This window comes from Schistocerca serialis, chromosome 9, assembly GCF_023864345.2.
Source record: "Schistocerca serialis cubense isolate TAMUIC-IGC-003099 chromosome 9, iqSchSeri2.2, whole genome shotgun sequence".
In the NCBI taxonomy this organism is placed as follows: domain Eukaryota; kingdom Metazoa; phylum Arthropoda; class Insecta; order Orthoptera; family Acrididae; genus Schistocerca; species Schistocerca serialis.
The window spans coordinates 10,545,667-11,699,099 of NC_064646.1; the positions used below are offsets into that span (position 1 = coordinate 10,545,667).

A 1,153,433-nucleotide genomic window follows, 5' to 3' on the forward strand; every position below is an offset into this window, starting at 1 on the left:
AAATGGCTCAGATTATCCTGCATGTCGAGACCGAAAGATAATGAATCTCTAATGCTTAAATGTGAATTAGTGAAGCCGGCCGGAGTGGCCGAGCGGTTCTAGGCGCTACAGTCTGGAACCGCGAGACCGCTACGGTCGCAGGTTCGAATTCTGCCTCGGGCATGGATGTGTGTAATGTCCTTAGGTTAGTCAGGTTTAAGTAGTTCTAAGTTCTGGGGGACTGATGACCTCAGAAGTTAAGTCCCATAGTGCTCAGAGCCATTTGAATTAGTGATTTTTTTACATGTTTTTAAGCATTACCTTGAGAGGAAGGGAACCGTCCCACACCCCATTTACATTTCTTAGTATACTTTTAAACACATTTACAATTTCGTTGTCATTATGTCGATATTTATAACTGGAAATAATTTGTCTTTTTCATATTAATTAGTATTTTCAGGTTTTACACACAAACACAAAAAAAACCGACGCACCACGAAGGAATAATCCGAATTGGACGAAAACAGGTAGATGCGATGTTCACGAACAGACAAACAAACGACTATAGTTTCAGAAAAATTTGATCATTTATTCAAAAGAAGGATCTTCACAAACAGAGCAAGTCAATAACGTGTTGGTCCACGTCTGGCCTTATGCGAACTGTTATCGGCTTGGCATTTATTGATAAAGTTGTTGGGTGTTGTCCAGAGGGATACCGTACCAGATTATGTCAAATTTGCGCGTTAGATCGTCAAAATCCCCTCATGGTTCGAGGGCCCTGCCCATAATGCTCCAAACGTTCTCAATTGGTAGAGATCGGGCGATCTTGCTGGCCAAGATAAGGTGTGGCAGGCACGAAGACAAGCAGTACAAACTCTCGCCGCGTGCGTACTGGCATTATCCTCCTGGAATGTATGCCCAGAATGGCTTGCCATGAGGGGAAACCTAACGAGATGTAGAATATCTTCGACGTACCGCTGTGCTGTAAGGGAGCCTCAGATGCACATCTAAGTGGTCCTCCTATATGAAAATAAATGGCACCGCCTACCATCAGTCCTTGTAGTTGGGCCGTACGCCAGGTGACATTCAGGTTGGTATCCCACCGCAGTCCGGGGCGACAGGTCATCGGGGTTCAATTCGAAGCGGGACTCGTCACTGGAGATAATTCTACTCCAGTCACTGAGATTCCAGACCGAAGACGTGTCTGAAGTGCCATTTCTTTTCATGGCATCCGCGAAACCTAACAGCACAGCGGTACGTTGATGATATTATATTAGATTAGATTTACTTTCATTCCAACTGATCCATAGTGAGGAGGTCCTCCAGGATGTGGAACATGTCAGAAAAACAACAATACATGACAAATATTTACAACTAAAACAAATAAGCTAATGTACCATTCCACAGGTCGCAAGTGGAATGATCGTCATTTTTTAATGAACACTATATGAAAGTCATTTTACAAATACTAATGCACTGAATTTAAAATAAAAAAGTTGTTTATTTATTTATAAGGTAATAAACATGTAATACAACTACTATAATACTTATTTACAATGAACATATTACTGCACTGAAATGGTGCAGAAGTTAGATTGTACTTACACACACACACACACACACACACACACACACACATTTACAATGAACACATTACTGCACTGAAATTGCGCAGAAGTTATATTGTACTTACATACACAAATTAGTTGGTCTTACTGAGAAATTCATCAATGGAGTAGAAGGAGTTGGCCACCAATAAATCCTTTAGGCTTCTCTTAAACTGAATTTCATTGGTTGTTAAGCTTTTTATGGCTGCTGGCAAGTTATTGAAAATGTGTGTTCCTGAATAATGCACACCTTTTTGTACAAGACTAAATTACTTTAAATCCTTGTGAAGATTATTCCTAGTATTGATTCCATGAATTGAGCTGTTGGTTTGAAAAAGTGATACATTTTTAATGACAAATTTCATTAAGGAATAAATATATTGAGAAGCAGTAGTTAGTATCCCTAGTTCCCTAAACAGGCTACTGCAGGACAGCCGGCCGTTGTAGCCGTGCGGTTCTAGGCGCTTCAGTCTGGAACCGCGCGACCGCAACGGTCGTAGGTTCGAATCCTGCCTCGGGCATGGATGTGTGTGATGTCCTTTGGTTAGTCAGGTTTAAGTTGTTCTAAGTTCTAGGGGACTGATGACCTCAGATGTTAAGTCCCATAGTGCTCAGAGCCATTTGAACCATTTTTCTGCAGGATGTTCTTGAGTTCACACCACATATAACTCTTACTGCACGTTTTTGTACCCGGAAAACTTTAGCTTGGCTTGATGAATTACCCCAAAAAATAATCCCATATGACATTATGGAATGAAAGTAAGCATAGTATGCCAGCTTTTTCATTTTTATATCCCCTATGTCTGACAAAATTCGCATTGCAAACAGAGATTTGTTAAGACGCTTCAGCAGTTCTGTGGTGTGCTCCTCCCAGTTGTTGCCCTTGCCTCCGTTCTGTTGTTGCCCTTAATGGAAGCCACCCTGGGCTCACATTTCAGCAAGATAATGCCCGCCCGCACACGACGAGAGTTTCTACTGCTTGTCTTAATGCTTGCCAAACCCTAACTTGGCCCGAATGTCGTTGTATCTCTCCACAATTGAGAACATTTGGAGCATTATGGGCAGCCGAGCAGAAAAACTTCTTGCATAAGGGCCAGAGGTGGACCAACGTGTTACTGACTTTCTCAATTTGTAAAGCTCTTGATCTTGAATGTCTCATACAGTTTTTCTAAAGAATGGTAATCATTTGTTTGTAAATGTACATGACATCTATCGATTTCCGTTCCATTCGATTTATTTCTTCGAGTGCGTCGTTGGTTCTTTACAGAGTGTATTTGTTTTTTGAGGATTCGATTGAAATTTTGGTTTCGGGTTGAATTTTCTTTGATATACAAGAAATGTGTATTTATCTGGATTGCAGGAGTAGAACTGACTAGTGTAATTTTTCTGGAAACATTCTCAAGCACTGGTGGTTCTCTGTCTATTGCAACTAAGTATCCATTAAGTAATCACAAAGCGTTTGCAGTTTTCCAGATACAGGCATTGCTGACACTAAGTCCTCAACAAAACAGTTACCATCCATATCACGATCCGCACTGAGAAACAAAATATACAGGATGGTCAGAAACAGTCTGAAAAGCTTTTAAGGGTGTTGCAGAGTAAGTTGTATTGAGAAATAGTTGTTAACGTGGGGACTGTATGTTGTTGCTTCTTGCATTAGTCGCATTAGTCTCGTCATATTGTAATATCCGCGACGCTATGTTCTAGCCACAAGATAGTAAAATGAACTAAGTGTACAAACTTCAACAAATATTATCGATACTACGTATAAAAAGACTGTAACGCGTAAAAATGACGATAATTATTTCATTGTTTCTGTAATAATTTAATTTCTGTGTGAATTAAAACTATTATCAGAGAACTACACTCACGGACAACGACAATTATAATTGTTTTTTCTTGTTATCTGGGATAATTGTGGTTCAGTTGTTCTTCCTATGCTAACGGATGAACTGTTCGGACGTGAGACGTGTGAGGTCTGTAAAGAGAAAACCTATAACTATTTATTGTTAATTATTATTTGAAAAATAGAACTGCTATTGTCTAGACATGAATTTGTATTTATTTCAATTGTAATCCAATCTAATTAATGTTTTTAACTGTTAATTTTCAGCTCCGCAATTAGGAGCGCAGCCATTAGCGCTAGTAACTTACAGCGGAGTTTACTAGTAGTTAGTATAAAAAATATGTCGATATTTATCATTGAAAATGATTTTAAATGCTAAAGAATATAGATAAAAGGATTAAAGAGTTTTATCTAAATATATTACCTTGATAACATAAATCGAGAATAACAATAGACAAATTGACTATCGTCTGTCTACCGTCAACTTAGCAAAAATATCTCCGCGGCAGTTTTAAATCGAGAATTTTAACAAACACAAATGTTGTTAGAAATAAATGAATGGAAATAAATGTGCACCGATGGTCCCGAATCTACTTTAAAAGACAGAACTCAACTCAGATTGAATCCTTAAATACATCACGTTACGTAATATCAATTTCTTATTTGTTGATGTATGACGCCTAATTATTCCGGACGGTTTACATGAAATATTTTAAGAGGAGACATATGTCAGTGTTGTGCACGGGTAGCATTTTGTGACTAAATGTTCCCTTTGCTAGAGAAAAGTGCTTCCATCTTAAGTAGCAGTTGTCTAAAATCTGATGAATGATATGCAATTTAGTGCCACTCACACGACTTTAAAGACAACATTTATACACAACGTCAAGTGGAGATTTCTTTAGCAGTGTGACAAATATTAGCCGGGATAATCATTTTTGAGATGAAACGAATTGTTACGCTGCAATAGGTAACTGGTTTTATATTTTTTTGATCTATCTGAAATATCATTTATTAGTAATTAAAGTCACGAAACACTATAAACCGGTTCCGCCACAATATGCTGTTCTCTATCAGTGGCGTATTTTATTCTTCACGCTTCCAGTTTCTTGAGCTTCTTTTATAATGTTTGCAAAGACAGAGCGTGAGTGTTTGGCTTGATCAGAATACCTTTCAGCATTCAATTGCACCGGTGGTATAACAATTTACTAATGAATACCATACAGATATTTTTGTTCTGTGGTACACAGGCTGTAAAACATACATATGACCAAACTTTCAGGACACATTCCCTACACATAGAGAACAAAAATTTGTTACATAGACATGTGTCCCGAACGACTTAATTTCCCTGTTGGAGCTCATTTTCTACTTATCTTCATAATGAAATTAATCATAGGAAACACGGAAATAGAGCGTCCCTGCGTTGCATGAAACGTTTCCTTACACGAAACTTTCAAAATATGTCCTTGGTTACATTTGGTTAGAATGTACATTAAGATTAGCTTCACCGTCTATGTTTGTTGTTCCAACTGAAAGAAGGTAGTGTTGATATGTAACTCACTTCGTTGTTTTCGGTGGCGTAAGACTATCTTCATTGTCTTCCTTGCATCATGCACATATCATCAACTGTTGAGTATACATCGCGGACTTGGTTTCCTGTACAGTGCAATGGGAGTGTACTCCAGTTCGGAGATGGCACATGCCTATTTTCAAGAACGACAGGGGTCCTACGATAAAACGTTTGAAGCAACAGATCATCGTCTTAGGGAGCAACGGTCATACGAATCTACTACTCGCGACTAGGGGGGACCTAGAAGGGCGAGGACACCTTAACTGGAGGAGAAGCAGGTGACGACAACCCTTGCGGGAGTGCAAGACAGTTAGCGAAAGAACTTGCCCCCCTTCTAACAGCCGTGTACCGCAAGTCTCTAGAGGAACGGAGGGTTCCAAATGATTGGAAAAGAGCACAGGTAGTCCCAGTCTTCAAGAAGGGTCGTCGAGCAGATACGCAAAACTATAGACCTATATCTCTGACGTCGATCTGTTGTAGAATTTTAGCACATGTTTTTTGCTCGAGTATCATGTCGTTTTTGGAAACCCAGAATCTACTATGTAGGAATCAACATGGATTCCGGAAACAGCGATCGTGTGAGACCCAACTCGCCTTATTTGTTCATGAGACCCAGAAAATATTAGATACAGGCTCCCAGGTAGATGCTATTTTTCTTGACTTCCGGAAGGCGTTCGATACAGTTCCGCACTGTCGCCTGATAAACAAAGTAAGAGCCTACGGAATATCAGACCAGCTGTGTGGCTGGATTGAAGAGTTTTTAGCAAACAGAACACAGCATGTTGTTATCAATGGAGAGACGTCTACAGACGTTAAAGTAACCTCTGGCGTGCCACAGGGGAGTGTTATGGGACCATTGCTTTTCACAATATATATAAATGACCTAGTAGATAGTGTCGGAAGTTCCATGCGGCTTTTTGCGGATGATGCTGTAGTATACAGAGAAGTTGCAGCATTAGAAAATTGTAGTGAAATGCAGGAAGATCTGCAGCGGATAGGCACTTGGTGCAGGGAGTGGCAACTGACCCTTAACATAGACAAATGTAACGTATTGCGAATACATAGAAAGAAGGATCCTTTATTGTATGATTATATGATAGCGGAACAAACACTGGTAGCAGTTACTTCCGTAGAATATCTGGGAGTATGCGTGCGGAACGATTTGAAGTGGAATGATCATATAAAATTAGTTGTTGGTAAGGCGGATACCAGGTTGAGATTCATTGGGAGAGTCCTTAGAAAATGTAGTCCATCAACAAAGGAGGTGGCTTACAAAACACTCGTTCGACCTATACTTGAGTATTGCTCATCAGTGTAGGATTCGTACCAGGTCGGGTTGACGGAGGAGATAGAGAAGATCCAAAGAAGAGCGGCGCGTTTCGTCACAGGGTTATTTGGTAACCGTGATAGCGTTATGGAGATGTTTAACAAACTCAAGTGGCAGACTCTGCAAGAGAGGCGCTCTGTATCGCGGTGTAGCTTGCTCGCCAGGTTTCGAGAAGGTCCGTTTCTGGATGAGGTATCGAATATATTGCTTCCCCCTAATTATACCTCCCGAGGAGATCACGAATGTAAAATTAGAGAGATTAGAGCGCGCACGGAGGCTTTCAGACAGTCGTTCTTCCCGCGAACCATACGCGACTGGAACAGGAAAGGGAGGTAATGACAGTGGCACGTAAAGTGCCCTCCGCCACACACCGTTGGGTGGCTTGCGGAGTATAAATGTAGATGTAGATGTAGCTGCAACAAGTAATGTTGACTACATGAATGTGTGGAGAGTGCTACATGAGAACCTGGTGTATCCATACCATGTACAGCGTACGCAGGCAATATCAGCAGCTCACTTTTTCGCAGCGAAACACTTCTGCCAATGGTCCATTCAACACCTCACTTTAGTGCAAATATGCTGTTCACGGACGAGGCTTCATTTCAGAGTGGATGACTAATGTTTTGAAGAGTTGTAGAAACTGAGCTCTAACATGGAAATAAAGCGTTTCCGGAACCATTTCCATATAACCGTCTTTTCTTCCTTTGAGCGTGAGAAATGTTTCCTGAAAGTATGGCCATACCTTTTTGTTACACCCTGTAATTGTGAACGTCCAACTAGCTTCACGAGTGACTTGCCTGATTGCTACAACAGCTGAGCACAGACTGACAGACTTCAAATGTATAGGTAAACATACGAGGAGCGTTTGAAAAGTCCGTGCAAAAAATAAAAACTACTTGCGTGTTTGGGGTAAACCTTTTTTTATTTTTCGACATAGTCTCCTTTTAGACTTACACACATCGTCTACCGCTGTTCTAATTTGTTGATCCTTCTGAATAATAGGAATTGTCCAAGTCTGCAAAATGGCTATTAGTTGCTGCAATCACCTCCTCGTTCGAATAAAATCTTTGTCCCGCCAGCCATTTCTTCAAATTGAGGAACAAATAGTAGTCCGAGGGAGCCAAGTCTGAAGAATAGGGCGGATGTGAAACGAGTTGAAATCCTATTTCCATTAATTTTGTGACCATAACTACTGAGGTGTGTGTTGGTGCATTGTCGTGATGGAAAAGGACTCTTTTGTGGTCCAATCGCCGGCGTTTTTCTTGTAGCTCGGTTTTCAAACGGTCCAGTAGTGATGTATAATATGCGCCTGTAATAGTTTTACCCTTTTCCAGATACTCGATGAGGATTATCCCTTGCGAATCGCAAAAGACAGTCGCCATAACCTTTCCGTCCGAAGGACTGGTCTTCGCCTTTTTTGGTGCAGATAGTTCCTTGGTAACCCATTGTTTAGATTGTTGTTTGGTCTCGGGAGTATAGTAAAGTATCTATGTTTCATCCACAGTGACGAAACGACGCTTGAAGTCCTGCGGATTCTTCCCGAAGAGCTGCAAACCATCCTTGCAACACTTCACACGATTCCGTTTTTGAACAAGCGTGAGCAATCGCGGAACGCATTTTTCTCATGTCCAAATGTTTATGAAAAATATTATGCACCCGTTCATTCGAGATGCCCACAGCACTAGCAATCTCACGCACCTTAAGTTTTCTATCATCCATCACCATATCATTGATTTTATCAATGATTTCTGGAGTCGTAACTTCCACAGGGGGTTCAGAACGTTCAGCCTCACTTGTGCCCATATGGCCACTCCGAACATTCTGAAACCACTTAAAAACTGTTCTAATCGAAAGTGCAGAGTCACCGTAATGTTTATCAAGCTTCTCTTTAGTCTCCTGAGGCGTTTTGCTTTTCATAAAGTAATGTTTAATAACCACACGAAATTCTTCTTCGTCCATTTTTTGACAATCACTCGACTTCCTTGTTTCACAAGAATGCCAAACACAAATAAATAGACCAATATGGCCAAAACTTGGTGTGCGTTCTTTCCAAAGATGCTACTAACTAAAAATGACCTCGATACGCGCTGGGAGTGCCATCTCTCGGATTATGCACGGACTTTTCAAACGCCCCTCGTACACTGAGGTGACAGAAGTCATGGGACAGCGATACGCATGTACACAGATATCGGTAGTATTGCGTACACAAGGCATGGCAGTGCATCGGCGGAGCTAAAAGTTGTACTCAGACGATTCATGTGAAAAGATTTTCGATGTGATAATGGCCGCACGACAGCAATTAACAGACTCAGAACGCCGAATGGTAGGTAGATGGAGCTAGACACAAGAGACATTCCATTTCAGAAATCGTCAGAAAATTCAGTATTCTGAGATCCAAAGAGTCAAGAAAGTGCCGAGAATACCAAATTTCTGGCATTATCACTCACCATGGGTAACGCCGTAACCGACGGCCTTCATTTAACGACCTAGAGCAGATGCGTTTGAGTACAGATGTCAGTGCTAACAGACAAGCAACACTGAGTGAAATAGCCGCAGAAATCAGTGTGGAACGAAAGACGAAAGTATCCGTTAGGACACTACGGTGAAATCAGCCATTAATGGGCTGTGGCAGCAGACGACCGAAGCGGCTGCCTTTGCTAACAGCACGACATCGCCTCCCGCGCATTTCTTGGGCTCGTGACTGCACCACTTAGGGTCTAGATGACTGGAAAAACATCGCCTGGTCAGACGAGTACCTACACTACTGGCCATTAAAATTGCTACACCAAGAAGAAATGCAGATGATAGACGGGTATTCATTGGACAAATATGTTATACTAGAGCTGACATGTGATTACATTTTCACGCAATTTGGGTGCATAGATCCTGAGAAATCAGTACCCAGAACAACCACCTCTGGCCGTAATAGCGGCCTTGATACCTCTGGTCATTGAGTCAAACAGAGCTTGGATGGCGTGTACAGATTCAGCTGCCGATGCAGCTTCAACACGATACCACAGTTCATCAAGAATAGTGACTGACGCATTGTGACGAGCCAGTTGCTCGGCCACCATTAACCAGGCGTTTTCAATTGGTGAGAGATCTGGAGAATGTGTTGGTCAGCGCAGCAGTCGAACATCTTCTGTATCCAGAAAGGCCCGTACAGGACCTGCAACATGCGGTCGTGCATTATCCCGCTGAAATGTATGGTTTCACAGGGATCGAATGAAGGGTAGAGCCACGGGTCGTAACACATCTGAAATGTAACGTCCACTGTTCAAAGTGCCGTCAATGCGAACAAGAGGTGACCTACACGTGTAACCAATGGCACCCCATACCATCACGCCGGGTGATACGCCAGTATGGCGATGACGAATACACGCTTCCAATGTGCGTTCACTGCGATGTCGCCAAACACGGATGCGATCATCACGATGCTTTAAACAGAACCGGAATTCAACCGAAAAAATGACTTTTTGCCATTCGTGCACCCAGGTTCGTCATTGCGTACACCATCGCAAGTGCTCCTGTCTGTGATGCAGCGTCAAGGGTGATCGCAGCCATGGTCTCCGAGCTGATAGTCCATACTCCTGGAAACGTCGTCGAACTGTTCGTGCAGATGGTTGTTGTCTTGCAAACGTCCTCATCTGTTGACTCAGGGATCGAGACGTGGCTGCACGATCCGTTACAGCCTTGCGGATAAATAAGATGCCTGTCATCTCGACTGCTAGTAATACGTGGCCGTTGGGATCCGTATTACCCTCCTGAACCCACCGATTCCATATTGTGCTGTCATTGGATCTCGACCAACGCTAGCAGCAATGTCGCGATACTATAAACCGCAATCGCGATAGGTTAAAATCCGACCTTTATCAAAGTCGGAAACGTGATGGTACGCATTTCTCCTCCTTACACGAGGGATCACAACACCGGTCAACTTCTGTTTGTGTATGAGAAATCGGTTGGATATTTTCCTCACGTCAGCACGTTGTAGGTGCCACCACCGGCGCCAGCCTTGTGTGAATGCTCTGAAAAGCTAATCATTTGCATATCACAGCATCTTCTTCCTGTCGCTTAAATTTTGCATCTGTAGCACGTCATCTTCATGGTGTAGCAATTTTAATGGCCAGTAATGTATTTCAGTTGGTAAGAGTTGATGGTACAGTTCGAATGTGGCGCAGATCCCACGAAGCCATGGAGCCACGTTATCAACAAGGCACTGTGCAAGCTGGCGGTTGCTCCATAATGGTGTGCGCGGTGTTGCTATAGAATGTACTGGGTCCCTGGTTATGTTCGGTGGCTTGGAAACCATCTGCAGCCATCCAGGGACAAAATGATCCCAAACAACGATGGAATTTTTATGGATAACACTGCACTATGTCACCAGGACACAATTCTTCGTAATTGGTTTGAAGAACATTCTGGACAATTCTAGCGAATGATTTGGCCACCCATATCATGGATCCCATCGGATATTTATGCACAAAATCCTGCACCGGCAACACTTTCGCGATTATGGACGGCTGTAGGAGCAGTATGGCTCAATATTTCTGCAGGGGAGTTCTAATGAATTGTTGAGTCCGTGCCACGTCGAGTTGGTGCGCTACGCTGGGAAAGAGGCGGTTCAACACGATATTGGGAGGTACGTCAAGACTTTTGTCACCTCAGTCTATTGTCTCGACATTGGTAACACGCTTGTTCACTGTGTCGAATTGCGCGGTTTCTAACCTGTAGCTGGTGCCAAAGATCTTTTTGCTTTGAACATTTTTATGTTACGATTCACAAACTCAGTGTAAAGGATTGAAATCAATTGGTGTATCATGAAAGAAGTAGCGTAGCACTATTTAATTATTAACAACGCTATTGTCTGTTATTTGTCTTTGGTATACACAGCTACAGGATACCAGTACAACATTGTTGAAATAATATTGAACAAAGCCACGGCTGCAAAATACTAACACGTATTCTTTACAGACGAATGGAAAAACTGGTAGAAGTCGACCTCGGAGAAGATCAGTTTGAATTCCGTAGAAATGTTGGAACACGTGAGGCGATACCGACTCTACGACTTATCTTAGAAGACAGATTAAGGAAAGTCAAACCTACGTTTCTAGCATTTTGTAGACTTAGAGAAGGCTTTTGACAATGTTGACTGGAATACTCTCTTTCAAATTCTGAAGGTGGGAGGGATAAAATACAGGGAGCGAAAGGCTATTTACAATTTGTACAGAAACTAGATGGCAGTTATAAGAGTCAAGGGGCATGAAAGGGAAGCAGTGGTTGGGAAGGGAGTGAGACAGGGTTGTAGCCTCTCCCCGATGTTATTCAATCTGTATATTGAGCAAGCAGTAAAGAGAAGAAAATAAAAATTCGGAGCAGGAATTAAAATCCATGGAGAAGGAATAAAAACTTTGAGGTTCGCCCATGATATTGTAATTCTGTCAGAGATAGCAAAGGACTTGGAACAGCAGCTCAACGGAATGGACAGTGTCTTGAAAGGAGGGTATAAGATGAACATCAACAAAAGCAAAACAAGGATAATGGAATGTAGTCGAATTAAGTCGGGTGATGCTGAGGGAATTAGCTTAGGAAATGAGACACTTAAAGTAGTAAAGGAGTTTTGCTATTTGGGGAAGAAAATAACTGATGATGGTCGAAGTAGAGAGCATATAAAATGTAGACTGACAATGGCAAGGAAAGCGTTTCTGAAGAAGAGAAATTTGTTAACACCGAGTATAGATTTAAGTGTCAGGAAGTCGTTTCTGAAAGTATTTGTATGGAGTGTAGCCATGTATGGAAGTGAAACATGGACGATAAATAGTTTGAACAAGAAGAGAATAGAAGCTTTCGAAATGTGATGCTACAGAAGAATGCTGAAGATTAGATGGGTAGATCATATAACTAATGAGGGGGTATTGAATAGGATTGGGGAGAAGAGAAGTTTGTGGCACAACTCGACTAGAAGATGGGATCGCTTGGTAGGACATGTTCTGAGGCATCAAGGGATCACAAATTTAGCATTGGAGGGCAGCGTGGAGGGTAAAAATCGTAGACGGAGACCAAGAGATGAATACACTAAACAGATTCAGAAGGATGTAGGTTGCAGTAGTTACTGGGAGAAGAAGAAGCTTGCACAGGATAGAGTAGCATGGAGAGCTGCATCAAACCAGTCTCTGGACTGAAGACAACAACTACAACAACATATGCGTTAGTTTGACATATACTCTAAGACAAAAAAAGAAAAGAAACGAAAGAGGCACCACGAAGGAATTATCCGTATGTGACAGAAATAAGTAGGTGTGATGTACATGTACAGGCAAACAAATGATTACAATTTCGAGAAAAGAGGATGATTTATTGAAGAGAAAGTGTTTCACAAAGTGAGGGATGTCGTTCCAAATTCTGTCCAACTTGTGCGTTCGATCGTCAAAATCCAGAGGTAATTGGAGGGTCCTTCCCGTCGGGCTCCTGATGTTCTTAACTGGGATGAGACCCAGTGACCTCGTTGGCCAAGATAATGTTTGGCATGCACGAGGACAAGCTCTCGCCGTGTGCGAGCGGGCTTTATCTTGCCGAAATGTAAGCCCAGGAAAGCTTGCCATGAAGGGCAACACAACAGGGCGTATAAGATCATCGACGTGCCAATGTGATGCAAGGGTGCTGCGGATGACAACGAAAAGGGTCCCGCTATGGGTCGAAATGGCACCCCGGACAACCACTCCTGACTGTCGTGCCGTATGGCAGGCGACATTCAGGCAGGTAACCCAGCGCTGTCTGGTGGGGTCTCCAGACACGCCTTCGCTGGTGATCGGGGCTCAGTTCGAAGCGGGACTCACCACTGAAGGCAATTTTACCCCAGTCAATGAGGTTTCAGGCTGAAGACGTGCCTAGAGCGGTCCCAGACAGTGGTGGGATACCAGCCTGACTGCCAACAGCCCAGCAACCAGGGCTGATGGTCTGAGGTGTCATTTCTTATCGTAGGATCTCTTTCCTTGTCTTACAGCACAGCGGTACATTGACGACATTCTATGCTCCATTTTTGTTGTCCTTCATGGCAAGCCTTTACATTTCAGCAAGATAATGCCCACTTGCACACGGTGAGAGTTTCTGCTGCTCGTCTTCATGCTTGCCAAACTCTACCTTGGCCAGCGAGGTTGCAGATCGCACACAAATTGAGAACATTTGGAGCACTATGGTCAGGGCCCTTCAAACAGCTCGTGATTTTAGCTATCTAACGCGCCAATTGGACAGAATTTGGAGCGATATCCCTCAGGGAGACATACAACAACTCTATCAAGCAATGGCAAGCCGAAATATTGCTTGTATTAGGTCCAGAGGTGGACCGATGTGTTACCTACTTGCTAAATTTGTGAAATTCTTTCTCTTGAATAAATTATCACTTTTTCTGAAGTTGTAATCATTTGTTTGTACATGTACATTACATCTATAGATTTTTTCTTAGAGTGTGTAATGTCCTCATGTTAATTTATATACTGAAGCGTGAAGAAACTGGTATAGGCATGCGTATTCAAATACAGAGATATATAAACAGGCAGAGTCGGCGCTGCGGTCGACAACGCCTATATAAGACAAAAAAATGTCTGGAGCAGTTGTTAGATGGATTACTGCTGTTACAATGGCAGTTTATAAGGTTCAAGTGAGTTTGAAAATGGTTTTATATTCAGCGCACGGGAGATGGGATACAGCATCTCCGAGCTAGCGAGGAAGTGGGTATTTCTCCGTACGGTCATTTCACAAGTGTACCGTGAATATCAGGAATCTTGTAATACATCCAATCTCCGACATCGCTGCGGCCGGAAAAAGATCTTGCAAGAACGGGACCAACGACGACTGAAGAGAATCGTTCAACGTGACAGAAGTGTAACCCTTCCGCAAACTGCTGCAGGTTTCAGTGCTGGGCCATCAACAAGTGTCAGCATGCGAACCATTCAACGTGACATCATCGAGACGGGCTTTCGGAGCCAAAGACCCACTCGTGTACCCTTGATGATTGTACGACACAACGCTTTACCTCGACATTGGACTGTTTTTGACTGGAAACATGTTGCCTGGTCGGACGCGTCTCGTTTCAAATTGTATCGAGCGGATGGACGTGTACGGGTATGGAGGCAACCTCATGAATCCATGGACCCTGCATGTCAGCGGGGGACTGTTCAAGCTGGTGGAGGCTCTGTAATGGTGTTGGGCGATTTCAGGTGGAGTGATATGATACCCCTGATACGTCTAGATATGACTGTGACAGGGGACACGTACGTAAGCATCCTGTCTGATCACCTGCATCCATTCATATCCATTGTGCATTCCGACGGACTTGGGGAATTCCAGCAGGACAACACGACAGCCCACAAGTCCAGAACTGCTACAGAGTGGCTCCAGGAACACTCTTCTGAGTTTAAACAGTTTCGATGGCCACCAAACTTCCAGACATGTTCATTATTGAGTGTATCTGGGATGCCTTGCAGCGTGCTGTTCAGAAGAGATCTCCACCCCCTCATACTCTTACGGATTTATGGACAGCCCTGCAGGATCATGGGGTCAGTTCCCTCCAGCACTACTTCAGACATTAGTAGAGTCCATACCACGTCGTGTTGCGGCATTTTTGGGTGCTCGCGGGGGCCCTACACGATATTAGGCAGGTGTAACAGTTTCTTTGGCTCTTCAGTGTATTTTTCGTCTAGAATAACATGTCTTTCCTCGGACTGGATTTCAAAACACGTTGGGCAGTACTGTCCACCATTCTGATCCTCTTTCCTTCACACTGTACGAATAGGAGGGCTGTGGCTGTCACTCCTCTGTACAGTGTTTCACGCATGACGGCTGCAGTGGGGCGGAGCGAGCGCCAGCTGGTTGCGCGCAAAGTTTAAAAGCTGTACTTTTAGAGAGCATAACAGGATTTATTAGAATTACGGCCCAAATTTCAGCGCGGGATCGATTTCTGAGGCTGATTTCTTGTTAGTGTTCTTTTGTCCTCATTAAAATATGAGGTCGAGTTGGTGATGTTCCCTTGTTAGTCTTGCCACCGGAGCTCTTGAGGCTATTCTCCAAAGATTACTTTAATGTTCATATATCTTCCACGCATGCTTACACAGCTTTGAATTACTCCTCTAGCAATTCCTGCTTTGCCATTTCGCACTTTCTGTCACTCACTTTTTTTTACACGGCTCTGTTCACATTTGCCCGCTTTATTTGGTGCATTTTCAGTTTTACTCCTTTCATCATCAAATTAAACATCTCGTGTGCTATACAGGGATTTGTGTTAGATTTCATCTTTCTGCCTAATTTTTTCTCCGATGATTTCGCCATTTCATCTCCCAAGGCTGCGCGTTCATCTTATAGCTGTATTATTCCTTTCCCCGCTTCAAGTCAATAGTTGCCCAATACTCTCTTTGAAACTTTCAACAACCTGGTGTTTGATTCTTTCAACTTATCCACGACCCATCTTCTTTATTTTCTACCTTTTTGCAGGTTCTTTAGGTTTAAGTTGCATTTAATGGCCAATAAATTACGGTCAGAGTCCATACATGCTCTTGGAAATACGCCACATTTTAAAATCTGGTTTTTAATCTCTGCCTTACCACTACATATTTATCTGAAACTTCCTGGTGTATTACACGTATAGTTTCTTTCATAGTTCTTATACCAAATGTTCCCAATGATGCAGTTGGGATTTGTGCAAAATGCTGTCAGGCTGTTTGCCCTTTCATTCCTTTTCTCCAGTCCACGTTCTCGTAGTAGTTTCTCTTCTCCGTATCGAATTCCAGTTGCTCACCACAATTAAATTTTCATCTAATAAACGAACTGAATAAATTCTTTTATGCCGCGTGTTCTAGGGCGCCTTGCCGCGGTTCGCGCGGCTCCCCCCGTCGGAGGTTCGAGTCCTCCCTCGGGCATGTGTGTGTGTGTGTGTGTGTGTTGTCCTTAGAGTAAGTTACTTTAAGTAGCGTGTAAGCCTATGGACCGATGACGTCAGCAGTTTGGCCCCATAGGAACTTACCACTACCATCACTAAAATCTTTTATCTCATTATATTTTTTCGGTTTCTTCATTACCTACAGAGCTAGTGGGTAATCAAAAAGTCAGTATAAATTTGAAAACTTAATAAACCATGGAATAATGTAGATAGAGAGGTAAAAATTGACACACATGCTTGGAATGACATGGGGTTTTATTAGAACCACCCCATATTGTTAGACGCGTGAAAGATCTCTTGCGCGCGTCATTTGCTGATGATCGTGTGCTCAGCCGCCACTTTCGTCAGGCTTGGCCTCCCAGGTCCCCAGACCTCAGTCCGTGAGATTACTGGCTTTGGGGTTACCTGAAGTCGCAAGTTTATCGCAATCGACCAACATCTCTAGGGATGCTGAAAGACATCATCCGACGCCAATGCCTCACCATAACTCCGGACATGCCTTACAGTGCTGTTTACAACATTATTCCTCGACTATAGCTATTGTTGAGGAATGATGGTGGACATATTGAGTATTTCCTGTAAAGAACATCATCTTTGCTTTGTCTTACTTTGTTATGCTAATTATTACTATTCTGAGCAGATGAAGCGCCATCTGTCGGACATATTTTGAACTTTTGTATTATTTTGTTCTAATAAAACCCCTGTCATTCCAAGAATGTGTGTCAATTTGTACCTCTCTATCTACATTATTCCGTGATTTATTCAGTTTTCAATTTCATACTGACTTTTTGATCACCCTACTGTGGTGGATGTTGACTTCCTGTCTAACTTGATTATGAAATTAGTTTACTTTTGGCGATTTACTGGTAACAGATATACAACCAGTCGCTTTTTTATGATTTATCCAACTATGAGCATTATGTCATGGACCAAGTGTAGCTAGATTTACTTTTATAATCCCGTACCCGCCTGACCGTTACTCGTGTTCTACCTAACTCCGCATTTCACTAAGTAACACTTAATCGAATTTAAACCTATTCATTTGTCTTTATAAACTCACTAACTTGATGAGAACACCTTCCTGAGCAGTCCACACCCGCAGATCCTAATAGGGGTCTATTTTACCTTCAGAATATTTTACCCAAGAGGATGCTATCTTCATCAGGCTGTACAGTAGGGCTACATGTCCTCTGGAAATATAGCAGTTGTATTTTCCCCTTGCTTTCAGTCATGCTGCAATACCAACATAGCGAGGCCATGTCACCTGTGTTACATGGCGAGATCAGCCAAGCATCCACCCTGCTAACCCTGCAGGTGCTGGAAACGCTGCTGTCTTCCTTCAATAACAATACGTAATTTTAAAGGTCTTATGGGTTAGTTGGCAGACAACATATTCACAGGTCTCAGTTCGATCCCCAGTTGTTTAAAGGGTCATCCAGGAACTCAGAACATAGGGTCCATAGATTTATGGTCTGACAGTTTCTAGCACTATCTCTCAGAGATGAAATTTTTATAATCTTTAGTGGAGTTCATATTTCTAATAATTACCTGTTAGGTGGCTAGTGAGCTTCCTTGGCTGACGTAACGTCTTAAAAGTATTACACGAAATCACTTCGCGGGAGCATCCACGTTTAAAATAATTTAGGTGTTATTTGCAAATTCTCTCTCAGATTTCCCAGAATTGCCTCCGTTATCTTCGTGAAGGGTAAAAAAACGTAGTAATTTCTGACAGAAATTGCCGATTTGATCTCACACCATGTCAAACTCACTGATAGTCCATAGCTTCCAAATGTTTTGGTTCCCTTGGGAGACTATCGAGTTTTGTATCACTCTTAGAATTTTCAACACACGGCTGAAAAACTTGCTCATAAGTTTTCAGTGTAAAGACAGGATAGTTGGCAATCGATAACACGCACCTTTCAGCCGCAAAGTAGGTGCTATTTTCGTTCCATTTATATATTCGGACTACAAGGCGATTATAGCTCACGGGCAAGTGAAATAATCAGAGTATTCCCAGAAATACGGATGTCTGCCGATAAAACAATCACATATTGTAAATGCGAGAAATTGTAACCTGCCACAAGTAGGATACAGGCAATAAATAGAATTCTCTCAGAGCAAATAGTGACAACCGAAAATTGGATTATCTCAATGACCATGAACAAACATCTCTAAAAATCTATTTCAAAACTCGAAGCCAATAGCTTTATGTTGTCCTAAATGAATTTTATCACAAATTCCTTGTTGGGTGGCTGTAAACAGAAAAACGGCGATTTCAGTACGTCAAGATGTATTGGAAATGATAAAGCTTGCTGAGAATTTACAGTGACATGTTCAGGCTGCTGTTCACACAACCGAGTTTTCTCAATCGCTCCCTACTACTCATCCATAACGTGTACCCCACCTTTTCTTCCAAACAACGGCTCCCAAGCTCCGTAATGGGGAAATTCCGCTCCTAAACGAGGCCGAACTCAAAACAGAAACGTACCCTCCGTTTCCACCGTTATAAGACATTTTGCGTTCACTTGTGTCTCGAACTAAAGGAGATCTGAGAGCTGTTATCAACCAAGTACACAAATTTATTTTTATGTACTTCGTCACAAAAATACATCGTTTTCATAGCAACCGTCTGGTACAGATATGTCAAATCCCAGTACGTATGAATATTACAGATGACACCTACATAAAAGTATTGCGCTATGACGTCTTCTTTAGGGTTTTTGTTTCTACACACACATGCGTATTACGTAACGTAAACATTAAAAAAAATGTTTGGCTACACAATTTTAAGCATGTTTCTTCCCTGTTTTATTTCCTTCATTGAGAGTCTTTTGGTCTACAATGAACTGCAGAACTGTAGACGCACCGTGTATAACGTCTTATGCCGGATCACATGTTCCATTTTGTCCCTACTGCGATTTCCTAACAATCGATTTAGGTGGTAATTGCAATCTCGTTAAAAAGCACGGGTGTCCGTAGTTGCTTGCAATACCTTAAATGTAATCGTAGGCTCACATTTAGTACAAATATATCCGCGTGAATATCAGGGTTATATGACAAACAGAAACCAAATCTGTAAACTGATGAGCCATTCCAGACTATATGTTATTATGGCTATGCATGCCATAAGCTTTAAACCCGTTGATGTTTTTAGTCCCACACTTTTTTCCTACATTTTAAACGTGTTATTCAATTAATAAGCTACTGACAGTTCAGTAACAACGAATGGACCTATATTGCCAATACAAAATATTTAATTATCCTCTAAAGTGTTTTAGAAAAATTCTTCGGTAACGTCTTCTAATGAAAGAAAGCCCAAAAAGGCAGTGCTACACCTAGCTGTGAAAAATACACAAAGGCACATGTTTCAAATCTAAAAGAAGCTTAGGGAAACAACAACAGACAACTGCAAACGACGACAAATGAATTTGTTATAAATGTAAGACCTGCCCAGTTACCCAATTTCGTAGTTTTTAAGTGTGTGAATAAAGCATTGAATAAGATAGACACACCTCAAAACTAATGGCACATGTGTTTACGATACGATACACCGCGCTTATGTAGCTACCTTAAATAACTCAAGTGTGAGTTGTATAACGGGGCTTTCTTCGTGCCACAACAGGCGAAGATGGTCGGTTCCTATCTTATCCAGCGTTATATTCCACATAGCAAAATCATACTTAATACAAGCAGGAAAGGTATGTTCAACAGCTGTTCTTAAATAAAGTATTTAGCAGCGTGGTCCGAAAATTTGATGTAATGCGACTCCTGAAATACCTCGTAGAATAATTCTTTTCATTTTTACAATTGCATTTGATAAGATTATATTCCGAATATTAAATGTCCTGTTTTTCAAGGACGCATTACGATTTGGCGGCTAAGATACACATACACACGTTGGCAGCAACTTCTTGCGTGATGCAAGCGGCTTAAAGAAAGAGAAATTAATCTTCTCAACAGCCGCTCTAAAATAGAATCCATAGAACTTTATAGCCATTACGTTGTCCCACTGTGACAAGCGGACATCGCGGCACGTCTGTCACTTTCGCTTCTCTCGCGTCAAGGATTCCGCAGCAGCGCTGTACCACCACCGAGTTGCACCAGCACCGCCTACCAACAACAAGGCTCCCGTAATGTCAACGCCGAGATACTCACCTAGGACGGCCTGTAGAGCTTGATCCTCTCCAAGAACGTCCATGGCCTGCTCCTTTCACCTTGTCAAGCCATTTTCATTAAGAAAATTCATCTTCGTACGATTGTCTTTTCCATTTTTCACACGATTCACTGGAAACCGTCCCCGTTACAGCAATGAACTTTCCTCCAAAGCCACTGTTATCACGTGACGTACGGTGCGCTGTAGCGTTTCCGCAACGCACCAACAGATGGCTCTAGCCTACAGAGCAGCATGGAGATTTGAATGCACTCTTGTTGTCCTCGGTAGTCATGACAACAGGAATTCCGACAACCATTCGCATACGCAGAGTAGAATTGACAGTAGGGAGGCAGAATGGCAAAACATAAATACGTGATATATGACGCAGGAGATAAAGTAGATGTTGCTTCCGAAGGTAAATTAATACGGTACCAACATTAAATTATTAGAAAGCATTTCATAGTTAGCAGACGGCGCGCTTCCACTGTCCGAATAATATTAAAGCATGAACTGTTTAGCATGAGCAATGTAACCCATTTCAAATGATATTTGCCTTGAATAGACGTCACATGCCGTACAGCACATATTACAAGAGTAATGCATCAACGACTGTTATCAACATATCTTAGTTTGGAAGAATGTGAGGACTTTTTTAGGTGGATGTCAGTAATCTGTAATTCTTGCCTTCCAAAACTTATGATACATGCTAATGTCTCTAGAAACTATTAAGATAGTAGTCAGCTAGGTGGTGAAGAGCAAATAAGGTTTCAAAATTACAACTCTTTTTTTTCATTCATGAATTAACTGCTATTGTAAGTAACAATGAAATATATTAGGGTATTTGCATAATTCATTGAATGATTTTCAGAATGTTCTTGTATTAAATTGAGTAGTCTACATCAGAACAAAAATTAATATTGTGTGTGATGTCCATGGACAAGACACTTGTGGGCACTGATCATGTTTATGTTTCATGTTTTCTTATGTGTTTCATGAGTATTCATGTATTTTCCCAAATGTTATCAACTTTATCTTTTAATATGGTAGGTGTTAGGCAGGATATCTGGCCACCAACTGTCACTAACATTTTCATAACCCATACAACATGCTGATCCCATAGAGAACAGGAGAAAGATGAAGAAGAAAAGAAGGTCCATTAAGAAGATGTCTTCCCATTCATTAATTCATTTTGTTCCTTAAAGTCCATCAGGTAGTACAGCCTGCAGGGGTAAGGAATAAATCGAGGTATATATTAACAAAGGATAAGCTAATCACAGAAATTTAATGTGTATCTTGTATTAAAAACAAACTATTCCTGAATTAAAAACAAACTATCACTATACTACTTAACACTATTTGCATGTATTTCATCTGAATTTAATCAAGTATGCTAGAGAGGAAGCTGCTACTTTTGGGAAAAAAGGAAAGGAAAAGATGATGATGCTGCATTCTTAGTTATACTACAAAGCTGTTGTTTATGTACTTTAGGTGCTTTATATTTCCCTGAGTACAACAGTATTTTTTTTAAAGTACCTACATGAGTAACATGAAATATATTCCAGCACTGTTTCAGAAGATCTTGTGCCATATCAGTGAGATGTCAAAAGGTACCCATTTTATGTATTTTTTATTTCGATATGATGCAATATGGTCACCAAATTTTGCATGCAGGTTTGAAACTTGATTATTACACACTATCTTTTATTTGTATGGATAAGATTTCAGAAGAAGCTTTCCTAAACTATCCATTAAGAGGAAGAAAACATGTATATATAAAGATATGAATATAATAGAGGGAAACATTCCACGTGGGAAAAATATATCTAAAAACAAAGATGATGTGACTTACCAAACGAAGTGCTGGCAGGTCAATAGACACACAAACTAACACAAACAAACACACAAAATTCAAACTTTCGCAACAAACTGTTGCCTCATCAGGAAAGAGGGAAGGAGAGGGAAAGACGAAAGGATGTGGGTTTTAAGGGAGAGGGTAAGGAGTCATTCCAATCCCGGGAGTGGAAAGACTTACCTTAGGGGGAAAAAAGGACGGGTATATACTCACACACACACACACACACACACACACACACACATATCCATCCACACATATACAGACACAAGCAGACATATTTAAAGACCAAAATAAATATGTCTGCTTGTGTCTGTATATGTGTGGATGGATATGTGTGTGTGTGTGCGCGAGTGTATACCCGTCCTTTTTTCCCCCTAAGGTAAGTCTTTCCACTCCCGGGATTGGAATGACTCCTTACCCTCTCCCTTAAAACCCACATCCTTTCGTCTTTCCCTCTCCTTCCCTCTTTCCTGATGAGGCAACAGTTTGTTGCGAAAGCTTGAATTTTGTGTGTTTGTTTGTGTTAGTTTGTGTGTCTATCGACCTGCCAGCGCTTCGTTTGGTAAGTCACATCATCTTTGTTTTTAGATGTATATATAAAGAGTAATATTTGATATGAGTTGTCATCTTTGACCAGTGATGTAGGAAACATGTGACAAACCCCATAAACAACATGGCAACTGTAACATGATCAAGTGATGATTTTTTTCAAACATGTAAGGCACAGATTGGACTGTCACCACAATCAGTCTTTTTAGTTTCACATCCATTGGCTTTTGTTAGCTCACAACCAAACTGTCAACTTCCAACCTAACTGAGACCTAAGGCAAAGTGAGAGATCAGTTTGTCACCGCAACCGGGCTTTTTAATTTCACGTTTGTTGGCCTTGCCAGCTCACAACTAAACTGTTACTTTCCAACCCAACTCAGACCTCGGACAAAAGCTACAGACCAGTCTGTCACCATGACCAGGATATTTTTCCCTTCCACACCAAATGGTGATATCACAGCAGGCATTAAGATTACGACAGGGGGCAAAGTCGGTGACATGTATCGACTATTCCTCTTGAACTGAAGCACATTACTCAGTGAAAACCAAATTTCCCATCATGCTGAATGGGGAGAGATTTGGAGGGCACGGGGATGGGAGAAAAGGTCGTGGGGACAGGAAACATCGCTGCTGCCACTGCATTTGTGTGTGTGTGTGTGTGTGTGTGTGTGTGTGTGTGTGTGTGTGTGTGTGCATGTTTGTGTGTGTGTGTAAGTTGTCTAATTCAGAAGAAGGCCATTTTGGCTGAAAGCTTAATTGTTTGACAGTCTTTTTCTTGTGCCTTATGACTCAGCATCTTTGCTATATATTGAGTAGCAGTCTGTCCTTTTCATGATATTGTTAAATACAAACATTAGTTATTGCCTGATGGTGGCCTTGTAAGCCAAAAATCGAGTAATTAAATAAATCAATACCATAGAACACCAAAAGTGTTGTGCTTTATATTTATAAACAAACATTAGGGATCTATGTGATTTCTGTCCCTTAACCCAGATGTTATGGTAAATTGTAGGAGTGGCAAATGAGGCATTCCTTTACTGTGTTTTTTAGTATCCTGCCTGATATCTGTTGGCAACTTGTTATAGACTTTTGCACGAGACTATAAAAAACTATTATGAACAGTAGACAAGGATGTATTATTTGAATGGGAATTATTTTTACCTCCAGAACTGTGGTTGTGAATTGCACAGTTAGAGAGTTGGTGCTTAAGTATAATAATCCATAGGTCCCTGAAGACGCTTTTGTAAGGTGTCAAGAGAGGTATTAATGCTCCTGAAGAAGAGCAGAATGTGAATTGTGATGGGGTAGATAAGTATTTCTGGACAAGGGGGCCAGTAATGTTCTGTAGAAGAAAGATAGTCATCTTGAGGAAGGACATCTTAAAGATCTGTAAAACAGGAGCATGAGAAGAATAATGGGCAGAATGTGTGCTGAAGGAACCATCAGGCCCTGTCTTACATCTTACCAGCAATTCTGCATATGTTTCATTATGTTGATAATGATACACACAAAAAAGACCTGGATTTACTTTGGGGTATTAAAATGAGTAACTAATTAAGGAGAGGAAGAAGGGCAAGAGGTGTAAGTGAGCAAAAAGTGATGTGATGGGAAGAGAAAAGTTGCAGACAGAGAGATGTCATTTATCTGCAGGAATGTGGAGAGGGAAGCAGTAGCTGTTTGTGTGAAAAGAAGGGTTTGTTTCACTATAATTCAGTGTGAGGAAAGTCAAAAGAAATGATACAGCTCCTTATTAATCAGCATATTTTAACAACATAAGGAGACAGGAACTTCTGGGCTAAGGGAGACAGAAAACGAATAATACACATGGGCAGTGGTTAAGAGAAAGTGAAAAATACCATACCTGGGTACAAACTGACTTCAAATTAGTAATGTATATTGCTTGATATGTAAATATGAAAACAATTATGAATTTTCACTCTCATATTACAAAAAAATGTTACAGTATTATTTTATGTAGAAGTACACATTATATACTGAAAAGAGTGATTGGTGTTTACGAGGGCTCTTGTCTTCAGAACAGAAACCAGAGGATCACAGCAACAAACTGCATTACAAGACAGAAACTAACCCTACAAGAGGGGAAATATAAAATATGCAGTCTCACAAGATTTAGTATTGAGTTCTATCCTGTTCCTAATATATAAACATGTTCTTTTATTGCTTTAAAAGATTATTAAAAACTTGCAACATTTCCTGATCCCCAGTGCCCAAACTAGACTCGTTTCAGATGGCAGCTGAACAGACAAACATCTCTTTCTCAGTCTTAATTTGATGATAAGTCATCTTATTGTTCTTAGTAATGATTAATGAGCTGCTCATATTTTTAAGACTATGTACAGTTGTTATTATATTAATTGATCACAATAGACCACTTGAGTCATTCCACATTTACTTTTTATTAGACGGCTGATTGGCACTTTCAGTTCACTCTGTACCTTTTCATTCCTTCTGATCATGATTCCCTCAGTTTCCTCGAAATCTTTGTAGCATTTATGTGTATTATGTTTGCTAAAAATTTGTCAGTCTTAAGAAGAGTGTTAATTTAATCTTTATTCTATGCATCTGCTCTTCAAGTTCAACTGCTTTGCGGTATTGCTGTATTTATCGGATCCACTGTCCTCTCATCTTTTCTGAATTTCTCAGCACTAATTGTCATAAGATCCATTTCTGACTGTTGCAAGATATGAAAAAGTAAGAGCTTATTTTACTCTTAATTGTTCTAATAATTAAGTTAATCTCTCAATAGGCAATTTCATTGGAGGGAGGATTCTCCAAACTTCGTTGACATGAAATTTTTTATTTAGGCAAATTCTGATAAATCTTCTGTAATTTTTGAGAAGGTAATCAGTTCTTCTTTCATTTTTAATTTGGAATAGAGTTTTTCAAGTGTAAGAGACATCTGGGATAGTTATGGTTTTACAGTGTTGGATCTTTGTGATTGTTGTCAAGCATTTCCTGTGTTACATTTACCAGATTAAAAACTGGAATTCATAAATTTTGCTTGATCTGGTTATGCATGTTACTTTCTCACTTATATCATGCTTGCTGATTCACCCATGTATTTAAAATGCAACATTGTGTTCAATTTCTAATAATTTATCGAGACTTCGTCTATACACAGGATTTAAATGACATAATCTCAGTTTTCTGTAGTATTCCAATTTCTTATTTTGAAGACTGGTAGTTAGGGCATGAAAATTTTTCATATTGAGGACTGAGAGAGCTAGAGTGTCTACAAACTTGAAGCAGTTTGATTTGTTGAGGACATTGCTGAAATTTTGGCTCTAAGTGGATTTTCTTTTTGCCAAATATTCATGATGTAATTGAGGGCCACATTAAAAAGCTGTGGGGATTATTTGTCAACTTATCTGAGACCAGCCTTCATTGTGAAAACTTTTTACTCTTCTCCTGTGAACCTTGATTCAGAATTTGTTGCTTTTTATTAATTTGGGGTGGTTGCTGCTTTATCTGAGGAGTTTTAAAGGTGTGGTTCTATGGGTACTATGGCATTTTTTTAAATTTGTGAATGAAATAGAGAGCTTTTATTTCTGTACTGTTTGTTTCTCTACTGTAACATTCCATTATTAGCTTGAAGCTGAGAATTTGTTCTGGGTAGGTTCTGCCCCAACTTGAGGTTTCAGACAGTTTGGACCTTGTTGTAAATTACTTGGGAGAAAATTTTATAAGTGCAGCATGGAAAGACTATTCCTCTACAATCGTCTAGGTTGTTTTTCTCCTTTTTTAAACTTTTCTGGCATTTTCTCCCCCATTTGAATCAGACATTGCTGGAGATTTATAATTGCAGGTTTTCCTGTATTTTTACAGATTCCTGCACAGACTAGGTCTGCACCAGCTGCCCTGTAATTGCAATTTCTATCTGGTAGTTCAAAGATTTATGCAGTTAGGATTAGTTACAATGGGTCTGATGGATGTGAAGATCTTTTCATTTTCTTGGATACTGTGAATTAACTTTCCCGATTTTTCTCTCAGTATTGGAGTTCATATTTTGTAACATAACTGTAGAGGAATAGTCTTTCCGTGCTGCACGTATAAAATTTTCTCCCATGTAATTTACAACAGGGTCAAAACAATCTGAAACCTCAAGTTGGAGCAGACCAAAGAGGACTTTGTCCATACAGAACCTGCCCAGAACAAATTCTCAGCTTCAAGCTAACAATTGAATGTTACAGCAGAGAAACAAACAGTACAGGAATAATCTCATTAATATATTTTTCTCTTAAATTCTGTTCTATCTTTTCTGGGTATTCTTGAGATGTTTACATTTTGTCAGTATAGTAAATGAAACAACCTCCCTTCACTCTATTAATGACCTCAGTTGTAAAATTAGAGTTGACAGTACAATAGCACAATCCCTTAATAAGATTAAGGTGAACTGCTTTTTATTTAGTGGAAGTGCAGATACCGATAATGTTTTTTAGCTTAAAAGACTGACTTTTCTCTGATGATCCTAGTTGTGTTATATTTTGCAGTGTAGATCATAAATTATCATGGGAACATCATGTAGAATTAATTGCTTATGGTAGAGCTGGAGCAATATGTTAAGGTATTTTATAAATTATGTACCTGGTGTTTATTTTGGAACATTTCATTTTGCATTTTTTCAAAACATTGTGACATGAGCTATATAAAACTAAAGACAGCTATGCAGAATCTCAATACTGACCTGCATGCACTATCAAAATGAACACACAATATATGATTAAGACTCAGGCCATCCAATACCCAAACAGTACTAGTTGGTCATTCTAGGCTCATTAACCAGAAATATTATGAATTTCTACCATCTTTAATCCTAAATGGAACAAATATCAACTTCTCTCCCTTAGCAAAGAGTCTAGGAGTACTAATAGATGAAACTCTAAATTGATATGAGCATGTAACTGCAGTGTACAAGAAGACATCGGCATCTCTCTATGCTGTACAAAAATATAAAAAGCTCTTCCCTCTTGACTTAAAAAGAAACTTGTACAAATACTTCTACTTCCAATTAGTGATTACAGTGATATTATCCTGCAAGGTCTTTGTTAGGAAAGCTCACATCACCTGTAACTTGCTATGAATACCTGTGTTCAATACATCTGTGATGGTTGACACTTTGCTCATATTTCACCACCATGTGCACAGTTGTCCTGGCCGCATGCAGGCAAGTGAGGAGATTTCCATACCCTCTTTCTTCTCTACTGTCTTATCAATGTACACTACCCCTCATATCTCTCCTTGACCTCAAAGCTTTTGCCTGAATAACAAAGCAGAAACACCAGTTCCCATCAAAGCAAAATCATTTCCATCCCACTCCATTGTTCAGCCACTTCCTTGAATTCCTTTGTAGCAGTAGGAGCCCAACTCTGGAGGAATAACCTCCCGCTTTGTATTAGAGAACGGAATGTCTTCAGCTTCTGGAGCAACAATAATGACTACCATTGTCCCTGTGTGCAGTTGTTGCAACTTTGTTAGTTCATATTCATTATTATTTACTCACATTGTGTCTATAGACATTCAAATCATTTTAATACTATATTTCATACTAAAATTGCTATTTCTTGGGTAATGATATTATGAAAAGGAAAGTTGCTACTCACCATGTAGCAGACATGCTGAGTCACAGATAGGAACAACAAAAGGATTGTCACAAATAAGCTTTTGACCAACAAGACCTTTCTCAAAACATACACACACACACACACACACACACACACACACACACACACACACACACACACACACACAAACACAACTCACTCACATAGTCAGTTGTGTGTGTGTGTGTGTGTGTGTGTGTGTGTGTGTGTATCGTCTGTTTTTGACAAAGGCCTTGTTGGCTTAAAGATTATTTGTGACAGTCTTTTTATTGTGCCTATCTGCGACTCAGCATCTCTGCTACATGGTGAGTAGCAACTTTCCTTTTCATAATATTGTTACATTTCCTCCTGGATTTTCCATTGTTTTATTTCTTAGGTAACTATGATGTGAAATACTGTCATACTGAACTTTCATTTCTTAGGTAACTATGATGTAAAAAAAGTACCGTATATATCTGATGTAAGAGAAGGTGTGATGGCCCAAATCAGATTGAGTTAAATAAATAAATAAATAAAATTATCTTGTGTGGTAACTGTAGTTACAGTCATGGCATGCTGGAAAAGCAGAAGAAAGCATTGGAATAACTATAGGCTCTCCATATAAAGCACATTGCCAATATTGTATTTGCAAACAAAAAGTTTTGACTGAAGTAAATTAATACATAAACAGTATTTTAATTTATGCAAATATTAAGTATTTAGAAGTAAAATTTTTGGGAAACATCAAAACTGACAGACTGTAATGTGTTTCACTCATGCATGGCTTCATATAGATCCCATCAAAAACTTTCAAGGATGTGGAATGAGTCTAATAAGACCAGGAAATCATATAAATTTAAACTATTCACTGTATTAAGAATAAACTGTCACAGTATTTCTGAATACTGTTTTTGGTTGTACCACCTAAATTTAATCAAGTAAATCAGAAAGAAACTGCCGCTTTGAAGCAAACTGTTGCCTCCTCAGTTATGCTATTCAGGATGAACATATAAAACTGACAAACTGCAGGGATAGGTTTCTGACTGGAAATGCAAGAAAAAAGGTCCTATAAACATGTGACCGAAAACGCATCGTTGCCATGGTAGATGGTGCTGACAAATGAAAGTTCCTCTGACCAAGTGCTCTGTGTTCCCTGTGTGTTGCAGGCTGGCTGATTGATGCAGCATATACAAAATAATGTGAACATCAGTTCTTACTTGGTAATGGTTTATTAATAAGGGATTGGACCCCCATTTGCCTGTAATTAACCCAACCCGATGTTGGAAATAACGAAAACATTGACTTCTTGGACAATATGACATGTTTCCACTGATCAGCCATCCACGATTTATGCTCCTGACGCCATGTTTTATGCTTCTTTATGTTGGTTGTCATCTCTAATAGTTTCAGTATAGCAGTTCGTCCATGAATATTTGCTTTAAGGAGTTCTCGTTGGACAGCATCAATAGATTTGGGGTCTAGAAGATGGATATTGAGCTCTGCAGTCACTTTATCCACCATAGTTTTGTATTGTTTTGTCACAATTCATCCAGATTAAGGGTTTCTGCACTTTCCCTTAATCAGTTAAGGCAAATAGTATAAGTTTGATTTGCACCCGTTATTACATTTACATGATGATATTTTTCCATGTTTTTTGTAGGCTGTCATGACTGATGAAACAGTTGCTCTTGAAACATTCAATAAGTTGGCTGTCTTGGTTAATGATGCTCCAGCTAATCAGGCTCCCACAATCTGCACTCTTTGGAACCCTGTTAGGTCTTTCATAGTATGTCAACCTCGGCCTCTGAATGCAAATACAAAGTGTGCACTACATGTAAACAACCTGCACTGACACCTAGTCCATACTGAACATGCACAGTCCAGCACAACACGTGCCTTACCTGCATTGTTGACCATCAAACAAAACCATCCTATTACTGCGACTGTTCACATTATTTTGCCTATCCCCTGTACATGATCAACAACTCAATGGAAGAGCCTCATCTGACACTTTACTGGATTCCCTGCTGCAATCATTCCAGTGAAACATCGACCCACACTCCTGAGATGTTTCTCCCATACTAATTAACCTACAGCATCATCCACATTTGCCACTTTTTCTGGCAGGTAGTTGCTTTGTATTAATGTATTCTGTATCACTGTAATTTCTAGTGAATCTTAAATCATGTGTGATTATACCCTAAATTACAGTAAAAAAGTGGTCTCTTCTTAAATGTACTGTTAATAACTCTTCTCATGATTGGATATCACAAATTTCACAGTCTAGATAGCATTTTGTTAATGTTATTTGGCTGTCTTGGAACCATTCACTTTCTTCCTATTGGGGAAAATTTTAGACAATATCACATGTGAGACTATTCAAGAGACGTAAGACAACAAATAAGATTTTACATTAATTGCCACATTGCATGTAACACCAGAAATAAGTATATCTGGAACTCTGGAAACTTTAAAACCTACAACTTATATCATAAAAAAGAAGAGACACTGACACTGAGTTCTCTGAAGTTTCCAGAGTTTCAAATATACTTCCTTATTAGGTATAATATGTGGTAGACAGTATGAAAAAAACAGTGTAGTGCAGGCCGCAATGTCCTCTGAAAGTTGGTACATAGTGAGGTGAGACAGTGCACTGCACACACATATTCAGGAGTGCATCAGTTCAGATCCTCATCCAGATTAAGGGTTTCTGCACTTTCCCTTAATCCTTTAAGGCAAATAGCATGGATCTTTTTAAACTGGCACGGCCAACTTCTTCCCCACTGTACACTAAGGTGACAAAAATCATGGGACAGTGATATGTTCATATACAGATGGTGGTAGTGTCATTCACACAAGGTATACAAGGGCAGTCCATTGACAGAGCTGTCATTTGTACTCAGGTGATTCATGTGAAAAGGTTTCCTATATGATTATGGCACAAAACAGGAATTGAAAGAATCTGAATGCAGAATGGTAGTTGAGGCTAGACGTGTGGGACATTCCATTTCATAAATTGTTAGGGAATTCAATATTCCAAGATCCACAGTGTCAAGAGTATGCTGAGACTACCAAATTTCAGGCATTACCTCTCATTACTGACAACAAAGTGGCTGACACCCTTCACTTAATGACTAACAGCAGCAGTATTTGTGTAGAGTTAGTGATCAGTGCTATCAGACAAGCAATACTGCATGAAATAGCCACAGAAATTAGTGTAGAACATACAACAAATGTATCCATTAGGATAGTGTGTAAAATTTGGCATTGATGGGCTATGGTAGCAGACGACTGGCGTGAGTGGCCTTTGCTAACAGCATAACTTCACCTGCAGTGCCTCTTCTGGGCTTGTGACCATATTGAGTGGACCCTAGATGATTGGCAAACCATAGCCTGGTCAGATGAGTCATGATTTCAGTTGATAAGAGCTGATGGCCAGGGTTGAATGTGTCACAGACCCCATGAAGCCATAGACCCAGGTTGTCAACAAGGCACTGTGCAAGCTGGTGATGGCTCCATAAAGATGTGGACTGTGTTTATATGGAATAGACTGGATCCTCTGGTCCAACAGAAGTGATCATTGGCTGGAAATGATTATGTTCAGCTACTTCATCACCAATTCCAGCCATTGATGGATTTCACATTGATGGAATTTTTATGGGCAATAATCCACAATGTCGTCAGGCCACAATTGTTTGCAACTGATCTGAAGAACATTATGGACAATTCAAGAGAATTACTTGGTCAGCCAGATCACTCATCATGAATCTCTTCAAACATTTATGGGACATAATTGAGAGGCTAGTTTGTGCACCAAATCCTGCACCAGCAACACTTTCGCAATAATGGGTGACTATAGAGGCAACATGGCTCAATATTTTTGCAGGAGCTTCCAACGACATGTTGAGTCCATGCCATGTAGAGTTACTGCATTATACCCAGCAAAAGGAGATGTGATACAATATTAGGAGGTATCCCATAACTTTTATCACCTCAGTGTAAACTTGCATCACATCTCTAATGGTCTCATCACTGATGGACAGTAACACTAGAAAAGGAAGAGGTCAAAAGACACCTTTCACTTTCGTTTCTGCAGTAACAAATTTAGTTTTTAACATTTCCACCAATCTTTGTGACTTAATTTAATTTTTTCTTCTTTTAACAATGATGTACTGCAATTTACTGAATTTTTCACAATTTCATGAAAATCTCATGAAGTGCACATAGAATGGTGGGAGTGGTCAGTTGACCCCATTTTGGGATGTTGCTGTGGAGACTTTGTTACATAACTTTTCAGTTTTGTGTTGTGTGTTGCTATTGTTTTTCATCATTTAGATAACATTATTTTTTTATGTATGTTTTTACTGTAAGAAGTTTTTCATTCATGTCACACCTGTGTGGTATTACTCATTAAGATGCTTTGAATATTCCACCTAACTCAAATTCTGAATCAGAAAATGCCTTGTGAGTTTTAGAAGCAAACTAAAATAAACCATAAAAATCAAAATCTAGAAGAAGCGGTTTCTGTTAAATTTTTAGGATTCAACCTAGACAAGATTTTAAATTGGATCAAACGTGGAATATCTAGCAAACAATCTATGTAGCTCTGTATTTGCAGTGCAAATATTGGCAACTGCCACTGACATGGACATGAGGAAAATTGCATACCATAGCTACTTCCAGTCTTCATAACGTACACAGTATTATTTAACTTAATGCACGTACTGAAATTACAGAAGAGAATCATTAGAAATATGTATGTGCTGTGCATCCAAGGAAGTCATGCCACCCATTGTTTAAAAACATGAAATTATTGACAACAGTATCCTCCCTGTATATCTATGATATCATTTTTTGTGTACCACTTTAGAATTATGCAAGGAGAACTGCTTTGGTCACACTTATCGTACAAGAAATAAAGAAAATTGAATACTCCCTGCTCATTACTTAAACTTATATGCTCAGACTCCCCAGTATATGGGAATGTAAATTTATAACAAATTAGAGGCCAAGAACATTTTGAGTATGAATCTAGGTTCACTAAAAAAAAAAAGCTACATGGTGCTCTGCTTCAGCGATGCTGCTGCTCTGTTGAAGATTTCATGAACAATGAACTGAATATTTGAGCAGAATGTAATTTACAAATTGTCTTGTTATTTGAATGTGTAAAGGTATCTTTCCACAAAATATTTGTATTAATGTTTAAATACAGCTCCATCGTATTAACTATAGCTTTATATTGGTGAAATTGCATTAATTATATTTTGACATATCTACTGTACCCAATCAAATGATTAGCACATGTGTGTTATGAGATGAATAAATCACAATTCACAGTTCTGCCAGAGGCAATTAAACTAGTAATCCCAAGTCAGAGTTTCTCTAAACAGATTTCTCTCCATTTCAGTTATCTTCTCACTGGTTTCAGAAGTTGAGGAGATAACAGTGAAGGTGGCTGCTAGAGACTGAACTGAATGGATGATTGCTGACATTTGTGTTAATTGTGTTTTGACATGTCTCCTGTACTCTAATCAAATGATTAGCATATGTATGTTATGAGATGAATAAATCACAATTCACAGTTCTGCCAGAGGCAACTAAGATAGTAAGGCTGAGTTGAAGTTTCTGCTACTAGATGTCTCTGCATTTCAGTTGTCTTCACAATGGTCTCAGAAGTTGACTGAGCCAATTGTGAAGGCGGCCACTAGAGACTGAACTGAATGGAAGGTTGGTAACGTGTTGTTGCCTGGAAGAAAAGCAGCTGTGGATGTCCTGAAGGAGAGGGTATAGTCCACTGCATATGCATGGTACCTAGTGGATGATTCTGTCATCAGTGCCCTCCAACTTGGAGAAATTTGGGGTAATGATTGCTTTCATGTTCACCAGAGGCACTTCCTGTGCTAAACGTGTTTCCCAGGATGGCATTTGGTCACATTGTTGGAGGCCTAATTTAATCAGGATAAAAAGATAAGAGAGATATTCCATGAACTCATCAAATTCATCCTCTCCGATGAGAAGTCATTCCAAGTTCAACACATCGTTGCTGAGAAGTTCCCTCTTATTTATGAAATATGGATTAAGTTTGTGGAAAACTGTCTCCACTTTTACCACTCTGGTGAAAATGTTGCAGTTGATGGGCAGTTACTTCCCAGCAAAGCAAGGAGCAAGGTACCCAGTTGATGCCAAACCAATGTGAAAAATTTGGACTCAGTTTCCAGATGGCTGTACACGTGGCATCAAAGTACATTTGCTGCAATACCTTTGCGTACCTTGGTAAGGAGGATATTTGACCAAACAACCAAACATTGGGAGGGTATGCCATTCTTCACCTCATGGAACCATTTCTAAATAAAAGACAGAATTAACTAAACAAACACACTTTTTTGTCTTGTTTCACAAATTTTATTATGGTTACTGCACAACCTAGGTTTCAGGCTATAAGCCAGTTTTCAAGTACATTATGATTCCAAAAATGATAAAGCAAAGATAAACATGATGTTAAGGCAAAGATAAACCTCTCAACTTCTTAATGTATTGATCCTTGACTTAATGTAAAATTGCTTCAATAACCATTTTTTTTGACAAATTAGTATGGAATTACAAAATTTAGCAGTTGCACTAACATGACTAAACTTACCTAAGAATAAAGTTATGCATCAGGCTGTAACCTTTTTATCTACTGATGGACTGAGGCCCAAAGCTTCACTTCTATCTAGGAGTTGTGATATCATCTCAAAGAGGTGAGTAATTGAATTGGGTTTGCTCATTTAATAATATGAGTGGGAATATACACTTTTTTTTAATTTCTAGAATTTCTAACTGGCTGAGTTTTTGCCCCTTTTCCTCTGTGTGTAAGACTTGTAAATCTATTATGTATTTATGGTTTTTGTTAAGGCAATTTTTTGCAAAGGCTGAATGAGGCTTATTCAGTCTCCAGCTTCTATGATATTCCTTAAGGCTGGTGCAGATTGACCTCCCAGTCTGTCCTATGTAGCAAGACTGACACTCTTGGCATATTTTATAAATGCCACTTTTTGTGATGGCTGGTTGTTTGTCTTTTGCATTGAACAAGCAACTATATATTTGCTGAGGGTCATGGGAAAACACAGAGAAACTCTTTCCCGTCAAATTGTTACTTAACCTGTTTGACATTTTCCCTGTAAAAGGTAATCTGCAGCATTTCTTTTCCAGTTTGTCTGTGTTGTTTGTTGGGGATAGTAGAGACCTGGTTCACTTCTTCATCTTTTTACTTAGAATTTTGTAAATGATGTTGGTGTCAAATTTATTATTTGTGGCTATTGTTTTTATTATATTAAGTTCCTGTTGAAAGTCTTCTTGGGACATGGGGATAGAAAGGAGATGGTTGATCATGTGGTAGAGGGAATTAATGTGTCAGTAAAGAAGTATTTGCAATATATACGATTTCCATTCTTTTGGACATGTCCAAACGAACAGACGCCAATTTGATCCAGCAGTCATTATGAATTCAGATGCAAACGAATTATAGACTTTGGTTGTGAGTAGGCATTGGATGAAAGCAATGGAGAAAGTTGAAAATTTGTGCTAGACCAGGATTTGAACCCAAGCTCCTGCTTACTAGACAGTTGGTCTTACCACTAAGCTATCTGGACACAGTGGACATTGCAACTGCACAGACTACCCAAAATATACATGGTGTCTGTTCTTTTGGATATGTCTGAAAAAACAGACACTTGTTTGATCCAGCAGCCATTATGAATTACGACACAAAAGAATTAAAGACTTTGGCTGTGAGTGGGCATTGAATGAAGTTGAAAATTTGTGCTGAATCGGGTTTGAACCTAGGTCTCCTGTTAACTAGGCACTTGCTCTCTCCACTAAGCCAACTGAATGCAGTGGACATTGCAACTGCATGGACTACTCTAGCATGCCTACCATGAGATCCAGATTCTCAGTTATCCACACACTTCTAATAAAGTGCCCCTTGCCCATTATTCTCATTACTCATGGCATTTTGTTGATTACCGAAAATGTACTTTGGTGTGTGTGTTCTTTTGGACTATTGATAACTTCTGACTTTGGTTTGGTCATCTTGAGTTGTGTTGTGGTGCTAGTGTTTATAGTGTGTGTTGGCTTTTGATGTATGCTCTACATGCTGAGGTTTTAAATTTTCATGCACAGCACTCTCTTGCATTTATGTCTTGAAAATTACAGGGTATGCATCTGTGAAAATATCAGTGGCTGTCAAAAAGTCACTCAACTGCAATTCCTCACTCAGCTGCATTTCCACAAGTTGTTGGTGTGTTTTAGGGATGCTATTATTTCTGCAGTTCTAGTGTTAAACCCTAATCTTTCTGCATTCCAGGTATCATTGTTGAGAAAACCATAAGGCAGTTGGCACTAATTGTCGCTACCGTCATAGGGGTTCTGTTCTTAAATCATGGAGTACATCTATGATCATCCCACTATTTGAAAGACAAAGTTCCCATAATACCAGAAACTGTTATCCTATCAGTATTCTCTTGTGTTGTATAAAATATTCTTTTGAATCCTCCTGAACCTTATTAGTTTCAGCAGTGATTCAGTCCAGCCTGTTGGAAGACTGTTCCACAGTGGCTTTAGAACACTAGACCATCTTTTAGTCTTCTGTGAGAGCATCAGTAATATTAATGAATACTAGTTGCCTCTCTGTGAAGCTTTTGTCTATGTTAAAAAGTCATTCAAGTCAGTCACACAGTGATCATGCAAACCTTCCTGGAACAGTGGTGTACCGTAGGTCTCTAGAAGAGCATAGTGTTCCAAACGATTGGAAAAGGGCAGAGGTCATCCCCGTTTTCAAGAAGGGACGTCGAACAGATGTGCAGAACTATAGACCTATATCTCTAACGTCGATCAGTTGTAGAATTTTGGAACACGTATTATGTTCGAGTATAATGACTTTTCTGGAGACTAGAAATCTACTCTGTAGGAATCAGCATGGGTTTCGAAAAAGACGGTTGTGTGAAACCCAGCTCGCGCTATTCGTCCACGAGACTCAGAGGGCCATGGACATGGGTTCACAGGTAGATGCCGTGTTTCTTGACTTCCGCAAGGCATTTGATACAGTTCCCCACAGTCGTTTAATGAACAAAGTAAGAGCATATGGACTATCAGACCAATTGTGTGATTGGATTGAAGAGTTCCTAGATAACAGAACACAGCATGTCATTCTCAATGGAGAGAAGTCTTCTGAAGTAAGAGTGATTTCAGGTGTGCCGCAGGGGAGTGTCGTAGGACTGTTGCTATTCACAATATACATAAATGACCTTGTGGATGACATCGGAAGTTCACTGAGGCTTTTTGCAGATGATGCTGTGGTGTATTGAGAAGTTGTAACAATGGAAAATTGTACTGAAATGCAGGAGGATCTGCAGCGAATTGACGCATGGTGCAGGGAATGGCAATTGAATCTCAATGTAGACAAGTGTAATGTGCTGTGAATACATAGAAAGTTAGATCCCTTATCATTTTTAGCTACAAAATAGCAGGTCAGCAACTGGAAGCAGTTAATTCCATAAATTATCTGGGAGTACGCATTAGGAGTGATTTAAAATGGAATGATCATATAAAGTTGATCGTCGGTGAAGCAGATGCCAGACTGAGAGTCATTGGAAGAATCCTAAGGAAATGCAATCCAAAAACAAAGGAAGTAGGTTACAGTACGCTTGTTCGCCCACTGCTTGAATACTGCTCAGCAGTGTGGGATCCGTACCAGATAGGGTTGATAGAAGAGATAGAGAAGATCCAACGGAGAGCAGCGCGCTTCATACAGGATCATTTAGTAATCGCGAAAGCGTTATCGAGATGATAGATAAACTCCAGTGGAAGACTCTGGAGGAGAGACGCTCAGTAGCTCGGTACGGGCTTTTGTTAAAGTTTTGAGAACATACTTTCACCAAAGAGTCAAGCAGCATATTGCTCCCTCCTACGTATGTCTCGCGAAGAGACCATGAGGATAAAATCAGAGAGATTAGAGCCCACACAGAGGCATACCGACAATCCTTCTTTCCACGAACAATACGAGACTGGAATAGAAGGGAGAACCGATAGAGGTACTCAGGGTACCCTCCGCCACACACCATCAGGTGGCTTGCAGAGTATGGTAGTAGATGTAGATGTAGATGTAGAACCTACTTATATACAAGTGTTTACACCCACCCCACATACTCAAACTTCAGAACTATTGGAGAACAGACCAAAGATTTTCCAATAGAAAGGGGTGCCAAACAACGTGATTCCATTCCATGTAAGCTATTCCCATTTGTCTCGGAAAGCACGATGTCAAAAACAAATTGTGGAAATAACGGATTACAAATTAATGGGAAAAGGCGTAAGAACTTGATATTCACAGGTGACAGTGTACTATTTGGCTAAAAAGACCCTTTAATTACAAATTTCTGAAACTAAAATTATGTCAACAAATGGATCAAAGCAGAAAATATATGTATTCAAAACAGGCCTCTGAACAATGTCACTGAACATATCTATTTGGACCTGCTCATAAATATGAAGGATGATGTAAGACCTTGTCTCCATATCTGAATATCTGCCATCCTAGTTTGAAGTTTCTTCATGTTAAAGATGCAAGTAAAAATGAAGAAAGTAGTCCACAATTACAGTGTCTGCAAGTACTGACCTGTGGCTCCAAGTCCTGGAAACTGAATATATCCAACAAAGGCAAGTACAGAAGACCCAAAAAAACTATGGTATATTCCAGGTTGATCTTCACAAAAATGTAAATAAGTAAAAATGTTAGCATAACATGTGACCTGATCCGAAGATTAATGACATTCTGGAAAGGCAGATTCATCAAAATGGCAGTGGACTGGCTATATTGCCAGAAGCAAGGATGAGAGATGCACAATCCTGACATTACAGAGGAGTCCAAGAAACAGAAGAAGACGTAGGGAAAGGTCACCAGACCAACTGGATGCCCAGAAAGTCTCTAGGCTCAATTGGCAGAGATCAGCCCAAGATTGCAGTAGCTGCAGACAAGTGCTGAAATTGTGCTTCAGTGCATGATTTGAAAAGGCCTTGTCATTTCAAAACAGAGATGGTTGATGGTAATGATTACTCTTGAGGTGTTATACAACTGAAACACATTTTACTGTATGCCAGATAGCTTTCTATTGGTCATATTTTGGACAGTTATCATATACAAGACCATTCAAGAGCCATGAGACAACAAACAAGACATTTCATTTATCATTACATTGCAAATTGTACTTCAGACATAAGTTTGTCTTGAAACTTGAAAACCTATTACAGCAACCTATACCATAAAAACAGAAGAGAAACTGACACTGCCTGTCTTGTTTGAAGTTTCCAGGGTTACACATATACTTTCCTATTAAATAAGATTCATGATAAACAGTATTAAAAAAGGGACAGCTGCAGGCTGTGATGGTCTCTGTGTTGATTTCTCCAAGACAGGACTAAGGTAAGGTGACACAATTGTTAGCACACTGGACCCACATTTGGGGGCGGGATGGTGGTTCAAATTCCCATTTGCCATGTAGATTCAGATTTTTCATGGTTTTTCTAAATTGCCTCAGGCAACTACTGGGATGGTTCTTTTGAAAAGAACACAAGTGGTTTTCTTCCCCACCATTCCCCAGTCCAAATCTGAGTTTGATCTGTAATGACCTTGTCAATGATGGGTGATCAGCTCTTAATCTTCCTTACACTGAGGTGACAAAAGTCATAAGATACCTCCTGATATCATGTTGGACCTCCTTTTGCCCAGTGTAGTGCAGCAACTCAGTGTGTCATGGACTCAACAATTCATTAGAAGTCCTCTGCAGAAGTATTAAGCCATGCTGCCTCTATAGCCATCCATAATTGCAAGAATGTTGCTAGTGCAGGATTTTGTGCACAAACTGACCTCTCAATTATGCCCCATAAATGTTTGATGGGATTCATGTTGGGTGATCTGGGTGGCCAAATAATTCGCTTGAATTGACCAGGATGTTCTTCAAATAAGTTGCAAACAATTGTGGCCTGGTGACATGGCAGATTATCATCCATAAAAATCATGTCATTGTTTGGGAACATAAAGTCCATGAATGGCTGAAAATGGTCTCCATTATCCAAAAGTAATGATTTCCAGTCAGTGATTCATTCAGTTGGACCAAAGGGCCCAGTCTATTCCACATAAACACAGCCTGCACCATTATGGAGCCATCTCCAGCTTTCACACAGTGCCTTGTTGACAACTTGGGTCCATGGCTTTGTGGGGTCCGCATCACACTCAAACCCTACCATCAGCTCTTACCAATTGAAATTGAGACTCACCTGACCAGGCCACAGTTTTCCAGTCATTTAGGGTCCAACCAATATGGTTACGAGCCCAGGAGAGGCACTATAGGCAATGTTGTGCTGTTAACAAAGGTACTTTCATGGTCATCTTCTGCCATGGCCCATGAGGTCAAATTTCATTGCATTGTCCAAACAAACATTTGTCATACATCCCACATTGATTTCTGTGGTTATTTCTGCAGTGTTGCTTGTCTGGTAGTGTTAACAACCCTATGCAAACACTGCTGCTCTCGGTCATTAGGTAAAAGCTGTTGGTCACAGCATTGTCCTTGGTGAGAAGCAATGCCTGAAATTTGGTATTCACAGCACACTCTTGCCTCTGTGGATCTCAGCATATTGAATTCCGTAATTATTTCCAAAATAAAATGTCCCATGCGTCTAGTGCCAACTACCATTACGTGTTCCAATTCTGTTAATTCTCATTGAGCGGTCATAATCTTGTCGGAAACCTTTCCATGTGTATCACTTGAATACAAATGACAGCTCCATCAATGCACTGCCCTTCTATACCTTGTGTATGCAATACTACTGCTATCTGTGTATGTTCATATCACTCACCCATGATTTTTGTTACATCATTGTACTTCCACTTATAACTGTGAACTTGTTTGCTGTTACAAACAGAATTAAAATGTATCTGTATTTATATGTATGTGTGTCATTGTAATTAACATTGAGATTTATTCAAAATGGAAACCTGTACAAGAAGCATTGAATTGAATAGAGAACATGTGTTACCTCATAAACTGTATTTATAGCATAATATCAGTTGTAATGTTTGAATTTTTGTTTTAGACTGAGTTATTCAACATTGCTTGTGATGTGTCTTTTATGACAGTGGATCTGTAATTACACTGGTAACTTATTCTGACATTCTCTCTCGCAGGGGACATACCCCCACCAAGGGATCTGGTTGAGCAGATGTACTGCTCTGAACAGATTCACATCCCACCAACCTTTCCTTATATTCTGCGTCAGTACTGCAAGGCAGCTATCCGCACACAGCCATATGATCTGCTAAAATGGTCAACTGCTTATTTCCGTGCAATGGCAGATGGAGAAATACCACCTGTTAAACACCGACTTGAATACCCACCCACTGATGTGCCCTCAGGGCTGACACCTGGGTATCTGAGGGTAATACTGAGGCAGGTATGTTTGTTCTACCACGCTTGTTGACATAACACCACAATTCTTGTTACAGATTTGATACACAGTAGTCTGGAAGACATTTGCAGATACATTATAAGAACTAAAAACTGAACTCTGCCCAAACAGGCCATGAAGGCCCAACAGTACCAATCAGCCACCATGTCATCCTCAGCCCACAGGTGCTCTGGATTCAGATTTGGAGGGGCACGTCATCAACACACCGCACTCCTGGCCGTATGTCAGTTTACAAGACCGGAGCTGCTGCTTCTCAATAAAGTAGCTCCTGAGTTTGCCTGCTCAATGCATCTCACTTGCCAACAGTGCTCAGCAGACCAAATGGTCACCCATCCGAGGGCTAGCCCATCCCAACAGTGCTTAACTTTGGTGATCGAATGGGAACCGGTGGTACCACTGTGGCAAGGCCATCGACTTCATTATAAAAACCAGGCTCTTAAAATTAATTACATTCAGATGGTGGAGAATGGGTAGCAGCAGCTATCAGTCAAGAGACAAAAAAGAAATCACAATACTCTTTAGAATGTAATGTTGTGAAATGGTTACATAATCGAAATCAGGTAGGCTGCAGAAGCATGCTGGAAATTATTAAGAGAAGACTCATTCATTCAGGGTCTTTCATAATAAGAGAAATAGTCAAGGGAGAGAGAGGGGTACCAACATATACAGTAAATGAAACACATCTGAGCAATTAATGGAGCATTAGAAATGCAGCCAGGTAGGAAATAGATAGACTAAATGGCTTTTTGGAGGCAGATATTGAAATATAAGTGGCTTTGGCAATTCATAATAAGATGTCTGTTGTTCAAAGTCTTTCTGTCTGCCATTTTCAGCTAAATCCCCAATTATAAACTTAAGGTGAAGTTTAATTTTATCCATTCATTGCGAACTTCAGGTTGACCTGCTGTTTAAAAAAAATTGATGAGATCAGTTATATACTGTTATTTCACCCTGAACTTTCCATTGTCAGACATTTCACAGACCAACATAGCAATACAACATTGTAGAGTGATGTGACATGTTCTTAATTATGATTTCTATGAACTCCCTAAGAAGCGAATGCCATTCTTCCTGCAAACAGCTCTCAGTGCAACCATGTTCTTGAGAGAAGGGCTGTGAGAGGAGTGTGCCTCCCAATACATGCTCTGCAGGATTCAGGACAAGAGAAGAGCCACTCAGTGAGTTCAATTTTTTGCTATTGGAAATATTTGTATTCATGATGAACCTGTGTAGTCAAGCATTTTCACCTTGTATGAAAAAATCATCACCTTTGGTAACAGGGTGGGGACATGTGTAAGAATAAAGGAAGTCATATCTGTAGACCTGAACACTCACAGTTTCACACTGGTGACTTAGAGGTCTGTGTATCCACCAAAGGATGTACAATTGTTAGGAATTGAATTAGAGATGGCTATGTATTGAAGAAGAAGAATAGGACATTTTTGTGGCAGGGGAGAGAGAGAGAGAGAGAGAGAGAGAGAGAGAGAGAGAGGTCCTGGTCAGCATTGTGAATGGAATTTTGTCAGACACACATATATTTGTGGCTACAGTATTAGTGGCTGACACATTGAGACACTCCATCTCTGGGGTCATACAGGGACAGAGCATTTCACTCATCACCATGTCAAGGATACAAGGTGTGTTCAGAAAGTAAGGTGACTTTATATTTTTATGAAAAAATATTTATTTATTCATCAGTATTCATGTTGTCCCCTTCAATGTAATCCCCCTCAGATACAATACACTTGTGCCAATGCTTCTTCTAATCCTTGAAGCACTTCTCATAAGCACTCTTTGGTACTGCCTTGAGTACTTCCAGCAATGTAGTTTTTATTTCATCAATGGTTGAAAATCTTCATCCTTTCATAGGTCTCTTCAGTTTTGGAAACAGGAAAAAGTTGTAGTGCCAAATTCAGTGAATATGTTGGTTGATGCATCATTATCATGTTGGTTTTGGCCAAAAAATCTCTCACAAGCAACAATGAATGAGCAGGTGCTTTGCCATGATGCAAAAGCCATGGATTGTTTTTCTACAATTCCAGACATTTTTTGCGTATTGCTTCTTGCAAACGGTGCATAACATTAAGGTAATACTCTTTATTGACCATACGACCTTGAGACAAAAATTCATGATGCACTACACACAGTGAACAAAAATTTGATATTTGATCAAACTTGGCGTGCTTTTTTCGGTCTCGGCTCTTTGGGATGCTTCCATTGCGATGATCGGGCTTTGGTTTCAATGTCATAACCATAAACCCATGTTTTGTCACCAGTTATGACCCTTTTGAACAAATCAGGATCATCATTGATGTCATTCAAGAGCTCCTGAGTGATGCTCATGTGTTGATTCTTCTGATCAAAATTGAGAAGTTTTGGAACAAACTTCGCTGACACACATCTCATGCCCAAAACATCTGAAAAAATTGCATGACATGAGCTGACCAATAAGCCAACATTCTCAGCAACTTCTCTTATGGTAATCTGACGATTTTTCGAAACAATTTTCTTCACAGCTTCAGAGTTATCTGTTGTTGATGTGCTGTGACGTCCAGAGCGAGGCTCGTCATTGGCATCTTCTTGGCCATCTTGGAAAAGCTTGTACCACTTGTAAACATTTTTTTTACTTAGAGCAGACTCATTGAATGCCACTGTCAACATTTCAAGTGTTTTAGAGCCCTTGATTTCATTTTTCACACAAAATTTGATGCAAATTCTGTGCTCCATTTTTTTATAATAATCAAAAATCACTGAGCACATTAAAACACGCCTAACCTTTCTATCTGCCAAAAGCAAACAAAGTATGCTGTACACTTGAAACTGTGAACATATGTTCATGACATATGTACCAACATAACAAAAAAAAGATCGATAATCGAATGTACGTTGCCTGCACAATTTGAAAAGTCACCTTACTTTTTTAACAGACCTTGTATACCATGAGTATCTCGATTCGGGGAAAACTGCTGTTTCATGTATCACAGATATAAGCTTGGGAACACAAACACTATTATCAGATGCTTGAGGCATTAAAAATATCACCTGAGCTCATAAGTCACAGTATCAGACTGACACAGATCAACTGCAGGATAAGAGCACACTGAAAACCACATAAGACAATGCATCCCACTTGTCAACGTGACACCTTTCAGGCAATTGCTGAGGGTCTTCTCAAGGAGGATGTCTATGTGGGATTTCATATGGCCACTTATATATTTTCCACTGTTTCTCACCAGCAAACAATATAGGAAATTACTGTCCAATAATGTGCATCCATTTCTTTGCTGTCAACAGCTTGTATGTGACCAGTGCCTTCAGCCAGACAATACACCCTCCTATCAAACCCAAATTGTACCAGAATGGTCTAAGAAGCTCTCTGCAGACATGAGTGTGCTTATGTGGCACCACAGGTCACTTGACTGCAAACCAGTTGATAACAAAAGGGACACTATCAAGGGATATTTCAGGCCTTGTATCTAGCTACTGAAAAGTAATCAAGTAGCTATCAAACAGCACTGTGATTTCAACCTCATTGGGTCCACACCACCATCACTGGGGTGTGCTATCCTGTACAAAAGTCTAATCATAAATTGTCATTGGTCATCATCATCAAAAATTCTGGATGCCAAACTTGTGGTCATAAAATGTTGCTACAACCTTTTTTAAGTCATTAGTTTACTGACCTATTTGCTGCCACATTTTTTCTCCCCAGTGCCAGTCTCTTCACCTTAGAGTAGTACTTACACCCAATGCCCTCAATTATTTCAAACAATAAAAAATCCAGGATGGAATGTAACAGTATTATGAATTATTAATGTAACAGTGTTATGAAAAGGATAGTTGCTACTTGCAATATAGCAGAGATGCTGCGTTGCAGATAGGCATAATAAAAAGACTGTCACAAAATGAGCTCTTGGCCAACAAGATTCACACACACACACACACACACACACCCACACACACACACACACACACACACGCAAATGCAACTCACAATCACATGACCACAACCAGACTGGTTTCAGCTGCCAGAGACTGTATATTATTATTATTATTATTGGTGTTTTGCCCTTAAAGAGTGCATTTCTACTAAACTACATGGCCAGTTCCTTTTGCTGCCTTCCTTGATGCCCAAACTTCCCTCATTCGCTCGCTGTGTTTCTGTTTCCGGTCCTCTGTCCATGCTTCTTGTTGGCTTTGTGTCTTCGGATTCATCTTGATTGCCTTTTTGGTTGCCCATATTTCTTTCATCTTCTGGCTGTGATCTTGCTTGTGTTCTTCAGTCCATTTTATGCCTGTTCGTTTGTCACATTATATCTCATGTAGTTTACTTTTCTTAATGATGTTTCTGAATTTTATTCTGTCGTTTATTGTGTCTGTTGTTATGTTGAGTTGGTTCAGGTCGTTTTCTACCTCTGCCACCCATTTGTTGTTTCTAGTGGTTACCCAGTCAAAGATCTGTTTGGTCGGCCTGTGTGATGGCATTCTGTATACGTGTCCATAGAATTGTAGTCTGCGTTTTCTAATCTTTTCTGTGATTGTCTCCGTATGTTTGTACAGTTCCTCTGTAGGTTTCTTGATCCATATTCCATTGTTGTTAGTTGTGCCAAATATTTTCGTAAGTATTTTCCTTTCTACTTTTTCTAATTGTCTGATACGTGTATGCCCTAGGATTAGTGTGGTCTCTGCTGCATATAGTGCCTCAGGGAGCACCACCGTGTCGTAATGACGTAATTTGGCTTTTTGGGAAATAGACTTTTTGTTGTAATGATTCCACACTACTTTGTATGCCTTGTTCAGTTTAGTCTTTCTTTCTTCGTTTGAGTCTTTGTTATGTCCACTCATTTGTAGTGTTTCACCGAGGTATTTGAAGTTTGCCCTTTTGTAAATCGTGCCATACTTTGTGTTCAGAGATGAGAGTTTCTTTGTGCTCATAAACTGTGTCTTTTCGTAAGAGATCTGTAGTCCAGTTTTGGAAGCAATTTCGTGCAGTTTTTCAATAGCGTCTTTTGTTTCCTTTATACCTTTCGTGACAATCACCAAATCATCTGCAAAAGCCAGGCATTTAATCTGTAGGCTTCCTAAGGTTATCCCCTGTTGTGATGTTTCCCATTCTTTTATGACCTTATCTAACACCAGATTGAAAAGGAGAGGTGAGAGGCCATCGCCTTGTCGGACACCTGTGCGAATTTCAAAGGGCTCTGATAGTTCCCCACAGAACTTTACTTTGGAGGTCGTGTTGGTTAAAGTTTGCTCTATGATAGCCCGTGTTCTGTTGTCTACTTTGTATTCTGCTAGAATTTTGAAGAGAGTTTTCCGGTCGATAGTCATATGCCTTTTTGAAGTCAACAAAGGTAATGATCAGGTTCTGTTTGTGTTGTAGAATCATTTTCAGGTTCCAAATTTGTTCCGCACAAGACCGCCCTTACAGAAGCCTGCTTGGTATTCCCCAGTCAAGTGGTTGGTCTGGCATTCTAGTCTGTTCAGTAAAGCTTTAGAGAGGATCTTGTATGTGACCAGTAGTAGGGATATTCCTCTGTAGTTGTTCGGGTCAGTCTTGTCACCTTTTTTGTGTAGTGGGTGTATCAGGGTAGTTTTCCAGTCGTCAGGAATTTTCATGGTCTTCCAGATGTCTTCCAAGATCCTGTGGATGTCTTTGGTGAGTTCTGGGTCTTGTAACTTCCAGATTTCTGCGATGATGCCATCTTCTCCTGGTGCTCTACGATTCTTGAGTGACTTGATTATTTCTTTAACTTCTTCTAGAGTTGGAGGTCCACTATCTGGATTGTATGTGCTCGTTTCTGTCATCATTTCTTCCATAGGGGGGGTCCGTGTTAAGCAGTTTTTGAAAGTACTTTGCCAGAATGCCACAATTGTTTTTGGTATTGGTTTCTAGGGTTCCATCCGGTCTTCTGAAGCACAAGTTGGGTGGTTGATATCCAGTCATATTTTCTCTGAAAGTTCTGTAGAAGTTTCTTGTATTGTTCTTCATGAAGTCCAATTCAATCTCTGTCAGTCGCCGTTTGTCATACTGTCGTTTTTCACTGTGAATGATTTTGCTTGATTCCTTCTGTGTTTTCAAGAAGTGCATCCAATTCTCTTGGGATTTATGGCTACTAAATTTTTTCCATGCACTGATTCGTTGGTCAATAGCTTGGTCACATGTGTGGTTCCACCAACGGTGTTTCCGTGTGCGTGGTGCTTGTGCTAGTTTCATGGCCTCTCAGATTCTTCGTGACAATTGTGTCCAGTCTGTCGTTTTCTCCATTTTAATTTTGCGTAATATTTGTGTCTGGTTTAAAGTAACGTATTCTGGATCTGGTCTAACAATTTTGTTCTTCTGGAGCTTTTTCTTGGGCAAAAGACGAATCCTGATCTGTAGTAGGTGGTGGTCTTAGTCGAAGTAGCCTTTACGGGTGTCTATGTTCAAAATTTCTTTTTGTGAGTCTTTCTAGACTATTACATGGTCGATTTGTAGTTCTTGCTTTCTGCTGGGGAATTTCCATGTGGTAAGTTTTCATGTTGGTTTCTTGAATTTTGTTGACATAATGGCGAGGTCGTGGCTTTTGCAAAAGTCTATCAGATGTTTTCTGTTTTTGTTGGTGTCTTTGTGTGGAGTATGTTTTCCTGTGATATGTCTGTATATCTTTTCTTTTCCGAGTTTAGCGTTGAAGTCTCCCAGTTTTATTTTGACTCTATGTGCAGGAATTTTTCTGATAGTTTCTTCCATTGTCGTCCAGAAGTCATCAATTTCATCCGGGTTTTTCCTGTTGTAGTCATTAGTCAGTGCATGTGCGTTGATTATTGTGTAGGATTTATTGGCTGATTTCACTGTGATGGTGCTGATTCTTTCGTTTGGTGACAAAAAGTCGATTATGCTGTCCGTGATGGACCTGTGTACTGCGAATCCTGTGCTAAAAAGCCTTAGGTTTTTCAGTTGTCTCGATGGTTTTCCTTTGTATATCGTGAAATTCTCTGTGTTGAAATGGTCTTTGTCTGTGAATCGTGTTTCTTGCAGTGCACATATTTTGATTTGAAATTTTTCGAGAGTATCTGTCAGTTGTTTCATCTTTCCTATCTTCATCAGTGTGTTCACGTTGAGTGTGCCGATGTAGTGTTTGCGTTTGGTCTTGAGGGAGTTTGAGAAGCTCCGATTCTTCTCATGATGTCCGTAAGCCCCCGGAATCCGATGCTCACGACGATCCCAGTCTATTGACTGGGGCCCCGGGTAATGAGATTTTTCTCGTCGTACCATCATGATGTTGAGTAGTTGGATGTATGGCATGCTGCCGACTACAACCTGACTTTCCAGATCAGGAGGTTGGTTGAGGCCGCCACTGACAAGTGGAGCAGATGCCTTTTGTAGCCACCCACTGTGGGAACAGACGCTACTAGTAGTTTTGGTCCACCCCGAGTATTTCATTTCCTCGGTACCACCTATATCTAGGAGGCATTCCCCTATATATATATATATATATATATATATATATATATATATATATATATATATATATATATATATATATATATATATATATATATATATATAGGGGAAACATTCCACATGGGAAAAATATATCTAAAAACAAAGATGATGTGACTTATCAAACGAAAGCGCTGGCAGGTCGATAGACACACAAACATACACACAAAATTCTAGCTTTCGCAACCAATGGTTGCTTCATCAGGAAAGAGGGAAGGAGAGGGAAAGACGAAAGGATGTGGGTTTTAAGGGAGAGGGTAAGGAATCATTCCAATCCCGGGAGCGGAAAGACTTACCTTAGGGGGAAAAAAGGACGGGTATACACTCGCACACAAACACATATCCATCCACACATATACAGACACAAGCAGACATATACAAACCTCTCTCCCAATCTGAAACCTCTGTCCTATCCAAAGGCCTCACCTTCAGCCACACTCCCAGATTCAACCAAACAGCCCTTGTCAAAGATTTACTGTCCTACACTCATACTCTCTGCTGGAAATATCACTTTGCCATGAAGAAAAATGATCCTAATCCTACTCCTAATGATCCAAATCCCCAAGACACTATCCAAATTGAACCCTGCCTGGAACAGTTCCGTCCTCCGTCACAGCGGGACCCACCTCCTCTTCCTCAAAATCACCCTCTCCAAACCTTCCAGGAATTTCTGACTTCCAGCCTTGCCTCTCAATCCTTCTTAAAAAACCTTAATCCTACTCCCAACATCACCACTGCTGAAGCCCAGGCTATCCGTGATCTGAAGGCTGACCGATCCATCATCATTCTTCCGGTGGACAAGCGTTCCACGACCGTGGTACTTGTCGTCTGGAGTATGTGGCTGAGGGACTGCATCAGCTTTCAGACAACACCACATACAAAGTTTGCCAAGGTAATCCCATTCCTGATGTCCAGGCGGAGCTTCAAGGAATCCTCAGAACCTTAGGCCCCCTACAAAACCTTTCACCTGAATCCATCAACCTCCTGACCCCACCAACACCCCACACCCCTACCTTCTACCTTCTTCCTAAAATTCACAAACCTAATCATCCCGGCCGCCCCATTGTAGCTGGTTACCAAGCCCCCACAGAACGTATCTCTGCCTACATAGATCAACAGCTTCAACCCATTATATGCAGTCTCCCATCCTTCATCAAAGACACCAACCACTTTCTCGAACTCCTGGAATCCTTACCCAGTCTGTTACCCCTGGAAACCATCCTTGTAACCATTGATGCCACTTCCTTATACACAAATATTCCGCACGTCCAGGGCCTCGCTGCGATGGAGCACTTCCTTTCACGCCGATCACCTGCCACCCTACCTAAAACCTCTTTCCTCATTACCTTAGCCAGCTTCATCCTGACCCACAACTAATTCACTTTTGAAGGCCAGACATACCAACAATTAAAGGGAAAAGCCATGGCTACCAGGATGGCCCCCTCGTACGCCAACCTATTCATGGGTCGCTTAGAGGAAGCCTTCTTGGTTACCCAGGCCTGCCAACCCAAAGTTTGGTACAGATTTATTGATGACACCGTCATGATCTGGACTCACAGTGAAGAAGAACTTCAGAATTTCCTCTCCAATTTTGGTTCCATGAGATTCACCTGGTCCTATTCCAAATCCCATGCCACTTTCCTTGACGTTGACCTCCATCTGTCCAATGGCCAGCTTCTCACGTCCGTCCACATCAAACCCACCAACAAGCAACAGTACCTCCATTATGACAGCTGCCACCCATTCCACATCAAACGGTCCCTTCCCTACAGCCTAGGTCTTCATGGCAAACGAATGTGCTCCAGTCCGGAATCCCTGAACCATTACACCAACAATCTGGAAACAGCTTTCACATCGCACAACTACCCTCCCGACCTGGTACAGAAGCAAATAACCAGAGCCACTTCCTCATCCCCTCAAGCCCAGAACCTCCCACAGAAGAACCACAAAAGTGCCCCACTTGTGACAGGATACTTTCTGGGACTGGATCAGACTCTGAATGTGGCTCTCCAGCGGGGATACGACTTCCTCAAATCCTGCCCTGAAATGAGATCAATCCTTCACGAAATCCTCCCCACTCCACCAAGACTGTCTTTCCGCCGTCCACCTAACCTTCGTAACCTCTTAGTTCATCCCTATGAAATCCCCAAACCACCTTCCCTACCCTCTGGCTCCTACCCTTGTAACCGCCCTTGGTGTAAAACCTGTCCCATGCACCCTCCCACCACCACCTACTCCAGTCCTGTAACCCGGAAGGTGTACACAATCAAAGGTAGAGCCACGTGTGAAAGCACCCACGTGATTTACCAACTGACCTGCCTACACTGTGAAGCTTTCTATGTGGGAATGACCAGCAACAAACTGTCCAATCACATGAATGGACACAGGCAGACTGTGTTTGTTGGTAATGAGGATCACCCTGTGGCTAAACATGTCTTGGTGCACGGCCAGCACATCTTGGCACAGTGTTACACCGTCCGGGTTATCTGGATACTTCCCACTAACACCAACCTGTCAGAACTCCGGAGATGGGAACTTGCCCTTCAGTATATCCTCTCTTCTCGTTATCCGCCAGGCCTCAACCTCTGCTAATTTCAAGTTGCTGCCGCTCATACCTCACCTGTCTTTCAACAACATCTTTGCCTCTGTACTTCTGCCTCGACTGACATCTCTGCCGAAACTCTTTGCCTTTACAAATGTCTGCTTGTGTCTGTGTATGTGTTGTTGGATATGGGTGTGTGTGCGAGTGTATAACTGTCCTTTTTTCCCCCTAAGGTAAGTCTTTCCGCTCCCAGGATTGGAATGACTCCTTACTCTCTCCCTTAAAACCCAAATCCTTTCGTCTTTCCCTCTCCTTCCCTCTTTCCTGACGAGGCAACTATTGGTTGCGAAAGCTAGAATTTTGTGTGTATGTTTGTGTTTGTTTGTGTGTCTATCGACGTGCCAGCACTTTCGTATGGTAAGTCACATCACCTTTGCTTTTAGATATATTTTTTCCTACGTGGAATGTTTCCCTCTCCCGGGACTGGAATGACTCCTTACCCTCTCCCTTAAAACCCACATCCTTTCGTCTTTCCCTCTCCTCCCCTCTTTCCTGACGAAGCAACCATTGGTTGCGAAAGCTAGAATTTTGTGTGTATGTATGTGTTTGTTTGTGTTTCTATAGACCTGCCAGCGCCTTCGTATGGTAAGTCACATCATCTTTGTTTTTAAATATATTTTTCCCGTGTGGAATGTTTCCCTCTATTATATATATATAAACAAAGATGATGAGACTTACCAAACAAAAGCGCTGGCAGGTCGATAGACATACAAACATACACACAAAATTCAAGCTTTCGCAACAAACGGTTGCTTCCTCAGGAAAGAGGGAAGGAGAGGGAATGACGAAAGGATGTGGGTTTTAAGGGAGAGGGTAAGGAGTCATTCCAATCCCGGGAGCAGAAAGACTTACCTTAGGGGGAAAAAAGGACAGGTATACACTCGCACACACACACACACACACACATATCCATCCGCACATACACAGACACAAGCAGTCATTTGTAAAGGCGGATGGATATGTGTGTGTGTGTGTGTGTGTGTGTGTGTGTGTGTGTGTGTGTGTGTGTTGTGTGAGTGTATACCTGTCCTTTTTTCTCCCTAAGGTAAGTCTTTCCGCTCCCGGGATTGGAATGACTCCTTACCCTCTCCCTTACAACCCACATCCTTTAGTCTTTCCCTCTCCTTCCTGCAACATAGCATCTCTGCTGTTTGGTGAGAGCAACTATGCTTTTCATAATATCTTCAATTATTTCTTATATACATTTCAATGTCTGTCTTCCACTAAAAATTTTGCCCTCTATGCTCAATGTCTTAACATATTTCTAACCCTTGTTCTAGGTGATGTTTTTCTCGTATTCCATTTTTTGACAATTTTGTGGACAACTTCCTCACTTTTTAACACATTTTTATAAGATCACTCTCTTGTCTATCTGTGTGTTTAGTACAGACTCTGCAGTTTATTTTAAGCTAACTTCCTCATGAGCTTGAGAATTCAAATTTTAAACATAGCTCGGAACTGGATGATGTTACAGGTGGTATGTGAGTGGATGGGCATAGCTGAGCAGAGAGAGAGGGAGGGAGAAGGTGAATGGGTGAAACCATGGGTACAAAGCTAGTACATATAAATAATTATTTAAATAAAAAATATAATCTCATCAAAATGTTTAAAATCCATTGAGAAATTACACACACACACACACGAGCCTAAACAGTAGAAAATTGTTATTTGAATATCAATATATTTTTAATATAACAATTTTTGAATTGGACAAAAAAGTGTCATAATATTTCTTGTAGTCCTGTAAAGATTCCTAATGTCTCACTGGTAATCCTGAAAATTAGTGCTTACAAATTTTTAATAAGTAAATATGAATATTACCAGACTATCAGTTTAATATGTCATGGTTGCAAAATACTAAAAATTGCTTACAGAAAAATGGAAAAACTGGAAGAAGCCGGCCTCGGGGAAGATCAGTTTTGATCCTGGAGAAATGTAGGAACCTGTAAGGAATGTAAAAGATGTTAGTAGTACCAAAGTTAGAGTCCAAAAACTCATGGACGATACAGGAACTGAAACTGAGCATAGCAAAGCAAAAGGAAATGTGCTGAACTCTGTTTTAAATTTTCCTTTACAAGGAGTACTACCTCACTTTAATTTTTGCACCACTGCAAAGATAAGTATGTTACTGTCAGCAATGTTGAGAAACAGCTGGAAATGTTCAATCTGAACAAGGTCACAGTGCCTGGTCCCTATCAAATTCTATACAGACTGCATGTAACAGAAACTTCCTAATAGAGTAAAGCTGACATTAAATGAAACAACAATTTCACTGTTACCAGTCACCGTTTTTTATTTCCACGACGCGTTTCGAAGGTTTAAACCTCCATCATCGGGTGGGTTTACATTCTGCACTGTTTTTGTACTCGAAAATAGCCTTGATTGCCTGACTGGGCAGATTAACTTTAAATGCGAACATTTTTAGGTTAGGCTTTACCGTGACTGTTACTGACATTAAATGAAACAACAATTTCACTGTTACCAGTCACCGTTTTTTATTTCCACGACGCGTTTCGAAGGTTTAAACCTCCATCATCGGGTGGGTTTACATTCTGCACTGTTTTTGTACTCGAAAATAGCCTTGATTGCCTGACTGGGCAGATTAACTTTAAATGCGAACATTTTTAGGTTAGGCTTTACCGTGACTGTTACTGACATTAAATGAAACAACAATTTCACTGTTACCAGTCACCGTTTTTTATTTCCACGACGCGTTTCGAAGGTTTAAACCTCCATCATCGGGTGGGTTTACATTCTGCACTGTTTTTGTACTCGAAAATAGCCTTGATTGCCTGACTGGGCAGATTAACTTTAAATGCGAACATTTTTAGGTTAGGCTTTACCGTGACTGTTACTGACATTAAATGAAACAACAATTTCAATGTTACCAGTCACCATTTTTTATTTCCACGACGCGTTTCGAAGGTTTAAACCTCCATCATCGGGTGGGTTTACATTCTGCACTGTTTTTGTACTCGAAAATAGCCTTGATTGCCTGACTGGGCAGATTAACTTTAAATGCGAACATTTTTAGGTTAGGCTTTACCGTGACTGTTACTGACATTAAATGAAACAACAATTTCACTGTTACCAGTCACCGTTTTTTATTTCCACGACGCGTTTCGAAGGTTTAAACCTCCATCATCGGGTGGGTTTACATTCTGCACTGTTTTTGTACTCGAAAATAGCCTTGATTGCCTGACTGGGCAGATTAACTTTAAATGCGAACATTTTTAGGTTAGGCTTTACCGTGACTGTTACTGACATTAAATGAAACAACAATTTCACTGTTACCAGTCACCGTTTTTTATTTCCACGACGCGTTTCGAAGGTTTAAACCTCCATCATCGGGTGGGTTTACATTCTGCACTGTTTTTGTACTCGAAAATAGCCTTGATTGCCTGACTGGGCAGATTAACTTTAAATGCGAACATTTTTAGGTTAGGCTTTACCGTGACTGTTACTGACATTAAATGAAACAACAATTTCACTGTTACCAGTCACCGTTTTTTATTTCCACGACGCGTTTCGAAGGTTTAAACCTCCATCATCGGGTGGGTTTACATTCTGCACTGTTTTTGTACTCGAAAATAGCCTTGATTGCCTGACTGGGCAGATTAACTTTAAATGCGAACATTTTTAGGTTAGGCTTTACCGTGACTGTTACTGACATTAAATGAAACAACAATTTCACTGTTACCAGTCACCGTTTTTTATTTCCACGACGCGTTTCGAAGGTTTAAACCTCCATCATCGGGTGGGTTTACATTCTGCACTGTTTTTGTACTCGAAAATAGCCTTGATTGCCTGACTGGGCAGATTAACTTTAAATGCGAACATTTTTAGGTTAGGCTTTACCGTGACTGTTACTGACATTAAATGAAACAACAATTTCACTGTTACCAGTCACCGTTTTTTATTTCCACGACGCGTTTCGAAGGTTTAAACCTCCATCATCGGGTGGGTTTACATTCTGCACTGTTTTTGTACTCGAAAATAGCCTTGATTGCCTGACTGGGCAGATTAACTTTAAATGCGAACATTTTTAGGTTAGGCTTTACCGTGACTGTTACTGACATTAAATGAAACAACAATTTCACTGTTACCAGTCACCGTTTTTTATTTCCACGACGCGTTTCGAAGGTTTAAACCTCCATCATCGGGTGGGTTTACATTCTGCACTGTTTTTGTACTCGAAAATAGCCTTGATTGCCTGACTGGGCAGATTAACTTTAGATGCGAACATTTTTAGGTTAGGCTTTACTGTGACTGTTACTGACATTAAATGAAACAACAATTTCACTGTTACCAGTCACCGTTTTTTATTTCCACGACGCGTTTCGAAGGTTTAAACCTCCATCATCGGGTGGGTTTACATTCTGCACTGTTTTTGTACTCGAAAATAGCCTTGATTGCCTGACTGGGCAGATTAACTTTAAATGCGAACATTTTTAGGTTAGGCTTTACCGTGACTGTTACTGACATTAAATGAAACAACAATTTCACTGTTACCAGTCACCGTTTTTTGTTTCCACGACGCGTTTCGAAGGTTTAAACCTCCATCATCGGGTGGGTTTACATTCTGCACTGTTTTTGTACTCGAAAATAGCCTTGATTGCCTGACTGGGCAGATTAACTTTAAATGCGAACATTTTTAGGTTAGGCTTTACCGTGACTGTTACTGACATTAAATGAAACAACAATTTCAATGTTACCAGTCACCGTTTTTTATTTCCACGACGCGTTTCGAAGGTTTAAACCTCCATCATCGGGTGGGTTTACATTCTGCACTGTTTTTGTACTCGAAAATAGCCTTGATTGCCTGACTGGGCAGATTAACTTTAAATGCGAACATTTTTAGGTTAGGCTTTACCGTGACTGTTACTGACATTAAATGAAACAACAATTTCACTGTTACCAGTCACCGTTTTTTATTTCCACGACGCGTTTCGAAGGTTTAAACCTCCATCATCGGGTGGGTTTACATTCTGCACTGTTTTTGTACTCGAAAATAGCCTTGATTGCCTGACTGGGCAGATTAACTTTAAATGCGAACATTTTTAGGTTAGGCTTTACCGTGACTGTTACTGACATTAAATGAAACAACAATTTCACTGTTACCAGTCACCGTTTTTTATTTCCACGACGCGTTTCGAAGGTTTAAACCTCCATCATCGGGTGGGTTTACATTCTGCACTGTTTTTGTACTCGAAAATAGCCTTGATTGCCTGACTGGGCAGATTAACTTTAAATGCGAACATTTTTAGGTTAGGCTTTACCGTGACTGTTACTGACATTAAATGAAACAACAATTTCACTGTTACCAGTCACCGTTTTTTATTTCCACGACGCGTTTCGAAGGTTTAAACCTCCATCATCGGGTGGGTTTACATTCTGCACTGTTTTTGTACTCGAAAATAGCCTTGATTGCCTGACTGGGCAGATTAACTTTAAATGCGAACATTTTTAGGTTAGGCTTTACCGTGACTGTTACTGACATTAAATGAAACAACAATTTCACTGTTACCAGTCACCGTTTTTTATTTCCACGACGCGTTTCGAAGGTTTAAACCTCCATCATCGGGTGGGTTTACATTCTGCACTGTTTTTGTACTCGAAAATAGCCTTGATTGCCTGACTGGGCAGATTAACTTTAAATGCGAACATTTTTAGGTTAGGCTTTACCGTGACTGTTACTGACATTAAATGAAACAACAATTTCACTGTTACCAGTCACCGTTTTTTATTTCCACGACGCGTTTCGAAGGTTTAAACCTCCATCATCGGGTGGGTTTACATTCTGCACTGTTTTTGTACTCGAAAATAGCCTTGATTGCCTGACTGGGCAGATTAACTTTAAATGCGAACATTTTTAGGTTAGGCTTTACCGTGACTGTTACTGACATTAAATGAAACAACACTTTCAATGTTACCAGTCACCGTTTTTTATTTCCACGACGCGTTTCGAAGGTTTAAACCTCCATCATCGGGTGGGTTTACATTCTGCACTGTTTTTGTACTCGAAAATAGCCTTGATTGCCTGACTGGGCAGATTAACTTTAAATGCGAACATTTTTAGGTTAGGCTTTACCGTGACTGTTACTGACATTAAATGAAACAACAATTTCACTGTTACCAGTCACCGTTTTTTATTTCCACGACGCGTTTCGAAGGTTTAAACCTCCATCATCGGGTGGGTTTACATTCTGCACTGTTTTTGTACTCGAAAATAGCCTTGATTGCCTGACTGGGCAGATTAACTTTAAATGCGAACATTTTTAGGTTAGGCTTTACCGTGGCTGTTACTGACATTAAATGAAACAACAATTTCACTGTTACCAGTCACCGTTTTTTATTTCCACGACGCGTTTAGAAGGTTTAAACCTCCATCATCGGGTGGGTTTACATTCTGCACTGTTTTTGTACTCGAAAATAGCCTTGATTGCCTGACTGGGCAGATTAACTTTAAATGCGAACATTTTTAGGTTGGGCTTTACCGTGACTGTTACTGACATTAAATGAAACAACAATTTCACTGTTACCAGTCACCGTTTTTTATTTCCACGACGCGTTTCGAAGGTTTAAACCTCCATCATCGGGTGGGTTTACATTCTGCACTGTTTTTGTACTCGAAAATAGCCTTGATTGCCTGACTGGGCAGATTAACTTTAAATGCGAACATTTTTAGGTTAGGCTTTACCGTGACTGTTACTGACATTAAATGAAACAACAATTTCACTGTTACCAGTCACCGTTTTTTATTTCCACGACGCGTTTCGAAGGTTTAAACCTCCATCATCGGGTGGGTTTACATTCTGCACTGTTTTTGTACTCGAAAATAGCCTTGATTGCCTGACTGGGCAGATTAACTTTAGATGCGAACATTTTTAGGTTAGGCTTTACTGTGACTGTTACTGACATTAAATGAAACAACAATTTCACTGTTACCAGTCACCGTTTTTTATTTCCACGACGCGTTTCGAAGGTTTAAACCTCCATCATCGGGTGGGTTTACATTCTGCACTGTTTTTGTACTCGAAAATAGCCTTGATTGCCTGACTGGGCAGATTAACTTTAAATGCGAACATTTTTAGGTTAGGCTTTACCGTGACTGTTACTGACATTAAATGAAACAACAATTTCACTGTTACCAGTCACCGTTTTTTGTTTCCACGACGCGTTTCGAAGGTTTAAACCTCCATCATCGGGTGGGTTTACATTCTGCACTGTTTTTGTACTCGAAAATAGCCTTGATTGCCTGACTGGGCAGATTAACTTTAAATGCGAACATTTTTAGGTTTCGAGTACAAAAACAGTGCAGAATGTAAACCCACCCGATGATGGAGGTTTAAACCTTCGAAACGCGTCGTGGAAATTGTTGTTTCATTTAATGTCAGTAACAGTCACGGTAAAGCCTAACCTAAAAATGTTCGCATTAAAGAGTAAAGCTGATTACCGAACCGGAACTCAAAATTTAAACCTTGCCCTCCACAGGTACTGCTCTTTCCAACTGAGGTATCCACTCAAGCATACAACCCACCCTCACAGCTTGTCCTAGTGCCTCTCTCCTCTTTTCCAAACTTCAGTCCGTACACCACACCCTGTAAGTCTTCCTCACTTTTACAGAGGATAGAAGTGTCAATCATTAAAATCTTTGCCCACAAATGGCAAAGTTCCAGGTGCAAACCCTGCTCCATTACACAGTTTTAATCTTTTGTGAAGTTTCAAAACAGAGTACTCTCTGCTACAGAGTAAAAGTTTCATTCTGTCAACCTGTATGTAACAATTTGTGGGGATATGAAATGGAATGATCACATGGTCACAGTTGTAAGTGAAACAGGTTGCAGATTATGGTTAATTGATAGGATACTGGGAAAACATTGCTGAAGTGTCTCCATAGATTGATTTTCTAAAGGATAATGTGACAGCAGCTATTTTGTTTATGGGCAGCAACATTAATTCCAAAAGCTGTGTGTATTAGTATTACATAATTGGTACCAGTTTTGTTGATACAGTCTGCCATCCTCAGACCTCTACAAAAATACTGCAAACATATTATCTCATTATTTGCTAACTGAATTATACTGAACCAATTTAAATGGTATATATGCCTGTTCCTATCATAGTATTAACGCTGTAAAAGACAGTAGCTCTAAATAGTGCCCCACTACAACTATATGTGTAATAGCTGCTAAAAATCAAATAGCCATACAAGCTGTATAACTCAGTAAGCACACTACATACATACAAATGAGTAGGTGTTGTCGTTGTTGTTGTGGTCTTCAGTCCAGAGACTGGTTTGATGCAGCTCTCCATGCTACTCTATCCTGTGCTTGCTTCTTCATTTCCAAGTAACTACTGCACCCTACATCCTTTTGAATCTGCTTAGTGTATTCATCTCTTGGTCTCCCTCTACAATTTTTACCCTCCACGCTGCCCTCCAGTATTAAATTGGTGATCCCTTGATGCCTCAGAACATGCCCTACCAACTGATCCCTTAGTCTAGACAAGTTGTGCCACAAATTCCTCTTCTCCCCAGTCCTGTTCAGTACCTCCTCATTAGTTATGTGGTCTACACATCTAATCTTCAGCATTCTTCTGTAGCACCACATTTCGAAAACTTCTATTCTCTTCTTGTCTAAACTATTTATCATCCACATTTCACATCCTTACATGGCTACACTGCACACAAATAAGCCTACTTTGAGGAAAGACTTACTGACACTTAAATCTATACTTGATGTTAACAAATTTCTCTTCTTCAGAAATGCTTTTCTTGCCATTGCCAGTCTACATTTTATGTCCTCCTTACTTTGACCATCATCAGTTCTTTTTCTCCCCCAAATAGCAACACTCATTTACTACTTTAAGTGCCTCATTTCCTAATCTAATTCCCTCAGCATCATCTGATTTGATTAGACAACATTCCATTATCCTCGTTTTGCTTTTGTTGATGTTCATCTTATAGCCTCCTTTCTAGACACTGTCCATTCCGTTCAATAGCTCTTCCAGGTCCTTTATTGACAGAATTACAATGCCATCAGCAGACCTCAAAGATTTTATTTTTTCTCAATGGATTTTAATTCCTACTCCAAATTTTTCTTTTGTCTCCTTTACTGCTTGCTCAATGTATAGACTAGATAACATTGGGGATAGGCTACAACCCTGTCTCACTCCCTTCCCAACCACTGCTTCCCTTTCATGCCCCACAACTCTTATAACTGCCATCTGGTTTCTGTACAAATTGTAAATAGCCTTTTGCTCCCTGTATGTTAACCCCTGCCACCTTCAGAATTCCAGTGAACATTGTCAAAAGCTTTCTCTAAGTCTACTAATGCTAGAAATGTAGGTTTGCCTTTCCTTAATCTACATTCTAAGATAAGTCGTAGGGTTAATATTGCCTCATGTGTTCCAACATTTCTATGGAATCCAAACTGATTTTCCCCAAGGTTGCCTTCTACCAGTTTTTCCATTCGTCTGTAAAGAATTTGTGTCAGTATTTTGCAGCCGTGTCTTATTAAACTGATAGTTTGGTATTTTTCACACTTGTCAACACCTGCTTTCTCTGTACTTATATGGATATGGTGTCTGTTCTTTCAGACATGTCCAAAAGAACAGACACCATTGATGACCTGCAGCTGTCTAGAATGAAACTATAATTATATATTAATGCCTTCAGCTGCTCACGGATGTTGATATATATCAACGGGGACAGGTGAAAATGTGTGCCACAACTGGGATTCGAACCTGGGATCTCCTGCTTGCATGGCAGACGCTCTATCCATCTGAGCCACCAAGGGCACAGAGGATAATGCAACTGCAGAGACGGCGAGACCCACATTCTCACCTTATATGTCCACACACTACATTCGTAAGACATTCTTACTGGGGCACACATTTTCATCTGTCCCCGTTGATATCTTTCAATGCCCATCAGCAGCTGAAGGTATTAATATATAATTCTAATTGCTGTCTTTGTGTTTGGAATTATTACATTCTTCTTGAAGTCTGAGGGTATTTTGCCTGTTTCATACACTCCTGGAAATTGAAATAAGAACACCGTGAATTCATTGTCCCAGGAAGGGGAAACTTTATTGACACATTCCTGGGGTCAGATACATCACATGATCACACTGACAGAACCACAGGCACATAGACACAGGCAACAGAGCATGCACAATGTCGGCACTAGTACAGTGTATATCCACCTTTCGCAGCAATGCAGGCTGCTATTCTCCCATAGAGACGATCGTAGAGATGCTGGATGTAGTCCTGTGGAATGGCTTGCCATGCCATTTCCACCTGGCGCCTCAGTTGGACCAGCGTTCGTGCTGGACGTGCAGACCGCGTGAGACGACGCTTCATCCAGTCCCAAACATGCTCAATGGGGGACAGATCCGGAGATCTTGCTGGCCAGGGTAGTTGACTTACACCTTCTAGAGCACGTTGGGTGGCACGGGATACATGCGGACGTGCATTGTCCTGTTGGAACAGCAAGTTCCCTTGCCGGTCTAGGAATGGTAGAACGATGGGTTCGATGACGGTTTGGATGTACCGTGCACTATTCAGTGTCCCCTCGACGATCACCAGTGGTGTACGGCCAGTGTAGGAGATCGCTCCCCACACCATGATGCCGGGTGTTGGCCCCGTGTGCCTCGGTCGTATGCAGTCCTGATTGTGGCACTCACCTGCACGGCGCCAAACACGCATACGACCATCATTGGCACCAAGGCAGAAGCGACTCTCATCGCTGAAGACGACACGTCTCCATTCGTCCCTACATTCACGCCTGTCGCGACACCACTGGAGGCGGGCTGCACGATGTTGGGGTGTGAGCGGAAGACGGCCTAACGGTGTGCGGGACCGTAGCCCAGCTTCATGGAGACGGTTGCGAATGGTCCTTGCCGATACCCCAGGAGCAACAGTGTCCCTAATTTGCTGGGAAGTGGCGGTGCGGTCCCCTACGGCACTGCGTAGGATCCTACGGTCTTGGCGTGCATCCGTGCGTCGCTGCGGTCCGGTCCCAGGTCGACGGGCACGTGCACCTTCCGCCGACCACTGGCGACAACATCGATGTACTGTGGAGACCTCACGCCCCACGTGTTGAGCAATTCGGCGGTACGTCCACCCGGCCTCCCGCATGCCCACTATACGCCCTCGCTCCAAGTCCGTCAACTGCACATACGGTTCACGTCCACGCTGTCGCGGCATGATACCAGTGTTAAAGACTGCAATGGAGCTCCGTATGCCACGGAAAACTGGCTGACACTGACGGCGGCGGTGCACAAATACTGCGCAGCTAGCGCCATTCGACGGCCAACACCGCGGTTCCTGGTGTGTCCGCTGTGCCGTGCGTGTGATCATTGCTTGTACAGCACTCTCGCAGTGTCCGGAGCAAGTATGGTGGGTCTGACACACCGGTGTCAATGTGTTCTTTTTTCCATTTCCAGGAGTGTACATCTTGCTCACCAGATGGTAAAGTTTTGTCAGGGCAGGGTCTCCCAAGGCTATCAGTAGTTCTGATGGAATGTTGTCTACTCCAGGGGCCTTGTTTTGACTTAGGTCTTCCAGTGGTCTGTCAAATTCTTCATGCAGTATCGCATCTCCCATTTCATTTTCTCCTATGTCCTTTTCCATTTCCATAATATTGGCTTCAGGTACACCACCCTTGTATAGAACCTCTGTGTACTCCTTCCACCTTTCTGCTTTCCCTTCTTTGCTTAGAACAGGTTTTCCATCAGAGCTGTTGATATTCTGTTGATATTCATACAAGTGATTCTCTTTTCTGCAAAGGTCTCTTTAATTTTCCTGTAGGCACTATCTATCTTACCCCTAGTGATATATGCCTCTATATCGTTACAGTTATCCTCTAGCCATCTACATTCTTACATTTGTCCTCTAGCCATCCCTGCTTAGCCACTTTGCACTTTCTGTCAATCCCATTTTTGAGACATTTGTATTCCTTTTTGCCTGCTTCATTTACTGTATTTTTATATTTTCTCCTTTCAACTATTAAATTCAATCTCTCTTCTGTTACTCAAGGACTTCCTACTACCCCTTGTCTTTTTACCTACTTGATCCTCTGCTGCCTTCACTCTTCCATCTCTCAAAGCTACCCACTCTTCTTCTACTGTATTTATATCCCCTGTTCTTTTCAATCATTCCCTAATGCTCTCTCTGAAACTCTCTACAACCTCTGGTTCTTTCAGTTTATCCAGGTCCCATCTCCTTAAATTCCTCTCTTTTTGCAGTTTCTTCAGTTTTAATTTACAGTTCATAACCAATAGATTGTGATCAGAATCCACATCTGCCCCTGGAAATGTCTTACAATCTAAAACCTGGCTCCAAAATCTCTGTCTTACCATTATATAATCTATCTGAAACATTCCAGCCGCCCAGTGTGGCCGTGCGGTTCTAGGCACTTCAGTCTGGAACCGCGCGAGCGCTACGGTTGCAGGTTTGAATCCTGCCTCAGGCATGGATGTGTGTGATGTCCTTAGGTTAGTTAGGTTTAAGTAGTTCTAAGTTCTAGGGGACTGATGACCTCAGACGTTAAGTCCCATTGTGCTCAGAGCCATTTGAAACATTCCAGTGTCTCCAGGCCTCTTCCACATATACAACCTTCTTTCATGATTCTTAAACCAAGTGTTAGCTATGATTAAATTATGCTCTGTGCAAAATCCTACTCGGCGGCTTCCTATTTCATTCTGTATCCCCATTCCACCCATTCCATATTCACCTACTACTTTTCCTTCTCTTCCTTTTCCTACAGTCGAATTATTGTCCCCCATGACTATTAAATTTTCATCTCCCTTAACTATCTGAACAATTTCTTTTATCTCAGCATACACTTCTTTAATCTCTTCATTGTCTGCAGGGCTAGTTGGCATATAAACTTGTACTACTGTAGTAGGTGTGGGCTTGGTGTCAGTCTTGGCTACAATTATGCGCTCACTATGCTGTTCATCGTAGCTGACCCACATTCTTTTTTATTCATTACACAGGCCAATGAAAACTTTTTTTGAAAACTTTTTTACTTTGATAGCTTATCTTTATAGGTTTTTATGAGCTGAATCCAAATCTAACCTTAGTTTTTTGTATCACCCATAGTTTTTGAGCAATATGCTTTTAATTATATAGTACGAAAATCCTATGCTATACAGTAGAGAGGGAAATTAATGAAATGCTTTGTTACAACATAAGCATGGTTTGTATTGACAGTAAGCTACATAAAACAATGATATGTCATGGGTGACTGGAATTCGAGTGTAGGAAAAGGGAGAGAAGGAAACATAGTAGGTGAATATGGATTGGGGGACAGAAATGAAAGAGGAAGCCGCCTGGTCGAATTTTGCACAGAGCACAACATAATCATAACTAACACTTGGTTTAAGAATCATGAAAGAAGGTTGTATACATGGAAGAACCCTGGAGATACTAAAAGGTATCAGATAGATTATATAATGGTAAGACAGAGATTTAGGAACCAGGTTTTAAATTGTAAGACATTTCCAGGGGCAGATGTGGGCTCTGACCACAATCTATTGGTTATGACCTGTAGATTAAAACTGAAGAAACTGCAAAAAGGTGGGAATTTAAGGAGATGGGACCTGGATAAACTAAAAGAACCAGAGGTTGTACAGAGATTCAGGGAGAGCATAAGGGAGCAATTGACAGGAATGGGGGAAATAAATACAGTAGAAGAAGAATGGGTAGCTTTGAGGGATGAAGTAGTGAAGGCAGCAGAGGATCAAGTAGGTAAAAAGACGAGGGCTAGTAGAAATCCTTGGGTAACAGAAGAAATATTGAATTTAATTGATGAAAGGAGAAAATATAAAAATGCAGTAAGTGAAACAGGCAAAAAGGAATACAAACGTCTCAAAAATGAGGTCGACAGGAAGTGCAAAATGGCTAAGCAGGGATGGCTAGAGGACAAATGTAAGGATGTAGAGGCCTATCTCACTAGGGGTAAGATAGATACCGCCTACAGGAAAATTAAAGAGACCTTTGGAGATAAGAGAACGACTTGTATGAATATCAAGAGCTCAGATGGAAACCCAGTTCTAAGCAAAGAAGGGAAAGCAGAAAGGTGGAAGGAGTATATAGACGGTCTATACAAGGGCGATGTACTTGAGGACAATATTATGGAAATGGAAGAGGATGTAGATGAAGATGAAATGGGAGATATGATACTGCGTGAAGAGTTTGACAGAGCACTGAAAGACCTGAGTCGAAACAAGGCCCCCGGAGTAGACAATATTCCATTAGAACTACTGACGGCCGTGGGAGAGCCAGTCCTGACAAAACTCTACCATCTGGTGAGCAAGATGTATGAAACAGGCGAAATACCCTCAGACTTCAAGAAGAATATAATAATTCCAATCCCAAAGAAAGCAGGTGTTGACAGATGTGAAAATTACCGAACTATCAGCTTAATAAGTCACAGCTGCAAAATACTAACACGAATTCTTTACAGACGAATGGAAAAACTAGTAGAAGCCAACCTCGGGGAAGATCAGTTTGGATTCCGTAGAAACACTGGAACACGTGAGGCAATACTGACCTTACGACTTATCTTAGAAGAAAGATTAAGGAAAGGCAAACCTACGTTTCTAGCATTTGTAGACCTAGAGAAAGCTTTTGACAATGTTGACTGGAATACTCTCTTTCAAATTCTAAAGGTGGCAGGGGTAAAATACAGGGAGCGAAAGGCTATTTACAATTTGTACAGAAACCAGATGGCAGTTATAAGAGTCGAGGGACATGAAAGGGAAGCAGTGGTTGGGAAGGGAGTAAGACAGGGTTGTAGTCTCTCCCCGATGTTGTTCAATCTGTATATTGAGCAAGCAGTAAAGGAAACAAAAGAAAAATTCGGAGTAGGTATTAAAATTCATGGAGAAGAAATAAAAACTTTGAGGTTCGCCGATGACATTGTAATTCTGTCAGAGACAGCAAAGGACTTGGAAGAGCAGTTGAATGGAATGGACAGTGTCTTGAAAGGAGGATATAAGATGAACATCAACAAAAGCAAAACAAGGATAATGGAATGTAGTCTAATTAAGTCGGGTGATGCTGAGGGAATTAGATTAGGAAATGAGGCACTTAAAGTAGTAAAGGAGTTTTGCTATTTGGGGAGCAAAATAACTGATGATGGTCGAAGTAGAGAGGATATAAAATGTAGGCTGGCAATGGCAAGGAAAGCGTTTCTAAAGAAGGGAAATTTGTTAACATCCAGTATAGATTTAAGTGTCAGGAAGTCATTTCTGAAAGTATTTGTATGGAGTGTAGCCATGTATGGAAGTGAAACATGGACGATAAATAGTTTGGACAAGAAGAGAATAGAAGCTTTCGAAATGTGGTGCTACAGAAGAATGCTGAAGATTAGATGGGTAGATCACATAACTAATGAGGAAGTATTGAATAGGATTGGGGAGAAGAGAAGTTTGTGGCACAACTTGACCAGAAGAAGGGATCGGTTGGTAGGACATGTTCTGAGGCATCAAGGGATCACCAATTTAGTATTGGAGGGCAGCGTGGAGGGTAAAAATCGTAGAGGGAGACCAAGAGATGAATACACTAAGCAGATTCAGAAGGATGTAGGTTGCAGTAGGTACTGGGAGATGAAAAATCTTGCACAGGATAGAGTAGCATGGAGAGCTGCATCAAACCAGTCTCAGGACTGAAGACCACAACAACAACAACAACATGTGTTAATAGATGTTTCACTTGTCAGCTTGGTTTGTATTTTCTTTCTCTTTTTTCATTGAAGCTTCTTGTGTAGCTTTTTCTACAATGAGTCATTTGCTGAACTTCTCAGTGATGTGACCAACAGTATTCCCCCATCATGTTGGTGTTCCAGTGGTCTTGGTAGCGATACTCCATCACTTTAATGTCCTGGTGAAAACACTGTCCTTGCTCCTCGCTAACATCTCCCATATTGTCTGGGAAGTAATCAAGGTGACTGTTCAGAAAGTGAACTTTCAGGCTCATTAAACGTCCTAAAGCTTTAAACTTCTTTAACATCTTAATTATAATAGAAACATATCCTGTACTAAGAATTTTGTAACGACTTCCTTGAATGATACCCATGATTCTTTCTCATTTAAGGTCAATTGTGGATTCAAAGTTAACATCAAATATAAATTTTCTAATGTCAGGTCCGACAAAGACGCCTTCTTTTAGTTTAGCTTCTGAAAGGTGTGGAAACAGTTGGCAGAGATACTTAAAACATGGTCCATCTTTAGGCAAAGTCTTTACAAACTGTTTCATTAGGCCTAACTTTATATGTATAGGTGGTAGGAGTATGTTTTTTGGATCTACAAGGTTTTTGCATAGAATGTTTCTTCTCACCAGGTTTTAAAGACTCCCTCACAGGCCAGTTCTTTCTGCACTGATGTTGATCCCTAGTCCTACTGTCCCATTCACACAAGAAACATGGAAATTTGGTAAAGCCACCTTGCTGACCAAGGATCATGCATGTTACTTTTAGATCACCACATACCATCCAACAATGAGGAGAATAGCCTATTTTATTTAGCAATATTTCTAGGTTTTCATAGCTTTCTTTCATATGTACAGAATGTTCAACAGGTATAGATGCATACATGTTACCATTGTGTAATAAAACAGCCTTTAAACTAGTTTTGTATGAATCAATAAACAGCCCCCAGTCTTCCTTTGTGTATTCAATACCAAACTCATTCATCAGATTGGGAATGTCAAAAAAACCAACTTGGAAAATTGCTGCTCTCTCTTTCTATACATGTATATGCTGGTTCCAACTGCCAATAGTTCTATTCTTTTAATCTAGAGCCAAGCAACTCAGCCTTTACTTTCGTTAAGCCCAGATCCCTAACCAAATTGTTAAGCTCGATCTGAGTAAACAATTTGGGCTCTAGACTTTCTGTATTACAATGGAATTCATCATCATCTGGTTCATCTAAATCAGACTGTACATCAGAAAATATTTCTGTTGGAATAGAATTTAAATCATCTGTTTGTTCAGAAACCGGCAAATCTACACCATGCCCTACTGGTCGGATGATGGTGGACAGAAGATTAGGGTAGCTTATTACCTTCTTGTTTTTCGAATTATGACCAGTAATATCAACACTGCAAAAGTAGCAATCACTGGAATGATTTCTTGGCTCCCTCCATATCATAGGAACAGCAAACCTAAAGGCTTTTTTCTCTATTGTGGACGATTTTCTCAGCTCTTCAACACACACATAACATTCTTATGTGGCACCCAAGATTTATCTTGATCACCAAGTTTAGATTCAAAGTATGATAGATAAATCTTTTTCACAAAGTCTGTAATGTTTCTTTGGTGTTTTTAATCACAAATTCGCCACAAATATAACAAAAACTGTCAGTAGAGTTTTTACAACCACGATTAGACATTGTACTGAACACATGTACAGGAAACGGGAAAGTGAGGTTAGGTTGACAGTAAACAAAATACCTTGTGTTAACACAAAAATAGAATTTACCTTTTTTTGCCAGCAAATTTTTTTCAGCAGTGCTACCAGTGTCATCTACAATCATTACACCTCCTCTTAAATTTATTTAACTATACAAAAGCTGTTAATTTCTTTAACAAAATCACTTAATTTAATAAATTTAACTGTAAAAATGTGAAGAAATGGTGGGCAATATTTGGATTTCCCATGCTAAAAAGCATAAGAATAAGGTACTTTCAGCAAAAAAGTTTTTCCATCATAGGCCTGTGTTGTTAAACTTACTACTGCATTACATCTATCTGATTTTGTATTTATAACACTGTACTCACCTGACCAGAAGTCTCGTTCCTCCTGCCACCGAACTTCACTAATTCGCACTATATCTAACTTTAATCTATCTATTTCCCTTTTCAAATTTTCTTACCTACCTGCTGATTAAGGAACCTGTCTGTAAAATGCCAGTTTTGTTTCTCCTGATAATGACATTCTTCTGAGTAGTCCCCGCCCGGAGAGGTGGACTATTTCATCTCCGGAATATTTAACCCAAAAGGACGCCATCATCACTTAACCATACAGTAAAGCTGCAAGCCATTGGGAAAAATTATGGCTGTAGTTTCCCCTTGCTTTCAGCTGTTCACAGTACCAGCACAGCAAGGCCGTTTTGGTTACTGTTACAAGGCCAGATCAGTCAGTCATCCAGTCTGGATGACTGTTGCCCATGCAACAGTAGGTGTACAGAGGTTTATTCCATAGAATCTAAGTACCTTCTATGCTAAAATAACCTTACAAGGACTGCATTCACTCTTGTGTTGTACTTATAAAACAAATAAAATGTTGTGGTGCGCAATACACCCTGGGAATGAGCAAGAGAAACAGGCAATACTGAATATATACAGAAAAGGGCAGCACAAATGATTAAAGGTTTGTCTGACTAACAGAAATGCTGAAAAATGTAAACTAGTGGATGTTTGAAGATTGACATCAGCAATCCTACAAATGCCTTGTTACAAAGTTTCAAGAATTGATGTTGTTGTTGTGGTCTTCAGTCCAGAGACTGGTTTGATGCAGCTCTCCATGCTACTCTATCCTGTGCAAGCTTTTTCATCTCCCAGTACCTACTGCAACCTACATCCTTCTGAATCTGTTTAGTGTATTCATCTCTTGATCTCCCTCTACGATTTTTACCCTCCACGCTGCCCTCCAGTACTGAATTGGTGATCCTTTGATGCCTCAGAATATGTCCTACCAGCTGATCCCTTCTTCTGGTCAAGTTGTGCCACAAACTTCTCTTCTCTGCAATTCTATTCAATACATTCTCATTAGTTATGTGATCTACTCATCTAATCTTCAGCATTCTTTTGTAGCACTGCATTTTGAAAGCTTCTATTCTCTTCTTGTCTGAACTATTTATCGTCCACATTTCACTTCCATAAATGGCTACACTCCACACAAATACTTTCAGAAACGACTTCCTGATATTTAAATCTAAACTCGATGTTAACAAATTTTTCTTCTTCAGAAACGCTTTCCTTGCCATTGCCAGTCTACATTTTATATCCTCTCTACTTTGACCATCATCAATTATTTTGCTCCCCAAATAGCAAAACTCCTTTACTACTTTAAGTGTCCCATTTCCTAATCTAATTCCCTCAGCATCACCCGACTTAATTTCACTACTTTCCATTATCATTGTTTTGCTTTTGTTGAGGTTCATCTTATACCCTCCTTTCAAGACTTTGTCCATTTCATTCAACTGCTCTTCCAAGACCTTTGCTGTCTCTGACAGAATTACAATGTCATCGGCAAACCTCAAAGTTTTTATTTCTTCTCCATGGATTTTAATACCTACTCCGAATTTTTCTTTTGTTTCCTTTATTGCTTGTTCAATATACAGATTGAATAACATTGGGAATAGGCTACAACCTTGTCTCACTCCCTTCCCAATCACTGCTTCCCTTTCATGTCCCTCAACTCTTATAACTGCCATCTGTTTTCTGTACAAATTGTAAATAGTCTTTCGCTCCCTGTATTTTACCTCTGCCACCTTCAGAATTTGAAAGAGAGTGTTCCAATCAACATTGTCAAAAGCTTTCTCTAAGTCTACAAATGCTAGAAATGTAGGTTTGCCTTTCCTTAATCTTTCTTCTAAGATAAGTCGTAGGGTCAGTATTGCCTCACGTGTTCCAACATTTCTACAGAATCCAAACTGATCTTCCCCGAGGTCCGCTTCTATCAGTTTTTCCATTCATCTGTAAAGAATTCGCTTTAGTATTTTGCAGCTGTGACTTATTAAACTGATAGTTCGGTAATTTTCACATCTGTCAACACCTGCTTTCTTTGGGATTGGAATTATTATATTCTTCTTGAAGTCTGAGGGTATTTCGCCTGTCTCATACATCTTGCTCACCAGATGATACAGTTTTGTCAGGACTGGCTCTCCCAAGGCTGTCAGTAGTTCTAATGGAATGTTGTCTACTCCCAGGGCCTTGTTTTGACTCAGGTCTTTCAGTGCTCTGTCAAACTCTTCACGCAGTATCGTATCTCCCATTTCATTTTCATCTACATCCTCTTCCATTTCCATAATATTGTCCTCAAGTACATCGCCCTTGTATAGACCCTCTATATACTCCTTCCACCTTTCTGCTTTCCCTTCTTTGCTTAGAACTGGGTTTCCATCAAAGCTCTTGATATTCATGCAAGTGGTTCCCCTATCTCCAAAGGTCTCTTTAATTTTCCTGTAAGCACTATCTATCTTACCCCTAGTGAGATAAGCCTCTACATCGTTACATTTGTCCTCTAGCCATCCCTGCTTAGCCATTTTGCACTTCCTGTCGATCTCATTTTTGAGACGTTTGTATTCCTTCTTGCCTGTTTCAGTTACTGCATTTTTATATTTTCTCCTTTCATCAATTAAATTCAATATTTCTTCTGTTACCCAAGGGTTTCTACTAGCCCTCGTCTTTTTACCTATTTGATCCTCTGCTGCCTTCACTATTTCGTCCCTCAAAGCTACCCATTCTTCTTCTACTGTATTGCTTCCCCTCGTCCCTGACAGTTGTTCCCTTATGCTCTCCCTGAAACTCTGTACAACCTCTAGGTCTTTCAGTTTATCCAGGTCCCATCTCCTTAAATTCCCAACTTTTTGCAGTTTCTTCAGTTTTAATCTACAGTTCATAACCAATAGATTATGGTCAGAGTCCACATCTGCCCTTGGAAATGTCTTACAATTTAAAACCTGGTTCCTGAATCTCTGTCTTACCATTATATAATCTATCTGATACCTTTTAGTATCTCCAGTGTTCTTCCATGTATACAACCTTCTTTCATGATTCTTGAACCAAGTGTTAGCTATGATTAAGTTATGCTCTGCACAAAATTCTATCAGGCGGCTTCCTCTTTCATTTCTTAGCCCCAGTCCATAATCACCTACTATGTTTTCTTCTCTCCCTTTTCCTACTCTTGAATTCCAGTCACCCATGACTATTAAATTTTCGTCTCCCTTCACTACCTGAATAATTTCTTTTATCTCATCATACATTTCATCAATTTCTTCATCACCTGCAGAGCTAGTTGGCATATAAACTTGTACTACTGTCAGAGGCATGGGCTTCATGTCTATCTTGGCCACAATAATGTGTTCACTATGCTGTTTGTAGTAGCTTACCCATACTCCTATTTTTTTTATTCATTATTAAACCTACTCCAGCATTACGCCTATTTGATTTTGAATTCATAACCCTGTATTCACCTTACCAAAAGTCTTGTTCCTCCTGTCACCGAACTTTACTAATTCCCACTATATCTAACTTTAGCCTATCCATTTCCCTTTTTAAATTTTCTAACCTACCTGCCTGATTAAGGGATCTGACATTCCACGCTCCAATCCGTAGAACGCCAGTTTTCTTTCTCCTGATAACAACGTCCTCCTGAGTAGTCCCCACCCGAAGATCCGAATGGGGGACTATTTTACCTCCAGAATATTTTACCCAAGAGGACGCCATCATCATTTAATCATACAGTAAAGCTGCATGTCGTTCGCAGTACCAGAACAGCAAGTCCATTTTGGTTAGTGTTACTAGGCCAGATCAGTCAATCATCCAGACTGTTGCCCCTGCAACTGCGGAAAAGGCTGCTGCCCCTCTTCAGGGACCACACGTTTGTCTGGGCTCTCAACGGATACCCCTCTTTTGTGGTTGCACGTACGGTACGGCTATCTGTATCATTGAGGCACGCAAGCCTCCCCACCAATGGCAAGGTCCATGGTTCATGGGGGGGGAATCAAGTGTTAGCTTAATGATAGCTAACCAAGTGTTAGCTATGATTAAGTTTTGGTCTGTGCAAAATTCTACCAGGCGGATTCCTCTTTCATTCCTTGCCTCCATTCCATATTCATCTACTATGTTTCCTTCTCTTCCTTTTCCTACTATCGAGTTCCAGTCACCTATGACTATTAAATTTTCACCTCCCTTCACTATCTGAATCATTTCTTTTATCTCATCATACATTTCATCAACCTCTTCGTCATCTGTGGAGCTAGTTGGCATATAAACTTGTACTACTGTGGTAGGTGTGGGGTTCATGATATTAAGTGAGGAATCTACAATTATACAACAACTTTCGACAGATCACTCCTGTAGGGATGCAAAGTCAAGACTAGACTAATTACAGACTTAGCAGAGGCTTTTAAGCTGTCATTTTTCACGATCTCCAAATGTGACTGTAAGAGGAACTAACACCAATATTTGGTGTAATGGGAAGTAACCTCTGCCATGCACTTCACAGTGGTTTGCACAATGGGGTTATAGATGGAGAAATCCTTCCTGATATTCGTATCTGTCATAATATTGGGCTTGAAGAGGGTCTTTCATTGGTATTGTTATTCCTTGATTCCTGTACGTGCCTCTCCCTGCATTTGTATATACTCTACAAACCACTGTGAAGTGCATGGTAGAGGGTAATTGCTTTGTACCACATGTTGGTTTTCTTCCCGTTCAAATCATGTATAAAGTGCAGGAAGAATGAATTTTTAAATTCCTCTGTCTGTGCTGTATAGTTTAGTTTTGTCTTTTTAGCCCCTATGAGAGTGTTATGTAGAGGGCTGAAAAGTATTTCTAGGTTCCTCACTTAAAGCTGGTTCATCAAATTTCATAAGTAGGCTTTCACAGTATAATTTGCATTCACCATCATGGTTCTGCTTATTCAGTTTTTTCAAGATTTCCATGAACTCTTCCTCAAGTCAAATAAAGTGTGACATGCCAACCTTCTTTGTATATGTTCAATATCACCTGTCTGTCATATCCGGTATTGGTCCCACACACTTGAGCAATAATCTAAGGTAGTGCACACAAATTATTTAGAAGTAGTCCCTTTGTAGGCTGAGTTCACTCCCAGTATCCTGCAACTAAACTGAACTCAGCCATGTGTCTTACCATTGACTGAGCCTAAGTGATGCTTCAACTTCATATCCCCACAAACTGTTACGCCACATGTTGACAGTTAGCTGCATATTTCATAGATCATTTGAATGATTATTTTGTCAAACTGTAGTAGAATGAATCAATTTATGGGATATGAATACATGATTAGTGTTAACATTAATGAACACATTATTCTTTTTAGTGATTTAGTCCTAAGCATACAACTATGCAACTACACGTACAAACAAGGTTCCTTCTTTTTTAAGGTGTCCAGGAGAAATGATTTTTTAGGTAAGATTTAAAATATGCTTTGCTGCATGTCCGATGTTTTATGTTATTGAACAGATGATCAAGAAACTTCTTTGCTGAATGTTGAACTCCTTTCTGAGCCACCGATAGCTTTAATAATAGGTAATCTGGTGTTGTAGGTATGGACCTGTTCTTCGTAAATTGTGATCAATTATTTATGATTTATTTCATTAGTGAATACATGTATTGTAACAACACAGCTGAAATGCCTAGGTTCTTGAAAAGTTACCTACATGACATCTGTGGGTGAACACCACATATTATTCTTATTGCTTGCTTTTGTGCAATCAGTACTTTATTCCTAAGTGGTGAGTTATCCCAGAAAATTACTCGATAAGACATTATTATGAAAACCATAAATTACTAGTCACCATATACATATAACTATTTTTCTGAGAATTTCAAACATCTTGCACCATTTTACATTGTTTATGTTTTATTAGGTCAACACAACAAAAATATGAAATGTGTTGATCAACCTCCAAACTGTGAATAACATTCACTACAATGAGTTCTACAAATTGTACTTTAAATCCATATCATCACGTAGACTATCCCATATGTCTTCTAACTAAACATGCAGTTGTCTGGTATGTAAGTATAATGCAAATGTAGTGGTGTGCATGGGGATGGAATACGACTGGTTTCTAAGCCATTTTCCTTGCTCTAGAATCTAAAGTACTGACTTTTTATTCATTACAGAATTGTAATTCCTTTCTATACTGTTGGCCATTAAAATTGCAGCACCTGGAAGGATAGCAAATAGAAATTTTACTTATTGTGCCTACACAGTATAGTAGGAAAACTTGGCTTTTTTTAGTCATCAATCTTCTGATTGTTTCGATGTTGCCTGCATTGAATTCCTCTCCTGAGCCAACCTTTTCATCTCAGAGTAACATTTGTAACCTATGCCATCAATTATTTGCTGGATGTATTCCAGTCTCTGTCCTTCTCTAAAGTTTTTACCCTCTGCAGCTCCCTGTAGTACCATGGAATTTATTCTCAGTTTTAACAGATGTCCTATCATCCTGTCCCTTTTTCTTGTCAGTGTTTTCCATATGTTCCTTTCCTTGGCAGTTCTGTTCGTTACCTTATCACACCACCTAACTTTGAACATTCTTCTGTAGCACTACATCTGTTCAGGTTTTTCCACAGCCCATGTTTCACTAGCTGTACTGCAAACTTACAGTCGCAGAAATTTCTTCCTCATATTAAGGCTTATGTTTCATACCAATAAACTTCTCTTGGCCAGGAATCCCCTTTTTGTCAGTGCTAGTCTGCTTTTTACATCCTCCTTGCTCCAATCATCATGGGTTATTTTGCTTCCTAGGTAGCACAATTCCTTAACTTTGTCTACTTTATGATCTCCAATTCTAAATTTAAGTTTCTCTCTGTTCTCATTTTTGCTACTTCTCATTACTTTTGTTTTCTTTGAATTACTCTCAATATGTATTCTGTACTCATTCAACTGTGTATTCCATTTAACATATCCTGTTTCACAGAAGACAAAAATGTCATCAGTAAATCTTATCATTGATGACTTTTCACCCTGAATTTTAATCCCACTCTTGAACCTTTCTTTTATTTCCATCATTGCTTCTTCAGTATGTAGATTGATCAATAGAAGCAAAGGAATACATCCCTATCTTACACTCTTTTTAATCCGAGCACTCCATTCTTGGTCTTCCAGTCTTATTGGTGGTAAGGTCTTATGGGACCAAACTGCGGAGGTCATCGGTCCCTAACCTTACACACTACTTAATCTAACTTAAACTAACTTACGCTAAGGACAAAACACACACCCATGCCCAAGGGAGGACTTGAACCTCCGACAGGGGGAGCCCCGCTCCAGTCTTCTTGTTCCCTCTTGGTTCTTGTACGTATTGTATATTACTCATCTTTTCCTACACCTTACCTCTGTTTTTCTCAGAATTTCAAACATCTTGCACCATTTTACATTGTTGTACATTCTATTAAATCAACAGTTTATGAACAAACAAACAAAAAAAAAAAAAAAATGAAAATGTGTTGTATCAGAGATTGACTCGTCTCCAACCTGCAAATAGCCATTCACAGGAACTAGTCCAACAAATTGTACATTGAGTCCATATCATCAAGCAGGCTATTAACATATATCTTTTAATTAAACATATAGTTGTCTGGTATGTACAGGTAATGCAAATGTAGTGCTGTAAAATGAGAGAGAATAAGAATAACCACTAACCCATTCGCCCTGCCCAAGAATCTAAATTACAGACTTTTTATTCATTGCAGAATTCTCATTCCTATTTAAACTGTTGACCATTAAAATTGCAACACCTGAAAGGATAGCGAATACAAAGGATAGCAATAGACTGTGCATGTACAATACAGTAGGAAGACTACATGATTGAATTTGTAGGCAATATGGAGTATATAGAGTGCCAAATTTAGTACACAGAGTTTCCTTCTCTACTTTTACATCTGTAATCTGCAAGCCACCTTACAGTGTATAGTGGAAGGTACTTCATGTTCTACTGTAACTTTCCTCCTTTCCTGTTCCTGTTGCGAATAGTTCATGGGAAGAATGATTGCCAGTAAGCCTCCATGTGGGCTTGAACCTCCTTAAACTTTTATGAGATGTATGTAGGAGGAAACAATATATTTGTTGACCTTTTTAGCGATATATGTCTCAGAACTTTAAAAATAATCCACACCATGATGCAGAATGCCTCTCTTGCGGCATCCGCCACTGTAAATGGTTGATCATCGCTGCGATACTCTTGTGCTTACTATATGAACCTGTAATGAAACATGTTGTTCTTTGGATCTTACCTGTTTCCTCTATCTATCATATATGGTATGGATGCCATACGACATGCAGTATTCATGTATTGGTTGAATGAGTGTTTTGTAAGCTGCTTCCTTAGCTGACGGACTACATTTTCTGAGGATTCTTGGAATGAATCTCAGTCTGTCATCTGCCTTACTCGCAATTGATTGTATGTGATTTTTCCACTTTTAATCATCTTGTACACATAGTCCCTAGATATTTTATGGAAGTAACTGCTATCAGTGATTGTTCTGCAACTATGTAATCATACAATAAAGTGTCTTTCTGTTTCTGTATTTTCAATACATTTTATGTTATGGGTCAGCTGACATTCCACCCACAAAATGTCAATCCTCTGTAGGTCTACCATTATTTCATTACAGTTTTCTAGCACTGCAACTTCTCTGTAAACAACAGTATCATTTATTCTCTCAACAAAAGATCCGTACTTAAAGACTGGAACGTTGCACAAGAATTACAGACCCATATCACTTATGTCAAATTGCAGTAGGATTTTGGGACACATACTGTATTTGAATGTTATGAATGTCCTCAAATAAAATGACCTATTGACACACAGCACAGATTCAGAAAATATTATTCATATGCAACATACTAACTCTTTAGTCTCATGAAGTAATGAGCATTATTGACAGGGGAGTCTCAAAATGATTCCTTATTTCTAAATTTGCAGGTGTCTTTTGATACCGTCTCTCCTAAGTCACTTCTAATCAAGTTGCGTGCATATGGAATATTGTCTTAGTTGTGCCACTGGATTCATGATTTTGTGTCAGGAAGGTCACAGTTTGTAGTAATTGATAGAAAGTCATCGAATAAAACAGGAGTGATTTCTGTCATTCCCCAAGGAAGTGCTATAAGCTCCCCAATCTTCTTAATTTATATGAAATCTGAATGGCCATCTTAGATTGATTGCAGATGATGCTGTCATTTACCATCTACTAAAGTCATCAGAAGACCATACGCATGCTTTGTAGTGCCGCTCGACCCAGAGGTAAGCCGGTTCAGATCCTGCTGATGAATGAAATTTCCATTGCCAATTTTTGCCCAGCAAGGGGAGAAGAGGTGGTGGCATAAAGTTTCTGATCACCAGTCTTTGTGACAATGTCATGGATTTAGTTCCAAACCCTTCCATATTGTCTCAAGGAGTGAGGGCATGTGACACTGTTGATGGTGACCTGTTCATTGGTTGGGGACTTTTATCTCAGCAGCCCCCTTGGTGCAATTTGAGGAAGTAGGCTATGTGCAGGCACTGGTTTTCTCCCTCTCCCTTCTACCATCATCTCCAACATGAACATTACACTACACTACACTACGCTACACACACACATTACAGTCACCTACACTTGACAGCTATACTTATGCAAACAGTTCTCATACTGCATGAAGGAAAGGTGTCTGCAGGTGTGAAGGAAAAAGAAAACCTTTTCAATTTGGTGGCTGAACCTGCCCTTCAGGATCTCCCAGCCATTCATGGCATATGACTTTACTTTACTTTACTTTACTCTATCAGAATATCAAAACTAATTACAAAATAATTTAGACAAAATATATGTATGGTGTGAAAAGTGGCAGTTGATCCTGAATAATAAAAATGTAATCTGCGCTCTTAGTTGAGTGGTCAGCACATCTGACTGCCATGCAGCAGGCCTGGGTTCAATTCCCGGCTGGTTCAGAGATTTTCTATGCTCAGGTACTGGGTGTTTTGACCTCCGTGTGGCATCAACTGAAACAGCTTGAAACTTGGCTGCAGAGTCCCCAGGTGGGGACTCAACAGCCATCAATGTCATACAGTAATTTCATTTCAATGAAAAGTGTGAGGTCATCCACATGAGTACTAAAAGAAAACCATTAAATTTCATTTACACAATAAATGATTAAATCTGAAAGCCGTCAATCTGACTACCTATGGATTACAATTACAAACAACTTAAACTGGAACAGTCACACAGCAAATGTTGTGGCTAAGGCAAGCAAAAGACTGTTTTTCATTGGAAGAACACATAGAGATGAAACACATCCACTGTGACTGCCTACACTATGCTCATCCATCCTCTGCTAGAGTATTGCCGTGCTGTATGGGATCATTATCAGATAGGATTGATGAAGGACATTGAAAAAGTTCAAAGAAGGACCGCTCATTTCATACTGTTGCAAAATACGGGTGAGAGTGTCACAGATATGACATTCTAGTTGGGTTGCAATCATTAAAACAAAAGTGTTTTTCATTGTGGTGAGATCTTTTCAAGTGTGGAGTTGTCATGTAGATGTAGGCATAGATGCTATCCAAATCACCAGTTATGTGAACTTGTGCTGATTATTTTGTGTACCCAATTACACACTGTACCATCATCCCAGATGCAGGGCTTGCGTGATGATACTGTAGTAGCCTCCTTTAATAAATATTGTCCTACTTCAAATACCAAGAGGTTATGACCTGTAGATTAAAACTGAAGAAACTGCAAAAAGGTGGGAATTTAAGGAGATGGGACCTGGATAAACTAAAAGAACCAGAGGTTGTACAGAGATTCAGGGAGAGCATAAGGGAGCAATTGACAGGAATGGGGGAAATAAATACAGTAGAAGAAGAATGGGTAGCTTTGAGGGATGAAGTAGTGAAGGCAGCAGAGGATCAAGTAGGTAAAAAGACGAGGGCTAGTAGAAATTCTTGGGTAACGGAAGAAATATTGAATTTAATTGATGAAAGGAGAAAATATAAAAATGCAGTAAATGAAGCAGGCAAAAAGGAATACAAACGTCTCAAAAATGAGATCGACAGGAAGTGCAAAATGGCTAAGCAGGGATGGCTAGAGGACAAATGTAACGATGTAGAGGCTTATCTCACTAGGGGTAAGATAGATAGTGCTTACAGGAAAATTAAAGAGACCTTTGGAGATAGGGGAACCACTTGCATGAATATCAAGAGCTTTGATGGAAACCCAGTTCTAAGCAAAGAAGGGAAAGCAGAAAGGTGGAAGGAGTATATAGAGGGTCTATACAAGGGCGATGTGCTTGAGGCCAATATTATGGAAATGGAAGAGGATGTAGATGAAGATGAAATGGGAGATATGATACTGCGTGAAGAGTTTGACAGAGCACTGAAAGACCTGAGTCGAAACAAGGCCCCCGGAGTAGACAATATTCCATTGGAACTACTGACAGCCGTGGGAGAGCCAGTCCTGACAAAACTCTACCATCTGGTGAGCAAGATGTATGAAACAGGCGAAATACCCTCAGACTTCAAGAAGAATATAATAATTCCAATCCCAAAGAAAGCAGGTGTTGACAGATGTGAAAATTACCGAACTATCAGCTTAATAAGTCACAGCTGCAAAATACTAACACAAATTCTTTACAGACGAATGGAAAAACTAGTAGAAGCCAACCTCAGGGAAGATCAGTTTGGATTCTGTAGAAACACTGGAACACGTGAGGCAATACTAACCTTACGACTTATCTTAGAAGAAAGATTAAGGAAAGGCAAACCTACATTTCTAGCATTTGTAGACTTAGAGAAAGCTTTTGACAATGTTGACTGCAATACTCTCTTTCAAATTGTAAAGGTGGCAGGGGTAAAATACAGGGAGCGAAAGGCTATTTACAATTTGTACAGAAACCAGATGGCAGTTATAAGAGTCGAGGGACATGAAAGGGAAGCAGTGGTTGGGAAGGGAGTAAGACAGGGTTGTAGCCTCTCCCCGATGTTGTTCAATCTGTATATTGAGCAAGCAGAAAAGGAAACAAAAGAAAAATTCGGAGTAGGTATTAAAATTCATGGAGAAGAAATAAAAACTTTGATGTTCGCCGATGACATTGTAATTCTGTCAGAGACAGCAAAGGACTTGGAAGAGCAGTTGAATGGAATGGACAGTGTCTTGAAAGGAGGATATAAGATGAACATCAACAAAAGCAAAACAAGGATAATGGAATGTAGTCTAATTAAGTCGGGTGATGCTGAGGGAATTAGATTAGGAAATGAGGCACTTAAAGTAGTAAAAGAGTTTTGCTATTTGGGGAGCAAAATAACTGATGATGGTCGAAGTAGAGAGGATATAAAATGTAGGCTGGCAATGGCAAGGAAAGCGTTTCTGAAGAAGAGAAATTTGTTAACATCTAGTATTGATTTAAGTGTCAGGAAGTCATTTCTGAAAGTATTTGTATGGAGTGTAGCCACGTATGGAAGTGAAACATGGACGATAAATAGTTTGGACAAGAAGAGAATAGAAGCTTTTGAAATGTGGTGCTACAGAAGAATGCTGAAGATTAGATGGGTAGATCACATAACTAATGAGGAAGTATTGAATAGGATTGGGGAGAAGAGAAGTTTGTGGCACAACTTGACCAGAAGAAGGGATCGGTTGGTAGGACATGTTCTGAGGCATCAAGGGATCACCAATTTAGTATTGGAGGGCAGCGTGGAGGGTAAAAATCGTAGAGGGAGACCAAGAGATGAATACACTAAGCAGATTCAGAAGGATGTAGGTTGCAGTAGGTACTGGGAGATGAAAAAGCTTGCACAGGATAGAGTAGCATGGAGAGCTGCATCAAACCAGTCTCAGGACTGAAGACCACAACAACAACAACAACAACCATCATCCCAGATGCAGGGCTTGCATGATGATACTGTAGTAGCCTCCTTTAATAAATATTGTCCTACTTCAAATACCAAGAGGACTTGTTCAAAGAAAAATAGGAAATGATACATAAGTAATTGGAACATGCCGTATCTGTACAAACTAAAAATACTGCTGAAGTCAACTACGAAATGTTATGTGCTAGTAGTATATACAAGCCAGAATAGGTAAAACTGAAGCAATAGTACAGAAAGGGAATAAGTAAAGCTAAAAAGCATTTTTTTTTATTTTACAGGGAAATACACTGATAATGATGAGACAGAAACCAATATTCACATTGAACCAGCCTTAGTTGCCTTACTGGGAGCAGGCTTTGAAACCAACCACCAGAGTAATTGAGAGTTTGTAAGGAAAGCTGTCTCCCCTAAGGATGTAGTAAATGTAATAGCAAAACTCAGTAATTCAAAAACTGTAGACTATTATGGCCTCTCCAACTTTTTTGTGAATCACATTATAGGTATAACAAGTCATCTCCTGTACTACCCTATAAACTGGATATTTGAGGGAAGTGCCTTTCCTGAACTGTAATTTTACCTGTGCATAAAAGGGAGATAGAGAATCACCAGAAAATTATAGACCAATTGCCATAGTTCCATTATTACCTAAAATCATTGAGTTGATAATGAAAAAGCAACTGGAAGAATTTTTTGAGAACAGTTGCACCTTAAATCAGGTCCAATACGGATTTTGTCAAGGTCAGTCTGCATTTAAAGCTGTACGGGATATTGTTTTGTGTCTCTTAAAGAAATCTGAAGTTAAGAAATGTACATGTGCCACACAGATTTATTTAACAAAGGCTTTTGACACAATACGGCATAATATTCTTGTAAATAAATGTAAACAGAATGGGATAACCACTAAGATGTTGGCATTACTACAATAGTACTTGTCCAATAAGAAGCAAATAGTTGTAACTATTTTTTTTAAAAAAGAAGTCAGGCTTTCTGAAGGTCATAAGAGGAGTGCCTCAGGGATTGGTGCTTGGACCATTTTTGTTCATTGTTTATGTTAATGATCTGCCTAACCCGCTACCTTTTAAAGCAGTAATGTGTACAGATGATGCCACATTTATTACTTCACATAATCACAAAAATGCTGTGGAGGAAATGAATAAACTTATGATGGACAAGACATCTTGCTGATTTAAGGTAAATGAATTAAAATTAAACAGTGGCATAATCAAGAGTATAGTATTCTCTCTAAAAGACAACGAATGCCATGGTGAAGACTCTGTCAAATTACTGGGTATCCACCTCAGCATAAAATTGAACTAGAACACACAGCCGGCCGCGGTGGTCTAGCGGTTCTAGGCGCGCAGTCCGGAACCGCGTGACTGCTACGGTCGCAGGTTCGAATCCTGCCTCGGGCATGGATGTGTGTGATGTCCTTAGGTTAGTTAGGTTTAAGTAGTTCTAAGTTCTAGGGCACTGATGGCCACAGATGTTAAGTCCCATAGTGCTCAGAACCATTTGAACCATTTTTTAGAACACACAAACAGATAATTTAGGCTGCAAACTATTCCATGTGTTGTACCTCATCAGGAAATGAAAACCTGTGTTCATGCAAAATGGCTACTCATTGCCTACTATGCCATTTTCCACACACACATAAACTATGGAATAATGATGTGTGATAACTCTGCTGGAGCCAGAAGAGTCTTTCTTTGGAAAAAAAGCTCTTCTGTGCAAAATGTATTTGCTTGGCAAAGAAATACTGACTGTCCCAAGTCTATATGTATGTCACCCCTTTATGCACACCAAGAATGATTGGGATAAATATGATGCAAGAGTGAACATTCACTCTTACAAAACTAGGAACAGGAACTCTTTGAATATTACCTTGATTAGACTCACAAAAATTTAAAAAAAACTTTCTGCTTGCAGGAAGGTCTCTTTTTAGCATATTGCCAAGTGAGTTGAGGAAGTTAAATACTAGTAAGTCCAGAAAGATTATAGAATCCTGGCTGAAAAAAAAAGCTTTCTGTACTGTTAATAAATTTGTCAATAATGATGTAAGTGATCTAGCACTTTCATTATAAACAAATTTCTCCTATCCTCATTATCCATTGATTTAATTATAAACAAACAGCTTCCATCCTTGTAACCAAATTTAACCTAATTATAAAATTGTTCAATTGCGTACTGTGCAATACAATCTGTATTTCAAAAAACCCCTAACATACCGATAAGTTGTTGGGTTGTTTTTGGGGAAGGAGACCAGACAGAGAGGTCATCGGTCTCACCGGTTTAGGGAAGGACGGGGAAGGAAATTGGCCATGCCCTTCCAAAGGAACCATCCCGGCATTTGCCTGAAGTGATTTAGAGAAATCACGGAAAACCTAAATCAGGATGGCCGGAAGCAGGATTGAACTGTTGTTCTCCCAAATGCTTCTGATAAGTCAATGCATTATGACCACTGCCCACCGCAACATTGGATGCCACCTGGTGGTGGTTTGGGCATTTGACATGGTAGCAAAAGTATGTCAGCAGAGGCAGACACAGATGGGTGATCACCCTAGTGAAGGGGAAATCCAGTGAGATACGCGACTTTGACAAAGAGTGAATTATTATTACACAGATCCTGTAAATGAGTATCTCCAAAATGATGAAGCTGGTTGAATTTTAATATGCTACTGTCATGAGCATCTATGGAAAGAAGCAGAACAACAGTAAAACTTCCACTAAATGCTGAATGGTTGGACATCCACATCTCCTCACAGGATGTGGAGTTCGGAGGCTTGTCTGCTCTGTACGGTAGGATAGATGGTGATTTGTGACATCTCTGCCAAAAGAACACAATGCTTGTGCATTCACAAGTGTTTTGGAGCACACCGTTTACCGTACGTTACTGAACATGGAGCTCCTTATTATTACACAGATCCTGTGAATGAGTATCTCAAAAATGATGAAGCTGGTTGAATTTTAATATGCTACTGTCATGAGCATCTACGGAAAGAAGCAGAACAACAGTAAAACTTCCACTAAATACTGAATGGTTGGACATCCACATCTCCTCACAGGATGTGGAGTTCGGAGGCTTGTCTGCTCTGTACGGTAGGATAGATGGTGATTTGTGGCTTCTCTGCCAAAAGAGCACTATGCTTTTGCATTCACAAGTGTTTTGGAGCACACCGTTTACCGTACATTACTGAACATGGAGCTCCACAGCAGACCACCCCTATATGTTCACATGTTGACCCAATGACATCATCAGTTATGAGTGCAGTGGGCATGGTACCATCAGGATTCGACAGTTGATCAATGGAAATGTGTCGGCTCTTTGGGTGAATAACATTTTTACTACACTAGGTCAATGGTTGTCTCTACAAATGCCGTCATCAAGGTGAAAAGCAGTTTGAAATGTACAGCACACTACAGGTGCAGGCTGGTGGCAGCAGTGTTATGCTATGGGAGACATTCTCCTGCACTTGCTTGAGATCTGTGGTAGTAACTGAAGACACGCTGACAGCTGCAAATTACTGCATCCCTTCAAGCTTGATGTCGTCCCTGATGGTGATGTCATCTTTCAGCAGTATAATTGTCCATGCCTTGGAGCCAGGACCATGCTACAGTGGTTTGAAGTGCATTTTAGTGAACTCACATTGATGTCAAGGTGACCAAATTCACCTCATGTAAAACGTATGGAACCCATCTGTGTCCCTACTGGGCGCGATCACCGCATATGTAAACCGGTAGCCCATTATTTACATGTATTACGTGACCTGCATGAAGACCTGTAATGTCACATACCCCCAGAAACCTACCAACGAACTGTCAGATCCCTGATACACAGAATCAGTGATGTATTAGACATACAAGCAAGCTGTTAAGCAAGTGGTCATAATGTTTTCACTTATCAGTGTACATATATGTAATTGTATGGTACTTCGTGCAGCTTAAAAGCTGTCTTATGGGCTAGTGAATAAAACAAAAATGAAAACAAATGCAGTCTGTTCTCCTTTGAGCCTTCACAAATGGGTACGTCCATCATAACGTTGTACGCAGAACCAGTGCCGATCTGAAAAGAGGACATGATACCACTCGTGTCTTCTGTCACGGAGTGCACCACTGTCTATATGCTTCTCTCTGCTGCTGCATCGAGGCAAGTCACAATAATGGTTGCTGCACTGACAGTCTGTAATGATCCAGATGTAATCTCTTTGCCCAGATGGATACTTATCTCACTACCTGACTCAAGGTATGTGAAGTGGCTGTATGATCCTACATGACCTAGCAAACAACAAGTCTGGCCTCTTGAGTATTAGTCATGTGGTGCTGTTGAGATCCTACATAGAAGAGAGTATAGCTCTTCTGAACCAAATGATTCAATATTGGCATGACAATCACAGGATCTCAACAAATATCAGCTCATATATTATGAAATGATAAACAGCATTCTTGACAGGCCACAATCCGGCCTCTGTCAGAATTCTGACATATGCTTGTAGTCATTTCTCTTCCTTACACAACCACAACACAGTCTTCTCACAAACATAAAATGAAATTTGTAAATGAGAAACTCACTGCTAGTCTTTCTTTACATACAGAATGTAGAAGATGTACCCCCTACACTTCCAGGGAAAAAAAATTAAAAAAATAAATTGCACACTCTTTTGAGGTTTCCAATTCTTTCAAGATTTATTGCTGCAGCAGTGCATATGGAGTACACAAAATGATTGCATTTACAGATCAATTGCACAAGCCGTTCTGAGGTACCAGGTATTGATCCATGCTGAACCACACATATTAGTACCTGTTGCAGCCCCCATGGGCGGCAATGCAGGAGTTGACTCTGGCACCCAGTCAGTCGTACAGATGGCTAATACTGTACTGGGATACATTATGCCATACCTGCTCGACCTGTTCACATAGTTCTGTAAGAGTTGTTGGTTGATGAGTCACTTCTCATTCCCCCATATGCTCGATTGGAGACAAGTCTGGAAATTGTGATGGCCAGGGAAGTTACTGCACATCTAGCAGAACATGTTGAGTTTTACAGGTAGTGTGTGGCCAAGCATTGTCCTGTTGGAACAACACATCACCTTCTTGTTGCAAGAATGCCAAAAGAAAGGGTCTAACAACATTCTGCACATACCGAGCGAGCGCTGGTTAGCATCCCCTCCAGAAACACCGAAGGTGAATGAGGGTCTTAGTGTATCGCAGCCCAGATCATAAGGCCTGTGGTGGGGCCAGTGTGTCTTGGACAAATGCATTTTATGAGACAGTGTTCACCACATGTACCTCATATGCACAAACGACCATCACTTGCATGCAGGCAGAATCTGCTTTCATCACTGGAGATCATGGCGCACCATTCCATCTTCCAAGTGATCCTCAGACAGCACCAGTCGAGATGAGTATATAGATGGTGTGGTGGGAGTGGAAGACAGGTTACAGGTGTGCATTCCCATAGGTCCACTGTTAATAACTGGTGAGCAACAGTGTAACTGGTTTGCAACAGCTCATGCTGACGTATCTGGGCTAACAAGCCCTCTTATCTGTGCTGTGGTAGCTGTATAGTCTGCAGTTGTTGCCCTTACAGTGCAAAAATCTTGGTGGATGTCTGTGCTACATCGACACACAGAGGCTTATCTACGAGTGTGAGAATGTCCGTGTGAACACTGACACAACCAGCATCATTGCACAACTGATGCAGCATGTCCAGCTTGTGTGTAAATTCTCCAAAAAGACTGTTCTGCTAGTTGGGAGGCCACAATTTGACCCTTTTAATCTCAATCATTTGGCTTTAGGAAGCATGAGTGCATCTCCATGGCAGGTTGTCTGCTTGCTTCAGATGTTTGTGCCACACTGAGCCTTCTGGCTGTGAGCTTCTCTGTTAAAGGGTAGACACAGATGGCACTCTGGTAGCTACGTCACTAAGCTATTATCTGTTGGCTGATGATGTTGAAACTATTAAGATTATGTCTGCTATCCGCCAGGTGGCATATGCTGTCACTGGATCAAAATCGACATCATCTTTCCAGATGTAATGCCATGTATTTTGTGCAGTTGTGATGAAATGCCACTCATTTGCATATCCTAGCTTGTAGTATACTTTATACCATTTTGAGATTCATGTGTGTTGCCTTCATGGTGTTTCAGTTTCAATAGTCAGCAGTGTAGAAACATTCATGGGATATTATAAGATTTACTTTGGTGCAGTGGTGATTTTGGTGCTGTCCCAGTTAAGGTTGATGCAAACCTCTGCAGAATAGTCAAAAATAATGCTTTCATCTTGTTCATTTCACTTCTTCAAGTTTGGTTGCAGAAATAGGAGCACTCAGGCCCCTTTACAAGAAGGAAACTGTCACTAGGAGACACACTTTCCCAACCCCATTCATACAGATTAATCCCTGCTGTAGTATACTTTTCATCTATGTAGCTTGCTGAGATTACATTCTGTTCAACAGAACAAAGAGATTGTAGTACACACTGAAGAATGCAGCCTTATTATATTGTAGGTGCATTCAATTCAACTGCAGCAAGTGTTTGTATCAAAGTGTGAGGCATCTGAAAGCAGGACATATTTTCTAGAAAAGAAACTAATCTTTGCTTTTAAATAATATGATTGGTATATAAATAAAAATCTTTTGCAAGAATATTTTGCTGTAATATGTATAACTTTTGTTTGTCATTTCCATTGTGAATTTCCACTATTATAATATTGGCGATCTTTTGTTGAATATGTACTCAATTTCAGTCATATGGAGATAAATTTCAGATCATCATTTTCAAGAGTTGTCACACCCACAGTCAATTTTAAAAATATGATATGATATATATATATATATAAACAAACACAAACATACACACAAAATTCAAGCTTTCGCAACAAACTGTTGCCTCATCAGGAAAGAAGGAAGGAGAGGGAAAGACGAAAGGATGTGGGTTTTAAGGGAGAGGGTAAGGAGTCATTCCAATCCCGGGAGCGGAAAGACTTACCTTAGGGGGAAAAAAGGACAGGTATACACTCGCACACACACACACATATCCATCCAAAATATGTGTGGATGGATATGTGTGTGTGTGCGCGAGTGTATACCCGTCCTTTTTTCCTCCTAAGGTAAGTCTTTCTGCTCCCGAGATTGGAATGACTCCTTACCCTCTCCCTTAAAACCCACATCCTTTCGTCTTTCCCTCTCCTTCCTTCTTTCCTGATGAGGCAACAGTTTGTTGCGAAAGCTTGAATTTTGTGTGAATGTTTGTGTTTGTTTGTGTGTCTGTCGACCTGCCAGCACTTTCATTTGGTAAGTCACATCATCTTTGTTTTTAGATATATTTTTCCTACGTGGAATGTTTCCCTCTATTTTATATATATATATATATATATATATATATATATATATATATATATATATATATATATATATAAAAAACAAAGATGAGGTGACTTACCGAACAAAAGCGCTGGCAGGTCGATAGACACACAAACACACACAAACACACACAAAATTCAAGCTTTCGCAACAAACAGTTGCCTCATCAGGAAAGAGGGAAGGAGAGGGGAAGACGAAAGGAAGTGGGTTTTAAGGGAGAGGGTAAGGAGTCATTCCAATCCCGGGAGCGGAAAGACTTACCTTAGGGGGAAAAAAGGACAGGTATACACTCGCACACACGCACATATCCATCCAGTGTATCGAGTGTATACCTGTCCTTTTTTCCCCCTAAGGTAAGTCTTTCCGCTCCCGGGATTGGAATGACTCCTTACCCTCTCCCTTAAAACCCACTTCCTTTCGTCTTCCCCTCTCCTTCCCTCTTTCCTGATGAGGCAACTGTTTGTTGCGAAAGCTTGAATTTTGTGTGTGTTTGTGTTTGTTTGTGTGTCTATCGACCTGCCACCGCTTTTGTTCGGTAAGTCACCTCATCTTTGTTTTTATATATAATTTTTCCCACGTGGAATGTTTCCTTCTATATATATATATATATATATATATATATATATATATATATATATATATATATATATATATATATATATTTTGTGTTTACCCATGAATTAGTAGGTAACCCTGAATTGTCTGAGATATAACATTTTCAAACTCATAAGCATTGACAATTTCAGTCCCCCCCCTCCTCCCCCCTCTTCTCTTCCGCCTCCTCTTCTTCTTTTTATTGGATTCCATGAATGCAAATGAACAGCAGTGCTTACTGGTTTGCATCAGATGAATAGATACTGGAAAAACAAAATACAACAACTTGAACAAAGTTGCGAACTTCAAACACTACTCATTTAGTTTCTTTCATAAAAGCGTCAGAGGCAATGTAAATAGAATGTATGAATTTATAATATTTGTGGTGATGCAACTAATTGAATGCTAAAACAATCATTAAAAAGTGGAATATCTTTTGTTCTATTGTGTCTCCCATCCTGACTTTTTCTGTGACTGGCAACCTATAGTTTTGTGTTCTGAGAACCAGCAACTGAATTATGATAAAACGTGTTATCACACTATTAACAAGTACTTACTGCACTCACTGCAAATCAATATTTCCCACATATTCACACATAAAAAGAAAGGGTAATTGGACTGTCTAAAGATGTGTTGTATCCTTATCAGAATGTAACATGGGAATCATTGAAATTAAATGGGTGTGTGTTGATGAATAAAATTCAGTATCATGCTATGGTAGAAATGGATAACAGGAAAAGGGGGGAGTGATTATTTACAGAAAGACTAGAGTTCACTCACAGACCTTTCAGGTTAAGGAATATTGTGTCTAATAGCTCTTTGAATTCTGTGCTACAATAATGGATAAAGAAACAGATAAGCCAGTAAAACTGTCAGTTTGTGGGCCAATAGTTCCTTAACTTCATCTACTTTGTGACCATCAGTCCTGATGTTAAGTTTCTTGCTGTTCTCATTTCTGCTATTTCTCATTACTTTCGTCTTTCTTTGATTTGTTCTCAATCCATATTCTGTACTCATTAAACTGTTCATTCCATTCAGCAAATCATGTAATTCTTCTTCACTTTCACTTAGGATACCAATGTCATCAGCAAATTGTATCATTGATATTCTTTCACCTTTAATTTTAATTCGACTCATGAGCTTTTCTTCTATTTCCATCATTGTTTCTTCGATGTACAGATTTAACAGTAGGGGTGAAAGACTACATCCCAGTCTTACACCCTTTTTAATCTGAGCACTTTGTTCTTGGTTGTCCACTCTTATTATTCTCTCTTGGCTCTTGTACATATTGTATATTACCCGTTCCTCTCTACAGCTTACCCCTATTTTTCTCAGAATTTTGAACATCATGCACCATTTTACATTGTCAAACACTTTTTCCAGGTTGACAGATCCTATGAACATGTCTTGATTTTTCTTTAGCCTTGCTTCCATTATCAGTCACAATGTCAGAATTGCCTCTCTGGTGCCCTTATGTTTCCTAAAGCCAAACTGATTGTCATCTAGCACATCCTCAATTTTCTTTTCCATTGTTATTTATATTATTCTTGTCAGCAACTTGGATGCTTGAGCTGTTAAGCTAATTGTGTGATAATTCTCACACTTGTCAGAGCTCTTGCAATCTTTGGAATTGTGTGGACGATATTTTTCTGAAAGTCAGATGGTATGTTGCCAGACTCATACATACTACAACTACACAATGACATGAACAATCATTTTGTTGCCACTTCCCCCCTAATGATTTTAGAAATTCTGATGGAATGTTGTCTATCCCTTCTGCCTTATTTGATCTTAAGCCCTCCAAAGCTCTCTTAAATTCTGATTCTGATACTGGATCCCTTATCTCTTCTAAATTGACTCCTTTTTCTTCTTCTATCACATCAGGCAAATCTTCCCCGTCAAAGAGGCTTTCAGTATACTGTTTCCACCTGTCTGCTCTCTCCTGTGCATTTAACAGCAGAATTACAATTGTGCTCTTAATGTTACCACCATTGCTTTTAATTTCACCAAAGGTTCTTTTGACTTTACTATATGCCAAGTCAGTCCTTCCGACAATCATTTCTTTTTTGATTTCTTCACATTTTCGATGCAGCCATTTTGTCTTTGCTTCCATGCACTTCCTATTTATTTCATTCCTCAATGACTCATACGTCTGTACTCCTGGATTTCCCTGAACAATTTTGTACTTCCTTCTTTCATCGATCAACTGAAGTATTTCTTCTGTTACCCATGATTTCTTCATAGTTACCTTCTTTGTATCTATTTATTTCTTTCCAGCTTCTTTGGTTGCCCTTTTTAGAGATGTCCATTCCTCTTCAACTGTACTGCCCACTGAGCTATTCCATGTTGCTGTATCTATAACCTTAGAGAACTTCAAGTGTATCTTGTCATTACTTGGTACTTCCATATCCCACTTCTTTGCGTATTGATTCTTCCTGACTGATCTTCAGCCTACTCTTCATCACTACTACATTGTGATCTGAGTCTATATCTGCTCCTGAGTATGCCTTACAATCCAGTATCTGATTTCGGAGTCTGTGTCTGACCATGACGTAATCTAACTGAAATCTTCCCATGTCACCCGGCCTTGTACAAGTATACCTCCTCCTCTTGTGATTCTTGAACAGAGTTTCACTATTACTAGCTAAAATTTATTACAGAACTCAATTTGTCTTTCTCCTCTCTCATTTCTTGTCCCAAGCCTATATTCTCCTGTAACCTTTTCTTCTACTCCTTCCCCTACTACATTCCAGTCCCCATGACTATTAGATCTTTGTCCCCTGTACTACCCTTTCAATATCCTCATATACTTTCTGTATCTCTTCACCTTCATCTTGTGATGTCAGCATGCATACCTGAACTATCATTGTCAGTGTTGGTTTGCTGTCTATTCTGATAAGAACAACCCTATCACTGAATGACGGTGACTTCTTATGCCACAAGTCTTTGGCTGCCAATGCTGATCATTAATGAAAATATAAGTGGTGGCAGTTTTCAAACCCGGGACCCGAAAACACTTTGATTACTAATTAAAGACACTACCCCTAGACCACAGATGCAGGCTTCACTACAGTGTCATTGTTTGAGGAGACTTTGATGTTGATTTTCTGTTAGATTTTTTTAACAGAGATAAGTTCTCAATGAGGAGTGAAAGATGAGCATGACAGCCATTAATAATTTGTTTTTAGACCCAACAATCTGTAGTTATTTTGCTGTGAAAGGTTCTCAGTTGCATGTCTGATTATGATACTCAAATCTCTATGCATAGAAGGAAATGTTTGACTGATTCACTATGTCAGCATCTTCCAGCCCAAACTCCTATGGACAGAAACTTGAAATTTGGAGAGGATGTTGATCTTATACTGTAGGTATCGTTAAGTGCAGATTTTTTGAAATTAGCACTTAAGGAGGTGAAATATAGGATGAAATATTTTTTGAAAAATGTTACTATTTAAGGAGATGTTGAAGCTAGAACTAAGAAAATTGATGTTTGGTTTCTCAGTCAGAAATTAAAAAAAATTATATGTTTTGGAAATTCAAAAACTAATGGGGTGAAGTAATGAGTGATTTTTTAAAAATTATTCATTATAAAGATCTGCTAAGTATTTTCAAGTTACATTTATGAAAACTGGTATTTGACTTATCTGTTAGAAATAATAATTAAAAAAAAAAACTTGTTTCAAACAGTTGAAAATCCAGGATGAAATAATGACAATATTATGAAAAGAATACATGCCATACAGAGGAGATGTTGAAAATCACAGTCAGGCACAACAAAAAGACTGCTATATATTTGAGCTTTCAGGCAAAAGGCCTTCTTGTGGGGTAGGGAACACACACACACACACACACACACACACACACACACACACACACACATTCATGCAAGCACAGCTCTCACACATAGGAAGACTGTCTCTGGCGACTGAGACTGTCCTCAGTTAACATATGCTGTTAAAGCTCAGGTAGAATAAGAAAATAATTCATTTCAGGCTCAAAAACCATGACTTGCATGGGGTTTTCAGAGAGAAATATCAAGAAGAGTAATGGTAAGAGACTGTGCAGATGGAAAATTCAACTCTCTTGAACATATTCCTACAAAATTCTAGTGTCTCATTTCCCCTAAAACAAAAAGGCTACATTCAAATGCAAGAAGGGAAAGGAGGTGGATGACTCCCAGTATTACAGTATCCTGTGCTAGGAAGAGCAAGAGAGCTTTATCTAGTTCCACAGACAAGTTGTAGTAAGAGAGCTGGAACTCCATTATCAACAGTAAAATCATCTAGCATGTATTCTCATAAAGATTAAACCACCATTAGAAGATAACTGTTATTTTAAATACCTGAAGAAGAATCAGCTTTTTTCATCTTAGCAGCTATCTTGTTAATTTAATAGTTTCATTTAGCTGGCAAAAGCACAAGTACTATTAGACAATACAGAATAGTGATATTTGTTGATGCAGTATGCAGATTAAGTTTCTAAGACTTGGTTCCCTTTTGTTAATGTACGTAGTGATTCATTTCGCACCCCTTAAGAGCCTCCTCCCTAGTGGATTCATGAGAACATGATGTATTAATGAATGAACTATATGCTTTAACAGCCATCTATTCACCTAGTTGCATGATTTGCCAACCTCCATTTTACCTTCATTGCCCTCAGGAATAATTACAGCTGTAGTTTCCCCTTGGTTTCAGCCATTTGCAGCACCAGCACAGAAAGGTTGTTTTGGCTAATGTTACAAGGCCAGATCAGTCAGTCATCTAGATGTTTGTCTGGCCTCTCAACAGATACCGCTCCATTGTGTTTGCACCTACTCTACAGCTATCTGTATCGCTGAGGCACACAAACCTCCCCACCAATGGCAAGGTCCATGGTTCATGAAGGGAGGGATGGTACACACCTTCAATTCAGACAACTTATTACAGAATAGGCACTCAAATTTAGCATGACGAAATTACAGTACAAAATTATGTCCATAACATGGTACTGACAAATGGTAATAAAAGCAGAACCGAAACATAAATTTGGCTTAGCAGCACTAAGCTAAACAGCTGGCCAGCCTAACTATTTTCTTAATTTAGCTCCATTAGTGCAGCTTTTTCATTGCAAGTTAGCCATTTGTTTCAGTAGAGATGTTACTTATAATATGCTGCTCCCAGTTCTTGGGTCAATGAGTACAGCAAATGAGCAGACAGAATTACATGATCCCCTTTTCCTGTAACACTCAAGACACAGATGAACAATATAAAAATTACAAACTATACGTATACAGAACAGACTACCTGAGATTAAAGGACCACTCATCCTCACTAGGCACAATAAACAACTTTAAATAAAGCTTTTACTACCATGTTACGGGAGTGACATAAATCATATGAGATTTTGCAGGTTAGAAGAGGGCTCTCAATCAACATAACCCGACTTGGCCAAACAGCTCCTCTAATATGGCAAGGTCAGTTACAACCACAAGTGAATAACTTAATAACCAACCTAAGATAACTAGGTCACTGATTCTACCATGCTTTTGAGAACATTTGCATATCCAGGGCATTGAGCACACACATGGCAAGATCACATAACGAATATCAATGTATAGATCAACGGTGGCCCCAAATAATAGACACTCCTAGCATTTGCCATTCAGGAACCAACAAGATGTCATACACAGGCAGCCCTTGCGACCGATGATCAGAATTTACTCACAGGCAGCAAACTCGCCACCACAGCTGACATGGGGCTCTTCCAGATACTCAAAATACCAAGCACATGTAAAAGTCCAAATGTCATGTCAGAACAAGTTTTTCACCGGGCAGTATTCACTGGCCAAACAGCAACAATCAGCATTTCAGACCAGAACAGACTACTGTTTTAACATAGCTGCTGCCCAAGTGTACTGCGGGCTACAAAGTCACTGCCCTTCCTCACAGCTTACTGCCTGCCCTGTTCATTACAGTCATGCTTAACTCACCAACCACAAGACACGGCCACCACCAGTGGTGTTGCCAACCACAGGCACCTATTGATAGTGTGAGATAGGGAAAAGAGTACCCAGCACAGCACAAATCTCCCCCCTTCCCCTCAAGCTTGAAAGGTGGTGGGGAGTGAGGAGGGGGGAGGGGGAGGGGTGAATGGCCAGGCTGTGTCCCAGCATCCTGGTTACACATGGCAACTTGAGGTTGGCTCGCTTGGGACCTAATAAGTTTTTGGGAAGATAGACAGTGAATGAGGAAAGTGATGAGGGAGGTGGCTTTAATGAATTCATAAGGTTTTACAAATGTAGTTAGCATTTTCGAGGTGACTCTCTGGGCCCATATGCTTTGTATCCAGAAATTCTTCAGAAACACCATACTGCCCAACTGTAATTAGGTTGGACACCTCCTCTGATCGTAGCAAGCGGCCTACCTTCTATGCGCCAACTGAATGTTTTTCTTAGCAGCCTTTTACAATTTTTTTAATATCTCAGGATCATTATCCTCTGGGAGTAAATCATTGACCCTTCATAAGTTGGTGAGGGTTGAGTTTATCTGAAGGTGAACATCAAGCTAGTATGAGTCAGCTTGTGGGTCACATGAAGCACAGTGTTCAAAGCTAATTTTAACCATCCATTTGATTGATCCTATTTGATCTGAAACTGTGAATGAAAGACTTTAAATTGTGGTTCACACACTTGGTGAGGGTCAGTTGAGGGTAGTTGGAGTTGTGGTCATGACGGACGTCCCGCTACTAAAACAGAACCTTTTGAATTCCTTTGATACATATGGCAGTACATTATCACTCACTAATACTCTGGGTGGACCAAACACAACAAATATCTAAGCCAGATGAGTTTTGTACCTGCAGTTGAGCGTTCACCGATATGAAACTTCCTGGCACATTAAAACTCTATGCTGGACGGAGACTTGAACTTGGGATTTTCACCTTTTGCAGGCAAGTTCTTTACCAACAGAGCTACCAAGAATGACTCACAACCCATCCTCACAACTTTACTTCTGCCAATACTGCATCTCCTACCTTTCAAACACTGCAGATGCTCTCCTGTGAAACTTGCAAGAGTAGCACTCCTGGTAGAAAGGATATTGTGGCAACATGGCTTACCCACAGCCTGGGGGATGTTTCCAGAATGCGATTTTCTAATTGACAACGGCCAATATTTTTGTTCTCAAACTATAGCTGAGAAACTATCTATCACATGCAGATATGTGCTAAGGTATGATTATTAGCCAATTGATAATTTCCACAATGAAAGGTTTTGCACTGTGATTATGAGGGAACTGCAGTTTTGGAACTGAACTGCTACAGGGCGTCGCTGTTGGTGGCATACAGATGAAATCATGACAACCCTAAGATTTGCCTACTTTTGTTAAGGCAACCCTATATGTACATTTTTATAACTATCACACAAGGAAACTTGACAAAGGTAATTTACTCATACACACTTACCTGTTTACAACTGGCACCCTTTCATTACTGCTTGGTAAGAGGTAGATAACCTTAATTTTGTGTTTTATTGACATATTTTACTATTGATTGGTGCTAATTTTCATTAAGAAACTGCTTGACAGTCACTATTGAAAAAACTGAATTAAATAATTTTAATTAAAAATAACTTTGCAAAGATGTGGGGCAGCAACCTTAGCAAGTTTTGTTTCTTTGTACATCATTTTATACAAAACATACAATATATTAGGAAACTCAACGAGAAGGTCAATTTAAGTTAGGATCTTAGACTACAATAATCACTTTCTAAAAAGCTGAACTTGTTGCTTAATTTATCTTATCTTCTGGTAAACCTTCCGGGATGTTCTGGTATACTTTCCTTGTCTTAAATAAGGTCTCATAATCTACATTACTGAATGTCATATTTTCTTTTGATATTACAATTAGCTTTAGAAGGCAAATTCTTGAAACAGTGCAAATACATTTTATAAAACAAGCAGAAAAAAGTAAATTACAAATAACTCACAAAACAAAGCTTTATCAGATGTAAGTTTTAGATCTAATTTAAAAATCTTATTGCTGCAACTTTGTTTTTATACTATTACAGAATTTCTGAAAATTTAATTGTAGCTTTTGCTATTCTGTAGTACTTTGTTGTTAAATTACCTCCCAAATACTACACTTTAATACCTCTGTAGTATGTAATACTTTTTTATATTATGGTCTGGGATACAGAGTCATATCTGATCCCAATGACAATTATCTGACCCTTGTAATTTGTAACCACACACTCTACAAAATCCTAAAATTCTGTAAATTTTAATTCTGGTAACTATTTTGTGTCAGCATAGATTTGTATCTTTCAAAACATAGTTCATGAAATTATACTTCATTTCTATAAAAATTTTAGTGTTTGACCGCCATCTTCTACATCACTCACCCTTATGCACAGGGGTGACAAAAGTCATGGCATAATGACAAGCACACATATGGATAGTTGTAGTATTGCATATGAAAGATATAACAGAGCAGTGCATTAGATGAGATTTCATTGTACTCAGGTGATTCATTTGAAAAGGTTTCCAATGTGATAATGGCATTGTGGGAATTAATGGACTTTGAACATGAATTGGTAGTTGGAGCTAAATTTGGGGACAGTCCATTTCAGAAATCACTAGGGAATCCAATATTCTGAGTGTCAAAGTGTGTGCTGAGAAGACCACATTTCAAGTATTACCTATCACCATGGACAATACAGTAGCCATCAGCCTTTGCTTAATGACTGAGAGCACTGGCGGTTGTGTAGATTTGTTAGTATGAACAGAACACTCTGTTGAACATGTGACAAACATGTCCATTAGGACAGTGTGGCAGAATTTGGCATTAATGGGCTATGGTGACAGATGACCAACATGAGTGCATTTGCTAACAGCATGACATCACTTGCAGTGCATCTCCTGTGTTTGTGATCATATTGGTTGGATCCTGCATGATTGAGAAACCATGGCCTGGTCAGATGAGTTCCAATATGAGTTGGAAAGAGTTGTTGATAGGGCTTGAGTGTGGCGCAGACCCCATGAAGCCATTGACCCAAGTCATCAACAAGGTACTGTGTGAGCTGATGGTGGGTCCATAATGGTGTGGCCTATACTTACATGAAATTGATTGAATCCTCTGATCCAACGTAACTGATCATTGACTGGAAATGGTTACGCCCATCTACTTGGAGACCATTTGCAGCCATTCACAGATGTCATGTTCCTGAACAATTATGGAATTTTTATGGATGACAGTGTACCTTGTCACCAGCTCAGACTTGTTTGTGATTGGTTTGAAGAACATTCTGGGCAGTTTGAGCAAATGGTTTGGCCACTCATATTGTTTGACATGAATCCCATTGAAAATTGGTGGTACATAACTGAGACATCAGTTCGTGCACAAAATCCAGCACCAGCAATGCTTTTGCTGCTATGGATGGCTGTAGAGGCAGCATGACTCAATATTTCTGCAATGACTTGCTGAATCCGTGCCAGGTCGAGTTGCTGCACTACGCCAGGTGAAAGGAGGTCTCACACAGTATTGGGAGGTATCCCATGACTTTTGTCACCTCATGTAAGTTCCCATTTTATTATAAGTCATCCACAATTACTTCACTACATTTATGTATCTCATATAATGTGGACAAGTGAAACATAGTGACTTGTAGACTGTGATAATCGTGCCAATACTGTTACATTACCATCAAATAAGTTCTCTGTCTCCAATGGAGCAGTAAGCAGAACTGCAATTTTATGTCAAAAAATGTGTTTGCTGTATCTATATAATGAAAAAGATAGTTGCTACTCACCATATAGTGGAGAAGCTGAGTCGCATAAAGCCGCAACAAAAAGACTGTCAGAAAGTTAGCTTTGAGCAAACAAGGGCAGGATACAGCTTAGCTGGCTGTTTTTCAAGGAGTTCTTTGCAGTGTGTGGCAGCAGCCATGTTTGTAAAAGAAAGTGTTCCATTTGAGTCCATAGATGTATCATGGCACTGCACTGAACAGGCATTTGAATGTTGTGCAGGAGCAGCAGTTGAGTTCAGTGAAACTAAACTTCTAATTGTTGTTATTCATAGGTCCTTTAACTCTGACTTCAGAGCAGTTCTTGGTTCACTTTATAGAAAGTACGAAAAATTAGTTGTGTGTGGTGACTTCAATATTAATTTTCTATGTGATTGTGCAAGAAAAAGGATGTTGGAAGACCTAACTTCAGATGGTCTGATGCAGATTGTGTATTTTCCAACCAGGCTGCAGGGGAATAGTAGCACAGCCATAGACAATATTTTTATTCATCCTTCATTACTGGCTAGACATTCTGTTAGTAAAAGTGTGGATGTCCTTTCAGACCATGATGCTCAAATTTTAACACTAAAATGTTTCTGTAATCAAACAAATGTTGTATATAATTACGAACTATGTAGAAAAGCTAATCCAGTGGCAATAGAGAGGTTAGGGAACAAGAGTGTCAGGGTGTTTATAGTTCTGATAACATAGATGGCAAATATAACTCTTTCCGTAACACATCTCTCAAGCTCTTCGAAAGATGCTTTCCATTAGAACATTCTAAACAGGGTACTATCAGTACAAGGCAGCCTGGGTGGCTGACTAGTGGGATAAAGATATCATGTAGAAAAAAGTGGGAATTATATCAAAATGTCAGAAGTAGTCACAATCAAGTTACAGTAGCCCATTACAAACAGTATAGTAAGAAACTTAAAAATATCATTAGAAGGCAAAGAGTATGTGGTACACAAACATAATAATTCACAGGATAAAATTAAAACCATATGGTCAGTCATGAAGCAAGTGTCTGTGGTCAGCAGCATGAGTTCGATGATATAAAGTCAGTACATAGTAAAAATGTTTCTGTTACTGATAAGTGAGATATATGTACAGCATTTAAAATCACTTTCTGAGCATTGCTGGTGAATTAAATAAAAACTTAGTTTCAACAGGGATTCATAGAACTCTCTTGGAAAATACCTTGATGTCTGAAATGCTCTTCTGTGATACTGACAATTGGGAGATTGAGTCAATAATTAAATCACTGAAGACTAAAGACTCTCACAGATATGATGATGGAGTAAGTAGCAGAATATTAAAGTATTGTGCTGCACATGTTGGCCCTGTACTTAGCCAGGTTTGTAATTTTTTCTTTAAGAATGGTCAGTTTCCTGAACAATTAACATACTCAGTAGTAAAGTTGCTTTAAAAAAAGGGAGGAAGGGAGAATGTAGACAATTTCAGACCTATTTCTATGTCATCATTGTTTACTAAAGTTTTTGGAAAGACTGTGTGTGTAAGGATAATTGATCATTTTATTTCACATAATTTGCTATCAAATGTACAATTTGGTTTTAGAAGTGGTTTAACTACTGAAAATGCTACATTCTCTTTTCTCTGTGGGATACTGGATGGATTAAACAAAAGATTCTGAATGCTAGGCATCTTTTTCGTTTTAATTAAGGCGTTTGATTGTGTTGATCATGAAATATTGCTCCAGAAATTGGACCATTATGGAATATGGGGAGTAGTTCACAATTGGTTCACCTCTTACTTTAATAACAGACAGCAAGAGGTCATTCTCCACAGTGTTGAGAATGGCTAAGATGTAGGATCTGAGTGGGGGATAGTTAAATGGGTGTTGCCTAAGGGATCGGTGCTGGGGCCGTTCCTGTTCCTTATTTGTAAAAATAATGTGCCCTCTAGTATTATGGGTGTTTCTAAAATATTTCTGTTTGCTGATGACACTAGCTTGATAGTAAAGGAAGCGTGCAATGTTGGCACTGTTTCAAATGCTGCACTTCAGGACATAAGTTCTTGGCTTGTAGAAAATAAACTAACGCTAAACCACAGTAAGGCTCAGTTTATACAGTTTCTAACAAAAAATTCAACAAAATCTGACTTTTAGTTTTACAGAATGGGAATATGATTAGCGAAACCGAGCAGTTCAAATTTCTAGATGTTACATTAGATAGTAAACTATCGTGGAAAGACCACTTTCAGAATCTTGTTCAAAGACTTAATGCTGCCATTTTTACTGTTCGAATGATATCTGAGGTGATAGTTCGACATGAAAAATAGTCTACTTTGCTTATTTTCATTCGATTATGGCACGTGGTATTATATCTTGAGGTAACTCATCCCAGTCTCAAAGGATATTTTTGGCTCAGAAACAGGTGGTTCAAGCAATAAGTGGTATAAGTTCACTAACTTCTTGTCGACCCCTGTTCAGTAGATATTCTTTACTGTTGTTTTTTTTGTTATCAATATCAGCTTATTCCCAAGAATTAGCAGCTTTCAATCAGTTAATACTAGGCAGAAATCCAGTTTGTATTTGGATTACACATCCTTGACTCTTGTGCAGAAAGGGACGCAATGTACTGCTGCTTCCATTTTTAATAAGCTACCACAAGAATTCAAAAATCTTAGCTGTAATCAGCATCCTTTCAAATCCAAACTTAAGTGTTTTGCTCATGGGTCACCCCTTCTATTCTGTCCTTGAAAAATTAAGCTGATTTCTGGGTTTTATTGCTGATTGTTTTTACTTAAAATTGTGTCTTTTTATGGGTGTTCATAAACATTTTATTCTATCTGTTACTACTTTTATGTTGTAATTTCATGTACTCACACATTCCGTGACATTGGAGATTTGCTCCTCAATGCGGTCCTACAGAACTGCATGTGCAAAATAAAAAAAAAATAAAAAATAAAAATGGCCTTTGTCTAAAATAGACACACACACACACACACACACACACACACACACACACATGACCACAGTCTCTGGCAGCTGGACCCAAACAGTGAGCAGAGTCACATTGTGAGAGAGGCAACTGGGTGGGGGTACGGAGGAGGCTGGGGCAGGGAGGAGCAGGGACGGCAGGGTAGAGGTGGGGGATGGAGAAATGCTACTGGAAGTGTTTAGGGACGAGGTGGAGAGTGGGGCAGATAGGTGCAGTCGGGAAGTTAGACAGAGGGTGAGGGAGAGATGGTAGTGGAGGAGGAGAGAAGTAAGAAGATGGGTGCATTGGTGGAATAGAGGGCCATGTAATGCTGGAATGGGAACAGGGAAGGGGGCTACATGGGTGAGGACAATGACTAACGAAGCTTGAGGCCAGGAGGGTTATGGGAACATAGGATATATTGCAGGGAGAGTTCCCACCTACACAATTCAAAATACCTGGTGCTTGTGGGAAGGATCCAGATGGCACAGGCTGTGAAGCAGCCATTGAAATGAAGGATGTTGTGTTGGGCAGCATGCTTGGCAACACGTTGGTGCAGTTGTTTCTTGGCCACAATTTGTCAGTGGCCATTCATGAGGACAGACGGCTTGTTGGTTGTCATGCCCAGTAGAATGCAGCACAGTGATTGCAGCTTTGCTTGCCCCCAGGGGCTCAGCATTCATTTGCTGAGTAAGGGCTTGGCGACCCCGGGGTCATGAGCTGGGGACTGGTCAGCGCCGCCAGTCTCCTGTCACCGTAATCCCCGGACATGCTTCAGCGACCACCGTATGGTGCGGTGGTGGAATGTTGTGTGCTGCGGGGAATGGTAATCTTGGCTTGACCACTTGGATTGCGAGGAAGGTAAACATCTATAAAAAAACCTCAATCTTACGGTGTGCTGCGCGCCTATAAGATGCATGGCTGTTGGGGTGGAACAGTCGCAAGTGGGCAACCTCTGGGGCACCTGCCGCACCCCAGTTGTATTAGGCTTACCTAGGCATGCGGGGCTCTGTCTAGGTGGACTTCTAGTTCCCTAGCTGTTCGTGGGACCAAGATGGATCCTTCGAAATCCTCTTTTCCTCCTCCCAGCGGAAAGGGTGGGCCGCTGGAAGGTTCTAACACCCAGTCTCTGAAGAGGGCTCATGCAGTCAGTCCCCCTGACTGCAGCACATCTTTGACCAATCAAGTCTTTAGTAACAGAATGCATTCTGGTAATCAGAACAAGTTTCTCATTGTAAAACAGAAGGAGGGTAGTTTTGAGAAGGTTTCGCCCTTCTATATACAAAAGGGTTTGGAGGGCATCTGTGGCTCCTTAAAATCAGTGAAGCGTTTGCGTAATGGGACCTTGCTCGTGGAAACTTCCACTTCCCAGCAAGCAACTAACCTCCAAGCTGCTAAATGCCTTGGGGAGTATGCCATAGACACTGAACTGCGCAGTACCTTGAATTATAGCAAAGGTGTTGTGACATGCCGGGATCTAGTCGACATTCCCAAAGACGAACTGCAACGTGAGTGGGCTCCGGAAGGTATCGTTGATGTCCAACATATCATGAAGAGGGTTGATGGCAATCTTGTGAAATCCGACTCCTTTATTCTGACCTTCAGTAGCACGAAACTTCCAGAACATATTAAAGCTGGCTTCCTTCACCTTAGTGTGCGGCCTTATTTCCCGTTCCGAATGTGCTGTTTTAAATTTCAGCATTTTGGGCATACCACCTTAGGGTGTAAAGGCGAAGCGACTTGTGGCAACTGTGGCAAGGCTGCTCATGAAGGAGTTGGTTGCTCGTCTCTAGGCAGATGTATCAATTGCTCTGGAAACCACCCTGTTTGGAGTAGGGACTGCCAAATATTTTTAGAGGAACGCAAAGTCCGGGAAATAAAAACAACCCAGCGTATCCCCTATGGTGAGGCCAAGAAGATCTATAAGTTGATGCAACCTCCCACATTTGCTACATCTTTTGCATCCCTGGTTCAAAAGCCTTCTCCAAATGCTGATGCCCCAATGCAGACAGAGGTGGTGAGTATTGGTACTAATACCTGCACCTGTCAGTGCACTTGCAATGCAGCCATTGTTTCAGAGCTGGTAGCCCCTACTCTAACAGCAGACAAGGGTACAGTGGCGAACTTGGGCCAGCCCCTGACGCCTCCAACAGCTGAGGCAGCTCTGAGGCCCAGTACGGCCATTACCACTGCCACATCGGCTCACCCAAAGCCCACCAAACCGTAGAAAGCTCCCGTACAGCAGCAACAGCAGGCCAAATCCCGTGGTAAACCGTCTGACCATGTGGATGTTGTTTTACGTGAGGCTTCATATGACTCTTCCCCAGAGTTGATGGAATCCAACGTATGTGTGGGGAAATCATCTCGCCCCACGCCTGCCCCTCCACCTGCTGTGGTCTCCCCGCCCCGTCAGAGAGACAGGATGAAGGTGCTACCCCCATCATAGATGGCACCCATACTTCAGTGTAACTTGCAAGGGTTCAGGGTGCATGTGGAGGAACTTCGTCTACTCTCTCAGGGTAGACCACTGTGTCTCTGTCTCCAGGAGACTTATTTCCATCCCTCATACTCCCCTGAGCTACGAGGCTATACACTCCACATAAAGGACGACCTGCGTGGAGAGAGAGCTAGAGGAGGCATAGGTATTTTCGTCAGGACGGACTACCACTCCTCGCCTCTCTCTCTTACAACGCCTTTACAGGCCATCGCTGTGTCTGTGCACATGCATCATCCATTGTCTGTCTGTTCACTTTAATTGCCCCCACATGATGCACTTGATGAAGTGTCCTTCACCGACCTTCTTACACAGCTCCCCCAGCCATTCATTATTTGTGGTGATTTTAATGCCCACAATGTGCTTTGGGGCTCTGCACTTACCTGCCCCAGGGGTAGAGCAATTGAGAAGCTTCTCCTGTCATGCTGTGCCTACTTGATCAATGGAGGACAGAGTACTCATTTCTGTACAGCGACTGGGTCGTTCTCTGCCATTGATCTCTCGCTTTGCTCTCCAGCTCTTGCCACCAGTGCTCACTGGGAAGTAGTTGCTGACTTGCACGGCAGTGATCATTTCCCAATCTGGATTCACCTGCCAGTTGGCGTGGGCCCCGAAAGGAGACCACCATGATGGGTGCTCAGTGGAGCTGACTGGACGCTTTATAGCCAGTTGGCCCAATTCGAACACTGTGCGAATGTTGAGGTGTGGGTAGATCATATTACCAAAACAGTCCACCACACCACTGCAGCATCCCTTCCACAGTCCACAGGCCACCGGAAGAGGCCACCTGTGCCTTGGTGGAGTGCCGACTGCCGCTCTGCAATCAGGACCAGGCATGCAGCTCTGCGTCGGTTCAAGTGTCGGCCGACTGCTGAGAATCTTGCAGCCTTTCGGGTGGCGAGGGCAAGATGTCGCTGCATTATTCGTGAGAGCAAGAAGAGGTCATGGCAACAGTTCCTGAACACCATTAATCGTTCCACCAAAAGTTTCATTGTGTGGGAGACCATCAGGAGAATTTCTGGCAGAGGAGGGAGGTGCCCCACGGCTGCTGTAAGAATAACGGCACTCTCCACACGGACCCGCGACACATTGCCCAGACTATGGCAGCGTATTTTGTGACAGTTACTGCAACAACCAGTCAGGATCCAGGTTTCCAGTGCCATAGAGATGTAGTCTGGACTTCCAGTCCACCTCACATGAAGTTTACAATTGCCCATTTTCTATGTGGAAGCTGGATTCTGCATTGTCTGCAGCTCATGACACATCCCCTGGTCCCGACAGGATCCATTACAGTATGCTATGGCACCTCACAATGCGCAACAGAGAAATCCTCCTCGCACTTTTTAATGCCATTTGGGCATCGGGTCACTTTCCTGACACATGGCATGAGGCAGTTTTAATCCCTTTTTTAAAACCTGGGAAAGACCGCACGAGCCCAAGTAGCTACCGTAGTGTTGCCCTCACTGGTTGCATAGGGAAGACCTTGGAGCGGATGGTCAACCACCGCCTTGTCTGGATGTTAGAATCCCGGCAACTCCTTAGTCGCTTTCAGTGTGGGTTCAGGAGGTTTCGTTCCATCTTCGATAACCTTGCCCTCCTGGAGGTGGCTATACAACAAGCTTTCCTACGCCGTCATCACCTTCTAGGTGTATTTTTCGACATCGAGAAGGCCTACAATACCACTTGGAGGCGTCTCACCCTGGAACAGCTTCATGAATGAGTTTTTCATAGTTGTCTTCCTCTTTTTATTCAGTCTTTCCTCTTGCCACGATATTTTAGATACCGAATTGGTGACATCCTGTCTGATCGCTTTGAGCAGGAGAATGGTGTTCCTCAGGGTAGCGTTTTAAGTGTGACTCTCTTTGCCATCGCTATTAATAGCATTATGTCCATAGTGAAAAGTCCTGTCCAGTGTTCTTTGTTTGTGGATGACTTCTCTTTGTTTTGCTCTTCTTCAAGCCTTGCAACGACAACTCGTCAGTTGCAACTTACGATTGGGCATTTGGATGACTGGGCGCAGAAGAGTGGTTTTAAGTTTTCCACCGAGAAGTCTGTATGTGTTCTTTTTAACCGTTCTCGTTCGATTTTAACCTTTCCTGAGTTGCGGATGAGGGACACTATTCTTACTTTCAAAGACATGGTGAGATTTCTGGGGCTCATTTTTGACTTGAAGCTCACGTGGTTACCTCATCTTAAAGACTTGAAACGGCGGTCGCTACAGGCTTTAAGTATTTTAAAATGTCTTAGCCACAGTACATGGGGAGCTGACAGGACTTGTCTGCTCCAGTTTTACAGGGCTTTTGTGCGATCTCGGCTCGATTATGGGTGCATGGTGTATGGGTCTGCGAGGCCTTCTTACTTAAAGATGTTGGGCGTTTTGCACCATGAAGGGCTTCAGTTGGCCACTGGGGCATTCTGAACTAGCCCCATACCAAGCCTCTGTGCAGAGGCTGGTGAACCGCCACTTCATATGCGGCGACGGCTACTTACAGTACGCCAGGTGTATAAAACTTTGTCCACCCCATACACACCTGCATACCATACCGTTGCTCAGCCTCCTCTGGCACGGTTATTTCATAACCGGCAACGTGCGACGCAGCCCTATGGGATTCGTGCACAGGATTGCCTCGCTGCAATGTCTATGGCTGGTCTTCGTGTTTTACGTCGCGGTTGGAGCAGATCTCCACCTTGGCTCCTCCGGAGACCCAAACTTATTTTAGATTTGACTAATTTTAAGAAAGATAGCACACCAGATTTTACATTCCAATCTCTGGTTTTTAACATTTTAGATGTGCATCACGGTTTCACTGTCGTTTACACGGATGGCTCCAAACAGGAGACTTTCCTTGGCTGTTCTGTAGTGTTCCCCGATCATGTTACCCGGATTCGCCTCCCTGACGAATATACCGTTTTCGCAGCGGAGCTCCACGTGATCCTGAAGGCACTGGAGCGGATGAATTGTGTTCGGGGCAATCGATTTCTCCTCTGCTCCGATTCTCTTAGTGCCTTACAATCATTGCAGAATGTGTACCCAACTGAGGAGATGGTCCAGCTAATATATGACCAACTGTAGATGCTCCAACGATGGGGTAAGGAGGTGTCCTTCTGCTGGGTGCCTGGTCATGTAGGAATATGGGACAATGAACAGAACGATCGGGCTGCCAAGGAGGCCTGCAGAGAGCAGGATGTGGTCCAGTGTCCTATTCCCTTGCAGTGTGTCATTTCTGCACTACACAAGAAGTGCATGGAGTAGTGAGAGGAAGAATGGCTGGCGGTGACGGCAAATAAATTGCGGTTGGTGAAGTCAACAACTCGGCCGTGGCGTACCTCCTTCCGGTTGCTCAGGAGGGAAGAAGTGACCCTCACACATCTTCGGATCGGGCACTGTCCTCTCACACATAGCTTTTTATTACAGCAGGAGGATCCTCCGTTTTGTGATGCTTGTGGTGTGCACATCTCTATCGGCCACATTTTAACAGACTGCATTTTACACCGTGATGCACGGGCAGAAGCACAAGTTGATGGGGATGTGGCTTATGTTTTAGCTAACGATGAGACGTGTGTGTCTAGGGTTTTTAAGTTTTGTGATGTGTCTGGACTCTGGCCTAAACTTTTAGGCTGGAGGTTTTAGTGTATTGCAGAGTGGCTGACTCCTCCTTTTTTTCCTTGCGGTCAGCCAGCCACTTCCATCTGCTCCATTGTTTTAGCTCCCTCTACCATTTTCATTCTGTGTTGTCCATGTTTTACTGCTGACGCCCTGCTTCATGCCACACTTCGGTGTGGGTAAGCACATATTTTTCAATGATTGTTCCCCGTGTTTTATGTTCCATTTTATATAACTGTTCTGAGTTTTTTTCTTGACACACCCGTCTCACTATGTTACTGAACGGGCGCTGAAGACCTTGCTGTCGTGCGCTCAAAAAACCCCTCTGCTACTACTACTGCAGCTTTGCTTGTAGATCACATGACTGGCTTTACAGGTAGCCCTGCCTTTGATACGATAGCTGATGTCTGCGACCAATCTGTAGTAGGTGGTGATGGGAGGATGTATAGGACAGGTCTTGCATCTAGGTCTATTACAGGGATATTAGCCATAAGGCAAGGGGTTGGGGCAGGGGCTGTGTAGGGGATTGGTGGGTGTTGTGGGAGGCATTGGGAAGAATAGTGGATAGCACATTTCTCATTTCAGAGCATGGCGAGAAGTAGTTGAAATCCTGGCGGAGAATGTAATTTAGTTGCTTCAGTCCTGGGTGGTTCTGAGTCACAAGGGGAAAGCTCCTCTATGGCTGGACGGAGGGCTTTGGGAGGTGATTGGATGATGGTAAAGATAAGGCATGGGAGATCTGTTTTTGTACAATGTTGGGAGGATAATTACGATCTGTAAAGGCCTCAGTGAGACCCTCAGTATCCTTTTCATTATATTGTTACATTGCATCCTGGATTTTCCATTGGCTGATTTTGCCTGACAGCTTTTTTTCCATCATAACACAGTGCTGTTTTCCTTTGTTACTATTTTCTAATGCATTACTATACTCAGTGTCCATCTTTCTTTCTTTTTCTTTCCTGTGTATCTCTTGTTGCCTTACAAACCAAACTGCATGCTCAACCATCTTGCCTGCACACAACAGACAGCTACAAGACCATGCTGATTGTTGGTGCAGCACTTCATGTCTCACATTACTCCTGCCACTATCATTAATCCTATACATTCACATTGATCACTCTCCCTATGTCATCCTTGCATTGCATGTTATTTCCTCCACCTTTTCTATCCCACACGAACTTGTAACTCATCCTACCAACCCCTCCTCACCCCTCATTCCTTCCCCTCTGTATTCCAGTTTCACCTAATCTAGTCACATCTGCTGTCCCCCTTCTTCACACTTATCCAACCAAAGACCTGCAACCCACATCACAAATATTTTTGTTTTTTTTTTATTGTGACTTCACACCAATTTCAGTTGGTTTTCATGTTTACCTATCAGCCTACTCCCTCAGATTTCATCTTGTTCCCCCCTTATTTCATTCATTTCATCCTTTTTGTAGTTTTTACCACATGTTTAAGTATATTTTTGCAAATTTTTGGATGCAATTGTACCTTTCTTAATGTATTTTACACATTTTTTCCACCACTATGGATCCTTGTTCCTTACATCTGTATCAACACAGAAATATTTCCTTATCACTAACCAGAACTCAGTCCCACATACGAGGTGTGATTGGAAAGTTTTAAGAATGGATCCGCTACTGCTTACTGGTATGGTGAGCAGGTACACAGAGGGTGGGGAGTGAGTCATTGCCTTGTCCTTGAACGCCCTCTGACAGGAAACTGTGTTTCCTTTATTCAGTTAATTGTGGCAGCTGGTTGAGTGCGGGTCTGTCAGGGCTTGTTGCCAGATTCTGTCTGCGTGAAAATGGATATAAAAACGGAGCAACAAGTTTGTGTGAAATTTTGTTTTAAACTGAGAAATCAGCTTCTGAGACTTACGGTCTATTAAAAACAGCATTTGGAGATAATTGCATGATCCAGTCAAATATTTCTGTGTGGTTCAACAGATTTAAAAACGTCCACAAATCATTTGAAGATGAACCCCAGTCCGGCCGTCCTTCCACCTCAAAAATGAATGAAAATGTTGTGAAAGTTTGCAACTTAGTGTGGTCTGATTGTAGACTTACAATTAGGAAGATGGTTGAAAACCTAATTTAAGTTTCTATGCAGTTCAGTCAATTTTAACTGAAGATCTGAACACGCGTTGAGTGTCCACAAAATTCATTCAAAAAGTGTTATCATGTGACCAGAGACAATACCAACTTTAAGTATGCCTAGAACTGATTAATTGGACTAAAAATGACCCAGATGTGTTAAATGGGGTAATTACAGGTGATCAATCATGGATATGATCCTAAAACCAAAGTGCAGTCTTCATAGTGGAGGACTCCAGGTTCACCACGACCAAAAACCCACGGCAAAGTTGATCGAAGGTGAAGACAACGTTGGTGATTTTTTTTTATTCTACCAGTATTGCGCATCACTAATTTATCCCTGGAGGACAGACAATTAACCAGGAATACTACAAATGTGTCCTTGAGTGTTTGCATGAAAAGGTGTGGAAGAAAAGGCATTGTGGAAAATCATGAGTTGGGTGCTACAACATGGCAATGCCCTGGCTCATTGTGCCTTCTCCATCGTTGAATTTTTGAACAAATTCAGAATTGCTGTTCTTCCACAAGCGCCATAATCCCCTGATTTGGCGCCTGCATACTTCTACCTGTTTCCTAAACTGAAATTTTCACTAGAAGGGTAGTGCTTTGACTCAACTGAAGACATCCTAGCAAATACGGAGAGTGCCCTTAACACACTTCAGGAAAAAAAAATTCCAAGAATGTTTCCAAAAGTGGAAACACCATTGGAGTCTGTGTGTTCAGTCAGAAAGGGGCTATTTTGAAGGAGATGCATCACAGTAGCATGTAAGTACCACCATTATATGATTACAAGCCCATTCTTAAAACTTTCGAATCACACCTCATACTGTTCCTACATTGCTGCTTGACTCATGGGATCCCCACGAATGGCCTTACCATTAAGTTACACATCTCCGTCTGCCACCTTCCTTCCACAATGACCTCCTCCTGTTCAGATTCTACCAATCCTTATCCCTCAGCAACACAGTCCTGCAAAACCATATCAGTCATGTCCAATCCTCCTTGCAGTACCTTTTCTTCATCTGTAAAAATCTCCTGCTATGCAATCCCAAATTCCTGGATTCACACATTGAAAGTCTTGCCCTCCAGGAACTAGAGCAACATGCACAACACCACCTCAAAAAACTCTCCAACCTGCTCACTTGCTACTCCCACCTTGGACTACCACCATCCACCACCTCTACAACAACCTTCATACCTCCCCCTCATCCCCTCAAAGCTGACGAACACTGTCTCACAGACCCATTACATTTACCCCAAGCTTGAAAACTGACTCCCACCATCACACGGAATCCAAAACCTAAACAGACCTGAAACACAGTCATGAACCTTCCCACCAAAGGCCTTACCCCACAGAAGTATCAGTCCTTTCCAAGGGCCTCACATTTTGCCCCACTCACATGCAGCACTTGTTAAAGACCTTCTCTCCCTCTCCCGGTCCCTACAGTGGAAATACTTTTTCACCACCAATCTGAGCAATCAGACTCAACCAAAGAGCAATGTTGAAGCCTGCCTGACTCAGTTCACTACTCCATCCAACCGTGATCCACCCCCACTGCCTCCAAATCACCCCCTGTTAACTTTCCAGAATTTCCTAACCTCGAACCTTGCCCCACCATCATTCCTCAAACCCTTACATCTGCTGAAATATTCGCAATCCTCCACCTGGAAACTGATCACAGCCTTATAATCCTACCTGCTGACAAAGGCTCCACCACTTTTGTTTTGAACTGCAAGGATTACCGGGGCAGAAGGACTCAGCCAGTTGTCAGATTCATCCACCTACAAACCTTGCCACAGTGACTCCATTCCAGGAATCCAGCAGGATCTCCAGTCTCTCCTCAAATCCTTAGGCTCATTCCACAACCTCTCCCTAGAGTCCATCTCTCTCCTCACCCCCTACTATTCCCCACACTCTTACCGAGCGAGGTGGCGCAGTGGCTAGCACACTGGACTCGCGTTCGGGAGGACGACGGTTCAATCCCGCATCCGGCCATCCTGATTTAGGTTTTCCATGATTTCCCTAAATCGCTCCAGGCAAATGCCGGGATGGTTCCTTTGAAAGGGCACAGCTGACTTCCTTCCTCTTCCTTCCCTAATCCGATGAGACCGATGACCTCGCTGTCTGGTCTCCTCCCCCAAAAACAACCCAACAACTCCCCACAATCTTACATTCTACATGCTTCCTAAAGCCCATAAACCCAACCACCCAGGATGCCCCATTGTGTCTGGTTACTGTGCCCCCACTGAGAGAATCTCTGCTCTCATACACGAACACCTTCAATTTATAAACTGCAACCATTTCCTCTACTGACTCTCCTAAGTTACTCTTCCTTTACAACACAGTGCCCTGCTTGTCACTATTCACAGCATCTCCCTTTACACCAACATTGCCTTACTGCTATTGAACACAACCTTTCTCAATGCCCAATGGATTCCAAACCAACCACCTACTTCCTAGTCGCTGTGACCAACTACATCCTCACCCAAAATTACTTCTCCTTTGAAGGAATTACCTACAAACAATCCAGGGTATGGCTATGGACACCTGCATGGCACCACCCTATGCCAACCTTTTCATGGGCCATCAAGATGAATCCTTCCTAAATACCCAGAATCTCAAACATCCAACTGTCTCAGATTCATTGATCACATCTGTGTGATTTGTGATCCGAATCGAGGGTGAGGTCAACCTATTCACATTCCTCCAGAACCTCAACACCTTCTCACCCATTTTCTTCAGTTGGTCCTTCCATACAGCCTAGCCTCCCGTGGCCGTTGCACCTGTGGTGACGAGTGGTTCCTCTCGAAATATACCAAGGGCCCCACTGAGGCCTTTACAGGTCATAATTACTCTCCCAGCTTTGCACAAAACAGATATCCCTGCCTCACCTTTCCAGTCACCTAACACCTCCCAAAGCCCCACCATCCAGCCACAGATGAGCCAACCAGAACTGGAGCAACTGAATACATTCTCCACCAGGGTTTCGACTACCTCTTGTTGTGCCCCGAAACGCGAAATGTCCTACCCACCACTATCCTACCCATTCATCCCATGGTGGTATTCAAACGCTCACAGAACCTACACAATATCCTCATCCATCTTTATACAACCCCTGCTCCCAACCCCTTGCCTCATGGCTCATATCCCTGTAACAGACCTAGATGCAAGACCTATTCCATACATCCTCCCACCACTACCTGCTACAGTCTGGTCACAAAGATCACCTATCCCATCAAAGGCAGTGCTACCTGTGAAACCAGCCATGTAATCTACAAGCTAAGCTGCAACCACTGTGCTGCCTTCTATGTGGGCATGACAGACAACCAACAAGCTGTCTGTCCACATGAGTGACCACTGACAAAATGTGGCCAAGAAACAACTGGACTACCCTATTGCTGAGCACACCACCCAACATGGTGTCCTTCATTTAAATGACTGCTTCACACTCTGTTCCATCTGGATCCTTCCCATAAACACTAGCTTTTATGAATTGTGCAGGTGGGAACTCTCCCTGCAATATATCCTACGTTCTCACAACCCTCCTGGCCTCAACCTTCATTAGTCATTGTCCTCAACCATATAGCCCCTTCTAGTTCCCATTCCAGCATTACATGGCCCTACCACTGATCTAATCTTTTACTTCTCTCCTTTTCCCATACCCTCCGTCTAACGTCCCAACTGAATCTAGCTGCTCCTCTCTCCATTTCGTCCCTGCACGCTACCAGCATCACTTTACCATCCCTCACCCCTATCCTGCTATCCCTCCCCCTCCCTGCTGCAGCCACCTCCTCCTCCTTACCCGCACCCCCACGCCTCTCCCATAATGCGCTGCTGCTCGAAGTCTGGCTCCAACTGCTAGAGATGTGGTCGTGTGTGTGTGTGTGTGTGTGTGTGTGTGTGTGTGTGTGTGTGTGTGTGTGCGCGTGTGTGTGTGTTGTCTATTTTTGACAAAGGCCTTGTTGACCAAAAGCTAATTTTCCAACAGTCCTTTTGGTGTGCTTTTCTGCGAATCAGCATCTCCGCTACATGGTGAGTAGCAACTATCCTTTTATATTATTACATTCCATCCTGGATTTTCCATTGTTTGTGTTTGCTGTGTCTTTATTTCCCAAGATATGCACAGTTGTTCCACAACAGAATTGTTGTAAGTTTTTTCCCTCAAGCTATTTACTGTGGGCTCATGAAAAAACTTATTACTCCTTGTTACAGTTAAAGAGGAAAAAAGTTATCCCAACAGAGCTGCTGTATAATAAGTGGGGAGGATTATGTCTGAACCATAATGCCTTGAAGGTGATGCTGGAAATAGGAGAGTTCACTGATGATGAAGTAGATGTTTTGAAATTTGTGGCAATTGCAGCTGGCCATCTCACACATGTACGTTATGAACAATGCATCATAATAAAATTATGTGAAATCTTTTCAAATATTTATTTTAAATGTTTCTTTTTGCAGAACCTGAAACAAACAATGATAGTCATATGTGAAATACTGACTGAAGAACCTGAAGGTGGGTCAGCTATGATTCCATTCTCAACATTTTGTGACCTTTATACATATCTTGCAAAAAAAGACTGTGGGCCACCATCTGCCCATAAACCTGATGTCAAGGAAACAATTCAAGCAGAAGAGGAATCAGAGGAAACTGAAGCTGAAGACAAATTACACAAACAACATGCAGAGGACATAATCACCGATATTGTAGGAACTGTTGTATCTGTTACAGGAGATGAAGAACAAACAACAGAAAATGTTACTGGAGCAGATGTTCAAGGAGAAGGTGAGCAGGAACAGAGCCCAGAGTTATCAGAAACAACCATTGGTGAAATGCAAATGTCTGGCAGTAAAGATCTTGAAGATACAGCAGAAGTTCATGAAGAGAGTGTTCACATAACAGAAACAAAAGGAGAAAATGGTATGGATAATATGCATCCAGATAAAGAAAGCAGTCCTGTAGAAGTTGAGAGGACTACTTCAGTGAAATTTAAGGAACCGGTACATGCAGGCAGTATAAACACAGAGGAAGACGTTTCATTATTATCTGATGAGTCCAGTCCTGCCACAGTGCCAGAAGAAAAGAGTTCTGAACCAGAAGAAAAGAGTTCTGAACCAGAAGAAAAGAGTTCTGAAAAGATTGCAAAAGAAACTGTTAAAGAAGTTGTACGTAGAGCAGAAGTTGCTGCTGAAGCAAATCAAGCCGAAATTACAGCTGCCCAATTTGTGATTAAGGTTAAGTCAGAAACAGTGTCAAGGAAAGTTCGTACGCAACGGAAAGCACCCAAGAAGACACTGAAACCCTCCCACATGCATCATGAAGTACCTGGCATTGGGCCTCCAGTCTCAGATGAACAAATAGACAAAGTTATTACATATTTGCATTACTGGTCTGCACGACAAGAAGGAATGATTATGCCACGCAACATAAATCATTTCCTTTGCCCATCACTTGATCCTCCTCCACCTCCAGAATTTATAGAGGCATCGCTACCAACGTGCATCTGTGGCATAGGAAATCCAATGGCCTCCGAGTGCCATTGCACAGCTGCTTCTGACAACTAATCAATTTAAAACCATCAGTGTTTGTGGGCATGTGCATGCTCACCAGTAATTGCTTCTAACAGTGCTTTTTACCAGTGATATTGTCATTTCAGTACTGTAGTTCTTCAAAAGTTCTTCAACTGCTGTTTCACTAGCAATTTTATAGTAAATGTGTTAAGCTTTGGTAGATTGATCATAAGGGTCTGAAGCTCACCATTGCCTTTGACTGCTGATCATACACCCAGCACAATATTGACCACAATGCTCATCACCTCCTACAAACTTAAGCAAATTATCTTTCATTATTTTCAAATAATTTACACAGTGATTAGCTTTTTGCTATTACATGTACAACAAAAGAACCTAAGGTAATAAATAGCCTGATATTCAACAGAGAGTCCCTCTTTAAAAATTTTTTGGATGTAACTGCTTGCAGCAAAACAATGTTTGAATTTTACACCAAATCACACACGTCAACAGTGTTTACCATTTTGCCAGCTGGATCATGTTTCTATGCCTTCAACTTCTGCTCTATGGTGTATTACCAGTAAATTTTACTCTCACTTAAGAAAAATAGTGGCTTGCTGTTTGTCCACAGTAAGAAGACAGTTTTTACTGGTGTTAACTGTGGAGAAGAAAATCGGCACTAGTTGGAAAATATTCATTTGTCTCCAAGCACTGCCAGTGTTTCTGCATGTATCACCTCTGCTTCCACGTAAGCACAAAACGGGGGAAATTGTGCCAGCACTCATTGTGTGAAGAAGTTAATGCTACTGTCCCCTCACTGGTTGTCTCCCACTGGCAGTCCTAATGCAGGGGCAAGGCATACCTCCCACAGTTCCCAAAGGGCATCGAGTGAAGGGTAATCATATCATGTCAAACAGTATGTGTGCTAAATCAGGAAATTAAGTCAAGGAGAACAAACATCCAGTATATATGCATAAACTAATTGGCAAGATCCTCATTTCAGGTACCTAAATCATATTCACAGGACGAAGGAGAAAAGTATACTTCAGTCACCTGTTCCAGTAACGTTGCAAAGTGATTTTTAAAGAGCTCAGAATATACTTTTGTATCCTTTTCAGTTTCTGATAGAGCTGAAGAGTAAGACAAATGAGAACATCAGAAAGGATTTCCACATCTACATCCATACTCTGCAAACAAGTGTGAAGTGCATGCAAGTGTGTACTGTCCATTGTACAATGAATTATAGTTTCCTTTTCATTCCATTTGCATATGCAGGATAACTACTTAAATGATTCTGTACACAGTGTAGCTAGACTGATCCTGTCTTCACGGTCTCTGTGGGAGAGCCCTGTAAGGAGCTGTAGTATTACCATAAATTACTCATTTAATACTACTACTTCAAAGATAGTAAGTAGGCTTTCATGGGTTAGTTGATGTGTTTCTTTAAGTGTCTGACAGTTCAAGTTTTTTTCATAATTTTTCCAAGTCAAACAAACCTTCTATATCACCTGTTAGTTCTCTTTAGTGCAGGTCCTATACCCTTAAGCAGTATTATAGCATAAGACACAAGAGTGTTTTGTTAACAATCTTCTTTTAGACAGACTGCATTTTTCCAGTACTCTATGAATTAACTGGAGTCTGCCAGCTGTTTTATCTGTGAGTGACCCTGTGTGATTATTCCATTCCATAGCCTCAAAAATTGTTACACCCAGATATTGGCATAAGTTGACTGATTCCATTTGTGAATCACTGATATTGTAGTAACAGGGTACTACAGTTTTATGAAGTGCACTATTTTACAGTTATGAACATTTAAAGTAAGCTGCCAATCTTTAGACCACTTAAAAATATTATCAAGATCACAGTGAATATTTGTCCAGCTTTTTTTCAGGTAGTACTCTGTTAAAAGTATCTGCATCAACTGAAAAAAACCTATGGTTGCTACAAAGGATTTTTATGAATATATTTACATCTAAGATTACTATCAGTATTGTTTGCCAGGTGGTGTTGGTGGTGGTGGTGGTGGTGGTGGTGGTGGTGGAGGAGGAGGATGATGATTTGGGGCAGGAGACCAAACAGCAAGGTCATCTGTTCAATTGGATTAGGGAAGGAAGTCTGCTACGCCCTTTCAAAGGAACCATCCGGCATTGCCTGAAGTGATTTAGGAAAATCATGGAAAACCTAAACCATGTCTGCCAGGTCATTAATATACAACATGAACAGCAAGGGTCCCAACACACTTCCTTGGGCCACACCTGAAGTTACTTCTACATCTGCTGATGCCTCTCCATTTAATGTAACATTGTGTGTGCCAGTTGCCCATCAAAAAACCTTCAGCCCAGTTACAAATTTTGTTTGATAGCCCATGTGACTGTACTTTTGTTAATAAGTGTTAATATGGTAATGACCCAAATGCTTTTTAGAAATAAAACACACTGCGTATACCTTATTGTCTTGATCCATGACATCCAGAAAGTCATGTGAGAAAAATGAGGGTTGGATTTTGTATGTCTTCAGACTCCATGCTGATTGATGTGGAGGAGGCCGGTCTGTTCATGATAGCTAATTACACCTGAGCTCAGAATATGTTCTAAGATTCAGTAACATATGGGTGCCAGTGATATTGGATGATAGTATTGTGGTCACTTCTACTACCCATGTTGTACATAGGTGTGACCTGTTCTTTCTTCCAGATATTGGGCACACTTTTTTGGACAAGGGATCTATTGAATTTTATGCTTAAAATAGGGATTAATCCAGCTGAAAATTCTGTGTAGAATGTGCCAGGCATTTCATTGGTTCTTCGGGCCTTGTTCAGCTTTGTAAGAGACTGCGACAAAAAAGAGAAAAACAAGAAATCTGCTTAAGGGCATAATGAGGTGTCATCAAGTGTAAATCACAGAATCTGATGGTATTTCCAAAGGGCCCTTGGATCTTCTTCAATTGTAGTGATTAGTGATTTCAGCTATTTCTCAATGACATCAATACTGGTGTCCATATCAGTCACTTTTACAGTTGTGCGAGAGTTAAACTGAGAGAGTACTTTGCACCTTCCTTTCAAAGTAACATTTGGGAACAGTTTAGCATTTCTGATTGTGCTTTTCTACCATCAGTTTTTGTTTCTGTTCCATTCATAAGCATCTGGCACTAACTTAGGTGCTGATGTCAGTCTTTACATATGACCAGAATTTCTTTGGGTTTTGTGAGATAGTCTTCAATAATACTCTGTTCACTGTAATCTTTGGAAGTTTCATCCATTGGACTGTTGACAGCCAAACATGTTTAATTTAGCATTTATACACATACTGGCACGACGCGTGACCAGAGCACCCTCGGTGGACCGAGGTCACTCTCCGAACTGCTGTACAAAGGCTGAGTTGGTTCCCTCAGCACAAAGGCGGTACTGTTTCTGAACCTGACGTTCTTGCTTCCTTGCTTTCTACACCCATCTCCAGACTCTGGGATTACAAGAACATGTATATTTTCACGTGGTTTACTAGAATATCATACTAGTTATGCTATATTTCTCATTATCACACACATAGCAATATCGCTTGCATAGCAGTATCGCTTCCACAGTATAATTCCGAAGACCGGAAATTATTTTACAGAAATCGGAAACTTTAGCGAGGTGCTGCGAGGTGGAACGTGCTGCAAGCCTCTGAGTAACTAGAGACTTATCTCAACTGTGTAGCTGCTCTGCTGCTTTACAAAGACTGTATACCACAGTGTGTTTTCTGCCTAAGTTCAAGCCATGTTTCCTCTATGTGCTCCTGCCCAGAATCAAATGTTACAAATCCTTCCTCAACATATGATACTACCACCACTTTATCTAGTTTGTTTCCTTTGCATTTGGGGATGAGTCTGGCGCTGGACAGGAAATAATTCAAAATCTCTGCACAGTGTACTGAGTCTTGCTTATCATGTTGACTGCCAGGAAGTGGCAGCTCAGCAGAGCCACCTGCTGTGGCTGCCAGTGGCCACAAGGTAGCCAACATGTTACATAATGTAACATGCAGCATCAGTTTCTGTTTGTGTTTATCTAATCCAATGAATACAATACCTCCATTTTCATTGGATTAGCCTTTAGATGCATATATTTACTTAAAAATCTCACTGCTCTCAGTATCAACCTTCTGTACCTAGTATTATGCAAGCTCCACTGAATTTTAGGAATACTTCAAACTCTAGGATTTTGTTACAAATGCTTCAGCTGTTGATCACTATAATTTTAAGCACCTCATCTGTTAGAGGGGAAGGGGGAGGGGTGTTTCCTTGGATCTTACACTAACACTTCCTGGTCAATATCTGGACAAGATGAAGAACCACCTAATTTTTAAATAAATAAATAAATAAAAAGAGGGAAAGAAAGAATCTGCTCAGCCTAGCTTATCACAAAACCTTCCATTGATACCATAACAATGGGTATTAGAATGAGAGTTTTATTGAGATTCTGTGGACAAGGCTGATTTTTTCTGTAGCTGGAATGGCTCAAGAATAAACCTAGAGCCCAAACTATGCAGATATGTTAAGAACAAATGAAGATGAAAAATATAGTTCAGGTATAATTCTGCTCCATGACATTTCCATACAAGATGCAGCTGTGTTAATTAAACCTTTTCTTTAGGTTTCCTTGCTGCCATTTCCCTATATAACAACATTCAGTATATACTACTCATCTACACTTGCTTCCCAAACATGTTACACAACACGCCTCACAACAGATGAAGTGCGTTACACAGGCTCAATTTCAGTGGAAGACAGCACATCGAATGTGTTGGTTACAGGTGTAATACCCAAGTTCTCCTTGTTCCTTGCCTCTCCTGTACAGGACTTCTAGCCATGCCTTTGGCACACTACAAACGGTCAAGTCAGTAGGTGGTCATGGACCCTGTACTGCCTACAGAGGAATCAGTTTCCATTGGAGAGGATAATACTTGAGTACCATTGGTATTTCTGGTACTTGTGTTTCAGCATTTCATCCAACACACCCATTCAAAGCAGCTTCCAATCATTTGGCAGCTTATGAATAGTAACAAACTCTTTCAGTGACAGATGTTTTTTCTGAATCATAAACAAATAACTTTAAATTAAGCTTGTTGATTCACAAACTGAAGTTATCAATAAAATGATTTTGTATAACAAGAGAGAAACCTTGGATTAGATTTGCCGATTCCCTGAAGCTACTTTGAATTATCTGTCTTTAACTTTTGTTCTGTCGATGTCATGTTCACTAACAAACGAAAAACCAATGGAAAATTCTGACAAATACAGAAAATAAGCAGTGGTGTTGAAGGGGAAATTAAATGTAACACAATGCAACTCATTTATCTACAAATGAAGATGCATAGTGTAGTTCAGTTGCCATTCTGCTCAATGACAATTTCATACAAGATGCTGCTACATAAAATAAATATTTTCTTAATTGTTCAAATTACATTTTGCAGTCTAGATTTTACACTAGGTGACATAGAGTTGAAGTGGTTAGGCACACGGTGTTTCATCTCAAATGAGAAACTGTAAGGCACTGTAACACTGTGTTTGCAGACAAGCAGGAAAAGAAAGTGGCCATGAAAAAAATGTTTCAATCATCATGGTAATTATATAAGAAAATACTCAGCATGTCTCCAGACATCACTACAAAAATCTTTTCTTATCCATATTTGTTTTAATTTCTGAAAAAAAAATAGCCCTCCTAAGTAAAAGGAGGTTACCCAAAACTAATGATTACTTTACAATCATACAAAAGTGAGCATTTGAACACATTGATGATACTGGATAAATAAATTAACAGTTCTATTTCACAGAGCGAGCAGTGTTATGCCAGAACAAATTACAGGATCAGTATGTATGACTGTGATATCCAATATTGTACGGAACTGAGGAAGACCTGAAAGTGGTGAAGTGGTGTACTTCTGGAGCACAGCATTGCACAGAAGAGAAATGTGGGCCATTGGAAATCCAGAGAAGAAACTGGAAGCATCTGGAATGTGGTGCTATTAAAGACTTTTAAAAATAAGTGAATAGGTAAAGTATGAAATGCAGTATTGGTGAGGAAAGGAGTCTCTTGAAGTCCCTTATCAGAAGAAGGAAAACAGTGTATTCAAGGTATACATCTATGTTTGTACTATAATGTGTTATGGAGAAACAGTATAACAGGATGAAAGTAAGGTTTTATGTTTTCCAATGTTAGTTGTTTTTAACTATTGCTTGGTCAGTGACATTGGCAAAGTTTTGCAGCTGATGGTTATTTTGTATTTTACCATTGCCATTTCCATTTATGATGTACTAAGCCCAAATATATTACAACAATAAAGTTTTTAATGCAGCTCAGAGGTGTTCATTGCAACAATGTCAGTCCTGTCATTATCACCGGTTCTCCAAATAAGTTGCTTTCTGTTTTGTCTTCATTATACTACCAGTTTTGGCTTTGGAAGGGGAAAAATTTATATGTAATGCTATACTTTACATTTAAGAAGGATGCAGTCAAGCTGTGCCATCCTAGAGAAGCAGAAAGTAGACCATGTTCTACAGAAAATTGTTATTAGTGCCATGTTAGGGGACTGAACTGTGGCTACAGATATAACTGAAGGCTGCAATGATCTATTAGGGAGTATTAGTTTTATTCCAAGTAACATAATACTCAATTTTACTGTGCTTTCTAAATTTATCTTTTCCACACATAGGAATAAATGTTGACACTGGGCCTGCCAAGACTGAAGTAACTACTTTGTTTTCACGTGGAGAGAAAATGGCAAAAAAAATGTTGCTCATATTTGTAAGGAAATGCAATATGTTACAGCAACACGTAAATTATAGTTCACAATAATTTCACTGAAAGGATTTGTATCAGAGTTGGCTGTCACCACCACAACCTCATTACCATTGATGTCCTTCTGACTGAAGTCCATTTATTCATACATTAATAACCCACTGCTGCCATCAGATACAAATTGTCCAATTATCCTCCTGCAACACCCTATTCATTGCACATCATCAGCCATTTGGCATCAACTGCACGATACAGGTTGCCTCCTGACTACTTTGTGCACTAAGTTGTTCTTATATGAACCTATGTTACTCCTGCATGTTTTCTGTCCTCCTTTACTAGGGTCACTGTGTCTTGTCTATGGTTAACTTAAGGAATCTAGCAGAGAAGTTGCTTGGTTTACTTAACATCCACTTATGTGGATATATGCCAACTGTTTCATTTTCATTACAGTCATAAGCATGTCTTTCACGCCATCCTTTTTTAGTGGTTCATGCAAGTTTTTCAGTTCCTCCTAGTAATTAACAAGATGCACCTCTCCACTGCCTGTTGAGGAAGTGTAAGTTTTTGCATGGTTTTTATGAAAAGTCTATACCTTTAACTGCCGCAAGTCAAAATTAGTAATACATGCTGATGGTTAACTTTCCGTTCCAGATATTTTACTATATAGTTGCACTGTACCATCAACAAACATACTTCCTTGAAAGCACATACCTACAAACAAATCTGCAGTATAATATTGAGCATTAGTATGTCCTCCCCAAATGCCTCTCTCTTCATGAGCTGCCTAGTAGAATCTTACCTACACTCTTAGATGCACACCTCATGTGTTTCAGGTTCATTGACACTACCTTTGTCATTTGCACAGAGTCCTAGTTCCTCTATAACCTCAAGAATTTTTGTTCAGCTAGTTTCACTAGGGTTCACTAGTGACCTAACATCTTGGACGTTGACATCTGTCTGTTGGAGCTCTGTAACAGCCTTACCCCATCAATGAAACACCAAAAATGCTGCTACTCCGTCCACACCATAAATACCCTTCCCTTCAGTCTTACTGTCTGTGGCTGACATATCTGCTATCACAAGCAACACCTCTCCGGGTACAGTTAATGACATGCCAAGGCTTCCATAGATTGACCCTACCCACCAAAAATGGTACATTAAGGGAGATAAGGGAGGGGAGGATAGGAGGGGTGAGTTAAGTTTGTCTTTCTTCTAACACTTCTTTAATCCCTGAGAGATGTAATGGGAGTAATGCATAATACATAAGCAATGGCGGAGAAATGAAAGAAGTTACATGCAACCACAATTGAACTTTTCCACAACCTGAATACATGTTTCATGATTGGACTTATCCAATTTCAGAAAGTTGCCTATAGGTTAAAGGCCTGTTGCATAGTGTGCATGTCCTTTGAACACATGATATCCTTCTCACACAACTTTTATTATTTTGGTTTATCACAGTAACTTATGTCAAACAGTATAATTTTATATTCACATGTTCTAAACTCGTTCTTGACTTCTTACCCGTAAGGTTAATGCAATATTTTTGCATTACAAATCTGTCTTTGTTTGTGCATATAGTCACATACTGCATGACTGCAAGATTATCACAATGTAACCCATACCTACAATTGTTCTAATTGGTAATCTATTTCCAGAAACAATATATGAGGACAGACAATGAGTGTGGAGAGATACAGCAACTGTTGGAAAGTCATACTCACAGTGAAATGAATACTAAATGCAGAGGCAACCAAATTAAGCTTTTATCACAATTCATTTAGATAACATGCACAAATTTTACTTACAGGAATGGACAACTTCAATCATTCTACAATGGAAACAGTCTTCAGTCTTACCTACCGTCCTTATTTCACTTTGTATCATCCCCACTTTTAGTAGGTTTGTTAATAATCACAAAAACACAATTGAAATCTGAGAACAAAGTTACATGTACTATTGTTACATTTGTTTGTACATAGTGCCATATTTCTGAATACTTGTGTAATTAGGCTATGTTGGTACCCATATTAAAGAATGCTGCAGAAAAGTAAAGACAAAGGTGATGTCATCGAGGGAAATATACAAGAATAACACTGTTAATATCAAAATAAATAGCCTTTAATATGAAAAAAGTTTATTACATATGTAAGTAAACTGCAAATTCTTGCAGTTCTCTCTCTCTCTCTCTCTCTCTCTCTCTCTCTCTCTCTCTAACACACCAATTAACAGTACATGTTATCTTTAGTTGTTAACATCCACCTTTCCTACAATATTTACCAAAATAACTAAATGTGCACACATCACAGTTTCTGTCCCGGATACAAATTTCTCCCTTCCAGGGTGTTATAATTTTGTATATGTTTTATGCAAAATACCAAACTGCTGAGCAGCATCTTATTTACAATACAGCAGCGAATAACTTCAACTGTAATGACTCGGTATTTATGAAACAATTGAGAAATGATAATACACGTTTCTTCAGGAGTATTAAAAATTAAATGGCATGATACATTGTGAATGCAACCATTGTTTGCTTTTTATTCTGCTTATACAATGAGCTCTAGTCTTTGAATTGCAAGCATTTCATAGACAAAATTTTCAACTGAAAATGTGAAAAACTTTATGACCTATAAAGAAAGTTCAAAGCACATTTACTTGATACAAATGTAAATAATAATAAATTATTTTATAACTTGTAAAATGATACACATAAAAAAATTTACAATAGCAGCAAGTAATTATGGACCACATAAACATTTATGATGGAGAAAAATCAACACATGTTCAATACATAAATTTTTACATTGCATGACCATTAATTTTGACCATCAATCCACACTGAAATCTGTTTGTTTACAACAGGTTTGGTATTAGATCACTGCTATCTAAGATAATATGCAACTCCAGTATGTAATGTGATTTGAGATTGGAAAATCTGAAAGAGTGAACCACACAAATGTTATGCCATCAAATCTCTACAACATTACATGAAGACTAATTACAGAAGAGAGAGAGGAATGTAACAAATTTCACTAAATGTAATGCTGCGCTAGTGATACCCAAGAAGAACAAAAATTGACCTGGGGTAATATCTGCCACATCCATTAAGAGCACTTTTTGTGTTGGTATGTCAATTGACTTATGTTCCTAAAATGATGGCACAGATGCTTTTGCTGCAAAGACCTTTTAATTGGAACACAGAGGACTGTATGAGGGTTTATAACATGCAAGGAATTATAAAATAATTACATGAACCCCACGATTTAAGATCCACAACAGAATTATAATGTAATTCTTCATGCTTGTGGACTGTTCTAGATATCTTACAGAAATCACTCTCTTACCATAAGCTGTCATGAAAGCAAGAAAGAGGGCAACTAAGTTTGTGATAGATGGTCTCAACTCAATGGCCATGATACAAAAACTTTTGAAAAACTTTCAGTTCCATGGTTTACTACAAAACACAATCCTTCAAATTCACTTAATGAAGAATTTAAACTAATGCCAATTTACGAAGTAACTACAGTTCAGAATATAAATTAAATGATGAAATTAATCCAGCCAAGAATAAAAAATTTAAAAATCAACGAAATTTAAATTAATGTACACAAAAACAAGAATTAAATCTTTACATTTTAAAATACACAACCATGACAATAGTTCTTACTTTTAGCAATATCTGTTGTAAAAGAAACTAAACACAAGAAGAGAGAAAAAATTAAAGGCAACTACTGTCATCATCAGTTTCAACATGGTGAATTTCACAACTTAGCCTTTTAGAATGATGCATAACAGTTTAAAACTTAATATCTGAATGTTCTTCTGGGAGAACAATTCAACTATTGTGGACCCAGTTTTTTGACAAATATTTTTGCACTGCTAGCGAAATGCGTACATTAGTAACAGAATAACGCACACACTAATGACAACACCCAAAATGATAGAATCTCTACGTTTCCTGAAGTTGATCCTCTGCACGAGGCTGCTGATCATTGGGAAGCGGTTGGATAAATCATGCATCCTTGTCTGAAACTTCTTAAAAGCATGTCTCTGAGAAACTAAGTGTTCCCTCGTGTCCAAAGCAATTGAAATCTGCTCGTCTATTAGACGATCAGAGCTGGAAGAAAAATTAATTTTATTACACTCTACGTAATTTGCAGGTGACTATGGTATCTTAATTTAATTACAGGGAGTAACAAAAATTTATTTGTAGAACATATGATGGCTGTCACAGAGGACTCAGTAGAGTATTTTCATGCAAACAACTTAGTTACAGTTCTACAGGGGACAAAATTCCAATGTAACATCAAGCTCAAAAGTGTTCAAACGACCTGAACTGCATTTCACCTGATCTGTATGCAACCCACATAACACACCCGTCTTGTAAGTGGTCTGTTCTCTTTCCAGTACAGGCATTTGACCATACAAAATGGTTACTGCAAGAGACTGCAAAAGGTAACTGCTCTGTATGGCTTTCAATCCAGATGCAAACTAATGCCATGATAATGCAAATATCAGAAAACAAGTTATTAGACATGACACAACCATTAAACTTGTAAACTCAAATTTATTACAATAAATGACATTTCAAAAACCAACATTAACCTTGAAATTATATGCTGAAAATGCTTCAATGGACTAGGATCCCGCACTGTAATCCATCAACTATTGTTCATGTTAACTAACCACAAAAGATCTTAAATATGGCTTCAGTCGTAAGTAACAAAGTTGAACACTTTTAAAGTTGAAATAATGTGACTACAGTTTTGTGTTGGATGGAGATTTGAACCCACTGGATTGTTAACTAAGCAGAAACAAATGTTAAAAAATCATACGACAAGATGAAAAAATTTTGCATTATTGGGATTCGATCCCAACACCTATCGTTGTTGACTTCTAGTCACTCACAGACTTTGAAAATATGTTTACTTCACCAGCAGATGTCTAAACAGGAAATAACACAACCAAAAGTTCTATGTTGACTGGGAATCAAACCTACACATATCATTATTGTTGACTACACAAGGAAAGGGATTGAATATCATGTACTTTTTCACCAGTAACTAGGAGTGGCATTTTTAAACCTGAAATGATAAGATGAGAAGTCTGTGTCTGACTGGTAGTTGAAACCAGTATCCATTGTTATTGTTGGCAAAGTATGGAGAAACATCAAAAAATTATAATAATTTGACACCTGTAGTTTGGTGCGCGCATGCTACAACTTGAAATAACAGGCTAGAAACTTTTGTGACACACCGGGATTTGAACTCACACATGTGCCAATCGTGGAGACCCTGAGTAGTTCAGTGTCATGGGCAAACAATGAAACACTGGAAATTTATTACCTCAAAAGGGTCAAACCCAATGAAAAGGAGATGTGAGTGTGAGTCTAGGCCAGTATCAATATTTTCAATATTTCATGTTCCAGCACAAGAAGAAATAAGTGCTCTATGACCTTACATGATGACTGGCTCATTAATAAAAGAACTCTTGTACAAAAGCTCACTGGTGACATAGTTTCAACATGGCATGACTTCCACCACTGTCGTGGCCCAATCTACATCAACTCACCTTCAGTACGTAGCGATGGGACGCCACTTTTAGTGTGAAGTGAGAACCAGACGTGAAGAGGGGATGTTTCTGCTTGTTAAAGTGATTGTCTGATGTGAGAATTGGACCCAGACCTTAAGCATACATAGCTAGAATCTTTCCAACAGACCACCAACCTACACAGAGCACTGGTTCACATTGTATCGTAAAGAATGATGATCCATGCTGAAAGAGAATCCAGATTCCCTTGAGGCTGATTACAAACTGCAAAATGTTCATTTCCTTGTTTGTTCACATCAATCTTCACTAGCTGCCTTGGCCACCTAATATGTGCTTTGGACTTTATTTTATAATCCCTGAAATAAAATCACATAACAGCCAGCTGCATGAACTGGCATTATGGTAGGATGCAGAAATTTGTGGAAATTTCTGCAGGTAGTGTTGCTGCTTACCACTTGCAATTCTGTACATTCTTGTCACCTTGGTTCAACATGTGTCCAGTTGCCTAGTAGGCAAAGATCCACCATAGGCCTTGATAACTTGTTTAATGCACGCGGGCATTGATGCATGTAAGGCACGAATGGTGCCCTGTAGTATAGCCATCCATGTGGCATGCACCCATTGTTTGACCATATCCTAAAAATTTTCGACTGGTGACAAGTCTGGTGATCTCGCGGGCCAGGGCAAAAAACGGACATTCTGTAACACCAAGAAGGCACATGTTTGTGAGCAACATGTGGTCAGTCATCACTAGCTTACTGAAAAATCGCATCTGGGGTGTTGTGCAGAAAGGGTATGGCCACAGGTTGCAGGATGTTATTCACATAGGTCATACTGGTCACAGTGCCCTGTACCCAAAAGAACTCCCACAACAATAAAGCCTCGAATTGGCACTGTTTACCTCAAGCGAATGAGTCACAGTGATACCACTTGTCTTTTCTGTGGTGAATCAAAATGTGGCCATCATTTTCAAACAAACTGAACCTGGATTCATACAAAACTGCTATCTGATGCCATTCCTGTCCACAGTGGAATCGTTCCATGCACCATTGCCATGTAGCATGTTTCTGTACATTCATCAAAGTTAGGCGGAGAATGGGATGACGTGCACGTAACCCATGCCATAATACATGGCAACAGACTCAACCCTGATGATGTATGATGTGTTACACTGTTCCAATGTTGCGCCAGAGCTGAGGAGGATGCTGATCTGTCCTCCAATGCCTTTAGGATTTGGCATTGATCTTCTCGGGGGATGGTCTGCGTGGTGTGACCTGACCCACCTTGTCATGTTCTACGGCCTTTTGTGAACCATTCTGTACACACCCAATGCACTGCCAAAACACTTTGTTCCAGACGAGCAGCAGTTTCTCAGAGGATGGATGCATGACATTCATCCTTCAAAGCTACCCACTCTTCTTTTATTGTATTTCTTTCCCCCATTCCTGTCAATCGTTCCCTTATGCTCTCCCTGAAACTCTCTACAACCTCTGGTTTAGTCAGTTTATCCAGGTCCCATCTCCTTAAATTCCCAACTTTTTGCAGTTTCTTCAGTTTTAATCTACAGTTCATAACCAATAGATTGTGGTCAGAATCCACATCTGCCTCTGGAAATGTCTTACAATTTAAATCCTGGTTCCTAAATCTCTGTCTTACCATTATATAATCTATCTGAAACCTTCAGTATCTCCAGGCCTCTTCCTTGTATACAACCTTCTTTCATGATTCTTGAACCAAGTGTTAGCTATGGTTAAGTTGTGCTCTGTGCAAAGTTCTACCAGGCAGATTCCTCTTTCATTTCTTACCCCCATTCCATATTCACCTACTACATTTCCTTCCTTTTCCTACTATCGAACTCCAGTCACCCATGACTATTAAATTTTCGTCTCCCTTCACTATCTGAATAATTTCTTTTATCTCATCATACATTTCATGATTCTCTTCATCATCTGCAGAGCTAGTTGGCATATAAACTTGTACTACTGTGGTAGGCGTGGGCTTTGTGTCTTATCTTTGCCACAATAATGCGTTCACTATGTTGTTTGTAGTAGCTTACCTGCACTCCTGTTTTTTTTTTTATTTTTATTTATTATTAAACCTACTCCGGCATTACCCTTATTTGATTTTGTATTTATAACCCTGTATTCACCTGACCAGAAGCCTTGTTCCTCCTGCCACCGAACTTCACTAATTCCCACTATAACTTTAACCCGTCCATTTTCCTTTTTAAATTTTCTAACCTACCTTCCCAATTAAGGGATCTGACATTCTATGCTCTGATCTGTAGAACACCAGTTTTCTTTCTCCGTGATAACAACTGAAAAATTCCTCACCTGAAAACATTAATACACTATACCTCCTTCTGAGGACACTTGTGATGAAGCAAGTAGGGATAATTTTAATTCCCCTCCTGTTTTGCCATCTGCCTCCTTAAATTCGTTTTTCCACTTTTAACAATTTACCATTAACATACATGAATATAATCTGCATTTCCATAAAAGAGAAATGTTGGCCCTCAGTTTTAAAGAATGTAACACCAGATCTGATTTTTGCGCTTAGTGTTAGGTATGTGATTGATTTTCTGATTTATTTTGACTATTCCTTGTTACTATCTTTTGATATAGGGCAGAATCAGTAATTGTTTCGTAACTGAAATTCTATTATTGACTTACAAACAAATATAAATTCCGTACTAATTATAAACATTTGGAAGACGAAATGCTTGTAGTCTTAAAGTATCTATTTATCTCTATTTGAAAACATGTTAGCAAAACCAGCCCTTCATTAATTCCACAGTAATTAACAGTTTTGTAAAAAGTATTGATTGCATAACTATATATGTTAGTTACATCATTTAAACAAATAATATGGCCTAAATCTTGCAGTAGATGAAAATGTTCAAAGACGGAATTTTTCAATGTATTCAGTTAATTTAATGAGTTAAGTTGTAATTGTAATTTCTGAAAATTAAACTTCAAACAATGTGCAGTTTCAGCACCTATTATTGTGGTGATATACAAGGGCCAGTTTCTGGTCATGAGACAGTCAGTCCAGAGCCGAGTTTCAGACGAGAAACCTGTGCTGCTTAGAACGACAACAATGCATAAACTTAACAGTAAAATAAGTGTTACACCAATAGACCGTGTGTTAAAACACTGACAATGTCTGCTCCATATGTACATTTCTATTCTTCAAAAACTGTGAACTTTGTGGTTAGGTTTTTACTGCTCTTAGATGTTCAATAGTAAACTACTGTAGCAGTATGTGGAGGTTCCCTGCAAACTATTAACGAGGCACATCGAAAGTGAAACAATAGTGCACTGGCCATATAACTGTATTATTGCGGGGGTTGTGAACAGTGAAATTAAAGTACTGTGAAATCAACTGTGCACCTGTCGGGTACATTATTTACAGTAGTCAGTGTCGGAATCCACAACCCGTTTTTCAGCCAGTGTAGCAACACAGCACATCGACACTGGGGACAACAAACGAAGAAATAAATACAGCAGGTGGAACCAATACATGCTCTCTGGCCCTGATGCACTGCTGTCGACACCGACACGCATCATTTTTTTGCAGTACAGCAGCCGACCGTTGGCTCCTCAACATGCTGCACGTTGGCATTGTTGCCGTGGTAGATTCCTTAGTCCATAGAACCACTGAACTGATCCATCCTGTCATCACTTACTACCCTGCTACTTGAAGTAACAACTTCTGACAGAATTCACCCACTGATTTATTTTTATGGGTATAAATTTATATTATTTGTAGTTTACTGGCTATGGTACCTTGAAAAATCTAGTTTAGTTGAGTGTGCTCTCATACTAATGGCTTCTGGGACAGTGTAATTAAAGAAGCTATTGAAATAAAAACCATTGAAAGCTCTCTTATTAAAGATTACAGGTTACAGCTCACCACAGTGTGGGATCCAGCAATCGCATGGTTGAAGTGGGTGCACTGAACATGGTGTCAATGTATGCCCATGTATGGTGATGCTGTAGGCACAACTAATGTCACAGCCAGCAGCTAGTGTAAATAAGAGTGTATCCGCAGCTCATCAGCAGACACTTCACATGACAGTGGCCAAGGAGTACTTGGTCAGAAGATAGAGGCATTTTTAACCACTTGAATAGACTGGAAGCTCAAGAACATTGTATTCAAAATTACTGCAACAAAACTGTACATTCTTACAGCATAAATTTAAATTGCCTGGGTTTCAATTATCGTCTTGTTTTCCTGTCCAACAAATTCAGGAAGCCCAACAACAAGTTAAATAGTACAGGAAATTGGCCACAGAATATCCTTTGAAGAACAAAAAATTTGTCAGCTGACCAATAATAAACAAAAACGCAGTAGAAGAACAGAAAATGAAAATCATAGGTAAATTTATATATGTAGATGGAATCATAAAATTTAAGCTCAACACGAAACCTATGTGGCAATACAGAATTAACAAACTGATAAAAGTACACTGTATGACAAAGAATACAAACAATAAAAAAGGCCTTACGAGAATAGTGGAGAAATTATGGAAAACTAAGAGCAACACTAACTGGATTACAGACATCATGGAATGTAAAAGAGACCTACATTTACAATAGAAGATTTCACAAGTGGACAATAGCGATCAGAAATGGAGTGAGTACAAGTCTAATGTGGAGGACTGCACACACCAGAAATCCAGGTGCCACTGTTACATCAGTACAATAACACTCGCTTGCTTGCTTGCTTCCTGCTGTAGTTCCACGAGTATGACGAGTCTGAGAATGGTGGTGCTGCAGTCAATTCCTACTCATTGACTATTTCTCTCTTACCAAAGCATGTAGAAGTACAGGGCTACTCATGATTTAGTACGACTGATTTTCAGGGTCAGATGGCCCTAATGAAGCTGTGTTTTTTGAGACTGTGGAGATGACGCAAAATGAAAATTAAGTCATGTAGTATACAGTTGTACATGTGCTCCATTCACTACAATGTTTGATGCTATAGTCCATGCTACAGATTAAAAACATTCACAGTTCATGCAATGCAAACAAACTGATTGCATTCTTATTTATTCCACCTTCACCACAAGAAAACATATATGCTCTATCAAACAAAAACTGGGCCCAGAGCAACATCTCTGTTATGTCGCTGCGACCAAAAAGTGTGCTATTTGTGTATTCTTTTCAGCATGGCAACTTGCTTTTTTCGAATAATAGCAAAGTGTGGAGCTCACCAATCACTACTGTAACTTTCTCAAAACCTGCTGTAAATTTCAATAATTAATCATCATTTAGAGAAAACAATTCATTATTGTTTCCCACACTGTTCTCACAAACTCACCAATGTGCCGAAAGTGTATGTATGTCAACATAATTGTTATACATTTTCTGAATAGAAATTAAATATTAAGATAAATTTACAGCAGTCTTTGAAAATTTTTTATTCATATTTATATACACATGCACACACATACACACACAGATATAATTTATATTGACATATAGTAATTGTAGTAATCATCATGCCCAATACTACCCACGTAGCGGCAATGTGGCAAGCCCTCAGTTACACCTGCAAACTCGAATACTTGCTCTCCTATCTTTGCCGGTATAGTCCATTTGTAACCAACAACAGACTCAAGTCATGAGTTTTCAGTTAAACAGGCAGCGATGGAGACTTGTGAGTCTAGTCTCTGAGTGTACAGAAACAATGTAGGATCCGCTGGTGAATTTAAAGTAAGTACACTTGTACAGAACTCATTTCTGTTCTCTAATGGGCACCTCTCATCCTGGACTCTGAGTGACATGCCCTTCCTTTTTAACCTTCCCAAACCTATACTCCTCTCCCCCGTGAGGAAGGAATAATAGTTGCAGAAGGTAGGATAGTGTGTGTACTTTTTGTGTGTGTCTACTGACAGTACTATACATTTCACTATGACAAAAATAGAACAGACTACAAACTATGATCAACAGACAGACATCCGACAAAATGTAATAGTACTGGGTCATCAGGAATTTGAAAACATTCAATATAAAGTTAAATAACTCATTCAATGTACACCATAAAATGAAATAAATAAAAAAGAAATCACAAATGTGAAAGTTTTCAACTTTGTTATACATTTTTTTCTGTGTAGGTATCTCCAAACAGAAAGCACTTTGGTAAAAAAAATTCAATTCAACATACACTATGTGATCAAAAGTATCTGAACACCTGGCTGAAAATGACTTACAAGATCGTGGTGCTCTCCATCGATAATGCTGGAATTCAATATGGTGTTGGCCCACCCTTAGCCTTGATGACAGATTCCACTCTCACACGCATATGTTTGATCAGGTGGTGGAAGGTTACTTGGGGAATGGCAGCCCATTCTTCATGGAGTGCTGCACTGAGGAGAGGTTGGCATTCCAATACATCCCAAAGGTGTTCTATAGGATTTAGATCAGGACACTATGCAGGCCAGTCCATTATGGGGATGTTATTGTCATGTAACCACTCCACCACAGGCAGTGCATTATGAACAGGTGCTCGATCATGTTAAAAGATGTGATTGCCATCCCCGAATTGCTCTTCAACAGTGGGAAGCAAGAAGGTACTTAAAACATCAATGTAAGCGTGTGCTATGATAGTGCCACACAAGATAACAAGGGATGCAATCCCCCTCCATGAAAAACACCACCACACTATAACACCACTGGGAATTCGCAATACCCACACCCTGCCATCAGATCGCCACATTGGGTATGATGATTCGTCACTCCACACAACGTTTTTTCACTGTTTGATTGTCCAATGTTTACACTGCTTACACTAAGTGAGTCATTGTTTGGCATTTACAGGCATGATGTGTGGCTTATGAGCAGCCGCTAGACCTTGAAATCCAAGTATTCTCACCTCCTGCCTAACTGTCAAAGTACCTTCAGTGGACCCTGATGCAGTTTGGAATTCTTGTGTAATGGTCTGGATAGATGCCTGAATATCACATATTATGACCCTCTTCAACTGTCGGCGCTCTCTTGTCAGCCAACAGACAAGGTCGGCCTGTATGCTTTTGTGCTGTACATGTCCCTTCACATTTCCACTTCAGTATCACATCGGGAACAGTGGACCTAGGGATGTTTAGGAGTGTGAAAATTTCACGTACAGATGCATGACACAAGTGACACCCCATCACCTGACCAAGTTCGAAGTCTGTGAGTTCAGCGGAGCACCCCATTCTGATGTCTAACGACTACTGAGGTTGCTGATATGTAAGTGGCAGCACAATATACCTAATATGAAAAATCTATGTTTTTGGGGATGTCCGGATACTTTTGATCACATAGTGTGTATGAGGAGGGGGCAGAGGTCAGAGGGAGGGGGGGGGGGGGAGTAAGTAGTTTGTTATAATGAAACCTAATGGGATACAGGTACTTTCTGTATTAACAGTCATGAATTTGGCTGCAAGAATTGTAAGTGTGTCAGCATCCACCAGTACCCTTGGAAGGTAGTCAATAACATATTTATAATGATGGCACTTCAAGAAACATCCACACAATTCCAAAAACTGGAGAGCAACAAATCAGGTAAAATTACAGTGTGATAATTGGCTACAAAACAAACCAATGCAAGTTAGCCGAATAAGTCTTTATTGAAAATGGTAGTAAAGAATAAGAAAAGATTGTTTTATTCACAGTATTTTGGATTCAGGCTAGTCTTCATTCTCAGACACAGGAAATATTCTGTTGAAAACTGTTGAGAAACATGGGGGGGGGGGGGGGAGGTTGGGTCAACACTGTCAAGTTGTGCTTGACCAAGAACTACTAGACAGGCAGGGAGTTGTTGTGGAGAGCGTTCTCATGGCGCAACTACTAGTACTGTATTCACAATCTCCTTCCACATTCTGACAACCCATTGTTTTGTGACTCTTCATGCTTTCCCAGCGGATATATTGTAAATAGTCTTCAAGGGTTTTCCGCCAGATCACTTTGTGCAAATTCCACAATATTTCCTCAGAGCAACTGTCCGGCATCTTCAGGTGGTTCAACCTTGCTGGCGGCTAGGTACGACTGACAGTATCTGCACATCGACGCCCCGTTTCTAGAACATGCGCATGATGAATGTGCAGGTGTGGAAATCTCGCATATGAAATAATTTGCAGATAGATGGTGCCATATTCAAACTCTCTCTGCCGAAAATCGCAAAGTGGCTCTCCTGCACGTGCACTGTACGCTGCGTTTGCCAACAGTGTGGCCAGATGTTACTAACCAACAGCTGTACTAGACCAACGTTATGACGGGTCTGTTATCGAATAATCTTGCTTTTCATGTTGTAATTTAACAGCAGCCAATGTAGGGTTCCAGGCTGTCCTCAGCTGAAATCCTGCATCCTTGTTGATGAGATTATCAGCTGTATGGATATTACAATGATGCATTCCCAGAAAGATGATGCCGGGGGTAAAACTGCCGTTTTTTCATAAATCATCCAATGTCCTGCACTCAGACAGTGTTCCACAATGGCCAACTTTTCCGGTTGACGAAGATATGTATGACGTTGATGATCATAGCAGCATTCTTGTACTGTATGGCATGTCTGACCTATATATGCTTCCCCACACTGACAAGGAATGTTGTACACCCAACATTTCCTCAGGCCAAGGTCATCCTTAACAGAACCCAATAGCATTCTCAGTTTTGCAAATGGTTGAAAAACACACTTAATTCCATATCTTACGAGAGCTCTTCCGATTCTTGATGACGTGGCACCAAAATACAGCAAAAAGGCCAAAGTGGTGGACGTCTTCCTATCTTCATTCCGCTCCATAGATTGAACTCGCCTGGGCCTGAATACATTACGTATCTGTCTCTCAGAATAACTGTTTTGTCGGAACACTGTCTTCAAATATTGTATTTCACTTGACAGGCTTTCAGGATCAGATAGCAGATGTGCTCTATGAACTAACATACGTAATGCACTACCACATTGTGCAGGATGAAGGCAGCTTGTGGCCTGAAGATATAGATCTGTATCCGTTGGCTTGCGTTACACGCTGTGTCCCAAGGTTCCATCTGCTTTCCTTCATACCAAAACATCAAGAGAAGATAAAGTACCATCTTTTTCCACTTCCATTGTGAAGTTTATACTCAGATGGAGCAAATTCAGATGCTGAAGAAATGTAGGTAGAGTATGAAGTCCATGTGGCCACACCACACATGTATCATCCCCATACCACAAAAAACAAGAGGGTTTGAGAATGGCTGACTGTAGTGATTTTTCTTCTAAGTCGTCCATAAAATAATTGGCCACTGCAGGAGACAGAGGGCTTCCCATGGCAACACCGTCCACTTGTTCAAAATATTGATCATTAAATAAGAAGTATGTTGAAGTAAGCACGTGTTTAAATAACTATGTCCTCCTCAAACTTGTTGCTAATGAGCTCCAAAGAGTCCTGCAAGGATATCTTTGTAAATAAAGACACAACATCGAAACTTACTAGGAGATCTGACGACTGCCATCTAAGAGTTTTCACATGACCTTTGAGATCTTCAGAGATGTGAATGTGATGGTCACACTTGCCTATGAACGGTCCCAATAGTGATGTCACGTATTTGGCAACAAAATAAGTAGATGCTCCTATGTTACTTACAATGGGATGGAGAGGCGCCCCATTCTTATGGATCTTGGGTAGGCCATAGAGTCTAGGAGGAACTGCAGCCTGTTGACGCAAACCCTTAAAGACTTTCACTGGAATTGAGCTCTTCCTGATGAGTTCCACAGTCTTTCTTGGATCCTACCTGTCTGATCACTTTTTAATTTACTATACGCAGGATTGTCGAGCAGTTTGTATGTATTGCTGTTACATTCTGTGCATGAGAGAAGCACAGTAGCATTTACTTTGTCAGCAGGTAAGATGACGATGTCTTGATCTTCTCTCAATTCTCATAAAGCATTTCTTTCAGCTGAGGTGATGTTAAAGTTGGACATCTTAGATGAAGCTTGAGTCAAGATGTGGCATGTATCATGCCTAATCTCTTTGGCAGCATCTTTAGGAAGTTTTGAAACAGCCTACTCCATTCCACGAATCACATCTTGGATGGAAATGGTCCCTGGTGTAGGTGCAAACACCAATACTGCAGCATCGTCCAAAGTCTTCTCCAGGAGATCAAACACGTTACGTCTTCTTGGCAAGTCTTCTTGCATTCGGGCTTCGAGTCAACCATATTTAGTCATTTGATGAACCTTAGCTTGTCAGTCCAGTCAGCCAGCGCCCAAGTTGCGCTGTCTACTCAGCTCCAGGATACCGCTGAAAGGTTTTCCGAAATCTTCAGTTGGAGTGATAGTAATTGTTTGGACACCAAGAGCAATTCCTGACGTGTATAGAGCTCCCTGCCGCCGTTGGATAAGCAGCTGCAGCAGCAAGTCGTATACTCCTAGCTCACTCGTTTGTTACATAGTTTAATTCTTACTTTATTTGCGTGTGTTTGGTACTTGAATTGTTTAATTCATAAATTTTGGGCGTATTATAGTATTTGAGAGTTGTAGCATCGCGTTTTAGTACCTGAATAGTGTAAAATCGCGTAGTCTCCTTCCGCCGCCGAGCAGTGTCAGCAGTGCGCAAATAGCAGCATTACTGCATTAATTAGGCAATCTTGTATTTTAATAACCGTTTAAATTTTGTGTCGATTGGTTTGCGCTCTCTGTAGATTAGTTCAGACTTTCTTTGCACAACAGTTTTTAGCATGGATAGGGACTGCAACTGCTGTGTTCAGATGCAGGCTGAGTTGGCATCCCTTCGCTCCCAGCTTCAGGCAGTGTTGGCTTCGGTCACACAGCTTGAGGCTGTTGCCAATGGGCATCACTGTGGGGTTCCGGATGGGGGTTTGTTGGGGATGGCCAGCTCGTCCCACGGATCCCCCGATCGGACTACGACTATGGTTGCCCGGGATACTGCCCGCATTGAGGCTGATGCCTCACCTGTGGTAGAGTGGGAGGTCGTCTCAAGGTGTGGCAGGGGGCGAAAGACATTCCGGAGGGCTGAACGGAAGGCCTCTCCAGTTTGTCTGACGAACCGGTTTCAGGCTCTGTTTCAGGCTGATACTGATCTTCGGCCTGACATGGCTGCTTGTCCTGTTCCAGAGGTTGCCCCTCAGTCTGCAAGATCCGGGCGGTCGCAGAGGGTGGGCTTACTGGTAGTCGGGTGCTCCAACGTCAGGAGCGTAATGGGGCCCCTTAGGGATATGGCAGCAAGAGAGGGGAAGAAAACCAATGTGCACTCCGTGTGCATACTGGGGGGAGTCATTCCAGATGTGGAAAGGGTCCTTCCAGAATGAAGGGTACAGGGTGCACCCATCTGCAGGTGGTCGCTCATGTCGGCACCAATGATGTGCGTCGCTATGGATCCGAGGAAATCCTCTCTGGCTTCCGGCGGCTATCTGATTTGGTGAAGACTGCCAGTCTCGCTAGCGTGATGAAAGCAGAGCTCACCATCTGCAGCATCGTCGACAGGACTGACTGCGGACCTTTGGTACAGAGCCGAGTGGAGGGTCTGAATCAGAGGCTGAGACGGTTCTGCGACCATCTGCTGCAGATTCCTTGACTTGCGCCATAGGGTGGTGGGGTTTCGGGTTCCGCTGGATAGGTCAGGAGTCCACTACATGCAACAAGCGGCTACACGGGTAGCAGGGGTTGTGTGACGTGGGCTGGGCGGTTTTTTAGGTTAGATGGCCTTGGGCAAGTACAGAACGGGCAACAGCCTCAACGGGTGCGGGGCAAAGTCAGGACATGCGGGGACCAAGCAGCAATCGGTATTGTAATTGTAAACTGTCGAAGCTGCGTTGGTAAAGTACCGGAACTTCAAGCGCTGATAGAAAGCACCGAAGCTGAAATCGTTATAGGTACAGAAAGCTGGCTGAAGCCAGAGATAAATTCTGCCCAAAATTTTTACAAAGGTACAGACGGTGTTTAGAAAGGATAGATTGCATGCAACCGGTGGTGGAGTGTTCGTCGCTGTTAGTAGTAGCTTATCCTGTAGTGAAGTAGAAGTAGATAGTTCCTGTGAATTATTATGGGTGGAAGTTACACTCAACAACCGAGCTAGGTTAGTAATTGGCTCCTTTTACCGACCTCCCGACTCAGCAGCATTAGTGGCAGAACAACTGAGAGAAAATTTGGAATACATTTCACATAAATTTTCTCAGCATGTTATAGTCTTAGGTGGAGATTTCAATTTACCAGATATAGACTGGGACACTCATATGTTTAGGACGGGTGGTAGGGACAGAGCATCGAGTGACATTATACTGAGTGCACTATCCGAAAATTACCTCGAGCAATTAAACAGAGAACCGACTCGTGGAGATAACATCTTGGATCTACTGATAACAAACAGACCCGAACTTTTCGATTCTGTGTGTACAGAACAGGGAATCAGTGATCATAAAGCCATTGCAGCATCCCTGAATATGGAAGTTAGTAGGAATATAAAAAAAGGGAGGAAGGTTTATCTGTTTAGCAAGAGTAATAGAAGGCTGATTTCAGACTACCTAACAGATCAAAACGAAAATTTCTGTTCCGACACTGACAATGTTGAGTGTTTATCGAAAAAGTTCAAGGCAATCGTAAAATGTGTTTTAGACAGGTACGTGCCGAGTAAAACTGTGAGGGACGGGAAAAACCCACCGTGGTACAACAGCAAAGTTAGGAAACTACTGCGAAAGCAAAGAGAGCTTCACTCTAAGTTTAAACGCAGCCAAAACCTCTCAGACAAACAGAAGCTAAACGATGTCAAAGTTAGCGTAAGGAGGGCTATGTGTGAAACGTTCAGTGAATTCGAAAGTAAAATTCTATGTACCGACTTGACAGAAAATCCTAGGAAGTTCTGGTCTTACGTTAAATCAGTAAGTGGCTCGAAACAGCATATCCAGACACTCCAGGATGATGATGGCATTGAAACAGAGGATGACACGCGTAAAGCTGAAATACTAAACACCTTTTTCCAAAGCTGTTTCACAAAGGAAGACCGCACTGCAGTTCCTTCTCTAAATCCTCGCACAAACAAAAAAATGGCTGACATCGAAATAAGTGTCCAAGGAATAGAAAAGCAACTGGAATCACTCAACAGAGGAGAGTCCGCTGGACCTGACGGGATACCAATTCGATTCTACAAAGAGTACGTGAAAGAACTTGCCCCCCTTCTAACAGCCGTGTACCGCAAGTCTCTAGAGGAACGGAAGGTTCCAAATGATTGGAAAAGAGCACAGGTAGTCCCAGTCTTCAAGAAGGGTCGTCGAGCAGATGCGCAAAACTATAGTCCTATATCTCTGACGTCGATCTGTTGTAGAATTTTAGAACATGATTTTTGCTCGAGTATCATGTCGTTTTTGGAAACCCAGAATCTACTATGTAGGAATCAACATGGATTCCAAAAACAGTGATCGTGTGAGACCCAACTCGCTTTATTTGTTCATGAAACCCAGAAAATATTAGATACAGGCTCCCAGGTAGATGCTATTTTCTTGACTTCCGGAAGGCGTTCGATACAGTTCCGCACTGTCGCCTGATAAACAAAGTAAGAGCCTACGGAATATCAGACCAGCTGTGTGGCTGGATTGAAGAGTTTTTAGCAAACAGAACACAGCATGTTGTTGTCAATGGAGAGATGTCTACAGACGTTAAAGTAACCTCTGGCGTGCCACAGGGGAGTGTTATGGGACCATTGCTTTTCACAATATATATAAATGACCTAGTAGATAGTGTTGGAAGTCCCTTGCGGCTTTTCACGGATGATGCTGTAGTATACAGAGAAGTTGCAGCATTAGAAAATTGTAGCGAAATGCACGAAGATCTGCAGCGGATAGGCACTTGGTGCAGGGAGTGGCAACTGACCCTTAACATAGACAAATGTAATGTATTGCGAATACATAGAAAGAAGGATCCTTTATTGTATGAGTATATGATAGCGGAACAAACACTGGTAGCAGTAACTACTGTAAAATATCTGGGAGTATGCGTGCAGAACGATTTGAAGTGGAATGATCATATCAAATTAATTGTTGGTAAGGCGGGTACCAGGTTGAGATTCATTGGGAGAGTCCTTAGAAAATGTAGTCCATAAACAAAGGAGGTGGCTTACAAAACACTCGTTCGACCTATACTTGAGTATTGCTCATCAGTGTGGGATCCGTACCAGATCGGGTTGACGGAGGAGATAGAGAAGATCCAAAGAAGAGTGGCGCGTTTCGTCACAGGGTTATTTGGTAACCGTGATAGCATTACGGAGATGTTTAACAAACTCAATTGGCAGACTCTACAAGAGAGGCGCTCTGCATCGCGGTGTAGCTTGCTCGCCAGGTTTCGAGAGGGTGCGTTTCTGGATGAGGTATCGAATATATTGCTTCCTCCTACTTATACCTCCCGAGGAGATCACGAATGTAAAATTAGAGAGATTAGAGCGCGCACGGAGGCTTTCAGACAGTCGTTCTTCCCGCGAACCATATGCGACTGGAACAGGAAAGGGACGTAAAGTGCCCTCCGCCACACACCGTTGGGTGGCTTGCGGAGAATAAATGTAAATGTAGATGTAGATCCTTTCTCTCACAAGTGCCGCACTCGCCCATCGTTTAATTCTAATGGCAGCTGCAGAATTTATAACTGTTTAAATTTAGCAAACATAGGGATGGTTTGCTTGTCGTGGCATCTTAGTAAAACTGAGGGCTGCTTAACAATCTACCTCTCTTGCAACGTAACTTGTCAAACTCACATACATTCTTTGCCATCTCCTCCCCGTAAAGGTACCAGATGTGACTCATCAAGCTTTCCTGGCAGATATGTTGTAAATAGTCTCCTTCATGGGTTTGTCACCAGATCAGTTTGTGTAAATTCCACAATATTTCCTCAGAGCAACTGTCCAACATCTTCAGGTGGTTCAACCTTGCTGGTGGCTCAGTACAACTGATGGTATCCGCACATCGACACCCTGTTTCTAGAACATGCGCGCGATGAATGTGCAGGTGCGGAAATTGCGCATACACAATAATTTGCAGATAGATGGTGCCATATTCAAACTCCCTCTGCCGAAAATTGCACAGTGGCACTCCTGTGTGTGCGCTGTACACTGCTTTTGCCAAAAGTGTGGCCAGACGTTACTCGCCAACAGCCATTTTACACCAATGTTATGACAGGTCTGTTGTCATTTAATAAGAAATGGTATCCAAGGAAGCTAGTGAAATGTGTACATCGATATGTATGGGGCAGGATGTGTACCTAATATGTTTCAAAATGCCACACATACAAATGGTATTTTCTGGTCCTCATAACTCGGGTTCTATTGGTGATGAGATAGCAGGGTCGAGTTTTTCGTATAACCATTCATATACCCAACAAAAGGATAGTCTTAGTGTCACTATCCTATACTACAGGATTAAAGTACAAGTACTACGCACTTCCCCCTGTTTAGGTCGTTTTGCATTTGATGTTGTCTACGGTGGTCTTGATGGCACTTAGTGAGGCACTTTTAGTTCATGGGCAATTCCTCAGAATAACCCACAAAAGGATTTATTTTTATTTATTTATTTTTTTTGCTGTCACCAACAGGCCAAAACCCTACGGAGTACTTAGAGTCAGTTGTGCACAGCAAATGGCTGAAATTTTTAGATATATTTCAAAGATTCAAATCTTGAACAACCTTGAAAATTTTCTCAATATCTTTATCCATTTGCAAAATACTGAGGCACAAAGCTACCCTAATTCTATGCAAAAAATACAGTACAAGGCGAAAATCTAAATAATAAATAATAAATAATCACAACAAATTGCTCAAATTTCAATGGTATGTTCTCTAGGTGTTTATCTAGAGGAGCCATTTCCCAGTTTCCAAAAAATCTTTATCTGTTATTGAGAAACATCCCAAAAACTTGTTTTTTGGGTACCAAAATCCAGCTCTGGATTCTGAGATGGCTATGCATAGTGAATGGCTGAAGTTTTTAAGATATGTATTCCTTAGATCTTGATCTTGAACAACCTTAAAAATTTTCTTCATATCCCTTTCAATTTTTGAGAAACAGAGGTTCCAATTTACCCTGCTTGTACACAAAATATGCATGTAAAATCCAGTGTGAGATGAAAATGTAGTTCATAAAGTGACATGATATGCTGTAAAGCATCCCTGTTATGATCTAGGAGCCACACATTGTAGTACTGAAGCACATTCAAAATTTTTGTGTGTATAAGATCCAGTCTGAGGCATAAAAGTAGTTTTCCGTTATTTCAATTTTACATAAATAAACAATCTAAATTTTACTAACCAGTACATTTCTTTTCATACAAATCACATGCCCTGCTGCAGCAGAAAATGCTCCTATCGGAGCGCAAAAAATGTGAATATGTTCCTTTTTATTTAAAAGACTGACTGAAAAGTGGGGTACCAGTGCTCCCTCCTACCTTCCTCAGCACGTTTCAAAAATTTTCCAATAATTTTGGCATGCAAACATATTTGTGCGTTCTTGTACAGAGTGAGAAGAACACAGCGGCAAAGAAATGGAAAAGTAATAAATACAAGAAGACAGTAGACAGTGGGTGTGGTAAGGAAAGAGCAAAGATGAGAATGGCAATGTGATAGAATGGCAGTGGAACACTGTTGACAATGACACAACAGTGCTAGGAAAAGAGTGAAGGAGACAGTGCTAGCAGGAGAAGGAATAAAGACAAGGAGAAAGAGGAAGTGGGTGAGAGCCAGTTATAATGAAAGATAAATTATATGACAATGACAATGAAGAAGAAATGGATAATGACAATGAGAAGAGACAGCAGCAGTAGGAAGGAAGGAATGAGATATTAGCAGTAAGATAGAGCAAGAGGGAGATCGTGACAGTGAGACTGTAGCAGGGGGACAGAACAAAGGAGACTGTGGCTGTGACACAGCAGACAGTGACAGACAGACACAAAGAGATGATGTCAATGAGTCAGGCAGAATGAGTGAGTGAGAAAGGGCAACTGGGAATGGTCAGTTATGAGCGACTTCAAATGATGAACTAGAGAGTGTGAATGAGTTACATTTAGGGGAGTTTGAGGTGAGTTGCATGTTAAAGAAGTGCAAATATGTTTGCAGGCCAAAAGTTTTGGGAAAGTTTTCAAGGTGTTAAGGGAAGTAGAATGAGGAAGCTGGTACCCCACTTTTCAATCAGTCTTTGAAAGAAACAGGAACATAGTTGCATTTTTTGTGCTGTGATGCAGCATTTCTCTGCTGGTGATAATCCTCATTTAAATGACAGGCAGAGAGAAGTATGAGGTACTGGCAGAAGTAGAACTGTGAGGTCATGTTGTGAGCTGTGCTTGGGTAGCTCAGTCAGTTGAGCACTTGTCCATCAAAAGCAAAGATCCAAGTTTCAGTCTCAGTCTGGCACAATTTTAATCCGCCAGGATGTTTCAATAATGTCCAGATTGTTCTAGTTTTATTCTTGGTGTGTTTTATTTATCGAGAATAGGGCCAAGTCTGACATTTTTTATAAGAGACTGAGAATTTTAAAATACTAAATGGTAACGGGCATTTCAGTTCTTGTCTATAGCTTGTCCTATAAATTAGGGCATGCTGTCTCTTCCTAGGGCAAGATACTTTAATGAGAGAAGTTATCCATCCTTATCTTTGTTTTGATTCAATTTTACACTTATTTATCTGAGAGGACAACAAGATTCAAAGTTCTGTAGGAACATGTTTAAGAAAGAATTATATCTTCTTCTACATTGTTTGCTTTAGAAATGTCTCCCCTGTTTTTTTCCTGTATCCTCTTTCCAAACACTTAATGTCTGGCATGAGCATTCAAGGAAATTACGATTATGGTGTAATAATTACCTTTGAGCTTATTGACCTTAGAATTTCCTTTTTATCAAAGGAAAAATAAATATTAGCTTGTGATGTGATGTCAATTTCAGTTCATAAACCGTTAAGTGTGTAGCGTAAAAATACATTGACTGCTGGGAAAGAGACAGAAAAGACAGGAAATTCATGAACACAGCCCAAGGATGGCCCACATTAATCTTCAGTCTCGCAATTGATATTTTACATTCTTCAAACAGAGTGCTCCGCTTGTAATAAAGTTATTGCCCTCCGATGTAATCTACACTTCATGCTACACTTATGGATATCTGTCACCACAGCTAAGACTACACATTCACATTCATTGCCAATTCACAACCAAACTGTAAACTTTCATGTTAATCTAGACCTCTCAGTATAAGACACATCCATCTGTAATGATAAACAAGATTTAATGTTTCTGCTGAAATCCACACTAACTTAGCAAATAAATGTAATAATATGTCATACACCTGTAACAATATTGTCAATATGAGGAAATCACAGAAAGTGAAGGATGGGCCATCCACACAATGTGAGGACTTTTGTATTTTCCTGGATATGTATATAAATACATATCCAGGGCACTTCGAAACTACCGTACAAACTTTGGGGACAGATTCCTTACACCAAAACCAGAAACAATGTTCAGTAAATATGGGCTCTAAAATGCACAGCTATGAGCACTTTTTTATCTTCGTTACTGTGAGATACATCTCTTCTACTGACCAAGTGCTCACTGTTTGTAAGGTATGCATTTTAGAGCCCATGTTTACTAGACTTCTTTTTTTTTTTTTTTTTTTTTTTTGTTTTGGTGTGTAAGAAACTTATTTCCAAAGTTTGTAGAAGTATTTTTAGAGCACTATCTATAGTTAAAAGCTTGTGTACTGGCTACTTCGTATCATCCTTCCACTGGCCCTTTCAACCTAACATGACTATAAGTTTATGTTCAGAATATTCGGTTACTGCTACAATTTACATCAAATGTCAACAAAAATTTTCTTTTTGTAAATGATGAATGTTTCAAAACTGATTACTAGATTAATTTCCTGTTGTCGCAGTGCTTCAAAGTAAACACTGCATAAAATAAGAGTTAAATTTTGCATAAAATCTACTCCAGATTACCAAGAACAGCCACTATGGTAAAGTACATCTTTAATTTTTACTTACATGAAAAGAAAGTACTCACAGCATATTGTGATGGAAAAATAAGCAATACTTACTTTCGAACATGTTCGCTTTCCTTCAGGTACATATCCATTCGTCTATTCAAGCCACCAGATGAAGATTTGAAAGAACTGTGGAGGGAGAAGTAATAAAATAAACATTTGGACGATCAAAATCAGGCCAATCAAAACAGTTTTCAAGTGATGAAGTGGAAATTACACTGTTGCCTATTTACTAGCTATATTTACCAAAAAGTATTACTTACCCTGACTGAAACAAGATATTACAATTATGATTTTGTATTCACATATTTATTGCAAAAACAGATGTTTACATGAGAGTCTCTCACTTCTATGTACACCATTCAAAACATTTGTAATACAGAAATTAAAGCTGTAAGCACGTTCAGTTTTTATGATACCAAAAATAATCAAATGGATAGATAAAAAAAAATCTACTCACCAAGTGGCGCGTGCGCGCGCCCACACACACACACACACACACACACACACACACACACACACACACACACACACACACACAGGTTTAACTTTTACAAGCTTTCAGGGTCAGTGGCTCCTCCTCCTGGCAGAAGAGTTGAAGGGGAAGGAAGTAAGGGCGGTGAAGGAAAAGGAGTGGAGAGGTTTAGGGAATGGGGTACAGTTCTGAAAAGTCACCCAGAACACCGGGTCACGTGGGACTTACCGGATGGGATGAGAAGCAGAGACTGATTGTTGGGGACTGCACTGCATGAGATTTGAAAACCTGAGAGCTTAAAGGTGGAAGACAGATAATATGCAAGACAGGGATTACTACTAAAACATCACACACGAGTTAATAAGACTGAAAAGCTAAGAGAATTGTATACAATTAATATTTCAATCAGCTACTTCAACAAGGCCATGACTTCCTAAAATCATGCCCTGAAGTGAGATCCATTCTGTCTGAGATTTTGCCCACCACACCTAGAACAGTTTTTTGTCACCCTCCAAATCTCTGCAGTGTCCTTATCAGATCTTACACTACATCTGCACCCCATCTCTCAACCTTTTGGCTCCTACCCGTGTGACTGCCCGGCTTCAAGACTTGCCCTATGCACCCTCCAACCACCACCTATTCCAGCCTTGTAATGGCAAAACATATACTCCAGACAGAAGTAAAGCTGCGAGGAGGGAGCGTGAGTCGTGCTTGGGGTGCTCAGTTGGTAGAGCACTTGCCCGCGAAAGGCAAAGGTCCCGAGTTCGAGCCTCGGTCCGGCACACAGTTTTAATCTGCCAGGAAGTTTCAAAACATATACTATCAAAGGGAGAGCCACCTGTGAAACGACAAGTCATATACCAACTTTTATGTAAACACTGTTCGGCCTTCTACATCGGCATGACTACCACCCAGTTATCAGTCAGGATGAATGGGCATAGGCAAAAGGTGTATACTGGCAACACACAATATCCTACTTCAGAGCATGCTCTACAACATGACAGTCATGACCTCAATACCTGTTTCACCACACATGCCATCTGGATTCTTGCCCCAGACACCAGTTTCTCAGAACTACACAGGTGGGAACTAGTGCTATATGTCCTTTGTTCTCGCTACCCACCTGGCCTCAATTTGTTACTTCCTTCTGTCTCAGAATTTCTTCACATTAACTACCCCTATCCTCACACCATTTTAGTTTTCTACATCTTTCATTTTCTGACCTGTCTACTATTCGCCACCCCCTCCTACCTCTGTTACATACAATGCTCTTAGCTTTTCACTCTTATTAACTCGTGCATGACGTTTTAGTAGTAATCTCTGTCTTGCATATTACCTGTCTTCCATATGTAAGCTCTCAGGTTTCCAAATCTCATCCAGTGCAGTTTCCAACGATCAGTCTCGCCTCCTCATCCCGTCCGGTAAGTCTCCCGTGACCTGGATTTCTGGGTGACCCCTGCCACTGCTTGGTAAGTAGATTTTTTTATCTATCCATTTACATTGAAAGGAGGATATAAGATGAACATCAACAAAAGCAAAATGCGGATAATGGAATGTAGTCGAATTAAGTCTGGTGATGCTGAGGGAATTAGATTAGGAAATGAGACACTTAAAGTAGTAAAGGAGCTTTGCTATTTGGGGAGCAAAATAACTGATGATGGTCGAAGTAGAGAGGATATAAAATGTAGACTGGCAATGGCAAGGAAAGCGTTTCTGAAGAAGAGAAATTTGTTAACATCGAGTATAGATTTAAGTATCAGGAAGTTGTTTCCGAAAGTATTTGTATGGAGCGTAGCCATGTACGGAAGTGAAACATGGACGATAAATAGTTTGGACAAGAAGAGAATAGAAGCTTTTGAAATGTGGTGCTACAGAAGAATGCTGAAGATTACATGGGTAGATCACATAACTAATGAGGAGGTATTGAATAGAATTGGGGAGAAGAGGAGTTTGTGGCACAACTTGACAAGAAGAAGGGACCAGTTGGTAGGACATATTCTGAGGCATCAAGGGATCACAAATTTAGCATTGGAGGGCAGCGTGGAGGGTAAAAATCGTAGAGAAAGACCAAGAGATGAATACACTAAGCAGATTCAGAAGGATGTAGGTTGCAGTAAGTACTGGGAGATGAAGAAGCTTGCACAGGATAGAGTAGCATGGAGAGCTGCATCAAACCAGTTTCAGGACTGAAAACCACAACAACAAACATTTACATTATACTGTCAATTTTTATGATTGTATCGTACGCAAACAAATCTGCCTTGGGTGGTTTATTTCTAAAAGAGAGACATTGCAACTGTTGTACTCCGTAGGTGCTCAATTGTTTTTAGAACTCCTTTACTCTCCATATGGTTTTTCCTGTACAACGTTAGAGTTTCTCATCATGATCACAAGATTGTTTCTAAATCATTACTCTGTATTGGCCACACAGCTGAAACCAAATCATTATCTGCCAAAGCCATTTCCCCCATTTCATGGCAAAATTATTGCAGGTAAATATTGTCAATTTCCCAAACTAAGCAGCTTTACAGCTTTAATGCCAAAATTTTATATTGGATATGACATCTAATGAAATTAGAGAGCTTCTGAATAAAAAGTTCCAACAGGTGAAATCCTTGGAATTCATTCAGGCATTTTTCATCATGATTCAAGTTTAAGAAAACTAATATGCATCAGAGTTCAGTTATAACACTGGGAAATTGGAACAAAGAAAATAGATATTAAGCAATAGGAATCATTTCTTTCATTACTACTTTACCTTTGGGCCACAGCAGTTAAAGTATGTCTTTTTAGTCATAAGCCATCCAAGGCAGTTTTGTTTGCATACAATACAAGCATAACTATATAATAGAAGGAAACATTCCACGTGGGAAAAATTATGTATAAAAACAAAGATGAGGTGACTTACCGAACGAAAGCGCTGGCAGGTCGATAGACACACAAACAAACACAAACACACACACAAAATTCAAGCTTTCGCAACAAACTGTTGCCTCATCAGGAAAGAGGGAAGGAGAGGGGAAGACGAAAGGAAGTGGGTTTTAAGGGAGAGGGTAAGGAGTCATTCCAATCCCGGGAGCGGAAAGACTTACCTTAGGGGGAAAAAAGGACAGGTATACACTCGCACACACGCACATATCCATCCACACATACAGACACAAGCAGACTGCTTGTGTCTGTATGTGTGGATGGATATGTGCGTGTGTGCGAGTGTATACCTGTCCTTTTTTCCCCCTAAGGTAAGTCTTTCCGCTCCCGGGATTGGAATGACTCCTTACCCTCTCCCTTAAAACCCACTTCCTTTCGTCTTCCCCTCTCCTTCCCTCTTTCCTGATGAGGCAACAGTTTGTTGCGAAAGCTTGAATTTTGTGTGTGTGTTTGTGTTTGTTTGTGTGTCTATCGACCTGCCATCGCTTTCGTTCGGTAAGTCACCTCATCTTTGTTTTTATACATAATACAAGCATAACTGTTACACATCAGGTCAGGAACTGAATAATATCATCATGTTGTGGATGCAAGTAACTTACGGTTCTCAGTTAACATGTACCAAAGATAATAATTACAATAAACATTATAGAACAAAACATTCTATTTAAAGGTAAATTATTTGTGCTCAACTTGTGCACGTATAGAAAGAATGGCGAAGAAAAAATTACTAACATTTGAACTCATTTCTGCTGTCTATTAGAGGGAGGCTGCTTATAAGGGGGATAGCATGCATGGCAGACAGGGGTACAGCTGTATGTGAGAAATGAGCTAATGTGAACTGAACACCACAGATAAGAATGAAAGATGTACTATAACGGAGTAATCCCATTTGTGCAACTGTGAGAAGTTGATCTTGGTGGGAAGGGTATGGATGGCACGGGCTGTGCAGCAGTCATTGACATCAAATATGCTGTATTTGGAAACATGCTCTGCCACTGGGTTCTCGACTTTGTTATTTGCCTCAGTTCGATGGTGTCCATTCATTCTGGTGAACAGCTGGTTAGTGCCATACCCACACAAAAGGCTATGCAGAAATTACGGCAGAGTTGATTTACAAGACAGATACACCTGTAATAGGATTTGAGTATAATGGTGTGGTTGTATGTGGCATGTGTTGCACCTGAGTATTTTACAGGAACATGGCCACTTTAGCAAGAAGTTGGAGTTGACAGTAAACAAGTTTAAATCATAGTTCCCAGCACCTGGCAAAAATTACTAGGTCATTTATCTTCTGCAAATACAAAGTTTGCTATAGTACTTCATGCAGAAGTAATTATAAACAGTTTAGCTGATTAACGGACAACATAGTAAGACATTCTGAACCTAGTGTTTAGCTGAGGCATCATGATTTGCACTCTATTTCCATCCTCCAACCAACATAAGACATTCCTAGCAGCAAAGGAATCTCATTCCCTGTGCACTGACAAAGATGATACCAGCAGTCAATGATATTATTGGAGGGTGAGTTGAACAAAATAACAATTTTTTTTTTTATCTTAATGATGATAAATCTATGAAGAGCTTTGAGTGATAACAGCACTTTCAGTGCATATCAGAGAATATTCTGTCACTGGTGAAAATTGTGTTTTGCTGCTGGAAGGAACTATATATGAACACTGCTATGAGTGTACCTGACAGAGAAAAACACTGATGAAACAAAAAGGTACAAAAAGTGAGACAGTCCACATGTGAACTCAATGGAACAACTAAAAACATCTAAGATCACAAAGGACATAGTACAGTTGGATGACATCCTTACAGAAACAGAAAGACAGGTGTGTAAAAGAAGGGCACAAAACAAATGAAAGATGATAGAATGAAGGCTTTCACGATCAGATGATGCTACTGCTGGTAAACCTTTTGGGATATAAGGTCGTGGTCCATGAAACTCTTCTGTTTCTAATGTTTTGCCCAGACCTGCACTGGACATCTTCAGAGGTGTTGCTGCTCTGTTGAATCCTGCTGACTGATGGGTCAGCCATCTGAGAGCGACATGTATACTGCACTATAGCTAATTTCTATAGGGAGAAAACTGAGCAGTTAGCTTTAGAAAAAGTAAATAAGAAACCATCTTGCTGGTACTGTTTTGTAGATAACACATGTTTGGTATAGTCGTACAGTAAAAAAGCTTTGGACAAATTCTTTGGTCTTCTAAATAACATAAACCCAAAAATCCAGTTCACCATCCAAATATAAAATGACAACAAAATACTTTTCTTAGATGTTTTAGCTATGAGACAGGCCAACAGACGAATCTTCAGGTTTTTCAAAAAGTAACGCACACAGATAGATATTTATACATGAACTCTAATCAACACCCACAACAAATGAGAGGTGTCATTAAAAGTCTTGCCGAAAGGGCCAAAAGGATTAGCATACTAGAATACCTGGATCCTGAATTAAAACATCTAAAGCAGGCTTTTGAGAAAAATGGCTACTCAGGAAAGAAGGTAAACAGAATTATACATCCAAACAACGGAAGGCTGAAGGACAAGCATGGAAAACAACAATGGAAGAATACAGTTTCTCTCCCTTTTCTTAAAAAAGTAACAGATCAGATCTGAAAGATTTTACAGAAATGTTACATTACGCTGGTTTTTAGACCAACAAAGAAGATGATATGTGAACGATACACACACTTCTCTGTCAACATGTGGCATATATAAAATTCAGTGTACATGTGGTAAAGTTTATATTGGAACAACAAAGAGAAGCATGAAAACACAGCTAAAGGAGCTCAATAGTCTTCACCGACTATGGAAAATAGACAAATTGGCTGTAGCAGATCATGATCTTCATCCAAGAAGTCACGAAGTGAAGTTTTCTGAAAGAAAAATTTTATCTACAACAAACTATTATCCATGGCTATGTAGAAAAGCCATTGAAATATATAAACATAGAGATGATTTTAACAGAAAAGAAGATACCATGAAACTTAGCAAAATATGGACAGAACTTCTGCAGAATCACTACACAGTTCTTTATCTTTGACAAGGATCATCTCTGCTTATGTGCAACTCCTGCCATGCCTCTTTTCTACAGTATACATGTCGCTCTCAGATGTCCAACCCATCAGTCGGCAAGACTATGAAGAAGCAATGCCTCTGAAGATGTCCAGTGCAGTTCTGGATGAAACATTAGGGGCAGAAGAGTTTGGTTGACAATGACCTTATACCCCGAAAGGTTTACCAGCACAAATGAAATAACTGTAAAGGTTGAGGAAGAAGACTGGCAAACAAATGCTAGTAATGGAAGGAAAAGGAACTCAAAAAGGTGTGGATGTTTGAAGAAAAGAGTATCTGAGAAATGTCCAATAAGGCTTTCAAAAACTGGAAAGGAAAGGGAAGGGGATGGGGGCAGTTTATTTACCTGCAAGTAAGGCCTTATTCAGCTATTAGAAAGAAATTTTGCTGATTTAGAGATCTGATGAATCTTACTGAGTCTTTTTCCCATGGTCAACACCATCAGAATGATTTATACTAACAAACACTTAATGGTGATAAATTATACTGTACATGTGAAATTTGTTTTTCCATATTCTAATCTCCTGTTTACTTGTTCCATTAAATTGTTTTGATTTTCTTGTTTGAAATGCTTGTGACAGTTTTCATATGCCAACTGTGTGTCCACTAGAATTATACTGAGTTATGACCTATGTGGTTGTTGTCAAACACTGTGTCAACCACTAAGGATACAATTATAGTTCACTACAGAGTACACATGGCTGGAACCCTTTCAAAATCCAGTTCAATAGGCCCAGAAGATTTATGACAAGGACTTCATGTATAGTGGAAAGGAGTGGAGGTGACTGGAGACAGACATTTAGTCAAAAAGTTTCCCTTGAAGTGGGTCTTGTTGTGATATAATTATACTGTCTCCAGTTCAGGAAGGAACATGTTTGCAATTTCTCATAATAATGGTTCACATTTTGGATTACTATCTAAAAACTAGCCAGGTGCAAGTAGGTCTCATGCACTGAGAGTTCCCTACAAACTTAATTATGAATACACGCAGCACATAAATTCCAAGAATTGAGAATCTCTGCAACTTTTTCCTTTTATTGACATCAGTTCTGGCAAGGTATCGGTCTCACGGATTCAAAGATCTTTGAGAATGTTTTAATTTCAATAATATTAATGTGGTAGTCATGCAGGAGGCACGCGACCTTTATTAAGTTGTATGTGAAATGCCACATCTTGGTTCAGTAATCGCTCCTGGATATCTGATGATGGATAAATTCTGAAATGCGTCATATGAGCGACAAACTCATTCTTTGCCAGATGTTTGACTGACCCAGTCAGCTTGAATGCAGAGCTACCGATTGTTTTAATTTCAGTTTTGACACCAGGAAACAAATGGCAAAAGAAATATTTTTTCTACTTACCATAAAGAAGACACATCAAGAGTTTCCATTGCTTGAAATGTTTTTTTCTACGCAATGTAATTTCAAATTAACAATTTTCGTTTTTTTCACTTTACTTGTACTGTGAAACCTTGCTTCTTGCTAAATTCCATGATTCTAGGTCAACAAGAAGTACTCTATAGGTTTTGATGAATGAGTTTGCGAGTATCACAATAAATGACATAAAGGGCTATGCCTTTTGATTGCACTGACTTAGAAGCTTCAATTACTTACACTGCCAAGGTACAATATCTCTTGGTATGTGACACACATTTCAATGTGATACATCTACGTGTTCCTGAGAAAAAGAGCTTTCAACAGCCTGACAGACAGACAAAAAACTGATCCTATAAGTTTGACACACGCACACGCACACGCACGCACACACACACACACACACACACACACACACACACACACACACACACGCACACACGCCAACCCAACCCCACATGTGTGAAAATTGCATTTGCATTTGTGTGTGTGTGTGTGTGTGTGTGTGTGTGTGTCTTGTATTTTTCAACAAAGGCCTAAATGGTCAAAAGCTATAATAGTGAGAGTCTTTTCGTTGTGCCTATCTGCGACTCAGCATCTCTGGTATATGGTGAGTAGCAACTTTTTTCTCATAATATTGTTACATTCCATCCTGGATTTTCCATTGTTGGATTAAAAAAGACATTCCGTAGCTTGACATTTAGAACAGCCAAAGGCTGCTGCTTTCCATTTGGCGGGTTTTGTCAGTTTTCTTCTTTATTCTTTGTAAGTTTAAATTAAAGTAAGTGAAAGTGCAAATTTCATAATTTATGACTGTATCATTTTCTGGAACATGACAATAACATCTAGACCGCCACTTGGGTCCTAATTGTGTTAAAAAGCATGCGCATCTACACCATGTCTCACAATTCTTACAATAAACAACAGCAAAGAACCTGCAGATGTTTACATGTGCTGTGAGCAAGATTTTTAAACTGTATTGGATAATTAATTTGATATTGCACATGTTGTTGGTCTTGGCAAAGTGAAAATCAACAAAGACAAAATATTCTTACAGCAACAAAGACTATCAGGGCATTTGGGTCATTAAGCAGCAGTACATAAGAAATTAGCTGAAAATGAAGATTCTTCAAGACAGAGAAAGATGGGGGGGGGGGGGGGGTGAGAGGGGAAGGGGCAGACACACAGAAGATACTTTTTGTGTACGACTGAATTCCAAGCATGATTATTTTCCATCCCTAGCTCAAGGAAAACAGTATTTCTCTGTACATCTGCAAACATACTCTGGTAACTGTGAAGTGCATGGCAGATGGTACTTGGCATGGTGCTGCATACTAGGCTTCCCTCTTGCTACTGTCCCATATGTAATGTGGGAAGAATAATTGCTTAAATGTCTACGTGCATGCTGTAATTGGTCTCATCCTGTCCTCATAATCCCTATGGGGACGATGCATAAAAGCCTGATGAATACCTCTACATTCTCCAGTTAACCCTGGTTCTTGAAATTTGTAAGCAGTATTTCACAGGATAATTTGCACCTATCTTAAGAGCCTGCCCAATTCAGGTTTTTAATTTCTGTGATGCACCTCTATGGGTCAGACTAATCTGTGCCACCCTTTGTACACATTTAATACCCTCTGTGGAAAAGTTTTTGTGTGTGGAAGTGTGTATTTGTGAAGAGAAAATTTAGCGTGTTTGAAACCTAGAAGAAAAATTTCATCTCTGAAGGATGTGAATCAGACAGCAGAAAGAGCTTTCAAACTGATGCTAGGTATTCAAGGACTGATAACAACCAAGGAGCAACAGAAACAACTTGAATTGGGTTGCATACTAGAGCATAGAAAGCCCTATCCAAATCGTAAAAATGTTACTTCAAAAAGGAAATACCCTGATTCTAATAAAAGTGAATATTATTATGCTGCTGTTTACTACACCTTTAATTTACCCATTATAATTTAGTTGCCAGTTTACAGCAGGATCAATATTTAAATTTCAGCACAAAACTTTTAAAGTGATTTGGCATGGTCTCCCATCACAGTTAGCTAAATTTTTGTATCTGAATATGCTTTAGTAGTGTGAAAATGTTTAAAGAATATGTGTTATAAATTTTGAAGAAAGCAATTGTTTCACTCACTGTAGGTACTCCTTAGTATGCTGGTACATGGAAAAGAATTATTTGAGCAGGAATTTGGAAGCAGAAGGTGGCACGGCTGTGTGGATTTTAGAGGAGGGGTCATAGAGGAGGTTAGGCAGACAGATACGCATAGACTACAAATAAGAGACCCTTGAAGTACAAGTGACAGTTTAAATACAATACAAATGGAAAGGAAATCAAATTCTGCTGACACAAGAAGCATAAAAACTAAAAGAGAGAACGTAGAAATGAAATCACAAAGGCTTATATCACAAATCCTGACACAGTGGATCCGGCCTTTATCCACACTTCAATATAAACTGTTCATGATACAAAAATACTGTCTCCTCAAAAGACACTGACACCTCCACAAAAGTGTCTATATATGACTGTGAAATTATTTTGAAAATACTATTTTTTCTTTCAAACAATGGAAGCAGAATAGGTAACCACTCATCATATGATTAAAGCATTAAGTGCTATACAGACACATAAAGAATAATGAACTTTTAGCGTAGATTTTGGACAATGTTCTTCCCCTCTTTATGACAAGTGTCTACTTTTACTTCTTCCATTGTATGTATTTCACCAACACTTATGAAGTATCGTACTAGCTTTCTCTTTCAAGAATTTATCACAGATAACATATTAGAAATGTAAGAAACGATAGGTTGCTACTTACCATAAACAAGACACATTAAGTTTCAGACAGGCATAATTAAAACACACTTAAATAAAGCTTTTGGGCACAGCCTTCATCAGCAAAAGAGAAACACACATCATTCATAGACACAAGCAAGCACACCTCACACACACATGACCACCAACTCTGGCAGCTTGGGCCAGAATGCAACTACCACATGGGATCACATCCTTGCTGAGCTGCTGGTGCTGGTGATCATGTGTGCATGAGGCATGCTTGCTTGTGTGTAAAAATGGTGTGTATTTTTCTTCTGCTGATGAAGACTGTGGCTGAAAGCTTTATGTAAGCATCTTTTAATTGTGCCTGTCTGCAACTTAATGTGTGTTTTTTATGGTAAGTAGCGATCTATGTTTTCCTACAGTGCTGATACTCCTACCTGGAATTTCCATTGTTAGAGGATATTATTCCTCTTACAAATATGAATTGCTGTTTTATGGAGATGAAAGCAGGATTGGTTAATATGACATGATATTGTCCAGAAAATGTATAAAGTCCTGCATTTGCAAAATGCTTCTGAAATGATAAAGTAGTTCTTACTCTATATCTTTCCGTACACTTCGCAACAGGTCTTCTCTCTCTCTCCTAGCTCTGTAATTGTCCTGCGTTTTACGGAATTCTTGCGTGTAGTCCTGAAGGATCTCTCTATGTCGCTGAAGTGTATGCTGCACAGCAGGTCCAGCCTGGGTTTGCGTGGCACGAGCCTCTGCCATCCTCTCATTCAGTGAAGATAACTGAAAACAAATGGAGAAAAAATGTTTTTCGTGATAGGTTACTCAAAGAAAATTTGATTGTCCACAGCCAGAACAAACAATACTGTAAGAATGCATAGCAATTAAAATGTGACAAAAGAAGCTTGCATCATATTTGGCAGAAATATTTTATTTGTGTACATATTGCATATGCTTTTCATAAACTTACATTCAGTTAAATATCATTCTCTGCACAAATAAAAATGTTGAGTGAAATTAGTCATCGTCAGTATTGTATTTTCTTGAAGTAAAAACAAAATTTATACAAAGTATGTAGAAGTGGTAGGAACTGAGTAGTCAATTCAATAAATGTGTATGTCACAAATGTTTACAACGGACATGTATTAGAAGATGTATTAGGATATGCTATCACAACGAAACATTACTATCTATTTATTCACCAAAAGTTAGCAATAAGAATGTTGTATAAAACAGGAGAGCAATTTTTCAAAAATCTGGAATTCTTACACTTACTTTCCAGTACATCTGCTCCTTAATGATAATTGTGGTTAATAATAAAAAGCCAGTTAAACTGCAATAGACACTATCAAAATACTATACTTTCAAGATAAGAAAACTAAACAGGCACGATTCTCAGTTGAAAAAAAATCTACGAATTTGGAAATGTCTCCTAATAATGTTCAGAAATGATGATCTTAAGGAAGAACTATAAACACATAAAGGCTTCCAGGAAAAGACAAAGCTGAAGGCAGGGAAATGTAGACCAAAGAGAAGGAAGAACAATGCCCAAAATGAATGCAGGAGCACTGATCAACAGTTAAAGTCTGGAAAAAGACACCAGAAATGTTGTGGTCCCCAGCTATCCAAACAAAGAAAGAAGACTATCAAAATCAAGACATGAAAATAATTTCAATATAAACAATGCTGACTTTTCTAGGTTTCATGGTATGGTTCTATATTGGATTGGATATTTTAAGCTCTAAAACAATAGTGTCAGTGGCTAATGGTAAAGGTCTGATTGTATTGCCATGGCATGTAGTAAAGGTAGAATCAAAGCATTTAATGCAATAGCGATGCTTCAGGTTAGAGTAGCTGGATGAAATGTAAATTTAATGTAGTGATGGGTCGGCTTAGGGGAGCAGATGAAGCCACACCTTACACTCCTAACTAACTTGATGCTGGGATCAAACAGTGGTTTAATAAAATATGCTGCTTCACACCAGGAATTCAGTGCATGTAAAAGGTTTTCAAAATTTGTAGATGGATATAGAACAAACATGCAAACCCCTGGGCACCCTCTCTTGGTCGGTGCAGTTACTATAGCAACTGTAGCTGGAACTGATCTTAGGACTGTGAAAGATGGAATTTTTGCAGGACAATACATATTGCAGCATAGAATGACAATAGTTGTCATAGTTCAGGAAAGTGACAATAGTATCTGTTGTGTCGGTAGCTGGGCCGACACCGTGAAGTTGAGATGGCTGAAAATGCACGCTAGACTAACGCTGTAGCCGATAGGGCACGCAAGGCTAACGCAGACGGGCGTGAAGTCTGGAACATGAGAACTTATAAATGAATAAGAAGAAAAGTATGTAGATGCTTATTACTTATCTTTTTATTAGTCCTTGGAATACATCTCTCTTGAATACTCGTAAGCTATAGGCACTGATACAAATGGCGCCTTGCTAGTTCGTAGCCATTAACTTAGCTGATGGCTATTCTGTCTCTCGGCTAATGAGAGAGAAAGGCTTCGTACATCTGGTCGGTAGCTAGGTTCTCGTACAACTGGGGCGAGTGCTCTCTCGTATCACGAGACCTGCCTTGGTGGTGGCGCTAGGTCTGCGATTACACAGTGGCGACACGCGGGTCCGACATGTACTAAATGGACCGCGGCCGATTTAAGCTACCACCTAGCAAGTGTGGTGTCTGGCGGTGACACCACAGTATCCTTTACAATTCTACTGCAAAATCACCCTGGAGTAAACTTGCAAGCAAGGGAATGGAGGGATGAATAGGCCAGAGTAGTAAATCATACATCAGTCTCTACTCAACAGGTGTTACGAGGTGCTACCCAAAAATCCTAGAATTTCATTGTACTGGTAAAACCAATAGCATATGACATTATGCCACTAAATGTCACTGGGCATATGTGTTAGCTACTGTGGCACAAAGTTGTGTCATCTTTGACGCACGCCATTGCGAGTTGTCATGGTGTGTGTCAGGTTGTGTTTCAGTGCTTCTGCGTATTGTGAAATGCATAATGCGAAGGCACAACAGATTTGCATCAAATTCTGTTTCAAGCTGAAGAAAACTACAGCTGAAATCCACCACATGCCAACAGAGGCATTTGGTGAGTGTGCACCGAGTCAAGCATGAACATTTAAGTGATTCAAGTGCTTCAAAAAAGGCTGAGTGTGGAAGGTGACAAACATTTTGGTTGACCGTCAATGTGCACAACACCAGAAATGATCATGAGAGCATGCGACATGAGTCACAAAAATCAAAGGCAAACAATTCACAATGTTTGTAACAGACTTGGGCAGTCTTATTGTACACGTCAACAAATTCTAGTCAATGAACTGAACACGAGATGACTTGCAGCGAAATTTGTCCCTTGTCTTCTCACCATCGACCAACAAAACCTCAGGATTCAGGTGTGTACTGAGCTGCCACAAAGAGTTTGAGAGTGGTGATGAATCTTTGATCTACATTTATGACCCTGAAATGAAGCAGGGATCATCAGAATGGAAAGACCATCTTCTCCAAGGCCAAAAAAAGCTTGAAATGTTTGCAGCAACATGAAGTCAATACTGATAATATTTTTCAACATTCGAGGAGTTTGCTTCACCTGGTCAGACTGTCAATGAGCAGTTTTACTGAGAGGCTTTGAGGCAACTGAAGGAAACTGTTTAGTGCAAACTGCCAGAATTATGGAAAAAGAAAGACTGGTTGGTGCACCATGACAACACACTAGCGCACACCTTGCTTGTTGTGAAGGAACTCCTGGATAAAAATAATATGGCAATGGTCCCCCATCATCCTTGCTCACCAGAACTACCACCACATGACTTGATTGAAGACATCCAAGAGGAACCACAGCCGGTCAAGAACACGCTTTACCCTGTAGACTTCCACTTCGTTGCATACATGCCTGAGATGGTGGTGACGGAGGCTGTTAGGACGTATGTACAGTTTTTTATTGTTGCAATGAAATTTTTGGACATTTTGGGTGACACCCCATACAATGTCCAGGAAAGTATTTGTAGTAGATTGCTAAGATTTGGCTGATTTCATTTAAAGACCAGAACAATAATGGAAGTCCATGGTCTGCAACCTGCAGTTTCTTAACGTGCTGGCCAGGGTCAGGCTGTGAGTCTTTCAGGCCGAAGGTGATAGATCGGGGACCCTATGTTGGTAAGATACGGGATGATAAAATTGTCAACTCTGTATCACATGAAGACAGTTTTGTGAGAGTACGGTGAGGGGTTTATGTCATCTGGATGGGCAGTGGAGTTCTTTCCATAGTTGTCACAAAACTGCTCGTCATAATTGTGGGATCCTGCCCACTCATCTCTTATAGGGTGCCTAGGAAGCTGTTTTATCAGATAGCTAGAAAACGTACAAGCAAATCATATTAATGGAGTTTGTTACAGTAATTGAAATGACAATATTTAACTTTGTATTTACAACAAGTTGTCGCAAGCAATTGGTGACATGCAAATAATCAATGTCCTTTGCTATATACAATTTCCATGCAAACTAATCATACAAGTTCATAAGTCACTGTTACTGTTAATATCACTGCTAGTCTTCTACTCTGGCTTTTCTAGGGCCCAGTTTCTAGTGCGGTCGAGGCTAGGTGGCACGTCGCTTTTATTCTCTTCGTGTAGAGGTCGCTCCTCTCGTGGTGATGTCCTAGTCAGCATGCTATTGGCTGACGTTGTCTCACAGCCCTCTCTGCTGTATCGTTCATATTTCACATCAACTGACTTCCGATCAAAAACAACAACGCACTGGTTGGTGCAGAAAAACTCTGGAAAAATTCGAAGGGGGCACTTCAAATTTCATTTTAAACATCATTACTGATGATGAATCTTGGATTTTTTGTTATGATCTTGAAAAGAAAAGTCAGTCGCCTCAAAGGGTCTTTCGAATCAAACCTAAGGCTATGAAAGTAAGATGAATTAACAGTACTGGTAAGAAGATGATTATTATTTTTCCCCTAAAATGGGCCACATTGCTACCATAACCTTAGGAGATACTGCCAATTGGCACACAAATGCCTGTCTACCACAAATTTTTTGAAAAAAGTTTATGAAAAATGCCCAAAAGGAAAAACAGTTTTAAATCATCGCATGCAGCAAAACTAACAACTGAGTATCTTCGTGTTCTGAATGTCAGTGCCCTTGGCAATCCACCACACAGCCCTGACTTGACATCTTGCGATTACTTTTTGTTCCCAAAAACTAAACATAAAATGTGTGGAATCACTTTTCCTTCAGATGAAGCAGTGAACATTAAAAAAATCTGGTTTCTGAAGTGCCTCAAGAAGAATGGCATCACTGCCTTAAGGCCGGGTTCGTCTAAAGTAAAAATATATTGTTGTTAAAGGGAAATATTTCAAAAATCAATAATATCATTTAATTTTTAAAATTAATTCTTATCTGATGATCAAAAATTTTACAGTGCCATTTTTGTACCTGTACAGTAGTAGCTGCTCACAATACAGGGATCACACTGCTGGTGTTGGCACTATAAACTCTCCACACACAAGGAGTAGTTGCCTTTTGCAAAAGACACACAGCGACTCTCTCCTAATCAAGACAGTAGGCTCATCTCTGTCCAAAGTCTTACTTCTGTGTACGTCTTTGGGCGATATTCCAGTTTCTTTTACTCCCCGTAGGGGTTTAAACAAAACACAAGTCATGTCTTTCTCTGGGACTGGATGTTAAAAGTGGATGAAAAAATACGTAACAAACTACAACTGCAAGGGGTACAATTCCTCCATTTACTTGGAAGGGTCTGAAGTACAGCAGACTTGATACACGAGCATTTATTCTAGTATACGAGGGGGGCTACACTCACAGAGAAAGGGAAGATCATGGTTTAGCACTGTGATGTTAGGCCCTACATATCTCCACCTACAAAGTGCGTTAAATGCCTCCATTTTGGACATTTAAGGGGCACAGAAATTTTGACATTTTAGTTTGAGAAGATCCCAGGAATTTCATCTTTGATTTAAAATTTCTGTACTCTCTGCATAAAATTTCTGTACTCTCGGCATTACATATGAAACAGTAAATATTGTAGATTGTATGTTTGGCATAATAAGAACAACCATTAAATAAGGTCTTGATTTTGGATATCAATGGTTTATTTAGGTAACATGTACAAGGTTAAATTCCTACAGTGTGTTTCATAACTTCAGTCTGAGGTACTCATTGGGCTTTGTGTGGCGTTGTGAATGCAGCAACAGATGCTCTGACATCAGCACAGGTGTAGCAGAGACCCCAACACTGTATGTTGTTCCATGGAATACTGCTAGCAGAAGCCTTCCTTGGAAAAATTTTAACTGTGTTGCGTAAGGAAAAAAGTGTCTCTTTTTGGGTGGGAGAGAAAATCAGTTGTTTGAGATCCTGTAAGTTGAAAAGATCTATGTCTGTAAGCATGCCGATAAATCTGTTTGTTATATTGAAATTCCCAGTTAATCAATGAAGTAAGCCTGAGTAACGTAAGTACATCTGAAGTTAGAAGAAATAAAATGGACAAGTGTTCTGCAGGACCAGACGACATATAATTTTATCCTGCTGAACCCTCACAACATATGTCATCTTGATGTCCCAGTGAACCCACCTGTGGCAATTGTCCCATTTGCAAGAAACAATGGATAACCAAGAGTACAAGTGCTTTGACCGAGTATTATGCTTCAGTGTTAGAAAGACGTACATATGCCTAGAGCCCCTTATTAATGTTCCAGTGTATATTTTCATCACTGCCTGCAGTTCTTCGGCATCTTCACAAATTCATCATTAAAAAAATAAAAACTATTTGAGTTTGCCGTACCAGTTACAAATTTTTGTCTTACATCAGGCTTCTTCAAAAATGCATTTCTAAGCTGATATTCAGATTGTTTAGATGCTATATTCAAATTGTTTGGATGCTAATGAAGATTTTAATTTGTAAAAAAAAATCATAAACTGGGTATGTCCTCTCGTTAAATTCATTTTTGGTGCACAAACACTCTTTAGATAATCATAAACTATTAGAACAAACTAAACAAACTACATGACAGACAATTCTCCAAACATCAAAAAGTAACCATCAAATATAAAATATCTTATTTGCTTTTAGAACCACGACATTCTAAAATTTTCAGTGTATCCCTTGTACACAGTGATCCCCCCTGCAATGAATTGACTATAGCATTAGGTTTTGTTATGGCAGGTAGTGAGACCAGAACAGGGTTTCAGATTGATTGCACCAAAATAGAAAGCACAATTTGCACTCCATAGATAAAATAAATTTAAGAAAGGTAGACAGTAATGCAAGGGGTCATGAAAATAAGCCAGGAATGCCTTTCGTGAGAGCCAAGCTGTCACCAGTGGAGTGGACAAAGGGCGAGCAAGAAAATATAATAAGAAGCAGGAATTGCAGTCTAAAACAGAAGGTGTACTGCAATGGTGCAGGGCTTATGCTCGCCACAAACGTACTCATGAAAGTCAGATATCCTCTGGGCAGACAGTTCTGTATTCTGGTGCTGAAGTATTCAAGTTGCCGCCAAGCACAATGCGAGGAACTGGGAATCATTGTAAATTTAAAAAAAGGAAAATTAAATACTAATCTTAGTTATCACTCTCAGATGACCTACATACAAGGATTGAGGACTGCTGTTGGAAGCAAGACCAAGTAATAATACTCACTGTAAACAGGTCATTTTTACAGCATGCAAATAACTATTTTCTGGTGATTATTATTGGCATAGCCATTTTGATATCGAGCGAGCACTAGTTACAACAGCTACAGTCAGGCCAATGGAGGAACATCCCTGACGCTTCACTCAAGTGGGGCACATTGTATGGACGGGGACACAAGCACAAATCTGACCTCTGGAATTTGTAAACATTGTTTTAGTGATAGTCCTGTGTTGTCACCCTTCAACTCAATGTTGTGCTTAGTCCGCCAATATGCGACCAACACAGTGTAAAAATAAACAGCTGCATAGTAGCATTGGCAACATAGCTGCTGTGTGTCACAGATATTCTTTCAAGTGGCTGAAATATAATTAGTGCAAATGAGATGGCAACAATGGTTTTTCCTCTTCAAAGTAGCTGTTTCCATGATAATTTTTTGTTTATTTGGTCTGTCTAATCAGATTTAGAATAAAGTGTTATAATGGGTACATGAAACATGAGTGATTTCACATTTCCAAATGCTTCCACCTATTTCATAAACTTGTACCCACCATTCAGAATGTGTCTTGAGCAATGGATAATTTTGTATGTTACTAACCTTATTTAATAGTTGCTCTATCTCAAGGGCCATCGTCTCGAAAACATGCTCCCCACTGAGAAGTGGTACAGTATCCATGCTGAAACAAAATATGAAATTAAAATTTGAGTATTTCCACATCATCAAATTAAAAGTAATTTGAGTGACAGGTTCTTCCATGAAATTGAAGAATTTGAGGAAAATTCTTTCAAAACTAAAATGCAGTTTCTTCTTAACTTACAGTGTTGTTACGTACCACTAAAGCACAGTTACTAAACACACTTTCCCAAAAATCCTTTCTGACAGAAGAGAAAGTAAATACTCCTGAATTCGAATCAAGAACAGCTGCCAACATGAGTAACTTAGAAGTAGATATCCTCAGTGTAGCGAGGCAACTTAAATCACTTAAGAAAGGCAAGGCCTCTGGTCCAGACTGTATATGAGTCAGGTTCTTCTCAGAGTAGGCTGACACAATAGCTCCATACTTAGCTTGCTGATCAAAAGATCCATAACTAAAGACTGGAAAGTTGCACAAGTCACACCAATACTCAAGAAAGGAAATACAAATAATACACTGAATTAAGGACCAGTATCATTCATGTCAATCTGCAGTAGGATTTTGGAACATGTACTGTGTTTGAACATTATGAATTACCTCAAAGAAAAAGAGTTATCGACATACAGAAAATATCATTCTTTTGAAACAGGACTAAATCTTCATTCTCATGAAGTATTGAATGATATCAACATAGGATGTCAAATTGACCCCATATTTTTTTAATTTCCAGAAGGCTGTCAGCACCATTCCTCACAAGCGACTACTAATCAAATTGTGCACCCGTCTCTGTTATGGGACTGGATTCATGATTTTCTGTCAGAAACATCACAGTTTGTAGTATCTAATGGAAAGTAATAGAGTAAAAAAGAAGTAATATCTGGCATTCCCTAAGGAAGTGTTATAGGTCCTCTGCTGTTCCTGATCTACATAAATGATTTAGGGGACAATCTGAGCAGCCCTCTTTGATTGTTTGCAGATGACACTTGTTTACTATCTTGTAAAGTCATCACATGATCAAAACAATTTGCAAAATAAGGTAAACAAGATATCTGTATGATGCAAAAAAGGCAATTGACTCTAAATACTGAAAAGTGCTAAGACATCCACATGAGTACTAAAAGGAATCCACTAAATTTTGGTTACAGGATAAATCACACAAACTTAAAGGCTGTAAATTCAACTAAGTGCTTAGGGATTACAATTATTAACTTAAATAGGAATGATCACAAAGATAATGTTGTGGGGAAAGCAATCCAAAGGCTGTGATTTATTGACAGAATGTGTAGAAAATGAAACAGGTCTACTAAAAAGATTGCCTGCACTACACTTGTCTACCCTCTTCTGGAATACTGCTGCATGATGTGGGACCCTTAGCAGACAGGATTGATGGAGGACATCAAAAATGTTCAATGAAGGACAGTTCATTTTGTATCATCACAAAATGGGAGAGAAAGAGCCACAGATAGGATACATTAATTGGGGTGGCAATCACTAAAGCAAAGACAATTATCATTGTGCCAGGATCTTCTCATGAAATTTCAATCACCAAATTTGTCCTCAAGAGTGTGAAAATATTTTGTTGGTGCCCACCTACATAAGGAAAAATGATCGTCATAATAAAATAAGAGAAATCAGAGCTCGCACAGAAAGATTTAAGTGTTTGTTTTTGCAGCGTGCTGTTCAAGAATGGAACATTAGAGAAATAGCTTGAAGATAGTTTGACGAGCCCTTGGTCAGGTACTTATTTGTGAACTGCAGAGTAATCATGAAGATGTAAAAGTTATTGAGTTGATCATTCATACAGTAACCTGTTTTCAAGTTTCCTCAGTATCTGGATAACAACATTTATAAGTACAAGAATGACAGCATGAACATCATAGTATTGGTGTTAACAGATATAGATATAACTAATCAGGCATGAGAGAGAGAGAGAGAGAGAGAGAGAGAGAGAGAGAGAGAGGGGGGGGGGGGGGTCAACTGTACAAATTTTACACTGAGAAAAGCTGACTCATTTCACATCACAGTGAGAGATTGAAATTGTTATCCACAGGCATGCATATAGCTTGCTTACTTTTAGTTTCAACTGAAGCAATCTTAAAATCTCACAATGGATTCAAGTAGAGAACTTCGTGACATTTTATTTGTTAAGACAGGAATATTGTGAACATTATGCCTTTAGTGCTCTCGCTCTTGATCCAATGCCTTGCTTCACTGAAAATCCTTGTCTGAGATAACACTGTCAAACATGCAAATTTTGCCCATTGCCTCGACGACATATTCCAAGAACATGTCTGTCAGAGTGGGCACCTTCATACCATATCCTGAAAAACGTTCATTGTCAATGGTGAGCTCAATAATGACAGACAATATGTAGTTCCTTGCATCAGTCTCCAATGTTATACATCTTCTGGCTGATCTGTACTATCACAGCTGCATGAAGTGTTGTATGAGCCTCAGATCTGTAGAGCCAGACAAACTTTTAAAGTAAAAAAAGGATGACATTAACATAATAATACTTGTGGAGACTCCTACTAATACACAGGGAGAAATTGAAGAATTATAACATTTAAATTTAAAAATAAGAGTGAGTATGTTGTTTCTTTTAATTTCTTATTCTACGATCAGTATCTAAGCAATATTTTTTGTGTAATAGGACTTGTCCATTGGAAACAGTTTTGTTTTAGATTTAAAATATGTTATGTTAAAAATGAAGTTTTTGGGCTCGACTGCTAGTTGGCTAAATACATTTATCCACAATTATGATTCTGGCTATTCTACTAATTCCACATAACACCTAACTATGATTTGCATCAATGCATATTCATTTCTCTTAAGAGGACATCACCCTCATTTCAACAATGTTCTCTTAAGAGGAATGAATATGCCCTGACAGACTGCATAGTGAGGTGTTATTACTTGGGAATCCAAAATAATGAAAGTAGATGAACACATCCTGTAACAGTCCAGGTCTAAATTTTGTATTTTCTTATACACTTCAGCATTGTGGTCACAAGCAAACAGAAATTAATTTCACAACATGCTTTTGTGCTCAGACATTTTATGTTATTGTGGATATTGTTCAAGAGTCACAGACAACAAAGACAGGACCACGATATGGCATTGTTGGAGAAACAACAAGAGCAGTATGGAGGTTGAGCAGGAGAAAGGTAAGGACAGAAAGAATAAAGAAAGAAAGAAAGAATGACAGACAGAGAATGAAGGAATTTGTTTATGTGAAAGTTTCATCTCTGAAAATCACGAAATCTGTCACCAGAGAATCTGGATGGCTCACATGCTGTAACAAGAACTTAGGTTTTAGGTGAGTTTTTCTGTAATGCATGCTCAGAAACTTGATACTGGGTATACTCATTGCAGACTGTTCAGCTATGTCTGTTTACGTGTCTCATCAACGTCATCATGGTCATCGCTACAGAGGGGGCAATGCAATGAACCCATGCCTATTGGTATGCAGTGCTAGTTGTTTCACTTATGGCTCTGCCTTTAATGTTGCAGTTTGTTGCCTGTGGTGGGTGAATGGTGGTGTGTGTTGCAAATGGCTCTTTGGCACATTCACGTTCAACTGTCTAATCAACCACCACCTTCATTAACTTGGGATTAATTTCGGGGTGACTCGTCTTGCCCCTCCCCCCCCCCCCCCCTTTTTTAAATACTATATGCCCACACTGGAGCACTTGAACCCATCCATATAGAATTAAGTCTTCCAAGCAGGGATTTGACTTTTCAACTTCCCAGCTTCCTATTCTGCTCTCGAATCTGACTTGGCTGACCTTTCTTCATCAGGATGTACTGTTTTTGTTTAAATGTTTTCAGCTCAAGTCTCATTCTCTGTTCCTCAAAGCTGTCTTTTGATCCATGTTTTCAGTTTGATGTGTTGTTATATTTAATGCCTCCCAGTGTCATATTATTGAATTAGGAATTTATTAAGTGTTTCTTCTTACAGTTTGGTCAGGTGTTCATTGAGCTTCTTTCAGTTTAGTTGCTCTGCTTTCAGCCAAGGCTTTCTCATACTGAATTGTCCAGTTAAATAGTAGTTGTTTCAATCTTCAAGGTTGTCACAATTTGCTTTTCTTCTTTAAACAAAATTTGTGGTCCAGTTTTTACCAATATTTTTTTCAATTACTTTTATTTAAATTTGCTACTAATGCAAGATCATCTATGAATGCTGTGCTATTAAGATTGATATTTTTTTTCAATATTTATCTTTATTTGGCATTTTTTGATCCGCTCTTGCATGACTTTCTCCAAGAACAGTTAAACAGTAATTGTGAGATCCTTGACTCCTAAAGCCGCGAACATCAACTCCATACATCAGGAGGTAATGGACGACGTTGAGGATGAGGTTATTAACATCTGGTACCAATCCGCACCATCAGTTGAACACACCCTGAATGATGGACCTCTCCATTTGATCTTCTGCCGCTGCCGTCAAACAACCATCCAACATACGTGCAACCAACTCCTACACAAAGTAAAAGTTCCATAGAAAAACAGACATTTGGAGTACGAAGGACAACATGCCAGTATGTTTTCACTGTGGATGCCCAGTACATTATATGCTACTGCAGAGAGAGAAGGCTCCACAACTGTGGTACTTGACCGTGTGGAGTATGTGGCAGAAGGACAGCGTCAACTCTCCGACACCTCAACCTACAAAGCTGTTACCCAGGATCCCATTCCCTCCATCCAGACTGAGCTGCAAAAAATCCTAAAAATCCAAGGTCCCTCACAAGGCCTCACATCGGCTTCCATAGACTTGCTCACTCCACCTGAGCCACGTACCCATACCTTCTACCTATTACCCAAAATCCACAAAGAGAACCATCCTGGCCGTCCCATTGTAGCAGGCTTCAAATCCCCAACCGAACGTATCTCAGCTCTGGTAGACCAGCACCTACAACCTATCACCCGCAGACTCCCATCCTACATCAAAGACACAAACCACTTCCTAGAACGCCTCAAATCCATTCCCACTCCTCTCCCACCTGAAACCTTTCTTGTCACCATAGATGCTACATCCATTTACACAAACATCCCACATACCCATGGTCTCTCTGCCCTTGAGCACTACCTCTCCCAACGCACACCCGAAGATCTTCCAAAAACCTCATTCCTTATCACACTTACCAGCTTCATCCTCACACATAATTACTTCACTTTTGAAGGCCAGACCTACAAACAAATCAGGGGAACGGCCATGGGAACCAGGATGGCTCCCTCCTATGCCAACCTCTTCATGGGCCGCGTGGAGGAGGCTTTCCTGAAGACCCAACAGCTGCTTCCCCTGGCCTGGTATAGGTTTATAGATGACATCTTTGTGGTCTGGACTCATGGTGAAGAAACACTCCTTAATTTCCTCCATAACCTCAACTCCTTTTCAAATCTGAATTTCACCTGGTCCTTCTCCAAAACCCAAGCCACCTTCCTGGATGTTGACCTTCATCTTGTTGAAGCTCACATCCACACCTCTGTCCATATCAAACCCACAAACAAACAACAGTACCTTCACTTTGATAGCTGCCATCCTTTCCACATCAAACGCTCCCTTCCCTACAGCCTAGGTATTCGTGGCAAACATATCTGCTCCAGTAACGAATCCCTCAACAACTACACCAATAACCTGACCAGTGCTTTCCTCTCCCGCAACTATCCTGCAGACCTTGTCCACAAACAGATTTCCCGAGCAATACATTCCTCCCCGTCCAACAACAATGTTCCTACCCCCAGACCACACAGAAGCATCCCCCTTGTCACCCAATATTATCCTGGCCTCGAAAACATCAACAAATTACTCCGCCAGGGATATGACTTTCTCAAGTCAACCCCTGAAATGAGATCATCCCTTGACAAAATTCTCCCCACACCACCCAGAGTTGCCTTTCATCGCCCCCCTAACCTCCGTAACATCCTTGTTAAACCCTACAATATTCCCAGACTACCTTCTCTACCCAGTGGTTCCTACCCCTGTAACCGACCCCGCTGCAAAACCTGCCCCATGCATCCCCCCACAACCACCTACTCCAGCCCCGCTACTGGTAAAACATACACAATTCAAGGCAGGGCTACGTGTGAAACTACACATGTCATTTATCAACTGACATGCCTGCACTGCACAGCCTTTTACATCGGCATGACAACAACCAAACTGGCTGAGCGCATGAACGGACACAGACGAACTGTCCGCCTAGGAGATGCCCAATACCCAGTAGCGGAGCATGCCCTCCAGCATAATTCTAGGGACCTAGGAACCTGCTACACCGTATGTGCCATTTGGCTTCTCCCACCCAACACCAGTCCCTCTGAACTGCGGAGATGGGAACTTGCACTCCAACACATCCTTTCATCCCGCCATCCCCCTGGACTGAACCTACGTTAAACAACCTCACTCCCATTCACTCTTCAGTCTTCTCCTCTTTCCCTTTCCTCTTTAGCCATTCACGCATCTTTTCATCCTACATAGTTGTGTTTATCTTTATACTATATACCTCTTTACTTCTGTATGCATCCTCTTTGGTTTGAAGCTGGCACAGTACTTACAGTAGAATATCTTTGGCTTCTCTCTGACAACCATGCCTCATCCTTGCTACCCTCCCTGTTTACCTTTCCCTGTTGCTTCATAACCTGGGTTGTGTGTAACTGAATCCACTTTCCCTTCTTCCCGTTTTTCCCCTCTCTCCTCCCTGATGAAGGAACAAAGTTCCGAAAGCTAGGAATGTAAGTTTTCAGTTCTGTTTTATGTGTATCTATCGGCTGTACTGAGCTGAGGTAAGTACTGGCCAGCCCCTCTATCTCTTTGTTAGTATTTAATCCAAATTATTAATCACAAACATACATTATTAACTAATTAAGGACTTAGTCTGATGCCCATCTTTGGATCTAAATGTCACTGTGTAAAAAAGTCTGTGGGATTGGAAAAATTTTGCTGCGAGTTTCAAAATCATATATTTCTGTTACCATACTTGCAGCTCCTTTAGTAAAACTTTTTAAGGCCCATGACGTGGTACTGACTATATACAAGGCATCTTACAAGCTATGGAGTCAAAGGTAATTCCCCCCCCCCCTCTTCACCCCCCTCCAGTACTGTACTCAGCTGTAATTTGTCTTTATTGAAGGTTACAGAAGTAACAAGAATAGGTAATTCGAATCAAAGACTGTTCTGCAGGTAAGTGCACTGTGAGGCACAGCTGCAGCACTACTGGAGGATCAGACAAAAAAAAAAAAAAAAAAAAAAAATTACCTTACACGGCAATGGAGTATTCACTAGCAACATGACAATCAGTGATATCTATATGGTGCCACAAACAGCATGACAAACAGTGATTACCATCAAACAATGAGACCCTGGAAGACTCACTTGGAAGTTCTTTGACTTTGAAAAGAATAGCAGCAATTTTTGGAGTATGGCATGTATATACCACAGAACTTATCCTAGAAATTTGATAAATCTCCATTTTCTGTCTGAACTTTAAGATTTTTAGTTATCTGCTGAATTAACAGTAGCTTTTGGGAAAAATATGTTCAACTAATAATATATTAGACCCTTCTTTAGCATGTACTCGGTTAACAAACTTCATTTCATTCCACAGTGTGTATTCTAAACCTTAACCTTGACATCATTCAAAGTCTGTTTTGCATGACAATATCTCTGAGCTACATAGTCCTAGTTTTTGCTTACCAATTGTCTGTCAAGGAAAGATAGTAAATTAACAAATTAGTGAACACTTTTTCTCACTGTATGGGTTAACTTGGAGAATTTTGAATCTTTTCTTATAACCACACACACATTGGAAATTTGTTGCTAAATTGAGATTTAGCAGATAATGTTTACGGATTACTTTCTCAATAAATATTTTATGGAATCTCTTCGGGCAAGTGACAACAACAAATCAGAACTTTACAGAGCTTAAATTTTTTCCAATGGTCTCTGGGCCGTAGAGTATAGGCCTATTTGCCAGTAAAAGTTGCAAGCACAATGATATGGAAGCTGATCTTCTACGACTACTTGTTACAATATTTTTATCTGTGTTCATCTATAACAAATTTTGCAGTGCTTACAAAAACAGACTTTGCATATAGAAGATCACAGCTTACAATCACTAATATGATAGTGTTCTATTCCTGTGATGTTGGCCAGGTACAAGATATCTATCTCTTCCAATTCCTCATCACCTCTAACTACACAATCAGCTCATCTAACTTTTACTTCAGATCTCATGATGTTATGGAATAATAATAATAATACTTCATTGTGAACTTCTAAGAACTTGATGCACATATCATGATTCAACTTCTTGCTGAAACTATCTGCCTGACATACAACAAATAAAAAGTAAAATAACTCATGGCAGTCCATATGTATCCCTCTTCCCCCACCCCAAACAATAGTTTTCAGTTTTGTAACTGCTGTGAATTACTCTGATAGCCTATCCTTTTCCATCCCGCACTGGCACTGGTGCAGATACAAAGCAAACAGAGATATGCTGAGTAGTTTATCTCTAATTATAGAGTAATAAATACAACATTGTGTTTGGCCAGTACCTTTCAGACTTGAAACCATGGCCCCCAACTCCTGTTCCAAGCTTGCTGAAGGAAACGAGTTTGAGGTCAATCTCATTTTCAAGCTGCCGTGCTTGTTTCCGTAGATCTGAGAAATAGAAAGAAACATGGAAATTCTTCAGAATGACTGTCACTTCACACTACAAAAACAAATAACGCAGGTTATCTTGTGCATAATATACATTTTATGCCCTTCTAAGCTAATGTTTATACTGTTATTGTCACATTATAATCGGCTAGAAAGTTGACAAAGTAGAGACAGAAATACGATATCCATATTTTATACAAGATCTTTTTCTCTCTCTATACAATCCTAAATCGCGATGTATGTAATTGTTAGAATTTGGAACAGTTGTTAACGCAGTAGAGTTCCCTAAAATGCTACCACTCCTGAAAGCCGTATTTTCGCATACTGAAGCTCGAACGTCATAACATAACAGCATATATTTCTTTTGTAACCGAAATCGGTTTAAAAATTAGGACCGAATTATTCACATAATCATTAGCAAATCGTCACCGCCCAATGACGTGGACAATAACAAACGCACAGAACCGCACGCAACTTTCATAGCGGTTTGTCATTATAGGGAGTTAACATGCTTGTGATCCAACAAAAAACGATGTAGTCAAACGCAGATTTTTTTTCCTTTTCTTTTTCTAACCTTCCCACCCTTCCATACCAACGGACGTTGCCATCTTCACACTTTTTATCTTACTGTGCTGTCATCTTTATATCTTAAATTTGCACTTTTCGTGCTTTTCACTTCTCAGCTGTCAGTCGACTTAGCTTTGTATCTGCAAAGTTATAACACACTTGGTAATGAAGTTGGTAACATCTTTGGAATATCGATCTATTTCGATTAAAGAAGCCGTTTTTCCCCCGGACAACAAAAACTATGCATGCTCCCACCACCAGATCAAGGCCAATACACACTGGCCGTCGCGTCACGTCACTTCAAAATATTCTTCAATGCATTTCGAAAGGCGGCATCCACACTGGCCATCCCGTCATGTCAGGTCACGTCACGGCGCCGTCAACGTTTCTCTGGAGGAAAATTTTGACGGCTGACTTCATCCGTCGGTTGCTGATTACGTGACCCACAAGCACATTTCTTCCCGATATACGGCGATGGGCAGATCTCTACATTTCGTTTCGTCGCGGTTTTCGTGGTTGACATCAGTTGTTTGTTGTTCGTTATTTGCTATTTGCTATACATTGTTTCGTTTCATTACTTCTTTTGTTAAAATTTATAATGAATAACGACAGAATAAGACTAGTTAGTAGGTGGAGTTTATTTGTATGTTGTCAGGCATTTTTAGTGTTAAAAAAAAATAAATGCACTGAAACCTTTAGACACTGCAAGTTGTTTGTTTAAATATGTATATGTGGCTGGCCTATTGATTGTTAAGCAGCTCTCCGAATTGTGTGTGAAACAGTTTTGCAAGCATCAGTGGTCAATATTTATGTGGTTTTACTAGCTAATCCCAGTGCAAATAATGCTCGGTTTACACTAGCAAGTTATTGCAGCAATTTACTTGCGCGGAGGAACTTGCCGCGCGATTTGCGAGTGTAAACATATCGCCAAGTCGACTTGCGACTGTAGCAATTTATTGCGGAAGTGACTCGTTGCACGTTTTCCGCTTCCAGTGTGAACACCACGCAAGAAGTATCTGCAAGTAACTTGCAGCATTTAGAATTTATTTCTATTTCCTGCAAGTAGGAAGCGCAAGTTATAGTAAGTATGTTGTCTGCATAACATTCATATTTAACATTTTACTTAATGTGGTGACTTAACTTTATGCAACCATCTTACGTATTATATGCAAACAAATGTCAGAAATGGAGGAGAAACGGGAATGGATGAAGCAGAATACAGAACATTTTATTGAAGCCGTGGAGAGCTACCCCGAAATACGGAACGTGCGTAACCGAGACTTTAAGGATAAAGTGAAGAAGATGAGCGCTTTAAATGAAATCTCGTCGATATTCGACACATCTATAAAAGAAGTACATAGGAAGTAGCATAACTTGAAGACACAACCCCTTTGCCACCTGCATCCACTCGCTTATTGTTTTAGGAGTCTAGAAAAAGACGATGTGTAATTATTACATGTTCTATTTGCTTAGCTTTTCACTTTCCATTTTACGAGCATTAGAAAAAAAGAAACATTTTTATAAGCATATCATTCTGTAAAATGCAGTTTATTTCAATAAAAATTTAATTTCATTGTTGTGTTTTCACATACCTTCAAATAATTTTCCCTTTTCAAGATGTTAAAAAAGGCTCTACATACATCGGGTACGATCAGAGAAATCGTGCAGACGGGAATATGAAACAAGTACATTAGGGACTTGTATGAGTCTCCTACAAAGAAAAGATTTCAAAAGTCAAACTTTTTTGGTTGTATCTTTCACATAAATAAATGAAATGCCTATTTTATTCGTAGCTCACCGGTAGCTGTAAATCATAGAGTGACTAGCAAACGTTCCTTTGCTAAAATAGCAGTACCGAAGTTTGTGTCTCGTTTTGATATGACGGGCGCTATTAACATCAACAAATACTGAGGATCATTTGAGGACATTCTGCAAAAGTATCCATGCTCTCGATACTAAGTTCTTGCAAAAGGTTATTACAGGCACTATTTTGAGATCTTTTCTTTATCTACTCTCTAACAAAAATACTTCTCTTTTTCTTTTTCACGTTTTGCATTACAATTGCAAGAGCTGCAGCATATCTCACCCACCTACTTGTCATTTTACACTTCGGCTGACACTCGTAGTGGTAATGAAAGCATATGTAAACAGTATCAGCAAGGTGTTGATGCAAGTTTCTTGCCAAAGAACTTGCGGAAGAATCTTGCTTAATTCTTGCGCTGCTGTGTAAACACAGCCGCAAGCGGCTACCAATAACTTGCAGCAATAACTTCTGCAAGCGACTTGCTAGTGTAAACGCAGCTTAAGGCACTTGATCTACTAAACCTATAGGGAAAAGATATTTAGGTAGATATAACTATTGTACAAAATTTTGCAGTTGACTGGCAACTAAATTTAACCTTAAAGAAACTAATTTTTTATGGGATTCAATGGCAGCTCATAATACTGTGTTTCTTTTAGTAATTCTGCATGCAGTTTGATAAATAAAAAGAAACTGATACTTCAACTTTCTAAAAAAAAAATGTAGATTCCTCTTCCTCAAACACTTTGTATAGTGTGTGAAATACCCCTACTGCACCACATAATCAAATTTTTCGGACCCACACTCTTTCCTTGCTTTGTTTTGCACATCGGTCTTCTTTCTCTAATATACAAGTTATCCCTGCAAGCTGCAAACCATCTACATTCAATAATCGTCGTTTTTGTACAAATGTGGACTACAGCATCCACATATATAAGCTATCGTATTGTTTATGTACACTTTGTGTGTAAAAACAATTGAAAATCATCTTGAAAAAATCACAATTCCCGCGAAAGAGAAAAAAAAGGCGGTTGAGAACAGTCATGCGAGTTGAGACCATGTGAGTTGAACTGACTTGAAATGCCACAACGGTCAGTATGAACACTCCTTAACCTGACAGGGACCGTGCAGTAATGGCTTGTGAGAAATAGCATAACACTATCAGAGGATTGTGCATATAGTATACAAGTGTTGTATAATGCTAACCCTTTTACTGGATCTGACCTGATGTATGGCTAATGCATATGGAAATGAGCTATTAGTTCCTTTTCCTAAGAGTTCCTTAGATGTTGGAAAGAAATGCAGTAAAATTGGATAATACTGAATCTACGACCTTTCTGTACCAAGTTCATTAAATGATCTGTTTAATGGATTTGTGGTCACCAGCCTATCTCGGCAAAGAAATGGTTAAGTTCTAGAAAAGCAGAAAAAGTAAATTAGGCCTATTTTCCTATTGTTCCCAAACTTAATTTCACAAATAAATACAAGGGCTGTCCACAAAGTACATTACGTTTTCGTTTGTGTCCGTTAGGGGCGGGGCTAGCGCGGCCATCTTGGTGTCATGGTATTCCGCCGATCAGTCGGCATCCTGCCGTGCTAGTGAGAGGTTCGTGCTGTACTCCGTTGAGTTACTGTGACAGTTTGAAATGTCAGCGTTAATTGAAAATGCTGAGAAGTGTGAAGTGTGTGCTGTAATAAGGTTTCTGACTTCAAAAAACTGTACACCGATAGAAATCTATTGCCAGCTTTATGAAGTGTATGGGGACAACATAATCACTGAAGGTGGAGTGCGTCAATGGGTCATAAAATTTAAAAATGGCCGAACTAACGTTCACGACGAAGAGCGAAGTGGAAGACCCAGCATAGTGACTGCCGAACTTGTCGAAAAAGTCGATGCTGTGCTCTGTGAAAACCGTAATTTCACAATAACGGAACTCTCTATGAGCTTTCCACAAATTTCACGAAGTTTGTTGCACGAAATCATTATCACAAGTCTTGTGCAAGATGGATACCAAAAATCTTGACAAAGATTCACAAAAATCAGCGAACGGCTGCAGCGTTAACGTTTTTGGACGCTTACGAGAAAGGTGGTGACTCATTACTCGATCGCATCATTACTGGTGACGAAACATGAGTTAAACATGTGAACTGCGAGACAAAATTGCAGTCAATGGAGTGGGGGCACACAAATTCATCCCCAAAACCCATGAAATGCATGCAGACAATGTCGGCAAGGAAGGTGATGGCGACTGTCTTTTGGGACAGAAAAGATGTGATTTTTGTGGATTTCCTGGAGAGAGGAACTACAATAAACTCTCAAAGGTATTGCCAAACTCTGCACAACCTCAGAAGAGCAATACAAAACAAGCGCAGGGGAAAGTTGGGCTCAAAGATCTTGCTGATTAACGACAACGCCCGGGCCCACAAGGCAAATGCCACTCGTGAAGTTCTCGAATCTTTTAAGTGGGAGTTGTTTCCTCATCCGCCGTACAGTCCCGACCTGGCACCGAGCGACTTCCACTTATTCCCAGCAATGAAGAAGTGGTTGGCTGTGCAGCGTTTTGATGATGACGCACAGTTTTAAGAAGAGGTAACCACGTGTTTGAAGGCGCAGGCGGCCGAATTTTGCGACGAAGGAATTTCCAAGCTCGTCCATCGCTACGATAAGTGACTTAATTTAAATGGCAACTATGTAGAAAAGAAGTATTTAAGTGTGGCTTTCATCTGTATATAATAAAAAAAATTTCCAATACTTTATTTATTTTTAATTCGAAAACGTAATGTAGTTTGTAGATAGCCCTCGTATGCTTTCAGGGTACAGTTCTGAGAAAGACACAGTAAACTTCCAATTACTACACCCACATACATACAAACTTTTGATCTAGAAAGTTCATGGATATTTAATCATCACTATGTGGTAAAATAAATTTATCCAGAGGGGACTTCTATGTTTGCATTTTCCACTATCAACAGATTAGATACTTAAATATTCGGATAGCATAATAAACACATTTAATTTATTAAGACACTTTGTTTATAACTTTCTCTTTACAAATGATCTTTCAAATGTCAAAAGTAGGGTGTGTATTTTTATGCAACAGTGTTACTGAGCCACAGATGCAAATTTCTTTTTATAAGTCTCTGTGCTTTACTGAATTTCATTTTTATCTTTACTTTATTCAAAACTTATTTACTCGCTTTCACTTTACTTATTGCCACAAAGAGAGTCGAATATTCCTCCTATGGAACAGCGCATGAAGGCCCAATGGTACTGACCAGGTGCCGTGTCATCCTCAGCTCAGAGGCATCACTGAATGAGGATATGGAGGGGCTTGTGGTCAGCATACTGCTCTACCGGCTGTATGTCAGTTTCCGAGACTAAAGCCGCTACTTCTCAATCAAGTAGCTCCTCAGTTTGCCTCACAAGGGCTGAGTGCACCTCACTTGCCAACAGCGCCCGCAGACAGGATGGTCACCCATCCAAGTGTGAGCCCAGCCCGGCAGCACGTAACTTTGTTGATCTGATGGGAATTGGTGTTACCACTGCGGTATGGCCGCTGGCAGAGTAAGAATATTAAAATCATTAAATTTGTCTGAGAACATCTACTTCAGGACTTCAGCAAAATTTCACTTCTGAACTTCTACTATACAAATCATACAATACTTCTACCTTCACTTTAAAAGTTAGTTCACAACAATTATTTTCAGAAATTGATTTAAAGATGAAAATTTGTAACTGTACATACTGGTTAAGGTACTTCAAATGTTTTTATAAGAGGTTCACTCTGAATAATCGAATACCAGGAAAGGACCCTCTATAGGTGAATGATTAGGAATAAAATAACAGAGTGACTCAAATTTTATGTTCAACACTATAATTATTCAGAAAAAAGTTAATTTTGAATTAATGGTTCACACTCCTAATTTTTCAAATTATGCAGTTCATAGCCTGTTGGCTTTAGGCGTTGGATGTGGCAGATAGTAATGCCAGCTACACTAACTATGGTACAGTGCAAAAGTTTCTTGAAGATGGACTAATCAATTCTTGTCGTCATTTTAATATGTGTATCATTGCCCAACGATTTGTACTGAAGCCTTAATAATTCAACAGTCTTCATTCAACGCTATTGTGTAACAGTTTCCATGTGAGGCATAACTTGCTCCATCCGAATGTTGCCTCTTTCAGTGCTGAATACAGACTGTGTCCTCTCATTCCAGCTCGCTCTGCATGTAGCACATCATAACCCAAGCCATCTTTTATGATTCCCATAGTAACTTCTGTACAGTACAAATGCACTCGATCTTTTACATGACACTTCAGTAAGCCATGACAAATTATTGTTTAGTAAATTATACATTTGATATAGTTCTTTACATAAGTTGCAAATATCCATTAGCAAAGCACTCTAACATCACACATATCATACTTTCCAAATAGTCTTTGTGTATGACATTTACATTACAAGAAAATATAAATGCCAATAAAAATTATAAATTAGGTGACTGATTGAACAGTGGTGTTATATTGTGACTTAATAGGAGCAACGTACTATCATGCTTATGGAGTGGTAACTTATGTACAATTAACAGTCAAGAATGCATAACTATACCTTGTATCTGATATCAATGACATTCAAGAAATTACAGTAAAAGTTGGAGAACTAAAAGTAATTGTTATATAGAAATCTCCAGCTACCTCTTGGGCTCCACAGGTCATTCTGGTATCATAACATCCAGCCATACTCTGACGTTTTAACAATCACCACACTCAATCGAGGTCTGGCATTTATTACTACAATTCAGATTATTTCTGCGCTTTGCAATACTAGACTGCAGTGGGTTCATTAATATGATATGTATCCATTCCTGTGGTTCATCAATTTGGTTGGTTATACTAATTTGCCCATCTGTTACTTATTTGCCACAGGAGAAAACTATCAGTTTTTTTCTGATGCTAGACAACTAAATTGAGAGTGGTGTTTTATGGGTTCATAGTCAGTAGCATAGATAACTTTGTTTGTACAACATTGAACTTCTATTAAAATACACTGTTGCATTAATATTTTAATGTTTTAGTATTGATTTCTGCTCTAACGCATTTTTGTAAGGTAAAAGAACAGACATCCACACTGTGGAAAAACGTACATTTACGATGATTTACGTCATTTATGAATATATGCTCTTTTTTATGAGTATAGCACTCTGTTACCATGTTCTTAAAGGCAGATGTACCACTATTTTATATCCAGTTCAACATAATGGTTTTATACCTTACTGTGCGGTTATGGGCTAATTTTCTATCTTACATGTCATATCCTATTGTCTTTCAAGTTTGTTCATGATTCTGTTAGTTGGTATTCTTAAGATTTGTTTTTTTCTATTACTAGCTTTGCCAAGATGTTCAGAATTTCTTTCATTGATTTGCTGAGTATGGTGCTGGAATGACGATGTACAGATGCCTCTTTGCTTCCATCATAAATTGCAACTTAAATATCTTCTTGCTTTTGCTTGTCTCTGAAGTATTTATTTTGTAATGCTTGTTACCACATGTGTGGTCGACCATTTTATAAATAACTGAAAAACGAGAAAAACATAGATGTAAAATACATATAGACACTACAGTTCAAATAAGTACCTCCTACCCAAGTCTCACTAATATCTTCCACACTTTGATATCTTAGTTAGGTGAATGAAGTTCAGCCATGTACTGATTTATACTAAAGATGTGCTTGACTGCAATGACAATTCATGTGGCCGTCATAATGTATGTTACTGCATTGCTTACTGGAATGTACCAATCGTTATCAGTTATCTTTGTACTGTGTCACAGTCTGTAATGTACAAAATGATTAATACTTGGTTTCTGGTTTTTGGGATGATCTGACAATGAATTTAGCCTCAAAACTAATCATCAGATAGTAAAAGAAATCAATATTGCAACTATGATGGTTCTCTGTCATTTACTGCATAATTTGTTTGATCTGAAGTATACTGGTTAAAAAATAGGACAAATGTTTTGACTGGATTTTCTCCAAAGTAAATAGCTGTGAGAGACTTGTTAGAGTTATGATAAGTATAGGAAACAAGGCAACCCCAAGGGGCTACCACAAGCAATATATTCCAGGGTGGAATGAAAGTAACATGAAAGAGTATCATGAATTTCTAAAAAGTGGTGACCCAGAGATAATGGATAACTTGCTTCATAACCTCAATACAGCCAGTTATATTAAGTGGAAAGAGACCGCTGAGTCACTGAGTTTTCGAATAAGTAGAGAAGTGTGATCATTACTAAGGAAGTTGGGTGGGAATGAAATAAAAGTAAGGAACAACATTGGTGTATCAGCTAATGGGACTGTATCATATTTACTGGGTACATTCAGAGCGCCAAGGGATAAAACTCATACAGGCTACTTCAGACACAAACTTACACTGCTAAAAAAAGAGTGCTAAAGAGCAATCTAAGTTGTCAGACCTCTCTGAGCATCTGAAATTTCTGCTGTTTTTAAAACTTTACATCCTGGAAAGACATCTGGAAGTGATGGAATACGTCCTGAATTTCTTCTGCATCGTGAGAGCTATGCAAAAAGATGGCTGGCAGTTTCGTCTCTGACATTAAAGCTGGTTCAATCTTTCAAAAAAATGAAGCAACCAACAATCATAACAATACACAATCCCAGCAACTCATCAGACCAGCCAAAGAACTATTGCCCTATGACACTATTGAGCATTATTTCTAAGTTCCTCGAATGAAGTCGTGCAATCGGATGTCCAGTGGTCTTACAGAACCTTCCCATTGAGCAAGATGGCTTCTGACCAGAATGAAGCTGCACTGGTCAAATTTTAGCATAAACATAATTCATTGAAGCAGGATATCAAATGAAGCAGAAAACATCAGTTGCTTTCATCGATCTATAAGTAAGTTGCACATTTGAACTGGTTTGGAAGCGTGGGTTACTTTATAAATCATTACAACTTATTCCATGCTGATGGACAACAAAAGTAATCGACATGTTAGCTGGAAGAACATTAACTGTAACTGCAAGAAAAGACACTAGCTGTCCTCTACATTTTTTACCCTCTACAGCTTCATATCCTATCATCCTGTCCCATCTACTTGTCAGTGTTTTCCTCATATTCCTTTCCTCTCTGATTCTTCACAGAACCTCCTCATTCCTTACCTTATCAGCCCACCACGTCTCAAATGCTTCGATTCTCTTCTGTTCCAATTTTCCCACGGTTCATGCTTCACTTCTACACAAGCTGGGCTCCAAACGTACATTGTCAGAAATTTCTTCTGCAAATTAAGGCCGATGTTTGATACTAGTAAACTTCTCTTGGCCAGGGATGCCCTTTTTGCCAGGGCTATTCTGCATTCGATGTCCTTCTTGCTCTGTCCATCATTGGTTATTTTGCTGCGTAGGTGGCAGAATTCCTTAACTTCACCTACTTTGTGACCATCAGTCCTGATCCACATTCTGTACTCATTAGATTGTTCATTCCATTCAGCATAATGTGTAATTCTTCTTCAGTTGCACTCAGGATAGCAATGTCATCAGTGAAACGTATCAATGATATCCTTTCAACTTAAATTTTGATTCCACTCCTGAACCTCTCTTTTATTTCCATCATTGCTTCTTCATTATACAGATTGAACAGTAGGGGTAAAGACTACATCCCTGTCTTACATTCTTCTTAATCCGAGCACTTCATTCTTGGTCATCCACTCTTATTATCTCCTCTTGACTCTTGTACATATTGTATATTATCCATCTCTCCCTATAGCTTACCCCTATTTTTCTCGGAATTGTCGAACGTTTCTCCCAGGTCGACAAATCCTATGAAGGTGTCATGATTTTACTTTGGTCTTGCTTCCATTATCAACTGCAACGTCAGACTTCCTCTCTGGTGCCTTTGCCTTTCCTAAACCAAAACCGATCGTCATCTAAGTGATCCTCAATTTTCTTTTCCATTATTTTGTCTATTAATCTTGTCAGTACCATGGATGCATGAACTGTTAATCTGATAATTCTCGCACTTGGCACCATTTGCTGTGTTTGGGATTATGTTGATATTCTTCCAAAAGTCTGACAGTATATTACCAGACTCATACATTCTACACACCGATGTGAATAGTGTTGCCAATTCCCCCAATGATTTTACAGATTCTGATGGAATGTTATCTACCTCATCTGCCTTATTTGATCTTAAGTCACCAAAGCTCTTTTACATCCTGATTCTAATAATGGATACCCTTTCTCTTTCCTACTGACTCTTGTTTCTCCTTCTACTATATCATCAGACAAGTCCTCCTCAACAGATAAGTCCTTCCCTCAAAGTGGCCTTCAATATTTTCTTCCCACTTACGTGCTCTATGCTCTCGATTGCACTCTTAATGCTACCACCTTTGCTTTTAATTTCACTGGAGGGAGTTTTGACTTTCTGTACATTGAATCGTTTCTTCCAACAGTAATTTCTTTTTCGATTTCTTCAAATTTTTCATGCAGTTATTTCGCTTTGGCTTCCTTGTACTTCCTACTTATTTCATTCCTAAGTGACTTGTATTTCCACATTCCTGAATTTCCCTGAACATTTTTGTACTTCCTTCTTTCACTTGTTTTGTTACCCATGGTTTCTTACAGTTACCTTCCTTGTAAATATGTTTTTCTTTCCAATTTCTGTGATTGCCCTTGTCAGACATGTCCATTCCTCTTCAAGTGTACTGCCTACTGAGCTATTCCTTATTGCAGTATCTATAATCTTAGAGAACTTCAAGTATATCTCATCATTCCTTACAAGGGAACCTCCCCATCGCACCCCCCTCAGATTTAGTTATAAGTTGGCACAGTGGATAGGCCTTGAAAAACTGAACACAGATCAATCGAGAAAACAGGAAGAAGTTGTGTGGAACTATGAAAAAAATTTGTAAAATATACAAACTGAGTAGTCCATGCAAAGATAGGCAACATCAAGGACACTGGGAGTCAAGGAGAGCCGTGGTCCCGTGGTTAGCGAGAGCAGCTACATAACGAGAGGTCCTAGGTTCAAGTCTTCCCTCGATTGAAAAGTTTAATTTTTTATTTTTAGTTTATGTGACAAACTCTTATGTTTTCACCACTTTTTTGGGAGTGATTACCACATCCACAAGAAAACCTAAATCGGGCAAGGTAGAAGAATCTTTTTACCCATTCGCCAAGTGTACAAGTTAAGTGGATCGACAACACAATCCTGTCATGTGACGCAAATGCCGTCACCAGTGTCACATAGAATATATCAGACGTGTTTTCCTGTGGAGTTATCGGTTGACCTATGACCTTGCGATCAAATGTTTTCGGTTCCCATTGGAGAGGCATGTCCTTTCGTCTACTAATCGCACGATTTTGCGGTGCGGTCGCAAAACACAGACACTAAAGTTATTGCAGTGAGCAGAGACGTCAATAAACGAACGGACGGATCATAACTTTGCCAAAATAAAGAAGTAAAATTTTCAGTCGAGGGAAGACTTTAACCAAGGACGTCTCGTTCTACAGTTACTCACGCTAACCACGGGACCACGGCGCTCCTGAGCTCACATTCTCCTTGATATTGCCTATCTTGCGCATGGGCTAATCAGTTTGTATATTTTACTAATTTTTTCACGGTTCCACACAACTTCTTCCTGTTTTCTCGATTCATCTGTGTTCAGTTTTTCAAGGCCTATCCACTGTGCCAACTTATAACTAAATCTGAGAGGGGTGCGATGGGGAGGTTCCCTTGTTAGTAGTTCCATATATACTTGCATATTCATTCTTCGTGATTAGCCTCTTAAAGTTCAGCCTACTCTTCGTCTCTACTACATTGTGGTCTGAGTCTAATTCTGCTCGTGGATATGCCTTACAACCCAGTATCTAATTTCAGAATCTCTGTCCGACCATGATGTAATCTAACTGAAATCTTCCCACATTATCCGGCCTTTTCCAAGCATACCTCCTCCTCTTGTGATTATTGAACAGAGTATTCGCTATTACCATCTTCAATTTATTGCAAACCTCAATTAGTCTTTCTTCTACCTCATTCCTACAACCAAGCCTATTTTCTTCTGTAACCCTTTCTTATACTCCTTCCCGTAGAACCACATGCCAATTTTCCAGGACTATTAGATTTTCATCTCCCTTTATGCACTGAATTACCCCTCAGTACCCTTACATACTTACTCCGTCTGTTCATCTCCTGCTAGTGATATCAGCATGTAACCTGAGCTATTGTTGTCGGTGTTGGTTCGCTGTCGAATCTGATGAGAACAATCCTACCAGTGAACTGTTCACAGCAGCTCACTCTCTGCCCTGCCTTCCTATTCATAACGAATCCTACTCTCGTTATACCGTTATACAATTTGCTGATATTACCATATAATAATCCATTACGCTTTATCTGTATCTAGACTGGACCTTAGCATTTCTTTTTTCAGATTTTTTAGCTTCTGTTCCAGGTTCAAACTTCTGATATTCCACTCCCTGACTCGTAGAGCGTTACACTTTCGTTGGTTACTCAGTCTTTTTCTCATTTGTATATATCTGATATTCCTCTATTCTACAAATTGGGAGACAGTCAGATGTGATAAAAATGTTAATACTTTGTTCCATAAACACACTGAAATGCGATATTACCTCTTACAATATAAAAACGGCTATTCCAGCTGGAATTAAATCAAATCTGGCATGAAAATGTCTTATTGCAGGTCAAGGCAAATAAAACGATTAGTTGAAATATAAACGAGCATCTTAATAACTCGTCTAGCCCCCGTTTACAGAGAGAGAGAGAGAGAGAGAGAGAGAGAGAGAGAGAGAGAGAGGGGGAGAGAGAGAGAGAGAGAGAGAGACTACACTGAAAACTTAAATGATTAGTAGCCAAGAGAAGAGAGGTGAGTGAATCCCAGGCAGGGTCAGCACAAATTACCTACAGCGCAAACATGCCTAACTTTATCACGCCTACCGATCGGGATGCTAACGGTTGCACCACTATTAAGTCACAACCGAAATGCTCATGGTAGTATTCCGGATCAGAGCTGCACTACAAGAGTTGGGCAGTCAATAGCTGCAACCAAGAGCAGCACATGGACTCACAACACCCCACGCTAGTAAGTGTAACGAGTTGCTACAACCAAGAACTGGGACCAGCTGACATAACGAGCTCCTCTCTCAACAATTTTGTTAACGCCCCCCAGTATGCATCCGCCAACAGAAAAATGACCCCGTCGCCAACCTAACAAGGATATCAGATTTGTTCTGACCAGTGAAACTAGTCCTCATAGCTCAAAGGTTTGGAATACTGGAGTGGCGGTCCTCTGCCACAAAGTAGCAGCTGCATGAATTTCAAACTAACGATTCGGCCAGCGTTTTGGACCTTCGCTATTTTGCAAAATATCAAAGACCAGCTTAGCGCCCGCTGTTTCACTTGTGTAGTCTTTATGGTCTGCACAGATTTTTGTTTTGTTTTTCTTTCATCGAATGTTATGTAGTTCACAAATAGCAGCATCTTCTAAATGTTAGTTAAGGCTATAGTAGCATGATCGTTTCAACGCACTCTTCTGATCAAAAGCGATTCTGGTAGCTGGAGTCTGAGGTCTTTGAAAATATTGCGTTTTAGTTCTTGTGGTGATATTTCCATAGAAAATTTCATAACCTAACACATGTTTCTTTAGCAGTCAAATGCCAATTTTCATACATACGACGTTAAAAACTTTTAAAATAGCGAAATATTTTCGTAAAAAGTTTCACCCCTTATTTCACCTCCTCAGGGACTGAATTTCCAAAACCCAATGGAAGACGCATTTTTTTAATTTCTCATTGAGAAGCCAAACATAAATTTTCAAGGATTTAGCTTAAAAAATCCTTTCACAATTAAATATTTCCGTAAAAACTTTCATCCCCTATTTCACCCCTTATGGGTTGATGCTTAAAAAAAACCACACTAAAACACCTTTTTTTTATTTCGAACTGAGAAGTCAAACACCAATTTTCATAGCTTTAAAATGCTTTAACATTTCTTTAATAACGATTTTTTTAAAAAAAATTCGCCCACATAGAAGATAAATATCCAAAAATTTTAAAACACGTATTTATTTATTTCCGATCAAGAAACCAAATACAAATTTTTGTAGTTCTAGCTTCAAAATATCCTTAATACAAATGTATTTTCAAAAAAACTTTCAGCCTCTATTTCATCCCCGTAGGGGGCAGAATTCCGAAAAATTCCTTCTTGAACGATGCCTACAATATAAGATCAACACCCTCTGAAAATTTCAAGATTCTGTCCTTAGCGATTTGGGCTGAGCGATGGTGAGTGAGTCAGTCAATCAAGTCATTTCTTTTTATGCAGGGTGTCAGCCACATTTTATCTGGTGTTTCGGCAGATATCTGCTCGTCAGATCTTTCAATGGAAACACAGCATCAGTTTGTTTCCCGTTACAAAGAAAATGATTTTTAAGTCGGAATTTTACATCCCCATTCAACATAGCAGTCCGAAATTAGTGTACTGCCTTATTCGTATTAGGCCGGTATTATACTATCATATTTCTTTGATAAAGAAATATGATCAATATTCGTAATTTTTTTTGGCAAAGATATTTCACGTGACGCTAAAAAGGGTATTACACTGTCATATTTTTCAACAAAGTTCAAGATGGCGGACAACAACAACTCCTGAAACTTCTGGCAGATTAAACTGTGTGCGGGACTGAGACTCGAACACAAGACCTTTGCCTTTCGTGGGAAAGTGGTCGACCATTTGAGCTACCCAAGCACGACTCAGAGCCACTCCTCACAGCCTTACTTCCGCTAGTATCATGTCTCCTACTTTCCAAACATCACAGAACATCACAGAAGCTCTCCTGTGAAAGGCAAAGGTTCCGAGTTCGAGTCTAGGTCCGGCACACAGTGTTAATTTGCCAGGAGCTTCATCTTAGTGCACACTTCGCTGCAGAGTGAAATTTTCATTCTGGAAACAACAACTTCTTATAATGCGCTTCAGTTACTTGTACCACTACTGCATTGTGTGTGCATTGGGAAGAGAAGACCTGAGAAAAAGGAAACATACTTGAGAGAAGCCATGGATTTTACGTGGAGATAATAACAGCACTCAGCAAAATTTGTTACGAGAGTTGCAATGGAGGCCGTCAAATCTTATATAGATTACTTACAAATGGAAGAGAATGTATTTCATTACTTACACTGTAAAGTGGATGCTCATATTACAAAGCAGGATACTCACTTGAGAAATGCAGAATATAAGCTCATGATAACAATGCTATTTCTTGCTACAGGAGAGTGCAAGTCTAGCTTACAATACAGCACTCGAATACCACTGAGCACATTACCCAAACAATTCCAGATACATGTGAAGCGATTTATAAAGCACTGAAGGAGGAATATCTGAAGATAAATAAACGGTTAGTATGCTACATGGGCATTAAAAACTATTTTTATTTTTGAATAATTTAATTAATAGAATTAGTGTTCCAAAAACTACAAATTAATAAAAAGTACGAAACAGTTAAAGTGCTTTTTAACTTGTGGCTTCCAGAATTCATAAATAAACAAAGCAGAATGGAGAGCTAAATTTTTTAATTTTATTTTAGAGCGTGTCGTCCTCTACTCTGGATTGCTGAAAAGCTGTCTGTATGTTGTTTACAGACTGCGGTGGCTGCTGTGCAAGAGAACAAGAGACCATAAACACCCTAACTTTCGACACCTTGCTGATTTATCGGTTATTTTTCTTTGAATGGTGTTAAACGTAACATAGATGCTTCAAGATGAAAGGTATGGCATTTAAATCTACTGCGCTGCTGTTCCTCTTGACTCTGTGAAACTCCCACCAGGGTCTCGAGCACACCTTTACTTGTGCATGATTTAAGGAGCTTTTGCGTATGCGCAATTCGCTTGTCACAAATGCCTTACAGGCCAAATACATACGGATTTGAGAAACAACATACACGGTTCACAATGTGCACAGCTAGCCCTTGCCAATCAGCTAGACATTTACATCAGTGCCACCAGGTGGTAGCATACTACGACAGACTTTTATCTCCGTTCGCTCAGCATAAATCCTGCTAGGTGATAGCACACAACTCAGATACGCTAATTCATTCACTATATAATACAATTGAATCGGTTATTTATGAAAGGGCTCTTGTCACGAAAAGTAAACTGTTGGGAAATTTAAAAAAAGTTGTTTATTTACCAAATATTACTAAGTACGACAGATTTTTTTATTATAGGTATTTTGATTCTACCAACTGCTAATAATAATAATGATGATTAAAAACAATTATGTTGTTTATGTTGCATGATAGTGCCTATCAAAGTTGTCTGACAAGAGTCCTTTCGTCAACAAAGGACTGACAAAAGTCCATTCATAGAGACAAAAGGAAAAAAAATGCAATAACTGATTGAGACTTTATGATGGCTATTTATTTTACATTAAACATTGCATACACAACTGAGATTGTCTATAACAGACACATGAGAATGGGTTTTTAACAAACACAAATTAATATTGAAGTCTCATATCATTAAATTTGACAGTTGTTTTTCAACTCAAAGGCACTGAATCACCTCGTCATAAAAGAAACCATGTTCCTCAGGGATGAACTGAACAAGCTTCTTTATATCATCCATTTTCTTTTTAGGAATAATCATTCTTTCAGTGTATGTTTCATGTATGGGCAGAGAAATGCATGACTGTGTTGGGATAGCTAGTTTGAACGTGTTGTGGAGGATTCCACTAATAAAAAGCTGAAACTGTTACTTTTCCTTTAGTTTATTACTGATGATTCAAAACAATTATGTTGTTTATGTTGCATGCTAGTGTCTGTCAAAGTTGTCTGACAATAGTCCTTTCATAAACAAAGGACTAGCACTGTACAGGTTCAAATCATCAACATTTTCTGGTATATTATCATTGATAGACTTCATTATAAAAGAGAAAACTTTATTGCTGCTCTTTCCTGCAACCCCTTGGTGGTACAATCAAAAGGATGCTATGTCACTGCTGTTGTGGATACAAAATGGATAAACTGACAGCTGCCTAAGGTAACAGACGTCTTGAACTCGAATTATGGACAAACAAACGTTCGCCATGTAGTCAAAACACTAAAGCACACCATTATCAGGTTCTGCACAGTATTGTTTTGTTTCACGTAATGAAGTATACAATTTGTTACCGTGCGTTTAGTGCATGAGTAACTGTGCAATAGTCACTCGTTTTGCTGTATCAGGAAGCTGATATTTGATTCGCATATTAAGCATGGCAGACTCGCAGCAAGTGTCAATTTGGCCCTTCCAAACCGCTAGTTTAAATGTTAATTGAATACCTTATAATAAAAACTATATTTTAGATCACAACCTGATATTTCTCTAAAAACGTGTTGTACATTTCCTTTATGTTAAGCCTTGCATCCAGATACTGTATTTCTTTCGAGAAGTAGTCGCTAGTTTTTAGAGTGAATGACTTAATGTGGTATTTGATTTGGTCAGTATAACCATGTGGAAAAGTCTTATGGTTCTTCTGTTGTCCTCTCAAATCTCTAGGTGACTCACCTTTTAAAATTAGCTCTTTCTGTCTTCTAACTTTTTTATCCCCTACGGCATACAAACTCAAAACGCTTGTTTGCAAACCTTAACTCGTTGTTCACCAGCCTCAACATGAAACATAAATGAGCTCACATGTTCAACAGAATGCGTAAACTCCTCTTCTTTGTCATTTGTGGGGTTAGATTTCAACCTAGAACTTCTGTTTTCCCCTGGATGGGCTTCTATTAATGACTTGTCTTGTTCAACTTTGCTTGCAAAGCTTCTGCCTTTGCTAAGAAAGTTAATTTGGTCCTTCTCAGAAAACTTGTTGAAACATTTCATTCTGCACATACAACATGCAGAATAAGTTAGTCCCATTTCTTTTAAAATCTGTTTAAAAATGTAAGACTTGAAGATATAGGATAAGTTAGGGCTTATGTAGAACAACAAAACGCGATAAATTGAAGCATAACCAACAACACAGACCTACAGAACTGTCTAGATATAAGGTATTTCAAAATAAATAAATCAATTTACGAGCATGGTGTCCTTGTTTTTCGTGCTTGAGAAACATTTCCTTTGTAATTAATATACTCATCACCAAGGATTTGTGTTTTTTTTTATAGATTTACTTTGTAGTTTCCGATCTTGCGAACTCCTCTTTTAGGTTTATTATTTTCCACGACATTATTATCACTCTCTGACATCTTCTTAATAACTCTTAAATTAATTTTAGGTTAAAGAAACCACTTGAAACTAACATACAACAATAACAATCACAATGAAGAGAGAGGAAATAACTGTAAACTACACAGACTAGTGAACAGAAGCAGCTGTTTACCAGACCACTGCTGCCAACCATGCTTTATTTAAGAAAGGGCTCTTGTCATTGACATGAGCCATTTCATAACTAGACACAGATTTACAATGGCTGTATCTTGAAAAGAATTGGTGCGAGAAGAGACCTTTCATAAGTAAACGACGAGCAGATGTTGGCACAACCCATTTTCATAATAAACTCGTATTTGAAAAAAAGTGGCATGAGCCCTTATGGATCTCAGCACCTCATTTGTATTCTAGTCAAGTGACCATGTTGGTAGACATTATTATTCGAGTTTAATCATTTCCACAAACGGCACTTTGCATTTGGAGTTGGTTGTTTACTATATGGGAATCGGCTTTCATGTGCAGTGTAAACACGAGGTACTTTTATGTTGAACTGCCTTTAAATGCTAATAGAAAAGTAAAGCTGTGAGGAAGCGTCGCAAGTCGTGCTTGGGTATCCCAGATGACAGAGCACTTGCCAGGAAAGGAAAAGGTCCCGAGTCCGAGTCTCAGTCCGGCACACGGTTTTAATCTGACAGGAAGTTTCATATCAGTGCGCACTCTATTCTGGGAACTTAAAAGTAACTTATCAGGGAAAGTTAACGGCAAAAGAACTAGGACCTCCGAGAACCGATCCTTTGATTGAGAGAGTGACGAAGGCAAATAAGTGTGACTACAAGCAAAAACTTAACAAGGGAAGTGTATAGTTAGCACAAGTTGTTGTGTGGGTACAGCGTAAGAATATCTGATTTTCAGCATGGAAGTAAATTTGTGAACTAACACATCTGTTATGGATCTTTTACTTTTGTCCGAAAAAATGTAAAATCACAAAACTTCCACTTACACAAAAATGCGAAATGGAGAGTTGCAAAAGTTACATGTTATTTCGTTATTGCCCTAAACTGTGCTTGATTATGTATAAAACAACAAACTTCCACAAAACAATTATTTTTTGTGAGATTAATTATGCATATTTTTATCATCATTATTACTATTGTTATTGTTACTGGCAGTGGTTGTAGCTGTATAAACTTGTTGACATGCATAACTGTTATGCAACAGATGCTATTAATTTCATGTTTCCAAATTTATCTGAATCTAAACAAAAATTGAGAACACCCAGAATGTGTACTTACGAGCCACCACTGCTTTCAGATGTAGCGTTGGGTGGCTGTTGCTATGAGTGTAGATTTGAAGTTGCCTGCTGTACATTCCACATGTCCATTAGCACACGATTAACAACGGGCACTGTGTCCCTTGCTCGCCCCCACCCCAGTCGAAGCAAGGTTATTATAAGTAGCTGAAGGAACATACCAACTAAACTTTGGAGCCATGTTTACAAATACACTACAGAAATCAAATAGCTGTAGCGATGCCATCGGCTACATTTCTCATCAGAGGGAACAGAGGCCCTAGATTTGATTATATTTCTTTGATGAAATGCGAGCTTTGACAAATTTTCCTATTACATATCAAGTTTCTTTCACACAAATGTTTGACATATCAACTTTGACAAAGAAATATGATAGCGTGACTCCGGCCTTATCGACATGAATTTACAGTAACTGTAACAGTAAAGAATAACTGGTACTTCAGTAGTGGCAGCAGTGCTGTCACTACTGCAGTTGTATATTACTTTAAGTGTTTTACTTTTGTATCACAGTAATACTTTGCATATGTATGTGCATGGCCTTTATCACTTATCACGGGATAATTATATATTTTTATTTTTATAATTATATTTTATGATTTTGGTTGGGGTGGCTTTAAATATTGTGGGCTAGCATGAGACTTTTAATTAACTTATACCGTGATAACACTTGTAGGGTCATCGGTTGCCCCGAAGTACTTACGATATAATATTTTTTAATCACAACGCGCGACTCACCGCCTTCTAATAAATAGTTTCCGTGAGCGCTGCTATATAGGAAAGAAAATATGCATATTCTTACACAAACTGTAATTGTTAATATGGGTCTCAGGGTCTACTGGTTACTTATGTACCAAACTACATAACGATTAACTGAGATATTGTGGAATGTAATGACTTTCAATATTTCTTGTTCATTATTTGAAAGGCAAAACTGGAGAGAACCTCATCTGCCATTGGGCGGCCAAAATGAAACATACTGAACTCATTCAGTGCTGTGAATATTAGTAAATGAAATTTATCACTACGCTTTTTAACTTTGAAATTAATGAAAGATCAAAATTGAGAAGTCTCTCGCATTTACATTTAATATTATGACATGAAATTTTAATTAAATAATACAGTCAGCGTAATGGCCGACTAAATCCTGCTAGGGGAGATGTGCTCCCTGCGCTACAAAGTTCTGTTAAAAACTTGGTTAATGAGAATTAATGGTTGCAATCATGAGAGGTGAGAACTAAGTCAATAATACACACTTTCTAATAACGATTTCTATTATATTTTGCAAAAATACAGAAAAACTTACATTAATTATTATCCAGCGCTACAATAGCGGCCTATCTCTAGACGAAACAAAACCGGAGAGCTTTCAATAAAGCAATAGTCTGTGGTCATGTTCATTTTTATTACACAGATAAGAAGAATGTTCTTCTTTAATTACGTCGATATTTGTGCTTTTTGGTTGCATTATTTAACTTCTTTTTAATCTTTCTTACACTCGCGCACACGTACGCAGTCTTGAAATAATTTATAATTCACACGTGACACAAGCAAAAACCTTTTTTCTTTTACTAAAATGTCAATTTATGAGACGTACCGTCACAGTTGATGTTAATGAATATCGATAACACGCATATCACACCAGAGTAATTTAGGACAGCTCTGTCGAATGGGCATGCAAAAGTCCGATTTAAAATCCATTTTATTTGCAAAGGGAAACAAATCGACGTTTTCCCCTTCAAGTGGCCGCCGGATGAGTAACTTAATGAACAGTATTTGTTTGGGCTGACCCCAGATACTAAAAGGTATCAGATAGATTATATAATGGTAAGACAGAGATTTAGGAACCAGGTCTTAAATTGTAAGACATTTCCAGGGGCAGATGTGGACTCAGAGCACAATCTATTGGTTATGAACTGTAGATTAAAACTGAAGAAACTACAAAAAGGTGCTAATTTAAGGAGATGGGACCTGGATAAACTGACTAAACAAGAGGTTGTAGAGAGTTTCAGGAAGAGAATAAGGGAACAATTGACAAGAATGGGGGAAAGAAATACAGTAGAAGAAGAATGGGTAGCTCAAGGGATGAAGTAGTGAAGGCAGTAGACGATCAAGTAGGTAAAAAGACGAGGGCTAATAGAAATCCTCGGGTAACGGAAGATATATTGAATTTAATTGATGAAAGGAGAAAATATAAAAATGCAGTAAATGAAGCAGGCAAAAAGGAATACAAACGCCTCAAAAATGAGATCGACAGGAAGTGCAAAATGGCTAAGCAGGGATGACTAGAAGACAAATGTAAGGATGTAGAGGGTTAACTCACGAGGGGTAAGATACACTCCTGGAAATTGAAATAAGAACACCGTGAATTCATTATCCCAGGAAGGGGAAACTTTATTGACTCATTCCTGGGGTCAGATACATCACATGATCACACTGACAGAACCACAGGCACATAGACACAGGCAACAGAGCATGCACAATGTCGGCACTAGTACAGTGTATATCCACCTTTCGCAGCAATGCAGGCTGCTATTCTCCCATGGAGACGATCGTAGAGATGTTGGATGTAGTCCTGTGGAACGGCTTGCCATGCCATTTCCACCTGGCGCCTCAGTTGGACCAGCGTTCGTGCTGGACGTGCAGACCGCGTGAGACGACGCTTCATCCAGTCCCAAATATGCTCAATGGGGGACAGATCCGGAGATCTTGCTGGCCAGGGTAGTTGGCTTACACCTTCTAGAGCACGTTGGGTGGCACGGGATACATGCGGACGTGCATTGTCCTGTTGGAACAGCAAGTTCCCTTGCCGGTCTAGGAATGGTAGAACGATGGGTTCGATGACGGTTTGGATGTACCGTGCACTATTCAGTGTCCCCTCGACGATCACCAGTGGTGTACGGCCAGTGTAGGAGATCGCTCCCCACACCATGATGCCGGGTGTTGGCCCTGTGTGCCTCGGTCGTATGCAGTCCTGATTGTGGCGCTCACCTGCACGGCGCCAAACACGCATACGACCATCATTGGCACCAAGGCAGAAGCGACTCTCATCGCTGAAGACGACACGTCTCCATTCGTCCCTCCATTCACGCCTGTCGCGACACCACCGGAGGCGGGCTGCACGATGTTGGGGCGTGAGCGGAAGACGGCCTAACGGTGTGCGGGTCCGTAGCCCAGCTTCATGGAGACGGTTGCGAATGGTCCTCGCCGATACCCCAGTAGCAATAGTGTCCCTAATTTGCTGGGAAGTGGCGGTGCGGTCCCCTACGGCACTGCGTAGGATCCTACGGTCTTGGCGTGCATCGGTGCGTCGCTGCGGTCCGGTCCCAGGTCGACGGGCACGTGCACCTTCCGCCGACCACTGGCGACAACATCGATGTACTGTGGAGACCTCACGCCCCACGTGTTGAGCAATTCGGCGGTACGTCCACCCGGCCTCCCGCATGCTGTAGTGGGACGAAATTAAGCGTCACCTATCCACCAAAGTCAGCCCAGTTTGCAGGTGACTATAAGTTTAATTTAGTTTTGCTTATGTGTTTTCTTATTATTTATAATAGATGTGAATTATCTATAAGTTTTGTATTTTTTTTTATGTGTTTCATGTACGGAGAGATCGGCGCAACGAACGGGGACAGCATCTTCGTTGCCGCGACCAGAGAGGAAATTGCTGGCCGCTATACGTCGCGGGTCGACAGCCAAGGAACAACAGAAGATCCTGGAACCGAGTTGTTGCGTCGTGTTTCTAAAAATTAAAAATGAATTTTTATACTCTTTTTGTACAACAATGACGTCATAATGAGCTTAATCTTATTGAGATGTTAGTCACTGTCTGTCAACGCTCAAGTTCACATCTGTATGTGTAGGAAGCTAATAAAATAGTGTATGCTACTAAAGTTGAAACACGTCTCTTGAAGATTTATTTATGAAGAGTTATGTGAACGGATTAATAATATATTTGACAAGATTATTGATTCAGACAGCGTTGGCCGAAACTTTGAATCTAAAAAGTTTATTTAATGTGTGATTCTGATATCGATTAGATCAAGATAACGTGTGTCGATATAATTTTCTGAGGAGAAACAAACGAACTTTAAATTCGAAAAAGTTACGAAAACCAATTGGCCCAAGTGATGTAATTCTTTGCATACGACTCAACGGATGTTTTACAGTTTCGTTCAAGAACCATTCTATGAAAATTTAAAAAGAATGTAAATAATTTTTTGAAGTGAGTGTAACTGACGTGGGTGACGAAGTCTGCACATGGTCATACATATATCAAACGAAAACTTAATACGTCGTTACACCACACCGTGGCGACCTTAGAAACAGGACTTGTGTGCAACTAAGGCACACAGGTACGAAACAAAACATCAAGAGTCCTTCGGAAGTCAACGCGAGTTTTCGTGGAGCCTTCACCAGCCAGCGGCGACTTCGCGGCTGTGGGCATCTGACGGAGCCGCAGCCAAGCAGTACGGTCACGCAGTTGTTCCACGAGAAGGCGCGTCTGTTGGGCAGCAGCTGAACGATGCAAACCCCGACAACCTTTTTTCTCCCTAAACTAATAGGCCCAGTACGTCAGCTGCGGGGCGTTCCTCCGGCGGGTATTAGAGGTGTTGCTGAGGGCTTCGCCTGTCTACGGCGGTGCCGGGCGTGGTTGCAGCCAGCGACGTTTCCGGTGTTCGACTCAGCGTCCTGCCGGTTGCGGAAGCGGGGTCGCAGCATCTCAGCGGCTGCATCGACGGCTGTTTCTTCTGCAGCCCCATAGCAGCACACTGATCATCGAGAACTACAAATTACAATATTAGTGTCCGGTGAGTTTGTTTCAAGTTGGAAGTGGAGTGTTGTACATAGGAAGTGTGCTTTTACAGGATTGTTGATTACAAGTTTGCGTGTGTAAATAGTTAATATCTTACAATAATGTCGGGAAGTGAAATGTCAGACGAAGAGCAATCTATGTCCGATAGGAGCGTGAGATCCCTTTTTAGGGCGATCGCTAAATTGAAACAATCTAACGAAGAATCTACCGCTAGATTAAAAGAGGAATTAAAACAGTCTAACGAAGAATCTATGGCTAGATTAAAACAGTCTAACGAGGAATCTACTGCTAGATTGAAACAGGAACTAAAACAGGAATTAAAACAGTCTAACGAAGAATCTACTGCTAGACTTAAAGGGGAGCTAACAAAATCAACAGACAGGTTGCAGGAATATCTTAATGAAACCAGTCGAGAATTAAGTGATAAAATAGAGTCTTCTAAAGTTGAAATGCAGGAAAAATTAGTAGGACTTAGTAATAAGATTGCTGATAATTGTAAAAGGTTAGAAGAATATATCCAGGAATCGCGCGAGGAAAAAGCTCGCATGCGACACGATATTACTGACTTAACCGACAGACTAGATAGTGTCAATATCTTAGTTGTAAATGAAATACAGAAAAATAATAACATGTTACGAGATGAACCTTCTATGCAAACGGAAACTGTTCGTAGAGAATTATTGGAATCTATTAAAGAGGTCTCTACCAAACCTGTAGAGATTCCTTCAATAGATAATGTAGAATTAGAGACATTAACTCATCAAGTAGAGAAGGACCATACTGAAATCGAAAACATGAAATCTTTAATTACTGAAATATGCAGTAACCTTGAGACTGCCAAAGATAATAATATTGACGAAGGTACAGAGCGTTCACATAGTGAACACAGTGAAGAATCGATATTAGCTAATCGCGTATCCAATACAGAAATGCGGATACAGGAAATTACTAAACGGTTATCGGAGTTAGATAATAACGAGAACATTTCAGGTAGCAGAGGTAATAACATAATCAGAGACAACAGTCGCATCGAATTTGCTAGCACGGAAGACAACAATATGAATAAAGCAATCACGGCAAGCCAATCCGATGCAACTCCGTCTCTGCAATCTAAACAAAATCCGACTATTTCTCTCGCAGAATGTCTGGATGACATAACGACAAATTCAAATGTAGCAAGTCGATTTCCTGTATTCAAACCAGGAGGCGAACTTCACCCTATAATCTTTATAAAAGCTTTTGAAACATCATTATCTCCTAAATGGAGTAATGAAAAACGCATTCAATTTGTAATAGGACATTTAGAAGCAGAAGCTGCGGAATGGGCAGTACTGCATAGAAATGAATTCAGGGATTGGGATGATTTTGTTAAGCAGTTTAAACAAAATTATTGGTCAAGACGAAAACAACAACACTTAACTTTAGAGTTGTTAGCCCCTCCTCCATATTCTAAACGGTGGAGAGGTTATAGGAATTATTTTGAATGGAATTTAAACCGTGCTAAATTAATTGAAAGTCATCTAATACGAGTCCTAAGTAGTAGGTTACCGTATTACATAAAGAAAAGAAAAATGTTATTCTACGAATTATACAAAACCTTAATAATGGGGACGAAACAGTTAACACCCGGGGTGTGTGGTTATATTTTAACGACTTGTTGTATTGGAAAGCACAGAGGGAACACCAGAGATGGAAAACCTGCATTCCGAAAACTGTTGTGGACGAGTTAATTACTTATATTCATGAAGGTTACGGGCATTTCGGAATTCATAAATGTATTAAACATCTAATGAAGTATTATTATTTCAAAAATATGTCACGTATTGTGAGAAGTATTATTAGGGCTTGTGAAACCTGTCAAAAGGTTAAAGTTAATAACAAATCCAAGCGTTATAAATTATATGCTGTAATTCCTCGAGGTTTGTGGGATCTACTATCATTAGATTTTTTCGGCCCTCTGCCTCGGAGTTCAGGAGGATTAACATATGTGTTTGTTGTAATGGAATGTTGGTCCAAACATGTGAAACTGTATACTTTGAAACGAGCGAATACAGCAAGCGTTATACGCTGCCTCACCCGAAATTACTTTGTTAACTGGGGCATTCCTAAACGACTTATGTCTGACAACGGTAGTGCCTTTATTAGTCAAAGATTTCAAGATATGATAAGACAATATGGAATCAAACATATCTTAATTTCGAAATATCACCCTCAAAGTAATTTAGTAGAAAGAGTCATGAAAGAATTAGGACGATTATGTAGAACTTATTGTGCACATAAACATACTCGGTGGGCCAAACTAATGCCTGAATTCGAAAAGATATTAAATGAATTGCCTCACCTAACGACGGGATTATCACCTATAGGAATTTTAGGCAAACGAATTAGAGGTGAGCCTTTACTAGCTGCTTTACCTTGGCCACCAGTAAATGAGATACAACAAGATATTCCAGACGAAAAAGTTTGCGAACAGATTGTAAAAAATGCCGAACGGAGAATTAAAAGTTATAATCAACAGGCTGTAGAACCCTCATTTCAGGTAGGAGATCTTGTGCTAGTACGATCTCATCCTAAAAGTTCTAAGATCGATAAGGAATGTAGAAAATTCTTCTTTATCTTTGAAGGTCCATATGTTGTACATAAGATTGTACATCCCAAAACATTACTTCTTATGGAACCTTCATCAGGTGTAATTAAAGGATTATATAGTGTTGATCAAACGAAACTCTTCATTCCTAAATAAGTTAATATTTAGTATATGTTATACACGGAAGAGCGTTCATAGTTTATTCATGTGAAGTTTTTCGTGATAGTTACGTGTTATTTTAAATAAATGACAGAAAGCTTAAACATGTGTTCTACAATAATCTACTGGTACTTCAAAAAGAGAAAGATAACCCAAAGGGGGATTTATATGGAAGAAACTTTGCTCTTAGGTCAAAAGGAATTTTGCGTATTTTAAATTTACTCGGATAGTAGGAACCAAAGGGGATGGTTAATAGTTTTAGGGACCATGGGCGTCCAGAGCTATATGGCTCACGAGAACATAGCAGAGTGCCTTTAATAGAGGTTTGCAATAGTGTTAATATAGAACACACCAAACGGGGCTCTCTCGCTTGTTTCTCATAAATAAATGGCCATTACCCAACAAGGTGTCCGAAGGTAAAGAAAGCCGTGCCGAGATTCTAAAGAGAGTTTTGCTTGATTTCTTCTTGACCTCAGGCATAAATAAGGCATTAGGGAAGAGAATGACGTAAAGTAAATAGTACTATTAGTTATTGTGAGAAACTTATTAGTAATATACATTCTTGAAAAGAATAACTCTAGTAAATAAATGAAACTGAAACTAATCTATCACAATTTGAACGCTCTGTCCTAATGTACAACGTTAAAGAACGTACTAAATTAGTATTTATTAGCAACTATTAACTGAAGAGGGGCAATCTCCCTATATTCGGTTACGAATTACCATAAGAGCACAATTAAGAGTAAATGACAAATAGTCACAACGATATCGTATTAAAAGGATTAAATCTATCTAATAGCAAGGACCCTAAGTTACGTAAAATGTTAGGAAAATGTATTAACAGTTAAATATTATATATTGAACAGTTTAATTCCGGTTAAAACCTGACAAACTGAGCTTGTGGGTGGGGTATGTAGTGGGACGAAATTAAGCGTCACCTATCCACCAAAGTCAGCCCAGTTTGCAGGTGACTATAAGTTTAATTTAGTTTTGCTTATGTGTTTTCTTATTATTTATAATAGATGTGAATTATCTAAAAGTTTTGTATTTTTTTTTATGTGTTTCATGTACGGAGAGATCGGCGCAACGAACGGGGACAGCATCTTCGTTGCCGCGACCAGAGAGGAAATTGCTGGCCGCTATGCGTCGCGGGTCGACAGCCAAGGAGCAACAGAAGATCCTGGAACCGAGTTGTTGCGTCGTGTTTCTAAAAATTAAAAATGAATTTTTATACTCTTTTTGTACAACAATGACGTCATAATGAGCTTAATCTTATTGAGATGTTAGTCACTGTCTGTCAACGCTCAAGTTCACATCTGTATGTGTAGGAAGCTAATAAAATAGTGTATGCTACTAAAGTTGAAACACGTCTCTTGAAGATTTATTTATGAAGAGTTATGTGAACGGATTAATAATATATTTGACAAGATTATTGATTCAGACAGCGTTGGCCGAAACTTTGAATCTAAAAAGTTTATTTAATGTGTGATTCTGATATCGATTAGATCAAGATAACGTGTGTCGATATAATTTTCTGAGGAGAAACAAACGAACTTTAAATTCGAAAAAGTTACGAAAACCAATTGGCCCAAGTGATGTAATTCTTTGCATACGACTCAACGGATGTTTTACAGTTTCGTTCAAGAACCATTCTATGAAAATTTAAAAAGAATGTAAATAATTTTTTGAAGTGAGTGTAACTGACGTGGGTGACGGAGTCTGCACATGGTCATACATATATCAAACGAAAACTTAATACGTCGTTACACCACAATGCCCACTATACGCCCTCGCTCAAAGTCCGTCAACTGCACATACGGTTCACGTCCACGCTGTCGCGGCATGCTACCAGTGTTAAAGACTGCGATGGAGCTCCGTATGCCACGGCAAACTGGCTGACACTGACGGCGGCGGTGCACAAATGCTGCGCAGCTAGCGCCTTTCGACGGCCAACACCGCGGTTCCTGGTGTGTCCGCTGTTCCGTGCGTGTGATCATTGCTTGTACAGCCCTCTCGCAGTGTCCGGAGCAAGTATGGTGGGTCTGACACACCGGTGTCAATGTGTTCTTTTTTCCATTTCCAGGAGTGTAGATACTGCCTACAGGAAAATTAAAGAGACCTTTGGAGAGAAGAGAACCAGTTGTATGAATATCAAGAGCTCAGATGGAAACCTAGTTCTAAGCAAAGAAGGGAAGGCAGAAAGGTGGAAGGAGTATATAGAGGGTTTATACAAGGGCGATGTACTTGAGGACAATATTATGGAAATGGAAGAGGATGTAGATGAAGACGAAATGGGAGATAAGATACTGCGTGAAGATTTTGACAGAGCACTGAAAGACCTGAGTCGATACAAGGCCCCGGGAGTAGACAACATTCTATTAGAACTACTGACAGCTATGGGAGAGCCAGTCATGACAAAACTCTACCATCTGGTGAGCAAGATGTATGAGACAGGCGAAATACCCTCAGACTTCAAGAAGAATATAATAACTCCAATCCCAAAGAAAGCAGGTGATGACAGATGTGAAAATCACAGAACTATCAGTTTAATAAGTCACAGCTACAAAATACTAACGCGAATTCTTTACAGAAGCGGACCTTGGGGAAGATCAGTTTGGATTCCGTAGAAACGTTGGAACACGTGAGGCAATACTAACCTTACGACTTATCTTAGAAGAAAGATTAAGAAAAGTCAAACCTACGTTTCTAGCATTTGTAGACTTAGAGAAAACTTTTGACAATGTTAACTGGAATACTCTCTTTCAAATTCTAAAGGTGGCAGTGGTAAAATACAGGGAGCGAAAGGCTATTTATAATTTGTACAGAAACCAGATGGCAGTTTTAAGAGTGGAGGGACATGAAAGGGAAGCAGTGGTTGGGAAGGAAGTGACACAGGGTTATAGCCTGTTATTCAATCTGTATATTGAGCAAGCAGTAAAGGAAACAAAAGAAAAATTCGGAGTAGGTATTAAAATTCATAGAGAAGAAATAAAAACTTTGAGGTTTGCCGATGACAAATTAATTCTGTCAGAGGCAGCAAAGGACTTGGAAGAGCAGTTGAACGGAATGGACAGTGTCTTGAAAGGAGGACATAAGATGAACATCACCAAAAGCAAAACGAGGATAATGGAATGTAGTCAAATTAAATCGGGTGATGCTGAGGGAATTAGATTAGGAAATGAGACACTTAAAGTAGTAAAGGAGTTTTGCTATTTAGGGAGTAAAATAACTGATGATGGTCGAAGTAGAGAGGATACAAAATGTAGACTGGCAATGGGAAGGAAAGCGTTTTTGAAGAAGAGAAATTTGTTAACTTCGGGTATAGATTTAAGTGTCAGGAAGTCGTTTCTGAAAGTATTTGTATGGAGTGTAGTCATGTATGGAAGTGAAACATGGATGATAAATAGTTTGGACAAGAAGAGAATAGAAGCTTTTGAAATGTGATGCTACAGAAGAATACTGAAGATTAGATGGGTAGATCAGATAACTAATGAGGAGCTATTGAATAGAATTGGGGATGAGTTTGTGGTACAACTTGACAAAAAGATGGGACCGGTTGGTAGGACATGTTTTGAGGCATCAAGGGATCACATTGGAGGGCAGCGTGGAGGGTAAAAATCGTAGAGGGAGACCAAGAGAGGAATACACTAAGCAGATTCAGAAAGATGTAGGCTGCAGTAAGTACTAGGAGATGAAGAAGCTTGCACAGGATAGAGTAGCATGGAGAGCTGCATTACCCAGTCTCATGACTGAAGACCACAACAACAACAACAAAGACCCCAGCTACACATCGCATGAACGAAATTCCAAATATCTGCTGAAACAGCAGAGAAAATGCTCCTGATGACCCATATGAGAGACTCCCGGTTTATAGACATAATTAAACGGGAGTTCGGAAAATAACTCCACCTCCCACGAGACACCTGTTCTCTGAATAAGCAGCGTACGAGGGTCTAATTGTCGATGAAAATTGGTTTGATACCATTTATTTAACAATTTATTCCACCGACATTCGAAATAATAATCAGATCCACCAGTGATCTTTGTTGAACGATTCATAATTTTATGGACATACGAATCTGCGATCGTAAATGTAAATTATATTTTATTTAATTACTCTTTCTTAGTCAGGAAGCTGGACAAGGCAGCAGACATTTCTTCTGTCCGCCTTGTGGTCGGTTAGAGAAAAGTTTCTGTTCTACAACACAATAACCCAATTAACAGAGCTAGAAACTCTGTTTTAAGACAGCGTGACTCTTGGCTCACAAATCAGCGAGACTATATTGATGTAGTATTTTAGAGAGAGAGCACTTATCGACTTCCAACACATTTCGAACGTATTTTAAAAGTTTTCGAAACATTTCATCACTGACGTCCTCCACAAAGTAATGAAAGAAAAAAAGAAACTTTATCGCTTACTACATTTTCGTTGTTCACACGGTGAAAGATCATCATCAGATATGGGCTTTTAAATTGTTACTTCTGTGCCGCTTTGCGATACATTTTCGATTATCGAGAGGTGCTTATGATGCTTGGCTCCGAGCTGGGGCGCCCGATGTCTGGCAAAGCCGTGGAAGAAGAGAAGGCCGGAGTGGTCGCGAGTGTAGTGTGGGGATGGGGAAAACCGATCGCTTAAAACCGGTAGCGGTATTTTAGTACCGAACAAGGGATATTTTGGTATTTTTTTGGTCTCGAGTGTAACATGTATTTTTATTTTTTAATATTAGTCGGGTAAAAAACTGAAATATCAATTAGCCATAGCATCAGTGCTAATTTTTTTTAAAGAAACCTTTTTTAAAGAACGGATAATTTTTATTCTTAAAATTTGCATTGCTTTGAAATATTACATAATTATAGAATATAGATGCTATTTTTTTTTATAATGATGTCGATAAATACGTGGTACAGAAATTGGAAAAACACTGCTGAACACCAATTTATCTGTTTATAATTTGGCGTGGCCTGTTAGATGGTACGCTTGTTCATGCAGTGTGCAAGACTTCTTGACTCATCTGGTCTATAAGGTAATTTCTCGTCGGACATAAATTGTATTACATACAGTATGACACCGTCCCTAGTTTGGAAGTATTTTATGAAGTGGCAGTATTAATGAAGTACAATGCTCCATTTGCTTTAAAAGGTTAAAAACAGGGGAAGCCACAACAAACTTGTGACATAATATTAGGAGAAAACTTAAAACTTAGCAATTCATTCACAGTTGCAATAAATATACAAAGCAGCTGCTCTGCTGCCTGTGTCTACATAACACACCTTTATCTGAATGTAGTCTTTGAAAAGGGAAGAAATTAAAATGAAAAATACGATTTTTCAGCCTCAGCTTTCACCCTCACTGAACTCTTTGTACTGTTCACATAGTGGTATGATAGCCGATTCAACATGATTTTTTGAGCAGAGTTTCAAAAAATTAGAATCAGTAGGAGAATACTGGTGATCTTTTGTACTATTCAACCACTTATCACCTTTCGGGAAAAGCAGCAAATGGTGGATGGACTGTTTTCCTTTAAGTGTCCATTTAATTTAATATTTTGATTGTGTGTATCTTGAACCCGAGTAAGTCAAAATTTTCCAACCTTTGTTCGAGCTTTATTACAGGAAATAATAGCAATAAAAAACCGAAAACACTTATTTCAGAGACCAGTTATTTTGCGCGGTTTTAACAGTTCGGCTAAACTGACGTTGAAGAAAACGGATAGTCCGCAGCTCGTGGTCGTGCGGTAGCGTTCTCGCTTCCCGCGCCCGAGTTCCCGGGTTCGATTCCCGGCGGGGTCAGGAATTTTCTCTGCCTCGTGATGACTGGGTGTTGTGTGATGTCCTTAGGTTAGTTAGGTTGAAGTAGTTCTAAGTTCTAGGGGACTGATGACCATAGATGTTAAGTCCCATAGTGCTCAGAGCCATTTTTTTTTTTTTTTTTTTTTTTTGAAGAAAACGGATATAACCGAAGACCGGCTGTTTCAGCGATAACTGCCATTCCTGGTGTAGTGCGAGAATCCAGACGGGAAGGCTGCCTGAGGGAATAGTTAGCCGACTGCTGGTGGCGACTGGTGAATGCTAGCCGGAGTCCATTTGTAGTGCATCCAAAAAGAAGCGACATGGCCGTGAGACCGTTTGTGTCGCCACCTGCTGTACATCGTTTGCCTTCATCTGTCCTGGAGTTCGTTGTAGCGCACTGGGCAGTGGATGTTCGACGCCAAGCTTCTCAACGTTAACCCTACTGCATCTGTATGAGTGTAGTCGAATTTCCTGGAAGGATTAAGTGCTGAATAGTTGCACTCCATTGAACTACGTTTTGAAATGCCAGCAATACGTTCTGACTTATTCACGTAAGTTCCTAATTGTAGACTGGTTTCCCAGCGCGTCCCCTCTTCTCAGATCTCGCACTTCGATTTGTCTAAGTGGCACCTAGTATGTTTCCCGTCTTTTGGTGTTGACTGCCAAAGAGGTTTTGATCAGTACTAGCAGGAGTCATCGCTCCGGACTTCTTACAATGGTGTTGCACACAGCTAGGGATGCAGTGGGGCCACTTGTGTGATAGAAATACTAACCACTACGAGTGTCATGAGTGAAACGTACATTGCCCATTTATAAACTGTTTATTGGGCAAGAGCTAAACCTGGGGGCTGCTGTCTTAAACTGGCTTAAAATTTTGAATCACAGAGGTGGACAGAAAATGTAATAAACCTCTTGTAGGCGGTTAGTTTAAGTACTTATTTTAAACATTAATATTAAGTATTTGTATTAAGCAGTTTGTTGTTAATACAATTGTGTAAGCTTCCGCGACCACAATCAGTTGACTAAAAGGTTTTCTGAATATTGTACCGCGCCGTTAAGTAATAATCTTTATTGGAGAAACCAACGGTTCGGCCACGGTTGCAGTGGCTGCACCTTGGTTTCTCCAACATAGTTTTTTCGTCTTGATGCGGTACGATACTTAGAAAACTTTTATCTCAACCAGTTTGTCGATAACTGATTATAGGTTATGTGTGGATTGCTCGGGGTTTGAACGATTGTTATTTCCCTCGTGTTAGTTACCTCATGAAGGTATTTTAAGCTGTTTCACTGGAATCGATGTTTAAATTTTATCTCAGAGCTGGAAGTGACCTTTTAAAATATTGTTTGTATAACACGACTGAGAGGACGGCAGGGATCAGGGGTGCAAGCTTGTACCTTGACCAAAGTCTAATGTAATCTGTTTTTCGAACGAGCGGAGACTCCACTGTGTATTATGTTTTACTGGCTGGTCAGCAAGGACCACACCTACAAGCTATGGAGTAACGTTCATGTCCAAGAAGTGAAGGCGGATACTCAATGTTTTGAAGTAGAGTCTCTATTCCTGAAAGTCACTTCTAGTTTGCTTACGCATCCTAAAATCAGCACGATTCGGGCTATAGAGTTTGGACCATCCCCGGATGTGCATGAAGAGAAGCATAGATCGGTGGTCTTTATTCTGTATGTTGGGGGCATATTGTTTAAGACTGGGAGAATTTTAAGGAGTTTTAACGTTAAGAGTGTGTTCCGTCCACCTTCCAAGATTAGGGCACTACTCGGCTCGTGAAAGATGGTTTGGCGCGCAGGAGGCCTGGAATGTATAAAATTCGGAGTCAATGTGGGAAGGCTTACGTCGGCCGTTCGATTCGCACAGTTCAGGATAGGTGCGTTGAACATCGCCGTCATACGAGGCTACAACAGCCGGTAAAATCGGCGATAGCAGAACATTGATTAAACAAGGGACCCGGGATGAAATTTAACGAAACTATGATAGTTTTCGCGCTCCACTATTTTGTCTGCACACTGGTTTACTTTGATTAATCGTGTGTTGCGAACAAATGAGATTAATTATTTTTATACTGGAACTGGCTTCTTATTAAATGAACAGTTTTGTTACTGTAACTCAATAGAATGCACAACATATCCGTCTCTGCTACTACTATCGTAAAAATGTTCTGAAATTATTTCTGTTATCAAAAATAATGAAGTTACCGTACGCAATGCTTAAAGAATCTCAAATCTTGCAGTGGATTTTTCGTCAACATTAATTATTAATCAGTGCCACGACCTACACTAGAGCATGAGACTATCATTATTGACCAGAAAATGATTTTTCTATAACTTTACCAGTCCAGAATTTTTGCATAGCAAGGTTTTCTTTTGAAACATGAAAGTATTTTAATTTTGACACTGTTAAAAGTTTACAATATTAGCAGCCCCCGTCCGCCTGTGAAACACAACGTAAAATCTGCTGCTTTGTACTCCGATCTCGATCTGCCCTAAGAAACAATTTTAAATTCATTTTTTACCTGATTGCCCTTATTATCAGATTTGTCTGCCACGGCGCGGCTCGTTCCGCCGTACTCTGCACCACGAACACCATTTAAAAAGCTGAAAATGTCTGAAATAAATGGGTAAAATACCAGGCAAGCTTTCTAATAATACCATGCAAGTTCTCATTAAATAACTATATTTAAAACTCGAATAATAACAAGTTCACACACCTTTCTTTATAATCAGCGCCTAATGGCGTCCTGCTTACAATCTTGACAAATGAAAGCTACCTATGCGTTAAACATAGCGTCACAGGTTCCTGTTCTCTACGTGACTCCAAGAAGACGACAACGACATTATTATTCTTACACTACTATTTATACAATGGCTGATTGTCATGAAATCTTGGAGTTTTTCTTTACTAATTCTTTTCTGTGGCGGTTTCAGAACTCTCCGACACAGATATTATTTCACAAATCCAGTACTTAATCCTTTACAAATACAGAATATAACATAACTGTCTCTATTCTATTATTATTCAGAGTCCACAGATGTAATCAGTGCCTATATATAAATAAAATTGTAATTGAATAGTTATAAAGCATGTTTTACCTGGAAACGTTATATAGTTACCAAGACTTTCGGTATTTGGAACAGTGTTTATCAAGAGGCAATTGAAATTAGGTTGGCGGATAATTTGATTATTAGAGACAATGTGTTTTGTCTCAGCAGCACGTGCAACCCTGTACTGTCCCGCATCAAAATAGAACGTTCTTCGGCGCGGCCAGTCCGAGTGTTCGAAAATAGTCTCTGAGTGCGATATATCGTCGCCGGTGTTCTACAGAGGGCGGCGCCACCTGCTCAGTCTTGGAGAGCAGCAATTGTGGCGGGCGGCACATGCGCCGTGTACGGTACGGAGGTCTGTATAGGACGTCGATTTGTTGTCAGCAGGACTCAGCGTCAAAGGCAGCTTTCTCCTGAATGAGGCGAACATTTGGATCCCGGAAATATTGAATCGAGTGGTGTTTAGGATCCGGCAGCAAACCCGATGAGACTTTCAAGGCCAATTACGCCAGGAAAGCCTAGGAAGTCAAATTCTCTATTATCTGTTGTGGCATAGAACTTTTTTAATTTTTAAAATTTATTGATTCGAGAAAGAAGCAAATGGAACAATGGTAATAACCATTAAAACAAAAGAGAGAAGCAGTTATTAAACTACAGAGGGGTCCAAAAAAATGTATCCACTGTTTAAAAGTCCATAACTTGCAAAGTAATTGACGGAGTTGTCTCATTTTTGGTGAAAGTGTAGCTTGAAGTCCAACTTAAAGATATCACTGTAGGTGTTCGAAATGGTCACCATTAACATCCACACACAAACGATGCCACCGAACTGCAGCACGAACTACTGACTGCAACGTGTTCAGTTGGATATTTGCACATGAATGTACAATGGATTCTCGAAGTTAATCCAATGTACGTGGCTTTTGTCGATAAACGACGTCCTTTAATGTTCCCCACAGGTAAAAGTCCAGAGGAGTTAGGTCTGGGGAACGTGGTGGATACTCCATAGCACCTCTACGGCCTATCCATCTTCCTGGTAGATTTTTGTCGAGATACGCCATAACACGATTTTGGTAGAGGGCTGGAGCACGATCTTGTTGAAAGTAAACTCTTTCGTCTCCATACAAGTCTCGGATGGCAGGTAAAATGGATGTCTGAAGCTTCTGAAGGTACACCTCACCGGTAACTGTGCCGTCAACGAAGAATGGCCCAATCAAGCCCCGGTAAGACAACCCACACCACACATTCACTCCTGGCAAATTCACGGCTTTGTCTACATGGACGTTCGGATTTTCGGCGGCCCAGTAGATGCAGTTGTGGCGATTTACTGTACCATTGAGTTTGAACTGTGCCTCATCAGACCACACAATCATCTCTGCAAACTCTTCACCGTTGCGCACCATGTTAGTAAACCACTGGCAGTACTCCATTCTACGATCTGGGTCGTCCTCGTTCATTGCGTGAAGCAATCGTGGGATGTAGCACTTCCACTTTGCTGTCTTCAAAATTCGCCGAACACTTGAGCGACTCACTCCAGTTTCACGGGCACACCGTCTCACAGACTTCTGTGGGGAGCGAGTGAATTGTTGTAACACACGACGGGAGTTAGCTGGACTTGTTACTGTTACAGGTCGTCCAGATCGTTGTTTGTGTACATCTTTAACACAGCCTTCGGCTTCCAATTTGTCTCGAATGCGACAAATCGTTAAACGTGTCGGTAGCTCTGTTTGATACTCATTTCGACATTGTCGTTGAACCTGATTAATGTTTTCGTACTTAAAATACCACTTCAAAACTGATTTCCTTTCATCGAATGTAAGCCTTGCGCCAGCCATGTTTACTCGAGTAACTAGGTGCAGCTAAGAACAAAACACTGACTATTTGGCGACTGTCATCTGACAGATTAGATTAGATTAGATTAGATTAATACTAGTTCCATGGATCATGAATACGATATTTCGTAATGATGTGGAACGAGTCGAATTTTCCAATACATGACATAATTAGGTTAATTTAACAACATACTTAAGTTAATATAACAACTATATTTTTTGTGTTTTTTTGTTTTTCTTTATTTTTTATTTTTATTTTTATTTTTTTTTCAAACGCTATACAACGCTTGTGTGGCGATTGAGGGAACTACACTACCAAAGATGAGACAACTCCGTCAGTTAATTTGCCAGTTATCGACTTTTAAAGAGTGGATACATTGTTTTGGTCCCCTCTGTATACAACTGTTGCCATAATGTTGCAAAATCAACTGCGCTCGGAGTCGGGAGCTGAAGACCGTCTGTGCAAGATGCAGGACATGGTTAACAGGCCAGTAGGTGTTCCGTGGCAGTCACAGTTGGTCATAGCCACAGGGAAGTTCCATTTCTGAATGTTACTTCTGGATCTTCCAACTCCGGATCGGAGTCGGCTGAGTGACCTCTACACTTTCCAATTTGGTTCAGGCGCAGATGGGTTTCGGAAGGGGGTGGCCAGATCGAGTCAGTCTCAAGTCGAGAAATCCACAGCTGTTTCCTTGTGCAACTGCGACTGCTTGCAACACTGAAGTGGTACTGATGAAACTTCTTCTACACCTCAACCCTGGGACTGCTGTAATGTGACCATTTAATGGATGATTGACCTGATAAGCTTGGTTTGTTCCCTCCGCATTAGCAGCTACTTTACGACGAATATCTGGCGGTGCTGTGCCTGCTAGCTGGTGAGTTTTACAAGTGATGTAGGTTTCAAACATTCTGTAATAAGGCTACAAGTTTTAATTATTGCCATGTCAACTTTGTTTCAATGGAAATGTTTGTAGCAGACTGGGTACACATACTCTGCAGCTCTGTGGCATGTTGCTAGTGCCGCAGTTCTCATGGTTCGTTGTCGAAAGTCCCATGTGCTACCAGTGGTATTGCGGAGGATGTTATTTCTGGCTTCCACCTTCATTCTCGTATTCTCGCGGTGCTGCCTGCACATGTGAGTACGGTCCAGAGTGCCTCCCATAAATTTTTGATCGGCCATATTTACTAACGGTATCTCTTGCCATGTGATGTTAAGTCTTTGACATGCCTGATTGTGCTGAAGGAGAGACCTGGGCCCCTATCTCACCTTTGTTAATTCACCTATGTTAATGACACATTATCTCAGAGACTGTTGTAGATACAGATTTGAAATTTATGCCATATATTAACTACTATTTATTCTATTGATCTACAATGGAAGATTTTGTATAAAAACAAAAGGTTTTACAAATTTTTTACTCAATGCCTGCATTTTTGCAAAAATTTTGTTAACATGAATGTACATAAAAACAGCTGAGCTGAACGTGTATTCTTGGTTGTAGATCCATGGCTTACTGAGTAGTTGTGCAGGACACTGTAAAAGTTTGTAACCTCCCCACCGCAATTTTTAAAAGAAAGAAATTTGACAATACTCAATAGTAATGGGAGCCAAGTGTAACCTCCCCACAAAAATTTTAAAAGAAAGGACGATACTAATTAGAAATGCTGATGGACATTGCTCTAATTGTAACCTCGCCCACAATGAGAGGTATTGAAAATGGCAACAAAAATGTGAAATTCGCAATCTGACTCAAATATAAATTCCTCATGAAAAATTAAAGTCCATTCAGTGATAAGAAAATTTAATTAAACCGAAATATCGGTCTTTGGCCCTGTGTAAAACAATCAGAATTAAAGTCTTACCTCGGAATAAATGGATGTCACATATCTGCTCTTGTTGTTGCGCACCGCTTGGAGGAACTGCATTGCAAATAATAATATTCCTTTTTTTTTTTTTTTTTTTTGATTCTAGTGAAATTTTCCTTCAAAAGAAGTGGAATGAAATGGGAAGTGCAACGAGATCTTTAGTTCAAAAAAATTAAACTTTTGAGAAAATGCCTTTGAAATAAAAAATTATTATTGGGAGACTTGTTGGACAATAATTACAATAAATAAAATTTTTCATTATCTAATGATTATATTAATTAACAGTATACCTTATTCCTCATCTTGACCATTGTTGCCGACCGCCTACATCACACAACCGCACTGGGCTGCTACTACTGACCGACCGCTCTGCATGACGACTACAGACTGAGTACTGCTCTCAACTAGACAGAGCTATAGACTCGCAACGACTGAACTGACAGACTCGCAACGACTGACTGACTGCTACTCTGCATAGCGACAACAAACTCGCAAAGACTACTACTGACTGAGAACCGCTCGCAACACTCGCGCGGTCAAGCGCATACTCTCTGGTCACAGATGCTACAATGCCTCGCCATCGCTGCTGCGTTACATACGTGTTTCATAACCCTCCACTCGGGGGGCAAAAATTTGGCAGCGATGGTGAGTCATTTGGACTTGCCAAGCGCGGCAAAATTTTTCTTTAATTAACAAAATCCTACAACTTACAGAATATTTAAATGTTGTGCACACGCACTAAGTACAAAATATATCAGACAAGGACAAAATGTGAATACTAAACATAGTAGCAAATCAGAAAAAAGTATATACAAACTTTTTGACAGATAAAGTGCACAGGCACTGAAAAAATTCTTTAGCATATACAGAACAAATAAACAGACTGGCAAGAATAATTAGATGTAGTACATAAAGTAAATGTTGTGCACACGCACTAAGTACAAAATATATCAGACAAAGACAAAATGTGAGTACAAAACATAGTAGCAAATCAGAAAAGTATATACAAATTATTTGACAGATAACAAAGTGCACAGGCACTGAAAAAATTCTTTAGCATATTCAGAACAAATAAACAGACTGGCAAAAAATATTATGTTGACAAGTGACATGCACTGAAAAATGTCTTTAGCATTTTCACAACAAATAAACATAATGGCAAAAAAAAATTCATGTCCAAAGTGCACATGCACTGAAAAATGTCTTTAGTATTTTCACAACAAATAAACATAATGGCAAACATCATGTCGACCAGTGACATAAGTGTACTCACACTGGAGTTTAGCGAATCGAAAAATGTATAACCTATGAACATAAATGATGTTACCAAAAAATTTTTTCTTTATGTAACAAGAATCAGGATAGGAAAGGGAAGGATTGCATCATGGTTGTAGCACTTTAGATTGCACACAGCTGCTCTGAAAGTCCATATCTTTCCACAGTAGTACAACACCAAGTGACACAACTTGAAGTTCTTTTCCCATCAGAATTTATCAGTGTAGCCAAGACACTGAACTGTCGTAGTAATGTTCCATGTTTTCATTTTGGCAGTACATTAGGTACACCAAACAGTGGGACCATAATAATGTCTTCATCGCTCATGGTGGTGGACAGCATGTCGTGTCAACACCACACTCTTACAAGGCACACCAACGTAGAATTAGTGCAAAACCAAATATAGTGCTCCATGATCACTGGGATAAACAGGACAATGGACATTGCAGTAATTCAGGGTAGTCAGCTTATGAGGTGAAGGACATCAAGTCACATAATATTGACAATTACAGTCTTCATTGATAGTTCGTGGCATTCATAGCCCAGTTATTGAACATTTCTGTACCAAGTATGTAGTATTACAGAAAAATGTTCATTAATTGTTTTACACAGAATCAGTAGCCTTCTTTTCCTGGTTACAAAGCATTATGAAATAATCGCATTCTTTTCAGTTACAGAGTATAATCAAGAATCATTAACCTTCTCCTAATTACAGTTAATTAATCATTTGTCTTTAATTAATCATTTGTCTAATTACAGTTAATTAATCATTTGTATAATTACAGTTAATTAATCATTTGTCGTTAATTAATCATTTGTCTAATTACAGTTAATTAATTAATCATTTGTCATTTCAATATACTAAGAATTATTAGCCTTAATTAATTACAAAGCATTATTAAACAGTACCATAGTTAATTAATTATGTGTCATTCCAATCTATTAAGAATCATTAGTCTTTTCCTAATTTCAAAGCATTATTAAACAATCACATTTATTTCCAATTACAAAGTATGAACATTGAAAACAAGAGTTAATTAATGGCATACTTAATAACAATTTCGTTGATTGACATTAGTTATTGGCACTCAGTGGCCATCAAGTATTGAATAGAATAAAACATAGTTCATCATTCAGTATTATTCAGATCATTACAAAGTCATTATTAAAAATCAGTTAATTACAGTCAAATCATTAGTAATCACAGGCATTACAATAAACAGTGGCAGTTATTAGCTAGTGACAAAGCATTATTTTGAATATAGTCTCATTAAGAGGTCATTACTCGAGTGACATGCTATTCAGAGTTGATCAGTATTATTCAGAATTATCATAAACTAGTGACATTATGTGGGACTGGTAATACATTTTTTTGGTAGCAATGCATTGCGTTGGGATCGATAATTAATTGCTGAGGCATAATACTTTTTGCTTTTGACCTATTGCTGCAAATGAGGATAGGTAACGTCATTCGTCATGAGTCAGCTGTAGCAAGATTATGTAACAAGGCAGTACATGTGATCACATTTATAAATGATAAACACAAATGGGTAAAAAATATAAAAATGCAAGTACTAGAACAGGTATAATAAGTAACAGGTTTAGTAAGTGTCATGAAAAACTTCTCCTGGAAAAAATACAAAAACGGATTATTGACCTGAAAGAAGAAACGCACACTATGCTGAAAAGTAGTGAACTTCGAATTAACAAGTAGTGAAATGTGTATAAAATGTGTTCCATAGCTGTCCTTTCCAAAACTTTCCGTCATCCTACTATGCAATGTAACACCTGCTGTCAAAGCAAACCGCAACAAATACTTAAATAACTACGTGGCATAAAGAAAAAAAAACTTCATTATCCATATCATCATAACTTCACCATTATCATCACCTGTAGAGAAAAACTTCATTATTCATAATACCATTTCCTTCATCATTATTCATCAGTATTCACTATCATCTGCAAAAAATCACTTCATTACTCATTACATAACTATTCCTTATCTCTAGCATATTTCATCACTAAAACTAAGATGTGTAGTTCTCTCTGACAGCCTGCATCAATCACCTTGTATTCTGAAAGAAAAAATTAGTTAAGACTGCTATTCTGTGATGAGTATAGTATAGTCTTGTTAATGCTTGTTAATCCTGATCCCTTTACTCTTCCTCATAAAGTTATTGCATCTCCTTTCGTTTATTCCGTAGGTGAAATTCCCATTTATGTTAAATTTATTTCTTAGAATCATCATTCCTTTCTGAAATTGATGAACAAAGATTAATGTCTTGCATTTAAATCCTATACCCACTAAATAATGACTGGTTTATGGTGACACAATTAACCATACAGCATAACATGACAGAAAACGTAATATGTCCAAGATATTGACAGTGTTCGGATGCGAAAAAATGTACACAGAATAATACAATGCAGTAGCAAAAAAAATGTGAAACAGTCACGATGTTGAGATGTCATAAGGCAAAAAAAATGTAAAAGTCGACTGGTGTGTGTTATATCTTAACTATTTCATAGTGCATACAAACAAAACTGGAGTACAGTCATATACACAAAAAAATGGAAAATGTGCACGGTCTGATGTGTAACGACAAGAAAAGCGACCTGCTAACCTTACCTTGCCGGGCACTTGCCAAGAAAAAAAATACGATAATCGTCAATAAGTAGTCACATAAATATAATTGCAGAAATAGTCGTAAATGTGTAAATTCATCTGGAAAAATATGCACGGTCTGATGTGTAGCGACAAGAAGAGCGACCTGCTAACCTTACCTTGCCGGGCACTTGCCAAAAAAAAATACGATAATCATCAATAATTAGTCAGGTGAATTAATTGCATTAGTAAATGGCATCATAGTGTGTTGAATCATACAGTGGTTTCACTCAATAAACGGTTTAATGTTTGAGATATGGTGATTGCCTTTCGATTTTCTGGTTCTCAAAGTTTCGACGTGTACAACATTGGGGTGAGGGATACTGCGAATCCGATACGGACCTGCGTATAGAAGTTCAAATTTACTGCACTTACCTTTTAATTTGCTGGATAAATAGTGTGTACGTACTAATATCTTCTGTCCAACGTGAAAGTCGCGGCGTGTACAAACCTGTTTTTGCTGTCTTCTGCGGCGCTCTGCGGCACGTTTGATGTTGTTCAGCGCAATGTCAATTATTTCGTGGTGTCGTAGGCGACGATTTTTGGGGAATTCTATTAATTCTTTAATTTTGTTCGGTGGTTCAACGTTTTTCAGTATAACAGTCGAAGATAGCATAGTGGATTCATTTGGAATGGAATTAATTACATCTTGGAATGAGAGTATGTGTGTATCCCAATCAATATGTCTTTTGTGGCAGTATATTCTGCACAGCTTACCAATTTCCTTCATTAATCTTTCACAAGGGTTCGAAGAAGCGTGGTACTTGGATATATAAATCGGAGAAATGTTTCTAGCTCGTAACATGCGTGTCCATACACTACTACGAAATTGAGATCCATTATCAGAAATTACTTTCATTACATGCCCTACATGAAATAGAAAATGTTTTACAAATGCTTTCGAAACAGTTTTAGCAGTAGCTTTGCGTAACGGAGTGAAAGTAACAAATTTTGAAGTGAGCTCAACAGCGACAAAAATGTAGCAAAAACCTCTGTTAGTTCTCGGAATCGGACCAAAAATATCTACTGCGGCCATGTGTCTTAATTTCACAGGTATAATGGGATATAAAGGAGGAATATGTGAAGTGGTGTCTGATTTAGCTTTCTGGCAAATTTTACAAGACGCTAAAACTCGTCGTATACGTTTTTCCATGTTGGTAAAATAACAGTTCTGTCTCAGTATAAGAAAACATTTTCGTGCTCCGTAATGTGCGTAACTTAAATGAGTGTACCAAATTAGTTTGTTAACCAGTTCGTCAGGAATGCATAATAACCAAATGTTGCTGTCAGGATGAGAGCGGCGAAACAGAATGTCATTGCGTACAGTGTAGTGGTTCCTAATCGTAACATTTTTCCTATCTTGCCAAAGGTGTTTAATTTCTTTCCACACATTGTCCTTATTTTGTTCTTGTGCTATGTCCTGTAATGACGATGAAATAAAATTTTCAAATGCAACTTGCTGAATGTACATGACACTGAAATTTGTTTTGCAGAAGTTGGTTGCTACGTCTTGCTGATTATTGCCGAGAGAACGCGATAGTGCGTCTGCTATAACATTTTGTGTACCGGGAATGTGAACTATTGTAAAATTAAATTCCTGTAAATAAAGTTTCCATCTACTTAATCTATCGTGAGTGAATTTGGCCGAAAGTAAGAATTGTATCGCTCTGTGATCTGTGTAAACTGTGGTATGTCTGCCATAAAGAAAGTGCCTAAATCTCGTGAAAGCCCATACAACACATAATGTTTCAAGTTCTGTAACAGAATAATTTCGTTCAGCAGGTGACAAAATGCGACTTGCAAATGCGATGTTTTTAATTACTGTAGAACCATCTTCTTCAATTTCCTGAAAAATGTGTACGCCTAAAGCGGTATTGGAACTGTCGGTGGCAATGGAAAAATTTCTGGTGAGATCTGGGTGCGATAAAAGTAGAGCATTCAACAAAGTGTGTTTCAAATAACATTCTCGTGAACAAAATTCTGCGTGTCAAAAGTAATGTTTGCGTTACTGTAATATGCAATCTGTGCTGTATCTGGTTAAAATTTATCGTACGTGTTATTATTTACGAGAGAATGTTGTGGCATATCCACTATATGAATTGTTCTGTTATTTCTTACTGACGTATTACGCTATCGATGACACCTATTGTTTGGATCATTCAACATAATATGTTGTTGCTGATGTTGCTGCTCATAAGATCGACTGTTATTAAATGTACGCTGAAAATTGTGCTCGTTATTTTTACGTCTGTCATGATAGTAATTTCTATACGGCGCATTGCAATGCGAGTTGAAATAGTGTGTTGTCTGTACGTAGTTATTTCTTTGCTGCCATGCGTTACTATTTGTTGGAGCTGGGACTATACGTGCACGCGGCGAAACATTAAAGTTTGGTTGACCTTGTAGACTGCATTGTTGGTTAGGTATGCTAAGCGGCTGACTTTCATGCTATTGTGGTGAAAAACATCTATTGTTACAAAAATGTGGTTCCTGTTACTAATAATTTTACACATACTGATGATTACGATTTTTTCTGTAATTAAAATTACGGCGGTAGTTGTCATTACGGGAGTGCCTACTGAAAATTGTCACATTCGGTAAAATATTTGTCATATCCAGTTTTCATTACTCGTTTATTAATACTACGAAGAGCAATAGTTAAAGAGCAGTTTTGATAGATATAAAGGATAGTAGAAGAAAAGGCAGCAGTGCAGAAAACTAAAGATGAAACAGCACTACTACAGCTCGGGGCCCTATGCTCGCTACGGCACATATTCATTAAAGCGTAATGAATCCCCTGAGGTCTTTACGCACTGCAAATAAATTTCAGCTTTTGTGTTATAGGCAATGGCGGTACAAATTCATAAATAAATTGCTGTCTGCATGCTAATTGTTGTTTCTTCATTACAGGCAATGCTGACGAAAATGCAATAGCAAATTGTCGCATCTGGTTCAAAGCTACTTTCTCCATTACAGATAATAGCGGTGAATGTACAAAAATAAATTGTCTTATACAGTGCAAATCGTGTACCGGTGTTCTGTCATTATTAAATTCTTTACATTTTCTGGCGGATAAAAATTGCTCGTAATCTACGTTCTCGTCACCGAATTTGAGAACACGTTCAGGTTTGTGTGTGAATCTGTTCGTCTGTGTCATTTCGGATTTCAAGTTGCGTAGCTTTTCAGATTTTAAGTCGCATGGCTTTTCGGATTTTAATTCGCGTAGTCTCTGTAAATTGTTCACATTATACACGCTGCGTGAGTCAGACAAATGCTCGCAACGTGGCGGGTTCTGTGACGTATTGGTGACTGGAATAATTGTTAATTCTGTTACTTTAATTCTTCCGTCAATTTGGTTGTTGTGTCGTTCACTTTTATTAACAATTTCCGTATTCAGAGTGTGTGAAACTTCCAGTGGCTCTAAATTAAACTCGTCGCGTATCTGTACTGCGTTTTTAGGGCATTGTTCAGTGACTGCATTAATTTCGTGTTTCTGTGTTTCGTTTGCTGAACATCGTTCAGTGACTGCATTAATGTCATCTTTGTGTAATTCTGTTGTGCTTACACGTGTGCTACTTAATTCTTGTGCAACAGTGCCAACTTTTTCATTACTGTTATTAGCACAAGTCTTAGTATTCACACGTAATTGTTCTTTAATGTCCTGGCATTGCATGGTAACACCTGTAATCTGTTCGCTAACTTGTCTGCTCCGTTCGTTAAGGTTGTCTTGTTTTTCGTTCGTCAGTTTGAAACTTTCATTAATCATTTCGCTAAGTTGTTTGTGCTGTTTATCAAGTTTTTCATTAAGTTGTTTGAAATTGTTGTCCATTTTCTCACTTTGCTGTTGTATCAAACTTGTCATAATTCGTACCAAGTCAAAACTAGCGTTTATATTCTCTGTGCTGTTTAGTGGTGGATCTGGAACTCTCTCGCTTTCCGTGACCATTTGGTCATTCTGTAATTTAGAAAAAGGTTTGTCAGTCGGATGTACACTGTCAGACATTATTTCGGAATTAAATGGATCCGTCATACTCTCACTACACTGACCATTTTCATTCGAAAAAATTGTGTGCACATTACTTAGATTTTCTAAATCGGGTGTGTTAAGCTCGGCAGCGCTCATTACTATAGACCGCTCCGCGTCATCAATTGTCGTCAAGTTAACAGACGAGACAATTGAGTTCGTTTGTTCATCATTAAGGTAAAAGTCATCATTAGTGGTTGGAATGCACTGATTGTTAGTGAACGCAGGATTGTCATCATTACGTTGCGTATCACAATTACTATCGGTCACGTTGTTTAAGTCGGTAATTTCATTCACAATACTTCGCGATACACTATTCACAGTCTTTCGCGGCATTTTTACAATAGTCAAATTTTTTCACAAAATAAATCAACACAATGCAAAAGCAACACACAAATACAACTAAGCAACAAATTGCCGTTGACCTGTAGAGAGAAAGTCACAATATTATTAAAAGCGTTGCGCTAAATCCTAATTATATCTAAGCAAATAAGAGCAGATATCTGACTGTTACTCAAAAGACTCTCAACGAAATACGATCCTGGACTGGGTGTCGCCAAGTGTAACCTCCCCACCGCAATTTTTAAAAGAAAGAAATTTGACAATACTCAATAGTAATGGGAGCCAAGTATAACCTCCCCACAAAAATTTTAAAAGAAAGGACGATACTAATTAGAAATGCTGATGGACATTGCTCTAATTGTAACCTCGCCCACAATGAGAGGTATTGAAAATGGCAACAAAAATGTGAAATTCGCAATCTGACTCAAATATAAATTCCTCATGAAAAATTAAAGTCCATTCAGTGATAAGAAAATTTAATTAAACCGAAATATCGGTCTTTGGCCCTGTGTAAAACAATCAGAATTAAAGTCTTACCTCGGAATAAATGGATGTCACATATCTGCTCTTGTTGTTGCGCACCGCTTGGAGGAACTGCATTGCAAATAATAATATTCCTTTTTTTTTTTTTTTTTTTTTTTGATTCTAGTGAAATTTTCCTTCAAAAGAAGTGGAATGAAATGGGAAGTGCAACGAGATCTTTAGTTCAAAAAAATTAAACTTTTGAGAAAATGCCTTTGAAATAAAAAATTATTATTGGGAGACTTGTTGGACAATAATTACAATAAATAAAATTTTTCATTATCTAATGATTATATTAATTAACAGTATACCTTATTCCTCATCTTGACCATTGTTGCCGACCGCCTACATCACACAACCGCACTGGGCTGCTACTACTGACCGACCGCTCTGCATGACGACTACAGACTGAGTACTGCTCTCAACTAGACAGAGCTATAGACTCGCAACGACTGAACTGACAGACTCGCAACGACTGACTGACTGCTACTCTGCATAGCGACAACAAACTCGCAAAGACTACTACTGACTGAGAACCGCTCGCAACACTCGCGCGGTCAAGCGCATACTCTCTGGTCACAGATGCTACAATGCCTCGCCATCGCTGCTGCGTTACATACGTGTTTCAAGTTTCAGTGCAATAGGATGAATAGTTTCTGAGAAAACGGCGCATTTGTAGTGAAAAATGTATAAACTGAGAAAAAGGACTTAAGTTTTCATATGAAATGTCTTACCTTTATTGTTACATGTTGTTATTAGAAACACCCTGCTCCATATTCTATGTCATCTTTATCACCAGTTCTATCAAGTAACAGCTGCCTTCTCCTTTTCCTTGCCTCTTTGGTCACATGTTTTGCTGAAACTTCAACTGTTTTCACTCTTCCGATGTCCACTTTGTGAAGACCTTCCGCTGTACACTTCCCCAAAATCACTCCCAGCTTCTCAAGTACTCTCAGTCTGCCACTACATCCATTATTAAATGTGATTACAGTGTCATACGTTCCTAACTGTAGGGTCTTCATCCCAACAAATACACTTTCTGGTATGTGAGTCCAGAGAAGACTATTGAAAGATTCGTTGAAGTTTTGTGTTTTCCCATGCAGACACCTTTTCAACAGATCTGGATGGGCCAGATCTCTAAATACAGGCTTCAGAGCCTCCATTACTGCTTGAGGCAAACTGTTTTTATGATTAAAATCTGCCAGAGATCCTTCAGCTTCAGCTTTTCTATATTTGCACCATGTCTCAGGAGGAGGAGGAAGACACAAACAATGTTCGGGGTTGTTATCAGTTGAAATTTTATGATAGTAGACAGCCCACACCACTCTCACCATCTTGAGCAAATCATTGGTGTTGTCCCTGATAGCTTTGCCATAATACTCTTGAAACTGATCTATCACCTTGTCAGTCACACTGCCAGGACCTTTTATTGTTTTACCATCTGATAGCTTTGCGTTGCCAAATTTTATTTTCAACTGTCTGAGACGTGAACCTATTCTCTTTTTCACATGGTCTACACACTCTAGTTTAGTTATGGGCACACTGCAAGGTTTTCTGTCCACTAATGCTTTGAAAGACTTGCTGTCTCCATCTCCCAAGAACTGAATGTACCTGACTCCCCTTTCTTACTCAGATCGCTGAAAAATATTTACTGCAGCAGCCACTTCCATCCCTCTACTTCTTCCCTCATAATTTTTTCCACAGTTTGGCTTATGGGCTTCTACTCTCTCTCTGTCCACGCCAGCTCAAGTGCATCCTTGACAATATTTCGTCAAAATATCAAAACCCAGGACTTTGCCTGGGTCAACACTTGTTGCCATAGGAAATTCATTCTTAGATTTGTGTCCTCGTCTCTGCCAGGAACCATCAAAGGCAATACTGATATCAGTGGAACCATCATTTGCTTCCACTGCTTCTTTTGTTGCAGATATCATGAAAACTGTAGCCACTTCCTTTACACAATCACCAATGACATTTGTGTAGTGTTCATACTCTGTAGGAGGACCTGGCAAATTCACGATGCTGCACAACATTTTCCCAGCTGCCTGACCCTTCTCAAGGCACCTCAGTCCATATACTAATATTACATTATTAGTATACAAGTTGTTTTTGCACTTGCTTGATGTGCAAAACGATTTAGAGAATTCGCAGTTCAGACAGGAAATACGTAAAAGACAAACAATTCCTTTCCTATCTGATTCATCTTCAGACAGTGTTACAGCACCACCACAAAGAGAACAACTCACTGCTTCACTTAGAACACGAGCCAAAATAACGAACTTCACAATTATATTCGTATACATGTCTTTTTCTACACTGAGCTCTTCATAAAATCTTAAGTCAACTTTCCTTTTTGAAGCACTAGGGGGAGAGGGCGTAGGCACTGCACTGTTCTTGTCACTGGTGTCGCTTGTAGCTCCTTGTGATATACTCAAACAAGCTTCATCAGCTACACATTTTCAGTAAAACATGTTATCTTTCTTTCTTCGCTTCTTGAATATTCCGTGTGGTTTTGTCGTTTTTCTTCTGCAAAATGCTGTCAATGTCTGCTTCCTGCGCGAACTAAAACCCACTAAACAGAAAGTTATTCACGAAACACTTCGCGCCATTGAAACAAAGAGTTACAGAAACAATACACTGTGTAGAGCAGACTGTCAACTACAAAACAACAAAATCACAGCCTTCTATAGTAAATAGTTTCGGAAACATGACCGTTCAAATGAGTCAGTGTATGTCGTGAGGAGGAAAACTGACAATGCAGATGTACAGTTCAGGACGGTAATAACAACAAGATAATATTTCCACCAAATAAATAATATAGCAGAATGTTCAGGAGATTCCGTAGATTTTAATGAAACAAAAAAAATGAAAATCAATTTTTTTCCATTTTTTTGCCCAGGGTCTCCCCTTAAAGTGAAACGCATACTGAACTCTCTCAGTGCGTCTGTCAGGTAGGTTTTATCATCTTCAACAGATTTTCCCTTGATTCACTAACGCGAGATATCGGCGTAAAGGAAACTACTTGTGCTCGCCGGTACTCGTATTCGTTAATTAATAAATAAATGTTAAGTAGCCATTCTGCACCTATTTACCCAGTTATCACTCCCACTATCAACTCAGTTCTTTACTGATAACTCTGATCGCAACGCATTTTCCAGACTGCATCCATACGTACTACTCATTTGTGACTTAATCAGACCTTTGAAGATGGCTTATACAGGGGAAGTCGATGGATCCTTTAAAGAATTAGGTAGGGGTAGGCGGGTTGGGGGGAGAGGGGTTGGAGAGAGTTACTCGTTTCTGCTTAAGTTGTGCATTAGTTTCCTGGGGTTAACTCAAACATCCTACAAAACCTCATTATGTCACGGCGAGTAAAGAGCGGCTCTTGCTGTTAGTAAATGCTGTTAACGTTAGGCATAATTTCATAAAAGAAAATCAAAAGCGAAAATTTGAACCATATGATGATGTCTGAAAGAATGAATAGTGACGAGTGACATGAAGAGAAACAGGAAATTTTAATCATTCTTTCATTTCGACGAGAGTGTATGTAATGCTGCGTCAGAACCAATTTTGGTAGGAGAACCAAGAAGATTTTAATCAGAAGCTGAGAGTGGAGAATTTCTGAGAAATACATCAAAAGAGGAGAAATGGAATAACAAAGAGATTACACAGAGGGCCAACAGAGAGAGAGAGAGAGAGAGAGAGAGAAAGAGAGCAGCTTCAGTTCGGTCAGCTTCAAATATCCGGTCTGAATTATGAGAGAAACCGCCATTCCGGAGTTGATCTCTAGACCTACCATGAGAAAAGTACAATTTAAAGAGTAGGGTTCTACATCACACTCCTTGCAGGAAGAACGGGTAGGAATTCCCCGCTGACTGCTTTCGACCGCAGCAAGCTAGAACCAGAAGCTGCGTTTCGCTCCCAAACGCCATGAGTAGCTGACCACGCGACAAGCAAAACAGAAGCACTTATCGACAAAGTGACAAAAACAAAGGTAATAACAGAAAGAACGTTCAAAAACCAAACTCACAATTCAGATTCCCTCGGCACTAATACCTCTTCAGAGAAAGCCTTATTGCAAAGGGTCGTCCAGAGAAACATCCCCAAACGAAAAGGAAATGACTCTAAGATTAACTAGAAAAAGGAGAATCCATTGACTGCAACACAACCATCAGTTCTCGCGTCCGTCGGCCGTCGTAATTTAATATATTATTATTATTTTTATTATTGCCGGCTTACGTGGTGGGCCTTAATCAAAATGATATTTCATTTTATTTTGACCTACAGTTAAATGCTTTCGTAAAGTTCTCCTTTTTAACAATATTAATCTTAAATTATTTGTTACGTTAATGAATGTTAGACTCGCTGAATCTTAAAACATGAGCATATAAGTTGAATAATGGAATAAACTTTTCATATTAATTTCCTCGGCTAGTCAATTAACTTTAAAGCAAAAAATCTTTAGTTATTAATTACAATTACGGCCCACACACGCGCGAGAGTATTTTTTCTTACCTCCGTTAACCATTGCATTGTAGTCGGAGTTCTGGCTCTGGCTCTCGACTGTTGTACTGAAAATAAGAATCTTAAAGCTACGGATTTTCTGCAACGTCGGGCGGCTGTGGAGAAAAATGTATATTATGTTAATAGCGGGCGAGTTTTTCGCTTCCGGTAATTTTTTATAAGTTAATATCGCCACGTAATGGCGTCGTTGCCTGCATCGGCCGCTGCGATTGTTGAGCTGTAAATTACTTGAATGCAGGTTAATTCAGAGGACGGCGGACATGAAATCGGGATCACCTCTTACAAATTAAAAGTGAACAATGGTATTAAATCAATGTATTATCTGCTTAATTAGTACAAATATGCTTACATTTGCCAGCACTCGCAAGATGTCCGTCTACACGCAACCAAGACAAGAGAAGAAGTAAAGATGACTAAAAAATTAACAAAAGAGCGTATCTTGTCGTCTCTTTAGATCATTTTGTTATATTTCTTTGCACTCGAAACTTACACAGAGAAATTATTATTTTACGGGTACATGATAAAAATATATATATTATTCAATTTTTAAATGTCTCTTCCTTATATATACTGTTTTTTAAGTGTTTTCGTATTATTTCACTGGGGACGCTATACAGTGTTAAACCAAACAAGGTATAGCGGAGTAAAAGAAGAAAAGAAGCTAGCTAAGCAGCCACAACTGCGGTTTTTTGCCGGTTTTCTGTCAGTCGTAAGGCGTATGCCGGCGTGTGATTAGGGACACAGTCTCGAACGAAAAGTATTGTACGTTACGCTAGAGTAGTATCGTAAGAAAATTATCGTAATAGTAAAAGTGTCGAAAGAAAAGTACCAGTACCTTGAGGTATCGGTATTTACCTTTGACAAAAAGATTAGATACTCTTTATCGGCTCCAATTTCTTCCTCCTTGTTTTTATAATCTGTCTGTAAATGAGAGAGATAGTCGATTTTAGCAGGCTTTAAATAGAATAATAGAAGTGTTAAGCAGTATTTTTGTGCCGCCATTAAGTCGTCAAGAGTTGCGGCGACTTGAATCCCCGGCGAGGTGCCGGAAGCGGTGCGAGTGTGGCGCCGTCTGCTTGCAGCCGGTCTTGCCGGCCACATCGCGACATCTCTGGTGGTCCAACCGTCCGACTAGCAGGGACGAAGAGTCGGCACGGCTTCCTGCGGCACACCGCTCGCCGCACCGCCATGTTAACATTTTGGTCTGCATCGGCAACAGTGCCGCTGCCCATTGAACCTCACGTTTTTACAAGTGGTTAAAGGGATACGGAATCGCCTACCCCCGCAGTGTTAAAGTATGCATACTATAGGGAACATTTTCTCACAAACTACTAGAGACAGAGAGATAAAATTTTTACTGAACGTGCATTGATATGTTATAACAATACTGAAAACAACAGTTTATTGTCAAACTATTTTCTTGCAGAGATATTTTACATTTATTTTTAAGAAATTTTTTCCGTCACTTTTTACTAATTTATCACTCGTAAGTCTTTTGTAAATCAAGTAATTAAAAAATCGTTGTTTCAGTGTGTAAAAGAAACCCACGTGACTAAGTCATAAAAATTTTAGACTTCTACGTTCACCAGTACCTGAGATAATCTTCCTAGAAGAAGTAAAAAGCAAACTTACAGGAAACGGAGAAAGAAGATTAAAAAATTCCTGATCCATAGCTAATACCCCCTTCAGAGTCTTCATAATCATCTTCAAGTCTTCTTTTCGCACCCCTCTGCACCTGTATTGCTTTTTTCACTAATGTCTTGATTATATTGTCAGCGTGCCTTAGTCTGTGATGATCTAAAGTCAACATAGCACGTACTGTGATGGAACAAACAGGCAAACACAACTTTTGAAGGACCTGGCATTTAGTTATATATTGAGGGTTGCCACAGCATCATACACACCAAAGTGTAGTGTATTAATCCCGACAAACACTGTTTCCGGGAGACGATACCATATCATACTATTCAAGCACTCGTTGGGGTTCTGCGTTTTTTCATGAAGACATTTCATCAGAAGACTTCTGTCAGCCAGATCTCTGAATATGGGCTTTATTTCTTCCATGATGGCTAATGGTACTCTGTGGTGGTGAATGTATTTTTCTTCAGTTGTTAGTCCTCTGTTGTATGTACACCAGCTCTTTTCACCTTTGGGGCACAAACTATGTTCTGGATGCTCATCTGTGGATGTGGTGTGGAAATACAAAGCCCATATTGCTTTCCTCATTTCTTCAAGATTGCCCGTATTTTGCCTGATTGCAAGGCCATAGCAATTCTGAATGTGCTCTATTATGGCATCAGTCAATCTTCCTCTGCCATCCAAGGTTTTCCCATCATCTAGTTTTTTCCCTTTCATAACTGATTTTAACCTTCTCAGCCTGGCACCCATTCTCTTCTGCACATGTCCTATACATTCAAGTTTGCTTATATTTACACTGTTCCCATATGGTTTGCTTTCCAAAACTTCTTTGAATGCTTCAGAGTCACCATCTCCCAGATACTTGACATAGCGAACATTATACCACTCTGAAGAGCGATGAAAATTTTTTTTCACCCCAGCAACCTCCATGCCACCACTGCTACCATAATAATTAGCAACACAGTCACCACTATGTTCATTTTTCAGCCTGTCTATGCATCTACAGTATTTAGACATTATTGCATCATCAATAGCCTTGCCAGTGCCAACACTAGTTGTTGTTACAACACCATTCTTGGAGGTGTGACCCCTTCCTTGCCACGTGCCATCAAAAGCTACTGTGAGGTCACGACTGCCATCATTTTCTTTCATTGCTTCTTCCACAGCTACCTCCATTGACTTCTGTGCTACATCTTCAACTGCAGATCCTAGTACATAGTTGTAAGCATCAAACTTCGAAGGTACACTTGGAAGATTTAGAACACCATATAGCATATCGCCACCTGCTTTGCCCTTACCAATTGCTCACAATCCGTAGACTAACCTAATATTTACACTACAAAGTTCTGTTTTCTTGTAGCCATTATTTACAGTTACTGAAACAGAACTTGGAAAGTTACAGCTGTACTTACAAACACTGCGTATTAAATTAAACTGGGCAGCCAGGCCAACATAGGATTCTACTTTCAGAGAGACGTTTCCTTGACATTTTTTGCAGCACACACTGTTTTCAAGATCTTCGCAAAATATACTCGTATCAATGAGTCCAAAAGCTTCTTTCACTTTATGATGTAAATTATATTTCTCTTAGTTTTTTTATGAGAAGCACTGTTTTCATTAGGAGTAAGTTCTTTAGGCACATCAGTAGTAAGTGGACTCACAGTTTCCAACAGTGATGTTGAAGAACTGCTTTGCTTTGCTAATGAATCATCATTTCTTTTCTTTTGCCAGTTCACACGCTTTTTAAACACTTTTGATCTAGCTCTAGGCATTTTCACTGCGAAAAATGAAGCACTAAATACGTAATAACTCGACAACAACAGCTTTCATATAGCACACTATTTACAAAGAATCCCGTCACAAAGTCAAAGAGTAACTTGAGGAAACCAGAGGGTGTTTAAAGAGTCGCAGGAAAGTGGGCTACTTGAATTCATGTCACATAAATGTACTGCCGAAAAGTTTATGGTCAGCCACGAGAGACTTGTATAACTAAAGCGCAATACCCGCTCTCACAAATCTATAAAAATAAAATAGTTATAATTCTAGCAGAGTTATGTTAGATACGTCATTTTACAGAGGAAACTTGGTGGAATATAATACGTCAATGGAACGAAAATAGATTTTTTAAGCCAAAATCCGATTCCGTATCCCCTTAAGAAAGACGTCCTGCTGATAGTCGAACCTGTTAGGCGCTGCTGAGAAACTTCGTCGATGTACTTCAGCGGGAGCTGGGTCTGGTTATTGTACCGGCGCTATTTAATGCAAGCAAATTTGTTCTTTTGGTAAACAGACACTTAGTGTGGGCTGCCTCGGGAATAGAACTTTTATGGCAGTCTTGTTGATGTATGGAGTGTTGAATTTTTTTGTGATTTAAGATGGTACATTCTCAAATTCATTTATCTGTCTCGTAGCTGGGGTGTTCAACTCATTAAATTACACGTTCAGCTGACCTAAGTCATTGGAATCTACTGTTTGAAATTGTGCATCATTTATTGTGTCAAATATTATAATAACTTTTTCTCTTACTGGTGATCTTAGACTTTTAAAATGTTTGCTGTTTTTAAAATTACAATAAATAGTTGTTCGAAAGAATGTCACACACACATCCTCCTAGCCCTTCCACTCATTAGTTCTGTTACAGTTTTTATTTCCATTATAAACTGCCATTCTTAAAAATTTAGAACTTGAAATAGGGAATTACAGTCCGGATTATCAGAAAAACAATTGAATAGGAGCTTAAAGGAAATAAATCACATCTTACCTAAACTTCCCATTCTTACCGCATACAGTCCTGCTACATTTTGTCCAGTTTTTTCGCTAATAATTTGTTGTAAGACTTCGACAGCATGCAATCTGCCTTTGAAAATAAACGCTCGGGAAACAATGATATGGCTGGAATTGCCATGTACTTGTTGGCTAATGTATACAACTGGAGGAATAACTTGCTGCTCTGAAAGATTAACCCATAGGTGTTGCTGTATAAAGGCTCATTTCATTCTTTTGAACAGTCAGAGCAGGATCGAAAGAAGCGCCTGCACCATCTAAAAAGAGTTGAGTGCTGTCTGCTAATGTCTAATGTTGACACCGTTTCACTTTCTAGTTCGAATTGTGATGTGACGATCCGACTATATCGACTGTACATTCGCATTTTTATTTGCTCTTGTAAAGTAGTAAGGTTAGGGTGATATTGGAAAAACACTTGCTAAGTAATGGAATCAATGCTGGTAGTGGTAGATTGCTCCTGTTCTTGCATTAATTTCTTTGAAAAATTGTTCTAGTAAGTTTCGGGCCACTATGTACAAATTCGACACGTGCAAAAACGTAGTATCTGGTCCTCCGCAGCGTATGGGGTAACAGCGACCTGGCACTAATCCGGCAGCCAAAGAGCGTCCGGAGGCCACTGCAGTTTAATAAAGACTTGATGTAAATTATGTACACACCAGTTTTTGCAGTATATCCGTATCTACCTGACGAATTAATATTACTTGCGCCAGATCAGATTATTAGGTTGAAACTGGTACTGGATGATCTTATTTAAAGAAAGACAACTATGGAATTACAAGGTGCAATGTATGTAGTATTTACTGTCATAATATACATTGAACTTGTGTTATTCAACCAGTTCGTTGTTTTTATTGATGGTTTGAGAAGTTATGAATGACTTTGTGAATTTACAGTGTGTTACATGCAGTGAAACATATTTATTGAATTGAAGAACATTGCGCAAAATTAGAACACAAGTATATGAAGATAGTATCTGTTCTTTCGGACATCGGTAACCTTGCAGCCCATTGTTTTAGAATGAAATTACAATTAAATCGCTACGCTTAGCTGCATACAGGCGTTGATATACGTCAACGGAGACAGGTGAAAATGTGTGCCCCGAACGGGACTCGAAGTAGGGATCTCCTGCTTGCATGGCAGACGCTCTATCCATCCTTTTTTTTATCTCATTTTGTTCGTTTTAGTTCGCTACATCTGCTCGTGTCGGACGTCGCAAGACACCCGTTTCAGTTCGTCGTTGATCCATTAACTCGGTTTTTTTTTATTACAGAGGGCAGCTAACCCTCTGGCCGAACACGGTGAGTTACCGTGGCGGCTCCATCTGAGCCACCGAGGACACAGTGGATAGCGCGGCTCCAGCGAATTATCTCTGGCACGCCTCCCATTTGACCCACATTCTCAACTTATTGCCCCGTACTATTTTCATAGTGCTCCTGCCCATTATACTCATTACTCGCGGCTTTTTGCCGATTCCCGTAAGAGTTCGGGCACTGTTTGTGCATCCGCACAGAAGAAGGTAAGTTGAGAATGTGGGTCTCACGGGAGGCGTGCCAGAGATAAGACCCTGCAGTCGAATTCAAATGGCTCTAAGCACTATGAGACTCAACATCTGAGGTCATCAGTCCCCTAGACTTAGAACTACTTAAACCTAATTAAACTAAGGACATCACACATATCCATGCCCGAGGCAGGATTCGAACCTGCGACCGTAGTAGCAGCGCGGTTCCGGACTGAAGCGCCTAGAACCGCTCGGCCATAGCGGCCGGCTCCCTGCAGTCACGCTATCCTCTGTGTCCTTGGTGGCTCAGATGGATAGAGCGTCTGCCATTGAAGCAGGAGATCCCGGGTTCGAGTCCAGGTCGGGGGACACGTTTTCACCTGTCCCCGTTGTCATATATCAACGCCTGTATGCAGCTAAGCGTAGTGATTTAATTGTAATTTCTTTCTAGAACATAAGTATTTACTCCTTCAAAAAGATATATACTCTTCGATACCTGAACATAGTTGATTATAAGAATTAGGAGTTGCAGGCAGGCAGATGAACGTTTTGAGCCACAAACAGACTTTTAATCAATTATTCGGTGCGCCTTATCGTTGATTTTGTGTATTAGGCTCCTGTTTGATGGAGTTTAACCAGAGCTAGAATCAGATTATCTCTGAAGCACTCGGGGATGGGAGGTTGTGACAGTTAGGAACTGAATCCAACGGTTCCAGGAATATTAAATGCTAGGAACGTCACAGCGGAAACAAGGGGATTCCAAGTGAACGACCGACAAATGAAACATTGTCAAGGTGAAGCATTGCAAATGTTTTCGTACACTAACTGCATCGCTCGTACACATACTGCTCGTCAATTGTTGTTGCTCAGTAGTTCAAAATATTGACACTGAAATTATGCGGCCAAAATTTTGAGTAGATAAGATGTAATAGAATATTAGGATTACTCGATATGATACCCGCTTCAAAGTACTGTGACTAAAGGTACGAGAGTAATTTCAAAAGTTCTGCACACTATAAGATAGAATTGAAGACAGTTATTTAATTTACAGGATAGCTTCACACCTTCAATATACCGTCCATTCTTGCTTATGACAGCTTCCCAACGTTTTGTGTACTTCTGTATTCCGGATAGGGTACCTCCAGTGTTGAGCTATTTGAGTATTCCGATCATCTCACTGGAAACTTCATCAATTGTGTGAAGATGTTTTCCACGAAGTGTTCCTTCTAGAAACAAAACAAAGTCTGGTAGGCTCATATTAGGACTGTATGGATGGGGAAGTATTTCCGGTTCATATTTGTCGAGCGTTTCTCTTAATGATAGAGCAATTTTCTGTCTTACATAATCGTGCAAAATGAGGACAACAGCTGCAAGCATTCCAGGCCTTCTTTGACGAATTTACGTGCGCAAAACATTTTGCAGAAAGAGCTGCAACGCCCCACTATATTTGTTTCTCTATGAAATGTAGCCCAATTTTACCTCACACTTTATAAAGGTCTCCACAACTGTTATACAACTTAAACTCGAATGGTAACCTCTGACTAAACAGAACCTAATTTGAACTGAATTGTTAATAACCTGAATACGACTTGTCTTTGTATTAAACGCGGAACTGAAGTAAAACAATTATCTGGCCCTAATCAAAATTTCCATTTACCTCGCCCCTTGGCATCATCGTTGCAGATTTCTCGAAAGCACTACAGCTAACAGCAAGCAGGCAGCGGCTAAGTTAGATTTCTATTTCTAAATAATTTCGAACTGTTGCATATCATCTGTGGTAATGTGTAACGATAAACGGTGGGGTGGGGAGAGTAGCTGTTTCTATGAAATGATATTCCAAGACAACGATTTTAGACCGAAGTGTATATTCAAGAAGACAGAGTAAAACTTAGCGTAATTTTCACACATAGCACAGGTCTGTACAATACTATGCTTAACAAAGCGAACGATGAGTTTAAAAGGGTACAGTATTAACAGAGAATTTCTATAAAAATCAATCAGCTTAACCATTTAATATGTTAACGCATGACTCAGGAAAGAGGTGTGGTCTTTCTCTCAGCTCCGAGCAAGTGAACCAGGTTAAATATCTTCCAACGAACATTTCTACAAACTAGGTGCGCAGTGCTGTAATCTTAACTCAAACTTCTTCTCTTCAAAAAATAGTTACTAAAAATTCGTATTCTCTCCGCTTTCTAATATACACATCTTATTCATCCTTGCTGTCCTTTACAATCAATCTTCTTCAGATTAAAATTGTGTGCTCGACCGAGACTCGAACTCCGGACCTTCGCCTTTCGCGGTCAAGCGCTCTACCAACTTTTTTGAGCTACCCAAGCACGACTCACGCCCCCTCCTCACAGCTTTACTTCTGCCAGTACCTCGTCTCCTACCTTCCAAAGGCCTCGAGTTCGAGTCTCGATCCGACACACAGTTTTAATCTGCCAGGAAGTTTCATATCAGCGCACACTTCGCTGCAGAGTGAAAATCTCATTCTGGAAACATCCCCCAGGCTGTGGCTAAGCCATGTCTCCTCAATATCCCTTCTTTCAGGAGTGCTAGTTCTGCAAGGTTCGCAGGAGAGCTTCTGTAAAATTTGGAAGGTAGGAGACGAGGTACTGGCATAAGTAAAGCTGTGAGGACGGGGCGTGAGTCGTGCTTGGGTAGCTCTGTTGGTGGAGCACTCGCCCGCGAAAGGCAAAGGTCCCGAGTTCGAGTCTCGGTCCGGCACACAGTTCTAATCTGCCAGGAAGTTTCATATCAGCGCACACTTCGCTGCAGAATGAAAATCTCATTCTGGAATCTTTCTTCATCTAACAGGTACAATCACAAGCCAACACAGCACTACAGAATACTTTGCATGGGGGCTTAATTAAAAAGAATAACGAATAAATGCATTAATTTTAGTAGCTGTGTGTCCGGTTACAAAGTCTCGTAACCGGTTGGCCCTGACTAGTATTAGTACGAAATCTGACTGCGTAAAATAAAAATAAAGAATGACAAGAAATTTCCATTAAGACAATTGATTAATTAAGTCCCCTGCAACTATAAAAGCTACGAAACAACAAAGCACAAGTGTAACTGTTCTGTGTGTGGTAGTGTGACTCAACGTACATGTATCTGGCTCGGTTTTTCCTCAATACGACAAGATATTTTAAAAACCAATTACAATGAACTAATTGAAAAACCACAAATACTATAATTGCACATAGAAACCAGAATTACAAGTCTAATAGATGAACATGAGCCAGATGCTTTGTTGACTGTACCTGTTACCAAGAGGCATTGTCATTAAAGAAATCTGTAATACTCTTTTTTTACCTCAATTGACGAAAAATACACTGTGATCATTGCAACATCTTCCATCTATACATTACACCAACCGAGCAGCATCTACTCTCTCGCTCAGCAGAACAACAACTGCCCTCGACATCCTCTGAACTACTACTGCACCAGTGGAGGCGGCGGAATAATAATCTTCGGCGCAATCTCTGGCGCTGTGACGCAGTGTAGCCACCTTTCATATGCCCCTCCTCCACAGGCTAGTATTTGGTGGTATTTTTGCCAGCATTGGTGGTGAAAATACCACCAAATTCGTCCAAAAACCACAGACAAAAATAAAATATGATATTAATAAGTAAATATCACATAACTAAATAAATTTTGGCTTTGCACTGACTCTTCAATAACCTAATATATAAAAATACGGTAAGGAACACAAATGATTGCACACATGTGATTTTACATAATAGTTGACGCAAGTATTATTTCTCAAAGTAGTTAAACAGTTCAATCAATGGCACCAGGAACGAGGAATAGGTGCAGGTAAAGGTCTCATGTTGTTGTTGTGTTCTTCAGTCCTGAGGCTGGTTTGATGCAGCTCTCCATGCTACTCTATCCTGTGCAAGCTTCTTCATCTCCCAGTACCTACTGCAACCTACATCCTTCTGAATCTGCTTAGTGTATTCATCTCCCTCTATGATTTTTACCCTCCACACTGCCCTCCAATGTTACATTTGTGATCCCTTGATGCCTCAGAACGTGTCCTACCAACCGATCCCTTCTTCTAGACAAGTTGTGCCACAAACTTCTGTTCTCCCCAATCCTATTCAACACCTCCTCATTAGTTATGTGATCTACCCATGTAATCTTCAGCATTCTTCTGTAGCACCACATTTCGAAAGCTTCTATTCTCTTCTTGTTTAAACTGTTTATCGTCCATGTTTCACTTCCATACATGGCTACACTCCATACAAATACTTTCAGAATCGACTTCCTGTCACTTAAATCTATACTCGATGTTAACAAAGTTCTCTTCCTCAGAAACGATTTCCTAGCCATTACCAGTCTACATTTTATATCCTCTCTACTACGACCATCATAAGTTACTTTACTCCCTAAATAGCATAACTCCTTTACTACTTTAAGTGTCTCATTTCCTAATCTAATTCCCTCAGCATCACCCGATGTAATTTGACTACATTCCATTATCCTCGTTTTGCTTTTGTTGATGTTCATCTTATATCCTTCTTTCAAGACACTGTCCATTCCGTTCAACTGCTCTTCCAAGTCCTTTGCTGTCTCTGACAGAATTACAATGTCATCGGCGAACCTCAAAGTTTTTACTTCTTCTCCGTGAATTTTAATACCTACTCCGAATTTTTCTTTTGTTTCCTTTACTGCTTGCTCAATATACAGATTAAATAACATCGGGGAGAGGCTACAACCCTGTCTCACTCCCTTCCCAACGACTGCTTCGCTTTCATGCCCCTCGACTCTAATAACTGCCATCTGGTTTCTGTCCAAATTGTAAATAGCCTTTCGCTCCCTGTATTTTACCCCTGCCACCTTTAGAATTTGAAAGAGAGTTTTCCAGTCAACATTGTCAAAAGCTTTCTCTAAGTCTACAAATGCTAGAAACGTAGGTTTGCCTGTTCTTAATCTTTCTTCTAAGATAAGTCGTAAGGTTAGTATTGCCTCACGTGTTCCAACATTTCTACGGAATCCAAACTGATCTTCCCCGAGGTCGGCTTCTACTAGTTTTTCCTTTCGTCTGTATAGAATTCGCGTTAGTATTTTGCAGCCGTGACTTATTAAACCGATAGTTCGGTAATTTTCACATCTGTCAACACCTGCTTTCTTTGGAATTGGAATTATTGTATTCTTCTTGAAGTCTGAGGGAATTTCGCCTGTCTCATACATCTTGCTCACCAGATGGTAGAGTTTTGTCAGGATTGGCTCTCCTAAGGCTGTCAGTAGTTCTAATGGAATGTTGTCTACTCCCAGGGCCTTGTTTCGACTCAGGTCTTTCAGTGCTCTGTCAAACTCTTCACGCAGTATCGTATCTCCCATTTCATCTTCATCTACATTCTCTTCCATTTCCATAATATTGTCCTCAAGTACATCGCCCTTGTATAGACACGCTATATAGTCCATCCACCTTTCTGCTTTCCCTTCTTTGCTTAGAGCTGGGTTTCCATCTGAGCTCTTGATATTCATACAAGTGGTTCTCTTTTCTCCAAAGATCTCTTTAATTTTCCTGTAGGCAGTATCTATCTTACCCCTAGTGAGATAAGCCTCTGCATCTTTACATTTGACCTCTAGCCATGCCTGCTTAGCCATTTTGCACTTCCTGTGATCTCATTTTTGAGACGTTTGGATTCCTTTTTGCCTGCTTCATTTACTGCATTCTTATATTTTCCCCTTTCATCAATTAAATTCAATATTTCTTCTGTTTATCAAGGATTTATACTAGCCCTCGTCTTTTTACCTACTTGATCCTCTGCTGCCTTCACCACTTCATCCCTCAAAGCTACCCATTCTTCTTCTACTGTATTTCTTTCCCCCATCCCTGCCATTTGTTCCCTTACGCTCTCCCTGAAACTCTGTGTAACCTCTGGTTTAGCCAGATTATCCAGGACCCGTCTCCTTAAATTCCCACCTTTTTGCAGTTTCTTCAGTTTTAATCTACAGTTCATAACCAATAGATTGTGGTCAGAGTCCACATCTGCCCCTGGAAATGTCTTACAATTTAAAAACCGGTTCCTAAATCTCTGTCTTACCATTATATAATCTATCTGAAATCTGTCAGTATCTCCAGGCTTCTTCCATGTATACAACCTTCTTTTATGATTCTTGAACCAAGTGTTAGCTATGATTAAGTTATGCTCTGTGCAAAATTCTACCAGGCGGCTACCTCTTTTATTTCTTACCCCCAATCCATATTCACCTACTACGTTTCCTTCTCTCCCTTTTCCTACTACCGAATTCCAGTCACCCATGACTATTAAATTTTCGTCCCCCTTCACTATCTGAATAATTTCTTTTATTTCATAATATATTTCTTCAATTTCTTCGTCATCTGCAGAGGTAGTTGGCATATAAACTTGTACTACTGTAGTAGGCGTGAGCTTCGTGCCTATCTTGGCCACAATAATGCGTTCACTATGCTGTTTGTAGTAGCTTACCCGTACTCCTTTTTCTTAGTCATTATTAAACCCACTCCTGCATTACCCCTATTTGACTTTGTATTTATAACCCTGTATTCGCCTGACCAAAAGTCTTGTTCCTCCTGCCACCGAACTTCACTAATTCCCACTATATCTAACTTCAACCTATCCATTTCCCTTTTTAACTTTTCTAACCTACCTGCCAGATTAAGGGATCTGACATTCCACGCTCCGATCCGTAGAACGCCAGTTTTCTTTCTCCTGATAACGACGTCCTCTTGAGTAGTCCCCGCCCGGAGGTCCGAATGGGGGACTATTTTACCTCCGGAATATTTTACCCAAGAGGACGCCACCATCATTAACAATACAGTAAAGCTGCATGCACTCGGGAAAAATTACGGCTGTAGTTTCGACTTGCTTTCAACTTTTCGGAGTACCAGCACAGCAAGACCGTTTTGGTTAGTGTTACAAGGCCAGATCAGTCAATCATCCAGACTGTTTCCCCTGCAACTACTGAAAAGGCTGCCTCTTCAGGAACCACGCGTTTGTCTGGCCTCTCAACAGATACCCCTTCGTTGTGGTTGCACCTACAGTACGGCTATCTGTATCGCTGAGGCACGCAAGCCTCCCCACCAACGGCAAGGTCCATGGTTCGTGGGGGGGGGGGGGGGAGGAAGAATCTCATAACATTTCATAAACAGTATATACACAATAAATCAGTTTACACGTATAACATCTTTTCAATAGTTCAATAAACAAGTAGCACTCCTCAGAGTAGTTGACAGTTCCAACAGTGGCACCCAGCAATGGTCAGCAGGTGCAAATAGCAACAAGTGACATCATTTCAGTAGCAGCAGTTCCAACAGTGGCACCCAGCAATGGCGAGCAGGTGCAGGCAGGAATGAGTGACATCATATCAATAATAGCAGTTCCATCAGTGGCACCCAGCAAAGTTGAGCAGGTGCAGACAACAACAAGTGACATCATTTCAGTAGCAGCAGTTCCAACAGTGGCACCCATCAATGGCGAGCAGGTGCAGACACCAACAAGTGACATCCCATCAGTGATTGAGCAGTTCCAACAATGGCACCCAGCAATGTTGAACAAGTGCAGGTAACAGTCCATAATATTCACCAGCAATAATTACACAGTTTATCAGAGTTCCTCAGCAGAAATTGAACATTTCCAATTGGCACCCATCAATGTTGAACAAGTGCAGGTAGCAGTCCATAATATTCACCAGCAATAATTACACAGTTCATCAGAGTTCCTCAGCAGAAATTGAACATTTCCAATTGGCACCCATCAATGATAATAGGTGTAAGCACGATCAACAGTTTGAATGCACACACAATTGCTTTTACAAAATTATTATCAATGCGCTTAAACTAAACATACAAATTATAATGAACACACAAATGATATCAGATAATTGTCATATTAACTGTTACAAATACACAAATATCAGTAAACCTATAATATTTATGGGTGTCAGTGCAAGCCACAACAAACAAGTAAAATAATATTTAGGATGTAGGTGGGTACCAATTAATTGGATTAGGAAAGGAAAACACACAAACCACACTCACTCATGTTTCATCCACACATTAAGTACTATTGTGTGATTGAATAGTGTTAACTGTGTAAATGCAATTCTGTCAAAATTTGATGTTCAACATGTGTATCAAATAGTAGTGGCAGCAATGTATAATAGTCAATAATAGTTAGCCAACGACATAGCCATCATGTCAAGACCAATGTTTGCCAAGCCAAATCAAAATGTACGCTTGCTGAACAACTGTCAGTGTGCCAAGATATGCAAATACTTCCTCTCTCCAAAAAAAAAAGTATATACTGCTTATTGATTTAACAAAGTGTGTGTGTAGACAATCTTCCTTCCACTGGAGTGCTCTAGTCTGCCATCTTCATCCTTCTTGTTCCATATAAACAAAAAAAAAAAAAAAAAATGCTCCTCACTTCCTTTACTTCTTATCCACCAAAACTCCAATAATCATGAGCATAACATAATCTCAATACTTCAATAATACCTCTTCAATACATCGATATGTATAAACCTTATCACCAATATCATTTCAGTTCCATAACAACTCTTTCCTCTAGTCAGTCTCCTCGAACAAGTACAGATAAATTCCTAGTGCAAATTTTAATTCATCATCCCATACAATCCGAAGACACAGTGTCCACACACAACCTCTGTGTAATCCACCTGAGCCAAATCGTTTACTCATTATGAATTATAAAGTACATTTTGGTTACCTTGTCCATCATAAAATAAAAGAAACGCATACATGACCTCTAACAGCCTTCAGTTTGAATAACTTTCAGTAAGTAGGTGCGAGTACGCAGTATGAATGATCACATAAGACTTTGAATGAATAAATAGTAATATTTCACAGTGTGTGCACCACTTCAAGAATCATGGCAAAACAGAAGTAAACATGTGGAGTACTTCTTTGTGTCAAGTGTCACTTGCTGTTTCAATTACTCATGGAGAAAGCAATGTAATAACTGTCAATGGTCTAAAGCTAGTGTTGGTATTTCATGTCGTCAGTCTCCTTCCTATTATAATGAATTAATACAGCCTCCATAAAACCTCCAGTTCATGTGACTTCAATAAAGTTTCTTATACCCATGTAGTTCATAGAATTATAGCAGTTCATTTTCTTAAATAATACCAGTAGAGAACAGAATGTCAACAAGTGGATGCAGCACAATCCCTACAACGAGGCTCTGCCAAGCGAACAATCTATAATTAATACCATAGTGTAACCTAAAATCCATGTTCGTACACAGTATATAAGCATTTCTATATACCAAATTAAAGAGTAGTTATGACAACAAAACAGAAATGTGTAAATATGCAATCCATATGCAAAGCAGCAAGTATGTATCTTATACAATAAATAGGTCATTAGCATCATATCGGCATAACCAAATAAATGTTCATATGTAATCTTAATAAGTAAACATGAAGGCACAAGCAGATAAGTCACAAAGTATAGCTTACATACATAACCACATCAGCACAACTAATCAGGTGACAATTATAATTCAAATAAATAGGCACAGTAGGAACATAATTAAAAATATGACATCAGTGAAAAAGCAGAGCAGCCAAGCGATGCATAATATACACAAGTAACAACCCTGTTCATCAATAAAACATTGTCAAAATCAGCAAATGTACGCAAGCATGTCGGTTCACAAGTATGTTCATAGAACATAAAATTTAGCACAAAGTATAAATCACGTAATTGCGAGCAGCAAATTACGTATAAAGTACATACCTAAGTAGAAATATGTTACCTGAAAAATAAACTCAATTAATAGTTACCTTTTTAGTTTATTACTTCTTCGAAATTACATTCTTCCTGAAATTTTCTCGATAGCAAGTCCTCTTAACGTCGGACACGCACATAATTTACCTGAAGTTCTTAAATATTTTATACAACTGTATCCTGGAAAAAACTGAACGTTAATAACATAAGTTATCAAGTCACTATAGCTTTATACTGAATTTAATTGGAGACATTAGACTGTGTATTTGTCTACGGCTGTCAGTGCATTCGCACTGAGCGCTCGATCAGCTGTAGGTAAGCGTGACGTAAGAAGTAATTGTTTGCGGTCAACGGCTACCTTATGCGGCGCGCGGACTGACTGTCGCTTTGTGTATGTGCCGCCGCCAGAACACGGCGCGGTATCACTGTATTCTCTGCGTGTTTGCGTGTAACTGTTAATTTCTCAAAAGTATGTCATTCCACAAAAATTTTAACGTTCGATATATGATGTATTCCCTTAGAGCGCCGTGATTTAAGAGTTTCTACTTCAACAGTGTTATCATGAATAATTTTGCGAACTCTATATGGACCGTTATAAAGCAGAAAAATTTGCGACACAAGCCTTTTCCCTTGTGAGACAAACGATGAGACTTAATTAACACCTTTTGACCAACTGACAAAGGTTTTTAAACGACCGGGACGTTTAGCTGATTTCTCTCTTCTAGCAGCCGCAGATGCAACATTTTGTAGAGCCATGTTGACAACTTCAGAATGCCGCAGTTTCCGTGTAGGCGGAAAAGGAACTATTTCAGAAATGCGATTTGTCGGTGCTTTATTTTTTAATATCAATATAGGCGGTAAAGAAGTTGAATCATTAGGGAGTCATTCAGAATTTTTTGAAAAATATGAAGATACTGATCCCACGTTCTGTGAGTATGATGACAATAAAGACGACACAATTAATTGATTTCCTTCATCCATCTCTCTGAAGCGTTAGATTAAGGGTGAAAAAGTGAAATGAAAATTGGTTTAATCTTACGACGCCGTAGAGTACGAAGCCAAATTTTAGAGCGAAACTGTGATCCGTTTTCTGATATAACTTTGTCAACATGACCCACTTCTTTAAGAAAATTTTTGATGAAAGCATTAGATACTGAACGAGCTGTTGCTTTGCGTAAAGGTGTAAAACACACATATTTTGATGTCAATTCCACTGCTACCAAAATGTACGCAAAAACATTAGTAGAACGAACCACTGGACCGAACAAATCGACTGCAGCCACCTACTTTAATTTCGCTGGAATGATAGGAAACAACGGTGCTCTGTGAGAAATAATTAGCGGCTTAGCCTTTTGACATAATTTGCATTTGGCAAGAACAAATCGAATACGTAATACTCAGCGAAAACATCAGAAGTAAGAAACCTTAAACAATTTGTGTCTGATTCAGATTTCGTTACACACTCGAAAAATTTCAAACATCTCGGCATTCCGGCAACAGCCAAGTTCACACTTCCTTAAAGTTTAAAATTGCCTTTCATGTGTTAAGAAACTCCATACCTTATATAATTTGTGTACAGAGCAATGGAACAATAATAAAATTATCAGAAAATTCATATCCTTGACAAATGAAATTTAAGTTAGTCTGTTGTTTGACTTCCACACTTTTTCCAGAAATAGCTCCTCGAATTGTAGTTTTAGAAACAGGTAACACAGGACAAGCAATAGTTCTTACACATATACGAAAAACTGATTCACTAATAACATTCAATGGGCTCCCAGAATCTAAAACCACAGTGAACTTATTCTTACTCACACATTCTTCAATAACAGGATGTAAAAATGCGTCTACATTATTTTCCTTTTCGTCTAGCAAAATATCTCTCATGTCTTACAAGCGTACGTAGTGTAAAGTCGTAGTGTCATTACTTTCTGAACCGTCTATATTGCTGCCAGAAGCCGAAGCTACAAGTCATTGTCGATTGTTTGCGTCACGTCTTTGATTATTCGCGTCATTTCGTGGATCAATTTCTACAATTTACACTTGTCTCTCTGAATTTCTGTCACGTGGAGGATGCCAATTAGGTTCCTCCTGTCTGTTATATGTAAATTCTTGGTTGTGTCTGTTATTAAAATTTCTATTTTCCTGGCTATCTTCATGACTACTTCTTGTGTAATTTCGACTGTCACTTCTGAAATTATTGTTAGATCTACTACCCTGGTTATTTCTGTAATAAGAATTTCTATTATTGTATGAATAATTTCTGTCTTGATGAAACCGATTACTGTTTTGTTATTGTCATAAGGCTGGTATCTATTGTCCTGTCTGTTTCGTCTGTCATTTTCAAAATAACCGCTATAACGTCCGTTCCGATCATTATCCCTTTTCTCTGAAAATCTATTGTGATTATCGTTACTGAAAAAATTACAAGAAGTTCCGTCGTCGTTGCCATACTCAAGATTTGTAGCAGTCTTAAAAGTTTCAATGTCGTCTTTACATCTTCCGGTTAAAGCAATGCGTCTTATCGATTGTGGCAGCTTAGTTAAACAAATGCGAATTAATTCAGTCGGGCTATAAGGGTTGGAAAGGAATTGTTTCTTTCGAATCATGTCTTCAAAGTCTTTTGCCGGCGTGCGGAACTCAGACTGTTTAAAATTACGCTGCATAATAAGACTATGTTTGACTCTGCCTTGTGTGTTTTCGGACCAATATGCCGATAGAAATGCATGATAAAAATCATTTAAATTATTACAATCTCTAATAAGTGTGCGCATGTGCGTAGCCGGTTCGTTTTCCATCAATATCCTGAAAACTGTCACTTTTGGGTAAAATAGTCATATCCGGTTAATCTTTACTGACTCCTTTTCTAGGCAGATTGATAAAGAGTTGTTTTGATAGATACAAAGAATAGTAAAAGAGTAGGCAGCAGCGCACAAAACTAAAAGGGAAATAGCACCACTACAGCTCGGGGCCCTGTGCACACTATGGCACATATTCACTTAGTGTAGTGAATCCCCTGAGGACTTAAATAGCCACGCATAAATTCCAGTTTGTAACTTAGTGGCCAATTTGACGGAAGTACGTACATAAATTGATCTAACCATGAAGATGGATGTATGTCATTATTAGAATTGCGAAAGATCTTAAATTTCCGAACAGGTAAAAAGTGTTTATAGTCAAAGTTTTTGCCTCGTGGCGACAAAGACCTACCGCATCTGTCCCAGTCCGAATGTCGATTATTGTCAAGTTCGCGCGCCTGGCGCTCTTTTGGGCATCTCGTAAATGAAATAAATTATTTTCTTCAAAACCCGCTGCTATCGGTGATTCTAAATTTCTTCTACTGTCTTTTCTTACGATTTCGCTTTCAATTTGTTTAACTTGCTTTCGTAGCGCCTCAAATACCCTTTTAACGCGTTGTTTAAATTTTCCCTGATTTTCAACATGTTTATTTATATTCTGGTACTCTTCTGTTTCTGCAAATGGCAATGGAGGTGTATCATCTGAATCTCTGTCCCCATTTAAACTAAGACTTGTCAATTTATCTGAAATCTTCTCAACTCTTTCCGATAAATCACCTATTTGTTCTTTCTGTTTATTTACGTCTTCCGTAAGTGTCGCGACTCGGTTTTCAGTATTGACACATTTAGTAGTTAACTGTTCATATTGTTGTGTTAGGTTATTTATTCTGTCATTTGGTACGATTTCCTCGATTCTTTCAAATATTTCTTCCTTATGGTGTGCACATTGTAAATTTAAATCTGAAAATGTTTGTACAATCACGCCATCACTTTCTTCCATTTCTCTATCCTGTTCCTTTTGTCTAATTTCTATTGAAGTTAATCTGTTATTGTGAGCATTCAAAATCGGTTGTACTTCTTCTCTAATTTCTTTCTTTAATTCATCTTTCATGTTTTTAAAACATGTCCCTATTCGTGAGTCTAACCGTGTTTCCATTGTTCCCATATCAGTTTCTAACCGTGTTGCCACTGTTTTTAATTCAGATCCTAACTGTGATCCCAAATTTGATATTGCACTCATCAACTGCTCCATATTAACTGGCTCGAAATTCTTTTCGCCCCTAACATTTCCCGCAAAACTAACTTCCTTCGTCATAGCTGTAAAGCTATCTGTGTTCGATACTGTTCCAGAATCTTCTGTCGTTAATCTCGTATTCTGAAAATTTTTTGATTGTGAAAAATTTTGAACTGGTTCCGGACTATTTTCCCGGCTTATTAAATTGTTTTCTACTTCATTATTCATCATACTGTTCTCCTGTGTTGGCGAGTTCGTCATATTGACAATTTCGTCATTCTGACTATCCATCATTTTTGCCTTTTTCATCGATCGCGTAATCATTTACAAAACATACAAAACCCGTCACTATACGAAAATTACACACAATATAATACTTTATCACCAACAATACCATCCACACGAAATGCTTCCCGACAAACACGATTAACGAGCAATTAAAACCTTCACAATTGCACCAAATTATCAAACCCGTATAAGACTCATCAAAAATTAAATTCTACAAAAATACCATCAGAAGAATGACAAGACAACTACAAAAGTTCAATTACAAAATCCATGCGTGCAATATAGACTACAATTACTAAACTACAAATTACTACAACAATACTACTGTCTACTATTTTTACTATCAGAAGAATTCCAAGGGACGATCCGAAGCAGCGGTCGCCACGTGCATGGGGGCTTAATTAAAAAGAATAATGAATAAATGCAATAATTTTAGTAGCTGTGTGTCCGGTTACGAAGTCTCGTAAGCGGTTGGCCCTGACTGCCACTGAACTGCCACTGCACCAGTGGAGGCGGCGGAATAATAATCTTCGGCGCAATCTCTGGCTCTGTGACTCAGTGTAGCCACCTTTCAACTTTCATCGCCTACCACACTTCGTTACCTACCACACTTCAACTAAGAATGTGTCAGACTGAGCCACGATAAGATCAAAGGTTGTTTGACGGTAACGTAACTTGCTTGCTCTCTCTCTGTCTCTCTGACGTGCACATCGATAACATCCAAAAATCGAAAAGCCGTGTCCACCTTACACAGCTTGTAGTACGCACCTGTTTCAGGCGTCCCCTGGGGCACCTTCTTTCTTCTCTTCACTCAGATCATACGAAATCCACCTGGCAGCAGATTTTCTCATCTTTAACGTTTCAGTTATGAGCTTGTAAAGTGAAGTGACTGACATTATGGCTTCATATACAGTTTTCTGACATGTTTTCTCAAAATGTCATTACCAATACCTAAGAGGTGTAATCTCTTGCAGTTGATGGCCTTCCACTTCTTCGGTTGTTCTCAGTGCTTACCCGACCTTCACGGAAACGACAGAGCACCGTGATACTGTGCTACGATCCGTTACACTGTTCCAACACTTCTCTCCCAAAGCGGTGTAAATTTATTTTGGGTTATTTGCACGTAGGGATTCAATTTGGATGTAGGAACGCAGGTCACTACGTGTAATCCCACCTGACTTGGTTGTGGCTTCCACTTTAAAAGCGGATTACTCACGACATGAATTACGAGTCACCACGCAAGCTAGCTAACACATATACGATAGTCATTCCTATAGCCTCGTTCACAAGTAACATGAATTTCAGCTTCATCACCCCACTATAACGATCACGCATGCGTAGTGTGCAGGAATTTTAAAATGTCCTTCGTATCATTTGAGTAAAAAAAGTGTCATTATCGAGATGCAAGTACCAAGCAGTAATCATTATTTTTTTGGGTCCCTAGGTGCGATATCTATCAGTCTACGCTCCCAAGAAACTCAGAGATAAGATTATAGAAAACTTCACGAAAATTCCACCCCTTCTGAAATAAACAAAATATGTAGTTTCCAGCATTTTCTACTACATCATTTCTGTGTATTATGAAACATAATGGTCCTACAACACTCTCAGTATACGCTCGTTGCGTCTGAAGATTCTTTAAGGACGACGTGCAGTGTTCTGTTTTAGTCTGATATTCCTTCGATGGTAATGAGGTATGTGGGATCGTGTAGATCAAGAGAACAGCTAGATTTTTTCAGACTAGAACACTGCATGTCGTTCTTAACGAATTTTCAGACGTAACGAGCGTATCCCAAGGGACTGTTATATGACAGTTGCGTTCCATAATACACAGAAATGATACAGTAGAAAATGTTGGAGACTACATGTTTTGTATCTTGCAGAAGGGGTGGAATTTTCCTGGAGTTGTCTACAATCTTCTCTCTGAGGTTCTTGGGAACATTGGCTGATAGATATCACATCTAGGGACCCAAGGAAACTATCGATACTGCTGGTACTTTCATCTCGATAGTGATACTTTTTTTACTCGATGCTTTTCAAATGATACGAAGGACATTACAAACGTCGTGCACACTGCGCTTGTGTGATCGTTGCGGTCCTGCTGCTATATGACTTTTACGTTTCATAATACACAGAAATGTAAGCAACAAATGTTGGAAACTTGGTATGGCTAATCAAAATATCCACGGGTATGCTGCCGGTCTATAGTGTTCAACGGGCACAATATTTCGGCGATCATACATGTCACCATCATCAGGTGAACTGACGGACTGAGCTCCTGTGAACGTGCCGGCACGGAGATCCGTACGCTATGGCTGCTCAGAGGGAACTGGGTTCGGTCGCGGTGGCGGCCGATTTAAATACCCTCCGCCCGCGGCGCGCTCCCTCCGCCGTCTGCGCCCCGCGCCCCGCGATATGGCTGTTCAAAAAATATGCTGTTGCACATAGATGGGCTACAATGCTAGAAAATCTGCAGAAGATCGTCGCTCAGTGCAGAGATTGGCTGTTGATCCTCATAATAAATGTAACGTGTTGTGGATAAGCAGGCGAAAAGACCATGTATTAAGAACGTAGGCTTCCGCGGCCGGTGTCATAGTGATTAAAATTCTTCTGGGTATTATGCCGCGTCATTGCTAAAAATTAATAACAAAAATAAACAAAAACCGACGTTTCGGCCGAATTGCAACGGCCTTCCTCAGGGCACGACTGGTTTTGCGTGGGGATATGTGCTTCTATTTATTACAGACTATCGATGTCTGACGTCACTGTAGTAAAACTCCTTCGCGAAAGAATCTTGGATGCGACAGCGCAAAATACGGGAGGCGATTGAAATTATTAAGCGGCCTGACAACATCAACAGAGAAGATGGCTACAAACTCACGGCGTCCTGGCTGCCGGCCATCCCAGTCCAACGGGCCGCGAGCGGTCGCGGGGCAGAAGCTACACGGGACACGGACGTATAACAATATAAACTATTTTTAGGTGAAGTGCCCGCCGTGGGCAGTACACATGTAAACGGTCCAGGTATAAGCAACCAAACGAAGTTTATTTGAATACAGAGAAACACAGTTCAACTTAATAATGTCAAATCATGGGACTCATGAAACAAACTAAACTCGTCTGGTTAAGTACAGCCATTCAATCCTTGGAAGCAGAAACAAAGTTTCGTAGATCTGAACTGTCTCAGAAAAGGAAAAACCCAAATGAAGTCTTATGGGAAGAACATAAAAATAGTCCAGCTGTCTGGTAAATATGAAAAGAAAGTGGTTTAATAAGCCTTGGCTCTAAAAGATAGGAAAACAAGTCTGATCATAAGTTCTTTACATATTTTACATAAACACTGTCAGAGTGAAGTTCTTGACTGACTTAGGAAAATAACTAAGTCTGTTCAAAGTTCACAACACATTTAGAATAACGTCAAAGTCCGATAGATCCTATATCTGAGATCGCAATCCGGTAGGGAAGAGTTAGAGACTAAGTTTCGAAGCGTTCTACTTCCGACGAGGTCGAGCAACAGGCAATGACATAAACATTACGAAATCAGTCTTCCTGTCGGGGCCGCGTCTTTTGTAGAGAGACCACGCTGCTGGGTATAGGGCGAGGAGGCTGGCTCTGACGGCAGTCGCAGCGTAGCGACCCCAGCATTCGGCGGCTGGCCCAGAATGTTCGCTCGGCGATAACTGCTGCCTAGGGCCCGTGCGCTGCCCGAAATACAGCCCACGGTGCCAGGATACGTTCAGTCTTGCTTCCGGTCACGTGGTTGGCGCAAGAAATAGGTCCGTGGCACCAGCAACCTCTGCTGGCGCTTTGATCGCCGTCTGGTGGTCGCGTGTGCTGCGGCTGCACCCGAATATCTTCTGCATGAAAGCTGGCTGCCTGTGTAACTGGGATGTCGTTTAGGTTGCAGGCTGGCTAGGCGCAAGGCCTACCCATAGCAGATAGAGGTTCACTGGAATAATCCTGATGATGAGCAGTCGACCCACGAACAAAATAGCTTACAAAACACTGGTTCGTCTGGTAGTGAAGTAATGCTCCTCAGGGGAGAACCCTGATCAATTAGGATTAATAGAGGAAATGAAGACGATACAAAGAAAAGCAGCGCGTTTCTGCACAGGTACGTTCAGTAAGCGCGAAAGTGTCACTGATACCGTCATTGGACTCCAATGGCAAATTCTATTGTGCGTTTGTTTGAAGAAGAGATAAGAAACTTCTAGTTTCCTAATGAGGCAAAACTTTATAGCCACCAGCTTACTAGCGTGTTGGTCACACTTTGGAACGCAATAAAGCAGCAATTCTGCGTGATATGGGTTCTGCGAATCTTTGGTAGGTTCCGGAGGTATGTTACACCAGGTGTCTATGCGCAAATCACACAGTTCCCATAAATGACCAGTGGTTTGTAGGAGCAGAGCTGGCATTAGTGACCCAAATGTGTTACATCAGGTCCAGATGAAATGAATACGGTGGCCAAGACTTGCAGGTGTATTCGTTGACATGCTCAGACCACTGAAGTGTGATTCTAACCTTGTGCATCTTGCCAGAAGATGCCATCGCTGACGGGGAAGACTTCAAGTATGAAGACATGCAGCTGGTCTGCAGTAATGTACATGTAGTCCACACCTGTCATATTGCCTTCGATTACTAGCACTTGTCCCATAGCCGGCCGTAGTGGCCGAGCGGTTCTAGGCGCTACAGTCTGGAACCGCGCGACCGCTACGGTCGCAGGTTCGAATCCTGCCTCGGGCATGGATGTGTGTGATGTCCTTAGGTTAGTTAGGTTTAAGTAGTTCTAAGCTCTAGGGGACTGATGACCTCAGATGTTAAGTCCCTTAGTGCTCAGAGCCATTTGAACTTGTCCCATAAAAGATCAGGTGAGTGTCTACCGTATCATTCGTCCTTGTTGTAATGTAATAAAATAAAAATAGTTGTGACCCTTTTTCTTTATTATCAGTGTAATGTAATAGAATGAATATGAGCGGTGACTTACATAAAAAAGAAACCCACATTAATGCAATGGCTCAGCATAAAAGAGAAATAAATAATGCAGGAAGATTATTAACAGTGCAATATGTTGTTTACTTTAGCCCGACGAGTATAAGCACTCAGTAAACCAGCTCAGTTCTCAGGGGTTACGGAATTGTAAATTCTCTTTTGTACGTATAACTATTAAAAGACCACAGATATGCCTCCATATATGCCTAGTCGACGTCAAGTTAAAAGTCGGTGCTTATAGCACCAGAGAATATTTCACCAGTCCGTTTACTGTACAACAATAAATTCCGTAACTCAGAATCGTGGTTTCGTCTTGATTACCAATATAAGATAAGTGTAGCTTTTGCAAATAAAATCTTATACCAGAACTAGAATCCTGTGACCAGGTCTTCCAGCCTGGGATGTTATCTCGCAACTTTGAGAAAATCTGAAAGTGAATCTTATTAAATTATTTGCAGCGACCGCTAGGATCGTAGAATCTGATAGAAAGGTTTAGCTTACTAACCGGCGGCACGTCTCTACGATGAGCTAAAAGAAAGATCTTAATAATTTTTTAAGATGGCGCCTAACAATGAAGAATTTCTGTTAAGGCTCATGTCTACTCTAGACAAGTAAGGTTTAGGATTACAAATGATTTCAACACGGACACAATTTTTAAGTCACAAACAACTCTATTTTTAGTTTTGTAAATAACTTACATTGACTGATACAGGAAGATGAACCTTCGCTAAACGCTCCATAAGGTTCGCGTCCAGATCATAAGCCAAGAAGAAGAATAGTAATGATAAAAGAGGTGACAGTTCAAACACAGAATCTCAATTCCATGGAATAGGCATACATTGTAGAATAATATATAGTTCCTTGGTAAAACTCACAAGTTACTCATACAATACTTATCGTAAAAAACATGTAATCTGTACATTTCACATTCATGTCCACTAAGGAGAAACAGTACAGTGTGTAACACCGAAAATGCTGATAAAGTACCTTCTGCACCATCCAAAAGTTTTCGGCGTCTAAAATCCGTTGATAATTTGTACTGCATTTCTAATTCTGAATCTATAGGCTTTATTATGGAAAATACACTCCTGGAAATGGAAAAAAGAACACATTGACACCGGTGTGTCAGACCCACCATACTTGCTCCGGACACTGCGAGAGGGCTGTACAAGCAATGATCACACGCACGGCACAGCAGACACACCAGGAACCGCGGTGTTGGCCGTCGAATGGCGCTAGCTGCGCAGCATTTGTGCACCGCCGCCGTCAGTGTCAGCCAGTTTGCCGTGGCATACGGAGCTCCATCGCAGTCTTTAACACTGGTAGCATGCCGCGACAGCGTGGACGTGAACCGTATGTGCAGTTGACGGACTTTGAGCGAGGGCGTATAGTGGGCATGCGGGAGGCCGGGTGGACGTACCGCCGAATTGCTCAACACGTGAGGCGTGAGGTCTCCACAGTACATCGATGTTGTCGCCAGTGGTCGGCGGAAGGTGCACGTGCCCGTCGACCTGGGACCGGACCGCAGCGACGCACGGATGCACGCCAAGACCGTAGGATCCTACGCAGTGCCGTAGGGGAGCGCACCGCCACTTCCCAGCAAATTAGGGACACTGTTGCTCCTGGGGTATCGGCGAGGACCATTCGCAACCGTCTCCATGAAGCTGGGCTACGGTCCCGCACACCGTTAGGCTGTCTTCCGCTCACGCCCCAACATCGTGCAGCCCGCCTTCGGTGGTGTCGCGACAGGCGTGAATGGAGGGACGAATGGAGACGTGTCGTCTTCAGCGATGAGAGTCGCTTCTGCCTTGTTGCCAATGATGGTCGTATGCGTGTTTGGCGCCGTGCAGGTGAGCGCCACAATGAGGACTGCATACGACCGAGGCACACAGGGCCAACATCCGGCATCATGGTGTGGGGAGCGATCTCCTACACTGGCCGTACACCACTGGTGATCGTCGAGGGGACACTGAATAGTGCACGGTACATCCAAACCGTCATCGAACCCATCGTTCTACCATTCCTAGACCGGCAAGGGAACTTGCTGCTCCAACAGGACAATGCACGTCCGCATGTATCCCGTGCCACCCAACGTGCTCTAGAAGGTGTAAGTCAACTACCCTGGCCAGCAAGATCTCCGGATCTGTCCCCCATTGAGCATGTTTGGGACTGGATGAAGCGTCGTCTCACGCGGTCTGCACGTCCAGCACGAACGCTGGTCCAACTGAGGCGCCAGGTGGAAATGGCATGGCAAGCCGTTCCACAGGATTACATCCAGCATCTCTACGATCGTCTCCATGGGAGAATAGCAGCCTGCATTGCTGCGAAAGGTGGATATACACTGTACTAGTGCCGACATTGTGTATGCTCTGTTGCCTGTGTCTATGTGCCTGTGGTTCTGTCAGTGTGATCATGTGATGTATCTGACCCCAGGAATGTGTCAATAAAGTTTCCCCTTCCTGGGACAATGAATTCACGGTGTTCTTATTTCAATTTCCAGGAGTGTATATTTAATATGCAATGGATGTAATAGCGTACGTTCTTCCGACTATATATAATTGATTGTAATTATAATGTAAAAATTGTAAACTGCTGGGTAATCGCCATGGGAACCTTGTTTAAATATATTGATAGCAACGACGAAAGGCCAGTAGCTTATATTTGCGTATGGATAGTCTCTGTCACGCTACGAGCAGAGAGGAAGCAGAGCAACTTGAGTCTTGAAAGAGTGCGATGTGCGGCTATGATAGCGTCAGAGTAGACTCACCCGCTTTGTTAACTCGCGAGTACTGAGAGCGCAGCAGGAGTGGACAGGCGGAGGAAGCTGCAATTCTAACATTATTGTCTGTCCCGTAATTATACGACGCTCTGGAAATGACTCGTTGTTCGCAACCAGCAGTGACAGCAGCAGCTCATCATTGTCGTCGGCTACATTCTTCAAATGGCTCTGAGCACTATGGGACTCAACTGCTGATGTCATCAGTCCCCTAGAACATAGAACTAGTTAAACCTAACTAACCTAAGGACATCACAAACATCCATGCCGGAGGCAGGATTCGAACCTGCGACCGTAGCGGTCTTGTGGTTGCAGACTGCAGCGCCTTCAACCGCACGGCCATTTCGGCCGGCGGCTACATTCTTCGTCATCCGCACATCGTAAGACTGTTAACTGACAAAGTATAACTAATTTTGCTAATATTGTACAGGCGTTACCCAGTGTCATTTCTTTTACAAACTTTAATGACTAACCTTCTTGAATAATAACCTTCAGTAGTCAAAATTTGTAGGGAATCAGTGTTGTTACTGTCGTCAGACATTATTACCAAGCAGAGTCCCTTTCCTTTCCATGCAATCACCGAGTGTCGTAAAAATATGAAAGTTGATTAATTATTTACTGCCACTTTTCTTTGCTTTCTAATTACCATTTTCATTCTATATTTTTCTGCCTCAGCAACTGTTCATTCTTGTACTGCATAACAGAGGCTTAACTAATTTTCAGTGTGAGTATTAATTTCACTCGCTTAAAGTAACGTAAAATTTCACTGGCAAAACTGATAACTAAAGACACAGCAAAAGAAAAAAGGGTGCGCAATTCATTTATTCTGTATTTCGCTTAGCGAGAGACTTCTGCTGTCTTGGTACATAGTTTATTGTTGTTATGTTAAAAGTAAATCAATAGCTCGTTCCCTTAAAGTAAATTCAGTTCAGTGTTTCAACAATCAAAAGTAAATTGCTTGCCTTTTTCCAAGTTTTGCATCACGTTACGCTGAGGTTGCTGAAAGTCATTTTTTTATGCAACCAAGTTTCATTTGCTGTCCGTCATTTATGTAACCAGAACTTCAATTAATTTTGCTTACAATATTTAATATTTGAGAATAAGTAAATACAAAGTCAGTGCTTTCTGATTCATTTATTTTCTCGTGAACTGTTGCCACACTAGTGATTATTTGCTTAATTTTCCATGCCATTACCTTTCTTAGGATTTTGGATATTCACTGTCCTAGTGGGCTGGCGGCCGTTTAAGTACCCCTTTCTTTGCTTATGAGTATTTTTTTGTATTAAATATTACGTGATACCCTTTTCCTCCGTGTGTAGTTCATGAACGATTACAATACCCTCCACCCATTTCAAAATTTTGATCAGTATTTAGATTAGATTTAGAATAGATTCTTCCTTCAGAAGGAGCAAAGGAAATGATTTTCAGTATTTATTACAATTATTGGCCGAATTAAAGAAATGGAAATGCTGTCATACTTTACGCAATAAGAGGTTAAAGATTTGCTGTTGTTGTGGTCTTCAGTCCTGAGACTGTTTTGATGCAGCTCTCCATGCTACTCTATCCTGCGCAAGCTTCTTCATCTCCCAGTACCTACTGCAACCTACATCCTTCTGAATCTGCTTAGTGTATTCATCTCTTGGTCGCCCTCTACGATTTTTACCCTCCACGCTGCCCTCTAATGCTAAATTTGTGATCCCTTGATGCCTCAAAACATTTCCTACAAACCGATCCCTTCTTCTAGTCAAGTTGTGCCACAAACTTCTCTTCTCCCCAATCCTTTTCAATACCTCCTCATTAGTTACGTGATCTACCCACCTTATCTTCAGCATTCTTCTGTAGCACCAAATTTCGAAAGCTTCTATTCTCTTCTTGTCCAAACTAGTTATCGTCCATGTTTCACTTCCATACATGGCTACACTCCATACAAATATTTTCAGAAACGACTTCCTGACACTTAAATCTATACTCGATGTTAACAAATTTTTCTTCTTCAGAAACGCTTTCCTTGCCATTGCCAGTCTACATTTTCAGAAACGACTTCCTGACACTTAAATCTATACTCGATGTTAACAAATTTTTCTTCTTCAGAAACGCTTTCCTTGCCATTGCCAGTCTACATTTTATATCCTCTCTACTTCGACCATCATCAGTTATTTTGCTCCCCAAATAGCAAAACCCCTTTACTACTTTAAGTGTCTCATTTCCTAATCTAATTCCCTCAGCATCACCCGATTTAATTTGACTACATTCCATTATCCTTGTTTTGCTTTTGTTGATGTTCATCTTATATCCAAGACAATAAATCAAGCATTAAAGTTAGAAACTGTGTAAATATCTTGAGGAGTTGTAGCTCACAGTGTGCAGCTTATCCACACTATTCATCCAGTATTTAAGAATGAGAGCACTTGGCAACTTCCAACAAACTTTACTCATAATTTCAAACCTTTAGAGATTTTTCCTTGCTGAACCCACCTCCGCTCCTATACACGAAACAATAATAATGAAGCGGAGCGAAATTTTTTTTCAAATTTACGTACTGGATCCAGATTAAGCGATATATGAGGGTGGATAAAAAGTAATGCCTATTGCATCATAAAAGATTTAATAATGAACATACAAATTCGGAAGTTGTGTAGATGGTGCCGTGTACTGTCCTTTACGCAACGCTACCGTTCAACATAGTCACCTTGCATTTGTACACATTGGCGTCATCGTTGAAACCAGGCGTCGAAACCATTTTTCAAATATCAAGTGTTTTGCTTCTTCTCCCTTTTTTTTCGGAATGATTTTAAAACCATTTATTGTGAACTCTGACACGTCTGTCATCTCGGTTCATTTTATCAGCACGTCCTCGTATGGCGCCTGTGACAGATGTCGGTTGGCCGCTGCGTGACGTATGTGCAACGTCCATTTCTGCGATGCAAAACTTCTTTACCAAATGCCGCACCTTGCCGATGCCCATGACAGCATCCAAATACACTTTCTTCACGGATAAGTGTAAAGCAGCTTTAAAATTATGGCTCAAGAAGCAAGACACAAAATATTTCCAAACTGGTTTTGTCGCCTGGGTTGAACGACGGCGCAAATGTTTAAAAATGAGTGGCTACTATGTTGAACGGTATTCTTGTGTAGAGAACAGTTCAGGCTACGATCTGTGCTATCCGCTGTTGTGTGTTCGTTATTAATATTACATGGCACACGAGGTACTACGTTGTGATCCCCGCTCGGATCAGCGGATGCATCTACCAGAAAATGAAAAGTGTACCGAAATGTTAATAACTGAATAATCCGAAACTGATAACACAAATATAATTAAGGTTTTTCGTCTTCATCCATAACGGTTCTATGTGTTTAACATCAAATAGGTAACAATAATATACAACCGCTCGCTCGACGAAAGCTCCGTACCTAAACACTGGAAAGTTGCATAGGTCACACCAATATTCAAGAAAGGTAGCAGGAGTAATCCACTAAATTACAGGTCCATATCATTAGCGTAGATATCTAGCAGGATTTTGAAACATATATTGTGTTCGAAGACTATGAATTGTCTCTAAGAGAGCGGTCTATTGACACACACTCAACACAGATTTAGAAAACATCATTCTTGTGAAACACAACTAGCTCTATACTCACACGAAGTGTTGAGTGCTATTGACAAGCGATTTCAAACTGGTTCCGTATTTCTAGATTTCCAGAGGGCTTTTGACATTGTACCATACAAGCGGCTTGTAGTGAAATTGAGTGCTCATGGAATATCGTCTTAGTTATGCGACTGGACTCGTGATTTCCTGTAAGAGGGGCCGCAATTCGTAATAAATGACGGGAAGTCATCGAGTAAAACAGAAGTGATTCCTGGCGTTCCCTGAGGTAAAGTTCTAGGCCCTCTGCTGTTCCTTTCTATGTAAACGATTCAGGAGGCAATCCGAGCAGCCGGCTTAGGTTGTTTGCAGATGACACTGTCGTTTATCGTCTAGTAAAGTCATCAGAAGATCAAAACAAATTGCAAAACTATTTAGAAAAGATATCAGTACGCTGTAAAAACTAGCAATTGACTCCAAATGACGAAAAATGTGAGGTCATCCACATGAGTGCTAAAAGGATTCCGTTAAACTTCGGTTACACGAGACACTAGTAAAAGTTAAAGGCCATAAATTGAACTAAATACCAAGGAATTACAATTACGAACAACTTAACAACTTAAATTGGAATGAACACATAGCAAATGTTGTGGGGATGGGAAACTAAATATGGTGTTTCACTGGCAAAACACTTAGAAAGTGTAACTGGTGTAGTAAAGAGACTGCCTACACCACGCTTGTCCATCCTCTTTTGGAGTACTATTGAGCTGTGTGGGGTCCTTATCAGATATGATTAATGGAGTTCATCGAGAAAGTTCAGAGAAGAGCAGTAAGTTTTGTATTATGGCTAAACAGGGGAGATATAGGATTTCGGGTGGACATCATTAAAACCAAGGCCCTTTTAGTTGGGGCGGAATGTTCTCACGAAATTTCAATCACCAACTTTCTCCTCCAAATGCGAAAATATTTTGATGACGCCGACCTATATAGGGAGAAACGATCATAATAATAAAATATGGGAAATCAGAGCTCGCGCCGAAAGGTTTAGGATTTCGTTTTTTCCGTGCGCTGTTCGAGATTTGAATAACAGAATTATTGTGAAGGTGGTTCGATGAACCCTCTGCGGGGCACTTAAGCTGATTCGGAGGGTATCCATGCAGTTTTAGATGTAGAACTCAATAATTCATTGGCAATCAGACGTTTGAAGCTGTTTTGTAGATGGAAGTTCGAGTCTTTAAAGGACCGGGTGTGGGGGTTGCTGGTTAGAGGTATTACGAATCACCCGTAGATTTACCGACATACAGTCTTTCGTCCCGCTCACTACTGCCTGCTGGAATAAGGTAAGGGAGCGGAGGAGAGTCAGTGGTATACGAAGTACCTTCTGTATATCACGGTATAAGTGTATATTTTTATTTTTATAATTATATATTTTATGATTTTGGTTGGGATGGCTTTAAATATTGTGGGCTAGCATGAGACTTTTAATTAACTTATACCGCGATAACACTCGTATCGACATCGGCTCCCCCGAAGTACGTCCGTTATAATATTCTTTAAATACAACGCGCGACTCACCGCCTTCTAATAAATAGTTTGCGTGAGCGCTGCTATTTAGAAAAGAAAATATGCGTATTCTTACGAAAACTGTAATTATACACTCCTGGAAATTGAAATAAGAACACCGTGAATTCATTGTCCCAGGAAGGGGAAACTTTATTGACACATTCCTGGGGTCAGATACATCACATGATCACACTGACAGACCCACAGGCACATAGACACAGGCAAGAGAGCATGCACAATGTCGGCACTAGTACAGTGTATATCCACCTTTCGCAGCAATGCAGGCTGCTATTCTCCCATGGAGACGATCGTAGAGATACTGGATGTAGTCCTGTGGAACGGCTTGCCATGCCATTTCCACCTGGCGCCTCAGTTGGACCAGCGTTCGTGCTGGACGTGCAGACCGCGTGAGACGACGCTTCATCCAGTCCCAAACACGCTCAATGGGGGACAGATCCGGAGATCTTGCTGGCCAGGGTAGTTGACTTACACCTTCTAGAGCACGTTGGGTGGCACGGGATACATGCGGACGTGCATTGTCCTGTTGGAACAGCAAGTTCCCTTGCCGGTCTAGGAATGGTAGAACGATGGGTTCGATGACGGTTTGGATGTACCGTGCACTATTCAGTGTCCCCTCGACGATCACCAGTGGTGTACGGCCAGTGTAGGAGATCGCTCCCCACACCATGATGCCGGGTGTTGGCCCTGTGTGCCTCGGTCGTATGCAGTCCTGATTGTGGCGCTCACCTGCACGGCGCCAAACACGCATACGACCATCATTGGCACCAAGGCAGAAGCGACTCTCATCGCTGAAGACGACACGTCTCCATTCGTCCCTCCATTCACGCCTGTCGCGACACCACTGGAGGCGGGCTGCACGATGTTGGGGCGTGAGCGGAAGACGGCCTAACGGTGTGCGGGACCGTAGCCCAGCTTCATGGAGACGGTTGCGAATGGTCCTCGCCGATACCCCAGGAGCAACAGTGTCCCTAATTTGCTGGGAAGTGGCGGTGCGGTCCCCTACGGCACTGCGTAGGATCCTACGGTCTTGGCGTGCATCCGTGCGTCGCTGCGGTCCGGTCCCAGGTCGACGGGCACGTGCACCTTCCGCCGACCACTGGCGACAACATCGATGTACTGTGGAGACCGCACGCCCCACGTGTTGAGCAATTCGGTGGTACGTCCACCAGGCCTCCCGCATGCCCACTATACGCCCTCGCTCAAAGTCCGTCAACTGCACATACGGTTCACGTCCACGCTGTCGCGGCATGCTACCAGTGTTAAAGACTGCGATGGAGCTCCGTATGCCACGACAAACTGGCTGACACTGACGGCGGCGTTGCACAAATGCTGCGCAGCTAGCGCCATTCGACGGCCAACACCGCGGTTCCTGGTGTGTCTGCTGCGCCGTGCGTGTGATCATTGCTTGTACAGGCCTCTCGCAGTGTCCGGAGCAAGTATGGTGGGTCTGACACACCGGTGTCAATGTGTTCTTTTTTCCATTTCCAGGAGTGTATATGGGTCTCAGGGGCTACTGGTTATTTATGTACCAAATTACATTAAGATTAACTGAGATATTGCGGAATGTAATGATTTTCAATATTTCTTGTTCATTATTTGCAAGGCAAAACTGGAGAGAATCTCGTCTGCCGTTAGGCGGCCAAAATGAAACATAGCCTACTGAACTCATTCAGTGCTGTGAATTTTGGTAACTGAAATTAATTTTAACTTCGAAATTAATGAAAGATCAAAATTGAGAAGTCTCTCGCATTTACATTTAATAACATGAATCGTCAGCGTAGTGGCTGACCAAATCCTGCTAGTGGAGATGAGCTCCCTGCACTACGAAGTCCTGTAAAAACTTTGTTTATTGCAGTTAATGGTTGCGATCATGAGAGGTGACAACTAAGTTCAAAAATGGTTCAACTGGCTCTGAGCACTATGGGACTTAACTTCTGAGGTCATCAGTCCCCTAGAACTTAGAACTACTTAAACCTAACTAACCTAAGGACATCACTTACATCCATGCCCGAGGCAGGATTCGAACCTGCGACCGTAGCGGTCGCGCGGTTCCAGACTGTAGCGCCTAGAACCGCTCGGCCAACAACTAAATCAATAATACACACTTTGTAATAACAATTTCTATTATATTTTTCAAAAATACTGGTAAAACGTTAATTATCAGACAGCACTACAATGGCGGCCTACCGCTAGACGAAACAAAACAGGAGAGGTAGTTCAATCAAAGCGTTGTCTCTGATCTTCATGGCCTATGTTACACAGAGATTGTACCAAAAAAACTGTGTTTTATTAATTACATCGATATTTGTGTTTTGATAATAATACCTTACGTTCTTTACTATTTGTTATACATTGCAAACACGGACACAGTCTTGAAATAATTTATAATTCACACGACTCATAACAAAAACTTCCGTTCCCTTTTCTCCAAATGTCCATTTAGGTGACGTACCGTCACATGTACTTGCGGAGAATGCGGCAGGCATATCGGCTGAGTGTACATCTACATCTACATCTACATGACTACTCTGCAACTCACATTTAAGTGCTTGGCGGAGGGTTCGTCGAACCACAATCATACTATCTCTCTACCATTTCACTCCCGAACAGCGCGCGGGAAAAACGAACACCTAAACCTTTCTTTTCGAGCTCTGATTTCTCTTATTTTATTTTGATGATCATTCCTACCTATGTAGGTTGGGCTCAACAAAATATTTTCGCATTCGGAAGAGAAAGTTGGTGACTGAAATTTCGTAGATAGATCTCGCCGCGACGAAAAACGTCTTTGCTGTAATGACTTCCATCCCAATTAGCGTATCATATCTGCCACACTCTCTCCCCTATTACGTGATAATACAAAACGAGCTGCCCTTTTTTGCACCCTTTCGATGTCCTCCGTCAATCCCACCTGGTAAAGATCCCACACCGCCCAGCAATATTCTAACAGAGGACGAACGAGTTTAGTGTAAGCTGTCTCTTTAATGGACTTGTTGCATCTTCTAAGTGTCCTGCCAATGAAACGCCTTCCCCACAATATTATCTATGTGGTCTTTCCAACTGAAGTTGTTCGTAATTTTAACACCCAGGTACTTAGTTGAACTGACAGCCTTGAGAATTGTACTATTTATCGAGTAATCGAATTCCAATGTGTTTCTTTTGGAACTCATGTGGATCACCTCACACTTTTCGTTATTTAGCGTCAACTGCCACCTGCCACACCATACAGCAAACTTTTCTAAATCGCTTTGCAACTGATACTGGTCTTCGGATAACCTTACTAGACGGTAAATTACAGCATCATCTGCGAACAACCTAAGAAAACTGCTCAGATTGTCACCCAGGTCATTTATATAGAGCAGGAACAGCAGAGGTCCCAGGACGCTTCCCTGGGGTACACCTGATATCACTTCAGTTTTACTCGATGATTTGCCGTCTATTACTACGAACTGCGACCTTCCTGACAGGAAATCACGAATCCAGTCGCACAACTGAGACGAATCATACAAAAAGTCCTTGTAATTGTGTAATTGTGGTTGTCCATGATAGCTCTTTTTACATCAGCCTATTCTTTCCGGAGGCACTGAGGCTGTTATTCTAGCATTGGAATGGACGATCGCCGACCAGTTAGCCTCGGTGGCCGCTGGCAGCAGCTTGGAACAACGCAGCCGCCGCGCCGCGCAGCCAGAGCGTGGCCACGCCCCCTCCAGGCACCCCGCGGCACCCCACCCCCAGCCGGCAGGTCTTCCACGCAGACGGCGTCGGCGTCGCCACCTTCCAGTCAGTCGGCATCGTGACTTCGGCGCGCGCACCTGCCGCTTCTGCACTACTGCTGCTGCCACTAGCAGAGCCTTCCGCGAGATCGTGAGTAACGCATTTGCCGCAGCTTACCCTGCGCGTGCTGCGTGACCGGTGTCTTGCGGACAAACGAAAGACGGGATGGCAGTTGATGTGTCATCCGCAAATGTTTCTCAGAAAAGTTGACAACGACTCGTTGCTACACACAGTATAACACGTTCATACAGTCGCAATTATTACGCTGGATAACTACTACACCGGACACACTTGTTGTCACACCTTTGACTATGAAGTCTGGTAATGTGCCCATCCTCCGGAAACGCAGCAAAACTTTGCATCTCCAGTTGCTCTGGTATCATCCCTAGAATAAATAAATGCTAATATTTTACCTTCTTGCAGTCACTGTCAGGCAACAATTACCTAGTTAGTGTGAATGAAAGTTCCCCAGGTTATGTTTCCAAATCCTTCTAAGGCAGAAAGTAATCTACGTTTTGCTGGTTATAGTGGCGGTGTTGGAGTTGCTGAGCAATTTTTATTTTATGAAAGAACTTGGTGTATAAGGTTCCACAGTATCATGCTCTCCAGGAATTTAGACCCAGTTATTGAACTTCTACTGAACTATTGACCAATACTGATTAAAGTATTAAGTTTTCTGGTTGTATAAATATATTGTTATCAATAAACAATAATCATTGGAAGTTATTTTGTTTACAAAAAAAGTTTTCATGAATTCTACTTCAATTCCTCTCCAAACAAGCGGGTCCTAATTAAATAATGGTCCGCAGCTCGCGGTCGCGTTCTCGCTTCCAGAGCACGGGGTCCCAGGTTCGATTCCCGACGGGGTCAGGGATTTTCACCTGCCTCGAGATGACTGGGTGTTTGTGTTGTCCTCATCATTTCATCCTCATTCATGAGAGTGGCGAGTTTGGACTAAGCCAAGGTTGGAATTTGTACGGGCGCTGATAAGCGCGCAGTTGAGCGCCCCACAAACCAAACATCATCATCATCATCATCATCATCATTAAATAACAGTTGAAAAAACATACGAATTAGTGAGAAATACAAGAAGCGTGTATTCGTTACACTACATTGCTATCATAAGCTGGATGAAATAAGCCTAATTAAATAACTTTTGAATTGAAACTTCCTGGCAGATTAAAACTGTGTGCCCGACCGAGACTCGAACTCGGGAACACAGTTTTAATCTGCCAGGAAGTTTCATATCAGCGCACACTCCGCTGCAGAGTGAAAATCTCATTCTGGAAACATCCCCCAGGCTGTGGCTAAGCCATGTCTCCGCAGTATCCTTTCTTTCAGGAGTGCTAGTTCTGCAAGGTTCGCAGGAGAGCTTCTGTAAAGTTTGGAAGGTAGGAGACGAGATACTGGCAGAATTAAAGCTGTGAGGACCGAGCGTGAGTCGTGCTTCGGTAGCTCAGATGGTAGAGCACTTGCCCGCGAAATGCAAAGGTCCCGAGTTCGAGTCTCGGTCGGGCACACAGTTTTAATCTGCCAGGAAGTTTCATATCAGCGTACACTCCGCTGCAGAGTGAAAACCTCATTCTGGAAACTTTTGAATTGTTGGTACAGACAAGGTCCGACATATGCTACGTAGAAAGCCACGAAATAAAGCGAAACATGTGTTGCTGCACAGTATGGTCCTAGTAGTGTGTAATGAGCGGTGTGCAATTGGCACGGAGCATTACGGACTATGGGCAGTACCTGCAGATTTTTTTTTTTTTTGGTACTTTAATGGAAACAAAATAAATGGGCTTGTTTTTAACGTTTGAAGAAATTTGGTTAAATATGAATATTTGTGCTGGACTGGGACTCAAACCTTTTCCCGACTGTCACGAGCGGTAATCTTAACGGGTTTGGCTATCTGAGCACACTTCCAGGACCGACCCAGCCTTCCGTATGTAATACCGTCTACGACCCTATCGCTCGCAATTGTACTTTGATTCTCGCCACAGGGTTCAAATGGCTCTGAGCACTATGGGACTTAACTTCTAAGGTCATCAGTCCCCTAGAACTTAGAACTACTTAAACCTAACTAACCTAAGGACATCACACACATCCATGCCCGAGGCAGGATTCGAACCTGCGACCGCAGCAGTCGCGCGGTTCCAGACTGTAGCGCCTAGAACCGCTCGGCCACTACGGCCGGCTCACCACAGGGTTTCAAGGAGAATACTTGTGCTAGGATAGCCGAAACGGTTAAGGCGACCGTTCGCCATAAGCTTGAAATCCGTATTCGAGTATCAGTCCAGCACAGATTTTCATATGTCACCAAGTTATTCGCAGTCAGCGATATGATTTCGAACGATTCTCATTCCTCATTGTCAACGTAAATAAAGGATTTAATAGTAGTTGGTTCGAATACTGGTGCTGTAAGGCATTTTCGTCACTGTTATCTGACGGAAAAGGGGAGAGTGGAAGGGTTAAGATCCTGACCACCAGACTTCGAAACAATGCTGTCGTTAGCCTTAGTGTCTCTGACCGAACGCCCGTCCCAATTTCTTCCTCCGTACTCTGTTTTTTGTCTTTGTTGGGCGCGAAGTTTATCAGTAATTCTCAGTTTGTCTCCCTATCTTTTCTGTTTAGCTTTTTCCGTTTTTCTTGTAGGAGCATCAAATCTAAACCTTAGATCATTGCGTACTTTATCCCTGATTTATTTCACATGCCTTTATTTATAATCCTGCCTCTCCGATTTACCAGTACACGTGCTTTCTTCCAATGACCTTTGTATCAGCCTGTCTTCGTTTTCCCGTTTCTTTTGTCGTTATGGTGCAAGGCTACGAGTCATGTGTGAAGGCAGGACTGAGATATGGGTCTCCAAATCCCAAACTAAACACATCAACACGGAACCATGCTGCCCCAAGACAGCTCAACTGCCTTCAGTAAATTCACGAGTGGTGCTTGCACAGAATGACCATTGTCAGTCCTCCGTACGAGCTCGAATTTCTCTAATTACGCAGTTATGGTCATTTCATACTAGGGCCCGTGTTGCCCTGCAGCCTCGTCCAGCGGCTAAGTCCAGTTCAAGGTCACCCGCCTTGCGTGCAACCAAGAGCAGGACGGCCACCAAAACAAAAAGTGAATAGATTTTTGTAATAAAAAAAGGGAAGGAGATAAGGAATAGAGATAACGAAAGGACAGAACAGACTTTATTGTCTATAATAAATCATATAATCACCATTGATCTTTATTTTACAATTGCCATTGCCGACTTTGGAATTTGATTAGCATCTGACCATCGCTCTCGTGCTTACTAAACGATCCCATGGCGAAATGCATTGCTCTCATTTGGCTCTTCCTTATCTCCTCCTCTAATGGTACGTGGCAAGATTCCAATTTGAATGTGCGATACTCAAGAATCGGTCGAACTTGTGTTTGTGAGACACTTCTGTCTTGGATGGACTACACTACATTAAGATTCTTCCACTGAATGTGATGCTGGCATCTGCTTTTTCAACACTTGATTTTATACGGTTATTCAACTTTTGATGATCATGCTTACTCCTGATTGTAATATCCGTGGAGCCTATCTCGAACGATTATAACAATTCTGGAACAATTGGGAGGAAAGTGCATTTTCCGCCTAAAGATACAGATGATATTTTGGTTTGGGCTTACAACAGCCAAGTCCTTAACGGCAATGGTGTAAATCACCTGCTGGTGGTAGACTTTGACATTTGTGTCATGAGCGCCATTTTGTCACATATATAAGCATCCTCCACACGAAAATACCTTCATCACTTGCCTGAGAGGTGTCTTGTTGCCAAATGTGCCCCGTTGCCAAATGCTATCCCTCGAGTGCCAGCAGCGTGTAGCGACGTATACCGCAATTCATCAGCCCTGTCCATGCTCTCTAAAAGTCCAGTGGAAACCAGAAACCGAACAAAATCCTTTGCCCAACATCAGCATGCGACATTTGCGGAGAGGTTCATGTCCTCATTTAGCAGGTTTGCGTCTGGATACGCCGCCACAATATCTGCAGATTTTCGTCACATACTGGTATTTGTAGACCGTAGAAGTCCAATTATGTCGAAGGAATTTATTTATCCCGAGAAACTCCGATATCTAGACACTAAGCACAATGCGGCAACATGGTCTACAGGTCACACGCTGACTTACATAATACGCTTCCCATACGCCAACTTCGACGATTATTACGCCTACACTGTATCATAAAATAAGAAACGTACACTAACATGCTGCAGATTGTCTTGAACCTGTAGCGCTGCTATTATGTTGGGAAAAAAGTAACAACTGCATCTATGTGGAGAGTGCTTTAATACCGATCAGACTGTAGCCGGCACGCCCCCTAAGCGTCAGATGATAATAGCTTCATCGTCTCCAGTCACCCGAGACGTCGCCAACTGAATATGCAACGAATTAGTCCACCAGGCATTAATACCCTTCTAAATCTACTAGTCGTCGGTTCTCAATGAATCCAGAATGTCTGCCAGGCAGTGGTGCGTCTTGCAGAAGAAGCTTTTACTATGCATCTGGCCTCAGTTTCTTAACAAAAAATTCCTCTGTAGTGCTGAAAGTAAAGTCAAGTACCTTTTGCATTACGCGTAATCTCTAAAATGGACTGCCAGAAAAAAATACAGCATACTCAAGGACTGCGTTCGTTGTCACTGGGGGTATAATATGTGAATACTGAAGGTTTGCAGTGTTAGTGACTCATTTGTCATTGTCATGGGCGATGAGATGGCACTCAGGAGGTCTGTCTGACTGTGTTCACTCTGCAGGCAGCAAATGTGCTGAGCTTGGCGGTGAACGGTGTTTGCAACATTCATCCCAGGGTACGACCATGCAGCATCGACGAGTACGTATACCTGTTTAACAGATTCAGCCCTTTTTGCCAGGGTCGAATTGTGTGTCTGTATGGACGTGTCGATGAATTGCTGAAAATGTATGGCACTATATGTCGGCGGGGTGTCACTGTTTTCAAAAGTAGTCTGTGAAACATTCCCTCGCCTGTCGACTAGGTTTTGAACGTCAGCGTAGTACAGACACGCGTCAGAACCGGTCTAATGTGCGAGCAGCAGCGGTCTACCGAACATCATCCAGAGACATGAAACTTCCTGGCAGATTAAAACTGTGTGCCGGACCGAGACTCGAACTCGGGACCTTTGCCTTTCGCGGGCAAGTGCTCTACAAACTGAGCTACCCAAGCACGACTCACGCACTGGCAGAAGTAAATCTGTGGGACGGAGCGTGAGTCTACTTGGGTAGCTCAGTTGGTAGAGCACTTGCCCGCGAAAGACAAAGGTCCTGAGTTCGAGTCTCGGTCCATCACACAGTTTTAATCTGCCAAGAAGTTTCATATCAGCGCACACTCCGCTGTAGAGTGAAAATCTCATCCAGAGCCATGTTGCACGCACCTTCTTCGTCATAAAGGACCATTGAGAACCGTCTGATTGCAGCAGGATTAACATCATCAGTGTTTTTGGCCAGGATACCACTGGCACCACGATACCTTCAAGCACGGCTACTCTGGTGTCGCGAAAAGACTTGCTTTGAGAGTGGAATGGTGCTCTGTTGTCTTCAGTGACAAAAGTTCTGTCTGTAAACGAGTGACGGACATACACGCATATGGCGTAGACCTGGAGAGCTACCTATTCCAGAGTGCATTCGCCCACGACACCAAGGTTCCATCCGAAGATTGATGGTGTGGGGGCCACGAGTTTCAACTCGCGATCACGTCTGGTGTTTCTGCAGGGCAAAGTAATCAATGCCCGGTACACTGCACAAGCTCTTACCCCCGTGATACTGTCATTTCTTCGACAGGAAGGTGATGTGATTTTTCAGCAGGACGATGGACGTCTACATAGGGCTGATACAACGCAACGTGCTCTTTGTGATGTACATCAATTGTTTTTACCAGCACGATCAGCAGATTTCTCGCCAACTGAACACGTATGGGACATGATGGAGTGGGAACGTAAACGTTTTCGAGGGCCTGCAAGTATCATTGCTGAATGTCAACAAAAGATGGAAGATGCTTGGGGCAGTCTATCCCAGGATGCCATTCGTCACTTTTATAATAGTTAGCATGAGAGAAAATACGCGGTGTTGTCTCCAGAGAGGGGAGGGGGAGGGGAACACTGTACAATGATGCGACTATTTGGGCACGCTTTACTGTGACGTGTCTGTTTCATCTGGTCTGAATTTGACATCATATACACCTACAGTGGTGAACTGCCTGTCAAATGACTTGTCCTTGAGATGTTAACACTTTTTTTCCGGCAGTATAAATGTTTTGACCAGGAAACGTTTGTAAGCTCGTTGCAGCGGTAGCTGGTCGAACTATCTTGGGTGACAGAATAGCGTCAGATTAGAATCGCTAGTAACTACGAGACTAACAATGCGTAATCAGTGCTTGAGCCCATAACGATTAGGTCATGTCTCTACGTGCTTCTCCCGCAGTATTTGCTTTGCTTGTAACGTCATCGCACCACTGTAGGCGCCTGTACGTGACTGTTACGAATAAGTTTTGTGTAAGGTTGTGTGAAATGGTGTAGCGTGGAAAAGTGTTTAGGTAGATACCGATTCGAGTGTCATTTTGAGGAACTTGCGGGTCGCTACTAGGGCCCAAAGTTAGATAATAAAAATATCCGTTGCTTTATAAGTCAGATTTGGTATTAGATAAAAAATAACAAAATACTGAAAGATATCGTCCGATATCAGTTGTAAACATGTTTGGAATCACAGAAAAGGCAACTCAAGTAAAGTCCGCGACGAAAGAAATTCAAACAGCGTAAAAAGTGCAGTGCCGAGCGAAAGCGAGAGTTAACGGCAGCGTCGGAAAAGGAATGGGGAAACGGCGCAAAGCATCCACGCAGCAGCCAGCGACAGCCCAAACATCTAGGAAACATGTGCAGGCGTCACTGGAAGGCAGTACAGAAAACAGCGATAATACAGGCGCAGATGGAATCGTGAGAGCGCCACACGAGTACGCACCACGATCCTGATGTCAACCGATGCTGCCAGCCGCTATGGCCGAGCGATTCTAGGCGCCTCAGTCTGGAACCGCGCTGCTGCTACGGTCGCAGGTTCGAATCCTACCTCGGGCATGGATGTGTGTGATGTCCTTAGGTTAGTTAGGTTTAAGTCGTTATAAGTCTAGGGGACTGATGACCTCAGATGTTAAGTCCCATAGTGCCATAGTGCTTAGAGCCATATCAACCGATGCGACATGTGAGGTAACATGTCCGAAAGAACAGTCACCATTGATGAGCTGCAGCCGTCTAGAACGAAATTGGAATTATATATTAATACCTTCAGTTGCTGACGGGCGTTGATATATATCAACCGGGCAATTGAAAATGTGTGCCCCGACCAGGACTTGAACCCGGGACCTCCTGCTTACATGGCAGATGCTCTATCCATCTGACCCACGCAGGGCAGAGAGTATAGAGCGACTGCATGGACTATCTCGCTCACGCCTCCCGCGAGACCCACACTCTCACCTTATATTCCACACACTACATTCGTAGTGCCCCTACCCAACACACTCTTACTCGTGGCAGACTTACGGGACTTGGTAAGAATGGCTTCCACGAGTAATGAGTGTGTTGGGTAGGCACACTACGAATGTAGTGTGTGGACAAACAAGGTGAGAATGTGGGTCTCGCGGGAGGCGTGCTCGAGATAGTCCCTGCAGTCGCACTGTCCTCTGTGCCGTCGGTGGATCAGATGGATAGAGCGTCTGCCCTGTATGCAGGAGATCCTGGGTTCGAGTCCTGGTCGGGGCACACATTTTCACCCCTCCCTGTTGATATATATCAACACCCGTCAGCAGCTGAAGGTATTAATATATAATTCTAATTTGATTCCTTCGCTAGTCCACGCTATTTTTCCAAGAAAATAGAAAAAGTAATCTCTGTGCCTTGTGATGTTCGGTGAGCAGAGGGTCGCGTAGTGGGGGCAGTTAGATTTTTACCTCATACCGAGGAGGTGGTTCTGGATGGCACGGTTGCCCCCGGTTGTTTCTGCCCAGCGTTATGCTCGAGAATGACTACAGCGGCTTCTTTTTTTTTTCTCTTCCACAAAGCCGGCCGCTGTGGCCGAGCGGTTCTAGGCGCTTCAGTCCGGAACCGCGCTGCTAGTGCGATAGCAGGTTCGATTCCTGCCTCGGGCTTGGATGTGTGTGATGTCCTTAGGTTAGTTAGGGTTAAGTAGTTCTAAGTTGTAGGGGACTGATGACCTCCGATGTTAAGTTCCATAGTGCTCAGAGCCATTTGAACCTGCCTCTACAAAAAGCCCAGTGCCCGGACGACATCGGAGAGTCTCATGCGGCGGCCACCGACGATCTGCCCGCGTTCAACAGTGCTGATATCTCGCGTCTTGCCGATCTCGTGTTCGACTGACACGCCGATGGTCAGTACAGGGTGTGGCCAGAACCCAGTCACGTTATTCGCCTCATAACTCTAATCGACTTGCTGTTAGGACACTTCTGTCTCCAGTTCATCATTTGTCTCTAATTCAGTTGTTCGTGAGTGTTCGAGGGTAGTCAAGAAGTTTTAATTATATCCTGAAAAAAAAATTAAGCTGTGATCTTTAAACAGTGGCGGCTCGTGAATATACATTCTGGATGTTTACAAATTTTTACATTCGGATAAATACGAAAGTATGTAAGCTGGTGATCACTATCAATAACACCTAAACATAAATGGGAAAACAATTTTTTGAAAATTTCCGAGGTTTCAAACCACTTTATAACTACTATCAGAGGACTCTAAGCAAGATCCTGGAAGGGTAAGCCATATCCAAGATGCGGGTGTAAAATGAATGTGCACAAAAAAAAATACTGAACGTGAAAATAAAGATTTGTCCATGTCTGACTACCCCCTGAAGTAGATCTTAGAATCTTTTAATGGTGATATTATCTCCTTCTTCTTGCTCTTTAACATATAAATTACAACATAAATATAAATGAATGATCAAGGGAACTAGAAGCTACAAATGATAAATGCTGTTTCGTCTTGTACATTTATTGTAGATTAAGACCCCTTCATATATTACAAATGTTTATATATCAATGTCCAGTGGACATAAATAGATACAAATGGATTTCCTAAATAATATGATTGACAAATCGCCTAAATCTGCCTCTTTTTATGGCTACGCGATCTAATTTAAATAACGCGGGATGACTGTCATCACCTAGCTACTACTTTCAAAGATGATCTACAGTGGTGTGCAACCTGAACGGAAATAAAATTTATGTGACCACAGCTGTTTAGCTCTATAGCCCTAATAAGCCGAAGCAATTAGCAATATCACATATGTACTGCGTCCAGTGCGTCGGAGTGATGGTTCTCGTACACGTCTGCGACTACGAAGAACTCCAGCCTAAAAATATAAAAAAAAAACCTCATCCAAACACTAGGATGGCAGAAGACGGTCCTCTGACTAGTATAATCTAATACTGTCTTCTCCTCTCTGTGCTCTGCAGATGAGAAACGCGAACTCCCAGCCACAAGCACGGAGTTCAGATAACGTCTCAACGTGAGTATAGGCAGAAGAAGTGCTCTCAATCACTGAATGATGCGTAGTCAACGACCACTTCCTACCCGGAGGCGAAGTCCAGAATCGTATAAGTTCGCAACAGCACAGTGCCTAACCGTTCTAACTATAAAATCTCCTGAGAGCAAGGACAGCAAGTCCGTCTGTATCAGCAAAAGCTGATACTGAGCTACTGTCAAACACGGGCGATCAAAGCGGAAAACCACTTTCTCTCCACCACTGGATTCCCAGCAAAGCTCAGCCCCCCTCCCTCGTAACTGCAGAAGGCGAGTCATATTCTCGAAACCACGAAATATTCTCTCTGTCTACAGATTATTCCGAACGGCATCAACCATATTTTAGACTTTTGTCGTACAGCGCGGAAAGTTTCTGAAGAAATACCTGTACCCAGTAATTAGGAATTCATACAATGGTACGCTACTCAGAGTAAAAATCCTTGGAAATAACCGAGCCTGTGTGATTTCCGACGTAATGCTTCCTCGTTCCTCTCTGCTGCGTCGAAGACTTTTCGAGTTTCCGAAGTATTATCCGGTTATCCTTCGAGCCCCGCTACATTACCGGTCAGCCGTCGCTGTATTGTGCTTCAGCGCTCAGGTGCTCCGACCGTCCGTCTTGGCTACTTGCTGTGTCAAGCAGGACCAACACACCTGTGCGGGCTTTTCCACCCAGGGCTTGAGTTACGCCTGCCGTTTCATTTCCACAGGCATTCTGAAACGTCCCCTTAGAAAAATTAACGAATTACTGTGCTGATAAACCTCTTACATTATTTGATTTTCAAACAGCTGAGCAAAACTGAACGTACTCAGACATTACTGTCTTTACTTATTCTGATCAACACTAAACTGACACACAAAATTTTTAGCGCAACGCAATCTGACTTTCAAAAATCCCTACAAAAGAATGGCCCTGACTAACATTAACCTATAGCTTTCACAAATCACTTACCTCACAAAAATCTTCGTTACTCGAACTACTGCAATACAGCGAGCGCCACTACTGCCAGCTAAATAAAAGATTCAAACTACTGAAGGCACTAACTACTGATAGGCATAGTTAGCAAATGAAAGATTTTGATAGAGAACAAACAATGTATTTACCTTAATAGTCATAATATATATAGCAGTTCATGACATCCATTCTTACAAATGTACTGTTTCTGGTGGACACACGTTCAGATCATCCGATCTCAAAAATCCGCCATCTCACTTCCCCACATCCACCACTGCTGGCGGCTCACCTCTAACTGCGCAAGCTATGCGCTGTTAACAGCCAACTGCCCAACGCCACAATAGCGAATATTACAACAATGCCACCCAGCCACAGACTGCACACAGCACAGACAGTGATTTTCATACAGAGCGCTATGTGGCGTTACCAATACAAAAACCTAAACAGCCTACCTACAATTCCAACCTCTACTAGTATCCGCAATCATTCATTATGCCCTTTTGATAATAAAGACAATGCATCACCTTTCATGCAATAAGCGTTAACATCTATATACAAGGTGTACGTGACATTGTCAGTTTTCTTTAAATATTCATACATACGATGTAAAAGGTATCAAATGATACCCAATTCCGGTTGTAAATCATGGCAAAGTATGTAGATAAGTGCTTGTAAGGTGCAAAACTACAGCCACCTTACAAAATTAATATTTATTATTATTTAGCGTATGGCTAATACAGACATATCATGAAATTACATATACGTATGTACATATTGACACACAAGAAACTTAAGTTTGTCTTTACAACTGAATGTCCAGTCCTTCAATCCAGCGCACTGCATCTGGAGTTGCTAGCAGGAAGTCCTCTTTGGCGCCGTGATACGCTCGAATCCTGCATTCACTGACAATGTGGTGAACAGTCTGGTATGGAGCCCCGCAGTCACAAGTTGGATCAGGCAGCTTCTTCCACTTAAAGAGAGCATCCCTGCATCGCGCATGGCTGGTACGAATTCTATTGAGAGTAGACCAGGTCTTGCGTGGTAAGTCGAATCCACTTGGAAGTTTAGCACCTGAGAAGATGTTATGCAGGTGCACATCTGTCACTGCTTCCCACCGACCTTTCCATCCTTCAAGAGGTTTGAAATTCTTAGCAACCATGTCAGCAGCATCGCACAGAGTTGGATGTCGTGATTTCAGTCTCTTGCGATTTAAAAGTGGCAGGTCGCTATGCACGGGTAGGTTAGAATTCCTGGAGATCTTGTGGAATTCTCTCATAAGGGCAGTACATCTGCGTAGATCAGGAGGCATTATACCGGTTAACAGTGGAAGCCAATAAACTGGAGTAGATCTGATTGTGCCAGATATTATGCGCATTGTCGTATTCAGTTGGGTATCAACAAGCCTTGTATGATGACTATTCATCCAGACAGGTGCACAATACTCAGCACTTGAGTGTACCAAGCCCAGAGCTGAAGTTCGCAGGGTGGTTGCTGAAGATCCCCAGGTATTTCCGCATAGCTTATGGAGGATGTTGTTTCGAGTCCTCAGCTTTTGAGCTAAGTTAAGAAGGTGTTGTTTGAAGCACAGTGTACGATCCAGGATGACACCAAGATATTTTGGGTTCCAATTGTGACGAAGAATTCTGCCTCTGGAACTTACTTCCAGTTTTACATTCGCCAACTGGTTATTTAGATGGAAGCAACACACTTCTGTTTTACTCACACTGGGTTGGAGTCTCCAGATTTTGAAGTAATTGTCTAATGCAGACAGGTCATTGGCTAAAATTTCTTCTGTTGTCTTCATTTCCTGGTGTTTGACTGCTAGAGCCAGGTCATCGGCATAGCAGTATTTTCTGGACGAAGTGTCAGGTAGATCAGATAGATATAGGTTGAACAGTAAGGGTGAGAGAACTGATCCTTGAGGCAATCCGTTGTTCAGCTTCCTCTCCTTACTTATGTTGCTTCCAGTGATTACTTGGAACTTCCGATCACTTAGCATGCTGTTAATCAGTCGAGCCATTGTTCTGCAGGGTATGATGCGGAGAAATTTGTAGATAAGGCCTTCCCTCCACACAGTGTCGAAGGCGACAGTTAGATCAACAAATGCCACAGATGTTTTCTGCTTCATTTGGTATCCTGACTCTATGAAGGATGTGAGAGACAATACTTGGTCGCAGCAGTTGCGCCCTGGTCTGAAGCCTGCCTGATCAACTGGAACGTTCTCTAAGATAGCGCTACTTATTCTGTTATATATTAGCCTTTCAAAAAGCTTGTAGCAGCAGCTGAGTAGGGAAATGGGGCGATAGTTTTCTACCTTGTTGCTGGGTTTGCCAGCTTTCAGAACAGATATTATCTTCACCTTTTTAAACTCAGATGGAAGTTGACCAGTCTGCAGGATGTCAGTGAAGAATTCTGCCAGCCATTTCTTAGCTTTTCCTCCCATATGGATCAGGAATTCTGGATGGATACCATCGAATCCAGGTGCCTTAAGAGGTTTGAGGTCCTTCAGTCCAGAGTCAATGTCTGAAACTGTGAAGGGATGGGTATACTCAGATGAGGGAGATGCCTTCTTTTTCAGGTCACGAAGCTGTCGTCTGATATGTCTTGTATGTTTCTTGTCAGGAGGTACTCTTGAGGTAGTAATGATGTGGGAAGCAATTTGGTCTGGTGTTACTTTGGAATTTTTTCAGCATGCTGGAGCACTTCCTCCCAGTTTTCTTAGAAGACTCCATGCTTTCCTGCTCGAGTGGGTAAAGTCCATAGTTTTAACTGTTTCTGCCCATTTCTGCCTCCGAGACATGTCCAAGCTGGACAATAGTTCCGTAGCTATCTCTGGGTCACCACTTTGCTGGAAGTATTGGTACAGTGTTTCACTTTCCTCATTCCATCCTGGAACATATTCTTTTCGGTATCCTCTTGCCATACACTTTTTAGCTGTTGCTGTTACTGCACCAATGAAGCGTTGATAGTTATTATGTGATGGAGGTATCCATCGAATGGTCTTATCCAGTTCCGTTGAAAACTTCATCCAGTCGGCTTTCTGGAAATTCCATCGAGCATGCGGAGTTGATCGTATGACAGGAACAGTGCAGCCAATTTGTGTTATTACAGGTCTGTGTTGGCTGTGAGGAAAGGTATCTATCACTTTCCTTGTGGTGTTGATGGGAAAGCCAGTTTCGTTGCAGCTAACAAAGCATAAGTCAGGATTTGAATCCTTATCCCAAGCAGCTGACCTGAAAGTGCCTTGATCTTTGGCATCAAACACTAGATGAAGATTATTCTCTTCGATCCATTCTGCAAGCATGCTCCCATTTTCATCATTTTGAGAGTACTTCCAAAGTTCATGGTGACTATTGAAGTCTCCTATGTAAATTGCAGGATGTTCTGCTGTGTGTGGGACAAATTCAGGCCATGTTGTTTTGGGTGGTTTGTAAACATTTGTAATAGTAATGTCGTGCAATTATATGACAACTGTATGTATATCTGCCTCCACACTTACAGAAATCAGTGAAGCTTCGTTTATGTTGTTACGGACATACGTAACAATTCCATACACCTCGTGGTAAGTTACACCAAGTGCAGAATATCCAGATTCGACCTCGGCTTCGGAATATTTCTTCGCTGGAAACACGAGTTTCTTGAATGGCGACGACATCGATATTGTTGTCCAGCAAAAATTTTGACAGGTAGTCACACTTTGCCCTGCTAATGCTTTCGATATTCAGTTGAAGGAGTCTGATAGTTGGTCCAATGTTTCTTGTTAATGAGCTCTGAAAAGAACTGTTTCTGCTATTTAGTTGATACGTCATTGCCAGGAGATCCTATGGATAGTCTGGCTGCCTGTAATCACTGTTGCTCAGTTAGCACCACCCAGGAGGCACGTGTAGGGTATTTTAAGGTTACACCTACAAAATTAATAACATCTGCTGTACAGCAGTTATACTTATCAACATATTTATACAGCCATTCGGTCTGAGGCGCCTTGCCACCACGGTTCGCGCGGCTCCCTCTGTCGGAGGTTCGAGCCCCTCCTTGGGCATGGGTATGTGTCTTGTCCTTAGCATAAGTTAGTTTAAGTAGTGTATAATCCTAGGGACCGATGATATCAGCAGTTTGGTCCCATAGGAGCTTACCACAAATTTCTATATTTATACAACTTCATCCACTGCCAATAATAATAATAACAATAATAATAATAATAATAATAATAATAATAGTAATAATATGCATAACTTGTCTGAAAAAAGAAATGTTTTTTGGGAATTTTATTCTACTGTCAACTACATTTTAGAGCAAGAACGAAATAACGTTTAAAGTTTCGTTACTCTGTTTCTCAGTTTTGTGTAAGTGGGAGTTTTCTTGCTTAGTTATTTTTTGAGGCAGGCGTACTAGGCCCCTAACACATGTATTAGATAACGAATTAACTTGCGGGCTGAAAATCAGACATTATTACGTTGCACCCACACAACAGCTTTCGGTTATTGTACAGATCTTTGTTCGTTTATAGTCACGTTTATTTGATTTCGTCATTTTTTCAGTCAATGGATCTGCCTGGCAGGCCCTAGCTGCTTTGCGCTGACTTTTCCTGGTAATTTTCTTTCCTGTTAGCACTTAAAACAGATTAAACGGAGTTCATATTGACGCTACTCACGAAAGCAGATTCCTGTACGGTAAACAACCAACACCAAACACAAATTGTCGTTTGTGCAAACGATTAAATTCAAGTAGTAGGGTCTATCAACATGATCACTTTAGTAGAATAGAAATGAGGTGCTGAGAACCATAAGGGCCAAAAGCACACCGTTTTCGATCCCACGTTTAAGTGAATGCCAGAGAAACCAGTGAAACGGCTTTCAGTGTATATTCATACATACAGTGTGACTCTGCAGCACAGATAAAACTGACCCACCATAAGGTCAACATATATCAGAAGCATGAATAAATGCTACAGTCACACAGTCGACGATGATGTACTTTATGGTTCTCAGCACCTCAAATGGATTACTGTATCATTAAATCCAAATCCTAATATACCATGTCTCATTCATTATCTCACAAAATAGGTTTTTCTATCAGTATAACTATAACACATTTTGACGTCCAATCTAATTTTACAATATAGTGAGTGAATTGGCATGACTGAGGACTGTTCTGCCGCCTAGCGAGATTTCTGACAAGTGAACGGGGACAAAAGTCTGCTGCATTGTGCTACCACCTGGTGGCATCGACGAAAAACTGTTGAGTGGTAAGGGCTAGCTGTGCACGCCGTGAAACGTGCACGTTGTTTATCAAATCCGTACGTATTTGACCCGTAAGGAAATTTCGATACGCCAGTTGCGCATGCACAAAAGCTGCTTAAAACGTGCACAACCGGTGTTCTCGCGACCCTGATGCCAAGTTTCACGGAGCCTAGAGGAGTAGCGATGTAGCATGATTTAGTATCGTGTATTTATGATTACCGCGTCTACGTTACGTTTAACAGCATTTGAAGGAAAATAGCCGCGCGGAGTGGCCGCGTGCTCCGAGGCGCCATGTCACGGATTGCTCGACCCCTCTCGCCGGAGTTTCGAGTCCTCCTTCGGGTATGGGTGTGTGTATTGTTCTTAGCAAAAGTTAGTTTAAGTAGTGTGTAAGTCTAGAAACAATCTTAGCAGTTTGGTCCCTTAGGAATTCAATTTGAACATTTTTTTAGAAGAAAAATAATCAATACATCCGAAAGGTGTCAAAAGTTAGGGCGTTCGCGTGTTCTTGTGCATTTACACAGCAGCCACCACTGTCCGGTGACAGTATCAGTCTTTCTCCACGTATTGAGTATTCAATGTGACACATTTTTCCCCTGCGATGGATGACTTTGTGACTTTGGTTGTACAAGTAGGTACACTCCTGGAAATGGAAAAAAGAACACATTGACACCGGTGTGTCAGACCCACCATACTTGCTCCGGACACTGCGAGAGGGCTGTACAAGCAATGATCACACGCACGGCACAGCGGACACACCAGGAACCGCGGTGTTGGCCGTCGAATGGCGCTAGCTGCGCAGCATTTGTGCACCGCCGCCGTCAGTGTCAGCCAGTTTGCCGTGGCATACGGAGCTCCATCGCAGTCTTTAACACTGGTAGCATGCCGCGACAGCGTGGACGTGAACCGTATGTGCAGTTGACGGACTTTGAGTGAGGGCGTATAGTGGGCATGCGGGAGGCCGGGTGGACGTACCGCCGAATTGCTCAACACGTGGGGCGTGAGGTCTCCACAGTACATCGATGTTGTCGCCAGTGGTCGGCGGAAGGTGCACGTGCCCGTCGACCTGGGACCGGACCGCAGCGACGCACGGATGCACGCCAAGACCGTAGGATCCTACGCAGTGCCGTAGGGGACCGCACCGCCACTTCCCAGCAAATTAGGCACACTGTTGCTCCTGGGGTATCGGCGAGGACCATTCGCAACCGTCTCCATGAAGCTGGGCTACGGTCCCGCACACCGTTAGGCCGTCTTCCACTCACGCCCCAACATCGTGCAGCCCGCCTCCAGTGGTGTCGCGACAGGCGTGAATGGAGGGACGAATGGAGACGCGTCTTCTGCCTTGGTGCCAATGATGGTCGTATGCGTGTTTGGCGCCGTGCAGGTGAGCGCCACAATCAGGACTGCATACGACCGAGGCACACAGGGCCAACACCCGGCATCATGGTGTGGTGAGCGATCTCCTACACTGGCCGTACACCACTGGTGATCGTCGAGGGGACACTGAATAGTGCACGGTACATCCAAACCGTCATCGAACCCATCGTTCTACCATTCCTAGACCGGCAAGGGAACTTGCTGTTCCAACAGGACAATGCACGTCCGCATGTATCCCGTGCCACCCAACGTGCTCTAGAAGGTGTAAGTCAACTACCCTGGCCAGCAAGATCTCCGGATCTGTCCCCCATTGAGCATGTTTGGGACTGGATGAAGCGTCGTCTCACGCGGTCTGCACGTCCAGCACGAACGCTGGTCCAACTGAGGCGCCAGGTGGAAATGGCATGGCAAGCCGTTCCACAGGACTACATCCAGCATCTCTACGATCGTCTCCATGGGAGAATAGCAGCCTGCATTGCTGCGAAAGGGGGATATACACTGTACTAGTGCCGACATTGTGCATGCTCTGTTGCCTGTGTCTATGTGCCTGTGGTTCTGTCAGTGTGATCATGTGATGTATCTGACCCCAGGAATGTGTCAATAAAGTTTCCCCTTCCCGGGACAATGAATTCACGGTGTTCTTATTTCAATTTCCAGGAGTGTATTTTAGAAGTACGAAACCTTCTACCTCGGCAGTTCCCTTGCCGTAATCCCGGAAACACCTGCCTCTTATTAGTTTCTTCAGTCGAGTAAAGAGGAAGAAAACATTAGATGCCGTATAATGAAAATACGGTGGGGGGAAAGGCAACATTTGATAGCCCATGCGTGGCTGCGTCCTGTGCAGAATGAGGCGGACCGTTACCGTGTAGCAAAGAAACTCCCCTTGGACCGCTTGCGGCTATGCTCCATCTTGACAGCGTACCGTAATCTCTTCAGGAGAATTCGTCATTACGCTCCTGTAACGGTTTGTTTCTTACGAACATAATATTTTAACATCACACCAAGGCAGTTCTGAAAAATACTCATTATCTCCTTGCCCGACGATGGTTGGGTATTTTCCTTTTCTCGGCGGTGGTGTATCCACGTGTTTCCACCGTTTGCTGTGCTCCTCTGTCTTGAATCCATAATATTACACCATCACTTGTCGCTGGTAACTAGGTGGCCAAAATTTCGATTGGGTGTGAGCATGTAACACTTGTATCTACTATAGATTATGGCAGTTTTATGCAACCTCTGTGTTTCCTATGGATAGTGTAATATCTTTATTGTAATGTTCTTTGACTTTAAACATGTGGAAACAACTTTCTCTACGAAATTTTTCTACGTAATTGGTATCAGGGTCACTGTTCATTCTCAAACCATTACCTATATTAGAACATACAATGCTATTAACAAAACATGAAATACAATATTTTTCAAACATTTTGCTTGGACAGATTACTGCAGTGCACTGACCCGCCAGGGTAGCCGAGAGCGCTAATGTGTTGCTTCCTTGACTCGTGTAGGCGCGCCGTTTCTGGATCGAATCCGCCTGGAAGATTAACGTCAAGGGCCGGTGTACCGGCCAGCCTCGATGTGGTTTTTAAGCTGTTTTCCACATCTCGCTACGTGAATACTGGGCTGGTCCCCACGTTCCGCCTCAGTTACACGGTTCACAGACATCTGAACACATTCATACTATTCCATGGATTACACTAGCCGCAGCTATTTGGGGTGCACTAATTCCTACTCGGGAGGTAGGAGGGGTATCCGGCCACCCCTTAACATTAACATGACACATCCGATTAACCAGCACACTCTGTAAGTCGGCATTACTGCTTGGAAAGAGAGAGAGATTCCAGCAGTGCACTAAATATTTTGTGATGTACCTGCATTTGTAAAGTTTCACTGCACATAATACATTTGTTTCTACTTCAGATCGATATAACAAATATTACTTGACTGTATTATGGTTGCATTGGTACATTCGATATTCGATGGGAGTCTCTAATTATTTGGATACAATAATATGATAGGTGACTACAGTTGTTTATTGTGTGTCCTTACGCTCTCTCACAGATCATAGCGTTACAGCTCAAATGTTGTCATACTGTTACATAAATTACTGATATGTCGTAAGCTGACTGTTTTACTGAATCATGAATAATACTTGAAAGGCAAAAAAAAAAGAAAGTATTTAAATTCGGACTGTTCGTTCATTAATTTGTCATGCTCCGTTTATTTATTTTCCATTCTTCACGTATGTTTAACTTCATTCCTTTAGGTGCGACGTGTAAACTTTTCATAGTACCGTCAACACGGCTCACACTGTATGTCTTTTGCTTCACAAATGACGTCCAAGAGCACTGTTACTCATATCTAGTTGCAAAATTCCAACCAGTTTAACGTATATAACAATGATCACATGTTCCACATTGTAATCTATACCCACCAGATGCATAATACTTTTTTTCTTTTTTCCAGTTTCATGTCTTATTTTAAAACTTCATTGACCTACAGTTTGAAATGCTATTTTTACTGTTTAGGAAAAGGGTGCGCTAGCTTTTTGGTAATATGGTCGAAATATTTCAATGTAATAAACTATCTTTTTCTTTCCTCACGCAGGTTTTTTTCGCTTTCATATTTTTTGGTAATTTGTGTAACAAAGGATCTCTTAAAACCATTGGCTGCTGCTGCTTGACTGAGGATACACAACTCCCGTTCTATTTCCCTCTCATCTAATGGCAGCTTATGTAGGATAGCTACCATAGCAAAGAAATATGTCTGTTTATATTGTGGTGGGTAATTTGAGTCATTTCATTATTATTGCATTTCAGTAAGTTGGTTAATGATAAACTGAAAATTTCAATGACATGATACTGCTGGTTAAAAGTCATTTTCAACGCAACCAGGTCCTCCTTCCTTCCCTTTATTACAATAAAATTGTAATCTGTGCATTCTTTTTACGTAAGTCTTCTGCGTCAAAAGTGGGTAACTCTGAATCACTGCCGTCTCTATGTTATTGATAAATATGTCCGCTAATAGCCCAGAGAGGCAATTGCGCATTGCCAAGTCATGGTTTTGTTGGTAGCCTTTCTCACCAAACTCAAGAAATTAAAATTCAGGCTGAATTCCAATAGACCAAAAAGTTATATTAGCTCGCTCTTTCCCAAGGTGCTACTGCAACTCTGATGGAAACATTAATTAATAAATTACAAATAATTTTTTCTTATTCTGTAACTTCATATAACCAGAATTAAACTGCAAATGTTCTTTTTAAAAATTATGTACTTTCATGATGTGAGTGTATTAAAGTATTATGTGCTTAAATGTTTCATGCTTCGGGACAGCAGGATTGTATGACATTTAAAAGCTGGAGGGAAGTATCTCTAAAATGAAAAGGCTTAGGCGGGAGTATAAAAGGTGGTTTGGCGCGAAATAGCGCGAGAAGTCTTTGTTTCAGATACAATCGGTAGCCAAAATGCAACAAACTACCATTTCAGCAAGAGTGGAATAATTATACCTCGGATGTGGATTACTATTTGTGATAATATGGTCCGGCCGGGGTGGCCGATCGGTTCTCGGCACTACAGTCTGGAACCGTGCGATCGCTACGGTCGTAGGTTCGAATCCTGCCTCGGGCATGGGTGTGTGTGATGTCCTTAGCTTAGTTAGGTTTAAGTAGTTCTAAGTTCTAGGGGACTGATGACCTCAGAAGTTAAGTCCCATAGTGCTCAGAGCCATTTTTTTGTGATAATATGTAGCAGTTATTGATTTGCTCAGAAACGGGAAATTCCGAAGCCAAGAAGATATTTTACAGAGCATATTACATCAAGAGCTATGATTGCGTAATACGGCTTTGTTCTGGTGCCACAGAAGAGCGCCACTCAACCACCACCACCACCACCACCACCACCACCACCACCAACATCTTCAGTCAGAGTTTCCGTTGCTGAAATATTCTGATTGATTTCGATTGCAATAAACTGCGGAATCAATATTGATCAAAACTTTTATTAACTTTCGTGGAGTAATAATTTTCTTAATTGGTTTGTTAGTCTTATGTGTAAAATGCTCGACGGGGTCACCAAAGTGTCCAAGTTATAGTACAAAAAAAGAATTCGTGTTTAAAACGGCTTAAATGAAATGAATAATTTCAATTATTGTTAAAACCATTGCACAATACTTAAAATTTGTGTAACAGAACAGCGGTTACGAAAGCCAAGGATAGGCCACAGTAGTTCAAAGGTCTACACATTCCTTATTTACATTACAGGTTTGTAATGGTGTTTTTCTTTGGGTGTTTATGTTTATGTGTGTATTAAAACTGTGTCGTGTTATTAGCGTTCGCCTAAATCCCAGCTAGTAAATAGAACATTTTCTGGGTTCCACTGTGTCTAGTCTGTGGTTAAAGAAGTCTACAGTGAAAGTGTATATAAAGTTCAGTAATTAAAGGAAAGCGTTTCTGAGGAATAGAAATTTGTTAACATCGAGTATAGATTTAAGTGTCAGGAAGTCGTTTCTGAAAGTATTTGTATGGAGTGTAGCCATGTATGGAAGTGAAACATGGACGATAAACAGTTTAAACAAAAAGAGAATAGAAGCTTTCGAAATGTGGTGCTACAGAAGAATGATGAAGATTACGTGGGTAGATCACGTAACTAATGAGGATATATTGAATAGGATTGGGGAGAAGTTTGTGGCACAACTTGACTAGAAGAAGTGATCGGTTGGTAGGACATGTCCTGAGGCATCAAGGGATCACAAATTTAGCATTGGAGGGCAGTGTGGAGGGTAAAAATCGTAGAGGGAGACCAAGAGATGAATACACTAAGGTCCGCAGCTCGTGGTCGTGCGGTAGCGTTCTCGCTTCCCGCGCCCGGTTCGATTCCCGGCGGGGTCAGGGATTTTCTCTGCCTCGTGATGACTAGGTGTTGTGTGATGTCCTTAGGTTAGTTAGGTTTAAGTAGTTCTAAGTTCTAGGGGACTGATGACCATAGATGTTAAGTCCCATAGTGCTCAGAGCCATTTGAACCAATACACTAAGCAGATTCAGAAGGATGTAGGTTGCAGCAAGTACTGGGAGAAGAAGAAGCTTGCATAGGATAGAGTAGCTTGGAGAACTGCATCAAACCAGTCTCAGGACTGAAGACCACAACAACAACAATTAATTATTTTAGAAACATTTGTGCTGTTGAAGATGTAACTGGCGTTTATTGTGTAAAACTGTAAGACAGATTCGGGGTTTCCACAGATCACTTGTATTCTGTATGTGAGGTAACGGGCGAGTTGTGGCGTCCTGGGAATATTCTATGTTCGGAAGTGGGGCGGCCGCGCAGGGCGCTCGCCAAAGCCGCGGCCCGGCAGCAGACACGTGGTCCCGGACGTTAGCTTAGCAACCGCGTGATGCCGCACAATGACCGGTCAAGCGGCGTGGCTGGGAATTCCACCGTGCCGCTGTTTTGATGAAGGAGACACGCCGGGAGTGCCAAAGATGGCGGACTTTGTGAAAACTTAATGCCAGACATTTCACAGTTCGTTTAGAAATTAATAGTAGTCAGATGAATCATGATACCTCAAAAAGAAACATGTACGTTACTATTATTTGAACGACGATTCTGATGGTGTGATCAGATTTTCAAGATCTTTATTAGTTTTAAGTGTAGTATCTGACTGTAAATTATACAAGTAACACGCAGCAACGAATTTCCAACATCTAAACGGTTCATCCGATTTCTTCGATCTATGTGTCTTTAGAAAGCTGTTAGTGTAAACCTAAACTGGTACTAATTACAAGCATGTAACTTGAACAGTACATGAGTAATTGGAGGTCAAAGTGGCCGATTACTATCGATGGCGTCAGGCCTTAAGTACTCCATAGTTACACGAAAAAACGGTAGCAGCATGCTTATAAATATATTTATTCATCTATGTCTTTGTTTATATCCGATATATACTATTCATGAAGAAATTGTTTAAACATTTACTGTGTTTTAGAGAGCACAGAGACATTGGGCTACTGGCCTACCTTTTGTTCTATTCCTTTGATACATGTTTATTTAATTTGTTTATGTATCTAATAATGTGTGTTTGAGCGTGTTTATGGTCCAGCCATAGGAATATTTATTTAATTTCAAGTTATTTAAATGTAAAGACAGTATTGAGAAAATGTTTCATTATGTTTGTGAGCGTGCATTGGGTTGAAGACAAGGGGGGAGCGCTCTAGCCAATCACAGCGATCGTTGCAAAAAGGACACGTGGAGAGACTGTATGGAAGTAAGGAGGTGTACCGTCTCCGGGAAGGACACGGGGCAGTTCTGGAGGAGTCGCACGGGACACGGAAAGTGCTGGATGCACGGTCGCGAGAGAGACTTGGAGTGTGGAGCGATTTGCGCGCGGTCGCTAGAGATAGAAATACTTTGGAGTGCGGACTTGTAAACTTGTGAGATTTCCGAGGCTTCTACAGTGAAGACGTAGTGTGCGTTTAGAAGTGAATATCTCGCGAGCTGTGTTGGTGTTCATAACTAATTACGTGCTGTAGGAATCTATTGTTTCCCTTTCTTCTTCTTCTTCGTTTCACCCAACTTTGGGGTACGTTGAATCAATCACTTCTGTGTGTTCTGTGCCTTTCTTTTCGCCCAGTACTGCTTCATTCTTTCTGATCTTGCTTTTCTTTCCTCATCAGAGATGACAATCGTTCTTTTCTTTCTATTTTGGAGCTGGAATCCCTCTTTTCTGTCTTTGCTTATCATTTTTGCGGTCCTGTCTGTGAGCATTTTTTCTGTGATGTGTAGTTCTCTTAAGTCTTTCTCTGTTTGGATAAACCAATTTGGTTTGGATTTTTTATTCCTGCAGTAGTCAAACATTCTTTTTGTAAGTCTATTTGGGTTCATTCTGAGAATGTGCCCATAAAACTCAATTCTTCTTTTCCTCATTGTATCCGAAACTTTTTCTGTGGTTTTGTAGAGTGTTTCATTTTTGGTATGAATTAGTTTGTCGTTATGAAATTTGGGGCCTAAAATTTTTCTCAATATTTTTCTTTCTTTGATCTCTAGCCTTTCAATTGGGCCATGGTTAGTGATAGATAATGTCTCAGCTGCATATAGTGCTTCTGGTTTAATGACAGTGTTGTAATGTTTTATTTTTGAATTCCATGAGAGGGACTTTTTATTATAAGTATTTTTAGTAAGCTGAAAGGCTAGTTCAACTTTGTTTCTTCTTAATTCTATTGCTTTTTTCTCAAGGGCGTTCCAGCTAATCCATTCACCAAGATATTTGAATTCTTTAACAATTTCGATCTTTTGGTCTCTTACTTTAAGATATTTCATTGGCTTTTTTATATTTGTGATTATTTTGGTTTTTTCAAAAGAAATTTTAAGGCCTATTTTCTCTGCTTGTTTCTGTAATTCGAGGATCTGTTCTTTGGCTTCTTCCCATGTTTCAGCTAGTAGGGCCATATCATCTGCAAATGCTAGGCAATTAACCTTGATGCCTTTGTTTCCCTTTATTCAACTTATATTTTATTTAAATGCTGGACCATCGACACCAATAAGTGTTTTAAAGAAATATACCGCATTCTCAAGAGTACTTCTACTATCGTACTTAACATTTAAAGTCGTTAAGATAGTACCTGCATATTTTATTCAATCGCAATCTTTCATTTATAAATTTATATGTTACACCCATAATTCGCAATTGCCGAGTGATAGAAACCTTCGACCATTCGATTCATGTGTGTATGCATATTGTATACTGTAGGCTCAGCAGTATTTGGCCTGTCATGCGGCAACTACGTGTGCCAGCCCCTAGACAACGAAACCAGCCAAAACTTTTAACATTGCAACGTTTAGTCGGAGGGTGCGTAATCGTTTTGAAAGCCCGCGTGTGTAATGCAAATGTTCATATACTTTGGTGGTTATAACTAAAGTGGAGCTACTCACAAGGATCCAGTGTGGGCTGTAATTATTGTATGGCAGCGAAACTTGGTAGATACGTTAATGTGATAATGCGGACCCGATTTACACTGGAAAAAAGTGGTTCCAGTTGTGGCCACTAGGTGAAAATGTGTGTCCAAGAAAGATGTGTAGAAATATTTCCATATTTAATGGATTAGGAACGGGACGTATGCAGAAAAAGTCAAACAAGCGAGAAAGGCATAATGTTGATATTATTATTGACCGCCACTTACACAATTTGTTTAATATGAGTACCGATGGCGTCGACGAGATGCTGCATCCGTAGAACGTGATCAACAGTTGCTCGAAACAGTTCCAGTGGAATCTGACGAACTTGACTCTGTGTACTAGCCTTCAGATCAGGCAGAGATCGAACATGTCCTCGGGAAACGCGTTATTTTAGATACCTCCAAATCCAAAAGTCACATCGATTCAGATCAGTTGATATTGCAGGCCATCCAACTGGAAAGCCTCTGGAGACAAAACGTTCGTAGAAGTTGCACTGAGCGTATCTGTTACTGGGCGAGCGACATGCTTTGTTGCCCCGTCTTGCATGAAAACAGTGGTTTCCATACATTTTCGCTGTCCCAAAGCGGCCGAGCGGTTCTAGGCGCTACAGTTTGACACAGTAAGGACTTAGGTTAGTTAGGTTTAAGTAGTTCTAAGTTCTAGGGGACTGATGACCTCAGATGTTAAGTCCCACAGTGCTCAGAGCCATTTGAACCATTTTGAACCAAATTTCGCTACCATACGGTAAACACAGCCCACACTGGACCTCCGCAGTAGCAGAACTTTAATTATAACCATTCGATATTTACAGTATTTATTAATAATGAGTTTTACCGGCATTCGTTGAATATCCTCTTTGTCTTTCTAAGCAGCTACACATTTGCAAGCAGAAAATAAATGAAAGACCATTATATAGGTCGCACATTTACAGTCAGAATAAGAAATGACGATTTTCAAATCGACAACACATGGATCGTGCCATATATAAAAAAATGTTCAAATGTGTGTGAAATGTTATGGGACTTAACTACTAAGGTCATCAGTCCCTGAGTTTACACGCTACTTAACCTAAATTATCGTAAGGACAAACACACACATCCATGCCCGAGGGAGGACTCTGTCAACTTTAGGTTACCATATCTCCGGCTGTAATTAACATTTTACAATGCAACAAACGGCACTGATTACGTAGTTGTTTATAAGTTCAGATGTGCTAACAAAACTAACGTGGTTCCATTAAAAAAAGTAGGTTTGTGTTAAAAAACATACTTCCGTGCATTTTTTTATGGTTTGTATTAACCAATTGCACTAGCCCCTCTCCTCGCGTTCGGTCTGTGGAATCGGTTCGTCAGTATTTGATGTGGTTTACGAAATATATCCAGCGGTAACGTTAGGTGACTCACCCTGTATATTCAAAGCGTGTATCAACGTGGAACATTTAGATTCTGCTAATGAAGAAAGTAAATAAGAAAAACACTCACCTTTCAGGAAAAACTACCTCCAACCTGAACACACACAGTTGCTATGCAGAAGCCGTCAATACCATAACCACATGTCACCATCGGCGCTGCCGCTGATACAACTCCGTGCACTTACTCTATGTCCGTCCCTTTAACCGTTACTTTAAACTGCCTAAATTGATCTAAAGTGATAGTGAAACAGTGTCATTAGCGGAGCTGTTACTCCAAATACTTGTATCGCAATCGTTTTTTCCCGCCTGTTGCCGGAGAAACGGATGCGAATTGCAACAAACAATTTTCTCAGATCTTCTTTTGTTTCCAAAACGACAGCTATTTGAATAACGTTAGCGGTGAGGAGCAGAATGGCTGTGTGCCCTGGTATGCGTTGCAATGCCTTCTTTTTCTGACAAAGTAGACACATACGAAGCAGAAACATTCACACGTACGTATGACGAATCATGTGCATATCAAATTTGGTAATTTCCAAGAATGATTGCCTATCGAAGTCGCTGGGTCCAAACGACATATCGAACGTGGGATCGTAAATTGATCAGGCGACTCCGGTGCCGGGCTTTGTGATCAATTATTTGTGATCGTTATTTTATCCTGTTTCCAGTTGTTCCCGTAGTTGCTGTAAATTACGTACCTCCGCTAATTATTTGTGAGTCGCTAAGGAAACCCAGACGATTTATGTCGTTAGTGAGTGGGATGTCTGGTGTTCTTGATGTTTCTTCGACGGATTATCTCCCATGGAAAAATGTAATTCCATGTTTACCCCGCGTAGATAATTGTTTGACTTTTTGTCGCAAATATGGAGTATTACCAGATCAGGGAAGATGGTACTGTGTAGATTGTGGTGGTGTGAAGTGTGTAAAACTCCGTAAGAACAGTTTCGATGCTGAAATATCGTTACAATTTCATTGCGGACAGTGCGGAAAACGAACGACTCTTCCAAACTATCCATCCAGACCACCGTAATGGATTTTAACATAACAACACTAACGACGAGTCAGGTAAGTCGGAAAGTATTTTTGTAACGGTCTTCTTTTGTTATTGCTGTAGTGATCACCGTAAACATACTCATAACGCCCGCCACCAGAGTCGCATGATCGATTTACGATCGTACGTTCGGTATGTATCGTTTGGACCCAGCGACTTCGATAGGCAATCATTCTTGGAAATTACCTCAAATTTGGTTGGAACTGCTTTAGGAGTACCTAAATTATTCTTTAGTGTCACTTCTTCTCTTCAAAGAAGAACCGGCCGAGAACGAAGGTGCTTGCGAATCCACACCTCACGGTCACATGCAGCGAGTGCAATGTCTCTGCGTGCACAACACGCGGTTTAACTGTACCACAGATTCGGCAGACCTGTGTAGTGTAAAATGAGCCTCGTCGCTCTATGGAATGTTGCCCCACCGCGTGTCATCGACTTCGATGAGTGTCAGAAACCGAGGAGCAAATTCAGAAAGTTGCTGAGGATCACGAAGTTCCAGTTGCTGCACCGTCTGGATCTTGTACAAGCATTAGTGTAACATAGGAGACGGCAAAACTTTCCGTACTGTTGACACTGGAATGGACAATTCTCGTGACACTGTGTGAGTGCCAGCGCTACTCGGGTCACACGTGCTGCATGGCCAGATAAAGCAACAGCAACCTCGTCGCTAGCGGGGACAGGAGGCATTCCTCTTCCAGGTGCCACACCATGCTCACACGTGTTTTCGAATTTCATTATCATCCCCATTAAACTACACTCCTGGAAATTGAAATAAAAACACCGTGAATTCATTGTCCCAGGAAGGGGAAACTTTATTGACACATTCCTGGGGTCAGATACATCACATGATCACACTGACAGAACCACAGGCACATAGACACAGGCAACAGAGCATGCACAATGTCGGCACTAGTACAGTGTATATCCACCTTTCGCAGCAATGCAGGCTGCTATTCTCCCATGGAGACGATCGTAGAGATGCTGGATGTAGTCCTGTGGAACGGCTTGCCATGCCATTTCCACCTGGCGCCTCAGTTGGACCAGCGTTCGTGCTGGACGTGCAGACCGCGTGAGACGACGCTTCATCCAGTCCCAAACATGCTCAATGGGGGACAGATCTGGAGATCTTGCTGGCCAGGGTAGTTGACTTACACCTTCTAGAGCACGTTGGGTGGCACGGGATACATGCGGACGTGCATTGTCCTGTTGGAACAGCAAGTTCCCTTGCCGGTCTAGGAATGGTAGAACGATGGGTTCGATGACGGTTTGGATGTACCGTGCACTATTCAGTGTCCCCTCGACGATCACCAGTGGTGTACGGCCAGTGTAGGAGATCGCTCCCCGCACCATGATGCCGGGTGTCGGCCCTGTGTGCCTCGGTCGTATGCAGTCCTGATTGTGGCGCTCACCTGCACGGCGCCAAACACGCATACGACCATCATTGGCACCAAGGCAGAAGCGACTCTCATCGCTGAAGACGACACGTCTCCATTCGTCCCTCCATTCACGCCTGTCGCGACACCACTGGAGGCGGGCTGCACGATGTTGGGGCGTGAGCGGAAGACGGCCTAACGGTGTGCGGGACCGTAGCCCAGCTTCATGGAGACGGTTGCGAATGGTCCTCGCCGATACCCCAGGAGCAACAGTGTCCCTAATTTGCTGGGAAGTGGCGGTGCGGTCCCCTACGGCACTGCGTAGGATCCTACGGTCTTGGCGTGCATCCGTGCGTCGCTGCGGTCCGGTCCCAGGTCGACGGGCACGTGCACCTTCCGCCGACCACTGGCGACAACATCGATGTACTGTGGAGACCTCACGCCCCACATGTTGAGCAATTCGGCGGTATGTCCACCCGGCCTCCCGCATGCCCACTATACGCCCTCGGTCAAAGTCCGTCAACTGCACATACGGTTCACGTCCACGCTGTCGCGGCATGCTACCAGTGTTAAAGACTGCGATGGAGCTCCGTATGCCACGGCAAACTGGCTGACACTGACGGCGGCGGTGCACAAATGCTGCGCAGCTAGCGCCATTCGACGGCCAACACCGCGGTTCCTGGTGTGTCCGCTGTGCCGTGCGTGTGATCATTGCTTGTACAGCCCTCTCGCAGTGTCCGGAGCAAGTATGGTGGGTCTGACACACCGGTGTCAATGTGTTCTTTTTTCCATTTCCAGGAGTGTATTTTTTGACATCGGATCTCTCCCCAGCCTTTTCTGTGGTGATAGCCTGTCAATTCAGCACTGTAATTCGTGATTTTCACATAAAACAGTTTGACTAACAATGCACTATCTCTCTTCTCGATAGCCATTCCGTTCACTCACGTTATGGCGTGTCAAATTAGACGTGAATGGAATGTAGTCGTACAAACAGTGTACAGCGCCAGAGTTGCATCTGGTGAGCAAAATTGGAACTATTTTTTTCCAGCATAAACCGGTTCCGCATTATCGCATTAGGATATCTGACAAGTTACGTCCCCATACAATAATTACACCCCACAGTCGACCTCGGTGAGTAGCTACACTTTAATCATAACCACCCGGCATGAAAACAAGTTTTAATTAAAATAACAGCTAGATAACTGTGGTGTCACCGCCGGACACCACACTTGCTTGGTGGTAGCCTTTAAATCGACCGCGGTCCGTTAGTATACGTCGGACCCGCGTGTCGCCACTATCAGTGATTGCAGACCGAGAGCCGCCACACGGCAGGTATAGTCTAGAGAGACTCCCTAGCACTCGCCTCAGTTGTGCAGCTGACTTTGCTAGCGATGGTTCACTGTTTACATACGCTCTTGTTTACAGAGACGACAGTTTAGCATAGCCTTCAGCTACGTCATTTGCTACGACCTAGCAAGGCGCCATATTCAGTTACTATAATTACTATCTGCAAGAATGTATTCTGAACAGATAATATTGTGAATCGTATACCGTCAAGAGCGAGGTCCATCATTAATCGATTAATGTTAAGTATCAAACTAATTACGTCCGCTTTCTGAATTTTCATTCCTTGTCATGTTCCAGACCTCACGTCAGTATAGTTCTTCCCTCCTCACGCTAGCCTGCTTGAGCTAAAACGCGTGCATTTCGGCCTCCACACGTAACACTGTGTTGGCTCTTCTGCCAACATAAAAATAACTATTTCAAAATTACAATCTTTGAACAGTGAAGTTTTAGAAACATCTGTTTCCAAATTCGTGGAACCACGCACTTGACGAAAGGTCTGTTCCTAAGGACTGGAAAGTAGCACAGGTTGTAAGTAGGCTGTTTATGTTTTCTTTATGTAAGTAGGCTGTTTAGGTTCTTATATTGGTAACGCCGCCGCCACGTAGCGCTCTCTGTCTGAAAATGAAATCACTGGCTGTGCTGTGTGCAGTCTGTGGCTAGTTTGCATTGTTGTCTGCCATTGTAGAGGGGCAGCTGGATGTTAACAGCGCGTAGCGTTGCGCAGTTGGAGGTGAGCCGCCAGCAGTGGTGGATGTGGGAAGAGAGATGGCGGAGGTTTGTAATTTGTCATGAACTGATATATATATTATGACTTGTGATGATATTAAGGTAAATACATTGTTTGTTCTCTATTAATATCTTTCATTTGCTAACTATCCCTATCAGTAGTTAGTGCCTTCAGTAGTTTGAATCTTTTATTTAGCTGGCAGTAGTGGCGCTCGCTGTATTGCAGTAGCTTGAGTAGCGAAGATTTTTGTGAGGTAAGTGATTTGTGAAAGGTATAGGTTAATGTTAGTCAGGGCCATTCTTTTGCAGGGATCTTTGATAGTCAGATTGCGTCGCGCTAAAAATATTTTATGTCAGTTTAAGCACAGTCATGTATAAATTGTTCAAAGGGGAAGTTTCAAGGTCGCACCAATATTCAAGAAAGGAAATACGAGTAACCCAGTGAATTACAGAACCATATCACTGACCTCAATTTGCTGTAGGATTTTGGAGTATATACTACACTCAAACATTATGAATCACCTTGAAGAGAACGACTTATTGATACATAACCAACACGGATTCAGAAAGTACCGTTCCCATGAAGTAATGAGTGCTGTCGACAAGAGTTCTCAGATCGATTCCACATTCCTAGACTTCAAGAAGGCTTTTGATACCGTTCCTCACAAGCGGCTATTAGTCAAATTGCGTGCATATGGAGTATCGTCTCAGTTGTGTGAGTGGATTCGCGATTTCATCTCAGAGAGGTCACAGTTCGTAGTGATAGACGGTGGTAAATCATCGAGTAGAAGAGAAGTGATATCTGGCGTTCCGCTAGGTAGTGTCATAGGCCCTCTGCTGTTCCTGGTTTATATAAATGATCTAGATGATAATCTGAGCAGCCGCCTTAGATTGTTTGCAGATGACGCTGTAATTTACCTTCTACTAAAATCATCAGACGATCAATTCCAATTACAAAGTGATCTAGAGATAATTTCTGTATGGTACGAAAAGTAGAAATTGCTACTAAACAAAGAAAAGTGCGAGGTCATCCAGATGGGTACTAAAAGAAATCCGATAAATTTTAGGTATACGATAAATCGCACAAATCTAAGGACTGTCAATTCGACTAAATACCTAGGAATTACAATTACGAGCAACTTAAATTTGAAAGACCCCATAGATAATATTATGGGGAAGGCGAAACAAAGACTGCGCTTTGTTGGCAAAACACTTAGAAGATGCGACAAACCCACTAAAGAGACAGCCTACATTACACTTGTCCGTCCTCTGGTGGAATATTGCTGTGCGGTGTGGGATCGTTATCAGGTGGGATTGACAGAGGACATCGAAAAAGTGCAAAGAAGGGCAGCTCGTTTCGTGTTATCGCGCAATTGGGGCGAGAGTGTCACTGATGTGATACGCGAGTTGGGGTGGCTGTCACTGAAACAAAGGCGGTTTTCTTTGCGACGGGATCTACACTCCTGGAAATGGAAAAAAGAACACATTGACACCGGTGTGTCAGACCCACCATACTTGCTCCGGACACTGCGAGAGGGCTGTACAAGCACGGCACAGCGGACACACCAGGAACCGCGGTGTTGGCCGTCGAATGGCGCTAGCTGCGCAGCATTTGTGCACCGCCGCCGTCAGTGTCAGCCAGTTTTCCGTGGCATACGGAGCTCCATCGCAGTCTTTAACACTGGTAGCATGCCGCGACAGCGTGGACGTGAACCGTATGTGCAGTTGACGGACTTTGACCGAGGGCGTATAGTGGGCATGCGGGAGGCCGGGTGGACATACCGCCGAATTGCTCAACACGTGGGGCGTGAGGTCTCCACAGTACATCGATGTTGTCGCCAGTGGTCGGCGGAAGGTGCACGTGCCCGTCGACCTGGGACCGGACCGCAGCGACGCACGGATGCACGCCAAGACCGTAGGATCCTACGCAGTGCCGTAGGGGACCGCACCGCCACTTCCCAGCAAATTAGGGATACTGTTGCTCCTGGGGTATCGGCGAGGACCATTCGCAACCGTCTCCATGAAGCTGGGCTACGGTCCCGCACACCGTTAGGCCGTCTTCCGCTCACGCCCCAACATCGTGCAGTCCGCCTCCAGTGGTGTCGCGACAGGCGTGAATGGAGGGACGAATGGAGACGTGTCGTCTTCGGCGATGAGAGTCGCTTCTGCCTTGGTGCCAATGATGGTCGTATGCGTGTTTGGCGCCGTGCAGGTGAGCGCCACAATCAGAACTGCATACGACCGAGGCACACAGGGCCAACACCCGGCATCATGGTGTGGGGAGCGATCTCCTACACTGGCCGTACACCACTGGTGATCGTCGAGGGGACACTGAATAGTGCACGGTACATCCAAACCGTCATCGAACCCATCGTTCTACCATTCCTAGACCGGCAAGGGAACTTGCTGTTCCAACAGGACAATGCACGTCCGCATGTATCCCGTGCCACCCAACGTGCTCTAGAAGGTGTAAGTCAACTACCCTGGCCAGCAAGATCTCCGGATCTGTCCCCCATTGAGCATGTTTGGGACTGGATGAAGCGTCGTCTCACGCGGTCTGCACGTCCAGCACGAACGCTGGTCCAACTGAGGCGCCAGGTGGAAATGGCATGGCAAGCCGTTCCACAGGACTACATCCAGCATCTCTACGATCGTCTCCATGGGAGAATAGCAGCCTGCATTGCTGCGAAAGGTGGATATACACTGTACTAGTGCCGACATTGTGCATGCTCTGTTGCCTGTGTCTATGTGCCTGTGGTTCTGTCAGTGTGATCATGTGATGTATCTGACCCCAGGAATGTGTCAATAAAGTTTCCCCTTCCTGGGACAATGAATTCACGGTGTTCTTATTTCAATTTCCAGGAGTGTATGAAGATAGTAAATTTTCTCGAAAGATCAGACACCATTGATGACCGTGCAGCTTCTCTTGAATAAATGATAATTAATTGAAACCCTCAGCTGCCGACAGGTGTTGTTGATGTACCTCGAACAGTTACTATCTTCATATATATAGTTAAAGGCTACCCAGCTATTGACCTTCGTCTGTGCGTATGCGCACAGGTTGCTCGAACTCTTACGGAAAACGTCACCTTAGTGTGGGCGAGTAAGGAGTGGATGGGCAAATATCTATTAGGTACATTACGTATGTAGATTGTGGACAGTTAAGAATGGGGGTTTCACGGGAAGCGAGCGAGGGATAAGTCCCTGCAGTCGCGCTGTTCATCTGTGTCTTCGGTGGCTCAGATGGATAGACCGTCCGCCATCTAAGCACGAGATCCCGGGTTCGAGTCCCGGTCGAGACACACATTTTTCAGCTGTCCCCATCAAGGTATATCAATAACAACTGTCTGCAGCTGAGGGTTTCAATGAATTATCATTTATAACCTATAGTGTTATGCTTGGCTTTTCCCGTGACAGGATTAATAGTAGAAAATGATATAAGCAATCGCAAGTCCCAGCAAGCGACGTTTTTCGTCATGTTCAGTACGACCCGTGACTGATTCCCACTTTTTCCACAGTCGTCTTCATTGTGATTCGTGGATCTTCGATTACTAGGGCCTCCGCTTCTGTTGTGACTCCAGACTCTTCACAGAGGAAACGTGTGTTGCCTCGCCCTTTGTGACTCAGTGTCGTTTGGCCACACTGGAACATCATGTGTCATGTTTGTTGCGGTACACTTTCACAAACTCAGCATGTATTGTTGCAGCATTGTTCCTTTTCAAATGCAACTAACGAAGTAACACACTTTATTAATGGACTGCGCAATTTTGTTTTGGTTCATTGGTTGCGTGAATTTATTTTTTTGGTGGTGATGATTACAAATTTATGATTACCTGTCGTATTTAAAAAGTGCACTATACCCAGGCGTCGAGTTCAAAGTTTCTAACTGTCTCGGTGTGATTAGATCTGTCCATAATTGTATTAATTAGTGAGCATTTTCAAGTGGCATCAGTTTAGACAAAATTATTGTGGATATTGCTGCCGATTGGTCGCGAAATGGAAACCACAGTGAAAAAAAAGTTTTTTTTGCAACATTTAGCCACACCTAAAAGCTACATCTCGACATAGTTGCGCTCTGACGTTATTTGTCATAACGTTGTACCAAATTTCCGCCACCCTTTGTCACAGGAGGCAGCTGCCTGCGCCTTCTGCCAACTCCCTACACTGGTCTGCGGCTCTTTGTATGTGCCAAACTGCTGTCCCCATAGCCAGCGGTTCTTGTGAACAAAGAGATGAAAATCAGGGGAAGCCAAGTTCCTGCAGTACAGTGAATGATCAAACACTTCCCATCGAAAACGCTACAGGAACGTCTTTGTTGAGTTACAGTGTGCGTCCGAACATTGACACAGAGAACTTCGCTACTACGCAGGGCAGTCACGTTATGTGGGCTGCGTGAAATCGGGCGAAACCGCTCAGCATGAAGAAATCGAATGACAGCACGCATGTCAAACTTGGCGGAAGACTCTATTGTTCTAGGTGTCTTTACGTGCTCACTTTGCACTCAGAACTGACAAGTACGACGTGACACGATCGACAGGCATACTGGAGACACTGCGCAACACGTCAGATTCATCACATGTAATGGAACGTTCGATCGAACCTTGAAAAAAAGTAAACCTCGTATATGATGACACAGGTTGTACACTCAGAGGATTTTAATGAAAGTGAGAGTTTATCACTGATTTTTCTAGTTACGTCCTGTGTGAAATCCCAAACTTCTCCTACATCTCACTTGGAGCGGGGTTATGTGACAATGTTCTGGTGATCCGTCCGCCAAATGGGGCTCGCCTTTGTCCCTTTTCTTCATCATCAACGATGCTAACACGACGGAACATACCACACACTCCCACTCGTCCACTACTGTTGTTAGTTTCACTCTAGACACAGCAGTCAGTCTTCGCGAAGGAATGGTTACAACGGGCTCTAAAAAGGCCACCCTTTTGAATTAGACATCTGGACGAACCCATTACCACACGTAAGTAAACGATAATTTTTTGTTAACACTGAGTAATGTATGGTTCAAATGGTTCTGAGCACTATGCGACTTAACTTCTGAGGTCATCAGTCGCCTAGATCTTAGAACTAATTAAACCTAAGGACATCACACACATCCATGTCCGAGGCAGGATTCGAACCTGCGACCGTAGCGGTCACGCGGTTCCAGACTGAAGCGTCTAAACCGCACGGCCACACCGGCCGGCTAATGTGTGGTGGAGGACGTGTTTTATTAGTCTCTATGCCAGCGTTATCTACTATCGCATTTGATCCTGAAGCACAGGAAGAATGAATCATTTATAAATCTGTAATAATTACTTATTTCATCTTATCATAGACGCCATTACTTGGGCAGTTTGTATATGGCTGCATCATATTTAACCGAGGTGTCCCGGAAATGTTGCGAGAAACTTAGAGGAGTTGTAGAGGGTGTCTTGCAAAACAAATCGAGGACGGTAACCTGTGTCCAGAATAGTCATTCAACAACGCTACAGATCGTCAAAGTTACAGGTGCCGACACCTGCCACAAGGCTACCTCTTCGTCACTAAAAGTCGTTTTGTGCGTTAACGGATCGGAGGCGGAACGTGTCGCAATGTTGTTTGTTATTCAGTTTAGATTAGATTAGATTTACTTTCATTCAAATTGATACTTAGTGAGGAGGTCCTCCGGGATGTAGAACATCTCAGAAAAACAATAATACATTACAAATATTTACAACTCAAAGAAATAAGCTAATGTACCATTTCACAGGTTCCAAGTGGAATGATCGTCATTTTTTTAATGAACACCATATGAAAGAATCATTTTACAAACACTGATGCACTGAATTTAAAATAAAAAAGTTTTTTCTAATTTATAAGGTAATAAACATGTAATAGAACTACTATAATACTTATTTACAATGAACACATTACTGTACTGAAATTGTGCAGAAGTTATATTGTACTTACACACACACACACACACACACACACACACACAAATCAGTTGGTTCTATAGAGAAATTCATCAATGGGGTAGAAGGAGTTGGCCACCAATAAATCCTTTAGGCTTCTCTTAAACTGAATTTCATTGGTTGTTAAGCTTTTTATGGCTGCTGGAAAGTTATTGAAAATGTGTGTTCCTGAATAATGCACACCTTTTTGTACAAGAGTAAGTGACTGTAAATTCTTGTGAAGATTATTCTTATTTCTAGTATTGATTCCATGAATTGAGCTGTTGGTTTGAAAAAGTGATATATTTTTAATGACAAATTTGATTAAGGAATAAATATATTGGGAAGCAGTAGTTAGTATCCCTAGTTCCCTAAACAGGCTTCTGCAGGATGTTCTTGAGTTCACACCACATATAACGCTTACTGCACGTTTTTGGGCCCAGAAAACTTTAGCTTGGCTTGATGAATTACCCCAAAAAATAATCCCATATTATGGAATGAAAGTAAGTGTAGCATGCCAGCTTTTTCATTTTTATATCCCCTATGTCTGACACAATTCACATTGCAAATAGAGATTTGTTAAGACGCTTCAGCAGCTCTGTGGTGTGCTCCTTCCAGTTGAATTTATTATCAAGCTGTAATCCCAAGAATTTCACACTGTCCACTTCTTCTATCTGCTAGTCATCATAGGTATATACTCGTGGGACACCCCTTACAAGTTCTGAACTGCATGTAGTGTGTTTTTTCAAAGTTTAGTGACAAAAAATTGGCTAGGAACCAGTGATTAATGTCCACAAATATTTTATCAACCTATCTTTCTAAGACCACACTTGATTTGCTATTTATTGCAATGTTTGTATCATAGGCAAATAGAACGAACTTGGCATCTGGTAATTTTACTGATGAAAGGTTATTGATATACACAAGAAAAAGTAAGGGCCCTGAAATGGAACCTTGTGGGACCCCACATGTAATTAGTTCCCAGCTGGATGATGCCTGATAGCTTAATAAATGTCTCTTTCCTAATAAGACCCTTTGTTTCCTGGCAGAAATATAAGATTTGAACCATTTTGCAGCATTTCCTGTTACATCATAATATTCTAATTTACTTAAAAGGATATTGAGATTTATACAGTCAAATGCCTTTGACAGACCACAATATATACCAGTTGCCTGGCATTTTTTGTCTAATGAATTAAGCACATTTTCACTGTATGTGTAGATAGCCTTCTCAGTATCAGAACCCCTTAGAAATCCTAACTGCGACTTTGACAGTATGTTATTTGAGATGAGATGGTTATAAAACCGATTGTACATTACTTTTTCCGAAATTTTTGAGAATGCTGGCAAAAGTGAAATTGGACGGAAATTTGATGCTATTTCTTTATCTCCCGTCTTAAACAGTGGCTTAACTTGAGGCTCACCAGCTTTTAACTGAAGCAACAGGTCAAATCTATTTTCCACATTCACCACGAAGCTGTCAGGCAAAGTTCTAGGCCTGTTCCTCCTGTTGCCTGTTGCCACTTCCCACCTTTCTTTACTCTTCTCCCTCCTTAACCTGTCAAGATCTCCCCTGGCCTTGTCTAACTCAGCCTTAAGGGCGGCAGTTTTCCCCTCCTGTTCTAGTGTCTTCCTATCTCTACTTCATATCTTACAAAACCACTGATGAGTCTCATTTACTTCCCCAATTGATTGCTACGATCGCCAGTGGAGAAGACTGGGCTAGCCGCTGCGTAGAAAGGTCTCCTATGAATGCGATGCTCTGTGGCGGTTTCGGACACGGATTTCCATCAGCAGTTTATTTTCCCCTGGAACTCTCTGAAACCTCCTATGTTTTTCGATGTACAGGAGGAAAGTAAACTGTTGCTGGAAACCCGTGTCCGAAAACGTCATCCTCCAAGGCAACAGAAAATAGTTTTCTTAGGAGACAAGGCCTGTCTATGCAGCAGCCAGCTCTGTCTCATCAACTGGAGAGCGTGGCAATCAATCGCAATCATTGAATAACAAACAACACTCCGAGACGTTCCATCTACTGTGCGCCAGCGTATGAAGTCACCTTTGCTGCAGAAGGGGTGGATTAGTGGCAGGCGCTGACGTTTGTAACTTCGACCTCTGTAGCGGTTTCCGGACACGGATTGCTATCCACAATTAGTTCCAAAACACACCCTCTTCAACCCCTCGAAGTTTGTCGCAACATTTCTCAGACATCCTGTATAAAGTATTATTGTAGGAAATCAGCAATAAATTTCGAATGACTATGGATCACAGAGAGAGATTCATTTATTGTTCACAAATATACGCCTTTTCATACATAATTCGTAATAATGTATTTAACTGAGGCGTATCGGTCACAATGCGAAACATGTCGTAATCAGTTGATAATTATTTGTTTATGTGCCTAAGTGATCGGCCCATTGACCGCGATTTATCTTTCCCTTACGCAGAGTTATAGTTCGATACAGCAGTACTATGATTATGAGATTTTCACTCTGCAGCGGAGTGTGTGCTGATATGAAACTTCCTGGCAGATTGAAACTGTGTCCCGGACCGAGACTCGAACTCGGGACCTTTGCCTTTCGCGAGCAAGTGCTCTACCAACTGAGCTACCCAAGTACTGCTCACGCCCCGTCCTCACAGCTTTACTTATGCCAGTACCTCGTCTCCTACCTTCCAAACTTTACAGAAGCTCTCCTGCGAACCTTGCAGAACTTTGCAGGAGAGCTTCTGTAAAGTTTGGAAGGTAGGAGACGAGGTACTGGCAGAAGCAAAGCTGTGAGGAGGGGGCGTGAGTCGTGCTTGGGTAGCTCAGTTGGTAGAGCACTTGCCCGCGAAAGGCAAAGGTCCCGAGTTCGAGTCTCGGCCAGGCACACAGTTTTAATCTGCCAGGAAATTTCAGTACTGTGATTATGCTGGGTATTAGTAGTTGCTTTTAGCGGCACTACCCGTCATCTTGCTACAAACATGAATATATAACTTCTGCATATATCACATGCCGTAAAACCTCTGTCTTTTAATGCACTATTCTTCTTTCTGGCCTGTTTCACAACGGGAATAAAACAAAAGCTCTACACTACTTTCTGTGTCTAAATACAGTGCTTTAACTCAAGGCGAACGTTAGTATCTATACCGATCCTACTACAAAAGATCCGTCTGTCACACACGGTCTATTGCCTACCTGCCCCAGTTCAAGATTATACGAGAGTCCGTCAGAAAAATGTAGGCACGCTTTAAGGATCAAAAAGTATTACTTATGTGTTTATTTTACATTGAATAAGTGATCACACATGTTGTACAACCTTCAGTTTAGCACATGGTTACTTTAAATGTTCAAAATGTTCACCGTTGGCGGCTATACACATAACAGATCGACGAGCGGTCGCCACAACTACGTCAGTCAATGTTACAGTGGAGATCGCTGGGCATGTCGCTGTAATCTCCTGGCGAAGTTCTTCCAGCGTGCGTGGCTTACGTTGTTACACGTTTTCTTTCATAGTTCCCCCAAGTAAAAATCCATAGGTGTTACATCTGGCGACCGTGGAGGGAACTCAATGGGACCTCTTCGCCCAATGCAATGCCGCGGAAAACTGTCATCCAGGAAAAATCGTACGGCTTGGTGGTAGTGTGGTGGGGCCCCGTCCTGTTGGTAGAAGACCTCTTCATTACCTCCATAAAGCGCACATATACCTGACAAAACTGACGTGCGTAACATTTACAGGTACACTTCTCCAGTGACAGTAGTATCAAAGAAAAAGGGTCTTACTAAGCCCCTAGATGATAGTCCACAACACACATGAACCCCCGGTAGATTGACCGCTTCATCAACATAAGAATGCGGATTTTCCGGTGCCCAATACACTGTTATGTCGATTCAAGGTTCCATTAAGTTTAAATTTTGCCTCGTCACTCCACGCTACCTTCCTCACAAGTTGTTCGTCATCAGTTACCGTTTGCTGGCACCATTCGCAAAATTGCATTCGGCGATGAGGGTCGTCATAATTAATCGCGTGCAGTAATCGTGAAATGTAAACTTCCTACTTTGCAGCTTTCAGAATTCGTCGTACACTTGTACCGCTAACCCCCCCTTCACGTGCACATTGAGTATCAGACTTCTGTGGAGAATTAACAAACGTTTTCGACACGAAAGCCGACGAAGTAGGACTTGTAGCTGTACACTGTCTTCGTGATCTTCCTTTGTGAATATCACAAATCGTTCCATTCAATTCAAACCTGTCAATGATGCGTTCAGTTGTTAGGCCGGTTGGCGGTTCTATTTCCAACTCACGCCTCCACGGACGTTGCACTTCAATGGCATCATAAAACTTGAAAAAACCACTTCCTAATACATTTTCGTTGCTAGAATGTCAAGGGTGCTCTAGGCATCTTGTTTTCTCAATACCGAGATTAAAATACTGACATCTGTTGAGCCAAAGACCATACTACAACACAGTCGTAACTCAAATCCAGTTTCGTTTGCGAACTATCGGCGTCAGAGATTATGTGGGCTCGGTGAATCAAGGTCTTCAAAACGCCCATCGTTTGTGCCGGGTGGTGGCAACTAGCACCCTGTGTGAGTGAGCTTTCTATATACTGAACGACCAAGTGTGCCATCGCTGTTACGTCGCACCAAGAGGTCAAAAAATTGTAGGCAACCGTCCTTCTCAACTCCATAGTAAATTTTATGTTTTCGGATATGAAGTTCAGAAGTTGTAGGAACTCTCGCAGACGATCCAAACCAAGAGGCCAAACTATAATAGTACCATCAATATATCGTCAACATATCGCCAAAATACTGTTGATTTAAAGTGGCTGAGGCGACTGCTCGCTGCTCGAAATCTTCCATAAAAAGATTGGTCACCAGGGGAGACAAAGGACTCCCCATGGTGACACCGTATGATTGCTCATAAAGCTCGTTGTTAAATAAAAAATATATAGACGCGAGGGTGTGCTCAAACAGCGCTGTAATGTCAGCTCGAAACCTATTGCCAATGAGATGTAGTGAGTGCACAAGAGGAATATTTGTGAAACATGAATCCACATCAAAACTGACCAACAAGTCATTACTTTGCAGCTGCAATAACTTAAATCTGCTGATGAAATCATAGAATTCTTTATGTGATGTGACCATTTTCCTACCATTGGTTTGAGTAAAGACGCCAAGTACTTTGCTAAGTCGTAGGTGGCTGCTCCAATATTACTCACAATTGGACGTAATGGCACGTCATCCTTGTGGATCTTACGCAGTCCATACAGCCTAGGTGGAACTGATATATTCGGTTTCAGTTTCTTAATTACCTGCTTTGGTAAGGAATTGTTAGAAGTTCTGCTGTTTTCCGCACTACTCGGGTAGTAGGATCCTTATCGATTTGGCGATATGTTGAGTCGCTTAACAAAATATTGATCTTATTAATATAGTCCTCCCGTAGCATTAAAACAGTACTATTATCTTTGTCCGATTTAAGTACCACTATATCCGGGTCTGCTCGCAAGTTCCCGAGGGCTGCCCTCTCCATAGGCAAGACGTTGCTCTTCGGCAGAGTAGCTTAGCTCCTGTCAGTGCACGACAAGACACCCGGCGCACTTCCTCAGGTTCATCTGTAGCAAGACGGCGCACAGCTTCTTCGATAGAACAGAGAAAGTTCAGAAGTGGCGGTGAAACAGGTGTAGGAGCAAAATTCAGACCTCTTGTTAACACAGACGTAGTCGCGTCATCTATAGGTCAAGTTAATAACGGATCGTCGAGTAGGAACTTCCTTCAGCATCTGTGTCGAAAGTCGGTCGAACTTGGTCATTCGCGTCGTCGTAGCCTTGTCTTGGCTCCAGTTTGCTTTGACCCTTGTCATACCATCCACCCAACCCCCAAGACAACGTAGACAGTCTTACTGCCAATTCTAAATGAAGATAATACATGTCCTTCGATACGGAATCCAGTTCACGCCTTTCTCTCACTAATGCCATACTTGCTTTACGTTTGATGTTATTTGCAGCGGAGCTACTAATAAAATGCACAATTTTTGGAAACGTCGGAATAATACCCTTGTCTCTGCAACTTAATAAAAATCTCAGAGATCTCAGTAGCCTCGCTATTTTTTGTAACGTAACTTGTCGAATTTTCGAGTACACTGCATCACTTCCTCCCCGTGGAGGTGCTTGATGTGAGACTTAATACTTTCCCGGCGTACATATCGTTCCACAAAATTTCGGGAGAACTGCCGGATGTTTGTAACTTCCTGCGTACTGTGCAGGATCGCGTTGTAGAACATCAGCGGCATACTCGCCTCCTTCAGCCTTGTAAGTCTGCCATAGCCGAACACTTTATTTCCACTAACCATGTAGTGCATTACAGTGAGACAAAAATTGTGGCCCATACGTCTAACTTTTGGAGTTCTATTATTAATGAATCCGACTGTCTGACAATGAGTCTCTTATTAATCGAGACGGCGGTTTTCAATTGAATTCGGCATGGAATCCAGTCTTTGAAACACTTCGTGCCCTCCGTAGCCGGCATAGTTCTGTGATGGAACCGCGGGAAGGCAATCGAATTGACATGGATGCGGCGAGTTTTCACCACGGAGGGCGCACGGCGCAACAGAATCGAACGCGTTCAAGTAGTGCACGCGAAACGCCAAGTGAATCCACAACGCATGTGCCGGTAGGGCCTTAAATACCAGAGCTCAGTGCATTTTCACCGGTATCACCTGAAGATGACAGGAAGACTCCGTGCCGAAATATTGTGGCAGTTCTACCGACATTTTGTGGAACATTTGGAAAATGTTTTCACACTTGCATATGAGATAACACTAGATACGAACAGATGTACGGAAATTGGGGGGCTGGAGGGGGGGGGAGGGGGGAAGAAGTTGTGTAGCCGGGAAGGGGAGAATGGCATCAGTCCATCATTGTTGTTGTTGTGGTCTTCAGTCCTGAGACTGGTTTGATGCAGCTCTCCATGCTACTCTATCCTGTGCAAGCTTCTTCATCTCCCAGTACCTACTGCAGCCTACATCCTTCTGAATCTGCTTGGTGTATTCATCTCTTGGTCTCCCTCTACGATGTTTACCCTCCACACTGCCCTCCAATACTAAATTGGTCATCCCTTGATGCCTCAGAATATGTCCTACCAACCGATCCCTTCTTCTGGTCAAGCTGTGCCACAAACTCCTCTACTCCCCAATTCTATTCAATACCTCCTCATTAGTTATGTGATCTACCCATCTAATCTTCAGCATTCTTCTGTAGCACCACATTTCGAAAGCTTCTATTCTCTTCTTGTCCAAACTATTTATCGTGCATGTTTCACTTCCATGAAAGGCTACACTCCATACAAATACTTTCAGAAACGACTTCCTGACACTTAAATCTATACTCGATGTTGACAAATTTCTCTTCTTCAGAAACGCTTTCCTTCCCATTGCCAGACTACATTTTATATCCTCTCTACTTCAACCATCATCAGTTATTTTGCTCCCCAAATAGCAAAACTCCTTTACTACTTTAAGTGTCCCATTTCCTAATCTAATTCCCTCAGCATCACTCGACTTAATTCGACTACATTCCATTATCCTAGTTTTGCTTTTGTTGATGTTCATCTTACATCCTCCTTTCAAGACACTGTCCATTCCGTTCAACTGCTCTTGCAAGTCCTTTGCTGTCTCTGACAGAATTACAATGGCATCGGCGAACTCAAAATTTTTATTTCTTCTCCATGGATTTTAATTCCAACTTCGAATTTTTCTTTTGTTTCCTTTAATGCTTGCTCAATATACAGATTGAATAACATCGGGGATAGGCTACAACCCTGTCTCACTCCCTTCCCAACCACTGCTTCCCTTTCGTGCCCCTAGACTCTTATATCTGCCATTTGGTTTCTGTACAAATTGTAAATAGCCTTTCGCTTTTTTTATTTACCACTGCCACCTTCCGAAGTCAACATTATCAAAAATTTTCTCTAAGTCTACAAATGCTAGAAACGTAGGTTTGCCTTTGCTTTATCTATTTTCTAAGAAAAGTCGTTGGGTCAGTATTGCCTCACGTGTTCCAACATTTCTACGGAATCCAAACTGATCTTCCCCGAGGTCGGCTTCTACCAGTTTTTCCACTCGTCTGTAAATAATTCGTGTTAGTGTTTTGCAGCCATGGCTTATTAAACTGATAGTTCGGTAATTTTCAGATCTGTCAACACCTGCTTTCTTTGGGATTGGAATTATTATATTCTTCTTGAGGTCTGAGGGTATTTCGCCTGTCTCATATATCTTGCTCACCAGATGGTAGAGTTTTGTTGAGCCTGGCTCTCCCAAGGCTGTCAGTAGTTCTAATGGAATGTTGTCTACTCCAGGGGCCTTGTTTCGACTTAGGTCTTTCAGTGCTCTGTCAAACTCTTCACGCAGTGTCATATCTCCTATTTCATCTTAATCTACATTCTCTTCCATTCATCAACACTGCCAAATCCCAGAGTAAGATGCCGACCACGAGGAGAGACGGGACAATACCAGGAAGATGAAGAAGAAGACGTAATTCCAACTGAGCTGCTTCTTTCTCGTTGTGTGTGGACGTAAACCGGGAACCCTTCCTTTTATGGATAATACTGTTACGAACCTAGTTACCCGTGCAGGCGGTGGCTTAGAGAGAGACTGACAGGTTTAAGGCTGTGAGGACAGGATTAAAGCCAAGGCTGAACAACTCATGCGGTAAAAGGGCTACTCGGAAAGTAAGGAACGATTGGCGCGAAATGGGAACCACAGTGAGAATCCGATGAAGCTTTGTTCAAATGTCCAAATGTGTGTGAATTCCTATGGGACCAAACTGCCCACGTGTCAATTCCTAGACTTACACACTACTTAAACTAACTTATGCTAAGAACAACACACACCCATGCCCGAGGGAGGACTCGAACCTCCGGCGGGAGGGACCGCGCAGTCCGTGACATGACGCTTCAAACCGTGAGGCCACTCCGCGCGGTCGATAAAGCTTTGTACAGATGTGGTGGGCAGTGTGTCTAGTACGCCCGTAAATAATGTCACGTGACTCTTCTTAGTCATCAGAGCACAGTGAGCACTTAAATGATGCCTAGAAAATAATGTCTCCCGCCAAGTACGGGTGCCTGCCGAGAGATTTCGGCTGTTTTCATGTAACCCCACATAACGTAACTGCCATGCATTTCCTTCTTCATGACAGTTCTCGGCCGCAAACTGTAGGGGTCCTGAGGACTCCCCTGCAGAGTTTTCGATGGGAAGTGTTTGATTGCCCACGTACAGCCCAGACTTGGTTCCCACTGATTTTCATATCTGCTCAAATGAACCGCTGGCTATGAAGACAACATTTTGGCACAGGCAACGAGCTGCAGTGCAGCGAAAAAATTTCCGGAAAGCACAGGATGCTGCCTTCTATGACGAGAGTAATAGAAAGATGATACAAAGCTACGACAGATGTAATGTTTCCTTAAGGTGAGCTCAACAGACGTAAAGTATTTCAAGAAATGCACTTTGACCATCAGCTGTTTATTTGTCGCAGTAACCATCTACCGGTTTCGTTTATTAATTATCATCCAGGCTGCAGGGTACCCTACATCCTGGATGATGGTTAATAATCGTAACCGGCAGATGATTAATGGGATAAACGAACAGCTAATGGTTAAAAAGCGTTATATATATATATATATATATATATATATATATATATATATATATATATGTTATAAAGGCTGCGACAGATGTCTCAGTCGGAGCGACAACTATATAGAGAATTGGCGAGAAAGTGTAGCTAATGTTGTAAGTAGAACAGTTTTGATTTGCGTTGTGGTTTCCATTTTGCGACCGATTGTTCCTTACTTTTCGAATAGTCCTCGTATTATCATCTAAAGCCGAGGTCCCGGGTTCGAGGCCCGGTCCTGTGCTCAGTTTTAATCTACTAGTAAGCTCCAAAACGTCCGCTGCTCGTGGTCTCCCGGTAGCGTTCTCGCTTCCCGAGCACGGGGTCCCGGGTTCTATTCCCGGCGGGATCAGGAATTTTTACTGCCTCGAGATGACTGGGTGTTGTTGTGTCGTCTTCATCATCATCATTCATCCCCATCACGGTCGGAGGAAGGCAATGGCAAACCACCTCCACTAGGACCTTGCCTAGTAAAGCGGAGCGGGTCTCCCGCACCGTTCCCCTACGCTCTGTAAAGAAGCATGGGACTTCATTTTTTTTTCAAGTTCCAAAACAGCAAACACTCGCTACAGAGTGAAAGTTTCATCATGGAAAAGCACAGTTTAACATCCTGCTGCCGTGGATCTTAAATTGGAAAATTGTGGTAAGGTCTTATGGGACCAAACTGCTGAGGTCATCGGTCCCTAAGTCTACACACTACTTAAACTATCTTATGCTATGGACAACACACACGCACCCATGCTCGAGGGAGGACTCGAACCTCCGACGGGGAGAGCCGCAAGGACAGTGACGTGGATCTGAATAGCCATGGCATTCATCTCAATTTCACTAAGAAACTGAAGGAGAACATAGAAAATTTAATTCGTTCTAGCGAGACGCGAGTCGTTTCGCTGATACGACTCGAGAATACTAAAGGCCACGCCACATCACTGTCGTTTTATCGTGAATGTGGAAGTAAACAAGTAGCACCTAACAGGGAAAGCGAGGCCTGTTGGATCATGAAAAAAGAACTATCGACAAATGACGTACTTATTTTGCCCTTGATGAAATTTGCAGAGAGACATAGACAAGACTTGCTGTCTGTCGGGTTGGCGATGTCGTCTTTCTGTAGAACCCATTCAAGTGTCCGTAAATCAGATCCTGCAGCACGGAGAGGTTGGACGTTATTCAGGGCTGGCTCTTTTTGACGTTCTTGTTCAGAGAGCGCGCGCCATCCCAGCTTAGTCCTCATATAAAAATCAGCCTCAGAAATAGAGAGAAAGAAAGAAGTATGGTGAGGATACGAACCAGATTAAATGAGATGCGGTTTTCGCAAAATTTTTGATACTTTCAAGTACCCTATGTCAGCACTGTGAGATATCTTACGTAATTAAGCGCAGGGATGTGTAGAGTCTGATGGATTTGAGTATCAGTTTGTTCTAGGGACCACTGTGCGGCGTAGCGAAGGTCGCTGCCCACAGAGGCCATTAGACTGTTTGTGTCTGGTAGGACGGGAAGATAGCGCGCTTTCCTTGCCAGGGTGGGGCCGAATCACCCTATCCCTCGCACACACGCCTTGCACAAATTCTACGGTGGTGGATTACGCACGCCTGCTTGAGTCGATTACGGGCTATTGGTGACTTCAGTATGAAGTGTTGTCCTAATTAATACATACTAGCGACCTGAACATGCTACGCACGGGCAGCGTTAAGTATCTATGGCTAGACGACTTACATATCGCAGCGTAGTTTGTTTACGGACCACTGCGTACAGTTATGAACAAATTTCAGTTAACAACATGAAGTACGAGGGTCACTCCAAAAGAAATGCACAGTATTTTTGGAAAAATGCAGTTTTCATTCTGCATGTGTGAAAGTTTTACAGTGTGTAGATACATCCTTACCGCTTGTTTTCAAACTTAATTCAACCTGTTCCCGTGAGTGGCGCCGTCACAGCATGTCTTCAAGATGACTGCTACACTTGACGTTCGTCAGAAGCAACGTGCTGTCATAGAGTTCCTGTGCTGTGAAAACGAGACAGTGGGAAACATCCACAGGAGGTTGAAAAAGGTGTCGATCGCAGTACAGTTAGTCGGTGGGCAAGCAGGTTACGTGATGAAAGCGGGCACGGTAATATTGAGGATTGTCCTCGCCGCGGCAGGCCTCGTACTGCACACACTACAGACAATGTGCAGAGAGTTAACGAATTGGTGACTGCTGACAGACGCATCACAATGAGCGAATTGTTACGCTACTTTGGGATACGGGAAGGAAGTGTTTGCAGAATACTGAAAGTGTTGGCGTTAAAAAAGGTTGGTGCCAGGTGGGTTCCCAGGATGTTGACAGTGGCTCACAAAGAAACAAGAAAAACGGTATGCAGCGAACTTTTGGAATAGTGCGAGAATGGTGGAGATGAATTTTTTGGAAGAATTGTGACAGGTGATGAAACATGGCTCCATCATTTTTCACCAGAGACGAAGAGGCAATCAATGGGGTGGCATCATGCAAATTCACCCAAGAAAAAAAATTCAAAACCACACCTTCTGCTGGAAAAGTTATGGCTACGGTGTTTTTCCATTCCGAAGGACTCTTGCTTGTGGACTTCATGCCAAGTGGAACCAACATAAATTATGATGCATATGTGACGACAATGAAGAAATTTCAAGATAGACTGAGTCGTGTTCGACCACATCGGCAAAAGCAAGATGTTTTGCTGTTGCACGACAATGCACAGCTACAAGTCAGTCAGAAAACCATGGAAGCGATCACAAAACTCGGATGAACAACACTGAAACACTCGCCTCACAGTCCTGACATGGCTCCATGTGACTAGGTAGGTTTGAAGATGATGACTCCCTTGTGCACGCTGCCAAACAGTGGCTCCAACAGGTTGGTCCAGAATTTTGCTGTGCGGGTATGCAGGCGTTGGTTCTAAGAGAGCGTAAGGCAGTTGAGAGGGATGGAAATTATGTGGAGAAATGAAAATATTGTTCCTAAAGGATGTATCTACACACTGTAAAACTTTCAAACATGTAGAATAAAAGATGGATTTAAAAAAAATAGTGTGCATTTCTTTTGGAGTGACTCTCGTAATTGAACATCATCACTTTCAAATGACTTATGCGATGTAAGCAGCGCTTTGTGGGAAATCTGGATGCATGAATGTTGTATGTTTCATATTGGCGTTTGGAGTGGCATCTCATGGCAATGATGGGAGCACATCGTGATGTATGTAATATGTTTACAACCAACATGAATACTATATGAGAATCATGGTTTTATATGTGTGTGTGTATGAGTGATTCAGTGCATTTCGGAGGCTCGCTGAGGTGGAACCAATAAAGAAAATAATTGGAAAAAATACGCATTCTCTCGAAGTTTAGCTCTTTTTATAGTACTGCTCTTGTGAAGCTTAGTACGCACTGTGACGCATTGTTGAGACTCATTGACGCAATTCTTTATCGTGGACTCTTTATGGTAGATAGGAAATGTATTCGAAGTTGCGAATATGGACAACTATCAATTTTATAATGGAATGAAAACAATGAAAATTTGAGCCGGACCAGGACTCGAACCCAGATTTTCCGCTTATTGCCACCATGTATATATATGTCCCAAGAAATACTGCATCGTAATTCGGAAAAACACAGGCACTGCAATATCGTTCTTATGGAAGACTTCTAGACCGTGCCACTGAGCAGCGAGAACATTATGACCACCGATGTACGGTCGAAATAAACCTGTCCGGGTGATGAGCAGAGTCACCTGGCAAGGAATGACTGCTAGCCAGACGCACCCACGGTGTATGTGTCGGAGAGTGTACTGTCGTGTGTAGGATGCGAAAGGCGCACGATCTATCTCAGTTTGACCGAGCGCAGATTGTGACGACCCGAAGGTTTGGCACGAGCATTTCGGAAACAGCACGACTTGTCAGGTGTTCGAGGAGTGTCTTCAACATATGGCGAAACAAAGGTAATAACCATGTCCAGACGTCGTGGGGTTGGCGGCCACCCCTCATTACAGATGTCAGACGTCATAGGCTGGGCAGACTGGTAAAACAGGACAGGCGGCGAACTGTGGCGGAACTAACATCGGACTTAATGCTGGACAGAGTACAGGTGTGTCTGAACACCGAGTGCATCGAACACTGTGCAATCTGATCATTCCATTTGAGATCATTTCGAGTAGTCACACCCAGATACTTGACGGACGTTACCGCTTCCAAAGACTAGGCATTTATTGTGTACTCGCACATTAATGGGGATTTTCGCCTTGTTATGCCCAGTAGGTTACACTTACTAATATTGAGAGATAACTGCCAGTCATTACACAACGCATTTATTTTCTGCAAATCCTCTTTGATTTGTTCACAACTTTCGTGTGATACTACTTTCCTTTAGAGTACAGCATCATCGGTAAACAGCGGCCTCGGACTGAGGAAATAGCTTACAATACGTTAGTTCTTCCAGTCTTGGAATATGGTTCGCCTGTATGGGACCTTTACCAGTTAGGTCTGATTCAAGAGATTGAGAAGGTCCAAAGAAGAGCGGCAAGATTCGTGACTGGTACATTTAGCCATTGCGAGAGTGTTACAAATCTCATAGAAAGTTTGAAATGGGACACACTTGCAGATAGATGGCGCGCTAAACAGAAGGGGCTGCTCACTAAATTTCGAAATCCGGTCTTTACCGAGGATGTAGAGCGTATATTATTACCACCAAGTTTCAAATCGCGAAATGATCACCATTCAAAGATAAGGGAAATAAGAGCTCGTACTGAGGCGTTCAGACAGTCGTTTTTCCCTCGCACAATCTGCGAGTGGAACAGTGGGGGGGGAATATGACTTTGGCGCGAATTGTGCCATCCGCCACACACCGCTTGGTGGCTAGCGGAGTATATATGTAGATGTAGAACACTCCTAACGATAGGCCTTTGCAGCCGACGACCGATGCATGTGCCAACGTTAACGCCACGACATCGGTAACTACAACTGAAACTGACAAGTGACCACTGGCACTGGATGTTGGCGCAGGAGCAGAGCCTTGCATGGTCTGATGAATACCGATATCTTCTCCATCAAGGCGATGGAAGAGCGCAAATCCGTCCTCTTCCAGGAGAACAGCTCCTTGATACCTGTACTGCGGGACGGAGACAAGCTGGCGGCGGCTTCATTAAGCTCTGGGGAACATTGGGTCCAGTTGAGCTCATGCAAGGCATCGTGACAGCCAAGGTGTATCGTACACTGGTTGCAGACCACGTACACCCCTTCATGACGATCATGTTTCCCGATGGTGGTGCCATTTTTCAGAAACAATTCGCCATGTCACAAGACCAGGAGTGTGACAGAGTGGTTCGAGGAGCACAGTGGCGATTCTGACTGATGTGCTGGCCCCTCCAGCTCGCCACATCTGATCCTGATTGAACACATCTGGGAAGTGATAGAACATAACGTAGGAGCTCATCGCCCCCTCCCCGGAATTTACGGGACTTAGGTGACTTGTATGTGTAGAGGTGGTACCAACTCCCTCCAGCGACCAACTAAGGCCTCACTGCTTCCATGCCATAATGCGTCGCCGCTGTTATCCGTCCCAAAGGCGGACACACCGGCTATTTGGTATGTTGTCATAATATTCTGGCTGACCAATATGTAGGTTTGATTCAACATAGGCAAAAAGCTGAAAGTTGTGTCATCTCCAGCGCTGCTGAAAGAATGTACTGTCTGTAAATAATCACAGTTTCTGAACTAGTTTTTCGGAAAACGTTTCACTTGTAACATAAAAAATAAAACACCACATTTTTGTACTCAGATGTTTTTTTGCTGCGCAGTTGTGAAACTGTAACCTCCCCCTTACTAATCGACCTATCCTGCTTGCGATACGAAATATGACCGTGGATCGCGTGTATACCTAATGGAATTTTTCTAATTGGATAAGGCTATCTTTCCTGAAGAAGTAATACCGATAAGCAGAGGAAAGGGGTACAACCGATCTTTCTGAAAGAAAAGTCTACTAAAAATAAAAAGAAATAATTAAATACTAGAATACGTACCAACCCAAACAGCCATGTGCTCCAAGCTGTATGTAAAATAAATAAAACTTCCGCACTCTTAATTTGTGCATTTTATTTAGATTTGGATTTTTTTCAGTGATAGATTCTCAGACTTCAGTTAGCATATAACGAAAAAAGGGAACAAAGACCCTGCTTGGTAACAGTGTCTGGGTGCAATGATGACACAATCGCCCCGAATTTAACTGATTATTATTTAAATAAACTTCATTAATCAAATCACATTCAATTGTGCTGCTGGGTTAGCCGTTAATACTTTCTACCAATGAACCGTCTTACTTCAGTGCTGTGCATACGACGGAACTCGGAGCCGACGACGAATCTGTGTTGCTGGAACTGCTGCTGTTGTTGAAGACAGTAGCATATTGTGGGGTCACGGATAGTTACAAGAACGGGCAATCGTAAATAATACAGCCTCTTCTACCCGTCCACTGCCCTTCCTCCTGCTACTAGTCATCTGGCCGGGGTGCGTACATGATGCCGCCGAAATGGTACTCTCTACTGCGAGGGCGTTAACACCACACTTCCGCACACTACAAGCGCTGGAACCCGTCTCCCGCTCTCTCCGCGCGCTCTGCGCAGCAACCCCCTACCCAAAGACTTTACACCGCACAAGCACTGCTATTATCGTTGCTAGTCGATGCAAATAACAATTCCTTTGGCTTTTTCCCACAACTTATAAGCTTCACAGTAAAACACAGATAAACACAATGAAACGTTAACAGACTTCTACCTAAATATACACATACAGTGAAGCAATGTCCTTACTTATTAAAAGAAAGCATTTAAATTACAAATATTTACATACAATTAAAAAAAATTATACATCGGTAGCAGGTGCCATGCATCCTGCATTTTCGGTGTTACAAAACGATGCAGGGAAGTAAGTGGTTAAAATATTTGATTATTTAAAATTGTAGGTCACACATCACAGCCTAATGATGAAGCTGTTTTCTTGTCGCCATTGGTCATACTCATTACAATAATTTGAAATTGAGTAACTCACTGCCCGTTAATTGAGGAATTTGCGTGAAGTAAAGAGTGTCAATTGCGATTGCTAATCTGAGGGAAGCAGAAACTGACAGTCTGAAATTGTCGTCTTATTTCGAAATTCCAATCTCCACATCATTGAGAGGTGAATGTTAGGTAAAAAGGCAGAGTGAAACAAATTGACTGCCAGGATTTGACACCCAAACCTATCGGTCTCCAGCCACATGCTCTATTGCTAGGCCAAAGCACCAGAGGCAGTCCGCAGTCCTCCAAATCTGATGCACGCACAGGCCGCTGCCTTCCTGCACGTTTGTCTGTCTGAAAGGACTCATGGTCACACAAACGCCCTAAAAGGGCTTGAAATATTGTGTGTTGTGGTTGGTGCCTGTGTGGGTACTCGGTTTGGTATAGCATTGCTGCCTCTCGACCGTTTCCATCTGCTTGGCCGTATACAAACACCATCTCGGCTTGTCCCCGAGATGAATAGCAGACCTTCTGTTGCTTACAGTACGCTACGTCAATCACACAGTCTTCAACACACAAGAAACACATGGCACGTGGTCACAGGAACTGTCATTCGTCAGCGCCATCTACGGTGGCAACGATGTGTTTCCGGACACATATTCACAGGAACTTTTTTCCTCCATTTCCAGTCAGAAATCCGTCCCTGCAGTTTGTCAGTTTTATTAATGTCCGTCCTGCATAGAGGGAACAGATAGAAACAGAGATGTACACACATCAAAAAAAGTTTTGCATCACCACTGTTCCGAGAATTCCGGAACCTGTACAGAAAATTGGAATAGAGGTCAACATGAACATCGTTTCCACCCTTTTTATTGCTCACGAAAACCACACATTGCATGTTGTACCACCATACAGCGAGACCTTCAGAGGTGGTGGTCCAGATTGACGTACACACCGGTACCTCTAATACCCAGTAGCACGTCCTCTTGCACTGATGCACGCCTGTGTTCATCGTACATACTATCCACAATTTCATCAAGGCACTGTTGGTCCAGATTGTCCCACTCCTCAACGGAAATGCGGCGTAGATCCCTCAGAGTGTTTGGTAGGTCACGTCGTCCATATACAGCCATTTTCAATCTATTCCAGGCATGTTCGATAGGGTTCATGTATAGAGAACATGCTGGCTACTCTAGTCGAGCGATGTCGTTATCCTGAAGGAAGTCATTCACAAGATGTGCACGATGGAAGGGTTGCATTATCGGTCGGAGGATGGCATGGCATTCACGTATCTACAGCCATTACGGCGCCTTCCATGACCACAGCGGTGTACGTCGGCCACAAGTAATGCCACCCCAAAACAGCAGGGAACCTCCACCTTGCTGCACTCGCTGGACAGTGTGTCTAAGGCGTTCAGCCTGATCGAGTTGCTCCAAACACGTCTCCGAGGATTGTCTGGGTGAAGGCAAATGCGACACTCATCGGTGAAGAGAATGTGATGCCAATCGCGTGCGGTCCATTCGGCATGTTGTTGGGCCCATCTGTACCACACTGCATGGTGTCTTGGTTACAAAGATGGACCTCGCCATGGACGTCGGGAGTGAATTTGCGCATCATGCAGCCTATTGAGCACAGTTTGAGTCATGACATGTAAAATAGCTGGGAGTATGCGTGCGGAACGATTTGAAGTGGAATGAGCATAGCCCGCAGCTCGTGGTCGTGCGGTAGCGTTCTCGCTTCCCGCGCCCGGGATCCCGGGTTCGATTCCCGGCGGGGTCAGGGATTTTCTCTGCCTCGTGATGGCTGGGTGTTGTGTGATGTCCTTAGGTTAGTTAGGTTTAAGTAGTTCTAAGTTCTAGGGGACTGATGACCATAGATGTTAAGTCCCATAGTGCTCAGAGCCATTTGAACCATTTTTTGGAATGAGCATATGAAATTAATTGTTGGTAAGGCGGGTGCCAGGTTGAGATTCATTGGGAGAGTCCTTAGAAAATGTAGTCCATCAACAAAGGAGGTGGCTTACAAAACACTCGTTCGACCTATACTTGAGTATTGCTCATCAATGTGGGATCCGTACCAGATCGGGTTGACGGAGGAGATAGAGAAGATCCAAAGAAGAGCGGCGCGTTTCGTCACAGGGTTATTTGGTAAGCGTGATAGCGTTACGGAAATGTTTAGCAAACTGAAGTGGCAGACTCTGCCAGGTTTCGAGAGGGTGCGTTTCTGGATGAGGTATCGAATATATTGCTTCCCCCTACTTATACCTCCCGAGGAGATCACGAATGTAAAATCAGAGAGATTCGAGCGCGCACGAAGGCTTTCAGACAGTCATTCTTCCCGCGAACCGCGCCACCGAGGGCACAGAGGATAGCGCGACTGCAGGGACTATCCCGCGCACACCTCCCGCGAGGCCCACATTCTCACCTTGTATGTCCACACACTACATTCGTCATTCGTAGTGTCCCACCCCAACACACTCATTACTCGTAGAAGACATTCTTACCAAGTCCCGTAAGAGTTCGGGTAATATGTGTGCATCCGCACAGAAGGAAGAGGTCATGGCCGGTATTGCCAGAACTATATACTTGGATATGGCGACTGGCGCGAAATATGAGCAGACATAATCTTTCAGACGTAGAAACGCCTACAAACTTTCGTTAGTGTCGCACAACTCCTTGTTGGTGTGGCGTTTTTTTTTTTTTCGTCAGTTACTTGTACATGGTGATTCCTACTAACGTTTAAAAACATCCGAAGCGGTGTAGAATATGCTGAGACAAGTAACTTAATACAAGACACATGGGGCCGCAAATGTCGGTAAATATCCCAAAAACGAATGACAGATGTTGAACATGTGACGTCACCGGATGACGTACTTCACCGCACGTGTACCGCTTGAGACTATCGGGCCGTCTCTCCAGATCATCCCAACACAAGTGAAGTATTCACATCGGTGTGCCTCCGGGCCCACGTGCTCGACTTTAGATCGTGGAGTTCAGAGTGACGGAAGATCTTTTTTGTATTGCGTTAGACAATTATGTGTTTACATTGAGGTAAGCTTGATTATTTTATTTACTGGTTTACTGCAACGTACCTACATTATTGCGTCACAAGTAAATCATTGTAAGCTTTAGAATTGCGACGCTACCATTAAATGACATGCATTTTCTTTACTAAATAATATCTGTAAACAAGGGAGAAAGGAAGGAAATCCAAAAGAACAGCATTTGATTCGTTACAGTGAGGTCAATAATTTTATAACTTCAACGTTTACAACAAATCACATTTACCAGAGGTTTTGGAAATTTGTACCGTTTGCTTAAATGCAAGTATTGTATCATTCAATCACCCCTTCACGTAGGCGCTCGAAAATACCTTCCGTATTGCGGCAACGACTATGCGGGCTATGAGGTCCATTGTGGACTCTACTGCAGTGCTGTGGACTGGCTCATACTCGAGTGGAGCTGGAGTCCCGTAGTGCTCAGAGCCTGTCTAGTGGAGCGACGTGCACCACTGCCCTCTGCTGGCGAGGATGGTTTCGCCAAGCCCAATCACGTGCACATGGCGGCGAAGTAGGTCGTTGGTGACGCTACGTGTTCGACATTTGCTATCGAGTTTTAATGGTATTTCCCGACGTTTACGGCCCCAAGTGTCACGTATTAAATTACTTTTCTCAGCGTAATCAACGTCGCTTCGTGACTATTTAAAGTTAATAAGAATCATCCTGCATATGCGACATGGGTATTTACGAGAGGGGTATATACACTACTGGCCACTAAAATTGATGCACCACGGAGTTGACGTGATACAGACGCGAAATTTAACCGACAGGAAGAATATGCTCTGATATGCAAATGATTAGCTTTTCAGAGCATTCACACAAGGTTGGCGTCGATGGCGACACCTACATCGTGCTGACATGAGGAAAGTTTCCAACCGATTTCTCATACACCAACAGCAATTGACCGGCGTTGCCTCGTGTAAGGAGGAGAAATGCCTACCATTACGATTCCGACTTTAATAAAGGTCGGATTGCAGCCTATTGCGATTGCGATTTACCGTATCGCGACATCACTGCTCGCGTTGGTCGAGATCCAATAACTGTTAAAAAATGGCTCTGAGCACTATGGGACTTAACATCTCAGGTCAACAGTTCCCTAGAACTTAGACCTACTTAAACCTAAGGACCTACTTAAACCTAAGGACATCACACACATCCATGCCCGAGGCAGGATTCGAACCTGCGATCGTGCCTGTCGTGCGGTTCCAGACTGAAGCGCCTAGAACCGCTCGGCCACACCGGCCGGTTCCAATGACTGTTAGCAGAATATGGAAGCGGTGGGTTCAGGAGGGTGATACGGAACGCCGTGCTGGATCCCAACGGCCTCGTATCAATAGCAGTCGAGATGACAGGCATCTTATCCGCATGGCTGTAACGGATCGTGCAGCCACGTCTCGATCCCCGAGTCAACAGATGGGGACGTTTGCGAGACAACAACCATCAGCACGAACAGTTCGACGACGTTTGCAGCAGCATGGACTATGCATGGACTATCAGCTCGGAGGCCATGGCTGCGGTTACCCTTGATGCTGCCTCACAGACAGGAGTGCCTGCGATGGTGTACTCAACGACGAACCTGGGTGCACGAATGGCAAAACGTCATTTTTTCGGATGAATCCAGGTTCTGTTTACAGCATCATGAGTGTCGCATCCGTTTTTGGCGACATCGCGGTGAACGCACATTGGAAGCGTGTATTCGTCATCGGCATACTGGCGTATCACGCGGCGTGATGGTATGGGGTGCCATTGGTTACACGTCTCGGTCACCTCTTGTTCGCATTGGCGGCACTTTGAACAGTGGACGTTACATTTCAGATGTGTTACGACCCGTGGCTCTACCCTTCATTCGATCCCTGCGAAACCCTACATTTCAGCAGGATAATGCACGATCTCATGTTGTAGGTCCTGTACGGGCCTTTCTGGATGCAGAAAATGTTCGAATGCTGCCCTGGCCAGCACATTCTCCAGATCTGTCACCAACTGAAAACTTCTGGTCAATGATGGCCGAGCAACTGGCTCGTCACAATACGCCAGTCACTACTCTTGATGAACTATGGTATTGTGTTGAAGCTGCATGGGCAGCTGTACCTGTACATGCCATCCAAGCTCTGTTTGACTCAATGCCCAGGCATGTCAAGGCCGTTATTACGGCCAGAGGTGGTTGTTCTGGGTACTGATTTCTCACCCAAATTGCGTGAAAATGTAATCACGTGTCAGTTCTAGTATATTTGTCCAATGAATACCCGTTTATCTTCTGCATTTCTTCTTGGTGTAGCAATTTCAATGGGCAGTAGTGTATAACGTTCTTTCCTGGTACCTCATATTTATTTTCGTTGTCGAACACTTTTTTGTGTGTGTCGACAAATCCTATGTAAATATCGTAGCTTTCCTTAAACTTGGCTGCTATTTTCTTTCGATGCATTATCTTTCCTAAAACCAAAATGATTGTCCCCCGAGATAACATCAATTTAAATTCGTATGCTTCCACGGCCCGTGTCAATTTAAATAAATCTTTTTGAGTATTATGCCGCTTCATTATGAAACGTTAAAACAACTAATATGACGACGTTTCGACCGACTTTGCAGCGATCGTCTTCACAACCCAGCGGTTAGTCGCCCTGAACACGACCGCTGCAATGTCGGTCGAAACGTCGACATTTTAGTTATTTTAATGTTTGATAATGACACGGCTGAATGCCCAAACCTATTTTATTCAGAACAACCTCACATTTATTTTCCGTTCTTCTCCGCAGAATGGGCGAGGAAAGGAATATGTGTAAGAAGGCACTGAATGAAAGAAGGGACAGGATTATGGGATACGTGTTATCTTACCAAGGGCTAATATCCATGGTATAAACTTTCTAAAGCCAAGATGGCATAAATATTTCTTTATTTACAACAACAGGTTTCGACAGACTTCTAGTCTTCAAAAATTTTTTGTTATGGACTTTAAGATTACAGCAAAATCTGTCAAAACCGATGTTGTAAATAAGGAAATATTTATGCGATCTTGGCTGTAGAAAGTTTTTACGATGTAAAACAGATTGATCCTTTTGTTTTCTCATCACGAGAAAATTCAATAAAATATCTGTGGTATTACAGTAGGAAAATTTAGGATGGAGTATAAACAACAAATTAGAATGATGTAGGTTCTAGTTTGAGGCGAAGAGTTTTGGCACATAAGGGGAAATCGCGGCGGGCCGCATTAACCTCCTCCACCCCCCCCCCCCCCCTCCCCGTCCCCACCCACACGAAGCGCATCATAAAATGTCTTGTTTTCCACGATACTGCGAATGAGGCACCTGCATTGTACGAAAGGTATATGCTGTACTGCTGCGAGCCTGCTGTGTTTTGTAAAGCTAGTTGCTGACGCAGGGGGCGTGGCTAGGTCTCGGGCCATTCACTCGCCTGCCGCTGTCTAGCAGACGTAACCTCGCTGCCGTAGGCCGACGCCCAGCATACCATGGCACTTGCTGCGACCGCTCCAGTTACGCTACTGGAAGGATCCCGTAAAGGAAAAGTCCGGTTCGCGTAAGAAGCCAACAGCCGAGAGGTGGCAGATGTTCCTTATTACCACCTGTTTACACCCGTTGACTGCACCCAACATGCCTATTCATTTTTTAGTATATAGAGTGTTCATTTTCACTGAAGACGCTGAAGTATATCAAAAACTACACATCGTACCAAAAAAAGTTATGAACCCAATTAGTTTGTCTTGTAGGAGGACATACAATGATACCACTCTCGACTTCTCCACCCCATCCCGTGCGAGGGTGGCGGGGGCAGCTTTGAAATCTGCAGGGGTTCAAAAAAATGGCTCCGAGCACTATGGGACTTAACATCTGAGGTCAACAGTCCCCTAGAACTTAGAATTACTTAAACCTAACTAACCTAAGGACATCACACACATCCATGCCCTAGGCAGGATTCGAACCTGCGACCGTAGCGGTCGCGCGGTTCCAGATTGAAGCGCTTAGAACCGCTCGGCCACACCAGCCGGCTCTTCGGGGGGAACCCCCGTTTTTTCTTTTTTTTTATTGCAGATTACGATTCTACGGCACAATCTACAAACTTTTTGCTTCAAGTATTTTCTTCGTTTCGTCACAAACGGCGCCGCAAGCGGAAGAATAAAATGGGTACATAACCGTAATTTACAACATGCTATTCAGTGATCCCTGAACACGCAAGCACGTGAGACCCCGCTTTTAAGCTGCGAGAGTGGTATAGGCCAGTATTTCATAACTTTTAATTGCGATGTTGTATTCCTCCATGATATCGGCCAGGAGACTACTCGAAGCACCACTGTGGCCTCGGCTGGAGGAGAACGCTACTCTACTTTTACAATCAGAGTCGCTGTTCAAACGTTGTACCACCAACTTCAATGCACTTAGTAATGTGGTTTACAAATGACCGTACACGGGAGAGAAGAAGCATATCTGCGGGAGTGTCAGTACAAGCGTATCCGATGCGGGCGTCCATGTCATCACCGCCTTTGCCACTTCCTGGTACGCCTTATCTTTTAAATATCCCCACAGAAAGAAATCCGGCGATGTCAAATTCGGCGACCTAGAGGGCCAATTAATAGCGCTACCTCCGCCCATCCGCCGACCAGTGTAATCATGTTCTCGTAGTACGGCTGGTCCCGGCGGAGGTTCAAGTCCTCCCTCGGGCATGGGTGTGTGTGTTTTTAGGTTAAGTAGTGTGGAAGCTTAGGGACTGATGACCTTAGCAGTTAAGTCCCATAAGACTTCACACATGTTGTAGTACCTTCGGTGTTTCAATTGCGTAATGCGCTGAGCAATCTTCATGCTGAAACCACATAAACTGTCGAAAGACCAGGGCAACAACCTGGAGTAGTACCTATAGTTTCTGCTCCAAAAACGTTATATATTTGTCTAAATTCAACGTGCCGTTGATAAAATAGGGACCAATTAGCATGTCCCCCTTGATTCCATACAATACGTTAACCGACCAAGGACGTTGATGGTTAACTTGCCGTAACCAGCGGGATTGTCTATACGCCAGTAATGTCTGTTACACCGGTTAATGCTACTATGGCTTATGAATGTAGACTCATCAGAAATAGCAACTCGGCAAAGAACATGGGGGTCGTTTGCATTTGTTGACGTGCCCATTCTCAAAACACTACTCACTTACGGAAATCGGCACCATGACGTTCTTCATGTAATGACACGTGCTATGGATGATACTTGTGGCGACACAATATTGTCACAATACTACCTACGGACGTACCGAACTCGCCATGTCATTGCCGGGCACTTATCCGTGGGTTGTGGTACATTGTCGCTAGTACAGCTGTTTCATTAGTTTCCCCTGTAACACGTTTGCTTCGTTTGATTTTGCCGGTCTGTACGCAGCCATCAGACATAACGGCGTTCACAGCCTTTAAAAGAACGAATGATAGCGAGATTTCCCTGGAAAACGCTCGGCATACGAGGCAACAGCAGTTTTAGCATTTCTCCTAAATTCTCCATAATTCAGGATCATTTCAATTTTTTCTTCTGTGATTGCAACATTCACTGTCTTCTTGCACGTCTGTTCTCTAAATGATGGTACGTGTGCAGAAATAAACACTGCGCAAGTATTGTAACGTTTAGAGACGCTGTCTGTTCTATGCAAATTGTGATTCCAATTAGATGTATTGAAATACTGGCCTGTCCTATCCTCACAGCTTGAAGGTGGGGTCGCACGTGCCGTTGGATATTCAAGGGCCAATGAGTAGCATGTCGTAAATTATGATGTGCATCCATTTCTATTCCCCCGAATACAGCACCATCTGTGGCGAAACGAAGAAAATGATTGAGGCAAAAGGTAGTACCGTAATCTGCAATTTAAAAAAAAAAATAAAATAAAAACCGGGAGTTGCCGTTGAAGATTTCAAATTTGCCCTTTCCACACACTGACGTGGTTTGGTGACAGGTCGAGTGTGGTATCGTTGGATCTCAAAAATGTTCAAATGTGTGTGAAATCTTATGGGACTTAACTGCTAAGCTTACACACTACTTAATCTAAATTATCCTAAGGACAAACACACCACACCCATGCCCGAGGGAGGACTCAAACCTCCGCCGGGACCAGCCGCTGGATGTCCTCCTCTGAGATAAAGAAGTTGGAATTGTAACTTTCTTTGATCCAATGTGTAGTTTTTGGGATATTTCAATGTCTTCAGTTAAAATGAACACCTTGTATATATCAATCTCTGTCTTCAGCTACAATGTTTGCTCTCTACGACTCGCTAGAACCATGTAAGTTATTCCTTTATACTGTAAAGAAAGCTCTACCATCTAGTCGCTTTTACAATTCTGGTGTTTTCACACAAATTTGTTACCTCGTCGGTACTGCAGAGAATTTTCTCATTTCTTATTTTGCCGGTTCACCTAATTTTAAACATCCTTTTACAGCTCCTCATTTCAAAGGCTTCATTTCATCACTTTTCCAGTTAGCCTACAGCCAACGACTCACTTCCGTACAATGGTATGCTCCAAACGTACATTCTGAGAAATATGTTTCTCACATTAAAGCCTATATGTGATACTAGGAGACTTCTTTTGCCGAGGAATGCTTTCTTTGCGTGTGTTAGCCTCCTCTTATATTCCTCCTTGCATCGTCCATCACATGTTATTTTGGTTCGAATGTAGCATAGTTGCTTCGTCTAGTTATCGCTAATCTCATTTGTACTACTGCCCACTACTTTCATCCATCTTTGGTTTATATTGAGCCCACCTTGTATGTTCATTAGAATGTTCGCTCCATTGAACAGGTCCTGTAATTTTTCGCCTCTTTCACTGGGGATACCAGTGTCACAAGTGAATCTTAACGGCGATATCGCGTCACGCTCTATTTTTGTCCCACTCCTGAATCTTTCTTTTATCCTTCGTGGTGTAAGTTGAAGAGTAAAGGAGGAAGACTGCAGCTCAACCTTGTGCACCTTTTAATCCGAAAGTTTCTCTCTTAATCTTCCTTTCTTATTCTTACGTTTTGGTTCTTTTGTATTTCGTACGTTAGCCATGTTTCCGTTTAGCTTATAGTTGTTTTTCTGATAATTTCAAACGTTTTGCATCAATTTACGTTTCGAACGCTTTTTAATGTAAATAAATCCTATGAAAGTGTCTTTTTTTAAAGGCTTGAGTCCATTATCAAGGGCAACGTAAGAATTGCTTCTTTGGTGCTTTTACCTTTTGTAAAACAAAAATGATTTTCGTATAATCTCTATTCTGTACTGAAGAGCCAAAAGAACTGGTACACCTGCCTAATATCGTGTAGGGCTCCGCGAGCACCCAGAAGTGCTGCAACACGACTTGACATGGACTCGACTAATGTCTGAAGCAGTTCTGCATGGAAGTGATACAATGAATCCTGTAGGGTTGTCCATAAATCCGTAAAAGTACGAGGGGTTGGAGATCTCTTCCGAACAGCGCGTTGCAAGGCATCCCATATACGGTCAATAATTTTCATGTCTGGGGAGTTTGGTGGCCAACGGAAGTGTTTATACTCAGAAAAGTGTTCCTGGAGACACAGCGTAGCAATTCTAAATGGTTCAAATGGCTCTAAGCACTATGGGACTTAACATCTGTCGTCATCAGTCCCCTGGACTTAAAACTACTTAAACCTAACTAACCTAAGGACATCACACACATCCATGCCCGAGGCAGGATTCGAACCTGCGACCGTAGCAGCAGCGCGGTTCCACACTGAAGCGCCTAGAACCGCTCGGCCACAGCGGCCGGCAATTCTGGACGTGCGGTGTGTCGCATTGTCCTGCTGGAATTGCCCAAGTCCGACGGAATGCAAAATGTACATGGATGGATGCAGGTGATCAGACAGGATGCTTACGTACGTATCACCTGTCAGAGTCGTATACAGACGTGTCAGGCGTCCCGTATCACTCCTGCTCCATACGTTCCGCACTATTACAGAGCGTCCACCACTTTGAACAGTCCCCTGCTGACATGCAGGGTCCTTGGAGTCATGAGGTTGGCTCCATACCCGTGCACGTCCATCCGCTCGATGCAATTTAAAATGAGACTCGTCCGACCAGGCAACATGTTTCCACTCATCAACAGCCCAATGTCGGTTTTGACGGGCCCAGGCGAGGCATAAAGCTTTGTGTCGTGCAGTCATCAAGGTTACACGAGTGGGCGTTTGGCTCCGAAAGCCCATATTGATAACGTTTGGTTGAATGGTTTGCACGCTGACACTTGCTGATGGCCGAGCACTGAAATCTTCAGCAATTTGTTTGCGGAAGGATTGCACTGTGTCACGTTCAACGATTCTCTTCAGTCGTCGTTGTTCCTGTTCTTGCAGGATCTTTTGCCGGCCGCAGCGATGTCGGAGATTTGGTGTTTGCCAGATTCCTGATATTTACGGGACGCTCGTGAAATGGTCGTACGGGAAAATGCCCACATCATCGCGATCTGGGAGATGCTGTGTCCCATTGCTCTTGCGCTGACTATAACACCACGTTCAAACTCACTTAAATCTTGATAACCTGCCATTTTAGCAGCAGTAACCGATCTATCAACTGCGCCAGACACTTGTTGTCTTATATAGGCGTCGGCGACCGCAGCGCCGTATTCTGCCTGTTTTCATATCTCTGTATTTGAATACGCATGCCTATACCAGTTTCTTTGGTGATTCAGCGTGTTTCATATATATCCCTTTAGTACACCACGATGCTCGTCGGCGGTTCAATTAGAATACAATTTCTTAGACAAACTACAGGATTTGTATCATCTCTATATATGTAAAAGTGCAGCACGACAAAACATGGTGTATGAGGAAGTGTACCTTGTGTCAATGTTAGAAGGTTCTCTCATCATTCCATCCACTATTACGAGGGTAAGTCAGTTATTATTCACAAAGCAGTCATAAAATTTTATTGTAGTCAAGAACATCATTTTTCGACATAGTCTCCTTGCGTTTCAACTCACTTGGTACATCGTTGTACAGACTTCCTGACGCCCTCATAAAAGAAGGTTCTTGGTTGAGCTGCGACCAGGAATGTACCGCTTCTTTCAATGCTTCGTCCGAGGCAAATCGACGGCCCCTCGAGCAGACCAAAGAAGTGATAGAAGGGGCAAGATAGGGACTATATGGAGGATGACCCAATACTTCAAATTTGAGTTTCTGGAGCGTTTGAGCAGTGTGGGCAGCAGTATGCGGACGTGCATTGTCGTGCAACAATACATCTACATCTACATCTACATCTATACTCCGCGAGCCACCTTACGGTGTGTGGCGGAGGGTACTTATTGTACCACTATCTGATCCCCCTTCCCTGTTCCATTCACGAATTGTGCGTGGGAAGAACGACTGCTTGTAAGTCTCCGTATTTGCTCTAATTTCTCGGATCTTTTCGTTGTGATCATTACGCGAGATATATGTGGGCGGTAGTAATATGTTGCCCATCTCTTCCCGGAATGTGCTCTCTCGTAATTTCGATAATAAACCTCTCCGTATTGCGTAACGCCTTTCTTGAAGTGTCCGCCACTGGAGCTTGTTCAGCATCTCCGTAACGCTCTCGCGCTGACTAAATGTCCCCATGACGAATCGCGCTGCTTTTCGCTGGATCATGTCTATCTCTTCTATTAATCCAACCTGGTAAGGGTCCCATACTGATGAGCAATACTCAAGAATCGGACGAACAAGCGTTTTGTAAGCTACTTCTTTCGTCGATGAGTCACATTTTCTTAGAATTCTTCCTATGAATCTCAACCTGGCGCCTGCTTTTCCCACTATTTGTTTTATGTGATCATTCCACTTCAGATCGCTCCGGATAGTAACTCCTAAGTATTTTACGGTCGTTACCGCTTCCAATGATTTACCACCTATGGCATAATCGTACTGGAATGGATTTCTGCCCCTATGTATGCGCATTATATTACATTTATCTACGTTTAGGGAAAGCTGCCAGCTGTCGCACCATGCATTAATCCTCTGCAGGTCCTCCTGGAGTACGTACGAGTCTTCTGATGTTGCTACTTTCTTGTAGACAACCGTGTCATCTGCAAATAGCCTCACGGAGCTACCGATGTTGTCAACTAAGTCATTTATGTATATTGTAAACAATAAAGGTCCTATCACGCTTCCCTGCGGTACTCCCGAAATTACCTCTACATCTGCAGATTTTGAACCGTTAAGAATGACATGTTGTGTTCTTTCTTCTAGGAAATCCTGAATCCAATCACAAACCTGGTCCGATATTCCGTAAGCTCGTATTTTTTTCACTAAACGTAAGTGCGGAACCGTATCAAATGCCTTCCTGAAGTCCAGGAATACGGCATCAATCTGCTCGCCAGTGTCTACGGCACTGTGAATTTCTTGGGCAAATAGGGCGAGCTGAGTTTCACATGATCTCTGTTTGCGGAATCCATGTTGGTTATGATGAAGGAGATTTGTATTATCTAAGAACGTCATAATACGAGAACACAAAACATGTTCCATTATTCTACAACAGATTGACGTAAGCGAAATAGGCCTATAATTATTCGCATCTGATTTATGACCCTTCTTGAAAATGGGAACGACCTGCGCTTTCTTCCAGTCGCTAGGTACTTTACGTTCTTCCAGCGATCTACGATAAATTGCTGATAGAAAGGGGGCAAGTTCTTTAGCATAATCACTGTAGAATCTTAAGGGTATCTCGTCTGGTCCGGATGCTTTTCCGCTACTAAGTGATAGCAGTTGTTTTTCAATTCCGATATCGTTTATTTCAATATTTTCCATTTTGGTGTCCGTGCGACGGCTGAAGTCAGGGACCGTGTTACGATTTTCCGCAGTGAAACAGTTTCGGAACACTGAATTCAGTATTTCTGCCTTTCTTCGGTCGTCCTCTGTTTCGGTGCCATTGTGGTCAACGAGTGACTGAATAGGGGATTTAGATCCGCTTACCGATTTTACATATGACCAAAACTTTTTAGGGTTCTTGTTTAGATTGTTTGCCAATGTTTTATGTTCGAATTCGTTGAATGCTTCTCTCATTGCTCTCTTTACGCTCTTTTTCGCTTCGTTCAGCTTTTCCTTATCAGCTATGATTCGACTACTCTTAAACCTATGATGAAGCTTTCTTTGTTTCCGTAGTACCTTTCGTACATGATTGTTATACCACGGTGGATCTTTCCCCTCGCTTTGGACCTTAGTCGGTACGAACTTATCTAAGGCGTACTGGACGATGTTTCTGAATTTTTTCCATTTTTGTTCCACATCCTCTTCCTCAGAAATGAACGTTTGATGGTGGTCACTCAGATATTCTGCGATTTGTGCCCTATCACTCTTGTTAAGCAAATATATTTTCCTTCCTTTCTTGGCATTTCTTATTACACTTGTAGTCATTGATGCAACCACTGACTTATGATCACTGATACCCTCTTCTACATTCACGGAGTCGAAAAGTTCCGGTCTATTTGTTGCTATGAGGTCTAAAACGTTAGCTTCACGAGTTGGTTCTCTAACTATCTGCTCGAAGTAATTCTCGGTCAAGGCAGTCAGGATAATGTCACAAGAGTCTCTGTCCCTGGCTCCAGTTCTGATTGTGTGACTATCCCATTCTATACCTGGTAGATTGAAGTCTCCCCCTATTACAATAGTATGATCACGAAACTTCTTCACGACGTTCTGCAGGTTCTCTCTGAGGCGCTCAACTACTATGGTTGCTGATGCAGGTGGTCTATAGAAGCATCCGACTATCATATCTGACCCACCTTTGATACTTAACTTAACCCAGATTATTTCACATTCGCATTCGCTAATAACTTCACTGGATATTATTGAATTCTTTACTGCTATAAATACTCCTCCACCATTGGCGTTTATCCTATCCTTGCGGTATATATTCCATTCTGTGTCTAGGATTTCGTTACTGTTCACTTCCGGTTTTAACCAACTTTCCGTTCCTAATACTATATGCGCACTATTTCCTTCAATAAGAGATACTAATTCAGGAACCTTGCCCTGGATACTCCTGCAGTTTACCAATATTACGTTAACTTTTCCTGTTTTTGGTCTCTGAGGACAGACGTTCTTTATCAACGATGATAAAGTCCTCTCTGGTAAGCCGTCAGGTATTTTATCGTTTCGCCCAAGGGGGGGTCCCTCTAACCTAAAAAACCCCCGTGTGCACGCCACACGTACTCTGCTACCCTAGTAGCTGCTTCCGGTGTGTAGTGCACGCCTGACCTGTCTAGGGGGGCCCTACAGTTCTCCACCCAATAACGGAGGTCGATGAATTTGCAACCATTATAGTCGCAGAGTCGTCTGAGCCTCTGGTTTAGACCCTCCACACGGCTCCAAACCAGAGGACCGCGATCGACTCTGGGCACTATGCTGCAGATATTAAGCTCAGCTTGCACTCCGCGTGCGATGCTGGTTGTCTTCACCAAATCAGCCAGCCGCCGGAAGGAACCAAGGATGGCCTCAGAACCCAAGCGGCAGGCGTCATTCGTTCCGACGTGTGCTACTATCTGCAGCCGGTCACACCCAGTGCGTTCAATAGCTGCCGGAAGGGCCTCCTCCACATTACGGACGAGACCCCCCGGCAAGCACACCGAGTGCACACTGGCATTCTTTCCCGACCTACCCGCTATTTTCCTGAGGGGCTCCATAACCCGCCTAACGTTGGAGCTCCCTATAACTAATAGGCCCGCCCTCTGTGACTGTCGGGACCTTGCCGGAGAATCGGCCACTGGCCCAACAGGCGAGGCATCCTGTGGTGGCTCGGAAACGATGTCATCACCACTAGGAAGCACCCCGTACCTGTTGGAAAGGGGTAAGGCAGCTGCCACGCGGCCAGATCCCACCTTCGCCTTTCGGCCAGGCACGCGCGAGCCCACCACTGTCCGCCATTCACCCTGGAGTGATGGCTGACCGGTAAGATGCTCACTGCCGGAAGACGCAGCGACATCAGGGGTTCCATGTGATTCCAAGGCCACCGAAGTAGGCATAGGTCTCACCACAGTTGCCCCAACGCCACTACGAGCCGACGCCTGCGCCTCGAGCTCGATGAGCCTAACAGACAAAGCATCCACCTGCCCCCGAAGAGTGGCCAATTCTCCTTGCGTCCGCTCACAACAACCACAGTCCCTACACATGACTATGTTTACCCTACTCTATACGGTGACAAATTCCCAAGATAATCTTCTGATGAGCTACTCTGATAATCGAGAAACACTCACTGAAATACGAGACGTGAAAACTACGCTAGGTTTTCCCAGAAAAACTATTTAAAAGCTAAGCGCAGCAAATAAGTACAAAAACGCTTTATACAAACAGTACTCGCTGCTGCTGGTGCTCTCGCTCTGGCTGTCACAAGACAACTGCTGATTCAAGTGACTAGTGGCTAACGGCCGCGAAACAAACAAAAGACGGTTTTAGGGCGCTTTCTGTTCTAAACGATCAAGAAAACACTAAGAAATCTAACACGAAAACTACGTAAAGTTTTATCAAGAACTGTTAGTTAGTATGCAGAGCAGATAAACACAAATAGAATCCCTTCCTTAGTGGAAGGTTGTAAACAAAATGCAAAATAAACGCTTTATACAAACAGTACTCGCTGCTGCTGGTGCTCTCGCTCTGGCTGTCACAACACCTTTTGACAGCAATCTTCGGCGTTTGCTTCGAATTGCAGGTTTTAGCCTGGCAGTGAGCATCTCACTGTAACGTACACTGTCTATTGTTGTGCGCCTTTCCCCATAATGTTCCAGTACTGGACCTTGTGCGTCCCGAAAAACCGTAAGCATCAGTTTTCCTGTGGACAGTTGGGTCTTGAACTTTTTCTTGCACGGCGGATTTGGATGTTTCCATTCCACACTATGCCGTTTGCTCTCCGGCTCGTAATGATGAATCCAGTAATGATTCTGTCTAAGAAGTTGTCCCCTTGGTTACCACAGCGATGCAAATGTTTTTTGGAGACGTCCAAGCGCGTTTGTTTATGTAACGGTGTGCGTTGTTTACGGAGCTATCTTGCACAAACTTTATGGAACCCAAGTCTCTTGTGGATGATTTCGTAGGCAGAACCGTGAATAATTTGCAGAAGATGTGCCACTTCGTCAATAGTTAATCGTCTGTCTAAGAGAATCATTTCAAGTGAACGCTCAGTGGTTTCTTCATTTGTGGCGGTAAACGATCGTCCGGCTCTCTCATCGTGCGTAACACTTGTGCGACCATTTCGGAATTTTTCAATCCAATCGTAGACACTCCGTTGTGGCAAAACATTGTTCCCGTACTGTACCGAAAGTCTTCGACGAATTTAGACCCCTGATACGCCTTCCGACCACAAGAAACGGGTCACTGAACGTTGCTCTTCCTTGATGCAAATAAGACAGCTGAGCTGCCATGATTAACAGCACGGCAGCGATAACGAAACTAACCTGGCAGCTTGAAAATTGCAAAGAAAGACCAACAAATAAACAAAGCATGCTTCATCCACGTAGAACGACAGTACTAGCAAAATAAACAAAAATATGAAACTTCCTGCCAGATTAAAACTGTGTGCCGGACCAAGACTCGAACTCGGGACCTTTGCCTTTTGCGGGCAAGTGCTCTACCACTCCGCTGCAGAGTGAAAAATCTCATTCTGGAAACAAAAATATAACTAAATTGCGGATAATAATTGACTTAGCATCGTATTTCCATGAAATATCCTTTCCTATATGGACCTCTCATATCACAACCTGCATACCTTTGTCGCTGTGCTTGGCCGGTAAAGAAATAGGAGGTGACAAAGATTACTCGTGAATTAGTGGCGGATGTTCATCGTTCTGGCGGTTTGTATTCGATTTCCCATACGCCAGTCGGCGGACTTGGATGGCGCTGGCTTGCAACTCACCCTCTGTGAGAAGCGTGTGTATTTTAGCCTCTACTGCATCTTTCTCGGACTCAGTAGTTAAAAAAACGACTGAAATTCGGTTGGCGACGAATTTAATTAACAGAAATAGCGGCTTCAGCGTGGACATATCATGGAATCCAGCGCTTTCAGTAATAAACTCACAAAGACGTCGTAACGTGCAGCTCGCAGTGATACATCGATATCACAGCGTGGGTCGTCCGTGCAGCCATAGATCTAATTTCATGCATACTGCTGATCAAAGTATCTGGCGCCTTGCCTATCTGTGGCCGTATGCTCAGTGGCTCGGTCCGCGGGTTTAAAAGGACGGAGCAAGTGCTGGAGCGTCGGCTCGCTCTAAAGATGGCTGGACGGTATGCAGCCGAAATGTCAGAAGAGGAAATGAAATTTATGCGGTTGCACGCCCGAAATTCTGTGGATAAAACATTGCGCCGCGAAAATACGAAGATGCACATTTTGAATCATAAGGAATCACACCAAGTATTTTCCGTACCTTTGCGGGTACTGTAGCCAGTGCCATCGCAACACATCCAACGTTTGTTGTTCTGATTTCCGGGCACATTTTCTAGGTATCTTAACGCCCTACTATCAGAAAGGATACCAAGCTACTACAGGGTACCGTTTTGAATGGGATTTTTTTGTATTAGTCCAAATTTAATAGAAGAGGGAAGGTTTTTAAATAACATAACTTTATTAATTCAAAATGGTCACAAAGGGATGGAATGGCGGACGATGGCTTTGCATGTATAAAAGGACGCAGAAGAATGATATGTTATATTTTGAGTGATATATGGAAGTAACGAACTCTTATTAGGGTGAACAACTGGGCCACTTTTCCCGGTGAGCAGTGTGGCACCTTTTCCAAATCGGACACCTTGTCGGAATTAGTGTTTCGCAGAAGAAACAGTCAAACTGAAATAAAGAACAATGAGCTACGTTTGTAGGCCAAAAGTCTTTGTTTAAACGTTTATGTTGTACAAATTGTTACTCTTCATACATGTGACGTAACAAGAATAAAGCCGACCGGTGTGGCCGAGCGGTTCTACGCGCTTCAGTCTGGAACCGCGCGACCGTACGGTCGCAGGTTCGAATCCTGCCTCGGGCATGGATGTGTGTGATGTCCTTAGGTTAGTTAGTTTTAAGTAGCTCTAAGTTCTAGAGGACTGATAACGTCAGATGTTAAGTCCCATAGCGCTCAGAGCCATTTGAACCATTTTTTGAACAAGAATAATATAAATGACTTATCTTACGACTCAAATACAAAGATTTTACTAAAAAGGAATGGAACACGCTTCCTCTGCCAATCTCACTAGCAACAATGATGGTATATTAGAACTATTCTGACCAGTTATCGGCAAACTGCAGCGCTGTTCAGATCAACAGATATTCAATGACCACTTCTCGCGTCCTGGCCATATTACCACACCTTCCTCTGCCGACCGTACTGTTAATTGGTACCATACACAAATCAAAAAAATTGGTTCAAATGGCTCTGAGCACTATGGGACTCAACATCGGAGGTCATCAGTCCCCTATAACTTAGAACTACTTAAACCTAACTAACCTAAGGACAGCACACACATCCATGCCCGAGGCAGGATTCGAACCTGCGACCGTAGCGGTCGTGCGGCTCCAGACTGAAGCGCCTAGAGCCGCGTGGCCACACTGGCCGGCTACACAAATCACTACGTTATATTAACTAATTACAGTAACTGCAATATGACACACGATCACAAATGTTTACCAAACGTCTTGAATGTCTTTCGTTCACTAATTGCATTGTGTTACAACAGCCTTGATTTGATTTCATATTACTTGCTATAAACATGTACCACCTTTGAAGATGCCGACTGTACAACGCGTATTCACGAATCCATGTTATTTGCGTTTGACATTTATACCACAGCAGCTGATTGGTGTTACTTGCGCACGCGGAAGCAACGAATAAAGCATGCCAACTTCAGAAAAACGCAATATCCCCAAGACTGGCTTAGTTTCACGGAAGCTCGGTATTTAGTGAGGACGTCAATGCGAGATGCTTTTAATAGTTTCCACAATGAAACATTGTCTCAAAATATGGTAGAAAACCCAAAGAGATTAAGGTCGTATGTTAAGTACAGCAGTGGTAGAAAACAGTCAATACCGTCGCTGCGCGATAGCGATGGAAATGTTACCGATGATGGTGCCACTAAAGCGGAGTTACTGAATACAGTTTTCCTTAATTCCTTCACGAAAGAAGACGAAGTAAACATTCCAGAATTCGTAACCAGAACAGCTGTTAGCATGAGTGACATAAAAGTTGATATCGTAGACGTTGCGAAACAACTCAAATCACTTAAGAAAGGAAAGTCTTCCGGGCTAGATGGTATACCAATCACGGTCCTTTCGGAGTATGCAGACACAGCAGCGCCTTTCTTAGCAATCATAGACAACCGCTCACTTGACGAAAGGTCTGTTCCTAAAGACTGGGATGTGGCACAGGTCACACCAATATTCAAAAAAGGAAATAAGAGTAACAGACATAGTGATGCATGACCAACACGGATTCAGAAAATATTGTTCATGTGCAACACAGCTAGCTCTTTATTCCCATGAAGTAATGAGTGGTGTCGAAAAGGGATCTCAGATCGATTCCATATTCCTGGATTTCCAGAAGTCTTTTTATACCGTTCCTCACAAGCGACTATTAATCAAATTGCGTGCATATGGAGTATCGTATCAGTTGTGTGACTGGATTCGTCATTTCCTCTCAGAGAGGTCACAGTTCGTAGTGATAGACGGTAAATCATCGAGTAGAACAGAAGTGATATCTGGCGTTCCTCAAGGTAGTATCATAGGCCCTCTGCTGTTCCTGATTTACATAAATGATCTAGGTGAAAGTCTGAGCAGTCTCCTTAGATTGTTTGCAGATGACACTGTACTTTACCGTCTAGTAAAATCATCAGACGATCAATTCCAATTACAAAATGATCTAGAGGGAATTTCTGTATGGTGCGAAAAGTGGCAATCGGCACTAAAGAAAGAGCGCGAGGTCATCCACATTGGTACTAAAAGAAATCCGATAAATTTTGGTTATACGATAAATCGCACATATCTAAGGGATGTCAGTTCGACTAAATACCTAGGAATTACAATTACGAGCAACTTAAATTGGAAAGACCACATAGATAATATTGTGGGGAAGGCGAAACAAATACTGTTTGTTGGCAGAACACTTAGAAGATGCGACAAACCCACTAAAGAGAGAGCCTACATTACACTTGTCCGTCTTCTGCTCGAATATTGCTGCGCGGTGCGGGATCCTTACCAGGTGGGATTGACAGAGGACATCGAGAAAGTGCAAAGAAGGGCAGCTCGTTTCCTGTTATCGCGCAATAGGGGTGAGAGTGTCACTGTTATGATACGCGAGTTGGGGTGGCAGTCACTGAAACAAAGGCATTTCTTTGCAGCGAGATCTAATTACGAAATTTCAGTCACCAACTTTCTCTTCCGAATGATTAAATATTTTGTTGACACCCGCCTACGTAGGGAGAAACGATCATCATAATAAAATAAAAGAAATCAGAGCTCGAACGGAAAGATTAAGTGTTCCTTTTTCCCACGCGCCATTCGGGAGTGGAATGGTAGAGAAGTAGTATGAAAATGGTTCGATGAACCCTCTGCCAGGCACTTAAGTGTGAATTGCAGGGTAAACAAGTAGATGTAGATGTAGATGTAGATGTAGATGAGGTGCCAGCATCGAAAGATAAACAATTAAATATTCCCCCTCTCATATCTGTTAACCCTACAGTGACCGCGCTACATACCTCTCTGTCGCAGATATAAGTTCACAGGTGAAATTACAACGGCAATTCAAATTAAGCACACCTTAAAATATTGCTGTATCTGTGAGTATTTTTGTTTCTTACTGGGCAACAAAAAACACTATGAAGAAGCTCTTAACATTATTTAACGCCGGTCTGGGTGACGCTACAGTCTGGAACCGCGCGACCGCTACGGTCGCAGGTTCGAATCCTGCCTCGGGCATGGATGTGTGTGATGCCCTTAGGTTAGTTAGGTTTAAGTGGTTCTAGGGGACTGATGACCTCAGAAGTTGAGTCCCATAGTGCTCAGAGCCATTTGAACCATTTTTGCCATGTTTGGATTCTGCTATTAGTTGTTAGAAGCTAATTATAAATTTATTTTGAAATCGGCCGGCTAAGAACCACGGGCCTGATGACCATTTGATTCGGGCCACCTGCGGTTCGTGGGTCGCAGTTTGACGATCAAAAGTATGAAAACTAAGGTTGAGGGGGGTAGGGGGGAGGGAAGGAAAGGAAAGTGAGTACTGATGTCAGCTGCATCGGGACGTTATGCAGAATCAACGGCAACGAGTGAAAATGTGTACCGGACCGGGACTTGAACCCAGGATCTCGTGCTTACTCGGTAGGTACGTTAACCGCTGCGCCATCCGGGACAGTGTTATGGCAACTGCACGGACTATCTCGGCACGCCTCTTCACGACCGATCCACATTCCCACCGAGCGCCACGTATCGGCAGTCGCTGTCCTTTTCTTTCTTTATTGTAAATACATTCCTCATACGAGGCGGGCCGGCAGCGGCCTACATACGCCGCTCTTCGGCCAACAGGTACAACGTTAGATACAATAGAAGAATAAGAATAGGAAAAAAATGCATGGTAACACATGATGATAAACGTTACATGATAGATATGAAACCGCTCGACTGAAGGCACTGGGTACACAATGGGGGTCAACAGTTAAAACAAACGTAGCTGTTCGTTTCTTTTTTTTTTTTCTTTATTGTAATTTTCAAACCCGTACAAACAGGCAGGCTGTCAGCAGCATGTTACGCTGCTCTTCAGCCATAGAATAGATAAATAAACAACAGAAAGAGTACACATAAGTGACATAACGGTGGGTGATAAAACAGTAGACACATAAAGACAAACACGGAGCCATTCACACTCGACGATAATCCACACTACAAACTGTTGACACGAGGCACAAACACTGAAGATGGCGATGGCACAGGTGAACGATGGAGTGCGACGGTGAACACTGAACACTAAACACGACGGCACACACGAGACACTGATGGCGATGATCTGCGGCGCGCGAATGTCCACGTAGCCTGTGCGAGTCCGGGGACCTGCCAAGAGGGGAAGAAGGGTGAGGGGGGGAGAGGGGGGGAGAGGGGAGAAAAAAGATGCCAAGGGCTGAGGAGATGGGGGGAGGAGTAGAGGGACAGCAGGGGAGGGGAAGCCCGGGGGAGGAGTGGGGAGAAATGAAGGAGGGAGGGAAGAGGGAGAGAAGTGAGGGAGGGAGGGTGCCCAAAGGAGCAAACACAGGAAGAGGGAGGGAGGATCAAAGTTGGTAGGAGGGGTAGATGGAGGAGAGAAGGGCATCATCAGGGAGGGGGAGCTGGCGGAAGCCACCTTGGGAGAGGGTAAGGAGGGTGGAGAGATGGAGACCGGGTTGGACGTGGGAATACAGGCGCGGCAGTGGGCGGGGTTGGGAGAGGATGGGGGAGACAAGTGGGTGAGGAGGATCAAGTTTTCTGGAGGTGTACAGGATACGTATCCATTCAAGGAAAAGGAGGAGGTGGGGGAACGGAATGAGGTCATAGCTGTTCATTTCCTCCACGCTCGCTACTTACTCTAAGATTCCCACGGGAGATCGGGCGTACTTTTGAATACGCAATGAAGAAGGTGGATCCATTGCCCTCCTAGGCGAATCAGTTATATGAATTTTTACAGCTATTACAGTCACCAGACATTCACATAACTGATTTGCCTAGGCGGGTAATGGATCCACCTTTTTCAGCTCCGATGCGTAAGTACGTCCATCTTCCTGCGAGAATCTCATAGTAGCGAGCATGGTGAAAATCGACAGAGAATGCAGATAGGTGGCGCTCGGTGGAAGTGTGTGTCGGCCGTGAGGCGTGCAGAGATAGTACAGGGACTTGCGATAACACTGTGTCCCGGATGGTGCAGCGGTTAACGCAACTGCCTAGTAAGCAGGATATCCTGGGTTCGAATCCCGGTCCAGTACACATTATGGCTGGGCGCCACTGATTCCACATAATGTCATGAGGCAGCTGACATCAGTCATCTCATCCCTTTCCTTGTAACGCTACCGCCCTACTCGGACGTACGTTAGCTCTATAAAGTCTGTACTGTAATAAGTTCACGGGCTTCACCTTATAGACAAGGATTTTAGTACAAAAGTTGACCGCGTGTACCTAATAGAAGCAAGATCGGACTTATACTCAGTCAATAACTACAGTGATGCATCAAGCAAATGTAAAGTATAATTACTCTTTCGCATTGACAAGAAGTACACACAGTAGATACTATCTATAATTAACAATTCGGTCGCCAGCCTACTTAGGCAATGAGTGAGTTTTTCCTTGTACAAGTGGGTGCATGTACAAGCATAGTAACACGTAGTAATGATGCGTTATATGACAAAGTTTGGAACCGGAAAAATCCACTGAACTAAAGTTTTCTCCTTTAGTACTAATTTGGACGAGCTAAATTTACACAGCACCACACAGTAATGATTACTACGAACTGCATTTTGTATGTTGAGCAGACTGAAATCGGGCATAGATTGCCCTAGCATCGACAATCTTGAAAGTACACACACAATATCACTATTAAGGATGGAAAAATACTAATACACTTAGGATTAATATAGAACTTAGCTTTACTGGTCAGATCTGATCAACACCTTTCAAGGTTTGAAAGAATGGATAAGAGAAGGGGGGGGGGGGGGGGGCCCTGAAACTGTGATGGTCGTTATACTGAAACTATTAAGTACTGAAGGCAAATTAACACTCAAAATTATCAATCTATGGATAACTACTCTTTTGTCTTACTTCTGAATAATTTAACTGTCATTATTTCTGTCTCAAATTAATTAAATAACATCGCTAACTCAATTCAAAAAACTCTCTTTCAATTTAGTCATACTTTTGTTCTTTACCAACATTTGCAATAACACACAGAACTTTAAACTTCTTTATAGCATAGGTTTGTCTGCTGATAATTCTCGTTAATACTAATTTTAAACTTTCAGTTTAGGATACTCGGATTGCACAATACGAGGTAAGGACCCTGTCTAGGTCAGTGATCAGGATCAGTAATGGCTAAGGCAATTCTGGTAAAAGTCACGTTATTATTGAACAGTTAGAAACAGTTTCGACACTGGTCTACACAGATACACTTCTAAAGATGAAATAAATGTTTGACCTGTGCAAGTCGGTGCGGCGGATGGCGGGCAGCGAGATAGCGGGCAGCACGGCACACATACAAGCACGGCTAAGGCTCACACAACATCGGCACTTTCCTTCTTCTTAGCGTCGTTATCTTTCCAACTTTGTGCCTCAGAATATAGCCATGCCAAGCAGTCGTCGGAATCGGTTCATCCGAGGCTCAATGGAATCCACTTTTCCTGGGTAGCCTCCTCGGTACAGTACGTGTACTTCCGACTGTTGCTCGCCTCCGACTGTGTTACTGAGCCCGTTGTGCCGAACCGCGCCAGTGTGCGTTTTCCCGCCTCGCCTGCCTCCACCTTTTCCCGCTCCCCTACAGGTAGGGTATTCACCACAGGTTTTCTACTACACATATCCTAATGCATTACCTACGTATGGACCAAGTATATAAATTACAATTTTCACATCTTACAATAGTTTTAACATTAAATACACTTTCCTTTGATTACCACATTATTTGAAATCTAACATAAATAATAATATTCGTTTCAAAAGTTGCTCACAGTTTCTTTAACATGACACGAAAAGAATCGAAAAAGAAATTCAAAACATTGCTTATATTAATTTATCTAAATTCATAAAGAAAAAAATTATTATATGTACAGTTGTCGTTACATCCTTACCTCTCAGCCCCCCTCCCCCTCCACCTGCAGGTTATACACTACTGGCCATTAAAATTACTACACCAAGAAGAAATGCAGATGATAAACAGGTATTCATTGGACAAATATATTATAATTGAACTGATATGTGATTACATTTTCACCCAACTTGGGTGCATTGATCCTGAGAAATCAGTACCCAGAACAACCACCTCTGGCCGTAATCACGGCGTTGATACAGCTGGGCATTGAGTCAAACAGATCTTGGATGGCGTGTACAGGTACAGCACCCCCTGCAGCTTCAACACGATACTACAGTTCATCAAGCGTAGTGACTGGCGTATTGTGACGAGCCTGTTGCTCGGCCACCATTGACCAGACGTTATCAGTTGGTGAGATCTCTGCAGAATGTGCTGGCCAGGGCAGCAGTCGAACATTTTCTGTATCCAGAAACGCCCATACAGGACCTGCAACCTGCGGTCGCAGGGATCGAATGAAGGGTAGAGCCACGGGTCGTAACACATCTGAAATGTAATGTCCACTGTTCAAAGTGCTGTCAATGCGAACAAGACGTGACAGAGACGTGTAACCAATGGCATCCCATACCATCACGCTGGGTGATACGCCAGTATGGCGATGACGAATACACTCTTCCAATGTGCGTTCACCGCGATGTCACCAAACACGGATGCGACCATCATGATGCTGTAAACAGAACCTGGATTCATCCAAAAAATGACGTTTTGCCATTCGTGAACCCAGGTTCGTCGTTGAGTACACCATCGCAGGCGCTCCTGTCTGTGATGCAGCGTCAAGGGTAACTGCAGCCATGGTCTCCTAGCTGATAGTCCATGCTGCTGCAAACGTCGTCGAACTGTTCGTGCTGATGGTTGTTGTCTTGCAAACGTCCCCATCTGTTGACTCAGGGATCGATACGTGGCTGCACGATCCGTTACAGCCATGTGGATAAGATTCCTGTCATCACGACTGCTAGTGATACGAACCCGTTTGGATCCAACACGGCGCACAGTGGGCCAGAATCTTGAAAACGTGGCCAAAAAGGAAAAAAAAGTTGGAAGATGGGGATTTTGGACTATCAGGTTGGCAGCAGCAATGCTGTGACAACTGAATGCTGGCTGTGCGGACGACCAGATGTTCATTTGTTTGGTAATATCTCAGGTCAAATGCGGCAGTTCATTGTTAGCGTGCGCGCAGCTGGCCAGGCTACAAAAACAGTCGTGTTGTTGAAGGAAGTTATTTATGTTTTGTGCAAGTGAAACCAATACGTTCAATATGGAATGTATTCCAGAAGATATGTACTAGTGAAAAAACACTTATATCACCATTAAATCATCAATTATGCACGTTTTTAATTCAATTAAGGTACTACAGGGAAATGAATGACAAAATCGTAAAATGCGCTTAAAAAATAGAGATAAGTTACGAATTCCACTACATTCCGCTTTCTTTTGCGCTGTGTACGCAAGTATATATTATTACCTTTGTAAATTAAGCTTCAAATCCTGCGACTAGCTGCGACTCTGGCTTTGAGCCACGTTTTAAGCGACACTTGCAAACTGTCATTGTTCAGACATCTTCAAAAATGACATTAGAATCAATTAATTATGAGTTTTATTTGTACAATTTAAATTACAATCGACACGTAGAAGCATTGTAAAGAATAAAATAATTAGAAAAATGACGAAAAGTGTAACACAGATTTTTTAAAATTTCAGTTTCATCTGATCCAGCGTATTCCAGAATCGGATTTTCGAGGAAAGATGTTTTTCTAATAACAAAAGAGTATTTGTCAAATGATTTGGAAGGGGTCATAGAACATTTGGAAAGGTCGTTGACAGAAAAAAGTGGACATACAATTAAAATTCCCTATGATATGAGGCCTACCATTTCGATTTTGTTAACGTAGTTAAGAAACAAGTATAAGGAAGCAACTCGGCGACAAGGATATTTTTTCAAGAAGAACGAAACCTGGGTAAATACAATAGTATATATTCCGATTGATTCGAAACCTGCAAGTCTGACTAAATCAACAGGCCGACCTGCCACAAAATTTGAAACATTATCTGATAGGTCTAAAAGAAGGAGAACTGAGGAGATTCGTACGAAGTTCAGTCCTGTCGAATTATCTTTCGCCGCGCAAATGAGTCTTCGATCTTCGGGGCACCCAGATGCTTGCGAAGATTGTGAAAGACGTCACACTCTCAAGTCCATCCAAGGTGAAAAAATACAAGGCAGGCTTGCGATTTTCAACATCATCGCCATCCTCATATGATGCAAATGAAGGTCTAGCACTCCTTTTCGACTTGAAATTGTCAAAAGAATCTTACCAGCATTTGAGAAATGGGGCTAAAGGAAAAGGCTTAAACACACTATATCCACCGTATTCAGCTGTTTTGGTAGCAAAAAAAGCTTGCTGCCCTCCAGACGTAACCCTCACTTTCACCGAATCAAAAGCTGAGGTACGGTTGCAAGCTTTGTTAGACCACACTGTTCAACGTGTTCTGCTGATGAAACGAGACGATATTTTACATATGAGTGATTCGGAAATGTCTAATATGGCCCTTATTTGTAAGTGGGGCTTTGACGGAACCTCCGGGCCAAACATGTATAAAATGAAGTTTTCAGATTCGAGTATTTCAGATGCAACTTTTTTTTTCACTTCGCTTGTTCCACTGAAACTTGCAGGTGTAAATGAAGAAACTAAAGAAGAAAAGATCTTATGGATTAATCCGAAGCCATCTTCAACCCTCTTTTGCAGACCACTGAAGTTAGAATTTACAAAGGAAACAGAGCAAACGTCTTTAAATGAGAAAGCGTATTACGACAAACAGATCGAACAAGTCCAGTCATTCGAAACAGTTATTCATGGGAAAGACATTTCCATTAAATACAATTTAAGCATGACCATGGTAGATGGTAAAGTGTGCAATGCTATCACCAACACGAAATCTGCGCAACGGTGCTATCTCTGCAACGCTACGTCTGCCCAATTTAATAACATTGACGATGTTTTGAAAAAACAAGTTACCGTCGATTATCTGCAGTACGGACTATCAACTCTTCACGCCTGGATTCGATGTTTTGAATGTTGTATTGATTTGGCCACCGGCGCCAACCTTGTGTGAATGCTCTGAAAAGCTAATCATTTGCATATCACAGCATTTTCTTCCTGTCGGTTAAATTTCGCGTCTTCGTGGTGTACTATTTTTAATGGCCAGTAGTGTACTATATCAATATTGATTTTTTAAGACATAGCTTAAGCTAGAATAATAGTAGCCACACGAGAAAACACATGAAGAGACAATACACATCATACGCAACACATACCAATAGTAATCCTTTATCACGTAGTATACAAACGCATAGTATGGCCGGTGTGGTACAGAGCTAACCAGAGTAAGCATGAATAATAAGTAAGCTAGTATACCACACGCCTCAGTAAGTAACTTCAGGAGGCGCTGCACAGGGATGTCGGCCTCGCGGTCACATACCGAGATCTTCTCCCTGGGTAGCGCAGGTATTACTTTTCATACTCTTATGTAACTTCTTTATCTTTTTTTACTTAATATGACTTCTGTATAACAATGCTCTTTGATGTAACGTCGATGTGAGTGTTTAATTCTGTATTTATGATAATTTACGCATTTGTAATAAAGCTATGAATATAATTTTAAAAGTAGTGTGCTGTAAAAGAATGTCAAAGCTAAAAATGGAATTGTAATACTCGTTCATGCATAGCGAAAGTAGTTTTGTAATCACGTAAAACTTGTAGGAAGTTCCTCCGCAACGGAACTGGATAGGCGGGAATAGAAAAGGTCGATCTGGCGGTCGAATTGCGAGTAGCCTCGGATGAGGAAGTGCGGCCGGCCGAAGTGGCCGTGCGGTTAAAGGCGCTGCAGTCTGGAACCGCAAGACCGCTACGGTCGCAGGTTCGAATCCTGCCTTGGGCATGGATGTTTGTGATGTCCTTAGGTTAGTTAGGTTTAACTAGTTCTAAGTTCTAGGGGACTAATGACCTCAGCAGTTGAGTCCCATAGTGCTCAGAGCCATTTGAACCATTTGAGGAAGTGCTGCAGCTTATTATTCATGGCATACTCTGGTTAGCTCTGTGCCATGAAAATTCGACGCTAAGAAGAGAAGTTTCAGGGCTTATTTCACAGGAAGAACCATGGACATTTCTACATCCTTTTTTGAATAGCACACGAGATCGACGCTGCCACCACCTTCATATCAATTTATCAATTGAGTACTGTATAATTGCATGGACCAGCTATGTGGTTTCGTTTTCAGTAATAATGTTGTGTTCCGTAAATATTGTGTTGAGCCAACTTAACCTTAGTCGTGTACCTAGACAGGGTTCTATTCCAACTGCTACGATGAATCCGAGTATCCTATTTTACTGAAGTGAAAAGCAATTATTTTCCTTAACGAACGGTTTAGAATCTGCTTACTGATGGCTTCATTATCATGCACTAGCATTGGGTTGTCAGATCGACAATGAAATGTAATAGGGGAAACTATGAGTGGAGTTGATAGTAAAACTGAAGAAGGATTCGCCTAATGCAAAATAACGAAACAGTTTATATTGACGGGCCAAAGACATCTCCAGTTAAAAGGCTGCCAACTAAATAACACTGGTGAAAAAGTGCGTGCTATTCCGCACCATGACGAGAAATAAGATACGCATTTACCATCTTGACGGGCATAAAACTAATACAAGCTGCGCACACCTAACTGAATCTAGTGATTTTCAGTGAGGAGGATAGGTACAAGCCTAACCACGGGTAACACAAAACCTACACAAACGGATACAAGGACCTCCAACAAACTGAATTCATGACATCAAGTTTCATTCGAAATAACAAGTTTCACACGCAAAAAATCATTTAAATAGAAATTTAGTCACTCCCTGTGTCTGAAGATGCTGACAGCTACACATTTAAAAGCATCCTAACTTACAAAATCCAACCCGACTGTCTGCATTTCAGCAAAGCGTTCACCCGCACCAGATCTTCACAGCAGTCTCTTCCCCCAATATGTCAAGGAAAGGTAAACGGCATCTCCCTGGCCTCCCAGAGAAAGAAGAACAGAAACCTTCACTGGTTAGAAGATCCATCACCGTACCCCCATTTCACGCACGTTGCTGTCCCTGGATTTAGTACAAGAGAAGTCATGAGCTTGCAGATCACAAATGGCTGACAAAAAAAAAAAAAGTTCTACAGAAACCATCTCGCAGTAATCAGCACGTGAAAGGAAGATGAAGTACACAGCTATTATTAATACAGAGTACTGACAAGTCAGTGAATGACAACATTATGGAGCCGGCCGTGGTGAGTGAGCGGTTCTAGGTGCTTCAGTCTGGAACCGCGCGACCGCTACGGTCGCTGGTTCGAGTCCTGCCTCGGGCATGGGTGTGTGTGATGTCCTTAGGTTAGTTAGGTTTAAGTAGTTTTAAGTTCTAGGGGACTGATGACCTCAGATGTTAAGTCCCATAGTGCTCAGAGCCAGCTGAACAACATTATGGAAGAGGTACGAAAATATTGTACGTCATCAGAGTTTCCCGTTTTAGCTTACTGTCTTCAGAAATAAGATACGAGACTGAAAATGTCATACACAGTAAATTAAATGAGTACCAGATGATGTGCAGTATAATAGAAAGAAAACTAGATAACAATTGCACAAAAACACAAATAAAATTTTGTAAATTACTGGTTACGTCCGTTTTGAACTATGGCTCAAAGTTGCCCACACTAGGAACGCTACACAAAATGCGTATACAAACCACTGAAATGAAATTTATAAGAATTTATAATTTATAAGATCTGAGTGATCAAATGAGGAATGAAGATGTCGGAGCTGATTTGGGAATCTGTTCAGTTCATCATCACAAGTCGCTGTGCTCACTACAGATCGCCGTGACCCCGTGAACCAAGCGTCTCCATCCTGGACGGTTAACAGCTTCTCTTAGTACCCACTGAAGAGGTAGGCCAGACATCTTCTTGATTTGATCAGTCCATTTGTTCTCTGCTCTTCCCTTCGGCCCCTTGCCATCGATCTTTCCTTCCATGATTTTTTCTCTAGGTTTTCTTCATGTCTTCTCCAAATAAGGCCAAAGAATTGGAGAATGTTTTGGCTGACACGAGAAGAAAGGAGCGTGGAGATACTTAATTGCTCAGTCTTCCTATTTCATCTTCACAGCTTCACGTGTCACAGATGGCTGACCCAAGATAGAGGAAAGAAATGCACGACTTCTAGTTCCTTTAGTTAACCTATAAATTGGACCTATACTCCTCGATCAGTTATCATGAGTTTGGACTTGCTGAGATTGAGGTCCAATCCATATGATACGTTAATTTCTTATTTCTGTTAATATGTCAGCAAGTTCATCTTGGCTGCTGACTAAAAGCACGATGCCATTAGCAAATCGGAGCTTGTTAACAGTTATACCACCAATTGAGATGCGTTTAATCCAAGCATCAAGAGCATTCCTAATGACGCGTTTTGTATGGATGTTGTACAGTTGGCGTGACAGAACATAACCCTGTCTGACACTTTTGATACACTGATGACATCAGACGTGCCAGAACTTTTCTTCACAGCTGTGAGGTGATTATAGTGTAGACTCTGTTCAGTTAAGGAGACGAAAAGAAAAGAAAATATAGTGGCTAGAACCTATCGATAGGGTGCCCCAAGGAAGAATAATAAAACAAGTACTGAACAGTAAACGACAAAGAAGAAGGAAGAGATGCATACTTTGAGATCGAAACAGGTGAAGCGTCTACTCCTTGAGGTGAAGAAGACACCAATAAGTATAGAAATATATGAGTGCATATTGCAAAATAGTGGCCCTGCAGTTCATCAGCCCTTCGAGACCTTAGACTGGCCCTGAGAATCGTACAGTCTTCTCACCCGGTCCAGATGACTTTCCTGTGTTGAGCTATTTCATTTGATTTTCCTCCATGTATCTTACTTAACACCTGTTATTATGGCGGTCGTGCGATATTTACAGTGAGGTGCAATCTTTATCTGCATTTTATATGTAGATAAAGATAAATTGCAAGCAGGAGATAAGCAAGGAAAGCTATGTCTGTGGTCGGCTCAGAGTCGCTGAGTACAGTAGTGCGTTCTCAGCTCCGCTAAAGCTGCTGGCGGTGCGTCCGTTAGCAGACCTGGGAGAGCAGGAGTTTCACTGCGTGGTCAGCCACACTGCGCGTAGGGCCTTGTAAGGCAGGAACGCTGAGTGCGTGCCCTGTGACGTATTAGCCCGCCAGCCGTCACCGCGTGTGCTCTCTGACACAACTGCATCGAATGCCGGCACCCGAGCCTCGCGCAGGATTGGCGGTTATCTCTGAAACACGCCAGTTTAACGTGACTGTTAAACCTGCTCAAAATAACCGATTTCTGTAATAACCGTTTTTTGTGTTTTTATTCCTGTTGCTTCCTGTAATAAACATAGAAATCGAACAAAGACTGAAAAATTTTGACTTCAATAGGCAAGCACGGGAACGTCTAGTCCTTCCACTGTTCGCTGCTTTGCTTTTCCCAAAAAGTGACTGAATACTGCAAAAGATCAGCGGTATTCTCCTACTGACTCTAATTTTTTGAAACTATGATCAAAAATCAAGTTGTAATCGGGGATCGTTCCACTATCTGAACATTTCGAATAGTCAGTGCGAAAGGGTGAAAACTGAGGTTGAAGGACTCTGTTTTTCGTGTTAGTTTGTCGGTTTTCAAGGGCTACAAGCATATTATGCAGACATAAGCAGCAGATCGGCAATTTTCTGTACTATACTGCTATGAATGACTTATTGTTCAGTTTTTAAAAATGGTTCAAATGGCTCTGAGTACTATGGGACTTAACTTCTAAGGTCATCAGTCCCCTAGAACTTAAAACTACTTAAACCTAACTAACCTAAGGACATCATACATATCCATGCCCGAGGCAGGATTCGAACCTCCGACCGTAGCGGTCGCGCGGTTCCAGACTGTAGTGCCTAGAACCGCTAGGCCATCTCGGCCGGCTGTTCAGTTTTTAAATTTATTAATATTACCATAATTTCCTTTCTCTTTTATTATTTATTTTAAAGCAAATGAAGCATTGTTCTTCATTGCTACGTCACTTCGTAAAAATACTTTCGGATTACGATTGGTCGCATTCTGCAATTCAGCGGGTGTCCGACATGACAGAGAGAAACTACAGCATGGATCATGTGGGGGCCAAGTCTTGTACACTCCATGTACACGCGTACCTTAAGCGACACGCGGCAACAGGGACGTAATTGTCTCCAAAGTGCTGTACCAATCTTTACGCCTTTTTTGTTGTTCATTTCTGTCGACATTATTATTAAAACAGCACAAGTCACTCTTCCCAGTTTCTATAATAACGTAATATGACAAACAAATGCAAATTTTACGAGTAAAAATTATTCTATGTTTTTTTAAAATGATTTATGTATAAACGAAAGCTTTTAGCACTGCTGATTTGACTAATCGATATTTCATTTTTTAGTCGGTTATTAGTAAAAAATGAAAAAAAACACCTGTTATATAGGGGACCTAATAAATACCGAAAAATACCGGTTATTCCTAACTGAAATACCGGTATCGGTTTTAACCAGTCGGTTTTTCCCTTCCGTAGCCTCAGATCCAAACAGATACACGCGCTTCGAACAGACAGAAACAGATGACAGTTCATCAGCTGATTGGCCAGCGTATGTAAACAGAGTTCTCGCACTGACCGCCAGGAGCGCTGTGAAACGCTTTCTCCTTGCTACAGCGGGTGCCCCACGAAATAACTTGCTTTGACTTTTGTAGTATTCCTGCTTCTTTTACTGTTTTCTTCACTTAGTTACCAGAAACCTGGTAGTATTCGTTCCACTGGAAATGTTTCATAATGTTTTTCCTGCTGTTATGCGAACTTTAAAATAAACTTCTCTTCTAAAAGAAGTGTTGAACGGAATTATGCGTCGCGCGTATCTTATTTTCGCTGCGGACAGGAACACGATAACGAGATCGCAAGTACAACGCACACAATTTGCGACAGAAGGTTGTCAGCCGTTGGCGTCAGAAGTCAAATTTAATGAGAAACGAGTTCCCGACGCAGCTTCATAGGCAAACTCACCGACACAGGAACTTCTTATTTTGAACTGTATACACTAGTGGTCATTAATATTGCAACACCATGAAGACGGCATGCAACAAATGTCAAACTGGCAGCCAGGTGCACTACGCGCCTCGATATGCAAATGATTAACATTTCAGAGCAACACATGAGTAGGGGAAATGTTATATACAGTCTGTATGTAAATAAGGATTACGTAGCTCGTTTCTCATTCGGAAATCACATTTGAATGTTGTTTTTTTTTGTAAGGAGACCTTGTAATGCCTTGCGCAAGAACGAGAAACACCTACCAGCAAGTGTCGGCATTAGCCAGTAGTAGAATGACTGCCAGTAGAACCGGCCGGCCGGAGCGGCCGAGCGGTTCTAGGCGCTACAGTCTGGATCCGCGCGACCGCTACGTCGCAGGTTCGAATCCTACCTCGGGCATGGATGTGTGTGATGTACTTAGGTTAATTAGGTTTAAGCATTTCTAAGTTCTAGGGGACTGATGACCTCAGGAGTTAAGTCCCATAGTGCTCAGAGCCATTTGAACCTGTGGTTTACCTTTCTCCCATTTTGCTGCCGTCTTTGGTCGAGATCCTACAACTGTGTAACTTTTTTATTTCATTATTGTTTGTAGTCGTGTGTGTTAACTGGTTTCCTATTCTTAAAGTTTTGTGAATGTCTGTGTTGTAATGTTAACTTGAAGTAATTTACTTTAGCGATGGTGGTTATGGCTGAAACCGGTTTTCTTGTCGACTCCAGTTTAACCTCATTGTTAAAATTGTTCAAAACAACCGGTTTCTGAAATAACCAATTTTCGATCTTTCCGTCGAGGTGTGTTCCGCCTATGCAACTAAATGGAAGGCAGTTTGTTTTTTACTAAACGCGTTCCGCTTCTTTTATTTACGAAGCATCTTCAGTGGCAATTTCCAGTGTTGTTACTACACATGTGTCACCCTGGAGGTGCGTTCATTCGGTCCCCATGCTCCATCTGGCCAATTTACGGCGTTTTTCACCCACATATATTGCAATACATCAGCTGCAACATTTAATTTTTGGCTTTCCAAGTTAAAGATATCGGTAGATTTTGCACAACCAGTTTTTAACATACTTTTTCGTTTACAAATGTTTAGTCGCAACAGATTCGCCAAGTGTTGCGCAAGAAAATCGGCACTACATGGCGTCATGCACCACATGCTGATGGAGCTGCCGGCCGGGGTGGCCGTGCGGTTCTAGGCGCTACAGTCTGGAACCCGCTACGGTCGCAGGTTCGAATCCTGCCTCGGGCATGGATGTGTGTGATGTCCTTAGGTTAGTTAGGTTTAAGTAGTTCTAAGTTCTAGGGGACTGATGACCTCAGATGTTAAGTCCCACAGTTCTCAGAGCCATTTTTGAACTGATGGAGCTATACCACACAACTGACAGCCACCAGAAAGCTGTAAAACTTTTGGTGTATGAGTGCTCAAAGTAACCAAGGCGGTCAATGTATACTCGGTTTACGGTATCTGACGAAATGAGTCGCTAAATCGGACTGAAACTATACTGCAATTAACTTTTACCACAAATAATTAGAAAACGTAAATTTGTATACTGAAATTCCTTATCGTGCAGTCAGTGACGTGCGCTACAATGTGTGACGTCACAGTACGTGACATGCAGTTGCAACGTACAAAACTAACAGAATAAGAAGTCTGCATAAAATTACAAATTGAATTTTGAAAAAATATATATGTCCAAAATGCTTTTATTAAAATGGCCTGTAATTCTATGTACTCAAACTAAGTAAAGTCCCGAGCACTAAAAGACAATCAGTTCTACTTCGCATAGTCGGTAATTTGGACAGGAGGCATTATGTAAAGTATAATGGGGGTTAAGAAATTAACCACTCTTCAAAGTCATTTTCCCTACACAAGGAATGCCAAGTGTAACACTATCACATGAGGGCTACAAGAGCACCTGTTCAAAATGTAGTCTGCCACATTCGTCACACATCCACGCACAGGCACGTGAAGTACGAGGTGCGACAATCATGTAATGAGACTGATGTGAAAAAAAAATGTTGTTTACCGTTTTAGTCAACTTTAGTGTTGTCTCCTTCTAAGTAGTTCCCTTCTGATTGCACACACTTTTTCCAGCGCTTCTGTCATTGATGGTAACATTTCTGGAACTCATCTTCTGTAATATCCTCCAAGACCCTCGTCACAGCTTTTTGGACATCTTTTGTTGTTTGGAAATAGTGTCTCTTGACCGCCGTTTTGACTCTTGGAAATAGAAAAAAGTCGCACAGAGCGATATCTGGTGAATAAGGTGGCTGTGGTAGTACTGAAATTTGTTTTGAGGTTAAAAATTGCTGTACTGACAGAGAAGTATGGGATGGCGCATTATCGAGATGCAGAATCCAATTATCAGCAATGTTGGCACGGACACGAAGAACTCATTTACGAAGTCTTTCTAAAATTTCTTTGCAGTAATATTGGTTAACTGTTTGTCCAGGAGGCACCCACTCTTTATGAACAATTCCCTTGGAATCAAAGAAGCACACAAGAATGCATTTCACTTTTGACTTTGACATGTGGGCTTTCTTTGGTCTGGGTGATCCTTTGAGCACCATTGCGAACTTTGGCGTTTTGTCTCTGGATCGGACAGAAAAAACCAAATTTCATCACCAGCGATAACACGTCTCAACAATTCTGGATTGATTTCTGTTTGCTCTAACAGATCGGATGGCACATTTTTCCGTGTTTCTCGCTGTTGTGGTGTGAGATTTTTGGGGACCATTTTTGCAAAAATCTTTCTCATACCAAGATCTTCAGTTATTATTAGACGAACCGTTTCTCAACTGATGTTCAATTCTTCTGCAATCATTTTCACAGTAATCTTCGATCAGATCGTACGAGTTCACGCACCCTGGCTAAGTTGACATCCGTCTGTGAGGTTGATGATCGTCCACTGCGGTCTTCATCTTCAACATCCGTTCCGCCTTCACTAAAAAATTTTGCCGAAAAAAAACTTGAGCTTTTGACATAATCGCCTTTCCAAAAGCCTTCTGAAGCTTACCGTAAGTTGTCGCGCGTTTTCGCCGAATTTAACGCAAAAAGAAATGGCATACTGTTGCGCAATATTATGCGGTTCCATATCCGTGACGAGAGACACAAACACATGTCAACGTATTACAGCAAAACTCACGACTGAGCAGTTGCATCGATGTGCTGCTTGGACTAGAAGTAGCTTATAGACCAAGGTCAAAGATATTGCGCCTACGCAAGCCTGCAGGATTGCCACATCTTGCAAAGAAAATCAGTCTCATTACTTTATTGTCGCACCTCATATTCATGAGGGGGCATCAAATATAATTCCCAAAAGATGGCCGGCCGGAGTGGCCGTGCGGTTCTAGGCGCTACAGTCTGGAACCGCGTGACCGCTACGGTCGCAGGTTCGAATCCTGCCTCGGGCATGTCCTTAGGTTAGTTAGGTTTAAGAACTAAGTTCTAGGAGACTGATGACCTCAGATGTTAAGTCCCATAGTGCTCAGAGCCATTTGAACCATTTGAACCCAAAAGATGCAAATTGTTACTCTCAAATATTACACAGTGGCTTTCTATTTATAATACTTCCCACGAGGAAAAGTGTGCTAGGATTAACAAACACGTTGGATTTCAGTAAATAATCTCCACGCTTACTAACTAGTAGGATAACTGGAAGAAACTTGTTTGCCCCTCGTCTTGTAAAGACGTCGTCCCAGTTGGTTTCTTCACCGCTGGCCGAAGGCTCTGATGCGCATGCAGTAAACAACGCGTAATGGGGTGCCAAACAGGAAAAAATTCAGTTATATTAAAACTGAAATTACGGAGTATTGGGATGTCATTCGATTTTATTTCTATTTGTACAAGCAAAGAAACCGAGAAAAATATTCTGAAAGGGCCGGCCGGAGTGGCCGAGCGGTTCTGGGCGCTACAGTCTGGAGCCGCGCGACCGCTACGATCGCAGGTTCGAATCCTGCCTCGGGCATGGATGTGTGTGGTGTCCTTAGGTTAGTTAGGTTTAAGTAGTCCTAAGTTCTAGGGGACTTATGACCACAGCAGTTGAGTCCCATAGTGCTCAGAGTCATCTGAACCATTTATTCTGAAAGGCAGTCTGTCATTATCCATAGCCAAGTTTCCGGATCGTAATCGTTTGTAGAGCAAGGCAAAATACACAGTAAAGATCTCCACACGACCTTAGAATTCACACGAGCTAGCACAAGAACATCATCCGAGGCAGTTTCCCATCAAACTGTTCCGTCTTTACATGAGATCAGATTTCATAAACAGTTTCATGTATTACCATCTCGGAAAGGGGTCGCAGATTAGTAGTGGGCTCTCTTAGCAGTATGACGCCTGCCCTCTCAGGGCACACCTTTAATTTGTTCATTATTTCTATCAATAAGCACTGACAGTAACTAAAATTTGTAATTATCATTTCCTGATGAATTGAGTGATATTGAAATTATTATTAACAAGTTCTCAATGCAGGTAACTTTCAGCACGGTTGGAGCTGTATTAATGTTTGAACGGTAAATATAAGTAATAAAGGTTCGCTTATTGGCTCCCAGCGTTGTAGGTGAATCCCCTCTGTCTTTCTTTTCCAGTACGCTACAGCTCTTGCCGACCCGGCCGCCATCACGATATGTGATCATCTGGCGCTTCGTTTGACGAGTCTGTCTTGTAATCCTACCTACTCGCTAACCTCCCGTGACAATATCTTCCAATACGGTGCAATAAAACATAGCAACAGAAATGTAATAAACATGCGCAGTGACGTTGCATAAACGAGAGAGTTACAATAAGTATGTTTTTGGATAGGGTCCGCCTTTAGCAAAACACAATTTTATTTTTTTTTAACCCAAAGATGTTTCGCTGCAGTTGCAGCATCTTCACGGGCTTTTATTTTTCATCTGTTAAAGATAAAGAGTGTCCTTTGCTGTTTGTATACATGTAGCTATTAGTTTTTAAATCGTAATTACAGATATTTGAAAAAAAAACACATAAATTACGAATTCATACCTTTTTACTACATGGTGTGGTTTTTCTGATGTGTTTTGTTCCTACAGTGACCGTTTTGTTGCACAATTTGTCATCTGCAACCACTTATACCTTAAAGTAGATAAACTGTTTAACCCAAAATTACGATCTGAAAACTCGTTATTTCTGTGCCTGAAATTATTTAATTCTATGTGTATGTTGTGGTGTCACCGCCAGACACCACACTTGCTAGGTGGTAGCTTAAATCGGCCGCGGTCCATTTAGTACATGTCGGACCCGCGTGTCGCCACTGTGTGATCCCAGACCGAGCGCCACCACAAGGCAGGTCTCGAGATACGGAATAGCACTCGCCCCAGTTGTACGACGACTTTGCTAGCGACTACACTGACGAAGCTTTTCTCTCATTTGCCGAGAGACAGTTAGAATAGCCTTCAGCTAAGTCCATGACTACGACCTAGCAAGGCGCCAATAGCCTTACATAGTTTGATAGTTATCGTATGAAATGTCTCATCAAGAATGCTGTATTCACAACAAGGATAAATAAAAGTTAAGTATTCGAGGAGCTGCATACTTTTCTTATTAGCATTCACTACTTATCCTGTTCCAGAATTCACGCCCGTCTGCGTTAGATAGCGTGCATTTCGGCCTCCTCTATCTACAAGGTGTTGGCACATTTACCAACACATCATATGTCTACACTCCTGGAAATGGAAAAAAGAACACATTGACACCGGTGTGTCAGACCCACCATACTTGCTCCGGACACTGCGAGAAGGCTGTACAAGCAATGATCACACGCACGGCACAGCGGACACACCAGGAACCGCGGTGTTGGCCGTCGAATGGCGCTAGCTGCGCAGCATTTGTGCACCGCCGCCGTCAGTGTCAGCCAGTTTGCCGTGGCATACGGAGCTCCATCGCAGTCTTTAACACTGGTAGCATGCCGCGACAGCGTGGACGTGAACCGTATGTGCAGTTGACGGACTTTGAGCGAGGGCGTATAGTGGGCATGCGGGAGGCCGGGTGGACGTACCGCCGAATTGCTCAACACGTGGGGCGTGAGGTCTCCACAGTACATCGATGTTGTCGCCAGTGGTCGGCGGAAGGTGCACGTGCCCGTCGACCTGGGACCGGACCGCAGCGACGCACGGATGCACGCCAAGACCGTAGGATCCTACGCAGTGCCGTAGGGGACCGCACCGCCACTTCCCAGCAAATTAGGGACACTGTTGCTCCTGGGGTATCGGCGAGGACCATTCGCAACCGTCTCCATGAAGCTGGGCTACGGTCCCGCACACCGTTAGGCCGTCTTCCGCTCACGCCCCAACATCGTGCAGCCCGCCTCCAGTGGTGTCGCGACAGGCGTGAACGGAGGGACGAATGGAGACGTGTCGTCTTCAGCGATGAGAGTCGCTTCTGCCTTGGTGCCAATGATGGTCGTATGCGTGTCTGGCGCCGTGCAGGTGAGCGCCACAATCAGGTCTGCATACGACCGAGGCACACAGGGCCAACACCCGGCATCATGGTGTGGGGAGCGATCTCCTACACTGGCCGTACACCACTGGTGATCGTCGAGGGGACACTGAATAGTGCACGGTACATCCAAACCGTCATCGAACCCATCGTTCTACCATTCCTAGACCGGCAAGGGAACTTGCTGTTCCAACAGGACAAGGCACGTCCACATGTATCCCGTGCCACCCAACGTGCTCTAGAAGGTGTAAGTCAACTACCCTGGCCAGCAAGATCTCCGGATCTGTCCCCCATTGAGCATGTTTGGGACTGGATGAAGCGTCGTCTCACGCGGTCTGCACGTCCAGCACGAACGCTGGTCCAACTGAGGCGCCAGGTGGAAATGGCATGGCAAGCCGTTCCACAGGACTACATCCAGCATCTCTACGATCGTCTCCATGGGAGAATAGCAGCCTGCATTGCTGCGAAAGGTGGATATACACTGTACTAGTGCCGACATTGTGCATGCTCTGTTGCCTGTGTCTATGTGCCTGTGGTTCTGTCAGTGTGATCATGTGATGTATCTGACCCCAGGAATGTGTCAATAAAGTTTCCCCTTCCTGGGACAATGAATTCACGGTGTTCTTATTTCAATTTCCAGGAGTGTATTTATATAATGTTTCACTTACATTTTCCTTTTAATCATCTTCATCAGTGTCAAACACTATGTACTTAGTTGCCACTGTCACTGTCACTGGAAGTGTTTCACAGCTTTACCAGCCGTAAAAACAAAACACGGCGGACAATGGAACAGTTGAAGCTGTAAAAACAAGATGGATGACAGTGGAACAGTTATTTTGCGTTGAGGCCGGTGGTCGTGCCCTTTCTTCTAAACTTCGCGACGACTTAAAACTCACACCAAAATTTTACGCTGTCCACAACGACAAAATTTACTGAATGTAAGCTCGTATGCCCTCGTCTTCTTGTCTCACCAAAGGACCAACGAAATAAATAGCAAGCACGTGGTCAGGAGGAAGTTTTACAGACGCGAAATTTAACCGATACCAAGAAGATGCTGTGATATGCAAATGATTAGCTTCTCAGAGCATTCACACAAGGTTGGCACTGGTGGCGACACCTACAACGTGCTGACATCAGGAAAGTTTCCAACCGATTTCTCATACACAAACGGCAGTTGACCGGCGTTGCCTGGTGAAACGTTGTTGTGATGCCTCGTGTAAGGAGGAGAAATGCGTACCATCACGTTTCCGACTTTGATAAAGGTCCGATTGAAGCCTATCGAAATTGCGGTTTATCGTGTGGGGACATTGCTGCTCGCGTTGGTCGAGATTCAATGACTGTTAGCAGAATATGGAATCGGTGGTTTCAGGAGGGTACTACGGTACGCCGTGCTGGATCCCAACGGCCTCGTATCACTAGCAGTCGAGATGACAGGCATCTTATCCGCATGGCTGTTAACGGATCGTGCGGCCACCTCTCGATCACTGAGTCAACAGATGGGGACGTTTACAAGACAACAACCATCTGCACGAACAGTTCGACGACGTTTGCAGCAGCATGGACTATCAACTCGGAGACCTTGGTGCGGTTGCCCTTGACGCTGCATCACAGGCAGGAGCGCTTGAGATGGTGTACTCAACGACGAACCTGGGTGCACGAATGGCAAAACGTCATTTTTTCGGATGAATCCAGGTTCTGTTTACAGCATCATGGTTCAAATGGCTCTGAGCACTGGGGACTTAACATCTGTGGTCATCAGTCCCCTAGAACTTAGAACTACTTAAACGTAACTAACCTAAGGACATCGCATACATCCATGCCCGAGGCAGGATTCGAGCCTGCGACCGTAGCGGTCACGCGGTTCCGGACTGAAGCGCCTAGAACCGCACGGCCGGCTACAGCATCATGATGATCGCATCCGTGTTTTGTGACATCGCGGTGAACGCACATTGGAAGCGTGTATTCGTCATCGCCATACTGGCGTATCACCCGGCGTGATGGTATGGGCTGCCATTGGTTACACGTCTCGGTCACCTGGTGATCGCATTGACGGCACTTTTAACAGTGGACGTTACGTTCCAGATGCGTTATGACCCGTGGGTCTACCCTTCATTCAATCCCTGCGAAACCCTAAATTTCAACAGGATAATGCACGACCGCATGTTGCAGGTCCTGTATGGTCCTTTCTGGATACAGAAAATGTTCGACTGCTGCCCTGGCCAGCACATTCTCCAAATCTCTCACCAATTGAAAACGTCTGGTCAATGGTGGCCGAGCAACTGTCTCGTCAGAATACGCCAGTCACTACTCTTGATGAAGTGTGGTATCGTGTTGAAGGTACATGGGCAGCTGTACCTGTACACGCCATCTATGCTCTGTTTGACTCAATGCCCAGGAGTATCACGGCCGTTATTACGGCCAGAGGTGGTTGTTCTGATTTATCAGGATCTATGCACCCAAATTTCGTGAAAATGTAATCACATGTCAGTTCTAGTATAATATATTTGTCCAATAAATACCCGTTCATTATCTGTAGTTCTGCTCGGTGTAGCAGTTTTAAAGGCCAGTAGTGTATATCAAGTTTAATTGAGGTTCCCCAGCGTCGCTTACGCCGTCTGACAAAAAAAGTTAACTTTGTACACGTATGCACCATCGACGTGTATCTAAATGATTGGAACTGCCACTCTCTGTGGGAGTTGGAACGGCCACCAGAGTGCGTTAGTGTTATTCGTGTTTTGTATTGTTACTGGGACTAAGATATATAAGGGGTGCAAAAAGCGTCAGATGGTGAGCGACCGCTGTGAACGGTGTGGAGATGCTATGTAAACTTGTCAGACAGTGTTGTCAGCACCTAACAGAGCGTGGCAGGGGCCTCATTGTGGGTCACCATTTGGCCGACTTGTTGAATTGTACACTATCTAGATCTGTGGAGTATCTGGATTTGACAATGTTCCGATGTTGGACTGCATGGGAATGGGAAAGCAGATTCAGTTCAAGGTTCTGGTGGACAATGTCTGACCACCACAAGGTTCGATGGACGTAACGTGCATCAAGCACATCATGATCTCTTCAGTTCTGTATCTGCCATCCGAGAAGAAGTAATGGTGGTGTCATGCCACACCACTGGTCGGAGACCAAGGAACTGCAGTCCCATGCGTTGGCTGCGTTCATCACCACAGCACAAACGGCTTCTTTGGAATGGTGACTTGACCGGGAAGCATGGAATGCTGGTGAACGGTGTCGCACTGTGTTCATCAGTGAAACGCGGTTCGGTACGACCCTGGATGACTACCATTGAGGAGTAAGGCGACGACATACGAAGAGGTACCATTCTTCCAGTGTTTTGGAGAGGCGCATGATGCTTGCAGCCATCAGGTATGACAGATGTAACCCTCATGGTGCAGCAGCACGGTATAGATGTCCCGTGTCCTCATGTGTCACCTCTTTCTCGACAATATTGTGGTGCCTTTGTCAACAGGACAATGGTGGCCCACACATGGCATGTGTCTCTATGAAATGTCTGCGTGGCATTGGAGTATTTCCATGGGCAGCAAGATCCCCAGGTCTTTCCCCGATAGAACACGTGTGGATTCAGTTCGGACGTCAACTCCATCCCTGCTCCCAGTATCCAGGACTTCAAAAGTCCAATCAAAACAGTTATGGTACCTCAGGTTCAAATGGCTCTGAGCACTAAGGGACTCAACTGCTGAGGTCATAAGTCCCCTAGAACTTAGAACTACTTAAACCTAACTAACCTAAGGACATCACACACATCCATGCCCGAGGCAGGATGCGAACCTGCGACCGTAGCAGTCGCGCGGCTCCGGACTGAGCGCCTAGAGCCGCTAGACCACCGCGGTCGGCATGGTGCCTCAGGAAAGGATACAGCGCCTTTATGACACCTCCCCCCCCCCCCCCCCCCCAATCGAATCAGCTCATGCATCTAGCTCAGATAAATCAAACAGATAAGCAGATAAACTGTTAACAGTTTTTTATTTTTCAACAATGATGTAATCACCATCGTTTTCACCCACCTTTTGCCATCTAATGTGCAACGTCTTACTGGTAAGTTCTTTGTCAGTTTTACACGATTTCGTAATCACTGCAATAACATTGCATGCCATCTCAAACTGTGAAGTTTCATTTCGTTTATTTCTCCAGTTCTGGCTTCTTCGCTTTTTTTTTAACGGGCTGTGTCCGTTGTAGCACCTCACACATTCACGTGCGCCTATTATCTCATACATTTTCCAGTATTCACCAAGTGTAAAACTCGAGTCTACTACCTTTTCAGACACAGTGCCTGGCCAGAGTCTTTATAGTACCATAAAGACTTTTACAGGCAGTATGCCTAAGACTATAGTAGACTCGAGTTTTACACTTGATGACTGCTGGAAAATACGAGAGGGGACTAGACAATAATATGATATTTTTACAGTTTTGAACATAGCTGTTGTTCAGCAACGATGAATATAAAAGAATGATTTGAGAAAAACAGCCAACCAATTGGAGGCATAAAGGTTTATTAACAACCCTTGACCATGGTTTCAACAACTGTAAAATTGTCTTACTGTCTTACATGAAACGAGCTTCATTGCTCTGAAACTTGTCTTCGACAATATGTGATTCTACGTGTCCACGTATTTTTGAGGAAGTCAGTTTTACAGTTGTTGAAACCATGGCCAAGGGTTGTAAATAAACCTTTATACCTGCAAATGCGTGGCTGATTTTCTCAGATCATTTATCGTATTTTTACATTAAAAGATAAACCGCTAACACTTTTTTAATTTTTAATCAATGATGTAATCACCCTCATTATCAGCAATGTTTTGCCATCTAGAGTTCAAATTTTCGTTGCTGTATCGATAAAAATCAATTGGTTTTTGAACAAAATGTCTGGAGATAGCATCTTGGACATCATCCACATTTCCTCATTTTTTTGTCACTTAGAAAATGTTGTAGCGACCGGAATAAATGGAAATCCGATGGCGCCATATCGGGCAAATATGGTGAGTGAGACAATTCATTATTATTTTCAGGTTTCATATTGCAATATCTTGTTGCAAAATAAGGCCTTTTCTACTGTCAATCGCTGGACGTTTTTCGATTAAAATCTGATTTTTCAGTAAAGGTCTGCATTCACAGTTTGTCCAGGTTTCAGCACTACAAAATGAACGACTTCGCGAATATTCCATCAAAGACACAAAAGTGCATTTTTGGAATGTAAGACTGGCTTAGCTATACTTCGTGGCGATTCAATCTGAAAGAACCGCTGCATTTTGCTTTTTAGATTATTATAGAATACTCACTTCCCTAACGATCAAAAAACGTTTCCTTGTTGTGCCGCTCAAGCAAACACTTGCATGTGGTAGATCGGTTAGATTTGTTTGTCTTCACCAACCTGCTGCAAATGTTCGTGGATGGTCGACTATGGTTGGTTAAGAGTGTTTGACAATTTGTCGATTGCCTGACACGAATTTGCTTCCACTTCAACCCTTTAACATGTCGTTGTCTAAAGTTGTTGGTCTTCCTGATCGATACGAGTCGGAAATACCAAAATTATCGGATCTGATCTTAGGTAAACCACTTTTGGCATTTACGAACGCCTAATTCACTTGGATAAGCATCGCAGATGTTTTTGTTAGTAATTGTTGCGTTATTACCCTTGCGAAACTCAAAAAGCTTACGCTGCCGAGTACGTACCTCCTCCAGTATTTGGCTGGTCGTTTCAACATAAATTAAAAAAAAAGATTTAATTATTTACTAGTAAGTAAGTCACTCTAACGTTGGAAAAAGACGACATTACGTACTTTCCGGTCCCTTAATATACAAGATAATAGACGCTTGCGAATAAGACGGATGTAAACGTACTGTTGCGTACTTGACGCCTAGGAACTTTCCTTCAGTATGATGAAGTGCAGTCCATAAACTGTAGATGGTCCCTTGACTGCCTGAAAATAAATATTCCTTATAACAGCTTCTAGTGGTTCACGATTTCATCCTTTATGTGCCCTGACGCCGTACAATACTGCCTACTCCATCCAGCACATTTCCAGTGTAAATCGGTCCGGGCAGAAGCTCCAAGATACTTCAACGTTGTGACTGGATCCAGTGACCTCACAGTTAAACTATATCGGACATGTTAGTCTACGTGTGCATATTACGTTACATTTAGTTACATTTAGAGTCCGCTGAAGATATTTGCGCGAGGCGCATGTAACCAGAAATCCTCTCTGCTATCCGCAACACGTTCTGTATTACTATTACTTCCTTATACTAAACTGTATCCTCTGCGAACAGATTCACATGACTTATTCACGGTGTGTCTCGATGGTTACACCGCCATTATGTGGTGGAAAGCCTCTATTCAAATACGCACCCTCAGTGAAAAGTACTGTGAGAGTTGGCTGTGGGAATATCTTATTCTTAGCATTGGAAATAAAAAGCTAAGTTAGCCACGTGAGCAACAAATTTCTTCAGATAACATTTAACAAAGAAAGGAACGGCTCATGTTAGCTCATGCAGTTCTTTTGATGATGCTTCTTCTGACTGCTCCTCTTCTACCTTTAAATGATCTTCCATCTTTCACAGACAAAGAAGAAATAGCAATCTTTGTTGGTGATGAAAGCATCATAATCCCAATAGAAATACGACAGAAACAACAATAAATAAAATACTCGGAACTATTACTGATTAATTATTTCTCGGAACATGGTCTGCGACTTTAATTTGAAAAAGTTCACCCATAGTTGGTAGAGTTCTGTACAACGGGAGATAGAGAACGGGGGAAAGGAAATATGTCTGAGGCTCTCGAACCAACAGTAATCGAGAAAGTATGCTGAAAAATTGGCAAAATAATTACGAATCAATGTACCTATCTTTGGCCGGGTCAGTGGTAAACAAACACGAGAGAGAGAGAGAAGGGCGTTAGATGCTTACACCAGTGTCGATGAACTCATAATTTAGAATCTGACCTCGTCCAGTCGTTTAAGGGAGATTAGGGAGCAGCCGGGTCACCATGTACTTTCCCACTATCATCTGTCTGTTTGGTGAGTAAGAACCAATATGCGTGGAAGATTCCAGGCAGCCTTTCCGTGCTCCCGTGTCCACCGGGGGCGTTAAACGGGCGAGCGCAACTTAAGAACCTCGGATCCACTCCGTACCTCCATGCTTTAGTACGAGTTTCAGGAACTTCACGGTCCCTTGAGGCTTTTGTACCGCCAACTTTAACGAGGTTATTATCGATCACAGATGTAGTAGACCATGATGTGAGCGAAATTGTTTCAGAATTTGGCTGTGAAGGAAGATTTGACCATAAGTTCAAATTGGCTCTGAGCACTATGCGACTTAACTTCTAAGGTCATCAGTCGCCTAGAACTTAGAACTAATTAAACCTAACTAGCCTAAGGACATCACACACATCCATGCCCGAGGCAGGATTTGCACCTGCGACCGTAGCTGTCGCTCGGTTCCAGACTGTAGCGCCTAGAACCGCACGGCCATTCCAGCCGGCTGACCACAAGTATTTGGCCTACAAAAATAGCAAAGTACTCGATACATTTATTTATTTACTTTATTAACTCGAGCCAGGATAATCATAAATAGTACAGACAAACACAACAGTTTAGAATTTTACAACTAATCAATATATTAAACACTGTGTAGGAAATTTGTTGATGTGTTCTAATAACATATTGAAGAGTATTACAGAAATACAGTTAGAAGAAGAAAGTGGCTTCATAAGAGAATGTCATGTAGCGATAATATATTTACTGAGTGACAAATAATACAGGAAGGAAGAGACATTAACTAACCAACCTACAGGGGTTTCATAGATGTTGATAAAGAATTTGACAGGATAGACAGATATGAGAAATTACGCCGAAACGTGGATACCTAATACACTTAAAAGTGCATCAAAAATTTGTATAATGGAACTTATACTTAATGACACCAATTAGACAGGGTGAAAGATTTTAATAAACCAATGTATGAAACAAGCCTATTCTTCACCGTCATTTGTTAAGTATGTACTGTACGTAGATGATGTCCTCGAAAATGGAAAGAAAGAGTCCCAGACGATATCAGTATAAAGAAGAATAAGTATGTTAACATACTATTACGTGCTGATGACACTGTATTAACCGCTACTTCTGAGAACGGTCTAAATAAAATTAAGACAGTGGCAGTCCATGGGAAACACTCAGTAGCGCAAAAATTTCTAGCAAAAAGAAAATTGTAACTGAGGATGAGATCTTGGAGTAACTTAATTACTTCAGTTAGCTAGGAAGCTATACTACTTTTAATGGAGATATGGATGTAGATATTAAATTTCAGAGATGACGAAGGATATTGGAACTATAATCAGAACATTAAAAATACATGAAGAGACAAAAAATGAAATGCTGTACGGTGATGTCTGTCCCTAGTCCACTGGGAGACAGTGAATCATGGGTTATGAAGACGAAAGATTCTAGCCGTTTTCAGGCGGATGAAATGAAATTTTCACTGTTGAATGAAGTTTGACAGAATACCTAATGGAAATATTAGACAAGAATTGATATTTTTTGAGGTAAATGACAAAATAGAAGAAAATAAACGAAAGGCGAAACAAAAATTCCAAACATGGCCTAATAGCCCAAAGGAAACAAGGATTTATGACGGACAGTTAAAAATAGAACTGAGTACAGGAAACGTCAGAAGAGATCGATAGGCGAAATTTGTGAAGGCAGAAGGAGAGAAGTATATAGTACGTTGCTCTTGTGGTCCGTAGTTCGAAGATGCAGCTCTCCGTGTAGGGTTTTTCATCTCTGGATAACTGGGGTAGCCTACAGTCACTCGAACCCGCTTATTTTGTTCGAGCCGTGGTATCTCTCTACAATATTTGCCCCCTTCCACACTTCCTTTCATTACCACATTGTCAGTTCCTTGATGCCTCAGGACGTCTCCTACCAACTTGTCCTTTTTTAAAGTCGAATTGTGCTACACAATTCTTTTTTACCCAGTTAGTTTCAATATCTCCACATTAGTTAGTCTATCTACCCATCTAATATGCAACAGTCTCCGATAGTACAACATTTAAGAAGCTTCTATGCTCTTCTTGTCTGAACTGCGTATCGTTCGCGTATTCACTTCCACACAAGGCTACACTCCACGTAAATGTTGTTGTCGTTGTTGTGGTCATCAGTCCTGAGACTGGTTTGATGCAGTTCTCCATGCTACTCTATCCTGTGCAAGCTTCTTCATCTCCCAGTACCTACTGCAACCTACATCCTTCTGAATCTGCTTAGTGTATTCATCTCTTGGTCTCCCTCTACGATTTTTACCCTCCACGCTGCCCTCCAATACTAAATTGGTGATCCCTCGATGTCTCAGAGCATGTCCAACCAACCGATCCCTTCTTCTAGTCAAGCTCCTCTTCTCTCCAATTCTATTCAATACCTCCTCATTAGTTATGTGATCTACACATCTAATCTTCAGCATTCTTCTGTAGCACCACATTTCGAAAGCTTCTATTCTCTTCTTGTCCAAACTATTTCTCGTTCATGTTTCACTTCCATACATGGCTACATTCCATACAAATACTTTCAGAAACGACTTCCTGACACTTAAATCTATACTCGATGTTAACAAATTTCTCTTCTTCAGAAACGCTTTCCTTGCCATTGCCAGTCTACATTTTATATCCTCTCTACTTCGACCGTCATCAGTTATTTTGCTCCCCAAATAGCAAAACTCCTTTACTACTTTAAGTGTCTCATTTCCTAATCTAAATACGTAAATACACTGACGGAAAAAAATTAACAACACCAAGAAGAAGCTGTGCGACATAAAACGAAAGTTGTTAGGCATATTTCTACGTTTGAAAGATGTATATTCTGATTTCGCACCAGTCGTGTAAGAGTTGCGCTAATAGTGCCACTATGAGGACGCAAATTAGATTTGCTTTAAATATGCGCTATAATGGTCTGACGTCAGTTACCTTGGCATTGGACGTGGTGAGTTGACGTTAGTCAAGAATGCCTTTAAGGCAAAGACCCTATTATCAACACTTCACTCAATTTGAACTAGGTTGTGTAATAGTGCTGCAAGAAGCTGGATATTTCTTCTGCGATACTGCAGAAAGACTTGATAGGTGGCGGCGGTGGTTACGAGAATTTATGGTCGAAGGAGATCGGGCTCTAGATGGCCACGTGACACTAGCGAAAGGGAAGACCATCTGATGCAGCAGTGTGAGCTGCAGTCGCCACCACAGTGACACAACCACCTGTTACAAACCGGTTACATCAAGGACAGATCCGAGCCAGGTGCCCAGCAACGTGCATTCCACTGACCCGAAACCATCACGATTTGCGACTTCGGTGGTGTCCAGAGAGAGATCACTGAAAAGCAGCGTGGAGATCTCTTGTGTTTTCTGGTGAAACCTGTTTCTGCCTCAGTGCCAGTGATCACCGGCTAGGAGAAGGACACTTAAGGATCCGCACAAAACCTGCCTGCGTGCTAGACATACTGGATCTACACCTGGAGTTATGGTCTGGTCTGCGATTTTGTATGACAGCAGGAGCACTCTAGTGGTTATCCCACGCACTCCGACTTTAAATTTTTTCGTCTATCAGTATGCAACGACTTGTCTCGCGCTTACATTGACCTGTGATCTTGCAGCGTTAACCACTTAAGTATGTTACCTGTTGTCGTAGTGGTCTTGAGTCCAGAGACTGGTTTGATGCAGCTCTCCATGCTACTCTGTCCTGTGCAAGCTTCTTCATCACCCAGTACCTACTGCAACCTACATCCTTCTGAATCTGCTTAGTGTATTCATCTCTTGGTCTCCCTCTACGATTTTTACCCTCCACGCTGCCCTCGATGCCTCAGAATATGTCCTACCAACCGATCCCTTCTTCTAGTCAAGTTGTGCCACAAACTCCTCTTCTCCCCAATTCTATTCAATACCTCCTCATTAGTTATGTGATCTACCCACCTAATTTTCAGCATTCCTCTGTAGCACCACATTTCGAAAGCTCCTATTCTCTTATTGTCTAAACTATTTATCGTCCACGTTTTCCTTCAATACATGGCTACACTCCATACTTTCAGAAACGACTTCCTGACACTTAAATCTATACTCGATGTTAACTAATTTCTCTTCTTCAGAAACGCTTTCCTTGCCATTGCCAGTCTACATTTTATATCCTCTCTACTTCAAACATTATCAGTTATTTTGCTCCCCAAATAGCAAAACTCATTTACTACTTTAACCGTCTCATTTCCTAATCCAACACCCTCAGCATCACGCGATTTAATTCGACTACATTCCATTACCCTCGTTTTGCTTTTGTTGATGTTCATCTTACATCCTCCTTTCAAGACGTTGTCCATTCCATTCAGCTGCTCTTCCAGGTCCTTTGCTGTCTCTGACGGAATTACAGTGTCATCGGCGAGCCTCAAAGTTTTTCTTTCTTCTCCATGGATTTTAATTCCTACTCCGAATTTTTCTTTTGTTTCCTATACTGCTTGCTCAATGTACGATTGAATAACATCGGGGATAGGCTACAATCCTGTCTCACTCCCTACCCAACCACTGCTTCCCTTTCACGCCCCCTCGACTCTTATAATTGCCATCTGGTTTCTGTACAAATTGTAAATTGATAATCACACCAAAAACAACACACACACGATGATAGTTACATAATATACACGTGTCTTACATGCCTCTAACCAAACACCACCAGATTCGACGTGACATATTCAGCTATTAACATCACAGATATTGACATGAGGAAGATAAGCTTCATAGAACATTACATGAGGACGAACTTATTGAAGGCAACAAAATCGTTGTGACTGGATGTGTCAAGGAATAAATAAAAGGCTGTAACGGCAATTTATGATGCAGTGTAGTGGCTAAGCTACCATCGTAACCTGGAGAAAGTCATGGTTTCGAATTTTTACAGCTGATGATTTTTTCTAAATCTTTATCAAAATGGCTTTGATTATTATTTTTATTCAATTACTTGGTTTAAATGCATGTTTTATAGTTCTGTTGCACAAGTTCTGTTCTATTTCTGTTTCACAAGAACGATATTTTCTGAATCCGTGTTTGCTGTTTGTCAGTAAATCGTTTTCTTTGAGGTAATTCATAATATTCGAACACAGTATATTCCAAAACCCTACTGCAAACTGATATTAGCAATGCGGATCTGTAATTCAGCGGATTACTCCTATTTTATTTTTTGGGTATTGGCGTGACTTGTGCAACTTTCCAGTTTTTGGGTACATATCTTTCGACGAACGAGCGGTTGCACATGATTGCTAGGTGTGGAGCTATTGTATCAGCATACTCTGAAAGGAACCTAACTGGTGTGCAATCTGGAGCGGAATACATTGCTTTTATCAAGTGATCTAACTTACTCCACTACTACGAGGATATCTGCTTCTAAGTTACTCATGTTGGCAGTTGATATTAATTCGACTTCTGGAATATTTATTTATTCTTCTCTGTGGAAGGAATTGCGAAAAATTGTGTTTTCTAACTGATCTAGTGGCGCTGTCATCAGCAACATAACCGTTGTGACACCGTGGAACTTGCAACAATGTAACTTTTTGTAAAAATACAGCTACTAATTTTTACTCCATGCAGCCTCTCCACACAATGCAGACCCTTCGCGGACTGACTGGTGAGAGCTTAAGTAGGCATGGTTTCAAACTGATGGTTTCGGCTGAGACTTTCATGAGCTGGAGTCTCTCACCATTGAGGTAATTCTACTTTCACAATCTGCGGGAAAATTACTGCTCACTATAAGTTCCGTAAAATTTTCTCCCAGAATCTCTGTGATGAAATCGAATACCGTGAAAAATTACTAGACCCTTCGGTGAGAAGAGCCAGAAACTTAACATGTTTTTGTGTAAGATGCTTTCTAAAAAACGACGATTATCAGTTGTGGACTCACAGAAAATTCCAAGTAAGGGAACAAAACGATTAACGATTGATTAGATGCAGCTGCATCAGTGTAAAGTAAATCTGTATCAAAGATATAAAATAATCTACGCAAGGAGGAGCTACAGATTCAGGAAAGAAAGTAAAGCAGGGTTGCTGTTTAAGGTGAACAGGAAGTCAGGTGTTTGTGTGAGATTTTTTGTGAATTAAAACTGCTTGCAGGAAGTTACGAGAGCATATCTGAAACAAGATTTGAATTTTTCTTTCTATGCACTTCAAGAAAGATGTACTAATTCTGCTGTCAAATCTTTGCGTTGGGTGGTTACAAAAACAAAATAAAAAACCACAGATTCACACAATACTGGTCCCTACAACATTCATTCCAACACAACGCAATCTCTTACAAAAACCAAAATTAAATGTATTGTGGTGCCACACATAAGGCCTCTGTCATATTAAGCAGTAACCTTAATTCAAAAAGAACAATATTAAAATGAGATTCTGTGCTAGCAACAAATAACAAGAAAAAGTAATCCATGATACCAATCCTTCCTATGTTCTTCTTTCTTTCAATTCCGTCATACCTTCTTCCACATACAGATTGAGTAGAGACGAAACATTTCATCCCTGTCTTCAACCCTTTTTAATCCAAGCACCTCGTTTTTATTCTTCCATTCTTATTGTTCTCTCTTGGGTTTTGTACATACTGCATAATACCCGTCATTTTGAGGCGTAGTGCCTTCGCATCGCTCCTGTCACTTGTTAGGACGAGACCGTTATAGGCACGAGTCATCGACAGATGTCACCAGCTGACATGGACCTGAGTTACAGAGCTGCACGTAGTTGTACTAGTAGGCGCCAGAGGTCAGCAGTTGACGGACAGTGCTAGCAGTCGTAGTCAAAACAATGTGATGTTTGACTAATATTTAATGTATTTGTATAATTATAATTGTTTTATATGTGTAGTAATTAGCAGCGTGAGTGTTGTATGAGTGAAGAAGAAAAGAAGTAAATGAAAATTGTTTTGTTTATTCACGAAGTACCAGTTATAATATACAGGGGATTTACTATAATTAAATGTGCAGTCAGTTTATGGTACTAATAAATCGTGAGTAGAACACAAATTAATCAGTAATTTCAGAACGAGTAATTTTATATTTGATATTTTTCTAAATTTATTTCTTTAGCAATTGCCATAGAAAGTGTTGTGACTTGGCAAGACAGCCAAGTCACTATGAGAGGAAGCCGAAAGGCACGCGTTAAGCTCACGCAGACTGGCGTGAGGTCTGGAACAGGTCAGAGAAATAAGACTAGCAAAACAGGAGGTAACTGGTATAATACTTAACTTTAATCCACAATTGGTGAACATCGGTTTGACGGTACAGGCATTTCCATATTAATATAAATTGAATACGGCGCCTTGCTAGGTCGTAGCAAATGACGTAGCTGAAGGCTATGCTAACTATCGTCTCGGCAAATGAGAGCGTATTTGTCAGTGAACCTTTCCTAGCAAAGTCGGCTGTACAACTGGGGCGAGTGCTAGGACGACTCTCTAGACCTGCCGTGTGGCGGCGCTCGGTCTGCAATCCTGACAGTGGCGACACGCGGGTCCGACGTATACTAACGGACCGCGGCCGATTTAAAGGCTACCACCTAGCAAGTGTGGTGTCTGGCGGTGACACCACAGAAAGAAATGTTTTACTATGATTGGTCATTGAAGTAAAGCGCGGCTTAGCGCGGGATAATACTGCAACCTGATTTGCTGTTTGTGATATCAGCCAATCAGAAAAATGCAGGCTTGCGCCAATCTATGCTGGGAAAAGAGCCTTTGGTGTGATCTAGGTATAGTCAGGGCTGAGGGTTCGAACTAGTTACATCTAAATGAAAGCAGCTCCGACGAAAGTACTGTAAAATCACGGAAAAATGCTAATTACGAGTTCGCGAAATAGTACAAAGTGTATTTAAGTGAACGATATAGTGGAAGTCGTGTGGAATTTCGGACGGAATATCAAAATTATTTCTTTTGACTGTCAGTTAAAACCGCATGGCGTGTTGTGCGGTCTAAGACTGGAACAGGTATTACGTGTAGAGCAGAGTGCACAACATTTGAGCGATTATTTTCATAACTAAACGATCCAGTGAACTCTATTAACTTCTGTTACGGATGTATAAACCGTAAACTGGCTACGTGTGTGATTGTGGTGTGCGTGGGAACTTTACATTGTGTATCCACTTAGTACGGACTTGGCAGTATTAACTGTGATCTTTATCGTAAAAATACACCTGAAAATTTACATTGCCAAGTTAAAACTTTTATTTCAGTAGCCGGCCACATCCCGTTTACCGTATGTATGTTGCGAAATGTAGTAGACAGTAGTGGTCTAGTATTTTCTACTACAGCTTTTAGCTAGACAAATGAACATTGCTGGACAGTGGCAGGGCGGTAGAAAGAAACGTGCCGCGCCGCAATTTCACATGTATTTTCCTGACAATTTGGAATATCTTGAACCATTTTATGTCGAACGCATTTTATAGGTTGGCATATCCACTGAACATGTCTTTATTTTTCTTAAGCCTTGCTTCCATTATCGGGCGCCACGTCTGAAATGCTTCTCTAATTTCTTTTCCTTTCCTAAAGCAAAAAATGGCACGTTAGACGGATACTCCGCATTCGGCGAATATTTACTATTTGCACGATATACGAGAGAAAATTGTCAGAGCATGTGCTTCGATAAGTGCCGATGTGATAAGAAATACCACTCAATCCATGATAAAAAGATTGCAGCACTTCATTCATACCAATGGTCATCACTTCGAACACCCTCTGTAAATGGACGTTCATCTTCGTGATCGTCGTTGACCTTCAAATGGTTCAGATGGCTCTGAGCGCTATGGGACTCAACTTCTGAGGTCATCAGTCCCCTAGAACTTAGAACTACTTAAACCTAACTAACATAAGGACATCACACACATCCATGCCCGAGGAAGGATTCGAACCTGCGACCGTAGCGGTCTCGCGGTTCCAGACTGTAGCGCCTAGAACCGTACGGCCACTCCGGCCGGCCGTCGTTGACCTTCAAAGACCTTACTGTTACACATCATTGGATTCGTCTCGATAGCCGCTACCAGGAAATAAGAAAAAAACTATAGCATTCCATTTAAAAAAGCAAAATTAACCTTCATATCTCTGACGCGATCGCACCTAGCAACTAAACACCAACGTCGTATTATGGCCCCCGTTGTCCCATTCAAACTTCTGTCTCTCAAACTATTCAGCTCCTGTCATACTTTCGGAGTTTTGCTTGATGGCAATATTTAGTGACTCACCCTGTATAGAGAGGGCTCGGTTAGATGGAAGCGAGGCTCTTGTGGTCCTGAGTTTGCCAGGGTAAATAAATTCATAACCAAAGAAATGTTAACTGACGGAACGTCATGCGAGCGGAGAGTTTTCATCTTATTATCGAATCCTAGATTTATGGTAGAGCCGACACCTGGACGACCTCACACGGCTAGATCTTTGTGTTGGGGAATAACTGACCCGCCTCACAGCTCAGACGTTTGCCACTCAGTTCCAAGGACGCTGCGGTGTGGAATGGTCGCGTCGTGAAGACCTTTTTCCGGACAGCGAAGGTCAATAACAGTCGATTCGTTACAACGGCACAGGCTATTACCGCTGGCAACGGTCTTGTGACATAACCACCGTGGATCGTAATCTCCCAACTGGCGGCCGCATCTCATGCGTTATGAAGCACTGGCGTGGTGCCACTAGTTCTGTTCAAGGGTTCTACAGCAGCATCTTGAGTCCGGAGTGAGCTGGTGAGCTGGGTGTGAAACATGCACGTCGATATTCGCGTCACGTGTCCCTCGAAAAAATTGCAGTCGCTTAGAGAGTATTAACGACTTTTAGAACAACGATTCTACATCTACTTCCATACTCCACAAGCCACCTGACGGTGTGTGGCGGAGAGTACCTTGAGTACCTCTATCGGTTCTCCCTTCTATTCCAGTCTCGTATTGTTCGTGGAAAGGAGTATTGTCGGTATGCCTCTGTGTGGGCTCTAATCTCTCTGATTTTATGCTCATGGTCTCTTCGCGAGATATACGTAGGAGGGAGCAATATACTGCTTGACTCCTCGGTGAAGGTATGTTCTCGAAGCTTCACCAAAAGCCCGTACCGACCTACTGAACGTCTCTCCTGCAGAGTCTTCCACTGGAGTTTATCTGTCATCTCCGTAACGCTTTCGGGATTACTAAATGATCCTGTAACGAAGCGCGCTGCTCTCCGTTGGATCTTCTGTATCTCTTCTATCAACCCTATCTGGTACAGATCCCTCACTGCTGAGCAGTATTCAAGCAGTGGGCGAACAAGCGTACTGTAACCTACTTCCTTTGTTTTCGGATTGCATTTCCTTAGGATTCTTTCAATGAATCTCAGTCTAGCATCTGCTTTACCGACGATCAACTTTATATGATCATTTCATTTTAAATCACTCCTAATGCGTACTCCCAGATAATTTATGGAATTAACTGCTTCCAGTTGCTGACCTGCTATATTGTAGCTAAATGATAAGGCATCTTTCTTTCTGTGTATTCGCAGCACATTACACTTGTCTGCATTGAGATTCAATTGCCATTCCCTGCACCAAGCGTCAATTCGCTGCAGATCCTTCTGCATTTCAGTAAAATTTTCCATTGTTTTAACCTCTCGATATACCACAGCATCATCCGCAAAAACCCTCAGTGAACTTCCTATGTCATCCACGAGGTCATTTATGTATATTGTGAACAGCAACGGTCCCATGACACTCCCCTGTGGCACACCTGAAATCACTCTTACTTCGGAAGACTTCTCTCCATTGAGAATGACATGCTGCGTTCTGTTATCTAGGAACTTTTCAATCCAATCACACAATTGGTTTGATAGCCCATATGCTCTTACATTGTTCATTAAACGACTGTGGGGAACTGTATCGAACGCCTTGCGGAAGTCAAGAAACACGGCATCTACCTGGGAACCCGTGTCTATGGCCCTCTGAGCTGGGATTCACACTATCGTCTTTTTCGAAACCCATGCTGATTCCTACAGAGTAGATTTCTAGTCTCCAGAAAAGTCATTATACTCGAACATAACACGTGTTCCAAAATTCTACAACTGATCGACGTTAGAGACATAGGTCTATAGTTCTGCATATCTGTTCGACGTCCCTTCTTCAAAACGGGGATGACCTGTGCCCTTTCCCAATCCTTTGGAACACTACGCTCTTCTAGAGACCTACGGTATACCGGTGCAAGATGGGGGGCAAGTTCCTTCGCGTACTCTGTGTAAAATCGAACTGGTATCGCATGAGGTCCAGCGACCTTTCCTCTACGACTACAAAAGCTTAAGCTCATTTTTTTTTGAAAGTTTTGAAGTTACTCTTATGAATTAATACAATTTTCTCCGGTTTCCAGCTGCGTCAGGTGGTTAAAATCCCACGAGCTTTCGACCGAGCTCAGTAATTGTCAGTTGGTAAGAACGACCGCTGTATGGCCGTGGCCGCGGCGTTATATAGCCACACTGCTGGCTGTGACGTCACTAGTACTCTCTTCCTCGCCATATAAGGTAATGTTTTCATCCCGCGTCCGTCGCGCCCGTTTTAACCTCGCGATGTCCGGGTCCCAGGCTGTGCTGAGCTGCAAACCGCCGTCCTTGTTGATGGTGTTTTCAGAGGTTTTTATTTCAATAGCTTCTTTTATGACGCTATCCCAAAATCCCTTCGTCCTCGTAACGACAGATGTTTCGTCGAATAGAATTCGGTGTCTATTTTCTGAGGCGACACAGCAGTCATTCTTACCACTTGACAATGACTGAGGAGAGCTCGGTCGAAAGCTCGTGGGATTTTAACCAACTGACGCGGCTGGAAGCCCGAGAAAATTGTATTAATTCATATCGCCGCGAAACCATGCATTCATACACACTCTTGTGAATTTCAGATTTTAAAACCATTTTTATTAATTTTAGAAAGATTTAAAGATCAATTTTACGAATTTTAGGCCGGCCGCGGTTCTAGGCGCTTCAGACCGGAACCAGGCTGCTGCTACGGTCGAAGGTTCGAATCCAGCCTCGGGCATGGATGTGTGTGATCTTCTTAGGTTAGTTAGGTTTAAGTAGTTCTAAGTATAGGGGAATGATGACCTCGGATGTTAAGTCCCATAGTGCTTCGAGCCGTTTGAACCATTTTGAACGAATTTTAGGATGATTTTAGAGGTTGCAAAAGAACTTGATCAGGACTGTGCAAAGTATTTATATCTACTGTGATACAAATTGAAACTGTTGTAAGAGCAATACAAAATATGTCTACAAATGGTTTTGTCAAATATTGTTGTTGTGGTCTTCAGTCCAGAGACTGTTCTGATGCAGCTCTCCATGCTAGTCTATCCTGTGCAAGCTTCTTCATCTGCCAGTACCTAGTGCAACCTACATCCTTCTGAATCTGCTGAGTGTGTTCATCTCTTGGTCTCCCTCTACGATTTTTACCCTCCAAGCATCCCTCCAATACTAAATCGGTGATCCCTTGATGCCTCAGAACATGCCCTACCAACCGATCCCTTCTTCTAGTCGTGCCACAAATTTCTCTTCTCCCCAATTCTATTCAATACCTCCTCATTAGTTGTGTGATCTACCCAATAAAATATATACTGTAAAACTGTAAATTAGCGGAAGCATACTAGTGTTGTGCTACGCCAACAGTGCACAAGAATGCACAACAAACGCGAATGCCGTATGCCTGCGACATTCGCTTACAGATGAGTCAGTACGTAGTAGGTAGTGAGATGAAGGGCACGAAATATTCGAAGTTCAGCGGTTGTGAACATCTCGAAATGCACAAAGTTATTTCATTGTGTTATAACGTTGTTTATAACCAACTACAATTTGAAGATACAGGGTATCAGTGCCAGCTTAACATTTATGGTCTACTGCACGATTATTCTGCTATTCACAATTAAGTGCCAGGCAGATGGTTCATTGAATCACCTTTAAGAGATACTTCCCTACCGTTCCACGGGGTCAAGACTTAAATCTTCCCGTGCGAGGTCTGGTTTCTCTTATTTTATTACGATGATCATCTATATGTTTTGACCAAAAATGCGCTTTAACGGTGCTCGAAAACTACGTTTCTACTCTGGATTTTACATCTTGACTAATAACGTACTTTTAACGTAGGCAATGTTGCCACAGCGAAATGATAGGGACGATACTAGTCATCATGAACCCTAATTGTCAGTACGGCTTTACAGAATCAATAACAATATTGAGACAGCGCCGGACGCTGTGTCCGAGCGGTTCTAGGCGCTTAAGTCCGGAACCGCGCTGCTGCTATGGTCGCAATTCGAATCCTGCCTCGGGCATGGGTGTGTATGATGTCCTTAGATTAGTTGGGTTTAAATAGTTCTAACAAGGGAACCTCCCCATCGCACCCCCCTCAGATTTAGTTAAAAGTTGCCAGAATGGATAGGCCTTGAAAATCTGAACACAGATCAATCGAGAAAACAGGAAGAAGTTGTGTGGAACTATGAAAAAATAACCAAAATATGCAAACTGAGTAGTCCATGTGCAAGATAGGCGACATTAAAGATAATGTGATCCCAGGAGCGCCGTGGTCCTGTGGTTAGCGTGAGCAACTGTGGAAGAAATGGTCCTTGGTTCAAGTCTTCCTTCTAGTGAAAATTTTAATTTTTTATTTTCAGACAATTATCAAAGTTCAGGCACACACACACACTCCACACTTCGCTCTCCAAAATTCCAGGACATGTTCAGATTTGCTTGGACATATGCAGGATTTGACGGTCTACACACGGAAAAATTTGAAAACGTTTTGACAGAGCACAGGGAAACTGTTGCGTTCATTTGTCGCAGTTTATGTGACAAACTCTTATGTTTTCATCACTTTTTTGGGAGTAATTATCACATCCACAAGAAAACCTAAATCGGGCAATGTAGAAGAATGTTTTTACCCATTCGCCAAGTGTACAAGTTAGGTGTGTCGACAACATATTCCTGTCATGTGACTCACATGCCGTCACCAGTGTCGTATAGAATATATCAGACGTGTTTTCCTGTGGAGGAATCGGTTGACCTATGACCTTGCGATCAAATGTTTTCGGTTCCCATTGCAGAGGCACGTCCTTTCGTCTACTAATTGCACGGTTTTGCGGTGCGGTCGCAAAACGCAGACACTAAACTTATTACAGTGAACAGAGATGTCAATGAACGAATGAGCAGATCATAACTTTGCGAAAATAAAGAAAAAATTTTCGCTCGAGGGGAGACTTGAACCAAGGACCTCTCACTCCGCAGGTGCTCACGCTAACCACGGGACCACGGCGCTCCTGGACTCACGTTATCTTTAATGTTGCTTATCTTACACATGGACTACTCAGTTTGTATATTTTGCTTATTTTATCATAGTTCCACACAACTTCTTCCTGTTTTCTCGATTGATCTGTGTTCAGTTTTTCAAGGCCTATTCACTGTGCCAACTTACAACTAAATCTGAGGGGGGTGCGATGGGGAGGTTCCCTTGTAAGTCTAGGGGACTGATGACCTCAGATGTTAAGTCCCAAAGTGCTTAGAGCCATTTGAACCATTGAGACAGCTTTGAGGAAAAACTCGGTTTTTGAATTTTGCTAGCGTAGTACTCGCAATTAGATTTCTCTTCGATTCATTCCAGGTTTGAAGAGGCCTCACTGACAAGATCAGTAGCTTCTACACATCGTACTGGACGCTTTTGAAAGAAAAGAAAATATGTAAAAAGTGAAAAGAGAGTTGAAACAAAGAAATAAAGGAGAGCTCAACGCATCGTCGATATCACAGGCATTGCAGACTTAACATAAACTCATTTGGATAAGAACTGTGTGTTAGCAGGGAGCGTTCTGTGGATTTCCTGCGGACACTTACGGTCATTCTTTTGAATCACTTAGAAAAACGCCTCACAACATAAGTCAGGAAACTACACATACAGGATGTAGGCCACTTGACAAAAAAAGCTGTCCTTGAAATAACCGATTTGTAAAGTTTCCTTGTGTCATTGTGACGCCAACTGCTGCTCAAATTGCTGCTGCAGATGCAGTCCGATGCGCCAAGAGTGCAACGCTGAACACTATAGTCTTCCCTCTGACAAGGGAACCTCCCCATCGCACCCCCCCTCAGATTTAGTTATAAGTTGGCACAGTGGATAGGCCTTGAAAAACTGAACACAGATCAATCGAGTAAACAGGAAGAAGTTGTGTGGAACTATGAAAAAAAAAAAGCAAAATATACAAACCGAGTAGTCTACGTGCTACATATCCAACATTAACGTATATGTGAGGTCACGAGCGCCGTCGTCCCGTGGTTAGCGTGAGGAGCTACGGTCCCCGGTTCAAACCTACCGTCGAGTAAAAATTTTAGTTTCTTTATTTCCGCAAAGTTATGATCTGTCCGTCCGTTCATTGACGTCTCTGTTCACTGTAATAAGTTTTGTATCTGTGTGCGACCGCACCGCGAAACCGTGCGATTAGTCGACGAAAGGACGTGCCTCTCCAATGGCAACATAAAACATTTGATCGCAAGGTCATAGGTCAACCCATTCCTCCACAGGAAAACACGTCTAATATATTCTATACGACACTGGTGACGACATGTGCGTCACATGACAGGAATATGTTGTCGACTCACCTAACTTGTACACTTGGCGAATGGGTAAAAAGATTCTTCTACCTTGTCCGATTCAGGTTTTCTTGTGGATTCAGGTTTTCTTGTGGATGTGATAATCACTCCCAGAAAAGTTATGAAAACATAAGGGTTTGCCACATCAACTGCAACAAATGAATGCAACAGTTTCATAGTCACACGGTTTTCCCTGTGCTCTGTCAAAACATATGTTTTTAACGTTTTCATACAACGTCCCCATACTACGGTGCAGTTACCTCGCATCGGACGGACGGACGGACGGACGGACAGATAATAACTGTCTGAAAATAAAAAATTAAACTTTTCAGTCGAGGGAAGACTTGAACCAAGGACCTCTGATTCCGCAGCTCCTCACGCTAACAACGAGACCGCGGCGATCCTGAACGTAGACAAACCTTGTTGTTGCCTATGTTGCGCATGGACTACTCGGTTTGTATATTTTGCTTATTTTTTTCATAGTTCCACACAACTTCTTCCTGTTTTCTCAATTGATCTGTGTTCAGTTTTTCAAGGCCTATCCACTGTGCCAAATTATAACTAAATCTGAGGGGGGTGCGATGGGGAGGTTCCCTTGTCAGTAGTGGCATGTGGACGTCGGGACGCAATCTTCTCGCGCCTGTACATTCCTATGAGCAACGCTGCCAGCAATCGTGTACAGCGGTCACACTCCTGCCAAGCCTTTCTGCAATATCGCAGTAGCAACATCCAGCTTCTCGTTGCCCTATTAAACGACTTAATTCAAAGTCAGTGTCTATAATGGTGTCTTTCTCACCTTAAAGGCGTTCTTGACTAACATCAAATGGTTCAAATGGCTCTGAGCACTATGGGACTTAACAGCTGAGGTCATCAGTCCTCCAGACTTAGAACTACTTAAACCTAACTAACATAATGACATCACACACATCCATGCCCGAGGCAGGATTCGAACCTGCGACTGTAGCAGCAGCGCGGTTCCGGACTGAAGCGTCTAGAACCCCATCCACAGCAGCCGGCGACTAACATCAATTCACCACATTCAGTCTCAAAGGTAATAAACACTCACGACAGTTATAGCGTGTAGCTAAAGTAAAACTGATTTGCATCATCGTAGTGGCGTCAAGCAGTACATTGCTCCCTCCTACGTATATCTCGCGAAGAGACCATGAGGATAAAATCAGAGAGATTAGAGCCCACACAGAAGCATACCGACAACCCTTCTTTCCACGAACAATACGAGACTGGAATAGAAGGGAGAACCGATAGAGGTACTCAAGGTACCCTCCGCCACACACCGTCAGGTGGCTTGCGGGGTATGGATGTAGATGTAGATGTAGATCATGTCACAGCTGAAGAAAAGAGCCTAGCAGCTTTCATTTACCTCACACAACTCATTCTTGGCGATACGATTTTTCTTCCATCGGTATACGTTACCTACCTCATTTCTTGTGTAATATGTTGTTTCGGAAACATTGTGTGGCGTTTTGTAAAACAGGATGTACGCGGTTCAGTCACATGAAATGTGATGATCGCCTATGTTTGACAGTGTGTATGGTGTGTTACCTTTATGTCGGCTGAATTCGGAGGGCAGCGGAGAGCGGAAGAAGGAATCCCGGCTCCCCACATTGGCCAACGTAGGGTGGAGAGCTGTGCGGGGTTAGCAAGCCACGCCCGGGCCCTGCAGTGCTGGCACTGTAAACTGGGCGTCATGCTTCCACGAAACGAGTACTCACGCACGGAAGTAAAAATCGCCTTAAATGTTGTTCAGAATCGAAACTGAAATCGTCTTACGCACTAACAGTGTTAATAAAGATCCCAACTGCAGCGATTAAGTACGCTTACCACAACGAAAGGAAACAGCACGAAACAAAACTTACGACGCTGTGAATGGTAGACTGTTTTTCGGGTTTATTGAAGCTTTTGTAGAAACATTTGAAACCGTGTTGTTATTCGGTTTCACGGGAGTGATCTTCCGCTCGTGTGTCTGATTCTTTATCGCTTACTTCTGATGTGGCTGTATTAGATAATTTCATCAACAGTGGGACTGTACTGTAGCATCAATGTGTTTCGCAATAATATGCTAATCAGCGGTGTTTTCATACGAAGCAATACAGCAGTAATGAAAGGAAACAATATGACGTAGTTCGGTCGACATAGAGAGCTTCTTAAAAGCAGTATCGAACAACATATCTACACTACTGGCCATTAAAATTGCTACAGCACGAAGATGACGTGCTACAGACGCGAAATTTAACCGACAGGAAGAAGATGCTGTGATATGCAAATGATTAGCTTTTCAGAGCATTCACACAAGGTTGGCGCCGGTGGCGACACCTACAACGTGCTGACATCAGGAAAGTTCCCAACCGATTTCTCATACAGAAACAGCAGTTGCCTGGTGAAACGTTGTGATGCCTCGTCTAAGGAGGAGAAATGCGTACCATCACGTTTCCGACTTTGATAAAGGTCGGATCGTAGCCTATCAGAGAGAGGAACTTACACTTCAAAATGGAAAACCATTTCACATGGAGTACCCCAAGGTTCTGTCTTAGGTCCCATTGTTTTTGTTTTACACAAATGATCTGCCACTTAATACTGAGTGTCACTCAGTTTTATTTACAGATGACACATCTTTAATCACTGAAGGACATTACGGTCAAATTCCACAAACTATATTAAATACTTTAGAAAACTTAGATAACTGGTTTGATTTAAATGGGTTAAAATTAAACATGGAAAAGACTAAGTCAATGCAATTTAAAACAAAACAAGCAGAATTAAATGATATTCAGGTCAGTTACAGAAACCAGGATTTCCAGGAAGGTAGCTGTATGAAATTCCTTGGAATGCAACTAGATAAAAATCTATCATGGGACTCACACATACAGTACCTTGCAAATAAATTAAATAGCCTAGCATATGCAATAAGAATATTGTAGAATGCTACCAGTATGGGCATAATGAAAGTAGTATATCACAGCTACTTTGAGTCAGTAATAAGGCATGGAATTGTATTTTGGGGTAACGCAAACCGTATGTGTCGAATACTAAAACTTCAGAAACCCATCATCAGAAATATGCACAATGTAGGGCGAAGAAAATCATGTCGCTGAGTATACTAAGTGTTCCCTCACCATCCATATATGAGCTGATTATCTTTGTACACAGTAACCCTGATTTATTTGTAGCAAATCATTTTGAACATGATTACAACACCAGAAATCAAAACAATTTTATGCTGCCCACCCACCGTTTAAAACTTTATGCTCAAACTCCACATTATAAGGGTATGAAAATTTATAACAAAGTGAAAGGAATAGAATTGCTCAGCAAAAATTTAGAAACACTGAAAAAATCCTTATATGAGAAACTAGTGCAGAAATGTTACTATTCAGTAGAAGAATTCATAAATGATAACTGAAAATTTGAGGAGGAGAGAGCTAGTACTTAGGACTGTTAATCTTAAAAGTTTGCTACTTTTGAAGAAAAATTATTAATTGCTTAGTTATGTAATTATTCAGTACTGTATATTACTGGTACTATGAGGAAAATTGTAAATCAGTTTTTGTGTTTTGACGAGTCTCCTGTACTTTTAAGTCAATAACTTTAAATTGTATGTTATGATACAATATACTTCTACTACTACTACAAAACAGTAACAAAAGCAGACGACAGTAGATACTACACAATCAAGATATTATTGCACTTGGTCTCCAGTGGCCGTTGTCGTAAACGCGCGGTAACATTACAGTAAGCAGAAGCCATGTTCATTTTTTCGACTATCGTATACACTGTGGAAATCAGAACAGCTTCACTAGCTGGTCGTTTGAACAGCAGAGAACATTCCGATAGGCTTCAAGCGCACAGGTAAACACGACAGCCGACAAAAGTGCCCTCCATCTCAGGTGAAATAATATTGTGGTCGACATATGCCTTACGTAAGTACGCTACGGTCAGCTGCCTATGTTACCTACACCCAAAAAGCGAATACCTGTCGGCCGAAGCCTTCCGATGTCTATCGACTTTACTGATTCAGGACTGTCGAGCGGTCTGCCAACTAACAGTTAACGCACTGCAACGCGTGTAGGGGGGATGCGGAATACAGTGCAGTCGCTGTCGTAAAGTGCAAACGGAGCGCTTTTTGTGACGTCCAAATTAGCACGATCATGAGCTTTTGGAGCCAAGGGTAGAATAATTTCTGAAAAAGCTATGTTTGTAAAATGTTCGTGTGCCGCAGTGGTTAAAGAGTACTCTCTCTCTCTCTCTCTATTCGTTTAGTCGGTTCCGACTCTTCGTGATCCCATGAACCAAATCACGCCACTTTTTCCTGTCTTGCACTTTCTCCCGTAGACCTTCCAGGTTGGAACACATTGCTTCTGTGATGCCATCGATCCATCTCATCCTCTGACGTCCTCTTCTTCTAGTTCCTTCAATCTTCCCCAGCATTAATGTTTTTTCCAGCGAGGCATGCCTTCGCATTGTGTGTCCAAAGTAGGTCAGCTTTTGTTTTAAGATTAGACCTTCCAGAGAGAAATCTGGTTTAATTTGCTCCAATATTGATCTGTTGGTTCTCTTTGCAGTCCATGGAACTGTAAGAAGTTTCCTCCAACACCACAATTCGAAGGAGTCAATTCTTCGCCGTTCAGCCTTTCTAATGGTCCAGGTCTCACATCCATACAACTGGAAAGACCATAGCCCTCACAATACGGATCTTTGTTGCTAGTGTTATATCTCTGGACCTTATAACCTTGTCAAGGTTTGACATCGCCTGTCTACCGAGCAACAGGCGTCTCCGGATTTCATGGCTGCAGTCACCGTCAGCAGAGATCTGGGAACCGAGATAACTGAATGTGGTCACTACCTCCATGGTTTCTCCTGCTATATCCCACGAATTGGTAGGTGTAGTTGCCATAATTTTCGTTTTCTTCACATTCAGCATAAGACCAGCCTTTCAACTTTCGTCTTTCACCTTCAGTAAGAGTGTTCTCAAATCTTCTTCACTTTCTGCCAATAGGATCGTATCATCCGCGTACCTGAGGTTGTTTACATTTATTCCAGCTATTTTAATTCCTGTTTCTCCTTCATCTAGCCTCGCATTCCTCATGACATGTTCTGCATACAGATTGAATAAGTACGGTGACAGTATGCAGCCTTGCCGGACCCCTTTCTGAATCTTTATCCATTTCGTTGTTCCATACATAGTTCTCACCGTGGCTTCTTAAAGAGTACTATGCACTGCAAAATGGCGCTGTCCAGAACCGACTCCAAGGCAACAGTGGTGCACCACGGGCCATAGCTGACAGGGGTGAACGACGGCTGCAGAGTTTTCTACGGGCGAATAGACGAGCGACTGTTGAGCAACTGAATAAAATGTTCTCGGGTTTCCAACCGCGTCAATTGCTTAAAACTAAACGAACTTTCGGCCAAGCGCTCCTTGGCCATTGTCAAGTGGTATGACTGCCAGTGGGCTGTTGGTGCACCCTTATATACGCTAGCTGCCGGCTGTGACGTCACTGGAGCCCGTGACATTGCCATATATGGACATGTTTTGAGTTGGCGTTCGATGTGCCCTCTTCAACCGCGCGATCGCTGGATACCACGCAGCGCTGAGCTGCAAGCCACCGTACTTACTCAAGGTGTTTGTGGTAATTTTTATTTCTAAACTGTCCCAGAAGCCGTGAGTGCGAGCCACGACAGAGGTATCGTCATATTTTATGTGGTGACCGTTTTCTAACGCATGCTCAGCTAACGCAGATTTCTCTGGGTAGCGTAGGCGATAATACCTCTCACGTTCTTTCGTGCGTTGTTCCACAGTGCGCACTGTTTATCCGATATACTTCTGGCCACACTCACAAGGTATTTCGTAGACTCCAGGCGTTCTGAGACCTACTGCGTCTTTAACTGGTCTCAGTAATTGACGGATTTTCGTTGGAGGCCTGGTTCAAATGGTTCTGAGCTCTATTGGACTTAATATCTGTGGTCATCAGTCCCCTAGAACTTAGAACTACTTACACCTAACTAACCTAAGGACATCACACACATCCATGCCCGAGGCAGGATTCGAACCTGCGACCGTAGCAGTCGCGTGGTTCCGGACTGAGCGCCTAGAACCGCTAGACCACCGCGGTTGGAGGCCTGAAGATTGATTTGATCTTGTGTCTTTTCAACAGGCGGCTTATCTTGCCTAACACAGATCGACAGAATGGCAGCAAAGCACGTTTCTTTTCCTGCTCTTCGTCGGTGGTCTTATTCTGATATGTCCCAGAAATGACTTGTTTCATTTGATGGGCGCTGTAGCCGTTATTCCTGAAAACCTTGCGTAGGTGGCTCAGTTCATGGGGCAGGTTATCGTCTTCTGATATTACTCTTGCACGATGCACCAATGTTTGTAATACTGTGCGCTTCTGTGCTGGATGATGATGGATAGTGGCGTGCAGGTACGGGTCTGTGTGGGTGGGTTTTCTGTAGACACTGTGGCCAAGGCACCCATTTCGTTTACGGTGGACAACGACGTCGAGGAAATGCAATTCATTACCTTTTTCTACCTTCATGGTGAACTGGATACTACTGTTGATGCCATTGAGGTGTTCCAAAAACTCGTGTAGTTTCTCGCGTCCGTGTGGCCAATTGACGAACGTGTCGTTAACGGATCGAAAGAAACACTTCGGCTTCAATGGCGCAGTATCTATGGCAATATCCCCAAAATTCTTCATGAAGAGGTTTGCAACAGGTGGAGCCAACAAGCTACCCATTGCTGCGCCGTCTGTCTGATCGTGATACTGGCCGTTGTACACGAAATAGGAGGACGTAAGAGTGTGCCTAAATAGCTCGACCACGTCACTTACAAAGTACTGGGAAATTAGGTGCAAAGCGTCTTTGATAGACACATTCGTAAACAGCGCCACTACATCAAAACTGACCATAATATCACCCTCACTAAGGCGTAGACGGTTTAATCTGCTGATAAATTCTGCTGAGTTTTTATATGATGTCCACAGTGTCCCACATGTGGAGCGAGGAGCTTGGCAAAGTACTTCGCCAGCTTGTTTGTTGGAGAAACTATTGTGGACACAATAAGGCGAAATGGCGTCCGGTCCTTGTGTATCTTCGGTAAACCATAAGCAGTAGGTGGTCCAGGCGCCTGTGGGAGAAGATCCTTAACCACACTGTCTTCCACTGAAGATCGCTTAAGAAGTTCTGATGTTTTTCTTACCGTTCTTGATGTCCGGTAGCGTGGGAGCTTCCGATAAGTATCTTCGTTCAGTAGCGCACAGATGTTCATAACATAGTCCTCGAACTCCGTAATTACGGCGGCATTGCCCTTGTCAGCAGGAAGTACCACAATGTTTTCATCACCACGTAGTGCTCGAAGGCCGTTGCGCTCAGCCCTGGTCATGTTGGATGCTGGTAACTTCACCTTTGTCAGTACACGGCTGGTTTCTCGCCGTATTTCGTCCGCTGTTTCAGGTGGGAGCTTATGGACTGCCTGTCCAACACCGCTTACTATTTCACAGACAGGAATGTCCCACGATGAAGGTGCGAAATTAAGTCCTTTCTTAAGTGCCGACATTGCACCCGCGTCTGTATCTCACGCAGTCAAGTTGATGACGGTGCGTTCTGCAGATCTGTAGTCCGCACCATATTGTTGTTGCGAAATGCGGCCGAACTTTCCTTTCTGCGTCTATGTAGTTCGTTTCTGTGCTGACGTATGTTGAGAAACCGTAGCAGCGTCGACCCATTCCCAGTCCAAAGCTGTGAGTATTCTTGATAACTGCAGGTGCATGGCCATAAGAGCACGTCTATTTGCATCCAGCTGTTGCCTTGTGTGGTGAATCCTTTCTCGTAATAATACAAAGCTGGCACGACGAAATATCCTCCTGGTGGCAGCGGTGTTGATGTGATGGGATACCATAGCAAATTGTGGAATGGTCTTGAGCAGGCTCATCCAAGAATTGCGCCCGGCGGGCGCGACCGCGCCCCGCGGGCGCAAGGCAGTGTAGTTCAGCGCCCCGTCCGCGAAAGTGTGTCGCTAGTGTCGACATAGGAGCGAGCGAGAGAGAGAGAGAGAGAGAGAGAACTGCGGAGCGAGTGTGAGAGCGAGCAGCACTGCTCTGCGCTGGACTGCTCCGCGGTCAGATCTAACGTAAACAAAATATTCTATTTTAGAATTCATTTTATGTAAGGGATATATAGTCTCATTCTTACTGTTAGTAGTTACAAGTAAGTATTTTTTGTTATACTTCGTGCTACAGTTTTTTGTATCCCTTTTCAGACTTTAGAAATCGGATCCTTAGTTTGTTGTTTTGTACGTAATATTTTTAACTGACTAAGTTTGAAAACTTATTAAAATAGAATTAAGGTTATAAAGCTCTTTAATTCTTACAGTCAACATTGTTAAATAAGATAATTAACATTTTACACGTTTTTCTTCTTCGAGGAAACGATTTTGTCTAGGCTAGGTACAATATTCCGTGAGACTGCCAACCTCAAAGAATTGGTCAAATTTTTATCGCCAAGGAATGAAGGGTTCTTAGTTTTAGCAAGCTTTAAAAGAGAGAAAAAGCGCTCACAAATATACGTGGAACCAACCATTGAGAGAACTTTGGCCGTGTGCTTGTTCAAAAGAGGATGTTTCTCTCGTGGAAGACAGCTGTAAAAGTCATCCAAAGTTTTACACATAAGAAGGTGGTCCTTCAGGCGGATATGGCACTGTAGGTCAATCAGCTCTAGTTGAAGCACTTGTGAGACGTCCTATGCCGAAGGGAAAACGGCCGAACAAATACACTCCTGGAAATTGAAATAAGAACACCGTGAATTCATTGTCCCAGGAAGGGGAAACTTTATTGACACATTCCTGGGGTCAGATACATCACATGATCACACTGACAGAACCACAGGCACATAGACACAGGCAACAGAGCATGCACAATGTCGGCACTAGTACAGTGTATATCCACCTTTCGCAGCAATGCAGGCTGCTGTTCTCCCATGGAGACGATCGTAGAGATGCTGGATGTAGTCCTGTGGAACGGCTTGCCATGCCATTTCCACCTGGCGCCTCAGTTGGACCAGCGTTCGTGCTGGACGTGCAGACCGCGTGAGACGACGCTTCATCCAGTCCAAAACATGCTCAATGGGGGACAGATCCGGAGATCTTGCTGGCCAGGATAGTTGACTTACACCTTCTAGAGCACGTTGGGTGGCACGGGATACATGCGGACGTGCATTGTCCTGTTGGAACAGCAAGTTCCCTTGCCGGTCTAGGAATGGTAGAACGATGGGTTCGATGACGGTTTGGATGTACCGTGCACTATTCAGTGTCCCCTCGACGATCACCAGTGGTGTACGGCCAGTGTAGGAGATCGCTCCCCACTCCATGATGCCGGGTGTTGGCCCTGTGTGCCTCGGTCGTATGCAGTCCTGATTGTGGCGCTCACCTGCACGGCGCCAAACACGCATGCGACCATCAATGGCACCAAGGCAGAAGCGACTCTCATCGCTGAAGACGACACGTCTCCATTCGCCCCTCCATTCACGCCTGTCGCGACACCACTGGAGGCGGGCTGCACGATGTTGGGGCGTGAGCGGAAGGCGGTCTAACGGTGTGCGGGACCGTAGCCCAGCTTCATGGAGACGGTTGCGAATGGTCCTCGCCGATACCCCAGGAGCAACAGTGTCCCTAATTTGCTGGGAAGTGGCGGTGCGGTCCCCTACGGCACTGCGCAGGATCCTACGGTCTTGGCGTGCATCCGTGCGTCGCTGCGGTCCGGTCCCAGGTCGACGGGCACGTGCACCTTCCGCCGACCACTGGCGACAACATCGATGTACTGTGGAGACCTCACGCCCCACATGTTGAGCAATTCGGCGGTACGTCCACCCGGCCTCCCGCATGCCCACTATACGCCCTTCGCTCAAAGTCCGTCAACTGCACATACGGTTCACGTTCACGCTGTCGCGGCATGCTGCCAGTGTTAAAGACTGCGATGGAGCTCCGTATGCCACGGCAAACTGGCTGACACTGACGGCGGCGGTGCACAAATGGTGCGCAGCTAGCGCCATTCGACGGCCAACACCGCGGTTCCTGGTGTGTCCGCTGTGCCGTGCGTGTGATCATTGCTTGTACAGCCCTCTCGCAGTGTCCGGAGCAAGTATGGTGGGTCTGACACACCGGTGTCAATGTGTTCTTTTTTCCATTTCCAGGAGTGTATATCTATCGGCTGGCGTTCGGGCGGTCCGCCACGGCTCGGCCACTGCGACAACACACGAATTCGCCCGGGGCGCTGGCCGCGGGCGATCGCGGGCGCTAGCGCCCCAGGGGCACAGTCTGGACGACCCTGGTCTTGAGCAACTGATCGCACTGATGAACCAAGGGACTGCCGCCACTGTCTCCTCAATTACCGTTCAGCGAACGTTGCTACATACGTGCACCTGCACCTGGCTCCTGGTTCGTGCACCGTTGCTGACTGCTGCTCATCGAGACGAAGGCTGGAATTTGCTGGGAAGCGCAGCGACTGGTCGTTCATTCAGTGGCGACAGGAGGACTTTTCGGATGACTAGCGGTTTTGCTCCATCGGACAGATGGCCGTTGGCGTGAAACGTCTGAAAGCAAACATCCAGCAACAGTCGTCGGAAGGGCCCAGGCCGGAGGAGGGAGCGTTGTGGTTCTGGAAGGCACAGTAGATCAATGCAGTTATGCACCGGTTCTTGGAGACAATGTCCACCCCTACAAGCAGTTTGTTTCTTCTTCGCAAGATGGCGGCACCTACTTGTAGGACAGTGCAACATGAGTGGTTCAGAGGGTACTAGGATGAGACTACCATACTCCCCTGGTCGACAAAGTAACCGGATTCAGCCGGCCGGAGTGGCCGAGCGGTTCTAGGCGCTACAGTCTGGAACCGCGCGACCGCTACGGTCGCAGGTTCGAATCCTGCCTCGGGCATGGACGTGTGTGATGTCCCTAGGTTAGTTAGGTTTAAGTAGTTCTAAGTTCTAGGGGACTGATGACCTCAGCAGTTAAGTCCCATAGTGCTCAGAGCCATTTTTGAACAACAATTCTCTCCCCCCCCCCCCCATAGTTGACGGAGTACCCCACCTCATACGTTACTGAAACGCTTACGACCGTTCTGGAAAGCTGCAGCTATCCACATACCCAAGCCTGTGACCCGAACGAATATGTGCAGGGCTAACTTCATGGCTGAATGCATACTATTTTCTTATTTTTTATAATTTTTCAATTTTTTCCTGAATTCACATTTTAGTTTCTGCGTTTAGTTCCTGTGGTATTGCACTGCCACCCTCCTAGGAACGGCCTGAACGCTGACACATTTTTGTCTCTTCGATATATGTTTACAAAACACAAAAAAGTTAAATAAAAACAGGGAGGTGGAGAAATGTCTATAAAATACGGCAAAGAGAATCGGAGGTCGAGAACTGAAAATTAAATGGCCTTCACCGTATTGCTACGACGGATAAAAAATAAAATGCGTTTGACAGCCTGCGCGTCGTTCGCTAAAACTGTCGATAACTCCGACGGCAAACCCAAACGGGAACGTAAAGGTTTAAAATAATGCATTCCGTCAGTTAAAAGTTGGGCGTAATGTGCACGAAGTAGTGGGGCAGCACCACTTCACAAATGGCGATGGCTAAAAAGGCACTGCCCAACGCAACCTAGTTAAAATGACCTCCTCGTGGCGGGAGGGTCGACAGGAGTTAGTTCAAGCCGCTGGGAGAGGTTTGATAACCCGGAGCTTATTACCATTAAGGGAGAACCAGTGGCGATGCCAAAGTGACACCGCCTGCTGACAGACGGCAACACAGAGATCACCGGCAACTCGTGGGCTGAGGTACGACGACTGCAGCCTTGGCAGCAGCGTCAGCAGCCTCCCTTCCCGTCAGACCGACATGACCAGCAACCCACAGAAACAGTCTAGGGTGTTAGTGAACATTAACTGAAAGGGATTTGTGTTATCGCTAACATTACAATAGTTCCGTAATGGAAAAAATGGAGGGTATACATATGATGTGGGCTATAAACTGAAAGTAATAGCATATGTAGAAGAGCATGAAATCAAAGCAGCTGAGTGGCATTTCGGCACTCCATCAACAGAAAAGAACCATCCGTGATTGCAGGGCTAGTACATAAAAGCTGAAAAAAATGAGGAATATTAAATGTGCAAATAGAGGATTGAATGCAAAATGGCGAAAACTAGAAGATGACGTATTGAAATCGATTCAAGGATACCGTCCAAATGGCGCTAGTATTAATACAAAAATGATTCAAGTACGTGCTCGTAAGCTAGCGCTACAGTCGAACTTAACAAACTTTAAGCGTGGAATTGGTTGGTGCTGCAGGCTTATCAAGCGTCATGGACTTAGCATACGAACCATAACCAAAATATCTCAGAAAATTCCACAAGAGTACAAAGAGAAAGTATTATCTTTCATCTAAATCTACATACGTGCTCCGCAATCCACCATACGGTGCGTGACGGAGGGTAACTTGCACCACAACTAGCATCTTCTCTCTCTGTTCCACTCCCAAACAGAACGAGGAAAAAATGATTGCCTATGTGCCTCTGTACGAGCCCTAATCTCTCTTATCTTATCTTTGCGGTCTTTCCGCGAAATGTAAGTTCGCGGCAGTAAAATTGTACTGCAGTCAGCCTCAAATGCCGGTTCTCTAAATTTCCTCAGTAGCGATTCACGAAAAGAACGCCTCCTTTCCTCTAGAGATTCCCACCCAAGTTCCTGAAGCATTTCCGTAACACTCGCGTGATGATCAAACCTACCAGTAACAAATCTAGCAGCCCGCCTCTGAATTGCTTCTATGTCCTCCCTCAATCCGGCCTGATTGGGATCCCAAACGCTCGGGCAGTACTCGAGAACAGGTCGTATTAGTGTTTTATAAGCGGTCTCCTTTACATATGAACCACATCTTCCCAAAATTCTACCAGTGAACCGAAGACGACTATCCGCCTTCCCCACAACTGTCATTACACGCTTGTCCCACTTCCTATCGCTCTGCAATGTTACGCCCAAATATTTCCATCACTTTATTATTCAGCATCGAAAGAAAACCAGTGTGGAACTGAGGGAAATAGCGAATACGTACGAAACTCCTCTGACACTCGATGTGCGGAGTAACAGAACCGTTTTCATTAAAGATGCTAAAACCGTAACTATAGAAACAAGTGGACATGAAAAAATGCCGTACACTGTTGTCGTTTCATATTGTGCTGACGATACTACACTTAATTCAATGATCATTTTCAAGCGCAAAACAATGCCAAAACCTTCTTAAATACTGCCAGGTGTTGTTGTTTACGTACATGACAAGTGTTGGATGGGCGAGGCTGCTGCGAAATCATGGATTAACAGAATGTGGGAGAGCCGGCCGGTGTGGCCGAGCGGTTCTAGGCGCTTCAGTCTAGTACCGAGCGACCGCTACGGTCGCAGATTCGAATCCTGCATCGGGCATGGATGTGTGTGATGTCCTTAGGTTAGTTAGGTTTAAGTAGTTCTAAGTTCTAGGGGACTGATGATCTCAGATGTTAAGTCCCATAGTGCTCAGAGCCATTTAAACCATTTGAAGAATGTGGGAGAAAAGTAAATGTGCTTCATTGAAGAAGAGTTCCCTTCTTGTGCTAGATCAGTTTGGTTGTCATTTGAAAAATTCTGTGAAAGAGAAATTGAGACAGGGAAATACAGAGCTTGCTGTTATTGGTCGAGGACTTACTTCACAATTGCAACCTCTTGATGTCTCGATAAATAAGCCATTAGACATGTATATGAGAGAGGAATGGAACAAATGAATGAAACCCAACATGAATTCACGCCGAACGGAACTTTAAAACGACCTGCAATTAAACGCGTGTGTCAGTGAATAAAACAGTTCTGATCTAGAGTGAGAGAAGGCAGTATTGTCAAATCTTTCAAGAAGTGCACCATAAGTAACACACTCGATGGCTGTGAAGATCGTATTATACATGACGATTTTCGGGGACTTTAAAGGGCAGTTCGGTTTTATAAACTAAGAAACTTCCCTGTTAGGGAAGACGGCCCGTTAGCAAGAACGACCGTCCAAACAGGGCAAAAGATTCTGGATTAGTGCCTCATTCGGATCTGAGGCAAGGGAATGCTAAAGAAGAGGTAATCACGAGAAAAAGATGGCATAACCAACAAAAGGTTAACATTCTATCAGTTGGAGAGTGGAAAGTCAGAAATCTGAACATAGTAGAGAAGCTAGAATATCTGAAAAGGGAAATGAAAATGCCCAGTCTACAATTAGTGGGCGTCAGTGAAGTGAAATGGCAAGAAGATTAAAATTTCTCGTCAGACAACGTAGGGTAATATCAACAGCAACAGAAAATGGTGAAATGGGAAAGGGTTCCACATGAATAAGAGGATAGGACAGAGAGTGAGGTACTATGAGCAATTGAATGTTATTGTTCGCAACAGTATCGATAGTAAACCAAAGCCGATAACTATAGTTAGGATTACATGGCGAAGTTAGAAGCAAAAGATGAAGAGACAGAGAGAGGACAGTGAACGGGTTACTCAGGATGTGAAAGAAGATGACAAACTACTAATAAGTGGTAACGGAACGCAGTAGAACGCGAAGTAATAGAAGAAATGGTAGTGGGAGCATGTGGTCTTGGTTGTGGGAATGTGAGCGAGGAAGGATTGTTTGAGTTCCGCGTTAAACTACAGATAATAATAGCAAATACGTTATCCGGGAATCACAAGAGAAAGAAGTATATTTGGAACAGGCTAGGGACGCAGGAAGAATCCAACTCGATTTCATCATGGTCAGGCATAGATTCCAATATCTGATTACTGTATTATAAGAAGCAGACATACTCAGATTACAATTTAGTAATGATGAAGAGTAGCATGAAGTTTAAGAGAATCACATGGAAGATTCATTGTGGAAAGAAGTGGGATACTGAAGTACTGTGGAATGATGGAACACTTTTGAAGTTATGTAAGGCTGTAGATAATGCGGTAGCGAATACCACAGTAGGCAGTCCAGTGGAAAACGGCTTTACATATCTAAAATGGGCAGTTTCAGAAGCTGGACAGACTAACATGAAAGGGAGTTAAGTGCGAAAAAACAGAATAAATACTTGAACTAATAAATGAAAGAAGGAAGTACAAAGACAGGAATACAGCAATGTAACACACTTAGGGATGAAATAAATAGGAAGTAGAAGAGAGCCAAGACGACATGCCTGTAGCAAAAATGCGTAAAAAATAAAACAATGATGCTCGGAAGAACTCATTCATCGTATAGAAAACTAAAAACGACCTTCTGTGAAAGAACTGCCTCATCGTATAGAAAAGTAAAAACGACCTTCTATGACATTAAAGCAAGTGCGGCTGCATTAAGAGTGCAGTGGGAAATTGACTGTTAAAGACAGAGGAGAGAGCGGATAGGCGAAAAGAGTACAAGAGGGCATTGAAGGGGGAGGACTAGCCTGATGACACGTTAGAACGAGAAATGGAGTCGATATGGAACACATATCGTATCCAGCGTTAGAGCCAGAACTTAAAAGAATTCTGGAGGACTTAAGATCAAATAAGGTAGAAGGGACAGATAGCATTCTTTCGAAATTTCTGCAACCAGTCGATTGAAGAATCTATGAGTCTGAAGACATATAATCAGACTTTCGGAAATATAGCACCCACACATTCCCGAAAAGTGCAAGGGCAGATCAGTGCGAGAGCTAGAAAAGAAAACTGCTGGTGCGTTAGCAAGGATTAATCAGTTAGACTCCAGGAAAGGTAATGCACCAGAGAGGCAGTTCTCACATTGCGCCTGACAATGTTAACTTAGGAACCACCAAGACACATTCATACGAAATTTTTCGACCTGGAGAAAGCATTCGACAATGTAAAATGATGCAGGATGTTCGAAGTTCTGAGAAAAATAGGACTAAGCTAGAAAGACGTCGTGATGCAATTCCCTGTATGTCCATCTTTTCACAGATGGTTGCGGGACGACGGCTGTTCGGTACAGCACGTCAAAACAAACATCTTTCAATCGTCTAAATTCCCAAACTTTTATTTTATTGGACTACCAGTTTTGGCGATATATTGCGCCATCCTCAGGCCCCCTGACCGACGTGTTGGAAGATTCCCATCTTTGGTCTAGTCAAAGTGGGGGCCAGCATTCAAAGAGTGGTACCCGTAGATTTTTGAGACAGAGATCGCTTCAAACATCAACTTCCGACCCGGCAGGGGATGTTTGAAGTGACCTGGTCAGTTTTGGCACAGACAAGATTTAACTGCTGTACAGTAATCAGGGAGATTAAGAAATTACTGATTTGAGAGAAAACTGGAATATTTCACGAACAGCTGAACTGTCAAAAATATCAAACCACAGCATAAATTGAAACTTCTATACTTTCTCTTGTTCTACCTATATATTCCTAATAACTAGCAGTCACCTGTGGCTGCGTTCGTATATCAGTACTTTCGCTATACTGAGTGGTGGTGAGTAAGTAAGCTACTGTACATGGAATGACGTAAGCTGCCCGCACACGTGTCTGCCTGTTCAACTAAGCACAGCTCGTGATGTGCGCCCCCCCCCCCTCCAACCCCCCTCCTTCCACTCATCTCAAGTTGTCCTAATGCACAATCCGTCGTCAAACATAGCGTCGCTGCCTACGCTGCCTACAGAGGGACATGGACAGGAGCGCGAATCTATGCATTGTGCTGTTGGAGTAACAAACAACATACAATGCGTATATTGTGCAAACTTAGTGTGGAAGTTCGGATTGAAAACACTGAAGATTGTGTAAGCGTTGCATTCATTACTTTGAATCGTACCATGTAGCATACATCAACCAGTAAAAGCATTTTCAGAAATACGATAAAGAGCAAAAGTCACAGAGAAAACAGCTTTTTTAAAGAGCAAAAAATTTTTCCCTAATCTGCGTAATAATCTTCAAATCTATAAGTATCTTGTACTACATACTTTCTAAAGCAGCCTATGTTATTGCTCAGGTTTCAAGCTATCTTCTACCAAATATCAACTTCATCAGTTAGCTGGTTAGTCGTGATAACTTAACAGAGTTACTTTCGCACTTCACTTACGATATTAGTATGGATAAAACTTTCAGCTGCAATATATTTTTTCTATGATCCGATTCTGATGAAATAAATCCTATACGGCGCCACAAGCTATGTTCAAGTTACCAATGAAAATCCCATGAAAGAGATTAGCGTGTTCAAACATATAAACAAACAGATCGACAGTTCACATAAAACTTTAAATCACGATATCTTTTTTTTATACCTATACGGTGACGCAGGCTATCCTCTGTTTGTCTGTGACAACCCATGAACATTCGCCTAGTAGTTTTGGAGATTAGCGTGTTGAACCAGAGAAACAGATAGGTACGAAGGTTTTAGATAAAATTTAAATGAAAATATCTTTTTTTTCACCATACGATTTTTATCAACTAAAACCTACTCATTGCCACAAGTCATGCTCAAGTTACCGGCGAAATCCCACGAAAATTTGTGTTGTAGTCTTAGAGAAGGTAATCAAATGGACAAACAGGCGGACTCGACAGTTCTACAGATTTATTATTAGTACAAATTGCTGTGACTTGGCAAGACAGCCAAGTCACTATGAGAGGAAGCCGAAAGGCACGCGCTTAAGCTCACGCAGGCTGGCGCGAGGTCTGGAACAGTTAAGGGAATTAATAGTAGCAAATAAAGTACGTAGTTGATGTAATACTTAACTTTAATCCATAAGTGGTGTACATCGCTCTTGTTGATACATGTTTTATAATTTCAATATTAATTGGTAATGGCGCCTTGCTAGGTCGTAGCAAATGACGTAGCTGAAGGCTAAGCTAACTATCGTCTCGGCAAATGAGAGCGTATTTGTCAGTGAACCATTGCTATTAACGTCGGCTGTACAACTGGGGCGAGTGCTAGGAAGTCTCTCTAGACCTGCCGTGTGGCGGCGCTCGGTCTGCAATCACTGACAGTGGCGACACGCGGGTCCGGCGTATACTAATGGACCGCGGTCGATTTAAAGGCTACCACCTAGCAAGTGTGGTGTCTGGCGGTGACACCACACAAATAATAATGCGAGGGGAGTTCAGTACGTAATGGAACACACTTTTTTCTGAAAGCAAGATGGTTTTGGCTTGGTTCAAATGGCTCTAAGCACTATGGGACTTAACATCTGAGGTCATCAGTCCCGTAGACTTAGAACTACTTAAACCTAACTAACCTAAGGACATCACACACATCCATGCCCGAGGCAGGATTCGAACCTGCGACCGTAGCAGCTGCGCGGTTCAGGACCATATTATTCCCTATTCTTCTGGTTTCAAAGCTCTATTTTTCAACGTAATCGTCATTCAATGGGAAGGCCTTACCCCACGTTACTCGGAGGACCTGTATCCCCATGGTACGTCTCTACTGGTCGACGTCAGACCCAACGTGTTGCTGCATCAATAACCTCCCATTATCCACGTATTGCTTCCTGCGGAGAGTATCGTTCATGGGACCAAACAGATGAAAGTCGGAAGGTGCGAGATCCGCGCTATAGGGTGGATAAAGAAGAAGAGTCCAGTGAAGTTGTTGTGAGCTCCTCTCGGGAGCGCAGACTTGTGTGAGGCCTTGCGTTGTCATGGAAAAGAAAAACTTCGTTTGTATTTTTGTGGCGACGACTACGGCACGCTGAAGATCGGATAGGTTTGCCCGACATTGTTGCGATGGCTTCAGACGCCTCGCCCAACGAGTCACCGTGCTTTTGTTCACAGCCAGGTATCCGTAGATATTCTACAAGCGCTCATGAATATCTACGATGCTCTGGTTTTTCGCCAAGGGAAACTCACTGACAGCTCTCTGCTTGAAACACACCTCCGTTAAATGCGCATTTCGAAGGCTACGTATAGCGTTGCCACATATCGGAATTTCATGAAACTACAGGGGCGGAAGCGGGAATATTACGCGATGTCTCCCAACAAATTACACATTTTTTCAACCGATATTGGGCTAGAAAATTACTTATTGAATGCCCCTCATAGAACACCAGTCTATATATATTATTGTTATTTTTTATATTTTTTCCATGTTTTGCAGCCTAAAACGTGACTGTATTCAAAACATTGGAGGTATGAATTAAACAACGCCTTCAGTCACAACTTTTTCGTGTTTTATTAACTACACTATGCATTTCGGACCCTGTGGGTCCATCGTCAGGTGTAATTTGTCTTAATACATGTTTCATTTCTTCTCCTGAATGAGGTGAAATGCATATTCCTATCACGAAAAGGTTTAATGTTAGGTTATTAATTTCGTAAGTCGAACGCTGAATATATGTGCAGAATAGTGGAAAATGTACAGTGTAAACTTACCACATCATCCAAGGAAAGAATTTTTAACGTTTTAGTACCGGCAAACATTCTTTTCTCCGTGGGGAAAACAGGCAGAAACTTCAAGACCCGTTTTCAAGAACATGTAAATGCTTTCAGGCTCAAGAATTTCGAAAAATCAGTCATTGCACAACATATCTTGGAAACGGAACATGTCATCAACAGTTGGTAATACTACATAACGAAGCCAATGGTAAGACCAAAGTCTGTTAGAACAACTGGAGATATACATCCACAAAATAAAAAAATAAAAAACAGAATCTATGTTAAATGAACAAACAGATTTCGCAAGCCATAGTTATTTCAGTAATTTTAATGACCTATTCTAAATTTATTTCAAGCGTATGTCAATTGTTTAATAGTTATATCCTTAGCACTACGAATAAATTCATCTTTGACAACAACATATACAAAAACATCTGTGAAGAGTTTATAAACTTGTGTGTGCAAATGTACATCTTGAATGAAGTGAAATGTACTAAAACGACGGAGAAAAGAATGTTTGCCGGTACTAAAACGTTAAAAATGCTTTCCTTGGACGATGTGGTGAGTTTACACTGTTAATTTTCCAATATTTTGCACATATTTTCCGCTTTCGACTTATGAAATTCATAACCTAACATTAAACCTTTTCGTGACAGGAATATGCATTGGTCGTCGAAGCACCATACCGTGGCCCGCACGTTCACCGGGTCTGACTTCCCCGGATTTCTTTCTGTGGGGAAAGTTGAAGGATATTTGCTATCGTGATCCACCGACAACGCCTGACAACATGCGTCAGCGCATTGTCAATGCATGTGCGAACATTACGGAAGGCGAACTACTCGCTGTTAAGAGGAATGTCGTTACACGTATTGCCGAATGCATTGAGGTTGACGGACAGCGTTTTGAGCATTTATTGCATTAATGTGGTATTTACAGGTAATCTCGCTGTAACAGCATGCGTTCTCAGAAATGATAAGTTCACAAAGGTACATGTATCACATTGGAACAACCGAAATAAAATGTTCAAACGGACCTACGTTCTGAATTTTAGTTTAAAAAACCTACCTGTTACCAACTATTCGTCTAAAATAGTGAGCCATATGTTTGTGACTATTACAAAAAGTTGTCCAACTAAAACATTCATATTTCTTTACGTACTACACGAATATGTAATATAAAGTGGGGGTTCCTATTTACAAAAACGCAGTTGATATCCGTTTCACCTATGGCAGCGCCATGTAGCGGGCCAACCATAGCGCCATCTAGTTTCCCCCTTCAAGCTAGACAAGTTTCGTTCTTTGTAGTTTTTTCGTTTGACGCTTATTTCGTGAGATATTTGGCCCGGTCACGATCAATGGACCATCCTGTATATGTTGTTGAAAAAATATTTTGTAAAACTGTCAAATGTTTTTAGAAGTGACTTTTCTAAAAGTAAGAAATAAAATAGGTTAGAGAAATATTTGGTCCGGCTTAGAATAATGCTCTAAATCGTGTGCTACAGGTGATGGGCTGATGCGTTAGTGACGTGAGGAGACGATTCAGTGACATTTCACCACAAAATTATGCTCTAGCACTTTGTAAAACTCTAAGTTTTAAATTCTCTGTCGCCAACTAATTTGGTATACTGTTTATGATTTCGAGCACCATTCAAAGGCGCGTCAAATGTTTCTCTAATCTAATTTATTTCTTACTTTTACACAACTGATTTCACTAAACATTTGCCGTTCGTTTTTTTTAACTTCCTTCTTATTCTGTGGATGTCAAACAGCCAGCTATACTTCATATTGTCGAATGAATAGTTACGGTGACAGAAGTCGCTGACGATTTCCGAGCCGTCGTCGTAGTCATGGACGAAAGTAAAAACGTACGAAAGCGGAGTTACGGGTCATAACGTGTCGAGCAGGTGAGCACCTCCTGGACAGCTTTCTCCTGTGCCCTGCTCTCCACAGCGAGAAATTTTCGGTCCTTCGCGATAGCCCACCAGCACCTGACTCTTGCAAACGGCGAGGACGTGGGTGTGTTCTCAAGCAGCGTACCTCTCTTCCTCTATCTTCTGCCAAAGTCAGTGACCTAGGTACGGATTCTCAGTAGAATCAAATGCTTCGCTCTATCTCTGAAGACGACTATTTCGTTTCCATATATCCCTTACGCTTGAACTGTTTGTAAGAGCTTTAATGTCCGTGTGCCGGGCCAGGACGCGTCTTACACGGACTCAGTGGTTTCACTTGGCATCGGTTCCTCTCTTCGGTTTTAACTGCCAGAAAATGATTTACACCTTTACAATCGAGTGAAAGTAGGGCATTCTTTTCTCCTTGGTGAAAGTGTTCTTACAAATTGCAGGGAGACTTCAAGATTATCAGCTCCTTGCATAGACTGGCCACCCTGAACGTAGATACACTACTGGCCATTAAAATTGCTACACCATGAAGATGACGTGCTACAGACGCGAAATTTGACCGACAGGAAGAAGATGCTGTGATTTGCAAATGATTAGCTTTTCAGAGCATTCACACAAGGTTGGCGCCGGTGGCGACACCTAAAGCGTACTGACACGAGGAAAGTTTCCAACCGATTTCTCATACACAAACAGCAGTTGACCGGCGTTGCCTGGTGAAACGTTGCTGTGATGCCACGTGTAAGGAGGAGAAATGCGTACCATTACGATTCCGACTTTGATAAAGGTCGGATTGTAGCCTATCGTGATTGCGGTTTATCGTATCGTGACATGCTGCTCACGTTGGTCGAGATCCAATGACTGTTAGCAGAATATGGAATCGGTGGATTCAGGAGGGTAATATGGAACGCCGTGCTTGATCCCAAAGGCCTCGTATCACTAGCAGTCGAGATGACAGGCATCTTATCCGTATGGCTGTAACGGATCGTGCAGCCACGTCTCGATCCCTGAGTCAACAGATAGGGACGTTTGCAAGACAACAACCATCTGCACGAACAGTTCGACGATGTTTGCAGCACCATGGACTATCAGCTCGGAGACCATAGCTGCGGTTACCCTTGACGCTGCATCACAGACAGGAGCGCCTGCGATGGTGTACTCAACAACGAACCTGGGTGCACGAATGGCAAAACGTCATATGTTTTCGGATGAATCCAGGTTCTATTTACAGCATTATGATGGTAGCATTCGTGTTTGGCGCATCACCTGGCGTGATGGTATGGGGTGCCATTGGTTGCACGTCTCGGTCACCTCTTGTTCGCATTGACGGCACTTTGTACATTGGACGTTACATTTCAGATGTGTTACGATTCGTGGCTCTACCCTTCATTCGTTCCCTGCGAAACCCTACATTTCAGCAGGATAATGCACGACCGCATGCTGCAGGTCCTGTACGGGCCTTTCTGGATACGGAAAATGTTCGACTGCTACCCTGGCCAGCACATTCTCCAGATCTCTCACCAATTGAAAACTTCTGGTCAATGGTGGAAGAGCAATTGGCTCGTCACAATACGCCAGTCTCTACTCTTGATGAACTGTGGTCTCGTGTTGAAGCTGCATGGGCAAGCTGTACCTGTACACGCCATCCAAGCTCTGTTTGACTCAATGCCCAGGCGTATCAAGGCCGTTATTACGGCCAGAGGTGGTTGTTCTGGGTACTGATTTCTCAGGATCTATGCACCCAAATTGCGTGAAAATGTAATCACATGTCAGTCCTAGTATAATATATTTGTCCAATGAATACCCGTTTATCATCTGCATTTCCTCTTGGTGTAGCAATTTTAATGGCCAGTAGTGTATATGTAATGTCATGCGTTGAAATAGGTGAAAGTTGCGATATCGTTCAACTAGGCGTTCTGTGATGATATATATTTCTTTTACAGTCGGCTCCTTTCACAAACACGACTGCGATGTAAACTGTTTTGTCCCAGATTCGATTCAGTATATCCATCCAGTATTCACCAGACTTCTGTAACACCACCGTTCAAAAGCTTGTATTTTATTCTCGCCAGAAATTATACACTGATGTGATGAAAGTTATGGGATAGCAATTTGCACATATACAGATGGCGGCAGTATCGCGTACACAAGGTTAAAGGGGCCTTGCGTTTACGGAGCTCTCATTTGTACCCACGTGGTTTATCTGAAAGGGCTTCCGACGTGATTATGGCTGCACGACGGGAACTAACAGACTTTGAACGAGGAATGGTAGGTGGAGCTAGACGCATGCGACGTTCCATTTCGAAAACCATTAGGGAATTCAGTATTCCGAGATCCACAGTGTCAAGAGCGTGCCGAGAACATGACATTTCGGGGATATCCTCACACCACGGACAGTGCAATGGGCAACGGCTCCGACTTGACAACCGAGAACAGCGGCGTTTACGTAGACTTGTCCGTGGTAACAGACAAGCAACCCTGCATGAGTTACCTCAGAAATCAATGAGGGTCGTACAACGAACGCATCCTTCAGAACAGTGAGGCGAAATTTAGCATTAATGGGCTGTGGCAGCAGACAGCCGGCAAAGGCGCCTTTGCTAACAGCTCGACATCGCCTGCAGTGCCTCTCTTGGACTCGTGACCATATCAGTTGGATCGTAGACGACTGGGAAACGGTGGCCTGGTCAGAAGAGTCCCTATTTATGCTGGTAATACCTGATGGTAGGTTCGAGTGTGGCGCAGACTCCACGAAGACATGAACGCAAGAACCACTGTGCACGTTGGTGGTTGCTCCATAACAGTGCGGGCCGTATACAGATGGAATGGAGTAGATTCTCTGGTTCAACTGACCGATCGTTGACTGGAAATGGTTATGTTCGGCTAGTTGGAGACCATTGGCCGACATGCATGAACTTCATGTTCTAGAACAGCGATGGAATTTTTATTGATGACTATGGACCATGTCACCGGACCACAAATGTTCGCTACTGGTTTGAAGAACATTCAGGAAAATTCGAGCGACTGGTTTGGCCACTCAGATCGCCCGAGTGTATCCCATCGTACACTTATGAGACGCAATCGAGAGGTCGATCCGTGCACAATATCCTGCACCGGAAACACTTTCGCAGTTATGGACGGCTATTGAAGCAGCATGGCTCAATATTTCTGCAGCGGACTTCCATCGACTTATTGAGCCCATGCCGTGCCGAATTGCTGCACTATGCCGGCTAAAAGGAGCTCCGACAAGATATTAGGAAGTATTTCATGATTTCTGTCACCTCAGTGTGTGGTTGTAAACGTTGTAGCTATTCGCTTGTGTCAGTATTATCTGTGTACTCGAAATTTAATTCCGATCTTACAATCTTATTATTAACTACATGGAGAGGCAGTAGAATCTCGAACACGTGCATCACAGCAAGGGTATACACTATGTAATGATTTCAAAGTATGTGGCGCCTACCATCGGTAATGGTGGAATTCAGTATGGTTTTGGCCCACCCTTAGTCTTGATGACAGCTTCCACTCTCGCAGGCATACGTTCAATCAGGTACTGGAAGGTCTTTTTGGGAAATGGCGGCCCATTCTTCACTTAGCGCTGCACTGAGGAGAAGTATCGATGTCGGTCGGTGAGGCCTGGCACGAAGTCGGTGTTCTAAAACATCCGAAAGGTGTTCTATAGGATTCAGGTCAGGAGTATGTGCAGGCCAGTCCATTACAGGGAAGTTATTGTCGTGTAACCACTCCGCCACAGGCCGTGCATTATGAACAGATGCTCAATAGTGTTGAAAGATGCAATCGCCGTCCCCGAATTGCCCTTCAACAGTGAGAAGCAAGAAGGTGCTTAAAACATCAGTGTAGACCTGTGCTGTGATAGTGCCACCCGAAACAACAAGGGGTGCGAGCCCCCTCGATGAAAAACACCACCGCCTCCGAATTTTACTGTTAGCACTACACACACTGGCAGACGACGTTCACCGGGCATTCGGCATACCCACCTCCTGCCATCGAATCGCCACATTGTGTACCCTGATTCGTCACTCCACGCAACGTTTTTCTGCTATTCAATCGTCCAATATTTACCCTCCTTACACCAGGCGAGGCGTCGTTTGGCATTTACCGGCGTGGTGTGTGGCTTATGAGCAGTCGCTCGACCATGAAATCCAAGTTTTCTCACCTCCCGCCCAACTGTCCTAGTACTTGCAGTGGATCCTGATGCAGTTTGAAATTCCTATGTGATGGTCTGGATAGATGTCTGCTATCACACATTACGACGCTCTTCAACTGTCGGCGGTCTCTTTCAGTCAGCAGACGAGGTGGCCAGCCTGTACGCTTTTGTGCTGCGCGTGTCCCTTCACGTTTCCATTCCACTATCGCAACGGAAACAGTGGACGTAGGGATGTTTACGAGCGTAGAAATGTAGTGCACAGATATATGACACAAGTGACACACAATCACCTGACCATGATCGAAGTCGTGGGTTGCGCGGTGCGCCCCATTCTGCTCTCTCACGATGTCTAATGATTACTAATATGGAGTACCTGGCAGTAGGTGGCAGCAAAATGCATGTAGTATGAAGAACGTATGATTTTGGAGGTGTCCGGATACTTGTGATCACATAGCGTATTTTATGGTATTTTTAGGGTTCCGTACCTCAGTGGTAAAAGCGGAATACTTATAGGATAATCTTGTTATGTGTCCGTCTTTACGTCAGACAGTAAAAAACTCTTTTTCTCAGGCGCGGGTTGACGTATCAAGCTGAAATTTATGTCACACACTGAGATTTACTGTCCCTTGTTGAGGTAAAAAATTTAAGCTTCTATGTCAATGCAATCGAAAGATAATGCAATAGCAGTCACATAGTGTGATACTCGCTAAGTGACCAATCAAAACCTATAGGTCAGTTCCCGTTGACCAAGAATAGCGAAATGTGCCAAGAAGCAAGGTTTAACAGAGAAAATTCCCAAAAGCTTTGATTAGTAATTATATCACACCGAAAAATTATTTTTTGACTGTTATTGTCCAACTGTCTGTTCGTCTGTTAAGACCCTTTTTGTCAGGGAGGGTAGATGTGCCAATTTGAAATTTATTTCACATACGATGGGCTATAGTCCCCTGGCAGCGTAAGATACTCAAGCTTCTAAATTAATGCAATCAAAAACAGGACCATCTACATGAAATATTTTGATACTGGCAAACTCACTCATTAAAATCTATAGGGTACTTACCTTTGAAGTAGAATAATGAAATTTGGCAAGAAGCAAGGTTTCACAGAAAATGGTTTATTTGTAACTATACATTACTGACGACTAAATGAGATGACAAGACCAGAATCAGAAATGGCTCAGTTAGTAGGGGGTAGGCACAACAGAGAGACCATCAGAACAAGTCAACACTATAACAGTGGAACGAGGTCGTTTTGATTTCATAATCCTGTAGAAGGATTCTTTCATCCTCCTAGCCGAGTGGATGCGGTATGAGAGGCACTGAAGCAGCAGACGTGTCGCCGCCTGGCTGAGAAAGAGTGAAGATCCCATGAAATAAGAATGTGCTATCAGATACGTTGCGAAATTACTACTCAGCAAAAGATTCTACGACTTTAAATTGTTCCTAGAATAAAACGGAAAGGCGTGAGGAGAAACATTTCAGAGATGCTGGAATATGATCAGTCGGATTCCAACAAAATACCCGAGAAGCAATAATTTTTCGTTTTCTAATTGACGGGAAACGTAAGAAAACGGGGAAATGTTAATTGCGCCCATGTACTTCAACGATGCCTCTTACAGTGGAATAAGTTATTCAGGAACCTGGGAAGGTTGAAGAGGCAGTGCAGCTGCAGACAAATGCTACGATTCCTTTTTTGTCTCTATTGTTCGTTGTCCACGATTCATGTCCATTTAACGCTACACTTCAAATACTTTTAGAATAACGCTACATTTCAACCAAAACATAGATAGTAATTAACCAGCGGAAAAATGCTCCTATTGGAGCACAAAAAAGGCAAATATGCCCCTGTTTAACAGAGTCTGACTGAAAAGTTGGGTAACAGCTGCTGCATTCTACCTTGCTTTAAAATTTTTGCCAAAAATTTTGGCTTGCAAACGTATTCACGCTCTTTATAGCATGCAATTCACCTTGCACCCCTACAAACTCCGCTAACTGTAACTCGCTCGCCGGCCGTCGGTGACCGATCGGTTCTAGGCGCTTCAGTCTGCAAGCGCGCGACCGCTACGGTCGCAGGTTCGAATCCTGCCTCGGGCATGGATGTGTGTGGTGTCCTTAGGTTAGTTAGGTTTAAGTAGTTCTGAGTTCTAGGGGACTGATGACCTGAGATGTTAAGTCCCACAGTGCTCAGAGCCATTTGAACCATCTCTGTAATTTGCTCACACTCCCACTTGCCTATTCCCATTCACTCTTTCAGTTCAACTCATTGTCCTTCGTTCTGTCCTACTGCTCCTATTGTCTCCTCTCTTTGTCACTGTCTCCCTCTTGCACTCTCTTACTGCTACCATCTCTTTCATTCATTTTAATTATAGCCAGCCCGACTCGCGTATCATATCCACGACACTCTCTACCCTCTTTCGCGATAATAGAAAACGAGCTACCTGTCTTTGAACTTTTTCGATGTACTTCGTCAAACCTATCTGCTAAGGATTCGGTATTGACTAGTGATACTCTAGTAGAGGACGAATAAGCGTAGTGTAGGCAGTCTTTTTAGATGACTTGTTGCACCTTCTAAGTGTTCTGCCAATAAAACACAGATTCTGGTTCGTCTTCCCACAAAATTATCTACACGATCGTCCAATTTAATTTGTTCGAAATTATGAACTCCAGGTAATCCCATTTAAATGAATTTAATTTGGATTTGTGCGATTTATTGTGTAAATAAAACTTGAAGGATTCCTTTAGTATTCATGTGTGTGACCTCACACTTTTAATTATTTAGGGTCAGTTGCCACTTTTCGCTTGATACATATAACTTGTCTAAATCATTTTGTAATTTGTTTTGAGTTTCTGATGATTGTACTAGACGGCAAATGACAGCATCATCTGCAAACAGTCTAAGATGGCTGCTCATATTGTCTTCTAAATCATTTATGTACGCTCATGTTCAGAAAAAACATCACTCTGTGAACGACTAGAGCTACGACGTTTACATTTACAGGACATGTACATTAGTATGTTTTGCAGAAATTATAAGCATTGCAGTTACCTCAGTTGAGCATGTGTCCTATTGCCTAGTAGACGTATGGTACTCCATGGATCCTGATAACTTGTTCCACGCGTGATGCCATCGACGCTTATAAGGCGCGAACAGCTATATCCCGTGATATAGCTATCCATGCTGTATTCACCTGATTCCAAAGTTCACCTGTGGTGGTTGACGTTGGGTCACAGTCACGCACCCGTCGTTTCACCATATCCCACACATTTTCTATTGGCGACAAGCCTGGTGATCTGGCGGACCACGCAAAATGTCTGACGTCCTGTGACACCAAAAAGACACGTGTTCGTATAGCAACATGTGGTCGCGAATCGTCTTGCTCAAATGGCTTCTGCGATGTTGTGCAGACAGGATATGGCTACGGGTCGCAGACTGTCTTTCACGTAGGTCACACTGCTCACAGTACCCTGGAAGCAAACTAACTGTGATTTGTTGTTGTAGCCAACAGCACCCTAAAAGTATTGAGTTGGCGCTGTAGACTTTGTGCGAATGCAGTCACTGTGATGCCACTCCCTCTGTCTGCTCAAAATGGCTCTGAGCACTTTGGAACTTAAAATCTGAGGTCATCAGTCCCCTAGAACTTAGAACTACTTAAACCTGAGAACTTAGAACTACTTAAACCTAACTAACCTAAGGACATCACACACATCCATGCACGAGGCAGGATTCTAACCTGCGACCGTAACGGTCGCGTGGTTCCAGACTGAAGCGCCTAGAACTGCTCGGCCACCCCCGCCGGCTCCCTCTGTCTGCGATGAACCAAATGGCGGCCATCATTTTCAAACAAACAGAACCCGTATTCATTCGAACACACTATCTGATGCTGTTCCTGTCCCCAGTGATGTCGTTTCAAACGCCATTGCCGTCTAGCATATTTCTGCACGTTCGTCAAAGGTAGGCGGAGAAGTGGACCATGCGCACGTCGCCCATGCCGTAGTAAACGGCGATGGACTGCCGCCCCTGTCAGTGTACGATGTGCCACACTGTTTGACTGTCGTTCCAGAGCTGAGGAGGACGCAGATGTGTCCTCCAATGCCATTCGGATGAAGTATCGATCTTCTCGGGGGATGGTCCAGATGGTGCGACCTGATCCATCTCGTAGTGTTCTACGGCCTTCCGTGAACCGTTCTGCACATACCCGTTGCATTGCCGAAACATTTAGTCCCACACGAGCAGAGGTATCTCGGATAGATGCTTCACATTCTTTCATGCCAATAACGTTCCATCTTTCAGACTTACTGATCTGATGGTGCCAGCCGCTGTGACCGAGCGGTTCTAGGCGCTTCATTCCAGAACCGCGCTGCTGCTACGGTCGTAGGTTCGAATCCTGCCTCGGACATGGATGTGTGTGATGTCCTGAGGTTGGTTAGGTTTAAGTAGTTCTAAGTCTAGGGGACTGATGACCTCAGACGTTAAGTGCCATAGTCCTTACAAGGGAACCTCCCCATCGCACCCCCCCCCCCCTCAGATACAGTTATAAGTTGGCACAGTGGATAGGCCTTGAAAAACGGAACACAGATCAATCGAGAAAACAGGAAGAAGTTGTGTGGAACTATGAAAAAAAATAAGCAAAATATACGAAATGAGTACTCCATGCGCAAGACAGGCAACATCAAGGATAGTGTGAGCTCAGGAGCGCCGTGCTCCCGTGGTTAGCGTGAGCAGCTGCGGAACGAGAGGTCCTTGGTTCAAGTCATCCCTCGAGTGTAAAGTTTACTTTCTTTATTTTCGCAAAGTTATGATCTGTTCGTTCGTTCACTGACGTCTCTGATCACTGTAATTAGTTTAGTGTCTGTGTTTTGCGACCGCACCGCAAAACCGTGCGATCAGTAGACGAAAGGACGTGCCTCTCCAATGGGAACCGAAAACATTTGATCGCAAGGTCATAGGTCAACCGATTCCTCCACAGGAAAACACGTCTGATATATTCTATACGACACTGGTGACGACATGTGCGTCACATGACAGGTATATGTTGTCGACCCACCTAACTTGTATACTTGGCGAATGGGTAAAAAGATTCTTCTACCTTGCCCGATTTAGGTTTTCTTGTGGATGTGATAATCAATCCCAAAAAAGTGATGAAAACATAACGGACGGACAGATCATAATTGTCTGAAAATAAAAAATTAAACTTTTCATTCGAGGGAAGACTCGAACCAAGGACCTTTCGTTTCGCAGATGCTCACGCTAACCACGAGACCGCGGCGCCCCTGAGCTCGCACTATCCTTGATGTTGCCTATGTTGCGCATGGCCTACTGAGTTTGTATATTTTGCTTATTTTTTTCATAGTTCCACACAACTTCTTCCTGTTTCCTCGATTGATCTGTGTTCAGTTTTTCAAGGCCTATCCGTTGTGCCAACTTATAACTAAATCTGAGGGGGGTGCGATGGGGAGGTTCCCTTGTTAGAGCCATTTGAAGCATTTGATCTGATGGGCGGTTCACTCATACGTCTGCGAGGCATCCTGCGCGTCTGTTCAAGTCACACTGATCCATTGCCTTCGGTTTATAGCGACAACGAGAGCTGCAGGCACTTTTCCCCGGTAGGTGGTGTTGCGCCGCGATATCGATATTGACCTTGAACCCGCAGGTCGACGTGGTTCAAATGTTAAACATTTCTGCAGAACATACTAATGCACGTGTCCTGCGAGTATGAACGTCCTATCTCTAGTCGTTGAAGATGTTATGTTTTTTTCTGAATATGAGTGTATATTATTGTAGAAAGCAGAGGACCAACACTTTCTTGGGGAACTGAGGCACACTTGTATATGACACGCAATTTTAATGTAAATCGCTTGTGAAGAACGGGTTAAAAGCCTTCTATAAATCTAAAGGTATTAGGTCCCATATCAACAGCACTCATTACTTTATGGGAATAAAGAACTAGTTGTGTTGTACGCGAGCGGTACTTTATGAATCCGTGTTGGCTTTGTGTAAATATGTCGTTTCTTTCGAGGTGATTTATAAAGTTCTAACAAAACATATATTCGAAAATCCTTCTGCAAATGGACGTCAGTTATGTGGGACTGTAATTCAGCGGATTACACCTATGTTGTTTCTTGTGTACTGGTGTGACCTGCCCAATTTTCCAGTGTCTAGGTGCGTATCTTAAGTCGAGCGAGCGGTTGTATATAATTGAAAAGTATGAACCTGTTGTATTAGCATACCCTGAAAGGAACCTAACTGCTACACACTAGACGTGTTTTTATTAAGTAGTCTCACTTGCTTCGCTAAGCCAAGGATATGTTCTTCAAAGTTATTCATGTTCTTGATTCCAATTCAAGAATATTTACTTCACCCTCTTTTGTGAAGGAATTTCGGAAAACCGTGTTTAGTAACTCAGCTTTTGTGGCACTGTCATAGATAACATTACCACCGATATCACGCAATGAATGTACTGACTGTGTTCTGCCGCTAGTGTGCTTTACACGAGACCAGAATCTCTTTGGATTTTCTAACAGATTTCGAGACGGAGTTTCGTTGTGGGAATCGTTAAAAGTATATCACACTAAGGTTCGAGCTAAATTTCGTCAGTCTTGGGGTTTTGCTTTTTTTTTATAAATTTTGTATGCTTTTTTCGTTGCTTCTGCAAGTCTACTAGCCTGTTTTGTGTGTCATGGGGTATCAGTTCCGTCTATAATTAATAGATCTGATATAAAGCTTGAAAGGTGTATACTGGGGCACACTTGTATGTGTCACCAGAATAAGATAAGAATATTAATAAATTAAAATGAAACTAGTATCCTATAAACTATGAATGTCTCTGATAGGTTCGACAATGCGGATCGCTGATTGTCCCCGACCGCAGAGCCAAAGATACTGCTAGTGTTGGAATAAGAGAGTTCTTGGCTCACAGTTGTAGGTAGCTGGTAATAATTGGTGGTAAGATTCTATGGGACGAAACTGCTGAGGTCATCGGTCCCTAAATTTACAGACTACTTTTTTTTGTTTAAAAAAAATTCTTTATTCAATTCATTGCATTATACATGTTAACCCACTACCTAACTGCATTAGTGGGTCCTAATAATGATACAAAGAAATGCAGCTTTCTATTCTACACTACAGGTGATTTTATTATTATTATTATTATTATTACTGTAATCTTACCGCTATGTGGTTCTAAGCTACTTAATCTACAAGGAAACTACACGCTACCTGCAGCGTAACAGGTGTGCCAGTGCTACTATAGACCTGCTGGGTGTTTGCCAGGCCCACTGAGCTAATCCCGGTTGGCATGGCCCTGGCACTGGACGGGCCCCCAACTTGGTATCGCTGCAGTCTATGCTAAGGTGTTATCCAATCTTCTACATCTAATCTAAATTACATACGTCATAATTGGTGCGTGTTCCAGTCCGGTGTTTATGTACCCCCCTCCCTCCTAGTCCAGGGCAAGGCGGATTCCAGCCGTGAAGCGGTTGGCCAAGTCCCTACCCGGCGGTACAGGAAGGGTGCACGAAGTCTAAGTCGGTGAAAAAATTTTTTGCTTTTAATGATTGTCCCTTAAAAAGTTCTTAAGGACTTTTTTCGATATTTCGTCTGTGAGTTTGTTTAAGAATTTAAAAGTGTTGTCGTGCCTTAGTAAGTGGTACGTGTCATTGTTTGGTAGCTGTTGTCTTAGGTCATGGGCTACGTCATCGAAGAGGTGGCACTCATACACCACATGCTCTGGGGTGCCTTGAACAGCACCACAGTCACACGCTGGTGTAGCCTGCTTCCCGAACCGACATAGATATGTTGGGTATGGTCCATGTCCAGTAAGAAAGAGCAGCATTCCTCTCGTAGGCGTGAAAAATGTTAAGTTTTATCCGTTCCTCTATGTCCGGTAGCAGCTCATAGGTTCTGCGTCCCGTATGATCGTTGCTCCACTGTTCCTGCCACAGTTCGATCCCTCTCTTTTTGATGGCGTTCTTATCCCCAGCATAAACCCCAAGTATCTCCATGATTTTGTCCCTGTTCTCCTTCTTCGCCCAGTACCAGGCGGCCTGCTGACGAATTTTTATGTCCAGTTGACAGATTCCCATTAGCACTAAAAGCGCTCCCCCACGTGTCGTCCTGTAGGCCCCTGCTGAACGTAGGAGCATGTTCCGCTGCACTCTTCTTACGGCCATGGCAGGCATGACCCTCGTGAGTCTGTGTGCCCATACCCCTGATCCGTATCCTACTATTGATGTCAAGATACTATTATGATATAGTTTGATTAAGTTGGGTGGAAGGTGAAATCGTTTGTGACCAATTCCAATGAGATTGTTTAGTAAAACCAAGGATTTTTGAGATACGGTATCAATGTGTGATGCAAAGTTCCACCTCTCATCGATGATTACACCTAGATATCGGGCCGCGCGGCGCCGAAGAACTGGCGTGCCATTGATTCTTACAGTAGGGTTTCTGACCAGTTGGCCTTTGAGAAGTAGGTATGTAGATTTACTTGGCGCAATCGTCATTTTGCTTTTATGACACCATGATGTAAGTACAGTTATGGCTCTCTCCACTTTGGGCTCTAAGTCCTCGCGGCTTCGGCATCCGACCAGCAGGAGGAGGTCGTCTGCGTATGCTATGACCTCTAGCACATCGTCACTGTTATTCAGGTCTTCCAGTAATGGCTCCATGTTGATGTCCCAAAAGAGAGGTCCTAACACAGAGCCTTGAGGACATCCTTTGGTCACAGTCTTCCTGACTATGCCGCTAGGGGCCGATAGCCAGACCTCCCTGTCTGCAGAATAGCTCCTCAGACAGCCATATAGTAGCCCTGGGCAATTCTTCTCCCGCAAGCAGGAAAAGAGTGAGAGCCACCACAGGTTGTCGAAGGCGTCACTGATGTCCACCATGATGCCGACGACATATTTGTGCGGGGTGGAGCCACAGATCTCGGCGGCCAGGGCGATTGCGTCAGACGCAGAACGCCCAGACCGGAAACCGAAAACCGAATTGTCTGTCACTCATCCCGCACAGCATGCGGTGTGCTGTCAGTCTGTTTGCCAGTAGCCTCTCAAAAAGTTTGCCCAGTATGTCTAGCAAGCAGATGGGTCTGTATGACTTAATTTCGGTAGGATCTTTATCTGGACCCTTTTTGATGATAATTATAATTGCTTTTTTCCATATTGCTGGGAATTTCCCGAGTCTCAGGCACTCGTTGTATAACTTAGTGAGAGAAGCTACGAGCTGGGGGGCAAAGAATTGCACCACCTCCGCAGTAATGCCGTCCGGGCCAGGAGCTTTTCCCCTTTTGAGGGTCTTGATCTGGGCAGCAACCTCTTCTTCAGAGAAGGGGTAAGTTCTGGTATTATTGTCATAATCCATTAGGTCTTCTCTCCTTATTCTGTGCTGTTCTTCTGCGTCATTTTCCTCGACATCGTCAGGTAACAGGACCCGAAGGAGGGCCTCGGCAGTTTCCTGCCATGTGCCCGTCATCCGGTCCCCGTCGCTGACTGTGGATAGCACCATGGGTGATCTTTTTTTTACCTTACCAGTTTGTACGGGACTCCCCAAGGGTCTGTAGCCAATTGGCTTTTCACGTAATTTTTCCAGCTTCTGAACCTTACTGCCCCAAGCTCCTGCTGAAATTGATCCTTGCTTTCTCTATAGATCTGCAGCCATCTTTGTTTTTCTCCCCAGACGACACTCCGCTAGTAGTACCTCCTGGCCCTGCTTACAGCCTGGCGCATCTGTCCTAATTCGACCGATCATGGTGTGGGGGTGGCCGCAACGGCTCTCCTCCTGGTTGGTACAGCAGCTCGCACCGCCCTGGTGATCGCTTGTACCAGTTCTTCAGCGTACTCTTCCACGTTTTCGTCACCCTCCAGCAATGCCGGGATGTTGCACTCTTCCGCGAGACGGTCCCAGTTGGTCTTGTTGTTATTGAGCTGCAGCTCCCACCCCATGTCCCAGTGGCACTCCCTTTCCCCAATAGTAAAGGTGATTAAGTTGTGATCACTGGTGGTTGCTCTGTCCCACACTTTCCAGTTGGCGACTTTTGTGGCCAGGTTTGGTGTTACTAGTGTAACATCAATGTTTGTGCCTTCTCCCCCGCCGCCAGTATAGGTGGGGGGGGGGGGGGGGTCCCTTGTTGGTTGGCAACCACCAGTTGCAATACCATGATTGTCTCCTCAGCCTTTAGCCCTCGATCGTCGTGCGTGCCACTGAACCGTAGGGGGGACTTTGCATTTATATCCGCCGTCACGACCATCCTGCGTCCCCGCAATGCCGTGGCAACTTGCGTGAGTGTCTCCAAGAACTCGTCTATTTCTCTTCCATATTGGAAGTATATGTTGGAGATGTATATCACCCCTGTAGGTGTTTGAAGTTCCACGACATTGCAATGTTCGCGAGAAAACTGCGCAAGGACTGTGGCTCTAAATGATCTGTTGGTAATTACTACTGCAGCTTTTGGCTCTAGATCAGAGTGTATGACTTGCCAGTTGGCAGCCATGAATGGGATCCGTCCCGCTTGGGAGTACGGTTCCTGCAAACAGAGTACATCTAGACTCTTCTCTTCCACCACCTTCCGGAGTTCCTGCAAGACTAGTTTGCTATTGTGGGTGTTGATCTGACCCACGTTTAGTTGGCTCACGTGGGAAGTAGGTATGAATGTGTGATTCTGGCCAGTTTTTGGACCAGTCGTGGGCTACTCTGCCATTTGTTATTACTGATTGATAGTGTAATTCATCTATGTCGAATTTTTCATTTCTTCTTTCGAAAACCTTTTTGACTAGATCTCGCAGGGCTCCGAAGTCGGTGGGCAGATTCATTGTCTTGAGCTGGATTCTGTCCACAGCCTCCATTACTGGAAAGGTGACGTCTCTGCCGTACTCGTGGCCGACACGTACCTCATGTCTCTGTGCGGTAGTGAGGATTGCCGGCGCCTCTAATCTTGATAGTTGCAATGCGTGCTCTAGGTTGGGGTATATTCGTAGGGGATCAATTCCCATTCCTCTCTGGGATGGTGAGTCTGAGGATGGATTTGTGCTGCTCACTTCATTACATTGGACATGTTTGGTTGTTACTGATTCTTTGCAGTGAGATTGTGAACTCCCAAGTACAGGATGCCTGCGTGGTCGAGAATGCTCTTGGTTCGACCTAGGTCCCCAGCAGGGAGGAGAGGGAGCGTCTTCTTCACATGGGTCGATTTGTGTGCAAACGTCTTTCATTGTTATCGTCAGAGATCGAGATTGCGTGATTTTTTGAATAAATTCTTTGAATTTGCTCGCCCTCAGAGCGTCCCTCAGCCTCTTGCTTGGGGATTTCCTTTTTGGCTTCCTGAGTTCAGGTATGGTCTCAGCCATAGTCCATTCGGGAAATTAGTCTTTGCTCTAGCATCCTGTACGTTGGGCAGTTCCTACCAGTGGTATTTGAGGGTTTTCTTCCCCTTTTTGTGCATGGAATGCAGGTTGCGTTCTTATTGCAATTTTTTTTTTCTTGTGTGGTCCTCTGCCCCACACCTGGAGCAGGTCGGCTTCCTATCACAGTGTTTATGGACATGGTCCAGATCGCCACAGTTGTGGCATCGGGGGACTACTAAGTAGTCTCTGACATTGATTGCATGGAATACGATATATATTTTTCCCATAGCGGTAAGTTTGCGCCACATCTTGCCGGAGACCTCGGCGACGTGATGAACAACATCCCGTTCTCGAGGTCCCGTTTTGAAACGCAGCTTGAATTCATTTTTAAACGTTTCCCATTCGATGTATTCAAAGTTTTGATTATACAGACTACTTAATCAAACTTAAACTAACATACTATAAGGAAAACACACACACCCATGCCTGAGGGAGGACTCGAACTTTCTATGCGGGGAGCCGCGCGGACCGTGACAAGGTGCCCAAAACCGGGAGGCTACCCCGTGCGGCGTAGGTAGCTGTCTCTGAGGGAAAGACGATGGAGCAGGCAGTCTTTGGGGTGTGCTGTATGAAGCCGCCAAGAGTAAAATTAATGTAGGTATGTCAATATTGTTGAACATGGAAGCAGAAGTCTTCATGCAAATAAGGTAAAGATGTTCAATAATCACGGTTTCTGTTTTTGCCAGCGCGTACGTATAGATGAGTTGGCTGATAATTTGTAATTGCTGAGCAACCCCAGTATCTACGTAAACGGTTTTGATAAAAAGGCTTGAAGATTTGTTAACGGAGCTATATTTAATTTGATGATTTGCATTTATGTTGGATTAATGAAGTTAGATAATATTTTCCGTTTAAATCTCATAGTTTGTGAATCCATTGTGAGTAATGTAACTTCAATTGCCAGATGTTTTTGAGAAGACAAACTTAACTTCCAATATAATTTTGCTAAAAAACTGAGTGTTAGTAATTCACCATAGTCAGTACTTCCTCCCTGTCCAGGTAATATTTTTTAAAGAAGTTGGATTTTCTTAAATGGCTCTGAGCACTATGGGACTTAACATCGAAGGTCATCAGTCCCCTAGAACTTAGAACTACTTAAACCTAACTAACCTAAGGACATCACACACATCCATGCCCGAGGCAGGATTCGAACCTGCGACCGTAGCGGTCGCGCGGTTCCAGACTGAAGCGCCTAGAACCGCTTGGCCACACCGGCCGGCCGATTTTCTTAAATGTTCTAGTTTGTCAGCCAAATGAATTTCATTAGCATTTCAAGCATTATGGCCAGCACTGCACACCGCTGAGTCTACAGTAAGTATATTTATGATTTTTTTTCGTGAGAGACCAGAATATATCGCGTTCTACCGTTGCTGCTTTAGAGGTAAGACAATTTAATTTATTTGCCATGTGCACAGGGACCAAAGGTATTGGTTTTGAACAGGCCCTTAGGATTCAGTGCTTACGTGGCTGAATGCATTTTGCAGTGATTGTTGGTATTGGGAGTTGCATTGCCCATTCGATTCGTAAAGTTTTACTGTCAATAAAACAAAGTAAGCACACAACTTGCACTTACAACACGCCAAATGACAAATCTACTTCTGTATCCATTCCACTGTTCAGACATTCATTCAACGTAACCGTATCATTTTTAAAGGAAGTTACAGCCTTTCTGTTGTTGTCGGTACCATTTCCTTGAATTCATGTCAAATCTGGTATACGCTTACATAGTTAGTTCGGATGGAATGGAAACTGTCTCTCAGCAAGGCGTCAAGAGAATTTTTATCTGCTTTTTTAAATAGATATATTGCGCGTTTATTTTCGTTGGGTTTGAATGTTAACGGTTGTGGTCAATAACCCCTGTATCCGTCATGATGCCCCATATTTGCTCTGTACTGCTTGTTGCTAATAGGTCAAGTGTGTTTTCGCAATCATTTACACTTAGGGTGAGCACCTCAACAAACTGCTCAAAATAATTTTCTCCGCGTCCTCTACGTTGACGGCAACTCTAAATCATTTACATACGCCACAATGGTGAGTACGTCAGTGAAGTTACACTGACATACGAGCATGTCTTCTGTGTGCCTCACTTCTTTCTGTCAGGCTGTGTGTTTCATTACACACGTCATACAAATTTGGAGTGTGTGTTTGTTGATGTACCAGGTGTACCGGTATGAAATGAGCGTTTTTTTGTCAAAATGAAACACTAATTTTGAATTGAAAACTAAAAACATTTAATTGAAAGTACTGACAATTGCTTTCCATACATTTTGACCACCTTTCTGGCAATTTGTGGACACTATGCCAATAGAAATGTTCGTCTTTTGATGCAAACCAATCAGACACCCAATTTTCGATTTCTTCGTAGGAATCGAAGTGTTCCTCAGCCAATGCGTGTCCGATTGATGAAAACAACTGGTAATCGGAAGGGGCCAAGTCTGGTGAATACGGCGGGTGGGGTAGCAATTCCCAGCCAAGTGTTTTGATTGTATCCTGAACCAGTTTTGCTTTGTGTGCAGGTGCATTGTCGTGTAAAAAAATTACTTTTCCATGTCTTCTGGTCCATTCTGGTCTTTTTTCGATCAATGCATAATTCAAATTGATCATTTGTTGTCTGTAGCGTTCAGTATTCACAGTTTCACCGTGTTTTACAAGCTCATGATACACCACACCTTTCTGATCCCCCCAAACACAGAATCGATCTGGTTTTGCGGTCGATGTTGATGGTTGTCCCGGATTAACCTATGATTTTTCCCGTTTAGGATTCTTAAAATAAATCCATTTTTCATCGCCAGTGACAATTCGATGCAAAATTTATTTTCTTTCATGTCTTTGAAACAAAATTTGACAAATGGTTTTCGGTTTTCCATCTGTCTTTCATTCAATTCATGTGGCACCCATTTTCCACACTTTTGGATCTTTCCCATAGCTTTCAAACGGTCAGAAATTGTTTGTTGTGCAACATTTGGCATTGCTGCCGTTTGCTTCTCACTCAAAGTATCATCTTCATCCAATATTGCTTGCAATTCGGCGTCTTCGAACTTTTTTGGGGGTCTTCCACGTTCATCGCTTCTTCAATCAAAATCATTATTTCTAAACCATTGAAACCATCTTTTGCATGTTGCTTCTGATAGAGCATGATCACCATATGCCTCGACAAGCATTCGATGCGACTCTGTAGCACTTTTTTTTTTCAAATGAGAACAAAAAATTAATGCTTTCCGCTAATCATCACTTTCTGGTACAAAATTCGACATTGTTAACACGATGAAAACATATGATGTTGTTTGTTCCATGACTTGATGTATACTAAATACCTTTGACAGATGTCATAGCAACCTAACAAAAAAAAATTAAGGCTCGTTCACAACTAATGTTCCCAATCGACAAATTTGTATCTTAACGCTCATTCCATACCGGTACACCTGGTAGTGGCTGTTGGACACTTAGTTCGACAGACGAACAGTCGCTTACTGTGACAAGTAACACACATCACGTCTGCCGCAGTCAGTTTTAGAGATGGAGAGAGTCTATGGAGTCAGCCTAGGGAGTCCCGACGTGAGAGAGGAAACGTACGCGACCTTGCACCGGCTCACCAGCGCCGCAGGGGCAGTCGCCGTCTGGCAGGCTACCCGAGGCCACCGCGCTCGTAAACAGCGAGTACACTGCGGGCACGCTGTCATCTTCGCATTCGTGAGGACGACGGTTCAATCCCGTCTCCAGCCATCCTGATTTAGGTTTTCCGTGATTTCCCTAAATCGTTTCAAGCAAATGCTGGGATGGTTCCTTTCAAAGGGCACGGCCGATTTCCTTCCCCATCCTTCCCTAACCCGAGCTAGCGTTCCGTCTCTAATGACCTCGTTGTCGACGGGACGTTAAACAACACTAACCTGACCTAACCTGTCATATTCCCCTTCTAGCGTCCTCTGCGAGCAATAGATGCCTGTATTATTTCTGTCGCTGTGGTGCAAACGCTGCTATACTACAGATGCTTCTTTGTGATTTCCGATGCTGCAGCTTAACTGCGTGGGTTGAAGGCAGATGTGTTTGCGTTCTTGTAATCATTATGCACCAAGTGTAGTCATACTGTTCCGGAACAGATTCCACAACCCATTTGTAGTAAAAAAAATTTAATTTGCTTATTAAATGGCAATATTTCCAAGCTAACCATCTAGTATAACCACCGGAAAACACACGTTTCATTAAAGAATCTAACTCCCATGTATACACGGTGTTACAAAAAGTTACGGCGAAACTTTCAGGAAAAATTCCTCACACACAAAGAAAGAAAATATGTTATGTGGACATGTGTCCGGAAACGCTTACTTTCCATGTTAGAGCTCATTTTATTACTTCTCTTCAAATCACATTAATCATGGAATGGAAACACACAGCAACAGAACGTACCAGCGTGACTTCAAACACTTTGTTACAGGAAATGTTCAAAATGTCCTCCGTTAGCGAGGATACATGCATCCACCCTCCGTAGCATGGAATCCATGATGCGCTGATGCAGCCCTGGAGAATGGCGTATTGTATCACAGCCGTCCACAATACGAGCACGATGAGTCTCTACATTTGGTACCGGGGTTGCGTAGACAAGAGCTTTCAAATGCCCCCATAAATGAAAGTCAAGAGGGTTGAGGTCAGGAGAGCGTGGAGGCCATGGAATTGGTCCGCCTCTTCCAATCCATCGGTCACAGAATCTGATGTTGAGAAGCGTACGAACACTTCGACTGAAATGTGCAGGAGCTCCATCGTGCATGAACCACATGTTGTGTCGTACTTGTAGAGGCACATGTTCTAGCAGCACAGGTAGAGTATCCCGTATGAAACTGTGGTTGATCGGAATCTAAGTCCCGTACTCTCTGTAGATTACCCAAATTATACGCGCTGCGTGAGTCTGACACATGTTCATAAAGTGGCGTCTGTTGTGGCATGTTATTAACTGAAATGTTTTTCATCTCTGTTACTTCTTGTTGTAAATTTGATAACTTCCTACGTAACGTGTTGTTAGATGAATCGATCTCATTAATTGTCTGCTGTAAATTTTGAAATTCAGGTGTTTGGATAAATGAAACCGGTGCAGTATCGTCTGATTTATTGTCATTAGTATTTTCGATAACATCAATACGACTGGCCAATTCATCACATTTTTCAGTCAGTATTTTAACCTGATCATCGGTTTTAGAATCAGACGCATTAATCTGTTTTTGCAACTTACGCGTATTTTCGCTCAGTTTTTTAATATCAGCTTTGATGACATCGCAATCCTGTGTTAGTTCTAATTGTACGAATCTGTCTGTCACTGTTTGAATATTTACTGTGTGTGTATCTGTTTTTGATTTAAGATCAGAAATTTCATCCCGTAATTTCGCGTTCAATTGTTCTATGGTATTCATTTTGTCGGACACTCTAGTAATATTAATGTCTACATACGTCTTCGCTTTCGCAAACATTTTACGTTTGTCCTCTTGTCTTTGTGCAGTGATTGTTTCCATGACTTGCCGTTTTACTTTGTTTTGATCTTGAATAAATTTACGGAAACGCGTATCACTGTTCTGTATGTGCTGATTAAAGCGCTCGTTAATCTGAGTGTTTTGTTGTTCGAATTTCGCGTCTATCTTTGCGTCCATTGTGCGCGAAAGTTCTACCGTCATTGCTTTAAACTCATCCCGTAATTGTGTAGCTTTTTCAGAGCATTGTTTAGCGACTCCGCTAATTTCGTCCCTGAGTGTTTCTGTTGCGGCTGTTTGCATTTCCCTTAATTCCTGCGCAACAGACTTAATTTCTTCGCTATTTTTTTGTGAACAAGCCTCAATTTCCACGTGCAACTGTTCCTTAGTGTCATGGCACTGCGCGGCAACGGCTCTAATTTGTTCACTAAGCTGTTTGGAATTGTCGTCTAATTTTTTATTTAAGTGTCTGTAATTGTCATCTAATTTTTCATTTAACTGTTTGTTCTGTTCACTGAGTTGCTTGAGATTTTCATTCTGCTGTTTGTTATCTTCCCTAAGTTGTCTAAAATTTTCATCATTATTGTCAAGTTTTTCATTAATTTTATTAAATTTTTTATCCTGTTCACTAAATTGTTGTTTGAAATCTTTACTACTGTTGTCTTGTTTTTCCATCATTTGGTTAATTCGTTGCAGCAATAGTGTCATAATTTGATCCGAACCAAAATTAGCATTTCTATTCTCAGTACTGTTTAATGGTGTACCTGCAGTTGTCGCGCTTTGTGTGACCATTTGGTCATTTTGCAACTTACAAAAAGGATTATCAGTCCAATGTACACTGTCGCTCACTATTTCGGAATTAAATAAATCCGTCTTACTTTGTGTATCCTGTTCATTTTCATTAGACAAATTTGTCTGTTCGTCACTTAAATTTTCCAAATCGGGTGTGTTAAGCTCGGCAGCGCGCATTACAATAGAGCGTCCCGCGTCATCAATTGTCGTCAAATTAACAGACGAGACAATTGAGTTCGTTTGTTCATCATTAAGATAAAAGTCATCATCAGTGGTTGTAATGCAGTGATTGTTAGTGAACGCAGGATTGTCATCATTACACTGCGTGTCACATGTCCTATCGGTAAAGTTGTTTGGGTCGGTAATTTCATTCATAATACCTCGCGATACATTATTCACAGTCTTTCGCGGCATTTTAACAATAGTCAAAATTATTCACAAAATAAATAAGCACAATGCAAAAGCAACACACAAATACAACAAAGCAACAAATTGCCGTTGACCTGTAGAAAGAAAGTCACAATATTATTAAAAGCGTTGCGCTAAATCCTAATTATATCTAAGCAAATAAGAGCAGATATCTGACTGTCGCTCAAAAGATTCTCAACGAAATTCGATCCTGGACTGGGTGTCGCCAAGTGTAACCTCCCCACAAAAATTTTGTAAGAATGTAATGACAATACTTAATAGAAATGGGAGCCAAACGTAACCTCCCTGCAATTAAATTTAATGACAATAAAAGTGCGAATCGCAATCTGACTCAAGTATAAGTTCTTCATAAAAAATTAAAGTCCATTCAGTGATAAGAAAATCTCAGTGATAATAATGATTCAATTAAACCGAAATATCGGTCTTTGGCCCTGTGCAAAAAATCAAAATTAAAATTCTTACCTCATTACAACACCTAATCAAATTTCTGCTCTTGTTCTTGCGCACCGCTTGGAGGAACTGCATTGCAAATAATAATATACCTTTTTTTTTTTTTGTAATCAAATTGAAAACTGAAACTTTTGTTTAAGGGAAGTGGAACGAAATAGTTACTTCAATTAAATGAAAATTTTATGTAAAATTGCTTTTGAAATCAAAGTTATTATTGGGGGCACTTGTTGAAAATTAGTTACAATAGTTAAACTTTACATTATCCGATGATTATCTTAATTAACAGTATACCTCATTCAGCATCTTGACCAGTGTTGTCGCCAGACCACATCACGCAATCCCACTGGACTGCTATCACTGACCGACTGCTCTGCATGACGACTACTAGCGTACTGCACGCCACTGAACAGAGCTACTGCTCGCGACGACTACTGACAGAGTACAGCCCTCAACTAGACAGAGCTACAGGCTCGCAACGACTGACTGACAGACTAAGAACCGCTCGCAACACTCGCGCGGTCAAGCGCATACTCTCTGGTCACAGATGCTACAATGCCTCGCCATCGCTGCTATGTTACATACGTGTTTCATAACCCTCCACTCGGGGGGCAAAAATTTGGCAGCGATGGTGAGTCATTTGGACTTGCCAAGCGCGGCAAAATTTTTCTTTAATTAACAAAATTCTACAACTTACAGAATATTTAAATGTTGTGCACACGCACTAAGTACAAAATATATCAGACAAAGACAAAATGTGAGCACAAAACATAGTAGCAAATCAGAAAAATGTATATACAAATTATTTGACAGATAACAAAGTGCACAGGCACTGAAAAAATTCTTTAGCATATTCAGAACAAATAAACAGACTGGCAAAAAATATTATGTTGACAAGTGACATGAGTGCACATGCACTGCAGTTGAGAACATATCAGTAATTGATGAAATGTATGTACAATTAGTAACAAATGGCATAAGTGCACTCGCATTAAAGTATTGAATATACAGAATAGTAGAAATCATATTGAAAAATGAGAAAAGTGTACAGGCACTGAAGTTCAGTAGAAAACATATTAACACCTAACAGAAGTGCTCATGCACTGTAGTTCAGAAAATAAAAAATGTATATACAATGTAAAAGACAAAAGGGCACATATACTGTACTTCAGAACAAATAAAAAAAATGTCTTTAGCATTTTGGCAATAAATAAACATAATAGCAAAAAAATCATGTCGACCAGTGACATAAGTGTACTCGCACTGGAGTTTAGCGAATTGAAAAAAATGTATAGCCATGAACATAAATAATGTTAGCAAAAATGATTTTCACTATGTGACAAGAATTAGGATAGGAAAGGGAAGGATTGCATCATGGTTGTAGCACTTTAGATTGCACACAGCTGTTCTGAAAGTCCATATCTTTCCACAGAAGTACAACACCAAGTGACACAACTTGAAGTTCTTTTCCCCTCAGAATTTATCAGCGTAGCCAAGACACTGAACTGTCGTAGTAATATTCCATTTTTTTTTATTTTGGCAGTATATTAGGTACACCAAACAGTGGGACCATAATAACGTCTTCATCGCTCACGGTGGTGGACAGCATGTCGTGTCAACACCACGCTCTTACACGGCACATCAACGTAGAATTAGTGCAAAACCAAATATAGTGCTCCATGATCACTAGGATAAACAGGACAAATGGACATTGCAGTAATTCAGGGTAGTTAGCTCATAAGGTGAAGGACATTAAGTCACATAATATTGTCAATTACAGTAGTAGTTTGCGGCATTCATAGCCCAGTTATTGAACATTTCTGTACCATGTATATAGTATTACAGAAAAATGTTCATTAATTGTTTTACATAGAATCAGTAATCTTCTTTTCCTAGTTACAAAGCATTATTAAATAATCGCATTCTTTTCCAGTTGCAAAGCATAGCATAGTTAATTAATCATTTGTCATTCCAATATAGTATTAATCATTAACCTTCTCCTAATTACAAAGCATCATGAAACAATCGCATTCTTTTCCAGTTACAAAGTATGGCATAGTTAATTAATCATTTGTCATTTCAATAGTAATAATCATTAGCTTTTTCCTAATTACAAAGCATTATTAAACAGTCACATTCATTTCCAATTATAAAGCATAGTTAATTAATCATTTGTCATTTCAATATAGTAAGAATCATTAGCCTTCTAATTACAAAGCATTATGAAACAATCGCATTCGTTTCCAGTTATAAAGTATAGCATAATTAATTAATCATTTGTCTTCCAATAGTAATAATCAGTAGCTTTTTCCTAATCACAAAGCATTATGAAACAATAGCATAGTTAATTAATTATGTGTCATTCCAATCTAGTAAGAATCATTAGCCTTCTTCTAATTACAAAGCATTATTAAACAGTCACATTCATTTCCAATTACAAAGTATGAACATTGAAAACAAGAGCTAATTAATGGCATAATTAATAACAATTCATTAAGTGACACTAATTATTGGCACTCAGTGGCCATCAGGTATCGAATAGTATAAAGCATTGTTCCTCATTCAGTATTATTCAGATCATTATGAGGTCATTATTAAAAATCAGTTAATTATAGTCATAGCATTAATAATCATGGGGATTATAAGTAGTCTCATTACAATAACAGTGGCAATTACTAGCCAGTTACTAAGCATTATTTTATATATATGTGTATTTTTGTTGTCTCATTAAGAAGTCATTACTCAAGTGACATACTATTCAGAGCTAATCAGTATTATTCAGAATTTTCTCAAACTGGTATCACTATTTGGGACTGTTAATACATTTTTTTTGTTAGCAATGCATTGCATTGGGATCGATAATTAATTGCTGAGGCATAACACTTTTTGCTTTTGACCTATTGCTGCAAATGAGGATAGGTAATGTCATTCGTCATGAGTCAGCTGTAGCAAGGTTATGTAACAAGGCAGTATATGTGATTACATTTATAAATGATAGACACAAATGGGTAAAAAAAAAATGCAAGTACTAGAACAGGTATAATAAGTAACAGTTTTAGTAAGTATCATGACAAGCATCTCCTGGAAAAAATACAAAATGGATTGTTGACCTGAAAGAAGAAACGCACACTATGCTGAAAAGTAGTGAACTTCGAATTAACAAGTAGTGAAATGTGTATAAAATGTGTTCCATAGCTGTCCTTTCCAAAACTTTCCGTCATCCTACTATGCAATATAACACCTGCTGTCAAAACAAACTGCAACAAATACTTAAATAACTACATAGCATAAATATAAAACTCCAACATTATCCTCATCTGTAAAGAAAAAACTTCATTATCAATCACTTCATTATCCATATTATCATAACTTCACTATTATCATCACCTGTAAATAAAAACTTCATTATTCATAATACCATATCCTTCATCATTATTCATCAGTATTCATTATCATCTGCAAAAAAATCACTTCATTACTCATTATACAACTATTCCTTATCTCTACCATATTTCATCACTAAAATTAAGATGTGTAGTTCAGTCTGACAGCCTGCATCAATCACCTTGTATTCTGAAAAAAAAAATTAGTTAAGACTGCTATTCTACGATGAGTATAGTATATTCTTGTTAATGCTTGTTAATCGTGATCCATTTACTCTTCCTCATAAAGTTATTGCATCTTCTTTCGTTTATTCCGTAGGTGAAATTCCCATTTCTGTTGAATTTATTTCTTACACGCACCATTTCTTACTGAAATTGATGAACAGAGATTAATGTCTTGCATTTAAATCATATACCCACTAAATAATCACTGGTTTATGGTAACATAATTAACCATACAGCATAACATGACAGAAAACGTAATATGTCAAAGGCATTGACAGTGTTCAGAGGCAAAATGTACAGATAATATCACAATGCAGCAGCAAAAATGTAAAACAGTCACGATGTTGAGATGTCATAAGGCAAAAAATGTCAAAGTCAACAGGTGTGTTATATCTTAACTATTTCACAGTGCATACAAACAAAACTGGAGTACAATCATATACACAAAAAAAGTGGAAAATGTGCACGGTCTGATGTGTAACGACAAGAAAAGCGACCTGCTAACCTTACCTTGCCGGGCACTTGCCAAGAAAAAATGCGATAATCATCAGTAATTAGTCAGGTGAAATAATTGCATAAGTAAATGGCATCATAGCATGTTACATCATAAAGTGGTTTCACTCAATAAACGGTTTAATGTTTGAGATATGGTGGTTGCCTTTCGATTTTCTGGTTCTCAAAGTTTCGACGTGTACAACATTGGGGTGAGGGATGCTGCGAATCCGATATGGACCTGCGTATAGAAGTTCAAATTTACTGTACTTACCTTTCAATTTGCTGGATAAATAGTGTGTACGTACTAATATCTTCTGTCCAATGTGAAAGTCGCGGCGTCTACAAACCTGTTTTTGCTGTCTTCTCCGGCGCTCTGCGGCACGTTTGATGTTGTTCAGCGCAATGTCAATTATTTCGTGGTGTCTTAGTCGACGACATTTAGGGAAGTTTACTAATTCTTTAATTTTGTTTGGTGGTTCAACGTTTTTCAGTATAACAGACGGAGATAACATAGTGGATTCATTTGGAATGGAATTAATTACATCTTGGAATGAGAGTATGTGTGTATCCCAATCAATATGTCTTCTGTGGCAGTATACTCTACACAGTTTACCAATTTCTTTCATTAATCTTTCACAGGGGTTCGAAGAAGCGTGGTACTTGGATATATAGATCGGAGAAATGTTTCTAGCTCGTAACATGCGTGTCCATACGCTACTACGAAATTGAGATCCATTGTCAGAAATTACTTTCATCACATGCCTTACATGAAATAGAAAATGTTTTACAAATGCTTTCGAAACAGTTTTAGCAGTAGCTTTACGTAACGGAGTGAAAGTAACAAATTTTGAAGTGAGCTCAACAGCGACAAAGATGTAGCAAAAACCTCTGTTAGTTCTCGGAATCGGACCAAAAATATCTACTGCGGCCATGTGTCTTAATTTAACAGGTATAATGGGATATAACGGAGGAATATGTGAAGTGGTGTCTGATTTAGCTTTCTGGCAAATTTTACAAGACGCTAAAACTCGTCGTATACGTTTCTCCATGTTAGTAAAATAAGAGTTCTGTCTCAGTATAAGAAAACATTTTCGTGCTCCGTAATGTGCGTAACTTAAATGAGTGTACCAAATTAATTTGTGAACCAGTTCGTCAGGAATGCATAATAACCAATTGTTGCTGTCAGGATGAGAGCGGCGAAACAGAATGTCATTGCGTACAGTGTAGTGGTTCCTAATCGTAACATTTTTCCTATCTTGCCAAAGGTGTTTAATTTCTTTCCACACATTGTCCTTATTTTGCTCTTGCGCTATGTCCTGTAGTGACGATGAAATAAAGTTTTCAAATGCGACTTGCTGAATGTACATGACACTGAAATTTGTTTTGCAGAAGTTGGTTGCTACGTCTTGCTGATTGTTGCCGAGAGAACGCGATAGCGCGTCTGCTATAACATTTTGCGTGCCGGGAATGTGAACAATCGTAAAATTAAATTCTTGCAAATAAAGTTTCCATCTGCTTAATCTGTCGTGAGTAAATTTAGCTGAAAGCAAAAATTGTATTGCTCTGTGGTCTGTGTAGACGGTGGTATGTCTGCCATAAAGAAAGTGCCTAAATCTCGTAAAAGCCCATACAACACATAATGTTTCCAGTTCTGTAACGGAATAATTTCGTTCAGCGGGTGACAAAATGCGACTTGCAAATGCGATGTTTTTAATTACTGTAGAGCCATCTTCTTCAATTTCCTGGAAAATGTGTACGCCTAAAGCGGTATTGGAACTGTCAGTGGCAATGGAAAAATTTCTGGTAAGATCGGGGTGCGATAAAAGTGGAGCATTCAACAAAGCATGTTTCAGGTTCACAAATTCAGAATGTGCTTGCTTATCCCAAGACCAAATAGTGTTTTTACCTGTTAATTGACATAATCTGGGTGTGTCTAAAGCAGAGCGATGAATAAATTTACGAAAAAAGTTAATTAAGCCCAAAAAACTGCGTAGTTGTTTCTTTGTTGTAGGAACAGTAATGTCACGTAGAGCTTGAAGTTTTTCCGGATCAGGTGCAATGCCTTCTGCTGAAATCACGTGCCCAAGAAATTTTATAGAAGTTTTGCCAAAGTGCGATTTACTAAGATTAACTGTAAGTCCTTGTGCATGAAAAGTTTGTAACAGTTGTTCAAGAATCAGATTGTGTTCAGACCAGTTAGCTTCTGCGATAAGAATGTCGTCTACATACCTCGTAATTCTGTCCTTAAGTTCTGTCGGAACTATTGTGTTCAAACCGCGAATAAAGCTGCAGAAGAAATAGTTAAGCCGAACGGTAATTTGCAAAATTGATAACAGTCGCCAAAACAGAGAAAAGCTGTATATTTTCTACAATTCGGATGAAGTTGAATTTGCCAAAATCCCGATTTCAAATCTAGTGTAGAATAAATAGCTGTACCATGAAATTTCTGTAGAAGTTCCTCTAATGTCTGTGGTCGATCTGTTTCATTAATAATAATGTCATTAATGTGACGTGAATCAAGTACGAGGCGAAGTGAGCCATCTTTTTTCTTAACAATATGTAGCGGGTTTATGTACGGACTAACTGCTGGTTCTATAATTCCTTGGTCGAGCATATCCTGCAATTCTTTTTTAACCTGTTCTCTGTGGATATATGGAATAGGATAATGCTTTGCTTTAAATGTATCGTGCTGTTTGACTTGAAATTCATACATAAAGCCGGACATAGTACCAGGAATGTTGTCGAAAACTGGAGCTTGCTGTAAGAGAATTTCGTGTAATTGCGTTCGTTCGTCGTCTGTAGTTGCACTGCTCTCTTTAACCTTATCAGAAATCATCTGTATTATGTCGTAGTCAACTTCGTTAGGAGTATTATAGTTGTGTACGTACGTATCTGTGAACAATGTGGGATTACAGGCTATGTTACGTGTTGCGGAAATGACCTCTGTGCGGTTAATTGTTTGCTCTTCCGCAGACAATGAATGCTGAAACTCTAAAGCCAATTGTACATTTTCGTCCTTTAGCATTAAATAAGAATTCTGAAAATCGATAACTGCGTCGTGTTGCACCAGAAAATTCATACCTAAAATAACGTCTGTTGTCAATAAAGGAACAATCCAAAAATTTGAGTGGAAAGTATGACCTCCAATACAAAATGATAAATGCGTCTGTAATTTAACGTCTACACCTTTACTCGATACTGCTCCCTTCACTTTTGTTTTGCCTAAAGGTAATGTCGGATAGGTATTCTCTTTGTTACACTCGTTAAAAGTCTCCTCATTTATTACTGATATAGGTGAGCCGGAATCGATTACTGCTGAGAATTTCGATGAACCAATTTTAATTTCGATAACAGGATGTGAAATGGTTTTCTGAATAACTGGTCTTTCCTGTAAAAGAGTGTCTCGTATGTCGTCAAAAGTAATTACATTTTCGTGAATAACATTCTGCGTGTCAAAGGTAGTGCTTGTATTATTGGAAGATGCGTCCTGTGCAGTATTTAGTCAGATTCTATCTGACGTGTTATTATTATTAGGAGGATTCTGTGGCATTTCTACTATTTGAACTGTCCTATTACTTCTTCCAGACGTGTTACGCTCTGGATGGTACCTACTGTCGGGTTCATTCATGAGAATAGGTTCTCGTGCATAATTTTGCTGTTGGTATGACCGACTGTTGTTAGATGTACGCTGAAAATTGTCCTCATTATTTTTACGTCTGTCGTAATAGTCATTCCTATACGGTGCATTACGATAGGAATTGAAATACTGCCTTCTTTGTACGCAGTTGTTTCCTTGCTGCCGTACGTTACTATTTCTTGCATCAGGGACTATACGTGCACGCGGCGGAACATTAAAGCCTGGTTGACCTTGTGCATTCCATTGTTGGTTAGGTATGCTAACCGGCTGGTTTTGATGTTGTTGTTGTGAAATACCTCTATTGTTACTAAAGTGTGGTTCCTGTTGCTGAAAATTTTGACGATATTGATAATTAAAATTTTGGCTGTTATTAGAATTTTGGTAGTTGCCGTTCCTAAAGCGTCTGTTATCTTTCCTATTGAAATTACGTGTCTGATCATAATTGCTGTACTTTTGTTGACCTTGGTTATTATAAGAAAAGTTTTTGTTTACAAAAGAATAATCAGATTGCTGTACTTCCAAGAGCTGTAAAAGATCTCTGAACGCTGAAATATTTTCTTTTTGCTGACCTGTTAGAAGTGACACTCGTAATGACCGTGGTAATTTGGAAATGCATAATTGTATAAGTGCGGATTGACTGTACGGCTCACTCAGGTATTGGTTTTGTTGTACCATGTGCTCAAAAAATTGCGTCACACTGGGAAAATTTGAGTTCTCGTAATTCGGCAAACTAATCAACTGATCTTTAATTCCGCGCTGTGTCGTCTGCGACCAGTACGCTGATAGAAAAGCATTCTGAAACTCTTCTACTGAATAGCATTGCCTCGCGATCGGTCTCATACGAGTTGCCGGTTCGCCTTCCAAAAAACTGCAAATAAATTCAAGTTTATGTGTTACAGGCCAAGTCGGTGGAAGAGCAAAGCTAAATTGTTGAATCCAATCCAGTGGGTGAATCTGCGTTCTATCGTTTTTGAAAACCTTAAACTTTCTCACTGACAGAAAATGTTTATAGTCGAAATTATCGTCTCTGTGTGATGGAACAGGTTCAGGATCGTAAGAGAATCTATTGAACTGTGGTTGATCGGAATCTAAGTCCCGTACTCTCTGTAGATTACCCAAATTATACGCGCTGCGTGAGTCTGACACATGTTCATAAAGTGGCGTCTGTTGTGGCATGTTATTAACTGAAATGTTTTTCATCTCTGTTACTTCTTGTTGTAAATTTGATAACTTCCTACGTAACATGTTGTTAGATGAATCGATCTCATTAATTGTCTGCTGTAAATTTTGAAATTCAGGTGTTTGGATAAATGAAACCGGTGCAGTATCGTCTGATTTATTGTCATTAGTATTTTCGATAACATCAATACGACTGGCCAATTCATCACATTTTTCAGTCAGTATTTTAACCTGATCATCGGTTTTAGAATCAGACGCATTAATCTGTTTTTGCAACTTACGCGTATTTTCGCTCAGTTTTTTAATATCAGCTTTGATGACATCGCAATCCTGTGTTAGTTCTAATTGTACGAATCTGTCTGTCACTGTTTGAATATTTACTGTGTGTGTATCTGTTTTTGATTTAAGATCAGAAATTTCATACCGTAATTTCGCGTTCAATTGTTCTATGGTATTCATTTTGTCGGACACTCTAGTAATATTATTGTCTACATACGTCTTCGCTTTCGCAAACATTTTACGTTTGTCCTCTTGTCTTTGTGCAGTGATTGTTTCCATGACTTGCCGTTTTACTTTGTTTTGATCTTGAATAAATTTACGGAAACGCGTATCACTGTTCTGTATGTGCTGATTAAAGCGCTCGTTAATCTGAGTGTTTTGTTGTTCGAATTTCGCGTCTATCTTTGCGTCCATTGTGCGCGAAAGTTCTACCGTCATTGCTTTAAACTCATCCCGTAATTGTGTAGCTTTTTCAGAGCATTGTTTAGCGACTCCGCTAATTTCGTCCCTGAGTGTTTCTGTTGCGGCTGTTTGCATTTCCCTTAATTCCTGCGCAACAGACTTAATTTCTTCGCTATTTTTTTGTGAACAAGCCTCAATTTCCACGTGCAACTGTTCCTTAGTGTCATGGCACTGCGCGGCAACGGCTCTAATTTGTTCACTAAGCTGTTTGGAATTGTCGTCTAATTTTTTATTTAAGTGTCTGTAATTGTCATCTAATTTTTCATTTAACTGTTTGTTCTGTTCACTGAGTTGCTTGAGATTTTCATTCTGCTGTTTGTTATCTTCCCTAAGTTGTCTAAAATTTTCATCATTATTGTCAAGTTTTTCATTAATTTTATTAAATTTTTTATCCTGTTCACTAAATTGTTGTTTGAAATCTTTACTACTGTTGTCTTGTTTTTCCATCATTTGGTTAATTCGTTGCAGCAATAGTGTCATAATTTGATCCGAACCAAAATTAGCATTTCTATTCTCAGTACTGTTTAATGGTGTACCTGCAGTTGTCGCGCTTTGTGTGACCATTTGGTCATTTTGCAACTTACAAAAAGGATTATCAGTCCGATGTACACTGTCACTCACTATTTCGGAATTAAATAAATCCGTCTTACTTTGTGTATCCTGTTCATTTTCATTAGACAAATTTGTCTGTTCGTCACTTAAATTTTCCAAATCGGGTGTGTTAAGCTCGGCAGCGCTCATTACAATAGAGCGTCCCGCGTCATCAATTGTCGTCAAATTAACAGACGAGACAATTGAGTTCGTTTGTTCATCATTAAGATAAAAGTCATCATCAGTGGTTGTAATGCAGTGATTGTTAGTGAACGCAGGATTGTCATCATTACACTGCGTGTCACATGTCCTATCGGTAAAGTTGTTTGGGTCGGTAATTTCATTCATAATACCTCGCGATACATTATTCACAGTCTTTCGCGGCATTTTAACAATAGTCAAAATTATTCACAAAATAAATAAGCACAATGCAAAAGCAACACACAAATACAACAAAGCAACAAATTGCCGTTGACCTGTAGAAAGAAAGTCACAATATTATTAAAAGCGTTGCGCTAAATCCTAATTATATCTAAGCAAATAAGAGCAGATATCTGACTGTCGCTCAAAAGATTCTCAACGAAATTCGATCCTGGACTGGGTGTCGCCAAGTGTAACCTCCCCACAAAAATTTTGTAAGAATGTAATGACAATACTTAATAGAAATGGGAGCCAAACGTAACCTCCCTGCAATTAAATTTAATGACAATAAAAGTGCGAATCGCAATCTGACTCAAGTATAAGTTCTTCATAAAAAATTAAAGTCCATTCAGTGATAAGAAAATCTCAGTGATAATAATGATTCAATTAAACCGAAATATCGGTCTTTGGCCCTGTGCAAAAAATCAAAATTAAAATTCTTACCTCATTACAACACCTAATCAAATTTCTGCTCTTGTTCTTGCGCACCGCTTGGAGGAACTGCATTGCAAATAATAATATACCTTTTTTTTTTGTAATCAAATTGAAAACTGAAACTTTTGTTTAAGGGAAGTGGAACGAAATAGTTACTTCAATTAAATGAAAATTTTATGTAAAATTGCTTTTGAAATCAAAGTTATTATTGGGGGCACTTGTTGAAAATTAGTTACAATAGTTAAACTTTACATTATCCGATGATTATCTTAATTAACAGTATACCTCATTCAGCATCTTGACCAGTGTTGTCGCCAGACCACATCACGCAATCCCACTGGACTGCTATCACTGACCGACTGCTCTGCATGACGACTACTAGCGTACTGCACGCCACTGAACAGAGCTACTGCTCGCGACGACTACTGACAGAGTACAGCCCTCAACTAGACAGAGCTACAGGCTCGCAACGACTGACTGACAGACTAAGAACCGCTCGCAACACTCGCGCGGTCAAGCGCATACTCTCTGGTCACAGATGCTACAATGCCTCGCCATCGCTGCTATGTTACATACGTGTTTCATAACCCTCCACTCGGGGGGCAAAAATTTGGCAGCGATGGTGAGTCATTTGGACTTGCCAAGCGCGGCAAAATTTTTCTTTAATTAACAAAATTCTACAACTTACAGAATATTTAAATGTTGTGCACACGCACTAAGTACAAAATATATCAGACAAAGACAAAATGTGAGCACAAAACATAGTAGCAAATCAGAAAAATGTATATACAAATTATTTGACAGATAACAAAGTGCACAGGCACTGAAAAAATTCTTTAGCATATTCAGAACAAATAAACAGACTGGCAAAAAATATTATGTTGACAAGTGACATGAGTGCACATGCACTGCAGTTGAGAACATATCAGTAATTGATGAAATGTATGTACAATTAGTAACAAATGGCATAAGTGCACTCGCATTAAAGTATTGAATATACAGAATAGTAGAAATCATATTGAAAAATGAGAAAAGTGTACAGGCACTGAAGTTCAGTAGAAAACATATTAACACCTAACAGAAGTGCTCATGCACTGTAGTTCAGAAAATAAAAAATATATATACAATGTAAAAGAGAAAAGGGCACATATACTGTACTTCAGAACAAATAAAAAAAATGTCTTTAGCATTTTGGCAATAAATAAACATAATAGCAAAAAAATCATGTCGACCAGTGACATAAGTGTACTCGCACTGGAGTTTAGCGAATTGAAAAAAATGTATAGCCATGAACATAAATGATGTTAGCAAAAATGATTTTCACTATGTGACAAGAATTAGGATAGGAAAGGGAAGGATTGCATCATGGTTGTAGCACTTTAGATTGCACACAGCTGTTCTGAAAGTCCATATCTTTCCACAGAAGTACAACACCAAGTGACACAACTTGAAGTTCTTTTCCCCTCAGAATTTATCAGCGTAGCCAAGACACTGAACTGTCGTAGTAATATTCCATTTTTTTTTATTTTGGCAGTATATTAGGTACACCAAACAGTGGGACCATAATAACGTCTTCATTGCTCACGGTGGTGGACAGCATGTCGTGTCAACACCACGCTCTTACACGGCACATCAACGTAGAATTAGTGCAAAACCAAATATAGAGCTCCATGATCACTAGGATAAACAGGACAAATGGACATTGCAGTAATTCAGGGTAGTTAGCTCATAAGGTGAAGGACATTAAGTCACATAATATTGTCAATTACAGTAGTAGTTTGCTGCATTCATAGCCCAGTTATTGAACATTTCTGTACCATGTATGTAGTATTACAGAAAAATGTTCATTAATTGTTTTACATAGAATCAGTAATCTTCTTTTCCTAGTTACAGAGCATTATTAAATAATCGCATTCTTTTCCAGTTGCAAAGCATAGCATAGTTAATTAATCATTTGTCATTCCAATATAGTATTAATCAAGCGCATACTCTCTGGTCACAGATGCTACAATGCCTCGCCATCGCTGCTATGTTACATACGTGTTTCACGGTGAATCGAGGAAGTACAGTATATACTGACGAAACTAAAATGAGCTCTGACATGGAAATTAAACGTTTCCGGACACATGTCCACATAACATCTTTTCTTTCTCTGTGTGTGAGGAATGTTTAATGAAAGTTAGGCCGTACCTTTTTGTAACACCCTGTATAACAGCTTCAAATGTCTGATTACTTCACAAATTTGTTACTGCGTTAAACTTAACACAGGGTGAATGCCTCTTCTCATGAATCGTTACATCTCAGTAAAATTATAACAATTTACCCTTCACGAGAGGAGAAGAGTTACAGCTGCCAGGCCGTAACAGTGCAGAGTCCAGTATACGTAAATATCTCTCGCCAGCCAGGCTTTATGGGCGTCCTTGGAAGAATGACGAAGTGTTTCTTGTAAAATCGTGTTGGCTCAATTAAAGAAGCCGCACTGGGACATGTCTGTGAGACCATCATGCTACGACGGTCGGAATCGCACATCTCGCTTACATCATGAGAACAAGATAAGATCCCACGCCCGGGTTCCCGGGTTCGATTCCCGGCGGGGTCAGGGATTTTCTCTGCCTCGTGATGACTGGGTGTTGTGTGATGTCCTTAGGTTAGTTAGGTTTAAGTAGTTCTAAGTTCTAGGGGACTGATGACCATAGTGTTAAGTCCCATAGTGCTCAGAGCCATTTGAACCAACAAGATAAGAGACATTTCGGAAAGTACGGAGGCATACAGACACTCATTTTTTCTCTCTAAATATGCTAAAAATGAAATAGGAAAGGAAACTGATAGTATTAGTATGATGTATCGTCTGCTGTAACTGTAGAGCAGGGTTGGGCAAACGGATCTGGCGAGCTGTCGGTTTCAGTTCGACCCGCGGAAGAAATGCGGGGAGAGAAAGATAGCGACGCGCTGAAGAATTTTACAAGGGATGTTTTTAAGACAGCAGTTGTAAAACCTAGCAAGTAAATAAACAAATTTGCACGACGCGTGAATAATCATAAATATATGAAAATGTACGTATTCCCAAAAACGCATGCTTTGAGGCGTAATTTGTTTGCGTGACGTGTGTGCAAAGGGATGCCATTCATACCAGTGCGTTAACCCCATAAACATTAAGGTCACCGCCTCTGTAGTTCTGACTTGGTACACTCAGTGTGTTGCTGTAACGTCACGCCTGAATCAGACACGTGCATCATCAGAGTGCCCGCTGTAGAGTGTCGTAAGGAGTGCACCCAGGATGTGAACCAAGAACTGTTGACAACGTACCGCAGTGGTGTGGGGGAAGTCGAAATCTACATCTACATCTACATGGATACTCTGCAAATCACATTTAAGCGCCTGGCAGAGGGCTCATCGAACCACCTTCACAGTTCTCTATTATTCCAATCTCGTATAGCGCGCGGAAAGAATGAACACCTATATCTCTCCGTACTAGCTCTGATTTCCCTTATTTTATCGTGGTGATCATTCCCCCCTATGTAGGTCGTTGTCAACAATATATTTTCGCATTCGGAGGAGAAAGTTAATGATTGGAATTTCGTGAGAAAATTCCGTCTTAACGAAAATCGCCTTTCTTTTAACGATTTCCAGCCCAAATCCTGTATCATTTCTGTGACACTCTCTCCCATATTTCGCGATAATACAAAACGTGCTGCCTTTCTTTGAACTTTTTCGATTTACTCCGTCAGTCCTACCTGGTAAGGATCACACACCGCGCAGCAGTATTCTAAAAGAGGACGGACAAGCTTAGTGTAGGCAGTCTCCTCAGTAGGTCTGTTACATTTTCTAAGTGTCCTGCCAATGAAACGCAGCCTTTGGTTAGCCTTCCCCACAACATTTTTTATCTGTTCTTTCCAATTTAAGTTGTTCGTAATTGTAATACCAAAGTATTTAGTTGAATTTACGGCTTTTAGATTAGACTGATTTATCGTGTAACCGAAGTTTAACGAGTTACTTTTAGCACTCATTTGGATGACCTTCTACTTTTCGTTATTTAGGGTCAACTGCCACTTTTCGGACCATTCAGATATTTTTTCTAAATCGTTTTTCAGTTTGTTTTGATCTTCTGATGACTTTATTAGTCGATAAACGACGGCGTCATCTGCAAACAAGCGAAGACGGCTGCTCAGGTTGTCTCCTAAATCGTTTATATAGATAAGGAACAGCAAAGGGCCTACAGCACTACTTTGGGGAACGCCTGAAATGACTTCTGTTTTACTCGATGGCTTTCCGTCAATTACTACGAACTGTGACCCCTCTAACAGGAAATCTCAAATCCAGTCACATAACTGTGACGGTATGAACTGATATAAGATATTTGTGGCCTGTCAGCTGGGGAACAACCTTGAATTGACGTGCAAAACCCACCTAAAGAATGAGCATGCGACATTCGCCCTCTCATGCTGTAGATTTAGTCAGGTTTTTAAACTTTTGTATTTGGTTAACATTAGTAATTTATGCTTTCTAGTGAGGGTAACGAAAGGAAAAGACTTTTGTAAACGTCATAAAAAAGTGATTACGTTTAAATTCAGTCTAACTTGTAAGCTTAAGCGCTACAATTCCAGTAGAAGACAGAGAGATAAAAGGATTTAATTTTTAATCTTCGTTGTTAAAATTCACCAAAATTTTAGGAAAAATTTACGTAAATGTTAATTTTAAATTTATAATCCCAAAAACAAGGTGTCTTTAATATTCGAACACGTATGATTTTAACCAGTGTGGCTGGCAGTGTCAGCGATCTTACGTGTGATGATTACTTATGAAGAAACAGTCACGACCGCAAAATATTATTTATTTATAATGGTTATGGCACATACAGTAGGCTATGTAGAGATTGACTGTATTACACAGATTAAAAAAGATCATGGTAATTAGGGAAGTCAGTCTTGCATAACATGTACAAAGATTAAACTGAGGAGCGCGATGTTCTATCCATTTGCTGGAGCTGGCGACGTGCTGAGTAGCTGGATGTTGTCAAGACTGTTGCTGGGGGCTGTACTGACATGCGTTACAACGTGCTCGACAGAGCACCAATGTGCCACACTACGTCAGCGGCAGACAATGGGATCTCACTTTACGTAGCAACATTTATGACGTGCAAATGAAGAATATTCGCAAGTATGAATGTGTAAGAGAGCAATAACGACTTGCCTTTGCTTTTTGATTGTTTGATTGGTTTTTCGCAGGTAATTGAAACTGCTCATACTTCAGTGTTAGTCCATAGTATATTTTACATCCTTACAGAATATGAATTGCATTTCATAACTAATAAGATTTATTTGATTGCATAACTTCTGCTCGTTTATGTAACCAAAGCAATTACTTTTGATAAAAGTACAGTATTGATAAATGCGAAAGTTGTTTATGGTTTACAGAGATATTTTTTATGTAAGTTCGACGAAGTATCGAAGCGATATTTGAAATATTATTGCTTCGTGGTTTTTTTACATTTTTGTTTTCTAGTGCTGTATGATACATCTGTATTGTGTCCTTTATTTATACTGCAACATCTCTGTATTTCACGTTACAAATCAACACTTTTGGAATAAAACCTGAACTACTCATTGAGAATTTCAAATCGGCTATACTGTTTATTTTTTAGGAAGGGCAAGTATAAGGATAAGTATGTGTTCAAATGGCTCTGAGCACTATGGGACTTAACTTCTGAGGTCATCAGTCCCCTAGAACTTAGAACTACTTAAATCTAACTAACCTAAGGACATCACGCACATCAATGCCCGAGGAAGGATTCGAACCTGCAACCGTAGCAGTCGCGCGGTTCCAGACTGTAGCGCCTAGAACCGCTCGGCCACTTCGGCCGGCTAAGTATGAGTCATAGGTTACCTGTACCTTTATATACCCTCAGTTTCTAGACGGTTCAGTGCTTCTGGTTTTTAGGGGGACCTTGGAGTGTAGCCATGTATGGAAGTGAAATATGGACGATAAATAGTTTGGACAAGAAGAGAATAGAAGCTTTCGAAATGTGGTGCTACAGAAGAATGCTGAAGATTAGATGGGTAGATCACATAACTAATGACGAGGTACTGAATAGAATTGGCGAGAAGAGGAGTTTGTGGCACAACTTGACAAGAAGGAGGGATCGGTTGGTAGGTCATGTTCTGAGGCATCAAGGGATCACCAATTTAGTATTGGAGGGCAGCGTGGAGGGTAAAAATCGTAGAGGGAGAGCAAAAGGTGAATAAACTAAGCAGATTCAGAAGGATGTAGGTTGCAGTAAGTACTGGGAGATGAAGAAGCTTGCACAGGATAGAGCAGCATGGAGAGCTGCATCTAACCAGTCTCAGGACTGAGGACCACAACAACAACAATAAGACGCTGATCGTCTACGTAATGGAAAAGATTGTTGCGAAGTAACGCCCGACACGGACGCAACGCACCTAACGCACAGGTAACGTGGGTATGACTGACCAAAGCTATTAGGAAAACTACCGTAGGCTGCGCTCACTTACCGTAGCCTGCGGTAGCTTTACATTTCCAGCTCTGTGTCATGATGAACGGATAGCGTTTTGTTCGGTCTTGCAATAGCTAAGTGTTTGACTCAGCAATTTGTAAGTCAGAATTCGCCCTCGGCAAGGTTTGCGGTGTGAGGAAACAGGTGGACGGCGCTGCCTAGCGTCGGGGTATCGCTACGGACGTGGACAGATGTACGACAGTTGGCTGGGACGCGCGTTGCAGCTGCCAACGCCGGCGTTTCGCACAGGAAAGCGGCCCGAGGTGGTTCTAATGGCGGCAGTTGGCTGTCGTCGCGGAATACATATCGCTGCTCAAGGCGCCGGCGGCGGTGGGTTTGCGCATGGCGATGAGGCGACAAACCGGGATCAGCGCCAAAGCTTGCGCGACGCGATTATCCGATGTAGCCACCCACGCTGGAAACGGAGGGTGGGAGGGAGGGGTGGGGATGCGATTCATCAGATCTAGATTTTTCTGCGCATGCTGTTCTCTCTTTTTTTTTTTTCAAATCTGTGTGAAATCTTATGGGATTTAACTGCTAAGATTATCAGTCCCTAAGCTTACACACTTCCTAACCTAAATTATCCCAAGGACAAACACACATACCCATCCCCGAGGGAGGACTCGAACCTCCGCCGGGACCAGCCGCACAATCCATGACTGCAGCGCCCGAGACCGCTCGGCTAATCCCGCGTGGCACGCATGCTGTATCCTCATTGCTCTGGCCAGAGTACATTACTTTGTTCCGGCGTTCGTAGACCTCCGAAAAGCTTTTGCTTCCTCATTGCTCTAGGCAGAGCACATTACTTTGTTCCGGCGCTCCTAGACCTCCGAATAGCTTTATATTCAATCAGATCGGCGCATTACAAAGAAATACGTTTCTATGTTATATCTAATACGTTTGCGACTCGATCGAAAATGTCCTGACAGCTCAGCAACGACGCATCACTTTATCCTGGGTGGAGAGTCTTCAGCAGACGCTGATGTAACACCTGTAGTCACCAGGGGAGTAAACGTATGGCTTGCACATCGGGATCTGCCTTGTTTGGTTCTTATAGGGCTGCGACGCTTCGGAAATCAGACTGTCACATTCTCTGCAGCGTTTACAACGGCTGTACGAGTACTATGCCTCTCCGCCCGAGCCGACAAGTGGGAAACGCCATCAGTTTTGTCAAAGGGTTTCGGGGGATTGGGGAGGGGGGGGGGGGGTAGGGGGAAGGGAGGAGCAACGCCTGGCGCGGCTGACTGTGGGGAGTGACGTCACAGGTGAATTCTTCATAGTGAACCATGTTACAAAAATCAAACCTCAACATTTTCGTGGGGCACAGGCGTTTAGTAGCAAGTGTAATGAATGAGGCAACACACTCAGGCCGGTATTCACTATCAAATATCTTTGTCCAATATCTTTGTCAAAGATATTTGATGGTGTAATAGGGAACTTCGTCAAATGTCGTCCAATATTTGATCAAATGTAGGGCCTCGCTGTAGATTTGATCAAAGAAGTCGCTTGTCTTCTGTTCACTGTAATGTGACATGTTACCACTTGGAGCGCTAGCATTCTGTCGTCTGTAGTGTTTTTATAAACATTGCAAGTAAATACAATTGGTGTGTGCCGACAACTACAAAATTAATAGAGATGTATGATGCTGATGAGGCGCTTTACAACGTGAGGCACTCTGAATACAAACGAAGGTTGGAGACCTGACCTGACCTAACCTAACCTAACCTAACCTAACCCTCTCCTGTAGCAAGGAATCGGGAGTGTTATAGTGAGCCTGTCTTCTGCAGATGTAGCAGTTCTTAAGTGAATATTGTGCTTTGTGATATGAGGATACACTTCATTGAGCACATACAGAAATGTATGCTCATCCATTCTTAAGTAATTGATGTACGACTTGACGTCCTCCACTATAAGTTCACGTAACAAGTTTTGTTGAATGCTTTTATCGTGTCGTCGTAAAACCCACGGCTTTACCCAGGTTTGTTTCCTTTTTTTCCGCCGCTTCTCTTCCGCATATGCACACAGTGCAACTGTGGTACATGCAACTGCTGCGGTTAATAACAAGTTGTTGTCAGCCATCTTGAACTTTGACGAAAAATTGGATGACATACCCCTTCTAGCGCTACGTCAAAGATCTTTGTCAAATATATTTGACGGAATATTTGATCACATCTTTGATCAAATCTTTGACAAAGTAATTTGATAGTGTAATACCGGCCTTAGGTGAAAAATTATAAAGAACGCTTTAACCTTAATGAGCCAGAATATGGCAATCATCAATGACGAGATTGAATTAGATTGGATTGTTTAGGGGAGGAGACCAAACAGCGAGGTCATCGGTCTCGTCGGATGATGGAAGGACAGGGAAGGAAGTCGGCCGTGCCCTTTCAAAGGAACCATCCCGGCATTTGCCTGGAGCGATTTAGGGAAATCACGGAAAACCTAAATCAGGATGGCCGGACGCGGGATTGAACCGTCGTCCTCCCGAATGCGAGTCCAGTGTGCCAGTGACGAGACAATACCTGGAAAGAGATAACGAGAATAACAAGCAAATACTTTACATTCAGTAAACGCCGCCAGTCCGCTGTCACCGTAAGCTCTGTGCATGTTTCAGTGACCACTGTACGACGAGGCAGTGGAACATTGTGTGTCACAGGGAACTGGGATCTTGGCTTGACTGTCCGGATCGCGAGGACGGAATAAACTTCTATAAGAAAAATCTGTCTGAGCGGGTCCTTTTTTTCCCTAGCTGCTCGTGGGACCGAAATGGATCCTCCGAAATTTTCTTTTCCTCCTCCCAGAGGAAAAGGTGGGCCGCTGGTAGGTACTAACAATGAGTCTAACAAGATGGCTTGGCTAGCCAGTCCTCCTGACTCAGGGGTTATACAGATTGCTTTACTACCGAGTGATCAAAAAGTCAGTATAAATTTGAAAACTGAATAAATCACGGAGTAATGTAGATAGAGAGGTACAAATTGACACACATATTTGGAATGACATGGGGTTTTATTAGAACCAAAAAACTACAAAAGTTCAAAAAATGTCCGACAGATGGCGCTTCATCTGATCAGAATAGTAATAATTAGCATAACAAAGTAAGACAAAGCAAAGATGATGTTCTTTACAGGAAATCCTCAATATGTCCACCATCATTCCTCAACAATAGCTGTAGTCGAGGAATAACGTTGTGGACAGCACTATAAAGCATGTCCGGAGTTATGGTGAGGCATTGGCGTCGGATGTTGTCTTTCAGCATCCCTAGAGATGTCGGTCGATCACGATACACTTGCGACTTCAGGTAACCCCAAAGCCAATAATCGCACGGACTGAGGTCTGGGGACCTGGGTGGCCAAGCATGACGAAAGTGGCGGCTGAGCACATTATCATCACCAAACGACGAGCGCAAGAGATCTTTCACGCGTCTATCAATATGGGGTGGGGCGCCATCCTGCATAAACATCGTACGTTCCAGCAGGTGTTTATCAGCCAGGCTGGGGATGATGCGATTCTGTAACATATCGGCGTACCTCTCACCCGTCACGGTAGCAGTTATAAAACCAGAATCACGCATTTCCTCGAAGAAAAAAGGCCCGATGCCCATGTCATTACAAGCATGTGTGTCAATTTTTACCTCTCTATCTACATTATTCCGTGGTTTATTAAGTTTTCAAATTTATACTGACTTTTTGATCACCCGGTATATTATGAAAGAGCGCATGCTGCTAGCAAGAATGTGTTTTTGATTGTGAAGCGAAAAGAGGGAATCTTTGAGAAAGGGTCGCCTTTTTGTGTTCAGAATGGTTTAGAGGGGATCGCTGGTACTCTGAAATCCGTCAAGCGATTGTGTAATGAAACGCTGTTGATTGAAACTACTAGATCTCAACAACTCACCAACCTCCTGAAAGTTAAGTGCCTTGGGGAATATGCTATAGAAATGGAGCTCCACAACACCTTAAACAACAGCAAAGGTGTTGTGACCTATAGAGACCTTGTCCATGTTCCCAAGGAGGAAATGAAGATGGAGTGGGCTCGTGAAGGGATAGCTGATGTGCTAAATATATTGAAAATTGTGTATGGATCTCATAAAATCTGACACTTTCATCCTTATCTGCAATAGCACTAAAGTCCCAGACCATATCAAGGCAGGTTTCCCTCGTCTAAGCGTACAGCATATATCCATAGCCTTATGCGCTGTTTTAAATGCCAGCGCTTCAGGCAGACCATCTTAGGGTGTAAGGGTGAAGCCACTTGTGGCACATGTGTCAAGGCCACCCGTGACGACGTTGGCTGCTCCTCCCCTCCTAAGTATGTAACTCTCTCTGGGGATCACTCTGTCTGGAGTAGGGATTGCAGTGTCTTCCTTCAAGAACGGAATGTACAGGAGGTTAAGACATCGAAACCCATCCTACATGGATGGTTGGTTGGTTGGTTTTGGGGAAGGAGACCAGACAGCGAGGTCATCAGTCTCATCGGATTAGGGAAGGATGGGGAAGGAAGTCGGCCGTGCCCTTTGAAAGGAACCATCCCGGCATTTGCCTGGAGCGATTTAGGGAAATCACGGAAAACCTAAATCAGGATGGTCGGACGCGGGATTGAACCGTCGTCCTCCCGAATGCGAGTCCAGTGTCTAACCACTGCGCCACCTCGCTCGGTCCATGCTATATGGAGAGGCCAAGAAGATCTATAAGGCCCTGCAGCCTCCCAAATTCAAAAAGTTTTTTGCTTCAGCCCTTAAAAAGCCTATTTCGACAGCCAACGCTCCTACACAAATGGAGGCTGTTAGTACCACAACTAGTATCTGCGTTTGTCAGTGTACGTGTCAAACTGCAGTTCCAGAGCCCATAGCCCTCCTGCGAACGTCAGTTAACGCGACATTCGCCACCCCTTCGGAGCTTCCAGTACTTCCAAAGGCAGAGCCTGGTAAAAAAGCAGACACTGCCTTCACTGCTGCTGCGGTAGCTCCTTCAGAATCCCCACCCCCTCACTCTAAAAAGGAAATTGGAAGCTCCCAGCACAGCTGATGTCATTCGACTTGATGACTCTGCTGCGTTTGCTTCAGAGCCAAAGGACTGTGAAGCGTGACTGGGTCAACCATCTTGCCCCAAGGCTGAAACTCCACCTGTTGTGGGCTTCCCACCCTGGTGGAAAGACAGGGTCAAAGTGTAACCCCTACTATAGGTGGCTCCTATACTACAGTGGCACATGAATGGGTCCAGGACTCGTTTTGAGGAACTGAAATTTCTGGAACAGGCATGGGCCCTGTGCTTTTGTTTACAGGAAACACATTCCCAAGCTACTGATGCCCCTGTGCTAATGGGCTATTTCCTGACCGGGGACAGAGCCAAGGTAGGTGTTGCTGTGTTTGTCAATTACACACACCACTCCTCTGATCACTCCTTGGTAGGAGTAGCCATTGCAATTCATTTGGGTCAGGAGAGCACTATTTGCACCCTGTATTTACCTCCGCAAAATGCAATAGGCTATGAGGCTCTCACAAACCTTGTTGAACAACTCCTCCATCCATTTCTCACCCTGGGTGATTTCGATGTATTATGGGGCTCAGACTGTATTCGCCCCAGGGATCAAGCCTTGGAGAACCACATGAGGCCTAAGGAGCTGTGCATGCTGAACACGAGCAGTCCCACTCATTACTCGGTTGCTACTGGGGTCATCCTCAGTCATCGACCTCTCTCTCTGGTTTCCCACTCTTGCAGACTCAACACAGTCGGAGCAACTGGGATCCTTCATTCCAATGACCACTTCCCACTGTGGATCCATCTACTAGACTCAGGACTGGTTGAACAGAAGCCACCCCAATGGATGATCAGCGAGGCTAACTGGGCATTGTTCAGCCAGTTGGTTGTGCTTGAACGCCACAACAGCTTCCAGGAATTGGTGGACCACATTGCACAAGTGATCCGTCGTGCCACTGACATAGCCATCCCAAACTCCTCAGACATCTCAGGCGCGACCTGTATCTTGGTTGCCAGGTGAGTGCCATTCAGCAGTTGTGGCTCCTCGACGCAACATTTGCCAGCAGCGTCAAAGGAAATCCACCTTGAATGTTTTAATCTTATATGGCAGACAGGCAACTTCCCAAACTCGTGGAAGGAGACAAGTTTAGTACCTCTCCTCCAACCAGGAAAGTACCACACGTGTCCAGTAGTTGCAGGAGTATAGTCTTAATGAGCTGTTAGGGAATACCTTGGAGCGAATGGTTAACTGTCATCTCATCTGGTTGACAGCGAGTAGGCAATTCCTTCGTCGCTCTCAGCGTGAATTCTGGAAAGTTCAGTCCACTGTCGACAACTTAATCCTGCTAGAGGTGGCTATTTAGAAGGATTTCCTACGTAAACTGTATTGGCATATTCTTCGGTATCAGAAAGGCGTACTATATTACTCGGAGACATGGGATTCTCGCACAACTGCATCGATGGGGATTTCGTGGCCACCTCCCCATCTTCCTACAGTCTTTCCTGTCTCGGCAGGTTTAGGGCCAGAGTTGGTGACACGCTGTCTGACCGTATCCATCAGAGCAGTGTTTTGAGTGTTACCATCTTTGCCGTAACCATAAACACTATCGTGTCTAAAGTATGATGTTCCACACAATATTCCTTATTTGCGGACCATTTTGCAGTTTTCCGTTTCTCGTCCAGTGTTGCAACAGTGAGCTGTCAATTGCGACTTACATTGCGGAGATTAGAGGAGTGGGCTGCAAGGACGGGGTTTCAGTTTTCTTCAGATAAGTGTGTTCGTGTTCATTTTAATTGTTCTTGTCATATTTTTAATTTACCTGACATGCCTATAAAGCACACCATCCTATGGTGTAGAGACTCAGTGTGGTTTCTGGGCCTCACTTTTGACTCCAAATTGTCGTGGTTGCTACACTTGAGAGACCTGAAAGCCAGAACTCTCAAGGCACTGAACATCATAAAGTGCTTTAGCCACAGGTCTTGGTGAGCAGACAGGGCGCATCTGCTCCGGTTTTGTAGGGCTTTGTTGCGTTCTCGGCTGGACTATCAGTGCACTCCGTATGGATTGGCGAGGCCTTCTTATTTGAAGATCAGTGACCCTGTCGCCCATGAAGGAATTAGGCTAGCCATGGGTGCTTATAGAACCAGCCCCATAGTCAGTCTCTGTGCTGAGGCTGGGCAAGTGCCACTAACCATCCGGCGACAGTTCCTCATGGTGCGTCAGGCATGTAAGTTCCTCACAGCTCTGACTTCACGTGCATACCGTACTGTTGCTCGTCCGATTCTAGAACGCTTTTTCTCCAACCGTCCACGAGCTACAACGCCCTTTAGGATTTGTGTGCGGTGTATGCTAGAGTCACTCGGTGTGGAGCTAGTACGATCGGACCTCCAGTATTTTAACCGTCTGCCGACCTGTTTACTGCAGAGGCCTGGAATAATTTTAGATTTGGTGCAGTACAGGAGAGCTTGCGCTCCCGCTTCTGTTTTTAATGCGATATTTTCTGACGTTTTGTATGAGCACCACAACTACGTAGCTGTCTTTATGGATGGGTTGTAGGGAAGCAGCCTACTCACGCCGTAATAAATGCACATCAGTCTTGCCATTGTGTGCCAGCCAGTCCGCTGTAACTAGCTCTGACGTCATAAATGTTGCGCAATACTTTAAAAATTAAGCAAATAACCTGAAACGGTTCTAGCATGTCAGGAGTAATATTAAATTAATATGTGTTGAATATCAGTTCGATAACTTTAGCCATTTTCGAAATTTGGACATTTTTCTGTAAAAATCATTGGCGCAACAGAAAAGAGCTAGAAAGTTAAAAATTTATATTTAGATTCCTCTTCCATAATAATTTAATAAGAACAGTACTTTGGATTTCACAAATTAAAATTTTAGTTGAAATTCATGATTTTCTGGTTTTTGTCTTAAAACTGAAGGAAGCAAGATAGATTAAGTAGGCTAATAAATAAGGCTAGGATGTTTATATTTAAGTATAATGGAGATACGCTATAATCATAAAGATGTGAGAAGTTTCATATGAATACCTATAAAACTATAGCGATAGCGTATCTCCAAAGGGCCAGTTCAGAGCTCGTCTACTGCGTGCAGTGTAATTAAATTAATTCTCTCGCCCAAAATATTTAACTTAGCCACGTCAAACTTTTATTATGATTACTTACCTGTGTGAAGGCACATTTAAATTGAAAGCTTCATCGGCCATCAGCAAAAGAAGCTATAAATTATTATGTAACTTGAAGTGGTGCATTACTAGCCCAGCGGCTAGTCGGGAGAGCCGATTTGATCAGGCGTTCCCTTAGTCGTCCGCACCGCGGCTTTATATATAAGAACGCTGCGCGAGGAAGCAAGGCCCCAGTTCTCTCCAGACGCTGAATAACATACCATCTGTGTCGGGAGTCGCGTCGCGTCGGTATCATTGCTATAAACGGCCTCGGATGCCGTATTAAGTTACTCGGGTTACGCGCAACCATGAAATGATTTTCAAGTGAAGTGTTAATTCTGGGATGACTTTAATTATCGATCTTCAGTTTGCGTATTGTCGTATTTTCACGTGCCGCCGCGGGACAAACATTCTACCATTAGTTAGCGTGGCGTTTGATGAACCTAATCATCAAATTATGGCGAGCATTCATTTTAATATTTAATTTGGACAGTTATAGTAGCATCAGCGCATTAGACTCTGAACTGCTCTGTTAGTTAGATTGTGTGGATTCTTTTGTTTTCAACTGTGACTTTCAGAATACAGAACGTTGTTTTTTCACGACCGTTTTTAGTTAGAAATCCCAGACAATCTCCTAATTCCTCAGAGCTACAAGCTGTACCTATAAGTGTATTCCCAGATGAAGTGGGCACTAGGAATTCTAATTACAGGCTTCACGTTTTGTTAATCACTTTCTGGTTGCCAATATTGTAGTTAGAGAGCCAGTGTTGAGAACGGCGAAAGACAGCATAAATAACATTCTAAATAATAGGAACATTTTAAACAACATTATTCCACCTGCCATCCCACATATGGATAATCGGCCGGGAAGTGTTTCAACATTCAAACATTTATATACAACAACGTTATTCCACCTGCCGCCCCACAGGGTCTATACAGGGGGCCTCAGCTGGTTGCTCCTTCGTTTTCCTGGGTCATGTCAGGGTTCGACTGGCACGATAATTTCTGTCTTAGATGCAGAATTATACGCGACCTTGCGGGCTCTAGAGCAGATGAGTTCTTCCAGTGCTAAATTTCTTGTCTGTTTCGATTCTCTGAGTGCCCTTCACTCTGTCCAACATACGTACCCAGCAGGTAAAGTAGTCTATCCAGGATTCCCTCCTCTAACAGCAGGGAATGGGGAGCGGGGTTTCTTTCTGCTGCGTACCAGCGCACATGGGTATTGCTGGGAACAAAGGGTGGATCTAGCAGCCAAGGATACGTGTCGTTATCCTCAGTTATTTCAGTGTGCCATCCTTCTGCATGCTACCACCTCGTTGCTGAAATATACAGTCATGCGTCGATGGGAAGACGATTGACATGGAGTGACGGAGAGTAATCTCAGTCTAGTAAAGCCCACAATGCGGCCATGGAGTACCTCCTTCCAGGTGCGTCGACGGATCAAGTTCCTCCTTACTCGTTTTCACATTAGCCACAGCGTGATGATGCATTGCTTCTTGCTCCGACGAGAGGTTCCTCCAATGTGTAAGGGTCCTGATGACCTCGCCGTTGAGCGTCCGTAAGATCCAAACACACACTCTTTCAGCTCCTAACTTGGAAAATGAACATTGTTCAAATATATGGTCACCTTCAACCTCTGCCCTGGATAATTCCGAAGAAGAAATTAGTATACTTTTGAATGGAGGCGGAAAGTAATGTTAATACTCCTTAGAGTTGCAGTACTTCATGAAATATTAAGCTCGTGGTAAGAAAAAAATTGCAGCTCCTTTTCAGCGAGAACATTCGTAAACTAGAAGAATACAAGTGATAAAAAATAAAAAAAATGACGACTACCTAAAAACGTTCGTTGTCAGTATCGTGTAAGCACTAGGGTGCGATTTGTTCTTTTACCAGTGGGGGGGGGGGGGGGATGTCTTAGGGGGTTAGTAGAATTATATATGTTACTAGCTTGGACCATGGTGTTACGCATGGTTAAACAGCTATTTATAAATAGATGTTAATGCCGAAACTCGGTACTGACGCGTATGCACTATCAGAAAAGCCATCCCTTGTTATATCTTTAAAAGTACATTATAGGTAAAGCTTACTTACAAAATCATCTACATACGGGTACAGATATACGAGGAGAAATCAAAAAGTAGAGGCACATTTGTGAAAAGTTGTACTTATTCCGATGGTAGAAAACTGAAACATATTAATAGTATTAATAGTAAGACTTATTGAAAACTTTCAGTGTTCGGTTCCACGAATTTAAATTATATGTAAAGTTTTACTCCAGTGCGTGGGAAATAAACATCCCAGGTTGGGATGCATAAACTAAAACCAGAGGAGGGGATGGTCTGATGCAGAGGGGGGGAAATCCCCTCCATCCCCCCCTGCAAATCGCACACTGGTAAGCACTCAAAACCTTCTCATTGCTAGACCAAACTGAAATCAAAAGAAAGAGGTTTGATGTGATAAATTAATTGCAATAGAAATAGCGATTTCTAATGACCCACAAGAATACGTTGCAGAGGAAGATTTGAAGTAGATAGATACTGACAGCTGAAACATTTTTTAATAATTTTATTTAGCTGCCAGTCTCATTGGCATCATTTTCAGTCCTGCATACAAGAAAATAGGTAGCTCACCTAGTCCTTTGTGCTTTTATAGCGACCACTTCATCCAACTGGATTCTGTAGAATTCTAAAAACACCTCAAAGCCAACTACCCAGGAAGTCTTGCATTTGTTTCTTCCATCTGTCGCTTCCTCATTCTTATGGGTCAATAGCAATCGCTATTTCTGTTGCGATTAAATTTATCATGTCAAACATTTTTCTTTTGCTTTTAATTTAGTCTCGCAATGAGAACGCTTTCAATGTTTACACAATACTGACAACTAACGTTGTTAGCTAATGTTCAATATTTTATTTCTTATCACTCATATTCTTTCTAGTTTACGAATTTTCTTGTAGAAAAGGAGCTGTAATTTCTTTCTTACCGCGGGCTTTATACTTGCTGAAGCATTGTAACTTCAAGGAGTGTTAATATTACTAGTTTCGTCGCCATTTAAGAGTATACTAATTTATTCCTCGAATTCGGAATTATCTGGTGCAGAGGTTAAAGGTGACCATATATTTGAACAATGCGCAAGTAACGAAGTAAAAGTAATAGTTCATTGTCAAATTTTGGAACTGCAAGAGTTCTTGTTAAAAGTAAAGTTTCTCCTACGTTATTGTTGTTGTCTCTTACCTGGTATTGTCTCGTCGTTGATCATTGCAATATTCTCGCTCTTTAGGATTGAAACGGTCTTTATAATTTTTCACTTGTGTGAGATGGAGGACAAGCTCGTATTATGAAAGATTGGGTGAGAAGGAAGATGGTTGTGGCTTTTCGAAGGTTCCATCCCGGCACTCACGTTAATTAGTTTAGAGACGTCATGGATAACCTAGATCTGGGTGATTGGACGGAGATTTGATAGCCCGTCTGCTGAACACAAATCTAGTATCTTGCTTCAGCGCCATCTACCTAGGTTTCACCACTAAACTTGTAATCGTATACCGGCGGGTACTTTCTGTGATAGGGATTACATTGCATTTAAAGACATTTCCCTTTCGTTACACTAAATGGAGTATGCGTCCAAGTCTGCCGCGTTTCCGCACAGTCACCCAACGACAATATTTTACTGTAGACAACAGCATCGTCAGCGAATAGTCTGATTGATAGTGGTGGTGAACCTATCTGGCAAATCGTTTAAGCCGGCCGCTGTGGCCGAGCGGTTCTATGCACTTCAGTCTGGAACCGCGCTGCTGCTACGGTCGCAGGTTCGAATCCTTCCTCGGGCATGGATCTCTGTGATGTCCTTAGGTTAGTTAGGTTTAAGTAGTTCTAAGTCTAGGAGACTGATGACCTCAGATGTTAAGTCCCATAGTGCTTAGAGCCATTTGAACGAAATCGGTTATTTTGAAAACAAAGTTATCAGTTAGATCTCGACGACATAGCAGACCGGAAACTTGCTCTTAATTGAGAGAAATATGAGAGCTTAGTATCGCTGGACTACCAGATTAATGAGCAGCACATAGTCGGTCGAGCCACATAAGTACATAGTTATACGTAAGTACCTCCAGGCTTACAGGAGACTACTGCACGACAAAAGCACGACATACACGAAACAGACAGTTATCAGTGCGCAGATCATTTCTCCACGTTTTTAGCTCACATAGAGTTGCTCATTATGGGCACCGTTTGTGACGGGGCAAGGGTCAGTGCGTGAGTGCAGTTCATTGAAGTCACTGACACGAATTGCTTGGGAAGGCACATCAGCAACCCGGTTTGGAAATCTGTTCATTGGAATGCCTAGCGGCAGGGGTAAACAAATTCGATGCTGCAGTACAAAGCGGATGAGCTGTCTGCATCACTGGCTCGGAACTGAAAATATAAGAGATGCTCTATTCACTGATTCTTCTGTATATTTTGTAGTTTTGATGAAGTCCTCTTCTGGAACTCTGGAGGTACTTACACATAACCTTGCATTTGGTGGTAGCAATTTCTAGAGGCGTGAAATGGAACAACTGCATAGGTTGGGCTGTGGTTGAAACGGCAGATTATGATTCATTGCGAGAGTGGTGAAAAACTGCTATTTGCTCATATAACGCATATACAGTACATTTTTAAATATCGCTGACTTGTGTTCGAGACATATTAGATAGGACTAAGGGAAGATACACAGGGTGTAAAAAGATTTGTCATCTAAAGTATAACTTTGTCAGCCGATTTGAGTAAAAATCCTAAGAGGTTTTGGTCTTATGTAAAATCAGTAAGCACATCGAATTCCTCTATCCATTCACTCAGTGACCATACTGGCACCGAAATGGGAGATAATAGAAAGAATGCCGAAATACTGATTCCCGCTCTTCCGAAATTGTTTTGCAGCGGAAGATCGTAACACAGTCATTCGTTTCAATCAACGTACGGCGCCAACCTTGTATGAATGCTCTGAAAAGCTAATCATTTACATATCACAGCATCTTCTTCCTGTCGGTTAAATTTCGCGTCTGTAGCACGTCATCTTCGGGGTGCAGCAATTTTAATGGCCAGTAGTGTACATTTTTCCTAATTTAGAGTTATCTGCCATTCGTCGCACCAGCTAGAAATTTTCTCTAAGTCATATATTGCTGCAGCTACTCAACTTCTACACCTTACCGTAAATCACAGCACCATCAACAAACAAGCACAGATTGCTGCTCACCCTGTCCACCAAATCATTTATGTGTAAAGAGAACAACGACGATCCTATCACACTTGCCTGAGGCACTCCTGACGATACCCTTGGCTCTGAAGAACACTCGCCGACGAGGACAACACACTGCGTTTTCATACCTTCGTTGCGTTCAATTACTTAAGAAGTCTTAGAGCCTCTCACATATCTGTGAACTTACTCAATACGTTCATACCTTCGTTAGCAGCCTGTAATGAGGCACCATGTCAAATACTTTCCCGAATTCTAGGAATAAGGAATCTGCCTGTTGCCCTTCATCCATAGTTCTCAGTGTATCATGTGAGAAAAGGGCCAGCTGAGTCCCGCACTTGCGATTCTTTCTAAAACCATTTTGATTCGTGGACATAAGCTTCTCAGTCTCAAGAAAGTTTATTATATTCGAACTAAGAATATGTTGAAGGATTCTGCAGCAAACCGAAGGTAGGGACATTTGGTCTGTAATTTTGTGGGTCCGTTCTTTTACACTTTTTATACACTGGAGTCATCTGCGATTTTCCTCAGTCTCTCGAAACTTTGTGCTGGGCAAGAGATTGACGATAAATCAAATTTAGGTAAGGAACCAGTGCCGTAGAGTACTCTTCGTAAACCCAAATTGGGATTGCTTTCAAATTTTTCAGCTGTTTCGGGGATGCGTAGTATGTCGTCCATTCGGGAGTCAGTCTGATGGTCAAATGACGGTGTGTTTGTATGTTTGTACAATTCTCCTGCGTGAACGATTCCTTGAACGTGAAATTTAAAACTTCGGCTTTCGTTTTGCTGTCTTCAACTGCCACACCAGACTGGTCAAAAGGGACTGGATGGAAGCGTTAGACGCCGCTTAGCGATTTTACATACGATCAGAATTTTGTCGGGTTCTCTGCCAGATGTTTTGCTAAGGTATGACTGTAGTAGTTGTTCTATGCTTCTCGTGTGGATCTTTTCACAGTTGCACGAAGCTCTACTAACCTTTGCTTGTGGTTTTTTGTGCGTTCTCTTTTGAGCCGTGAGTGCAACAGCCCCTGCTTCCTCAGTATCTTACTTCTCTGTCTAAGCAATTCATTTTTGGAACACAGCCTGTGGCCAGTTCAGAGAAAGAAGCGGTGCCACTTTCTGCAGGACCAGGCCATCATTTTGCAGGAGTGTTCCGGCGAACATGGCTCAAGTTGCCACTGATTTGTTCGATCGATAGGGCTGGGATCTGCTATACCCCCCACCACACTCCGCAGCCTTAAGCCTTTGTGACTTCAACTTGGTTCCTAAAGTGAAGAAAGCGCTTTATGACATCGCTTCAGACGTGTTACAGAGAGTTGTTTGGCAACAAACTGCTCCGCTCGTTCTATCAACACAACTGGCGCTGCTAAGGGTATCCTTCGACTTCCGCATCGCTCGTAACGTGTTATATGCGATACTGGTTACTACTCTGGAGGGCAATAAAACTTTGAAACATTTTTTTGTTTCTATAAGTAGTAAAGAAATAGTTGTCAGCATTGAAATTCCAGCCCTTGAGTATGTTTTAAAAGCATAAATGTGGTATACATATATCCTTTGCAGATCCCTTTCTCCACGTAGAAATGACATATTTTTGTCTCGATAATACTTTTTCCTAATTGAAACCACATATGTGTGAAGTTTTCTTCAAATTGATTCATTCATTGCAGAGGTATGTTTTAAATGTCACCTTTACCTACTCCAACTTCACATCTAGGACTTAAACGTTGGTACTGTCACCAGAGTGTCCTCTAAGACTATGGATTCTACACTAATATAGTTCGTTTTTTTGTTGTTGTCTTGCTTCAGTCCAGAACCGCGCTGCTGCTACGCTCGCATAAATGTGGTATACATATATCCTTTACAAATTACTTTGTCCACGTGCAAAATGACATATTTTTGTCTCGATAATACTTTTTCTTAACTGAAACCACATACGTGTGAAGTTTTCTTGAAATTACACTCCTGGAAATTGAAATAAGAACACCGTGAATTCATTGTCCCAGGAAGGGGAAACTTTATTGACACATTCCTGGGGTCAGATACATCACATGATCACACTGACAGAACCACAGGCACATAGACACAGGCATCAGAGCATGCACAATGTCGGCACTAGTACAGTGTATATCCACCTTTCGCAGCAATGCAGGCTGCTATTCTCCCATGGAGACGATCGTAGTGATGCTGGATGTAGTCCTGTGGAACGGCTTGCCATGCCATTTCCACCTGGCGCCTCAGTTGGACCAGCGTTCATTCTGGACGTGCAGACCGCGTGAGACGACGCTTCATCCAGTTCCAAACATGCTCAATGGGGGACAGATCCGGAGATCTTGCTGGCCAGGGTAGTTGACTTACACCTTCTAGAGCACATTGGGTAGCACGGGATACATGCGGACGTGCATTGTCCTGTTGGAACAGCAAGTTCCCTTGCCGGTCTAGGAATGGTAGAACGATGGGTTCGATGACGGTTTGGATGTACCGTGCACTATTCAGTGTCCCCTCGACGATCACCAGTGGTGTACGGCCAGTGTAGGAGATCGCTCCCCACACCATGATGCCGGGTGTTGGCCCTGTGTGCCTCGGTCGTATGCAGTCCTGATTGTGGCGCTCACCTGCACGGCGCCAAACACGCATACAACCATCAGTGGCACCAAGGCAGAAGCGACTCTCATCGCTGAAGACGACACGTCTCCATTCGTCCCTCCATTCACGCCTGTCGCGACACCACTGGAGGCGGGCTGCACGATGTTGGGGCGTGAGCGGAAGACGGCCTAACGGTGTGCGGGACCGTAGCCCAGCTTCATGGAGACGGTTGCGAATGGTCCTCGCCGATACCCCAGGAGCAACAGTGTCCCTAATTTGCTGGGAAGTGGCGGTGCGGTCCCCTACGGCACTGCGTAGGATCCTACGGTCTTGGCGTGCATCCGTGCGTCGCTGCGGTCCGGTCCCAGGTCGACGGGCACGTGCACCTTCCGCCGACCACTGGCGACAAAATCGATGTACTGTGGAGACCTCACGCCCCACGTGTTGAGCAATTCGGCGGTACGTCCACCCGGCCTCCCGCATGCCCACTATACGCCCTCGCTCAAAGTCCGTCAACTGCACATACGGTTCACGTCCACGCTGTCGCGGCATGCATAGGGACGTCTACTGTTGATTTCACTATGTGTGGCCGGGACGATTACAGCGGCTGCAGCTATGCGACGTGGAAGACAGCAGGAAACAACATCTTTCCCTAGAACATGTAGTTCTCTGCGAAAAATGTCATGATGGCTACCTCGTGGGTAAAACAGTCCGGAGTAAAGTAGTGATTCAATAATATCTCAGAGCGGGACTTGTCGGAAACCTTTTTCCATAAGTTTTTCGACTGTTTGATGCAGACTTCTACGTCTTTCTCCCCTGTGTGCAACCCCTACATGTCACAGTAGCACCCAACGACCTCGATTATTAGTATATGTATTTCAATTTCTACCTTCACCGAATGTTTTTGCGAGCTACGTGCTCCTCTGGTACCAAAGAAGTTATTCCCTGGTGTCTTAACACATGTCCTATCATCCTGTACCTGTCAGTTATTCCTTTCCTCACAAATTCTACGCAGTACCTCCTCATTTCTTATCAGTCCACTTAATTATCAACGTCGTTCTTTAGCACCACATCTCAGACTCTTAGAGTTTCTTCTTTTATGGTGTTCCCACAGTTCACTTTTGGCTTCCATACAATCAAAGGACCTGGAAGAGCAGCTGAATAGAATGGACAGTGTCTTGAAAGGAGAATATAAGATGAACATCAACAAAAGCAAAACGAGGAAAATGGAATGTAGTCGAATTAAATCAGTTGATGATGCGGTAATTAGATTAGGAAATGAGACGCTTAAAGTAGTAAATGAGTTTTACTATTTGGGGAGCAAAATAACTGATGTTGGTCGAAGTAGAGAGGAAATAAAATGTGGAAGATAACTAGTTTATACAAGAAGAGAATAGAAGCTTTCGAAATGTGGTGCTACCGAAGAATGCTGAAGATTAGATGAGTAGATCACATAACCAATGAGGAGGTATTGAATAGAATTGGGGAGAAGAGAAATTTGTAGCACAATTTGACTAGAAGAAGGGATCGGTTGGTAGGGCATATTCTGAGGCATCAAGGGATCACCAATTTAGTATTGGAGGGCAGCGTGGAGGGTAAAAATCGTAGATGGAGACCAGGAGATGAATATACTAAACAGATTCAGAAGGATGTAGGTTGCAGTAGGTACTGGGAGATGAAGCTTGCACAGGATAGAGTAGCATGGAGAGCTGCATCAAACCAGTCTCTGGACTGAAGACCACCACAACAACACCAATTTTGTGCTTTCTTTCTCTAATTACGGCCCATATTTGATACTAACAGACTTCTTTTAGCGAGAAATTCCTTATTTACCTATGCTAGTTTACTGTTTGCATCCTCCTTGTTTCGTCTGTTGTATGTCATTTTACCTCGAAGTTAGAAGACTTCCTCCTTTTCGTATACTACCCAGTTCTGATGTTACGTTTAATGCTAATATTATTTGTGCCACTCCTCATTAACTTCGTCGTTCTTTGCTTTACTGTCAGTTTATATTCCGTATTCATTAGAGTGATCATTCCATTCCACAAGTCGTGAAGTTCTTCTTCACTTTCACTGAGTATAGCAACGTCATCAAGAAATTTGATCACTAATATGCTTTCATTCTGAATTTTAATCCCATTATGAACTTTAGTTCTGCTTCTGTCAACTGTACGAGAAATATAGTAATGCTAAACTTGGACTAGAGACTTCCGAACTGGACAAAAGTGACTGAAAAACGAAAACGTCATTCCGATTGTCATACTGTGTAAGACAAAATCCAGTGCGTGTGTTTGAGCTCTTATCACGTAACACAGAGAAGTAGGAACACGTATGTAAATTACAATTGATACCCTCTGTTGCTGCACAAAGTCGCTATGCGTCAGCGAGACCCGTTTATTCCAGAAGGCCGTCAAGGAGAAAGCTATGGAAGTTACACAAACTGATGGGGCTCCTTGCACACACCTCACGCAGTTCGCCTTGGAAAGGTGCCTCAACGCAAACGAGGCACTCATGCTGACCAAATAAGGCAGTTTCCTCACTGCTCGTGCGTCTCTTTAATAATAGCACAGTCACGTAATCAGACAAAGAATGTTACTGATGTAATACTGTTATTGTTCGAAATATTGACGAGAACGTGTCTTTCTAACTCAGTTCAATGGGACAGTCAAAAAATCGGTATTCCTTTTCCTCAGCTACTCCTTTCGTGCAACGTCTGTCGCCCGATCTATCTGTAACATCTACGTGACGCCAAATACCTGTATTAACGAAGTAATCACGACAACCCAGTAAATGCAGTATCCAGATATGATTAAAAGCACCTTTCTTTGTCCTGACCTCCAAGCAGAACGGTCCCACTCCCTCTCTCAGAAAAGTCAATTTTTACTACAAAGGCAGAGGCCGTGATGCAAATTCTCCAATTTGTCACACTGCTTGGACTGATCTTGATCATATCTACCATATCCCAAGACACCAGCAGTATTACGACTGTTAAGAGGAACACCCGTAATATCTTAAGTAAGTAGGCCAACCGCCGACGTGGCCACAGATGGGCCAGTCAAGACCCACCGACCGCCATGTCATCCCTGCCATCGGCGTCACCTGTATGCGGTGTGGATGGCTGGGTGTCAGCACGCTAGTTTCATACCACTGTCGGTTCAGCAGGCCTGGTGCCGCTAATACTTGCTCGTGTTGCTCCTTAGTTGGTGTCACGGGCCGACTGAGCTCCGTTCCACTACTCCCACCAAGAAAACGTCCCTGGCAGAACCGAGAGTCGAATTCGTATCCCCCACGTGGTAGTCAGTCACGCAATCAGTCGATTATTTCCTTCCAGTTTCACACATTTAAAGGAAAGTAGGAATGGAACTGTTCATCTACATCTACATCATACTCCGCAAGCCACCTAATGGTGTGTGGCGGAGGGTACTTGCGGTACCAGGTACCACTGTGTGATCCCTCCAACCCTGTTCCACTCGCGAATAGTGCTTGGGAAGAATTACTGTCGGTAAGCCTCTGTGTTCGCTCTGATTTCTCGAATTTTCTCCTCGTGGTCAATACGCGAGATGTATGTGGGGGAGAAGTAATATGTTGTCTGACTCCTCCTGAAAAGTGCTGTCCCGAAATTTCAATAGTAAATCTCTCCGTAATGTACGACGCCTCTCTTGTAACGTCTGCCAGTGGAGTTTGTTTAGCATCTCCGTAATGCTCTCTCGCCAGCTAAACGATCCCGTAACGAAACGCGCCGCTCTTCGTTGGAGCTTCCCTATTTCGTCTATCAGTCCTACCTGATAGGGATCCCACATAGATGGACAATACTCAAGAATCGGGTGAACAAGCGCCTTATAAGCCACTTCTTTCGTGGATGAGTTACTTCTTCCGATGAATCTGCGTTTGTTATCAGCTTTTCCCACTATCAGTTTTATGTGGTCATTCCACTTAAGGTCACTCTGGATAGTCACGTCTAGATATTTTACGTCAGACGCTGTCTCCAGCTGTTTGTCATCAATAGTGTAGCTGTACAATAGTGGATTTGACTCAAATGGCTCTGAGCACTATGGGACTTAACATCTGAGGTCATCAGTCCCCTAGACTTAGAACTACGCAAACCTAACTAACCTAGGGACGTCACACACACCCATGCCCGAGGCAGGATTCGAACCTGCGACCGTAGCGGTCGCGCGGTTCCAGACTGTAGCGCCTAGAACCGCTCGGCCACTCCGGCCAGCTAATAGTGGATTTCTTTTGCTATGTATGGGCAGTATATTATATTTATTTACCTTCAGGGTCAACTGCCAGAGCCTGCACCATTCATCAATTCCCTGCAGGTCGTACTGCAAATTATTATTATATTCTGTCGTTGCTACTTTGGTATAGACAACTGCATCATCTGCGAATATCCTTGAAGAGCATCCGATGCTTCCGACTGACATATTTAGTGACATTGAGAAATTGATTCACTTTCTGAAGCTTCGTTAGCTAGTTTGATAGTTAAGATGGCTGCTCATGAAATGCAGGAAGGAAGGGATCGACTCTCGGTCTTTGCAAAAATCATGTATATTTCTGGATGCATACCAACGCACTGTCGTAGTTAGAATGTTAACAGGTTGTTGTTCAGCCATAGATCATATTACAAAAATATAAGACATGATAGCTTAATGCAACCATAAAACCTAATGAAAAGTTAAGAGAAATGCAAGGATATACGCACTTACAGATCTAGTTCCTTACATAACTGCAGTTGCGCTAGTTGTTGACAACACACCATGAGCCACTGCACACAATGAACTCGCTACAGACACTACGAGCACATCGTTTCGGTGGATATGAGCACCATGATGATATCCTTTCCCCTCTGTCACATTCTTTGTACCTTTTCCGTGTGAAAAACTCAGTGTCTCTCCGTATTGATGTTGAGCTTAGAAAGGTCCGGCCGCTGTGACCGAGCGGTTCTAGGTGCTTCAGTCCGGAACCACGTGGCTGCTACGGTCGCAGGTTCGAATCCTGCCTCGGGCATGGATGTGTGTGATGTCCTTAGTTTAGTTATGTTTACGTAGTTCTAGGTCTATTGGTTATGAACTGCAGATTGAAACTGAAGAAACTGCAAAAAGGTGGGAATTTAAGGAGATGGGACCTGGATAAACTGAAAGAACCAGAGGTTGTAGAGAGTTTCAGGGAGAGCATAAGGGAACAATTGACAGGAATGGGGGAAAGAAATACAGTAGAAGAAGAATGGGTAGCTCTGAGGGATGAAGTAGTGAAGGCAGCAGAGGATCAAGTAGGTAAAAAGACGAGGGCTAATAGAAATCCTTGGGTAACAGAAGAAATATTGAATTTAATTGATGAAAGGAGAAAATATAAAAATGCAGTAAATGAAGCAGGCAAAAAGGAATACAAACGTCTCAAAAATGAGATCGACAGGAAGTGCAAAATGGCTAAGCAGGGATGGTTAGAGGACAAATGTAAGGATGTAGAGGCTTGTCTCACTAGGGGTAAGATAGATACTGCCTACAGGAAAATTAAAGAGACCTTTGGAGAGAAGAGAACCACTTGTATGAATATCAAGAGCTCAGATGACAACCCATTTCTAAGCAAAGAAGGGAAGGCAGAAAGGTGGAAGGAGTATATAGAGGGTTTATACAAGGGCTATGTACTTGAGGACAATATTATGGAAATGGAAGAGGATGTAGATGAAGATGAAATGGGAGATACGATACTGCGTGAAGAGTTTGACAGAGCACTGAAAGACCTGAGTCGAAACAAGGCCCCGGGAGTAGACAACATTCCATTAGAACTACTGATGGCCTTGGGAGAGCCAGTCATGACAAAACTCTACCATCTGGTGAGCAAGGTGTATGAGACAGGCGAAATACCCTCAGACTTCAAGAAGAATATAATAATCCCAATCCCAAAGAAAGCAGGTGTTGACAGATGTGAAAATTACCGAACAATCAGTTTAATAAGTCACAGCTGCAAAATACTAACGCGAATTCTTTACAGACGAATGGAAAAACTAGTAGAAGCGGACCTCGGGGAAGATCAGTTTGGATTCCGTAGAAATGTTGGAACACGTGAGGCAATACTAACCTTACGACTTATCTTAGAAGAAAGATTAAGAAAAGGCAAACCTACGTTTCTAGCATTTGTAGACTTAGAGAAAGCTTTTGACAACGTTAGCTGGAATACTCTCTTTCAAATTCTGAAGGTGGCAGGGGTCAAATACCGGGAGCGAAAGGCTATTTAAAATTTGTACAGAAATCAGATGGCAATTATAAGAGTCGAGGGACATGAAAGGGAAGCAGTGGTTGGGAAGGGGATGAGACAGGGTTGTAGCCTCTCCCCGATGTTATTCAATCTGTATATTGAGCAAGCAGTAAAGGAAACAAAAGAAAAATTCGGAGTAGGTATTAAAATTCATGGAGAAGAAGTAAAAACTTTGAGGTTCGCCGATGACATTGTAATTCTGTCAGAGACAGCAAAGGACTTGGAAGAGCAGTTGAACGGAATGGAGAGTGTCTTGAAAGGAGGATATAAGATGAACATCAACAAAAGCAAAACGAGGATAATGGAATGTAGTCAAATTAAATCGGGTGATGCTGAGGGGATTAGATTAGGAAATGAGACACTTAAAGTAGTAAAGGAGTTTTGCTATTTAGGGAGTAAAATAACTGATGATGGTCGATGTAGAGAGGATATAAAATGTAGACTGGCAATGGCAAGGAAATCGTTTCTGAAGAAGAGAAAGTTGTTAACATCGCGTATAGATTTAAGTGTCAGGAAGTCGTTTCTGAAAGTATTTGTATGGAGTGTAGCCATGGACGATAACCAGTTTGGACAAGAAGAGAATAGAATCTTTCGAAATGTGGTGCTACAGAAGAATGCTGAAGATAAGGTGGGTAGATCACGTAACTAATGAGGAGGTATTGAATAGGATTGGGGAGAAGAGAAGTTTGTGGCACAACTTGACTAGAAGAAGGGATCGGTTGGTAGGACATGTTTTGAGGCATCAAGAGATCCCAAATTTAGCATTGGAGAGCAGCGTGGAGGGTAAAAATCGTAGAGGGAGACCAAGAGATGAATACACTAAGCAGATTCAGAAGGATGTAGGTTGCAGTAGGTACTGGGAGATGAAGAAGCTTGCACAGGATAGAGTAGCATGGAGAGCTGCATCAAACCAGTCTCAGGACTGAAGACCACAACAACAACAACAGGTCTAGGGGACTGATGAACTCAGATGTTAAGTCCCATAGTGCTTAGAGCCATTTGAACCCGAAACGAAAGGAGATAAATGCTGACAAGAGGTTAATATTTTTCATCGCAGATCTTGGGTATGAAATTTTACAGTAACATTCATTATACTCTGAAAGGTTATTGTGAAAGAAAGAGACATTATATTTTTTAATTTTTATCAACCAAAACATTTTCTATCGACCCTTGCTGTGTGTTATTTAAGTAATCCTTTACTGTGTAGTAAACATTATTTGAGAGATCGAGTCTCTCAGAAATCTTCTTTCTCGTTGGTACATACAGGAAGAATCCCGTGAAGGTCTTGAGAACGTGATGTTATAGAAAGTGAGGTTACAAAGAGATAAAGTATGGAACAAAAAATATCAAGCAATGGCGCGTGTAATAAACTTGCAGGGCATCCCAAAGTTTTATGTTTTGAATGATACGTATGGTAAAGGATGGAATACTATAAGACAAGGAACTATCAGGCGAATTTGAGAGTGTAGTTTTATATTGACATAAATAGCTGACGCCTTATACCAGAGGAGGACAGTCTCAAACGGTGTGGCGTGTCGGTTCGTGTGACGTCAGGCGAGAGATGTGTACAGCAATGCTGCCTACGGAAACGGCGCTGCTAATGTGGAACTGGAGTGTTCAGTCAGCCGTAGCGCTCCCTATGACAGTAACACGGCGAGCACAATTAAAACGGATCAGACGGCTTTTCTGTCGGTATGGGAAGTTCTTTCTCTGTTTGTGCGATGCAGCAAAGTTGAAAGTGTTTAGTATGTAACAAAGATGTACAGAGTATTAAGAAATGTAATTTATTATGTCATTACTCTATGTGCCACCGAAATGAATGTGAGAAGTATCAAGGAGGAGAACGGGACCCTGTGATGTCTTGAAGAAACATGCTGATGCTGAGGATTATCAAAGAAGTGAAGCGTCGGCCTACAATTGTAGCTCTTCATATGCCGAAGATGATCAAGCCGTCTACTGAAGGAGACTTTGGGAAAGAAGTCATTGTGTTGGGTGCCGAACAAATGTGCCCACATTCCGTTGAAGACTCTGAAAGAGTAAACTTGTCTCCTAAGATCATTACGCGACGTATTCTGGAAATGGGTGAACATGTCCAAGAGGGGCTAGATGTAATGGCACCAAATTTGTACATCATTCCTTAGCTGTCGATGAGGGTGGTGACGTGTCAGATACGGCGCAATTAGCTGTTTTGATAAGAACTTGGCTGACAAGTTGAACATCTCAGACGAAATGTTGGATTTCGTTTCTTAAGGGAAACGAAATCCACCATGGGGTTGAAAATTTTCAAAGGTGTTGAAAGAGCTGTTGAAAACGCTGGCCTGAGTCGAACGAAGCTTGTTTCTGTCGCAACAGATGGGGCTCCATCTATGACACCAGTCGCGTTTGGATATACAACGGATGAAACAACATGTGAAATATGTTCCTGGTGCAACACACGATCTCGTTGCAATCCATGCATTACTTGTCCCAAGTACATCAAGTTAAAAATGTCATGGGTACCATGGTACAAGCTATAAATTCCATCCGGCCAAGAGGCCTTAGACAGAGAAACTTTAAAACTTTTCTTGAAGAATGATGGTCTCCCTTATCATTGCAATGAGCAGTGGTTGAGCAGGGACAAGGTGCTAGATCGATTCTTACAGTTAAGGGATGAAATAGCATTATTCATGAGTAACAAATATCAACCTGTTCGTCAGCTGCAAGAACAAACGTGGATTTGTGATTTAATTTTTCTCGCCCATTCAACAGGTCACTTGAAGCAAGACAACGGCTTCATCATAAGAGGTATGTAGTATAGTATCAAAGCCCTTAAAAATAGCATTGGATCTGTGGACGAATCAACTACTGGCTGGAAACACCGTACGTTTTCCGAAGTTATCGCACCTGCTTACTCCATATATTAGTCTCCGAATAATATGTAAAAATCCTATAAAATGTTTGTAACCAGTTTGAGTCCTGGTTTCAAGACGTACAAACATTGCCCTAGTACGTTTCAGCTCTTTGCAGCAGCGTATTCAGTAGCTGTTAACAATTTTCAACTGTTAAATTTACAATGTGACGATTTGTTGGAGGACAAGTATAATCATAAGGAAGACCTGGCTAATTTCCCCATACGAGATTCTTTTCTATTATGAAATTAGCAAAGTCCAAATCCCGCAACACCTTGTCAGATCACAACCTAAAACGCATTCTTCGATGACAAATATCTCAAACACTCCATCGTACCACTGATAAACTAATTAAACAAGAACGAAACCAACAATGAGCATGTAATTGTTCTGTACAGCGCACTTCTAAACTGTGGAGAAAATGGTATCATGTTCTGTTCTGTTCAGTTTACTCTATAAACGATTGTCCTTCACATTAAACTATTATGTTTATATGTTTTCTCACAGCACAGAGCCAAAATGCGATATTATTTAAAATCTGTGACAATAATGTTAGCGAAACAGTCAGCATTAAAACTATTATATCCAAGACGTCAGTTGTATTAAACCAGATCTGTTTCCTGTCTTATCACTGCATCCCGCGCGCCTGTTCCTAGGTGGCAGCTATACAGAGAGCCGTGACGTCACATTCTGAACTCTTCTCACTCTGGCTCACATACAGTTTAAAAATACGGGTATATAACATATAACATAAATACGAAAGTAGAAAACTATATACAAAACCAACAGAACCCCATTTGTAAAGAGAGTCTGCGCATCGACCGTGCCCAGCGCGAGTTTTGTTCAATTTGACTCATTGTTTCCTGTCAAGTTCTGTACCAGCAGTATCACAATTATACTTCTGGAACCACTCACGCTCTTCAGGATATTCAATAAGTCGAGAGTTCTGATCCCGCAGGTCTCTTATCAGGGTATTACTGCCATCTAGCTGCTCTGCTTACCGTAATGGTAGATTTCTTGAACGGAGTCTATTTCATCGTATGGGCAATTCCAGGTTCTCCTGTAGCTTGCATATTTCCTAAGCAAGGCCTCGCTTCCACGGATTGCGGGTAGACAAATGTTGCTCAAGCCGGCCGGAGTGGCCGAGCGGTTCTAGGCGCTTCAGTCAGGAACCGCGCGACCGCTACGGTCGCAGGTTCGAATCCTGCCTCGGTCATGGATGTGTGTGATGTCCTTAGGTGAGTTAGGTTTAAGTAGTTCTAAGTTCTAGGGGACTGATGACCTCAGAAGTTAAGTCCTATAGTACTCAGAGCCAAATGTTGCTCAGCAGAGAAAGCTAATAAATCGGTGTTGGTCGGATTGTCCCAATGTGGATCCACTGAAGGTCGCCAAGTTGCTGTGACAGGTGTTTAGCCACATCGGGGCACAATATTCAGCTGCTGAGAAGACAGGTGCAAAGGATGAACTAATAAATCATTTCTATCAGGTTTAAGACAACATCCATTTAAGAGGCCGCAACTGTTTTAGATGATGGAATGTTATTCTTCTTTTAGTTTATTTTACCATGAGAGAGTCAGAATAACTGTTGTATGGAGCTGAATAAACATCAAGAAACAATAATTGTGGTTACTACGTCGTATTACTCTTTTTCCTCATAATATTGTAAACTCTATTAGTTGTTCTTAGTAAACTGCAGTTCAATTGAGTATTTAAAAATTTGAGTCTTAATAACACAACAGATAAACAATGAAATTGTCGATAAATACTTAATGTAGGTCCTCAGAGATGAATAAATTCCTGAACAGAAGAAGAAAGCTCCTTAGTAAATTACTTAACAGTGTTTGATCTGAGAACCCAATTGACAGAGGTTCTGAAGGAAACAGTCCACTCACTAACACTTACTTTCATGCTACTTTACACGTCTAATACGAAAGTATATTAACAGTGGGGGATTTATTTGTCCCACCTGCACCAGTGTCTCAGAAAGAGGGCTGAATGTAGAGAGATGCAGAGTAGGTCGACGATTTGTGATGAGATCAGACTTGAGAAATACTAAAGCGGTTGTAAGTAGGCTGTTTATGTTTTCTCTATGTAAGTAGGCTGTTTATGTTTTCTCTATGTAAGTAGGCTGTTTAGGTTTTTTTATGGTAACGCCACCTCTGTATGAAAATCACTGGCTGTGCTGTGTGCAGTCTGTGGCTGCTTTGCATTGTTGTAATACTCGCCATTGTAGTGTTGGGCAGCGGCAGCTGGATGTGAACAGCGCGTAGCGTTGCGCAGTTGGAGGTGAGCCGCCAGCAGTGGTGGATGTGGGGAGAGAGATGGCAGAGATTTGTAATTTGTCATGAACTGCTATATTTATATATGATGATATCAAGGTAAATACATTGTGTGTTCTCTAATAATATCTTTCATTTGCTAACTATCCCTATCAGTAATTAGTGCCTTTAGTAGTTTGAATCTTTTATTTAGCTGGCAGTAGTGGCGCTCGCTGTATTGCAGTAGCTTGAGCAGCGAAGATTTTTGTGAGGTAAGTGATTTGTGAAAGGTATAGTTCAATGTTAGTCAGGGCCATTCTTTTGTAGGGAATTTTGAAAGTCAGATTGCGTTGCGCTAAAAACATTGTGTGTCAGTTTAAGCACAGTCATGTATAAATTGTTCAAAGGGGACGTTTCATATGGCGACCGTTATTGAATTTGACTTTTGCTCATTTATGCTGCTCGCTTTGCCAATTTGCATTTTTTGCATTGCTGTTTGTGTTGATTTGTTATGTGATGCTGCATTGCCTCGTCCCTTAGTTTAGCATCTGAGCTCACTAGATTTAAGTTAGCTTAAGAGGGGGTAGCCTCTAAGAGAATGAGTTGCGATGAATTGGAAGAAATGCATTGAGAAAACAGGTTTAGGTAGGATTTTCTTGGAAATAAATGTTGAGGTAAGAAATATGTGAACATATAAATACAGAAAGCATGCTTAGATAGAATTTTTTTGGTGGAAACAAAGGATGAAATAAGAGGAAAGATATATGAAGTTTTGGGTTGGACTGCAGTACCAAATGTTACACTGAAAACGAACCCTGTCCTTTCCTATTGGTGTTATCCCACTATGTGTTTGTGTACCCTTGTGTATTTGTTTTCTTCCTGTCTCTGTGCAGTTTCATAGAATTTTTTCTTCTTTTAATATTAAGCTACATTCACTATGATGAGGAATACTGTCATCCTCGAATATAATTGGCATTAATAATATGTTATTTACTTTGTAAAGATGTTAGACATTATTAATTCTGTTCTGTTCAATGCTCATGTGTGAAGTTGATGTTTCAAAAGTTATTGTGATCCTTTATGTATGTACTCATGTCATAATTCCACTGATGTATATGTCTATTTCTATTCTTTTGTAAAGCCTGTACTACAAATGTTATCTGTATTATTATGTTCTTTAATGATGTATTTTGTACCTTTGTAATTGTATTTTCATGTTGTAAATTTATAATTGTATAGTCACCAGTTCATCTTATTATTAACTTGTAAGTTACATTTCACTGCACACGTTTCTGTTGGTCATAGTATATGGACAATATGTGAGAAGTAGGGACTGTTAGTGTTTGCACATGTGTTAATAATTCAGCAAGGGACTGGATAACAGCATTGCTGGTTCTAAGAACAATTTCAAAAACTTTGTGAGTGCACAAGTGGTGGTTATGGACTTGCTACATTATCCGCAAGACTCTTCGATGGTGATTGTGCACCTGCACAGTCGCAGCAGATGGCTGCTGGCCATCTCTACAAGGACTACAGTGGGTCTACATCTTTGATGATCCATCAATACCATTATTTCTACAAGGACTGCAGTGGGTCTGCACTTCTGGTGGCCCACCAATACCGTAATCTCTACCAGGACTACGGTGGGTCTGCTCTGTGATGACCTACCTACCAATATTCATCAAAACTTCGACTGACTCTGCAGTGGGTTTGCTCTGTTGTGGCCCATTACCTGTCAGCATGTCGAGAGTCAGCACTGTCTTTCCGTTGGAAGGACAACACTACTTCTTCAAGACTGCATGGAAATCCACTACTTCCGTGTGCATTTTCTTCTACTGCTCAGACTTTGAGAAAAACAGTATTTTACTGTAATGAATGATCAGGACTGTCTTTATGGACTGCGAGAAAATTTGAGCTTTTGACCAACATAATATCAATAAGTGTGTGCATTTGATTTCTTTGTTATTGTAATTGTGAAAAATTTTATCAAATCATTATTGGCCACTGCCCAAAAAAAAATTTGTAAAATTTTTGTGGGGAGCATGGGGGCTATGTAAGTAGGCTGTTTATGTTTTCTCTATGTAAGTAGGCTGTTTATGTTTTCTCTATGTAAGTAGGCTGTTTAGGTTTTTTTATGGTAACGCCACCTCTGTATGAAAATCACTGGCTGTGCTGTGTGCAGTCTGTGGCTGCTTTGCATTGTTGTAATACTCGCCATTGTAGTGTTGGGCAGCGGCAGCTGGATGTGAACAGCGCGTAGCGTTGCGCAGTTGGAGGTGAGCCGCCAGCAGTGGTGGATGTGGGGAGAGAGATGGCGGAGATTTGTAATTTGTCATGAACTGCTATATTTATATATGATGATATCAAGGTAAATACATTGTTTGTTCTCTATTAATATCTTTCATTTGCTAACTATCCCTATCAGTAGTTAGTGCCTTTAGTAGTTTGAATCTTTTATTTAGCTGGCAGTAGTGGCGCTCGCTGTATTGCAGTAGCTTGAGCAGCGAAGATTTTTGTGAGGTAAGTGATTTGTGAAAGGTATAGTTTAATGTTAGTCAGGGCCATTCTTTTGTAGGGAATTTTGAAAGTCAGATTGCGTTGCGCTAAAAACATTGTGTGTCAGTTTAAGCACAGTCATGTATAAATTGTTCAAAGGGGACGTTTCACGGTTTGTGATATTTTAAGTTGGAACGTCCCAGCTATACGAGAAAAGTGATTTATGGAAACCATCTACACTTAAGGCTGGATAGCTGGCTTGGAATTTGAGTCTGTTTTCTACAGAATGCGGATTCTGTAAGACATGTTAACATCTTTCTTGCTCTTCCGTACTGTGATCGATGTCAAGCGGAATGTGCACCTACATTTCAACAGCAGTAATTCATTAACTGGTCGTAAATCATATTCCATGGCTCTCATAACAATGGTGTACTTAAAAGTGCTACTTGTCAAAAATATTCAGTCCGTGAGCATAGACTGTCAAATAATTTGTAGAAGGGGTAGCCAATAAAGTACCTTTTAAGTTTTATTTTGAATCTGTATATGTTTAGGATGTACGTAACTGAGACAAAGACCGAAAGTAAAGAATATTTTTTTTTTCACAATCACAGACCAATCTTTTGCATATGATGAGTAGTTTAGAGTCATTATGTTCCTACTTGGATCTAAAAATTATTTTAGAAAACAATATTAGAATGAGCATTTTTCTCACAATGCCCCAAATAAGTAAACCATCGTTACGTAAGTGTGCGATCCGTGACGGTGACAATAACAGAACTCTGAACATATTTCTTAATGTCAACCGGATGCCTGTTCAAGACTCCGTACTGGACTATAAAACTCCTCTGAATGTATACAAGGTGACAAAGCCTATATGGATAGTCGTGAAAATGAGAATAGAACTGAAACTGGGAGTTATCATCGAAAACAAAACGTGCATTTGGGAAGAGAGTCGTGATGTCTTCAATAAGAAGGAATATATTCTAATAATTTTAATGCTTGAGCAATAAAAATGAATAAATATTGAATTATATTGTTTAGGTTTGGATTTCCGTTATATCCATTACTACGCACGCGGGTCCGTAATCTACGCTATGTGATCAAAAGTATCCGGACACCTCGCTGAAAATGACTTAGAAGTTCGTGACGCCCTCCATCGGTAATGCTGGAATTCAGTATGGAGTTGGCCCACCCTTAGCCTTGATGACAGCTTCCACTCTCGCAGGCATACGTTCCATCAGGTGCTGTAAGGTTTCGTGAGAAATGGCAGCCCATTCTTCACTGAGAGCTGCACTGAGGAGAGGTATCGATATCGGTCGGTGGGGCCTGGCACGATTTCGGCGCTCCAAAACATCCCAAAGGTGTTCTATACGATTCAGGTCAGGATTCTGTGCAGGCCAGTCCATTACAGGGATTTTATTGTCGTGTAACGACTCAGCCACAGGCCGTGCATTGTGAACAGGTGCTCGATCGTGTTGAAACATGCAATCGCCATCCCCGAATTGCTCTTCAACAGTGGGAAGCAGGAAGGTGCTTAAAACAGCCATGTAGGCCTGTGCTGTTATAATACCACGAAAAACAAGGGGTGCAAGCCCCCTCCATGTAAAACACAACTACACCATAACACCACCGCCTCCGAATTTTACTGTTGGCAATACACACCCTGGCAGATGACGTTCACAGGGCATTCGACATACCCACACCTCCCACACCCTGCCATCGGATCGTCACATTGTGTACCGTGACTCGTCACATCACAAAACGTTTTTCCACTGTTCAATCGTCCAATGTTAACGCTCCTTACACCATGCCACCATGCGAGACGTCATTTGGCATTTACTGGCCTGATGTGTCACTTATGAGCAGCCGCTCGACTATGAAATCCAAGTTTTCTCAGTTCCCGGCTAACTGTCATAGTATTTGCAGTGGATCCTGATGCAGTACGTGGCAGCACAATGCACCCATACCAAAAACGTATGTTTTTGGTGGTGTCCCTATACTTTTGATTATATAGTGTATGTCTGCTTGGATGCGAGGATAAACATTTCAGTTCATAAAGTAGTCAACACCTCTCTCGCAGTAGAAGTTGTCATTTATCATCTAGATATCGCAAACTCTATAAACATAAAACTGAGGTAACTGATAAAGTTAAAGGACAGGATGAATTTAGAACTTTCGTAAGCTGACGTTGCTGTTAAAGTTTGCTTAAATACTCAACCACGGCGTCAGCCACCCTTCGATGAAGTAACAAACAAGCCGTAACAGACAGAATTCGTACGAGTGGTTCAAATGGTTCAAATGGCTCTGAGCACTATGGGACTTAACATCTGAGGTCATCAGTCCCCTAGAACTTTGAATTACTTAAACCTAACTAACCTAACGACATCACACACATCCATGCCCGAGGCAGGATTCGAACCTGCGACCACAGCAGCAGCGCGGTTCCGGACTGAAGCGCCTATAACCGCTCGGCCACAGCGGCCGGCTCGTACGAGTGGCCGTCAAACCGCGTGCTGCATGCTGATAAAGTAAAGAGACAGGATGAATATAGAACTTTCGTTTAACCGTAAGTTGACGTTGCTGTTTAAGTTTGTTTAAATACTCAACCACTGTGTCAGCGATGCCATACTGTCACTCTTCGATGAAGAAACAAACAAGCAGTAACAGACAGAATTCGTACGAGTGGCCGTCAAACCGCGTGCTGCATGCGTTCCGAAACAAATATTCTCGGACCCGCGGTTCTCAGTCATATAACAACACGCACCTAGCATCTAACAACCAAATACAAAAAGGTCAATTATCGTTAAGAGCCTCTTAAGAGTGTAGTTTACCTGTTCAGTATCGTTGGAGAACATCGCAGCTCTTTTCGTAAGTTACGCTGCAGGAAATAAAGCCAATTTTTTTTTTTTTTTTTTTTTTTTTTTTTTTTTTTTTTTTAGAAATGATGTGGCTGTTTGCAGTATTTCCTACAGCGTAATCGTTCTGCTGTTTATCTTCCACTACTGACAACGCACAACCATGTGGGGATCGTACCATTCAGCTGCTGTGGTATAAACGTTGAGATGAAAGTATCACGGATTCGTTAACTATGGCTGTTATAATATAATCCAATGAGTGAAAGAAAAATGACATTCAAAACGTTTAGTAAACATTTGTGATCATGTCTCATAATGTATTTAAATTTAAGTACTATCACTGTTACAAATCAGTTAATGATCCGCTCACACATACAAGGCAACAACACTTCGTCAGCCAATTACAATGTCATAATTGTGGGTTCGCAGCAATTTGAAATGGAGCGAGACAGAGAGAGAGAGAGAGAGAGAGAGAGAGGGAGAGAGAGCGTTTATATTACAACAGCCTTGTTTGACGACCATTGCTCTAGATTATCCAAACGAGTGACAACTGAATAATGAAAGTAGAAACAAGCGCCGGGCGCCGGGGGAAGAGCTGGCACAGGCGATGTAGTATCATTGCCGTCGAGATTCCTGATGTTAATTACAGAGATATAATTTGGTAATTAAAATTTCAATGAATGAATTAACTTCCTCGAAATGGATATTACAAAGAGTAAAAATTCCTAATTTTTTTGAAGAATAATTTGCAAGATGTACAACTGTTGATTTGACATAGTATTCTTACTAATCACTTTTCCTGAAAAAAAAAAAATTCTTTACTTTTGCTGTACTGCCGGCCGCTGTGGTCGAGCGGTTCTAGGCCTTTCAGTACGGAACCGCGCTACTGATACGGTCGCAGGTTCGAATCCTACCCTTGGGCATGGGCGTGTGTGATGTCCTGAGGTTAGTTAGGTTTAAGTAGTTCTAAGTCTAGGGGACTGATGAACTCAGATGTTAAGTCCCATAGTGCTTAGAGCCACTTGAACCTTTTTTTTTCTGTACTGCCCCTGAAAATAATTTCGTAAGGCTGAGTTAAGGAATGCAAGACAATATAAGAAAAGATAGTTGTATGTGCAAAGCTTGCACAACTAATCTTATAATTTACGCATATGTTAATGTCATTTTAACATATTCTCATGCTGCACCATAATGAGTTTAGACACTGTATTTCGTTTAGTTAATGAAAATTAGTGGATATTTCACGTGCCATAGGTCATTTTTATTATTCGAGTCTTTGTGAGGTAAAGTGTTTGCTGTGAACGAACTGGGGTCCTGTACAGTTTCCTGTTGGGTTGTGTCCCCTGTGCTTGAGTACGGAACCTCTAATAATATGACAGATTCATAGGCAAACATTATATTTATTGAATTCTTTACAGTCAGTGTGATGCCATTTATACAGATTACGAATTTGAACGGATCCTATACGGTACTACAATGAGGAGACAAAAGTAATGGGATATCTTCTGATATCGCTTCGGGCCTCCTTTTGCCCTGCATAATGCAGCAACTCGACATAACGTGGACTCAACAAGTCGTCGGAAGTCCCTGCAGAAATATTGAGCCCTGCTGACCCTATAGTCGCCCATAGTTATGAGTGTGATACCGGTGCAGGATTTTGTGCACGAACTGACACCTCGATTATGTCGCATAAATGTTCAACGAGTGGCCAAATCAGTTGCTCGAATTGTCCAGAGTGTTCTTCAAACCAATCGCGAACAGTTTATTTAATTTATTTTATTTATTGTTCCGTGGGACAAAATTAAGGAGAAGTCTCCATGGTCATGGAACCAGTCAATACATGGAATTATAACACGATAGTAGAAACAGATAAAATGAAATATAAAAAAACATATTCAGGCGACAATTGGTAAGTTTAAATAAAGAAAATCAACAATGTTACACTGGAATTTGCTTAATTTTTCAGCTCTTCCAGTAGCTCCTCGACAGAATAGAAGGAGTGACTCATGAGGAAACTCTTTAGTTTGGACTTAAAAATGTTTGGGCTACTGCTAAGACTTTTGAGTTCTTGTGGTAGCTTATTGAAAATGGATGCAGCAGAATAGTACACTCCTTTCTGCACAAGAGTCAAGGAAGTGCATTCCACATGCAGATTTGATTTCTGCCTAGTATTAACTGAGTGAAAGCTGCTAACTCTTGGGAATAAGCTAATATTGCTAACAGCAAACGACATTAAAGAAAATATATACTGTGAGGGCAATATCAGAATTCCCAGACTATTGAATAGGGGTTGACAAGAGGTTCTCGAACTTACACCACATATAGCTCCAACAGCCCGTTTTTGAGCCAAAAATACCCTTTTTGAATCAGAAGAATTACCCTAAAAAATAATATCATATGACATAAGCGTATGAAAATATGCGGAGTACACTACTTTTCGTGTTGAACTGTCACATTTCAGATATAGTTCTAATGGTAAATAAAGCAGCATTTAGTTTCTGAACGAGTTCCTGAACATGGGCTTTCCACAACAGCTTACTATCTATCCGAACGCCTAGGAAATTGAACTGTTCCGCCTCTCTTATAATATGCCCATTCTGTCTGATCAAAATATCGGTTCTTGTTGAATTGTGAGTTAGAAACTGTTAAAACTGAATCTTACTGTGATTTAGCATCAAATTATTTTCCACAAGCCACGAACTTATTTCATGAACTACATTATTTGATAATGTTTCAGTATTACAGACAAGATCCTTCACTACCAAGCTGGTGTCATCAGCAAACAGAAATATTTTTGAATCACATGTAATACTAGAAGGCATATCATTTATATAAATAAGAAACAGCAGTGGCCCCAGCACTGACGCTTGGGGAACGCCCCACTTAACAGTGCTCCATTGGGACTGAACATCACTGCCACTCTCAATATTGCGGAAAATTACCTTCTGCTTTCTGTTCTTAAAGTAAGAGGCGAACCAATTGTAAGCTACTCCCCTTACTCCATAGTGGTCCAATTTCTGCGGTAATATTTTGTGGTCAACACAGTCAAAAGCCTTCGTTAAATCAAAGAAAACACCTAGCGTTCGCAACTCTTATTTAATCCGTCCAAAACCTCACAGAGAAAAGAGAATATAGCATTTTCAGTTGTTAAACCATTTCTAAAACCAAACTTTACATTTGACAGCAAATTATGTGAATTTAAATGCTCCAGTAACCTTGTATATACAACCTTCTCGATAACTTTAAGAAACACCGATGGCATAGAAATAGGTCTATGATTGTCAACATTATCCCTTTCTCCCTTTTTATAAATTTCCCGATGACACGGCACATTGTCATTCATAAAAATTCCGTCTTCGGTTTGGTATGTGAATGGCTGGAGATGGTCTCTAAGTATCGGAACGTAACCATTTCCAGTAAATGATGTGTTCGGTTGGACCAGAGGACACCGCCCATTCCATTTGGAGCCACCACCAGCTTGCACAGTGTCTTGCTGACAACTTGGGTCCATGGCTTCGTGGGGTCTACAGCACACTCGAACCCTGCCATCGACTCTTACCAACTAAATCGGGACTCATCTGACCAGGCCGCGGTTTCCAGTCGTGTAGTGTTAAAGTGATATGGTCAAGAACCCAGGAGAGGCGCTGCTGGCCATGTCGTGCTGTTAGTAAAGGCACTCGCGTCGGTCGTCTGCTGCCATAGCCCATTAATTTCGCCGCACTGTCCTAACGAGTACGTTTTTATACGTCACATTGATTTCTGCGGTTATTTCACACAGTATTGCTTGCCTGTTGGCACTGAAAACTCTACGCAAACGACGTTGCTCTCTTTCGTTAAGTGAAGGACGTCGGTCACTGCTTTGTCGGTGGTTGAAGTAAGCCTGAAGTTTGGTACTTTCGGCACAGTGTTGACACTGTAGATGTCGGAATATTGAAATCCTTGACGATTCCAGAAATAGAATGTCTCATGCGTCTAGAAATGTTAGAACACGTGAGGCAATACTAACCTTACGACTTATCTTAGAAGAAAGATTAAGAAAAGGCAAACCTACGTTTCTAGCATTTGTAGACTTAGAGAAAGCTTTTGACAACGTTAACTGGAATACTCTCTTTCAAATTCTGAAGGTGTCAGGGGTAAGATACAGGGAGCGAAAGGCTATTTACAATTTGTACGGAAACCAGATGGCAGTTATAAGAGTCGAGGGGCATGAAAGGGAAGCAGTGGTTGGGAAAGGAGTGGGACAGGGTTGTAGCCTCTCCCCGATGTTATTCAATCTGTATATTGAGCAAGCAGTAAAGGAAACAAAAGAAAAATTCGGAGTAGGTATTAAAATTCATGGAGAAGAAGTAAAATCTTTGAGGTTCGCCGATGACATTGTAATTCTGTCAGAGACAGCAAAGGACTTGGAAGAGCAGTTGAACGGAATGGAGAGTGTCTTGAAAAGAGGATATAAGATGAACATCAACAAAAGCAAAACGAGGATAATGGAATGTAGTCAAATTAAATCGGGTGATGCTGAGGGGATTAGATTAGGAAATGAGACACTTAAAGTAGTAAAGGAGTTTTGCTATTTAGGGGGTTAAATAACTGATGATGGTCAAAGTAGAGAGGATATAAAATGTAGACTGGCAATGGCAAGGAAATCGTTTCTGAAGAAGAGAAATTTGTTAACATCGAGTATAGATTTAAGTGTCAGGAAGTCGTTTCTGAAAGTGTTTGTATGGAGTGTAGCCATGTATGGAAGTGAAACATGGACGATAACCAGTTTGGACAAGAAGAGAATAGAAGCTTTCGAAATGTGATGCTACAGAAGAATGCTGAAGATAAGGTGGGTAGATCACGTAACTAACGAGGAGGTATTGAATAGGATTGGGGAGAAGAGAAGTTTGTGGCACAACTTGACAAGAAGAAGGGATCGGTTGGTAGGACATGTTTTGAGGCATCAAGGGATCACAAATTTAGCACTGGAGGGCAGCGTGGAGGGTAAAAATCGTAGAGGGAGACCAAGAGATCAATACACTAAGCAGATTCAGAAGGATGTAGGTTGTAGTAGGTACTGGGAGATGAAGAAGCTTGCACAGGATAGAGTAGCATGGAGAGCTGCATCAAACCAGTCTCAGGACTGAAGACCACAACAACAACAATGCGTCTACGGTAGCTCCAACTACAATTTCGCGATCAGAATCTATTAGTTCCCGTCGTGCGGCCATAATCAGTTCGGAAACCTTTTCACGTGAAGCACCCGAGTACAAATGACAGCTCCGCCAATGTACTGCCATTTCATACCTTGCGTAGGCGACACTACAGCCATCTTTATATGTGCATATCGCTAGCGTATGACTTTTGTCGACTCAGGATATACCTTGTGGGACTCAGTGTTTTCTGCACTCCCATTCTGAGTTAACTTTTATTCCTAGGGTTCAATTCCTAATAGTGACCCTCTACTGTATGAAGCGAAGACACCATTTAAATGACAATGGTAACTCAGATGCCGCAATATTTTAATTGGTATTTCTCATTGTGTTTACTATTTACCACTTTCTACATCTACAACCATACTCCGCAAGCCACCTGACGGTACGTGGCGGAGGGTAGTTTGAGTACCTCTATCGGTTCTCCCTTCTATTCCAGTCTCGTATTGCTCATGGAAAGAAAGATTGTCGATATACCTCTGTGTGGGCTCTAATCTTTCTGATTTTATCCTCATGGTCTCTTCACGAGATGTGGGGTGGGAGGGAGCAATATACTGCTTGACTCCTCGGTGAAGGTATGTTCTCGAAACTTCAACAAAAGCCCGTACCGAGCTACCGAGCTACTGAGCGTCTCTCTTGAAGAGTCTTCCACTGGAGTTTATCTATCATCTCCGTAACGCTTTCGCGATTACTAAATGATCCTGTAACGAAGCGCGCTGCTCTCCGTTGGATCTTCTCTATCTCTTCTATCAACCCTATCTGGTACGGATCCCACACTGATAGTCATTCCATTTTAAATCACTCCTAATGCCTAATCCCAGACAATTTATGGAATTAACTGCTTCCAGTTGCTGACCTGCTATTTTGTAGCTAAATGATAAAGGATCTTTCTTTCTATGTATTCGCAGCACATTACACTTGTCGACATTGAGGTTCAACTGCCATTCCCTGCACCACGTGTCAATTCGTACCAGAACCTCCTGCATTTAAGTACAATTTTCTATTGTTACAACCTCTCGATATATTACAGCATTTTCCGCTAAAAGCCTCAGTGAACTTGCGATGTTATCCACAAGGTCGTTTATATATATTGTGAATAGAAACGGTCCTACGACACTCCCCTGCGGCACACCTGAAATCACTCTTACTGCGGAAGACTTCTCTCCATTGAGAATGACATGCTGTGTTCTGTTATCTAGGAACTGTTCAATCCAATCTCACAATTGGTCTGATAGTCCATATGCTCTTACTTTGTTCATTAAACGACTGTGGGGAACTGTATCAAACGCCTTGTGGAAGTCAAGAAACACGGCTTCTACCTGGGAACCCGTATCTATGGCCCTCTGAGTCTCGTGGACGAATAGCGCGAGCTGGGTTTCACACGATCGTCTTTTTCGAAACCCATGCTGATTCCTACAGAGTAGATTTCTAGTCTCCAGAAAAGTCGTTATACTCGAAAATAATACGTGTTCCAAAATTCTACAACTGATCGAGAGTTAGAGATATAGGTCTATAGTTCTGCACATCTGTTCGACGTCCCTTCTTGAAAACGGGTGTGACCTAGACCCTTATCCAACCTTTTGGATCGCTACGCTCTTCTAGAAACCTACGGTACACCGCTGCAAGAAGGTGGCAAGTTCCTTCGCGTACTCTGTGTAAAATCGAACTGGTATCCCATCACGTCCAGCGGCCTTTCCTCTTTTGAGCGATTTTAATTGTTTTTCTATCCCTCTGTCATCTATTTCTCTATCTACCATTTTGTCATCTGTGCGAGAATCTAGAGAAGGAATTACAGTGCAATCTTCCTCTGTGAAACAGCTTTGGAAAAAGTCATTTAGTATTTCGTCCTTTAGTCTGTCATCCCCTGTTTCAGTACCATTTTGGTCACAGAGTGTCTGGACATTTTGTTATGATCCACCTACCGCTTTGACATAAGACCAAAATTTCTTAGGATTTTCTCTCAAGTCAGTACACAGAACTCTATTTTCGATTTCATTGAACGCCTCTCGCATAGCCCTCTTCACACTACATTTCGCTTCGTGTAATTTTTGTTTGTGTGCAAGGCTTTGTCTATGTTTGATGATGATTTCTAAAAAGGTATCAGCATCTCGGTGCTGTTAGCTGTCCCGGTGATTACCAGAGAGCCAATCCACACGTTACTGTTGCATAACACTATTTATGTGGACGGATTAAGAAAGTTTATATTTGATCTGCTGTTTCGCTTCATGCGTGCCCTACTTATTTGTACAGTATATCTGATATGGAATTCATAGTGAGACAGCGAAAGATTAAAACGATGAAAATGAATTCCAAGAGAAGAAATAAATATTTAAAAGATCATACAGTAAACATTAGATTTAATGAACGTAATGAAACATAAGTTTGGTTGAAGTAGTTGCTGCAGTCCTATGATACGAGGCTAATAAATTCAATAACTGAGAGCGGTTCTAGGCGCTTCAGTCGAATCCTGCCTCGGGCGTAGGTGTGTGTGATGTCCTTAGGTTAGTAAGGTTTAAGTAGTTCTAAGTTCTAGGGGACTGATGACCTCCGATGTTAAGTCGTTATTGCAGATTAAAGGTGCCGATATCCCAGGCAGCGTATGCGTGCTCCACATTACCCCCAGCTTGTATGAAGGGTAATTGCGAAAGCTGGATGAAATAGAAAAAGCCGGTAACGACTGTCTGATGACCTAAAATGGAATAATGTACACCATAGCCTGAGATATGTAAAGATTAAAGTAACTAGAGTGACCTACTGTATCTGCAGAAGCCAAATGGTGACAGTACAAGTGGAAAATAAACTACGACAAGTTCTTGCTGAAAAGCACGTGAGGTGCGTTTGCGGCTTGTTGTCACTTTTGATTTCACTGCCTATAAAATAATACACGATAGAAATTAAAGAAAGTTGGAGAAAATTACTAAAGCTTTCAGGGAAATGTATATCTATGCTAAGGTTCGCACATGATGACGCCATTGTTGTAGAGCATACGCAAGACGCATTAGTTTTGTCCAAGGTGGTAGTACAAAATTGCATTGGTCGTGGAGGAAGGCAAATCGGTATCTACGTCCATGCTAAACAAACCAGTGCGAAGTGCATAGCAGGGGGTAGATCCCATTGTACCTCGTATTAAGGGTATTCCTCAGTTCTACTCGCCTATCCAGCACCGGAAGGACTGCCTAAATGTCTATGTGTACAAAGTAGCTTGTCTAATCTTGTCTACACACTCTCTACGAAAACCATACATATCCAAATTGTGGTACATTTCTAGATTACTCGCTTAATATTGGTCTGCAGAAAAGGGGGGAGGGGGCCAGTTGCGAAATACATCTCCCAACCCCAAACCCCCACCCTAACCCTCCAACCTTCTTGATGACGCCTATGGGAGGAAACGTGTAATTTACTTACATCTTTAGCAAGTCTTTCAGCTTCTTTCAAGTTTCGATCGGCTGTGTAAATAAAAAAGAATTCGAGAATAAGCCATCAATGAAGCCACAGGCAACTCTGGTACGGACACTTAGGGGCTCATTTACATCTACTGGCCATATTACCGAATGTACATCTACATCTACATGGATACTCTGCAAATCACATTTAAGTGACTAGCAGAGGGTTCATCGAACCACCTTCACAATTCTCTGTTATTCCAATCTCGTATAGCAGGCGGAAAGAATGAACACCTATATCTTTCCGTACGAGCTCTGTTTTCCCTTATTTTATCGTGGTGACCGTTCCGCCCTATGTAGGTAGGTGTCAGCAAAATATTTTCGCATTCGGAGGAGGAAGTTGGTGATTGAAATTTGGTGAGAAGATTCCGTCGCAACGAAAAACGCCTTTCTTCTAATGATTTCCAGCCCAAATCCCGTATCATTTCTGTGACACACTCTCCCATATTTCGCGATAATAGAAAACGTGCTGCCTTTCTTCGAACTTTTTCGATGTACTCCGTCAGTTCTACCTGGTAAGGATCCCACACCGCGCAGCAGTATTCTTAAAGAGGACGGACAAGCGTAGTGTAGGCAGTTCCCTTAGTAGGTCTGTTACATTTTCTAAGTGTCCTACCAATAAAGCACAGCCTTTGGTTAGCCTTCCCCACAACATTTTCTATGTGTTCTTTCCAATTTACGTTGTTCGTAATTGTAATAACTAGGTATTTAGTTGAATTTACGGCTTTTAGATTAGACTGATTTATCGTGTAACCGAAGCTTAACGAGTTCCTTTTAGTACTCATGTGGATGATCTCACACTATTTATTATTTAGGGTCACTTTTCGCACCATTCAGACATCTTTTCTAAATCGTTTTGCAATTTGTTTTGGTCTTCTGATGACTTTATTAGTCGATAAACGACGGCGTCATCTTCAAACAACCGAAGATGGCTGCTCAGATTGTCTCCCAAGTCGTTTATATAGATAAGGAACAGCAATGGGCCTATAACACTATCTTGTGGAACGCCTGAAATCACTTCTGTTTTACTCGATGACTTTCCGCCAATTACGGCGAACTGTCACCTCTCTGACAGGAAATCGCAAATCCAGTCACATAACTGAGACGATATTCCATAAGCACGCAATTTTACTACGACACGCTTGTGTGGTACAGTGTCAAAAGCCTTCCGGAAATCCAGAAATGATCAGATGCGCCTCAATTGGTGTGATTCTGTAGACGTAAGAGCACGGAGAATTCAGTGAGAGCGTATACAATACGCTAATGACAACTACGTATCTAAGTTGCACGTGCTGGAAGCAGTTAACAAGGCCGGCCGGTGTGGCCGTGCGGTTCTAGGCGCTTCAGTCTGGAACCGCGTGACCGCTACGGTCGCAGGTTCGAATCCGCCTCGGGCATGGATGTGTGTGATGTCCTTAGGTTAGTTAGGTTTAAGTAGTTCTAAGTTCTAGGGGACTGATGACCTCAGATGTTAAGTTCCATAGTGCTCAGAGCCATTTGAACCATTTGAACCAAGCAGTTAACAAGCCGACGGGGTGTAACCTTGTACTCGCGCCTCTCACTTAATGTGGTATACGGGTGACGCGCAGCCTTGACGCACAAACAGGAGCCGCCGCTTCGGGAAAACACTGCGCGGCTTCCTCGATTGTAGTGAGTCACGAGAACAGATATCTGTAGTAACCGCACGAAGCTGAATTGCCTCGTCCCAGTTGCAGCGCTAGTGATCACATCAGCACAGCGACTTTCTGTACAGACTGCTGCGTCTACACATCACATAACTCTTTAGCATAGGATAATTTTCGCTTATTCAATCAGTGAGGTCTATATCTGGAAATAAAGTACTATCACAGAACTGCTAGCACGAGGCTTGGAACTTCAATAGTGGCAACCGTTTATTTACAGCTCGTACAAAATACACTCCTGGAAATGGAAAAAAGAACACATTGACACCGGTGTGTCAGACCCACCATACTTGCTCCGGACACTGCGAGAGGGCTGTACAAGCAATGATCACACGCACGGCACAGCGGACACACCAGGAACCGCGGTGTTGGCCGTCGAATGGCGCTAGCTGCGCAGCATTTGTGCACCGCCGCCGTCAGTGTCAGCCAGTTTGCCGTGGCATACAGAGCTCCATCGCAGTCTTTAACACTGGTAGCAGGCCGCGACAGCGTGGACGTGAACCGTATGTGCAGTTGACGGACTTTGAGCGAGGGCGTATAGTGGGCATGCGGGAGGCCGGGTGGACGTACCGCCGAATTGCTCAACATGTGGGGCGTGAGGTCTCCACAGTACATCCATGTTGTCGCCAGTGGTCGGCGGAAGGTGCACGTGCCCGTCGACCTGGGACCGGACCGCAGCGACGCACGGATGCACGCCAAGACCGTAGGATCCTACGCAGTGCCGTAGGGGACCGCACCGCCACTTCCCAGCAAATTAGGGACACTGTTGCTCGTGGGGTATCGGCGAGGACCATTCGCAACCGTCTCCATGAAGCTGGGCTACAGTCCCGCACACCGTTAGGTCGTCTTCCGCTCACGCCCCAACATCGTGCAGCCCGCCTCCAGTGGTGTCGCGACAGGCGTGAATGGAGGGACGAATGAAGACGTGTCGTCTTCAGCGATGAGAGTCGCTTCTGCCTTGGTGCCAATGATCGTCGTATGCGTGTTTGGCGCCGTGCAGGTGAGCGCCACAATCAGGACTGCATACGACCGAGGCACACAGGGCCAACACCCGGCATCATGGTGTGGGGAGCGATCTCCTACAATGGCCGTACACCACTGGTGATCGTCGAGGGGACACCGAATAGTGCACGGAACATCCAAACCGTCATCGAACCCATCGTTCTACCATTCATAGACTGGCAAGGGAACTTGCTGTTCCAACAGGACAATGCACGTCCGCATGTATCCCGTGCCACCCAACGTGCTCTAGAAGGTGTAAGTCAACTACCCTGGCCAGCAAGATCTCCGGATCTGTCCCCCATTCAGCATGTTTGGGACTGGATGAAGCGTCGTCTCACGCGGTCTGCACGTCCAGCACGAACGCTGGTCTAACTGAGGCGCCAGGTGGAAATGGATTGGCAAGCCGTTCCACAGGACTACATCCAGCATCTCTACGATCGTCTCCATGGGAGAATAGCAGCCTGTATTGCTGCGAAAGGTGGATATACACTGTACTAGTGCCGACATTGTGCATGCTCTGTTGCCTGTGTCTATGTGCCTGTGGTTCTGTCAGTGTGATCATGTGATGTATCTGACCCCAGAAATGTGTCAATAAAGTTTCCCCTTCCTGGGACAATGAATTCACGGAGTTCTTATTTCAATTTCCAGGAGTGTAGATACGTCTTTCAAAAGTTTTACTGACCTTCAAAGTAGTCACCAGCATTGTGTATAACCCGTTGTCAGTGATGTGGAAGTCTTAGGATACTCTTAGCAGTGCTAATTGTGTTGACAGTTCGAGCGGCGTGGTCTGTCGCTCGACGAATTTGTGGCAGTTCTGAAGCGAATGGCGTGAAGTGTTTCCTTCAGTTTAGAAATCGAGGCGAACTTACGAGGGCTTAAGTCAAGGGAGTGCAGTAGGTGGTATAGCACTTAGCAGCCCCATCAGTGAAACAAATCAGTAACAGCTGGCACTGTACGTGTTTGAGCATTGCCCTGCAAAACGATGGTCAGGTCCTGCAGAAAGTGTCATCATTTCTGTCTCTAAGCTGGTCGTAGGTTGTGTTCCATAAATGAACAGTACAGGCTGAAGTTTAAGTAGCCAGGAATGAAGACATACGATTGAAAGTGTCTGAGGGTATAGATATTGCGATAAGGAATAGCTTACTAGGAAGTTCAGCTGAAGAGAAATGGACATCTCTAAGAAGGGCAATCACAGAAGTTGGAAAGAAAAACATAGTTGCAGTCTGGAACCGCGAGACCACTACGGTCGCAGGTTCGAGTCCTGCTTCGGGCATGGATGTGTGTGACGTCGTTAGGTTTAAGTAGTTCTAAGTTCTAGGGGACTGATGACCTCATAAGTTAGGTCCGATAGTGCCCAGAGCCATTTGAATCAAAAACATAGTTACAAAGAAGGTTACTGCGAAGAAACCACGGGTAACAGTGAAAATACTTCCTTCTATCCATGAAAGAAAAAGTGCAAAAATGTTCAGGGAAATTCAGGAATACAGAAATACAAAACACTAAGGAATGAAATGAGTAGCAAGTGCAGGGGAACTATGGCGAAATGGCTACATGAAAAATGTGAAGAAATCGAAAAAGAACTGATTTTGGAAGGACTGACTCAGCATATAGAAAAGTCAAAACAACTTCGGTGAAATTAAAAACAAGGGCGATAGCATTAAGAGTGCAATGGGAATTACACTATTAAATACAGAGGGGAGAGGTGATAGGTGGAGGGTACGTTGAAGGTCTCCACGAGGGTGAAGACTTGACTGATGATAGAAGAAGAAACAGGAGCCCATTTAGAACAGAGAGTGGATCCAATATTACTATAAGAATTTAAAACAGCTCTGGAAGACCTAAGACCGAATAAGGCAGAAGCGATAGATAACATTCCATCAAAAAATGTTCAAATGTGTGTGAAATCTTATGGGACTTAACAGCTAAGGTCGTCAGTCCCTAAGCTTACACACTACTTAACCTAAATTATCCTAAGGACAAACACACACACCCATGCACGAGGGAGGACTCGAACCTCCGCCGGGACCAGCAGCACAGTCTATGACTGCAGCGCCCTAGACCGCTCGGCTAATCCCGCGTGGCAACAATCCATCGTAATTTCTAAAATCATTGGGAAGTGGTAATGAAACGACTATTCGCGTTGGTTTGTAGAATGTATGAGTCTGGCGAAATACCATCTAACTTTCGGAAAAACATCATCCACACAATTCCGAAGACTGTAAGAGCCGATAAGTGCGAGACTTAACAGCTCATGCATCCAAGTTGTCAAGAATAATATACAAAAGAATGGAAAATAAAATTGAGGATGCGTTAAATGACGATCAGTTTGTATTTAGAAAAGGTAAAGGCACCAGTGTGTCAATTCTGACATTATGGTTGATAATGGAAGCAAAACTGAAGAAAAATGAACCCAAATTCAGAGGATTTATCAACCTGGAACAACCGTTGGACAGTGTCAAATGGTGCAAGATGTTCAAAATTGCGATACAAATAAAAAAATGGCTCTGAGCACTATGGGACTTAACTGCTGTGGTCATCAGTCGCCTAGAACTACTTAAACCTAACTAACCTAAGGACATCACACACATCCAAGCCCGAGGCAGTATTCGAACCTGCGACCGTAGCGGTGGCGCGGTTCCAGACTGACGCGCCTAGAACCATACAAATAGACATAAACTCAAGGGAAAGGTGGGCAATGACGGAAATAAAAGAAAGGTTGAAGAGTTGGATTAAAATTCAAGTTGAAAGCGTATCAATGATAAGCTTCACTGACAATATTGTTTCGTCAGTGAAAGTGAAGAAGAATTACAGGATCTTCTGGATGAAATGAACAGTCTAATGAGTACAGAATATGAACTGAGAGTAAATCGAAGGAAGACGAAAGTAAAGGGAAGTAGGAGAAATAACAGCAGCGAGAAACTTAACATCAGCAATAATGGTCACGAAATGGATGAAGTTAAGGAATTCTGCTATCTAGGCAGCAAAGTATATAAATGACGGTCGGAGCAAGGAGGACATGAAAAGCGGACTAGTACTTATGAAAAGGGCATTTCTGGTCAAGAGAATTCTACTAGTATCAAACATAGGTCTTAATGTGAGGAAGAAACTTATGAAACTGTACGTTTGGAGCACACCATTGTATGGCAGTCAAACATGGGCTGTGGGATAACCGGAACAGAAGAGAATCGAAGAGTTTGAGATGAGGTGCTACAGAAGAATGTTGAAAATTAGGTGGACTCATAAGACAAGGAATGAGGAGGGTCTCCACAGAATCGGCGAGGAAAGGAATTTGTGGAAAACACTGACAGAAAGAAGGGACAGGGTGATGGGACATCTGTTAGGACATCCAGGAATAAATTCCGCAGTACTAGAGGGAACTGTAGAGGCTAAAACCTGTAGAGGAAGACAGAGACCGGGAAACATCCAGCAAATAACTGAGGACATAGGTTGCAAGTGCTACCCTGAGATGAAGAGGTCGGCACAGGAGACGAAATCGTGGCGGGCCGCATCGCGTCAGTCAGAAGACTGATGACTCAAAAGAAAGAAAGAAACAAAATGGACGTACCCCCAGAAGAAAAGTTTAGTACAAGTTTGGAAGAGATGGAGGGCGGGTTTGAAAAGCTGCTTGACAATATGCTGATGTACGTGTGTATATGTTTCCTGGAGACCGTGTGCTTAGCCGCGGATCAGACTGAGCTGTTGCCAAGAGATGGCAGATAGCTGGCGTTGCGGTGCGGAGCAGAGCAGTCCCCGGAATGTAAATGTGTCGTCCGCCCGTGGCGGGATACGACTACTGAACAGCCGTTGCCTTTGATGCACCGAGGGTGCCAACTTCGTCTGCATCCCCAGAGTTTCCAAGTTCTACGCTTTCTGTGTGGAATGGGTTCTGCTGTGCAGATAGCCGTCGACTGGCTGCAAAAAAACCAGTGATGTGCGGTAGCTGACCTGCATTCGGGAGGACCGGGGATTAAAATCCCCGTCCAGTCAGCACGATTTACATATTGAGTGGTTTCTCTGAATAGCATAAGGTTAAATGCTGGGACCCAAATGGTACAAACGTACAGCAAAACAGGCTAACGGGTTAGGAGCAGCATATCTACAGCACCGATATGCAGTCTAAATCTGGATCCTGTATCTGTTCTCCTCAAGCCTCCTCACGGTGTGTGGTGGAAGGTGCCTCTGATACTTCTCCCCTTTTTTCCCTTTTCTGTTCCTTTTGGGAAACGTTCTTGGGAAGAGCGATTGTATACTGTAATTTTCCCGAGTCATTGATGGAGCTGCGTTAATATAGTATGTGTACCTTATACGTCATATAAAAGCCAGCATCTGGTATTAGGTTTTAGGAGAATAAGGTACTGTTTTATACATTGTTGCAATACAACACAAACTTGTAAAATACTGGAAAAACCTTTGAAGCACCACATGGAGAGACCTGTGAGTGTGACACGGGGTGACGAAGCTAAAACAGGCTACCCCAAAAATATCCGAAACTACTAAATGTATCGAGACGTGGCTTTCACTAACTTATAGAGGACAATGGGACGGACACTTCGAAGTACCGGGTGGTTATAATTAAACTTTCCCTACTTAACACGTTATAACACGGAACCGTACGAGGACCAAACATGGTAGCATTAATATCAAGGACATGGGGAAGTGAAATAATGCAGAATCAATTCAACTGCAACGCTTGTAATGTGCTTCTACGGTACATCATAGCATTACATATACTATTACTGCTGCAAAAGGGGCTCAATATGGCACCCATCAGTGTTCAGAAGAGTCTGAAAGTGCAGGACTGCATTCTATATATCAGAATGAAGCATATCCGTGGGTATGCTGACTACCTCTCTTGATATGCTGCACATGTGTGAATGCTTCCCTGGTAAACCCTGTCCTTAAGGCAGCCCCACAACCAGAAATCAGAGGGAGTGTAATGAGGTGATCGTGCCGGTCAAGCATTTGGAAACGATCGGTTGATAATTCGATCGTTTCCTAATGTGTTGCGGAGAAGCAGTTGAACTTGACGAGCGATGTGCGGTGGGGTCCCATATTGCATGAAAACTGTTTAGTTCAATGCATGTCCCGTAGGGCGGTTATGACATGCTGGTGAAGCATTTTTCAGTAACGCTGGCCAGTAACACTCCAGTATCTAGTCTTTAGGCGCCAACCTGTTCAAAAGGAATGGGCCAATGATGAACGTCCCCGTGAAGCCACACCATACGGTGATACGTTCACCGTGCAGAGGAACTTGATGCACAGTGACTGGAGGTGAAGATCCACACAGTAAGCAATTCTGTGTGTCCACCTCACCCGTCAGAGAGAAATGAGCTTCGTCTGTCCATAGCATAGTCCAGGGCCAGCCCTCGTCAACTTCAGTCCTTGGGAGAAAGTGGAGAGCGAAGTCAGCACGTCGTTTTGCGTCCTGTGGTCGAAGCTGCTGTACGATATGGATCTTGTATGGATAACGTTTGAGAATGGTTCGAAGCATCTTCCGTACAGTGGACCACGGGATATTCAACTGTCGTGACACAGATCACACACTGCTTGACGATAGGGAATTGCGCGCGGCGTTGTCTGCCATAGGAACAACTATTTCATCAACCACATGTGGTGCAACCGGTCGAGGGCCTCTTCTCGGAGCGACGCCCAGTTCTCCAGTGGATTTGAACTTCTTCATCATGCTCCGCACAGCAGGTGGAGAAAGAGCACCCTTCCGGAATCCTTTCAGCCGGCGATATTCTCGTAGTACAGTTGCAGCATTACCGTTGTCTTGATAATAGAGCTTCACCAATAATGCCCTGCTCCTTTGGGGCAAGCTCATGTTGACATATAAGGTGTGTGAGACTATGAATCACGATGATTGATCACGGCACATGGTGTCCATAGTTGGAACTGGACGGTGGCGCTGTGATGCATGGAAATCATGCACCCCATATTCTGGACATTGATGCTACCAAGTTTGATAATTGTACGGTAATTAGCTTCCTTGTTATATCGTGTTAAATAGGGGAAGTTTAATTAAAACCATCCGGTACATAAGAAGTTTTTAACGTTTGTAGCTGCCGAAATATTAGCTTGATTTCGTAAAAGGTGTGGTGTCACCGCCAGACACCACACTTGCTAGGTGGTAGCCTTTAAATCGGCCGCGGTCCGTTAGTATACGTCGGACCCGCGTGTCGCCACTATTAGTGACTGCAGACCGAGCGCCGCCACACGGCAGGTCTAGAGAGACTTCCTAGCACTCGCCCCAGTGGTACAGCCGACTTTGCTAGCGTTGGGTCACTGACAAAATACGCTCTCATTTGCCGAGACGATAGTTAGCATAGCCTTCAGCTACGTCATTTGCTACGACCTAGCAAGGCGCCATTACCAGTTACTATTGATGCTGTAAAACATGTACCGTCAAGAGCGATGTTCACCATTTATGGATTAAAGTTAAGTGTTCCACCAGCTACGTCCCTTTTTATAAAGTCTAATTTTCTTGTCCTGTTCCAGACCTCACGCCAGCCTGCGTGAGCTAAAACGCGTGCCTTTCGGCTTCCTCTAGTAAACCGGGTTGGTTCTCTTGCCAACCCACAATAAAAGGATTTGTATACTTTTATGTACGACGTTAGGAGCAGCCTTCGAAGGGACTGCAACGAGACGACTTGTATGGAACTTGATGAAATAGTTGTAAAATAACGTCACAAAGAACTGCCCCGCCATGGCAGGAGAAAAGGCGTTGGAAATGTCGGCCTGCAATAACAAATGTAAGCAATCATGTAACTCAGGTACTATTCATGCGTTATAATAATAATAAATAATAATAATAAATGTTCAAAACATTGACCTACGATTCAAAGTGACTGCGGACACACAGTACTGTAGGTTTGACTTATCGCCCAGTTTTGTACTGCATTCATGGCTCGGGGCATCGTCGTTATTTGTGTACAGACAACTTTTCTTTGAGTTCTGCCATACATAAAAGTCCAGAAGTGCCAGTCCAGCGGGAATGCAAGCAATTTTATACGCTACTGGCCATTAAAATTGCTACACCACGAAGATGACGTGCTACAGACGCGAAATTTAACCGACAGGAAGCCGATGCTGTGACATGCAAATGATTAGCATTTCGCAGCATTCACACAAGGTTGGCGCCGGTGGCGGCATCTACGACGTGCTGACATGAGGAAAGTTTCCAACCGATTTCTCATACACAAACAGCAGTTGACCGGCGTTGCCTGGTGAAACGATGTTGTGATGCCTCGTGTAAGGAGGAGAAATGCGTACCATCACGTTTCCGACTTTGATAAAGGTCGGATTGTAGCCTATCGCGATTGCGGTTTATCGTATCGCAACACTGCTGCTCGCATTGGTCGAGATCCAATGACTGTTAGCAGAATATGGAATCGGTGGGTCCCGGGTTCGATTCCCGGCGGGGTCAGGGATTTTCTATGCCTCGTGATGACTGAGTGTTGTGTGATGTCCTTAGGTTAGGTAGGTTTAAAGTAGTTCTAAGTTCTAGGGGACTGATGACCATAGATGTTGAGTCCCATAGTGCTCAGAGCCATTTGAACCATCTTTTTGAATCGGTGGGTTCAGGAAGGTAATACGAAACGCCATGCTGGATGCCAACGGCCTAGTATGACCAGCAGTCGAGATGACAGGCATCTTATCAACATGGCTGTAACGGATCGTGCAGCCACGTCACGATCCCTGAGTCAACAGATGGGGACGTTTGCAAGACAACAACCATCTGCACGAACAGTTCGACGACGTTTGCAGCAGCACGAACTATCAGCTCGGAGACCATGGCTGCGGTTTCCCTTGATGCTGCATCACAGACAATTGCGCCTGCGATAGTGTACTCAACGACGAACCTGGGTGCACGAATGACAAAACGACATTTTTTCGGATGAATCCAGGTTCTTTTTACAGCATCATGATGGTCACATCCTTGTTTGGCGACATCGCGGTGAACGCACATTGGAAGCCTCTATTCGTCATCGCCACACTGGTGTATCACTTGGCGTGATGGTATGGGGTGCCATTGGTTACACGTCTCGGTCACCTCTTGTTCGCATTGACGGCACGATGAAACCCTACATTTCAGCAGGATAATGCACGACCGCATGTTGCAGGTCCTGTACGGGCCTTTCTGGATACAGAAAATGTTCGACTGCTGCCCTGGCCAGCACATTCTCCAGATCTCTCTCGGCAATTGAAAACGTCTGGTCAGTGGTGGCCGAGCAACTGGCACTACTCTTGGTGAACTGCGGTATCGTGTTGAAGCTGCATGGGCAGCTGTACTTGTACACCCCATCGAAGCTCTGTTTGACTCAATGCCCAGGCGTATCAAGGCCGTTATTACGGCCAGAGGTGGTTGTTCTGGGTACTGATTTCTCAGGATCTACGCACCAAAATTGCGTGAAAATGTAATCACATGTCAGTTCTAGTATAATATATATTTGTCCAATGAATATCCGTTTATCATCTGCATTTCTTCTTGGCGTAGCAATTGTAATGGCCATTAGTGTATTTTCCAGATGGTCGTTCCGCAAACGGCCTTGTCGCAGCGGTTACATCGGTTCCCGTCTGATCACCGAAGTAAAACGCTGTTGGGCATGGCTAGCATTTCGGTGGGTCTCCATCCAAGTTTGCAGAGCGCCTTTGGCAAGCGGGGTTCACTCAGCCCTCGTGAGGCCAATTGAGGAGATGCTTGAGTGGGAAGCAGCGGCTCCGGTCACGAAAACTGACTACGACCGGGTGAGCGTTGTGTCGACCACATACCCTTCCATACCCGCATCCAGTGTTGCGTATCGGGTGGGGATCACATGGCGGCCAGTCGGTACCGTTGGGTTCGGACGGAGTTTAGTTTAGCTGATCGACCCACCGATCTCCAAATGGTCTGTTAAGTAGGTCTTACATGATTGCAGACAACCTTGTAGGCAGGGCAGCCACAGCTATGAGTAGTCCGTCTTGGGTATCAATAAACAGCTTCACTTGTATTGTTACTAGATCACTACCGGTTTCGTGGCCCTAAAAGCCACATCATCAGGTGAACATCTGCATAACAATAAATCCAGAAGGAACAGCAACCCTGAGATATGCAATTGTATGGTAAATTATTTTAACAGATTAAAAAATTTTAAAATACAGGGTGATTCAAAAAGAATACCACAACTTTAGGAATTTAAAACTCTGCAACGACAAAAGGCAGAGCTAAGCACTATCTGTCGGCGAATTAAGGGAGCTATAAAGTTTCATTTAGTTGTACATTTGTTCGCTTGAGGCGCTGACTAGGCGTCAGCGTCAGTTGATGCTAAGATGGCGACCGCTCAACAGAAAGCTTTTTGTGTTATTGAGTACGGCAGAAGTGAATAGACGACAGTTGTTCAGCGTGCATTTCGAACGAAGTATGTTGTTAAACCTCCTGATAGGTGGTGTATTAAACGTTGGTATAAACAGTTTACAGAGAATGGGTGTTTGTGCAAAGGGAAAAGTTCTGGACGGCCGAGAACGAGTGATGAAAATGTAGCACGCATCGAGCAAGCATTTGTTCGCAGCCCAGGAAAATCGACTCGCAGAGCTAGCAGAGAGCTGCAAATTCCGCAATCAACTGTATGGAGAGTCCTACGAAAAAGGTTAGTACCTGAACGTCAACTACCCGAGGCGATGGATCGGCCGCCAGGCAGCCCGTGACAGAGCACTTCATCACTGGCCTCCAAGAAGCCCTGATCTTACCCCCTGCGATTTTTTCTTATGGGAGTATGTTAAGGATATGGTGTTTCTGCCACCTCTCCCAGCCACCATTGATGATTTGAAACGAGAAATAACAGCAGCTATCCAAACTGTTACGCCTGATATGCTACAGAGAGTGTGGAACGAGTTGGAGTATCGGGTTGATATTGCTCGTGTGTCTGGAGGGGGCCATATTGAACATCTCTGAACTTGTTTTTGAGTGAAAAAAAAAACCTTTTTAAATACTCTTTGTAATGATGTATAACAGAAGGTTATATTATGTTTCTTTCATTAAATACACATTTTTAAAGTTGTGGTATTCTTTTGAATCACCCTGTATTAAAAACCATTACAGGAAAATATCATAATGTCAGTACTCACATGACTAAAACATATTTTAAAATTTTTTTTAAAAATCTTAAAATAATTTAGCATCTCAGGGTTGTTTTTCCTTCTGGGTTTATTGTTATATAGATGTTCATCTGAAGATGTTTTTAGTGCCACGAAACCAACAGTGATCCAGTAATGAAAGGACTAAATACGGCTGAAGCGATTTATTAAGACCCAAAATCTTTAATTGCTATCTCCGTGGAATAGGTGGGGCATCAATCATGTTGGTAGCATTGGATTTCCTTACGTCTAACGGGATGTTTCGCAATAATTACGGCAGAATTTGGGTTGGAAACTGTAGATAATTGTCCTGGAAGTACAACAAGGACGAATTATGCTATTCCTCGACAGTCCGTACCATACACTGAGAGATCAAAGTATTTATTCACTTCTCTCTGTCAGCGCTGGCCGCGGTGGCCGAGCGATTCTACGGCTTCAGTCTGGAACCACGCGGCTGCTACGGTCGCAGGTTCGAATCCTGCCTCGGGCTTGGAAGTGTGTGATGTCCTTAGGTTAGTTAGGTTTCAGTAGTTCTAAGTCTAGGGGACTGATGACCTCAGATGTTAAGTCCAATAGTGCTTAGAGCCCTTTGAACCATTTTCTCTGTCAGCGTTGATTTTCAATTGAGGCGTAGTGCACGTTGCGGAGATCGATTTGCGTGTGGTTTGTAAACGATGCTTCATCCACAAACAAAAAATCTTCCACTGAAATGCCGCACCACTTTGAGGTTTTGGGAGAGACCGTTCGCAGAACTGTAAACGATTTTGAAAGTCATTGCCTCGGACGTGTTGACTGAGAAATATGTACAAAAGTTGAAGGGCGTTGGAATGTAGTCTTCGCAGAACAGTCCTTTGAATGATGGCACTCGCACGTTCAGTCTGCCTTTTTGTGACACCGAATCGTGTATTGAAATGTTGGTTGTATTTCTTCCTTAAGATCCCCTCATTTTCCGTTCCTGTAATTTATTTTTCAGACGTCCAGTTTCTTTCACTGTTTTATAATATTTGAAAAGACAAACAGAGAGTGTTTGGCACGATTAGGTTGTATTTCAGCACGCAGAGAGTGGACAAAAATATGGGAACACCAAACCACAACACAATGCCATGCCCATCACTGTTTGGAAAAACCATTGGCATTAAAATCAGTTTCCAATCGCCTCGGAATGGATAAATACAGATCCTATATGGTTTTCAAGGGTATCTCGTACCAGTCTTCTTGCAAAATACTGGGAAGTTTAGGTAACGATGATATAGGTGAACAGCGTCGCTCACCTGCCTCTCCAAAGTAAACAACAAAGACTCAATAATACTAAGATGTGGTGTCTGTGTTGGCCAAGGAAGATGTGAGTTCACCGTCGTGTTTACAAAACCAATCGTCGACGATGCGAGCTGTGTGAACAGGGGCCTTTCGACTTGGAACGCATCACCTTTGTTGAAAAAATATTTTACCAGGGGATGACCTAATCAGCTAAAATGGTCACACAATCTCTGGCAGTAATTCAACCTTGCAGAGTACCGCATGGAATACCACGAAATGGGTGTGAATCAGTCATCACCGACATGCCCTGCCTTCGCAAGGGTAGTACTAACAGTATGTACGGCCGGCCGACTTGTCTGGCGTAGCAGGAATAAGTAACAAGTTAATGTGACCAACGCCTATGTTCGACGTCAAAAGCAATAACCACTCAGAGACGGCAGGTGGCAGCTGTCGCAGTGGAGGGTATACAGGGTGGTCCATTGATCGTGACCGGGCCAAATATCTCACGAAATAAGCGTCAAACGAAAAATCTACAAAGAACGAAACTTGTCTAGTTTGAAGGGGGAAACCAGATGGCGCTATGGTTGGCCCGCTAGATGGCGCTGTCATAGGTCAAACTGCTATCAATTCCTTTTTTTAAAAATAGGAACCCCCATTTTTTATTACATATTAGTGTAGTACGCAAAGAAATATGAATGTTTTAGATGGACCACTTTTTTCGCTTTGTGATAGATGGCGCTGTAATAGTCACAAACAAATGGCTCACAATTTTAGATGTACAGTTGGTAACAGGAAGGTTTTTTAAATTAAAATACAGAACGTAGATACGTTAAAGCATTTTATTTCCATTGTTCCAATGTGATACATGTACCTTTGTGAACTTATCATTTCTGAGAACGCATGCTGTTACAGCATGATTACCTGTAAATACCACATTAATGCAATAAATGCTCAAAATGATGTCCGTCAACCTCAATGCATTTGGCAATACGTGTAACAACATTCCTCTCAACAGCGAGTAGTTCGCCTTCTGTATTGTTCGCACATGCATTGACAATGCGCTGACGCAAGTTGTCAGGCGTTGTCGGTGGATCACGATAGCAAATATCCTTCAACTTTCCCCACAGAAAGAAATCCGGGGACGTCACATCCGTTGAACGTGCGGGCCATGGTATGGTGCTTAGACGACCAATCCACCTGTCATGAAATATGGTACTCAGTACTGCTTCAACCGCATGCGAGCTATGTGCCGGACATCCATCATGTTCGAAGTACATCGCCATCCTGTCATCCAGTGAAACATCTTGTAGTAACATCGGTAGAACATTTATAACACTATCGTCCGCTACTGCTACACCATAACCTCGAAACTGGGAACAGGTTGTGAAATAAAACTATTTTGTTAAAGCAATTATGGTATAACGCAACAGAGCAGTGTTACCATCTGAGAGGAATTTTATTATGTTGACCGTATTGTGCCTAACGGAGGTGGCTTATCGGAAGTGAAAGTCAGAATTACGTAAATATTTGAACAGTACGAACAAAATTTTGCCTATCTGCACTGTTCAACTGATAAAGAAAACGGTCGCCAGCCTAATTAGGCAAGAGAATGATTAACATTCTCGTTTAAGAAAATAGTTATTAGTAATGTTAACGAATAAACACAACCTATACTTTGTCACACGCGAGTGCAATGAACTCTGACGCATACATATGTAAACGTTAAGGTTGGAACAAACAGCTAGAGCAGCACAAACTATTTGTAAAATTGTAATAGATGACGAAACACACTATTACTTTCAGGGCTTGTTCGAACTGAATGGTCTTTATAATATTACTATTAACATTCACTGCAGAATCATTAAGTGGATATAGGTTAAGTCTCTCTCAGTTAAATACTTTACTATTTAAAATGAAAGTTAATTGGAATCCACTAACAGGTTGCTTCTCACTATCATTTGAATAAAGAAATTATGGTTTTCATAATTAGTGGTCTTTCCGTTACTTGTTCCCGAGCATTAACACAATAGACAAACTGTGGATCCTGTTATACTATTAATATGCACTTCCAATGCACAAGAGAGACAAGCGCTTAGCAAACATGAGTATAGAATGTTTCACAACTGCAGTTTTACACTTTTACTGCAGTGAGACACAAAATTAACATACATGTAAGATACTGACTCACTTTCTGCGATTTACAACAGGCAGTAATGTGATCATTTACTAAGCAAAACTTTATAAGCCTCAGTCTTAAGAACTTTTACTTTGAAGTTGCCAACAACACATTAATAAGCAATTTTACTAGGAAAATTATTTTCAGCAAGCATCATTAACTTTAACTCACTCTCTTGCCACATTAACTTTAACTTTCTCTTTACTATGTTCAAGAGGCATTAATTAGCATAACATTGGTCATAAATGTTCTTTCAGTAGGGACACTCGGTAATTACTTTAGTTCAAACGGAAAGGAACCTGAGAGGTGTTATGGTTAGGAAAAAATTAAGATAGGTACATAAATTCAGGTATAAATTACCTTATATTTGTGCACACTAAAACATCCAGTAAGCTGATCCTTCACTGAACATCATTATAGTATTACGTTACAGCGATTGCGCAACGTGGTGGCAACTGCATGTTGGTAGGTGGATTCGCAGGCAGAATTGCTGGACTCTGGCCCTTCTTGGTGGCGATGATGAATACCAGATCCAGAATCGTTCCAGCTATTTATCCATCCATCCGAGGCACTTGAAAGTAGCAGAAAAAGCCTCTCTCGGAACCAGCACTATGCAACTTTTGCGTGGCAGTTCACAGTTTGGTAGCTCGTCCCCGACTCGTAGCTCGTCCACGACTGGTAGCTCGTCCCCGACTGACTGTCAGTTCCACCTTTTCTACATAGGCCAGCCACAATTTGCGTGCGCTACACAGTTCCGTTCCCGAGGGGAACCACAACAACTTTTACATACAGAATAACTAAGAGCCCTAAGTGAGGATCAGCAGTTTACATAACAGTAAACAAACATTTTCAATAAAACAGAACCTTTGCACATATTGACATTTCTGCAAAAAATTATTCACACAGAAATTATAATTGTATAGAGTAAGTTCTGTTCCTTCCAAATGGTACAAAGAATTTAAATGACAGATATGCTACACAGCATACAATCAAATCATGACATCAAAGTTTTAACAAAGAAAGGAGTATACAATTTTGTGTTCTCTATTCTATCAAACACATTTACAGAAGCTCAATGATGTAACATTAAATGAAACAAAAGCAAAATAAGTCCGTACAGCATTAGAGCTATGGTGTTACACATTACGTAGGAAATCAGCATACATTGCACCATTTAGATTGCCATCGATAAAATGAGAGCCAATTACCCTTCCTCCCATAATGCCGCACCATACATTAACCCGAGAAGGTCGCTGATGTTCCACTTGTCGCAGCCATCGTGGATTTTCCGTTGCCCAATAGTGCATATTATGCCGGTTTACATGACTGCTGTTGGTGAATGACGCTTCGTCGCTAAATAGAACGCGTGCAAAAAATCTCTCATCGTCCCTTAATTTCTCTTGTGCCCAGTGGCAGAACTGTACACGACGGTCGAAGTCGTCGCCATGCAATTCCTGGTGCATAGAAATTTTGTACGGGTGCAATCGATGTTGATGTAGCATTCTCAACGCCCGCATTTTTGAGATTCCCGATTCTCGCGCGATTTGTCTGCTACTGATGTGCGGATTAGCCGCGACAGCAGCTAAAACACCTACTTGGACATCATCATTTGTTGCAGGTCGTGGTTGACGTTTCACATGTGGTTGGACACTTCGTGTTTCTATCCGGCGAACGGTCCGGACACTTGGATGATGTCGTCCAGGATACCGAGCAGCATACATGGCACACGCTCGTTGGGCAAGTTGATCACCATAGCCATACATCAACACTACATCGACCTTTTCCGCAGTTGGTAAACGGTCCATTTTAACACGGGTAATGTATCACGAAGCAAATAACCTCCGCACTGGCGGAATGTTACGTGATACCACGTACTTATACGTTTGTGACTATTACAGCGCCATCTATCACAAAGCGAAAAAAGTGGTCCAACTAAAACATTCCTATTTCTTTACGTACTACACGAATATGCAATAAAAAATGAGGGTTCCTATTTAAAAAAAACGCTGTGGAAATCCGTTTGTCCTATGGCAGCGCCATCTAGCGGGCGGGCCAACCATAGCGCCATCTGGTCTCGCCCTTCAAGCTAGACGAGTTTCGTTCTTTGTTGTTTTTTTTTCGTTTGATGCTTATTTCGTGAGATATTTGGCCCGGTCACTATCAATGGATCACCCTGTATAAAGCGTGTCGAGTAGACGCGGGGAGCAGTGCAGTAGTTATCGCAATGCTGAAACGAAGCTATTTTTCTGACGTCCAACAGGGCTTAATGATTGGCTTTCGTGCCAACTGTGGAAGTATTTCCGAAACGGCCAAGTTTGTAAACTGTTCGCGTGCTGTCGTGGTTGAAGTATACCGAGCACTGCAAAATGTCGCCATCCAAAAAAGATGCCGAGGCAATTGCTCTGCACCACAGGCCGTAGATGGCGGTGACCGACGGCTGCGGAGATGTGTACTGGCGAATAGACGTGCAACTGTTGAGGAAACGCCTGCGCAGGTCCACCAAGGGGTACCAACAGTGTCTTCTGAACGACTGTTAGCGAACATTGTTGCATGTGGACCTTGGCAGCGGGCGCGTGGTAGATGCACCCTGCTGACAGTTCTTCATCAGCGACGACGGCTGGAATTTAGGCGCCAGTACCACAACTGAATGGTGAAAAGTGGTCTTTTGTGATGACAGTTGCCCTCTCGCGTGTACGGTGTGAAACGTATTAAAACAAATATCCTGCAACAATCGTCGGAATGGTCCAGGCCAGAGGAGGCAGCGTTATGATTTAGGTAATTTTTCCGTGGCACTCCTTGTGTGATCCCTTCGATCTGTAAGGCACAATGGATGAACAAAAGTATTTATCTATCCTTTGGGACCATCTGCACCCTTAAATGCAGTCTGTTCTTCCTCGGCACGATGGCATCTACCAGCAGGACAATGCAACATGTCATACAGCTCTCAGTGGCTCAAACAGCACGAGGATGAGTTTATCGTGCTCCCCTGCCACCAAACTCCCCGGATTTAAACCCAATAAAAAATGTGTGGGACCACCGCGATCAGGCGGTACGCGCCACGGATCCTCAACCGAGAGACCTGGTGCATCTGGTCACGGCACTGGATTCGCCATGGCTCCACAACCCTGTCGGTACTTTCCAGGAGCTCACTGACTCTTTTCCTGCACGACTCGCAGCGATCCGCGCTGCAGAAGGTGGTCACAATAACGTGATTGGACAATGTATATACAGAAACCTTCCTCGTGAATCTGTCTCTCTATTACTGAAATCATCATCATCATCATCATTTAAGACTGATTATGCCTTTCAGCGTTCAGTCTGGAGCATAGCCCCCCTTATCAATTTTCTCCATGATCCCCTATTCAGTGCTAACATTGGTGTCTCTTCCAATGTTAAACGTATTACTTCAAAATCATTCTTAATCGAATCCAGGTACTTTCTCCTTGGTCTGCCCCGACTCCTCCTACCCTCTACTGCTGAACCCACGAGTCTCTTGGGTAACCTTGCTTCTCCCATGCGTGTAACATGACCCCACCATCTAAGCCTGTTCGCCCTGACTGCTACATCTATAGAGTTCATTACCAGTTTTTCTTTGATTTCCTCATTGTGGACACCCTCCTGCCATTGTTCCCATCTACTATTACCTGCAATCATCCTAGCTACTTTCATATCCGTAACTTCAACCTTGTTGATAAGGTAACCTGAATCCACCCAGCTTTCGCTCCCATACAACAAAGTTGGTCGAAAGATTGAACGGTGCACAGATAACTTAGTCTTGGTACTGACTTCCTCCTTGCAGAAGAGAGTAGATCGTAGCTGAGCGCTCACTGCATTAGCTTTGCTACACCTCGCTTCCAATTCTTTCACTATGTTGCCATCCTGTGAGAATATGCATCCTAAGTACTTGAAACCGTCCACCTGTTCTAACTTTCTTCCTCCTATTTGGCACTCAATCCGTTTATATTTCTTTCCCACTGACATTACTTTCGTTTTGGAGATGCTAATCTTCATACCATAGTCCTTACATTTCTGTTCTAGCTCTGAAATATTACTTTGCAAACTTTCAATCGAATCTGCCATCACAACTAAGTCATCCGCATATGCGAGACTGCTTATTTTGTGTTCACTTATTTTGTGTTCACATATCTTAATCTCACCCAGCCAGTCTATTGTTTTCAACATATGATCCATAAATAATATGAACAACAGTGGAGACATGTTGCAGCCTTGTCTTACCCCTGAAACTACTCTGAACCATGAACTCAATTTACCGTCAGCTGTAACTGCTGCCTGACTATCCATGAAAAGACCTTTAATTGCTTGCAAAAGTTTGCCTCCTATTCCATAATCTCGTAGAACAGACAATAACTTCCTCCTAGGAATCCGGTCATATGCCTTTTCTAGATCTATAAAGCATAGATACAATTCCGTGTTCCACTCATAACACTTCTCCATTATTTGACGTAAGCTAAAGGTCTGGTCCTGACCCACACTGATTTTCATCCAGTTGGTCCTCAGCTAATACTCGCACTTTCCTTTCCACAATACCTGAGAAGATTTTACCCACAACGCTGATTAAAGAGATACCTTTGTAGTTGTTACAATCTTTTCTGTTTCCATGTTTAAAGATTGGTGTGATTACTGCTTTTGTCCAGTCTGATGGAACCTGTCCCGACTCCAAGGCCAATTCAATTATCCTGTGTAGCCATTTAAGACCTGACATTCCACTGTATTTGATGAGTTCCGACTTAATTTCATCCACCCCAGCTGCTTTATTGCACTGCAGTCTATTGACCATTTTCTCCACATCCTCAAATGTGATCCTATTTCCATCATCATTCCTATCCCATTCTACCTCGAAATCTGAAACATTACTGATCGTATTTTCACCTACATTGAGCAACTCTTCAAAATATTCCCTCCATCTACCCAAGGCATCCACAGGATTCACCAGCAGTTTTCCTGACCTGTCCAAAATACTTGTCATTTCCTTCTTACCACCCTTTCGAAGACTGCTAATTACACTCCAGAATGGTTTTCCAGCAGCTTGACCCATAGTCTCCAAACTGTTTCCAAAGTCTTCCCAAGATTTCTTCTTGGATGCTGCAATTATCTGTTTGGCTTTGTTTCTTTCTTCAACATAACTTTCTCTGTCTACCTGGGTTCTAGTATGTAGCTATTCTTGATACGCCTTCTTTTTCCTTTTACAGGCTGCCTTGACTGTGTCATTCCACCAAGCTGTTTGCTTCATCCTACTTTTACACACTACTGTTCCAAGACATTCTTTATCCACTTCTAGTACTGCGTCCCTGTACCTTGTCCATTCCTTTTCCAATGACTGTAATTGATTACATTCAACTAACTGGTGCCTTTCTGAGATCGCTGTTATGTACTTGTGCCTGATTTCCTTATCCTGAAGTTTATCCTCTCTTATCCTCCCTGCCGGCCGGAGTGGCCGTGCGGTTCTAGGCGCTGCAGTCTGGAGCCGAGCTGCCGCTACGGCCGCAGGTTCGAATCCTGCCTCGGGCATGGATGTGTGTGATGTTCTTAGGTTAGTTAGGTTTAATTAGTTCTAAGTTATAGGCGACTGATGACCTCAGAAGTTAAGTCGCATAGTGCTCAGAGCCATTTGAACCATTTTCTTATCCTCCTACATATGGACCTGACCTCCTGCACTTTCGGCCTCACAATCCCAATTTCACCGCAGATTAAGTAATGATCAGTGTCATCAAAGAATCCCCTGAATACACGTGTGTCCCTCACAGCCTTCCTGAATTCCTGATCTGTTATTATATAGTCAGTGACAGATCTGGTTCCCCTGCCTTCCCAAGTATACCGGTGAATGTTCTTATGTTTAAAAAAGGAGTTTGTGATTACTAAGCCCATACTGGCAGAGAAATCCAAGAGTTGTTTCCCGTTCCTGTTGGCCTCCATATCCTCTCCAAATTTACCCATAACCTTTTCATAACTTTCTGTGCTATTTCCAATCCTGGCGTTAAAATCACCCATGAGCAGAACACTGTCCTTGTCCTTTACTCTAACAACTACATCACTGAGTGCCTCATAAAAACTATCCATTTTATCTTGATCTGTCCCTTCACAATGCGAATATACTGACACAATCCTAATTTTCTTGCTAGACACTGTCAGATCTATCCACATCAGTCGTTCGTTTACATACGTTACTGCAACTACGCTGGGTTCCATTTCTTTCCTGATGTAAAGCCCTACACCCCATTGTGCTATTCCTGCTTTGACTCCTGACGGGTAGACCTTGTATTCTCCCACTTCCTCTTCTTTCTCACCCCTTACTCGAATGTCACTAACAGCTAAAACGTCCAGCCACATCTTACTTGCAGCCTCTGCCAGCTCTTCCTTCTTCCCAGAGTAGCCCTCATTGATATTAATAGCTCCCCATCTCATTACCATTTGTTTGCCAAGTCGTATCTTAGGAGTCCCTGGTTTGTCAGTTAGAGGTGGGACTCCGTCACCCCCAAAGGTCCGAGGCATTTTGCTCTGATTGTTGCCAGCATCATATATAAAGTACCAGGGAAGCAGGTTGCTAGCTTTACTTGCCCCGAGTCCCATTGGGTTTTACCCCTAACGGCTGAGGGACTAACCGGCGGATTTGGTAGTCTTTGCCGTATGAGCACAAAGGTGACCACGACTCAGAATATGTCCGAGATGCCCAGCCTTATTCCAAAGTAACTGGTATCCCGACTGTCGGGAGCACTTACTTGGCCACTCATACGTTGCCCGTGGTTCATGACTACAGGAACACACACCATGAACCACCTATTACTGAAAACCTAATTAAAATTCCTGCAGTTAGCTTTCAGTTACAGACAGAAAAACGAGGCGGTGGTCTTCAGCTTATAATATGCGCGGATGTCTATCTGAATAGCTTCACGAGTAACTTGTCTGATCACTACCGCGTCAGAGCAGATGTGAGCTGACTTTAATTTCGCACCTTACAAGAACTCATCCACATACTTTGCCGTGATCTACAAACACAATTAGGTATCATGTGATAGGTTGTACATCGTATATATGAATATATAAAGGAGACTGACATTATCACGTACGTCTTGTAAATAATTGTTAAGGCTTATTACATGACAGGTGACGGAGTGTCTCTATAATAAAAACGGCGTAATGAATGATTGCTTATACTAATAGAGGCTGGAACGCCAGTGGAGATGAAATGGCAGGCAGAACTCAAGCTCTGGGTGGATGGCCCACACAGGTGTTGGTCCTGCTTAAACACAGGAAGTAGCTAGACAGACGTCGTGGCACCTGAACTCTGGAGCACAATAGGGTGTTGGCCGGCCGCTGTTGTAGTAGGGGCCGAAAGGATAACCGGATAATACTTCCGAATGCTGAAAATCTTGGACGCAGGTGAGAGGAACGACGAACCGGCACGTCGGAAACCACGCAGGGTGGGTTATTTTCGCGGGCTTTTACTCAGAAGTGTACCACTCTACGAGTATAGGTGTTTCCTCGCAAACTTTCCGCGCAGGACGACAAAAGACTAAAATATGGTTGGTCGGCTTTCGGAAGAATCTATAGAGAGGAAGAATATTCCGTGGTTTCGGGAATATGTTTTCGGGATTACGATGGTGGAGAGCCAAGCCTTGCTGGGAAGCCAGCGCTGGAGAGACGAGGTCTTCCGTTGTGAGCGCCCGTGTGTGACGGTCGCTCGATATCAGCATTTGTTGGTACAGACGGACTTGCTGTCTTTGCTCTCAGTAGAGTTTATAGTTAGAACAGTTAGGAACTGTACTGTTGCGAACCTATACGATTCTGGAATTCACCTCTGGATTGGAAGTCGTCGTTGAGTACGCAGCGTTCAGCGTTTCTCGTCTGTAGAACACAGAGACGAGAAGACAGTGTTAGAGTATATTAGCCAGAGGACGGCCTCCTGCCGTCCTAGTGTTTGAAAGAGTTTATTTGTGGCTGGAGTTCTTCCATCGTCGCAGACGAGTACGAGAACCAGCACTTCGACGCACCGGACGTAGTACATACGGTGATATCGCAAATTGCTTCGGCTTATTAGGGCTATAAAAGCTAAAAAGCTGTGATCACGTTAGTTTATTTCCACTGAGGTTCCACACCACCGTAGATCATCGTTCGAAGCAGTGTCTTCTAGTGTTTGGTACATAGATGACGTCAGTCATTCCGCGTTATTGATATTAGACAGCGCAGTCATAGTAAGGGGCAGAGTTGGGCAATTGATCAGTAATTTTACTTAGGAAATGTAAACTTTGTAGTATAAAGGGTTTGTTATAATCTACAATAAATATGTAAGCAGGTTCAAATGGTTCAAATGGCTCTCAGCACTATGGGACTCAACTGCTGAGGTCATTAGTCCCCTAGAACTTAGAACTAATTAAACCTAACTAACCTAAGGACATCACAAACATCCATGCCCGAGGCAGGATTCGAACCTGCGACCGTAGCGGTCTTGCGGTTCCAGACTGCAGCGCCTAGAACCGCTCGGCCACTTCGGCCGGCTATGTAAGCAGGAACAACGTTTATGATTTAGTAGTATTAGTTGCCTTCATCATTCATTTATGTTTAAATTGTAATTTATATGTTAAAGCCCATTAAGAGATCCTAAGATCTGCTTCAGGGGGGGGGGGGGGGGTAGTCAAACAGGGACAAATCTTCATTTTAGCGTTTATTATTTTCCGTTGCGCACATTCATTTTACACCCGCCTGGAGTAGCATCTTCGACAGAGACTGATGGGCTTCAAGGGAATAAGTAAGCACGGGGGCCATAGCTGAGTTACATTTGATACAGTAGGGCAGTAGTTTACCGGACCTCTTCTCGTGACGGCGGAGAAGTAATGAAGTTCCACACACGTTACGTCGTTGAAGTCTTCTCCTAAGTCTTTGAAATCACAGTAGTGAAGTGTTTTGTATGTACAGATCAGTTGTATGGAATCAACACATGGAATCAGCATTGCAACGTGTGTCGACGTGCAGACATGATAGTATAGTAGAAATGAGCAGTCGTGTATGGACAGCGAGTGGGACCGCCAATGATGTTGACCGGTTAGTTGGTTTATCATCGCGGACTGTCCAACGTATGTCGGGGGTCGTCAAACTAGCTGCCGCATCACGTACAGAAAACAGTTTAAAGAGAAATCTTGTACATTCAGTAGAGATCGCCGGCGATTGTTTTTCCAATTCAGGGGTTTACAAACTAACCTGTATCAACGGTCCTTCATATTATAGTGGTCAAACGGGCAGAGCTGTGAAAACGAGATATAAAGAACACCTATTAGGTAAAAAAGGAGCGAATATACACAATTCTACTTTTGGTGAATACCTCCTTATAGCCAGTCATACGCCAAAACATTTAGAAGACACTGTTATCCTACACAGGGAAGACAAAGGGCGTAGATTAGCTCTGTGGGAAGAGTTACAAATTTTCAAACATTTTGAGCTCAAGGACAGTAATATATTGAACGACCAGTTGAGCATTGCTTGTAGACAATTTTTCAAAAGCTTTAAACCTGTACTGTTTACGGTATAACATTATTGCTGGTAACCTTAGTGGTTCATTTCCTCAGGAAGCTATGATGCACCTTCAGTGCTTTAAGTTCACTACCCATTATGTAATGGTGGTTTTGTCACGATGTATGTTTGATACCACATCGGCCCTTACGTGATTTTGCCTGGCTCTAAAATTTTGTTTTTCCTGTGAATGTGTATTAACAGGATCGTGTACCAGTGTTCGTAATTCTTTCTTGACAAGAGCCACAATTGGCAATTTTAAAGTTCTGACATGTAGACCGTTTGTGGGCTTCACTAATATAGTAATGTAATTTTTTATATATTTTGGCTGTATATTGCACTGGGCGTAAGTTTCTTGGCGTAAGCGCCATCTGCCTTCCTTGATGTATAACTACAGTACTTGTACCAATGCTCCCATACTGTTATAACGGGGTTGCTAATTTCCTTCCTATTTTTATTGTTACTCTACCTAAGGACGTTATTAATGCTGATAATTTACACGTTGCCTTTGTACGCCAATTGGCACATGTTTCTCGGCACGAGCACCACCTGCCCTGTTTTCAGAGTAACTACGCTCGCCGACTACACTCAGTCGCTTGTGAGCTCTGCAAGATCCATGAGCTATTTTATATTAACGTGTCAAACCCTAATTCTAGGGCTATATTTTATTTTTGACACATGGATCTATGCCGACAATTGTAAAAACGGCGATGGTACATTAGTCCTTACTAACGTAAAATTGTAAGTACCGGACGTCGTTATCATACTTGTGTAATGCAAGAGTTCTCTAATTTGTCTCAAAATTTATTCTTGGCTTATAAGTTTCATACTTTTCTAATGTAAGTTATGATGTTCATTGCCCTTAGGTTACCTTCTGAAGAAGACAAATTTATATTTGTCGAAACCTAGGTAAAGAATTTCTTTATCCATTGCAACTGGTCAGCTGTTTATAATTTTATTTAAAACAAAGGAAAGTTAGGAAATATTTTTGTCGTAAAACTATAACTTGGTAACCCTCTCAGAATACGAAAGCAACCTTGCGTGAGTGCTGTAAGTTTCGTACTTTCTCCCGATGCCAGCTGCCAGAGCGTTATTATGTCCATTTTGTTGAAGGGCGCTTTGGCTTTCACGAGGTGCGCAGCCGACGGCCTCCCTGGTGAGAACGTAATGTGCACTGCAGCGAGAACTGTGTCTCTGGCAGCAGAGACTGCAGACGTGCGCGGAAAGCGGGATGCAGTCACACACACACACACACACACACACACACACGTAGGTGGCGAGAGTGGAATCCCGGCCACTGGCGTCCCGCCGTGTTTACCAACTCGGGTGTCAAGGGCGCTAGGCTGCGCCAGTACACACACCACCGGTGGACTCCGCGTGGAAGGAGCGCTTTCGCTGGCCAAACCGCCAGCTGACTCCTCATCCCAGCTACGGTCAGGGTCAACATCCAGACTGGCCGTCACGTCCCACCTACTTCGCACAGCGAGAATCAGGTTTTCGGCATATCAAGCAGCCTGTTTATATGGCCTGCTGAGGCTTGCAATTACTCGTGTACCAATGTTTTGACTCGGCTATAACCAGGCTGCACCTGTACCGAACTGACTCATCCTTGTTTTCTTTCGTACATTCATCCTCAGTCTCAGATGGATAGTGGGACAACAACTGAAGAATACAGGATGTATCACAATTAACTACGTAAGTGCACACAATTGAAAGTACACGATACTACACTACTGGCCTTTAAAATTGCTACACCACGAAGATGACGTGCTACAGACGCGAAATTTAACAGGAAGAAGATGCTCTGATATGCAAATGATTAGCTTTTTAGAGCATTCACACAAGGTTGGCGCCGGTGGCGACACCTACAACGTGCTGTCATAAGGAAAGTTTCCAACCGATTACTCATACACAAACAGCAACTGACCGGCGTTGCCTGGTGAAACGTTGTTGTGATGCCTCGTGTAAGGAGGAGAAATGCGTACCATCACGTTTACGACTTTGATAAAGGTCGGATTGTAGCCTATCGCGATTGTGGTTTATCGTATCGCGACATTGCTGCTCGCGCTGGTCGAGATCCAATAACTGTTAGCAGAATATGGAATCGTTGTGTTCAGGAGGGTAATACGGAACGCCGTGCTGGATCCCAACGGCCTCGTATCACTAGCAGTCGAGATGAACGGCATCTTATCCGCATGGCTTTAACGGATGGTGCAGCCACGTCTCGATCCCTGAGTCAACAGTTGGAAACGTTTGCAAGACAACATCCATCTGCACGAACAGTTCGACGACGTTTGCAGCAGCATGGACTATCAGCTCGGAGACCATGGCTGCGGTTACCCTTGACGCTGCATCACAGACAGGAGCGCCTGCGGTGGTGTACTCAACGACGAACCTGGGTGCACGAATGGTAAAACGTCATTTTTTCGGATGAATCCAGGTTCTGTTCACAGCATCATGATGATCGCATCCGTGTTTGGCGACATCGCGGTGAACGCACATTGGAAGCGTGTATTCGTCATCACCATACTGGCGTATCACCTGACGTGATGGTTTGGGGTGCCATTGGTTATACGTCTCTGTCACCTCTTGTTCGCATTGACGGCACTTTGAACAGTGGACGTTACATTTCAGAAGTGTTACGACCCGTGGCTCTACCATTCATTCGATCCATGCGAAACCCTACATTTCAGCAGGATAATGCACGACCGCATGTTGCAGGTCCTGTACGGGCCTTTCTGGACACAGAAAATGTACTAGTGCTGCCCTGGCCAGCACATTCTCCAGATCTCTCACAAATTGAAAACGTCTAGTCAATGATGGCCGAGCAACTGGCTCGTCACAATACACCAGTCACTACTCTTGATGAACTGTGGCATCGTGTTGAAGCTGCATCGGCAGCTGTACCTGTACACGCCATCCAAGCTCTGTTTGACCCAATACCCAGGCGTGTCGAGACCGTTATTACGGCCAGAGGTGGTTGTTCTGGGTACTGATTTCTCAGGATCTATGCACTCAAATTGCGTGAAAATGTAATCACATGTCAGTTCTAGTATAATATATGTGTCCAATGAATACCAGTTTATCATCTGCATTTCTTCTTGGTGTAGCAATTTTAATAGCCAGTAGTGTAGAAGCAAAAAAGCCCAAGTAAAATAGCTTCGCAAAGGAACTGTTTGCGAGATACTTGCTACTTCGTGGTTTTCAGCCACTACCGATGTGGTTCTGGGCAAACACTACACGACTGACCGTGGTGTGGTCTTTATTTACATTTTCGAGACGTGGGGTTGTGAACAGAGTGTATACGACGGTACAGTACACATTCAGCGCAGCACTCATGTCAGTTGTTTGCCGAGAATCAGTTGAGTTATAAGAGTTTTGTTGGAAACATGGAACATTACAGTAACGAAGAGCAAGGCAACCCGAAAGTCTAACGTTTACGAGGGTGCATCAACATCCCCGAGAAACCGACATCCTCGCACATGCTGCGGGAGCGGGTAGACCTGTACGAATTACACCTGTGCCTGATGATGTGGTGCTGGAAAAAGTCGAACATTCTCCGCCAGTCTCGAAGAGGAGACTTGCTACACAAATTCCTGGAATCAGCCACAGTAGTGTTCGAAGAATAATGCATCAGAATGCAATGTACGTTTACCACCTCAAATGACTTCATTGTCTTAGTGAAGCGGACGTTGGTCCAATACCGACCTTCTGTCAGTGCACGCACCAATAAGCTACGGGAAAACCTGCGTTCCACAATAACATTTTACTTGCAGATGAAGCAGGACTCATTCGTGATGGTGCAATTATCACAATTCGCACGTTTGGAGTCACCTAGCATCCAACCCACATGCTGTACATCAGCACAAACATCAGCGATGCGTCTCATTGAATGTACAGTCAGGTGTATTACGTGATCGTCTTGTTGTGCCGTAAATATTACCAAACAATTCAGTGAGAAGAATTACTTTCGGTTTCCGCGGCATCATCTTAACTACTTGATTAGGTTTACTTAGAACAACACGTAAGGATGTGGTACACGCATGATGTAGTATCAACAGATTTTTCTGCTATGACGAGACATCTAACGCACCTATGTAGCCAAAGATGGACTGGGCGAGAAAGACCTGTACCGTGTCCTTCACCTGCTCTGAACCCCATGGATTTCTGAGTTTCTGGTCACCTTAAAGGCATACAGGGTAGCGTATACCACTCCAGTTAACATAGCTGTAGCATTGCAACAGAGAATCGTCAGCTTTTGTCAAGAAATCTGAAATCATATAGGTTTGTTTGAAAGGATGCGAAACTCATTACGGCGACGGCTATAAGCGTCCATCCGGGTACTAAGACGACACTTTCGACACCTCCTTCAAATACGAGTACAGTCATGTATCTGTTGTCATGTTAATTCAAAACACGTGCACGCCTACCAAAGCATCTGTAATAACTTTTCTTGATGCTGTATAATCTTCGTACCTCATCCTGACTGGGATGACGTCTACACAGAACCAAGGCAGTGGTGGTTGGGAAGCACAAAGTCGCAATTATCTCGCAAACTGTTCGTTTGCGCACCTACGTTCACCGAAAATTTTTTGTTTCTGGTATAGTGTTCTTTGAAAAGTATGCGTTTATGCCATTAATTATGATACACCCTATGTACGGGAAGTAATGATAATACCGTTAGCCGTATGTCTGTATGAATTTATTTACTTAAATGCGACCGGTTTCGGTGGTCCAATACGCAGTCATCAGCCCTATGTACTGCAAATATGACAATAGCATTACTTATCCAAGAAATACAAGACCATAATGTCAAAAGTAACTGTTACTTTAGACGGTTTTGTACTGACCTGAACTGCGTTTTGGGTTATTTTGGATGTTCTGGGTACTTAACCTTCTATTAGTACATTTAGGAGCTATTTAAAGTATAGCTGCGGACTTTATATTACTGCAAGTGTTGCACTGGGTGTCAGAGACACGTGTAACATTACCACTACGGCGTCTTGGTGCGGCAGCGTCTTATTTTTACGATGTAACATACTGTTTAATTCCGTGTCTGTAGGCATTCTCGTCATTACGTTCGTATGTGAGGGATGGCGGAGTTAGCCACGTTAGACATATCGATATATTAATTGTCCGTAAGAACAAGCTTCACATCAGACCTGTACTACACTTTATTGTTACGTTGTTACAGATTGTATTTACTACCCGTATAATGCCATATTAGTTCCTATTGTTCCGTGTGTGGCTGTAGCGGCGTTCTCTTACCAGCCAGGCCTGACGTACACTTACCTTTGGTCGTCCAGCTACCCACATCGAGTTGTGAAACCTTCGATACAACAGAAAAGATGTTATATGTGTATTATATTATTAGCACTTGTCACGTAGATGGCTGTCTACAGGCCCTGCGCATCATCTGGTTGCTGGTGGTGTTCCATTTAGTGGGGTAACACGCGGCTTCTGGTCTTAATGGTTGAAATGGCTCTGAGCACTATGGGACTTAACTACTCAAGTCATGAGTCCCCTAGAACTTAGAACTACTTAAACCTAACTAACCTAAGGACATCATACACATCCATGCCCGAGGCAGGATTCGAACCTGCTACCGTAACGGTCGCGCGGTCCCAGACGGAAGCGCCTAGAACCGCACGGCCACACCGGCCGGCCTTCTGGTCTTCGTCAGAGTATAGTTTTCTTATTTGCCATGCTTATTATACAGGGGTTTGTTACCTACGATCGATGGCATGATAGGTGTGTGTCATGCATTAGATTTAATCCTTCCTGTTCTATTTTACATTGACTCCTGCTTTTTCTGTTTTTACGTTTTTCATAACTTCACATGATGTGTTACTTATTCTTAATAATTTCTCTTCTACACGACTACACTTGACGAGAGATTACTTTTGTATTTGTCTTGAGTTAGGGGGCGGGGGCAGCGTTTTTAGTTAGTTTAGTGTGCTCTGTTAAGTTTTAGGGTTGTGTTTTTACGTTGATTTTACAGTTAACAACTCTTTTTGTTCACATTTACCCACTATTAGACACAGTGGTGGAACTTCGTCGACAGCCAGGGTAACTTTGAACTGACATATGACTGTTGCCCTCTTTCAGCGTGTCTGCTGTGAGATATAATTGTGGTAACTTGTTACAAATATTTCACTAAATGTTTATGATTTATTCTACGTATAAACGTTTGGTGGCTCTTACTCAGCAACGCGCCTGTATAGTAGTTGTGCTATGGCGTATCTCATGAACCTCTCTCTCGAATCCTCACCGCTGCACCGCACACCAACAGTTGTACGGCAGTGTTTAGAGTATTTTGGACAACTGCTTCGGTACTTATAATAAATAATGTGTCCGTTTAAAACATATGTATAACTTCGTTTTGGGAATAAATCTTCGGTAGCTACACTTTCTTTTTATTTATTTATTTATTTTTCGTTCATGCTTCTAGTTTCTCGGTCGCAATTCCATTGTCAAACAATCTGTCAGGTGGCAATCAGTTTCTTTTCTTTTCTTTCTTTCTTTGTTGTTGAATGTGACCAGTGGTGATGTCAGATTGCAACTTGACGGCTTGGCTGTTTGCAGGAATGATTGCTTGACAGTCGGGCTACGACTCAGGAACCAGTCACAATGCACAAAATGTAGTTGTAGAACGTCTGTTTCCGAAGCAAATACGAAGGTTGGTATTTAAATAGTGGCAACTATTTATTCACAACCGATACAAAAGTGTTACTTGTTTGCCCCTGTTATTGTCCTTCAGAGTAGTCACAAGCGTTGTGTAGAACCGGTTGCCAGCGACGTGGAAGGCGTAATATACCGTTAGCAGAGCCTGTTCTGTTGATGGTGCAAATGGAGCGGTCTACTGCCTGTCGAATCTCTGGAACAGTTCTGAAGCGAATGCTACGAAGTGGTTCCTTCATCTTCGGAATCAAATCAAAGTCACAAGGACTTATGTCCGGGGAGTATGGTCGCTGGTACAGTACTTTCCAGTCCCATCGACCGAATAGAGCAGCCACAGCTTGCGCTGTATGCGCCCGCGCATTGTCGTCCAAAATGATGGGTGGGTTGCGCAGAAAGCGTCGCCGCTTCTTCTGCAAAACTGGTCGTAGGTGATGCTCCAAAAACGAACACAATACTGCGCATTTGATTCCGAAGATAAGTGAACCACTTCGTGGCAATCGCTTCAGAACTGTTCCAGAGATTCGACAGGCAGTAGACCGCTCCATTCGCACCATCAACAGAACAGGCTCTGCTAACGGTATACTACGCCTTCCAAGTCGCTGGTAACGGGTTCTACACAACGCTGGTGACTACTTTGAAGGACAGTAACAGGTGCAAACATGTAACTCTTTTGTATAGGTCGCGAATAAATAGTTGCCACTATTTAAGTTCCAACCCTCTTACTTCATCAAGTGCAGTCCCGCCAGTTAACTCCTTCAAAGGTAGCAGAGAAGATTATAAAACATATTTAAGTTTTTAGCAGTTTAACGCTGATGTCCGAATCTAAGATATTATGATATTGTGTGACTTGAATGTGATTTTTCGTCTCTGAACGGATACCTAAAGATCCTTTATGGTTCAGGTGACGATGGTGGGGGTGGGTAGCATCGCCAATGGGGAGCAAACATTATACCATGGGAAGGACCTGATCAGCCGGAATAATAACATAATACTTGACAGTAAACGCGACCTTGCCGAATAAGCATGGCGTTCATCGAGAAGCACGATATTTATGCCCAAAACATCACCGAACTCCCGCCATATTTCATTCTTCGGACGTTAACTCGGTAGGTAGTTGGAAACACTGTGAAACAAGACTCATCTGGCCAAATAGCTTTCCTGCGGTCCTCCATAGTCCAAGATGTAGGGCTCTGGCAGTAAGTTTTCGTTACGAACATTTGTATCACAGCTGAGTGGCTTTGGAATTCCGGCTTGCTCTGCAACTCCCTGCTATTGGGCCACTCTTCGTGTTGTTTTAGTGTTGACAGGATTCGCGAAAGCAACATTCAGTTCTGCAGTAACATTTGCAGCTGTCATCCTCTTATCTTTCGTCACAATTTTCTTCAATTGTTTACGAGTGGTGCACAATTCGTATTTGCATTCAGAGGCCGGGGTCGACATGCTGTGAAAGACCTAACAGAATTCCAAAGAGTGCAAATCGGGGAGGCGCGATTAGCTGGAGCATCAGTCACACCCACGTCACACTTTCTTCCGTGTTCTGACATGGCCGATGATGTTTTTTCTCTTTCCCTGCAAGCGGTATAAATCTTCGATAATGCGCCTCTTGAAACTCGTAACCTTTCTGCAACCTTGGTTAGGAAGCACTCACCATAGGAGCACCAAGAATTTACCCACATTCGAATTCATTTAACTCCGACATAACGCACTCACAACTACACAGTATGCCGTTCTGACCTCGCATGACGCTTGCAAAATACTGAGGACATGGCACAGGTACCGTTCGTGGTCAAATACAACAGCCCGACGTGCTGACTTGGGTAGGATCTGTGTTTATGTTCAAACATGAATTTCTATCGGTGCTCTCTTATTTTCGTCCAACTCCTCACTGTCGGTGCTCTCTTATTTTCGTCCAACTCCTCACTGGTGTGCAGAACTTTAGGACGAAAGTATCTCTCGAACGTTGTGTCACTGCCAAGAAATATAGCTCGATGAAACTTGCACCATACATACAGGGGATAGTCAAAATAATGTGAACAGTGTTAGTAATGAGATGGTGGTGCTTGACGGTCAACAACGCAGGTAAGTCGCGTGCCGCGCTGGTCTATGCTTGTTCAGTACGGACTAGGCATCAGTGCAGGTTGTTTATGAGCAGTGCACACTTCGTATTTGCATTCAGAGGCCGAGGTCGACGTGCAATGAAAGAACTGAGTTCCAAAGAGGGAAGATGGTAGGGGCCCGATCAGCTGGAGCATCAGTAACCAAGACGGCCAACTTTTGAATGTTTCAAGAGCAACTACTTCAACAATCATGACAGCCTACACAAAACATTGAAAGACATCATCGTGTAAACATAATAGCGAGCGCAAATCAAAACTAAATCGCAGAGATTGTCGTAGTCTAACACGAATTGTGCAAAACAACACATAACAACCGCGGCTGAAGTAACTCTAGAGCTCAATAGCCATCTTCGAGACCCGGTATCTATCGACACTGTCCGCCGAGAACTCCATAAAGCGAATATTCATGGACGAGCTGCTATACCGAAACCATTAGTGACGACAACCAAAGCAAAGAAGCGTAAAACATGGTGTCAGGAGCATAAATCCTCGACGACTGATCAGGGGAAACACGTCATATGGTCTGACGAGTCAACGTTTTCGTTATTTCCAACACTGCGCCGGGTTTACGTCTGGAGGACGCCAAAAGAAGCTTGCAATCCTGATTGTTTGATTCCAACAGTTAAGAAAGGAGGTGGAAGTGTGGTGGTGTGGGCAGCCATATCATGGTATTCCACTGGTCCCATCATTACTCTCAAAGGCCGTGTTACAGTGAACAGTTACGTGAACATTTTAGTTTATCAGGTGCACCGCAAGATTCAAATATTGTTCCCCAACAATGATGCCATATTTCAGGACGATAATGCACCTAGTCACACAGTCAGGACAGCACAGTCGTGGTATGAGGGGCATGCGACTGAACTGCAGCGTCTTCCGTGGACAGCACAGTCCCCGGACTTGAACATTATCGAATCCTTATGGGCGGTATTGGAACGCAGACTCCGGAGTAGGTTTCCGATTCCCCCTCCACGACATGAGTTAGAAGAGGTTTTGATCGAAGAGTGGCAGAATATACCATTGGAGACTACACAATCATGTATTCGAGTATTCCAAGAAGAATCGCAACTGTATTACGGGGAAATGGGGATCCAACCTCTTATTAATAAACCATTCCCAAGTAAGTATAAACAATTACTGAGAGAAATACGGAATGATGTGAACACAAGTGACACTTTTAGTCAAATCAATAATTACACAGACATCACCGCTATTTATAATCGTCCGTTGACATTACAAAAGGCGAGACATGGTTCTTAATTGGATGTATGATGGTCACAGCCACCATTACATGATCCACAACGTGGTCCCATGTTGGCCGCAACGTTGGTAAGAAGTTCTTGTGGAAGGAAGGGCCGGCCGTTGTGACCGAGCGTTTCTAGGCGCTTCAGTCCGGAATCGCGCTGCTGCTTCGGTTGCAGGTTCTAATCCTGCCTCGGGCATGGATGTGTGTGATGTCCTTAGATTAGTTAGGTTTAAGTAGTTCTAAGTCTAGAGGACGGATGACCTCAGTGTTAAGTCCCATAGTGCTCCGAGCCATTTGAACCATTTGGTAGGAAGGGCCAAAAGTCACGAATGGGTTATACGTTTCGTCTCCTATCACCTTCATTCTCGTAGTGCGAGAGGAGTTCCTGGCAAATTTCAAGTCTGTGCACTTTCATTTCAGTAGTCAGCATCCGGGGTACTCATCGTACACAGATCTTTCGATAGCCAAGAAAAGCAATAATGTGATTCACACGTTCTTGTGAAATGCCGGTTGTGTTTGCAGTTTCTCTCTGAGTGACACGACGATCGTCCTGAATCAATCTGTCAACATTTTGTTTGTGAAACTCAGTGGTTGCTGTCACAGGACGTCCAACTCTTTGTCTGTCATGCAGGTCGTATGTTCCCGGCCTCAACATCTTTAAACTTACTCGCTCAATGACGCACAGTACTCACATCAACACAATCACCATAAACTGCTTTCGTTCTCTGATGAATCTCCTGTGGTGTCACACCTTCTGCTGTCAAGAATTCAGTGACTGCACGTTGCTTAAATCGCACTGACCGACCATCCATACTTTACACTGTAACAGCACTGCCATGCAATGCTAAGACTTTCCGCCAACTGGAGCTGTAGAGAAGAGGCTACGGAAGAAGCCAGTACCTGCCGCATACCAATGCTGCCAATTGTTGAAGAGCTACGAAGGTGGCGGCATTACTTTTCAGTCAACCCTCGTAACTGTGAATAACATTTTAACTTTTTACTTTTCCTATCTTTTGTTAAGGGTGCTGACGCAGGAAATTTAAGCAATCTCCCATCCTTGGTCTTTAAGTCTCTGAGATATCAATGGAAATTAATGATGCATAAAAAAAATTATTCGCTGTTATAACCCCTTCGTGACTTTTGGTTCACCCTATACTCGTGTGTATTACGCCTTTACTTCCTTTCAGGTATGTCTTCGTGAGTACTAGCAGTCACCTCTCTGACATGTTCCAATGTGTTCTTTTGGAAATCTCGTTTAAAATCCAAGTTTCACAGCCATACGTTAGTACAGGAAGAACACACTGTTCGGAAACAATCTTTTCTAAGTAGTTGACATATTAGATTTAAAAACAGTTGTATTTCTCCCGTAAGCCCTTCAACCGAACTTGATTCGGCTGAAAATTTTAGATATTAATTCTCCTTGAATATCAATTAACTGCGCCAAATAAACACATTCATTAACATGCCTTAGACGATTGCCGTTCACTATTATTCGTATTGTTGCGCATAATACCAGTTTTGGACAGATTTATCTGAAAGCCAACTTTTTCGCGCCTATTTGATAAACCCCTAATAGAGGAGAGCAGTTCTACCGTATTGTTGGCTAGGACTACTGCGTCGTCAGCAAATCTTAGGTTAGTGAATCTTTTCCGTTTACACTATTTTCTCGTTCTTTCCAAATAATTTTGACCTTAGGCATCTCAAGAACTGTTGCAAGTAGTTTCAGGGATACGGGGTTATTCTGCTTTACTCTTCCTCCAACGGAAAATTCTCTTGTGTACATTTCTATGATGAGAGAGGCTATCGAGATACCATACATGTTATGTAACATGTTTCCGCACCTTGTTCGCTGAGTGCTTGTGTAACTGTAGAGTGGCTGCCGGCCGCGCTGGTCTAGCGGTACTAGGCGCGCAGTCCGGAACCGCGCGACTGCTACGGTCGCAGCTTCGAATCCTGCCTCGGGCATGGATGTGTGTGATGTCCTTAGGTTAGTTAGGTTTCAGTAGTTCTAAGTTCTAGGGGACTGATGACCACAGATGTTAAGTCCGATAGTGCTCAGAGCCATTTGAACCATTTTGTAGAGTGGCTGCGAGTGGGAATGAGGAAAACGGACCGGTTAAAACCGATACCGATATTGTTTGGTGTCGATCAGGACATGTATTTTTTATTTCTTGCTAATAACTGTGACGCCGGTCAGAGTGGACGAGCGGTTCTAGGCGCTGCAGTCTGGAACCGCGCGACCGCTACGGTCCCAGGTTCGAATCCTGCCTCGGGCATGGATGTGTGTGATGTCCTTAGGTATGGTTAGGTTTAAGTAGTTCTAAGTTCTAGGGGACTGTTGATCTCAGCAGTTAAGTTCCATAGTGCTCAGAGCCATTTGAACCATTTGAACCATAACTGTGAAAAACGGTATATCAATTTGCCATGGCGGTGGCGCAATACTTTTTACATAGAAAATTTTACATATAATTTTAGTTCTTAAATATAACGTTTTAAAAAAAAAACGACCAATATTTATTTTTATAATTTCCACTGCTTGGGAAACCGACTAATTTTAGAAAATGGGAAAAGTCGAGCAGTGATACTTTAATATCAACGCCGATAGTTAGATAACAGCAACAAAGACATGATGTAAGCGTTGCTGAAACAGTTACACGGTATGCGTATATCTGCAACGTGCAAGACTTGCTCCTATCTGATCTATACGGTGCTTTCTTGTTGACGAAGCCGGATATGGGTTGAAGTGCAGAAGCCACCATCCCTAATCTGTAAGAACTGAATTGCACTGAACTGTTGTCAGAAGCATTGAATACTTTAATACCTCCCGACGAGGCCACAAGGAGTAACTTCCATGGCACCAGACAGAGCTGTAGAGGGTAAAAGACAGAGATTGGAATAAATCGAACAAATAGTTGACGATGTGGCCTGTTAAGTGCTGCTCCGTGATGAGGTTCGTACGGAAGAGGAAGTACTGGTAGCCACGTCAAACCAGTCAGAAGACTGATGAACCGCCCCTCCCCTCAAAACATAAATCTTTTAATTGTGGTTTCATTAGCCGTATGTATGAGTAGATTCTGATGCGTAACTTTCCTTCAATCTAGGTACTTTTTCCGCCAAAATTTTCGAGTCCTACCTGAATTGCTACCTTTATTCCTGATAAACCAAAACATCACGATGCTAATGTTCCTTTACAGTGTTTTTAACGTGATCAAATCCTTTCGCCCAGTCTCATACACTTACCTAGTTTATCTAGCTGTGTGTGCCGCGCGGAGTGGCCGAGCTGTTAGAGGCGCAATGTCACGGACTGCGCGACCTCTCCCGCCGGAGGTTCGAGTCCTCCCTCGAGCATGGGTGTGTGTGTTGTTGTTAGCACAAGTTAGTTTAAGTAGTCTGTAAGTCTAGGGACCGATGACCTCAGCAGTTTGCTCCCTTAGTGAATTCACACACATTTGAACACTTTTTTTTTTCTAGCTATGTGTCATACCCTTGAAAGATTTCACCGAAAGATTTTTAAATGTTTTACCAATTTGTAATATTTTTATATTTTCTGTCATTCCTTATTTACTTCTATACTATTTTTCTTCGTCGTATTATCTTCTATGCAACTAAATGAACAGCCTTATTTTAATTGAATCAACTGTGGGTTCTTGGCGAAACATTGTAAATTAACTAAAAAAACACTGTTTTTAGCCTTGTTTCACAATTTATTACTAATGTTATTACACAACCTAGGTTTCGGATTATAAGCCCATTTTCAAGTACATTACTGATTCCCAAAGATGATAATGCACAGATAAACATGATGACAAGGAGAGAGATAATCATTTCAACTTCTTGAGGTATCGATCCATAGCTTAATGTACAGTTATTATCAATAACCATTTTTCTTTAAATTACTTACATTATTACACATTCACCAATTATAATACAATGACCGGACTAAAGTTATGCATTATCCAAGATATTTTTAACTACGATGGACGGGGGCCCAAAGTTTTGCTTCTATCCTGGGGTTGTGATATCATATAAAAGAGATGAATAATTGAATTGGGTTTGCTCTTTTAATAATAGGTGTGGGTGTGGTGTCACCGCCAGACACCACACTTGCTAGGTGGTAGCCTTTAAATCGGCCGCGGTCCGGTAGTATACGTCGGACCCGCGTGTCGCCACTATCAGTGATTGCAGACCGAGCGCCGCCACACGGCAGGTCTAGAGAGACGTCCTAGCACTCGCCCAGTTGTACAGCCGACTTTGCTAGCGATGGTTCACTGACAAATTTCGCTCTCATTTGCCGAGACGATAGTTAGCATAGCCTTCAGCTACGTCATTTGCTACGACCTAGCAAGACGCCATTATCAATTGCTATTTATCTTGTGATGCATGTACCGTCAGACCGAAGTTCACCAGTTATGGACTAAAGCTAAGTATTCAAGCAGCTACGTACTTTTCTTGCTAGTATAACTCCTTTAAGTGTTCCAGACCTCACGCCAGCCTGCGTGAGCTTAAACGCGTGCCTTTCGGCTACCCGTCACTGTGGATCGGCTGTCTTGCCAGTCCACAACAGTGGGGATATGCGCATCTGTTTTGTGATTTCTAAAATTTGCAATTGGTTCAGTTTGGCCCCCTTTTCACCTGTGTAGGACTTGCACATATATTGTGTATTTGTGATTATTGTTCAAGCAATGTTCTGCAAAGGCTGAATCAGGCTGCCTCAATCTCAAGGTTCTGTAATGTTCTTTAAGCTCGGTGCAGATTGACCTCCCCTTCTGTCCAATGTAGCAAGACTGACAGCCACGGCATGTGGTTTTATAAACCCCACTTTTTCCGATAGCTGGCTGCTTGCCTTTTACATTGAACAACAAAGTACCTGTTGTCTGAGGGACATAGAAAAACACATAGAAACACTCACGGAGAAACCTTTGCCTTCAAGATGTTACTTACGCTATTTGATGTTTTCCCTGTAAGAGGTAATCTGCACCATTTGCTTTCCTGTTTGTCTGTGTTTTTCATTGGGGACAGTAGGGACCTGGTTTGCTTCTTCATCTTTTTACCTAAACTTTTATCAATAGTGTTGGGTCAAATTCATTATTTATGGCTATTGTTTTTATTGTGTTAAGCTCCTGGTCAAAGTATTCTTGGGACTTAGGGATAGAAAGAAGACGGTGGATCATGTCATGAAATGCTGCATGTCTGTAGATTGTAGGATGTTGGGAGGAAGCCACGATGAAAGTGTCAGTGAACATAAAGGTTCAAATGGTTCAAAATGGCTCTGAGCACTATGCGACTTAACTTCTGAGGTCATCAGTCCCCTAGAACTTGGAACTACTTAAACCTAACTAACCTAAGGACATCACACACATCCATGCCCGAGGCTTTGCATTGTGTAGAGGTATGGATGGTCATTCTGCGATACATCGGATGAGCATCCTCTGGGTCTAAGGCATCGAATTTGAGTGTTGTTCCATTCTTCCATTGTCTGGAGAGGCATAGAGGTGTTAATCCTGGTGTCACAGAGTGGAGAGCCGTCGGAAAGACTTCAGTTGACGGCTGGTGGTGACTGAGGGAACTCTGATGGTACAACGGAAAGCCACGGTCATCTTGCGTCCTCACGCGTTGCTTCTCCTACAACAGTACCATCGCAAAAATTTAGAAAGCATTCTTTCATTGCAGATTTAACAGCGACCGGTGTAAAATACTAAGAATTCAGTAAAACAGTCTCGATCGGAACGGATGCTTATTATAGTTGGCAACCGTTTCGGTCTATAATTTAGACCATCTTCAGGCTGCAACCACTGCAGTACAATAACAATAAATATTCGGTGGCAATTTCTATACAGAGAAATGATAACATGTCTAGAAACGTTATAACGTCCTCTGGATAAACAATACATGAAATCATGATAAGTTGTACTTAATGTTACTCACATTTTTTACTTCTTTGTAAAACGTAAAGGCAGAGATGTAAAACTGATAACCGAATTTAAGGAAATAATTTCTCTGTTCTTCTTGACTTGCAGACGAGTGCAGACGCCCATAGCGCTGTAGCTTATAGTAGTCGTGTTTTGTCTGTTGAAACGTTTAGCCGCCATTAGGAGCAAGATGCTGTAAAAATGGGTGTATCGTAAGAAACTTAAGTTTTAGAATATAATCATATATGAAAAAGTGGCTATTAATTTTGTAGATAGCTTGCCCAGCCATAATACCAATTTTTTCAGCAAATTTAGCTTTTTTGACGCGGAGCAGAACGACAGTTGCCGGAAGCTTCCACTAACACGAGCATAGAAATTAAATACTTCAGCAGCCCGCCTACAGCGTGGGAGAAAGTTCAAATGGTTCAAATGGCTCTGAGCAATATGGGACTTAACATCTATGGTCATTAGTCCCCTAGAACTTAGAACTACTTAAACCTAACTAACCTAAGGACATCACACACATCCATGCCCGAGGCAGGATTCGAAACTGCGACCGTAGCAGTCGCGCGGGTACGGACTGAGCGCCTAGAACCGCGAGACCACCGCGGCCGGCGCGGGAGAAAGAAAAGTAATAACAGGAAATAACATTAACCAATTCTCTTTCAGGAAAATTAGCAGACGCGGAGGAGCATATTTTATTTCATTGTGAATTTTTAGCTAGACATTGGCAAAGATGAGCAAAGACTGCACGCTGAATTTCACGTAAAATTTCAAAGCAAATAATTAATTTTGGTAAGACTCCTGATGGGTTAGGTCTGATGCGACTATAAAAAATTCAAACAACTACCTTTTGTGTCTCATGTTCTAAGAGCAACTTGCCAAAAGTATTTTATCGTGCCAAAGAAATCCACTGCATATTTTTCAAGTGTAGCGATATAACATATAATGTCTTTGTAACTATTAGCAAAAGTTTTAATAACCAAAATCAAGCGATATAACATAGCGAAGAATATTGAACAGTTTCAAATTAATCTACCGTTTCTTTATGTAGTCAGACCAAAGAATGCAAATAATAAATTATTTATAATTCGCACTGATAGAAAATCCCACCACAGGATTAACTTCATGTTATTATTCATCTCTCCGTAGGCAATCTACAGAGTATGATTTAAAATCAAACTTGTATTGTTACGTTGTTGGAAATTTTCTCAACGATATTTATCTGTAATTCTTATTATTTTCCTCCGTTAGACGTAACGTGACGTAATATACAAAATTAAAATCAAACATAAGGAGAGACAGAATAATGTCTGGAATAAAAATTCAGTAATAACAAAATAAGGCATTTTATCCATGATGGCCTCTGGTGGCGGCGGACAGAGCAAGATATGTTAGAACACGGACGTCAACTGCTGAATATGGCAGTGTTATTCGAGAATATAAACTATGAGCTCCGTCCATGGGGTATGGCATAACATCACTGACAACGGATCATACACTCATTACGCGAGGTATGTTACATTAAATGTACACTTGGAATTTAGAAGAAGAATATATACAAAAATAATACAAAAACTACATTCCTAATGCCTAACGAAACGCAGTAACAGACATGATCTGAACAACACTGCTCCTTATGGGCATCTGTGTGAACTCTCTGATAGTAGTCATCGCAGAGATGATTGTTTTGGTTGCCACAGCAATGACTTGCCGGTACAGAAAGTTAGGCTCCAGCGAGACTCACCAGAGACATCCTGGTAGAAAACGGAACGCTGAGAAGACGGCGGCCATCGGATGGCTTGGAAGCCTATCGTCGTGTTTCAACTTTGGTAGGCTGTAGTATTCTAGATGTTTTTATCCGTGTTCCCATCTCTCCGTATAGAAATCCCTCTGAATATGTATTATTATTCTATTGTAGTGCTTACGGCCTGAAGATGGTATAAATTATAGACAGAAACCGGTTGCCAATTGTAGTAAACTTCTGTTCCCATCGAGACTGTTTTACTGAGTTTTAGTACTGTTGTTATTTTTCAACAGGACAATACCCGCCCACAAGTGTGACGTATCTCTATGAACTGTCTGCATGATGTTGAGATTCTCCCCTGGCCAGTAAGAGCTCCAGATCTGTCCTCGAGCCGGCCGGTGTGGCCGAGCGGTTCTAGGCGCTAGAGTTTGGAACTGCGCGACCGATACGGTCGCAGGTTCGAATCCTCCCTGGGGCATGGGTGTGTGTGATGTCCTTAGGTTGGTTAGGTTTAAGTAGTTCTAAGTTCTAGGGGACTGATGACCTCAGAAGTTGAGTCCCATAGTGCTCAGAGCCATTACAACCATTTTTTTCTGTCCTCGATACAACAAGTGTAGGACCAGCGCGGACGTCGACTCCACCCCAGTGCTAGTTTGCGAGATATGTGGCATAAGATACAACAGTTGTGGCCCAACTTGTCTCGGGAGAAGCTACAAAGCCACTGCGACACCCTTCCCAAACGAATCGTTGAATGCATCCAGATCGAGAGTGCAGACGTCACCAATGTCATACTGGTAAGTGCGATATCCAGGACCAGATTCAACAGCTGTGGGTCAGCTTGCCTCGGGAGAATCTACAAAGGCTTTATGACGCCCTTTTGTAGATTTGATTCGATTTTGTAATCGTCGACATAGTACCTCATACGCCCTCACAGCGGTGAAGCTTCATTTCGTCTCCTCCTCCCCTTCTGGATGCTTTACGTAGTCAGACCAAATAATGCAAATAATAAATTATGTATAATTCCCACTGACAGAAAATCCCACCAAGGGATTAACTTCATGTTATTATTCATCTCTCCGTAGGCAATCTACAGAGTATTTTCGGGTTGTTGTTGTTGTTGTGGTCTTCAGTCATGAGACTGGTTTGATCGAGCTCTCCATGCTACTCTATCCTGTGCAAGCTTCTTCATCTCCCAGTACCTACTGCAACCTACACCCTTCTGAATCTGCTTAGTGTATTCATCTCTTGGTCTCCCTCTATGATTTTTACCCTCCACACTGCCCTCCAATACTAAATTTGTGATCCTTTGATGCCTCAGAACATGTCCTAACAACCGGTCCCTTCATCTTGTCAAGTTGTGACACAAACTCGTCTTCTCCCCAGTTCTATTCAGTGCCTCCTCATTAGTTATGTGATCTACCCATCTAATCTTCAGCATTCTTCTGTAGCACCACATTTCGAAAGCTTCTATTCTCTTCTTATCCAAACTATTTATCGTCCACGTTTCACTTGCATACATGGCTACACTCCATACAAATACTTTCAGAAACGACTTCCTTACACTTAAATCTATACTCGATGATAATAAATTTCTCTTGTTCAGAAACGCTTTCCTTGCCATTGCCAGTCTACATTTTAGATCCTCTCTACTTCGACCATCATCAGTTATTTTGCTCCCTAAATAGCAAAACGCCTTTACTACTTTAAGTGTCTCATTTCCTAATCTAATTCCCTCAGAATCACCCGACTTAATTCGACTACATTTCATTATCCTCGATTTGCTTTTGTTGATGTTCATCTTATATCCTCCTTTCAAGACACTGTCCATTCCGTTCAACTGCTCTTCCAAGTCCTTTGCTGTCTCTGACAGAATTACAATGTCATCGGCGAACCTCAAAGTTTTTATTTCTTCTCCATGGATTTTAATTCCTACTCCGAATTTTTCTTTTGTTTCCTTTACTGCTTGCTCAATATACAGATTGAATAACATCGGGGAGAGGCTACAACACTGTCTCACTCGCTTCCCAACCACTGCTTCCCTGTCATGCCCTTCGACTCTTATAACTGCCATCTGGTTTATGTACAGATTGTAAATAACCATTCGCTCCCTGTATTTTACCCCTGCCACCTTTAGAATTTGAAAGAGAGTATTCCAGTCAACATTGTGAAAAGCTTTCTCTAAGTCTACAATTGCTAGAAACGTAGGTTTGCCTTTTCTTAATCTAGCTTCTAAGATAAGCCGTAGGGTCAGTATTGCCTCACGTGTTCCTGTATTTGTACGGAATCCAAACTGATCTTCCCCGAGGTCGGCTTCTATCAGTTTTTCCATTCGTCTATAAAGAATTCACGTTAATATTTTGCAGCCGTGGCTTATTAAACTGTTAGTTCGGTAATTTTCACATCTTTCAACATCTGATTTCTTTGGGATTGGAATTATTATATTCTTCTTGAAGTCTGAGGGCATTTCGCCTGTCTCATACATCTTGCTCACCAGATGGTAGAGTTTTGTCAGGACTGGCTCTCCGAAGGCCGTCGGAAGTTCTAGTGGAATGTTGTCCACTCCCGGGGCCTTGTTTCGACTCAGGTCTTTCAGTGCTCTGTCAAACTCTTCACGCAGTATCGTATCTCCCATTTCATCTTCATCTACATTCTCTTCCATTTCCATAAAATTGTCTTCAAGTACATCGCCCTTGTATAGACCCTCTATATACTCCTTCCACCTTTCTGCTTTCCCTTCTTTGCTTAGAACTGGGTTTGCATCTGAGCTCTTGATATTCATACAAGTGGTTCTCTTTTCTCCAAAGGTCTCTTTAATTTTCCTGTAGGCAGTATCTATCTTACCCCTCGTGAGATAAGCCTCTACATTTTTACATTTGTCCTCTAGCCATCCCTGCTTAGCCATTTTGCACTTCCTGTCGATCTCATTTTGGAGACGTTTGTATTCCTTTTTGCCTGCTTCATTTACTGCCTTTTTATATTTTCTCCTTTCATCAATTAAATTCAATATTTCTTCTGTTACCCAAGGGTTTCTACGAGCCCTCGTCTTTTTATCTATTTGATCCTGTGCTGCCTTCACTATTTCATCCCTCAAAGCTACACATTCTTCTTCTACTGTATTTCTTTTCTCCATTCCGGCCAATTGTTCCCTTATGCTCTCCCTTAAACTCTGTACAACTTCTGGTTCTTTCAGTTTATCCAGTTCCCATCTCCTTAAATTCCCACCTTTTTGCAGTTTCTTCAGTCCACATCTGCCTCTGGAAATGTCTTACAATTTAAAACCTGGTTCCTAAATCTCTGTCTTACCATTATATAATCTATCTGATACCTTTTAGTATCTCCAGGGTTCTTCCATGTATACAACCTGCTTTCATGATTCTTTAACCAAGTGTTAGCTATGATTAAGTTATGCTCTGCGCAAAATTCTATCAGGCGGCTTCCTCTTTCATTTTTTAACCCCAATCCATATTCTCCTACTATGTTTCCTGCTCTCCCTTTTCCTACTCTTGAATTCCAGTCACCCATGACTATTAAATTTCCGTCTTCCTTCACTACCTGAATAATTTCTTTTATCTCATCATACATTTCATCAATTTCTTCGTCATCTGCAGAGCTAGTTGGCATTTAAACTTGTACTACTGCAGGAGGCGTGGGCTTCGTGTCGATCTTGGCCTCAATAATGCGTTCACTATGCTGTTTGTAGTAGCGTACCCGTATTCCTATTTTTTTATTCATTATTAAACCTCTTCCTGCATGACCCCTATTTGATTTTGTATTTATAACCCTGTATTCACCTGACCAAAAGTCTTGTTCCTCCTGCCACCGAACTTCACTAATTCCCACTATATCTAACTTTAACCTATCCGTTTTCCTTTTTAATTTTCTAACCTACCTGCCTGATTAAGGGATCTGACATTCCACGCTCCGATCCGTAGAACGCCAGTTTTCTTTCTCCTGATGACGACGTCCTCTTGAGTAGTCCCTGCCCGGAGATCCGAATGAGGGACTATTTTACCTCCGGAATATTTTACCCAAGAGGACGCCATCATCATTTAATCATACAGTAAAGCTGCATGCCCTCGGGAAAAATTACGGCTGTAGTTTCCCGTTGCTTTCAGCACTTCGCAGTACCAGAACAGCAAGGCCGTTTTGGTTAGTGTTACAAGGCCAGATCAGTCAATAATCCAGACTGTTGCCACTGCAACTACTGAAAAGGCTGCTGCCCCTCTTCAGGAACCACACGTTTGTCTGGCCTCTCGACAGATACCCCTCCGTTGTGGTTGCACCTATGGTATGGCTATCTGTATCGTTGAGGCACGCAAGCCTCTCCACCAACGGCAAGGTCCATGGTTCATGGGGGGAGGTCGTACTGATTAACGGGCTCATAATGTGAAGTACTTTGTAGATTTGATTCGATTTTGTGATCATCGAGATAGTATCTCTTACCCCCTCACAGCCGTGAAGCTCCTCCTCCCCTTCTGGATGCTTTACTTTTTCTGTCAGGTAAAGTAATTTTCGGGTACTGCTAGAAATGGAAGGAAAGCTTGCGCTCGTGTGTGCCACCTGCAGAAAGCGGTGTCTATTAGCGATGGCCTCTCGAGGATCGCCAAGAGTAGAACCTGCTCAGCGCCTGGGTTGCGTGCGCGGTGCGCGTTTCAGCGGGAGCGCGAAGAGTGGACGCCACGGAGAGGTCCCTCCGGCTGCGACCGGCTGACCACTTTCACCGGTCGCGACCTCAGGAGTCTGGATTCCTTTGGCACTCCAAGGGCACACGTGCCAAGTTCGGACACGTGTCTACTATGCTCCCGGGAACCGCAAGCTACATTCCCGATTCATCGCTCCCGGCTTACGTAACGAAAAGGAACTTTTCCACACACACTCACCTCTGCATCGACATCCGTCTATAGCAAGTCACGTAGCGGAAAGGAACTTTTTCAGAGACATTCACCACTGCCTCTGCATCCGTGTATAGCAAGTTACCTTACGGAAGGCACTTACGAGAGGTAGTAATCAAGTTTTAATTTCATTTTCTTTATGGATTCTTACGTTACTTCTTGACGGAAGAGTTGCATGTTATACCCCATTGTCTGTGAGGTCATGGCCTTGGTTGAAAACTGGCTAACTTCTTGATAAGGTGGAATAAAAAGTACACTGTTTTCGTTCTACGGATTTTTGTTTATTTCAGACTAATTTCCGGCTTATTGGGCCATAATTCAGGAAAAAATCGAGTAGCTACTGGAAACGACACTAGTTCTTATGTAACCAAATATTGTAAGCAAAGATACCGTCCGCTTGCATAGAATGTTGGGCATCAAATTTATTTCTTCACGTTGAAATTATACTTTGCACAATGGATAATATCAAGCACAATAAATAATTAAACAGCACTATATAACAGGTCAAATCGTTAAAATGCTGAAGCCTATGAGGCCTTGACTGTTGCTGAGAAACTGTTTAACTCAGCACTCTTCATTTATGTTGAGCAACAAGCATGTTTTTCTAACACTGTAATTTAAACTTTAGGCAGTGGACTATATTATACAGAAGAACTAAAATACACGATCTAACTCTATTACAAGTTATATGGTTATGACATCATAGTTTGTGAAGTCATGGCATTGGTTCAAATGGCTCTGAGCACTATGGGACTCAACTTCTGAGGTCATCAGTCCCCTAGAACTTAGAACTACTTAAACCTAACTAACCTAAGGACAGCACACACATCCATGACCGAGGCAGGATTCGAACCTGCGACCGTAGCGGTACCGCGGTTCCAGACTGTAGTGCCTAGAACCGCTCGGCCACTCTGGCCAGCTGATGTGCAACAAACATGTTATACATTGTAAATTATATTTTATGTATTGGGCAATATTAAACACAGTATAAGGATAAAATGCACAGTACTATAGTATTGAAAGATATATTGTTGCAGTTTGTGGGGTAAACATGGTAAGGAATAGGAATATAACTTGTCACAGACTTTAGCATTATAACCATTTAACCTGTAATACTGTGCAGTTTAATTATTTATTGTGCTTGATATTGCTCGTTGTGCAAAGTTCAATTTCTACATGAAGAAACAAATTTGATCCACAACACTTTACGCTCGTGGACTGTACCTTTGCTTATAATGTTTAGCTAACTAAGAACTAATTTCCCTGTCAGACACTAGTTAGTTTTTCTTGAAGATGACCCAATATGCTTAAAACTATTTTGGAATAAACAAATAGCAGTAGAACAAAAACAGTGTACTTGTTGTTCAACCTTAAATTTTAATTTCATTGTAAAAAAAACAGTATTATTTGATTATTTTTTTATTCTTTGCATGTGAATTTTTTATTTCTGGTACACGTTGAAATCTCCATGCCACAATACCGTAGCACACCGATAGAGCAACCATAAAAAATGGCGTAGCCCATCCCATTCATAAAGACAATTACGAATAGTAACTCATTTTCTGCATTAAAGGTCTACAGCCCTCTAACAGTCTATGCATAGCTGACGGAAGTGTACGGCCTCAATGTGCCGTCGTGTGAGTCAGCCATCAGACAGCCCAGACGCTGCAGCGAGGTCGAACAAATCTGAAAAGCGAAGAGCGAGGCGGGAATCGAAAGAGAAGTGGAGCTCTGGTGCTCAAAGACCCCCATATTTTCCTTCTCCATCGTCCTCTATCCATCGCTGTCATATGCCATCAGTCCACATCTATCGCTGACCATTGCAGGTCTTCATGGAGGCCACCGCTCCACCTCCTTTTTGACCTTTCTGGGGGGTGTTTCTTACCTATAAAACTAAGGAGCTTCCGTGGCCACCTGTGGTCTTCCATCTGAGTCACATATGCCGCCCACTGAAGTTGCTTGCTTCTGATGATTTCTGCTACACTAGCATCTCGGTACAGTCCATCTCGATGCAGTTCATCTGCCTCATGGTTGTGTCTGATCCTCCATTCACCCGTGTTTCCGTCCATCATAGGACCAAAGATCTCCTGCGGCACTTTTCTCTCAAATACGAGAAGTTAATGAAAGTTATGATTATGGATATTCCACATATAGCCATATACGAGGGTGAGTCAAAAAAATGGTTCAAATGGCTCTGAGCACTATGGGACTTAACATCTACGGTCATCAGTCCCCTAGAACTTAGAACTACTTAAACCTAACTAACCTAAGGACATCACACAACACCCAGTCATCACGAGGCAGAGAAAATCCCTGACCCCGCCGGGAATCGAACCCGGGGAACCCGGGCGCGGGAAGCGAGAACGCTACCGCACGATTACGACCTGCGGACAGGGTGAGTCAAATGAAAACCTTAAATAGTCTTTTAAAATATTATTTACTGTGCAGAAGTGGTACAAAGCTGTATCACTTTTCAACATAATCTCTCCCATACTTAATGCAAGTCCTCCATTGCTTACAAAGTGCATAAATTCCTTTAGAAAAATGTTCTTTTGGTAGTCTGAGCAACCACACATGCACCGCCGGGCGTACTTCTTCATCAGAACGGAACTTCTTTCCTCCCATTGCGTCTTTGAGTGGTCCAAACATATGGAAATCACTTGGGGCAAGGTCTGCTGAGTATGGTGGATGAGAAAGACACTCAAAATGCAGGTCTGTGATTGTTGCAACTGCTGTACTGGCAGTGTGGGGCCTTGCATTGTCATGTTGCAAAAGGACACCTGCTGACAGCAATCCATGTCACTTTGATTTGATTGAAGGCCGCCGATTATTTTTTAGGATATCTGTGTATGATGCACTGGTGACAGTGGTCCCTCTAGGCATGTAATGCTCCAAAATGACGCCTTTTTCGTCCCAAAAGATAGTCAGCATAACCTTCCCTGCTGATGGTTCTGTTCGAAACTTCTTTGGTTTTGGTGTTAAGGAATGGCGCCATTCCTCGCTCGCTCTCTTCGTTTCCGGTTGGTGGAAGTGAACCCAGGTTTTGTCCCCAGTAACGGTTCTTGCAAGGAACCCATCACCTTCTCGTGCAAAGCACCAAAGAAGTTCTTCACAAGCATCAACACGTCATTCTCTCATTTCAGTAGTCAGCTGCCGTGGCACCCATCTTGCAGACACTTTGTGAAACTGGAGCACATTATGCACAATGTGGTGCGCTGACCCATGACTAATCTGTAAACATGCTGCAGTGTCATTCGGGGTCACTCGGCGGTTTTCCTTCACTATGGCTTCAACTGCTGCAATGTTCTGTGGAGTCACAACTCGTTGTGCCTGACCTGGTCGAGGAGCATCTTCGATTGAAGTCACACCATTTGCGAACTCCCTACTCCATTCGTAGACTTGCTGCTGTGACAAACATGCATCACCGTACTGAACCTTCATTCGCCGATGAATTTCAATAGGTTTCACACCTTCACTACGCAAAAACCAAATATCAGAACGCTGTTGTCCCCTGGTGCAAGTCGCAAGCGGGGTGGCCATCTTTATACGGATACTGCGACGGTATGTGTGCATCTGCACTATGCTGCCACCCACAGGCCATTCTGCACGCTTACCAACTTACAGGATAATGGAGCGAAATTTCGATTTGCTATTACAAATTTAAGGTTTTCATTTGACTCACCCTCGTAGTACTGCGGATCGGGTCAGCGCTTTCTACAGCCGAATCTTGAACCGTATAGAGAGACATCTGGGCCTAAGCAGTTGTGTTAGGTGTAGAAGGATCGGTTTCCTGACGTTGAGGTCTACTACGCATGACGATTTCTCCGTGAATAGCGCTTCCAGGTGTTTAATTCGCGGACTCTCTTGTAGGACCGTAGGGACTGCGTGTGTCCAAATCTTGGTCTTGTCGAAGTAATCCTTCTTTGCTTCGTTTATGGGAAGCCCTAATTTGCTGGGGGCTACCTCCACAGCCCAGCTCATCTGTTTCAGTTCTTTTTCAGAGCTACTGAACAGGCAGGTATCATTTGCGCAGGCTAGATGTACCAGATTCCTCCCTTCGAAGTTCTCTTTAAAAGTCTCACGTATGATGAGAATTAGTCTGGCTTTAGGAAAGGTGCGGACAGTGTTGACGCTGAGGTTAATAATGGAAGCAAGACTGGAGAAAAAGGCACGTTCATAGGATCTATTGACCTGGTAAAAGCGCTAGGTGATGTAAAACTGTGCAATTCTGACTAAAATTGGGATAAACTATGGGGAAATACGGGTAATATAGAATATGTGCAAGAACCAAGAGGGAAAAGTGAGACTGGAAGACAATGAACGAAGGGCTCGGATTAAAAAGTGTGTAAGACAGGGATGCTGTTCTTCCCTCCTCCTGTTCAATCTGTACATCGAAGATTCAATGGCGGAAATAAAGGAAAGGTTGAAGAGCGGGATTAAAAATCAGGGTGAAAGGATATCAATGACAAGATTCGCTGATGACATTACTATCTTCAGTGAAACTGTAGAAGAATTACAGGATGTGTTGAATGGAATGAACAGTCTAACGACTACAGAATATGGATGGAGAGTAGGTCTAAAAAGACGAAAGTAATGAAAAGTAGCAGAAATGAGAACAGCAAAAAATTTAACATTAGATTTGGGGATCACGATGTAGACGAAGTTAATGACTTCTGCTACACAGGCAGCAAAATAACCCATGATGATGGAGCAAGGAGGACATAAAAAGCAGACTAGCACTGGTAAAAAGAGCTTTCCGGACTAAAACAAGTCTACTAGTATCAAACACAGGCGTTAATTTCTGAGAATGTGCGTACGGAGCACAACATTGTAAGCCAGAGAAATATGGACTGTCGGAAAATCAGAAAGGAAGGGAGTCGAATCATGTTGAAAATTAGGTGGACTGGTAAGGTAAGGAATGAAGAGACTCTCCGCAGAATTAGAGAGGAAAGGAATATATGGTGACCGACAAAAAGAAGGGACAGGATGATAGGACATCTATTGAGACGCCAGGGAATAAGTTGTGCGTTACTAGACAAAGCTATAGAGGGTTAGAGGCTAAAAACTGTAGAGGAAGAAAGAGATTGTAATACATCCAGAAAATAGTTGAGGACCTAGGATGCAAGTGCTACACTGAGATGAAAAGGTTGGCTCAGGAGAGGAATCCGTGGTGGGCTGAATTCAAAAAAAAAAATTTTTTTTCAATGGCAAACCACTTGTCACAGTTTCACAGTCATCTAGTCATCTACTATACGGTTTCCCATATTCACTTTATCGCATGATTCACTGAGGCTAATCATTAACAGATTGATAAATTCTGTGGCATCCCGATCTATGTTAGACAACAAAACAGGGTCTTGCGCTGTATGCGGTTACAGGTCTTTTTGAAATCAGCAAACGAAATGCCGTGTCCTTACCATGTGCTATCCTGCGGGTAGTGGAAAAAAGTGACAGATCAGTAATGGATCAGATTTGTAATATCTTGCTCGACAATCTGGATTCCATAGCTGCTCATACTAGAGATGGGCAAACTCGTTCATCCTTGGGAACTAGTTCACTGGTGCTCGCTCTTTTTCGGGAACGGCTCATTTTTACTCTTTCACCGTTTATTTGTACTTGGTATATGGTTCTTATGAAAAACTGCAAATAGTAGCATAGGTGACTGAAGATGGAAGGCGCCAAGAGAGGGCACTTGCCTCCCCCCTGCAGAACAGAGTTTTTATTCACAACAGAATTCTCACACACTTGTAATTTTCGTGAGTGTGCAGAACCTCTCGTTTAGCCGACTGTAGTGTTATGTGGGTCATCGCAGTGAAATAATACAAGGTGGCGCACGAAAATCCGGCCCCGAGTACCGGCTGCTCGCCAATTATGCACGATTTGTTGATCGCTACTAGCAAAATAGATAAACATGTAATAATTAGGCAGTGAAGAAATAACCGAAAAGCTAATGCAAACAACAACTTCGAAACAATAGATGACGATTGGTAGGCGACAATGAGAGCAGTCTAGTACTCGGGGCCGATTTTTCGTGCGCCACCCTGTATCACTAAAATAATATTGTAGAAGTTATCATATTATCTTTACAAAATGTGACACCAGACACTCGATTACGGAGCGCGGGCTTCATTCGGTTGTAAGTCGGCCTGCTTTCCATAACAATGAACATTCCCTTTTACCTTGGATCAAAAAAAGGCGGAAAATGGCCACTCGTGTGTGCCGTGCCAACTTCCTTTGCATGTGTAATAACAAAAAAATCTTGTCTTTTCACAAGTATTTCTTCTGCTGTTTATCGAAATAGTGAAGAAAGCTGATACGCCGTTTTGATACCTGAAAAGATGTGTGTATTACATACCATGTAATTTTTATGTAATTTACGTAATTATAGAATACATTTTAATTAATCGGTCGTGGACGCTGAATAGAATACGAAAAGAGCCAGAACTTCAGAGTTCAAAAAAGGTTTGAAACAGATCTAGAATGGGCGTGCGCAGCCAACGAAACGAACAACTCGTCACTGAACTATTGAGCAGTCGGCGAGTGGCCACGCGGAGAAGCACGAGTCCGGCCGAGCGAGACCGAGACAGGCGGAAACGGGACGGAGGCTGAACGAGACCGGCCGACGTGCCGTTGCGGGAACGAGATCGATCGCTTCCCGTTCACGGGAACTAGAAGTAGAAAACTGCGACCGAAGTGAACTATGAAATACCGTTCCTTACAAGGCAACCTCCCCATCGCGTCCCCCTGAGATTTAGTTATAAGTTGGCACAGTGGATAGGCCAATCGAGAAAACAGGACGAAGTTGTGTGGAACTATGAAAAAAATAAACAAAATATACAAACTGAGTAGGCCATGCGTAAGATATGCAGCATCAAGGATACTGTGAGCTGAAGGACGCTGTGGTCCCGTGGTTAGCGTGAGCAGCTGTGGAACGAGAGGTCCTTGGTTCAAGTCTTCGCTCGAGTGAAAAGTTTCCTTTTTTTTTATTTTCGCTAAGATATGATCTGTCCGTTCGTTCATTGACGTCTCTGTTCACTGTAATAAGTTTAGTGTCTGTGCTTTGCGACCGCACCGCAAAACCGTGCGGTTAGTAGACAAAAGGACGTGCCTCTCCAATTGGAACCGCAAGGTCATAGGTCAACCGATTCCTCCACAGGATAACACGTCTGAAATATTCTATACGACACTGGTGACGTTATGTGCGTCACATGACAGGAATATGTTGTCGACCCACCTAACTTGTACACTTGGCGAATGGGTAATAAGATTCTTCTACCTTGCCCGGTTTAGGTTTTCTTGTGGATGTGATAATCACTCCCAAAAAAGTGATGAAAACATAAGAGTTTGTCACATAAACTGCAACAAATGAATGCAACAGTTTCACAGTCGCACAGTTTTCCCTGTGCTCTCTCAAAACATATGTTTTTAACGTTTTCAAATCTTTCCGTGTGTAGACCGTCAAATCCTGCATATGTCCAAGCAAATCTGAACATGTCCTGGAATTTTGGAGAGCGAAGTTGATTATGTGTGAGAGCCTGAATTTTGATAATTGTCTGAAAATAAAAAATTAAACGTTTCACTCGAGGGACGACTTGAACCGAGGACTTCTCGTTCCGCAGCTGCTCACGCTAAATACGGGACCACAGCGCTCCTGAGCTCACGTTCTCCTTGATGTTGCCTATCTTGCGCATGGACTACTGTTTGTATATTTTGCTTATTTTTTCCATAGTTCCACGCAACTTCTTCCTGTTTTCTCGATTGATCTGTGTTCAGTTTTTCAAGGCCTAACCACTGTGCCAACTTATGACTAAACCTGAGGGGGGTGCGATGGGGAGGTTCCCTTGTTAGAATTAGTTCCTCGCTCGTTCCATTCAGCTTGGTGAACAGTTCCTTTGGACCTGTCAGTTCGCGAACGACCCATCTCTAGCTCATACCCATTCTAGATGCCCGTACAAAAAGACAGCACAAGCGTCGAATGTGTGTCAGGCTGATCCAGATCTTTACTGCCAAATCAACAAGTACGAGTGTTGGGTCTATCACTATGACCCAGATACAAAGTAGTAAAATAAGCTGCAAAAACCAAAGTCCCTACCATCATCGGTCAAGGTGATATTGTTTATTGGGATTGCAATGTTGTGGTGCTAACAGATTACGCTCGTAAAGGGCACACTATCACAGGAAAATACCATCGAAATCTGACCGAGTTACGGGAGTTTGTCAAGTCGCGGGAAGCGGTCCACGGCAACTCCCAAACTCATTCTGCGCAGGACAGTCGCACATGCTTCTCCTTTGGGTCATCATTTTTTTGTCTCTTACAACCAAGATCTCCGCCAAGTCATCCATCGTTTGGAAAAACGTGCCATAGTAAAGAGAAGAACCATCAGCAAATTTCATGGATGAAGATTGATTTATCTGAGGTGCTGCTGGTCTAACATTATCACTCGAGAGATACCAGTATAAATATGCCCTTTCTTGTTCAATTCGCGAGTGCGTCATGGGAGTAAAGAAAGTAGATAAGCTTCTGATAAGTTTCAGTTTCACTGATTTTCTCGTTGAGGGGATTTCGTGTTGAGCATGCGCAAAGAAACTGCAGGACACGCACTCCCACTTCTCTCTCAATGATAAAGCCGTAACAGTTCTTGCTGTTAGCAAGAGAAGAGAGACATTCGTACCTAAAGAATAAGGGTACATTGAATTTCGTGATTCAGGTGCAGAGATGTAGAAAACTTGATACTTCTTGTAGCTGAACAGATAAACCAAACGAATACATTCCTTAACGGTGTGCGTGACGTTTTATGTTTACGGCTGCACTTGTGAAATCCTACTTAAATACTCGCAATGGAATGTCCTGTCTTATCAGTAATTGTCTAATGTGGCTATTGTGTGATCATTACAGATTCATTGATTACAACTCGTTATCTCAGAATAGCCCCTGCACCCTACGTCCTCATTTATTCGCTCAATGTCTTCTACTACAGTTTTTTCGCGATACAGTTCCCTCTACTCTCATGGGAGGTGATTCCCTGATGTCGAGACACATGTCCTACCATACTGTGTCTTGCTCTTGTCAGTGTTTTCCTTATATTCCTTTCTTCGCCGATTCTGCGCAGAACCTCCTCATTCCTTGCCTTAAACGAACAGGCCTCGGAAGGCACAACGGTTCATCTTCGGCCGACAGGCGTCACTGGATACAGAGAAGGAGGAACTTGTGGCCAGCACGCCGCTCTTCTCCGGCCGCTGTCAGTTTTCGCGAACGCAGTCGCTACTTGTCAGTCAAATAGCTCGTCAGTTACAGTCAGAAGGACTGAGTGCATCCAGCTTGCCAACAGCTTCCTTACATTATTAGTCCAGCCATTCTCAGAATGCTACAAATGCTTCGATTCTCTTCTGTTCCGGTTTTCTCACAGTCCATGTTTGACTACCATACAATACTCAGCTCCAAACGTACATTCTCAGAAATTCCTTCCTCAAATTAAGGCCTATGTTTGATTCTAGCAGATTTCTCTAGGCCAGGAATGCCCTTTTTGCCAGTGCTAGTCTGCCTTTCGTGTCCTCCTTGCTTCGTCCGTTAAGCTCCCAAGGTAACTGAGTTCCTTACCTTCGTTACATCCAGGTCAGCAATTTTGATGTTAAATTTCTCGCTGTTCTCGTGTCTGCTACTTCTCATTACTTTCGTCTTTCTTCGGTTTACTCTCAATGCCTGCTGTGTATTCATTAGAATCTTCATTCCTTTCAACATCTCCTGTAATTCACTTTCACTGATCATAACAATGTCATCAGCGAATGTTACCACTGATATCCTTTCACCCTGAAATTTAATCCAGTCTTGAACTCTGTTTTAGTTCCGTCATTGCTTCTTTGACTTACGGATCGAACAGTGGAGGTGAAAGTCAAAATACCTGCCTTACACCTTTTTTAATCCAAGTACTTCGTTGTTGGTCTTCCATTCTTATTGTTCCTCTTTGTTCTGTGTACATACTGTATATTTTCCGTCTTTCTCGATAGCTTAGTCAAATTTGTATGAGAATTTCGAACATCTTGCTCCACTTTACGTCGTCTAGGTCGACGATAGCTATGAGTGCGTCTTGGTTTTCCATAAATCTTGCTTGCATTATCAAGCACAACGTCAGAACTGCCTCTGTGGCGCCTTTACCTTTCCTAGAGCCGAATTGATCGTCATCTAATGGAGCCTTAATTTTTGTTGATTCTTGAATGTATTACACTTTTCAGCGGATTGGATGTACGAAATTTTAAACTGATTATGCGATAGTTTTCGCACTTACCAGCGCCTGCTCTCTTCCGAGTTGTGTGCATGATATTTAAACAGAAGTCTGATGGTATGTTACCAGTCTCACAGATTCTACACATTTGCTTCAGTTGTCGCTTGCTTGTCAGTTCACTCAATGATTTCACAAATATCGAAGGAATGTTGTCTACTCTTATCGTGTTAACTGATGGCAGATCTTCCAAAGATCCATTACTCTGTTAAATACTGGACCCTTATGTCTTCCATGACGTCTCCTATTTCTGCCTCAATCTCATCATCAGACAAGTGATTCCCACTGTTGTGTTGTTCAATGTATTCTTTCCATCTATCCGCTCTCCCCTCTGCGCTTAATATTGGAATTTCCATTGCAGTCTTAATGTTAACACTTTTCCTTTTAATTGGACCGAAGGTTGTCTGCACTTTTCAGTATGCTGAATCGTTCTTTCCGGTGACTATTTCTTTTTAGATTTATTTCCATTTTTGCTGCAGGCATTTCTCTTGGCTTCCCTGCACTTCCTATTTATTTAATTCCTTCTTTTTATTGCGCATTTCTCCTGTTACACAAGTAATTTTCGCGCAACCTTCGTGGTCTGTTCAACTTTGGTGATTTCACTTTTCAGAAATGTCTATTCCTATTCAACTGAAATGAGCCTGGTATTCATTATCACAGTATCTATAGCCTTAGATAGCTTCAAACGCACTTGTTTTTAATTCAGTACTTCAGTATTCGACATTCTTCCACAGTGCTTCTTCCGAATGACTTAAATTTCAGTCTTCTCTCGATCATTGGTAAATCATGGTCTGTATCTTTATCTGCTCCTGCTTACGCCCTTCAGACCAGTAACTGATTTCGGAATCTCTGTCTGACCACGATGCAACCCAACTTATATCTTGCAGTGTCTCCAGACTTTATCAATGTACACCTCCTCCACTTGTGGTCTATGAACAGTGTATTCCCTATTAATAGCTGAAATTTAGTGTAGTTTCAGTAGTCTGTCTTCCTTCTCATTTGTATTACTCAACTCATGTTATCCCTTGACTTTGTCTTCTATTCACTCCTCTACTACAGCGTTCGACTCTCCAGTGATTGCCGACCGGAGTGGCCGAGCGGTTGTAGGCGCTTCAGTCTGGAACCACGCGGCTGCTACGGCCGCAGGTTCGAATCCTGCCTCAGACATGGATGTGTGTGATGTCCTTAGGTTAGTTACGTTTAAGTAGTTCTAAGTTCTGGGGGACTGATGATCTCAGATGTTAAGTCCGATAGTGCTCAGAACCATTTGAACCATTCTCCCGTGGTTGTCCCTTCACATACTGAATTATCCGTTCAATATGGTTATTATATCAGAACGTAGCTTACATTGGGTTGCTGTCGATTCTCATAAGAATAATCTTATCACTTATGTGTTCACAGGAAGTTACTCTTTGCAGTATCTTCCTATTCATAGTGAATCCTGTTTTTGTTACACCGTTTTCTGCTACTGCTTCTGTCGTTTCAAATTGGTCTACACAAATCGCTGACCCCAACTTTATCTATAATGAGTCATTACATTTACTATTCCAGTTTTCTAGCTCCCATACGACATACAGACGCTCCGACTCGTAGAACGTTACCAGTTCGTTGATTATTCAATTTTTTTCTCAAGTTCACCTCCCTCTTGGCAGAGAGACAACTGAGGGAACTAAACACGTTAAAAATTTTAACCGGAATGAGGATGGTGTGAAACTGAGTGGTATCTGAATTTCGATGCTGAACATGTATATCACTCTACCAGAGTACGGCAGGTGCAATACGGGTCGACGCAAGTGACAATAACCAATTGCGCTCGAGTTCTTGAAACATCTGACGTCACGCCTCTCTGCGGGAGCACGAGGAAATGAAACTTTACTTCAGTCAGTAGCTAGTCGAGGTGTGAATTGGACCTTCATGGAAACTGCCAAACTCACTGAAGACGTCCTTCGCAGATTGGGACGAAACTCTAGGGTTTTCCAAGTAATAGCCCTGAATGTTTTAACAATCGTTACGTGGGTACAGCACAACTCGAGTCGGTTGAAGACCGTGGACTATGCTGACACAAAGGATTTATCTGGACTGAAATGGGTTCGCTGTAATGAAAGGAATTCACTTCATTGGAGTGTATCTACGAGGGGCGTTCGATAAATAATGCAACTCATTTTTTTCAGGAAGGAGGTTGGTTTTATTCAGTATTCCAGTACACTGCATTACTCTCCACTCTTTTGCCTACAAAGCCTGTTTTTCAACATAATCTCCGTTCAGCCCGATAGCCTACATCCACCTCACTGAGAGGGCCTGTTTGCCCGCATAGGTCCACTGTAATGGGCGACGTCGGAGCCAACGTCTTGTTGCATTAACACTTTGACAGCCGGTAACATTTTGGTAAATTTTTCGTTTTCGCCATGAATTTTCTTCGTATTATTTAAAAAAGTTGGAACTAGTACATCTGATCACGGATAAAATTGTAAAAAATCGATTTTAATACGATGAGTGTGGTGTGACGGCATGATATACGTAGCCCATTTTAAACTTAAATGCAACTAGAAGCTTTATATGACCATGTGCATCACGCTTGACGCATACTCATATATCTGAAGATAGACGTTATTATTGGCAAATAAAAACTGCAGCTGCTTGTTATATAATTGTCTTAAGGGGGAGGACGTCAAACGGGCCGACTTGGAGCAGGAGAGCCACCACAGAACATTTTAAATTCTACTGTCTATACATTTACAAATAAATTCATTAAACTTTGTCACCATGACCAGGAAAGATTGAGGACTCACACTCATCGCAGTGGAAGTTCAAAAACGTAGCAAAATACATTTTTTTACAGGTGAAATTTCATAATTTTTTCACTTATTACTGGCTGCATTTGTTGCTATAGGTAGGTAGCTATAGGTAAGAGAGATTCTTCGATGAATTTCTCGTAGCATAAAAACAGTAGTTACAGGTGTATGAAACTCTAGAATTATCCCAACCTATTAAAAAACCGTGGAAAAATTGAGATAATTAACTATTAAACTTGAATTTTCTCTAAACATGAAGTTTAAAATGTAACAGTTCATTCATTTTTTCATAAATTAAATAACTTCTAGAGTTTCATACACCTGTAACTATGGTTTTTATGGTGTGCAAAAGTCATCGAAGAATCTCTCTTACTTAGGAAGAAAATTGTACCTACAGCAACAAATGCAGCCAGTAGTAAGTGAAAAAATGATAAAATTTCACATGTAAAAAAATGTGTTTTGTTACGTTTTTGAGAATCCACTGCTATGTTTATGAATCCTGAATCCTTCCTGGTCATGCTGTTAAAGTTTTATGAATTTATTTGTAAAAGTATAGACAGTGGAAAATAAAATGTCCTGTGGTGCCTCTCCTGCTCCAAGTCGACCTGTTTGACGTCCTACCCCCCTTAATTATCAAAATGAAAAACTTACATCTTTAAACATTTGTGAATTGCAAAGAAAGAGTCCATGCACATGCTTTATATGTTTGATAGCACGCTTTTGCTCACCTGCTTCGGACACTTTCAGGTAACTGATCTGACAACGTCGTCTTACTAGAGTTTCAACCAGTTTGTGATTCCCATTCATTTGTGTCTCCTGATCATCGTCCGTCCTGAGTAACTCGTTTTCAGTAGCCTCACGTAAAGCAACGATACCCATTTTTTGTTTTGTAATTTGAACGTATAAAGTATGAGTACATACAAGAACAGTGTTGAATAGTAATTCGAAGGCCACATTGCGGGACCACTTCACTGACTTCCTCAAGTGTGAGCCATAGGTTTCCTTTTGATCTGACAGATCAATGTAAAGTTTGGCTGCTTTGTAAATCCACAATTGATTTTGGTTTTTCTCACTTCACCTCTCCTTTTTTTCACTGCCAAAAGCTCAAGTTTGTGTTCGGTTGTCAAAACAATGACGTCCCACTCGTTGCGCCACTTTCCGGCAATCATCTTTGAGTTGCTTTCCGCAACCGCCATTTCTCCCTTCTTCAACGTTTTTGTGATAGTTTTTGAATTTCACCTTCTTTTTTACGCAGAGTGTTCTCACCAGATGAATTTTTTTACTTACAAGGGGAGGCCGCCAATTGTGAAATTCAGATTCGATTCATACTGCGCATAATAAAAGCTCATGGCCAGGGGTGTAATGTGGCAAAGCACCAAGATGCACTTCTCAGCCGTTGTCGAGAAAATCGACAGTGAAAAGAAACCATTGCGGTGAAATACTCTCTACGATTAGTTATTTTGTACAGCGTGGTGGTGCAGCGGTAAGCGCTCGGGTTCGTAATCCGAAGGTCGCCGGATCGAATCTCGCGCCATGCAACTTTTTTTTTTAGTATTTGTTTTTTGTAATTCATATATATATATATATATACATCAAGAAATCCATTAGTGTCTGTTCTGGTATCCAGCGACTAGTGGTCTGCGTCTGTTTACCTAGTTGGTGCGGCAGTGAAATATGGCTTGATCTCAACAACCAAGTCTGCAATTACCGTGATCTTGTTGAAGGTCACCACAACCAACTTCAACTTGAAGTGATCATGATGGAACAAATGGAAAGAAATCCGCTACCCCAGGCCCCAGTCAACGGACTGGACTTTCCTGGTCATCGGATTCTGGGGGACCAGGAACATCATGAGGAGAAGAGTCGGAGCTTCTCAAAACCTCTTCGCAAGCACTACCTTGGCACTCTCAATGCAAACACTCTGTTCAAACTTGGAAAACTAAAACAACTGATAGACATGCTAGATAAATTTCACATCAAAATTCTTGCCATCCAAGAGACGCGCTTCGTAGATGAAAACCATTTCGACACAGAACATTACAGGATTTACAAAGGTAAACCTGCTGTCAGAAGAGGAACACCATTATTGTTTGGTACAGGGTTTGCAGTACACAAATCAGTCATGGATAACATCATAGACTTCATTTCAATATCAGAACGTATCTCGACACTGTCCTTCAAATCAGGTAATAAAGCATACACAATTATCAACGCACATGCACCTACAAATGACCATAACAGAAAGAAGCCACAAGAAATTGAAGACTTCTGGGAAGACATGGAGGAAGTAACTAACAACGTACCAGAAAGACATGTGAAAATTGTAATGGGTGATTTCAATGCGCAGCTTGGTAAGGAGAGAAAATTCAGAGAAATAACAGGCCCATACTCAGCACATATTCGCACGAACAGAAATGGGGAACACCTCATAAAATATTGTCAAAACTTTAACCTCAAAATCATGTCAACACAATTTCAAAAACCAAGACGAAAACTTACAACATGGAAAGCACCCAACACAGTGTGGGGAGAATTTCAGATTGATCATGTGGCCATATCCAAGAAAAATTCGCGGGAAATTCTAAATGTCAGAACACGTAAAGGAGTCTTCGAGTCTGATCATTATTTGCTACAAGTTAAGATTAGGCCAATCCCAAGACTGAAACAGACAGCGCAAAACAAAACAGTCAAACCTGATCCGGAATACTTGAAGATAAACAGGGATAAAATCGTTGAAGAAATTAATAGGCACTCAATAGACACATGGACAGATCTGGCGAAGGCAGTTCAGAAGACTATGTGCTGGGGACAACCACCTAGAAAACGCAAACATAGGTGGTGGAACGCAAAGTGTGATGAAGCCATTGAGAGAAGAAAGCAAGCATGGGACAAGTTCAGTAGCTACAGAAATTCAGAAACATGGAAAGAATTTCACGAAGTTCAGAAACTAGCATCGAAGGAAATCAGAAGGGAAAAACGAGCATATGACAATAACAGACTAACATAAATTGAGGAAGATTTCAAAAGAAATAACACAAGAAATTTTTACAGAACTTTCAAAGAAAATATTAAGGGCTATCAACCCCCTAGCCTCTGCTTCCGAAGAACAGATGGATCCCTGGAAACAAACACAAAAGAAAACTGTAAAATTCTCAAACATTACTTTGATAAACTTCTTAATTGCAAAAAACCTACAGGAAAATTAACATTCCAAAAGACCACATCTAATGCCGATTCTGATCCACCCACAATAGAAGAGATAGAGGAAATCATAAAACAAATGAAAAATAACAGAGCTGCCGGAGAAGATGGTATTACCGCCGAGATCTGGAAACTCCAAGATGAAAACATCACCAAAAAAATCCATAAGATTATCTCCGAAATTTGGATCACAGAGAAAGTGCCAGAGGAATGGAAATGTGCATTGATCCATCCGTTACATAAAAAGGGTGATAAGTCAGATCCAAACAATTACAGAGGCATTTCGCTAGTACCAGTTACATACAAAATTTTCTCTAAGGTGCTATTAAACAGACTAGAACCACAAGCAGATCTGCAAATTGGGGAATACCAGGCAGGCTTCAGAAAAGGGAGATCATGCATCGAACAGATCTGGAACTTGAGAACACTTTTGAAAGTCAGACAGGCAAGAAACACTGTAGTTACCTTTGTGGACTTTAAAAAAGCATATGATTCCATAGACAGACAGACACTCTTTGACGTACTGGAAGAATATGGTATCGACAGAAAAACCAGGGCACTTATACAACAGACGCTTACAGACACTACCTCCAAGATTAAGTTCATGGGAGAAATTTCGGAACCCTTCCACATACACACAGGTGTCCGACAAGGAGACGGGCTCTCACCAATCCTGTTCAACATGGTGTTAGACAAAATTATCAAGCAGTGGGAGGAACAGCTGGGAAGAACACGTGAAACCAAAACAATCATAAAATGTCTGGCATTTGCAGATGATATAGCCATACTCAGCAATAATACACAGGAGGCAAAGGAAGCACTGGAATGCTTGCATGAAATAGCTGCCAAAACAGGTCTGCAGGTATCTTACGAGCAGACACAATATATGGAACGACAGACCAACAATGTACACACCATGCATACGGTATATGGATCCGTAGAAAGAGTCGAAAAATTTAAGTATTTAGGGGAGTACATACAAATGGGAGGATCAAACAAGGCGGCTAACATGGAACGAACGAAGAAACTCCAGAAGGCATACAAACTCACATGGTCACATTATAATAAGAAAAGCATATCGAGGCAGGCCAAACTTAGGCACTACAAAACAGTTGTATTACCAGAAGCATTGTACGCGTCAGAAACAACCACAATTGGAGCATCAGGCATCATAGACACAGAAAAAATAGAACGCAAAATTCTCAGAAAAATATTTGGACCAATTCACAGAGATGGCGTATGGATGAAGCGACCTACCAAAGAGCTGTACCAGCACACTGACAGACTAACAGACGCGATCAGAAAACGCAGATTAACTTTCTATGGGCACATACAGAGAATGGACAACAACCGACTTACAAAGAAAATTTTTGATGTAGTAAACAGCTCAAGCAAGAAAACAAATTGGTATCATGAAATAGACGAAGACTTAAGGCAGATAGGGATCAACAGGCAAATGATAGGAGACAGGAAATACTTCAGAAACAAAGTTAGGAGTGCAAAATTTATTGTAAAGGAGAGAAAGAAGAAAGGAACATTATGGACAGAGCAAAGGAAACAGGAGCACAGCCAAAGGATGAAGAGATTTTGGGAAGAGAAGAGGAAGAAAGGAAAGAAGTGAAAATTGTGTCATCATGTGATTTTCGAGTTCAAACACTGTCCATAAGGGCAACAATGAAATGAATGAATGAATGAATATATAATTCCCGGCAGTCAGTTGCAACAATTATGCATATAATAAGTTGCTGAAAGTCGTTTGTCGTGGAAAAACTGGCGACTTCGAACATCATTATGTTTTCCGCAAACAAAGTTGTATTTCACAAATGTTATTAATTGTCTTCATAATGTTAACCACGTATAGTTAACGGAAGACGTAGAAACGAATACGTATAGCGTAAGTCAAACGTTCGAATTAGAATAGAGACCCCACGAACACAAACTTGCTGTGGCAGGTATGAAATATAAACTCCGTTACTCGCTTGTTAAACTTGAAGGATAGATGTTGAATGGGCCGAAACGAGCCGCCCCATAACAGCGTAGTTGCCTGCCAACTTCGAATGAAGGTAGATGCGGTCCCTAGCGCAACTTATAACATCGTCGAAAATCAGTGCGGACGCGACAGCTTTGGTACACCCTGTTAAACAAACGGAAAAATGGAGGCGGTACAGTTGGAGAGCGATCCGCCTTCACCAACATGCATAAGCAATTATATATATATATATATATTTGAATTGCAAAAAACTAATAATAAAAAAAATATTGCATGGCGCGAGATTCGATCCGGCGACCTTTTTTTTTTTTTGTTTTTTTTTTATTTTTTTTTTTTTTTAGAAAATTACCTCTTCCACTTAGGCGTTGGCCCCTATCACCCATACTACCCCCAAAAACCTATCTAGCCTAAAAACAAAAACAAAGCTAGTGTCACCGCCACTTTCATCCTGAAGCTAACTAGGACGGCCGTTTGCCGCCACTTCAGGTTCCGCCAACGAACAAAAATTAAATATGCCTCTGAACTTTGTATAAAAAATAAAATAAAAGAAGAAAGGAAAGGGTATAATACTTTATTAAATTTTATTTGTTGTTCATTTTGTTCTTGTGTATTTATTTGGATTTGAAAGCAGGTCTCCTGCCCACGTTTTTTTTTTTTTTTTTTTTTTTTTTTTTTTTTTTTTTTTTAAATGTGCGAACAGCCGCAGTTAACCAAGCCTGGAAAACTAAAACAGAATGAAGACGCCATCGAAGATATGAGACATAAATAGCATGAAAAGAAAGCTACCACGTCGTAGTGAGGCTTCCCAGCGACTGCGCCCACTGATAAGATTGTTCAATATATGGTCGTTTGCAGTTTGTTCTGACCCCATCTGCCACTGCCTGGAACATTCCAGCTAGACGGCGGGCTGTGAAAGGCACTCCATAGGTAGTTTGCGAAGCACTGTCGATATCTGGTATGCCCGGAAATAGCATGATGTCTTTCTTGCAAATAGAGCCAGAAGTCAAGGAAATCCTTGTGTCCGTCACGACAGAGGTAATGGACGGCATGTCCACGTATCCAGGTGACGGAGTTGGTTCGAGTCTTGGGGTAAAATGTCTCATCCGGAAACAATAACGTGCGTGCAGATATATGCTCCGGCCTAACTCGCAAGAGATAAGCCAGCACCTGCCGCACTAGGTGCCAAACCGGTTCCGCCTCTCCACAGCTGAGGCGGTGCTCGTCATAATCTACTGTATTACAACCCACACAATTGGGAGATTCTGTCATGTGGATGTTGTAGAGACGTTCTTGCGTCACGAGCTTCCCATTCACGTCGACGTACCATTGAGAAACAACATCGGAATCAAGCATGGCATCGTGTACAGTCTTCCACACCACGCGCCACCGTACGTCAGGATATTTTAGTTCGACCACATATAGGGGGCGGCGTTGCAGAATGTCATGATATAGGCGTCGAGTTGTGGCCATTTGTGGTGTCGTGAGCGCGACACTGCAATAGCTTTGTTCTAAATAGAAACGTCCTATATAAAAGAGGGGCGCTGGGATGTCCTGTAGTGGCACCGGCGCTCTTAGTGAAGCAGGACGTAGCGCCGTCAGAAGCAGACTCGTGAGGCTCGTAGGACAACGGCGCAGCAGACTTAAATGTGAGCTAACATAGAGGGCAATGGCCCTATCATGGACGTTAACTGGGCCGAGACCACCTTTTTCCTTGGGGAGGGTAAGAGATACGTATCTGATCTTCAGTAACATACCAGTGGTGACGAAGTATCCCAGCGCTGCCATAATGCTACGAGCCAAGGGCTTCGGAATGGGTAGCGTTTGGGCGACATGCGGTATGCGTGACGCAAGGTATACATTGCCATAATACACCCGCTGAACGATGTTGAGGGATCGCAAGCGCTGATTTGCAATTCCGGCCCTAATTTGGTTATGAAGACGTCGATAATTGAGCGTCGTCGCGCTTCGCATGTCGTTCATGAAATCTAAGTCCAAGCAGCGTACAGTATCACTGAAGCGTAAGGGGGCAATGTGTTCCTGCGGTAGCCCAATCCCGATGCTCAAGGCGACGGACTTGTCAACGTTGATTTGGCTACCAGAAGCTGTACCGTAGGTTGCAATCCAGTCCAAAGCCGCGACCATATCGTCAGCTCCTCGTATGACGATCATCAAATCATCCGCATATGCGGTGCAGCGTTAGATGGAGCCGCCGAACTGTATCCCAGTGAGCCTGTCTCGGAGACCACACAACAAGGGTTCTAAGGCCAATGCAAATAACAATGTTGATAATGGACATCCCTGTCGTACTGATCGGCGGATCGGCATGGGTGCCGTCAGTCTTCCATTGACAAGAACTCGAGAAGTTGCACCATGTAGTAGGCGTGTCAACACTGTGATAAAGGGGTCGGGGTATTCCATGCGCCGTAGAACGGCCGTGAGGAAAGTGTGGCCCACACGGTCAAAAGCCTGGCTAAAGTCGATAGACGCGAGGGCTGCCGGCAAACGTCTCACCCGTGCAAGGGAGATGAGATCTCGGTAACGACATAACGCAGTTCTGATGTTGTTGGGTCCCCCCAAGGACGTCTGATCGCCGGACAAGACGTGCAATAGTGTGCCGCGAATACGTTCTGATAGCAGCCTCGAAAAGATCTTGAAGTCGCAGTTCAATAACGTTAAGGGACGATAGTCGCGGACATGATTCCGTCCCTTCGGCTTATGGATGGGGACAATCAGACCTTCCAAGAATGGTGCAGGCAATGTTATATCCGGGGACATCAATTCCTGGCAAATTTCAATCAAACACGGTAGCAACAGTTGTGTAAAGGCTCGATAGAACTCTAATGGTAACCCATCGATTCCTGGTGATTTATGGGGAGCACCTTTACCAATGGCGTCGAGCACTTCCTCTTCTGTCACTTCTCCCAGTAAATTCGGTACCATGTCTGGTGGAACTGTACCGTGGACATGTGCTGAAACGGTGTCTACCGTCGCCATATCAGGGAGCACTGCTCAATAAAGTTGAGCGTAATGCCCATAGAAGGCTTCTGCTATTGCTGCTTGTTCTACCACATGTCGACCGTCGTCGGTTATCATGTCGGTTACCAGTGCCCTGCGGCGCCTCCTGCGTTCTGTGAGCACGTGGTGCATAGATAGCCTTTCTGATTGTATCATGTCTGGAGCACGCGACCGTATAACAGCGCCTTGTAAATGATGGCGTGCTAAGGAGACCTGCGCTTTCGCGCGATTGACTATGATCTGCCCGTCAGGTGAGGGCTCCATAGCAAGACATTCCCGTAGGACGGTGTAATAAAAGTTTTCCGTGCTCCTCCTCCATGCCACTGCTTCCCGGCCGTAAGCCATGAAGGTGCGTCTAAGAGCAGGCTTCGCACATTCAATCCACCAACTGAGGGTCGATCGGTACCGACCACGACGCCGTAAGGACGCGTTCCGCGACTCTTCTACAGCACCTTTACATGCCGGCTCTTCCAGATGGGCGACGTTCAGTTTCCAGGGGGGCCTACTGCGCCACACACGTGCAGGTTGGAGGGCAATGGTGCAAATATAGGCTGTGTGGTCGGTGAATGCAGTGGGCCAGAGCTCTGCTCCTCTCGTCGCCGTCGAAAGGGTGCTTGTGACGTAAATCCTGTCCAACCGACTTGATGAATGGCTTGTATAATGGGTGTAACCAGGAGCTGGGCCATGGATGTGGCGCCACGTGTCAATCAGGTGGAGGTCACGCACTAGCATTTCCAATTCCGCACACGGGACGTGATGTGGCTGCTGATCAGATGGAGATAATGTACAGTTAAAATCTCCTCCGATCACCATATCGTCTATGTGGCCCATAAATAGACGCGTAATATCTTCCGAAAAAAAGCGGGCCCGATCTCTCCGTCTCCCTGATCCTGAAGGGGCATATACATTGATGAGTCGTACACCGTTGACAGTTACTGCCATGGCTCTTGCACTCGGTAAGTACAGTACGTCCGTAGCCGCCAAACCGTCCCGTAACAGAACAGCCACACCACAATCGGTAGAAGAGGCGTGGGAGATGTGGGCGGTATATCCGTAGAAGTCAGGGAAACTAGCGACACATACTTCCTGTAAGAGGGCCACGTCGATGTCCGCCGCATCAAGCATGTGTTGTAGCATTGTCAGTTTGTGTGGTGCCCTTATCGCGTTGATATTGATTGTGGCAAGGCGAAAGGTGTGCTGCCTAGTCTCTTCACCTAGGGTAGACGCCATGGCAATAAAAGCTAACCGCAAGAGATGCCGGACCCACCAAACCCGTTACAAATTATGAGTCGTTCACGCTAGGAGTGGCATCCCCAATGCCGCCCCCTCCCCTGTCACCCGTGCCCTCTTCAGGAAGTTCCTCAACATCGTCCGACCACAGTGGGTGCAACACGATGCTGTGTGGCTGATCGGCACCTAAATCTCTCTCACGTACGTCGTCTTTGGTAGAGGTAGACGGATCGCCATCCATCGACGCTACCTGCTGCATCTGTGGTGCAAGAAGTAACTGGGCACTCCTAGTATGGGCAAGTGAACCGTCTACACCACTTAGATCCTCAGCAGGCGCAGCATCCATGCCGTCTGACGAGATGTCACCTTCTTGACCGGCCGTGTGTAGGAGGCAATCGTCAGAAGGGGTCCGCCGACGTCGCTTGCGTCGTCGGGGCGAACGTTGCTTTCGAAAGTGGACATCCGTATCCGAATGTGGGAGGCAATCCAGCGTCGTATCACCTTCCGCTAGGAAAGCCGCGGTCGGGACAATGTTCGCGTCCACGTCCATCGCGTTCTGAATGTTATGTTGCGTCTGGAGTCCGTGGGACTGTTGCTGCTGTTGTTGCTGTGGAGGGGGCGACATATGGGTTGGCACCGAGGGTCCTTCCTCTTCCTCCCGTGGTACTTCTGGCGTCGATGAATGTGTCTGATCGCCCGTTTCGTTCTCAACTATGGTGCGCATCGTCGTCTGAGCGTACGTGAGGGGCAGGATTGTCGTCCCCGTCGGGGAAACGGAGTCTCCCACAGGTATCTGCGAAATTCTACGTTGTAAGCAGCTCGATCGAACATGGCCTTCCTGCCCACATCCGGAACAGGTACGCGGTTGACCGTCGTACATGATGATTGCACGACAGCCACCGATGTTCAAATAGGACGGCACATGTTTCTTGAGCTCAAGTTTAATTTGGCGCGCACCATTGTAGACCTTATACGTCGAGAAAGTTTGCCACTTTTCTGCAACGTGGCTGATAACATTGCCATATGGTCGGAAGGCGTCCTTGACAACTTCCTCTGGGACCTCGAAGGGGAGCTCAAAAACTCTTACAGTCCTTAGGCCCATGCCTGCATGATCCACCGTCACTGCACCGATATGCCCGTCAGAATGTTTGAATCGGAGAGAGTTCGAGTAGTTAGAAACCACTGTCGCGCAGACCTCTGCACTGGTCATTTTAACATAAACCACGCTCGCCGTTATAGAAAAATGTATTCCGACGACAGTCGCCGGATCTAAACGTAGATCGTCGCGTATGAACTGTTCTATTTCATAGGCTCGAGGACGCGCGTGATCTGGTTGGAAAGTAATTTTGATCGTATCGTGGCGCCATGTGTGTGCCATAATCGGACTGAACTTGGAACAAATACAACTCGCGCCGCGAGAAGGAAAACACAAGCAAGCGCTCACGGTCGCGCACGGCGAGGCGCAGCGGACGTCCTCGCCCCACCGCAGCCGAAAGCAGACTGCTACCTTCGGATTACGAACCCCAGCGCTTACCGCTGCGCTATGACGGTGTAGAAAATCATTAATCGTAGAGAGTATTTCACCGCAACGGTTTCTTTAACTATCGATTTTCTCGACAACGGCTGAGAAGTGCATCTTGGTGCTTCGCCACATTACACCTCTGGCCATGAGCTTTTATTATGCGCAGTATGAATCGAATCTGAATTTCACAATTGGCGGTCGCCCCTTGTTAGAAGAACGTGCGTCAAGTTCATAGAAGTGTTGAAGGTTGGTTTGGGGAAGGAGACCAGACAGAGTGGTCATCGGTCTCATCGGATTAGGGAAGGATGGGGAAGGATGTCGGCCGTGCCCTTTCAGAGGAACCATCCCGGCATTTGCCTGGAGTGATTTAGGGAAATCACGGAAAACCTAAATCAGGATGGACGGATGGGATTGAACCGTCGTCCTCCCGAATGCGAGTCCAGTGTCTAACCACTGCGCCACCTCGCTCGGTGAAGTGTTGAAGTTATCTAATCTACATAGAGCGTCCTTCCAGAATTCAAAAGTGATTTCATTAACTCCAAAACAGTTGTTGCTGTAACGTCTGCAGCATTAACTTCTTTTCCACAAAACATTTTAACATCCCAGGTATATCCACATACAGCACACATTTTGTACAGTTTCACTCCGTATTGGAAACGTTTTCCGGGAATGTACTGGCGAAAGCGTAACCTTCCACGAAGTGGAATAATTGTTTCATCAATACAAACAGGTTCACTTGGAGTGAAAGATTCCTGGAATTATGTATTCAGAACATTCCCAAGTTTCCTAATTTTGAACACCTTGTCATGTTCATCTATGTTTTCACTGTCGCAAAAATATTTGCAAGAGAGCAACAAATCACACATGTTTCGGGAAATACTAGAACACACCTGGTTTTTGTAAATCGGATTCCAGCTCAAATAATCGTCCGTTCATGGTTTATGATCAAGCGCCATCCACGACGTAAGGCCCAAAGATTTCCTCAAATGATCAACGCTAATGTCACCCCGTAAAGTCAGTCTTGATGACGGTAATAATGTCTCTGTAGTTATTTCACTAACAGTCTTTTGTTCAACATAACGGCTTGTTTCCTTCACTATGAACTTACACATTCCTTCATCGAGAGAAAAAAAATAGTAAACGTCAATAGGACGAATATCTGCAGGCAGATTGTTCAAAAGCGCATCGTTACCTACTGCACGGTTACCAGAAAACACAAAACTGTTTACATTTCCCTGCACGTCAGACTACTTTATCCTTGAAGCAGGGAGCCCATCAGTACAGGATACCTCTTCAGGTGACAGCTCACTTTCACTGTATTCGTCAATGGAAGATTGAACTTCGTTTGCCCCATTTGTGGACGCGTCATTCGTAACTTGCATGTGTACCTTTTATTTCTTCAAAGTAATTACTTCGTCTTCACTACTACTCTCGCTCGAGTAAGGAGCGCGATAGTCTGGGTCGGAATTACTGCCCCTTCTGAACAGTGATTTATCAGATAAACTCGATTCCTCAACCGTTTTGAATTCTCTCCTCTCGTGAATCCGTTTTTCGTCAAACAACAACAAAGTCTTATTGAAAACAGGCACTATATTACGCCACGTTGTAAAATAGCGCTTATTTGCGGACAAGAGCGCATTTTACTTTATTTCCAGTTTTGTTTTCCACATACGTGAATTGAATGTACCAGCGCTGCAGTACGTACTTTTAACAAGTGAGCGGTAGGTTCCCATGCTCGCTAGCGGAGGCAGTTGGTCACCTGGCTCTCAGAACCAGAAATCGCCCGAGACGTCAGCAAAGAGGTACATAGGGAATGTATATTTATTCTGGTGCGAATAGAGTAATTGTTATTAATACATAATTGCTAACAAGAATTGCATTTTGCCACTCACACATTAGGAGGAGTCTACAGGTCATACATAATGTCTTTCAGTATTTTACAATGCCAAAAAACGGTGATATTAATAAATAAAGGCATAACGCTGGTGTCACCGGAGATGTACTATCTTATACGAACTCTACCGATCGTACGCTCAGGTTACAGACTGTGCGCGACAGCAGCCACTAGTCGATAGGGTGTCTTTCGATCTAGTCATGCGGTAGACCATGCTTTGGTACCGTTAATACACTTGTTGTTGTTGTTGTGATCCTCAGTCCTGAGACTGGTTTGATGCAGCTCTCCATGATACTCTACCCTGTGCAAGCTTCTTCATCTCCCAGTACCTACTGCAACCTACATCATTCTGAATCTGCTTAGCGTATTCATCTCTTGGTCTCCCTCTACGATTTTTAACCTCCACGCTGCCCTCCAATGTTAAATTTGTGATCCCTTGATGCCTCAAAACATGTCCTACCAACCGATCCCTTCTTCTAGTCAAGTTGTGCCACAAACTTCTCTTCTCGCCAATTCTATTCAATACCTTCTCATTAGTTATGTGATCTATCCACCTAATTTTCAGCATTCCTCTGTAGCACCACATTTCAAAAGCTTCTATTCTCTTCTTGTCCAAACTAGTTATTGTCCATGTTTCACTTCCATACATGGCTACAATCCATACAAATACTTTCAGAAACGACTTCCTGACACTTAAATCTATACTCGATGTTAACAAATTTCTCTTCTTCAGAAACGCGTTCCTTGCCATTGCCAGTCTACATTTTATATCCTCCCTACTTCGACCATCATCAGTTATTTTACTCCCTAAGTAGCAAAACTCCTTTACTACTTTAAGTGTCTCATTTCCTAATCTAATTCCCTCAACATCACCCGACTTAATTTGACTACATACCATTATCCTCGTTTTGCTTTTGTTGATGTTCATCTTATATCCGCCTTTCAAGACACTGTCCATTCCGTTCAACTGCTCTTCCAAGTCCTTTGCTGTCTCTGACAGAATCACAATGTCTTCGGCGAACCTCAAAGTTTTTACTTCTTCTCCATGAACTTTAATACCTACTCCGAATTTTTCATTTGTTTCCTTTACTGCTTGCTCAATATACAGATTGAATAACATCGGGGAGAGGCTACAACCCTGTCTCACTCCTTTCCCAACCACTGCTTCCCTTTCATGCCCCTCGACTCTTATAACTGCCATCTGGTTTCTGTACAAATTGTAAATAGCCTTTTGCTCCCTGTATTTTACCCCTGTCACCTTCAGAATTTGAAAGATAGTATTCCAGTTAACATTGTCAAAAGCTTTCTCTAAGTCTACAAATGCTAGAAACTTAGGTTTGCCTTTTCTTAATCTTTCTTCTAAGATAAGTCGTAAGGTTAGTATTGCCTCACGTGTTCCAACATTTCTACGGAATCCAAAATGATCTTCCCCGAGGTCCGATTCTACCAGTTTTTCCATTCGTCTGTAAAGAATTCGCGTTAGTATTTTGTAGCTGTGACTTATTAAACTGATAGTTCGGTAATTTTCACATCTGTCAACACCTGCTTTCTTTGGGATTGGAATTATTATATTCTTCTTGAACTCTGAGGGTATTTCGCCTGTCTCATACATCTTGCTCCCCAGATGGTAGAGTTTTGTCATGACTGGCTCTCCCAAGGCCATCAGTAGTTCTAATGGAATGTTGTCTACTCCCGGGGCCTTTTTTCGACTCAGGTCTTTCAGTGCTCTGTCAAACTCTTCACGCAGTATCTTATCTCCCATTTCGTTTACATCTACATCCTCTTCCATTTCCATAATATTGTCCTCAAGTACATCGCCCTTGTATAAACCCTCTATATACTCCTTCCACCTTTCTGCCTTCCCTTCTTTGCTTAGAATTGGGTTGCCATCTGAGCTCTTGATATTCATACAAGTGGTTCTCTTCTCTCCAAAGGTCTCTTTAATTTTCCTGTAGGCAGTATCTATCTTACCCCTAGTGAGACAAGCCTCTACATCCTTACATTTGTCCTCTAGCCATCCCTGCTTAGCCATTTTGCACTTCCTGTCGATATCTTTTTTGAGACGATTGTATTCCTTTTTGCCTGCTTCATTGACTGCATTTTTATATTTTCTCCTTTCATCAATTAAATTCAATATTTCTTCTGTTATCCAAGGATTTCTATTAGCCCTTGTCTTTTTACCTACTTGATCGTCTGCTGCCTTCACTGCTTCATCCTTCAGAGCTACCCATTCTTCTTCTACTGTATTTCTTTCCCCCATTCCTGTCAATTGTTTCCTTATGCTCTCCCTGAAACTCTGTACAACCTCTGGTTCTTTCAGTTTATCCAGGTCCCATCTCCTTAAATTCCCACCTTTTTGCAGTTTCTTCAGTTTCAATCTGCAGTTCATAACCAATAGATTGTGGTCAGAATCCACATCTGCCCCTGTAAATGTCTTACAATTTAAAACCTGGTTCCTAAATCTTTGTCTTACCATTATATAATCTATCTGATACCTTTTAGTATCTCCAGGATTCTTCCAGGTATACAACCTTCTTTTATGATTCTTGTACCAAGTGTTAGCTATGATTAAGTTATGCTCTGTGCAAAATTCTACAAGGCGGCTTCTTCTTTCATTTCTTCCCCCCAATCCATATTCACCTACTATGTTTCCTTCTCTCCCTTTTCCTACTGACGAATTCCAGTCACCCCTGACTATTAAATTTTCGTCTCCCTTCACTACCTGAATAATTTCTTTTATCTCGTCATACATTTCATCTATTTCTTCATCATCTGCAGAGCTAGTTCGCATATAAACTTATACTACTGTAGTAGGAATGGGATTTGTGTCTATCTTGGCCACAATAATGCGTTCACTATGCTGTTTGTAGTAGCTAACACGCACTCCTATTTTTTTATTCATTATTAAACCTACTCCTGCATTACCCCTATTTGATTTTGTATTTATAACCCTGTAATCACCTGACCAAAAGTCTTGTTCCTCCTGCCACCGAACTTCACTAATTCCCACTATATCTAACTTTAACCTATCCATTTCCCTTTTCAAATTTTCTAACCTACCTGCCCGATTAAGGGAACTGACATTCCACGCTCCGATCCGTAGAACGTCAGTTTTCTTTCTCTTGATAACGACGTCCTCTTGAGTAGTCTCCGCCAGGAGATCCGAATGGGGGACTATTTTACCTCCGGAATATTTTACCCAAGAGGACGCCATCATCATTTAATCATACAGTAAAGCTGCATGTCCTCGAGAAGAATTACGGCTGTAGTTTCCCCTTGCTTTCAGCCGTTCGCAGTACCAGCACAGCAAGGCCGTTTTGGTTAATGTTACAAGGCCAGATCAGTCAATCATCCAGATTGTTGCCCCTGCAACTACTGAAAAGGCTGCTGCCCCTCTTCAGGAACCACATGTTTATCTGGCCTCTCAACAGATACCCCTCCGTTGTGGTTACACCTACGGTACGGCTATCTGTATCGCTGAGGCACGCAAGCCTCCCCACCAACGGCAAGGTCCATGGTCATGGGGGGGGGGGGGTTAATACACTACTCCATTAATACACTACACCCTTAAAATTGCCACACCACGAAGATGAAGTGCTCCAGACGCGAAATTTAACCGACAGGAAGAAGATGCTGTGATACGCAACTGATAAGCTTTTCAGAACATTCACACAAGGTTGGCACTGGTGGTGACGCCTACGACGTGCTGACATGAAGAAAGTTTCTGTTGTGGGTTGGCAGGAGACCCAACACCGGGTTACTAGAGGAGGCCGAAAGGCACGCGTTTTAGCTCACGCAGGCTGGCGTGAGCTCTGGAACAGGACAAGGAAATTAGAATTTAGAAAAAACGGACATAGCTGGTGGAATACTTAACTTTAATCCATAAATGGTGAACGTCGCTCTTGACGGTACATTATTCATAATATCAATAGTAACTGGTAATGGCGCCTTGCTAGGTCGTAGCAAATGACATAGCTGAAGTCTATGCTAACTATCGTCTCTGCAAATGAGAGCGTATGTAGACAGTGAACCATCGCTAGCAAAGTCGGCTGTACAACTGGGGCGAGTGCTAGGAAGTCTCTCTAGACCTGCCGTGTGGCGGTGCTCGGTCTGCAATCACTGATAGTGGCGACACGCGGGTCCGACGTATACTAACGGACCGCGGCCGATTTAAAGGCTACCACCTAGGAAGTGTGGTGTCTGGCGGTGACACCACATTCTTCCCCCGCAAATCGGCGTACGGTAGTGGCATAAGGCTTCCGCCCGCCGTGGGGAGGACCCCATGTTGACGTATGCGACGAGGTGGGGAGCCTAACAACAGGCGAGGCTGCGCCACCCGCACCCTGCCATTCGGACCGCGGGGAGCTAAGAAACGTCTGAAAACCTGCTCCAGGGTGCACGCCAACATGCGGTGTATGCGCCCGCAGAGAGACGGGCCGGAGGGTCGACCTCCATCGGGTCGGGGCACCCGACGGGCGAAGACGACATATGGTCCGGAGCCGGCAAGAGTTCCATGTCGGAGGACAACTGGTCACGGGAAGCGATCGGCAGCGCGTGACCCAGGGAAGTGCCCGACGGCTGCAGCGAAGCGTCCACTGCGGACGTCGCCGGCGGGAGAACAGGCGGCGGCGGCCCGTCGCCATAGGGCAAAATGGAAGGCAGCATCGGTAACACCTGGGGCTGAGGCGAGCCAGTAGATGGGTCCCCAGGGCGCTGACCAGACGGCACCGTCGCTGGAAGCAGACGGCGAGTGGCAGATCCCATGCGACGACAGAGGCGCAGCTGGTTGAGATGCCGGCGCACCTCTCCAGAGGCCCCCAAAACCAGATACATAGCGCTTCCGAGGCAACGAAGAATGCGCCCTTCGAGCCAACTCCGTGAACCTCGTTAGTGACGATAGTAGACAACGTCGCCTGGAGCAAAAGCAGGTGTCTGCCGCTGCACAGGAACCTGATGCGGCGGGTGCAGCAAAGACATCAAGGTTCGATGATGACGGCCGTGGAGCAACTCAGCCGGCGAGCGACCATCTCGGGGCTGAGAGCGATACGAGGACAAAAAGAGCAATAACGCGTCCTCCCGAGAATGCGACTCTCTTAACTTCAACATCTGTGACTTGAAAGTCCTGACCAATCGTTCAGCGGCACCGTTTGACTGATGTGAAAACGGCGCGGATGTCAGATGTTGAATACCATTGGCCTTGCAGAATGACTGAAATTCTGAATTGTGGGCCATTGTCGGAAACAATAGTCTGTGGAAGACCTTCAATGCAAAAGATAGCAGATAACGCTTGGATGGTGGCAGCTGACATCGTGGAAGACATCCGGACAACAAAAGGAAAATTACTGAATGAATCTACCACAACCAACCATCAAGCATTCCAGAATGAACCAGCAAAATCGATTTGTAAGCGTTTCCAAGGGGAAGTGGCTTTTGGCCATGCAAAGAATTTCCACGGTGGTGGTGACTGTTGCTCGGCACACACCATGCAAGAAGAGCACATATTCGTAATCGCGGCATCGATTCCGAACCAAGTACAGTGCTGATGAGCAAGTTGTTTCGTTCTCACTATACCCCAATGTCCTTGGTGGAGAAGCTGTAAGACAGAGGACTGTAACGAACGTGGTACCACGACCCTGGACTGATCATTATCAGAACGCAACAGCAAAACACCACGCCGTACAAGAAGTCTCTCCTTGTGAGCAAAAAATCGGCGAACCAACGGATCCCCGATCCTTCACTTTGACAAGGGCCAATGCGTAGCAACAAAACGCAGAACGGTAGCAAGGACAGGGTCGGCAGCTGTGGCTGTAGCTACACGACGAAAATCAATCGGAAACGATTCGACCACGTCATCGGTTTCCGAATCAATGAACATGCAAGCAAGTTCGGAGGAATCGAGTACTCTATCCTCAGTAACAGGCAAACGGGACAACGCATCGGCGTTTCCGTGCTTAGCAGTGGACCTATACAAGATATCGTAGCGGTACTGCGAGAGGAAAATAGACCAGCGAATGAATTTCTGCGCTGTACGTGGAGGTACAGGCTTGTTCGGATGAAAAAGCGATGTCAAAGGTTTGTGGTCTGTGATGATGGTAAAGTGACGACCATACAAGAAGTCATGAAACTTAGTATCACCAAATGCGAGAGCCAACGCTTCTTTCTCGATCTGTGAATAATTCCTTTGCACCGACGAGAGCAATTTGGACGCAAAGGCAATAGGGCGATCGTGCGATCCATCTTTGTGCGCAAGCACAGCACCGATCCCGAAATCCGATGCATCTACCATCAACAAGAGGGGCTTCCTGGGATCGAATGGCGTAAGGCAAGTATTGGAAAGCAACGCCGATTTCAACTGGCGAAAGGCGCGTTCGCATTCCGTCGTCCAGACGAACGGAACACCTTTACGGCGTAAGCGATGAAGCGGAGCTGAAATGGAAGAGGCGTGTGGGATATATTTATGATAATAGTTGATTTTTCCCAGCACACTCTGTAGCTGCTTCAAATTCTGCGGCGAAGGCAAGTCTTGTATGGCACGGAGGTGCTCGGGACTGGGATGTATGCCTTGGGCATTGAGTACATGTCCCAGGTAGGGCAAGTCCCGAGCAAAAAACACACATTTGTCCTTCCGCAAGCGAAGACCATTTTGTCGCAAGACCTGAAATAATGTTCTGAGATTGGCTAAATGTTCTTCTTCCGTCTTTCCGGAGATCACAATATCTTCCAGATAGTTTGCTGCAGTAGGGACCGACGCACAAACAGTTTGTAGATATTGCTGAAACAATGCAGGGGCGGATGCACACCCGAATGGCAGTCGTTTGAATCGATACAAACCAAGATGCGTGTTAACCACCAAAACGCACTGGGATTCTTCGTCCACCGGTATTTGCAAGTATGAATCTGCTAGGTCCAACTTCGAAAAATATTTACCTGGCCACAGTTTGTCAAAAAGATCTTCCGGGCGGGGTAAAGGAAAAGTTGCAATCACTAGTTGTGGATTCACTGTTGCCTTGAAGTCCACACAAAGTCTCAATTTTCCCGAAGGTTTTGGCAAAATTACTAAGGGTGATGCCCAGAGAGAAGCCTGCACACATTCAATTACACCTTATGATTCCAAATCGTGTAATGTTTTGGCGACCTCATCACGCAATGCGTGGGGAACATTGCGCGCTCTGAAAAATTTTGGTTGCACGTTTACTTTCAGTTCCAAATGTGCTTTATAGTTCGTAGCGTAACCGAGGCCCGGTGCAAAAATGTCTGCAAATTCTTCACATAGACGAGAAACACTGTCTGAAGGCACAGTCTGGTTCACTGATAGGACCTGATTTATTGTAGACAAGTTAAACAACTGAAATAAATCGAAACCAAACAAGTTCACTGCAGAAGAAGAACGAAAGACGTAAAATGACAGAAGTTTTGTTTGTCCTTTGTATGTTGCAAAAAGGCTGCACTGTCCTAACACAGGGAACTCGTGACCTGAATAGGTAGTTAACATTTGCGGCACGCAACAGAGGTGTGCCCAGCAGTTTGTAAGTGTTTTGATTGATCAGTGAAACTGCAGCTCCTGCATCGAGCTGGAATGGGATCACGTTGCCATTAATGTCCAAGTCTACAAAAAGTTTATTGCCCTGCTGACGACAAGAGCGACTGTCTCGTGCAACGTGAACTGACACTGGTACAGAATCACTTGCGACTTGACGGGAGTTCCGGCGATGTCGACGCACACTATTTGTGGGACGAACACAGTCACTGTTAGAGAGAGTGGCACTGGGCGGAGTGGAATGAACTACATGAATTTCCATGGGCGAAGTTTCACGAGCCTGAGTATCCTTGGTTCCATTCCGATTCCGAAGTGAAGCAAAGGGCCTGGAATGGTTGTGAGCTTCCGAGCGGAGCTTTTTCTGGCAAACACTTTGAACATGTCTTTTATTACAGAAAAAGCAAATAGCTTGACGTGACAGGCATGTCTCACGCGAATGTCTAGTAGCACAGCGCGGGCATGATTTTGGAACTGCATTTGCTTCCCTGCGCGGCACACGCTGCTGAGAGCCTGGCGGCAGCGGCGCGGCCGGGAGCGAAGGCTGTTTACTGTTCCGTGCAGCTCGCCCGGCGGGCCGGTTAACCTGACACATGGCTGGTGAAGTTTCAAATGATTCCTGAGAAAAGTCAAGTGTGTCCTGCCGATCCAATATGTCTATCACTTGTTGAAGGGAGGAATTGACTACTTTCAAAATCTGTTCCCTTATACGAACATCAGAAACGTTCTGTGCTATTGCATCACGTACCATAGAATCTGAATAAGGGAGTCCACATTGACACTCAAAAGCACAATCCCTAGTAAGGCCTTGCAAAGTTGCAACCCACTCCCTATTAGTCTGACCTGCCGTACGTTTTGTACGAAAGAAGGTATACCTTTTTGCAACTACATTGACTGATTCTTTGAAATATGCATCTAATGCAGACAAAATTTCGTCGTAGAACAGAGTTGCTAATTTGACTATCACACGGTACGTGTAAGACATTTCCAGGGGCAGATGTGGACTCTGACCACAATCTATTGGTTATGACCTGTAGATTAAAACTGAAGAAACTGCAAAAAGGTGGGAATTTAAGGAGATGGGACCTGGATAAACTAAAAGAACCAGAGGTTGTACAGAGATTCAGGGAGAGCATAAGGGAGCAATTGACAGGAATGGGGGAAATAAATACAGTAGAAGAAGAATGGGTAGCTTTGAGGGATGAAGTAGTGAAGGCAGCAGAGGATCAAGTAGGTAAAAAGACGAGGGCTAGTAGAAATCCTTGGGTAACAGAAGAAATATTGAATTTAATTGATGAAAGGAGAAAATATAAAAATTCAGTAAGTGAAACAGGCAAAAAGGAATACAAACGTCTCAAAAATGAGATCGACAGGAAGTGCAAAATGGCTAAGCAGGGATGGCTAGAGGACAAATGTAAGGATATAGAGGCCTATCTCACTAGGGGTAAGATAGATACCGCCTACAGGAAAATTAAAGAGACCTTTGGAGATAAGAGAACGACTTGTATGAATATCAAGAGCTCAGATGGAAACCCAGTGCTAAGCAAAGAAGGGAAAGCAGAAAGGTGGAAGGAGTATATAGAGGGTCTATACAAGGGCGATGTACTTGAGGACAATATTATGGAAATGGAAGAGGATGTAGATGAAGATGAAATGGGAGATACGATACTGCGTGAAGAGTTTGACAGAGCACTGAAAGACCTGAGTCGAAACAAGGCCCCCGGAGTAGACAATATTCCATTGGAACTACTGACGGCCGTGGGAGAGCCAGTCCTGACAAAACTCTACCATCTGGTGAGCAAGATGTATGAAACAGGCGAAATACCCTCAGACTTCAAGAAGAATATAATAATTCCAATCCCAAAGAAAGCAGGTGTTGACAGATGTGAAAATTACCGAACTATCAGCTTAATAAGTCACAGCTGCAAAATACTAACACGAATTCTTTACAGACGAATGGAAAAACTAGTAGAAGCCAACCTCGGGGAAGATCAGTTTGGATTCCGTAGAAACACTGGAACACGTGAGGCAATACTGACCTTACGACTTATCTTAGAAGAAAGATTAAGGAAAGGCAAACCTACGTTTCTAGCATTTGTAGACTTAGAGAAAGCTTTTGACAATGTTGACTGGAATACTCTCTTTCAAATTCTAAAGGTGGCAGGGGTAAAATACAGGGTGCGAAAGGCTATTTACAATTTGTACAGAAACCAGATGGCAGTTATAAGAGTCGAGGGACATGAAAGGGAAGCAGTGGTTGGGAAGGGAGTAAGACAGGGTTGTAGCCTCTCCCCGATGTTGTTCAATCTGTATATTGAGCAAGCAGTAAAGGAAACAAAAGAAAAATTCGGAGTAGGTATTAAAATTCATGGAGAAGAAATAAAAACTTTGAGGTTCGCCGATGACATTGTAATTCTGTCAGAGACAGCAAAGGATTTGGAAGAGCAGTTGAATGGAATGGACAGTGTCTTGAAAGGAGGATATAAGATGAACATCAACAAAAGCAAAACAAGGATAATGGAATGTAGTCTAATTAAGTCGGGTGATGCTGAGGGAATTAGATTAGGAAATGAGGCACTTAAAGTAGTAAAGGAGTTTTGCTATTTGGGGAGCAAAATAACTAATGATGGTCGAAGTAGAGAGGATATAAAATGTAGACTGGCAATGGCAAGGAAAGCGTTTCTGAAGAAGAGAAATTTGTTAACATCCAGTATTGATTTAAGTGTCAGGAAGTCATTTCTGAAAGTATTCGTATGGAGTGTATCCATGTATGGAAGTGAAACATGGACGATAAATAGTTTAGACAAGAAGAGAATAGAAGCTTTCGAAATGTGGTGCTACAGAAGAATGCTGAAGATTAGATGGGTAGATCATGTAACTAATGAGGAAGTATTGAATAGGATTGGGGAGAAGAGAAGTTTGTGGCACAACTTGACCAGAAGAAGGGATCGGTTGGTAGGGCATGTTCTGAGGCATCAAGGGATCACCAATTTAGTATTGGAGGGCAGCGTGGAGGGTAAAAATCGTAGAGGGAGACCACGAGATGAATACACTAAGCAGATTCAGAAGGATGTAGGTTGCAGTAGGTACTGGGAGATGAAAAAGCTTGCACAGGATAGAGTAGCATGGAGAGCTGCATCAAACCAGTCTCAGGACTGAAGACCACAACAACAACAACGGTACGTTTGGACACCGACTGAAGACAACAAAAATGGCTGCCGCTCGTTACCTTGAATTCTGTAGGCGGCGAGATGGAATCCAAATTGGCGTGACCACTCCGTCCAGCTTTCCAGTGCAGCATCAAAAGGTCGAAAAGTTGGTGCAAGTGCGTGTTGTGGCTGCGTTAGCGGTGGCGCGGCGGCTGCCGCCTCGTTTTGCATAGCACGTTGACCCTGGACGAGCTGTCCAAGGGCATCCAGTAAGGCCTGCGTCTGCTGATTCTGTAAGCGATAAAATTCGGACAGTACATCTGGAGATTGTGGCGAAGCCTTTACACAAGTAAATCAGGGCAATATCGGTAAGAACGCGGGGACCGCGTTGCCAAATGTTGTGGGTTGGCAGGAGACCCAACACCGTATTACTAGAGGAGACCGAAAGGCACGCGTTTTAGCTCACGCAGGCTGGCGTGAGCTCTGGAACAGGACAAGGAAATTAGAATTTAGAAAAAACGGACGTAGCTGGTGGAATACTTAACTTTAATCCATAAATGGTGAACGTCGCTCTTGACGGTACATTATTCATAATATCAATAGTAACTGGTAATGGCGCCTTGCTAGGTCGTAGCAAATGACGTAGCTGAAGGCTATGCTAACTATCGTCTCGGGAAATGAGAGAGTATTTTGTCAGTGACCCATCGCTAGCAAAGTCGGTTGTACAACTGTGGCGAGTGCTAGGAAGTCTCTCTACACCTGCCGTGTGGCGGCGCTTGGTCTGCAATCAGTGGCGACACGCGGGTCCGACGTATACTAACGGACCGCGGCCGGTTTAAAGGCTGCCACCTAGCAAATGTGTTGTCTGGCGGTGACACCACAGTTTCCAACCGCTTTCTCATACACAAACAGCAGTTGACCGGTGTTGCCTGGTGAAACGTTCTTGTGATGCCTCATGTACGAGGGGAAATGCGTACCACCACGTTTCCGACTTTGATAAAGGTCGGATTGTAGCCTTTCGCGATTGCGGTTTAACCTACCGCGACATTGCTGCTCGCGTTAGTCGAGATCCAATGACTGTTAGCAGAATGTGGAATCGGTGGGTTCAGGAGGGTAATACGGAACGCTGTGCTGGATCCCAACGGCCTCGTATCACTAGCAGTCGAGATGACAGGCATCTTATCCGCATGGCTGTAACGGATCCCTGAGTCAACAGATGGGGACGTTTGCAAGACAACAACCATCTGCACGAACAGTTCGACGACGTTCGCAGCAGCATGGATGCGGTTACCCCTGACACTGCATCACAGACAGGAGCGCCTGCGATGGTGTACTCAACGACGAACCTGGGTGCACGAATGGCAAAATGTCATTTTTTCGGATGGATCTAGGTTCTGTTTACAGCATCATGATGGTCGCATCCGTGTTTGGCTACATCGCAGTGAACGCACATTGGAAGCGTGTATTCGTCATCGTCATACTGGCATATCAGCCGGCGTGATGGTATGGGGTGCCATTGGTTATACGACTCGGTCACCTCTTGTTCGCATTGACGGCACTTTGAACAGTGGACGTTACATTTCAGATATGTTAGGACCCCTGGATCCACCTTTCATTCGATCGCTGCGAATTCCTACATTTCAGCTGGATAATGCACGACCGCATGTTGCAGGTCCTGTACTGACCTTTCTGGATACAGAAAATGTTCGACTGCTGCTCTGGCCATCTCATTCTCCAGATCTGTCACCAACTGAAAACGCCTGGTCAATGGTGGCCGAACAACTGGCTCGTCGCAATACGCTAGTCACTACTCTTGATGAACTGTGGTATCGTGTTGAAGCTACGTGGGCAGCTGTACCTGTACACGCCATCCAAGCTCTGTTTGACTTAATGCCCAGGCGTATCAAGGCCGTTATTACGGCCAGAGGTGCTTGTTCTGGGTACTGATTTTTCAGGATCTATGCACCCAAATTGCGTGAAAATGTAATCACATGTCAGTTTATCATCTGCATTTCTTCTTTGTGTAGCAATTTGAATGGCCAGTGGTGTATATTACGTTCTTTATATTATTTAAAAAAAACATTAACAACTGTATTCCTATAAGACTGTAACAATGAGAAGTCTTTGCTGTTAGATTCAGAAGCATACGATCCACCTTACATTTCAAGGTGGTGGGTTACTCTGTAGAGATAAATAAATGAAGTAAATATATATCATCTATGTACTGCTTCCTGTGCAGTGCATCATTTGTTTGGCCAAAGAGTTGGAAACCAAAATTTGCCATGGAGAACGAGAAGTTCGTTTGTATATTTGTGACAGCGAACAAGCTGAAGTCGTTTCTTCAATTTCCTGACGGTAGCACAATCTACTTCAGAGTTGATCGTTGCACCGTGAGGGAGGACATCAAACAGAATAACCGCTTCAGAGTCCCAGAAGACCGTCACCATGACTTTACCGGCTGAGGGTGCAGCTTTGAACTATTTCTTCGGAGGAGAGCTGATTTGGTGCTCCTCCATGAGTTGCAGTTTTCTTTCCGGTTCGAAGTGAGGACTCCATGTTTCATTGCCTGTGACGATGTTCGACAAAAACTTATCACGATCAGCCTTGTAGCACGCAAGCAGTTTCCGCACAGTTGGTCCTTCGATAGTCTTTATGATCTTCTCTTAGGCGGCGAGAAAAACAGCACACAAACACACCTTTGCGTACCCCATCTGGTGGACGAGCGTGTCGGCACTACCAACAGAGACGTCCAGTTGAGGAGCGAGGTGTTTGATCACGTGAGATGAGAGTGTCCGCACGTTCCAGGAGCTACAGTTGTATGCGGACGGCCGCTACCCGGGATATCGGACATGTTTGCGCGACCTTATTGCGATGATGACAGACCCCCCGCCCAACGACTCGCCGCGCTTTTGTTTACTGCCAGATATCCGTTGACATTCTGCAAGCGCCTATGGCTTCCCGCCAAAAGAAACTCAATGACAGTTCCGTGACTGGAAGGTACCTGCTTTACAGTCGCCATTCTGAAGGCTATGTTTAGGGTCCCCACCTATCGTAACTTAAGAAATTATGGTGCCTGAAGGGGGAATAATCCACGATGTACCACCAGAAAAATCCGCATATTTTCAACCGAAACTGGACGAGAAAAACAAGTATTACCTTATTTATAGAACGCCCCTCGCATATCTACATCTACACTACTGGCCATTAAAATTGCTACACCAAGAAGAAATGGACATGATGAACGGGTATTCATTGGACAAATATATTATACTAGACCTGACATGTGATTACATTTTCACGCAATTTGGGTGCATAGACCTCTGGCCGTAATAACGGTCTTGATACGCCTAGGCATTGAGTCAAACACAGCTTGGGTGGCATGTACAGCTACAGCTGCCCATGCAGCTTCAACACGATACCACAGTTCATCAAGAGTAGCGACTGGCGTATTGTGACGAGCCAGTTGCTCGGCCGCCATTGACCAGACGTTTTCAATTGGTGAGAGATCTGGAGAATGTGCTGGCCAAGGCAGCAGTCGAATATTTTCAACATCCAGAAAGGCCAGTACGGGACCTGCAATATGCGGTCGTGCATTATCCTGCTGAAATGTAGGGTTTCGCAGGGATCGAATGAAGGGTAGAGCCACGGGTCGTAACACATCTGATATGTAACGTCCACTGTTCAAGGTGCCGTCAGTACGAACAAGAGGTGACCGAGACGTGTAACAATTGGCACCCCCTACCATCACGCCGGGTGATACGCCAGCATGGCGATGACGAATACACGCTTCCAATGTGTGTTCACCGCGATCTAGCCAAACACAGATGCGACCATCATGATGCCGTAAACAGAACCTGGATTCATCCGAAAAAATGACGTTTTGCTATTCGTGCACCAAGGTTCGTCGATGACTACACCATCGCAGGCACTCCTGTCTGTGATGCAGCGTCAAGGGTAACCGCAGCCATGGTCTCCGAGCTGATAGTCCATGCTGCTGCAAACGTCAGCGAACTGTTCGTGCAGATGCTTGTTGTCTTGCAAACGTCCCCATCTGTTGACTCAGGGATCGAGACGTGGCTGCACGATGCGTTACAGCCATTCGGATAAGATGCCCGTCATCTCGACTGCTAGTGATACGAGGCCTTGGGATCCAGCACGGCGTTCCGTATTACCCTTCTGAACCCACCGATTCCACATTCTGCTAACAGTCATTGGATCTCGACTAACGCGAGCAGCAATGTCGCGATACGATAAACCGCAATCGCGATAGGCTACAATCCGACCTTTATCAAAGTCGGAAACGTGATGCTACGCATTTCTCCTCCTTACACAAGGGATCACAACAACGTTTTACCAGGTAACGCCGGTCAACTGCTGTTTGTGTATGAGAAATCGGTTGGAAACTTTCCTCATGTCAGCACGTTGTAGGTGCCGCCACCGGCGCCAACCTTGTGTGAATGCTCTTAGAAGCTAATCATTTGCATATCACAGCATCTTCTTCCTGTCGGTGAAATTTCGCGTCTGTAGCACGCCATCTTATTGGTGCTTCAGTTTTAATGGCCAGTAGTGTATACTCCGCAGGGTACATGTCGGAATATGGGGGAGGGTACGTCCGGCACTACTCTCCTTTCACCCTTTTCCATTCATGAACGGTGCATGCGTAGTCCGACTGCCGGTAAACAGTCCTATGAGTTCTAACTTCTCTGGTTTTCTTGTCCTTGTACAGTTTAAGATGTCCGAATTCTTTAGCTCGGGTTTCCGTCTGGTTTGTTTCTTTCCGGTGGCGGCATGTTGAATGAAATTGTTGTGGGATGCACGACAGCAAGGTTTTTAACATCCACAGTATGGTCAGTTCACTTCAGTTGCTAAAATTTTCTTTAAACCAGTAACCATGCCCCTAACACTTAAAGATGACTGTAGAGACGTCAGAAGGAAAGAAGCTGCCAAAAATCTTAGCGTTGAGCCACGTCATTCCGTCCGCCGTATAAATTGAGTTCCGCGCGTATTAATGCGTACCTTCGCACGAGCCCGGCAGCAGAACTCACTCCGCCCTATGTTCGTAGCGTAGTGAGGAAGGCCCAGTGGCGTTGCTGACCTCCAGTGACGGTCGTTGCCCGTGGACAGCCACATTCCGCCACCGTCATGCGTGTTGGTGTAATCGACTGAGAGCTTCCGTGGAGTAGGTCCAGTCGCCGCAGTTTGCGAAGTTTTATTGTATCGCGAGGCCCGGCACCTCTCCTCGAATAGTATGTCTTTCTCTTGACATTCTCGAGTGGCTGAGACGTATGAAAGCGTATAGTATGTAATGTTGTGTTTGTGTTACTGACGAGGGGAGACAGAAGCAGGTATCTGACGGAGCACCTTCATAGCTGACGTCTCTGACGAATAACTCTGCCGTGGTGCTATATGGAGGGACGGCCAGTTCCAGCTCTGGTGACGAGAAAGAACTGTTCATCAATACAACTGCTAAGAAAAGAGGTGAAGGGACTGCGAAGTGCGAGACACAATCACTAGACTTCGAGTCAAACTCTTGTGTTTAACTACAGACCTATGTGTGTTTGCCTGTGCCACTGTTGGTGGCGATCCACAGCGTCTCCATAACCTTTAGTGCCAAAACTGTACACACTCTAGAGGATCCTAAGCTCATGTGAGCACTTTCGGATAAGAAATGTTTATCTCTCTGTATCCGGATCCCGCTCCAGCTTCTGCCGGGTCTGGGTGCTGACGAGTCCTCTCCATTTAGCTCGGTCCTCCAGCCACTTTTCTTCCTCCACTTGCTGCCAGGTCACACCTCTCCTTTCCACAAATATTCTTACTCCCATTTTCCACCGTGTTCTTGGGCGCCCTCTAGGTCTTTTCCCATCCATCTTTAGTTCTTCCTTAACATGCCTATACCATCTTAATCTCTTTTTTTTTTCAATTTCTTCTCTCATACTTTCTTGTTTAAGGTCCTTTCTAATCTCTACATTCCTTACTCTGTCCATTCTTGTTTTTCCCTTAACTGCTCTGAGAAATTTCATTTCCCCTGCTTGCAGTCTGCTCCAGTCCCTTTTCTGTAATTGTCCACGTTTCTCCATCATATGTGACAATAAGGAAGTAATGATTCTTATACATAAGGAGTTTTGCTTTTTCTGAAACTTCCTTATTCCAAATCAGGTGTTTTATTGTTTGGTAGAAATTGCCTCCCTTCTGTAACCTCCTATTAATTTCGTTAGTTATTCTTCCATCCCTAGATATTTCACTCCCTAAATGAGTGAAACTTTGTACCACTTTGAGGGGTTCTCCATTCTAGGTAATATTTCCGTTGATCCCTTTCCCTCTTCCAAATACCATTACTTCACTCTTATCTTTATTTATTTTTAATCCATACCTTTTCATTACTTCCTTCCTCGCATCAAGTTGTAACTGTACATCTACCTCTTTATCACCCCATATTACCATATCATCTGCAAAAATCATCTCCTTGTCTTTTTCTTTTACTATATCTTTAACTGCCCTATTCATTCCCTCCATCACAACATTAAAAATTGCAGGGGATAGAATACTTCCTTGTTTAAGTCCTTGTCTTATTTCGAAATATTCAAAGTTCCCCAATGGTGTTCTAATTCAACAATTGTGTCCTGTGTACATTGTCTTTATTACATTACTGTATCCATCTTCTATATCTATCTTCTTCATTTCTTCCCAGAGTTTTTTTTCTGTTAACTGAATCATATGCCTTTTATATGTCTATAAAACCATTATCACTCTTTTGTTACACTCCCAACTTTTTCCATCAGTTGTCGGATAGAAAATATCAGGTCGATCGTGTTTCTTCCTTTCCTAAACCCAAGCTGTTCTTCACTCAGCTCCTTTTCTATTTTTCACTTATTCGATTTAGTAAAATTCTTTCAAAAATTTTGGCTGTATAACTCATAAGGGTTATTCCTCTGTAGTTTTTACAAAATCTTTTATTGCCTTTTTTGAAGATGGGAACAATGTCTCCCCTTCTCCAATCGTCGGATATTGTACTATTTCTCCACACACTTGATAGTACTCTATACAGCGACTACATTCCCACTGGACCTGCTGCTCTTATCATGTCCACTGATACTTCATCAGGTCCTGGGGCTTTTCCGCCATTCATCTTCTTCACAGCTATTTCCATTTCCATTTCCATTGGAAATAAGAAATGTAATACTTAATTTTTTATTGACAGAAGAAACAAGCATCTTATAGTAATTCTTTAAAGTGATTGCCGTTTCTCTCACTGCATTGATCCCAGCGACGAATAAAATTTAGCACATTCGTTCAGATACTCCTCTGTTGCACAAGGAGGCTAGCTTGGAACGGAACGTTAACCTTTTTTTTCTTTCTCCTTTTTTGTCTTTTTGATTGTGAATAAAACATCGGTTTTGCTGATTTGTCGTGTATGATTGTCTTGTGAAGTACTATTGTGTTGGGTTATTCATCTTGGTTTATCTTTTTGTAAACGATGTGTTCTTTCCGCGCTGTAACATATCTGAAAAGGCCTCGTCGTTTGGAGGAGGGAGGCGTCCGGTTTCTATGTGAGCTAGGAACGTGGAGCGAAACGGTTTTGGTTTAGCCCAGACCAGTGGCCATTTGTGTAACCATTCGAACATCTATCTTACTGTAGCTATGTTACAATATATAAAGCAAAGTTTGAACGGCGAACCGTAGATGGTGCCCAGACAAATTGTGCGAATCGGTTCATTCCTTTTGCAAAAGATTTTAAATGGGTTAAAATTAATGCTCAAATAATGGTACCATTTGTACGTCCACCGTTCGGATTTTGGGTGCAAAGCCAAACTAATTCGTATTTTACGTGCAAAAACAGTCACCCTCACATAACTGCGGACTGCAGCGAGACCGATGGTTCAAATTTGGTCTAGCGGTGTATCGGAACTTAGTGTACAATAAGTTCTACGCCTTTGAAAAAAATCTTGTTTGGTTTGGATTTTACGTGCAAAAAACCCGTTTTCCTGGTTTTTTGAAGTGCACCACTTCTATACTTTAAACTTGTACGAATCGGTTGAAACCTTGCAAAAAGCAAATAAACGGATAAAGTCAAAATGAAGCTTTCTATCCAGTAATATTTATCCGTTGTCGAGATACGACGGTTTAAAGTCGAGCTATATGTGGCACGTAATATTCGTTCTTACGTGAACTGAATCCGCGGAAACGATTTAAAATTAATCAAATAAATAAAAATTGCATTGTTACGATAAAATTTAAAATTAAGTTTCAAAAAGCTAGATTCATTCGGATTTTACGTTTTTGGCGAGTTTTATTTATGCACACCATTTCTATGTTCAAACTTGCCCGAATCGGTTCAAGTTTTCTAAGAAGATAGACAAATACACGTAATTAATGGTGGTCCCGTTGTTTTGTGAAAGCTTTATCCGCTACCACGATATAAGCTGGACCAGTTGTCGCCCAAGTCAACAAAAATCTAAATCGGTTGCCAAGTTGTGGCGGTTTAATGTCAAAATTATGACACAGTAAAAGTTGGGAACTTTAATGAAAAATGGTCCTGTCGTAGTACAAAAAAGGCGAATTTGTCCTGGGCAAAGTTATGGATGTAAAAGAAGGGAACTAGCTTCTCGACTTATATGGCAGCTACAAAGACGTTTTAATCAAAACATCATGATTTTTTATGATTTAATCCTACATCCCCAGCGCAATGAACTCTCTCAGACTCACCCCGTGCTACATGTGTGTTGTGAGACATAAGAACAAATACACAAAAGTTTACGTGCTTCTATAGAGCGGGATGCACCTACAATGGGAAGTATCCGTTAGTGGAGGTGCATCTATAATAAGAAATATCCCACAGTGGGGATTAATGCATCGTAAACCTTAATGACATCTTTGAAAGTCTCTTCAGGTTTGCTGCCGGATACTAAAACCAACTCGATTTAATATTTCGGCGATCCAGCTGTTCGCCATCTTCAGGAGAACGCTGCTTCTGATGCTGAGTCCCGTTGAGAACTGGAGAATATTGAATTGAGTTGATTTTAATATTCAGCAGCAAACCTGAAGAGACTTTCAAGAGTTATTACGCCGGGAAAGCCTACGGAGTCACTTTAATGACATCTTTTGTCATATTGCGCGACATGACAAATGCCATGTTGGATGACATTATGGCGTGTGTCATGTTATACGTCATGAGGTCATGTATGATGATGTTACTGTACTTGACACGATGCGTTACATTACATAAGACGGGAAATAAAACTAAGAAGTAACAAATCGCGAACATATCAAAATTTTTAACTTAAACGTTTTTGAATCGACCAGATAAGTGGAAAAGCTAGTTTTCTTCTTTTTACACCCCTGACTCTCTCCAGAACATATTCGCTTGTTTTTGTACTGCGACAGGAGATTTTTCGTTCTGGTTTCCTTTCCTTTGGTTTCTCCTTATTCTGGATAGTCAATTGGTAGCCTTGGTACTTTTTGTTATGCGAGTTTCGAAGTCGAGTTGTTCCTACGTCAGCTAGATATATCGTATGTCACGGATTCTATCAAGGTTTTTGTTTGCTACCTCCATGGCACTTTCCTCTAATACCCCGTCCTGTTCTGCTATTCTTTTCCAGGTCGGGGCGTCGATTGTTCACCTCAGTATCCTGTTTCGGATGAATCGTAACGCATTCAAGTTTATCTTGCTTGCCATATATCATTTCGGATTTTACAGTTTCGTAGAGTTTTAGTTTTGTCTCCAGTTGCAAGTCTTTGCTTACGAAGAAAGGAATTAGTCCCTTTGATAATGTTAGGCGTATCTTTCGTTTCTCTTGAGTCTGTTCCTTGAACAGTAATGTGTTGTCCAGAACAGCACCCATATACCTGACATTCTTCCACCAGAGTAGTTCTTGGGCATTAACCTCTCTTCCAGGATTCCAGTCGCTCTGGTGATTTTCCACGGAAGCTGGCCAAGTGCCGGTGCCGGATTTCTCATATTCCATTCCATGAGATCATATCTCAATGATGTATACCACAGATATACTTAATAGTTACTTTGTCTACTGCCATTCTTAAGATTTCAAGAAATGAACAAACCGTGTGCTTTCTCCTTTCGCTCACTTACAAGATTTGCAGGATACGTTAACGTTGGATACGAACTATGGCACTCTCTGTTTCCTTAAAACATATACTGCTAGTCGCTCTAGAGTTCAAAAGAGAGACGAGTATATTACTATTAAAGTAATGAACAATGTCCACCCTCCCCCCCTCCATGTATATTTAATTCGTTTTCCTCAAGCAGGCAGGGCGGCTGAAGTTGAAGCCTCTGTTCTTTTAACCAAAACTCCGGAAAGCTGGCACTGAGGCAATAGAGATTCCAAGAGAAAATTAGTGGGCGAGGATATTCTGTTCGCACTAGTTACACATAGGGAAGACTTGGGAGGAAACGGCGGAAACGAGACGTAGTGTGTCAGACAGTTGCTGTATGAGTGTGAGAATCAGTAGGGTAGAAGACGACTTGCTCGTTAGGCGGTTTTTTAGTAAATTCCATCTCACAGACATATAAACGAGGCGGGGTGTTTTTCTCGGTGCATTATAGCGTTTCAAATTAGATCGCTGCGAGATGCTAAAAAAGGTTCTGAAGTTTACCAACCGGGATATTGAGGAGGAAATTTTCAATTCCAGAAATAGCCCTAGAACGAAGGGAGACGTGTCTTGATCGGATTCGAGCTTTTGGAAGTATCCAAACTTATCATTGGTCAAAATCTTCCAGTCGGTCATATTTCGGCTTAATGAGTGCGCGCTGAATTGTTCTTGTATGTGAGACTCATACCAAACAGCACCCATACGAACAAGGTCAGCACGAATGGCCAAACGTTTCTTTCAGGCAAGTGGGAGCTTCAGAGAAATGCTGAATAATCTGTAAGGGCGTAATAATAAACAAGACATTAATACCATCTACCGAAGCGCGTATGTTACAGGTACGGCATGATTTTAGGAAAGGTAGATCATATTCTGATTGTCTTTTTAATTTGGCACAAGTAATTGAGAAAAGAAGAGAATTTAGATCACCGACATATTATGCTTTTCTCGATTAGGAAAAAGTTTCTGACAAGATTAAGCGGAAAATGCTATGAGAATCACTTCAAGGAAATGGGAGTATAAGTTAATCTGATTACGGAAATTCAGTTATTATGCAAAAAATAAAATAAGAAACCGTAGTGTGAAGAATGGGACAGAATCTGCCCATACTCATTAAGGAGCCAGTCACGGCTGCCCATTGACTCCCACCATTTTTAGCTTTTATATTGACGGTATCATACATAAATGGTTTGTTATATTAAATGACACATTATGATGATCACCTTATAATAGAAGAATCTGACGCAAAGGTTAAAATTGCAGTACATATGCTCAAACTGCCGGTTAAGTACGGGACGAGAATATCGACAGATAAAATACAAGTGATGGCATTTTAAAGACAGGAACCCGTAAGAGCCAAAATTGTTATGGATGGACAAATAATTGAAAAGGTTAGAGAGTTTAAATATTCAGGGTGCAATTTGAAATTTCCCAAGTCAGATGATGTACGTCCAAAATTAACCTACGAAAAGAAACGTACGAAAAGATACGTTAATTAAACTTTACAAAGCAATAGCGTTGCCTGTGGTCCTGTATGGTAGCAAATATTGGGCCTGTAAAATCTGATCAACTGCACGAATCTAACTGCCAGAGACGAAGTTCCTTCTCTTCGTAACGGGATTTTCATTTTTCTAACATAAAAGAAACACCGATATTAGGCAAGAACTAAATGTAGAATCCTTTACAAATGAAACTGAAAAATACCGATTGAACTGGAAAGACCACGTCTAACCTATGTCTAATAATAGGATGACTATATCTGCGATAAAATATAGCCCAAGACGAAAGAGGAAGGTTGGACCGCCCTTAAAGAGATGGTGTAAACGTTTACGAGGTACAACATGCCAAATGCCTAATCCTTGAAGACGACGATGATGATAATGGTGTTGACGATGATGACCATCTGTAAAGCCTGCTTAGAAAATTTCAAGAACTAACACTTACTTCTTGTTGTCGTTGCTGATGTCATCTTCAGTCCGAAGACTGGTTTGGTGCAGCTCTCCATGCTACTCTGTCCTGTGGAAGCCTCTTCACCTCCGAATATCTACTGCATCTTACGTCCTCGTGAATCTGCTTACTGTATTCATCTCTCTTTCTGCGTCCCCCCCCCCTCTCTCTCTCTCTAAGATTCCCCTCCCCCCCCCCCCCCAAAAAAAAAAACATTCCACCAGTACTAAATTGGCGATCCCTTGATGTCTCAGAGTGTATTGTATCAATCGATCCCTTCTTTTAGCCAGGTTGTGCCACAGATTTCTTTCCTCGCCAGTTCTGTTCAGTACCTCCTCATTAGTACCTTCTCTTCTTGTCTAAACTATTTTCCGTCCATATTTCACTTGCATACATGGCTACACTTCATACAAATACTTTCAGAAAATACTTCCTAACATTTAAATGTATATTCGATGTTAATAAATTTCTCTTATTCAGAATCGCTTTTCTTGCCACTACCTGTCTATATTTTATATCTTCCCCACTTCGGTTGTCAACAGTTATTTTACTCCCCAAATTGTAAAACTCATCTACTATTTTAAGTTTCTCGTTTACTAAGCTAATTCCTTTAGCATCACCTGATTTAATTCTACTAAATTTAATCGCCCTTCTTTAGCTTTTGTCGATGTTCATCTTATTTGCTTCTTTCAAGGCGCCATCCATTTCATTCAATTGCTCTTCCAAGTCCTTTGCTACCTCTGACAGAATTACAATGTCATCGGCAAACCTCAAAGTTTCTATTCCTTCTCCCAGAAATTTAATTTCTTCTCCAATTTTTTATTCAGTTTCCTTTACTGCTTGGTCCGTGTACAGACTGAATATCACCGGGAACAGGCTACAACGCTGTCTCACTTCTTTCTGAACCACTGCTTCCCTTTCACGCCTCTCGACTCTCATAAATGCCGTCTGGTGTCCGTACAAGCAGTAAACAGCCTTTCCTCCCTGTATTTTACCTCTGCTACTGCACAATTTCAAAGAGTATTCCAGTCAGCTTTGGCAAAAGCATTCTCTGAGTCTACAAATGCTGTGAAAGTAGGTTGTCTTTCCTTAACCTGTCTTGCAATATAAGTCGTAGTAACAGTATTGTTTCGCGTATTTCTACATTTTTTCGGAACACAAAATGATGTTCACCGAGGTCGGCTTCTACCAATTTTCCTGGAATTCATGTTAGTATTTTGCAAGTATGACTTATGAAACGGAGAATCTCGTAATACTCATATGTGTCAGCAACTGCTTCCGTTGGAACTGGAATTACTAAGTTCTTGTTGAAGTCTGAGGGTATATCGCCTGTTTCATACATCTTGCACAACAGGTGGAAAAGTTATGTGATGGCTAGTTCTCCCAAGGCTATCAGTAGTTATTACGGAATGTCGTTTTCTTCTCTTCCATTTTTACAGCAATGAATACTTACTTAGTAATGCTGCTGTTGCTCGCAGTGTGTCTTCAGCTGCCAGAGGCTGCAGTCATGTGAGTGTGAGTTGCGTTTGATTTTGTGTGTGTGTGTGTGTGTGTGTGTGTGTGTGTGTGTGTGTGTGTGTTTGTCATCCATTTTCAATAAAGGCCTTGTTGTCCGAAAGCTTATATTGTGACAGTCGTTTTGTTGTGTCTATCTGCGACTCAGCATCTCCGCTATATGGTGAGCAGCAACTTTCCTTTTCATAATAATGTTACTTAGTAACTTATAAATATATCACAACTAGATTTTTCTCCTGCTCTCTACGAGAATGGAAGCGGGAGAAACCACAATACGCGGTAGAATGTGAAATCCCCTCTGCCATACACTTCACATTACGATTTTAATTTGCTGTGACGAATGGTGATGCCAGATCCCAGTCTGATGGTTTGGGTGACGGCAGGAATGACTGCTTGAGAATGCGACTGCGACGCTGAAGCGAGAAGCAAGTCGCAATGAAAAAAAGATAAACAAAAGAAATAGAAAAGAAGTGTAGCTATGGAACGTCTGTTATACGGTTGCATGTTAATTCAGCTGCCCATTGCTTAAGTGTTGAAAAAGAAAGAGTATACTACTTATGCATGTTTACGAATCATGGATAACTTTCGTTTGACGTCAATAGATTGTGAACTTATTACTAAAAAAGGGAAAAGTAAAGCTATTAGCTGCCCATTGCTTAAGTGTTGAAAAAGAAAGAGTATACTACTTACACATGTTTACGAATCATGGATGACTTTCGTTTGACGTCAATAGATTCTGAACTTATTACTAAAAAAGGGAAAAGTAAAGCTATTAGCTATTTGCATCAATAGTTTCTGAACTTGCTACTAAAAAGGAAAAAGGAAAGCTGTAACTATTAGCTATAAATGTATTTTTATTTATTAATATCTTTATCAGCTTCAAAACTAGTGCAACAGACGTAGTAATTCAGAAAACTCTTTGTAACAATCGTGGAAATAAATATTCGTCACTGTTAAAGCATGTAAAACCCATATCTTCTTAGCCTGTCAAGAATTTGAGCTTGAAAATGAGAATCCAATATCTTTGTCACAGAATCTGATTCCCGTCAGGCGTTCGCTATGTAGCTCCTTCAGCTCGTTTCACTCTTTCTTCTGTGGTATTTAAAGAGCATCCTGGCGTAAGAAAAACTCGATCATGACACCAGTGTTACCAGGAAAAAATGATTTTTGATGCCCATCCTGCTTCGGAATTAAGGCGTTTGAAAGGAGAGCTGGGTTTGCAAGGACACTTTGTAGACGCCTACTTCGATAATCGTAGGACGATTCCTTTGTTAGTTCTCTGCAAAAATGTTCCCTTCTGTTGCTCAAATGCCAGTTAGAAATTATGATACTGTACAAAACGATCGATCGAACAATTAAATGGAGCACTAATTGCATACCACACACCTGTTTTTACCTCATGCAGAGGGTCTAGTTGTAGATGAGCGTCTTCAGAACTGCAACGTTGGAGATTCAGCGAGTTCATGTACCGCAATAAGTGCAACCATACTTCGTCATAAAATAAGAGCATTTAAGACTTAACCTTCTCCATGACGCACACGTTGCAACCAGTAACTCTGTTTTAAGAAACCTTGGTTTTTCTAGCATCTCAATATTTATGACACCATACGTCCGAAAGACGTGAAAAAAGGAATGATTGTCGGAAGGACTGACTCAGCATACAGTAAAGTCAAAGCGATCTTCGGAGAAACTAGAAACAAAGGCGATACCATTATCAGTGCAATGGGAATTCCACTGTTTCATGAGAGCGCGGATAGCTGGAAAGGGTACTTTGAAGGCCTGTATGAAGGAGAGAACTTGTTTGATGATGTGCTGGAAGAAGAAACAGAAGTCGACAGGGAAGAGATAGAAATTTAAGAAAGCTTTCGTCGACTTAAGATCAAATAAGGCAAAAGGGATAGATAACAACCCATCGGAATTTCTAAAATTATTGCGGGGAGTGGCAACAAAGCGACTATTCACATTGGTGTGTAAAAGTTTTGAGACTGGCGATATTCCACCACACTTTCGGAAAAACATCATCCACGCAATTCGCAAGATTGCAAGACCAGATAAATGCGATAATTACCGCACAGTAAGCTTAACAGCTGATGCATCCAAGTTGCTTACAAGAATAATATACAGAAGAAGGGAAAAGAAAATTGAGAATGCGCTAGAGGACAATCAGTTTGGTTTTAGGAAAGGTAAAGGCACCAGACAGCCAGTTCTGACGTTACGAATAACGATGGGTGCAAGACTGGAGAAACAAGACACATTCATAGGATTTGTCGACCTGGAAAACCGTTCGACAATGCAAAATGGTGCAAGACATTCGAAATTATGAGAAAATAGGAGTAAGCTGTAGAGAGAGACGGGTAATATGAAATATGCACAATATGAACAAATACAATACGTACAAGAACCAAGAGGGAACAATAAGAGTGGAAGACTAAGAACGAAGTGCTCGGATTAAAAAGGGAATAAGACAGAGGTGTAGTCTTTCACCACTACTATTCAGTTTATATATCAATGATGAAAATAAAAGGAAGATGAAAGATTGGAACTAAAATTCAAGGTGAAAGGATTTCAATGATATGCTTCGCTGATGGCGCTGATATCTTTGGTGGAAGTGAAGAAAAATTACAAGATGTGTTGAATGGAACGAAGAATATAATGAGTATAGAATATTCATTGAGAGTAAACCGGAGGAAGATATGAGTAATCAGAAATAGCAGAATTGAGAACAGCGAGAAACTTAACATCACAATTGGTTATCCCGAAGTAGACGAAGTTAAGGAATACTGCTACCTTGGCAGCATAGTAATCATTGATGGACGGAGCAAGGACATCAGAATCAGACCAGCACTGGAGAAAAGGGCATTCTTGGCCAAGAGAAGTCTACCGGTATCAAACACACGCCATAATTTGAGAAAGAAATTTCTGAACATGTACGTTTGGAAAACAGCATTGTGTAGTGAAAGATGGACTGTGGGATAACCGAGTCGAAGGATTTGAGATGTGGTGCTACAGAAGAATGTTGAACATTAAATGGAGTGTTAAGATAAGGAATGAAGAGCTCCTACGCAGAATCTACGAGGAGAGGAATTTGGAAAAACTGACAGGAAGAAGAGACAGGATGATAGGACTTCAGACAATAACTTCCACACCAGGAGCTGTAGAGGGTAAAAACTGTAGAGGAAGACAGAGATTGGAATACATCTAGCATGTAAATGACGACGTAGGTGGCAAGTGCTACTCTGAGATGAAAAAATTGGCACAGGAGAGGAACTCATGGCGAGCGCCGTCAAACCAGTCAGATTTATGACTCAGAAACAAAAGAAAAATGTCCTGACCTGTCTATCGTACAGTGATATAATTCCGTGATATGATACACTGTCTGTAAATGTCTTATGAATAGTGTTAGTAGAAAAGAGACAATAAATTAAAACATTATGCCAAATGCTGAACTTTTACTGCGCGAACAGAAATGTAGTAAGCGATAAACCTATCTCCTTTCATTATTTTGCCGGGTGACTCTGTCAGGAAATGTTGGGAAATGGTTTGAAGTTATGTTTACAATTTATTGGAAATAGCTAAGTGCTCTCATTCCCAAATACTGGGTCGATTCAGTCTGGATAATTTGCGCGCCCTGAGTTGCGCTGCCGCAAGATATATACAGGGTGATCCACGAAGATATGCAAATACTTTAATATGTTGTTCTTCAAGTAAAACTAAGAAAAAAGTTCATAAAAAACATAGGTCCGTAAATGTTTAGTTATGGAGTGACGGCTAATAAAAGATTTTGCCTGAAATTTAGCAAGTTCGCTAAAATGAACCCATCGCAAAACTGTACTAGGTTAAAGTAAAGCACGATTTCCATTTATTTTGTTGTTATTGGTGTGGTGAATGTACCAGACGTAGTTTATGAGGGCAAAGTCAATACACGTGACGCATAACTTGCTCGCACTATGAATGCAATAGACGAAATTAAGAACAGCCCTGTGAAACTGAAACGAGCAACAAAATCTGTTCATACACGTGCAGCTAAATGCATTTAACTCGATGGAGACATTTTTAAACATTTATTGTGAATGTATTGTGAAATTGTATGTACACTGCACAACTTGCTGAACGCTTAGCTTTGTTTTTTCCTGTTGAACATGAATTCACGTGTGCTGTGATATTAATAAAGGCATATTATGTGACACATACAGTTTCAGTTAACGTTATTACCATCATTTTTCCAAAATTAAGTTATCTTCAACTTCTGTTGAAAACTTTGTGCATTTGAATGAAATTTAAAAACAAATTGTGCCAAGCAGTTAACAAATTAAAAACTTTACAAAATTACGTCTTTGCTTCTATGGATGTTCTGGAAAAGTACTGCAGATACGCGTCTGGGACATGTTTTCTTGGGTTCACCAGATCAATAAAAAAATGGCTCTGAGCACTATGGGACTTAACTTCTAATGTCATCAGTCCCCTAGAACTTAGAACTACTTAAACCTAACTAACCTAAGGACATCACACACATCCATGCCCGAGGTAGGATTCGAACCTGCGACCGTAGCGGTCGCGCGGTTCCAGACTGTAGCGCCTAGAACCGCTCGGCCACCACAGCCGGCGCACCAGATCAATAACAACAAAATAAATGGAAATCGTGCTTTACTTTAGCCTCGTATAGTTTTGCGATGGCTTCATATTAGCGAAGTTGCTAAATTTCAGGAATAACATTTTATTAGCAGTAACTGCGCAACTAAACATTTGCGGATCTATATTTATATGAACTATTTTGTAGTTTTATTTGTAAAATAAAGTATTAAAATATTTGCTTATCTTCTTGTATCACCCTGTATATTAGTTTTCTACTTTATCACCTGGCTTCCTGTGTTAAGCCTGTAACATAGTATTACACCTTTTTAATGTATAGATTACGACAGCATTTTAAACTTCCAGATTCGGTCAGTGAACATATGAAATACTGAAAACCATATTTCTGTTACGCAACCTGCAACGGGTAATAAGTGACGATTTCAGCCATTTAGTGTTATACATAGATGCGGAATTGCCGTAGCGAGCAACAGTGCCTGAAATGGTCAGCCATGCACTATTGTACGTTGAAAGGTCTCCGATCGAATTTGCGTGTATTTGTGTGTGCAGATGGTAGCGACATACTAGTGTGAAGCGGTAAATGACGCTACTATTTTCTCGTACTTCTTTCCAGGGCCGCTCCTAACTCGCCTAGGTTAACTTCTCGGACTAAAGTCGATCCGCCTTCACTGTCCAGGCAACTGGACCGGAGCGACTTAACAGTTGTCGGAGTCTGCCACCCAGTTTTGACATCGGCTCGACACCGCAGACACTGCTCGCGCCATACCTGGAACATCCTGCACCTGTCAGAAGAAACTGACCGGGTTTGCTCATTCGGTTCACATCTACAGAATCTATAATGTTAATAAAAGGAAACAAATCCTATAAATTTTACTGCTTCTACTTACATGTAAGAAATTAAAAACAATTCAGTTTATATACACTCCTGGAAATGGAAAAAAGAACACATTGACACCGGTGTGTCAGACCCACCATACTTGCTCCGGACACTGCGAGAGGGCTGTACAAGCAATGATCACACGCACGGCACAGCGGACACACCAGGAACCGCGGTGTTGGCCGCCGAATGGCGCTAGCTCCGCAGCATTTGTGCACCGCCGCCGTCAGTGTCAGCCAGTTTGCCGTGGCATACGGAGCTCCATCGCAGTCTTTAACACTGGTAGCATGCCGCGACAGCGTGGACGTGAACCGTATGTGCAGTTGACGGACTTTGAGCGAGGGTGTATAGTGGGCATGCGGGAGGCCGGGTGGACGTACCGCTGAATTGCTCAACACGTGGGGCGTGAGGTCTCCACAGTACATCGATGTTGTCGCCAGTGGTCGGCGGAAGATGCACGTGCCTGTCGACCTGGGACCGGACCGCAGCGACGCACGGATGCACGCCAAGACCGTAGGATCCTACGCAGTGCCGTAGGGGACCGCACCGCCACTTCCCAGCAAATTAGGGACACTGTTGCTCCTGGGGTATCGGCGAGTACCATTCGCAACCGTCTCCATGAAGCTGGGCTACGGTCCCGCACACCGTTAGGCCGTCTTCCGCTCACGCCCCAGCATCGTGCAACCCGCCTCCAGTGGTGTCGCGACAGGCGTGAATGGAGGGACGAATGGAGACGTGTCGTCTTCAGCGATGAGAGTCGCTTCTGCCTTGGTGCCAATGATGGTCGTATGCGTGTTTGGCGCCGTGCAAGTGAGCGCCACAATCAGGACCGCATACGACCGAGGCACACAGGGCCAACACCCGGCATCATGGTGTGGGGAGCGATCTCCTACACTGGCCGTACACCACTGGTGATCATCGAGGGGACACTGAATAGTGCATGGTACATCCAAACCGTCATCGAACCCATAGTTCTACCATTCCTAGACCGGCAAGGGAACTAGCTGTTCCAACAGGACAATGCACGTCCGCATGTATCCCGTGCCACCCAACATGCTCTAGAAGGTATAAGTCAACTACCCTGGCCAGCAAGATCTCCGGATCTGTCCCCCATTGAGCATGTTTGGGACTGGATGAAGCGTCGTCTCACGCGGTCTGCACGTCCAGCACGAACGCTGGTCCAACTGAGGCGCCAGGTGGAAATGGCATGGCAAGCCGTTCCACAGGACTACATCCAGCATCTCTACGATCGTCTCCATGGGAGAATAGCAGCCTGCATTGCTGCGAAAGGTGGATATACACTGTACTAGTGCCGACATTGTGCATGCTCTGTTGCCTGTGTCTATGTGCCTGTGGTTCTGTCAGTGTGATCATGTGATGTATCTGACCCCAGGAATGTGTCAATAAAATTTCCCCTTCCTGGGACAATGAATTCACGGTGTTCTTATTTCAATTTCCAGGAGTGTATATAGGTATTAGTCGGCATGTAGCGAACAAATCGTCTGTGGTAATCCACATTAAACTGGAGCGCAATAAGCTGCGTTTTCTGTACGGATATGAGCTGCATATATTTTTATTTTTAATGTACACAACTTCTAAAAAGGACTGACAACATATGGTTTTATGCGAGTACGCCTCTGTTGCATAAAACGTTCTTGGACTTCTTGCTGCGTCAATTCAGAATAAAACTTCAAGCTTTCCACGATTACTTCCATCGTCGTCATCAGGAGTAACCGATTGTCAAAACTGCTGCTATGGTAGTCTTCACTAGTGGCGCCACCGCTGCCGTTGTTGCGTAAACAGTATGTAAAAGCGTAGGACGAACTGGAGAAATCAGCAGTTGCTGCAGTTTCACAAACAAACACAAAATACTATTGGGCGAAACAAAATTTTTGTCCCAGGCTCCTACATACTGGGATTGTGTAACTAAAGAGGCTGCAGAAATTAGAATGTACGACACGAAGTTCAACCGCGACAGCATATATAATCTTAGCGGCGCATGGAAGCGAGCTCTCGATGCAGAGAAGCGGAAGAGATATTTGTTGCAATGTTTCCGCTACTATTGGATTGGCTATGCCTCCAGCGCAGACGTCGACACCGTCCGTGACAGCATTAAGTAACTACCGACCAATCAGAATACGTCAATGACCTACATAAGGCCATCACAGCAACAGTTTTGACAATTAGTTGCTTCTGACGGAGACAATGGAGGTAACTAAATGGTTCAAATGGCTCTGAGCACTATGGGACTTAACTACTGAGGTCATCAGTCCCCTAGAACTTCGAACTACTTAAACCTAAGGACATCACACACATCCATGCCCGAGGCAGGATTCGAACCTGCGACCGTAGCGGTCATGCGGTTCCAAACTGACGCGCTTAGAACCGCACTGCCACACCGGCCGGCTTGGAGGTAACTGTCGAAGTTTCTGAAGATACCAAGTACGAGGGATATTTAATAATTAAAGAGACGAAGTTTTACAAAATGAGACAGTACTACTTCTCCACATAATCAGAACCCGAGTCCAGGAAGCAGCGCGTTAGCGCTCTCGGCTACCCCGGCGGGTAACAGACACCATATCCATATAAGTATGTAGTTCTGGCAATACCGGCCATGACCTTCTTCTTCTGTGCGGATGCAGACATATTACCCGAAATCTTACGGAACTTGGTAAATATGTCTTCCATGTGTAATGAGGGTGTTGGGTAGGGACACTACGAATATAGTGATGGACATACAAGGTGAGAATGTGGGTCTCGCGGGAGGCGTGCGCGAGATAGTCCCTGCAGTCGCACTGTTCTCCGTGCCCTCGGTGGCTCAGATGGATAGAACACCTCCCGTGTAAGCAGGAGATCCCGGTTCGAGTCCCGGTCGGACACACATTTTCACCTGTCTCTGTTGATATATATCAACACCCGTCAGCAGCTGAAGCTATTAATATATAATTCTAATTTCGTTCTAGACGGCTGCAGGTCATCAATGGTGTCTGTTCTATCGGACATGTCCGAAAGAAGAGACACCATATCCATGCCGGCCGAAGTGGCCGAGCGGTTCTAGGCGCTACAATCTGGAATCGCGCGACCGCTGCGGTGGCAGGTTCGAATCCTGCCTCGGGCATGGATGTGTGTGATGTCCTTAGGTTAGTTAGGTTTAAGTAGTTCTAAGTTCTAGGGGACTGATGACCTCAGAAGTTAAGTCCTATAGTACTCGGTGCCATTTGAACCAATTTGAACCATATCCATATAATTATATTGACTGGAAGTGGTTATGTTCGGCTACTTCGACTACTTGATCATTTACTGGTATTCATGGATTTTATGTCCCCAATGAACGATGGAATTTTTATAGATGACAGTGCGCGATGTCACCAGGCCACAATGGTTCGCGGTTGCTTTTAAGAACATTCTGGATGATTCGAGCGAATGACATGGGGCACAACTGAGAAGTCAAGTGTGTACAAACTCCTGCACCGGCGACACGTTCGCAATTATAAACGGCTACTGTGGCAGCATGGCTCAATATTTCAGCAGGTGATTTCCATCCACTTGTTCACACCATGCCACGTCTGCTTCTAACAAACTTTAGACTTAATTTCAAATATTTTCTAAATTTTTTCTCTAACATGCATGGCGCTAAATTAACTCATTTGTAAGGTAATCAGACGATTGAAGCTGTTTTATAGGCCTACATAGGAGTTCAATTCTTTAAACAATCTAGGGTGTCTGGAACAAACAGAAGTATTGCCTATCTTTAAGCTGCTGTTTCGCATCGGAGAATAAGCTAATCGTCAGTATTCCATGCGGCGGACCGTCGCTTGAAGGATGTTCAAATCAGTCACCTGGTCACACCCGTCACGCAGGCGTGGCATCTGCAATGGCGGCAGAGGCCATAAGTGTCCTGAGGATGCTGCGGCACTTGGTCAGCTTTGTGCAGTCCGGTTCCAAAGCGCCCCACGTCGCTATGGCAACACTATTGTTGCAGTTCAAGGAGGTAGCCTTCTGCGGCCGGCGTCAATCTCATTAAAAAAAACTTCTGCGTCTACTGCCACCTCCTCATATAAAATATGTAAAGTGCTTAAAAAGTAATCGACATTTCGGCCGTGTGGCAGCGGTCTTCATCAGGGCGTTCAGTTTAGCTTCTGGTTGGGCGCTTCAATGTAAGTCTTTCCTAAGAGTATCACAATACAATCTACTTGAAGTTTCTTAGTGTTTGTGGTCCATAGAATAACAATGGCCGGTGTTATCAGCTCCAATACCCCGAATCGAGTGTGATTGCAGTTCGGCAGCCTCAACGATCACTCTTAGCTGTGATTGGGAGCAATTGTCTACTTTTGTTCAAAGAAATGTTATTTTCATCACGATTCCTTATTTCGCTGCCTGACAAAAAGTGAAGCACTTGGAAGACATGGTTGGCTGTCAGTCTGACATCGAATACTGCACACCATCGGCGAGTAATAAACAAGTCGAGTTGCCATTATCTGTGTCACGTTGAACGGCCACCGGATCGCATTGCTGTTGCGCGTGTTTAATGTCGCCAACAAGCCTGGAAGGGAATAAAGGAACATGAAGAGCGTCAGATCTTGAGTGATCACTGTGCAGTAGCCGGAGACGCTGGGTATTCGTTTGACACTGTGTTATCAACAACTAACAGAGTTTGAAAGGCGTCATTAGTTAGTATCCACTTGGTAGCTTCCACCCTTACTGACTATGGGCCACGTAATTAATCACTTTTTACTGTAAACACGAGCATCCAGTGTTTGCTGTACAACTGATACTCACAAGGGGAGGCCGCCAATTGTGAAATTCAGATTCGATTCATACTGCGCATAATAAAAGCTCGTGGCCAGAGGTGTAATGTGGCAAAGCACCAAGATGCACTTCTCAGCCGTTGTCGAGAAAATCGAAAGTTAAAAGAAACCGTTGCGGTGAAATACTCTCTACGATTAATAATTTTCTACTTGTAATTCAAATATATATATATGTGCGCGCGCGCGTGTGTGTGTGTGTGTGTGTGTGTGTGTGTGTTTTTGTGTGTATATACACATTTGAATTACAAAAAACAAATAATAAAAAAAAAACAAGTTGCATGGGGCGAGATTCGAACCGGCGACCTTCGGATTACGAACCCGAGCGCTTGCCGCTGCGCCACGACACTGTAAAAAATTATTATTCATAGAGAGTATTTCACCGCAACGGTTTCTTTTAACTGTCGATTTTCTCGACAACGGCTGAGAAGTGCATCTTGGTGCTTTGCCACATTACACCTCTGGCCATGAGCTTTTATTATGCGCAGTATGAATCGAATCTGAATTTCACAATTGACGGCCTCCCCTTGTCAGTACATGCTGTACTCTTGGTAAGAGCCACAGTACATACACTATGTGATCAAAAGTATCCGGACACCCCCCAAAACACATGTTTTTCATATTAGGTATATTGTGCTGCCATCTACTGCCAGGTACTCCATATCACCGACTTCAGTAGTTATTAGACATCGTGAGAGAACCGAATGGGGCGCTCCGCAGAACTTAAGGACTTCCAACATGGTCAGGTGATTGGATGTCACTAGTGTCATACGCCTGTATGCGAGATTTCCACACTCCTAAACATCCCTAGGTCCACTGTTCCCGATGTGACAGTGAAGTACAAACGTAAAGGGACAGCACTAAAGCGTACAGGTGACCTCATCTCTTGACTGTCAGAGATCGCCGACACTTGAAGAGGGTCGTAATGTGTAATAGGCAGACATCTATACAGACCATCACACAGGAATTCCGAACTGCATCAGGATCCACTGTAAGTACTATCACAGGTCGGCGGGGGGTGAGGAAACTTGGATTTAATGGTCGAGCGGCTGCTCATAAGCCACACAACACGCCGGTAAATACCAAATCATACTCCGCAAGCCACCTAATGGTGTGTGGCGGAGGGTACCTTCGGTACCACTATCGGATCTCTCCAACCCTGTTCCACTCGCGAATAATGCCTGGGAAGAATGATTGTCGGTAAGTCTCTGTACTGGCTCTAATTTGTCGAATTTTCTCCTCGTGGTCAATACGGAGTCGATGTGGGAGGGAAGTAATATGTTGTCTGACCCCTCCTGAAAAGTGCTCAATAGTAAATCTCTCCGTGATGCACAATGCCTCTCTTGTAACGTCTGCCAGTGAAGTTTGTTTAGCTTCTCCGTAACGTTCTATCGCCAGCTAAACGAGCCCGTGACGAAACGCGCCACTCTTCGTTGGATCTTCTGTAACACTTCTATCAATCCTACCTGATAGGGATCCCAGATACATGAACAATACTCAAGAATAGGGTGAACAAGCGCCTTATAAGCCACTTCCTTCGTGGGTGAGTTACATTTCTTTAAGATTCTTCCGATGAATCTGAGTCTGGTATCTGCTTTTCCCACTATCTGTTTTATGTGGTTATTCCACTAAAGGTCGCTCTGGATAGTTATGCCTAGATATTTTACGGCAGACGCTGTCTGCAGATGTCTGTCATCAATAGCGTAGCTGTACAATAGTGAATTTCTTTTCCTATGTTTGCGCAATATGATACATTTATTTACGTTCAGGGTCAACTGCCAGTGTCTGCGTCATTTATCAATTCTCTGCAGGTCTTTCTGCAAATTCTTACTGTCTTCTGACGGTACTACTTTGGTTATCACAACTGCATCATCTTCAAATACCCTTAAAGAGAATCCGACGCTTTCTACAAGGTCATTTATACATATTGTGAACAGCAACGGTCCTATCACACTTCCCTGTGCTACTCCGGATATTACCTTTACATCTGTCGATATAGTTCCGTTAAGAGCGACGTGTTAAGTTCTAACTACAAGATAGTCTTGAATCCAATCGCAGGTCTGCTCCGATACTCCGCAAGCTCGTATTTTTTCCATTAAACGGCATTGCGGAGCGGTGTCAAATGCTTTCTGAAATCAAGGAACACGGCATCAACCCGAGCACCGTTGTCCACTGCGCTGTGGATCTCATGGAGGAACAGGGCGAGCTGAGTTTCGTATGATCTATGGTTGCGGAATCCATGTTGATTTTTATAGAGGAGATGTTCATTTTCCAAGGACGTCATAATTCTTGAGCGTAAAGCATGTTCCATAATTCTACAACAGATTGACGTCAACGATATAGGTCTATAATTCTGTGGACCTGTCTTTACGAATTTTCTTAAAAACGGGAATGACCTGCCCTTTTTTCCAGTCGTTAGGTACCTTTCGTTGCTCAATCGATCTACGATAAATTACTGCTAGAAGGGGAGCAATTTCTTTCGCACATACTTTATAGCCTTTCCACTAGCAAGCGATTGTAGCTGCTTTTCAATTCCGCGATCGGTTATCTCGATTTCTGCCATTTCGACGTTCGCTTGAAGATTGAAAGGAGGGACAGTGTTACGATCTTCCGCGGTGAAACAGCTTCGGAAAACCGAATTCAGTATTTCGGCCTTCTCTCTGTTATCTTCCGTTTTGGTGCCGATGTGGTCGCTGAGAGAATGAATAAATGATTTTGCCCCACTTACTGATTTTACGTACGACCAAAATCTCTTAAGGTTTTTACTCAGGTCGGTTGACAACGCCTTACTTTCAAAATCACTGAACGCTTCTCTCATTGCTCTCCTTACCTTCATTTTCGGGCCTTTCAGCTTTTGTTTGTCAGCTAGGTTTTTATTTCTCTTGAACCTGAGATGAAGTGTTCTTTGATTACGTAGCGCTTTTCTAACACGGCTATTAAACCATGGTGGATCTTTCCCATCCCTTAAAACCTTACTCGGAACATTCTTGTCTAGGGCATATTGAACGATACCTTTGAATTTTTTCCATTTGTTCTCCACGTCTTCGTCCTGATCATCGAATATTTGATGATGACTGCTGAGATATTCTGAAATTTGTATCCTGTCACCCTTGCTGAGAAAATAATCTTCCTACCTTTCTTAACATTCCTTGTAGGACCTGTCGTCATAGATGCTGTCACAGCCTTATGATCACCACGTTAATTGATTCGAAAAGTTCTGGTCTTTTGTTGCCAGGAGGTCTACGACGTAACCCTAACGAGTTGCTTCTCTGACTATCTGCTCAAGGTAATTTTCGGACAAGACATCCAGAACAATGCCACACGATTCCCTGTTTCTGGCACCAGTTTTGATGGCATAACACTCCCAATATATACCTGGCAAGTTGAAGTCACACCCTATTACAACGGCATTATCAGGAAATTGAAGTCACCCCTTACTACAACGGCATGATCAGTAAAATTACTAACCATATTCTGCAAGTTCTGTCTGAAGCGCTCTACAACTACAGATCCTGACCCAGGTGGTCTATAAAAGCATCCGATCACCTTTTTTGACCGTTCTTTTATACTCAATTTCACCCAGATTAATTCACATTCGTAATCCGTGATAACCTCACTAGATTTTATCGGATATTTTACTGCAATAAACACGCCGCCACCATTGGCTACTAACCTATCCTTACGATAAACATTCCAGTCTGAACTTAGGTTTTCGTTGTCATTGACGTCTGGCTTCAACCAGGTTTCTGTTCCCAATACTATCTGTGCATTATAACCTTCAGAAAGCGATGCTAATTCTGGGACCTTTCATTGGATACTCCTTCAGTTTACTAAAATCATATTAATCTTTCCTGTCTCTGATCTGCGAGGAACGAGATTCTCTGGGGTCGCTGTGGCAGATTGAACAGGAAAATCGTGTTTGCTCAAAAGGGAGGGTCCTCTAACCTAAAAAAAAAGGCCCATTTGCACGCCACACGTACTCCGTTACCCTCGTAGCCGTTTCTTGTGTACAATGCACTCCTGACCTATTAAGGGGAACGCTACAATTCTGCACCCGATAGCGGAGGTCGAGAAATACGCATCCGATACAGTCGCACGGTCGTCTGAGCCTCTGGTTTAGACCTTCCATTCTGCTCCAAATCAGAGAACCGCGATCAACCATGGGTACGATGCTACAAATAGACACCCCTTTGTGCGTTGCTAGTTGCCTTCACCAAATCAGCCAACCACCGAAAGGAGCCGAGGATGGCTTCAGAACCCAAGCGGCAGGCGTCATTCCTGCCGAAATGTGCCACTGCATGCAGCCGGTTGCACCCAGTGCGCTCGATAGCCACCGGAAGGGCCGCCTCCACATCACGGATGAGACCTCCCGGCAAACATACCAATTGCATACTGGAATTCTTTCCCGCCTTGCCTGCTATCTCCCTGAGGGGCTCCACCAACCGCCTAACATTGGAGCTCGGAATGACTAGCATACCCACCCTGTGTACTTTTACGGACTGGGCAAGAAAATCGACCGCTGGCCCAACAGGAGTGGCATCCCGTGCTGGCTCAGAGCTATAGTCAACGCTAGGAAGCACCTCATAGCTCCTATTAAGACGTAGGGAGCCAGCCGCACGACCTGCTCCCTCTTTCGCCTTCCGCCCAGTGACACGCGAGATTCATGATGTCTGCCACCCACTCTGGAGTGAGTACGGACCGGTCAGATGTTGCGTATCGGAAGCAGCAGTGACGTCCGGGCCACCAGAGGATTCCAGTGGCACCAAAGGTGTCGCAGGTCTCGTCTCTGGCGCCACGATGTCACATCAACTTCGAGTATTAGCTATAAGCTTGTCGAAGGTAGCCAACGCAGCTTCCAGCTGTTTGCGGACAGCAGGCAATTCTCCTTGTGTCCGCTCACAACACGTACAGTGCCTAGCCATATCGTACTTTGTGTAAAATAGGTATGAGGTCCCAAATGGCGCTACTGTGTTTGAAAATATGCCAGAGGAGAATAAAGTAACACTAAAAGTTGGTGTGCAGAATTCTGACTGTTCTCTGAGACCGCAAGCTATTAAAGAAATGGTTCAACTGGCTCTTAGCACTATGGGACTTAACTTCTGAGATCATCAGTCCCCTAGAACTTAGAACTACTTAAACCTAACTAATCTAAGGACAGTAAACACATCCAGGCCCGAGACAGGATTCGAACATGCGACCGTAGCGGTCGCGCGGTTCCAGACTGAAGCGCCTAGGACCGCTCGGCCACCCCGGCTGGCAAGCTATTAAACAGAAATAAATTTCTCTATACAGAAAATTTACACTAGGAAGCCGCCCTACACAAGGATATTCACAAGACTTACGCAACAACAAAAACAACGATTTATTCTCTAACCACCAGTCTACGCAGTGAAATACGTACAGTTCACTTCTTTGCAGAAGCACGTGAACAAAAAACAAAGACTAAATTAATTTACAGTTTATCACACAAGTGCTGCTGCTGCTCTGCTCCGCGTCGTCTCGGCTCCGCGGCTGCCGCTACACCTGCATCCACTCATGTCCACTGTGCATTCCGACAGACGTGGACGCTTCACACGTCCAGAATTACTACAGAGTGGCTCCAGAAACATGCTTCTGAGTTTAAACGCTTCCGACGGCCACCAGCCTCCGCAGACATGAACATTGTTGAGCATATCTGGGATGCCTTGCAACTTGCTGTTCAGAGGAGATCTTCACCCCCTCGTACTCGTACAGATTTATGGACAGCCCTGCTGGATTCATGGTGTCAGTTCCCTCCAGCGCTACATGAGACATTAGTCGAGTCATGCCACATCGTGTTCCAACACTTCTGTGTGTTCCCGGGGTCCCTACACGGTATTAGGCAGGTGTACCAGTTCTTTGGCTATGCAGTGTTTATTTGTTCTTTCGTGCACGTTGTGTATTAAAGAAGGAAGGTGGAGTAATGATCATACTTGTGAATCTGTTGCTATCGTGAGGACGGGCATGGATGTGGGCGTTTTGCAAGGTGCAGACATTTTGATGAGCTACCATGATTGGGTACAATTTAACGAATAACCATCCTTAACAAGCCATCCTGATTTTGATTTAGTTTGATTTTCTAAGAAATTTCTGGCCATTGTCTGGATGGGCCCTTCAACAAAGGCAATCTCGCATTCTCTTCTACTACCTTGTCTGAATGGAGATATTTTCGCCTCTCTACTGATCTCATTACATACGCTAATTTGTCTTTCTAATTGAAACTTACTGGGAGTTGAAAGGCGTGTGCCGGAACGGGACCCAAGAACGGGACGTTGGCTTTCGTGGGGAAAGATTTTGTCGGACTCACGGTTGCCAGGAAGTATCAAATCAGGGCTCACTCTTCCGCGGAGTGAAATACTCGTTTTGGTTACTTCATCATTGTTTGAAGTCTCATTGTGCTCAAAGCAGAACGTCACCTGTATAATTACAGTTTTCATATGTTCCTGCATAGTTCACACAACTTGAGAACTCCCTGTCAAAGACATAGAAGAAGTAAAATGCAATGCAGAATTAAAAAAAGGCTGGTGGCAGTAAAGAATGCGAAAGGGATTTCGATAGTAAGAAACAATGATCTATAAAAGTGGGCCAATAAGAGTCACTAGGAATTTTGTAAATTGTACTCTGTTCACTCTTCTGCAGTTTGTACAGTCGATAAAAGTTACGATACCGATTACTTCCCACTGAGGCTCAGCTCACGATGAAGGACGACCTGTTCAATTGCTTGTTTACCTATGTGTGTTACCAGTTTTTCTTCATAGGCCTCAGTAATGGAAAAGAGAAGCGAGGATTGTTATGAAAGAGCCATCTTCTATTGACAAATAAATGATAAAAACAGGATTCTACTTACACGACAAATAATTCCTACGCGGAAGCTTTCAGATCATGTCTGCCACGAGTGGAATGCTGTTCTCGCCTCTGCACAAAGCAAGTATATGGCACAGCGGAATTCAACGTTTACTAAGCATTGAGTCAATTATTTGTAATCCCAAGGAATTTCCTAGCATACGATGAGAATTTTGAAACGAAGATAAGCTCATGGTGTGAAGGAATATGTTTATTGCTGACAGAGAAGATCTGTAATCGGAATGTGATGTAACTATTAGCGCAAAACATTATACAATTTTCATCTCCGAAAATACTGTACCTGGGCGCGCATATTGCCTTCCATGTGTATGTGTGGGGGAGTGCGTGTGCGTGATGGGTAGATAGATCGATAGACAGACAGAGAGACAGAGAGAGAAAGAGAGAGAGAGAGGGGGGGGAGGGGAGAGAGAGGTGAATTCTCATTGTGCTAATGATTTCACGAGTTGTGACATTGTCGCAACAAAATTATTATATGTTAAATGTCGGTCACTTATCATGTCCTGCGAATCAGGGAAACGACACGGATCTTCACGACTAATAAGATTCTGAGACGACTTCGTTGCTTTTTCACCACACAATTATTTTTATTTAATAATAATCGGCAGCGTAGAGAATGGTTGCCCTTGCCATCTAGTGTGTGAACTGCATAACAACTAGAGTACTGAATTAAACAAAAGAACTTGGTTAATACATTTGCAAGACATATGATCTACTCGCTTTTTTTTCACTGTAAGCAAAATAATAACAACAACTTCCTTAAAGGTACGTTGTTAGGCACGAGAACAATAGTCATACGGTTAAGGGAATCAGGAACTTCAGTCTCATGCAGACAATGTTCCTACGAGGATTTATCACTAAACACTGGTTCTTGAAATTTTGTAAGTAAGCTTTCGTGAGATAATTCACGTCTGTCTTCAACCGTGGGCCACATGTGTTTTTCATCATTTCGGCATCGCTCTACGAAGGGCCACACAAACCTGTCACTACTCGTGCTGCCTTCTCTTTGTTAAAGCTCAACGTAACCTGCCAGTTCTTCGTTGTGCGGGCCTCATACACTTGATCAACAATCGAGCGTGGGTCGTACCAGTCTTTTGGAAGTAGTCTTTTTTGTAGGCTGCTTCCATTTTCCTTGTATCGTATCAATGAACAGGAATTTGTGACCTGTTTTACTTACGACAGATCATTTCACATTTCTTAACTTTAAAAACAACTTACTATTCTTTGGTCCACTTTGAAATCTTATACAGTTCTCATTGAATAGTCAAGCAAGATTTTCCCGGAAAGTACTTGAATATAGACGACTTCATCATCGGCAAAAAGCCTTAGTTCCATCAGTACCAGACTTCCGAGTTATCTTGCATGTTTCGCGGGACATACACTTTTGGAAACGCTCTACCTATGGAACAGATAAATCATTTTTCCGCGATATCCGTCTTCCAGAAGTTCTAGTTATCCAAGTTATGCAAGAGAACTTTCGCGAAGTTTGGAAGTTAATAGAGGTACTGGTGGAAGTAAGGCAGTGAGAGCGGGATATTAGTCATGTTTGTATAGCTCAGATGATAGAGCACTTGCCCGCGAAAGACTAAGGTCCAAGGCTCATTTTCCAGTCCGGCACAAAGTTTTAATCAGCCAGGACGTTTCAAATTAGGGCGCACACATCGATGCAGAGAGAAATTCGTTCCGATATCGGTAAAATGACATTTTTTCAGGTATTTATTACTTATCGGCATTATTCATCTATAATGTATACAAAAAGAAGTTCTTGATAGATTATATTTTCCTAGTTATTTCGTAATAGGTGCTGTCCTTCCACTAAACAAACAAACTGTAAGTGAATGTATATGACAGAAACAAAAGAATGTATTTTTCTTTTAATATTTAGCATTCTAGGAGAATGTGAAAGGATAACATTACGGCATCTGTGTCTGAAAAAGTAAATTAGTAAACCAAGCAGGCATGATACCTTGCGATTGTTTGAGCGTGAACGTCATTATGACAACAACAACCATCAATGATTGCGTGCAGAGTTCTTGCAAACGGAGTGATATGGTGCAGTGGTCAAGACGCTCGACTCGCATTGGGAAGAACAGCAGTTTAAATCCCTGTTTGGTCATCGCGGCTTTAATACATTATTTCAGCGCATGTGTTGTTCTGAAACACGATGCAATGTTCCGTCGCATCGTACTTCGGAACAATACGGACACTGCAAAATTGCGTTTACCCGCCGACACCGGGGTAGTGACTGTCGCTTAAAGTGTCTCCCACGCACGTGAATATACGATGTACAAGTGCAGGTTGCGACACATGGCTGAGGACATACGGATGTTTGCGTGTGGCCGTGGAACGTGCTCTTTAGAAAAGAACAGAATCCAATTCCTACACCATTATTCTACAATTCGAGCTTCAGCTTCTTCTCTAATCACCTCCTCGTTGACGGAACGTTGAACCCTGATCTCCACCTCTTCCTTTCGTCAATGTCTGACCGAAACCATATGATCGCAACGGTGCCTCCATGTTGGTACTGTTGCAGAGATTTCTGGTACTTTCTAGAATAGCAACAGAGGGAAACGTATGTGCGTAACATTCCCATGTGCTCTCCAGACAACTCGTACTTCTCTTTGTTCGACAGGAATGCGAACACTCCATTTTCATATACCATAGACATGACACAAAATCGACCTCTAGGTCAGAGGTCGATAACGCTCGCCTGTGTTATGGCAATCGGGACGGTGTTAGTCGCTCCGAATTCTGGTGGTGGAACAAACTTTCACAACCAGGTTTTGACCACCTAGGAGATGACGATAGGTTCCTGATTGCCAGACTTTACATCAATGTCCTGATTTAAGTTCCATATCTCTCCACAGTGTCTCATGGAGACAGCTCATGTGACACCGTTGATGATGATCCGTCTGTCACATGGCGACGTTGATCCCGGCGGCCCCTTGGTGTTATTCGAGAAGATTAAACCGTGTGCCGGCACCAGGATGCACCATCGCCCTTCTTTCATCACCGTTCGACGCAATCATTGGCACCACACTGTACAGCCACCCACCACAGTCACGTGCCCTCAACGAATACACTTTACACACGACTCTTACAATGGAGCGCCAAATAAACTGGTACAGGCGCGTGTATTCAAATACAGAGATATGTAAACAGGCAGAATACGGCGCTGCGGGCAGCAACGACGGCATAAGACAATTGTCTGGCGCAGTTGCTGCTGCTACGAAGGCAGGTTATCAAGATTTAAATTAGTCTGATAGTTATGTTATAGTCAGTTCACGAGCGATGGGACTCAGCATCTCAGAGGTAGCGAAGAAGTGGGGATTTTCCCGTACGACCATTTCACGAGTGTACCGTGAATATCAGGAATCCGGTAAAACATCAAATCTCCGACATCGCTGCGACCGGAAAAAGATCCTGCAAAATCGGGACCAACGACGACTGAAGGGAATCGTTGAAGGTGACAGAAGTGCAACCCTTCCACAAATTGCTGGAGATTTCAATGCTGGGCCATCAACAAGTGTCAGCGTCCGAACAATTCAACGAAACAACTTCGATACGGGCTTTCGGAGCCGAAGGCCTACTCGTGTACTCTTGATGACTGCACGACACAAAGCTTTACACCTGGCTTGCTCCCATCAACACCGACACAAGACTGTTGATGAGTGGAAATATGTTGCCTGGTCAGACGAGTCTCGTTTCAGATTGTATTGAGCGGATATGCGTGCACGGGTATAGAGACAATCTCATGAATCTATGGACCCTGTTTGTCAGCAGGGGGTGTTCAAGCTGGTGGAGGCTCTGTAATGGTCAGTGTCACGTGCAGTTGGAGTGATATGGGACCCCTGATACGTCTAGGTACGACTGACCACCTGCATCCATTCATGTCCATTCCGACGGACTTGGGCAATTCCAACAGGACAGTGGGACACCCCACACGTCCAGAATTGCTACAGAGTGGCTCCAGGAACACTCTTCTGAGTTTAAACACTTTCGCTGGCCACCAAACTCGCCAGACATGAACATTATTGAACATATCTGGGATTCCTTGCAACGTGCTGTTCAGAAGAGATCTTCACCGCCTCCCTGCAGGATTCATGCTGTCAGTTCGCTCCACCACTATTTCAGATGTTAGTCGAGTCCATGCCACGACGTGTTGCGGCACTTCTGCGTGCTCGCGGGGGTCCGTCACGTTATTAGGCAGGTGTACCAGTTTCTTTGGCTCTTCAGTGTAAATACCGCATAGGAAACGGCCATTATGTGCAGAGGAAGGAAACCTTCCCCATTAGCTAGCTGATGCTTTCTAGCTGACAACGTCATATTCTTCTTTCTCTCGATTACAAGAAAAGTTCCATAAACTGCAGTCAATAATTCACAATAACAGAACTGTGTATTAAGCTGCTTAATATATATTTTCTGTTATGACTGGCTTGCGTCCCGAGGCATTTCTCAAGAGCAGGAATTATTTAATGCAACAAGAATCTTAAAGCGACTTACTTGTGGGTTATGCGACGGTTGCAGGATTCTGAAAATGATCAACAAAAATTGTGCGCAAATTAAGTTTTATTACAGGCGAGTTCGAAAGAATTTACATATGAGCTGATACCGTTTTTATTGTCTCGTTATGTGGTTGATACCTTAGCAATTACCCGCGGCCTATGTCTAGTGTTTTCGACATACATGTTTTCGAAATATGAATGACTTGAGTTCAGGGTTCGGACAGAGTCGGTGCGTAAGCCTCGAACAAAAACCGTCGTTAATAGCGCCCGAACAACTCTGCATCACTCTCGTTCTGCCAACGGCCCTTTCAAAAGATGACCAATGAGCGGACAGAGTTTCAATGTACCCTCTTGTCCTCGGGAAGGTAGCCTGCTACTAAAAGGTGGAAGAATCAGCAATGATCAACGGTATGAGGTTGCAAAAGGCAATGGAAACCATTGAATTAAAGACACATGAACTGTCTTCACACTACGTATTACCAGTAAACGAAAAAGTGTCATGATGATCCCTCCTTTGGCAAAAAATTCCGGAATAGCCCCCCATTCGGAACTCGAGGAAGGGACTGCCAAAGGGAAGATGACTATCAGAAAAGGACTGCATAACCAATATAAACTTGACATTCTAAAAAGTTGCAGCGTTGCTTGTAAGAAGTTTGAATGTGGTAGGGAAGCTACAAAATCTGGAAAGAGAAATGCAAAAGCTCCTTCTAAGTATAGTGGGTGGTCAGAGTAATATAGGTTAGCATCAAAAACAGCAGAAAATGGTATAAAAGGAGGAGACTTCCAGAATGAGATTGTCACTCTGCAGCGGAGTGTGCGCTGATATGAAACTTCCTGGCAGATTAAAACTGTGTGCCCGACCGAGACTCGAACTCGGGAGACGAGGTACTGGCAGAAGTAAAGCTGTGAGTACCGGGCGTGAGTCGTGCTTCGGTAGCTCAGTTGGTAGAGCACTTGCCCGCGAAAGGCAAAGGTCCCGAGTTCGAGTCTCGGTCGGGCACACAGTTTTAATCTGCCAGGAAGTTTCAGGAGGAGAATTGTTTAAGAATAGGAAGGTAAGGCAGGAAGGGTGCTACTGTGAACAATTTAGTGACAGGGTTGTTATAAGAATCTACAGAAAACCTACAACAACAATAGTTCAGGTGTACACACCAACGTCACGAACAGAAGATGAACAGATAGAGGAATTATATGAGTACATTGAACGAGTAGTTCTGTGTGTAATGGAAGATGATAGTCTACTCGTAATAATCGTGGGTGTTTGGAATGCTGTAGAAGGGCGTGGGGGGGAATAGAACAAGGCGTTACAGGTGAATGTGTATTCCGCAGCAGGAATGAGAGAGGAGAAAGACTAACTGAGTTCCGAAACAAATTAGTACACTGAATAGCGAATACATTGCTTAAAATCACAAGAGGGGGAAGTTTAACTGGAAACGATTCTGATACACGAGAAAATTACTGGTGGATTAGTCATGGGGAGACAAAGATACCGGAATCAGATATAGGACTGTAAAGGCTACCCGTGAGCATATACAGATTCTGTTCACAATTTGGTAATGATGAAAAGTATGCTGAAGTTTAAGAGAATCGTCCGGAATAATCAGTCCAGAGAGAAACAGGAATTACTGAAGATAATGATCTGCACTTGATGTGAACTAACCGACGAAAGAAGTAAGTACAACCACGTTTAGGAAATGATAGGAATAAATCACCATGTTACTTAAGAATGAAATAAATAGGAATTTAGGAAAGCTAAAGTAAGATATTCACAGGAAGAAAGTAAAGAAATCGAAAAACAATGGTCGTTGGAAGGACTGGCTCAGAATATACAAAATTAAAACCAACCTTCTATGAAATTAAAAGCAAGCGTGACAAAATTGGGAATTCCTCTGTTAAACGAAGAAGAGAGCGTGGATGGGTGGAAAGCGTACGTTGAAGGCCTCTATGCAGAGGAAGACTGATCTGATGACGTGACAAAACAAGAAGTGGGGGTCGATATGGAAGATGTAGGGAATTCAGTATTTAGAGTCAGAGTTTAATAGAGATTTGAAAGACTTGCGATCAATTCTGTAGGAATTTCTAATATCATTGGAGGAAATGGCAACCAAACGACTATTCAAGTTGGTGTGTAGACTCTGAGACTGGCGACGTACCATCAAGTATTTCGGAAAAGTATCATCCAAACAATCCGCAGGTAGCAAGGAGAAATAAGTGCGTGAACTACAACACTAACAGATTAACGACTCGTGCCTCCAGGTTGCTGACAAGAATAATATTTAGAAGAATGGGGAATAATTTGATGACGAACAATTTGCCTTTAGAGAACGCGAAAGTACGACAGCAGCAGTTCTGAGGTTGCGACTGAAAATGAAGTAAGAATTAACAAAAATCAATCCAAATTCATTGGTTCTGTCGACTTAGGAAAAGCGTTCGACAATGGGAAATGGTACTGATGTTCGAAGTTCTCAGAAAGGCGGGTAGTATGCAATATGTACAAGAAAGAAGATGGAAGAACAAGAGTGGAAAATCAAGAATGAAGTGCTCGTATTAGGAAGGGTGTAAAACAAGAATGTAGTCTTTCGCCGCTAGCGTTCACTGGATACTCCACTGAAACAATGACAAATTAAAAGAATAGTTCAGGAGTGGGATTAAAATTCAGGGTGAACAGGCATCAATGATAAGAATTCCTGATGAAATTGCTATCCTTTTTTTGTCTAGTCAACAGTGTTCCGACTGCTTTGATGCGGCCCGCTACGAATTCCTCTCCTGTGCCAACCTCTTCACCTCAGAGTAGCAACTGCAATCTACGTCCTAAATTATGTACTCCAGTCTCTGTCTTCCTCTACAGTTTTTGCCCTCTAAAGCTCCCTCTAGTACCACGGAAGTCATTCCCTCATGTCTTAACAAGTGTCCTATCAACCTATCCCTTCTCCTTATCAGTGTTTTCCACATATTTCTTTCCTCACCGATTCTGCGCAGAACCTCCTCATTCCTTACCTTATCAGTCCACCTAACTTCGAACATTCGTCTGTAGCACCACACCTCAAATGCTTCGTTTGTCTTCTGTTCCGGTTTTCCCACAGTCCATGTTCACTACCGTACAATGCTGTGCTGCAGACGTACATTCTCATAAATTTCTTACTTCGTCAGATTAAGGCCTATGTTTGATACTAGTAGACTTCTCCTGTTCAGGAATGCCTTTCTTGCCAGTGATAGTCTGCCTTTGATGTCCTGCTTGCTCCGTCCGTCTGCCTAGTAGAATTCCTTAACTTCATCTACTTCCTGACCGTCAATCCTGATGTTAAGTTTCTCGCTGTTCTCATTTCTGCTACTTCTCATTACTTTCGTACTGGATGTATTGAACAGTCTTATGAGTGTAGAATATTGACTGAGATTAAACCGACGGGAAACTAAAGTAATGAGGAGTAGCAGAAATGCGAATAGTGATGAAATTATCACTATATTGTTGGCTAAGAAGATTCCGCAGTTAAGAAATTTTGCTGTCCTGGAAGCAAACCAACATGTGACGATAGAAGCAAATTGGATATAAAAAGGAGACAAGCACAGACAAAGAGGGCATTCCTAGCCAAATGAAGTCTATTGTGTCAAACAGCGGCCTAAATTTGAGAAGAAATTTCTGACAATTTTGGTTTCGAGCACAACGTTGTATGAACTCTGCGAAAATCGTAAAAGAAGAGAAGCGAAGCGTTTCACACGTGGTGCTACAGGAAGATGTTGAAAATTGGGTGGACCGGTAAGATAAGGAATGAGGGGGTTCTACTCTCTCGGTGAGGAGAGGATCGTTTGGAAAACACTCTCAAGAAGAAGATTCAGGATGATAGGACATCGTGTGAAGGGATCAGGGAATAACTACCATTATGGTTGGGGTGTTGTAGATGGTAAAAACTGCAGGGGGAAACAGAGATCGGAATGTATCCAATAATTAACTGAGGACGTGTGGTGCAAGCGCCTCAGCTCTGGTGGTAGCTGAAGTCAAGTACACGACGTCAACTATAGAAAGTAAAATCGTGGGCAACGTAAATCCAACGGATACACAGGCCACGCAAAATGTCTTGCACGATCTGGCCAATGTTACTGATACGCATCTGTTAACAGTGATATTACGTCAACACTGAAATGTGAAGAGGGTCTGTCGTGCTAAAGACCCGACACGAGTGCGATATATCGCTGAAAATTTTGCTAAGAAGGTGTATCACTCCAAATTTTTGTCTTTATTTTCGACTAACTTTGCAGGGGATGTAATACAACACTATAACTAAACAGAGTACGGTTTCAGAATGGAATCACAGTGAGATCACGCGAAAGGAAGCTCTTCGTTTACGAAAGAATGTTGCGTAATTAACTGAATGTGAGAAAAGATTTTTCATGAAGGTATACAATGTTGCTAGGAATGAGGAGATACTGCAGTGTAACAATGATTGCGTGTCTCGGTTAAACCTGGCAAAACCGGACGTGGGCTTTGACACACGTATTGTTGTAACGTGTGACGTCACACAGGCGCAAAAAGAAAGAAAAGTGACAACATTTTTCTATGTTATTTTTTACAAATGTAGGTTGTCGCTAAGTGTGATCTGTAGAGTAGCCGAATGTCTACATTGCGTCGGAAGGTGACACACTAACGGTTTGAGAAGCCCATGAAAGTTATGTTGTGATAATAATTATAATTCTTAACGTGCATTGGATTTCCAGCCATTTTGATGGCGTCATGGTTCAAAACAGATGATAGGTATCATTAGGTTCAATATTACGTCTGACATCTTGTCGAAATTTGTTGTTCTACATCTATATGGATACTCTACAAAACACATTTAAGTGCCTGGCAGAGGGTTCATCAAACCATCCATAAATATGATTTACTCCATAAACTTGATTTACTGAACTTTTAGTGAGGCAGTTTTATGAACCAATTTAATAGTTTTTAGATCAGTGTAACTTGGTATTAGTTTAGCACTATAAATAACCGCCGGCACAGATTACGAGATACGACACGCCTGGTGCTTTGCGGTATAGCAACCCGCCACACAGCGCTATCTTGTAATTTTCTCTCTTTAAGGTGTCTTAGCTTGAGGCTGTTAGAAGTGTATTTCTCGAAAACGCCAACTTCTCGTTGTTCCCTTTTACAGATTTGTACATATACTGAAAGTAAACCATTACGGATCGCAATATTTTTTAATCTCTTTTCTGACTGTTTCTATGCAGCCCGCTACGACTTCTTTCTCTGTTGCAACCTCATCATCTCAGGGTCGCACACCAGACGGCCTTTACTATTTTTTCTAAAGTTTCTACGCTCTACGGCTCCCTCCAGTACCATGAAAGTTACTCCCTGATATCTTATTCCTTTCCTCGTCGATTCTGCCGAGAACCTTAATACGCGGCTTGTTTGTCATAAAAGACGCTGCCTAATTCCTAGCATACTTAGTTCTCGAATGATATATTTACTCCTACAGTGAACTTTTTAGGAAGCGAATAATGACGAGTTAGATTGACGAAAATTATTACCAAAACAAAGACTGTGTGGTTTATTAACGAAATTATTACTAATTTAAAAAAGACTGAAGAAATATTATTTTTAGCAACGTCCCGTATGCCCCAATACAACATTAATCATTTCCTGCTGAAACTTTACGACCGCAGTCGTTGCCTGGGCAAAACGGATAAATCAGCAGTAGCAGATCATGCATAGAGACCAGAGAACCAACAAATTCGTTTCTCTGACTCTGAGGTTGTGGCAAAATCTAATCATCACTACGCTAGGCTACAACGAGAAGCCATAGAAACGCCAAAGCACGACAACCAGTTTAACAGAAAAGGAGAAGGATTCAAATTAGGTAAGTTGTGGACCCTACCACTAAATAAAATAAGCAGCTGCAACTCTTCTCCACTCCAAGTCCATAGCGACTCTGTGATCTTTGACAGGAACGGAAGTTGTGTGGATACATATTAACAGATCGGCTTGTTGAACTTCTTTGAGTCTGTAACTGTTTCTGGGTCGGTAAAACCTCTGATGTCTCCAACACTAGATGACGAGACGTTAGGCCGAGAATTTGATCAAGGGGTTGTTGTTGTTGTTGTGGTCTTCAGTTCTGAGACTGGTTTGATGCAGCTCTCCATGCTACTCTATCCAGTGCAAGCTTCATAATCTTCCAGTACCTACTGCAACCTACATCCTTCTGAATCTGCTTAGTGTATTCATCTCTTGGTCTTCCTCTACGATTTTTACCCTCCACGCTGCCCTCCAGTACTAAATTGGTGATCCCTCGATGTCTCAGAACATGTCCTACCAACCGATCCCTTCTTCTAGTCAAGTTGTGCCACAAACTCCTCCACAATTCTATTCAATACCTCCTCATTAGTTATGTGATCTACCCATCTAATCTTCAGCATTCTTCTGTAGCACCACATTCCGAAAGATTCTATTCTCTTCTTGTCTAAGCTCTTTATCGTCCACGTTTCACTTCCATACATCTCTACACTCCATACAAATACTTTCAGAAACGGCGTCCTGACATTTAAATCTATACTCGATGTTAACAAACTTTTCTTCTTCAGAAACGCTTTCCTTGCCATTCCCAGTCTACATTTTATATCCTCTCTACTTCGACCATCATCAGTTATTTTCCTCCCCAAAAAGCAAAACTCCTTTACTACTTTAAGCGTCTCATTTCCTAATATAATTCCCTCAGCATCACCCGACTTAATTCGACTACATTCCATTATCCTCGTTTTGCTTTTGTTGATATTCATCTTATACCCTCCTTTCAAGACACTGTCCATTCCGTTCAACTGCGCTTCCAAGTCTTTTGCTGTCTCTGACAGAATTACAACGTCGTCGGCGAACCTCAAAGTTTTTATTTCTTCTCCATGGTTTTTAATACCTACTCCGAATTTTTCTTTTGTTTCCTTTACTGTTTGCTCAATATACAGATTGAATAACGTTGCGGATAGGCTACAGCCCTGTCTCACTACCTTCCCAACCACTGCTTCCCTTTCGCACCCCTTGACTCTTATAACTGCCATCTGGTTTCTGTACAAATTGTAAATAGCCTTTCGCTCCCTGTATTTTACCCCTGCCACCTTCAGAATTTGAAAGAGAGTATTCCAATCAACATTGTCAAAAGCTTTCTCTAAGTCTACAAATGCTAGAAACGTAGGTATGAATTTCCTTAACCTTTCTTCTAAGATACGTCGTAGGGTCAGTATTGCCTCACGTGTTCCAACATTTCTACGGAATCCAAAATGATCTTCCCCGAGGTCGGCTTCTATCAGTTTTTCCATTCGTCTGTTAAGAAATCGCGTTAGTATTTTGCAGCTGTGACTTATTAAACTGATCGTTCGGTAATTTTCACATCTGTCAACACCTGCTGTCTTTGGAATTGGAATTATTATATTTTTCTTGAAGTCTTAGGGTATTTCGCCTGTCTCGTACATCTTGCTCACCAAGGCGGTCAGTAGTTTTAATGGAATGTTGTCTACTCCGGGGGCCTTGTTTCGACTCAGGTCTTTCACTACTCTGCCAAACTCTTCACGCAGTATCATATCTCCCATTTCATCTCCATCTCCATCCTCTTCCATTTCCATAATATTGTCTTCAAGTACATCGCCCGTGTATAGACCCTCTATACATTCCTTCCACATTTCTGCTTTCCCTTCTTTGCTTAGAACTGGGTTTCCATCAAAGATCTTGATATTCATGCAAGTGGTTCTCCTTTCTCCAAAGGTCTCTTTAATTTTCCTGTAGACAGCATCTATCTTACCCCTAGTGAGATAAGCCTCTACCTCCTTACATTTGTCCTCTAGCCATCCCTGCATCGCCAGGGGATAATGCCGATAAAACAAACATAAAGAATGCCAACGTTGTTCCTGTTTTGCGGAAAATACACTACTGGCCATTAAAATTGCTATACCAAGAAGAAATGCAGATGATGAACGGGTATTCATTGGACAATTATATTATACTAGAACTGTCGTGTAATTACATTTTCAAGCAATTTGGGTGCATAGATCCTGAAAAGTCAATACCAAGAAAACTTCCTCTGGCCGTAATGACGGCCTTGATACGCCTGGGCACTGAGTCAAAGAGAGCTTGGATGACGTGTACAGGTACAGCTGCCCACGCAGCTTCAACACGATACCATAGTTCATCAAGAGTAGTGACTGGCGTATTGTGACGAGCCAGTTGCTCGGCCACCATTGACCAGACGTTTTCAGTTGGTGAAAGATCTGGAGAATGTGCTGGCGAGTGCAGCAGTCGAACATTTTCTGTATCCAGAAAGGCCCGTACAGGAACTGCAACATGCGGTCGTGCATTACCATGCTGAAATGTTTCGGAGGGATCGAACGAAGGGTAGAGCCCCGGGTCGTCACACATCTGAAATGTAACGTTCATTGTTCAAAGAGCCGTCAATGCGAACAAGAGGCGACCGAGACGTGTAACTAATGGCACCCCATGCCATCACGCCGGGTGACGCACCAGTATGGCGATGACGAATGTGCGTTCACCGCCATGTCGCCAAACACGGATGCGAGCATCAGGATGCTATATAGAGAACCTGGATTCATCCGAAAAAATGACGTCTTGCCATTCGTGGACCCAGGTTCGTCGTTGAGTAAACCATCGCAGGCGCTCCTGTCTGTGATGCATCGTCAAGGGTAACCGCAGCCACTGTCTCCGAGCTGATAGTCCATGCTGCTGCAAACGTCGTCCAACTGTTCGTGCAGATGCTTGTTGTCTTGCAAACGGCTCCATCTGTTGACTCAGGGATCGAGACGTGGCTGCACGATCCTTTACAGCCATGCGGATAAGATGCCTGTCATCTCGACTGGTAGTGATACGAGGCCGTTGTGATCCAGCAAGGCGTTCCGTATTACCCTCCTGAACCCACCGATTCCATATTCTGTTAACAGTCATTGGACCTCGACCAACGCGAGCAGCAATGTCGCGGTAACGATAAACCGCAATCACGATAGGCTACAATCCGACCTTTATCAAAGTTGGAAACGTGACGGTACGCATTTCTGCTCCTTAGACGAGGCATCACAACAAGGTTTCACCAGGCAACGCCGGTCAACTGCTGTTTGTGTATGAGAAATCGGTTGGAAACTTTCCTCATGTCAGTACGTTGTAGGTGCCGCCACCGGTGCCAACCTTGTGTGAATGCTCTGAAAAGCTAATCATTTGCATATCGCAGCATCTTCTTCCTGTCGGTTAAATTTCACGTCTGTAGCACGTCATATTCGTGATGTAGCAATTTTAATGGCCAGTAGTGTACATACGGGAATAATGTGAAAAATTAGTTTTCGGCACGATCTACGTTCTGTTCATTAATTATACCTGTAGGTTAGTGACAAAGATACATTCACGCTGTTGCATAGCTTTTTATTTGACTGAACTAGAGTAAATACATGCTATCACTATGCGTTTAAGGAAGAGATCTGTAGTGCTTCCGTGAGAGATAAAGGGACGGCGGCTGTTGCTATGTCTTCAAGTAGCAGGAATGACACATTCAGCTGTATTTGTAGGTCCCGATTTATTTGCAATCGATTTCAGTGTTACATTACACCATTTCAAGCCCCTCTGTGATACCAGGTGATCATGTGGATACCGGGTGATCATCACTGAACACATCACGGAGGTAGAACAAATCGATGTCCTCTAGACCGAACCTTCTTTCCTGATTTTGGTGTTAACAGTGCAGACACATCAACTCGAGTCGATGAAATTAAATAAAACCTATAAATTTAGCTGCAGCTGTCATCCATACTAAACGATGAGCTGTATTGTGTTTGTTTCTCTTTGAAGCATATGGAACATGAAAGTAAAAAGTAAGGGAGACCGGGTCTAGTTGACACAGTTTTGGTTTTTGGTTTTTCTATTGTTTTGAGCACTACCTGGAGAGATTCTGATGAATGCGGCAGATATCTTAACTTTTTGATTCTAAAATCATGTAGGGTCCATCAATTAAATACTTGTTTGGATAAAGAGAAAAGCACTTCTATTAAAAGCTTGCAACTACACTAATAACCCCGGGTGCGGGGTGAGCTGGCATACCCCCACGGGCGAGTTGGCATAAATTGATATGCGTAGGGATACTTAGGCAGAACACAGCAATTTTCGAGGAATTTTGAAAGTTGGAGTAGCTTTTTCTTCAAAGAATAAACTGTTTAAAGAAAAGTACATTGTGAATTAATAATACTCGAAGAAAATTGAATTCTTCTTAAATAAATATATAACCTTATGGACTTAAATGTGTGAACAAACTATTAACTCTTCATGAAAAATAGATCCTGATTGTTATCATACCTACCTATGGTTATTAGAATTAGCCCAGTCTCTTAAATCAACCACAAATGAAGCATTGGGTGCTCGTTTATATGAAATGATGAGTTCCATTTCCGCACAATTTTACTTCGGTATTATTCAACTGAATGATTCTCGTCTGGCCATTTGCAGTTTCTCTTCCCCTTTGTGACCACAGTGGACACGCGAATCGCGTTGCAATAGATTTCGACAATCTTTCCAGAGTACTGATGGGGATGGTACTTCACAAAAACAGTCGTTTATATGGAAGTCAGGGTGACGGAGGCTGTTGAGATTGCCAAGGTTCGTTGTTGGTCTCGTTCGATGTGAACGTTTGGCATCTTTTTGAGGTTCTCCACCGATCGTGGGAACTGACGATTTAGAATCCTCATTATCGTCTCTCCAGGAGACTGCGGCACAAATATCTTTACCATGGGGAGGTTTTTCAGCCTCTGAACTATCATTATGGAAGCCCAAGCTCTCGTCAGTTTCGGCGTAGCTAACGTCCGAGACATCGTCATGACATTCTGTAGAAGAAAATTCAAAATGACATCTTCTGAGAACTTTCAGAATTTTTAACATCGTGCAGCCCCGTCAGCAAGTGGTATAATTAAACATATAACAAGTCAGCCTCAGTTGCAAATAGAAACGAGACTTTACCTAGGTTTCAGCCAAAATAATTTGGCCTTCTTCAGAAACTATTGACACTAAGCTATTGGAGTTTTTTAAAAGTTGTGAAGATTTAATGAACTCCACGAGAAAATAAGCTTTAAGCTGGAAAATGAATTTCCCAATAGATCTTTGGATTATTTAGACCTAATTTTGGCAATAGAGGACAACCGTATTAGGTTTAACATTTTTGGGGAAAATACCTTTTCCGATAATATCATTCCAGCCGACTCTACATACCCCCAAGCCCACAAAATGGCCTTCTTCCATTCTTGCATACACTGAGCGCTCGCCATTCCTCCCTAGAAGTTATCGCTTATAATAATGGATATAAACCAGAAATTGTGAGACAGCTCTTTAACAAGAAAACAGGTAGAAAAACTGCGACCTCATCTGTACTAGGTGTCGCACCAGAGGATACTCCACTAGCTTCATTTCTATTCCCTTCATAGGCAAAGCATTTTATAAAATAGGACGACTCTTAAAGAGCCACCGCTTTAAGATTGCATATTCTACGAATAACAGCCTCAAAAAGAACTTGGTCCACTCGTTAAAGAATACTAATGACGAACTATCTCGTTCTTGGGTGTACAAAATCACCTGTAGTGATTGTCCGAGTTATTACATCGGCCAGACACGGGGAGCCCTCTCAGCTAGATATAAAGAACATATACCCACGAAAAGTGGTGATGGCACGCGTGGCTCGACTTTTGCTGAGCACCTTGTTCAATTGGCCCATGCTCCCAATCCACCAAATAACACAGAGCTATTAAATTGCGAGGTTAAAGGCACTAGGCTTGACATCCTTGAGAGATTGCAAATCTTTAAACACCTGTTGTTTGATAAACAAAACCTACTTAGTGACCAGCTAAAATTGAGAAATAAGAACTTTTTCGAAGGTATTAAACCTTTGCTTCGCCAGCCCTAATGTTGCGGTACCTTTGTAGTCGCCGACGCCTGAATCCACTTTCTTTAGTCGAATAGTAATGTATTCAAAATTGAGTAATAATTTTGCCGAGTAATAGGTAGTCGTTCTTACGGGCTCCGAATCCGTTTATAGGGTTCTCGTTCTCCTCAGAAGTAAGTTCGGTTACAGATTACGCAGTTAACAGTTTTAATCGTTATATTAATCCAATTCCTAACGTAAAGGTAGCTACTGTTTATGCATCTATATTTCCAGACAAACATGCGCATGACCATCACCGGTGTTTGGTGCATAGCTGCTCGCTGCGATTAGTTCGGGCTCAGCTCTTTTCAGCTAAGCAATGTGGATTTATGACTGGGTACTACGGTGGTATAGTTTTGTACTTGACATGGACAAACTTTGGCATGCAATAGTTTAGTGTCAATAGCTTCTGAAGAAGGCCATATTATTTTGGCTGAAACCTAGGTAAAGATTGGTTTCTACTTACAACTGAGGCTGACGTGTTATATATTTTCTGAGAAGTTATTCCTTCTCCGACTTGTCGACGTTAGCCGTGTCATCCTTCTTCACTGTGCATGGACTTTGCTTCTTATTGGCCCTTTCTGCCGCGACTCTATCTTTGATATGATGTGTGCTAGAACAGCAGTAACGTCTCTTCTCGTTTACGGCTGGATTGCTGTCGGGGTTCGGCTGTGGATAAAGGCGAATTTATTCACGGTTGTTGTGTACGTGTTCATTTTTTCAGAAACTGTTTACTTTTTAATCAACAGCAATGCTGAGGTTAGATGGCTTAGGTGGGGCGAATTTATATAGGTATACCAGCTGACCTCGTCCCTAAGTAAGCCAGCTAGATCCACGGCGATATCAAAAACGAAATGCATACTATTCTGTACCGCAAATGAGAAATAAAAGATTATGATACATGCTGGCAACTACAGTTAACCGCTCCTTCGAAAACTGCCGCTAAATTCGATCTACATGTCCGAAAGAACAGACACCACGTATTCGTTCGTATCTGAAAGAACAAACACCACGAATTCCCATAGTTGATGTGCCTCAATGGGCAATGAATCCACTACATTCAGGGCGAATGCACAAGTTCTTCCGACCTACGGCGAGACTCTCAAAGGAGCTTGGAGGGCTCGGACAGGGACTGCAGGTTGCTGGCGCTAGGAGGGAGCGTGGGTCGGCCTTGAAGCTTGCAGAGATAGTTGACGCAGTTGCAATAAACACTGTGCCCTGGTGGCGCAGTGTTTAAGCAGCTGCCTAGTAAGCAGAAGATGCCAGGTTCGAATCCTGGTCTGGAACAAGTTTTCACTCGTGGTCGCTGATTCCGCATAGAAATCCGATTTACCTGACATCCGTAGTCCCTTCATTTCCTTTATCACTCCCCCCCCCCCCCCCCCAACTTCAGTTTATGGAAAAGTTTATGACGAAAAAAGTTACTGGTCATAAAACCATTGGAACAGATATCCTTCGTTCGAGACGCTTCCACACAGAGAGAAGTTACTGTGGAGGGTGCATCTTTGCATACACTCCCCACTAACACGACGACAGCTCTCTCGCTTCACGGTGGCTGGGAACAGCTGTATGTCAACCAGTCCCTTATTCCACCTAACCCCCGTCTCCTCTATCGTACGAGAGCAATCCCAAAAGTAAGGTCTCCTATTTTTTATAAGTACATAGACCAGTTTTTTTGTACAATGGTTTACGTCAGTTTACAGCTTGAACATTTAGCTATTTTTCGACAGCATCACCATTTCTGTCGATGCATTTTTGCAGAGGCTGTGGCAGTTTTTGTATGGCCATGTCATACCAGCTCATCGCCATGCTGTTCAGAAAGTTATGAACCTCTTCTTTCACCTCGTCGTCGGAGCTGAATGGCTTTCCGGCCAAATGTTCTTTCAACCAAGGGGACAGGTGATAGTCACTGGGCCCCAAGTCATGACTATAAGGTGAGTGGGTGATTATGTTCCAGCGAAAATGTTGTAGGAGAGCGATGTGTGTGCGAGCGTTGTCACGGAGAATGTGTACGCTCTTGCTCAACATTCCTCTTCTGCGGTTCTGAATTGCCCGTTTGAGTTTTTTCAGAGTCTCACAGTATCTGTCAGCTTAATTGTGGTCCCAGCGATTCTGCTCCGACGACGAGGTGAAAAAAGAAGTTCATAACTTTCCGAACAAAGTGGCGGCGAGCTGGTATGACATGGGCATACAAAAACTGCCACAGCGTGTACAAAAATGCATCGACAGAAATGGTGATTATATCGAAAAATAGCTAAATGTTCAAGCTGCAAAGTGATGTAAACCACTGTACAAATAAAGTGGTCTATGTACTTATAAAAAAATAGGAGACCCTACTTTTGGGATTACCCTGGTATCTGTTTCTGTTCCCGCTGTCGCCGTTTCCCTGTTGAGATGACTGACGCGCGCTCTCGTGCCTCAGGAGCGAGCTGTGGCCGCCATGCGTGCCCTGGCGGTGCTGAGTCTGCTGGCGGCCGTGTCCCCGCTGGGCCCGGCGCTCGCCCAGAAGGACGTCTACGACTTCGTCATCGTGGGCGGCGGGTCAGCGGGCTGCGCGCTGGCCTCGCGCCTCTCCGAGATCCCCGAGTGGTCGGTGCTGCTCATAGAGGCCGGCGGCGAGGAGAGCATCTTCAACCAGGTGGGCAGTTCAGTATATCGCCACTCTGGTCCCGGGGCAGCAGTCGCTAATAATATCGCGTGGAGTTACTGTACCGCATGAGGTTTGATCAAAAAGTAACGGGAATTGTTGTTTTTCTTATAGGGGCACTATTTAATTATCAGCTCCAACTTAGTCCCCTTCAGAGTAACCCCCCTCTGGTGCACTGATCAGACAGAACATTATGACCACCGACCTACTGTCGATATTAACCAGTCCAGGCTATAGCAGCGTCGGAATGACTGCGTCAGACACACGCACGGTGCATGTACGCTACTGGCCATTAAAATTGCTACACCACGAAAATGACGTGATAAAGACGCGAAATTTAACCGACACGAATAAGATGCAAATGATTAGCTTTTCAGAAGGTTGGCGCCGGTGGCGACACCTACAACGTACTGACTTGACGAAAGTTTCCAACCGATTTCTCATACACAAACAGCAGTTGACCGGAATTGCCTGGTGAAACGTTGTTGTAATGCCTCGTGTAAGGAGGAGAAATGCGTACCATCACGTTTCCGACTTTGATAAAGGTCGGATTGTAGCCTATCGCGATTGCGGTTTATCGTATCGCGACATTGCTGCTTGTTAGCAGAATATGGAATCGGTGGGTTCAGGAGGGTAATACGGAACGCCGTGCTGGATCCCAACGGCCTCGTATCACTAACAGTCGAGATGACAGGCATCTTATCCGCATGGCTGTAACGGATCGTGTAGCCACGTCTCGATCCCTGAGTCAACAGATGGGGACGTTTGCAAGACAACAACCATCTGCACCAACAGTTCGACGACGTTTGCAGCAGCATGGACTATCAGCTCGGAGACCATGTCTGCGGTTACTGTTGAAGCTGCATCACAGACAGGAGCGCCTGCGATGGTGTACTCAACGACGAACCTGAGTGCACGAATGGCAAAACGTCATTTTTTTCGGAGGAATCCAGGTTCTGTTTTCCAGCATCATGATGGTCGCATCCGTGTTTGACGACATCGCGGTGAACGCACATTGGAAGCGTGTATTCGTCATCGCCATACTGGCGTATCACCCGGCGTGATGGTATGGGGTGCTATTGGTTACACGTCTCGGTCACCTCTTGTTCGCATTGGCGGCTCTTTGAACAGTGGACGTTACATTTCAGATGTGTGACGACCCGGGGCTCTACCCTTCGTTCGATCCCTGCGAAACCCTACATTTAAGCAGGATAATGCACGACCGCATGTTGCAGGTCCGGTACTGGCCTTCCTGGATACAGAAAATGTTCGACTTCTGCCCTGGCCAGCACATTCTTCAGATGTCTCACCAACTGAAAACGTGTGGTCAATGGTGGCCGAGCAATTGGCTCGTCACAATACGCCAGTCACTACTCTTGATGAACTGTGGTATTGTGTTGAAGCTACATGGGCAGCTGTACCTGTACACGCCATCCAAGCTCTGTTTGACTCAATGCCCAGTGGTATCAAGGCCGTTATTACTGCCAGAGGTGGTTGTTCTGGGTACTGATTTCTCAGGATCTATGCACCCCAATTGCGCGAAAATGTAATCACATGTCAGTTCTAGTATAATAAATTTTTCCAATGAATGCCCGTTTGACATGGCATTTCTTCTTGGTGTAGCAATTTTAATGGCCAGTAGTGTAATATCAGCGAACATGCTGTCCGTGTGTAGAATGGGGAACGCGCGCGATGTATCTGAGTTTGACAGAGGGCAGATTGTGACGGCCCGGAGACTCGGCACGAGCATTTCGGGAACTTTATGACTTTTCGAGTGTTGAAGGAGTGCTGTGGGGAGTGTCTTCAACACTTGGCGAAATCAAGTCCAGATGTCGTAGGGTTGGGTGACCACCCCTCATTACGGTTGTCGGATGCCATAGGCTGGGCAGGCTGGTGAAACAGGACAGACGGCGAATTGTAGCGGAACTAACATCCGACTTTAATTCGGGACAGAGTACAAGTGTGTCTCAATACATAGTGCTCCAAACATTCCTAAAGATGTACCTACGCAGCCGACGCATGTGCCAATGTTAACACCACGACATCGGCAACTACGACTGAAATGGAGCCATGACCGGCACCATGGGAGGTTGGCTCATTGGCAGAGCGTTGCGTGGTCTCATGAAGCTCGATACCTTCTTCATCATGCAAATGGGAGGGTGCGAATCCGTCATCTTCCAGGGGAACAGCTCCTTGACACCTGCACCGGGGGACGGAGACAAGCTGGCGGTGGCTCCATTACGCTCCGGGGAACATTAACGTGGACATCCAAGAGTCCAGTGGAGCTCGTGCTAGGCACCATGAGAGCTAAGAAGTATCTTACACTGGTTGCTGACCACGTAAAGCCCTTTCTGACGATAATGTTTCCCGACGGCAGTGGTATTTTCCGACAAGATAATATTACATATCATAAGGCCAGGAGTGTGATGGAGTGATTCGGGGGGGGGGGGGGGGGGCAGGGGCGAGTTCCAGTTGATGTGCTGCATCCCCCCCCCCCCCCCAACTGGTCAGAATTGAACAGTCCCATCTCATCACTCCCTTCTCCGAAATTTACAGGAATTAAGTGACTTGTGTATGCAGATGTGGTGCGAACTCCTTCCAGCGACCTGCGAAGGCCACGACGCCTCGCCATTCTCATCCGTGCCAAATGTGGACATGCCGGCTATTACGTTGATGGTCACATGTTCTGGCTGACCAGTGGAAATACGCTTCTGCCAGAGCTTTTTCCAATGTTATAAGCACTTTTTGAACTCACTTCAGTGATTAGATTTTTATCCCACCAATAGAAAACGACGTCTTTTCATGGTTCTCGTCAACCTCGGATATAAAAAGAAGTCGGAGGGGGCCATGTCCGGCGAATAACGTGGCTGAGGCAATATAAAGGTTTTGTTTCTTGCTAAAAACAAAACAAAACAAAAAATCACGAACAAGCACTGAGGTGTGAGCACTATAGTGATGCAATTTCCAAGAGTGGTTTTGACACAGTGCCGGTAGTTTTCTTTGGATTTCTTCGCGCAAACGGCACATATCCATATTCGTTGCTGATCGTACGACGTAAGGCAGGAACTATTGATGCAATAGCCCATTGTAATCGAAGAAAACAGTGGGAAAAACGTTTACGTATGATCGAAATTGTCAAAATTTTTTCGGTCTTGGCTCTTCAGGCAGTTTCCTCTGGGTCGACTGGACCTCGACTTCGACGTCAAACCCATACACCCACGTTATAGCCTTGTGTAGTAGTTCTGGATCGTTGTCGACTTCATTCACCAATTCCTGAACTATGTCTACGCAACGTCGTGTTCGGTCGAAAAGCAACAATTTCGGAACAAATTTTGCTGTTACACGTTTCACGTCCATCCGAAAAAATAAATGGCTCTGAGCACTATGGGACTTAACTGCTGTGGTCATCAGTCCCCTAGAACTTAGAACTACTTAAACCTAACTAACCTAAGGACATCACACACATCCATGCCCGAGGCAGGATTCGAACCTGCGACCGGAGCGGTCACGCGGTTCCAGACTGAAGCGCCTTTAACCGCACGGCCACACCGGCCGGCCGAAAAAATAGCTTCGCTTGCGGCAGAGAATATGCCGACATCACCAGCAACCTCTCTGATGGTGATTAGGCGATTTTCCAGAACAATTTTCTTTACTCCTTCCATTTTGTCTTCATCAATTAATATGCTAGGCCGCCGTCTTGAACGCCTTCTCGACCATCATTGAAACGTTCATACTGCTAGTAAGCTCTTGTCTCATTCATAGAAGAATGGCCAAAAGCCACAGTCGACATTTCGATCGCGGTGCTGCAGATTATTCCATTTTTCAATTAAAATTTAATGCAAATTCTTCGATCCATCTTTTCGCGAACGTAAAAAGTCAGCGAACACTCGAAAACACTTATAACCCCTTCGACTGTCAACAAATAATCTAAACACTGAAAGTAGCTGAAAATGTGAACATACATCAAGAAGACGGTGACCAGCATAATACAAAAAATTGTGAAAATCTAATGTGTAAAGCCTGCAAAATAAAAAATTCCCGTTGGCTTTTGATCACGCCTTGTTTTGGTAAATGTTTTCCACGTAAGACGCAATCAATGTGCCGGGAATCGATACTGCTGTCCAATACTCTTTTCACCACCTGACGCCCGACCCGTTCCTGGACTTTGTCAGGTGGAGTATCAATTTATGCAGAAGTGGACGAGTTGGGAGTGGTCTTGTTAAGAAGTCGGAGAGAGCCAAATTAGAACTTCAGAATAGTGTGGCACTAGTATATGCTCAGTGTCGGTGCAGCTATTGCAATCTGCGCATGGTGGAGTGTCTTTATGCTCGTGTTTTTTGTAGGCCATACTACTGCTGCATTTATCAAGGTAAGCAACTGCCACAACATTCGAACTCTGAGCTATGAAGATCCTCATCAGTTAGTCGAGAACCCTAGCGATTTTTCTAAGAGTACTCCACGGTATTGGCCATTTACTTAGCTTGCAATATCGCAAATCTCTTGCCCAGTGCGAAATCCCAAGCGAAAGGGACTCCTGTGTATAAGCAGGGCAAACGAACGAACCCGCAAAATTACGAGACATTATCCCTGACACTGGTTTGTTGCAAAATCCTTGAACATACTCTCAGTTCGAGTATAATAAATTCTCTTGAGACCGAGAAGCTTATTTCCACGAATTATCCTGGTTTTAGAAAGCAACGCGTGTGCGAAACTCAGCTTTCCCGTTTTTCTCATGATATACTGCGAACTATGGATGAAGGAAAACAGGCGTATTCCATATTTATATACACAACTGGCCATTAAAATTGCTACACTACGACGATGACGTGCTACAGACGTGAAATTAAACCGACAGGAAGAAGATGCTGTAATATGCAAATGATTAGTTTTTCAGAGCATTCATACAAGGTTGGCGCCGGTGGCGACACCTACAACGCGCTGACATGAGGAAAGTTTCCAACCGATTTCTCATACACAAACAGCAGTTGACCGGCGCTGCCTGGTGAAACGTTGTTGTGATGCCTCGTGTAAGGAGGAGAAATGCGTACCATCACGTTTCCGACTTTGATAAAGGTCGGATTGTAGCGAATCGCGTTTGCTGTTTATCGTATCGCGACATTGCTGCTCGCGTTGGTCGAGACCCAATAACTGTTAGCAGAATATGGAATCAGTCGGTTCAGGAGAGTAATACGGAACGCCGTGCTGGATCCCAACGGCCTCGTACCACTAGCAGTCGAGATGACAGGCATCTTATCCGCATGGCTGTAACGGACGTGCAGCCACGTCTCGATCCCTGAGTCAACTGATGGGGACGTTTGCAAGACGACAACCATCCGCACGAACAGTTCGACGACATTTGCAGCAGCATGGACTGTCAGCTCGGAGACCATGGCTGCGGTAACCCTTGAGGCTGAATCGCAGACAGGAGCGCCTGCGATGGTGTACTCAACGACGGACCTGACTGCACGAATGGCAAAACGTCAATTTTTCGGGTGAATGCAGGTTATGTTTACGGACTCTTGATGGTCGCATCAGTGTTTGGCGACATCGCGGTGAACGCACATTGGAAGCGTGTATTCGTCATCGCCATACTGGCGTATCACTCGGCGTGATGGTATGGGGTGTTATTGGTTACACGTCTCGGTCACCTTTTGTTCGCATTGACGGCACTTTGAACAGTGGACGTTACATTTCAGATGTGTTACGACCCGTGGCTCTACCCTTCATTCGATCCCTGCAAAACCCTACATTTCAGTAGGATAATGCACGACCGCATGTTGCAGGTCCTGTACGGGCCTTTCTGGATACAGAAAATGTTCGACTACTGCTCTGGCCAGCACATCTCCAGATCTCTCACCAATTGAAAACGTCTGGTCAATGGTGGCCGAGCAACTGGCTCGTCACAATACGCCAGTCACTACTCTTGATGAACTGTGGTATCGTGATGAAGCTGCATGGGCAGCTGTACCTGTACACGCCATCCAAGCTCTGTTTGACTCAGTTCCCCTGGCGTATCAAGGCCGTTATTACGGGCAGAGGTGGTTGTTCTGGGTATTGATTTTTCAGGATCTCTGCACCCAAATTGCGTGAAAATGTAAACACATGTCAGTTCTAGTATAATATATTTGTCCAATGAATACCCGTTTATCATCTGCGTTTCTTCTTGGTGTAGAAGTTTTAATGGCCAGTAGTGTATCGCCAGAAAGAGTCTGATGTTATGCCCCACTGCAGACTGTTAATGAAGGTACGAACGTATGGAATAGGTTCACAGGTATGTGAGTGGCTCGAAGACTTCTTAACTTATAGAATCGAGTATGTTGTCCCCGACGGCGAGTGTTCGTCAGAGACAAGGGCATCCTCAGGAGTGCTCCAGTGGAGTGTGCTCTCTATATAATAAACGATCTGGCGGACAGTGTGAGCGGCAGTCTGCTGCTGCTTGTTGATGTGCAGTGGTGTACGGTAAGTTGTTTAAATTGAGTGATTGTAGGCGGATATAAGACGACTTATACAAAAGTTCTAGTTGGTGTGATGAATGGCAGCTAGATTTAAATGTGGAAACATGTAAGTTAATGCAGATGAGTCGGAAAAACCAACCCATAATGTTCGGATGCAGCATCCTTCACAGTCACTTCGTTTAAATATCTAGGCGTAACGGTGCAAAGTGATATGAAATCTAGCGAGCATGTGAGGATTGTGTTAGGCTTACAGGGAGAGTCTAGTAAACTGTGGTTCTTCTATAAAGCAGACTGCATATAGGACTTTTGTGTGACCTGTTCTTTAGTACTGCTTGAGTGTTTTGGATCCTTACTAGGTAGGATTGAAGGAAGATATCGAACCAATTCAGAGGAGGGCTACTCGATTTGTTACAGGTAGGTTCGAACAATATGCAAGTGTTGCGGAAATGCTTCGGGAATTAAAATGTGATTTCCTGGAGAGAAAGCAACGTTCTTTTCGAGGAACACTATTCAGAAAATTTAGATAACCGGCATTTGAAGCCGCCTGCAGAACGTTTCTGTTGCCTCTAACATACATTGCGCGTAATGAGCACGAAAATAAGACACGAGAAATTATGGCTCATACGGAGGCATGTAAATAGCGGTTTTTCCCTCACTCTAGCTGCCAGTGGGGCAGGAAAGGAAATGACGCAGTGGTACGGGGTACCCTCTGACACACGCTGTAGGATGGATTGCTCAGTATCGATGTAAATGGTAGATGATGTGAAAACAGGAGTGGGGTTTGCAAGTAGTGCAACACTAATTGTAGGATCGATATTTCTCGTTCAGTCCATAACTTTTGATAAGTATGTTGTAACATTCTTGTTCTCATGCAAACTTTTTTAAAAATAAGGTCCAAAAATTATGAGTTTTGATTGTGTGTGCTTCAGCTACCAATTGAGGCGTAAGGAATATCATATAATTTTTAGAATAGTAAAACGTTACTTTTAATGTCCATACTTAGCTTTTAGAACTCGTTGTTAATGTTTTGTTGTTGATATTTGTTTGCTGTTGTCGCTGCTGCGGTCACTTATATAATGCATAGACACTTGCAATCAGTTACAAAAAATACTTCAAGTACTTTTCAACACAGAAAAACTTGTACAAGTAAATCATAAAAAAACATACAAATAGTCTTCATATATAGTTGTGTAAAATACAAAATTTCTAAAGTTAAATTTTGTAAAATATGAAATGCAAACAATTATATCTCTTAAAAACTCTGAATTCCTGGTGTATAAATAAACTATTGCGATTACTAATATTTACGCATGTTTTCGCTCAAGAATTACATGTTTTTAGTTCAGCAGGTTGCTGTGCAACTTACTTCTTTATATATTAGTGAACAGTCTTGATACTTCTAAGCCGAAATTCTGCCACTCCGAAAAGATAATTTCATGTGAAAATAACTGCTCAACAAAATGGAGGATTTGAAAGTTGACTCGTAAATACATTAACCCTAATCATTAAAATTTGTGATTTTGTTGATGACATCGTGTGTTTTTAGCGTCAATTGGAATATAGCCTACCGTTCTTCCGCACATCATTAAATAATGGACATTAAACGTGAAACGTGGTCAGAAGACAGTACAATACTGTAAACGATATATCAAGTGACACATAAATAGCTGTGTATCGCATACTCCCATATGAGATTCGAGGCTCTTACATTACAATGTGAACAATGTGCTGCAACCATTTTTCAGACAACTAACAATTATCGAAAAGGATTAGAGTTATTTAAAACTAGACAGGGCAAGAGTGGACACCGTCAATGAATCTATTAAAGTATTTCGACATGTTTTTGATTATAAGAAGTATCCTCGGTGTATAAATTATTGCAAGATCGGTCCACTAATTTGTGTTGCACTAACTGCAGGGACTCACGACGTAGCTGATGAGGATCGTCGGAACTCCAGCATCGATTATTATGGAAGATCACGCACTCTGGCAAATACAGCTGTACTTAACCAAAAAAAAAAAAAAAAAAAAAAACAGTGAACGATCTCAGAACGTAAAAGAAACAAGAGTTACAACCAAATTACCTTTACCCGACTTTACACTAATCTTTAGGTACAACACATTTCTGACATCGATTGTAAAGGTGCTGGATTTCGTCAGCAAACGCTTCTTGTGGAATCGCCTCAAGCACCGCGCTCAAGCGTTGTTGGATATCCGCATCATTACAGAAGATGATACCTGGTGCAGCCAGTATGATCTGCAGACTTAGCGTCAGTCAATGGCATGGTGGTCATCCTCTTCTCCACCTCCCCCCGGGTAGAAATTCATGGTGGCTCAAGCCCTTGCTGAGGAAATAGGCGATCAACATCGTCTTAATCTCGAATTTTGTCAGCCGACTTTTTTTTTTTTTTGAGGCAGGAAAGACGATGCACACCATGTCACTGATCGTCGCTTGGTCTGCGCATAGTACTGATAGCACCAGGTCTTATACCCTGTAAAGATGCGGATATCCAACAAAGCGTGACCACGTTGCTTCTAGAGGTTCCACAAGAAGCTTTTGTTGACGGTATCCAGAAGCTTTACAACCTATGTCAGTTGTGTTTTGTAGCCCTGGTGTTTAGTTTGAAGGCTAGTAAAGGTGTATTGTTTGTAACTCTCCGAGACTACTCACCGAAATTTTCAGGACACCTTACAATTTAAGATCAAAGCTACTCCAAAATTTAAAAAAATATTAATACCAGGATGAAAATGGCCCCTATCACAGCATAAAAAAGCGAATGTACCCCGGCAGAATTAGGGGTGTAAAAGAAGGGAACTGGCTTTCCGACTGATCTGGCAGCTACAGACACATTTGTATCAAAACTTCTTCACATATTCATACTTTTTTATTCGTTAGTGTTGTTAATCATGCCATGTAATATAATGCATCGTGTCAAGTGAAGTAACGTATGTGATGTCATGTCTTATGACATGTGACATATCACCAGATGTCATGTCAAAAATGGTTCAAATGGCTCTAAGCACTATGGTACTTAACATCTGAGGTCATCAGTCCCCTAGAACTTAGAACTATTTATACGTAGCCAACCAAAGGACATCACACATATCCATGCCCGTGGTAGGATTCGAACCTGCGACCGTAGCAGTCGCGCGGTTCCGGAATGAAGCTCCTAGAGCCGCTCGGCCACCGCGGCCCGCATGTTATGTCATCTAAAATAGAATTTGTCATGTGCAATATGACACAATATGCATTAAAGTGTAGGATGCGTTCATCTCCACTCTGGGTTACTTCCAATTACAATTGCACTCCCATTCTTGGAAAATTCCTATTGTACATGCATTGCACTCTTTAGTGGGACATAAATTTGTGTCTATTTATTCTGACACCCCTCACCATACATGTTACAGACCATGGGTCTAAGAGAGCTCACTTCGGTGGGGAACTGGGGCTAACTCGTAAAAAAGCGCGAACATGTCAAGATGTTTTGATTCAAAAATCTTTGAAGCTGCGAGATAAGTCATAAAGTTAGTTCCTATCTTTTCACATCCCTAACTCTGCCCAGGAAATATTCGTCTTTTATTGTGCTACAATAGGAGCAGTTTTAATTCTGGTTCCCATCTTTTACTCTACCACAATTTTGACTTTAAGCCGCCATAGCTTGGCAACCGACGTAGATTTTTGTTGACTCGGGCGACAGCTGAACCGGTAATGGATTTTTGTTGTTTTTCGAACCATGCTGAATATATCGTAGCAACGGATAAAGCTGTCACGGAGTGGCCGCGTGGTTTGAGGGGCCATGCCACGGATTGCGCGGCCCCTCCCGCCGGAGATTCGAGTCCTCCTTCGGGCATGGGTCTATGTGTTGTTCTTAGCATAAGTTAGTTTAAGTTAGTTCAATTAGTGTATAAGACTAGGGACCGATGACCTGAGCATTTTTGTCTCTTAGGAATTCACACACATTTGAACATTTCTGAAAGCCTTCACAAAACAAGACTCACACAAATATGAAATATAGAACTGGCGCGCGTTAAAAAGCTAACAAAGAACGTGTTTTTATCGGGTAAAATCCCAATGAAGCTACATTTTTTAAAGCTAGCTTGCAGTTTTATCGTAAATATGCATTTTTATTTATTTGAATCATTTTAAACCGTTTCTACTCATGGAATTCACAGCAGAACGAATTTTACATTTAGCTCGATTTTAAATCATCGTATCCCGACAATGACTACAGATGACTGGATTTAAAAAAATCGTTTGACTTTAATACATTTATTTACCTTAATGCAAAGTTTGAACCGACCGAAGTATAGAACTGGCACGCTTCAAAAATCTCCCAGAAAAACGTGTTTTTCCACGTGAGATCTAAACGAAGCAAGGTCTTTTCAAACAGTTGAATCCTTTGTCAGACCGAGGTCCGAAGCACCGAGGACCAAGTTTGGACAATCAGTCTCGCTCCAGTCCAGATTTATTTCATGGTCACTGCTTTTGCACGTTAGATTAGGTTAGATTAGATTAGTTTTTCGTTCCATAGATCCGTGCTGAGGAGATCCTCGTGGATGTGGAACATGTCATTTTTTTAAGCTGAAATAACAATACTAATAGTATGAGTATATACAATACATCATTTGTTTCTATTAAAAAATTCGTCAATGGAGTAGAAGGAGTTGGCCACTAGTAAGCCTTTCAGGCTCCTTTTAAACTGATCTTAACTGAATTTTTAATGTACAATCCGAACGAGGGTGACTGTTTTTGCGCGTAAAATCCGAACGGGGCAAATAAAGATGGTGCCATTAGCTGAGTATTAATTTCGGCCCAATGAACACCTTTTGCAGAAGGAATTAATCGACACGCCCTGTCTCCCTTGGCACCAGCTTCGGTTCGTCGTTCAAAGCTTGCTTAATAAACCGTAACATATCTACAGTAAGACAGATGTTCGAATGATCTATGTGAACGGCCACTGTTCCGGGCTATACCAAAACTTTTTACACCACATTCATAGCTCAAATAGGAACCGAGCAACAAGACCCCCCCCCCTCCCGCCACCAAACCACGGGTATGTGCGCGGTTTTTTCGGTCATATTTGTTACAAACAGCTTTTGGCGGTTTTAAGATGTGTCTTCTGAGTTGAGGATCCTCTACAGCGTGCACAGCACTGAGACACCAAGTAGGTAGACGTGACCTGGAACACTCAGTGGATGCTAGGCGCTACAGTCTGGAACCGCGTGACCACTACGGATCCTGCCTCGGGCATGGATGTGTGTGACGTCCTTAGGTTAGTCAGGTTTAAGTAGTTCTAAGTTCTAGGGGACTGATGACCTCAGATGTCAAGTCCCATAGTGCTCAGAGCCATTTGAACCATTTGATCCTGTGTGCCGGTGTAGTGAGATGGGAGAGTGATGTGGTGGTTGGTTGGATGGTTGGTGCAGGTGCCGATGCTGGTGTCTTACACGATCCCGACGGCGTGGAACTGGGGCTACCGCACGGAGCGGTCGCCGGGCGCGTGCCTGGGGCTGCGGGACCAGCGCTGCATCTGGCCCCGGGGCAAGGTGCTGGGCGGCACCTCCGTCATCAACTACATGCTCTACACGCGTGGCTCGCGCAGGGACTACGACCTCTGGGAGGCGCTCGGCAACCCGGGCTGGGGCTACGGCCAGGTGCTGCACTACTTCAAGAAGGTAAACACCCAACTGATTGTCGCGTCGCTGCGTAACGTGGTTCAAATTGGCACCTGTTACGGGAACACTTTTCATTTCAGTTACCGTACTTTCTTGATGAATTTTAGTGAATGACCTTGAAGACTTACACGGCACCGTGCCTGAATAAAACCTCACTATGACTACCAGCCCCACATGGATCCAATCCTGTATCGCCCCTCCTTACAAATATTGAATACACTCCTGGAAATTGAAATAAGAACACCGTGAATTCATTGTCCCAGGAAGGGGAAACTTTATTGACACATTCCTGGGGTCAGATACATCACATGATCACACTGACAGAACCACAGGCACATAGACACAGGCAACAGAGCATGCACAATGTCGGCACTAGTACAGTGTATATCCACCTTTCGCAGCAATGCAGGCTGCTATTCTCCCATGGAGACGATCGTAGAGATGCTGGATGTAGTCCTGTGGAACGGCTTGCCATGCCATTTCCACCTGGCGCCTCAGTTGGACCAGCGTTCGTGCTGGACGTGCAGACCGCGTGAGACGACGCTTCATCCAGTCCCAAACATGCTCAATGGGGGACAGATCCGGAGATCTTGCTGGCCAGGGTAGTTGACTTACACCTTCTAGAGCACGTTGGGTGGCACGGGATACATGCGGACGTGCACTGTCCTGTTGGAACAGCAAGTTCCCTTGCCGGTCTAGGAATGGTAGAACGATGGGTTCGATGACGGTTTGGATGTACCGTGCACTATTCAGTGTCCCCTCGACGATCACCAGTGGTGTACGGCCAGTGTAGGAGATCGCTCCCCACACCATGATGCCAGGTGTTGGCCCTGTGTGCCTCGGTCGTATGCAGTCCAGATTGTGGCGCTCACCTGCACGGCGCCAAACACGCATACGACCATCATTGGCACCAAGGCAGAAGCGACTCTCATCGCTGAAGACGACACGTCTCCATTCGTCCCTCCATTCACGCCTGTCGCGACACCACTGGAGGCGGGCTGCACGATGTTGGGGCGTGAGCGGAAGACGGCCTAACGGTGTGCGGGACCGTAGCCCAGCTTCATGGAAACGGTTGCGAATGGTCCTCGCCGATACCCCAGGAGCAACAGTGTCCCTAATTTGCTGGGAAGTGGCGGTGCGGTCCCCTACGGCACTGCGTAGGATCCTACGGTCTTGGCGTGCATCCGTGCGTCGCTGCGGTCCGGTCCCAGGTCGACGGGCACGTGCACCTTCCGCCGACCACTGGCGACAACATCGATGTACTGTGGAGACCTCACGCCCCACGTGTTGAGCAATTCGGCGGTACGTCCACCCGGTCTCCCGCATGCCCACTATACGCCCTCGCTCAAAGTCCGTCAACTGCACATACGGTTCGCGTCCATGCTGTCGCGGCATGCTACCAGTGTTAAAGACTGCGATGGAGCTCCGTATGCCACGGCAAACTGGCTGACACTGACGGCGGCGGTGCACAAATGCTGCGCAGCTAGCGCCATTCGACGGCCAACACCGCGGTCCCTGGTGTGTCCGCTGTGCCGTGCGTGTGATCAGTGCTTGTACAGCCCTCTTGCAGTGTCCGGAGCAAGTATGGTGGGTCTGACACACCGGTGTCAATGTGTTTTTTTTTCCATTTCCAGGAGTGTATTTTCCTATGCACAAATTTGTTAAGGCTTTCGTGGCCACTTGTTGACAAACTGCCTATTGCGCAAACATGGCGTAAAGACGATTTTCAAACCTACAAGGAGGGTCAAAGAGTGTCTTAGATCGGCGGAGGAGAAAAGAGACCCGCTTGCAATATCGGGAATATACCGTATACCATGCACATGCGGAAAAGTTTATGTCGGAATGACTGGACGATCAATTAACACCAGGATCAAAGAGCATAAGCGACATTGCAGGTTGGGACAGGTGGAGAAATCGACCGCGGCAGAGCACGCTCTGAATGAGACCGACCACGTAATAAAATTCGCCGACACGGAAGTTCTGGCTGTAGAGAAGCACTATCACACGCGCTTGTTCAGAGAAGCTGTAGAAATACAAAAACACGCGAACAGTTTGAACAAGACAGAGGAAAGCCTTATGGTAAACGGATCCTGGCTTCCCGTACTGCAGCAAACGACCGTCGCAGGTAGCAAGAGGAGAACCGCACCGGAAATGATCGCGGAGAAGCCCTCGGACGTTAACGCGCCGGGTACATGTAGTCTGCGGCCGCGAGCTCGGCTCCAGTTCACCACAGGCAATGGAGGGTGAAGTTTTGACAATGCCAGCCACTCGTGTTGGCGAAACGTCAGAAAAATCATTAGATGAACGTCGGCCGAAGAATCCGAGACAGAAGCCAATAGGCAGTTTGTCATTTCCCTATGTCTTACACTAACCCCCAAAAACAGACTCCAACAGTCATTATTATTTACCCACTAATATCAAATCCTGATACACTGTCGCACCTAAACCAACCCCTCCCTCCATTTCAGATAACAGAACGCAGCATGTCATTCTCAATGGAGAGAAATTTTCTGAAGTAAGAGTGATTTTAGGTGTGCCGCAGGGGAGTGTCGTAGGACCGTTGCTATTCACAGTATATATAAATGACATTGTGGATGACATCGGAAGTTCACTGAGGCTTTTAGCGGTAGATGCTGTAGTATATCGAGAGGTTGTAACAATGGAAAATTGTACTGAAATGCGGAAGGATCTGCAACGAATTGACGCATGGTGCAGGGGATGGCAACTGAATCTCAATGTAGACAAGTGTAATGTGCTGCAAATACATAGAAAGAAAGATCCTTTATCATTCAGCTACAATATAGAAGGTCAGCAACGGGAAGCAGCTAATTCCATAAATTATCTGGGAGTAGGCATTAGGAGTGATTTAAAATGGAATGACCATATAAAATTAATCGTCGGTAAAGCAGATGCCAGACTGAGAATCACTGGAAGAATCCTACGGAAATGCAGTCCGTTAACAAAGGAAGTAGGTTACAGTACACTTGTTCGCTCACTGCTTGAACACTGCTCACCAGTGTGGGATCCGTACCAGGTAGGGTTGATAGAAGAGATAGAGAAGATACAACGGAGAGCAGCGCGCTTCGTTACAGGATCATTTAGTAATCGCGAAAGCGTTATGGAGATGGTAGATAAACTCCAGTGGAAGACTCTGCAAGAGAGACGCTCAGTAGCTCGGTACGGGCTTTTGTCGAAATTTCGAGAACATAACTTCACCGAGGAGTCAAGCATTATATTGCTCCCTCATACGTATATCTCGCGAAGAGACCATGAGGATAAAATCAGAGAGATTAGAGCCCACACAGAGGCATACCGAGAATCTTTCTTTCCACGAACAATATGAGACTGGAATAGAAGGCGGAACCGATAGAAGTACTCAAGGTACCCTCCGCCGCACACCGTCACGTGGCTTGCGGTGTATGGATGTAGATGTACAGGGTGACGCACGGGAGACGGACGGTTTTGAACTGCGTAGCACTGAGGGCCCGGTAGTGGGAGGCGGTCGTGGTGGGGATAGTTCTGATCCACACAAGACGCCATTTCATTTACTCAGTCACTATGGAGCAGTGGGACTTGCAGCGTCGAGTGTTTGTCTATGACAGTTTCGTGAAAAGTGGTGAGTCTATTATTGCTACGCAGCGATTGTTTCGTGCGCGGTTTAATGTCGGTCGACATGGAGCTGTTACGAGCCGTAACACAATCCTCAGATGGGTAGAAAACTTCAGATCAACTGGAAACATAATGGATAAGAAGCATCCTGGCCCGAGACGCAGAGTAACGATACCAGAAAATGTTGAGAGGGTAAGGAAAGCGGCAGTCAGAAGCCCAGGACGGTCAGCTAGACGTCACGCTAGTAAGTTACGAATCAATTGTGAATCGGTTAGACGAATTTTGCATAAAGAATTAAAATTCCATCCCTACAAAATGCTCATTATCCAACAACTTAAGGAAACTGATTTTGCAGTCGCTTACAGAATGCAAGTGATTTTCGGATCGAATGAAAATGAAATTTTATTGATGAACGATGAAGCTCATTTTCATTTAAACGGGACCGTGAATAAGCAAAACCTGCGTTACTGGGCTCCAGAGCATCCACACCTTATCCACTAGCGTCCTCTACACTCAGGAAAAGTAACAGTCTGGTGTGCTCTTGGCTCTGTTGGCATTATTAGACCTTATTTTTTGAAGAGAACAGGGCCACAGTTACTGTTAATTCGGTTTCTTACATTCGTATGCTTGAAACATTCTTGAAATCAGAACTAAGAAGACGACGAATCCCTTTGAAACGCATTTGGTTCCAGCAGCATGGGGCAACATCGCACACCGCAAGCACTTCAATGACAGTTCTAAGACACATGTTTCCTGGCCAGATTATCTCACGTTTTGGCAACGTTCCTTGGCGTTCCAGGTCTCCCAACTCGTCAGTATGTGATTTTTTTTCTGTGGGGCTACCTTAAGAACTGTGTCTATAACCACAAACCACGAAATTGGACCAGTTGAAGAATGCAATCATTCAAGAAATTGCTGCCATCCCTGCAGAGATTTTAGTCCGTGTGATGGAGGATTTTGAGAAGAGACTTGAGTCCTGCATTCGAAATGATGGACATCACGTTGACAACATTATTTTTCACAAATAACTTTGTTAACTAAAATGGCAAATAATGAGCTTTGATTTTGTTTAAGTAAACATGCATTTCTTTTAAAGTTGGCTGAGTATTATTTCATTTAAAACCGTCCGTCTCCCGTGTGTCACCCTGTAGATGTAGGTGTAGAACCCTCCCCCCCCCCTATCCCACGCACACACACACATTCCACATCCTGTCCGACTGATCAATCGACTCCTCTCCCAATGAAAACCGTCTCCATTTCTACATATCATATGAATTCTCTTCGCTCCCTGTCTCGCGCCACATCAGCGTTCCTTCTTTCACCCTTCTCTCCCCATTATTCTCTATCCCTTCCTCTTTATTTTATGGCCTTACAGACTCCAGTTTGCCACTCCCTTTAAGTACCCCACTGTCTGTGCCAACACCAATCCTTCCTCTCCACTGTCACAACTCGTGGGATCGCTCTGCTTAACCTGCTGGCTTATATAGCTGGCTCACAGCCGGCCGTAGGTACAAGTCGGTTATCACATTGGCGGCCGTGAGACGGCCGCGACAGCTATGGCTTCTACTTACTGTTTCTTTTTCTCAGACAGTAGATGGTATGACGTGTCAAATCTCTTAGAAATGCTGAGAAATGGATCTGTTTAGTGGTGTAACAGACTAGTTATGCCTCTTTATTTTAGGAGAACGCTGCACATAGTATACTAGCATACCGAAGATACATATCGTAGCAACTGGCAACAAATGAATTTTTATATAAATATAATCAAAGATGGGAGCACAGTTCCCCCTATTGGCATGGTTCCCCCCTCTGAGGCGTCAGTGTCTGTTGTTGAATCAGGATCTGGATGACTTGGGATGGGTCATTTACCATGACCCAATACGTTTCATTTTTGCTGTCGGGTAATATTTATTATTATTTTTTATTTTCTCAAAATCAAATAAGGAAAGGACAGGTGCTTTATTTCAGTTTCAGTTTCTATAGTAATGTGTCACATCACCAACAACTTTAATCTTGGCACAGTTTAGAGCACCTTTAACCCATAAGGACACAGACTGATTAATTTACTTTACGACGATTCCTCGTCCTAAGATCCAATGGCATTGTAGACATATAATAAGAAGTACCACGATCTCTGTTATACGCTTCACACATCTGAAATGTACGGTAAGCAATAACTTCTCTGCTGTTAAAAGTCTCCAGCCCTGCTAGTGCACATGGTTGGTTGGAATACTGCGGCTTGCAAGATCTCCTCGCTTCTAAACTGATATTGTTATTACTCAGCTTAGAAGCGAGTCCGTAGAGGGTGGTATATGTCACGTACAGTATGACTGGTCAGCATTTCCACCCGGAATCTGCGAGTGTAAGTCGGACCTTCCTTGATCCGCCTCGGTGGGTCGTGTCGTCGGATTTCCTCCTACCTGTGCGCGGTGCAGCTCTCGTAAATGTCGCCCCGTGCAGATTCTTCAATGGCGCATTGGATGTCTCTGTCTGTGGAAGCTAATGATCTGAAATTGCTGTCGATCAACTTTCGGGTATCTATTTACTCGAAATTAACATTGAGAATGCCGTAATATCACTTTTATTCCTATTAGATCAAAAATGAAACACTCATGTCACAAACTACTCGTAACCGAGAGCATGGCTACGACCGAACAAGACAGGAAGAGCTCTTAACGCTGACTGCCGACCTTGGCGAGCAGTCCGTATCTCTTACTAGTTTCGTCACAGTTCGTGGATTTCCGATAGATATGCATTTGTTAATGAACGGGTGTGAATTTTAACGAGGCAAAATTATGATAAATAGTTTTAAACATCCAGAGGCTCCTCCTAGTATTCATGTTGTCACAAATGACTTTAATTATTAAATATAAATAAACAAACTCGATGACTTTGCCGCCAAGACGGCGGTACTTCCCGTCATGTATATTTCCCAGGCTGACGCTAGTTGCTACGGTCCAGCGCCGAGTCCCGCCCCACTACGCGCGACATGGTCGCTTCGTCATCTAGCCAGCCAGCGTGGGAAATGGTCTCCGACCCATGGTCGGCTACGGACTACAGCACTTCCTAACTGACGTGAATACATTAATGAGAGACAATAATTTATTAAAACTGGTAAAAATGTCTTCCTCACGTAAGAGGCACCTTACAGGCTCTAGTACGTGGTGGTAAAGTGGAGAATGTTTCGGGGCTGGAGATTTTTAACAGCCGAGAAGTTATTGCTTACCGTACATTCCAGATATGTGAAGCGTATAACAGAGATCGTGGTACTTCTTATTATATGTCTACAATGCCATTGGTTCTTAGGACGAGGAATAGTCGTAAAGTAAATTAATTGGAGTCTGTGTCCTTATGGGTTAAAGATGCACTGAACTGTGCCAAGATTAAAGTTGTTGGTGATGTGACACATTACTACAGAAACTGAAATAAAGCACCTGTCCTTTCCTTATTTGACCTTGTGAAGTTGATAAGGGACTCGGCTCGCTACTGGCTGCCGGAAGTTGCGGTCTGATGACTGGCAGCTATATAAGTGACGTTTCTGGTAAGACGGCGTCAGTAATCGAGCAACCGCAAGTGCAGCAACATCGATACAGACTGGTTATGTCGCGTTATTTTATGAGGAAAAGGCGCACGTGTCTTACGGTTTATTTCTTTCGATATTTTGCGAATTATAAGCATTCGTTTTCATGTTTTGTTAGGTTTATCTCCACCAGTCCCCTCAAGAAAACACCCTCCAGAAATTGTGTATTGTGTAATGCAGGGAAGAAGAAAACTGATGCACGCTATGAATATGAGAAATGTCTAGTGGCGTTGCACATGCCTCTCTTGTTCGGGAATACCACATTAACAAAAACTTCAAAAGCAGTACTATCTTTACTCCTCATCACTTCAATAAACAGTAAGGGTAGATTTACAAGGAATTCCTATAAAGAAATACCTTATGTTGAGAAAAGTACGTAACACTAAATATGCTAATTTTAGTAAATTTAAATAGTAAATATAGGGTCGACTATGGAGGAAAATATTAGTAAGTCAGTGGGTTAAACCTACACTCTACAAAGAAGCTAAATGTTCCGTTCCTTTAAATTTTCATCCCACTGCAGATCCATCGAATTTTGGTGAATAAATAATGTTCATTTTAAGATCATCACGTGTAAGCATAATTTTTTGAAGTTTACTTTTTGTTTCTGTTCTCAATTAAAAACGAAGAAAGAATACAATTTAATTTTACTTAATGCCATAAATGAAAATCATTTGACCCGCCAGGTTAGCCGAGAGCGCTAATGCGCTGCTTCCTGGACTCGGGTAGGCGCACCGGCCCCGGTTCGAATCCGCCCGACGGATTACCGTCGACGGTCGGTGTGCCGGCCAGCCTGGATGCTGTTTTTAGGCGGTTTTCCACATCCCGCTAGGTGAATACCGCGCCGATCCCCGCGTTCCGCCTCAGTTACACGACTCGCAGACATCTGCACACCCTCGCACTATTCCATGAATTACACTTCACGCAGACAGCAGGGGTACACTGATTCCGTCCCGGGGGGTACGGGGCGGCGGCAGAAAGGGCATCCGGCCACCCCTTTCCACTGACCTTGCCAAATCCGTTCCTAACAATGCCGACTCTGTGTCAGCGAGGGACATCGCACCAGTAAAAGAAAGAAGTAATAAATGAAAATCATTTATTTAATAAATAAGTGAATGTTTCGCCGTTTAACTATATTGTTTCGATTTTATGTGTTTTTAAACCTTTTTTGGCCAAAGAGCGATATGCTTGTACCACTCCTATTCAGTCCACGTCCATCACCAGTCATAAGACACCCATTTTCCACACTGCTAGACCACATGGTGACATCACTAATGTACTCTCCTTCCAGTTCCAGGCATCATACATCATTGTTAACCGGACTTATTTATATACACACCAATGTATATAGAATTGTATCTTCATCGGACTGTAGTTTCGTGTTGATCAAGTATTTGTGGCAGTATATCCGAAGCTGAACTTAGTAGAGGTGAATTATACTCGCATCAGCCATGTTTTTTTGTGTGTGTCGCAGTCTGAGGACCAGCGCAACCCCGTGCTGGCGGCCAGCCCCTACCACTCGACGGGCGGCCCGCTGACGGTGGGGGAGGCGCCCTACCACACGCCGCTCTCCAGGGCGTTCCTGGAGGCGGCCGCCTACCTGGGCTACCCGCTGAGGGACACCACCTCAGACCCCAACCACGGCTTCCAGTTCATAGAGGTGAGATCATACCCACATAAGACATGTTTCACCTGGGTTACCCACTGTGGGACACTACCCCAGATCCCAAACACAGCTTCCAGTGAACAGAGGTGAACTCATACCCACATAAGAAATGTTCCTTCTGGGGTATCTGCCACTTCACACCCGGTACCATGGCTTCCCGTTCATAGAAATGAGCTCGTATCTACATAAGACAAGTTTCAAGTGGGGTACCCACTGTGGGACACTACCCCACATCCCAAACACAGCTTCCAGTTAACAGAAGTGAACTCATACCCACATAAGATATGCTCCATCTGGGGTATCTGCCACTTCACGCCCATTACCACGGTTACTAGTTCATAGAGATGAGCCCGTACCTATATAAGACATGTTTCACCTGGGGTACTCATTGTGGCACACTACCTCAGATCCCAATCATAGCTTCCAGTGAACAGAAGTGAACTCATACCCACATAAGAGATGTTCCATCTGGGGTACCTGCCACCTCACGCCCGCAACAACGGCTTCCAGTTAATAGAGATGATCTCATACCCACATAAGACAAGTTTCAAGCGGGGTACCCACTGTGGGATACTACCCCACATCCTAAACACAGCTTCCAGTGAACAGAAGTGAACTTATACCCACATAAGAGATGTTCCATCTGGGGTATCTGCCACTTCACTCCCGGTACCACGGCTTCCAGTTCATAGAGATGAGCTCGTACCTACATAAAACTTGTTTCACCTGGGGTATGCACTGTGAGACACTACCTCAGACCCCAACCACGGCTTCCAGTTAATCGAAGTGAGCTGATAGCCACATAAGACATGTTCCTTCTGCGATACCTGCCCCCTCACGCCCACAACCACGGCTTCCAGTTAATAGAGATGAGCTGATACCCACATAAGACAAGTTTCAAGCAGGGTATTCATTGTGGGACACTACGCCACATCCCAAACACAGCTTCCAGTGAACAGAAGTGAACTCACACCCACGTAAGAGACCATCTGGGGTATCTGCCACTTCACGCCCGCCACCACGGCTTCCAGTTCATAGAGATGAGCTCGTACCTACATAAGACATGTTTCACCTGGGGTATACACTGTGAGACACCACCTCAGACCCCAGCCACGGCTTGCAGTTAATAGAAGTGAGCTCATAGCCGCATAAGACGTGTTCCTTCTGGGATACCTGCCACCTCACGCCCACAACCACGGCTTCCAGTTAATAGAGATGAGCTCATACCCACATAAGACAAGTTTCACGTGGGGCACCCAAAGTGGGATATCACCTCAAATCACAACCACGGCTTCCAGTTAATAGAGGTGAGGTCATGTCCACATAAGACATACTTCATTTGGCATACCCGCTGTGGGTCACCACCTCATACCCAAGTCGCGGCTTCCAGTTCATAGAGGTGACCTTATATCCTCACACTGTCAAGTAAGAAACGGGTGAGTGAAACAAAATCCACAGAGACCGACGTATAATACGGCTAGGTTCCGGTTATAAGAGTTAATGTGGACCTGATACTGCGTATAATTCAAAATACGTTTTTTCACGGGAAACTGCTATTCACTGCATGTATATGGGATGTTAATAAGAAACGAGCCAGAGGCATAATTACAGAAACCAGTACCTGTATCTTAGAAGTATTGACCTTGGCTGTTGAAACACTTGCCCCACAGTGACACAAGGCGGTGAATGGCTGTGTCATAAAATTCCCGGGGCTGCGATGTTAGCCAGTTCCGCACGTACAGCTGGACGTCGTCGTCCGAGGTGAATTGTTTGCCCCTCAGAGCCTTTTTGAGGGGACCAAAAATGGCGTAATCACAGTGACAGAGGTCAGGAATGTATGGAGGGTGGCTGAAAACATCCCATTTGAATTTCTGCAGGAGTGCCGCGACTGTGTTGGCCGTATGAGGCTTTCCATTGTCGTGGGGCAGAATGACCCCATGTGTGAGATTGCCAGCTCGTTTTGATTTGATCGCTTGGCGAAGGGTGATCAAGGTTTGCGAATAACGCTGGGCATTCGCTGTTATCCCGTGCTACAGGAAATGAATCAGAAGGGGGCCATCTTGGTCAAACAAGAACGTCAGCATAACCTTTCCTGCACTCGTGTGGTCGGCGACGTCCAGCTGTATGGGCGAAACTGGTTAACATCGCAGCCCCGGGAGTTTTATGAGACAGCCGTTCAGCGCCTTATATCACAGTGGGACAAGTGTCTCAACAGCCAGCGTCAATACTTCAACATACAGGTACTGGTTTATGTAATTATGCCTCCAGCTCGTTTATTTTTGAATGCCCCGTATACAAAACGTGATACATGTCACATTTGAAAGCCCTCTACACTACTCAGACGTTACTCGACCTAACCTGACAACTCGTCTACAAAATTACACTTTAAATATAATATATGTCATGTCATTTGCATGCTTTTGTAACTTCATTTCCCAGCAATCGTATGGCTACTGTGACCTCTGTGCTTTGACAACAGTCTACAAGGTGCTCCTGATATGTCTGTGCTAGCAGGTGTGATACTCCGAACAAACAGTATAAGCCACATATGCAAATACATATTACAATTTCTGCGATAACTGCAACTTTGTTTGTCCACAACACTGAATTATTCAGTAACACAAATAATCGACTTTCATGTGATCACTGTACAAATCCCCTACGCTGTGCTGGTGTTCCATTTAGAGTCGAAGTCCAAATCGGTGAATACACTGACCCCATTCCGTCATAGATGCTGCTCTGTGGCGATCTCTTGCGTTGTTGATGGGCTGATTTGACGTTAGAATCGGCGAACGGGTCTATCATCCAAGGCATGCACACTGCGATGGAGTTGCTGAACTCGATGGAAGTGGAAACGCACCTTAAGTCACGGACCGGGGCATGTATCCTGGTTGAACAGAGATATAAACCGCGCACTATGTGTTCTGTGTTATAGCTGTCGTGTAATATAGCTACTGTAATGTAGTAGGTTGTTTGATTAGTGTGTGTGAGTGGGGGGGGGGGGGGAGGAGGATGCCAGACAGCAAGGTCATCGGTTCCATCGGATTAGGGAAGGATGAGGAGGGAAACTGGCCGTGCCCTTTCACAGGAACCATCCTAGCATTTACCTGAAGTGATTTAGAGAAATCACGGAAAACCGAAATCAGGATGGCCAGAAGCGGGTTTGAACCGTCGTTCTCCCGAATCCTAAACACTGCGCCACCTCTCTCGGTAATGCTGGCGAGCTATGCTACAGGGCTCTCGAACTGCTAGTGGCATTGCTCCGCCTGGCGTTTATGCTGCTCCTTGCAACTTTTGTTGCTAGAGGGAAGGCTAGCCTGCAGCGGCGCTGGGACCACGCGATTCGCAGTCATAGCACTTTAAATTCACTGCGGGGACTGCATTTGAACTTGAGGATGGTGGTACTTGTCAACGTTCCGGTCGACCACGTCTGCCCACCATAAGGCAGGATCGCCGTATTGAACATCCAGCACATCGTAAATCATTCACATCTGTGCCTGCCATCTGACAACAAGTAATTGCCTCCAACACTGTGTGGCATTACGCGTCACTGCTTGCAGACTAGCAGCAGCTGGATTAGGGAATTACCGCCCCATGGGCAGCCTGCTGTTATTACCACAATACAAACGGCTGCGTTTGGAAAGGTGCCACGACTTTGAAGAATGTTCATGAATAGCATTTCAAAGTGTTCAGCGATGAATCGTGGTTCTGCGCTATCCTGGATGACTATTCTCACAGAATATGGTGGCGGACTGGGAAAAGGTCTATATTTCCAATGCTTTTTAGAGGCACAGCAGTGTTACTTCTGGCGGTATTGGGTGGGCTGACATCGAGTATGACTTAAAGTCATGGCTAGTAGTGACTGAAGGAACTGTAATGGCACAACGGCACGTCACGGACAAGCTGCTTCCTCAGGTGACTCTTCTCACGCTACGGTATCGTGGTGCCATTTCTTAACAGAACAAAACTCGTCCACACATGGCATCTCGCTGATGCTGGGTTACTTCGGTGACCAGCAAGATCCTCAAATGTGTCCCCGATAGTACACCTATGGGAAGAGCTCAGACGTCAACGCTGTCCCAGAGCCAGTATGCAGGTACAACAGTTGAGAGAGCCGGCCGCTATGACCGAGCGGTTGTAGGCGCTTCAGTCCGGAACCGAGCTGCTGCAACGGTCGCAGGTTCGAGTCCTGCCTCGGGCATGGATGTGTGTGATGGCCTTAGGTTGGTTAGGTTTAAGTAGTTCTAAGTTCTAGGGGACTGACGACCTCCCATAGTGCTTAGAGCAATTTTTTGAACAGTTGTGAGCCATTTTGCCGCAGGAGATAACACAACAGCTTTATGACACTATTCGCAACTGAGTAAGTGCAGGCATCCAGGCCAGAGTTGATGCAGTAACTGTAATAAGTGGGCTCATACTGCCAAGTTCTTTGTAAATTCGATTTGATCTTGTAACCATTTTTGTAATTACTGAAACAACATAACATATCCATGAAATTCCATGTCGTTTCCTCCTTCCCTTCTGGGTGCTGCAACTTTTTGCCAGGCAGCTTATATCAGGGTCCTGTCCTGTATGTAGTTATTACGGCAGACAACAGAAGTACACCGGCTCGAACGCCTAAAACTGATTGACACTGACTTCAAATTCTAGAGATGTGTCTGTTCCTCTAATGATAATGGTTTATATCTGCAAACATCTGTATTTATGTGCAATCGACGTCTGAGTTTCAACGAATATTTGTGCAACATGTAACAGACAATTATGATGAGGAGATTCGCTAGTCATAAAGAAGGTAATATCTGGCTGAAACATTTGCCTTAAACAGAATAAGGTAACACATGCATTGTTTACAGATCCATATTTCCCAAAACACAAGTTGCTGTGTTCAGTATTCTAGGGCGTCTGCTATACTTCATCACGTCTTAGGCTGAAGGGTTGCCGCACCAACAGGCGTCAACGTTCAAAATCATGACACTCGCTAGCGTACGGCAGCAGCAAATAGTAACCAGCCGGAGACACCGCAAGTAAATACATTACTGGCCATTAAAGTTGCTACACCACGAAGATGACGTGCTACAGACGCGAAATTTAACAGACGGGAAGAAGGTGCTGTGATATGTAGTTTTCCAGAGCATTCACACAAGGTTGGCGCCGGTGGCGACACCTACAACGTGCTGACATGAGGAACGTTTCCAGCCGATTTCTCATGCAGAAACAGCAGTTGACCGGTGTTTCCTGGTGAAACGTTGTTGTGATGCCTCGTGTAAGAGGAGAAATGCATACCATCACGTTTCCGACTTTGATAAGGGTCGGATTGTAGCCTATCGCGATTGCGGTTTATCGTATCGCGACATTGCTGCTCGCGCTGGTCGCGATCCAATGACTGTTAGCAGAATATGGAATCGCTGGGTTCAGGAGGGTAGTAGGGAACGCCGTGCTGGATCCCAACGGCGTCGTATCACTAGCAGTCGAGATGACAGGCATCTTATCCGTATGGCTGTAACGGATCGTGCAGCCACGTCTCGATCCCTGTGTCAACAGATGGGGACTTTTGCAAGACAAAAAACATCTGCACGAACAGTTCGACGACGTTTGCAGCAGCATGGTCTATAAGCTAGGAGACCATGGCTGCTGTTACCCTTGACGCTGCATCACAGACAGGAGCGCCTGCGATGGTGTACTCAACGAGGAACCTGGGTGCACGAATGGCAAAACGTCATTTTTTCGGATGAATCCAGGTTCTGTTTGCAGCATCATGATGGTCGCATCCATGCTTGCCGACATCGCTGTGAACGCATATTGGAAGCGTGTATTCGTCATCGCCATACTGGCGTATCACCCGGCGTGATGGTATGGGGTGCCATTGGTTACACGTTCGGTCACCTCTTGTTCGCACTGACGGCACTTTGAACAGTGGACGTTACATTTCAGATGTGTTACGACCCGTGGCTCCACCCTTCATTCGATCCCTGCGAAACCCTACATTTCAGCAGGATAATGCACGACCGCATGTTGCAGGTCCTGCACGGGCCTTTCTGGATACAGAAAATGTTCGACTGCTGCCCTGGCCAGCACATTCTCCAGATCTCTCAACAACTGAAAACGTCTCGTCAAGGGTTTCCGAGCAACTGGCTCATCACAATACGCCTGTCACTACTCTTGATGAAGTGTGGTATCGTGTGGAAGCTGCATGGGCAGCTGTACCTGTACACGCCATCCAAGATCTGTTTGACTCAATGCCTAGGCGTATCAAGGCCGTTATTACGGCGAGAGGTGGTTGTTCTGGGTACTGATTCCTCAGGCTCTATGCACTCAAATTGCGTGAAAATGTAATCACGTATCAGTTCTAGTATAATATATTTGTCCAGTGAATACCTGTTTATCATCTGCATTTCTTCTTGGTGTAGCAATTTTAATGGCCAGTCAGAGACTCCACAAGTAAATAAGTATATGTTAACCGGCAATCCTACGGAAGGCTCAGTGCTAAACCCGCGGTGCCGCGTAGCCAATTGTGGTGCCTGCATCACCATCGGCGGCTAATATTTTCTCTGTTGCAGTCACGTGTCTGCCGGAGGAGAGTGTTGTGTCTCACGTACAAACTACCAATGGAAAGTCGGAATTAATTACAACTTAGAAGATTTATTCTCAAAAGAACGTGAAACATAACTCGGCGGAATCACTCGTGTCCAGATCCGTATCCAAAGTTCATCTCCAGCAAACACTATCACAGTAGCAGCGTCTGCGATTGAGAGGAGACGTACTCTGTACTCCAGGAGGCCCACCAGATTGCTGACGTTCCGGGTCGCGACGACGTAGGGCTGCATCCAGATTGGCTCCGTCGACTCCAACGGTATGACTTCTGCATCTCTTGTGGCGCCCCTACTGTGAGCTCTTTGGATTATACCACGCTGCTGCCACTGAAGAGTTGACACTCGGTGATACTAAAGACGGTGGCCGCGTCTTGCGTGCGGCTACCGCGCTGTATGAACGCACGGCACAACGCACAGAACGAGTACCCTTCCACTCGGTGTACATTTAAGAAGCTGCCCGTTACCTAGCCAACCAGTTAGTTACAGATGCAGGGCAATCCAAGGTACACATCAACAGCCAGCACCTAACACATCTGTATGCTTGAGACCTCTGCTCTCACCCACGATTACTGCCTACTTGGACTCTGCCACTAATGCACAATAAATTATGTGGTGGCCTCTCAGGGAGAACTTAGGTGGACTCAGTCTTAGTGGTTAACTAAGTTGGACAGTAATCGATCATCTATTATTCTTACTTGGCGTTTCGAGAGAACTCTGTATTTATTCTTAAAACACAGAGTGAGAAGATTAATTTCTCGAGTGAATCAGTATTATGGTGCGTCGATTTGTTGTCCGAACTAACTGCTGTATTGTGTTTAGCTGTACGTACAGTGATATAGTAAAGGTGTATGTTTTGGATTCATTGTTTGTGAATATCAGTTAGAGCTTGTTGTTCCGTTTGCGGTCACACCAATGTGTTGCACTACGTTCTTCGTACATTACGTTTGAGTGAAGTGATTAAATCACGGTGGATTGGAATAGATCTTGAAAAATGATCGCTTTGTCGCCCTGTACAAAGCAATAGAACTCGTTGATATTGCTTATACACGCTTTTTACGCTTAAATTATGCGGCTAAAGATTGCAACAAGTGTCAGAATTGAGGTACATCTGAAAGTACTTGGATGTAGTACTTAACTAACGCGACCATATGATGTGGCCCTGACGAAGTTTTCAACTCTGAACTGTAGCAGGTGACAAACCGTTTGTTCTTCTACATAGACTAAAAACAGTTTTTCTTCAAAGTTCCATTCTACTGTGGTCGGTTTGGCATTGGGAACTTCACATCTAATGAAAATATGTTTAGAGATTTCAGAGCGGACCATCACTCTTCATGGCTTGATGGAAGACTGACGTCTGTTTATAGCTTTATATTGAGGTAACTTTGAGCGCTCGGCTGCATCTTCTACGATAAGAGATTGACGTCTTGGTCTGTCGTCTCGTTCCGCAGGGCACAACCCGAGCTGGGCAGCGGTGTTCCAGCAACAAGGCCTTCTTGTCGTCCAAAGTGCGCCGCCGACGCAACCTCACCATCTGGCTGCGAACCAGGGCCCTCAAGATCATCATGGAGAACGGCCGTGCCGTGGGTGTGCAGGTAAGTCGCTATGACAAACTGTAGCAAGATAAGACACCTTGTACCTCCATCCCGCCGAGCACTCCGCTGGATCATAAATCGTTGCTCATGCCGTTGTCATTATCAACATCAAGGAAAAATTACTAAACCAATAAGTAATAACGATAATGATACAGTGATAATATTGATAACAAGCTGAAATCGTGATAAGAGGATGACAATGCTATGACAACGACACTGGTAACATAATGTAAAGATTATTGTAAAAATGTAGATAAAACTATATCATTATAATGATAGTAGGATTGTGATAAGATGAAAGCTGGAGATGCGTTTCTGCCTTCTGTTTCTCTAGGCTCCGAAAAAACTAATAGAACGGTCGCTAAAGCACGTTACTGTCATCATCGGCCTATACCTGTTCTGCAGATCCCACGTTCTCCTGGTGGGCTCCATGTATTGAGAAATCCAGCGATGTGTTGCCGAAGCACAATTTATCTAGCTAGAGAAGTCGTATCTATTATTTGACGGTCCAGTCGTATTGGCGCTTTTCCTACAGCACTCCTGACCAGAGGTTTCATTACCTTGGACACACGCAAAGATAATTTTAAGGAGACATCAGTGTGAAATAAATGGTTGTAACCTGCTGATAATGCGACACAGATCTTTTGTACTTGATTTAGTGGCCGTGCCTCCAACGCCTGCGTTCCTAGGCATGTGTAGAAGTACTTAATATTTTCTACTAGCAAACAGTTTCACCATCATTCATCCTTATCTGTATTTTATGTAACATTGCCAACGAATAAGTAGGATAAAAGCATAGTTACTCTGTATCACTATTTCTAGAAAAATAGTTGCATTAAAACTGTATATTCAGTAGCGACGAGCTGTCACACGGTATATAGGTTCCATTACAACGCTAGAGCAACCCACGCAATCTCTGCCCTAGGCTCGCAGCCACGCCGACTCTGGTGTCTGTAGAGCTGCATACCCTCCAGATTATTATCTGTGCCTGATGGTGGAATATTATTGTTACGAGGCGTTTTCGAAACGTGAAGACCCGTATCTTATACGGAAATGCTGGCAACTAAAAAAATGGTTCAAATGGCTCTGAGCACTATGGGACTCAACATCTTAGGTCATAAGTCCCCTAGAACTTAGAACTACTTAAACCTAACTAACCTAAGGACATCACACACACCCATGCCCGAGGCAGGATTCGAACCTGCGACCGTAGCAGTCCCGCGGTTCCGGAGTGCAGAGCCAGAACCGCTAGACCACCGCGGCCGGCAATGCTGGCAACTCAGGTACATGTTATACAAACGCAACGCCAGCTATTGATTTCTTACGAAATTACAGAGGAATTTATTTGGTGTAAGTAGTCATTTTGATCACTACCACCAGTTGCGGAGAACGTCTTACTATCCTGTGTTTGTATGAGAAAGGACCTACAACTGCTCAAATTCATAGAAGTTGTGCTTAATGTATGAGCTTACAGAAATGACTGAAGGAAAGCCTAGAGAATGGGGTCGACTCTTTAAAACTGACCCTACAAATATGTGCGACGAAGAGGAAAGTGCCAGGCTCATATCCAGACCGTGAAAATTGTCATGAAGTGAATCAAAGGCTGCGTTCTTTGCGGCGACTGGCGCTCTAACTGACGAATTTCTTCACGTTGGTCGCTTCAGTCTCTAGACAATTGTCACGGAACATATCGGATGTCGCAAACTGTGCTTGCCGTGAGTATTACGGCTAGCCAACAAAACGAGCATCCACACACCGCCGCCCGTGGCGAGGATAAGCATGAGCATTTCCGATTGGAACTTCTGGGCCACCCACTTACAGAATCAATTTCGCTTCTAGAGACTATTACCTGTTTTTGAACTTCGAACAACGGCTTGGTTGACAATATTTTGAAGGTGATGATGAAACTGAGAACGCCGTTATCAAGTGGTTCAGTTCTAGGGCGGTCACAACTGCTACACAGAGCGCTTTAAGAATCTAGTGCAATGTTATGAAAGTATTTAGAACTGAACGGGGTTAAGTGTCAGAGCGAAATAGAGTTGTAGGAATGTAGGCAGGCAACAAAACACTTTTCTAGCGATTCTAATTTTTGATGACCAAACGACCCATAATTTTCAAATTTGTCTGTGTTATTATTATTAATATTCGCATATGGTACGTGGATCATCAGTCAGCATTAAGAAATAAAAATATAAAAAAAAAGTGGTATCATGGATAGCTATGCGGTCGTACCGATCACCGATAAACACCCTTGTTTGACACCAGCTGCCAAGTGCGTTTGTACAAACTTTGTTCCAGTTATGTTTCTAGGTTGGGTAGTACCTCCAAGTATATGTGGCAAGAACAAGCCGTTCTGACGTGGGATTTGTCTGACGCCATGGGAATGACTTCACTAGCCACTAGCGGTTGTTGTCGTGAGGCTATTTGAGTCTACCTCTATGCAAACTTATAAATATGGTTTATCGATAATACTAAATAGTTCAGAATTTCGGTCGCCAGATTGTTAGGGACAAATAACAGAGTATTAACCATCTGGTTATTATGCTGATAACTCGCGTAATCTGATGATGTTACCTGAGATATACCTGTTATTTATTTTAATCGGCATTAAATCGGGCCACCGTGAGTAACATAGGATCACAAATCTACAACTCCTGTGGATATACTTAGCTTGTACTCGTTTGTTGTCCAGAGTGCCATTCCATGACGTCATACACAGGGAACAACGGGTATGAGTGCAGATATTTTTATCGGTGACTGAGTACAATGTACTTGATACAGGGCTTGTCTGACACCATGGGAATGAGGTCACTAGCCTCTAGCGGTTGTTGCGGTGTGGCTATTGGCAGGCGCTTTAACAGATATGCGTATTTTTACAAGATGGCATTATATTGTTTTTGCGCACGGTGAAGGCGATAACACTGACACAAATCCTTTCAGTGCGTCGATGTCATGTTGCTTATGAACAGAAAAGAAGCAAACCAAGATTATCCGAAGTATCTGTTTATCAGTTAGAATGCTTAATGATCATCTCAAATACATTCACAAGTTGTAACGGGTATAAGTGCAGACACTGATACATGTAGTACCTTAATATGAACACATATCAGTGTGTTGGCTGTTTTTTCTCTGCGTCGGACAGTCTTCCCACAAGAGCGTCACAAACTGTACGACCTGGTGTTTTCTGCACGCTCGTAACTGTACCACCACGTAAGTGACCTACTACAGTACAGACTAATCGTTTTGGGTCCACTCTTCCACACTTGAACACCTGACCTGCCGCCCACGGGAAAACAAGCACACTTGCCCTAGCAAATGGAATGCCTCGAAAGCATTGTGCGTGACCCTAGTTACAGGCGTGAATCAAGCAGTGAACTGTAACAATGATTAATCGAAGTTAATCATAGCGTATGTGAGTAAAGAGGAAAGGCCGTAATGTAACTATAATTTCTGGATAGTAACTGTAAAGTATAGTTTGCGAAAGATTTACATTTACTAAACCAAACAAAAAGTTTGGCCTGAAACCAGAGGAATGATTATTGGTTTTCTCAGGTTAGCGAAGGATAGGCAAAATAAAAGCAGCAAGGAAAGTATTTCATGCAAGACAGACAATCCAGCTTACACCTTCAGCACATGGTGCATGTGACTTGTGAGGTTGGTTGCTTATCTGAAGGAGCATGAAATACTTTCTGGGCTACTTTTGTTTTGTCCACCCTACGTATTAGATGCTCTTAGAGAGTGCGTGAGGTCTCAATAAAAGACGTTTGTTCTACGGCATCTAGCACGAATTACAGTGTACTGGACTCCGACTTTACGGGGCGGAAGTTCCACAGTTGCTGCTACAGAAAACTTAAAACAGTGAGGCGGAGTTCAATTGCTGGGTCTTATTTTCTCTGCCACGACTTTGAAAGTGCCTACTAACAGTATTTTCTGCTATCAGCCTAAATAATGGGTACTAAATGCTCAGGTAAGTTTACAATCGACTTTTGAGGAAACTTTGCAGAATCTGTTATGTTGCCGCTACCTAGCTGGTGGCAATGGCCAAATGGGTTTTAGCAGAAGTATGTAAGCTCACAGCATTCTCCTTCATGAAAAGTGACTACCCTAACAATCATCAACATCTTATTGACAACGAATATAAATTTTAAGAAGTTAAGCCAAGATTAAAATAATCCGAAATATTTCTGCACTAGGAGGATAATATTATTTAATGTCTATCTGTGTCGTCTTGGGAACAGAGAAAATTGCAACCCTCTTTTAAGTTGTTATTAATTAAGGTGAATGAAACGGCAAACGCTTGCGTTATCACTGAGAGCCGCTGCCAGCCCCTGTGTGGGACGAGGAGGATTAAATGACTAATAGAACGTAACGAAACGCAGTAAGTCTTCCCTCTAGGATACGCAGACTTTTGGACCAGAGGTGACGTCATGATTTGAGTGTTGTGTTGCTGTGGCAGGTGGCCCGCAAGAGCCGCGCCCCGGCCGTGAGGGAGGTGCGGGCCCGCCGCGAGGTCATCCTGTCCGCGGGAACCCTCAACGACCCACAGCTGCTGATGCTGTCCGGCATCGGGCCCAGCCAACACCTGCGCGTGAGTACTCCGTCGTCCTCACCACTCAATCACTGCGTCACTTCGCACGCCCACACGCGCTCATTCACATACACGCACAAAAAAAAACCACACACACACACACAAACACATTCGTTTCTTCAAAAATGTTGTAACATAACTGGGCTGTTACATGTTTAAACACCACCGTTTTGTCCTTTATTGGGTTTTGCGTAATTTACCGAAGCCACCAAACAGTTAATTATTATAATTATATGACCGTGTGCTTAATGGATGATAGTCCATCGGTTTTTCTGCCATGGTTTCGGGGGTATTTCAACCGAGTGCGGCTGTTCTGAGACTGAATAGTGGAATGATTGAAAGTTTGTCTATTATTAAGGACCAGAAAGGTTGCGATGTACAAACTGATCTCTATTTTCTACTAACACACAAATTCTGAGGCAGTTGCTACCTTCGTCTTACACGTCTAATTACGGTTATATCTTTTTATTGGTTGCTGATTTTAAGTACTCCTTCACAAGCAATGCTGATGGTTAACATTCACAACAATCCTCACTGCAATCCATGGTTGCTGCTGGCCGACGCGGATGACGCGAAACACGTAATTCGGCACTCGTCACACTCTGTTTCATATCACTCGCGAATCGGTATTAGTGAGGGTCAACCGCAACATAAAGGAACCGATTGGGGGACGCCCTCACTCGTCATACTCCGGTGAATTTAGTGTTTACTACTCACTCGATCACCATTCTTGCCCGTCTCTCCAGTAACTTCCTGTCACTCGACACTCGTCTCACTGCCTCCTGCAGCGCTCGACAATCGACTCCGGTCTGCAATCGACCTGGGTATCGGATTCTAATATCTATGTCCGTGGGATCATGGATCCCTTACAATGTCACCACGCGATCTTTAGTCCATCTGAAAATATCTGTGTGTTCTTAACTGTGATGGGAGAATGGACACATGTGGTGACTGTTGAAGCCAAGTTACAGTGTTTTTCTTTCGTGTGAGACAGGTCAGGGGACTCAGCACAGGGCCTGGGAGGGTTGGTTGCTGCAGAACACAGGGCTCTTTCCCTAAGCTTCTCAAGGGTTGCAGAAGTCCAAGACCTCACAGGATGCCTGTCAGAGTTTTTTGTCGTCCGTTTGAAGTCAGGAAGTTCCGTTGAGCCCCGGAAGTGTTCGCAAGCGTGACGAATCTGCTCTTCCTGCACGGAGATCAAGTGTGAGACTCCGCCATTTTGTGCTTCCGCCGCACGAGAACTTCTCGTATTATGGAAGTTCCAGCAGCAGCCTCAAATGATCGGCGAGATGGCAATCGGCGTGTCAACCTTCAAACAACTAAGGAGTAGACAGTGGGCGCGATGCAAGAATCTTGGCAGTTTCTCCTCTGCGATTTGTGTTGGATAGAAAAATCCTGTGGTAATCGTGACAGACTCTTCCCTCGGGGAGGACGTGTTCTGGAGCGGAGGAGTGTGGTTGTAGAGAGGGTGGAGCGCGGTATGGGTCCACGACGTCTTCTTTTCGGTCGCCAAGACGCTGGTCTGCAGACTTCGACGCGTTTACTGTTTTAAGTGTCGCAGTTTCGGAGCAGATCAGTCCTTTTTACCTGTGAACAGCTCACATCTTGCGTGACCTTTAAGTCGCAACTTACGTTGCATTTGTATTAGTTCAGAGTTGTATTTAGTATTCAACAGTTTCCTTTAATCGCTCTTGTGATCTGCTCAGACGTATTGGAACGCCATCTACACGACTCCTAGCAGTCTTCGTTGGTATTAATTTCAATCGCTTATATGTAATTGGGGTGTTATCCATGGTAATTTTGTGTGTTATTCAAATAATCAAGTCCATTGTTTTGTTTGATAAATCGATATTCTTCGTGCAGAGTTTTTGTTTATAATCGATTTAACTGCGTTCCACACCTAAGTTTGTGACTCTTCGGGCATATCGTGGAGAGTCAAGATTCCATGATTTTTAGTTTCAAGCTAGGTTTTTCTTATCATACCGTTCTTACAACAATACTACTTTTTTATGAGTATCATTGACCTCAGATAATATTCTATACATCAAGGAAATAAACTAGATTAATTATAAGTGATCCATTTAACTTTTCTCACTGAACTTCGTGACTTTGAACAAGCGATCCGTCATTATTGAAAATGTTATGAATATGTTTAATCACATTTGTTTACTTTAATCTATACTTTCATTGTGTAGGTGACCCCTTGAAATACAGTTACCCCCATTGAGATAAATTTGAGGACTTTTCAGTGGGAACATTTGAGTGTTGTATTCAGCATGAATGATTTTTCAAGGAGCAGAAATATCATTAATTTTTTTCTGAAGGCATGAAATCGCTTGGAAGGTTTTTCTTTTTTTCCTGATCTCATGAGTGTGGCAGGCAGAATGCACGGCGGCTGCCGAACCTCAGAACGTCTCACTGCAAAATGAAACCGTTATAAAAAGAGTAGATCAAGGAGAGAAAGTAACATTTCCTGGCTCCGTATTTAATGACAACATTTAATCATACAACCGATTTTCTCACCTGTCAAACTCACGTTGCAGCGGTCTCTACCCCTTCCTAACTAATTAATTAACTAGGGTGAGGTAAGGAGGATTCCTACCGTCACACGTTATTATGTCGCACATACTGCCAGCGCATATTGTTCCTCTTGAACTGTTGCATGTGGAGGGCTACGTTGAGCAACTCGTAATGAGGTGGTCTAGCACACTCGCAAGTTCTCTAATTCACCATCACCAAGTTTGCTTGCCTGGTGTCTTGTAAAGCAGTCTCAGTATCCCAGTCGGACTCTACACGAGCAAACAATTCACTGTGAATGCTGGCATGGCAAGCGGGAAATCTCGAAGCTATACGATGCCAACTTGTTTTTTAAGAGAAAAATCAATGAAAAAACAGGTTTTTGGCCAGTTTAACCATAATACTTGAATGTAAGTTCGCAGATTCCAGTTACCACATATCGAGCGCCATTTCAAAATTATACAATTATTTCCGCACGAATGCTACGGCAGTTGGAAGCCGACACTAGTGAAGTTGGATATAAAATTTTTCCGAGGCAGTTTTAACTCACTAAATTACTTTTGCGCGAAAACATATTCGGTTTACTACACATGTGTGATGCCTCTTCAAAAACTAGTCTGTGACTGCCTGATAAACGTTTCCAGAGGCTGACTAATACTCTAACTTATTTTGCAAAATATGAAATATCCCTCGCAGTGATTACATGTTGTTAGCATGAATCTAGTCGAAGACAGTCTAGTGAGCTAGTTTCGGCGTTTCTCGTCCGCCTCCGTAGGAAGCGTTTCTGATTGGTCGCTTTAATGACAGTCCTAAATAACACTCTAATTGAAATGTTGGCTTGATTTTGAAGTTGCTGATCACTGTTCGGAAGTTGTCAGTGTGTATAATGTCGACTGTGTAGTTGGAGTTGTATATAAACATTTAAATAGTTAATATACACAAGTTTTGGATCATCTCGGTTCCGAGAGTTCCGGAACCTGTACAGAAAACTGGAATAGAGATCAACATAAACATCATTTCCGCCCTTTTTATTGCTCATGAAAACCACATATTGCATGTTGTCCCACCATACAGCGAGACCTTCAGACGTGGTGGTCCAGATTGCTGTACACACCGGTACCTCTATTACACAGTAGCACGTCCTCTTGCATTGATGCATGCATGTATTCGCCGTGACATACTATCCACAAGTTCATCAAGGCACTGTTGGTCCAGATTGTACCACTGCTCAACGGAAATTCGGCGTAGATTCCTCAGAGTGGTTGGTGGGTACGTCGTCCATAAACAGCCCTTTTCAATTTATCCCAGTCATGTTCGATAGGGTTCATGTCTGGAGTACATGCTGGCCACTCTAGTCGAGCGAAGTCGTTTTCCCGAAGGAAGTCATTCACAAGATGTGCAGGATGCCGACGCGAATTGTCGTCCATGAGGACGAATGTTGCACTGTCGGTCGGAGGATGGCATTCACGTACAGCCGTTACGGCGCCTCCCATGACCACCAGCGGCGTACGTCGGCCCCACATAATGTCACCCCAAAACAGCAGTGAACCTCCAACTTGCTGCACTCGCTAGGCAGTCTGTCTAAGGGGTTCAGCCTGACTGGGTTGCCTCCAAACACGTCTCCGACGATTGTCTGGTTGAAGGCATATGCGACACTCATCGGTGAAGAGAACGTGATGCCAATCGTGAGCGGTACATTCGGCATGTTGTTGGGCCCATCTGTACCGCGCTGCATAGTGCCGTGGTTGCAAAGATAGACCTCGCCATGGACGTCGGGAGTGAAGTTGCGCATCATGCAGCCTATTGCGCACAGTTTGAATCGTAACACAACGTCCTGTGGCGTTGCTGTCAGGGTTCCTCCGAGCCAGAATCTGTAGGTAGCGGTCATCGACTGTAGTAGTAATCCTTGGGCTGCCTGAGCGAGGCATGTCATCGACAGTTCCTTTGTCTCTGTAACTCCTCCATGTCCTAACAACATCGCTTTGGTTCACTCCGAAATCCTGGACAATTCCCTTGCTGAGAGCCCTTCCTGGTACGAAGTAACATTGCGGATGCGATCGAACCGCGGCATTGACCGTGTAGGCATGGTTGAACTACTGACAACGCAAGCCGTGTACCTCCTTCCTGGTCGAATTATTGGAACTGATCAGCTGTCGGACCCCTGTCGGACCCCCTCCGTCTAATAGGCGCTGGTCATGCATGGTTGTTTACATCTTTGGGCGGGTTCAAAAAATGGCTCTGAGCTCTATGGGACTTAACTGCTGAGGTCATCAGTCCCCTAGAACTTAGAACTACCTAAACCTAACTAACCTAAGGACATGACACACATCCATGCCCGAGGCAGGATTCGAACCTGCGACCGTGGGCGGGTTTAGTGACATCTCTGAACAGACAAAGGGACTGTGTCTGTGATACAATACCCACAGTCAACGTCTATCTTCAGGAGTTCTGGGAACCGGGGTGATGCAAAACTTTTTTTTTTTTGATGTTTGTGTTAATCAACGAAGTTACGCATTTGCCGGCAAGCCTCACAGTGTCCACCATCGCTTGTTCTGTGTGCTGCAGTACGACACGGCTCCTGCTCGCATCTCTATTCTCTCTCTCCGTGACCATTTGTCCTTTTGTGGGATGGGGACTGCTAACGATCCTAATTGCTTGCGTTCGTACAGTAGCGTAAGCCTCTCTACACTGTATGACGAAATTTAACAACATATCGGTCGATGTGGGTATAACATTTTCTGGACAGTAGCAACGCCAGAATGCTGTAGCGATGTTCAGGAAGACCTGCAGAGAACCGGAAATTGGAACAGAGATTTGCAGTCGACCGCCTGCCGCTGCGGCCGAGCGGTTCTAGGCGCTTCAGTCTGGAACCGCGCAACCACTACGGTTGCATCCTGTCTCGGGCATGGACGTGTGTGATGTCCTTAGGTTAATTAGGTTTAAGTAGTTCTAAGTTCTAGGGGACTGATGACCTCAGAAGTTAAGTCCCATAGTGCTCAGAGCCATTTGAACCATAAATTTTGTCTGATATCTATCACTCAGTCCTTCGGATGTAGCTGAAGACCTAATCAGCAAACCTGCGGTGTACAAAAGTGGGTGACACAAGGTCACTGGAGGCAACAGCCTGATGGAACGGCCCCACTGAGACGTTTCAAGTTCCGCTACTGTCCGAGTACCCTGTTCGGGATAAATAGCTGGAAACAGTGACAACCATAAGCTACCTACGAGTAGCCACCAGGAGTGACCTAAAGTGTAACGATCACATAAAACGAATGATGCAAAAAGCACATGACAGACGATCCTCATGGAATGTTATTGTGGTTTGTGGGGTTGAAGGGACCAGACTACAAAGACCATCGGTCAAGGAATGTTATTCGTTCAAAAGAAGCGGCTTACAAAACTCTTGTAAGACCGAAACTTGCGCATTGCTCTTCAGTCAGCAACTCTTACCAGGTCGGATTAACAGAAGAGACAACGAAGATCCAAAAAAGAGCGGGGTGCTCCGTCACGGGATCGTTTACTCGACGCGTGAACGTTTCGGAGATTCTCAACAAACTTCAGTCGCAGACACTACAGGAGACGCTTTATGCATCGTGGAGATGTTTTAGTGTTGACATTCTGAGAGTCTATGTTGGAAGAAGAGTCGGGCTATATTTAGTTCTGGCCACAAATTTCTCGCACAACAACCACTGTGAAAAAATCAGTGAAACTGGATCTCATATAGAAGCGTATCGCTGGTTATGTTTCACGCACCATTCATCAATGAAACAGGGAAGGGATGAAATGATAATTGTACCAGGAGTATCCTCCTCCACAGACCGCAAGGAGGCTTGCGAAATGTAGTTGAAGCTGTGGACGTCTAAGTTATAGCTTAAGCTTTGCTTCCCGTGCCCTGAACTGGCACGCCTAACAGTATGGCAACCCGCCAGGCTCTGCTGTCGTACAGTGCAGCACTGCGAAAGTATGAAGGCGTAAGCGTAAATTCTATAAGCACTTTTTGCGGCGCTGTATGTCTCGGAAACATTATGATAGAAGGTACAAGCAGTAGTTTATGTTCAAAAGCTGAAGAAGTAGGGCAGTTTGATCATCAAAGTAGTATGTCAGATATGCTGATCGAACTGTAAAACCAAATTCTGTCCTCCCCGACACTTCATAAGAAAAATGTTGTCCCCACCAACAGAGTTAAGGAAAATTCGTATCGTTACAATTGATTAGTAAGATCTATTCCTCGTTCCGTAAATTTAAATTATATCACTTGAATTTAACTGATAATCGTGCAGGAAAGAGTAGTATAAATATCGAATAACTATGGTATTGTGCCTCATTTGGTGTAACAGGTACTCTCCATCCTTCTAAGAACAGACGCATATTAAGTAAGACGGATATTAATTTAAAAAAAAAAAAGCTAAGTTTCTTGAATATGCTGCAAGAAACCGCCATCTTCATCAGAATCATAATGATTATCGACAACCACTTGGTATCCACTAGCAAAAAAAGCCCTGTTCCTGACTTCTGATTAGTTAGTCAACCACATGTTCCACAGATCATTTGAACGCTTCTTTTATCAAATAATGTAGAACGAGCCAGTTTACAGGATACGCGTAAATGATTACTGTTAACATTAATGCACGCGTTATTTTTTTATCCTATTCCGCCAAATACTTTTAAACATGAGGTTCTTTTCCAGGCTACTACTACAACTATGTAGTAGTAGTAGTAGTAGTAGTAGTAGTAGCAGTAGCTTTATACATCCGTAGATCCCTTTCTACAAGGATATAGGACATGTCAAAGTATTTACAAGTTTAGACCAATTTAAAATAAGCTAATTCGTATACATATATATTTACAGACTTCTAGTTAGAGACAATCATTAGATTTACTCCTGAAATACAATACTTCTTTTACAAATAACTTATTAAATAATGTAATGCCACACTGTTCACTCACATCTCACTATCAGTCACTGCACACACTATAGACATATTGTTTCATAACACTTCACTCACTACACACACACACACACACACACACACACACACACACACACACTGGTCATGTCTGGGCCATTTTCTGTTCCACAACTTCCCATTTGCTATCCTGAAAAACTGAGTCAGCATCCCTCTATAATGCGTGAGATGTTGAACTCAGAAAGAGGAAGCGGTATTAGTATTGTTCTATACATATCTTGGTGGTAAGTTTTTCTAGAAAAGGAAAACAGAAGGAAAAAACATAATGTGAAGGTGTTATGGATGTTTTACAATCATTGTTATTTTTTACTTGTGTAACATTCCTTTTTTTACCAAATCCCCACTCTGTTTTATCTAAGTAATCCTTCAGTGTATAAAATGTATTGCATAACAGGTACGTTTTAGCTGCCTTTTTAAATAAGTGTATTTTTGCAATTTCTTTAATCTCGTTTGGTAATTTATTGTACAGTTTTATTCCTTGGTAGAAAACGCTGTTTTGAGTTATATGTTTATTTTTTTCTTGGTAAATGTAAATTGAGTCAAGTTCTTGGACCATGGTCATGGACAGAGCTGTATGTGCAGTAATTACCAATGTTATTTTTGATGTGTACACCTGACTGGTAAATGTATTCACACAGAGCAGTTAAAATCCCCAGTGTTTTGAACAGATCATACAATGAGCTCGACTACTGTTTTTGGTTATTATTCTTACGGTTCTTTTCTGGAGTTTGAAAATTATGGTCATATTTTGTGGATTTGTTCCCCAAGAAAGAATACCATAGCTAAGCAGTGAGTGAATATATGGATAGTATGTAACTAAAAGACACGGCATGTTACACACTGACGATAGGATTCTAAGGGCATATAATGCTGATGACATTCTGTTAGCGAATACCTTTGTGTGTTCACACCTCAAACCTAAAAATTTAGCATTTGTTACACAGACTATACAGGTGCCATCTACATTTAATTTAACATTGTAATTTTCTCTCTTCAAACTGAAATTCATGGCAGTGGTTTCAAAGCCACTTCATTGCTTATTGACCAATCGTAAACTTCCTTGAGAGTTTCATTTGCTTTCTCTGCAAGGAGTTCTCTTGTTTTCTAAGTGACTATAATGTTGCTGTCATCAGCGAAGAGCATTTTTTCACCATGAATAACATTGTTGGGAAAGTCATTGATGTATATCAGGAATGGTATTGGTCCAAATATGCTACCTTGTTGAATCCCTATATTAATGTATTTTGATTCTGACTGTGTTTTACGAAATGTTTGGATCTATTTGAAGTATGTTTTACCTCTACTCTTTGTACCCTATCTGATAGGTATGATCGAAACGAGTCATTAGCTACCCCTCTTATTCCTAATCCTTCTAATTTATTTAATAGAATCTTGTGGTCGACTCTATCAAAGGCCTTAGAAAGATCCAAAAATATGCCTGTGACACACCCATGTCTGCCAAGAGCATCAAGTACAATTTTTGTGAATTCTACTGTGGCTGGCTTCCTATTTTTGCCACTTCGGGATCCAAAATGTGATTCGCTTAAAAGATTGTACTTATTCAGGTAATTCATTAATCTGTCTTTCATAATTGCTTCTATAATTTTTGAGAATGGTCACAGCAGGAAAATGGGCCAGTAATTTTCTATGTCTTCTGCATTACCTTTCTTGAGCAAAGGTACAACTCTTGCCTGTTTTAACTGCTCTGGAAATGTCCCTGATGTGAAGAATTCATTTATTACATTTGTTAAGTGGCCTTGTATAATCTCTACGCATTGTTTCAGCACACACATTGGTACTTCATCTAAGCCTACTGACTTTTAATTTTTTAGTTTTTGAAGAGTTTCATTGACTTCATTCTCTGTGGTTGGAAGTATCATCGCTGTATTTAGTGCAACTTTGTTAACAGGTGTTACCTTTTTTCTTTAAATAGAAATTCTTCCCTCGAATAGGAGGAGTTGTCCAGGAGAAATGATTTTAGGTTGGATTTAAAATTTGCCGATCTCAAATATTCTTTTATCTTCCTGGTGGGTCTGAAAATAGTTTCCACCCCGTACTTGCTTAACACTTTCCCACTGCAATATGTGACCTTACTAATGAACGGAAGAAAGACGCACGATACGCTTTGGCTGCACCGGGGGTATGTAAAATTCTTTGTAGTTGTCGACAAGTTTATATCGATACCACAAAGAGAAGTGTGAACATATGTCTTGTTGAACATAAGAGGAATTGCCGCCTCTGTCCCTCTGATAAATCGTCCGTAGCAGAACATGTTTACCAGGAAGGTGATCATGAAATAAAATGCAGCGAGACAGTAATAATTTTAACAGGAAAGACGGAGGTGTTAAACTGGATAAAATTTGGATGTCAGCGTTGCACCGCAAATGTGACGATTGGTTACTTTCAGTCGAGAATGTTGGCATTACCAGAGACAGTCTGGTAGCCGACGCCACGTGATGGACAGTGGCGCCCTCTGTACTGCCTATATAATCAGCGTTTCCTCGATTTCTCACTTTGCAGTTCACCGTTTTACCTCGGAGGATGTCTCCCGCAGTCGGAGACGAAACGTCAGGGGAGAGTTTTATAAATCGACCACGGCCTATCAGCCCGGAAGTTTTAAGTGAATAACTAAGTTTTAGTTGCTTTCGTCTTTCCTTTTATCATCGTAGCTGTCGTATCACGCCTGGTGCAGTACGTGTACATGTTGTTCGGCTAATGGTCAGTGTGAATATTTTATATAATTTAATTACTGGTGCTAGAAAATTTCATATGTTTCAAAGTTACAGGCTCTGTTTCTTTTGGCCATGAGCCAATAACGATACCATACTATCTGCAGCGAAATATAGTATACATGTAACGTAAATGATGTTGATTCCATCTTCAAATTAGTACATAAAATTATTTTAGATCCGACTAATAGTTTAATGGTCGATAATATCTTGACAGTAGTAAAATAGTGCACATCAAATTCAATTGTGCTAGTACATTAAATTTCATCAGCACACAAGATGACCATATTCGGCACTAATACGGAAATACAGTAGAGTCCCGTTAATCCGAACTAATTGGGGCCGGACCTTGTTCGGATTACCGATTTATTCGGATTAGCCGCAATTACGGTGACGAGTTTCTAGAATGAAGTATACCAAGCAAATAATTAGGTACACCATGGTAACAAAGGGGAACAAGTGTGGGAACAATGGCTCACTCTTACTCCCTGCCCTTGTTGTTGCGCATTGTTGAAACCTTTGTAGTGTCTGAGGTCAGTGCACTGCCAGTTGGCTCGCAAAGTGCTTGGTTATGCTAGCTTACGATCGCTGGCACGTATAACAGTTGTATTGTATTCGTTCAGGTGTAGTGGTGTACGTACTTTCATCATGAGTTAACAGAAACATACTACGTTAACTCTCAAAGAAAAACTGAATGCTTTGAAGCGGATAGACAATGGTGAGAATGTATCTGAACTGGCAATGGAACTGCGTGTTGGTGAAGCAACCATTTGTGATTGGAAGAAGAACCGAGTGAAGCTTGAACAGTCCTGTCTAACATCTTCGGGAAAAACACTGAAAATTCGCCTGACTTTGAAACAGTCCCAGTACGATAAAGTGGATGAACCTTAGGTTTACGCAGGAAAGAGAAAGGGGAATTCCTTTGAGTGGAGCACTGGTTTACGAGAAGGCTGTTTACATGAACAAGTTAATGAAAGGTGACGAGTCTTCTAGTGCGAGTACGGGTTGGTTGGACAGATTCAAAAAAGTCATGGAATAGTTTTCTTATGATTATGATGCAGTGAAGGAATACTTGGATGAGTTTGAAAAAATGATAAGAAAGGGGAAGTATCCTCTCCAACAAATTTATAACGCTGACGAGACTGGCCTTAATCTTAGGGCATTGCCAACAAAAAACCTGGCATCAAAAGCAGAAGACCATGCTCCTCGTTTTAAAACGTGCGAAGATCGTGTGGCTCTGCTAACGTGCAGCAACGCTGCTGGTGACCACAAGCTGTCTTTAATGCTGATCAGTAAATGTGATAGGCCCAGAACTTTTAAATAGTGCAACATGAAGTCCCTGCCCGTATATTACCGCAACTAGAGAAAAGCATGGGTAGATGGTAAGTTGTTCAAAGTATGGCTTCATGGCCTGTTTGTTCCCTCTGTTTGACGGTTTTCTAAGGAAAATCATATGTCTCCACGTGCAGTCCTTTTGATTGAAAACGCGCCATCTCAACCCAGCACTGAGAAGTTATGTGACGTTGAAATTATGGCGAAGTTTTTGCCGCCATATGTTACACCACTTCTACAGCCGATGGACCAGGGCGTACTGCAAACATTAAAACTGATTTACACAAAAAAATTTTAAGAATGCTGATCCAAGATGATAGCATTCCTTTAGTGGACAAAATAAAAAAGACCAATGTGGAGGTTGTTGTTTATTGGGCCGCTGAGGCATGGCAGAATATTTCAGAAAATAGTCTGAGAAATTCGTGGAGAAAACTGTGGACATCTCTTGAATTTCAGGACAACCTAGTTGAAAATGCAAAGGAAAATCTACTATAAATGATACAGGCAATCCCTGGATGTGAAGAAACTAGTGAAGGAGACGTAGATGAGTGGATGGCAACGGATGGGGCATGTGTGGAGAACCTTACTGATGCTGATTTAGTTGCTTCTGTGACTCAAGACAATTAATTGGATATGAACTGTAGATTAAAACTGAAGAAACTGCAAAAAGGTGGTAATTTAAGGAGATGGGACCTGGATAAACTGACTAAACCAGAGGTTGTAGAGAGTTTCAAGGAGAGCATTAGGGAACGACTGACAAGAATGGAGGAAAGAAATACAGTAGAAGAAGAATGGGTAGCTTTGTGAGATGAAATAGTGAAAGCAGCAGAGGATCAAGTAGGCAAAAAGACAAAGGCTAACAGAAATCCTTGGGTAACAGAAGAGATACTGAATTTAATTGATGAGCGGAGAAAACACAAAAATGCAGTGAATGAAACAGGCAAAAAGGAATACAAATGTCTCAAAAATGAGATGGATAGGAAGTGCAAAATGGCTAAGCAGGGATGGCTATGGGAGAAATGTAACGATGTAGAGGCGTATATCACTAGCGGTAAGATAGATACTGCCTACAGGAAAATTAAAGAGACCTTTGGAGAAAAGAGAACCACTTGCATGAATATCAAGAGCTCAGATGGAAATCCAGTAATAAGAAAAGAAGGGAAAGCAGAAAGGTGGAAGGAGTATATAGAGTATATAGAATATATAGATGAAGATGAAATGGGAGATATGATACTGCATGAAGAGTTCGACAGAGCACTGAAAGACCTAAGTCGAAACAAGACCCCAGCACTAGACAACATTGTATTAGAACTACCGATAGCCTTGGGAGAGTCAGTCCTGACAAAACTCTACCATCTGGTGAGCAGGTCTTGACAGGCGAAATACCCTCAGACTTCAAGAAGAATATAATAATGCCAATCCGAAAAAAAGCAGGTCTTGACAGATGTGAAAATTACCGAACTATCAGTTTCATAAGCCACGGCTGCAAAATACTAACACGAATTCTTTACAGACAAATGGAAAAACTGGTAGAAGCCGACCTCAGGGAAGATCAGTTTGGATTCCGTAGAAATTTTGGAACACGTGAGGCAATACTGACCCTACGACATACCTTAGAAAATAAAATAGGGAAACGCAAACCTACGTTTCTAGTATCTGTAGACTTAGAGAAAGCTTTAAACAATTAGACTCAAATACTCTCTTTGAAATTCTGGAGGTGGCAGGGGTAAAATACAGGGAGCGAAAGGCTGTTTACAACTTGTACAGAAACCAGATGGCAGTTATAAGAGTCGAGGAGCATGAAAGGGAAGCAGTGGTTGGAAAGGGAGTGAGACAAGGTTGTAACCTAACCCCCTTGTTATTCAGTCTGTATATTGAGGAAGCAGTAAAGGAAACAAATGAAAAATTCGGAGTAGGAATTAAAATCCATGGAGAAGAAATAAAAACTTTGAGGTTCGCCGATGACATTGTAATTCTGTCATAGACAGCGAAGGACTTGGAAGAACAGTTTAACGGAATGGACAGTGTATTGGAAGGAGGATATTAGATGAACATAAACAAAAGCAAAACGAGGATAATGGAATGTAGTCGAATTAAATCGGGTGATGCTGAGGGTATTAGATTAGGAAATGAGACGCTTAAAGTAGTAAAGGAGTTTTGCTATTGGGGGAGCAAAATAACTCGTGATGGTTGAAGTAGAGAGGATATAAAATGTAGACTGGCAATGGCAAGGAAAGCGTTTCTGAAGAAGAGAAATTTGTTAACATCGATTTTAGATTTAAGGGTCAGGAAGTCGTTTCTGAAAGAATTTGTATGGAGTGTAGCCATGTATGGAAGTGAAACTTGGACGATAAATAGATCAGACAAGAAGAGAATAGAAGCTTTCGAAATGTGCTGCTACAGAAAAATGCTGAAGATTAGATGGGTAGATCACATAACTAATGGGGAGGTATTGAACAGAATTGGGGAGAAGAGAAATGTGTAGCACATCTTAAACTAGAAGAAGGGATCGCTTGGTAGGACATATTCTGAGGCATCAAGGGGTCACCAATTTAGTATTGGACGGCAGCATGGAGAGTAAAAATCGTAGAGGGAGACCAAGCGATGAATACACTAAACATATTCAAAAGGATGTAAGTTGCAGTAGGTACTGGGAGATGAAGAAGCTTGCACAGGATAGAGTAGCATGGAGAGCTGCATCAAACCAGTCTCAGGACTGAAGACCACAACAACAACAGAGTGACTCAAGACAAGGGAGAAGTGGTCTGCTGTGACTGACAACGAGCCTGAAAGCGACAAGGAGAGCTGGTGCCTCACAGTGACGCAGCAGAAGCCCTTGACCAATCGTCTCACTTGCGGTGCAACGCTGACATCCAAATTTTATCCAGTTATTTGGAGCAACAACAAAAAAATGGCTCTGAGCACTATGGGACTTAACTGCTGTGGTCATCAGTCCCCTAGAATTTAGAACTACTTAAACCTAACTAACCTAAGGACATCACACACATCCATGCCCTAGGCAGGATTCGAACCTGCGACCGTAGCGGTAGCGCGGTTGCAGACTGTAGCGCCTAGAACCGCTCGGCCACTCTGGCCGGCCTTTGGAGCAACAGCCACTGCTACACTTGCTGATTTGATGTTTGAGACGATGGTGCAACTATGCGTCATATAACAGACTGTCTTCATTTCGCCAAAAAACAATGACTGAGTTTTTGTCATGTAAAAAGTAGGGATTAAGTATCCGCTGTTTGTTAGTAAGTTTGACAGCTTTTCTTTCATTGTTATTCACTGCTTAAACCTAATGTTTTCTTGCCAGTTTTTCTAATACGTGTTTACTATACTGTGTAAATTAAAATAGTGTGTATGTACAGCATTTTATTGTACAGTTTTCCATACTTAGACCAACATTTTTCATGTTCGGATGAAATGAACGTTCGGATTACTGGGGTTCGGATTAACGGGACTCTGATCCACGTCCTCCTGTCACGGAAGACAATATCTTAAGGATGATGTACAGCAGTTCATTTTGAGCAAGATGTTGTCGAACAATCGAAGGCCCGAAGCGACAACAATGTGCGCGCATGCGCTTCTGCGATTTCCCATTAAACAAATACTTTGACTCGCATACGCCGAGTTACCTTCCAGCTATGCAACAGTTTAATTTTAGACGTGTCCCACAAGATGCCTTAAATTTAACTGCAATTTCTTCTTCAAGTATCGAAAATGTGTATTATGAACCAATCTGGAATATTCAAAGCTAACTGTAACAGTTAAGTAATCGTGTTTAAAGTAGGTTAGATAATGTTTAGTTCAGACTCAGAAACGGTAAATAGTTGTCGTTGTTGGCCCAAGTGGCATAGCGCATTGCTAATTCCAAATGTAATTTGAATAAAAAAGTAACCGGTGAGATCTGCGCCATGTCGAGGACTACGAGTTCCGGTTGAGGCCGCTAGATGTCACGACGCTCCGCTGTATGCAGTGGCGCTCTGTGCTAGTTGGACGCAGTTCCGTCAGATGGCGCGGATATCACGTCACCGCCGGTTGTGGACAGGCCGCTAGATTCAGAAAGTAGCGATCAGCGAATAATGCTTCGTTTAAATATCTGGGCGTAATGTTGCAAAGCTGTGTGGAATGGAACGAGCATTTGAGGATTGAGGCAAGAAAGGTGAATGGTTGACTTCGATTTATTGGGAGAATTCTAGGAAATGGTGGTAAATGCGTAAGCAAGACTGCATACAGGACGCTAGTGTGCCCTATTCTTGGGTACTGTTCCAGTGTTTAGGATAGGGTGTCCATTTCATTTTCACTGAAAAAGGCTACATTTAAAATAAATTAGAGAAAAACCTGGGACAATGAAGAAAAAAACGGGACATCAATATTGTATTGACTACATTTAATACACACACAAGGTTACCTTTACAACGTGCACTCAGATGATCCCAAATCACTTTTTACAATTATTCTGCCACACTGTCACCGTACTTTTCACTTTTATGTATTTATCAAGAAGTGCATTTTCGTTTGAAATTGTATCATAAAAGACAGTATACGATAGACCATTAAAGTGTGTTTTGACAATGAGCAAGGTCCTCACTGTTTCAACTTTCATTCTGTTTTTTTCATCTGACCACAAAGAGTTAGTTCACTGACGAACACACGTTCCACAGCAGCATTTGACCGAGGAATTGCCAGACAAAACTCCACCAAACGAATCATGTTTTTCATGTTAATGTTTTTACTTTTGAAATAAGTAAATATTTTACACCAGATTGCAGTAACATTTTCTTTGTCTCCTTCTTCACTTTTTATCAAATTGTTCTACAGTAATTTCACCCTCTTCTTCCAGCTTTCTTAGAGTCTCATGTACAAAGGATGTGAGAAATCTTTCAGATTTTCTACATTGTAATTTGCCCAATAATTTGTTCACTTCTTGATAAACTTCCACTATTGTGATTTCTTGCTTCTCAATACATTCAATTGTCGTGGAGAAAGGTTTTAGCTGGTAACAGTAAAATGTAGAAGAACAATAGACATAGGGTTATCAAAGAATTGTTTAAGGATAACAGGACACTTATCAATGGGAATGAAATAAGATTTCAAATCAGGAAATATCTCTACAATTCTTTCCAATGCTGGTAGCAGAGATAGCCACCTTGTCTTGCTGTGCCCAAGTACAGTTTTGTATTCAGAATGTATACAGAATGACTTCAGAGATTCAACCATTACTGTATATATGTGGAAACGCTGGTAGATTTTGTTTACAATGAATTGGCAGTCGATGGGTAGGCAATCTGAGCCACTTTGTAAGGAATTGTGCACCACATGTGCTGGGCAGCCAACACCTACTATATTATTCACTGTGTTCTGTTGCAGTTTATAGAACAATTTGTTTTTTCCTTTCCTCTGCTTACCACGAAAATTGGTGTTAGTGTTGTCTGCAGAAACTGCAATCACCTTTCCCTCAAGATCATATTTCTTTAAAACCTCCAGCACATAATTCTGAAGTAAATCTGAAGTTTCTCCAGCTAAATTAACCAATTCGAGAACTTTCACAGTGATGCCATTTTCAGGGTGAAAATAGCTGATAAGGAGAGGAACCAACTTCAAATCGAGATAATTCGATGTATCAATCATTACAGAAATGAATCGAGCACTTTTCAGTTCATTTAAAACTTGCTGAGCTGTATACGGTGCAATAACATTTGAAATGATTGCTTACATTTTGTGTGTCCACATGTGAATTTAGGATTGAAAAGTTTTTTAACAACTGCTGTAGTACAGTCCATTGACTTAAAGCTATGGTTATGCATTGCACTGTGGTATGAAAACGTAGCTTCTTGTGCTGCCAACTGCCTATCCATATCTGTTACTGATTTTAAGTTTACATAGTAGTAACTCACGCATTTATTTGCGCTTTTCGTTTGATCACTCATGCGATGTGTTTTCGTTTTAATGTGATTCACAATGTCAGACCTTCCACCATGACCAATAGCAAATTTGATCTGCACTACGTACATTCTATAGTTTCTCCACTACTAATGATAAACTGAAACTCGCTTTTTATATTGCCGTTAAAATTACACTTTCGTTTTGGCATAATGAAACAGTGATTGCACAGTGCAAAACATTAACAGTGTGGTGACGAAAGCCAGAGAGCGAGATCCGTGGTGTAGAGTATCTCTGGACCGAAAGGACGGATTCAGTGGATAGATTTAGAAGAGAAGAATTTTCGTTGTTATTCGTAACCTATAGTGCGTTTAAAATTACTTGCGATTTTTGACAGTTCGGTACATGTTTGGGGTATGCTAAAGTTATCACACGCTTCCTAGCGTAAATAATTGCGCAGTTAATAGCAAGCCAAACAACCAGTAGCGTAAAACATTTGAGCGTCCCCAAAAAAAAACTTTCGGGTCAGCGGGACATTTTGGCAGAAAACGGGACTTCCCCCGGAAAAACGGGACGAATGGACACCCTAGTTTAGGATCGTACCAGGCCGGAGTAAAGGAAGACATCAAAGCAGCTCAGAGGCGGGCTGCTAGACCTGTTGCTGGTAGGTTCGAACAACATGCAAGTGCTACGGAGATGCCTCGGGAACTCAACGGGGAATCCTTGGAGGGAGGGCGACGTTCGTTTCGAGGAACACTACTGAGAAAATTTAGAGAACCGGAATTTGAAGCTGACTGCGGAACGATTCTGCTGCCTCCGACATACATTCCGCCTAAGGAGCACGAAGACAAGATACGATAAATTAGGGTTCATACGGAGGCGTATACATAGTCATTTTTCCTGTCGTTGTACTTGCCAATGGAATTGGAAAGGAAATGACTAGCAGTGGTACGTGGCAACCCCTCCCCCCACGTCACGCGCCGTAAGGAGGATTACAGAGTATCGATATAGATGTAGATGTAGAACTTTTGGCATTCAGTCCCTGTCCAGCAGGTAAGCGTTTTTACTCCTTGTATTTACAGAGACAAATGAACGTAGACAAAGCAGACGAATTTTTGTGATTTTCTGGTTGACATCTGAATTGTTCGAAATCGTCGGTTGTAAAGGAAATAAGAAGGAAAGGAGAGACAAAGTAGAGTGTTAAAGGACCCCTCTGGCGTGATACTATTTAGGCAAAATCACGGAATATACAAATCCAGAAGTCGAGACGGGGATTTTAACCCCGCTCTTCTCAAATACGAGTCTAGTTTTGACCACCAAAACACAACGATCCATGGTTAAGCCAAGAGAGGTAGCGCAGTTACGAAGAGTGGCGGTGGTGAGAAGAGGAGGAGTTGGGTGCGGAGGGAGGGGGGAGGGGCTGTAGGAAGCACTGTCAGCGGTGAAAACACTCTTAATCCAAAAAGTAAAAACACACAAGGACAAAATAAATATGAACTTAAACATATAAATATTTTTTAAAAAGTAATAAAACATGAAATTTTCATTGTGGTATTTACATTATCTGACCAAAAGCATGCGGACAACTTGTAGTAGACATAACTATAGCACGTGTCCAGCCTTCCCCTTTAATGACGGCTTGTACCCTGCTGGGGACACTTTCACTGAGATGGCTGAATGTCTGTGGAGGAACGGCAGCACATTCTTCTTCAAGGGCCGAAACCACAGAAGGTATTGATGCAGGACGCTGGTGTCTGGAGCGAAGTCGACGTTCTGACTCATCCCAAAAGGTGTCCCATTGACTTCAGGTCGGGACTCCGCGCAGCCCAGTCCATTTCAAGAACGCTACAGTCCACATAACATTGCTTCACGGATGTACGACAGCGTGCATTGTCGTGCTGACAAAACCGCAGTGTCTTCGAACCGTTCCTCCAACGAATGCAGAACACAGTGCTGAGAACTGTGTTCATATCCTTCCAGATATACCGCTTTCTTAATCGAAATAAGGGGACCACACCCTAGGCAAGAAAAACCAGCTCATACCCTGCCATCACATCTTAGCACTACATATAGGCTGACACACGGGAGACGGACTGTTTTTAATGAAATAATACTCAGCCTACTTTAAAATTACTGCTTGTGTTTATTTACACAAAATCAGAGCTCATTATTTGCCATTTTAGTTAACAAAGTGATTTGTGAAAAATAATGTCGTCAAGGTGATATCCATCATTTCGAATGCAGGACTCAAGTCTCTTATCAAAATCCTCAATCACACGGACTAAAATCTCTGTAGGGATGGCAGCAATTTCTTGAATGATTGCATTCTTCAACTCGTTCAAATTTCGTGGTATGTGGTTATAGACACAGTTCTTAAGGTAGCTCCACAGAAAAAAGTCACATACTGACAAGTCGGGAGACCTGGGAGGCCAAGGAACATTGCCAAGACGTGATATAATCCGGCCAGGAAACATGTGTCTAAGAGCTGTCATTGAAGTGTTTGCGGTGTGCGATGTTGCCCCATCCTGCTGGAACCAAATGCGTTTTAAAGGGATTCGTCATCTTCTTAGTTCTGGTTTCAAGAATGTTTCAAGCATAGGAATGTGACGAGCCGAATTAACAGTAACTGTGGCCCCGTTCTCTTCAATAAAATAACGTCCAATAATGCCAACAGAGCCAAGAGCACACCAGACTGTTACTTTTTCTGAGTGTAGAGGACGCTGGTGGATAAGGTGTGGATGCTCTGGAGCCCAGCAACGTAGGTTTTGCTTATTCACGGTCCCGTTTAAATGAAAATGAGCTTCATCGCTCATCAATAAAATTTCATTTTCATTCGATCCCAAAATCACTTGCATTCTGTACAGCAAAATCAGTTTCCTTAAGTTGTTGGACAATGAGCATTTTTTTAGGGATGTAATTTTAATTCTTTATGCAAAATTCGTCTAACCGATTCACGATTGATTCGTAACTCACTAGAATGACGTCTATCTGACCGTACTGGACTTCTGACTGCCGCTTGCCTTACCCTTTCAACATTTTCTGGTGTCGTTACTCTGCATCTCGGGCCAAGATGCTTTTTATCCAGTATGTTTCCACCGACATTAAACCGAGCACGAAACAATCGCTGCGTAGCAATAATAGACTTACCACTTTTCACGAAACTGTCAAAGACAAACACTCGACGTTGCAAGTCCCACTGCTCCATAGTGACTGAGTAAATGAAATGGTGTGGATCACAACTATCCCCACCACGACCACCTCCCACCACCGCACCCTCAGTATTACGCAGTTCCAAACCGTCCGTCCCCCGTGTGTCACCCTGTATTATGACAGATAATGTTCTCCAGGATTTCGCCAAATCGAAATCCTTTGTCGAATTGCCACAGGCTAAAGTGTGATCGATCACACAACTTATTATGTCTCCACCTTCGTTGCCAAAATATGGGGTATCTAGGTGTCGTTCGTTTTCGGTTCGCTAGACGATCAAATCAAACAAATCGCAGTAAAGAGTATTATTCCAAAAAGTGAATGACACTACTTAACTTTGACAAGCACACAGAAGTGTCGCAAGCAAAGGGTGACATACGAAATAATCGGTTGTCTTCAGTATAAACAATAACAACTATCTGCTACATATAGTGTACAAGCAAATGAATAGTGTCGATGCTGCTATAGAACTCGCTAGTCTTGAAGCTACTATTCAATAGGGCCAGACCAGTGGGGCGCGTCGCTTATGTCCTCTTCACATAGAGTCCGCTGCTGTCGCGTTGTCGTCCTGGAGAGTGGTCAGTCAGCGTGCGATAGGCTGACGTTTTCTCACCGCCGTGTCTTCTCTATCGTTCCCGACTGGCATACCGGTCCTTGACTTTATGCTCGTTCCAGTCATGAATGTCCAGTAGCATCGCTATTATCACTACCTAAAGCGTCACTTAGCGTTGAATATAGAAATGTTTGGCTTATTAGGAGCTGCTTGACCATTGTGCGCTATTGTGTGTAACACTCTACACAGAGTCACTGTATTGTGCTGGCAGCACTGTAGAAGTCACGAGTGATTCCCTTCCACTGATCCCATGAGATTCTGTACAACCACCCTCCGAAATGCTCGTCGGTCCCAGTCCGTCATCCCATGAGGTTCAAATGGCTCTGAGCACTATGGGACTTAACATCTGACGTCATCTGTCCCCTAGACTTAAAACTAAGTAAACCTAACTAACCTAAGGGCTTCACACACATACATGGTCGAGGCAGAATTCGAACCTGCGACTAGCAGCATCCCATGAGGTCTGTATCGTCTTGGTTAACGTGTGGTTATTCCTTCACGTTTCCACTTCGCAGTCATATCACCAGCAGTGGCGGGCGCCTTTAGAAAGGTTGAAATGTCCCTGCTGGATTTGTTACTCAGGTGGACATGTGTGTTAGTGGAATGGGTATAGGTGCGATAGTATACTAGGTATGAAAATTAGAAATGAAACAATGGGGTAGTTGGAGAAGAGTTTACGCATGCTGTGCCCATTGTAAGTGACGAGAGGTGAGTATTTGCTGATATAGTGAAGGATGCATAAGGGGGAAGGCAAACAGGCGTAGACGGCAAGACAGATTCTGTGCCGGTCAAGGATTTGAAGGGAGTGGCGAAACTTTGATGGAACGGATATCTAGGACAAGTCGAATCAGTTTTTGTAGCAGTCGAGGATATTTTGCATGATGGCAGACGGTGGCGGTGAACGGAGTAGAGGTTACGAACTCCACGAACATTCTTGGAGTTCGTAACGCTTACTCCGTTCACCACCACTGTCTACCATCTACATCTACATCTACATTTATACTCCGCAAGCCACCCAACGGTGTGTGGCGGAGGGCACTTTACGTGCCACTGTCATTACCTCCCTTTCCTGTTCCAGTCGCGTATGGTACGCGGGAAGAACGACTGCCGGAGAGCCTCCGTGCGATCTCGAATCTCTCTAATTTTACATTCGTGATCTCCTCGGGAGGTAAAGTAGCGGGAAGCAATACGTTCGATACCTCCTCCAGAAACGCACCCTCTCGAAACCTGGACAGTAAGCTACACCGCGATGCAGAGCGCCTCTCTTGCAGAGTCTGCCACTTTAGTTTGCTGAACATCTCCGTAACGCTATCACGCTTACCAAATAACCCTGTGACGAAACGCGCCGCTCTTCTTTGGACCTTCCGTATCTCCTCTGTCAACCCGACCTGGTACGGATGCCACACTGATGAGCAATACTCAAGTATAGGTCGAACGAGTGTCTTGTAAGCCACTTCCTTTGATGATGGACTACCTTTTCTGAGGACTCTCCCAATGAATCTCAACCTGGCACCCGCCTTACCATCAATTAATTTTATATGATCATTCCACTTCAAATCGTTCCGCACGCATCCTCCCAGATATTTTACAGAAGTAACTGCTACCAGTGTTTGTTCCGCTATCATATAATCATACAGTAAAGGATCCTTCTTTCTATGCATTCGCGATACATTACATTTGTCTATTTTAAGGGTCAGTTGCCACTCCCTGCACCAAGTGCCTATCCGCTGCAGATCTTCTTGCATTTCGCTGGATTTTTATAATGCTGCAACTTCTCTGTATACTACAGCATCATCCACGAAAAGCCGCATGGAACTTCCGACACTATACCATCATCGTATAAGGTCTGAAGATGGTGAGAAACTGACCGAAACCGATTACCGTAAATTTAAAAGTTACTTGCGGTCGAGACTAAGAAAAACCTCTCTTCTCCAAGAGGTATGTTGTCAAAAATTACCTATCTTTCTATCAACCATTTAAATTAGAGGGGCCGGTAAAACTAACGAATTAATCAATAACTTCGTTGACATTATGAGGACAAGATGAAAAGTTTCCAGCCTGTCAAAGGGAAATTCTGAAGTTCTTCTTTATTACTATAATTTATTTCTGGGACAGCGTTATCAAATGTCCTAGGCAAAAATGAATATTTACTGTACATGTCTGTTGTGTGAATTAAGATTGCTTGTGTGTGTGTGTGTGTGTGTGTGTGTGTGTGTGTGTGTGTGTGTGTGTGTGTGTCGGTACATAAAATTTACTTTATTTCTTTGCTGTGTGACTTAAAATTAGCTGTGTGTGTTTGATAACACTCACACTTTAAACGCTGTTCACATTGTGTGCGCACGCATTGTTTGAACTTGAAGTAAGTACCTAGACTCTACGATGCCTTGTCAGACGTACCCATTAGAGACATTTGAACCCTTCAAAAGCTGACCGACCGTTGGGGACGTGATAGTGAAGTGGGAATGCGAACGAACAACCTAAGCTGAACCACGACCAGGCTGACCTAATGTACTGACAGATAGGATCCGTTGAGCGTTTCCGAGGACTGGGTGTACATATGCGGTGTGAAGCGACTTGTAACACTAATTCATAATATGTTGTAAAAATTCAAAAGCGTAAGTTACAATGATGACAGCAGAGCTGTGTCGAAACCAGTCATCCAATAAAATGCTTTTTTAGAGATCGTGGATTGTGAAGTTTTCTTCAGCTACCATATCGGAGGGCGACTATTAAACATCACTTGAAATCAGTGGAAGGAATCACTCGTGAGTTCCGAACTGCTACGAGCAGGCGATGGTCGAGCTGCCCCTCTTCAGCCACACATTTCTTCAGTCAGTGCTAAGCGACGCTTGTAGTGGTATGAAGACAACGCCACTGGACAATGGATGACTGTCGCGCTGTACCCTACGACAGTCCGATGGAAGTGTTTTGGATATGGCGACTGCATTGAGTGCATTACCTGCTATCGTGTGTAGTGGCAACAGTGAAGTACGGAGAAAGTAGTGTTGTACACTCCTGGAAATGGAAAAAAGAACACATTGACACCAGTGTGTCAGACCCACCATACTTGCTCCGGACACTGCGAGAGGGCTGTACAAGCAATGATCACACGCACGGCACAGCGGACACACCAGGAACCGCGGTGTTGGCCGTCGAATGGCGCTAGCTGCGCAGCATTTGTGCACCGCCGCCGTCAGTGTCAGCCAGTTTGCCGTGGCATACGGAGCTCCATCGCAGTCTTTAACACTGGTAGCATGCCGCAACAGCGTGGACGTGAACCGTATGTGCAGTTGACGGACTTTGAGCGAGGGCGTATAGTGGGCATGCGGGAGGCCGGGTGGACGTACCGCCGAATTGCTCAACACGTGGGGCGTGAGGTCTCCACAGTACATCGATGTTGTCGCCAGTGGTCGGCGGAAGGTGCACGTGCCCGTCGACCTGGGACCGGACCGCAGCGACGCACGGATGCACGCCAAGACCGTAGGATCCTACGCAGTGCCGTAGGGGACCGCACCGCCACTTCCCAGCAAATTAGGGACACTGTTGCTCCTGGGGTATCGGCGAGGACCATTCGCAACCGTCTCCATGAAGCTGGGCTACGGTCCCGCACACCGTTAGGCCGTCTTCCGCTCACGCCCCAACGTCGTGCAGCCCGCCTCCAGTGGTGTCGCGACAGGCGTGAATGGAGGGACGAATGGAGACGTGTCGTCTTCAGCGATGAGAGTCGCTTCTGCCTTGGTGCCAATGATGGTCGTATGCGTGTTTGGCGCCGTGCAGGTGAGCGCCACAATCAGGACTGCATACGACCGAGGCACACAGGGCCAACACCCGGCATCATGGTGTGGGGAGCGATCTCCTACACTGGCCGTACACCACTGGTGATCGTCGAGGGGACACTGAATAGTGCACGGTACATCCAAACCGTCATCGAACCCATCGTTCTACAATTCCTAGACCGGCAAGGGAACTTGCTGTTCCAACAGCACAATGCACGTCCGCATGTATCCTGTGCCACCCAACGTGCTCTAGAAGGTGTACGTCAACTACCCTGGCCAGCAAGATCTCCGGATCTGTCCCCCATTGAGCATGTTTGGGACTGGATGAAGCGTTGTCTCACGCGGTCTGCACGTCCAGCACGAACGCTGGTCCAACTGAGGCGCCAGGTGGAAATGGCATGGCAAGCCGTTCCACAGGACTACATCCAGCATCTCTACGATCGTCTCCATGGGAGAATAGCAGCCTGCATTGCTGCGAAAGGTGGATATACACTGTACTAGTGCCGACATTGTGCATGCTCTGTTGCCTGTGTCTATGTGCCTGTGGTTCTGTCAGTGTGATCATGTGATGTATCTGACCCCAGGAATGTGTCAATAAAGTTTCCCCTTCCTGGGACAATGAATTCACGGTGTTCTTATTTCAATTTCCAGGAGTGTAGTACGGTTTTTCGTGGTTATGGTGTGGTGCCCTTAGTCTGCTTAAAAAAAGTTATATTTCGAAGGATAAGACCACAGGTGACAGCATTTTGTGTTGTGTACAGTAGAGGAACAGTTCGGAGACGACGATTGTATCGATATGACAATGCGTCCCGTCATAAAGAAGCACCTGGGAGACAGCGGTTTGTGGACAAGACATTCGTGAAATGAACTGGCCTGCCCATATTCCCGACCTGAACCCAATGGAACACCTCTGGCATGACTTCACTTCACAATCCAGCATCCAATATTACTACATCAAGGAAGCTAATTGGGAAGAACTGAGACAGGTGTTTCATTGTCCGGAAAGTTCATGCCTGGTGGGTGATGTAGATGTTAATGCGCAACAACTGATGGTGCCTACACGTAGAGCAATGGAGGCGTCGATACTTCTCAGGAGAGGTCCCTCAAGACAAGTACCTAGCATCTGGACCGAGGTGGTGCAGTGAAACAAGAAGAACCGGGAAACTTCACCATAGCACCATGTAGATTTGCGACTGGATTCAAGATTTCCTTGGCGACAGAACTCAACATGCCGCTCTTAACTGAACAAAATCGAGAGATGTAAAGGTAATTTCATTAGTACCCCAAGGAAGTGTGATAGTTACTGTTTACAACATATACCAGGTGGTTATAATTAAACTTTCCGTATTCAAAACATTATAACACGGAAACTAGTTACCGTACGTGTACCAGTCGGCCGGCGTGGCCGAGCGGTTTTACGTGCTTCAGTCTGGAACCGCGCGACCGCTACGGTCACAGGTTCGAGGGCATGGATGTGTGTGATGTCCTTAGGTTAGTTAGGTTTAAGAAGTTCTAAGTTCTCGGGGACTGATGACCTCACATGTTAAGTCCCATAGTGCTCAGAGTCATTTGAACCATTTTACGTGTACCAAACTTATTAGCATCGATATCCAGAGTATGGGATACATGATTTCCATGCGTCACAGCGCCACCGTCCAGTTCCAATTACGGCCACCAGGTGCTCTGATGAGTCATCGTGATTCACAGTCTCACACACCTGACCAGTCGCCGCGCACTTGTTGGCGTGTCAACATGAGCTTGGACAAGAGGGGCAGGGCATTATTGGAGAAGCTGCATTAGCAAAACAACAGCAATTCTGCAACTGCACTTCGAGAATATCGCCGGCTGAAAGGATCATGGAAGGGTCCTCTGTCTCCACCTGCTGTGCGGAGCATGATGAAGAAGTCTGAATCAACTGGAGAACTGGGCGTCGCTCCGGGAAGAGGCCGACTACCGGTTGCACCACAGGTGGTTGATGAAATCGCTGTTGCTATTGCAGGGAACGTTGCGCGCAATTCCCTATCGTCAAGGAGTGTGTGATCTGTGTCAGGACAACTGAATATCCCGTGGTCCACTGCACAGTAGGTGCTTCGAACCATTCTCAAATGGAATCCGTACAAGACCCATATCGTACAGCGGCTTGCACCACAGCACGCACAACGACGTGCTGACTTCGCTCTCCACTTTCTCCCATGGATTGAAGTGGACGATGGCTGGCGCTGGACCTTGCTATGGACAGACGAAGCTCATTTCTCTCTGACGGGTGAGGTGGACACACAGAATTGTCGAGTGTGGGGATCTTCACCTCCAGTCACTGTGTGTGAAGTTCCTCTGTGTGGCGAACGTGTCACCGCATCACGGCTACGTTCATCATTGGCCCATTCTTTTTTCAACAGGTTGGTGCTCAAAGATCAAAGAGGTTCAGTGTGACTGGCCAGCGCTATTGCGATGTGCTTCGCCAGCATGTCATACCCGTTCTATAGAAGAGAGACGCATCGAACTCAGCAGTTTTCATGCGAGATGGGGCCTCACCGCACATCGCTCGTGAAGTTCACCTGCTTGTCCGGAACACATTTGGAAACAATAGAATTATCAGCCGATCGTTTCCAAATGCTTGGCCGGTTCGATCACCTGGTCTCACTCATTGTGATTTCTGGTTGTGGAGCTACCTAAAGGACAGTGTTTGCCAGGGAAGATTTACATAAGTGCTGATCTGAAGCGCAGCATATCAAGAGAGGTTGCGAGCATACTTACGGACATGCTTCGTTCTGCTACTCAGAATGCAATCCTGCTCTTTTAGACTCTTCTGGATTCTGATGGGTGCCATATTGAGCCCCTTTTGTAGCAGTAATGGCATCGGTATGTAATAGTAGTATGTAGCGTAGCAGCACATTAAAAGAGTTTCACTTGAACTGATTCTGCATTATTTCTCTTCCTCGTGTGGTTGACATTAATGCTACGAAGTTTGGTACTCGTACGGTAATTAGTTTCCGTGTTTCAATGCGTTAAATGGAGAACGTTTCATCATAAGCATCCTGTATATTTGATATAGTAGAATGTGTCGGATGTTCTCCAAGGTTGTTCGCATATGGTGTGGTTGTCTATAACAAAGGAGCAATGTCAGAATGACCTCTACAGCACTGATGAATGGTGCAGGCCATGGCAGTTGTCACTGAACGTAAATAAATGTAACATATTGCGCATATATATGAAAAGAAATCCACTACTCTATAGCTACACTACTGATGAAAAACCATTGGAAACAGTATCTGCCGTAAAATATCTATGAGTAACGGTCCAGAGCGACGTTAAGTGGAATGACCAGATAAAACAAATTGTGAGAAAAGCGGATGCCAGACTCAGATTCATGGGAAGAATCTTATGGATCTGTGACTCAACCACCAACGGGGTCACTTATAAAGCGCTTGTTCGACAAATTCTTGAATACTGTTCGTGTATGTGGGATCCCTACTAGATAGGACTGACAGAAGGGATACTGAAGAGCCAACGAAGAGCGTCAAGTTTCGTCACGGGATAGTTTAGTCGGCACGAGAGGCTTATGGAGATGCTCACCGAACTCCATTGGCAGACGTTACAAGAGAGGCGTTATGGATCACGGAGTGATTTACTATTGAAATTTCAAGAGAGCACTTACCGGGAAGAGTCGGACAGCATATTACTTCCCCCCATGTACGTCTCTATAATGACGACGAGGAGAAAATTCAAAAAATTGGAGCCAGTACAGAGGCTTACCGACAATCATTCCACCCACGCGCTATTCGCCAGTGGAAGAGGGTTGGAGGACTCAGTGGTAGAAAAAGTACTCTTCGCCACAAACCATTAGATGGCTTGCGAACTGTGATATATGTAAATCTACATCCATACTCCGCAAGCCACCTGACGGTGTGTGGCGGAGGGTACCTTGAGTACCTCTATCAGTTCTCCCTTCTATTCCAGTCTCGTATTGTTCGCGGAAAGAAACACTGTCGGTATGCCTCTGTGTGGGCTCTAATCTCTCTGATTTTATCCTCATGGTCTCTTCGCGAGATATACGTAGGAGGGAGCAATATCCTGCTTGACTCCTCGGTGAAGGTATGTTACCGAAACTTCAACAACAGCCCGTACCGAGCTACTGAGCGTCTCTCTTGCAGAGTCTTCCACTGGAGTTTATCTATCATCTCGGTAGCGTTTTCGGGATTACTAAATAATCCTGTAACGAAGTGCGCTGCTCTCCGTTGGATATTCTCTATGTCTTCTATCAAAACTATCTGGTACGGGTCCCACACTGGTGAGCAGTATTCAAGCAGTGGGCGAACATGTGTACTGTAACCTACTTCCTTGGTTTTCGGACTGCATTTCCTTAGGATTCTTCAAATGAATCCACCGGCCGAAGTGGCCGTGCGGTTAAAGGCGCTGCAGTCTGGAACCGCAAGACCGCTACGGTCGCAGGTTCGAACCCTGCCTCGGGCATGGATGTTTGTGATGTCCTTAGGTTAGTTAGGTTTAACTAGTTCTAGGGGACTAATGACCTCAGCAGTTGAGTCCCATAGTGCTCAGAGCCATGTTCAAATGAATCTCAGTCTGGCATCTTCTTTACCAACGATTAATTTTATATGGTCACTCCATTTTAAATCACTCCTAATGCCTACTCCCAGATAATTTATGGAATTAACTGCTTCCAGTTGCTGACCTGCTATATTGTAGCTAAATGATAAAGGATCTTTCTTTCTATGTATTCGCAGCACATTACACTTGTCTATATTGAGATTCACCATGCGTCAATTCGTTGCAGATCCCTCTGCATTTCAGTACAATTTTCCATTGTTACAACCTCTCGATATACTACAGCATCATCCGCAAAAAGCTTCAGTGAACTTCCGATGTTATCCACAAGGTCATTTATATATATTGTGAATAGCAACGGTCCTACGACACTCCCCTGCGGCACACCTGAAATCTCTCTTACTTCGGAAGACTTCTCTCCATTGAGAGTGACATGCTGCGTTCTGTCATCTAGGAACTCTTCAATCCAATCACACAATTGGTCTGATAGTCCATATGCGTTTCCTTTGTTCATTAAACGACTGTGGGGAACTGTATCAAACGCCTTGCGCAAGTCCAGAAACACAGCATCTACCTGGGAACCCGTTTCTATGGCACTCTTGAGTCTCGTGGACGAATAGCGCGAGCTGGGTTTCACACGACCGTCTTTTTCGAAACCCATGCTGATTCCTACAGAGTAGATTTCTAGTCTCCATAAAAGTCATTATACTCGAACATAATACATGTTCCAAAATTCTACAACTGATCGACGTTAGAGATATAGGTCTATAGTTTTGCACATCTGTTCGACGTCCCTTCTTGAAAACTGGGATGACCTGTGCCCTTTTCCAATCCTTTGGAACGCTACGCTCTTATAGAGACCTACGGTACATCACTGCAAGAAGGGGGCAAGTTCCTTCTCGTACTCTGTGTAAAATCTAACTGGTATTCCATCAGCTCTAGCGACCTTTCGTCTTTTGAGCGATTTTAATTGTTTTTCTATCCCTCTGTGATCTATTTTGATATCCACCATTTTGTCATCTGTGAGACAATCTATAGAAGGAACTACAGTGGAATCTTTCTCTGTGAAACAGCTTTGGAAAAAGACATTTAGTATTTCGGCCTATAGTCTGTCATCCTCTGTTTCAGTACCATTTTGGTCACAGAGTGTCTGGACATTTTGTTGTGATCCACCTACCGCTTTGACATAAGACCAAAATTTCTCAGGATTTTCTGCCAAGTCACTACATAGAACTTTACTTTAGAATTCATTGAACGGCTCTCGCATAGCCCTCCTCACACCACATTTCGGTTCGAGTAATTTTCGTTTGTCTGCAAGGCTTTGGCTATGTTTATGTTTGCTGTGAAGTTCCCTTTGCTTCCGTAGCAGTTTTCTAACTCTGTCGTTGTACCACGGTGGCTCTTCTCCATGTAGATGTAGATATATATGTAGATGACCCAAGAAGAAAGAATCCGGAGGCTGGATAGATACAGATATGTTAAACAACGTGTTAGCGAAGAGTTGTGGAAAACAAAAAAGGAACGATGGAAAAAATTCATGGAGACAAACTTGGAAACCGATCCCTGAGGACTGCCATCCAAAATAATCTGCGAGAAAATACGGTCAACAGCAGCCTGGTCCACACTCAATAGAAATGATGGGTCGGTAACAGTGGGGAACAGTAAGCTGCCCTGGTAATGGAAGCACTACTTCCTATCGATGAGGAAGAGGGCGAGACAGATTATCACCGTAGGCTATGAAAAATGTTATGGAAAGGCTATGAAAACAATAAAGTTTTTTACCCCTTCGCAAAAGAAGAAATTAGGCAAATAATTTCAAGACCGAAAAATAAAAAAATATCCTTGACCCGATGGGATCCCTTCCGAAGTAAAACAAGCCTTACGTGATGAATTATATATTTACTTGCGTGAACTGTACAACGAGTGTCTCTTGCATCGTGGAAGCATGCTGGAGTGGTGATTATTAGTGAACGGCAAGACCAGGATCCAATGTTACCTAAATCCTACAGACAAATTAGTCTTCTGAACATTCCCAGCGAGATATTTGAAACGTTATTGTGCAATAGATTACAAGATAATAGACTGCTACACCAGTACTTGTTTCGAAGAGGCAACTCAACTGAAGACGCAATAAATAAGGCGATATCGCTAGCGACAGATATTGATTCTATGTACACTCTAGCGATCCTTGCGAAGAGCGTGTTGTTAATATCTTCCTTTTGTAGGCATAATAATGACGCATGCCTCAGGTGGAAACAGTCATTAGTCAGTTTTACAGCGCCTCTGGACACTATATATCTCTAAGGTGACCAAAGCAAGACGCCCAGATTATCGAAATCATAAGTTACATCAACTGATGCTTTCTATAATCTGGGCGCCTTGCTTTGGCGACCTTAGAAATATATAGTGTCCAGAGGCGCTGTAAAACTGACTGAAAGGCTGTTTCCACCTGAGACATGCATCTCTATTATGTCCAGAAAAGGAAATAACGAAGATAATAACAATATGCTCTCCGCAAGGATCAGTGTGTGGGCCAGAGTTTTGAGACGCAGTGTTGGAGGCCAAACTACAGAAGTTAAATGACAGCGATAACGTAAGCATACTGGTAGCATTTGCAGATGGCGTGCTCTTTTCTCTGAGCCATGACTCCAGAAGAACTATAATGCAGTATTCCCTGGACTTGAAGGATGGTCTGAAGTATTAAATTGTCTCTATGCGAGCTAACATCCCGAAAGATGTTCGGGATCACATGCGGTTCCTCTTCGCCGAAATGTCTTGGCCCAAACTCGTCTACGGGTTGAACCGCACGTGTCACATTACACGCCCTAAATTAGACACTTGTGACCCTTTGGTTAAATTGTCTGGCTGATGGCAACTTTGCGAAATACAAAGTTAACATAACATATAATAACAGCGATAATAATATCGGGAACTAAATAAACGACCCATAAATGATGTAGGCAACACAGTTGCGATTTGGTTAGAATAATGTTTATTCAGAAAGCAAACTAATAGTGAAAGTGGCCGTATTTTGAGCTACTGTTACACTCGAGCGCATATTCATTTGACACACTTCGATCATTCACAATCTCATCGCGAAATACCTCGTTAACTACGCGAAAAGTTAAGAGTTCACACCAGGCGCGCGTCTGCTCACCGCTCAGAGACTAAGTCCCGCGATACCACACAACGCGAAATTTTCTAAGTCGTCTCACTTCCCAGCTGCTTAAGGCTGACTGTCCGCTTTCGCGTCTCCATCCGAACTGTACCCTTTGGTGTCTCCAGCCGAACTGTCTGCTTTCGGGTCTGCACCAGCACTCCCTCTGCCCGTCCCCGGCCGCGTTCCCCGCGCGCCGAATATCGTCGCTCAACTGACTAGGGCAGTTTCGTTTCCTGAAGCTGTCCATCTGATTGGCTACAGCTTATTCTACATTATTTTACATTTAAACATATTTAAATAATCAAAGCTTGACCACTTTCACGTTCTGAATAAAGTAACAATAATATCCGTTACATAATTAATTTTAAATTCTTTTACATAAAACCAATACAACGGCTGAAAGCAAGGGGAAACTACAGCCGTAATTTTTCCCGAGGGCATGCAGCTTTACTGTATGGTTAAATGATGATGGCGTCCTCTTGGGTAAAATATTCCGGAGGTAAAATAGTCCCCCATTCGTATCTCCGGGCGGGGACTACTCAAGAGGACGTCGTTATCAGGAGAAAGAAAACTGGTGTTCTACGGATCGGAGCGTGGAATGTCAGATCCCTTAATCGGGCAGGTAGGTTAGAAAATTTAAAAAGGGAAATGGATAGGTTATAGTTAGATATAGTGGGAATTAGTGAAGTTCGGTGGCAGGAGGAACAAGACTTTTGGTCAGGTGAATACAGGATTATAAATACAAAATCAAATAAGGGTAATGCAGGAGTAGGTTTAATAATGAATAAAAAAATAGGAGTGCGGGTAAACTACTACAAACAACATAGTGAACGCATTATTGTGGCCAAGATAGACACGAAGCCCATGCCTACTACAGTAGTACAAGTTTATATGCCAACTAGCTCTGCAGATGATGAAGAAATTGATGAAATGTATGATGAGATCAAAGAAATTATTCAGGTAGTGAAGGGAAACGAAAATTTAATAGTCATGGGTGACTGGAATTCGAGAGTAGGAAAAGGGAGAGAAGGAAACATAGTAGGTGAATATGGATTGGAGGTAAGAAATGAAAGCGGAAGCCGTATGGTAGAATTTTGCACAGAGCACAACTTAATCATAGCTAACACTTGGTTCAAGAATCATAAAAGAAGGCTGTATACTTTGAAGAATCCTGGAGATACTAAAAGGTATCGCATAGATTATAAAATGGTAAGACAGAGATTTAGGAACCAGGTTTTAAATTGTAAGACATTTCCAGGGGCAGATGTGGACTCTGACCACAATCTATTGGTTATGAACTGTAGATTAAAACTAAAGAAACTACAAAAAGGTGGGAATTTAAGGAGATGGGACCTGGGTAAACTGACAGAACCAGAGGTTGTACAGAGTTTCAGGGAGAGCATAAGGGAACAATTGACAGGAATGGGGGAAAGAAATACAGTAGAAGAAGAACGGGTAGCTCTGAGGGATGTAGTAGTGAAGGCAGCAGAGGATCAAGTAGGTAAAAAGACGAGGGCTAGTAGAAATCATTGGGTAACAAAAGAAATATTGAATTTAATTGATGAAAGGAGAAAATATAAAAATGCAGTAAATGAAGCAGGCAAAAAGGAATACAAACGTCTCAAAAATGAGATTGACAGGAAGTGCAAAATGGCTAAGCAGGGATGGCTAGAGGACAAATGTAAGGATGTAGAGGCTTATCTCACCAGATACTGCCTACAGGAGACCTTTGGAGAAAAGAGGACCACTTGTATGAATATCAAGAGCTCAGATGGAAATCCAGTTCTAAGCAAAGAAGGGAAAGCAGAAAGGTGGAAGGAGTATATAGAGCGTCTGTACAAGGGCGATGTACTTGAGGACAATATTATGGAAATGGAAGAGAATGTAGATGATACTGCGTGAAGAGTTTGATAGAGCACTGAAAGACCTGAGTCGAAACAAGGCCCCGGGAGTAGGCAACATTCTATTAGAACTACTAACGGCCTTGGGAGAGCCAGTGCTGACAAAACTCTAGCATCTGGTGAGCAAGATGTATGAGACAGGCGAAATACCGTCAGACTTCAAGAAGAATATATTAATTCCAATCCCAAAGAAAGCAGGTGTTGACAGATGTGAAATTACCGAACTATCAGTTTAATAAGTCACAGCTGCAAAATACTAACGCGAATTCTTTACAGACGAATGAAAAAACGGGTAGAAGCTGACCTCGGGGAAGATCAGTTTGGATTACGTAGAAATATTGAAACACATGAAGCAATACTGACCTTACGACTTATCTTAGAAGAAAGACAAAGGAAAGGCAAATCTACGTTTCTAGCATTTGTAAACGTGGAGAAAGCTTTTGACAATGTTGACTGGAATACTCTCTTTCAAATTCTGAAGGTGGCAGGGGTAAAATACAGGGAGCGAAAGGCTATTTACAATTTGTACAGAAACCAGATGGAAGTTATAATAGTCGAGGTGCGTGAAAGGGAAGCAGTGGTTGGGAAGGGAGTGAGACTGGGTTGTAGCTACAACCCTCTCTCCGATGTTATTCAATCCGTATATTGAGCAAGTAGTAAAGGAAACAAAAGAAAAATTCGGAGTAGGTATTAAAATCCATGGAGAAGAAATGAAAACTTTGAGGTTCGCCGATGACATTGTAATTCTGTCAGAGACGGCAAAGGACTTGCAAGAGCACATGAACGGAATGGACAGTGTCTTGAAAGGAGGATATAAGATGAATATCAACAAAAGCACAACGAGGATAATGGAATGTAGTTGAATGATGTCGGGTGATGCTGAGGGAAATCGATTAGGAAATGAGACACTTAAAGTAGTAAAGGAACTTTGCTATTTGGGGAGCAAAATAACTGATGATGGTAGATGTAGAGAGGATATAAAATGTAGACTGGCAACGGCAAGGAAAGCGTTTCTGAAGAAGAGAAATTTGTTAACATCGAGTATTGATTTAAGTGTCAGGAAGTCGTTTCTGAAAGTATTTGTATGGAGTGTAGCCATGTATGGAAGTGAAACATGGACAATAAATAACTTGGACAAGAAGAGAATAGAAGCTTTCGAAATGTGGTGCTACAGAAGAATGCTGAGGATTAGATGGGTAGATCACATAACTAATGAGAAGGTATTGAATAGAATTGGGGAGAAGTGGAGTTTTAGGCACAACTTGACAAGAAGAAGGGAACGGTTGGTAGGACATGTTATGAGGCATCAAGGGATCACAAATTTAGAGTTGGAGGGCAGCGTGGAGGGTAAAAATCGTAGAGGGAGACCAAGAGATGAATACACTACACAGATTCAGAAGGATGTAGGTTGCCGTAAGTACTGGGAGATGAAGAAACTTGCACAGGATAGGGTAGCATGGAGAGCTGCATCAAACCCGTCTCAGGACTGAAGACCACAACAACAACAACAAAACCAATACAAAACGCCCGGTACTCACAGCTTTACAGTGATGGCTAGAGATGCCAGTATCTCTTCTCCTACCTTCCAAACTTTACAGAAGCTCTCCTGATAACCTTGCAGAACTAGCACTCCTGAAAGAAAGGATATAGCGGAGACATGGCTTAGCCACAGCCTGGGGGATGTTTCCAGAATGAGATTTTCACTCTGCAGCGGAGTGTGCGCTGATATGAAACTTCCTGGCAGATTAAAACTGTGTGCCCGACCGAGACTCGAACTCGGGACCTTTGCCTTTCGCTGGCAAGTGCTCTACCATCTGAGCTACCGAAGCACGGCTCACGCCCGGTACTCACAGCTTTACATCTGCCAGTATCTCGTCTCCTACCTTCCAAACTTTACAGAAGCTCTCTGCAAGGTTCGCAGAGTTCTAGGGGACTGATGACCTCAGAAGTTAAGTCCCATAGTGCTCAGAGCCATTTGAACCAATCCTGATGTCAAGAAGTTCTTCTTCCCACGGTCCATCCGCGAATGAAGCCGGAAAAAACCCTAATTTATGGTACAAGAAAAAGTATCCTCGGTCACATAAATCACAGTGATGTACCAATGTGCATATTACAAGTGTACAATTTAATACAGGTCTCACGGACCTGAAAGTATAGATAAAATAAAATTGTAAATTAATGAAACCGTACTGTATGTGACAGACTGTGGTTCCACTGATAAGGACGCATTAGAGTAGCATTCGGGTGGACGGCCGTTCATATCTCCGTGAGGACATCCACATTTATGTTTCCTATGGCTTCCCGAAGACAGCAAGCCAGATAACTGCGACAATCATGGCACTATCAGTATCCAAGATGCTGACGAGAAAGTATACAGAAGAATGGAAATGACAATTGAAGGAAGAATGAACTAAGGAGGGAAGGTTAGAGTTTAACCTTCTGTCAGCAACGAGATATTTAAAGAAGGAGCACAATCATTGATTGTTTGCAAGGATGGGGCGCGACATCGGCCGTGCCCTGTCAAAGAAACCATCCTGGCGTTTCCCTGTAGCTATTTAGGGAAATCTTGGTAAACCTAAATCTGCATGGCCGGACGCAGATTTGAACCGTCGTCTTCCCGAATGTGAGTTCAGTGTGCTAACCACTGCACCACCTCGCTCAGTGAAAACAAAATTGAGAATCTATTATATGTGTTAAGTAATGCAGCAGAGAGTCAGTTCCCAGTTTGCGCTTGATGGTGGAATCAAGACTCTGAAAAGAATCAAGAAACGTTCGTAGGATTTGTCGATCTAGGAAAAGTGTTCGACCATGTAAAACTGTGGAAGACGTTTGAAAGTCTCAGGAAAATAGGGGTAAGCTGCGGGGAAAGGCTACTAGAACCAAAAGGGAATGGTAACAATGGAAGATCAGTACCGATGTGACTGTCAGACAGGGATGTACTGTAGATCGAAAAAGCGACGACGGAGATAAAACAAAAGTTTGAGATTGGAATTAAAATGTAGAGTGAAAGGTTATCAGTTATGAGACTGGCTCATGCCATTGTTATCCTGAGTCAGAATGAAGAATTACAGGATCTTCTGAATGGACTGTGGACTGAAAGTAAACCGAACAAAGACGAGAATAGGAGAGAGGAACACAAATGAGTTTTGTCACAAACTTCACATGGAAATGAGGTCTATAAAGTGCATCGACTTGCCTGGAAGCAAGCTAACATGTAAAGAAGGAAGAAAGGAGGAAATAAAAAACAGATTAGTACAGGCGGGAAAGCATTCCTGGCCAAGAGAAGTCTACAAGTATCAAACACAGGAGGAAACACAATTTGAGGAAGAAATTTCAGAGACTGGACGTTTTGAGTACAACACCGTACGTAAATGATTTTGAGACTGTGGAGAAACAGGAGCAGAAAAGAATCGAAGTGTCTAACTAGTGGTGCTGTAGATGGATGGTGAAAATTAAGTACACTGATAAGAACTGTGGTCGTTCCCCGCAGAATTGATGAGGAGAGGAATACATCCAAACACTGACAAGAAGAAGAAACAGGAATGTTAAAAATGTGTTCAGATATCAGTGAATAACTATCGTGGTACTTGAGGGAGCTATTTTTTGTCACCTGTCTTCTGACTGGTTTGATGCGGCCCGCCACGAATTACTCTCCGTGCCAACCTTTTCATCTCAGAGTAACACTTGCTACCTTCGTCCTCAATTTTTTGCCGGATATATTCCAGTCTGTCTTCTCTACAGCTTTTTCCCTCTGCAGTTCACTCCAGTACAATGAAAGTTATTCCCCGATGTCTTAAAGGGTGTCCTATCATTCTGTTCCTTCTTCTTGTCAGTGTTTTCCATATATTCCTTTCCTCTCTGATTCTGCAGAGAACGTTCTCATTCCTTGCCTTATCAGTACACCGAGTTTCCTACATCTTTTGTGGCACCACATCTCAAACCTTCGATTCTCCTCTGGTTTTCCCACAGCCTGTGTTTCACTAACATACAAAGCTGCGCTCCAAACGAACACTCCCAGAAATTTCTTCCTCAAATTAAGGCCTATGTTTGATAGTAATAGATATCTCTTGGCCAGAGATGCCCTTTTCGCCAGTGTCAGTCTCCTTGCTCCATCCATCATAGGTTATTTTGCTGCCTAGGTAGGAGAATTCCTTAACTTCATCTACATCGTAATCACCAGTTCTAATGCTGTTCTCATTTCTTCTACTTCTCGTTACTTTCGACTTTCTTCGATTTACCCTCTAACCAAAAAGCAGATTAACACAGACAAAGAGAGCATTCATGGGCAGGAGAAGTCTATTGGTATCAAACATAGGTCTTAATTCGAGGAAGACATTTCTGAGAACGTACCTTTGAAGTACAGCAGCGAACTGAATTGAATCTTAGGTTGTGGAAAAACCGAAAAATAAGGAAATCGAAGAGTTTGAAAAGCGGTGATGTAGCGGTAAGGTGGAAATTAAGTGTAATGAGATAATAAATGTGGTCGTTCTTCGTAGCATTGGGAACACTGACATGAAGAAGAAACAGGAATACTGGACATGTGTTCATCTGCATCTACATCTACATGGATACTCTGCAAATCACATTTAAGTGCCTGGCAGAGGGTTCATCGAACCACCTTCATGATTCTCTATTGTTCCACTCTTGTATAGCGCGCGAAAGAATGAACACTTATATCTCTCCGTACGAGCTCTGATTCCCCTTATTTTATCGTGGTGATCGTTCCGCCCTATGTAGGTCGGAGTCAACAAAATATTTTCGCATTCGGAGGAGAAAGTTGGTGATTGGAATTTCGCGAGAAAATTCCGTCGCAACGAGAAACGCCTTTCTTTTAATCATTTCCAGCCCAAATCCTGTATCATTTCTGTGACACTCTCTCTCTCATATTTCGCGATAATACAAAACGTGCTGCCTTTCTTTGAACTTTTTCGATATACTCCCCCAGTCCTACCTGGCTAGGATCCCACACCGCATAGCAGTATTCTAAAAGTGGGCGGAGAAGCGTAGTGTAGGCAGTCTCCTTAGTAGGTCTGTTACATTTTCTAAGAGTCCTGCCAATAAAACGCAGTCTTTGGTTAGACTCCTCCACAACATTTTCTATGTGTTCTTTCCAATTTAAGTTGTTCATAATTGTAATACCTAGGTGATACTGAGGGAATTAGATTAGGAAATGAGACACTTAAAGTAGTAAAGGAGTTTTGTTATTTGGGGAGCAAAAAACTGATGATGGTCGAAGTAGAGAGGATATAAAATGTAGACTGGCAATGGCAAGGAAAGCGTTTCTGAAGAAGAAAAATTTGTTAACATCGAGTATAGATTTAAGTGTCAGGAAGTCGTTTCTGAAAGTATTTGTATGGAGCGTAGCCATGTATGGAAGTGAAACATGGGCGATAAATAGTTTGGACAAGAAGAGAATAGAAGCTTTCGAAATGTGGTGCTACAGAAGAGTGTTGAAGATTAGGTGGGTAGATCACGTAACTAATGAGGAGGTATTGGATAGGATTGAGGAGAAGAGAAATTTGTGGCACAACTTGACTAGAAGAAGGGGTCAGTTGGTAGGACATGTTTTGAGGCATCAAGGCATCACCAATTTAGTACTCGAGGGCAGTGTGGAGGGTAAAAGTCGTAGAGGGAGACGAAGAGATGAATACACTAAGCAGATTCAGAAGGATGTAGGTTGCAGTAGGTACAGGGAGATGAAGGAGCTTGCACAGGATAGAGTAGCATGGAGAGCTGCATCAAACCAGTCACAGGACTGAAGACCACAACAACAACAACAGGTATTTAGTTGAATTTACGGCTTTTAGATTGGACTGATTTATCGGGGAAATACTTTCACGGTAGTAGAGGGAGTTGTAGCAGATTAAAAAGATCACGTCCGATTTCCTTTCGCATCCTTCTACAAACAAATTTTGCGCTCCGTTCCTAATGACCTCGTCATCGATGATGTGTTGAATGCTAATTTTCCTTTCCTGGATTCAGTAACTGCGCTGCTAGTTTGTCTTATTTACCAAGCACTGTTAAAGAAGTGTGGCTGAGGAGACAGTAAACTGGAGGAAAAGTTGGCAGGATTCACGAGTGGAGTCGTAGATCGCGAATTACGGCGTCCGTGTTTTTGTGCACTCTCGGAGAGCGTCGCCCCCGGCCCTGCTTAATTACGTCGTTCGCAGCTGTCAGCGTTAACTGTGATGAACGCCCCGAGGTCACCGACACGCTCCCCGCCTTACCTCTTGAATCCCTCCACCGACCTTCAGCCATCCGCGACAATGGGAGGGACGGCTTTCTAATCACACCCTCAGTTATCTGCTACCATTGTAACAAGTCTCGCTGTGAACGGATATATCGGCCCAGAGCTTTCACGCCTGGAGTGTGTATAATACAATGAAGCAGTTCTCACAGTAATTGGGTCAATGGATGAGAAAATGACAATACTGAGCTGCCAGCTGGAACAATTGTTCAGGCGGAACGAAGGTTAGACAATGGTATTGACAGCGGCCTTAGACTGTTTGCCGATGGTGCTGTAGTCTACAGGAAAGTAGTATCATACGAAAGTTGTGAACAAATCAATGAGGATTTGCAGAAAATAAATGCGTGGTGTAATGACTGGCAGCTATCTCTCAATATTAGTAAGTGTAACCTACTGCATATAATCAAGGTGAATATCCCCATTAATGTATGAGTACAAAATAAATGATCAGTCTTTGGAAGCGGTAACATCAGTCAAGTATCTGGCTGCGACTATTCGAAATGATCTCAAATGGAATGATCAGATTACACAAGTAACGGGTAAGGCGAACTCTAGATTGCGATTTATTGGTAGAATCCTGAAGCGATGCGGTCCTTCAACAAAGGTAATAGCTTACAATACGTTAGTTCGTCCAGTCTTAAGAGTACTGTCCGTCTGTATGGGATCCTTACCAGTTGGGTCTGATTCAAGAAACTGAGAAGGTCCAAAGAAGAGCGGCAAGATTCTTGACTGGTACATTTAGCCATCGCGAGAGCGTTAAAAATCTCATAGAAAGTTTGAAGTGGCACACACTTGCAGATAGACGACGCGCTAAACAGAAGGGGCTGCTCAGTAAATTCCGAAATCCAATCTTCACCGAGGATGTAGAGCATATATTATTACCACCAACTTTCAAATCGCGTAATGATCATCATTCAAAGATAAGGTAAATAAGAGCTCGTACTGAGACGTTCAGACAGTCGTTTTTCCCTCGTGCGATTCGCGAGTGGAACAGAGGGTGGGGGTGGGGGGGGGGGGGGAGGGGAATATGGTTCAAATGGCTCTGAGCACTATGGGACTTAACATCTGAGGTCATCAGTCCCCTAGAACTTAGAACTACTCAAACATAACTAACCTAAGGACATCACACACATCCATGCCCGACTCAGGATTGGAACCTGCGGCCGTAGCGGTCGTGCGGTTCCAGACTGAAGCGCCTAGAACCGCTCGGCCACATCGGCCGGCCGGGGGGAATATGACTGGCGCGAATTGTGCCCTCCGCTACTCACCGCTTGGTGGCTAGCGGAGTATATATGAAGATGTAGATATCGTATCGTTGACGTTCACGTCATTATAGACCGATCACGGCTCAGAAGGATGCGGGAACGAATCAAATGTTTTACTGTAGAAGGAGCCACCATCTACTACCACCCGCTCTCTCCCTGTCGCATTTTATTCACGAGTTTTAGGCGAACCATAAGAACTATTATTTATCTATTCAACCTGGCCTGACTAGGGACATCAGGCATTCTCTTACATCGGACCAGGGTTTCACACATACCGTACCTTTTTTTATATCATATTTTGCTCAGAAATAACAGTTCTAATACGACAAATAGTATTAAGATAATTTGATTGTTTCAAATGGCAATGTGAGTAAATAACACTAACTGTGAACTAATAAAGTTATTGCTGACAGTACTTGTACTACTGCAGCTGCTGGCACGAATAGCGGTAATAGTAATAGTAGTGACAACAACAATAATGATAGAGGCGAATATAAAAAGAATTTAAAGGTGTACAAAATAGATGTTTTCTGAACAGCAAGTTGAAGGAAAGGTAAGTTTAAGGAGACTGGACCAACTAAGAATACTGGGAAAAGAGGAAGATCAGTTTAGGGACAAGGATGTGCAAGAGTAACGATTGTGAACAGAGACGATGGCAACCCGTATTGTGCCGACCGATGTGGCCGAGCGGTTCTACTCGCTTCAGTCTGAAACCGCGCGATCGCTACGGTCACAGGTTCCTGCCTCGGACATGGATGTATCGTTGTCCTTAGGTTAGTTAGGTTTAAGTAGTTCTATGTTCAGGAGACTGATGACCTCAGATGTTAAGTCCCATAGTGCTCAGAGCTATTTGAACCATTTTTGCAATCCTTATTGTTGCTTTGGTATATATGTCATTAACTGTCTGCTGAAGCTCTGTAATATAATGTGGGAGGTTCCTCCAAAGCCGAGTTCCTGCTACTGAGAAGGACTTCGAGAAAGTTGCTAAGCGATAGAGTGGGACAGAAGGGATTTTGCTCTGATGCGAACGGGTGTTTCTGCCATGTTGTTGAAACAATACCGTTAAGGTTGAGGAAGGATATGAGGGCAACGTTCGTTGATAAGAAATTAGAGAAGACAGAGGGTACGGAAATCTCTGCTCTTGTCTGCACGCAGTCAGAATAGCTATGTACACTCCTGGAAATTGAAATAAGAACACCGTGAATTCATTGTCCCAGGGAGGGGAAACTTTATTGACACATTCCTGGGGTCAGATACATCACATGATCACACTGACAGAACCACAGGCACATAGACACAGGCAACAGAGCATGCACAATGTCGGCACTAGTACAGTGTATATCCACCTTTCGCAGCAATGCAGGCTGCTATTCTCCCATGGAGACGATCGTAGAGATGCTGGATGTAGTCCTGTGGAACGACTTGCCATGCCATTTCCACCTGGCGCCTCGGTTGGACCAGCGTTCGTGCTGGACGTGCAGACCGCGTGAGACGACGCTTCATCCAGTCCCAAACATACTCAATGGGGGACAGATCCGGAGATCTTGCTGGCCAGGGTAGTTGACTTACACCTTCTAGAGCACGTTGGGTGGCACGGGATACATGCAGACGTGCATTGTCCTGTTGGAACAGCAAGTTCCCTTGCCGGTCTAGGAATGGTAGAACGATGGGTTCGATGACGGTTTGGATGTACCGTGCACTATTCAGTGTCCCCTCGACGATCACCAGTGGTGTACGGCCAGTGTAGGAGATCGCTCCCCACACCATGATGCCGGGTGTTGGCCCTGTGTGCCTCGGTCGTATACAGTCCTGATTGTGGCGCTCACCTGCACGGCGCCAAACACGCATACGACCATCATTGGCACCGAGGCAGAAGCGACTCTCATCGCTGAAGACGACACGTCTCCATTCGTCCCTCCATTCACGCCTGTCGCGACACCACTGGAGGCGGGCTGCACGATATTGGGGCGTGAGCGGAAGACGGCCTAACGGTGTGCGGGACCGTAGCCCAGCTTCATGGAGACGGTTGCGAATGGTCCTTGCCGATACCCCAGGAGCAACAGTGTCCCTAATTTGCTGGGAAGTGGCGGTGCTGTCCCCTACGGCACTGCGTAGGATCCTACGGTCTTGGCGTGCATCCGTGCGTCGCTGCGGTCCGGTCCCAGGTCGACGGGCACGTGCACCTTCCGCCGACCACTGGCGACAACATCGATGTAGTGTGGAGACCTCACGCCCCATGTGTTGAGCAATTCGGCGGTACGTCCACCCGGCCTCCCGCATGCCCACTATACGCCCTCGCTCAAAGTACGTCAACTGCACATACGGTTCACGTCCACGCTGTCGCGGCATGCTACCAGTGTTAAAGACTGCGATGGAGCTCCGTATGCCACGGCAAACTGGCTGACACTGACGGTGGCGGTGCACAAATGCTGCGCAGCTAGCGCCATTCGACGGCCAACACCGCGGTTCCTGGTGTGTCCGCTGTGCCGTGCGTGTGATCATTGCTTGTATAGCCCTCTCGCAGTGTCCAGACCAAGTATGGTGGGTCTAACACACCGGTGTCAATGTGTTCTTTTTTCCATTTCCAGGGGTGTATATGACGGTGAGTTATGATCAAAGAGCAAACATCAAAGACATAGCGGACACAGGCCCTCATAACCAGTTCCGGGCGCCGTGAGCTTTGCTGAGAAAGTTGTGTGGACTGCTATGCCAAGGTGGCTTAGTGGCTAACGCATCTGCCTAGTAAGCGGGATACCTGGGTTCGATTTCCGGGCTTCGTACAAATTTTCACTCGCCGCTTCAGTCTGTTTACTTAAAGTCATATCTGTATGAGACCAGTAAAGTCTCTGAAATTTTGACATTTCGTCATTTCGTTTGTAGCAGTATAACTGTCCGTGTATCTGAGCCAGAACCGTGATGCAGTGGCTGGAGGAGCATTATTGTGAACTCATGCTGATGTCTCGCCAACCAAATTCGCCGGATGTAAATCCTATGGAACCCGTCTGGGTCGTCATCGGGCACCATCACGGGGTACGCCAATCAGCGACCCGTTATTTACGCGAATTACATGATCTGTGCTTAGATACCTAGTACCACATACCTCCACAAACCTACCGACAAACTGCTGGATCCCTGGTGCTGCAGGATCAGTGATGTACACTCCTGGAAATGGAAAAAAGAACACATTGACACCGGTGTGTCAGACCCACCATACTTGCTCCGGACACTGCGAGAGGGCTGTACAAGCAATGATCACACGCACGGCACAGCGGACACACCAGGAACCGCGGTGTTGGCCGTCGAATGGCGCTAGCTGCGCAGCATTTGTGCACCGCCACCGTCAGTGTCAGCCAGTTTGCCGTGGCATACGGAGCTCCATCGCAGTCTTTAACACTGGTAGCATGCCGCGACAGCGTGGACGTGAACCGTATGTGCAGCTGACGTACTTTGAGCGAGGGCGTATAGTGGGCATGCGGGAGGCCGGGTGGACGTACCGCCGAATTGCTCAACACGTCGGGCGTGAGGTCTCCACACTACATCGATGTTGTCGCCAGTGGTCGGCGGAAGGTGCACGTGCCCGTCGACCTGGGACCGGACCGCAGCGACGCACGGATGCACGCCAAGACCGTAGGATCCTACGCAGTGCCGTAGGGGACCGCACCGCCACTTCCCAGCAAATTAGGGACACTGTTGCTCCTGGGGTATCGGCGAGGACCATTCGCAACCGTCTCCATGAAGCTGGGCTACGGTCCCGCACACCGTTAGGCCGTCTTCCGCTCACGCCCCAACATCGTGCAGCCCGCCTCCAGTGGTGTCGCGACAGGCGTGAATGGAGGGACGAATGGAGACGTGTCGTCTTCAGCGATGAGAGTCGCTTCTGCCTTGGTGCCAATGATGGTCGTATGCGTGTTTGGCGCCGTGCAGGTGAGCGCCACAATCAGGACTGCATACGACCGAGGCACACAGGGCCAACTCCCGGCATCATATTGTGGGGAGCGATCTCCTACACTGGCCTACACCACTGGTGATCGTCGAGGGGACACTGAATAGTGCACGGTACATCCAAACCGTCATCGAACCCATCGTTCTACCATTCCTAGACCGGCAAGGGAACTTGCTGTTCCAACAGGACAATGCACGTCCGCATGTATCCCGTGCCACCCAACGTGCTCTAGAAGGTGTAAGTCAACTACCCTGGCCAGCAAGATCTCCGGATCTGTCCCCCATTGAGCATGTTTGGGACTGGATGAAGCGTCGTCTCACGCGGTCTGCACGTCCAGTACGAACGCTGGTCCAACTGAGGCGCCAGGTGGAAATGGCATGGCAAGCCGTTCCACAGGACTACATCCAGCATCTCTACGATCGTCTCCATGGGAGAATAGCAGCCTGCATTGCTGCGAAAGTTGGATATACACTGTACTAGTGCCGACATTGTGCATGCTCTGTTGCCTGTGTCTATGTGCCTGTGGGTCTGTCAGTGTGATCATGTGATGTATCTGACCCCAGGAATGTGTCAATAAAGTTTCCTCTTCCTGGGACAATGAATTCACGGTGTTCTTATTTCAATTTCCAGGAGTGTATTTCATTCCAAAGACGGGACAACAAGCTTTTTAGGAGATGGAGATTTTGATTCATCAGTGTACAGTTCCCTTCATCCCAGTGCAAATTCAAAACGACGCATTACTGGACTTAGTTCTAGTAAGGAAAATGTTTAATTTCATGTTCTCTACTATTTGAGAAAAGTACAAATATAGTATCTTAGAATTTCCCGGCGATTTGTTGTCATCTTTATGAGATCGGGTGCTCTGCCGGTTGTCAGTGTCTTGCCAACGCGCCAATTTACGGTGTCGAAATAATTTGTTGGGAAGACGTGAACCACCGGCAGAACACCCGATCTCAACTAGATGACGAACTAGAAACAGCTGTTATGATACACCTTGTGTAATGTTCTGTTATGTTCAAAATTATTTGGAATGTACTAAAACAAAAAATAGTAGTAAACCTTGCTTCCATTTTCCCACTGCGGCTGTGAAAGGACTAACACACCAGCCAGGTGAATCATGAATCAGTGTGCAAAGGTTAAGTATATAGAGAAAGAATACTAGCGGCATGACACACTCATGGAGTAGGAGACTGAAAGATCAGTACTACACTACTGGCCATTAAAACTGCTACACCACGAAGTTGACGTGCTACAGACGTGAAATTTAACCGTCAGGAAGAAGATGCTGTGATATGCAAATGATTAGCTTTTCAGAGCATTCACACAAGGTTGGCGCCGGTGGCGACACCTACAACGTGCTGACATGAGGAGAATTGCCAACCGATTTCTCATACACAAACAGCAGTTGACCGGCGTTGCCTGGTGAAACGTTGTTGTGATGCCTCGTGTAAGGAGGAGAAATGCGTACCATCACGTGTCCGACTTTGATAAAGGTTGGATTGTAGCGTATCGCGATTGTAATTTATCGTATCGCGACATTGCTGCTCGCGTTGGTCGAGAACCAATCACTGTTAGCAGAATATGGAATCGGTGGTTTCGTGAGGGTAATACGGAACGCCGTGCTGGATTCCAACGGCCTCGTATCACTGGCAGTCGAGATGACAGGCACATAAGATCCGCATGGCTGTAACGGATCGTGCAGCCACGTCTCGATCCCTGAGACCATAGCTGTGGTTACCCTTTACGCTGCATCACAGACAGGAGCGCCTGCTATGGTGTACTCAACGACGAACCTGGGTGCACGAATGGCGAAACGTCATTTTTTCGGATGAATCCGGGTTCTGTTTACAGCATCATGATGGTCGCATCTGTGTTTGGCGACATCGCAGTGAACGCACATTGAAAGCGTGTATTCGTCATCGCCATACTGGCGTATCACCCGGCGTGATAGTATGGGGTGCCATTGGTTACAAGTCTCGGTCACCTCTTGTTCGCACTGACGGAACTTTGAACAGAGGACGTTACATTTCAGATGTGTTACGACCCGTGGCTCTACCCTTCATTCGATCCCTGCAAAACCCTACATTTCAGCAGGATAATGCACGATCGCATGTTGCAGCTCCTGTACAGGCCTTTCTGGATACAGAAAATGTTCGACTGCCGCCCTGGCCAGCACATTCTCCAGATCTCTCACCAACTGAAAGCGTCTCGTCAATGGTGGCTGAGCAACTGGCTCGTCACAATACTCCATTCACTACTCTTGATGAACTGTGGTATCGTGTTGAAGCTGCATGGGCAGCTGTCCCTGTACACGCCATCCAAGCTCTGTTTGACTCAATGCCCAGGCGTATCAAGGCCGTTACTACGGCCAGAGATGGTTGTTCTGGGTACTGATTTCTCAGGATCTATGCACCCAAATTGCGTGAAAATGTAACCACATGTCAGTTCTAGTATAACATAATTGTCCAATGAATACCCGTTTATCATCTGCATTTGTTCTTGGTGTAGCAATTTTAATGGCCAGTAGTGTAAAATGGTTTCAAAAGTAGAGATGAAGGCAGTTATCAGGAGCCCAAGATCACCTAATCTAGGTTACTGGATGATAACTCAGGCATGACCTACGCGGTAATTCAGAAAACTGATTTACAAACTTACAACTTCGTCTTTAGGTGCTACTCAGTAATGGATTGCTATCAAATATATACTTTATTTAATTTTATTTTTTTAAATTGGTTTAATTTACTTTCACTTCACTTTAAAACAAAAGGCTAAGTATTATACTGAATTGTACGTTGACGATTGGGTCGGTGACAGTAACGCTGTGACATGGATTGTTCCGTCCCCACTAGTTCGATGGCGTGGCCACACATGTCAGTAAATGAACATCAGCACGTTAGCACAGAAACCACCATGAGTCGTGCAATGGGCAGCCTATTATAACCTACTTGCCTGTAACACTGTCAATGGCACTTTTCGAGTCTTTCGTTCAGGAAATGTTTGAATCGTAGAGTCGAAACTGTATTCAGTTTCCAAGGTTCCCAAAGTGTGAGACGTTGATGATGAAAAGTTGATCTGGAAAAAATTTTAGCATAAGCCAGAGTGCTGAAAGATCTTCCTGCTTCAGCTATAGTCATTGAGAGAGTGTAACAGATCCGCGTAGCTACACATACATTCGGTAACAAGCCTAAAATTTTAGGCTCCTGCATCTTATTCAGGGGTTCCAATGGTTTCAAAGTAATGTATTCAAGATTTGTAGTGTGAATTGTTTCCAAATATATAATTTCTTCTTTAAATCTCTTGTGTCGAGATAATGGTAGTCAATGATAAATAACTTGCATGCCTTAGCGACCTGATTATCCATCTTCTTGAAGTATTTCCACTAAAATCCCAAGTGTTTCATCTAAAGTCTCACTGTTTCAAGTCGGGTTTTCATGTTAGATACAAAATTTTCAGTAACGACGTAAAATACATTTATCTTGAACATATCTTCTGAATTCATATCTGTCACTTGATTCCTGGCTTCAATTTGAACTAATTTCCTCTTCTTGGTGCGCACCTCCGGAAATTCAGGATCGATATTAATTGCACTGGCGACAACTTCAGACCAGTGAGAATGGCATCCAAATTTTTCGAAGCCAATAGATTACAAGTGCTACTCTGAGATGAAGAGGTTGGCACAGGAAAGGAATTGGTGGCGGTCCACATCAAACGAGTCAGAAGACTGACCACTTTCAAGCTATTTCTCTACTGTTCCACTGTCGAACACCGCTCGGGAAAAACAAACCCTTAAATCTATCCGTGAGAGCTCTGATTTCTATTATTTTACTACTAGTTTCAGAACAGTGCCGTGAGCATTTGTTGTAGAAATGTTTTGTTAGAATTTCGAACAATATCTGAAGACATTTTCGTATCCACCACAAGGTAGTTCTAGTGCACTATGTCTAAAGAAAATATTGTGCATTCAAGATTAAACGCGAAATAGAAATGTATGCAATTGGCATGTATGACATAGATGTGAAGGGTAAGGGAAGAGCTAGATTAGTTATTCTGGTGCTGGGGTAATGTTATTTTATTTATAATACGATATAAAAATATTTCACAATAGCTGGTCGATTTTTGCAACTTAGCACCCAGGACATCCGCACCTTTGAAGGAGTTGGATCTCCCTTGAGGCTTAAGTAATGTTTGGTATTCCCAAACGAAGTGTTACAGGCCCTCTGCTTTTTCTGATCTACATGAACGATTTACGAGACAATCTGAGGAGGCATCGTGGATTGTTTGCAGATGATACTGTCATCTTTACACACTTGTAAAGTCGTCAGATGATCAAAACAAATTGCAAAACGATTTAGACAGGATAACTGCATGGTGCTAACAATGGCAATTAACTCAAATCAATGAAACATGTAACTTTAGAAATCACTTATTATACACGCGAGTACGAAAAGGAATCCACTAAATTTCGGTTACATGATAAATCACGCGAATCTAATGGCTGTAAATTCAACTAAGTACTTAACGATTACAGTTACAATTAAGTTCAATTGGAACGATCACATGCATAGCGTTGTGGTGAAAGCAAACCAAAGAGTGCGATTTATTGGCAGAACACTTAGAAAATGCAGCTATTCTGCTAAAGAGACTGCCTACACTACCCGGGTCCTCCCACTTCTGGTGTACTGCGTGTAGTGTGTGTGTGTTGAAATGTGTGAATTCCTAATGGATCAAACTGCTGACGTCATAGGTCCCTAGACTTACACCCTACTTCAACGAACTTATGCTAAGAACAACACACACACCCACGCCCGAGGGAGGACTCAAACCTACGGCGGGATGCTGTGTAGTGTGAGATCCGAGTCAGATAGGATCGACGGAGAATATCGAAAGAATTCAAAGAAGGCAGCTCATTTTGTACTATCGCGACATACGGGAGATAGTGTCACGGACATGATACAGGGTTTCGGGTGGAAATCATAAAAACAATGGCGTCTTTCGTTGCGGTGGGATCCTCCCATTAAATTTCAATCACGAACTTTCTCCTCAGAGTGTAAAAATGTTTTGTTGGCGCCCAACTACATAGGGAGAAATGATCATTTTAGTAAAATGCTGTTTCTTGTTTATATAAACGATATGCCTTCTAGTATTACAGGTGATTCAAAAATATTTCTGTTTGCTGATAACGCCAGCTTGGTAGTGAAGGATCTTGTGTGTAATATTGAAACATTATCAAATAATGTAGTTCATGAAATAATTTGATGCTAAATCACAGTAAGACTCAGTTTTTACAGTTTCTAACTCACAATTCAACAAGAACCGATATTTTGATCAGACAGAATGGGCACATTATAAACGAGACCGAACAGCTCAAGTTCCTTGGCGTTCGGATAGATAGTAATTAGTTGTGGAAAGCCCATGTTCAGGATCTTGTTCAGAAACTAAATTCTACTTTTTTTACCATTAGAACAGTATCTGAAATAAGTGACAGTTCAACACGAAAAGCAGTCTACTTCGCATATTTTCATACGCTTATGTCATATGGTATTATTTTTTGGGGAAATTCTTCTGATTCAAAAAGGGTATTTTTGGCTCAAAAACGGGCTGTTCGAGCTATATGTGGTGTAAGTTCGAGAACCTCTTGTCGACCCCTATTCAATAGTCTGGGAATTCTGACATTGCCCTCACAGTATATATTTTCTTTAATGTCGTTTGTTGTTAGCAATGTTAGCTTATTCCCAAGAGTTAGCACCTTGCACTCGGTTAATACTAGGCAAAAATCAAATCTGCATGCGGAATGCACTTCCTTGACTCTTGTGCGGAAAGGAGTGCACTATTCTGCTGCATCCATTTTCAATAAGCTACCATAAGAACTCAAAAAACTTAGCAGTAGCCCAAAAACTTTTAAGTTTAAACTGAAGAGTTTCCTCATGGCTCACTCCTTCTATTCTGTCGAGGAGCTCCTGGATGAGCTGAAAAATCAAGCAAATTCCAGTGTTACATTGTTGATTTTCTTTATTTAAGCTTACTTTTCGCCTGAATACGTTTCTTGTATTTCATTTTATCTGTTTCTACTATCGTGTTATAATTTCATGTATTGACTCGTTCCATGACCATTGAGGCTTCTCCTTAATTTGGTCCCACAGAACAATAAATAAATAAAAAAATAAAAAAATAAGGGAAATTAGAGCTCGCACGGAAAGATTTAAGTGTTTGTTTTTCCCGAGCGGTATTCGAGAGTGGAACAGTAGAGAAATAGCTTGAAAGTGGTCAGTCTTCTGACTGGTTTGATGTGGCCCGAAATGAATTCCTATCCTGTGTCAACCTCTTCATCTCAGAGTAGCACTTGCAATGTAACTCCTCAATTATTCGCTGGACGTATTCCAATTTCTGTCTTACTGTGCAGTTTTTACCTTCACAGTACCGTGGAAGTTATTTCCTGATCTCTTAACAGATGTCCTATCATCCTGTCCCTTCTTCTTCTCAGTGTTTCCCAAATTTTCCTTTCCTCTGCGATTCTGCGCAGAACCTCTTCATTCCTTATGTGATCAGTCATCCTAATTAGCAGCATTCGTCTGTAACACTACATCTCGACTGCTTTGATTCTTTTATGTTCTGATTTTCTCATAGTCCATATTTCACTTCCATACAATGCTGTGCTCTAAACATATGTTCTCAGAAATTTCTTCCTCCTATGTTTGATACTAATAGACTTCCCTTGGCCAGGAATGCTCTTTTTGCCAATGCTAGTCTGCTTTTGATATGTTCTTTGCTCCGTCCGTCACAGGTCATTTTCCTTTCAATGCAGCAGAATTCCTCAACTGCATCTGCTTCATGACCATCAATACCAATGTTAAGTTTCTCGCTGTTCTCACTTCTGCTACTTCTCATTAATTTCGTCTTTCTTCGAATTACTCTCAATCCATATTCTGTACTCATTAGACCGATAATTCCATTCAGCAGATCCTGTAATTATTCTTCACTTTCACTGAGGATAGCAACGTCATCAGCGAATCTTATCTTTGGTATCCTTTCACCTTGAATATTAATTCCACTCTTGACCCTTTCTTATATTTCCACCATTACTTCTTCGATGTGTACATTGAACAATAGGGGCGAAAACGTACATCCCTGTCTTACACCCTTTTTAAACCGAATATTTCTTTCTTGGTCGTCCACTCTTATTATTGACTCTTCGCTGTTGTACATGTTGTGTACTACCGGTCTCTCCCTATAGCTTACCCCTATTTTTCTCAGAATTTCGAATATCTTGCACCATTTTATATTGTCGAACGCTATTTTCCGGCCGACAAATCATATGAAACTGTCTCGATTTCTCCTTGGTCTTGCTTCCATTATCACCTGAGGCGTCAGAATTGCCTCTCCGGTACCTTTACCGCCCCTAAAACCAAACTGATAGTAATCTAATACATTTTCTTTTCCATTCTTCTGTATATTATTCTTGTCAGCAGCTTGGATCCATGAGATGTTACGCTGATTGTGCGATAATTCTCGCACTTGTAAGCTCTTGGAGTCTTAGGAATTGTGTGGATGATAATTTTCCGAAAGTCAGACGATGTATCGGCAAACTCACACATTCTACACACCAAGGTGAATAGTCGTTTTCTTGCCACTTCCCCCAATGATTTTAGCAATTCTGATGGATTGCTACCCATCTCTTCTGCCTTATTTGATCTTAAGTCTCCGAAAGTTCTTTTAAATTCTGATTCCAATTCTGGATGCCCTATCACTTCTATATCGACTCCTGTTCCTTCGGCTACCACATCATCAGACAAGTCTTCCCTTTATAGAGGCCTTCAGTGTACTCTTTCCACATATCCGCTCACTCTTCTGCATCTAATAGTGGAATTCCTATTGCACTCCTAATGTTACCACACTTGCTTTTAATTTCACCGGAGGTTGTTTTGACTTTTCTATACGCCGATTCAGTCCTTCTGACAATACTTTCTTTTTCGATTTCTTCATATTTTTCATGCAGCTATTTCCCCTTGGCTTCCCTGTACTTACTATTTATTTAATTTATAAGCGACTTTTATTTCTATATTCCTGAATTTGCCTGAACATTTTTGTTCTTCCTCCTTCCATCGATAAACTGAAGTATTTCCTCTGTTATCTATGGTTTCTTCTCAGTTACTTTCTTTCCAACTTCTGTGATTGTCCTTTTTAGGGATGTCCATTCCTCTGCAACGGTACTGCCTACTGAGCTATTCCTTATTGCTGTATCTATAGCCTTAGAGAACTTCAAGCGCATCTCGTCATACTTTAGTACTTCCGTATCCCTCTTCTTTGCGTATTGATTCTTTACGATCAATCTCTTTAATTTCAGCCTACTCTTCATCACTACTAAAATGTGATATGAGTCTATATCTGCTCCTGGGTACGCCTTACAACCCAGTATCTGATTTCGGAATCACCACATAATCATTATGCAATCTAACTGAAATCTTCCCGTTTCTCCCGGCCTTTCCGAGTGTACCCCCTCCTCCTATGATTCTTGAGCAGAGTATTCGCTACTACGAGCTGAAATTTATTTCAGAACTCTATTAGGCTTTCTCCTCTCTCTCGTTCCTACTACAAAGCTACAAAGCCCATATTCTGACGTAACTCTTTCTTATACTCGATCCCCTACAAACCCATTCCACTCCCACATGACTATTATACTTTCATCTCCGTTCACATGCTCAACTACAATATGCTTACGTACTTTCTGTACGTCTTCATGATCGGCTTGCGATGCTGGCATGTATAACTGGACTATCGTTTTCGGTGCTAGTTTGCTGTCCATTCAGATGAGAACAACCCTATCACTGGACAGTTCACCCTAACTCACTCTTTGTCCGACCTTCCTATTCATAACGAATCCTACCCTCGCTATACCACTTTCTGCCGCTGTTGACATTACGCTAAACATATCTGACCAGAAAACCTTGTTCTCCCTCCATTTCACTTTGCTAAACCCCTAGCATATCTAGTTTGAGCTGTAGCATTCCCCTTTCCAGATTTTCTAGCTTCCTTAAAACGTTCGAACTTCTGACATTCCACTCCCCAACTAGCAGAATGTTAGCCTTTCGTTGATTATCCACTCTTTTTCTCACGGTCAGCTCCCACTTGGCAGTCTCCTTCCGGAGATCCGAATGGGTGACTATTCCGGAATTTTTTGCCAATGGAGGGATCATCATGGTACTTTATTATTTCTGAAACCTCCCCTTACAAAAATTAATGAATTACTGTGCTGGTAAACCTCTTACGTTATTTGATTTTCAAACAGCTGAGTAGAACTGAACGTACTGAGACATTTCTCTCTTTACTTATTCTGATAAACACTAAACTTACACACAATATTTTCAGAACAACGCATCTGACTTTCAATAATCCCTACAAAAGACTGGCCCTGACTAACAATAACCTCTACCTTTCATGAATCACTTACCTCACAAAAATCTTCGTTACTCGAACTACTGCAATACAGCGAGCGCCAATACTGCCAGCTAAATAAAGGATTCTAACTACTGAAGGCACTAACTACTGATAGGCATAGTTAGCAAATGAAAGATTTTGATATATAACAAACATAGTATTTACCTTAATAGTGTTCAAAAATCATTATATATATATATATATATATATATATATATATATATATATATATATATATACACACTCCTGGAAATTGAAATAAGAACACCGTGAATTCATTGTCCCAGGAAGGGGAAACTTTATTGACACAGTCCTGGGGTCAGATACATCACATGATCACACTGACAGAACCACAGGCACATAGACACAGGCAACAGAGCATGCACAATGTCGGCACTAGTACAGTGTATATCCACCTTTCGCAGCAATGCAGGCTGCTATTCTCCCATGGAGACGATCGTAGAGATGCTGGATGTAGTCCTGTGGAACGGCTTGCCATGCCATTTCCACCTGGCGCCTCAGTTGGACCAGCGTTCGTGCTGGACGTGCAGACCGCGTGAGACGACGCTTCATCCAGTCCCAAACATGCTCAATGGGGGACAGATCCGGAGATCTTGCTGGCCAGGGTAGTTGACTTACACCTTCTAGAGCACGTTGGGTGGCATGGGATACATGCGGACGTGCATTGTCCTGTTGGAACAGCAAGTTCCCTTGCCGGTCTAGGAATGGTAGAACGATGGGTTCGATGACGGTTTGGATGTACCGTGCACTATTCAGTGTCCCCTCGACGATCACCAGTGGTGTACGGCCAGTGTAGGAGATCGCTCCCCACACCATGATGCTGGGTGTTGGCCCTGTGTGCCTCGGTCGTATGCAGTCCTGATTGTGGCGCTCACCTGCACGGCGCCAAACACGCATACGACCATCATTGGCACCAAGGCAGAAGCGACTCTCATCGCTGAAGACGACACGTCTCCATTCGTCCCTCCATTCACGCCTGTCGCGACACCACTGGAGGCGGGCTGCACGATGTTGGGGCGTGAGCGGAAGACGGCCTAACGGTGCGCGGGGCCGTAGCCCAGCTTCATGGAGACGGTTGCGAATGGTCCTCGCCGATACCCCAGGAGCAACAGTGTCCCTAATTTGCTGGGAAGTGGCGGTGCGGTCCCCTACGGCACTGAGTAGGATCCTACGGTCTTGGCGTGCATCCGTGCGTCGCTGCGCTCCGGTCCCAGGTCGACGGGCACGTGCACCTTCCACCGACCACTGGCGACAACATCGATGTACTGTGGAGACCTCACGCCCCACGTGTTGAGCAATTCGGCGGTACGTCCACCCGGCCTCCCGCATGCCCACTATACACCCTCGCTCAAAGTCCGTCAACTGCACATACGGTTCACGTCCACGCTGTCGCGGCATGCTACCAGTGTTAAAGACTGCGATGGAGCTCCGTATGCCACGGCAAACTGGCTGACACTGACGGCGGCGGTGCACAAATGCTGCGCAGCTAGCGCCATTCGACGGCCAACACCGCGGTTCCTGGTGTCCGCTGTGCCGTGCGTGTGATCATTACTTGTACAGCCCTCTCGCAGTGTCCGGAGCAAGTATGGTGGGTCTGACACACCGGTGTCAATGTGTTCTTTTTTCCATTCCCAGGAGTGTATATATATATATATATATATATATATATATATATATATATATATATATATCAGTTCATGACACCCAGTCTTACAAATTTACTCTTTCTGATGGACACACGTCCAGATCATCCGCTCTCAAAATTCTGCCATCTCTTCCCACAGCCACCACTGCTAGCGGCTCACCTCCAACTGCGCAACGCAACGCGCTGTTCACATCCAACTGCCCAACACTACAATAGCAAATATTCCAACAATGCAAACCAGCCACAGACTACACACAGCGAAGTCAGTGATTTTCATATAGAGCGCTACGTGGCGTTACCAACACAAACACCTAAACAGCCTACTCACATTTCAAAAAACTCGATATCCGTCCGTACAGGCTTCGGAAGGCCCAACGGTACCGACCGACGGCCGCTTCCTCGTCAGCACGAGAGGCGTTACTGGACGTGGATATGGAGGGAATGTGGTGGGCACACCGCTCTCCCAGCCGTTATCAGCTTCCGTGCCCAGAGCCTTCTGACCCAGTAGTTTCCCAACTGGCCTCACAAGGGCTGAGTGCACCCCGTGTGATTTCAGAAGGAACAATAAAATTTTTGTAAACCAATAACGCTACGCAAGCAGTGTATCAGGGTGCCATAGCACTACACAGAAGCAAGTTCGTAACTGCTCATTACAATTAAAGCGTATCATTGATGTCGAAAAGGGAGAGCACCGTTTGCGACTAGTTATCTCACGGTGAAGGCAAGAAGTCATTTGCATATACACTACTGGCCATTAAAATTGCTACACTACGACGATGACGTGCTACAGACGCGAAATTTAACCGACAGGAAGAAGATGGTGTGATATGCACATGATTAGCTTTTCAGAGCATTCACACAAGGTTGGCGCCGGTGGCGACACCTACAACGTACTGACATGAGGAAATTTCCCAACCGATTTCTCGTACACAAACAGCAGTTGACCGGCGTTGCCTGGTGAAACGTTGTTGTGATGCCTCGTGTAAGGAGGAGAAATGCGTACCATCACATTTCCCACTTTGATAAAGGTCGGATTGTAGCGTATCGCTATTGCGGTTTATCGTATAGCGACATTGCTGCTCGCGTTCGTCGAGATCCAATGACTGTTAGCAGAATATGGAATCGGTGGGTTCAGCAGGGTAACACGGAACGCCGTACTGGATCCCAACGGTCTCTTTCCACTAGCAGTCGAGATGACAGGCATCTTATCCGCATGGCTGTAACGGATCGTGCAGCCACGTCTCGATCCCTGAGTCAAGACATGGGGACGTCTGCAAGACAACAACCATCTGCACGAACAGTTCGACGACGTTTGCAGCAGCATGGACTATCAGCTCGAAGACCGTGGTTGCGGTTACCCTTGACGCTGCATCACAGACAGGAGCGCCTGCGATGATGTACTCAACGACGAACCTGGGTGCACGAATGGCGAAACATAATTTTTTCGGATGAATCCAGGTTCTGTTTACAGCATCATGATGGTCGCATCTGTGTTTGGCGACATCGCAGTGAACGCACATTGGAAGCATGTATTCGTCATCGCCATACTTGCGTATCACCCGGCGTGATAGTATGGGGTGCCATTGGTTACAAGTCTCGGTCACCTTTTGTTCGCATTGACGGCACTTTGAACAGTGGACGTTACATTTCAGATGTGTTACGATCCGTGGCTGTACCCTTCATTCGATCCATGCGAAACCCTACATTTCAGTAGGATAATTCACGACCGCATGTTTCAGGTCCTGTACGGGCCTTTCTGGATGCAGAAAATGTTCAACTGCTGCCCTGGCCAGCACATTCTCCAGATCTCTCACCAACTGAAAACGTCTGGTCAATGGTGGCCGAGCAACTGGCTCGTCACAATACGCCAGTCACTACTCTTGATGAACTGTGGTATCGTGTTGAAGCTCCATGGGCAGCTGTACCTGTACACGCGATCCAAGCTCTTTTTGACTCAATGCCCAGGTGCATTAAGGCCGTTACTACGGCCAGAGGTGGTTGTTCTGGCTACTGATTTCTCAGAACCTATGCACCCAAATTGCGTGAAAATGTAATCGCATGTCAGTTCTAGTATAATATATTTGTGCAGTGAATAACCGTGTATCATCTGCATTTCTTCTTGGTGTTGCAATTTTAATGGCCAGTAGAGTAAAATGGTCGATGCTCACTGTTTTCAAAATGCAGAGCGGTAGCCTTCAGAAGTAGGTGTTATCAGCCAACTATCCATACAGCGTGAGTTCTTTACAACCATGGAAACAGGATTTAACACACGCTTCCACTAATTCAAATTGATTCGACCAAACTCCTTTTACTATGGACAGTGAGTGCCGCCGCACACTGCGGGTATATTGGCCGATCGCGTTTAAAGTTCTGTATAGCAATGTATACTCAGCACATCGTGGCCCAGTGCAGGCTCCTCACCACAAGGGGCCCGGCATGACTTCATCAACCGAAACGAAAGCAGTCAAGGAGAGCAGAGCGCGCACTTAAACTCTACCTGAGCCAGCCCGCGTGCAGACTTTTGCTAACGTCAAGTCGATTATCCTGCTTCCTAGCACGCAGCGATACCGCGGAAGCAAGTCTATTGGGATCGACTGCGGAGCGGCTCAGTTTTATGCCACTGACCTTTAGTTCTACGCACGAATAGCGGTCTGGCAGTTAAATATTTTACGTGCAACTCATAGGGTTAACGAGACGTCTTGTAGCAAATCCAGACACCTCACTGGAAGTGTTCACAGAAAATTCAAGCCACCATAAAAACGGTGGGTGAACACACTGCGTATTAATGAACACTAATATGTGTCTGGATAGTTTTGATTTGCTTGCGTACATTCAGTGTTGTTTCCTAAACATGTGTGAGTTACAATGTTTACTGTTGAAGAAGATAGCAGATTCCTTGCACATTTAATTTGTAACAGACATGTCACGTCGGCCTTAATGTCCTTGCAGTAAACGTTGAACAATAATCACGAATTTTTATGGGCATTAGGCCGTGGTTCATGGCACATCTCTGTGCATAACATTTCACCTCTCAATGCTCGATATATCACCAGAGGCTATAAAGACTCAGATAGCAATTTTAGACTTCAACAAGCTCAGCAACCCGAACTGTTTGTACTGGGTCTTGACGTCATCAGACTGCTGCCAGGGGCTCACGAGAAATACGGGCCCTGCAACAAACTTGTGATGTCACACTAGTCGTCTTGGCCGATACACTTCGCGAAAGCTCGGCTCCGTGCAAGGCCTACAGAAAATAAGTATGTCAGTCAACAGGTACTCACCAATGGTCTTAACTTTGTCATGTGCTACTGAGAGCTAGCAAGCATTTAAATGTGTGGTTAAGAATTATTGAACTAGTTTGAAATAGTTAGTGGCCCCCCCCCCCCCCCCCCCCGGAGTCGGCTGCTGGAACTCATAAGACCTGCAGTGTCACGTGATATGACGTAAGCCGCCGCGGCCTGTCTTTCTCGTTGGCCTCGACCGCTGCCGAAGACGGCGGAGTCACTCTAGCTCACCCCTCTACAAGCTCCATAACGTATTTCTGAGCTCTCACTTTCACGAGTGTGACAGTAGCCACCAGAAGCACATAAAATGATAGAAAGCACGAGGTGCCGTCTTAACGGATCTTCTTATGAGCCTGCTGTCGTAAAATAAGCATTCAAGAAGCAGCGTGCGCTGTGGAACGAGGTCAGCTTACACAGCCATAAAAAACGATGTAAAGATGTAGGATCGCTAAGCGCCACAGCCTGGTCTTGGGTCGCATTCCATTGTTTCTCTGGAATCGTATTTTGTTTAGCAGAATGTTTGTATGGGGATACCTTGTAAACAATTAAATATAGGATGGTAGTGTTTAAAAAGTCCTCCTAAAATAGGGCGCGCCGTGTATCTTCCGTTATAACCGATACCTGAGTGGTGCCAGTTTTACAGTTTTCACCTTTGAACTAAGACTCCGTCGCGTTCGTTTGAATGTTGGAAGTCTTTCAGAAATTATTTCATTGTTTTTTTTTTGGTGTAATATACTTCTAGTTTCATCACGGTGACTAGATCCCAACATGGGTTCCACTTATTCGACTGGCTGGTATCTATGAATGTACAGTATTATGCCCTTCGACGAGAATATCAGACGCTATTACATGTTGGTATAAGGGGTAGTCAAAAGAAACTTGGTAACATGTCGGGGGGCATTACGTTGGAAAATTGTTACGAGTACGCTACGAAAGTTTCGTAGGGAAGTCCCTACACATCCTCCATAGGGTCTCGGTCTCTCCCTACATCTACATCTACATTTGTACCCCGCAAGTCACCCAACGGTGTGTGGCGGAGGGCACTTTACGGGCCACTGTCATTACCTCCCCTTCCTGTTCCAGTCGCGTACGGTTCGCGGGAAGAACGACTGCCGGAAAGCCTCCGTGCGCGCTCAAATCTCTCTAATTTTACATTCGTGATCTCCTCGGGATGTATAAGTAGGAGGAAGCAATATATTCGAGACCTCATCCAGAAACGCACCCTCTAGAAACCTGGACAGCAAGCTACACCGTAATGCAGAGCGCCTCTCTTGCAGAGTCTGCCACTTGAGTTTGCTAAACGTCTCCGTAATGCTATCACGCTTACCAAATAACGCTGTGACGAAAGGCGCCGCTCTTCTTTGGATTTTCTCTATCTCCTCCGTCAACCCGACCTGGTACGGATCCCACACTGATAAGCAATACTCAAGTATAGGTCGAACGAATGTTTTGTAAGCCACCTCCTTTGTTGATGGACTACATTTTCTAAGGACTCTCCCAATGAATCTCAACCTGGTACCCGCCTTACCAACAATTAATTTTATATGATCATTCCACTTCAAATGTTCCGCACGCATACTCCCAGGTATTTTACAGAAGTAACTGCTACCAGTGTTTGTTCCGCTATCATATAATCATACGATAAAGGATCCTTCTTTCTATGTATTGACAATACATTACATTTGTCTATGTTAAGGGTCAGTTGCCACTCACTGCACCAAGTGCATATCAGCTGCAGATCTTCCTGCATTTCGCTGCAATTTTCTAATGCTGTAACTTCTCTGTATACTACAGCATCATCCGCGGAAAGCCGCATGGAACTTCCGACACTATGCGGTTTCCATATTTTTGGAGCCCTTAATAAAGGCATTCGTCGCCGCCGATATGCTTCAGACGAAGAGATGGACGCCTGGGTACTATCTTATATCTGTAGTCAACAGCAACCATTTTTACATGAAGGCATTGACCGACTTGACTCACAGTGGGATAATATTTATGCCGTGCGGGATTAGCCGAGCGGTCTCAGGCGCTTCAGTCATGGACTGTGCGGCTGATCCCGGTGGAGGTTCGAGTCCTCCCTCGGGCATGGGTGTGTGTGTTTGTCCTTAGGATAATTTAGGTTAAGTAGTGTGTAAGCTTAGGGACTGATGACCTTAGCAGTTAAGGCCCGCAAGACTTCACACACATTTGAAGATTTGTTTGATAATATTTAGGGCTATTACTTTTCGAATAACAAACAGTTTACTAACTTTTTGTCTATCTGCTCCGTTTTCATTTGACTGATCCTTTTAAATAGCGAAACATTCCAAGAATCAATTTTTTTGAAACCCTTAACAGTCTCCCACTGCGACGTGCAAGTTTGAAATTTGACTCAAAGGTGCCCACGACCTTCCTCTGTAATGGAGCAAATACATGGCGATCTGCGACGTCACTCTCTGGGTGTCGACACATGAGACAGAAAACGCTACAGCTCAGAAGTTCACGTAAGCTGAAAGGCGGATTAATGATGTCACATTGGCACCAAATGTCATCACAATTCCATCCCAACGTGGGCGTGTCTCAGGTGGGAAGGTCTTCACACCCCCTCTTATCCATATTCACACCTTCTTTTCACGCCTCTGCGATGGAGGTTGGTTGGTTGGTTTGGGGAAGGAGACCAGACAGCGCGGTCATCGGTCTCATCGGATTAGGGAAGGATGGGGAAGGAAGTCGGCCGTGCCCTTTCAGAGGAACCATCCCGGCATTTGCCTGGAGTGATTTAGGGAAATCACGGAAAACCTAAATCAGGATGGCCGGACGTGGGATTGAACCGTCGTCCTTCCGAATGCGAGTCCAGTGTCTAACCACTGCGCCACCTCGCTCGGTGTGATGGAGGTCAGGAGCCCGGGATCCAGTTTTGAAATCATGCGGTTTTCTTATGTGTGGCTGAGGACAACAAAAAATAGCTCTGAGCACTATGGGACTTAACATCTACGGTCATCAGTCCCCTAGAACTTAGGACTACTTAAACCTAACTAACCTAAGGACATCACACACATCCATGCCCGAGGCAGGATTCGAACCTGCCACCGTAGCGCTGAGGACAACATTTCTGAAACACCGCCGCTCAGAACTGACACGGAAAAGCCTCAGAGGAATAAAGGGTATCAATGAAACCACCACTTCCATTAGGACACTGATTCTCACGAATTTCGCCGTTAGAAACGACAGATCGCAGTGCAGTGAGCAACATGAGGACCTTCTTGGTAACGCTAGACACTGGTGCCAACCCCTGGCCGTTTCAACCACACTCTAACGACATCGCTCGGCTGCAACCCTATTGTACGTGATCTGATACCTTTGGAGTGGTGTGCGACTTCAAAAAATGTTCAGCTATGTGTGAATTGGCGATTTAGTCGTATGATGACATGGTTGGAGACCGTGGCTGTTATTTGAAGACAAATGTTGATGGTGTTGAGACAGAAACCAGCTACAGATTTATTTTAAATTCCTTTATTCAAAAAGTACCGTGACCGGTGTCAAACATTACGATTCATCGTCAGACAGCTTCTGACGATCTCAACACCATCAACATGTGTGTAAATTTCTAAGGGACCAAACTGCTTAGGTCATCGGTCCCTAGACTTACACACTTCCTAAACAAACTCAAACTAACTTATGCTAAGAACAACACACACACCCATGCCCGAGGGAGGACTCGAACCTCCGGCGGGAGGGGCCGTGCAGTCCGCGACATGGTGCCTCAAACCGCGCGGCCACCCCGCACCCCTGTGCGACTGCAATTATTTTTTTTTTTTCTCTGGTATACAGGGTGGAACCACCACTGACTGTCAAAACGATTCGACGAAATTTGAATTGATCCGAAGCAGCAAAGTGTGCATATACTTTTTCAGCACTCCTTGTTTTTCGGTCAGTTCGAGTATATATGTCATTTAACATAAAACTCATTACAGTCACATATCTGAATGTAATTTTTTTTTAATTCACGGTACTGTTGTTTCTGTTTAGCTATCACGCACTAAAACCCAGTTTTCATTGCAAATATATATGCATAATAACTGATCTTTTATAAAAGATTGTTAATAAAGATTAGAAAATTAATTTTTGTTTCATTTTCACGTATTTTACTCTTCATAGAAATGCTCGTAAGAATATGCTCCTGTGCTCAAAAATAAACCAACACCAGTAAGTGAACCCTGGCTGTCTACATGGCAGGCGAGCGGTCTACCACAGGACCATAAAGTCCACCAAAAATATGAAATTACTTTAGGGTATTAAAGGTGATGGAAAAACTTCGAAGCCGATTGTTTCGAGTGTTTAAAGACAGCTTTATATTGCCTTACTCAGTTTTCATACTACAGTTAAATATTGTAAAGCTTTTATCAACTATTTTTGCCATAGTTATTGCCTAATCCTACATGGGCCTTGCTGCGAGCAAGCAAACCCTCTCAGCGCTGCAACTACTTCTCCTACTTCTTCAAATGTGTGTTAATTCCTAAGGCACCAAACTCCTGAGGTCATCGGTCCCTAGACTTATACACTACTTCAACTAACATATGCTAAGAACAACACACACACCCATGTTCGAGGGAGGACTCGAACTAGCGGCGGGAGGGGGCACGCAATCCGTGACATGGCACCTCGAACCACGAGGCCACACCGCCCGGCACTTCTCCTACTCTCCCTACCACATGTATGTATTTGACACCAAGTGCATCTGGTGAATACAACTGTATGGACCACGACACGCCTCTGGCAATGGACATATAGACTGATGAGCCTAAATATTATGACCACTGCTGACCGCGACGTTGGATGCCACCTGGTGGCGTTGCGAACAAGTGACGCTCTAACAAAACTATGTAAGCGGTACTGACACGGACTGGGGATCATCCTAGCGAAGATATCGGCTTCAAATGGAGAAAGCCAAGCGACTTTGACAAAGGGCAGACTGTTATTACGCAGAGCCTGTGAACGAGCATCTCGAAAACGCCGAAACTGGTCGAATGTTCACGTGCTACTGCCGTGAACCTCCAGTCTTTCGTCCATATCTCTGAATAAAAAAATGTTTGTGTATAATTTTACCACTGTTTCCAACATAATTATCGTACTTAAAGTTTGCAGCATGTCACGAGTAGGAAATTTAAGTCATACAAACTTGACAGAATCGGTATTAGATACCAACTGCCGGCCGGAGTGGCCGAGCGGTTAAAGGCGCTACAGTCTGGAACCGCACGACCGCTACGGTCGCAGGTTCGAATCCTGCCTCGGGCATGGATGTGTGTGATGTCCTTAGGTTAGTTAGGTTTAAGTAGTTCTAAGTTCTAGGGGACTTATGACCACAGCAGTTGAGTCCCATAGTGCTCAGAGCCATTTGAACCATTTTTTAGATACCAACTCAAATATTTGTTGCAATACATGTATTCAGATCCTTGAAACAATAATCTTCTCAGTCCTTTAAAACTGAGTCCGAGATAATAAAGTTGTTATGATACACATTTTTTGTACTTTGTAATAATGTTTCTCTTTTGCTATATCCTCTTTACACCTCGTAGTTTCCAGACGCCATCTTTGTTTACAAAATATGGCAGTTTGCATGTGATGTGTTACGATAGAGATAGGAACCCCTTCCACTGGAGATGTTCTATTTTACTTGTTTGCTTTTTACCCTTAAATAGTCTTTTAGCTTTTAGTCAAAAAATCCCCCAAAACCATGTTCTGAAAGAGTGTTTTGTTTCTCCATCAGACAGTGCCATAAGTTTCCTCAAAAATCGTAACACAACGCACACACATGTCGTACTGACAAATGTAAATCCACCTGAAGATGGAGGTTTAAACCTTCAGAACGCATAGGGGAGATAAAGAAACAGGGACTGGTCACAGTAAGCTCGTTATTTCGTTCGAGGTACAAGCACAGTAAAAGTAAAACTAGGCGTTAAATGGTTGGACGTCCACGGCTCTTCACAGAACTCGTCTGCACTGTTAAGTAGGGGAGATGGTGATGTGTGGCATCTCTGCCGAAAGAGCACAATGCTGGTGCGCGCACAAGTGTTTCGGAGCATATCGTTCAACGAACATTGTTGAATGTGGAGCTCCGCAGCAGATCACCCCTACGTGCTCGTATGTTGACACAACGAAATCGTCAATTACAATTGCAGTGGTCACGGGACCATCGAGATTCGACCGTCGACCAGTGGAAACGTGTTGGCTCTTCGGGTGAATCACACTTTTGTTGCACTAGCTCGCAGGTCGTCTTCGCGCACGAAAGTAGGCTGGTGGGAGTAGTATTGTGTTACAGGAGACACTCCCGTGTGCTTGCATGGGATCTGTGGTTGTAATCGAAGACTCGCTGTCAGCAGCGAACCACCTGCACACCTTCATGGTTGATGTTTTCCTGGACAGCGTTGTCGTCTTTCAGCGGTATAATTGTCCGTCTCTCGTTGTCTTAACTGTGCTAAAGTGGTTTTAGGAGCGTTATAATGGATTCACGTTGATGTCTCGGCGACCAAATTCGCCTGATGTAACCCACCTGTATCGCTACCGGTCCCCGTAAAGGCGTATGAAAATCAGCGGCCGTCATTTTCCCACGACGCAAACAAGTTATTAAGCAAGTGGTTATAATGTTCTGGATCATCAGTGTATATTATATTTTTTGTTGAATGTTGCTTGGTAGCACCGGTTATGGTGAAATAAGGTCATTACCAATTAAACGAAATATTTCTTCAACTGAAAACAACCACTGGTGGTAGAAGTAGGTAATTACGAATGAAATAAAATATTTATTTTAAATAGAAACAACCTGATGCAAGAAAATTATTTCTCACAATAAAATTAATATGGCTGAGGACCCGAGTATAAAAGAAGTCTATTTCAGAAATTAATTAGCTTGATATAGTAACATCAACATAAAAGAGAATTTTCACTCATTGTTGATATGGTAACTGTTATTAGTGACCCGTCAAAACATAATCTGTCCATAATGCCACAGTAGCAAAGTGAAACAGTCATGTGTTGCGATAAAAACGATCACCATATTCGCCCGCATCTCGTGGTCGTGCGGTAGCGTTCTCGCTTCCCACGGCCGGGTTCCCGTGTTCGATTCCCGGCGGGGTCAGGGATTTTCTCTGCCTCGTGATGGCTGGGTGTTGTGTGCTGTCCTTAGGTTAGTTAGGTTTAAGTAGTTCTAAGTTCTAGGGGACTTATGACCGCAGCAGTTGAATCCCATAGTGCTCAGGGCCATTTGAACCATTTTTGATCACCATATTCCCATATTCACTGCCTTAAATTCTTTGATTAACAAAAAATTTAAGATATTACTGTGATGCTTCCGATCCACACATTATCCACGGTTATTTATTGTATGTGAACACGGAAGAAACAGCAAAGCTTACTGTGTGTAACTATCGCAGAAAACATGCAACTGCGGGAAAGCAGTCGGAGGTATAAGGTACAGCACTTCTGGCTTTTGAAAAAAAGCTCCAACTGCTAGACTAGCGGAAGCCTGGGGTGGTCACTTCAGTAAACAAGGCTTACAGCGTTTTCCTGCAATCTCTGAAGAATACTACTATCTGAAAAAGTAACTTATAACACAAGAGTTTCATTTCTGCGTGATTTCTAATGCTGCCCACCAGCCGTTCATAACGTCACATGTCTTCAGTATTTTACTTTCCTTTTGAATTCACATGAACATATTCCTTTGTGCAATTACCAGCCATTCGACTGGCTACATGTCGCGCCCACATCCATATCATTTTGATCACAGTCGCAGTTACGTCTTCCACTTTAGTCTATGGCTCAAATGGCTCTGAGGACTATGGGACTCAACTGCTGAGGTCATCAGTCCCCTAGAACTTAGAACCACTTAAACCTAACTAACCTAAGGACATCACACACATCCACGCCCGAGGTAGGATTCGAACCTGCAACCGTAGCGGTCGTGCGGTTCCAGACTGTGGCGCCTTTAACCGCTCGGCCACTTCGGCCGGCGCACTTTAGTCTATTCGCTGATCCATTTGTTTGTTTCTCTGTCACTCTTGGGCATTATGTATCGCGGAGAGGTTTACTGCCGGCCGGTGTGGCCGTGCGGTTCTAGGCGCTTCAGTCTGGAACCGCGTGACCGCTACGGTCGCAGGTTCGAATCCTGCCTCGGGTATGGGTGTGTGTGATGTCCTTAGGTTAGTTAGTTTTAATTAGTTCTAAGTTCTAGGCGACTGATGACCTCAGAAGTTAAGTCGCATAGTGCTCAGAGCCATTTTGAGCCAGAGATTTACTACTTAAATTTCGAGAGCGTGCGTTTCAATGTCGGGCCACATATTAATTGCTTATACATATGACTTGCGAAATTACCACGTCGAGCGAATCCGAAGAATTACAGTTCATATGGCTTATTGGCAGTCGTTCTTCCCAAACGTGATTCGTCAATGGGATAGGGAAAGGATGAAATGGTAGTGGTAACAGAAGTGTCCTCCCCCACGCATCGTAACTTGGCTTATGGAGTATGGCTGCAGATGTCGATGTAATTTCTGACGTCAAAATCGGCAACACACTCTGACAGTAAACTCTCGGACAGACACATCGGAAGTTTTCTTTTGAACACCATACTTAATTTCCCAAACACATTCCAGGCCATTTACACTACTGGCCATTAAAATTTCTACACCACGAAGACGACATGCTACAGACGCGAAATTTAACCGACAGGCAGAAGATGATGTGATGTGCAAATGATTAGCTTTTCAGACCATACAAACAAGGTTGGCGCCGGTGGTAACAGCTACAACGTACTGACATGAGAAAAGTTTCCGACCGATTTCTCATACATAAACAGCAGTTGAACGGCGTTGCCTGGTCAAACGTTGTTGTGATGCCTCGTGTAAGGAGAAGAAATGCCTACCATCACGTTTCCGACTTTGATAAAGATCGGATTGTAGCCTATCGCGATTGCGGTTTATCGTATCGCGACATTGCTGCTCGCGTTGGTCGAGATCCAGTGGCTGTTAGCTGAATAACAAATCGGTGGGTTCAGGAGTGTAAAACGGAACGCTGTGCTGGATCCCAACGGCCTCGTATCACTAGCAGTCGAGATGACAGGCATCTTATCCGCATGGCTGTAACGGATCGTGCAGCCACGTCTCGCTCCCTGAGTCATCACATGGTGACGTTTGCAAGACAACAACCATCTGCACGAACAGATCGACGACGTTTGCAGCAGCATGGACTATCAGCTCGGAGACCATGGCTGCGGTTACACTTGACGCTGCATCACAGACAGGAGCGCCTGCGATGGAGTACTTAACGTCGAACCGGGGTGCACGAATGGCAAAACGTCATTTTTTCGGATGAATCCAGGTTCCGTTTACAGCATCATGGTGGTCGCATCAGTGTTTGGCGACATCGCGGTGAACGCACATTGGAAGCGTGTATTCGTCATCGCCATACTGGCGTATCACCCGGCGTGATGGTATGGGCTGCCATTGGTTACACGTCTCAGTCACCTCTTGTTCGCATTGACGACACTTTGAACAGTGGACGTTACATTTCAGATGTGTTACGACCCGTGGCTCTATCCTCCATTCGATCCCTGCGAAACCCTACATTTCAGCAGGATAATGCACGACCGCATTTTGCACGTCCTGTTCGGGCTTTTTCTGGATACAGAAAATGTTCGACTGCTGCCCTGGCCAGCATATTCTCCAGATCTCTCACCAACTGAAAGCGTCTCGTCAATGGTGGCTGAGCAACTGGCTCGTCACAATACTCCATTTACTACTCTTGATGAACTGTGGTATCGTGTTGAAGCTGCATGGGTAGCTGTCCCTGTACACGCCTTCCAAGCTCTGTTTGACTCAATGCCCAGGCGTATCAATGCCGTTACTACGGCCAGAGGTGGTTGTTCTGGGTACTGATTTCTCAGGATCTATGCACCCAAATTGCGTGAATATGTAATCACATGTCAGTTCTAGTATATTTGCCCAATGAATACCCGTTTGTCATCTGCATTTCTTCTTGGTGTTGCAATTTTAATGGGCAGTAGTGTATTTCATGTAATATCATTTCCCAATTTTCCGCAAATATTTCATACTATTCTTTTGAAATTCTATTAGAAAATAATTCTTCTTTCACTGTGAAAAGGAGTCTTTCTACTTATTGAACTTTGACCACGCCCATTCTTTCTCTTTGACCGTCTAAAGCAAGTATAGGTGGCGCAAAGAAGTAGTCCGATCGCACTGCGGGATGATGTGAATAGAATAACAAGATTAAAAACCATTTTTAACGTAACTAGTGTGCTAGTTCTTCACATCGGCATCCTTCAAAAACACTTGCTGAAACTGATGAACAAAAATCTAAATGACAAGACTGGTCTTTGCCGTGGGCGGACACGTGCGAGGGGAAATGCTGAGGTGCAACATTTAACTTCACCACGCAATTTTGATACTACAATTGCTGGATTGCAAGCGTTTGCAGGAATAAAAGAAAAAAAAAACTGGGGTTCGATATGAAGTATCCCAGACAAAACCGATATGTGACGAAACCTAACCATGGACCCATGGAACACCTTTTATTGAGCCATATACATGCTGTTACCATTTTTAGCAAAGTGCCTATCACCAGGCGTTAACGTGCATTGTTTTCCTTTCAATTTTTGCTCTAAGTGGGATAAGCAGGCTGCTATTTGTTGATGTACATAATATCTAAGAATAAATCCATACTGCCCGGGTCCCCGGGTTCGATTCCCGGCGGGGTCAGGGATTTTCTCTGCCTCGTGATGGCTGGGTGTTGTGTGCTGTCCTTAGGTTAGTTAGGTTTAAGTAGTTGTAAGTTCTAGGGGACTGATGACCATAGCTGTTAAGTCCCATAGTGCTCAGAGCCATTTGAACCATTTTTGAGCCAATAAATCCATACTTAAATACACAGCCTTAGGACCGGCAGTATATCTGAAATTTTTATAAGCCGTTACGTCGATATGTATTTCCGTCGATAAATCGATACGGTCTTTCGCTATGTCTGTGGTCGGTAATGAGACATTTTTAAATATTTATATATAGGATTCCGCTTATTTTTTAAAATATCAACAGTTCTAGAGTATATATCAAAGAAGGAATGACGGAAATGAAAGCAATGTTAAAGACGGGGAGTAAAATTCAGGACGAAAGGATATAAGTGATAAGATTTGATGATGACATTACCATCTTCAGTGAAACTGAAGAAGAATTATAGTATCTGATATATGTAACGAACAGTCGAATGAGAAGAGAATATGGATTTTAGTGAAATGGAAGAAGACAAAGGTAATGAGGAGTACCGTATCAGAAACGAGAATACCGACAAACTTAACTTCAAAATTATGGCACTAGGTGAGGAGGAAATTCAGAAATTTCGCTACCTTCGATGAAAAATAACAAACGACGGACGGAGGAGAGATGACATAAAAAGGAGACTAGCACTGGCAGGGCATTCCTGGCCAAGAGAAGTCTACTAGTATCAAACATCGGCCTTAGTCTGAGGAAGAAGTTTTTGAGAATGTACTTGTGGAACACATCATTTTAAGGTAGTGACTAATGGACAACGGGAGGACCGAACATGACGGACTCGAAGAATTTGACATGTGGTGCTACAGACGAATGATGAAAATTAGGTGGTCTGATACGAAACGGTGAGGTTCTCCGCAGAATCGACGAGAAGAGAAATGTGTATAAAATGTTGATAAGAAGATCGTACATGGTGACAGGACGAGTGCCAAGTGATCAAGAAATAGTACTAGAAGGAGTTGTATAGGTTAAAAACTGTAAGGGAAGACTGAAATACGAATAAATCAAAGAAGTAATTGAGGACGTTGGGTTACGTGCAACACTTTGTTCCAGATGTTGACACAAGAGAGAAAATTGTTTCAAACCAGTAACAGGGATGATAAAATATTTACGAAAATGGAGAAAAAAGAAGAGAAGGAAGTAACTGAAAAAGTGGCCGCGCCATTTCAGAGGAACCACCTTGAGACTTTCCTTCCGCGCCTTAGGTAACGCAAAGAAAACTTAAAAGTCTGCGAGGCTGGACGGGATCTGAACCGCAGTCCCACTGCATACGAATGCTGTGTTACGCCACAGTGACTCCTCAGTCCGTTTTCCTGGGAATGCTAATTTAGTGACACAACGATACGTTTCTCCCGCCTTGCCATATCCCAGTGCACATGAAACAGAAACAGCGACACGGAAGTCTGTTTATAGCAAACACGTTGCGAAAGCGTCACACACATCGCGTGCTTGTCGTATCGCATGTTACACGGCACACTGCGAACACCAAATGTCGGCCCCAAAAATGTTATCCCAGTTCGTCTCTCCGCGTCTTCCCGTTATTGCTGTTTTATGCATCGGGATATGCATAGATAAGGAGGCGGAATTTGGCATCGCGTCCTACATTGCGTTGTATTTAGGAAGTAATGAAGCCGGCTAATGAAAGACTGCCGAGATTGAATCGCTTACATGAAACATGTGTTCCTGGCGATTTGCAGGCCAAGATGTGTGTCAATGATGCATTGAAACGAGACGCACGAGGTGGGTACATTTAATGCAGTTGCCTTTTTATAAGTGAATGAATTTGAATATGAACGACATTGTTTCGGTAGTTGTTTGGAATTCTTGATGTGGGTACTTCTTCGTAATATAATGTTAAATTGATATATCCTAGTTGATTTAGAATAAAATTAAAATCTGAGAAAAATTCCTTCTCATAACATTTGAGAATCTTGAAGAATAAGATGACAGACCACACAAGTAAGTAGACGTGAATGGGTTAAAGTACCCTGAGAGAATGGTTTATTTTCTGTCCAGTTCCATAATTGCGATTTGAAATGTGCCACCATTGCGCTGACATCATCTTATATTTAACGTAGAGATCTTGAGAAAAATGTATGGGAGATTACGATGCATACAGAGGGGTAAGACAATCGTTTTACACACGCTCAATACGCAAATTGAATTGGACTGAAAAAAAAATCGATAATGCTACAAACTACCCTCCACCATGCACTGTACAGTGGTTTGCAAAGTATAAATGTAGATGAGGACGCGAATTTTCTCTGTCACTTTCGCCTTCAATTTATCTCTCCCTCCTCCTGCTCCTTTTTGTATTTTCTTAAATTTGCTTAACCATTTAATTTAACATTTTATTAACTTATATTGCGTGTTATGAATGGAGATACCCCCCGCATTGATGCCAGATTGAAACTCTCTGGACCATGAGTGTTACTTCCTGAAAGACAGAATGCACATGCGTAACAGATGGATCGAGAAAGTAAGTTTGAGGAAGTCATGTTTTACTAAACATTTAATTATGAAACTTGAAATATATGGTCTGTAACAGGATCTAAACGGGAGAGTAAAGTAAGCTGTCTGTTCACCATTACAATATAGTTTGGGAAACACTGGTATGTTACAGTAAAGATAATATATGCTCATCTCGCTCTCTCTGTCTCTCTCTCTCTCTCTCTCTCTCTCTCTCTCTCTCCCCCCCTCTCTCTCTCTCTCTCTCTCTCTCTCTCTCTCTCTCTCTCTCTCTCTCGCCCTCTCCCTCTCTCCTCCTCTCTCTGGCTACAGAGACCTCTCGTTCAAGAGTATACACACCTAGTCAGTCGATAGTAAACAGCGAGTTTCTATCATCGCTATTCCCTGCCAATAATAGTACCATCCTGCTGATTTATAAATTCATCTCTTGTATTACCGCTCTGCATCGCAACTTGCTTGTGTTTCATATGTCTTTGAGTATTTGTTTTAGTTCGCTCTGTTACTTTCTCCTGCTACGTGCAGATTGGACTTTGTCGGTAAGAACCACACGTTTTTCTCTTGGAAAATCATTTAGTCACTATTTGAATAGTACTATAACCCTAGAAGTCACACCTTATAACTGACTTTAGAATACCCAGTGCGTTGGTTAATGGTCTGTAATGAATGGTTCAAATGGCTCTGAGCACTATGGGACTTAACATCTGAGATCATCAGTCCCCTAGAACTTAGAACTAATTAAACCTCACTAACCTAAGGAGGCAGGATTCGAACCTGCGACCGTAGCGGTAGCGCGGTTCCAGACATATAATGAATATTTCAGGCGACAACAGTTTTGAATGAACAATGGGAAATATACAATGAAGGCTTCCACGACCACTTGTCTTAGATGCTGCTGAGTCTTTCGGATTGTATGACCGTGGTCCACGAAACTTTATTGTTCCTGCTGCTTCGTCCAGAGCTGCATTGGACATCCTCGAAGGTGCCCCCGGCACCGCTGGAAAACTTCTCTCTATATGAAAGGAAATATCCTGACTGATTCACTGACTCATAGGCCGGCCCTAACCACTAAGGATAGAAACCTGAAACTTGTTGATCTTACACTATAGGCATCGATTAAGAAGGAATTTTCGAAATTCCACTCCTAAGGGAGTGAAGAACGGAGTCAAAATGTTCTTTGAAGACATGTCGGTATTAAGACAATTTTTAAGCTGTAACTACGAAAAGTGGTATTTGGTTCTCGTTCAGAAATAAAAAAAAAAAAAAAAACGTGTTTCAGCATTTTATAAATTGAAGTCCTAAGGGGGTGAAATAGTGAGTGAAAGTTTTTTGAAAAGAAGTAATCATTAAAGAACTCCTAATCATTTTTAAAGCTAGATCTATGAATATTGGTATTTGCCTTCTCGGTTGGAAATAGAAAATTACATGTTTCCCTAAGGGGAGGAAGTACGGGATGAAACGTTTTATGAAAATATTTCAATGTGAAAGCATTTTTAACGTAAAGTTATGAAAGTTTGTATTTGGATTGTCAGCAGGAAATAACAAATATATATATTTCCGTGTGTACGGCAATTGAACCCGTAAGGGGGCAAAATACATGATGAAAATTTTTATAGAAAAATTTCATTATGAAAGAATTTCTGAAACTAAATCTATGAAAATTTATATTTGACTTGTTGGTTTCAGTAATTATGGAAATTCACCCCCTAATGGGATGAAATAGTGGACGAAAATAATTCGTTACATAAAACTTCTTTTTTGAGTTCTCAGTTAGAAATAAAGAAATAACACCACAATAAATCAAAAGGCAGGATTAACAAAGTCCTCTGACTCCAGCCACGATAATCGCTTTTTAGTCAGAAGTACATTCCGAAAAGACCAGCTTCTATGTCTCAGTTATCGTGAAAAGATTAGAGTGCGCTACAATCTGGGAACTTCATCAAGGAAAGTTATTTACACTGATGCGCCAAAGAAACTGGTATAGGCATGCGTATTCAAATACAGATATATGTACCGGCTGATCGAAAAGTCAGTATAAATTTGAAAACTGAATAAATCACGGAATAATGTAAATAGAGAGGTAAAAATTGACACACATGCTTTGAATGACATGGGGTTTTATTAGAACCAAAAAATACATAAGTTCAAAAAATGTCCGACAGATGGCGCTTCATCTGATCAGAATAGCAATAATTAGCATAACAAAGTAAGACAAAGCAGAAATGATGTTCTTTACAGGAAATGCTCAATATGTCCACCATCATTCCTCAACAATAGCTGTGGTCGAGCAATAATATTGTGAACAGCACTGTAAAGCATGTCCGGAGTTATGGTGAGGCATTGGCGTCGGATGTTGTCTTTCAGCATCCCTAGAGATGTCGGTCGATCACGATACACTAGCGACTTCAGGTAACCCCAAAGCCAATAATCGCACGGACTGAGGTATGGGGACCTGGTAGGCCGAGCATGACGAAAGTGGCGGCTGAGCACACGATCACCACCAAATGACGCGCGCAAGAGATCTTTCACGCATCTAGCAATATGGGGTGGAGCGCCATCCTGTATAAACATCGTACGTTCCAGCAGGTGTTTATCACCCAGGCTGGGCAAGATGCGATTCTGTAACATATCGGCGTAACTCTCACCCGTCACGGTAGCAGTTACAAAACCAGAATCACGTATTTCCTCGAGGAAAAAAGGCCCGATAACGCTATATGTGGTAAATCCAACCTATACCGTGACTTTCTCGTCGTGCCATGGAGTTTCCACGACAGTTCTAGGATTTTCGGTAGCCCAAATTCTGCAGTTGTGGGCGTTGACAGACCCTCGGAGCGTGAAATGAGCTTCGTCGGTCCACAACACGTTACTCAGCCAATCGTCATCTTCCGCCATCTTTTGAAACGCCCACACCGCAAATGCCCTCCGCTTCACTAAACCGCCAGGTGGATTTTGTACGGATAGCATAGGAGGGTACGCCTCAGTGCCAACCAAACAGTAGTGTATGGAATGCCGGTGCGACGTGCGACTGCACGAGCGCTGACTTCCCCGTGCATAGACGAACCCGCTACAGTCTCCATTACTTCCTGAACTGTCTCAGCAACATTACACCTTGTGCTCGGTCGGCCACTACGGGGTCTATCGTCTAAACAACCCGTGGCTTCGAACTTTGAAATCGTTGTCGCCACCGCTGCATTTGTCAACGAACCTGTACCCGTTCGAATCCTCTTCCTATGGCGATAGTATCGTAACACTGAACTAGCACATTCCCCATTCTGATAACACAGCTTCACTAAAAGCGCCTTTTCAGGTAACGTCAACATGCTGCGACTGCTGGGGCATCTGATTCTCTCTCTGATTACAGCTCGTTTTATACACGTTTGTCATGCGCAGTCACTGACGTTTTGCTGTCCAGCGCCATCTGTCGGACATTTTGTGAACTTTGGCTTTTTTTTTGTTCTAATAAAACCCCATGTCATTCCAATCATGTGTGTCAATTTTTACCTCTCTATCTGCATTATTCCGTGGTTTATTAAGTTTTCAAATTTATACTGACTTTTTGATCACCTGGTATACAGGCAGAATACGGCGCTGCGATCGGCAACGCCTACGTATAACAACAAGCGTCTGGCGCAGTTGGTAGATTGGTTACTGCTGTTACAACGGCGGGTTATATGGATTAAGTGAGTTTGAACATGATGTAGTCGGCGCACATGCGATGGGACACAGCATCTCCGAGTTAGCGAAGAAGTGGGGATTTTCCTGTGCGACCATTTTACGAGTGTACCGTAAACAACAGAAATCCGGTAAAACATCAAATCTCCGACATCGCTGCGGCCGGAAAAAGATCCCACGAGAACGGGACCAGCGACGACTGGAGAGAATCGTTCTAAGTGACAGAAGTGCAACCCTTCAGCAGATTGCTGCAGATTTCATTTCTCCGTCATCAACAAATGCCAGCGTGCGAACCATTCAACGAAATATCATCGATATGGGCTTTCGGAGCCGAAGGTCCACTCGTGTACCCTTGATGCCTGCACGACACAAAGCTTTACGCTCACCTAGGCCCGTCAACACCGACATTGGACTGTTGACGAGTGGAACCATGTTGCCTGGTCGGACGAGTCTCGTTTCAAATTGCATGGAGCGGGTGGACGTGTACGGGTATGGAGACAACCTCATGAATCCATGGACCCTGCATGTCAGCAGGGGACTGTTCAAGCTGGTGCAGGCTCTGCAATGGTGTGGGGTGTAAGCAGTTTGAACCATACGTCTAGATACGACTTTGAGAGGTGACACGTACTTAAGCAACTTGTCTGATCACTTGCATCTATTCATGTCCATTGTGCACTGCGACGGACTTGGGCAATTCCAGCAGGACAATGCCACACCCCACGCGTCCAGAATTGCTACAGGGTGGCTCCAGGAACACTCTTATGGAGTTAAAACACTTCCTCCGGCCACCAAACTTCCCAGACAAGAACGTTAGTGAGCATATTTGGGATGCCTTGCAACGTGCTGTTCAGAACAGATCTCAACCCCCTCTTACTCTTACGGATTTGTGGACAGCCCTGTAGGGCTCGTGGTGTCAATTCCCTCCAGCACTACTACCGACATCAGTCGAGTCCAAACCATGTCGTGTTGCGGCACTTCTGCGTGCTGGCGGGGGCCCCACACGATATTAGGCAGGTGTACCAGTTTCTTTGGCTGTTCAGTGCAAAAATCACCACAACAAATTGGCTTTATCAGAATTACAGCGAAAAAGAAACGGCTCTTGAATATATCAGTTTTTCAGTAGGTCAAAAATTATTTTTTATTGTTTCCAAGAAAACGCTTGGGAAGCAGATGAAGCTAAGCTAGTTTTTAATAAACGGGAGAGAAACTGAGTTCTTCCATCATTATTTTTTATGTATGTTCTTCGGCCTGCGATTGTTTGGTCGCAGAAATCGATTTCATTTTTTCCTGAATAGTCATTTTTCTGGAAATCGTGGTTCAGATGATTTAATACGGCGTTTAAGTATTCCCATGAGCAAGTCTGTTTCGCTCTGTCGACAAGACTTTTCATCATGACAAACCTGTTTTACTGGAGGTGATGGAATTCTTATGTAAATATATGTCTAAGTGCGTGGTTTTCTGAAAAACTTTATCTTCCTTCCTTCCATCGTGCTATCTCACAACAAAAACATGCAAAAAGGATGTTTCTTTGTCATTTTTCACTTCCACAGTGAAGTAAATTTTTAGATTTCTCTTTTTGTAATAGCAAAAGTATTCTTCTAAAGTCTTTTTTATCACGTGTCCAAAATACAAATACGTCATCCGCAATCCGATACCGTCGAAATGCTTTTTTATGCTTGTTCTAGAACTATTCGTTAAGGTATTTCCATATAAATATTAGCGATGGAAGAACGCAGTGAGCTGGCGACTGAACCAAAATAATTTGCGAACCAGAACACCTACAAGCCGAATTAAAACAACTGAAGCACACTTTTCATAAAAATAGCAGTTCAGGAAAGGAAAATGGAGTTATGTGAGAATATAATGGATTTCTGTGACGAAATGACAGAAGGTAGATGGAATCGTAAGTTTTCTGTAGCTAGTATTCTACGATTTTCTGATCTGTATCTCATTCATATTTCACTTCCATAAAGACCACATTTTATATCCTCTTAACTTCTGCCGTCGTTAAATCTTCGCAAAGCCAGCTTTAGTCTCATCATTTTTCCGTAAATATTTCGCGATATTGTTTTACGACATTGACTTATTAAACTGATGTGTCAGTAATTCCTGTCAGCACCTGCATGCTTTATTACATTCTTACTGAAATCTGAGGTTATTTTCCTCTCTCATGTATCTTGAATATCAAGTGGAAAAGATAGCTAAGGTTGCTTGTCCCATGATATTTATAATTCTAAGGGTTTTTCGTCTACTCCATGTGTCTTCGTTTTAACTTATTTATTTCAGTGCACAGCCAAATTATTTTGGAAAGAATGATATCTCCCTTCTCATACTCATCTTATTCTTCGCTCCTTGCCATAATATTGTTTCCAATTTTTTTTTCTTTGTGTTCACTTTCTACACATTTCCTTCGCCTTTATTAGCGCCGAAACTACTGCGTCACACATTAGTTGACGCTAACGATGTCATACTGAAGTTTTGTCTTTGTGATTAAATAAGGACTTTGCACACGAGGTTGAAAAACTTTGTTAAGAAAGTTTTTGGTCCTGTTTATCTCTCATTTATTCCGTAAATATGAATTTGAGGACTAGAGATTTTGATATCCTAGCTACAGATATACATCTTCCTCAAGTGCAGCTTCTAACTGTACCCACTCTCTTGTTGCCAAAATTCGATTTATTAATTTGTGAAATAAGTTAGTAATTTGGGTGGCTGGTCATATTTTCGCAGAACTTGCCACACTGAGAATGACACACTGCAGCCAGTGACAGAGACAGTGGAATTTAAATAGCCAGTTCTATTTATAATAATACTCCACACAACCAACTGAACATAGTAAGACAAAGATTTTCTTCCAACAAAGAAATTACTGTCATACATCGATCTATTTACGCAAAATAAACTTTGAAACAAATATTTCATAAATAAAATACAAGTAATTGTTTATCTTTCTTGAGAAGTCCATAATCATCATTGGAATTACATTAAGTATTTATAAAACTTGATAATTAAACATTTTTGCATAGGTACGTAGCAGTGGATTTTTGCTTTTTATGTTTACAGTACGGTATCGTTCATTTTATATGATCGAAGATCGGTTAGTACATTTATCTCACCATCACCAGTTTTATTACAATTGCCTCCCAAAAATTTTGTAAGCATAAAATGAGAGACAAATTTCGATACAAAATAATAATATCGGTTATGCCAACAAGTTTTGGAGTGTAAGAAACAATATTCAACGGTTCTTCATTATATGATATGCAGCATTTTAACTGCTTCATCACTTAATTCAAAGAAGAACAAGAGCAAAATTTTGCTTAAAAAAGGTTTTTTTCACAAATTTTCAAAACAATTTCAAAAACTGACCTTTTACTTGTTCTGTAGCTCTCAAATTATTGCCACATATCATATAACATATATGGGATATTTAAAAGATAGTACACATAACAGTGATTTTATCCTATTAGCCACGACAGTAGAACTAGTAATCATAAAAAAATGTCTGTATACCAAAATTTATTAATCTGTCTTTACAAAGTGAAATATCATAGATTGGTAATGCCTTACAAAAAAAAATCGTAGACCATATTGAGTTATCTGAAATACTTTAATGAAAATATACCAAAATACTTTAGATGACAGGATAAAATCGATGTATTAAGTTAGGAACTTACTGCTTTTTCTCATAATACCAATGATATGTTCTTGTAATAACATTTTACAATGTCTTAATTCCAAATTTTTCTTTCGTACAGAACACTGAACCCTTGGCATACAAAAATATGCTATAATAAAAATTATTTTTGATCTGTTGTGCAAAAACTTTTTTATGCCAGACACAGCAGGTGCTAAAAGTATAGAATTGTCGTTTCACCTCACCCACAATAGTTGTGACAGAAAACAGGATACATCCCAAATAGAAAAGAGAAAAAAATTGAAGAGCACAGTGGGAACAGAACCTGTTTGGGAAAGAGACAGAATAGTGTGCACGAGAAATTAAGAATGGATATACCCAGCTAGGGAAGGCACCACTCACCATGTGGTATGCCTACCAAAGTCAGCAGACCCCCTACCTATACCATGTGCAAACTTTTCAGTTTTATCACTCATTTTATCCATTAGTCTCTGATTGTTATAAACATTTTGGATCCATTAGTTTTCATGTCACATAATAGATTATACAATAGTGTATGAAAGTTTTCCTTTTAAAGTCTTTCAAGCTATGTTACAGAATGTGATAACTAGCTCATTCTTACATGTTTTCTGGAAAACTGGATTTTTTGGTTATTTATTTTAAAAAATATTGGCCATAAATTGTCCCAAAAATGCCAACAACATTGAAATTTGCTTTCATGCACTGTTCATTTACAACTATCTTTCACTGTTTTATTGAAAAATTCTTCTTTCACAGCTACATAAAGTATACTGATTCTATGGGGCAATATGATAGTTCACTACATATGCAAAATAGTATTGAACATAAAAAATGTATATCATAGTAAACACAAGGAAATTATCTACAGCACAAGGAACTGCAACTATTTCATGAGAAGTGTAGTAGTGCTATCCACACACTCCCTCTCCACAGCTAATACACAAGAAATGTTCTAGTGTCACTGGATGAAAAGTAATTTTAGACAGCAAAAAGAGTTTCTCTAATGCTCATTTTCCAGATTCCAGAGAACCGAGCGAGGTGGTGCAATGGTTATCACATTGGACTCTCATTTGGGAGGACGACGGTTCAATCCCGTGTCCGGCCATCCTGATTTAGGTTTTCTGTGATTTCCCTAAATCGCTTCAGGCAAATGCCAGGATGGTTCTTTGAGAGGGCACGGCCGAGTATCTTCCCCATCCTACCCAAATCTGATGAGACCGATGACCTCGCAGTTTGGTCTCCTCCCCCAAATCAACCCAACCCAGATTCCAGAGAATTTTTTTCCACAAATTTCGTGATTAAAATCAACATGCTAATAATTTAACAAGGTGTTAACACTTTATAGTTAGCAACAATATATTTGGAACATGTCAGTTAATACCAATACTAACTCTTTCTCATGTAAATACTATGGAATCATATAGTTGTTAAATATAATTCAGATATTTTCAGCAAATCAGACCCAGATCAATCTTCCCTAAACGTCAATCACGTAATCAAAGGCTAATGCTCAACATCAGTTTTCCTAAGTTCCATATGGTCATTTCTCAGAATTTTTTTACAGCATACCATCATAAACAAAATTACAATGCATTACAAAACAGAGAACCAATAAGTCCCTAATATTTCATTTCCTTAACATGATTATAAACCTCATAGATTAGATTAGATTAGTATTTGTTCCATAGATCATGAATACGACACTTCGTAATGATGTGGAACGTGTCAGGTTAATAAAAGGTGTCTATGAAAGATATTACATTACACAAAATATTACATGACACTTAATATTTTTTGTTTTGGTGGATAGGGGTTAGGAAATTACCCACTTGATATATCCAAAAATTCGTCTAATGAGCAGAAGGAGCTGCCATTAAAAATTCTTTTGATTTCCTTTTAAATGCTATGTGGCTATCTGTCAGACTTTTAATGATTTTGGGTAAGTGACCAAAGACTTTTGTGCAGCATAATTTACCCCCTTCTGAGCCAAAGTTAGATTTATCCTGCTGGAAATGCCATCAATTCCATGTGAGCTTTTATTCTTGAGAGGGTTTAGTATATTCCTAATTTCAGAAGGAGAGGTGTGTGGAATTTCAGTCGTATCAAATGGTGTGGGTACAGCCTTTTCCATTAACTGCCCTGCTTCTTCTAATGAACATTTAGATCCTATTTTCTCTACAACATTTAAAAAATGATTATTCAAGATGTTTTCATTATAGCTCACAATCCAATAAACATTCATCCTTCACAGCAATTCTTCTCAACATAAACCTCATCAACATCACAAAATATTACACAAAACCTTATAATACTATCTATCAATTGCCTCAAACAGAAAAATTATTCTGCATTGTAATTCTTTTATTCTATTCATAATAGCACAACACATATTATAAACAACAAAAAATATTTTAACATTAACTTCACATAGGTTTGAAAAACAACTATCTCCATTATGCCTTTCCCTCACAAAGACACCACAATAATAAATGAACTGACATAGCTTATAAACGTCTTACTTTTTCATTTTCCATAAACACTTTTTTTACTCATGAAAGCGCTAGGTGTCTTGATATAGCTAACACTAGCTGAAAGTTCCTTTTTTTTTTAAATGCATATAACCTCATTACTGTCATGTTGGAGAACTTATCTTCACTCATTTCCATTATACTGAGACAGCAGAAGACAAACACATAATAAAATGTAATTATAAAAAGGTAAATAGTGAAGTAACAGACAACCCTTCCAGCATGGAAATTCTAATTGATGAAGCAATATTCACAAGCAAAACAATACATCAGAGAGTCAATTCTGACACAGTAGAAAATTTTCCACATCTCAATTAGTAGTGACATCATATCTATTCATCATTTCACTGTAAAATACAATCTGCCTACAGTGTTTGGTTTCTACATTGCTTCAATGTTATTCTTTACTTAGCACAGTTGGTAATTATTTTTTATGTAGTAGCTCAGTTAAATTATTAATCCACATGGTTCTGTACTTTTATGTTTGCAAAGCTCTGTTAAAATTTTACTTTAAATCCTGTCTCAGATTCCTCCATTAACTACTTTCTCCAGCTACAGATACTTAGCAATAAGTTTTTAGATTATTTCCTGAATGTAAATTACTCACATACATAATAAACATCTCTAGTCCATTGCTTCCATAACATAGTTCTCCACAATACATCAACATAATCATCATTATTGAAGTGTTGGCAGAAGAGCCAACACTGTGTTGCTAGAGTAGGCCGAAATGCACGCTGTGAAAGATCACGCAAACTGTCGTGAGGTCTGGAACAGGTCAGAGAAATAAGACTAGCAATTAAAGTACGTAGTTGCTTGAATACTTAACTTTAATCCACAATTGGTGAACATAGGTCTGACAGTACAGGCTTTATAAGATAACCAGCAAAAGATAAATGGCGCCTTGCTAGGTCGTAGCAATTGACGTAGCTGAAGGCTATGCTAACTATCGTCTCGGCAAATGAGGGCGTAGTTGTCAGTGATCCATCTCTGGCTAAGTCGGCTGTACAACTGGGGCGAGTGCTAGTACGTCTCTAGACCTGCCATGTGGCGGCGCTCGGTCTGCAATCACTGACAGTGGCGACACACGGGTCCAACGTATACTAACGGACCGCGGCCGATTTAAAAGCTACCACCTAGCAAGTGTGGTGTCTGGCGGTGACACCACGATTATTAAATTATCCTCACCATAAACCATTAAATATTTTCATTGCTTGTCACTTCTCACAAAATATTCTCAATTTACAATTCACCACCAACCATTATCAATAACAATAAAATCACCTTAAAGAAACACCATGACAGTAGCATAAATCTCTTTTTCCCATTTCCATGTTACAGATTCCAATTCTAGCATTCTGACATTCAGTATGTTACACATCACAAAGTAACTATGTTAAGAACTGAACAAATGATCATGAATTGGTTTGGGCTTCCACTTCATGGAAGAACATAACAAAATATAAATTATGAGTTATTTACAACTAGTCGAAAAGTAACACACCACATGCAAAAATAAGTTACCACATTTAAATTGTTTGCACAAAAATGTATGAAAACTGTAACTACATAGTTATTTACAAATGGTAGAAAACATTTTGTTTCTACAATGTTTCTCTTTCTTTGTTTTGTGGAACACATACATATAACTTCTTTTCTTTTTTTTCTCTTTTTGGTGCAACTATGTTGCTTCCCAGAATGAAAATTGTTACAATTTACTCTATTATGTTCCTTCTGATGATGGTTGTTACCATTGTGTTCACCATGTTCCCTCCTGTTATGATTATTACTATTCCAATTTGCATGTGTCTGTTATAGTTGTATTTCCCTTTTTTTCCTGCTCAATCTAAAACTGGTCTATTGTGTCAGCTGGCTCATAGACTAGATCCTGCTGTACCTTAGCTGGTAATGTGCCTTTTAAAGCACAATCTTGGTCATTTCATTAAAAGGTTTGCTCAAATGAGCTAATTTTTTAAGTTGATTTTTGCAATACTGTTTCATTCTAATACATCATTTCCTTGTAATGTGGCCCATTGAGAAATTCACTCTTTGTTTCTAGCTTGTTCAGTTCCTGACCAAAATTTGTCAAAAAATCCTTTCTCAAAATCTGTATAGGTTGTGTCATCATTAGTATACTGATTAGCCCAGCCTAATGCTTCACCTTCCAGAAACTTCTTAACAAGCTTGATTTTCATAATATCAGTCATATTATACACAAAATTATCTCTGCAATGCTGCAGAAAATCTACAGGATGTGAACTACCTTCACCTGGAAAATTTTTCCCTGTAATATTGCAGAACATGGTATCAACATTGTTAACAAAATTTCTATTAACTATATCATTAGGCAATCGTTTATTTAAGCTGTATTCTTACTAGCACAATCAAATAACACTCCCGTTGAATGACCAGTTTCTGCGAACTGGTTATTATTTCCTTTTTTATGATTCTCACTCGTTTTTAGTAACAGCAGCATGGTACTTATGTCATTATCATATCTTTTCAATTCATCCACACGTTATTTTCTGCTTTACAAGATCGTGACTAACGTTTTCCTACTCTTGTTTCACTACACTACGTTCGTCTCCCATGTCTGTATTACCCCCCATTACTTCAGATTCCTGTGCGAGATGGTCGTATTTAAATAAGCAATTTTAATTATAATAATACTCCTCTTTTTTGTTGGCTTACTTCGTTGTGTGTTGTTGGGTCAGTCTCTATTTCCTTCCTGTGCTGTAACTTTTTATGATGTTTAAAGGATGATTGGGTTACTACTTCAAGAATTATGTGAAAACTGGTGGACTTCCTGAAAAATTCACTTTACAATACGAATCAATAAAACACACATTACTCGTTCTCCATCATCGCCCTTCAAGTATGTATAGCGACTGAAAAATGTAAGACAAATATTTTCTTCTAACCACACGCAGCAAAGAAATTACCATCATACATCGATCTATTTATGAAAAATAAACTTTAGAACATATATTTCATAACTGAAATAAAAGTAATTGTTATCTTTTTTGAGAAGTCCATAATCATCGTTTTAATTACATTAAGTATTTGTAATAGTTAATATTTAAACATTTTTGTATAGCTATGTAGTAGCGGATTTTTGGTTTTTATGTTTTCAGTATGGTACCTTTCATTTTATATGATCCAAGCTCGGGTAGTACATTTATCTCAGCGTAACCAGTTTTATTGCGAGCTGCTGCGAAAATTGTAAGCATACTTCATATTTTATTTGAAAATGTTTTTGTTGGTTCGCTAGATTTGAAGCATCAGCAGGTTCATCAGCAAAACTTGATATCTACAGGAGACGACAGTACAAAAACATTGCACATCAACATTTGTAGCAAGTTAAATTTATGTGATGAGTCTGCATTCGATTATGTCTTGTCAAATGTAGCCTGCAACAGGTCGTTGTCAACCAGAATAACGAAGTAGAAAGAGTGCTTCGTCATCCGACTGTAACATAGACTCTCCTTGGTTCTTCTGATTTGATAAATTTTGCATTGAGATATTGAGATCTCTTGCGTGGATTGCGTATTTATCGGTGAGTGTCAAATTCATTTCTGACTTACGGCTCACTCATCTGTAAGCTGTAATGGAAGTTGCAGAATAACATTCTCAACAAATATAACTATCAACATTGGTGCTTAGTCTTAACCATCATGCCAGCTCCATCTATTGTGAACACCCTAACTTGTTTCTCCATTGGGATTTGATGTTCTCTATCGGGATTTGATGAGTGAAAGCTGTGAGTGGTATAGCAGACTAGTAACTATAAAGGCTCCTTTGAAAAAAACAATTTCTTTTACTACTACTACTACTACTAGGCTAATTACTGGTTAGCTCTACAGGACCTTTATACTGAAATGTTTCCCACACCACCTCGTATTGTCTTTTTTAATGTGTGTGAGTAACTGTATGTTCACTGTTGTGGGTAAATACATACAGCGTACACAGGGCGATGTGTGAAACTGATAACGATTACACGCTTCCGCTGTTGTAGAAATCTGCTCCAGATGCTGCAGATACCGTGTTGAGCTGAAAGTGGTAACCAAAGTACGGTGAAATATTCTTCGGGGCTCTGTTGCATAGCAATCAGATTGCTTTCAGTTCTGAGAAATGTCCAGTTACTATTGTGGATTTGAATGATCCATGAAGTGAGTTCTTTTCCGAAGAAAACATCGGACCGTTTCACTAAAACTGAACACTCCCGTCGGAATTGTTCTCACGCTGGTATTTATTATTAAATCACAATAGAAGTATACGCTGGGTGTAGAATAACACGTACCTTCTTAAAATGAACAATATTTTATTGTTCTATTAACTGATTTCCTTCCATATACACATATATTTTACAATGTGAATCAAAAACTCGCAATGGCGCCGATTTTTACATCACAAGAATGGCTCTCCAGTAGTCAAATTTACTCTAAAGAAGAACAAAAGCTCTATATCCTAAGACTAATTATGTGAGCGCTGACCGCCACAGAGTAATAAACAATATCTTTGTCTCTCTCTCTCTCTCCCTCTCTCTCTCTCGCACTGTCACAGCAAGTTACACTACCTGATACATCACATAACCCTTTCCATGCAGGCCGTATCATTACATGCAGTGACGGAAAAAAATCGCATCACGAAAAAATAATGAATGTAGAGTAATGAAATTTTGGGAATATATTTGTCTGGGTAACATATTTAAGTGATTAACCTTGCAAGATCACAGGTTAATGTTAACACAAGGCAAGTAATTGCGAATGTCAACTGATGGTACATTAATAAGAAGCATAAACGCCAGAATGTTGACTGCAACCTTGGAAAAGTGCATGTATTGTATTGTACAGGTGCTGGATGTGATTTTGTTGAATGGAGTTGCATGCCTTTTGCATTTGGTCGGTCAATACAGGGAGTAGTAATGCTGATTGTGGATGAACTCGACTGGAGACAGAACTGCTGACAGAGCAGGCGAAGCGAATATCTCGGAACTCTGTAGAGCACGATGAGTAACAACAGCGGTAGGTGGGCAAGCGTTATCCTCTTGGAAAACATACCCCAGAATGCTGTTCATGAATGGCAGCATAACAGGACGAATCACCAGATTTGCGTCCAAATTTGTAGTTACGGTGCGTGGGATAACCACGAGAGCTCTCGTGCTGTCATATGAAATCGCGCCCCAGACCATAGCTCCAGGTGTTGGTCCACTGTGTTTAGCACGCAGACAGGTTGGTTGCAAGCGCTCAACTGGCTTCCTTCTAACCATCACACGGCATCACTGGCACCCTGGCTGAACCAGCTTTCTTCAGAAAAGGCAACAGTTCTCTACCCTGCTCTCCAATGAGCTCTGGCTTGACACCACTGAAGTCGCAAATGGCGATGGTTTGGGGCCAGTGGAATGCAAGGTACAGGACGACGGACCCGGAGCTCTTAGGTTGTTCGCAGATGATGCTGTACTTTACCGTCTAGTAAGGTCATCCGAAGACCAGTATCAGCTGCAAAGCGATTTAGAAAAGATTGCTGTATGGTGTGGCAGGTGGCAGTTGACGCTAAATAACGAAAAGTGTGAGGTGATCCACATGAGTTCCAAAAGAAATCCGTTGGAATTTGATTACTCGATAAATAGTACAATTCTCAAGGCTGTCAATTCAACTAAGTACCTGGGTGTTAAAATTACGAACAACTTCATTTGGAAAGACCACATAGATAATATTGTGGGGAAGGCGAGCCAAAGGTTGTGTTTCATTGGCAGGACACTTAAAGGATGCAACAAGTCCACTAAAGAGACAGCTTACACTACACTCGTTCGTCCTCTGTTAGAATATTGCTGCGCGGTGTGGGATCCTTACCAGGTGGGATTGACGGAGGACATCGAAAGGGTGCAAAAAAGGGCAGCTCGTTTTGTATTATCACGTAATAGGGGAGAGAGTATGGCAGATATGATACGCGAGTTGGGATGGAAGTCATTAAAGCAAAGACTTTTTCGTCGCGGCGAGATCTATTTACGAAGTTTCAGTCACCAACTTTCGCTTCCGAATGCGAAAATATTTTGTTGAACCCAACCTACATAGGTAGGAATGATCATCAAAATAAAATAAGAGAAATCAGAGCTCGAACAGAAAGGTTTAGGTGTTCGCTTTTCCCGCGCGCTGTTCGGGAGTGGAATGGTAGAGAGATAGTATGATTGTGGTTCGATGAACCATCTGCCAAGTACTTAAATGTGAATTGCAGAGTAGTCATGTAGATGTAGATGTAGAGTTGTCTTTGAAGTAACCGTTTTGTAACAGTTCCTTGTGTCACTGTGGTGCTCAAATTGTTGTTGCAGGTGCAGTACGATGAACCAGAGTCGCGCGCTGAACACTACGGTCTTTCCTTTCGGCTGTGACAAGTGGCTGTCCGGAGCCGGTGTTTTTGGGACTGTACATTCTCGTGTCCACCACTGTCAATAATCATGTACAGTTCCTACATTCTTGCCAACTCTTCCTGCAATACCGCAGCACGAACATCCTGTTTCTCGTAATCCTATTACACAGCATCGTTGGAACTCAGTGAGTTGTTGTTGATGGTGTTTTTGTCGCATTAGGGGGGACGTAGGCAAAATTGGTCAAAAATAAAAAAAAATTGCCACCAGATAGTCATGTAGCGTATTAAAAATACTGTCTCCAATTTTCAGAGATTAATTAGATCTACAAATGATAAAAAAGCTGTCTTGTTTCAATCACTGCGCAATGCCACGCCTACTTTTCTAGACGACACTCTTCTTGTCTGCGATGTTTTATTACTTCCTGCTGTCATAAAAGCATCGAAAGAGTATAGAACGCTTGGACCCGTTTACACCGTGTTATCTTAGACTTCCGCTGGCTATTTTTGGCAGCTGTTATTGTCTGTGGTGCAGAAATATAAACATTTCAATTCTACTGTTAGTGTGTGAATTATGACTGTGTTCAAGCCTTTTTTGTATGATTTACCTTTTAAAATGTCAAGATATACTGGTAAATTGTTTACGAAAAGGGGCTTAAGCTCTCCATTTACGTGTGAATAAATAGTTTCTACAAGTGAGCGAACATAATTCAGTGGAAGATAAGTGTGAAGCTAAGGCGACGAGCAGTTCACAGAAGAAACTTGGAACTGGTATAGGGTTTGTCGACTAAAGACGAATTGAATAGTGGCTTTCGGATAATTGATCTAGAATTTACATGTTCTGTTATTATTATCATCAACATTAAGGTTCTACGGGTATACTGGCGGTTCAGAGTGTCCATAGAACCGGCAGTATACCCGTGGACTGTTCGAGCAAAAAATACGCCGGGAGAAACTGAAGTATCACGTTAAGGTTCTAGTTTATGGTGTAAACCTTTATAAAATCTTTCGCTTTTCAGTATATCAGTAACATTTTCCCCTGAACCACTGGAGATAGAAAAGTGATATTTTCTGTAGACTTTGTTCATAGTATAACACAGCTTCCTGTGGTAAAAATTTTACCTAAGTGTATTTCTGTCAAAATTATTTACTTTTCTGAGAAATTGAAATTGCTTTGTTTCATACGCATTATTTTTAATATAAGTTGTAATAGCTCTAAACTGATATTAAAAAAACTGTTCCACGCATTTGCGTATCTGATTACTAAGAAGTTGTAAGTAAAGTAATTTTTGGGAAAATGTTCCTTGTGTGATAGCATCCGTTGCGAAAATTTCCAACAGTGCCAGGATCAAATTTTTTGAGAAAAAATTTGAACTAATTCCAGAATGTAGACCATAACATAATTACCTCACGTGCAAAATTTGGTTCTATTATCTCTCAAATACCAAAAACTGTGTTAGATTATGCAAACACGTCCATTTTCTCCTATGTTCCCCCTTAAAGGCACTCTCGACGAACATCAGCTCACCACGATAAATTCCAGAGGTAACTCAAGCTCACGACCGTTACAGCGTGTATTTAAGGTAAACCTGATTTGCATCCTCGCAGTGGTGCTACTTGCCGCACTCTTATATCACTGGCACGAAATCTGAATAGATATAATCTATCAGATGCAGAAAGACGCCTACCAACTTTTGCTTAAGTCAAACAGCTCCTTTTTGGTGTTGCGAGTTTTTTTTCCTCCAATGTACTGGGTGATCAAAAAGTCAGTATAAATTTGAAAACTGAATAAATCACGGAATAATGCAGATAGAGAGGTACAAATTGATACAAATGCTTGAAATGACATAGGATTTTATAAGAACCAAAAAAAAAAAAAAGAAATACAAAACTTCAAAAAGTATCTGACAGATGGCGCTTCATCTGATCAGAATAGCAATAATTAGCATAACAACGTAAGACAAAGCAAAGATGATGTTCTTTACAGGAAATGCTCAATATGTCCACCATCATTCCTCAACAATAGCTGTAATCGAGGAATAATGTTTTGGACAGCACTGTAAAACATGTCCGGCGTTATGGTGAGGCATTGGCGTCGGATGTTGTCTTTCAGCATCCCCAGAGATGTCGGTCGAACACGATACACTTGTGACTTCAGGTAACCCCAAAGCCAGTAATCGCACGGACTGAGGTCTGGGGACCTGGGAGGCCAAGCATGACGAAAGTGGCGGCTGAGCACACGATCATCACCAAACGACGCGCGCAAGAGATATTTTACGCGTCTAGCAATACGGGGTGAAGCTCCATCCTGCATAAACATCGTACGTTCCAGCAGGTGTTTATCAGCCAGGCTGGGGATGATGCGATTCTGTAACATATCGGCGTACCTCTCACGCGTCACGGTAGCAGTTACCAAACCAGAACCACACATTTCCTCGAAGAAAAAAGGCCCGATAACGGTAGATGTGGTAAATCCAACCCATACCGTGACTTTCTCGTCGTGCAATGGAGTTTCCACGACAGTTCTAGGTTTTTTGGTAGCCCAAATTCTGCAGTTGTGGGCGTTGACAGGCCCTCGGAGCGTGAAATGAGCTTCGTCGGTCCACAACACGTTACTCAACATATCGTCATCTTCTGCCATCTTTTGAAACGCCCACACCGCAAATGCCCACCGCTTCACTAAATCGCCAGGTAACAGTTCATGATGCCGATGGATTTTGTACGGATAGCATCGGAGGGTATGCCTCAGTGCCAACCAAACAGTAGCGTATGGAATGCCGGTGCGACGTGCGACTCCACGAGCGCTGACTTGCCCGTGCATAGACGAACCCGCTACAGTCTCCATTTCTTCCTGAACTGGCTCAGCAGCGTTACAGCTTGTGCTCGGTCGGCCACTACGGGGTCTATATTCTAAACAACCCGTGGCTTCGAACTACGAAATCATTCTCGCCACAGCTGCATTTGTCAACGGACCTTCACCCGTTCGAATCCCCTTTCCTATGGCGACAGGATCGTAACGCTGAACTAGCACATTCCCCATTCTGATAATACAGCTTCACTAAAAGCGCCTTTCCAGGTAACGTCAGCATGCTGCGACTGGTGGCGCATCTGATTCTGTCTCTCATTAGAGCTCCTTTTATACACGATTGTCATGCGCAGTCTCTGACGTTTTGCTGTGCAGCGCCATCTGTCGGACATTTTGTGAACTTAGTTTTTTTTTGTTCTAAAAAAACCCATGTCATTCGAAGCATGTGTGTCAATTTGTACCTCTCTATCTGCATTATTCCGTGGTTTATTGAGTTTTCAGAGTTATACTGACTTTTTGATCACCCGGTATTTACTGCGTCAGTTCGCTACGGCAGAGTGAAATGTGTCAAGTTCGAGTTTTCCAGACTTGTAACTAAATGCTGTTCTTGTGGTTGCAGGAGCTGGGCATCCCAGTGCTGGCGAACCTGTCCGTGGGCTACAACCTGCAGGACCACGTGGGCATCGGCGGCATCACCTTCATGGTGAACGAGACGGGCGTCGGCCTGACGGAGGAGCAGCTGCGGGCGCTGCCCAACCTGGCGGCCTGGATCACCAGGGGCCAGGGGCCGCTCACCGTGCTGGGCGGCGCGGAGGCGGTCAGTACCACAGGCGTCCCGGGTCTCCCAGCTTTAACCTAGCGGCACAAAACTCCCAACACGAGAGCTGCCCAACTGGGCTGTATTTATAACCGAATCCAAGTGCTTGGTGGTCAGTATCACGAGCATATTGAGACCCCCACCAATGAGCTAGCAATAAATTCCTGATTCGGGAGCATTCGCGTGTGCTTGTCGACGTGATCACCCGGCTCATAAAGGCAGAGGCTACTAATCATGCTGACTGGAGCTTAGGTGTTCAGCACAGCCAGTATCATGGACACCTTAGCACATGTTCTCTCATCCTGTCCCTTCTTCTAGCCAATGTTTTCCTTGTGTTTCTTCCCTCGCTGATTCTGTACAGAAGTTCCTCATTCCTTTCCTTACCAGTCAACCTGATTTTCGACATTCTTCTGCAGCACCACTACTCGGACGCTTATATTCTCTTCTGTACCACCTTCCTATTGTCCATGATTCACTATCTTACAATGTTGTGATCCTGTGCTCCAAACATACATTTTCAGAAATTTCTCCCTCATATTAAGGTTCAAATGGCTCTGAGCACTATGCGACTTAACTACTGAGGTCATCAGTCGCCTAGAACTTAGAACTAATTAAACCTAACTAACCTAAGGACATCACACATATCCATGCCCGAGGCAGGATTCGAACCTGCGACCGTAGCGGTCGCTCGGTTCCAGACTGTAGCGCCTAGAACTGCACGGCCACTCTGGCCGGCCCTCATATTAAGGCCTATGTTTGATATGAGGAAACTTCTCTTGGCCAGGAATGCTCTCTTTTGTCTGGAATTCCCCTTTGGAAAGTGGTAGTTTCCTTTTGACGTCTCCTTGCTTCGTCAGCTAAGCTTTATTGTGCTCCAAAGATGGCATAATTCCTTAGCCTCATCTACATCGTGACCACCAATATCGATGTTAAGTTTCTCGCTGTTCTCATTTCTGATACTTTTCATTACTTTTGTCTTTTTTCAATCTACCCTCAATCCAAATTTAGTTCTCATTAGACTGTTCATTCCATTGAACAGATCCTGTAATTCTTCTCCATTTTCACTGTGGATAACAATATCATCAGCGAACCTTATCATTGCTGTTCTTTCACCGTGAATATTAATTCCACTCTTGTATCTTTCTTCTACTTCCGTCATTGTTACCTCGACAAATAGACTGAACAGCAAGGGACAAGGATTGCATCCCTCTCTCACATCGTTTTTATTCCCAGCACTTCCTTCTTCGTCTCCCAGACTTATTGCTCTCTTTTGATTCATGTAGGTATTGTACACTGAGTTACTGGATACCTCCTAATACTCCCAGCTCTTCGTTCTTGGTCTTACAGGCTTATTGCAATCTTTTGTTTCTTGTATCTTTTGTACACTGAGTTATTGGATACCTCCTAATATCACGTCAGACATCCTTTACCCGGGGTAGTGCAGCAGCTCCACGTGGTATGGACTCAACAAGTCGTTGGAAGTTCCCTGTAGAAATACTGACCCATGCTACCTCTATACTCGTCCATCAGTGCGAAAGTGTTACCGCTGCAGGATTTTGTGCACAAACTGACCTCTCGATTATGTCTCTTAAATTTTGGTGGGATTCATGTCAGGTGATGTGCGTGGCCGAATCATTCGTTCGAATTATTCAGAATGTCCTTCAAATTGCGTAGAACTGTGGTCTGGTAACATAGCACATTGTCATCCATAAAAATACCCTCGATGTTTGGGTAAATGAAATCCATGAATGGATGAAAATTGTCTCCAAGGAGACGAACAGATCCATTTCTATTCAACGATCCGTTCAGCTGGAGCAGAGGACCCAGTCCATTCCATGTAAATACAGCCCACATCGTTATGGAGCCACCATCAGTATCCACAGTGCTTTGTTTTCAGCTTTGGTCCATGGTCACGTGGGGCCTGAGCCACACTCGAACCCTACCATCAGCTCTTACTAACTGAAATAGGGGCTCATCTGACCAGCGCATGGATTTCCAGTCGTCTAGAGTCCATCCGACACGGTCGCAAGCCCAGGAGAGGCGCTGCAAGTGATGAACAGCTCTCACGTCGGTTGTCTGCTACTACAGCCCATTAATGGCAAATTTTACCACAGGGTCGTAACAGATATGTTGGTCGTAAGTCCTACATTGATTTCTGTGATTATTTCACACAGTGTTGTTTGTCTCAATACCAGAGGAGGAAAGCTGCTACTCACCATATAGCGGAGATGCTGAGTAACGATAGGCACAACAAAAAGATTCACACAATTGTAGCTTTCGGCCACAAAGGCCTTTGTCAGTAGTAGACACACGTAGACGCACGCACACACACACTCACGCAAATACAACTTGCACACACGTCTGCAGTCTCAGGGAACTGAAACCAGAGTGCGAGCAGCAGCACCACTGTATGATGGGAGTGGCGACTGGGTAGGGGTAAGGAGGAGGGTGGGGTGGGGAGGGGGAGGGATGGTATGGTGGGAGTGCCGTACAGTGAAGTGTTACAGTTTAAACAGAGAGAAGGTGCAGAGGGGGGAGGGGGTAAGTAGCAGAAAGGAGAAAAATAAAAAGAAATTAAAAGACTGGGTGTGGCGGTGAAATGATGGCTGAGTAGTGCTGGAATGGGAACAGGGAGGGGGCTGGATGGGTGAGGACAGTGACTAACAAAGGTTGAGGCCAGGAGGGTAACGGGAACATAGGATGTATTGCAGTGAAAGTTCCCACCTGCGCAATTCAGAAATGCTGGTGTTGGTGGGAAGGATCCATATGGCAAAGGCTGTGAAGCAGTCATTGAGATGAGAGATATCATGTTTGGCAGCGTATTCAGCAACAGGGTGGTCCACTTGTTTTTTGGCCACAGTTTGTTGGTGGCCATTCATATGGACAGACAGCTTGTTGGTTGTCATGCCTACATAGAATGCAGCACAGTGGTTGCGGCTTAGCTTGTAAATCACAGGACTGGTTTCACAACTAGCCCTGCCTTTGATTGGGTAGGTGATTTCAGTGACTGGACTGGAGTAGGTGGTGGTAGGAGGATGTGTGGGACAGGTCTTGCATCCAGGTCTACTACAGGGGTATGAGCCATGAGGTAAGGGATTGGGAGCACGGGTTGTGTAAGGATAGACGAGTATATTGTGTAGGTTCAGTGGACGCCAGAATACAACAGTAGGAGGGGTGGGAAGGATAGTGGGCAGGACATTTCTCATTTCAGGGAATGATGAAAGGTAATCGAAACCCTGGTGGAGAATGTAATTCAGTTGCTCCAGTCCCGGATGCTACTGAGTTATGAGGGGAATGCTCCTCTGCGGCCGGGCTGTGGGCCTTTGGGAGGTGGTGGGAGACTGGAAAGATAAGGCATGGGAGATTCGTTTTTGTACAAGGATGGGAGGATAATTAGGGTCAGTGAAGGCTTTAGTGAGACCCTCAGTATATTTTGAGAGAGACTGCTCGTCACTGCAGATGCGACGACCACGGGTGGCTAGGCTGTATGGAAGGGACTTCTTGGTATGGAATGGGTGGCACCTGTCGAAGTGGAGGTATTGCTGGTGGTTGGTAGGTTTGATATGGACGGAGGTACTGATGTAGCCATCTCTGAGGTGGGGGTCAACATTTAGGAAGGTGGCTTGTTGGGTTGAGTAGGACCAGGTGAAGCAAATGGGGGAGAAGTTGTTGAAGTTCTGGAGAAATGTGAATAAGGTGTCCCCACCTTCAATCCAGATAGGAAAGAAGTCATCAGTGAATATGAACCAGGTGAGGGGTTTAGAATTCTGGGTTTTTGTCTATTAGCGCTGACAACTCTGCTCTCGGTCGTTAAGTGAAGGCTGTCGGCCACTGCGCTGTCCGTGGTGACAGGCAATGCCTGGAATTTAGTATTCTCAACGCACTGTTGACGCTTTGCATCTCGGAATGTTGAATTTTCTAACGATTTTCTTAACGGAATGTCCCATTCGACCAGCTCCAACTAGCATTCCGCGATCAAAGTCTTTTAATGCTCGTCCTGAAGCCATTATCACGTCGAAAACCGTTTCACATGATTCACCTGCGTAAAAATGAGAGCTCCGTCATTGCACTGCCCTTATGTACCTCGTGTACGCGATACGATCAACCGTCCTCTGTATATTTGTATATCGCTATCCCACAACTTTTATCACCTCAGTGTGTGCCACCTGTCTTTCCCTGTAGCAAACTCCTATTTTTCTGAGAATTTCGAACCTCTTGCACCATTTCGCAATGTCAAACGCTGTTTCTAGATCGAAAAATTCAATGAAAGCTTCTTAATTTTTCCTGTCTTGCTTCCATTATCAAACCCAAAGTCAGAGCTGATCGTTATTTAATAGATCCTCAATTTTGTTTTCCATTCTTCTGTATATTAGCCTTGTCAGCAGATTGGATGCATGGGATGTTAAGCTGACTGACTGTGCGACACTTTTCGCACTTTTTTACCCTTGCTATCCTCGGAATTGTTTGGATGGCATATTTTCGAAAGTCTGACGGTACGTCGACAATCTCATACATCCTTTACGCCATCGGCAACAGTCGTTCTGTTGCGACCTCCCTCAATGAATTTATAAATTGCGATGGAGTGTTGTATATCCCTTCCGTCTTATTTGATCTTCCCAGTAGCCTCGCCGCAGTGGTAACACCGGTTCCCGGTGGCTCACCAACCTTAACAGCTGTCGCACTGGGCTAGCACTTGGGTGGGTGACCATCCAGTCTTCAGAGCGCTGTTGGCAAGCGGGGTGCACTTAGCTCTAGTGAGGCAAACCGAGGGGCTCCTTGATTGAGAAGTAGCCGCTCCGGTCTTGTAAACTGACAAACGGCATGGAGAGCGTTGGGTCGACGGCATGCCGCTTCATATCCGCATCCAATGACGCCTGTGACTGAGGATGACACGGCGGCCGGTCGGCACCGTTGGGCCTTCAAGGTCTGTTCGGGAGGAGTTTAGTTTTTTCTTATTTGATCTTAAGTCGTCCAAAGGTTTTTAAAACTCCGGTTCTAATTTTGGATCCCCTCGCTCTTCTATATCGGGTCCTGTTTCTTCTTCTGTCACATCATCAGACAACTCTCCCCCTCATAGAGGCCTTCAATATACTCTTTCCACCTGTCCGTTCTCTCCCCTGCATTTAACAGTTGACTTCCCATTGTACTCTTAAAGGTACAGTCCTTGATTTTAATTTCATCGCAGGTTGTTTTTCCTTTTCTGTATTCTGAGTCTGTTCTTCCGGTAGTCAATTCTTTACGATTACTTCACTTTTTTCCCGAAGGTCTTACACCCTGTGTGCCATTCACTTCCTATTTCTTTCATTCCTAGGTGATTTATATTGCTGTATTCCGAAATTCCCCTAAATATTTTTGTACTTCCTCCATTTGTCAATCAGTTTAAGTACTTCATCTGTTACCTTCCTTGTGTCTACGACTGTTCAGTCATCTGTGATTGCCCTTTTTAGAGATGTCCACTCTTCATCAATTCATTACCTATTGTGATTTCCCTTATCGTAGTAATCACATCCTTAGTGAATTTCAAATGCGTGTTAACATACCTCAGTACTTCTGCATCCAACTTCCTTCCAGACTGATTCTCACGTGCGATTCTCTTCAAATTCAGTCTACTGTTCATTATTACTGAAGTCTGTCCTGAGTCAGTATCTGCTCCTAGATATGCTTTACAATCCAGTAACAGGTGTCAGAATCTCTGTCTGACCGTGACGTAATTCAGCTAGAAATGGTTCAAATGGCTCTATGCACTATGGGGCTTAACATCTGAGGTCATCAGTCCCCTAGACGTAGAACTACTTAAACCTAACTAACCTTAGGACATCACACACATCCATGCCCGAGGCAGTATTCGAACCTGCGACCGTAGCAGCAGCGTGATTCCGGATTACCATCTAAAATTTATTAGTGGGACTTAGTCATTATCATTCCTGCCCCCTAGGCTATATTCCGTAACTGTTTCTTGTAAATCTTTCTCAACAACCGCGGTTCAATTCCTCATGATTATTAGATTTTCATCTCCCTTTATATACTGAATTACACTTTCAATATCTTCATATACTTTCTCTCTCTCTTCATCTTCAGCTGGTGATTTCGGCATGTATATCTGAACTACAGTTGTCGCTGTCGGTTTGCTGTCGATTCTGATGAGAAGAAACCTACGGCTAAACTGTTCACAGTAACTCACTCGCTGCCCTACCTTCCTATTCATAACGGCTCCTACTCCCGTTATACCATTTTCTGCTGATGTTGATATTATCCTATCTTCGTCTGACTGTTAATGCTTATCTTCTTTTCATTTGACTTCACTGACCCCCACTGCATCTAGATTGAGCCTTTGCATTCCCCTTTTGAGATTTTCTAGTTTACCTATCAGGTTCAGACTTCTGACATTCCACGGCTCCATTCGTAGAACATTATTCTTATGTTGGTTATTCAGTCTTTTTCTCATGTATTGCAGTTTCCTCTTGAAGATCCGCACGGAGGACTAATCCGGAATCTTTTGTCAATAAAGAGATTATAATAAGAGTTTTTTGGTTACAAGTTGCAAGTCCTGTGGGTACACATTTTGTGCCTCTAGTGCAGTGGTTTCCGTTGCCTTCTGCATCTTCATACCATGATCATTTCTTATTCTTCCGCCTTTAGCGGCAGTTTCCAGCCCAATGACAAGAGAGTGCCCCAAACCTCTGTCAGCTCCTCCTCCGTCTTTCACAAGGTCGCTGGGTGAGTTCTTATGCCGGAAGTCTTCTAACGCCATAGCTCCTGATATTTGTTCATAGTTTAAGCTGTGACTTGATTCGGACTAATGACCCATGACGTTTTTATTACTAGTCAAAGACCCTACCCCTAGTCCACGGGATCGCCCTAAAACAAGAACTACGAGGTGCGACAATAAAGTAATGAGACTGACGTGAAAGAAAAGTTGCTTACCGTTTTAGTGAAGTTTAGTGTTGTCTCCTCCAAAGTAGTTCCTTTCTGATTGCACACACTTTTTCCAACGCTTCTTCCATTGATGATAACATTTCTGGAACTCATCTTCTGTAATATCCTCCAAGACCCTCGTCACAGCTTTTTGCACATCTTGTGTTGTTTGAAAATGGTGTCCCTTGACCGCCGTCTTGACTCTTGGAAATAGAAAAACGTCGCACCGAGCGATATTTGGTGAATAAGGTGGATGTGTTAGTACTGAAATTTGTTTTGAGGTTAAAAATTGCTGTACTGACAGAGCAGTATGGGATGGGGCATTCTCGTGATGCAGAATCCAATTATCAGAAATGTTGGGACAGACACAAAGAACTCTTTTACTAAGTCTTTCTAAAATTTCTTTGTAGTAATATTGGTTAACTGTTTGCCCAGGAGGCACCCACTCTTTATGAACAATTCTCTTGGAATCAAAGAAGCACACAAGCATGCATGGTCATCCACTGCGGTCTTCATCTTCAACATTCGTTCTGCCTTCACTAAACATTTTATGCCAACGAAAAACTTGAGCTCTTGACATAACCTCATCTCCAAAAGCCTTCTGAAGCTTACTGTAAGTTGTCGTGAAGTTTTCACCCAATTTAGCGCAAAAAGAAACGGCATACCGTATCACAGTATTATGCAGTTCCATTTCCGTGACGAGACACACAAACACATGTTAACTTATTACAACACAACTCACAACTGAGCAGTTGCATCGATGTGCCACTTGGACTAGAAGCAGCTTATACACCAAGGTCAAAGATATTGTGCGTATGCAAGCCTGCAGGGTTGCCACATCTAGCAAAGAAAATCAGTCTCATTACTTTATTGTCACACCTTGTATATACTGAAATCCAATTGAGCGCCGATGGAGCAGGCACAGTTTTATGTCTCAGTCGAATATTTAGTTGACTACAAGAGAATGGCAACCAGCTGCTGCAGTTAATGAAACTCCCACCAGGCCGTGAAATAGTTCCTTTCAGTTACTGACAGGTATGATGTTCCCTCTACTGAAGGACTCTGGAGTATTCTCTTTTAAATACAAAAGCACCACTGTAAAGCTTTTGTTAGAAGTTAGATTATGAAATGGCAGTCCTTAGTTTGGCTACAGATTTATTCTTATAAAATTTTATGGCACCTTACCTGTTAGAGGCGGCATGAACGCAACATCTCTATTTGTTAGAGCCTTCATAATCTTACATTTACATTAGAAAGTTCTGCATAGTCAAAATTATTATTGGTATTAATATTAATATTGTTGATGGTAGTAGTAATGTATTATTGGTGCTTAGTACTATCATTCCAAATGGTATTAAGTTTGTACTGCTAGTGGCGTTACTGTAAATGTTCCTGCCTTATATGTATTATGTCTTGGCTAAAGTAATCTTTTCAGTATTGTTATTCAAGTATTATTTTAATTATTTTAAAACACAAAAAATGTCTTCAGAATGCGGGTCTTAAGTCGTGCTTACATAGCCCAGTCTGTGAGGTACTAGCCCGCGAAAGGAAAAGGTCTCAGGTTCGACCCCAGGTACGGTGCACACTTTTAATCTGCAGAAAAGATTTCTGTTACATTTCATCTTGGTCTGGCAGAGATTCCGAAATAAGATATTAGATTGTAAGGCATACTCAAGGGCAGATATAGACTCAGATAGCAATTTAGTAATTATGAGGAGTAGGCTGTAGTCTTAGGAACCAGTAAGGACGAATCAGTCCGCAAAGAAGTGGGATGCGGTAGTACTAAGGGTGACGAAGTACGCTTGAGTTCTCTGAGACTATAGATAGTGTTATAACGAATAGCTCAGTAGGCATTTCAGTTGAAGAGGAATGGACATCTCTAAAAAGGGCAATCACAGAAATATGAAACAGAAACATAAGTACAAGGAAGGTAGGTAACAAAAGAAATCCATCGGTTGATCGATGAAGGAACGGAGTACAAAAATGTTCAGGAAAACGAAGTAATACAGAGATATAAATCGCTTAGGAATGAAATAAATAGGAAGTGCAGGGAAGCTAAGGCGAAACAGCTACATGAAAAATGTGAAGAAATCTAAAATGAAATGATTGTCGGATTGACTGACTCAGCATATACAAAAGTCAAAGCAATCTTTGGTGAAATTAAAAACAAGAGCTGTAGTATTGAGAGTGCCATGAAAATTACACTGATAAATGCAGAAGAGGATGGGACAGGTGGAAAGAATACTCTGAAGGCCTCTGTGAGGGGGAAGACTTGTCTTCTGGCGTAGCAGAAGAACAAAAAGGAGTCGTCAGGGAAAATATAGAGGAACCAGTATTAGAATCAGAATGTAAAACATATTTTGGTGACTTAAGATCAAGTAAGACAGAAGGGATAGACAACATTCCATCGTAATTAGTAAAATCATTGGGGAAAGTGACATCAAAACGACTGTTCAAGTTGTTGTGTAGAATATATGTGTCTCGAGATATACCATCAGATTTTTGGCAAAAAACGCCATTCACACAATTCCGAAGACAGAAAGAGCCGACAAGTGCGAGAATTATCGCACAATCAGCTTAACAGCTCACGTATCCAAATGGCTGTCAGGAATAATACACACAAGAACGGAAAATAAAATTGAGTACCTGTTAGATGATGATCAGTTCTGACATTGGCCTTGATAATGGAAAAAAAACTGAAGAAAAATCAAGAAAATGTCGACCTGGGAAAAGTGTTCGACAGTGTCGAACGGTAAAAGATGTTCGAAACTCTGAGAGAAAGAGGAGTAATCTATAGGAAAAGACGGGTAATGTATAATATGTGCTAAAACCAAGAGGGTACAAGACTGGAAGACCAAGAGCGAAGTGCTCGGATTAGAAACAGCGCAGGAAAGGGATGTAGTCTTTCGCCCCTACTGTTCAATCTATGCTTCGAAGAAGCAATGGCGACAGTAAAAGAAAGGTTAAAGAGCGGGATAAAAATTCACGCTGAAAGGATTTCAATGATAAGAATCGATGATGACATAGCTATCCTCAGAGAAAGTGGAGAAGAACTACAGGATCTGTTGAATGGGATGGATAGTCTAATGAGTACAGAATAGGGACTGAGAGTAAGTCGAAGAAAGACTAAAGTAGTGAGAAGCAGCAGAAATAGCAACAGCGAGAAACTTAACCTCAGAATCGGGGATCATGAAGTAGACGAAGTTAAGGAGTTCTCTATCTAGGCTATAAAATAACCTGTGATGGACGGAACAAGGAGGACATAAATTAGAAGTCTACTAGTATCAAAGATAGGCCTTAATTTGACGAAGAAATTTTGGAGAATCTACGTTTGGGGGCACAGCATTGTATGACAGGGTGACACAGATTGTGGGAAAACCGGAACAGAGGAGAATCGAAGCATTTTAGATGTGGTGCTACCGAAGAATTTGGTAATTAGGTGGACTGATTGCAACGTCCCCTTTTTAACAATTATACACGACTGTCCTTAAACTGACACAAAATATTTTTAGCGCAACGCAATCTGACTATCAAAGATCCCTGCAAAAGAATGGCCCTGACTAACATTAAACTATACCTTTCACAAATCACTTACCTCACAAAAATCTTCGCTGCTCAAGCTACTGCAATACAGCGAGCGCCACTACTGCCAGCTAAATAAAAGATTCAAACTACTGAAGGCACTAACTACTGATAGGGATAGTTAGCAAATGAAAGATATTAATAGAGAACAAACAATGTATTTACCTTAATATCATCACAAGTCATAATATATATATCAGTTCATGACAAATTACAAATCTCCGCCATCTCTCTCCCCACATCCACCACTGCTGGCGGCTCACCTCCAACTGCGCAACGCTACGCGCTGTTCACATCCAGCTGCTGCTGCCCAACACTACAATGGCAGACAACAATGCAAACTAGCCACAGACTGCACACAGCACAGCCAGTGATTTTCATATTGAGCGCTACGTAACGTTGCCAATAAGAAAACATAAACAGCCTACTTACATAGAGAAAACATAAACAGCCTACTTACATAGCCCCCATGCTCCCCACAAAAATTTTTACAAATTGGTTTGGGCAGTGCCCAATACAGATTTGAAAAAAAATTTTCATAATTACAATAACAAAGATATCAAATGCACACACTTATTGATACAACGTTGGTCAAAAGCTAAAATTTTGTCACAGTCCATAAAGACAGTCCTGATCATTCATTACGGTGAAATATAGTGTTTTTCTCAAAGTCTGAGCAGTAGAAGAAAATGCACACGGAAGTAGTGGATTTCCATACAGTCTTGAAGAAGTACTGTTGTCCTTCCAACTGAAAGACAGTGCTGACTCTTGACATGCAGACAGGTAATCCTCCACAACAGAGCAAACCCACAGCAGAGTCATTCGACGTTTTGAAGAATATTGGTAGGTAGGTCATCACAGAGCAGACCCACTGCAGTCCTGGTAGAGAGTATGGTATTGGTGGGCCACCAGAGGCGCAGACCCACTGCAGTCCTTGTAGAGACGGCCAGCAGCCATCTGTTGTGACTGTGCAGGTGCACAATCACCATCGAAGAGTCTTGCGGAGAATATAGCAAGTCCATAAACCACCACTTGTGCACTCACAAAGTTTCTGGAATTGTCCTTAGATCCAGCAATGCTGTTATCCAGACCCTTGCTGAGTTATTAACACACGTGTAAACACTCACAGTCCCAACTTCTCACATATTATCCATATACTATGACCAACAGAAACGTGTGCAGTGAAATATAACTAACAAGTTAATAATATCATGAACTGGTGACAATTACAATTTTATGACGTAAGAATACAATAAAGGTACAAAATACATCATTAAAAACGTAACAATATAGATAACATTTGTAGTAAAACAGGCGTTACAAAAGAATAGAAATAGACATATACATCAGTGTTACAGGAATTATGACATGAGTACATACATAGAAGATCAGAATAACTTGCGAAACATCAACTTCACACATGAGCATTAACACAAAACAGAATTAATAATGTCTAAACATCTTTACAAAGTAAATAACACATTATTAATGCCAATTGTATTCGAGGATAACAGTATTCCTCATCATAGTGAATGTAGCTTAATATTAAAAGAAGAAAAAATTCTATGAAACTACACAGAGACAGGAAGAAAACAAATAAACAAGGGTACACAAACACGTACTGGGATAACACAAAAGGAAAGGACAGGGTTCGTTTTCAGTGTAACATTTGGTACTGCAGTCCATCCCAAAACTTCATTCTATAGATCTTTCGTCTTATTTCAACCTTTGCTTCCACCAAAAAAATCTTATCCAAGCATGCTTTCTGTATTCCGTTCATATTTCTTTCAAAATAATTATTTCTGATTGTACAATACTCATTTGGGCCCAAATCCTTTTTATATAACTTCGCAATGCATTCTTTACCTATTCTCCATAGTCTGTTTCTCGTATAGTCTACCCCCTCTTAAGCTAACTTAAATCTACTGAGCTCAGATGCTAAACTAAGGGACGAGGCAATGCAGCAGCACGTAAAACAATTATTATAAACAGCAATGAAAAAAATGGAAAATTGCAAAGCAAGCTACAGTATAAATTAGCAAAAGTCAAATTCAATAACACTATGCCTGGCAAACAGCAGCAACTTATACCTAAACATGACATAGCGCAAGCAGAAAAAATATTACACAAAAATGGCCATGTCTAATACCTATGTCACATCTTAACATTAGAGTGATGCATCACAATTTATTCTACAAAAGAAATTACCAAGTACTTGAAAAGAAAATTATGTGTTACTGTTACTAGTTCCTTCTTATTGTTCTTTCCTTTCCAAGTGCTCCTTTATTAAAGAATGTGGATCATAAAATAATTATTTAATAGATCTGTTGACAGAAAGTGTTCACATTAGCAAATGCATTTCATTTTATAAAAGCAATGCTGCAACACAGCTAGAAACCAGATATCAAATGAAATAAGCAATTACGCAAACCAAAGCATAAAAACATCATTCAATAGCTATGTGGCATTTCGTAAGTCAGTAGCTCTCAATTCTCGTAGAAAGACACTTGTCATTATCAGGTTTGCAGATGTAAGAATATTTCTGAGGATAATGGCCTCTCCTTTTTTTTTTTGTTCTACCTGTGCCGCTGAAAAGGGCTCGCAATAATGGCTTTTTCACCAGGCGTCTGACACAGCTGGGTGCCCGCGACGCATTACGTGCAGGTGGTCACTTAACTTTCGTACGGAAATATTTACGACAGCAGTTTCTGCTACCGTGGCAGTCTCATATAAAAATATTTCACAGGTCAAGAATTAGCGTTGCAAATCTGTAGAAACAAAATCCTATAAATATAAGTGTCCAAAAAAAATTCGTCAGCATTGTGATACAGTCACACATTTACACACATTTAATAACTCCTAAAGTACGTTTCTTGGTTTCCAACATCCTTTTCATAAATCAGAGTCCCTAAACACTACTCAATATTCCTTACCTCATTATACATATACATATTCGTCGACACTTCAATATTTCATCATGAGAAATACGTAGCATAATAAACATTCCTCAACAACATAATACACATTGTCGTCGTAATAATAACATCATAACACTTCAGTCAAATTTCAAAATCGTCGTAGCTTCCTCCAATAATTTCAAAACCTAAAAAAATTCTCTGCTCATGTCAAAAGTGTCAGCTGCCTCAAACGTACTTTAAAAATCATGATCTCATTCCAAATACATCATTCAAAGCTCTCATAGTATCACAATGATTCCGAAAAAATATGAACAGTTTACAAAGTACAGACAAAATACAGTTTCATAAGTGTGAAGTTATCCAACTGTGTAATTACGTAAACATCTGTCACTGATATAGTAAAAATAAATGTTTGTATCTCTCAGTTAAATGATCAGATAGCTGTGTAATTTGTGTGTTAGAGAAATATGGTACCGATGTGTAAAGTTGTATAAGCAAATACCATATTAGCTAGGGTTCCTTGTGCTTGCCAAACACATGGTACACAAAGTAGGCGTGTACCCCCCTGAGGATTTATGCAATTATACCCTCAGGTGTTACAGATCACAGCAATGGAATGAAATGTATCACAGAAAACCTTTGTATCATTGTACTCCAAATATCTTTAAAAATAAATGTTTTAAGTACAAAATTAATCACTCAAATGCGTGTCCTGTAGCGCTAAATGTGCGTCTTGTTGCAACATAATCTCTGTGGAAGTGTCGTAGTTATCGTCCTCCGAAAGCTAAGTTCTGCATAAGTCAATGTACTTACCTCATAATACACAAAAGTGAAATGCTTTGCGTATAAATGTCTTAGTCATTACGCTTATTGCCGTGATGAGGAAAGTACTGTGCTGTAACGTATTGTTGTGCTACGGAAAAGGCAATCTCATTGTAGCTATACCACAAAAGTTACTACTAAAACATGTTTTACTTTCCAGAATAAAACAGAAAACTGTGCAGATATAAAACAGATACACCGCAAAAGCAACATTGTAAATTGTCACTCATTAGTAGCGTCGTGATAAAAATCGTGTAGCTGTCACATAAACTAACCTCTGTGTCATCTGGTATCTCTCAGAAAGCACATTAAATTCAGAATGTATTTTCAAATAAACCAAAATGTTGCATTAAAATCTCATTAGCAGTACTGGTAAATGTTCTAAGTATGTGAGCCTTATAGTCGTTACGTAATTGTGCAACAAACAAGCAAGAATGTACACACACAATAACACTGTGACGTCTGTTCACTATAACAATGCATTCGTCATTTCTGTTTAAATAAGTTCTCTTGGTTCTTGATTGGATATTTAACTTCAAACATTGTTGTATGTTAACAGATTCTAAGTCTGACAAAGCATATTAGTAATGTGAAGCGAAAAATTTTATGACAAAGACTAAGTTAAAAAGCAGATTATCTTTCAATAAATGGTTTTACATGTGAAATGTGGTGCAAACCTTTACTCTTCCTAGTACGCAGACTTTCAACTTCAACGCAATTATCATGTGGTATACGTCGGTAAAGAATGCTAAATCTTTTCTCAAGGCTAGCGTCTTTGTTATTTTTCCCTGAGCCAGCGTCCGCACGCAGCTGCCTGCTGTGCTAGTCATTGTCTGTCTCTTTGTTGGCGCGCGCCGTTATTGGGATTTGGAGACCTAACTTCTACAAATTCACCGTGACGAGAGGGCCCTGCCCTGTTTAAATCCCGCCAGTTCTGATGCAATTCAGGTCTGTCGTTACGATCATATCGTCTATCGTCATGTCGGTAGATTCCATAGTTTCTTTCTTGTCGGTCACATGGTGGAGAATTTCTCCCTGAATCGTAACTGCGCGCTGGTCCGTTGCGTCTAAAGTTATTCTGTCTCCCCTGGTAATAATTGTTTTGGTTCCCATATTGTCTGTTTCTGTGGTTATCTCTGTCATATTCATTACTACGGAAATGCGATCTTTCTCTGTAACTATTATTACTCTGCCAGTGGTTGTCATACGGGTGGTGTCTGTTTTGGTCACGATTTGTGTTGTGATAATAGCCTTGTAGTGTCCAGTTATTGTTTCTGTCGTCACGGAATTGTGACGTATGTGACCTGTAGTGATTGTTTTCCTGTTTTCGCATCCGGCGACTGTCAGTGTCAATTTCTAATTCTTGTAAGAGTCCCTGAAATGCTTCAATGTCGTCTTTGCAACGTCCTGCCAAAATAATATGTCGTAAATGTTCAGGCAGTTTGATTAAGCAAATGCGGATGAGTTCTGAGGGGCTGTATGGGTTTGACAGGTACTGATTCTTGTGCAACATGTCTTCAAAATATTTGACAAGACTGGAAAATTCAGATTGTTCGAAGTGTTTCATCATTATGATGTTATGTTTTACACGGTCTTGTGTAGCTTGAGACCAATACGCTGAGAGGAAGGCATGATAAAAATCTCCTTCACTGTGACAATCGTGAATGACCGATCGCATTCTTACAGCTGGTTCATTCTCTAAGTAGCCACACATAAATTCTAATCTGTGTTCCAACGACCAGTTGGGAGGAAAACAATGAGAGAATTGATGGATCCATGCTTGTGGATGAATGTCGTTGCCAGAATTCTTAAATGTTTTGAATTTACGTGTAGTAATGAACAGCTTATAGTCAAAATCGTCATGTCGGCGAGTCGCATATCGGTCATTGTTAGGTCGTGTCGGCCGTTCCATCTCATAATTCGGTGCACATTGCCAATTTCTTTCATAATTTCCGAAATGCCCTGTGTTATTATTTTGCGGCTTTTCCGTGTTTCTAAGTCCCTCTTCCCGTGTTGGAGCGCGAGTGTCCTCTGAAATACGTAATTCTTGTATTACCTGTGTCAGCTGATCTTGTACTTCCCGGATTTCTCTTTGGTGTTGTGTATTAATTTGATTCTGATTTTGTTTGAATTTTCTTATTTGTTCATACTCTTCTGTGTCAGTGAAGGCTACGGGTCTTGTGTCATTCAGATCATCATCTACCTTTGTAGATAAGTTAGTGACCTGATCCGAAAGTTCGGCTACTTTCTCCGATAGTGAACACATTTCCTCAGTGTGTTTTTCTGAACCAAGTTTCAGAGTGTCCATTTGTGCTGAAATCGAATCTACTGTGTCCTTTAAGTTTTCCTGAGTTTTTGCAAGTTGCGTAACCGAATCGGTAGATGCAACTGAGTCAATTTTAGCCCACAAGGTCTCATGATTTTCATGAACAATGGCTTGCAGTTCTTTTATGGCTGCTTCGTGATTCTGTAATGCATTTTCATGCCGCGAAAAAATAGGTTGAAAATGCTCACAAATTTGTGTTTTTACGTCATTACAGACTTTTTGACATTTCGATTCAATGTTATGTAACTCAGTAGTTAAATCTTCACGTGTTCGTTCAAGTGTGGTGTCTAACTTTTGAAGATTTTGTTCCATTGTGTCTAACGTTTTAAGATTTTGTTCGACTGTATCTAACTTTTGAAGCTTTTGCTGTGTTTGTCTCTGATTTTGTTCCATTGTGTCTAACTGTTGCTGTGTTTGTCTCTGATGTTGTTCCATTGTGTCTAACTTTTCAAGCTTTTGTCCCATTTGTTGCATTAATTGTAATAAAAATGCACTGGTGTCTGAAACATGTTCCTCAGTGCTTTTCGGCAGTGAATTTGCACCGGAAACATTCACATTTTGACAAGCAGAAAATGTGTCTTGACTTATTTGAGAAAACGGTGAGGATCCAAAACCTGAATCTACAGTATTTGCGAGATCGTGTCGTGTCATTTCGGCTTCCTGAGGCGAGCTATTGCCGACCGATCGATCGATAATGCTTCCCTCTTCACTAATTGTTTCACTGTCCACGCCATTGTTTGACGCCCGCTCCATTTCCCTGTGCACAGTTACCAAATTACTACTTTGAACATTAGTAAATTCATTACTCGGCGGCGCTGATAAGCTACGCTCGTCGTCACTATTATTTCTCAGTTTAGTTTGGAGCCTAGTGTTACGTTTTTCACACGCCATAATTGTCACAATATTTCACACGATAACACAGAAAAGCACAATTTGAAGTGCAAAAATAGGAGAACACATTAACATAGCACTGAAAATAATATGTAGTTAATTGCAAGCGTAGCTGCGAAATACTTGGTGCAAATCTACATGCATGCCACAACTGTTTTATTGTACAACAATGAAAGGCTACAACTACAAAGGAGATTCTCTCTACAATTACGCGCTAGCAATAAACAAAAGCTACACTAATTACACAAACTACAAGAAAAAATCAGAAGATTCCAGTGAGGTATCCTAGGCTAAGGGTCGTCATATGCAACTTCCCCTTTTGAACAACTATACACGACTGTCCTTAAACTGACACAAAATATTTTTAGCGCAACGCGATCTGACTATCAAAGATCCCTGCAAAAGAATGGCCCTGACTAACATTAAACTATACCTTTCACAAATCACTTACCTCACAAAAATCTTCGCTGCTCAAGCTACTGCAATACAGCGAGCGCCACTACTGCCAGCTAAATAAAAGATTCAAACTACTGAAGGCACTAACTACTGATAGGGATAGTTAGCAAATGAAAGATATTAATAGAGAACAAACAATGTATTTACCTTAATATCATCACAAGTCATAATATATATATCAGTTCATGACAAATTACAAATCTCCGCCATCTCTCTCCCCACATCCACCACTGCTGGCGGCTCACCTCCAACTGCGCAACGCTACGCGCTGTTCACATCCAGCTGCTGCTGCCCAACACTACAATGGCAGACAACAATGCAAACTAGCCACAGACTGCACACAGCACAGCCAGTGATTTTCATATTGAGCGCTACGTAACGTTGCCAATAAGAAAACATAAACAGCCTACTTACATAGAGAAAACATAAACAGCCTACTTACATGATAAGGTAAGGAAAGAAGAAGCTCCCCGCAGAATCGACAAGGAAAGGAAGATATGGAAAACACTGACAAGAATAAGGGACACGATGGTAGGACATCTGTTAAGACATCAAGGACCACTTCCACGGTACTAGATGGAGCTGTAGAGGATAAAAACTGTAGAGGGAGACAGAGATTGGAATACATCCAGCAAATAATTGAGGACGCAGGTTGAAAGTGCTGCTCTGAGATGAAAAGGCTGGCACAGGAGAAGAATTCGTGGCGAGCGACGTTAGACTAACGACTCAAAAAAGAAACAAAACAGACTGCAGTTACCGTAGAGAAATGACTTAGAAGACAGGCGGAAAATGAGAAGGAAGTCAGACACTTTTGTAGCCTATGTCCGTTGTTATTAAATCTGTATTTTCAGCAAGTAGCAAAGGGAACTGAAGAGGCATTTGGAAGTTAATTAAAGTGCAGGGAGAAGGAATTAAAAACATGACACTTCCTGGTGACATTTTAATTTTCATTTCAGAAAAAGAAAAACTTACTGTCGTCGAATGTACAATTAACTCGTAGGAAGTCTTTTATGTGAAGATATTTGTCTGGAGCGTAGCGTCGTACGGAAGTGAAACGTGGACGATAAACATCTCAGACTAGAAGAAAACAGGAACTTTTGACATGTGGTGCTACACAAAATGCTGAAAATAGATAGGTGGATCGAATGGCTAATTATGAGGTGCTGAATGGAATTCAGGAGAAGAATGTATGGGACAACTTGCCTGATGGAGGGAAGTGTAGCAGCTAAAACGTGTAGGGCGTGGCCAGTATTTGACACAGTGTCCAGGTTAAAGTGGTTGTAAGGTTCCAACAGTTATGCAGAGATGAAGATGCTTTCGTGGCATAGACTGCGTCAAACCAGTTACTTGACTGAGGACCACAACAGCAGCAGCAACAACAACAACAGCAACAATAACAACCAACATCTTGAGTTAATGAAACTGCATTATCAAACTCCTAAGAAAAACAGGGAGTGAAGACCGTGACCTTATTAGTATAAACAAGTAAATATTGAAATTACATTACTTTATCCTTCACAGAGAACCATAAATAATAAGATGCATTAATTGTAATACAGATCTGTGCTGCGGTGTAAGTAAATGACGTCTTCGATCAAAAATGAGCATTTGGAGCATTCACTATAACTCAGGCTCGCCATAAGCGAGCTTCAGCTATAGGAATGCAAAGTGAGGCCGTTACAAATTTTAAACAAAGTCGTGAGTTGCCAATTTACATACGGCGATCTCAGCGTACATAAACACCATGCACAGGCCGTGCATTCAAGGTGGGTCTGAGTTTACACAGGAGACATTAGAGTCGCGAAGGAGGAGTAAATGATAAGGAGTTAACAGACCAAGTATCAGATAGAGACTGAGGATTCATTCCGTTCCACGGCGCCCGTGTGGGCTGGAGACGACCACACGCGACCTCCTGTTGATTTGGCGCTCTCGTGCGGTCGTTTGCTGGCGACTGACTGGCGCCAGCGCCGCCGCTACTGACTGGCGCCACCCGACAGCAGTTCCATAGCTCTCGGCGGCTTACGTGTGCGTAAATTCCCGCCAGCCGCCCGTACGTCGCCAGTTTATACGAGGCTGCAGTGAACTTCCTCCACGGGCTGCGCTAGTGCCGTGGGTGGTCGACGAGAATCATTAACGTTTACCACGTTACCATCGGCGTTATTCGTTGTCGGACGAGTACGTGGGAAATATCTTGTCTTCTCTCCTGTCTTTTTACAATCCGGTTATGGGGGATCAAGCAAGTTTGCTAAGAAACTCACTTTGTAGAAGAAAGTCAGCGCTGCATAAGTTATACATTATTGTAAGTAGTTAGAGGAAAAGATGTGTGTGATGATTTTTGAAGAAGTACCAGTACGCTATCGAAGTTCATTTCTGAAACGATGGCAAGGGTATTACCATCAGGACCTCCTGACAGCGGATCTACATCATCTGCCCGTGCGCTGTTACAAGGAACCCCGTGGAGAGCTAGGTCGCAAGTTCAGTCTTTCGTAAGGCTCGTTTGAAACTGTTATGTTGACAATTACGACAGCAAAGATATTAGTTGGTAACGACTCACAATGTGCATCAGGAGAGCGACAGAAAATGTGTCCGGCAGGTGCAGAGATCAATCTTCTGTGGGATGTATCTACCACACTTCACAAAATGGATATCGTCGACATTCAAGAATGTTAAAAAGAAACCATTAACTTGCACCATGAGCGCCGAATGAAAAATGGCGCGTCGCAATGAGGACTAAGTTTTGCACGGCCAAGGTGGAAGGTGAACTCCGTGAGAGTACAAATCGTTCAGGACTTTCTGCTAGGTATCCTCTCTTCAAGAATACATACAGAATCATAATGGTGTAACGGGGTGATGAGAACTGATGAAATGTGATGGCATGCGAACGAATGCGAAACAGGCTATCCTGTAAGGCGTAGCTGCAGATAACGCGATAATATGTTTTATAGGCAAGGAAACAGAAACATTCAGAGGTTGAATTTATGCAGTTGTTCCATGAGATATGAATTGCTTTGTCATACATTTTTGCTCTAAATGAGTATGATTTTTATAGAGGGACCAGCAATCAAGCAAAGTACATCATTTGACCAGATATTGGCCAAACGCAGTGCTCATATCATGGTTGTAGTTGTCTTACGCGCATTTTTCCAATCTTGCTTGCTACAAGTATGACGTGAATATTCCCTACTGCCCTTCCAAGATCACACACACGGCATTCTTTCATATGCATTTCCTCTTCAAATCCCGATTGGTCGGAGTTGAAAATAAATTCCTTACTAAACGATGGGATGAATATGTTTATCTCATTTACGAATTTTCGAATCGATTCCGCAGTTTGCTTTGCATCGTCAGGTTGGTTATTTGTTCTAAATTTCGTTATCTTACGTCTTACACTTCTGTGGCACTGTTTTAAGCTATGCAGTCATCCGCTGCTTCCCTTGAAATCACTGTAACCAACGTCGCGCTCAGATTGATATGCATTAATTTACTGATAGGTAGCTTTGTCTTCCCTAGAATATCCATTGTTTTTCTTCTGCACTGCACGGTGATATTGCTGTAGACTTATTCGAAATCAGTTCATAATTGTTTTGTACCACTCTGCTGATTATCATGTGTTGTTGTTGTTGTTGTGGTCTTCATTCCAGACACTGATTTGATGCAGCTCTCCATGCTACTCTATCCTGTGCAAGGTTCTTCATCTCCCAATACCTATTGCAACCTACATCCTTCTGAATCTGCTAAGGACACTACTGGCCATTAAAATTGATACACCATGAATAAATGCAGATGATAAACGGGTATTCATTGGTCAAATATATTATACTAGAACTGACATTTGATTGCATTTTCACGCAATTTGGGAGCATAGATCCTGAGAAATCAGTACCCAGAACAAACACGCCTGGGCATTGATACGCCTGGGCATTGAGTCAAACAGAGCATGGATGGCGTGTACAGGTACAGCTGCCCATGCTGCTTCAACACGATACCACAGTTCATCAAGAGTAGTGACTGGCGTATTGTGACGAGCCAATTTCTCGGCCACCATTAACCAGACGTTTTCAGTTGGTGAGAGATCTGGAGAATGTGCTGACCAGGGCAGCAGTCGAACATTTTCCATATCCAGAAAGGCCCGTACAGGACTTGCAACATGCGGTCGTGCATTATCCTGCTGAAACGTAGGCTTTCGCAGGGATCGAATGAAGGGTAGAGCCACGATTCCTAACATATCTGAAATGTAACGTCCACTGTTCAAAGTGCCGTCAATACGAACAAGAGGTGACCGGGACGTGTAACCAATGGCACCCCATTCCATCACGCCAGGTGATAAGATGCCTGTCATCTCGACTGCTAGAGATACGAGGCCGTTGGGATCCAGCACGGCGTTCGTATTACCCTCCTGAACCCACCGATTCCATACTCTGCTAACAGTCATTGGATGTCGACCAACGCGAGCAGCAATGTCGCGATACGATAAACCGCAATCGCGACAGGCTACAGTCCGACCTTTATCGAAGTCGGAAACGTGATGGTACGCATTTCTCCTCCTTAACGAGGCATCACAACAAAGTTTCACCAGGCAACGCCGGTCAACTGCTGTTTGTGTATGAGAAATCGGTTGGAAACTTTCGTCATGTCAGCACATTGTAGGTGTCGCCACCGGCGCCAACCTTGTTTGAATGCTATGAAAAGCTAATCATTTGCATATCACACCATCTTCTTCCTTTCGGTTAAATTTCTCATCTGTAGCACGTCATATTCGTGGTGTAGCAATTTTAATGGCCAGTAGTGTATATTCATCTGTTAGTCTCCCTCTACGATTTTTATCCTCCTCGCTGCCTTCCAATACGAAATTGGTGGTCCCTTGATGTCTTAGAACATGTCCTGATCATCATACATGCACGTAATTACGTTTAGTACCTGCTCCTTGGACAACGATTGTCCTTTAGTAAGTTTCACTGGAGACGGGATCTGTGGTTCTCTGTGCAACATGGATGGTTAATTACATGGCTCGACAACACTTTCAATTCGACTTTCACCATGTGAGACACGTATCGTCGTCATTGTACCCGTCATGTACGCTGTCCGCACAGTCCAGCGTATACGAAACCACACGTCCCACTAACTCATCTCGCAGGAACGCTAATATTTCATCTGACACTTCTTTCTCACTCTCCAAAATTCCTTGAGTTCCTTTCTGACGAAATGTCTATTTCAGCAACTGTTGTTGTAGATACAATGCAATGTTTGCTTTATTTATCGTTGCCATTGCCCAGCTTTGTATCAATACCATTAGCACTGAAGCACTGTTGTGAGTTACTCGTCGACTAAGCAGTTCAACTACGCTCCGTAGCCACATGCTGTGCTCACAGTTGGATACCTCCTGTGCCGCCCGCTGTTGCCATTAGCAGCCAATATTGTGGTTGCATGGTAGACAATATGCGGGGCGTCAAATGCCGTTAAGGTATTTTGCGACCTAGCACTTAAGGGGCTCCAGAACGCCCTATACTTGCAATGTTAGAATAACGCTTATAAATTACATCTTTCCTCACAAAGTATTTGAGGTAGGAAGTTGAACTTTTTACAGATTATTTATTGGAATATGGGCTACAACTTATCACAGGGATTTTACAAAATTTTAGTTCAGTTATTAAAGATGATTTTTTTTCAATTGTAATGAAAATTCACAACATTTTTTTGCAATTTCTTATTTATATATTCAAAAATATACAGTTTTTTGGAAAAAGGCTGTGTTAAATTATGCAGAAGGTACTGTGTAACATTTACTGAAAGTTTGAAACAAATATGTTTGGAAGATCCTTAGAAAACATGTAATTAGTATGAGAAAATAAAAGGTTTGGGAATCGAGCGACAAAGATTGGATTAACTTTTTAGTGCATTCCAGGTCCATAGGATGGATTATCTTCATCCTCTGCAAACTCCTCCTCCAGCTTCCTCTTGTTCCTCCTCCTGTTTACTCTTGCTTGTATTTCTAGACTCTTTACAGCCCTGTCTGCAGCCCGAAGGCGTTCCTTGTCTAAAGCAAGCATCGCTCGTTGTTGTGTTCGTAGATTTTGCTACAATTTTCTTCAGTTGCAGTTACTGCAACACTGTTCCAAAAGGTGGCCATGTATGAACACTTATCACATTTCAGTTGTATTTCACTAGCAAGTCCTACGTGCTTTATTATGGAGAGTTCCAGTCCAACTTCACTACAATGAATACATCTTACACAGTTTGAAAAAATTCCTTTGTGAACCGACATATCAAATATTTCATTCACATCCGATTCGGCCATAAAACATTCATAGTTTTCACTCATTGAACCAAGCTTCTTCTGTGAAGTATTTTCTTTCCCACTTTGACTGCTATGGGCAGGTGTACTTGAGAGGTTAGGTTCACTCACTTGGTTATCGTCTTTACTGTTTACAGTAATAACACATACCTTTGGCTTTCCAACATTTCTCCTTTTCTTAAAAGCCTTCAGAGGATTTCTAGTAACTTTACTTTTACTCATTATTATACTTCAACAAAACAGAGACTCAAGAAACAGAATTAATTACGAATATTTTCGAGATAACGACAGAGTAAATAAACATGAAACAATCGACAATCACACCAGCGATATATATTGAACCATCACAGGTTAGCCACAACACATACTTCAACCCACATCACTAAAATGTACCTGATGAACACGGACGTTAATAATAACACCATTTGACGGCAGTTTAACAGCGCCACATCGGGTCACGCCCATGTAGAACACATTTAAAAAAATATTTAAAAATAGTTGTAGTCTTCGGAATTGAATAAATTATATATCTATTAAAAGGTAATAGTCTGCAGATTCAGAAAACGCAAAAAAGTAAAAATTGAACTTTCCATGATTTTGAGCCTTTCCGGAGCCCCTTAAGGGGGTCCTCGTTAGTAATGTTACTGACGACAAAGCTACGCTGTTTTAGCACGTGTCAGGTACTTGACATATAGTCCTGTTTGTGAAGTACTGGCGGGCGCAAGACGGTATGTTAAACTATCTAAGTGGCAAAAACAGTCAGTAACTAGCCAGACTGAATTAATATTTATTAGTCACGACATGGTTCTGGAGTTGGATCCTTAGACTTTAGCTCGCAGTTTAATTACTATCTGCAGATAACCTGTACCATAATATAAAATTTGTAACACAGACAGGCTACTTTCGGAGAACTGTTGCATGAATACCAGTAGCTTGGTTCCATTCGTGCTTCACGTATTTATGATGCCGTTCGTATAATCTCGTACTTGGCATTTAAAGCACAGAGCTAGCGGTGTACTCCAATATTTTATGTACGTTAGTCTCAGTAACTTCGTAACGTTCTCTGGTATAAGTGTAGGCGGCTGTTTTGTATTCAACAACTCTTTGGATTAAATAGTGTGATCTTAAGATCGATTCTGCACAAATTTTATGCAAAACTACAGGAATTCGTAGCCATTCTCAATAAAAATCAAATTTTCTGTGTGATTAGGCTGCCACACTTTTCTCCAACAGCCCCAGACTCGGACGTCTGGTGGTACGACGTACTTTGCTAGCGTGCCCCCTCTCATTACCTACCTTAAGACGTAGGCTTCCCAACGAAAGTGGGACTCATTTAACCCCACTGTTCCACTTCTTCCAAAACATCCTTTTATAACTGCAAGGGATACTGGTTTTCGACAGCCTTCAGCCACCCAGATTCGCGAGGGAGATCCCAGCGAAGGGGTCGAAATTTCAAGTTTTCTGAACGAGCTGAAGACGAATACGACGACGGGTAATCAACCAAAAGGATTTACCTTCACTGGCAAGGGTTGGTAACAGAATTCTTGAAGTAAATACGTTTGTCTGTGGATCCAAAAAACGAATGTTAGTACTTCTGCAGATTTAAATTCATTATTCTTAAATAATGAGGTAGATTGTCAATCATCGATGTGACAGCCTTAACTAGTTTGTATAGTCTAATTACCAATTCAATATAGCCCTATTTTTTAAAGAAATTACCCTGTTGAATTGTTTACAATTCCTATGTCGATACACCATAAACCAGTTCAACACTAATTTTAAGGTGTTACAGGTAATAATAGTGTCCGATGCTTTTTATTGTGTTTGTATTCCTGTAGTATATGTCTCACGTAAACGACTGTGCACATTTTAGACATTCACATTAAACATCGCGATTCTTATTGTTCCCTTTGTTCCCGATGTTATCTCGATCGGTAGTGCTCTTTTTTAACAACTTCTCCACACATTTCTCTCTGCTATCTCTGTGTACCAGCTGAAATCCACATATGTGTCAGACGGAGCGCGTACACTCCACCAGATTCCAAATGCTGGTAGATTACGCCCTGAAAGGCACGGATAAAGTTAAAATGTGTGCAAAACAAGCGAGCGAACCCTCCAGAAATATCGGCCATTTAAGGATATTACTCGCTAACTACCATGCCAAAGCTCTAAGATATATTGCTCGTAAAGCTATCTTTATTTTCAGAGCGTACTTGGTTGCAGAATATACAGGGTTATTACAAATGATTGAAGCGATTTCACAGCTCTACAATAACTTTATTATTTGAGATATTTTCACAATGCTTTGCACACACATACAAAAACTCAAAAAGTTTTTTTAGGCATTCACAAATGTTCGATATGTGCCCCTTTAGTGATTCGGCAGACATCAAGCCGATAATCAAGTTCCTCCCACACTCGGCGCAGCATGTCCCCATCAATGAGTTCGAAAGCATCGTTGATGCCAGCTCGCAGTTCTGGCACGTTTCTTGGTAGAGGAGGTTTAAACACTGAATCTTTCACATAACCCCACAGAAAGAAATCGCATGGCGTTAAGTCGGGAGAGCGTGGAGGCCATGACATGAATTGCTGATCATGATCTCCACCACGACCGATCCATCGGTTTTCCAATCTCCTGTTTAAGAAATGCCGAACATCATGATGGAAGTGCGGTGGGGCACCATCTTGCTGAAAGATGAAGTCGGCGCTGTCGGTCTCCAGTTGTGCCATGAGCCAATTTTCCAGCATGTCCAGATGCTCGTGTCCTGTAACGTTTTTTTCGCAGAAGAAAAAGGGGCCATAAACTTTAAACCGTGAGATTGCACAAAACACGTTAACTTTTGGTGAATTGCGAATTTGCTGCACGAATGCGTGAGGATTCTCTACCGCCCAGATTCGCACATTGTGTTGTTCACTTCACCATTAAGAAAAAATGTTGCTTCATCACTGAAAACAAGTTTCGCACTGAACGCATCCTCTTCCATGAGCTGTTGCAACCGCGCCGAAAATTCAAAGCGTTTGATTTTGTCATCGGGTGTCAGGGCTTGTAGTAATTGTAAACGGTAAGGCTTCTGCTTTAGCCTTTTCCGTAAGACTTTCCAAACCGTCGGCTGTGGTACGTTTAGCTCCCTGCTTGCTTTATTCGTCGACTTCCGCGGGCTACGCGTGAAATTTGCCCGCACGCGTTCAACCGTTTCTTCGCTCACTGCAGGCCGACCCGATGATTTCCCCTTACAGAGGCATCCAGAAGCTTTAAATTGCGCATACCATCGCCGAATGGAGTTAGCAGTTGGTGGATCTTTGTTGATCTTCGTCCTGAAGTGTCGTTGCACTGTTATGACTGACTGATTTGAGTGCATTTCAAGCACGACATACGCTTTCTCGGCTCCTGTCGCCATTTTGTCTCACTGCGCTGTCGAGCGCTCTGGAGGCAGAAACCTGAAGTGCGGCTTCAGCCGAACTAAACTTTATGAGTTTTTCTACGTATCTGTAGTGTGTCGTGACCATATGTCAATGAATGGAGCTACAGTGAATTTTTGAAATCGCTTCAATCATTTGTAATAGCCCTGTAGTTTTCCATTTCCAAAAGCGTCTTAAGAACGTGTACTTTACTGCGTAAGGCACCTGCTTGGAAATAAATTTTCACTTACATTCAAGTCTATACTGCTGTTTTACATCATTACATCATTAGGACAACTTCAAAAGACGGGAGGCAAACTCTTGCATTGCCTTGTAGTACTCTTTGTATTTCTTTGTAGAGGTGCATGTGTGCGCCTTCATTGAATACTTGCATATGGTTTGAACTTGAAGTTGCACGGAACCGCCTCTTTCGCACGCTTCTATGGTACATAACGCTACCACAAAATTCTTTACGATGTTGTAGTGATCTTTTTGGCCGACTTGGTGGAAAATGGTGCACGTGGTAATGGAATTTTGACATAAAAACGGCCTTAGACGGTTAGCTTACGTTAATTTGTTATTTGTCCTTATCCTAAGTGTCGAAAATTAAATTCATATTAATTAAAACATTGTAATGCAGTTAATAACACTCACTCCGTTTAATTTCTGTATAATTCTTACATCCACATTTGGATAAATCAACAGCAGTTCAAATAATACTGTTGAGTATGGCAGTGATTAGGTGCTTCAACCGTTGGATTGTAATTAACGTACATCTTAACTGCTTTTATTTCCACATGAATCATCCAGTTTGGACCACAGGTAAACTGATAATTACTCTGCACAAAACTAGTTTATACCTTAATCTGAAGTGTTTTGAAATACAATGACCCGGCTATTGTATTAACAGTAATGTCCAAGTCCCTTTCATGGTTGTTAGTTATAAATGATTTTGAGACAATAGGAAGGATGACTAGCTGGCTTTTACTGTGGCCAATTAGTTCACTTCATTACAAGGCAGTGACATAAGCCATCATCTGTGCTTCATGATGTGCGTGGGAATATAAATGGGGGAGGGGGGAGGAAGGACCTTGCAGAGCAACCATGGAGTCACGAAATATCACGATGTGGCTGTCCAAATCATCATCGAACCCTCGCCATGATTCACTCGGCCAGAGGTTGGAACCACTGTGTAACAAAAATCATTCGACCCAATGGCTTTCTTCCATTGTTCTGTAGTCCAGGTTTCATCACTTCACAGCCACATTTTCATGTTACGGTCGTTTGCAATACTGATGAGTGCTTATAGAATTCCATTTCACCCTGCAATTGTCTGAATCTGGTGCTCCCTTCGTGTTTTTTGGTGCTGACAGGGTTCACCAATGGGACATTCAGTTCTGTACTGACTTTTGCAGCTGTCGTCACAGTCTCCTTCATCTGTCACGACCACTCAGACACGCTTTAGTCCGCGCTGTGAGTTAACGGTTGAAGTTTTTCTGCTTTCCCTGTATGCGGTATAAATCTTCGTTATGCTATCTCTTGAGACACGAAACACATCGGCTACCTTGGTTACGGAAGCATCCACCATACGAGCACAAGGTTCAAATTCACTCAGCTCATACATAATGCACTCACGCCTACACAGAACATTGTTCTGACCGCGAGTAACGCTTGCAAAGTATTGAGGACATTACACATGTGCCGCTCGTGGTCGAAGTACAACAGTGTAACCTGCAGGCTTAGACAGCATCTGCATTTATATTCAAGCATGCATTTATCACGGTGTTTCTGAATTTTTATACAACCTCTCTAAATGATACCCTTGGGAAGAGAGGGACGGGGGCTAGCATGTAGACTGTAGCTGGGTCAGACTGTACCAGGTATCTGACTGACTACTGACTGAGGCTGGCCGGTGTGGCCGAGCGGTTCTAGGCGCTTCAGTCTGGAACCGCGCGACCGCTACGGGAATAGATGTGCGTGATGTCCTTAGGTTAGTTAGGTTTCAGTAGTTCTAAGTTCTAGGGGACTGATGACCTCAGACGTTAAGTCCCATAGCGCTTGGAGCCATTTTGAACCACTACTGACTGAACATTGTTATTAATCTCAAAACTTAAGTATTGAGTGACCCTCCATCAGAAGTCAAAAGTGTCACATCAGGTAAATTGGCAGTAGCAAATTACTTTAAGCAGGTTGTTTATGCGCATTACTCCGCAGCTTATGGAACAATTCGCTTCATGCGTGTCAGACTTTTGCTCGATCAGCTGGTTTGTCATCCCATCAGTCGAGATATTTACTAACAACTTTCATTGTCGTCGAGTGACGCACTTTTCTCTCTGGCTAGAACTACATTGAGCCAAGAAATGTTCTCTCTAAAAATATTTGTGAATAATATATAATTAGCTCATAACTCTCTCATAATCCACAACTCTGTGCTCTGTAGGTTGGCATAATTTTATGTTGTATGGGCGGAGTATTAGCTCTTCCATTGTGTACTGGTTGGGAACTGCTGCCCAACAGCGAACTTGAGGCACCCTCTAAATCAGAACTTTTGGGGGCTCGTGGATCGATATTACCTCCTCCTATTCAAGGGCCTCTCCTGGTACAGACTCATTGTAACATTCGTCACCTTACTCATCCCGTTTTCACTCTCACAGGGTTAGCATAGCGATTCGCCCTCCATAATCATATAAATCGCAGTGTGTACTTACATACTGACATCAATAATACCAAAAAGCAACTATTTTGCTCCACTTTACGATGTGCAGTGAAAATGAAGCTTGTAACATGCCCCTACCCAGTGACTGACCGCTGTTTACGGCAGGTGTGGTACGTAACGTACAACGAGTTGTTTTCTTTACTTGCAGGTGGGAATCTTGAATTCGTCGCACAACGAACGAGGTCAGGACTGGCCCGACCTGGAGCTGCTGTTCGCTGGAGGCTCCACCAACGTGGACGAGGGCGGCCTCAAAATGGCGCACGACCTCTCGGATGAGGTCTACGACAAGGTGTACCGCCCCATCAAGGGCCAGACGTCCTGGACCATCTTCCCCATAGGTACGTTTCTCAGGCCAGAGTCACCACCACTAAACCAGAGACACAAACTCGGGACTTCTAATACCGTCAATACGAAACTTTTTAAATCAATTACACTACTAGCCATTAAAGTTGCTACACCATGAAGATGACGTGCTACAGACGCGAAATTTAACCGGCAGGAAGAAGATGCTGTGATATGGAAATGATTAGCTTTTCAGAGCATTCGCACAAGGCTGGCGCCAGTGGCGACACCTACAACGTGCTGACATGAGGAAAGTTCCCAACCGATTTCTCATATACAAACAGCAGTTGACCGGCGTTGCCTGGTGAAACGTTGTTGTGATGCTTCGTGTAAGGAGGAGAAATGCGTACCGACTTTGATAAAGATCGGATTGTAGCCTATCGCGATTGCGGTTTATCGTATCGCGACATTGCTGCTCGCGCTGGTCGAGATCCAGTGACTGTTGGCAGAATATGGAATCGGTGGGTTCAGGAGGGTAGTAGGGAACGCCGTGCTGGATCCCAACGGCCTCGTACCACTAGCAGTCGAGATGACAGGCATCTTATCCGCCTGGCTGTAACGGATCGTGAAGCTACGCCTCGATCCCTGAGTCAACAGATGGGGACGTTTGCAGGACAACAAGCATCTGCACGAACAGTTCGACGACGTTTGCAGCAGCATGGACTGTCAGCTCGGAGACCACGGCTGTTGTTACCCTTGACGCTGCATCACAGAGAGGAGCGCCTGCGATGGTGTTCTCAACGACGAACCTGGGTGCACGAATGGCAAAACGTCATCTTCTCGGATGAATCCAGGTTCTGTTTACAGCATCATGATGGTCGCATCCGTGTTTGGCGACATCGCGGTGAACGCACCTTGGAGGCGTGTATTCTTCTTCGCCATACTGGCATATCACCCGGCGTGAAGGTAATGGGGTGCCACTGGTTACACGTCTCGGTCACCTCTTGTTAGCATTGACGGCACTTTGAACAGTGGACGTTACATTTCAGATGTGTTACGACCCGTAGCTCTACCCTTCATTCGATCCCTGCGAAACCCTACATTTCAGCAGGATAATGCACGACCGCATGTTGCAGGTCCTGTACGGGCCTTTCTGGATACAGAAAATGTTCGTCTGTTGCCCTGGCCAGCACATTCTGCAGATCTCTCACCAATTGAAAACGTTTGGTCAATGGTGGACGAGCAACTGGCTCGTCACAATACGCCAGTCACTACCCTTGATGAACTGTGGTATCGTGTTGAAGCTACATGGGCAGCTGTACTGTACACGCCATCCAAGCTCTGTTTGACTCAATGCCCAGGCGTATCAAGGCCGTTATCACGGCTTGAGGTGGTTGTTCTGGATACTGATTTCTCAGGATCTATGCATCCAATTTGTTTGAAAATGTAATCACATGTCAGTGCTAGTATAATATATTTGCCCAATGAATACCCGTATATCATCTGCAAGTCTTCTTGGTGTAACAAATTTATTGGCCAGTAGTGTATTAATTTTTGGCACCAATTTTGCACCATATGACAGTTTTTGTTTCATTCAAATGGTAAGAAATAAAATCTCATAGCTATAAAAATAGGCAACACACGAGATTGTTATATAACAGAAATAAATATTAGGAAGGTTTCTGACATTATTGCTTAAAAAATATTCTCAATGTCATCCTATGTAACGAGAGGACGAGCGTATAACTTGTGTTAGTATTACGTGTCGGAGAGGTGTAAGCAGTAAACAAGCTGTGTTGCTATTTAGGATGCCACTGACTAAAATCACAGTCTGTCAAAACAGATTTAGATTTTCAGTGTTTTTTCCCTACTTGAATAGATATATATATCCAGGTATTACCTTTCATACACCCGTCGTTCTATTCCGAAGTGCATCCTGCTTCGTCTAGTACAGTCAGTGATAACGAGTTGTGACAGATGAGATTCCCTTTCTTGTGCCCTATCATGAACGTTCAATTTTTTTCCGTTTAACTTATCAGACATTATTTTCATTAGGTGTTAATTGTCTCCTGGTGTCTACCTGGATTATTGCAAACGGTGTTGCGAAGTAATGTTGATAGTCTAGTCCTGTTGCCACAAGCATTATGATTACCAACACAGCAGCTTTTGTGGCGTTGCCCCCTGTCTCTCAATGAGATATTTTTCTGAAAGGGTTTGTTAAAGGGGCGAGATTAATTATTAGCTAACAAGATAAGTGATTTTGCATACTCAACAGTCGCGACGTGAAAGCAACGGTGGACAATCTCTTTAAATAGCACTACCATGTGCAGCTCATTAAAATTCTCTTGCTTTATCTGAAACATTAGCTTATTAGGATCCATCACCAGAATGTTTTCATTTAACTGATATTGCATCATGCCAGTGAAAAGGCGGCCCGTCGTCATTGTTCGAAAGCCGTAACCGACCAGACCCACGAAGTTTTCACAATAAAATGTTACGTACAGCAAGCGGAATTCTATCACAAAGCTGCTAAAAAAACAACATGGGTAGTGTTCGGTCGTTCGCTTCCGAACAATCCGCCGCCAGCCTTTCCTGCTTTTTTTACTGAAACGCATTTAAAAGTTAAAATACAAACTGATTAAATGATATTGAGAGAGGATGGTTGCCCTCGTGGAATAATGAACTCGGCTGATTATGGTGACATAGACAATCATTAAGCTAGAAAAGTTCACTCAACTCAACTTAGATCTCTTCCGTAAAGCTACAGCCAGGGAAAGACAAAGTAGAAAGTGCTCTTAGTGACGTTTTATATTCTCTATTTTTATTCCTTTATTGGTTTATTTTGCTGGCGTTTATGTGTTTTCTTCAAAATGTAAACGTGTGTTAATAGTTCTGTTGAGATTAGAATATGTTGTTCTTTCCTACTTATGTTCCAGTTCTGCAAGGTCCTACCAGCGTAAATGTTCATTAAATTACAAAAGTGTTCACTGACTGATTTATAGATAATAACGCATTTTGTCAGATGTATTTGGTGGTACCTTATCTTTTAAAATAGATCAATACGGAGATCAGTTAGATAATAAGAAGATAAGTTGTACTTTCTTGGATGTTCAGCAATATTTAGGTCATTTAATTGTGCCTTTAGTTAGTCACTTGTAGTTTGAAACATGTGTGCACGCTCACAAGGACAAGGAGAAATTTCTGCGTGGGATATACTTGGGACTGATATCTACGAAACATTGTTTTGATCATGTTCGTCCACGTTGCGCACTAACGTAGCTAAATTGTCAACATTATTTATGAAGCAGAATTTTTATACGATAGATTGCAAGGAGCGTTTGCTTAAAATAGACCATCTGGATTACAGAGTCACCGAATTATTTTTGTTTTGGATAAACCTCAAACTGACCTTAAATTTTAGAGTGTATGTTCGTCTATTTTCGAAAAAAAAATATATATCGTTAAATTCACTATGATCATACTTTTCTTGGATACATGTGAAGGAAACTGCGGAAATGTAACCATAGACGAAGACTTCGAGAGTCCAGTGTATTTCGGAAAACTGTCGAAAAAAAGGTGTGTGAATCAGCCGCCTCTTTTAGACATGTCAGAAGGAAGACTACGATCAATTCTATATGAAGAACTGACTACAAAAATCAGCGTTTCCAAAAGAGTCACTGTTTCCAAAAGAGTACCTGGTATTTGCAATTTAAATTACTGAGCAGTATAAGCGTTGGTATTGCAATCTCGTCGAATGTCGTAATCTTGTTGAGAATTCAAATCAAGAAAAACTGCCAACATGAGTAACTTAGAAGTGGATATCGATGCAGCAAAGCAGCTTGTATCACTTAGTATAGGCAAGATGTACGGTCCAGATTTTATACCGACAAGGTTCCTTTCAGAATATGCTAATACAATAGTCGCGTATAGCAATCATATACAACCGCTCGCTCGTCGAAAGATCCGCATCTAAAGAAGGGAAAGATACTCAAGTCACACCGATACCCAAGAAAGGAAACAGGAGTAATCTGCTGGGTTACAGACCCACATCGCTAACGACGATTTGCAATAAGGACTTGGAACATACATAGTGTTCGAGTATTATGAGTTATCTCGAAGAAAACTATTTATTGGAAAACAGCCAACACATATTCAGAGAATATTATTCTTGAGAAATACAACTAGCTTTCTAGTCTCACGAAGTAATGGAATGAATGAATGAATGATTGTTATAGATTGGTGATTTCAAATTGATCACTATTTTTAGATTCCCAGAACTTTTTACGTAGTTTCATCCCAGTTGTGAGACTGAATTCGTGATGTCGCGTCAGAAATGGCGAAGTTCGTAGTAACTGATGCAAAGTCATCTAGTAAAACAGTATTAATATCTGGCGTTCCCGGAGGAAGCGTTATATAAACGATTTAGGAGACAATGTAAGTAGCCGTCTTAGGTTGTTTGCAGATGATGCTGTCGTTTACCATCTTACAAAGTAATTTAGAGGATACAAAATTGTTAAGGCTTTCGTGGCCACTTGTTGACAAACTGCCTATTGGCTTCTGTCTCGGGTTCTTCGGCCGACGTTCATCTAATGATTTTTCTGACGTTTCGCCAGCACGAGTGGCTGGCATTGTCAAAGCTTCACCTTCCGTTGCCGGTGGTGAACCGGTGGTGAACCGGCAATGGAGGGTGAAGCTTTGACAATGCCAGCCACTCGTGCTGGCGAAACGTCAGAAAAATCATTAGATGAACGTCGGCCGAAGAACCCGAGACAGAAGCCAATAGGCAGTTTGTCAATTTAGAGGATGATAATAAATTGCAAAACAATTTACACAGGACATATGTATGGTGCGAAAAGTGGCAGCTGACTCTAGATATTGAAAAGTATGAAGTCATCCCTGTTGTTGTTGTTGTGATCTTCAGTCCAGAGACTCTTTTGATGCAGCTCTTCATGCTACTCTATCCTTTGCAAGCTTCCTCATCTCCCAGTAACTACTGCAACCTACATCCTTCTGAATCTGCTTAGTGTATTCATCTCTTGGTCTCCCGCTACGATTTTTACCCACCACGATGCCCTCCAATACGTAATTGGTGATCTCTTGATGCCTCAGAACATGTCCTACCAACCGATCCCTTCTTCTAGACAAGTTGTGCCACAAATTTCTCTTCTCCCCAATACTATTCAATACCTCCTCATTAGTTATGTGATCTATCCATCTGATCTTCTGTAGCACCACATTTCGAAAGCTTCTATTCTATTTTTGTGTAAACTATTTACCGTCCACGTTTCGCTTCCATACATGGCTACGCTCCATACAAATACTTTCAGAAACGACTTCCTGACACTTAAATCTAATCTCGATGTTAACAAATTTCTCTTCTTCAGAAACGCTTTCCTTGCCATACCCAATCTACATTTTATATCCTCTCTACTTCGACCATCATCAGTTATTTTGCTCCCCAAATAGCAAAACTCATTTACTACTTTAAGTGTCTCATTTTTAATCTAATTCCCTCAGCGTCACCCGACTTAGTTCGACTACGTTCCATTATCCTCGTTTTGCTTTTGTTGATTATCATCTTGTATCCTCCTTTAAAGACACTGTCCATTCCGTTCAACTGCTCTTCCAGGTTCTTTGCTGTCTCTGAAAGAATTACAATGTCATCGGGGAGCCTCAAAGTTTTTATTTCGTCTCCATGGATTTTAATTCCTACTCCGAATTTTTCTTTTGTTTCTTTTACTGCTTGCTCAATATACAGATTGAATAACAGTGGAGAGAGGCTACAACCCTGTCTCACTCCATTCCCAACCACTGCTTCTCTTTCATGCCCCTCGAGTACTAAATGGAATCCGCCTAATTTCAGTTAGACGATAAATAACGGAAATCTAAAGACTGTAAATACGACTAAATACTTGGGGATTACAATTAGGAATCACATAAACTGGAACGATCACATAGATAGTGTTGTTGTTATAGCAAACCATAGATTGCGATTTATTGGTAGCACACGTAGATAATGCAACAGGACTACTAAAGAAACTGCTTACACTACGCTTGTTCGACCTCTTCCACACTATTTCTGTGCCTTGTGGGATCCGCATCAGATAGGATCGACGGAGGACATCGTAAAAGTTCAAAGAAGGGCTGCTCGTTTTGTTCTGTCTCGAAATAGGGAAGAGAGTGCCGCCTACATGATACGAAAATTCTGTTGACAATCATTAAAACAAAGGCGTTTTTCGTTGCAGCAGGAACTTCTCACGAAGTTTCAGTCAACAACTTTCTCCTCAGAGCGTGAAAATATTTTTTGGCGCCCACCTGCATGGGAGGAATGATCATCATAATCAAATAAGAGAAATCAGAGGTTACACAGAGAGATTTAAGTATTCATTTTTCCAGCGCGCTGTTCGCGAGTGGAACGGTAGAGAAATAACTTCAAGGTGGTTCGATGAACACTCTGTCAGGCGTTTAATTGTGAACTGCAGAGTAATCATGTAGAGGTAGATGCAGAGGGGATTTGTCGGCAGCAATCCAGAACTGCTCCATTTCCGAAGTTTGTGACAACTCACTAATATTGTGCAGTGTTATAAACAGTTGTCTAACTTTTCTTCTCTGCCCACTGCAGCCCGTGAATGTCAGCTTTGCTAGAAAGTAACATCCTGTTAACGTGCGCCTCGTAAAATGCTCACGAGCTCAATCTGCCCTTTACGATCACGCCTCGCGGCTCAAATCTGCTGTCGTAAGCATGCAGTGGCCGAAGTCTCTCTGCGTCAAGCGCGCACCCGCTTAGCCAAGTTTCAGGGTCATTGTTAGGAAGACTTAGTAGTTCTAAATTTTACAATTCTGTTCGTTCAACCGCATCACAGTGATCACAATAGCTATTCATTAACATTATAAGCCTAGAATTTTTGACTTAAGTACGCGTAATAAAAATGCACAGGAAACGATAAATCTATGTTACAATCATGTTCGAATTTTAAGCTCTGTTCCCGTGCTTGCAGAAAAATAATAATGGATTAAAGATAAGTCCGACTTTTCCGCAAGTACACAATTATTGCTTTGCCTTTATGCCCAAACATTCTGCACCACATCCGTGGCATCTTCAGTGAGATTTTTCATTTATTTTTCCTGAAATACATAACGACAGACTTTATTTAGGGTTATTAAAATAACATATGCACTTCGATTTTCATTTACATTCGCACAGAGGAAGGTCAATGGCTGGGTAGCCTTTAACTATATATATGAAGACAGTAACTGTTCTCGAAAGAACAGAATATTGTTGATGACCGTGCAGCTTTCCCCTGGAATAAATGATGACTAACTGAAACCCTCAGGTGCCGACAGGTGTTGTTGATATACCTCGACGTGGACAGCTGAAAATGTGTGCCCCGACCGGGACTCGAACCCGGGATCTCCAGCTTACCTCGCAGACGCTCTATCCATCTGAGCCACCGAGGACACAGCTGAATAGCGCGACTGCACACATTTTCAGCTGTCCACATCGAGGTATATCAACAACACCTGTCGGCAGCTGAGGGTTTCAGTTAGTCATCGTTTATTCCAGGGGAAAGCTGCACGGTCATCAACAATATTCTGTTCTTTCGAGAACAGTTACTGTCTTCATATATATAGTTAAAGGCTACCCAGCCATTGACCTTCCTCTGTGCGAATGCGCACAGGTTGCCCAAACTCTTACGGGAATCGCCAAAGCGTGCGCGAGTAAAGAGTGAATGGGCAAATGTCTATAAGGTACATTACATATGCAGAATTGTGGACAGTTGGGAATGTGAGTCTCACGGGAAGCGTGCAAGGGATAAGTCCCTACAGTCGCATTATTCAGCTGTGTCCTCGGTGGCTCAGATGGATAGAGCGTCTGCCTTGTAAGCAGGACATCCCGGGTTCGAGTCCCGGTCTTGGCACACATTTTCAGCTGTCCACATCGAGGTATATCAACAACACCTGTCGGCACCTGAGGGTTTCAGTTAGTCATAATTTATTCTCGTTGTTTGTTGGAGACGGTCTCTTACACGTAAAATAATTGAGGAGTGGAAAATCCAAACGTTCTAAGTGACCTGTTATCACAAGACGCGTTTTCAGTGCTTCTATGTTCTTGGTAGTTCGTTTCTCCATGTCCCTACACTTATTCCAAGTCCCAAATTATAGAAAAATGCTTCAAACATCCATTAATACATGACGCATGGTCTTTGAGCCAAGTATTTTTTCCGCTTGGACTCCCAGGTACCACATGCAAGATCTCCTCTTTTACTTCATGCACAGTGTCTGTGGTGGGGAGAGCGTGTATAAGCTTCTGTTTACACCAATAATACATCTTTGTAATGGAAGGACATTATCTGGGTTTCAAAAAACAGAGAAAAGTTCGATCTGGTGGATTAGAAGGACATACACACACACACACACACACACACACACACACACACACACACATACATACACATATATATATATATATATATATATATATATATATATATATATATATATATATCCTGTTTTATATATTAAACGATTAGGTGCTCACTTGAGAAATTATATTTCTGGTGCCATTTAATTTTCAGTTGGCTTAAAATAATTGAAACTATACAGAGGAAGATGTAATGCTTCCGACAGAAGTTAAAATCAATGGAAGCAAACAGAAGTGCACAGACGTTTTTGCAAAAGATCAGTTCAATAAATGATGAATCTGGAATGCATAACTGCCATATTTCTGCGCTGATGGTATCGCAAACTCAACGTAGTGCCTTAGTGTCAATGGCACCTGAAACAATAACTAAATGGACTGATAACCACACAGTTTAGTCCCTTTAGTCTCCAAATTAACCAAACAAACAAACAAAAACTTTCTTATTGGTACTTAGAAACAGTCAGTTCCCTGTTATGGCACCTAGAATGTTCTTAATAAATTCTTTGGTTTTTTATTTGTCTCATTTTGTGCAGTAAAGAGGTGAACAGCATAGTTCTGTGGTATCAGGATCTCCTCTTAACTTTTTGCACAGCCATGTACAAAACCAAATATACTGTTTTATGTTTCTCTCCCCAAATGTGAGATTTGTCACTCATAACATCTGGCATTTCCACTTTGAGAAAATGGTTAATGTTTTCCACACCAATTTGTTTCCAGATTCATCATTTATTGAACTGATCTGTTGCAAAAACGTGTGTGCACTTCTCTTTGCTTCCACTGATTTTAACTTCTGTCAGGAGGAGACAGATTACATCCTCCTCTGCATATTTTCAATTATTTTAAGCCAACTGAAAATTAAATGTCACCAGAAATATAATTTCTCAAGTGAGCGCCTAATCATTTCATATATGAAACAGGATATATATATATATATATATATATATATATATATATATATATATATATATATATATATATATATATATAATTATTAGTCGTAAAGCTCCCAACATGGAAGACGCTAAGTAAAGATGGTTCACTTCTGGGGCTTCTTATTCTTCTTGTTTGCCCACCAGGTCTTCATTCTTTGCGAGAATTCAGCTTTTCTTTCGTCGCTCCATTTTGTTCCAGTTCTCGGAGCTTTTGTCTCTGGTTTGACCTCCCATTTGTCAACTTTAAGTTTGAAATTGTTTCTTTTGTTCATGTCTTCAGTAGTAATGTTGGCTAATTCCAGATCTTTCTTTACATTTTTGATCCATTCTCCTCCATTAACAAGGGATGCTACGTATCTTACTATTTTTTTTGTAAGTCTGTGATCGGGAAGTCTCATTATGTGACCATAGAATTTTAGACGCCTCTTCCTCATGCCTATCTCGATGTTAGAATATTCTTCAATTTTAGAATTTTTCTGTAATCTATACCTCTCTTTGGTCCATCTTGGTCCCAGAATTTTCCTAATGATTTTCCTTTCCTCTTTCTTCAGGTTTTCCATATCTGTTTTCCTTTTAAGTGTCAAGGTTTCGCTGGCATATAGCATTATTGGTTTAATTACCTACTTATAATGTTTAATTTTTGTATTTATAGATAGACATTTTTTATTTTAAATGTTTTGGACCAGCCCTAGACCCCTACGAGCTTTTAATATTCTTTCTTGTTGTGAGTATTTTTCAGAAATTATCTCTCCTAAATATTTAAAGTATGGTACCCTCTTAATTTCTTCATATTTGGTTTGTAACTTAGAAATTTCTAGATATGTTGTTGTAAACACCGTTTTCTCAAAAGATATTTGTAGGCCAACTTTTCCTGCACACTCTTTTAAGGTTTCTATCTGTTTGACTGCCATCTCACTAGAATCTGCCATTATTGCAAGATCGTCTGCGTAGGCTAAGTAGGGGATTTGTAGGTCATCTTTTTTGGTTCCCAGTGATATTGGTTTCCAGTACTTTTCTTTTTTGAGTTCTTTTTCCCATTCTGCCATGACTCTATCCAGAACTAAGTTAAATATATATATATATATATATATATATATATATATATATATATATATATATATATATATTGTGTGTGTGTGTGTGTGTGTGTGTGCCCAGTGTCTCCTTCTAATCCACCAGATCGAGTTCAACGAAATTTGGTACACAAACAATTTATTAAGACAATAAGCACTGTGGGAATTAGAACCTGCTGGCTCCCATAGGAAAAGAGATACAGGTAAAATGAGTTTTTCTATCCCTGACATGTAGGCTGTTCTGTAGGACAGCAGTGTTGTGTGGTTAGTATGGACATGCCTTGCAAGGGCTACAGGTGTGAATAGGCACAGCTGACTGGAGAGAGGAAGGGGGTGGAGATGGATAATGGAAGGGGGGACAAAGATATGGACACTGGGAAGGGGGAGATAGATAGAGAGACAAAGAGAGGGGGGAGCAGATGGAGAGAAAGAGAGAATGGAGAGGAGGAGATGGACGGATAGAGATGGGAGGATGGGGTGGACAGAGAGACAGAAGGAGTAAGAAGTGGACAGAGAGAGGGAGGAGCAGGAAATGTGTGCACTATATGTGTCGAACATGTATACTAGTGAAGCTATGGGAAAAAGGCTAGTCAATAATAAAGGATACTTGATAATACAAATAAAGATGTGAAGGGTGATACGTCGCAGTCATGAAAGGTGTGGCACGTTATATAAATCGTATGTAACGAATCCTTATCATCAGTATCATCATCTTTTGCAGGCATTTGCCTTATTTATTATGCCTACGTTTATGGTTTAGTATAAGTCTTCCAATCTAGTTTTTGTTCTTCTTATTCTTCATCGTACTGTTGATTTGTGCTTGTGTAGTATTGTTGGTAGTCTGTCATCCTCGATCCTATTAATGAGCTCTTTCCATTTACTTTCGTGTTCCTCTATTTTTTTATTTACAAGCATTAGTCATAATTCTGCTGTTATTTCTGTATTTCGCTTTCCTGACGTAGAGAGGGTGTTCGACTGTTGGCCTGGCTTTTTCCAGATGTTTCATTCATTGAAAACATCTGGCCATGGGTTGCTGAGAGACTGGCACAGCACCGGTCGCCACGCACTACGACTGACGAACTTCGGTAACATGCAATGGCGCTCCCGTATCTGTCATCTAAATTCAGTTTGACTCGATGGCCAGTCATGTTAGAGATGTGCGTACTACCTCTGTGCACTAAATACGCCACAGTGTACAACAAAAAATCATCTAAAAATTTAAGTAAATGTTCTCCTTACTTCATAAGAACTTCAATAAGTAAGCTCCACATGCCGTCGCATGCTGAGATAATTTCACCACAAAAGTGATGCATTGACAGAACAGAGCACACGTTCCGGGTTTACTACAAACACAGATCTGTTTCTGTGCGGAGAACAACTGCATAACAGCGTGGACAGTATGACTCTTGTCGATAATACATCTAAATTACACGCAGAGTCACCATGAAATTATGACGTTATAAGGACCAAGCGCAATGTCGTGTCCAGCTGTACTGAAAAGGAATCAACACTGTACTCAAGGCCGCACAGTAGTGGGTGATGTTGATCAACAAGGAAGGCCATCAATATCTACCACAGACGAGATTATCTTATTTTCGGCAAGTTGAAAAACATGGGGGGGGGGGGGGGGGGCGGAGGGGGGCGAAGCTATGAGAACGTTCACACAGCGTTTCTCGAATGGCTTCGTCGGCAGCTCGTGGTCTACTGTTTAGCGTTGCTGCGCGTGGATGGATCACGGCGTCCCGGCTCAGATTCCCGGACTGGTTGTTTGTGTTGTCCTCAACATTTCATCATCATTCGGAAAAATGGCAAAACTGGAGAACGAAAAGATTGGGAATTTGTGTGGGCATTGGTAACCACGCCATCGACTGTTCTGCAAACCAAAATCATTATTATCATCATCATCGTCATCATCGAATGGCTTCGTGGTCAAGGAGCGGATTTCTGTTGTGAGGAATGCCACACTGACAGAACGAAAATTGGTTCAAATGGCTCGAAGCCCTAGGGGACTTAACATCTGAGGTCATCAGTCCCCTAGACTTAGAACTACTTAAACCTAACTAACCTAAGGACATCACACACATCCATGCCCGAGGCAGGATTCGAACCTGCGACCGTAGCGGTCGCGCGGTTCCGGAATGTAGCGCCTAGAACTGCTCGGCCACTCTGGCTCCCTGATAGAACGTTTCGATCGTCGTTTACAGAAACTTGGTTATTATGTTGGAATATAATTTCATGGTTCTGCGTCACTTTGAAGTGTGGCGAAGTATTCAATAAATTCTTGGTCTTCAGTTCAAATTATTTGGCTTGACATAATAATACGTAATTTACTTACCGGGGAACCTCCCCATCGCACCCCTCTCAGATTTGGTTATAAGTTGGAACAGTGGATAGGCCTCGAAAAACTGAACACAGATCAATCGAGAAAACAGGAAGAAGTTGTGTGGAACTATGAAAAAAATAAGCAAAATATACAAACTGAGTAGTCCATGTGCAACATAGGCGACATCAAGGATAATATGATCACAGGAGTGCCGTGGTCCTGTGGTTACTGTGAGCAGCTGCGGAACGAGAGGTCCTTGGTTCAAGTCTTCCCTCTAGTGAAAAATTTAATTTTTTATTTTCAGACAATAATTTTGCGAAGTTGCACAGGTAGACAGAGCAGTATTGTTTACGTGATCGTGTGTCAATTATCAAAGTTCAGGTATTCACACATAATGAACTTCGCTCGAAAGTTCCAGGACATGTTCAGATTTGCTTGGACATATGCAGGATTTGACGGTCTACACACGGAAAAATTTGAAAACGTTAAAAACATATGTTTTGACAGAGCACAGGGAAAACTGTCCGACTGTGAAACTGTTGCATTCATTTGTTGCAGTTTATGTGACAAACTCTTATGTTTTCGTCACTTTTTGGAAGTGATTATCACATCCACAAGAAAACCTAAATCGGGCAAGGTAGAAGAATCGTTTTACCCATTCGCCAAGTGTACAATTTAGGTGGGTCGACAACATATTCCTGTCATGTGACGCACATGCAGTCACCAGTGTCGTATAGAATAATCAGACGTGTCTTCCTGTGGAGGAATCGGTTGACCTATGACCTTGCGATCAAATGTTTTCGGTTCCCATTGGATAGGCACGTCCTTTCGTCCACTAACCGCACGGTTTTGCGGTGCGGTCGCAAAGCACAGACACTAAACTTATTACAGTGAACATAGACGTCAATGAGCGAACGGGCAGATCATAACTTTGCGAAAATAAAGAAAGTTAACTTTTCACTCGAGGGAGGACTTGAACCAAGGACCTCTCGTTCCGCAGGTGCTCACGCTAACCACGGGACCACGGCGCTCCTAAGCACGCACTATCCTTGATGTTGTTTATCTTGGCATGGATTACTCAGTTTGTATATTTTGCTTGTTTTTTTCATAGTTCCACACAACTTCTTCCCGTTTTCCCGATTGATCTGTGTTCAGTTTATCAAGGCCTATCCACTGTGCCAACTTATAACTAAATCTGAGGGGGATGCGATGGGGAGGTTCCCTTGTTAGTGAAGTCCCCTCGTATGCTCGACGATATTGTAAGTACCCGCACTAATAAATTTTCGTTATCTGTTATCCATCCTGTTGTTGCACTTTTAATGAACAGATGTGTTCTTCTTCTTCTCCTTCGCCCTCCTACTTTGCCCTTACCCTTTCCTTTTTATTTTGCCCTTTCTCGCTTTTTCCGCCTGTTACAAAAATGCATCCGGAACGATTGGACCCTTTGGCTGCTACACTCTAGCTAGGCATGCCAGTTTTGACTGAACGTAGAATAATTTTTATGAGGCTGGTAATCTTTTCTTTGCCTGCAGTTACATGTCTGCAGCGTGGCACACATTGTAATGCCTGTACCACAGTACCGTACCACACCACTAGAGGGTTCAAAACGAAATGGCTTGGCCCGACGCAGCTGCAACACTTCTGCTGCTGTCGGAAATGATACCCCATGTTATCGATGCTCTGCGCCATTTAGTTATGGCCCTTCTGCCGGTGTGGTACGGTACTTTTCTTCTTCTTTTGCTACTGCCTTTAACCCTCATTGTGCGCAGGGTCGGCAGGGCTAAGTACAGCATTGGCACGGTTAATTTTTAAGGGGTAGGTGGGTGACCTTCCTGCCGCCACCCCCTACCCCCAGGACCGAAGTAATGTACCCCAGCTGTCTGCGTCTAGTGCAAATCGGGAAAGAGTGTGAATGTGTTGCAAATGTCTGCGAGTCGTGTAACTGAGGCGGGACGTGGCGACCAGCAAAGTATTCACCTATTAGGATGTGGAAAACCGCCTAAAAACCACATCCACGTCGTTAATCCGCCGGGCGGATTCGATCCGGGGCCGGCGCCCCTACCCGAGTCCAGGAAGCAGAGCGTTAGCGCTCTCGGCTACCCTGGCGGGTGGTGTGGTACGGTACTACGGCTCGCGAATTACAGTGTGTGCCATGGCTGCACACATATATCTGTGAACATACGCAAAATTAAATACTTAACATTGTTTTTTTTTTACAGATGAAACAACTTCATTTATATCCCTTTAGAGCTGTCTAGTCCAGAAAGCTTTATAGCTCGCTGAGTGCCTGACGCCAGACTGTTCCACAGGGCTGCACCCACACAGCCGCGGCCTGGTGCGCCTGCGGTCCCGCAACCCGTACGACGCGCCGCTCTTCTACCCCAATTACTTCGCGGACCCGCGCGACGTGCGCGCCATCGTGGAGGGCGCGCAGCTGGCGGTGCGCTTCTCCAGGACGCCGGCCATGCGCCGCTACGGGTCGCGTCTGCACGACGTGCCCATCCCGGGCTGCGAGCGGATACCCTTCGCCACCGACGCCTACTGGGAGTGCCAGCTGCGGCACTACACCATGCTCTTCCACCACCAGGTACACGTGCTTCCCTCTCTGCCCCAAATATACTACTAAACACTTATACGTTCTTCATCGAGTTTCCCGAATCCACCTTAAGCCGTCGGCACACGGACCGTGCATCCGAACGTTGAGTGTTGAGCGTGCCGAGTTCCTGACGTCATAGCGTGGAATAGTACTCTCTGGAGTCTGTCCCAACGTGAAGAGCAATATTTGGCATGTCAGATATTCTGACAAGGGAACCTCCCCATCGCACCCCCCTCAGATTTAGTTATAAGTTGGGACAGTGGATAGGCCTTGAAAAACTGAACACAGATCAATCGAGAAAACAGGAAGAAGTTGTGTGGAAGTATGAAAAAAATAAGCAAAATATACAAACTGAGTAGTCCATGCGGAATATAGGCAACATCAACGATAGTATGAACTCAGGAGCGCCGTGGTCCCGTGGTTAGCGTGAGCAGCTGCGGAACGAGAGGTCCTAGGTTCAAGTCTAGTTTTTTATATAATCAACTTCGCTCTCAAAAAATTCCAGGACATGTTCAGATTTGCTTGGACATATGCAGGATTTGACGGTTTACACACGGAAAAATTTGAAAATGTTAAAAACATATGTTTTGAGAGAGTACATGGAAAACTGCGACTGTGAAACTGTTGCATTCATTTGTTGCAGTTTATGTGACAAACTCTTATGTTTTCATCACTTTTTTGGGAGTGATTACCACATTCACAAGAAACCCTAAATCGGGCAAGGTAGAAGAATCTTTTTACCCGAATGAGATTTTCACTCTGCAGCGGAGTGTGCGCTGATATGAAACTTCCTGGCAGATTAAAACTGTGTGCCCGACCGAGACTCGAACTCGGGACCTTTGCCTTTCGCGGGCAAGTGCTCTACCAACTGAGCTACCGAAGCACGACTCACGGCCGGTACTCACAGCTTTACTTCTGCCAGTACCTCGTCTCCTACCTTCCAAACTTTACAGAAGCTCTCCTGCGAACCTAGCAGAACTAGCACTCCTGAAAGAAAGTAGTTTGGAAGGTAGGAGACGAGGTACTGGCAGAAGTACAGCTGTGAGTACCGGGCGTGAGTCGTGCTTCGGTAGCTTAGTTGGTAGAGCACTTGCCCGCGAAAGGCAAAGGTCCCGAGTTCGAGTCTCGGTCGGGCACACAGTTTTAATCTGCCAGGAAGTTTCATATCAGCGCACACTCCGCTGCAGAGTGAAAATCTCATTCTGGAAACATCCCCCAGGCTGTGGCTAAGCCATGTCTCCGCAATATCCTTTCTTTCAGGAGTGCTACTTCTGCTAGGTTCGCAGGAGAGCTTCTGTAAAGTTTGGAAGGTAGGAGACGAGGTACTGGCAGAAGTAAAGCTATGAGTACCGGGTGTCAGTCGTGCTTCGGTAGCTCAGTTGGTAGAGCACTTGCCCGCGAAAGGCAAAGGTCCCGAGTTCGAGTCTCGGTCGGGCACACAGTTTTAATCTGCCAGGAAGTTTCATCTGTTTACCCATTCGCCAAGTGTACAAGTTAGGTGGGTCGACAACGTATTCCTGTCATGTGACGCACATGCTGTCACCAGTGTCGTATAGACGTGTTTTCCTGTGGAGGAATCGGTTGACCTATCACCTTGCGATCAAATGTTTTCGGTTCCCATTGGAGAGGCACGTCCTTTCGTCTACTAATCGCACGGTTTTGCGGTGCGGTCGCACACAGACACTAAACTTATTACAGTGAATAAAGACGTCAATGAACGAATGGACAGATCATAACTTTCGAAAATAAACTATTCACTCGACGGAAGATTTGAACCAAGAACCTCTCGTTCCGCAGCTGCTCACGCTAACCACGGGACCACGGCGCTCCTGAGCTCACTTTCTCCTTGATGTTGCCTATCTTGCTTATGGACTACTCAGTTTGTATATTTTGCTTATTTTTTTCGTAGTTCCACACAACTTCTTCCTGTTTTCTCGATCGATCCGTGTTCAGTTTTTCAAGGCCTATCCACTGTGCCAGTTTATAACTAAATACGAAGGGGGTGCGATGTGTATGTTCCCTTGTGAGCATGCGTCTGAGCGTTGACCAATGAGATGGCACACCGCCACCTACGTCACAAGCACGCCGTCTCCCTTCAGCACAGAGCTGTGAGGCGCCATATTGGCATTCATTTCAAGCCTATATGTATATATGCCGTTTCTGAGCACCAGCAAATTGAGAATCATTGGTAAACCCGTTGTTAACTGTGTGATTCGTTCCAATAAAATAATGAGAAACATCATATTCGTGGCAAAAGAATTATTGTAACTTGCGTATTATGAGAGTAGGCTATTTGAAGACAGCGACACACAGAAGATCCAACCAAACGTATTGTTCTTGGTACAATTTTTTATACTTAAATTTCAATTAGTAACATATCTACGATTACGGTTTTCAGCAAGGGGTAACATAATGTGATTATATGCAGAAGACGTGATGTTGACTTCAACCGCCGGCACGGTAGCTCAGCGTGTTTGGTCGGAGAGCTGGGTGGCTTCTGTAATAAAAAAAACTGAGTGAAAGGGTCAACAACGAACATGAACGGATTTTATGTGACGTCCGCAACGACCAAACACAACGATCAGCAAACGAACAAAATGAGAAAAACGGAAAAATAGCGTAATGAGTAGCGTCACTGCCCAGTATTACGTTAGTAGACGGACGATGGTTCCCGTTTTGATACTTCCAATTTTTTTTCCTAACTTTCGTGTTTTTATTAGGTTGTGATACTTTATTATTAGTTTAATATATACTATAATATTTGATGTTATGTAAATATAAGTTCAACTTTTTTTGAGGGGTGACTTTGTTCGATTGGCTTAATCTACAGGACAGCTTGCGCTACTTCTATAAAGATATTTTGCTCCTTTTTCATTTACGCTCCGTAATTCACATGTTGCAAAGATTCTGCTACTGGGCAGGAACAGTGATCAAGTAAGACTGACCTTGGGTTTTACTATAATGTGGGAATGATGAAATAATGTTTATCTTATGCGGAGAAGTATTCCAAATTTGTACCGCACTGTTTGTAACGGAACTTTTATAAGCCTGTGTACTTATTGATTGGACATCGCACTTTCCTTTTCGTGGACGATGGTGGAAATGTGCGTTTTAATAGAGCTAACGTGGGAATTTTACGCACGCCCGTTGAGTAATCAGTGTGATTTACGAACTAGAAATATCCCTCAACTGCCGCTGGAGTGCGTTGCGATCGCGTATACCATGTTATGTTGGGGTTCAAGTACCGTATGCACGAGTCGCATCGTTCCTGAGCGTTCAGCAGCACGTTGAACTCGGCACGCTCAACGTTAACGTTCGACAGCACGGTCCGTGTGCCGACGGCTTTACAGTGTGTGGTGGAGCGTGTTTCTACTACTGTGAGACTGCTGTTGACCCCTGCTATGAAGGTCTGAACCCAGTGATGTATACAGAGAACAGATTGCTCCCCCATACGACCATGTGGAAAATCAAGACAAAGTCACGCGGTGGATATTATTCAACACCTGAACTTGAACAAGGGTGGCCCAATTAAACATGAAACACGGGTAACATAGCTTGCATAGAAATAATGAGGAAATGTCTCACCAAACCATCGAATGAAAGTATAGGTCACATTAAGGTACAGTTTATTTCTAAAAGGCATTGACTTGGCTCCCGAAATAATTATTAGATGCACAATGGCTGAAATGGATTACTGAACATGCAAGATGATACCGTGGGACGTGGTCGTGGAGCAAGGTAGGAACTGATAATAATGTCGTACAACTTGATATCTCCCCGTAAACTGCTAGTTATTGCTGAATTAATTAACGGATTAAGGGAAAGGCCCAGAAACGGACATCTGAGCACCAGTGCACTTGATATCTCCCCGTAAACTGGCAGTTATTGCTGAATTAATTAAAGAATTAAGGGAAAGGCCCAGAAACGAACATCTGAGCACCAGTACACTTTACCCTTGCCTAAGCGTATGTTCCCTTCAGATAGCTTTAGTGCGCGAATTAGAAGAGACTAAGAAACGTACTAACTCGAAACAAAAAAACAAAAACCTCCGTCTTTGCCTTGTCACGTCGTCCACAAATTCCGCTCCTGCTTACCATCGTTCTAAAACTCAGATGCAGACTGGCATCAACAATGGGCCACAAAGCAGAGTACCGAAATTCCATGTATTATCCAAGAGCCTCCGGGTTTTGAGTTACCACGTAAAACCTAGACAACTCTGAACAGAATACGGACCCAGCATAGTAGATGTGCCTATTTCCTGTACAAATGGGGCAAGAAATCGACGCCTTTCTGCTAACGTGATGAAATCCAAATCGTAAACTACATCACATAAGATTGCCCTCGAACAGCTTATGAAGGGAAACCTGAAGATTTGCTGCTGGCGACTCCAGAAGCAGTAGCCTGTATAAATATGTTAGATGTTTGTTTATAACCATAAATATTTCAATTTTAACTAATTGTATTGTCATTTTTGTCTTAACTGCTGTAAGACAAGTAAATAAATAAATCAGATGCAGAGAATAGCTGAAGTGGTAGCTGAAAACTACATGTTCGGCCCCGGCTTCTGTGATCGGCTCTGAAATACTCAAAACAACCATCAGCCAAAATGTCTGCTGAAAGGCCAGGCACTGACCGGGTACTGGTACTCCAAGTATTGCCTCTCTGAAGCTCTAAGACGAAGTGTTCACGAACATTTCTAAAAATCCTGCTTCTTCTATCAGCACCGGATTCTCTTCAGCCAATTACCTTTGACCTTTCAAATAACGTCCAATGAAGAATTAATAAAAAACCTATCTCCCTCTTCTTAGAGGAACTACTATGATTAATCAGTAATACACATTCCAGTCTAAGAGGGAGCAAGCCGAAATTCTCTCCCGCTATAAGTTTGGATTCACCCTTCCGCCAATCAAAATGGCTGCACGTAGGCACTCCCGAGGTTTCCTCCCCCTACAAAATTAACTTTGGAGAGCCAATCCTGTTCTCGCTTGTAAGGCTTGTGCATCAGTTACTGCTGATCCCTTCGCCTCCAGCAGATTTCTACCGCTCTCTGCCTTATGTTCCCCCATCGCCTTGCACATCCCTATCATTTTAGAAAGTGCTCTTCTCACTACGGCTCACAATGCCAGTTTACGACTAGCCGAGTTTGCCCTAGTCCCTACTGCTGTGGCCGACACCGGGGTGTCGTGGCTGTCCCAAAGAGCGTCTGTTGCTCAGTAAATATCTACCAGTGAGTCTGCCTTTTAGTAAAAGTACAGTTTTACGTCCCGTTTTCGATTCTACACCAGCGGCCCTCGTACGCTCACAGCCAGCCAGCCGATTCAGCTTACAGAAAAATTACACATATCTTTCCCCAACGTTTAGAAATGAAATGAAGAAATATTAATTATATTCACAATAATTGGTGTTTGCTTTATTTACTTGCATAATTTCATGCTTCGCTTGTGATTTGAATAGATTAGGCAGTCTAATTTGAATAGGAAGTTATTAATCAGGTCACAGAACAGTATTGGAAAAACTATTCCGAACACTACCACTAAGATCAGAGGACTGTCCAGAACCCTCTATATCAGTTCCTCCGATTTTACCGTCACGATTTTCTCTTACATTTATGTCAGAGGAAGTCTTAAGTTTCCATCGTTTTCGGAACTTACATTCTCGGAAATTAACGGTAGAAAGAATTCTTTAAATGAAACAACACGCTTACTGTTACCAGTCATCGTTTTATTTATTTTCATGACGCGTTTCAAAGGTCTAAGCCTCCATCATCGGGTGGATTTACATTAGTTAGTATGACATTTGTGTGTGTGTTGGGTTACGATGTTTTGGGGGAACTTGTGGTACTGCCGCCAGTGGTCGCAGGTTCCTTTCGCTGTCGTAACACATCACATGTATACTGTCACATTTGTAAACAAATATGGCGTCTGGAATCTCACACAGATGTCATACTAACTAATGTAAATCCACCCGATGATGGAGGTTTAAACCTTTGAAACGCATCGTGGAAATAAATAAAACGGTGACTGGTAACAGTACACGTGTTGTTTCATTTTAATGTCAATAACAGTCACGGTAAAGCCTAACCTACAATGTTCGCATTTAAAGAAAGAATTCTATTTACCACCTTGGTTGTTATGCAATCGCTATCATTTATACCACACGATTATCTGTTTCATTTTCGAGTACTCCTCCTATCGTCCTGATTTTACACCGTCACCCTTTGCGGCTACGCACTTGTGCCTCTTTCATTTTAGTATTAATCGCTGTGATGGTAGGCACGAGCGAGAACAACGTGAAAGATTTACAATTAACATTACAACAGATTTCCTATGCCGCACTCGTTATGAATTAACTTTCCCATGTGATAGTTCTTACCAGTCTCGCCAAACTAGCAAATCTTCCGACTGCTGTTTGACTTTCTTCATGTATCACAGATTTTATATAGTTCATTTTACCTTCACAAATCCGTGAGACACTTACAATGAGAGTCTACTAGGCTGTCTTGAGTTCTCAATCTCTTCAATCTAGATGTCTACCTCAATTCCTAGATTTGTGCCTTGTACGATTGATCGGAAAATTAAAGGAGATTATCTTCAAAAAAAGCTCGATAACAATAAAAAAATGAAATGATCGTATAGCATTTATTGGCCGGGATATCCCCTTCCGGTTTCGGTCGCCGTATTACAAGTCTTTTTAGTTGACGGGCAGTTCGATACCTTGCGTGTCAGTGATGATGAAAATGATTGTGAAAAACACACAACACCACAACTGCCGGGAAATCGAACCCGGGCCCGCTTGCGTGGTAGGCGGTAACGCTACTGCTGCGTTACGGAGGCGGACGCTAACAATAAAAAATATGAAAGAAACATGTAAGGGAACAAAATTAATAAACTAACTTCAGCAGAGGAAATAAACGAATAGAAACAGAACTACAAAATAAGAGAATGAATTTTCACTCTGCAGCGTAGGGTGGGTTGATTTTAAACTTTCTGCCAAATTAAAACTGTCTGCTGGCGGACCGTGGTTCGAACCTGGGACCTTTGCCTTTCTTGGGCAATTGTTTTACCGACCGAAGGCGACTGAGGACCTACCCTCACAGCTATACTGCCGCCTTTGTTTAATTTAACACAGCTGGAGTCTGCGTCAATTTAGCAAATTATAATTTATGTTTTGTCACACTTATGAACACTTCCCGAAAGATTTAATTTGTAGCGTGTTGTAATCTCCCCCCTCCTTCCTAATTCCAGTTGTTGGCCACAATAAGCAAAGTCTTTTATGAAAAATTTGAGAGGAGCGAAGATTACAATAAACTTTCTAGTCTACTTAGCTTTTCGTGTAGAGTTGGCTCCAGTTCTTCTTGTCTAGGGGTTTGATTCTTGAAGCTGAAGTTCTCACACTTTAAGTCGTCATGGTTGAATTGATCTAAATAAATTGAAGATTGTTGTTGCACAGTTTTTGTTGATACGTTAACGTATTTTGTCACATTTTAGTATATCACACAGTCTTTTGAATTTTCACATTAACATAGCCGAAATTACATTCTTCGCCCAGAATACAAAAATACATATTCTTACTACTACCACACTCTGCGGTAATAACCATATTCCAAGGGGTTTACAGTTTTTCTTGACAAATGAATTTCTATTAATTTCCATTTGTATTTCATAAATGAAACCAGAAATAAACATAGTAAACAGTACTAGAATGTTTAATTAGTTCAATAATGGCTCTGAGCACTATGGGACTCAACTGCTGAGGTCATTAGTCCCCTAGAACTTAGAACTAGTTAAACCTAACTAACCTAAGGACATCACAAACATCCATGCCCGAGGCAGGATTCGAACCTGCGACCGTAGCGGTCTTGCGGTTCCAGACTGCAGCGCCTTTAACCGCACGGCCACTTCGGCCGGCTGCGTAATTAGTAATATAAATTTTAAGTGTGCCAAATAATTTCAAATGTTTCTAAAAAAGATAATTGTAACTGTACATTCAGAACTAGTAATTATTGATTGTAATATCGAGAATAAAGTAATTTCTTTTCATACATTTTAGCTTGAAATATAACGTATTGTGTATAAAATTATATGCAAGTTTTTAGAAAAGGAGTTGAGATAATACTGATATGTCTAAAATTTGAAGAATAGTACTGGTAGCGACAACTACTGTCGAAGAAAAGTAATGCTGGAGGAGGATGTCCCGTCACAGTATCCCTCTCAATTCTGCTATCGAGAATTCTGCTTTTCAGTTTTCTATTACCACATCCTACTCTACATCAAAATACCAAGACCACAATATGTTTGCTACCTGGCATTCTCTTCTATAGCAGATGAAATGATTCAGAGTTTTGTCTCTGTGTTGGTTGGATGGATGGCCGTTTGCTGCTCAGACCTACATTCGTTGATTACTTCTCCAGACCCTTCATCTTCTCTCAGTCTGTGCGCGTGTTCAGTAACCGTCTCCCGTCTCTCGTACAAGTCACCCTCTCTTCTTCTGACATGTCTTCCCCCTGCTTCAGCAATCATTTGCTCCGTAGCATGAAACCACACGATTAGCTGCGCCGAAATTGTTTGTAACAATCATCTTGGATTAGTATACAAGATCTCTTGAGCTCTTTAAAGACATCGCTCTTGAACCCAGGTCATTAATATGGCTAGGAAAATTGCTATGGTACAGTGGGCTTGTTATTCCCGCTATCTGTGACACTGCAAAAGTTCCCAGGGCTCCCCATGCAACTACAGTAAGTCGGCTAGAGCATCAGATTATCAAAAGTTCACGAGGAGATTCTCACTATCGCCATCTAGCTTCCACACCCCGTCGATCGTTTCGATGTAAATTCCAGGGTCAGCAGCTGATTTTCTTTCATATCAGGTATTAGAAATAGACTTTTCATGCTGTTCACCAATCCTGTAACTCTTCCTTAGTTAACAAATATGGTCAGCGAATAGTGTCATTGTTAATAAATATTGTCACCGAATATTATCATTGATATCGCTTCATCTTGAATTTGATTCCCAATTCTGAATAGTTGTACAAAGATAGATGGACAAGTTGCGACACAGTCACAATAAAATTTATGGATGTACATCTTACTGCGTGGACTACGGACATCAGCTGGCGATATACATGAGAAAAAGTACCACCACAGCTGTGTCTCGAGAATGCCTTTATTCTATCACACGACCAGCTTCGGCGGCACATTACCGCCATCATCAAACCCTATCACTGCCAAAGGAGTATGCCACTGCCATGGCATTGGAGACAACACGATGTCGAGTATAGACTCCTGATGAAAGCTAGCCTAAGTTTGCTAGTGACAAGGATCCGATAGTAAATGCGCTAAGGAAACCAAATACTCCTTTGTCAGTGGTGGGGCCAGAGATGGCGATAATTTGCCGCAAAAACTATGGTGTGATAGGATAAAGACATTCTCAAGACACAGCTGTGGTGGTACTTTTTCTCATATGTTCACAGTAAAATATTCCAGAGATCCAGAACTTATTTGATTGTTGGTTGATTTGGGGAAGGGGACCAAACAGCGAGGTCATCGGTCCCATCGGATTAGGGAAGGATGGGGAATCATCCCAGCATTTCCCTGAAGCGATTTAAGGAAATCACGGAAAACCTAATCAGGATGTCCGGGCGCGGAATTGAATTGCTGTCCTCCCGAATGCGAATCCAATATGCGCCACCTCGCTCGCTTTATTTGGCAGTAAATCCAGTAATAGACCATAAATCTTTATCAGTCAGGTTACTAATTTCGATCAACAATCACCATCTTGTTTCCTCAAAGTGTCAACATATGCGTCGCAATGGATGTTCACGGTACTCAAAATTGTAACTTTGTAACGAAGTTGTATGGCTAATTATTATGATTGTACTATCTATACAGGGTGCATTGGGAGGAAAGGTACATGCTTTGACGGGTGATGGTATTTGTGATTATGAACAAGAAACTTCGTATGGACTTAAGCCCTTTTCTGGTTGGTTTAGAGATAAAGCACATTTAATGTAATTTTTTTTATTTTCTGTATTAATGAACATTTTCACTGTTTTAACGTACCACAGTACTGTGGAGGAAGCTGAGGCAAATAGTTTGATACAGGGCACTTGTGTTCTGTCATGTCGAGCCAGCTACCTCAAATTCGGTTACAAAAAGTACCTACGCTACAACGCATGCGCGTAGCCCAAATTTTCATTATTCTTACGGTCTCTAGCCACAAATTATTAGTCCTAGAGAAAAAAATGAATTGGACTCTTTTGTGGGAAATTTAATGAAGGTACAACGACTATATACACGATATGTGTACACTACTGACCACTAAAATTGCTACACCACGGAGATGACGTGCTACAGATGAGAAATTTAATCGACAGGAAGAAGATACTGTGATATGCAAATGATTAGCTTTTCAGAGCATTCACACAAGGTTGGCGCCGGTGGTGACACCTACAACGTGCTGACATGAGGAAAGTTTCCAACCGATTTCTCATACACAAACAGCAGTTGACCGGCGTTGCCTGGTGAACCGTTGTTGTGATGCCTCGTGTAAGGAGGACAAATGGGTACCATGACGTTTCCGACTTTGATAAAGGATTGTAGCCTATCGCGTTTGCGGTTTATAGTATCGAGAGATTGCTGCTCGCGTTGGTCGAGATCCAGTGACTGTTAGCAGAATACGGAATCGGTGGGTTCAGGAGGGTAATACGGAACGTCGTGCTGGATCCCAATGGCCTCGTATCACTAGCAGTCGAGATGACAGGCATCTTATCCGCATGGCTGTAACGGATCGTGCAGCCACGTCTCGATCGCTGAGTCAACAGATGGGGGGCATTTGCAAGACAACAACCATCTGCACGAACAGTTCGACGACGTTTGCAGCAGCATGGACTATCAGCTCGGAGACCATGGCTGCGGTTACCCTCTACGCTGCATCACAGACAGGAGCGCCTACGACGGTGTACTCAACGACGAACCTGGGTGCACGAACGGCAAAACGTCATTTTTTCGGATGAATCCAGGTTCTGTTTACAGCATCATGATGGTCGCATCCGTGTTTGGCGACATCGCGGTGAACGCACATTGGAAGCGTGGAGTCATCATCGCCATACTGGCGTATCACCCGGCGTGATGGTATGGGGTGCCATTGGTTACAAGTCTCGGTCACCTCTTGTTCGCATTGACGGCACTTTGAACAGTGGACGTTACATTTCAGATGTGTTACGACCCATGGCTCTACCCTTCATTCGATCCCTGCGAAACCCTACATTTCAGCAGGATAATGCCCGACCGCATTTTGCAGGTCCTGTACGGGCCTTTCTAGATACGGAAAATGTTCGACTGCTGCCTTGACCAGCACAGTCTCCAAACTCCAAATCTCTCACCAATTGAAAAGTCTGGTCAATGGTGGCCGAGTAACTGGCTGGTCATAATACGCCAGTCACTACTCTTGATGAACTGTGGTATCGTGTTGAAGCTGCATGGGCAGCTGTAACTGTACGCGCCATGCAAGCTCTGTTTGACTCAATGCCCAGGCGTATCAAGGCCGTTATCATGGCCAGAGGTGATTGTTCTGGGTACTGATTTGTCAGGATCTATGCACCCAAATTGCGTGAAACTGTAATAACATTGCAGTTCCAGTATAATATATTTGTCCAATGAATACCGGTTTATCATCTGCATTTCTTCTTGGTGTAGCAATTTTAATGGCCAGTAGTGTAGTATACCGCATCGCCTATGATCGGAAGATGGTAATCGTTGATCTAAGTTTTTAGCGTGACTGATAAACAGTTGTGGTCTGTTAATGGATTTATAATCAAATAAAAAGATAGGACCCTTTCCGTCTGTGGAAGTTATCGGAGAGAAAAAGCACCAGGAAGGAATTTATAGGAAGCTCACTTTTTGTTTGCGTTGGATCTGTAAGCGCACGCTGAGGCCTAAGACTTTGAGGCCTAGCCATTAGCGTGATGTTCCTTCGCTAGATCCGATAACGGAGAATATTTAAGCAGCCACGAAGAAGCTAACTGCTCAACGCTCTCACAACACTAGCGCACTTTATAGGATATTCTTAATTTCTGTTTGGTAAACTTCTTTCAACATCGCCTGCAGCCTTTGCTCTCCTCCGTCCTTTCTTCCTGTAGGGGGATATTACGCAACTTGAGCTGTTATTTAACGTCGCCGTGGTGGCTGCCTGACTTTGACGTAGCACCTCCTGACACGCTACTCTACGTAACCACCTGTAAACGACGGCGCGCTGGCTTCTGGCCAAACCCGATACAGTGTAACTAACGGGCTAAAATTACTTCGTCGCTAGCTACCGCGCTATCGCACTCAAGACAATAACTCGGCACTGACTGGGCGCACTAATTGGAAATAGTTCTTGATCGGCAAAGTTGTTTTGATGTCTCTTTCGGAAACGACATCTAGTAACTCTAAATCTTCTGGGCGTAATTTCAGGCCCTGGAATGCAAATAGTTGTGCATTACGTCGTCCGTTGGAGCCATGTAGCGACGTTACGCAATGGCTAACGTACTGGGATGATATTCTGGACGAGGAGTATCAAGTATCTGCGCGGCAGTAGCGATTTAAGTTTTCTGTAATTTTTCGCGACAGTTATAGGCCAAAAATTCTTGCGTTGTTGAAAGCGGAACTTCACCCAAGTCCTCAGTTCTCGTTAATTTTTCTTTCCTGTCAATTAGCGGAAGTTATATTGCAATGTGTAGAATGTATTTTGATTTCTGATCAGTAGCAGATTAGAGGTTGAGAATTCCACTGTTCTGTAACTGGAGCTGCGCTCTACCAAAACTGCGGTTGGGTAGATTTCATTCACTACATAAATGACGTTGTAAAAGGTAGGATTATCGGCAGTAATGGTAGCTCTGGTAGGGAAAGGAACATAAATGGATATGAGAGAAACTGGAAGCCGACGACTTCTCTTTGTTTTTTGTTCGTTTAGTTCTTTGTTTTGCACATAATTAGAATCGCACATCATTCAGTGTTAGTGCACAACGTATTTTATATCCTTATTGAATATAAATCGCAATTTGTGAGTAATAAAAACTAGTTGATCGCGTAACTTCTGCGCTTTAATTTAACCAAAGCAATTACTTTTGATGCGAGTACTGTTAACATACACAAACATAAAAGATATTTATGATTATTGTTTTTATTTTGTACTCGATAGAACGTTCTTTATCACGATCAAGTTTCCTGTTATTATTGATAAATGCGAAAGTTGTTTATGAATAATAGAAACACGTTTTACGTAAATTCAACAAAATATTGAAGTGATGTTTGATTTATTTGTGTTTTGCAGTTTTGTTTTTATTTTGCCTTTTTGTTGAGGAAATTGCGTTTTCTAGCGCTACATGATGACTCTGTATTGTTTTCTTTATTTTTGTCACAACATCCTTCATATTTACGTTTAAAAGGATATAAAACTTGTTACCAAATATTAAACGTTGAAGTTTGATTTCTGGGGCCCTCAACTCCGCGGTCATCAGCGCCTTAAATGTTCAATACACTTAGGTGCAAATGATAATACTTAGGCAGTTGTAGCCGTGTATCATCAAATAAAACAAAACAGATTTAAAAAATGGTCGCGTTACTGCACAAAATTTTTACGGGAGTCAGATTGCACGCAATATTCACATTATGAGATGTTATTAATAACATACACACATCAGTCGGTTCTGCTAAGAAATCCATAAATGAAGTAGAAGAATTTGGCCGTTAATAAATCCTTTAGATTCTTTTCAAACTGAACTGGCATGTTATCGAAAATATGTACAGCTGAATAGTGGACACCTTTCCGAACTAAAGTACGTGACTTCAAATTTTTGTGAAAGTTATTCTTATTTCTGGAGCTGATTCCATGAACTCAGCTGTTGGTCTGAAAAAAAATAGTATATATTTAATTACAAATTTCATTAAGGCATAAATATATTGGGAAGCAGTAGTCAGTAACTTCATTTCCGTAAAAAGTTCTCTGCAGGACATTCTCGAGCTCTTATTGCACGTTTTGGGCTCGAAAAACTTTAGCTTGGCTTAATGAATTAGCCCAGAACACAATGTTTACTTGTAAGTAACAGACTGGAGGATAACTATGTAGAACAAAAACGTTCCGTAGGTTACCTGACCCTTTATGTACCCCCATTCATTTTGTGGACGGTTGACCGCTTCCGTTTTTAGCAGAATCTAGTAAGACACTGATTGCCTACACAAAGAAAGCGATCGCTATGAGGTAGCACCCGACAGGTATGCAACAAACCTGACAAACAGGTAACGAAGGTACAACCTTAACTGACAAAAACTACAAGAAGAACTACACTAGTCTACGCTTACTTACTACAGTGTACGGTAGCCTACGGTGGCTTTAGAACTCTATATATATAACACATTTATGTAGACGTTTGATGATGGGAACAGGTTAATGAAGCTGGCTTCAATAAAGAAAGATACTGTATGGAATAACATACTGTAGGTGCTTCGTACACTACGCAACACAATTAAACGATAACTTTTTTGAAGCCCTGTAATTGTCTACCACTGCGACGAATACATTTGGCTTAACGATGCCTACAACATTGCTCTGTAATGCTGCAGCAGCGAGACGCCCTGCTACATCACTCTGGTGATCAGCGATGCTTCAGACTGCAAGGTGCGGAAAAGGCCCGAGCCCAGTTCATGTGGGCTCTGATGCTGGCTATCGACGTCACATTGGCACCAAACACCAACACAACACCACTGTGGAAGGTGGGAAGATCGTCACAGCCCTTCTTAGCCATATTTCACCTCTTCGTTTGACGCCTCTGCACTGTAGATCAGAACAGCAGGTATCGTATGGGTAGCCGAGAAAAACATTTCAAACACACCGCCACTCAGAATCGCCAAGAAAAGACCTCAGGCAGTGGCATAAAGGCGTCAATGAAATCATCCCTCCCATAAGGGCGCTCATTTCGCTCTCAAAAACGACTGTTTGCAGTGCGATACACAACACGAAGACGTTCGTGGCAAATTTTGCCATTGGTAAGACCACCGCGGACAATTCAGCCCTTGTGTAAGGACATCGTGGGCCTGATATCCCACCGGACGTGAACTCACCGCTTTGGATTACAATGCGCTCTCGAGCTTTGCTTTGGTATGCAGAGTGGAACCACTATGGACCGTTCAGAACCATTCGATGAAATTTAAATGTGAGTTACGAATTCCTTAGAAGACATCTCGATTAGTTTATAAAGGTTGACAGTTTTCTGGCCCAGTTCTTTCCAGAGAGATGTTTCAGTCTCCAGAAATATCGTAATACGCGATCATAAAACGTGTGCCGACATCGTACAACAGACTGAAATCAGCGATATATACCTCTGGTTGTGTTCGTGTGTTCGACGGCCTTTCTTGGAAAGGGGAAAGAACTGCGCGTATTTCCACAGTGGAAGCGCTTTGATCTCTCAGCAGCCTACGGGATTTCTTTTTATCTTTTTGAAAGAAGGTGTAGCAGTCTAGGCTATCTGATCAGAAGTATCCTGGCACCTATTAGTGGACGTTAATACGAGGCATGTCCTCCCTTCGACTTTATGATGGCTCGGCTCTGCTGGGGGCAGGTTCAGTGGGGGAATAGCGTTTCTTTCTGCATCAAAATCCGAAACCAGTGAAGTTAGTGATTTATTTATTCTTCATAATTACAGTTTAATAAGCCACAGCTGCAAAATACTAACAAGAATTCTTTACAGACGAATGGAAAAACTAGTGGAAGCCGACCTCGGGGAAGATCAGTTTGGATTCCGTAGAAATACTGGAACACGTGAGGCAATACTGACCTTACGACTTATCTTAGAAGAAAGATTAAGGAAAGGCAAACCTACGTTTCTAGCATTTGTAGACTTAGAGAAACCTTTTGACAATGTTGATTGGAATATTCTCTTTCAAATTCTAAAGGTGGCAGGGGTAAAATACAGGGAGCGAAAGGCTATTTACAATTTGTACAGAAACCAGATGGCAGTTATAAGAGTCGACGGACATGAAAGGGAAGCAGTGGTTGGGAAGGGAGTAAGACAGGGTTGTAGCCTCTCCCCGGTGTTATTCGATCTGTATATTGAGCAAGCAGTAGAGGAAACAAAAGAAAAATTCGGAGTAGGTATTAAAATCCATGGAGAAGAAATAAAAACTTTGAGGTTCGCCGATGACATTGTAATTCTGTCAGAGACAGCAAAGGACTTGGAAGAGCAGTTGAACGGAATGGACAGTGTCTTGAAGGGAGGATATAAGATGAACATCAACAAAAGCAAAACGAGTATAATGGAATGTAGTCCAATTAAGTCGGGTGATGTTGAGAATATTAGATTAGGAAATAAGACACTTAAAATAGTAAAGGAGTTTTGCTATTTGGGGAGCAAAATAACTGATGATGGTCGAAGTAGAGAGGATATAAAATGCAGACTGGCAATGGCAAGGAAAGCGTTTCTGAAGAAGAGAAATTTGTTAACTTCGAGTATAGATTTAAGTGTCAGGAAGTCATTTCTGAAAGTATTTATATGGAGTGTAGCCATGTATGGAAGTGAAACATGGACGGTAAATAGTTTGGACAAGAAGTGAATAGAAGCTTTCGAAATGTGGTGCTACAGAAGAATGCTGAAGATTAGATGGGTAGATCACATAACTAATGAGGAAGTATTGAATACGATTGGGGAGAAGAGAAGCTTGTGGCACAACTTGACCAGTAGAAGGGATCGGTTGGTAGGACATGTTCTGAGGCATCAAGGGATCACCAATTTATTATTGGAGGGCAGTGTGGAGGGTAAAAATCGTAGGGGGAGACCAAGAGATGAATACACTAAGCAGATTCAGAAGGATGTAGGTTGCAGTAGGTACTGGGAGATGAAGAAGCTTGCAGAGGATAGAGTAGCATGGAGAGCTGCATCAAACCAGTCTCAGGACCGAAGACCACAACAACAACAACAATTACAGCCTATTATTTAACAACCCAAAATAGGAATAAAAATCACATTTCCTTGGAAAATTATAAGTTGTATATTAATTATTTATTTCTGATACTTAATTTTTTAAAAAAGAGAGAGATTTGAAAAAAAAGAAACAGCCACAACCACTTCTACTATTACAAAATTACATTAAAAACCTTAACAAATTACCCAACTACTAATCTACTACAAAAACACTAGATTTTTCTCTCCTTTTGTTCATTTATTTTGGTGCGTTTAACTTGTGGATGGCTGTGTCCGCTACTGGACCCGCCCTTATATTATTGTGGTGAAGAGCCATAGTCTGCTGGATTCCTTGGGATTCGGGCAGCGCGTCAGTAGCGATTCCACTGTAGCGAGTAATTCCACCGTCACTGTTACTTCATAAAGTCAACACTTCCATGATCATTTGCACCAACGCAATGAAGATTCTTGGGACAGTATTTCACTCAGTGGTCGCAAACGTCAGTCATGTTCTCTCCATCTGCAGAGTATGTTGCTAGTTTGGACGGCAGCATGATGACTTAGGCTTGAATGCCTCGTGAAGTCTTCCTTGGCCTTCCCGGATACTGCGGCTGCAGATTCGTCCAAGATGCGCCAGGTCGACTCGCTCCTTAATGCTGATTTTTGATCCAACATCCTTAATAGTTGGCGTCCATTACAAGCTGTATCTTCATAGTCTCACAATGTGTGATCTGGTGTGTCTGCACTACCGCAGACGCAGCCATCGTTCATCTATATTCTGATTCTGTGTAGATACGTGGCATACGTGCCATGGCCAGTCAGGTAATGTATCAATCCACTCGATGGGTTATCTCGTTTTGAATCGCTCTGTGATGTTAGAGAAAAATTTGTATCCAGAATGAGATGTTCACTCTGCAGCGGAGTGTGCGCTGATACGAAATTTCCTGGCAGGTTAAAAGTGTGTGCCGGACCGATCCTCGAACTCGGGACCTTTGCCTATCGCGGGCAAGTGCTCTACCAACTGAGCTACCCAAGCACGACTCACGACCCGCCCTCACAGCTTCAATGGTAGAGCACTTGCCCGCGAAAGGCAAAGGTCCAGAGTTCGAGTCTCGGTCCGGCACACAGTTTTAATCTGCCAGGAAGTTTCAGAAATTTGTATGTTCTCCTTCCAGTGCCTGAAGTGTACATTTCATTTTGTCACAGTTCTAATATGCCATCTTTTACTTCGTTTTTTCGAACTGGCCTCAGTTCCAAGCACCCTTCGTACTTGCATTTGATTGCCTTTCTTTAACTAGTAAAAGGCCACTGGGGATATTCCTAGAATCACTAACAAAGCATCATTCGGGGTAGTGCCGTAGGCCCCCGTTGAACTCTTCCCACTATTGAGGCTAGCTTCACTAGCTGCAGTCTATGAGCCCAGACGCTCGCACCATATCCTACAACGGATGATAATATAGATTGGTGGAATTGTCTTCAAGGGGGGCCGAATTTGCCTATTTGCAAAGGTTATAATTTTACTCATTACGTTGGTACCTTTCCAGCCTGCTTCCTCTACATGATGTGAAAAGTTATGACGTTCGTTCAGAAATATCCCTAGATATCTCGTTATTGTGCTTGTTGTAACCGTTAAGTCATTTAATTTTCTTTTAGGTTAGTGATGTTGGAAACTGGGGTATAGTGCGCAGTCGACGTTCCAAATCACCCGGAAGGCGTTCCATCGGATTCCGGTTAGGGCCCTGGTCAGGCCAGTCTATTTCAGGAATGTCACTGTCCAGAAATCATTGTCTCACGTATGCTGTTTTGGGACAGGGTCCACCGTCATGCTGATACAAACAATCATGCTCTCCGAATTGTTCCTCTATTGCTCGCAATACACAGTGCTGTAAAAGGTATTCATATCCTTCCGCATTCAGTGTCTTCTTCAGCACAATGAGGGGACTACACTTTAACCACTAGAATCAGCTCCACACTGTAACAGCACCTCCTCGGTAGTTCACCGTCGACACTACACATGAAGGCAGCTGATGTTCTCCAGGCATTCACCAAACTCACAAGCGTCGATCGGATTGCCACAGGCTACAGCGAGATTCATCCCTGAAAATGCCCGTTTCCAGCCATCTACTATCCAGTGGCGTCTCTCTTTACACCATTTCAAGCGTCGCTTAGGGATGTGCGGTCTACGAGTATCTGCTCGACTATTACACCCCATTCCTTGTAACTCCCTACGCACAATCATTGTGTTAGACTGCTGGAATCATTATGGAATTACTAGTTGTTCCTCCCACTGATTTCATGCAATTTTCATTCCACCGCTCTCCGAAACGCTCGATGGTCCCTGTCCGTGAATACATAAAATCTGTGCCGGCCGGTGTGGCCGAGCGGTTCTAGGAGCTACAGTCTGGAACCGCGCGACCGCTATGGTCGCAGGTTCGAATCCTGCCTCGGGCATGGATGTGTGTGACGTCCTTAGGTTAGTTAGGATTAAGCAGTTCTCATTTCTAGGCGACTGATGATCTCACAAATTAAGTCCCATAGTCTTGCTGCAATTTTGTCATATGATGACATGATGGAGACCGTGGTTGTTGTTTGAAGACAAGTGTTGATGGTGTTAGGACAGCAACCAGCCACAAATTTACTTTCAGTTTCTTTATTCAAAGGCTACCGTTACCGGTTTCGAATCGTTGTGATTCGTCCTCAGACGGTTTACATGCTTTCTTTATGACATGTGGTGCGTTTTTTACAGATTACTTGTCGTGAAACGTCGGTTTCGAGTGTTTGTGTTCATAAAATTCGTCCAGCAGATGTAAATGCATTCCCACTGCATTCTTATTGTTGCACACGTAAATTGTTCTCACTGAACACTTAAGATCTGTCTAGTTTTGGTTTAGCTCTGGTTGCTACTTCGCTGTTCCAATTCACAGTCACATCACCAACAATCGACTTGGGCAACTGTAGACCGGTTGCAATGTCCCTTATGGATTTATCACTCAGGTGACATCTAATGAAGTCATTCAGCTCTGCTGACTGACGAATTCCGCTGTTATTGTTAGCAGCTCTTGATCTAAAGGTTAGCGTTGTTGTCTCTGGATCAGTTGGTCCCGGCTTCGATTCCCGGCCAGACCGGGGATTTTCTCCACCCGTGGATTGGGTGTCTGTGTTTTCCTCATCATTTCATCAGCATTCAAGATATGGCGAGATTGGAAACTGTAAAGATTGGGCATTTGTACGCGCTGATATCTACGCTGTTGAGCGCCCCGGAAACCAAAATCATCGTCATCGTCATCCACTGTTACTGCTTCTACACCGACAACACAGGTCTCGCCGCCTCCTTTAAAACTTATGTCTCTATCCATAGTTGAGTGGTCAACGCGGCGGAATACCATGCGAGGGACCCGGGTTCGATTCGCAGCCGGATCGGAGATTTTCTCCGCTGTAGAATTGCCTGTTGTGTTGTCTTCTTCATCATGTCACCTCACCCATACGCAAGTCGCCGAAGTGCCGTCAGCTAAAAGGACTTGGCACCAAGCGGCAAGGCTCCCCGCAGCCTAGCTACACGCATTATCGTCATTTATACTGGCGGGCCTACCTGTTGTGACATCTAGTGGTCAATTCCTAATTACATGGGGGTGTCCGCATGCTTTTGATCAGATAGTGTATGCACGATTTGTACTAAAGAGTAACGTATCGTTACACAAATATTATCGTGGAATTGTTGTGCCTCATGGTTCTGAGTACGGCAAATTATAGAATGTTCTGAGAGCAAGGTTTGCACTGACGCGAATGCAGAACAGAGTCCGCCGTGGCAGCCAGTGGGTGTTGGCGGAATGTGACGGCGTGGGCTGCCTGACTCCTGTGGGCAGCTGCAGGTTGCCTTTGTTCTCAGCAATGTCCCTCTGTGTGTGTGTTTGCAGCGCTGCCGTCTGTCCCCACACAGCGACACATGCTAATGAACCACATACAGTCCGTACGGCGCGTGGGAACATGGCGGGTTCTGACGCCTCCCTCGATGTCTTACAACAGTGAATAGGCATCGACTGACTGGGCCCGAAGAGGTCGGAGATACACAGGAACAGTGCTGAATTCTGTCAGAGCAACGGTCACGCCTGTCACAGTCCAGTCTAGACCTGACTGCTTCTGAATCGCATAGCCTGGGATCACGACCACCAGTTTCTATAGTGATCACATATCAACAATCCCTTACGCCATCCCAGAATTGCGGAGTCATGAGAGACGTCAGCCTTGTTTCTTTCTGTAAGGACACCGGGGAAGGACCTTCCTTCCGTTTGCGAGGTTGGTAGACAGAAAATAGACCGGGTAGGAGTGGAAGCTTATTTGTTAAGGTTCCGCACGCCCTTTTTAACGGCAACAGCCAGAAGATGAGATCCCTCCTGCTTGTGCAGTGTCTAAAGAGGACTATGCTTCTGTAATAAGTTGCGCACCATCTTAACTAAATGAATCGTTCGTAAATAAATTAATCATTCGTAAATAAATGAGTGAGGGATGATAACTGTTCAGAAACCAGTTCCTCAAGGTCGTAATAAAGTAGCTAACGGAATTATCATTATTTTAAATGACCATGAAATTGAAACTTCCTGGCAGATTAAAACTGTGTGCCGAACCGAGACTCGAACTCGGGACCTTTGCCGTCCGCGGGCAAGTGCTCTACCAACCTTTTTTTTTTTTTTGCATTTTGTTCGTTGTAGACCGTTGTGTTTGGTCGTTACGGACGTCACATGACATCCGTTTAAGTTCGTTGTAAATCCTTTCACTCAGGGTTTTTTTTTTTATTTATTGCAGAGGCCAACCAGCCCTCTGACCGAACACGCTGAGCTACCGTGTCGGCATATCTCGTTTTGAATCTCTCTGTGATGTTAGAGAGAAATTTGTATGCAGAATGAGATGTTCACTCTGCAGCGGAGTGTGCGCTGATATGAAACTTCCTGGCAGATTAAAAGTGTGTGCCGGACCGAGAATCGAAATCGGGACCTTTGCCTTTCGCGGACAAGTCCTCTACCATGTGAGCTACCCAAGCACGACACACGCCCCGTCCTCACAGCTCTAATTCAGCCATTACCTCGTCTCCTACCTTCTGAACTTCACAGAAGCTCTCCTGCGAACCTTGAAGAACTAGCACTCCTGAAAGAAAGGATACTGCGGAGACATGGCTTAGCTTGGTAGAGCACTTGCCCGCGAAAGGCAAAGGTCCCGAGTTCGAGTCTCGGTCCGGCACACAGTTTTAATCTGCCAGGAAGTTTCATATCAGCGCACACTCCGCTGTAGAGTGAAAATTTCATTCTAGACGATGAAATCAATCATCAAAAACCTTTGTGAGTCATCACTCTTCTGACAGTTCGATGCGGCCCGCCACGAATTCTTCTATTGTGCCAAACTTTTCAACTTGGAGTAGCACTTGTAGCCTACGTCCTCCATTACTTCCTGGGTATATCCCAATCTCTGTATTCCTCTACAGTTTTTACTCTCTACGGCTCCTCGATTATTTGCTGATGTCTTAAAGGATGTCAGACCATCCTGTCTTGTCAGTGTTTCCCACACATTCCGTTCCTCGTCAATTCGGCGGAGAACCTCCTCACTCCCTACCTTATCAGTTTACCTTACTTTCAACACTCTTCTGCAACAACACATGTCAAACGCTTCATTTCACTTCCCAACCAGTTTTCCCAAAGTCCATGGTTCATTTCCGTACGATGTTGTACTGCAAACCTACGTTCTCAGAAATTTCTTCCTTAGGTTAAGGCCTATCTTTGATACTAGTAGATTTCTCTTGGTAAGGAATGTCCTTTCTGCCAGTGCTAGTCTCCTGTTTACGATGTCCCTGATCCGTCTATCACGCGTTATTTTACTTCCAAGGCAGCAGAATATCTTAACTGCATCTACTTCGTCGTCACCATTTCTCGTGTTGATTTTCGCTACTTTCATTTCTGCTACTTCTCATTACTTTCGTCTTTCTCCGATTTGCTCTCAGTCCACATTGTGTACTCAATAATGTCTAATTGAACGTGTAATAAAAATTTTAAAACGGTTAATATGTTCCGTACACATTTCCTATTAACAACCATGTCCCATCTTTTGTAATATTCAGGGGACCATCATAAATCGCTATGACTTCAGTGTAATTGTTGCCTTTCACAAAAGTGTTTTTTTCTGTTGGTATCATTGCGTAATTCTTTCAGTTACCTTCTATACAACACTATACAATACTGCAGCAGTTCTTTCTATGTAAGGTTTCACCGAGATATTGCTTGTCAATGACACATCATGGGAAAGTTACTCTCGTCCTCAAATTTTGCACACCAGCGTAATAAGACATCACGATAATAGTGGAGGAAACTGAATTCATTCAGAATAATGCAGAAAATACGCAAAGGACAGAACACATGCACTCATTTTATCCGAAAGGGCGTTGCGACATTATCTCCTAACTACATTATAAAAGAGTGCGTAGTTAATACTCGACTATAGTGTGGTAAACAAGTTCACCGTGGGAAGAGGTTGTTACACAGGTTCCGGAAACCAAGACGGTTCACCAAAAGGAATAAACGATTAGATACACTGCCGGAAAAAAAATTAGCATACCCTTTTACAAGTTCTCAGTTCACTCAAGATTTATTATCGCAATAGTGCATGTGGGGTACATGAAATGATTACATCTACACATCAATATCTACATCTACATCTACATGGATACTCTGCAAATCACATTTAAATGCCTGGCAGAGGGTTCATCGAACCACCTTCACAATTCTCTATTATCCCAATCTCGTATAGCTCACGGGAAGAATGAACACCTATATCTTTCCGTACAAGCTCTGATTTCCCTTATTTTATCTTTGTGATCGTTCCTCCCTATGTAAGCCGGTGTCAACAAAATATTTTCGCATTCGGAGGAGAAAGTTGATGATTGGAATTTTGTGAGAAGATTACATCGCAACGAAAAACGCCTTTCTTTTAATGATGTCCATCCCAAATCCTGTATCATTTCTGTGACTTTTCGTTATTTAAGGTAAACTGCCACTTTTCGCACCATTCCGATATTTCTTCTAAATCGTTTTGCAGTTTGTTTTGATCTTCTGATGACTTTATTAGTCGATAAACGACAGCGTCATCTGCAAGCAACTGAAGACGGCTCCTCAAATTGTCTCCCAAATCGTTTATATAGATAAAGAACAGCAAAGGGCCTATATCACTACCTTGGGGAACGCCAGAAATCACTTCTGTTTTACTCGATGACTTTCCGTCAATTACAACGAACTGTGACCTCTCTGACAGGAAATCACAAATCCAGTCGCATAACTGAGACGATATTCCATAAGCACGCAATTTCACTACGAGCCGCTTGTGTGGTACAGTGTCAAAAGCCTTCCGGAAATCCAAGAATACGGAACCGATCTAAAATCCCTTGTCAATAGCACTCAGCACTTCATGTTAATAAAGAGCTAGTTGTGTTTCACAGGAACGATGTTTTCTAAACCCATGTTGACTGTGTGTCAATAGACCGTTTTCTTCGAGGTAATTCATTACGTTCGAACACAATATGTTCTAAAATCCTGCTGCATATCGACTTTAACGATATGGGCCTGTAATTTACTCCTACTACCTTTCTTGAATATTGGTGTGACCTCTGCAGCTTTCCAGTCTTTGGGTACGGATCTTTCGTCTAACGAACGGTTGTATATGATCTAATGCACAATCGGTTCTGAGATACAGATATCAATCCATGCTGGAACATCCATATTTGTACGTAGTGTTGCCTCCACGGGTGGCAACGCAGCCGCTGAATCTGGCATGCAGTTGATCGTACAGATAGCGTGTACTGTCCTAGGATACGTTATGCCACGCCTGTTCGACCTGTTTACGTAGTTCTGTAAGAGTTGTCGGCTGAGTAGTGGTACGAGTCGCTTCTCGTTCCATCATATCCCACACGTGCTCGATTGGGGACAAATCCGGAGATCGTACTGGCCAGGGGACTTGCTTCACGTGTTGCAGAGCACAGACAGTGTGTGGGCGAGCATTATCCTGTTGGAACAACACATCGCCTTCCTGTTGCAAGAACGGCAAGAGAACGGGTCTAACAACATTCTCCAGGTAGCGAGCGCTGGTTGGGGTCCCCTCCAGAAACGCCAAAGGAGAACAAATGTTTTAGCTGATCGCACCCCAGACTAGAAGGCCTGGGGTGGGGCCACTGTGTCTTGGACGAACATACTCTACAGACAGCGCTCGCCAGGTCTACGTCGTGGCGCGCAGGCAGAATCTGGTTTCTTCGCTGAAGACCACGCTGCGCCTTTCCATCTTTCAAGCGATTCTCTGGCAGCACCAGTCAAGGTCGATGCTGTGTCGTCAGCGGAAAAAAGGCTATAGCTGTGCGTGGCTGTAGCTCCACTGCTAATAACAGGTTCGCAACAGTTCGTGTTGACACTGCTGGGTTCACAAGCCCTCTTCACTATGCTATGGTAGCTGTGCGATCTGCCACTGCTGCCCTTACAATACGACGATGCTGGAGGGCGTCTGTGCTGCGTATATGTCCAGAACCTCGTCTACTAGTGTGAGAATGTATGCGTGACTACTGATGCCAGCATAGTCGCACAACTGAGGCAGCATCTCCAAGTTGTGTGACAGTCCTCCGAAAGGATCACATCTCCTCTGAGTTGGCTGTAGGAAGTGCGTGTCCGTGGCGTGGTTATCTGTCTCCTTCACACGTTTGCACCACACTGGGCCTTTTGGCTGTGGGCGTTCCCTATTAGAGGCAAGACACAGATGGGGCTCTAATAGCCATGCCACTGCACTACCCGACGAGGCCCACGAGGAAAACAGGCCGTGGACCTTACGTCACAGCACGTTACATTGCAGGCCTTTAAGATGCCAGAAGCCGTCTCCGGCTGAGAGCGAGTAACTATTGCAGATGATCATAGAATGAATGCTTTCACGGCAGGTGTTGTCATCGCTTAAGACTTCCGGGCTGAGATGCCGTGGTCCATACATAAAACTCTCCCCTGACGTTTCGCGTGCGACTGCGGAAGGCATCCTCCGAGGACAAGCGGCGAACTGCAACGAGATCGCGAGTGAGCGCCGTATACTATAAGGGGTAGCATTCATCTCACTCTAGGTGAGGAGAGCCCTACGTCGTAGTGACGTAGGCACGCGTCATCATGAGTTTCACGAGTTGTCCTATCGACTGTTGTGTGCATTCTGTATATATCGACTGTTGTGTGCGTCTTGAATCTGCATTGTTATTTGTTTATGTGCTTTCATTGTCCTATTGTCCGGTGTAGCTAGCGTGTACGTCGTTCTGAACATGGGCATTAACGGAGATGAGAACTTTCGAGCAGATCCATGAAGGTAGTCTGAAAGATTTCACTATCTTTCTTGGTTGATTTACAACACGAAGGCAAAATTAAATGGAACTAGATGGTTTAATGTTTCTAGCAACATTCGGAACTATCTTCAGAACCACTTCAATTTCTCAGTTTAACGTTTCTGTCCACATGAATTATGTACAATTCATGGAATTTTATAAAAATACGAAACACTTTAATTTCTTCCTATTTCACGTTTTTATCCACATGGTTTGTTCAATATTAATCGGATTGAAAACATGACTAGACACTTTTTCAACTTTCGTTATGGTTATGATTCCTTCATTCAGATATTCGTAACGTTCACGAAACACACAATAACATCCCACATTCTTTGGATTGCAGCTTAATAATTAATTACTTCACTTTTCTGTCCACACGATTTGTGCACTACTCATCGGATTTTAAAAGAATGACAAGCTTTTTTTTTTATTTCGTTATGGCTCCTTCGCTCAGACATTAATCATGTTCATGAAATACACAATAACATCGCAAATTGTTGGGATTACATTTAAAAATTCATTCATCTGGGATGAGCATGTCACACAACTCTTGCCACTTCGGTTGTACACATGTATTCACACTTATCTTTGACGTTATCGGTACAGCTGCAAAGATCGGTATACGTACTCATTTAGTCGATTTAGGTTATTTACGTCACGATGGCGTAGCGTTACGTCATTATGACTTAGGGTTCTCCTGACCTAGCGTGAGATGAATGCCACACTACTATAAGCCATCCAGAGTGCGCCGCTGTCAATCACGTGACGTCGGCTGTGCTACAATCTCTGATATTGCCAACTTTCTAAATTGAAATTAATCGATTGTCACGCTGTTGCTGCAATCTTGTCATCCATATCTTATCCAGCTTAATGCCTTCATCTTTTCTGTTAAAATTATTGCAGTGTTTGGCAATCTCATTAACCTCTCTGTACATTCGCGCATAATAATGCGACGTCTTTGCTATGGCGCATAGCAAAGTTTATAGCACAGCCGACGTCACGTGATTGACAGCGGCGCACTCTGGATGGCTTATACACTCCTGGAAATTGAAATAAGAACACCATGAATTCATTGTCCCAGGAAGGGGAAACTTTATTGACACATTCCTGGGGTCAGATACATCACATGATCACACTGACAGAACCACAGGCACATAGACACAGGCAACAGAGCATGCACAATGTCGGCACTAGTACAGTGTATATCCACCTTTCGCAGCAATGCAGGCTGCTATTCTCCCATGGAGACGATCGTAGAGATGCTGGATGTAGTCCTGTGGAACGGCTTGCCATGCCATTTCCACCTGGCGCCTCAGTTGGACCAGCGTTCGTGCTGGACGTGCAGACCGCGTGAGACGACGCTTCATCCAGTCCCAAACATGTTCAATGGGGGACAGATCCGGAGATCTTGCTGGCCAGGGTAGTTGACTTACACCTTCTAGAGCACGTTGGGTGGCACGGGATACATGTGGACGTGCATTGTCCTGTTGGAACAGCAAGTTCCCTTGCCGGTCTAGGAATGGTAGAACGATGGGTTCGATGACGGTTTGGATGTACCGTGCACTATTCAGTGTCCCCTCGACGATCACCAGTGGTGTACGGCCAGTGCAGGAGATCGCTCCCCACACCATGATGCCGGGTGTTGGCCCTGTGTGCCTCGGTCGTATGCAGTCCTGATTGTGGCGCTCACCTGCACGGCGCCAAACATGCATACGACCATCATTGGCACCAAGGCAGAAGCGACTCTCATCGCTGAAGACGACACGTCTCCATTCGTCCCTCCATTCACGCCTGTCGCGACACCACTGGAGGCGGGCTGCACGATGTTGGGGCGTGAGCGGAAGACGGCCTAACGGTGTGCGGGACCGTAGCCCAGCTTCATGGAGACGGTTGCGAATGGTCCTCGCCGATACCCCAGGAGCAACAGTGTCCCTAATTTGCTGGGAAGTGGCGGTGCGATCCCCTACGGCACTGCTTAGGATCCTACGGTCTTGGCGTGGATCCGTGCGTCGCTGCGGTTCGGTCCCAGGTCGACGGGCACGTGCACCTTCCGCCGACCACTGGCGACAACATCGATGTACTGTGGAGACCTCACGCCCCACGTGTTGAGCAATTCGGCGGTACGTCCACCCGGCCTCCCGCATGCCCACTATACGCCCTCGCTCAAAGTCCGGCAACTGCACATACGGTTCACGTCCACGCTGTCACGGCATGCTACCAGTGTTAAAGACTGCGATGGAGCTCCGTATGCCACGGCAAACTGGCTGACACTGACGGCGGCGGTGCACAAATGCTGCGCAGCTAGCGCCATTCGACGGCCAACACCGCGGTTCCTGGTGTGTCCGCTGTGCCGTGCGTGTGATCATTGCTTGTACAGCCCTCTCGCAGTGTCCGGAGCAAGTATGGTGGGTCTGACACACCGGTGTCAATGTGTTCTTTTTTCCATTTCCAGGAGTGTATATACGGAGCTCACTCGCGCTCTCGTTGCAGTTCGCCGCTTATCCTCGCAGGATGCCTTCCGCAGTCGCAGGCAAAACGTCAGGGGAGAGTTATATGTATGGACCACGTCATCTCAGCCCGGAAGTGTTAAGTGATGATAATGCAGAGGAATTTAATAGTTCTTGACTTCGTGTTTAAATGCAGGCAAGTTCTCTATAGCACACGACGAACGTAAGACCTTTAGTGGGTACTTTTCCGATTAGATATTGATTTCCCGTGGGTCCTGCACGGAGCCCAACGTTCGTGAAGTGCGACGGTCAAGCCGAGTAGTATAACGTGACAAGTTCGTTGCAGGGCCCGTATATCACGTTGGCCCCAGCTATGTGTTGGCGGACGGTGTTAATCGATACATGTAGTATCCCTCATGTGGGATACTACATGTCCTCTTTCCGGGTTTACTATTTTTTCCGGCAGTGTATATGGAGATGCGGTTTTTCGCTAAGTTCCAGAGGACTATTATCTGATGTACACAAGGAATTAAAATATCAGTTATTACAGCTATTTTCATTTACCAAGAAGAGATTTGTACTTTTATTCTGTGCCCTTGGAAAGAGCACTCGGCGAGAGCCATCAATTACATAAAAAGTGAGAAACCTGTTCAAACAGTAGCAAGGTAAGAGCGCCGCAAACCACTTTCCTGCCGTCATGACAAAGGGTCCCCAAACGTCTGCATTACTGGACCAAATAAAAATAAACTCGCAACTCAGGCACCGATCGCGTGTTTCCTACTGTGACTATCAAATCATGATCTCAAAATGTTTGATACATGCTATAAAGTTCTTCTGGACGGACAATACTGCGCATTGAATATCTTCTGGCTTTATCAAATCGCATCTAGATCTACATACATCGATACTGCGTAAGCCCCCTGCAGGTGTGCGGCGGAGGGTACTTCTGGTACCACTAACTGATGCCCCTTCCACTCGCGAATGACGCCTGGGAAGAATGATTGTTGATAAGCTCCCATATTAGCTCTAATCTTTCGAATGTTCTCGTCGTGGTCATTTCGCGAGAGGTATGTGGGCGGAACTAATATGTCGTCCGACTCTTCCTGGAAAGTACTCTCTCAAAATTTCAATAGTAAAGCTTTCTGTAACACACAACGCCTCTCTTGTAGTGTCTGCCACTGGAGTTTGTTAAAGATTTCTGTGGCGCTCTCGCGCCGACTATACGATCGCGGACGAAACGCGCCGCTCTTCGCTGGATCTTCTCTGTCTCTTCTATCAGTGCTACCCGGTAAGGCTCCCGGACTGAAGAACAATATTGAAAAATCGGTCGCACAAGCACTTTGTAATCCACAGGCCTGTATTACACACCATTTCATGTCTTCAAGAGTCGACCGTTTTCCCTTGTAGGCGTCTTCTTAAATTTTCTCCACAGATAAAAGTTCAGAGATGTTATGTCTGACGAAACTGTAAGCCATTTTATGTTTCTCGAGCGACTGATCCAAGTATCTCCCAATGCTCTGTTGCGAAGGTCTTATTTATCTGCGAGGAACTCTGTTTTGCAGGTTTGTGGTGTGGTAGGGGAGGAGGAGGGGTGTCATCAGTGAACCACATGGAATGCTTTACGTTTAATAGAATGTGAAGTGATCTGATAATTGCTCACTAAGGGAGAAAAAGGTTCCAGGTAGACAAATAACAATAAATGCTTGATTAGCAGTAACACGAAAGACTCAATTCTCACTAACCACAAGGGCTGCAGTGTATTCAGGCACAGAAACAGAACAAGACTTGTTAGATCAATAATCAGGAAGCTCTCAAGCTGTTTGGTAACTGTGTAGTCACTGACAGATCTGAAATCAGAGGTTCATGTTGGAATGCTTCCACTATGGACCTAACAGTATCAGTTATATGTCCAGACAGAACACTGTTTGGATATCTGTCAAGAATGCGCAATCGCAGACACGGTGTAAGACCCCTGGATACCGGGGCCTGGCGCTGGAATCCGCAGACACAATATCGCTGACCACTGCTCATAGTGGACTGCTGGGAGCTCGTGAGGGTCCCGAGCTGATTGGTTTCAGGGTGGTACGTCGGCTTCAAAGTGCCTGGCCGCCTCTGTGTGGCAGCGTCCTGTATGCCTCTTAGTGTCACACGGATTGCATGTCACAGCTGCTAAAAAAATTGTTGCAGTTCTCTCATCAGTTACTGTTACTTTTCATTGGCGTATTTTATTCTTAATATTTGCGAAGATACATCGTGAGGGCTTGGCACACTAATGTTCCTGAGTTACGTGTTTGTTTACGTTTACACAGTACGGCTGACTATGTGGGTCGTGTTCTCCTGACGCGCTACAGTGGTTTGCGGCGCCGTTATTTTGTGACTACAATGCCTGACAAAGACGTGAAGAACCCAGAAGAAGAATAGGAAACGAAGTGAACCTTCACAGGTTGAGAGCGTATGTGGTGTTACGAGGGCAGTTCAATAAGTAATGCAACACATTTTTTTTCTCGGCCAATTTTGATTGAAAAAACCGGAAATTTCTTGTGGAATATTTTCAAACATTCCCGCTTCGTCTCGTATAGTTTCATTGACTTCCGACAGGTGGCAGTGCTGTACGGAGCTGTTAAAATGGCGTCTGTAACGGATGTGCGTTGCAAACAACGGGCAGTGATCGAGTTTCTTTTGGCGGAAAACCAGGGCATCTCAGATATTCATAGGCGCTTGCAGAATGTCCACGGTGATCTGGCAATGGACAAAAGCACGGTGAGTCGTTGGGCAAAGCGTGTGTCATCATCGCCGCAAGGTCAAGCAAGACTGTCTGATCTCCCGCGTGCGGGCCGGCCGTGCACAGCTGTGACTCCTGCAATGGCGGAGCGTGCGAACACACTCGTACGAGATGATCGACGGATCACCATCAAACAACTCAGTGCTCAACTTGACATCTCTGTTGGTAGTGCTGTCACAATTGTTCACCAGTTGGGATATTCAAAGGTCTGTTCCCGCTGGGTCCCTCGTTGTCTAACCGAACACCATAAAGAGCAAAGGAGAACCATCTGTGCGGAATTCCTTGCTCGTCATGTGGCTGAGGGTGACAATTTCTTGTCAAAGATTGTTACAGGCGATGAAACATGGGTTCATCACTTCGAACCTGAAACAAAACGGCAATCAATGGAGTGGCGCCACACCCACTCCCCTACCAAGAAAAAGTTTAAAGCCATACCCTCAGCCGGTAAAGTCATGGTTACAGTCTTCTGGGACGCTGAAGGGGTTATTCTGTTCGATGTCCTTCCCCATGGTCAAACGATCAACTCTGAAGTGTATTGTGCTACTCTTCAGAAATTGAAGAAACGACTTCAGCTTGTTCGTAGGCACAAAAATCTGAACGAACTTCTCCTTCTTCATGACAACGCAAGACCTCACACAAGTCTTCGCACCCGAGAGGAGCTCACAAAACTTCAGTGGACTGTTCTTCCTCATGCACCCTACAGCCCCGATCTCGCACCGTCGGATTTCCATATGTTTGGCCCAATGAAGGACGCAATCCGTGGGAGGCACTACGCGGATGATGAAGAAGTTATTGATGCAGTACGACGTTGGCTCCGACATCGACCAGTGGAATGGTACCGTGCAGGCATACAGGCCCTCATTTCAAGGTGGCGTAAGGCCGTAGCATTGAATGGAGATTACGTTGAAAAATAGTGTTGTGTAGCTAAAAGATTGGGGAATAACCTGGTGTATTTCAATGCTGAATAAAACATCCCCGGTTTCAGAAAAAAAAAATGTGTTGCATTACTTATTGAACTGCCCTCGTACTTTAGTGATTATTATGAGCCCACATATTAGTATGACATTGCATCCCCCCACCTCCCCCCCCCCCCCCTTGCATGCACTGATTCGGTTCAGATGGGTGCCATAAAGCCTTTGTATACCTTCCTGAACCAAGCTGGCTTACAAGTGTTGTAATTAGTCTTTCATATCCCAGATAAGAATGAAAGACTAATTACAACACTTGTAAGCCAGCTTGGTTCAGGAAGGTATACAAAGGCTTTCATATCCCAGATAACCCCCCCCCCCCCCCCCATGAACCATGGACCTTGCCGTTGGTGGGGAGGCTTGCGTGCCTCAGCGATACAGATAGCCGTACCGTAGGTGCAACCACAACGGAGGGGTATCTGTTGAGAGGCCAGACAAACGTGTGGTTCCTGAAGAGGGGCAGCAGCCTTTTCAGTATTTGCAAGGGCAACAGTCTGGATGATCGACTGATCTGGCCTTGTAACAATAACCAAAACGGCCTTGCTGTGCTGGTACTGCGAACGGCTGAAAGCAAGGGGAAACTACAGCCGTAATTTTTCCCGAGGGCATGCAGCTTTACTGTATGATTACATGATGATGGCGTCCTCTTGGGTAAAATATTCCGGAGGTAAAATAGTCCCCCATTCGGATCTCTGGGCGGGGACTACTCAAGAGGACGTCGTTATCAGGAGAAAGAAAACTGGCGCTCTACGGATCGGAGCGTGGAATGTCAGATCCCTTAATCGGGCAGGTAGGTTAGAAAATTTAAAAAGGGAAATGGATAGGTTGAAGTTAGATATAGTGGGAATTAGTGAAGTTCGGTGGCAGGAGGAACAAGACTTCTGGTCACGTGACTACAGGGTTATAAACACAAAATCAAATAGGGGTAATGCAGGAGTATGTTTAATAATGAATAGGAAAATAGGAATGTGGGTAAGCTACTACAAACAGCATAGTGAACGCATTATTGTGGCCAAGATAGATACGAAGCCCACACCTACTACAGTAGTACAAGTTTATATGCCAACTAGCTCTGCAGATGACGAAGAAATTGAAGAAATGTATGATGAAATAAAAGAAATTATTCAGATTGTGAAGGGAGACGAAAATTTAATAGTCATGGGTGACTGGAATTCGAGTGTAGGAAAAGGGAGAGAAGGAAACATAGTAGGTGAATATGGATTGGGGGACAGAAATGAAAGAGGAAGCCGCCTGGTAGAATTTTGCACAGAGCACAACATAATCATAGCTAACACTTGGTTTAAGAATCATGAAAGAAGGTTGTATACATGGAAGAACCCTGGAGATACTAAAAGGTATCAGATAGATTATATAATGGTAAGACAGAGATTTAGGAACCAGGTTTTAAATTGTAAGACATTTCCAGGGGCAGATGTGGACTCTGACCACAATCTATTGGTTATGACCTGTAGATTAAAACTGAAGAAACTGCAAAAAGGTGGGAATTTAAGGAGATGGGACCTGGATAAACTAAAAGAACCAGAGGTTGTACAGAGATTCAGGGAGAGCATAAGGGAGCAATTGACAGGAATGGGGGAAATGAATACAGTAGAAGAAGAATGGGTAGCTTTGAGGGATGAAGTAGTGACAGCAGCAGAGGATCAAGTAGGTAAAAAGACGAGGGCTAGTAGAAATCCTTGGGTAACAGAAGAAATATTGAATTTAATTGATGAAAGGAGAAAATATAAAAATGCAGTAAGTGAAACAGGCAAAAAGGAATACAAACGTCTCAAAAATGAGATCGACAGGAAGTGCAAAATGGCTAAGCAGGGATGGCTAGAGGACAAATGTAAGGATGTAGAGGCCTATCTCACTAGGGGTAAGATAGATACCGCCTACAGGAAAATTAGAGAGACCTTTGGAGATAAGAGAACGACTTGTATGAATATCAAGAGCTCAGATGGAAACCCAGTTCTAAGCAAAGAAGGGAAAGCAGAAAGGTGGAAGGAGTATATAGAGGGGCTATACAAGGGCGATGTACTTGAGGACAATATTATGGAAATGGAAGAGGATGTAGATGAAGATGAAATGGGAGATATGATACTGCGTGAAGAGTTTGACAGAGCACTGAAAGACCTGAGTCGAAACAAGGCCCCCGGAGTAGACAATATTCCATTGGAACTACTGACGGCCGTGGGAGAGCCAGTCCTGACAAAACTCTACCATCTGGTGAGCAAGATGTATGAAACAGGCGAAATACCCTCAGACTTCAAGAAGAATATAATAATTCCAATCCCAAAGAAAGCAGGTGTTGGCAGATGTGAAAATTACCGAACTATCAGCTTAATAAGTCACAGCTGCAAAATACTAACACGAATTCTTTACAGACGAATGGAAAAACTAGTAGAAGCCAACCTCGGGGAAGATCAGTTTGGATTCCGTAGAAACACTGGAACACGTGAGGCAATACTGACCTTACGACTTATCTTAGAAGAAAGATTAAGGAAAGGCAAACCTACGTTTCTAGCATTTGTAGACTTAGAGAAAGCTTTTGACAATGTTGACTGGAATACTCTCTTTCAAATTCTAAAGATGGCAGGGGTAAAATACAGGGAGCGAAAGGCTATTTACAATTTGTACAGAAACCAGATGGCAGTTATATGAGTCGAGGGACACGAAAGGGAAGCAGTGGTTGGGAAGGGAGTAAGACAGGGTTGTAGCCTCTCCCCGATGTTGTTCAATCTGTATATTGAGCAAGCAGTAAAGGAAACAAAAGAAAAATTCGGAGTAGGTATTAAAATTCATGGGGAAGAAATAAAAAGTTTGAGGTTCGCCGATGACATTGTAATTCTGTCAGAGACAGCAAAGGACTTGGAAGAGCAGTTGAATGGAATGGACAGTGTCTTGAAAGGAGGATATAAGATGAACATCAACAAAAGCAAAACAAGGATAATGGAATGTAGTCTAATTAAGTCGGGTGATGCTGAGGGAATTAGATTAGGAAATGAGGCACTTAAAGTAGTAAAGGAGTTTTGCTATTTGGGGAGCAAAATAACTGATGATGGTCGAAGTAGAGAGGATATAAAATGTAGGTTGGCAATGGCAAGGAAAGCGTTTCTGAAGAAGAGAAATTTGTTAACATCCAGTATTGATTTAAGTGTCAGGAAGTCATTTCTGAAAGTATTCGTATGGAGTGTAGCCATGTTTGGAAGTGAAACATGGACGATAAATAGTTTGGACAAGAAGAGAATAGAAGCTTTCGAAATGTGGTGCTACAGAAGAATGCTAAAGATTAGATGGGTAGATCACATAACTAATGAGGAAGTATTGAATAGGATTGGGGAGAAGAGAAGTTTGTGGCACAACTTGACCAGAAGAGGGGATCGGTTGGTAGGACATGTTCTGAGGCATCAAGGGATCACCAATTTAGTATTGGAGGGCAGCGTGGAGGGTAAAAATCGTAGAGGGAGACCAAGAGATGAATACACTAAGCAGATTCAGAAGGATGTAGGTTGCAGTAGGTACTGGGAGATGAAAAAGCTTGCACAGGATAGAGTAGCATGGAGAACTGCATCAAACCAGTCTCAGGACTGAAGACCACAACAACAACAACAACAACATCCCAGATAATGGCACTGCGTCAGCGTTGACGTCCAAGCTGGTCCCATACGTGTTCTATGGGGAGGGGGGAGGGGGGGGAGGTATGGGGATTTCTCTGGCCACAGGAGTATATGAAAATCACACAGACCTTTCATGGAGACTTATGACAAGTGTGGGCGAGCATTATCCTGTTGAAATAGGAGTTACGATACTGTCGCGTCAGAGGTAACATATGGCCATGAGAAGCTCATCTGCAGAAACCAGCACGGTTTTAGGAAACAGCGGTCATGCGAGACACAGGTGACCCTCTTTGTGCATGATATACAACAGGCTTTAGATACCGGCTACCAGGTTGGTGCCATATTTCTCGACTTTCTAGGGGCGTTCGACTCAGTTCCGCACTGTCGCTTGTTACAAAAAGTGCGCGTTTACGGTCTGTCCAGTGACATATGCGATTGGATAGAAAGTTTTCTGACAGACAGGGAGCAGTATGTCGTCCTGAACGGGGTAACTTCAACAGAAACAAGAGTAACTTCAGGTGTGCCCCAGGGCAGCGTAATAGGTCCTCTGCTTTTTACGATTTACATAAACGGTCTGGTTGATGGTACTGACAGCGACCTTAGACTGTTTGCCGATGATGCTGTAGTCCACAGGGAAGTAGTATCACACCAAAGTTGTGAACAAATCAATGAGGAATTGCAGAAAATAAATGCGTGGTGTAATTACTGGCAGTTAGCTCTCAATATTAGTAAGTGTAACCTATTGCGTATAACAAGGTGAAAATCCCCATTAATGTATGAGTACAAAATAAATGATCAATCTTTGGAAGCGGTAACATCAGTCAAGTATCTGGGTGCGACTATTCGAAATGATCTCAAATGGAATGATCAGATTACACAAGTAACGGGCAAGGCCAACTCTAGATTGCGGTTTATTGGTAGAATCCTGAAGCGATGTAGTCCTTCAACAAACGAAATAGCTTACAATACGTTAGTTCGTCCAGTCTTAGAGTACTGTTCGTCTGTATGGGACCCTTACCAGTTGGGCCTGATTTAAGAGATTGAGAAGGTCCAAAGAAGAGCGGCAAGATTCGTGACTGGTGCATTTAGCCATCGCAAGAGCGTTACAAATCTCATAGAAAGTTTGAAGTGGAACACACTTGCAGATAGGCGACGCGCTAAACAGAAGGGGCTGCTCACTAAATTCCGAAATCCAATCTTCACCGAGGATGTAGAGTATATATTATTACCACCAACTTACAAATCGCGTAATGATCATCATTCAAAGATAAGGGAAATGAGAGCTCGTACTGAGGCGCACAGACAGTCGTTTTTCCCTCGCGCGATTCATGAGTGGAACAGAGGGGGCGAAATATGACTTTGGCGCGAATTGTGCCCTCCGCCACACACCGCTTGGTGGCTAGCAGAGTATATATGTAGATATAGATGTATGTTGTGCTGTGACAGCAGCCTGGCCACTGTACCAGTTCAGACGCAAGCGTTGCTGTTCTGCTGTTAATAGCAGAGTACACGTGGTATGGTAAGTTCCTAGTCCGGCCACTATAAGTCACTCACCAAGGGTTCGGGATGACACAAAATATTGCATGCAATTGATTACTTGTTCTCGGATGACAAACGCAGTGTAGAAGGGTTTATGGCGCACTTGGTGTACGATACGGCCTACCTCCCTTGTGGCGGTCAGAGTTCGGCGACGGAAACATTGACGACGAGTATGCTTACCTCCACGTTCCCATGCAGTCCAACACTGAGCCATTGTGACATTCAAATACCCCAAAAACCTGGATATTGCGTGGTTCGACCAGCCGAGCACACGGAGCCTCACAGTAAGGGGCCTTTAGAAATCTTATACGTGTTGATGAAGCTCGTTGGTTCAGACGAGTACGCGGCATGTCTGTGCGCTCCCCAGTAATCAGTCACATCTGACGCTGTTCACGCACCTTATATACACTACTGGCCATTAAACTTGCTACACCACGAAGATGACGTGCTACAGAAGCGAAATTTAACCGACAGGAAGAAGATGCTGTGATACGCAAATGATTAGCTTTTCAGAGCATTCACACAAGGTTGGCGCCGATGCCGACACTACAACGTGCTGACAAGAGGAAAGTTTCCAACCGATTTCTCATACACAAACAGGAGTTGACCGGCGTAGCCTGGTGAAGCGTTGTTGTGATGCCACGTGTAAGGAGCAGAAATGCGTACCATCACGTTTCAGACTTTGATAAAGGTCGGATTGTAGCCTATCGCGATTGCGGTTTATCGTATCGCGACATTGCCGTTCGCGTTGGTCGAGATCCAATGACTGTTAGCAGAATATGGAGTCGGTGTGTTCAGGAGGGTAATACGGAGCGCCTTGCTGGATCTCAAAGGCCTCGTATCACTAGCAGTCGAGATGACAGGTAACTTATCCGCATGGCTGTAACGGATCGTGCAGCCACGTCTCGATCCCCGATTCAACAGACGGGGACGTTTGAAAGACAACGACCATCTGCACGAACAGTTTGACGTTTGCAGCAGCATGGACTATCAGCTCGGAGACCATGGCTGCGGTTACCCCTGACGCTGCAGCACGGATAGGAGCGCCTGCGATGCTATACTCAACGACGAACCTGGTGCACGAATGGTAAATCGTCATTTTTACGGATGAATCCAGGTTCTGTTTGCAGCATCATGATGGTCGTATCCGTGTTTGGTGACATCGCGGTGAACGCTCATTGGAAGCGTGTACTTGTCATCGCCATACTGGCGTATCACCCGGCCTGATGGTATGGGATGCCATTGGTTACACGTCTCGGTCACCTCTCCTTCGGATTGACGGCACTTTGAACAGTGGACGTTACATTTTAGATGTGTTACGACCCGTGGCTCTAACCTTCATTCGGTCCCTGCGAAACCCTACATTTCAGCAGGATAATGCACGGCCGCATGTTGCAGGTCCTGTACGGGTCTTTCTGGATACAGAAAATGTTCGACTGCTGCCCTGGCCAGCACATTATCCAGATCTCTCGCCAATTGAAAACTGAAAACGTCTGGTCAATGGTGGCCGAGCAACTCGTCACAATACGCCAGTCACTACTCTTGATGAACTGTGGTATCGTGTTGAAGCTGGATGGACAGCTGTACCTTTACACGTCATCCAAGCTCTGTTCGACTCAATGCCCAGGCGTATGAAGGCCGTTTTTACGGCTCGTGGTGGTTTTTCTGGGTACTGATTTCTCAGGATCTATGCACCCAAATAGCGTGAAAATGTAATTACATGTCAGTTCTAGTATAATATATTTGTCCAATGAATATCCGTTTATGATCTGCATTTCTTCTTGGTGTAGTAATTTTAATGGCCAGAAGTGTACCATACAAGCCCTGGTAGCAACACTAAACACGAAAACACTTATGCCGTTCTACCCGACGCAGAGAATTGTAGCTCTAATCTTAGATACACTGATCAGCCACAACATAATTGACCACCAACCTAACAGCCAGCGTGTCCGCATTTCGCACGAATATCAGCATCGACGCGTCGTGCCATCGAAGCAATGAGGCCTCGGTAGATCGCTGTAGGGAATCGTCACCGCATCTGCACACACAAGTCACCTAATTCCCATAAATTCCGGAGAGAGGAACGATAAACGTTTTCGCCACGTTCTATCACATCCCAGATCTGTTCGATCGGGTTCAGATCCGGCGACCTGGGAGGCCAGCACGTCAACTGGAACGCGCCACTGTGTGCCTCTAACCAGTCCATCACACTCCTGGCCATGTCACGTGGGGCATCATCTTGTTGAAAAATACCACTGCCGTCGGGAAACATTATCGTCATGAAAGAGCGTATGGGGTCTCCAACCAGTGGACTATACTTCTTGGCCGTCACCAGCTCCATGATACCCATGTATGCCTACTTGAGTGTTTCCCAGAGCATAACGTAGCCGCCACCAGCTTGTCTCCGTCGCGCACTACAGGTGTCAAGGAGCTGTTCCCCTGGAAGATGACGGATTCACGCCCTCCCATCAGCATGACGAAGAAGGTATTTGGATTCATCAGATCATGCTACCCTCTGTCACTGCACCAGCGTCCAGTGCCGGCGGTCACGTGCCCATTTCAGTCGTGGTTGCCGATGTCGTGGCACATGTATGGGCTGCGGAGGCCCGTCGTTAGGAGTGTTCCGTGCACTGTCTGTCCAGACACCCTTGTTGAGAATTCTTCCGGGTTGTATGGCCCTGGTCCATGGAACTCTTCAATCCCTGACGTTTCGTCCAAAGCTACGTTGGACATCTTCGGAGGTGCTCCTGGTTGTGCTGAGTCTTGCCGACTCACGAGCAGGACGTCGAAGAGCGGCCTAAATATCGTGGAAAGTGGGCGTTGTCTGGATTTCACGTGATAGCAGAGATAAACCTTGTCAAAGATAAAAAATTTTAACTATCGATCATAGTATGTCAAAGATAAAAACTCCTCATAGATTCTGTGGCGCCACAGTCCATATATCACTGAGTTTCATGGCTTCTTCTTTTCTGTTGAAATTATCCCTATCTTTATATATTTCGAACGCTTCTCTATACAGGGTGGTCCCGAATTCATGGTACAAACTTTAATGGTAGGTGCAGGACATTGTAACAAGGATATATTGTATAGGAATGTATAGTCCCAGGTGACGCGGTGAGGCGTAAACAGGGGAAATAACGGCCGAAAGGAAAACGAAAGATTTTATTGAAATCGTTGTTGACAAGTGTCATGTTTACAGTAAGTGTTCAAAATTGCGTCCACCATGAGCGATACATGCTTGACAGCGTCGGTGCAGCGATTGGCGTACACGTTCAAAGATGCCTGGTATTTCACGCACACCTGCAGCAGCTACAGATATGCGAGCAACGAGATCCTCATCTGAGTCAACTGGAGTCTCATAAACAAGACTCTTAAGATGTCCCCATAAAAAGTAATCGAGGCAAGAGAAATCAGGAGATCGGGGTGGCCAAGGGACTGGTCCACCACGCCCAATCCATCTAGCACCAAACGTGGCATTCAGGTAATTCCGTACAGCAGTGCTGAAGTGTGCTGGCGCTCCATCGTGCTGAAACCACATGCGGTTACGAATGGCGAGCGGAACATCTTGCAGCAGTTCTGGTAACACTTCTTGCAGAAAAATAAGATAGCTTTCGCCACAGAGTCGCGTGGGTAGTAAGTATGGCCCAATCAAAAAGTCGTTCACAATACCAGCCCACACATTAATACCGAAACGTTGTTGATACGCATGTGGACGCGTTGCATGTGGATTATCTGTTGCCCACACATGGGAATTGTGCGCATTAAAGACACCCTCGCGTGAAAATGTCGCTTCATCTGTAAATAGCACATGACCTACGAAATCCGGCTGCAACGCACATTGCTGCAACAACCACTGGCAGAAGTTCACGCGAAGAGGATAATCTGCCGGATTCAATGCTTGTACTTTTTGAAAATGGAAGGGGTGTAAGCGATTTTCATTTAACACTCTGCATACAGTCTGATGACTCACATGTACGTCACGCGCAACAGTTCTTGTGCTTGACTCGGGTCTATCAGCCACTATGTTCAAGATGCGTTCTTCCAGTCTTGGAGTGCGTACAGCTCTTAATCGACCAGCGTCATGTCTGTTGACGTCGAACGTACCTGTTTCACAAAGTTGACGATGTAACCGTTGAAAAATTCTATGATCCGGCATTCGTCGACTAGGATACTCCGCGCGATACATTCGTAACGCAGCTCTGGCGTTACCATTTGCACGGCCGTACATGTAATGCATGTCTGCTTTTTCTGCATATGTAAAGTCACCCATCGTCTACGGCAGCACAATTGTGAATGGCGCTTGTCCCTACTGCGATACATCATGTTCATCTACTGCCCTCTACCGGCAGTGACACCAACCGATCACTCCATTTCTCTTTCCCCTGTTTACGCCTCACCGCGTCACCTGCGACTATACATTCCTATAAAATAAATCCTTGTTACAATGTCCTGTATCTACCATTAAAGTTTGTACCATGAATTCGGGACCACCCTGTATAGCCGTGAATAATAGTTCGTCATAGTGCATAAAACTTCAGTTTCCGAAAATTTCACTACGTTATCACCTGATTGAAGAGAATGTTCCGCCACGGCATATTTGTCTGTTTTCCGTAGTCGGCAAAGGCATTTATGTTCCTTCAACCGTGTATTCACACTTTTCTGTGTAGTTCCAATGTAGACCTTGCCACACGTACACGGAATCTAATATACACCACACGGCTATATAAAGAAGCCATCGAAATATATGAACATGGGGATAATTTTAACAGAAAAGAAGAAGCCATGGAATGTGGCGCTACAGAATCTTTGACGTACTATGATCGATAGTAAAAAATTTTTTTATCTTTGACAAGGTTTATGACGTATAGCTGTATCACGTGAAATCCAGACCACGCCCACTTTCCACGGAATTTAGGCCGCTCTTCGACGTCCGACTCGTCAGTCCGCAAGACTCAGCACAGCCCTGAGCACCTCCGAAGATGGCCAGCGTAGCCTTGGACGAAACGTCAGGGATTGAAGAGTTCTATGGGCAACGACCATACAACCCGGAAGAATTGTCAGCAGCTGAAACATCCGGTCACGAAAGCCTTCATTGTATGATTAGACACACTTGTACTCTGCCAGCATTAAAGTCTGATGTTAGTTCCACCACAGTCCTCCGCCTGTCCTGTTTTACCAGTCTTCCAAGCCTACGACATCCGACATCTGTAACGAAGGGTGGCCGCCCAATCCCACGATGTCTGGATGTGGTTTCACCTTGGTTTCGCCATCTGTTGAAGAGACTCACCACAGCAGTCTCCGAACACCCGACAAGGCGAACAGTTTCCAAAATGCTCCTGCTCTGGCCATCAGAATCTGCCCTCGGTCAAACAAACTTAGATCTCGCGCCTTCCACATTCTACACGTGGACAACACGATCACCGATACTACATGCACCGTGTGTGTGTCTGACTAGCAGTCATTCCTCGCCAGTTGACGCTGCCATCCCTTGGACGGGTGGATAGTAGGTCGATGGTCATAACGTTCTGGCTAAGTGTATACTGCCAACAGTGCGTTCGTGTACGAAGTTACTTTGACATTGTAATCTCCCATCAGTTAAATTATTTTCGTAACCTTGCAATAAATGGGTGACTAACCTCTCAATAAAATTGTGACTCATATAAATTCATGGAGTAGAAATAAAAACTTTGAGGTTCGCCGATGACATTGTAATTCTGTCAGAGACAGCAAAGGACTTTGAAGAGCAGTTGAATGGAATGGACAGTGTCTTGAAAGGAGGATATAAGATGAACATCAACAAAAGCAAAACAAGGATAATGGAATGTAGTCTAATTAAGTCGGGTGATGCTGAGCGAATTAGATTAGGAAATGAGGCACTTAAAGTAGTAAAGGAGTATTGCTATTTGGGGAGCAAAATAACTGATGATGGTCGAAGTAGAGAGGATATAAAATGTAGGCTGGCAATGGCAAGGAAAGCGTTTCTGAAGAAGAGAAATTTGTTAACATCCAGTATGGATTTAAGTGTCAGGAAGTCATTTCTGAAAGTATTCGTATGGAGTGTAGCCATGTATGGAAGTGAAACATGGACGATAAATAGTTTGGACAAGAAGAGAATAGAAGCTTTCGAAATGTGGTGCTACAGAAGAATGCTGAAGATTAGATGGGTAGATCACATAACTAATGAGGAAGTATTGAATAGGATTGGGGAGAAGAGAAGTTTGTGGCACAACTTGACCAGAAGAAGGGATCGGTTGGTAGGACATGTTCTGAGGCATCAAGGGATCACCAATTTAGTATTGGAGGGGAGCGTGGAGGGTAAAAATCGTAGAGGGAGACCAAGAGATGAATACACTAAGCAGATTCAGAAGGATGTAGGTTGCAGTAGGTACTGGGAGATGAAAAAGCTTGCACAGGATAGAGTAGCATGGAGAGCTGCATCAAACCAGTCTCAGGACTGAAGACTACAACAACAACAATATAACCTTTCAATAATGAACTGACTCTGAATCTAAACTGGTAAATGTGGACGTCAGCAATGCTGCGTCATGGCCCTGAAAAGCCATTGTGATTATACTGAAAATTCTTACCTCAATTATGTCGTGAGATAACGCGTATATATCTGCTCCTATAGGAAATTTTTCTGGCACAGCCCAGTGCAATGCTGGCTACTAGATTTGTCATGTATAAAAAGAAACAACTGATATTTCTTTACGATAATCGGGATGACAGTGGATAGGAAAAATTAGTAAAATCTTTAAATTCAGATGAATGATTATCAAAAGTTATTTTTACAAGAAAGATTATTATTAAAAGATTTTTAAAAACATTTGCATGGGACTTGATATAACAATAGTACATAATCAGTTGTTACAAATTACATATCCTCGCAGCTATAGATCATAATTTCTGCTTTTACCTTATACTACTTCGCTCAGGCACTGCCATCGTTCTCCACGACCGGCCTTGGTAATTCCGTACGGAACACAAGTGCTCTCTGTGAGCTATACAACTAAACAGCTGCTCTCTAAGAGCGACCTGACCCAGCCGCCCGACTGCGAGCTACTGCTCCTACTGCTTCCGACACTGGTCTCTGGTCTGCGATTCTTTTGTAGCTAACATATCGCAGGCAGTGCGTGAGCAATCCATTGAAGTTACATCTGCTCGAGTGCGCTAGCAATAAATTCCTTACTCATGGATCTCTTACAAATATATTCCTTAGTCATGGACCTCTTACAACATCCTGCCATGTCTTCAGGGTGTTTCACTTGTTTTGTCACGTTACTTTCTTGTGTTATGTCGTTTCATCCGTCATCGAAGGCTCATTATAATATCACAGAAAAAGTAAATCGTCAAATTAAGAAAAATGTCGTGTCATAATTCGGCATGTATAAACTTCTTTGGACGTGCAGTCTTATGTTGGACGTTACCAGATATCCAATCTGTTCAGGGGGCAGCAGGTTTCAGATTACACTACTGGCAGCCTCTATGGCGCAATGTTTCTTGCCACTCTTTGATGTATTGTAGGCCCTTGCTTTGAGTTCAGAGGTGTGGGGGGTCACTGAAATCGTGGGCAAGCAAGTGCCTGTAGCGCGTTGCGCTCTTTGGCTGGAGGTGCACGTATTCACTTCTTTGGAGGTGATGGTACAGTTAGTTGTTGTAGTCTTAAGGTGGAAGACAGATTCATTGCGGCTCTTCACGATAGTCTATCTTTGTCATGTCTTTTCCTCTCTGCACACCTTTTGCTATCTGTATTCACTTACATCTGATTACTGTAAGCAAGTAACAGTTTCTATAATTTTATCACCTCATATTCTCCTCCAATGCCGATTTATAGTATCCATTGATACCTTAGTATGTGTCCTGTCAACCTATACCTTCTTTTAGTTAAGCTGTGCCTCCAAGTTCTTTTCTCCCTGATTGGATTCACCATTTCTTCATTGGTTTTCCAATCTATCCAACACATCTTGAGCCTTATTCTGCTAGAGCTCATTTCAAAAACTTATATTATTCTCTTATCAGCACTGTTTTTCGTCATCGTTTTCACTTTAATATATCGCTACACTCTGGACTGTACTTTCCGAAAAGTCTTCTTAATATTTAAAATCGAATTTAATATTTTTCTCTTTTTCAGAAACACTTTCTTACTATTGACAGTTTCCGTGTGATATGCTCTTTACTCCCGTCGTTTTCAGTTATTTTGCTGGCCAAGAAGCAAAACTCTTAAACTACTTTTAGTGTCTCATTTCCTAACCTAATTTTCTGAGCATCACTTGAATTAATCCTACTGTATTAATGTTGTAGTACAGTTTTAAAACAATAACTTAAAACCTTTGTAATTCTTGACTATATGTCGGGATCTACTGAAATGAAAGTGCCACCAACAGAATGCATGTTACTGGCTCTCCCGAGATCTTTCTGCACCCACCGCATGACTTCACATCCGCCAGCAACATAGGGTTCGTTCATTGACCTACTGCAACGTAAAATATAGAGCCTGTCCTAAAACGTGCTTCACAACTTCAATGTCACATACCTCGACTAGAGAAAAAAGTAAAGTTTTTCTGATGCACCAACTCAAAAAAAGTTTTTTCTGGTTTTTAATCAAATTGTAATGCGCTCCCCTTGTGGCATGTACTGTAACTGGTCGATATTTATCTGAAAATTCAGTGTGCCTCAGGAATTGTTCATCCGTATCCTCAAGTGAAATAATGTCCTGAGTAAATGCAGCACATTTTGGCTTGTCATAACAGTTGCTCTCTGTATGGAGCATATGAGTGACTTACAGTTCTTCTGATGTCTTGCTAAAGGACTTCTGTAGTGAACGCTGGAAAACCTGCCTGGCTCTCTCCGTGGCACTTCTCCTTGGCCTCCCTACACGGTGCTTCAAATTGACACTCCCCGTTTCCATGAAGTTCCTGTACTATTTTCTAGTGTATGACGGAGAGAATGGTGGTTTCCCGTATCGCATGCCTCGATTCATTTACGGTGCTCCTTCCACATTGTGACAACGAGGAAAGAACTTTTTATTAATGTTGCTCTTGCCACCTGGAAAAACAAAATATTTATTCATTTCCTTACATAAGAAAACAAGTTTCTTGAGATAGTGCTTGCGGGCTTTCAAAATAAAATGATGAAAATATGTTGGTGGCGCTCAACTACGCACCCTCCGACTCAACGTTGCAATATTAAAAGTTTTGGCTGGTTTCGTTGTCTAGGGGCTGGGATACGTAGTTGCCGAATTACAGGCCAAATACTGCTGACTCTACAGTATACGATAAGAATAGACGTATGAATCGAATGGTCGAATGTTTCCATCACTCGGCAATTGCGAATTAAATTGCGAATTATGAATGTAACACATAAATTTATAAATGAAAGATTGCAATTAAATAAAATCTGCAGATACTGTCTTAACGACTTTAAATGATGAGTACGATAGTAGAAGTACTTTTGAGAATGCGGTATATTTCTGCAAAACACTTATTGGTGTCGATGGTCCAGCAATTAAATAAAATATAAGTTGAATAACAGGGAAATAATAGATCCCTACAGCACGTAATTACTTATGAACAAGAACATAGCTCGCGAGATATTCACTTCTAAACACACACTACGCCTTCACTGTAGAAGCCACGGAAATCTCACAAGTGCACTAGTCGGCACTCCGAAGTATTTCTATGTGCCGCGACCACGCGCAAACCGCTCCACTCTCTCCAAGTCCCTCTCGCGACGGTGCGTCCGCCGCGCCGTCGCGTCCAGCACTTTCCGTGTCCTCTCCCGTACCCCAGAATTCTTCACCCGAGTTCGCTTCCACCCAGTCTCCTCATTCACCAGCGCTGTGATTGGCTAGAGCGCTCGCGCCATGTCTCCAAGCCAACACACCCACACAAACATAATGAAACACATTCGAGGTACTGGATTTACATTTAAATAACTTGAAATTATATAAATATTCCTATGGCTGGACCATAAACACGCTCTAACATACATTATTAGATATAGAAACAATTAAATAAACATATATCAAAAGAGAAGATGCAAAAGGTAGGCCAGGAACCTAATGTTTCTGTGCTTCCTATAACACAGTAAATATTTAACCAGTTTCTTCATGAATAGTATATATCGGATATAAACAAAGACATAGACGAATAAATATATTTGTAAGCATGCTGCTACCGTATTTTTGGTGTAACTGTGGAGTACTTATGGCGTGACGCGATTGATAGTAATCGGCCACTTTGACCTCCAATAACTCATGTGCTACTGAAGTTACATGCCTGTATTTCATACCAATTTAGGTTTACACTAATAGATTTGTAAAGTCATGGCTATCGACAAAATCGTATGAAGCGTTTATATTTTGGAAATTCATTGCTGCGTGTTATTTGTATAATTTACAGTCAGATACTAAACTTTAAACTAATGAAGATATTGAAAATCTAATTACACCATCAGAATCGTCGTGCAAGTAATGGTAATGTACAAGTTTCTTTTTGAGGTATCATGATTCATCTGGCTACTATTAATTTCTATACGAACTGTGAAATGTCTGCTATTATGGTTCTTTGGCACTCCCGGCATAGACATCTCCTTCACCGACACAAAGCAGCGTCCTCGTCCCAGCGGAATTCCCAGCCACGCGGCTGGACCATGCGCTGGAGCTGCCCCTCTCGTCCGGCTAACATTCGCCAACACGTGTTTGCTGCCGGGCCCCGGCTGGCCGAGCGGCCCGTGCGGTCACGCCAACTTGGAATACTTTCAGTTCGCCACAATTCCTTCCTTACCTCACATGCTTCACACCAATTTTACTTTTCTTCTCTAAGTCGAGTTATATGACACTGAAACTATTAAGTGCCTTTTGTGACACCCTGTATATCTCTCTCTACATATTTAAATACTTGCCACATTTCAGTGGAGACTATGAACATATTTTTACAACTGTATTCTATCATCCACCCCTCCCCCGTCCCCCTTCCCCTCTCCCATTACACAAATACAGATGGTTGTACGATAGGTGAATCCACATCGGAGAGGTATCTGTCGAGAGGCCAGACAAACGTGCGGTTCCTGATGAGTGGCAGCAGTCATTTCAGTAGTTGCAGGGGCACCAGTCTGGATGATTGACTGATCTGGCCTTTTTGCATCAACCAACGGCGAACGGCTGAATGCATGGGGAAACTCCAGACGTAATTGTTCCCAAGGGCATGCAGCTCTACTGTATAATTAAATGACGATGGCATCCTCTTGGGTAAAATGTTTCGGAGGTAAAATAGTCCCCCCCTCGGATCTCCTGTCTGGGGCTACTCAGAAGGATGTCGTCATCAGGAGAAAGAAAACGGCCATTCTATGGATCGGAGCGTGGAATGTTAGATCCGTTACAAAATTTAAAAAGGGAAATAGGTAGGTTGAAGTAACAATAGTGGGAATTAGTGAGGTTGTGGTGGCAGGAGAAACAGAACTTTTGATCAGGTGAATACAGGGTTAAAAATACCAAATCAAGTAGAGCTAAAGCAGTTGTAGGTTTAACAATGAATAAGAAAATAGGTATGCGGTAAGCTGCTATGAACAGCATAGTGAACGCGTAGCCAAGACAGACACGAAGCCCAAACCTACCAAAGTAGTACAGTTTTATGTGCCAGCAGGCTCCGAAGATGATGAAGAGATTGAAGAAATTTGTGATGAGATAAGCGAAATTATTAAGATAGTTAAAAGATTCGAAAATTTAATTGTGGTGGGGTATTGGAATTCGATAGCAGAAAAAGCAAGAGAAGGAAAAATAGCAGATGAATATGGACTCGGGGAAAGGAATGAAAAACAGCCTGGTAGAATTTTGTAAAGAGCGCAGTTTCATTGTCACTGACATTTGGTTTAAGAAACATAACAGAAGCTTGTAAACGTGGAAGATACCTGCAGAATCCGGAAGGTTTCTGATTGGTTATACAGGGTGTTACAAGAAGGTACGGCCAAACTTTCAGGAAACATTCCTCACACACAAAGAAAGAAAATATGTTATGTGGACATGTGTCCGGAAACGCTTACTTTCCATCTTAGAGCACTTTGTTACAGGAAATGTTCAAAACGTCCTCCGTTAGCGAGGATACATGCATCCACCCTCCGTCGCATGGAATCACTGATGCGCTGATGCAGCCCTGGGGAATGGCGTATTGTATCACAGCCGTCCACAATAGGAGCATGAAGAGTCTCTACATTTGGTACCGGGGTTGCGTAGACAAGAGCTTTCAAATGCCCCCATAAATGAAAGTCAAGAGGGTTGAGGTCAGGAGAGCGTGGAGGCCATGGAATTGGTCCGCCTCTATCAATCCATCGGTCACCGAATCTGTTGTTGAGAAGCGTACGAACACTTCGACTGAAATGTGCAGGAGCTCCATCGTGCATGAACAACATGTTGTGTCGTACTTGTAAAGGCACATGTTCTAGCAGCACAGGTAGAGTATCCCGTATGAAATCATGATAACGTGCTCCATTGAGCGTAGGTGGAAGAACATGGGGCCCAACAGAGACATCACCAACAATGCCTGCCCAAACGTTTACAGAAAATCTGTGTTGATGACGTGATTGCACAATTGCGTGCGGATTCTCGTCAGTCCACACATGTTGATTGTGAAAATTTACAATTTGATCACGTTGGAATGAAGCCTCATCCGTAAAGAGAACATTTGCACTGAAATGAGGATTCACACATTGTTGGATGAACCATTCGCAGAAGTGTACCTGTGGGAGCCAATCAGCTTCTGATAGTGCCTGCACACGCTGTACATGCTACGGAAACAACTGGTTCTCCCGTAGCACTCTCCATACAGTGACGTGGTCAACGTTACCGTGTACAGCAGCAACTTCTCTGACGCTGACATTAGGGTTATCGTCAACTGCACGAAAAATTGCCTCGTCCATTGCAGGTGTCCTCGTCGTTCTAGGTCTTCCCCAGTCGCGAGTCATAGGCTGGAATGTTCCGTGCTCCCTAAGACGCCGATCAATTGCTTCGAACGTCTTTCTGTCGGGACACCTTCGTTCTGGAAATCTGTCTCGATACGAAAGTACCGCGCCACGGCTATTGCCCCGTGCTAATCCATACATCAAATGGGCATCTGTCAACTCCGCATTTGTAAACATTGCACTGACTGCAAAACCACGTTCGTGATGAACACTAACCTGTTGATGCTACGTACTGATGTGCTTGATGCTAGTACTGTAGAGCAATGAGTCGCATGTCAACACAAGCACCGAAGTCAACATTACCTTCCTTCAATTGGGCCAACTGGCGGTGAGTCGAGGAAGTACAGTACATACTGACGAAACTAAAATGAGCTCTAACATGTAAATTAAGCGTTTCCGGACACATGTCCACATAACATCTTTTCTTTATTTGTGTGCGGAATGTTTCCTGAAAGTTTGGCCGTACCTTTTTGTAACACCCTGTATAATGGTTAGACAGAGGTTTAGGAACCAGATTTTAAATTGCAAGACATTTCTAGGGACACAATTTATTGGTTGTGAACTGTTGATTAAAACTGAATAATTTGGGAAAAGGTAGAAAATTAAGGAGATGGGACTTATATAAGTTGAAAGAACCAGAGGTTTCTGAGAGTTCCAGAGGGAACATTAAGCAGTGGGTTGACTATAACAGGGGAACGTAATACAGCAGGAGACGAATGGGTAACTTTAAGAGATGAAATAGTGAAGGCAGCAGAGGATCAAATAGATAAAAAGGTAAGACGTTCTAGAAATCCTTGGGTAAGACAAGAAATATTGAAATTAACTAATGATAGGAGAAAATATAAAAATGCAGCAAATGAAGCAGGCGAAAGGGAATGCAAACTTTTAAAAGATGAGACTGACAAGAAATGCAAAATGGCTAAGCAGGTATGGCTAGAGAATAAATGTAGGGATTTAGAAGAGTATTTCACGACGAAAAAGATAGATACCGACTACAGGAAAATTAAAGAGGCCTTTGGAGAAAAGAGAAGCAATTGTATGAGTGTCAAGCGCTCAGATGGAAAATCAATCCTAAGCAAAGAAGGGAAAGCTGATAGGTGGATGGAGTATACAGAGGGTCTATACAAGGGTAATGAACTTGGAAGCAATATTATGGAAGGGGAAGTGGACGTAGATGAAGATGAAAGGGAAATATGATACTGAGAGAATAATTTGACAGAGCTGTGAAATATCTAAGTGGAAAATAGGTCCCGGGAGTAGACAAATTCCGTCAGAGCTACTGATGGGCTTTGGAGAGATAGCCATGACAAAACTCTTCCATTTGGTGTGCAAGATTGATGAGACTGGTGAAATACCCTCAGACTGTAAGGAGAATGTAATAATTCCAATACCAAAGACAGCAGTTGCTACCAGGTGTGAAAATTATCGAAGTCATGGTTGAGAAATACTAACACGAATTCTTTACAGAAGAACAGGAAAACTGTTGGAAACCGACCACGGGGAAGATTAGTTTGGATTCCCGAGAAATGTAGGAACACGCGAGGCGGTAGTAACCCTACGACTTGAAAGATAGGTTAAGAAAACGAAAACGTACGTTTATAGCATTTGTATACTTAAGGAACGCCTTTGACAATGTTGACTGGAATACTCTCTTTGAAATTATGAAGGTAGCGGGGATTAAATACAGGGAGTAAAAAGCTATTTACAACTTGTTCAGAAACGAGACGGCAACTATAAGAATCTAAAGACCTGAAAGGGAAGCAGTGGTTGAGAAAGGAGTGAGACGGGGTTGCAACCTGTTCCCGATGTTATTTAATCTGTACATTGAACAAGCAGTAATGGAAACCAAAGAGAAGTTGGGGTAGGAATTAGCGTTCGGGGAAAAGAAACAAAAACTTTAAGGTTTGCCGATGACATTGTAATTCTGTCAGCGACAGCAAAAGACTAGGAAGGGCAGTGGAATGGTCAGTGTCGTGAAAGGAGGATATAAGATGAATATCAACAAAAGTAAGGCAAGGATACTGGAATGTAGTCGAATTAAATCAGGTGATGCTAAGTGAATTAGATTAGGAAACGAGACACTTAAAGTAGTAGATGAGTATTGCTATTTGGGCAGCAAAGTAGCTGATGACGGCCGAAGTAGGGAGAACATAAAAAGTAGACTGGTAGTACAAATATAACAGTTTCTGCGTCAGTCATTTATTTTGCCTCTACATCCTCTACGCATTTCGATGGTTCAGAATGGCAATTGCAAAAGAAACATTTTCGAAGAAGAGAAATTTGTTTATATCGATTACAGATTTGGGTATAAGGAAGTCTTTTCTGCAAGTATTTTTTCTGGAATGTAGTCATGTATGGAAGTGAAACATGGGCGATAAACAATTTACGCAGAAAGTGAATAGAAGCTTTCGGAATGTGGTGCTGCAGAAGAATGTTGAAGATTAGGTGGGTAGATCACGTAACTAATGTGGAGGTGCTGAACAGAATTGCTGATAAAAGAAATTACAGTAAGCGCATTCAGAAGGATGTTGGTTCCAGAAGTTATTCGGAGATGAACAGGCTTGCACGGGATAGAGCAGCATGGAGAGCTACATCAAACCAGTCTTTGGACTGAGGACCACCACCACAACAACAACAACACTCTATTATCTTTGGTTTATGTGTTCATCTTCTTTTCAGAATAGTGTGTATTTCAGTAAAGTTATCTTCTATGTCCTTTACTGTCTCTGAAAAATTACAATGTTACCGGCCAGCATTGGAGTTTTTATTTTTTCCCCGTTCAAGTTTAATTCCTTTATCCATTTTGACCTTAATCTCTTTTACTACTTGTTTTGTGTGCAGACTGAGTAACAGGGAGGGTTGATTTCGACACTGTCTTTATCCTTTCTCAAATGCTTTTTCGAGTTTTGTGGAACACAAATCATTGAAGATACATAACTACTGCACCTCAGTCACCTTCTTTATTACGTCCATGAGATGATCGTTGCTGTCCCTCCATATCGTTAGGTTGTTAAGGGTCGATGGTACACTTTCGTGCGTTAGCGACCTCGGCTACGGAGGGGCATAGCTTTAACTATAATTATGTGAGTAAACCGGCAGTGTTAAATTTTCTCTGGGTAACGGGGGTACTGTGATTACCGAGTAAACTAGAAACGGTCAAGCTCGAGAAATTATGGAGCAGGCTGATGACAAGAAAACTCATTCCGCCAGCTGGCGCAGAGCGGCCACTAACCCTGGATGCACATCAAAAGGACGCTAGAAGCACCGCCTAATCACGGCGCTACTAGCTAGCCTCTATTAGAGGAACGCTCTCTGCCCGCAAGATAATCTCGCGGAGGACGCCGGTCGCATTAGCCGTTACCACCGACGGTCAACGCGGAAAATTGCCCGGCGAGTACGTACCGTCACGCTCAACGGGTGCGCTGCCAGTAAATAGTGTCGCAAAGAGCCGACATCCCAGGCGTGGAATTGTTCTGGCAACCTCTTCTGAGAGACGGCAGGTACCGTTCCTTTAGTGCTTCAATCAGTTTTGTCATGTGTCCGTTGCGTCATTCCAAACGACAATAGGTACCGTACCCCATTCGAGACCCTATAACGTTCGTACTTCTGAATGTGCAGCGTATTACAACCGTTCGTGTACCGCCGTTTCGGCCGTTTGTCACATGTAATCCCTGTACAACGCCATAACAACATGGCTGGACATAATTATTTTAGTGCTTCAACCGTGGAACACGTGAGGCAATACTGACCTTACGACTTATCTTAGAAGAAAGATCAAGGAAAGGCGAACCTACGTTTCTAGCATTTGTAGACTTAGAGAAAGCTTTTGACAATGTTGACTGGAATACTCTCTATCAAATTCTAAAGGTGGCAGTGGTAAAATATGGGGAGCTAAAGGCTATTTACAATTTGTACAGAAACCAGATGGCAGTTATAAGAGTCGTGAGGCATGAAAGAGAAGCAGTGGTTGGGAAAGGAGTGAGACAGCGTTGTAGCCCCTTCCCGATGTTATTCAATCTGTATATTGAGCAAGCAGTAAAGGAAACAAAAGAAAAGTTCGGAGTAGGTACTAAAATCCATTGAGAAGAAATAAAAACTTTGAGGTTCGCCGATGACATTGTAATTCTGTCAGAGTCAGCAATGGACCTGGAACAGCAGTTGAACGGAATGGACAGTGTCTTGAAAGGAGGATATAATATGAACATCAACAAAAGCAAAACGAGGATAATGGAATGTAGTCAAATTAAATCGGGTGATGCTGAGGGTATTAGATTAGGAAATGAGACACTTAAAGTAGTAAAGGAGTTTTGCTATTTGGGGAGCAAAATAACTGATGATGGTCGAAGTAGAGAGGATATAAAATGTAGACTGGCAATGGCAAGAAAAGCGTTTCTGAAGAAGAGAAATTTGTTAACATCGAGTATAGATTTAAGTGTCAGGAAGTCGTTTCTGAAAGTATTTGTATGGAGTGTAGCCATGTATGGAAGTGAAACGTGGACGCTAAATAGTTTGGACGAGAAGAGAATAGAAGCTTTTGAAATGTGGTGCTACAGAAGAATGCTGAAGATTACATGGTTAGGTCGCATAACTAATGAGGAAGTATTCAAAAAATGGTTCAAATGGCTCTGAGCACTATGGGAATTAACATCTGAGGTCATCAGTCCCCTAGAACTTAGAACTACTTAAACCTAACTAACATAAGGACATCACACACATCCATGCCCGAGACAGGATTCGAACCTGCGACCGTAGCGGTAGCACAGTTCCAGACTGTAGCGCCTAGAACCGCTCGCTCACCCCGGCCGCCGAGGAGGTATTGAATAGAATTGGGGAGAAGAGGAGTTTGTGGCACAACTTGACAAGAAGAAGGGACCGGTTGGTAGGACATGTTCTGAGGCATCAAGGGATCACAAAGTTAGCATTGGAGGGCAGCGTGGAGGGTAAAAATCGTAGAGGGAGACCAAGAGATGAATACACTAAGCAGATTCAGAAGGATGTAGGTTGCAGTAAGTACTGGGAGATGAAGAAGCTTGCACAGGATAGGGTAGCATGGAGAGATGCATCAAACCAGTCTCAGGACTGAAGACCACAACAACAACAAACAATCTTTTAAGAAGCAAGGAGGAGAACAGCCTATCACAGCTTTTCCGACTCCCACACCCATTTTGTTTTAGGGCGTCCTTCTACTAGTTGGAATGGACTGCATCATCTTGTTAAGCTATCTGTCCTCACACCAACGCCATCCGTGTCCCATAGTACCTTAGTCGTTTTGCTTCGATTGTATCCATTACAGTGGTAGCTAGCTTCATTGCCCTACATATGGCTTCCTTTTTAATTTCGTCCCATAGTGTCATCTCAGTTGCTCAGTAGACAGTTCAGTTGAAAAGGAATGTGCATGTCTAAAACGGGCATTCATAGAAGTGGGAGAGGATAACGTAGGTACAAGGAAAGTAGCTGCGAATCAATCATGGGTAGCAGAAGAAATACTCCAGTTAATCGACGAAAGAAGGAAGTAAAAAAATTTCAGTGAAATTCAGAAACGCAGGAATTATATAAATAGGAATTGCAGGGAAGCAAAGGCAAAAGGGATACATGAAAAATGTGAAGATATCGAAAAGAAAAGCATTGCCGGAAGAACTCACTCAGCCTACAGAACAGACAAGACAACTTTCAGTGAAATTAAAAGTAAGGAGTGTAACGTCAAGAGTGAACTGGTAATTCCACTGGCAAATACCGAAAAGAAAGCAGATAGGTGGAAAGAGTACGTTGAAGGTCTCGAGGAGGGTGAAGACTTGTCTGATGACGTGATAGGAGAAAAAACGGCAGTCGATGTAGAAATGATAGGGGATCCCGTATTAGAATCAGATTTCAAAAAAGCTTTGGAAGGTTTAAAAACGAAGAAAGCCAGAAGAGATAGTTAATATTCCTTGAGAATTTCTAAAATCACTGGGGAAGTGGCAAGAAAACGACTATTTACTTGGGTGCGTAGAACATATGAGACTGGTGATATACCATCTGACTTTCGGAAAACCATCACCCACACAATTCCGAAGATTACAATAGCCAAACATGAGCGAGAAATCCCACAGTCAGCTTAAAAGCTCGTGCATCCAAGTTGATAACAAGAATAAAATACAGAAGACTGGAAAAGAAAATTAGAGACGTGTTACATGACATCAGTTTGGCATTTGGAAAGATAAAGGCACCAGAGAGGTAGTTCTGACGTTCCGGTTGCCGGCCGGAGTGGCCGTGCGGTTGTAGGCGCTGCAGTCTGGAACCGAGCGACCGCTATGGTCGCAGGTTCGAATCCTGCCTCGGGCATGGATGTGTGTGATGTCCTGTTAAACCTTCCAGCACCTGACTGAACGTATGCCTGCGAGTGTGGAAGCTGTCAACAAGGCTAAGGATGGGCCAACACCATATTGAATTCTAGCATTACCGATGGAGGGCGCCGCGAACTTTAAGTCATTTTCCACCAGGTGCCCGGATACTTTTGATCACGTAGTGTAGTATATGGATTGAGAAGAATTCGAAAAAAGACGGAACTACTGAAAAGTATCAGAAATGAGAGCTGCGAGATACTTAACATCAGAATTGATGATCACAAAGTAGATGAAAGTAAGGAAATCTGATGCCTTGGCACCAAAATAATCCATGACGAACAGAGCGAGGAGGATATAAAAAGCAGAGTACCACTGACAAAAAGGGTTTTCCTGGTCAAGAGAAGTCTGCTAGTATCAAGCATAGGTCTTGGTTTGAGGAACAAATCTGAGAACGTACGTTTGGAGAACAGCATTGTATGGCAGTGAGGCGTGGACTGTGGGAAAATCGGAACAGAGGAGAGCAGAAGCGTTTGAGATGTGACTCTACAGAAGAATGTTGATAATTAGGTGGGCTGAGAAGGTAGACAACGAGAAGGTTCTCCGCAGAATCTTCGAGGGAAGGTATGTATGAAAAACTCTAACAAGACGAAGGGACAGGATGATAGGACATGTGTTAAGACATCAGGGAATAAGTTCCATGGTACCAGAGGTAGATGTAGAAGGTAAAAAAAGATCTAATCTTCGATTGTGATCTAGTATTTGTACTCCATAAAACGATTTGTTTGCTTGTCTACCTTGGCCAGAGTTGTTCTTAACTCCGCTTTCACTGGGGCCATCTTTCTTGGTAGCGACTCGCAAGTATTTAAGAGTACGCAGCACTTACAATCTCAAAATCTAATCTCAAGTTTAACTGTATTACTTGTCAAGACATGCCAAAACGTCGATGATAACAATGTCTCCCAATGCGTGGGAATCACATAAAGTGTTCGAACACTAAGGGGCATGGACGCAGGTGCAATATGAAGGTTTGGATTTGTCCGGGCCGGCCGGAGTGGCCGAGCGGTTCTAGCCGCTTCTGTCTGGAATCGCGCGACCGCTACGATCGCAGGTTCGAATCCTGCCTCGGGCATGGTTGTGTGTGATGTCCTTAGGTTACTTAGGTTTAAGTAGTACTAAGTTCTAGCGGACTGATGACCACAGCTGTTAAGTCCCATAGCGCTCAGAGGCATTTGAACAATTTCTGGATTTGTCCGACAGGCGTGGAGTGATGGCTCAAGTGGTGAAGACTACCGCTCACATTAATAGGGGAGTCCCGGTCTGTCACAACTTTGCATGTGCCACTAATAGATTGTGCAACTGACGTGTAATCGTATTAGAAATAAGCGAACACATCTCTTCTATTAAAAATAGTCTTTAGTGTTATAAAATTGGTATTTGCTGTTAAATGAGATGAGTTAAGAACAAACATTAAATGTATGTACCATATCTAAGTGCAGTAGAAAGATACTTTGTGATAAATCGTGTTCTGGATTGAAAGGCAGGGCTGGCGGTTAGAAGCCTATAGGGAGATAGTTCGTCCGATTGCGATCATGCACGTCGCTCCTACATAGGTTTGCAAAATGAAGAGCAAGCAGGCACTTCCCCATTCTCTTTAACGCACTAGGTCACAAAAAGCAACTACAGGGGGTTTCGTAAGGTTGTACCGATACTTCCACGGCTCGCCTTACCGATCACTGGCGATTCAGAGGGCAGACATACGTGGGGGTGTTTATTTTCCACTAAGTGTGTTAATGCTACATGGAATACAGGTATGAATTACTAGCAATACTAACGCAAAACACACAATTGACCATAATCTACATAAATCTCTACGAACTAACTTTTTATGTAAAATACATTCTTATAAACAGTGGCTGAGAAGTGCATCATCTGTAAGTGTGATGTTGTCAGTCACCTACGCAGTCTTACTGGCAAAGGGACTGGATTGTTACTGTGGCATTTTGCTGCTGTCTGCTGTTGAGAGAATACTGTGAAGCATTGTAACAGTTTTGTTGTTACTTAGTGCAGAATGACAAGGAAGGTACTGTGCTTCTCTCATCATTAATTGTGTTGCTGGTTGACTGCATAACTTTCTTCCATTCACGAACTGGTGACGTAGCGCGGGATGCATTTGGTGGAGTCACTTACCACACATCCACTGTGTATATAGCAAGGTGGGTGTCAGTGTGTCTGGCTGAATGGAACTGGTCATCGCCAAGGTGCCCTAATTCTTCAGGCTTTCCCGGCGATCTGTTGACTTGTGAATAATCGGGATCTCTGCCGGATGATCGCGTCGTTCTCGCACGATATTTCGACGGCGTGACTCGCTGTCTTCTTCAGGTGAGAGAATGACGCGAACATCCGGCAGAGATCTCGATTATTCAACTTGTCACCAAGGTTGATGTTGCTGGGACAGCAACAAGCCACAAATTTACTTTCAGTTCCTTTATTCAGAGGGTACCGTTACCGGTTTCGAATCGTTGTGATTCATCTTCAGACGGTTTACACGCTTTCCTTATGACATGTGGTGTGTTTTTTATAGATTAACTGTCGTGAAATGTCGGTTTGGAGTGTTTGTTTTCATAACATTCGTCCAACAGATGTGAATATACTCCCACTGCATTCTTATTGTTGCACACGTAAATTTTTCTAACTAAGCACTTTAGATTCGTCACTGAGAAGATTTCTGCAATGCACCACATGTTCTGATACATACATACAGTTGAATGTATCAAAATATGTGGTGCGTGGTAGAAATCTTCTCAGCGACATACATACAGTTGTATGTATCAAAACATGTGGAGCGTGGTAGAAATCTTCTCAGTGAGAAATCTTAAGTGTACAACAATAAGAATGCAGTGGGAATGTATTAACATCTGTTGGACGAATGTTATGAAAACAAACACTCCAAACCGACATTCCACGACAGTTAATCTGTAAAAAAAAAACACCACATGTCATAAGGAAAGCGTGTAAACCGTCTGAAGATGAATCACAACGATTCGAAACCGGTAACGGTACCCTTTGAATGAAGGAACTGAAAGTAAAATTGTGGCTGGTTGCAGTCCTAACACCATCAACATTTGTTAGCTAGACTGCTGGAATCACTTTGGAATTACTAGTTGTTCCTCGCAGCGATTTCATGCAATTTTTATTCCACGCTCTCCGAAACGCTCGATGGTCCCTGTCCGTGAATACATAAAATCTGTCTAGTTTTGGTTTAGCTCTGGTTGCTACTTCGCTGTTCCAATTCACAGTCACATCACCAACAGTCGACTTGGGCAACTTTAGACCGGATGAAATGCCAACCATGTCATCATATGACAAAATTTCATGTCATCAAGGTGACCTACTTCTGTTCCATAGGGAGCCTGTTTAAGACACTAGACCTCTTGAGTTGTTGAGAGAGCTGAGGCTAAGGTGATGCACTTCATACGTTCAGGGTGCGAAAAGTATTCCAGCCATTGACAGTGGAGACAATGAAATCGACCCTGTCGAACATACGTTGATAGCACGTTATACCTGTGACAGTCTCTTCTGTGTGACAGACAGTTGACAACTTCAGCTGTTGAGTTTTTTTATATAGTAGCTCATTTAAACACCTGGATATAAATACTCACTCACTAAACCGAAAATAATTCCACTATATAAAGGGTGAAGTTATTTTGTCTACTCACACGAGATAACTAGACAGGAAATTAAAATATTTTGAAACATTTTATCTTGTTTTTATTGAAAGTCAGCGTTTCTGTTAAAATTTTTTGTATAATAAAACAGCAGTTGAACAGTAGTTATAAACTTCCTAGATTGGCGCCTGCTCCTCGCCATCTTTAGCAGACACTCATGGAGTAAGCGGTCTGATGATGACCAGAACAATGGTCGATACCGGTCACCAGTAAATTAAATAAACCTTCTAATGTGGTTCGGACTGTTTTACTACACTCCTGGAAATTGAAATAAGAACACCGTGAATTCATTGTCCCAGGAAGGGGAAACTTTTCTGACACATTCCTGGGGTCAGATACATCACATGATCACACTGACAGAACCACAGGCACATAGACACAGGCAACAGAGCATGCACAATGTCGGCACTACTACAGTGTATATGCACCTTTCGCAGCAATGCAGGCTGCTATTCTCCCATGGAGACGATCGTAGAGATGCTGGATGTAGTCCTGTGGAACAGCTTGCCATGCCATTTCCACCTGGCGCCTCAGTTGGACCAGCGTTCGTGCTGGACGTGCAGACCGCGTGAGACGACGCTTCATCCAGTCCCAAACATGCTCAATGGGGAACAGATCCGGAGATCTTGCTGGCCAGGGTAATTGACTTACACCTTCTAGAGCACGTTGGGTGGCGCGGGATACATGCGGACGTGCATTGTCCTGTTGGAACAGCAAGTTCCCTTGCCGGTCTAGGAATGGTAGAACGATGGGTTCGATGACGGTTTGGATGTACCGTGCACTATTCAGTGTCCCCTCGACGATCACCAGTGGTGTACGGCCAGTGTAGGAGATCGCTCCCCACACCATGATGCCGGGTGTTGGCCCTGTGTGCCTCGGTCGTATGCAGTCCCGATTGTGGCGCTCACCTGCACGGCGCCAAACACGCATACGACCATCATTGGCACCAAGGCAGAAGCGACTCTCATCGCTGAAGACGACACGTCTCCATTCGTCCCTCCATTCACGCCTGTCGCGACACCACTGGAGGCGGGCTGCACGATGTTAGGGCGTGAGCGGAAGACGGCCTAACGGTGTGCGGGACCGTAGCCCAGCTTCATGGAGACGGTTGCGAATGGTCCTCGCCGATACCCCAGGAGCAACAGTGTCCCTAATTTGCTGGGAAGTGGCGGTGCGGTCCCCTACGGCACTGCGTAGGATCCTACGGTCTTGGCGTGCATCCGTGCGTCGCTGCGGTCCGGTCCCAGGTCGACGGGCACGTGCACCTTCCGCCGACCACTGGCGACCTGGAGACCTCACGCCCCACGTGTTGAGCAATTCGGCGGTACGTCCACCCGGCCTCCCGCATGCCCACTATACGCCCTCGCTCAAAGTCCGTCAACTGCACATACGGTTTACGTCCACGCTGTCGTGGCATGCTACCAGTGTTAAAGACTGCGATGGAGCTCCGTATGCCACGGCAAACTGGCTGACACTGACGGCGGCGGTGAGCAAATGCTGCGCAGCTAGCGCCATTCGACGGCCAACACCGTGGTTCCTGGTGTGTCCGCTGTGCCGTGCGTGTGATCATTGCTTGTACAGCCCTGTCGCAGTGTCCGGAGCAAGTATGGTGGGTCTGACACACCGGTGTCAATGTGTTCTTTTTTCCATTTCCAGGAGTGTATATTCAAAAAGTAGGCAGGGAATGGTGTGAAGGTACAGTCTGTCTGTAAACTTAAAAGCGAGCAGCACTAGTTGTATGGGACGTTGGTTTCACTGGAAGAGCGCTACGGCTGGCTTACAGGATGACTAACAATCAATTTCCCTATAGTATTGTAGAACAGTGTGCAGAGGTTTACGTAGATTCTGTACATATGTGTTTCTTGCGCTGGTATTATTAATAATTCACGTCAGTAGTTCTGTAGCGTAAGCGCACATTCAGAAACTTGTTTCCCGGTCATGTCTGCACACTGCATGACCAGTGATTCGTAAGGCAAGCTGCGGAAGGGTCAGTGCAGCATTGTGAAACACCCTGATTTGCTTTCTGTGATGTAGTGGGTAGAGAGAATGGGGTATCGCGTGCTCGCTCTTCATTTTGCAGACCTATGTAGGAGGGATGTGTATGTTCACAACCCAGGGGATCAACAACCCCCCCTTTTCACCCTATTAGAACACAATTTATCCGTTAATACGGTTCTACTACACATAGATGTGGTACACACATTTAATGCTTAGTTTTAACCCACTTCATTTAACAATAAACATCAATTTTATACCACTAAAACACTATGTTTTAAAAATTTGCGTTATTTCCATACCCTATAAATCGTAAACTGTTAGCCCTAGTGAAAAAATGAATAGGACCTTTTTTCGTAGTAAATTTTATGTGGTTTAGTTTTATAATGGGAAACATTTCCTTAGGATCGGCGGTTGTCGAGATATTGAAGGAAAACTTGTAAAAGTAACCTTAACTCAGCCTTCCTCCCCCACGCTCACGGTCCACCGGTCAGGGTTTTCTGTATGTTGCTCATGACACTCCCCTTACCACTGACGAAAATTTGTGACTTCACAAATTTTCCCCCCAATTTTCCTTCTTTAATTGGACTAAATCCCGGTTGTCATTGTCACCGATTACGGTGGCGACCTGGCTAGAGGTGTCAGTGTTGTGGAAAAATAAACTGGTGTTACACATATCGTCGTGGTATGGAGATCCGTCGGTTGAAACTTCAGTTCACGGCTGGTGTTGACTGAGGGAACTGTGACGTCACAACAGTAAGTAAAGACATCCAGGCCTCTCGGCTGTTAGCTCTCACGCGACAGTGTTCTGGTGCCACATTTCAACACGACAACGCTCGTCCACATATGGTACGTGTGTCTATGAACTGGTCACGTGATGTTGAGGTGATCCCGTGGCCGGCGAGACCGCCAGAACTTTGCCCGACAGAATGTATGTGCAGCTAGCTCGGACGTCAATTCCGTCCCAGACTAGTACCCAGATTATCAAAGACTACTTACAAGAAATGTGGGCCAGTTTGACTCAGCAGAGGATGCGATGGCCTTATGACACCCTTGTCAACCGAATCAGTGCATGTATCTAGACTAGAGGACGTTGAAAGTTTACTGATAAGTGAGATCGTAACTCCAAGGTCTTCATAAATTTGACTATACAGTGTAATCACTGAAAGAACGCCACATACTTTCTCAGATCGTGAAGCTTCATTTCGTTTTTTCTCCCCTTCTGAGTGGTTCGCTTTTTCTCTAAGGCAGTGTACGTATAATCAGAGTGCCTCCACTTGCACGTCACTCACTCCGAGTCGCTCCCCACCTGTAAATCCCACTCCACCGCTACCCTCTACATTTCCGATGATCCTTCACTTAACCTAGCAGCAATGTCAAACTTATGGAGCAAGTTTGGATCCGGAAATGCTTACACAAGAGCCAATGGATACACATAAAACGTAGGAGACAAGAATAAGTAGAAAACCACAACGAAGTTCTTGTAAATAATGTGAATATTAAGGCAAACTAGGAGTGCTGGATAAAACATTAAATATCTCAAATAATTATAACCAAGCAAACAATTGTTCTTTCATTTCAGTCCAATTACGAGAAAAGTATTTCTTAAAATCAGTAATGAAAATTCAGATGCTAATACACCTAATAGATTTTGGAAAAGACGACAAGCGTTTTAGGTGATTCGTGATTGACTCACTAATATAGTTCTATTTCTTTTTGACACATACACTTTTTAGGACACCACCATACCCGGTTTCGGTCCACAATGGTCATCTTCAGATGATACGAGCAGCATTTCGTGAACAAACGTTCATGCGCCTCGTAGAAACTGATTCAAAAGGACAAAATAAAAATTTGCAGCTAGTATTTGCACATATCCACAAGAGAAACATAATTTCTAATCGTCTTTGTCTCGGTCTCTCCTTTCGTCCTATATCACCCCTATATTCTTTCAACACTCTACATTTTATTTCCCTACTCTTCAGGTTACAGGCCTGTACTAATTTTATCCCTTTTGTTTAATTCGCGCTTCAGTGTCCATTGTTCCACACTGTTTCCCTTCGTCTCCACATATCTCCTTCTCTAACAAATCAACTATCTGTCCCAGGCCTGCCTTTTCAAAGGTCCTAAATTTCCTCTGTATCTTTTACTTAAGTGTAATTATCTCAACTCCACGCAAATCCACTGGTTGGACTGTCGTATTACATATTTAACATTAGCTGTTCAGGAAAGAAATACAGTAGCCTATTTTTACATTCCGTCAGCAGAGCACCTTAACTCTTCAAACCAACGGAATGTACCCTACTGGCCATTAAAATTGCTACAGCACGAAGGTGACGTGATACAGACGCGAAATTTAACCGACAGGAAGAGCATGCTGTGATATGCAAATGATTAGCTTCTCAGAGCATTCACACAAGTTTGGCGCCGGTGGCGACACCTACAACGTGCTGACATGAGGAAAGTTTCCAGCCGATTTCTCATACACAAACAGCAGTTGACCGGCATTGCCTGGTGAAACGTTGTTGTGATGCCTCGTGTAAGGAGGAGAAATGCGTACCATCACGATTCCGACTTTGATAAAGGTCGGATTGTAGCCTATCGCGATTGCGGTTTATCGTATCGGGACATGGCTGCTCGCGTTGGTCGAGATCAAATGACTGTTAGCAGAATATGGAATCGGTGGGTTCAGTAGGGTAATACGAACGCCGTGCTGGATCCCAACGGCCTCGTATCACTAGCAGTCGAGATGACAGGCATCTTATCTGCATGGCTGTAACGGATCGTGCGGTCTCGTCTCGATCCCTGAGTGAACAGATGGGGACGTTTGCAGGACAGCAACCATCTGCACGAACAGTTCGACGACGTTTGCAGCAGCATGGACTATCAACTCGGAGACCTTGGCTGCGGTTACCCTTGACGCTGCATCACAGACAGGAGCGCCTGCGATCGTGTACTCGACGACGAACGTGAGTGCAAGAATGGCAAAACGTCATTTTTTTCGGATGGATCCAGGCTCTGTTTACAGCATCATGATGGTCACATCCGTATTTGGCGACATCGCGGTGAACGCACATTGGAAGCGTGTATTCGTCATCGCCATACTGGCGTATCACCCGGCGTAATGATATGGGGTGCCATTGGTTACACGTCTCGGTCACCTCTCGTTAGCATTGACGGCACTTTGAACAGTGCACGTTACATTTCAGATGCGTTACGACCCGTGGCTCTACCCTTCATTCGAGCCCTGCGAAACCCTACATTTCAGCAGCATAATGCACGACCACATGTTGCAGGTCCTGTACGGGCCTTTCTGGATACAGAAAATGTTCGACTGCTGCCATGGCCAGCACATTCTCCAGATCTCTCACCAACTGAAAACGCCTGGCCAATGGTGGCCGAGCAACTGGCTCGTCACAATACACCTGTCACTACTCTTGATGAACTGTGGTATCGTGTTGAAGCTGCATGGTCAGCTGTACCTGTACACGCCATCCAAGCTCTGTTTAACTCAATGGCTGTCTAACTCAAGGCCGTTATTACGGCCAGAGGTGGTTGTTCTGTGTACTGATTTCTCAGGATCTATGCACCCAAACTGAGTGAAAATGTAATCACATGTCAGTTGTAGTATAATATATTTGTCCAATGAATACCCGTTTATCATATGCATTTCTTCTTGGTCTAGCAATTTTAATGGCCAGTAGTGTATAAATAAATGACTTTGAAGGTTTTCAACAGTTTGAATTGGTGTATTAAGCTTCCATAGCGCATGTTTCAGTGCTTTTTTATTTTCTTTGATACTGTATGTCCGAAAAAGTAGGTAGACAGAAGAATTCTGAGAACCGAGTTTATCGATTCAGGCTGTGTGGTACAGGTCGTTTGGCATGTTCGGTCACGACAGGTGGACAAATGCACTTCGCGAGCAGCCAAGAATGCGTTTCACAGGGCACCGGCCGGCGCCACCCAGCCTCTTTAAGCAGAGCGGCGGCCAACAAGCAGCTGCACCCAGCCGACAGGATTGCAAGTCCGTCCACAACACTAGCGGAATAATCAGAACATTACCCGAGCTAACTGCCTTACCTCTCCGATAGTTTAGTTTCAGTATTTCAAATGCAACACTAAAAATACTGTCTTCTACTAGTATCAGCGTCTACATCAACATGTGTACTCGAGGAGTCATCTTTCGGAATTCAGCGGAAGTTGATTGTTGTACTTCTGTCACTTCAGTCTTCCCAGCACCATTCGCACTCGGCTAGCGGGGAAGAATGACTGCCAGGTAGCCCGTTCATGAGCTCGAATTTATCAGATTTTCCTCTTGTGGCCATTTCGGCAGTTGTACGAGGGTAATTCAAATTAAAACCTTGAGGTACATTAATTTCTAAAAGGTATACTATCGATTTACGGTTCGCCGGTCTAAGAACCCTACCATAACAAACGTCAAAAATTAATTATGATTGTAGTGTTGCTCACGCTGCTAAATATTGGATTTTCGGGCTACAACAAAGTTATATTATGTGGCAGGTGTCATTAGAGCACAGTTAATAAAGTCATTTCTTGAAATTATGGATAAACTAGGCACTCATCTTTTCGTCTTTCCCACGCTGGTCTCGTTGTGAACTCATGGCTCAATCGTCGGAAATCTAGGTAGTGATGATTCCAAGCTCGGATGCAAAGAGGCCTAGGTGTTATTCTGCGATATTCAAAAGTTTTATAGATGTGTTTCATAAACCATTCTTGAAGATTAAACTTTTGCAAGTTAGGAGAATGGTGATGTAAAAAAGTAATCAGCACTCCGAATTTAAGTTACGCTTCTTTTTTATTACTTTTGTTGCAGTATCACGTAACTCGTTCCAAAACATCACTTCACAATATAAAACATACTTGAAAATATCTTCCTCGCTGTTAAAGTTCACATCTCATAAACTGACTACAATTTGCGTCTTTTTAACATGACGACGAAAGCTTGACTCTCCAATAACCGCTTACGCGCCCAAAAATCAGAGTTACAAGTACGTCAAAGACCATAGTGACAAAAGAAAGAATACACATAAGAATAATATCATTGCAATATATACATATCTATGTATCGAAGTACCTCTACATTAATGAAATCAGATCTGTATGTTGTCACAGAAATATGTTAACTATTTTACAGAAACACAGTAGAATATTGCTGGTGTCGAGAGGTTGAGGTGAGGTGCCGTAATGGTTACGTAATTGAAGTACCATTACACCGGTAATTATCCTTTTGTTTCGACAGCTTGTTTCTGCAAAAAAAAAAAAAAAAAAAAAAAAAAATGTGGCAGTGCCAAGTAACCGCTCGATCGCAGGCAAACACCGCGTTGGAGTAGATATCTCTGATACACAACTGTATCTGTTGAGGGTGTAACGTTGTTGCATTAATTTGTTCTGCAAGCGGTGCTGATAGACAATAAAAGCGGGTTAAAAGCTGTGAGCTGTCTGGAGAAGTTAACCTTGCATTACTGAGCAACTGTTTTACCAGGTATCGAGTCTAGCTTACCAAATTCCCAACCACACTAACATTAATTATAATCTTTTAATCGTCATACGACAACAGGTGATTTTTTTATATATATATATATATATATATATATATATATATATATATACACATATATATATGGTTATTACAAATGATTGAAGCGATTTCACAGCTCTACAATAACTTTATTATTTGAGATATTTTCACAATGCTTTGCACACACATACAAAAACTCAAAAAGTTTTTTTAGGCATTCACAAATGTTCGATATGTGCCCCTTTAGTGATTCGGCAGACATCAAGCCGATAATCAAGTTCCTCCCACACTCGGCGCAGCATGTCCCCATCAATGAGTTCGAAAGCATCGTTGATGCAAGCTCGCAGTTCTGGAACGTTTCTTGGTAGAGGAGGTTTAAACACTGAATCTTTCACATAACCCCACAGAAAGAAATCGCATGGGGTTAAGTCGGGAGAGTGTGGAGGCCATGACATGAATTGCTGATCATGATCTCCACCACGACCGATCCATCGGTTTTCCAATCTCCTGTTTAAGAAATGCCGAACATCATGATGGAAGTGCGGTGGAGCACCATCCTGTTGAAAGATGAAGTCGGCGCTGTCGGTCTCCAGTTGTGGCATGAGCCAATTTTCCAGCATGTCCAGATACACGTGTCCTGTAACGTTTTTTTCGCAGAAGAAAAAGGGGCCGTAAACTTTAAACCGTGAGATTGCACAAATCACGTTAACTTTTGGTGAATTGCGAATTTTCTGCACGAATGCGTGAGGATTCTCTACCGCCCAGATTCGCACATTGTGTCTGTTCACTTCACCATTAAGAAAAAATGTTGCTTCATCACTGAAAACAAGTTTCGCACTGAACGCATCCTCTTCCATGAGCTGTTGCAACCGCGCCGAAAATTCAAAGCGTTTGACTTTGTCATCGGGTGTCAGGGCTTGTAGCAATTGTAAACGGTAAGGCTTCTGCTTTAGCCTTTTCCGTAAGATTTTCCAAACCGTTGGCTGTGGTACGTTTAGCTCCCTGCTTGCTTTATTCGTCGACTTCCGCGGGCTACGCGTGAAACTTGCCCGCACGCGTTCAACCGTTTCTTTGCTCACTGCAGGCCGACCCGTTGATTTCCCCATACAGAGGCATCCAGAAGCTTTAAACTGCGCATACCATCGCCAAACGGACTTAGCAGTTGGTGGATCTTTGTTGATCTTCGTCCTGAAGAGTCGTTGCACTGTTATGACTGACTGATGTGAGTGCATTTCAAGCACGACATATGCTTAGCTCGGCTCCGTCGCCATTTTGCCTCACTGCGCTCTCGAGCACTCTGGCGGCAGAAACCTGAAGTGCGGCTTCAGACGAACAAAACCTTATGAGTTTTTCTACGTGTCTGTAGTGTGTCGTGACCATATGTCAATGAATGGAGCTACAGTGAATTTATGAAATCGTTTCAATCATTTGTAATAGCCCTGTATATATAAGAGAATTTAAATAAAAAGAAATAAATCAGTTTATATTTCGAAATTTATTTTAACATTGATCATTGAAATTTCAGCATATTAAACTTGATTTGTAACTAAACTGGTGCCTTATTTAGGATTGTGAAAATGTGAGTTTGTAATCTTACGAAACTCGCCAAATATGGAGCCAAGATTGGGAGACTGCATACAACACTGCATTCATAAAATAACACGCGAAGAACGTTGAAACATATCCAAGAGGAAATTAACCGCAACCAACCGATTAAATTTTCACCCAAAGAAGTTACGTTCGTAGCGCAATCCTGTCCGTCATGAAATTACCACACACTGGTATACTAAATTCATACTAACTCTCTGTGAAATCTTCCTGAAAAGAATAGCTGATGGCTACTTTGATGATTACACCACATGCTTCACGTAGCCAACTTGGTTTACACAAAGAGTGTAACTCCACAATAATTTTGATAATTAAAATAAATTACATCGAAAAGCAATCTACAAAAGAAAAACCTCCAACTGGTTACTATCATCATACTATTAACCTGATGGGTCAAACAATTATATAAGCACGTGGTACTGGTCTCGCAAAGTATACTCCGCGTGGGCTGAACATAAAGAAAAGTTGCTATATTGAAAAATACTGTCAAGACGAGATGTTATAATCTCACGCACATTCGCATTTAAGATTGATGATCTTAGTTAGAGCTACGGATCATCAACATGTGGTTCCACTTTGCTCACAAAGTACAGACAAAACAACTACTGGAAGATATTCTGAACTTCACACTCGAATTACACTGCGTTGCAATTTAAGATAACATAAGATAATTTAGATGTAAACCTGAAACAAAGGTGATTAAATTTCCAGTTAGGCTGAACTTAAGAAATCCATTGTCCTACGGACTTAGCAGAGACGTACTTAGCCAGAGATCTTACCACTTCAGACACACGCCGCGGACAGACTGGCGTGGGCCCCTACCAAGGGTATCTCACAGATACAAACGGAAGTGACCAGAGAGGCAGCTTCCTATACCAACATGACAAGGGACAGACAGGACCATACCAAGAATAGAAACCTCGGTGCTTTTAGAAAGCGTAGCTACCTGTTCCGACGTTGGTCCTACTGTTCTCTAGCAGACAGGCTTGTCTGCTACCATCAAGCACCCAACTAGAAATATATTTGCTCATTCATCCGTTCACACAGAAGGGAAGGGGGATGACAGTATCTTATCATATACACTAAATAAAAGAGAGCGCATGTAGGTTACATGTGAGACTGTGTGACATGACTTTTAAACTGTGTTTTAAAGTGTAGTAGTGTGACAGAGCGTTCTTGTTTATGTGTAAAAGTAACGCGTTCCACTGCTCAGTCTCCTCCCAAATAGAGTCAGAAACACTACAGTAAATTTAGAAGTGGAATGTATGCCGTAAATGACTACAGATTTAAGAAATTAACATGAAAGGAATCCAACAGAGACCTTTCATGGTCATTTCGGCAGTTGTACGAGGGTAATTCAAATGAAAACCTTGAGGTTCATTAATTTCTAAAAGTTATACTATCGATTTACGGTTGGCCGGTAATTATCCTTTTGTTTCGAAAGGCCACCAACAGCTGGCACCTTGTTGTTGCATAAAAAAAAGTGTGTTATTACCAAGTAACCGCTCGATCACCGACTAACACCGCGTTGGAGCAGATATCTCTGATTCACAACTGTATTAATTGAGGGATCACAGTTTCGTCGAGCTTTTAAATGGTATCACATTAGCCACAGACTGTATTATTTATTACTACGATTGACATTTCGGTCGTAAATCATTTTCAGGAAGTTACACGTGCTGAAAACACAGCAGTAGTCAACAGTATTAAACTGTATAAAACGATTACTTAGGCAGATGCACTGTGTCTACCATACATGCACCGAATACCCTAGTAGCTACGTCTCCCTCCCCGATACAAATTCCAACTCACGTCTCAGCCCATTTGCTATTCCCCATCTGAACTCGCATCAGTATTTCCGACGCTCTCCAGTATCGGAATAGAGCCTTAGCAACGAGCGAAATGGGGTTAATCCTGCCTGAACCCCAGGCGTACCTGATATGCGTATTAATCATATACAGTTGATGTTCCTGAGACATATAGAGTCTCGCTTTTATCTACGATAACGACGGAGACAAAAGTAATGAATTAAAATTTTTATCAGCATCTATGACACTTGCCAGCATTCGTCACATACGATATAGGGAAGTAGCGGATGGGATTAAATCTCTTGAAACAAGATTCGTGCTATCTGCACGTCACAGCAACCAACAATGTGCTGACAAAAGAAGTAATCACGAATCTAGAGTCAAGGGCATTTACTCTGTCCGTTACATACCCATGGTGTACGTATTGGATTCTGATCAGAGTGTTCTTTTATTTATTCTTACCCCATTTTTTTATTAATGATGATAATACAACAATATATATCGTCTACACATCCATGATATTCCATCCAGGAATGTGCACTCTACTCTCCTACGATTACGGGTAAACAAGGAAGTCTAAGATCACTAGTACAACAAAACTCATCAAACTCACGATCAGCAAATTCTGGTACAAGATACAAGAACTGTCTTAAAAACTAAACATTATTTCGTTGAATCTCTGCAATCCTGATACACAGCTCACACCGAAGATAAATAGATATGAAACGGATGAGATTAAACCTTTCGAAACCAGATTCGTGCTTATTGTACCTGTCACGTCCTGGTTAAAAAAAAAAAGACACTCCGTGCCTGGTCCAAAACACCGTTTATTGGCACACGACAACATTTCCAGAATGTAAGAGTTTGTGAAGGAAATGGGTGTTTTACTGTAAACCAAATAGCCTTTTTTTTGTATTACTTACGTTTTACAATGCATTATTGTTCACTATGTGCTGTAACTTAATGATATGTCTTCAAGATGAGCGCTACCTCAGCTGACTGCTGAATTCAGAGGTCGTCCCGTCGTTGCCTGTGAGGAACTTTTGAGTCGTTTCTACATCTACATCTACATTTATACTCCGCAAGCCACCCAACGGTGTGTGGCGGAGGGCACTTTACGGGCCACTGTCATTACCTCCCTTTCCTGTTCCAGTCGCGTATGGTTCGCGGGAAGAACGACTGTCTGAAAGCCTCCGTGCGCGCTCTAATCTCTCTAATTTTACATTCGTGATTTCCTCGGGAGGTATAAGTAGGGGGAAGCAATATATTCGATACCTCATCCAGAAACGCACCCTCTCGAAACCTGGCGACCAAGCTACACCGCGATGCAGAGCGCCTCTCTTGAAGAGTCTGCCACTTGAGTTTATTAAACATCTCCTTAACGCTATCACGGTTACCAAATAACCCTGTGACGAAACGCGCCGCTCTTCTTTGGATCTTCTCTATCTCCTCCGTCAAACCGATCTGGTACGGATCCCACACTGATGAGCAATACTCAAGTATAGGTCGAACGAGTGTTTTGTAAGCCACCTCCTTTGTTGATGGACTACATTTTCTAAGCACTCTCCCAATGAATCTCAACCTGGTACCCGCCTTGTTGTTGTTGTGGTCTTCAGTCCTGAGACTGGTTTGATGCAGCTCTCCATGCTACTCTATCGTGTGCAAGCTTCTTCATCTCCCAGTACCTACTGCAACCTGCATCCTTCTGAATCTGCTTAGTGTATTCATCTCTTGGTCTCCCTCTACGATTTTTACCCTCCACGCTGCCCTCCAATGCTAAAATTGTGATCCCTTGATGCCACAAAACATGTCCTACTAACCGATCCCTTCTTCTAGTCAAGTTGTGCCACAAACTTCTCTTCTCCCCAATCCTATTCAATACCTCCTCATTAGTTACGTGATCTACCCACCTTATCTTCAGCATTCTTCTGTAGCACCACATTTCGAAAGCTTCTATTCTCTTCGTGTCCAAACTGGTTATCGTCCATGTTTCACTTCCATACATGGCTACACTCCATACAAATACTTTCAGAAACGACTTCCTGACACTTAAATCTATACTCGATGTTAACAAATTTCTCTTCTTCAGAAACGATTTCCTTGCCATTGCCAGTCTACATTTTATATCCTCTCTACTTCGACCATCATCAGTTTTTTACTCCCTAAATAGCAAAACTCCTTTACTACTTTAAGTGTCTCATTTCCTAATCTAATCGCCTCAGCATCACCCGATTTAATTTGACTACATTCCATTATCCTCGTTTTGCTTTTGTTGATGTTCATCTTATATCCTCCTTTCAAGACACTGTCCATTCCGTTCAACTGCTCTTCCAAGTCCTTTGCTGTCTCTGACAGAATTACAATGTCATCGGCGAACCTCAAAGTTTTTATTTCTTCTCCATGAATTTTAATACCTACTCCGAATTTTTCTTTTGTTTCCTTTACTGCTTGCTCAATATACAGATTGAATAACGTCGGGGAGAGGCTACAACCCTGTCTCACTCCTTTCCCAACCACTGCTTCCCTTTCATGCCCCACGACTCTTATAACTGCCATCTGGTTTCTGTACAAATTGTAAATAGCCTTTCGCTCCCTGTATTTTACCCCTGCCACCTTCAGAATTTGAAAGAGAGTATTCCAGTTAACGTTGTCAAAAGCTTTCTCTAAGTCTACAAGTGCTACAAACGTAGGTTTGCCTTTTCTTAATCTTTCTTCTAAGATAAGTCGTAAGGTTAGTATTGCCTCACGTGTTCCAACATTTCTACGGAATCCAAACTGATCTTCCCCGAGGTCGGCTTCTACCAGTTTCTCCATTCGTCTGTAAAGAATTCGTGTTAGTATTTTGCAGCTGTGACTTATTAAACTGATAGTTCGGTAATTTTCACATCTGTCAACACCTGCTTTCTTTGGGATTGGAATTATTATATTCTTCTTGAAGTCTGAGGGTATTTCGCCTGTCTCGTACATCTTGCTCACCAGATGGTAGAGTTTTGTCATGACTGGCTCTCCCAAGGCCATCAGTAGTTCTAATGGAATTTTGTCTACTCCCGGGGCCTTGTTTTGATTCAGGTCTTTCATTGCTCTGTCAAACTCTTCACGCAGTATCTTATCTCCCATTTCATCTTCATCTACATCCTCTTCCATTTCCATAATATTGTCCTCAAGTACATCGCCCTTGTATAAACCCTCTATATACTCCTTCCACCTTTCTGCCTTCCCTTCTTTGCTTAGAACTGGGTTGTCATCTGAGCTCTTGATATTCATACAAGTGGTTCTCTTCTCTCCAAAGGTCTCTTTAATTTTCCTGTAGGCAGTATCTATCTTACCCCTAGTGAGACAAGCCTCTACATCCTTACATTTGTCCTCTAGCCATCCCTGCTTAGCCATTTTGCACTTCCTGTCGATCTCATTTTTGAGACGTTTGTATTCCTTTTTGCCTGCTTCATTTACTGCATTTTTATATTTTCTCCTTTCATCAATTAAATTCAATATTTCTTCTGTTACCCAAGGATTTCTATTAGCCCTCGTCTTTTTACCTACTTGATCCTCTGCTGCCTTCACTACTTCATACCTCAGAGCTACCCATTCTTCTTCTACTGTATTTCTTTCCCCCATTCCTGTCAATTGTTCCCTTATGCTCTCCTTGAAACTCTGTACAACCTCTGGTTCTTTCAGTTTATCCAGGTCCCATCTCCTTAAATTCCCGACTTTTTGCAGTTTCTTCAGTTTCAATCTGCAGCTCATAACCAATAGATTGCGGTCAGAATCCACATCTGCCCCTGGAAATGTCTTACAATTAGAAACTTGGTTGCTAAATCTCTGTCTTACCATTATGTAATCTATCTGATACCTTTTAGTATCTCAAGGATTCTTCCAGGTATACAACCTTCTTTCATGATTCTTGAACCAAGTTTTAGCTATGATTAAGTTATGCTCTGTGCAAAATTCTACAAGGTGGCTTCCTCTTTCATTTCTTAGCCCCAATCCATATTCACCTACTATGTTTCCATCTCTCCCTTTTCCTACTGACGAATTCCAGTCACCCATGACTATTAAATTTTCGTCTCCCTTCACTACCTGTATAATTTCTTTTATCTCGTCATACATTTCATCAATTTCTTCATCATCTGCAGAGCTAGTTGGCATATAAACTTGTACTACTGTAGTAGGCATGGGCTTTGTGTCTATCTTGGCCACAATAATGCGTTCACTACGCTGTTTGTAGTAGCTAACCCGCACTCCTATTTTTTTATTCATTATTAAACCTACTCCTGCATTACCCCTATTTGATTTTGTATTTATAACCCTGTAATCACCTGACCAAAAGTCTTGTTCCTCCTGCCACCGAACTTCACTAATTCTCACTATATCTAACTTTAACCTATCCCGCCTTACCAACAATTAATTTTATATGATCATTCCACTTCAAATCGTTCCGCACGCATACTCCCAGATATTTTACAGAATTAACTGCTACCAGTGTTTGTTCCGCTATCATATAATCATACAATAAAGGATCCTTCTTTCTATGTATTCGCAATACATTACATTTGTCTATGTTAAGGGACAGTTGCCACTCCCTGCACCAAGTGCCTATCCGCTGCAGATCTTCCTGCATTTCGCTACAATTTTCTAATGCTGCAACTTCTCTGTATACTACAGCATCATCCGCGAAAAGCCGTATGGAACTTCCGACACTATCTACTAGGTCATTTATATATATTGTGAAAAGCAATGGTCCCATAACACTCCCCTGTGGCACGCCAGAGGTGGAAAGTAATGGATTTCTGGACAGAACTATTGGAGGAGATGATAACTGGGTGCACTATCGCCAACTCACAAAGAAAAGATGGACCAAGGAATGGCGTCTTAGGTCTTCACGAAAACAAAAAAAAATTCACACTCGAACTTCGACAGGAAAAGTTGTGCTCACTGTATGCTTGCGATGCAAATGGGTAGTTCTGAAGCATTACATAGAGAAAGAATTAACAATAACTAGTAATTGATACTCAAATTGTGACAAGGCAGGTGGAATCCTTCTATCTATGAGGTTTTTCTACTTCCAAATATTGAAAAATTTTGTCTTATTCTCAATGCGTTTATATAGTAACATGTAGTATTTACTTAAAAACCTCAAGAACTCGTGTAAACAAAATTTCAAGAGTTCCAAGTCCATTTGTATAATCACATTTCTATAGGTAATACCCCCCCCCCCCCCCTTGTCGGAGGTTCGAGTCCTCCCTTTGGCATGGCTGTGTGTGTTGTCCTTAGCGTAAGTTAGTTTAAACCAGAATAAGTAGTGTGAAGGCAGTTAGTTTAAACCAGATTAAGTAGTGTGAAGGCCTAGGGACCGATGCCCTCAGCAGTTTGGTCCCATAGGAAATTACCATAAACTTCCAGCACTGTAGTTGGAAGCGTATAAAAGTTTGTGAGCTAATCAGTAGATTTGGGAAAAGTGGCGTACGTCATTTGAAAGTTAAGCATTCACCCTTTCCTGTAAAGTATTTTATATTAGCTAAAACTAATTGTCTTCCGAAATAACTGAACTTAAAAATCTGTACTAGTATCATTTTCCATCGCAGATTCCGTCAAAACCATTTTTACATTTTGGTCTTTGACTACTTACTTTGGTGCGTTAATTATTCCGTACAGTTTGACATGCATCACTTATTGATTAACTTAATAATTTCATGTAATTCATTTTGATTTGCAATACGGCGATTGTTCATGTAAACAAAGCGAATCATAATTTAGATAAAGAACCTCGATGTATGTTTATAAATCTTAAGCAAAAAATATTTTCTGTTATCTGAAATTTTATTGATTCTTGAAGGCCATCAAAAAGCGTAAATTCCAACCGAAACATACTTCAAAGCATAATGTGGTCTTCAAAGTAACTGTTTATTCTTACGCCCTGTCTGTAAATAGACGTCACCCATAATAAACAGTCCGCGATTTGAAAGCGAACAGTTATCATCTGTACCAGAGGCGCACTCGTTTTTCGTCTCAAACCACAATTTTACGTACCGCGTGGTTATAATTAAAGTGTAGCTACTTACAGAGATCTAGTGTGGACTGTAATTATCGAGTCCTCCCTCGGGCATGGGTGTGTGTGTTTGTCCTTAGGATAATTTAGATTAAGTAGTGTGTAAGCTTAGGGACTGATGACCTTAGCAGTTAAGTGCCGTAAGATTTCACACACATTTGAACATTTTTTTGTAATTATCGTACGGCAGTAAAACTTGGTAGATATTATAATGCGTTAATGCGGAACCGGTTTACGCTGGAAATAAGTTACTTCCAATTGTGGGCAGCAGGTGCTAATCTGTTGCTGTGAATGCAAGAAAGATATGTAGAAATGTTTCCACATGTAATGGAATAGGAAAAGATCAAACAAGTGAGAGAGACATAATGTTGATTTTACTATTAACCACCGCTTACACAATTTGTTTAATATGAGCGCCGGGGCCGTAGAAGAGTTGCTGCATCCGTAAAACGACTTGATCAATAGTTGCTCGCAGCAGTTCCGGTGGAATCTGAGCAGGGCGTCCCTTTATACTGGCCCTCAGATCAGGTAGCGAGCGAACGTGTTACTGGTAAAGGCATACTCCTAGATATCCCAAGAGCTATGGATTTAGATCAGGTGATCTTACACTCAAGCATCTCGAGATAACACGTTCGTGGAAAGATGCATTAAACAGATGTTTTATTGTGCGAGTGATGTGAAGTGCTGGCCTATACAAGGAGGTCTCGATAACACGCAGACGTCATGGTACAACTGACAGGCCCTCTGGATGTATTCTCGTCAAAGAAGATCGGGACAAAAAAAGGTTCTTGTGAATCCACACCGCACAGTCGCATACGGCGAGTGAAATGGCTCTTGGTACCCTAGATTCGGCAGGTGTGTGTATTCAGTGCACCCTCTAGTACAAGATGCGCCTCGTAACTCCACTGAATATTGCCCGGCCACATGTCCTCAACTTCGATCTGTACCAGAAACCGAAGAGCAAATTCCGAACGTCGCTGAGTATCATGAGGTTTCAGTTGCTGCACCGTCTGGATCTTGTACAGGCAGTAATGTAAAACAGATCGCAAAACATCCCATACTATGGCCATGGGGTGGACAATTCCCGTGACACTGCACGAGCACAACCACTCGGGGCATTTGCTGCACTGTCAGTCACAGCAACGATAACCTTGTCAATAGCAATAATGCCGAGATGACAGTGGTTCTTCACAACACAAAAACGTGAAAATATTTAGTATTAGTGAAAGCGTACGAGGTGCGGCTAGAAAAAAACCGGATTGATGCTGGAAAAAACATTTATTTACAATTATTTACAATTTCATGTTCTCTCCTTCAATGTACTCTCTTCCTCGGTCTCTACACCGCTCCATACAAATTTTCCACTGTTCATAGCAATGCTGCAGATCATTTTCGGTAAGTCCATACATTACTTCCGTCGCTTTTTCTTTTACTGCTTCAACAGTCTCAAATCTAGTTCCTTTCAAAGCTAACTTGACTTTAGGGAAAAGAAAAAAGTCACAGGGGGCCAAATCAGGTGAGTAGGGTGGATGATCTAAGATGGGAATGTTGCGTTTTGCCAAAAACGTCTTCACTGACAACGCACTGTGAGCTGGGGCATTGTCTTGGTGAAGGATCCATGACTTTTTTCTCCACAAATCGTTCCGTTTTCTCCGTACTCGCTCACGTAGGGTAGCCAGGACGCTATTGTAGTAATGCTGATTCACTGTTTGTCCCTCTGGTACCCAATCAATGTGCACAATCCCTTTGATGTCAAAAAAAACAATCATCATTGCCTTGAATTTCGATTTTGACATTCGTGCTTTGTTTTGTCGTGGAGAACCAGGAGTATTCCAATGCATCGATTGGCGTTTAGTTTCGGGATCGTAAGTAAAAGACCACGATTCATCGCAAGTAATAACATTTTGTAAGAAGGTGGGATCACTTTCAATGTTTTCCAGGATGTCAGAACAAATCATTCTTCGGCGTTCCTTCTGTTCAATTGTGAGACACTTTGGAACCATTTTTGAACACACTTTGTTCATGTTGAAACTTTCATGAAGAATCTGCCAAACACTTTCCTTGTCAACTCCTGTTAACTCAGACACTGCTCTGATTGTTAAACGGCGATCTTGTCGAACAAGTTTACCGATTTTTTCAATGTTTGCATCAGTTTTTGCTGACAATGGTCTGCCAGTGCGAGTGTCATCACTGGTGTCTTCGCGGCCATCTTTAAATCGTTTAAACCACTCAAACACTTGTGTTCGCGATAAACAATCATCGCCGTACACTTGTTGTAACATTACAAACGTTTCACTTGCAGATTTTCCTAGTTTGAAACAAAATTTGATGTTAACACGCTGTTCTTTCTGTACACTCAACATTTTCCGACGCACAGACAAAACGTCAACTACTTAAAACAGACGCCACGGGCAGACTGAGTGCAGGAGGCAGATGAAACTCGAGCAGTAGGCGGAGCGAGAGTCACGTGACAGGCCACGCGACTTTCAGCCTTATTGCATTCGTTTTATTGTTTCACCAGTACTAGTCCGGTTTTTTTCTAGCCAAACCTCGTATGTGCTAAAATGTAACACATGTAGAAGAACAGAAAGAATGGCGTAAACAATGAAAAACGTGACTGCTGAAGATACTTCAGAATAAATCGAAACGCGTTTGATCTTAATAAGAGTTTCATTACTGTTGCAAAAGACTGTTTTTAACGTATACAACTGGTACATCAGCAACTGCGGAAAAAGAGACCAAAAAACAAAGAAGACAACAAATATTATTATTTGCGCATAAATCGTTTTATAGCTTAGATTTAGCACACATTTATCTGGTTGATTTTTATAATTCCTCCCTTTTTTCCATAACTGAAGATTCTCATCACTGAATAAAATCAGTCATCTGGAGTTTTTAAAATTGGACCACGACAAAAAAAAAAAAAAAAAAAAAATTGCCATTTAGTGGAACGTATTGTGGAGCAGACATGCTGTTGATCAAAACACTATGTAACGAAAAGTATAAGCCATCTGAAGAGGGGCATGGTAGCCCGAAACCGGATATGGCACTAAAACAAAACATTTAAAAAATAATTTTGGGTGGTTGCGTCATTCATCATTTATGAAGAAGTACACGCTGCATTCCTAGATTTGAAGATGCCTTTGATGATGTAGGATGGAATGAAACCTTTTTCATTCTTGGCAGTTCTCGGGTATCAAGTATAGGTACAAGGATAAACCCTTCTCTTTATGCGAAGCGGATTGGTGTTGTTAATACAGAGATAATTAAACAAGTGACAAAATCAGAAAAGCAGTGTATCAGAGATACTTAGTGTCAGTACCAATGTTTATATCTCGAAGTAATGAAGTAAGAGATAGCTCTATGTGGGAGTTATTTGTCACGGACAGAAAATCAACATAAACGGTTCGCTGATGACCTAGTAGTGCACTCCAAAAGTAAAAAGGAATTGAGCCAGATGCTTCGTGAAGTGGAACGTGTCCTATCTGATGGCTGTAATGCGCACATAAACAAAGAGAAAACAAAGGAAATATTATGTGCAAGAGCTGAGAATGCTGGAGAACTAAATTCCTAACTTGGGCGAGAGACTCTTCAAGGTGGCTGAATTCGGCTGTCTCGGAAGTAGTTAAATAAGGAAGGAGGTGCAATGGAGGTACTGTACCGAGAAGTGCACAAGATTCCTATAAAAATGAACAACATAAAAAATATAAATCTTGAAACCAGAAAATACAGTCGTGCAAACCGGTTTGGAGCACAGCTCTGTATCTACGCGAAACTTGGGCAGCTAAGAAGAGAAAAATCAATCTGTCAGCGAAGCCTGACGCCTGTGTTACCGGAAGGCTTCTAGAGCCAGACTTTAGTGGACTCACCTCTAGCATTTAGGAATTATTTAAAACCGCTCGTGTAGTGAAATAAATTATGAGAAACAAAGTTCTTCTACTTCGCGAAGAGACTAAAACTTCTGGGACGCCGATGGAATGACCAAAGTGCATCCGACCACGCACTTTCCTGTGGTAACGCGATTGACTTTAGACGGTGCCTCGTCTTAAAGCTCCAGTGCGCGGCTCTGCCGAAAGGCGTGCTTCGACGACTGTGTTAGCACTGCAGTAGAGTTTGCTATGGGCTTAATTGCCTGTAGTTTTAGGGACGTCTACGTCTACGTCATTACTCTGCTATTCACAACAAAGTGCCTGGCAGAGGGTTCAATGAACCACCTTCAAGCTGTCTCTCGTCTGTTCCACTCTCGAAAGGCGCGCGGGAAAAACGAGCACTTAAATTTATTTGTGCATGCCCTAAGTTCTCTTATTTTAACGTGATGATCATTTCTCCCTATGTAGGTGGGTGCCAACAGAATGTTTTTGCAATCGGAGGAGAAAACTTGCGATTGAAATTTCATGAGAAGATCCCGTCGCAACGAAAAACGCCTTTGTTTTAATGATTGCCACTCCAATTCACGTATCATGTCTGTGACACTATCTCCCCTATTTCGCGATAATACAAAACGAGCTGCCTTTTTGTACTTTTTCGAACTCACCCGTCAGTCCCACCTGATGCGGATCCCACACCGCACAGCAATACTCCAGAATAGCGCGGACAAGCGTAGTGTAAGAAGTCTCTTTCGTAGACCTGTTGCACCTTTTAAGTGTTCTGCCAATGAATCGCAGTCTTTGGTTTGCTGTACCCACAATATTATCTATGTGATCGTTCCAATTTAGGTTATTTGTAATTAGAATCCTTAAGTATTTAGTTGAATTTACAGCCTTCAGATTTGTGTGACTTATCGCGTAATCGAAATTTAGCGGATTTCTTTTAGTACTCATGTGAATAACTTCACACTTTTCTTTATTCAGCGTCAATTGCCACTTTTTGCACCACACAGACATCTTGTCGAAATCATTTTGCAATTCGTTTTGGTCATCTGATGACTTTACAAGGCGGTACATGACAACAGCTTCTGCAAACAATCTAAGACGGCTACTCAGATTGTCTCCTATGTCGTTAATATAGATCAGGAACAAGAGAGAGCCTATAACACTTCCTTAGGGAACGCCGGATATTACTTCTGTTTTACTCAATGACTTTCCGTCTATTGCTACGAATTGTGACCTTTTTGACAGGAAATCACGAATCCAGTCGCACAACCACGCAGTATGCTTAGAAGACGCTTGTGAGGAACGGTGTCGAAAGCCTTCTGGAAATCCAAAAATGTGGAGTCAATTGACATCCCCTGTCGATAGCACTCATTACTTCATGAGTATAAAGAGCTAGTTGTGCTTCAAAAGAACGATATTTTCTGAATCCGTGCTGACTATGTGCCAATAAATCGTTTTCTTCGAGGTAATTCATAATGTTCGAACACAGTATATGTTCCAAAACCCTACTGTAAATTGACGTTAATGAAATGGGCCTGTAATTCAGCGGATTACACCCATTTCCCTTTTTAGGTACTTGTGTGACTTGAGCAATTTTCCAGTCTTTAGGTACGGAACTTTCTGTGAGCGAGCTGTTGTATATAATTGCTAAATATGGAGCTATTGTATCAGCATATTCTGAAAGGAACCTGACTGGTATACAATCTGGACCGGAAGCCATGCCTTTATTAAGTGATTTAAGCTTCTTTGCTACACCAGGAATACCTCAAAATGGCTCTGAGCACTATGGGACTTAACTTCTTACGTCATCAGTCCCCTAGAACTTATAACTACTTAAACCTAACTAACCTAAGGACATCACACACATCCATGTCCAAGGCAGGATTCGAATCCTGCGTGGCTCCAGACTGTAGCGCCTAGAACCGCTCGGCCACTCCGGCCGGCCTGAGAATATCTTCTTCTATGTTTCTCATCTTGGCAGTTGTTCTTGTTTGGAATTCTGGAATATTTACTCCGTCTTCTTTGGTGAAGGAGATTCGGAAAACCGTGTTTAATAACTCTGCCTTGGTGGCACTGTCATCAATGGCTTCACCGTTGTTATCGCGCAGTGAAGGTATTGATTGCGTCTTGCCACTGGTGAGCTTTATGTATGACAAGGATCTCTTTGGGTTTTCTGCCAGATTTCGAGACAAAGTTTCGGTGTGGAAATTACTGAACGCATCTCGCATTGAAGTACTCGCTGTCTTCCGAACTTCTGCAAAACTTTGGCAATCTTCGGAATTTTGCGTGCTTTCAAATTTGGCATGCTTTTTTCGTTGCTTCTGCAACATCGAGATGACCCGTTTTATGCACCATGGGGGATGAGTACCAACACTGATTGATTTATGTGGTATATATCTCTCAACAACCGTCGATACTATCTCTTTGAAATCATTCCACATTCTACTCTTATATAATCACAACGGAAGGAGTGGAGGCTGTGTCTTAAAAAGGCGTTAAGAGAATTTTTTATCAGCTTTTTTAAATAGATGTACTTTGTGTTTCTTTTCAATGGTTGTAGGTGTTACGGTTTTCAGCCTAGCGGCAACTGCCTGGTGGTCGCTAATCCCTGTATTCGTCATGATACTCCCTATTTGCCCAGTATTATTTGTTGCTAAGAGGTCAAGTATGCTTTCGCAACCGTTTACCCTTCGAGTGGGCTCATGTACTAATTGTTCAAAATAATTTTCCGAGGAAGCATTCAGTACAATTTCGGAAGATGTTTTATGCCTGCCGCCGGCTTTAACGTACAATTTTTCCATCATATCGAGGGTAGATTGAAGTCACCTGCGACTATAATTGTACGATTAGGGTACCTATTTGAAATGACACTCAAGTATTCTTTGAACTGTTCAGCAATTGTATCTTCTGAGTCGGGGGAGGGGTCGGTAAAATGATCCAATTAATAGTTTAGTTCGACTGTCAAGTATAACCTCTACCCATACTATTTCACAGGAACTATGTATTTCAATTTCGCTACAAGGTAAACTTCTGACAGCAATAAATACTCCTCCACCAACTGTATTTAATATAACCTTTCTGAACCTATAACTATTTGGGCTTCAGTGCTTTCTATTACGGTTTGGAGCTCTGATTCTTTCCCATCACACCTACGACAATTTACAACTACAATACCGATCGTTTCTACAACTACCTTACTGTGTTTACTTGCCCCCTTTTAGACGGCGCCCTTTCTGTGCTTCCCTGAGACCCTCTAATCTAAAAAACCACCCAGTCCCTTCCACACAGCCCCCCCCCCCCCTACCACCTAGCTGCTTTCTGTGTGTAGTGGACTCCTGACCTATTTAGCGGAACCCAGGAACCAACCACGCGATGTTGCAAGTCAAGGAATCTGCTGACTAAACGGTCACAGAACCGCCTGAGTCTCTGATTCAAACCCTACACTCGGCTCTTCACCAAAGGGCCACAATCGGTTCTATCGACGACGCTGCAAATGGTGAGCTCAGCCTTAATCTCGCAAGCATGACTGGCTCTCTTTACCATTTACGCTAGGCGCCCGAAACCAGAGAGAATCTCCTCTGATCCAAAGCGACACACGTCATTGGTGCCGACATGAGCCACCACCTGCTGTTGACTGCACCCTATACTCTTCATGGCATTCAGAAGCACAATTTCCACATCCGGAATGACTCCCCTCCGGCATGCACAAGGAGTGCCCACTATCTTCATTCTCCTCCTTGTCTGCCATGTTTCTAAGGGTCCCCATTACGCTCCTAACGTTGGAGCTCCCAAGTACCAGCAAACCCACCCTCTGTGAATGCCCGGATCTCGTGGGCTGAGAAGCTTCCTCTGGAATTGCACCCGGTTCAGAGACTTCTTCAGCGACAGATATCTCCGAAACCTGTTCGTCAAACGAACCGGGGAGGTGCTACAATCGGCCCCTTGGAAAGTCTGTCGCTGCCTGCCAGACTTTGGAATGATCTTCCACTCGAACACGAGTGAGGGGTCAACCTCAGTGCAGGCAGTACCCAGGGCATTCACAGCAGTGGACCGATCGGGGGACATGTGGGATATTCTCGACGTCCCTCGCATCCCCGCGTCCGAACCCGCACAGTAATGCCCCTTGGCAGCAGCCTGAAGCTGTGTGATGGAAGCCAACACCCCCTGGCGCTGTGAGCGGAAGGGTCACCATCTCAGGTCGCATCTGCTCACAGCGATCACAATTCCTATCCATTACTGAAGTCGCTCCAGTTCGAAGCTCGTAAATATACGTAACAAACGAATGGTGCACTCGCCTTGTTAGTAGCAGGAACTCAAGGTGCTCTCTCACAGAAGGTCTAACCGACACTGATGTGAAATACTGTTGTCGTATTGCGCTAGTGCGTGTGGATTCCATGACATTCAGAATCCAGGGAATCGAGATCTGCTTTGTACTGCCCAAACACGACTGACTCCAGACAAATGTGCTCCTGTCGCACATGGAAGAAGATTCTTCGAACAGGCGCACAAAACTTTAGGCCTATATCTCTGACATGGGCATGTTGTGGAATTTTGGAACATGTTTTATGATCGTGTATTATGACATTTCTGGAGAGCGAAAATCTCCTTTGAAATAATCTACAGGGTTCCCGAAACCAACGATTGTGTGAAACCCAGGTTATTCTTTTCGTTCACGAGACCCAGAAAGAAGTAGACACATGTGCCCCAGGTAGTGCCGTGTTCCTTGAGGATAGTCAGGCTTTCGATACAGTTCTGCTCTGCCGCCAATGAACAAAATACAAGAGTTTCTAGCAAACAGAGCATGGCATGTCATTCTAAACGGAGAGAAGTCTTCGGATTTAAAAGTATCTTTGGACGTGCCCCAAGGCGCTGCTATATAGCCCTTACTTTTTACAGTATATACAAATGACCTAATAGACAACGTCGGAGGTTTCATGGGGCTTTTCGCGGATGATGCTGTCGTATATAGAGAAGTATCAGTGCTAGACAATTGTAGCGGAATGCAGGCAGAGTTGCAGAGGATCGAAGCTTGGTTCAGGGAGTGGCATGTGACCATCAACATAAATGTAACGTATTGCGAATACACCGATATAAAGACCTTTTACTGTGTGATTACGGGTTTGCGGAATAGCCACTGAAAGCTTATTTAAGAGGTTGTGTACGGAGCGATTTGAGGTGTAACGACCACATAAAATTAATCACGAGTAAGACAAGTGCCAGATTGAGATTCATTGAACGAATCCACGGGAAATGTACTCCATCAACAATTGAAGTAGCTTCCAAAATCATCGTTCGACCAGTACTTGAAAATTGCTTGACAGTCTGGGATCCGTAACGGATAGGACTCATAGAGGAAACAGGGAAGATCCAAAGAAGCGCAGTGCCTTTCGTTACTGGCTTATTTAGTAAAAAAAAAAAAAAAAAAAAAAAAGAAGGCGTCACGGAGACGCTCAACCACCTCCAATGGCAGACGCTGAAAGAGAAGCGTTTTGCATCGCGATGTGGGTTACTGTTAAAGTTATGAAAGCGTTTGTTCCAAGATGAGTCAGCCAATACATTGCTTCCTGCTACGTATATTTCACGAAAAGACTGTCAAGATAAAATCAAAGAGATTCGGCCCCCACTTAAGAGGCTCACCAGCAGTCTTTATTCCCGCGAACCAAACGCGACTATAACAGGAAAAGGACAAGTAATGCCAATACGCCGGCCGCGGTGGTCTCGCGGTTCTAGGCGCGCAGTCCGGAACCATGCGACTGCTACGGTCGCAGGTTCGAGTCCTGCCTCGGGCATGGATGTGTGTGATGTCCTTAGGTTAGTTAGGTTTAAGTAGTTCTAAGTTCTAGGGGACTGATGACCACAGCAGTTGAGTCCCATAGTGCTCAGAGCCATTTGAAGCATTTGAAGCAATGCCAATACGCGAAGTACTCTACACCACACAGCGCAAGGTGGTTTGCAAAGTATATATGTAAGGTGGGTACATGCAACATTCTGTATACAGCGTGTACAACAACCTCAGCAGAAACTGACAGAATCCCGAGGATTGCCAACCCGGAACAAAGAAACCTAAGTCAGGAAAGCAGTTTATTTAATAGTCACGCCCCAACTACAATAAATTATGATTTGGTTATAGGAATGGGGAAAACCATTGCGAATGGAGCAGGATAACTGAACACAATATTTCACCAATGCACCAATTTTGTGCACCGCTGTAATCAAAACTTTCAACCAATCAACAAGTGTCGATGAAGAAACCTTGTGCGTCCCACACTCGCGAATGCACACAACGAAGTGTCTTTTTCGAGTGGCATCATCTCCATACTTGATCTCACAGTGAATGTTTGTGCCAACCAGTCACGGGGCAGTAACCCCTCCCCCCCCCCCCCCCCCCCGCGTCCATGTTACTTCAGCTTTTAATGTCGTTTTGTGATGAATGCATATCTGAAAAAGTAATTAATCTGCCCTGATGATGGGAGTTGTGCGCTCTTGGCGTGTATACACTGATGCGCTGAAACATTATGACAACTGCCCACCGCGAGGTTGAGTGCCCCCTCGTGGTGTTGCGGCCACATGATGCAGTAAGGAAAGAACTTAAGCAGAAGAGAGGCGAGTAGGCAGTCATTACAGCGAAGATACGGGCCGCACATAAGGGTATCCACTGATATAAGCGGATCTGACATAGGGCCATTGTCGTAGCGCTGCGGCTGGAAACTGTAATCTACATCTACATCCATACTCCGCAAGCTACCTGACGGTGTGTGGGAGGGTACTTGAGCACCTCTATCGGTTCTCCCTTCTACTCCAGTCTCGTATTGTTCGTGGAAAGAAAGATTGTCGGTATGCCTCTGTGCGGGCTCTAATCTCTCTGATTTTATCCTCATGGTCTTGTAACCTCCCCCTCACTTATCGACCTTAATGACAGTGAAAAATTAAACCGCGTGTACCTAATGGAAATTTGGGAAAAAGCAATCGTCACCGAAGTTAATCTGTCGGTAAAGAGGGAGGAAATGGTTACATCTAAATGAAAGGAAAAATGCAAATGAAACTGGTGGAAATTAATTTTGAAAAGGGGTAAAGTTAATGAAGAAAATAAATGTGCGGCCGTTACGTTAACAATCAACTAGCGGTAATTAGATATTTGAGATTTGGGGAAATTACGGTCGCCAGTCCTAAGGACAATTACTATAGTAACTGAAAAAGAAAGGTTATTACACATATAATTAGCACTAGAAGCGTGGCAACTGGAGGTTGACATGTGTAGTGTGAAAACTGAAAGTTTGTCAGAAGTAATAAATTTCGCTACATTCTGACTTAATTTAGCAAAAGAATTAACAAAACCGAAAATCGAAAGTTAATTTAGTGACTGAAGTTAATAGTGAGCTTTCTTTCTGAAGCACATCGAAATTCAGTAAAATACGGTTAGTCTTGGACTACCTCAACAATCATTTCAAAAGCAACTTGAATCTACGCATTTTAGAAATAAGAGATTTTACTTTGAGCTTGAATTAAATGATTCTGAACAATTAACAATGGTAAAATTTAGTACGTACCAAGCTGAGCTGCTGTCACAGGTAAGCTAAAATACGGTAACAAAACTCGCACTCTTAATTTGTGCTTGCGTAACCTAAATATTGTAGTCAGCTATGAATACTTAAAGTGAACTTTGAAATTAAAGCAGTGAAATGGAATTATGCTGGCGTTTGAATTTCAACGACACTCGGGTTCATTTCGGAAAAGGAAGGGACCCTGCTTGGCAATGCAATTGGGACAATGAGCAACAAAGGTTCACGCTACGTTGCTGTAATTTTGTGATTTGAACAGTTTGAAAAGCTGAGGTCTGCCATACAGTTCCAAAACTTTACGTGCTTCCAGTCTTCCTTGTTGGTTGATTGAAGGTTTGAAGCCGTCGATCGAGGATGTGGCGACAGTCACTCATTGTCGGCCGTCGCTGTTGCAGAAGCTGGATGTTGGCGCGCCTTCTTCTCGACACGGTCACCAGACGAAACGGGCTCTTGATGTGCGCCAGCTAATGCTTCCCGTCCGCGACACCATGTCAGAAACTATCATCGCAAGTCGAGCGCAATTACATGCTGCCAAACCCCGAAAGCGCGGCAACTCGCGGGAGCTTCACACCACACACCTGCTCCACTCGCTACTCCAGCCAGACTCTCTCTGCCCGCGCTCCACGCGGCAGAGTTAACACTACCAAAGATCCTACACACTTTGATTCTTCACACGACCCATCGATGTAATCGTTCGATAGCAGTTTTCCCTAGGCAAGACCCAGCGTAAAAATACAAATAATATTTACGAAACAAACCAATTATACATCGACATAAGTGCATAAATATATATATACAAACAGTAAAACAATTACAATATATAAAGAGACAGAAATGTCATATCTTGAGGTAACAAAACAAGGAAAAAAAATAATAGTACAATAGATGGAAATAGGAGGATATGCATTTCCGGCGTTACACGTCCCCACATTGTCTGAGGATGTTCGTGTAACGTAAACAGACTCTGAAAATGTCCCAAAAAAGAAACAGCGGAAATGCATATGCTCAAAACATCAACAAAATTTAGCATTCGTCTAATTAACCATAAATCAATTTTTAGACCATAATAATTGAGTGGAGACACTCCTAATCTTATTCCACTCTGTCATCTTGCACAAAATAAAACAGGTTGACAACATATTAAAATTCATAGAAAATATAGAATATGGTTTAGCTTTTCCAAAGTCATTAAAATTCGTAACACTATGAGAAATGGAATACTATTTGCAAAATTAATTAGAGTGCATGGTCATAAAAACAGGTAGATCAAAATACGCAAATAAATAATTAAATAGACTACACATTTTATATAACCTTTTCATAATTAATATTCTCGTCACGAGAATCTATTTAACGCTAAACAAGAAAATAATGTACAGCAGATCGACAAAAACATAAATATTAACAGCAGAATTCTTTCACATCAGCTGTCCGGGAAGAAAAACAACTCCGCCTTCCGTACTCGCAAGTACAAAGAATGCCGACAGCGGCACAAGAGTCAACAGCGGCACAAGAGCAGACAGCGGCTCCGCCTTGCCAGTATTGTTGCGCCCGCCTGTGCGGCACGCTTGATCTCACTCACCCTTGTGACGGCGTTTCCAGAACGTCCGTTTCACTGAATTCTGTCGGAAAAACTCATTCCCGAGTAATCTCAAGGAGTCCATAAACACTATCACAGTGGATAACTCAACACTGTCCATCATCACACGCATGTACTAGCCTGAAACTTAAAACAGCGTCTAAGTACATCGGCAGTGACTAGTAAACACATATTTATGAAATCTTACAGCTATTTACAATATCATATTTACATTCCTTAATCTACTGTGACTCGGCTGAAAACTTAAACTAGCAGCTTGGATTTTTCAGTTGATTAGATCATGATCAAATTGATTAAAATTAAATTGATTAAACAAAATTAATTACTTATTAATTACAACTTCTTTAATGACCTTGGTCAGTCAAAAGCATGGCAATCTAGCAAATCGTTAAATCTTACACTCTATTTTACATACTGTATAAATTACCCATTGTGTGGTATTAATCGATCCTAGGTCGGTACAATTTCAAGTCTACAATGTTCCGTATACCTAATAGCTTTCCAGAGCTTGGATACTCTAAGCAATAAGCATTTGTGTGTGGTATACCAATGACTTTATATGGTCCATTATAAACAAACTTAAATTTAGAGATTTCATTGTCTATCTCGCTCGATTTCTCATGAGCTTTTACAAGTACTAAGTCTCCGATTGCAAACTTAGCAAAACGCACTTTAGCGTCATGACGACGTATGCGAGCATCGGCTTTTAGCTTCATTACTTCTCACAAACGATCTTTTTTCACACCAATACTAATGTCAATCCGTGGAGGGAATTTGATTATCTCTTCCAATTCACTTTCTACACTTTTGTCAATGCCGAGATTCCTCACGTTATGGCAGTTCAAACTCATACCTACGTCAATGTCATCCGGCCAGTTAACAATGTGTATAGGCTGGTATTGCCTATGCACACCGTCTCCTGCCTCGTCAAAACTAACTACTATTGTTTTATCTCGGGACGTACATGTCAAAGTTTTGCTTTCGCAATTAATCACTGCACGGTACTTTAATAGCCAATCTAACCCGATAATTACTTCCGCAGTTAAGTGTGGCACGACGACAAACTCTTGTTCAAATCGTGCCCCACATATCTCGAAGTTGACAAAAATCTGTTTTGTGACCGGTTTACTGGCCTTCCCAGTAGCACCGATAATTTTCACTCCTGTTACTGGCATAACTACGATGCCAGGTCTGTCTTTCAGTAACTCAAATATTTTCCCAGATACAGCACTCAGTTCTGCACCGGTGTCAATCAACACGTTTAGTTGTAGGTCGTGCATATTAACAGACACTACTATCTGTCTACACATGTCCTCGACTGTTTCTTTATTTTCCCACAGTAAATTCTCGTCTATATCCAGGTCATTCCAGAAAAAAACCATCCGGCTTTGATACTAAATCCGGCTTATCTTGCGGCTTTTTCAGCCTCTGTTCACATACAGTGTTAATTTCAACACGTTTGTCCTGAGGCTTAGTCTGTAGCTTCGCCTCCAACACCGAAACCTTTTCCTGTAACTCGTCAACTAGTGAGTGTTGCTTTGCTATCAACTCACTAATTGTCACCTTCGTTGATTCCTCTTTGGTCAGTTTGATCTCATCTGCCAATCTACCTGGAGGAATGTACCCAGTAGTATCTGCAATTACTTCCTCTGGATCTGCGAAACCCACACTGCTACCGTCTGACCGTATAACGTCAGCTCTAACCTCACACACGCTGTAATCTACGTGCTTTTCTACTAATCGTGTCCGGCTATCACTAAAATTCTCGTAATCTTTCTCCTCAATACTTTCGCAATGCTTAAACTGGAGTTTTGCGTCGGATGGGTCGACCACTTCTAACACTATAACTTTCGGTAAAGTCTGCCGGTCAGGACCAGAACTTTCCGTTACTACTTCAACATCCAACTCCTGCGGGACGAAACACGACGAATCTTGCTCGTGCTCCCCATTAACATCAACTATTTCTAGTAAAGTCTGCCGGTTAGGGCCAGAACTTTCTATCATTTCACAAACACTATCTTCCTGCGGGACGAGACGCGGCAAATCCTGCACGTGCTCCCCATAAACACTTCTCCCATACAGGCCCCTATAATCTCTTAGTTCGTCGTATAAGCGACCGAACTGCCTTAACCAGACCTCATCCCTCTCTGCATCCCCTCGCTCGATGACGGACGTTTTATCCGACATCTGATATTCTCTCAACACTTGCGAATCATTCTTAAACTCAGTCTCCAGTTCCGCTGTGGGTGTTACAGCTGCCACTTTATAATCGATTTCCGGAACACTACTTCAATTGTTCTCACTGACAGTGAATGTATTTTCTACTGCCGTGTCTACAGCTGATCTACTACTTGTGGGCGCACTCCTTTCTCTTAACACTGGCACATTCTCCCGCCGTTGATTATTCCATACGGAATTTTCATAACGACGACACCTGAGTTTTCTCCTGTTATTGGGCCGCCAAAATTTCTCCACGCCCGGTCGGCCCCTCACCGGCGCGGCTAATGGTTTCCCTGTCTCGTCCCAGCAGATACGCTCCTCGGATGCTGCTGAAGCGGCTGATCACACCCTCTGGCGTTATTACTATTCTGTGAAGCCCGTATCACGTTAGTATGATACTGGTTTCCGTCATTCCTGTTATTATTTGCATTGTACCGATTGTTATTACGGTCCGAACCATTATTGTTATTGCTGCCATGGTTGCGGTATGCATTATTCCCATGTTTATCGTTGTTGTGGTTGCTGTGGTACCCGTTGTTGTTACGACGGCCTCTACCACTGTCGCGATTATTGCGCCAATTGTCCTCGTCCTCCACTCTTTCCAAGAAATCATTTATTGTCCTGTAATTGCTTCCTACGTAGCGTTTTGTATCATCTGGAAGCTTTTTGTAGAGTTCCCAGACTATTTCGGATTCCGTGCGGCGATCACGCAAGTATTCCAACTTGCAGATCCAGCCCTCACAAAACTCCTTCATCGAACCGCGCGAATTCGCATCGAAAGGCCTCGATACGACAAATTCGCTCCAGACACTTTGCTGTTTTTGCTCTGACCAGTATTCAGCCAGAAACAAATTTTTAAATTCGTCAAAAGTCAGGTTCGTAATGTTGAGGTTTAAGCCCCAACGCTTGGCATCACCAGCCAACACATCAATAATCGCATTAATTTTTCTCTCATCAGTCCATGATCTGGGTAAAACTCTTTCACAATTCTTAATGAAATCCGTCGCGTGTATACCGCCTTTTTTCAGGGGGTCGAACCGCTCCTCTTTCGTCAACAATTCCGAACCATGTGCATAGATTGGCACATAGCTCTGTTTTTCGTCAAGTTTCTTTTCTAATTCCGACAGTCTCGTAATTACTTGGCAAGTGGTTGACGCAAGCGTTTCCACTTCCCTCTTTTTCTCTTCGCAGGTATTAGCCTGCTTCGTCACTTTGGTATCTACTTCGGATACTAAAGCCTTTAAAGTTTCCACCTTCTTTTGATCCCCTTTTTTCACTAATTGAATTTGTTCCGTCACCTTATTCTCGATGATCGGAGCAACTGATTCTCCTACACTTTTCTCGATTCTGCTAATTTCGGAATTAAAACGAGTATTTATGCTCGCAATTTCCTCCTGAACGCCTATCATTTCCTGTTTAAGATTACCGATTTCGGTATTAATTACAACAATATCTTCTTTGATTTTATCAACTTTTGTGTTAACAACTCCAACATTGTTGATAACAACGTTAATAGCTTTGTTCTGATTGTCTAGCATCCGTTCAAATTTTTCAGACTGAGCTTCTTGCTTGGCAGCCCGAGCTTCTTGCTTGGCAGCCTGAGCTTCTTGTTTGGCAGCCTGAGCTTCTTGCTTGGCAGCCTGATCTTCTTGCTTGGCCGATTGACTCTTGATTTCGTTAATCAAAAGATTCAATAAATCAGTTAAATTCCCGTAAACTACCGGTTTTACTTCCGTAGCAGCTTCCTCTTTAATTGTCCCCCCGTATTCGTCATCAAGGGATTCAGATTTGATTTTCACTTCCGATTCCGAAACATTTTCTAAAGTTTGGAATTCCATTTCTGCTCTTTGTTGCGTTTCGGCGGTCGCGTCTTTGATGCTAGCCGCCTGCCCCTGAACAATGGGTACCGCGGTGCGCGTTTCCCACTGTTCGACCGATTGTTCCGTATTCAAGTCTACCAAATTCTGGTAATTGTTGCCTTCACTCATTTTAATAATTTTCAATATAAACGCCAAATCTCAAATATAATTAGGATTACTCCCACTACTTATTCTCGCTGACGTAACGGCCTGTACGTAACCAGTACTTTGTAACGAGCTTTGCAACATACAAAATTCGTGTCCAGAACAACGTAAAAACTGAAGATTGTCCTGTCACAAGGTCGCCACGTGTAACCTCCCCCTCACTTATCGACCTTAATGACAGTGAAAAATTAAACCGCGTGTACCTAATGGAAATTTGGGAAAAAGCAATCGTCACCGAAGTTAATCTGTCGGTAAAGAGGGAGGAAAGGGTTACATCTAAATGAAAGGAAAAATGCCAATGAAACTGGTGGAAATTAATTTTGAAAAGGGGTAAAGTTAATGAAGAAAGTAAATGTGCGGCCGTTACGTTAACAATCAACTAGCGGTAATTAGATATTTGAGATTTGGGGAAATTACGGTCGCCAGTCCTAAGGACAATTACTATAGTAACTGAAAAAGAAAGGTTATTACACATATAATTAGCACTAGAAGCGTGGCAACTGGAGGTTGACATGTGTAGTGTGAAAACTGAAAGTTTGTCAGAAGTAATAAATTTCGCTACATTCTGACTTAATTTAGCAAAAGAATTAACAAAACCGAAAATCGAAAGTTAATTTAGTGACTGAAGTTAATAGTGAGCTTTCTTTCTGAAGCACATCGAAATTCAGTAAAATACGGTTAGTCTTGGACTACCTCAACAATCATTTCAAAAGCAACTTGAATCTACGCATTTTAGAAATAAGAGATTTTACTTTGAGCTTGAATTAAATGATTCTGAACAATTAACAATGGTAAAATTTAGTACGTACCAAGCTGAGCTGCTGTCACAGGTAAGCTAAAATACGGTAACAAAACTCGCACTCTTAATTTGTGCTTGCGTAACCTAAATATTGTAGTCAGCTATGAATACTTAAAGTGAACTTTGAAATTAAAGCAGTGAAATGGAATTATGCTGGCGTTTGAATTTCAACGACACTCGGGTTCATTTCGGAAAAGGAAGGGACCCTGCTTGGCAATGCAATTGGGACAATGAGCAACAAAGGTTCACGCTACGTTGCTGTAATTTTGTGATTTGAACAGTTTGAAAAGCTGAGGTCTGCCATACAGTTCCAAAACTTTACGTGCTTCCAGTCTTCCTTGTTGGTTGATTGAAGGTTTGAAGCCGTCGATCGAGGATGTGGCGACAGTCACTCATTGTCGGCCGTCGCTGTTGCAGAAGCTGGATGTTGGCGCGCCTTCTTCTCGACACGGTCACCAGACGAAACGGGCTCTTGATGTGCACCAGCTAATGCTTCCCGTCCGCGACACCATGTCAGAAACTATCATCGCAAGTCGAGCGCAATTACATGCTGCCAAACCCCGAAAGCGCGGCAACTCGCGGGAGCTTCACACCACACACCTGCTCCACTCGCTACTCCAGCCAGACTCTCTCTGCCCGCGCTCCACGCGGCAGAGTTAACACTACCAAAGATCCTACACACTTTGATTCTTCACACGACCCATCGATGTAATCGTTCGATAGCAGTTTTCCCTAGGCAAGACCCAGCGTAAAAATACAAATAATATTTACGAAACAAACCAATTATACATCGACATAAATATATATATACAAACAGTAAAACAATTACAATATATAAAGAGACAGAAATGTCATATCTTGAGGTAACAAAACAAGGAAAAAAAATAATAGTACAATAGATGGAAATAGGAGGATATGCATTTCCGGCGTTACAGTCTCTTCGCGAGATGTACGTAGAAGGGAGCAACATACTGCCTGACTCCTCGATGAAGGTATGTTCTCGAAACTTCAACAAAAGCCCATACCGCGCTACTGAGCGTCTCTCCTGCAGAATCTTCCACTGGAGTTTATCTATCATCTCCGTAACGCTTTCGCGATTACTAAATGATCCTGTAAGGAAGCGTGCTGCTCTCCGTTGGATCTTCTCTATCCCTTCTATCAACCCTATCTTGTACGGATCCCACACCGGTGAGCAGTAGTCAAGCAGTGGGCGAACAAGTGTACTGTAACCTACTTCCTTTGTTTTCGGATTGCATTTCCTTAAGATTCTTCCAATGAATCTGTCTGGCATCTGCTTTCCCGACGATCAACTTTATATGATCATACCATTTTAAATCACTCGTAATGCCTACTCCCAGATAATTTATGGAATTAACTGCATCCAGTTGCTGACCTGCTGTATTGCAGCTAAATGATAAAGGATCTTTGTTTCTATGTATCTGCAGCACATTACACTTGTCTACATTGAGATTCAATTGCCATTCCCTGCACCTTGCGTCAATTCGCTGCAGATCCTCCTGCATTTCAGTACAATTTTCCATTGTTACAACCTCTCGATGTACCACAGCATCATCCGCAAAAAACCTCAGTGAACTTCCGATGTTATCCACAAGGTCATTTATGTATATTGTGAATAGCAATGGTCCTACGACACTCCCCTGCGGCACACTTGAAATCACTCTTACTTCGGAAGACTTCTCTCCATTGAGAATGACATGCTGCGTTCTGTTACCTAGGAACTCTTCAATCCAATTACACAATAGGTCTGATAGTCCATATTCTCTTACTTTGTTCATTAAACGACTGTGGGGAACTGTATCGAATGGCTTGCGGAAGTCAAGAAACACAGCATCTACCTGGGAACCTGTGTCTATGGCCCTCTGAGTCTCGTGGGCGAATAGCGCGAGCTGGGTTTCACACGCTCGTCTTTTTCGAAACCCGTGCTGGTTCCTACAGAGTAGATTTCTAGTCTCCAGAAAAGTCATTATACTCGAACATAATACGTGTTCCAAAATTCTCTGAAATGGTGAAGCTGGTCGTCTGTTAGCGTCCTACTTGATGGTTCAGATGGTTCTGAGTACTATGGGACTTAACATCTGAGGTCATCAGTCCCCCAGACTTAGAACTACTTAAACCTAACTAACCTAAGGACATCACACACATCCATGCCCGAGGCAGGATTCGAACCCGCGACCGTGGCAGCGGCGCAGTTCCGGACTGAAGCGCCTAGAACCGCTCGGCCTCAGCGGGACGTACTACTGTCCTGAGCGCCTATGGAAAGTGGTTGAAGGACAGTGAAATAACGGGCATTCCGTACGGCATTGGACGACCACGTCCCATCACTAAACGTAGAGGTCGGACGGTCCCCCATAGTGTAATCCAAGATAGGCAGCGATCTGAACCAGGTATGACGACGGAGCTCAATGCCAGTGCAGGTACAGGTTTTTCGGAGCCCATCGTTCAAAGGTCACTGTTGAATATGTAGCTCCACATCACGTGACCCGTACATGTTCCTGTATTAACCCAACGACATCGTCAGTTATGATTTCAGTGGGCACAGCATCACTGAGTTTTCACCGTGGATCAACAGAAACGTGTCGCCTGTCGAATGAATCGCATTTCTTGTTTTATCAGGTCGATGGTTGGTTCCTTACACGACGTCATCCAGGTGAATGGCTGCATGAAACATGCACCGCACCACAGATGCAGGCCGGTGAGGGCAGGATTATGCTATGGGGAACATTGAGTTGGGCTTCCATGGGATCTGTAGTGGAGTTCGAAGGCACCATAACAGCAGTGAACTGCGTGAACATTGTTGCGGACCACCTCCATCGCTGCATGCTGGGAGTCTCCTTCTAAGGCGATAACATCTTCCAACAGGATAACTGTCCCCGGCTGCGAGGTCAGTATGGTGGTACAATGGGTTTAGGGACATTACAGTGAACTCACACTGATGTCTTGGCTAACAAACGTGTCTGATCGGTACCCATTAGAACATATATCGGTCGCCAGCTGCGTGTCAGTAAACCACCATCCCGTAATTTGCGGGAACTGCTTGATCTGTGCGTAGAGATCTGGGCCACAAACTTCATCCGGTCAAGGACCTGTAGAATCCATGACCAGCAGAAAGTCTGTTGTACTGTGTTCGAAAAGTGGAACAACACGCTATCAAACAGGTGGTCATTAATGTTCAGGTTCAGGCTCGTCGGAGTACGTCTTGCATATATGCAGTGGTGTGGTTCTTCGTGGAGCTTTTTTTTTCTTTTTTGCGGACTGTTTTATTTTAAAGGCACGCTAGGCTGGGTGGACCATTCCCTCAGGCTCCCCTGGCAGCCAACCGCATTAGCCTGGCGCCTGCCTATCGGCGGAATTTCACAGTGTCGCGTTCCTCCCACCCTTTGAGAAAAGGCCCCTGCCAAGCCTAGCTGGCCTCTTTCCACATCGACATTCGCCCTCACGCCAGTGTTTTCATTACAATCACTGCACTTCACACTAGTCTGGCTGTCTCCTTATTATTTTTCTCCTTTACTTCTTAAGTTCCCTGCCTGAGTTTATTTCCCCTATTTTCTAGAAGACTATAGCAGTCTCGACTCTTCTGTATGGAAGCGAAGTATGAATCCCATCGACAGGAGCCGAATTCAATCTACAGGAATGAAACTTTCTGGCAGACTACAACTAATACCCGCATCCTCGCATTTCGCCCACAGTGCCCTTACCGGTTCAGCTGTCTACCCACGACTCCCGACCCACGCGCTCAGCTTCCCCTCTGCCAGTCCCTCTCTCCAACTTTTCAAATTTCACAACTCTGCTCCAATAAAGAAGAGCTCTGCAATAAAACAAACAGCACCATTTCAGTGTACTTGTATTTGACTATCCAGGTCGTAAAATAGCAAATGTCTTTTTCCTCTCTCATATTTTTAGCCATTTATTCATTTATTTTAGTTACGAGAAGCAATAGACATTTCTACAGATGAACTCTTCAAAAGTTGTCTTTCAGTCAAGAGGAGTTCTGTCACAAGAGATGTTTTTGGGTTTCAGTGCATTTTAACCACCACAGGGAGACTAAGCTTACAACAGGTTTCGAGTAGCCAAAAGGCATTTTAGATTTCTCCGGTTAGATTTTACTAACCACCCTAGTACCAATGGAGACGATGTTACTTCATAAGCACAACGGAAATACCTTCTACTCAAAACTGTTATCAGAATATGACTTTCTCTCTGTCACTAATTGTATCCAACGATGTTTTGTTCATTTTTATATTTACAACGCATTAAAATTTATTCATGGTGTTTGAACTGAATACCACTTAGCTCAATACACCCCCAGTTTAAATTGTTTGTTTGTTTCTCGGTTATAACGTTTATGAAAACAGAATGATAACTGTTATCTTGAAAGGCTGTTATACGAAACACCTGAAATTATGAAAATATTATTTCTTACTTTTTTCTGTACCCATTGATAGGGTTTGTTGCCTCAGCTGTTATTGTTCCCTTTCTAGTACCACTGGGATCAATACAACCGCCACCTAAATTTCTTTTTGTTTCTTGAATGTAATATTTACGAAAACAGAATGATGACTTTTGCGTCGAACAACTATAATATCTGTTTTTATGTGTGTTCATTAAACCCGTGTGAATTACTTGTGGTCTCTATAACGCGAGTGGTACACAGTGAAACAAGAAAATCCTGGTAGTAAGACGCTTAAGAGATTTACTTCAGAAGGATAATAATTTTGAGATGTTCTTCACCTCGAAGAGTTTCTTTAAGCTTTAAGAGGATTTAAGTTTATTCTTCTTCCTCGTAAACCAGAGGACTTAAAGTGCTAAGAGGATCCACTATCAATAAGGAGTGTTCTTTTCTTTTTCTTATTTTTCCTGTCAGGAAGATTTGCGATAAATTTCATATCCAGACTTTTAACAAATAAGGCACCAGGAAATTTTAAGTTAGAGCACCTGCATAGAACATCGTTAAAATTATATAGACGCAGAGCTTTGTAAGAAGTTCCTTTCCAAGAACTCAGCTCCTTCTACGGAACACACTTGTGAAGGGTGGGAACGCATGTCATTAACCTGAGCCAAAGAAGGCTATTTTCGCGAGTGCAAGCAGAAGGTGAAACCTGACAAAAAATAAAAAATAAAAACCTATTCCTCAATCAGTAAGAGCATTGTCCGTGAGGGAGAGGTTACACGTTTCAGTTCCGGTTCCGGACACAATATGAATCTGTCAGGAAGTTTCGAGACAGTGCACACTCCACTGTGAAGTGAAAGATTCATTCTGGAAACAATCCCCTAGGTTTCGGCTAAGTTGTATGTTCCCTGTCTGTCCGTCTTTCCAGAGAGGGACTCTGCTGTACAGAACAGATTGCCACCTTTCTGCCGTCTAATTCCCGCACTGTTACTTTATTCGGCTACCAGTTCCGTTGATTTATTACGCAATCTTCACGCCCTCTGAGCGATGAGTAGAAAGATTCCAATCCCGCTTTCGGTCAAAATAGGGGCCGGCATTCAGAGAGTGATATCTGTAGATTTCTGCTTGGTACAGAGATCACTTCACATATCATCTGCCGAGTCGGATGGCAATTGGAATGAATCTTGGACGATGAACAGTTCAACAAGAAGAGAACTGAAGCTTTTGTAATGTGCTGCAGAACAATTCTGCCGATTAGATGAGTAGATCGGACAACTGATGAGGAGTTACTGAATCAAACAGCGGAAAAATGTAAGGCGCAAGTTGGCTAAAAGAAGAGCTCCGTTGATAGGATACACCATCAGTAGGGGCTACTGCACGCTATCGTAAGTAACTGTAGACTACCGTAGTTTTCCTAGTAGCTTCGGTCAGTTCAAATGGCTCTAAGCACTGTGGGACTTAACATCTGAAGTCATCAATCCCCTAGACTTAGAAACTACTTAAACCTAACCAACTTAAGGACATCACACACATCCATGCCCGAGGCAGGATTCGAACCTGCGACCGTAGCGGCAGCGCGGTTCCGTGCTGAAGCGCCTAGAACCGCTCGGCTACCACGGCCGGCTTCGGTCAGTTAAGGTTGTATCCGTGTAAGCTGTTCGCTAACTAAGTGTATTGCATACCTATCGGGCCTTACCTTATAACGATCGTTTTCTTTACGTATGAGATCAGTGTCTTACTTGATTCCCCTAAAAATCGGAAACTGTGACCCGTCTAGAAACTGAGTGAGGATATATTAAGGGTCGGGTAACATAAGGAAACTTTTTGTTGTACATAGTTATCCTCATGTAAACTGTACATGTATCAAAAGTAATTGTTTTGGTTGTATAAAAGCGCGTAAGTCAAGCAATCAACAAGTTTTTTTTACGGAACAATAAAAGATTATTTATTCGTCACACGACCGGTTTCGGGCTTGTGCCCATCCTCAGGTGTTTATACATTCATGTACATGTTTATATTGCTGGAGATCGCTGTTTACATACAAAGAAAATTATTTGCTGGTGACTAAACAGATACAAGTGGAACAATTGTAAGTAGCAAGGCAGCAGCTGTCGAAAATATGTTTGTACTTGCATGAAGATGAATCGTCCTTATTATAATTATGCTGTGGTGACAGTTTTACACTCAACTGCACATTTGTTATCGTTTTCACGTCGATGTTTCATTGTTTTTAAAAGTTGGTGAAATATGCAGCAAACTTCTATAAAACTGAGATATGGACGTGAAAATAACAAATGTGCAACTGACTGGAAAACTGTTACCACAGTATAATTATAATAAGGATGTTTTATCTTTATGTAAGTAAATATTTTCGACAAATGCTGCCTTGCCACTTACAACTGTTCCACTTGTACCCGTTCAGTTAGCAGCAAATAATTTTCTTTGCATTTAAACAGTGATCTTCAGCAGTATAAACATGAACGTATTGGGAGAAGCACCAGTTGTGTGACGAATAAATAATATTTTATTGCGACTCGTAGCGAAAATTTTTCTACACCTTATAAAACAATAGTCACACAGTTCAACTGCATGCACTATAAGTCATATTTGGGGTTTTGCTCGGTTATAAGTAAAAAATAAAAAAAACACTTCTTATAACCGAGAAGGCGTTCGATACAGTTCCGCACTGTCGCCTGATAAACAAAGTGAGAGCCTACGGAATATGCGACCAGCTGTGTGGCTGAATTGAGGAGTTTTTAGCAAACAGAAGACAGCATGTTGTTCTCAATGGAGAGACGTCCACAGACGTTAAAGTAACCTCCGGCGTGCCACAGGGGAGTGTTATGGGACCATTGCTTTTCACAATATATTTAAATGACCTAGTAGATAGTGTCGGAAGTTCCATGCGGCTTTTCGCGGATGATGCTGTAATATACAGAGAAGTTGCAGCATTAGGAAATTGCTGCGAAATGCAGGAAGATCTGCAGCGGATAGGCAGTTGGTGCAGGGAGTGGCAACTGACAATTAACATAGACAAATGTAATGTATCGCGAATACATAGAAAGAAGGATCCTTTATTGTATGATTATATGATAGCGGAACAAACACTGGTAGCAGTTACCTCTGTAAAATATCTGGGAGTATGCGTGCGGAACGATTTGAAGTGGAATGATCGTATAAAATTAATTATTGGTAAGGCGGGTATCAGGTTGAGATTCATTGGGAGAGTCCTTAGAAAATGTAGTCCATCAACAAAGGAGGTGGCTTACAAAACACTCGTTCGACCTATACTTGAGTATTGCTCATCAGTGTGGGATCCGTACGAGGTCGGGTTGACAGAGGAGGTAGAGAAGATCCAAAAAAGAGCGGCGCGTTTCGTCACAGGGTTATTTGGTAAGCGTGATAGTGTTACGGAGATGTTTAGCAAACTCAAGTGGCAGACTCTGCAAGAGAGGCGCTCTGCATCGCGGTGTAGCTTGCTGTCCAGGTTTCGAGAGGGTGCGTTTCTGGATGAGGTATCGAATATATTGCTTCCCCCTACTTATACCTCCCGAGAAGATCACGAATGTAAAATTAGAGAGATTCGAGCGCGCACGGAGGCTTTCCGGCAGTCGTTCTTCCCGCGAACCATACGCGACTGGAACAGGAAAGGGAGGTAAAGACAGTGGTGCGTAAAGTGTCCTCCGCCACACACCGTTGGGTAGCTTGCGGAGTATAAATGTAGATGTAGACCAAACGTATACCGAGAAATACCGCTTATTCAGAACTGTAATACCGGTATCGGTTTAGGGCGGTCGATTTTTCCCATCCCTATCGCTGGTGCCGAGAGACGGTTCCGCCCGGCAGCACGCTGGAGCCTGGGCTGCACAGCAGAGAGGCAAAGTGTTTCGGAAGTGAGCGACAAAGACGAGTGGCGTGCCCGCGGCGGACGGAACGGCACGGAGCGGCTGGCCGGTCAGCGGGCCGCGAGTTGAGTGGCCCCGGCGCGTGCGGTGGGGGGGATTAGAAAGTGAAACGCGAGCGCCGCCCCCTCCCCCCCTCCCGCCGCCGCACAGTAACGGTGCCACCGCGAGGCGAGGCGAGGCGAGGCCAGGCGCCGTTATCGACAAGCCGCGGGTCGACAACCTCCGCGCCGCTGCGCTTAAAGCGGATGGCGCGCTTCGCGCTGCGCCGCGCCTGGACCAGCCGCAGTGCACGGGGGCGGAGGGCCCGCCGACTCCCGCGCCGGCCGCAGTCGGCGCCTCCTGCTGCTGTCCGAGCGTCGACTCCCGCAGCCGCTGCCGGCGGCAGCCGTAACCACGCGTACTGCACGGCGTTAATCGCGTAATTGTGTTTGTTACCTATAGGCACGTTCCTCTCTCGTCCGTCCCCGGATCTTCCGTGGCGTCCCCGCGGTCGCCTCCACAATGCAAGCAGGCGCTATTTGCGACTTGCGCCGCGCGAGACAAATTGCACGACGCACTGATCGGCACATTTAACTGCAAACCGTCAATGGCGTACACACGTTAGGAAGAGATCGGACAGTACCGGCTGGCCGTCCGGATTGGCCGTGCGGTTCTAGGCGCTACAGTCTGGAACTGAGCGACCGCTACGGTCGCAGGTTCGAATCCTGCCTCGGGCATGGATGTGTGTGATGTCCTTAGGTTAGTTAGGTTTAATTACTTCTAAGTTCTAGGCGACTGATGACCTCAGAAGTTAAATCGCATAGTGCTCAGAGTCATTTGAACCATTTGAACCAGGACCGACTGCGTAAGCTTTTTCGAAACAGTTATTTCTGTCTGCAGTGGAACAGTCTTCACGCTAAACAAAACTACGATGCCTTGCTTAACAGAATTCTAATACTCATTGCCTTAAGAATACACGTCTTGATTGCTTTATAGTAGCGACCCCGGCAACGCTTCGGAATTGTTAAATGTGTATGGCAACTGAACATAGGATGTTCATACAGTCATTGCCCATACTAACGGGGATAATAGAGGAGACAAAAACAAATATTACACTACTGGCCATTAAAATTGCTACACCACGAAGATAACGTGCTAAGCACGCGAAATTTAATCGACAGGAAGAAGATACTCTGTTATGCAAATGATTAGCTTTTCAAAGCATTCACACAATGTTGGCGCCGGTGGCGACACCTACACCGTGCTGACATGACGAAAGTTTCCAACCGATTTCTCATACACAAACAGCAGTTGACCGCCGTTGCCTGTTGAAACGTTGTTGTGATGCCTCGTGTAAGGAGGAGAAATGCGTACCATCATGTTTCCGACTTTGATAAAGGTCGGATTGTAGCCTATCGCCTTTGCGGTTTATCGTATCGCGACATTGCTGTTCGCTTTGGTCGAGATCCAATGACTGTTAGCAGAATATGTAATCGGTGGGTTCACGAGGAAAATACAGAATGCTGGATCCCAAAGGCCTCGTATCACTAGCAGTCGAGATGACTGGCATCTTATCCGCATGGCTGTAACGGATCGTACAGCCACGTCTCGATCCCTAAGTCAACAGATGGGGACGTTTGCAAGACTACAACCATCTGCACGAAGAGTTCGACGACGTTTGCAGCAGCATGGACTATCAGCTCGGAGGCCATGGCTGCGGTTATCCTTGACGCTGCATCACAGACAGGAGCTCCTGCGATGGTGTACTCGACGACGAACTTGGGTGCACGAATGGCAAAACGTCATTTTTTCGGATGAATCCAGGTTCTGTTTACAGCATCACGATGGTCGCATCCGTGTTTGGCGACATCGCGGTGAACGCACATTGGAAGCGTGTATTCGTCATCGCCATACCGGCGTATCACCCGGCGAGATGGTATGGGGTGCCATTGGTTACACGTCTCGGTCACCTCTTGATGAACTGTGGTATCGTGTTGAAGCTGCATCGGCAGCTGTACCTGTACTCGCCATCCAAGATCTGTTTGACTCAATGCCCAGGCGTATCAAGGCCGTTACTACGGCCAGAGGTGGTTGTCCTGGGTACTGATTTCTCAGGATCTATGCACCGAAATTGCGTGAAAATGTAATCACATGTCAGTTCTAGTATAGCATATTTGTCCAATGAATACCCGTTTATCATCTGCATTTCTTCTTGGTGTAGCAATTTTAATGGCCAGCAGTGTAAATTTGTATGGGAACTGAACATAGGATGTTCATACAGTCAGTGCGCATACCAACGGGGATAATAGAGGAGACGAAAACAAATATTATTTGATACCCACGACAATGATCGGGATTAATTTAAGGAAAACACGTGCAAAGGTGGTCCAGCTTGATGCTTCATATATAATTGCCAAACAAATATTTTTATTTAATAACGGTTCTATCATAAACCAAGTAACAGTTACCAAGATTCTCGCCAAATATATACAGATAGTTAAGGCACTTAAATTAAAATCATACGTGCTTGAGCATTGTCTTGCAAAATGATGTTTAGATCCTGCAGAAAGTGTCATCACTTCTGTCTCTACGCTGTTCATTTTTGGAACACAACCTACGACCAGCTTAGAGACAGAAGTGATGTTACTTTCTGCAGGACCTGACAATGATTTTGCAGGACAATGCTCAAGCACATACAGTGGAAGCTGTTACTGATTTGTTTGACTAATGGGGACGCTAAGTGCTATACCACCTACTGCACTCTCCTGACTTAAGCCCTCGTGAGTTGAACTCGTTTTATAAACTGAAGGAAACATTTCACGGCATTCGCTTCAAAACTGCTACAAATTCGTCGGGCAATAGACCACGCCGCTCGAACTGTCAACACAACTGGCACTGCTAAGAGTATCCTACGACTTCCACATCGCTTTCAACGTGTTATACACAATGCTGGTGACTACTTTGAATGTCAGTAAGACTTTGAAACACCTGTCTATTTTGTAGGAGCCTCTGTTAAAGTTGCAACCCTCGTATCTCACAACGTTTCTGCTACATAGCTGCTGTAGTCATCAGGATGAAGATGTCTGCGATTATGCATTCTACTTGTTCCTAGGTACAGTCCAGTACTATATTCGCTACGATATTTTGTATGTATGACAGAGCGTAAAACTAAAGGTTCCTGGCAGATTAAAACTGTATACCTGTGTATCTGAAACTGGCACGATACACCAATAAAAATTTGGAAGTTGACTTCCTAAAAAATTATCCAGAAGTCCATTAACAAACAAGTATGCCATGAATAACTAAGGGAATTAAAGTCTCATGTAAATGGAAGAGGGAAATTTATATAAAGGCCACAGTAGACCACAATCCGACATTACCTGCATGCTACAAAACTATTGTAGCACTGTAAGGAAAGTCATTGAAATATCCAGAAGTTTGCACATCCTGAAGTGCAGATAACAATATTAAAACTACGTGGGATATTGTCCAATAGGAGACAGGCCATCCACTCAGTACTCAAGATACCATAACAATCACACTAAATGACAATGTTAAGACTAATAATTCGCAAGTTACAAGCACTTTTAACAATCACCTTTTAAATGTAGCAGCAAAAATAGGATTTAATGGTTCAGTTGAAGAAGCAAGAGAATATCTGAAAAAGTAGATCGGCACTACTTTAACCAACTAATAGACTTATCTTGATTGATTTTTTTCCTATTCGTCATATAATAGCTTAACCTTATAATTTAAAGATCGCTGATATTAATAGAAGTATAAAAGTTCTAAAAAAACTGAAGCTCATGTGGTGTTGATGGAATTTCAAACAGAATTCTGGAAAGTTATTCCAACTTAATAAGTAATGTTATTAATGACGCAAGCAATACATCACCGGCACAGTATTTTTCGAGCAGTTGTTGTATCTCTGCACACAAAAGATGACACGACAGTCTTAAGCAATTATTGTCCAGTTTTCTTACCTACACCTTTTCCCAAAATAATTGAATAAGTGATGTAATCAAGAGAAGTCAGTAGCTCAGAAAGGGCTTCAATATGTAACAACAAACATTTTTTGTTATTTGCCTAATGGTATAAAATGTCAGGTAGCAGAGCAACTTTCAAATTTAAGTTAAAATAATTTCTCCTGGACAACTCCATCTATTCCGTTGACGAATTTCTCCTTAAAAACTGGTAGCCAAAAAATAAAAGAAAATCTTATTTTCAAGTGTAGTTGCATCGGTAGGATGAATAATTGTGTATTCATTAATAGTCATAAATGTACAGGGTGAAAAGTATTTAAACCGACAAACTCTGGGAGGTTGTAGGGGGCATAAAAAAAAATATTTTTCCCTAATGTCATTTTTTTCGTATGAGGTGTATTTAAACTGGTAGAGGAAGATTTCTCTGGCGGCAAATTAATTAAACCAACAAACACTTTTCAATTTTTTATGACCAAGAGACAACACATTAACACAACCCAATTCCGATTACAGTAGATTTTCAAAGATTCCTCCATTGACACCTAAACGAAGGTTACACATTCGGATCATGTTCTGTCTGACACGGGCAAAACCCCAGGAGTATGCTGAATTGTTCCTGCCGCTGCTACTATCCGGGCTACCAGATCCTCTTCTGATGCAACAGGAGTTGTATAAACAAGGTTGCGCATTTCTCCCCACACAAAAAAGTCCAGATGGGACATATGTGGGGATCGAGAAGGCCATGGTACAGGACCACCTGTGCCAATCCACGTTTCTGGGAACCGTCGGTCCAGGAATCGACGCACAGGACGACTGAAATGTGCCGGCGCCCCGTCATGTTGGAACCACATGCGTTGTCTTGTAGGGAGCGGGACGTCTTCCAGCAATTCTGGCAATGCTCTGGCGAGAAAATTGTAATACTGCCTGCCATTTAATGGCCTAGGTAGCAGATACGGCCCAATTAAACAGACCCCAATAACACCGACCATCACTTTAACGAAGAACCGCTCGTGATGAGCGCTAGTAACTGTGGCATGTGGGTTATCGTCACTCCAAACATGTGAACTCTGCATGTTGAAGACTCCATCACGCTCGAACGTTGCTTCATCGGCAAACAACACAGAGGATGGAAATGTAGGATGCATTTCACACTGTTCCAGGTACCACTGCGAAAACTGTGCTCTGGGTGGATAATCAACTAGTTCCAGGTTGCGGACACGCTGTAAGTGAAATGGACGTAACAATTGCTCTCGAAGGACTGTTCTTACATTCGTCTGATTCGCCCCCATGTTACGTGCAACTGCAGGAGTGCTGATTGGAGGATCCCGCTCCACATGCTGCAGGACAGCTTCCTCAAATTGTAGCGTTCTTACCGTGCGACGGCGTCCCTGTCCAGGTAATCTTCTAAATGACCCGGTCTCACGCAGACGTTGGTACACAGCAGCAAAGGTCGTATGATGCGGGATACGGCGATCAGGATATTGTTGTTGATAAACCCGCTGTGCAGCTCGTCCGTTGTGGTGCACTACGTAGTACGCACCAACCATATCAGTGTACTCAATCCAAGTGTATCGCTCCATTAGTAAACAGAGACAGTGCACTACTACAATGGTGGACAGCAGTTGCCTACAACTGAAGAATGTGATACGCCCTCTGACAACTGAAGAGCGTAATACGCCTTTTAACAACTGAAGTTCGTAATACGGCCTCTTAACAACTGAAGAGCGTAATACGGCCTCCACCAGTTTAAATAATCCTCATAGGAAAAAATTACATTAGGGAAAAATATTTGTTTGGATGTCCCCTACAACCTCCCAGAGTTTGTCGGTTTAAATACTTTTCACCCTGTATATTTCTTAAAGTTAACACTAATCATGTATATAAATCCTGAAACTGAATCGTTCCACATCATAGCGGTAAAAGAGTTTTTCAAATGATCCGTGAAACATGTAACTAAGTAACTAACTGTTAAAAGAAAGGCATCGATGTCAACAGTAGGCCCATTGCGTAGAGCGAATTTTTAAGTTTTTCTTTAAAACAAAACAAAAGAATTCCTTTAAAATAAAATTGGTGGGGCGAAGACTGTCTTTTATGTTCGCTCACAGAAAACGTCGCAAGGTGTGACGTCTCTTGAATTGGGAGCCCAAAAGCAATGAACAAGACCTTGTTGTCCACATCCTCCAACCCAGCGTTGTGGGATGGTGCTGTTAAGATAACACTCCACCTCCTGATGAAAGTGAGCAGGGGCGCCGTTATGCATAAAGATGAAGTCACTGGAATCTTTGTGAAGTTGACAAAATAAGTGGTTTTGCAGCATGTCCAGGTATGACATTCCTGTCACATTTATCCCTTCAAAAAAGAAAGATACATAAACTTTGTGAACTGAGGCGACACACAACATATTCAGTTTCGGTGAATCTCTTTCAAGTTCGACGATGACGTCACGATTTTGTGACCCCCTAATTCCTACGAGGGCAGTTCAATAAGTAATGCAACACATTTTTTTTTTCTCGGCCAATTTTGGTTGAAAAAACCGGAAATTTCTTGTGGAATATTTTCAAACATTCCCGCATCGTCTCGTATAGTTTCATTGACTTCCGACAGGTGGGAGCGCTGCACGGAGCTGTTAAAGTGGCGTCTGTGACGGATGTGCGTTGCAAACAACGGGCAGTGATCGAGTTTCTTTTGGCGGAAAACCAGGGCATCTCAGATATTCATAGGCGCTTGCAGAATGTCTACGGTGATCTGGCAGTGGACAAAAGCACGGTGAGTCGTTGGGCAAAGCGTGTGTCATCATCGCCGCAAGGTCAAGCAAGACTGTCTGATCTCCCGCGTGCGGGCCGGCCGTGCACAGCTGTCACTCCTGCAATGGCGGAGCGTGCGAACACACTCGTTCGAGATGATCGACCATTCACCATCAAACAACTCAGTGCTCAACTTGACATCTCTGTTGGTAGTGCTGTCACAATTGTTCACCAGTTGGGATATTCAAAGGTTTGTTCCCGCTGGGTCCCTCGTTGTCTAATCGAACACCATAAAGAGCAAAGGAGAACCATCTGTGCGGAATTGCTTGCTCGTCATGTGGCTGAGGGTGACAATTTCTTTTCAAAGATTGTTACAGGCGATGAAACATGGGTTCATCACTTCGAACCTGAAACAAAACGGCAATCAATGGAGTGGCGCCACACCCACTCCCCTACCAAGAAAAAGTTTAAAGCCATAGCCTCAGCCGGTAAAGTCATGGTTACAGTCTTCTGGGACGCTGAAGGGGTCATTCTGTTCGATGTCCTTCCCCATGGTCAAACGATCAACTCTGAAGTGTATTGTGCTACTCTTCAGAAATTGAAGAAACGACTTCAGCGTGTTCGTAGGCACAAAAATCTGAACGAACTTCTCCTTCTTCATGACAACGCAAGACCTCACACAAATCTTCGCACCCGAGAGGAGCTCACAAAACTTCAGTGGATTGTTCTTCCTCATGTACCCTACAGCCCCGATCTCGCACCGTCGGATGTCCATATGTTTGGCCCAATGAAGGACGCAATCCGTGGGAGGCACTACGCGGATGATGAAGAAGTTATTGATGCAGTACGACGTTGGCTCCGACATCGACCAGTGGAATGGTACCGTGCAGGCATACAGGCCCTCATTTCAAGGTGGCGTAAGGCCGCAGCATTGAATGGAGATTACGTTCAGAAATAGTGTTGTGTAGTTAAAAGATTGGGGAATAACCTGGTGTATTTCAATGCTGAATAAAACAACCCCTGTTTCAGAAAAAAATGTGTTGCATTACTTATTGAACTGCCCTCGTACATTATGGCGGTTCACTTTACCAGGTAGATGAAACGTCGATTCGTCCGAAAATATGAGTCGTTAGGAAAAAGCGTGCTCTGCCATATCCTGGAGAACTCAAATACAACATTCGTACCCTCTGTTATAGTGCCGGGACGCAACTGCTGCAGTAACTGCAACTTATAACGCTTCATATGTAGGCGTCGTTTCAGAATACGCCAACTGTTGTTTGAGAAAGTTGAAGTTCCTGACCTGCCCATCTTGTGGAGTTCCAAAGGCTTCGTGTGAACGCATGTCGGATATGCTCGATGTTTTCATCAGACTTGAATGGTCGATCAGTGCTCTTTCCTTTGTACATGGCGGAATGCACGTTGCACTTGAACAGTGGGCTGGCTTCGAGCAAATTCCAGCACACAAAATGATTCCTTTTGTTATGTAGTCGCCATGTTGCTACAAACAAACGACAACGCAGCTATGTCAAAACTTTGAACCTTCCTCTATACAGTGACGTGCGCAGTGTCTTTCTATCTTTTATAATTTGTGTGCAATAAACAACTGAAATCCGTTCTTTCTTTCTCAATCACCCTGTACTTCCTGCCTCTCTACACACTGGTGAGTCCGCCTTTCTTATCTAGTGCCCAGTTCCGCGTTACATAGGGATAAGTTTGGTCAGGTAGTGTGTAGTACAAAACTGTCGAGGTTTTCGAGGCCATTTGTCGTTGTATCACGTGTTGTTTTTCTCCTCGGGATCTTCTACCTATGTTTGTTTGACGATTTTTTTGACGTTTCACCAGCACGAGTGACTGGCATTGTCGAAGAAAGTATTTAGCATTATTTTATTCTTCAAATCTGAGTGAAAGTCGTATCCAAAGTAAAGGATTGAGCTATATCAGCAGGTATCTTTGTTACTATCATAAGATACACGGCTAACCTGTTGTATCAGAAAAAGTGCACAAACATGAAAAGGGGGGGTGCGGGGGAACACGTTTGTGCTGTTACCTGCAGGAGGAAAAATTGGAGATGGACTTATCTCGGGAGTCAAAGTCCTGCTGCCGTGCGTTACATCCGTCTGATTGTGCGCGAGCTTTCTCGGTAAACAGGTTGCGCCAAACTCCGTTGCTTTGCGCGAGGGCTATAGCAGATTAGCGAGCTTATAGGCGCAGCCGTTTATCGAGCGTAGTGTCTTTGACACGTTCGATATAGACAGGTATTTACCGCTTAAGTCCACCTGCGTGTAGAGTGGGATCAATGACCGTGGTGGTCTGCGTTATCAGTGGGCTGCGATACAGCACATCTTCGCCCACTCGCTCACGTACTTCCTGGCTTCGTGGTTTCGGGTCGCGATTCTGCCTTGCGTAGTCAATGTCGCGGACATGGATAAGGGTTGTAAAGTGTGCGTTCATTCATCAGTAGACTCAGTACCTACCTACACTGCACAATAGAATTACATCTACATCCATACTCCGCAAACCACCTGACAGTGTGTGGCGGAGCATACTTAGAGTACCTCTATCGGTTCTCCCTTCTATTCCAGTCTCCTATTGTTCGTGGAAAGAAATATTGTCGGTATGCCTCTGTGTGGGCTCTAATCTCTATGACTTTATCCTCATGGTCTCTTCGCGAGATATACGTAGGAGGGAGCAATATACTGCTTGACTCCTCGGTGAAGGTATGTTCTCGAAACTTCAACAAAAGCCTGTACCGAGATACTGAGCGTCTCACTTGCAGAATCTTCCACTGGAGTTTATCTATCATCTCCGTAACGCTTTCGCGATTACTAAATGATCCTGTGACGAAGCGCGCTACTCTCCGTTGGATCTTCTCTATCCCTTCTATCAACCCTATCTGGTACGGATCCCACTCCGGTGAGCAGTATTCAAGCAGTGGGCGAACAAGTGTACTGTAACCTACTTCCTTTGTTTTCGGATTGCATTTCCTTAGGATTTTTCCAATGAATCTCAGTCTGGCATCTGCTTTACCGACGATTAATTTTATATGGTCATTCGATTTTAAATCACTCCTAACGCCTACTCCCAGATAATTTATGGAATTAACTGCTTCCAGTTGCTGACCTGCTATATTGTAGCTAAATGATAAAGGATATTTCTTTCTATGTATTCGCAGCACATTACACTTCTCTACATTGAGATTCAATTGCCATTCCCTGCACCATGCGTCAGTTCGTTGCAGATCCTCCTGCATTTAAGTACAATTTTCCATTGTTACAACCTCTCGATATACCACAGCATCATCCGCAAAAAGCCTCAGTGAACTTCCGATGTTATCCACAAGGTCATTTATATATATTGCGAATAGAAACGGTCCTACGACACTCCCCTGCGGCTCACCTGAAATCACTCTTACTTCGAAAGACTTCTCTCCATTGAGAATGAAATGCTGCGTTCTGTTATGGTTCAAATGGCTCTGAGCACTATGGGACTCAACTGCTGAGGTCATTAGTCCCCTAGAACTTAGAACTAGTTAAACCTAACTAACCTAAGGACATCACACACATCCATGCCCGAGGCAGGATTCGAACCTGCGACCGTAGGGGTCTCGCGGTTCCATACTGCAGCGCCAGAACCGCGCGGCCACTTCGGCCGGCTGCGTTCTGTTATCTAGGAACTCTTCAATCCAGCGTTCTGTTATCTAGGAACTCTTCAATCCAATCACACAATTGGTCTGATAGTCCATATGCTCTTACTTTGTTCATTAAACGACTGTGGGGAACTGTATCGAACGCCTTGCGGGAGTCAAGAAACACAGCATCTACCTGGGAACCCGTGTCCATAGCCCTGAGTCTCGTGGACGAATAGCGCGAGCTGGGTTTCACACGATCGTCTTTTTCGAAACCCATGCTGATTCCTACAGAGTAGAATTTTATACTCCAGAAAAGTTATTAACTCGCACATAATACGTGTTCCAAAATTCTACAACTGATCGACGTTAGAGATATAGGTCTATAGTTCTGCACATCTGTTCGACGTCCCTTCTTGAAAAAGGGGATGACCTGTGCCATTTTCCAATGTTTTGGAACGCTACGCTCTTCTGGAGACCTACAGTACACCGCTGCAAGAAGTGGGGCAAGTTCCTTCGCGTACTTTGTGTAAAATACACTCCTGGAAATGGAAAAAAGAACACATTGACACCGGTGTGTCAGACCCACCATACTTGCTCCGGACACTGCGAGAGGGCTGTACAAGCAATGATCACACGCACGGCACAGCAGACACACCAGGAACCGCGGTGTTGGCCGTCGAATGGCGCTAGCTGCGCAGCATTTGTGCACCGCCGCCGTCAGTGTCAGCCAGTTTGCCGTGGCATACGGAGCTCCATCGCACTCTTTAACACTGGTAGCATGCCGCGACAGCGTGGACGTGAACCGTATGTGCAGTTGACGGACTTTGAGCGAGGGCGTATAGTGGGCATGCGGGAGGCCGGGTGGACGTACCGCCGAATTGCTCAACACGTGGGGCGTGAGGTCTCCACAGTACATCGATGTTGTCGCCAGTGGTCGGCGGAAGGTGCACGTGCCCGTCGACCTGGGACCGGACCTCAGCGACGCACGGATGCACGCCAAGACCGTAGGATCCTACGCAGTGCCGTAGGGGACCGCACCGCCACTTCCCAGCAAATTAGGGACACTGTTGCTCCTGGGGTATCGGCGAGGACCATTCGCAACCGTCTCCATGAAGCTGGGCTACGGTCCCGCACACCGTTAGGCCGTCTTCCGCTCACGCCCCAACATCGTGCAGCCCGCCTCCAGTGGTGTCGCGACAGGCGTGAATGGAGGGACGAATGGAGACGTGTCGTCTTCAGCGATGAGAGTCGCTTCTGCCTTGGTGCCAATGATGGTCGTATGCGTGTTTGGCGCCGTGCAGGTAAGCGCCACAATCAGGACTGCATACGACCGAGGCACACAGGGCCAACACCGGGCATCATGGTGTGGGGAGCGATCTCCTACACTGGCCGTACACCACTGGTGATCGTCGAGAGGACACTGAATAGTGCACGGTACATCCAAACCGTCATCGAACCCATCGTTCTACCATTCCTAGACCGGCAAGGGAACTTGCTGTTCCAACAGGACAATGCACGTCCGCATGTATCCCGTGCCACCCAACGTGCTCTAGAAGGTGTAAGTCAACTACCCTGGCCAGCAAGATCTCCGGATCTGTCCCCCATTGAGCATGTTTGGGACTGGATGAAGCGTCGTCTCACGCGGTCTGCACGTCCAGCACGAACGCTGGTCCAACTGAGGCGCCAGGTGAAAATGGCATGGCAAGCCGTTCCACAGGACTACATCCAGCATCTCTACGATCGTCTCCATGGGAGAATAGCAGCCTGCATTGCTGCGAAAGGTGGATATACACTGTACTAGTGCCGACATTGTGCATGCTCTGTTGCCTGTGTCTATGTGCCTGTGGTTCTGTCAGTGTGATCATGTGATGTATCTGACCCCAGGAATGTGTCAATAAAGTTTCCCCTTCCTGGGACAATGAATTCACGGTGTTCTTATTTCAATTTCCAGGAGTGTAGAACTGTTATTCCATCAGGTCCAGCGGCCTTTCCTCTTTTGAGGATAACTGTTTTTAAATTTCCACTCGTTCCGAGGCATAAGCTTGAAATTAGGCTCAAAGGTGTCTACAATCCTCCTTTGTAACGGTGCAAAAGCATGGCAACCTGCGACGGCACCTTCAGGTTCGGCTTCCCTTCAGAGACAAAGGTGTGGACATTTGCGAAAAAAAGGACACAGCTCATAAGTCCATGTGAATTTTAAGGCAGGTTAATGATGACGAATTGGTACCAAATTGCACCACAATTCTGCCCAATGCCACAATGGATGTGTCACAAAATGGGAAAATTGTCACAGACCCTCTTACACACATTTCAGCCCTTCTCTTGACACCTCTGCGATGGAAGTCAGAAACACAAGAGCCACTGTTGACATCACCCGGTTTTCTTATGAGTGGCCGAGGAAAACATTCCACACATGCTGCCGCTTGGAATCGGCATGAAAAAGCCGCAGGCCGGCCGTTGTGGCCGAGCGGTTCTAGGCGCTACAGTCTGGAACCACGCGACCGCTACGGTCACAGGTTCGAATCCTGCGTCGGGAATGGATGTGTGTGATGTCCTTACGTTAGTTAGGTTTACGTAGTTCTAAGTTCTAGAGGACTGATGACCTCAGCAGTTAAGTCCCATAGCGCTCAGAGCCATTTGAACCATTTTCTGACAAAGCCGCAGGGGGTGGCGGAAAGGGTGTCAATCGAACTAACCCTTTCCCTGATTCCATGGGAAGGTGACTCCCACACATTTGGTGGTCGAAAACGAAAATATTCTGTGCAACATGCAACAGGAAAACGTTTTTTCTCATCCTTTGACATTTTTGACATCCTCTGGTGTTTCAACCCATCTCTAAGGTCATGGTGGAGCTCAGTCTCCATCGAAGGTGATCACACCCGTTTGGAGCACAGCGTGACTGCAATTTTTGCTCCCGTGTACTAGCTTCGAAACCATTCCACGAAATTTGAACGTGATACGAAGCAGAAAAGAATATTACACTTGTACTAGCTTCAAAACCATTCCACGAAATTTGAACGTGATACGAAGCAGAAAAGAATATTACACTTTTTCAGCGCTCCTGTTGTCTGGCATGATTACAGGGGAGTTATGCGCTAATTAAATCCTAAAGTATCCCTCTAAGCCCCATCCCCGGTGGTACCAGCCCACATTTATTGAGATTTTTAAAAATATACCTGTACAGAAAGCACTCGTGACGAAGTCCTAGGCGCCTCCAGACCGGCAACCTCTTTAACACCCTCCGATTCCGGATGGCCTACTGTCAGGCAGAAGATCACCAGTCCGGCAACGAAAAAGCAGCAGTGCAGCCTGGGACTCATGTCACAGGTTCCGCCTGTACAGGTACATTTTCATTGTTGTTGCTGTTGTGGTCTTCAGTCCTGAGACTGGTTTGATGCAGCTCTCCATGCTACTCCATCCTGTGCAAGCTTCTTCATCTCCCAGTACCTACTGCAACCTTCATCCTTCTGGATCTGCTTAGTGTATTCACCTCTTCGTCTCCCTCTACATTTTCATAATTCTCAATAAAGGTCGGCTGGTGCCACCAACGGTTTTGCCGACCTCACCGAGCGAGTTGGCGCAGTGGCTAGCACACTGGTCTCGCATTCGGGAGGACGACGATTCAATCCCGCGTCCGGTCATCCTGATTTAGCTTTCCCGTGATTTCCCTTAATAGCACCATGCAAATGCCGAGATAGTTCCTTCGAAAGGGAACGGCCGACTTCCTTCCTCGTCCCCGCTGGATTAGGGAACAATCCGATGAGACCGATGACCTCGCTATCTGGTCTTCTCCCACAAAAACAACCCAACAACGCCAACCCGAACTGTAGGAGGGGTGGGGGAGACTTAGAGGAATACTTTGCCGTTTAATTCATGCATGTTTCAATGTCGAATTACACTGTGGTCATGCCACAGGAAGTTGAAGGAGCATATGCATCCCTTTCTGCTTCGGATAACATGCAAATTTCGTCAAATGAGTTTGAACGGTACCTACTGGTTCCAACCAGTACACGAGAGGAAGAACTGCCGTCGCGCTGCACTCCAAACGGGTGCCATCACGTCTGTTGGGCATGCGGCCCCACAATGTCCGCAGAGAATCGGTGGAACGCCCGAAGCTGTCAGCAGTGTCAAAAGTTTTTGCCCATCGCACTACGAACTGTCGTTTGCGACCTCGAAATGTGTGACAATCAATGACCGCAACTCCCTGCGGCCTTTTAGTGGTGTCTCCGAGTGGCTGTGGGTCTGGTTGGTTTTGCTCGGAGACTCATAAGAAACGGGATGATTTCAAAGGTGGGCGTCGCGGTTTTGTCCTCCATTGCAGAGGCGTCAAAAGAAGGGCTGAAACATAGGTAGGATAGGGTGTGACGACCTTATCATCACGTGGCACATCCAAGGTGGCGCTGGGCAGAATTGTGGTGCAATCTGGTGCCACTGTGACGTCATTAACCCACCTGACACGTCACGTGTTCTTCTGAGATATAACCGCTTTTACTCATGTGTCGAGGCCGTGCTGTTCGAAGCGTTTGCCACCAGTTAGTAGGCCACCACTGACCAGACGTTTTCAATTGGTGAGAGATCTGCAGAATGTGCTGGCCAGAGCAAGAGTCAAACATTTTCTCTATCCAGAAATGCCCGTACAGGACCTGCAACATGCGGTCGTGCATTATCCTGCTGAAATGTAGGGTTTCGCAGGGATCGAATGAAGGGTAGATCCACGGGTCGTAACACATCTGAAATGTAACATCCACTGTTCAAAGTGCCGTCAATGCGAACAAGAGGTGACCGAGACGTAACCAATGGCACCCCATACCATCACGCCGGGTGATACGCCAGTATGACGATGACGAATACACGCTTCCAACGGTGCGTTCACAGCGGTGTCGCCAAACACGGATGCGACCACCATAATGCTGTAATCAGAACCTGGATTCATCCGAAAAAATGACGTTTTGCCATTCGTGCACCCACGTTCGTCGTTGAGTACACCACCACAGGCGCTCCTGTCTGTGATGCAGCGTCAAGGGTAACCGCAGCCATGGTCTCCGAGCTGATAGTCCATGCTGCTGCAAACGTCGTCGAACTGTTCGTTCAGATGGTTGTTGTCTTACAAACGTCCCCATCTGTTGACTCGGGATCGAGACGTGGCTGCACGGTCCGTTACAGCCATGCAGATAAGATGCCTGTCATCTCGACTGCTAGTGATACGAGGCCGTTGGGATCCAGCACGGCGTTCCGTATTACCCTCCTGAACCCACCGATTCGATATTCTGCTAACAGTCATTGGATCTCGACCAACGCGAGCAGCAGTGTCACGATATGATAAACCGCAATCACGATAGGCTACAATCCGACTTTTATCAAAGTCGGGAACGTGATGGTACGCATTTCTCCTCCTTACACGAGGCATCACAACAACTTTTCACCAGGCAACGCCGGTCAACTGCTGTTTGTGTGTGAGAAATCGGTTGGAAACTTTCCTCATGTTAGCACGTCGTAGGTGTCGCCACCGGCGCCAACCTTATGTGAATGCTCTGAAAAGCTAATCATTTGCATATCACAGCATCTTTTTCCTGTCGGTTAATTTTCGCGTCTGTAGCACGTCATCTTCGTGGTGTAGCAATTTTAATGGCCAGTAGTGTATTCATCCTCTGCAACCAGTGTAAGATACTCCTTGGCCGTCACGGTGCCTTGCATGACCTCCACTGGGCCCATGGGTTCCCACGTGAATGTTCCCCAGAGCATAATGAAGTCACCGCCAGCTTGTCTCCCTTCCGCACTACAGGTTTCAAGGAACCGTTCCCCTCGAAGACGAGGGATTCGTGCCCACTGATCGGCATGGTGGAGAAGGTATCGGGATTCATCAGACCATGCAACACTCTGCCACTGCGCCAACGTCCATACCCTAAGGTCACGTGCCCATTGCAGTCGTAGTTGCCAATGTCGCGGTGTTAACATTGGCATGTGCATGGCTCGTTGGCTAAGGTGGCCCATCATTAGGAGTGTTCAATTCACTGTGCGTCCAGACACACTTGTGCTCTGCCCAGCATTAAAGTCTGTTATTAGTTCCGCCACAGCTCGCCTCCTGTCCCAGTTTACCAGTCCACCCAGTCTACGACGTCCGATATCTGTAATGAGGGGTGACCGCCCAAACCCACGACGCCCGGACGTGGTTTCACCTTGGCTTCGGCATGTATTGAAGACACTCACCACAGCACTCCTCGAGCACCCGACAAGCCTTTCAGTTTCCGAAGTGCTCGTGTCAAGCCTCCGGGCCATAAGAATCTGCCTTCGGTCAATCACAGGTAGATTGCGCGCCTTCCCCATTCTACACAAGGACAGCACTATACTGATACTACGAGGCGTGTTTTTTAAAGTAAGTACCGTTTTGAAATTTTAAAAAAAGACGTGCTAAGATATGTTAATGATTTTATTTTTACATGAAAGCTTGTACCTTAATCTACTTTTCTACATAATTTCCGTCAATTTTGAGGCACTTGTCATAACGTTGTACCAGCTTTTGAATACCCTCCTCATAGAAGTCTGCCGCCTGACTTGTTAACCACTGCATCACCACTGTTTTGACTTCGTCATCGTCTTGAAGACGCTGACCGTCGAGGTGTTTTTTCAAGTGCGGGAACAGATGGTAGTCACTGGGCGCAAGATCGGGGATGTACGGAGGATGATCTAGAGTTTCCCATCGAAAAGATGTGATGAGATCTTTGGTCTGATTCGCCACATGCGGACTGGCATTGTCTTGCAGCAAAACGATGCCCTTTGCTCAACTTGCCGCGTCTTTTGTTCTGAATTGAACGGCGCAGATTGTGCAATGTGTTAAAGTAAAATGGTTCAAATGGCTCTGAGCACTATGGGACTTAACTTCTGAGGTCATCAGTTCCCTAGAACTTAGCACTACTTAAACCTAACTAACCTAAGGACATCACACACATCCATGCCCGAGGCAGGACTCGAACCTGCAACCGAAGCGGTCGCACGGTTCCAGACTGAAGCGCCTAGAACCGCTCGGTCACATCGGCCGGCTCTTACTGTAAGCTGCTGCATTGATTGTCTTAATACGAGGCAGAAATTCCACAGGCAATACTCCTTTTCTGTCCCAAAAAACTGTGCACATAATTTTCCGGGCAGAAATTGTTTGCTTAAACTTCACTTTTCTGGATGAATCTGAATGCCGCCATTCTATGGACTGTTGCTTTGATTCTGGTGTGACGTAGGCCACCCATGTTTCATCGCCCGTAACAATTTGGCTTAAAAAATCATCACCGTCGTTGTGGTACCGCTCAAGGAAAGTCAATGCACTGCCTAAACGTTTGGTTTTGTGCACACCCGTCAACATTTTCGGTACCCAACGTGTGCACAATTTTCGGTAATTCAAGTGCTCGATCACAATGCCATACAAATCACTACGAGAAACATTAGGGAAGTGATCCCGCAAGGAGGAAATCGTAAAGTGTCTGTTTTCTCTCACCTTATTGTCCACTTCCTGCACCAAGTTATATTAACGACCGAAGGACGCCCACTCCGTTGTTCGTCATGCACATTTGTGCGTCCGTCTTTAAATGCTCTAGCCGGCCGGAGTGGCCGAGGGGTTAAAAGGCGCTACAGTCTGGAACCGCACGACCGCTACGGTCGCAGGTTCGAATCCTGCCTTGGGCATGGATGTGTGTGATGTCCTTAGGTTAGTTAGGTTTAAGTAGTTCTAAGTTCTAAGGGACTTATGACCACAGCAGTTGAGTCCCATAGTGCTCAGAGCCATTTTTAAATGCTCTCACCCACTTTCTTACCATTCATCACTCATAATGTTTTCTCCGTAAACTGCACAGATCTCACAATGAATATCGATCCCTTTTAGGCCTTTAGCACTAAGAAATCTTATAACAGCCTGTACTTCACAGTCGGCGGGACTCACGATTATCGGAGGCATCTTAAACACTCGGTACACTACGTAAACAAGGAAGAATCAGTCTGTAATGGCGTCAGTGAGTAGCTTAAGGTACAGGTTGCATGTAAAAGTAAAATTATTGAGATACCTTAGCACGTCTTTTTTTAATTTCAAAACGGTGTTTACTTAAAAAACATGCCTCGTACATGCGCTGTGTGTGTTTCTGTCTAGCTGTCGTTCCTCGCCAGATGGCGCTGCCATAGCCTGGACGGATTTATATCGTTATAGGTCGGTGGTCATAGTATTCTGGCTGATCAGTGTACATACATACAAAATGCTGAGTGCTATTTTGCAAAATAATGATCTCATTGGAGAATATTTAACATGTTCATTAGATGAACAATACTATGTGAGATGCGAGACCGCGATAAAAATAGGTCACCAATAGGAAAGCAAAAAACTCTGTGAGAGCCATCAGAAGGTGGATCTGTAATAGATCCGAAACCGTTATTGGTTTGATTTTAATAAACTTCTTTAAACCATAGTTGCAGCTGATGGCTGTTTTGAATTGTAAACCCTACTCTGTATTATAGCAACGGTTGTCATTATGTCTACTTTCGACAAAACAGAGTTATTGCTTCAACGTTTTCGGTCCTTATCAAGCAAGCATGACAGCAGATATCGTTCAGTTTCAGACACAGACGAACGTGCAGCCAAAACGAAGTGTAACAGATGCTCGGGGAACTTAAATCTTTGGAAGAAGGGTGTCGCTGCCTTTGCAAAACTCTGTTGGGTAAATTCAGACAACTGGTATTCGAGACTGGCCTATGTGTGGTAATATTCGGGAGAGTGTTGGTCTCATCCCTTGTCAGGCCACCCGGTTTGCATATTCCGTGAACTCAGGTAGGTACCACGAGAGCAAAATAAGACATTATAGCGGATACAGGAGCACAAAGACGGTCATTTATCTTTCTCTCTCGAGACAGAAATGGAATAGGATAGAAAACCTCTAATGATTGTACCAAGTACCCTCCACCCGCGCTGTCCAGAGGCTTGCTGAGTGTACAGTACATATTACATAACCTGTTTAAAAATGAAAATATTTGTTTTCAAGGCAAGTATACTAAATAATAGATAAACGTGCAACTGAGCGGTTTCCGTCCGTTGATATTGGCATATTTGTTAATAAATTTCCACTAGTTTTAATGTTATCTCGCAAGTCGTACGGGCTGATTTAAAAACGTGAACGCTGTCCACCTTGTGGCTCCGAGCTATTTTCTTCAGTTCTCTAACGTGCAAAACTGATATCATTTAATTAAGCAACTCGTTCAGAAACAGGAAGTATTATTTTGGTAAAGCAAATTAGTATCTGGAAAAGAACTTGCCGCCCACCCAGTTACTGATGACAAGGATATCTTCATTTTCATATCCACCTCCAGAATGTCGAATGCCAGCACGCAAACGTTCATGCATTGTGTTGTGAGGGTGCCGGATGTCGGTTTGTGGGATGGAGTTCCATGCCTTTTGCACTTGACCGGTCAGTACAGGGGCAGTTAATGCTGTTTGTGGATATCACTGGAGTTGTCGTCCAATGACGTCCTATATGTGCTCGACTGGAGACAGATCAGGTCATCGAGAAAGCCAACGCAACATGTCGACACTACCTACATCTACATCCATACTCCGCAAGCCAACTGACGGTGTGTGGCGGAGGGTACCTTGAGTACTTCTATCGGTTCTCCCTTCTATTCCAGTCTCGTATTGTTCGTGGAAAGAAAGATTGTCGGTGCGCCTCTGTGTGGGCTCTAATTTCTCTGATTTTATCCTCATGGTCTCTTCGCGAGATATACGTAGGAGGGAGCAATATACTGCTTGACTCCTCGGTGAAGGTATGTTCTTGCGAAGTCAAGAAACAAAAGCCAGTACCGAGCTACTGAGCGTCTCTCCTGCAGAGTCTTCCACTGGAGTTTATCTATCATCTCCGTAACGCTTTCGCGATTGCTAAATGATCCTGTAACGAAGCGCGCTGCTCTCCGTTCGATCTTCTCTATCTCTTCTATCAACCCCACCTGGTACGTGTCCCACACCAGTGAGCAGTATTCAAGAAGTAGGCGAGCAGGTGTATTGTAACCTACTTCCTTTGTTTTCGGACTGCATTTCCTTAGGATTCTTCCAGTGAATCTCAGTCTGGCATCTGCTTTACCGACGATTAATTTTATAGGGTCATTCCATTTTAAATCGCTCCAAATGCCTCCTCCCAGATAATTTATGGAATTAACTGCTTCCAGTTGCTGACCTGCTATATTGTAGCTAAATGATAAAGAATCTTTCTTTCTACGTATTCGAAGCACATTACACTTGTCTACATTGAGATTGAATTGCCATTCCCTGCACCATGCGTCAATTCGTTGCAGATCCTCCAGCATTTCAGAACAATTTTCCATTGTTACAACCTCTCGATATACTACAGCATCATCCGCAAAAAGCCTCAGTGATATTCCGATGTTATCCACAAGGTCATTTTTATATACTGTGAATAGCAACGGTCCTACGACACTCCCCTGCGGCACACCTGAAATCGCTCTTACTTAGGAAGACTATGTTGCGCATGTTACAATAACGGTATGTAGGCGAGCGTTATCCATTTTGGAAATCACTCCGTAGAAAGCTGTTCATGAACGGCAGCCCAGCAGGTCGAATAACCAGAGCCACGGACAATTTTGCAGTCAGCGTGCGTGGTGTTACCGCTATACTTCTCCTGCTGTCATATGAAATCGCACCCCAGACCACAACTCCATGTGTAGGTCCAATGAGTTAGCAGGCAACAAGTTGGCTGCAGTGCCTCAGGAAGCGTCCTTCTAAACAACACACGGCCATCACTTGCACCGGGGCAAGCCACGGCAGCGAGATCGTGTTCGTATACATTAATCAACCGCAAGGCCGTCACCTGCCGACGATTGTACGACATTCACATGGTAGATTTCCCGCTCTGCCTTAAATATTGCATGCAGGGCACCGACGAACATTCCCTGCAGTGCGGTGAGGCAAAGGATGTTTGGCGGCTGACGCAACGCAACATGGCCCTCCTCCGACGCACCGACGACTCCACGTTCACGACGGACGCTTTATTTTTTCCAGACGCTGTCTTTTTCCCCTCACAGAAAACGTCGGCTATCCGCTGGATTGGAGGACGCGCATCGCACTACGTGTTCTCGCGGACCGTGATACTGGGCCTGAGCTATTGGCATTATCTACTAGAACAACACGAAATCATCCGACGTCCTCTAAATACTAAACACACTTTTCGAACTTTGTAGGCAGCGGTGGGCAGCACCAGGTTTACGTAGTTTCGCGGAAAAGGATATTATTTTTTTATACTGAGACATTAAAATTAAATAAAAAAATCGAAAAGAGCGTGCACCCCCCCCCCCCCCCCGAAAGGCAACTATTCGAGTTCGAAACCCGGTCTGCCACACAATTTTACTTTGCTAGAAAGTTTCAAAACAGTCCACACACCGCCGTTCGTCGTTCTCAGATGTCAGACATCACCAGATGTGAAAGTATCTATGGGTGTCTGTCAAGGAAGTAGTTGGACGCCGTTAATGGGCAGATCATACAGGAGAACAGAAACAGACTCAAAATTATACAGATGGTAACGGGATACTGTGAACTGAGTTTCATCAGGACTTACTGCAGCAAATGCTCTTGTGACACAATAATTCATGTCTTAGAGAGTCGCCAGTGTTTCCTTGTGTGCTTATTGTTTTGATTTTCCCCACGGATAAAAGTCTAGAGGGCGTTAATTTTGGTCAGTGTGCAGGTCATTTTGTATTTCCAGAACAACCGATCCAGCTATCTCCAAATGTACCGATCCAGCTATCTCCAAATGTTCTATTACGATAGTCCGTAATTATTTCAGAGGAGTGAGGATGGGGTTGCATACGTCATGTTGGTATCACCTGGACTGGCTTGTGTCCAACAGGATGTCTTGCAACAACTGCAGCAACATATCCGTTACGAAATGCAAATACTTGTGGCTACTTAGAGCGCTATCAATAACACAGGGACCAAAGAGGCAATTATTGAAAAGCACGCACCACACGTTGACAGAACAAGATCGTTGATTATTCTCTCAAGCAGGTCGGATTCTTTTACTGACCTGTAGTGCATACTGCGAAGACTGATTTGCCATCGATTAGTAAACGACGCTTTATCTGTAAACAAAATGTGACACAGAATCGAAATATCATTTTACTGTTTTCGTAGGCACAATTTGAAGAGCTGCAGGCAATTTTGAAAGTCACTGCGACGGAGCCGTTGATGGAGTGAAATATGGAAAGCATTGCAGCCAGACATGCCGACCAGTTTTTTCCTTCTCTCTTAACTACCGGTTTGTTCGTTATTTTTCGCTAGCAGTTCCGTGCGGATGTCTCATGACGTCTCTTTGATTCTATCGATGAAAACTTCAGTTAGTCAGAATCATACGTTGACGGTTGATTGAACAGGTATATCACATGTCAAAATGCTGCTGAGAAAATTGACAGGAAATTTCAAGCAATATTTAACTGTCAAATGTGTATGTTATGTTAGATTGGAACCAACTGTAGTGTTTCCCAAACTGTTGGAGGAGCTGGGATTGTACAGAGTTTGGGACGTTTCTGTGCCCTAGGGAGCTCTGTACGTACATTTGGTGAAAACAATGCATGCAGTCAGTACCTCAGGAACACATCAGGCTTTTCTCTGATTCGACAGTGACGCAATGGAGGTCTTCATGCAGTTTGCGATGCCGTAAGAAATTATCAGTGGCCGTGATGTGCGTGCATACAAAATAAACTTCTACTACCACTTTGTATACTAATTAAACACATCCGCACTATATTTTATTCTCTCCTGGTGCGTTCTTTACTGACTGAGGCTTTTCTTCTGCTTTGGCCAACAGAAAATATAAACCAGTTTTCTTTCCTGCAAGGTCTTGTACCTTTTTAAATGAAGCACAGTGGTTGGTCATGATGCGAAAGTGTTCTTTCTCATTACGTATGCCTCTGCAAGATGTGCAGGTAGTTCGCCTGCTTAGCTGAGTGCTAACGTGCTTGCCTCCTACGCCGCGCACCCGCGTTCGATTCCCGGCCGCGGTGGAGATTTTCTTCGCCCGCGGACTGGTTGTAGTGTTGCCATCATCACCGAGGCGCAAGTCGCCCAATGTGACGTCACCCCAACTTAGACTTGCCACTTTGCGGCCGAACTTCCCCGGACAGTCTCCTGGCCAACGATGCCACATGATCGTTTGATTTTTCAACTGTAGATGGGAACCAAACCACTGTGAAAGTATTGTTGCAAGACGGTGTTTCTCTGGGTCACGCCCAAATCCAATTTACCCTTATGGCCACTTGTTCGATTGATTTCCATACTAACTCATGAGAGCCAGTATAATTATATTTAATCGACATTCGATATTTCATTACATAGTGTCACGAACTCGGTCTGTATCAATCAGGAGCATCTGCGACGGTTGAGAAATCAGGCATCCAGTCACGGAACGAGGTTTCTCTTCTGATCGCCCAATTTTCTTGCACACTCTGGAGAATTCTGGGGCAGGGAAGTATTTTGAAACATCGTTTTCCTAACTACAGGTGTCGCCAATACTAGTCCTCGTATATACCTGCCATCACTCCATAAATGAAGTACAAGATCTGATACATTCAGCGCTTTGACTGTATCTAGGCTTTCCCCATCTCATTCATTTCATCCGTATGATCCTAAGAAAAACTTGCCTGTAATGTACATCTGATTCAGATCCATGCTGCATTCAAGAGAAGATTAAAACTTTATCTGTTATCATTGGTGCAGCTTCCTTCTTCAGCGTATCCCATTATCTCCCTTCCCTTCAGCTGTAAAGCAGTATTTCCGTCACACTGTAACCGCTGCCCAACCTTTTCTCTTCCTATATATTTCGTTTTATTTTCCTCTTTGTTCCTCGTCATCTGCTAGCTTTACCTTCCTCCAGCGGTAGTTCATCGACGCTGGTGTTTCGATAGTATAGCGGAGTAGCTTGGTTCAAACGGTGATACGCCTCCCAAGCCTGATCAACAATAGGTCAGCGGTGCGTCGGATGGGCCTGGCTGATACACAGCGAAAGATGCCCTTAACAAATGATGACCCCAAACGAGTAATTCAGAGCGCTTTCCAAAAGAGAAATATGTCCCTCTCCGCAAGTACATTCGTTTGTTTCCTTTCTTATGAAACAGTACAAGTACGCTATACAGGGTGGTCCATTGATCGTGGCCGGGCCAAATATCTCACGAAATAAGCTTCAAACGGAAGAACTACAAAGAACGAAACACGTCTAGCTTGAAGGGGGAAACCAGATGGCGCTATGTTTGGCCCGCTAGATGGCGCTGCCATAGGTCAAACGGATATCAACTGCGTTTTTTTTTTTTTTAATAGGAACCCCTACTTATTATTACATATTCCTGTAGCACGTAAAGAAATATGAGTGTTTTAGTTGGACCACTTTTTTCGTTTTGTGATAGATGGCGCTGTGATAGTCTCAAACGTATAAGTACGTGGTATCACGTAACATTCCGCCACTGCGGACGGTATTTGCTTAGTGATACATTACCCATGTTAAAATGGACCGTTTACGAATTGCGGAAAAGGGCGATATCGTTTTGATGTATGGGTATTGTGATCAAAATGCCCTACGGGGTTGTGCTATGTATGCTGCTCCGTATCCTGGACGACATCATCCAAGTGTCCGGACCGTTCGCCGGACAGTTACGTTATTTAAGGAAACAGGAAGTGTTCAGCCACATGTGAAACGTCAATCACGACCTGCAACAAATTATGATGCCCAAATAGGTGTTTTAGCTGCTGTCGCGGCTAATCCGCACATCAGTAGCAGACAAATTGCGCGAGAATCGGGAATCTCAAAAACCTCGGTGTTGAGAATGCTACATCAACATCGATTGCATCCGTACCATATTTCTATGCACCAGGAATTGCATGGCGACGACTTTGAACGTCGTGTACAGTTCTGCCACTGGGCACAAGAGATATTACGTGAGGATGACAGATTTTTTGCACGCCTACTATATAGCGACGAAGCGTCATTCACTAACAGCGGTAACGTAAACCGGCGTAATATGCACTATTGGGCAACGGAAAATACACGGTGGCTGCAACAAGTGGAACATCACCGACCTTGGCGGGTTAATGTATGGTGCGGCATTATGAGAGGAGGGATAATTGGCCCCATTTTATCAATGGCAGTCTAAATGGTGCAATGTATGCTGATTTCCTACGTAATGTTCTACCGATGTTACTACAAGATGTTTCACTTCATGGCAGAATGGCGATGTACTTCCAACATCATTTTGAGCATTTATTGCATTAATGTGGTATTTACAGGTAATCACGCTGTAACAGCATGCGTTCTCAGAAATGATACGTTCACAAAGCTACATGTATCACATCGGAACAACCGAAATAAAATTTTCATACGTACCTACGTTCTGTATTTTAATTTAAAAAAACCTACTTGTTACCAACTGTTCGTCTAAAATAGTGAGCCATACGTTTGTGAAAATTACAGCGTCATCTATCACAAAGCGAAAAAGGCGGTCCAATTAAAACTTTCATATTTGTTTACATACTACACGAATATGTAATAAAGAATGGGGTTCCTATTTTTTAAAAAAACGCAGTTGATATCCGTTTGACCTGTGGCAGCGCCATTTAGCGGCCCAACCATAGCGCCATCTGGTTCTTGCCTTCAAGCTAGACGAGTTTCGTTCGTTGTAGCTTTGAAACTTCCCCTTTGAACAATTATACACGACTGTCCTTAAACTGATACACAATTTTTTTTTTTTTTAGCGCAACGCAATCTGACTTTCAAAAATCCCTACAAAAGAATGGCCCTGACTAACATTAACCTATACCTTTCACAAATCACTTACCTCACAAAAATCTTCGCTACTCAAGCTACTGCAATACAGCGAGCGCCACTACTGCCAGCTAAATAAAAGATTCAAACTACTGAAGGCACTAACTACTGATAGGGATAGTTAGCAAATGAAAGATTTTAATAGAGAACAAACCATGTATTTACCTTGATATCATCATATATAAATATAGCAGTTCATGACAAATTTCAAAACTCTGCCATCTCTCTCCCCACATCCACCACTGCTGGCGGCTCACCTCCAACTGCGCAACGCTACGCGCTGTTCACAGCCAGCTGCCTAACACTACAATGGCGAGTATTACAACAATGCAAAGCAGCCACAGACTGCACACAGCACAGCCAGTGATTTTCATACAGAGGTGGCGTTACCAATAAAAAAACCTAAACAGCCTACTTACATAGCCCCTATGCTCCCCACAAAAAATTTTACAAATTTTTTTGGGCACTGGCCAATACATATTTGTTAAAATTTTTTTTCACAATTACAATAACAAAGAAATCAAAGGCACACACTTATTGATACAATGTTGGTCAAAAGCTAAAATTTTCTCACAGTCCATGAAGACAGTCCTCATCATTCGTCACAGTAAAATTGCAGTGTTTTTCTCAAAGTCTGAGCAGTAGAAGAAAATGCACACGGAAGTAGTGGATTTCCATGCAGTCTTGAAGAAGTAGTGTTGTCCTTCCAACGGAAAGACAGTGCTGACTCTTGACATGCATACAGGTAATGTGCCACAACAGAGCAAACCCACAGCAGAGTCATTCGACAGTTTGAAGAAGATTGGTAGGTAGGTCATCACAGAGCAGACCCACTGTAGTCCTGGTAGAGAGTATGGTATTGGTGGGCCACCAGAGGTGCAGACCCACTTCAGTCCTTGTAGCAATTGGTGGGCCATCAAAGATGCAGACCCACTGTAGTCCTTGTAGAGACGCCAGCAGCCATCTGTTGCGACTGTGCAGGTGCACAATCACCATCGAAGAGTCTTGCGGACAATATAGCAAGTCCATAAACCACCACTTGTGCACTCACAAAGTTTCTGGAATTGTCCTTAGATCCAGCAATGCTGTTATCCAGTCCCTTGCTGAATTATTAACACACGTGCAAACACTAACAGTCCCTACTTCTCACATATTGTCCATATACTATGACCAACAGAAACGTGTGCAGTGAAATGTAACTTACAAGTTAATAATAAGATGAACTGGTGTCAATTACAATGTTATAAATTTACAACATGAAAATACAATTACAAAGGTACAAAGTACATCATTAAAGAACATAATAATACAGATAACATTTGTAGTACAGGCTTTACAAAAGAATAGAAATAAACATATACATCAGTGTTACAAGAATTATGACATGAGTACATACATAAAAGATCACAATAACTTTTGAAACATCAACTTCACACATGAGCATTAGACAGAACAGAATTAATAATGTCTAACATCTTTACAAAGTAAATAACATATTATTAATGCCAATTATATTCGAGGATAACAGTATTCCTCATCATAGTGAATGTAGCTTAATATTAAAAGAAGAAAAAATTCTATGAAACTACACAGAGACAGGAAGAAAACAAATACTCAAGTGTACACAAACACATAGTGGGATAACACCAATAGGAAAGGACAGGGTTCGTTTTCAGTGTAACATTTGGTACTGCAGTCCAACCCAAGACTTCATATATCTTTCCTCTTATTTCATCCTTTGTTTCCACCAAAAAAATTCTATCTAAGCATGCTTTCTGTATTTATATGTTCACACATTTCTCACCTCAACATTTATTTCCAAGAAAATTCTACCTAAACCTGTTTTCTGTACTTTTTTTTGTATAACTTCTCAATGCATTCTTTACCTATTCTCCATAGTCAGTTTCTTATATAGTCTACCTCCTCTTAAGCTAACTTAAATCTACTGAGCTCAGATGCTAAACTAAGGGACGAGGCAATGCAGCAGCACATAAAACAATTAATATAAACAGCAATGAAAAAAATGGAAAATCGCAAAGCAAGCTACAGTAAATCTAAATTACCAAGCAATTCAACATTACAACTAATATAAGGCAATGCGCAGCAAACAAAAAAATAAATCTGGCTTAGCAGAGTAACACAAATTAAAGTTCAGTAGCACTATGCCTGGCAAACAGCAGCTTATATCTAAACATGACATAGCTCAAGCAGAAAAAATAGTACACTAAAGATAACAATGCAGATAAGGGAAATGTATAATCACATCTTAATGTCTAAGTAATTAAAGTGGTGCACCACAACAACTTATTGTAAAAAAAATATTACCATGTACTTGAAAAGAAAATTATGTGTACAGTTACTGTTACTAGTCCCTTCTTATTGTTCCTTCCTTTCCAAGTGCTCCTTTTTTAAAGAATGTGGATTACAAAATTATTATTTAATAGATCTGTTGACAGAAAGTGTTCATATTAGCAAATGCATTTTATTTTATAAAAGCAATGCTGCAACACAGCTGGAAACCAGATATCAAGTGAAATAAGAAACTACGAAAAGCAAAACATAAAAATATAATTCAATAGTCATGTGACATTTCATAAGTCAGTAGCTCTCAACTCTCATAGAAAGACACTTTTCATAATCAGGTGTGCAGATGTACGAATATTTCCCATCAATTCATAAGCATTGCAGTAATTAGCACAAAGTACGAGTAATCATATGTTTTCAGGTAATGAGCGTGTAATATTTGCGATGCTTTCTACAAAGGAATGTCAATAGCGAGGTTAATGGTCCCTTTTTTTTGTTTCCACCTCTGTCTCTGAAAGGCACTAATGGCTTGTTCTCCAGGCGTTTGTCGCACGGCTGGGTGCCCACGACGCATTATGTGCAGGTGGTCACTTAACTTTCTTACGGAAATATTTAGGACAGCAGTTTCCGCTACAGTGTCAGTCTCATATAAAAATATTTCACAGGTCAAGAATTTGCGTTACAAATCTGTAGAAACAAAATGCTATTGAATATAACAGTGTTCAATAGTTTTCGTCGGCATTGTGATACATTCGCGCATTTACACACATTTCAGAACTCTTAAAGTACATTTCTTGGTTTCCAACATCATGTTTCACAAGTCAAGAGTCCCTACCCACTATTCATTACTCCTTACCTTATTACACATATACGTATCCATCGACACTCGTCAATATTTCGTCATTATAAATATGAAGCATAATCAAATAACTGATATAGCCTCAGCCTATTAATCATAAACATACCTCAGCAGCATAATACACATCGTCGTCGTAAAAATAACATCATAACACCTCAGTTAAATCTCAAAATCGTCGTAGCTTCCTCCAATAATTAAAAAAATTCTCTCCTCATGTCAAAAGTGTCATCTGCCTCAAACGTACTTTAAAATCATGCTCCCTTACCAAATATATCATTCAAAGCTCTCATAGTATCACAATGGTTCCGAAAAAATATGAGCATTTCACAAAGTACAGACAAAATACAATTTCATAAGTGTGAAGTTATCCAACTGTGTAATTGCGTAAACATCTGTAACTGATGTAATAAAAAAAGTTTATCTCTCAGTTACATGATCAGATAGCTGTGTAATTTGTGTGTTAGAGAAATATGGTACCGATGTGTAAAGTTGTATAAGCAAATACCATATTAGCTAGGGTTCCTTGTGGTTGCCACACACATGGTATACAAAGTAAGCGTGTACCCCCCTGAGGATTAATGTAATTATGCCCTCAGGTGTTACAGATTACAGCAATGGAATGAAATGTATCACGGAAAACCTTTGTATCATTGTACTCCAAATATCTTTAAAAATAAATATTTTAAGTACAAAATCAATCACTCAAATACGTGTCCTGTAGCGCTAAATGTGCGTCTTGTTGCAACATAATCTCTGTGGAAGTGTCGTAGTTATCGTCCTCCGAAAGCTAAGTTCTGCAGAAGTCAATGTACTTACCTCATGATAAACAAAAGTGAAATGCTTTGTGTATAGATATCTTAGTTATTACGCTTATTGCCATGATGAAGAAAGTACTGTGCTGTAACGTATTGTTGTGCTATGGAAAAGGCAATCTCATTGTAGCTATACCACAAAAGTTACTACTAAAACATGTTTTACTTTGCAGAATAAAACAGAAAACTGTGCAGATATAAAACAGATACACCGCAAAAGCAACACTGTAAATTGTCACTCATTAGTAGCGTCGTGATAAAATCGTGTAGCTGTCACATAAACTAACCACTGTGTCGTCTGGTATCTCACAGAAAGTACTTTAAACCCAGAATGTATTTTCAAGTAAACCAAAATGTTGCATGAAAATCTCATTAGCAGTGCCAGTATATGTTCTAAGTATGTGAGCCTTATAGTCGTTACGTAATCGTGCAACTAACAAGCAAGAATGTACAAATACAACACTGTGTCGTCTGTTCACTATAACAATGCATTCGTAATTTCTGTTTAAAAATGTTCCCTAGGTTCTAGACTGGATATTTAACTTCAAACATTGTTGCATGTTAACAGTTTCTTAAGTCTGCCAAAGCATACTAAAAATGTGAAGTGAAAAGTTTTATGGCAAAGACAAAGTTAAAAAGCAGATTATCTTTCAATAAATGGTTTTACATGTGAAATGTGGTGTAAACCTTTACTCTTCCTAGTACCCAAAGTTTCAACTTCAACGCAATTATCGTGCGGTATACGTCGTTAAACAATACTGGAATTTTTCTTAAGGTTAGCGTCTATGTCATTTTTCTCTGAGCCAGCCGGCGCAAGCGGCTGCCTGCGGTGCGAGTCATTGTCTGTCCCTTTGTTGGCGCGCGTCGTTATTGGGATTAGGAGACCTAGCTTCTACAAATTCACCGTGACGAGAGGGCCCTGCCCTGTTTAAATCCCGCCAGTTCTGATGCAGTTCAGGTCTGTCGTTACGATCACATCGTCTGTCGTCATGTCGGTAGTTCCTATAGAGTCTTTCTTGTCGGTTAAGTGGTGGAGAATTTCTCCCTGAATCGTAACTGCGCGCTGAACCGTTGCGTCTGGAGTTATTCTGTCTCCCTTGATAATAATCGTTTTTGTTCCCATATTGTCTGTTTCTATGGTAATCTCTGTCATATTCATTACTACGGAAATGCGATCTTTCTCTGTAACTATTACTCTGCCAGTGGTTGTCATACGGGTGGTGTCTGTTTTGGTCACGATTTACATTGTAAGAATAGGCTTGTCGTGGCCAGTTATTGTTTCTGTCGTCACGGAATTGTGATGGATGTGACCTGTAGTGATTGTTTTCCTGTTTTCGCATCCCGCGACTGTCTGTGTCAATTTCTAATTCTTGTAGGAGTCCCTGAAAAGCCTCAATGTCTTCTTTGCAACGTCCTGCTAAAACAATATGTCGTAAATGTTCAGGTAATTTGATTAAGCAAATGCGGATGAGTTCTGAGGGGCTGTATGAGTTTGACAGGTACTGATTCTTGTGCAACATGTCTTCAAAATATTTCACAAGACTGGAGAATTCAGATTGTTCGAAATGTTTCATCATTATGATGCCATGTTTTACTCGGTCTTGTGTAGCTTGAGACCAATATGCTGAGAGGAAGGCATGGTAAAATTCTCCTTCACTGTGACAATCGTGAATGACCGATCGCATTCTTACAGCTGGTTCATTCTCTAAATAGCCACACATAAATTCTAACCTGTGCTCCAATGACCAGTTGGGAGGAAAACAATGAGAGAATTGATGGAGCCATGCTTGTGGATGAATGTCGTTGCCAGAATTCTTAAATGTTTTCAATTTACGTGTAGTAATGAACAGCTTATAGTCAAAATCATCGTGTCGGCGAGTCGCATATCGGTCATTGTTAGGTCGTGTCGGCCGTTCCATATCAAAATTCGGTGCACATTGCCAATTTCTTTCATAACTTCCGAAATGCCCTGTGTTATTATTTTGTGGCTGTTCCGTATTTCTGTGTCCCTCTTCCCGTATTGGGGCGCGAGTATCCTCTGAAATACGTAATTCTTGAATTACCTGTGTCAGCTGATCTTGTACTTCCCGGATTTCTCTTTTGTACTGTGTATTGATTTGATTTTGATTTTGTTTGAATTTTCTAATTTCTACATACTCTTCAGTGTCAGTGAAGGCTACAGATGTTGTGTTATTCAGATCATCATCTACCTTTGTAGATAAGTTAGTGAACTGATCTGAAAGTTCGGCTACTTTATCCGATAGTGAAATTATTTCCTCTGTATGTTTTTCTGAACCAAGTTTCAGAGTATCTACTGTGTCCTTTAAGTTTTCCTGAGTTTTTGCAAGTTGCATAACCGAATCGGTAGATGCAACTGAGTCAATTTTAGCTTGCAAGGTGTCGTGATTTTCATGAACAATGGTTTGCAGTTCTTTTATGGCTGCTTCATGATTCTGTAATACATTTTCATGCCGCGAAAAAATGGGTTGAAAATGCTCACAAATTTGTGTTTTTACGTCATTACATACTTTTTGACATTTCGATTCAATGTTATGTATCTCACTAGTTAAATCTTCACGTGTTTGTTCAAGTGTGGTGTCTAACTTTTGAAGATTTTGTCCCATTGCGTCTAACTGTTGCTGTGTTTGTCTCTGGTGTTGTTCCATTGTGTCTAACTTTTGAAGATTTTGTTCCATTGTGTCTAACTTTTCAAGCTTTTGTCCCATTTGTTGCATTAATTGTAATAACAATGCACTGGTGTCTGAAACATGTTCCTCAGTGCTTTGCGGCAGTGAATTTGCACCGGCAACATTCACATTTTGACAAGCTGAAAATGTGTCTTGACTTATTTGAGAAAACGGTGAGGATGCAAAACCTGAATCTACAGTATTTGTAAAATTGTGTCCTGTCATTTCGGATTCCTGAGCCGAGCTGTTGCCGACCGATCGATCGATAATGCTTCCCTGTTCACTACCTGTTTCACTGTCTACACCATTGTTTGCAGCCCGCTCCATTTCCCTATTCACAATTACCAAATTACTACTTTGAACATCTGTTAATTCACTACACAGTGGTGCTGATAAGCTACGCTCGTCGTCACTATTATTTCTCAGTTTACTTTGGAGCCTAGTGTTACGTTTTTCACACGCCATTATTGTCACAGTATTTCACACGACAACACAGAAGAACACAATTTGAAGAGCAAAAATAGGGGAACACATTAACATAGCACTGACAATAATATCTAGTTAATTGCAGCTGCGAAATACTTGGTGCAAATCTACATGCATGCCACAACTGTTTTACTGTACAACAATGAAAGACTGCTACTACAAAGGAGATTTTCTCTACAATTACGCACTAGCAATAAACAAAATCTACACTAATTACACAAACTACAAGAAAAAAAAATCAGAAGATTCCAGTGAGGTATCCTCGGCTAAGGGTCGACATGTGAAACTTCCCCTTTGAACAATTATACACGACTGTCCTTAAACTGATACACAATATTTTTTTTTTTAGCGCAACGCAATCTGACTTTCAAAAATCCCTACAAAAGAATGGCCCTGACTAACATTAACCTATACCTTTCACAAATCACTTACCTCACAAAAATCTTCGCTACTCAAGCTACTGCAATACAGAGAGCGCCACTACTGCCAGCTAAATAAAAGATTCAAACTACTGAAGGCACTAACTACTGATAGGGATAGTTAGCAAATGAAAGATTTTAATAGAGAACAAACAATGTATTTACCTTGATATCATCATATATAAATATAGCAGTTCATGACAAATTTCCACATCCAGCTGCCTAGCACTACAATGGCGAGTATTACAACAATGCAAAGCAGCCACAGACTGCACACAGCACAGCCAGTGATTTTCATACAGAGGTGGCGTTACCAATAAAAAAACCTAAACAGCCTACTTACAGCTTTTTCGTTTGACGCTTATTTCATGAGATATTTCGCCCGGTCACGATCAATGGACCACCCTATATACGAACAGTAGCATATCGTAAAGTGGGTAGGGGCACTTGAGGGTTGAGGCGACATAAACTCTGTCTGATGTTTGAGAAGAAATTATAGGTTTTGTGAATTGTGTCTCCACAAATGGAACTGCAGCGAGTAACGATAAAAGGATTTATTATTATCAACAAAGTCACAAGTATAACAAAGTTTTCATACTATGAATATTTAAGAAGTCCTCATCGAATGCTGGTTATAGCTCCGGCCGGAAAGAAAAACAGAATAAATCTCATGATCCTAGCATTGGTCGCAGCCCAGGACCCGCCGGTTAGTGGGGATGTGAAGCACGTGACTGTAGAGACAGGGCAGGTCCCCGGGGGCGGTATGCAGCGCCGACGGCCTTATCACAGACGGCAGAGCGTTGAATGGCGCGCGTGTCCCACCCTAGTTGCATGTGGCACCGGCAGTGCGTCTGCAGACTGTCTTCCTGACACTGCTCTCGGCCTTTTTAAGGCTACCGTAAGAATACCTTTGCGGTCATCTCTCGCCTCCTCCACGTGCGTAGTCCTAGTGTGAGGTATTACATGACTGGTCGTTAAAATTGCAACACCAGGAAGGGTATCAAATAACGAAATTTTCATTATTGTGCGTACATAGTACAGTACGAATAATACGTAATTCAATTTGTAGATGGTGGTATACAAGGTCTGAAATTTAGTACACATATAACATACACACTGGCCATTAAAATTGCTACACCACGGAGATGACGTGCTACAGACGCGAAATTTAACCGACAGGAAGAAGGTGCTGTGATATGCAAATGATCAGCTTTTCAGAGCATTCACACAAGGCTGGCGCCGGTGGTGACACCTACAATGTGCTCACATGAGGAAAGTTTCCAACCGATTTCTCATACACAAACAGCAGCTGATTGGCGTTGCCTGGTGAAACGTTGTTGTGATGCCTCGTGTAAGGAGGAGAAATGCGTACCATCACGTGTCCGACTTTGATAAAGGTCGGATTGTAGCCTATCGCGATTGCGGTTTATCATATCGTGACATTGCTGCTCGCGCTGTTCGAGATCCAATGACTGTTAGCAGAATATGGAATCGGTGGGTTCAGGATGGTAATACGGAACGCCGTGCTGGATCCCAACGGCCTCGTATCACCAGCAGTCGAGATGACAAGCATCTTATACGCATGGCTGTAACGGATCGTGCAGCCACATGTCGATCCCTGAGTCAACAGATGGGGACGTTTGCAAGACAATATCCATCTGCACGAACAGTTCGACGACGTTTGCAACAGCATGGAGTATCAGCTCGGAGACCACGGCTGCGGTTACCCTTGACGCTGCATCACAGACAGGAGCGCCTGCGATGGTGTACTCAACGACGAACCTGACTGCACGAATGGCAAAACGTCATTTTTTCGGATCAATGCACGTTCTGTTTACAGCATCATGATGGTCGCATCCGTGTTTGGCGACATTGTGGTGAACGCACATAGGAAGCGTGTATTCGTCATCGCCATACTGGCGTGTCACCCGGCGTGATTGTATGGGGTGCCATCGGTCACACGACTTGGTCACCTCTTGTTCGCATTGACGGCACTTTAAGCAGTGGACTGACATTTCAGATGTGTTACGACCCGTGGCTCTACCCTTCATTCGATCCCTGCGAAACCGTACATTTCAGCAGTATAATGCACGACCGTATGTTGCAGGTCCTGTACGGGCCTTTCTGGATACAGAAAATGTTCGACTGCTCCCCTGGCCACCACATTCTCCAGGTCTCTCACCAATTGAAAACGTCTGGTCAATGGAGGCGGAGCAACTGGATCGTCACAATACGCCAGTCACTACTCTTGATGAACTGTGTTATCGTGTCGAAGCTGCATGGGCAGCTGTACTTGTACACGCCATCTAAGCTCTGTTTGACTCAATGCCCAGGCGTATCAAGGCCGTTATTACGGCCAGAGGTGGTCGTTGGGGGGACTGATTTCTCAGAATGTATGCAGCCAATTTTCGTGAAAATGTAATCACATGTCCTAGTATAATAAGTTTGTCCAATGAATACCCGTTTATCATCTGCATTTCTTCACAATAAAGGATGGCAGCCAAAAACAGTTGCAGGATAGAATTTTTTTATTGATGCTGCCATCCTTTATTGTGAAGAATTTTAACAGTTGCTGCTGCAGCCATGTTTAAAATCTTGATCTGCATTTCTACTTGGTGTAGGAATTTTAACGTCCAGTAGTGTATTTTAGCGATATTGCAATTTTTGCGGTTGTACTGAAGTGATAACATTTTGCATTCGTGTCTAAACTACATGCTAATTTGCCATTTATTGCATACCGTCGTAATGGTGTCGCAATTTTAGTGGCCAGTAATGTCCATCGGAGCTTTCCTGCCGGAGGAACTGAACCACCTCTGTGCACTGTTATTTCCATGCAGCCGAGATGCGTGTTGTGCAGGTGTTGCCTCCCCAGAGTGACCGTTCGCCGTTGTCGCTGTTGCACAGGTGGGGACGTGCAAGATGGGCCCGCGCTCCGACCCGGACGCCGTGGTGGACGCCCGCCTCCGGGTTCACGGCGTGCGCGGGCTGCGGGTCGTGGACGCCGCCATCGCGCCGGTGCTGCCCTCGTGCCACACCAACACGGTCGCCATCATGATCGCCGAGAAGGCCGCCGACATGATCAAGCAGGACCACGGCAAGATCTCGCTGGCGCACTGAGCGGCCGTCTCACCGGCTGCGGCGTGTCTGCTCCCCAGCGGGGCCCTCTCTCTGCCTACCTCAACATCTTTCCCTTATCTGTACCTGTAATCTGCGTACTGACTTACTGCGCCAGTGGCGGAAGCTGGATTGTGTAACAGTAACATCGCCCATCCACTCCCTTTATGTTACACTAACTGATCAACTGGCGTTGTCCAGTTATCTATTAATCCCTACTTCCTGGGACGAAAAGGCGTGGGAAAAGAATTCCCTGGACGTTTAGTTCTTCCAGAAGGTTCTAACGGGTTTTCGCATTTCATTCGACTAAAATTGGACTTAAAAGGTCAACAAGACATCAGGGCTGTCGGCAGCGGCTCTGCTGCCGAAGACTCGATCATAGCGTTGTGTCGCTTTCTATTGTTTCAACATGGCATCCTCTACACTTCTTGACTCTATCCATACGAGTGCCATGGCTGTCTTTTTCTCGTCGGATTTTGTTTTCAGCTAGTAAAACATATGTGTAATAAGTTACTTGCAGACGTTCTGGAGTTTTAGACATTTTAGTTAGATGACTGTTAACAACCATTAAGTATTTCATGGAATCCACATTTGACCATCGCCTGTCTTATCCAAAACCTTAATACCGATTTTTGTCTTAGACCTTCATCAACTTAGATAAAGTTAAAAACAGTTCAAGTACATACCGGGTGATCAAAAAGTCAGTATAAATTTGAAAACTGAATAAATCACGGAATAATGTAGATAGAGAGGTACAAATTGACACACAGACTTCGAATGACATGGGGTTTTATTACAAACAAAAAAATGCAAAAGTTCAAAAATGTCCGACAGATGGCGCTTCATCTAATCAGAATAGCAATAATTAGCATAACAAATTAAGACAAAGCAAAGATGATGTTCTTTACAGGAAATGCTCAATATGTCCAGCATCATTCCTCAACAATAGCTGTAGTCGAGGAATAATGTTGTGAACAGCACTGTAAAGCATGTCCGGAGTTATGGTGAGGCATTGGCGTCGGATGTTGTCTTTCAGCATTCCTAAATATGTCGGTCGATCACGATACACTTGCAACGTCAGCTAACCCCAAAGCCAATAATCGCACGGACTGGGGTCTGGGGACCTGGGAGGCCAAGCATGACGAAAGTGGCAGCTGAGCACACGATCGTCACCAAACGACGCGCGCAAGATATCTTTCACGCGTCTAGCAATATGGGGTGGTTCTAATAAAACCTCATGTCATTTCAAGCATGTGTGTCAATTTTTACCTCTCTGTCTACATTATTCCGTGGTTTATTCAATTTTCAAATTTATACTGAATTTTTGATCACCTGGTACATCTTTTATGTCGTTATTTGACAGCGAGTACGTCTCAGGTGTTATAATACGCAGTAAATTCCGCTCTAGTAATTTCCACGCAGGACATTTACTGATGCACTCAATAGTCACATCAATCTGTGTTTTGTATCCCGCCTGGAAGGCGGCGCGTGGGTCTGCTCCTGAAAACTTAAAGGTTGGCCGAATGAAGGAAGCGAGTAGGAGCAGGTGAGGTAAAACACGTCGGTACTGCAAGTAAAGTTAAAGAGGTTTTTATTGGTGAATGAATATAAACAGAGGCACACATAACTTTGTACAGATGAGCACGTAGGTGCGAAGCCTTAGACCCGTCGTAAGTAGTGCGAGGTCACTATTCCAAACGAAGCTGAAGCAAAGTGTCCCGGCCGTCTGCTCTTGATGAACTGGGCGAAAATGGAGCGGCGCTCGTGGAGCTGCACAGCGTCGGCTAGAGGGCGCTGTCGTCGGCGAAGATCTTCCGCTCTCGTAGTGCCAACCTTAGAACAGGCACCTACGCTGTGGCGTCGTACCTATCGATACCACACAGTGTATACACTAACGAGTAGTCATTAGTGTATACTGTGCCCTGTTGATGAGAAGTCATTAGCGTATACGCTGCCGTGTTAACCGGCGTCGCTATTGAGTGCACCCAAAAATTTCCTGTGTGGAACTTAACAGTGTGGAATTTATTACATACTACAACACCTGAGATGTATCCAGTGTCAAATAATGACATGAGAGATATATTTACTTGAACTGTTCGTAACCTTATATAAGCTGATGGTCTAAGACCGAAACTAGTATATATATATATATATATATATATATATATATATATATATATATATATATATATATATATATATAGTGAATTGGCATAATGTGCAGAAGATCTAACGAAGTACATATTTTGCTGAAAGGAATCGAAAAGTTATGTACCATTTTTCACGCAAACTAATGTTTACAGAGGTGTAAATACTTTTGTGCAGCTCAGAAATTGGAAGTTGAAGGAACATAAAACTAATTAACCCATACGTAAAATAATCATATTATAAATATTTCTTAGAGATGGTTTGTCTAAATGAAGCATGTTGTTCTCAATATTTCCTTAGTGAACCAAGCGAGAGAGTGTTATAACTTTAGAAACCCAGGGGTTGGCTGGTAGAGCTACTTGGCAAATGTCGTCGACCGAATATAGCATATTTTCCCTTGTGTTTATCCTCCACGCATTGTCAACGTGAATCTGGAAGTCTCCCTTGCGGCCACTTGTTCTGATATCTGGCAACTGCGGTTTCCAAAAGACATTCTTTTCAAAAAATTATCTGTAACTTTCAAAGATGAGGCTTCTGCAAACATCAAGTAGCGATGTGTTCCATCAGCAAATATGCAGAACACAAAGAAAATCTCTATTTACAACGCCCTTCGGAGTAGAAACTATCTTTTCCTTTGATCATTATGGTCATTTCGCTCAGATGCAAGTGGAAGATCCGACTATGTCTATAGAACCGTCTATGGACGTCTTCCTTTAGATGTTCTCTTTCATGTAGTCTGTCCTGTAGGAAAATGAACATTTCTATTACGCTCCACATTGGGAGAAAAAACCTTGACGAATCGAGCATCGCTCTCTTCACACTTCTCTCCGCATTCCATTAACGCTACTTGTCAAGATTTCCACACTGACGATATGCACTCAAGAGTAGCTCGGACAAGCGTTTCGTTAGTGATGTTATCCTAGGATGAACAATACTTCGTATTGATTCTCCCAATGAATCCGACTTACTGGCAAGTAGATCCTATCTTCATTCGCTCCAGATGAATACCGCTAGAGGTTTGACGAAAGTAACTGATTCCAGTGAGTGGTCATCGATACCAGACTTTTTTTTTGCTATATCACCTTGCTCCGCGTCAGTTACACGCTTTAAAGAATAGTGGTGGCTGTGCAGTTAAACAAACTCGTTGTAGGACAAAATTCTAAACGTGCTCGTTCCTTTTGTTTAAAATCTTCTTCAGCGAATTCGCGTTATACGCAGACATATACATCCAAATTAGTAAATAGATATAGTTGACTGAGAGAGATTTACTACTTGTATGCAGCGATACCGAAGCCTAGAACGGACGGCGCACGTGAATGAATCAAACAACTGCGACTAAATGTGCAAAGGTCTTTTACATCACAAAGCTTCAAAATGGGCCACTTAAACTCTGGTCTCTGGTAGAACAAAATCTTGAAACACAGGGTTACGAATTTAGTTGTCGACTGCTTTCCGTTAGCCACATAGCTGCATATGAATTCGGCTTCTTGCTTTTGATAATGGAAAAAAAAAACCATCGCAGGTTCACATAATTTTTACGGACAAGCGCAATCGACATATCGTATCATTTGTGCCAGTGTTGTTTTTAGTGTTTTATCATTAGTTCTTTGTTGAGGCCGATTAGAGTCTCATTAAACTTAATTACAGCTCACAGTGATCATTGGCTCCTTTCGGGCCAGAATTTCGTCCTTCTTCGTGTTTCCTCCGATCGAGGTTGCATTCCGAATTCTTATCTGCTATTCGTCTCGGATTATCCAGTCTTTCCCTATCATTTGTAGAAGTCGTCTCTGTAGAACACATTTCCAGATCTGATTGTCATTATTTCTATTATTTGGTGCGTTTACACTAGAACATAATGGTTTGGTGTCTTGTATCCAATAAATAAAATCTTACTTCCAGTCAAACCTGTGGCGTTCTTTTATCTGGGGTAACGATAAATTGTGCACATTTTTTGCCTATTAATTCTGTGGTTTTCCTGGTTCATCTTAAACTTCATTGTTGAAACTTTTGTTTGATATCTTTCCTGTAATAGGATCCGAGATTTCTTAATTATCATCCTCTATTTTCTAGCTTTGAGCTCGTATACAATATGATTATCAGGGTCTGGCTTGTAGTGAAACACTGTTATGCTTCTGTCTTCACACTAACATGTTTGACCATAACTGTGACATCCTCAGTGATTGTTTATTTACTCCGTCTGAACATACAAAGGTGGAATATTCTGTGAACGTGAAATAATGTGGAGTAGGTTGTTACAACTGTTTAAAATATAGTTATTGTGTTTACCTGTAGATTACTTTTTTCTGTGATTGTCTATGCATTTCATCCACAAGCCGATACCAAAAGCAGTACGCCATCTGCAACATACTTATGCCATTGTCGGAAAACACCTAATTTGTAACATCTGCAAAAAGGGAGAGAAAAATAACACATAGTAGCTTTGACACTTACTGTGGTTGTTGTCTACGTGCTCGTAACCTTGTGACAAGGGGTATTAGATTTCTTGATATGCCTTATCGCACCTTCTTCATTTTTGGTGAACTATTTACACCATTCAGTTGCGTATTTTAAGCCCTTTGACAAAAAGAGTTCAGTTCATTATTTTATAAGCAAATTTAATGTGATGTGTAACAAACATATAAACTCATCTATATCTTCTATATTCAATAAATTTCTACCAGTTACTTTTGATATGAAATAAACAGTCATCCCCTGTCACAGCTGTAGAGAAGCATGATTGGGTGAAGGCGAACTTGTAACTTTTTTTTTTTAACAAACTAGCCCCGTGATTTTCCTCTAGTGATGTTGAACTATTTTTCTCCAGTTTTTTCTAGTTTCACAGGCACTCAGAAATATGATCGCAACTGTATAAAGAGTTACTGCGTCAGACTGGTTTTACAGCGGTATATATTGGTATTTTAGGAGATCAGTTTTCGCTGTGACTTACGGTAGGACACTTCGAGTTCTCATATTTGTTCCCGATTCACTGCCTTGTCCATTCTGTGCCCATGCGATCTGCTCCAGGTAGTGCAATTTGTTTACTCCGATGAAGTCTTCGTGTTTCGCAATGTTAATGGGGCGTTTTCAGCTTTCTCGAAGGATACCTGAAAACCATTTTGTTCATTAATTTGTGTTATCAGATCTGATATGTGTTGTAACGCTGATTTTTGAATGTTTGCTCATGAAATATGTTTTCTGTCACTTTCCAAGGGTTTTAAAGAGTAGAAGAATCCACTATATTCCAAGTAATCCAGGTACTTGCTTCTATGATATCACATTGACGCTATCTTGATTTAGGATTGTGTGAACAAAAGTTTAACGTAACAGAGTCAACTGCTGACTTCTTGCCTTCCACGAGATATTCTAGATTTCATAGAATTTTATTGTTATCACATTGTGCCTGTCTGATATGACAAATGACTGCCCGTTATTGTACAATAATTTACGTAGATTATAATAAGATACCGATAATTAATTTAGCCTTAGATTTGTGTCTCACTAAACCGCATATTTTATTCACACGTAGATTAAAGTTAGGTTTGCTACGACATGCAATGCCAAGGTGTAGGGACTACATGTTAACAAACCTGAAGAAGGCAATCATCATTTGATTTTAAAAGCCTGAGCTAAGAATGACGAAAGTAGCGTTAACACCGAGCAGATTCCCACCCCCCGCCCTCCAAATGCAGTCACGTTAGTACATTTGCCGTAGAATCCATGTTTAACCAAAGGAGTTTCAGTGACATCAGAAAGCATTGACTATCGTAGATTTGTCACTTCTACTGCAATATAAACATGTCATCAAGAATGAAACCATACAATTCTGATCCAAAACGTTTGTAATTGGTTTCCAACAACGTCGATTATGGGCTCATAGTGTCTTGTTAAGGTTTTCCTTTCGAATGTTAATAGTACGTCCTCATCATTTTTATTAAACGTTAAAGCTTAACGTTCATATAATAACAAGGCATTGCAGCTGAGTTGTATAAGCGAATTTTGAAGTCAGTGGTAAGAGTTTTTTTTTTTGGGGGGGGGGGGGGTGGGGACTTGGTATAAATGTAATGCATTCTGTCAGTAGACGGTAGGCATACATCTGTCTGTATGTCTGTTGTGTTGTCCGTGCTGTAGAGACTCCCTACGTATGTGACGTGGTCAACTCTACTGAATGTTAATTCGTTTGCGGCTAAAGGTGCATCAGTTAGGATTTTCTTACTTTTGCCCTGTTATTTCTCATCCTCCACGTTAACGCACAGTTCGGCTTCCTCAGCAGTTATACAAGGTGAACCAAATTGACGCTCGGACGCTGCAACGCGATTCCTTGCACATTTACAGTACAGCAATACAGCAATATCGCTAAAAGAAACCTCGCCCCGTACGTATTGTCGGTAGAAAACATACATCAAAGAGAGGCAGTTTGACAACACTGTAATCTCATTTTCAACAGTGAATCTTCATTCAATAAATGCAGGGCATGTTGAGCAAGCAGGGCGGTGAATAGAGTTTTGCGTTAGAATACTTGAGTTCTCGAGTTAGATATCGGGTCAGGGGGTAATTTTTATGATTTCGTGTGTTTAAAATGCATCATATGATACGTGGACTCTTAACCGTTGAACAACAATTACAGCAAATCTTATACAAAACACTTGCAGTTATTTAGTCTAGCACAGAAATGAGGTTACAATCGTTTTATTTATTCAACTTTTAAGCGAGGAGTTCAGAGGAACGTGATCTAGCGAGTACTAAATATTTGGAGATGCAGGGAAGTCGATTTGAGCTCTGAAGACTGCGTATGTTTTGTGAAAGACATGTTGTCACAGACAGCGTTTTTAAAATATTACAGCTGGCCCCTATTACTCAACATACATAAATTTTGTAATTATTTCTGTCTTATGATAGATAAAGTACTCTGAATGGTACTAAAACGGAAACATTCCCTAATGTTGTGCAAAATTGTATTTATTCGGTTACGAAGCGTCTTTGGGATTTTTAGGTTATCTGCAGCTGACAACTAAATTTACGATTCTCTTGTGCCATATAGATATTTACTGAAGGGTGTCGTTCTCCTTCATGGATTAAAAATTGCTAGTAAACACCAGAAGACCAAATCTTTCGCACAAAGACCTCTTACATCTACTCACCAACGCGAAGTTTTGTTCGCTGCACTTCCTGCCAGATCAGTGAACGTGGAGCATAGGTAACTAGTCTGGAATGAAGTACCTGCATTATTTAAAGTACCAAACATACCAAAACAGCTTTAGCTGAAGGGAAAACCACATAGACGTAATATGAAATACCGTCAGCAGCAAAACAGTAACACGGATGAAACCAGTTCCACAATTGTTGCCATATCTGAATCATAAACGGCAAGAATATTCATGACACTTGCTTTTCAAGCAAAGGTTTTTAGATTTACAAAAATATTCGTTCATTAGAAACTCGAGTGATGTGTAAGAATTGGTGAATCATTAAAAACTGAACTAAACTCCGTCCGAACAGACCTTGCACGGCCTAACGGTACCGACCGGCCGCCGTGTCATCCTTAGGCCACAGGCGTCACTGGATGCGAATATGGAGGGATATGTGGCCAGCACAACGCTCTCCCGACCGTATGTCAGTTTACGAGACCGGAGCCGCTACTTCTCAGTCAAGTAGCTCCTCAGTTTGTCTCACAAGGTCAGAGTGCGCCCCGCTTTCCAACAGCGCTCGGCAGATCGTATAGTCACCCATCGAAGTGCCAGCCCAGCCCGACATAGCTTATTAGTGATCTGCCGGGAACCGGTGGGGGTGAATCATTAGGCTCCACAAAAATTTTTTACGTGTCAAGGGATGCACCTATCGTTACAAGAACAAACAACAACAGAAATATTGTCTCCTCATGCATGAAATATGTGTTTATATTCTCTTGTTTTCAGCGGAGTAAGGTGCAATTATACACATATTCGGGAGTATTTCTTCATGAATAAATTGTCGCTTATGTTACTGAATCAATGAGACTGCATGTTTTTACATTTATTTCACAATGGTTCATGTCTCTTGGTAATTTACTAATACTTGGAAAGCAAAAATGCAACAATTATTTCATTAATTAAGTAGAAAAATAGCCAAAAAATTCAATAACCTTACGAGTTACGTGGCTGTTTGCTTTCTCACCGCTTGGAGCGCTGTTGTCGCTCTAGCTATTGATGAAGGTAACTGTTGCACCAGAGATTGTCGCGATTGTATGTGTTACACTGTAGTATCAGATTTTTTGTCACACCGAAATAACTGCGTTAAATAAGAAAGAAAATAGTTCTTTATATGGAGATATATTTAAGAAGTAATGAAAAACAATTTCGAATTTACAATTTCAATCCATTATTTGTAACTAAATCTTAATTTAAGAGATGGAGGAAAGGCAACTGAGTTTGGTCATTAAGTACTGTTAATACTTATGGAAATTATTTGATTGTTGATTTCCAGTATTCACAGGAGACATATTTCTACTTTTCTTTAGAGACTGTAAAATTTCAGATTATTACATTCTGTAAAGATAAGTAGGAACATAACCCTGTTGGAAATACTGGAAATCAATAAACATGTGACATATTAAATGATCAACCTCAGTTTCCTTTCTCCCCTTTCTTAAATTAGTTTTTAGTTACAAATAATAAACTGAAATTGCAAATTCAAAATTATTTTTCATCAGCTGTTAAATATATCTCCACATAAAAAACTGTTTTCTTTTTATTTAATGTAATTATTTTTGTGTGACAAAAAATGTAATACTTTCCTAAGTAAACACTCTACATGTCATTTTTGTATCTTCTGTGTATATAATATCTGTGTAGGTCGCACGTCATTTCACCCGTGTTTGCGACATTCAGTTGTCACCTGAAGATGGCCTAATAAGCTGAAAGCCAGTTCGTAACCAAATAAATATAAGTTTGCTTAACATTAGGAAGCATCTCCTTTTTATTATTGTACTCATGCTCTGCAAAGCACCGACGAAAAATTCAATTAATTTTAATTTGTTTTTTAACTGATTATTAGACTTCATGAATATTTATGACATGTCTCATCAATAAATATTGTAATCAAAAGTTAATAAATTGTACTTTTAGAATACGTATCGCTTAATAATCACCTTACGTTACAGCATTATTCAACGGATCAAAAGTAGAAATCAAAGATGCACATACACCCGGAATCTAACTTGTGAATTTGAGTATTCTAACACAAAACTTCACGCATTCCGTTAACTGGGCAATATGTCTCTATTTCCTAAATGAAAATTCTTGTCTGAACTGTGATTACGTTGTTGCCAAATCGCCTTTCTTTGACGTCCGTAGCTTACGGAAAATATGCTCGACAAGGAAGTTTGTAACAAACATATTTGAACAGGTAGTTTACAAGAAATCGATTTAGTTGTGGTGTCTGAGTGCACGAATTTTGGTTCCCTGTATAAAATAGTTTTGAATCATTCTGATTGCTTCCGTATTGTTACTGCTTATATTGCTTCCTAATGCAGCATACTCCGCCCAGGGCAGCGCACTGATATTTACAGCTTGCAAGTGGCTGTTCTTGGAGCCATTTTCTGCATACGTTGCCAAAAATAGTGTACCGTGTTTGCATGCGACGGGTGCGGCGTGCATCATGTTGACGGTGCGAGGAGCCGCAGCCAGATAAACCAGGAGGAGTGCCCCACGGCGCCTATCTAATCTGCAGGGACAAACAGCCGCCTGTTGACGCCCGTCTGTATGTACCGCGTCCCGGACAACAGATTTCTCTCGTTCCCATCACAGCCGGCGACACTGTATTCGGCCGTTGCCTTCCGCGGACAATAGTCACTCCTTATCGACAGCCCAGACAATACCCATTCGCACGACAGCTGTCGCGATTAAGCTCACAGGTGGTTGATCTGTCCGGCGCTACACTCCAAACAACACAGCTGATACCACACGTTCGTCATGCTACAAATGTTAAAATAATACTGTCGTAGATGTTTAGCTTCGTAGATGCATCACTATATTGGATAGAAATAATTAGATATTAATCATATGTGAGAATTGTGTTCTTTCCAGGGCGGTGCCGAGAGGCAAACATACATTCATTCTCATAGCGGTGGTAATACATTTTTCAAGCTGGTGATGAGGTCTTACACCAAACAGTTCGAAACATCATGTAACGCTCTTGACTGTATCAGCGCGTATCCTCCAGAATGAGTAGAATCCTTGACAGAAGCAATACTGTGGCATCAGCCTGTCTTTTACTTGAAAAAAAACATTGTGCTTCATTTTATTCCCCTGGGCGTCATCAAGCAACATGACGGTAAACAGACAGAGAAAAATGACAAAATACCTGTTCCTGTTCACACAAAAATGCGTTGTATTGTACCATTTCTCAGGATTTTCTGGTGCACAAAGCGGCGTGGAAAAGATCAGAATATAATGATGTCCTTAATAAGAAGCAGCTAAAGTGTAGTGGGTATGTGCACAACTTCTACACGGGGTAAACGATAGCAGCTTAGAACGTACCACAGTGGTGCAAGGGAAGTCGAAAGGAGCAATTTGATATAGAACACTTTCGTTCTGTCAACGTGAAAAATAACCTCAAATCGACCTACAAAAGCCATCTGATCTACTGCGCATGCGCGTCGCTCGAGACTTTCGACATTCTCTTGTCCTCTTACGCTACTGGCTTAATCTGTTATTTTGTTAGCGTAATTAATGTAAACTTCCTCGAGGCGATAGTCAAAGAAGAAAGACTTTTTGTAAATGTCATGCAAAATGTAATTAAGTTCACAATTCGATCAAAACTTGAACCCTACAAGCACGGTTGTTTCGTAGTAAGAAGAGTAGACAAACAAAACGATTTAATTGTTAATTTTATAATATTAAAATTCACAATATTTTGGTAAAAAAGCACACAAACATGAATTTTACATTTTGCAAGTGGAAAAACAGATTTTTTCCTTTTTTTTAAAATTATTATTCAAGGACGATATTAGCCAAATTCTCGCTCTGCGTACGTGCGCCATAGCTTATACATCAATTTGCTCGTTTCGAGTTCAGCTATACCACAGTGGTACGTTCTAAACAGTTGTCGTTCACATCCTGTATGTACATAAATGCGTAACGTGAGTCACAATAAAAAAATAGAAAATACGTATGTCATATCATACTCTCGCCAAATGGTGTAGAGTCTTATATTCATAGATTTCAAGCTTACATCTAGAATGGAAATATGCAACCGCTATGCGTGTCTAGTCACCGAACCAGCCCTAACAGTATAGTACCTTAAAATAGGAGATTTTATGACTTAAAACAAAAACAGACATGACGTCTTCGACGTCTAAATATCAAGTGACATGAAACTCAGACTAAAGAGTGAAAGAATTTACACTTCACAGTATGGTGCTTTTCAAAATGACAGGTTAGAACACTGCCAGCTTGAAAGTAACATTTCGTTATTTATATGTACAGATCTACAAAGTTATTAAAGCAGAAGGAACCGCTCTCATGAAGCCATATTTCACTGAGAACACTGCACAGTTCCAACCATGTCACAAGCATTCTGTCGCGACATGTTAATTTCACGCCCAGCTGGTTTTCCGTGTGGCCACAGCCCACATTACGAGCCACGTAAATGGTATGTGATAATACTTCAGAGATGTTCTCTGCTTTCGGCCTCGATCCACTGATCTGACAGAAGTTGCGCTCCAGAGCTTGAAGTTATCCATTGCAGTGTATACTGGCAATATAAAAGCACCGTCTTTGACGCCTGCGCGAGGGAATCACAAAAAGTAATGTTTATGACACCTCTGAGAACAGTTTACAGTGGACTTTCAAATATGCCCATCGTGGAGACAAAGCTGCATTTAAATAAATGACTCGAACCATTCTATGTCAGTACCAATGTACTGGGGCAAAATAAATCACGCTGATGTGTTGACAGTAAAAGGAAAAACCAGAACTCGAACCATTAATTATTGTTTAGTCCTGTAACAATGGTGTTCTCAAACAAAAATGGACCCATACATCGTATTTAGTTCAATTTCGGAGATCTTTAAACAGTACAATGTGGCTGCTTCTTTCTCAAGGTACGCCCTTTACCGACACGGCAACTAAAATGATACGTCGGCTTACCAACGAAGTCCGCTCCTGATTTGTTTTGGTACCTGTGGATGGGGTGACACCATTTAACACCATGATCAGAATTGTACATCTGTAGAATATGAAATAAAACCTGTGGGTAGAATAGTGTGACTAAATTGAATTTAAGTATCTCTATAAAACGGTACACTCTTTTGTAACAACTTTGTCAGTCGAACATCCTAGTAATACCGATGTTAAAACCATGGCGTTCTTACCAGTCTACTGAATCCCAGTATTACGTAAATTCCGGATTATAAAGCTGTTAAACGTGTTACCAGCTCAGAGAGCGTGTTAACACGAATCACTGCGGATATAAAGCATTACAGAGGATGCGTGGAATTAGTTAAATTGTTGGTACTAATTGTTCTTTGCTCAGTACCCCCTCTAAATATCTCACCTTTCTGGATGCTGTAGAAAGAAGTTCCGATGTATTTTATGGTCTTATTAAAGCTTAATTGTCAATCAGAAAATAGCCAATATGTTTACTCTTGTCGACAACATACTTGCAGTCTTGTCTGAAAGGAAGAGGAGTTTAATGCAGCAGCCTACGTGTCACGGTTGAAACTTTAACTTACAACGTAAATGAAATCTTTTCAATAATTTAGAACTTCAATAGCCACATTGCACTTAGTAACGTTGTATGTAGGATTTAAAGACACTTAGGATTAAACAGGAAATTAAGACACCTTTCGAGAACGTATTTTTGTTTGTCTTATAGTTAGCTTTCTGGCTGTAAAACATTGATTTCTACGGTACCTTATTGTGATACAATTATTATACTGATAGATACATTAAGTAAATACCTTTAAGAACTGCTGCATTTCTGTTTAGTTATATTAAGTAACTACCTTTAAGAACTGCTGTATTAATGTTATGTACTCTAATGTAATTTAGTTAATACTGACCTGTTATCTACTACAGACGACAGAAAATAAAGTACAAATGCCATAACGAAACTGAATTGTTGATAATTATTTCCTCCATGGCCATCCCACTGTAATATACATTTTAAAGTTAACAACTATTGTAATAAAGGGTTGGAGTTAGAATGCTAACAAATACGCTTCTCAATTATTTTACGTTTGGCAATAACAACTTTTGTTTCAAAGTAATATCTCATTTAGTAAGGTAGTGAAGTCTTCCATCCGTTAGTACAACAAAAGCTCTTTTAGACGCTTACGTGATGTTCGTAGTGTCCGTTACTTGATAATTACAAGTAATGTCTACAGCTCATAAGCCCTTTTACTCATTCACGGCCAGGTAGTCAAACCTATTGTGCTTATTTCATACACATTATGTGAATGACGCTAGTTCTACTAACTTTAAGGAGCGTATTTAAGACTTTGTGTACATTTCTGAACCAATTATTCCACTGTATCAAAAGGATTCAACGATGCTCCCCCCTCCCCCCTTTCCGTTCTATTACAGTTACAGCAGAAAAACTTCAACAGTTAACTCACGCCGGCCGATGTGGCCTATCAGTTCTAGGCGCTACGGTCGCAGGTTCGAATCCTGCCTCGGTTATGGATGTGTGTGATGTCCTTAGATTAGTTAGGTTTAAGTAGTTCTAAGTCCTAGAGGACTGATGACCTCAGATGTTAAGTCCCATAGGGCTCAGAGCCATTTGAACCATTTGTACAGTCGCCGCCTAGAAGAGGCCAATGGGACACTATCAACATTCACTGAATTCAGGACTCGACCAGTGCAGTGCAGGTGGACACTAAACAACATTACCACCCATCGTCTTCACATTCAAGTACATAATGTATAATTTATATTAATAAATGACTGTAAACCGCTGCTAACCTATGCTTCCATCTCTTTTTGAGTACTTTGCCTAAACCTAAACTTGCAGGAAAAAATACAACACCCTCACGGCCAATGGTCAGTGGCATCAGCGTCAAAGAAAAAACATTTTCCATTAAAACAGACATACAGGCAATACAAAGGGATCAAAAACGTCTATTAGTAAAAGATGAACTAGCCTACATGAAAACGTCTGGATAGTTGACGAGAAAATTCATCTACCTCTACATCTACGTGATTACTCTGCTATTCACAATAAAGTGCCTGGCAGAGGGTTCAATGAACCACCTTCATGTTGTCTCTCTACCGGTCCATTCTCGAACGGCACTTGGGAAAAACGAGCACTCAAAGTTTTCCGTGCCATCCCTGATTTCTCTTATTTTATCGTGATGATCATTTCTCCCTATGTAGGTGGGTGTCAACAGCATGTTTCCGCAATCGGAGGAGAAAACTGGTGATTGAATTTTCATGAGAAGATCCCGTCGCAACGAAACACGCCTTTGTGTTAACGATTGCCACTCCAATTCAGGTATCATGTCTGTGACACCATCTCCTCTATTTCGCGATAATACAAAACGAGCTGCCCTTCTTTGTACTTTTTCGATGTCATCCGACAGTCCCACCTGATGCGGATCCCACACCGCACAGTAGTACTCCAGAATATGGCGGACAAGCGTAGTGTAAGCAGTCTCTTTGGTAGACCTGTTGCACATTCGAAGTGTTCTGCCAATGAATCGCAGTCTTTGGTTTGCTCTACCCACAATATTATCTATGTGATCGTTCCAATTTAGGTTATTTGTAATTAGAATCCCCAAGTATTTAGTTGAATTTACAGCCTTCAGCTTTGTGTGACTTACCGCGTAATCGAAATTTAGCTGATTCATTTTAATACTCATGTGAATAACTTCACACTTTTCTTTCTTCAGGGTCAATTGCCACTTTTCGCACCATACAGATATCTTATCTAAATCATTTTGCAAGTCGTTTTGATCATCTGATGACTTTAAAAAACGGTAAATGACAGCATCATCTGCAAACAATCTAAGACGGCTACTCAGATTGTCTCCTATGTCGTTAATATAGATCAGGAACAGTAGAGGGCCTATAACACTTCCTTGGGGAACTCCGGATATTACTTCCGTTTTACTCGATGACTTTCCGTCTATTACTACGAACTGTGATCTTTCTGACAGGAAATCACGAATCCAGTCGCACAACTGAGGTGATACTCCGTATGCACGCAGTTTGATTAGAAGATGCTTGTAAGGGTCGGTGTCGAAAGCCTTCTGGAAATCTAAAAATATGGAATCAATTTGACATCCTCTGTTGATAGTACTCGTTACTTAATGAGTATAAATGGCTAGTTGTGTTTCACAAGATCGATATTTTCTGAATCCGCTCTGACTATATGTCAATAAATCGTTTTCTTCGAGGTACTTCATAATGTTCGAGTATAGTATATGTTCTAAAACCCTACTGCAAATCGACGTTAGTGATATAGGCCTGTAATTCAGCGGATTACTCCTAGTTCCCTTTTTGGGTATTGGTCTGACATGAGCAATTTTCCCGTCTTTAGGTACGTATCTTTCTGTAAGCGATTGGTTATATATAATTGCCAATTATGGAGCTATTTTATCAGCATACTCTGAGAGGAACCTGACTGCTGTACAATCTGGACCGGAGACCTTGCCTTTATTAAGTGATTTAAGCTGCTTTGTTACACCGAGGATATCTACTTCTATGTTTCTCCTCTTGGCAGTTGCTCTTGATTGGAATTCAGGAATATTTGAAAGGTGGCTACACTGAGCCACAGCGCCAGAGATTGCGCCAAAGAGTATTATTCAGTCGCCTCCGCTGGCAGTGTTGGTTGAGATGTGGTAGTGGAGAGTTCTTGTCGAGAAGTCTTGGTGGAGAGTGCTTATCGAGATGTGGTAGTAGTGAGTCGGTGTTGAGATGTTGTAGTAGGGAGTGCTTATTCGATGTTTTATGCAGTTGTTTGATGGGCTAGACAGCAGATGTTGTTCGAATGGAGATATTGTAATGATTAGAGTGCTTTTCGTCAATATATATGAAGGTAAAAAAAATTCCCTTTTCTTTTTATTATTTCAATGTCTTAAACAACGCGTAATTACAAGTTCAGTCAACAAAGCATCTGGCTTGTGTTCTTGAATTAGAGTGTAATTCTGGTTTTCTTGCGCAATTATAGTATTTCTATTTTTTTTAATTACTTCAGTATAAATGATATTTAAAATTTCTTGTCTTATTGAAGAAGAACCGTGCCAGATGTGTACGTTGAATCACACTTCCACACACAGAACAGTTGCACTTGTGCTTTGGTTTTGTACGTTTTTTAGTTGCTGGGGACTTGATTAATTAATTGTGTTAACGGAAATTTTCTTTCATTCTTTGTTGCTATTCTATGCAGTCAGATTGCGTACTAAAACTAGTCAGGGCCAACTGTTTACGAGATCTCGTAATCGGACAGACAGCTACTAAAAATTAAAAAGTATTTGCATTTCATTAACATATAATTAAGCCCCCATGCACTTTTTTTTTTTTAGCGTAAAAACGTCAGTGGCAATACTTCAGCACGAGAGAATTCGGAGAAAACAACTGTGCCGTGAAACTCTCTGGCAGGACGGCAAAATACAGACTGCAGGACTGTGTGCACTCTATGCGCTGTTCTCATTGTGCAACAAGTGTCCAGTTAGTAGCTAAAGTGAGCAAGAGTAAAAAGTTCAGTTACCACTGCGGTGGAAATTGTCTAGCAGAGGAGGCTGCGGTAATGGGTTCGCCACTGGTATAAAAAGCGAGCGGCTGCATTGAGTTGTCAGGAGTCGGCGGGTGTCCGGACGAGGTGCCCACCGCCTGCCGCAGCCATCATTAATCTCAATCGCGTCAGCACGCGAGCCTCTCCCCTCACTTCCCCTCACCTCCGCTCCCCACCCCTCCCATCCTCCTCCTGCTAACTTCGCAAACGTCAACCACCCACGCCCCGTGCTGTCTGTGGTGACTGGCTTTGTGCGAACGATAAGTCACTTCATCAAGAGGGAGGTCACGACTTCTCAGAAGAATGTGACACACTGGCTGACATCCGTACTGCAACGGACTGCTACTAAAGCGCTTCATCGGAGCAAAATTTTTTTAGAGATGTTTATCCTCTCTATGACCACACTTGAATGCTGACCATCACAAGAAAGTACCACTCTCGCCTCTGTGAAGAGATTGGTTGCTATGGACTACTTGAAGAGAACGAGGCACGAGGCCTTGACGGAATTTCTGCCTCATTCTCGACTGAACTTAAATAACGGACGAATTGTCTGGCGTAGTGGTAATAAATTGTACACACGAACCTAGCTCGTGAATCAATCTATTACTGGAAAATGGTTCAAATGGCACTGAGCACTATGGAACTTAACATCTGAGGTCATCAGTCCCCTAGAACTCAGAACTACTTAAATCTAACTAACCTGAGGACATCACACACATACATACCCGAGGCAGGACTCGAACCTTCGGCTGCGCGGTTCCAGACTGTAGCCCCTATAAACGCTCGTCCACTCCGGCCAGCCTATTAGCGGAAACTGTATCAAAATTCCTACAGTAGTTACTCAGATAAAGCTTGACACACAGACACTGAAAGGTGGCGTGGTATTTTCAACTACATATATTATAAGAATTTTTTGTCTGTATGTGAAGGTTAATCACAGGAGCTACTGCAGCGATTTTCATACTGCTTCAAAAAATGGTTCAAATGGCTCTGAGCACTATGGGACTCAACTGCTGAGGTCATTAGTCCCCTAGAACTTAGAACTAGTTAAACCTAACTAACCTAAGGACATCACAAACATCCATGCCCGAGGCAGGATTCGAACCTGCGACGTAGCGGTCTTGCGGTTCCAGACTGCAGCGCCTTTAACCGCACGGCCACTTCGGCCGGCCCCCATACTGCTTCCACTAACAGACTCATTCACGAGAAAGATTTATGTCTACAATCAATAAATATTTCGTGCAAATTGAGTGAATTATGATGACATTTGTCAACTAAGTCGTGCCACTGGAGGATTTTCCCGCTGCGCACTGCTTATGTATTTGTATGTGTAGCACCTGTTGTAAAAATACTGCCAGCATTTACTTTATTAGGTCTTAGTCATTACTCTTTATTCATATTGTCACTAGAGTAATCTAATTTTCTTATTTAATCTATTGTCATGATGTAACTCTGATGTAAATCTGATCTGGTTAAATAAATAAATAAATAGTTTAGTTTATAGTACAATTTGGGATTGATGTTCAGTCACCTAATGTGTTGTATGAATTTTAATTATTTCAATTGATGCTTCGTACTAATGTTACGTGGCGAAGGGCACGTTGTACTGATGTTACTTTTGCAGCTCAGTAAAAGCAAGCCGCTTCCATACACCAGTCCCGAGTATCAACAACCTGGGAGTGGACCAGCCTTCAGTAAGCTTCTACAGTTTGACCAGCTACCATGGGACAGCAGCAGAACTTCCGTCACTGGGCTCTGTTGGAGGTATTTCCACGCTACACATAAACGTGGTCACTTCTGCGAAGGCAGCCCAGAGCAGCTGCATTTAAACACTCTCAGGTCATCAAATCATGGCCGACCAGTTGGCCAGTAATATGATATTCAGTCTGTGCTGGTCAGCACTTTCCATCAGAAATTAAGGGAGGCACAATTACATGATGCATTGAGGGAAGTGTTAATAGAAAGTTATAGGCGGAAAACTACGTCGTGATACTACCGTGAGCAGCCTGGCGAGATACTTCAGAAACATGGGGAATTTGTAGAGAATTTTGTTGAATGCAGTCACGAAATGAATATCAATACACATGAGCTCACTGAAGATATGCTCATAAGGCTATATTACACGAAGTTGAAAAGAGTGTGCTTGATGCGTTTTTATTTGGTGTCGCCAGAAATGTAAGGTAGGATTTGTACGGAATTCTCTGAATAAAGCAGTAGAAACCACAGCGGCACTAGCTGAAACTGATGATATCATCAAACAGGGGGAAAGAAAGTGATACCGTTTAATACAAATAAAAAAGTGTTAGATGTGGTCGTACAGGCTGTATGAAGCATAATTGCAGAGAGGAACGGTGTTGGGTATGTAAATGTTTTGGTCATTCGGAGTGAAATTGTACGAAGAAAATTCCACAGAGACAGGGAGGGTAGTCACAGTGTGGACTTCGTACCGTGCCATTAAATGGAGCCAGGGGCAGTGTGAGCACCGTACAACGTTCCCAGCGAGAGTTGGTACAGGTCACCTCTGTGTACACTGAGAGGCAGACATTTTTCTGAACTGTTTTGTGAAGGGAAAGTTGTGAATATTCTTATTACTATGTGAAGGGAAATTTGTGTAGATTCTTATTAAATACTGGATCTCAAGTGATGGTGGCAAGTCATGTTATGCTTTGTGAGGTAGAACTAAAACCGCCATGCTGAAGGTTAAGCAGTGCAGGTGGGGTCGTGTTGACACTCTAGATTCGACAGTGGTAAGTTCCCTAGTGAGAGGAGGGACGGGGGGAGGGTGGAAGCAACTTTTGGCTTAGTGCACATGTTCTCCTTGCGGTTGACAGTGGCTACTAAGTCATATTCAGTTTATATTTCCAGTTTGTACATCACGCAAAAGTTGACTCAGAATGGCATACAGTAGAACTGGATGGAACACCATTGCATCTCAGTTTTATGGCTGGTAAACCATTAATGTTTCAAGGATCATACCTAGGCCAGTGTCAGCTGCTTAAAATATGTACAAGGTCCCTTAAATACAACTCGCAGGATATCGAACCAAATGGCAGTGGAAAATTAATCTGGGATGATGTAGGAGCTGATCTGCTGTTATCTCTTTGTGTGTAGTTGAGACCTTAACCTGAGAATGAGGAATTAGATAAAGTACAATTTTTTAAACAATGTTACTTGTCCTGAGTTCAAGATACTGAAGGAAGCAAAGATGTATCTATCAAAAATGATAAATTTAGTTTCCACGAGGTAAAGCTATCAGGTAGTGCTCTGGCAGCCAATTTGGAAGTAGTAAAATTTCTATAATCTGCAGACTGTAAAACAGAGTTTTAAAAAAACTGAAGGATTTTTGGACCTCTGGTCAAGTTCACTATTTTTCAGAGTACCAAAAGCAGTTTTTACTGTTGTGTGACAGCAACAATTTTATTTAGGTTGAATTTTAAGCAAACGGACAGGAATATCCAATAGAATATGCATTGAGGCAGTTTAGCAATGCAGAAAAAATTATTGGACTACTGAGAAAGAAATGCTAATATAGGGTGTTTACGTTTGTTGGACTATGATGCTGCTAGTGTCATTGGCAAGCATGGCAAATACATCTTCACAGCTTATCTCAGTACGCCAACCACTGGCCCAGCCTCGTATGTGAAGCTGCTGACTGTGCAACACCACTACAGCTGTGGCTGTGTCAGACAAGCCTGAGGCTACTTCCAGTTCGTAACGTGGTCGGTCCAGCAAAGACAGATACTGCTGTGAATACGTCAGGTTGCGCCTCATCCCGAGTGGTGCAGGGTGAGGAAGTCCCTCACTGGTACCTCATCAGAGCTGGGAATGGCTAGGTTCCCTGAATCAGAGTCCCAAGAAGGTGGCAGAGTGCTGAGCTGCTTAACTGCCTGGATGCTAAGGGGGTGGACAGAGATAACAGTGTCACCGGTAGAGTGCTGTTCCCCCTGGATTTCTGGAATAGAGCGGTTGGACGTGATAACACAGTAGCCGATCCAACCGCAGAAGGTTTCTACTAGCTGGTCCACTCCCAGATTGGTGACACGTGGCAACACTGGTGTGGAAGTGGCTCGCTGTTGCTGCGTTGCCGCATTGGCAGGCCGTCGCCTGATGTTGGTCGATGCCCAGGTCGTGGCACTCTGCCTCTGGCTCAGACCGCCGCTATGGTCTGCCCCATTACACTTCCTCGGGCCTAAGAAAAATCCGGCGTCTGGATTCCTGAATCTTTTACAAGCATTTATAATTTGTGTCCTCTACATCACTCACAGTGAAATTTGGTCCTTTGCACTACTTACAGTTCTCTTGCAGCTTCACCAATACTTGACTCATACACTGAGTTCATGGTTCATTACCGATTCTCTTCTTTGTCAGACTGTTCCTCGTTGGTGCCTATATTATTGGTACGAATCTGTAGCCAAGGATGGAATTTGGGCAACTTTCTGCTTGAGTTGATAGTAAGCAACACTTATTATAGTTAAAATTATGCAGGCAGCTGAGGCTGTAGTTAAGAGTTGGCGATAATATTCTGTACAATCCCTTTTTACATGACCTAAAAGTAGCTCCATTGATATATGGCCATGATTCGCAGCTAATATATGATCTAGGGAGACGAGCGGAGTTGGGTCTAACGTGTTATCAAGTAAGTCAGGTTTTCAGCAGGTAGGATCCCAAAGCATAAGTACGGTAGGTAAATTAGTGTGTGGCTGATATTTAGAGTGGGTTTCCAGTGACGGTGTACACAATCAGAACGTTGGTCCAGAGCTGTCAGATCGGTTGCCACTGATCAGTAATCTTTGACAATGTAGTTCTATGCACTGCGCACCACTGTTACGCCCTTCCTCGTATTAAGTAAAAATAATGACCACTGGGTTTGCCATGGCCAATGACCATTGCTTTCATATCCTTTGGAAAAGTTTTACTGTATCTGTGATAATCTCTTTAGCATTTCCGTCATAGATTTCTGGGAGCAAAACAAGGTGAACTCACACAGTTTAGGGTTAGTATGTACTGGTTGAGTAGAGCAGAGGGTGATTGGACTGGTTCCGCAGTGCAGTAAATCTGACGTGGAGAGCAGGGCATAGGATTTTCTGTTTGGGGTAACCAGTAGTATTCCATGTACTTTCTAACGCACAACCTTCTCAGGCTACTGGGCACATATGGATGGCGTAATACTCAAATCTCCAGTTTCTGCAAGTAAATGGTATTTGTAATGGAATTTTCAGCCTGATACCCTTTATGTACTAGTGAAGGTGACCATAAGACAGAAAAGCGATACAAATTCTTCACCCACTGGTATTAGTAACTGTAATAGTGCAGGTAATTCCGCTTGAATCTCATGCAGCCCTTCCAGGAATTGATCCGGAGGTAGGTGTTCAACGACTGAGAACAGCGTGTAAATGGGCTTCTAGTAGTTCACTGGTTTCTATAAGTGTATTGATAGTGGGCCAGCTTTGCAATCGTTAACTGTGAGTGTACATTATCCAAGCAGTTCCTAAGTATATCAAAGTCATGGTTATGGTATGTGGCGATACTGGAACATTGGATATCAGCGTTTCAGCGAAGGAATTTAGCTGTCTCGTATTGTTAACTATGCCCTTTTCAAAACTGATGAGCTGCGTTTGAGAGTCTAGTGTTCCCTGGTTTCCTTCTATATCCGGTTGTAATTGCTGAAATGCCATATTGATATTTTCTAGGTGCTCTGTGTTGGCTATGCCAGAAACGATTTTCAGGATTCGACTGTCTGCATCTAGGCAATGCCTTTTTTGTCACACTCGTGGAACTAGCTGTGTAAAAGCCGACTGCAACAACTGGTTCTCCCTGTATATCGTTTAACCTTGTCTGATTTTTCATCATGAGTTGTAGTTTGCCAAAAGTGTTCTCTATCCACCGTATTTCGTCCTCCATTGCTCAAACTTTACAATACAACCTTAGGGTCTACTGATGATTAAACATTATTACCTCTGGTTGTCACGTAAACAATACGCCCCTTGTTAGAGAACGTACCTTGAGGGCTTCTGTCACCCTACAACAGCACAGTAGTAGTAGTACAATGAGGCTTTCCGAGTTATTTCTCCCTTTCACCCTGATCTCAATGCTTGGCACTCTAACTGTTCCCTCTTGGCCTGAGGTAGAATCATACAGTGCCCTAAAGTGAGAGGAAATTCTTTTGTTACTTTATTATTCCTACTTGTGGCCTAAGTGCATAGTAATGTGACGAAATAGGTGTAGGCAAGTAGTGCTATTCTTACCCAATTTTATCCTTTTTTCCACTTTCCCCATGTTCTCCTCTCCTGTCTTCTGAAGCTGCTGCCAGAAATGGGGGCAGCATCTCTGGAATTACTTTAAAAGGGTGGATGAGATTTACATGGACCATTGTAACAAATATTGGAAACTATAATTTAACATTAACAGGTGGCATCATTTCTATCACTTGGTGGGGTCCTTGGTAATGTGTAACAATTTTTTTTTAACTTTCTCTTTGGTACACATTGATTGGATAACATAATCCATTGTCTGACATGAAATTTTGGTAATGTTGCTTTTTTCTTATGCGTATTATCCTGTCACTCCAAGACTGCACCATGCAGTTTTTAACCTGGTGCCATATTTTTTTAACCATTTTGAGAAATTTTTTACTGATGTTGCGAATTATGGCCATATATCAATGGAGCTACTTTTAGATCATGTAAAAAGGGATTGTACAGAATATTATCGCCTCGTGTAGGGATAAGCCTGTACTCTCATTGATTTTCGAGTTATGCACCACTACTATATAATGGAGTAGTTCGACCTAATCATCGTGATTACTATTAACACAGTAACTCAACATTTTTCCCATCGTGTGGAGTACTCTTCCAGATGGTCCACTTGTCTGCAGGTGTAATGCACTGGTCCAAAGATTCTTAATGAAAAATAATTGGTGCAACTGTCTAATGTGTTTATTTATTTTTATTTATTTATTTATTGTTCCGTGGGACCACATTTAGGAGAAGTCTCCATGGTCATGGAACGAGTCAATACATGAAATTATAACACGATTGTAGAAACACATAAAATGAAACAAGTCGTTAGTTTCAATAAAGAAAATCAAGAATGTAACACTGGAATTTGCTTAATTTTTTATCTCTTCCAGGAGCTCCTCGACAGAATAGAAGGAGTGAGCCATGAGGAAACTCTTCAGTTTAGACTTAAAAGTGTTTGGGGTACTGCTAAGATTTTTGAGTTCTTGTGGTAGCTTATTGAAAATGGATGCAGCAGAATACTGCACTCCTTTCTGCACAAGAGTCAAGGAAGTGCATTCCACATGCAGATTTGATTTCTGCCTAGTATTAACTGAGTGAAAGCTGCTAACTCTTGGGAATAAGCTAATATTGCTAACAACAAACGACATTAAAGAAAATACATACTGTGAGGGCAATGTCAAAATTCCCAGACTATTGAATAGGGGTCGACAAGAGGTTTTCGAACTTACACCATACATAGCTCGAACAGCCCGTTTTTGAGCCAAAAATACCCTTTTTGAATCAGAAGAATTACCCCAAAAAATAATACCATATGACATAAGCGTATGAAAATATGCGAAGTATACTACTTTTCGTGTTGAAATGTCACTTATTTCAGATACTGTTCTGATGGTAAATAAAGCGGCATTTAGTTTCTGAACAAGATCCTGAACATGGGCTTTCCACAACAGCTTACTATCTATCCGTACGCCTAGGAACTTGAACTGTTCCGTCTCGCTTATAACATGCCCATTCTGTCTGATTAAAATGTCAGTTCTTGTTGAATTGTGGGTTAGAAACTGTAAAAACTGAGTCTTACTGTGATTTAGCATCAAATTATTTTCCACAAGCCACGAACTTACTTCATGAACTACATTATTTGATAATGTTTCAATATTACACACAAGATCCTTCACTACCAAGGTGGTGTCATCAGCAAACAGAAATATTTTTGAATCACCTGTAATACTAGAAGGCATATCATTTACATAAATAAGGAACAGCAGTGGCCCCAGCACCGACCCTTGGGGAACGCCCCATTTAACAGTGCCCCATTGGGACTGAACATCATTACCACTCTCAATATTGCGGAGGATTACCTTCTGCTTTCTGTTCTTAAAGTAGGAGGCGAACCAATTGTAAGCTACTCCCCTTACTCCATAATGTTCCAACTTCTGCAGTAATATTTTGTGGTCAACACAGTCAAAAGCCTTCGTTAAATCAAAGAAAACACCTAACGTTCTCAACCTTTTATTTAATCCGTCCAAAACCTCACAGAGAAAAGAGAATATAGCATTTTCAGTTGTTAAGCCATTTCTAAAACCAAACTGTACATTTGACAGCAAATTATGTGAATTTAAATGCTGCAGTAACCTTGTATATACAAGCCTCTCGATAACTTTAGCAAACACCGATGGCATAGAAATAGGTCTATAATTGTCAACATTATCCCTGTCTCCCTTTTTATAAAGTGGCTTCACTACCGAGTACTTTAATCGGTCAGGAAACCGACCACTGCTAAAGGAAAAGTTACAGATATGGCTAAGTACTGAGCTAATATACGTGGAACAATACTTCAGTATTCTGCTAGATACCCCGTCATATCCATGAGAGTTCTTGGTCTTTAGTGATTTAATTATTAACTCAATCTCCCTCTTGTCAGTATCATGGAGGAGCATTTCAGGTAACAGTCTCGGAACACTTTTTTCTAAGAGCGCTATATGATTCCCTGTTGGGACTAGGTTTCTATTTAGTTCACCTGCTATATTCAGAAAGTGATTATTAAGTACTGTACATATATGCGACTTATCAGTAACACGGACATCCCCACTACGCACTGATTCTATATTCTCGACCTGTCTCTGCAGACCAGCCACTTCCTTTACGACTGACCATATGGTTTTAATTTTATCCTGAGACTTAGCTATTCTATCTGCATACCACATACTTTTTGCCTTCCTAATAACTTTTTTAAGCACCTTACAATACTGTTTGTAATGGGCTGCTGCATTTAGATTTTGACTGTTTCTAACGTTTTGATATAATTGCCACTTTGTTCTACAAGATATTCTTATCCCTTTAGTCAGCCACCCAGGCTGCCTGTTTGTGCTAGTACCCTGTTTTAAACGTTCTAACGGAAAGCAACTTTCAAAGAGCACGAGAAAAGTCTTGAGGAAAGCATTATATTTATCGTCTACTGTATCAGCACTATAAACATCTTGCCAATCTTGTTCCTTGATAAGGTTTACAAAAGTCTGTACAGCAACTGGATCAGCTTTCCTAAAAAGTTGGTAACTATATTTAACATGTGTTGAAGCACAAAAATCTTTTAGACTTAAAATTTGTGCATCATGATCTGAAAGGCCATTCACCTTTTTGCTAACAGAATGCCCTTCTAATAATGACGAATGAACAAAAATATTGTCTATGGTTGTTCTACTGTTCCCTTGCACTCTCGTTGGAAAGAATACGGTTTGCATAAGATTATATGAATTAAGGAGGTCTACCAGCATCCTTTTCCTTGCACAATCACTTATACAATTAATATTGAAGTCACCACATATAACTAACTTTTTGTATTTCCTATAAAGTGAACCAAGAACCTCCTCTAGCTTTAGCAAAAATGTTGTGAAATCGGAGTCTGGGGATCTATAAATAACAACAGTAAGAAGTTTAGCTCCACTAAATTTAACCACACCTGCACAACATTCAAACACCTTTTCAGTGCAGTACTTTGAAACATCAATTGACTCAAATGGGATACCGTTTTTCACATACATGGCTACTCCCCCACACCGCAAAGAGCTCCTAGAAAAGCTGCCAGCCAACCTGTATCCTGGTAAAGGAAGCCTCTGAATTATCTCCTTATTTAAGAAGTGTTCAGATATACCAATAATTTCAGAGTCAACATCTATAAGCAGTTCACTAACTTTATCTCGAATACCTTGTATATTTTGATGAAATATACTAATTCCCTCATTAATCGGATACCCAAGCTTTGTAGAAAGTGGTTTCTTTGTTAGAGAGACTTCCCTTAAGCAGGAATACCTATCAGCTGACTTCAATCTAAAAAAGGTACAGCTCTAACACCCACAACTACCGGAATTTTCCCATGAGTGATCCCACCACCCCCACCTATGCTGTCACCTATAAGTTTTGCCAACCTCCCCTTCCCATACCTGTTGAGGTGCAGGCCATGTCTAGTGAAACCCGTCCTACTGATAGACTCCACCGACACCACTGAAATGTGACTCATGCCTTCTGTCATCAGCGCACCCCCAAGTCTCATGTTATTACGCCTGACGGCTATATTAAGATGAGGCCGATCGTGACGCTGAAACAGTTCCACGAAATGCACATTCGTGTTGCCAGTCTGAGTGGCTATCTTTTCCAGGTCACCATCTATGTCATACTTCCCATCCCTATCAATACTATTACCAGCCCCACCCACAATCACTACCTGATCCTCTTTAGTAAAATCCCTACATAACCCCCCTATGTTAAAAGTCACCTGAGCCAATCCTGCATTAGGCTTCACAATGCTGGTGACCTGGTACTCACTCCCCAAAACTTCCTGCAACTGCTGGCCTACACCTCTACCATGAGAACTACCTAACAGCAGAACCTTCTTCTTTCTCTTAGACTTTGCAACTGTCCTAGCCACCGTAACTGCTGAGGTCTGCTGCATACTTCCTACATCTACAGCTACTAGAGATTCCTCTCCACTAGACTCTGACAGTTGGTCATATCTATTACAAACACCAATAGTAAAACTATCTGAAAATCTCCTTCTCCTAGCAGATCTCTTGCCAACAGCCAGCTCCCATTCCCCAACCCCATTCTCCCTCCTCATCCTATCTAGCTCCTCCTGTGCGTTTTTCAACTGCACCTGAAGGGCACAGATCTTACGCTCCTGCTCCTCTATCAACTTACTCTTGCTACATAACCTGCAGTTCCAGGAGAGGATCTCACCAGAATGCCCACTGGCTTCCCCACTACATTCCCCCCAGTGAAAATACTTCGAACAAGTCTCACACCGCAATCCACTACTCACGAACCTACGGCAAAGCCCACACTTCTCACTCGTGGTAAAATTTTACAATTATTGAAACAAGAAAACAACTTTATCTAAGTTCCGCTACTACAATAAGAAGATGTTAAAAACTGACTACAATTATCACAAACTTGCTCTACAAGGGAAGTAACTACTATTATTGAAAGTATTAATCAACAACAAATGAGAATATAACAAAATACTAACACAGAAAGAAAATCAAACGTCTAATGACAGTAACGAAACTGAAAGCAGTTCGCAAAAATTTCTTCTGAAGTTATTTCACCGGAAAACACCAAGAACACCGGTTGAAGACCACTAAAGTTCCTAAATAAAACACTATACACAAACAATTAATTAGTACTTAGCTTTCGATGCGCCGCTACAGCTGCAACTGGTCAGCGCGGAATGTAAACACGAGTAAGAGGTTAAGTTGCTCGATACGAAACACTCACAAATATCAGGCCACAACACACGAAATGCAGAGGTGAATGAAGAAACCACTAATAAGTCACTTATATAGTAAATATTATCACAAAAACAGTTAAAATATATATCTGAAAACTAAAAATAGATGAAAACTTAGAGAGCGATCTCACACGCAGTCACGCGCTTATCTACCCAAGCTTTGTAGAAAGTGGTTTCTTTGTTAGAGAGACTTCCCTTAAGCAGGAATACCTATCAGCTGACTTCAATCTAAAAAAGGTACAGCTCTAACACCCACAACTACCGGAATTTTCCCATGAGTGATCCCACCACCCCCACCTATGCTGTCACCTATAAGTTTTGCCAACCTCCCCTTCCCATACCTGTTGAGGTGCAGGCCATGTCTAGTGAAACCCGTCCACACCTATATTTTATTCAAAATAATGTTCACGACATCGTTGTATGTGGAATGTGACTGAAATTTGATCCTATTCTTGTAATGCTAATAAAAAGGACTTCATCGTTAACAAAATAGTAAATAATTATTGTCAATGACATAATTTAATGTTTGTAAAAAATTATATCTCAAACAATATCCATGTAAAATGATAATGAAAAACTCAATCTTCTGTTAGCTATGATTTTTGTAAAAAAAAAATCCTTCTTCTTGTTTGAACTGCTGTACTCGTACTTGCTGTCTCTTAACACAGAGGTCTGTAAAAAGCTATATTATGTTGCTAAACGATATTTGAAAATAGAGTTTATGTGTTATTGAAACGAATCTTCTTTGTTTGAAGTTTTATTTCATTGTAATTCTCATCCCATATAAACGTTAAGTTTTCTGCTCAATTACAAAGGAGTGCAGTCACTAGCACTATTGATCTACAGCGCAGTTTATTAGTAAATGATGAATATTAAGTCTTGTAACATTGAGAAATATTTTCAAATGTTAGTGCATACAGTGAGGGAGCGAGAATATTTAATATATATATGTTGTTTATTGGGAGTAAAACACAACCTGAACCAGAATCAATAAGTGATTCTCTTATGGTAGCCATCATCTTAGTGACATAATTCAGTGGACATTTTAAATTGATTTTCTATACAGACATAAATGCTGTTGGTCATAATTGCGATAATAATTGTGTATTGGTGGCCGAGGACCCACTCTAAGGTAATGAATTCCAGTTACACTGTGAATACATTGAACATCTATGAATGCAAACAGAATCTTACACATAAATTCTTATCTGCTGATGTATTAAGCTTCATTATTTCATAACAACTTTTGTGAAATATTTGACAGGAAAATACATTAGTGCTGTGTTCGTGTGGTATTGCGTGACAAAACTGTTCATTTTGTTTAAAGAAAAGTGTTGCCACCTCAAATAATAGTAGCGATAAATTCGATAAACTAGCGAAGAGTGTTTTAAACAATAGCACTGAAATTACTAAAAATCATGACTCTTGTTTAGTTCAGATTACTTATCATACATTTAGCTTGTGTGCTGGTTATATGTGATTACTTTTGTGAATGAACTTAGTGACATTTACACTGCTTGACAGACAACATTGCTACACGTCCCCAGGTGGTGATTTCTTTAGCAAAAGAACAATCATTAGTCGGTAAAAGCAGTGATTAAATAAAACCTCATTTTAGATTAATAATAAATAACTAATCTGATTGTAATCTTGCTGAACATGTACAACACAACACACACAATTACACCACATGCCACAGTGTTCCAGACTTAAGTATCCAACAGTTAACCATTGCTTGTACCACTATTTCTGCCTGCTGCTCAGATATTGCTATCACAGGAACAAAACACAAATAATGATCAATTATCATTAGCACATGATGGTTCCCTACTGGTATTTGAGCAAATGGTCCGAATATGTCCATGCCAATCATTTGAAATGATTTATCTGCTACTGTAACCTTTGTAAAATATATTAGACAACTTATTTCAGCTCTTTGCACACATTGGATACGAATTTTGACATAATGTCTATATCTTGTTTACATGTCATCCATCACTAATTTTGCACAACTCTGCATTCTGTAGCCTGTCTGGCTAGAATGGAGCCATGCACCTACCTCAATGCCTTATTTCACAATTTCGCTAGAACCACTATGTGTAACCCACATCTTGTCTTCTTGTTTCATGTCTACACAGGTACAATACTTATTTTACTACAGAGACTGTCTACATTTCCATGTAATTTGCATGGTCGATATACTACCTCGAAACCAAGTTGTCTTAGTCGTATCACCCGTCTTGTTAAATGACTAGTGAGATCTCTAGGTCCTTGTAACAGTTTCAATGCTAGTCGTTCAGTTATTGCTTCGAAGCAATATCTGTACAAACAGCAATAAAGTGTTTCTTGTATCTGTATTCTTTGCTGCAGCTATCACTATATACATCAAGCTGTCCTAGACATCCCGTTATATGGATGAAAATTATTTAAAACTACAAGCTCTGCATGGAACACTGAAACAAATAATATTTCTGATGTCATATTTTTCTGTGAGACTTTTTTATACTGGTAGAGGGAGTTTTCTCTGGATGAAAATGAAGTTAAAAAACTCTGGTTGCAGTATGGGACAGTGAAAACACATTTTTAATGTGTTTTCTTCTGAGGACAAAAACTAACACTAACAAGTTTTAATTTTTTAGTATCAAGAGACAGCATTAATACAATACAGCTACTTCAATTACACTAGGGGTTCGAATATGCCTCCATTGGTTTGTAAACAGAGGTTATACCGGTGAGTGATGTTCTGTTCCACACAGTCAAAGGATGCTGCTGCTATCTGGGCAACCAGATCCTCTTCTAATTTAGCAGCGGTTTTATAAACAAGGCTGCACATCTCTCCTCACACAAAGAAGCCCAGAGGGGTGAAATGAAGGGATCGAGTAGGCTGTGATAAAGGACCACCAATGCCAATCCACATTTCTGAAAACTGTTGGTTCAAGAATCGACGCCCCATCATGCTGGAACCACGTGCGCTATCTTGTAGCGAGTGGCACGTCATCCAGCAACTATGACAATGCTCTGGCGAGGAAATTGTAATAATGGCTGTCATTTAATGGCCTAGGTAGGAGATACGGACTAAATAAACAGTCACCAAAAACACTTGGCCAGATATTGACGTGCAACCGCACTTGATGAGCACGAGTAAATGTGGCATGTGGATTAAACTCACTCAAGACTTGTGAACTGTGAATGTTGAAGACGTCATGACAACCGAACGTTGCTTCATTCGTAAAGGGTACAGAGGACGGGAATATAGAATGCATCTGACACTGTTCCAGGTACCACTGCAAAAACTGTGGCCTGAGTGGATAATCAACCGGTTCCAGGCTGCACACGCTGTAAATCGAATAGATGCTCATGAAGGACGTCGCTTGCGCTTGTCTGATTCGTCCCCATGTTATGCGCAATTGCACGAGTGCTGAAAGCAATTATACCCTCGATCGGATTAAAAAATGCTCATAGGTAATTATGACATTAGAGAAAAATCTGGTTTCGGTGTCCTGTGAAACCTCCCAAAGTTTGTCGGTTTAAATAATTTTCACCCCATCTAACTTCGAGTTTTCACAGTACATTACAATAGGTATGTGGTGGATAATTTTAGTATTTTGGAGAATACGCGATGCAGCTGTGTGGATATCTCCCCTCAGGTCAACTGCAATCACTATTCACATCAATTCAGTAGCTTCAGACAGAAGGCTCTTATTTCATAAGAACCTGAATTTTTTATTATGCTTTTACATCGTTCAAGAATTCCTCTCTCATCTACACTTTTTCTTATGTTTCCTGTAATAGTTTACAACTAAAAACATGTTACGTTTCAGCAGCTTCTCGTTTCTAACAATGTAGCATGCTACTGTAAAACTCCTTCTGATAAATTTGCACATTCTTCTTTTCATTTCGATACATATCTGATGACGATCACTTAGATCAATATCGAATGTAAAGTAAAAATTTAAAAAACGTGATTAAAGCCTCTTTGAAAATCTACATATCATGTTCTGTTTCTAACTATGGCACTTTGTCGGGATTTCGTTTCGTACATTTTTACAACTTCTAAGCCCATGTCATCCATATTTTACGAGAAAATTATACACTTACGCAAATGAGAGTTCTCGTAGAGTGTCAGTGCAATAAAATTTTATTGGGTTTCTTGAAGCATCAATGCACCCTGCATCAACTACATAACAGAAGACATTCTGTCTCCCTCTATGTGATATGAAGTCCAGCTATGTTTATACACTGACGAAAAAATCACTACACCAAAAAGGAGTTGGGCTACATAAACGAAAGTTCTTAGACGTATTTCTACATTTGAAATACGATGTCTGTTCAAATTTCGCTCCAGTCGCGTAAGAGTGCCGCTAGTAGCATCTCTATGAGGATGCAAATCAGGTCTGCTTTAAATACACGCTGTCACAGCCGTGAGCGTTAGCTGCTTACCTTTGAGATAGGACATCGCGAGTTGATGTTAGTCAAGAATGCCTTCAAGGCGATGAAGACGCCATTATCAATAGCGCGCTGAGTCTGAACGCGGTCGTACAATAGGGCTACAAGAAGCTGGATGTTCCTTGTGCGATATTGTAGAAAGACTCGGCAGCAATGTAGCCACTGTGCACGATTGCTGGCAGCGGTGGTCACGAAAATGTACGGTCGAATGAAGACCAGGCTACCGAGAGGGAAGGCCATGGTGTTCGGCGTCTGGCTACGCCGCATCGTACTGCATCTGCAGCAGCAATTTCAGCAGGATTTTGCACCACAGTGAAACAACGAACTTTACAAATCTGTTACTACAAGAACAGCTCCAAACTAGACACCCTATTGCGTGCATTCCACTAAGCCCAAACCACCGCCTTTTGCGACTTGATTGTTGTCATGCGAGACGGCATTGTAGGGCAGGGTGGAGGTCAGTTGTCTTTTCAGATGAAATATGGTTATGCCTCGATACCACTGGTTGGTGAGAAATGGGCCAGTTGAGGGCCTGCAACAAACCTGTCTGCATGTGCTAGACAGATTGGAGCTACACCTGGAGTTATGGTTAGGGGTGCAATCTCGTATGATAGCAGGAGCACTCTTGTGGTTATTCCACGCACCCTGACTGCTGATCTGTACGTCAGTATGGTGACTAGACCATCTGTGCTGCCATTCATGAACAGCATTGCAGGTGGTATTTCCAACAGGATAACGCTCGCCCACATACCGTTGTTGTAACCCAACATGCTCTACAGAGTGTCGACATGTTGTCTTGGCCTGCTGGATAACCAGATCTGTCTCCATTCGAGCACATGTGGGACACCATCCGACGACAACTCTAGTGTCATCTACAAACAGCATTAACTCTCCCTGTATTCGTCGACCAAGAGTGACAAGCGTGGAATTCCATCCCACAAAGTGACATCCGGCACATGTAGAACACAGCGCTTGCAAGTATGCATGTTGTATTCAACATTCTGGTCGCTAAACCGATTATTAATGTACCAGTATTTCACATTTACAATCGCTTTTCTCTCATTTAAATTAACCATTGATGTTGCCATGTTAATCACTTATATATGTTATCTAGACAAATGTATTCCCAAAATTTCTTTAACCTACATTAGGGTAAATGTACTGAAGACTACACAATCCCAAAGAGAGCGCAGCTTGTGTTCCTGACAGTTGACAAAACTCATCAAATCAATTCGTAATTCAGCTGCAGAATGGAAAGATGACAAAGCGTCGTCATCATGTTGACTAAACTGATCAGCTCGCGACTGAAGTAGTTGTGTTCAGAGTGGTATAAGAAACACCTCGTATGAGTTGTGTGAAGAAATCATCTGTTTCTCAAGTGAAACAGATAAGAATCACTTTTCAACTATCTTCATGTAGTTCCAGTACCCTGCTGCATAAATTATACACAGAAAACACGAGCAACGGCCTTTAATTACTGATTGCATTTTGAAAGAGTGGCTCGCAGTCTACCACACTGCATTCACACGTTTTGCAAATGTGACGTGTGCTGCCATCTGTCGACTTCGCTTGGAATCACTGTTTCTATACGGAAGAGCGCACACATAAAGTTCTCTTTAGGGTTGGTTGGTTGATCTGGGGGAGGGCACCAAACAGCGAGTTCATTGGTCCCATCGTATTAGGGAAGGTTGGGGGAAGGAATTCGGCTGTGCCCTTTCAAAGGAACCATATCAGCATTTGGCTGAAGCGATATAGGGAAATCATGGGAAACCTAAATCTGGGTAGCCGGACGAGGGTTTGAACCGTCATCCTCCTGAATGCCAGTATACTGCACTACCTCGCTCGGTGTCTCTTTAATGCACAACTGCAACCTCGTAGCTCTTGAGTGCGATGTTGAGTCAGAAGCATAGGAGTTTTTCCTGAATGACTCCAAATTAAATACGAAAATCCGACAGGAAGGTCATCTAAGCTGGACAGCTGCTCAGTGACCCCAGACAATGGATTAAAAATGGAGAAATCAAAGAATCTTTGCCACTCCCTTGGTATGAAGAATTTTGCTTCAACAAAAAGCCTGAAAGCTGCGAGTAGAGAACATAGATTTTGTCATTTCCAGAGAACTGGACTCAGTGTATTGAGTGTGGGAACCTGTTTCACGAACAGTGATCTTCATCTGAGGGCGTTATTTCTTTCATTAGTGACATTTGCTAAATGCGTACTCTATGGGCATATTTTGTGTACTCTTAAAGCGCAGGTGAACGAAAGACTGCGGATTTCCCGTTTTTTCTTTATTTTTGAGAAGTTCAATAAAAATATTACCTCTCTGCTGCTATAGTTTTCTGAACCTATAGATTTTGTGTTAATAAACATAAACCTAAAATGATTTTGTTTTAATGTTGATAATAATCCAGATAGTTACATTTATACCTTAACCGTGCCCTCTTAAATGTGGTTCTCCTAATTATTTTTTATTGTTGCGACTGTTTTTTTCTATATTGAGTTTCGATTCCCCCCAAAGGTGGCAGGCTGGCAGCAGCTTAGTATGCCGCTCTTCAGACTACAGAATTTGTTTTAAAAAGATGAAGATAATAAATAATAAAAACAGGCGATAAAATCGGAGACTTTAAATGGTAACATGACGGAAAAATCGTGGAACGTAAAACATAGACACAAAGGGAGGATGATGCTAATAAAATACATATGAAGCAGACAGGTAAAATAATAGACAGACAATTAAAAAACACAGCGACAGTATGGTTTCTGTTCGCAAGAGACATAAAATTCACACACAGCGACAGCATGATTTCTATTCGCAACGCATTGGAAAGACGAACATTCACTTGAACACTGCACTAAAAAGTTGGCAAATATGACATACGACAGCCAAGGGCAGGTGGCGGGAAACTGGCAGATGATGGGAAAATAAAAAGTGGGGAAGGAGAGGAAAAATGAAGGGGAGGAGGGGGGCTAAGGAGCCGATGGATGAAGGGGATCACTAAGAGGGAGGAGGGGGGGGGTGCTGGGCAGGTGCGACAGGGAGTGGGGAAGGCAGAGGAGGGGAATAAAAAAGGACTCGGGGGGGGGGGGGGCAGAAGGGAGGTAGGGAGAGGTAGGGAGAGGTAGGGAGAGGTTAGGTGGGGAGAAAACAGTATGGAAGGGGGGGAGAGGAAGCCAACGGAAAGGACAGAGGAAAGGAGGGGGAAGGATCAGAGTTGATAGGAGGGATAAATGGAGGGAGAGAGGACTTTAATCTGGGAGTTGATGGAAATCACCTTGGGAAAGGAGATGAGGGGTGTAGAGATGGAGGGTAGGGGGGGACACAACAGTGAAGGCGTGGCAGGGGGCGGGGATGGGAGACGAGAGGAGCAACCAGGGGGTGAGGGGGATCAAGGCGGTGGGAGGTGTAGAGTATGCGGATATGTTCGAGGAATAGGAGCAGATGGGGAAAGGAATGAAGTCATAGAGGATCTGCATGGGGAACGGGAGGTGTATATGGAAGGCGAGGCAGAATACTTGTTGTTCAAGGATCTGTAGGGACTTATAGAATTTGGGGGGGGGGGGTGGATATCCAGGCGTAACTGGCATAACAGGAGATGGGACGGAGGCGATTGTGGGCTTTGGATTGGATGGAGATGAAGGATCCAGGTGAGATGACGGTCAATGGTGAGGCCAAGGTAGGTGAGGGTGAGGGAGAGGCGGACAGGATGTGCGCAGACGGTAAGGGAGAAATCTAGGAGCCAGAAGGAGCGAGTGGTACAACCTATGATGATTGCCTGGGTCTGGAAGGATTGATTTTCAAGAGCCACTGGTTACACCATACGGCAAAAAGGTCAAGTGATTCTGGAGAAGGCGTTGGGACCGTTGGAGGGTAGGAGTGAGGGCAAGGAATTTGCGACTTTTCCCCTGTCCATGTATTATGAACATGATTCCCAATCCACAAGGAATCCGAAGTTTTATTTTGATGCACTGAACCCTCCATAAAACGGGTTTTCATCGTAATCCATACATATTATAAAAGTGAATGTAAGTATTATGTATACAGGGTTGTCCATTGATCGTGAGCAGGCCAAATATCTCACGAAATAAGCGTCAAATGAAAAAAACTACAAACAACGAATCTTGTCTAGCTTGAGGGAGGAAACCAGATGGTGGTATGATTGGTCCGCTAGATGGCGCTGTCATAGGTCAAACGGATATCAACTGCGTTTTTTTTAAATGGGAACCCCCATTTTTTATTACATATTCGTGTAGAACATAAAGAAATATGAATGTTTTAGTCGGACCCCTTTTTTCGGTTTGTGATAGGTGGCGCTGTAATAGTCTACTAACTGTAGCTTGATTACATGACAGAAATGAAAGATTTGCACACCTCGTACAGTCCATGATAAACCAGGAAGTGAGAGAGAGAAGAGTTGCCACAGGAGAATTTTTTCCCCGAGTGCAGCTGCAGGAAGCGCCAGGCCGCGAACCCAATAGCTGAAAGCGCAGTTCCCCCGCATCCGGGAACCGAACCCACGACCGCTGAAACTCTACGCCCCCACTCTCCACTTCCCACAGTCTGTGGTACGCAGCTGCAAGACCCTGCAGTAGAACACTTCCGATATCTCTGAAGCGGGAGAGGCGAGCGCAAGGCCGATGTTGTAAACTTACATCACCTTTTCCACGTTACATAAAACATAAATGTTTTACATACATAAATTAGAAATCATGGAATAACGCAATGCTAACGATTAAATAAATACATTACATAAATACTTAGTATCTAGATGCCTAAGTCTTTTTGAAAGGTTGCTATGATGGAATAGGTCGCTGTCTTTCATGCTTAATGGAACTGTTATGGAGGTAGGTTGAGGAACGTTCGGCTGGCTTACCTCTACGTATAATATTATTTGCAAGTCTTCAGTATGTAGAGTATATTCATCTGACTTTGCCACATATTTTGTAGTGATGGTGGCTATGGTGAAATGCCTCGCATAATCTTAGTCATAATTACAAATAGAAATTAGTACACCACATATAGAAACAGATGAAGTTGATTTTCTGTCTTGCATTTTCATCAACTATAAAGCGATTTTGGAATCTTGAGATCAGTATCTTCTGGATATCGATGATCGTATGAACGGTAACTGATTCTCTAATTGCTAACATTTCAGCAGTAAATTTTTCACAATTTCTTTGTATATCATTGAAATCCCGTACATATCATAATCTTTCGTTTTTATGTGAGAAAGTGAATCTATAAACTCTCGACCTGTCCTCGAAAAATATTGTTACTATTCTACTACTATGCATTGCCAATGTTGCTGTTATTGTTGATTCTGAGATGTATAAACACTAGCTTGTCTTTCATCTACATCTACATTTATACTCTGCAAGCCACCCAACGGTGTGTGGTAGAGGGCACTTTACGTGCCACTGTCATTACCTCCCTTTCCTGTTCCAGTCGCGTATGGTTCGCGGGAAGAACGACTGCCGTAAAGCCTCCGTGCGCGCTCGAATCTCTCTAATTTTACATTCGTGATCTCCTCGGAATGTATAAATAGGGGGAAGCAATATATTCGATACCTCATCCAGAAACGCACCCTCTCGAAACCTGGACATCAAGCCACATCGCGATGCAGAGCGCCTCTCTTGCAGAGTCTGCCACTTGAGTCAGCTAAACATCTCCGTAACGCTATCACGCCTACCAAATAACCCTGTGACGAAACGCGCCGCTCTTCTTCGAATCTTCTCTACCTCCTCTGTCAACCCGACCTGGTACGGATTCCACACTGATGAGCAATACTCAACTGTAGGTCGAACGAGTGTTTTGTAAGCCACCTCCTTTGTTGATGAACTACATTTTCGAAGCACTCTCCCAATGAATCTCAACCTGGCACCCGCCTTACCAACAATTAAATTTATATGGTCATTCCACTTCAAATCGTTCCGCACGCATACTCCCAGATATTTTATAGAAGTAGCTGCTACCAGTGTTTGTTCCGCTATCATATAATCATACAATAAAGGATCCTTATTTCTATGTATTCGCAATACATTACATTTGTTTATGTTAAGGGTCAGTTGCCACTCCCTGCACTAGTGCCTATCCGCTGCAGATCTTCCTGCATTTCGCTGCAATTTTCTAATGCTGCATCTTCTCTGTATACTACGGCATCATCCGCGAAAAGCCGCATGGAACTTCTGACACTATCTACTAGGTCATTTATACATATTGTGAAAAGCAATGGTCCCACAACACTCCCCTGTTGCACGCCAGAGGTTACTTTAACGTCTGTAGACGTCCCTGCATTGACAACAACATGCTGTGCTCTGTTTGCTAAAAACTCTTCAATCCAGCCACACAGCTGATCTGATATTCCGTAGGCTCTTACTTTGTTTATCAGGCGACAACGCAGAACTGATCGAACGCCTCCCGGAAGTCAAGGAAAATGGCATCTACCTGGGAGCCTGTATCTAATATAATCTGGGTCTCATGAACAAATAAAGCGAGTTGGGTCTCACACGATCGCTGTTTCTCGAATCCATGTTGATTCCTACAGAGTAGATTCTGGGTTTACAGAAATGACATGATACGCGAGCAAAAAACATGTTCTAAAATTCTACGACAGATGAATGTCAGAGATATAGGTCTACAGTTTTGCGCATCTGCTCGACGATCCTTCTTGAAAACTGAAACTACCTGTGCTCTCTTCCAATCATTTTGAACCTTCAGTTCCTGTAGAGACTTGTGGTACACGGCTGTTAGAAGGGGGACAAGTTCTTTCGCGTACTCTGTGCCTACTGTATCTCTATATAAATACAGGGAGGAATTTTTGACTACCGAATATGAATTACACTCTACCCCAAAACAAAAACCAATGACACACCACTAAGGAATTATCCGAATGGGATGGAAATAGGTAAATGTGGTGTATATGTACAGAAACCAAATGGTGCAGTGTTCTCTCAGACTGAGGCGTCAAATCGTCAAAATGCCGAGATGATGGGAGGGCCCCGTCCACAATGCTCAGAACGTTCTCAATTGGGGGGAGATCCGGTGTCCTTTCCGGCCAAGGCAGAGTGTGGTAAGCACGAAGGCAAGCAGTAGAAACTCTCGCCGTGTGCGGACGGGCATTATCTTGCGGAAATGTAAGCCCAGGTTGGCTTGCCATGAAGGGCAACAAAACGGAACGTAGAATATCGTCGACGCACCACTTTGCTGGAAGGGTGCCGCGGATGACAACCAAAGAGGTCCCGCTATGAGAAGAAATGGCGCCCTGGAGCACCTTTCCTGCTTATCGGGTCGTGTGGCGGGCGACACTTAGGTTCGTATCCCACAGCTGTCTGGGCCGCCTCCAGGCATGTCTCAGCTGATCCTAGGGGCTCATTTCGCAACGGGACTCATCACTGACGACAGTTCTACTCCAGTCGATAAGAGTCCACGCCAAAGACGTGGCTGGAGACGCCCTGGACAGCGGTGGATACCAGCGTGACTGTCGCTCGCCGTACGGCCCGACAACCTGGACTGATCTTCTGGTGGTACCATTTCTTTCCATAGCTGGAAACCTTTGGTTGTCATCCCCTGCACTTTACTCCACAGCACTGCGTCCACGATATTCTACGCCCCGTTTTGTAACCCTTCATGCGAAGCCATCCTGGGCTTACATTTGGGCAGGATAATACTCGCCCGCACTTGTTGAGAGTTTCTAACACTTGTCTTCGGGCTTGCCGAACCCTACCTTCGCCAGAAATGTCGCTGGACCTCTCTCCAACTGAGGATGGTGATGTGGTGTTTGGTTTGTTGGGCACTCAACTGCGCAGTTATCAGCGGCCGTACAAACTCCCAACCTTTGCTCAGTTCAATCTCGCCAGTTTCATGAATGATAATGAAATGATGAGGACAACACAAACACTCAGTCATCTCCAACTGATGACGTTTGGAGCCTTATCGGCAGGGTCCTCCAACCAACCCGGGATTTTTACGATCAGACTCAGCAGGCGGGAAGAATTTGGTACGACATTCCTCAGAAGGACATGAAATAACATTAGCAATTAATGCAAAACCGAATATCTGCTTGCGTAAGGGCTGGAGGTGGACTAACAATTTACTGATTTGCTCTATTTGTGGAGCTTTTTCTGTTAAATAAAACATCCACTTTTGTGTGCCTACACATTTACATCAAATTTACCGATTCCGTCCCATTCGGATAATCCCTTTCGTTTTGTCTTAGGGTGTATACAGGGTGGTCCATTGATAGTGATTGGGCCAAATATCTCACGAAATAAGCAGGAAACGAAAAAACTACAAAGAAAGAAACTCGTCTAGCTTGAAGGTGAGAACCAGACAGCGCTATGGTTGGCCCGTTAGATGGCGCTGCCATACGTCAAACGGATATCAACTGCCTTTTTTTGTAAATAGCAACCCCCATTTTTTTATTACATATTCGTGTAGTACGTAAAGAAATACGAATGTTTTAGTTGGACCACTTTTTTCGCTTTGTGATAGATGGCGCTGTAATAGTCACACACGTATAAGTACGTGGTATCACGTAACATTCCGCCAGTGCGGACGGTATTTGCTTCGTGATACATTACCCGTGTTAAAATGGACCGTTTACCAATTGCGGAAAAGCTTGATATCATGTTGATGTATGGCTATTGTGATCAAAATGCCAAACGGGCGTGTGCTATGTATGGTTCAAATGGCTCTGAGCACTATGGGACTCAACTGCTGTGGTCATCAGTCCCCTAGAACTTAGAACTACTTAAACCTAACTAACCTAAGGACATCACACACATCCATGCCCGAGGCAGGATTCGAACCTGCGACCGTAGTGCCCTCGCGGCTCCAGACTGAAGCGCCTACAACCGTTCGGCCACACGGGCCGGCTACTATGTATGCTGCTCGGTATCCTGGACGATACCATCATCCGGTCCGTTCGCCGGATAGTTACGTTATTTAAGGAAACAGAAAGTGTTCAGCCACATGTGAAACGTCAACCACGACCTGCAACAAATGATGATGCTCAATTAGGTGTTTTAGCTGCAGTCGTGGCTAATCCGCACATCAGTAGCATACAAATCGCGCTTGAATCGGGAATCTCAAAAACGTCGCTGTTGAGAATGCTTCATCAACATCGATTGCACCCGTACCATATTTCTATGCACCAGGAATTGCATGGCGACGACTTTGAACGTGGTGTACAGTTCTGCCACTGGGCACAAGAGAAATTACGGGACGATGACAGATTTTTTGCACGCGTTCTATTTAGCTACGAAGCGTCATTCACCAACAGCGGTAACGTAAACCGGCATAATATGCACTATTGGGCAACGGAAAATCCACAATGGCTGCGACAAGTGGGACGTCAGCGATCTTGGCGGGTTAATGTATGGTGCGGCATTATGGGAGGAAGGATAATTATCGATGGCAATCTAAACGGTGCAATGTATGCTGATTTCCTACGTAATGTTCTACCGATGTTACTACAAGATGCTTCACTGCACGACAGAATGGCGATGTACTTCCAACATGATGTATGTCCGGCACATAGCTCGCTTGCGGTTGAAGCGGTATTGAATAGCATATTTCATGACATGTGGATAGGTCGTCGAAGCACCATACCATGGCCAGCACATTCACCGGATCTGACGTCCCCGGATTACTTTCTGTGCGGAAAGTGGAAGGATATTTCCCATCGTGACCCACCAACAACGCCTGACAACATGCGTCAGCGCATTGTCAATGCATGTGCGAACATTACGGAAGGCGAATTACTCGCTGTTGAGAGGAATGTCGTTACACGTATTGCCAAAGGCATGGAGGTTGAAGGACATCATTTTGAGCATCTATTGCATTAATGTGGTATTTACAGGTAATCACGCTGTAACAGCATGAGTTCTCAGAAATGATAAGTTCACAAAGGTACATGTAACACATTGGAACAACCGAAATAAAATGTTCAAACGTACCTACGTTCTGTACTTTAATTTAAGTAACCAGATGGCAGTTACAAGAGTCGAGGGCATGAAAGGGAAGCAGCGGTTGGGAAGGGAGTGAGAAAGGGTTGTAGCCTGTCCCGGATGTTATTCAATCTGTATATTGAGCAAGCAGTAAAGGAAACAAAAGAAAAATTCAGAGTAGGTATTAAAATTCATGGAGAAGAAATAAAAACTTTGAGGTTCGTCGATGACATTGTAATTCTGTCAGAGACAGCAAAGGACTTGGAAGAGCAGTTGAATGGAATGGACAGTGTCTTGAAAGGAGGATATAAGATGAACATCAACAAAAGCAAAACGAGGATAATGGAATGTAGTCAAATTAAATCGGGTGATGCTGAGGGGATTAGATTAGGAAATGAGACACTTAAAGTAGTAAAGGAGTTTTGCTATTTAGAGAGTAAAATAACTGATGATGGTCGAAGTAGAGAGGATATAAAATGTAGACTGGCAATGGCAAGGAAATCGTTTCTGAAGAAGAGAAATTTGTTAACATCGAGTATAGATTTAAGTGTCAGGAAGTCGTTTCTGAAAGTATTTGTATGGAGTGTAGCCGTGTATGGAAGTGAAACATGGAAGATAATCAGTTTGGACAACAAGAGAATAGAAGCTTTCGAAATGTGGTGCTACAGAAGAATGCTGAAGATAAGGTGGGTAGATCACGTAACTAATGAGGAGGTATTGAATAGGATTGGGGAGAAGAGAAGTTTGTGGCACAACTTGACTAGAAGAAGGGATTGGTTGGTAGGACATGTTTTGAGGCATCAAGGGATCACAAATTTAGCATTGGAGGGCAGCGTGGAGGGTAAAAATCGTAGAGGGAGACCAAGAGATGAATACACTAAGCAGATTCAGAAGGATGTAGGTAGCAGTAGGTACTGGGAGACGAAGAAGCTTGCACAGGATAGAGTAGCATGGAGAGCTGCATCAAACCAGTCTCAGGACTGAAGACCACAACAACAACGTAAACACGCAATATTAGAAGTATTGATTGCTGCTAGGTTTTATAGTAGCGATTTCTGAGACGTAATTACATAGGCATTCGTATGGTACAGTCAAACGAAGTGTCGACTCTGTAGTTTACGTATGTTGCTATTTCCGTCACATTGCCATATGTTGTCGAAAATACATGTATAAGGCGGTGGTAGGAATACAACATCGTCCGAAATCGTTCTGAATGCTTCCTCCAAAAATTGTTTTGAACAATTGCTTCCGATGCCCACTTGAAATGTAAATGATTGCGAAGACCTGCGTGACTTCTTAGCAACAAATAATCGTGAGCAAACAGGGAGCATTACAACACATACAAGGGTTGGTGACCACAAGGTTGTCGTACCGAGACTGAATACTACAACATCCAATCCACCAACAACAAACGCCAAATATACCTGTTTAAAAAAAGCAGACAAAATTTCGGCTTACGCCTTTCTAAGAGACAGTCTCCACTCTTCCAGACTGATTATATAGGGAGAATCGCCTAAAAATTGCAGCGCTGATATTGCGGAAATGGAAACTGCTGTTGATGTGCCAATCTGTTGAGGACTGACCCCGTGTAAGTATAGACCAGATGTGGCTTAAATTCAAAGAAATACTATCGACGGCAATTGATATACCAAATAAATATATAAGAGATGGTACTGATCCCCGTGGTACTCAAAACAGGTCAGAACAGTTGGCAGTTGATGGTTGGAGTGCTGACACACTGTCTGTTTATCCAGTAATGCTGGCAACAAATGTGGTATGCATGGGGATCATATCAACCTGCATCGCATCGAAAACAACCTGAAGATGACGCACTGAAGCGTTGAAACTGGTAGCGACAAAATAAATTAAAATCATAAGGACGGCTGTAGGTGTTTTTATTTACTTGTCACGATAGTAAACGGCCGTCGTTCCAGAGACCTCCTGCTAAAAGGATGGACATACAAAAAAAAAAATCAATAGCTTTCCAGCACGATAGCGTAGGTAACGTTATCATGGAAGTTACTAAACACGGTTTTTCGAAATTCCTTCAGCGAAGAAGAAGAACAAACTTTCCAGAAATCGAACCAAGGACAGGTGCCAACATGAGTAACTTAGAAGTATATATCCTCGGTGTCGTGAATCAGTTTAGGTCACTTAATGGAAGCAAGTCTACCAGTCCAGATTCTACACCAATTACTTTCCTTTCTATGTATGCTGACACAATAGCTCCATACTTCAAAATCATAACAGCCGCTCGCTCGATGAAAGATCCGCACCCAAATACTGGAAAGTTGCACAGGTCGCACCAGTACTCAAGAAAGGAAACAGGAGTAATTCGGTGCATTGCAGAGTCATATCACTAACGTCGATTTGCATTAGGATATTGAAACATATACTGCGTTCTAACATTATTAATTATCTCGAAGAAAAATATCTATTGACAAATAGTCAACACGAATTTTGAAAGTATGGTTCTTGTGAAACAAAAGTAGCTCTTTGTTCACACTAACTAATGGGTGCTATCATCAGGAAATCGGAAACTGATTCCATGTTTCTAGATGTCCAGAAGGCTTTTGACACCGTTCTTCACAAGCGACTTCAAATGAAACTGCTTGTCTACGGAGTATCGTCTCAGTTGTGCGACTGGATGCGTGATTTCCTGCCAGAAAAGTCACAGTTCGTAGAAGCTGACGGAAAGTGATCGAGCAAAACAGAAATAATATCTGATGATCCCCAAGGAAGTGTTGTATGTACACCTCTGGAAGACGACTGATTCGCGCCCTCCCATCAGTGTGATGAAGAAATTATCTGGGTTCAGCTGACCCTGCAACGCTCTACCACTTACGTCCAGTGGCGATTGTCACGTACTCATTTCTGTCGTAGTTGCATATGTCGTGATGTTAACATTGGCACTTTCAGAGGTCGTCGGCTGCGGAAGTGCATCGTTAGCAGTGTTCAGTGTACTGTGTGTTCAGACACAATTGTGTTCTGCCCAGCATTAAAGTTTGATTTTCAGTTCCGCCACAGTTCGCCACCTGTCCTGTTTTACCAGTCTGCCCAGCCTAGGGTGGCAAGATGCAATTGTTTAAAAAGGAGGACAAACAGATTCAAAAAGGAGGACAAAGGAAGAAAAAAGAGGACACATCAAACGGGTCAACTGCAGATGAGGATACCACCCGTCAGATTTGGACAAGTCACGTGACTGCCTGGAATTACCGGTAAAACTACTAGTTAATTGTTACTAATGGTCAGGTGGTGGTTAACTGAGCAATACAAAAAAAATTAAAAGCTTTGATTGTGGTGACAATGTGGCGTCAATTGTTTTGTTATGTCAACAACACGGAATTGCTTACAAAACGAAAAACGTAAGACCAACGCAACCAACATCTACAATTCAAGCAGCAGCTGACGACATGTAAACTGCACTTTAACCTTCCGAATACAAATAAACTGAATGACTATGAAACAATGAAATAAAACGATGACACTTGAAACTTCCTGGCAGATTAAAACTGTGTGCCCGACCGAGACTCGAACTCGGGACCTTTGCCTTTCGCGGGCAAGTAAAGCTGTGAGTACCGGGCGAGAGTCGTGCTTCGGTAGCTCAGTTGGTAGAGCACTTGCCCGCGAAAGGCAAAGGTCCCGAGTTCGAGTCTCGGTCGGGCACACAGTTTTAATCTGCCAGGAAGTTTCATATCAGCGCACACTCCGCTGCAGAGTGAAAATCTCATTCTGAAAACGATGACAGTTTATCTGTCGAGTTATTTCTTACCTTTATTGGCCACTGAGACGTATTTTCCAGCTCCATATATCTTACATTCTGCTTCAAATTCATTTCTACCTTTCTTGACAGCCGGATATTTGCAGGAAAGGACATCAGAAAATGTACACTTTCGTTTAGACATAGCCAAATATTTCACGTAACTCACTCGGTTAAAAATTACACTCGCAAATCACTACAGGAAACCAAGCCAGAACAAAGCGAAGATACGAAACGAAAATTTTAAATAATCGATATTTGCATTCGCTTATAGGTCGATCAACGATAATATCGACGATCGTGGTGCCACCTACTAACACCACCTTCGTGCGTGTTTATCACGAAGGCTGTGCCAATAGTTAAAGTATTTAAGAAAAGAGCAATAGAACGGGACGAATTGTAAATTTAACTGAATTACGCTCAACTTTGCGAAAAAGCCGGACACTGTAAAAATCCGCCCGGACCTCGGACAAAGAGCTAAAAAGGAGAACATGACCGGGTTAATCCGGACGTCTGGTGGCCCTAGCCCAGCCTACGACGTCCGACATCTGTAGTGACGGTCGGCCGCCCAATCCCACGTCTGGATGTGGTTTCACCTTGGTTTCACCACGCGTTGAAGACACTCACCCCAGCGTTCCTCGAATCCCCAAGTCGTGCAGTTTCCGAAATGCTCGTGCCGAGCCTCAAGTTAATTAAAATCTGCCCTGTGTCCAACTAAGATAGATCGCGCGCCTTCCCCATTCTACACACGGACAGCACGCCTACTGATTCTACATACATCGTTCGTTGTCTGACTAGCAGTCATTCCTCACCAGGTGCTATGAACTGAACGGGTTTATATCGATAGCAGGACGGTGGTCATAACGTTCTGGCTGGTATGTGTATAAGTTCAGAGAGAAGAGCGAGAAACTTTGCGGTTAGCTGGGTATGTGTATAAGTTCAGAGAAAAGAGCGAGAAATTTTGCGGTTAGCTGATGACACTGTAGTTCTGTCAGAAGCGGCAAAGGACTTGGAAGTACAGTTGAACGACATGGATGGACGCTCGAAAAGAGATTATAATATGAACATCATCAAAAGTAAAGCAGAGGTAATGGAATGTAGTTGAATAAAATCCGGCGATACTGAGGGAATTAGCGTAGGAAATGAGACATTAAAAGGTGTAGATCAGTTTTTCCATTTCAGCAGAAAAATAACTCTTGATGACCGAAAAAGAGGGGATGTAAAATTGTAGACTGGCTATAGTACGAAAAGAATTTCTGAAAAAAGAGGAATTTGTTGACTGCTAGTATACGTTGCGTTAGGAAGGTCTGGTAATACACTCCTGGAAATGGGAAAAAGAACACATTGACACCGGTGTGTCAGACCCACCATACTTGCTCCGGACACTGCGAGAGGGCTGTACAAGCAATGATCACACGCACGGCACAGCGGACACACCAGGAACCGCGGTGTTGGCCGTCGAATGGCGCTAGCTGCGCAGCATTTGTGCACCGCCGCCGTCAGTGTCAGCCAGTTTGCCGTGGCATACGGAGCTCCATCGCAGTCTTTAACACTGGTAGCGTGCCGCGACAGCGTGGACGTGAACCGTATGTGCAGCTGACGGACTTTGAGCGAGGACGTATAGTGGGCATGCGGGAGGCCGGGTGGACGTACCGCCGAATTGCTCAACACGTCGGGCGTGAGGTCTCCACAGTACATCGATGTTGTCGCCAATGGTCGGCGGAAGGTGCACGTGCCCGTCGACCTGGGACCGGACCGCAGCGACGCACGGATGCACGCCAAGACCGTAGGATCCTACGCAGTGCCGTAGGGGACCGCACCGCCACTTCCCAGCAAATTAGGGACACTGTTGCTCCTGGGGTATCGGCGAGGACCATTCGCAACCGTCTCCATGAAGCTGGGCTACGGTCCCGCACACCGTTAGGCCGTCTTCCGCTCACGCCCCAACATCGTGCAGCCCGCCTCCAGTGGTGTCGCGACAGGCGTGAATGGAGGGACGAATGGAGACGTGTCGTCTTCAGCGATGAGAGTCGCTTCTGCCTTGGTGCCAATGATGGTCGTATGCGTGTTTGGCGCCGTGCAGGTGAGCGCCACAATTAGGACTGCATACGACCGAGGCACACAGGGCCAACACCCGGCATCATGGTGTGGGGAGCGATCTCCTACACTGGCCGTACACCACTGGTGATCGTCGAGGGGACACTGAATAGTGCACGGTACATCCAAACCGTCATCGAATCCATCGTTCTACCATTCCTAGACCGGCAAGGGAACTTGCTGTTCCAACAGGACAATGCACGTCCGCATGTATCCCGTGCCACCCAACGTGCTCTAGAAGGTGTAAGTCAACTACCCTGGCCAGCAAGATCTCCGGATCTGTCCCCCATTGAGCATGTTTGGGACTGGATGAAGCGTCGTCTCACGCGGTCTGCACGTCCAGCACGAACGCTGGTCCAATTGAGGCGCCAGGTGGAAACGGCATGGCAAGCCGTTCCACAGGACTACATCCAGCATCTCTACGATCGTCTCCATGGGAGAATAGCAGCCTGCATTGCTGCGAAAGGTGGATATACACTGTACTAGTGCCGACATTGTGCATGCTCTGTTGCCTGTGTCTATGTGCCTGTGGTTCTGTCAGTGTGATCATGTGATGTATCTGACCCCAGGAATGTGTCAATAAAGTTTCCCCTTCCTGGGACAATGAATTCACGGTGTTCTTATTTCAATTTCCAGGAGTGTATTTCTTGGTAACAGACTACTGGCCATTAAAATTGCTACACCAAGAAGAAATGCAGATGATAAACGGGTATTCATTGGACAAATATATTATACTAGAGCTGACATGTATTTACATTTTCACGCAATTTGGGTGCATAAATCCTCACAAATCAGTACCCAGAACAACCACCTCTGGCCGTAATAACGGCCTTAATATGCCTGGGCATTGAGTCAAACCGAGTTTGGATGGCGTGTACGGGTACAGCTGCCCATTCAGCTTCAACACGATACCACAGTTCATCAAGAGTAGTGACTGGCGTATTGTGACGAGCCAGCTGCTCGGCCACCATTGACCAGACGTTTTCAATTGGTGACAGATCTGGAGAATGTGCTGCCAGGGCAGCAGTCGAACATTTTCTGTATCCTGAAAGGCCCGTACAGGACCTGCAGCATGTGGTCGTGCATTATCCTGATGAAATGTAGGGTTCGCAGGGATGGAAAGAGGGGTAGAGTCACGGGTTGCAACACGTCTGAAATGTAACTTCCACTGTTCAAAGTGCCGTCAATGCGAACAAGAGGTGACGGAGACGTGTAACCAATGGCACCCTGTACCATCACGCCGGGTGATACGACAGGTTCGTCGTTGAGTACACCATCGCAGGCGCTCCTGTCTGTGATGCAACATCAAGGGTAACTGCAGCAATGGTCTCCGAGCTGGTAGTCCATGCTGCCGCAAACGTCGTCGAACTCTTCGTGCAGATGGTTGTTGTCTTGCAAACGTCCCCATCTGTTGACTGAGGGATCGAGATGTGGCTGCACGATCCGTTACAGCCACGCGGATAAGATGGCTGTCATCTCGACTGCTAGTGATACGAGGCCGTTGGGATCCAGCACGGCGTTCCGTATTACCCTCCTGAACCCACCGATTGTATATTCAGCTAATAGTCATTGGATCTCGACCAACGCGAGCAGCAATGTCGCGATACGTTAAGCCGTATCCCGCTATAGGCTACAATCCGACCTTTATCAAAGTCGGAAACGTGATGGTACGCATTTCTCCTCCTTACACGAGGCATCACGACAACGTTTCACCAGGCAACGCCGGTCAACTGCTGTTTGTGTATGAGAAACCGGTTGGAAACTTTCCTCATGTCAGCACGGTGTAGGTGTCGTCACCGGCGCCAACCTTGTGCGAATGCTCTGAAAAGATAATCATTTGCATATCACAGCATCTTCTTCCTGTCGGTTAAATTTCGCGTCTGGAGCACGTGATCTTCGTGGTGTAGCAATTTTAATGGCCGCACCAATCTGATCGCCAGTTAAAATAAAATCGGGGGATGTCGAAGCGAATATCTTTTCATTTCAAGCTTTGGGGAAATTCTCTCAATAAAATTTCCATCCCAACATGATTCTATGTTTTCATCTACTCTTGTATAATTTATCCTACTCCATTCGCAGGCTGTGTGTGTAGAGAGTCTCACTACAGTGCACTGGAAGTGTATGCTACAGAAAATCCGCTAAGGAAACTATAGTTTAAGTATTTAAAGAAGACATCTCTGCTGGGTGGACAGGTCAACCTGCGTCGAATCCAGGAAGACTTCTATGAGGAAACGCCCCAAGCAAAAGTTTAGAGCAATGCATAAATCGTTTAGCGAGAGAAAGCAGCGATTGTAGGGAAGTAGGAGCTGCCCTTGGAAAGCAGGTGTCTGGGTTCTTCTCCCGGTCCGGTATATACCTTAACCAGTAAGTAACTTTCTTAACAGCGCAAATTCCGCTGCAGAATGAAACATTTATTGTGCCAGCTGAAAAACTCTTTGTAGAAAATTCTACAAAATATTTCTCCGTTAATATAACATGCACTGCAAATTCCTTTCTGTTACTGTCGAGAAACGCATGCCTATACCACTAACATTTAAATTCAAGTAATTAAATCCCGGTATCTATGCTACTGGACCACAGGTTGGTATTAAATTTATATTAAAATTAAACTGCAGTTTCACGTTGCAGAATGCCGTCCATGCATCCTACAGTCACTTGCGTGCTAAAGTTGCACGTTGTAGAAAATACGGTGAATCAGATAGTTTAACTGCCTATCCGCTTTCACCTATCGTAAATGAACAGAACGGTCGTACTCTGTCCTTTTGTTAACAGAGAACTGCAGATTCTTAAGACAGTTGTGCTGTCTCTTCGGAAGCTTTCTATACCCACTTCTTGCTTTCTCTAACCGGCGGACATAAATTCGCGGAGAGCCTTGTCACTCTTGAACAGTGGCGCACACGGAAAAAGTCTAACAGTACATGTCAACAAAATGGTTTAAAATACAGAGACATCCTGTTTGGTGTGACTCTACACGACTAGTCTGTTTGTGCAGAATAAAATACACCGCTGGCTGTTAAAACTGCAGCACCAAGAAGGCTAGCAAATAACGAAATCTTCATTATTTGCATATACAGCATATATAGAAGACTAAGTGAGCGAACTTCATGTTCATTTGGGGACATACAGGGTGCTGTGAAACTTTCACCATGCTGACAGTTAAACGTCGCCAACTTCACCTCGTATCGTAAGGAGAAAAACCATAGATGCAAGATATCAGCCCCAGCAATTGATCACGCACGAAAATTTGGGCAATAATTTTGATACTGCGTATTTATGGCCTTCTGTAAGTACAGCTTTTAAACTTCCGTGCGCACCGTTTGTTTGTTAATCCCTTTGGCCCATTTCTACCACCTAATCCCGAGCGCGAAGTACAGTAGGTTCTCGGGATTCGATTTCCGGCCGGGTCGTAGATTTTCTCCGTTCAGGGAATGGGTGTGGTGTTGCCCCTAAGTTCGTATCGTGATAACAGACGTTCCACTAATGGGATGGCTGAATGGACACGGGTCGAAAGCCAATAAAAAAAGTGCAATGACAATCAGAGCTCTCCTATTCGAGAGATGCTGAAAGCTGGGAACGTTCCTCCCGGTATATTTTAAAATATTGTTCGAGAACACACGCCAAATGCCGGCCGGTGTGGCCGAGCGGATCTAGGCGCGTCAGTGTGGAGCCGTGTGACCGCTACGGTCGCAGATTCGAATCCTGCCTCGGGCATGGTTGTGTGTGTTGTCCTTAGGTTAGTTAGGTTTAATTAGTTCTAAGTTCTAGGGGACTGATGACCTCAGATGTTAAGTCCCATAGTGCTCACAGCCATTTGAACCATTTCAACCACACGCCAAATGTAGTAAGTATAATGTCACTCTCACGTACTTATATCTTCAGTACTTTTTTCACAATATTCTCTTATTGACACTCAGCAGCTACACCGACGGAAAAAAAATCTCAACACCAAGAATGAGTTGTGCGACAAGAAAGGTGGTAGGCCTGTTTCTATATCTGAAAGATCATGTCTATTCAAATTTCGTGCCAGTAGTTACTAGCGCCACTATGAGGATGCAAATCAGGTTTGCATTAAATGCACGCTGTAGGGATAATGAGCGTTAGTTCAAAAATGGTTCAAATGGCTCTGAGCACTATGGGACTTAACATCTGAGGTCATCAGTCCCCTAGAACTTAGAACAACTTGAACCTAACTAACCTAAGGACATCACACACATCCATGCCCGAGGCATGATTCGAACCTGCGACCGTAGCGGTCGCGTGGTTCCGGACTGACGCGCCTAGAACCGCACGGCCACACCGGCCGGCTGAGCGTTAGTCACCTTTGACAACGGACGTGGTGAGTTGATGTTAGTCGAGAATGACCTTAAGACAACAAAGACGCCTTTATCAGCACTTCACTAAGTTTGAACGATGTCATGTTACAGGGTGACGAGAAGTTGGATTTTCCTTCTGTTGTGTTGGCAGAAGAGCCAACACCGTGTTACTAGAGGAGGCCTAAATGCACCCGTCTTAGCTCATGCAGGCTGGCGTGAAGAGGGAAAAACTATACTGACGTGAGGTCTGGAACATGACAAGGAATTAGAATTCAGAAAGCGGACGGAATTAGTTTGATACTTAACTTTAATCCATTAACGATGAACGTCGCTCTTGACGGTAGCCGGCCGGTGTGGCCGTGCGGTTAAAGGCGCTTCAGTCTGGAACCGCGTGACCGCTGCGGTCGCAGGTTCGAATCCTGCCTCGGGCACGGCTGTGTGTGATGTCCTTAGGTTAGTTAGGTTTAAGTAGTTCTAAGTTCTAGGGGACTGATGACCTCAGAAGTTAAGTCGCATAGTGCTCAGAGCCATTTCTTGACGGTACATGATTCACAATATTATCTGTTGAGAATACACTCATAGTAACTGAATAGGGCGCCTTGCTAGGTCGCAGCAAATGACGTAGCTGAAGGCTATGCTAAACTGTCGTCTCTGCAAATGAGAGCGTATGTAGACATTGAACCATCGCTAGCAAAGTCGGCTGTATAACTGGGGCGAGTGCTAGGGAGTCTCTCTAGACTAGACCTGCCGTGTGGCGGCGCTCGGTCTGCAATCACTGATAGTGGCGACACGCGGGTCCGACGTACACTAACGGACCGCGGCCGATTTAAAGGCTACCACCTAGCAAGTGTAGTGTCTGGCGGTGACACCACACCTTCTGCGGTACAGCAGAAAAGCATGACAGGAATGCAGTCACTGCATGTGACTGCTGGCAGCGTTGGTCACGAAAATGTACGGTCGCAAGGAGACCGGCCTCCGGACGGCCAAGAGGCGTTACCGAGAGGAAAGACCGTGGTGTTGGGAGTATGGTTTTGGCGCATCGCGCTGCATCTGCAGCATCAAACTGAGCAGCATTTGGCACGATAGCGCCGTAACGAACTGTTACAAATCGATCAATTCTAGGACAGCTACGAGCCAGATGCCGTGTAGTGTACATTCCACTAACCCCAAACCATCACCATTTGCGACTTCACTGGTGTCAAGCGAGAGGTGATTGGAGGGCAAAGTGGAGGTCTGTTGAGTTTTCTGATGAAAGCTGGTTCTGCCTCAGTGCCAGTGATAACCGTATCTATGTTAGAAGGAGGCCAATTGAGGGCGTACATCCAACCTGTCTGCGTGCTAGGCAGACTGGACCCACAACTGGAGTTATGGTCGGGGTGCTATTCCGTATGACAGCGGGAGCACTCTCCTGGTTATCTCACGCACCCTAACTGCAAATTTGTACGTCAGTCTGGTGATTCGATCTGTTGTGCTGCTGAGGCGTGGTAAAATTTGCTGTTTTGAAGAGCGCGCCGCAGCGCGTAGTGTGAAGCAGTCGCCCTCCGTTTGTGACGGTGGCGCCGCTGTGGCAATCGCAGCTTTGGTGTCTCCCTCTGATGGGAAAGGGGAAAGGCTGCCTGTTCATGTGCATTTAAGGGGTGCTATGAGCTCGCTAGGTTCCCCCCCCCCCCCCCCCCTCACCCACCATCTGCCTTGGATCGGGAGTGCCATCTTTGTGCCGCCTTTTTCGTGCAGTGTTTTACAGTGTGTTTTTGCAGTGCGTGCTCCGTGTTGTGTCTTTTGGGAAGTATAGCGAACAGCCATCATACTGTCGCTGGGTGTGCCTTTTATCTCTTGCGAACAGAAACCAGACTGTCGCCATGTTTTTTAATTGTGTGTCTACTATGTTACTTGTCTGATTCCTGTGTCTTTTATCTACATTGCCAACCCCTTTTGCTTTCTGTTTTAACTTTCCGCAATTTTACGCCATTTTACACTTTAAATCGCCATTTTATCGCCTGTTTTTCCTTGTTTCTTTCTTCTTCCTTTATTTAAAAAAAGTCTGTAGGCTGTAGAGCAGCGTAGTAAGCTGCTGCCGGCCCACCCCCTTCGGGGGGAATTGAAAATCAATAAAGAAAAAAACAAAATCTCGCTAGGGGGCGAGTCGGCTCAGTTGGTCAGCCGGCTCAGTGTGGGGCAGTCAGTGTCTGTCTGTCGTCCGGAGTGCTAGTATGTGTTAGGCTGCCAGTCTGCTCGAGTTTGCTCAGGCAATGGTCATTGGCGGCTGGATCGATCGGTTGGTCGATCGCACACTTGGACACAAGATGACTTGTCCGTCTTGAGCGTCGGCGCATGTGAGGTCGCCACGTCAGTCCAGTGGGCCGCGCCGTATAGCGAGGGGTAGTGGCTTCGTGGCCGACACGAGAGCAACAGGAGTGAAACCACGACATCGGTGAAAGATACAGACATTGGGACTTGTACATGACACTTATATCAGAGCCGGCCGAAGTGGCCGTGCGGTTAAAGGCGCTGCAGTCTGGAACCGCAAGACCGCTACGGTCGCAGGTTCGAATCCTGCCTCGGGCATGGATGTTTGTGATGTCCTTAGGTTAGTTAGGTTTAACTAGTTCTAAGTTCTAGGGGACTAATGACCTCAGCAGTTGAGTCCCATAGTGCTCAGAGCCATTTGAACCATTTGAACTTATATCAGAAACGTAATCGCAATGTTTCTTTCTTGTTTATTTGGTTAGCCAATGGTGGGTCCTGGTATGGTTGGTGACTTTTGCTGAGCACTTAATGTCAGCGACGCCTGTGTCTGACAAACAACGAATTTTTTGCGACTGGCTAGAGGAGACATATTGTTACGTCGTCATCGGAATAAGTTCAAATTCGAAAGCTGGGCTATCAGTAAAGTACAACACATAGCACTGAAAGCACATTTACCGCGAGCACCAAGGTACTGACGGAACAAAACAGAACTGAACTCTTCGCTAGAATGCTGTTTTGCATACGATCATCGAATATTCCAGACTGTACAACCGTTATGAACGCAAGAAATATCGAGTACTTTCCAGCAATAATAAATGCTAAGTAACAAAGCCCCGGGACTAGACAACTTTCCATTAGAACTACTGACAGCCTTGGGAGAGCTAAGCCTAACAAAACTCTACCATCTAGTGAGCAAGATGTATGAGACAGGCGAAAGACCCCCAGACTTCCAGAATACAATAATTCCAATCCCAAAGAAAGTAGGTGTTGACAGACGTGAAAATTACCAAACTACCAGTTTCATAAGCCACGGCTGCAAAATACTAACACGAATTCCTTACAGACAAATGGGAAAACTGGTAGAAGCCGACCTCGGGGAAGATCAGTTTGGATTCCATAGAAATGGTGGAACACGTGAGGCAATACTGACCCTACGACTTATCTTAGAAAATAGATTAAGCAAAGGCAAACCCACGTTTCTAGCTTTTGAGAAAGATTTTTACAATGTTGACTGGAATACTCTCTTTCAAATTCTGAAGGTGGCAGGGGTAAAATACAGGGAGCGAAAGGCTATTTACAATTTGTACAGAAACCAGAGGGCACTTATAAGAGTCGACGGGCATGAAAGGGAAGCAGTGGTTGGGAAGGGAGTGAGACAGGGTTGTAGCCTATCCCCGGTGTTATTCAATCTGTATATTGAGCAGGCAGTAAAGGAAACGAACGAAAAATTCGGAGTAGGAAGTAAAATCCATGGAGAAGATATAAAAACTTTGAGGTTCGCCGATGACATTGTAATTCTGTCAGAGACAGGAAAGGACCTGGAAGAGCAGCTGAACGGAATGGACAGTGCCGTGAAAGGGGGATATAAGATGAACATCAGCAAAAGCAAAATGAGGATAGTGGAATGTAGTCGAATTAAATCGGGTAATGCTGAGGGAGTTAGATTAGGAAATGAGACACTTTAAGTAGTAAATGAGTTTTGCTATTTGGGGAGCAAAATAACTGATGATGGTCGAAGTAGAAAGGATATTAAAAGTAGACTGGCTATGACAAGGAAACCGTTACTGAAGAAGAGAAATTTGTTAACATCGAGTATAGATTTAAGTGTCAGGAAGTCGTTTCTGAAAGTATTTGTATGGCGTGTATCCATGTATGGATGTGAAACATGGACGATAAATAGTTTGGACAAGACGAGAATAGAAGCTTTCGAAATGTGGTGCTACAGAAGAATGCTGAAGATTATATGGCAACATCACATAACTAATAAGGAGGTATTGAATAGAATTGGAGACAAGAGAAATTTGTGGGACAACTTGACTACAAGAAGGGATCGGTTGGTAAGGCAAATTCTGAGGCATCAAGGTATCACCAGTTTAGTGTTAGAGGGCAGCGTGGAGGGTAAAAATCGTAGAGGGAGACCGAGAGATGAATACACTAAACAGATTCAGAAGGATGTAGGCTGCAGTAGGTACTGGGAGATGAAGAAGCTTGCACAGGATAGAGTGGCATGGAGAGCTGCATCAAACCAGTCTCTGGAAGGAAGACCACAACAACAACAACAATTACTGGAAGTCGGGTTCGACCTGGCGACCCTCAGTACGGCTACCCGACACTGTGTACTGCACAGCGCGCGCTAATGTGTACGAAAATACACTTTCCTCCAGCTTTGTGGACTTTGTAAAATACAGAGAACCACCAATGCTTGCGAAAGTCAGCTCCAGTTCTGCTGCCAGTGAAACACAGGTTTCTTGAAGCAGTGAAGCAAATTCAAGCTCAGTACAAAAATTCATAAAAAAAACACAAGAAAAGGGCAAAGGTCAGGTCACTCTTTGAAATACACGATGTAGAAAGTGGTGAACTTCAAAGCTGGAAAAATTACAAGAATGCCATATGTGAGATTAGTTTCCTGTCAAACAAAACCTGGAACTACTAACTACCTTGAGAATATTCTCAGTTTTAAAAAAGGATCTACATGCACGGTCCAGTCACATTAATGCGCTTACCTTTCAAAAGACTCAATAACCACCTTTTGCAGAGCCCAGGTGCAGAAATAGAGTCGGAGCGGTTCTGGAAAGTACCAACAGGGTGGGGAGCCATGGCGATTCCAGCGCCGCGGTCAACTGAATTAGGTTTTCCGGTTGAGGATCCATCGCGCGAAGAGCTCGAGCGAGGCTGTCCAAAAGATTGTCGATTGGGTTCAAATCCAGAGAGTTTCGTAGCTGGAGGAATTTCGTAAATTCATCCTCGTGCTCTTCGAATCACTCAAGTACAGGGTGACAACTATTGAACTACATCAAAGAAAAACGTAAATTAGTACAAACTACGGCGTGAACACACTTTATTCAACATGTAAACGTCACCACAGACATTCCGATTTAGGTCACCACATGTTAGATACGCTTGCCATCACTGGCGATGATGTGACGCAGACGAATAGCGAAATTTTGCAGGACCCACTGAACTATCGGAACATCGAGGCCGACGATGACCCCCTGAAAGGCTGTTTTCAGCTCAGCATTGGTTTTGGGGTTACTGCTGTACACCTTGTCTTTAATATGTCCCCACAAAAACCAGTCGCATCTGTCCATATCCGCAGAATATGACGACCAGTCGAGACCCATGCCAGTGGCGTCTGGGTACCCCAGAGCCAGACTGCGGTCCCTAAGGTGCTCTTCCAGGACATCAAACACTGTGCTGCATCGATGAGGTCGAGCTCCATCTTGCATGAACCACATCTTGTCGAAATCAGGGTCACTTTGGAAAATGGGGATGAAATCGTCTCCCAGAACCTTCACATACTGTAAGGTAGTCACCTTGACGTCAAGGAATTGCACACCACACAGACATCCGTTGACGGTGAAGAGACTTCTCAATAGTGAAATGAGGATTTCCGGTCACCCAAATGCGCCAATTTTGCTTACTGACGAACATATCCAAATGAACGTGGGCTCCGTCACTAAACCAAGCCATACTCATTCCTATCATGCCGAGAGGCGTCGTAGACTAGCAGGGCAATACATTTGTAAATATATTAAAAATAAATTTGTGGACACTTCTGGGATATGAGGCGGTTCACCTCCTCGTGTTGCTCCCGGGTAAAGTTAAACAAATGTATACAAAGACCACTAATTCGCTTTTTCATCAGAGGTTCATTTTCCTTACATATCTACATCCAGAATAATCAGAACTGTGTTTACTTTCTAGTTGCGACAGACAGAAAAAATGTTTACAGCTTCGACTGGAAGTAAGTACGTAGCGACCTGCTTTGAATGCGAAGACTGGATCCCATTCCTGATCGCGGATCGCATGGCTCCTGCACCCATAAATAGGCTTGCACAGTATTCACACAATCATCCTAGGCTTCCTGCGCAACTTCATTTCAGCTTAACCATCAATCAGAGGCAATGTAGTTCTCGTTTCCATTGTTATGATTATTATCGTAGACATTGTACACACATCAAAAAAAGTTTTGCATCACCCCGGTTCCCAGAACTCCTGAAGACAGGCGTTGACTGTGGACACTGCATCACAGACACAGTCCCTTTGACTGTTCAGAGATGTCACTAACCCCCCTAAAGATGTAAACAACCATGCATGAGCTGCGCCTATTAAACGGAGGGGGTACGGCAACCGAACAGTTTCAGTCATTACACCAGGAAGGAGGTACACGGCCCGTGTTGACTGTAATTCAACCATGCCTAGATGGTCAGTATCGCGGTTCGATCGTGTCCGCATTGTTGCTTTGCACCAAGACGGGCTCTCAACAAGGGAAATGTCCAGGGGTCTAGGAGTGAACCAAAGCGATGTTGTTTGGACATTGAGGAGATACAGGGAGACAGGAACTGTCAATCACGTGCCTCGCTCAGGCCGCTCAAGGGCTACTACTGCAGTGGATGGACGCTACCTATGGATTATGGCTCGGAGGAACCTTGACAGCAATGTCACCATGTTGAATAATGCTTTTCGTGCAGCCCCAGGACGTCGTGTTACCACTCAAACTGTGCGCAGTAGCCTGCAGAATACGCAACTTCACTCCCGACGTCCATGGCGAGATCCATCTTTGCAACCACGCCATCATGCAGTGCGGTACAGATTGGCCCAGTAACATGCCGAATGGACCATTCATGATTGGCATCATGTTCTCTTCCCCGATGAGTGTCGCGTATGCCTTCAACCAGACAATCGTCAGAGACGTGTTTGGAGGCAACCCGGTCAGGCTGAAAGCCTTAAACACACTGGTCTGGCGAGTGTAGCAAGGTGGAGGTTCCCTGCTGTTTTCGGGTGGCATTATGTGGGGCCGACGTACGCCGCTGGTGGCCATGGAAGACGCCGTAACGACTGTACGATTAGTGAATGCCATCCTCCGACCGATAGTGCAACCATGCCGGGAGCATATTGGCGAGGCATTCATCTTCATGGACGACAATTCGCGCCCCAATCGTGCACATCTTGTGATTGACGTCCCTCAGGATAACGACATCGCTCGACTAGAGACGCCACCATGTTCTCCATACACAAACCCTATCTAACATAGTAGATTGAATAGGAATGTTTACGGACGACGTGACCCAGCAACCACTCTGAGGGATGTACGCCTAATCGCCGTTGAGCAGTGGGACAATCTGGACCAATAGTGCCTTGATGAACTTGTGGTCAGTATGCCACGACAAATACAGGCATGCATCAATGCAAGAGGACGTGCTACTGGGTATTAGAGGTACCGGTGTATACAGAAATCTGGATCACCACCTCTGAAGATCTCGCTGTATGGTAGTACAACATGCAATGTGTGGTTTTCATGAGCAATAAAAAGGGCGAAAATGATTATGTTGATCTCTATTCCAATTTTCTGTACAGGTTCCGGAAATCTCGGAACCGAGGGGTGCAACAAGCGCTGAACGAAGCTCCACAAAGCGGATTTCTGTTTAGAGTCCACCACCACTAAGCGCCGATAGGTTAGCTGGACAATTTAAACGTTGGTTTTAGAACTCGTACCTGCCAGGAGATGGGTGAGAGTCACTACACAGGAAAGGTCTGCTAGCGAACGCAGCAAAGTCCGTCAAAAGCAGAATACAAGCCGTCCAAAGAGAAATGCAATAGAAAATCCAAGTACAGAGCGATGTCGTGAGCACTGGGCTAATATGACGCGCTCTCAACACCTTCAGAAGAGCGACCTGCTGTGGCGTATATTGCGCGTGATTTAATAGTCTCTTTGACGCCAGAGAGTTTGCCATCGCAGTATGCGTCTGCAGAGCCCCCTGACGCTGCGCCCGGTCTCTGCCCGGCTCTGCCTGCAATGTTCATATCGGCGTTCCCATCTAGCGCTAGATCAAACATCTAGGCATCTTCGTTGCTATCGGATGACGACACAATGTCCAGCTTACTCAAACTATGAACTTCTTTCGTTCACATTATTCACTTTCTTCGATCCCTGACCTTCAAAATCCCTATCATACCCTGATAACAGCACCATCAGTGACATGTGCATATCTCAGCTACTTATTATGTCATATAACTACAGTCCTCTTCCACCTGTTGTAGGCATTCCACGTATTTCTTGCGTCAATTTCAGCTATTCAAATGGTTCAAATGGCTCTGAGCACTATGGGACTTAACATCTGTGGTCATCAGTCCCCTAGAACTTAGAACTACTTAAACCTAACTAACCTAAGGACATCACACACATCCATGCCCGAGGCAGGATTCGAACCTGCGACCGTAGCAGTCGCGCTGTTCCGGACTGCGCGCCTAGAACCGCTAGACCACCGCGGCCGGCAATTTCAGCTATTATCTGCACTGAATAATATTTTCTGATCTATGAGCATAATGCTGAAAGAGACTGGTCGAGATCGATGAACTATGGAAGTAAAGATTTCTTTACCTTGCTTTTTTTTCTGAACACTGCATTTATTGTTTGACCAGCATGCACTTGACAATATTGTAAATATACTGCAATTTTTTCTTATCCCATAGTAATAGTACTTTGAAGTCTTTAACATGGCGACTACATATGTGACATGAAGCTTTACTAAAAAGTGTCTAGATTAAGGTCTCACTGAACCAGAACTGATCTGTGGCAGTGCCCAAGTCTCCTTAGAGAGGAAGACAACTGAAAGTTCAAAGAGTAAAAAATATACGTCGCTGTGTTGCAGTAGATCGCAGAGGACAACATGCTTAAATCATTTCACAAAGAAATGAAATTTCTACACTGGAGGCGCAAAAACGAAACGGAAATATTACAGTCTCCTTCTTCCCTTTTCTTCTTCTCCTTCTGTCCACATCTGTCAGCAACTCGGGTTTCGTGCCCCCACATTTACTGTTTATTTCATACGCAACTACTGAGTGAGATTATAATCTAGACTGTCATTGTAAACCAACAGAGAAGGATAAAACTACTATTTTAACGACAGAAGAACTTTTATTTGTTTGTCAAGCCTCAGCCGGAATGAAGAAAAGCTGTTTCTTTCAGATTTCTGTATAAATGCGACTTGATGGTGGGTAAGCTGTGTTGAGAGGACAATATTATCTTACGGCATTACTGGCTGCGATACCTCATCTGGGTTCGTTCGGGTGCATGATGCAAGTCTTTCTATTTGACAGCACTTTGACGATATGCACTTAGAGGAATTTGAGATAATATGGTTACTAGAATAAAAACACCAGGTCTCTGAGCGAAGAAAATCTCTGACCAGACCAGGAATTGAACCCAGGTACCTGTATGTCAGGAGCAGCAACATTAACCACTAGCTTTTCGTAAGAGATTGTCTACAGCTATTGACTAATTTGGAAAAGGCATATTTGTTCCATCAACATGAGAGAAGACATGCCACTCTCTCACTTTAACATCATTGTTAGAATAATATTCGTATTTTAGGTTATGATCTCAGTGTTCCCCAATACTAAATTTGGTATGTATGGCTTATGACTTTTTTACATGAGCAAATCGTAGGCAGTATCTTCTCTAGCCTGCAGAGTTATTAACTGCAATTGCGACCCACACACGCGCGAGAATATTTCTTCTTACCTCCGTTAGCCATTGCATTATAGTCGGAGTCCTGGCTCTGGCTTTCGGCTGTTGTACTGAAAATAAGAATCTTAAAGCTACGTATTTTCTGCAACGTCGGGCGGCTGTGGAGAAAAATGAATATTACGTTAATAGCGGGCGGGTATTTCGCTTCGCTAACTTTTTATAAGTTAATATCGCCACGTAATGGCGTCGTTTGCTGCATCGGCCGCTGCGATTGTTGAACTGTAAATAACTCGAATGCAGGTTAATTCAAAGGAAGGCGGACGTGAAAACTGGATCACCTCTTACAAATTAAAAGCGAACAATAATATTAAATCAATATATTATCTGCTTAATTAGAACAAATATGCTTACATTTGGCAGCACTCGCAAGATGTCCGTCTACACGCAACCAGGACAAGAGAAGACGACTAAAAAATTAACAAAAGAGCGTATCTTGTCGTCTCTTTAGATTATTTGTTATATATCTTTGCCCTCGAAACTTACACAGAGAAATTATTATTATACAGGTACATGAGAAAAATGCATATTATTCAATTTTTAAATGTATCTTCTTTATAAATACTATTTTTAAAGTCTTTTCGTATTATTTCACTGGGGACGCTATATAGTTAGTGTCCAAATAAACCACTAACGAAATACAATGCTAACTATAGATTAAGAAAGAAGAGTAGAATATGCGTTAACCAAATTACTGCTCTGTGTAATTTTTCTGTGCTGTAATTTGTTTGTATGAAACCCACATAGGAGAGATCTCCATACTCTTTAATGTCGCGCGAGACTGGGAAGACAGATGGGGGAAGTGAAATCGGTAGAACTGCATCAAAACGCAATTCGTTAACAGACTGAAAAGGAGACATTCGAACGCAAGCTGCCGGGTGGTTAAAGATTCAGTCAACGGGCTGTTGCGGACAAGACAGAAGGATTGGATAAGGTCAAGATTTTGTGAAGAACCATTACAAATCATCAGGAGAAACCCTTAAGTTGGTGTCTAGAATCTATGAGACTGGACAGATGCCATCGAACTTTCGGAAAGATATCGTCCACCCGCAGGGCCATAGCGGAGGCGATAGAGAACAGCGAGAGAGATGGATTACGAGCCATAAATTCTGAGTGCAGTGACCACGCCGTGTGAGCGATTCTGGGAAGCAGCACTCAGTGGATCTTACCTGCACAGAGACTTTTGGCCCTAGAACTCTCCTCCTTCTGCTTAGGGTCAGACAGGAGGGCACTGGTTCACAAAATATTTTATCTGGGCCAGGCAGCAGTCCATCATGGAAGCAGCCAGTTGGCGGAAAGTGGATGGAGGAAGCCATTTATGAGAGACTGCTGTAAACTGAGCTTTTGTGCAAATGGTGGGAAGGTCATAAAACTCCAAGCACTCTCATGTTAGAAACTGAGACGATACGGACAGAGCGGCTGGTGCTCGTGTTTAGTGGAGGCAGGACTGTAATTCCCCCGACGCCAGGAAGTCGCCAGGTTCTTTTACTGAGCGGCGAAAAACACACATTTCATGGGCATAACTGTCTGGGAAGCTCAATAGCCTTTTTTTCAGAAATTATAAATGGTCGGACTGGATAGATTAAACATCTGGGAATGACGGACTGTGGTCCCATCTAGGTTGATGTTTTTTGCCAAAACATGGCCATGCTTACTCTGAGAATGATGCCTCCCCAGTCTAAAATCTTCTTTATTCGGACAAGAGGGATTTTGAATAGCTGTTCATCTCTTCTCCAGATATGCAAAGTGGAGGCTTACTCCCCCACCAAGGGAATCCCGGTGCTGCGTCTAGATTGGCTACCAGGCCAACAGAACATTCATGAGGGGGGATTCAATGAGTAGAGGATAGTTGGAGTGGTTTGTGCAGTGTGGGATCGGTTTCGTTTTTTCTAATTCAGCTCCTATACCAAGGCTTGATGGAAAGTGGTGATGAGTTCCTTCTGCACCTTCTGGTCTTCCCCTGGTGCAGAACATCCCTAGTGGATGACACTTGTGGTCTGTATCTTGTGGTGAACTAAGAGCCGGTGGCAGTTTCCAACTGTACTGACAGAGGAATTGCATATCGTCTCAGACATATCGTGTGCCACAAGGATGGACTTATTCATCCTGAGCCAGCCATCTGACGTTTGACAATTCCAGCATGCACCCTCATGCCTCAGAATTAAAGTGGTTTGGTTAGACCAGCGAATGGGTGCACCTCACACTGAAATCTGCAGGTATTTCAGGACTCTGATAGGGAAGTTTCCCACGTTCTGATAATCAAAATGCCTGACCGCATATTTTACAAGTTTTCATGGACATATCGGAACGTTATAGCTGCCGCAGCACACCGCTCCTCACCCATAGTGCGCCAATTTCTGCTGCCATCTGAATGAAGGCGAAAGAGTGAAGTATTGCTGAAATGGTGTAGGGCTGTTAAATGATATTCACATCCCTCCCTTCTGAGATGAACTACAAATTGAGGTGTACTTGGTAGTAGTAGATTCCACTTGAATAGAGTTGGGCGTCACAGTGGATTGATGTAAACAAAGTCAGATTGCGTTGTAAAAGCTATTAATTCAGGAGAGAATTTGTGTAGCTTTCACCCCAACGTGTGCTTTGCCGATCAAACACCATTCCTTCTCTGATTTGTGTTTTTCATTTTAGTGCAAGATTTATCAACTAGTCGTAGTTACAAAGGATTAATAAAACTTGTCTTTATTTTGTACACTTAAATACACCAATTATCTCATTCATACGCCCTCAACAATTCAATTTTTTTATTTTACTGTAATGGTCCATGGGTAAACTAGCAATTTAAGATTCAGACTTATTAAGTTAAATAATTTGATTATTAATTTGGGTTCTGAAACTGACCATAGTCATAGGGAACAAAAGCGCCATCAGTAAATTCACTAATTACGTGTATAAAAATTGAGGGTGTGAAGGTTATTGAGAAGATGGTACTTTTCTTTATGTAAAGATGATAACATTTAGCATCACCCAGACATATATTTATGATTAAAGCAAGTGACAGCTTTCAAGCTGCACAATTTCATGTTTATTCTCTGCCAGCTTTAACTGTTACAATCATCTTCAAGGAGAAGATACAATGTTTTTCTCCCTGAACATGACTGTACCAATCGAAACCAGTAGAGAGTAAACATAAAATTGTACACCTGATGGCACAACTATGTTTTTTTTTTTTTTTTTTAAACTAACCACTACCTGAGAACTGCAGACCATTAATGGCAAGAGGTAAGGCTACCAGCTGAGGAACGAAGATGTTTTAAAACAATTTTTAAAAAAAATATGGAAGAATGCTAAAAACGTTGTGAGACATGGCAGTGATATGCTATTTTACTGACTAGGCTCATTTTGGAACAACACCATATAATGTACTTGCGTAAGTACATTAGAGAATAAGAGGATAAATTTATGGAGGAAGATATCCTGAATATGTGCTTTGTGTGATTTACAATTGATTGGTGCGAACCGCATCTAAATTCGCCATTTGAATAACGAGTTAAGTGAATTTTAATTCAGTAGCACATCAGAATTCCGGATGTTGGGCCGCAGCCACATTCGACCTTTGTCGCTTTGGTGGGCGCAGTGCGACAGAGGAAGACGCTAGTCGTCCTGCTGGGGTGATAGTGCGATGCCATAGTGGGGCAAGTGCGAAGCGTTTGGGGTCTTCTGGAAGCTTTGTGCAGGAATAATCCGTAAAAAACAAAAAGAAAGACGCAATTTTAGTTGGAACACACCCCATAGCAGCAGTCGAATTGATCTGTCTCTGGCCCTGAAGACTGGGAGAAGAGAAGGAGTCCTGTTGAAAAAATATGTTTTGGAGTAGACTGGACAATCGCAAAATTATTACAGGAAGGGTTTCTCTGATGTGAGGAACGAGTGTTGAACATCAAAATATCAAAGTTACTTGCATTAGGGAAAGTGATGTGACTGAAGTCCCTTCTAAAATGTTATATTATATAGGTCCCCTTGTTCTTGGCAGATCACAAAGGGTTTTCACTGAGGACAGACCTGTAGATGATGGTGGCTCAGCCTCAGTGACACAGTAAGCACTTTGGTAGTTCATTTGATGTTTGCAGAGAGCGAATATGGGCAGTCACATAACAAGTGACTTCAATTGGCGTTTACAAATTTTGCTTTTGACTATGACAACAACTACAGATTTAGAAGTGGTTAGATAAGTTGGCTTAAGCTATGCTATTACGTCATCATTCATGTTGCTACTGGTAAGACGGACAATGCTTTTCGTCTCACTGTGTACGGGCACATTATTGTGGCAGATAAATGTAGTGAGCTTCTGGTCACGACTGTGGGTGTAATATTTATAGCAGTGCCGAGACTTGCACGTTTCGGTGCTAAGCAGTATCAGAACCATCCTGGCGTTTCGTTCATACAGTGTGTAACAAATGTGACTGAAAACGGCGTACTGAACAACATCATACCAGTATTTACATCATTTGAAGATTAATAAATGTAGCTATTATTAGTTGTATGTTTTTAGGTTGGTTAATACCTCCAAATACATGTGAGAAGAGCAAGCCTGTGCAGGAGATCAGGCGTTGAAGTCCGGTTGCAAAACTGTTAGTCTATACTGACAGGCATGGTCCGCTTAGTGGTGCAGTTACAGCTGTGAAGAAAACATCAGGTTGTAAAGTTTGTGATGTGTTTGTGGGAAGAATGTTCGACACAGAGAAAAAGTAACAAATACACGGACGTTTGGACATATGAAAATTTCTGCGCTTGTACCCATTAAACTTTGTATAGTCCCAGTTGACAGAAGTAGAAATTTTTTTTTATTCAACTGGGTTTGGTAGTTAGTCAAATTTATGCAAGACGAAGATTACTTGAAATTAATGGTTTCAGTGCTGGCTCCTTGAATTACGGTGTGTGGAACATTTATTTGTGATTTAAATTTTTTACTGACGTACGGCAATTTAACTAGAGGCCACAGGGCGCTTTTACCAGACGTGTTGGGTACTTGTTTTCAGGCCAACCAACCTCACCTTTGGTCTTTCTTGTAATTCAAGGAGTTGGAGCATAGCGTCAGAACGAGTACCGACGAAGTAAGGCAGGTAGAACTTAACGCGTCGCGGCTGCGCTGAGCCGTACTGTTCGCACTCTAAGCAGCAGGTAGGTCTCTGGTTTCTCGTCACGATACGCGCCTATTGAGCCACCAGTTTAAAAGAAAAAAGGGATGTTGAGTTGAACGTCCGTCGACATCGAGGTCATTAGAGACAGAGCGCTAGAGGAAGCAAATCGGCCCCTTCAAAGGAACCATACCGGCACTTGTCTTGAGCGATTTGGGGAAATCAAGGAAAACCTAAATCTGGGTGGATTTAACGGCTCACTTGGGTGGAACATAGCTAACGTTACTCATATTACAGCGTGCAGTGAAGTTTAGAATCAGTCTTCTCGAAAACCAAGCCCGTCGCTAAAAAAGAGGATAGCCTCATACTCAGAGCATGTACCTCTACAACATATCCGAGACTCATCAAAATCCATTATTTACGCTTCTGATGGTCCCTTGTAAGAAATTGGCTCCAACGTTAGGCGCTTTATGGGCCCCCTTAGGGACTTGGCTGACAAGAGGGGTAAGAAAACCAATGTGCACTCCGTGTGCATACCGGGTGGAGTCATTCCAGATGTAGAAAGCGTTTTCCCGGATGCCATGAAGAGCACAGGGTTAAGCCAACTGCAGGTGGTTGCTCACGTCGGTACCAACAATGTGTGTCATTTTTGATTAGAAGAGATTCTCTCTGGTTTCGAGCGGCTAACAGAAGTGGTAAAGGCTGCCAGTCCTGCTTGCAAGATGAAAACAGAGCTGACCATTTGCACCATAGTCTACAGGACTGATTGCGGACCTCTGTTACAGAGCCGAGTGGAGGGTCTGAGTCGGAGGCTCAGACGATTCTGCGACAGTGTAGGCTGCAGATTCCTCGACTTGCGCCAAAGGGTGGTTGGCTTTCGGGTTCCGCTGAGTAGGTCAGGTGTCCACTATACGCAGGAGGCGGCTACACGGGTAGCAGGGGCTGTGTGGTGTGGACTGGGCGATTTTTTAGGTTACAGGGTCTCGGGAAAACACAAGAAGGGCTTCAGTCACAAAGGCTGCAGGCTGAACACAGGAAGAACGTAGGTACAGAAACCATTGGTATAAGAGTTGTAAACTGTCGTAGCTGTGTTGGAAAAGTACCAGAGCTCCATCCGCTAATAGAAAGCACTGATGTTCAAATCGTTATAGGCACTGAAAGCTGGCTAAAGCCGGATATAAGCTCAGCAGAAATTTTTGCGAAGAACGTAACGGTGCTCCTAAAGGATAGGCTAAACACGATTGGCGGTGGCGTGTTTGGTGCTGTTAGAATTAGTTTAACTTGTCGCGAAATCGAAGTAGATACTTCCTGTGAGTTAGTATGGACAGAGGTCATTTTTGGCTACCGGAATAAAATAATAATTGGATCCTGTTACCGACCTCCCATTTCAGATGATACAGTTGCCGAAAGGTTCAAAGAAAACTTGAGTTTGATTTCAAACGCGTACCCGACTCATACGATAATAGTTGGTGGTGACTTTAATTTACCCTCGATATGTTGGCGAAAATACATGTTTAATGCCGGAGGTACGCATAAAGTATCATCCGAAATTGTGCTAAACGCATTCTCTGAAAATTATTTCGAGCAGTTAGTCGATGAGCTCAAGCGAATAGTAGACGGTTGTGAAGATACACTTGATCACTTAGCAACAAATAATCCTGAGTTAATAACGAGCATCAAAACTGATTCAGGGATTAGTGAACACAGGGCTGCTGTAGCGAGACTGAATATTGTAATCCCCAAATCCTCGAAAAATAAGGGAAAAATATACCTATTCAAAAAAGCAGATAAAGATTCACTTGACGCCTTCCTGAGAGACAATCTCCACTCATTCCAAATTAATAATGTAAGTGTAGACCAGATGTGGCTTGGATTCAAAGAAATAGTACCGGCAGCAATAGAGAGATTTATACCAAATAAATTAACAAACGACGGAGCAGATCCTCCTTGGTACACAAAACGGGTTAGAACACTGTTGCAGAAACAACAAAACAAACATGCCAGATTTAAACAGACACAAAATCCCCAAGATTGGCGATCTTTAACAGAAGCTCGAAATTTAGCGCGGAGTTCAATGCGAGATGCCTATAACAGTTTCCGCAACGAAACTTTGTCTCGAAACCTGGCAGAAAATCCAAAGAGATTCCGGTCGTATTTGAAGTACGTTAGCGGCAAGAAACAATCAATGGCTTCTCTGCGCGATAGCAATGGAGATACTATCGACAACAGTGCTGCCAAAGCAGAGTCACTAAACACAGCCTTCCGAAATGCCTTCACAAAAGAAGACGAAGTAAATATTCCGGAATTCGAATCGAGAACAGCTGCCAACATGAATAACAAATGTTGATTGTGTTAGGACAGCAACCAGCCACAAATTTACTTTGAGTTCCTTTATTCATGCTGCCAAATGTAATAAAATAATGTACTATTTTACCTATACAGCTCTAAATATATATAAAAAACTTTATAATTAAATTAGCAATAACAGATTTATACATATATATTTAAAAAAAAATTCAATCTCTCTACACTAATGTAAAAGACATTACAGTTTTGTAAAATAATATATGATCCTTTCCAAACATAGGACATCATCGTCAAATGTTACGATATATCATAGCATCTGTGACACCCATATGTTTGTAAGCTCTTTGTATGTACCAAAACATGTGGTGCGTGGTTGGAATGAACTCAGTGACAAATCTAAAGTGTACAGTGAGAACTATTACGTGTGCAACAACGAGGATGCAGTGGGAATGCATTTACATCGATTGGATGAACGTTATAGAAACAATCACTCGAAACCGACGTTTCACGTAAGTCACATGCAACGAAAATCTGCAACGCAACCATCTGTGTGTGGCGTGTTTGTAATTGTGTTTTATTTATATTTTAGGACAATTAATCTGTAAAAAACACACCAAATGTGGAAAGAAAGCGTGTAAACCGTCTGATGATGAATCGCAACGATTCGAAACCGGTAACGGTTTCCTTTGAATAAAGGAACTCAAAGTAAATTTGTGGCTGGTTGCTGTCCTAACACGATCAACATTTGTCTTCAAAAACAGCCACGGTCTCCAATATGTCATCATATGACAAAATAACATGAGTAACGTCGAAGTAAATATCCTTGGAGTAGTGAAGCAACTCAAATCACTTAAAAAAGCAAGTCTTCTGGTCCAGACTGTATACCAATTAGGTTCCTTTCGGAGTATGCTGATGCATTAGCTCCTTACTTAACAATCATATACAGCCGTTCGATCGATGAAAGATCTATACTCAAAGACTAGAAAGCTGCACAGGTCACACCAATATTGAAGCAAGGTATTAGGAGTAATCCACTAAATTTCAGGCCCATATCGTTAACGTCGATATGCAGCAGGATTTTGGAACATATATTGTGGTCAAACATTATGAATTACTTCGAAGAGAACTGTCTATTGACACACAGTCAACACGGGGTTTAGAAAACATCGTTTCTGTGAAACACAACTAGCTCTTTATTCACATGAAGTGTTGAGTGCTATTGACAAGGGATTTCAGATCGATTCCGTATTCCTGGATTTCCGGAAGGCTTTTGACACTGTACCACAGAAGCGGCTCGTAGTGAAATTGCGTGCTTATGGAATATCGTTCAGTTATGTGACTGGATTTGTGATTTCCTGTCAGAGAGGTCACAGTTCGGAGTAACTGACGGAAAGTCATCGAGCAAAACAGAAGTAATTTCTGGCGTTCCCCAAGGTAGTGTTATAGGCCCTTTGCTGTTCCTTATCTATATAAACGATTGGGGAGACAATCTGAGCAGCCGTCTTCGGTTGTTTGCAGATGACGCTTTCGGTTATCGTCTAATAAAGTCATCAGAAGATCAAAACAAGCTGCAAAACGATTTAGAAAAAATATCTGAATCGTGCGAAAAGTGGCAGTTGACCCTAAATAACGAAAAGGGTGAGGCCATCCACATGAGTGCTAAAAGGAACTCGTTAAACTTGGGTTACACGATAAATTAGTCTAATCTAAAAGCCATGAATTCAACTAAATACCTAGGTATTTCAATTACGAACAAGTTAAATTGGAAGGAACACATAGAAAATGTTGTGGGGAAGGCTAACCAAAGACCGCGTTTTATTGGCAGGACACTTAGAAAATGTAACAGACTTACTACGGAGACTGCCTACACTACGCTTGTCCGTCCTCTTTTAGAATACTGCTGCGAGGTGTGGGATACTTACCAGATAGGACTGACGGAGTACATCGAAAAAGTTCAAAAAAAGGCAGCACGTTTTGTATTATCGCGAAGTATGGGAAAGAGTGTCACAGAAATGATATAGGATTTGGGCTGGAAATTATTAAAAGAAAGGCGTTTTTCGTTGCGACGGTATCTCCTCACGAAATTCCAATCACCAACTCTGTCCTCCGAATGTGAAAATATTTTGTTGACACCGACCTACACAGAGGGGAACGATCACCACGATAAAATAAGGGAACTCAGAGCTCGAACGGAAAGATATAGGTGTTCATTCTTTCCTCGCGCTATACGAGATTGGAATAATAGAGAATTGTGAAGATGGTTCGATAAACCCTCTGCCAGGAACATAAATGTGATTTGTAGAGTATCCATGTAGATGTAGATGTACTAAAAGCAAAATTAGCTGAGCTTCATTGTTTGAGAAGCTCAGTAATATGCATCTTCCAGTTCAAGTTTTCATCAAAATGTACACCCAAAAATCCGCAGCATTATGCCTATTTAGTGACACCTACTCATGTTCTCCGTCAGTTGTTAGTATGACTATTTTTTGTAATAAACGTTACAAGCTTTCAGTATGAAAAATGCTCTAATACGTTTCTAGCATTTGTAGACTTAGAGAAAGCTTTTGACAATGTTGGCTGGAATACTCTCTTTCAAATTCTAAAGGTGGCAGGGGTAAGATACAGGGAGCGAAAGGCTATTTACAATTTGTACAGAAACCAGGTGGCAGTTACAAGAGTCGAGGGGCATGAAAGGGAAGCAGCGGTTGGGAAGGGAGTGAGACAGGGTTGTAGCCTCTCCCCGATGTTATTCACACTGTATATTGAGCAAGCAGTAAAGGAAACATAAGACAAATTAAGAGTGGGTATTGAAATCCATGGAGAAGAAATAAAAACTTTGAGGTTCGTCGATGACATTGTAATTCTGTCAGAGACAGCAAAGGACTTGGAAGAGCAGTTGAACGGAATGGACAGTGTCTTGAAAGGAGGATATAAGATGAACATCAACAAAAGCAAAACGAGGATAACGGAATGTAGTCGAATTAAGTCGCTTGATGCTGAGAGAATTAGATTAGGAAATGAGACACTTAAAGTAGTAAAGGAGTTTCGCTATCTAGGGAGAGAAATAACTGATGATGGTCGAAGTAGAGAGGATATAAAATGTAGACTGGCAATGGATAGGAAAGCGTTTCTGAATAAGAGAATTTTGTTAACATCGAGTATAGATTGAAGTGTCAGGAAGTCGTTTCTGAAAGTATTTGTATGGAGTGCAGCCATGTATGGAAGTGAAACATGGACGATAAATAGTTCGGACAAAAAGAGAATAGAAGCTTTCGAAATGTGGTGCTACAGAAGAATGCTGAAGATTAGATGGGTAGGTCACATAACTAATGAGGAGGTATTGAATAGAATTGGGGAGAAGAGGAGTTTGTGGCACAACTTGACAAGAATAAGGGATCAGTTGGTAGGACATATTCTGAGTCATCAAGGGATCACAAATTTAGTATTGGAGGGCAGCGTGGAGGGTAAGAATCGTAGAGGGAGACCAAGAAATGAATACACTAAGCAGATTCAGAAGGATGTAGGTTGCAGTAAGTACTGGGAGATGAAGAAGCTTGCACAGGATAGAGTGGCATGGACAGCTGCATCAAACCAGTCCCAGGACTGAAGACCACAACAACAACAACAACAACAACAACAACATGTTATTTTCGTAATCTAGTTAACACAACATTTCCGTTGCTTGGGACCGCACCACAGTTCCAGCCGGGGGGTCTGTACATTGTCAATACGGGCGTGATTGCCAATTTCCGTGGGGATGCGGGGCGACTCCGGGTGCTGTGGCTCTCGGCGCTACCCCAAGCGGGACGCTGCTGAGCGCGGCTGCGTGTGCCGGGCGCAGAGCGCATGCGCGCCGCGCCACCTGCCACAAGGCGACTCACGCCGCCCGCGGTCGCTGGCGGGGCGCCGCCGGCCGTGACGTCACGCCAACCACCGCAACTGTGGCCGGCTTGCGGCAGCCGCGGCCTCCCTGAGGCAGCGGCGCACTGGAGCCGCGCCAGCCGCCCGCTGTTTCATATTTATCGGCGACTGATTCGCTGCTTTGTTTATTCCGGGAGCAGCATCTACAAATCGGGCGCCTCGAATAACGGAACTCTGTATGCCATAGAGAGTGGTAAAATTTATAGCTGGTTTCCTCTGAATTGAGCCTTGCCTCCTCAGAACTTTCTTGTGTTATCCGAAATGTACGATAACGTATAAATTGTAGCCAGACTTGGGTGAGTTTTCTTACTTACAGTTTGTTAAGTAATATCGCGGTCGGCTTAATCAGTAGAAAAATGTATTTGGAACAAACTGAAAGGTATGCATACTTCATATATCAACAAAAGACAAATGTAATTCCACTCAATAACACGACTAGTCATCCGCAGCGTCAATAATTGCTTGGCATCTCCGAGGTATGCCTGAACTAGTTTTGGCTCTGAGCACTATGGGACTTAACATCTGAGGTCATCACTCCCCTAGACTTAGAACTACGTAAACCTAACTAACCTAAGGACATCACACACATCCATGCCCGAGGCAGGATTCGAACCTGCGACCGTAGCGGTCGCGTGGTTCCAGACTGTAGCACCTCGAACCGCTCGGCCCGGCCACACCGGCCGGCTATTACTTAACAGACTGTAATTGTATGGCTGGAAAGATTCAGGCAGTCCACATGCGAGCGACGTCGGCACGGTAGCTCAGCGTGTTCGATCAGTGGGTTAGCTGCTGTAATAATAATTAAAAAATGGATGGACAATGAACTGGAGCAGACATCGTGAGACATCTGCTCCCAACAAATGCAGCGAACAGTAACGAAGGAAATGAGATTAAGAAAAAAAAGAAAAAGAAAGGAAAAGCGGGTGAGCACGTAGTTTCCCAAGGGCAATATCTCTGGATGGAATCTCGCTGCTGGTACTTTTTTTATTCCCACGTGCTTATAACAATAAGTTATTATGATCGCAAATTATCAGTATTTAATGATCCACTTATTATTTACGTGATACGTATCCTGAAAGAAGTCTGGAAAACTTCTTTTGTGAGAAGAGTGGAAATAAAAAAAAAATGAGAGATATGCGAGGACTTAAATCAAATCAGTATAATCAGTTCTTTCATATTACTGTATCTACATTTATGGCAAGTATAAACTGTAACCTATGGAGTACTCCACGAATTAGGACGAAAATCATCGCAGAAGCATGGAAAATAATAATTATTGCAACATACAGCACGTGTAAAAAACGCCGAATTTTTGCATGTTCATGATTTTTCAGTGTATCTATTGCACAACAAATTTGTCTTACATTCGCGATCAATTCTCGGACGACACTCAGTTTAGCAGCGTACTATGCATATTGAAACGTTTTACCGAATTTTGGTGCAGACGGCTGATGGTGTACGGTTGACTGAATCTTCAAGCAGTCTCCTCTAGAAGCAGCCGCTTTATAAGGTTCTACGCTTACATGTAAAAAATGATGCAGGTTGACGGAACAGCGTGGGAATGAAGAAAAAGTACAAGGAGCCAGGGTCGATCCAGGGACCTAGCGCTTATGAAACTATCGCTTATGAAACTCGCTGAGTTGCCTATTTCTTGAATGCTTGCAACCAAACAAAGTTCATAAGCAGGGCTAAAATCTCTCGGTTTTCCCTAAAACGGTCCTAGTTGTGTCCTGCTCATCCTGTCAGTATCAATCAAATCGATGTCCGGAAGTTCTTACGGTCCCCTTCTCAGTGATAGAAAGTAGTATGAAAAAAATTAGGATAACTTCCTAGCATTTGTGAACCTGTAGAAAACTTTCTACATTATTAGGTGTAAGAGGATGCTCTCCACCCTCAGAAGATCAGGTCTAATGTATAGAGACACACTAGTAGTAGTAGTAGTTGTTGTTGTTGCGGTCTTCAGTCCAGAGACTGGTTTGACGCAAATTTCCATGCTATTCTATTCTGTGCAAGCCTCTTCATCTCCGAATATCTACTACAACCTACATCATTCTGAATCTGCTTAGTGTATTCATCTCTTAATCTCCCTCTACGATTTTTACCCTCCACGCATACCTCCAATACTGACTTGGTGATCCCTTGGTGCCTCGGAAAGTGTGTTCAGCGATTAATCACGGTTCTGTACTACCCCAATGGCTATCGTTTTCGGGAGGGAGAGTGATATTGTTCAAATGTTCAAATATGTGTGAAAACTTATGGGACTGCTAAAGTCATCAGTCCCTAAGCTTACACACTACTTAACCTAAATTATCGTAAGGACAAACACACACACCCATGTCCGAGGGAGGACTCGAACCTCCACCGGGACCAACCGCACAATCCGTGACTGCAGCGCTTGAGACCGCTCGGCTAAACCAGCGCGGCTGAAAGTGATATTACCCCTGGCGTAATCTTGTGGGGAACCATTGGGTATGAAATTACAATGAAATGAACACCCTTAGCTGCTTACAGGCGTTGACATACGTCAACGGGGACAGATGAAAATGTGTGCCCCGACCGGGAATCGAACCCGGGATCTCCTGCGTATATGGCAGACGCTCTATCCATCTGAGCCACCGAGGACACAGAGGATAGCGCGACTGAAAGGATTTATCTCTGGCACGCCTCCCGCGAAACCCACATTCTCAACGTATTGTCCCGTACTACAGTCGTAGTGGCCCCGCCCATTATAATCATTACTCGCGGCGCGTTGCCGATTCCCGTAAGAGTTCGGGCACTGTTTGTGCATTCGCACAGAAAAAGAAGATGGTCAAGTGGTCGGTGAGGCTTAACTATACAGGATGAGTCACCTAACATTACCGCTGGATATATTTCGTAAACCACATCAAATACTGGCGAATCGATTCCACAGACCGAACGTGAGGAGAGGGGCTAGTGTAATTGGTTAATACAAACCATAAAAAAATGCACGGAAGTATGTTTTTTAACACAAACCAAGTTTTTTTTAAATGGAACCCCGTTAGTTTTATTAGCACATCTGAACATATAAACAAATACGTAATCAGTGCCGTTTGTTGCATTGTAAAATGTTAATTACATCCGGAGATATTGTAACCTAAAGTTGACGCTTGAGTACCACTCCTCCGCTGTTCGATCGTGTGTATCGGAGAGCACCGAATTACGTAGGGATCCAAAGGGAACGGTGATGGACCTTAGGTACAGAAGAGACTGGAACAGCACATTACGTCCACATGCTAACACCTTTTTATTGGTCTTTTTCACTCACGCACATGTACATTACCATGAGGGGTGAGGTACACGTACACACGTGGTTTCCGTTTTCAATTACGGAGTGGAATAGAGTGTGTCCCGACATGTCAGGCCAATAGATGTTCAATGTGGTGGCCATCATTTGCTGCACACAATTGCAATCTCTGGCGTAATGAATGTCGTACATGCCGCAGTACATCTGGTGTAATGTCGCCGCAGGCTGCCACAATACGTTGTTTCATATCCTCTGGGTTTGTAGGCACATCACGGTACACATTCTCCTTTAACGTACCCCACAGAAAGAAGTCCATAGGTGTAAGACCAAGAGAACGGGCTGGCCAATTTATGCGTCCTCCACGTCCTATGAAACGCCCGTCGAAAATCCTGTCGAGGGTCAGCCTAGAGTTAATTGCGGAATTTGCAGGTGCACCATCATGCTGATACCACATACGTCGACGCGTTTCCAGTGGGACATTTTCGAGCAGCGTTGGCAGATCATTCTGTAGAAACGCGATGTATGTTGCAGCTGTTTGGGCCCCTGCAATGAAGTGAGGACCAATGAGGTGGTCGCCAATGATTCCGCACCATACATTTACAGTCCACGGTCGCTGTCGCTCTACCTGTCTCAGCCAGCGAGGATTGTCCATTGACCAGTAATGCATGTTCCGTAGATTCACTGCCCCGTGGTTTGTGAAACACGCTTCATCGGTAAACAGGTAGAACTGCAACGCATTCTCTGTTAATGCCCATTGACAGAATTGCACTCGATGATTAAAGTCATTACCATGTAATTGCTGATGTAGCGACACATGAAACGGGTGAAAGCGGTGACGATGGAGTATGCGCATGACACTACTTTGACTCAGTCCACCGGCTCTCGCAATGTCCCGGGTACTCATGTGTGGGTTCATGGCAACAGCAGCTAACACACCAAATGCACCCGCTTCTCCTGTGACGGGCCTGTTATGGACCCGTTTGCGTGCTACGACCATACCTGTTGCATACAGTTGGCGGTAGATGTTTTGCAATGTGCGGCACGTTGGATGCTCTCTGTCCGGGTACCGTTCTGCATACACCCTGCAGGCTTCAGCTGCATTTCGTCGACACTCGCCATAGATGAGTATCATCTCCGCCTTTTCAGAGTCCGAATACACCATGGTCACAGTTCCTACAACACTGCACTATCACAGACGTCTGGTAACACGGTGTACTGCAGTTGGTTTGCGTGCGGAGACGAATGCAGAATAACAATAGCAGCAAGCGCTACATGCGGACACTGCGACAGCTAGACCAAACCAAAACAGTCCACTACAGCCACACTCGTTAACACGGTCGTCATCGTAAACATGTCCCTGCAGATGCTGCTCGCCGACCGTGGCCGGTGTTTGTTACATCACGCAACTGAACGTCGGAGGTTTCAAGCATCAATTTTAGCTAACAATATCTCCGGATGTAATTAACATTTTACAATGCAACAAACGGCACTGATTACGTATTTGTTTATATGTTCAGATGTGCTAAAAACTAACGTGGTTCCATTTAAAAAAACGTTGGTTTGTGTTAAAAAACATACTTCCGTGCATTTTTGCATTGTTTGTATTAAACAATTACACTAGCCCCTCTCCTCACGTTCGGTCTGTGGAATCGGTTCGTCAGTATTTGATGTGGTTTACGAAATATATCCAGCGGTAACGTTAGGTGACTCACCCTGTATATTTACTAAGATAGTATCTGTTCTTTCGGACATGTCCGAAAGAACAGATATCATCGGTGACCAAGCAGCTCTTTAGAATGAAATTACAAGTCAAGGCTCACAGGCCACTTGACCATCTTCTTCTTCTGTGCGAATGCACAAACAGTGCCCGAACTCTTACGGGAATCGGCAACGCGCCGCGAGTAATGAGTATAATGGGCGGGGGCACTACGAATGTAGTGCGGGACAACACGTTGAGAATGTGGGTTTCGCGGGAGGCGTGCCAGAGGTAAATACCTGCAGTCGCGGCATCCTCTGTGTCCTCGGTGGCTCAGATGGATAAAGCGTCTGCCATGTAAGCAGGAGATTCCGGGTTCGAGTCCCGGTCGGGGCACACTTTTTCGTCTGTCCCCGTTGACGTATGTCAACGCCTGTAAGCAGCTAAGGGCGTTCATTTCATTATCTGTTCTTTCTGACATGTCCGAAAGAACAGATACCATCTTAGTAAATATATACTATTGGATATGATTCCGGTCACTGTTGGCAGTGATTGAGGGAACCCCCACGGCACAATAGTATGCCACGGACATCCTGCATCCTTGTGCCTTAACTCTGAGGTGACAGTAGGACAATGCTTGTCAAGTTACGGCGCGTGTCTCTGTGAAGTGTGTGGATGATGTTGAGGTACTCCTGTGGCCAGCAGTTTCTCAGCTCTGTCCCCGAAGGAACGTGTCGTACTGTCTCGGGCGTCGACTCCGTCCCAGTGGCAGCATCCAGGATTTCAAGGGCCAGTTCCAACAGTTACGGCCACCTATCTTAGAAGAGGATACATGGGTTCTATGGCACCCTTCCCAACTCTACCAGTACATGCATTCACGTCATAGCAAGTGCAACGTCATGCTGATAAGTCCACTCATAGCGCCAAGTTCTCTGCAAATTCGACTCGATTTTGTAACAGCTGAAATAAAATCGTATACCATCTAATCCCGCGACGTTTCGTTTCATTTCTTCCTCCTCTTCCGGGTACATCACTTTTTTGTCAGCCAGTGTAACACAGGTTGGCTGAAGCTTGTAAGACTTCAGAAGTACATTGTCACAGGTGAAGAAAGTGTTCTTCAGTAAAAAGGCTCCAGTAGTATCCAGTATTGGTACGTAAATGAGAAGGATGTTCCTGAAAGGGTACATGCTGAGCACAGTATTGTATGGAAGTGAAATCTGAACTTGCCAATGCTGTAAAACGATCATAAGCTACTGTAGACTATCAGAAGTAAGCGTAGACTGCGGTAGTTTTCCTAGTGGCTTTGGTCAGTGAAGGTCGTACCCGCGGGACCTGTGCGTTAGGTGTGTTGCATACCTATTGGGCGTTACCTCATAACGATTCCCCTACAAACTGGAAGCGATGAACAGTCTAGAAAAAATGAAAATGTCGTGTGGCTAGGGCCTCCCGTCGGGTAGACCGTTCGCCTGGTGCAGGTCTTTCGATTTGACGCCACTTCGGCGACCTGCGCGTCGATGGGGATGAAATGATGATGATTAGGACGACACAACACCCAGTCCCTGAGCGGAGAAAATCTCCGACCCAACTGGGAATCGAACCCGGGCCCTTAGGATTGACAGTCTGTCACGCTGACCACTCAGCTACCGGGGCGGACGAACAGTCTAGAAACTGAGTGAGGTTTCATAAGGGACCAGGTAAAGTACGGAAAATTTTTGCTCTACACAGTTATTCTCCTGTCTGTTACTTAAAAATAAACAGTATTTATGGCAAAATTGAAATTTTTCATGTTTAACTCAGGTTTTATTTGAGAATTGTTTATTCATAACGTGAAACAGAGGGATTTTGTAGTAAAAATAAAGAATACAATACATATTTATCAAATACCGCTGAAAAAGGCAATTTCATCAACAAAATGGTAAAATGAAAAAAAAAAAACATTCAACATAGCTTCAATACTCCAACGAACTTGTATAAAAAATGTTTCCATTATTTATTAACAACTTTCGCATTTATCATCAATTATAGGAAACTGTCGCTTTTCCTCACGACGAAGAACGTTCTATTGAGTACAAAACAACAACAATAATAATTTTTTTTTTTTAGTTTGTGCGTGAGAAGTAATTACTTTTTCATCAATGACAGGAAACTGTCGCCTTTCCTCACGACGAAGAACGTTCTATTGAGTACAAAACAACAATAATTATAATTTTTTTTTTAGTTTGTGCATGAAAAGGAATTACTTGGTTATATAAAAGATCAGAAGTTTTGTGATAAACTAATTTCCATTACTTATAAAATGCAATTTATATTCTGCAAGGATATAAATACACAATGGGCTACCACTGAATGATGTGCGAATCTAATTACGTGCAAAACAAACAAACAAAAAACAGAGAGAACTCTCCGGCTCACAGTTTATCTCTTACACATTCATTTATGTTTCTTTCCCTACCAATGCCACTGGTACTACCAATAATCCTACCATTTACTACGTCGTTTATTTGGTGTATCAAATCTACCGAATCGTAGTTTTGGTAGAACGCAAGCCCAGTACCAACTAAAATCCAAAGTAACAGAAGAAGAAGAAGAAAATGTTGAAATGTGGTGCTATCAAATAAATTAAAAGTTAAGTGAACAGATCAAAAGAAAAACGAAGCTATACAAAAAGGAACAGATGAGGGTGGAAGTCTATGGAAGAAATTACAGACAAACGTTAGGTTACTGGAACGTATTCTGCGGGATCCAGGAGTAGTCAACTTGGTTCTGGAAGCAGCAGAAGAGGGGAAATATAGGATGAGCAGACTGAGACCAAAATATGTAAAGCAGATTACAGAGCATATTTGGTGTAGTAATTCATAAAAGGTGAATATAGTAGTGAGAGGTGGCATGAGCCCCCTCTCATATTTCTATCTTACGATTCTCCTCTCTAATTGCATGCGGTGGAAAGTTGCTATTCCTTCACACGCGGACTTCCCACGCAGCGTCTCTCGTCACCCGGGTGGTCCGGTGACAGGCGGGCTCTGCTGATTTTGAAAGGGTGTGAGGGAGTCGAGTGAATGCTTTCCAGACGCCGACATTGTCAAAAGACACGCCCGGAGGGGCCTGAAGTAGCGGCTGGGCTAGAGGTTCCGTTACTTCGCAGAAACTTAGCGAAAACACTTTCTGGCGGGCTACCAGCGAGGCGTGGGAATGACTTGTGTACCCAGGCAGTTGTGGCGGGAAAATTCCCGCGCTTTCTGCAAAATAGTAACTGTGATTGGCTTGCTCATGGCATAGCTCCGTGACGTAGCAAGATCAGCGCAGAAATTGGCGCCAAGAATCTCCGTTGGTGGAATGGTAGTGCTCCGGCAATGGAGTGGAATTTTCCGCCAGTTTTCAAGTTGCTGATTGGAACGTTTAACCACGGCCACTGTCGTGGGGGCGGGAATGTTCGGTGTTCGGCATGTACGGGTGCTCTAGGGTAGTCGGCTCTCGCTTTTCGGTCAAGGACGTCGAAGCAACCAGCCATCGCCTCCAGTACGCCAGATCGTGTTCTTCCAGTTAAGAAGACAGATTGGTAATGTATGTCCGCAGCACCGGCAGACAGAGATTTTCCTAGGTCATAATCAGAGCTCAGCAGAGCGCGCCTGTTTGTCTTTTTCTAACTTTGTTCTGTCTTGGGTAGCAGCAATTAATGTTGGGTTTGCTAAGTGTTTTCTCTTAAGATTTGAGTTGCAAGGAATTGGCTCCACATACCACTTCGTCATAATCCTCACAATCTAGTTTAGGGACAACTTCTCATTCACAGCGTTTGTTTGAGTATCCAATTTGAGCCAATTTGATGTATTATAAATGTTTCATGTGTTTTTGTTTATTATTTTGTGTTTAGTCTTAATAAATCATATTGTTATTTTGGACAGAACTTTCATTCTGTTAATCGGTAGAGCAAACCTATCAATCCTCACTATGTTAATGAAACCTTCGTTTATTTAACTTATTTATCAAATTAAATTATTGCAGGTGCCAAACTCTCTTCTACTCCACTGGCAGGGTTGATTACAGTCAGTTCGCGTATATTTTTAATCCATGTGCAACAGCAAAAGTCGGAGTCAGAATAGGAGGGCTTAGAGCATCATTTACATACGTAGATTCTAGAAGAATTTAGTGTTAAATACACTGCTTGCCCCGGCACCTCGCAGTAGTACAAGACATGAAAAGATGCAGGACAACATATACATAGTCGCAAGGCTGATGACTTAGGAAGAAAGAGCATGTGAGCGTGTTAAAGGTTTTTCATTTGCCGTACCTTTATTTATCGCCCGTAATGTTTCTTTTCCTAAACGGGTGCGAGGGACTGTAGACGCTCTCCGCTTTAGGAAGACATAACGTAAATACGTCTATTGGACAGATGAATAGGTTGCGTATAACGAATCCGTTGTTGTGAAATAATTAATTAAAAATGGCTTGTAGTTGGAGAATACGACACGATGTACTATAAACTGAGCTGAACTTACAGAGTGCGGCGTTAGAATTACGCCGGCTGTTGCGTGGAGCTTTGACTGCCAGTTGGAGTGTGTGGTGGCTCAAGGAGGGGCGTGGGTGGGACCACGCTGTACTTTCGCATCTGTGCACTACCGGGATGTGACGTCATGTCCGCCCAGCTGCGGCCACAAAGAGATGAACAGCACTGCACATATCTCCGCATGTGCAGCACAAACTATTCTACGAGGGTCCTTCAGTTAATAATGCAACACACTTTTTTTCCCGGCCAACTTCAGTCGAAAAAATGCTGAATGTGTTGTGGGACATTGTGGACTATTCGCGCTTCAGCCCCTCCAGTTTCATGAATTTCTGATTGGTGGTGGCGCTGTATGTACCCTTCAAAAAGGCGTCTGTAACGGAGATGGGTCCCAAGCAAGGAGCTGCCACTGTGTGTCTTTCGGCGGAAAACCACAGCATAGCAGATATTCATAGGTGCTTGCGGAATGTCTATAGAGACCTGGCAGTGCACAAAAGCACGGTGAGTCGCTGGGCGAGGTGTCATCGCATCAAGGTCGCGCAAACGTGTGCCAAATCCCGCGTGCCGGGTGACCGCACACAATGTGACGTAAGACCGTGTGGACACTCTCATTCGAGGTGATCGACGGATCACAATGTAACACCTCGCTGCTCAACTCGATCCCTCTGTTGGCAGTGCTGACACTCTCGCCCACCATTTGGGGTACCCAAGGATGTGTGCCCCCCTGGGTTCCTCGCCGCCAAACAGGCGACCATAAGGAGCAACGTAGAACAATCTGCGCGGCATTGTTTTCGCACTACGAGACTGACCCTGACAATTTTCTGTCGAGCATCGTCACAGGCGATGTAACATGGGTTCGTCACTACGAACTGGGAACAAAACGGCGATCCAAGGAGTAGCGCCACATCACCCCTCCTTCCAAGAAAAAGTTGGAAGCCAGATCTCCACCCGGTAAAGCCACCTGGGGCTCTCAAGGGATTATTCTATTTGATGTCCTACCCTATGGTGCTTCGATCAACCCTGACGTAAATACGTAAAACTGCAACCGACGGGGGGCCTTAGCCACACGACATTTCATTTTTACTGCAACCAGTCACTTTTTTGAACAGTTACTTATTCTTCCATGAACCGGTTTTCAAAACTTTTCACGTTCACCATCAGATGGTTTTCTGGAAGTTCATCACTATTTCTATCATACTACTGGGTGCTGGCTTGCGACAGTATGGGCGGCTTTTTTCTGTCAGTGTCCATCTGTCTGCTTCCGTTTTGGTGGCCAGTTGGTACGTCACTTCACACAATCTGTTTGCATTTACACTGAGACAGCGAAACTTTGCCGGCATCCTGCGTCCGACCTGGAGTGTACTGTACTACTCTCAGGAAACTGAAGAAACATCTTTAGCGTGTTCGTCGACACGAAAACTCCTCTTCCTCCATGACAACGAAAGGCCCCACACAAGTCTACGCACCCGAAAGGAGCTCACAAAACGTCATTGGAGTGTTATTTCTTATCCATCCCAAAGCCCGGATCTCTTACCTTCCTTTTTCCATATGTTTGGGCCCATGAACCATACACTCCCTGCGAAGCAGTACGAAGATGATGGGGAGAAAGCGCAGTATACGATTGTAAAGAAGAAAAAAGGACAAATCAGCAGATATGTGGAAAAACTATACACAGCATGTGTAAGAGAAGTAACAGCGCCCAGAAGTTTCCTTTAATGGGAATCTGGTAGTAATTAATCATAAAAATGGTTCAAATGGCTCTGAGCACTATGAGACTTAACATCTAAGGTCATCAGTCCCCTAGAACTTAGAACTACTTAAACCTAACTAAGCTAAGGACAGCACAAACATCCATGCACGAGGCAGGATTCGAACCTGCGACCGCAGCGGTCGCGCGGTTACAGACTGTAGCGCCTAGGACCGCTCAGCCACCCCGGCCGGCTATTAACCACAATTTTAATTGTGCAAACGAGTGCGACCTATCAGTTAGTAGTGCTTGTCGATGCGAATCGACTGAGCTAGTTAGATGTTATATAGGTCTAATAATTATCCTTTGATATACTTTTAATTGGATATTTGATTAAAATCAGCATATTTTACAGACATAAACAATTACGCTACCACAAGGGAGCATGTGTTGGTAGATTTACACTGCTCAAAAGAATTTGGGGAACACATATATCACTGTCCGGTGTGTTAACCCTACACTATGTGATCTAAAGTATCCGGACACCTCAAAAAACATACGATTTTCATATTAGGAGCATTGTGTTGCCACCTACTGCCAGGTACTTCATATCGGCGACCTCAGTAGTCATTAGACATTGTCAGACGACAGAATGGGGCGCTCCGCGGATCTCACGGATTTCGAATGTGGTCAGGTGACTGGGTGTCATTTGTGTAATACGTCTGTACGCGAGATTTACACACTCCTAAACATCCATAGGTCCACTGTTTCCGATGTGATAGTCAAGTGGAAACGCGAAGGGACCCGTACAGCACAAAAGCGTAGAGGCTGACCTCGTCTGTTGACTGACAGAGACCGCCGACGGTTGAAGAGGGTCCTAATGTGTAATAGGCATACGTCTATCCAGACCATTACACAGGAATTCCAAACTGCATCAGGATCCACTGCAAGTGCTATAACAGTTAGGCGGGAGGTGAGAAAACTTAGAGTTCACGGTCGAGCCGCTGTTCATAAGCCACACATCACGCCGGTAAATGCCAAACGACGCCTCGCTTGATGTAAGGAGCGTAAACATTGGACGATTGAACAGTGGAAATACGTCGTGTGGAGTGACGAATCACGGTACACAATGTGGCGGTCCGACGGCAGGTGTGGGTTATGGCGAATGCCGGTAAACGTTATCTGCCAGCTTGTGTTGTGCCAACAGTAAAATTCGGAGGCGACGGTGCTATGATGTGATCGTGTTTTTCATGGAGGGGGCTTGCACCCCTTGTTGTTTTGCGTGGCACTATCACAGTACAGGCTTACATTAATGTTTTAAGCACCTTCTTGCTTCCCACTGTGGTTACACGACAATAACGATGGAATGGCCTACGCAGAGTCGTGACCTGAATCCTATAGAATACCTCTGGGATGTGTTGGAACGCAGACTTCGTGCCAGGCCTCACCGACTGACATCGATACTTCTCTTCAGTGCAGCACTCCGTGAGGAATAGGCTGCCATTCCCCAAGAAACCTACCAGTACCTGATTGCACGTATGCCTGCAAGAGTGAAAGCTGTCATCAAGGCCAAGGGTGAGCCAACACCAGACTGAATTCCAGCATTACCGATAGAGGGTGCCACGAACTTGTAGGTCAATTTCAGCCAGGTGTCCGGTCCGGATACTTTTGATCACATAGTGTATTTTGATAGAGGTTTTACCTGTTGTCTTATTATAGAGCTTGAGATCTTCGCTTTTAATGCAGCCAACACTTAAAATCATTCGCCATCTGTTGGCTGTGTGATGGATTACAGTGACAGGTGTGCCCTCAGGAGGAAGTGTGACGTGTGTTCCAGTGTTTTCTAGTGAGTTGCACAGACGGCAGTTGTCATTTGTGGACGCTGTATTCAGCCAAGCAAATGGAATGTGACATCTTAATGCAGTGCAAGTTGCAAGGGCAATCTGTTTGATCCACAAAGGGTGGACTTTCGATCGTGTTGCTGCACATCCCAGTGACCAGTGACTCTCCGAATGTCGTCCATAGGTTGTGAGACAGGACACAACACACAACATAAGACGAGTTGGATAAGGTCGCCGACCCATTACAACCCCATTTGAAGACCGATGTGTTTCCATCTCTGAGTTTCAGCAGCGTACTGATACCGCCAGAACACTGTAATACTATCTCATAAAGGCCAACTGGAGTCGATGCATCCGATCAGACTGCAGTGAACAGGTTACGAGGAAGGACCAAACGACCCAGACATCCTGTTCGAGTACTCTCCTTGACTCGACAACATCTTACAGCTCACGTTCAGTTCTGCCGGTGCCATACTAGCTTCAGCTCCAAGATACTACTCCAGGCGGGTCTAAAACGAATGTGAGCAACGGAAAATAATAAACGCTAAAATGAAGATCTGGTCCTGTCTGATTACCCCCTGACGCAGATCTTCAGATCTCTTAATTCTATAAATTACAATTTAAACATAAATGAATGATGAAGGCAACTGATCCTATTAAATGATAAACGTTGTTCCAGCTTATTTATTTATTGTATATTAAAAAAACCTTTATATTACAAAGTTTACATTTCCCAAGTAAAAATACTAATCAATTGCCCAACTCTGCCCCTTATTATGACTGCGCGGTCTAATATCAATAACGCGATGAGACTCACATCATCTACGTACCAAACACTAGAAGACACTAGTTTCAAAGATGATCTACGGTGGTGTGGAACCTCATTGGAAATAAACTAACTATAAAAGCTGTTTAGCTTTCGTAGCCGTAATAAGCCGAAGCAATTTGCGATATCACCGTATGTACTGCGTCCGGTGCGTCGAAGTGATGGTTCTCGTACTCGTCTGCGACGATGGAAGAACTCCAGCTACAAATAAACTCTTTCAAACACTAGGACGGCAGAAGGCGGTCCTCTGACTACTATACGCTAATGCCGTCTTCTTCTCTCTGTGTTCTACAGGCGAGAAACGCGAACTCCCAGCCACAAGGACAGAGTTCAGATAACGTCTCAACGTAAGTATAGGCACAGGAAGTGCTCTCAATTACTGAACGCTGCGTACTTCACGACGACTTCCAACCCAGAGGTGAAGCCCAGAATCGTATAGGTTCGCAACAGTACAGTGCCTAACCGTTCTAACTATAAACTCTACTGAGAGCAAAGACAGCAAGTCCGTCTGTACCAACAAAAGCTGATACCGAGCGAACGTCACACACGGGCGCTGACAACGGAAGACCTCGTCTCTCCACCGCTGGTCTCCCAGCAAGGATCAGCTCCACACCATTGTAATTCCGTAAATGAATCATATTCCCGAAACCACGGAATATTCTCCCTCTCTAGATTCTTCCGAACGCCGATCAACCATATTTTAGTCTTTTGTCGTCCCGCGCGGAAAGTCTGCGAGGAAAAACCTACACTCGTACAATGGTACGCTTCTGAGTTAAAATCCTTCGAAATAACCCAACCTGCGTGGTTTCCGAGGTGCTGCTTCTTCGTTCCTCTCACCTGCGTCCAAGATCTGCAAAGTTCGGAAGTATTATCCGGTTATCCTTCCGGCCCCTACTACAATAGCGGCCGGCCATAACCCTATTGTGCTCCAGAGCTCAGGTGCCACGACGTCCGTCTAGCTACTTCCTGTGTTTAGGCAGGACCAACACCTGTGTGGGCCTTTCACCCAGAGCTTGAGTTCTGCCTGCCATTTCATCTCCACTGGCGTTCCAACCTCTACTAGTATAGGCAATCATTCATTACGCCGTTTTTATAATAAAGACACTCCGTCACCTTTCATGCAATAAGCGTTAACAATTATTTACAAGACGTACGTGACATTGTCAGCCTCCTTTAAATGTTTATATATACGATGTACAACCTATCACATGATACTTGATTGTGTTTGTAGATCATGGCAAAGTATTTGGATGAGTGCTTGTAAGGTGCGAAATTGTAGCCACCTTACACAGCTTCGTCACTGCCGAAAAGTGTTACCCACAAACAAGTCTGGGTATGCTTTGACGTAAGGTGAAGGCCGTATTCATGTGCGGAGACCCGTGGTGAGCGGTTCCGGCAAAATATTGAAATATTGTCCAATAAATTGACGATTTCCAAGGTTCTGTGATATTGTGGTGTGTGTGTGGGGCGGGGGGGGGGGGGGCATCGACATTGACAGCAATACGAATCTTGTCGTTGTCCCTGGTCGCCTTACCGCCTGACAGAAATCTTGCAATCTTGCAGGTCCTGTTGGACCGTGTGGATGCTGCACATGGTGATGACTCCGTATTCCATCTTACGGCAGGACCTATGCGACGAGCGTCAGTAGGGGTGTCTTGTGAAGCCTGGACTTTAAAGTAGTGGGATAGCCGGTGGTAAGTCCTGACCTAACCCCATAATGCTTCTGTGAGACATGATTGGCAGATGTGTTCATGGTCGTCTTATTCTACTAAACACTCTCCAACAACTCTTATGGGCTCTCACTGCAGAATGGGAACTAACACCACAAGGTGACCATAGTATACTTATGTGGAGCATGCCAGGAGGTCTCAGGCAGTGATAAATGCTCGCGGAGGGCATACAGATTACTGAAACCCTCAAAGTCCAATGAAAAGCATCCATCATGACGGGATGAATGATTGTTTGCATGATTTTTTCGACACCTGTCGGACATTTCATTTATTTTGTGTAAATTATCGAGAATGTAATGATATTACGTTGTGTAAATAATTTGTGAAAAATAAAGGTTTAATTTGGTAAACATACCCAGTCCTCAATTATTGCTCAATAGAGTATCGCAGATGCCAAAAGGCAGGTTCCCATAATCATTTTGAGCAGTGTATAAAGACATGATCGACAAAATTTGGTTTATAAGATTTATGTGTTTAACTGTTATTTTGTTTGTTTATAATTTTTGTACAGTTGTAACTAACCTGTTACTACGGGTTATTCCTTATTATTGGGAATGGAAATGCTTATTGCTTATGAAATCAACGTGAGAAGAATAGGTTGGTTCAAATGGCTCTGAGCACTATGGGACTCAACTGCTGAGGTCATTAGTCCCCTAGAACTTAGAACTAGTTAAACCTAAGGACATCACACACATCCGTGCCCGAGGCAGGATTCGAACCTGCGACCGTAGCGGTCTCGCGGTTCCAGACTGCAGCGCCAGAACCGCGCGGCCACTTCGACCGGCAGAAGAATAGGGTCGCCACCGACTCAAACCATACAACTAATCAAAGATTTGGTCGAGTCGGAAAATAAATAAATTTGATCACAGACCAAAAACTCACAAAAATGCATACGTTGTGAGGTCGCTCACAGCGGATACGATGTAATTAATAGTATTGCCCGTGCGCTGTTCACGACAATCAAACATTTAAAATAAAATAGAAAATGCATGAACACTGCATAAGATCAGCTCCCAGCAACACACCTGAAAATATGACTTAATCTAAAGCATTTGTTATAAAATACAAGAGGAGACTAACCACTGGACCTGTGCATAAGAAAACGCATTGGATGTGCTAATGGGAAAGCTACGAGGTGAGTGGCTTAGGCGCAAAAACGTAATCTCGGAACACAAGAGAAAATTGTAGATAAAATCATTTATTCCTAAACTACGGATGTGAGACATGTACACGATTCCTGATAACACGTGGTTTGTGGAGGTACAATTTCTAGGTATAGTGCCAAATTCCAACAATATCACATCATACAATCATGTTAACATTTTCTAAAACAAACATGCGATCGGACAGTTAGTGATGCCGGTAGCCCAACAACTATAATGTTCTACCACGTGGTTGGCTCCCCACGGACGAAAGACACGGAAAGTAAGGAAAATTTACGAGAAGGCAAGGCTCTAAATATTTAGAAAGGTGAAAGCTTATACAGGCACAGCTGAAGGCAAACAGACATTCATACAGAAGCGAGTGCTCACTTCTTATCGACACCTTTGTGTGGCGCTCTTCCGGCGGATCCAAGTCTGCTACAGAAATTTGCTAAAAGAAAAATCTGCCAAAGTTTTGCATTCCTTGCTGCGACAAGGCAAAGCAATCTTCCAGATTTGAAAAGCGAGACCAAAGGCTAACAGCTCTCCCCTCGCCAAGTAACAACGCGCCACGCGGTCAGTCTAACTCACCCTTCTTCGACTGGAGCACAGCTGTGGACGCTTCCCGTACCGGCGGCAGACTGCCTCCCGCTTCTCCAGTCTCTTCCACGCTCTGCGTGGACCGGAAAACCCCAAGATGCCATTTCCGCCACCAACCTAACGCAGGTGGATTTCTCACAAGTAGCGGAAACCTCTTTGCCGACTTGACCACTACGAGAGTTGGCTACTCTGTGCAACTGCTGCTGAATCTGTACGACTATCGCAGACTTTCTGCAGCAGACTACGCCACCGTCTAGCAACGTGACACACAACCACATTCATTCAATCACACTACTATGAGAGTAAAGAGAATATAGAAACAAGGAAAAGAAAGAGAAATGGTAATGAAAATGGGCTACCGGACTAATGAAAGGTGGCTACAGGACCCTTTCACAGTTTTGCCCTTATTTAAAAGATGGTTAGAATTACATTATTCTGATCGCAGCACTGAAATGTACAGGTCAGCTACTGTGAGAAAGAGATGTCATACGTGATTGTACAGTAATTTTTAGAGGCACAGAGCGCATAAACTGAATTTGATCACTGCAGGTAAAACTTGCATTTGTTTAACTCGTTTATAGTCGAACTACTTTATGTAGAATCAAGCACAGTACGTCATTTTATTAAGATTATTAATGTGTATCTAATGGCACATCCAGTGTGCAGTCCCAATGCCTCGACTGCCCGCCGACCACCGCAGCGCCGCGAAACGGTATCAAGAAGGCGCTGCTGACCCGCGCGTCAGTGCAAAGAGCGGCCAGTGCTACACCTCCAGGAAGAGAGAGTTGCCTACATTATGCGAGTAGTGACAGAGAGTAAATGTAATTGCATGTAGGAGGCACAGGAAACCACCTCAAAACAAGAAGTTATGTTTCTTTTCTTTTTGGAAATAAAGTGTTTCATTAATCTGCAGGTGTTCTGTACAGATAATTTTGGATTTCTACCACTAGCCATCGCAACTTCTCTCCTTCCGTGTTTGTGTCGGTGCAGACTCACTACCTCACTAGACGACACAACATCCAAATTTAAGACTGCATTCCCGCACCCGGGTTCCCGGGTTCGATTCCCGGCGGGGTCAGGGATTTTTTTCTGCCTCGTGATGACTGGGTGTCCTTAGGTTAGTTAGATTTAAGTAGTTCTAAGTTCTAGGGGACTGATGACCATAGATGTTAAGTCCCATAGTACTCAGAGCCATTTTTAAGACTGCATTGTTGTATGGAGCGTAGTAAGTAAGGCTGGTTATTGTTCTAAGTAGTTAAGTGATGTAGATGCTGGGAATTTCTGGGAAAGGGTATACCAAACTTATTTCAGGTGGCCGTCACCCTGGTTCAAGGACACTGTTCTCAGCAGTGTTGTAAAGACAAGAGCTATATCGGTTTTGGCGGTGATCTAGTTCCATGCTTTTGGATTTAGAAGTTTTTCTTGACAACAGTCACGATACTTGGATATATCAAGTGATATTTCAGTGTGAATTAAAAAAAAACCGCGGTGTTAGGACTCTGATTTATTCTCCCAGTAGTTAATTGCAACTTGTATTTTATGTGATTTAAGCCGGACCGGACTTTGAGTTCTATGCTCCGAGTCTAACTCAGTTTGCTAGTGGGAACTCTTGTTTAGTTCAATACTGGTCCACATTCAGGGTCCTTACTTCACATGTCTACCAGAGTTGCATGTTATAGTTTTAGAATTAATTTGACTTCGAACAGTTTGAACCGTAAATACTTGCTGTGTTTTTCAGTTATTTTAGTTGCATAGTGTGTTTGCCAGCTAGTATATTGGGGGCTTGAGCTGTTTTCAATTTACGTAGCTTCGTGGCACAATGTTATTTAAATCTGATTAATACATCAGAAATAATTTTATTATCTTTATTAATTAAATAAATAGTAACTGTTTATAGTTATCATCGTGTAGACGATGAAATCAATATCACTGTCGCATTTTTTATGTTTCTGTCGCAAGCACTACAATTTAATCGGCCATTTAAACGTAAAAATTATAAGGAAACTTTCCAATGTAAAAATATTGGATTTTATGAGTGCATGTGCTTCTGCATGTAGTAATATCTAAAGAGCCACTACTGTATTAAAGGCATAATATGGAAGTTCCAGTAATTACGAGTACCATGGTGACTAATATAAAGTTAACATGGGAAAAATCTAAATATGTTAGGGAAAGTTGTGTAATGGTTAAACAATACAGACACTCCAGCTGCATTGAACTCCAGTATTGAATGTGAAAACTTGTAAATGAATGTAACTAACTGAAGATTGGAACAAGTTCGGAACCAGCTGTGCGTTAAATACAATCACCTCTTATTTTGATAGGTAGCGGTTATTATTTTACAACGTATAAAGGAACAGTCATGGAGTTCACCTGTATCGATTATTGATAAAATTCGATAATTTAAAATGTTTTTACACATAATAGACACCTTTGCATACTTTATTGTATACAAAGTACCGTATGCGTGACATAAAAGCAACAGAAAAAAGACCTGTGACCACTGGAGATATTTAAATTTGTATTTCTGTTCATTTTCGTAATTGAAGATCTCCACAATACTCTGGTGAGACTTGTACTCAAGTAGCGTGGTGTTCTTGCGACTATTGACAAGACTATTATTTTATGTTTTCTTTGTACTTACTAGCTACTAGATGCCACATATACTTACCTCCATGTTTACAAAATGTTTAATGCGAGGAAAAAATGAGTCTGACGACCGAAAGCGTTTCCACATACATTTCTGTTCATCTTTGCATCAAAGACCTCTACAAAACTTTGAATCACATAATAAAATTTTCTTCTTAACTCAGGATCCATGTCGTTCCGAATCTTTTAACAAGTTAAGACTTAAGACTCGATCTTAGGACACGAACGGCGGGCATGAAATACAAATGCAACATATTCTGCGACGAAACAAGCGATTAAGAATGTAAATGTCACCTACCACTCATGCTGTCTTACAATAATGAACATTTTGCTAATGTTATTTGAACTGTAACAAATTCATTAGATAGCTCTATTTCGTTTATAATCTGTTGTAGTGTGCCGTGTCAGTCCGGAACCGCGGTGCTGCTACGGTCGCTGGTTCGAATCCTGCCTCGGGCATGATTGTGTGTGATGTCCTTAGGTTAGTTAGGTTTAAGTAGTTCTAAGTTCTAGGGGACTGATGATCTCAGATGGTAAGTCCCATAGTGCTCAGAGCCATTTGAACCATTTAAAGCATTTCGTGTGCCATGTAGCTCAGTCTCTCACACCCTGTGTGTGTGCAAAAAACGTCTGAGTAATGTGAGGAAACACATATATGAGAACGGGAAGGTCATGATGATGCATAAGACTGTTACTAATTCATTTGTTAAAAGCGTAAGGGCAATCGTAGTTTTTACTGTCACCATAGGGGATTCCCTGAAGCAAAGCGAAGTCCGATAATTTCTTAATGTGGGGTCCACAACCTCAATCTATCGTATAAATGATGTAACCATTTTAACCACTGTAGGTTGTCAGTTTTATTTCTTTAATGCACCATGCATATAAATTACATTACATATGTGTACATTCGACATGTGGGAACGTGTTGTAAGTAGGCTGTTTAGGTTTTTATGTTGGTAACGCCATGTAGCGCTCTATGTGAAAATCACTGACTGTGCTGTGTGCAGCCTGTGGCTGGTTTGCATTGTTGGAATTTGCTATTGTAGTGTTGGGCAATTGGCTGTTAACAGCGCATGAGCGTTGCGCAGCTGGCGGCTCACCTCCAACATTACGTGAAACAATTTTTTTTTAACTTTTTAAATGAGACAGACACATCAACAATTGATGTAAGTAATTTAAACGACAATTGTAATGCGCAAGCGTAATGTTAGCCACTAACATGTCTTACTTATGTACTGTACTTTTGGTTTTACTTACAGACATTTGATAATGGCCTAAGGCCGAAACTGGCCAGTGATGTAATTTATATGCATGGTGCATTAAAGGAATAAAACTGACAGCCTACGGTGGTTAAACTGGTTCCATCATGTAGAAAGCGAAATGCGATTTCTCATTGCAATTTTTCCCGCTACAAAAGCAAAGGTGCACCTTTGATACGTAACAATGCAGGTTCACAGCTGTTTTTCGTAAAGGTAGTTAAGTTCACGGGAGCTTGAGTTATTTTCAAAAGCAATTTATGGAAAGGCAACTTTGTGGAAGGACTACCCGTCATTCGGTATTCTAGGCAAATACTCAGGCAAAGTGCTTCCAAGGCAGAAGGATACAGCTTTCAGGATTTACGGCCTCACGAAGGGTTGAGATTCCCCTGGACAGATCAATACGCCGAGCGGCAGGGGATGAGAATCTGTGCGGGCGAGCGGCTCTCCAGAGCTAAAGCGGCCTTTTATTTTTTTTTAAGGGCTTGAGGGTGGGGATGAGGGGTGGCCGGAGTCACGTGAGTCGGAACAAAAGGGTTCCAGACTCGATTCCAGGTGGGAGTGGGGAGTTTTGCTGGTGGCTTGCAATAAAACTCGGGCGGTCGCCGCAAGAAAGCGAGGCTGCAAATAAATTGTGGGGGGTCGATGACCTCTAGAGCACCCGAGGGAGTGAGCACTGGATCAGCGGGAAACTTAAAAGGTCTCCGCCGAGAGTCCCCACCGCGCGCGCAAATGCCGGGCGCTTTCGCTTTTATCGCTGCTGCCTGGCTTTCGCAAGTCTTACCACAGCTCAGCATCGTTGATAACATTACAAAAAGTGTGGAGCGACGATATGTATTTTGTTGTGTTGGCAGAAGAGCCAACACCGTGTTACTAGTGGAGGCCGAAATGCACGCGTTTTAGCTCACGCAGGCTGGCGTGAGGAGGGAAGGACTATACTGACGTGAGGTCTGGAACATGACAAGGAATTAGAATTCAGAAAGCGGACGTAATTAGTTTGGTACTTAACTTTAATCCATTAATGATGAACATTGCTCTTGACGGTACATGATTCACAATATTATCTATTCAGAATACTGAATACTGAATATGGCGCCTTGCTAGGTCGTAGCAAATGACGTAGCTGAAGGCTATGCTAAACTGTCGTTTCTGTAAATGAGAGCGTATGTAGTCAGTGAACCATCGCTAGCAAAGTCGGCTGTACAACTGGGACGAGTGCTAGGGAGTCTTTCTAGACTAGACCTGCCGTGTGGTGGCGCTCGGTCTGCAATCACTGATAGTGGCGACACACGGGTCCGACGTATACTAACGGACCGCGGCCGATTTAAAGGCTACCACCTAGCAAGTGTGGTGTCTGGCGGTGACACCACATATTTCATCTGGCAGCTCTAAATGGCCAAACGAAACTCGTGGGATAAAAGTTGTCACGTAGATTAGATAACTCTCATTTGCGTCAAGCCGTTGCTCCTTTCTGAAGAATTTCTGTAGAAATTATGAACGGTATCTATTGAAATTACGAGCACAATAAATGATTTTAACTTAGCACACGGAGGATAAACCACTCTCATCAAAAGGGAGTATGCATTCTGTTCTCAGTCAGGCAATCGATCTGGTCATAGGCAGTGTACTTTACGAAATTAATTCTTTATTTAACAAGTAATTAAGTAAATAGGCCTGCCTGAATTCCACAAGGGACGAACGCTGTATAATGTATCCTATGAACCAGAGGTTGAAATATGTGGGATAAAACATTAACAATGAAATTTAAAAAAAAATGGTTCAAATGGCTCTGAGCACTGGCATGGGACTTAACATCTTGGGTCATCTGTCCCCCAGAACTTAGAACTATTTAAACCTAACTAACCTAAGGACATCACACACACGCATGTCCGAGGCAGGATTCGAACCTGCGACCGTAGCAGTCCCGCGGTTCCGGACTGCAGCGCCTAGAACCGCACGGCCAGCGCGGCCGGCAATGAAATTTTATTTAAACTGAATTGAACATTTATTTTATATAATCAAAGTAAAAGGAAACGTGACCCATTTGCATGAAACATAAAGGCTGCTGGTACTCGGATTGAGCGTTTAAGTAATCAAAGAAGTTACTTAAATTTATCGCCTAATCGGCTTGCAAATTATTGAAGACGTGTAAAGAACGGAAATAACGTATTAAAGGTATCACACAAACTTTCCACATCCCCACTAACAAGACGCAAAAGGAAGAAAAGAAACAAGAAGAACGTAACACGCCCTCCAACACGCAAAGAGTCGGCAGAGGTGTGTTTCACCGACCTAACGCAACCCAGGAAATTCGTCCGTGGAATTAAATGAAAGCTAGTGTTCAAAATATAATTCGGGTCGACAATAGAGATTGGGTTACTTCAGAAATATGGATGAAGCCAGTGCTGTTTTTCTGGGTGGGGGACGCGGGAGGATGCGTACCCCTAAACTTTTTCGTCGACAAAATAATTTTTTAACGATGTTGAGGACATGGAAGAGTGCCAAAGATTTGTTTCATGGGCGTAAATTTTTTATTTAATTTTTTCGTGTTGGTAATTGCAATACGAACGATACCAGTGCAGTTTTTGGTGGGAAAAGCGATGTCATTGACTGTTTCAAGCATTTCGAAGCTGCCGCAACCGTTCACGAGAACTGAATCGCAGGCAGCAAGTTCGACAAGCATGTAGTGCCCTCGCCCGCTAATAGTGGGCGATGGTAGTGCTAAACGGATATGCGTACGCTCAAACGCCGAGCTTTCGATAGATGTCTCTACAGTCCCGCTACCATGATGATGTTGATGACGTCATTGCTAAAAGCAGTCTGGTGGTATCCCATGCTTCAGTTACAAGTAATTTTCGCTGCATTGTATCCAATGTCAGAGTATCCTCAAACTTTTTTTTTTTTTAGAAAAAAAGCACTGGATGAAGCTAACAATGAACAGAACAGAACCACGTGGCTTGAGCCACACGAAGAAAAATACAAAATTCCGGAAAGTCGTTTGAGTCGCGAAAGGAGCTACACAGTCACAGGTAAATCATCGTTAAACCGTCGCAAGCTCAGACCTCTTCCAGGCGCCACACCAAGGTCATTCGCATTTTCAGATTTGATTATCGTCTTCTGTAGACCATTTAATGACATCGGGCCTCTCCTCGGTCCTTTGAATAGACAATACCCTCTCAATGCGCCACTGCAGCTGTTGCCGTTCACGTAAAACAACTTCACCAACAATGCACGATCTCTCTTCTCGGTAGCCGTAGTGTCCACACACGTTATGGCTTGTCAAATGACAGCGTGGATGCCATGTAAAGCGCAAGATTTTTTCCCAGCGTAAATCGGTTCCGCATTAACGCCTTAGAATGTCTACCAAGTTTCGCCGCCATACGGTAATTACAGCCCACGCAGGACACCCGTGAGTAGCTGTTCTTCAATTGATCCCACCCAGTACAACAAAACAGAAACAACACTTAGAAATTCAATCCTAAATAACATAAGCTGTAAAGTCTCTATATATTGCTTAAATTTTTTGTGTTTATGCCCCCTAAGAGTGACCTTCCCAACTCGAAGGAAAACGGTTACTTCGGAAGAAGAAACTGCTGCTTCGCCAGTATAAATTATTTATTTCTTTAACCTCATGAGATAGAGGCCTTCGCGCCCACTCTCACGTCGGGCCACGGTTTAACAAACACACTTTTCTTATATCATAGTTGCTTACGAAATAACGATGATTTCAATTGTATAAGCAGAATTAAATAGAATTTGAATGTATGTAGAGGCAATGTGAATAAATTGTACTGACTAAGAACGAATGTAGTGAATATTAGAAGTACCATTACCGTTGAGGATTAGCCGAGCGGTCTAAGGCGCTACAGTGATGGACTGTGCGGCTGGTCCCGGTGGAGGTTCGAGTCCTCCCTCGGGCATGGGTGTGTGTGTTTGTCCTTAGGATAATTTAGGTTAAGTAGTGTGTAAGCTTAGGGACTAATGACCCATAAGATTTCACACACATTTGAACATTTGAATTACCGCTGATGCTGCTATTGATGATAATAATAATAATAATAATAATAAAAATAATAACAGTGAAAATCATGTTGTTACACGAGCCCAAAGCCTCGATATATATAAATGCTTTCTTTCGAAAGCTAGTAACAGGGACAGTGGCAGATACAGAACGTACTTAAAGGTGTACAAATCCTGTCTTGTTTGGCAAATCCTGGCTTTCACACCGTTTCTAGCGACCTTATCGTTAACGCAAACATAAAAGTTGTTGTTGTGGTCTTAAGTCTGAAGACTGTTTCGTGCAGCTCTCCATGCTACTCTATACCGAATAACTACTGCAACATACATCCTCTGAATCTGATTTCTGCATTCATCTCTTGGTCTCCTTCTACGATTTTTACGCCCCTCTCCCTCGTCCCCGCACACTTCCCTCCAATACTAAACTGGTGATGTATCAGAATGCATCCGATGAACCGATTCCTTTTTTTTTTGGTCAAGTTGTGCCATAAATTTCTTTTTTGCCTCACTTAGATTCAGTATCTCGTCATTACTTATTCCATCTACTCATCTGCACTGTTCTTCAGCGCCACTTTCCAAAAGTCTCCTTTCCCTTTCCCTCTGATTCGCTTACTGTCCATGTCTCGCTTCCATACGAGGCTACACTCCAGAAAAATGTACTTAGAAAAGTCTTTCAAACACTTAAAGTTATATTACATGTTACTAGGGTCCTTTTTTGTTCAGGAATGTGTTTCTTGCTTTAGCCAGTCTGTATTTTAGATCCTGTACTTTGGCCACCATCAGGTGCTTTGCTGCCTCAAAACCAAAACTCATCCATTAGCTTCAGAGTCTCATTTTCTAATCTAATTAACCCATCATCACCGGATTTAATTCGACTACATCCATTACTCCAATCTTCCTCTTATCTAAGCCCAGTTTCCTTGAAAACATAGATTAGTTGTTTTGCCGTTTTGAATTTTACGCAATGGTCCTAGGGATGGGAAAAACCGACCAGTTAAAACCTATAACAGTATTTGTGTTCTGAGTTACCGGTACTTTTTGGAATTTATTTAATCTCCGTTATAGCAGATGTGTCTTATTTTTAACTAATAACCAGGTAAAAAAAACGAAATAACGATTAGCCATAGCAGCAGCGCAAGAAGTATTGGTTTTTAAATATGCCTTCTTCTTAAGAAAAACGAATCATTTTTATTCATACAATTTCCATTGCTTTGAAATATTGCGATACTACAGAAAACAGGAGGAATGTTTAGTGCTATTTCAATAACAATGCCGACGGAAAGCATAAGAATGGGTGCAGAATTGCTGAGACGATAATATATCTGCCACCATGTGGCGTGGCCTATTGGACGGAACATGTGTGCATGCAGTGTGCGAATTTGCCCCTTCTTGTCTATATAGTAGTTTCACGCTGTCATCGTCGGTGCGGTACCAGTGGAGTACAATGCTCCATTTCCTTTAAAAGTTTAAGGACAGGAGGAACCACAACAAACTTAGGGCATCGTACAAGAAGAAAACATATAACTTAACAATTCATTCAAAGTCTACAATAAAAACTGAAAGTAGCTGATCTACTGCCTGTGTCTACGTAAAATGCCTGTATCTGCCTGTAGTCCTTGAAAAGGGGCAAACTGACACGAAAAACAGAGTTCTTCAAACTCAGTTTTCAGACTTTAGCACTGCATATTCCTAATGCCCAGATGGTCGTATGATCCTCGATTACAACCTGATATTTGAACAGAGTTTCAAGAAATTAGAATCGATAGTAGAATACTGGTGATTTTTTAAAAGCAGCTAACAGTGGACAGCCTATGTTTTCTTTTTATTTGCCTGTTTAATTTAGTATTTTGATTCAATGTTCCTTGAAACTGAGGAAATCAAAATTTTTCAATCATTATCCGATTCCTACGTTTATTACAGGAAGTAATAGGAACAAAAAATCGAAAATCTATTATTTCAGAAACTTGTTGTTTTGAGTGGTTTTAACACTAATGTTAAACTGACGTTGAAAAATCCAATACAACCGAAAACCGGATGTTTCAGCGATAACCAGCATCCCTAGGTCCTCATAGCATATGCAGAGAATTTGCGTGATACACAATCTATGATAATAATTATCAGTTAGCTCGTAGCATGCTGGATGTCTACTTGACCTTCACAAAAGTACGAGGGGTATTCGATAAAGTAGGGTCCGATCGGGTGCGAAATGGAAACCACAGTGAAAATCTGATGAAGCTTTGCACAGAGTGTTGAGCAGTGTCTCTAGTAGACCCGTCGATCGCGGGACGTCACTTTTCCAATCCTTAGCTCACAGTGAGAACACGAAGATGGCTAGAAAGTAATGTCTCCCGCCAAGTACGAGGCCCTGGTGAAAGATTTCGCCTGAAGTTATGCAACCCACATAACGTAACTGTCACGCGTTTCGTTCTACACGACAATGGTCGGCTGCACTCTGCAGGAGCAATGAAGATGCCCCTGCAGCGTTTTCGATGGGAAGTGTTTGACCACCAACAACACAGCCCATAATTAGCTCCCCGTGAGGTTCATCTCTGCTCACATGGTCCGCTGGCTATGAAGACAACCTTTTGGCACAGACCAGTGTAGAGATCTGGCGGAAAGCACAGGCGGCTGCCTTCTACAACGATGGTATCGGAAAGTTCCTACAATGCTAGTTCGTACAAGTCGGAACGACGACTATGTAGATAAGTAGCTGGAAGTTTGTAGCAAACTGTTGCAATTTTTCCGGCAGTTTCCATTTTGCAACCGATCGGACCTTACTTTCCTAACAGCCCTTGTGCAAGCACCCTTTAAAAGTGTCCTCCGCAAATGGAGACGATATTCAACAAGAAATTCGTTTCACTATGGCATAGTAGCCAGGGATATTTTAGTAAGTGTGACATTTCCAGTATAACATCTACGATATATATTTTTTTTATTACGAGTGGAATATGAGCGTGTGAATAATATTCATTCAATTATGTAATTATTTCTTAAAAAGATGGTAATTATGTACAACAGAGACAATATTTGTCTCACATTCTTTTTCAATCTATGTCATTCTTTTCCTTTGTTTGATACCCTATTGTCGTCTTCTTCTGAGGTACATCGCAAGACGCGAATCGATTTGAGGTCTGTTAAATGAAAAACATTTAATGTAAAATTATTGTACTTTTATGTTCATTTGCTGATAAAAACAAAATAGAACCAAATACGTTAATACTATTAATGATTAATTATTGAAAATTCACTTCCTGTTTTAATTATAATTTTGTATTAATTGTTTTATCATAGCTGCAAGAAGCGCAGCCATTGTTAGTTGCAATTATATAACAACTTCATCTGTACTTCTAGCTGAAAATAGCATGGGTTTGTGTTAAACTAATTTGCAAAAAATTTAATAATTTCTTTTATTGGTGGCATCAATTTAAATGATTTGAATGACTTATTGAGAAAAGGAAAATCTTAATTTAAAAAGGAAATCCTCTATCTTTTGTTGGCCGCCATCTTAACTTTTATTACAGCGGCAAATTTAAATTACTTGAAACTGCAAACTTTCAATATTCCGATGTGTAAGAAATAAATGTGCACTGGTGGTACTGAACTCTATTTATAAAAGAAAAAAAATTAATCGAATCAGACTGCATTTTCTAAGAACAGTGCTGATGGTATTTATTGTTGAACAAGATTTCATTGCTGATGTATGTGACCAAAATTAAACTTGTGGTGTCACCGCCAGACACCACACTTGCTAGGTGGTAGCCTTTAAATCGGCCGCGGTCCATTAGTATACGTCGGACCCGCGTGTCGCCACTATCAGTGATTGCAGACCGAGCGCCGCCACATGGCAGGTCTAGAGAGACTTCCTAGCACTCGCCCCAGTTGTACAACCGACTTTGCTAGCGATGGTTCACTGACAAAATACACTCTCATTTGCCGAGACGATAGTTAGCATAGCCTTCAGCTACGTCATTTGCACAACCTAGCAAGGCGCCATTACCAGTTACTATTGATACTGTAAAACATGTACCGTCAAGAGCGACGCTCATCATTAATGGATTAAAGTTAAGTATTCCATCAGCTACGTCCTTTTTTCTAAAGTCTAATTTCCTTGGCCTGTTCCAGACCTCACGCCCGCCTGCGTGAGCTAAAACGCGTGCCTTTCGGCTTCCTCTAATAATACGGTGTTGGCTCTCCTGCCAACCTACAACAAAACTACGCACGAATCACAGAGAAAAATATTTTTGGTAGCATACGTCAGTGTTGTGTGCGGGTGGTATTCTGTGGTTCCCTTTCATGGTCAATTTGCTAAGAATAATTAAATCCATTGAAGACAAAAATTATTAAAGCTCTGATGTACAACATGTAATTTTAGTGATATGAACACAGATTACAGTCGACATTATTACACTACGTCAGGTGGAATTCTTGTGCAATTTGAACAAAATAATTATCCGAGAGGAGTTGTAGTTTGAATAATGCATTATACATGTGTATAATATTGTCAGTATCATTTACAAAAACAGATCAAGGCAACTGCTAAAAAAAAAAAATAGAGTGAATTCAAACCGCAGAATACCATAGAGTATCGTATCATCCATATTCATTGCACTTGTCGATGTTGATGATACACAAAAACCGCCACACCAGACATAAATGTTTACATTTTACAATCAAACCGCAGAAAACGTGGAGAAACTTGTTTTAGAAGGGAAAGGGTTGAAAGTAAAGATGTAAGTTCTCGAACGGATGTTATCACGCAATGTTTCAGCACCCTTTTCCTTTTTCCCCCCCGAGCCCCGACTCCGGGGTGGCGACCCCCGCAGTCACGTGACCGGGAGCACGTGCGCCGCCGGCCGCTCGCCGCCCCCGCGCCTATCGACCGGCGGGCGGGCGCCGCGTCGCCTGGCAACAGCGCCCCTCAGAGGGCACTGACCCCGCCACTGCGGGCTGTCGCTGCCAGCCAGGGGGTGAGTCGGCCGGGGTCAGCGCGGCACGGCGCAGCCCCGGGCCAGCCTCAACGGCGCAAACCCTGCACCCCGCCACGCCGCGCCGCGCTGCCGGGAAACAGCGCCTGCCGGACGGCAACCCGCCAGGTGCGCTATGGCAGTGGCGTACCGCTCAGTAAATGATAAATGCTTTGTTGTGAAGCTGAGCAAAGGAACACCGACAGACAAAATACTAAACGATTTCCTTTATTAAAATAACTGACTGGTCTTGCACTAATCGACCAGCTTTAAACTTCGTAAATCGACAGCTCATTCGATTTTTCACTGTAGAAAACACTCCTCCTCTTAACCTAGGATACCAACAACGAAACAATAAACTGGATAGAAGTCCCAAAGAAAGCAGGTGTTGACAGATGTGAAAATTACCGAACTATCAGTTTAATAAGTCACAGCTGCAAAATACTAACACGAATTATTTACAGACAAATGGAAAAACTGGTAGAAGCCGACCACGGGGAAGATCAGTTTCGATTCTGTAGAAATGTTGGAACACGTGAGGCAATACTGACCTTACGACTTATCTTAGAAAATAGATTAAGGAAAGGCCAACCTACGTTTCTAGCATTTGTAGACTTAGAGAAAGCTTTTGACAATGTTGAGTGGAATACTCTCTTTCAAATTCTGAAGGTGGCAGGGGTAAAATACAGGGAGCGAAAGGCTATTTACAATTTGTACAGAAACCAGATGGCAGTTATAAGAGTCGAGGGGCATGAAAGGGAGGCAGTGGTTGGGAAGGGAGTGAGACAGGGTTGTAGCCTCTCCCCGATGTTATTCAATCTGTATATTGAGCAAGCTAAAGGAAACAAAAGAAAAATTCGGAGTAGGTATTAAAATTCATGGCGAAGAAGTAAAAACTTTGAGGTTCGCCGATGACATTGTAATTCTGTCAGAGACAGCAAAGGACTTGGAAGAGCAGTTGAACGGAATGGACAGTGTCTTGAAAGGAGGATATAAGATGAACATCAACAAAAGCAAAACGAGGATAATGGAATGTAGTCAAATTAAATCGGGTGATGCTGAGGGGATTAGATTAGGAAATGAGACACTTAAAGTAGTACAGGAGTTTTGCTATTTAGGGAGTAAAATAACTGATGATGGTCGAAGTAGAGAGGATATAAAATGTAGACTGGCAATGGCACGGAAATCGTTTCTGAAGAAGAGAAATTTGTTAACATCGAGTATGGATCTAAGTGTCAGGAAGTCGTTTCTGAAAGCATTTGTATGAAGTGTAGCCACGTATGGAAGTGAAACATGGACGATAAACAGTTTGGACAGGAAGAGAATAGAAGCTTTCGAAATGTGGCGCTACAGAAGAATGTTGATGATTAGACGGGTAGATAACATAACTAATGAGGAGGTATTGAACAGAATTGGGGAGAAGAGGAGATTGTGTCATAACTTGACAAGAAGAAGGGACCGGTTGGTATGACATGTTCCGAGGCATCAAGGGATCACAAATTTAGCATTGGAGGGCAGCATGGAGGGTAAAAATCGTAGAGGGAGACCAAGAGATGAATACACTAAGCAGATTCAGAAGGATGTAGGTTGCAGTAAGTACAGGGAGATGAAGAAGCTTGCACAGGATAGAGTAACATGGAGAGCTGCATCAAACCAGTCTCAGGACTGAAGACCACAACAACAACAACAGAGGTTTTTAAGTTATTAGTTGTGCATACCGACAAGGATTTAAAATAGAAACGCCGTGTAGAAGACTCGCTAAAATGAAATTTCGACTACTTTGCCGATAAGAATAATTGCCTACTTTGGAGATATAGAAGTCAGCAAGTTAACATATTTTCAATGCTTTTATTCACTGTTGTTCTATGAGATAATATTTTCGAGTAGCTACTCACTTAGGCAAAAAGTATTCATTGTACATAACAAAGCAATTAGAATTATGCGTAGCGTGCACATACAGACATCTTGCAAGATACTATTTAATCAGTTGGGAATATTAGTCACAGACTTTATTCACTTATTAAATTTGCTATCAACAATCCATCTGAGTTTGAGAGTAACAGACGCCCAGTAATACCGCAGACTTAAGCCGTATGTGGGACCGACCGATATCTGAGTAAGTCTAATTCGCTTAAGTCGGGATCCAATTCTGCGTATAAATACATACGAACCCCGTTCAGTTTGGACCATAGGCTAAAGAAAACAATTTACTTTAGAAGAAAAGTGCTCAACAATGTAAACCGAAGTTACTGTGTCCAGAGGGCTCCATGGAACCGAACAATGTCATCATTTTTTTTATTCTCAAGCAAAATTCCCTCGTAGAACGCAAATAAATTTTTTATTCCCTCTTCTGTAGCACAAATGCACATTTCGTTGGAGTTTATTTTTTTCTAAAATTCGTAGCTCTTTTGCGATTGAACTGAGGCCTTCTGTCAGATATAGAACCGTCATTTGATCATCTGATTGAACTGTGTCTAAAGAATCAGGTTGTCCAATGTTTTACTCTCACTAACACATATATTTAAGCGCATCAATTGTCAGCTCCTGATAGTGTGAACCCAGCATTTCTTGAGCGTCATCATCACCTTCATCTAAATTTGCCTTGAAAGATCGACCACTTCTTCAATCATATAATCAATTTCGTGAGGATCTGGTGCCGATTCTCCCTGGGTTTCTGTGTTGAAATAAAACTGGACAAGAGTTTTTCAAAAATTTCATTCCAGGATTGTCCAATAATTCTCACAGCGTCTAAAACATTGAATTGCTTCTAAAAGTCTCTAACAGAGAGCTCATTGCTTTGTCTCTTTGCTTCATGTAGATTCACAAACAGTCATCTCGTGTAATAAGCTTTAAATGTTTAAATGACTCTCTGGTCCAGCGAGTAAAGCGAACTGGTTACATTCGGTGGCAGAAGTACAACTTTGACATGGGGGTCTAAATTAATTGGAGTAACAGGAGGATGATCTGAGGCGTTGTCGATTAATAGCATCACTTTAAATGTACGCCCCCGGTAGCTGAATGGTCAGCGTGACGGATTGTCAATCCTCTTGGCCAGGGTTCGATTCCCGGCTGGGTCGCGGAATCTTCTCCCCCCAGGGACTCCGTGTTGTACTGTCCTCATCATCATCCTGTCATCCTCATAGACTGCAAATCGCCGAAGAGGCGTCAAATTGAAAGACCGGCACCCGGCGAACGGTCTGCCCGCCGGAGGGCCCTAGCCATATGATTACATAAAATAAATAAATAACTTTAAATGGGATCTGTTCTAATGTATAATAGCGCTCGACTTTAGGTATAAAGTGATGCCAAGATGAATCATCAAAAATGGAAGCGCTCCCCCAGGCATTCGCATTCGCTTCTGGATCATGGTCAACGCAGCTTTACATGTATTTTTTAAAGCTTTTGGACTTTCTAAGCGATAAATTATGAGAGGTTTTCGTTTACAGTCACCAGCTGCATTCGAGCAAACCATAACTATCAATCGATCTTTGGCGGCTTTAAAACCTGGAAAGGTTTGCTCTTCAGGCACGATAAAAGTTCTCTTTGGCATCTCCTTCCAGAACAGACTGGTCAGATCTACGTTGAAGATGGTTCGGCTAGTGTAGGCACCTTCTTTCAGAGTTACCTCGAGGTTCTCGGAGTTGAGCGACGCAATCTCCTTGTCGGCGCTCATAGGCTCTCCACTCCTGCGATTCTATGCCAATTACAACGATTTCTGAATAGGCTAAGCCAGCTGTTACTACCTTTAAACATTACATCTTTCGACGCTTCCCCCGGTTCTTCTTCAATCTCTCAAAAGTCAGCCTGGCTTGAGAGGACGCCCTGTTCTGATCAACAGGATAATTTTTCACTATCACTTAATTATCACACCATCATTTTAACAGTGATTCACCGGCCGGTGTGGCCGAGCGGTTCCAGGCGCTTCAGTCTGGAACCGCGTGACCGCTACGGTTGCAGGTTCGAATCCTGCCTCGGGCATGGATGTGTGCGATGTCCTTAGGTTAGTTAGGTTTAAGTAGTTCTAAGTTCTAGGGGACTAATCACCTCAGACGTTAAGTCCCATAGTGCTCAGAGCCATTAACATTGATTCCATCTGAGCAATAACACCAAGACGTTCACGAATGATACTTGAATTCACAGGCTGAACATTTTTCGCAGCTTCGAGAATTAATTTTTCCCTTCTCTAATTGTTGATTGCGGTAGATCAACCTTCTTTGCCAATAGACAAATTTTAATTTTTTCATCAAAGTTTTTGATAATATCAAGTTTTCTAAGAACCCATATCTAGTTTTGTTTGTCTGACATCTACGAGTAAAGTTAAAAATATTTGTCATGAGAAAGAGAACAGAAGGGTCCGCTAGCGATATTTAGCATACAGTTATAAGACCACTTATAGATACAGGAAGGCGCGGACTTCACACTTTTGCGAGCAGCGAGGAGCAGCCTTGCTGCTTCGCGCTGTGTTTCTTGTTCCAGCTATCATCGACCAAGCATCAATAGATTAGCATCTCATTAACTAATATTGTACTACCGAGCGAGGTGGGGCGGTGGTTAGCGCATTGGACTCTCACTTCGGAGGACGGTTCAAACCCGCGTCCGGCCATCGAGATTTAGATTTCCCGTGATTTCACAAAATCGTTCCAGACAAGTGCCGGGATGGTTGCTTTGACAGTCTCTGAGCACTATGGGACTTAACATCTGAGGTCATCAGTTCCCTAGAACTTAGAACTACTTAAACCTAACTAACCTAAGGACATCACACACATCCATGCCCGAGGCAGGATTCGAACCTGCGACCGTAGCAGTCACGCGGTTTGCTTTGACAGGGTATGGCCGATTTCCTCCCCTATCCTTGACGCAATCCGAGCTTGTGCTCCGTCTCTAATGACCTCGATGTCGACGGGACGTTAAACCCAACTGGTCAATTTATTTCAAAGTCAGACTATATCCTTGTACACTAATACTATGTAATTATCAACTTCTCATATACAGTTATTACGTAAAAGGAAACGCAAAACTTCAGACGTGCGATTCGTTCGCCATTTGGCCTAATATGAAAGGCTAATTTATCAAATCATTTTCTTTTATTTGTGCACCAATGAACCTGCAGTCTCTCAGAAACGAAGTCCGCCATTTAATTAGCCATGTACGTAGCTTACAAAAGTCAGGGGATAGCGATATGCACACATACAGATTGTGGTAGAACCACGCACACATGGGATAAACAGGCAATGCACTGACGGAGCTGTCATTTTTGCTATGGTGATTCATGGGAAAAGTTTCCCGACTTGGTTATGACCGCGCGACGGAAATTAACAGAGTTTGAACATGGAATGGCAGCTGGAGCTAGAACCACAGGACATTCCATATCGGAAATCGATAGGGAATTCAATATTTCCCGACCCAAAGTGTCAAGAGCAACGGCCTTGCCGCAGTGGATACACCGGTTCCCGTACGATCACCGAAGTTAAGCGCTGTCGGGCGTGACGGGCACTTGGATGGGTGACCATCGAGGCCGCCATGCGCTGATGCCATTTTTCGTGATGCCACTTGAGGAGCTACTTGATCGATTAGTAGCGGCTCCGGTCAAAGAAAACCATCGTAACGACCGGGAGAGCGGTGTGCTGACCACATGCCCCTCCTATCCGCGTCCTCACCTGAGGATGACACGGCGGTCAGATGGTCCCAATGGGCCACTTGTGGCCTGAAGACGGAGTGCAAACTGTCAAGAGCATGCCGAGAATATCAAATTTCGGGCATTACCTCCCACTACGGACAACGAGCGGCCGTCGGCCTCCACTTAACGACTGAGAGCAGCTGCGTGTGCGTAGAGTTGTCAGTGCTCAAAGACCAGCAACACTGCGTGAAATAACCGCAGTAATCAAATACGTGACGTACCACGAACGTATCCGTTAGGAGAGTGCGATGAAATCTGGCGTTAATGGGCTACGGCAGCAGACCACCGACGCGGCTGCCTTTGCTAACAGCACACGAATCGCCAGCGCTGGTGACCATATCTGCTGGACGCTAGACGACTGGAAAACCGTGGCCTGGTCAAGGTAGTGTACAAGCTGGTGGTGGCTCCATAACTGCGCGGACTGTGTTTACAAGGAATAGACTGAGTGTTCTGGTCCAGATGACTCGAGGATTGACTGGAAATGGCTATGTTCGGCTACTTGTAGACGATTTGCATCTATTCATGGACTCCATGTTCCCAAACAACGATGGAATATTTATGGATGGCAAAGCGCCATGTCACTGGGGCACAATTGCTCGCGATTGGTTAGAAGAACATCCTGGGCAGTTCGATCAAATGATTGGGTTTCTCAGGTCGTCAGATTTGAATCCCACTGATCATTCATTGGACATAATCGAGAGGTCAGTTCGTACACAGGAAACACTTTCGAAATTATGAACGGCTAAAGAGGCAACGTATCTCAATATTTCTGCTGGAGACCTCCAACGACATGTTGAGTCCATGCCACGTTGACCTGCTGCATTGCGTCGGGCGAAAAGAGGCCCGACACGGTATTAGGAGGTAACCCATGACTGTTGTCACCTCAGCGCACGGCATAACGTGACTGACCGATCGAATTACCCACATAGTTTTAGAAAGTACGACAGTCCACGTCTTTAACTTAATTAATCCCGAGTCCTGAGACCATGAGTCTGATTAAACTACATTGATCACTATATAACTGCAACGGTCTAAGGCGTGGCAGTCATGGACTGTGAGGCTGGTCCCGGCGGAGGTTAGAGTCCTCCCTCGGGCATGGGTGTGTGGGTTGTCCTTAGGATAATTTAGGTTAATTAGTGTGTAAGCTTAGGGACTGATGACCTTAGCAGTTAAGTCCCATAAGGTTTCACACGCATTTAAAGATTTTGAACTATATGACTGCAAAATGATGAGAATATTCGTCGCAGACCGAAACGTTTCCAGAAAATTAAGCAGTTGGCCCTTGAGCAGGCGAAAGTGGTTACAAATTCTATTCTCTACTTCCCAGGTGGCGGTCAGTTCCCACTTTATAGTACAAAGACAATAATATTCTTTTCTCGTTTGATGCAAATGAATCAGTTCTATTTCGTTTCCAGCGCATAGTTAGAATCTATCACTTAACCAAGCTCCATGGACAACACAATCCCGCACGAAAGACGTTCGATATACTGAGCGGGCGGAGTGGGGGAATAGAGGTACGCGGGGCTCAGACAGACGAACCGCATAACTCCGGATTTGCGTAAAAAGGGGGTGGCTTAAGTCGGGCTAGTACTGTATTCACAAGTGCGACAGAGACGTCCTGTGTTCCCATGTGTTACCTCTCATTGACTGAAAGGTGTTATGCATTTAAGATTTACGTACAAACAGGAAAAACTATGTTAAGCACTGAAATGGAAATGAAAGAATGCACTCGTATTTAATATCACGTTTCACATGTGATCAAGCATCATTAAGAAATGGAAGTTACAACACGATGTCAAGTAAGCAGCTAAGGGCTTGCGACGAGCTAGGGACGGAAATACTAAGAACGAGGAGCAAAACTGGCGTCGTATAGGACTTAGCATCTCGACCTGTTATGCAGACTGCAGCTTGTGATTATCTTTCGATCGCGTGTATCACGTATATCATTTACGTATAGTGAATACTAGATGCCATCTCGGATTTAAAAGCTCTCACTAATTCTACGAATGCGTGGGGCCTCAGAGCCAGACTTACTCCGACTTGGCACCCACAAGGAGACCCTCTGTGATGGACACTGACTAAGCGTTCGCTACGTGTTGACTGCTCCAGGACACCGACAATACTTGCGCCGCGTGGCCCTACTGGGTACTGTTTAAAAAAATTCGTCCCAGAAAGGGGACACGAGACTGTCAGTCTGGGCACTATTTTCTACTGCCACTTTATACAGCCATTCGTACAAAAGCTATGTCCATCTTACAAGCCAGTTCTGACAGTATTCTCCAGATCTGTTAGGCCGCCATTATCTCGCTGGTCCTAACCACCAACTACCTCCCAGGAATGTATCCCAGCGCTCTTGGTGACATTCTTCGAACCAAGGAACCACTCTAACAGTCACTGCTATTGTGGTAACACTTTATTTTTGTGAAAGCAGCTTAGTTTTATTCAGGATTCCAATACACCATGTGATTCCACTATTTTTCAACAAAATCTCCGTTCAGTGCGACCCCTTACGCCACCTTACAGGCGGTACCACTCAACTGGTCGGAGCCAACGTCTTGCTGCTTGGAGTGCATCCTTCATTCGGCCAGACAGATGGAAGTGGGAAGGTGTGAGTTCTAGGCTGTAGGACGGATGAGGATGAACAGTCCTGTGGAGTATTGTGAGGTCCTCTCGGGTGCGCAGACTTGTGGAGCTCCTTGCGTTGTCACGCAGAAACAGAAGTTCGTTTGCATTTTTGTGGCGACGAACACGGCACGCGGAAGATGGGATAGGTTTTGCGCGACGTGAAAGGTCTCTGTTGGATTCCTTTCATGTTTAATTTCTTAAATCTGTTGTCATTTATGGAGTAAATTCCTTTTCTAAATTTACTGTGGCGTTTCTGACTATCTGGGAGGAGACTGAGTAGTGGAACGTGTTACCTTTACACGTAGACAAGAACGATCTGTCACACTACTACACTTTAAAGCACAGTTTATATGTAATTCTTATATGTAATTCATGTCACACAGTCTCATACGGAACCTACATCCGCTTTCTTTTATATACTGTATATGATAAGATACTGTCATCCCCCTTCCCTTTTGTGTGAGAGGATGAATGAGCATATGTACACTCCTGGAAATTGAAATAAGAACACCGTGAATTCATTGTCCCAGGAAGGGGAAACTTTATTGACACATTCCTGGGGTCAGATACATCACATGATCACACTGACAGAACCACAGGCACATAGACACAGGCAACAGAGCATGCACAATGTCGGCACTAGTACAGTGTATATCTACCTTTCGCAGCAATGCAGGCTGCTATTCTCCCATGGAGACGATCGTAGAGATGCTGGATGTAGTCCTGTTGAACGGCTTACCATGCCATTTCCACCTGGCGCCTCAGTTGGACCAGCGTTCGTGCTGGACGTGCAGACCGCGTGAGACGACGCTTCATCCAGTCCCAAACATGCTCAATGGGGGACAGATCCGGAGATCTTGCTGGCCAGGGTAGTTGACTTACACCTTCTAGAGCACGTTGGGTGGCACGGGATACATGCGGACGTGCATTGTCCTGTTGGAACAGCAAGTTCCCTTGCCGGTCTAGGAATGGTATACCGATGGGTTCGATGACGGTTTGGATGTACCGTGCACTATTCAGTGTCCCCTCGACGATCACCAGTGGTGTACGGCCAGTGTAGGAGATCGCTCCCCACACCATGATGCCGGGTGTTGGCCCTGTGTGCCTCGGTCGTATGCAGTCCAGATTGTGGCGCTCACCTGCACGGCGCCAAACACGCATACGACCATCATTGGCACCAAGGCAGAAGCGACTCTCATCGCTGAAGACGACACGTCTCCATTCGTCCCTCCATTCACGCCTGTCGCGACACCACTGGAGGCGGGCTGCACGATGTTGGGGCGTGAGCGGAAGACGGCCTAACGGTGTGCGGGACCGTAGCCCAGCTTCATGGAGACGGTTGCGAATGGTCCTCGCCGATACCCTAGGAGCAACAGTGTCCCTAATTTGCTGGGAAGTGGCGGTGCGGTCCCCTACGGCACTGCGTAGGATCCTACGGTCTTGGCGTGCATCCGTGCGTCGCTGCGGTCCGGTCCCAGGTCGACGGGCACGTGCACCTTCCTCCGACCACTGGCGACAACATCGATGTACTGTTGAGACCTCAAGCCCCACGTGTTGAGCAATTTGGTGGTACGTCCACCCGGCCTCCCGCATGCCCACTATACGCCCTCGCTCAAAGTCCGTCAACTGCACATACGGTTCACGTCCACGCTGTCGCGGCATGCTACCAGTGTTAAAGACTGCGATGGAGCTCCGTATGCCACGGCAAACTGGCTGACACTGACGGCGGCGGTGCACACATGCTGCGCAGCTAGCGCCATTCGACGGCCAACACCGCGGTTCCTGGTGTGTCCGCTGTGCCGTGCGTGTGATCATTGCTTGTACAGCCCTCTCGCAGTGTCCGGAGCAAGAATGGTGGGTCTGACACACCGGTGTCAATGTGTTCTTTTTTCCATTTCCAGGAGTGTATTTCTAGTTGCATGCTTGAGGGTAGCAGACAAGGCTGTCTGCTAGAGAACAGTAGGACCAACGTCGGAACAGGTAGCTACGCTTCCTAAAAGCAAAGAGGTTTCTATCCTTAGTATGGTCCTGTCCGTCCGTTGTCATGTTGGTATAGGAAGCTGCCCCTCTGGCCCCTTCCGTTTGTCTTTGTGAGCCACCCTCAGGAAACACACTCGGCAGTAGGCAGTTGCAGTCTGGCGGTGGCGAGCGTCTGAAGTGGTAAGATCTCGGGCTAAGCGCGTGTCTGCTAAGTCCATAGGACAATGGATTTGTTAAGTTCAGCCTAACTGAAAATTTAATCATCTTTATCTCGGGTTTAGCACTAAAATATCTAAGGTTATCTTAAATTGCAGCGTAGTGTAATTCTCGTGTGAAGTTCATATTAGTTTCCGGTTGTTGCTTTGTTACTACTTTGTGTGTAAAGTGGAACCACGTGTTGATCAGTAACTCTAACTAAGTTCATCAATCTTAAATGTGAATGCTTGTGTGATTATAACGTCTCGTCTTGACAATATTTTACAATATAACAACTTTTCTTTATGCTTTTCTTTATGTTCAACCCACGTGGAGTGTACTTTGCGAGACCAGTACCACGTGCTTATATAACTGTTTGACCCATCAGGTTAATAGTAAGACGTTAGTAAACAGTTCAAGGTTTTTTCTTTTGTCAATTGCTTTTCGATCGAATTTATTTTAATTATCAAAATTACTGTGGAGTTATACGCTTTCTGTAAACCAAGTTGACCACGTGGAGCATGTGGTGTAATCATCAAAGTAGCCTTCAGCTATTCTTTTTTGGAAGATTTTACAAAGAGTTAATATGAATTTAGTATACCAGTGTGTGGTAATTACATGACGGACAGGATTGTGTTACGAACGTAATTTCTTTGGGTGAAAACTGAATCTGTTGGTTGTGGTTAATTTCTTCTTGCTTATGTTTCAATTTCTTTGGGTGTTGTTTTGTGAATGCAGGGTTGTATGCAGTCTCCCAATCTTGGCTCCATATTTGATGTGTTCCGTAAGATTTTCACCATCCTAAATAAGGCACCAGCTTGTTACGAATAGAATTTAATATGCTGAAATTTCGATGATCAATCTTAAAATAAATTTCCAAATATAAACTGATTTCTTTCTTTTTATTTAAATTCTCCTTTTTATATATATATATATATATATTACCGGTTGTTGTATGACTGTAAAAGATTATAATCAATGTTAGTCTGATTGGTAATGTGGTAAACCTAGACTAGATACCCAGTCGTGAAACAGTTGCTTAGTAATGCAAGATTAACTTCTCCCCAGACAGATTACAGCTTTAACCCGCTTTTATTCTACTATTAGCACCCGATTACAGAATAGCAAATTAAGGTAGCAATATTACACATGGCGACCCTGTTCTGTGATTCCGCTAGACTCTGGAATCTCTGAAACGTTAGATTGCGAGCGTGTTATAATCTTAATTTTTTTTCCCTACAGCGCTAAAACAACTTCTGCGTTGTTTCCTAGCAGACGTTCAAAAGATTCACGGCGTTGTTGATCGGCGTTGTGTTGTTTGTCTTGTTTTGTTTTCTATATTTGTGTGTTTTATATGTGTGTGTGTTTTTTTGTTCTCGCTTGTACATTGCACTGTTTCGATCTAAGATAAAAATTTGTTTTGCGTGTGAAAAAGTGCGTACTAGGTTGGGTATCTTTCGTGTGACTGTCGTAATTTTTGTGGGACACATTTATTTTGATTAGTGTGTCGCATACCGGTTATAAATTGCACTAATGCAGACACGTAACCAAGCTAAAAGTAAGCGGTCCGACAACTTAAGCAACATGGACCAAGGAGATAATAATTTGATTTCGAATGTTAATGCGTCGGGCAGTTCCGAAAATACAATGGGAAATACTTCAGACGAAATGCAAAACAGGACGAACGGGCTCACAGCAGAGCCAGAAATAAATCTGCCTCCTACTAACCAAATTGATTTGGCAGAACTCATGAAAACCTTATTGCAACAAAATAAAGAATCATTTGAAAAATCGTTCCGAGAACAAAAAGAGTCATCTGAAAAATCTATCCGCGAGCTAGGCGAACAAATAGACGAAAAACTAATCCAGCAGACAAATAAAGTCGACAAGTCGATGCAGAGAGTGTCTGATGATATCTCACAAAGAATAAACAATCTGGCAAGTGAAATAAAAAGTGATATTATGAAAGAATTAGGCCGTACATTTGAACAAATCGATGATCGTCTGCAAGCCTTAGAACAGAGCAAGCGGAGGGGCGATGCCGAATCTAAAGAAAGCGAAGAACGGCTACTTAGGAATTTCCAAGAGCTGAGGGAAGAATGCCAAAGGGAGCACCAGCAGGTACTCTCGAGGGTCCAAGAGGCAGAAACGCATTGTCCCACGTCCGTTAGCAACACAATAGCGGACAACAGTTTAGCGATCCACGCGTTGGAACAGCAAGTAGAACAATTGAAGCAGACTGGGGCGGAGGACAAGAGACAAATTGAGGATAAGATTGCGGCATTAGCGGACATTGTAGGCACGATGAAGCTGACGGAAAGCGAGAACAGTACTACAACGGTAGCGGCCGCAGAGACCGAAGAAGTGCGTTCGCTTCTTAGATTTCAGAAGGGACAGTTTGAAGTGAACAGACAACACAAAGCTGTAACAGGCGAATTACAAGAACGCGTGGCGCATCTGGAAAACCGCATGGCGTGTGATTCCGAACTCGCCAATAGCACTAAAAATAGCCTTACGAACAGTGCAGAGAGGGACTCCGGCCATGAGGGAGATTTTGACGACAGGGAAGAATGTAATTTAAGGGGCAGACATGAGAGAAACAGAAACATTCAAGGGCCTCGCCAGGAGGAAATGCGGGGATTTGATTTCAAACATTTCCTTACGGTAAGAAAGTTCGAGATATTCCGAAATTCGCAAAAAGGAATACATCCACGTGCATGGCTCGAGCAATTTGAGTTTTGTCTTCCCCCCGACTGGGCAAGTTCACATAAGATAGAATATATGTGTGGCTATTTGGAAGGCGAACCGGCGATTCGCATGAGGTCGGCAGCGCGTCACTGCAACTCCACTCGGGAGTTTCGACAAGCCTTTCTGTCCGCCTATTGGTCGGAAGCGGCACAAGACAGGGTCAAACATGGCATAATTATGCTGCCAAATTTGAACCAGTCTGGTTTCGGCAGCCCTGCACGCCTATTCGACCACATGCTGCAGGCAAATCAATTTTTATACGACCCATACGGGCCTGCGGAACTAATTAGGATATGCATCACCAAATTGCCGATGCACTTGCGGCACGTCATTCTTGCGGGACGATGCAAAGAGGACGTGGAAACGTTTAAGACGCTTCTCCAAGAGTTGGAATACAATACAGGAGAATGCCCGCCTAATCAGGCACAAAGTTATTACGGGGCACAGCAGCGCGACCGCAATCGTGGCCGTATTACTAATCAACGGCGTGACTGGTCGTCGCGACGCGAACGGAACAATAATCGGGACCGGCCGTACAGAAACTGGGGTGACAGTCGCGAACACAGGTGGAACAACGGAAATGATCGAGGACGTGCACAAGATCGTGAACGCTACAGGTACGGCAACCAGAATCGACACTATGATGAATACGGTGGGAATAGGACTGTAGGCGGAGCACCTCATGATGTGGAAATTCGGCCGGCTAACCCTAGACATAATCCAGCAAATGGAAATGAACGAAACCGGCAATGACAAACGATCAGCGCAGAAGGTGCCCAATCGGAACAAATGAGCGACATGGCAAATGACTAGAAAGGACAGTGAGAAGTAGAGAGGACGGTGAAGAGAATGAATTGATTAGTTTAAATTTGTGACGTATGCATTTTGAATAATATGTTGGTAAAAATAATGATAAAGATGTTTCTATGTGATTGATTGAAGTGATGTATTTAATTTTTTTTCTTTCCTTGGGCAATTAGGATTTAGGTTGGTTCAAATGTGAAGATAAAAGGTTTCCTTGTGAACGAGTGAAATGCTGTTTATGTTTTTTTTTTGTGTAAATTGAAAAGAGTCGCTCCTGAGAGAACAAAGATCTGTGTTGAATTAATGCAAAACTCAGGGGAATATCCGATCTGTGGGTATTATGGGTCTGGCAAACCCAGGTCCCCAGCTGTTAGTAGCCTTGTTTCCGATTTTCTGCTTTCAGTGCTACTATCTATCTATTACTATTCTATATCTGTCAGTATAAATGAGGATCTCTTACTATAGTATGCTTGCTGTATGAATATTTTAAGACAGGAGAACTCTGAGAAAGGAATGAGTAAATCTGGAATCTTGAAAACAGGACGCGATAATACGATTGTTTAACCATTGGCTTCCCAATATGCGATGATATGTTAATATTGATGATATATGTCTTTCTTGTTCTTTATAGCTGAGTACGGAAAGTGCTGTCTGTGGATTTCGTAAGTAGATTGATTCCCTTCAAGGTGAAAGAAGAATTGTGGTTTGTGTAATTTACGTCGCCCTGAAATATTATTGTGGCAGTCAAATACGAGCAGTTTTCCAGCAAATGGAGAATGGAACGGGAATGTGGATCCTTTCGGTAGTCTTGATTGATGTTGAGCCAGAGCCTGAAAACTTATTCTGCGTTAATACTTGTCCTAGAAAAGCGACGTTTATGTATTTTTGCTGATGCTGTGAGCATTACAGCTTACCGTTTTCGCTGGTGCGGGATGCACTGCAGCCTATATGATTTGTACTGAGGAAATTTCCCTCTTGAAGGTAGAGGATGATTAAATAATTTTGATTATGGGACCGAAGGAAAGCTTGGTTTAAGGTAATAAGGATGAAGCAAAACATTTGTCATTTAAACTACAGGAGGATTCGGATCTTTTGTGTCTGTTGTGAGTTCAACATGTTAAGATGAAACTGTTTTACAGAATAGAGGTGACCACAATTTTGCCATTCATGAGAAATGAATCCAGAATAACCACCACAGGCGAAATGACTGATTTGGAAGCGAGAGGTAACTTAAAGAAGGAACGAAATCGCAGCAAAGTGGGTAAGAAAATGTAGTATAACCCGTATAGTGCAGACATGTTTACCGTTCTCAGAGCCATCTGTGTGATTAATTCTTGTGATAACGTAATTTTAGATGAAATTTTCTTACTGTTTTATGTGTGAATATATGAGTATGATAAATGTATAATTGCGAGTCTCTTTTCAGGTGTGCGAACTGGTATAAATGTTTTGGCGTGTAAATAACCATTGTTCTTTTTACTGTGTATGTTTAAGGAAAGTTTCTCGATATTTATCATGTGACAAGACGTATGCCGCGAGCGTCAAGAAGAGGACGAATTAGAACAATGTTGTAGTGGTATATACACGGTGTTGAAATAGCATTGAAGTAGCTTATTGGCTTAACTAGTAGTGGATAGAAGTAGAATATTGAGTAATGCATGTTTATGGGTAGTTAGTTTGTAGAATAGACAACAGGTGTGCATGTATGAGTGTGTAAATAACATGTAAACCCTATGCTGTCCTGACCTATACTTGCACAAGGCATAATCCTATTCATTTTAGTGAATTAATAAGTAGCATTGGATTTATTAAAACGTAAGTGAACCACATTAGTGATGTGGATTTAAATATTATATTGTCAGTTCATTTAATTCTTATTTTTTTTACATTGTAAAGTCATTTCATTTTTATTCTTTTACATTGTCAAGTCATTTAAATTTTATTTTATTTTGTCGATTCATCTAATTATTTTTATAAAAAAAAAATTAAGTCTCACTTTGTTCTAAAAAAATTGTGAAAGACAATACTAAGTGGTATTATGTATGACATTGTGTAATCACATAACTATGATGAAAAATTTCTGTGAATGCAGTTGAGAACGTGAAAGCGAACCGGCAAAACTCTTAAGAGACAGCGGGAGCAGCCGGACTAGTTGTAAACTGGCGGGTTTCCCAGCAGGACACGCTGTCAGCCAGGCCACTTCGGGAGCGCGGCCGACAACAAAAGAAGGTACGCGGCAAACACTTTCCCTTGTACCTGGAGCTAATGGGCGGCCGCCCCGGGCGACCCTTCCTCGAGGCGATGACCTGAGATGGGCGAGCGGTCCACCGCGCGGAAATCCATCTGCTGGCAACGCACCACACGCACGCGACAGTGACGAGACGGCCGCGGAGGAACAACACAAGGGGCGTGGAGCCTTTTGACACATACTGTCCAGAGAAACTGGCAGACTTCAACGACGCCTATCAACATTTCCTGATGGATGCCTACTGTCAAGCGACAGTAAATCATGGTTCGATGTTCTCTGGTCGCTAAGGGTGGCACAAAAGAAGAGCCACTAAGTGCCATCCTTGCCCAGGGAAATCAACCTGGCTTGTCAATCGAGGATACCGCACGAATTTGACAACACAAACATGGAACCAAATCGAAATGTACGTGACACAGACCACCAAGAGAAACTTCATGAGAGGGCAGAGACGGCGGGATTGCACGCAACAGATGGACAAAAATCCCTACTGACAGCTGCGGCGACGCACCCCCTTCCCCTCCCCTTATATTGTGCCTCGGAACAGTGGAACTAGTGAGTGTATCAGTGAACAGTGATTATACGGTTCTTAGTTCAATGCATATACGTGTGTTTCTGTCACAGAAACTTTGACTCGTGTGTTTTGCAGGGATTCGATTTATTGGTGTTTACTAGACTGACTCTTGTATTTTGCAGGTGTTCTATTTATTAATTTTTTTTAGACTTTGACTCTCGTATTTTGCAGGTGTTCTATTTATTAATTTTTTTTAGACTTTGACTCTCGTATTTTGCAGGTGTTCTATTTATTGTTTAGTTTAGACTTTGACTCTTGTATTTTGCAGGTGTTTTATTTATTGGTGTTTTTTATTAGATATTGACTATTGTACTGTTTTATTGATCAATGTTTGTTCTTGTGTGATGTATTAGATTTGTGTTATTTTGTTTCGTAAATTCATTCATGTGGCATTGCATAGTTTATCAGTCAGATTGCTATTCATTCTCATTGGACTGTGATCAATTAGCCTTTGCATGGGGCATATTTATAGTGAGGAACCCCTTAAGGGTAACAATCACATAATTAATTGTATTTTCGGTATAATGACACAGTGCTCATTGTTTGCTAACTAACTGAAATATAGTAGAGTGATTAAATTAATGCCACATAGTTATGTTAATTCTACAAATTATTAGTTTTATAAGATATAGAATTTTTTTTGCGATAACCACTTTGTAAAACATGTTTTTTTTTTCTTATCAATTTTTGCTTTTGCGGATTATGCATTGTAATGTTCTGCTTTATAATACCGATGTTATTTCATGTTCGTTTTTAATTGCTGTGGCACCTTTGGTATTTTCATAAATTTTGCTTGTTAATAAACAGTCATAAATTTGCCTGTGATCAGTTGGCTCTTGCAATGAGCAAATACTGGTGAACTCCATAAGGTTAACAACCAGAAATTGTTTTCATATTAATGACACAGGAACCATTGTTTTTACTTGCTGACCGAATTAGGTCTACACTATCTTTTAAATAGGTGTCACAGATTGTGTTCTTTTTTTTCTGTTTGAAATTAGTAGATTTTAAAGATTTGTTGAAATTATTGTTTTAGCAAGTAGCTGGTGACCTTTTGCTTTTTCTTTACACTTTTGGTTTAAGTAGGGTGTGAGAAGCCTGCTTGGGAATGTCCTAGCATGGCCAGAAAATTCCCTGCACAGTCTTTTCCCGGAGCGTTGGGGTTATGAAAGGTCTCTGTTGGATTCCTTTCATGTTTAATTTCTTAAATCTGTTGTCATTTATGGAGTAAATTCCTTTTCTAAATTTACTGTGGCGTTTCTGACTATCTGGGAGGAGACTGAGTAGTGGAACGTGTTACCTTTACACGTAGACAAGAACGATCTGTCACACTACTACACTTTAAAGCACAGTTTATATGTAATTCTTATATGTAATTCATGTCACACAGTCTCATACGGAACCTACATCCGCTTTCTTTTATATACTGTATATGATAAGATACTGTCATCCCCCTTCCCTTTTGTGTGAGAGGATGAATGAGCATATGTATTTCTAGTTGCATGCTTGAGGGTAGCAGACAAGGCTGTCTGCTAGAGAACAGTAGGACCAACGTCGGAACAGGTAGCTACGCTTCCTAAAAGCAAAGAGGTTTCTATCCTTAGTATGGTCCTGTCCGTCCGTTGTCATGTTGGTATAGGAAGCTGCCCCTCTGGCCCCTTCCGTTTGTGTTTGTGAGCCACCCTCAGGAAACACACTCGGCAGTAGGCAGTTGCAGTCTGGCGGTGGCGAGCGTCTGAAGTGGTAAGATCTCGGGCTAAGCGCGTGTCTGCTAAGTCCATAGGACAATGGATTTGTTAAGTTCAGCCTAACTGAAAATTTAATCATCTTTATCTCGGGTTTAGCACTAAAATATCTAAGGTTATCTTAAATTGCAGCGTAGTGTAATTCTCGTGTGAAGTTCATATTAGTTTCCGGTTGTTGCTTTGTTACTACTTTGTGTGTAAAGTGGAACCACGTGTTGATCAGTAACTCTAACTAAGTTCATCAATCTTAAATGTGAATGCTTGTGTGATTATAACGTCTCGTCTTGACAATATTTTACAATATAACAACTTTTCTTTATGCTTTTCTTTATGTTCAACCCACGTGGAGTGTACTTTGCGAGACCAGTACCACGTGCTTATATAACTGTTTGACCCATCAGGTTAATAGTAAGACGTTAGTAAACAGTTCAAGGTTTTTTCTTTTGTCAATTGCTTTTCGATCGAATTTATTTTAATTATCAAAATTACTGTGGAGTTATACGCTTTCTGTAAACCAAGTTGACCACGTGGAGCATGTGGTGTAATCATCAAAGTAGCCTTCAGCTATTCTTTTTTTGGAAGATTTTACAAAGAGTTAATATGAATTTAGTATACCAGTGTGTGGTAATTACATGACGGACAGGATTGTGTTACGAACGTAATTTCTTTGGGTGAAAACTGAATCTGTTGGTTGTGGTTAATTTCTTCTTGCTTATGTTTCAATTTCTTTGGGTGTTGTTTTGTGAATGCAGGGTTGTATGCAGTCTCCCAATCTTGGCTCCATATTTGATGTGTTCCGTAAGATTTTCACCATCCTAAATAAGGCACCAGCTTGTTACGAATAGAATTTAATATGCTGAAATTTCGATGATCAATCTTAAAATAAATTTCCAAATATAAACTGATTTCTTTCTTTTTATTTAAATTCTCCTTTTTATATATATATATATATATATATATATATATATTACCGGTTGTTGTATGACTGTAAAAGATTATAATCAATGTTAGTCTGATTGGTAATGTGGTAAACCTAGACTAGATACCCAGTCGTGAAACAGTTGCTTAGTAATGCAAGATTAACTTCTCCCCAGACAGATTACAGCTTTAACCCGCTTTTATTCTACTATTAGCACCCGATTACAGAATAGCAAATTAATGTAGCAATATTACAGACGTAGTTGTGAAGATGACCGGCGCTTCGCCCAGCGACTCGCCGTGCTTTTGTTCACAGACAGGTCTCCGTAGATATTCTGCAAGAGCCTATGAATATCTACGATCCATAGGTTTTCTGCCAGAGAAACTCAATGACAGCTCTCTATTTGGAACTCGCCTCCGGCACAGACGCAATTTTGAAGATTACGGATAGTTCCGCCAACTATTGCAACTTGATGAAAGCACACGAGCTGATGTAGAAATATTTCTTGATGACACACAACAAATTTTTAACAGAAACTGTCCGAGAAAGAAAAGTGTGACATTACTTATGAAAGCCCGTCGTACAGTGTGAAAGGCATTGCATTACAATTAACACGACTGGCATAGAGGGAATCATGAAAGACATTTTCTGTCTCTCTCTCACCTCAGGGACACACAGAAAGTCGGTTGGCCAAGAATCTTTATTTTCATTTATAATTTAATTCCTTAACAAAATAAATATAGCGTTCCATGTTTATTACATAGTCAAACGATGCAGTATCTTTCCATGTGTTTATGCGTATTACATTACAATTACTTACGTTTAGAGTCAGCCGCAATCTTTACACTACCTGCTGATTATCTCTAGGTTCGTCTGCATCCCGTAATAAGTTTATAACTGTGGCGCCTCTTCCTATCTGCGTCGTCTGCGAATATCTTCATATGGTTATGCACTGTGATTTAATTGTGAAATATGCTCGTACAAAAATTTGTAAATCAGTTGCTGTTTACTAGGGTATTAACATTTCCTGTGGGATATGGATGGGGAGACAGAAGCTATGCCGAATTTTGCTACAGTATTATTGCATAACTGCCTGTACTCGCAGCTTTTAACATACACTTACAGCCCTATTTCTGGTGTTTCTAAATGAATTCTTATGGTGTTCGTAAATTATATGTAAACGTATGTCAATATAGTCGATAAGAAGGAATATTTCATGGGTTGTTGGGTGTTCTGCCGGATATCAGCGTCGTACTTGCACGATATTTCGGTCACGTAGCTCGAGACCTTCATCAGGTGCGACCTGAGACTGCTCCTCGAGTGGACCTGGTCCAGTATTTATGCCTATGGCCTTCCCCCTCCAACAACGGCTGCAGGCGCTTCCTCTGTGGTCCGCGCCCATTCCCTGTGACCTGCTGGAGCGTTGCTGCTCCGTTTTCCGTCCGCTGCGGTTCTAGGTGTTCCCTCTGCGGTCCGCGCCCACCAAACCCGCTCCTGGGGGTTTCATCTACGGTCTGGTGCTCCTGGCAGTCCGTCAGGGGCTCGTTTACCATCTCCATGTCTCTGGTTCTTCTGTTTGTGTAGTGTTGCAGCTGGCCCCGTTGCTCCTTTAACAATTCCAGAGCCGGATCCCAGGCTCTGCTTAGCTGGTACCCTGTGTCACGATTCATAAGATCGTCAGCCATTTTAATCTCAATCGATTCTCTTATAACACTGTCCCAAAATCTGGGTGTTTGTGCTAGAATCTTGGTATCCTCATACTTCATGGCATGATCTAGTTCTAGACAGTGTTCAGCAATGGCTGACTTAGTCACCTGTCTTAATCTAGTGTGCCTCTGATGTTCTTTGCACCTGATCTCCACAGTTCTTGTCGTCTGGCCAATGTAGGACATGCCACATTGACAAGGTATATTGTAAATCCCTGGTTTTCGTAACCCCAGGTCGTCTTTGACACTCCCCAGCAGTCCCCCGATCTTGTTGGATGGACAGAACACCCGACAACCCAAGATGTCATTAGATCGCCGGGAAAGCCTGAAGAGTTACAGGAATATTTCAAATAAACAGATGAGTTGTGGAGTCATAGTTTCAGTTTAGCACCCGTGGTCGAGGGGTAGCGTTTTCGATTACTAACCAAAATGTCCTCGGTCCCGACTTCGAACCCCGCCACCGCTTAAATTCTGAATATAAATCATCAGCTTTGGCGACCGAAGACTTCCGGCATAAGACGTCACCCTCATTCTGCCAACGGCCTTGTAAAGATCGCGGAGGGGCGACAGGGTCAGGGCACTCTGTTGACTTCGGGGAGGGAAACTGCCTCTAAGGCGGAAGAATACGCAATGATCAACGGCGTATGAAGAAGGCAATGGAAATCTGCATTAAGGACACATGATATGTACCCACAGGACATGTGGCCTGTAGTTGAAAAAGTCTCATGATGATTCAGAAATAGTCCCTCATTCTGGGGACTGCCAAGAGGGAAGTGACAATGAGAAAATGATTTGATAACCAATGAAAGGATAACTTACTGCGAGTCGGGGCGTGGAATGTCAGAAGTTTCAACGTGGTAAGGACGCTACATCATTTGAAAAGGTAAATGTAAAGACTCACTCTACACACAGTAGGGGTCAGTGAAGGAAAGAAGACAGGGATTTCTGATCGGAAGAGTATAGGGCGATTTCAGCAGCAGCGGAAAATGATATAACGGGAGTAAGGATTCGTTACGAATAGGATGGTAGGCCAGAAAGCGTGTTACTGTGAACAGTTCAGTGATGGGGTTCTTCTCACCTGAATCGACAGCAGACCAACACCGACAACGATAGTTCAGGTATACATGGCGACGTCGCAAGCTGAAGATGAGAAGATAGGTGAGTATATGAGGATATAGAACGGGTAATTCGGTGCGTAAAGTGTGATGAAAACCTAATAGTCGTGGTGGGGTAGATGAAAGGGTTGCGGGAGAACATGGGTTTGGTACAAGGAATGAGAGAGGAGAGAGACTGAGTTCTCAAATAAATTTCAATGAGTAATAGCGAACACTCCGTTCAAAAATCACAAGAGCAGGAGGTGCACTTGGAAAAGGCCGGGACATGCAGGAAGATTTCAGTTAGATTACATCATTGTCAGGCAGAGATTCAGAAATCAGAAAAAACTGGATTTTAAGGCGCACCCAGGAGCAGACATAGATCACCATCATCATCATCATCATCATTTAAGACTGATTATGCCTTTCAGCGTTCAGTCTGGAGCATAGCCCCCCTTATAAAATTCCTCCATGATCCCCTATTCAGGGCTAACATTGGTGCCTCTTCTGATGTTAAACCTATTACTTCAAAATCATTCTTAACCGAATCCAGGTACCTTCTCCTTGGTCTGCCCCGACTCCTCCTACCCTCTACTGCTGAACCCATGAGACTCTTGGGTAACCTTGCTTCTCCCATGCGTGTAACATGACCCCACCATCTAAGCCTGTTCGCCCTGACTGCTGCATCTATAGAGTTCATTCCCAGTTTTTCTTTGATTTCCTCATTGTGGACACCCTCCTGCCATTGTTCCCATCTACTAGTACCTGCAATCATCCTAGCTACTTTCATATCCGCAACCTCAACCTTATTGATAAGGTAACCTGAATCCACCCAGCTTTCGCTCCCATACAGCAAAGTTGGTCAAAAGATTGAACGGTGCACAGATAACTTAGTCTTGGTACTGACTTCCTTCTTGCAGAAGAGAGTAGATCGTAGCTGAGCGCTCACTGCATTAGCCATGCTACACCTCGCTTCCAGTTCTTTCACTATGTTGACATCCTGTGAGAATATGCATCCTAAGTACTTGAAACCGTCCACCTGTTCTAACTTTGTTCCTCCTATTTGGCACTCAATCCGTTTGTATTTCTTTCCCACTGACATTACTTTCGTTTTGGAGATGCTAATCTTCATACCATAGTCCTTACATTTCTGATCTAGCTCTGAAATATTACTCTGCAAACTTTCAATCGAATCTGCCATCACAACTAAGTCATCCGCATATGCAAGACTGCTTATTTTGTGTTCACATATCTTAATCTCACCCAGCCAGATTCAGATCAAAATTTAAGTGTGATGAAGAGTAGGCTTAAGCTTAAGACAATTGTCAGCAAGGATCAATGGGCAAAGGTTTGACAAGCACGAAGATAGGCAGTAGAAACTCTTGTCGTGTGTGGGAGGGCATTATTTTCTTGATATGTAAGCCCAGGAAGATTTGTCTTGAACACCAACAAAACGGAACGTGGAATATCGTCGATGTTCCACTGTGCTGCAAGGGTGCTGCGAATGACAACCAAAAGGGCCCTGCTATAAAAAAAAAAACACCCAATCCTGGTTGTGGGTCACATGGTGGGCAACAGTCATGTTGGTATCCCCCCACTGCCCGGAGGGCTCACCAGACTCATATTCCGCCTGGAATCTTATTGACTGGAATAGAATTGTCCTCAGTGATGAGTCTCGCTCCGAACTGAAGCCCGATGACACACGAGGACTTGTCTGGAGGTGCCCCAGACAGGTGTGGGATACCAACCCTACTGCTGCCCGCTGTACAGCCCGAGGACCAGGAGTGAAGGTCTGGGGTGCCAGAGGACCCCTTTGGGTCTTCTCACCTGCACAGCGGTACGTCGACGATATTCTACACCCCCTTCTGTTGCCCTTCGTGGAAAGCAATCCTGGGCTTACAATTCAGCAAAATAATGCCCGCCTGCACACGAAGAGAGTTTCTGTTGCTTGTCTTTGTGCTTGCTGAACAGTACTTTGGCCAACAAGGTCGCCGGTCTCTCGTTTGCAGCCCTAGGGGCAGGGCTCTGCAAGCAGCTCTGGATTCTGACGATCTGACGTGACAGTTGGACATAGTGTGACACGATATCCCTAAGAAAGACATCCAACAGATCTGTCAGTCAACGCCAAGGCGAATAACTGCTTGCATAAGGGTCAGAGATGGACCAACACGTTGTTGACTTGCTCAATTTGTGAACCCTTTTCTCTTGGATAAATTATCCAGTTTTTCTGAAACTGTAATCACTTATTTGCCTGTAACTGCAGGTCAATCTCCTGATTTCCGTCCCATTCGGATAATTCCTCCGTGATATGTCATTTCTTAGTCTTGTGAGTGTATTTAATTGGGTTGCACTAACCCTCGTCAACTCCATCTCTCTCACTAAAACACTACCGTCCATCATTGGCGTTCACAGAAATTTTTCCAAGATGGGGCATGATTCAAAAGTTGCTAATTTTGATGTAACTGATTAGGTGAGTCTGAAAACATATCATTCTCCAATAACTAAATTCGACAAGAAGTACACAAAATCTATTGTACCTCAAAAGATTTATAGTTATCTACTTAGTATTTTTAAGGTAGATTTCTTTGGTACGTGTACAGTAAACATACTTCAATGTTATAAACAAAGTACATGTCTTTATGTTATTCATATGTTATACACAAAGTACATTTCTTTATATTCTTCATATGAATATTGAATCTGTCTGATTCATTGGTCTCCAATTCTATCCAGTTGTCATTGAATCCAGGCATCCAATGAGTTCTGAAATAAAGATGGAAAATATTAACAAAAAAATTATTCACTTCTACAATGCTAAATTGAAACAAAAATTGCAAAATAAGAACTAGGGGAAAAATCGGAATCTCCGAGAACTCTAACGTTCTGCGACTTAAAGTGTGAGTGTGGATTTGGGTTATATCGGCTTATTCCCCCAAACCACCTTCCATTTCTTTACGAGGTGACTTACTTTGAATTTGCAGCCACTCTTCTTTACTGAATAGCCGGCTGCTGGAAACAGTCATGACTTCTTCTCCATCGAATAACACTAGGTACAGGAATTTTTAGACTCTTTCTACTTATTAAATAAGTAGACATACAAACTTTACTTTTCGGCAACTAACGATGTATTTGACTTCCACACACAATAAAAATCTCACTTTCCACATGAATATGTAACTTCCTGTAAGTCTCTCGTACAGTCGGACGTTAGAAACAAATTGAGTTACAGTTGAAAGAAAGTTGACTTGGATACCACGACATTTCTTAACATGAATCATAAAATGAGTCTTGCCTGTAACAAGGTTGCATCAAGAGTCTACAAGAGCACTTTGTTCGACTGTTCTTGTTTTAATAATAATAGTCAAAGACACAATAAGCACAGAGCTGCATATAAACTCCATGGTTCTTCCTAACACACTCACTAAAATACCTATGGATTGCCCGACAGCTACTTGTCGGTGTCGTCCGACCGCCGCTTCTACATTCTTCCTGCGACTGATTTTAAACCAGCACACACAAACATGTGACATGCAGTAGGTAGGATTCTACCATCCCACTATCATATCCAAAATATCGTGTGTCCGATACGGTAGAAGGCTGAGTGGTTCTAGAATTTACACATAAATTCTCGAATCACTATAGATCACCCTGCTGGATATCACCAATTATGCCATATTAATACCTCTTGAAGTGAGAAAAATCGGATAAAAGAGGCTCATACAGTTTTAATATCCTCTACAACACTGTTTGCTTATAAAACTTATCACCTGTTCATGTCAATGGATTTACTGCATCGCTTTCATTATTTCTATTATATACAATCGACTGACATAAATAATGCTGAACACAATGTGTTTTGATAGCAAAATTTTTTGGGGGCTTTGTAAGGTAAAGTGTAGCCCTGGTCCAATATAAGGCTGTATGAATATAAGGAACCTCCCAGATCCACTCACGAACTGATGGCAGAATCAACTTTTAGTAGCCTAGGACTGCACCAAGATATTCATCGTCTCTCCAGTTTGTCACATCACTGTGGCTGCATGTGGTGCTGTGTTGCACCCACATACTCTGAGAAGGTCACAGTCCTGCAGAGCACGTATTTTTACCTGGAAATGTCATCTATTTCTCGCCCTCCTCTAGCGCATGAAATGGTATTTTAATTCGTCATGAGTGTAAAGCCTGAAGGAGCAAGAGACAGAAAATGATGAAAATATTACTACGCTTATGTAGATATTCGTATCAAAAAAATGGTTCAAATGGCTCTGAGCACAATGGGACTTAACTTCTGAGGTCATCAGTCCCCTAGAACTTAGAACTACTTAAACCTAAGAACCTAAGGACATCACACACATCCATGCCCGAGGCAAGATTCAAACCTGCGACCGTAGCGGTCTCGCGGTTCCAGACTGAAGCGCCTAGAACCGCACGGCCACCCCGGCCGGCGATATTCGTATCCATCTCGACTACAGATCAGTGCCCAAACCGAAGCCTCACTGCAGGAATCGTCTTGATTTTCCATGAACAGAGTAAGAACTAAGAAACCCTAACGCTGGAGTATTCCTCGTCGCGGACGACAATATTAATTCTGCAGTTTGTTGGAGATCGTGACTGTCAGAAATCCGAATAATTCTATACCGAATAAAACGCCTACCAGGCACGTAAGCCTCACTTAAAGGTTTCACACGCCTAAAACACTGGTAAGTTCGATCCGAATACTACGCCAGCACTTTTTGAATCTCTCGACTTTCAGTTCTACGAGAAAAAAACTCAATTGATAACGAATTAGCACCTTATTCTGGCTCCTGAAGTAGGTTACGAAAACACCACTTCTGCACCAGAGAGCCCACGCTTCTCTACCTGAGGTGGGCTGCCGGCTGACTCGTCCATTTTGCAAGCTGCAGACCGCTCAATGAAGTTACGAGGGGTGTTCAGTAATTAATGAAAGAAATTTTACTTCTGAAAGCAGGTTGGTTTTATTCAGGATTCCAATAAACCATATAATTCCCCCACTTTTGACTACAAAACCCTGTTTTCCAACATAATCCGAGGACACACAATCTCCGTTCAATGCGGCCGCTTTAGGCTACCTTACTGGGAGGGCCTGTTTGTCTGCATGGTACCACCCTACTGGTCGACGTCAGAGACAACTTCTTGCAAAAAAAAAAAAAAAAAATGTTTCAAATGGCTCTGAGCACAATGGGACTTCTGTGGTCATCAGTCCCCTAGAACTTAGAACTACTTAAACCTAACTAACCTAAGGACAGCACACACATCCATGCCCGAGGCAGGATTCGAACCTGCGACCGTAGCAGTCGCGCGGTTCCGGACTGAACGCCTTAACCGCTAGACCACCGCGGCCGGCAAACTTCTTGCAGCATCAGTAACCTCCCCATCACCCGCGCACTGCTTCCCGCGGAGTGGAACCTTCAGTGGGCCAAAAAGATGGAAGTTGGGAGGTGTCAGATCCGGGCTGTAGGGTGGATGACGAAGAACAGCCCAAAGAACTGTTGTGAGCGCTACCAAAAGAGATGGACAGTTGGGCGGCGAGGTGTTTGATTGCGACCCGTCAGTCAACTCAAATGAGAGTCCGTATGTTCCAACATTTTAGGGGTCACAGGTGTGTGTGTGTGGCTGGCCACCACGCAGGAGATCAGACATTTTCGTGTGACCTTCTTGCGATGATGCTAAGCGCGTCGCCCAACGACTCACAGTGCTGTTGTTCACTGTCAGGTCTCTGTAGACATTCTCTAAGTCCCTAAGAGTATCTGCAACACACGCCATTTTGAAGGCTACGTCTGGTGCCGCCATAGGAGCTGAAGCGTGAATATTCCATGACGTCCTAGAACAAATTCCGCATTCTTTTCAACAGAAATTGGACGAGTAAAAAGATTTGTTGCATCATTTATTGAACACCACTCGCATGTGACATTAGCTACCTGTCAGGGCTTAAAACGGATAGCACGATGTATTTGTGGCTGGATAGCTTGTTAATAATATGTAGTGCCGAGGGACATAGTGCATGACAACCTCGATCAGAGTTACATCAAGCCTCTCTTTCGTGTGGAGTTTCCAAAGAGCAAGTTAAACTGATGTCCTCGAGCTACAGTAAATCTTACCTCACAATTTTAATTGGATTCTTGAATCCACGTGGTCCTCACTCCTTTAGCCATTCTAGTGTATTGATGACATTCGATTGTTTTCTAGGCATTTTTATGGGTAAAAAAAAATCAAAATGTAAATTGTATGCAACCAAACCGCAAAGGAAACTCAATAAATTCATTTTTCCTAGCCAAGAAGTCAAAAAAATCTATCGGAAGAAGCACAGCAGTTCCGTTAAGTTTTCAATACACAAACCGAAATCAGTAAATCCATATACCCTATCCAAGTTGTATTCGTAAAGATAAGATTGCGGTGCTTAATGCTGTCTCTGACGTAAACTTCCAAAAAAAACTTCCGTCACTGAGGAAAGAAAAAGTGCGATCTGTTGGTTCTTTGGTGCACTACAAAGCTAGGTCATTTGCTGTACTAGTAAACTAACAGCGCCATCTATTCGTTCTTTGCTGTACTACTCTGAGATGAACGTGTCACTGAGGTAAATATACGAACAATTAAGCTAAGCAAACTCCAAAACCTTTAAACAATTGTATCTTTTTTCTGTGATTAGTAAACGCGCAACCGAAATTTTTCAGAGCGTGCAATGTTCCCCACGCATTGCGTGATGAGGTCGCAAGAACATTAAACGATTTGGAATCACAAGGTGTAATTGAACGTGTGCAGGCTTCTCTCTGGGCATCACCCTTAGCAATTTTGCCAAAACCTTCCGGAAAATTGAGACTTTGTGTGGACTTCAAGGCAACAGTGAATCCACAACTAGTGACTGCAACTTTTCCTTTACCCCGCCCGGGTAAATATTTTTCGAAGTTGGACCTAGCAGATGCGTACTTGCAAATACTGGTGGACGAAGACTCCCAGCGCGTTTTGGTGGTTAACACGCATCTTGGTTTGTACCGATTCAAACGACTGCCATTCGAGTGTGCATCCGCTCCTGCATTGTTTTAGCAATATCTACAAACTGTTTGTGCGTCGGTCCCAACTGCAGCAAACTATCTGGACGATATTGTGATCTCCGGAAAGACGGAAGAAGAACATTTAGCCAATCTCAGAACATTATTTCAGGTCTTGCGACAAAATGGTCTTCGCTTGCGGAAGGACAAATGTGTGTTTTTACTCGTGACTTACCCTATCTGGGACATGTACTCAATGCCCAAGGCATACATCCTAGTCCAGAGCACCTCCGTGCCATACAAGACTTGCCTTCGCCGCAGAATTTGAAGCAGCTACAGAGTGTGCTGGGAAAAATGAATTACTATAATAAATATATCCCACACGCCTCTTCCATTTCAGCTCCGCTTCATCGCTTACGCCGTAAAGGTGTTCCGTTCGTCTGGAAGACGGAATGCGAACGCGCCTTTCGCCAGTTGAAATCGGCGTTGCTATCCAATACTTGCCCTACGCCATTCGATCTCCGGAAGCCCCTTTTGTTGTTGGTGGATGCATCGACTTTCGGGATCGGTGCTGTGCTTGCGCACAAAGATGGATCGCACGGTCGCCCTACTGCCTTTGCGTCCAAATTGCTCTCGTCTGCGCAAAGAAATTATTCACAGATCGAGAAAGAAGCATTGGCTCTCGTATTTGGTGTTACTAAGTTTCATGATTTCTTGTGTGGTCGTCACTTTACCATCATCACAGACCACAAACCTTTGACATCGCTTTTTCATCCGACCAAGCCTGTACCTCCACGTACAGCGCAGAAATTCATTCGCTGGTCTATTTTCCTCTCGCAGTACCGCCACGATATCTTGTATCGGTCCACCGCTATGCACGGAAACGCCGATGCGTTGTTCCGTTTGCCTGTTGCTGAGGATAGAGCATTCGATTCCTCCGAACTTGCTTGCATGTTCATTGACTCGGAAACCGATGACGTGGTCGAATCGTTTCCGATTGATTTTCGTCGTGTAGCTACAGCCACAGCTGCTGACCCTGTCCTTGCTACCGTTCTGCGTTTTGTTGCTACGCAATATTCCTTGTCAAAGTCACGGATCGGGGATCCGTTGGTTCGCCGATTTTTTGCTCACAAGGAGAGACTTTTTGTACGACGTGGTCTTTTGCTGTTGCGTTCTGATAATGATCAGTCCAGGGTCGTGGTCCCACGTTCGTTACAGTCCTCTGTCTTACGGCTTCTCCACCAAAGACATTGGGGTATAGTGAGAACGAAACAACTTGCTCGTCAGCACTGTACTTGGTTCGGAATCGATGCTGCGATTACGAATATGTGCTCTTCTTGCATGGCGTGTGCCGAACAACAAACCGCACCACCGCGGAAATTCTTTGCATGGCCAAAAGCCACTTCCCTTTGGCAACGCTTACACATCGATTTTGCTGGTCCATTCTGGAATGCTCCATGGTTGGTTGTGGTAGATTCATTCAGTAATTTTCCTTTTGTTGTCCGGATGTCTTCCACGACGTCATCTGCCACGATCCAAGCGTTATCTGCTATCTTTTGCATTGAAGGTCTTCCGCAGACTATTGTTTCCGACAATGGCCCACAATTCAGAATTTCAGTCATTCTGCAAGGCCAATGGTATTCAACATCTGACATCCGCGCCGTTTTCGCCTCAGTCAAACGGTGTCGCTGAACGATTGGTCAGGACTTTCAAGTCACAGATGTTGAAGTTGAAAGAGTCGCATTCTCGGGAGGACGTGTTATTGCTCTTTTTGTCCTCGTATCGCTCTCATCCTCGAGATGGTCGCTCGCCGGCTGAGTTGCTCCACTGTCGTCCTCATCGAACCTTGATGTCTTTGCTGCACCCGCCGCATCAGGTTCCTGTGAAGCGGCAGACACCTGCTTTTGCTCCAGGCGACGTTGTCTCCTACCACAACTATCGAGATTCACGGCGTTGGCTCGCAGGGCCCATTCTTCGCTGCCTCGACCGCGCTATGTATCTGGTTTTGGGGGCCTCTGGTGAGGTGCGTCGGCATCTCAATCAGCTGCGCCTCTGTCGTCGCACGGGATCTGCCGCTCCCCGTCTGCTTTCAGCGACGGTGCCGTCCGGTCAGCGCCCTGGGGACCCATCTACTGGCTCGCCTCAGCCCCAGGTGTTACCGACGCTGCCTTCCATTTTGCCCCATGGCGATGCGCCGCCGCCGCAGCCGCCGCCGCCTGTTCTCCCGCCGGCGACGCCCGCAGTGGACGCGTCGCTGCAACCCCCGGGCGCCTCCCTAGGTCACGCGCCGCCGATCGCTTCCCGTGACCAGTTGTCCTCCGCCATAGAACTCTTGCCCGCTCCGGACCGTATGTCATCTTCGCCCGTCGGGTGCCCCGGCCCGATGGAGGTCGACCCTTCGGCCCCTCCTGTCTCTCTACGGGCGCATACACCGCATGTTGGCGTGCACCCTGGAGCCAGTCAGGCGTTTCCTAGCTCCCCTCGGACCGAATGGCAGGGTGCGGGTGGCACAGCCTCGCCTGTTGTTAGGCTCCCCACCTCGTCGTATACGTCAACATGGGGTCCTCCCCACGGCGGGCGGAAGCCATATGCCACAACCGTGCGCCGATTTGCGGGGGAGGAATGTGGTGTCACCGCCAGACACCACACTTTCTAGATGGTAGCCTTTAAATCGGCCGCGGTCCGTTAGTATACGTCGGACCCGCGTGTCGCCACTATCAGTGATTGCAGACCCAGCGCCGCCACACGGCAGGTATAGAGAGACTTCCTAGCACTCGCCTCAGTTGTACAACCGACTTTGCTAGCGATGGTTCAGTGACAAATTACGCTCTCATTTGCCGAGACGATATTTAGCATAACCTTCAGCTACGTCATTTGCTACGACCTAGCAAGGCGCCATTACCAGTTACTATTGATGCTGTAAAACATGTACCGTCAAGAGCGATGTTCACCAATTATGGATTAAAGTTAAGTATTCCAGCAGCTAGGTACGTTTCTTGCTAGTCTAATTTCCTTGACCTTTTCCAGACCTCACGCCAGCCTGCGTGAGTTAAAACGCGTGCCTTTCGGCTTCCTCATAGTGGGTTGGCTCTCTTGCCAATCCACAACACTCTACATCACCGATAATCAGTTTTTGGCAATTATTTTCAATGTAAAGATACGACGCTTTTGCAGTTGTATTATTAGTTTTGATTTAGGCCTTCCAGTCGATCAGACTCTAGACTTTTCAGTAACCATTTCTTGCTGCCACTGATAGACCTTCTTTCAAATTTGTTCCGGTATTCTTGGATGTTTTCTGCAACAGATTTTGGGAAACACTGACCTTGGCGGGGAAATTACTCGGCCTTTAGCCGGCTTCTTATGTCCAGACCACTGTCCATTTAGGAGGATCAGGGAAAAGCTGGCCCATCAACTCCAGGTTGAAAAATGCACCCTTCCCCCAGAAACCGACCATCTCGTAAACAAAAGTCATAGGAAGATCGCACGGGGGCGACCAGTAAATGAAATGTTACATCCCCTCACTTGATCCTTCTATTGACGATATGTAAAAAAAATAGATACCATGTGTTTTGGATTATCTACAGGGCTTTAATGGCGAGCATTATTCAGAGCTGCATACGACGAAATAGGAAGTTGGGAAGAATTAAAGCACGTGGTTTAAAAAAGCACTATTTGAAATGAAATAATTTACTTAGCTTATTTCCTTACTAATGTCTTCTCGAGGTTACTGTAAACTCGCTCGAATTCAGGATGTGGTCCAGCTTTTCTAAATTGACTCTAGATTTTTGATTATTCATGCACAAATTTTATAAATATACTGCAGATCCTCATTGGTTTCATCAGTTACGTAATTTATTGTTTCCATAACAGTCTCCATTTTCGAACAGTACAGCACCTAAAATGTGCATATAACATAACAAGACACATCACAATACCGAGCACAGCATTACAGATCATAACACACCACAGCAGTGTTAACACGACCTACTCCATTGCAGATCGAGCATGACCCGCGCCAAAAGTTAAAATAAAGTGACCAGCGATTCACATCTCGCTACATAAAGATAGTTACGATAATATACGATCATTATACTCAAAGGTAAAAGTTATATGTCGTTGATATATTACAAAAGTTACAGTACAGATGCCTTTCAAATAGTAGTACAAAAATCATATACACTCCTGGAAATGGAAAAAAGAACACATTGACACCGGTGTGTCAGACACACCAAACTTGCTCCGGACACTGCGAGAGGGCTGTACAAGCAATGATCACACGCACGGCACAGCGGACACACCAGGAACCGCGGTGTTGGCCGTCGAATGGCGCTAGCTGCGCAGCATTTGTGCACCGCCGCCGTCAGTGTCAGCCAGTTTGCCGTGGCATACGGAGCTCCATCGCAGTCTGTAACACTGGTAGCATGCCGCGACAGCGTGGACGTGAACCGTATGTGCAGTTGACGGACTTTGAGCGAGGGCGTATAGTGGGCATGCGGGAGGCCGGGTGGACGTACCGCCGAATTGCTCAACACGTGGGGCGTGAGGTCTCCACAGTACATCGATGTTGTCGCCAGTGGTCGGCGGAAGGTGCACATGCCCGTCGACCTGGGACCGGACCGCAGCGACACACGGATGCACGCCAAGACCGTAGGATCCTACGCAGTGCCGTAGAGGACCGCACCGCCACTTCCCTGCAAATTAGGGACACTGTTGCTCCTGGGGTATCGGCGAGGACCATTCGCAACCGTCTCCATGAAGCTGGGCTACGGTCCCGCACACCGTTAGGCCGTCTTCCGCTCACGCCCCAACATCGTGCAGCCCGCCTCCAGTGGTGTCGCGACAGGCGTGAATGGAGGGACGAATGGAGACGTGTCGTCTTCAGCGATGAGAGTCGCTTCTGCCTTGGTGCCAATGATGGTCGTATGCGTGTTTGGCGCCGTGCAGGTGAGCGCCACAATCAGGACTGCATACGACCGAGGCACACAGGGCCAACACCCGGCATCATGGTGTGGGGAGCGATCTCCTACACTGGCCGTACACCACTGGTGATCGTCGAGGGGACACTGAATAGTGCATGGTACATCCAAACCGTCATCGAACCCATCGTTCTACCATTCCTAGACCGGCAAGGGAACTTGCTGTTCCAACAGGACAATGCACGTCCGCATGTATCCCGTGCCACCCAACGTGCTCTAGAAGGTGTAAGTCAACTACCCTGGCCAGCAAGATCTCCGGATCTGTCCCCCATTGAGCATGTTTGGGACTGGATGAAGCGTCGTCTCACGCGGTCTGCACGTCCAGCACGAACGCTGGTCCAACTGAGGCGCCAGGTGGAAATGGCATGGCAAGCCGTTCCACAGGACTACATCCAGCATCTCTACGATCGTCTCCATGGGAGAATAGCAGCCTGCATTGCTGCGAAAGGTGGATATACACTGTACTAGTGCCGACATTGTGCATGCTCTGTTGCCTGTGTCTATGTGCCTGTGGTTCTGTCAGTGTGATCATGTGATGTATCTGACCCCAGGAATGTGTCAATAAAGTTTCCCCTTCCTGGGACAATGAATTCACGGTGTTCTTATTTCAATTTCCAGGAGTGTATATAATAACAGCTATTATTATTTTGATAATTACAGAAATTTTCCTTGAAATTAAACCAAATTATGTTTAACATGACTTTTAGTTGTCTGATTCTTATTTTGTAATAATTTCTTAGGCACATTTTTCGAGTTTGTACGCAAGGAAAATAATACTCTACAACAAACAATCCTGTTGCAAGAACACCCGCAACTGAGCATTATAGGAGAGGTTGAAAATTCTCCCTGTTCTGCGCTCATAGGAAGCACACCGCGACTGGTACACGCGGCGCTCGGGGACCACAGCACAGCTACGACACCTGAAGATGCGCTTATAACAGTCCGAAACCGGTCGTGTGAAAATAAAGAAATTTACAACTGAAGCGTTATTTTCAACCTCTACTCTACAACATATTTAACGGCAACCAAAATACAAAATTTTTCTTGACATCTGAAGCATTTCAGTGTATTGAGTAATACAATTCTGTGAGTGTATCAGAAAGTACAATATGTAGCGAAAGTGAGCCATTAATCAGGTCCAAAACAACCCTATACACAGATGTGTAGCTATTATAATGAGACCAATTGTATCAGAACGAAAAAATAGATTTCATATTTTATCATTCTACGTAATGGAAGCTCAGTTAAAAATGTGCAACAACCGTTCCCTGATTCAAAATTTAATTGAAAAAACTGGAGTGACGCCAAAAGCGGGGTAGGTTTCAGTATAATAACGCATCATATAGACAGTAATAAATAATAAAAATAATTTAATATAAATAATACAATAACAGGAACTGATGAGCAGGTTAAGCATCATTCGCAAATTCCGATCAGGTACGTCCACTTAGCCACACTTCGTTGCATGCCAGACACTGACGCTAAACTTATTATATGGGAGTCACGCCTCGAATAATCTATTTCGTTGGTAATAACTTCCCTTGCGTTGTTAATAAATTATTTTTGGACCACTTCTTGCAGAGAAAATCAGCGGTCCACGTAAACTACTTTAAAATACCAGAATGAGATTTTCACTCTGGAGCGGAGTGTGCGCTGATATGAAACTTCCTGGCAGATTAAAACTGTGTGCCGGACCGAGACTCGAACCTTGCAGAACTAGCACTCCTGAAAGAAAGGATATTGCGGAGACATGGCGTAGCCACAGTCTGGGGGAGGTTCGCAGGAGAGCTTCTGAAAAAATGGAAGGTAGGGGACGAGGTACTGGCGGAAGTAAAGCTGTGAGGACGGGGCGCGGGTCGTGCTTGGGTAGCTCAGTTGGTAGAGCACTTGCCCGCGAAAGGCAAAGGTCCCGAGTTCGAGTCTCGGTCCGGCACACAGTTTTAATCTGCCAGGAAGTTTCTTTACTTTAAAATAGATTTAAAGCAGTATTGACCGCAATAAAATATTCATTTGTAATTTAGCGTTCATGGAGCGCTGACACTTGCTCCGTACACCCTGCCATTATGGTATAAATGGTATGTAGATAGTCACATTTTCACCGAAACCATTTACCATTACGAATAGACATTTTATTGCGGTCAATACCGTCTCTAGCCTAGACTGACGGGAAAAAATGGCAACACCAAAAAAAATTGATGTAGAGTAATGAAATTTCGGGGACACCATGTCTAGATAACATATTTAACTGGTTAACATTGCAAGGTCACAGGTTAATGTAAGAGCTAGATAATCCATTGCAAACGTGAAATGATGGTACATTAATAAGCGGTATAACCACTAGAATGTTGAATTCAAGGCCGGCCGGGGTGGCTGAGCGGTTCTAGGCGCTACAGTCTGGAACCACGCGACCGCTACAGTCGCAGGTTCGAATCCTGCCTCGGGTATGGATGTGTGTGATGTCCTTAGGTTAGTTAGGTTTAAGTAGTTCTAAGTTCTAGGGGACTGATGACCTCAGAAGTTAAGTTCCATAGTGCTCAGAACCATTTGAATTTTTGTTGAATGCAAGCATGCAAACGAGGATGCATTGTGTTGGACAAGTGCCGGATGTTAGTTTGTGGGATGGAGTTCCATGCCTGTTGCACTTGGTCGGTAGTGCAGGGACGGTTAATGCTCATTGCAGATGACGGTGGAGTTCTCGTGCGACGACGTCCCATATGTGCTCGATAGGAGACAGATATGGTGAACGAGTAGGCCAAGGCAACAAGTCGACACTCCGCAGCGTACGTTGGGCTACAACAGTGGGACGTGGGTGGACGTTATCCCGTCGGGAAACAGCCTCTGTAATATTGTTCATGAAAGGCAGCACAACAGATCGAGTCACCAGACCGGCGTACGAATCTGCAGTCAGGGTGTGTGGGAACACCACGAGAGTGCTCCCGCTGTCATACGAATTCGCATCCCAGACTATAACTCCAGTTGTGGGTTCAGTGTGTCTAGCACGCAGACAGATTGATTGGAGGCCCTCAGCTCACCGCCAAACTAACACACAGCCATCACTGACACCGAGGCAGAACCAGCTTTCATCAGAAAACACAACAGACCTCTATCCGTGCCCTCCAATGAGCTCTCACTTGACACCACTGAAGTCGCAAATGGCGATGGTTTGGGTCTACATCCACATTTACATTGTTACTCTGCAATTCACACTCAAGTGTCTCGCGGAGGGTTCATCGAAACATTTTCATACTACTTCTCTACCATCCCATCTACTGAAAACAGAGGATGACAGACTAAAGGCCGAAATACTAACTGTCTTATTCCAAAGCTGTTTCACAGAGGAAGAATGCACTGTAGTTCCTTCTCTAGAGTGTCGCACAGATGACAAAATGGTAGATATCGAAATAGACGACAGAGGGATAGAGAAACAATTAAAATCGCTCAAAAGAGGAAAGGCCTCTGGACCTGATGGGATACCAGTTCGATTTTACACAGAGTACGCAAAGGAACTTACCCCCCTTCTTGCAGCGGTATACTGTAGGTCTCTAGAAGAGCGTAGCGTTCCAAAGGATTGGAAAAGGGCACAGGTCATCCCCGTTTTCAACAAGGGACGTCGAACAGATGTGCAGAATTATAGACCTATATCCCTAACGTCGATCAGTTGTAGAATTTTGGAACACGTATTATGTTAGAGTATAATGACTTTTCTGGAGACTAGAAATCTACTCAGTAGGAATCAGCATGGGTTTCGAAAAAGACGGTCGTGTGAAACCCAGCTCGCGCTATTCGTCCACGAGACTCAGAGGGCCATAGACCTTGGTTCCCAGGTAGATGCCGTGTTTCTTGACTTCCGCAAGGCGTTCGATACAGTTCCCCACAGTCGCTTAATGAACAAAGTAAGAGCATGTGGACTATCAGACCAATTGTGTGATTGGATTGAAGAGTTCCTAGATAACAGAACGCAGCATGTCATTCTCAATAGAGAGAAGTCTTCCGAAGTAAGAGTGATTTCAGGTGTGCCGCAAGGGAGTGTCGTAGGACCGTTCCTATTCACAATGTACATAAATGACCTTGTGGACGACATCGGAAGATCATTGAGGCTTTTTGCGTATGATGCTGTGGTATATCGAGAGTTTGCAAGAATGGAAAATTGTACTTAAATGCAGGAGGATCTGCAGCGAATTGACACATGGTGCAGGGAATTGCAATTCAATCTCAATGTAGACAAGTGTAATGTGCTGCGAATACATAGAAACAAAGATCCCTTATCATTTATCTACAATATAGATGGTCAGCAACTGGAAGCAGTTAATGCCATAAATTATCTGGGAGTACGCATTAGGAGTGATTTAAAATGGAATGATCATATAAAGTGAAAGGGTACAGTACCGCCCGACATTGAAAATAGGTGCAACATACTTCATTATTTTTGTCAGAACAACACATTTTTTTGTAAAATAACTCAATTTCAATTAATACAGTGAGGCCGGATACCAGTGTGGGAAAGAATGACAATTTATTTATTTAATTGATCACATGTGCACTCCCACAAAATAAATCCCTACATCCAGTTTGGTGAGATCTGTGAAATGAATGAATGTATGGTCGTCTGCTAACTGCAGATAGTGAATGTGAATATATGAACATCTTCGAGACGATCCTTTGGCCACCTTTGGTGGAACCAAAGAGATGAAACTTACCAGAGCTTTGAGCGCCTGAAATGTGGCTGACCAATATGGTAGCAAGGTGCTCCCCCACCTCGACAGAGATGGGAGAGGACCTAGAGAACGGCCATGTTTCGGCACTCTGCCGCTGGATCTTGTGCTGTTAAGACCTGTTTTAGTTGCGCTCCGTAATGACGAAACAGTGGAGACATGGTATGCATGTGGAATACTTAAGAGTAGTTTGAAATAACAATTTCTCTATTTCAGGAACTTTTGTGTGGAGAATTAAATGTCAGGCAGCTAATATTAATGGGATCGTAGTAATCTTCGGAAGTGATCAACCGTCACAATGAAACCACGTGTAGCAATAAGTTGAAATACTTCCGTGTGCTTAAGTTAAGCTGAATTACCAGCGTGTGTACTATAAGTTGAAATATTTAAGAAATAGCGTGTGCAGGACTTGAAATTAGTGACGAGTACTTCCATGTGGTGAGTACTGTGTGAGTCTCAATCTGTGTATGAGACAAAGGATAAAGAGAAGTACTCGTCCATGGTATCAAATGAGGACTCGTGTGTGTGATGAATATGTTCTTAATATTACCTGGCGTGATATGTTTCCATGTGACGCTGGATTCAAACTATAATACTCTGAGAGAGAAGCAAGGTGAGTCAGCCGTCTATCCAGCAACGCCACTTGGCTTGCATTGCATAGGAAGACATGCATATATCTCCAGAGTTCCTAGTAGGAAAGTAGAATTACGAAGTGGAGCAGTGTCATGTGAAACTGGGATAAATATTAATTGAAGTGGGAAAGCTGAAAGTGATAATGTTGTGACTATTCCCTGTGTGGTATTACATGTTGTAGTGTGGTGTATGTCATGTAATTTAAGTATGTGTGGTTTGCATGGGAGAGTAGCAAGGTAGTTTCAGAGGTAGTGGGTTATGCGTGTTCCTTTTGTACCGCTCGGTCTGGAGGAAAGTTTCGTGATGATGGTTGTGAGAGTCGAAGTGTGGGATATAGCAAAAGATCCAGCATCCTATCCAGAAAGTGCACTGTAGCGTTAAATAATTACGAGACCATAAGGTAGAGAATCACCAATGTAAAGCCATGCCCACTGGGCGGAATTTCTCATGTGTTATTGTTGTAGGTTATAGAATTTGTGTGTTTAGGTTATATAATTTATCGGAATAAATAAGATAGTGAAAAGAAAAAGATTGGTGGCCTTTTCCTTCGAATTGTATGTTGTCATGATATCCAGAAATTATAATGTGTGCGCCACTCATATTCAGTGCGATGGCCACGTGTTGATAAAAGCCGTTAAATAAAAAAAAAGAAAATGTGGTATTGCCAGTGCATTGTGAACAGTCAGAGTTCTGTAAATTACTGATAGTCATATATGTGTTTCCGTTGCATATTATTCATATAGGAGGATAACTTGTAACTTAATTGTGAGTACGAGAGTTCATGTTACTCGATAAATAAGAATGAATCGACTCGCTTGGCAGACCACTCATCTTGCAGGCCTGACTGCTTGATGCCACAGTATGAGCAAGGCATGTGGATGCCTCTCATAATTTCGACCCTGCCAGGATATTTTGCCAGGAATTTTGCTGTAAGGGTTTGCTGTTAAGATTTTTTTTATTTGATGGAATATATTGTGATAGCGCTGAGAAGCAAAATTTTTTTTGTTTGCAATTTCTTTCTGGATTGGTGAGGATCTTTTATTTTTTATGTAATTAATTGCTATATCGTCCAAGGCTGGAAGATCGTTGCATAATTTTTTTTTGCGTAATGGCCGTAGTAACTAGGTCGCAGTTGAAAAGTGTAGTCACCATGGAGAATAGTGATTCTGGGGTGAACGTAGCAGTGCAGCAGGAAGCAGGTGTCAAAACTTGGGTTAATGAGCGAGAACGGCAAACACTCAGAAGGGGCTGAATTGTTCAGCAGACCGCAGCTATGTGATCCTTTAAGCGGCGGGCTTTGTCCACAACCAGGGGCTTTTCCCGACGATGCGGGCGAGTCGGGGCTAGGTCAGGTGTGCAGTGAAAGTGAAGCTACCCTTGGCGAAGCTACGGTTTCTCAGGCGAACGAGGTGAGCGCACCGAAAGTAGCAAATGACAATGTGCTACTGCAGTTTTTACAGAGGATGGATAGAGATAATAAGGAAAGATTGGAAGCGATGAATAGAGATAATAAGGAAAGATTGGAAGCGATGAATAGAGATAATAAGGAAAGATTGGAGGCAAATAAGGAAAGATTGGAAGCGATGAATAGAGATAATAAGGAGAGAGATTGGGAGACTAAGGAAAGATTGGAAGCAAATAAGGAAAGATTGGAGGCAATGGATAAGGGAAATAAAGAGGCAATGAGGAAGCTACCCACAGTTATCGATGAGCATCTGTCCGCAGTTAATAATCGGTTAGATGAGGGGGAGAAGAATCTGGATGCATTGAAGCAAGTATGTGATGCCGTGAAAGAAAATGCCAATAATTTGGAGGTACGAATAAGTGCAATAGAGAGTGATATTACAGAACGTAGGGACGTGTTGCCGGATGAGCGAATCAAAGAGATAGTGGAGGACTTACTTGCAGATAAACAAGGGGCATTAGACTGCATGGAAGCTCAAGTCACCCGGCAGGAAGTGGCGCTAAATAAACACAGGGATGAAGTTGCGGAGGTTGTGGTCAGAATGAATACGATTAGCGCAGATGTAGAAAAGATCAGTATAAGAGGCGAAACAGGCTCTGACAGTACGCAGCGAGAGGTTTATGCTGACCAGAAGGAGATACAATCACTATTACAGTTTAAAGAGGCACAATTAGAAACAAATAGGAAACATAGGGAAGAACTAGCACAGTTGCAATTAGCATGCAGAAGCGAAGGTGAAACACGACTAGGTAGACTGCAGAGGGAGAGTGAGATAAATTCAAAAAAACGAAAATAGGGAGAAAGAGGAAGACGAACTCAGAGAGTTAGAAGAACGGTTGTGTCGGATAAAACAGGTGGCAAACCCAACTGGGTATAGTCCAAGGTCGGAAAACATAAATGCGGAAGAAGAATGTAGGAGGCACTTCGTGTCGGTACAAACGTACACTTGTTTTCCGGATCCTGATAATTACCAACATCCATGCCTGTGGCTGTCTCAATTTCAAGATTCATTACCTTCATCGTGGGGACCGCTCCTCAAAATGAAGTTTGTGCGTAACCATTTGAGGGACGAGGCTAGAGCGAAAATGCAGGAGGTTATTAAACACTGTAGTAGCTACAAGATATTTTGGGACAAGTTTTTAAATGAATTCTGGTCGAAAAGTAAGCAGGACCAGGTTAAGCAAAGCATATTGATGATGCCAAATTGTAACGAAGGTGGTATAAGAGATCCAGTGTTGTGCTATCAGGAAATGCTGAGACGAAATAGGTATTTGGATGTGCCATACAAAACTGGGGAGCTCATTAGGATCTGTATAACGAAGTTGCCAGTGAGATTGCGCAGAGATATAGTGACAGCAGGCAGAGGCTTAAACGATTCCGCGTCATTTCAGCACTTGTTACAGGAACTGGGCAATGAGAGCAATATCGTGAACGGAGACACGACTCATAGGTCAGACAGAGTCGAGGATAGGATTGGCAGAAACCATCAGAATGACGGGAGAGCATGGAATCCTGGCATTTCTTTCTTGTCGTAATAGATTGATGGATAGGAGAAACTAATCCAACATATCAGGCCTCAGCATCTTGCCTTAAAACACATGCCGCTGGCACTGAAAATTGTCTATTTAGCAGACATACTCTACTGATGTGTAGGAATGCAAATACCATACTTCTGATCAGAGAATAAAACACCAGTAATGGCATCTGTTAGGCTGGTCTCTCAGAGCAAAATTTGCAAATTTTTATTTCGAACACTAAAGTAAAAGGACTGTTTCCTCAAAACAAACCTGTTGCTAAACAAATGTTATGTAATAGTGCCAATGGGTCCAGTTTAATTAGTGCGGTTTGGCTATTGCAGGTACTTAACACGTAATGTAACAAGTCAACATTGTGATCGAAGTTTCTAGATTAGCTGTCATCTGATCGGTATTATGTCATAGTCGTGGTGACAGTTATAATGAGGTGCTGCGTATGGTTGTTCGGAATGTGGTGTTAGGGAAAGAGGCCACTAGCACCAAAGTTTCTAACACTTGGGCTGTCCCATCTCTCCCAGCTTGTATATTCTCTGCACACATTTAATTTTCATGTAAGCACAGATTGCTAACTAGCAAATTCTTTACGGTGTATAGTGGACCATTCAGAGTGAGGCGGATTGTCCATGAAAATGCAATACTGATTGAGACGATCAAGGGAAAACAATCTCGTGGGCTTCATCACATTTCTAACATCAAATTATGGAAAAGTTAAGGACAGATCGAAAGTAGGCAATTTATGGTAGATAGTCAGTGTGTTTATTTGTGGTGTGTAACGTTGTGCAGGGTCAAATCGAACATGAGAATTTTCAGGCGGGATGTCAGGAAGTATGACGGAATAGACTGGTCGAATGAGTCATGAACAGGAGTCGACAGAGTGGTGTATGTACGTATTTTTTGTCATATGAATAAGGATCAAGCAGAGACGACGTGATGATTAATGAGTGGATAAAGATGGTAGATAGAGAGAGAAGCGACGTGATAAATAATAGGGGATAGAGGTGATATTTAAGGAGAGAAGCGACGTGAAGCAGTGTGATTAATAAAGCGAGATTCGACGTGATGAAACAGTGGTAAATGAAGGTGAGTAGAAATAATAATATGGAGATGTCTTAGATATATGTTACAGAGAGGCCTGTGTATGCTGCAATCGAGATTGATGCGAATGGTGAAGGAAGACCAGGAAATGATGGAGTAATGGACGGACGGAGAGCCGAAATACGAATGAAGAGATGAGGACAACTGCACGTGAAGGGACATAAAGGGAGTATGAGATCCAGATGGTGAACGTTGTGGAATACTGACGTAAGATGTAATATAAGTGTAAATCTAAGTCTTACCATAACATTTGCAATATGAAAAAAAAAAAAAATTTGTTGTTGTTGAAACCTGGTACCAGTATAACTAATCAAAACGGTACCATGAATGTGTACAGATATTTTGCAGGATGAATAATTTGTGTATTTTTTGTTCTTAGATGAAATGTCGCAATTCTAAGTTGATATTTAGCAGGATGAATAATCGGTAAAGTGAATGCAGAGGTAAGCCAATGGAGAGAGGTGCCAGAGTAAAAGGACGAATTCGGAGACTGGAATGCTATCTCCGAAACAGCTTCACGTGTTATGTGGTTGAGTATAAGGGAGCAAAGGTATGGTATGTTGTCGTGACTGTGGTGGCGTTAAGGTTAGCTCACTTCTAGACCTATTCTGTTAGTGTATTGATGGATTGAATGAGAAGGAAAATGTGATGTCTGGTGAGTGAGAGTCGTAGAGTAGTGTGATCAATGCGCACACTCGTGTAAAGGGGATGCTACCGATCCATAACTAAAACATTATTGAGCTTTATTGTTTGATTTGGAGGAACCTCGATGGCTGGCCAGGATCTGACATCATGTGGATGGTTCATACATGTCCTAGAAATGTTGTTATGTATAATAAAAAGGTAAAATATATAAAGAGATACTAATTTCTGTCTGTCACAAACACAAAGGTGCATTGTATGTTGTAGATTTAGAGTCATCAGTTTCTAAAATGTTTATTGTGTTAGGATGTTAAAGTAGTTTACTATTTAACAACATGTGGTAGGTAATTGTGAGCTGAGTAGATTATTTCTTATTTTTTGGTTAGAACACTTTCGAGGGGTATTAGTTTCAGTCTGTCACAAGCACAAAGGTTCACTGTATATTGTAGTTTTAGAATCAACAGTTTCTAATATTTTCACTGTGATAGGATGTTAGAGTAGTCTACTATTTGATATTGTAATTATGAGCTGTATAGATTGTTTCTTATTCCTTTTTTTTTTTTTTTTACACTTTCATGTTTTGTGTGAGGGACGACAGGTACAATCAATAGCACAAGTGTGGGCCGTATATAGAAAAGGGATAAATGTTGATGTTGTATGTGTAGAAAACTAGGGTGTATGATTATACGTTTTTTGGAACAAAGATTCTTTTATTACCAATAGATCAAAAGTTGATCGTCGGTAAAGCAGATGCCAGACTGAGATTCATTGGAAGAATCCTAAGGAAATGCAATCCGAAAACAAAGGAAGTAGGTTACAGTACGCTTGTTCGCCCGCTGCTTGAATACTGCTCAGCAGTGTGGGATCCGTACCAGATAGGGTTGATAGAAGATATGGAGAAGATCCAACGGAGAGCAGCGCACTTCGTTACAGGATCATTTAGTAATCTCGAAAGCGTTACGGAGATGATAGATAAACTCCAGTGGAAGACTCTGCAGGAGAGACGCTCAGTAGCTCGGTACGGGTTTTTGTTGAACTTTCGAGAACATACCTTCACCGAAGAGTCAAGCAGTATATTGCTCCCTCCTACGTATATCTCGCGAAGAGACCATGAGGATAAAATCAGAGAGATTAGAGGCCACACAGAGGCATACCGACAATCCTTCTTTCCACGAACAATACGAGACTGGAATAGAAGGGAGAACCGATAGAGGTACTCAAGGTACCCTCCGCAAAACACCGTCAGGTGGCTTGCGGAGTATGGATGTAGATGTAGATACCACTCTCGAATGGCGCGTGGGAAAAAGGTACACCTAAATCTTTCCGATCGAGCTCTGATTTCTCTTGTTTTATTATGATCATTTTTACCTACGTAGGTGGTTGTCAACAAAATACTTTTGCATTCGGAAGATAAAGTTGGTGATTGAAATTTCGCTAAAAATCTCGCCGGAAAAAAACGCCTTTGTTTCAATGACTGCCACCCCAACTCGCTTACTATATCAGTGATACTCTCACCCATGTTGCGCGATGACGAGCTGCCCTGCCTTGCACTCTCTCGATGTCCTCCGTCAATCCTACCTGGTAAGGATCCCAAACGGCGCAGCAATATGCCGGCAGAGGACGGGCAAATGTAATGTAGGCTGTCTCTTTAGTGGGTTTGTCGCATCTTCTAAGTGTTCTGCCAACAAAGCGCAGTCTTTGTTTCGCCTTCCCCACAATATTATCTATGTGGCCTTTCCAATTTAAGTTGCTCGTAATTGTAACTGTATTTAGTCGAATTGACAGTCATTAGATCTGTGCGATTTATTGTATACCCAAAATTTATCGGATTTCTTTTAGTACCTATGTGGATGACCTCGCACTTTTCTTTGTTTAGTGCCAATTGCCACTTTTCGCACCATTCAGAAATTCTCACCAGATCACTTTGTAATTGGAATTGAGCGTCTGATGATTTTACTAGACGGTAAATAACAGCGATATCTGCAAACAATCTAAGGGGGCTGCTCAGAATTTGACCTAGATCATTTACGTAAATCAGTAACAGCAGAGGGCCTATGACACTACCTTGCGGAACGCCAGATATCACTTCTGTTCTACTCGATGATTTACCGTCTATCACTACGAACTGTGAGCTCTCTGAGAGGAAATCACGAATCTAGTCACACAACTGAGACGATACTTCATATTCACGCAATTTGATTAATAGTCGCTTGTGAGGAACGGTATCAAAAGCCTTCTGGAAATCTAGGAATACTGAATCGATCTGAGATCTCTTGTCGACAGCACGCATTACTTCATGGGAATAAAGAGCTAGCTGTGTTGCACAAGAACGATATTTTCTGAATCCGTGTTGGTTATGTATCAATAACTCATTTTCTTCAAGGTGATTCATAATGTTCGAGTACAGTAGGGGTCTATATGCTCCAAAGTCCTGCAAATTGAGGTCAGTGATATGGGTCTGCAATTCAATGGGTTACTCCTATTTCCCATTCTTGAATATTGGTGTGACCTGTGCTACTTTCCAGTCTTTAGGAACAGACCTTTCGTCAAGGGAGCGGTTGTATATGATTGCTAAGAAATGCGCTATTGTGTCTGCATACTCTGAAAGGAACCTGATTGGTATACCATCTGGACCGAAAGACTTGCCTCTCTTAAGTGATTTGAGTTGTTTTGCAACACCTAAGATATCTACTTTTATGTCACTCATGCCAACAGTTGTTCTGGTTTCGAATCCTGGAATATTTACTTCGTCTTCTTTCGTGAAGGAACTACGGAAAACTGTATTTAGTAACTGTGCTTCAGTGGGTCAGAGGAATGGCCGGTAGAGAGAGTTTGGCATGGAGCTATCCTTGAAGTAACCGAATTGTAGCAGTTCGTTGTGTCACCGTGCTGCCAGCTGCTGCTCAGATTGCCGCATGCAGGTGGTGTACACTGTGCCAGAGCAAACAGCGGACACGATGGCCTTCCCTCTCGGCAGTTCCCCGTGGCGGTCCACAGCCCGGTCTTCTAGCAAGTGTACATTCTCGTGACCACCGCTGCCAGCAGTCACGTACTGTGGCTACATTTCTATCAAGTCTTCCTGCAGTATCGCAGAAGGAACATCCAGTTTCTCGTAGCCCTATTACACGACCTCGTTTAAAGTGAGGTGTTGACATTGCGTCTCTGTCGCCTTAAAGGCATTCTTGACTGACATCACCTCACCACGTCCAATCTCAAAGGTGATTAACGATCACGACCGTTGAATCTTTCCCGTCTCCTCTATATCTCTCTTGTTACGCAACCTTCCCTTCTACAATAACCCATGAAACCTTCCCTTATGATTTCTATCTCTTGCTTAGTAATAACAAATGAAGTCTTCCCTTTGAAATTAATGTGTGTGTGTGTGTGTGTGTGTGTGTGTGTGTGTGTGTGTGTGTGTGTGTGTGTTGGGGCTTATGGGCGCTCAACGTCGAGGTCATCAGCGCCCTGACACACATTAGAAGGAACCAATGGGGACAGACCCAATAAAACTGAAGCACACACGCAAAGAAAGCAGGAAAAGAAGGAAAATGCTACATAAAAATGTAAAACGTAAGGAAAGGGAAAACATCGCAACAAGAATACCACAGGAAATTGTAATTGGCTGGCCACTTACATAAAATATGGTCGAGCGTGTCACACAGTGAGCAAATTAAGATCCTCTCCCTAAAATCTTTGTAAAAACATTTGACATGGCACAGAACTATAAAACTTTAACCACATTCGTCAGAGTGTTGCCTAAAAGAGATGGCAGATCCGCTGGCGAGTCAGCCGCGGCCCGCTGGTCAGAAAATAAAACGCAATCCAATAAAACGTGGCGCACAGTGGCCTGGACGCCACAAGCACCACAAATTGGAGGGTCCTCCCGCCGGAGCAGGAAGCCGTGCGTCATAGGGCTATGGCCTATCCGAAGCCGAGTGAGGGGAACCTCGTCCCGTCGACGGGGCTGAAAGGAAGTGCACCACACACGCGTTGTGGGCTTGACCAAACGGAGCTTATTGTCAGTCACTTCCACCGACGCATGACTCGTGAGCTCAACAGCGAGGTGAGTGCGTGCAGGGGTATAGCACACTGAGATACTTGTGGATCGAGACACGCCTCCTCGGCTGCGAGATCTGCCCTTTCATTCCCAGCAATGCCAACATGCCCTGGAACCCAGCAGAAAGCCACCACCTTCCCCAATCGCTGTAGTTGGAGGAGGGCATCCTGGATGGTCTGGACTATTTTATCTGCTGGATACAAACGTTGCAACGAGTGAAGGGCACTTAGTGAATCGGAACAGACAAGAAATTTAGGACAGGAAGAATGTCTCATCTGCTCCAGTGCCCGCAAGATCGCAGACAATTCTGCATCAAAGACAGTAAAAGTCTGAGGCAGTCGGACCTTGACGACACGATCCGGAAAAACAACAGAGCAACCAACAGAATCCCCTTGTTTCGACCCATCCGTAAAAACGGCTACATAGTCGTGGTGCTCAGATAAAATGGCAAAAAATGCTGCATTAAAAACGGTGGCAGCAGCGCAATCTTTCTTGAAATTAATTCTCTTTCTCAATAATAATAAGTGCAATCTTCGCATACAAATTTAAATGCTGCTTATTAAAAGCGATTTGATGATTCTTTCGACGAAACATAGAATGTGTCGTCGTCGTGGCCCTGAGTCGTTACCTGCAATGGTTCAAATGGCTCTGAGCACTATGGGACTTAACTTCTGAGGTCATCAGTCCCCTAGAACTTAGAACTACTTAAACCTAACTAACCTAAGGACATCACACACACACATGCCTGAGGCAGGATTCGAACCTCGACCGTAGCGGTAGCGTCGTTCCAGACTGTAGCGCCTAGAACCGCTCGGCCACCCCGGCCGGCTTACCTGCAATAACCCAAAACTGTTCCTTACCTTTATTACTGTTACTGGATCGCCATCTGACTGCTACGTCGAACTGCGACATGAATATACTTACCCTGCTTTACTATAGTCTATTAGATGCTGGTGGGCATCATAATAAGTGGTTGTATTTATTACCAAAGCTGACGTTATTCTTTAATAGCAAAGCTGACGTTATTCTTTTTGAGGAAGTTAATCTAGAAGAAGGTATTAGCGACTATAGTGTCGTTATGGCTTCTATGTCAGTGGAAGTTGCAAAAAAGTCGAAGAAACAGCGTAGAGTTTTCGTGGTTGGGAAAGCAAATAAAAGTGTCATTAATGAATGTCTTCATAGCCAGCTCCAAGCATTCACCGCGGGACACAAAGATATTGAGCGTCTTTGGTCGGAATTTAAAGATATTGTCCACCACGTGCTAGAGAAATAATGCCTAGCAAAAATGTATGGGAGGGAAAGGATCCAATTTGGTTCAACAAACATACTAGGAAGTTGCTGAGGAAGCAGAGAATTTTGTACAGTCGTTTTAAACCTAGTTACTGCCTCGCTGACAAGCAGAAATTATGCGAAATGAAAGCAGCTGTTAAAAGGTCAATGAGAGATTCTTTTAACGAACTTGAAAGCAATATTTTAGCTGCAGATTCTAAAAATAATACAAAAAACTTTGGTCGTACGTAAAATCTATAAACGCTACAAATAATTCAATACCTTCTCTTGCTGACAGTACGGGTAATGTAACGGATGATGATAAACAGAAGGCCGAAGTTCTAAACCTAGCTTTCAAAAAACTCGTTTACCGTAGAAGACTGCAGCACCATTCCCCCTTTCAGTTATCGAACAAACGCAAGAATGGCTGACATAGTGTTTAGTGTATCTGAGATTGTAAAACAGTTAAGATTCTTAGACGCCAGGAAGGCATCTGGCCAAGACGGTATCCCCGTAAGATTTTATGTTGACTATGCTACAAATATAGCACCAGTCTTATCTATCATCTATCAGAGATAATTGGAACAGCGGAAAGTTCCAAGGCACTGGAAGAAACGCCCAGGGCATAGCAATCTATAAAAAGGGTAGAAAATCGGATGCACATAATTACCGGCCAAGTTCACTGACATCGATTTGTTGTAGAATCATGGAACATATTTTGTGTGCAGAAATAATGATCTTTCTAGAGTCTGAGAAGCTCATCTGCAGAAACCGGCACGGTTTTAGGAAACAGCAGTCATGCGAGACACAGCTGGCCCTCTTTGTGCATGATATACAACAGGCCACAGATACCGGCTCCCAGGTTGATGCCATATTTCTCGGCTTTCGAAAGGCGTTCGACTCAGTTATGTACTGTCGCTTGTTCCAAAAAGTGCGCGCGCACGGTCTATACGATGACATATGCGGTTGGATAGAAAGTTTTCTAACAGATAGAGAGCAGTATGTTCTTCCTGAACGGGGTTACTTCAACAGAAACAAGCGTGACATCAGGTGTGCTGGCCCAGGGCAGCATAATACGTCCGCTGCTTTTTACGATTTACATAAACGATCTGGTTGATGGTATTGACAGCGGCAATAGATTATTTGCCGATGATGCTGTAGGCTACAGGAAAGTAGAATCGCAGGGAAGTTGTGAACAAATCAATGAGAATTTGCAGAAAATGCGTGATGTAATGACTGGCAGTTACCTCTCAATATTAGTAAGTGTAACCTACTGCGTATATCAAAGCGAAAATCCCCGTTAATGTACGAGTACAAAATAAATGCCCAGTTTTTGGAAGTGGTAACATCCGTCAAGTATCTGGCTATGGCTAGTCGAAATGATCTCAAATGGAATGATCAGATTACAGAAGTAATGGATAAGGCGCACTCCAGATTGCGGTTTATTGGTAGAATCCTGAAGCGATGCAGTCCTTCAACAAAGGAAATTGCTTACAATACTTTAGTTCGTCCATTCTTAGAGTATTGTTCATCTGTATGGGTCCCTTACCAGTTGGGTCTGATTCAAGAGATTGAGAAGTTCCAAAGAAGAGCGGCAAGATTCGTGACTGGTACATTTAGCCATCGCGAGAGCGTTACAACTCTCATAGAAAGTTTGAAGTGGGACACACTTGGAGATAGACGACGCGCTAAATGGAAGGGGCAGCTCACTAAATTCCAAAATCCGATCTTCACCGAGGATGTAGAGCATATACTGTTACCACCAACTTTCAAATCGCACAATGATCACCATTCAAAGATAACGGAAATCAGAGCTCGTACTGAGGCGTTCAGACAGTCAGACTCGACCCGCGAGTGGAACATAGGGGAGGGGGGGGGGGGGGAGGGGGGATGGTGGAGGGTGGAAGGGGAAGAGGGAGGGGGGAGTGTGACTTTGTCGCGAATCGTGCCCTCCGCCACACAACGCTTGGTGGCTAGCGGAGTATGTATGTAGATGTATAAATTTGACCCATAAATGAAAAATAATGTGATCTTGCTATTAAGAATGAGTATATTGTAATGAAACAAGTTCTCGTAGTGCAACTGAATAGGGAAGGCGTATTGAAGGCAGAAAATTAGAAGCAAAATCTTCGCCACTCCTTGCAGGAATGGTAAGTGTTATGCAGACGAATTTGTACACTGTGTTCTGTAATACTTAAACAACTGAAAATCATTCATTTGTAAGCAAAGTCTGGAAGTCTTCGTTCCTGTAGAACTCGTGTCTTGAAGATCCACTGCAACTCACACACACCTTCTTTAGCTCGAAAATTCATTTAAAACTGACAAATTCTGGTATTGCTGAAGGTAGTTCATACGTTTCTATGACTGAATAAACTGCAGTCGAGTATGGTTTTTTCACGAGTAAGCTTTAGGTGAGCACATGTGCGGATTAACATAAATATCAAAAAACTGAAAAAATGAGAACTATGTAAGAAACTCTGTTTAGTTGAAGATTGAAATTAAAATCTTGTATTGTTCAGAAATCGGATACAAAAACTCATAGATAATACATACAAAGTCCTTCAGCGGACCCGTGTCTTTGCACACCCATACATTTACAAAAGATAGAAAAATAGCTCCCTATACATATAATCACCTGTAAAATTATTTAACGAGTCAGAAGAAAATGAAATAATTACTCTTTTGCTCGTATGATCGAAGAGAATTTAGATATTAGGCCCCACGTTTTCTAAAGCTGTGAATGCAAGAAAGGCGTACAGAAATGTTTCAAAACGTAATGGATTAGAAACGGGACATGTTCAGGAAAGATCAGTCAAATGAGGAATGTATAAAGTTGATTTTATCATTAATGCTGCTTACACAGTTTGTTCAGCGTGAGCACCGGAGACGTCGACGAGATGCTACATGCCCAAAACGACGTGACAAGCAGCTGCTCACAGAGTCCGGTGGAATCTGAGCAACGCGTTCCTGTAAACTGGCTTTCAGATCAAGCGGAGACCGAACGTTTCCCTCGCATATGCGCTCTTTTACGGTAGAAATCCCCAAAGCCAAGAGTCACTTGAATTCAGATCACGTGGTCTAGAGGTCCATACACCTGGAAAACCTCTGGAGACAACACGTTCGGAGAAGGTTGCATTAAGCAGGTCTTTCACTGGGCGAGCGACATGGGATGTTACCACATATTGACTGTAAACAGTGGTTTCCGCGTGACTGCGGTCTTCCAAAGCAGGAATCACAAGCTGTACAACAAGGTCTCGATAAGGTGCTGACATCACGGTACGCCTGACGGGCTCTCTGGGTGTATTCTCTTCAAAGAAGGACGAACGTCTAGTAAAGGTGCTTGTGAATCCACACCACACAATCACATACGTCGAGCCCAGTGGCTCTTCGTGCGCCACACTCGGTTTAACAGTCCCCCTAAATTCGGCAGTTTTGTGTATTCAGTGCAACCTGCAGCGTAAAATGTGCTTATCACTCCGTAGAATATTACCCAGACACTTGTCATGAACTTCGATCTGTGCCAGAAACGAACAGCAAGTTCAGAATGTTGCCGCGGAACATGAGGTTTAAGCTGCCGCACGGTCTGCATCTTGTACGGGTACCAGTGCAAAATAGACCGCAGAACTTTCTGCACTGTTGACAATGGGATGGGCTGACCTGGTGACACTGCACGAGCAACGTGGTGCATGGCGAGCCACAACAGCAGCTACCTCCTTAACAGTTTCCACCGGTATAGGACGCCTTCCTCTTCCAGGTGCCACACGAAGCTCACCTCTCTTTTCTAATTTACTTGTTATCTTCTTTAAACAACTTAGTGACGTCGGCTTCTCCTCAGACCTTTCAGTTGGCAATTCTCGCTCAGTGCAGCACTGCGATTGCCGCTGTTCACATAAAATAGTTTCACTAACAGTGCACGGTCTCTCTTCTCATTGCCATAATGTTCACTCATGTTATGGTTTGTCAACTCACAGTTTGGACATAATAACTTCACACAAAACGTGTACAGCGCCAAATATGCAGTTGGTGGCCAAAACTGGAACTGATTTATTTGTAACATAAGTCGGTTCCTCATTAACTCATTGGCATATCTACCAAGTTTCGCTACCATACGATAACTACAGCCAATACCGAACCTCCGTGAGTCGCAGTACTTTAATTATAACCATCCGCTATTTACAGTATTTTTTAAGAACTAGCTGTACGGGCGTGCGTTAAATGGCCTCTTTTCTTTCTAAGCAGATACACATTTAAATAGGGGACTGATGACCATAGATGTTAAGTCCCATAGTGCTCAGACCCACACATTTAAATGCGGAAAATAAATTAAAGACGATGATATAGATCGCACAGCTACAATCAGAATAACAAACGACGATTTTGAAATCGAGAACAGATTGGTCGTGCCATATTCGCCGCTGTATAAAAAAAATTAAAGAAGTATTCACATCATATATCAAAGTGGAACATTTATGTTCCGTCAAACGAAGAAAATATTTCACAAGGAAAAAATAACTCACCTTTCAGGAAGAGCTGCCTCCAAACTGAACACATACAGCCGCTATGCAGAAGTCGTCAACACCATAGACGCACGTCACCGTCGGCGCTTCCGCTGATACAACTCCGTGCACTTACTCTATGTCCCTCCCTTTAACCGTTACTTTAAACTGCCTAAATTGATCTAAAGTGACATTAAAACAGTGGCATTAGAGGAGCTGTTGCGCTAGATACGTACATTGCAATCGTTTCTTCCCGTCTGTTGCCGGAGACACGCTTACGAATTGCAACAATAGACAGTTTCCTTCGAACTTCTTTTGTTTCCAGCATAAACTCTGAGGAGAAGGGGGCCTGTTTTAGCTCTCAAACTGTGCCTGGTATGCGCAGCAATGCCTTATTTTTCTAAGTAGGTACACATGTACAAAGCAGACACCTTTACATGTACATATGATGAATCATGTGCATAACAAAATTGGATGAAATTTATTTTGTGTCACTTCTTTTCATCTCCGTCCTCAGACTTAGCAGTTACGGGAGTCTTACTGCCACAATAATTTTTGCTCTGATAAGTGTATCAATTTTGAAAGATGTTACTTCAGTCGTCCTAGACATATGTCGATATGTCACCTACTTTGCACCCTCATCCCACACACCCACGTTCCTAGGGGTGCGAATGTTGTTCGTTATAGAATATTTTTACACGATGCAGCTTCTCAGTCTCACTCCCACCTTTAAGGGTAGTAGGGAGCTGAGGGAGGGGAGGGGTGTAGTGTCCCAACAGTATTTATACTACTGCCCATTAAAATTGCTACACCAAGAAGAAATGCAGACGATAAATGGGTATTCATTGGACAAATATATTATCCTAGAACTGATTACATTTTCATGCAATTTGGGTGCATAGATCCTGAGAAATCAGTATCCAGAACAACCAACTCTGGCCGTAATAATGGACTTGATACGCCTGGGCATTCAGTCAAACAGAGCTTGGATGGCGTGTACAGGTACAGCTGCCCATGCAGCTTCAATACGATACCACAGTTCGTCAGCAGTAGTGATTGGCGTATTGTGACGAGCCAGTTGCTCGGCCACCATTGACCAGACGTTATCAGTTGGTGAGAGATCTGGAGAATGTGCTGGCCAGGGCAGCAGTCGAACATATTCTGTATCCACAAAGGCCCGTACAGGACATGTAACATGCGGTCGTGCATTATCCTGCTGAAATGTAGGGTTTCGCAGGGATCGAATGAAGGGTAGAGCCACGGGTCGTAACACATCTAAAATGTAACGTCCACCGTTCAAAGTGCCGTCAATGCGAACAACAGGTGACCGAGACGTGTAACCAGTATCACCCCATACCATCACGCCTTGTGATACACCAGTGTGGCGATGACGAATACACGCTTCCAATGTGCGTTATCCGCGATGTCGCCAAACACGGATGCGACCATCATGATGCTGTAAACAGAACCTGGATTCATCCGGAAAATCACGTTTTGCCATTCGTGCACCCAGGTTCGTCGTTGAGTACACCATCGCAGGCGCTCCTGTCTGCGATGCAGCATCAAGGGTAACCGCAGCCATGTCTCCGAGCTGACAGTCGATGCTGCTGCAAACGTCGTCGAACTGTTCGTGTAAATGGTTGTTGTCTTGCAAACGTCCCCATCTGTTGACTCATGGATCGAGACGTGGCCGCACGATCCGTTACAGCTATGCGGATAAGATGCCTGTCATCTCGACTGCTAGTGATACGAGGCCGTTGGGATCCAGCACGGCGTTCCGTACTACCATCCAGAACCCACCGATTCCATACTCTGTTAACAGTCATTGGATCTCGACCAACGCGAGCAGCAATGTCGCGATACGATAAACCGTAATCGCGATAGGCTACAATCCAACGTTTATCAAAGTCGGAAACGTAATGGTACGCATTTCTCCTCCTTACACGAGGCATGACAACAACGTTTCACCGGGGAACGCCGGTCAACTGCTGTTTATGTATGAGAAATTTGTTGGAAACTTCCCTCATGTCAGCACGTTGAAGGTGTCGCCTCTGGCGCCAACCTTGTGTGAATGCTCTGAAAAGCTAATCATTTGGATATCACAGCATCTTCTTCCTGTCGGTTAAATTTCGCGTCTGTAGCACGTCATCTTCGTGGTGTAGCAATTTTAATGGCCAGTAGTGTATATACAAACAAGTCATGAATATAAAAAATTCGGTTGAAATTTTTGAACATGTTCCTTGGTTAATCTGCTGCGTCATCCCCCTTTCGTGCTGCTCTCGCCCCCACGGTTGCCTGACGGCTCTTACAGACACACAAACCTTCAGGAGTGCACACACAGCAACTCACCAGAATTCCTCCGCAATCGGATGAGTGGCACAGGAATGCATAGGAGACGAACAAACAAATATTCGTGTTAGATGCATCTACCCAAGCGGCAGAACCGCGTTGGTTGCATGGGCTACAACAAATGTTAATTTGCAGCGTGGTAGCGCAATTTGCTTCCCGCCAACAGGCTGTATTACCTCAGTAATTAATAATTATATTTTAATTATTTTTGCGCTAGACGAGATAATATATACCAAAGCATTTATTCCGGTCGCGGCTCATGACCGGTACAAACTCACAACAGTCCACAATAGTTTGGATGCACGCAAGGAACTAAACTGCAACAAAGCAATACCACTGCAACTAAAATTCAGTGATATCTGAAACTGGCTACAGACATGGTATAGGAACAAGAAGTACTGTTGGTAAAGTCCAACGAGAGTGTTACATTCTGTGTAGCAGAAAACGAGAAGTGGTAGTGAAAAGAAATTCAAGGCTTCAGTTTTAGCAGGGTCAGTATTAGCAGGCAGATCATTAGCACTTTCTGATCACAGCTAGCGGTAGTAATTGTGCTACATTAGACAGTTGTTTGAAATGCTCAGGAAAATAAAACTAGAACTCTTAATTTACTCCTCATCACAAGTGAAAATGTCAGCCAAAAATGTAATTTAATTTAGAGAATGTATGAAAGGAAAGAGATCTACACTATTATTCTGGAACAATATGCACCGACCGCACTAAATTGTGAGTACACATTTTTGTGTCATCATCGCTAAAACTGTAATTATGTTTTCGTTAGAATGACAATGCGAGAGATATACGGAGAAGGAAAGTGTAATACAATCGTTATTGTTAGTGTTAAACATAGAGAACTTTTGGTATAGTCTTAAAAGCTATCCAAAACGTAACTACAAGAAGCTTAATTTTATAATAATTATAGTAAAACCTAGACGACCTCGACGAAATATTAGCACTGTGAAAATACAAATAACTCTGAACGCAGAGAAATTTGTAATGATTCATTTCGCAAATGGATAAAATTTAATAGTCACTCAGTATAAGGTTAATGAATGACAATTACGGCCGTCCAAGAACAGACGAATAATACCACCGATCGCAGAACACCAGTGCATTTGTTTGACTACGTTGGCCACGTATAGAAACGCTACGTGTAGCTTGCAGGAGCAAATGTAATAACAATATTATTATGGTTGTGATAGTTATATAAAATCAAAAGTCTGTAATGTAAAATATTAGAAATATTAGTGAATTATTTAACGTGTTAAAAAGTGGGACTGAACAGTTATATACACATAAAATGGCAAAAAACTGACGCAATAAAAAACAAATTCTAACTAACAATAACTTAAGAGTACGTGAAGTGAGGGCATACATTCACTATCTTCGTATAAAATAACAATATACTATACTCTAAGACAAAAAAATGATTACAATTTCAGAAAAACTGGATGATTTATTCAAGAAAAACAGCTCCACGAACTGAGCAAGTCAATAATGCGTTGTTCCACTTCTGGCCCTTGTGCAAACAGTTATTCAGCTTGGCATTGATTGATACAGTTGTTGGATATTTCCCCTTGAGAGATATCTAGCAAAATTCTGTCCAACTGGAGCGTTAGACCTTCGAATTCCCAAGACGGTGGGACGGCTCTGCCCATAGAGCTCCAATGTTCATAGTTGTGGAGAGATCCGGCGATCTTGCTGGCCAAGGTGAGGTTTGGCAAACATTAGCATGTTAACTGAATCTTCCGTCGGTTCTTGGTAGAACAACATTATAATAAATGAAAAGCAACAGTTTGCTTTTGTTCTACAGTATTAATTTTATTGTGTTAACCGGTTTTCGGCTTACAGGGCCATCTTCGGACATCTAGGACAAGCAGCAGAAAGTCACGCCGTGAGCGGGCAGGTTTTATCTAACTGAAATAGTGAATTGATTGTGTCGGAAGATCCATGCGGCTTTTCGCGGATGATGCTGTAGTATACAGAGAAGCTGCAGCATTAGAAAATTGCAGCGAAATGAGGGAAGATCTGCAGCGGATAGGCACTTGGTGCAGGGAGTGGCAACTGACCCTTAACATAGACAAATGTAATGTATTGCGAATACATAGAAGGAAGGATCCTTTATTGTATGATTATATGATAGCAGAACAAACACTGGTAGCAGTTACTTCTGTAAAATATCTGGGAGTATGCGTGCGGAACGATTTGAAGTGGAATGATCATGTAAAATTAATTGTTGGTAAGGCGGGTGCCAGGTTGAGATTCATTGTGAGAGTCCTTAGAAAATGTAGTCCATCAACAAAGGAGGTGGCTTACAAAACACTCGTTCGACCTATATTAGAATTTTGCTCATCAGTATGGGATCCGTACCAGGTCGGGTAGATAGAGGAGATAGAGAAGATCCAAAGAAGACCGGCGCGTTTCGTCACAGGGTTATTTGGTAAGCGTGATAGCGTTGGAGATGTTTAGCAAACTCAAGTGGCAGACTCTGCAAGAGAGGTGCTCTGCATCGCGGTGTAGCTTGCTGTCCACGTTTTGAGAGGGTGCGTTTCTGGATGAGGTATCGAATACATTGCTTCCCCCTACTTATACCTCCCGAGGAGATCACTAATGTAAGATTAGAGAGATACGAGCGCTCACGGAGGCTTTCCGGCAGTCGTTCTTCCCGCGAACCATACGCGACTGGAACAGGAAAGGGAGGTAATGACACTGGCACGTAAAGTGCCCTCCGCCACACACCGTTGGGTGGCTTGCGGAGGATAAATGTAGATGTAGATGTAGAAATATGAGTCCAGTATGGCTTGCAATTAAGGGCAACAAAATTCGGCACAGAGTGTCGTCGACGTATTGCTGTGCTGTAAGGGTGCCACGGACGACAAGCAAAGAGGTCCTGCTATGAAAAGAAATGGCACCCCAGACCATCATTCCTGTTTGCTGGGCCGTATGACGGGCCACAGTAAGTGGTACCCCCCCACTGCCCGGACCTTCCAGACACGTCTTTGGTGGTCATCGGGGCTCAGTTCGAGGGGGGCTCACCACTGCAGACGACTGTACTCCAGTCAATGAGTCTCCAGATGAAAGAAGAGATGGTCGGGGTCCAATTTGATTTCACAGCAGGATCCCTTTGTCTGTCATCTGCGATGCTCTTACAGCACAGCGGTGCTTCAACGATATTCTTCGCTCAGTATTGTTGCCCTTCATAGCAAGCTATCCTGGACTTACATGTCAGCAAGACAATGCCCGCCCATACGGAGCGAGAGTTCCCACGGCTTGTCTCCGGGTTTTCCTTACCCGAACTTGATCAGTAAGATCCCCGGATCCCTCCAAAATTGAGAACGTCCGTAGCATTATTGGGAGGCCTCTGAAACCATTTAGAGATTCTGACGATCTAACGCACCAATTGGATGTAATTACGCACGATATCTCTCAGGGGATGCTTAACAAATCGTAGTGTGCAGGAGTTACTAGAGAGGCGTTCTGCTTCACCGAGACATTTATTATTGAAACTCCGAAAGGGTAAGTTCGACAAGCTTGTCGCTAAAGCCATCGGCACACGGACCGTGCATCCGAACGCTGAGCGTTGAGCGTGCCGAGTTTCTGACGTCATAGCGTGGAATAGCACGTTCGGGAGTCTTTCCAAACGTGCAGAGCAATATCTGGCATGTCAGGTATTCTGAGCGTGTGTCTGAGAGCTGACCAATGAGATGGCACAACGCCACCTACGTCATACGCACGCCGTCTCCCTTCAGTACAGTTGTGGGGCGCCATATTGGCATTCATTTCAAGTTTATATGTATATATGCCGTTTCTGAGCACCAGCAAATTGAGAATCACTGGAAAACCCGTTGTCAACTGTGTGATTCGTTCCAATAAAATAATGAGAAACAACATATTCGTGGCAAAAGAATTATTGTAACTTGCATATTATGAGAGTGGGCTATTTGAAGGCAGCCAAACACTGAAGATCCACCCAAAACGCATTGTTCTCGGTGCAATTTGTTATAATTAAATTTCAAATGGTAACATATCTACGATTAAGGTTTCCAGCAAGGATAATATAATTAATTTGTTAGTAAGGGTGTGATGTTGGTTTAGCGAAGTGAGAAACGCCACTGTCACTCCGTGAAATGTTAGTTGGGGCGGTGGTCCGCGTCTTGACATCGCCTTTTTTTCCTAACATTGGCGTTTTTATTAGGTTCTGATACTTTATTATTAGTTTAATGTAAGTATATACTATAATATTTGATGTTATGTAAATATAAGTTCACCTCTTTTTGAGGGGTGACTTTGTTCGATTAGCTTAATCTATAGGACAGCTTGCGCTATTTGTATAAAGATATTTTGCTCGTTTTTCTTTACGCTTCGTAGTTCACATGTTGCAAAGATTCTGCAACTGTGCAGGAACAGCGATCAAGTAAGACTGACATTGGAGTTTTACTAAAATGTGGGAGTAATGAAATAATGTTTATCTTATGTGGAGAAGTATTCCAAATTTGTACCGCACTGTTTGTAATGGAACTTTTATAACTCTGTGTCCTTATTGATTGCACATGGTACTTTCCTTTTCGTGGACGATGGAGGAAATGTGCGTTTTAATAGAGCTAACGTGGGAACTTTACGATCGCCCGTTGAGCAAACAGTGTGCTTTACGAACTAGAAACATCCCTCAACTGCCGCTGGAGTGCGTTGCGATCGCGTATACCACGTTGGGGCCCACGTACCGTATGCACAAGTCGCATCGTTCCTGACCGTTCAGCGGCACGTTCAACTTGGCACGCTCAACGTTAACGTTCGACAGCACGGTCCGTGTGCCGACGGCTTAAGTGACCACGACGAGAAAATCAGGAAATTCAGTGCTAATACGGAAGCCTCAAGGCAGTATTGACCCAACGGCTCGTCTTAGAAGATAAATTAAAGAACGACAAAACTACGTTTAAAGCGTTTGGAGGCTTACAGAAAATTTTTGACAATGTTGACTGGAGTGCACTCTTCGAAAATCTGGAAGTAATAGGAGTAAAATACAGAGGGCGAAGGGCTATACACAACTTGTACAGGAACCAGACGACAGTTATGAGTCTTAATGCCCGAAGGAGTAGTATTGGTACTCAGTCTGTGCACTGAGTAAACACCAGAGGGAACTAAAGAAAGTTTTGGAGAAGGAATTAAATTTCGGATAGAAGAAACAAGAACTTCGAAGTTTGTGGATCACAGTGACGGCAAAGGACTTGGGAGAGGATTTGAATAGAGCGGACAGTGTCCTGAAACGAGGGTATAAGATGAACATCAGCAAAAGAAAAATAAGGATAATGAAATGCAGCTGAATTAAACGGTGAGAGAGAATTAGATTAGGAAATGATGTTCTTAAAGGTATAGATCGGTTTTTCTTCTTGGGCACAAAAAAAGAACTGATGATGGCTGAAATAGCGAGGATGTAAAATGTATGGCAAGAAAAGCGTTTCTGAAAGGAAATTTTAACATTGACTACAAATTTAAGTGTTTGGAATGTAACATTGTGTGGTAGCGAAACGTGATGAGAAGCAATGTTGTCAACCTGAGAAAGAAGTTTTTTAAGTGTGGGGCTACAGAGCAATGCTGAAGATTAGAGGGTAGATCACAAAACTAATGAGAAAGTACTCCACAGAACTGCGAAGAAAATAAATTCATGGTGTAACTTGACCGAAAGAAGGGTTTTGTTGACAGAACACATCTAAGACATCAAGTCAGCCAGCACACGCCGGCCAAGAGAGAGCAGCTACAGGGAAGTAACCGATTTTGTGACGTTTTACAAGGTCCTAACCAGGAGCCAATTATACTGTTTCATCTGTGTGCTTCGGTAGTTTGGTTTTTGAATTTTTGCGCGTTAATTTAATATTTAATAGACTCGGTTCTCGCGGTTTCACTTGTGTCGGAAAGTAAACCGATGTTTGCGACATATTAGAAGTCCCTAATCAGGAGCGAATTATTTAATCTCTCCTGTGTGTTTTGGTAGTTTAGTTTTTCAATACCCGCTTGTTAATCTATTTTATAAGGCTCTATTCTTGCATTTTCGTCTGTGTCTACAGCAGAGTTCCGCAGCGCGTCTCGACAGTCCTTTGTTTGCAGTGTAGTTTTTCACCGTCTTTAGTATGGGTAGCGATTGTGATTGCTGTGTGCGGATGCGATCCGAGTTGGTGACACTTCGCTCTCAGCTCCAGTCTGTGATGGATTCAGTAACGCAGCTTGAAGCTGCAGTGGACGGGAATACTCTTGTAGGTCAGCCGAGAAATTCCAAATGACGTCCAGCACGTCTGAGTCCGCTGATCGGTCGGCACCGGAGGCAAGCCCAGTTACTGTGAGCATTGAGGTTGACCCTTACCTGTGATCGAGTGGGAGGTCGCCTCGGGGCGTGCCAGGCTGCGAAAGGCTTCTCTGGGGGCCACACGTAAGGTCTTCCCAGTTAATCTGACAAACAGATTCCAGGTGCTGTCTGTGGCTGACACCATCCCTCAGCTTGATGCAGTCGATTCTCCTGTTTCAGAAGAAACTCTCAGCCTGCAAGATCCGGGCAGCCACATAGGGTGATATTATTGATAGTTGGGAGCTCCAATGTTAGGCGTGTTATGGGGCCCTTTAGGCACATGGCTGCCAAGGAGGAAAAGAAAGCCAGTGTGTGCTCCGTATTCATACTGGGTGGAGTCATTCCAGACATGAAACTGATCCTTTGTGATTCCATGAAGAGCACAGGTCGCACCAATGATGCGTGTTGCTTTAGATCGGAAGAGATTCTCTCTCGGAAGAGATTCTCTCTGGTTTCGAACAGCTCTCGGAAGTGGTAAAGGCTGCCAATCTTGCTTGTGAGATGAAAGCAGAGCTCAACATTTGCAGCTCGGACTACAAGACCGATTACGGACCTTTGGTACAGAGCCGAGTGGAGGGTCTGAATCAGAGGCTCAGACGTTTCTGAGATCTTGTAGGCCAAAGATCCTTCGACTTGCGCCATAGGGTGGTGGATTTTCGGGTTTCGCTAAATAGGTCAGGAGTCCATTATACGCTGGAGGCTGCTACACGGGTAGCGGGTGCTGTGTGATGTGGACTGGGCTGTTTTTTAGGTTAGAGTCTCTCGTGGGAACACAAAACGGGCTTCACAATGTGTGCAGGTCGAACACAGGAAGAACGTAGATCTAGAAAACGTCGGTATAACAGTTGTGAACTGTCGTAGCTGTGTTGGAAAGTACCAGAGCTCCAAGCGCTAACAGAAAGCGCTGATGCTCAAATCGCTATAGGCATTGGAAGTTGGCTAAAGCCGGACATAAGTTCAGGCGAAATTTTACGAAGGACCTAACGGTGTTCAGAAAGGATAGGCTCAATATAGTTGGCAGTGACGTGTTTGTTGCTGTTAGATGTAGGTGATCTTGTAGCGAAATTGAAGTAAACAGTTCCTGTGAGTTAGTATAGGTAGAGGTCATTCTTGGCAAGCGGAATAAGATAGTAATTGGATCCTTTTACCGACCACCCAGCTCAGATGATTCAGCTACTGAAAGGTTCAAAGAAAACTTGAGTCTTATTTCAAACACGTATCCGACTTTATAAATTATAGAGTGCAGCCATCGGTCGTGCTTTTTTTGCATGTTTTATTATTTAAATCCAGATTTCGGCTAGTGCCTAGCCATTATAAATGCACTACTTTCTAATCTCGATGCATGTTAGTTCCCTGTTGTTCGGCCGTCAGTCACAGTTCTTTGAATACTACTGTATAGTAGCATTCAAAGAACTGACTGACGCCCGAACAACAGGGAACTAACATGCGTCGAGATTGGAAAATAGTGCACTGATGATGACTAGGCACTAGCCGAAATCTGGATTTGCGTAATAGAACCTGCAAAAAAAAAAAAAAAAAAAAAAAAAAGCACGACTGATTGCTGCGCTCTATAATTTATAAATCATATAACAGTCGCTGAGCGTACCCACTTTCTTAATGGAAGGTAACCTCACGTATCTGACTCTTACAAATATAGTGGTGGTGACTTCGGTTTACCCTCGATATGTTGGCAAAAATACATGTTTAAATCCGGAGATACGCATAAAACATCATCCTAAATTGTGCTTAATGCATTCTCTGAAAATTATTTCGAGTAATTAGTTCATGAGTTCATTTCAGTGGTAAACGGCTTTGAAAACACACTTGATCCCTTGGCGACATATAATCCTGAGTTAATAAGGAGCATCAAAACGGATACAGGGAATAGTGAACACAGAGCGGTAGTAGCGAGACTAAATACCGTAACTCGCAAATCCTCCAAATATAAACGAAAAATATATCTATTCAACAAAACAGATAAAAATTCGATTGACGCTTTCCTGAGAAACAGTCTCCACTCCTTCCAAATTTACAATGAAAGTGTAGACCAGATATGCCTTGAATTCAAAGAAAGAGTAACGACAGAAATCGTGAGATTTACACCAAATAAATTAAAAAGGACGGAGCTGGTCCCCCTCGGTGCTTTAAATAGGTCAGAACACTGTTGCAGATACAAGGAAAAAGGCATGCCAAATTTACACGAACGCAAAATCCCCAACATTGGCGATCTTTTACAGAAGCTCAAAATTTCGCGCGGACTTCAATGCGAAATGCTTATAACAGTTGCCACAATCAAACCTTGTCTCGAGACCTGATAGAATATCCAAAGAGATTCTGGTCGTATGTAAAGTATGCTAGCGGCGAGACACAATCAATGCCTTCTCTGAGAGATAACAATGGAAATACCATCGATGACAGTACTGCTACAGCAGAGATACTAAACACAGCCTTCCGAAATGCCGTTCGGAGTGGCCGTACGGTTCTAGGCGCTACAGTCTGGAGCCGAGCGACCGCTATGGTTCAAAAATGGTTCAAATGGCTCTGAGCACTATGGGACTCAACTGCTGTGGTCATAAATCCCCTAGAACTTAGAACTACTTAAACCTAACTAACCTAAGGACATCACACACATCCATGCCCGAGGCAGGATTCGAAACTGCGACCGTAGCGGTCGTGCGGTTCCAGACTGTAGCGCCTTTAACCGCTCGGCCACTCCGGCCGGCGCGACCGCTACGGTCGCAGGTTCGAATCCTGCCTCGGGCATGGATGTGTGTGATGTCCTTAGGTTAGTTAGGTTTAATTAGTTCTGAGTTCTAGGCGACTGATGACCTCAGAAGTTAAGTCGAATAGTGCTCAGAACCATTTGAACCTTCCAGAATTCCTTCATAAAAGACGAAGGAAATATTCCAGAATTCGAATCAAGAACAGCTGCCAACATGAGTAACACTCGGAATAGTTAAGAAACTTCAATTTAATAAAAGCAAGTCTTCCGGTCCAGACTGTGTACCATTTAGCTTCCTTTCAAAGTGTGCTGATGCATAGCTCCATACTTACAGGGTGTTTCAAAAATGACCGGTATATTTGAAACGGCAATAAAAACTAAACGAGCAACGATAGAAATACACCGTTTGTTGCAATATGCTTGGGACAACAGTACATTTTCAGGCAGACAAACTTTCGAAATTACAGTAGTTACAATTTTCAACAACAGATGGCGCTGCGGTCTGGGAAACTCTATAGTACGATATTTTCCACATATCCACCATGCCTAGCAATAATATGGCGTACTCTCTGAATGAAATTACCCGAAACCTTTGACAACGTGTCTGGCGGAATAGCTTCACATGCAGATGAGATGTACTGCTTCAGCTGTTCAATTGTTTCTGGATTCTGGCGGTACACCTGGTCTTTCAAGTGTCCCCACAGAAAGAAGTCACAGGGGTTCATGTCTGGCGAATAGGGAGGCCAATCCAAGACGCCTCCTGTATGTTTCGGATAGCCCAAAGCAATCACACGATCATCGAAATATTCATTCAGGAAATTAAAGACGTCGGCCGTGCGATGTGGCCGGGCACCATCTTGCATAAACCACGAGGTGTTCGCAGTGTCGCCTAAGGCAGTTTGTACCGCCACAAATTCACGAAGAATGTCCAGATAGCGTGATGCAGTAATCGTTTCGGATCTGAAAAATGGGCCAATGATTCCTTTGGAAGAAATGGCGGCCCAGACCAGTACTTTTTGAGGATGCAGGGACGATGGGACTGCAACATGGGGCTTTTCGGTTCCCCATATGCGCCAGTTCTGTTTATTGACGAAGCCATCCAGGTAAAAATAAGCTTCGTCAGTAAACCAAATGCTGCCCACATGCATATCGCCGTCATCAATCCTGTGCACTATATCGTTAGCGAATGTCTTTCGTGCAGCAATGGTAGCGGCGCTGAGGGGTTGCCGCGTTTGAATTTTGTATGGATAGAGGTGTAAACTCTGGCGCATGAGGCGATACGTGGACGTTGGCGTCATTTGGACCGCAGCTGCAACACGGCGAACGGAAACCCGAGGCCGCTGTTGGATCACCTGCTGCACTAGCTGCGCGTTGCCCTCTGTGGCTGCCGTACGCGGTCGCCCTACCTTTCCAGCACGTTCACCCGTCACGTTCCCAGTCCGTTGAAATTTTTCAAACAGATCCTTTATTGTACCGCTTTTCGGTCCTTTGGTTACATTAAACCTCCGTTGAAAACTTCGTCTTGTTGCAACAACACTGTGTTCTAGGCGGTGGCGTTCATCCGTCACGTTCCCAGTCCATTGAAATTTTTCAAACAGATCCTTTATTGTATCGCTTTTCGGTCCTTTGGTTACATTAAACCTCCGTTGAAAACTTCGTCTTGTTGCAACAACGCTGTGTTCTAGGCGGTGGAATTCCAACACCAGAAAAATCCTCTGTTCTAAGGAATAAACCATGTTGTCTACAGCACACTTGCACGTTGTGAACAGCACACGCTTACAGCAGAAAGACGACGTACAGAATGGCGCACCCACAGACTGCGTTGTCTTCTATATCTTTCACATCACTTGCAGCGCCATCTGTTGTTGAAAATTGTAACTACTGTAATTTCGAAAGTTTGTCCGCCTGAAAATGTACTGTTGTCCCAAGCATATTGCAACAAACGGTGTATTTCTATCGCTGCTCGTTTAGTTTTTATTGCCATTTCAAATATACCGGTCATTTTTGAAACACCCTGTAACAACCATATCAACCGCTCGGTCGACGGAAGATCCGTACTCAAATGCTGGAAAGTTCCACAGGTCACACCAGCATTCAAGAAAGGCAATAGGAATAATCCACTAAATCACAGGCCCATATCATTAACGTCGATATACAGTAGGTTTTTGGAATATTACGAACTACCTCGAAGTGAACGGTTTGTTGACGCAGAGTTAACACGGATTTAGAAAATATCGTTCTTGTGAAACACAACTAGCTCTTTACTCACACGAAATGTTGTGTGCTATCGCTAAGGAATTTAAAATTGATTCCGTATTTCTATATTTTGACATCTTACCTCAGAAGCACCTTGTAATCAAATTGCGTGCTTATGGAACACCGTCTTAGTTATGCGACTGGATTCGTGACTTCCAGCCAGGGACCATTCTGTAGCAGTTCTGGACGCGTGGAGTGTCGCAATGCCCTGCTGGAATTGTCCAAGTCCGTCGGAATGCACAATGGACATAAATCGATGCAGGTGATCAGGCAGGAAGCTTACGTACGTGTCACCTACCACAGTCGTATGTAGACGTATAAGAGGTCCCATATCACTCCAAATGAACACGTTCCACACCATTACAGAGCCTCCACTATCTTGAACAACCCCCTGCTGACATGCAGGTTCCATGGATTCGTGAGATTGCCTCAATATCCGCAAACGTCCATCCGCTCAATACAATTTGAAACGAGACTCGTTCGACCAGGCAACATGTTTCCAGTCATCAACAGTCCATGGTCGGTGTTGACGTATCCAGGAGATGCTTGAAGCTTTGTGTGGTGGAGTCATCAAGGGTACACGAGTGGGCCTTCGACTCCGAAAGCCCATATCGATAATGCTTCGTTGAATGGTTCGCACGCTTACACTTGTTGATGGCTCGGCATTGAAATCTGCAGCAATTTGCAGAAGAGTTGCACTTGTGTCACGTTGAACAATTCTTTTCAGTCGCGTTGGTCCCGTTCTTGCAGGATCTTTTTCCGGCCCCAGCGATGTCGGAGATTTGATGTTCTGCCGGATTCCTGATATTCATGGTACACTCGTGAAATCGTCGTACGTGAAAATCCTCACTTCATCGCTACCTCGGAGAATCTGTGTTCCATCGCTCGTGCGCCGACTGTAACACCACGTTGATAACCTGCCATTTTAGCAGCAGTAACAGATCTAACAACTTTGCCTGACACTTGTTGTCTTACACAGGCGTTGCCGACAGCAGCACCGTATTGTGCCTGTTTACATATCTCTGTATTTGAATATGCATACCTATACCAGTTTCTTTGACGCTTCGATGTGGAAACTCTCTTCTAGAAACATCAAAAAAAGTTTTACTTGACCCGAGTTCTCAGAACTTCTGAAGATAGACGTTGACTGTGGATATTGTATCACAGACACATTCCGTTTGACTGTTCAGAGATGTCACTAAACCCACCCAACGATGTAAACAACCTTGCATCAGCAGCGCCTACTAGACGGAGGGGGTTCGACAGCCGATCAGTTCCAGTCATTCCACCAGGAAGGAGGTACACGGCTCGTGTTATCTGTAGTTCAACCATGCCTAGACGGTCAATACCACGGTTCGATCGCATTGTTACTTTGAGCCAGGAAGGGCTCTCAACAAGGGAAGTGTCCAGCCGTCTTTGGAGTGAACCAAAGCGATGTTTTTTGGGCGTTGAGGAGATGCAGAGAGACAGGAACTATCGATGGCATGCCTCGCTCAGGCCTCCCAAGGGCTACTACTGCAGTGGATGACTGCTATCTACGGATTAAGGCTCGAAGGAACCCTGACAGCAACGCCACCATTTTGAATAATGCTTTTCGTGTAGACACAGGGCAGGCCGGGATGGCCGAGCGGTTCTAGGTGCTACAGTCTGGAACCACGCGACCACTTCGGTCGCAGGTTCGAATCCTGCCTCAGGCATGGACGTGTGTGATGTCCTTAGAATAGTTAGGTTTAAGTAGTTCTAAGTTCTATGGGACTGATGACCTCAGAAGCTAAGACCCATACTGCTCAGAGCCATTTGAACCATTTTTGTAGACACAGGACGTCGTGTAACGGCTCAGACTATGCGCAATAGGCTGCCTGAAGCGCAACATCACTCCAGACGTCCATGGCGAGGTTCACCTTTGCAACCACGACACCATGTCGCGCGGTACAGATGAGCCCAACAACATGCCGAATGGACCGCTCAGAATTGGCATCACGTTCTCGTCACTGATGAGTGTCGCATATGCCTTCAACCAGCCAATCGTTGGAGACGTGTTTGGAGGCAACCCGGTCAGGCTGAACGCCTTAGACACACAGTCCAGTGAGTACAGAAAGGTGGAGGTTCCCTGCTGTTTTGGGGTGGCAGTATGTGGGGCCGACGTTCGCCTCTGGTGGTCATGGTAGGCGCCGTAACGGCTGTACGATGCGTGAATGCCATCCTCCGACCGATAGTGCAACCATATCGGCAGCTTATTGGCTTGGCATTCGTGTTCATGGACGACAATTCACGCTCCCGTCGTGCACACTTTGTGATCACTACCTTCAGGATAACGGTATCGCTCGACTAGAGTGGCCTTCGTTTTCTCCGGACATGAACCCTATCTAACGTGCGTGGGATGGGTTGTGAATGGGCTGGTTATGGACGACGTGATCCATCAACCACTCTGAGGGATCTACGCCGAATTGCCATTCAGAAGTGGTACAATCCGGACCAACAGTGTCTTGATGAACTTGTGGACAGTATTCCACGACAAATACAGGCATGCATCAATGCAAGAGGACGTGCTACTGGGTATTAGAGGTACTGGTGTGTGCAGCAATCTGGAGCACCACCCCTGAAGGTCCCGCTGTATGGTGGTACAACATGCAATGTGTGGTTCTCATGAGCAATAAAAAGGGCGGAAATGATGTTTATGCTGGTCTCTATTCCAATTTCCTGTACAGGTTCCGGAACTCTCGGCACCGAGGTGACGCAAAACTTGTTTTGACGGGTGTATTTGACAAATGATATTTTCAAATAATTGTAAAGTGTAATAATGTGCATAACGGTGGATAGTCATAATGTGCAAGTAATGCACATAAATGCATTACCATACTAACTGAAGGGTCTGCATTATGCATCTACATATGTCACATGTGATTCTCCTCCTATTGCTAGCGCTATATTCTCGAGGCCCCCGCACGTGATTTCTAAACATGAAAACAATTTTGTTTCTGTGTAACTCAACATATCATTGTCATTACTACGAAACTGCTGCGTTGCTGGTCATTCTCATGGCGGCATCGACGTGGCACGGAGGGGGCGACTCAGCGGCTCACTGCGGTCATAGTGGGCGTGCCCGGTGGGGGAAGACTCTCCAGGTGCAGGCAGGCCGTGACTTACTGAGCGCGTAGTTTCCATAAATACTGGGCACTAATTTCGAAGATTTTTCAAAGGGCGCCAGTTCCATTGAGCGCAGTTTTCACATGTTTATACAGCCATCTTGGAGGTATGCTGTGTCTCGAAACTGTCCCTTACTGTACCTCATTATTGCCTGCGCGAGGAAGAGACAGAGAAGAGACCGGGTACTCTATTTCGGCAATGTTCTGTTAATGTTCACATCCCACTTACAAAGCGCTTATGTAACTCTAACTTTTAATTAGAATTTCAACGGCCAATATTACGAGGGAAGGAGAGGATTTAGAGGTCGTTGCAGGTGCAGCATTTATTTTAGTGCAAGAAACTGATTGTCAGAAAAAGAAGAAGGAACGATGCTGTCTGAAGACCTCTCTTTTAAAAAGATACGGAGCGGTGTGGTGGGACAGAATTAAAGACTGACCTCAAAACTGAATTTGAATGTTGGCTATTTCACAACATTTTTCCTAATGAAATCCTCAGAAATTTATCACTGAATTGCGTTGTTTGTTGTTGTGGTCTTCAGTCCTGAGACTGGTTTGATGCAGCTCTCCCTGCTACTCTACCCTGTGCAAGTTTCTTCGTCTCCCAGTACCTACTGCAACCTACATCCTTCTGAATCTGCTTAGTGTATTCATCTCTAGGTCTCCCTCTACGATTTTTACCCTCCACGCTGCCCTCCAATACTAAATTTGTGATCCCTTGATGCCTCAGAACATGTCCTACCAACCGATCCCTTCTTCTAGTCAAGTTGTGCCACAAACTCGTCTTCGCCCCAATTCTTTTCAATACCTCCTCATTAGTTATGTGATCTACCCATCTAATCTTCAGCATTCTTCTGTAGCACCACATTTCAAAAGCTTCTATCTCTTCTTGTCCAAACTATTTATCGTCCGTGTTTCACTTCCATACATGGCTACACTCCATACAAATACTTTCAGAAACGACTTCCTAACACTTAAATCTATACTCGATGTTAACAAATTTCTCTTCTTCAGAAACGACATTGCCAGTCTACATTTTATATCCTCTCTACTTCGACCCTCATCAGTTATTTTACTCCCCAAATAGCAAAACTCCTTTACTACTTTAAGTAAGTAGTATTTCCTAATCTAATTCGCTCAGCATCACCCGACTTAATTCGACTACATTCCATTATCCTCGTTTTGAATTGCGTAGGACCTAAATAACTGTCTTTGCAGAGCTGCACCTGCTGCAGCAAGTTAATAGTCACTCCCAGTTTTGTTTGTATTTATTGTCGTTCAAGTCGAAAAGATGTCAGTAAAGACACCTTTTCCTTTTTCACATCGTGCATAACACTTTCTAATAGCCGAGTTATTTCCCTCCAAGCGTATGGTCTTTTCAGTTTGTTTTTATAGTCGCATTTCGTAGGGGCCCATAAACATTCCCGTTCACGATAAAATTCTGTCAGATTTAATGCTCTCTCCGTATTTAATTCTGTACTGCAGTGTTCTTAAACACAGTAAGTACACACCCTTTAGTGGTAACAGGCATTGTTGCACGAGAAATAGCGACTGGTGGAATTAATTTTTCCAGGACAGCCACAAGTCGCACTCGACATGTTTTATTGACCGTTTTCGCTCTTTAATTTAAAAGCCAACTAGTGTACTTTAAACTGCAAACTCGAAAGTTTTTGAAGATGCTCTTGTTAAATTACAGAGCGAAACCGCTCAGTTAAGTATATTAAGTGCACCTTGTGGCTATCATGAAAAACTTAAGCACACACCAGTTCTAGAACATTAAGAAACTGCTACTGCATCAACGAATATTCGACCCGGCTTCCAAGCTAGCAGAGGGGTTCCAACGTCAAACAGCCGCGAACGCTTTGATGTTAGAGCCAGCAGTCCGAACCGCAGCCAAGGCCAACCGCTTCGTTGCCTCAGTTTACCTGCGTGTACACACTAAACAAATCTGCGCCAACGAAGCTATTGGCTGTCGTTCGTTGGCCTTCTTTGCCCTAGATTGCAAAACAACCTAGAAACCGCCGCTACGGCACGAATAACTGTATGACTTCCCGAGAACAACCTGACAACTAAACACTATGAAACGTCCCCTTAGAACAATTATACATGACTGTGCTTAAAGTGACACACAATATTTTTTAGCGCAACGCAATCTGACTTTCAAAAATCCCTACAAAAGAATGGCCCTGACTAACATTAACCTATACCTTTCACAAATCACTTACCTCACAAAAATCTTGGTTACTCGAACTACTGCAATACAGCGAGCGCCACTACTGCCAGCTAAATAAAAGATTCATACTACGGAAGGCACTAACTACTGATAGGCATAGTTAGCAAATGAAAGATTTTTATAGAGAACAAACAATGTATTTACCTTAATAGTCATCAAAAGTCATAATATATATAGCAGTTCATGACATCCAGTCTTACAAATTTCAAAATTCCGCCATTTCTCTCCCCACATCCACCACTGCTGGCGGCTCACCTCCAACTGCGCAACGCTACGCGCTGTTCACATCCAGCTGCCCAACACTACAATGGCAGACAACAATGCAAACTAGCCACAGACTGCACACAGCACAGCCAGTGATTTTCATACAGAGCGCTACGTAACGTTGCCAATAACAAAACATAAAAGCCTACTTACAACTATAGTGTTCATTACAGCTACAGTGTTCCTTTGGCATTCGCCAATGATAAAACTGCGGTTGGGCTGAATAAGAGAACTATTTCTAGAAATACACTGTGTAATCAAAAGCATTAGCGGTGTGATGCGATGTGGCCAACTTTCGCATTTGTGAAGGCTTTAACTCTGTTGAGGACTCTTTCAATGACGTACACTATGTTATCAAAAGTATCCAGACAACCCCAAAAACATACGTTTTTCATATTAGGTGCATTGTGCTGCCACCTACTGCCAGGTACTCCATATCAGTGACCTCAGTAGTCATTATACATTGTCAGAGAGCAGAATGGGGCGCTCCGCGGAACTCACGGCCTTCGAACGTGGTCAGTTGATGGGGTGTCACATCTCTCATACGTCTATACGCGAGATTTACACACTCCTAAAATTCCCTGCGTCCACCGTTTCCGATGTGATAGTGAAGAGGAAAGGCGAAGGGACACGTACAGTACAAAAGCGTACAGGCCGATCTCGTCTGTTGACTGACAGAGACTGCCGACAGCTGAAGAGGGTCTTAATGTATAATAGGCAGACATCTACCCAGAGCATCACACAGCAATTCCAAACTGCATCAGGATCCACTGCCAGTACTATGACAGGCGGGAGGTGAGAAAACTTGGATTTCACCGTCGAGCTTACTGCTCATAAGCCACACATCACGCCAGTAAATGCCAAACGATGCCTCGCTTGGTGTAAAGAGCGTAAACATTGTACGATTTAACAGTGGAGAAAACGCTGTGTGGAGTGACGAATCACGGTTCAGAAGGTGGTTATCCGATAGCAGGATGTGGATATGGCGAATGCCCGGTGAACGCCATCTGCCAGCGCGTGTAGTGCCAACAGCAAAATTCGGAGGCGGTAGTGTTATGGTGAGGTCGTGTTTCTCATGGAGGGGGCTTGCACCCCTTGTCTTTTGCGTGGCACTATCACAGCACAGGCCTACATTGATGTTTTAAGCACCTTCTTGCTTCCCACGGTTGCAGAGCAGTTCGGAGATGGCGATTGCATCTTTCAACACTATCGAGCACCTGTTCGTAATGCACGGTCTGTAGCGGAGTGGTTACACGACAATAACATCCCTGTAATGGACTGGCCTACACAGAGTCCTGACCTGAATCCTATAGAACACCTTTGGAATGTTTTGGAACGCAGACTCCGTGCCAGGCCTCACCGACCGACGTCGATACCTCTCCTCAGTACAGCACTCCATGAAGAATGGGTTGCGATCCCTAAAAAACTTCCAGCACCTGACTGAACGTATGCCTGCGAGAGTGGAAGCTGTCACCAAGGCTAAGGGTGGGCCAGCACCATATTGAATTCCAGCATTACCGATGGACGGCGCTACAAACTTGCAAGTCATTTTCAGCCAGGTGTCCGGATACTTTTCATATCATATTGTACCTCAATGTCTGTGGAGAAATGAGAGCCCATTCTTCCTGAAGAACCGAAGCCAGAGAAGGTAGAGATATTGAACGTTTGGGTCTGATGCAAAGCCGACGTTCTGTGTCATCCCAAAGATGTTCGATTAGGTCCACGTCGGGACTCTGCGCAGGCCAGTCCATTTCAAGAGTGTTATTCTCCACAAACCATTGCCTCACCGATGTTGGTTTATGTCAAGTTACATTGTCATGATAACAGGAACAAACATAGTCCACGAATCGTTCCCCTTCTGTACGCAGCACACAATGGCTTAAAATGTGTTCTTATGCTTCTGCTTTTAATGTTTCCTTAACATCGATAACGGGACAACACTCGAAACGTGAAAAACACCCCCATACCGTAACACAACTTCCTCCGCACTTCACTGTTCACACTTCTAGGCATTCGCCAAACCCAAAGCATTTCTTCGGTTTACTATACTCCGAATCACTCGTTTCCAGTCACCCAGTTTATACCACCTCAACGGTCGTTTAGCATTGACTGTAGAAATGTGTACTTTTTGAGGAGCTTCTTGGCCACTGTGCCCCATTGTATTTAGCTGTCAACTCATAATCACTGAGCTAGCTGGACTGCTGGTAGCTCCTTCTGCCGCTTTCATGCAAGTTTTTATAACGTCCTCCGGTAATGCTCAACGGTCTCTGCCCGACAGTACGTAAGGTCTACCTGGTTTTTATTTAGCTGTGATTGTTCATCCGTGTTTCCACTTCACCGAGAGTCAACTTGGCCAGCTTTAGGAGGATTGAAATGTCACTGATGGCTATGTTACTCAAGTGACATCTAATGACTAGTCCACTTCGAAATCACAGAGCTCTGCTGATCGACGCATTGTGATGTTCCTGTTTCTCTCCTGACAAAACAAATTTTCATTTTTCTAATTTTCCATTTCTTACTTCCTTTTATTTATTTTTTAAATTTTTTATTACTTCTCATTCCGATCTTAGAAGGGAGAAGAGCAGGATGTTTGTGAGCGTCTTGGTTGCTCTTTTCAGCCTTTTTGGACACACGTAGTTCTTCTTTCTCTTTATTAATTTTTCAATACTTTTCTGCATTTTACATTTACACTTGTAATATTTGTACATTTATAATTCGCAGAGTTCTGCTGATCGACGCATTGTGATGTTACTGAATCTCTACTGACAAAACATCTGCCCGCATCTCGTGGTCGTGCGGTAGCGTTCTCGCTTCCCACGCCCGGGTTCCCGGGTTCGATTCCCGGCGGGGTCAGGGATTTTCTCTGCCTCGTGATGGCTGGGTGTTGTGTGCTGTCCTTAGGTTAGTTAGGTTTAAGTAGTTCTAAGTTCTAGGGGACTGATGACCATAGATGTTAAGTCCCATAGTGCTCAGAGCCACTTGAACCAAAACATCTTTTCATTTTTCTAATTTTCCATTTCTTATTTCCTTTTTTATAGTTTTTGAATTTTTTATTACTTCTCATTCCCATCCTAGAAGGGAGGAGAGCAGAATGTTTGTGATCGTCTTGGTTGCTATTTTCAGCCTTTTAGGACACACGTAGTTCTTCTTTTTGGTTATTAATTTTTCAGTACTTTCTGCATTTTACATTTACACTTGTAATATTTGTACATTTATAATTCACAGAGCTCTGCTGATCGATGCATTGTGATGTTACTGTATCTCTACTGACAAAACATCTTTTCATTTTTCTAATTTTCCGTTTCTTATTTCCTTTTTTATATTTTTTGAATCTTTTATTACATCTCATTCCCATCCTAGAAGGGAGGAGAGCAGGATGTTTGTGAGCGTCTTGGTTGCTATTTTCAGCCTTTTAGGACACACGTAGTTCTTCTTTTTGGTTATTAATTTTTCAGTACTTTTCTGCATATTACATTTACATTTGTAATATTTGTACATTTATAATTCTCTGATTTTCTTATCTTATATACGTGATTAAGAGCAACACAATTGTTAAAATTCTTAAAATTAGCTCAAAACTAACTTAAAAATAATTTTGATACATTTAGGTCTCTTCTCATATTTATCTTATAATCACAGCTGTTTCTTTAGAACTTTGTGTATTACCACCTCTGGTTTACTTCATTTTTTTATTGTTTTGTTCTGGATTTCCGTGGGCCAGTCGATTCAGTTGCTCCTACAGTTAATTTATTTATTTATTGCCAAATTGGAGACCTGTTACCTGATGTTTAAAACAGGTCGTACATCTTACAATATTCGTTTTTCATCTTTTTACAGTTTTCTTTTCTTTTGTTTTATCTGGGTCGGAGATTTTCTCCGGCCAGGGACTGTGTGTTGTGTTGTCCTAGTCATCATCATTTCATCCCCACTAACGCGCAAGTCGCCGAAGTGGCGTCAAATGGAAAGACTTGCACCAGGCGAACGGTCTGCCCGACGGGTGGCCCTCGTCACACGACATTATTATTATTATCTATTACAATAACATTTCATATATATATATATATATATATATATATATATATATATATATATATATATATATTGTATTTTCGTGTTGCTGGCCTACTGTGGTGGCCGTTCAGGAGGCTGTGGGGGTTCTCGTGGTGGCCGCTCATCCACGTGGCCTGGGGTTTGATCTTACTCAGTTAGTGGCAGCATTGGGGAATATTTTTCTCGTATTTTGTGCCAGTGTTCTGGCTGCCCAAATGGTCCAAATGGCTCTTAGCACTATGGGACTTAACATCCGACGGCATCAGTCCCCTAGACCTTAGGACTACTTAAACCTAACTAACCTAAGGACACCACACACATCCATGCCCGAAGCAGGATTCGAACCTGCGACCGTAGCGGTCGCCCGGCTGCAGACTGAAGCGCCTAGAACCGCTCGGCCACACCGGCCGGCTGTTCTGGCTGGATTGATGCATTTCTGTTTTGGTTGCCTGGTCGTTGTTGGTTTAGTTGTTATCATGGTTTCCATGCATGGTCAATTCTGCTTTATTTAGATTGAAGTTCAGTCTTGATCACGTTATGCCTGTTTTAATGGGTAACCGGTTTCGGTTTTTTCTATAAAACCATCATCAGACCCATTGGCTCCCTTGGGTTGGTAGGTGGAGCTCTCCTTGCTGCTGTGCAGTCAACTGATCAGTTGACTGCACAGCAGCAAGGAGAGCTCCACCTACCAACCCAAGGGAGCCAATGGGTCTGATGATGGTTTTATAGAAAAAACCGAAACCGGTTACCCATTAAAACAGACATAACGTGATCAAGACTGAACTTTAATCTAAATATAACAATTGATCACTGTATTCCAAAAATGTTTACCAAAATTCTGCTTTACCCAATGGTCCAAAATGTTTCAAATGGCTCTGAGCACTATGGGACTTAACATCTAAGGTCATCAGTCCCCTAGAACTTAGAACTACTTAAACCTAACTCACCTAAGGACAACACACACATCCATGCCCGAGACAGGATTCGAACCTTCGACCGTAGCGGTCCTGCGGCTCCAGACTGAAGCGCCTAGAACCGCTCGGCCACAACGGCCGGCTACACAATGGTATCGGGACACTTTTTGTTAGGTGGTGTTCATCATAAGACTTCCGTAATTAATAAAAAGGTCGGCCACAGATTCCAGGAGTTCCACGTGTCCCTTCTTGTCCTCGCCACCCACCACTTGCGGACACCTTTGACTTTCGCCGTTATTGTAGATGCGGAACAAAAAAAGCGCGTGACCTGGGAGCGACGCGACCAGCGTGCGCTGAAAGCGCGTCCCCGGCAGAGGTGACCCCCGGTGACCCCACGCGCGGCTCGTCACGGCGTCAGGTGGCGGCGGCAGCGGCGGCGGCAGCGGCTGGCCCGGGTTCGTTGCCCCTCCAAACAAAGGGCCTCCAGATCCTCTTAATGGACCGCCCGCCTGCCCCCTTTCCTCGGCGCTCGCCCACCACAATACCGCGAACCCACCCCACGGCGGCGGCGGCGAGAGAATAAGCTGGGGTTCGCGAGGGGCCGCCTCGCGTTGCGCGCGCTCCCGCCCCGTTGGCTGGCCGGTCGTAAACTTTGCCCAATAAATCAGCGCGGCCGAAAACGTCCAGGTGGCTGGCCCGCCCCTCCCCGCACTAAAGTCTCACAGTCTGCAGTCTGGTCCACTTCCGCTCCCTCACCAACTCCCCCCCCCTTCCCCCTCATTCCCCACTCCCCCCCCCCTCTCTCTCTCTCTCTCTCTCTCTCTCTCTCTCTCCTCCCCATCGACAATTCGCACTGAAAGTCGCTGGAGCCGGAGAGAGATAGAAAAAATGAAAATAAATGTAAACAAATGAGAAGAACCAATTTAGTCTCAGCCTGTGTCTTAGCGACGAGAAAGAAGCAAAAAGAGAAATGCGCCCGCCCCTTCCTTTTTTTGGCAATGGGCGAAATTAATTTCGGACGGGCTCTTTTGGGACCATGCTCGTAAACGAAGAGGGGAAGATGGAGGCGTGACGAAAAGCTCTGGCACACACACACACACACACACACACGCACACACACACAGACACACGAGCGCGGTCGTCTCGCCGCTTCTTCCCGTGTGAGCCCGGTCGTAAAGGCAGTACGTTTCGGCGGAGCCTGCAGCCGCTAATGCGAGACAAAGAACCGGAGAACCGCAACACACTGCCCGGGCTCTGACTGACCGCAGTTTTCTGGCTGCCATAGCCAACGGCCTGGATGCGTTTTACTTTAAGCCCTGGGAAGCTCTCTTGTGCGAAGTTCGCCTTGCGGTGGATGGGCGAAAAATCGGAATTCGGTAGGGACAGGGACACACACGAGCTGCAGTAATTATCTCAATGTAGACAAGTGTAATGTGCTACGAATACATAGAAAGAAAGATCCTTTATCATTTAATTACAATATAGCGTGTCAGCAATTGGAAGCAGTTAATTCCATAAATTATCTGGGAATATGCATTAGGAGTGATTTAAGATGGAATGATCATATAAAGTTGATCGTCGGTAAAGCGGATGCCAGACCGAGATTCATTGGAAGAATCCTAAGGAAATGCAATCCGAAAACAAAGCAAGTAGGTTACAGTATGCTTGTTCGCCCACTGTTTGAATACTGCTCAGCAGTGTCGGATTTCAGAATTTTGGAACACATATTATGTTCGAGTATAATGACTTTTCTGGAGACTAGAAATCTACTCTGTAGAAATGAGCATGGGTTTCGAAATAGACGGTCGTGTGAAACGCAGCTCGCGCTTTTCGTCCACGAGACTCAGAGGGCCATAGACACGGGTTCATAGGTAGATGCCGTGTTTCTTGACTTCCGCAAGGCGTTCGATACAGTTCCCCACAGTAAGAGCATATGGACTATCAGACCAATTGTGTGATTGGATTGAAGAGTTTCTAGATAACAGAACGCAGCATGTCATTCTCAATGGAGAGAAATCTTCCGAAGTAAGAGTGATTTCAGGTGTGACGCAGGGGAGTGTCATAGGACCGTTGCTATTCACAATATACATAAATGACCTGGTGCATGACATCGGAAGTTCACTGAGGCTTTTTGCAGATGATGCTGTGGTGTATCGAGAGGTAGTAACAATGGAAAATTGCACTGAAATGCAGGAGGATCTGCAGCGAATTGACGCATGGTGCAGGGAATGGCAATTGAATCTCAATGTAGACTAGTGTAATGTGCTGCGAATACATAGAAAGATAGATCCCTTATCATTTAGCTAGAAAACAGGTCAGCAAATGGAAGCAGTTAATTCCATAAATTATCTGGGAGTACGCATTAGGAGTGATTTAAAAAGGAATGATCATATAAAGTTGATCGTCGATAAAGCGGATGCCAGACTGAGATTCATTGGAAGAATCCTAAGGAAATGCAATCCGAAAACAAAGGAAGTATGATACAGTACGCTTGTTCGCCCACTGCTTGAATACTGCTCAGCAGTGTGGGATCCGTACCAGATAGGGTTGATAGAAGAGATAGAGAAGATCCAACGGAGAGCAGCGCGCTTCGTTACAGGATCATTTAGTAATCGCGAAAGCGTTACGGAGATGATAGATAAACTCCAGTGGAAGACTCTGCAGGAGAGAAGCTCAGTAGCTCGGTACGGGCTTTTGTTAAAGTTTCGAGAACATACCTTCTCCGAAGAGTCAAGCAGTATATTGCTCCCTCCTACGTATATCTCGCGAAGAGACCGTGAGGATAAAATCAGAGAGATTAGAGCCCACACAGAGGCATACCGACAATCTTTCTTTCCACGAACAATACGAGACTGGAATAGAAGGGAGAACCGATAGAGGTACTCAAGGTACCCTCCGCCACACACCGTCAGGTCGCTTGCGGAGTATGGATGTAGATGTAGATGTAGATGTAGATGCACGGAGTGGCACTTGTACGGAGAGCCAGTGTGATGACATTTGCATGGAGCCCAGGACACTGTAGGGGTTGGACAGTGTGATCGAGAAGTAGAATACATTGGCCTGTCCGTCACTACCTGCGACTCTTTCTGGGGAAGGCCAATACCCATGTCTGCACAAAGTTGCCTGTCCCCGCATCAGTTGGTAGTGTGCGTGGCTTTCTTCCCGACTCCAGTACTGTAATTGACCTCTAATAGGCAAGTAGTGTTCCGTGTTTTATAGTTCAGATAATGAATTTTACCGAGACCACCAAAACAAAAAAGTGGCTCTAAGTACTATGCGACTTAACATCTGAGGTCATCAGTCCCCTAAACTTAGAACTACTTAAAACTAAGGACATCGCACACATCCATGCCCGAGGCAGGATTCGAACCTGCGACCGTAGCAGCCGCGTGGTTCCGGACTGAAGCGCCTAGAACCGCTCGGCCACACCGGCCGGCACCAAAAACTAAGCCTTCACTGATTTACAACGGGCAGCAATATAATGTGGACTATACAAACAAACAAGAAGTGACTTAGTGCCGTTGTGTTAACTTTAAAAAGAATAAATGCAAAGGAAGACTATCCACAAAAAACAATAGTTTTAGCGGACACCACGTTTGTGTTCCAGCTGATGCAGCAAATGAGCTGGGAAAGCATTCTGTCAGCGTAAAGAAGCGATCGCAAGAAAGCAGACGCTAGAGTTTCATGAATTTACGTTGAAAAAGTGGTGGAACTCTTCAGTCGAGGCTACGACTTAGTAACATCGTTACCATCGCACAGAAGTACGAAACAATCGTTACATACCAATAGGCGAAAACGTATGGGAACTGCACGAGATCCCACCGATTCTGGAGGAATATTCTTCCAAGAAAATAATTTACTGATGAATGGTGGTAGTAATTTTTACTGGCAGATGATAACAGGGACTGGTGTTTGTCATCGGAAAGGGAAAACGTGTTTATGAAACAGCGAGTTATTCTTTGCGAATGAAACGTTCAAGAGATCGAGTAAGCTGTTTGGACAATTGTTAATACTCCACGCCGACTTTAACAGTTCTTCGGAGGAAACAAATACCATTCCACTTGTTTACGCTATGCTGCCAAATAAAAAGCGAGAAACATACGAACATTTTCTTTGAAGCTATTAAGACTAACGTGCCTGGATGGAACTCTGCATCTCTGATGATGGACTTTGAAATTGCCATCGTCCAAGCAGCTAACAGTTTGTTTGCTGGAACAAAGATTACTGGTTACAATTATCACTTTATTCAGTGTGTGCGAAAACAAGATTAGTGTTGCGGCCTCTTTCCAGCCTATTAGAAAATACACTATCGCTTAAGAATGTAATTACAATGAAATGAACACCCGTAGCTGCTTACAGGTGTTGACATACGTTAACGGGGACAGATGGAAATGTGTGCCCCGACCGGGACTTGAACCCGGGATCTCCTGCTTACATGGCAGACGCTCTATCCATTTTTTTTTTTTTAAATCTCATTTTGTTCGTGTTTGTTTATTCTATCTGCTCGGGGCGGACGTCGCAAGACACCCGTTTAAGTTCGTTGTTGATCGATTAACTCAGTTCTTTTATTACAGAGGGCTGCTAGCCCTCTGACCGAACACGCTGAGGTACCGTGCCGGCTGATCCATCTGAGCCACCGAGGACACAGAGCATAGCGCGACTGCAGGGATTTATCTCTGGCACGCTTCCCGCGAAACCCACATTCTCAACGTGTAGTGCTCCCGCCCATTATACTCATTACTCGCGGGGCGTTGCCGATTCCCGTAAGAGTTCGGGCACTGTTTGTGCATTCGCACAGAAGAAGAAGATGGTCAAGTGGCCGGTGAGCCTTAACTATATATATATATATATATATATATATATATATATATATATATATATATATATATATATATATACTAAGATGGTATCTGATATTTCGGACATGTCCCGCATTACGAATGTAGTGGCTCAGATAGATAGACCGTCTTCCATGTAAGCAGGAGATTCCGGGTTCGAGTGCAAACATTTTCATCTGTCCCCGTTGACGTATGTCAACGCCTGTAAGCAGCTAAGGGTTTTCATTTCATTGTAATTTCATTCCAACGAGCTGCATGGTCACCGATGTTATCTGTTCTTTCAGACATGTCCGAAAGAACAGATACCATGTGTAATGGTACTTGAATTACGTAACCATTACTGCACCTCAACTTAACCTCTCGATACCTGCAATATTCTACTGTGTTTTTGTAAAGTAGTTGACATATTTCTGAGACAACATTCAGATATGATTTCATTAATGTAGAGGTACTTTGATGCATCGATATGTTTATGTTGCAATGATATTATTCTTATGTGTATCCTTTCTTTTGTCACTATGATCTTTGTCGTACTTGTAACTCTGATTTTTGGGCGCGTAAGCGATTGTTAGTTGTTAGAGAGTCGGAACTTGAGAAAGACAAGTCTTCGACGTCATGTTGAAAAGACGTATATTGTAGTCAGCTTATAAAATGTAAACTTTAACAGTGAGGAAGATGTTTTCAAGTATGTTTTGTATTGTGAAGTGATGTTTTGTGTGTTACGTGATATTGCAACAAAAGCAATAAAACGTAAGTGTAACTTAAATTCGGAGTGCTGATTATTTTTTTAAATCACAATTGTGCTAACTTTCAAAGGTTTGATCTTCAACAATGGTTTGTGAAACACATCTATGAAACTTTTGAATATAGCAGAATAAAACCTAGGCCTCTTTGCATCCGACCTTGGAATCATCACCACCTAGATTTTCGATGATTGAGCCATTATTGTACAACGAGACCAGCGTGGGAAACACGGAAAGATGAGTGCCTAGTTTATTTATTATTACACGAAATGACTTTATTAACTGTGCTCTAATGACACCTGCCTCATAATAACTTTGTTGTTGCCCGAAAATGCAGTATTTCGCAGCGTGACCAACACCACAAGCATTATTAAATTTTTACCTTTGTTGTGTTTGGGTTGTTAGACATCTTAGTACTTATACAGGGTGAGTCACCTAACGTTACCGCTGGATATATTTCGTAAACCACATCAAATACTGACGAATCGATTCCACAGACCGAACGTGAGGAGAGGGGCTAGTGTAATTGTTTAATACAAACCATACAAAAATGCACGGAAGTATGTTTTTTAACACAAACCTACGTTTTTTAAATGAAACCACGTTAGTTTTGTTAGCACATCTGAACAGATAAACAAATACGTAATCAGTGCCGTTTGTTGCATTGTAAAATGTTAATTACATCCGGAAATATTGTAACCTAAAGTTGACGCTTGAAACCTCCGACGTTCAGTTGCGTGTTGTAACAAACATGGGCTACGGTCGGCGAGCAGCATCTGCAGCGACATGTTTACGATGACGACCGTGTTTACGAGTGTGGCTGTAGTGGACTGTTGTGGTTTGGTCTAGCTGTCGCAGTGTCCGCATGTAGCGCTTGCTGCTATTGTTATTCTGCATTCGTCTCCGCACGCAGACGAACTGTAGTACACCGTGTTACCAGACGTCTGTGATAGTGTGGTGTTGTAGTGACTGTGACCATGGTGTATTCGAACTCTGAAAAGGCGGAGATGATACTCATCTATTGCGAGTGTCGACGAAATGCAGCTGAAGCCTGCAGGGTGTATGCAGAACGGTACCCGGACAGAGAGCATCCAACGTGCCGCACATTGCAAAACATCTACCGCCAACTGTATGCAACAGGTATGGTCGTAGCACGCAAACGGGTCCGTAACAGGCCCGTCACAGGAGAAGCGGGTGCAGTTGGTGTGTTAGCTGCTGTTGCCATGAACTCACACATGAGTACACGGGACATTACGAGAGCCGGTGGACTGAGTCAAAGTAGTGTCATGCGCATACTCCATCGCCACCGCTTTCACCCGTTTCATGTGTCGCTACATCAGCAATTACATAGTGATGACTTTAATCATCGAGTGCAATTCTGTCAATGGGCATTAACAGACAATGCGTTGCAGTTCTACCTGTTTACCGATGAAGCGGGTTTCACAAACCACGGGGCAGTGAATCTACGGAACATGCATTACTGGTCCGTGGAAAATCCTCGCTGGCTCAGACAGGTAGAGCGACAGCGACCGTGGACTGTAAATGTATGGTGCGGAATCATTGTCGACCACCTCATTGGTCCTCACTTCATTGCAGAGGCCCAAACAGCTGCAACGTACATCGCGCTTCTACAGAATGATCTGCCAACGTTGCTCGAAAATGTCCCACTGGAAACGCGTCGACGTACGTGGTATCAGCATGATGGTGCACCAGCACATTCCGCAATTAACACTAGGCTGACCCTTGACAGGATGTTCGACGGGCGTTTCATAGGACGTGGAGGACGCATAAATTGGCCAGCCCGTTCTCCTGATCTTACACCTCTGGACTTCTTTCTGTGGTGTACGTTAAAGGAGAATGTGTACCGTGATGTGCCTACAACCCCAGAGGATATGAAACAACGTATTGTGGCAGCCTGCGGCGACATTACACCAGATGTACTGCGACGTGTACGACATTCATTACGCCAGAGATTGCAATTGTGTGCAGCAAATGGTGGCCACCACATTGAACATCTATTGGCCTGACATGTCGGGACACACTCTATTCCACTCCGTAACTGAAAACGGAAACCACGTATATACGTGTACCTCACCCCTCATGGCAATGTACATGTGCCTCAGTGAAAAAGACCAATAAAAAGGTGTTGGCATGTGGACGTAATGTGCTGTTCCAGTCTCTTCTGTACCTAAGGCCCATCACCGTTCCCTTTGGATCCCTACGTAATTCGGTGCTCTCCGATACACACGATCGAACAGCGGAGGAGTGGTACTCAAGTGTCAACTTTAGGTTACAATATCTCCGGATGTAATCAACATTTTACAATGCAACAAACGGCACTGATTACGTATTTGTTTATATGTTCAGATGTGCTAACAAAAATAACGGGGTCCCATTTAAAAAAAGGTAGGTTTGTGTTAAAAAACATACTTCCGTGCATTTTTTTATGGTTTGTATTAACCAATTACACTAGCCCCTCTCCTCACGTTCGGTCTGTGGAATCGATTCGTCAGTATTTCATGTGGTTTACGAAATATATCCAGCGGTAATGCTAGGTGACTCACCCTGTATACTTAAGAATGTATTCTGCTCTAGCACATCTTTCCCTGGAACCATTTGACGATGGTTGGCTGTGTTTACAGGAGAGCACGGCTGTAATCCAAAGAGCTTCAGGACTTTAATGACTAATTTTTGGACTAGTGGCTCGGTAACGAACATATGCCAAGAGAGATGTGGGACTGCAGTGAAAGGTACTATCGCATTGCTAACGTCTCAGAAGGATGGAAGAGAAGAATAGATACATTAATATCAAAAGTTCATCCGAAAGTCTGCTCACTAATGGAAAATCTTCGAGAAAGTGCAGAGTACCACGGCCACCAGATTGACCAACTAACTTTAAACTTTGCGGGGAAAAGAAGGAAAAAGGCCAGCAATGAATACTGACGAAACGATTGCAAAGGCTTTAAGGAAACTCCAAACTAATGGGAACTTAAAATCAGTTCTGACCTGTGTGGCCTACGCAAGGAAGTTATAGTGACGCAGAAAACATCAAATCACTGAAAAATTTGTAAATATTGAAAATCAGTTTATTGTAATCATTGTAAATCTTGTAACTGTTGTAAATATATTTTACGAGGGACTGAAAGAGACTATTTACTCGTGTTGTTCTCTGAAAACAACAAAAATCGGCTAACAGTCTCTTGAAAATTCTAAAATATGCCCTTATGAAGACTGAAAAGACTATCTAAAATGGTTCAAATGGCTCTGAGCACTATGGAACTTAACATCTGTGGTCATCAGTCCCCTAGAACTTAGAACTACCTAAACCTAACTAACCTAAGGACATCACGCACATCCATGCCCGAGGCAAGATTTGAACCTGCGACCGTAGCGGTCACGCGGTTCCAGACTGAAGCGCCTAGAACAGCTCGGCCACCCCGGCCGGCAGACTATCTAAAAGAGCAGGCCTTTTCTAGGGACTATCGCAGCTTGAAACACGTATGTAACATAGCAGCGATGGCGAGGCATTGTAGCATCTGTGACCAGAGAGTATGCGCTTGACCGCGCGAGTGTTGCGAGCGGTTCTCAGTCAGTCTGTCGTTGCGAGTCTGTCAGTTCAGTCGTTGCGAGTCTGTAGCTCTGTCTAGCTGAGAGCAGTACTGAGTCTGTAGTCGTCATGCAGAGCGGTCGGTCAGTAGTAGCAGCCCAGTGCGGTTGTGTGATGTAGGCGGTCGGCAACACTGGTCAAGATGAGGAATAAGGTATACTGTTAATTAATATAATCATTAGATAATGAAAAATTTTATTTATTGTAACTATTCTCCAACAAGTTCCCCAATAATAATTTTTATTTCAAAAGCATTTTTTCAAAAATTTAATTTTTTATGGAACTAAAGATTTCGTTGCACTTCCCTTTTCACTCCACTTCTTTAAAAGAAAATTTTTAGTAAAATCACAAAAAAGGAGAATATTATTATTTGCAATGCAGTTCCTCCAAGCGGTGCGCAACAACAAGAGCAGATATGTGACGTCCATTTATTCTGAGGTAAGACTTTAATTCTGATTGTTTTACACAGGGCCAAAGACCGATATTTCGATTTAATTGTATTTTCTTGTCACTGAACGGACTTTAAATTTTGTGAAGAATTTATATTTGAGTCAGATTGCGTATTTCACATTTTGTTGCCGTTGTCAGTACATTTGATTGTGGGCAGGTTACGCTTAGAGCAGTGTCCATTAGCATTCTTAAATAATATTGCCCATACTTTTTCAAAAATATTGTGGGGAGGTTACACTCGGCTCCCATTTCTATTAAGTATTGTTTTTTTTTTCTTATAAAATTTCGGTGGAGAGGTTACACTTGGCGACACCCAGTCCAGGATCGTATTTCGTTGAGAGTCTTTTGAACAACAGTCAGATATCTGCTCTTGTTTGCTTAGATATAATTAGGATTTAGCGCAACGCTTTTAATAATATTGTGACTTTCTCTCTACAGGTCAACGGCAATTTGTTGCTTTGTTGTATTTGTGTGTTGCTTTTGCATTGTGCTTATTTATTTTTCTGAAAAATTGTGACTATTGTTAAAATGCCGCGAAAGACTGTGAATAGTGTATCGCGAGGTATTATGAACGAAATAAACGAATTAAATAACTTCACCAATAATACTAGTGACACGCAGTGTAATCATGACAATCCTGCGTCCACTAACAATCAGTGCATTATAACCACTAGTGATGACTTTTATATTAATGATGAACAAGCGAACTCAATTGTCTCGTATGTTAATTTGACGACAATTGATGACGCAGAACGCTCTATTGTAATGAGCGCTGCAGAGCTTAACACACCCGATTTGGAAAACCCAAGTGACGAACAGACAAATTTGTCTAATGAAAATGAACAGGATACACAAAGTACGACGGATTTATTTAATTCCGAAATAGTGAGTGACAGTGTAGGTCCGACTGATAAACCTTTTTGTAAATCTCAAAATGACCAAAGGGTTACAGAAAGTGAAACAATTCCAGATCCACTATTGAACAGCACAGAGAATAGAAATGCTGACCTTGAGTCGAATCCAATTATGGCTTTGTTGCGACAAATGAGTAAACAACTTAATGAAAATAGTGTAGATGTCAAACAACTAGATAAAAAACTTGACAATAATGACGAAAATCTCAGACAACTTAGGAAGATAACAAACAACAGAATGAAAACCTCAAGCAACTTAGTGAACAGGTCAGACAACAAAATGAAAAATTTGACGACAATTCGAGGCAGCTTAGTGAACAAATTAAAGCTGTTGCCGCGCAGTGTCATGACACTAAGGAACAGTTGCGCGTGGAAATTGAGGCTTGTTCACAAAAAAATAGCGAAGAAATAAAGTCTGTTGCACAAGAATTAAGGGAAATGCAAACAGCCGCAACAGATACACTCAGAGACGAAATTAGCGGAGTCGCTAAACAATGCTCTGAAAAAGCTGCACAATTACGGGACGAGTTTAGAGCCATGACGATAGAACTTTCGCGCACTATGGACGCAAAGATAGACGCGAAATTCAAACAGCAGAACACTCAGATTAACGAGCGCTTTAATCAGCACATACAGAACAGTGATACGCGTTTCCGCAGATTTATTCAGGATCAAAACAAAGTAAAACGACAAGTCATGGAAACAATCACTGCACAAAGACAAGAGGACAAACGTAAAATATTCGCGAAAGCGAAGACGTATGTAGACAATAATATTAATACAGTGTCCGACAAAATTAATACCATAGAACAATTGAACGCGGAATTACGGGATGAAATTTCTGATCTTAAAGCAATAACAGATACACACACAGTAAATATTCAAACAGTGACAGATAGATTCGAACAACTAGATCTAACACAGGATTGCGATGTCATCAAAGCCGATGTTAAAAAACTGAGCGAAACTACGCGCAAGTTGCAAAAACAGATTAATGCGTCTGATTCTAAAACCGATGATCAGGTTAAAATACTGACTGAAAAATGTGATGAATTGGCCAGTCGTATTGATGTTATCGAAAATGCTAATGACAATAAATCAGACGATACTGCACCGGTTTCATTTATCCAAACGCCTGAATTTCAAAATTTACAGCAGACTATTAATGAGATCGATTCATCTAACAACACGTTACGTAGGAAGTTATCAAATTTACAACAAGAAGTAACAGAAATGAAAAACACTTCTGTTAATAATACACAACAGACGCCACGTTATGAACATTTGTCAGAGTCACGCAGCGTGTATAATGTGAACAATTTACAGAGACTACGCGACTTAAAATCCGAAAAGCCACGCGACTTAAAATCTGAAAAGCTACGCAACTTGAAATCCGAAATGACACAGACGAACAGATTCACACACAAACCTGAACGTGTTATCAAACTGAGTGACGAGAACGTAGATTTCGAGCAATTTGCATTTGTAAGAAAATGTAAGGAATTCAATAATGACAGACCACAGATACACGAATTGCACAGTATAAGACAATGTATTTTTGTACTTTCACCGCTATTACCTGTAATGGAGAAACTAGCTTTGAACCTGAGGCGACAATTTGCTATTGTATTTTTAACAGCATTACCTATTATGCAGAAACTGGAATTAGCACGGATACAACAATTTGCCTTTGGAATTTTACCGCCATTGGCTATAACACAAAAGCTAAAATTTATTTGCAGTGCGTAATAGACCTCAGGGGATTCATTACGCTTTAATGAATATGTGCCGTAGCGAGCATAGGGCCCCGAGCTGTAGTAGTGCTGTTTCATCTTTAGTTTTCTGCACTGCTGCCTTTTCTTCTACTATCCTTTATATCTATCCAAACAGCTCTTTAACTATTGCTCTATCTAGAATTAAGAAACATTGTAATGAAAACCGGATATGACAAACCTTTACCGAATGTGACAATTTTCAGTAGGCACTCCCGTAATGACAATTACCGCCGTAATTTTAATTACAGATAAAATCGTAATCATCAGTATGTATAAAATTTTGAGCAGTCGCAATCACATTTTTGGTAACAATAGATGTTTTTCACCACAATAGCATGAAAGTCAGCCGCTTAGCATACCTAACCAACAATGCAGTCTACAAGGTCAACCAAACTTTAATGTTTCGCCGCGTGCACGTATAGTCCCAGCTCCAACAAATAGTGACGCATGGCAGCAAAGAAATAACTACGTACAGACAACACACTATTTCAACTCGTATCGCAATGCGCCGTATAGAAATTACTATCAGGACAGACGTAAAAAGAATGATGAGCACAATTTTCAGCGTACATTTAATAACAGTCGATCTTATGAGCAGCAAGAACATCAGCAACAACATATAATCATGAATGAAACAGACAATAGGTGTCATCCATAGCGTAACACGTCAGTAAGAAATAACAGAACAGTTCATATAGTGGATATGTCACAGCATCCTCCGTAAATAATAGCACGTACGACAGAATTTAACCAGATACAGCACAGATTGCATAATACAGTAACGCAAACATTACTTTTGACACGCAGAATTTTGCTCACGAGAATGTTATTTGAAACATGCTTTGTTGAATGCACCACTGTTATCGCACCCCGATCTTACTAGAAATTTTTCCATTGCCACCGACAGTTCTAACACCGCTTTAGGCGTACACATTTTCCAGGAAATTGAAGAAGATGGTTCTACAGTAATCAAAAACATCGCATTTGCAAGCCGCATTCTGTCACCTGCTGAACGAAATTATTCCGTTACAGAATTGGAAACATTATGTGTTGTATGGGCTTTTACGAGATTTCGGCACTTTCTTTATGGCAGACACACCACCGTCTACACAGACCACAGAGCAATACAATTTTTGCTTTCAGCTAAATTTACTCACGATAGATTAAGCAGATGGAAACTTTATTTGCAAGAATTTAATTTTACAATAGTTCACATTCCCGGCACGCAAAATGTTATAGCAGACGCACTATCGCGTTCTCTCGGCAACAATCAGCAAGACGTAGCAACCAACTTCTGCAAAACAAATTTCAGTGTCATGTACATTCAGCAAGTTGCATTTGAAAACTTTATTTCATCGTCATTACAGGACATAGCACGAGAACAAAATAAAGACAATGTGTGGAAAGAAATTAAACACCTTTGGGAAGATAAGAATAATGTTACGATTAGAAACCACTACACTGTGCGCAATGACATTCTGTTTCGCCGCTCTCATCCTGACAGCAACAATTGGTTATTATGCATACCTGACGAACTGGTTAACAAATTAATTTGGTATACTCATTTAAGCTACGCACATTACGGAGCACGAAAATGTTTTCTTATACTGAGACAGAACTGTTATTTTGCCAACATGGAGAAACGTATACGACGAGTTTTAGCGTCTTGTAAAATTTGCCAGAAAGCTAAATCAGACACCACTTCACATATTCCTCCATTATATCCCATTATACCTGTTAAATTAAGACACATGGCCGCAGTAGACATTTTTGGTCCGATTCCGAGAACTAACAGAGGTTTTTGCTACATTTTTGTCGCTGTTGAGCTCACTTCAAAATTTGTTACTTTCACTCCATTACGCAAAGCTACTGCTAAAACTGTTTCTAAAGCATTTGTAAAACATTTTCTATTTCATGTAGGGCATGTAATGAAAGTAATTTCTGATAATGGATCACAATTTCGTAGTAGCGTATGGGCACGCATGTTACGAGCTAGAAACATTTCTCCGATCTATATATCCAAGTACCACGCTTCTTCGAACCCCTGTGAAAGATTAATGAAGGAAATTGGTAAACTGTGCCGAATATACTGCCACAAAAGACATATTGATTGGGATACACACATACTCTCATTCCAAGATGTAATTAATTCCATTCCAAATGAATCCACTATGCTATCTCCGACTGTTATACTGAAAAACGTTGAACCACCGAACAAAATTAAAGAATTAATAGAATTTCCCAAAAGTCGTCGCCTACGACACCACGAAATAATTGACATTGCGCTGAACAACATCAAACGTGCCGCAGAGCGCCGGAGAAGACAGCAAAAACAGGTTTGTACACGCCGCGTCTTTCACGTTGGACAGAAGATACTAGTACGTACACACTATTTATCCAGCAAATTAAAAGGTAAGTGCAGTAAATTTGAACTTCTATACACAGGTCCATATCGGATTCGCAGCATCCCTCACCCCAATGTTGTACAGGTCGAAACTTTGAGAACCAGAAAATCGAAAGGCAATCACCATATCTCAAACATTAAACCGTTTATTGAGTGAAACCACTGTATGATTCAACACACTATGATGCCATTTACTAATGCAATTAATTCACCTGACTAATTACTGATGATTATCGTATTTTTTCTTGGCAAGTGCCCGGCAAGGTAAGGTTAGCAGGTCGCTCTTCTTGTCGTTACACATCAGACCATGCATATTTTTCCAGATGAATTTACACATTTATGACTATTTCTGCAATTATATTTATGTGACTACTTATTGATGATTATCGTATTTTTTCTTGGCAAGTGCCCGGCAAGGTAAGGTTAGCAGGTCGCTTTTCTTGTCGTTACACATCAGACCGTGCACATTTTCCACTTTTTTTTGTGTGTATGATTGTACTCCAGTTTTGTTTGTATGCACTATGAAATAGTTAAGATATAACACACACCAGTCGACTTTGACATTTTTTTTTTGCCTTATGACATCTCAACATCGTGACTGTTTCACATTTTTTTTTTTTGCTGCTGCATAGTATTATTCTGTGTATATTTTTGTTTTTGAACACTGTCAATGTTTTTGACATATTACGTTTTCTGTCATGTTATGCTGTATGGCTAATTATGTCACTATAAAACAGTCTTTATTTAGTGGGTATATGATTTAAATGCAAGACATTAATCTCTGTCATCAATTTCAGAAAGAAATGGTGCGTGTAAGAAATAAATTCAACAGAAATGGGAATTTCACCTACGGAATAAACGAAAGGAGATGCAATAACTTTATGAGGAAAAGTAAATGGATCAGGATTAACAAACATTAACAAGAATATACTATACTCATCACAGAATAGCAGTCTTAACTAATTTTTTCTTTCAGAATACAAGGTGATTGATGCAGGCTGTCAGAGAGAACTACACATCTTAGTTTTAGTGATGAAATATGCTAGAGATAAGGAATAGTTGTATAATGAGTAATGAAGTGATTTTTTGCAGATGATAATGAATACTGATGAATAATGATGAAGGATATGATGTTATGAATAATGAAGTTTTTCTTTACAGGTGACAGATGAGGATAATGTTGAAGTTATGTATTTATGCTACGTAGTTATTTAAGTATTTGTTGCAGTTTGCTTTGACAGCAGGTGTTACATTGCATAGTAGGATGACGGAAAGTTTTGGAAAGGACAGCTATGGAACACATTTTATACACATTTCACTACTTGTTAATTCGAAGTTCACTACTTTTCAGCATAGTGTGCGTTTCTTCTTTCAGGTCAATAATCCGTTTTTGTATTTTTTCCAGGAGAAGTTTTTCATGACACTTACTAAACCTGTTACTTATTATACCTGTTCTAGTACTTGCATTTTTATATTTTTTACCCATTTGTGTTTATCATTTATAAATGTGATCACATGTACTGCCTTGTTACATAATCTTGCTACAGCTGACTCATGACGAATGACTTTACCTATCCTCATTTGCAGCAATAGGTCAAAAGCGAAAAGTATTATGCCTCAGCAATTAATTATCGATCCCAACGCAATGCATTGCTAACAAAAAACATGTATTACCAGTCCCACATAATGTCACTAGTTTATGATAATTCTGAATAATACTGATCAACTCTGAATAGCATGTCACTTGATTAATGACCTCTTAATGAGACTATATTCAAAATGATGCTTTGTCACTAGCTAATAACTGCCACTGTTTATTGTAATGATACCACTTATAATGCCTGTGATTATTAATGATTTGACTGTAATTAACTGATTTTTAATAATGACTTCGTAATAATCTGAATAATACTGAATGATGATTCTATTCAATACTTGCTGGCCACTGAGTGCCAATAATTAATGTCACTCCACGAATTGTTATTAATTATGCCATTGATTAGCTCTTGTTTCCAATGTTGATACTTTGTAATTTGAAATGAATGTGACTGTTTAATAATGCTTTGTAATTAGGAGAAGGCTAATAATTCGTACTATATTGGAATTTCAAATGATTAATTAACGATGCCATACTTTGTTATTGGAAATGAATGTGACTGTTTCATAATGCTTTGTAATTAGGAAAAGACTAATGATTCTTAATAGATTGGAATGACACATAATTAATTAACTATGGTACTGTTTAATAATGCTTTGTAATTAATTAAGGCTAATAATTCTTACTATATTGAAATGACAAATGATCAATTAATTAACTGTAATTAGACAAATGATTAATTAACGACAAATGATTAATTAACTGTAATTAGACAAATGATTAATTAACGACAAATGATTAATTAACTGTAATTAGACAAATGATTAATTAACGACAAATGATTAATTAACTGTAATTAGACAAATGATCAATTAACGACAAATGATTAATTAACTGTAATTAGGAAAAGGCTAATGATTATTGGAATGACAAATGATTAATTAACTGTAATTATGAGAAGGTTAATGATTCTTAATTATACTCTGTAACTGAAAAGAATGCGATTATTTCATAATGCTTTGTAACCAGGAAAAGAAGGCTACTGATTCTATGTAAAACAATCAATGAACATTTTTCTGTAATACTACATACTTGGTACAGAAATGTTCAATAACTGGGCTATGAATGCCACAAACTACTAATTAAGTCTGTAATTGTCAATATTATGTGACTTGATGTCCTTCACCTCATAAGCTGACTACCCTGAATTACTGCAATGTCCATTTGTCATGTTTATCCCAGTGATCATGGAGCACTATATTTGGTTTTGCACTAATTCTACGTTGGTGTGCCTTGTAAGAGTGTGGTGTTGACACGACATGCTGTCCACCACCATGAGCGATGAAGACATTATTATGGTCCCACTGTTTGGTGTACCTAATGTACTGCCAAAATGAAAACATGGAACATTACTACGACAGTTCAGTGTCTTGGCTACACTGATAAATTCTGATGGGAAAAGAACTTCAAGTTGTGTCACTTGGTGTTGTACTTCTGTGGAAAGATATGGACTTTCAGAGCAGCTGTGTGCAATCTAAAGTGCTACAACCATGATGCAATCCTTCCCTTTCCTATCCTTATTCTTGCCACATAAAAAAAAAAAAAAAAAAAAATATGCTAAAGAATTTTCAGTGCCTGTGCACTTTGTTATCTGTCAAATAATTTGTATATACTTTTCTGATTTGCTACTATGTTTTGTACTCACATTTTGTCTTTGTCTGATATATTTTGTACTTAGTGCGTGTGCACAACATTTAAATATTCTGTAAGTTGTAGGATTTTGTTAATTAAAGAAAAATTTTGCCGCGATTGGCAAGTCCAAATGACTCACCATCGCTGCCAAATTTTTGCCCCCCCAGTGGAGGGTTATGAAACACGTATGTAACATAGCAGCGATGGCGAGGCATTGTAGCATCTGTGACCAGAGAGTATGCGCTTGACCGCGCGAGTGTTGCGAGCGGTTCTCAGTCAGTCTGTCGTTGCGAGTCTGTCAGTTCAGTCGTTGCGAGTCTGTAGCTCTGTCTAGCTGAGAGCAGTACTGAGTCTGTAGTCGTCATGCAGAGCGGTCGGTCAGTAGTAGCAGCCCAGTGCGGTTGTGTGATGTAGGCGGTCGGCAACACTGGTCAAGATGAGGAATAAGGTATACTGTTAATTAATATAATCATTAGATAATGAAAAATTTTATTTATTGTAACTATTCTCCAACAAGTTCCCCAATAATAATTTTTATTTCAAAAGCATTTTTTCAAAAATTTAATTTTTTATGGAACTAAAGATTTCGTTGCACTTCCCTTTTCACTCCACTTCTTTAAAAGAAAATTTTTAGTAAAATCACAAAAAAGGAGAATATTATTATTTGCAATGCAGTTCCTCCAAGCGGTGCGCAACAACAAGAGCAGATATGTGACGTCCATTTATTCTGAGGTAAGACTTTAATTCTGATTGTTTTACACAGGGCCAAAGACCGATATTTCGATTTAATTGTATTTTCTTGTCACTGAACGGACTTTAAATTTTGTGAAGAATTTATATTTGAGTCAGATTGCGTATTTCACATTTTGTTGCCGTTGTCAGTACATTTGATTGTGGGCAGGTTACGCTTAGAGCAGTGTCCATTAGCATTCTTAAATAATATTGCCCATACTTTTTCAAAAATATTGTGGGGAGGTTACACTCGGCTCCCATTTCTATTAAGTATTGTTTTTTTTTTTTCTTATAAAATTTCGGTGGAGAGGTTACAAGCTTACACCTTGTTCTTGGAATCAAAATCTGAATGGGCAGACAGTGAACACAAAATCTTTGCTACGGAAACGCAGGAAAGTGACATGCAATTAAATCCATACTTTCTCCCTCCGTTAGAAGGCGAACAAGCCAGCACGAAACTAGTAAACAAAAAATAAATTATCATAAAAAGTGACTGGTCGCAGTTTTGCAACCTTGCAGCGTACGTTAACTAATTTCTAGTGACACATGTCGCGAGCTACAGCACGCCTGCTGAAGCTGCTAGGGGAGCGAGGGCCAGAGCACGGTCGCGGTAAGATGGGACGCTCAGGCGTCGTTACGTAGCGCAGCTCGGCCGACTCGTAGCCCAGGAGAGGTGCACGCGACGTGTTGCTTTCAGAGGAGTGGCCGTACTCAGGTTCGGCGCAGCCTTAGATACAAACATGCAGCACATACGACGCAGTGCTTAAAGGAAGATTCCATCCAGAAATGTAACTCTTGTTCTATTTTGCCGATATCAGCTGTGAGTTAACGAGCGTTGCGCTCTCAGTTAAATGGTTCAGAAATGGTTCAAATGGCTCTGAGTTCTATGGGCTTAACTTCTGAGGTCATCAGTCCCCTAGAACTTAGAACTACTTGCACCTAACGAACCTAAGGACATCAGAAACATCCATGCCGGAGGCAGGATTCGAACCTGCGACCGTAGCGGTCGCGTGGTTCCAAATTGTAGCTCCTAGAACCGCTCGGCCATTCCGGCAGGCTCATTTAAATGTATGGCTGACAGAGTCAGCCTTCAGGAATTGTGAAACGAACCCTGTCGTCCAGGACCGTGTGCCACAAAGGGTGCAGATTCAGCACGAGATGGGGAAACTCACAGGCCGCTCTTGTCTATTGAGGCCTAAGTGCTGTAGTGTGCGAGTGAGACAGACGAGAACCTACGTGATAGGGAAACCCAGAAGAAGGCTTTTGTGGCCAAGGAGACGTAGCAGTGGTAAATATGGAGCACCTAAGATCGGCCATAAAGGGAAACATTTATGAAAACTATTTAATTCTGTAGTAGTGCAGGGAATCAAGCCACAGTAATTTTAATCTGACATCCTCGATAAATTTTCATGGTGGTCCCAATAAAACTTAAATATTGATCATATCTATAACAGTTTGGGATTTACAGTCAAACTGAAAGTAACAAGTTTTGTAACAAAGACAATGCTAAAATCTGAACGTTTTGGTAGATCTTAACGGTCGTCATTTCATATAGAAGCGCATCATTAAAATGACAAAGTTGTAAACATCAACTCCACAGCTTTATTTGTTTAACAGATATAGTAAATTTAAATTATCAGTGTTTTCAGTTAATCATCACATCATCATTTCCTCCACAGAAAATACATTGAAAAAATGTTTAAATGTGCGTGAAATCTTATGGGACTTAACTGCTAAGGTCATCAGTCCCTAAGCTTACACACTACTGAACCTAAATTATCCTAAGGACAAACACACACACCCATGCCCGAGGGAGAACTCGAATCTCCGCCGGAATCAGCCGCACAGTCCATGACTGCAGCGCCTGAAACCGCTCGGCTAATCCCGCGCGGCAAATACATTGAAGGATGACAGCATGACACCTTATTAAATCATTAGGTTCAAATGGTTCAAATGGCTCTGAGCACTATGGGACTTAACTTCTGAGGTCATCAGTCCCCTAGAACTTAGAACTACTTAAACCTAACTAACCTAAGGACATCACACACATCCATGCGCGAGGCAAGATTCGAACTTGCGACCGTAGCGGTCGCGCGGTTTCAGACTGTAGCGCCTAGAACCGCTCGGCCACCCCGGCCGGCAAATAATTAGGTAATAGAATATTTGTTGTGAAGTTTAATGCATAATAGTTGCTTTTGCTCTGTATTTATTTATCAGAAAGCACATTGGTGTATGGCTACTGGTCGTGCCATTCGAAGTTAAGAAGGAAATTGTATTCGTTTTGTGTAAGAGAATTTAACGTTTATTATGTAATGGATATTATTGTTACTTTATTTAGAACGTGAAAGTGGTCAAGCTTTGATTATTTAAATGTGTTGAAATGTAAAATAATGTAGAATAAGCTGTAGCCAATCAGATGGACGGCTTCAGGAAAGGGAAATGCCCTAGTCAGTTGAGCGCCGGCCGGTTTGGCCGTGCGGTTCTAGGCGCTACAGTCTGGAACCGAGCGACCGCTACGGTCACAGGTTGGAATCCTGCCTCGGGCATGGAGGTGTGTGATGTCCTTATGTTAGTTAGGTCTAATTAGTTCTAAGTTCTAGGCGATTGATGACCTCAGAAGTTAAGTCGCATAGTGCTCAGAGCCATTTGAACCATCAGTTGAGCGAGGAGGTTCGGCACGCGGGAAAAACGACCGGAGACGGGCAGAGGGAGAGATCTGATGTACACACGAAATGGTACAGTGCTGGTGCAGACGCGAAGGCGGACAGATCGGCTGGAGACACCAAAGGGTACAGTTCGGATGCAGACGCGAAAAGTGGACGGCCCGTCCTTAGGCGGCTAGGAAGTGAAACGATTTAGAGAATTTCGCGTTGTGTGGTATCGCAGGACATAGTCTCTGAGCGGTGAGCAGCCGCGCGCCTGGTGTGAACTCTTAACATTTCGCGTTGTTAACGAAGTGGAGTAGTGGACTTGTAACTCTCGATCAGATTGTGAATGATCGAACTCTCTCAAATGGCTATGCGCTCGAATGTAACACTAACTCCAAATACGACCACTTTCGCTATTAGTTTTCTTTCTCAATAAACATTATTCTAACTAAATCGCAAGTGTGTGGTCTATATCATTTATTGGTCGTTAATTTAGTTCCCGATATTGCGAGGTGCCGGGGCTAGCAGTGTATTTAACACTAAATTCTTCTAGAATCTACATATGTAAATGATGCTCTAAGCCCCCCTATTCTAACTCCGACTTTTGCTGTTGCACAAGGATTAAAAAAAAAAACGCGAACTGACTCTAATCAACCCTGCCAGTGGAGTAGAAGAGAGTTTGGCACCTGCAATAATTTAATTTAATAAATAAGTTAAATAAACGAAGATTTCATTAACATAGTGAGGATTGATAGGGTTGCTCTACCGATTAACAGAATGAAAGTTCTGTCCAAAGTAACAATATGATTTATTAAGACTAAACACAAAATAATAAACAAAAACACATGAAACATTTACAATACATCAAATTGGCTCAAATTGGATACTCAAACAAACGCTGTGAATGTGAAGTTGTCCCTAAACTAGATTGTGAGGATTATGATGAAGTGGTATGTGGAGCCAATTCCTTGCAACTCAAATCTTAAGAGAAAACACATAGCCAACCCAACATTAATTGCTGCTACCTAAGACAGAACAAAGTTAGAAAAAGACAAACAGGCGTGCTCTGCTGAGCTCTGATTATGACGTAGGAAAATCCCTGACTGCCGGTGCTGCGGACATACATTACCAATCTGTCTTCTTAACCGGAGGCGATGGCTGGTTGCTTCGACGTCCTCAACCGAAAGGCGAGAGCCGACTACCTAGAGCACCCGTACAGGCCGAACACACCACATTCACGCCCCCACGACAGTGGCCGTGGTTAAACGTTCCAATCAGCAACTCGAAAACCGGCGGAATATTCCACTCTATTGCCGGAGCATTACCATTCCACCAATGGAGATTCTTGGCGCCAATTTCTGCGCTGATTTTGCTACGTCACGGAGCTATGTCCTGAGCAAGCCAATCACAGTTACTATTTTGCAGAAACCGCTGGAATTTTCCCGTCACAACTGCCTGGGTATACAAGTCATTCCCACGCCTCTCTGGTAGCCCGCCAGAAAGTGTTTTCGCTAAGTTTCTGCGAAGTAATGGAACCTCTAGCCCAGCCGCTACTTTAGGCCCCTCCGGGCGTGTCTTTTGATAATGTCGGCGTCTGGAAAGCATTCACTCGACTCCCTCACACCCTTTCAAAATCAGCAGAGCCCGCCTGTTACCGGACCACCCGGGTGAAGAGACGCTGCGTGGGAAGTCCGCGTGTGAAGGAATAGCAACTTTCCACCACATGCAATTAGAGAAGAGAATCGTAAGATAGAAATTTGAGAGGGGGCTCATGCCACCTCTCATTGGCCTTACGCCATTTTAGATTGTAATTGGTGAGCGGTTGGCTCACTTAGGAGCAAGGTAGTGAGTCAATCGCCCAAGAACAATCTTGCAAACTGACTCCACATGCCGCACTCTATAAAGAAAATCACTGCAACTGAAAAATGCAGATCGTAGAGGGAGAATTAGTTATGATGTAGCCAACTTCACCTTCTTAATATGGAACTCTAACACTCACATCACTCGTCCATACCCAGGGAGCCCCTTCCAAACACCGATTCACACAGACTTTCACGCTCTAAATATGGCCCGGGCATGTGAGCCAAATATGGAGCAGTTTATTCTTTACAATCAGAGTTGGAGTGCTCTGCAATTAAATGCCCAAGATGTTACAACAATTTGTATCATTAAACTAACCTGAACTCACTCACACATGATACTATTTAAGTTAACAATCTCTTTGTGAGCTTTCAGAATCTAATTACAACCTCCGATTCATTCTGTCTCCCTGCAGCAAGAATAACCTTTACAAAATGTTCCCTGAACTGATGGTCCATTCACAATGACAGTGGTGGTATCTGCTTCAGTTTATGGGGACTTCAGGCACACTGTTTGCATACACACAACAATAAATACAAAAATACAAAAAAAACAACATGGTGTGGAGAACAATACAGTAATTTGTAATTTGTGCGCCCTACTCTATCACTTACATAAGAATTACAGTGTAAAACACAAACACATATAAGGTATAACATACATTACAAAAACAACACTAGAGAAAGAAATTTAAGAAAAAACACAAGGTTCATGGGGCATCAAGTTGTGCATGCACATTGCACAGTGTTCACGACTGTGCTGAGAATGAGCTACTAAATCACATTGTTAGAAATATTCGAAGCACTTCACAAATTCCACAGTACTGACATCACATAGGGCTAAACGTCAGGTGTTGTTGCTACGTTGTTGCAAGAGCAATAGGATGTGCTGGAGCATCTGCAGTACTCTGTTGAGATTGCAGCAAGACCCACGGATATGATCACGGCAGTACGGTAGGAAGACACAGTAATAGGCTCTCCTCACGTCGATTAATTGTCTCTTAGTTCTACTTGTTGGGATACATCACTAGTCTAGGTCTCTTCTCTCGCTTGACAGTACTTTACGTTTCCCAATATTGCAGTTCGACGAGGGATGATGGCACGTGGAGTGACTCCACAAGTGTGTGAGGTCATCCATACAGGATTGAACTAGTAGCGACGAGTGCTATAACTGCTCTCTAATAGAGAGGAGAAGTTAGAAATGAGACAATTCATTTGTAAGAGTTTGTGGCACGATACTGCTTTGTGTATGCAGATCGGCCAATGCTAGTGAGTTGTATAAACCCAAACAGGTGAGTATACAGCGTCCCTTCCTGTCCTGAGGCACATGAGGCGCAGGTTCTGACACGAGATGTGATCTTCTTCGTGTACTCACGACAACGTGGTCTGCCGCAGGGAATCCCTCCAAACGGCTGCCGCGTCCGGAGAGCTAGCTGGCTGTCGCGTGTGGGTCGCGTGTCAGCGTCAACGGCCAGCCTCACTTTCGCTTGTGGCCTGGCGAGGGCTGTCTGCCGCCTAATCCCTCAGGTATACAGCCCGGTGACTGTCAGCTTGTAGGACCGGATGCTCTCGCGCCCTTCACGTCAGGTGGCGCGCTGACGCTCTCCTTTCAGACACTTATTTTAATTTTATAGTTATCAATCTACGGCTACACCTATAACCAAATCTTGGTGTACCTAAGCTAGACATGGAAATAATCTATCTTGATATTTGTGTAGAGACCGATCTCACTACTGTACATGGTGTGTGATGCTATACTGGATGAACAATTAAATGTGCGGGCCCGCACTAATATTACTATTAATTATATAGATCGACAGTAGACATGCTCAAGAATTAACTACCATTTGCCAACGATCTACATTCTATGTCTTTTAATTAAATTATGTTGTTATGCAGGTCTAAGTTTTACTGTGCTATAAAGAACATGCAACTATGCTACTTTCGCTCGCCCGTCGTCCCTCCATCTCGGGTCTGTAGTTTGGTGACCCGAAAAATAGCATCCCAACAGGCGCGCGCCAAACACTTGTGGCAGAAAACCGCCACAATATTAAGGATCTAGTTATTGTAAAATCCTAAAGTTTAATTTATCCTAGTATATGGTACTCTCTCTATTATTATTATTATTATTATTATTATTTTACCTTATACAACACTCTTACATAATTCCTGTTACGCTGAGATGTCTCGCTGCTCGCTGCTCGCCGCTATTGACGACAGTGATGTGCGCGCCGTACGACATGGCCTCCGAGTTCTCACTACGCCTCACTGAAACTCCAGAGACTGGGTTAGCCATGGCTATACAAGACAATAAATTTATAGTTGCAACTTCTTTTTCTATTTTATGCAGTATTCCAGAGGCAATGTAATATGACCAAGCCAGGACTGGTTCCTGTTGAGGACTCCGTCGCCCACCACACATCAGCTACACAGTATGTCACGAATTTCCAAGTATAATTCCTTGGTTATTCATCTGTGACAGTCACAAGCAGCACGCTAAATCCCCAACCAGCACATTGGCATGGTAGGCTTTATGCCCGCATTTCTACCGTCTAGGCCCTAGGGCACCATTGGAGTCAAACGCTCACAGGTTCACCCCGACTTGCAAGACAACGATGCTGGCACATCACTGTAAAAACTATACTGCACATGTTCATCCTCGAAATCACGCAATATACCTCAATCTTGCAGTGCACTGACGCGTGCCTGCAAGCATTGGTATGAACGTCTCACGAACTGGTTGTGGCCGCTATGGAGCGTATCACGACTTCTCAGAACGCTTCTAAGAGCACGTTCTTGTATGCGCCCGTTTGTGCGACATCTCCTCACTCATCATTATCCCTCAACATGGACTCCAGACAGGAAAGGACTAAAACATTGCATCATGGAAAGATAGTGCCTCCTACTCCACCGACATTGGAAGTCGCGAACAGAAAAAAAAAAAAAAAATGATAGCAGCAGTAGCGAGACAACGCAGCGTGTTAATACTTTAGCAATCTTAATCTATTAATGCAACGATTATCGTTCCCCGAAGAAAGGTTCATATATTTGCCTATTCAACTATGTACACCACTTATACTACTACTATAGCAAGGTTCGTGTATTTGCCCATTCTACTATGTACACCACTTACACTACTACTATTCCACGAACTCCTTTATGTGAGAGATGTGGTGGAATCCTATGGACTTCTTTCCTTTCAGCGTCTCCAATTCATAAGCATTGTGGTGAGCTGCTCTCCTTATACGGTACGGGCCGTTGTAAACAGAATAGAATTTTTGGCATTTCATTTTTTGTTTGTTCGAAAGTCGGAAAGACTTCACGAGCACCTTTCGTCCAATTTGGAAGTGTCGTAGACGAACTCCCCTGTCGGCACGTCTCTTCCTGACCTCTGCTGCAGCCCGTATCCTCTTGAGAGCCAAATCCACTATGGCTTTGTGCTGCGTTCGCGCCCTTGGTGGGAAGCTTACGACCTCGGTTATCAAGTCCTTAGGAATCCGGTTTTTCAGTACTGTAATGGGTGCCAATTTTGTTATCCCATGGGGTGTCTCATTGATCACCTCCTGGAAGTCTTTAAGGAAAACGTCCCATGTCGTGTGCTGTTTGTTACAGTACAACCGGCACAAGTTTCCGAGTTCCTTAATAACCTGTTCTGCAGCATTCGAGCTCGGATGGTGTGAAGATATAAAAATGGGATCAATTTTACATCCACGCAACGTCTCCTTCCATGTTTTTGACTTAAACTGTGGCCCGTTATCAGAAATAATTTTACTCACATGACCAACCTGTGGTAGGAAATCCCGGATTAGGGCTCGTGATACAGTTCGTCCTGTCGCCCTCTTCAGTGGCGTAAAGGTAACGTATTTGGACGTTAGTTCAACAAACACTAATACGTAAGTATATCTTCTTCTTGTTCTTGGCAAAGGTCCCATCAAATCTGTTGCCGCTATTTGTCTTAATTTGGTCGGTACGATTGGGTACTATGGTGCCTGCATGCTCACAGTGGTGTGCTTAGTCTTTTGGCAGTCTTTACACACCGACAGTACCCTCCGAATTCGACGCTCCATGTTTCGAAAGTAACACATGGTCCTTAGCTTGAGATTGCACTTGCGTGGCCCGAAGTGTCCATAGCTGAGGTGAGTATGCCATATAACCTTGTTTATTAGGTGTTCAGGGATGCATACCCCCCATTCAGTGTCATTGGCATAATTTCGGTGGAAAATTATGCCTTTCCGCAAGAGGTAGAACTGCCTGATGGTGGCGTGTCTTCTGTCTATCCATTTCTGTTTCAATAACACTAGGGCAGGGTCCTTGTCTTGCTCCTTCTTGATGTCCTGCATACTACAGGTAATAAAATTTTCAAAGGCTACTTTCTGCATATAGAAAAGGCAGTAGTGATTTTCCTCCAGATCTTCTTCCATGTTGTGCTCAAATCCGATCGGTGACCGTGATAAGGCGTCTGCAATAATGTTCTGACTACCGGGAATATATTCTATTGAAAAGTTGTACTGCTGCAGATATGATGCCCACCTAATGAGCCGCCTGTGATTAAGCTTTGCTGTCATCAGGAACTCGAGTGCCTTGTGGTCTGTGTAGACCCTCGTCTTTCGACCAAACAGGAGGTATCTGAATTTTTCAAACGCCCATACAATAGCCAGCGCCTATAACTCGGTTACTGAGTAATTCCTCTCACTCTTGGCTAGTACTCTGCTACCAAACGCAATTGTCTTCCACATCCTGTTTCCTTCATGTACATAGTCTTGGAACACCATGACACCCAGACCTGAGTATGAACTGTCCGTTACTATGCAAAGCTCTTCTGCTAAATTAGGGTGTGAGAGGATGGGTGCTTGTAATAATGCGAATTTTAATGCTTTCCATTCGGATTCGGCCGCCTCATCCCATTCCCTAGGGATCTTCTTTCCTGTAAGTTGATGCAATCTAGGACTGCTCTGAGTTTTGACATGTATAAAGCGCTTGTAAAAATTTATGATCCCCAAGAACCCGCTTAACTGCTTCTTTGTCGTAGGAATGGGAAACTTTTCAATCGCTTCTGTCTTTTCGGGATTTGGCGCAATGCCCTCACCCGTGATGATATGTCCTAGAAATTTGACAGAGGACGTCCCAAAATTCGATTTTTCGATATTGATAGTCACTCCGTATTCCTTGAATGTCGCAAGGAGTTCACCGAGGACCGCATTGTGCTCTCCCCAAGATTTCTCCGCGATCAGCAAATCGTCCACATAGCTGGTGACATGACGTTTCAAATTATCGCTTAGTATGCCGTCCAGCCCCCGAATGAATGCGGCAGACGAAATGTTCAAACCAAATGGTAGACGACGAAACCGGTAACATCTTCCAAATGCTAAAAAGGCTGTGTACTGTCTGCAATTTGGATGGAGCTCGATCTGCCAGAAACTCGATTTTAGATCAACTGATGAGAAGATTGATATTCCATGGAAGTTTTGTAAGAGTTCCTCTAATCGTTCCGGTGTGTCTGTTTCGGGTTCTATTATGGTATTAATTTGTCGCGAGTCCAAGACTAAACGAATACTCTTAACGGGTTATTATAGTCTGAAACCGTAGGTTCTATTATTCCTTCACTCAGCATTTGCGTAATTTCACCTGCTACTTTCTGTCGATATGCCAAGGGGATTGGGTAGGGTGGCACACGAAACTGGTTGTGCGGACGTACACGGAATTCATATTGGAAGTTCTTTATTGATCCTGTCTTGGGAATGAAGACCTCCGCATGTTCCACTAGTAATTTATGAAGTTCTTTGCGGTGGTCGCACCTTATATTCTTTATTGCTTCCACTTTTTCTCCTATTTTCTCCTTTATTTCTCCCATTATTCCGACTTCATTCTCATCCGTGTCCTCTCCCCTACCCGCATCGTCGACCTGTTCTTCCTTTCTGTCTTTCAGACACGCATAGTTTATTCGTACACAGTTAGACGGTAGTTGAGCTGGGATCAGCTGGTCGTCCAACTTAATGTGGACGGGATTCCCTTTCCTCAAAACCACTTCACCTCGTCCTAGATCAACTATCGCTTCATGTTCATTTAGGAAGTCCGTTCCTATTATCATGTCGATCGCCAGATCTACATCTACATCTACATTTATACTCCGCAAGCCACCCAACGGTGTGTGGCGGAGGGCACTTTACGTGCCACTGTCATTACCTCCCTTTCCTGTTCCAGTCGCGTATGGTTCGCGGGAAGAACGACTGTCTGAAAGCCTCCGTGCGCGCTCTAATCTCTCTAATTTTATATTCGTGATCTCCTCGGGAGGTATAAGTAGGTGGAAGCAATATATTCGATACCTCATCCAGAAACGCACCCTCTCGAAACCTGGCGAGCAATCTACACCGCGATGCAGAGCGCCTCTCTTGCAGAGTCTGCCATTTGAGTTTATTAAACATCTCCGTAACGCTATCACGGTTACCAAATAACCCTGTGACGAAACGCGCCGCTCTTCTTTGGATCTTCTCTATCTCCTCCGTCAAACCGATCTGGTACGAATTCCACACTGATGAGCAATACTCAAGTATAGGTCGAACGAGTGTTTTGTAAGCCACCTCCTTTGTTGATGGACTACATTTTCTAAGCACTCTCCCAATGAATCTCAACCTGGTACCCGCCTTACCAACAATTAATTTTATATGATCATTCCACTTCAAATCGTTCCGCACGCATACTCCCAGATATTTTACAGAAGTAACTGCTACCAGTGTTTGTTCCGCTATCATATAATCATACAATAAAGGATCCTTCTTTCTATGTATTCGCAATACATTACATTTGTCTATGTTAAGGGATAGTTGCCACTCCCTGCACCAAGTGCCTATCCGTGCAGATCTTCCTGCATTTCGCTACAATTTTCTAATGCTGCAACTTCTCTGTATACTACAGCATCATCCGCGAAAAGCCGCATGGAACTTCCGACACTATCTACTAGGTCATTTATATATATTGTGAAAAGCAATGGTCCCATAACACTCCTCTGTGGCACGCCAGAGGTTACTTTAACGTCTGTAGACGTCTCTCCATTGATAACAACATGCTGTGTTCTGTTTGCACGATCCAGATTTGGCACGATCCAGAAGTTAGGCTCTATTTTGTGTCCTTGGCAGGAGAATTCCAGTCTTGTTTGTTGGGTGACCTCCGTACATTTACCCGCTAATGCCTCTTTTATTTTGGTTTTCTTAACCGATAGGACAGGCCAGTCCATCTCCTGAGAGCACCTCTTGTATGCTGCCTCAGATATTGCTGTTATGTAGCTTCCACTATCTATTATCGCATTCATACTCTTTTCAGCTATTGCTACTGTGATAAGAGGCTGCCGATCTTGTCGAGGAGTTGCTTTATGTTCCTCGAGCAGGATTTCTGATAAATCTTCGTAATGTATCATCCGTAGTTGGCCAGGTCCGAGATTACGTGCGAAATTCCGGCGGCCTGTGTTCGCACTAGTCTGGCGTCAATCCCTTGTTAAGCTCCCCCTCCTCTGACGTGCATTAGGATTTGCGGGTCTAGTTTCAATCTCCTGGTTCCACTGTTGTCCTTGGTTTCGCTCTCTCCAATTACGGTCGCTTTGCCGTTCGTTATTCCTCCTATCCCAGATTCCTTGTCTAGATTGACCCTGCTCCCTGACGTTCTCGTTTCCGTGTCTTTGGTTTCCATAACCTTGTATAGCGTAACCTTGACTTCCGTAACCCTGGTTTCCTAACTGACCAGTGCGATTATGCGATCTGTTGTCGTCTTCCCTTCCTGGCCCGTGGTATTTGTTACTTTGCCCCTTCTTCCTGTCCATTGCGTCTTGTTTATCAAAGACTACTTCGAGTTCGCGCAATAGCCTCTTGAATGCTTCTATGTCAGATCCACACTTGCCGACAAGTGTCTGTTGGTACCTAACTGGCAATTTAGAAAAGCAAAATTTAATGATTTCTCCGTTGCTATATGGACTATCTAAAAATTACAGAATGAGATTTTCACTCTGCAGCGGAGTGTGCGCTGATATGAAACTTCCTGGCAGATTAAAACTGTGTGCCTGACCGAGGCTCGAACTCGGGACCTTTGCCTTTCGCGGGCAAGTGCTCTACCAACTGAGCTACCGAAGCACGACTCACGCCCGGTACTCACAGCTTTACTTCTGCCAGTACCTCGTCTCCTACCTTCCAAACTTTACAGAAGCTCTCCTGCGAACCTGCAGAACTAGCACTCCTGAAAGAAAGGATACTGTGGAGACAAGGCTTAGCCACAGCCTGGGGGATGTTTCACGCCCGCTTTGGAAGGTAGGAGACGAGGTACTGGCAGAAGTAAAGCTGTGAGTACCGGGCGTGAGTCGTTTATAATTATAATTATAAACTTCTACTACCGTCTCGACCTGTGTGCCTGTCTCTGTTTCATCCTCTACTTCACTATCATAATCACGGCCGCAACGCTGCTCTGAGATCGCGTCCAAATCACCTTCCTCATCAATGACCCTGGCGTCCTGTCCTGCTAAAAATGTGCCCATCTCATCTCTGAACCTATTCCCGTCAGTAAACTGCCCCTTATCCATTATGCTATCCTCCTTTGTTTTAGCTTCGCTCGATAATAGTCGTGCCTTACTTCTCGTTATCATTCATGAAAAACAAATTTATCTCAAATGCACAATAAAATTAACCTACTCCATATATTTTTTACACATAGACATAAAATTTCAACAACGCCTCTCCAACGCTGTAATTATACGCACGATTTGTTGTGGTACAGAAACCGCACACAAACCCGACAAAGTGTGATGTGATACGCACACACCATCAAAGGAACACAAAAACAATGAACAAAAGAATATATACACTGAAAACAAAAACTGTAATCATGCGCCGCTTCTTAAAACTAAATGCGGAACTACCAGAAAAAAAACTTGGGTATTAATCAATAAAAAAAAATTAAGCAAAAAAAATTCTTAATGTCCCTACTACTAATAATACTTGCTTATCAGCGATTCACAGGAAAGATCCGAGGCTAAGGGTCGCCATTTTATGCGAGGTGCCGGGGCTAGCATTGTATTTAACACTAAATTCTTCTAGAATCTACATATGTAAATGATGCTCTAAGCCCCCCTATTCTAACTCCGACTTTTGCTGTTGCACAAGGATTAAAAAAAAAAAACGCGAACTGACTCTAATCAACCCTGCCAGTGGAGTAGAAGAGAGTTTGGCACCTGCAATAATTTAATTTGATAAATAAGTTAAATAAACGAAGGTTTCATTAACATAGTGAGGATTGATAGGGTTGCTCTACCGATTAACAGAATGAAAGTTCTGTCCAAAATAACAATATGATTTATTAAGACTAAACACAAAATAATAAACAAAAACACATGAAACATTTACAGTACATCAAATTGGATACTCAAACAAACGCTGTGAATGTGAAGTTGTCCCTAAACTAGATTGTGAGGATTATGACGAAGTGGTATGTGGAGCCAATTCCTTGCAACTCAAATCTTAAGAGAAAACACATAGCCAACCCAACATTAATTGCTGCTACCTAAGACAGAACAAAGTTAGAAAAAGACAAACAGGTGCGCTCTGCTGAGCTCTGATTATGACGTAGGAAAATCCCTGTCTGCCGGTGCTGCGGACATACATTACCAATCTGTCTTCTTAACTGCAAGAACACGATTTGGCGTACCGGAGGCGATGGCTGGTTGCTTCGACGTCCTCGACCGAAAGGCGAGAGCCGACTACCTAGAGCACCCGTATAGGCCGAACACACAACATTCCCGCCCCCACGACAGTGGCCGTGGTTAAACGTTCCAATCAGCAACTCGAAAACCGGCGGAAGATTCCACTCTATTGCCGGAGCACTACCATTCCACCAATGGAGATTCTTGGCGCCAATTTCTGCGCTGATTTTGCTACGTCATGGAGCTATGCCCTGAGCAAGCCAATCACAGTTACTATTTTGCAGAAAGCGCGGGAATTTTCCCGTCACAACTGCCTGGGTACACAAGTCATGCCCACGCCTCGCTGGTAGCCCGCCAGAAAGTGTTTTCGCTAAGTTTCTGCAAAGTAACGGAACCTCTAGCCCAGCCGCTACTTCAGGCCCCTCCGGGCGTGTCTTTTGACAATGTCGGCGTCTGGAAAGCATTCACTCGACTCCCTCACACCCTTTCAAAATCAGCAGAGCCCGCCTGTCACCGGACCACCCGGGTGACGAGAGACGCTGCGTGGGAAGTCCGCGTGTGAAGGAATAGCAACTTTCCACCGCATGCAATTAGAGAGGAGAATCGTAAGATAGAAATATGAGAAGGGGCTCATGCCACCTCTCAATATTATTATTGCGGTTATTATATGTTGTATTAACTGTGTATTTCGCAAACTTGCCATCAGCCAGAAAATTTAACCACAGGGTCAGAAGTCTAATTTACGGCGTGTAATGCGACACGTGCAGTTCAACACTTAGACGAGTTGGAGCCAAGACATTTCGACTAAGAGGAATCTCATGCGAGCCCGAACTTCTATGGGATGTTAGCTCATAGAGCCAAGTTTTAAAATCTTGTCAGCTATGTAAAGATGCAGCAATACCCGTATTTTAAAGTCCATAACTTCATCAGTTATTTTATCTTGACTCTGTCTTTATAACTTAACACTTAGACGAGCTGGAGCCAAGACATTTCGACTAAGAGGAATCTCATGCGAGCCCGAACCTCTATGGGTTCAAATGGCTCTGAGCACTATGGGACTTAACATCTTAGGTCATCAGTCCCCTAGAACTTAGAACTACTTAAACCTAACTAACCTAAGGACAGCACACAACACCCAGCCATCACGAGGCAGAGAAAATCCCTGACCCCGCCGGGAATCGAACCCGGGAACCCGGGCGTGGGAAGCGAGAACGCTACCGCACGACCACGAGATGCGGGCGAACCTCTATGGGATGTTAGCTCGTAGAGCCAAGTTTTAAAATCTTGTCAGCTATGTAAAGATGCAGCAATACCCGTATTTTAAAGTCCGTAACTACGTCGGTTTTCGAGTCTCGAATTTTTAAGATGATTTTAATGGTATTCTTAAAAACCAACTTTCGGTACTCAGACCACATGCCAGAGTTTGTAGATACACTCACAAGACGTAGTTAAACGGTTCTGTTCATTCATTTTATGAGAAATAATAATAATTTGTTTTCGGTGTTTGTTTAAAATTTCAGCCTTAAATTTTCTTTAATTATCGCTACATAAATGTAACAATAAAATAAACAAATTACATTTTCGATAATATTAATGCATAGATTAAGATTGGTTAACTTTCATGATAAAAACATTGGCACTGAACTTATAAAAGCAAACTTACGGTAAAATGGATTTTAACATTTTATCAAAAAATGAATGTTACTACGAGACACACACCCATAAAAATTCACCGGCACCATAACGTTTTCCCGTCCTGTTTACATGTGAGTGCTTCTTGTTATTTCAAGATCAACGTAGCCTTTTTCTTGAATTTATGAATATAAAAGCTATCGTAGTCGTCTTGAGGAGGTGCACTGGTAGGGATATACATTTCTTAGACATACTTTTAATTCGAGTATAGCCAAATCGTTTTGGGATCCAAGAGTAAACATTCTAAAGATGTGAAATAGCCTTTTTTTTAAATTGAAGTTTTAGGGTGGTGTCTCCCCCTCAAATGGAGAGTAGCTGTTTTTAAGGGGATGAAAAGTAGCACGATGGTCGAGTTAGGAACTTCACTGCGGTCAGACACATCAACATCAACGTATCAGTGCAGGATGCCCCGTCTGTATGTCTGTTGTACGCGATGGGATCTTGATACGCCTAGTGTCCTTGTAATATGCTTCAAAACTTTTAAAACAACGAAAAATATCTCTTTTAAGCGATATTCACCATATGGGAGCAGAGGTG

At 42.6% G+C, this 1,153,433-nt stretch overlaps 3 protein-coding genes and 2 non-coding genes across 5 annotated transcripts; 3 read left to right on the top strand and 2 right to left on the bottom strand.

Moving 5' to 3' along the window:
• The first annotated feature begins 20,701 nt into the window (after nucleotides 1-20,701).
• On the top strand, nucleotides 20,702-118,842 carry LOC126418592 (uncharacterized). Its single transcript, XM_050085424.1, has 4 exons — nucleotides 20,702-20,828; nucleotides 41,640-41,905; nucleotides 115,679-115,843; nucleotides 115,922-118,842. The coding sequence occupies exons 1-4, from the start codon at nucleotides 20,768-20,770 to the stop codon at nucleotides 117,023-117,025; spliced, it is 1,596 nt and encodes a 531-aa protein (XP_049941381.1). The 5' UTR covers nucleotides 20,702-20,767; the 3' UTR covers nucleotides 117,026-118,842.
• Nucleotides 118,843-125,846: 7,004 nt separating this feature from the next.
• LOC126418593 (Golgi SNAP receptor complex member 1) lies at nucleotides 125,847-176,616 on the bottom strand. The gene is made up of 6 exons (XM_050085426.1): nucleotides 176,466-176,616; nucleotides 175,786-175,891; nucleotides 167,193-167,271; nucleotides 159,511-159,704; nucleotides 148,332-148,406; nucleotides 125,847-127,863 (listed from the first exon to the last, which is right to left on the bottom strand). The coding sequence occupies exons 1-6, from the start codon at nucleotides 176,497-176,499 to the stop codon at nucleotides 127,626-127,628; spliced, it is 726 nt and encodes a 241-aa protein (XP_049941383.1). The 5' UTR covers nucleotides 176,500-176,616; the 3' UTR covers nucleotides 125,847-127,625.
• Nucleotides 176,617-265,946: 89,330 nt separating this feature from the next.
• On the top strand, nucleotides 265,947-935,582 carry LOC126418926 (glucose dehydrogenase [FAD, quinone]-like). Its single transcript, XM_050085953.1, has 10 exons — nucleotides 265,947-266,011; nucleotides 620,953-621,168; nucleotides 633,060-633,308; nucleotides 641,972-642,157; nucleotides 650,202-650,345; nucleotides 654,802-654,933; nucleotides 748,342-748,539; nucleotides 779,005-779,194; nucleotides 794,198-794,475; nucleotides 935,178-935,582. The coding sequence occupies exons 2-10, from the start codon at nucleotides 620,971-620,973 to the stop codon at nucleotides 935,388-935,390; spliced, it is 1,788 nt and encodes a 595-aa protein (XP_049941910.1). The 5' UTR covers nucleotides 265,947-266,011; nucleotides 620,953-620,970; the 3' UTR covers nucleotides 935,391-935,582.
• Nucleotides 305,619-305,693, top strand: Trnas-cga (transfer RNA serine (anticodon CGA)). Its single transcript has one exon. It is a non-coding gene; the product is annotated as a tRNA-Ser (tRNA).
• Nucleotides 935,583-1,012,185: 76,603 nt separating the features above from the next.
• Nucleotides 1,012,186-1,012,259, bottom strand: Trnai-uau (transfer RNA isoleucine (anticodon UAU)). The gene has a single exon. It is a non-coding gene; the product is annotated as a tRNA-Ile (tRNA).
• Nucleotides 1,012,260-1,153,433: the final 141,174 nt, after the last annotated feature.

Excerpts from the sequence above, each read along its gene's own strand:
- LOC126418592 (XM_050085424.1), top strand. The coding sequence starts at position 20,768 with ATGGCAAAACATAAATACGTGATATATGACGCAGGAGATAAAGTAGAT. Across the intron at positions 20,829-41,639 it reads AGTAGATGTTGCTTCCGAAG|GGGACATACCCCCACCAAGG; the intron begins GTAAATTAATAC and ends TCTCTCTCGCAG. Across the intron at positions 41,906-115,678 it reads TGAGGGTAATACTGAGGCAG|TTAAAGAGGAAAAAAGTTAT; the intron begins GTATGTTTGTTC and ends TCCTTGTTACAG.
- LOC126418593 (XM_050085426.1), bottom strand. The coding sequence starts at position 176,499 with ATGGCAACGTCCGTTGGTATGGAAGGGTGGGAAG. Across the intron at positions 167,272-175,785 it reads CATGGTTTCAAGTCTGAAAG|CATGGATACTGTACCACTTC; the intron begins GTACTGGCCAAA and ends ATTTTGTTTCAG. Across the intron at positions 127,864-148,331 it reads GAAAGCGAACATGTTCGAAA|CTCTGATCGTCTAATAGACG; the intron begins GTAAGTATTGCT and ends TTTTTCTTCCAG.
- LOC126418926 (XM_050085953.1), top strand. The coding sequence starts at position 620,971 with ATGCGTGCCCTGGCGGTGCTGAGTCTGCTGGCGGCCGTGTCCCCGCTG. Across the intron at positions 642,158-650,201 it reads ACGGCTTCCAGTTCATAGAG|GGCACAACCCGAGCTGGGCA; the intron begins GTGAGATCATAC and ends CTCGTTCCGCAG. Across the intron at positions 654,934-748,341 it reads GGCCCAGCCAACACCTGCGC|GAGCTGGGCATCCCAGTGCT; the intron begins GTGAGTACTCCG and ends TTGTGGTTGCAG.